The 1,028,784-nt window shown below is 44.7% G+C and overlaps 5 protein-coding genes, 1 long non-coding RNA gene, 1 other non-coding gene and 2 pseudogenes across 24 annotated transcripts; 6 read left to right on the plus strand and 3 right to left on the minus strand.

The window, feature by feature from the left end:
* Window positions 1-42,788: 42,788 nt before the first annotated feature.
* Window positions 42,789-723,251, minus strand: GRID1 (glutamate ionotropic receptor delta type subunit 1). Of its 4 annotated transcripts, XM_043925577.1 has the most exons (17): window positions 722,174-722,664; window positions 719,921-720,076; window positions 579,243-579,527; window positions 516,235-516,440; window positions 312,878-312,931; window positions 272,924-273,094; window positions 260,082-260,243; window positions 258,322-258,441; window positions 161,825-161,926; window positions 160,247-160,444; window positions 156,662-156,986; window positions 155,346-155,484; window positions 89,149-89,344; window positions 59,204-59,370; window positions 54,640-54,880; window positions 54,289-54,379; window positions 43,315-43,446 (listed from the first exon to the last, which is right to left on the minus strand). In XM_043925577.1, exons 1-16 carry the CDS (start codon window positions 722,250-722,252, stop codon window positions 54,290-54,292), a joined length of 2,691 nt encoding a protein of 896 aa, XP_043781512.1. In that variant the 5' UTR covers window positions 722,253-722,664; the 3' UTR covers window positions 43,315-43,446; window position 54,289. The 4 variants fall into 4 exon arrangements, with proteins under 4 accessions (XP_043781511.1, XP_043781510.1, XP_043781513.1 ...); XM_043925576.1 differs by lacking the exons at window positions 54,289-54,379; window positions 722,174-722,664 and adding an exon at window positions 723,163-723,251 and having other exon boundaries at window positions 42,789-43,446; XM_043925575.1 differs by lacking the exon at window positions 54,289-54,379 and having other exon boundaries at window positions 42,789-43,446.
* A 33,425-nt stretch (window positions 723,252-756,676) lies between these two features.
* LOC122709169 lies at window positions 756,677-761,915 on the plus strand. Of its 2 annotated transcripts, none has more exons than XR_006345430.1 (3): window positions 756,677-756,784; window positions 759,127-759,285; window positions 761,247-761,915. It is a non-coding gene; the product is annotated as an uncharacterized LOC122709169 (long non-coding RNA). The 2 variants fall into 2 exon arrangements; XR_006345431.1 differs by lacking the exon at window positions 756,677-756,784 and adding an exon at window positions 758,354-758,472.
* A 1,677-nt stretch (window positions 761,916-763,592) lies between these two features.
* LOC122709168 (60S acidic ribosomal protein P1-like) lies at window positions 763,593-763,963 on the plus strand. Of its 2 annotated transcripts, XM_043926313.1 has the most exons (2): window positions 763,603-763,684; window positions 763,760-763,963. In XM_043926313.1, exons 1-2 carry the CDS (start codon window positions 763,614-763,616, stop codon window positions 763,950-763,952), a joined length of 264 nt encoding a protein of 87 aa, XP_043782248.1. In that variant the 5' UTR covers window positions 763,603-763,613; the 3' UTR covers window positions 763,953-763,963. The 2 variants fall into 2 exon arrangements, with proteins under 2 accessions (XP_043782246.1, XP_043782248.1); XM_043926311.1 differs by having other exon boundaries at window positions 763,593-763,963.
* A 28,977-nt stretch (window positions 763,964-792,940) lies between these two features.
* WAPL (WAPL cohesin release factor) lies at window positions 792,941-865,840 on the minus strand. Of its 3 annotated transcripts, none has more exons than XM_043925288.1 (19): window positions 865,708-865,840; window positions 862,453-862,967; window positions 840,353-841,393; window positions 838,328-838,428; window positions 814,352-814,447; window positions 813,138-813,290; window positions 812,731-812,867; window positions 811,893-812,004; window positions 809,856-810,083; window positions 806,786-806,897; window positions 806,340-806,437; window positions 805,575-805,651; window positions 802,855-803,030; window positions 802,404-802,519; window positions 802,001-802,165; window positions 799,407-799,614; window positions 799,151-799,239; window positions 795,788-795,883; window positions 792,941-795,273 (listed from the first exon to the last, which is right to left on the minus strand). In XM_043925288.1, exons 2-19 carry the CDS (start codon window positions 862,943-862,945, stop codon window positions 795,208-795,210), a joined length of 3,564 nt encoding a protein of 1,187 aa, XP_043781223.1. In that variant the 5' UTR covers window positions 862,946-862,967; window positions 865,708-865,840; the 3' UTR covers window positions 792,941-795,207. The 3 variants fall into 3 exon arrangements, with proteins under 3 accessions (XP_043781223.1, XP_043781221.1, XP_043781222.1); XM_043925286.1 differs by having other exon boundaries at window positions 838,328-838,446; XM_043925287.1 differs by lacking the exon at window positions 865,708-865,840 and adding an exon at window positions 865,045-865,225 and having other exon boundaries at window positions 838,328-838,446.
* LOC122709736 lies at window positions 800,150-800,239 on the plus strand (annotated as a pseudogene).
* Window positions 845,331-845,434, plus strand: LOC122709722. Its single transcript, XR_006345694.1, has one exon. It is a non-coding gene; the product is annotated as a U6 spliceosomal RNA (small nuclear RNA).
* Window positions 865,841-940,886: 75,046 nt separating the features above from the next.
* On the plus strand, window positions 940,887-950,866 carry OPN4 (opsin 4). Of its 2 annotated transcripts, none has more exons than XM_043926827.1 (10): window positions 940,887-941,030; window positions 942,296-942,457; window positions 943,442-943,592; window positions 943,915-944,118; window positions 944,783-944,954; window positions 945,395-945,559; window positions 946,437-946,544; window positions 947,401-947,581; window positions 948,738-948,881; window positions 950,828-950,866. In XM_043926827.1, exons 1-10 carry the CDS (start codon window positions 940,887-940,889, stop codon window positions 950,864-950,866), a joined length of 1,470 nt encoding a protein of 489 aa, XP_043782762.1. The 2 variants fall into 2 exon arrangements, with proteins under 2 accessions (XP_043782762.1, XP_043782763.1); XM_043926828.1 differs by having other exon boundaries at window positions 942,296-942,441; window positions 943,459-943,592.
* A 2,751-nt stretch (window positions 950,867-953,617) lies between these two features.
* On the plus strand, window positions 953,618-1,012,933 carry LDB3 (LIM domain binding 3). 10 transcript variants are annotated; one of them, XM_043925272.1, is made up of 16 exons: window positions 953,627-953,757; window positions 953,861-953,976; window positions 963,542-963,693; window positions 964,172-964,247; window positions 970,254-970,276; window positions 971,334-971,537; window positions 973,522-973,536; window positions 976,132-976,301; window positions 976,937-976,973; window positions 989,374-989,556; window positions 992,776-992,918; window positions 998,032-998,473; window positions 999,881-1,000,061; window positions 1,000,648-1,000,768; window positions 1,005,649-1,005,764; window positions 1,010,152-1,012,933. In XM_043925272.1, exons 1-16 carry the CDS (start codon window positions 953,658-953,660, stop codon window positions 1,010,239-1,010,241), a joined length of 2,169 nt encoding a protein of 722 aa, XP_043781207.1. In that variant the 5' UTR covers window positions 953,627-953,657; the 3' UTR covers window positions 1,010,242-1,012,933. The 10 variants fall into 10 exon arrangements, with proteins under 10 accessions (XP_043781211.1, XP_043781206.1, XP_043781205.1 ...); XM_043925276.1 differs by lacking the exon at window positions 973,522-973,536 and having other exon boundaries at window positions 953,618-953,768; XM_043925277.1 differs by lacking the exon at window positions 989,374-989,556 and having other exon boundaries at window positions 953,630-953,757.
* Window positions 1,012,934-1,021,722: 8,789 nt separating this feature from the next.
* Window positions 1,021,723-1,021,797, minus strand: LOC122709662 (annotated as a pseudogene).
* Between the last annotated feature and the right edge of the window lie 6,987 nt (window positions 1,021,798-1,028,784).

A 1,028,784-nucleotide genomic window follows, 5' to 3' on the forward strand; every position in this document is an offset into this window, starting at 1 on the left:
TCCTGAGTGGACATGTATAATAATCTGAAATTCCAACTACCCCATCCACAGAGTAAGTCTTCCTCACTCACCAACTCTTTCCCATGGATCTTCACTGAATGCTCAGGGGTACCATGTGAAAGGCTAAATGTAGGAAAAGAGCTGAAACAGATCCCAGTGAGGTGCCTGGACCCTGCCTCAAGTGCAAGCCAAATATCCTCCAAAAGCAGAGTCAGAAAGAGAACTGAGAGAAACTGATCTATCAAGGCAAGCAGGGCTTGCCACAACTGGATAGCTAAGGGGAGAGCAGGAGAGCTGAGGGAAACTACAGTTGGGTATACACTCCTCTCTATGTAACTAATAGAGTAAGTATACCAAATGGCTTTGCAGGTGGCTCAGTGGTAAAGTATCTGTCTGACAATGCAGGAGAAACAGGAGACTAGGGTTCCATCCCTGGACACAAATGAGCAACTGAGCATGCACATGTATGCAAGTACACAAAAACTGGTAAAATACAAGATCTGAAAAATGCAATCATGCAACTTGATCTAACTGGCTTTCATAGAACACCTCACATCAAAACTGCAGTATACCTATTATTTTTGGTGGCATATTAAAAAGCCACCAAGAGAGATCGATATTCTAGGTCATAAAACAAGTTTTAATTAATATGAAAGAGTAGAAGCATGCAGAATATATTATCTGGCTAAAAATATTTTAAATTATAAATAAATATCATTAAAATCCCCCAATATTTGGCAATTTAGTAATACCATGTTAAATAATTCATAAGTCAAACAAAGAATCAGAAAGAAAATTAAAAAGCATTTTAAAGTAAGTGATAATGATAACATAGCATATCTAAATGTGTGGTTTATGGCTAAAGAAGTGCTTAGACAGCATTAAATAGCTCTAAATGATTGTATTAGAAAAGAAGGAAGGGGTGAAACCAATTACCTTAGCTTCTACCTTAAGAAGCAAATAGATCAAATTACACCAAAATTAAGGATAAATAAAATGATTAGTAGTTCAGTAAAATAGAAAAATGAAAAAAACAAAAATATTGAAAACTTAGAACTTTGAAAACTAATAAAATTAATCAAAATCTAGCAAGACTGGTTAAGCTAAAAATAGAAAACACAAAGTGCCAACATCAGGCAAGAGAGACTATTATTATAGATCTATTAACATCAGAGTGCTAATAAGGGAACTGTGTGAAGAGTTTCAAAAATAAATTCTTTAACATAGCTTAAAGGAACAAATCCTTGAAAAGTGGAACTTAATCAAGGTTAATAGAAGTAGAAAACCAGAAATTCCCAGTATCTCCTAAAAAATGAAATTCACGATAAAAAAAAATCATGCCACAAAGAAAATTCAAAGCCCACATGACTTCAGAACAATTCAATGAAACATTAAGAGCAATAATGCAAATTCCACACGAACTTTAGAATATACAGGAGAAAAAGACAATTTATTACCCATTTCATGGAACTGATACCAATGCTGATACCAATACTTTATAAAAACATTAGAAGGAAAACAAACAGTCACAAAATACTTAATAAAGTATTTTGAAAACTTTTCCAGCAGTTGGTAAAAAAGAATAACAAATCACCAAAAGGAATTTATCTAAGGAATGCAAGATTGTTTTAGCATGTGAAAGTCAAGCAATGTAATTTACCATATCAACAGAATGACAAGAAAAAGAAATGATCACCTCAGTAACTGCAGAAAAGCATTTGATTGAATTTACCACATTGTCATGATAATAATTCTGAAGAAACCAAGAACAGAAGAGAAATTCTTCATTCTGAAAAAGTACATTTATACAACTGAAACAAACAAACAAAAAAAACCCTATTGCTAACACCATACTTAATTGTGAAATACTGAATCCCTTTCTACCAAGATGGGAGCGGGGGGAGGCAAAAGTATCTGCTCTTAATTTGTATTCAAATTGAAAGTCCCTTGGGCTGCAAGGAGATCAAACCAGTCAGTCCTAAAGGAAATCAACTCTGAATATTCATTGGAAGGTCTGATGCTGAAGCTGAAGTTCCAATACTTTGGCCACCTGATTCAAAGAGCCAACTCATTGGAAAAGACCTTGATGCTGGGAAAGACTGAAGGCAAAAGAGAAGAGGGCTGCAGAGGATGAGATGGTTAGATAGCATCACTGACTCACTGGAGATGAATGGAAGCAACTCTGGCAGATAATGCTGGACAGGGAGCCTGGCATGCTCTAGTCTATGGGGTATCAGAGTTGGACATGACTGAACAACAGCAAATTTGTATTCAACATTATACTGGAAGTTCAAACTAATTTTTTTTTTAAAAAAAAAAAAAGGGAAAGGAAGATAAAGATTGGAAAAGAAGAGGTAAATTGCTACCTGTTATCATTTTCAGATAAGGATTTTGTATATAGAAACCCCTACGGAATGTAATAAAAAAATGTCTACTAGAAGCAAAAATAAAATTTAGCATGGTTACAGAAGCTAATGTTAACCAAAACCAAATTCTAATACTAGCAAATTAAAATCAACAAAGAAAAGTTATACAATAATGCACTACCAATCACAAACATATTTAGGAGGGAATTAACAGATAATCTGCAGGTCTTTTATACTAAAAACTACAAAATATGCACCAGAAAGAAATTCAAGACAACAAAGAGAAAGATGTAAAGATAGATAATAAAGGTATCTATCTTATTCTTATATTAGAAAACTCAACTTGGTTAAGATGGCATTCTTTCCAAATAATATTCAGTGCAATACCAATCAAAATCACATCAGATTTTCATTTTTTATTTATCTACTTATTTTAGTAATTGACAATATTATTCTAAAATCAATACAGAAAACAATGGACCTAGAATAATTAAAACCAATCTGAGAAAATAATACAGTTGGAGGATTTGCAATATCTAATTTGAAAAACTAAAGAAATAAGTGTGTTCTGAAGGCAAAGACGGGTAAACAGGAAATAGATCAGAAAGCCCAGAAATGGAGCCAAAAAATTATTTGATTTTTGATGAAGTCACCATATTAGGTATCTACTACCATGTAACAAATTGCCACAAAACTTAGCAGCTCAAAGTAACAAACCTCTATTATCTCACAATGTTTGTAGGCTAGGAATCTAGGCACAGCTTAGCTGGACTGCAATCAAAGTGTGGCTGGAGCCCTAACCATCTCAAAGCACTACTAGGAAAGGATATGATTTGCTGCTCACTCATGCCACTGTGGCCAAGATTCAGTTCTTAGCAGGTTGCTGGACTGAGGACCTCAGTTCTTTAGCATTAGCTATTGGGCTTCAATTCCTGACCACACTGGCCTCTCCAAAGGGGAGCCTATAGCACTGTACCCTGCTTCAACAGAGCAAGTGAGAGTCTCAGATGAAAGGAGGGGGAGAGAGAGAGGGAGGGAGGGAGGGACTGACAGTATTTAATGCTTTTGCATCACTGACTAATCAATCTGACACCATTTTTGTTATGTTTCTGTTCAGTTTTTCTATCTTTTTTCCATTAAATTATTGGAGCTCTTTATATATTAAAAGAAATTTAAATTCATAGAAGCAGAAAGTAGAAAAGTGATTGGAGGTAGGAGAAATAAGCAGAGCTTGTAAAAGGGTACAACTTTTAACTATAAAGATGAATAGAGTCTGAAAGATTTAATGTATAATATGGTGACTATATTGATAACTGTACTCTATAATTGACATTTACCAAGTGAATAGAACTTAAACATTAACAACAGGGACTTCCCCTTGCAATGCAGGGGTGCAGGTTTAATTTCTGGTCTGGGAGTTAAGATCTCACACACCTCATGGCCAAAAAACCAAAATGTAAAATAGAAGTAATATTGTAACAAATTCAGTAAAGACTTTAGAAATGGTCCACCTTAAAAAAATGTTAACAACAACCAAAGGTAAATAACGTGAGGTGATGGAAGTATTAATGAATTCAATAGGGGGAGTCCTTTCACAATTTGTAGGTATATTGAAACATCACATTATATACACTGTAAATATCTTACAATTTTCTTTGTCAGTTATACTTCAATAAAAATTATTTTAAAAGTTAAAACACTACCTCTAAGAAATAGTGTAGGTCCATTTCAGGACTCTCCATTCTCTTCCATTGATCCATTTGCTTACCCTTACACTAAAAACTTGCTCTCTTGATAAATATAGCTTTATACTGTCTTGAAAGCATAAAATTTAATTCCTCTATATTTGCTCATATTTTCAAAACTTTTGTGGATATAGAATCAGTTTCTAAATTTCTACAAAACACCAACTGAAATTATGATTAGAATTACCTTAAGCTTACAAACAATTTGGAAAAATTGACATCACAAAATGTGGAGACATCTAGTTCATAAACATGCCATATCTTGCCATTTATTTAGGTCTTATTTAATTTCTTTCAAGTGAAAAGGTGAGAGTTAGTTGCTCAGTTGTGATCGACTCTTTGGAAGCCCATGGACTACAGTCCTCCAGGCTCCTCTGTCCATGGGATTTTCCAGGCAAGAATATTGCAGTGGATTGCCATTTCCTTCTCCAGGGAATCTTTCTGACCCAAGGATTGAACCTGGGTCTCACACATTGCAGACAGACTCTGAGCCACAAGGGTAGCCAGTTGGGTATTAATTTTTTAGTTCATGGCTTTCATTATATCTAGTCCTAAGCATTTTGATTTCCAACCATTTTGGAAAAGCAGCATGGATGCATATATACTAACATATGTAAATAGATAGCCAATGGGAATTTTCTGTATAACTCAGGGAACTCAGACTGGGGCTCTGTAATAATCCAGAGTGATGGGAATGGACAGGTGGTGGGAGGGAGATACAAGAGGAAAGGGACATATGTATGAAAGTGATGTAGTTCAGTCGTGTCCGACTCTTTGTGACCCCATGGACTATAGCCTACCAAGCTCCTCCGTCCATGGGACTTTCCAGGCAAGGGTTCTGGAGTGGGCTGCCATTTCCTTCTCCAGGGGATCTTCCCCACCCAGGGGTCGAACCCAGGTCTCCTGCATTGCAGACAGACGCTTTACCGTCTGAGCCACCAGGGAAGCCTGAACATATGTATACCCATGGTTAATTCATGTTGATGTATGACAGAAATCAAACCAATATTATAAAGCAATCATCAATCAATTAAAAATAAATATTAAAAATACATAAAGTGAGAAATGTGCATTAAAAGGTTGTATAATATAACCACACTTATTAAGAATGTATTCTAATATTAAGTGGAAAATTTCAACAAAAAATAAACTATCTTTTATCTATATTCAATAAACCATATTTTAATTATCTGCTGCTATGATATAGAAGTGTGCTTCCCTCATAGCTCAGTCAGTAAAGAATCTACCTGCAATGCAGGAGACCTGGGTTCGATTCCTGGGTTGGGAAGATCCCCTGGAGAAGGAAATAGCAGTATTTCCATCCCAGTAGTCTTGCCTGGAGAACCTCATGGGCAGAGGAGCCTGGCAGGCAACAGTCCATGGGGTCACAAGAGTTGGACATGACTGCAGCGAGTAAACCACCACCATGATGTAGAAATCAAGTTGATCTGGTATGTTGCTCAGATATCCTGCTATCCTACTAAATTGAATTACTATCCAAGTTGGGTTTTTTTATAGATTTGCCTAGATTTTTTATGTAAAAGTCGTGTCTATTAACACAACCTTTTTATTTTACCAAGTATAAGTTTTTTACTTTTTTACTTCTTTTATTTTTTAATTCTTGCCTTACTGTGCTGGCTGGGACCACCAGTAAAATGCTAAATAGAAGTGATGTGACCAGGCATCTTTGTCTTGATCTGAACCACAGGATGACAAAAGTTTAATATTTTATCATTGAGTGTATTGTTAGGTGTAGATTTTCACATGACTTTTTTCATCTTGAGGAATTTTTTTCCTGTTTCTAGGTTTCCTGAGATTTCTCAGCATGAATGGGTTTTCAGTTCAGTTCAGTTCAGTTGCTCAGTCGTGTCTGACTCTTTGCGACCCCATGAATCACAGCACGCCAGGCCTGCCTGTCCATCACCAACTCCCAGAGTTTACCCAAACTCATGTCCATCGAGTCGGTGATGCCATCCAGCCATCTCATCCTCTGTCGTCCCCTTCTCCTCCTGCCCCCAATCCCTCCCAGCATCAGGGTCTTTTCCAATGAGTCAACTCTTCGCATGAAGTGGCCACAGTATTGGAGTTTCAGCCTCAGCATCAGTCCTTCCAATGAACACCCAGGACTGATCTCCTTTAGGATAGACTGGTTGGATCTCCTTGTTCGTGTTTTAAATATCATCAAACTATTTTTAGGCATCAGTAACTACAGTCATTATGTTGTCCACTTTTGTTCTGAAAATCTAGTAAATTACATTGATGTCCAAAAGTAAAATAACATTGCACTCCTTGAATAAATCCTATTTCATTATTATCTATTTTCTATCTACTCTGAATTCACTTTGCATTTATTATGTTTAAGATGTGTATCTATATTCATAAGGGTATTTGCCTGTAATTCTTTTTTTCTTGGTAATACCTTTGTCGGATTTTGATGTCAGTGTTATGGAGGCTTTGTGAAATAAGTTGAGAGTCTTTCTCTCCCCTTTATTTTCTGAAAGAGTTTATGAATGCTTGGTATTATTTCTTCTTCAAGTGTTTGATAGAATTCATAAGTGAAGGTAAATAGTATTTGAACATAACATAAAATCTTTGTAATGTAAATCATTTTCCTAAATAGACAACTATTCATTATTTTTTCAAGAAATTGTTTCACTTAAGTGGTGATATATACTGGCATTCAATTATAGTTCCAAGTTCTTTTAATAACTGTAGAACCTGTAGTAATGTCTCCTTTTACTGTCTTAATAAAGATAATTTGTTTTCTCTTTTCTTGATAAGTCTTGTTCAGGGATTATATATTTTATCAATTTTTTTCTGATAATTTTTTTTGCATTTGTTAATTTTCTGTATGATTTGCCTGCTTTCTACCATTGGTTTCTGCTACTATATTTAACATGGCCTTCTCTTTACCTGCTTTGTGTTCAACTTACTTACATGTTTCTAGATATTTTTTTTGGCTGTGCCAAGCAGCATGTTGTATCTTAGTTCCCAGACAAAAGATGGAACCCGTGCCCCCTGCAGTGGTGCAGAGTCTTAACCACTGTACTTAACCACAGTCTTAACCACAGGCAAGTCCCCCTTCTCTAGATTTTTAAGGTAAAACATTAGGTTATTCTAAATCTTTTCTAATACGACCACTGATACCTCTAAATTCTAACCACTGGTTTAGTTTTATTCTACAAATCTTGATACATTATATTTATATGTACATTCAAATAGTTCCCAATATCTCATGACTTATTCTTTGAACCATGAGTTAGTATTTCTTATTTATTTTATTTTCATAATATAATTTTATATGGCCAAATATTTATTAGCTTTAAATATTTTGAAATAGCTTGAAATGTACATTGTTACTCTTAATGAACTTTTTACATACAGTTGAAAGGAATGTCTCATTGGAAGTTGTTTAAATAGCCTACAGATATCATTTAGAAATTCTATATCCTTACTGCTTTTGTGTCCAGTTGTTCTGTCAATTACTGAGAAATAAATGTCAAAATTCCAACTATGATTGGGATTTGTCTGTTTTGCTTTTTATTTCTGTAAGTGTTTGCTTCATTCTGCAACTTTGTAAATTACATATATTATTACTGATATATGTACCTAAAAAACTGACATATTTATCTTTATGAAATATTCTTCTTTCTCACTGGTAGTTTCTGTGAGTTGCAGTGCATTTGGTATATTAACACTGCACTCAGTTTTCTTTGGCTATGGGTTTCATGGTATTATTTTATCAATTTTTATTCAGCCATTTAAGTATAAAGCTCAGCTGTTTATAGACTATAACTAACAACTGTCATTTTGAATAATCTAAGCTTATAGGCTGTCCTATTTAACTGGAGTGTTTTATTCTCTTTATTCAATATATTTAGAGACACAGTGTATTACTTTGTTTCAATTTATCCTGTTTTTCATCTTCTATTACTCTTGTATTATTTTCTTTTTATTTAAATCTTTTTTTTTTCAGTAATTAATTCCAATGTGTCCAATAGTTTTTTAGATATAGTTCTCTGTGTTACATTTAGGGTAGCTTTAGGAATTATATTAAGACTCTTTTAAATGATTTTTATGGTATAAAAATCCCTATACCATAAACATAGGGATTTTCCCATAGTGCAGTTTCATTTTTTTCCTTATCTTTTGCAACTTTTTTGCTCATATCTATGTAATATAACACTGCTTTATATACCTCAGTCAGTTCAGTTTAGTCCCTCAGTTGTGTCTGACTCTTTGCAACCCCATGGACTGCAGCACACCAGGCTTCCCAGGCCATCACCAACTCCAGAAGCTTGCTCAAACTCATGTCCATTGAGTCGGTAATGACATCCGAACATCTCATTCACTGTCATCCCCTTCTCCTGCCTTCAATCTTTCCCAGCATCAGAGTCTTTTCAAATGAGTCAGTTCTTCACATCAGGTGGCCAAAGTATTGGAGTTTCAGCTTCAGCATCAGTCCTTTAAATGAATATTCAGCACTGATTTCCTTTACGATGGACTGGCTGGATCTCCTTGCAGTCCAAGTGACTCTCAAGAGTCATCTCCAACACCACAGTTCAAAAGCATCAATTCTTCTGCACTCAGTTCTTATAGTCCAACTCTCACATCCATACATGACTACTGGAAAAACCATAGCCTTGACTAGACGGACCTTTGTTGACAAAGTAATGCCTCTGCTTTTTGACTGAACTGAGGTTGGTCATAGCTTTTCTACCAAGGAGTAAGTGTCTTTTAATTTCATGGCTGCAGTCACTATCTGCAGTGATTTTGAAGCCCAATAAAATAAAGTCTCTGACTATTTCCACTGTTTCCCCATCTATTTGCCATGAAGTGATGGGACCAGATGCCATGATCTTAGTTTTCTGAATGTTGAGCTTAAAGCCAGCTTTTTCACTCTCCTCTTTCACTTTCATCAAGAGGCTCTGTAGTTCCTCTTCACTTTCTGCCATGAGGGTGATATCATCTGCATATCTGAGGTTATTCATATTCTCCTGGAAATCTTGATTCTAGCTTGTGCTTCATCCACCCCAGTATTTAGCATGATGTACTCTGCACAGAAGTTAAATAAGCAGGGTGACAATATACAGCCTTGATGTACTCCTTTCCCAATTAGGAACCCATCTGTTGTTCCATCTCCAGTTCTAACTGTTGCTTCTTGACCTGTGTATAGATTTCTCAAGAGGCAGGTAAGGTGGTCTGGTATTCTCATCTCTTTAAGAATTTTCCACAGTTTGTTGTGATCTACACAGTCAACGGCTTTGGCATAACCAATAAAGCAGATGTTTTTCTGGACCTCTCTTGTTTTTTCTATGATCTAGAGGATGTTGGCAATTTGATATCTGGTTTTTCTAAATCCAGCTTGAACATTTGGAAGTTCACTATTCATGTACTGTTGAAGTCTGGCTTGGAGAATTTTGAGCATTACTTTGCTAGCATGTGAGATAAGTACAACTGTGTGGTAGTTCAAACATTCTTTGGCATTGCCCTTCTTTGGGATTGGAAAGAAAACTGACCTTTTCCAGTCCTGTGGCCACTGCTGAGTTTTCCAAACTTGCTGCCATATTGAGCGCAGCACTTTCACAGCATTATTGTTTAGGATTTGAAATAGCTCAGCTGGAATTTCATCACTTCCACTAGCTTTGTTCGTAGTGATGCTTCCTAAGGCCCACTTGACTTCACATTCCAGGATGTGTGACTCTGGTGAGTGATCATACCATCGTGGTTATCTGGGTCATGAAGATCTTTTTTGTATAGTTCATCTGTGTATTCTTGTCACCTCTTCTTAATATCTTCTGCTTCTATTAGGTCAATACCATTTCTGTCCTTTATTTTGCCCAACTTTGCATGAAATGCTCCCTTGGTATCTCTAATTCTCTTGAAGAGATCTCTAGTCTTTCCCATTCTATTGTTTTCCTCTATTTCTTTGTATTGAGCACTGAGGAAGGCTTTCTTATCTCTCCTTGCTATTCTTTCAAACTCTGCATTCAAATTGGTATATCTTTCCTTTTCTCCTTTTTGGATTGTAAAGAAAGCTGAGCACCAAAGAATTGATGCTTTTGAACTGTGGTGTTGGAGAAGACTCTTGAGAGTCCCTTGCACTGCAAGGAGATCCAATCAGTCCATCCTAAAGGAGATCAGTCCTGGGTGTTCATTGGAAGGACTGACGTTGAAGCTGAAACTCCAATACTTCAGCCACCTGATGCGAAGAGCTGACTCATTTGAAAAGACCCTGATGCTGGGAAAGATTGTGGGTGGAAGGAGAAGGGGACAACAGAGGATGAGATGGCTTGATGGCATCACTGACTCAATGGACATGAGTTTGGGCGGACTCCAGGAGTTGGTGATGGACAGGGAGGCCTGGCTCACTGCAGTCCATGAGGTCGCAAAGAGTCAGACACGACTGAGTGACTAAACTGAACTGAACTTCCCTTTCTCCTATGCCTTTTGCTTGTCTTCTTTTCTAGGCTATTTGTAAGGCCTCCTCAGACAAGCATTTTGCCTTTTTGCATTTCTTTTTCTTAGGGATGGTCTTGGTCACTGCCTCATGTACAATGTTAGGAACCTCCATCCACAGTTCTTCAGGCACTCTGTCTATCAGATCTAATCCCTTGAATCTATTTGTCACTTCGACTATAATTGTAAGGGATTTGATTTAGGCCATACCTGAATGGTCTAGTCGTTTTCCCTGCTTTCTTCAATTTATGTCTCAATTTGGCAATAAGGAGTTCATGATTTGAGCCACAGTCAGCTCCTGGTCTTGTTTTTGCTGTATAGAGCTTGTCCATCTTTGGCTGCAAAGAATATAATCAATCTGATTTCGGTATTGACCATCTGGTGATGTCCATGTGTAGAGTCTTTTCTGGAAAAGGGTGCTTGCTATGACCAGTGGGTGCTCTTGGAAAAACTGTCAGCCATTTGCCCTGCTTTATACACCTACACCTTTAATAATTGGTAAGTGACTGGGCAGTGATATTTGTTACTGTTTGAATGTCTCCCACTCATCAAAAAAAAAAAAATTCACCCAGTTTTTTTTTGCATCAATCAGTAATACTTGCTTGGATAAATTTTTACATTAGAGGTTGCAAATTTGTGATTTTCAAATTTTACATTGATTAGCTCTTGTTTTTGCCTCCCCCTTTATGAAACATCTCTACAGAAACTGAAAGCTATTGAATAAGAATTAGAAAATTATCATTTCAAAGATCAATATCTGCAGGTCACTTGCCCTTTGGAAATGTCCTCTGTAATACTGGAGTGCTGGGTGTGAGGCAGTCTGATGGACTTTCCTTTGTCAGAGCAGGATGGCAGCTCCAGGCCTCCATGAAGTTTCAAGAGCCATTACCCAGGGGTCTCCCATGGAGCACCAGAGTTCCCATGGAGCTGATTCTGGAAAGGGTCTTTCCTTAATAATATAGTTGGAAATGATTAATTTCCCAATGGAGACATGTGGGCATCTGAGTTGCAAGGGATTAAGGTGTGGGTATCTCTACCTGATTAAATGCCTACCAACCAGCTTCTATAAAAACAGATTTCATACCCAAAGGCATCCTCTCTTTTCTGAGCTGATTATCCTCTTTCAAGCCAAGAAGAAACAATCCCTGACAAGCACTCTTGGGCAAAGACTGCAACAGATCCTATTTCATTTTATCTCTGCCTTGTTCACTTGAAATGGCCAACTCTCTCCTTAACAGAAATTCAGAGGAGTGGTTCTTTTTCTTCTTAAAAAAAATAAAATTTCCGGTTGAAAAGGTCACCTCTTTTGAGAAACAGTCACCATCCTGTAGCTCAGACACTTCAAACTAATGTTATCCCTAGCCATTCTTCTCAGTAGAAGTGCCTTACTGGGGCAATGGGGCTCCCAAGCCTATATTTTTCACAACTCCCACTGGCAAGGAAATTCTTTCAGCTGCATCAAACCCCTTATCCCTACTATCTGGTTCTCAAGTGTAAGTCTACTACATTCTAGTCATATAATTTGGGACAAGAGACAGTGCCTCATTAATTCATTTTTTTTCTTATCTAAAAAATAAGGAAAACAACAATAATATTACAAACAAGCATTAAAGGAGATGTAGTGCCATCATGGGTTCAGAGAGAATGCTCCATGATTTTAGTTCTTTGTCCCTTTTTCTCCAATACTAATTATAGCCTGGCGGACTACAGTCCATGGGGTCGAAAGAGTCCATGTGTCAAAAGACACAACTGAGCAACTAAGCACAATTATAGCCCAGACCTCACAGTAACCACACACAAGAGGAATCCCTCCTCCCTTCTTTATATATAAGGATGCTGAGGTTGAGAGAGAATTGATTACAGTGACAAGAACTTAGTTGCCCTGCCATCTCTCTTGATGCCTTTCCTGAGATTCTCCTGGAATTTGCATTGATGACTCATTCTCCATGCATTCCAGACACAGGGATTTTCTAGAAGTAGGGCTTTCAGTGAAAAGCCAAGACAGTCTAGGGAAGCTGATTGGTTAAGCACCTAAAATCCCCACTCATGGACTTAACTGCTATTTCTGTTGTATTTAGGTTTTTCCTGCTGAGGGATTATCATGTTGACTCTGCAAGTTATCCTAATGAAATCCTTCTTCTGCTGGAACTTCTGTGATCCTCTACCCTACATTCTGAAATCACCCCTGTGTCTTCCTTGCACTTATATCTTCTCACTTAATTTCAGGTTGTTTAAGCCAAAGAAAAAGACAGATGTCACTCCTGCATTATGGCACTCTCCAGTTAGATTCAAGACTAACAACAGACCTTGAACCTTCTTGAATCTTTGCCTGGAGATTTCTTAATAGTAGGTACCCATCAGCCCCAGTAATTCTCATTATCACCTTCCCAGTCAGCCTTGAGCCCCTGGACACCCAGTGGTGTGCTTTAACCTACCTAAATATCTCACCTTGGTCCTGGATGTTCCCCACATAGGTGGTCTTGCAAGCTATAAATACATAGTCCTTTATATAATTTGCTTACATTTCCGGTAAAACCTGAAAAAAAATTCCAAAATACCTATACACACAGAGGGAAAAAAAAACAAAACAAGCAAACAAACAAACAAAAAAAACCACTAACAGTTCACTAAGCATCTGAGCCTTTGTTGTTGTTCAGTCCCTCAGTCGTGTCCGACTCTTTGCGACCCTATGGACTGAAGAATGTCAGGCTTCCCTGTCCATCACCATCTCCCAGAGCTTGCCCAAACTCATGTCCATTGAGTTGGTGATGCCACCCACCCATCTCATCCTCTGTCAATCCCTTCTCCCTCTGCCTTCAATCTCTCCCAGCATCAGGGTCTTTTCTAATGAGTCAGCTTTTTGCATCAGGTGGCCAAAGTACTGGAGCTTCAGCTTCAGCATCAGTCCTTCCAATGAATGATTTCCTTTAGGATTGACTGGTTGGATCTCCTTGCAGTCCAAGGGACTCTCAAGAAGCTTCTCCAATACAACAGTTCAAAAAGCATCAAGTCTTTGGTGCTCAGCTTTCTTTATAGTCCAACTTTCACATCCATACATGACTACTGGAAAAACCATAGCGTTGACTATACAGACCTTTGTTGGCAAAGTAATGCCTCTGCTTTTTAATATGCTGTCTAGGTTTGTCATAGCTTTTCTTCAAAGCCTTAGGTTTCATTTGTTCAAGAATTGTTAGTTGCTCAGTCATGTCCGACTCCTTGTAACCCCACGGACTATAGCCCACCGGGCTCCTCTGTTCATGGGATTTTCCAGGCAAGAATACTGGAGTGGGTTGCCATTTCTTTCTCCAGGAGATCTTCCCCACCCAGGGATCAAGCTTGGGTCTCCTGCACTGCAGGCAGATTCTTTACCAACTGACCTACCAAGGATGCTAGATTTCATAACACCTAGGTTTATATCTCAGCTTCACCACTTTGTGTGAACTTAGACAAGGCGTTTAATTCTTTGAGGCTGGTTCTCCTTCCTGTAAGATGGGGTAATAGTTATATGATTGGGACTTCCCTGGTAGTTCGGTGGTTAAGTATCTGCTGTGCAATGCAGGGAATGAAGGTTCAATCCCTGGTCAGGGAACTAAGATCCCATATGCCATGGAACAGTTAAGCCCACTCCCCACAACTACAGAGTTCATGCGCCACAACATTTAACATCTCAGAAAGAGCCCATATGATGCAACAAAGATTCCTTGTGCAGCAACTAAGACCCAATGCAGCCAAATAAATACATATTGTTTAAAAATAATTAAATGATTTACAATCACTAATGGCACTGAAAACGAGAGCTGGCACACAGAAGGCTGTCATTAACTGATGGCTTCCTTTCGTCTCTTAAGCTAGGAAGCATAACTGATCTTCCCCCAGGTCTTTCAGCCTATGTTGAGCATCCAGACTTATGGGCTTTAATGAGTCACCAAATATGGGCTTTAATGGGTCAGGACTATAGGACCCTGAAGGTGCTAACATGGATGGTGTCTGCAGAGGCAGCATATAAGTGCCATCTTGCAGGAGCCAGATTCTCTCCATCTTCTATGCAGGGCACACAATGACCAAACACCCCTGGGGGGTACCCGGGGTCACTCACAAGCCCACCTGAGTCCTCACTGACTACACAGTGTTGAATGCACACGTGGGCACTAATTGAATAAAGCTTTCTCAGAATCAATATGGCTTGACTCCAAGTAGGCTATTTAAATAAGCAAAAGAAAATGCTACCGACTGGCCTCTGCTGTTTGTCTCCTAATTATGAGCATATTTGGCTGACTCAGAACCAATTTCACATGCAGAAACCAAACAATTAAAAAGATCTCATTGCTAAAACCTGGGCATCCTTTTATGCAAATGAAGCACTGTGATATACACGGAATGACTACAAGCAAACAAAGCTGAACTTGGCTGCACATGTACTCTTGTTCCAAGAAGGTCCCAACTGGGTTGAGTCTCAGACTGCCTTTGTTAAATGCCTTGTGTAAAGCAAAGGAAGCCAGGAGCACCAGCTCCAGCCTACAGCTGTGGCGCCCATGTCTGTTATGGAAACAAAGCAAGAATACTATTATTCACCCAAACAGCCATTGAATTACCTTTCCTATACCCTGGTCTCAAGTCTTCCCACTCTGAAATTCTGCCTTTCTGCACTTCTTCAGCCTCTTATAGTCACAGGTACATCCTGAGGTCACATCATGATCACATAAAATTAAGAATATAAATATCCACCTACTCCTAGAAGGTTTACCATAGTCTACACCGTGCTAAGTGCTTCACATGCATTATCACATTTAATTTCCACTAGAAGCTTTTGACATAGGAACTATTATTGTCTCTACTTTACAGATTAAGCAATTGAGTTCCAAGTTCACACAGTTAATATCTAAGAGACAAGATTTATACACAGGTGTGTCTAATGTCAAAGTACGTATTTTTATCGTGCTTTGCTTTTTTTCATTTTTTTCACATTGCTTCTTTTCTAGTCTCCGGTTTAACATTTCAGTGTCTGACTACAGTTTCTCTATTCCACTGACTCAATAGAACTGCCCTAAGCTAAGCTTCATGGAGAATTCCAGTCTCAGAGTCCTGCTTTATCTTTCCAGCCCATCAACCTTAGCCCAGCTTCATTTCCTTCCTTATCAACGTCCTTGCTGTTGTCAGACATTTCAGCTACATGTTTACCAACTTCCTCCACTCCCTTGATCCCTTAATCTTTGTTAGCACTGACTCTGATGATGTCCACACCTGGATTAATACAACCAGCTATTTTTCCCTTGGCTGGCCTGGGGATGTGGAGTGTCACTGACTTAAATGGACTATACATGTATGAACTCACCTGTCTTTGAGCTTTCTGTTTCACTCCAAATCCTTTATCCTGCTCAAGCTGGCTCCCTCTCCTGTTCCCCATAGAGATGACTCTCAGTCTTGTCTTCATCGTCAGGCACCCCACCAGGGTCCTGCCCTCATTCTCTCCCCTGTGAGTAAGTGGTCCGTGTCACTGAGAAAAGTGAGATCATTAAGCATAAACTCTTTCATCTTTTTCCTGAAATCCCATACCTTCCCTGTTTCTGCCCCCACCTGTCCCTTAGATTTCAAATATCCTGGTTTTCAGCAGGACCCCACTTTGTCAAAAAGTTCCAAGGATCATACCCTGACACTGTGTCTGCTGTGTCTTTATGTTCATTATCAATCATTCCATTCACTCTCAAGTGCACTGCCATCTTCCCATGGAAAAACTAACTCTACAGTCTCCATGCCATTCCTCATCTTAAGGGAAACTTGCAGCTTATAATAGTGTTTATCATACCCTCCTTTTGAAACCTCTTTCCTTTGTGACTTCTGTGATGACACATTCATAATCGTAGGGTGGATCAGTTCCCCCCTCCACTGAATAGATTTCATGTACATTTGTCATTGTTCAGTCACTAACTCATGTTCGAGTCTTTGTGACCCCATGGACTACAGCGCCCCAGGCTACCCTGTCCTTCACTTGACTACAAATACCGTCTAAGAGCTAATGATTCCAAAATCAATTTTTTCAAGTCCAGACCTGAACTGAATGCTGGAGATCTGTACTAACATAGAAAAAAATTACATGTCAAAGCGTAAACCCAACCTCCTCCCCCTAAAAGTGCTTTCACGACTTCTGTTTTTGTAATTGGCATTGACATCAATCATACTGCCCAGAGTCAAAACTTAAGAATGACACTTTGTTTTTTTTATCAATTACTCCTGTTCAGTTCAGTTCAGTCGTTCAGGCTCAGTTGTGTCCAACTCTTTGCGACCCCATGGACCCCATGCATGCCAGGCTTCCCTGTCCATCGCTGTCTCCTGGAGCTTGTTCAAATTCATGTCCATCGAGTCAGTGATGCCATCCAATGATCTCATTCTCTGTCATCCCCTTCTCCTTCCTTTGATCTTGCCCAGCATCAGGGTCTTTTGCAATGAGTCAGTTCTTCGTATCAGGTGGCCAAAGTACTGCAGTTTCAGCAACAGTCCTTCCAATGAATATTCAGGACTGATTTCCTTTAGGATGGACTGGTTTGATCTCCTTGCTCTCCAAGGGACTCTCAAGAGTCTTCTCCAACACCACAGCTCAAAAACATCAATTCTTCGGTGCTCAGCTTTCTTAATAGTCCAACTCTCACATCCATACATGACTACTGGAAAAACCATAGCTTTGACTAAATGGACCTTTGTTGGCAAAGTAATGTCTCTGCTTTTTAATATGCTGTCTAGATTGGTCATAGTTTGTCTTCAAGGAGCAAGTGTCTTTTAATTTCATGACTGCAGTCAACATCTGCAGTGATTTTGGTACCCCAAAAACTAAAGTTTCTCAAAAAAATAAATAAATAAAGTTTCTCACTGTTTCCATTGTTTCTCCATCTATGCAATGAAGTGATGAGACTGGATGCCATGACCTTCATTTTCTGAATGGTGAGTTTTAAGCCAACTTTTTTACTCTCCTCTTTCATCAAGAGGCTCTGTAGTTCTTCTTCACTTGCTACCATAAGGGTGAGGTTATTGATATTTATCCCCACAATCTTGATTCCAGCTTGTGCTTCATCCAGCCTGGCATTTCACGTGATATACTCTGCATATAAGTTAAATAAGCAGGGTGACAATATACAGCCTTGATGTACTCTTTTCCTGATTTGGAACCAGATTGTTGTTCCATGTCCAGTTCCAACTGTTGCTTCTTGACCTGCAAACAGATTTCTCAGAAGGCAGGTCAGGTGGTCTGATATTCCCATCTCTTTCAGAATTTTTCACAGTTTGTTGTGGTCCACACAGTCAAAGGCTTTGGCATAGACAATAAAGCAGAAGTAGGTGTTTTTCTGGAACTCTCTTATTTTTTTGATGATCCAACCGATGTTGGCAATTTGATCTCTGGTTCCTCTGCCTTTTCTAAATCCAGCTTGAACATCTGGAAGTTCACTATTCATGTACTGTTGAAGCCTGATTTGGAGAATTTTGAGCATTACTTTGCTAGCATGTGAGATGAGTGCAATTGTGCTGTAGTTTGAATATTCTTTGGCATTGCCCTTCTTTAGGACTGGAAGGAAAACTGACCATTTCCAGTCCTGTGGCCACTGCTGAGTTTTCCTAATTTGCTAGCATATTGAGTGCAGCACTTTCACAGCATCATCTTTTAGGATTTGAAATAGCTCAATTGGAATTCCATCACCTCCATTAGCTTTGTTCATAGTGATGCTTCCTAAGGCCCACTTGACCTCTCATTCCAGGATGTCTGGCTCTAGGTGAGTGATCACACCATCATGATTATCTGGGTTGTGAAGATCTTTTCTGTATAGTTCTTCTGTGTATTCTTGCTACCTCTTCTTAGTATCTTCTGCTTTTGTTAGGTCCATATAATTTCTGTCCTTTATTGTGCCCATCTTTGCATGAAAAGATGCATTACTCCTATGCATATACTCAATTCAATATTAAGTCTCATTGATTTAATCTCATTCATTCATCCTACAGTATTTATTATAAATCCTCTGGGTGTGATGTAAATAATTCCAGCTATAGCAATGCATGATTCCAGGGATAGCCTGCATTCTGTGCAACACAGTGACTCTGTGAGGTACTGGGCTGTACACAGGGGGATATAACAACAAGCAGTAAATGACATCCTCTGTCTTCATGGATCTGAAAATCTAAATACTTTAAGCATCAGAGAAATAAACAGTGCTTAGATAATTCAGGAAATGATGATAGAGCCAGGAATTGAAGGAAGAGATAATGAATTGAATAGAGGTGGACAAATGGGTCCAGGTAGAGACACACAGACAAATCCCCGAAGGCAGAAGCACCAGGGGGCATCCTGGTTACTGAAAAGCCAATGTGGCTGAAGCAGAAACTGGGAGAAAATAGTACCAAATAAGACTGAAGGTTAGGGGGAAAGCTGATCAAATAGAATTTTAGTCTACATAATCAAGTCGTGTTTCTGTTCTAAAACTATTGGCAAGACAATGGAGATATCCACAGATGTTGAGCAAGTGTGTGTGTCTGTGTGTGTCTGTGTGTCTGTGTGTGGTGTGGTGTGGTGCGTGAGAGAGAGTCAGAGACACCTAGAGAGAAACAGAGGGACAGAGAGTCAGGGAATCTAATTTGAATTTTGAAATAAAAACAACTACTCTGGCTACAGTGTGGCAACCAGCTTGATAAGGAGCAAGAGTAGATGTTTGGAAGGTTTAGGCAGCTATGGCGATAGCCATGGCAGGAGGGACATGATGGTGTCCCAGATCAGTGTGAGGGCAGTGGGACTGGAGACAAGATATGCCTGTGAGTTATTTGGGAGGCAAAATCAACAGAACACAGAGATGTACAGAATATAGAGATAAAGGAGAAGACACCCATATGGCTTCCTGACTTTTATAATTGGATGGCTCATGGTGCCACTCACCGATGCAGAGAATAGGGGAAGAGGATTAAGAAGACAGGGAATTGCTTAGGAAATCTTGATTTCCGTTCAGGACATATTGGTTTGCAAAGACTTTCAGCCTTCCAAGAGAGATTATACATTATAAGTATAAAACTCAGAGGAGAGATGAGACTGGATATATAAGTGTGAGCTGTCTATATAGATAATAACTTAAGCCATGGTATAAATGAAAATGTCCAGGGTAGTTTTCTGTCTTGGTAGACTATCCAGGGAGAAAACTTGCAAGATATGAGAAGAGAGCATGTGAGTCAGCTCTGAGAATAGAATTTAACAGTAAAGTTGAAGAGAATGGATTCAAAAAACAGACAGATGGCAAGAGAATAGAAAAACCAGGGGAGTGATGCTTCATTGAAGCTAAAAGCAGAGGGGTTCAAGAATCAGGAAGTGATCTTCAGAGCCAAAAGATGCTATGAGTCCAAGAAACATAACATACAGAAATGCAGTGGAGCTGTTTGGAGGTGCAATTATGGAAACCAACATCATGTTGGAATGGTTGAACATTCCATTTGAATGGAGAAAAAATTAAAAATTAAATATGTAAGGACATTTTCTTTCAAGAAATTCAAAGAAAAAAGAAAGGAGCCAGAGGGAGTGTAAGACCAAGACAGACTTGTATTTAATGGAAAGGGATTGAACACAATTAAAAGCAAATAGAAAAATCTAGTCATGGGAGGAATCTGCGTGTAAGGAAAAGGGAATCTATGTTTCAACTATCCTGGGGAAGAAGGAGTGGATGAGATCTAGTGTTTAACAGGAGGTTTGGCCTTAACCCCCAGATAGGAAAGCTTCTCTTTTATAGCAAGAAAGCAGAGAGATGAGACTGCAGGCAGTGAGTTCCCCGGGTTTTCTATTTTGTCTCATATATCCCAGACACGGAGTTCAAGGAGCAAGCAACCTGGGGACACTGATGCATACATGCAGGCTGAGTTCCTTCAGACATGTCCAACTCTTTGTGATCCTATGGACTATAGTCCTCCAGGCTCCTCTCTCCCTGGGATTCTCCAGGCAAGAATACTCGAGTGGGGTGCCATGCCCTCCTCCAGGGGATCTTCCTGGCCCAGCGATCAAACCCACGTCTCTTATGTCTCTTGCATTGGCAGGCAGGTTCTTTACCACTGGAGCCAGCTGGGAAGTCGGGGAACACTAATGAAAGTGAAAGTCATTCAGTTGTGTCTGACTCTTTGTGACCTCATGGACTATACAGTCTATGGAATACTCCATGCCAGAATCCTGGAGTGAGCAGCCGTTCCCTTCTCCAGGGGATCTTCCCAATCCAGGAATCAAACCCAGGTCTCCTGCATTGCAGGTGGATTCTTTACCAGTTGAGCCACAAGGGAACACTAATAGGCACAACAAAAAATAAACCCTTCACTAAAACCCTACTCTCTCTAACAAAGGACCAGGAAGTATGGATAGCTGATTAAGACAGAAAGCTACAGACAATAACTTCTCCACTATTATGAAACATAACAGAAGAAATCACGGCCCCACCTCTATCCATGCCAACAAAAACAAAGTGGGGGATCTGCTTTTGTCAGGTTGTAACAAAGCACTTCTCCTCCAACCAGGGTGTTATATAACTGGAAGGTATTCAAGGAGACCGGGTAGAAAGTCAGGACTTTCTTGGCTGCTCAACAGTAATGAGGCAACCCCGACCATGGTGTCAGTGAAGCTAAAACTCCCACCTCTATCTAAAAGTAACAGTCCTCCAATGTTGGATATCATTGGAGGCCAAGTGCTGAACTTGAATTTCTACCCCTTATGCAAGTAACCAGGCAGGGCTACAGAGCACTATACTCTTACCAGAGCAGTATCAGTAAAAGGAAGCAAGCTAAAGCAGAAGGTTTAAAGAAAATCCACAGCTTTACAATATCACAAATGTCCAGATTTCCATTGAAAAGCATTCATTATTGAGGCCTTATTCAATGAGACCAGGAAGTTATCAAACTATGAAATGAGATGATCAACAGATGCCAACACTGAGAAGACAGAGATGTTGGAATTATCTGACAAATATTTTAAAGTCACTATAAAAAAAAAAAATGGTTCAATGAGCTATTAACGTTAGCACTGAGCTTGAAATAAATTTTTTAAAATGACCAAAAGAATGTCTCAGCCAACAAACATGAAGTTTCAACAAAGAAGAATAACTAACTTAAAATTTAAAATTTTAGAGCTGAAAAATACAATACAAAACTAAAAATGGTAAGCTAAACAGCTGAACAGAGGGATCAGAGGAATCAGTGGACATAAAGATAAAACAATTACCCAATCTGAACTAAGGAAAGAAAATAGACAGCAATAAAAATGAACAGAACCTCAAATAACAGTGGGACATCATAAAAATATCTGACATTCATGTCACTGGAGTCCCACAAGAGAGAAGGACAGGATTGTAAAAGTACTCGAAGAAATACTGGCTAAGAATTTTCCAAATTTTACAGAAGACATAAACATATAGATTCAAGAAACTGACTGACTTTCAAATAGGATGAATCAAAGAAACCCACATAAAGAAACACCACAGTCATATGTATGAAAACTAAAGGCAAAGACAACATCTTGAAATTAGCAAGAGATCAACATTACCTCACCTAGAAAGGAAAACCAATTTGGAAGACAGTGAAGTTCTCATTAGAAACCACAGAGGCCAAAAGGAAGCTATACAACATTTTTAAAGAGCTGAAAGGAAAGAAGAGTCAACCTAGTATCAGCTTATATTCAGCAAGACTATCCTTCAGGAAAGGAGACAAAATTGAGACAGTTTCAGATAAAGTAACACTAAGAGAATTTGTCATTGACAGATGTACCCTAAAAGAATGAATAAGGCAGTTCTCAAAACAGAAAGAAGATAATAAAAGGAGGACTCCTGGGACATGAGGAAGGAAGGAAGAACATGTAAGCATATATACTGGCAATAGATTTCCCTTCTTCCTTAAGTTTACTAATGGATGAAGCAAAGTTATAATGGTCTGATGTGCTTCTAAATGTATGGAAAGAAAATATTTAAGGTAATTATAGTATAAACAAGAAAAGGAAAGGAATGAAAATAGATGTAAGGTTACAATATTTCATTCCAGTGGATAAAAGGACAAAATCAGTAGATAGTAATATTGTTGTTGTTTAGCTGCTAAGTCATGTCTTATTCTTTGCAACTCATGGACAGTGATACTATGTACATGTTACATCTGTGAGCTTCCCTCATGGCTCAATGGTAAAGAACCCACCTGTCAATGCAGGAGATGTGGTTTCCATCCCCGGGTCAGTGACATCCCCTGAAGAAGAAAATGGCAACCCCCTCTAGTATTTTTGCTTGGGAAGTCCCATGGACAGAGGAGCCTGGAGGGCTATAGTCCAAGGGTCGCAAAATAGTTGGACAAAACTTAGTGACTAAATAACAGCAACATTGTAATATCTACAGAAACCATTAAGAAAACTATGCAAAGAGATGCACTCAAAAATGCTATATAAAAATGGAAAGGTAATTTGAAAAAAGGTTCACGTAATCCATAGAAAAAATTAGAAGGAAACAAAGAAATGGAAAAGAGAGAGAAAAAAAAATGAGAAACTTTAGCCCTATCAAAGGAATAATTATACTAAAGGACAAATATCTGCAGAGTGGATTTTAAAATGTGAGCCCATTATATGCCGTTTATTTTTTAAGCTACAAAAATAATGATACAGGCAAGTTGAGGATAAAATAATGGAAAAGCTATATTATGTATACATTAAACAAAGGAAAGTAAGAGTGCATATGTTACTATCAGATAAAGTATTACAGACTTCAAAGCAAAGAAATGTATTACAGAAACAGACAGGGACATAATATGATTTAGAAAGGTCAATGATCAGGAACATATAGAAATCCTAGAGATACATATATATGTATTTACAAACCAATAGAATTGCAACTGTGAAGAAAAACTTATAGAATTGAAAAGGAAAATAGACAAATCCACAATTACAGTTGTAGATGCTACTATGCCCCTCTCCACAATCAATATGACAAATAGACAAAAAATGGAAGAACCTAAAAACATCAATCAACAAGATTTAATTGACATGTATAGAACACCTCCCCCAACAACCGTAGAATGCATATTATTTTCAAGTTCATGTAAAACATATATGAATATTTATATGACCATAAAAATATCTTGCACCTTTAAATAATCTTCAACACATTTAAAAATTGAAATTGTACATAATGTGTTCTTTGACTACAGTGGAGCTGAACTAGAAATTGATAATGTAAATATAACAAGAAAATCTCCGAACACTTAAAACTAAATAATATACTTTTAAATAATCCAAAGATCAAATAGAAAATCTCTAGCAGAATAAAAAAAATTTATTGAATTAAAAAAATCAAAATTATGGGACATAGAAAAAACAGTGGTAAGAGAAAAAAATTTAACACCAAATACATTCATTAGCAAAAGGAAAAGTTTCAAAACAATAATATAGGCTTTCACCTCAAAACCCTAGAGGAAAAAAATAAATCAACAACAAAGAAAAGAAAACAACAAAGAAAAGAATAGAAATAAATAACATTGCATTCAGAAAAATAGAGATAATCAATGAAACCAGGATCTGGTTCTTTAAGAGGATCAACAAAACTGACAAACCTCTAGCAACACTGATGAATATGAAAAGATACAAATTACCAATATCAGAAATAAAACAAAAGATATCACTACAGACTCTGTAGACTTTAAAAGGATGAAAAGAGAATAATATAAACTCTACAAAAAGTATTTGACAACCTTGGTGAAACAGACCAAGTCCTCAAAAAGCAAAAAGTTATTATAATTCATCCAATACGAGACATAATTTTAATGGACTAATAATGAAATTGAATTTTTCATTTAACTATCACCTCCCCCCCCCCCCCCACAAAATGCAGACCAGGAAGATTTCACTGATGAATTCTATCAAATATTTAAGATGAACTAATAGTCACTGTACAAATCACTCCAAGAAAGCAGTAATAATTAATTTTACGAAACTACTGTTATCTGATACCAAGACAAAGACAGAACCAAAAAAAACCCCCAAAACCTACAGATATATTTATCCTTTAAATATAGATGTAAAAATCCTTAAAAATATTTTAGTAGACAAAATTCATCAAGGTATAGAAAGAATTATACTATTACCAAGTGAGGTTTATTTCTGGAATGTAAGGAGAGGTCAATATTTGAAAATTAAATCAATGTAATCAACCACCTTAAAAAGTTAAAGGGAAGAAAAAAAGAAAAAAAATGTGATCATATCAGTCAATGCAGAAAAAACATTTGATTAAATTTAATACCCATGACAAAAATACTCAGGAAGAAGATTGGTCAAGATGGTAGAAAGACCCTAGCTCACCTTCTCTCAGGAACACACCAAAATTGAGACAGGAAGACAAGAGCACAACCATTCTGGAAACAGGGAATGGCCTTGAGCAAAACAAACCTTGCAAGGTAAAGAACAAAGGTCTTGAGAGCCAAAGTCCCAGAGACAAAAACCAGGCTTGCAGGAATAAAAGACTAACTTTATTACGGTTACACTCACAAGTATTCCTAGTTGCCACAAGACAGGAAGTTCAACTATAAATTTTAACTTTGTTCCTGGGCTTTCTTACAGGAAATTCTCATGCATTTCTTTCCACCTACAGGAGTGCTCCCTATTCCTGACAGCCATCATGGAGCCACCTGCTGCTGATCAAAGAAGTTTGAGGATTTTGGCAAATTATCAGTGATCATGACACAAACCCTCCCTCTAGTTATAAAAGCAACTTATCCCTTCTACGCAGGGAGCTGCCACTTTTTTTTCTGCCTTCTCCCTTGTGCACAAGCAATCTCTTTTAGTACAAAACTTTGCTTGTCTAAGAATCTTGGAGAAGAGATACTTATTTCTATGGTATTGCCTTCCAAGAATCTGTAAAGGGCCCCATAACATAACCACATGTGTGCATGTGTGCTTGCTCAGCTGCCCAGTTGTGTCTGACTCTTTGTGATCCCGTGGACTATAGCCCGCTAGGCTCCTCTGTCCATGGAATTTTCAAGGCAAACATACTGAATTGTGTTGCCATTTCCTACTCCAGGTGATCTTTCCAACCCAGGGTTCTAACTCGAAACTCCTGTATTCTTGCATTGGCAGGCAGATTCTTTACAACTGTTCCACCTGGGAGGCCCCAACATAACCACAACTATCTTCAAAACAGTTATCCATGAAACAGACCAGAACCTACCTGAAAAGATCTTCTATAACTAAAGACACAAAGGACCCACAAGGAGACTAGCAAGAGGGGTGTCAGACATAATCCACATATAATACAACATACTCCAGATATAATCAAGTCTCATATCCCAGTGTAGGGCTTCCCAGGTGGTGCTAGTGGTAAGCAATCACCTGACAATGGATGCAAGAGACACGGATTTGACCCTTGGGTCAGATTCCTGGATGGGGAAGATCCCCTGGAGTAGGAAATGGCAACCCACCCCAGTATTCCTGCCTGTTAAATTCCATGGGCAGAGGAGCTTGGCCGGCTACAGTCCATGGGGTTGCAAAGAGTCAGACATGACTGAACGACCGAGTACAAACCCCTGGGTGGGCAACTCACAAACTGGAGAATAATCAAACAGAAGAGGTTCTCCCACAGCAGTGAGTCATTCTGAGCCCCATGTCCAGCTCCCCAGCCCAGGGTCCAGCACCAGGAAGAAAAACCCCCAGGGCATTTCGCTCTAAGGGCCAGAGGGCTTAATTTCAGAAGTTCCAAAGGATAGAAAAAAAGACACTTCACTCTTAAAGGGCATACACAAAACCTCGTCTGCACTGGGAGCCAAGGCAAAAGAGGTAATTTGAAAGGAACATGGAGTGGACCTACCTGCTGGTTCAGGAGAGTCTTCCAGGAGAAGAGGGGCTCATGGTGGCGACACAGGCATTGACGTCAGTCATATTTGGAAATAGTCTACCGCATGAAAACGTGTTGGTTGTACTTTGGTGGGCTCTTCTTTCTAGCATAGTAGAACCAAGACCTGGCCCCACACAATAGCCTGTAGTTGCCAGTGGCGGGACATCTGTGCTGGAACACATTCCCAGCCATCAGTAAAGGTACTGTTTAAAGATTTCGGAAACTCACAGCCAGCCACCTCAGGACACGCCCCTAGACACAGCCCAGCCTATCAGAGGGCAAGTTCCAGCTCCGCCCACCAGTGGTCTGGCAACGCCTCAGAGTCTTCCGACCCTGACTCCACTTACCAGTGAGCCAGCGTTAGCCCGGGCACTCCCTGACATTTGGCAGTCAGGCATCCCATGACCAGGCCCTGCTAACCACGTACAGCCAGCGGCATCCCCCACAAGGTAGGACCTGGCAACCCACTGGGCCAGGGGCCACGCAAGCCTACCAGACCACCCAGTCAGCCTGCCACAACATAAGGATCAACGCAGCCCTCTTAAGGGGAACCCCTAGAGGAGCACTCCCCAGACTTTTTGGCACCAGGGACCAGTTTCAGGGAAGATAGTTTTTTCGTGGATGGGGATGAAGGGTGGGGATGGTTTGGGGATGATTCAAGCTCTTGAGAAACCTGTGTGCAGGTCAAGAGGCAATAGTTAGAACTGGACATGGAACAACAGACTGGTTCCAAATAGGAAAAGGAGTACATCAAGGCTGTATATTGTCACCCTGCTTATTTAACTTAGATGCAGAGTACATCATGAGAAATGCTGGGCTGGATGAAGCACAAGCTGGAATCAAGATTGCTGGGAGAAATATCAGTAACCTCAGATATGCAGATGACACCACCCTTATGGCAGAAAGTGAAGAGGAACTAAAGAGCCTCTTGATGAAACTGAAAGAGGACAGTGAAAAAGTTGGCTTAAAACTCAACATTCAGAAAACTAAGATCATGGCATCCAGTCCCATCACTTCATGGCAAATAGATGGGGAAACAGTGGAAACAGTGAGAGACTTCATTTTGGGGGGCTCCAAAATCACTGCAAATGTTGACTGCAGCCATGAAATTAAAAGACGGTTTCGCCTTGGAAGAAAAGCTATGACCAACTTAAACAGAATATTAAAAAGCAGAGACATTACTTTGCCAACAAAGGTCCATCTAGACAAAGTTATGGTTTTTCCAGTAGTCATGTATGGATGTGAGAGTTGGGCAATAAAGAAGGCTGAGTGCTGAAGAATTGATGCTTTTGAACTGTGGTGTTGGAGAAGACTCTTGAGAGTCCCTTGGAGTGCAAGGAGATCCAACCAGTCCATCCTAAAGGAGATCAGTCCTGGGTGTTCATTGGAAGGACTGATGCTAAAGCTGAAACTGCCACCTGATGCAAAGAGCTGACTCATTTGAAAAGACCCTGATGCTGGGAAAGATTGAAGGCAGGAGGAGACGGGGATAACAGAGGATGAGATGGTTGTATGGCATCACCAACTCAATGGACATGAGTTTGAGTAAACGCTGGGAGCTCGTGATAGACAGGGAGGCCTCGCGTGCTGCAGTCTAGTTTCACAAAGAGTCAGACATGACTGAGTGACTGAACTGAACTGAACTGAACTGAAGCACATTACATTTATTGTGCACTTCATTTCTAATGCTGCCACAGATCTGACAGGAGGTACCAGTTCGTGGCCTGGAGGTTGAGGACCCTTACCCTAGAGCATGTAGCTTTGGTGACAAGAGGGAGTGGGCTGCTGGGACGCATAGACACCTCCTACAGAAAGCCACTTCTTCAAGGTGGAGAAACATAATTAACCTACCACATATAGAAAAATACAAACACACAAAGAAGAAAACACTCAGGAAAATAAAGATAGAAACTTCTTCCACTTGATAAAGAACAACAACAAAAAAATCTAAAAAAAAAAATCTACATCTAACGTAGCACTTAAAAGTGAAAGAATGTACCGGGAACAAAGAAAGAATGACCATACAGATGGCAGCTTCTTTTAAAACCAACATATAACTATCATAGCAATTCCAACCCAGCAACTATACTCCTGAACTTTTATGCCATAAAAATGAATACTTATGTTCACATTAAATCTGTACCTGTTTGTCTGTACAGCAGGTTTATTTGTAACAGGTGAACACAGGAAACACTCAGATATCCTTCAGTGGGTGAATGGTTAAAATAACAGTGGTATATCCATGTGATGAATTATCACTCAGCAATATGAATATTCTTCTAACTTGGAAGAATCTCCAGAGAATTATGCTGAGTGATAAAAACCAATCCCCAAAAGTTATACACTGCATGATCCCACATATTTAACATTCTTGAAATGACAAAATTATGGAAGTGGAGCAAAGTTTAGTGGTTACCAGGAGCTAAGACAAGGCAGAGGAAAGTGGATATGGCTATAAAAGGACAGTATTAAGAGTCCTGTGATGGTGAAAATATGTTCTATCTTGGCTGTAACTGATGTCCATCTCCTGAGCGTGATGTTGTACTATGGATTTGTAAGATGTTACATCGGGGGAAACTGACTAAAGGGTCTTTGGATTTCTTTGTACTATTTCTGTAATCCATAATTATCTCAAAGATTTTTAAATTTAAGTTTTAAAATGTTGAGTGAGGGAAGGGGAAGGCATGTTCATGCATTTCAAAAGTGTGAACAGTTTCTGGGGGAAGTGAAGTTTGAATTGGTTAGAATGTCCTAGTAGAATTTCCAGGTCTTGAGACTGGTGATCGTGACTTTACTAGGGCAGCAACCTGCTATGCTGTAAACTTATATCACCTGTGCTCTACTTTCTGGCTATAGGAATAGAGAAAACAGGTGGTTGGGTTTATTCAGGGTGCAGATGTCATCAAACAGGTACAACAATAAGGAGAAATAAAGGATAATGTTTCTCAAAGCCATCTTTATCCTTTTCATTCTCCCCAGCTGCTGCATAAGCCCAGAACCCTGTTAAAGTATAAACTTTAGGCTATGGCCAGTACTTCCTCATGATCCTGCTATCTATTTTTTCCCGTCCTACCACTCATCCACTCATCTGCTAAAGAGAGCCTTAGGAAGAAGTCAACACCCCCAGGGTTTCTCTCCTTAAATTCTCTGGTGGTTCCACATTACCTAGAGAGCACTTTATCAGAAGTGTAAACCACTTTGGCCCTTCGGAACTCACCCTTAACTTCCTCTTCCAGGCCCTCCACCAACTTCCAGCCACACAGAACTCAGCATCCCTCAGCCTTGTCATTTAGTCTACTTTCCTTTCATATTTGTAGGTCCAGAAGAAACAATGTTGCCTGCAACTAGGCCTGCTTAGGAGTAGCAAATGGAAACCCACTCCAGTATGGGAGATCCCAGGAACAGAGGATATAATCCATGGGTCATATCCTGGCAGGCTGTAATCCATGGGGTCGCAAAGAGTCGGAAACTACTTAGCAATGCCTCCATAGCCCCTTATGCAAAAGTTCATTATATTAGTCACAGTTCTCCAAAGAAACAGAACCAACAGGATGTGTATGAGTGTGTGTGTGTGTGTGTGTGTGTGTGTGTGTGTGTGTGTGTGAGGAGGGATTTTTAAGGAATTGGCCCATTCCATTATGGAGGACCCTGAGTGAATGTTAGTCACTAAGTCATGTTTGACTCTCTGCGACCCCATGGACTGTAGCCTGCCAGGCTCCTCTGTCCATGGGGATTCCCTAGCAAGAATAATGGAGCGGGTAGCCATTCCCTTCACCAGGGGATCTTCCTGACACAGGATCGAACTCAGGTCTCCTGCATTGCAAGTGGATTCCTTACCATCTGAGCCATCAGAGAAGCCCATGGAGGAGTCTGGCAAGTACAAAATCTGCAGGACAAACAAGTAGGCTAGAGAGCCAAGGAAGAAGTGATGTTGCAGCTTGAATCTGAATACAGAATTGGAGCAGAATTCCCTCTTCTCTGAAAGTGAGAGTCGCTCAGTCGTGTCTGACTCTTTGCGACCGCATCGACTATACAACCCATGGAATTCTTCAGGCAAGAAGAATTCAGGCAAAAAGTGGGTAGCCTTTCTCTTCTCGGGGGATCTTCCCGATCCATGGACCAAACCTAGATCTCCTGCATTGCAGGCAGCTTCTTTACCAACTGAGCTATCAGGGAAGCCCCTCTTCTTTGAGGACCTCCATTTTTTCTCTTAAGGCTCTCAACCAATTTTTTTTTCCTAAGGCTTTCCTCACATGATGGAGGATAATCCTCTTTATTCAAAGTCTGTTGACTTAAATGCTAATGTCTTCCAAAACATACCTTCACAGAGACATTGTGTTTGACCAAATACATGCTATGTCCCTAGCCAAGTTGACGCAAACAAGTAATCAACACATCAATGATAGCTAGAGTGACCACATAATTTATCCTTCTAATTGAAGCTATTAGTACTAACTCTGCTAGAACAATAAGCATAATGTCTCTGGCAGATGAGGCTGTAAGGTCATCCTCATTATACTCATCACAGTATACTTTGATATCTCCATGGGAATTTCTATGCATCTCTGCATCCCCAGAGGAAGCTGGTGCCCTGCATGTTGTTATCTTTGATAAATGTTTACTGCTTCTCCTGGCCCTTGTCAAAGATATATGTAGAATTAAAGTAACAAAAGGTGGGAAATAAAATATTAAATTTGCTTAAAGTCGTTTAAGATGCCGACATTGTCTTCAGTTTGGTAAAAATACATATTTATATCTTTAAGAAAATTTCTTTAAGGATTTAGAGAATATAAGAATGTATAACCAACATGCTAGCAAAGATACTGAAAGACAAAGCATTTTCTTGACTATAAAGTAGACAAAAAGAAGAAGATTATTAACACAGAACTAGAGGGACAAGTAGGAAAAGAATACGATTATAGATCTAACCCCACTGTATCAGCAATTACACTGAATACAAATGGACTAATTACTACAAATAAATAATTTTTAAAAATAAACTAAATTAAATATAGGATCTACCCCCCACCCCCAGCACATACACACATTCACATAGAACTTCAAGCTGCTAACAAACGCTACACCTTAAATAGAAAAAGTTGAAAGTAAGGAATGGAGAGGTGTCAATTTTTTCCAAATTTATTTCTGGATTCAATGCAGTTTCAATCAAAATGTCAGGAGGAATTTTGTGAAAAATAGGATGGTGATTCTAAAATTGATGTGTGAATGCATAGGACTGACTTAAATTATCAGATATCACAACTGATTACAAAGTTGCAGTAACCAAGACAGTGCGATCTTAGTAAAAATGGACAAATGGGCCATCAGAACAGAATATGAAAACAGCCTAGCACATACAAGCTCACTTGATTTATGATAAACGTGACATGGCAATGGTGATGACAAAGGGACTTTTTTTCCTATAGGTGGTGCTAGAATAACTGAATCTCTGTGTTTTTAAAAATGTCTTTTAACTTCTATTTTTAATTAAAAAATTAAGTCCAGGAGGATTATAGGTGTAACTGTGAAAAGCAAAACAGACAGCAACAAAGCATCCAGAAGAAAACATAGGAGAATGTCTCCCTGACCTGGGATAGGTATAGCTTTTAGAAACAGGACAAACTGATAGTGAGGGTAAAAGAAAAGTTGATACATTAACCTACATTTAAATTAAGAACTTCTGTTCATCAAAAGATAGTAGAGACTGAGAAGGCAAGTCACAGTATAGAAGAAGAGGGACATTTCACAAAAGCAGATATTCAGATCAGTATATGTAAAGACTCAATCTCATTAGTCAACAAGAGCATGCAAATAAAATCCACAACTTGGTATACTACATTCCCACTCACATGGCTTCAATTAAAATATCTGAAAGCACTAGTGAGGATTTTCAATAATTGCAATTCTCAGACATCACAGGTGAAGTGCATAAATCAGTGCAACGGCATCTGAAAACATTTTAGCAGTATCTATATAAAGTCCAACCAATGCATACCTCTGACCCAGCACTCTAACAGAAACACATACATAAATCTGCTCAAAATCATGTACAATAAAATCTTCATAGGGACACTATTTGTAATAACACAATAAAAATAAACCAAGTCTATAAACAGTTGACTGCATAAGCTGTGATATTCATATAATTAAATCCTCTATAGCAATGAAATGAACTTCACATAGAAATGAAGAGAAACCTCTAAGGCCACGATGAATGAAAAAAAAATAAAAATCCCAGGCCCAAAAAAGGATAATTGAGTCTATCTGTACCTATTTCAAAAATATATTAAATTAACCAGTGGTTACAGAACTAGGAGGCATGGTTTACTCTGGGGTTTCAGAGGCATTAATTAGGAAGTTGGAAATATTCTATTCCTGTTTAGGCTGCTGGCTACGCAAGAGTGCTCACCTTGTTAAAATGAATCAAGCTGTACACTTATGATTTGTGCACTTTTTGGGATGTATTCAATAATTTTGCTTAAAGATATATTTTCAAACTGTGCCCCTGTAGTCAGCTGGGCTCTTTGCAACCATATTTTCTACACTAATGATGTTTATCACTGATTAAAGCACTTACTATGTGCCAGCCACTAATGCTAGTACTAGATGCTTTATTCCAAATTTTATTATTTCATCCTTTGAGATGGGATTGCTCCTCTCTTTGTATAGATTTCACAGATGTGGAAACTGAATCCCAGAGAGGTGGTTAAGTGACTTACTTAGGGTCATATTGCAAGAAAAAATAGCAGAACTTGATTTCAATAGCATGCCTTTCTGATTGCAGTTCAGTGTCTCTTCTGTAACTCACTGCCTTGGCATTGGGATTCCATTTGGAAGGGCAGCCTCCAACAGCTAAATTAGAGTTTTGAGGAATACAGTCTCTACCTCAGCTGTGAAAAGGGAAAGGAATGCTTTTTCCACAAATGTCACATACACCATTCTGCCAGCCTTCACCCACAAGCTTGCGATCTGTGATGGTTGAGCTCCAGATCTAGGAAAATAGCCCTCTGCCTGATGTCTCTACATTTCACGTCTACCTCTTCTGAACACATGGGGCAATCTAGGATGGAGAGAGCACAGGTTTTATCTAGGCTGACAAACTAGCTGGACCACCTTGAGCAAACCGCTTGACTATTCTGAGTCTCTTTTACCTCTTTTGCCAAAAAAAGAGATTTCTTGATTTTCCAAGGTAAGAAATGAGTTAAATCTCATAGAACATGATAAGCATATAATCCATGCAAATCCTCCTTTTCCTCCTCTGCATCCTGACGTGTTAAGCATCTTTCATTTCTCCCCCTCACCATAGCCATTCCACCCTGCACTGTGCTCCAGGAGGCTGGCCAATGTGAGTCTTGGTGGGCTCCCTGCTCTCTGCTCTTGGAATTGGCGGAAGATTTGGGGAACCAGTCAAGTCAGAGTACGTGTTCCCTCTCCTGGCTCCTTGTTGGGGTCGCCATCGGATGGCTTATCCCCTAGAGATGGACTCAGCCCATTTCACACCTCCTCTCTCCCAGTTAAAACACATGCTTCCTCCTCCTCTCCTTTCTGGCCACGAGGGGCTCAGACTGTGCTGTTCCCGCCATCCACAGCCTTCTTCACTATTCTTACGGCTGTCCACAACCTGCATACATCTTTCTGAATAGTGCCCCTCTCCTCAAATTCCTCAGCTCCAATGTGCCCTCTCTTTCTTACTGGGCAGGATCCTTACTGATCTGACAGCCTGCTCTGTCTTTATCTCCTGAATTGAGAAGCACCTTCTACCTGAGATAACCTAGCTTGTCCAGATGACAAGTTGCTCATCAAGGAAGATCAGCCACTGTGAGCTTCACACCTAAGGTGGTGGCAGAAACTGAAAAACAGGTACAGACAGAGTAAATGTAAAATGATCTCAGCACACATACTCATGCATCTACTTTTTTCATCAGGCATAAGGGAGTTAGGTCCTGTCTCAGAAGCAAAGAGCCGTCACCCCAGGAAGCCCCTGACCATCTGGGTTTTTATGGAATGTGTGACTATAAACCCCACCCCTTATACTCCTGAAGACTCAATGCCTCCATAGCTTTGGAGGCCGGTCCTCCCCAGAGCCTGCTTCTTCTCAACATCTGCATTTCATTATAAGCACATAGGGAAGTCAGGGCACTGACTGAACAGCTTCCAATCAATTTGTGCCACTCAGTCTAGGTACGCCAGGCTGCTTTTCATTTGCTTTCTGGGAACAATAAAGAATTCTTATCTGAGCAGGTATCAGGAACAGAGGTGAGAGCTGCAAGCATTGTCAGCTCCCAGCGGGACAGGGCTGGGGCATAGGGCAAGTGTCCCAGTCCTAGGGGTGAAAATGGAAACGCTGTTTTTCTTTGCCCTGGCAGGCAACTTTGCCTTCTGCCCAAGCTGAAAGGAAGTGTCCCCTGTGTGAACACTATGAATGAGACAGCTGGCTACACTCAGAGGCTGAGCAGTTCTCACCGAGAAGTAGGGTGCTGTAGGTATGTAGATAAGCCCAAGAGCTGCCATTTTTGAGACTGATTTGTGCAGAGGCTTTATCACAGATCCTCACAACTGATCAGGACTCAGGACCCATTCTTAGGTGATGGGACACAGCAGAGGCTCGGAGTTGAGAGTGATGGGACCAAGGAGACTCATATGGTGAGTGACAAAGACCAGAGTGTAAGCCAGATTTGTTTGACCCTCAGTCTCTACTTATTGTATGAGTGTTAAGTGAGGCTGGTTCCCATAGACATTCATTTGGCTCTACCTTAATATGGAAGAAAGCAATCTGACCTCCACGAAGCAAAGGTAAGCATTCTTGTCAGCTGTGTAGGTTCAACAGGAGGGTCAGATATCACAAGAGGAGAATGTATGAAATGGGAAAACTTTGCTCTAGTTGTCAGAACTCACAGATAGCTCTACAGACATTCTTATCACCTTAAATCCGGGATAACAGAGCGAAAAGGCCCAGAAGCTAAATAAAAAGCCAGCTCTTGCTTATTTTAGTGACACTCAGCAGTTGCCCTGCTGGAGGTCTAAGGGATCCCAATCCCTTCTCCCTGTCCCATCCCACAATGAGCCCAGCACAGAAGAAGATGGGTTGCTCTGCTCCAGGCTCTGTGATAACACTCTCAATGTAAAGTGCTAATACTGTGTCACAAGTAAAAGCATGGGCTCTGCACTCAGATTGCCTGGATGTTACAGCCCTGTTCTACCAGGTCAGCAAATCACTGAACTTTTCTGAGCATCCTTTTCTCCCTTAGCTACAATGCATGATAAAAACAGGAACAAATGAGATGATATAGAGAAAAGCTTGGCATGTAATAAACACTCAATAACTTGCAGCTGTCCTTATGATTGCTAACTATGGGATTCTCAAAAAAGACAATGAGATATATATTATCATCATCAATATATGAATAAAGCAGTGAGATTCCAGGAAGTAAAAACAGCAAAAACTCACTGTACTCAATATGTCACGACCATTATGTGCCAGAAGTAGGATTCCAGCCCACAGCTGGACAGTTTCACTAGCTGTCTCTTTGCCTTGTCTGGACCATGCTCCCCTGCCCCAGGATTAGAGCATCAGAATCACTTCACGGCCCCTTCATCCCGCGGCTCCTTGTGTGTTCTGCCAGTGGGACGTCTCTACCTCTGGGTTAAAGTCCCAAGGTTCCACCTGAAGTGTATTTCCCACACTCTTTCCTCTCGGTAAGGTTTTGTAATTATTCCCCTTCAGATGAGTACTGACCTGGGATCACACCTAAACACCAGCATTGGGAGATTGGAACACACGGCCTGCCTGAATTCCATCTCTTACAGGCAGAGACTTAACATTTTTATAGGAAAAGTTTTAAGACTATCCTGGAAGATATGGATCTTGTTTCTGAAAAATATGCACACACATAGAGTAACTGAACAATTTAACAAACAATTTAAAAAATCTCTCAGGCACCTCAGAGATTTACCCAGGGACTTCAGAGGAGGAATTCCTGCCCTGGAAAGAATCCTAAAGTATTTTAGAGCCCTAGTTGGCCCCGGAGCTTCCCTTGGCCTGATACATAATTTACTTTCTGTAGAAGGAGGGGCTCTGGGGAGAATAGACACCCCCCCCCCAGAAGCAGCCTGTTTTCTGAGTAAATCTAGGAGACCCTGACACCCTGCCTGATTAAGGGTTCTTTAAAGGAGCAGGTACCTGGCTCAGACTCTGTGGATAGGAATGACCCTGCTAGCCCAGGCTAGCCATGGCCACAGCAGGGGTGTAAAAGCAGATACTCACCTGAGGCCACTGGAGAAAAAGCAACGAAGGCAGAAGCTGAGGGAGCTGGTGGGGCTGGCGCCACGATGCCTTGGGGCAGAAAAGGTCTGCATGGGTCCAGCGGCTGAGGGACAGCAGGTCTGCTCCCTATCCAGGGAGAGCCAGCTGTGTGGGCAGGAACATGGGGCTATGGATTCAGACAGACAAAGAAATGTGTCTCCCAACACTGTCACTTACCAGCTTTGGAACCAGGCTTTTTTGAGTCTCACCTTCCCTTTCTACAAATTTGAGAGAATAATTTCTACCTTGCAGGGCTGCTCCGAGAATGAGAAAGCATTTGTATGTAAAGCATAGAGAGCAGACCCCAGAACACTACACAGGCACACCTTATTTTATTGCACTTCACGTTATTGAACTGCACAGATATTGCGTTGGCCATAAACTGAAAGTTTGTGGCATCTCTGTGTCGAACACGTCTATTGGCACCATTTTTCTAACAGCAGTTGCTCACTTTTGCGTCTCTGCATCACATTTTGGTAACTGTCACAATATTTCAAGCTTTGTCATCATTATTGTATCTGTTAGATCTGTGATCAGCAATCTTTGATGTCACGATAGCACTTTGATGCCATGACTCCCTGAAGGCTCAGATGATGGTTAGCATTTCTTTGCAATATTTTTAATTAAGGTAGGTACATTGTTTTCTTAGACATAACGCTACTCTACACTTAATAGACTAGAGTGTGATGTAAACATAACTTTCATATTCAACAGGAAATAAAAAAAGTTTGTGTGACTTGTTTCGGTGTGATATTCATTTTATTGTGATGGTCTAGAACTGAACCTGTAGCATCTGCAAGGTCTCCCAGCACCTGATCAATAAACAGTCAGTGAAATGGATACAGTCATGTCTATTCTTAAATGGAAATAATTAGATACCTTGGAGAATTCTGGAGACTTCTTTGCATAGTTCCAGGATGTGGGTTGAAAATCAGGAGGATTTCACAATAATGGTTTGCTAAGAGTGGACAGTTCACTGGGCACATTGGGCTCCTGGCCTAGAGAGACCAGACAGATGCAGGAAATGCATCTCCCTCCAGAGTGGCTGACTGCAGAGCACCACTTGGCTGATGGTTGCATCGAGACTGCACACTGGACAGAAAAGCTCAGAAACAGCCTTTTTCCTCCCTGGACTGTTTCCCAGATCTGAGGAGGAGGACCGGCTTCCATTGCCCAAGTGCATAGCTGTGTGCTTTTAAACTCTGCATGCCTGTGTCTACAATGCTGAGTGTGTGTGCAAGGACCTCAGTGTTCATGCAAGAGCATGTGTACATGTGTACATGTGCCTATATGCTGAGTGCTCAGTCGCATCCAATTCTTGAGACCCCATGGACTAGAGCCCTCCAGTCTCCTCTGTCCATGGGATTTTCCAGGCAAGAATACTGGAGTGGGATACAATTTCCTTCTCTGGGGATCTTCCCCACCCAAGGATCGAAGCTGCATCACTTGCATTCCCTGAAATAGCAGGCGGATTCTTCACTGCTGTGCCACGTAGGGAGACCTACATGTGCCTGTGTACACTTACCTTGTTTGTTGATAAGTCTTGGTGTGTTGGTGGATATTTTGTTTCCCTCAGAGCTTGAATACCTGGTTGCCCTAGCAACTATATGCTTGGGTCTGCTGGTAACAGAGCCCTTCCTGAGACATTTGATTGCTCACCCTGGTGCCCCCTCTTCCAGATCTTGGCCACTGCCCATTGCAGATTTCTGTAGCAGGAGTTATTTTTTCTTGTTATGGAGAAAACCTCTCCTTTCTCTGGAGCTCAGCACCCAATGTCAAGTTCAGAGGTCAGAAAATGAAAGCTCGAAAGAGGATCTGATATCATTGACAACTGTCCCTTCCTCCCTTGTAGGAGGTGATTATTAGCTCACTTGATTTATCTGGAACATCTGTACTTTTCTCATAAATAATCTCCACTATATACCACAGAGAGGGAAAAAAGACAATAATTAAAGTTATTGGCACAGGAAGTTGTTACCTATCTGAAGTTTCCTGGTATGAAGGGTGCGAATAATAAAGATAGAACATAGTTTCGTTTATTAAAAGCAACTAATGGCATGAAAGAATAATATTTTAAGTAAAAAAAATAGTCACATTAGGAACAGAAATGCTGTCTCTTTTATTGTGTTCGTAGCCAGGGAAGGTCAGTTAAAATATTTTGAACTTTTATCTAATCTTGTGTTGCCAAAGCTAGGAGAGCAAAAGAAGGCTTTTGTTAAGACATAGATACTAATTCATGAACATATACCTGTGGGAGTGAAAGGTGAGTAACTAACCCCTTAGTCTTGGAAGCATAAGGTCGCATAGAGACCCAAGTTCCCCAGGGGACCTTCCCCACCCCAATGATGATTAAGTGAGAAGGCACAGACCAGAGGAACTGAATGGAAGTTTCTGCCATGTGATCACGGCCTTTAGGGCCAGTGGTCTTTTCTTCCTTTATGTGCCATTTGTCTCCTTTCAGAGCTTGAGAAGACAGGATTAAGTATCGAATTTGTTTCACCTTGGTAAGATTTAGAATGATTTAAAATGTAAGAACTGAGTCTCTTTTTCTTAGGTAAATAGAGCACTTTGGGATTCCGGTCTAGATCCATTTGTCTGTTCAGATAATCTGGGAATGCCTGAGGGTTCTATGCCTCCCCACCCCTAGTCTTTCAAGTCCGCACTCAACATCGGAGGAGCCTCTCACTGGTGCAGGGACAGCAGGACAAGGGCCAGACAGGCTCCTTGCAGTTTCCAAAAGTTGAGATTTTGATGAAAACCAAACTCCTGAGGTCAGCCCTGTTTGGCCCAAGGCTGCCAGGGGGCTGTTTCTCCTCCAAAGGCCTAAAAGTCAGAGGGGAACTTTGTGATGCAAAAAAGTGGGGCTGGAAAGCATATGACTCTGGAGGTATAAGGGCCAGACTGGTGATCCCAGGGTCATAGAAATGACTGGGTGTATGGATATTCACTGGAAAAATGGTATCCCAGACCCTCTGAGGGTCAAATACTGAAAAGCCAAGCTATGGGTCCTCAAAGAATGACAGTGCCTTAATCCTAAGGCCAAAGCACAGGAAAGCAACTTCTCTGAGATAGGAGTGGGCGTAGATCTGAGAGAAGAAACAAAATAACTCAACTCTTAAAAGGATGCTCTATACATCCTTGAGGGATGGGATGGGGAGGGAGGTGGGAGGGGGGCTCAGGATGGGGAACACATGTAAATCCATGGCTGATTCATGTCAATGTATGGCAAAAAACACTACAATATTGTAAAGTAATTAGCCTCCAACTAATAAAAATAAATGAAAAAAAAATAATAAAAGGATACTCATTCCACAATGCCATGGGAACACTTCCCTATGTAATGTGTCCCAGTTCTCTCCTAGGAGTTTGCGAAGAAGTCAGATATAGCAGGAAACTGTTAAGCTAAACAAACGTTAGAATTACTCCTCAGCTGGTCCCTCATGTTGCTCCCCAGTTGCTATAGGCGTGCTCTGCATACACACTGGGTGAGGGGACATGCCTCCACTCCCAGGTATATCTGAGACCCACTTTCCCTGAGAAATTTCTCTCACAGCAGTCCACACCAAGGGAACAGAATATAGCTGGTGCCCAGGAACACACAGATAGCATTTCTTCACCCCAGAGAAGAAGAGGGTAGGGAGCAAAGTCAAGTTTTATTATTAAACAACTTTAATCCAAATGCTGATTATTATTTGCAGTGTCTGAAGGCACAAAATATACCTAAAATGTATGGAATAGTCTAAACAGAGTTATAAATCCAAAGAGCAAAGCATGAAAAAAAAAAAAAAAGATACATTCTGAGCCGACACAGAAATCTGAGTTGGGAGGAATATTTTTCTAGAGAACTTGCTTGACTGTCAGTCATTTCCCCTCATGCCAAGGATAGGAAATTTTTTAAAAAATTACATAAACATGGCAAGGAATAATACCATGAGTTGTTCAGATTTTTTTTTTTATAAGCAAAATACCTTTCCTTTAAAGATCCACTCGTTCTCATTCTTTCACACACACACACACACACACACACACACACACCCCAGCACTCTCCTCTCCCTGACACCCATTCAAAGCAAACTGCCCAAGAAGACACCCATGGTATACTACAGAAGACAGGTCATTTCAGGGAAAATAAAAACAGACTTGGGTGTGAGATAAGGCAGTGAGACCAGAATTTGATTAAGAAAATAGAGAAATATATATGAAAAAATTGACCATCCAGGGAAGGCCCCCTCAAAGTGCTGATGGAAAGAAAATGAATCTGTTCTCTCTCAGGATTACCGTAGCCCACCTAAGCTTCCCTGCATGCACACACTCGGCTCCAAACTCTACGCACTCTGATTAGAGGAATGTCAATGGATCGTCTTGGGAGCACAAGTATCAGGCCATTCGCAGCATCCAGAGATGAATAACATAATTATAAACACTCTCCTCCCCAGGGTGCTTTTAGCTGACTCTGTGATGCAGCCATTCCTTACTGCTCAATCATGTCACACAGGACTTTGGGAAAGAAATCAATCCCAGGCTAGTTATCACCTTCATAAATACATCTCTGTTGTAACTCCACAGGGCTATAGGAGAAGCAATCAAAAGGACTTTGTATTTCTCCAGGACCACAGACCCCAGCTCTCAGCCACACCCCCCTTTACTGCTGGGGGAGGGAGCCCCGCCTTCTTGGTGCCAGATGTGGGGTGTGTTCAGCACCATGGCAGGTTATGAAAGCAGAATCACCTTTGTCTTCAGAAGAAAAAGAGCTAAAGTTACATATAGTTACACACAGCTTAGAGTACTTGAATGATTGCCTCTAGAGTCATTTCCTCTCTTTGAATCTATAGTTTAATTGCCCCAGAAAGGGCAATGGAGGGAGGCAGGGCTATCAGGTTGCCGTAGCCTGAAGAAACAGCGTTTCCTAGCAGGTTTATCAGGTCAGGGATAGAGCCGGGGAGCTCGGAGACTAAACAATGCCCTCAGCCAGGAGAGCCCCTGCCATGGGCTGGATTACAGCCCGAGAACTTCTGGTCTGGAGCAGGTGGCGAAGCAGGACGTGAAGTCTCATGCTGGGTTTCAGCCCTGTCTGACAGACTGCAGGGTTTAAGACCCAGAGACATCCTTTTGCTTTTGGAGCTACTTCTCTGGGGGTTGGGAATTACTTATCTCCACATCACACAAGTTACACTGTTCTTTCTCTAAGAGCCAAGGCTTCCTCTTACCTGCAGGAACATGGCTCTTTTGATCTATTCTGGGCACTCCCATCATCTAGAGCACTAGTCTGCTCACCTGAGGTACCTCTCTCCACTCCTCCAACAGGATCCTTTTACCTGAAAACACAGGCCCACACCCAAGTGAATATTCTTCCCCTACCTGGCTTCTCGCACCCTCCACCTCACCTGGTCCACACATCAGACCTCACGTCTTCTGATCCCCACGGGAAAAGCCAAGCCCACCTCTGCTCAGCCTCCCTGAGGCCATGGTGGGACCCACCCTCTTTCTCCCAGATTCCATCACTTGTGGATGCTTCTTATTAAGAAAAGAAAGTTTAAAAAAAAAAAACACACACACAGAACAAGGCCAACAGGATAACCCTAGAGCATGTCGGCCTCCAAGTCCTCAGAGTCGGTGGTATCGGCCTGGGTGCTTCTCCTGGGCCCACAGCACACTGTGACGTGAAGTGGGGTGACCAACAGGACCGCTCCGGTCCCGGGAGCGTCCTCGGTCCCAGGCCGACTGGCACAGTTGGTCACCCTACAGCACAGGGACCCAGGGGTCAGGCTAACGCTGGCTTGAGGCTCACCCTCTATCTACGGGAGAGGACTAAGGGGAAAAGGGCCAGGGGCAGAGGAACATGGCAGGAGCCATGAGACGGGGAAGGAGGCAGCACCCCAGGCTCCTCTAAAGGGACTGGCTGTTCACCTTCCCCTCTCCACCAGCAGGGGGCGTCCTTTTCTGATCACCCCTCCTGCCCTCGCCCTCAGAAAGGCCCAGGAACAGGGGGCTTCTTTGGCACTTCAGAATGATCACAAGTAATTTGCCATTTTATTCATATAGAACAAAATTTACAAAGTCATTCATACAGGTTTTTTTTTTTTTTTTACTGACTTCGAAAATTGGGAATATTCAAAATACACTTTTACCCCACTCCATTCTGTCATTATTTACACGTATATACAAGAAAAATGAAAGAGTCTCTCTGTGTGTGTGTGCGCGCGCGCGCGTGTGTGGTTTGTGTTGTTGTTTTCTGGTATTAAAAAGCTCTGCTGGTCGGGTGGGTGGATGGGCGGGCAGGAGGGCAGGCGGCGCGGTCAGATGGAGGTGCCGTGGGAGGTGTCCAAGGCCTCCGGAAGGACGCCTCCAGGCACGGGCTGGAAGGACATGGGGATGGGGGTCTTCACGGGGCTCTGGCGGAACAGCCCCCCGTTGGGCGACCTGTGTTTGCACTGCATGGAGGGCATGGTGGCCGAGCTGCTCAGTGGCAGAGGCAGGTTGCTGCTGGGCCCTGATGAGAGTGTCCGGCTGGTGCCGTGGCTGCTCTGCTCCGGCAGGAAGGTGCTGACCGAGAGCTGCGTGTTCTGGTACTCTCGTGTGGGCTCCAAGGCCTGGCTGGGAGCCAGGCCCCCCATCTCCAGGGCCGAGAGCTCAATGGACGCTGGGGAAATCTGCTTGTGAGCAATGTCTTCATCCATTAGACTGTTCATGCGCCGATGGACCTGCTCCAGATTCACTTCTTTGTCCTAAGGGAGAGCACAGGAGGAGGTCAGGCCAAGCCTTAATGGGGGGAGCCCCAGCTGGTTGTCTACAAACTTTGGGAGGCTGGAGACCGCAGCTTGCTGGGCAGTGGGGTAAAGCAGGCCCCCATTCCTCCCACCTTCCCCCAACTGCATGGCCAGCCCTCCTTACCTGGGATACTGGTAGCCTAGGACACTGCTCCCAGGTAGCAAGGACCCAGCAAGAAGGGCTTTGCAGCATTTGCCCCCCAAATGCACTCTGCTCAGGACCAATCACACCCAGAGGCAACCCTTGGGAGAAGATGCTTTGAACAACTGGCAGAAGCAATGGAAGAAAGGAGTCCCATGGAAAAAAAAGGTGTGGTCCTTGAGCCCCTGATATGCCCCATGGATTTGCAATTTAGTGTTTACAATGCTCAAAAGACCTGGTGTGATCATCCCCACTGTACACAAAAGGAGGCTTGGGTTCAGGAATGTCAATGGCCTCCCAGAGTCATAAACCCAGTGAGCAGCAGAGGCAGCATGGGAAGCCTGGAGTGCACAACATCTTCAGAGATGCTGGGAAGAGGGCCTGTCCCTGTCTGGAGGCTCATGTGGCTGGGGGCCTGGGTGAGGATGGGGCATGGGATGGTGAGGAAAGGGACTTCCCCGGGATCAGCTGTCATTCCTGATATTGTGAAGGTTTGAGGCTGCCGAGATGGGTGACCCTCATAGCTGATTCTCCATGTAGTGAATTGCATGTAGTGAATTCACCATAAGGGGGATGGTATCAAGAAAAATATTTTGTTTGTTCAATTATTTATTGGCTTAAGAAACAGAACAAATATCACTGATATTTTGTCTTCAATGTCAGAATAAGTCAAAGAGGCCAAACTACTTGAAAGCTCCTTAAAGACAAAGACCATATAATCTACTTCCTCAGTTTCTCCCCAGTGACTTGGGGTACAAAACCAGATGTCTGTGGAAGAGTCATACCAACCCCTCAATGAGGTATTAGAAGCTGCAATCCTATTTTCAGGCAGCATTAGGGCCTATGTGTCAGGCAAGGTTAATCCCCCCACCTATGTGTCCCTGGTGTCAAACTCCAAGAGAAGTACCATGTTGAAGCTTTGCTCCAAAACAGAATATCACAGGCTGTTTAATGTCAATCTTCATACAGCAGAGAGAGGAACCTATCCCCTGCTGACCCTTAGGCTTGTTAAAAATAACCATAAAAGGTAAAAGTCCTGAATGTGATTTCAAATGAAGAAAGAAGGAGCCACACAAATCCAAGGGCCATTTCAGTGAGTCTCTGGGCTCCTCTAAGGCTGGTTCCCCAGGAAAAGGCAACCCTGAATAACTGGCAGGAGCTCCCCTCTCAGAGGAGGGCCCATGGGGCTAGCCCCCATGAAGCCTCATCCCAGGTTTCTTCAGACAAGGAAGCTGCTTTTGCCATCCACTCTGTGCTCCCAATGTCCCCTGGCCTGGAGAAGGCAGGGTCACTGCTCTCTCTACCACATTGTTGAGATCATGATCAGCACACAGGGCTTGGCTTTCTGGTGGGACATCTGCTATCTTCCCCAGAACAAGAAATCTGACAACACCCAAACAACAATGAGGAACTCATTCCAGGCCATGAAAAAAACAGAGGATAAAGAAAGCCAACTGGTGTGAGGGTGAAGGTACTATGGTGAGATCGTACCATAGATAGAATTTACATCAGAAATCATTGACATGATCCCATCGGCAGAGCCAAGATTCCAGTGAACTGAAGCCCCACATAGCAGAGCAGCTCCAAGTATAGGATATGTCTGGGCGGCAAATGGGTGAGATTGGGGGAAGGGTACTAGGGCTTTACTTAGACTAAATATGGTATATACAATGTCTTTCACAGACTCCTTCAACAGTTTGTAAAGTGTTAACAAACCAAATCCAAGTTCTCTTCTTAATTAAGTTATAGCACGGTTAATCCAGCTCTGTGCTATCTTGGTCTTTTCCCTGTGTTGTTTATATGCTTTGTTTCCATTTTTGAATATTTGAGCAAACTCTGGGAGACAGTCAAGGACAGGAAGCCTGGCATGCTGCAGTCCATGGATGTGCAAAGGGTCGGACACAACCTGGCAACTGAACAACAAGCTGTTATGTTGGACACTGGCTGTTTGACTGCCATCAAGCATCAATTCTCCCTTCCCAAGAAGACCTTGTTTTATTTTGTTTTGTTTCACTTTTGGGAACTGCTTTTCCCCCACTGGATAACAGTGTGGCCCTGTCTACCTGTAGCCAAAAGGCAGGACAACAGAACTGGCTCTGAGTTCTGAACAAAGAGATAAAGAGACAGAAGATGTCTGATGGTCCATGACGGCAACAGTTCAAGAAACTTTCCACTCCATGATCACCCTTCTGGATCTTGCCTCCCAGCTCTCAAGACAAGCCTGGACTTCTGTCCATCACCGGGCAGCTTCTCCAGCCTTCTCATGGCTGCTCTGAGCTCCTGACAAGCTCCTGATGTAGGGTTTTCATGTGTATCAGCCAGTGCCACAGCTGTGTTGGTAAATATTTGTATCTACAGGCTATTTTCACTTCAAAATAAATGAAGGACACAAGACAGGTACTAGAAAGCCTGGAAGCTGGAGAAATTGAAGGAGAATTTCAGACATTCCTGAAGTTTAATAATACAAACTTCCCTTCTCCCTGCAGCCAGCAAAGCTAGAAGAATGAACAAGCTGAGTGCCTTGGCTGGCAGAGCCTTTAGCTGCTGAAGGAAATTGGAGACCAAATAAGTGGTCCTGGGATCATTGGAAGAACTAGTTAGTTGCATAATCTTGCCTTTTCTTCCTTTCTATTCTCTTTTCAGGGCTTTAAGAATCCTTTTGAGGATGGAAATAAGTAGTTTAAAAGTAGACTAATTTGAAGTAGGAGGTAAATGTCTTGGTCCCAGCTGTATTCACTCTGGAATCTGGTCTTAGACAAGAGGTGGTGGCAGTTTAGTTATTAAGTTGTGTCCAACTCTTGCAACCCCATGGACTGTAGCCGACAGGCTCCTCTGTCCATGGGATTCTTAGAATACTGGAGTGGGTTGCCATTTCCTACTTCAGGGAATCTTCCCAACCCAGGAATTGAACCCAGCTATCCTGCATTGCAGGCAGATTCTTTACAGACTGAGCTACAAGGGAAGCTCCCCTTCTCTCTTAGAGAAGAGAGCTTGGCCCTTCTTTTCACAGTCAATGGAACACTCAGCCAAGACAAGTGTTCAGGAGATGTTCCTCATGTTGTTGGGGCCTATAGGTAGAGAAGGGATAACTTCCTGCCAAAGAAAGCCAGAGGGAGACAGAGAGTTGAGAACAGGGGAGCCCCCTTACCTATTGCCAAGGAGAAAAGGAGAGCTTTGGAGGAAGACAAACCAACTAACATCTTCTAAAGAAACATTTGTAAACAAACGAGGTCTCTGAGATGAAATCCTTCAGCAGTAAAGGATGAGGAAGAGGAGGTTTGGTGGGTAGTGTTATAAAAGATGTAGGGCATAGGCACTAATATGGCATAATAATCACAGCTCTGAGGGGTTGGCCAGGTAATAGCAAAGCATCTAGACCAGCAGTCCCCAACCTTTTTAGCACCAGGAACTGGTTTTGTGGAAGACAATTTTTCCCTGGACCAGGGCGTGGGGGATGATTTTGGAATGATTCAAGTGCATTATATTTATTGTGCACATTATTTCTATTATTATTACATCAGCTTCACCTCAGATCATCAGACATTAGATCCCGGAGGTTGGGACCCCTGATCTAGACCACAGTGTGGCTGTGGAGACAATCCAATTACCCTAGAGTCAGGATTTTGGAAAGAAAGCACTTGAATAAGTAGTATTTTTAAATCCATATTTTTTCCTGCCTCCAATTAAGGACAAATGAAGCAGTTTCAAGGAGGCTGCAAAACTGTGCAGTGGGTCTCATTTCCACTGAAGGTTATTCATTAACGTATAACCCCTCCACATCAAAACACAGAGAAAACGTCCACTCCGATTGAACAGACTTTCCAAGCTGACCTTCCTACTCCAGATGGCAGTCAAGAAATCCATTCCCTCCACCCAAGTGGGACCTCAATCTATTCAAAGTCTATTACTGCTGGTAGTGCATGCTTAGTCACTCAGTCGTGACCGACTCTTTGCAACCCCAGGGACTATAGCCCACCAGGCTCCTCCCTCCTTGGGATTCCCCAAGCAAGAATACTGGAGTGGGTTGCCATTTCCTACTCCAGGGGATCTTTCTGACCCAGGGACGGAACCTGAGTCTCCTGCGTCTCCTACATCGGCAGGAAGATTCCCTACCGCTGCACCCCCTAGGAAGCCCATTGCTGTTGGTAGACCCAACACAAAGTCACACCTGGAAGAAGACGGTGCCATCTTGAGCTTCCTACGTTGGATGTCTAACTGGACCGGAAAATGAGTAGGCTCCCCTGGTGACTCAGACAGTAAAGAATCTGCCTGCAATGTGGGAGACCCGGATGCGAGCCCTGGGTAGGGAAGATCCCCTGAAGAAGGAACTGGCAACCCACTCCAGTGTCCTTATCAGGAGAATTCCATGGACAGAGGAGTCTGGTGGGCTACAGTCCACCAAAGGGTCAGACACGACTGAGAGGCTAACACACACACACAAGGCAAATACCTCCCTGGGAAACACATGTGGCCCATTTCTGAGTCTCCCAACATGTTCCATCAGGCATCTGTGTAGGAGGCCAGAGGGGAAGTGCAGAGAACTGGAGAAAACCACCTTCTTTGGAAACTCGGAAAACACTGTCTTTTTGGACCAGACTGAGCCCACATGAAGTCATTTCTGGTGCCCTCCTGGCCAAGGAAATAGGAGGCAGACATAATCTGCCTGCTCAAGGAAAGAGGCAGGAGTGATTTGAATAATTATCTATATTTTACACAAAATGGGGCATTCTATTATGTTATGCAAATTCAAATAATGGACTTTTTTATGTGCACTACATCAGTTTACATCCTCATTATCTCAAGGTTTCGGTGTTCAACCAGGTAATGACAGCTGTGGAAAGAGACTCAGAAGCTTGCTGCTGCATTCATTAATTTACTGTAGGTAACTGACCTACTCAAACAGCCCTGAATAGGACATAAAATTCACTGATGGCATTTATTCATGAATCCTGCTGAATTCCAGCTCTGTGTTAGAATTAAACATGATAGCGCATGCACCAACAGAGGTTACTGGAGACCCCCCTCCCCAGGCATTGTCTTGAAGAGAGATAAAGTTCTGTAACTGAGCCGCTGTTCACCAATGTGGAAATAAAAGATTGTACTGGAAAACGGTAATTAACTAAACTATCATCTATGTAACAGCAGGTTACACGTGGGACTCATTAGAACCGACTTTGTTTGGAGTCCAACGGCTTCTACTTTAAGTTAGGCAGGAACAAAATGGGATTAGGGACTTCCCATCTGACAAGGATGGTTGTAGGAGGTGATCTCCTGTTACCACAGACCAACCAGGTGGTAAATAAGACTCAACTGACTGGGAGAAACATCATCAACGTGATCTTCTTAAGTATTGCTCCAAAGACTTGCTCAAGCCCAAAGGACTGGCTGGAAGTCTGAGAGTAGTGACTGGGTAAAAGCAAAGAAGCTGGACTTTAAGTCAGTGAAGTGGCTGCAGGATATGATGGGCAGTCCCTAACTTTTTTGGCACCAGGGCCTGGTTTCATGAAAGACAATTTTTCCATGGGTCTGCAGGGGAGCATTTCAGGATGATTCAAGCTCATTACATTTATTGTGTACTTTATTTCTATTATTATTACATTAGCTCCACCTCAGAACATCAGGCATTAGATCCCATTAAAGGTTGGGGACCCTGTTTTAGAATGTTGTGGGAAAGAATTCTGGTGAGCTTAATTGCAGATTTTGTAGAGGATGACTGTGAAAGGAGGGAGTCAATAGACACCTCCCATCATATGTAGTAGCAGCAGGTACACATGGTGTAAAGAGACTTCCTTGAGGATACACAATTCTGTGATAAATGGAACACCCGGATGACAGCCCATGTGTAGCTGGTTCCAAAACTTGAGCTGTTTTCCACTCAACTTCCCCTTGGCATGACAGTGTAGACCAGTAGTTTTCCTCCTTGGCAGGCTATCAGAAGCACATGGGGAGCGTCTAGAAATTACAGTTGTCCTCAACTGCCTAATACAACCCTTTGGAGAATGGAGCCCAAGTATCTGTATTTCTAAAAAGCTCCAGGATGGATCACCTCTGCTGTGCAGCCAGAACTGAAAGTCATTGATCCAGGTGCAAAGACTCCACAACAATTTAACATTAATAACATTTTCTTTATAGGAGCCCAGACTGGTTCACTCATTCGGTAAACACTTTGGAGCTCCTACTACCAGAGGAGCTAATGTTCCTGGTGAAGCATCCATCTTGGCCCCTGGCACATAGAAAGTGCTTGATATTTTATATTCATGACCCCTTAATGAGGGGTCTCACTGTTCCAGAGACTGAGCAAAGTGATGGGAATGCAGAGGTGGAGAAGTTCCAACAGACTTAAAGCAGAGACAGGCAGGTAAACCACCAGCTATAATTTGGAATCACACCCAACGTGAGTGTACACACAGGGAGGTAAGGAGGCCTGTGGCGATGGGCAAGGGGAGGTTGACAGAGGGGAGTGATGTGTGCGTTGGTTCTGATATACACACTGGTGATGGTAAGTGGTCAGTGCCCTCTCACTAAAAGGCACACACACTCACTTTCTTACCCTCATGCCAAGAGATCCGAGAGCAGCAGTGTAGCCATGGGGCCAGGCTCAACAGTCAGAAGCTCTGAACCCCTCTGGACTGGGGCTAAACCTAATCCCTCTGGGGTTCACAGGATGTAAATACCTAGCTAGGAGCCAGGATCCTAACTTAGGAAGAGTTCTCAGTCACACTCTTCATCCCCAAACATCTGGAAAAGCTAGGTAGGAACCCCTGCTCCTGCATGCTTCTGATGCCAGGCCCAGTGGCGGACACGTAATTCCCATTCCAGTTCTGCCCCTACTACTTCTGAGTCCTATTTCTCCAGGGACGTGGACGCCTTCCTCAAATGTTATGGAAGAGAATCAAAAGAGTGAAGAAGATAACAGGAACCTGAGAATCATGTGGGGGCCTTGGGGGAAAAAAAAAAAAAGACCCAGGTTCCGCTCTGAATCCATGAAGTGGGACCTGGGAGTCCATATTTCTAATAGTGCCACAGAGGCAGACCCCAAGTCTGGTTTGGGAAGGCTTCTTAACCTATCCCCGTCTGAGAAGCAACAACAGTGATGGCAGTGATGACCATGACAGTGACAACGAACAGACCAGCTGCCAGGTCGTGAGCCGCCCTGTGGAGAGGCCCATGTGCAAACGTGTTGATGAAGACCTCTGGCCAACGTCCAGTGAGGACATGAAGCCTTCCGCCCAATGGCCCACAAGGAACTGAATCCTGTCCACAACTACGTGAGTGAGCTTGGAAGTAGATCTGTCCCCAGTAGAGCCTTCAGATGAGACCCCAGCCCTGCTCAACAACTTGATTACATCAAGTGAGAGACCTTGAGACAGAAGACCCACTAAACTACACTTGGGTTCCTGACCCACAGAAACTCTGAAATAAGTATTTCATGTTTTAATCCAATAAAAAGAAAAAGATAACATGTACTTTTCCTGGCATAGAGAAGCTACCCTAAGATATGACTCCTCTTCCCAACAGCCCCTTCTGCCCATCACTGGGTTCTTGAGAGGGAGAAACCACTTGGGCACCATCCACCAAACACGTTCCCATGGGTCAGATGCTGATTAAGGAAATTCATACATCATCCCTCATTGAACCTCAGAGCAACACTGTGAGGTTGGCATAAAGGAAGAGGGCAAAGATGCAGGAGAGGAAGTCTCTATATGCAGTTGAAGAAGCATTAGAGGATGGAGATGGGGAAAGGTGTTCTTTCAAGGGGAATGTCTCCAGCAACAAATCTCCCCCGGAGAGCAGGAGCACATTTAGGAGTTTGCAGGTAAAAGCTAGCCCACTGGCCAGAATAGAGGAGCCTGGCTGCTGCTCCACCCCTATTGCCTGCCCCCTGCCCCGCCTGTCAGCCCCTCTCTGCAGTGGAAGCAGGGCCTGGGGGAGAGCAGACACGGCAAGAAGCAACAAGAATTCCAAGCTCCCAGCCCAGTGACAGACGATTCATTCCCCCACTTCTCATGTCATCTCTCATTTGTGCAGTTCTCATCTTTATTTCATGAATATTTTATTCTCAGAGCAGTGGCTCCACTTCCCCCATAAATCTACAGGGTGGCTCTTTACTGCATCTGCGGAGCAGGGTGCACTCACCTGCACTGGATAACTACATAATCGTCTGATTCCTTAGAAAAAATATGACCTCAAATCCACATGAATATTAAGAGGCTGAATGTACATTACTACTCTTCCCCAAGTAGGTGTCTAAACTCTGAAGACGTAGCGGCATAAGCTGTTAAATATGACTAAGACTCCACCCAAAGACAGGTTTCTTGCTTTTAAGAAATACGGCCAATGGCCCAAAATGAAGTATTCTAAGCTCAAGCAGACACTCTCACCTAATTGCAAATGCTGCTCCATAAAATACAGGCAACCAGTAACACAAAGTAGTTCTGGATTAAATACCATCATTATTTGTCAAAGGTTTTAAATATATGCCTCTAAACTCTGTTGTCTCAGCCCCTTCCCTGGTTCCTGCTCCCTGTGATGAGCTGTAAAGCCTTTGGCCTGGCGTCTGGTCCTTTAGAGCAAGTCTCTGCTTTGCACTCTAGCCTGCTCTACTCTAATTTCCTCGCTGATGCCCCAGAGCCCCGGGAGGTGTGATGACTCTGTCTACCCCTTGCTGGTCACCCTGCCCCAAAGGCAATATCTCCTCCTCAGCTTGAGGATCATACCAATCCTTCATCACTCAATTCTAACAACCCCAAGTCCCAGGAACTCTTCACTAACCAGCATCACTACCCTTTGTAACCCTACCATATCCCATCTGGGCTGGGTGCCCCTGAGCCCTGGATGGAACCTGTAGTTCATTTCAGGATGGCCCTGATCAATGGACAATGGAAACCGCTTGGCTGACCTCTGCCACATCTGTCCACATGGAGGTAAGCCCCCTCAGGACAGAGACTGTAACCTTATAGGCATACCTACTAAAGGAAGAAGGAGAGAAGAAGGCAGGAATTTCATTTGAAAACACTCATAATAACAGGGGAAAACTGGAATATTCCCTCCTTTAACCATGTAACACCCAAATGGGCTGGAGGAAAGGCAGCTGTGTTTTATTCAACCTGCGTCTACATTGACTCTCTTTCCTATCTGGAGCAGGCTAGCAGCCCTGGGCAGAAAGTTTCACATTTTCTAAGCACTGCATCCTCTTGGGTCTTAGATCCTGGGCTTGTGTAGAAGCCAAACAGGAAGATGGGATACTTTTCAGACAAGAAAGGAGCTGTTCCTCTCAGCTAGCTCATCTCATGCTTTCCCTGGTCTTCCTCTCTTTTTGCCTCTGCCTCCTATGTCTCTCCAGTAATCCTCCATCTGCCCCCACCCCATCACCTCTCTCTCTGAGTGACAATTCATCTGGGTCATCCAGGCTGGACCTGGCACTAGATACTGAACCAGAGGATGTGAAGAGACATGCCTGGAAGCAGACAGAAAGGCCTCTCACAGTACCTGCCTCACAAGGGACATTCTGGAGGACTGGGCCTGTGTCTCCTGGGCTCCACACTGCCTGCAACATCCTAGCATGGTGCCTCCGTGACAGTGCATTATTCAACCAACTGGAAAACCTGTCCTCCTCCCCTAACCAAAGGGACATTTGCTATAAACTTCACTGAAAATTTTCCAGTAGCAAAAGCAGCTCAGGATAGAATCATTAACTGTTCCTTTCAGTGGGCTTTCCTCAAATATTTTCCTTCCTTCTCTTATGGTCCAGGGGTGATAGGAGAGCCCTGAGTCTGTGGGAAATTCTAGCCTTGCCTTCCTTACATGGAGGTGTACAGGTGATGTGAGAGAAAGATGGATGTCCTCAGAACATTTCAGACATGCTGAATCAAACAGCAAGCTCTTTCCAGCAAAATCTAAGTATGATGGCAAAGAGCTCACTGCCTGGTATGAATGGTGGGTCTGCCCTCCCTCCCAGCCATGCCAGGGACTCTGTTACAGACTGATGTATGGGGCCATGACCAGTCAGCCTTTCTAGGCTGCAGAGATGGTGTCCATGGTGATGCTGCCTCTTTGAATGTGATGCTGGTTACTGCATTGCTCCTTGTTTGAAATCTACACCTGCTTGTGTCAACATCATTTGTAAGCAAAGCTGTGATTCAATAAGTAGCTGAGATATATGTATCAGGTAATGACATTGCTATACTGGAGTGGCTGGGCTTGTGCTACAGTGCCTGTGTATAGTTTCAGCCAGGAGAGCATCATTACCAAATGCTGCACCTTGCCACTCTCCCTTAGGGGCACTGGTTCCAAGAGAACTTCATGAAGACTTTATATTCCACCCTCCCCACCCCTGCCACCCCGTACCCCAAAAATATTGAGCTTGAAAACCAGCAAAACCCCAAAAGAAGGAAGTGTGGAGGGCAGAATCAGCTGTGGCTGGTACACACAGGGAAGGAAATGTGCCCAGAAGCTGGAATCAGAACAAAGCCACAGCGGTCCCTGTGCTGGGTGTCCCTGGAGGGACAGAGGCAAGGCTGGGCCCTGCAAGGAGGAAGAGAGGAAGAAGGGATGATGAGGGGACGGGAGCTGATCCCCCTTCAACATGCTGGGAGAGCAGGGCTTGTGGCCCTGGGTGAACAAGGAGAACCAGGAAGGAATGCAGTTTCCTCTCTTACCCTACAGCTGGTCTCTCCAGGTCAGGGTGGAGGCACATGGGCGGGGCAGGGTGGGGAAGGGCTCTCTGGCGCTGCTCATGCTGTACCCGCTCTATAGATAGATACATGACTTTAGTGGCCATGCCTGGTGCCTTGGCATTTTGTTCAAGCATGAAAACACCCCCTTCATTTGTTCTGTGGCTTTCAGTACAAAATAAAACAATGTCACCATTCCCCAGTATAAAACACTGCTGTGTGCAGACAAGTGGTTTGGGCAAATACTATCTGGAAGAGAACCACCCGCCAAGTCGCCCAGGGGGCCTTTCCCGCCTCTAGGCTGCAGAAAGGAGAAGCAGGGCCCAGGGCACGGACCTCTTTGGGGGTCTCCTGGTGGCACCGGTTGCTGTTCCACCACAACTCCAGGGCAGCCACCAGGCAGGCGAGGAGGAGGCCGATGGCCAAGATGCAGAAGACTCCAGCGAAACTGTGTAGCTTGAGGGACTTGCCGTCCGCCTGGGCGCTGGCGTGGCTGGTGAGGTCACAGCGGCCCGTATGCGGCCACCACTTCTGCTTGAGCACATCCAGATCTCCAGTGTCCTGAAGCTCCAGGATCCTGCAAGATACACCCCATGTGAGCCACAGAGCTGGCCTCACCCACACAACCGCAGGGCCCTGGTCCCTTCCCCACCGTGCCAGCGCCTCCAGAGACAACGCTGAACCATCAGAGTGGCTCTCTGTCTCAGCTTTTCACTTTCCAATTTATTCTCCACTCTGCTGTCAAAGCACCTTTCTCAAAGCACTTATCAGATTTTGTCATTCTCCTCCTCAGAGCTCTCAGGTCCTCTCCCACCCTGTCCCACTGCCCATGGACGGAGTCCAATAGCAAACCATGTAAGGATCCCTCATGTGGGATCCTAGGGCAAACTCTGAGGATAAAATAGGGAAATTACAGAAATGGATGATGCAAACACTCAGACTGTGGACCTACTAAAAGGCTTTCTTTCAAACGTCAATTAACTACATCCTAAGTCTCTCCTACTAGAATTCAACAAACCATTCATTTATTCACTCATTTGATTTGAGGAGCATCTGATTTGTGCCAAGTACAACATTCATCGCTGCTGAGAGCACAGTCCAGACACACCTACTTGGACACTGAAACAATTAGATGAATCAATGTAGAGAAAGAAGCTGAGATCAATACAACAAAATGAAAGAAGAGTTGTGAAGAAAGGGTGCAATGGGAGGATGGCCTGGACTAGGGGCTGTGGCGAGACCTCATCAAGAAGCCAACAGGTAAGCATCAAATAGCTCACATGAGTTTAGCATACCTATGTGCCAGGAAATCTCCTAAGTGCTTGACAAACTGTTTAATTCTCATGTCAACCCTTTGAGAAGGCTACTTCCTTGTTCCCATTATTACAGAAAAGCAAATGAAGGCACATAAAAGTGAAATCTGGTGCCATATTGACCCGCAGCCCTATCAATCCAATATTGACATAAGCTGTCTTTTATTGAGAAGATAGTAGGGACCGATCATTTTATATTGTTTTAATCCTCACAACAGCCTGCAAATTAGTTTCTAGGTTTACAGATGGGAGACCTGAGGCTCAGAATCTAGATAACTTGCCCCCAGTTGCAATTAGCAAGGGGTACAGCTGCTGTTCAGAGCTGGGTCACACTGGCCCAGGGGGCCATGCTCTTTCCAGAACACCAGGCTGCCAAATGCAGTCAGCGTGCGCTCCTCTCCAAGAGTCAGTTCCGGCCTAGGGCATGTGAGACTGACCAGAGAGGGGCCGTAGGGCTGGTTTCCTGCTCCTCCACTCACTAACTGAGATGTTAGGCAGGCAGTTTCACTCTGCTGATGCTTCCCTGCTTCCTGCTCTTTATAACTGTATGCATTTTTATGCCCAGTATTATTCCAGGAAGAATGTAAGGCAATGTATAGGAAAACAAAGAATAAAAGAGAAACAAACAAGCAGATTCAAAGGAAAATTTAAATATGTAAGCAATAAGGAAAGATAAAACAAGCCATGGGCACAGAATGACTCCTGGAACAAGGCTAAACTAATGCACACCATAATAATCTCTACTCCTGCCTGTGAGTAAACCAGAGCGATAATAGCCACTTCCTGAAGCCAGTCCTTCTATTTTCCAGACAGATATAATTGCAGGTGCTTTCCTGTAGTCAATAGCCCTGGAGCCTGCTACACAGTAGGTGCTCTATAAATGGCTATTAAGTTGCTAAACATTTGCTGAATGCCTGCTCTGCACGCCATGGTCCACAAAAGGGCTACAGCATTCAACCTGTCACATACACACACACACACACACACACACACACACACGCTGTAGCCTAAAGACCCAGTCCTCTACCAAAGCAAGGGAACACACATTGGTATTCAAGAAAATATCTTAGTTCTTGGGACTCAGGGAAAGAAGGGCTACAGAAATTCCAGAGAAGGCCAGGATCTGCTATTTCCACAGGACCCTTTTTCTGTCAATGGCATGGAGTGTTCGTTGCTTTCTGAACCTGCCATCTTCCTCCTCTCAGGCGTGACCCACAGAGGGGCGGATAATGGGGCCTCTTAAAGAACCACTGGCAGCAGTAGGTTGGAAACCTGAAGTCCTGAGTGTTTCCCCCAAGTACAAACCCATCTTCCCAGGTGAGGGAAGTGGAGGATGTTTCCAGCCCAGGAAGGACAATGCTTCAGGGGGCCAGCACGGTCCACTGGGGACATTTACTTACAGTCACAGAGCTCATGGCCTTCTGATGAAAGCAGGGAGTAATTAATCACTTCCTGCTAAAATATCACAGGAACTGGACTAGCCACTGTTGTTCACGTCGACTGAACGATCTAGTTGAGAACCAAGCTTTCTGCTCTCCATTGTGTCAGTGTTCACTTCAGTAGACTTTCAAGGGATCTCTGAGCAGTTTGAGTGCATGGGGACTGTAAGCCTTCTGTAGTGGGGACCCTGCACTTCTGTGAGCACTATCTTGGGGCACATTAGCTGTCTCAGTGGTGCTGATCCTGTTGTGCTGGTCCCACAAGTCCCCTTACCATCTGCTTCAGAGAGGTGATCACAGGTAGATGGCCTGGGGAATCCTCTGACCACCCCCTCTCAGAAAACCAAATAGGGTAAACACCAAGAACACCACCGTCTTATACATCTTGGAGGAAAGCCATCCTTTCTTTGTGCCTTTAATCCAAGCAATTGATAAATCACTACTCCTCCTTCTCTCATATGTCATCCTTCTCTGCTCCAGGGAGCAAAGGGAGGCAGAGGATATACACTTGATTAAGTTCTAGAGAAAACCCAAAAGCCTCATTGAATTTAGTTAGTTCTACCCCTTTTCCCAGTTTTGCAAACAAGCCACTGAATGAATGAGTTGCAGGCCCTCCTCCTCGGCTTTTCCCTGATGGGGTTCAGGCTCTGCTGCTCATGGTCAGAAGAGTCCAGTCAACATCTAGGAGGTGGGAGGAGGTAGTAAGGCTCAGAGATCTGAAAGCAACAAGGGCACGCACTGGGGCTTACAGAACCTTCTTTCTCCTCTCAACTTTGCCAGCAGCTGCCTGTGCCGCCCTCAGCACATGTTACCTCTCTGAGCTTCAGGATGTTAAATGAGTGATCTTTAGCAACTCTGGCCCCTCCAAGTGGATGCTCCTCCAATTCTTGAAAGTATATGTTCATCGGGCAACTGGGGGATGTCTCTAAACCTCAGTTTCTTGCTGGCCTTTTCACCTGGATGCTTTAACCACAGTCTGGATTTTGGTAGATCAAGGCAGAGCTCTTGTTCTGCTCCTTCACTGGCCAGGATGTCACCCCACATACATATGTGAGTGGTGGGCTTAGACATCCCTGGGGACAAGAGCCCCTGTTAGCAGGCTGGCTCCTTGGAAAAGGCCACCAAGCTCACCCATGCTCTTCACCTCCACCCTCTCGGTGGGGCCGGGTAACCTGGTCAAAGACTAAGGAAAGTTCCTATGGGGGAGTGAGAAATGGATGACGAGAGACTATCTTCCTCAAGGAGGCTGGCCAGGTGTCCAGACCGAGCACTTGGAAACTTGATCATACCCAAGAACCCAGCGAAGATTAAGCTCAAGGGTTGGACTTGCACCAGAAAAATCTAAGATAAAGTAAAGAGGCCAGTGCAAACTAGATATGCATATTCATTGCTGGTGGATGAGGTCTACGGGTCTTTGCTTAGTCCAGAACACTCCTGTATACAGCGTTGTTCCCCCACCTTCCCCCAATACGCCCACCATTTTGCTAGTGTTAATTACCAGGAAGCTGATCTGGAAAGGATGGGGAGGAGGCAGGCGATTGAGGGCCACGTCCCTCTCCTGCCACAGCAGGTAGCACCTGCTCCCTCAGCCCATGTGCAGGTGAATATGGAGTCAATTTGCTTCTCTGGCCCCACTTTTGTTCACATCTCTACACTGATATGTCCCACTTAACATATATCTTAAGAAGTTATCATTGGGACTTTGCCAGATCCAATTAATCTTTCATTTAATTTTAAATTACTAGCTATCTCTAGCTAACTCCTATTCAACCTTCAGGTCTCAGGTGCCACCTCCTCCGGCAAGTCCTCCCTGGTCTTCTGGGTCTGATCAGATACCCTTATCCACCCCCAGAATATCCTCTCTGTCTCACTGACTGCCCTGTTCCAGCATCGCCTGCTCACATCACAGCTCCCACTAAGACTAAGCAGTTTCATGGGAAAGCAACATATACTTCCTCTTTTTATTCCAGGACCTGGCCCAGGATGATTTGGGGATGTGGTGTGGGGAGGAGCATGTCTTGGTGCACAGTCAGCGTTGAAGAAAATGTGATGAATCGACAAGTTTGTGTTGGCTCTCATGCCCTGAAGGAAGGTTAAACCTCACCCCAGCACAGGTGCCATTGGCATCTCCTCACTGACCATTCCTACCTCTGCGAGAAGAGATCCCTGTAGGGGCTGCCATGCTGCAGGGCGATCCCATAGCCCTTGCTGCTCACACTGTTGGCAATGACGGTCACGGAGCAGTCATCATCTGTCAGGGCTGCGTACTCCACCACGGCCACATCCCACAGAAAGGCGTAGTTCCCCTTCTTTGCCTGAAAGACCAAAATCACTTTGAGGTTAGGCAGAGCTGGCCTCCCGTATTAGTTTTGAGCAGCGAGAAATCTCAATGGTGGGGTTTGGGGACCCTCCTAAACGGTCCTCCTGCCCAATCAGCTGGCACAGCAAACTCTCCTATTTCCGGATCTGCAGAGTCCACCCCTGGTTGATGCCACTCACGGTGATTAGACATAGAAGGATGTGATGCTGTCTCTGCACATCTCGCAGAAAGAGGTGGGTAAGGTGAGCTACATTTGGGCTCTAAGCTAGCCTCCTGGTTGCAGTGGCATGTACCTGTTTCTCAGATTAGCAAGCTCACCTTGGAGACTGCAGAAAGTCTGACCCCAGGGAACTGAAGTTTCTTGATCAGCAATTTAGAGGGCTGCACAATAGTATTCATTTAATTTCCACTTAGAACTTGACTGAACCCTGCTTTAGGTGAACAAGGGAGGCAGCCTACGATCACTGTCCCTGAGTAGCTGCAACTTGGTATTTAAGTCACAGACTTGCTCTGCCTGTGGTAGACTCCATTAAGGATAGGGTCTTGATTGTTACGGTGCCACAAGAGTGTACACAGATACACACACACACCTGTAGGTTCACATTCACACACAAGAACTGATTTCTGGTGTCAGTAGCTCTACATCCACACAACAATGGCAGATTATTCCATCAGGAACTTGCCTTCGGCCAGACCTCAAGTCCTTTTCTATCACACCCATCCATAGCAGACTTTAAATTCTATGCAAGTGTGCTAAGTCGCTTCAGTCATGTCAACTCTTCAAGACCCTATGGACTGTAACCTGCCAGGTTCCTCTATCCATGCTGAGTGGGTTGCCATGCCCTTCTCCAGGGGATCTTCCTCACCTAGGGCTCGAACCCTTGTCTCTTATGTCTCCTGAGCTGGCAGGTTGGTTCTTCACCAGTAGCACCACCTCCTGAGCCATAATCCTGACTTGGCCTGGAGTTTAGGCACTCATAAGGAATGTGGGCTGCTTGCTTTTTGGAAGAAAATACAAGCTAGACATTGTCACTTGGCCAGTTTAAAATAGAGCATCAGGTTCTTAGTGAAGGAAGGAGCCTGGTTTTAATTCTCTACTGAACATACAGACACCCTGTGCCTTTCTCTTTCCTACTCTAGCTCATTCTAGATGCTAGAAGATGCCAGTCTGGGGTGGTGATGGGGCTGAAACATCGCAAGTCAAGCTGGGAAGCCACAAGCCTCATGACACTGTCAGGGGTATTATTCCACTTTCCTGCTTTTGTTCAATTGAGTCTTCATGTCCACTGAGATTTTCCAGAGAATGCCATAGCTGCTTAGATGAAGTCTGTCAAAATTTATCTTCTTTGGGGACCCTAAGTGCCCATGGACCACGGGCATGCATGCTCAGTCGTGTCTGACTCTCTGTGACCTCACGGACTGTAGCCCACCAAGCTCCTCTGTCCATGGAATTCTCCAGGCAAGAATACTGGAGTGGGTTGCCATCTCCTTCTCCAGGGGGTCTTCCTGACCCAGGGACTGAACCCACATCTCTTAAATCTCCTGCACTGGCAAGCGGGTTCTTTACCAGTTGAGCCACCAGGGATGATGGGTTATTTTCTCCTCAGGAATTTCCCATCTGAAGGATTTGTGGACAGAGTGTGGTGGCCTCCCCTTGCCAGGAATAGTCATCCACACAATTGTGCCTGATGACCTTGTAAGAAATGACACACGCCACCCACTGATGTTCACCTCAGGGAACAATCCAAATATTACCTCAGAGCCCCCTTCCTTGGCTAAGTCGATTTCAGGAGTCCCTAAAGGGTGTTGACCCAGGTTGCAAAATTACACTCATCTCTCTCCCTCCACATGGGAAGATAACAGTCTTTGAAATTTTTTCCTGCTGGCAAACACGTTTTCTCATGAAAAGATATACATTTTCCACCTCTTAGTAACCAAGTTTCTCAACAAAATGTTGACTTATGACCTAATATTTGGCTTCCATCCAACTCCGGAGCATTTCATAACCCATGTTCACAATTCAGCATGACAATCAGACATTGCTATTTGCACGATTTCAAAAGGGCATGTCATGCTGAAGGAAGAATTAAGATCAAGTTCGATTCTGTGTTTCAAGTGATGTCCCAAGAAGGAGAAAGAAATAAGCTGGCCCAGCTCGAGTGGAAACTGACTATGACAAAAGCCTGTTGTGGCCATTTTAATGGGCCACTTGGATCGGTCAAGCCATGTGCATCTGTGGTTTCAGTTTGGGCTAAGAGACAGGTGAGCACAGATGCCTGAAGGAAGCTGCATCTATAGTCCTGCTGCCTAAGCTGAGAATGCAGAAAACATATGGGAGGGGTGCTGACAATGTCTCAGCTACAAATCCCTGCTAACCGGGAAGGTAGTCAGGGCAAGAAAATAGAAGCCCTCCTTCTTGAGTTTCTGAATGACCACAGACACTCACTCTCCCTGTTTGTAAACAGGGCCTACATTTATTACCATATACCTTCTTCAAGAAGCATGTGGCTAGTTCCTAATCTATAGGATGACACCAGAACAGGGAGGACCTGGAAAGGCTTAGGTGCCACATCTTATATGTGGGCCAACTCAGATGCTACAGTTGTAATGGGGCTCTATCCTTATACTCTTAATCTCTAACATCCCTTCCTCAGCATCCCAGAGCTTCCTGGGTCCTCCTTTCCTAGCCTCAGTCTCATGCTGTTGTAAAATGCACCACTAAAACCTTCCCTGAGCTTCCCAAGTCCATCAGTTTCCAGGACAAATTCCCGGACCTTGTTGACAGCTCCCCAATCTTCCTGGTGTGTCACAGCCCCTGTATGAGACAGAAGGCTTCTTAGGTAGGACCATATTCTTAGGATCACTTTGAACACCAGCTATAAGGAGCCCAAAACATGCCATCCCTCATGGCTATATCCCCTGTATATAGACCCTCTTCTTGCTCCATGCAGAATGAATGCCCCATAACCTCCCTAAGACTCTTCCTTTAGGATCAGAACCAGTTTTCCAGGTGGCCCTTAGTAATTATGTATCCATCTTTTTACTCCGTGCTGCTTATCCAAAATTTCTAGCTTCTCCATATGTGGGGTTTGTCAAATATATCAAAAATCTGCCTCTGAGAGATCCAAGAGTTTCTTCGTTTTCTCTCCCCTCCTATCACAGGCTCATCTTCTGCTTTTCTTAAGTCTGAGCATCTCTGCCATTCTACTCAGGGTTCAGCTCCCTCCTCAGCAGCTCAGCCCCTTACCTCACCTCCACTACCACTGTGAAGGCATGTCTACCACTCCCCCTCCACCCTGCATCCTCCTCCTCCTCAACTCCATGCCAGAGACCTCTCACACTGAGGGACATTTGCCGTTTCCTATTTATATTAACTTCTTTCTGTTGAGGATTTACCTCCTATCTCTTGGGGAGACAAAGTATTGGCAGGAATCGAGTCTCTTCCCAACTGTGTGCCATTGGCTGTTCCTCAGAGAGAAAGAAAAGGGTGAACCAGACACCTTCCTTCCGGAGCCTGGGAGTCCCTTGGTTACACGGAACAATACTTCCACAGGGTGGCTCTTTTGCCACTTCCTATTCATACGAACTCATCCTGTCTTGTGTCTCCAGGCCCTGTCCTTCCCCTACTTCCCAGGGGGCTGTGGGGAGTTAACAGGAATGTTATCTGAGATTAGGAGTAATAGGCAATGTTGTTGTTAAGTTGCTAAGTCATGTCCAACTCTTTGTGACCCTATGGACGGCAGAACATCTGACTTTCCTGTCCTTCACTATCACCTGGAGTTTGCTCAATAGGCAGTGAGCTCTTTACAAACAGATCATTGACGTTCGTTTCATAAAGCTTGGGAAAGATGAAAGTGGGACCACAGATTTGTATTTTGCATTAAAACCAAACAGAAACAAATACCAGATGTCATATCTTTAATGAGTTAAATTACCTCTGGCTGGCCTCTTTAAAGTATTAAGTGTATTCCTCACTCCTAATCACTGCCTTACTGTTTTGTATGCATGTGAAAGGTAATATGCCAAAAGATGGACAGGAATGTTACATAATGGAGTGGGATTAGTGATGATTCTTAGGACAAGTTGATGAAAATATTTTCTTTAATCTTGTTACACAGTCCATGCTATCACACACTACATAGGTACCAGATTCTATCTCCATTGTCCTGTGTGCTCCCAGAGGCACCTTTGTCTGTCAACAGAGCACAAAGGTCTGCCAGAGCTCTCCAGGTTCTCAGGTCACCGGCCCCCTGACACGACCCAAACACCTGGGAAAGTCTCCCTTATATTCCTGGCCTGCATCTAAACATCTGGCTTCATTTCACTCTTTTCTTTCCCTACAAGAAAAAGAAAAAACATTTGGTTCACACATACAAGAACAGATGTGAGGACTCTGGGGAAAAGAGGAGAGAACAGCTTTGACACTGGAGAAAGTCAAGGGCAACTGGGCATTCATTCCCAGGATGCCAGGACAGTAGCAGGAACAGAGACTGCCCCTCGTTTGTCTCTCGGGAAGCATCTTAGCAAACAGAATCCAAGACCATCCCTGAAGTCCACTTCCTCCACCCACACACTGGTGCACTACTATAAATGAAAGGGGACACAGACCATGGGGCTCTCTGACTCCAGTGCTTAGAGCATCCTCCTGACATTTGGGGGAACATGATCAGCCTATTTTGCTGGAGGAAGGTTAGGCACCATATACAGAGCCACAAGTGAGCTGGGATATTGGATGACTCATCTCCATGGCTGTTCACTGGTAATAAAATGAGACTGCATCCCCCTTCATTGCACCACTGATTCAGCCCTTCCCAGAACTCACTTGGGGCACAAACTTTCCAAGACAACAGCCTTGGAGGCAAGAACTTCATAACACTCTTCTACTCCATCCTAACTGCATTTGGAAAGGGACAAGCAAACACATTATCCCCCCAAACAAGAATGCAGGTGCTACAAACATCAAACACAAATGCTCTCAAAAAAGAAGTGCTAAAGGAAATCAGGCATCTGCATTGCCAGGTCCAGGGTAGGTATGAAGTACCTGCTGGATGCTGGGTTGTCATAAACCTGATTCCTTTTCCATGGTATAATTCTGAGGGGCTGAACATGAACCCCATTTTATAGATGAGGAAACTGAGACTCAGAAAAATAAAAGGACTTGTCCCAAATAAATCCAGATAGTGAGTAGTAGAGCCAGGAGAAAGACTGTCATTGCCATTTCCGTGGGTTCTATCACCAGTAGCATTCCCCCAGGAAGTGCTCAGAGGACCAGGCACCACAGCAGTTTCCCCAGCCCTCCATTTACACATCCAAGCATGGCAGAGAGCAGAGCATAGGTTTCTTTGGCCCCAATAACTCTCTTCCTCCAGCTTTAGAGGTGATTCGTGGAATGGCTGACACCTGTGAGGCAGGACACAGGAGCCTGTGCTGTCCGTGGATGGGGTGTTAGGGTATGAGGGACAGCTTGGAAACCTGATGCAGACTCATGGGTATTAACCATCCAGTGACACATTATCCACCCTTTACCCTCACAAAGCAGAGCTTGGCATCCCAAATTTTAGCTTGGCATCCCAAATTTTAGCTTCTACAGTCATGGTCACAAAATGACAACACATCGCCACAGGTAGCCTGAATCCTGGCTACAGTGATCCATTATTATGCACTAGGCCAAATCACAAGATACAACAGTAAAATCTAGACTATCTATGGAGAAAAGGACAATTTTACAGTCTGCTGGTAGGAATGTGGCTGGCATATTTCTGGAACGGCAATGCAGTAGGGAGAATCAAATGTTTTTAAAATGTGCATATGTAGTAAATCCACCCTTAGGGATTCACTCTTAAGGAACTAGTTTCAGAAAAGATGTTTGTACAAAGATTCTCAGGGCACTGTTTAAACTAGCAAGAATTGGAAACAATTTAAATGCTCAACAATTGAGAATCAGCTAGGTAAATGATGTGTTAGATGACGGAATATTATGTTACCGTTACTATGCTGTTTTAAAAGAACATACCCTGCTAGGAGAAACAACTGCCCATGGTGAAGAAGAACCAGCCTGGGTTCTGAACTCCAACTATATGGACACGAATACCAACTCCACTTTTTGCTGGCTCTGTGAGTGCCAATAAGATGCTTAACATCTCTGAATCTCAGTTCCCTGGATGGAAAATGGTCCATACTTCAGAGTTATGATGATGATTAAATCCCTCAGTAAATGCAACATGCTTAGAGTTTTACCTGGCATGTGGTGAGTACTACATAAATGGTAACCAGTATTATATTGTTTGGTGAAAAAGAACCTGTGCAATAGAGTACTTACACTGTGATATCCTTTTAAAATTATGTAAGAACTAACTTTTGTTGTTCAGTTGCTTAGTCGTGTCCAACTCTTTGTGACCCCATGAACTGCAGCACACCAGGCTTCCCTATCCATTACCAACTCTTGGAGCTTGCTCAAACTTGTGTCCATTGAGTCGGTGATGCCATCCAACCATCTCATCCTCTGTCATCCTCTTCTCCTTCTGCCTTCAATGTTTCCCAGTATCAGGGTCTTTTCTAATGAGTCAGCTCTTCGCATCAGGTGGTCAAGTATTGGAGCTTCAGTTTCAGCATCAGTCCTTCCAATGAATAGTCAGGATTGATTTCCTTTAGGTTTGACTGGTTTGATCTCCCTGCTGTCCAAGGGACTCTCAAGAGTTTTCTCCAACACCACAGTTCAAAAGCATCAATTCCTCTGTGCTCAGCTTTCTTTATGGTCCAACTCTCACACCCATACATGACTACTGGAAAAACCATAGCTCTGATGATATGGATATTTGTCAGCAAAGTAATGTCTCTGCTTTTTAATACACTGTCTAGGTTGGTCATAGCTTTTCTTTCAAGGAGCAAGTGTGTTTTAAGTTCATGGCTACAGTCACTGTCTGCATGATTTTGGAGCCCAAGAAAATAAAGCCTTTCACTGTTTCCATTGTTTCTCCATTCTTTTTGCCATAAAGTGATGGGACCAGATGCCATGATCTTAGTTTTTTGAATGCTGAGTTTTAAGTCAGTTGTTTTCACTCTCCTCTTTCACTTTCATCTTTATGGAGAATCAAAACCAAGTATCAAACACTATCTTTGGGTTATGCCATCATGGGTGACTTCTGCTGGTTTCTTTTAGTCTCTGGTGCCCAATGTTTTCTGCAACTCAGTGAACATTTCTTTTGTGGTTGCAGCTGCCGAAGAGGGTCATTTTAGTGATCCAGCCTCCATCATAGAACACAGGGCAGTGAAAACAGCAGGATTCTGGATGAAGACACATCCTGGCTCTTTGATGAACCTACAGTGTGTGTGTGTTAGTTGCTCAGTCATGTCCAGCTCTATGCAACAACATGGACTGTAGCCCAACAGGCTTCTCTGTCCATGGAGTCTTCCAGGCAAGAATACTGGAGTGGATTGCCAAGCCCTCCTCCAGGGGATCTTCCCGACCCAGGGATCTAAACCAGGTTTCTTGCATTGCAGGTGGACTCTTTACCATCTGAGCTGCATGGGAAGCCTGGTGAACCTATAGACTTGGGGCTAATAATCACTTCCTAGAGGACTATTCTGAGGATGAAATTACAGGAGACAATGTACTGTGCCTGGCACACAGATAGGAACACAAGCTCCTTCTTCTCCTTCTGGCAGCCCCCAGATCAATGTTGAAGAGCAATCCATCAGCTGTCATTGACACATCTTTCCTCCCACCTCTACCCCTCCTGCCAATCATTCCTCTACCTTGACTAAGTCAGCAACATGCTCTGTGTGGGGTGTGTGTGGGGTGTGTGTGGGGAGTGTGTGTGTGCCTGTGAGGATGTGTGTGCATGAACATATGCATGTGTGGAAATTTGCGTGCACACACATGAGTATGCATGTGCAAGTGAGCACCACAGACCCTAGGGAAACCGCAGAGAGGTGAACTCAGATACTAAGCACCTAGAGACCAGATGGAGTTTAGAAAAAGGAGACCTTCAGCTGGAGACACCTCTATGGTTTCTCAGCACAAAAGAAAGAGGCCTCCAAAATGATGTGAAAATGTGAGGCTGACAATCAGCGGGACCCTGGGAAGTGTTCCATACCCTTCTCAGGAGGCTGCAAGGAAACCTGCTTCCCAAGGAGCAAAAGAAAATGACTCTTCACCTGGATCAGCCCCTGGAGCAGAACAAACAGGCAAAGAAGGGCAGGTTCAGTGGAGTGGAGGAGTGGGGTGGGAGGCGACGGCAGCTGGGCTCTCCCATGATTCATGCCGTGGCCGCTTTCCTGAAGCATCCACAGGGTACAAAATCAATTCAGCTCTTGGCTTCAGACCAGAGAGAACATGATGGAGCTGACAATGAGATAACACAACCAAAGGAGCAGCAAGAACATCTGGTGGGGAGATGTCTTGTGTGTGCATGTGTGTGTGTGGCCATGGGCACAGGCATAAGCCCTGAAGTTTTGTCATGGTGGTTGGTCAAGTGAGGCTGCCCCTTACCTGGGTGAGAGGACCAAGATGATAGAGCCACCCTAGGGCAATTGCAGCAGGAAACAGTTTCTGATGGCTAGGCGGGAGGTCTGCAAAATGATTTCTGCCAATGATTACCTTCCCGCTTCTTGCACTCCTGTGTTCTAGAGTAACACAGAACAGTGAGGAGCAGAGCTAGTGGTGGAAAGAATGCCAACTCCTTTCTCAGGCCATCAATGCTCTCACCTTAACATTACCTTCTCTTGGATTCCTCAGCTTCCTTTACAGAATCTTCAACTCCATTTCATAGAAAGCATGGCATGGTATATGGGTGAGATCAACGGTCTGGAGATGAGCAGAGCAGGCCTTTTTTTCTAGTGTCCTTGGCCAGGCACCTGAACCCTCTGAGCCTGAGTCACCTCATCCAGGAGACAGGAGTAGCAACACCCACCATCTCACACGAAGAAACAGCAGAGAAAGTGTCTAAGGTAAAGGAACTTGAATAAGACACTACCCTTGTGATCACGAAAATCATCACCGGCATCATCCTTACAACTTAAAGTTTGGATTCTCATTAATGCAGTTGCCTCGGGGAAAATAACATTTGAAATTGTCCTCAGCCACCAGCCTGGTAAATTAGAAAACCTGTAAGATGGGGTCACAATCTTACTAACTCACTATCAATTTGTAAAAATGGAAAATGAATCCAGACAGTCCTTAAGATCTTCTCCAGCTTTAACATCCTCCAAGTCTATAATACAGACCAGTGGTTCTCAGAGAGTGTTCCCTATACCAAGAGCTTCAGCATCACCAGAGAAATATAAATTCCCAGACTCTATTCCAGACCCACTGAATAAAAGACCCTAGGAGTGGGGACCATCAATCTGTCTTAATCTCTCCAGGTGAACCTGATGCATGCTAAAATTGGGATCCAATGACAGAAACCTCAGTGAAATGAATTTCTGATCTTCTCTTGAGAGTAGGTTTAAGAAGGAAAAGAATATTATGGCGCTAAGGTCTTGAGCCAGGGCCCAAAATGGAAGAGAGAATCACACAGGGTTGAGACCAAGATTACTAAAAGCAAACATTAAAGGAGAGTCACACTTTACATCTTCTTCCAGAAAATCATTCTACTTGATGCCTTCCCATCCATTCTCTTCTAAGATAGTTCAGAATAAATTTCCACAGTCCAAACTGTGTCCATTTCCCAAGGAAATCGAGACTCAGAAAAGACTGCCCAAGACTACAGAACCAGCCACTCTGGCACAGCCTGAACATCATCCCAGGTCTCCTTGGCCACAAGTAGCCTTCCCTTATCCCACATCAAAAGTTCAACATCAGTAGCCCTAGAGAAGCATCTAGAGCTCCCTGAGCAGCTGGCTCCTATCAGATTGCCAGATTCTGGACAAACCTTGCTAAGGACGTCCACCTTCAGTACCTGACCTTATGGAAGCTTTATAGCTGTTTTCCCTTTTAGGGCCTTTAGCACTCTAGGGAGAAAGAATCTTAGTGAACCAAGTACTGTCTCAGTGGGAGAAGGTTTCTCACATCTCCCAGGGAGGAGAAGCTGGTTTGGTACCAAGGAAAAAAGAAAAGTCCTAATTTGGAAGAATCAATAGCTCCTTCCTCAAAAGTCTGAAACTGTATGCCATCAGCAAAACTGGGGTCATAAACAACCTTCTCAGCAGGCCAAAGGGACACATCGATTTTCAGTGGTTTGTCAAAACTTTAAATTGTCCCAACACCATGATAAACAACAATCTAATCTGAGTTATTCCATGGGAAAGATTAAGAATGATCTAAAGAAAGAGTAATTTGGTTTGCTTAGATATTGAACAGATTAGGAAGAGACAAGAATACAGAATGAGAAAGGCCCGTGGAGGAAAGGGAAACAACCCAAGAATACATGAACCCACGCAGCACAGAGAACAGGCATCCATGAGGTCAAATGTTCCATGAAGAAGCCCAGAGACAGGGCAGTAAAGACACTCCCTGTGTGCACACAGGCATGAACACACACACACACACACACACACACACACACACACACACGGAAGGATGTGACCCCCTTGGCCATGCATGTCCTTTTCTCTGCCCTAGCATAATGCCTGGCATACAGTCGGTGCTGAATAAACATGTGTAAAGTGATAAATGCAGAATCTGAAGGCATAAATACTAGAATCTGAGAAGCCTGGGTACTTCAATCAAAGCAAGCTGCATTGTCCTGTTTGCCCCTCCCAGTCTGCCCTCCACTTTTCCTTCTCCTGCAACGTCTTTCAGAGGCTGATTTCATGGATAGTATCAGTGGTCACCTTGGCTTCTGGCTAAGAGTCACTTCCTAAGATTCAAGAATAAGTCAGATATTGATATTATTAAAACAACAATCATGCCAGTAAGTACTGTTCATTCAAGCATATGTTCTCAGACTTGAGAGGGTGTGAGAATCCCCTTGAAGGCATGTTCAAATACAAATGACTAGCCTCCCCCCAACATCCCTTCTCCAGCTTATGATTCATTAGGTCTAAAGTAGGGCCCATGAATTTCATTTCTACATGTTCCTGGATGAGGCTGATGCTAAAGGCCCAAAGAACACCCCTGGAAAACTACTGTGTTAAAATACACTCTACAAGGCATTGTACTCATCCATTCACATCACCTCTGAACTTTACAATAAATCTGGAAAGACCCAGTATTATTATTCCTACTTGTTTTCAGATGAGATAGCTTTGTTCAGGAGTAAGTTAACTTGGCCAAGATCTCATCTATGGCACAAACCCAGTTCTCGTTAACTCAAACCCCACACTGTATTCACTGGATGCTATGTGGTCTTAACTGAGCACCCGACTCCACTGAGACAAAGTGCCAGTGAGATCCATGAAACTACACCCTGAGGCCAGCCTGTATTTGCTGTCTGCAGTCACATCTTGGTGTTTTTTCAGCCATAAAGGGTCTTTGGGAACTGGCAGCTCAGACTATAAAGGAAGAAGAGAGAAGCAGTAAAATGGTATGTGATCACGATTCATATTAAAAACTATCCTTTAATTGGTTCAGAGACCATCCTGGCAGGGCTTATGTTGAAGAGTTGTCTCATTCTCTAATCCCATTTGTAGCTAAGGATTCCTTTATGGCCTTTGCTAAAATGTCAGCCTTGAGGGAGAGAGAGAGAAAGGCTCTCGCAACAGCCTTTCACACTTTGAGGAGCCACAAAAGAGGTCACATCCGGACTGAAAAGATCCAAATGGACTCCCATTCCTCACAGAACCAGCTCTGCTGCTGCTGCTGCTAAGTTGCTTCAGTCGTGTCTGACTCTTCGCGACCCCGTGGACTGCAGCCTACCAGGCTCCTCCGTCCATGGGATTTTCCAGGCAAGAGTCCTGGAGTGGGTTGCCATTGCCTTCTCCTCAGAACCAGCTCTAAGCTCTACCTATCAGGAGGTACAGCTTTGTAAAGTCAAAGAATCAGAAAGATGAACCACTAGAGGGGCTTGCGGGGGCACGGCCCTGATAGAAGACAACTGCGTGGTCCAGGGACGCAGAGCACTCACTCCAAAGGGTAACAGTGCCTGCTCATCACATCCCCATATCACCAACTGAGGTCTGAGACCTGGGCTGCAGGGAAAGGTTCAAGACTTCTTCCATGTGAAGATCCTTAAAATATCAGAAATACCAAATTTCACTGCTGAGAGTGTTCTTTACCAGGGTCCTCACTATTCCTGTTTCCTCTGTCTGAGCCTTGGGAGGCATGCTTTTCTGAGCTCTGACTGTTATTACTCTTCCTGATTTGAGTTAATCCACCTCTCATTTCTCTCTCTCTGCCTCTCTTTGTCCACTTCTGTTTGTGTGTGTCACACACACACACACACACAAACACATTCACACGCTAAAATTTTTAAATTTAAGGTTCAAAGCCAATCTTAGTATCTCTACGTCAGACAGTAAAGAGACTCCATTAGAGGTTCCCTTCACAGTGGAAACAACTACTTATACCCAAAAAGGTTTTTTGCTGTTTTCTTGTTTTCTAAATTGAAGAATAGTTGATTTGCAATGTTGTTAGTTTTGAGTGTATAGCATAGTGACTTAGCCTTTTGTTTGGTTTTTGAAGATTATATTCCATTGTAGGTTATTACAAGATATTGGGTATAAGTCCCTGTGCTATACAGTAAATCCTTGTTGCTTACCTATTTTATGTATAGTAGTTTGTATCTGTTAATCCCATACTCCTAATTTGTCCCTCCCCAACTCTCCCCCCTTGGCAACCATGTTTGTTTATGTCTGTGAATCTGTTTCCATTTTGAATATACATTCATTTGTATTTTTTTAGATATCACACATAAGTGATATTATACAGTACCTGTGTCTCTCTGACTTATTTCACTAAGCATAATATTCTCTAGGTCCCTCCATATTGCTGTAAGTGGCAATATTTCATTTTTTTATGGCTGAGTAATATTCTATTATATATGTAAATACATGGAGGTAGAAAGAGTGCAATAATCTTCAGGCAAATTGTTTAAACTTTGAGTTTTACATTTCTTAGTTTCAAAATGGAAATATCACAAGATGCCCTCAACAGTGAAAACAAAGTGTATGAACATAATACCACACACAGTAATTTCTTAATAAATGTTATTTTCCTTCCCCTCTTCTCTTTCTTTGTTCTTGGACAAACAACATTATACCAAGAAAATGGAAATAAAGATAAGCCAAACAAAAACTGCCAACAATTTGACTGACACAATAAATCAAAATTGTTCTCACCAGCTACTGCTTCTGGATTTTAACGTAATCAAAAAACAAAACAATTCAGTTCAAAATACAAAAACTTAAGTCATAAAACTCAAAGCCGTAACACTCACTGGAGCACACAGAATAGAATCAGCCCACATTTACTGCTAGCACTAAGGTGAAGTGTATGAGACCTGGGTACAAAGCAAATTATGGGGCAGAGGAAATCTGAAGAATAAAATCAGGTTTAGGGGGAGTGAACATCCTCCCACCCTTCTAATGAGGAGTTTGAAAATAATCAGCGTTAGCATGATGACACGGATATTGGTTTGATTCCAGAGCTTACCCTACCAAATTATAAAAATCGCAAAAGAAAGTAATTGAAGAATTCATAACGAGATTTGCTTGGCAATGTTCAAAATCCAAAGCAAAGTAATTTAATAAAGGAGGCGCAGAGGGGGCTTTCCTTGATCTTTGCACTGTATTATCCCAAACCAATCATCATCAAACAAAATTAAGCTGCAGGGCATTATGAGGGGGACAACTTAGTCAATTGTATGGAAACCTGCTCCAGCAGACTGACTAAACACCTGCCCTCCCCACCCTTCCTCACTCCTTGCTCTCCCTGCAACTAGATCCCAGCAATCCTGCTCATTCTTCTTGAAGAAAGATGCCTATGGGTGCATTTCCGAATGCTATCATTTCTTTTTCACTTACTGATTATTTATTTTGTTTGATTTTTAAAAAGATAAAACATTTGGATGTCCACTTGTGTCGCCTCTGCTCTAGGCCCTGGGACAACAGATGAATGAGAGAGAGGCCTGACGTTACGGAGGCTCGGAGTCCGGTCAGGATGGGACAGAGCAGGGCACTGAGGATGGGGTGACACTGGATGAACCTGAACTCTGGGATGCACGGGGTGTTAAGGGAGCCCCTGGCCCTGCCCTGAGAAAGGAGGAGCTTCAGTGGGGGGCAGGAAGAGTAAATGCTCCTGCTGAGACCAGAGAGATAACCGAGAATCAGCCTGGCCAATAAAGAAAGGTAAGGCTTTCCAAGCAGGAGGATCCGGAGGGTGTAGAGGAGGGGAGAGGGGAAGGAACTGCTCAGGTTTCCTGTGATGAAGACACTAGGTAAGTGGAAGTAAGAGCTGAGGCTTCATTCTGATCATGCATCTCTTCCAGTTTTTGCAGAGTGGCACCAGCTAATGACATAGGAGCTAGAGTGAGAAAAGTATTGAGTTCAAACCCTGGGTTCGATATTGACTCAAACTTGATTATCAGAAGGTCCCTTGCCCTCTTTAAACTCTAGTTTCCTAATTAATAAACAAGTTGTCGAGAAGTCCAGTTCAGCTAATTTAATGCCTGAAAAAAACTTAAATTCCCACCCTTGATCCATCCCAGGCCTCTTTAATGGTAGCCATTACGATTAAATTAACCTTCTGATTGTTCAAACACTGATTCAAGGCCCCAAAGGAAGAAAGGAAAACTCTGGGTAAAATAAGAAAGGAAACACAAATGTTTGAAATAACATACCATACCAAACCAGCCTTCGTCAAGCCTAACTCAATTTAAAGAGGAAAGCATCAAGCATACTCTTACATATTAACTGAGTTCAGCATTACTAAATGAGTTGACTAACAAACAAGTGAATGAATAAATGAATGAATGAAAAACTCAAATATTTCAAAGAGCAAATCATTGTGTACTCATGTGAGGAAGGTGTTTTTATGTACATCAATTCTGATTAATAAAAAAAGGTAGGTATCTAATCATCAAAGGTAGGTATCTAACCATCTCTTCAATTTTCTCAAACGCACCAAAATTCATGAATTTTGCCTAATGTAGGCCAAGGAAAAAGTGAGTTGAAGAAAAAGTGATTTTTTCTCCATTCAGTCCCCAGAAAAATAAATAAAAATAAAGTCAAAATACATACATATATATATATATATATATATATATATATATATATATATGAAAAGAAAGAGACAGAAATTTTTATAAATCACAAAAGAGGATTTTAGAAAAGTAGAAAAATACCAATTTATAAAAAGACTTTTCCTACTAAAGATAAATCCACAAGGATTTAATGGGAAAAAAAAACACAACACTGAAGCCTGAGTATTCTTTTGATCCCCAAGATAGAATGTAATTTATTCAAAGCTGTGCTTCTGGCAATACTCAGTAATATTTTGTCCAGAGCTTTAAATGTTTATATCCTTTTTTGACACCATGTTTCTACTTTTGAGAATTTGACTTCAGGAAATAAATATAGTAACTGAACAACCATTAGGCAATAAGGTGTTCATTATAGTGTTATTTGTAATTTGTGAAAAATTGTAATAGACCCAAATAATACTCAAGAAGGAAATGCTTAATTTTACATATATTTGATGAAATATTAAGTAGCCACTAAAATGGTTTTTAAAGTTTTACAAAAGTGTTAGAAAGTGCAGGATAAAATATATTTTCTCTAACATCATAATTATGCAAAATATTTACAAATATTTGAAAAGACTTCCCAGAAATACAAGAGTTCCTAGAGCCTTGTTTAGGTGGTTGAAAAATATACATTTGATTGGTTCTTTTCTGTTTGTTTTTAGAAATATTCTAACCTTTTAAAAATGGTGATATTTATTTAAATGATATATATTTTCAAATTATAAATGTGTAATCTAAGATTTCCTTTCAAAACCTCTTATTTTAAATGTTGGCATGGATTGGGAGATATTTAATCTAAGTGCCCTTGGAATTGGGTTGGACCACAGATTTAAAGGGGCTTCCCTTGTGGCTCAGCTGGTAAAGAATCTGCCTGCAATGCGGGAGATCTGGGTTCGATCCCTGGGTTGGGAAGATCCCCTGGAGAAGAAAACGGCTACCCACTCCAGTATTCTTGCCTGGAAAATTCCATGGACAGAGGGACCTGGTGGGCTACAGTCCATGGGGTTGCAAAGAGTCGGTCATGACTGAACGACTAACACTTTCACTTCACAGACTTAAATCATGTGAAAAAGGCTCAAGTGTTATTACAAGGTCAAGACACTCAGAACTCAGCCAGAGACCCAGAGAAGGGGTTCTGCAGACAGCAGCTGTTAAACAACGAAAATACCACTGCCGTCCTTCTCCTACAAGGAAACTATACATTTAGTAGAAATAAAAATGGGTTTTGTTCTCATGGTATTCCACTCTTCTTTCTGCCTCTCTGGTTTCCCTTATTTTTTCTGTGTATTTTATTTCCTGTTTGTCAGTTTTCTCTCACATTCTCACATTTGTGTTTTCAAAACTGAAAAAGAATTGAGGAATCTGGATTGTAAAATGTAGGTACATGACAGGACTACCTTAGGAAGCTTTCCTAACCTCACTAAGCAGAATAAATACCTGATTTCTGTTCTCCTACCCTTTTCCACACTAACTCACAGCCATTTTTTCATCCTTCAGAACTCAATAGGGATACTTTGGGGAAAAAAAAAACTAAGTCCAATGCTCTATATTCTGAACTCTATGCTAATGAAAACACAGCAAATAAAAGTTCATGGAATTCAGCTAAAACAGTGCTTAGAGGGAAATGTATAGCTTTAAATACTTGTATTGGGCTTCCCTGGTGGCTCAGTAGTAAAAGAGTACACCTGCAATGCAGGGGACATGCAGAAGATGTGGGTTCAATCTCTGGGTTAGGAAAATCCCCTGGAGGAGGAAATGGCAACCCACTCCAGCATTCTTGCCTGGAAAATCCCATGGACAGAGGAGCCTGGTGAACTAGAATACACGGGGTCGAAAAAGAATTGGACACGACTTAGCCACTAAACAACAACAAATACTTGTATTAGGAAAAAAAACAGAAGTAAAGTCAATGATCTAAGTTTCACCACTACAAAGACAGAAGATGTAAAAGCAAATTGAAACCAAAATAAACAGATGTAAGGAAAAAAATTGCAAAGGAAAAACAATGGTAAAGAATCTTCCTGCCAATGCAGGAGAGGCAGGAGGCTGGTTCGACCCCCGGTTCATAAAGATCCCCTGGAGTAGGAAATGGCAACCTACGCCAGTCTTCTTACCTGGAGAATCCCATGGACAAAGAAGCCTGGCAGGCTACAGTCCATGGTCCCAAAGAGTCAGACACGACTGAGCATCTGAGCATGAAATGGAGCAGGACCATATGGTCCTTGCCTCTCCACCATGTCCTCTGTATGCCTCTTGCCTGTGGAAAACTTTAGTCAAAAAATAAGTTTAATCAGAGAAGTGAGAAATGCTGAAACAAAGGAAGACAGTCAAAGGAGACTAAGTAATAATAATGTAGTCATTATGAATAGTCAAGGACCTTTAGTTCTTTCTCAAGGACTGTAAATAACATTCTGAGCCATATCCTGTAAGTTGTTGTATAGATACCAAAACACCAGGTGGAGAAGTTAACTACACGATGACCAGACTATACCTAGGACAAGAGCTGCCACAATTCCGAGAACTGACTGCAAATAAATGGGAACAAATGGACCCCGAAACTGACTATGAACTGTATCTAAAACAACCAAGATGATGCCAGTCAGACCACTGATGACCAATTTGAAGATGATTGTTAGAGATGACTGCTGTTTCTGCATGTAGCCTGCTCTCCACTGTCTATAAAAGCTCTCACCCCCTGCTCCTCAGGGGTGGGGGAGTCAGCCTTTGGACGGATGTCTGCCACCCTCCCCGCCGCCAGTTGCTGACATCGGAAATAAAGCAAACTTTCCTTTCCACCAACCTGGCCTGTTTACTGGCTTTTGAGTGATGAGCAGCCAGACACCCCCATGCATACCTTTCGGTAACAAGCACAGACACAAGAAAAAAAAAATTACCAAAAATGTGAATCAATGATATGAAAACTGAGAAAAGTCAATAATATCAAAAGTTGATGTTTTAAAAGGAAAAACTATGTTTACATATTTAAAAACTCAATAGTGTAAGGTTACAACTTTCCCTCCAAATATCTATAGATTCAATGTAATAACTATCAAAAATCTCAAGTTTTCTTAAGGAAATTGACAGGATGGTTATAAAATTTAAATGGACATGCAGAAGTTCTAGAACTCTCCAAATAATCTTAGTTGAAAGCACAGTCTGATTTAAAGAATTATTATAAAGCTATAGTGATTAAGACTTTTTATTAGCAAAAGAATAGATATATAGATCAATGCAACAGAATAGAGAATCTAGAAACAGACCAACACATATGTCCAATTGATTTTCAATCAAAGCATCTAGTCATTTGTTAATTAAATATAAGTCATTTAAATAAATGGTGTAAGAACATGTAAATATAATCTGTGGCTTCCCAGGTGGCTCAGTGGTAAAGAATCCTCCCACCATGCAGGAGACATGGGTTTGATCCCTGGGTCAGAAGATCCCCTGGAGGAAATGGCGACCCACTCCAGTATTCTTGCCTGGAAAATCCCATGGACAGAAGAGTCTGGTTGGCTACAGTCCATAGGGTCACAAAGGGTCAGACATGACTGACTGGCTGAACAAGCACTCACGCACCAGAAATTCAAGTGCATCATGTGCTCAGTCACACAGCTGTGACCAACTCTTTGCAACCCCATGGACTGTAGCCTGCCAGGCTCCTCTGCCCATGGGATTTTCTAGGCCAGGATACTGAAATAGGTAGTCATCCCCTACTCTAGGGGATCTTCCTGACCCAGGAATGGAACCCATGTCTCTTATGTCTCCTGCATTGGCAGGCTGGGTCTTTACCACTAGCACCACATGGAAAGCTCACCAGAAATTCATAACTGGTTGCTGTTGAGGTCAGGGGGAGAAGTTTCTAAAAGGTAACATGAGAAAACTTTTGAAGATGATGGAAATGTTCTACACAGTTGGCCACCTGTATCTGCGGGTTCTGCACTGTGAATTCAACCACTGTGTATGATAAAAAATATAAAAAAACAATTCCAGAAAATTCCAAAAAGAAAAACTTGAATTTGTTGCTTGTTGGCACTGATTTGCATTTCATTTACATTGTATTTACAACTATTTACATAGCATTTACATTGTATTAGGTATTGTAAGTAACCTTATAATGACTGATGATTATTTAAAGCATATAGGAGGATGCTTGCAGTTATATGCAAACACTACCCATTTTATATAAGGGACTTGAATATCCATGAATTTTGGTATCTGCAGTGTCTTGGAACAAATCCCCCTCATATACTGAAGGATGACCATATCTTGTTTTGGAGTGGTGATTACACAGTTGTATGCATTAGTCTTAAACCCATGAAATAATCACTTAATATACGTGAGTTTTACTGTTTGTCAGTTATACCTCATAAAAAGACTAAGTGCTATTTGTCTTCATATTTTTATCATGCTCTTTTTCTAATATATAGTAGGTGCTAAGGCAACTTGCTGACATCTACTGAACGTCAACTGTAGCACTGTTGTCCCCACTGGACACTGTATCAGAAGTGGAACCACTTCTGCACTGGTAAACACAACTAATCTGGGCAGGCTTGTCTTGGTCTCACAGGTAGCCCAGAGAGGTGAATTCTCTTGACCAAAGCCACCGATTAAATTTGGTGGAAAGTGGAACTTAAATTTACATCTCCAAGCTCTTAAATGGAAACTATTCAAATTACATGTCTTGAATGGATGAATAAGCGAATAAATGAAGGGACAAAGAGATCATTGAACTTGCAAAAAGGATATAGTGCCTTTTGAACAAGTGCAAAAGAATAGAGATGGATGATTATCCAATGTGAGTGTCTGAGAAGAATGAGGCATCTGGAATCCCCAATATGCATTGACTTGGTAGCAGGAAAAGGACAAAATGTGTGTCTTGGGGCCTGCCAACAAGGCCTATTGCTGCTAAGAGAGTTGTTGGTTTCCACCGTACAGGGTTGCCTAGTTTGTATCAGCCCTTTTTGTTGCAGCTGGTGGGGGGGGAAGGGAGTGGGGTCAGACCTGCATCAAGGGTCCCCTTCATTGACTTGACAAAATCTTCCTGATCACTGAACCCAGCATCTCCCAAACACAAAGAAGTGTCATCCCAGATAAGCCTCTTCCTGCTCCTCTATAACGACATCCAATATGCCATGGAACCAGGATGCTTCCTCACATCTCTTCTTCCAAATGTGGTGCATCAAAATTCCTGACCCTCCCATGGAAGACTGTAGGACTTCTAGGGACCACCTTTTCTGCCATAAGGGATGGTCCCTGGCACTCAGTGGGGAGTGTACACAATGAGAGCATCCCCTGTCACAAAGCAGAGAGCCCCAGGGAAGAAATAAAGGCAGGTGTTGATGGGTGATACCCACACGCAATCTGGCGCCAGGGCAAGCATTAGATCAGTGTGGAAATAAATAAGATTTGTGAGCCCGTTTTCTTCCTGCATTTGCATTCACACTTTATGACCTCAGCGATATTTACTGAGTGGAAAAAAACCACCTTCTGTTACGACTGCTCGACTCCACAGTGACTTCCCTCAGACAGATACTATCTCCAGCCACAGGGTCTGAAACTGGCTACTTGTCTATTTATTCAAAGAGCCCAATGAGCTGTGAAGATTGACATTTAAACTATTAAACTATATTCTATTTGACAATGCTATTAAATATTAGGTCTGATTTATGGAAAGACTTAATAAATTGGCAGCCTGGGTCAGCCCTGACACTGCATAGAAACTGTGTTATGGCTGGATGTTACTTGAGAGAGTTGATCAAGCTCAAGAAAAATAAAGTCTCACCGACAACATTTAAAGTCTGATTTCATGTGACATAGTTATTATCATATAAATTCAAACCACTTGCCAGCTCAATTCTGCACCCCAGAGTTTCTCTAATTGATATTTTTAATAATTGGGAAATCAAAAGATACAATTGCAGACCTAAATAACCTCTGCTATGTCACATGGAAAGAGAGGTAAGGCTTTTAAACATGGCAGCCAGCCATATATCTTGCTGCTTGGGTTAAAAGAGGAAGGGAAATAGAATCACAAGTAAACAGTATGCAAGGAGGGTGCGGACACATTGGTTATGGAAATGGGATGTAACCCTACAGCAAGAGGCAAAGTTGGAGTGAGATATGACTGTACTGTGGCTTACTCACATCTGTGTGACCTTGAACAAGCCACTTAATCTCCCTGAGGGTCAGTCCCCTTTCTACATGATGGAGATAATGACAATCAAGTAGTTCTGTTTAGGATGGAAAGAATAATATATGTAGATCATCTGGCAGAGTGCCTGGTACATAGAGACTGCTCAACAGATTTCAGGGGGGAATTGGGCCAGGCCAGGAGTGAGGCTGGGTCCAGGGTAGTGAGGGCGAAGTCTGTGTGCCACCAGAGTTAGGCCTGAAAAGGACAAGAAAGGACGCAGCCTGTATGCTACTAGATGGTGTGGAACTAGGTGCCTATATGCTGTTAGACGATGTAAAGTCAGAGGAGGACTACCTCCTAGATGTGCTCATGCATTCTTAGATGATACAGAGCTTAGATGATGAGCTACTGGATATGTCTATGAGCTATCAAATGACACTAACCTTCAGGAAATATCCCTGAAGCAGCCATTGCTCTGGACTAGGGATCCTCAAAACTTTTTCTATAAAAGGCCAGATAATAAATATTTTAGGCTTTGGAGACCACATGGCCACAACTACTCAGCTGTATTTAAGTAGCAGAAAAGCGGCGGTAGACACAGTGTAAACAATCGAGTGTGTGTTCCAATAAAACTTTATTTGTAAAAGCAAGTGATAGGCCAGATTCAGCCCATGGATCATAGTTTGTAGACACTTTCCTGACAAGTGCAGGTGGCTGAGGGAAATGAAAGCAGTCTCTCTTTGCTCACCAAGGATCAACAGAATCTCTTTCCTAACAGGTGGGTATTGAGCCTGAAAGCAACCATAAAGCTATTTCCCTCATCCCGCCCATCAAGGAATTCACAGAGGGTAACCTGCTCACTGATGGCACCAACTACACGGCCAATTTATGTGTTTCTGGTCAGTCCAACAACAAACAGCTGACTCATTCAGGGACAATCCAGTATTTATTGAGAATTAATGGGCGCCAGGCAGGTTTGCTCTAAAAACTGCACACTGTAGACTTTCAATAAATAAATAGAACTTCTCTCCCCTTCCAAATTCCTTTCTGCTCTCTTCACCAGGGCCCAGAAAGGGCTGCCTCCTCCTTATCTGAGTGATGGCTGGCATAAAAGAATAGGTCACAGTAGCGGGGGCAACTATGACATAATTCCTTTCTCTGGTTCTGATACTGTGCAAAAGTGATCACCTCTTGCTAAGCAATTTCCCACCTAAATTGGTTTCAAGTCATTAAAAGCTGCAGCACTCCCAAGGAAAAAAAAATAATAGCAGCTCTCCGAGGTTACTCACAATATCAAGCTCCTTGACTTTAGCAGCAATTAGACATTGTTCCACTACCAAGCACTCTCTGGAAATGGACCCAGGTCACCAATGAGTAACTTGAAATTAGAAGTGGGAGCATCCTCCTTTTGTGAAGGCAGTTTCCTCTGTAATTCCTTGGGGGCATCCAGTTCTCACCTTTGTCAGGCTGCCTGCACTGCACTCAACCGAGTTCTGTCTGGGATTTGGAGAAGTCCCGCCTCCCTGAATACCAAGACCACACTCATATTTCCAAGGATGCTGGATTTTTCCTTATAGTTTCTAGATTCAAGATATGACCCTCACTCAGGGCATAACCCTACCCAGTCTAGTCTGCCAAGGACCAGGGATTCATAAGGCATTTGAAGGCATGGTCTGGGGGATCAAGGTCAGTTCCATAAGGGCAGGAGACAGAAAGAGTTTCAGATAAGCATGTAGGCACAGTAGCCACCCAAACAGGCACTTGTAGAAGGAGGGTTTGAGAATGAATCTGAGTACTTCTTGCAGTGAAAAAATGCAGTGCACTCTACTTTCTGAAAGTACTATAAACTCACTTATATGACACCAGTTATAAAACCCTTAACATTTGCCTAGTGCTGACAGGTAGTTTTTTTGTTGTTGTTTTTTTTTTTTCCTTAAAGATCCAAATGCAATAGGGAGATTTGTGACCCCCAAGGCTGGCTTGGGGTTTATAAAAGGAAGGTATCATAAAAGCAACACATCCTCTGTATTGGAAAAATACTAGATTCTGTACCATGAAGCTTTAGGCATTTATAGACAATCTCTTATTTGCATCTTCCACCACTTATTTTTTAACATTTTTTTAAATTCATGAGTAAGACCCTAAATATCACCAGAGGTTGATGTAAATAGGATGATGGGAAGATGCCTCTCTAAGGACACATTTTCAGATTTATTGTGCTCCAGAGGGCTTTATTGGTGGTGTCTGCCTTCTTGATGTACTCCAGGAGTGAGAGTAGGCATGTACCTGGGCGCCTGCAAGGAGAGGAGGAGGGTGGTGTGGTCTGGGAGCCGAACTCTGCCTGGCTAGCCTGGAATTATTTATCTAAAAAATATAGGTAGGTGCAAAGAATAATATTAATTGTGAACCTTGGTTCATAATGAGAAATAAAAGATAAAAACAAAAAACCTGTGACTGTAAAGCTAACACTGACCCTGACTTCCATCCAATAATATACTTCTCTCCCTCGTCTTGCTCTGCCTCTCCCATCTGTAGTAACCACTACCCTGAGTCTTATATTTTACTCTTACTTTGGATGTATGTATACCTGTGTTTTATACATTATTCCAAAGAATGCTCAAACTACCGCACAATTGTACTCATCTCACATGTTAATAAAGTAATGCTCAAAATTCTCCAAGCCAGGCTTCAGCAATACAGAACCATGAACTTCCACATGTTCAAGCTGACTTTAGAAAAGGCAGAGGAACGAGAGATCAAATTGCCAACATCTGCTGGATCATCGAAATAGCAAGAGACTTCCAGAAAAATATCTATTTCTGCTTTATTGACTATGTCAAAGCCTTTGACTGTGTGGATCACAATATACTGGAAAATTCTGAAAGAGATGGGAATACCAGACCACCTGAGCTGCCTCTTGAGAAACCTGTATGCAGGTCAGGAAGCAACAGTTAGAACTGGACATGGAACAACAGACTGGTTCCAAATAGGAAAAGGAGTACATCAAGGCTGTATATTGTCACTCTGCTTATTTAACTTATATGCAGAGTACATCATGAGAAATGCTGGGCTGGAGGAAGCACCAGCTGGAATCAAGATTGCCAGGAGAAATATCAATAACCTCAGATATGCAGATGATACCACCCTTATGGCAGAAAGTGAAGAACTAAAGAGCCTCTTGATGAAAGTGAAAGAGGAGAGTGAAAAAGTTGGCTTAGAGCTCAACATTCAGAAAACTAAGATCATGGCATCCAGTCCCATCACTTCATGGCAAACAGATGGTAAAACAGTGGAAACAGTGGCTGACTTTATTTTGGGGGGCTCCAAAATCACTGCAGATGGTGATTGCAGCCATGAAATTAAAAGACACTTACTCCTTGGAAGGAAAGTTATGACCAACCTAGACAGCATATTAAAAAAGCAGAGACATTACTTTGCCAACAAAGGTCCATCTAGTTGAGGCTATGGTTTTTCCAGTGGTCATGTATGGATGTGAGAGTTGGACTATAAAGAAGGCTGAGTGCTGAAGAATTGATGCTTTTGAACTGTGGTGTTGGAGAAGACTCTTGAGAGTCCCTTGGACTGCAAGGAGATCCAACCAGTCCTTCCTAAAGGAGATCAGTCCTGGGTGTTCATTGGAAGGACTGATGCTGAAGCTGAAACTCCAATACTTTGGCCACCTGATGCTAAGAGCTGACTCATTTGAAAAGACCCTGATGCTGGGAAAGATTGAGGGCAGGAGGAGAAGGGCTCGACAGAGAATGAGATGGTTGGATGGCATCACTGACTCAATGGATATGGGTTTGGGTGGACTCCGGGAGTTGGTGATAGACAGGAAGGCCTGGTGTGCTGTGGTTCATGGGGTCGCAAAGAGTCGGACATGACTGAGTGACTGAACTGAACTGAAGTGGTTGCTATGTTGACTGTTATTTTCTATCAGTTGACCCATGTGAAATTGCCTTTCATATTCTTCTTTTGGGCTTCTCTCATAGCTCAGCTGGTAAATGCTGAGCTCTGTTAGCTCAGCTCCTGCAATGCGAGAGACCTAGGTTTGATCCCTGAGTTGGGAAGATCCCCTGGAGAAAGGAATGGCTACCTGCTCCAGTATTCTGGCCCAGATAATTCCATGGACAGGGGAACCTGTAGTCCATGGGGTCGCAGAGCGTCAGACACAGCTGAGCGGCTGTTACTTTCACTCTTCTTTACTCAATATTTATTCAGCTAACATGCTGAAGCTGAAACTCCAATGCTTTGGCCACCTCATGCGAAGAGTTGACTCATTGGAAAAGACCCTGATGCTGGGAGGGATTGGGGCAGGGGGAGAAGGGGACGACAGAGGATGAGATGGCTGGATGGCATCACTGACTCGATGGACATGGGTTTGAGTAAACTCCGGGAGTTGGTGATGGACAGGGAGGCCTGGCGTGCTGTGATTCATGGGGTCGCAAAGAGTCGGACACGACTGAGCAACTGAACTGAACTGAACCGAAGATTCACCCACACTGTTACATGAAGCTGTGGTTTAGTCCTTTCACTGCAGGTCTTACTTATTTTTATTTTTTTCCATTTATTTTTATTAGTTGGAGGCTAATTACTTTACAGTATTGTAGTGGTTTTTGCCATACATTGACATGAATCAGCCTTGGATTTACATGTATTACCCATCCCGATCCCTCCTCCCACCTCACTCTCCACCCGATCCCTATGGGTCTTCCCAGTGCACCAGCCCCGAGCACTTGTCTCATGCATCCAACCTGGGCTGGTGATCTGTTTCACCCTAGATAATATACATATGTTTCAATGTTGTTCTCTCAAAACATCCAACTCTTGCCTTCTCCCACAGAGTCCAAAAGTCTGTTCTGTACAGACATTTCTCCAAAGAAGACATACAGATGGCTAACAAACACATGAAAAGATGCTCAACATCACTCATTATCAGAGAAATGCAAATCAAAACCACAATGAGGTACCATTACACGCCAGTCAGGATGGCTGCTATCCAAAAGTCTACAAGCAATAAATGCTGGAGAGGGTGTGGAGAAAAGGGAACCCTCTTACACTGTTGGTGGGAATGCAAACTAGTACAGCCGCTATGGAGAACAGTGTGGAGATTTCTTAAAAAACTGGAAATAGAACTGCCATGTGACCCAGCAATCCCACTTCTGGGCATACACACCGAGGAAACCAGATCTGAAAGAGACACATGCACCCCAATGTTCATCGCAGCACTGTTTATAATAGCCAGGACACGGAAGCAACCTAGATGCCCATCAGCAGACGAATGGATAAGGAAGCTGTGGTACATATACCCCATGGAATATTACTCAGCCATTGAAAAGAATCATTTGAATCAGTTCTAATGAGATGGATGAAACTGGAGCCCATTATACAGAGTGAAGTAAGCCAGAAAGATAAAGACCAATATAGTACACTAACGCACATATATGGAATTTAGAAAGATGGTAATGATAACCCTATATGCAAAACAGAAAAAGAGACACACATGTCTTACTTATTTTTAAATTTGTTAATGCTCATTTGGACTGCTTCCAGAACCCTGGCTCTATAAGCAATGCTACCATGGCCTTTCCTGTGTCTGAGGTGCTACAGAAGTTTGTTTGGGATGGATACATAGGAGTGGAATTGTTAGGTCAGTGGGTATGAAAAACTCCACTTTCTAAGAGAATGACAATTTGTTCCCAAAGTGGCAGTACTGAGTACACTCCCACCAGCAATTAGCCACCTGTTACTCAATCCTCTCCACCACCTCTCCTTTGGGGCAAGTCTAATTGATATAAAGTGATATATCTTTATGGTCTTGATTTTCATTTTCTGGAAACACTAATGACTTTGAACATTTCTTCACATGATTACTGACCATATTTGGTACCTCTTCTGTGAAAGTCCTGTACAAGTCTTTTGCTCATTTTTCTATTAAATTGTTTGAACTTTCCTTATTCATTTGTAAAAGTTTTTCATGTAATATCCATACAGGATATTAATCCTATATTGGCTGCATACATTGTTAATATTCACTCCCAGTGTGTGACCTGCCTTTTTATTTTCTTTATAAAGTATCTTGTAACGAACAGAAGTTTGATAAAGTCAAAAGCTGTATCTTTTCTTTTAGAAGTTCTTTTTGTAGCCTTGTTGCAATGAATCTTCATAAGCATCCAGTTTGGATGGGAGTATTGGCTCTCTATGAGAGACAAAGAAAGCAGAGAAGGGAAACTCAAAGGACATTTGGCTCAAGTCTTACATTCATAAAAGGCCTTAAATCAACTTTGTATTCATTATCCGCAAATGAGGTCACCTACAGCCACAAAGATCCACTGTCAGGGATGAAAGAAGACCCAGCAGCTCGAGGTGAGAGCACCATATTTCTTTGTGCACGAGGACATAAGAAGTTTTAATAAACCTTGTGAGCATAGGACTAGCACATCTATGCTGCATTCTATTATTTTTGTTATGATATCACTTGGTTAAATATAAACATTCCAAATCTACCACAATGTGTTCTTTTAAATGTTTCAAGTGTTTAAAGAGACCCCCCAAATGGGAAATTGGCCAAGATTCTCTTAACATCTAGGGGTTTGACAAGAAGACTGGGGCTTTCAATGTAAACATCATTGGTGAGCTGTGGAACTGGGATTCACACCCAAATGTGCCAGGCTTCAGAGCCCAGACACTCTCTGTTGCTTAACTTTGCTAAACAACAGGGAGAAGCCACCCCAAGCTGACTGCCCTGTGGGCATGCAGACCACAGGGACTCCTACACCACACAGAGCCCTGCCTCATGACACTATGCCAGGAGCTAGGCCCTACTGCTTCTGAAGCAAGACTCAGGCTCTGCCTCTCTCCCTGGACCCATTCTTGAGAGGGGTTGGCAAACTACTGAGGGCTTTTCTCATCATGAAGAGCAAGGTGGTAGACTCTAGAGGCCTTGAAACTTTCTGCAGCCTCCCCCTTATACCCACTGCCCTCTGCAGTAAGGCCAGGGTGTGTGAGTGCATGCTCAGCCATGTCAAACTCTTTGTGACTCCATGGACTGTAGCCCATCAGGCTCCTCTGTCAATGGGATTTCCCAGGCAAGAATACTAGAGGGGGTTGCCATTTCCTCATCCAGGGGATCTTCCAGACCCAGGAATCAGACCTGTGCCTTTTGTATCTCCTGCATTTGGAGGCGGATTCTTTACAACTGCACCACCTGGGAAATCCACAGTAAATCCAAGGGATTGCCAAATGACCGGGGATGTAGAACACAGATGTGAGCATGAGTGTGTGAATATGTGTGAGCATTAGTGTGTGTGTGTGTGTGTGTGTAGTGGGAGCATGTGCATGAGTGACTATGTGTGAGAGCCTGTAGGAATGCTCTGCAGAGGTAGCATTGATGGGTAGGGAAATGTAAGACACGCTGAGGCAGGCTGGATGAGTGTATGCATGCATGTGCATGTGTGTGTGTGAATGCATGTGAATGTGTGAAGATTCTGCAGAAATGGTGGGTCAGAGTGAATAGAGAACAGAAGGGAAGAGATGCTGAGCAAGATGGGCTGGACAGAGAGGTCTACCCAGAGAAACAGTAGTGTTGGCCACTGTGCACATCTTTCCTGCATTGTTCACTAATGACCAAGAGTAAGCAGCCTCTGTACATGAGGGTCACTGAGAAGAAGGTGCCCCCACCTGAAACATCCTTATGACACCTGCCTTCATCACACCATGACCTTCACGTGTTCTGCAGCACGTGGCGGATAAACACCAAACCCCTCAGTCTGGAACCTCAGGCATGAGAATCCAATGAGGACTGTGACCCATGCTGATTCCCATCTGCATAATGGGATAATCATAATTAATTTGAGCCACTGTGAAAACTCACTGAAACAAATTAGCAAAGTCTAACCCGTTTCTGAAGAATGGGCTCATCTTTTCCTGCCCATCCTCTCTCTGGCTTGGGCTCTTCCCATGCGGTGCTCCCTCAGTTCCACCCCTGCCCCCATTCAGTCTCCATGCTGGGCTTGCTGTCCTTAGCACCATCTCCCAAGCACACCTCTGCTCCACAGCATGGTCCCACATGGTGCCCACCCTTCCCTGAACCCTGCCCCCACTTCCTCTCCCTCTCCCCTGGTCCTCTGTGTCTGCTTTTATTGAGTGTTCTTACTTGGGGTGGGCAGACCCCTCTGTACCACCATCCTATGAACCCAGGAAGAGGGAGATCCAGGTCTTGGGCTTAACCTCCCTGCCCTTCCCTGATCTGCTGGAAACTCAGAAGGGCCTTAAGTTTCCCTTCTGCCAGCTCCTTTGCATCTCCTGCCAAAATTGGGCATCTACCTGAAGAATGTGTGCCTCTTTACCCACATGTTGATGAGAAATGCCTATCGACGCTGCTGAAGATGGGTCACCCTGCAGGTGACAGGGATACTCAAAGAGATGCCTCTGGGAGGGTGTTTCCTACCCCAAGGATGACCGTCCTTATGGCTCCTGTCCCAGCACACACATGCCTGGGTGGCCAGCTCCCACCTACCTTCCTGATGCCTTCCGAAGGACTGGACACACAGTTGTCAGCCCCTCCATTCTTGCTGATGGTCCGCCAGAGCTCAGCAAACGTGCTGTCTTGCTCCAGAGGGTTGGTGCCCTTGGCTCGGAAGTACTCGTACACAGCAGAATCCCGGACAGTGCCGTAAGACATCTCCACTTGCTTGGACAGGTCCTGGAACGTCCTGAAATAAAATATGGATGTGAAACATGGGTACATGGGGCACCCTGTGGGGATACACACAAAGTCCGCCTGAGGTTGGAGCCAGGTGTGGCCCACTGTCCTCACCCATCACTCCCAAACCCCAGCGGCATGAGTCCCAAGGCCTGGAACATGACTTGCCAGGATCTCATTCTATCCAAGTTACTTTTCTTCACTGTAGATTAATTCAGTAAGGCTGTTAAATGCCTAAAACCAGGTGCTGTGCTGAGCCACTGAGCCTGAGAGACAAAAGGATGAATAAGACATGAATCCTGTCCTCAAGATGCTTAGAGTTTAACTGTAGAAACACATAGACAGACCATCATAACAGAAGAGTCATGGCAACACCGGAGGCTGTACACTGAAGGTCTCCAACTCAAATGCCTACAAAGGCACAGGAAAGAGAAACATCACGGCAAGACCAACGACAGTGACTGGTTTCTGACACCCAGAGCTGGTGTATCGTGGACACACACTCAGAGACTGTGACCATGAAGAGGCATGTCTCCTCCAAAGCTTGCAACTGTTCTGGAATTCCACCCAACTGTTGCCTTCCAAGCATCTGCCCTTATTGCCAAATTCAGACTTAAATTGCAGAAAGTAGGGAAAACCAACAGACCATTCAAAGAAAGTGATAGTGAAGCCGCTTAGTCGTGTCCGACTCTGTGACCCCACAGACTGTAACCTATCAGGCTCCTCTGACCATGGGATTTTCCAGGCAAGAATGCTGGAGTGGATTGCCATTTCCTTCTCTAGGGGATCTTCCTGACTCGGGGATTGAACCCAGGTCTCCTGCATTGTAGGCATCTGAGCCATCAGGGAAGCCATTCAGGTATGACCTAAATCATATCCCTTACGATTATATAGTGGAAGTGACAAATAGATTCAAGGGATTAAATCTGATAAACAGAGTGCCTGAAGAACTATGGACAGAGGTCTGTGATACTGTAGATGAGGCACTGATCAAGATCATCCCCAAGAAAAAGAAAAGCAAAATGGCAAAATGGTTGTCTGAGGAGGCCTTACCGTAAGCTTTCATAATAGCTACGAAAAGAAGAGAAGTGAAAGGCAAAGGAGAAAAGGAAAGATATACGCATTTGAATGCAGAGTTCCAAAGAATAACAAGAAGATATAATAAAGCCTTCCTCAGTGATCAATGCAAAGAAATAGAGAAAAACAATAGAAGGGGAAAGACTAGTGATCTCTTCAAGAAAATTAGAGATACAAAGGGAACTTTTCATGCAAAGATGGGCACAATAAAGGACAGAAATGGTATGGACCGAACAGAAGGAGAAGATGTTAAGAAGAGGTGGCAAGAATACACAGAAGAACTATACAAAAAAGATCTTCATGGGCCAGACAACCAGGATGGTGTGATCACTCACCTAGAGCCAGACATCCTGGAATGAGAAGTCAAGTGGGCCTTAGGAAGTATCACTATGAACAAAGCTAGTGGAGGTGATGGAATTCCAGTTGAGCTATTGCAAATCCTGAAAGATGATGCTGTGAAAGTGCTACACTGAATATATCAGCAAATTTGGAAAACTCAGCAGTGGCCACAGGACTGGAAAAGGTCAGTTTTCATTCCAATCCCAAAGAAAGGCAATGCCAAAGAATGTTCAAACCACCACACAATTGCACTTATCTCATACACTAGCAAAGTAATGCTCAAAATTCTCCAAGCCAGACTTCAACAGTATGTCAACTGTGAAATTTCAGATGTTCAAGCTGGATTTAGAAAAGGCAGAGGAAACAGAGATCAAATTGCCAACATCTGTTCGATCATCGATAAAGCAAGAGAGTTCCAGAAAAACACCTATATCTGCTTTATTGACTATGCCAAAGCCTTTGACTGTATGGATCACAACAAACTGCGGAAAATTCTTAAAGAGATGGGAATAACAGACCACCTAACCTGCCTCCAGAGAAATCTGTATGCAGGTCAAGAAGCAACAGTTAGAACTGGACATGGAACAACAGACAGGTTCCATTTCAGGAAAGGAGTACGTCAAGGCTGTATATTGTCACCCTGCTTATTTAACTTATATGCAGAGTACATCATGAGAAATGCTGGGCTGGATGAAGCACAATCTGGAATCAAGATTGCTGGGAGAAATATTAACAACCTCAGATATGCAGATGACACCACCCTTATGGCAGAAAGTGAATAAGAACTAAAGAGCCTCTTGATGAAAGTGAAAGAGGAGAGTTTAAAAGTTGGCTTAAAGCTCAACATTCAGAAAGCTAAGATCATGGCATCTGGTCCCATCACTTCATGGCAAATAGATGGGGAAACAGTGGAAACAGTGACAGACTTTATTTTTTGGGCTCCAAAATCACTGCAGATGTTGACTGCAGCCATGGAATTAAAAGACGCTTACTCCTTGGGAGAAAAGTTATGACCAACCTAGACAGCATATTAAAAAGCAGAGACATTACTTTGCCAACAAAGGTCCATCTAGTCAAAGCTATGGTGTTTCCAGTAGTCATGTATGGATGTGAGAGTCGGACTCCAAAGAAAGCTGAGCACTGAAGAATTGATGCTGTGGTGTTGGAAAAGACTCTTGAGAGTCCCTTGCACTGCAAGGAGATCCAACCAGTCAGTCCTAAAAGAAATCAGTCCTGAATATTCATTGGAAGGACTGATGCTCAAGCTGAAACTCCAATACTTTGGCTACCTGATGCGAAGAACTGACTCACTGGAAAAGACCCTGATGCTGGGAAAGATTGAAGGCGGGAGGAGAAGGGGACGACAGAGGATGAGATGGTTAGATGGCATCTCCGACTCAGTGGACATGAGTTTGCGTAAACTCCTGGAGTTGGTGATGGACAGGGAAGCCTGCTGTGCTGCAGTCCATGGGGCTGCAAAGAGTCGGACACGGCTGAGCGACTGAACTGAACTGACTGAACAACTGAACTGAAGCCTCTCCCCCTAATTTGTTTTTGAATAAAGAAAGGAGTCTGGGTTTGTATATGAGCTTTCTTGACTCTGGAGTGTTGAAGGTTATTCAAATGGTGGTGAAGATAAACCAAAGCACTTCTGAGAGCCTCCATCTGTTGTCCATGGAGGAGAAGCAAGTAGCTCAGGCCAGGTCCACGATGTAGGGAGCAGGTGCATCAGGAAGGTCCATTAGCAATCCAGGAGCACAAGACTGAGCTGTGCCTTCTTTGGAGTAGGGAGCAAGAGTCAGATCAGGGACGACCAACTGGCATAAAGGTTTCATTTGACACAAGAGGAGCAGTACCTGATTCAATGTGCCGATAGGATAGAATTGCAAAAAAAACATAAAGCTTACTGATGAACCAGTCTCTCTCTTCAGGCTCCAACTGGATCTCTCGTTGTTTATTTCTCTTCTGGAAATCTGTCTCTCCTTTTTATCAACCAGAATCATCATCCCCACCACTCACTGAGTCACTGTTTCCACGAAAAGACCCAATCATTTCAACCTGATCCACACAACCCTCCATCTTCTGAGCTCATCTTCAGCTATTGCACCTGCGTCCACAGACCCCAGGGGTAAGGCTAAAATGAGAAATTCCACAGGATCACCATTTGCGGCACCAGACCACAGAACTCCCTCTGCCTGGAATCCCTTTATCTTACTCATCCACCTGATACACTTCTGCAAACCCCTTGAAGTTCCAGCAGCTGCCTTTCCCTATGGGAAGACATCAGCGTCCCTCAGCTCCCTGGCCATCTCTATACCCTGTGTGGCTTCTATGGCAGTAAGAGCTCACCATGACTACAGGGAAAAACACAGCAGAGTACGTAATGCACAGGCTCTGAGTCCAGTTACTTGCCTTGCCTCTCAATCCCATCCCACTAACACAGAGCCCTCTGTTGGTTAGCTGACCTCCCTGAGCCTCAGTTTCCAAATCTTTAAATAAAAAAAAAAACAAAAAAAAAAACCCACCAGGGTTAGAAGTAGAGCCCATGGCAGAGGTTGCTGTGAAGATGAAATGAGGTGATACGTGTTCAGTTCTTAGAGCAGCGACTGATGTAAACTCAGTGGCCGGTCACTAGTAGCAGGTATTCTGTGCTATTATTATGGGTCGGGGTCCTCAGTATGTGTGTGTTTTGTCACTCAGTCATGTCCGACACTTTGCAACCCTTTGAACTGTAGCCCACCAGGCTCCTTTGTCCGTGGGATTTTTCAGGCAAGGATACTGAAGTGGGTTGCCAATTCCTTCTCCAGAGGTCCTTCCTGACCCAGGGATCGAAACTGTGTCTCCTGCATTGCAGGCAGATTCTTTACCTGCTGAGCCATTAGGGGTCTTCAGTAGACAGAGCCAAAGCAGCTCCGTATTTGCATCCTCAGCACTAGACCCAGGGCTGCAGCCAGCCTGCACAGGCTGCACACGGAGAAGCCAGCAACGTAGCTAGCTTTCTCCTGTTCTGGAGATACCCTCCATGGAATTCCTTCAGGCCAAGCTACATGGCCCAGAAACAGAGTTCTGTATTCGTTTCAATACATTACAGATGAAAGAAAACATAAAATAACAAATTCGATGAAGAAATCTTTCTAATTATTGTTCATTATTTTTATCTAATTGAAGCAAGATGTTCCTTTGCTTGAAGGGCCCCAAGGGTTGTAACTCTGTCGTAATTTGCCTGTAATGAAAGGAAGGGGGATCTTTTTTTTTTCCCGCATTTTTTATTTTTCTCATGGTAATACAAACAAACACAAGGCTTTGATGAATGGGAAACATCAGGATGAATTACACAGTTGATTCTAAATACTGGAACTGCTCTAAATTACTGCAGTTTCCATGAGCCTAGAATGGATGTGTAACTGCCAAGGAGTTCAGCACTACTGTTTCATCCCCACATTTGAAATGGAGATTTCCTCTCTCCTCTTGGTATTTATTCATGACGGTGCCCCTGGTCAGAGGCTCAGGGAGCAGTTCTGGAATACAAGCAGGCAGCCCAAATGCTAATGGCTTCATGTCCATTTCTGTCCCCATAAAGGTCATTGTTGCCATCCCAAAACACCACTGCCATCTTTGCTGAACCAGCCCCATGGCCTCCATCCCTCACCACTCATAGCCATGGGTCTGTATACAGGGATCTAGTCCCCATCTTTACCCACCTTTAATGAACGTTCCCTCTTTCAAGGAAAATTTCCAAGCTCACTAACACATGGTAGGTACTACCATCATATTTCAGAGTGAATAAACCTAACCTATCTAAGGCTCTTTGGCGGAGAAGGCAATGGAACCCCACTCCAGTACTCTTGCCTGGAAAATCCCATGGATGGAGGAGCCTAGTAGGCTACAGTCCATGGGGTCACTAAGAGTTGGACACGACTGAGCAACTTCACTTTCACTTTTCACTTTTGTACACTGGAGAAGGAGATGGCAACCCACTCCAGTGTTCTTGCCTGGAGAGTCCCAGGGACTGAGGAGCCTGGTGGGCAGCCGTCTATGGGGTCGCACAGAGTGGGACACAACTGAAGCGACTTAGCAGCAGCAGCAGCAGCAAGGCTCTTTGGAGGCTTGCAAAAGAGCCCAACTAATCATGGGCCCAAACTGCCATCACCCAGGGGCACTCACCCTCTTGTCCAAGGGCACAGCTTTGGAAGGGACATGGAAGGAAAGAATAAAGAAGAGCCAGCCAGCCAGGGTCCAAGTCAACAGTCAGCAGAAGACAGATGTTCACATCCAATAGGACTCCCATCCAAACTAGCAAGGAAGGCTTAACTGGAGAAGGCTCCAGGAGCAACTCACTTAATCTAGCATGTTTGCCAAATCAGTCTCTTCAGCCACAACTGCTAGAAAGTGTCCAAGCACCCCCACCACAGAGAGATGAAGGAGATCTTCCTTTCACAGGTGGTGTCTCTCTAAACCCAAATCATGAATGATGCAACTGGCTGAAGTCATTCAACCACATGCCCCAACCACAGTTAACTAGTTAGTTAGTGGGTGCTTGGTAAAGCACAGAGGCAAGGCAAGTATGGTGGGCATCCTCAAGGGGTTCATAGTGATGGGTGATGAGTGGTTAGAAAAGTAAACCAATAGTAACTAAACAATGTGAGAAGTACTAGGAGAAAGCTGCTGCATGAAGGGTCTTGGAAGCAAAGAGGGGCAGCACCTAGCCCATTGGCCAGAGCTAAAGAAAGGATTTCTAGAAGAGTTAAGTCTGCCTGGGTATGCACTGACTAAGTGTCCCGTGGAGGCACGCACATTTAAGCACCTGAGTCTCAGCTCTGTGCTTGGCTGTCTGTCTCCTTACTTCACCTTTTTATTCATGATGAGGGTTATAATCTTCCCTCAGCAGAGCTTAGCCTCTCTTCCAGGCTTTCCATTGAGCCAATATCTTTTACTTAGTTGTACCCTACTGAAGATCCCCTGGAGAAGGAAATGGCAACCCACTCCAGCATTCTTGCCTGCGAAATCCCACGGGCAGAGGAGCTGGGCAGGCTACACAGTCCATGGGGTTGCAAAGAATCAAGACAATTTTGCAACCAAACAACAACAACAAAACCTTATTGAAACTGGGGGGTGGGACCAATAGAGCTGTTTCTCTGTCCTGGACTGCTAGTTTGGGGGTCTTCTCTAGCTGCAAGCATAGCTGACTCCTATGAGCACATCAGACTGTCTTACAAAAGCACTCTGTCAGCATCCCTTGCCTCTGAGAGCAGTTTCCTCCAATTGAACCAGGCACCTTCTGAAAGTCCCACACTGTCTCCTTCAGCTGTGGCCAAGGACAGTCTACCCAGACCAGCACCACCTCCCTTCCGCCCCTTACCCTTCTCATAAATCAATCTTACTATTTCCGAGATACATTTTCATTAACAAAGAGATAAATGTGTTTGCAGCATGAAAAAAATCAATAATACAGAATGTATAAATACAACTTTGCATGTTACAGAAATATTTACATTGGCAATGGAGATAAATATACTTGCAACAAGAGGAGAATCAATATACAGTATATGTAGAACAGATTCCAACAACTATGAGGTTGCCATCATCACAGGCCTGATAAATCTCCTCCTTAAGGAGAAAAGGAAGGGGACTTCCCTGGCAGTCCAGAATGCAGCAGGCACAGGTTCCATCCCTGGTAGGGAACTAAGATCCCGTATGCCACAATTCAGCCAAAAAGAAAAAGAGACAGAAAGAGAGAAAAGGAAGTAATGGACTGACCCCAAAGTCACAGGAGGGTGGGGAGGCTCATTCTTGTAAACTGAAGCTGTCGTAACTACAGCCCACAGATGCCTCTACCATCATTTCAGCAGCCCTGCTTTTTCTCTCTCGTTTCTGGCTCTGCAAAAGAGGATGCTGCACAAATGAGTTAGGAGCGCATGGTCAGGCTTCCACAGCCAGCCTCCAGGACCTTGGGTAGTAGTGCTGCCCATTTCCCTGCCCTTCCTGAGTTTCTTCCCCAGGGCACCCCTGGGCTTTGGGTGTCTCTGATCCTTCTCCTATGCAGAGGCTCCCACTGAGGCTGTGTCACATTCCCCATTCTCTCCACCCCAAACCTGGGTACTTCAAGGTGAACAGAACTTCAGGTGAAGGCGAAGACACTCCAAGATGCTTCTCAACCTTGGGCTCTGAAAGGCATCTCAAGGTCTTTAGTCTTTCATTCATACAATGGAAAAAAAATAATAACCTATTTCCTGAGCATATACTATCAAGCACTGTTGTAGGTCTAAAGCTATGAGCAGCACAAAGCTCCCACTCTCATGGAGTCGGCATGAAGGCAGGCAGACAGAGAAGCACATGTATGAACCACAAACACAAACCCCAACCATTACGAAATGCTGGACTCGGCAAGCTTTCCGGGAAGGGACCGAGTGCATGCAGGCAGGCAGTAAGGGCCACACACCACTCTGCTGTACGTCCCTTGGTTTTGTGTTTTTTTTGGAACACTATAAAAAAAAGTTTCAGAAAAAGAAAAACAATCTTAGCCTGCAGGCTGCTGGAAAATAGACTGCCAGCCGGATGTGGCCCAAGGGGGCATCATCAGCTGACCCCCATTGTCATGTTTCCAGTGATGAAAAGTGCTACGAAGAGTCATAAAGCAGAGTAAGGATTACAGAAAATGATGGAGGAAGTGATTTTATGCAGTAGGCAGGGGGCTGTTTTAGCCATCGGAGTTGACATCGAGGGCGTGTGTTCCTTCGTTATCTTTTCTTGGGTTGGTCTGGGAGGAGGTGTGAGGAGAGACTGCTGAGGGCAGGGCTGAGACCTGGAGAAGCTGTGCTTCTGAGAAGCAGAGACCGGCAGGCTCAGAGCTCATCAGTATCTCTTCCCTGGAGACCCTCTGAGAGGCTGGAGCAGGCAATGCTGGCTATTGCATGGGGCTCCTTGGTATGGAAAGGCTATGGTCTGAGTGACTGCAGATCAGTGCCCCAGCTCAGGAAACTGTCAGGTTAACACCAATGAGGACACTCAGTGACCCACCAGGACAAGAGCCGTGTGGCAGGAAAAGGCATCCTTGCAGGACACAGGAGGCCAGGAGAGGGTCTAGGAAGGAGAGGTGGGGGTGGGTGTACTGGGTACTCAGCTGATGTGTGCTCACTCCCTCCTGCAATCTTCCTCCACATTCTCTTCTCTCTAATCCCATTTCTTAGATTACAATTGAAATTCAAAGATGCCTAAAACATGCTAAGAAAAAAAAAAAACACTTGATGCTTTTGTATACAGTATATTTCCATTCTTGTCAAAAGTAACCACTAATAAATGGAAGTAAACATCAGGATGAAAATAGGAGGAATAGGCACTGAACTGTAGGGAGATATCCACTTTTTACAAATGTGTTTCTGTAAAGTTTGCATTTTTTATGATGCAAAAACATAATAAACATGTGTGATCTGAATGATTTAACAGATCCTCCTGCTGCCAAGTGTCAGCTCTGAGACTTGGAAATCTAGCTGCGTGCTATCCTGCGTCCTCCACGTCCGCTCGCTCTGCCAATTGCCCCCGCAGCCAAGATCCACTTGGAAGAGAGGGGCCTCTCTCCTGCCCTTGAACGCAGGCCCTGCAGTCTTTAGGGAGCAGGGGAGTCCAAGGGGCTCTGGGAGTTGAATCTTCCATCCCCAGAGTAAGACCAACATGTCAGGATTGACCCCAGGGAGTCTGAGCCATCCTGGGCATCCAGGGCCCATCAGAACCAAAGTGGGCTGGAGTTTCCCTTATTAGAACACCTTCTGTTTGGATTCTCCCAAGCCCAGGTTCCCTTGGCTGCCAAAGCAGACCAGGGTGGCCAGACAAGAGTTTTTGAAAGAAGGGTATATGCCTCATACGTGCTTCCCACATCTACAAGAAACACCCCAAATCCTCACATATCTTGAAAGGTCACACATGATCTGGACTCAAGAGCTCTGCTCTCACCATACAGGCTGCCCTGCCTTCCTGCCTTGGGGGTTCGCAGCTGTGTGATACGCTCTTCCTCCACATCTCTAATCAGCTCATTCCCTCAGTGCTCTGGGAACATCAGACATCACCTTCTTCATGAGACCTCTGCTGACAACCCTCCGTAAAACTGTTATTCAGTCGCTCAGTTGTGTCTGACTCTTTACGACCCCATGGACCACAGCACACCAGGCTTCCCTGTCCTTCACTATCTCCTGGAGTTTGCTCAAACTCACACTCATTGAGTCGATGATGCCATCCAACCGTCTCATCCTCTGTTGCCACCTTCTCCAAATATCACCTTCTTTAAATAATATGAAAACAAAGAAATATACACCAGGCTGTTTCATGGCAGTTCTCCCCCTAGAATGGAATTGTCCGGTTTATTGCATTGTCAACAGTGCCTACACCTGCATGGCCAATTATCCTAGTTTGTACAGAACAGAGAGGTTTCCTGGGATATAGGACTTTCAGTACTAAAACCAGGGAAGTTCCAGCCAAATTGTGGTAGTTTTCCCCGCCTCTACCTACAATAGTGCCTGGCACATGCTCCAATAAACATGGGCTATTATGTGCATGAATACTACATTAATGAATTAGCCTTCTTCTCACTTTCCAATCACCTAGGTTGGATATTCTGTTGGAAAGGTCTTGGGTTATCTTTTCAGGATAAGCATAGGTCATTCATCTGAGGAGAAGTGAGCATAGCAACAGCCTGGGAGGACTGAATAGAAGAACTGAAGCCCTAGGCTGGGGGGCCCAGCACAGAGCTACATAGTTAGAGCCAAGCCAGGAACAAATCACCAAGAAGCCCAGGGATCAGCCCAGGCTGTCCATAGGCTTCCTTCTCAGGGTCTTGAAGCTTCAAGATCAAGTTTCCTTGTGGATCCGATGGAAATCAGCATTGACTGAGTCTCCTCTGGGGTCTGCATCCCGAGCAGCTGCTGTCTTTATTCCCAGCTCCCACATTCCTCCCGCTCAGCGGGATCCCCACCAGGCAGCAATCCCACCATGCCAAGAACATGGCTGGCTCCCAGCTCTCCACACCAGCAAATATTTGCTGCCACAAATCAATACAAAAGTAGGATGCACCATTAAGCTTTAATATATCAGTGCTAGGGCTCTTAATACATTATGAGGCTGTCATAAATGTGACTGAAATGCAAATCAGAGCAGCAGCCCTCCAGGAGGGTGTGAAGGTGCCTCCACCACCTCCTGGCACTGCCTGCGTCCCCTGTGCTCCAGAGAAACAGCCTGAGTCTCCTCTCTCCCTGTTGCCTTTTGTTTTCACCCTCCTCGCCTCCCTCTTCTCCTTCTTTCCAAATGTCTGACTGAGCCCCTCTATTATGTCAGCTTCCCTGGCAGGCAGTCACTTGATATGCTAGAAGAAAGCTATAATGTTAACTTTCAGACACTGAACTGAGACTTCATTGGCATTGCTTCATTTCACCTTGGCCACAATTTCATAAAGTTATTATTATCCCTCCATTTTACAGATGAAGAAATCAAGGCTCAAGGAGATTAAGTAACAGAAGCAGCAAAGAGAAGAGCCATCTCCCCACTCAGGACTGGCTTGATCCAAAACCCACATATTCGAATGCCATCCTATAGCAATGTTAGGAAGCCCAAAGCTAAGTGGGGAGAATTAGCAAGTAAGCAGGTGATCAAAAATATCATGCAGGATATACTGCTAGAAATAAGCTCAGAGTCATTAGAACAGGGATGACTGGGATGTTGAAGCTATCCCAGCTTGGCAGAAGAGAGATTGAGGGTGGAGATAAGGACACAGGGTTAGAAGGAAAGGCGGGGGTTAAGCTGAGACTTAAAAAGCGGAAATTAACATAGAAAGGGACTAAAAGGTGAAAAGGTGATCTTACTTTCAAACCATGGATGTCTTGAGAGCAAGACCTTCTGGGAACTACTAACGTTTACTATAAGGGAGCAGAAACGATAAGTAATTAGGAAGCACTAAGGATAGGATTGAGGAAATAATTACTCATAAAATACTTATAAGCTAATATAATGGACTATGCCAAAGCCTTTGACTGTGTGAATCACCACAAACTGTGGAAAATTCTGAAAGAGATCAGAATACCAGACCACCTGACCTGCCTCTTGAGAAACCTGTAAGCAGGTCAGGAAGCAACAGTTAGACCTGGACACGGAACAACAGACTGGTTCCAAATCAGGAAAGGAGTATGTCAAGGCTGTATATTGTCACCCTGCTTATTTAACTTATATGCAGAGTACGTCATGAGAAACGCTGGGCTGGAGAAAGCACAAGGTGGAACCAAGATTGCCGGGAGAAATATCAATAACCTCAGATATGCAGATGATACCACCCTTATGGCAGAAAGTGAAGAGGAACTAAAAAGCCTCTTGATGAAAGTGAAAGAGAAGAGTGAAAAAGTTGGCTTAAAGCTCAACATTCAGAAAACTTAGACCATGGCATTTGGTCCCATCACTTCATGGCAAATAGATGGGGAAACAGTGGAAACAGTGGCTGACTTTATTTTTGGGGACTGCAAAATCATTGCAGATGGTGACTGCAGCCATGAAATTAAAAGACATTTACTCCTTGGAAGGAAAGTTACGACCAACCTAGACAATATATTAAAAAGCAGAGACATTACTTTATCAACAAAGGTCCGTCTAGTCAAGGCTATGGTTTTTCCAGTGGTCATGTATGGATGTGAGAGTTGGACTATAAAGAAAGCTGAGCACCCAAGAATTGATGCTTTTGAACTGTGGTGTTGGAGAAGACTCTTGAGAGTCCCCTGGACAGCAAGGAGATCCAACCAGTCCATCCTAGAGGAGATCAGTCCTGAGTGTTCATTGGAAGGACTGATGTTGAAGGGGAAACTCCAATACTTTGGCCACTTGATGCGAAGAGCTGACTCATTTGAAAAGACCCTGATGCTGGGAAAGATTGAAGGCAGGAGGAGAAGGGGACAACAGAGGATGAGATGGTTGGATGGCATAACCAACTCAATGGACATGAGTATGGGCAAACTCTGGGAGTTGGTGATGGATAGGGAGGCCTGGTGTGCTGTGGTCTATGGGGTCTCAAAGAGTCAGACAGGATTGAGCAACTGAACTGAACTGAACTGAATATAACGGAATACAAGTACAAAAATGACAGTGTTCCCTGGACAATTATAGGGTCCAAGTATGTGTGAGATGAGCAGTTGGGCATGTCTGTATATGGGCAGGGTGGAAGATACCGAAGAAAGCTGCCACACGTGTTTTAGAAGGCAGGGCTGAGAGGCCGCAGTGAGGCCATGTGCTTGCATGCAAGTGTGCATGCATGTCTATGCATATGTGTTCAGGGCCTGGGAATGTGCACGTGTGAGGCTTCCCTGATGGCTTAGTGGTAAAGAATCTGTCTGCCAATGCAGGAGATGTAAGTTCAATCCCTAGGTTGGGAATATCCCCTGGAGAAGGAAATAGCAACCCACTCCAGTATTCTTGCCTGGAAAATCCCATGGACAGAGAAGCCTGGTGGGTTACCATCCATGGAGTCTCAAAGTCAAATGCTGCCTAAAGACTAAACAACGACAACAACACATGTGCATGTATGCATGTACAGGGAAGACAGAAAGAAGACAGGAAAGGGGGAGACTGGAGGGCTGGGACACTCAAATTAAGAGATGTCATTTGCTATGACAAATGTTAAAAAACAGTAGTGGGATGGTGACCTCACAGGAGGAAGATCTGTATGATGAGGAAACTAACCAAAGCAGCTATTGCAGGGATCACAGCACATGAGACATCTTGCCCACTCGAGCATGCTTATGGGCCTGGGTTGTCAGCACTCCTCGGGCAAGAAAATGGAGACTCGGGCCTTTCCCACATGGGAAAACCAGAGAGGGAACACTAGCATATGTGAGTCCGCTATTGAACACAAACCCAGCTGTAATTAAACACGAAGCGACAAGATGCTAGTCATTCTGAATCAGTTTGCAGAATAATCACTTTAACAAGGCTATGAACTCTGATGAAGAGGTTGAGGAAGGGAGGTGGGAGGACAAAGGAATTACATGGTCTGATATTGATGAGGCTTGCTTGGTTTAGGGATGAATGAGGCTCCAGTTTGTGCCAAGGGCTGGGTGAGAGCTGACTCATTTCATCTTCGGAATCACCCATTGTGATGTTATTTGACCCCTTCCTAGATGAGGAAATGATAAGGTTTTTAGGGCTGATCCCATTCCAGGGCCAGGTTGAGCTTGCTGGTCTGTCTGATGCTGAGCTTCCCCAGGCCTGTAGCTCTGAGATGCCTGAGAGGTCCTCCTAAATCAGCTCCAACTGGAGATGATGTTCCTGCTGGGCACCATTCAGTTACAGCTGGTTTTCTCCCGAACAAAAGGCTCTTCTAGCTCCATTAGCAATGCCAGGTGCCAGCCACACCACCCAGAAGACCCACAAGCCAAATGGCCTCAACCTGGCACTCTGTCTGGCTGGTGACAGACTGTCTGCTTCACTCCCCAGGTGGACACCATCGGAAGCCACCTGTGCCCGTTCGGAGGAACATCACCTACAGCTGCACCACTGGAATGCTGGCAGAACTACACCATGGTCCAGCTTCTTGTTCTCTAAGATAATCATTCATCCCATTAACTTCTTAGGGTTTGGGCAAGATACTCAGGACAAATCTGCCAGTGTCCAACATGAGACTATGTGATGGGAGCAAAATACCCAGCTGGGGAGCACTAGATAAAACACCAAGGAGAAATTCTGGAAAAGTACACAGTGGTTTCTACAGCCTGGTGGACAAAGAGAAGGATGCTGGCCCTTAGGGAGGCATCCAAGTACATGCAACCTTTCCTGGTGCTATCGCCTCTTTTACTGGATCCTCCTAATAGTCCTGGGTGGAAGTCATCTCAGTCCTCACTCTCAGGACCCTGAAAGGTGAACTAACTTCCCTAAGAATTAAAGATTCACACCAACTTACCCATGGCCACACGGCATTAGCACTAGAGCTGAGTAAGTACACTTGTCTGTTCTGGCTGCAAAGCCTGCCTCTACAACTTGCCTGATGCCTCCTGAGAAATGGGAGCAAATTAGGGAAGCAACATGGGCCAGTTTGGTGCTATTATTTAACCTGGGAGTCTGGGGCCTGGGTTCTGGGTCTTGCCCAGAGAACATGGAAGCTCCCTGCTCTGAGAAGGCACCCTTACTGGTGTGACATCACAGTGCAGCGGTCCAGGGCTTTAGTACGGTTGTCAGACTGTGGTTGTATCACACTACCCTGCTAGCTCTGTGACCTTGGATAAGATGCTCAGCTTCTCTGTGCATTGGTTTCCTCATCTATACAACAGAGGTACTCACAAGACTGAGTGGATTCAGGCAAAGCCCTGAGGATAGTGCTGACCCTGGGAGAAAAGCAATGCTTGCCTCAGTTACCCAATTGTTGTTGCTGTCTAGTGCCTGAGTCAAGTCCAACTCTTTTGCAACCCCATGGACTGCAGACCCTCTCTCTTGAACTGTAGGTTCCTCTCTCCGTGGGATTTTCCAGGCAAGAATACTGGAGTGGGTTGCCATTTCCTTCTCCAGGGGATCTTCCTGACCCAGGGATCGAACCTGCATCTGCTGCATTGGCGGGTGGATTCTTTACCACTGAGCCACCTGGGAAGCCCCAGTTACTCAATTATTCTATAAGAAATTAGGCTGTGTCACGGTTATAAACTGTCATCCTCAGGACAGGTCCAGAAGTGGCTGGTTTAGCTAGCATGATGTTCATGTTGAATTTGAATGTTTTTAAAAAAAAAATTTAATTGAAGGATGAGTGCTTTATAGAATTTTGTGATTTTCTGTCATACATCTACAAGAATCAGCCATAGGTACACCCATGTCTCCTGCTTCCAGGTCCTCCCTCTCATAATGAGGACATGTGACTTCTGGGTCATCACATGCTCCAGTGGTCTCCTTGCTCTTAGACCCACCCAGACACTCTCTGCCTTGCTCTGTAAATAGCTATGATTGAAACCCCTGGACAAGATGATACCTTAGGTCTCCCTGACTCTGACGTTTTATGAACCTGTGGCCTGGGCTGGAACTCAAAACCTTACCTTATTTAGGATTCTCTCTTCTGACAAAGTAGTAGCACCATGGACTGTTTTCTCTGAAACATGGGTATTTTGTCTGAAAATTGGATTCTGAGTTTGCAGTGTCTATAGGGACTCAGGATTACCATGGGGAGAATCCCACAAAGAAGAGGCTTCTAGCAATTAAAATCCAGTTTGGATTTGCCCCTGTGGGAAGCTGGCAGCCGCCTTCCCAGAAGCAGGGACCACGGGAGTTGGTCTCCAAGTCACACCAAGGCTGAGGCCGGAACCTCCTCAATGGAGCAAAGCAAATTAACCACCTTCAATGTCATTCACTCAGGTCTCTGTGGGCTTCCCTGACTCTTAACAGCATAATATTGTCCCCACAGTGCCTTGGGATAAAAGAAAATGCACAAAAACCAGCCATAAATCCAAAGGGAACCCAATTCCTTCCTCAGTGGAACAGGGACAGTTGATGGTGAATTTTAGGAGGATGCTGGCTGTCATCTTCAAGAGAAAAAGCATTTCATGGGAACCCTCAAAGGACTGTGTTGTTCAAAGCTGGGGTGCCCTGTGCCTGCCACCCCTCTAGATTGCTATGTCTGCCAAAATCAAGGCTCCGTCTGAAATGTTCCCCTCCTGCCGTGTTCACAGGCTATCCACATTCACAGCTACCTCCTGTGTCTCCTGGGAGTCAGACCCTAGAGTTCCAGGATCAGGCTGTACCTAGATCTCTATGCCCAGATCACAAGAGTCACTCAGGAGACGGTGCACTTCCATTTGGTTGAGCGGATGAATGATGTCTAAGCACACATCTCTGCTGCCACAACCATGGTTTTCTCTCCTTTTTTTCTATTCCAGATACACTGATCAGGTAAACAAGAGGATTCTTGTACCTCTCTCTAAAGGCATTTCTGAAAATATCCTCCATGGATTTGATCATCCAAGCTGAAAGGAGCGAAGGAAGAAAGACTGAAAGGATACTGGCACGAGGGGAGGTAGGAAAGAGCTTGGATGCAAGGATGAGGGACTTCACGAGCCAAGTGAAGGTGTGAAAAGGCCAGTGATTGAGCAGAGGGAAAAGCAGGTCATCCTGCGGAGGCCCAGCTCTCTCCCAGCCCCATGCATTATTGCCCATCACTTTCCCAAATCTCCTCCCTCCCCATACATCCAATGCCAATCTCCTAAACCACTGGACTGGTCCCCCGAGGAAGAGGGCACATCTTCCTGTGCCTGAATGGAGCCCTGGGCAGTACTGTTCTGTGGTCAGGCCTGGTGGGGACACTTGGCTGACCAGACAGGGCTGGGCCTTGCATTGTGGGCAGCCTGCTCCCTGCTACACCAGGTGACAAGGTTCTGACCAGGAGGCTGGGATGTGTTCTGACCGTGATGCTGTCTGGACAAAACTTCCTGGCTTCCCATTCTCCTCAGCACAAAGCGACCCCTTGTAAACATGACTCTATGCTTTGTGGGACCATGCCCACCTAGTCTTCCAGCCCCCATCCCTACATTTTATGTTCCCAAAGTGGGTTCTCAAGCCCCCCCCCCAACACTTTCCTTCACTTCTAATCCTTCCTGTTCACCACATGGAACACTTCTCCTTCCGAAACACACAGGTACCTTCTCATATTCTGGGTCTTGGGTTATATATCACTACATCCAGGCTTCAGTCTAAGACATTCACCCCTACACCACAGGTTGAATTGTGCCCACTGCCCCCAAATAGATATTTTGGAGTCATAATTCCCAGTACCTCAGAATATGACCTTACGCAGAAACAGGGTCTTTGCAGCAGTAACCAAGTTAAATGAGGTCATTAGGGTGAGCCCCAATCCAATGGCTTCCTTGGTGGCTCAGTGGTAGAGAATCCATCTGCCAATACAAGAGATGCTGGTTCGACCCCTGGGTTGGGAAGATCCCCTGGAGAAGAAAATGGCAACCCACTCCAGTATTTATGCCTGGAGAATCCCATGGACAGAGAAGCCTGGCAGACTACAGTCCATGGGGTCACAAAGAGTCAGACACAGCTTAGTGAAAACAAGAACAACCTAATTCAATATGACTGGTGTCCTTACAAAAATGGGAAATTTGGACAAAGAAAGTCAACCACACGAGGGGAATGCCATGTGGAAATGAAGCAGAGACCAGAGCAGTGCATCTGCAAGCCAAGAAATGGCAAAGATTGCCAACAAACCACCAGAGACAAGGAGAGACACATGAAACAGATCCTCACATGCAGCCCTCAGAAGGAACCACTCCCACCATCGCCTTGATCTTGGACTTCTAGCCTCCAGAACTCTGAAGACAATAAATCTCTGCTGTTTAAGCCACCCAGCTCATAGTACTTTGTTATGGCAGCCCCAAGAAACTAACAAACCTCTTCTCCATGTGCTCTGACAATCACCACCCTTCCTATCATAGCACTGGTCCCACTGTCTTGAGTCACTGGTCTGCCTGCTCCTCTGAATTGCCAACTGCCACTCCATGAAGGTGGAGACCATGCGTCTATCACTTAGATTTGTAATCTCTAGAGCTTAACACAATACCAGGCCCATAATAGGAACAAATGAGCTCTTTGGTGCAGGAAATTATGAAGCAACAAATGAGTGAGGAATGGAGTGAATAAATGACTTAATAAGTGAGTGATTGAAGAAATGAGTTAATGAATGAAGAGGACAATCTCTGATTACGGGCAACTCTTGCAAAATGGTGGTTGTGTCAGTTATGTGGAGATATTACTGCAGTACTGTTACTCTACCAATGCCCAGCCCAGTCTGGGTACCATGAGTTCTCAATGGCTGCCAGGTAGATGAATAAATGTATCAATTAACCTATGAAGAGACTGGGGATTTCACAAAATGTAGAAGGCAGTTTCCTCTGTGAGTTCATTCCTGGTGTCACATTCCTTGAGATGAATTTAACCACATGGAATAGTCACTTGAATTTGACTTGACAGAGGTCAATTGTCAGTAAGGAGCTCCTAACAGGAAGTCAAGAACCAGAGTCTGACAGCTCACATGTAAAAGCCTCCAGCAAGAGGAATCATACTGTTTAAAGAACACCTACTATGTGCCAAGCCCCTGTCAAATCCCCAGGAAACTCAAGACAATTAAATATGAACATCTCAATTTTCCTCTGAGGAAGCCAAGGCATACGAAATAGGGGATTAATCTGTGGTCTTGCAGCCAGTAGAGGTGTGAGTAAAGATTTCCTCCCAGAGGTATCTGCTGGCTCCAAAATGTTCTTCCCTTGGAATCAAAGGATTATGTTGAGGCTGTTCTTAGACTCGGGCTTCCCAGGGGGCTCGGGGTAAAGAATCCACCTTCCAGGGCAGGAGACCTGGGTTTGATCCCTGGGTCAGGAAGATCTCCTGGAGGAGTAAATGGCAACCCACTCCAGTATTCTTGCTGGGATAATCCCGTGGACAGAGTAGCCTGGCAGGTTACAGTCCATTGGGTCCCAAGGAGTCGGACACAACTGAGCACACACGCATGAAGACTTGGACTCACAATCTATGCTTTCAGTTTTTAATTTCTTGTAATGTCTGAATGTATTCATGTCTTATCATCCTGCATGGGCTGATCAATCATTTTCAAGTCCCAGCCAAACTTAATTGTGCCTGGGGACCCAAGGGATGAGCTCAGTCTCTTTGCTTAGAACTGAGCTTGAAGCTACAGCCTTGGGTTTCTTGGAGATGATGGTGGCAGAGATAATAGACTCTGAGGTTTCATTTCCCCAAAGGAAATGAAAATCAGGGGGGCACAACAGGTCCCCTCTCAAGTTGAAGACTTTCACTTTTTTAGCATAAATATCTTTTAAAATGATATACACCAGTGAAAAGCTTTGACTTTGGTTCAAACAAGCTTACATTTGAATCCAGTCCCAGTTACCCACCAGTTGTGTGGACTGATTCTCTGCCTCAGTTTCCTCATCTATAATAACAGTTCAACAGGGTAACAATTAAATGATAAAAATTTATGTAAAGCACTTAAGGCAACTTCTAGCACATACCTAGGTTTTTTAACTCTTTCTCCAATAAATAATATGCATCAATGCTATCATTATAATTATTACTACCATTATTATTATTTGGTGTTGCGGTGGAAGTAATTTTCCTTACAGAGTAAGGGGAATGAGTGATTGATATTCAGGAGACTCCTCTCTTGGGCCCGTACACTCCAGTTTCCTTTCCACACAAGCCCTCAATGGGCTTCTCTTGTGGCTCAGCTGGTAAAGAAGCTGCCTGCAATGCAGGAGACCTGGGTTTAATCCCTGGATTGGGAAGATCCCCTGGAGAAGGGAAAGACTACCCACTCCAGTATTCTGGCCTGGAGAATCCCATGGACTGTATAGTCCTTGGGGTTGCAAAGAGTCGGACTGAGCAACTTTCACTTCACAAGGCCCTCCAGCCCCAGGGTCACACCTGGGCTATAACCCAAGACATGCACTCACAGCCCTGGGCTCAGGATGAAGAACATCAAGAACATCAACATACAGATCCAAAGGCCTCTAAAAAAAACCCCTGTTCCACATTGCCACTTTCCCCCGCTTTTTCCCATGATCACAAAGGGTTAACGTGGTAATGAAAGCATGAGATCCTAGTTCTTCTGATATTAATTAAAGTGAAAACTGCAGATGGTGTTTAATAACAATTTAGTCCCAGCAGGTTCCAGGCACTTTACCTAAATCAAACATATCATAAAGTTGGCATGAGAATCACAGAGCCTGGCCTTGCCACATCTGGCCAGGGACACGTCCTCACCTGGAATGAAAGTAACAAACCATCTCTATTACTTATGCAGATGTGGCCTTAAATGGCTTGACAGTCGGATTCCACCCCACCACCTTCTGGAGCCAAAAATAAAGGAGTATTGATTGCAAAGATTAATAATGGAGCTCAAGAAGGAAAATGGTGCAAAACACCTTTTTCTCTCCCTTCGTGATATAAACGCCTGCCACCCCTGCAACCTAATTTTGTCACCCAGCACACGGGAGTGTATTAATTAAAGTGACACCAAGGACAGGAAAATCTGAGCTCTTAGGTGATGACTGGAAATACATAAATATGCATCTCCAGGCTGTCTCGAGAAGAGAGGCACGTTGCCAGGCAAGATCAGCATAATTCCACCAAGGGGAGGAGGGAGGGGAGTGCACATAGCTTACCCTGGAGGTCACGGCTATGGTTTTCACAAATAGCTCCCCAAATCAGACAGAGAAACTAGACCAACAGCAACTAGCTGCTATCCCACCTCTTCTGTAGAAAACTAGACCATCACTTTTGTAAATGTCCCCTGATATGGCCTGCGAATTTAGCTCAGATGCTAAAGATTCTCCCTGCCAATGCAGGAGATCCAGGTTCGATCCCTGGGTTGGGAAGATGTCTCGGATAAGGGAATGGCAACCCACTTCAATATTCTTGCCTGAAGAATTCCATGGACAGAGGAGCCTGGTGGGCTAAAAGTCAGTCCATGGGGCCGCAAGGAGTCAGCCGTGACTGTGTGAATAATACACACCTGTTATGGCCTGGGAAGTAGCCCATATTTAATGGGGAAATTATGCACTCAATTTTCACAAGATACTGACACAGAGTGGCATCATTCTGGATGAAGAAACCGAGGCTCAGGATGGCTAGTCTATGGCTCAGCAGAATTCAGGACCATGCTTGATTTAAATCACTGCCTTACACTGTTTTGATCAAATGGGAGGCATCAGAGGCCAAGGAATAAAGACAAGACTTTGTCCAGGGGACCAGTCCTGTGATAGCCCTTCTGACTGGACATCCCTCCAGGTCAGAGCTTCCTTCTGCAAGCCCATGGCATGTGGCTACCCCTCCCAACAGCAGAGGCTGCACTGGGACTTAGACTTCATAGCCAGGGAAGCTCTTCTCCCTAGAGAGGGGCTGGTACCAGCAACTCTCTATGGAGAAGAACTAGAGTTAGTTGGGGTTAATTTGTAAGGTATGAGATGAGACTGGTGGATGATGGTAGAGACTCCATGTTTACACTGTTTTACTTAGGTCAATTTCACTGTAGTCAGTAAATCAGTTTTAACAGCCAATGGTGCTGTGTGTCCTGATTTCGGATACCATAGGAGATGGGACCTTACCTCATCCTGAGCTCCCTCACTGTCATTACCTGTTGGGCATCTCCACCTGGACATCCATGAGCATCTAAAACTTATCTGGTCTCAACTGCTCCTCCGCTGCACACCTCATGTCAGGTCAGGCATCACCAGCCACCCAAGCCCTGAAGCCAGGACCTGGGCTGCCCTGCATCCTCATTTCAGCTTTTCTCCCATCTGTCATATCCCAATAGGCATGATCAAGTTGACCTCCTCAATCTTTCTCCAACTTCCCTCCCCCTCCAACAGCACTGCTGCCCTAGTTCAGGTAAATACAGAGCATGTTCACTGGGCCATAAGGAGAAGAGAACTAAGCAGAAGCGGAGAGGAGCAGACAGAATCAGCTTAGTTAGCCTCATTAAGAGCAGGAAAGCAGAGTAGATTCCACCCCAGCATCCTTCTGTGACCCCCATGTCACAGGGGTAGGAATTCTGACATGTAACACTTCTTCTTTAATCAAAGTCTTGTATTATATATCTCGTATTAGCTTGCTTCTTCCCCTAATAAGCTGTTATTTTAAAAAAAGAAGAAAAGCAAATAAGAGGAGATTATTAGTGATTGGTTACTATGTATAGAGTACTGTTGTGAGTATCTGCAGAATGACTCTTTCAGGTAGGGCCTATTATTATTCTCAATCTACAGTTAATTAAGTTGCCCAAAGTCATTCCTCCATTAAATATTGGGTTCCCAGTGTGAGTTCAAGCAATCTGGCTCCCTAGCCTGCATTCCTTCCAGGCTTTAAGTGCCCTGAAAACATTCCACAGGTCAGCCTTCTTCCCCAGTAGGTCCTAGAACTGAGCACAGTGCCTGGAGCATAGCAGGTGATCAATAAAGATCTGGTGAGTGGGTGAGTCCAGACGGCCCTATGGCAGTGTGTGTCATCACTGTAAGCCTCTGCTCCTGACTCCACTCTCTGATGTGGCTTCCCTGTCCTGTAAGAAATGGCACCTCCTCCTTGCCCACCTCTCCATCCACTCAGGCTGAACCAGTGTTCTCACCGGGAGGGCACTCACCATCCCCACAGTCCCCCAAAAAACAGACAAGGGCCAGTTCTCCAGAAATCACACACATCTCACCAGCCAAGTTTCCCACCCACCCACCCACCATGTTCAGAGGAAAAGCCTGTGCCAACCTGTTGTGTGTTTTGACCATCATTATGATATATAGCACATTAGCCACGTGAGGGTATCTAGCACATGCACACATCCCACAGCTTCTCAGACATGGGAGTCAGGAATGTTTTGACAAAGAAGCACCAAAAGGAATCCTAAAGAGAGAAATGTACCACCAGCCCTGTCCTTCTCAGCCAAAAGCAGAGAGGGGAGTAGGAGAAGGCAGTACACAAAGAGAGGTTCCCTTCCGGGTATGAGCAACAGGCTGTATGGCTCTGGGGTATGTGGTGTGTGTGTGTGTCTGTGTGTCTACTTGTGTGGCCACCTCTGGGTGGGTGTGTGTGAGCTGATGTGTGTCCTCTGGGCGTGAAGCTCTGCAGGGGATGGAAGAAGACGTGTCTGTTCTTGACCCTAGTCTGAAGCCTGCTTTGCTTAGTAGGCTGGGCCAAGAGAAGCCACTTCTGAGATCCCCTACAGAAACTACTGTGTCAGACCAGGCATAGAGCTAAGTTGTTGGTAAGCCTGCAAACTCTTGGAGTGGGAAGAAACTTCAGAAATCTTGTAAAATTCCCCTATTTTATAACTAAAGAGAGGGGCAGAAAGGACACTTTCCCAAGGACACACAGCTGGTAAGTTTGCCGGGACTCCCAGAACCCTACTCATAGACACTGCACAGCAGCTGAGGGGCTGCCACAGAAACTGCTGTTGCTTAAAGGTAGACTGTGTCCCATGTTTCAGCAGTGGAATAGGATAAGGCTCCTAAAGAAAGGCTGCCAATATTCACACTCAATGTGGCACATTCAGGTCTCATTGGTCAGTGTCTTCTCAACTGCTCAGGACTCTTCTTGAGAATACAGAAGCCAAGTCAGGACAACGGAGAGTGATCTAAGGGGTTCAGAGCTCGAGAGGCCAGAAGGAAAGAAGGTGACCCTGAGGACACATGGACAACCACTGTGGATCTGCACTGATGAAGTTGGGTATTTGGAAAGCATCATCCACGTTAGGAATCCTCTTGATTATCCCAGAAAATGACACATGGTTAATCGCAGGATTCTCCACTCCAGCCTGAGCTGGCTGGTGACCTTAACCAGCTCAGCTGGTTGTCCCTGGTCAATGCGTATTCCGTGGCTATAACCCGAAGCCAGGGTGTAGTCTTCTCCTATGGCTTCAGGTAGGGCTGTGGGGTGAAGTGGAGGATGGGATGAAGTAGAAGTGGAGGATGCTGGGAAATCTATTGATTGAGGACCCCCATGTGCTACGCACCATGCAGAGCCCTTTGCTGATGGCATCTCTTTTCACAATCACAGCACTTTTGTGAAGTCAGTGCTGTCTCATGGAGGAGGGAACTGGGGTTCTGAGAAGACTCCCAGTGCTTCTCTTGGAGACATGAGGAAAGGCATGAAAGGCAAATGATTTCCAATATGGACAAGTTGGTTGTGGAATATAAAAAACAAAATACATCCACAGACAACAATGCTCACACTTTTCTAAGCCTCCAGCTTCACCCTCCATACCCCTAACCCTCTGGTATCGCTCCTGACCCAGGTTTCTTCCTGCATTTCCGATGTGACCACCTAGCCTTACCCCTCATGGCATCCTACCTCAGGCCTCTTGGTAGGTCCTGAGGACCTTGGTAGATCCATGAATCCAGTTTTGATTCATGCTTAGATCAAGTTGCCCAAGGTAGGACTGCAGTCTCCCCCTCCTAGAACATACTCTGCAGTGTTTCAGCTTACACCAAGAAATACCGGCAAAATTGTGTCATAAAAAATGGATTATGTTTCCTGTAAAAATGTGATGAAATATTTTTATCAAGTAAGCTTATTGAATTCTCTTTCTCATCTTTTTTTAGGAAATAAATATTTTTTATTTTTTTTAGAAAAACAAAATTCATTAGTAGAAAACATTGGGGAAATGTTGAACACTGTGGCTCTCTCCTGGAGATTTATGAAGCATGATAACACAGTAAAGACTCTGAGAAGTCCTCTAAGAGAAAACTTTTAACTTTATTTAGCCCAGATTGTTCTATCTTAGGAAAATAGAATTCCTGTGAATTCACTTTTGGAAATGTCGGTGTATAGACTATCCAAGCACCTGAAGACTCTAGAATGGGCATCAAACGCTGAGTCAGCATTGAGTCTTGTATCAGAAACAGGGCATTTGGAACTTTTTTCCTCCTTTACAAGCCCTTGTATTTCTATCTTGAATAATTTACTGAAGGAACTCTGCTCCTCAAGAAAGAGAAACTACTAAGGATGACACCTCCAAAAAAGAGCTATAAACAATATCAGAAGTTTAAAAGGAGAGCTAGGCACAAAATAACATAAAGATACAGTCTTTGGGGTCTAAAGACAAAATTGAGGACAACTGAGAGCATGAAAAGCACATGTGAATCCCCTGCGACTTCACCTTCTGCTCCCACCCATCTATCAATGGAGTCTCCATCTTGCTTAATTAGTAGACCCTACAGACCACCAGCTCCAAGAAATTGCCTCATCTCTTTGTGCCCATATTGATAATGCACTGTTTTGCCTTTTCTCTTTCATCTCTGATTGCAAACCCTCGGTCATCCCCTCCATTTCTTCCACTTCATCTCACCCACTTATAGATGGTTTGCTGCCTCTCCCTTATCCCTCAAGCCCTCTTATTCTCACAGGGTTAGAGCAAGTGCCTCCATGATGCCAACGCAGGGTCCTTCCAGTCCAAGAACTCCATTACTCAAACTTCTTTCAAACTCAGCTCTTCCTCTTGACTTCTATACTTCCTCTGAGGATGCTGTCATCCTTTCAGTCCCCCAAACATGAAGTCTTACCACTATTTACTAATCCTTTCCTTTTCTATAATTGTCATATTTAATCAATAAAATGCTACTGCCAACTCATTTTTTCTTTCATTCCTGCTTCTGTCCTTTAAATTCAGCTTCTTTCTCAGTTACCCAGTTATTGTAGTATTCTCATTTCAGGCCTCCACTCTCCCAAGCTCTCTCTGCAAGAGTCCAGCTACAAATTTCTCTGAGTGCTCTTAATCTATAAAACCATTTTTTAAATCTGACTTACGCTAAGGATTGCTACTCCTCTTTACAATATCTCTGTCCATCCTACTTGATGAGGTTTCATTTCTGCTTCCTTTTATGAATCCTTCCACACGGCATGTGTGAGTTGGTCCTTTTCTCTGGCTCATATGTCCCAGCAGTTACCATGCTCTGGGCAAGTCTGATCTCCCCCTGTATTTACCTAGAGGGAAATGTCAACATCTTTCTCTGTTTGGTTCTAGATGTCCCTGCAGGCTTTTCTAGAAAGCCTCCCACAGGCCAGGTACCCAGGAACTGGTTAGTAAGTAGAAATCAAATAGAAGAACTTTAGCATATTTTGGTGCACAGCTCAAAGCTCAAGAAATATAAATTATAGAAGTCCTATTCCACAGATTGATGGTTTATAAAAGCTTATATGTTATATCTCATAAGACATTTCATAATACTCCTGGAATCAGCACACTGATTGATCAAGATGACTATCTTTTGAAATTAACCGCAGTTATTTTTCCTCATTTTAAAAATGAGGAAACAGGATTCTGAGAGGTTAAGGGTTATTCCGAATCACAGAGGTAGTACTGTATGAAACCTTATCATCTATCCTTTTTGCTATATCAGATATCACAAAAGAAGTGAGGAGCTGACACTGTAGATGGTGTGTGTGTGTGCGCATGTGCACATGCGCACATTCAGTCGTGTCCTGCTCTTTGTGATCCTCTGGACTAAGTGCCACATAAATCCATCCATAGCAGAGACAAATGGGTTTTCTGCCATGACCTAGTCAATGTATGTCCATGGGAAGCTCACTCATTATTAATGCAAGTTATAACCAATGACACACTAGGTCCTTCATTCCAAAAGGGGATAGATGTAGGGACAAACTCTGTTCCTGGAACTCAGACATGTAGAGTCATTCTGCCTGAATTGCTGATATATATACCATTGGAGTTTATTGAAAATTATGTCTTAAAGCTCATTTCAAGATGCATGTTCAATGCTCTATCAATGGTTTTACAGCTGTTTCAGAGGAGATAAGAAACCGTCCATCAGGCTCAGTGCTGCTGTTTTGTGTCATTTCCTCTTAGGAAAATCGTCCAGAAAAAAAAGAAACATATCTCAGGGAAAGTTTTCCCAAATTATTCACACTATGAGAGGGTTCAGAAGGGATCTAATGTCAGCGTCTACCCTGAGGCAGCACATACATGAGAGCTGCGGCAAGCAGGGCGTGAAGAGGTACATTAGGGTTTGCAACTGACCAGCATGGACAGTTTGGAAGGTCTTCCTCCTCCATCTCTTCCCCTCTGCTCTAGTTTCTCCCAGGTTAGGGGACAATGAAGAACTCAACCTGGAGCAAAATCATGCAGAAGGAGCTTGACCTTGGAGGAAGGATGCATGATGACCACTGGGGGCAGAGAGGCTGTTTCGAGGAATCACATTGTATGACGTGTGTGTCACTTACGGGGTTCCCTGGACCAGTCCTGCAGACTATGGCTCAAGATCCTTAAGGGAGATGTCTGAGCAAATGACAAAGCAAGCTAATTAAAATGTGCTTAAATGGTGGAAAATCAATCCCCTCTCTCTTTCCATCTTTATCTCTCCTCAAACAGAGGGAGGTCATAAACACAATGAAGTCAGCATTTGAACTTCAGGAATAAGAAGAATAATGCCCTCTCACTGTCCAGCAGAACCTCTGGTATAAAAATGCTATAGAATATGGTATGACACTAATCCGTCAAGGCAAAATTGGATGCATCAGCTTCGGGTATGCATAAGAGGGACACTATTGGTCCTTGATCTCTGAGGCAAAGTCAGAGGCCAGGGATGGAGTCTGTATCCAGGGGACCACAGGCTGGCAAGATGAACATTTCAGGCAGCCTACAAGGACTGGGAGCTTTAGAGGAAGTGGTAATTAGGAACTGAAGGTCCCCAGTTAGGCCCCAAGTTTAGAATCCTGGGCTTGGTCAAAGAGCAACTGGCAAATTCTGCCTCCTGCCCTGACCCTCCCCATGCAGTTTTTCACTACAAAGGCTATGCAATGCCACTGGGGCAGCTATAGCAGGAAGGGTTTCATGGCAGTAAAAAACACAGGTGTAATCTGAGTCCCTGTTTATGGAAGGGAGGTCAGCAAGACCCGCAGGGCATACTGTTGGTGCCTTGCCTAGATCCCTTATTGCAAGGATGTACACATCCTTGTGAGTGTTGGATGCTAACAGAAAAGGAGCTTTGCCCTCTGGATGGGAGCTCTCACCCCTAGAGATTACCCCTTCCTAGCTCCTCTGCGGGGCTCAGCTCACAGTCAAACGTTGAATGATGTGAGGCTGAAAAAGGTCAGCCCTTTCACCTGAGGATAAGACCATCTCTGCAGAGCAGCACACACACTAGAGCCCTTGTAGGATCAGTCTAGAGCTAGTTTCCAGCTGATATTACAACCTCTCTTATCAATTTTCCCTGCCCGCCTCTATTTCTCTCATTTTGCTTCTCTTGAGAATCTTCCCTCTCACCCCTAACCCCCTAAAACATTTGTGGAACACTCCTTGGCTCAGACTCTGGTTCTAGGGATCCCAACTTCAGGCAGGAGGCTGGAGCTTGGGGGTGAAACACATCATAATGAAGACGCAGACTTCAACGAGCTTCTCCCAGGCCCAGGCTGGCAGATGGAAGCTGAGAGGCACACACTTCCAAGTTACAGAAAGCTATGAGGCGCAGAACTGAGCATGTCGTAAGCACTCATTAAATCCTGGAGGTCTGACTTGATTGATAAAATGCCATGTTTTCTTACAGCCGGCTCTCTGCACACCTGCACTTCTTCTCTCCCCTAAGTCCTCAGGAGTCAGGCTCTGCAAGGACAATTAATTTCACTTGCTCACCAGAGTCAAGCACAATTAGTTACTGAGTTTGCCATTAGTTAATAGCAGCCAGAGTTACAGAACCATCATTTTTCTGTTTGGGGAAGGCATAAAACAAATAAGGCCTGGGAGAAAACTGGATTCACAGTGACTGCTGCTTGCAGACAAGCTGAGAAACCAATTCTTCAGCCCCCAGTTTTGGAGTGCACATTCCAAGCTGTCCTGATGACTTTGGACTATGTGACACAACATCTCAGAGCAAGGGTTTCTGACCGTCCACAACAGTCAGGGCCACTCATAGCTAAGCCTGGAATCTGTGTCTAGAACAATGTCTCAAGAGCCAAAATGTCCAACAGGACAAGAGATAAAGTGGGACTAGGACAGTTAAGGTTTAATTAAGACCAAGGTCAGGTGTGATGGCTGCAGGCAGACCAAGAATCCACACCCAGACAGTCCTCCCAGCACTCCGTGGCCAGCAAGTAGGAGGAAGAGGGTCTGTCTCACCCGAGTCACTCTTGTGATCTTGGGGTGGCAGGAAAGTGGGGATCAGAGATCAATATGTTCCTGAATGCATCAAGAATCAGGGACTTAAAAAGAGGGAATGAAAAGAGAGGCAGTCATCCCAGTAGAGGACCTACCACGTGCTAGGTGTATTCACATGGTGATCTCTATGAATCTCTTCAACAGATTTATGGAGAAGGGAATCATTTTTCTGTCTAATAGCCCAAGGAAACAGAGCTGAGAAGATACCAACCTACATCAGTCTAGTACCAAAGTTCAGGTGACTCCCACTCACTGCCATTCTGCTCTCAATATTTTTCTGGAATCTGACTTGGATGGGACCTTCCCTGGAGAGATGGTGTTTTGAGTCTGAACCTGAGTCTCCTCGAGGAAGTGTTTATGAGCTGAGTCGTGAATGAAAAGACAAATGTTGCAGGTAAATAATCTGGGAGGAATTCCAGGGAGTAGGAACAGCATGAGCAATGATGGGTAATGGGTAAACAAGGTCCTACTGTAAAACACAGAAACCTATATTTGATATCCTAAGATAGGGACTTCTCTGGTGGTCCAGTGGCTAAGGCTCTGTGTCCCCAATACAGAGAGTCCAGGCTCAATGCCTGGTCAGGGAACTAGATCCCACACATTGCAACTAAACATTCCACGTGCCGCAGTGAAGACCTTGTGTGCCTCAACTAGGACCTGGTGCAGCCAAATAAATAAATCTGAGCTACCAGGGAAGCCCAATTTAAAATAAATATTTTAAAATATCCCATGATAAATCATAGTGGAAAATAATAGTTAGAATGTACGCATATATATACATATACACACACATATAAATATATGTACAGCTGCATTATTTTGTTGTACATCAGTAATTAATGCAATATAGTAAATCAACTATACTTCAGTTAAATAACAGGACATGATGCATTTTGCAGACTGGTGAGATTAGAGAAAAGTGAGTTCATAGTCCCGCATCTTGGGACACACACACACACACACACACACATACACACACACACAAAGAAACTCCAAAGAGTGAAGGCTCCAGAGCCTCCTCAGACACTAAAACATCACACTGGAGTTTATCAGTTCAGTTCAGTTCAGGTGTTCAGTCGTGTCCAACTCTTTGCAACCCCATGGATTGCAGCACGCCAGGCCACCCTGTCCATCACCAACTCCTGGAGTTTACTCAAACTCATGTCCATTAAGTCAGTGATGCAATCCAACCATCTCATCCTCTGTCGTCCCCTTCTCCTCCCACCTTCAATCTTTCCCAGCATCAGCATCTTTTCAAATGAGTCAGTTCTTTGCATCAGGTGGCCAAAGTATTGGAGTTTCCAGTATAGTACTGGAGTCTATAGACGGGCTTTAAAATAGGAAATGTGTAGGCAAGATGCTGTTTCTCATTCTTCAGTTGAATGGCACTCAGAAGTCAAGAATCCTGTTTTTCCACTACCAGTCCCTTATCCCCAAACTTTAAGTTGGTCAGAGGTGAAGCAAGGGCTGGGGTGGGCTTCCAGGCAAGAGTGGAGTTGTCAGTAATGAGCCTTCAACTGAGGCCTCAGTGGAGCAGGAAGTTCAGGGCCCTGTTGGGTGTCAATCTACTCCAGGAGGAAACTCAACTGGGATGATTCAGCAGAGGAGCCATTTTTTTCTTCCTGATGTCTTTAAGGAAAAGATCAAAGGCTGGACATAATACACTCACTTCTACTTCTCCATCAGCTTCCTTCAAACATGTTCAAAGACAATTATGGCCAGGCTTCCCCTGTGCCCTTTCTCAAGCTTTAAGAGCAGAAATCACAAACTGGGAAGAGTGGCCTTTTACAAGTATCAAAACCAAGCATGAGCTTCTTCTCCATGTTGTGCCGTGGAGAGATGTTATCACCTCAAATGGTCTTTGCATCTTTATTCTCTGGTTCTCTTGTCCACCTGAATCTCAACTTTAATCTCATTTTCTCCAGTCTTCTTGGAGACTTGACCCCTTGATCAGCCTTTCTTTACTCTGTTGTTGTTCAATTGCTCAGCCATATCCGACTCTTTGTGACACCATGGACTGTAGTACACCAGGCTTCCCTGTCCATCACCAACTCCCAGACCTTGCTCAAACTCATGTCCACTGAGTCAGTGATGCCATTCAACCATCTCATCCTCTGTCACCCCCTTCTCCTCCTGCCTTCAATCTTTCCCAGCATCAGGGTCTTTTCTAGTGAGTCAGTTGTTCCCATTAGGTGGCCAAAGTATTGGAGTTTCAATTCAGCATCAGTCCTTCCAATGAATATTCAGGACTGATTTCCTTTAGGATGGATTGGTTTGATCTTGCTGTCCAAGGGACTCTCAAGAGTCTTCTCCAGCATCACAGTTCAAAAGCATCAGTTTTCTGGCGCTCAGCCTTCTTGATGGTCCAAGTCTAACATCTGGACCTAACTACTGGAAAACTATAGCTTTGACTATATGGAACATTGTCAGCAAAATGATGTCTCTGCTTTTTAATATGCCATCTAGGTTTGTCATAGCTTTTCTTCCAAGTAGCAAGCGTCTTTTAATTTCATGGCTGCAGTCACCGTCCACAGTGATTTTGGAACCCAAGAAAATAAAGTCTGTCACTGTTCCCATTTCTTTTATCTCTGGTTATTCTCATTCTAGAAGCATACCCAGGTCTGCCTCTTCTGAAAACAATAATTACCATATCCAAGTCTCCCTGGACAGTTCCTCTCCCAACTAATCCTACCACCACCACCTCTGCAAGCTACCGTCTTCTCTCTCCTGCATGTCAACAATAAAGTTCTCAATAACAATATATCCTTACTTCTTCAAGTTTGGTTTATACTCCTTGAAATTTAAATACACCCTTAGAATGAAGCTAAATTTCTCTCTCTATGGATAAAAGAGAGGGAGCTATACTCAGCCAAGTCTCCCACTGCAGCTTAACATGCATAATTACAGGTAATCTACACCTGCCAAAAGAGAAAGTGGGCTCTGAAAGAGTGCTGATGACTTAATTTGTCACTTAATCCAGTGTGTGTTCTAGTCTCACATGCCTCATCAAAACTATTGCTTTTTTTTTTTTTTTTTTTGCCTGTGTCACACAGCATACGGGATCTTAGTTCCCAAACCAGGGATCAAATTTGTGCTCCCTGCATTGAAAGTGTGGAGTTTTAACTACTGAACCACCAGGGAAGTTCCCACACATCACATATAGAGATAGGACACCTTCCTAGTGGCAACAAAGCCTAATTGCCATGGAAGCGATTCTCAGTGGTGGGGGTGGGGGGCATATTTTCAACTTCCCCCGACCTAGGAGATTCAACCTCCCAGATCAACGACTCCCCTACCACCACCTACACCACTGCATTTCCACAATGCCTGCTCCTTGAACACCAGGTCAATTCAGCTCCATGGGGGCTCTCCCCCACCCTAATCATAGACCTCTCTCCGAAGTTCTCAGTCATACCCTACCCTCCTGTCCAAGGCTCCTGATTTTATAGTCCACAGTATCTCCATTGAGAATTCATTAACTTCCACAATGATGAGTGTATTTCTTGGCAGAGGCTCTGAAGGCTCTGGATTTAGCAGTCCTTATTTGTCTCAGACCAGCAGGTGTCCATTTCCATCTCAATCCAACCTAGGGGAATCTGGGAAGACTTCCAGGAGGAGGTAACAACTGAACTGAGTCTTCAGGGACAGATACAGATATAAGCTCCTTGGAGAAGCAGGAGAGCAGCATGTTCCAGGCAGGAAGGGGAAGGATGCAGAATTGGGAATACAGAGCCAGGGAGCCCCCAGGCTGCTAGGGAAAGGTGTCACTGGTTGGGGGGGGGGGGGGCGGTAGGTAAGTGTATAAGGCAAAAATGTTTCCATAGAAATGACAGCTAGGCTAGCTGAAAAGAAACTAGAGTGTCTACAAATATTAGCAAGGCAGAAGGTGTCCATAAACTAATTTCAGGATATGATGACAATGCACTGGCAAGAGTCACTACAGTGACATTAATACACTCCAGTTCCTGTCACTGAGGCAGAGCGGTGAGCAGGCACTGCTCAGACGGTGATGGCCAAGGGAGGGAGTATGGGTCAGTGTGAGTGATTCAGAAGGTGTCATGTGGCTCTGGGAAGGTAGCTTGGGTTCTGCTGCATCTGTCCTCACCGTGACCATTTCAGGCCAGGTGATGACTTCCACCACCAACCCAATCCTCCTTTCTGTGTCCGAACCTGCTCCTCTGGCATTCCATGGAGGTCCCTGAAGGGGCATGGTGAGAGAGTATGCATCGAATGAGAGGAAGGTGCAGGATGTGACAAGGGAAGTAGGTGGCAGGAAGATCCAGAAAGGCCAAGCTTAATAACCTTTCACCTCCTCTTCAGGCCATACCCACCAGCACCCACATTCTGCCAGACACCCTCTGCTGCATCTTCTTCCGCTGCTGCTTCACCCACTCAGGCTGCCCGTGGAACTCACACCCTCAGCCCTCCCTTAGCCCAGGGGCTCCCAACTTCTCTCTCCTGTATATTCACACAAACACATCTCCCAAAAGTGTCTGTCACCATGATCAGGGCCGACTCCTGATTGAAACCCTCATCCTCCATGCCATTAATGGTAAAAATTCTTGATCTCGTCTGCAGGGCCCTCCATCCAAGAACCTGGCCCAACCTCTGGGCCAAGTTTATCCCCCTGGTTCCCCTATGAGCCCTGTTCTCCACCTAATCTGAACCCAGGAAGAGAGAAAAGGAGCACTTTGCACACCTCTTTGGGGTCCAGCTGTATGTACATCAAAAAAAAAAAATCCAAACAACCCTCATAATTAGTGGTTTCAATTATTTCTGGAAAAGAAAGGAAAGAGAACCAGAAAAGTTAAGTTGAGCAAGGTTCATTAATTTCCAGATCAAGGACTCAGGCCTTTGTCTGACAGTCCCACATTGATGCCCCTTTCACTCCAGCCCGATGCTTCCCCAGAATCCTCTCTGAATTCCCACCTCTGCTTTTACCCAGCACGCACTGCTTCTTTACCTGGAATGCCCCACTCACCATCACTTTCTAAATCTTACACCTCCTTCACAACCCAGCTCCTCTCCTGCCACCTCGGCTGAGAATAATTCTTTCCTCCACACTGCCTTTGGCCCACGCATCTGACACATCTCTCTGGGTTGTTCTGCTGGCATGTCTGCTTCTCTTTTATTTCTCGTGTCAAACAGCAATCTCTCTGTCCTTCCCAGGGACGACAGTACATGCCCCTACTCTGCCCACACATGCGGAGCTGATGCTCAACTAGAGTTGAATGAGTGTCGGGGTTCCCCACGCATTTCATTCAAAAGCATCCTCTCAGTGTACTTGCTGGAAGAGCTTACACATGAGCAAACATGGGGAAAGCATCTCATCCCCTCTCCTATCATGGGCTGGGGCATTTTTCATATGAAAGCAGCAGTAGAGAACAGGCCCTGGATGATGATAATAGGAAAGACAGACTTGCCTTCTCAGAACCATAGAGCTTCTCGATAGCAAGAGATAAGGGTATCACCTGAAGCCTTGAAGACAGGGATAGAGGTGATGAGTCAATAAGAGAGGATGTGGGATGAAGCTCAGGAACACAGAACTTTCATGAGCTGTCAGGTAACAGTAAGCAAGGCTCTTAACATCCCAGATCCTCTATTTCCACTTCAGTGAAGTGGGAATAAATTGGTACCCACCTCCTAGAAAGCTGGGATGATAATGAGATTATGAACCATAATAGCATTATATTTGTAATACATTTACTAGAGAGTTTAGCACATAGTAGATACACAGCATTTATGGACTATGGTCAGTAGAATGTCCAACAACAGACTCTGAAAGAAAAAGCAGGTAAATAAAAAAATTTTTTTTTAAAAAAGCCTTGAATTGTAGAGTTTTCCAATTTCTATGATATGTTACCCTCTCCTTGGCCAGTTTCAAGCTAGCAATATGATGTCACCAAACTATGACTTCATCGAGTCTAACATATCACTGCTTATAGCTCTCTCTCTCTCTCTCACACACACACAGAAATGTTAATTCCAAGTGCCACACTCTCCACCTCCCTGTAAACACAGATAGACTTCTCTGCCAGGTGGAAAAAGAAACAACTATGACTTTCAGTTGGGGTATGGAGAAAAGATTGGGACCTCGGGCACTCTTCCCAGAGTCTGAGCAGCCTCTGAGTCTGCCTGCACGCCCTCAGCAGCACAGACTTGAATGGGTGGAGCCACTGTGCCTGGGGTGGCCAAGATCATGGAACGCAGGCACTTAGAATCACGAGCTGGCCTATTCTGAGGATTCACTCCACATGTACATTCTTCTCCAGGGAAGATGGCCCAGAGCTAGACAACTTTGCAGTTTCTAAGGATGTGAAGCACATCCTACATTTTTTTCATGATTAATTTCTATCTCAATTTGCCTCAGTCACTCTGGCAAAGCAACCTTTCCTTACAATCAGCACTTAAGTGATACTCAGTTCCTATGGCAACATGTTGGACTAGCAGCCCTCTCGCAGTTCCAAAAGATATCCTGCTTATCTCTGCCTGAAACCTACTCAAGAGCAGAGACCTCACTTCACAGAAAACCCTAGAGGTGTGTTGTAGGCATGAAGAAGGAAAATAGGGAAATGAACTTTCCCTGGACAAAAGTGAAAAATGATCATCTACAGAAATATTTTTAGGGATGTGTGAGTGCCAAAGTATATAGGGTGAGTTCCAAGTCTCTCTTGATGACAATATACAAATCTGATTAGAGAGGTGATCTCTAGACCTTAAGAGAGGGAATTTTGAACGTTTTGACCTGACAAAGAAAATATGGATGAATCTTCACAATACTGTTTTGGAGCCCTTAATGAGGACTGGACAAGGGGCACAAGAAGTGTCCTAAGGACTGGTAATCTGAGACATGATGTCACAGACCATACTAAGGCCATGGCATCCACTCTAAAGCAAACATGTTTCCTCCTTTCCTCATTACAAGCAGCAAAGAAATTACCATGTAATTCTTGGGATTCCAGCTTTTATGGTGATTTTAGTCACGAATAAATGCTTGAAAATATAGTACTCAAGAATTCTAGTAAAATCGATATGAGAATAAATTTTTAAAAACTTAAATAGTCCTATAAGTATTAGTGAAACTAAATCCATATTTTGAAAACTTTCTGCATTAAAAACTCTTGGCCCAGTTAGCATCATTAATGTGCTGCTTAATACTGAAGAACTAAATATTCCCCATCTTCAACAAACTCTTGCAGAGAACAGCCAATGAAGGCTTCTCCTTGTAATCATCAGTGTCTAAATACTCATTAAACCTGCTTCTTCTTACTGGACACAATGGAAAACTACATTTTCTAACCTTCCTGGAAATTAGATAGGACCATGTACTAGATCAAAATTAACAATATATGAGCATAAATTATGTATAAAAATTATAGACCAGACCACAAACCCTGAGTCTTTCCTCTTCCATGTCAATCTCAGAAAACTGCACATTTAAGATGAGAATAATGGACCCTTAATCATCCCATGCCAAAAAGAGGCTTCTAAACTAGTCTAGACTATAATGTGTCTAAAATGAATTGTATTAACGCATTTTGGCATTTGTTGTCACGATATATAGATTAATCTGACAGATATCAATATCCCCACGTTTTTTCAATGCTCAAGCTGGATTTAGAAAAGGCAGAGGAAACAGAGATCAAATTGCCAACATCCGTTGGATCATTGAAAAAGCAAGAGAATTCCAGAAAAACATCTACTTCTGCTTCATTGACCACACTAAGTCCTTTGATTGTGTGGATCACAACAAACTGTGGAAAATTCTTCAAGAGATAGGAATACCAGACTACCTTACCTGCCTCCTGAGAAATCTGTATGCAGGTCAAGAAGCAACAGTTAGAACTGGACATGGAACAATGGACTGGTTCAAAATGGGAAAGGAGTACGTCAAAGCTGTATATTGATGCCCTGCTTATTTAATTTATATGCAGAGTACATCATGTGAAATGCCGGGTTGGATGAATCACAAGCTGGAATTGAGATTTCTGGGAGAAATATCAATAACCTCAGATATGCAGATGACACCACCCTTATGCCAGAAAGTGAAGAAGAACTAAAGAGCCTCTTGATGAAAGTGAAAGAGGAGAGTTAAAAAGTTGGCTTGAAACTCAACATTCAGAAAACTATGATGATGGCATCCGGTCCCATCACTTCATGGTAAATAGATATAGAAACAATGGAAACAGTGAGAGACTATTTTTCTGGGCTCCAAAATCACTTCAGATGGTAACTGCAGCCATGAAATTAAAAGACGCTTGCTCCTTGGAAGAAAAGTTATGACCAATCTAGACAGCATATTAAAAAGCAGAGATATTACTTTGCTGACAAAGGTTATTCTAGTCAAAGCTATGTTTTTTTCAGTACTCATGTATGGATGTGAGAGTTGGATTATAAAGAAAGCTGAGCACCAAAGAATTGATGCTTTCAAACTGTGATGCTGGAGAAGACTCTTGAAAGCCCCTTGGACTGCAAGGAGATCAAACCAGTCAATCCTAAAGGAAATCAGTCCTGAATATTCATTGGAAGAACTGAGGCTGAAGCTGAAACTCCAATACTTTGGCCACCTGATGCAAAGAAGTGACTTATTGGCGAAGACCCTGATGCTAGGAAAGGTTGAAGGCGGAAGGAGAAGGGGACAACAGATGATGAAAGGGTTGGATGGCATCACCTACTCGATGGACATGAGTTTGAGCAAACTCCAGGAGTTGGTGATGGACAGGGAAGCCTGGCATGCTGCAGTCCATGGGGTTGCAAAGAGTTGGACAGGACTGAGCGACTGAACTGAACTGATCAATAACCCAACCCAACTGATGAAACTAGCATAACTTTTATTAAAAATCTGACAAAGATAGTAGGAGAATGGAAAATGACAGATCAATCAATCACAAATATAGATGTAGAAATCCTAAACAAAATATCAGGAAATTGAATATAATGATATATATCTTAAAAGATAGACACTGTGACCTAATTGGGTTTCTTTCAGAAATGCACAGTTGGTTTAGCATTAGAAATATCAATGTAATTTACCATGTTAATATAATAAAGCAGGAAAAGAAAACCTATGATCACCTTCATGGACATGCAAGAAGTATCAAATAAAAATGCGATGTCCATTCATCTGAAGGAGAAACTTAGCTTCGTAAGAATGAAGGAATTTCTCAATAATGGTTATCTGTAAAACATATCAAACATCATTCTATACAGCAAAATACTGAAAGCTTTTCCCTTGAGACAAGAAACAAGATGAGTAGGCTTCCATAACAAAAATACCAAAGACTGGTGGTTGTAACAACAGAAATATATTTTTTCACAGTTTTGGAGGCTGGAAGTTTGAGATCATGGTGGAGTTCTGGAGGACTGGCCAGGACACAATTCAGTCTGTAGCACTCCATCCCTGGCCTGCAAAAATTCGTGTCCTTATCACAGTCCAAATAAACTTATTCCATCATAATAGACAAGTCTTAATTAATTTCAATATCAAGTCAAAAGTCTTATCTAAATTTCTAAATTAGACATAGGTGATAACTGTGATACAATTCATCCTGAGGCAAAATTTGTCTCCAACTCTAAACCTATGAAACCAAACAAGTTATGTGTTTCCAAGGTACGAATGATGGAGGACACTTCCCTAGTGGTCCAGTGTCTAAGACTCTGTGCTCCCAATGCAGGGGGCCCAAGTTCGATCCCTGGTCAGGGAGCTAGATCCCACATGTTGCAACTAAGTGTTCTAATGCTGCAACTAAAGATCCTGCATGCTGCAACTAAGACCCAGTGCAGTCAAATAAATAAATATATTTTTAAAAGATAAAGGGTAGAACAGGCATAGGACAGACACTCTTGTTCTAAAGTGAGAAACTGGAAGCGAGAAAGGAATGACAGGTCCCTAACAAGCTCAAAACATAGCTAAGGTAAATTCCATTAGGTCTTAAGACTGGAAAATCATACTCTTTGGTCAATACCCTGCCCTCCACTCGGGTTGCCACCCTCAAGGTTCTGTAGGGCCACTCGTCCCCCTTGGCTCTCTGAGGGCCCTGCACATGAGGCTCTCTTAAGAGAGTAACTCCACCCCTAAGGCACTAGGTTGAGAGATCCTATCCCACTGAAACCAGAGAGGTGGGCCTTACCCTTTGAAATCAGGGCAAAATTAACCTTGTCCGTGGGTCTATGGTGGGAGTGGCAGCCCTGAAGATAGTCGAATCACCTACCCAGTCATTCTCCCCTTTACTTGAAAAATGGCATATGCTCACAGCCAAAGAAATCTGTAGTCCAGGCCTATCGAATCCAAGAGGTTTCCGATGGCTTCCTGCCTTCCATTCCACTTTGTCTCTAGTTCAAGCTGGCAATGCTTTTGTTGGTGTTAATCCCAGGCTTCTCCTGGATTTTGCAGAGATGGCTGATTAGGTCCACGAGGCACACCTGGGTTCTCTTTATTAAATGACTGCTCTTTATTAAATGGTTGTTCTGCCAAACCCTTACTCTGAGGCTGAGGATTTTCCAAATTTTCAAGGTCTGCTTAACAATTCCTCCTTCAATTCATCTCTACTTTCACATTTTACCATCATGAGTCAAGAGAAACCAAACTGCTCCATTGACACTTTGCCTGGAAATCTCCTCAGCTAGATATCTAAGTGCCTTGTCTGCAAGTTCTACCTTACACAAACTACTAACATAGGTCAGTCATGTTCTTGACCACTTTATAGTAAAGACTGTACTCTGACAGTTTCAAGAAACATGTTCTTGTGTCCATCAGAGACCTCACTAGAATTCCCCTCACATCCATATTACTAGCACAGAGCTCAAAACTCTCCAGTCTCTATTACCAGCTCCAAAGCTGCTTCCACAAGTTTAGATATCTGTCAGAGCAGCACACTGCTTTGTATCAAAATCTGTATGAGCTCAGACTATCCAAATCCATGTGCTTCTGTGCTCAGTCATGTCTGACTTTTTGCAACCACATGGCCCGTAGCACTCCAGGCTCCTCTGTTGCATGGCATTTCCCAGGCAAGAATACTGGAGTGGGTTGCCATTTTCTTCTCCAGGGGATCTACCTGACCCAGGAATCAAACTCATGTCTCCTGCATTGCAGGTGGATTCTTTACCCACTGAGGCATCAGAGAGAACCCATTAACTCAGACTACTATAACAAAATACCAAAGAATGGATAGCTTGAAAAACAGAAGTATACTTCCCCGCAATTCTGGAGGGTGGAGGTCAAGATCAAGGTGCCAGCATGGTCAGGTTCTGCTGAAATATCTCCTCTGGCTTGCAGATGATCACCTTCTAACTGTGTCCTCACATGTCAGAAAGGTAGAGATAGAGAGAAATCTCTCTTCCTCTTCTTATAAGGCCACAGTCCTATCAGATTAGAGCCCCATCCTTATGATCTCATTTATCATACTACCTTCTAGAGACCCAGTCTTCAGATATAGTCACTTTGGAGGTTAGAGCTTCAATATATTAATTTTGGGGAGACACATTTCAGTCCAAAAGAATTCATTAACACTGTTTTTATTCAACATTATTTTGGAACTCCTGTTTAGTGCATTAAGTGAAAGGAGGATGAATACTAAGGAATGGAACAAATAAACAAAATGCTGACTTTTCACAAATGATATGATTGTGTACATAGAAATTTTAAAAAATGTATAGTTAAATTACTACAATTAATAAGACTGCTCTGAAAAGCAATTACATTTAAATAAAGAAACCAAATAAACAACTTTTCTTCTTATAGCCAATGTTCAAAATAAAGTTAAAAATTATGAAGTTAAAAATTTTAAAGGGTGTCAAAATTTCAAATACCTAACAAACAGTGTTCATGTCTTTGTCACAAAAACATCATTGAGAGAAACTAACCAAAAGAAAATACTTACATACACTACCATTTACATGGGTTGGACTATTCAATATTGAAGAAAAAATTAAAATAAATAATAGACAGAAAAAGAGATGCACTATATTCATAAGTAGAAAGACTCATGCCAAAAAGGGGCCAATTATCCTCAAATGTATCTACAAATATATCACAATTTTGTTTCTGTGAAATATAAGAAGCTTATTTTAAAATGCATGAAAGAATGAACAATGCTTCAAGACAGTTCTAGAGAAGAAAAACAGAGATGAGTGTGGCAATTACAAAAGCATACAGCACATAGGGGCAGACAAACAGATCATTCAAAGAAAAAGAAAGCCCAGACATAGTCTTAAGGACATACAAAGCCTGCTTATGTGACAGAAAAGGTGCTGGCAACAGCGTGCAGAGGCACTTATCAAAACCCATAGCTCTTTATAGGAAAAAGAGTGAAAGAATATAAATTACATAAATTGTGATGCAGGAATCTAACTGTAATACAAATGTATCTCATAACCTCTGAAAGGTACGGGGAAGAATGTGTCTGTGTGTTTAGTCACTTAGTTGTGTCTGACTCTTTGTGACCCCCATGGACTGTAGCCCACCAGGCTGCACTGTCCACTGGATTTTCCCAGCAAGAATACTGGAATGGGTTGCCATTCCCTCAGCTGGGGGATCTTTCTGACCCAGGGATTAAGCCTGCATCTCCTGCATTGCAGGAAGATTCTTTAGGCAAACAATGTGAAAAGTAAAAGGGTAAGAACAAAAGGCAATGTCCATAAATGCTGTGTTCTAGTTGGCAAATTTGTCTGTCATGGAATAAGGGTATCAATTCTGAAACTGGTTCTTGTATAAGTAAATAAGTAAATGGAAGGCAGACAGTGGGACCCAGATTTCTGCCTGTTGGAGAGGGAGATTACAGAGAAGCAAAGGGAGAAAACTAGACAGTAATACGTGACATTGGATTAGAATAAGAGACACTGTAGATTCACGTGTTTAATTTATTAAAGAAACAGATAAACAAACAAAAGAAGAAACAGATAAACAGATAAGGAAACAATTATATTAATAGACACATGGGTTAGTAGATGGATGGATGGAAAGACAGATAGATAAATAATTTTCTAGTTCTAACGTCTGAGAGGATCTAAAAACAGTGATGTCCCAGTAGTAATGAGAACAGCTAGAACCTGTATGTTAGATTCCAATATCATTCATGAAAGGAACTAAGCTCCTTGGAGAAATGGCTGATTCTAAGGCTAGGGCAGGATATATACAAGATGATCAAGGATCATCTGGCCATCTTAGAAAGCAAAGAAGTGCTAAAATATAAAAAGAAAGGGGATATGCCCACCATGATCAAGTTGGGTTTATTTCAGGGATGCAAGGATTCTTTAATATATGCAAATCAATCAATGTGATACACCATATTAACAAACTGAAAGATAAAAAACATATGATCATCTCAAGAGATGCAGAAAAAACCTTTGACAAAATTCAGCACCGATTTATGATTGAAACTCTTCAAAAAATGGTCATAGAAGGAACCTACCTCAACATACTAAAGGCTGTATATGATAAGCCTGTAGCAAACATTATTCTCAATGGTGAAAAACTGAAACTATTTCCCCTAAGATCAGGAACAAGACAAGGGTGTCCACTTTCGCCACTATTATTCAACGTAGTTCTGGAAGTCCTAGCTACAGCAGTCAGAGAAGAAAAAGAATAAGTAAGGCTCTCACTATTTGCAGATGACATGATACCGTACATAGAATACCTTAAAGATAGTATCAGAAAATTACTAATCAGTGAATTTAGCAAAATTGCAGGATACAAAATCAGTACACATAGATCACTTGCATTTCTATATACTAATGATGAAAAATCAGAAAGAGAAATTAAGGAATATATCAATCCCATTCACCATTGCAACAAAAAGAATTAAATATCTAGGAATAAACTTACCTAAGGAGACAAAAGAACTATACACAGAAAATTATAGGACACTTCATGGGAAATAGATGGGGAAACAGTGGAAACAGTGTCAGACTTTATTTTTGGGGGGGCTTCAAAATCACTGCAGATGGTGATTGCAGCCATGAAATTAAAAGATGCTTACTCCTTGAAAGGAAAGTTATGACCAACCTAGATAGCATATTAAAAAGCAGAGACATTACTTTGCCAACAAAGGTCCGTCTAGTCAAGGCTGTAGTTTTTCCAGCGGTCATGTATGGATGTGAGAATTGGGCTGTGAAGAAAGCTGAGAGCTGAAGAATTCATGCTTTTGAATTGTGGTGTTGGAGAAGACTCTTGAGAGTCCCTTGGACTGCAAGGAGATCCAACCAGTTCATCCTAAAGGAGATCAGTCCTGGGTGTGCATTGGAAGGACTGATGCTGAAGCTGAAACTCCAATACTTTGGCCACCTCATGTGAAGAGTTGACTCACTGGAAAAGACCCTGATGCTGGGGAAGATTGAGGGCAGGAGGAGAAGGGGACAACAGAGGATAAGATGGCTGGATGGCATCACCAACTCGATGGACATGAGTTGGGTAAACTCCAGGATTTTGTGATGAACAGGGAGGCCTGGCATGCTGCGATTCATGGGGTCGCAGAGAGTCGGACACGACTGAGCAACTGAACGAAATCAAAGATGACATAAACAGAGAGAGAGATATTCCATGTTTCTGAGTAGGAAGTATCAATATTGTGGAAATGACTATACCACCAAATGCAATCTACAGATTCAATGCAATCCCTATCAAATTACCAATGGCATTTTTCATAGAACTAGAACAAAAAATTTCACTATTCATATGGAAACACAAAAGACCCCAAATAGCCAAAGCAGTATTGAGAAAGAAGAATGGAGCTGGAGGAATCAACCTTCCTGACTTCAGATTATACTACAAAGCTACAGTCATCAAGACAGTATGGTACTGGCACAAAAGCAGAAATATAGACCAATGGAACAAGATAGAAAACCCAGAAACAAACCTATGGACCTATGGGTACCTTATTTTTGACAAAGGAGGAAAGAATATACAATGGGGCAAAGAGAGCTCTTCAATAAATGGGAAAACTGGACAGCTACATGTAAAAGAATGAAATTAGAACACTTCTTAACACCATACCCAGAGATAAACTCAAAATGGATTAAAGACCTAAATGTAAGACCAAAAACTATAAACCTCTTTGAGGAAAACATAGGCAGAACACTCAATGACGTAAATCAAAGCAAGATCCTCTAAGACCCACCTCTTAGAGTAATGGAAATAAAAACAAAAGTAAACAAGTGGGACCTGATTAAACTTAAAAGCTTTTGCACAGCAAAGGAAACTATAAGCAAGGTGAAAAGACAACTCTCAGAATGGGAGAAGGTAATAGCAAATGAAACAACTGACAAAGAACTAATTTCCAAAATATACAAGCAGCTCACACAACTCAACACCAGAAAAACAAACAACCCAATCAAAAAGTAGGAAAAAGACCTAAACAGACATTTCTCCAGAGAAGACATACAGATGGCTAACAAACACATGAAAAGATGCTGAACATCGCTCATTATTAGAGAAATGCAAATCAAAACCACAGTGAGATATCACCTCACACCAGTCAGAAAGGCCATCATCAAAAAGTCTACAAAGAATAAATGCTGGAGAGGGTGTGGAGAAAAGGGAACGCTCTTGCACTGTTCGTGGGAATGTAAATTGATACAGCCACTATGGAAGATGGTATGGAGATTCTTTAAAATACTAGGAATAAAAGCACCATATGACCCAGAAATCCCACTCCTAGGCATATACCCTGAGGAAATCAAAATTGAAAAAGACACATATATCCCACTGTTCACTGAAGAACTATTTACAGTAGCTAGAACATGGAAGCAACCTAGATGTCCATCAACAGAAGAATGGATAAAGAAGTAGTGGTATGTATACATAATGGAATATTACTCAGCAATAAAAAGGAACAGATCTGAGTCAGTTCTAATGAGGTGGAGCAACCTAGAACCTATTATACAGGGTGAAATAAGTCATAAAGAGAAAGATAAATATCATATTCTAATGCATCTATATGGAATCTAGAAAAATGGTACTGAAGAACTTATTTACAGGGCAGCAATGGAGAAACAGACATAGAGAACAGACTTGTGGGCATGGGGAGAGGGGAGGAGAGGGTAAGATGTATGGAAAGAGTAAGATGGAAACTTACACTACCATATGCAAAATAGATAGTCAATGGGAATTTGCTGTGTGGCTCAGGAAACTCAAACAGGGGCTCTGTATCAACCTAGAGGGGTGGGATGGGGAGGGAGATGGGAGGGAGGTTCAAAAGGGAGGAGATATATGTATACCTATGGCTGATTCATGTTGAAGTTTGACTGGAAACAACAAAATTCTGCACAGCAATTATCCTTCAATTAAAAAATAAATTAAAAAAAAAGAAAAGGGGTATGCCAAAGGACAAAGGAGCCAACCCAAAACAGCTCCCAATGGCCACAGCTGAAATAACTGGAGCAACATAATAAATGCAGTAGCATTGAATTATAATTTGAAGCATAAAATATTCATGAGTCCATACTAATAAAAATTAATAGCTGAATAAACGGGGAGAAGGGATAAATTTCCCTTCAAGAAAAACTTCAAATAAATTATGTAGATATTCCCTCCTCCAGGAAGTGGAACTTAACCCTTCAACCCTGACTGTAGGCTGTGCTTAATGACTCACTTCCAAAGGACAGAGTAAGGAAAACATGAAAAGGTAACTTAGAACCTCCCTGGTGGCCCAGTGGTTAAGACTTTACCTTCCAATTCACGGGGTGCAGGTTCAATCCCCGGTCAAGGAGCTAAGATCCCACATGCTTCTTGGCCAAAAAACCAAAATGTAAAACAGAATCAAGACTGTGATAAATCAATAAAGACTTTATCAATGGACCTCATCAAAAAGAAAGAAAACATAACTCTACTTTGGAGAAACCTGGCAAACACTGCCTTGGCCAGATGAACAAGGTTAACATCACCAGTAATAAGCAATGTCATAGAATGTAAACCTTATGTGATATCATGAGAAGGTGAGAAGGACATTTCTTCTCTACGGTCTTCCTCCTAAAAACCCATGGGGGTGGGGGGAGGGAAAAACAAGCAAACCTCAACTGAGGAACATTCCACAAAATATCTGACCAACGCTCTTCAAAACTGCCAAGGTCATGAAAAACAAGGAAAGTCAGATCAGTCACAGACTAAGGAGAAACATGATAACTACATGTAATATGGGATTCTGGATGGAATCCTAGAATGAATGAAGGACACTGGCAAAAACTGGTGAAATCCAAATAGATTGTGGCATTTGCTGCTACTGCTGCCAAGTCACTTCAGTCGTGTCTGACTCTGCACGACCCCATAGACGGCTGCCCACCAGGCTCCTCTGTCCCTGGGATTCTCTAGGAAAGAATACTGGAGTGGGCTGCTATTACATTTAGTTAATAGTAATTTTAAAAGGACAAATGTGGGATTTTAGTCATGACAAATATAAGATGTTAGCCATAGGGGAAACTAGGCGAGAAGTATACTGAAATTCTCTACACTATTTGTTCAACTTTTCCGTAAATAAAAACTATTCTAAAATGAAATACTTATCTAAAAGAATCACAGGGGATGGCATGGATTTTTCAATAAATGGTGCTGAAAGAGTAGTTCATTCATACACATTAAATGATATTCTCTAAAATAAATTCATGATGGATAAAAAAATCTATCTGTGAAAAATCAATGTCATGCAATTTTTAAGACAAATTATATGACCTGGAGTTAGGTATGATATTTTAAAATAACATACAAACAGAACAAACCCTAAAGGGATAACTGATAAAGTTGACTCTATTAATGTGAAAATCTTCCTCACAATAAAATATACTGTAAAAAAAATAAAATATGAGCCCAGACAGGAAGATAATAGTTGTATACATGGAACAGATAAATGCAAGCTTAATAAGATTAAAATTAATAATCCGATTGAAGAAAAACAAGAAGTATGAAAAGGAATGTGCAAAAAAAAAAAGCCTAAGTGGAAATAAACTTTTGAAAAAATGTTTAGCCTCACTTGTAATCAGGAAACTGCAAGTTAATATAGTCATAAAATATCATGTCAGATATAAGATTTTCAAAAGTGAAATGTGTGAAATCAAATATTCAGAACATTGACAAACAATGAGTATTTCTTTCACAGTTATTGAGAATGTAAATTTGCTAAACCACATTAGAGAATGTTTTGGCAATATCTAATAAAATCAAATGGGCCTCTACCAATGAGCCAGCAATTCTAGTTCAAGTCTGTATCCCAAAAAACATATCCAAAAAAAAAAAAGAAACATATCCATGTATTCACCAAACACATACAAAAACACATAAGGTAGTGCTGTCAATACTGGCAAAATATTGGAAACAATCCAATGTAGTAGGGAGATAGGTAAATATATGCTTATGTAATTAAAATATACTCCACCATATGGGTGTCTAAATAAATGGACTAAAACTTTATGCATAAAATATTGATTGTAAAAGACAATACACAGAAGGTCTTCTACTGTATACAGATTATATGCTATAATACTATCCATATACATTGGAAGATAATAAAAATATTACCCTGAATATGTTAAATATACAGATAAGAATATATTAAGATATCAAATATATGAAAATAATACCATTTTTTATTTATAGATGTATGTTATATATGATAAAATTGTATATATACATACATATATATGTAAACTCAAAAACTCTGAATTCATGTTAGAAATGCACCTGGGTAGAACAAAAGATAGTGAAACTGTGTCTATTAAGATTTTATTTCAAAAACATAACTTGAAATAAACTGATTAAGTAACATTTGCTACATTTGGGTGGTAGGGCATAAGTCTTTGTTATATTATTTTTTATTTTTGTTCACAATTTAAATGTTTCATTAAAAAACCCAAGATAATTAATGAGATGTGAACTATGCTACAAATATTAAGCAAATACTGAATTCATGTACTTATAGAACTAACGTTTGGCAATCCTGAGTTATGTGGTTACAGAAAAGTAATGCAAATGTCATAATTTTTACTATGTAAGTATAATAATTAGTTTTAAAAATTAAAAGTAATGCTCAGGGAACTGGAGAGAATATCTGTATGGCATTTCTCTTCTTTTCATAGTAGAAATTAGAGATTCAACTAATTGAAGCAGATAGTTATAAAGTACTCAGATTCCTTGAGTTTTTCAGATTTGATTTTATAATTACAAAGAATAATTTAGGAACTAATATTTCCCGCTAAAAATAAATATTTGTCAAACTTCAGCAATATCTTTAGTTGTCCTTTTTTCATTTTTCTTCAAAGTCAAGAAAAAAATAAGTGTAAAATGTAATTTTTTTTAGTAAAAATAAATTTGACCATATGATCCCATTGTTTCCTAGATCACCTCTTTATATTCATAAATATGCAGAGCCAGACATCTAAAATTATTTTCTCCAAATGGAAATATTGATTATTTTAGAGGGAAGGGGAGGAATTTTAGTGATTATTAATATTTTCACCTGCATTTTTATGGTAAGTATAAGACACACTTATCAAAAAGAATACAACGATTCTTTTAAGACTCATGTGGCAATGACAATGAAGCTCCACATGCCAGAAAAGGACAGTGAGACAAGGAATTTTAAAGAAAGGAACACCAATTAAATTAGAAAAGTTCAAGAACAATTCAAGAAGAGGAGACTTTTGCCGGGCCTGGAAGAGTAAAGTGTCACAAAGAACGGATGCTGAATGTGTGTCAGGAGTGGGAGAAATTAACCTGAAATTGACTGATACACTGACAGTAAAATAACTGTATTCAAAAATACAGGAATATTTAAATACTAAAATATTTAAATGTTAAATATTTAAATATTAAATATTAAAATACTGTGTAGGAAATACAGCATATTAATGATACAATTTGGAGAAGGGAAAGGCTACCCACTCCAGTATTCTTGCCTAGAGAATCCCCATGGACAGAGGAGCTTGGTGGACTTCAGTCCATGGGGTCGCAAAGAGCTGGACACGACTGAGCGACTAAGCACAGAGGGAGGTGGCTGTTAATACTGATATGTGTAAAGTCCTGGAAAAGGATAGAAAAATAGGATTTTTCAGAGTCAGGGAGATCACAGAAGGATTCATAGAGGACAGATTCTCAAATAGAAAATTATGAATTTTCCAGGAAGATGAGGGTTAGTATTCTGTGATGGAAAAAAGGATGCAAAAGGACAGAGACAACTTGTTGTGATTAAAACACAAATTAGAAGAAATGGAGAAGAGTGAGGCTGCAAAGGCAGGCAACAATAATGTTCCTGCCTTCAGTGATTTCTAAAAGAGCTTACTACTTCTAGCAGAAAATCACTAACAGACTTTTTAGAGTAGGGTGGAAATGGGAAATAACATGATCAAATTTGTCTTTTAAAAAGATGCTGAGAAGGAAATGGATAAAAGGAAAGCAGAAAAGATGGATTTAAACACGCTGAGAGGAAGTCATTCAGGTGTATGAACCCTTGATCCAAAAGTTCAGTGAAGAAGGAAGATTCTGAAAAATAATAATGAGGTAGACTGAATCTATAGGTGGCAAATGATTTCCTGTGGGAAAGGGGGACAGGCTGGGTTAAGGACGACTGAGTGACCTGGTGGATGGTGATGCTCTTCAACAAATGAATAATGTTGGTGGGATGGTTTGGGGGTTGAGTTAATGAGCTCAGGGTTGAACAAGTTGCCTTGAGGTGCCTGGCCTGGACCAGGGCCACAAATGTCATATCCTCTGCATACGGTGGTAATTGAAGCCTTCAGAATGAATAAGATTGTTTGGGGAGGTCAGGAGAATGAGCAGGGCAGTGAGCTGAATGTGTAAGCCTGGAAATACACCCAGTCAGGCATCCCCTTTCCTGTCCTGTACACAAGTGGCTGATTATTTTTAGGCAGCCTGTCAGATTTCATTTATCCAGCTTGTTGGTTTCAGCACTTTGTTCCATCTTGTTGATATCATTTAGCATCTTGATTCTATCAGTCAACATATTAACCATCCTAAGATGTTTCCACTGAAGACAGTTTCTGCCTAACTCCACTGGTTTCCCAACTTCCTAGTAAAATAACCATAGAAAAGGATAAAATGTCACAATCACTCAAAAATTACAATTCTGTAAAACAGAAAATGCACTCTTCCTTTGCAAACATTTTTGGAACTGGTACAGAAAGCCTGAGGAAAAAAAAGAGTTTTCATAGAAAACCAAGCAGTGAAAAGTCAACAGGGTGAGTGTAAAGGAAAAAGGTTTATAAAATAAAGAACTGCAGATGAAAAACTGTAATTGTGCAAATGAAATCCATGATGACAGCAGAGAACATAGAATAAATTGCATGAAGGACACAGTTCAAAAGATGGCTCTGAATCCAGAGTAAAAGAATACAGGAGTTACTACGATACAAGTAAACAAGTATGGTAGAAATAGTAGCCAAAGTTGCCCCTTAAAAGAAATTGTAAAATACAACAAAACAACAAAATATAAGAACAGGAAAGTTGAAAGGGTTCATCCCATTCAAAGGAAAACCAATGAAAATAAATCTACACTACTTGTGCACATACTAACATAAATCTGTCAAAACCCTAAAATTCGAGCTTAAAAAATGGAGGGCAGGACAAAATCCAAAGGAAGAAAATTAAAGCTGCATCTCAGGTGCAGTCTATATGCTAGTGAATACAAACTTGGATCCACTGAGTTATCCTTCACATCTTAAGAACCAGAAATGAAGCAGTTTTGAAAAGAAAATGCCTGTAGTCTGTTGTTGAAACTCCTATCAAAAATGTACTTCAACCAATCAAGAGTTAAATTAACAATAAAATCCCAAATATGTAAAAAACTGAATATAAAAAGGATTTTCAAAAATATCATCAGCAGGAACAACTCTACTTTTCAAAATTATCTTAAAGAGAAAGATTTTAATAAACTATACCTATTTGAATCTGCCATGAATTAAATCTGCAATAAAATAAGTATACATTAACATGCACAGTCTTGTATTTTTGTACTTTGATTTGTGTATTTGTCTTTAATGAATATATATTTTTAATAAGCTTCATAATAAAACATAGCAATGTCCTTGAAATTTTATTTCATCTGGGAAATTGATTAGTATGTCTTTGATTAGTATGACTTAATATAAGTCTTTGATGATTATTGAATGCAGTGGTTCCAAGGTCAGAACTTTATGCCTCTCAACCAGGCAACCATCTGCCAAGTCAAATCAAATATTTTATTAACGGTTTGGGACATTTTTAAACCAAACTAAAATCTATCTAACTATAAACCACATTTTCATCTTATTCACAAGGTTACTATATAAGCCCACCAAATATATTGCTTAAATTAAGATATAATACACCATTATTCTAATTTGCCAATCTCATGTGCCAAACACAAACAAACACAAATTGAAAGAGGCTAACTTAACCCAATATGATTTGTTTTGGGGGAGTTGGTACCACCTTCTAGGAATCACATTTTCCTTTCTAAGAATCCAAGGGTCTCTTTTCAAATGAACCATTTATAAATTTTGCCATAGTTGCACATCTAATTCACTAACCTATCTAATAAAAAGTCCAACTGTTTTTCAAAAGGTTAAATATTTAACCATTATCAACAATCTGATACTATTTTCATTTTTAAATATTATAAGCAGTACACTTGCATATATATCTGCAGATTTCCAGTGTCTTGGGATAGTTATTCAATTCAGTCTGGAAGGAAGATTTAAAAGGCATCAAGGGAAAGACGATTGATTGATTGAGGACCAACTGAATGCCAACACTACGCTGGATCTTATAAAGTTCAATTTAATTAACTGACATAACACATCACTGAACTGGTAGGTTTGTGTCTGTTTTGGAGAAGAGAAAGCTAAGACTCTGATCTATGAAGTGACCATCTAAAATCACACAGACAGCAAGCTACTATGCTAGTACAATGCTAAAATCCCATGATTTCCATATTGCAGCAGTGATTCTGCTTTATTTTATCATCCATTCAGACCACCCAATATTCCTGAAGCACTGGCATTCTCTTTCTTTGTGATAGTTTCAAAGTCAAAAATAGAGTTCAGAAATGAATTCTGCCTAAACTCTACCATTGTTTTCTTCAGCACTTTTCCCTAGTTGAAGCTAATTCTGCAATTTGGTCCTACCTGCAAATGTTTTCAAGTGACAAGCCTAACTTAGTACCCTGTGAACTATCTCTCAACTTCTGTACTTGTCTTTGAGCCACCTGACCCCATGGGGCCCTGAGCGTTGGTTTACTGTCCCTTCCTCACTGGGATCACCTGTGATGAGACAATTATCATTTTAATATTTAAATCATTTATTATTTAAAGACTTCTGAAATTTCTTATAATCTGAGATAACTGCCAAGTTATGCCTAGCTCTTTTTCTATTTTGTGTCTATTATAATCAATTTCAATAAGACAATTTCTCTTCTCCCCAAACTTCTCATGACTTGCATTATAAACACATTATTTTCTTTCTATAATAATTAAGATGTGAACAGAACTACATGGTCCCAAATATGCCATAATAAGATACTCACTTTCTAAGGAGATGCTGTATCTTTTAGTAGTTATGATTTATATTTAAATGCCCTGGTTACTTTCTAAAACACTTGACCTGGGCTTGTTGGAAGAAGTCCAGGTACACAGAGAAGTGAAAACCAACTCAAGGGGTATTTTTCCATCTTTGCTGTGTCACCTTTAATTTTACTGTCATATAAAATTGGACAATTTTAGCAATAACAGTGCCTTCTTTAAAAAAATTGCATCATATAATTAAGAACCATTAACTTCTATTAGGGTATTTAGTTAAGTCTTTTTTAAGTTTATTAAAACAAAATGAATGACCTTCCATAATCTTAAAACAGAGTTATGGACTTTGCAGGCATTAAGAAACTACTGTCAACAACTCTCCTTGGATATTACTGCATTGTGTGATGTTTATCACAGATGTTTTTAAGACCTTATGAGAGTTTTTATATAAACTTACTAAAAGGTTTTGGGTTTACAAAGCAACATTAGCTAGTTATAACAAGACACTCACTTTTTAGGGAGATGCTATATTTTTTAGTAGATATTTAAGAATGAATATGTTGCTAAATAAACAGAAATTAAAACCTAAACACAACCATTAATGACAGTTAAAAAAAAAGAAACCCAGGTGTTCTTGTGTTACTGAATACCAAGAACCAATATTATGGATTGGCTGGAAGATGGATGGTTTCACAGTCAGTGAACACTAAGAGCAATCACTAGGTCAGTGAAACTATCTCATTTCCACTGCTGAGGATCTTGGAATCAGGGTCCTGTTATACACTGGGTGATCTCACTTCAATTTTGTCACTGTATCCCTCTCGTACTTGGTAGTGCTTGATAGAGCCTTGCTGGTACCCAAATGTCCCACGTGACATTATAAAAGCCCATTGAGAAGCTTATTACCAGCAACAGATATTTTTCTCCCTGGTTTTGCCAGCAGCCTTGTTTTTACTACTTTCTTTCTACATCCAGCCATTTCTTTCTCCAGCTCCCAAATGCTCATCTTCATTATTATTCTCCTACTAATTCTAAGTCACCTGAGTCTGTTAAGTTCCCTTATCCATTCATTCAAGCATTTGTCCAACTCTACTAAGTTCTAGCTAAATGCCAAGTCCTTTACTTATGATGGAGAATCCTAATATGAATGTTTCTACTCTCAAAGAGTTCATGGTCTAATGAAGGAGATATAAATGTAATAACTCAATTTAATAAGTCTGATGATAGAAACACAAAAAGAACAAAAAAAAAATCAACAGTTAAAATTCCGTTTAAGAGTTCTATAAGGAAGCTGCCATCAAAAAAAGTAAGGGAAGGAAAACCATACAAGATTTTTAAAACCTGCATCTTAAAGAAAATCAACTCTTTTACACTAGGTAAGTACTGGAAGTATATACATTGACATACCCACCAAGGTTTAGCAATTTGAGACAAAATGGAACATATATATAGTTAAAAAGTTGAATCTGGAGGGGTGGCTAAGGTCAAGTGAAGACATGGTGTTAAGAAGCTGAACTGTTAACTTGAAATGTATGCAGAACCATTGGAAATTTAAAAGCGAGGGACTGACTTGATCAGAATTTATCTTACAAAGATGTTTCTGCTGGCAACACAGATAAAGGCTTGAAACAGTTGTGCAAGAAGGAAAAAGTTAGAAGGTTGCTGTATTAAACTAAGTGGTCATCAAGACCTGGATATGGCAGAAAGAATACAGAAATGACACCCATTTGAGAAATTTGGGAGGTAGAAGGGAAATAATCTATTGACAGAGTTGTCTGGAGAGTATGGAACAGGTAGGTATTTAGAAGGATCTCAGTTTCTGCTTAGTTAAAAATAATATTCAGGGCACCTCTCTGATGATCCACTGAGCTTCCAATGCAGGGGGCGTGGGTTTGAACCCTGGCTGGGGAACCAAGATCCCACGTGCTGTGAAGTGCAGCCAAGAAATAAAAATAAATAAATAAAATTAAAAATAAAATTCAAAGAGAAAGAGGATAGGATGAATAGAGAACAGGAAATTTTTAGTACAGTGAAGCTATTTGTATGCTACCATGATACTGGATACATCTCATTATACATTTATCAAAATCTACGTATTACACAATACAGGAATGAACCCAAGGTAGACTATGACCTTCAGTTAATAACAATGTATCACTGTCAGCTCAGCAAATGTACCACATTAAAGCAAAATAATAATAATAGTTCTGAAAGAGATGGGAATACCAGACCACTTGACCTGCCTCCTGAGAAATCTGTATGCAGGTCAGGAAGCAACAGTTACAACAACTGGGCGTGGAACAACAGACTGGTTCCAAACAGGAAAAGGAGTATGTCAAGGCTGCATATTGTCACCCTGCTTATTTAACTTATATGCAGAGTACATCATGAGAAATGCTGGGCTGGATGAAGCACAAGCTGGAATCAAGATTGCTGGGAGAAATATCAATAACCTCAGATATGCAGATGACACCACCCTTATGGCAGAAAGTGAAGAATTAGCCTCTTGATGAAAGTGAAAGAGGAGAGTGAAAAAGTTGACTTAAAGCTCAACATTCAAAAAACTAAGATCATGGCATCTGGTCCCATCACTTCATGGCAAATAGATGGGGAAACAGTGGAAACAGTGGCAGACTTTATTTATTTTGAGCTCCAAAATCACTGCAGATGGTGACTGCAACCATGAAATTAAAAGACACTTACTCCTTGGAAGAAAAGTTATGACCAACCTAGACAACATATTAAAAAGCAGAGACATTACTTTGCCAACAAAGATCTGTCTAGTCAAGGCTATGGTTTTTCCAGTAGTCGTGTATAGATGTGAGAGTCAGACTACAAAGAAAGCTGAGCACTGAAGAATTGATGCTTTTGAACTGTGGTGTTGGAGAAGACTCTTGAGAGTCCCTTGCACTGCAAGGAGATCCAACCAGTTCATCCTAAAGGAAATCAGTCCTGAATATCTGAATATTTATTGGAAGGATTGATGTTAAAGCTGAAACTCCAATACTTTGGCCACCTGATGCTAAGAGCTGACTCATTGGAAAAGACCCTGATACTGGGAAAGATTGAGGGCAGGAGGAGAAGGAGACAACAGAGAATGAGATGGTTGGATGGCATCACTGACTCAATGGGCATGAGTTTGAGTAAACTCCGGGAGTTGGTGATGGACAGGGGTCCTGGAGTGCTGCAGTCCATGGGGTCGCAAAGAGTCAGACACGACTGAGCGACTGAACTGAACTGAACTGAATAATAATAAGGGAAATTGGGGGAGAGGGTGTTTGGAAACTCTCTATACTTTCCACTCAATTTTCCTGGAAACTTAAAACCATTCAAGAAAATCGTTTACTTTTTAAAAATAGAAGGTGTGAGAAATTGCAATTTGAGTCCCTGGGGCATGCCACTTTAGGGTAGCCATAGAGAAGGATCATCTTCTTGAACAGTCTACACAATAAGCCTGAGGAAGCCCTGTCTCTACATTTATTTAGGATCCCAACACCTGCTTCAGAGAACTGGATTCCAAGCCTTTCATGTTTCTTTTACCACATGATGCTTTAGTTCTAGATGTGACAGGAAAGAAGCGCACATGTACCCTATTACAGGAGTGGCACAATTCATTTCTCCCTCACGAAACCAGCTTTCCTGAATTATATCAAGTTTGCTAATACATTGCGCACTCATAAGCCTGAGTCTGAATACAAATTCTACAGCCAGTTTGTGCCTGTGGATGATTTATCACAGCCATAAAAATCTGGAGCTTTTCAATTCATGAATCTCACGGCTCCAGTGGGAAGCAGTACAAAAACTGCAAGCTGCATTTCATGCGATTCTAATGGATCCATGAATATAGGCGCAATAGAGGAATAAAAAGGACAATGAGAAAAAAAATCAAAAGATATAGAAAATCTCCAATGTGACCTTTAGTAAAAGGTATTCTATTAACATTTTGCCCAGCAGGAGGCAGATTTGTATATCTAACATAAGCCTTTGCCCTCAAGATAAAAATAAAGAAAGAAAAACAAACAGAAAACAAAGCCAACTCCTTTGCATACAGATCTATACATGGAGTGCGACCCAAAGAGCAGGGAGCATGGAACATATTACATCAGAGTTTAGGAGTGACATTCCTCATCCCCAGCTACTGCAGACACATTTCTAGGGATGTGCAGTTCATCAACTCCCAAGGGCTTTCATTCTACTTCAGACAGGTCTGACACCAGGAAGGGACATTTTGTTGCTGAGCTAAACTCTATATCTTGACTCATCCTACTCAAAGTTCCCTATTCTCTATATATTAACAAACAGAACAAATTTTCCTTAAAATATTAATTCAATCATTTACCATACATTAGGCATGCATAGTTTACACTATGGACTGAATGCTGTATCCTTGCTCTCCCCTCAAATTCACATGTTGAATCCCTCATCTCTGATGTGATGATATTTGGAGGTGGGTCTGTAGCTTAGACGGTAAAGAATCTGCCTGCAACACAGAAGACCCGGGTTCAGTCCCTGGGTTGGGAGGATCCCCGGGAGAAGGAAATGGTAATCCACTCCAGTATTCTTGCCTGGAGAATCCCATGGACAGAGGAGCCTGGCAGGCTACAGTCCGTGAGGTCGCAAAGAGTCAGACATGACTGAGTGACTAACACTACACTACACTACTACAGGGTCACAAGGATGGAGCCCCCTTGATGGGATTAGTGACCTTATAAAAAGAAGAAAAGGGACCAGTGGTCCCTCTCTCTCTCCACCATGCAGAGAGAAGAAGGCCATCTGCAAGCCTTGGAAGAAGACTGTCACCAAGAATCAAACCTGCTGCCACTGAGATCTTGGACTTCCCGGCCCATAGAGCTATGAGAAATAAGTTCCTATTGTTCAGGTCACCCAGTCTGTGACATTTTGTTATAGCAAAATGTTATAGCAAAATGACCTGTGCCAGACACTGTGCCAAGGGTTGTTTATACAATGGGGAACAAACAAACTCAGTACCCAGATCCAAGGAATTCATGATCTATTATGTTTGTTATGCATCGTAACAAACAGTAAACACATAAACTCATTTATACACAGTGTGACAATTGCTAAGAAAGAAAAGTACTAAAGTATATGAAAGAGAAAAATAGAAAAGGGTGATGTAATTTGAGGAGTATCCAGGAAGGGCCACTATGAGGAGGTGACAGTTGAGTAGAGACTTGAAAAATGAGTCAGTGTTGGCTAGGTCAAAAGCACAGAAGAGCGTTCCAAAAATAACTAGCTTAGTGAAGGCCATGGAGCAGAAAACTAACTGCACTCTTCGAGGGGCATTGTGAAGCCAGGAAAGCAAGAGCGCTGAGAAATAAGATTAAATGCAGTTAGAGGACAAGCAGAATGCCCCTACAGCTTAAAGTCAGAAATCAAGTAGTGCCAGTCTTCCAACTTTGTTCTTTTTCAAAATTCTGTTCCTCATTCATCTTTTCCAGTTCTATTTTTTGAAGTCTGCTGGAGTTTTAAGGGATATTGCGTTGAGCCTGTAGCTCAATTAGGAAGATTTGCCATCTCAACAATATTGAGAACTCAAATCCATGAATATTGGCTATCTCTCCACTTATTTAGATTTTTTATTTTTCTTGATGACATTTTCCACTAAATTTTCTGCTATGAGTTTACTATTTATACACTTAAAAACATATTCCTATGAACTTTATACCTTAAAGGGATACTGTAATTTTTTAAAAATTTGTCTTCCAATTGTTGGTTTACTAGTATGTAAAAACATAACTGGTTTTTATATAGGGATTTTGTTTCTGGCAACTTATGAAGATTTATTTATTAGACAATTTTATTAGAAGATTGTTAGGATTTTTCACAATGATGATCATGTCATCAGAAAATAGACAGTGGAATTTCTCAAGTCTGTGAAAATGAAAGTCAGTGGTCCAGTCATGCCCAACTCTTTGTAACCCCATGGATTGTGGCCCACCAGGTTCCTCTGTCCATGGGATTCTCCAGACAGCAATACTGGAGTGGGTTGCATTCCTTTCTCCAGGGGATCTTTCCAACCCAGGGATCGAACCCAGGTCTCCTGCATTGCAGGTAGATTCTTTACTGTCTGAGCCACCAGGGAAAAACCCTTCTCAAGTTTATACAACTTCATTTCTTTTACTGCTTGTTGGCCACACAAGGGCCTGAAATATTAGGTTAGGGAAAAAGCATCATTAAATCTGTTGTTAGTAGTCAGTTCTCTGTTTGTATCTGTTATCAGGGTATGGAAATTTCTTTTTATATATTTATTCATTAATCATGAATGGGAATTTAATTTTGTCAGATTCTTTTCTGTATCATTTGAGGTGATCACATACTTGACTTTTGTCCTTGATTTTTTTTTTTAATGTAGTGAATCACATTCATTGGTTCTCAAATACTGAAACAAGTTATATTCCAAGGATAAGACTGCAGTGGAATATGATGTATTATCCTGTTTATATATTTCTAGATTCAGTGTGCTACCATTTTGTTGAGGATGTTTACATCTAAGTTCATAGGGGATACTGGGCAGTGACTTTCTTTTCTTGTTATATCTTTTTTGGCTTTTGGTATCAGAATTATGTCAGCTTTGTTAAATGAATTAAAAAACATTTTATCCTCTATCTTCTGAAAGAGTTTACAATTAGTGTTATTTAATTGAGTGTTGCTAAAACTCACCAGCAATGCCATCTGGGCCTAGAATTTAATTTGTAGTGAGGCTTACAAATCTAATATCTTTAATAGATGTATCAATATTCATATTTTCTCTTTTTAAATCAGTTTTCATAAACTGTTTTTAAACAAATGTATCCATTTCATTAAGCTGTTAAATTTATTGGGACAAAGGTGTTCATAATATCATCTTATTATTCACTTAAAGCTTAAAAGATCTATGGTGAAATCCCCACTTTCAATCCTGATATTAACACTTTCAGTTTTCTCTAATTTTTCTTGAATAGTCTTTCTTGAGGTTTATTAACTTTATTAAACTTATCAAACAACCAAATCAAATTAAGATCTTGCTAATTTTCTATGTTGTTAAACATACTCTATGTCTTTCTTTAACGCTGCTTTGAGTTTAGCCTGTTCTTATTTTTTTAATCTTTTTTGAGAGGGAAACTAAGAATCTCAAATTTAAGCATTTTCTGCTCCTTATTAGGCATTTAAGGCTATAAACTTTCCTTTAAGCATTGTTTTACCTGCATTCCACACATTTTGATATGTTTTATTTTCATTATCATTTACTTAGAAGTATGTTTTTACATTTCTTTTATGATTTTTTTCTTTGACCATAGGCTTAGAATTATGCTATTTAAATTTCATTGGGAATTTTCTAGTTTTTTTTAAATTGATTTCTATTTTAACTTAATTATAGTGCTAGAACATACTTGGTCAGATTTTGAAATTGACTGTGACTGAGATTTAACTCTATGGCCCAATGAATGCTGCATCTTGGTGAATGCATACGTGAAAAAGATGTGTATTCTGCAACTGTTGGGTATAGTGTTCTATAAATGTCAATTATGTCACATGGGTTGACAGCATTATTTAGATCTTCCATAACCTTATTAGGGTTTCCCTGGTAGCTCAGATGGTAAAAAATCTGACTGCAATGGGGGAGACCTGGATTTGCTTCCTGGGTTGGGAAGATCCTCTGGAGGAGGGCATGGCAACACGCTCCAGCTCCAGTATTCTTGCCTAGAGGATCCCCATGGACATAGGAGCCTGGCAAGTTCCAGTCCACGGGATGGTAACTGACTGACATGACAACTGACGGACACGACGGACTGACTAAGCAGAACATAGCCTTATTAGGTGTTTTTTGTTTCTTTGTTATGTCAATTTCTAAGAGAATGAAATTAAAATTTGGACTATATTAGATGTTTCTATTTCTCCTATTAAATCTGTCATTTTTAAAAATCATTTTGAAGAATAATAGAGCTTTGGATCTGATACAATAATTCATAAATATAAAACAAATAACTACAAAAGTTAGTAGGCATTGGAACAGCATTTCCTCAGAAAAAGCTACTAACTCTGTATTATTCTGATGTGGACATCTACAGTCCTCTGGGGTGAAATGTGAAGACAGGCCAGTGATCCCGCAAAGGGGTGAAAGACTTATCAAATTTTATATCATAAACTTGGATGTCTGTTACATGGTGTAAACACATTTGTCCTTTTATTACTGGATAATCCCCTGTAATGTATGGCATAAAGTAATGTAAAGTAATGTATGGCATAAAGTCTACTTTGTCTAATATTGAGATGGCCTCTTATACTTATAATTTGCAAGGTATATCTTTTCCTTCTTTTTCAATCTACCTGTTCTGTTCAGTTCAGTTCAGTTCAGCCAATCAGTTGTGTCTGACTCTTTGTGACCCCATGAACCACAGCACGCTAGGCCTCTCTGTCCATCACCAACTCCCAGAGTTCACCCAAACTCATGTCCACTGAGTCAGTGATGCCATCCAACCATCTCATCCTCTGTTGTCTCCTTCTCCTCCTGCCTTCAATCTTTCCTAGCATCAGGGCCTTTTCAAATGAGTCACCTCTTCACATCAGGTGGCCAAAGTATTGGAGTTGCAGCTTCAACGTCAGTCCTTCCAATGAACACCCAGGACTGATCTCCTTTAGGATGGACTGGTTGGATCTCCTTGCAGTCCAAGGGACTCTCAAGAGTCTTCTCCAACACCACAGTTCAAAAGCATCAATTTTTCAGCGTTTACCTTTCTTTATAGTCCAACGCTCACAACCATACATGACTACTGGAAAAACCAGAGCCTTGACTAGATAGACCTTTCTTGATAAAATAATGTCTCTGCTTTTTAATATGTAATCTAGGTTGATCATAACTTTCCTTCCAAGGAGAAAGTGTCTTTTAATTTCATGGCTGCAATCGCCATCTGCAGTGATTTTGGAGCCCAAAAAAATAAAGTCTGCCACTGTGTCCACTGTTTCCCCATCTATTTCCCATGAAGTGATGGGACCAGATGCCATGATCTTAGTTTTCTGAATGTTGAGCTTTAAGCCAACTTTTTCACTCTCCTCTTTCACTTTCATCAAGAGGCTCTTTAGTTCTTCACTTCCTGCCATAAGGGTGGTGTCATCTGTATATCTGAGGTGATTGATATTTCTCCTGGCAATCTTGATTCCAGCTGGTGCTTCATCCATCCCAGCATTTCTCATGATGTACTCTGCATATACGTTAAATATGCAGGGTGACAATATACAGCCTTGACGTACTCCTTTTCCTATTTGGAACCAGTCTGTTGTTCCATGTCCAGTTCTAACTGTTGCTTCCTGACCTGCATACAGGTTTCTCAAGAGGCAGGTCAGGTGGTCTGGTATTCCCATCTCCTTCAGAATTATCCACAGTTTATTGTGATCCACACAGTCAAAGGCTTCGACATAGTCAATAAAGCAGAAATAGATGTTTTTCTGGAACTCTCTTGCTTTTTTAATGATCCAGTGAATGTTGGCAATTTGATCTCTGGTTCCTCTGCCTTTTCTAAAACCAGCTTGAACATCTGGAAGTTCATAGTTCACGTATTGCTGAAGCCTGGCTTGGAGAATTTTGAGCATTACTTTACTAGCGTGTGAGATGAGTGCAATTGTGCAGTAGTTTGAGCATTCTTTGGCATTGCCTTTTTGGGGACTGGAATGAAAACTGACATTTTCCAGTCCTGTGGCCACTGCTGAGTTTTCCAATTTTGCTGACATATTGAGTGCAGCACTTTCACAGCATCATCTTTTAGGATTTGAAATAACTCAACTGGAATTACATTACCTCCACTAGCTTTGTTCATAGTGATACTTCCTAAGGCCCACTTGACTTCACATTCCAGGATGTCTGGCTCTAGCTGATCATGTTTATCTGGGTCATGAGGATCTTTTTTGTATAGTTCTTCTGTATATTCTTGCCACCTCTTCTTAATATCTTCTGCCTCTGTTAGGTCCATAGCATTTCTGTCCTTTATTGAGCCCATCTTTGCATGAAATGTTCCCTTGGTATCACTAGTTTTCTTGAAGAGATCTCTAGTCTTTCCTATTCTATTGTCTTCCTCTATTTCTTTGCATTGATTGCTGAGGAAGGCTTTCTTATCTTTCCTTGCTATTCTTTGGAACTCTGCACTCAAATGGGTATATCTTTCCTTTTCTCCTTTGCTTTTCACTTCTCTTCTTTTCATAGCTATTTGTAAGGCCTCCTCAGACAGCCATTTTGCTTTTTCATTTCTTTTTCTTGGGGATGGTCTTGATCCCTGTCTCCTGTACAATGTTACGAACCTCCGTCCATAGTTCATCAGACACTCTATCAGATCTAGTCCCTTAAATCTATTTCTCACTTCCACTGTATAATCATAAGGGATTTGATTTAGGTCATACCTGAGTGGTCTAGTGTTTTCCCCACTTTCTTCAATTTAAGTCTGAATTTGGCAATCTACCTGTGTTTATGTTTAAAATGCTGTAAACAGCATATTTTTCCAGTTTTATAGCTGTTATTGATAGGAGGTCTAGTCAGATACCTGTTACTTATCATGGCATGTGGAGTAAGTCTCATAGTCTTTTTCTTGAGTACCATTAATATGCACCACCTTTCTTTCCCAGTTTGTGGTACCCTGAAGGCAGGAACTGATGGATAGCTCTATTAAAATGCATTTGTTAGTTGCAGCCAATCGCTTCAGGCTATTAGGATTTCATAGACCACTTTTTTCTAATTGTTGACAGTGCTATCCAAACTTTAATGTGAATAAAAATCACTTGGAGACCTACTTAGATACAAATTCTGGTTCATGAGACCTGAGATAAGGACTGAGAGTCTTATGCCAGCAGTGTTGGTCTGAGTACCACACTATGAATAGCATGGATGTGTAGGTCTTGCTAGCTCACAAAGAGTCAACCAGGTCTTCTATGTCACAGGATACTAACTTGTACGATTTGACGGTGAAAAGTGAATATGTGAAAGTGTGAAGCTAGCAATATGTAATAAAGTAGAGGACAGTGGAACCAGAGGCAACCTGAAGGGTGTTACCATCACCAAAGTCATTCAAATTTAAATATTCAGCATACTAAGCTGCCAAAACCCCCCACAAACTTGCAAAGTAAATTCAGGTCACATCCAACTGTTTATGATTCCTGTTCAATTTCTTACTCCATACATTAATTTAAAAAATGGAAACTTCACATCCAAATTTACAAAATGGAAAATGACAAAACTTTCAGAAAAACAAACAAAATATCCAAGATTATCTTCAGGTCTAGGACGTGGCAGAGTTAGACTTAACACCAAAAGCATGATTCAGAAAAGAATAAATTTATAAATTGAACCCCATAAAAATTAAAAAATTTTATTTGTGAAAGATTTTGTTAAGAAGTTGAAAAACAACTTCAGAGAAGGGGAAAATATTTGCAAACCATACATCTGGCAAGGAACCAGTATCTAAAATATATAAAGAACTTTCAAAACTCAACATTAATAAACAATCCAGTGAGAAAATGGGCAAAATACATAAAGATATATTTCATCAAAGAAAATACAGCAATAAGCACATGAAAAGGTATTCACTATAATTAGTCATTAGGGAAGCTAAAAGCCACAATGCACTATTTCACCATGACTATCAGAAGGTAAAGTAAAAAACTACTGATACACTAAATACTGGCAAAGATGAAAAGAAACTGGATCATTCCTACATCCGTAGTAGTGATTTAAAGTGATAGGTACTCTAGAAAGCAGTTTGATCATTTTTTTTTTATAAAACTCAACAAGCTATTACCACAAGATACGGCAACTGCATTTTTGGATATGTATTACCTATTAACGAAAATGTATGTTCACACAAAAACCTTCACATAAATATACACAGTAGCTTTATTCATAATTGCCCCAAACTGGAAAAAACCTAGATATCCTCAATGGGGGGACTGTTAAATAAATTGTGTTACATTGGATTCTACCGAGCAACAAAAAGCAATGAACTATTAATACACAAAACAATTCGAAAGAATCTCCAGAGAATTATACTGAAAGAAAAAGCTAATCCTAAAAGTGGTGTTTCTATTTATATACTACATATTTGAAATGACAAATTTCAGAGATAGAGAGCACATTAGTGTCTGCTAGGTGTTAAGATTGGGACAAGAGGCAAAGAAGTGGGAAGGAGGTGGGTGTGGTTATAAAAGAACACCACAAGGAATTCTTATAGAAACAAAATTATTATACTTAGTATCTTTACTGTGGTGGTGGATACACAAATCTACATATACAATAAGACTGTATAAACTGAAATGCATACACAGACACATACACACACAGAGAAATGAGTGCAAGTATGAGAGGAGAAATTTGAATAGACTCAGTCAATTGTATCAATGTTCATATCCTGGTTTTGCAAAATGCTACCATTAGGTGAAACTGGCTAAAAGATATTCTGAGATCTCTCTGCATTATTACTTATAATTGCAAATGAATCTATAATTATCTCAATAAAAATGTCAATTAAAATTAAAACGAGACCATATCATTCTGAATTTTTAATCCTAATCAAGGAATCTCTCCTCTTTCAAACAGGCAGTTGGGAGCTACAGAAACTGGTTGAGTATGGATGACTTGACTAGGATCGTGGATCAAAAGAATTGATATAATGATAGTAAGTATGATGAATTAAAGGAGAAATTACCAAAGGCAGAGACACAGAAAAGCATAATCAGGGATCAAAAAAGAGGTGATATTGAGGTTGATATTGCACCCAAAGAAGTGTGGACTAAATCTGTGCCACTGGTCAGTTCAGCAACCACATAGACAGCAGACATTCACTTTATCCAAGTTCTTTTGTAATTCACACAGTATGTGAGAATCTGATTATAAAGCAAAGGCATTTCTGAGTTATTTCACTATGTTGAACTAATTCTTTTATGCCCTATTTTTAACATTTTGGTTAAAATGAAAAGTTTTAGTTCTTGGTTTCAGTAATTTTACAATTTTATAACTGTAAGTGAAATACATTTTCTAATCACTACGATAATTGGCATGCTTTAGAAAATATTTTTTTAGGTGTTTGAAGATTGGAGAATTGGAGAAACATATTAGATTTGTGGTTTTAATTAAATGTTTAGAAAATTTTGATTAAATAAGTTTGTAATCAATATTGAAATGTCTGAGGACATTTGATTTGCTGATTTTTAATTTTTTGACTTATTAGTTACAAGTAGAATTTAAATGTTCAAAGAAATACTAGTCAGTGAATTTATGCATGTATTTAATTGTACATAAAATAAAATACAACAGGAGTGAAGTTCCTCATGCATTAACGATTACCACCATCAAACTGCAGATCTGGAATCTAAGTCCTTCTCTGCCTCCATGACACCAGGCCACCGTGGCCAGGTTTGCATCCTCTCTTTACAGCCTTCTGGAAGGAGTAATGGACCTTACCTTATGGGGTTGTCCATCCTGGACACTGTGAGGAAGGCAGCGAGATTGGCTGTGTAGGAGGAACACACGATGAGAGTGAAGAGCCACCAGCTGCCCATCACAATTCTCATTGCCATGGAGTTCACTGAGGATTCTCCACCTGGAGGAGACAGGCAAAGGGGATTGGTCCGGGGTTTCTGCTCTCACTCCTATCCCCATAAATTCTCTGCCCTGCAGCCAGGCATTGGGAACCACCCCTGGTCATGAGCTGCAGATCAACAAAGTGACTGCCAGCTGGTTATGGTGGACTCTGACAGTTCTGGAAATAAAATCCTAGGACCACCAATCTCAGAAAGGGGTGGAGGACCACAAAATACAGAAAAGTTAGGCTTGGCATTTTTACTGATAGGATGTTTTTGAAAATGCCCAACAGTAGAGTTCTGAATATTAAACTCTTCCCCTTAGAAGATTCTCCTCACTGTCGAGAATTTCCAGGGTTGCAACCCTAGGTAAGGTCCCTATCCATTTTAAATTCACATGAAACAGTCTCAGGAACTCTGTAAATGTAAAATTATCTTATACCTAGAGGGTTCTCTAGCTTTCTTTTAAGCCTCAGAAACGAGATGTACCATATCACTTTTATTAATATTCGGCCCTCAATAGATGACTTTTTTCTATGATTTTCAGAAATCATTGTATATGACTTATAGTCCGAAGCTGCCTCTTTGAGGTCAATCATTCCTCCTCGGTGTCTCAGGTGGTAGCAAAAGAAAGCTCCTTGCTGACTATTATTATATAACCTCTCAAGCAGATAATACATAGTTTGCTATGGTGCAGATAAGTCCAGGACTCACATTAGGAACTTTGCAATTTGCTGTTTCCCATCAAAACTGTAACTCCCCAAGTGCTATCTAGATTTCTCTGAGATAGGAGACTGAATCTCAAGAATGGCTGGAGTATTGCTTAGATGACTGCAAAACAATTGTGGTTTTTTAGCCCATGTCAACTTCACATTTAAGCAAGATAGCTTCATTTGACAACCACGTCTGCATAACAATCAATCTAATGTGGGAGGGGAGGAAAGTGCAAAGCAGGACTAGAAGTTAATTTTATCTAAAGAGGAAAATCAGGACTCAAAGTTCTTTTTTTTTTTTATCATTTCATTTTACTTTCTATCTGATAATACTTGGAGTACAGCATGATATTAGGGCCATCTTAGAAGTTAAATAAAATTGCATTTAAAATGACTTTGGGAACATGAATCTAAGAATGTTGTCATCGGACAAGTCCTTCCAGGACCCTGGGGTTACTCCGGCATGGAGGAACCGGGAAGGTACCTTGTTGTACGAAGGCTCCGTAGACGATCCAGATGGCACTGTGCAAGGTGGCGGAGGCGGATGGCCGGGGCTGGGCTGCACTCTGAGCCCTCACGGCCTGTATCCGGTTCAACACGAAAATCAGCACACCAACCACGGGGATGGCTGCCGCAATGCAAGCCCACACGGCGAAATCAAATGGAGCAAAGAGGGAGAAGATGCTGATTTTCTCCTCGGGCTTCTTGATGAGGATTCCCACCGAGTAGTCCATGTACCGCTTGCTGAAGTCCACAACACTCTCCCTCTCCGGGGTGATGGTGATGGCGGAGATGGCCAGATCTGCTCTCTGAAAGGCAAACCCATCTGGTCAGAAGGCAGTCCTCCCATTACTGCTGGGTTCTAAATTCGCCCAAGGCCTGTCCACTGCCCTTTGGGTTGTTCAGTTCAGAGGAAAAGGCTTCAAGTGTTGACACCTCATGACTTTGAACATTGTAAGGAAAATCCAGCCCCAGGTTGTGTGCCATTACCACCTTCACCTTACAAATATCTCCCCCAAACCCTAAAAACTCTTGGAAACCACTTCTGGAGGAGTCTATCACCATTTTCATTTCTGTGTGAATTGTAGGTTTTCTTCATTTTCTTAATGATTCCCTTAGTGAACTATCTCTTTTCTTTTACTGGTATTTCCATCTTACTGCCCACCCTTCTCCCCACCCTGTCTTCTGTCTTCTGGACTTGTCTTCATCCTTCCTAGACTTCAAGACCACAGGGACACTCCCATTATTCTATCAAACCTCTCCAAACTCCATCAGCCCACACAGATACATCTCTTCTCTAAAATACTTTTGAAGTTCTATGGAGAGTGTACAACTACCTTGAATCTCATTAGAGTATCAGTCCTAGGTTGCTTTATATGCAGGCTCTATGCCAGAGAGTAGCATATTCCAAGAAAAAAGGGATCATCTTCCTTCTTCCACTTTCCTTAACTCATGGCTTCTCAGACATATGGTTGATTCTTCCTTTAGTAAAGCCATGCAGTGAAGGGGCCCCCAGGGCATCCTCTGCTGTGACCTCAAAAGTACCTTCAAAGATTTTTGCTTTCCAAGATGAGCTTAATTTAAAAATAGACAAAGACCCCATTAAGATGAAACTAGATTGTGAGGTTAAAGCTGCCAAGACTGGTGGAGACTAAGATCCTTACGCCTGAGTTGATGCTGGCATAAGAGCATTAAAATTGTACAGTGATCATCTCTATCTTGGCTCTCTAAGTAGGAGGCACTGTCAGAACTAGGTTTATTTTAGAATGACCAGTTGTGACAGCTTATCCAAACTACATATTCAAACTGGGGAAAACTACATAGGAGAATTTTATCAGGTCCAATATGCAGGCTGGAGGGGCAGATATACTGATTGCCAAACTGAAATCCAACAACATACCTAGAATAAAGAGACAAAAATGTTGGAGGTGACCATGTGAGCTCTCAAACTTGCCACATGTGCATTTCTTGTTCTTGCTTCTCTTCTCAGAAACCCAAGATCCAGGGAGATTTTTTGTTGTTCTTGTTGGTTGGTTGGTTTGTTTGTTTTGTTTATGCTTGGAGAATATTTAAGGACTGAGAAGGAAATCTAGGGGATCAGGATAGGTTAACAACATAGGATGGAGGGAAACTAACGTATGAAACCAGGTCCAGAGAAGGCACAAGGGAGGTGACTGGTGACACAAGTGAGGGGTGAGCTGTAATAGGAGGAAAAACACTCCCCACGCTGAAACTGGGGATGAGAGCACATGTCTGCAGATGTGATCTTTATAGGACGTTGAAGTAGAATCTCATGTTCAGATGCCTTCATTTCTTTCCTTAATAGAGGAGCACTTCTTTTTTCTAGTTTAAGATAGGAGATTATTAGATTGCTTGAGGAAAAAGATAAAATTTTGCAACAGTTTTAAGGAATGTTGCCAAGGGAGCAGTAAAGGCCATGTTAAGGAACTGGGGCTGTCCTGAAGGCCCAGCTGAGGTGGAAGGCCACACATTGTTTATGCATCCATCTGGACAAACTTGTGGCTTTCTCTTTTAATTGCATACAGCAACCTGGATGGCAGGGTCAGAAGGTAGGTAATAGAACCAAGTCAGGGTTTCAAGGTAACAAGAAATCAATAATTTAGGAGAATCACAAAAGATGAAGGGAACAGGAGTTTACCTGGACAACCACAGAAGGCACACCAGATGGGAAAGGATGCCATACCAGAAAGACACAGAAATCTTAAAGAATGAACCTCAGATACATATGCCAAGTGAAAAGTGTCAGACACAAAAGACTGGTATGGTATGTCTGCTTTATAGTACATATTTGCAAAAGCAAATCTATAGACTTAGAAAGGAGATTAAGGGTTGCCTGGGGCTGGGGCTGGAATGGGATTAATTGTAAATGAGTATGACGAATCTCATTGGGGTGATGGAAGTATTGCAAAATTAAGACATGATAACGGTTGCACAGCTCACTAAATTTCCTAGAAATCATGAATGATACATCTGAAATGGGTACAGATTATATTTAAATTATTCCACAATAAAGTTGTTATAGGTTTGGCTTTTGCTTTCCCTTTCTTTTTTATATTAAGTTGATTTAATGAGCAATTTCTTGTCATTAATAGGATTAAAATGCATGCTACTGGAAAAAAATGACAGCTTAGGAGATACTGGAGAGAACACAGGTATCCTGTCTGCCTTTATGGGTTTATAAAGAAAAGGACTTGTGTTTTAAGATAAAATGCCAGAGTCAGAAGGATGACAGGTTGTAGTCATGGAGTGGGACAGTGACAGCAACATGTAAGATGCTAACAGGATGCACGGGGACAGGTACTCCAAGGTCACTGGAGATGAATGGTCAAAGCACTGGAAGCCCAGGGTTATCTGTAGGGATGTCAGAAATGTCAAGACTGATGGTGAGGGAGGGCTTGAGCAGATCCACCAATGTAAACGGCTGTCAGTAAATAACCTAGAGGTCACAGGATGGCAGGGGCAAGGATGGGGACACAGTGAATTGGCCTCATGCCATGGGGACCTAGGTTCCACAGGAAAGAGGAAGAATAAAGATTTGAAATTAATCTGAGGCACTGGGGAATGCAATTTCACTTATCCATAGCAATGCAGACACACCTATACACTCATTTACACGCATACATGCATGTGGACACACACCAGACACACCCACCCACTTCTGTGGGCCATGAAGAAGAGAATAAGCATGCACCAGTCTCCCCTACCCCTGTCCCCATGAAAACTGGGTTCCTATTGCAGCTCAAATGTGGGGGTAGATTTCATGAAGAGTGGATTATAGAACAGGCACAATGGGTGTTTCAAAGGAATGACAGCAATGGACATAGAAGGAAAACCCAGAGTGCCTGGGAATTAGAAAATAAAAGTAAGAATGAGTACAGCAGGGAGGAGGGTGAGTGTGGAGGAAAAGAGATCCTTATTGTGTGGAGAAGGGTAACTACAATCTGTCTAGCTGGTCCTGAGGTTCCAACTTCATAATGGGTCCAATTAAGACATCACCCCAGAGGCAGACTAGGGGGCCCCTCCCCATGGATCTGCTTTTGGGACCTACCTTGCTGATGAGCTCCCCGATCATCCCGTTCCAGGAGGTGTTATGGAGCTGGTGACCGTACCTGCCATCGGGGGCCTGGTAAATCTCGTATTTGAAGCCCAGAGCCTTGGCCAGTGCATCCAGGACATCAATGGAGAACCCTTTGTAGCGCTTGGGCTGTCCAAGAATGTTCTCAGCCACCATCACAAAAGGCTCTTCCTGAGGACAACAGAATGAACGTTTTTCAACTAAATCACCGGTTCATTAACACACATCTTTCCAGGGTCTTACTGGAAAGACCAACCTGATGAACCATAATTTCATAACGTTTGTGGACACATGCACTCTATTTACCCAATTTAGGCCTGGAGTCTGAACCTCTCTGCCCTTTTCTAAAGTGGTTTATGGACACTCAGGATACAGTGCACGGGAAAATCCCTCCAACCAGCAGACTGATGGAGGAACAGATTTATTTGTCCTCTGTCATTTCAGACTCAGCTCAGCATCCCATGCTCCTAGGATAACATGGCTTGTTTTCATGCCTTCATTTGTGACATTCAGGACTCTGTCCTTTGGAAATGCTGTAATTCTTTAGGACACACATAAAAAATGTGAATACCTCTCATCTGGGCTAATAAATGACAACAGAGTCTGTGAACTGGGTTGAGAGAAGACTATTACATCTATGAGACTGGACTAGAAAAATGGATGCCAAGTCACAAGACAAGGTCACACCACATGGCAGATTAAACCTCACTGTCCAAAAGTCCAAAGTCAGGCCATGAGTGCATTAACACATTTTGTGCCATGTCACATGTGCTCCTATAGGGCACGTGGTCATCTGGAAAATACCTCAGCCTTCCCCATCATAATCCTGTGAAACTGAAAAAGAAGGGGCCTTATGGCAACAGCCCCAGAGACTACATTTCATTAATTTAATTTGGTTGTGGGGGGATAAGGTACAATGCTTATTCATGGTGTGCATATGGGGACTGCAGGAATGTCAGTATCTGTCTTCCAAGCTAATAAGAGATAAATCTAAAATGTCTCCTCCAGCTCTAAAAAGTTGAAGAAAGAAATGGGAAGGAAGATGCTTCTAAGGTAACTGAAAAATGTAAAAGTCTGTGGTTCCAGGAAAACCATGCAGAGAAATTGCAACAAATGGCCTTCATTGTAAACTTTGTGGCACATATTCTATCAATGGTGCTGTATTCTAGAAGGATGTTTTCCCAACATCTTTCTGGGGACTCTAGCTAGCAGCAAAAATCTCCTAAGGACAACCAGTAGGTCAAAATCCTACATCCAAAAACAAGTAGAGCTGTTATCCCCACTCTGGGGTTCAGCCCTGGTTATGGATGAGTGGCCCTTCTCTAGAGCAGCCCAGTGACCTGCCATGGAGGGTCTCAGAGGCCCTGGAGGAGAATCTCCAATCTTACTCTTCCTTCACTATTCACAAAATTCTTTGAGTGAAAAGCCTATGAAAGCTCAGGCCACTACTGAAGATCCCCTTGTCTCCAAACTCAGCATTAAGCCAAACAGAGAGAAGCCCCTGACTCAAAGCCGGAATGGCAGACCTCCCCCATGAGCCCAGGATCCTACCAAGACAGTCACCACTTTGAGAGTCAGTCCTTGGAGGCGGCTGCCCATGGGCCTCTCCTGCAGGCTTCCATTCAGCCCCTTCTCCGAGTCCCACGTCGCCAGCTGTGAAGGAGAAAGGGAATGTGAGGGACAGACAGGCACCTGTGCAGACCTTAGGAATCAACTGCTGAAGTGGGCTCCTGAGTCAGACAGCTACATAGGCAGCAGCCCTAGAAGCTTCCCAGAGACCCAGAGCCATCTTACAACCTTGGAAAGAATAAAGGTGTGACAGATAGAGCTCCACCTCCTCCATCAGCTCACTTGAAGACTTAACACATGCTTGAAATGAAATCAATTTGTAGGAACTTGTTTACAGAATAAACATTTATGTCCAATTTCATTCTGTCCACCCACTGAGGCCATATCATCATGCTTCCCACAAAGCGCCCTCTTTCTTTAATGCTCCTTTGACTTGCACAAGCCAGTGGTCCTTGAGATCAGTTGCTTCACCAGGGCAAGATGAATGAAGTTTAACAGTGAAACAAGTAACAAAGACCCAGGTTTACAGCTTGTGTTGCACCCTGATGCCAACTGCAAGAAGGACCAAGAGCTCACTGTCTTACGCAGTGCAAACTTCATAATTTTCCCTGACAGGTAGATAGTAGTCAAGAATACACATGCCTTGGGTCTGCCACATCCTCCCAAGCCTGCAGGATCTAATAGATGCATCCCATCTCTGTCAGGCACCTTAAGATGATCAAGGAGATGCTATCCTGGCTCAGAAACACTTGCAGACACAGATGCCCTAGAGACTTCCTCTCTTCCCTGCATCCCTGCAGGGCCTGAGCAACAATGATAAACCCTTTGTCTGATCAGTGATTTTCAATCATTAATTGGTGAGCTGTAAAAAATATAGATAGTGGCCCCATCTAGAGCCAACATAATCAGGATCTTAGTGCTTGGGCATAAGAAAGGTTAATGCTTTCCCAGTGATCCTGATTGAAAACCTCTACTCTTCCAGTTCACTGGGGCTCTGACTTAGCTGCACATTAGAATCTCTTAAGAGGGCTTTTAAAACATCCTAAAGCCTGGGTCCTACCCATAGAGATTCTGATTCAATTGGTCAGTAGTGGACTAGATATGGATCATTTAGCTCCCAGAAGATTTTAAGGCACAACCTGGATTGTGAACCACTGCTATAGATGAAAGCAGTGATCTTCAAACCATAATATGCAGACAAATCACCCTGATCCGGGACCTGAGATTATTCCTGTCTAACAAGCTCCCAGGTGCTGCTGCTGCTGATCCATGGACCATCAGTTCAGTAGCAAGGGGTTAAAATTCAGATTGTCACAGACAGTATCTTACGCTTCATCAGAGAAAACCCACAAGACCCTGAGTTGGGCTGAGCAAAAAGAATTACCCCTCTGTGGAAAAGTGTCACCAGGTGCCCTAAAGGAGGCACCAATAGCATCACTTAAGGACACATCTACTCTCCCAGCATTTCTCATAGCCCTGATATCTTCAGCAAGTTTAGGGCACACTTAGCCTTGACTATGAGGCCACAGTTTCAGAATCTGTGGGGCCGCTCTGCCTGGAAAATACTAGAACACTGAGGCCTACAGCAGAGACATCAGAATGAGCTATGTGATTCTAGAACCAGTTTAAAGGAACATAGAAACTCCTGTTGTCACTTTGGATGTGAAACCAGCTAAGACCCACTTCACCCTAAATAATAGGATGTCTGGCAGTGATGAGGATCGTTTAGTTAGAGCATGCCCATATACTCTGAGGATCTCCCCACAGTCATCACTAACTCAATTGTGGGGAATTTCAGTGAAGAGCAAAGTTAAGATCTATCCTAAGCCCTCTGCAAAGACATGAAAGATGTCACACTCTGGAAACTGGTATAGTGAAAAGGAAACCTTGTGGCTATCTCTCCATTGAGTCTCAGGAAATAGCCCTGGGACTCAGGATCAGCTCCTTCAGCTGGATGCAAATGCTGGTCAAAGTGAAAAGACAAACTCAGACAGAAGCAAGGTGTTGACTCCTTACATTCTTTGGACCCTGTGATACTGGACTTAGGGGACTCAGGGTGTGGATTTGGGCAGCCTGCACCTCATCCCCAGAATTGTTTAGCCCAGGCATTGGGGCTGCTTAACCCTGTGAGGTCTGTTGCATTCCCTGGACTGGGTGGTATGATGAAGGTCCCCTTTACTCCCTTGTGATTTACAGAGTTACAATGGAAGCAATGATGACATGTCAGTTCCAGGGACTGGATATTCTGCTCTGCACCAGGACTTGAATTCCTGACACCTGCCGCCCAGCTTCCTCGGCACTGGTGAAGGGGCATCTCCACTCTGTGCTGCTCTGGCTTGGACGAGCACCTGGAATGAGGCTCTGCTTGGCATTGATCACCCAGACTTCATCTGTCTTTCCACTGGGATTATAATCAGTCATGGGAGTAGAGGCAGGAAGAAGCACTCGGGATAAGGCCCTGTCTGTCTAGGGTTTTAGCTCAGCTGTGACAAGGGCTCCAGCTCTTCAACCTTGTCCACACCATCCTCTGCTTCTAGCCCACTGCCCAGCTCAGGGCAGCAGCATCTCTGCCCCAGGGTATTGCAACAGCATTTCCGCTGATCTCATTACACTGTCTTCCAGCCCTCCTCCATTGTGCTGATGTTTATCTTAAATAAAATCAAACATGGACTATGTTAATTAAAATTTCCTAATCAATTCCTATTTCCTAAAGAATAAGTCCTAACACTTTTCAACTCAGCCAAAAAGAAAGCCCTTTCTGATCTAGACCCAACCCTGACAGTCAGCTCCAGCACACTCCAACTCTAAGCCCCTCATCTTTCTCATGCACATGGTGTTCCCTCCTCTTCACATTCCAGTTCCTTCTGCCTGGAATGCCACTTCTCTTCAACTGGGTCTGTTACACTCTTACTCAATTTCTTTCTTTCTTTCTTTTTCCTTTCGGCCGAGTGGCAGGCGGGATTTTAATTCCCCAACCAGCTATTGAACCCATGCCCCTTGCAGTGGAAGCACAGATCCCTAATCACTGGACCACCAGGGAATTCCCTCAATTTTCTAAAAAAATAAAAAAGAAAAGCTTTCAACGGTATTATTTTTAGATTCACAAAGAAAGTCACAGAGATTGTGCAGAGACTGTCCATAAACCCCACCCCCAGTTTCCCTTGTAGTTAAGGAGTTAGTTTCATCATACATTTCCTCACAGTGTTAGTCCCTTGGTCGTGCCTGACTCTTTGCGACCCCACTGACTACAGCCCACCAGCCTCCTCTGTCCATGGAATTCTCCAGGCAAGAATACTGGAGTGGGGTGCCATTTCCTTCTCCAGAGGATTTTCCAACCCAGCGATCGAACCCAGGTCTCCCACATTGCAGGAGGATTCTTTGCCGTCTGAGCCACCAGGGAAGATCTATTTTGGCTCAATTAAACTATTAGGAAACCTCTACAAATCTCCACTTACAAAGAGATGAAACTAAAGAAAAGTTGTTGTTTAGTCACCAAGTCATATCCGACTCTTTGCGACTCTATGGACTGTAGTCCGCTAGGCTCCTCTGTCCATGGATTTCTCCAGGCAAGAATACTGGAGTGGGTTGCCATTCCCTTCTCCAGGGGATCTTCCTGACCCCTGGAAGATTGACCCCAGGGATTGAACTTGGGTCTGCTGCATTACAGGCAGATTCTTTAATGTCTGGGCCTCATAACTAATGAAATATTTAGCTCAAATCTCCACCATTGATACAGAGCTGCAGTAGAAATGGTCTTCCACTCTGGACCTAAGTCTGTGATCCTGTTGTGCTATTTGGGTTTTTTACCTTATTCCCTGGGATCAAAACCCCATCTTCATAAACTGTCTCTAGAGTCTCGGGTTCTTGGATTGTACCTTGCCCTGCGTACTCCAATCTCCAGAGTTTCTAACCTTGTCTAAATGCCATTCTCCTTGAGAAGATCAACTCCCTATTACTAGCATGGATTTTGGGAACTTGGAAATATTAAATCAGCATATATTTAGGAGCCAATAGATCTATGCTCTAGGTATGTTTCCACCACTTACCTTAGTGACCTCAGCACATTTTATAGCATGGTACTAAATCACAAAAGGCAATAAATATTTCTGAATAAATTTATCTTCACTGAAATTCCATTTTCTTATCTATCTATAGATAGATACAGATATAGATAGATATCTTTCTTATCTATAAAATGGAATAAAAATGCCTTTCTGCCTACCATACTGAAGAGCTACTCAAAGGAGAAAATTATTTTAAAATAATACATTAAAAATTGGGGCTTCCCTGGTGGCTCCGTGGTAAAGAATTTGCCTGCTAATGCAGGAGACATGGGTTCAATCCCTGATCTGGGAAGATCCTACATGCTGAGAACAGCTAGTCCTGTAACTAGAGAGTAGCCCCCTCTCTGCACAACTAGAGAAAAGCCTGCCCAGCAACTAAGACTCATCTCAGACAAAAATAAAAATAAAGAAATAAAATTATAAAAAACTTTAAAAGAAGCAGTAGATTAAAAACCCATAATAACAAAGTAAAGGATCAGGATATAAAAAGGTATGTACAATGTGACCTTAATTGTGTGTGTTTTTTAAAGGCAGTGGTTAAAGTGGGACGAAATATATTTAAATGCAATATTTGGATTTATCTTAGTGGTAGAATTATGAATAACCATGATTACCTTTTTATGTTTTTCTAGGCTTTTAGCAGGTTTTTCTTTCCTTTCACAAAAAAAAGGAAAATAAGATTTTGACAAAAATAACTAGCACAGGTAATGAAGCCAAATCTAGTCACATGTACTTGTGTGATTGAGGGCTGAGTGGAAGGAAGCAATCAGAGTCAAATTATCTGTCATAAGGTCAAGGCCAGGGTGAGAGTCAGAACTCAAGATAATAGTCCTCTGGCTACAAGGAGCTATGGTTGAGGTGCCCGTCTCCTCGAAGAGGCACACATCAAGGCTCTCTGGGACAGCATCTTATATTCTAAGATATTTCCAAGATGCCGTGGGGCCCAAGAACCTGTTGGGTTTGGAGACAGGGCAGTGGCCCCTCCTAGGACCCAACTCCATGCAGACAGGCAATCTTTCTCCACTAAGGAAGAAGGGCAGCCCCAAATCATGTTAGTAACTTCTCAAGCCATCCTACAGCTAAGTCATTTAAATCAAAGTGCAACTACATAAGAAAAAAAAAATTCCTTCAACCTGTAATTATTATTCCTGTTTCTTTTGTCTGAAAGTATTTAGGGCTTAAAGATTTTTATTTTATTGTTTTTCAATACAGATTTCTCTCTCCCTGGCCTTCAGGCATCCTGTACTCTGACAAAGAAAGAAAAAATACTTCAAAGAGAAACCAAAATTCTGCCTTCAAACACATCAAAGTAACCATGTTCCAGGATCCTAGATCCTTGGAGTCGAGCAAGAAAGTTTATTATTCCCTCACATCAGCCTGAAGCCGAGCACCCTAGGCTGAGTGAATCTCCCTATTTCCACAAACAGGCTCTTGCCCTAATCTTAACACCAGAGTGGTAAACCCTCATCATTTCTGAGTGAGGTCATCTCTCTGAGCACCTGATATGTAAGATCAGAACACAGAAAGTCACATCCTTTTCAAACAAAATCTTTTGTTTAAAATACTTCAGTGGAAATTAAAAATAAAATAAAAGCCTGTAAGTGGATTCCCAAACTTGCAGTCCATCAAGATGAGGAGAGACTGTGTTCTGCCTCCCTCCTGAGGGTGCCTGGGGCTCCCAGTTCAGAAAGCTGGAGAAAAACTTTCAGATAATAAAAGCTAAATGAGGCTGATAGGCTTGATAAATGGGAAGCCAGGAAAATCTTTCACCCGGAGAAGTCCTGACACTTAGTCATAGAGCTGCAGACCATTTCATTTGTACATAAGTGCATCTACGTTGACTTTCCTCTTGCATTTTGCAGACAGAATTTTGTTTATGGGATCAATGAATTTATGGCCACAGACACCCACTTTTGACAGCTGACCTGTCAAGATCAGAGCCTGAAAAACTAATTTCCAGCACTGTTAAACAAAATGAGAACTGCCGCTATTTGATAAGACAGCTATGGTTTTCATTCATTGCCAAGATCTGCTCTATCCAAACCAGAAGCGAGGATGGAGCCAGAGGTTACAGCACAATCATCGCTTGAAAAGAGATATATGGTCTCAAAATCTGATGATGACAAACAACTGTTCAAGAGATCAGCCAATTGGAGAGTAAATTTCATAAACCACTGGTCTCAGGAAAATATATTTCTTTGAGTCAATCAGGGTATTCTTCATATTAGCATTTGAGTTGTGAGATACAGGGGTTTGGGACTTTGTGGCCTATCCTTATTAAATGCAGGACTATTAACCCTAAATGAGACAGACCTCATTTGGAAGACTGGGCTTTGCGGTCTGTCATCTAGTTATAGAGGTGTTGAAAAGTGTTGGTTTCTTTCCCTGGGGAGGAGGAAGGAGAGAAGCGACAATCCAACTGCTTTACAGCCCAGAATATGACCAGCTTCATGCATTGAGCCTTGCCAATTCTTTGGGAGGGAAGGAGGAAGAGAAGAAGGAAAGTAGGTTTGCTTAACCACAAATCTCATGCATGTGTGTGTGCTCAGCTGCTTCAGCTGTGTCCAACTCTTTGTGACCCTATGAACTGTAGCCCACCAGGCATCTTTGTCCATGGGATCCTCCAGGCAAGAATACTAGAGTGGGTTGTCATTTCCTACTCCAGGGGACTGAACCTAGTCCGACCTAGGGACTGAACCTGTGTCTCCTGCATTGCAGGCAGATTCTTTACTGCTGAGTCACTGGGGAAGCCCAAACCCAAATCTCATTTAGCTAAATCCAACAAGACAATAGATCAATAACCTCTATCATCACATTTTTGCAACTGAGTAGGCAATACTTTGGTAGTAAGCATGTCTCAAGAGAGTACTAGAAGCAGGAGTGAAGTTTTATGACTGTGCCTATTAGACCTCACAGCCATAGTTGGAGCCCCATCTGAGCAGTATCCCCATCAACTGAGTGCAGACATCTTCAGCTGGGATACAGGCTTCGGTATGATGGCATACTGAGTTTATCATCATGTCAGTACGTGGGCTTTTCTGAAATAATAACCCCTCTATTAGCTTTTATTCCTCAGCCCATTTTTATTAGAAAATAAAACCATTTGATATGTGTTTCAAAGAATCAGAGCCTTGGGTAGGGGTGGGGTGAAGGGGGAACCCACATCTTGCATTACCCTGAATTGGGTGATTCAGCCAGCACTGATCTCAGTCAGGAAACATACCCTTTAAACTTTGGCTAAATGCAAGGACAATATGCTTAGACACAGAACATCCTGGAAGCAGAGTGTAAGCAACTGAAAATGGGATATTGACATGTGTAGCCAAGGTTCCTAAAGAAGGCCTACTCTGAGGATTTATTTTGGGAATCTCAGTGCATCAGGGTTACTAAGGGCAGGCTTGTAGAGTATGAACCACAGGATAGGGTCATCAGATCAGATATATCCATGGAGGAAAGTGCCAGGACCACTCTTGAGGCTCTGGATGTGCTGTATAAGGAGAGGGGAGGGTTCTCACTCTGAGACATGGGATAACTGAAATTCTCAGCCAAGGAGCATTTGCAGAAGGAATAAAACATTTGGTGAAAGTTGTACTTTCTGAAAACAAGACCCAGCAGAACTTGGGTTAAATGTCCAAAGGAAAGAGCCCTTAGAAAATGAAAGAAAAATGAAATACTCTGGAGAAATATTGTATATGAGAGCTTCATGAAAAAATCTTTAGCAAGGATCAGAGAAAGATACTCCCCTGGTAGTATTACAGAGGAGGGCAATGAAACTTAGTCATGCCCTTGACCCAGATCACCCCTGACGGAGGCTACAAACAGACCCAAACTCTAGCTTTTCCTCTCTGAAAGCCCCAGGCACAGAGGGCTCACTGGGCGCACACTAGCCACCTCCAATGGCGCCAGCAATAAAATTCTTCTGTCACATCCACAGGCAGGATGGTGGCAGTCAAACTTCAGCTTAAGATGCAGAAAGCGGAAAGCTGGCATTGCTCTCATTGTAACAATCAAACAAACAAACTTCAGATCAACAAACAAAATATACTTTATTTATTTTTAAATTACTTTATTTATTTATTTGCCACATTGCAAGGCATGCAAGATCTTAGTTCAGGATCCCCGACTAGGGATCGAACCCATGTCCCCTGCAGTGGAAGTGCAGAAGCTCAGAATCTTAACTGCTGGACCACCAGGGAAATCTCAACAAAACTGCATTTTAAAAATCCTCTGAGGACCCTGTGGTCATAAGACCATCTGGCAAACTGAATTTCAAAGGATGAGAAACTCCTCCAAGGAGAGACAGGATATAAGAAATATTTCATCTTTGGCAGAAAATGGCACAAAAGAGGTGGTATTAATAGTTACATGAGTGAATAGGAAGAAAAAAAAACTGAAATTTTACCAAGTTCTTAAAGGGCATGTGTGGGCCAGCCTGACAGTTGAGGCTCCCTGGGAGCCCAGATTCAAGGGGGACCCTACAGTGGGGGCCACAGTCACTCATTAGCTCTTTCCATCAAGCCTCCACTGGGTGCAGAAAGAAAAACAGAACAGAGCACTCATTATGGGTTATGGGATAATATCAGATACAAGATATTAATGTCTAGTATAGGACTTGTATCTAGTATATATGAAGAAATCTTACAACTCAATTACAAAAAGGCAAACAATTCAATTTTAAAAAATAGAGAAAGAACTTATTTTCCAAAGAATATACGTGAATGGATTATATGCATATGAAAAGTCAACATCATGAGTCATCAGGGAAATATCAAACAAAACCACATGACATCCCACTATACCACAAGAATGGCTAAAATCAAGGTTGATGTTACTGAGTGCTGGTGAGGATCTGAAATGCAAAAGTGCAGCCACTTGGAAGACGGTTTGGCAATTTCCTATAAAGTTAAACGTACACTGAGCACACCTTCCAGCAATTCCACTCCTAATTATCCATAAGGGAAAAATAAAATATGTACACGTAAAGGTCAGGATGTGGGTGTTCATAGAGACTTTATTCATAATAGCCCAAAAGTGGAAACACTCACATGTCAATCATGGTGACTGGTGAATGAGTGGATAAACAAAGTGGGGTATACGTACACAATGGAATACTACCCAACAGAAAAACTATGATAGAGGCAACAGCATGGATGAAGTTCAAAAGCATTACACCAAGGGAATGAAGCCAGACACAAAAAACCACAGACTTTATGATTCCATTTATATGACTTCCTTGAAAAGGCATTATTATAGGTCCTGGCATCCAGTCCCATCACTTCAAGGCAAGTAGATGGAAAAACAGTGGAAACAGTGACAGATTTTATTTTCATGGGCTCCAAGATAACTGCAGACAGTGACTGCAGCCATGAAATGAAAAGATGCTTGCTCCTTGGAAGAAAGCTATGACAAACCTAGACAGCATAATAGAAAAGCAAAGACATCACTTTGTTAACAAAGTTCCAATAGTCAAAGATACGGTTTTTTCAGTAGTAATGTACTGATGTGAGAGTTGACCATAAAGAAGGCTGAGCATCAAACTTTCAAACTGTGGCTTTCAAACTGTGGAGCTGGAGAAAACTCTTGAGAGTCCCTTGGACAGCAAGGAGATCAAATCAGTCAATCCTAAAGGAAATCAACCCTGAATATTCACTGGAGGGACTGATGCTGAAGTTGAAGCTCTAATACTTTGGTCACCTGATGCAAAGAGCCAACTCACTGGAAGAGACCCTGATGCTGGGAAAGACTGAGAACAGGCAATGGGAGCAACAGAGGTTGAGATGGTTGGATGGCATCAGCGATTCAATGGACATGAGTTGAGCAAACTCCAGGAGATAGTGAAGGACTGGGAAGCCTGGCGTGTTGCAGTTCATGGGGTCACAAAGAGTAGGACGTGACTTAGCAACTGAACAACTGAATAGCAATAGGTCCAGAAGATAGATCAGTGTCGGCCTGGGGCCAGGAATGGGAGGAGGGTATCAAGTGAAAAGGAAAAGGAAGGCTACTTGGGGATAATGGAAGTGTGATTGTGATTATACTACCATTTACATTTGCCAGAGCTGATCACATTGTACAACTGATGAATTTGTACAATTTGATCACATTGTAAAAACCAACGAATTTATTGCAGGTAATTGCATCTAAATAAACCCAACTTGTTCTACACACATATGCACATCTTGATAATAACTTGGCAAAGGATAGAGCCATGTGCTAGAGAGGTGGGCTAGTGGAACTAATCTATCATGTGACCCATCTATGACCCTTTGGTACCGACGATGAGATGAGAGGATTCCCACAATAACACGATGAGCAGTGTTAGTACACTCAGGCAATTGTACCTGAACTAGCCAGAGCTAGATGGATATCAAGTGGCTGAGAAATCATTTATCTATCTAGAAGAATTGAATTCATCTCTATAAAGGTTTAGGAAGACCATAAGGGTATTTTCACCTTCAAATAGTTCCTTGGTTTGCGGGTTTGTGTGGGAGAAAAATTAGATTACATAACATTATATATAGCACGATCCAATTTTTTTCATGCTTATTTCATTTTGTGAGATGGTACACGTGGGTGACTAAGACACAGCAGGGCAGTTGTAAACGGCTATTTCTGGAATTAGGTAGAGTGATGAGATTGCAGGGAATGTTCATCTCTTGCCCAATACAATCCTGTAAGGTTTGAGTTATTTTACAGAGAGGAAATGTTGCTTCTGTAATCAGAAGAAAAACAATAAGCTATTTTCATTTTGAAGCTGCACTGCAATCTGGTGTATAACTGAAATGTTGATTTTGTATCTCTCTCTAATTGTTTTAGGTATACTGGTTTTGTACCTCTAAATAAACTGCAAGTTCTACCAAAGGCAGTATCCATCCTGAAACAAGCCAGGATGGCATTTGCTTCTCCCACCTGTGTGCTAGGAGACCTCTGGCAAGTTACTTGAATTGGTTATACTTTTTCTGGGCCTGTGTCCACATCTGTTATTGGTTATTAATAGGCATTAGTTAGTGTTACTGATGATTCTTTCTTTCTTTCTCAGGTATTTACTATGCTCAGGTCCATGCTAACAGCTTAGGATATTTTTGCTAGTGTGAATTGACTAGAATTAATGGCACTATACATCAGTCTGAAACCTGACAAGATACCTCCTGACAGTCAGTACTATGAGTCTTTGCACTGAAAAAAGAGCCAGTGTCTCTCATTATACTGTCTCTAAATTTGGGGCTATCCTCTCTCCAAAGAACACTTTCCTTGTCCTTTGCCCACTGACTCTGAGTTATCCTTGAAGATCATTCTAGAAATCCATCCTTGAACCTTTCACCAAGAGGACACATCTCCCTTTGGTGATCCCAATTCATAGCACTCCAGCCTTGACCCTGTGGAAATGCTTTTCATGATATATTAACATTCCATGTCTATTATTCACAAATATACTCTATCTCTTTTAAGTCAGGGACTCTCTTTTCTTCATTTTGATTCCCTCAATAAAATTTTATTAGAAAAATTAATAAAATTTATCATCCCCTGGGCAGTTCTTCATTAACTGGTTGAAACTGCGTGCTCTTTCCAAACTCTTAACTCCCAGGATACATCCCATATCTGAAGCTCTGTAAAAGGCTTTCTCACTCACTTCTGATTTATTTATAATAGTTGCAAGTGCCTGGGCTGGATTTTCTCTTTTGCATGATTTTGTTTTGCATACTTACTTTAAGATTTCTAGTCATGGGAAAGTGTTAGTAAAATGAATGTTTCAAAAGGCATTTTAAAGACCCACTTCTTTTTTTTTTTATCTTTACCTCTAAACTCTCTTTGCACAAAGTGTGGTGCTTGGACCAGGGCATTACATCACCTGGAAATTCATTTAAAGCAAACAATCTTGGCTCTATCCCATGTTTCTTGAGTCAGCTTCCGCATATGAACAAGATTCCCAGGTCATGTGTGGGCACAGAAAAGTCTGAGAAGCACAATTTCTAGATCACGCTATCATGATTTCTGATCTAGAATCTTTATGAGCTGCTTTACCTATCTCTCAATGCCTCTTCTCCTGCTATCTAATCCCCACTCTGCAGCCAGAATTTTCTTTCTTTTCCTTTTCTAATAAAAATTGTTATTGTTCTATTTCACTCTCCTTCTCAAAATTCTCAAGTGGTTTTCTGTTAAACTTGGATTTAAAAGCATATATCCTTTTCATGGCTTATAAAGCTTTCCAAGACCTGCCCCAGGCCTGCTCTTCAAACTCAACCCCTGCCATGCTTTCCTTCTTAGTTACTAAGTTCCACCAAAATGCATCACCTTTCAATTACTCTCTCAAGCCAAACTGTTTCCTGCCTTGGGAACTCTGTGTACCCTCTTAACTTTCCTGATAATTCTTATCACTAGACTTCACATCCCATCGCTGGCTCTTTCTCATCTGGCAGGTCTTACATTTATCCACTTTATAAAGTCTTTCCAGCTCACTTTTCCCAAGTACTCAATATTCTTAAGCACAGAACTTTGTTATTTTCTTTATAGCTCTCAAATTTTGTAGTACTAATAGTCAAAATCACACTCCAAAATAACTGTTTTTTTGCTTCTATCTGTTCTACTCTTTGTCTGTTTTTCTCACCATTCTATATTCAACCTCTGACACATTTCTGGCATAGAGCATCCACTTAAGAAGTATTTGTTGAAAAAAACAAATAAATTAATGAACTAGTCTAAGGGGTGAGCAAAGTTTCCCATAAAGGGCCAGGCAGTAAATATTTTAGGCTCCTTGGGCCACATGGGCCCTGTGGTTACTACTCAAAGAGTACATATGGCTTGGTGCCAATTAATCTTACTTACAAAATAAATAATAAGCTGAATTTAATCCAAAACCCATAGTCTGCTGATCCTTAAGAATGAATATCTTTATTTCTATTGTTCTTTCTATCCAAAATATTTGTCTCTCCAACTGAGTTTTTCAAAATACTCCACTTCTTTAAGGTTTAATTTATCACTGAAAAAAAAAATTGTTGAATAGTCATGTTTTCTGGAAATCCCATTTTATCCCTCCAACTAGAAGAGGCAGATCCTCCTGCATCCTTAAAGCATTCTGCTTGCCCCTTTTCCATGGCTCGGATCACATTCAGATTTCCCTGACAGTTCCTGCAGCAGATTGTATTTTCTAAAGATGGTTGTGACAATGTTTCCCATCCCACATTCTCTTCTATAATGTGACTTCACCACCCCCTATCAAGAAGTGACGTTTAATTCCCTTCTCTCTTAAAATCTGGTCTGAATATGATGCTGCTTGTCTTCAAGTCTAGATCAGAAACTTCTGCGTGACTCTTAGGATGCTCGCTCTAGGAAAGGAATTTTCAACCTTGGCCACACTGACATTTGGGACCAGGTAGTTCTTTGTTGTGGGCCTTGGGGGGGGGGGGGCGGGGGAGGCGGGCAGCAGTGGTCTCTGCCCTGTGCATTGTGGGATGTTGAGCAGCATCTTCCCCATCCCCACACCCCGCACAGTGGAACCACCAGAAATATCTCCAGACATTGCCAAATATTCCCCCAGGGACAGAATCATGCTCCACTTAGAATCACTTATCTAAGAGAAGCCTGCTGCCATGCAAAAAGTTCAGCAGTCCTGAGACTAAAATGCTGGAAAAATCACACATAGGTTTTCTAGTCAACAGTTCCAGATGAATCCAGCCTTCCAGCCACCTCTGCAAAAGCATTAGACTTGTGAGTGAGGTCATCTTAGACCTTTAGGATCAATCCATCAGGCAGCTGAGTATCATCAAGCGATCTCAGTTAATGCCAAAAGAATCACCAAGCCAAGCCCTGATCAAATTTCTGACATGCACAATATATGACATACAATATTATTGTTTAAAACAGCAGGTTTTGTGACATTTGTTATTAAGTAGTAATAACTTGAACAGAATCTGGTATCTGGAAGTATGGTGGCATTCCAATGGGGAAAATATAAAATATGTGGAATAGACTTTGGAACTGTGGAGCAGAGTAATCTAGAAGGATCTTAAGGAGACTTTTAATGGAAGCAAAGTGAACCTTGAAGAGGCTCATGAGTTTAAAGGAAAGTGAGGAAAATATTATTGGGAGTTATAGGAAAGGGTACCCTTGTTATATAATTGCAGAAAACTAAGCAAAATCGTTACCGGCAGTAATTTGGAAAATAGAAAATTTACTTAATAAACAGATCATTGTTGTTTAGTCACTAAGTCATGTCTGATTCTTTTGCAACTCCAAGGACTGTAGCCCACCAGGCTCCTTTGTCTATGGGATTTCCCAGCAAGAATACTGGAGTGGGTTGCCATTTCCTTCTACAGGGGATCTTCCTGACCCAGGGATCAAAACTCAGGTTTCTTGCACTTGCAGGCAGATTCTTTACCATTGAGCCACCAGGGAAGCCCTAATAAACAGATGTATGCTAAGTCACTTCAGTCGTGTCAGACTCTGTGCGACCTTATGGACTGTAGCCCACCAGGCTCCTCTATTCATGGGTTTTCCAGGTAAGAATAATGAAGTGGGGTGCCATTTCCTCCTTATCTTCTGGGCCCAGGGATCAAACCCATGCCTCTTATATCTCCTGCATTGGCAGGCAGGTTCTTTACCACCAGCGACACCTGGGAAGCTAACAAAGTATCAGGCAGAATTTGAAGTATCTTTTGTCCTCTCTTAGCTATATATCATAATGTAAACATAGACGCATAGACAACTCAAAGATGGAGTACAGAAGGGATTTTGTTTTCAAGCAAAATTCACAGAAAATATATAGAAGCCATGATTTGTGAGATTCAGAAATAAAATTATTTCTCAACCCGTCTCCTGTAGCAAAAAAATTCCAAAATAAATGAGGTTCCTGATGCAAAGAAATCTCATAGGTTATTTCCCTTGACTTTTGACTGGTTTCTCTTGGAATTTATAAATTGTGGTGGAAGTGACACTGATTTTTGAAGCTATATTCTAAGCGAGCATGCAATATCCACTTGGTTCTTTTGTGACACTTGTTCTGAGGGAAGCCAGTCACCCAGCTATAAGAAATCTAACAGCCCTGAGACTGTCATACTCCATGTAGGTTCCCTGGAAGATAGTCTTGGATGAGCTCAGCCTCCCTTTCCACTGCCAAGGAACCTGACATACCAGCGAAGTCCTCTTGACTCTCCAAACCAGCCCATCTGCCAGCTGAGTACAACTAAGAGATCTCAGCTGTTGCTATGAAGAGCCAAGCCCTGCTCCATGTCCCGACCACCAGGATCTGTGAGACATAATAAAATGTTGCTGTTGGATGCCACTAAATTTGGGAGTAGTTTGTTATGCATCAACAGTAACAATTTCAGGACTTCCCTGGTGGCTCAGTGGTAAAGAATCTGCCTGACAATGCAAGAATCTGCCTACCAATGCAGGAAGCATGGGTTTGATCCCTGGTTCAGGAAGATCCCACATGCCGCAGAGCAATTAAGCCCCTGTGCTACAATTGATTGAAAGTGCTCTAGAGCCTGGGCGTCCCAGCTACTGAGCCCATGTGCCACAACTACTGAAGACTACACACCCTAGAGCCTGTAGTCTGCAACAAGAAAAGCCACAGCTAGGAGAAGCCTGTGCACCGCGACTAGAGTGGCCCCACTCTCTTCAACTATAGAAAAGCCTGCATAGCAACAAAGACCAAGGACAGCCAAAAATAAATAAATAAAATTTAAAGAAATGGTAACAGTTTCCTCTGCATTTGTGCTTGTGCTCATTTTTTTTTTTTTTTTTTTTTTTGAGGCTTGTAGGATCTTAGTTTCCCAACTAGGGATTTAATCCATGGCCATGGGAGTGAAAGTGCCAAGTCCTAACTGCTAGACTGCCAGGAAATTCCCTCCTGTGCTCATCTTAAGGTACGAACTGATTCATTTCTCTCTGTATTCTTAAGGTGTCTATAGTAATGCCTCCCAAACATTAAGTGGACTTTCTTTTATTCTACAAGGCATCATCACACACTACACCTCATTTGAGTGTCACCGATACTTTATGAGTTAAGCAGAATAGGAATTAGCATTCTCAGTTTTCTTAGTGTAGAAATCGTGGCTCAGAGAAGTCATATGACTTCTCATATATCTACTGAATAGTTGAGGGAGGCTGTAAACTCAAGATTTCTGAATCTAAGACCACTGGGATCTTCTTGTAAAATTCTCCCTCCACACATAGTAGGGCCTTCATAAGCATCTTCTTGTCTCATAAAGGAAGAAAGAAAGGACACATATCCCCAAGGCTGTTAACAACCATGGTGATAGAATCTCTTCTGACTCCAGGGCTATAGATGAGGGGCAGAATCCAGACATGTTCTTGAAGTCCTTACATTTCTCCCAACATTTTATTGACATTTCTGGGAACCAGATCATTATACTGGTGCAATCTGGAAACTGCACAGCCTCAGACCTCCGTTCTCTGGTCTCTTCTTCTCAGATTCACAATTTAGAGGTCTCTCCAACTGCACAGAAGGTAAATGGACTCTCATTTCCCTCAGCACCAGAGTCAAACAATTAATATCACCCAGAAAGTGTATATTAGGGTGACAGTAAGGGAGCTAAGACCTACCCCTGAAGGTGATTGTTCTACATAGTAGGAATCGAGTGAGAGAGATTTTGAAAACATTTCTTGTTATGGGAGATAGGAGAAGACTTGAGCTGGCTATAGAGATAGTTTAGGAAGAGAAAGGTGGCTTTTCCTGTTTCTCATTTTCTCTTTCATAGTCCATAATCAGAGGGGAAATGATATTTGCTTCCAGTCCCAGTGATTCTTCTTTAGATTATGCATGTAACTCAGATCTGAAAGTAACCAAATAAAGCATCTTTATTTCTACAACAGTGAAAACAAAATGAATAGTACACTACTTTGTAAGAGGACTTCAGAGAAGACTCTGCCTCGGATGAGCTTTAAGACTATGAGTCACAGCAATAAAGGGTATCTGGTCATCTTGACTGTGTACATCGAAAGGTCAGCATCTGAAAGTATCTGTATCTTTGTGGTCTTCCTGGGCTCAGAACAAATACCCAGGAGGGTCATTGGTAACTGAACTGAAAATAAATGGAGTGGGGTAAAATGTTCACATAACTTCTTATTGATTGAGGCAGTATAGTGTAGTATAACATACTAGGGTTGAAAAGCTTAAAAATCAAGAGTAAGATTGCCTGAAATATATCATATGACCTTAGCCAGTTAACTTGAATATTCTATGTCCCATAGTCATCACCTGAAAATTGGGGGTGAGAGTTTTTATTTCAATTCTCTCTACTAGTGAAACCCTGCATGAAAAAAAGAGGGCTGAGAGCTACAAAATGGAACAAAAAGTTGACACTGTATTAATATTACAAAAGCAAATATTTATACAAAAGCAATTTATCTTTGGCAGAATGAGTTTGGAAAGACTTGAATTTGAACCCTATCTTAGTCACATGGTAATTATAACCTTGACCAAGCTACTTAACCCCTTTCAACCTCAAGCTTAGCTCTTTTAAAATAGCGAATATAGTAGCATTGATGGTAGGTTCTTTTAAGTTTTAAAACCTACCAGTGTTCTGATCACTTTCAAATATTTCTTCCTAGATCAGGTTTTTTCCCTGGCCACCAGGTTCCAGTGTTTGGGTTTCAACTTAACATCTCCATTTGAATACTTAATAAACAACTCAGATTCAAACAAACACCAAACATTTGATCCTCACACTCCTGAAATATTCATTATGCACTATTTTCATTCCCTCAGTTACAAGCACCATCATCCACTTAGTTGCTTAAGCCAAAGACATCAGAGTTATCTTTGATTTCACCTCCCACATAAAACCCATCTGCTTCTAAAATATGTCCTGAAACTGAACCATCTCTGTTGCTGCCTCCCAAGTCCCAGCCAACAATACCATTTAGATCCTTGAAACCGCTTGTAACTGGTATCCCTAATATTACTATTTCCATGCCAGTGGCATGTGGTTATAGGCACTTACTGTTCATCAAATATCAGTATGTTTTCCCTTAAATTTCTCCGTCTTCTTCAGTGAGGGTGGGGCTACCTCTAGGGAATACCTTCTCCATGCGTTGACTCATGGATCCAGGCAATATCTATCCTGTGATTATCAACATGTGATATCCATGACACCAAGACATGAAAAGAAAAGCGCACAACTCATATGCTCTTGACAAAAAGTAAGAATCCCTTTTGTAAACATCCCCATTTGTTAGAAATTTGGGCACATGGCCTTATAACTAGCATATGGTTTTTATGCGGGAGGTGAAATCAAAAATGACTATGAAGTCTTTGCATAAGCAACTAACTTTGTGCAAACAAGAAATAAACTTGTATTAAGCTTCTGATAGCAGCACAGTCTAGCTTATCCTGACCATAGTCCATCCTTCACACAGCAGGTGGAGTGATATTCAGAAGCATAAATGATTTCATATCACTCCATTTAAAATGCTCCCTTAGCTCTCAATTAAAATAAGACCCAAAATCCTAAGCATGACCTACAGCATTCTCCACATTTTGATCCCCAATAGTTCTCTAACAACATAGTATCACTTCCTCCTAGTTACCTGAAACAGCCACATTGGCCTTTTTTCCTCAAACATTCTACAACTATTCCTAGTGTAGAGCCTTTGTACATGTTATTCTTCTAGAAACATTTTTACTTTAGAACTATTCTGAGTTGGCTTCTTTGCATCATTTTCAGTCAGTTCTCATTTTCTCCAGAGATTCCTTGTCAATCCTAAGTAGATTCTCCTGCTGAGTCCCTCTCTATCTCATTTTCCGGTTTCATTTTTGAATAGTATATGTCACCATATAAAATTATGCAACTTATTTTATTATGTAATTACTAAAAATTTAATAAAGTGTAGTCTATCTCCCCTCACTGGAATATAAGCTACCTGAGGACAAAATACTTTTGACCCATTTTCAGCAGTGCCCTCAGCACTTATGAAAATGCCTGGTACAGACCAGGCACTCAATAAAAGCTAATAATTACTACTATCACTATGCTCAATAATGCAGATATTCATGCCTATTTTTATAGTTACTTGAATTCAAACAGAAATATCTAACCTGGTGCAGACAGATGACTAGAGTGTGGATCTGGAAGAATCGTAATATAAGATCACATGGCAACTTCCCTCACCCAAAATTCAGGAAAAAGAGTTATGCTCAAAAGCACAAGATTCTTCTGACTCATTATCAGGTAAGAATTTACACATCTGATCACCTCTCATGATTGGTTGAAAGGTGTGATACTTTAAAGGTGTCAAACACCTGGGCTTCCCAGGTGGCCCAGTGGTAAAGAATCCGCCTGCCAATGCAGGAGCCACAGGGATAGGATCCCTGGGTTGGGAAGATCTCCTGGAGGAGGAAATGGTAACCCACGCCAGTATTCCTGTCTGGAAAATTCTATGGACAGAGCAGACTGGCAGCTACAGTCTATGGGGTTGCAAAGAGTTGGACATGAGCACATACATACACACACACTTCTGCCCCCGTCTCATAGTCAAAAAGCCTTGTATCATAAAACATCTTTAAAACTGAAAGGAAAGAAAACCAGTAATCATATGGAAAAAGACAAAACCAAATATTTCCATAAAAGATAACATGTAATTACCTAACAAGCAAGGAAATTTATATCTAATGTCATAAAAAGATAAGTTGTAGTGATGTACTATTTCCTGCTTATAAAATATTTTTGAAATTAAAATACCTAGTTGATGATACATTGAAATGAGCACCATCATAATACAGGGTAAATTGATACTCCATGGAAGGCACTTAATAGTCTGCTTCGAGAGCTTAACAAATATACCTCTTGACCAGTTACTTCAATTCTAGGGGACTTTCACGGGAAAGAAACTCTACTCATTAATGACCAAAAAAATCACCCACATAGATGATCATCAAATAATTAAATACAATAAAGAAAATAAACCAAAAAGGGTACTTGAAAATCCAATTACATGAGAACTGTTAAGTAGGTATGGTCCACCCCAAGATATAATATTATACAGTGCTAAAAACAATTATTAGAGATTTCACTAACATTCGAAAATATCATGACCCTAAATGTTGGCTAGTGATAATCAGAAGGGGACTCTTGTAACTGTTGAGGAAATGGTTTGTCAGTAGAAATAGATTGTATTGTACATGTGGGTTGAGGGGAGGCCCTGGAAAAAAGGACACGAGATGAAGGCAGATTCTGGGTGTTTACACTCTCACAGCCTCAAGAGAGAAGGGAGTCAAGAGTAGATTAGAATCCAACTAAATGGAGCAGAAAGTCTGTTGAAGTCTGAATTGCAAAAGCACCCCTTCTGGTTGCCCTGGTTACAGGCCTCCTTTTCTTGGTGATGGTATTATAAATGGGCCAAGTCACATGCAAATGAAGTTAGCAGTATTAGTGAAGAGCTGGGTTGACTCTGAGAAGCTATGCTTTGGGGTAGGGCTGGTGAAGAATTTGAAGGAGTTTGTGCAGGAGACAAAAAGTGACATTAAGAGACAACGTCACAGTCAAAATAGAAATCAAGTGCTGCCAAAGCTTGAAAACACCATATCTTCTGTCACTCCCATTACAGAAGGGAGTCCACAGGCCTTTACTTGTTTAGTTTGTTGACTCTGGGGGCTAGCACAGGTCAAAGGTAGGGAATCATGATAATATGACTTTATAAGGAAATGATAAATATATTCTTATTGTTATATATGTGTATATGAAACTATACACTATGCATGTGGTATGTATATAGACGGGTCTTTATAATACATGATAGATAGAGAGATAGATGTTGTTTACTCGCTAAGTTGTGTCCAACTCTTCTGTGATCTTATGGATTGTGTAGCCTGCCAGGCTTCTCTGTCCATGGGGTTTTTCAGGCAAGAATACTGGAGTGGGTTGCCATTTTCTCCTTCAGTGGATCTTCCCAATCCAGGGATCAAACCTCCATCTCCCATGGCTCCTGCATTGCAGACAGACCCTTTATCCTCTGAGCCATCAGGGAAGCCCCAGTATAAAGTATGGGGTGCTATCACACATGATATTAATAGACAGATAGACAGGAAACTTAACAATGACTCCTTTTAAGTAATGAAATTATTGCTGATTTTTTTTAGAACTCAGTGCATTTTAAAAAACTTTCTATAATGAGCTTGACTTTCTTCTGTAATGAAAAATAAACTGTCCTTTGAAATTAAGCCATGCTTTGACACAGGAAGGCTCAGTGTTTCCTGGCAGAGAGGCCGAGGAGTACAGCCATGCCAGTGACCAACTGAAAGCCATCATCCCCACATTTCTGTAGTCAGCCTACTCGGGCCGGGACAGAGCCACATGAGCCTTCCCAAAATGGTCTTTATTTAATCCACATTCTTTAATGAAGCTTGGAATAGACAAACTGTAGAAAGAGTCAGTGTGCCCCTTGAGTGTATCTTTATGATCCTTGTAATTGGTACAAGATCAAAGCACACACAATTCCAGCCCTCAGGCCCTTTATGAATTCGAATTGGTGGAAAACACATTCCAGGGCCAGCCCTAAGCTCAGACTCTTAGAGACACTCCAGCTGGAGACTGGCCAGAAATCTTGACCTGTACTTGCAGAGTAAAAGGTGGAGACGTGCCTGGTCATGTTCTCCAAGGTTAGGAAGGTCTTGGAGGTGACCTCGTGCATGGTCTCTACATTTCCTGGACATTACTCCTTCAGTGAAAGCATGTTAAGCCCCAAGACAATATGTTATGCTTATTTATGAAGCCTGGCATGCTGCAGTCCATAGGGTCACAAAGAATTTGACACAACTCAGTGACTGAATAACAAAAATAATACATATATACGAACACATTGCATATGGTGGGCTTCCCAGGTGGTGCTAGTGGTAAAGAACATGCCTGCCAGTGTAGGAGACTTTAGAGACATGGGTTCAATCCCTAGGTTGGTAAGATCCTCTGGAGGAGGGCATAGCAACCCACTCCAGTATTCTTGCCTAGAGAATCCCATGCACAGAGGAGACTGGCAGGCTATAGCCCATAGAGTTGCAAAGAGTTGGACAACTGAAGCGACCTACACACACAGCACATTGCGTATAATATAAAAAATAAAGTCGAATTTTTCAGGTGGAGACACAGATGCAGTCAATTATCATTAAATGCCCTGCCAGGCTTGGAAGATTATATTTTCATTAGGGAATATTTCAAGATTCAATATATACTTAAGGAAAGGTTCCTTATTAACCACTATAAATTCAATTTGATATCTTAAATACTTCTATGGATAACTTGGAATGTTTTTAACCAGTTTCCTACAATATCAGAACATACTGTCCTTGTTTTTATCTTATGGCTGACAAGGAGTTCACACTAAAATCTGAAGAAATGTCCACTTGGTCATTTTCATATTTTTTCTATTACCTTCAATCTGAAAATTATTAACAGGTAACTTTTCAAGCCATTTTGTCCCATTCTCTAAGGATCATTTTACTCAAAACTCAGTATTATCTATAAATCCCTTGATAGGCATATATGAATTATAATACATTATAATTTATTGAAATCAAATAAAAACTTGGGCACTCTGGTCAACCATCTGTGTTCTAAAATCCCTACTTTTCCCTGGGGTTACCCCACATTCTACACATCAGTACTGCCTAGAGTATGATCCGTGGACCAGTGCCAGCCCTCAAACTATTTCTAGCACTCAATGAGATAAGCAGAGAAATCAAAATCAAGTGTATAAACACATCTAGCAATTTGACAGATTACCCTGAGTAATTTAACACAAAGAGGGAGGGACTTATATTTGTAGGTCTTTTATTTCATCTTTTTAGAAACTCATTTTATGAAATGAGTGAAAATATTGGTTAATGGCAGATCAAAAACAAAACTACGTGGTCCTTCACTGTAGATAGTTGAAAAGATCTGCCATAGGTGACACAGGAGGGTGCCATCAGGCACATAGGAAAGGCCAGAACCGAGACCTGAATGATTCAGCTGGTAAAGCTACATCAAGTTGCTTTTAGATTCAGATAGTTTATTATTTATACAGACAGAGAAAGGAAGCATAGCCAAATGTGCTACCTTCCTGGGTCCTTTTGCCACACATCAAAAATGACAGCATTGGACTTCTCTGATGGTTCAATGGCTAAGACTCCACGCTACCAACACAGGAGGCCTGGGTTCAATCTGTGATTGGGGAACTAGATCCCACATGCTGCAACTAAGACACAGTGCAGCCAATAAATAAATAAAATTATAAAACATAATCTCACACAATGTTGCATGTCAATATATCTCAATCAAAAGAAATCAATTTTTTAAAAAGACAGCAATGAAACAAAAGCGTCTAGATGATATAACACAAATGGTGGAATACCCTGTTGCTATGGAGCCAATTTGAGACTCGGCTAAGCATTTTTCTAGCCCAGAGCAACAAGCTGTATTCAGAAACCCTCCCAATTCATCAGGAGCATAAGTTAGAAACTGTCTAAGGACAGCTCCCCAGGAAAAATAGGGAGGGGATGGGAGATGACTGTAGCAAATGCCTCACAGGCCGCCCTTCCTCTCCGGTTCCAGGAGGATCGCAGGGTGCTCCACCCAGACTCAGAGTAGTTGCAGTTCAAGCCTCTACCTGTAGCCCATCCGGATACACACAAGGCTGTCAGAGCATCATGGCAGAGTAACTTCCCTACCAGCATCAAAAATGACAGCATTGGACTTCCCTGGTTGTCCACTGGCTAAGGCTTCATGCTCCAATGGCAATATAAGCACCAATGTCAATCTATGTAGTAAATATTGCATAGCATCATTTCCTTCTCAAGTTTTAGAAAATAAAAACCTATAGAGAAGCATTCTAATTTTACCCTCTGTCACCCAATGATCCATTTCACTCATGAGATCACTCATCTAGAGAAATCTCCATATGATAGCAGAATCCACATACCAGCAGGCTAAATGACTACTGAGGCACTCAACCGATGGAGGGGAAGGGGCTCACCTCTATCCCAGGTGTCATTTTCCAAATACACCAGGCAATGGTTCTCTGAGTTATTTCTTCTGTTGACTCATCAATATATCCATTAACTAAACAAATATTTATTGAAGCCTGTCACATGCCAGAACCTGACAGGCTGTGGTCACAAAAATGGATGAGCCACAGTCCCTGTCTTAGAGAAATTTATGATCTTGAAGGGAAAAAGGTAAAGTGATAGAAAGTAATTAAAATCATGGGCTGCATATGAGAGAGTTTGTAGAATGCACTTGGAAAGACAGAGGGAAGAATGGTCCTCTGAGCCTGGAAGTCTATGGAAACCTATGAGAATAGTCCTCTGAGCCTGGAAACCTATGACTAAGAGTGTAAGACATGATATTCAAGGGCAAATAGGATTCCTTAAAACAAAGACCAGAAAGGCCATTGCTGGTTAAAGAAAGAGCATATGCAATGTAGCTGAGGTAAAAGAGAGCATTCAAGGCTCAGAGATTGCTCCATCCCCTGAAAAAAAAGTCCACTTTCCTAGTGTTCTATCCAGTAGGCCAGGAAAGAGATAGCAAGGCATCCTGGAGAGAGGCCCATCTCGGGAGCTGAACTTAGGCTTAAATTCTAGTAGCATCTCCCCTTTAGAAACTGTGTGATCTTGGGCAAATAACCTCTTTGATTCTGTTTCTTCACTTGCAAAATAATGAATTCTAACCTTACAGAGGTATTTATAGGATTAGGGTAGGCTGTATGTAAAATGACTGGCTTATTGGAAGTTCATATTTTTATCATTGTTACAGTTTCTCTTAAAGCACTTGGATGCTTTTAGATCAGTCTCATGTCTCTCTAGCACAGGACTGCCCTCCTGGTATTTGAAGCAGTGGGTTCGATCCCTGGATCAGACAGATTTCCGGGAGGAGGAACTGGCAACCCACTCCAGTATTCTTGCCTGGGAAATCCCATGGACAAAGGAGCCTGGTGGGCTACAGTGTATGGGGGTCACAAAGAGTCAGACACGAACGAGCATGCATGGATGCAAATAATGGGCCTCTGGGAAGTTTTTAGTCTTTTATTTCTCAACAGCTCCTCCTAACGTTCCTGATGAGTCCTGATTCTGTGGTTGCCCTTTTCCAAACACAGTCCAGTTTTACTTCATATATGAGTAGAGGGGCAGTCAGAAAGGGCCCAAGACTCCATGCCTGGTCTGACCTAGGCAGGTGTTTCAGTGATCTACCAAAATACACTATCCCAAGACCCAGTGGTCAGAACAATTACAGTGAGCATCCAAGTGTGCAAAGTAGAAACAGAGCAACTTCGTGGGGCTCTAGAAACTTCCACAGTATCACTTCTGCCATATTCTACTGATCAAAGCATGACACTGGCCAGGCTAGATTCCCAGGGTAGACCAAGAGACTCTCAGCAGAGCCCAGTGACAAGGAGCACAGAAGCTGAACAGAGGGACCTGCCACCGGAAGAGAACCTAACAGAGCGGGCACTGTGCCATTCTCGCTTCTCGGCTCTGATGCGGCCCCTCTGCTCAGGGACACCTGTGCAGAGAAACTAGAAGGCGAAGCAGACCCAAAAACACATGTGATGGGGGCCCTGATACCCAAGCCCCTCCCAGGACCCTGGACCTTGGTGACGGTGACAAGAACAGGAAAGGTCTGATACAGAGTTACTCCAAAGTACACAGGTCTCTCCCCTGGCCCTGGGAGGGAATCAGTCACCTAATCCTAAAACTTGGGGTGGTATCCTGACCTCTCAGAGCTCTTCCACCACCACAAGGACTGACCGAGACCCAGCCATGCACTGGACTGGGAAGAAGTGCAAGAAGTGCTAAAACTTCCCTCACCGTGGCGATCTCTCTACTTTCCTCCCTCTTTCATCCCTCACCTACAGGTATCCACAGGCATCCAGGCATGTGTCCATCTGTCCTGTACCCTGAGGTAGCCATCCCTTCTTTACTGATTAAAGCAACAAATATATAGGTTATGCCTGGTGCTGCCCAGAGCACTGTACACATATGAACTCCTCTAGTCCTCAAGACAACCTAATGAGGTACCATCATCATGAACTCCAAGCACAATGGCAAGGAGGGTAGGCGGTCATTTTCAATCTTTAAGGGAAGGTGGCTGCACTTTTTGATCAAATATGCTCGTATCTTCCGGCTACTTGTGCACATGAATCTAGATGCTGGGATGTGCCCTGATCTAAACACCAGACCTAAGATGTAAGAAACACATCGAGCCCACAGAGGCGAGCCTGGGGGCTCAGGGCTCACCTGTCAGGACACATGTCCACCTCTTTGTTGAGGCTCTCCGCCCCTGCTCCCTGGGAAGCACCAGCCCTCACTTAGGAACTCCTCCCTGCTCCTTCTCTCCCGGTAAGGAGGAGAGACCTGCCTATGGCCCAGCCAGAACCCGATCCCTAAAGAGCCACAGGAAAGCAAGCCGGCCATGCTGCTGCTGTGCTCAGAACAGTGTTCAGGATGCTGAGAGGAGCCGATGACCCCTCTGAACACAGAAATTCTCCTGTCTGTCTTCTATGGAAGTTGGCACGCCCAGAAAAACAAGCACTGTGGTCTCTGATCAGGCGAGTGAGGAGGGGCTACCAAGTCTGGGTGGTCTTACAAACTTGCACTGGGGTACTGGCTGACCTTGATGTTGAAGAAGGCAGAGAGTAAGGAGCTGAATTTGGACAGAGTTCAGCAACAGCTTGAAGGAGAGGCAGAGCCTGCTAGGCATACTGAATAGTGGATACAGGAGGCAAAGTTGGACCACAGACTATGTATGGAGGTGGAGCTGGACCAGGGTCAAATTTTAGGTGCACATTCCCAACACAGTATGTTAACCTAAGCAAATTAAATCTCCAAGCCTCAGTTTTTCTATCTGCAAAGTGAGGACAATCATCTTAACTGTGGTTAAGATTGCATAATAAGGCTGCTGAAAAGTGTCTAGTACATACTTGGAGTTCATTCAAGTCTGTAGCATTCCCCTAGGCTGGGAGGCATTCTAAAGGGGGAACGGAAACTCCAACCAGACCAAGAAGGCCCAGTAGGCAGGAGGCAGGGCTCACTTAAGACACTATTCTCTATACAGTACATCCTAGAAGATGCACCAACAGAGGGAATAGAGAATAGTGCATAGGGGATAGAGGGCATCTCTGCACTTACACTGCTTGATTAATTTTACATCTGCTACTTCCTAGCTATATCGTTCTGGGCATGTTCTACAGCCTCTTTTGTATCTCATGTTGTTTATCTGTAAAGTGAATAGGTGTTTCAATTATGTTTTGCTGCATTATCAAACAATTGCAAAACAGTAGCTTAAGATAAAAAGCATTTTCAATCATTCTATTTCTTTGCTCACACCTTTGCAATTTGGATAGAGTTCAGCCTCAGCTCTTCTCTGCTGCACATCAGGGAAGCTCACTGAGCAGCAGAGTCTATTTCCAAGATGGCTTTGATCATCTAACTGGCAAGGTGGTGGGACTACAGGCTGGGAGCTCTGCAGGGGCTATTGGCTGGGCCTGTTTCTCTCCATATAGCTTCTCCTCATTGCTGAGGATGGTGTCTTCAGGGTAGTCAGATGTCTTACATGGCAGGTGGCTTCTCCAAGAGCATAAAATAAAGGCTGACATAAGACTGAGACCCAGAATAGTCCCAGGGTCAGCTCTGCCACAACCTATTGACTAAAGTGGGTCATAGGCCAGCCCAGGTTCAAGGTGAGGGGACTACAAAAGGGCATGGAAACCTGGAAACCTATTGATTCATTGAAAAGAAAGTAAAAGTGTTAGTCATTCAGTCCTTTCCAATTCTTTGTGACCCTATAGACTGTAGCCTGCCAGGCTCCTCTGTCCACGGGATTCTCCAGGCAAGAATACTGGAGTGGGTAGCCACTCCCTTCTCCAGAGGATCTTCCCAACCCAGGGATCAAACCAGAGTCTCCAGTATTGCAGACAGATTTTTTACCATCTGAGACGTGAGGACCACCAGAATAGCAGCTCACCATCATCCCTCCTCCCTTATACAGCTGTTGAGAGGATTAGACACATGTGTGAATCTACGGCACTCGGTGAGGCATGAGTGACCCGCTTACACTGAGATGTGGGACCACAGAGTGGTCAAAGCAAGGGAATCCAGGCAAACTGCTGGAGTCCCTCCATCACTGGCAGTGTGACTCAGGAGAAGCTGCTCAGCCCCTATGCACCTCAAAGGCAGATAATAATAGCACTTGCCTCTATAACTGCTGTGAGGATTAGATAAGCGGGTGTTTGTAAAGTTTTTGAAACATGCTTTAACAGCACTGAGCAACACTGAAGTTAATGCTAAGTTAAACACCGGTGTTTAACAACACGAGAGCACCTGACCCATAGGGCACAAGCTGGAGGGCTTGCTGCGTTTACGACCCCAACCCACCCCAACCTCTGAGTCTTCTCGATCAAATTGCTGGCATCAGCACTTCCCAGGAAGCAAAGTGACTTCTACAGAGTCACTCTCTTCTGCCCCATCCTTGAATGGCAGTCAAGGTAATCAGGTGTTATTAATGCTTCCACTACCCTGGTGCTCTCTGCCAGGCAGCCCAGTCTGATGGAATTTGGGGCTGGTTCCTAGACCAGTCCTTGGCCTTGCTGCTGGATACCCTTACATTCCCAGGACCTGGTCAAGCAGCTGAAGGCATGTGCTCTTGGGGAGAGATATATAGTCCCAGCCAAGCTGACCCCAACCCCTCTGTCTTCCTGAAAAGAAGAGCACTTGTGTTTCTTCGTCTTCAGGAACAACCATCTCCTTCTTGAATAGGTCTCCCTGACTCTTCCTTGACTAATCACTGCATAAAAATGACCCTCTATAACCAGAGAGAACCGTCCTCCTGGGTGGTAAAAGATGATTTGCACAGTGATAGAAAAATAACATTTTTTATCCAATCCATAATTAGGTCTTGGAGAAACAAATTAAATGAAGGCAAAATTATGTTTCTTTAAAGCATGAATACTGATCTACATAATGATGTACATTTAATGGTTTTAATTTCCAAGGGAAACTATTTTTAAAATGAGTTTGGAAAATGTATTTTTCCCTTAAATTCTCTGGCTATAAAGTTAAGTCCCCAGGCCTGGTGCCGCATTGCCCCAGCCTGCAATCCTAGCTAATTAGTGATGACATTTTAAACTTAATACAGCAAAAGTGTCTTCCGCCTCTGGGGGGACCCTGACATGGAGGTAAAGAAAGTGAGAAAGAAACAGACCCCAGAGCATGGTCCATGGGCACTTGCTCACTTCCCTCATACCACGCTCACCTCTAGGAACAACTGCTGTTATTATGAATATATAGCATGGCATTCTGACATCTGTTTTGACAGTAGTACAGGAGCTTCCCTCTTTGGGAGGCAGTGGCCTCCTAACAGGAAATTTGGAGTCACATGGCCCGACTTTAGTTCAGTCACATAAAAGATATGTGGAAAGTACTGACCTCCCATTGTTTTTTATCTTCTCAGATGGCAATTTTATATGGTTCAGCTTTATGAAATGCCAATATATGGCAAGTGCTCTACAGATTTCAGATATTATTATTATGACTAGTTGCAGGAGTTGGGCGACTCAGCTGTAAATGGAGCTGGCATCACCTACTCCTCAGGTTGTCTAGAAAAGTAGATGGAATTATATGAGATAATGTACTTAGTACCCTTCCCAGCATACTGGCCAATTTTAAAATAATTTGGTTCCCTCTCTTTGCCAGTTTTCAGTTTGCCCCATTTGTTTGCTGCCAGGAAAATGGAATTAACTCAGCAAGCCATAGGCACCTTGCATGCCTTTATCTTTAAGCCTGCCCACATCTTGGAAGAGCAGTTGATAATAGTCACCCTCATCTTATTAACTCATTGGGGGCTTCCCAGGTGTCACTAGTGGTAAAGAATCCACTTGCCAATGCAGGAGACACGGGTTCAATCCCTGGGTTGGGAAGATCCCCTGGAGGAGGATCCCCTGGAGGAGCAATCCACTCCAGTATTCTTGCCTGGAGAATCCCATGGACAGAGAAGCCTGGCAAGCTGCAGTTTGTGGGGGTCACAAACAGTTGGACGTGAATGAAGCAACAGCATTAGGGAGACAAAAGTCAGCAGTAACTGTGTATTTGCAATATTCTCCATGGTTTTTCAAGCACAATATCCTCAATTTCCCCATTTTATCTCTCCTAAGAGCCCCGTGGAATTACCCCTGGATTTCCTGTGGGGTAGCCATTCTGCTTGGCTGTAGCAGTTTGAGGGTTCTTGACCTTTCAGGGCAGAGAAAGTTGCATCTCACAGATACCAAGCCCCAACAGAGCCATCAAACTCCACCTGTGGCAGCAGAGTTAGCTGAAAGCATGGGCAGAAAGTGTTTCTTCAGCATTGCAGATTTGCCCACCGACCACTCGCACCCGTGTGGCTTCAGGTCCGTGGCATTATTAATCCAACAGTAACACCTCTAACCTGGAGTTAAAGCTCCTGGCTTGTGGACCCTTACTGAAATCTTGACCAAATCTTCAACAGATAAAGAGACTCTGAGCTCAGATGAACAAATGAAAAGTAACTTTTTCCACATATCCTAGAAAGACAGGGGTCCGGTAGACCTCCAGGCATTTGCCATACACTCTTACAGTTTGTCCTCTCAAAGATTCAGAGACCAGCTGTATAAACCTCCTTGACCCCAGAGAGGCCAACCTATTAGTTCCTGCTCCCGCATCAAATGGAAGGTCCACATTTCAAACACTCATGCTTGCACCTTCAGGGTGTTATAGATCACACCCCTAAACCAAGAATCTTTGAAGACAACTTGTTTAGGTTTCAGCACAGTTAGGGATGAGTGGAGAGGAAGAATTGACTTCTGTTCTTTCCAGTTTTTGATCACACATTCAAACAAATACCTACTGATCCCTTTCTATGCAGCTAAGTTGGGGACTGGAGAACCAGAACTGAACAAAGGTCATGGTCCCTGCTCTCACAGAGGGTACCCACAGTGTACAGGGCTAAGAGGCATACCCTTACCCCTATAAATTAGCATATATGCTGACACTGCTATCCTGTGCAAGTAAGTCCATGGCACCCAACCCGATCCAGAGTCATCAGAGGAGCCCTCTTTTTCTATTGAAGTATAATTGATTTACAATATTGTGCTAATTTCAGGTTATAGTGAACTGATTCGATTATACATGTGTCCTTTTTAAAATTCTTTTCCAATATAGGTTTATTGCAAGATATTGAATATAGTTCCTTGTGCTATATAGTAACTCCTTATTGTTTATCTGTTTTATACATAGTAGTTTGTATCTGTTAATCCTATACCCCTGATTTATTCCTCCCTCACTTCCCCTTTGGTAACCAAAGTTTGTTTTCTATGTCTGTGAGTATGTTTCTGTTTTGTAAATAAGCTCATTTGTATTATTTTTTTGAGTCCACATATAACTGATATCATATGATATTGGTCTTTAGGGGAGGCCATGACAATAAGTTCTAAAGGGCTGGTGTTAGTTAACCCAAGGGAAGAAGGAGGGGTGGAGGCCAGGAGACAGATAAACCTGACGTGTGGCCCCAGTAGGTCAGGCTCTACCATTACAAACTCTGAAATCCCTGGGATCCACATTGCCATGGTCCATCTGTCCACCACACACTTCATAACACCCTCATATGCTCCCCCAAACACACACATCCTTTCAAAGTCCCCTTCAGCAGCTCACTTGAGTATTTCAAGCTGAATTTTGTGATTCAGAAGAGGTGAGGCTACTACAAGAACAGAGAACAAAAGAAATGCTTAAAACAGAGAAACATTTTTACCAGCCTACTTGAAATGTAGTTTGCTTCTCTCCGATATGTTGAAAACATTGAAAAGCCTTTCCAAATATCTCCAACATCTGCTGAGTGAGGCCAAACGCCCCCTCCCTTTTGCTCCACCCACCATATCTATATCCATCAAGCCTCATATTAAGTGACGCTCAATTACAACATGTATAATTTTGTACCATGTTCCTCAATCAAGAGCCCGTGCTGGGGCAGTCTTTTCCCCGCTGTCCTCTGGGTGTGCTCGGTGATGCCGACGAAACGCACGTGCATGATAATTAAATTTGGCATAATTACTTTTCCAAATGATCATTGACATTCCATTGTTCTGAAAGGATTAATCCTCAGAGCCTCCCTTATGCAGTCTGTTTCTTGGATCTAAATGAGAGTTCAAAGAATATAATTTATAATAACCACAATCCCTAATGCACGCTTTAATATATCCTTTCTTTGTTACAGTCATTTGCTGGTAAAATCCTGCCAAATTAGAATTCTCTCAGGGTGCCAAGCTACCTGTCCGCGGATGCTGACTGCCCTGTCACAGACACTTCACTGCAAGTCCCTCCCCAATCTGCCCTGACACAAGGACTGTGTCTCAATCAACTTCTTCCTCTCTCTAGCTAAGCCTTGGACAACTCCACGAGCCAAGGAGAGGGAATGGGCCACTTGCTCTCTTCCTTCTGACCCAAAAGGTGACTCAGGTTTTGCCAGGACAGAGAGAGGGTAGTGGGGAGGAAAAGGGAACCCCTAGTCCTAATGTTTAAAAATGCATGATAGGTTGGAGCCAGTGGGAGGAGTGCCTGCTATGAACCAGGTGATTTGCCAGGTGCCTGATGAAACATTAGCTCACTGATTAACAGAATGATCCCAGGAGATGGTTATGTCTACCCCTCTTTAACACACAAAGCTCCCTGAGCAGCCTCAGCATTTAAACCTAGACTAAAGCCACACAGCTAGCACAGGGCAAGCTAGAATTAGCAACTACCATTTATCTACAGAGCTCAAAATCTCACACTCTTTCTGGAAACTTGGGAATCACATGGGAACACAGAGCATCTGGGGAGAGGAGGTAGGTGGACAGCAAACTGGCAAAGATCCTCTGTGGCCTGAGCCAGAGGTGCTGCCCTCCTTCAAAAATCAAGACAACTTTTGGGAAAACAGGTGGGGGACACTAGAGTCTCGGTCTCTGTCATCAGTGACCCCACACCAGCTGCCCCCCACAGTCTCACAGTAGCCATAATCCCCTCTCCTCTGTCTGCCTTCCCCATCAGATTATTTGTGTTCTATTCCTTGAAGAAAAGGATGCTCTGGCCACCTGGTCAAGGATGCCCACTGAGATGACTGTTCTCGGCTCTAGTTTCTCTTATGAAGAAGAGAAGAAGCCACAATAAACCTTTGCAAGGCTGTGCTAGGGGAGGACCTGGGGACGCGCACTTGCCTTCCCTCTCAATGAAGGCCTCCTGGTGGACTAACGTCTGACATTCCGTTTTCCCATCACACCCTGGCAATGCACCTCTACCCCATCACCTTCTGATTTACATGATGCAGCTTATCTCATAAAACCATGTCCTCAATGCTAGGTCGATTTCTTATAACAGTGCCAATTTATCTGGTTAAGTAAACACCAAGTGACAAAACATCACCCGCAGACATCACGAACATGGGTCTCATTTATAAGACAAGTTTTACCTCATTCCCTGGAAATGGATAGCAAAAATAGCAGTCACAAGGAGATTTGGATATTCCTGCAATTTTAAACAGCATCTTCTGCATTCGTTAGAATCTTCAGTATTTAGACAGATTTGAATATGTATAACATTTATTAACTGTAACGTTAGCTCTGACATTTCAATTTAATCAGTGTTACTACAGACAAGTAAAGTAATTCTCTCATACTCATACATAAACAGTATTATCTTTTCATTTCCAAAAGGTAGCGTTTCGTGATCTAAGACACTCGGGGAATAATTTCATCTCTGTGCGGGGAGGCAGATGAGGAAATCCGGCAAGGTCTCTGTGAGACTGCATTTGAAGATTAAATCATACATAAATTACAGAGGAGGCCACAGAGAAGACCTCTGGAGATGGCTGGATGCTTCCAAATTAGTTCATAATAAAAGTTAAATAAATATGTTTTCTGCCCACATAAATCCAGTTTGTTCAGAAATAGGATGATGAGCCTATGAAACAGTGAAACTTTCCATGAAGGGTGAGGGCAGGTGATTCCTAAATGTCCAAGAAATCCTTTCTGGATCATGAAGCAGCCATGTATAATAATCAGAGAGGGATGCCATCTTTCTACACTGCTGGGTGCTGTCTTGCAGAGTGATGGTTCCAGAAGGGCAGCACAGAGACCCCCCAATGAGAGTGATTTTTAGTAGGGGGACATGTGGCAAATACACCCACCACATGGCCTTAGAAATAAATGCAGGTCTTTTGCCTGGCCCCAAGTGGCACTTTTTGGTAGGATCGCAAGCCCTCAGTGAGACCCTACAAGGACAGATAAAGTGGAAGTGAAGAAGGCCTTCCTGGTCCCTTTAAGAACCAGCATTCTGGGTGTGGAGAAACTCAGCCATCTCGGCTGCTGTAGGTAATCAATCCATAGGCACCAAACAGTCCAGAGAAAGCTAGGACCCAGGACATGATGGGCAGAGATAAGTGGATGAACGTCCAACTTGTGCTATGGGGAAACCCTGAGAAACACACTGAGACTTTATTTCCAAATCTACTCCGACTAGGTTAGCAAACCCGTATCTTCAAGTGAATCCTCCCCAACATATACTGTCATCACCTTTGATCCACTCACAAAAAGGCAGCTAGAGTTTGCTCTCACTTTAGCTTACACCTCTGATTAATGTTGAATGCAAACATGACTCAAAGAAAATAGAAAAATGGAAAACAAAAATCAGAATCACTAAATACAAGATATTACTTGGCTGTGCCATGCAGCATGTGGGATCTTATTTCTTGGACCAAGGATTGAACCGATGCCCCCTGCAGTGGAAGCACAGAGTCTTAACCACTGTACCACCAGGAAACTCTCACAGTGAGACTTTTATAGCTCTAACCCATGAAGCGTCATCAGACTACATAATACAAATACAGCAAGGATTTGGTCCCATAAAGAACAAAGCAAGTGGTTAGATGGCCTTTTTGAGGATTCCCGGTATATCTGTATACAGATATTTATCTAGAGTTTATGATGTTTCAGGTGCTGTACAAAGCAACTGAAATATATCTCATTTAAAAGAATCCCATACATTCACATTATTGGGAATATCGCAGATCAACCAGATGAAACTGAGGCTCAGAAAAGTTACACAACTAGCCCTTGGTCACACCACAACAAACTGGGAATGGGAGTCTTCCACCAAATCTCATATGTGAAACCCTCCGGAAGGTATAAGAAATGACCATGGTTACCCTGTGGAGCTCTGCACGCAGTGGGAGATTTAACTAAAGGGGATCATCTAGACCTCAGGACTTTCTGCTGCTCTAACAAATTGGTCATATGGCGAAGGGAGACCCCTAACTATGTGCTCACATGCCCCTTTAATTTTGTAAAATTTGCAAAAGTACAATACATAACTGAAATCAATTAAGGCCACAATTCCACTCCAACTCCCTTTAGCCACACTTTTTCTTAGGTTTACCACCGTTGGAATCTGCCTAGCAACGCAGAGACCCAGGTTTTATCCCCAGGTCAGGAAGATATCCTGGAGTAGGAAACGGCTACCCACTCCAGTACTCTTGCCTGGAGAATTCCATGGACAGAGGAGACTGATGGGCTACAGTCCATGGGGTCGCAAAGAGTTTGACACTTTCACCTTCACTACCATTGGAGAAACAGGTAGAAATTAGAGGAAGTTAAATTTTGGTATGTTTGGTTTCACTTGAGTGGGACACTGTTCCGTGGTCTAAGGGCATTTCTGTGCATAGTTAACTTGTTTCCAGCTCTCCCAGGAGGCAATCCAGGATTTCTGTAAGCCACACTGTGTCCACTTAGCTGGCCTCATGCTACCAGGGTGAGGAGCTGAGGTCATGTCATGGCAATATACCCTGGCACAGGAAGTGCTGTGGCTGTGGAGGAGAAACAAGGTTTGAAATAAACCATGTCAGAAGCAAGTCGTGGAAGAATCTTCTAAATCTTACAACTCACATATGGACATCCAAATTTGACAATAATCTTAAATATACAAGACCTTAACAACGATGAGAAGCAGAATAAAACTTTTCTAACTGCTAATTAAAAAAGCTTTCAATCAACCATACTAGAGGATAGATTTAATTATCTTTCTATTCTTCTTATACAAAATTAAATGTAAAGAGATGGTCATATATAGAGAGGTTCAAACAGTAGCCAAAAAACATAGGGGAAAGTTTATAGATCGTGAGTCAGGCAGTCTGTGTGTGTGTATTATATGTGATTTGTTGTATTTGTCATCCTTTTCATGTTTTTTAAATGATTGGTGTTACGATTTATATTCTCAGTAAATACATATTCATTTTCATGTCTGATTTCATATTCACAATTTCATATTCTTTTCCTTAAAAATGCTCTGAAATTGCATATACTTCCTGTCTCACAAAACCTGGATGCACCCTGCCTGCCAAGCTAACCAGAATTGAAAGATTTTCTTCACAGTGTAAAGATTCATCTATGTCCCTCTGATTCCTCTGCAATCAAATTCACACACATGATTGTCAATCCCAAAGAGGTTTAGAATTTCATTTTAATGAACATTTGAGTCTTTTGGAGAATAAGGCCCCACGACTTGATATCAAAAGTTAGATTTCTCATGTGCAGCTCTTTATCTTATTGTAAGGGTTGTAACCAATATTCCCCTTTTTTGCTTTGCCTGCTAGAAAATACTGGGCCAAATCAGCACTTGCTGCAAATGCAGCAATTGGTGCAATGCAGCAGTTGTATCAATACATGTAAGTCACACTTTTATGAGCCCGTCTTCCTTTTCAACCATCATCCCCAATGCCCCAGCTTTATGACTTTCTTGTCCTTCATTATCAAATTCTGCCAGTTATTCTTTCTTATCTTTTTTAGTTTCTTTAGCTGCTTCAAATTCTTTATTGAATCAGATTCATTAAAAATTCAAATAAGTTAAAAAGCTTATCTATATACAATGAACATGCTTATTTTTAAAAAGAGAAATCAACTTTATATAGAAATGCATTCATTTACAAACAGGACCCAAAAGTCCTGAGTTATTTACATTTTAATGGAATTTTCAGCTTGTGGTTAATCATCCATCAGCAAGAGTTGTGGGATGAGGGAGATGGAAAGGGGACAAGGTGGAATTCAGGTGAAGGGTGTAGGCATGTCTTTAGTTCTCTTTTCATACACTTAACAGCTGATATTTTCTCCCACCTTTATGTTTTTATTTCCCAAACATAGCTCCATCCCACTTGTCAATATTTCTTCTTTGTCTGGCAACACCCATCCTGTGTTGAGACAGAATAATTTGGTAAAAATGAACAAGCTATGAGGTATTGGTTGAGAACTCTCTATTGGCAAATGGCTATAGCTGGGGCGATAGTTGGAATCACCATGAATGTACATCAGACACATAGGGTCTTGATGTGACTTTTTGCAGGAAAAAAAATCCTGTTACCAAGGGAGGAAGCCACAAAGGCTTGGAAAGCAGGTGACAGATTAAAGAGTACATGGTAATCCCAGACAGAACGGGAAACACATACCGGAGGTCCTGACAGAGAGATTTATCATCTTCCCAGGAAACCCTAGGCTAAAGTCTATTAGGGCAAGCTGAGGGTTGAGAATGTCTTGCCCTTAACCAAATTCTAAGAAAGTGCAGAAAATGTGAATTATTCAATAAGTGGTATTGGAACAACTAGGCAACCATCTGGCAAAAATATTAAGTGGGATCCATTCCTCACACAAGGCACAAACACAGCAGGATGAATCCCAAAATTATCTCAGCCTCAATGGGGTCAAGTCAAAACTACAAAAGGTGCTAGAAGAGAACATGGACATTTTATGTGACAACCCAGAGTCCATTAAGGGGAGAAGGCAATGGCACCCCACTCCAGTACTCTTGCCTGGAAAATCCATGGACAGAGGAGCCTGGTAGGCTGTAGTCCATGGGTCGCTGAGTCGGACACGACTGAGCGACTTCACTTTCACTTTTCACTTTCACGCATTGGAGAAGGAAATGGCAACCCACTCCAGCATTCTTGCCTGGAGAATCCCAGGGACTGCGGAGTCTGGTGGGCTGCCATCTATGGGGTCACACAGAGTCGGACACGACTGAAGCGACTTAGCAGCAACAGTCCATTAAAAGAAAAAAGATGGTAAATGGACTTATAAACATCTTCCATGTGGTAGAAAATAATGATGATGACAATAATAATAATACTAAGTAAAGTATAAAAGTAACAATATTCTAGAGAAAATATTGTCAGTGCACAGCACAAGGGTAATAATCTCCCTTATGTATACAAATATCTGCAAATCAACAAGAAAGAAACATATCAACAACCCAATTTTTAACATGGAGAGTTATATGAATAGTGGCTAACAGGAAAGGAAAAACAAGTGGGTCTAAAACATTTGGAAAGATACACAGCCTTTATAAATGTAAATTCCAATTATTCTGTTACTTTGTTACCTATCAAGTTAGCGAGTATCTCAGTTTGATAAGACAGGGTCCTAACAAGGCTGTAAGAAATTGGTACCTCCATGCATTAGTGGTGGTTGTAGAAACTGACATGACCCCTATGGAGGGTATCTTGGCAATATTTAGTGATATTACATACACACACATCCTTTTAAATCAGCAATTCTATTTCTAGATATTTATTCTTAAAGGTTATTCTCACAAGCTTATGAGTTAATATATATTCAGTGTTAGTCATTCAATGATGTTTTCAATAGCAAAAGATTAGAAATAGCTTAAATGCCCCTCGACTGGGTACTGGTAGGATAAATCATGCTCCATTCACTCACAGGACAGTATAATAGCTATAAATAGATAAATAAAATACCTGTAGACATGCATCTGTAAAAATTGAAACAAGAAGTACTTTCTGAATTATTAAAATAACCACAAGAGTATCAGTAGATAAGGGAAGGGGTAAAGGTCTATATATATTCTTATGTGCTTGTATGTCATTTAAAAAGTGATAGGCAAGAAACTAACCATATTAGGTGTCTATTCAGGCAGGGAGGAAGTGAGGACTGAACACACAGGAGCCACTCTACTCATCAAAGTGGTGACCAGGTGGTAGAGAGGAGCATTTCTACAATATACTATTTTAATACTTAAAGAGATTTTTCGAACCCTGTGAACATATTATATAATTAATCTACAAGTTTAAAAAAAAAATTCTAGTGTGATGAACTTTAATAACAGTACCGGCCTGAGTTCTATACCATCAGAAAAACTGACAAATACTTTCTGTTACTGGTGTCATTAGCGAAGTGGCCAGTTAGATGCTGTGGGCTGAGAGCCCTGGGTGTGCATGCCGACTCTAGCCCTAACCCGCTCCATGATCCTAGAGGATGACTCCATACCCCTGGGCCTTGCATGTTGGAGGAGACAGTAGGTAAGCCCTCTGCTGCTCTGAGAGAAGCTACAGAAAGTTAGCCAGCAGATCTGGATGCCATAGGCCCAAGAATGAGCACTTAATATACGTCTATGAAATAAAATTAATCCTCAAAGCAATACTGCTTTTATAAATAAGAAAAGTCAGTCTTAGGTCAATTTAATGATTTCCTCAACAAAGGGCATGGAACAGAGAAGTGATAGAAGATAAAATACAAAAGGTTAATAAATAAATAAGAAATGCTCCTCCCTCATGAGGAAAATAGAAAACACACCTTTATAAGACAATGTTGGGCTCCTGGCCGGGGCAGAGCTAAGGTCACCTATGCAGAGCATGGGTGTGACTTACAGCATCAAGGGGCTGAAAGGAAGTGACAGGAGCGAGAGCACTCCTAGAGGCCAGACCCCCAAATGGAAGGGCTTCTACCAAGAGCCACAACTCAGGCTGTCACCCTTGGACCCTCCCACACAGACAAGCAAGGGCTACAGGTTACCAGGGTGCATGGGGAGCACCAGCCCTGGCAGAAGAGGGGTCCTGGGGGTGTGGGATCAGCCGAGGCCCAGGCTCACGGGATGAGCCCACATTCAACATGCTTTTCTATCCTATGAGGTGGGAGGGAAACCCAGTGGGCTCATGGACAGGGGAGCAGGGTATCAAGGGATGCGGTGATGATCAGCTGGCTCAAGGAGGAAAGATAGAGCCAGCAAGGGGAGCCAAGATGAGAAGGCAGCAGGTGACAGCCAGCAATGTTCCTCCAGGGCCAGCTTGATAAGAACCGTAAATACATATAAAGTATATTGTGCCTCTGAAGAACTCTACTTAATACACCATGGTGAGTTGAATGGGAAGGAAATCCTAAAAGGGAGGGGATTTATGTATAGGTATAGCTGATTAATTTTGCTATACAACAGAAACTAATACAATGTTGTAAAAGCTACTATCTTCAATAAAAATTCATTAAAAAAAGAAGTATTGTGCCTCTTTTCTCCACTTGCCACTTATAGGCCCTTGGGATACTGCTATGAACACAAAAGATGCAGTTCCTGACCTCAGGAAGCTCACTTTCCACTGGATGGGAAGGACCCATATGAGACCATTTCAGAGCAAGGGAACAAGTAGGCTGCATGTGTGAGGCTGACGTTCAGGATTTTAACTGTCAATAAGAAACCAAAAATTCCCAGCAGAAAAAAAAGACCTCAGTAATGAACTTCAGAAAGACTGCGGAACTGGAGATGAAGAACAGGGAAGTTCCTCAAAGCTGGGCCATGACAGATACCAACTGGGGAAGAGTGTGAAGCAGTACAACATCCCCAGGAAATAACAATATTTAAAGGGATGCGAAGGAGAGAGAAAGCACCTGGGAAGCCTAAGAGGGAACTGCCTATTTAAACAGAAATGTTTTTATGCTGTCATTTTTCAAAATATTTTCAGAGAAGTACAATACATCTCTTTGTGCCTGCTGTTCATGAAACTGAGCTGCAGTTGGAGGAAAGTTGGGTGGCAAAGCTTTCATGTGAGGGTAGCATGCACCTCGAAAGGCCCTGGCCCGGGGATGCCTTGCTTCATTTGCTGGTGTCTCTCACTCTATGAAGACCTTCAGGCAAGCAGAGAAAACACATCAAATGAAAACATGACTTGCTTTTTGTTTCCCTGCTTTCCTCTGGCGGAGAAATCTAAACCCTGCCTTGGGGACATGATATCTGTACTCTCCAGTGGGGGCTGCCTCAGTTTTCCTGCCAGTTTCAGCACTGCCATTCAACTCGGGCACTGCTTACTAAGCGGGTCTTCCCAGTTGGCGCTAGTGGTAAAGAAACTGCCTGCAATGCAGGAGATGTCAGAGATGCAGGTGCGATCCCTGGGTTGGGAAGATCCTCTGGAGGAGGGCACAGCACCCTACTCCAGTATTCTTGCCCAGAGAATCCCATGAACAGAGGAGCCTGATGGGCTATGGTCCGTAGGGTTGCAAAGAGTTGGACATGACTGAAACGACTTAGCATGTGGACACACACTCTGTGCCAGGCCCAATGCTCCTGGAAGACACCAGCTCCCAGATGTTTCAGAAGCAGAGAGCCTGACAGGATGATAAACTCCTTGGTGAATCCAAAAAGAAACACAGCCTCAACTGTTCCTCCTCCTGCACAGTCCCTGCTTCTCTGTTTTAATTAAAACATGTCGAATACCAGAATGATCAGACAGCATTTGACAACATCATCTACTCTACAAGCAGAAATGTGATGAGGTTAGTTACATCGTTTAAGAGGTCCTAACTGCCCCTTCCAGGCATGTTCTCCTATCATTTTGCCCCTGAGCGAGCAGTCAGTAATAGCAGCTAATCTCACACAACAGACACTGGCAAGTCAGTTGCCGAGGTGAAGATGGAATGAGAAACAGGCAAGTGAAATGCAGAAAAGGTGGGTGGCTTCCGCAATGCCACTGAGTTCAGGTCCTTTGCCTTGGGACCTGGCTGGCTAGAGTCTAGGGGTGATGGAGAGATGCCTGAGGGGACCAAGAAAGCAGAGCTGATGAGGGCAGGGTGCAGCTGTGGACAGAATCTCAATTTATCCACTTTCCACAGGCATGAGTCCTGATGGCATCACTTGTTACAACTCAGGAGGTATTGGGTCAGGACTGGATGGAACACGGGCGGTGCAGCAGCTCTACCTGCGTCACCGCAGAGTTGAGAGGACAGTGCCAGCCCCTCATTTACACCCAGCCTGAGGATTCCAAAGTAAATCTTCTATATGGGAAAGGCGAGTCTGCTAGACCTCTGTCTACGAATCGCTTTACTCCCATGGGCACTCTAGCCCAAATGAGCAAAAAGCTAAGGCCACCAGCAGTTGGGGTTCTGGGAACTTCAATGCCCAACAGATCCCCACAGACCCACAAAACAACGTGTGCTTGGAGGAGGTCATGGGAGGGCTGGAAGGAGGAGAACCAGTGAGAAATGGGGTTACAGAGGAGACGAGAGCCTGCTTCTCACCCTCCAACACTGGGCTAAGGTCCTCTCTCTCCCAACTACTATTCATGTGACCTTGAGCACATTGTTCAACCTCAATCAACCTCAGTTCCCACACTGGGAAAATGTGGACCATAATCCTTCCTAGAGGGTAGCTGCCAGGGTGGAATAAAAGTGTTAGTCACTAAGTCATATCCGACTCTTCACAACCCCATGGATTAACCCATCAGGCTCCTCTGTCTATGGAATCCTACAGGCAAGAATACTGGAGTGCGTAGCCATTCCTTTCTCCAGGGGATCTTCACAACCCAGAGATCGAATCCAGGCCTCCTGCATTGCAGGCAGATTCTTTACCATCTGAGCCATGAGAGAAGCCCAAGGAGAGATGATACACAGCAAGCCTGATGTCTGGAGGCAACCCCTCTGGATCAGGCCCTACTTCTACCCCTTCTAAACTATGTGATTCTGGCTGAGTTATATACCTCCTTATGCCTCTTTTTAAGAAATGGGAGGCCAGGATCAGTTTCTAAGTCACAGAAGTATAAGGATTAAATTAGTTATCAGATATAAAGTGCTTCAAACAATTTCTGGCACGTAGTTAAGTGCTTAATAAAGATGGGTTACTATTATGATTTCCAGAGCATGTGGTCTTGTCCAGAGACACAGATGCCCTGCTTGGCCCTTCCACGACAGACACTGGTGTACTTAGAAACCCAGACGGAAACAGAAATGAATGCTTCTCTGTATCACAAGAAGTGTGTCCTCTGATCCCTGTAAAGCAGCGTGCATGCATGCAAAGTTGCTTTAGTCGTGTACGACTCTTTGTGACCCCATGAACTGTAGCCCACCAGGCTCCTCTGTCCATGGGATTCTCTAGGCAAGAATACTGGAGTGGGTTGCCATTTCCTCCTCCAGGGGATCTTCCCAACCCAGGGATCGAACTCACGTCTCCTATATCTCCTGCATTGGCAGGCAGGTTCTTTACCACTAGCATCACCTGTAGGAGACTCTTTCTGGCTCCCCAACCAGAAGGGGAAGATGAAAATTTGGGTGCTCCCAGGATGAAAAGCCTAACATTTGAATCTCTGCTCTCAGATGGAATGTGAAGGCAGCAGAGCCTAATTTTTAAAAATCAATATCAAATCAAGGATAATTTTTCCTCTGCTAGAAAGAAACTAGAGCTAATTTTCCTGCATTCTCTAGTCATAATATCACTTGGGAAAGAACATTTCCCTTCAAATATTGAGACACCTCTTTATGCTTCCTCTGTGCCATCCAAGTACTTCTGGCACCACCAGAAATTAATTCTTTGTCCTCTGAAATACACGGTGCTATGTTTTTATGGTGTGTCTCTGACAAATGAAGAATCTTTGCTTTTGTAAATTGTGGCATAGATTTTGTAAAATTGAGGATAGAAACTATAATAGAATGGTGCTCCACTAGTATAAACACAAGTTCAGATGTGAAAACGGTGTGACAGAGTTAATAGGCGGGTTTCTATGTTTCAATGCTGACACAGTCCTTTAAGCCTCTTGAGTAAAACCTGTATTTAATGAACACCTACTACATGCCTGACCTTGTCGTAGGCATTTTACACAAAGGAGTTTTTTAATAAGTCTGTGACGTGAATACCATTTTCTCCATTTTCAAGCAAAGAAACAGAGATCTATTGTGCATTAAAAACTAGTTCAAAGTATTTTTATTATTTCATCTATTGTGCATTAAAAACTAGTTCAAAAAGTAGTTCAAAGTAGTTTTCACACAGTAACTGGTTGGCCTTGGATTTGAACCCCAAAATACCTGGCCTCAGAAGCCGTGATCTTAATCACTAAGCCCTGACAAGGTCTTTCAGACTTTGTTGGTTATTAGGGAGGCCAGGAATTCTCAACAGTTTAGCATTGATTTGACCTCTTTTTGTTAGTCTTTTGTCTCAAAATTAATCTTCCTCAAGGCCCAAATAAGTTTTTAATTATAATGAATACAAATTAATATTCTTTTAAGAATTTCATGATGTTCCTAAGCTGAAAAGTCAGCCAGGTCTGATAGCCACAACAGTTAGTACAGAATAATAATGACAGCAGCAGTATTAATACTGACACTTAACAATTAATCTTCAGACCAGAACCACACACAAACACAGAGCAGTCTGAATCTATATCATAAGATATCATACCAAGGGAATGACTGAATTATTGACAATCAATGTCTTTCACAAAGAGTCTATGGGATGGACAGCATTATTGTCTATTGACAGCTTGAAGACAGAATTTTTCATTCATTCGACACATGTTGATTGAGCACACCAGGTCCTTTGCTAAACCTTGGGGACCCAGCAGTAAACAAAACAAGCACAAATCACAGCTTTTCTGTATGTCAAAATCTAGCGGAAAGAGACAGACAAAAAGCAAAACAAGTCAAAAGAAAGAAAGTGCTATATAACAAGATGGTTAATTTTATGTGTCAACTTGACTGAGTCATGAGGTTGACCAGATATTTGGTCAAATGTTATTCTGGGTGTTTCTGTGGGGGTGTTTTTGGATGAGGTTAACATTTAAGTCTAGAGACTGAGAAAAGCAAAGTGACTTCTCCAGTGTGGGTGGGCCTCACCCAATTAATTGAAGGCCGGAATGGAAGCAAAAGACTGACCCAACCCTCCCCAAGTAAAACAGAAGTCCTCCTGCTAACTGCCTTCAGACTGGGAAGTCAGCTTTATCATGCATTTAAGATCAAAATAAAACATTGGCTCTTCCTGGGTCTTCACCAGCCAGCCTTTAGACTGGAACCACACCACCAGCTCTCCTGGGCCTGCCACTGGCCACTCACCCTGTAGATTTTGGAACTTGTCAGTCTCCATAACCTGTAAGCCAATTCAAATATATATTTTTTTTTTCATGGGGAGCCTTAGTGGACTAATACAAATATTTATATGGGAAGAGAGATAAGGAATACTCAAGCCTTAAAATTTTAAGTAAATGGACCCTAAAAAGCCTCACAGAATAGGAGATAAAATTAAGTAAAAACCTGAAGGATTTGAGGAAACAAGTCAAATGAATATCAAAGAGAAGAGCATTCCAGGCTGAAAGAAGAGCAAGTGCAAAGATCCTGGGATAGGTGTGTGCCTGGTAGACAAAAGGAGCAGAAAGGAGGCCAGGGCAACTGAGGTGGAGTCTGGGAGGTCAGGGATGACAGACTGCATTGGCTTCAAGACCTACTCTAGAAAATATTCACATATGCATCAGTGTGTTTGTGTGTACATGTGCAATCCTCTTTCCATGAGGGATTTGGGGCACCTTTAAAAAATGCATTGCAATAAATTAGTGTACACTAACATAAAATCAAAAGAAAGGAAAAAAAATAAGGATGAAAATAAACTGGAGCCAGAACCTAACTAGAAATCAAGGATGTTCTCTGCATCTCCAACAAGTGATCCTCTCTTTTACTGTCAGCCTCCTAGGAATCAGCAGCAGCAGGCAAACACTGTCACCAAATGCCTCACCTCCAGAAGATACATGCAAACAAAGTGCTCTCTGGGGTTACAAACATCCTTGGCATTATAATCAGAAAAGACTCTCCTGGGGGGTTATAAACCCCGCCTGTGTAAAACAAAGTGACCAACAACATCATTAGCAGCATCCTTACAACGAACTTGAACGCAGCTAGAAGCTCCCCAGACTCTGCTTCTTAGGTGGCAAAGTACAAGGCACTCAAAGTAATTCTGCTGAGGGTGCTGGGAGGACTATGTGTTTCAAGGTGTCACCTTTAGACAGGTAGACTGACTTTATAATGTATTATAAAACATCAAGAAGAGAGGTAGGCCTCTTGTCCTTCATGTAACCCTCACTGGTTTGGGTTTTTGCAGCTGAACTATGGACAGAAAGAGCAATAGTGAGCTTGGGACTGTCCGGTACTGCCCAGCGATCTCCAGGGATGCAGTTCTCTGTTCGCCAGTTGAGTAGGGACCTCTGAGACTTAGCAGGAAATACAGCCAGGGAGAGGTGACTTTCTTTAATAGAATCCACGGACTCTGATAGGAATGCATTCCACCTGTGTCATGAGGTGAGCTGAGAATTACTGTCAGTGGGACCAGGAATCACCCCCAGAAGACTGCCATGAATCTGCCTCAAGGCACGGGCAAGTGGGCTGTCGGGGACTGATCCAATGTTCCCTGTCATCTAGCAGGGCCAGAATAATTTTACTCTGAAAAAAATATAAAGGCATTGCCACCAGACACTTGTTCGAGCCAAAATATAACCCTCTAAGAGCACACAGAGAACTGCATCCTTTGAGAAATGATAGCCATGCCAGGACGCACCTAGGAAACCAGAGACGTAGAGAGAGAGACAGAAGGTGTGTGTGTATGTGTAGAAGGAGCTACTTGAGGTCACGGACACCCCTGGCATCAAGGGGGCCAAGGGGTTTTTAAGAATGTGAATATTCAGTGTTAAATTTCTGTGTGGCTTCCTGTGTGGCGATGGAATACACTGACTTGCATCATGTCAAATCTTTAGTAAGATCAGCTACAGATGAAATAATATCTGGGGGACAATTAGCAAAGATATTAACATAAATTTTTGGAAGGTCAAAAAAACATGGACCTTCTCTTGGAAGAATTTATTTTGGAGGGTTTACTGTCTGACCAGGAATCTTCCAGTTCAAGATGTTAAAAGCATATCAGCTCCTAAATGAAATAATTCTTGATTCTCATCTCAATAGCTGGGTTCATGCTTTTATACTACTATCTGTATAAACATATATCAGACAAGAGCTTTGACTATATAAGCCAGTTCTCATGCCTATAAACCTGTTTGCACACTCCATAGCAACCCCCTCAGATGTGACACAAAGGCTGATGGGTAAAGAACAACCTCTAGAGAAGGAATCAGCAGCTGTGGAGGACATGGGTCAAAGAAGTTACCCCCAGAGAGTAGAACCAGGCTCTGCTCAGAGAACACTGTCCGCTGCAGGGAAGAAGAGCTCACAAGGGCTTTCTAGGAATTCAGCGTCACTTTGAATGACTGTTGTCTTTTGCCCTTTCTTCTTTCTCCGGAGTAGGAGTGTTCACTGCACTTATCCTATCTCAATTCCAGGACTGTGTATGTGGTTTGGGGAGAGCACAACAGCCAACCAGAGACACTGGTTGTTTCAGCTCCTCAATCACAGGACCACAAGGAATCTCATCATAAGCCAACAGCATCCAGAATTTATGGCCTTTGGAGCAGATCCAGAGGCTGCACCAGATTCAGTTGTCTCCTTTGAGGATGGTTGTGTGTATGTTCCATGTGAGGGCAGAAAGATGCAACACTGCGGGCTAACTGAGGCAGGGCATTGAGTTGGTAACGGACTTCCTTTCTTCTCTCCCATGGCCCGCAGCTAGGCTGTATCTTCAGCCTTCTTTCCATTTCAGTCTGGCCGTGTGACAGTGCTGCTCAATGAGATGTGACAAGTGACACTTCTAAGCCTGGCAGTGATTCTCCAAGGAGCCTCCCATGCTCTCCTCTGCAGATGGGATTGTCTCCCCTAGCACTGCTTTGGAACCAGTCACTCAGTGTGGAACACAGCACACGACTAGGAGGAGCAGGCAGAGACACACACACACACACACACACACACACACACACACTCTTCTGTGGATTTTATATGAATAAGAAATAAACTCAGAGGCTAAAAATTCAGGTAAGGGATGTCTTACGCTGGTCTCTGGGCATCCCCAATCCATCACTGAAACTCTGCCACTAAAACAGCCTCGTCTTGGGGTCGCTTTTGTAAATCAAAGGAAAAGAGTTTGGAACTGCAGTGGTTCAGAGCAATACCAAGGAAAGAGACTCAGAGCCAGAATCTCAGAGACTCAGATGAAATGATGAGGAGATAAATTTCTTGGAGGTAGGAAAGTGATGAGAAAGATGGTGACTGGGAGGAAGAAAGCATCCCTGAGATATCCAGGGGAGGTTTGGGGTCGCCATCATAATGTGGATAAAAACTCAGCCATTTTTACACATTGACACAAGCATGACCTCCAGAGTCTGAGACTTGTGGGCTGAAACGAACCCTCTCCACCAGTCCCTAGAGACAGGGATGGTGATTTTTATTTTCTGTGTTCCTGGGGTCTGGTGTTTCAGCAAACGAACCCCATCAGAAGTTATGACAAAGCCCCAAGTGATAAATGGTTTATATCCAAATCTCTACTGCCACAACCACCACCAACCCCCAGACTTCTAAACATTGGAATCAGATCAGGAATGTGTCTGACTCAGGGTAAGGCTGAAGACAGATAAGAGCCCCTTCAATAGAAGAAAAAGGAAAATGGCCACAAAAGTACATCAAACAAGGGTGCACATACACATGCAATACACCACACACACACACATGCACACACACAAACACACGCACACACACTCACAATCTCTAGCCCAACTACATACTTAATGCTATGCAAAATGAAATTCCTTTCATAAATTATTCCCCCAAGCAATCATCTTTTTCAGATTACAGAGGCAGTGAGTCCCAGCTCGCAGATAGAAAGCTGCTTAGATCAACAGCCAGCCTAAATGACACAATATTTATTTTTAATGCTGCTTTTACATCATTTGCCAAAGATTCATTAGGCACCAACCATGTGCCAAACATCACATTAGGCACTTGAGAAACTCAGTGTAGGGGCTGTCATGCCTATCCTGGAAAAATTCTGCAAACAGAATGCAGTGGCCACCTCCTGGGCGCTGTAGCTGGTGGTCACTCTGGCCCTCATGTCCAAGACGACCCCCTCCCTGGGGAGTCAGTCCACCTAGAATTGACCTGACAATCCTGCCTTTTCTGGAAAGCTCGATGGCCCACCCACCAGCAGACATGCCAGACTCCAGGGGCAAGTGGGGGCGTCCCTGGAGGGGCCACAGGGGCAGTAACGGGCTTGCAAAAGCAAACACCACAGGCTGTGAGGCAGCGTCTCCCCCACAGCCCTCCCCACCCTGCCACCTCACCCAGGGGCTTATTTCTATTGGCAGTCTCAGCAGTGCACATCCACATTTAGATAAGTGGCACTAAAATAAAATGGACTGTAATTATTGTTATAGATTACAGTAATTACAGAGGGGGAATGGGCCGATTAGATTAGCACGCCCACCCTCCCCACCAGGACCCGGCTGACATGAAGGGGATTTGTGCAGAGGGCGATGAACCTGCTGTGAGCGTTGGCTGTCACTAAGGCCTCCCAGGGCCCAGGCTGCAAAGGGCAGGGTGGCTGAGGAGGGGCAGTGGGAGGGGAGAAGCTTTCAACCTGGAAATAAACCAGCCATGAGAGAATGAAGTCTCTCGCCAGCTTGCTTGGGGGTCACAACCAGCCAACCCCACAGCCCCTGTGAGGGGCAGAGTGGTGGCTGGGTTTCCTACTGTGGTCCAAGACTCGGGTACTGAGTCCCCCTTCTTTGGGAAGGCTTTAACTTCCAGCTCTGGTCAGCCATCTGCCATCGGGGTCCTGCCTGGAGCACAGCACCACCAAGGATGACCAGAATACTAGCAAGAGACTTAGACTCTCTCTCGGAGCCTCACTGTCCTCCTTGGGGAATGAAAAGACCATTCCCATTCATATAACACTGGAGTGAGATCATAGACATAGAGCATCCAGGACAGACTGTGCCTGGTAAGGAGGAGGACCTGGTCAATGTGACTGCTCCTTCCCCTGCTCTGGTCATTTCCAGCCCCCACTAGACCTGCTGGTGCTCTCATCCTCACGCCCGGCCTGCCTCTCCGCCCATCTGAACATGCTGACCTTGGTAGGAAGACTTAGCCCACAGTTGCCTTGGCCACGAAATGTGCATTGCCCTCTGAGTCACAGCTCTGGTGTCTACTTGGATCCCATTCATAAAAGGTTCCATGGGTAAGGCTACCACAGGAGCAGCTCCTGGCTTGTGTGTGCTAGTCTCCAGTGTCCAGACCTCCCTCCCTCTCACTCATCTCTCCTAGAGGAATGAGAGTCCTATTTTGATTCTTGGGGTAGAATCACTGGAAGTTGAAGTCATGAATATCTCTTGCCCAACCAATCCTATTTCGTTTCCCAGAACCTGCCCAGCTTCAGTGACACCTATCACTACTTACACCCAGGGCCACCCATTTGTCCAAACCACGGATGGAGCCAGGCATATGCCCAGCCAAGTGTGCTGGCCCTCCACCATCTCCCAGGCCAGACCATCCCTCGACCAGTCTCAATAAGTGTGTCTACTGTCCCATCCTTCTCTGATGCTCTGTCCTGTTGATGCCCGTCAGCCAGGGGTTCATGGTGCCAGGCATTCCCCGTTCTTCCTATGCTGACACTTCTATTCCTGGTCCCGAGAAAGGTCCCTGCAGCTCACAGAGCCCAGTCCAAATTCACTCCCCACTGTTGGCTCCTAGTTATGCTCTCTGCTTTCATCTCCTATCTCCTGTAAAATACTTATTACATCTTAAGTATCTGCTTACTCATCGGTCACCCTCAGAAGGCTATAAACTTCATGGAAAAAAAAAAAGAAGTTATTTTGTCTTTTAATTACCCCTTAGCAAAGTGTCTGACACAGAGTAGACACCAATTAAGAGTTGATGAATGACTGAAAAAAATAAGAAAGTATTGATGCCTAGAAGCCTGCCAGCCTTTCTTTCTTTTTTTTTTTTTTTTTAACTTTCTTGGTTTACTCCTTCTCTGTGTAGGGGGAGAGTTTCCTTACAGAATATGGTCAGGGATAGAGGGTGCAGTGAATCTGGCCAGAAGAGGCAGGTGCTCAGTGCACTGCGAGACAGGGACATATGCTGGCCAAATCAGGAAGGAGGCCTGGAAGCAACTGGAAAACCTTGCCTGTGACCGCTTATCCTCCCCGCTGGAGACACGGTCAATGCAAGGAAACTAGCAGATCTGTGACCTCTCTCACCTCGTAGCTACTCCTGAAGTCCCAGGGCTTAACCCGGGGGCTTGCACAGCTTGGCTTGAGTTGCTAGATTATTATCTCGGCTCCTTATCTTCATGCAGAAAAACTGAGTCTAAATGGAATACTTTTCTAAAAATCTGCAAGTTGCTACCAGGCCATATTTTGTTGCCAGGCTCCCGAGTTTGCCCACTGACCCCTGCCCTCTGGATAGAAAACCAAAGAACAGATGTATCCACAAACCAAGAGCATGGGCAATTGGGTGACATCACCCCAACAACCAAGCTCTTACCCCTATTTCCCACTGTCACAGTCAACTCAGGAGCATCTGTAGTGACACAGAATCTCAGAAGGATAACCACTCAGTGGAAAATCTGCAGAATCTGCTTGCCCTGTGGTAGGTTCTACCCAAGGTGGCCTCTATATATAACTTCCACATTCTCTCAACAGCCCTCTAGGTGCCTCTTAAAGCCAATATCTGATAAAATGAAAGTGGGGTAAGTCTGATCTGGGTCCTTCTGTACCATGTAATGCCCATGATCAGATTTCACTGATGGTGGGGAGCCAGGCAAGGTCACTTTCCTCCAGGTCCTAAATATAATGCTGAGTTTGCCCCCACACCCCATCCGCTGTCTTGAGGACCAGGTATTCCCTGTAATGGGTAAGCTGAGGCAATGACTAGTGAGTGGCCCCTGCATGCACTTCCTCATCATGCCATCCTCAGGGAGAATTTGAGTTGAAAATTACTAGCCATGGACACTTCCTAGAGGAACCGCCTGCTCCCTGGAGATGAGGACAACTCTTAGAGGATGCCTTGTTTCCTGTCCTTGGTCCTCTTCAAATTCCCCTTCAGCCAGGCAGGTTGCTATTCCAGCTCCTCCCCTTTCTCATCAGGTAAAGTCAAGCCTGACCAGAGAAGATGAAGTCCTCCACTGACACCTAGCTGCCCTACCCAGCGTCCACCCAGGCCTGATAAACCCCTTCTACTTTAAGAGCCAAAACCCTTAAAACTTCCTGAGCCTCTCCTGCCTCCAGGAGAGCACCGCCTCTCACCAGGAATAAGTGCCAGGGTCAGACTCTCAGGCTGAGGTCCTGGGAGCTCCAGGGTAGAGACAGGAACTGGGGAGTCAAAGTTCATGGAAGTGGCACTATCTTCCCTCAATCCCTGGAATGATCTAAGGTTTGCCTCACCTTGATGCCTTTGCCCCATCCTCTCCTCTGCCTGCAACGTGGCTCCCTCGGTTCTTTATGCGGCATTCTTCCTCTCAACGTGCAGCTTTCAGTTTGTGTGTTACCTCCTCAGAAAGAACTCTGCAGGGGGAGTTGGAGGGAGCCCTACCAACAGCACTGTCCATTTCCATAAGAACCCCACCCATTCCCTTCTGAACAATCACTAAGACCTTCACTTACTATGTGTCCTTTCTATGGTCTAACTCCTGATATCCCCTCTCCAGCAGTGAACACAGTGGCTGAACCAGAGTAAGGTCAGTAAGGGCTTGTTGACTGATCACATGAATTTATTCCCTATTGAAAGGAAATGCGATTTGTTTCTAAACATCAATCATCCATGGGAAGATTTCTTCAGTCCTGAGTATCTGGGGAGGCTCATCTTCTTCTGGTGTACCTGGTTTATCTTTGCCTGAGGAAGCCCAGCACCTTGACCAGGACTTGTTCCCTTCTTCGCTGTAACCAGTAGGAGGCTCCCAAGCACATAAGGAGCATTGGAGCTGACCTCTGGCAACTTATCACATTCTTAGCAGATGAGTTGCTGAGCACCAACCACAGGAGCCTGGAGGGCTTTGGCTGTTTTACAGGCTTCATCCCATCAGGACTCACTTGGGAAACAGAACTGGGCTAGAGAATGTAGGATGGGAGGGGGAGTGAGTACATGCATTTTATAAACTCATCTTTCCACTGTCTTCAGCTTATATCCCTGCCCTCATTTTTCTCTTTGCCCTGATTTCCCCAATTTCTTGATTAGGGGTGGGGGGAAAAAAAACCCTTCAGTGGTGTATTAAGTATTTCTGTAAGCGGCAACTAATCCTTTTTTGGAATGAGGCAGGATATAAATAAATATAAATAAATAAGTTCCGTCATCCCCCAGGGTGCCCCACTCCACTAGGATTTAGGTCACCCATGTGTGTATTTGTGATCTATTTTCGAATTTTAGGATTCTGACTGTGTAAGCAGGAATCACAGGGCTGGCTCTGGGATAGAGACACCTGCCCAAGTTGCCAATCCATGGAGCCCTGCAGCTCAAGTGCAGTCTGAGAGTAGCTCAGAGGCCACGGGAAGATGACAGAGCTCCCATGGGGGAAATGGCAGCATGCCAGGTCTGGACAGTCCCATGAATCCATAGTAATTCTCAATAGTCACATCACTTCCTGGGCCTCAGCTCGAACTTAGTAGAAATGGAGGTTTTGGACAAAGAGCATCTCTGAGGATGAAAGGGCGATTTTGCAGAGCTCCTGGGGCATTGTCTGGGACAATGTATGGCCCCTGGTATCTCCAGCTCTTCCTGCTGTACATGTGGTCTTCAGATGCTGTGTTCTAGGCTCAGCCTCACCTGCTCTTGGCCACAGTTAAAGCAGAAGACGCTCTCAAGGTTCAGAACTGAATGAAGGGATAGAGCTGACTTCAGACTTGCCCATAAAGTAGATGACCCCCAAGGCACCCACATAATTCTGGGGCTTTGTGGCCAGGGTGAAAGAGGTGGAGAGCAGAGGTGCAGCAATACTCCAGGCTCCAGCCTCAGCTGGTCCTCAGCATCCCCACACTATGCACTGACCTCACAAAATGCAAACCTTCCCACTACCCTCAGAGCACAGTTCAAACACTCAACTGCAGGTATGAGGGTCTGGGTGATTTGGCCTCTGCTCTCTCCTGGTTCACCCACCCTGAAGAGCCCCAGTTCTTTGATGGCAGCACCCACCTTTCTCATGCTTTAGGGCATTCATATCCACCCCTCCCCCTGCAAGAAGCCCCGTCCCTTTTCCACTCCTTACCTTGACTCTGCTTCAGGCCTCAGCTTCGATGTTACTCTGTCTGGAAGCCTTTCTTGCTGCTGCCCCCAAGCCAGGCTGAGACCATTGCTGTGCTTCTCCTGTAACACCCTGTCCCCCGCAATCACAGCACTCAGGGCATCACTGGAAATGTCTACTGCGTGGGGTAAGGACCCGCCATCAGACTGGAGAGAGGGCCAAGTTATGTCTCCTTTTGTCCCCTAGCATTTCCCTAGCATCAGAGCTACCAGGAACTCAATAAATATAGATTGAGCAGAAGATGATCAAATGAGATGACACTCAGCCCTCCAAGCACCAGCAGTTTGTCACTAGGCAATTGTCCTCAGGGGACCTGGCTCTTTACCCAGGGCCCATCCCAGGTCTTAAAGAAGGGAAACTGGCAAGAAACAAACAAGGTCTACATCTGTAAGGAGACGTTAGGACAGAGAAATCACAGCCAGGATTCAGAGCTGGGCAGAAAGGAAGCTCTGTCATAGAGAATGGGCTAGATGGGCAGAGGTGGGGTGACGTGAAGAGGGTTCAAGCCCCATCAAGACAGAGAAGTAGGACACACTGGGTCACTGGCTCTGTATTTGATGCTATCCTGAGTCAGACCAGGAGCTGCCCAACATTGGGTAGCTCTTGGTTCAACCTGCTTTCTGGCTTGGCCAGGCACACCTGGGAATGGACACCATCTTGCTCAATAAATGGGCATCCAGACGCAGAGGACAGAGGTGGCTGCTAACACTCTGGGCTTTAAAAGAATCAGGTACCTTGTAATAGGAGCATTCATCTTGTCATTGCTCCTCATCAGCCCCCTCCTCTCTACCCCGACCCACTGCCCAGAACAAGCCCTCATCAGGGGCTGCACAGAGCTCTCTGGGATCCAGCTCCTGCTCTGTTAAGGAAGATTTCCAAGGTGCTAGCCACAGCCCAACACTGTGGGAAGCAGAGATGAGAAATTCACTGGTCTTCCTGAGGACCAGTGGCAATACAGTCTACTGTCACCCTTAATGTGCTCCCATTTTATTCCTGACTTTCCCCAAAACAACAACTTTACTCCCAGAGGCTCCAGTCCATAATGATCACAGCACACCTGTTTGGGGGTGACATCTGAGTGGGGAGGCAGATGCTAATGAGCCAGAACACAAGTGTCCCCGAGACAAGTGTCCCCAGTGTGGCAGGGAGCCCATGGAAGAAGTGAGTGACGTCCCAGAAAAGGTCAGGCCAGCCCCTATAAAGAGCAGAGGGTGGAGCAAGTGCATGGCCATGTGGTGGTCTTCAGTCAGGCCCCAGCCAGGAGAGATGACCCCAAAATGAGGTGAAGTAAAGGAGCTGAGGGCAGGCCTCCCCAAGTCCTGATGAAGATAATGTGACTCTCGAGGTGATTTTCAGGAAAAACCATTCACATTTGGAATCCTGAAAATTAAGACCAGGCACATACCCAGGACAGAGTGAATTTCAGACTCCATGAGAGCATCATTGAATCAGATGGAGGTCCAGGACCGCCCCACCTCCTCTCACCCCCAGTCCCAAATCCCCCCGTGCTTCCTCTAACAAGGAGCTAGCAGTCCTCAAAGACGGGTAACAACCAGAAAGGAAGCAAATAATGAATATATGAGCAGACTTCTACCAAAATGGAGGGAGGGAGGGAGGATCCGGCACGGGGGAAGAAAGGAACATCAGAAAGAGCAGATAAAGAAAACGTAAAATCCATCATAACGAATTATCTCTCAGGGAGAGAAAAAAAGAGAAAGATGAAGAGTTCAAACAAATATTCTCCCCAATCTCAAAGAAGTTACAGATAACATGGTCTCTCTAAGGGAAAAGAAAGCTGGGCAGTGAGACGAGAGTTCAAAGAAGAGATTATAAAACAACAAACAGATAAAAAGCAAACAGTGGAGCTGAAGAAAGAGAAGCCAGGAGACTCTGTTGAGGGGGCAGAGCAGGAGGGCTAGACAGGAGGGTCTGGCTCTTCAGCTTGGAGCAGGGAGCAGTAGTTGGAGGGGAGCGGAGAAGCCCCTGAGGCTGGGGCAGCAGACAAAGTCTCCGGGCAGGCAGAGGAGCAGCCCAAAGAGAAGTGCATTTTCAGGTGTGGGCATGACTAACGTTCTCTGTTCACCCCCTGCCAAACCAGGGAGCAGGGTGTTCCCCAAATCCTCCTTCTACAGGCCTGGGACTCCAGCCGCCCGGGAACCACTGCCCACCTCGCTGAACCATCACGTCCCCCCTGCCAGTGCCGCCACTGGGCCATCTGTCCTGTGAAGCTTCCAGCAGTGGCAGCGGCAGCGGGAGAAACGAGCTGTAGCTGTCACTTCTGAAATGCAGACAGCATCGTCCCCGTCTCTGGGTGATGCCACCACGGGACTCAGGGCCTCAAATGAATCTTGTATTGATATTTCCACCAGCGGAGGGAGCCCTGGCGAGGTGCCTTTCAATATTTTTTAAATGATTTTTTTCCTCTTGGCTCTACTTCATAATCAGTCATCAGACAGTGGAAGCCAAAATTCTCTTTCTTGCTGAAATGATTTGTTCGCTGGCAGGATGCAAGGTTTATGACCCTGGAATCCAGCTCACGAACCAAGCTGAGCATCATGGAAAGCCTCCGGCCCCTAGTCCCCCTCTGCTATCTTCACAGAACCGGCTGAAGAAAGCGACTGCTGCAACTCTGTCTGAGCACCCAGGTTCACAGGGCAGGTTCAAAGCAGGGCCGTTCCAGGCTTTCCCAAAGGAGCTTGTCTTCTTCCCCATGAAGCTGACGCCCTCCTGATACCCCAATGGGACAATGGAAACAATACCCCAGGGTTCTACACGGAGAGCCACAGGGATCCTGGGTCTAATCCCCTTTCCAGCAAAACTATAGCAGAGCACAAGCCTCAGGAAAGAGCGGACCAGAAGAACAGAAGTGACGGAAACCCTCACCTATCAGAAAGACACCAGGAAGGATGATGCCTGGTGTCTGATTTAGTCAGATGCCTCATCAGGGCTCTGGCATACCTGTCCCACCCCACTCCCACCCAAAGCAGGCATCCAGCAGGTAAGAGAACTAGCCATGGACACTGGTGGATCAAGCTGGTCAGGTCTCTGGGGGCCCAGCCACAGTACTCCCACAAACTCCAGGACTGTCAACATGGTCCTTTCTTATTATTAGTATCACCCTTAAACAAAACAATTGTTCATGGATCATAGGCCTGATGCCCTGAGTCTACAATGGAGGAAATCTGTATCCATATCTCTAGGGAGATGGAAGCCCAACATACCCAGAATTGGCCTTCAACATGCACTGAACCTGGGGTCCCACAAATGGAGTACATGCATCCCGTCCTGGACTCCAAGGCCATCAGGCCACCAAGCATGACCTGACACAGTCTGGATCCAAATACACATCGATTATGACAAAAGAAAAGCACTGTCTCATGTCCTTTGTGTGGTGTGGTCTTAAATCTGTCCCCATCTTTATGACTAAGGTTTTAGGAACTCCTGAATATTTCAGAATCTGGAAGAGGCTCAGAATTACAGAAACCTAGAATGGGAAGGAACGTAGGAGGTCAGCTCATCAAAAATCTCACTGAGAACAGAAACCCACTCAATTTTATCTAGACTCTGCTTGAATACCCTCAAGGATGGGGCAGTCATTACCTACCCAGACAGCCTATGTTATCTTCTGACAGCTCTGTTAGAAATTTACTTTCAGTGCAGGCTGTCTTCCTATAATCTCTCCCTTCTGGAATGGTACAGAGCACACCCCATTCCTCTATATGACATACTGTCCTAGGACCACTTCTAGGGTCATATGTGCTTTTAGAAGATAAGTCCTCAATTATCAATGGTATCTAGTCATCCCAAGACAGCCTCAAACCCCATCTCCTTCTTATAATTCTTTCAAGTCCTTCAATCTTTTCCAAGCCTCCCTGCCAGGGCCTTGGTCTATACTCTCAACATCTCACTCCTAAACTATTTCAATGGTCTCTTTACCAGCCTCCATGCCTCCCATCTCTCTTCCTTTCAACCCCCCATCACATGGGATTATCCTCCTTAAAAGAACATAACTATGCCATCATCTCTTCTAACAGCCTTTGGTGGTTCTCCATTGCCTTTGGACATATCCCACATCCTTCAGTAGGGGTTTTCATAATGAATAACTAGCTATTCTATAACATGGATAACATGTACCTATATAGAACTCAGAGGATATGCCAGGCAAAGCCTATGATATCTCATTTAAGCCTTTAAGTTCCACTTCAATCCTCATTTGGGTTTCCCTGGTGGCTCAGGCTGGTAAAAAAAAAAACTCGCCTGCAATGCAGACCTGGGTTTGATCCCTGGGTTGAGATGATCCCCTGGAGAAGGGAACAGCTACCCACTCCAGGATTCTGACCTGGAGAATTCCATGCACTATATAGTCCATGGGGTCACAAAGAGTCACACATGACTGAGTGACTCATTTTCTATCCCCATTTAAAAAAAAGGCCTTTATCAAGTCTTGATGTAGCTTTCTCATGATTAAATGTCTGGCGAGTGCCAGATGTTAGATCCCAACATTTCTTGCAAAGATGCCCACTTGCTGTACTTCAGCACCTGAGGATGGGTTTTGGCAATCTTTCCAGTACTGTCTTCCGTCTTTCTTCCTCTCTCGAGAGGTTCTGTGATCTGGCTACACTATACCCACTGCCTCAAGTAGAAGCATCTATTGGCAGTTCTTTACATACATCTTTGGGCCACACACTCTAGGGATGTGGCCGGGCTTCCCTGATGGAAATCCTTAGCCAGCAACACACTTGGCAGTCCTGTCCATCCAGTGGCTCAGGTGACCTCTCCTCACTCATGTACCAAGACTAATCATTTTCTCTTCTAGTGTCTCTTACCCCAGGTACTGTCATCTGCTGGGCCCTGAGTGTTGTCTGTCACCATTATGGATGTTAAGCCCTTGGAAACACATCTATATAGTATTTATAACTTTAGTCACAGAGTCTAGCACAAGCCTGGAAGATAGTCAGTCAAGATGTGAATGAAGGAATCAAGTCCTGCTCTTGGACCACCAGCTGTCACATGCAGTCCTCCAACCTCTACTGTGCAAGGCCTCACCTTTCAGCACACTCAGTATGCTTATTTTTATTAATGTATGCAATGGATAACATGTCCTGGATATCCCACAAATGGTAGCTATTACTGATATTGTAAAGAAAAAGTTCCAGGCAAATAATGAAGAGTCTATGAAAAAATATAAGCACCATGAGAGTGGGGAGAGTCCATAGAATAAGGGAAAATTCACTGGTCTTTTAGGTTAAATGATTTCACCCAGCATTTTCTAAAGTGAATTCTTTCAAGTACTCCTCAAATAGTATGAGGTCCTGTAAGGAATAACATCAACAAAAACAACATATAAAGTCCTGTGGTCAACGAACTTTGGAAGAAAAAAATGGAGACAATAAAAATGAAACATTTCTTTACTACAAACTTTTAAGATGTTAATAAGTGCTGTGAATGATCATAAGATACATATAACCTTTCCCATGCTTAGTTTTCCCCAGGGCTCTTCCTTTGGGGAGAATCTCCTTCAAGTATGGCTGCTCACAACACATTTTTGGAAAAGCCAAATTAATCTTGCTGTCAGGACAGGTGTTTCAATTGATTGTTTGAAGGCTGTAGATTTTCCCCTGCTGAGGTTATTTGGTAGCCTTTACCAGCCTGCCATGATGATTTAAATATCAACTCTGTCACCCATCATTTTAGCTAGTTAATATGATCAGTAACCTAATCATTTACATGATTTATAATATCATAGGAACAAAACAAGCAGGCTTTTTCTATTGCTGAGACTGAATCTCTGTGCATCAGTGCTTACAGAGAAAACATGTGTCAGGCTGCCAATGTTTTCAAGATCAGGCTCCAAATAAAGTCAATAATGAGTTTCATAAGTGTATTTCTAACCATGTCTCTACATGACAGCCAATGACATGAAACCAAAAATACTGGATGAAATGGGTCTCCATGGAGAAAAGCAATTCTCGACAGAGGAAGCTCATCTGATGCCAGCTTTATATCAGATTATAAATATTAGAGTGTCCAAAGGACTGACGGGTTGAATAGCTTTCAGGTAATCTACTAAAAGGGCTTCCCTCATAGCTCGGTTGTTAAAGAATCTGCCTGCAATGCAGGAGACCCGGGTTTGATCCCTAGGTTGGGAAGATCCCCTGGAGAAGGAAATGGCAACCCACTCCAGTATTCTTGCCTGGAGAATCCTATGGACAGAGGAGACTGGCAGGCTACAGTCCAAAGAGGGTCGAAAGAGTCAGACACAACTTAGTAACTAAACCACCAATCTACTAAAAGTATTGTTTCTCTCAAGCTACCTTTCATGGGGACTGAGCACAGGCAAGTTCAAAGTTTTACCTCTAAGCAAGTACCTGGGGTGCAGCCAGTACTCACCACTGGGTGCTCACAGAGCCATGTGCAATGAAAGCAAGGTCTTATCTCCTGCTCAGCCTACTGTCATCATGAGACAACACAGCCATGCCCCTGAGGTCAAAGGCTCATGGAGAAGTATAAAGCTGCCATGCTTCCAAATGATTGCTTTCCCTGCCCCCAAAGACACAGCAAACTCAATGTGGATTATTTACCAAACTCTTGCACTGTTTACCTAAATCTTTGCTTTAAAATGGCAGATGGTACATTTCCCCCAAAATTCTAACTAAAATATTTATGAAAACACAGAAATGACTTTTTAAAAATCGAAGAAGAAAGATGAAGACAATGTGGCAACCACACTACTGCAAATATTGGGGGAATTTCCATTTAATATAAGGTTGATGGTTACGGATTGAGAAATATAACTGCCTATGTTTTCTGGCAAAAGACAGGACAACCTGGCCCTTTTGAATAGCATAAGCATGTATTCTAACATCATCCTTCCCTTCCCTGCTTTCTCTTGAAATTGGCACCCAGGGTCTAAGCTAACCTGAAGAGTGCACAGCAATTCCATGAGCATAAGCTTTCTGTTCCTGGGCAGCTAGCAAAGTTCTCCATCGTCCCAAAAATATGACAGCTACGGTTCCTAGAAGGAGATCTGCAGAACATCAGTCTTACAAGATGAATCTCAAAGAGCCACATCCAGCTCCATCTTGAGTTATAGAACCATCAAAAGCTCAGAAAGGACATTCAGTAAAGAATCCTTTATGGTTCTGTTTCATTATTTCTTAAATGCATTTGAATACATGGCACTTTTATTTTTCACTTAGTGTGAAAAATACACACATGTGGAAGAACTACACACATTTGGAAGAACTACCCTTCCCTAAAACATATTTTCAGAAGATGTTCTAAATCCATTTAGGGAAATGTTTCCAGAGAACAACAGAGCAAGAAGTGGAGAAGTGTGGGGACAGGTAAGGATACACTGAATTCTGGGAAATGTAATCCCTCCCAGCAAAGCACGCTTAGATGAGACAGATTCAGAGAGAGGCTCAACACCCTATGATGGGAACTGCAGTTGCTTGCTGAATCTCTTCAGAGTGTCAGAGAAAGCGACATAGACAGAACAATGTACAGTGTGGTAAACAACACCTGCAAAATAATTGAGGACTTTTTTTTTTAAATGAAACTTACAAAGAACTAAAAGAAAACAGATTAAGATGAAAGTCACAGGAAGAGACAAAAAGGTAACAAGCTGAGCTTGAGGCATTTGGTGAGTTAAGGAAGGAAGGGTTGCCCATAAAACCAAACTTCTAATCCCAAAGTCCACACAAAGAGAAGACTGAATTGGTGAAGTGGTGCTCCCTTCCCCAGCTATATGAGTGAAATGACAGAAATATCAAGAACTAAGATGAAATGTGTGGAGAGGACCAAGGGTGGGGAGCAAGGATAGAATTACAGATGATTCTTAGAAAATACATACACAAACCTGCAAACACACAAAAAACTTTAACACAACCAAAGGAAGACACAAATCAAGAAATATTTTTTGAATTTTAGAAGAATTCATTATAAATTAAAGGGACTTACAATATTGAAATATTATTTCAAATCTAAATATTTTCTGGTAAATCTAAATATTGTCTGGTAAAATAGATATTTTTCTTGAACAAGGAGTACATATTACAACAAATTCTTACAGAAAAATAATGATGTTGATTAAAATCAGATTGACTTCAGATTTTTCCTTCCTTATAACTAAAAACAAAGAAAAAGGAATAAATGTCTTCAGCTTACGTAATAACACAAGAAAAGTGGTTTTGAGGTTAAAAATGGCATTGCCAGATATAAAGGCCCAGAAATTAATAAAAAGTGATATAGTTGAAATAATTGCATAAATTCATAATCCAGCAGATTGGAAAAATAGCATGAATATAAAATCCAGCCAACTGAAAGAGATAACAGAGTTCAGAAACCAAGACAGGCAAATCATACTACAAAGGCAATGATGCTGAACACTGAAATAATTTAAGCACATAGTTCATATGCGTTAATTCCAATTTTTGGATTTCTGATAATTAAATATCTCTCAAAAGTAGGAAGATTATCAAGAAGCAATACTTAGTTCCCTTGTTTGGAACATAAGAATGAAAAATACAGATCAGTAATAGAGCATCCCAGTCCACACTGGATACAACAGGAAAGCAGAGGAGGGGCACAAAGGAAGAAATAGACAAAAATCAGTCTTTGGGTGAGGCTTGGCAGAGGAGAAAATAAATGAGATAACTGCAGAAAAACTTTTTAAGACTTAAGACTTCAAGAAAGATAAATTACATTGGTTTGAAAGTGCCACAGGATGAGACACAGGGAAATAAGAAAATTGACATTATAATGAAATTTTAAAATATCCTAAACAAAGAAAAAACTTGCAGTTGCCTGAGAGGAAGAGCCAATGACCCATCACAGCCATTCGACATCAGACTTCATAATAGCAACAGTGAGTTCACGAGACACTGAAGTCATGTTTTTTTAAGGTGTTTGAAGCAAAGGTACATTAAACCTGGAATTTTATATCCAGCCAAATTGCCTTTCCAGTGTCATAAAATAATTGTCAGACATAGAACGCTTCATTAGACTTGTCACACAAAGGCCCTTTTTAAAAAGATTTTGTGAGAAAGTACTCAAAAAAAGGAAGAAAGTAGATGTTGTAGGAGATTCCTGAAGTGGGGTGAAAAAAATATCTGTTAAGGTTCCTTCTGTCTTGAAAAGGCTACAAGCGTCCCCCAAAAGGGAAAGCAAAGTAAATCCACAACTAACCAAACAAAATTCCAGAAAATAGCAAGACGATGTGAGTGATGGTAGATGTTAATGATACAGAGCAGCTACACTTGTTATCATTTGAAAAAGGCAAAAAATGTTTTTAAAAGGAAGAAAAAGTTGGATAACTTAAATTTTCAAATCATAGAAAAATTCAAATTTCTTAATGTTGGTGCTTAGCTGCTTAGTACTGTCCAACTCTTTGCAACCCATTGGACTGTAGCCCACGAGGCTCTTCTGTCCATAGGATTTTTCAGGCAAAAATACTGGAGTGTGTTGCCATTTCCTTCTCCAGGGTATCTCCCCAACCCAGGGATCAAACCTGCATCTCTTGTATTCCTGCCCTGGCAGGATTCTTTACCACTTAACCACCTAAATAACTCAGAGATCATAGAAAAATTCATAGTGGGTATTTCAAAACAACCTAGAACTAAGTAATTAATACAACCACCAGATATCAAAGTTTACAGAATGCAGCAAAAGTAGTAATTTGTGGAATATGTATAGCTTCTAATTCTTATATTAGAAGAGAAGACCTAAAAATTTAGAAAAAAGATAATAATAATTCCAAATACATATAAGAAAGGAGATAGTAAAGATAAGACAAATCAACAAAAGATTTGTTTATTTAAAAAGTAATCATATACAACTATTTGTCAGGCATTGCTCTAAGTCTTTTATAATTAGTAACTCAACTAGACATCATAACAACCATACCACAATGGCAAAGGTGCAAACCAAAAGACAAAGAGTTAAAATGATTTATACAAGAGCATGTGGCTAGCAATTGCTGCAGCCGGGATTTGGTTACAAAGACTGAGCTTCTTTGCTTTGTTAAAATGGAAAGAATCAAACAGAGATTAAGCTATTTGTTTAAAAAAAGAATAACAAAATGGAAAGATTTCTGGGATTATTGATTTTTCAAGAAAGAGAGAAGTTTATGACTAAATAACATTATTAATGAAAAAGTGATATAATTACCAATATGGAAGAGATTAAAAATGTAAGAGAATATTAATAATTCCTCTATGCCAGTAACTTTTAAAAGTTAAAAAGGATACTGGTTAAAACTAATATATAAATGGCTTAAGAAGAAATAATATATAAAAATTCCTATAGCTTTTAAATAAATTTTAGAACAGTAGTTTGTACATTTATTAATCCCAAACTCCCAATCTATCCCTGCCACACTTTTCCCCACTTTGGTTACCATAAATCTGTACACACTACTATATTTAAAATAGAAAACTAACAAGGACCTACTGTATAGCACAGGGAACTCTGCTCAATATTCTCTAATAACCTAAATGGAGAAGAATTTGAAAAAGAATAGACATATGTATATGTATAACTGAACCACTTTGCTGTGCCCCCGAAACTAACACATTGTTAATCAACTATGCTCCAATATAAAATAATTTTTCAATTTAAAAATAAAAAATAAAATAGTAGTTAAATTTTGTGCACAGATAAGTTCTTGACAGCTTCACATGCAATTTCCAGTAAATTTATAAAGAATGGGTCTTTTTAGAAATTAAAAGAAGAAGAAGAAGACCCTAACTCATGACCCACTCTAATTCTGATGCCCAAAGAAACAAAACAAACAAAAAAATACATGAAGCATGAAATTTTACTGAACCATTTCATTTATAAATATAGATGCAAAATGTTCAGGCAAAAATATTTAAAACAAACTCTGAACAACTATTACAACAGCATTTAAACTAAATTAAATACATTAATAGAGAAAATCCATCTTCACCTCACAGTGGCAGAAAAAGCTTTTCATTATACTCAATATCTATTCATGATGAAAATCATGATATAATAGAATAGGAGGAAAGTTTTTTAATCTGATAAAAGGTATCCACAAAGTGCACTTAATAAACATAATCCTAAATGGGGAAATAGTAAAGCAATTACTTTAAAATCAGAAAGATGAAAGGATGATCACCAATATTAAATCTATTCAACATGATACCAGAGGTTCGAGTGTATACAATAAGAAAAAGTCGGGGGGGCGGGTGGAGATCTAAAGATTTTAAAGAGAAAAAGAATCACTGTTTCAGATTAGATTTATGTGTATATAAAACAAAGATGATCTTGAGAAGAATCTTTAGCTATGAGATGAATTTAGCAAAGTAAGTGAGTGAAAAATCTATTTAATATAAAGTCAATTGTATGTCTGTGTACCAAATAATTAGAAAAAACATCTTTAAAGAACAACATTTAAAATAACAACATAGCAGATAAATCTAACAAAATATGTGAAAGATCTATACTGAGAAAATTATAGAAATTCCCTAAAGTCATTAAAGAACTTTAAAAAGTGAACAGTTAACTCATGAACAAGAAAAGACACACATAATAAGGTAAAGATACTAATTTTCCCAAATTGATCTATATGAGCAAAGAAATGCTGAGCAAAATTTCCCTAGCAGTATTTCCCCTCAAACTTGGAAGACTAAAGAACTAAGAACAGCTAAGGCATTTCTGAAGAAGAATTGGGAGACAGGACCAAACTTAAAAGATAGTATATTTTATACATTTATTAATTAAGCCACAGAAATTATAATAGTTTAGTATTGGTACTGGGATCAGTCAGTTGACCAACATGTTAGGATAGAGAACCCAGAAACAGATCCACACATCTCTATGGAAATTTGCTGTGGAGATGAGGAAGCATCATAAATCATTAGGAAAAGTACTGTTCAATAAATAGAAGATAAATGGTTGGTTATCAATAACTCTTAAAAAATGAAATTAAAATCCCTCAAATAAAATCCAAATAAAATCTCTCAAAAAATAAAGTACAGTAAAGCACCTTTACAGACACACACATACAAAATACCCAATGGAAAATGTTAAAGGACGTTTTCAGGCTACTGGAAAGAATTATCACATGGAAATGTGGAACTAACAGATCTTTATTAGCATGGAGAAAATTGTAAATATAGAATAGATTTTAAATGTTTGTTGTTTTCAAAATATATCTGAATGTGTAAAACACAATTACTAGCCATAAACTGTGTTTTTAAAACACAAGTAAAGAAGAGTGATTGAGTGGGAGGAGCCAAGATGGCGGAGGAGTAGGACGGGGAGACCACTTTCTCTCCTACAAATTCATCAAAAGAATAACTGAACGCAGAGCAAACTTCGCAAAACAACTTCGCAAAACAACTTCGGATCGCTAGCTGAGGTCATCAGGCGCCCAGAAAAGCAGCCCATTGTCTTCGAAAGGAGGTAGGACAAAATATAAAAGATAAAAAGTGAGACAAAAGAGCTAAGGACGGAGATCCGGAGATCCGTCCCGGGAGCTCTTAGGCGGCATTGCTTGGGGTAGGGTCCGGGCCGAGTGCCCTGAGGACAATCGGAGGGAACTTCTGTGAGTTGCCAACTTGAACTGTGGGAGACCAAAAGAGAGAGAGTAAATTAACCGGCCCGAACACACTGCCGGCCGTTCGCAGAACAAGGAGACCGAGAGGGTCCAGAGAGGAGCTCCCAGGCTGCTGACCGGCCCAGCCCCGCCGGAGGCAGGAGGCAGGGGGGAGGGGAAGGTCGCGGCGAGACACAGGGCGCAGGCACCCGACCGGCGCGGGCGGGGACTGGGGCTGGGGACGCGGAGGGCGGAAGGCGCGCGCGCCCGACTGGCGCAAGCGGAAACTGAGACTGGGTCCGCGGAAGGGAGTGGGCGCGCCACAGCTGGGTAGAGTGCGCCCACCAAGCCCCTGGCTGCCTGGACCGCTCTGACGGGGAGGGCACAGAGAGCAGGCGCAGCTTTTCCTTCCGCGCTTTTGTGGAACACCCGAGGGCTGGAGCCTCGCGCAGCGCGGGGCGCGCTCCATATAGAACAGCCGGGAGCCTGAGCAGCACAGACAGAGAAAGCAGCGTCAGCCCCCCCCCGGCAGCCCCAGCCCATCCGCGCGGCGCAAGCCTGTCCCCACGGCGCCAGCCACTCCCTGCAGCGCAAGCCCCTCCCTGCCCCGCAAGCCCCTCCCTGCCCCGCAGAGCGACGGAGCTAGCTACCTGGGTGAGAGTCCACCTCCGCCTGCCTGTGTCAGGGCGGAAATGAGGCTCTGAAGAGACCGGCAAACAGAAGCCAAATAAACAAAGGGAACCGCTTCAGAAGGGACTGGTGCAACAGATTAAAATCCCTCTGGGAAACGCTGACTACACCGGAGGGGCCTGTAGATATCGAGAAGCGTAAGCTGGAACGAGGAGCTATCTGAAACTGAGCCGAACCCACACTGACCGCAACAGCTCCAGAGAAACTCCTAGATATAATTTTACTTTTTTCTCTTTTTTTTTTTTAATTTTTTTTTATTTTTTTTCTTTTTTTGTTTTTTTTCTTTTTTCTTTCTTCTATTTTATTTTCCTTTAAAATCCCCTATTACTCCCCCATTACTCCTTAACTTTCATTTCCACAGACTTTTACGATTTTTTAATTAGGGGGGGGAAAAAAATTTTTTTTTTCTTTCTTTTTTTTTTTTTCTTTTTCTTTCTTTTCTTTTTTTCTTTTTTTTCTTTCCTTTTTCTCTTCTATTTTCTATTTTTCTTTTTCTCTTATTTCTTTTAAAGTCCTCTAGTACTCCTCTACTACTCCTTAATTTTCATTTTCAATACACTATAACCTTACAAAAAAAAAAAAAAAAAGAAGAGAAGCCCTATTTTTAAACCGAAGATTATTCTCTCCCAATCTTGACTCTCTGTTTTCTACCTCAGAACACCTCTATTTCCTCCTTTCCCCTTCTCTTCCCAATCCAATTCTGTGAATCCTTGTAGGTGACTGGGCTACGGAGAACACTCTGGGAACAGACAGCTGCGTAGATCTGTCTCTCTCCTCTTGAGTCCCCCTTTTTCTCCTCCTGTTCATCTCTATCTCCCTCCTCCCTCTCCTCTTCTTCATGTAACTCTGTGAACCTCTCTGGGTGTCCCTAATGGGGGAGAATCTTTTAGCCATTAACCTAGAAGTTTTCTTATCAGGGCTGTATAGTTGGAGAAGTCCTGAGACTACAGGAAGAATAAAACTGAAATCCAGAGGCAGGAGACTTAAGCCCAAAACCTGAGAACACCAGAAAACTCCTGACTACATGGAAACTTTAAGTAATAAGTGACCGTCCAAAAGCCTCCATACCTACACTGAAACCAACCACCACCCAAGAGCCAATAAGTTTTAGAGCAAGACATACCACGCAAATTCTCCAGCAACGCAGGAACATAGCCCTGAACATCAACATACAGGCTGCCCAAGGACACACCTAACACATAGACCCATCTCAAAACTCATTACTGGGCACTCCATTGCTCTCCAAAGAGAAGAAATCAAGTTCCACGCACCAGAACACTGACGCAAGCTCCCCTAACCAGGAAATCTTGACAAGCCAATTGTCTAACCCCACCCACTGGGTTAATCCTCAACAATAAAAAGGAACCACAGACCTCCAGAATACAGAAAGCCCACTCCAGACACAGCAATCTAAACAAGATGAAAAGGCAGAGAAATACCCAACAGGTAAAGGAACATGAAAAATGCCCACCAAGTCAAACAAAAGAGGAGGAGATAGGGAATCTACCTGAAAAAGAATTTAGAATAATGATAATAAAAATGATCCAAAATCTTGAAAACAAAATGGAGTTACAGATAAATAGCCTGGAAACAAAGATTGAAAAGATTCAAGAACTGTTTAATAAAGACCTAGAAGAAATAAAAAAGAGTCAAATTAAAAATGAATAATGCAATGAATGAGATCAAAAACACTTTGGAGGGAACCAAGAGTAGAATAACGGAGGCAGAAGATAGGATAAGTGAGGTAGAAGATAAAATGGTGGAAATAAATGAAGCAGAGAGGAAAAAAGAAAAAAGGATCAAAAGAAATGAGGACAACCTCAGGGACCTCTGGGACACTGTGAAACGCCCCAACATTCGAATCATAGGAGTCCCAGAAGAAGAAGACAAAAAGAAAGGCCATGAGAAAATACTCGAGGAGATAATAGCTGAAAACTTCCCTAAAATGGGGAAGGAAATAGCCACCCAAATCCAAGAAACCCAGAGAGTCCCAAACAGGATAAACCCAAGGCGAAACACCCCAAGACACATATTAATCAAATTAACAAAGATCAAACACAACAAATATTAAAAGCAGCAAGGGAGAAACAACAAATAACACACAAAGGGATTCCCATAAGGATAACAGCTGATCTATCAATAGAAACCCTCCAGGCCAGAAGGGAATGGCAGGACGTACTGAAAGTAATGAAAGAGAATAACCTACAACCTAGATTACTGTATCCAGCAAGGATCTCATTCAGATATGAAGGAGAATTCAAAAGCTTTACAGATAAGCAAAAGCTGAGAGAATTCAGCACCACCAAACCAGCTCTTCAACAAATGCTAAAGGATCTTCTCTAGACAGGAAATACAGAAAGGTTTTATAAACGTGAACCCAAAACAACAAAGTAAATGGCAACGGGACCACACCTATCAATAATTACCCTAAATGTAAATGGGTTGAATGCCCCAACCAAAAGACAAAGATTGGCTGAATGGATACAAAAACAAGACCCCTATATATGCTGTCTACAAGAGACCCACCTCAAAACAAGAGACACATACAGACTGAAACTGAAGGGCTGGAAAAAAATATTTCATGCAAACGGAGACCAAAAGAAAGCAGGAGTCGCAATACTCATATCAGATAAAATAGACTTTCAAATAAAGGATGTGAAAAGAGACAAAGAAGGACACTACATAATGATCAAAGGATCAATCAAAGAAGAAGATATAACAATTATAAATATATATGCACCCAACATAGGAGCACCGCAATATGTACGGCAAACGCTAACGAGTATGAAAGAGGAAATTAATAGTAACACAATAATAGTGGGAGACTTTAATACCCCACTCACAACTATGGATAGATCAACTAAACAGAAAATTAACAAGGAAACACAAACCTTAAATGACACAATGGACCAGCTAGACCTAATTGATATCTATAGGACATTTCACCCCAAAACAATCAACTTCACCTTTTTCTCAAGTGCACACGGAACCTTCTCCAGAATAGATCACATCCTGGGCCATAAATCTGGTCTTGGAAAATTCAAAAAAATTGAAATCATTCCAGTCATCTTTTCTGACCACAGTGCAGTAAGATTAGATCTCAATTACAGGAAAAAAATTGTTAAAACTTCAAACATATGGAGGCTAAATAACACGCTTCTGAATAACCAACAAATCATAGAAGAAATCAAAAAAGAAATCAAAATATGTATAGAAATGAATGAAAATGAACACACAACAACTCAAAACCTATGGGACACTGTAAAAGCAGTGTTAAGGGGAAGGTTCATAGCATTACAGGCTTACATCAAGAAACAAGAAAAAAGCCAAATAAATAACCTAACTCTACACCTAAAGCAATTAGAGAAGGAAGAAATGAAGAACCCCAGAGTTAGCAGAAGGAAAGAAATCTTAAAAATCAGGGCAGAAATAAATGCAAAAGAAACTAAAGAGACCATAGCAAAAATCAACAAAGCTAAAAGCTGGTTTTTTGAAAAAATAAACAAAATTGACAAACCATTAGCAAGACTCATTAAGAAACAAAGAGAGAAAAACCAAATTAACAAAATTAGAAATGAAAATGGAGAGATCACAACAGACAACACTGAAATACAAAGGATCATAAGAGACTACTACCAGCAGCTCTATGCCAATAAAATGGACAACTTGGATGAAATGGACAAATTCTTAGAAAAGTATAACTTTCCAAAACTGAACCAGGAAGAAATAGAAGATCTTAACAGACCCATCACAAGCAAGGAAATCGAAACTGTCATCAAAAATCTTCCAGCAAACAAAAGCCCAGGACCAGATGGCTTCACAGCTGAATTCTACCAAAAATTTAGAGAAGAGCTAACACCTATCTTACTCAAACTCTTCCAGAAAATTGCAGATGAAGGTAAGCTTCCAAACTCATTCTATGAGGCCACCATCACCCTAATTCCAAAACCAGACAAAGATGCCACAAAAAAAGAAAACTACAGGCCAATATCACTGATGAACATAGATGCAAAAATCCTTAACAAAATTCTAGCAAACAGAATCCAACAACATATTAAAAAAATCATACACCATGACCAAGTGGGCTTTATCCCAGGAATGCAAGGATTCTTTAATATCCGCAAATCAATCAATGTAATACACCACATTAACAAATTGAAAGATAAAAACCATATGATTATCTCAATAGATGCAGAGAAAGCCTTTGACAAAATTCAACACTCATTTATGATTAAAACTCTCCAAAAAGCAGGAATAGAAGGAACATACCTCAACATAATAAAAGCTATATATGACAAACCCACAGCAAGCATCACCCTCAATGGTGAAAAATTGAAGGCATTTCTCCTGAAATCAGGAACAAGACAAGGGTGCCCACTCTCACCACTACTATTCAACATAGTGTTGGAAGTTCTGGCCACAGCAATCAGAGCAGACAAAGAAGTAAAAGGAATCCAGATAGGAAAAGAAGAAGTGAAACTCTCACTGTTTGCAGATGACATGATCCTCTATATAGAAGACCCTAAAGACTCTACCAGAAAATTACTAGAGCTAATCAATGAATATAGTAAAGTTGCAGGATATAAAATTAACACACAGAAATCCCTTGCATTCCTATATACTAACAATGAAAAAACAGAAAGAGAAATTAAGGAAACAATACCATTCACCATTGCAACAAAAAGAATAAAATACTTAGGAGTATATCTACCTAAAGAAACAAAGGACCTATACATAGAAAACTATAAAACACTGATGAAAGAAATCAAAGAGGACACAAACAGATGGAGAAACATACTGTGTTCCTGGATTGGAAGAATCAATATTGTCAAAATGGCTATTCTATCCAAAGCAATCTATAGATTCAATGCAATCCCCATCAAGCTACCAACGGTATTTTTCACAGAACTAGAACAAATAATTTCACAATTTGTATGGAAATACAAAAAACCTCGAATAGCCAAAATAATCTTGAGAAAGAAGAATGGAACGGGAGGAATCAACCTGCCTGACTTCAGACTCTACTACAAAGCCACAGTCATCAAGACAGTATGGTACTGGCACAAAGACAGAAATATAGATCAATGGAACAGAATAGAAAGCCCAGAGATAAATCCACGAACCTATGGACACCTTATCTTTGACAAAGGAGGCAAGGATATACAATGGAAAAAAGACAACCTCTTTAACAAGTGGTGCTGGGAAAACTGGTCAACCACTTGTAAAAGAATGAAACTAGAACACTTTCTAACACCATACACAAAAATAAACTCAAAATGGATTAAAGATCTAAATGTAAGACCAGAAACTATAAAACTCCTAGAGGAGAACATAGGCAAAACACTCTCCGACATAAATCACAGCAAGATCCTCTATGACCCACCTCCCAGAATATTGGAAATAAAAGCAAAACTAAACAAATGGGACCTAATGAAACTTAAAAGCTTTTGCACTACAAAGGAAACTATAAGCAAGGTGAAAAGACAGCCCTCAGATTGGGAGAAAATAATAGCAAATGAAGAAACAGACAAAGGATTAATCTCAAAAATATACAAGCAACTCCTGAAGCTCAATTCCAGAAAAATAAATGACCCAATCAAAAAATGGGCCAGAGAACTAAACAGACATTTCTCCAAAGAAGACATACAGATGGCTAACAAACACATGAAAAGATGCTCAACATCACTCATTATCAGAGAAATGCAAATCAAAACCACAATGAGGTACCATTACACGCCAGTCAGGATGGCTGCTATCCAAAAGTCTACAAGCAATAAATGCTGGAGAGGGTGTGGAGAAAAGGGAACCCTCTTACACTGTTGGTGGGAATGCAAACTAGTACAGCCGCTATGGAAAACAGTGTGGAGATTCCTTAAAAAACTGGAAATAGAACTGCCATATGACCCAGCAATCCCACTTCTGGGCATACACACTGAGGAAACCAGATCTGAAAGAGACACGTGCACCCCAATGTTCATCGCAGCACTGTTTATAATAGCCAGGACATGGAAGCAACTTAGATGCCCATCAGCAGATGAATGGATAAGGAAGCTGTGGTACATATACACCATGGAATATTACTCAGCCATTAAAAAGAATTAATTTGAACCAGTCCTAATGAGATGGATGAAGCTGGAGCCCATTATACAGAGTGAAGTAAGCCAGAAAGATAAAGAACATTACAGCATACTAACACATATATATGGAATTTAGAAAGGTGATAACGATAACCCTATATGCAAAACAGAAAAAGAGACACAGAAATACAGAGCAGACTTTTGAACTTTGTGGGAGAATGTGAGGGTGGGATATTTCAAAAGAACAGCATGTATACTATCTATGGTGAAACAGGTCACCAGCCCAGGTGGGATGCATGAGACAAGTGCTCGGGCCTGGTGCACTGGGAAGACCCAGAGGAATCGGGTGGAGAGGGAGGTGGGAGGGGGGATCGGGATTGGGAATACATGTAAATCCATGGCTGATTCATATCAATGTATGACAAAACCCACTGGAAAAAAAAAACAAGTCAAAAAAAAAAAAAAAAAACTATAGTCCACCTAGAGGGATGGGATGGGGGAGGGGGAAGCTTCAGAGGCTTGGGATATATGTAGACATGTCTGATATATGTTGTACAGCCGAACTTAACATTGTAAAGCAATTATACTCCAATAAAAAAAATACTTTAAAAAAAAAATAAAACACAAGTAAAGAGATCAGGTTCAAGATAGTGGAGTAAAAGGATGTGCACTCATCTCCTCCTGTGAGAGCACCAAAATTGCAACAACCATTGACAGGAGGATGCTGGAAACCATCAAAAAAAGATACCCCATGTCCAAAAACAAAGAAGAAGCTGCAGAGAGATGGTAGGAGGGGCACAATCACGATAAAATCAAATCCCATACCCGGCAGGTGGCTGATCCACAGACTGGAGGACAATAATACCAAAGCAGTTCTCGCATTATTGTGAAGGTTCTGAATCCCACACCATGCTTCTCAGTTTGGTGATATGACAAAGGGACTGGGAATCCCCTGGGAATCTGGCCTGGAGGGCAAGCAAGATTTGATTATAGGCCTTTCAGAGGACTGAGGGAAACAGAGACTGCAGTTTTGGAGAGCACAAACAAAATTTTGCATGCAAAAGACCCAGAGGAGAGGAGACCCCACAGGAAACTGAACCAAAACAACCTGCTAGTGTTGGAGGGCCTCCAGTGGAGGTGTGGGTTAGCATGGAGTCACCACTGGGACAGGGCCACTGGAAGGTCCCCCTCGGCATAAACCCTCTTGGCGTTCACCATTAAACCTACCACAGAGCCCACAGACCTCAGGGCTGGGTCTCCTCAGGCCAGACAACTACCATGAAGGGAATGCAAACCCACCCATCAGCAGATAATTGGATTGAAAGTGAAAGTGAAGTCACTCAGCGTGTCCGACTCCTTGCGACACCCTGGACTGTAGCCTAACGAGGCTCTTCCATCCATGGGATTTTCCAGGCAAGAATACTGGAGTGGGTTGTCGTTTCCTTCTCCAGGAGATCTTCCTGACCCAGGGATTGAACCCTGGTCTCCTGCATTGTAGGCAGACACTTTACTGTCTGCACCACCAGGGAAGGATAATTGGATTAAAGCTTTACTAAGTAAGGCCCTGCCCACCCAGTTTTTCCTATGCCAGTCCCTCCCATCAGGAAGCTTACACAAGCCTCTTAGCCGCATCCATCAGAGGGCAGACAGAAGAAGCAAGAAGAAGCAAAATCTTATAACTGCTAAAACAAAAACTATATTACAGAAAGTTAATCATGATGAAAAAGCAGAAAGTTATGTCCCAGATAAAGTGAAAGTTGCTCAGTTGTGTCCGACTCTTTGCGACCCCTTGGACTATACAGTCCATGGAATTCTCCAGGCCAGAATACTGGAGTAGGTAGCCTTTCACTTCTTTAGGTCTCCGGCATTGCAGGCAGATTCTTTACCAGCTGAGCCACAAGGGAAGCCAGATGAAGGGACAAGGTAAAATCCCAGAAAAACAACTAAATAAAATGGAGATAGGCAACCTTCCAGAAAAAGAATTCAGAATAATGACAGCAAAGAAGATCCAGGATCTTGGGAAAAGAATGGAGGCAAAGGTTGAGAAGATACAAGAAATGTTTACCAAAGACCTAGATGAACTAAAGAACAAACAAAAAGAGATGAATAATACACTAGAAGGGATCAATAGCAGAAGAATGGATAAATGACTGGGAGGACAGAATGGTGGAAATCACTGGCACAGAACAGAATATAGAAAAAGAATGAAAAGAAATGAAGTCAGCCTAAGAGAACTCTGGGACAATATTAAATGCACCAACACTTGCATTATAGGGGTCCCAAGGAGAAGAGAGAGAGGAAAGACCTGAGAAAATATTTGAAGGGATAATAGCTGAAAACTTCCCAAACATGGGAAAGGAAATAGGAAGCACATAGAGTCCCAGGAAGGATAAACCCAAGGAGGAACACACCGAGACACATAGCAATCAAACTGACAAAAATTACTTAAAGGCACAGATAAAATATTAAAAGCAACAAGGGAAACACGACAAATAACATACAGGGGAACTCCCATCAGACTATCAGCTGATTTCTCAATAGAAACTCTACAAGCCAGAAGGGAATGGCATGATATATTTAAAGTGATGAAAGGGAAGAACCTACAGACAAGAATACTCTACCCAGCAATACTCTCCTTCAGATTTGATGGAGAAATCAAAAGCTTTCCAGACAAGCAAAAGTTAAGAGAATTCAGCACCACCTAACCAGTTTTACAACAAATGCCAAAGGAACCTCTCTAGACAGGAAACACAAGAGAAGGAAAAGACCTACAGAAAATAAACCCCAAACAATTCAGAAAACAGTAATAGGATAGCATGCATATCATTACCTTAAATGTAAATGGATTAAATACACCACCCAAAAGACATAGACTGGCTGGGTGGATGAAAACATGAGAATGTATGCACTACTTACCATATCACTCTGCTTGATCTCCCCAAATTGTATGCAATTATTTTATATTGTTAAGTTAGTCATGTTCCCATTAATGCTTGTGATTGTAATTATCTTTTTCTGGGGGAAGGTCTGGCTATTGATTGTGAAAACTGATGAACATCTTTTACTGTTGTGATTCTGTAACTATTACTCAATACCATTGTATCATGATTGGTCAACAGAAAAATAATAGGACTCTATATCACCAAAATTAGAATCTAATAGAAAAACCTGTAATCACATTTTAAAATTTGGATGCATATCAGAATTATCTTGAAATTTTTAAAAAATACAAAGACTCAGATATTGCTTATTTTCTCCAGAGCTCAAGATGAGTACATAATGAGCTGCTGCTGCTGCTAAGTTGCTTCAGTCGTGTCCAACTCTGCGTGACCCCAAAGACGGCAGCCCACCAGGCTCCCCCATCCCTGGGATTCTCCAGGCAAAGAACATCTGGAGTGGGTTGCCATCTCCTTCTCCAATGCATGAAAGTGAAAAGTGAAAGTGAAGTTGCTCAGCCGTGTCCGACTCTTAGCGACCCCACGGACTGTAGCCTACCAGGCTCCTCCGTCCATGGGATTTTCCAGGCAAGAGTACTGGAGTGGGGTGCCATTGCCTTCTCTGATATAATGAGCAGTGCCGTCTATGGGGTCGCACAGAGTCGGACACGACTTTAGTGACTTCGCAGTAGCAGCAGCGTGTTTAAAAACAACTGAAATATATGATGATCTTTTATTTTTATCTAGTTTGTTTCACTTTTCCTATTTTATATTCAGTGCTCCCATTTCATTTAGTTTATGTTCTCCAATTTCTCCATCTCTTTTTCCCTTTGATGTTCTTTGTTCTTTCTCAAACCTTTATCAAGTGTAGTAGAAAAGCTTTCATATACATATATATAAATATGTATAATATATATATATATTTTAGAAAACTTATGAATTTTTATCTAACTAAAAAAAAATTTGACATTTTGATTCCACTTGTTTGACTTAGTATGAATAGTAGAATACTAGATTTCTAATTAAAAAATAGATATACAATAAGCAACAAATGTATAGTTCCCTATGTATAGCATAGGGAACTACAGTCAATACCTTGCCAATACCTGTGATAGAAAATAATTTCAAAAATAATATATGTGTATTTGTATAACTGAATCACATTGCTGTGAACCTGAAACACTGTAACTCAACAATACTTCAAAACAATAAATATATTAAAAAACATATGTAAAAATGAAAGTAATGACAATAATAACTAAGTATAGGTAGGATAGTGGAAATTGAAAGTATACTATTGTGAGGTTCTTTCACTATATGTGAACAGGTATAATATTATTTGAAGGTAGATGATAATAAAGATATATATGATACACCCTAGCACAAGCACTAAAAAATAACTCAAAATTAAAAACATACATCTAAAAAAGCTAGAACTAAGATTGCCAGGAGGAATATCAACAATCTCAAATATACAGATGATACCACTCTAATGGCAGAAAGTGGAGAGGATCTAAAGAGCCTCTTCATAAGAGTGAAAGAGGAGAGTGAAAAAAAACTGTCCTAAAATTCAACATTCAAAAAACAAAGATCATGGCATCTGGTCCCATCACTTCATGGCAAAGGGAAAGGGGGAAAAGTGGAAACAGTTGACAGATTTTATCTTCTTGGGCTCCAAAATCACTGCAGATGGTGACTGCAGCCATGAAATTAAAAGACCCTTACTCCTTGGAAGGAAAGCTATGACAAACCTAGACAGCATATTAAAAAGCAGAGACATCACTTTGCCAACAAAGGTCCATATAGTCAAAGATAACGGTTTTTCCAACAGTCATGTATGGATGTGAGAGTTAGACCATAAAGAAGGCTGAGCACTGAAGAAATGATGCTTTTGAACTGTGGTGCTGAAGAAGACTCTTGAAAGTCCTTTGGAGAGCAAGAAGATCAATCAAACCCATCACTCCTGAAGAAAATCAACCCTGAATATTCATTGGCAGGACTGGTGCTGAAGCTGAAGCTCCAATACTTTGGCCACCTGATGCAAACAGACAACTCATTGGAAAACACTCTGATGCTGGAAAAGATTGAGGGCAGAAAGAAGGGGGGTTAAAGATGATGAGATGGTTGAATGGCATCACCAACTCAATGGACACGAGTTTGAGCAAACTCTAGGAAATGGCGAAGGACAGGGAAGCCTGGTGTGCTGCAGTCCATGGGGTCTCAAAGAGTCGGACACATCTGAGTGACTGAACAACAACAATACATAAGAAACAAAAGACATTGGCCATAAAATAAAATTGGTAAATTAGATCCCACTAAACATTAAACTATTGGTTAAAACTATTTAAACGCTTAAAACCTTTAAAGACAGCATTAAGGAAATAAAAAGGCAAACCATGAGCTGGGAGAAAATGTTAATAATACATATATTCAACAACTAATTGATACCTAAAATATTTTTTAAAAATCATGCAACTCAATAAAAGGAGAAAAAGCAACCCAATGTTTTAAATGGAAAAAATATTTGAATAGATATTTCAGAAAAGAACATAATGAAAACTTCAAATAAGCATATAGAATGGTGCTCAATATCACTTATTAGTCATTATAGAAGAGAAATTTGAAAACACAAAGAGATATCACTTTGCAACCACTAGAATGACAAAACTGTAATAGACATACCAATGTTAGTTAGCAAGAATGTTGAGCAACTAGAACTTTCATACTATGCTGGTGGTATTGCAAAAGGGTACAGCCAATTTGGACAACAATTTGTCAATTTCTTGTAAAGCTAGACACACACTAGCAATGGCCCTAGATATTGACTCAAGAGAAATGAAAGCATAAGTCCATATAAGGAATTGTATATGAATGCACTTAGTAGCTTTATTCATGATCCAAGAATATAAATGTCCATAAAATTGTATTCATATAATGGAATACAATTCATCGATAAACAGAAACTACTCATATACAAAAAAAAAAACAAACCTTAAAACATTAGGCTAAGTGGGAAAAAAAAGTATTGTAAAAAATGACTATATATATTTTACTTATATTTTCCAGAAAAGATAACACTTGGGCTTCCCAGGTAGCTCTAGTGACAAAAAATATACCTGCCAATTCAGGAGATGCAAGAGATGAGGGTTCAATCCTTGGGTCAGGAAGATCCCCTGGAGTAAGAAATGACACCCCATTCTAGTATTCTTGTCTAGAAAATTTCATGAACAGAGCAGTTTGGTGGGCTACAGTCCATGGGGCCACAAAGAATTGGACATGACTAAGCAACTGAACACACACAGACAAAATCTATAGTGAAAGATATCAGATCATCACTTGTGTACAATAGAGGGGGGAACTGAACTCCAAGGAACATGAGAGAATCTGGGGGGTCATGGAAACATTCTATCCCTTAAATAGATTGGTGATTACCTAAACAAATTTAACACGACACATTAACTCGTTTAACATTAAGTACACAGAACAAAGTTTATTAACATAAAGTTAAATTTAAATTTCAGTCTCAGGAGAATATTTACAACATGCTACCCTTATTTAAAAGTTCAAAACTATTTAAACTAAACTGCTTTAAAAAAATAAATAAATAAATAAATAAAATAAAAATAAATAAACTAAACTGCTTCAAACAGGAAGACAGTGGCACATAAACAAATATGTGATTGTTGTTGTTCAATTGCTCAGTTGTGTTCAACTCTTTTCGACCCCATGGACTGCAGCACACCAGGCTTCACTGTCCTTCGCCATCTCCCAGAATTTGCTCAAACTCATGTTCACTGAGTCGGTGATGCTATCCAACCATCTCATCCTCTGTCATCCCCTTCTCCTGCCCTCAACCTTTCCCAGCATCAGGGTCTTTTCCAGTGAGTCAGTTCTTCACATCAGGTGACCAAAGTATCGGAGCTTCAGCTTCAGAATCAGTCCTTCAAATGAATATTCAGGGTTGATTTTCTTTAGGGTTGACTGGTTTGATCTCCTTGCAGTCCAAGGCACTCTCAAGAGTCTTCCTCAAGACCACAGTTTGAAAGCATCAGTTCTTTGGTGCTCAGTCTTCTTTATGGTCCAACTCTCACATCCATACATGACTGTTGGAAAACCATAGTTCTGACTAAACAGACCTTTGTCAGCAAGTAATGTCCCTGCTTTTTAATATGCTGTCTAGGTTTGTCATAGCTTTTCTTGCAAGGAGAAAGTGTCTTTTAATTTCACGGCTGCAATCACCATCTGCAGTGATTTTGGAGCCCAAGAAAATAAAGTCTGCCACTGTTTCCATTGTTTCCCCATCTATATGCCATGAAGTGATGGGACCAGATGCCATGATCTTCATTTTTTGAATGTTGAGTTTTAAGCCAGCTTTTTCACTGTCCTCTTTCACCTTCATCAAGAGGCTCTTTAGTTCCTCTTTGCTTTCTGCCAGAAAAGTGGTGCCATCTGCATATCTGAGGTTATTGATATTTCTCCTGGCAACCTTGATCCCAACTTGCACTTCATCCAGTGGGGCATTCTGCATGTAAGTTAAATAAGCAGGGTGACAATATACATCCTCGATGTACTCCTTTCCCAATCGGGAACCAGTCCATTATTCCATGTTCGGTTCTAACTGTTACTTCTTGACCTGCAAACAGGTTTCTCAGGAGGTAGGTATGGTGATCTGGTATTCCCGTCTCTTTAAGAATTTTCCACAGTTTTTTGTGATCCACACAGTGGAACTTCCCATGATAAAATAACTAAACAATCTATTAAAATGTATAAAATAACTGTTTTCAGGCCTTTCTATATCAACCAGTACAAGACTACATTTGAGATCATGAAAAAAACATGAGAGGAACCCAACAGTCACACTAGATCGTCTTGCCTGAAGACATTTTTCAATCCATTTTACATGGATATCAAACAAAATCACGGATTAGCAGTCTCAGTAGGTGGAGGAAACAGTTTGTGGTAACAAGGTGAGATAAATTTGTGAAGCATGTTAAGAGAGAGGAACAGCTACACTGAAAACAGACAAAATATCTATGTAAGAATTGCATGCATGTTCTTGGATGACTCCTAGGATATGTATCCAGCTTGCACAGAATCTACAAGGATGTGATGGACTTGCTAGGAGCATGGAGAAATAAGAAGGTATTTCAGCATCGCAGAATGCTGGATTTATGTTACACTTTAAGCTCAGCTAACAATAAATATTTTGATGAATATCAATCACTTTCAGTTGAGACCCCAAAAAGCTGTTTCCTCAGTGTAAGAATTCTATTTTAAGAGTGAGAGAAGCAGCTATTCTTATACTACTATAAAACAGACAACTAACGAGAATCTAATTGCAGGACAGAGAGCTCTACTCCAGGCTCTGTGGTGACAAAGAAGGGATATATGTATATGTGTACCTGATTCACTTTGCTTTACAGCAGAAACTAACACAACATTGTAAAGCAACTAAGTTCCAATAAAAGCCAAAAAAAAGACAAAGAGTGAAGGAAAGACTCATCAAAGAAAGATAACATAGAAAGTGAAAGTGAAAGTGAAGTTGCTCAATCGTGTCCGACCCTTAGCGACCCCATAGACGGCAGCCCACCAGGCTTTTCTGTCCCTGGGATTCTCCAGGCAAGAATACTAGAGCAGGTTGCCATTTCCTTCTCCAATGCATGAAGGTGAAAAGCGAAAGTGAAGTCACTCAGTAGTGTCCAACTCTTAGCGACCCCATGGACTGCAGCCTACCAGGCTCCTCCGTCTATGGGATTTTCCAGGCAAGAGTACTGGAGTGGGGTGCCATTGCCTTCTCCGAAAGATAACATAAGTCAGACCCTTAAACATATCTCCCACAATGTAAGTGGAGATAGTCCTTAAAAATCACAACTTATCAAAACTGACTCAAGAAATAACACAGAACCTAAATACTCATACTATTGCATGTATACATATGATCAACATTAGTTTGCTTCATTAGTGGAATCTCCCAAATATTTAAGAATGAAGTTACACCCATACCATAAACTGTTTCAAGAAATAAAAACAAGGGAAAACTTTCTATCTCATTTTAAGAACCTCAGCCCTCAAAAATCTTGATACTGAAACCTAATAAGGACATTACCACATAGGATAATTACAACATAAAGAACATAAAGAAATTATCACAAAATATTAGTAAATTGAATGTGATGACACATAACAAGGATAAGGAATTATGACCTAGCGGGGCTTATTTGAACAATGAAAAATTGCTTAACTTTCAAAAATCAATGAATGTGAGAGCTTTTAAATGAGATAGTGTCGACTCTGTTCTCCCTGCTCCTCGCTAAGTACAACTAGGCATGAGTGCTAAGTCGCTTAAGTCGTGTCTGACCCTTTGCAACCCTAAGGACCATAACCCACCAGGCTCCATGGGATTCTCCAGGCAAGAACACTGGAGTGGATTCCCATGCCCTCCTCCAGGGAATCTTCCTAATCCAGGGATCAAACGTGTGTCCCTTAGGTCTCCTACATCGGTAGGCAGGTTCATTACTACTGGTGCCACCTGGGGAGCCCTGGTACAACTATATTTCCTGGAAATAATGACATAGGCCACCAAAAGATAAGTCTTAAAGGGGGAAACTAGCTAAAGAACTGGAGGAACAACAGTGACATAACACCCTACGGTCCTCAACCAAGAAAAGAAAGTTGAAGCCTAGAACTGGGAACGACGACCCAGCAACAGAAGGTGGTCCACCTAGGCTCATTCTTCACTCAGCCAGCCCAGGAGCATTGGTAAGGGAGACCCATCAAGAACCCACCTGGCAACAAAGGACCCAGTCTGGAAACTACCCTGCTTCCATACCAGCCTGAGCCTCTCCTGGCCCACCAAAATTTACCAGGCAGCTGGGCAGCACAGGGAAACACTAGCCTATAGCAGGCTATATACCCATATAGCCGAGGCATTCCTTCCATCACTGTGGGTGCAACTCTGTTCCCTTACAAAGAGACACTGAGGCAGGTAGGCAGGACCAACAAGGGAGATTCCACCACAGCAAGTGTTCAGTCCATGAAACCTCTTTTTCCCCAGAGGCCTGAGAATGCCCTCCATCACTAAGAGCCATGGGTGGCCTTAGCAGGTGCATTCTGCCACAGCCTGGGCTGCACCAGAGAAGTGCTCTCCATTCCCCAGAAGCGTGGTCTGGCCTCAGGTGCCCAGCCTGGGAAGTGCTCCTCATCTTCACAGGCCAGAGATTCTTTTCCTCAGAAAGAAGTACCAGGTGGGGTCCATCCTGGAGAAAGCCCTTCACCTTCCCCAGGAAGCATGAAGAGGGAGCAAGAGGAGCTCAATGGCACCAGGGAAACCAAGCAGATCAAATCAGTAGCACACAGTAGCCCCAACTCCCAGGCAGAGCAGTGGTAAAGAATCTGCCTGCCAATGCAGGAGATGTAAGAAACATGGGTTTGATCCCTGGGTCAGGAAGATGGAATAGGAAATGGCAACCCACACTCCAGTATTCTTGCCTGGAGAACTCCTTGGACAGAGGAGCCTGGCGGGCTATAGTCCATGGGGTCACAAAGAGTCAGACATGAGTGATCACACACACACAGCTTAAAATTAAGTAGTCACTGTAAGCACAGCAGACAAAAATAGGCCAGACATGTATGCTTAAACTAAACAGGGTAAATCCCTATTAAAATAAAAGACTTAAATAGAACACAGTCCCCTAAGATAATTACCATGATGTAATAAAAAAGTACTTATCATAATCAAGGACCAGGAAAATCACAACTCAGATTTAAAGGAAGACAATCAACTGATGCTAAGACCAAGATAATCAGATGTTAGAATTATCTGATGAAGATTTTAAATTTCATTATAAAAATGCTTCAACAAGAAATTACAAAATCTCTTAAAATGAGTGAAAAATTAGAAAATCTCAGCAAAGGAAAAAAAAATTGTAAAATAGATCTAAATGAAGCATCAGAAATAAGAACAACAGAAAGAGCAAAAATATGAGTAAATACAATAGACTGACCTCCACATAAGTTTTTATATGTCATATTTGATGATTGAAACAGAAAATATAATACTATCTGACACTCAAGACAATTACATTTAAAAGTGAAGAAACTCAATGAAACTCAAATGAAAGCAAGATTTCCATATGTCACTCAAAGTGGTAAAATGTTGACCAGTAGACTGATGTCACATATGTATACTGTAATACTCAGAGCAAACACACACACACATATGCGAACTGAGGAAATCTGAAAGTAAATTAGATTCATGTACTATGTCAATGTCTACTATTGAAAGAAACATAAAAGGTATATTTGATCTCAGGATCTCTCTGCATTATTTATTACAACTGGATGTGAATCTATATTAATCCCAAAAGAAAAATTTAACTTAGAAAAAGAATATTATGAAAAGGAGAAATTAAGAGGTATCAATCTTTCCATATACTGGAGCATATTATAAAATAAAAATATTCAAACATGAAGGTCTAGTATTGATGTAAAAAAGGGAATTAACAAGCTACCATTAAAAGGAAAAAATAAATCAATGGAATTTACTGCATTAACAGGAAAAAGTAAAAATATAATTATCTCAATAGATGTAAAAGAGACTTTTACTAAATGTAACAATGCTTTTGACTAATACCCCCTTTCACAAAGCTGTTAGGAAGCTAGAATTCAAGAGGATTTTCTCAACTTGAAAAATGAACACAAAAATATGTGGTAAACAAAATATAAAATGGTGCATTATAAAAAGTTATCGTCTGAGATTAAGAACCAGATAAGTATACCCACTATCATTACATCTATTCCACTTGAATTAACGACCCTAAGTAGTGCAACAAGTAAAAGAAAAAGGAACAAAATACATAAAAATTTAAGAAGAAAAAAAGACTATCATTTTTCATAGATGATGTGATTGTGTTTGTAGAAAAATCTTAAAGAATCTTCAGATAAACTATTCGAATAAATCAATGACTAGAGTTCACTAGAGACAAGTTTCATATACAAATCAACTATATTTCTATATATGCACAACAACAAGTAGAAAAATAAATCTAAGTATATTTCCTTTGTAGCTCAGTTGGTAAAGAATCTGGATGCAGTGCAGGAGACCTGGGTTCGATCCCTGGATTGGCAAGATCCCCTGGAGAAGGAAATAGAAACCTACTCCAGTATCCTTGCCTGGAAAATCTCATGGACAGAGAGGAGCCTGGTGGGCGGCAGTCCATGGGGTTGCAAAGAGTTGGCACAACTGAGCGACTAACACTTACTTACTTACACTTATATACCATATATAAGATTATTGTAAATGTCAATATCTGAGGGCAAAAATCAAACAAAGGTCACTCAGTGACAGCTACAAAACTGTGTTGAGAGAAATTCGAGACCTAAATAAATTCAGGGGATACTATGTCCATGAGTTAGATTAGTCGATGTTGGTAAGATGTTAATTCTCCCTAAGTTGATCTAGGTTCCACGCAATTGCAATTGAAATGCTAAATGTATTTAAAAAAGTGAAAAGGGCCCAAAACAGCCAAATCTATCTTGAAAAAAAAGAAAGAGCTAGAGAACTTACACTACCAGAATTCAAGAGCTATTATAAAACTATGATCACTACAATGGTGTAATATTGGTGCATATAGAGATAAATAGCTAAATGGAATGGAAAAGAAGGTCCAAAAACAGAGCTACAATATACAGTGGCCAGACTTAGGCAAACCAGTAACAAAACAGTTTATTTTTTTTAAATAAATGATATTGGGTTAATAGGCTGTTTAGTTTGTTCACTTGTTTTTTACACACCTTGCCTCCAAACTCACACCACAAGCAAAGATCAATTCCAGATGTAATGCAGGTGTGAATATGAACTGTGGAACAAGAATACATTTAGAATAAAATATAGGATAATATCTTCATATTCTTAGACAAATATTTCTTCAATAACACACCACATGTAATAACCAAGTAGAAAAAAAGCTAAATTGGGTAAACTAAGCTACATTAAAATTAAAAATTTCTGTTCATCAAGGGACATCACTAAGAGCATCAAAAAGGCAAGCCATAGAGTAGGAGAGAACTCCAATGCATATATTTATAAATGACACATATTTGGTTCTCCTACAAATCACTGAGAAAAGGCTGAATACCAAGTCAAAAAAACGCATGAAAGACTTAGACACCTCACAGTGGAGATATCCAAATGATCAGTAAGCATATGAAAAGGTGATCCATGTTATTAATAATTATGGAAATAAAATTACTACACTGAGAAACCATTACCCACTCCCCAAGAATGGCTAACATGTAACAGAGTGACAATCCACATTAGTTCACTGAGGGTTAGTGAAGCAGTGACTGCAACTCTTAGGAACCACTGATAGGAGTATAAACTGGTACCAGCACTTTAGAAAAGTTTAGCAGCATTTATTAATCATACACATATCTGTTGACCTAGTAATTCCACTCTAAGGTATATACACAACAAAAAGACAGAAATATGTTCCCCCAAAAGATGTATCTAAGAGTGTTTATAGCAGAATCATTGCATTCTAAGTCACTTCAGTCATGTCCAACTACTTACAACCCCATGGACAATAGCCCGCCAGACTCCTCTGTCCATGGAATTATCCAGTCAAGAATACTGGACTGGACTGCCATTTCCTTCTCCAGGGGATCTTACCAAACCAAGAATTGAATCTTCATCTCTCATATCTCCCACATTAGCGTCACATGGGAAGCCCATAGCAGGGTTATTGAAAATAGACAAAATCTGGAAACAACTCAAGTGTACTCAATAATAGAATAAACAAAGTGTGAAATATTCACGAAAGGAATATGATATGTCAATATGTATTAATCCTATCTTTTACTTTCTATATTTCTGGTGCTTTGAGAGCTGGGCCCCTGCTACCCCTGGAGAGACAGTCCCTTCCAGGGCGAGCCAATTTCTATAACAGTAAATGACTGTCCTGTACTTGTGCTTTTATATGCAAATTAACCAATCCAGAGTCCACATCTCCCAATCACCTCCTCTGTGGACCTCTTACACTCCCAGCTACTATCCCCCTGCAACTAGGAGTAAGCCCCACACCCTGGAGCCTGCTGAAATTATTCAAGCTAGCCAATCCTAAGCCTGCTTACCTTGCTTTGCTGATCCCTTCCTACACAAACCACAACAAAGGCTCATGTCCACAGGTTCCCTCCTCCTTCTGCCTCCTGACTCAGCCTAACGCTTCCCCATGTGGCCCTGAATGGTATGGTGTGCCCCCTCCTCTGGGGAACTGTAATAAACTATCTTTTCAATGGCAGGCATCTCCTGACCTGTTGGCATCGCCATACATAAATAATAATAAAACCCACATTTCTAAAAACACAATAGAATGAATGAACTAAAACGATGTACGACAATAATAGTAAATCTCACAATGTGATGGTGAGCAAAAGAAGGCAGCTATAAAAAAGGTCAGTAAGTGTGTTGGGTGTCAGCAGTGTTTCCACTGATGTAATGGCCAGAAGGGGACACGAGGGAGCCCTCTGGGGGCACTGGTGATGTTCTGTTTCTTGTTGTAGGTGTTGACTGCATGGATGTGTTCTAAAAATTCACTGTGATTTACTCATGATTTAGGCATCTTTCTGTATGAGTGTTACAGTTCAGTTTACATGAGAAAAACCACTAGGATTCAGTCAAAACTATATTCAAATAAAACAGACAGCATTCCCAAACTGGAAAGAATATAAATAAATTATCTAACACCTCACATAATAAGTTTAAAAATTAACAACGAAAATGAATAGTAGGCAGGAGGGAGACAAGAAGGAAAAACAAACAAACTAATTAGAGTAACAGAAAATGCAACAAAATTGATTAAACAAATTAGGACTAGTTCTTTGAAGCAATCAGTAAACAAATTCTGTCTAGTCTAATTAAAAAATAAAAGAAGCAGCACAAAAACACAACAGTATCAATGAAAAGAAATATATTTCAACAGGTAGATATTTTTAAATTATTTGCAAATACTATATCAAGCTTTAATGAAACATTTGAAAATGCCAGTGTTTTATAAGATTTTCTATAAAGCAGGTTACTAAAAATGACTTAAGGAAATACAGAAAGCAGAAAAGAAATGTTTCAAGATATCAAAGCAATAGCTCCAACATCAACACCCAGCTCAGATCATTTTAATTTTTTTCCAACTTTCAAGAGCTCTGTCCACATAAGGGCAAAAGAATGAGCAATTTCTTATCTATGTCATGAAGGGAGTACATCCTAATCCAGGTTAAACACAAGCAACTGAGAGAGAAATTACTGGTCAAGGTCACATTCGCATCTAGGTGGGAAACTTCAAGCACAGTAACAAAAAAGCAAAAGAACCACTATAAAAATTAGGAAGCCAAGGCCAACTGCTGGGAAAGCTCTTCTCATTTATAAAATGGAGACACACAGAAGAGAATACCCTCTTCTTCCCTGTGTAGCTGTCTTTCTGGGCACAGCAGCTGGAATTGCCACAGCCATCCTAAGACTATGAGGGAAGCTCAGACTCCGCCCTGTGGACAGCCAAGAAGAAAGATGAAAAAGACCAGAGCCTTTGATCTCAGCATTGAATGTCTGAAGTGGCCAACCCTGGAGCTCCAGTCCTCTTTTCAGGTGAGATAATGTCTTCCTTATTGTTTAATCCACTCAAGGTGAGCATTGTCACTTTCAGACAGGTACATTCTAATAATATACAAAGATGAATTACATTTAGGCAGAGGAAAAAAAAAAGAAAGAAAAGAGTCTAAGAATTTTTTTTTTAAAAACCACTGAGGAAACATGTAAAATTTAGTAAAGCATAGGATAAATATGATGTCCTAGTCTGTGGGGAAAGAAAGGACTACTGAATAAGTGATAGAAGGAGCCAGTACTAAAAAATGTGAGATAGATCATAACATCACAATTTATCCCAAATCAATCCCATGTGGCAGACTCCACTGAAATAAAATTGAACCATAAAAATACTAGGAGAGAGTATGGGTTAATAGTATCTACTTTGCAAACTGGGTATGGCTTTCTTAAAAAATAAAAGCACATACATTTTTAAATGTCCCTATGTGAAAACATTTTCTTAATTCAAAAGCAAACAATATATGGGAACAAAATATTTGACATAAATAATTGTCAATTCTCATATGAAAGAAAGGATATATGACTTAACAAGAAAATTTTCATTTTGATATTAAAAAAGCAAAGGACCTGAGGTATAATTTATAAAATATGAAATGTATATGACCAATGATTACATTTTAAATGTACAATCTCTTAAAATGCAAATTTAGTAACATTATTTTTTCATAATGTTACCAAATTAGCAAGCATGTTTTAATATATCATTCAATTTTTGAGTATAGGATATAACAGAGATTTCCATATATTACTGATGCTTGTGTAAATTATTAAATCTTTCTATAATCAATTTTAAAATATGTATCAAGAACATCAAGAACCTAAAATTATTATCCTTCACTCAACTTCTACTTACTAAAAAAAATTAAAGAAATATAGCTGTAATAAAAGTACATGTATTTTGGATATTTGTCACAACACTATTCTACAATAATATGGTGAAAATGCCTAAAGATTCATCATATGGGAAGATAAAATTAATGATGGCTCCCTGTAAGTTGAGTAATGTGTTTCCATTAAAAATCATCATTGTAAAGAATAAAGAAGTAAGAAAATACTCTCAAGACAGCATTAAGTGAAGAAGTCAGGATATAAAATTTATGTGCAATAAATAACCATTTGATAAATATACATATTACTATCTCTATCTCTATGTACAGGATGATGGAAAAAAGAAAAAAATAATAATAAGGAAAATGCACCAGAAATGCTAACAGTATTTCTTGGTTCAGAGATTATAGCTGACTTTTATATTCCTCTTTTCATTTATCTGTATTTTCTAAACATTCTACCCTAAATGAGCATGTATCGATGCTATCTCCAAAATGAAGTGATGCCACTTAAAATGAAATATTTAATTGTATATTTCCCTTTATTCAGAAGCAGCAGAGTGCTTGTTTTGGTTCTCAGCTGCATCAAAGGTGGTTCTGCACAAGGGTTTGGAACGGTTGACATTTTACTTGGGAAACACGCTGCAAGAATGCTAATCCATGAAGAGAGTGAAGTTTATTTCTCTTCTGTAACTCACTGTGCACAGTTGGAGTCTCTATCAGAACAGCTTAATAGACACTGAACAATTCCCAAGCTGGATCCTCCCAGCCCCACCACCACCCACCACCCCTTCCCCGTTACTGAACCCACCGCACGGCTCCTGGTACTGGCTTCAGGAACCACCTGGGCCCTAAGAGGCAGCTCCTACTTCATGACCAGAACGCTCCTGTCTGCCGGCTGCTGCCTTTTCCACCTGGCCTCGCTGCTTAGAACTCCTGAACTCTGAGACTGTGGGACACTGTTACACAGTGCAGCAGACCTGGGTAAGAATGTTAATGATGTACTTCCAAGCCCAGGGAGGGCTGGGGTCCTATGGTGTGACAATCACTACATGATGAGCAATTATTACTTTGTGAATTATCAGCAGCCACAAGGCCCTCCCGGGGACATGACATCAAGAGAGGCATTTGATTCCTGTCCAAAGCCAGCTTTTATGAAGAATCAAAATTGACAGAGAAGACAGAAAAATGTCTTAAACTAGTAAAGGAAAATCAGGCCCTCCCATCTCCCTGGATAGTTGCTGGAACAGGGAGGCTAAGCCAAGGGCATTGGTGGAACTTCATGTCAGCAGCCTCTAGATCAACGGGAAGGGACTATGAGGCCCTAGTGCTGGCTGGGAGGAGGGGATGTGGCCAGAAGTAGGAGGATGAAGTGGACGGTGGGCTCAGGGGATTGGGGGAGTCACATAAGTACATTATCCTAAGGCCAGAAAGGATGGTCCAGGCCCTTTGCCGCATATCTTCCAACCCCCACCCCAGGAAATTTGCCTTCCAGCCCCAGCACAGCCACCTGCTTGTTGATACCACCTAACCGAGTTTTTCCAGTCTCTGGGCCTCAGTTTCTCAAGCAGACCTGCACAGCACACCATGGAGAGGCTGGGGACCAGAGAGATTATTAATGTGAAGCTGAACTCCAAACCACTGCACGTCCGCTTCCACAACTGTCTAATATATTCAGGTTGCAATAAGATACTGCTGCAACAGATTTTCTAGGACTAGAGAGAAGCAGGAAAAGCACTGAGCTAAAAATTCTTTCTTAGTCTCTTGGTTTTAACTCAATTCTACTCTATGGAAAGGAGTTAAAAAAATAGCCCCTTTCTCTCTCTCATCACACCAGGGTGTCCTTTGTCCTGGAATGTCAATGCATAAAGCAAACCCACAGTCTTTCCAGATGCTTTCCGCCCACTTCCCCACCCTCCTGCCCAAGGAGACAGGCTAACCTCCACTGAGCTAGTGAATTAGGTGGATGGTGCCCATGGGAAATGAGGTTCAAAGGGCCTTCAGGCAGCTGGCAATTTTCCCAGAGTTTTCACTGTACCAGGGACCCATGTTAGTGGAACGGAATGATTCCCCCACAACAGAATCTTCAGGACAGAGAAGGGCAGATATCCTCAGCAATCACATCATGAACAAAATGTTTCTGCTAAGCGGTAGCTCGTGTTACACTCCAAGCAAGCCATGCTTCTGGAGAACACAACAACCATGTTTTCCTTCTTCCATTCGTCACATCAAAACGGTCCTGAGAACAAAATCTCATCAGAGGTAAAGGCCCCAGCTCCCTCTCAGCTCTTGGTCTTTATAAGAAGTGGACGTCTCTCCCCAGACATGGAAGGGAAGCTGGGCACTGCTCACCACGCAGAGCCCTGTCTCTGGCTTCAGGCTTTGGTACACGGGTGTAGAGAGGAGCTGGGATACAGGGTACTTCCAGGCAGAAAGCCAGGCCTCCCTGCGCCTCTCTGCTCTTGTGGGATCTGGCATAGAAAACTCAGAGAAGGTCTAAAGCTCCAGTCACCCGAAGCTGATGTAGAGTTCTCACGGCCAAGTGTTGCATCAGGGTCATTACATGGACTGACCCCTCTATTCAACCAGGAGGTTCCTATTGTCTGCACCTTTCATCTGAGAAAATGAAAGTTCAAAAAAAAGGAAGTGGCTGCAAAGTTCAGGAGAAGCAGAGCCAGGAGTGTCACACAGGCCCCCAAGTCAGGGAGACAACACATGTGTGATGTGTCTTTGTCCACAGTGGGTGTTCAGTGGTTCCTCCTAGGCTCCCTCTTGTCCTGGGCTTTAAACAGCTTCCCCAGTCCCCACCTTTGAAAACTTCCCTACAGGCAATCTTCACCAATCCCATCCCGCTCCCGTCATGCGCTGAGGACATTTGCATGGACTACCCCAGGGGAACTTCCTTTGGCAATTTCCATCTGAACAAAGAAAGCCAACTAGATATTTGTAAGGCTCCATTAGGAACAAGCATCGACCCCCCAGGACAAATGTCAAGCCAAGTCCTGTGGGAGCTAGATGTGACTTTCCAACAAAGCCAGCCCTGGAGAGGTTGCCTGGTAATCACCCATGCCAGACAGCTCCAAGCAGAACACAAAGATAATTAATGTTTTGTCTGCAGTTACACAGCGAGCGGGTGACATAGACCTTTGATTTTGCCATACTGCACTCCTTCAACAAGAATGCACTTCCTGGATGAGATAATTTAATTAGTATTTGTCCAGCACCCTGCCGTGAAAGGCGATCACCCACTCCTTCCATCTTCTGAAGGGGCTAAGTAAGATACAGTCTCTTGATGCCACTTAATCTAAAATGTCTGGGTGACTCACCCTTCCCGAGAGTTCCCTGCAGGGTATTTACTTTAAGAAAACATCCATTTGCTCCTTAATTTAAACAGTTCCTCTTGATTTAAATCTTAAAAAAACTACTTGGTTTGTGTGTGTGTGTGTGTGTGTGTGTTTACTGTTGTTGTTTTTCAATATAAATAGATAGATGGATATATGATATATTCATATATTAAGATATATAATATCTTTTCAGGGAACCCCGACCCTTCTCCACCATGAGCGCAACCTGTGATCAGTCCTCTATCCACTCTTACTGGCCACAGAGAGATACAATTGAGGGCACCTCCTCCGAGATCAGGATTACTGATCTCTGCACTGCCTTTCTATGCCTCTGAACCCTTACCCTTACTCATCTACTGCCCACCCTAAACTTTATTTTCAGGTTGCCCCAATTTCCCAGCCCTGTCCTTCCCAGCCCCATCTTCCACCAGGAACCATAGCCCAGCCTTTCCTTTAAATGCTATCCTAGACATGTGCCACTCGTCCCAACGCTTCCTCCTTAAACCTCCCACACCTTGCTTTAAGGCACCCTGGGCCTAAATAACAAACATTTGCTATGGTAAATCCCTTTCCCTGCTTTCCAGATAACTTCTCCTTAACAGAGATAAGCTGCCAGGCAGACAGATAACAACGGGGATATGCAGTTATTAAGGGCAGATTTTAAAATGACAAAAGGATACATTTAAAAATAAAGCCCACTTGAAAATCAGCTTCCCTTCCAACTCAATCACATTCAGACCTCCTGCTCCGCAGCTCCTCGTACGGAGAGATTCCAGCTCCCATTGGCTTCAGGGTATTGGCAGAGCGTTGCCATGGCAACACGAAAGGCCCAGACACCTGAAATGGGAAGTGGAAGACACAGTATCTCTCCCTCTCTCAGACACCTGGAGTGGCCAGCATGACCCCAGTCAGCTGCCTAAGTCGAGGAGAGAGCCCTACTGCTAACATTCCCACCCACTGGTGGGATCTTGGGTTAGAGCTGATCTAAAAGGAAAAGGATGCATGCTAAGCCTCTTTCGCTGTGCCTGACTCTTAGCGGCCCCATAGATTGTAGCCCACCAGGCTCCTCCGTCCTTGGGATTCTCCAAGCAAGAATACTGGAATAGGTTACTGTGCCCTCCTCCAGGGGATCTTCCCAACCCAGGGACTGAACCTGCGTCTCTTACATATCCATCTGCATTAGGCAGATGGGTTCTTTACCACTAGCACCATCTGGGAGGCCCCTCCAAAAGGGGATGGGGGCCAGCAAAGAAGCCAGCAGGCAGGGCCTGGTTATCTAGGAGCTCAGAGGGACACTTGGGGGAAGGCAAGTACCATGGCAAAAATGAATGGTCACCAAGGCAGGTTACTCCTTTCATACCAGAGTGACTGAAAGGGCTCCCTGGTCCTGGGTTCCCCTTGCCAGGTAGGAGTCCCAGCACAAGCCATTTTCTATTGTGGCTATCTATGAATATCCAGACCAACACTGACCATCCATCCCCAGGCTCCCACCCACAAAGTCTCATGGCTTGGGGCAACCCTAACAGACATCGCAGGTCATCTTTGACAGTGCAGGCCACACCCTGGCTTTCCAAGGCTTCACACCACAGTCACCAACCCCTTCTCTGATGCCAGAAACAATCCTCTGAGCTCCCACATGTCATCCATTGCCTCACAATCACTTATTGAACTTCCTATTATTTAACCAACTCATGACTCTACTTTCTACAGAATAGGCTGAAAGTCCCCCAGCCACACATCACACATAGACACTCAGCCATCCCAGCCTCTCCCTAGCAAGCCATTCCTCCTCCCCACATTCTAACTGATGAGGGTTCCCATCATGCTTTCTAGCTCTTACATTGTCCATGACTTCAAAGATGTGTCCTTCCATGCAGCCCTCAAGGAGCACAAGCAGAGAATGCCTTCACCCAGATTCTCAGGACTCCAGCATCATGTAACCCCTTCCTGCCCTTCTGATGCCCCCAGTCAGTGCTGGAGGCCAGGCTAGAGCGCTTTCTGTCAGAGGTTTATCCCATGTACTGAGAGTTCACCACGCCCTTCATCTCCAGGAGACTGTCATTAGTAGATATGTCTTCCTCTCACATGTATAGAAATGCGTGTGTGTGTGTGTGTGTGTATGACTGCAGGAGCCTCTGCCTGAGTCTATGCCAATCAGCTCATGCTTTAGTGCTTTCCTGATTATACTGAGCCCTGTGACCCCTTTACATCATGGATGCTCTCATCTCTGGCTCCACCAAGCCAACAAGTGGTCCTCCTGTGCAGACCATTTCTGGGAGAGCATCACTGGATAGCCAGCAACTGCCCTTCCCTGAACCCCCACCATTGGCTCCACACTGGCTCGTAAGGACCTCATCTGAGGTCCCTTGTTGGATAACTGTTCCACCCCCACCCCCCACCCCAGTTTGCCACATTGACCTCTTGCTCCCAACTCTTGTTACAATCTTGACTTCACAGGCCTCCCCTTCAACTTTGGAAGTTCCAACTCTGGGTAAAGGCCACCTCGCCGGACCTCAGCCCTGAAAATGCACCCCCTGTGCGGGGAAGGATGAGATGATGTATCACCGAAAGGAGTCCTCAGGCCTGCCACTCACCTCAGCAACAAGTCAAAACAAGCCAAAGCCCACCATGAGCTCTGCGGCTCACCTCTCTCACTTCTCTCTCCAGTGGGGGCCAGCACTGCCCGCTTCTCACCCTCCATGGGGCTCATTTTCCGTTCTTGGCTTTGCCTCCTTCTTGGCTTGGGAGACACTCTCTAGCCATAACCTCTGCCTCCTGCCTCAGTAACAGTCACACCTGTTCTCGCATTTGGGATGATTTCAGCCACTCCAGGAAAATGCATCACCCCTTCTGGGCTCACCCAGGACCACAAGGTGGGTCCTTCAGGCCCAAGCAGTAGGACCCATCGGCACCAGGGGTCCCTGCTGCACTCAGAGACAGCATTAGTATCATTTTGGAGCCTCCTCCCCACCACGCCCCATAAACAGCAGCATCAACAGCAGCAGCTGCAGAGAGAGACTGGATAGGGGACTTCTGTGCTGGTCACCATCAGCTCGGAACACGCGCCCAACACACGGCGGCAGGAGGAGAGGGAGATGGGCACGCTGAGGCTTACCTTCCGCATGTCTTTACCAAAGGTCTCACTGTAGGTCGTGCCAAGGATTTCAAACTGCACGTAGGGATTCGAGCTGTCTTCCCGAAACTCCATCACGCCTGTGAGGCCAGTGATGTGCCCCTGCAGGAGAGAAGGAAAAACCATGGGAGAACAGTCAAATGTGGATGGAATCCCAAAAGCAAGGAAGAAAAAGGAAGTGGTTGCCAAGAGGGAGACAATCACGGTCAGGGCTGCAATGGACATGCTGCATTAAGGGCAGAGAGGCTAGCAGTCCTGGGGCCTCCAAGCAGGATCAACACTTCCTAGGCCATTGCTCACAAGCAAAGTTCCCCAGCTTTGCCCATCATTCATGCTGTTGATATGATTAGAGCATCTGCTCTGTGCCACACACGTGCCGGCCCTGAGATTACAGAAGGACAGCTTTCATCCCCACCCTCCTGGAGTTTACAGTCTTCCACTGCAACCAGCTCCAGGGGCTCACCTTAGCCTGAGCCAAGGAAGGCCAAGGTCAGCGAGAGCCATCTCAGGCATATGGCAGGAAGTAGTGGGACAGCAAGTGTGAGCATTAAAACCAGCTCAAATCCTGGCTTTGCCACCTTGGGCAAGTCATCTACCATCTTCCAGCTTCAGCCTGCAACTAACTAAGCCCACATCACAGAGCCTGCAGGGACCAAAGGAGAAAATGTGTACAAAGTGTGGGGTCTGGTACAGACCAGATGTGGGGGTGCACCAGCCCTCAACCTTTCTCTGGCAGTTCCATGAGGCTCTGGAGGAGCAGGGGGCACAGGGGTTGAGGGAGCCTGGGCTGAGCCCTCTTCTTCCTTCAAGCCTGGGGTGAGGGGTTCTCATCCAGCCTTGATCTCCCACAGAATGTGAGTGGGGAGAGTCCCAGACAGTGAGCTGGCCCCAGAGGGGCCCCTGTTCAGACCTGGGCTCAGCAAATTCAAACCAGTATCAGACTACATTCACTGCTATCAAAACCATGTGGAATTTATTGTGACTAAGACTCCTGGCACTATAGATTTCCCTAAATGTCCTTTTGAAGCCTCTCAAAGCCAATTCACTCAAACAAGTCTTGTGTGGATTACCCAGTTCACTTCAATCTAGTCTTCTGATGGATTTAATGTCACACTTAAGCCTATAGGACACACAGATGTCCTACATGCTGAGGTGTAACATACAATCCCCCAAGTCACAGGCATGTCGATGCACACATAGGCGTGCACACACAGACACACGCACATGCACACAGACACACACATGGTGTGGTCTTGCACAGGCACTGCCAACTGAGACAAACTCTCCTGGGGATAGTGGCAGCCTGCACAGTGGGTATCTGGCAGACATGAGAGAGCCAGGTTCCTCCACTATTTTTCTTACTTGTGATCTTGGACAAGTTACATAACCTCTCTGAAGTCTGATCACCTTATATAAAATGGAGGTGATAAGGCATATTATTAATGGACTCAATGGAAATGAATGTGAGCAAACTCCAGGAGACAGTGAAGGACAGAGAAGCCTAGTGTGCTGCAGCCCATGGGGTCGCAAAGAGTCAGACAGGACTTAGTGACTGAAAAACAACAACAAATAATGCATATCCCTCAGATGCTGGGACAGAAAGCGTGGCCAGGGGAAAGGCCTGGGAGGGGCCTGGCTGGGTGACCACAGAAACAGCTCAGCTTCCCAGAGTGGGCAGAGAGTAGGGGTGTGAGGAGGGGCCTGTCTTCTGCCTTGGCCAGGAGGTTGCCCCTTGTACACACCTTTTTGATTGTGTCCAGCATAGACCGCCCTCCATTCCACGGCTTGGTGGACTTGCGGATACAGTTGAGGCTTGCCATACTGTGCCACTTCCGGTCCTCCAGCTTCCTGTGGAAGGCGTTGGCCAGCATCAGGACACTGTCATACAGGTAGAGGTTGGAGATCTGCAGAGACAAACATGCAATGCGTTGGTGTATTTCCAGGGATGGGGAGGGCCGGAGTGACCCAGGATGCCAACACTGAGAAGTGAGGCCCGACAAGTAGGCCATGATCCTCTGGCTTCCAGGTGGTCATTCAAGCACCCAGCTGGAGTCTTCAGTAGAATCAGACCTGGTCCTGCTTCAGGAACTAAAGTGGGAGGTAGATCCATATATCAACGGAACCAGGGTGATCAGGGTGATCAGAACCATGATTGAGTCTTGGACACGGTTCTATGAAAGACTGGAGGGGCCATCCCCCTCAGGTATAACAAAGGATGGAAGGAAGGATGGGCAGTAAGCTCAGTCTAGGAGGATTAGGATAAAGGGTGGGGAGCACTTGTAGGGAGGGCACTGCAGTAATAGAGGCATGAAGGTGCAAGGAAGCTGGGCCACGTGGGGCAGGTTCCACCAGCATTTTTGGCAAAGGACGAGATAGTAAAGATTTCACACTTTGTGGGCCTTATAGTCTCGAAACTGCTCAACCATGCTATTCTAGTAGGAAAGCAGCCTTAAATGATAGCAGGCTGGCCAAAAAATCCATTTGGGTTTTTCTATCCAATGATTCAGAAAAACTCGAATGAACTTTTTGGCCAAACTGATACATAAACAGAAGATGTGCCAATAAAACTTTATTTAGAAAATAAACACAGTTTGCTGACCCCTGAGTTGGAGAGACTAAAGACAGTTCAATATGTCTGCATCAAAGGGACAGTAGGGAGGCAGGGATCAAGGATGGAGCCATGCAGAGCCTTGTGAGCCTTGTTAAAGAGGAAAAACATGGGTGGAGTCAGGATCTGTGCCTGAAATCAGATCTGTGCCTTAGAAAGGTCACTCCGGTCCCTGGACAGGCCTAGGGTGGGTGGTGGCCTGAGTTACACTGGCAGCTTCTGTGAGGGTCCAGAGATCACGGAGCCTGCTCTGCAGTGATGTCACTGCCAGCCAGGGGATGCACTTGGAAGTTGCTGCTGTGAGCATCTGAGAACCACTCCGCAGCTTAGCTCTACACAGTACAGCTGGATCTCAGAGGAGAAACAGCCCATCTCAGAACTCTTGAGATCATGCCAATGAGGGAGAATTCATAATAGTGAGCAGAGTGGCCCCACAGCAATGAGAGGCAGGGGTAGAACCGGTCTGGGAACCCTCCCAACTGTGAGTAAGACCCTGACGTGCATGAGCCTGGACTCCAGAGGTCACAGGCACCCTTGGTGGGGAGGTCAGCCCTGCTTTGTCATCACCCTACCCCAGCCCTCTCTGCTCCTCCAAGGGTTGACATGGAGCATGAAGGGAGGTGACAAAGTAACGTCCACCCCGGGTCAGATTAGTGACCCCTCGGGGTAACTGTTGCACATACAACCATTAGCCAAAGTGGGTCAAGGGGATGGCTCTCTGCACACTTCACCAGCAAGGTGTCTGCTAAAAATATTCCAGGAAAACAAAATCACTGGATATAAATAGGAGAATATGTTGGCCTCACAGGACTCCTGGGAAGATCAAATGAGATCCTAGGGCTGTGGGAAGCATGCCTGCTGTCCCCCACCACTCCGCATGTCCCTCACACTCCCAACACCTCTGAGCCTTGTTCTCAGCCTACAATCCCCTTCTTCCCACATCTTAGGCAGGATACTCCCAAAGCAGAGGCCCAGACAGGAACCTGGGTATGGGGAACTGTCCTCTGCAACTGAAATCAGATGTGGCCCAAGAAAGCTGGTCCAGGTCATCATATACACCTGCTCCATCATGCCTCTTCCCTCTTCCCCCATTTCACGCTAACCTCCCAGGGTCACCGCTGCCATGACATGTCTGAGCAGAGCTGACCCCTTCCTCCATGAATGTCCCTGTGCTTGACCATTCCTGCACTGCCCTGTCCCACCTGCCTTCAACCCTCATCTTTGTAGTGGGCCCAGGGATGTTATGCCACAAAAGCCTGCATACCTGACACCTCTCCATCCTGTAGGTATAAGAAGTAGGTGAAAGACTTCCCTGGTGGTCCAGTGTTTAAGAATCTGCCTGCCAGTACAGGGAACACAGGTTCGATCCTTGGTCCAGGAAGATCCCATGTGCCTCGGAGCAGCTAAGCCCACACACCGAAATTACTGAAGCCCAAGTACCTAGAGTACAGGCTCCACAACCAGAGAAGCCACTGCAATGAGAAGCCCACGTGCCACAATGGAAAGCTGCCCCCACTTGAGGCAACTAGAGAAAGCCAATGCAAAGCAACAAAGATCCAGTGCAGCCAAAATAAACAAGTAAATGAAGTAAAAAAAGAAGTAGATGGAGGATGGCATGAGTGTGCCTGTTATAACTAACTGCTGACTGAAATAAAACCTCAGGCTGTAGGGAAGCAGGCATGTCAGTGCCTGATGACCTTTTTTAGGGCCTTGCACTACATAGGTGCTTACTGGACAGCAGAGAAAGGTCATGCCCACCGCCAAGAATTCACCCCCTGTCCTGCAGCGAACACCAGGACAGAGCACCATCTCCCAGCTCTTGATGCCCAGGAGCACAGCCTGGATGAGAACAATTAATCCACTCCCTGCTTTTGTCAGCCCCCATCTCTCAGGAGTCCCTACAACTGCAAAATTATTCTGACATGTCTACTGCCCCTCTGAAATACAAACCAATAATGGAAATGTTCTAAGAGGATGTAAGCCACTTAGAGTTGCCTTGGTGTTATTTTTTTATTTGCTTTTTTAAAAAAGGATATCTCAAAGCTGAGAGTCCTTGATGATGTGAAGATTTCTCTTCTCAAGACATTTATGAACCTCCCAGCCACCCACTCACAGCCAACGCTATTCACCCAGCTAGGACCCTTTGACCCACATCCCCACCTGTACACGCACTCGCACACACACATGCGCACACACACACACACAGGGCCACCCCTCCCCTTCAGTGGCCCAGGCTGGTACCCAGTGGAATTTCCTTCTTTCCCTCCAGCACTTCTAGTCACAATAAATTAAGCTTTTTAATTACATAAGTGATTTATCCAATACAAATGTATGAATGCAGAAAGGCCTGTCATGAAGAGGAAAAAAACAGGATGTGACTCAGAAAGGCCAAAGGAAGAATAGGCTTGAGCAATGCTCTTTTCCAGGTTTATGTATTGATATTTCCACTATCTCTAGGACCCAGCACCAACCAAAGTACATGGTTGGTGCCTAAAGTATGTTTGTTGGATGGATGCATGTAGATGGATGGGTATGTGGAGGTGGGTAGGGAGGATGGGTGGACAGATAGATGAATGGATGGAGGGATCTCTACTAAGAAAGTACACATTGATCTTGGTTCACAAAAAGATAAAATGTAGAAAACAGCAGGAAAAAGATTTTTATGCATCCAACTTTGACTTGAGAGGAGACATGCTTTATTCAAACAAAAATTTGTTTCTCATTTATAGTTTGCTCAGAATGTCTTCTTGATCCTCACTTGGAGCTGTTTCCATCTTCTCCACTCACTCCTGCCCCTTCTACAAGGTGTGGCCTCAATACTTCTCCCTGCTTTGGGCAGAAGCTAACACTCCAGTACTGATCTACAGCTCCATGGTCTTCTCACCAACCTCAGCATCCTAACTTAGGTGACCTGCTAGGTTCACTGGTGGGTATACAAGGGAGGGATGCTACCCTCACAGTCTGGTTGTCAAGAGAAGGAACTTTTAGGGAAAAAAAGATCAAGAATAGTAGAAAGGCTGTCTGTACATGGGGCTCCCTCCAGATCCTGACAAACATAAAAGAAACCTTTCCTTGGGGTAGGTGGGTGAAGACCAGTGTCCTAATGTCCCAGATTGGTGAAGCCAGGTCCCTGAGTCAAAAGGAAAGATCTAGAGAGACAGAGGCTCCCAGCTTCATTGACTCTCACTCAATGCCTGTCTTGAGGAGCAAACAGCCTGAGCTGGTGCTACAGGTTGCAGGGTCAGAGAAGGGGGCATGGCCTGAAGGAGCCCTTGTCTCTCTCTCTCATGTCTCAGGTGAGGCCCAGCACAGAGTTCTCTAGCAAAAGACAGACAAGCAGATACTATCACCTCATTCCTCTGAGAGTGGAAGCCCAGGACTCTGGCTAGCCTAAAAGCACTGCAGCCCAAAAGTGACGAAAGACTATAAAAGCAATTCAGGTGAGAGCAGACTTGACAAGCTAAAGAGAGGCCAGAATGTCCAGGCCGAGGGCATGGCAGAGGAAAGACCCGGATGTGCAGTAAAAGACCTGGAATGGGTCAGAGATGCCAGATGGAGGAAAGTCAGAGGCAGACAAGCGCCAGAGCCGGAAGCGGAGCCTGAGGCTTTCCTGGGAGCCTTGGCCTCCTTTCTAAGGGTATACACAGCTGCAAGGGGCCTGGCTGGTTTGGGGAGCCACCTTAGAGAGGCACACTGGGGTCCTCTTTTGTGTCATGCAGCAGAACTCTCACTCCACCATGTGAGCAGCTTAGCCTGGGGCCTGGGCTGATGAGCAAGAGCTTTGGATTCATCATAACCTGGGCCAGCTCCACTCACTGCTGAACACCCAGCGTGGACAGCAGCCCATAGATATAGCATGAGCTTGGTAAATGCTCAAAGTATGGGTGAACTGAATCTCCTCTTACTCTCACTCGCAAGGTGATGTTGAACAAGTCATCTAAAGTTCTAGCCATGGGGCTTCCCTTGTGGTCTAGGAGTTAAGACATTGTGCTTTTACTGTAAGGGGCACAGGTTTGATCCCTGGTTGGGAAACCAAGATCCTGCATGCTGTTCAATGCAGCCCCAAAAATAGACAAAAACAATTTTAAAAAGCTCTAGCTTTATCTTGATTACAATAACATACAGTGTGTTCAGTGTCCCTGGAGAGGTGCAGTGGGTGGTTTTGATTTACTTGCCCTGTGACATATCCCTGTGAAATGCAGATAGTGATAACCCTGTGTGCCAAGTAGCCAAGCACCATCCCAAGCTCTCTTCATTTCGTTTTATTTTTGGAGGGAACAGGGACAGAAAGGAATAGAAGGAGAAACAAAGGACCCAGGCAGGCTCCTGACTTCAATGTGGGTCAGCAGAGAGCTTGTCAACCAGGGGTTTCTCCGGTGGCCGGGGCCCAGTGTGAATCTGTCACACAGAAGCATGGAGGCTATTGTGAAAAGAAACTTTGATCTGCCAATACCACTCACCTCTCCTCCAATGCCCCTTGGCCTGCAAGCTTTTCAAGGGCAAGCAGGGGTCATATATGGCTCCTGCAGCTTCAGGGTCAAAGGACTTGAGTAGGGATCAGCCCTGGGTATCAGGACCAGCACAGAAAGCAGCTCACCTGGGCGTATGTCCCTGGCTTTCTCCTGGCCCAGCAGCAAGGTCACAACTGCCATGGTGCTCTGGGCCTGAGCTGGGCCTTTTAGGTCTGCATGTCCTAAGGTGTTAAAGGGCTGCACTTTGAGGAAAAGGCCACTTCTCTGCTCCCGGGGTGCTCTATAAAAGCTGCCAATATAGGAAGGCCCGGAGTGAGGGCCTGCACAGTACCCTGACCCAGGTTCCTGAAAGGGAGATGGCTTGGCGCACTTTAAAGCCTGACATTTGCACTGGCCAGGAGAGCGCAGGGCACAGCCAGTCCTGCACCAAGACCATCCAGGTGTACAGGGGAGAGTAAAAGGCAGGCAGGAGGTGACTAGAGCGAGAACAGAGACAGCTGCAGCCCTGTGCCTGTGGGAGGTGCCACGCCCTGCACCCTGCCACCAGCTGCCCATTCCCTGCCCAGGCTTAGGAGTTTCACCCCTGGGGAGGCTTCCTAACGTCCTCTCTACGTGGTCACCTCCATAGCCACCACATAGTTCAAATGCCTTTATTTCTCCCTGGGGATATGGTAATCCCCAGTTCCCTTGTCTCCCAGTCCAGGCCCTCCACTTCCAGCCTGCACTGAGTTGTCATTCCCATAGGCACATTCTGCCCTGTCATTTCCCCGAGGGCTACCCACCCTGGCCTCCGTTCCCTGGCGCTGCTCTCCTCGCTAATTGATTTCCCAGTACTTCTTGCCTCAGACACGCTAAACTCAGCCCCTGCCGTCCTTGGCTTCTGGGCCGTGGCACATGACATTCTCCATAACTGGAAAGCGTTACTAAAGGGAGATTAAAATTCCTGCTTTATTTGGAGTTTGCGAGAATCAGAGAGACAACATTTGTGAAATGTCTAACATAGGAACTGGCATATAATAAGTGCTTAAAGGGTGTCTGTGGAATTAATGGATGTTGAATGAATAGTTTTAAATCGGTTCTTAGGAAGAAACAAAGAGATGTCAAAGTGTTTGGAAAGAGGATGCCTCTTAGAATAAAAGTGATCGAGGATAGAAGCCACACTGTGAAAGGGAATAGGACCTCTGTATGGATACATTCCACGTGGAGCTGTCCATCTGTAATCTGAATCTGGGTTATATGCTTCCATGAGATAGGGGCATCCTGGCAATGCTTGTCTTTCCAAAGTCAGCCCCCTATGTAAGAGGTAGGTCCTCAGAAGGGAAACAAGGAAGGTGAGGTCACATCTGCAGGAGACATAAGAGAGGATTCAGCCATGGGTTCCTGACTAGGCTTCAGCTTTTAAGAAATCCAGGTAGACATTCCTGGCTGCTGGATAATGAAAGACCAATCACATGAAGCCAACTGAGGATCAAGGATAGAAAGATAAAGATTTTTTTCCTAAGAGTTAACACCAAGAATCCCCAATACATCAGTAACTATATTTTATTTAAGAAAATATCTTGTGTCAGCGGGAGCAAAGGCTACCAGTAAAACTGTTAAATTGATCTTCATGAGAAAATAAGGAGAATTTATTTTGGAGTCAAGACCCAGTGGGGGGAAATAGAGGGTGGATAGGAAAGGGAGGGTAGCAAGATGCAGAGAAAGGATGAGGCACAGGATGGGGGGGAATGGGGCAACAGAGGAGCAAACATACCTCATTAGGGAAGACTTAGAACCTGAGAAGCTGTTTGTGCAGCTACAATGCAAAAGTCCCACTCCAAGGCCCACCATATGTGACACCATCTCTGAGACTGAGATGTGTTGTCTTGTTGAAACCAGGAAAGGCTTTGATTTCCCATCTGGGTTGGTACTAGATGGGGTGGCAGCAATCCCATCAGAAGCCCAGGTGATTTGTTTACTTACTCCCTGAGTCCCTAGAAGCAGGATGAGGGCCAGCAGTAATGGAACAGAATCCCCCTCGCCCGCCCCACTCCCATGAAACGTGCTGAGCTCTTCAGCAGAGCCACACACATTTGGTTCTATCTGACCCTCAGCAGGCTGAGGCCTGTGTGCATCCCCATCAGAGTGGAAGGGAGAGACCCCTGAGGATGATGACGGCTCTGCTAGGGCACCAGCTGTCTGCCCTCCCAGAGCTCCATGCACATTTCTCCACAGTATATCAGAATTTAGGCAAATCATATTAGGTTGCTCCAGCCTTGCCTCCCAAGGGCCCAGGGAGATGCTGGGCATTCACATTATCAAGGTACAAGTCACCCTGGAAAGCGTGGGAAGACGGATGGAAGGCCAGGGTCACAGCCACGTGAGCCAGCTGCATCTCACCACCAGACCGTTATCTGACCAACACCAAAGCTGGCGATGCAGGAAACGTTTTCATTAAGAAAGGCTGCATTTTCTCCAGCTTTCTATAGAGCCTGATTTTCTCTTGCCTCCATCATTAATCAAGCAAAGTGGACTGTGCAGAGAGACCTCAGAGAGGCAAACAGCAGGAACTGACCTCTGACCAGATCTGCAGACAGGCTCTGTCCATCCAGCACACTCAGACCAGCAGAGGGTCCAGCTGGGAGGACAAGCCGATGCCCAGATGTCACAGCTTGAGAAATCCATCTCCAGGTGTGACCTCTCTGCCAACCTGCTGCCAGTCCACCCATCTTGAGAGAGGAAGCCATGTCTATCTAGGCCTGAGGAGGGAACAGATGGTGGCAGAGGGCAGAGAGTGGGGGGAGCTCTCCTCATGCTGAATCCAAGATGCGAGTAGGGTGGAGTGTGGAGGGTCACTTGCTATACCCAAGGCTCTCTGGCCTCCAACTGTTCATACAGCCACCTGTGGCCAGGACGGCAATCAGCTGCACCCAAGGGGACCACCTGTGCACTGTCTCTGACAAAGGCATTGATCCATGCTGGTCACCACATGTTCCATCTGGGTCTTTAGGGTGAAGTAAACCAGCGAAAATGACATGAAGTCCAAAGTAACTCTGGTGTGAAGAGGTTCAGTGTTGCTCACTTGTAAGCTTGGGACAAGTGTGCAGAAAGCCTTAAAGAAACAGGGATGTAAGAGGTGGTGGTGTGGGGAGTGGGGTTGAAATGCTGTAACAGGTTGAATGATTCCATCTATTAAGCCATCTTACAATTTTAAAATTCATAAAGAAGAGAAATTCCAACCTAAGGGAGCATTTTATGATAATACCACATTAGCTCCTGCAGCCTAATTCAAGGTTCAGGCTCCACGGTGACCAGACAACACAGCTTCTATCATTTGCCTGTCTCACTTTGGAAACACATTTGAATAGAAGTGGAGTAACAATGAGACAATTTATCTGTTAGGTTAATTGTAGCCCCGAAGTCATCAGGCAATGCAGTCTTAAAGACCAAGGATGCTTCAGATGCTTCTCTGAGCAAGGTTGCCCATAAAATCTGAGCAAAGCCTCAGGGGTTCTTAGGGTCTTGTTGTCATTTTTATCACTGGCCGGGTCAGACAACCTCTAAACAAACTTGTTGAGAAAACAAGAATGAGAAACACCCAAATAAGACAGTGCTGTGTAGGGAAAAATAAACAACAGCACTGCATGTTGCAAAAGCAATGGTTTTGGAGCCAATAGAAGCCACTTACTTAGGTACTTTTCTTCCAAAAGATGTTCTCTTTACTAAATAGGAACCAAATTGATTTGCTATAATAGTGCCTGGTTGGCTTTGCAGCACAAAAAGCCCTGACCACAGGCCTAATAGAAGAAGATGGAGCTCCTGAGGTCAGCTCAGTGCAGAAGCAGAGAGATGGATGATCTTGCAAAAACTCCCTGCTGTTGATAGTCTTCTTGAAAACTTCTAACCCAGAATTATCATCCCAAGAGAAGCTGTCTGGGGGAAGAACTAAAGATGGACTTGAGAGCTCCATTTCCAAAAGAATTTTCATTAATTCCATCAAGACAAAGTTAATAATCCATGACATCAATGTTGTATTTTTTTTTCCCTTCAGTTGGTTGTGCTAAACATGTTAGAATCTTCTCAATAAATCTCACAGCTAGAGGCTAGTAGAAATTAGTTTGCCTTCTACACTGTCATTAAGAAAGAAAGAAGTGGTAATAGCTACAGAGAAAACTTGAAGGGAATGGCTTGTAAATGAGATGAATCTACAAGCTGCCTGAATGGTTGTTGGGTGGGATGAGTAAATAAATCCACATTTGCCTCTCGTCACAGCCTGTACAAGGAAGCAGATGCAACAAATGGAGATAGATTCATTTAATAATGTATTTTATTTATAGATATATAAAGAGGCTTCCAGACACAGTTTAACTTATGTTAAGACCTGCATTCTTAACAGATCCACCCCATTAGTCCTTATCGAGAATCTCCAAGGAGTAGGGTCTTGTGTGAAGAGCTATGCAGGCCGCAAAGACACTGGCCTCCCCTCTCCCACCCAAGGCAGCACTGATCAAGTTCCTGCGTGATTGATGCGATAGTAAGTGGTGCTCAACACCGGTGATGAGGGGCCAGACAGAAGTGAAGCTCTCCCACCCGCTGTGAGACTTTCAAAGAGCATGCTCAGGACAAAAGTAGACTACATCACACTGTACAAAAAATAATGAGGCCATGTTCACTCTTCCCATGGAAACCCCAAGCACACCCGGCCACATCCTCCAGGATAGTTCTGTTAATAGCTCAGCTTTGTTCTCATTGCTTTCTATACATCCTCTCATTTGTTTTCATTATGACTCTGAGAAGTAGGTAAAATTTGAATCCCCAATGTACAGAGAAGGAAGCAGAGGCATAGAATGACAAATAAATAATAACAAATAATTAGTAGCTAGATTTACTGGGATCTGAACCCAAGCAACCTGGCTCCTGTGCTGTTGCTGCTACTTCTTCTTCTACTATAACTATTGCTGCTTCTGTTGCTACTGCTACTATTGCTACTGCTACTGCTATTACTGCTACTATTACTACTGACACTACTATTACTATTGCTACTATTAGTATTACTACTACTGCTACTATTACTACTACTGCTGCTGCTAATGCTACTAGCACTGCTACTACTATTGGTACTACTATAGCTGCTACTACTGTGACGACCATTACCGTCACTGCCACTGCTATTACTATCATTGCTGTTACTGGTGCTACTGATACGATGCCAGTTATGATGCTATTACTACTGCTGCTACTGCTACTAATACTGCTGATACTACTAATACTACTATAGCTACTGGTGCTGATACTGTGACTACTGCTACTATTACTGCTACTTCTGTTACTATCACTGTTGCTATTACTACTGCTGCTGCTATTACTGCTGCTACTGCTTCTACTACTACTGCTACAAGATCTGTGATGCAGCTCTTAAATCTTGCTCTTTGTATTGTGTCTGGATCTCAGCAGAAACAGAGAGAGGTAGGGTGGCCAGGATTCTATGCTTGATATCACACTGACCTTACCTGATGATTAGCCACCCACCGCACAGCCATGGCTTTGTTCATCCTCCTAATAAACGTGTGTCATTTCAGAAAGTCCTCTACCGCATTCCTCTCTGCTACCATCAGTGTCTTTTCCTCTCTTGTCCTCCAGGACAGATTCTTTACATCCAATGTGACTGATATGCAACGAAACAGCTCACCTAAGCTTCCTGTCCATGGCAAAATGAGTAACCAAGAGCTTGATGAGACATACTTCGTCTCTCTCCCTCCACCCCACCAGGGCAGGACATGTTGGTGAAATAGGAAGCAGCCCTCTTTTCTTGTGAAGTAGAAGGCAAGTAGTAAGGCAAGAAAGAAATGGGAAAATGAACAGGGGTATGGGGCAGGGTGGAGTAGGGCTGGTGTGTCTCTGGGGAAGGATGAAGCCTTTTGGGGAGAGAGAACCCATAGAGACCTTCCTGGGAGTGAGACGCCCTCAGGGTCTGGCCCCCACAGAGAGTTGAAGGCACCTCCCCCTCCAGCCCTGGGTGGGGACGAGCACACATTGCCTGGGCCACGTGGTCACACTACACTTCTATCCACATGGAGAGTGAGGTGCTACATAAAGAGGCGACATGAGGGGCTCTCACCTCTTCTTTCAAACTCTAGAAAAGAGGAAGGCAGAACAGGACAGCAGTACCCTAAAATAAAGCACCCTCCAAGCCTGATGCATATGCCCAGGGCTTTCAAGTCCATGGGCCCCTCAGAGGTCTTTGATCTGCTTTCCCGGTCAGCATCTAACCATCTTTGAAAGATCCCAGACTTTGTGATGCCTCCCTGGAGCAGTGGACTTGGAGCTAGTAGGAGTTACTCCAATGAAATCCTGAGGTCTTCTATGTTTCCTTATCAACCAAGAACATATTTCTAGAATTTGCCATCTGTGGGAGCATGTCCTCTCTCCCCTATTAAGATTATAGAATGAATTTGGTACTTTGACAAATCACACACATACATAGCTCACTCTAGAGATTATAATAACCTCCCTTCCCAAAATATATGCCCCATGATTAGATGATACCAAGATGTCCTGGGATGGGACTGATACTCTAGAGGCAGACACAGCCCATCACCACCCTACAGTCCCTATGCCAGGTGGAAAGAAGGGGTAAATTAGTTTCAAACACTGAGTGGCAACCATCTCCCATGCATAAATTATGAGTACTTTTCACAAACCCAGGTGGGAAAAATTTCCTTCTGTTACGTGGTTCCCACCAAACATCGAAGGAAAATGTTCTCAGGCACCATGTTCCTAGTGGAGTTTCAGATGCCAGTCTACCAACAGACAATTTTCACCATTATCCCCAAATATCCAGGAAGAAAACCACCTCTCACAATGGGTGCACAGCTCCACATCCACTTCCCAGGCCTAAGAGAAGCTAACCTCGATTGCACCTATGTCAAAAGAGTAGTGGAGGGACTAATCATACACACTCTGTATTTCTCATCTTGGAAGGAAGGGAACAGGTGGGCAAGTAATGTTTCTACCTTTTGCACCCTCCTGCTCAGCTAGGATTACAGCAGTGTTTTGGTTGACTTAAGACTTAGCATGCAGAAGATGAGCTGAGACATTTCCCAGTTATTTCCATATTTTTGACTTTCTACAGGGAAGAACTTAAAATGGGTTCCAAATGATGACTCTCCATAGCAAGGCTCTGTCCCCAGTCCTGACAGATGAAATCATTCCCCATCAACACAGCCATCACAGAAACTTAAGATACAGGACTCTCCTTACTCCCTAAGTGTGCAACTTTTAAATACAAGAGGCACCCAGTGAGCTAATATGCTGCATCTGCTGACATCAGCCATAATTGCCTGCTAATGTGCTCAGAGGTACTGCCCAGTTGACTGGTTTCAATTTCAGCAAATGACAGAGTTCTAATAATTACAGTTGGTCGGGAAGCGTGCTCAACTAGAGCTAAGGCACAGTGCTGCACGAGGCAGGCCAAGGGCATGGGTGAGACTCCCTCCTGGAAGAAGTTTAGGAGGCCAGCACTAACCTGCAGCATCTGGAGGTAGCCTTCCTGGGGGTCGCAGAGCAGGGAGGAGATGCGGTGGTTGTTTCTCATGCATTTCTGGTTGTCTTTTGCAGAAGGGAAGATCTGCCGGACCACAGTCATCCTGCCAAGGGCGCTGTGGACCAGATCCAGGATCTCCGGGTCACTGATTTCCTGGGAAGATAACCAGAAATGCTTACCATTGACTTATGAACTCATAATCTCTGCAGAAGACTTACCAATAGATGTCTAGGTTGACAGACCAAATAGTTGATGCCAAAGGGGTTATGAGTTTGGGCTCAAGGTCAAAGAGTTCATTAGCTGCTTACTTACAAATAATACTTGTTTACCCTAAAATGCAAACAGGATTATTCAACACCTTCCCTGAAGGACAAAAAAAGATAATCTGCAGCTAAACCACCGATGCACTGGCTTCCATGGAGTCAAACCCTAAAAGAACCAATGCTGTCAAGTGTCATTAGAGGCATTAGCTGGAATAAAAGGCTCAATTTCCTGTTGGGAGTTGTCTACCTGATGTAGACAAGGAAAACTGGCTTCCTCTGACAGAGCTGAACAAAATACAGTAAGTTTCCCATAATTCTTTAACAATTAGATTTTTTTAAAGATTTGCATACATACAAAATTTTTAAATATATCCATTCATTCATCCACTCATTCATTGCACAAAATCTACCCAACAGCTCCTCAATGTTTTGTTCTGTGTTAAGACTGGGGTATAGCTGTGAATGAGTCAGGCTTAATTCCATCTGGTAAAACTCAAGGTCATCATAGGCTGAAATATATTGAGTGATGTCATATGGAAATCTAGGGGCAAAGGAACCCGTCGAACTTCCACATGGGCCCGTTTGCTAAGTTCTTTACACACATTATCTCATTTAGTACTTAGGAATTCTATGAGGTAGATCCTATTATTACCTATTTAAAATGAGCACTCTCATGCATAAAAAGAGCAAAGGGAGCAGGCCAAGGGGAGCTCTTTCCAGGATGAGGCTTCTGTGAGGAATCAGCACTGAAGCTGAACCTGAAGGATGAACTTATTAGGCAAAGTGTTTGCAGGTAAAGGCAAGCAGGCAGGACAGTGAACAGTTGAGTTGGAGGTAGTACTGCTGAAGATGGAGGCAATGGTGTAGGTAGCAAAGTGTCCCTCCAACCTAGGGAGGGGCAGGGCCACTGGCAGGAGAGAGGAATGATCAAAGGCAGTGTGGGATCTGTGTCTTGGACCAGATGTGGTTATGGGGTTCAGTAAATATTGCTAAAACATCCACACTATAGATGATGAGAAGCACTTGAAAGATTTTATGCACCAATAAGCCACAATCAGATTTACATTTTAAAAAATCTCTGACTGCTGTACAGAGAGAGGATTAGAGAGTAACAAAACAGTTCCATGTCTGAGATCAACACAGGGACTATAAAAAATGGACATTCACCAAGGGTTTTAATGGTGGAAGAGAGGTTAAGAAAGCTCTGGTTCACTGGTTCTAAGAAGCGACTCTATATGTGTTGGTTGCAAGTCAAGATTTTAACCATGAATAACTGTGTTTTAAAATTGGCCTTAAGTCTTCCTCCTTGCAGATGACACAGCCTAGCTTTGAGACAATGAGATGGTAAAACGGAGCTAATGAGGTTAGAAATAGTGATCAGGAATTTTCAGAATCGCATAAATAAGAACATAACATGTTTAAGGATTTAAAGGTAAACAAAGCACTTTCAGGAACTGTCCTAGGTACTCAATATGACTGTACAGACTGGTCAGTTATAATCATGTACTAGATCTGGGAGAAAGGAAGAAATTAAGAGTTGCATTGTTTTAGAATGATCAATAGTTCCTAAGTGTGCAAAACTGCAGGCATTTCTAAAGAATTAAAGTGCTTGTACATACCGAATCTGGGTTTCAACTACTTAAACTTTGTATTTCAGACAAAAGTCTGTTTAAGGAACGATGATCATATTGGATTGGGACCAACTGACAATCAATGGTGAGGAAATTGCAAAATGTTCATACCTTCGGACCACCAAGTGAGAAGAGCCCAGGATCCAGCTGGGCTTCAGAAAACAAAGCAGAGAATGTAGCTGAGCCTGGACATTTGTGCTTTGATCTTAGCTGCCCTGCTAATGGACACATTGCCCCAGGCAGGATAGCAGGATGAGAGAACTCATGTTCTAAGCTAATAGAAAGCAAAACTGTAAGAAAGACCAATGAGCAGAGTGGTCAGCTTTACTTGAAGAAGGAATATAGATGTCTTCATGGGTAGGAGGTAACCTAGAAAAATCATGAGGTCATGGGAAAAAAATTCAAATTATGCGTAAGGGGGTTCATCAAAGTCAGCACACTTGAGAAAAGAAATGGATATGTGACATACCTTTCGTTTTTCTCACTTACTCTTGATAGCAGAGATCATCATAGAAGCTCTTTTATTAAACCTCTCCTGTACCCTTAACTTCCAGATAGGAGGGTCAATGGCATTGAACCTCCCTACTACCCCTCAACAATAACCTTGGAAATTGTAGGGGGCCTGACTGATAGGAGAACACAGTACCTTTCTGGTAGATACAGCCTCACTTCCCTACAATATGCAGGAGCATATGGGGGGACTGATGTCAGGGCAGCCAGGACCTAGTCAAGGGGCCTGGGTCCCTCCCGCAAGTAGCCCTGATCTCCAGACCACTCCTTCTCAATTCTACCTTCCCAGGACAGAGATGAGAACTTGGTATAGCTTCCTCCAACCCATTAGCTGCTATATGCCTTCCTTGCTGTAAGGATCTCTGCAGACCTCCCATCTCCCACGGTCCTGTTCTCACCCACTCACTCTGAGTCAAAGCACTACTAGCCACCTCCCCATACCTCTGGGCCTATCCCTAGTATCTAGTACAGAGATAGCTGCAATCAGATGCTAGGAATCCACGGAAGCAACTCCCCTGGATCCCTCGGAGGCAGCGAAAAGGGTCACTTCTCCCAGGGACTTATCCTTTGCTTTGGAGATACCCAAGTCTGCATCAGTCAGTTCCCGCAGCTCCATGCCAGGCCTTCCTCTGTCCTGCTGGCCCCACCAGGTTCTTCAGTACTGCTGAGCTGCACACAGGTATCTGCTCACACCCTGCTCACTGATTTCAGGGACTGCCTTCCAGGCTGCACGCCAGGTCAGCCTCTGGACTACGGTGAAGAAGACCAAACTCTGGGTCTTCCTAAGGGTGCAGAAGGCAATCAAGCAGCCAATTCAAATAAACCACTTGGAGAACAAACTTTCCCTTTGTCTCAGCTGAATATTTCTTCCAGAGAGTGCTACTAGCAGAAGAAACAAGACAGTGTGTGTATACTGTGTGACCTCCACTGACCTCACCAAAGTCAGCAAGGCAACAATGAAAGAGTAACACATCATATCCAGACACTCAACTAAGTGCTCATGTGTGGAAGGGCACAGGCTCAAAATAAATCTTGCTTATTACTTTTTAAGTTTGTCTTGTGAAATATATCTTAATGCACAAACACTACATAAAGTATGAATAAAATGATTTCAGTGTACCTTTCATCAAGAAATAAAATATAACCTGCATCTTGATTGGATGCCTCTTTCCCAAATGCTTACCACTTCCTCATCAGGAGTTCCCTTTGTCATGTCATAACTTATGTATGTAACCTGGATAATATATATCTTAGGCTTGCACATTTTGTTTAGCTTTGTGTAAGCTAAACAGTCTGCATGCCTCTTACCATTGTGTTTTAACACAGTGGTTCTCAAACTGAGGCATGTATCAGGATCACCTGGGGAATTCACAAAATTACAGAGGTCCAGTCTTGTCCCATTTCAACAAGCAAAGCTTCCGTGTTCTACATTAGCTCTCCAGATAATTCCAGTATTCACCAACATCTAAAACTCCCTGGGTTTAACATTAAGTTTTTCTGATCTATTCATGGTGATGGATGCAGCTCTGGTTTATTCATTTTCACAGCTGTATGCTTTGCATTGTATGATTCTGCCACAATGTATTCATGGTATTATGATTGCCATTTGAATGTTTTTGCTTCTTTCCTATTAGGAACAAAGCTTCTATGAACAATTTTTCTTGCCTGCGTGTCTTGGTGCACACCTTTAAGAATTACTCTACATACCTGGAATTAGAATTCCTCCATAGGAAAATATGAAAGTGAAAGTCACTCAGTTGTGTCTGACTCTTTGCAACTGTATAGTCCATGGAATTCTCCAAGCCAGAAAACTGGAGTGGGTAGCCTTTCCCTTCTCCAGGGGATCTTCCCAACCCAGGGATCGAACCCAGGTCTCCCACACTACAGGAGGATTCTTTACCAGCTTGAGCCACAAGGGAAGATCATAGGAGAATATGAACGTATTCAAATTTACTAGATAATACCAGATTTCCAGAGTGATTTGTATCCACTTATAATCATATGCAGTGAAGAGTTCTTGTTCTTCTTCTTCCTTTCCTGATCCTTATATCCTGCTGTTGCTGCTGCTGCTGCTGCTAAATTGCTTCAGTCGTGTCCGACTCTGTGCGACCCCATGGACGGCAGCCCACCAGGCTCCTATGTCCCTGAGATTCTCCAGGCAAGAATACTGGAGTGGGTTGCCATTTCCTTCTCCAATGCATGCATGCATGCTAAGTCACTTCAGTGGTGTCCGACTCTGTGCAACCCTATGGAGAGCAGCCCACCAGGGTCCTCCGTCCACAGGATTCTCTAGGCAAGAATACTGGAGTCAGTTGCCATTTCCTTCTCCACCTGATATCCTATGACTTCCTAATATTTGCCAGTCTGGTGAGAAGCAATTGGTACATCACTAGACTTTAATTTCCACTTCCCTAATACTTAAAAGAGTTAAATATCTTTCATACATTCATGAATCATCTATTTCCTTTTGTGTGCTTGTGATTTTTGTCTAATTTCCAATAGGTTATATATTTTGCATGTTGATTTATGGGACCTTTTTTTCAGTTCTGGATATTAAGTTTTTATCACATGCTACAGATACCTTCTCTAGTTTCTAGATTATTAAGTAAAACTAGGCTATAAATTCATCCAACTTGGTATTTTCTTTGTCGAAAGATTTATATTACTAATTAAATTTCCTTATTTCTATAGGAATTTTCTTGTTTTGCCTTCCTCACCCTGTCATTTTTTTCCTACATATTTAGTCATGTTGTCCAAATTTTTCAATTGATTGGCATAAGTTGTTCACAATGTCATTCGACTTCTTCTGTTCTCTCCAATGCATCTAAAGTTGTGTGCCATCATGCATTTCTAATAATCTGTATCTGTGTATCTTCCCTCTTATTTTGACCCTAGAAGTGAGTATATTTCATAAATTCTCCTTAAAAAGTAAGTTTTACCTTAATAGATACTGTTTTATGTGCTGGTTTTCTATTTCATCACTGTCTACTCTTTATATTTTTACTTTTCCATTTTCTTTGGATTTATTAAGTGGTTATTTTTGAAACCGCTTCCATATGAAACTTAGCTGATGAATATTAAACATTTTTTCTTTCCTAATGAACTATTTAAGACTATAGATCTACAAGCAAACATGCTTTAGTTGTGACCCACAAGTTATCATATATATTAATTGTATCATTGTTTCTAAAATTCCTCTTTGAAATGTTTTTGACTCATAAGTAGTTTACTAGAGATTTTTAAAATTTTTCCAAACATGAGGTACTTTTTTTTTAGTAATCTTCAATGCATTATAACCTGAGAATGTATAATGTGTGATACAAATCCTTTAAAATTTATTAAGCCTCACTTTGTGATAGTTTGCATGAAAGTTTTGTGTTTTCACTGTCCAATTGCTGCTGATTTCAGTGGTCTATTTTTAGGTCCATTAGATGGGAAATTTTCCCATTTCTGTTTGTATTTAGTCTTTATTTTCAAAAATCATATTTTGAGTTTTTTAAATTACACATAGGTTTAGAATTATAACTCCTTGCTCAACTGAAACTTTTATCATTATTTACATATCCTCTTTATTTCTAGTAATGTATCTTGCCTTATAGTTTATTGCTATTAATATATACACCACTTTCATTTTGGTTAGTATCTGCCTGTTCTTTTCCTGTTTCTTTGCTGTCAATCTTCCTCTGTATCACATTTTAGTTGGGACTCTTATAAGCAAAATATACTCAATTTTTAATATCCATCCTAGACATTTTAGTTGAAATTTCAATCCATTTATATTGGACAATGATCATACATATAAATCAATTGATTTTATCATACTATTTACATTACATATTTTACTGTTTCTTTTTTTTCCTTCTCTTTAGCTTCTTCTTGAAATGATTTTTTCCTATTTTCATTTCTTTATTCTCCTTTCAAAGATATAACAATATTGTCCATTATTTTTTCATTGGATATCATAAATACTTTAATTGCACAAGTGTGAAATTAATCAATATTTTTACTCTCTTCAATCTTTATCTCTAATCATCATCATCATCTCAACTAATGTCGTAATGATGTCTAGTGTTTTAATTCTAGTTTTCATTATGCCCTCTTATTACACATAATTTCCATTATTTTATACAGTAAATATTTATCTACTTAACCAATATTTATCGATATATTTGTTAAACATTCTTCTGCGGCACTCAAATCTTACATCTAAGATCATTTTCTTAGAATTTCCTTTAAATGTGGGTTTGTCGGTGACAAACTTAGTTTTTGTTTATTGAAAAGCATTTTTATTTGGATCTCATTCCTAAAATAAAAAATTCTAAATTGAACAGTATTTTCCATAGCACAGTAAAGATAATATTGCATTATATTCTTGCTTCCATTTTAGTTCAGTGTATTAGATTCCTATGGTTGTAATAACAAATTATCACAAACTTGGTGGCTTGGAACAACAAAATTTTATTCTGTCACAGTTCCACAGATCAGGAGCCCAAAAATCAGTCTCACTGGGCTGGTATTAGAATATTGGCAGGCATATTCAGCCCACAACCTCAAGTTATTAGGAATCATTTTAACTGTCATTCCTTTGAAGATGACCTCTTCTGTATGGATACTGTTCAGAGTTTTCTTCATTTCTGGTGTTCTGCAGTCACAATATGAAATGTATTTTTAATTTTTATTCTGCTCCTGATTCTTAGGCTTCCTAGACCTGGAGTTTAGTTTTTTCAATAATTCTAGAGACATCTAAACCATACTATCCTTTAATATTATTTTTCCCTGCTATTTCCTATTTCCTTCTAGAAATCCAATCAACAGTATGTCAGAGCTTATCATTCTATTTTTCATGTTTATTAACCTCTTTTCCAGCTGGTTGTTGTTGTTGTTAGTTGTTCAGTTCCTAAGTTGTGTCTGACTCTTTGCGACCGCACAGACTGCAGCCTGCCAGGCTTTCCTGTCCTTCACCATCTCCCAGAGCTTGCTCAAACTCATGTCCTTTGTTGACCTACAGACATTTGTTGGCAAAGTAATGTCTCTGCTTTTTAATATGCTGTCTATATTGGTCATAGCTTTTCTTCCAAGGAGCAAGCGTCTTTTAGTTTCATGGCCACAGTCACCATCTGCAGTGATTTTGGAGCCCCCAAAAATAAAGTCTCTCACTGTTTCCACTGTTTCCCCATCTATGTGCCATGAAGAGATGGGACCAGATGCCACGATCTTAGTTTTCTGAATGTTGAGTTTTAAGCCAACTTTTTCACTCTCCTCTTTCACTTTCATCAAGAGGCTCTTTACTTCTTTGCTTTCTGCCATAAGTGTGGTGTCAACTGCACATCTGAGGTTATTAATATTTCTTCCAGCAATCTTGACTCCAGCTTGTGCTTTCATCCAGTCCAGCATTTCTCATGATGTACTCTGCATAGAAGTTAAATAAGCTGGGTGACAGTATACTGTTGAAGCCTGGCTTGGAGAATTTTGAGCATTACTTTGCTAGCGTGTGAGATGAGTGCAATTGTGCAGTAGTGTGAGCATGGCTTTGGCATTGCCTTTCTTTGGGATAGGAATGAAAACTGACCTTTTCCAGTCCTGTGGCCACTGCTGAGTTTTCCAAATTTGCTGCCATACTGAATGCAGCACTTTCACAGCATCATCTTTCAGGATTTGAAATAGCTAAACTGGAATTCCATCACTTCCACTAGCTTTGTTCGTAGTGATGCTTTCTAAGGCCCACTTGACTTTGCATTCCAGGATATCTGGCTCTAGGTGAGTGATCACACCATTGTGGTTATCTGGGTCGTGAAGATCTTTTTTGTACAGTTCTTCTGTGTATTCTTGCCACCTCTTCTTAATATCTTCTGCTACTCTTAGGTCCATACCATTTCTGTCCTTTATTGTGCCCATCATTGCATGAAATGTTCCCTTGGTATCTCTAATTCTCCTGAAGAGATCTCTAGTCTCCCATTCTATTGTTTTCCTCTATTTCTTTGCATTGATCACTGAGGAAGGCTTTCTTATCTCTCCTTGCTGCTCCTTGGAACTCTGCATTCAAATGGGTATATCTTTCCTTTTCTCCTTTGCCTTTCACTTCTCTTCTTTTCACAGCTGATTTGTAAGGCCTCCTCAGATAACCATTTTGCCTTTTTGCATTTCTTTCTCTTGGTGATGGTCTTAATCACTGCCTCCTATACAATGTCACAGAACCTCCATCCACAATTCTTCAGGCACTCTATCCAATCTAATCCCTTGAATCTATTTGTCACTTCCACTGTATAGTTGTAAGGAATTCGATTTAGGTCATAGCTGAATGGTCTAGTGGTTTTCCCTACTTTCTTCAATTTAAGTCTGAATTTGGCAATAAAGAATTCATGATCTGAGCCACAGTCAGCTCCCAGTCTTATTGACTGTATAGAGCTTCTCCATCTTTGGCTGCAAAGAATATAATCAATCTGATTTTGGTATTAACCATCTGGTGATGTTCATGTGTAGAGTCGTCTCTTGTGTTACTGGAAGATGGTGTTTACTATGACCAGTACGTTCTCTTGGCAAAACTATATGAGCCTTTGCCCTGCTTCATTCTGTACTCCAAGGCCAAATTTGCCTGTTACTCCAGGTATTTCTTGACTTACTACTTTTGTATTCCAGTCCCCTATAACAAAAAGGACATCTTTTTGGGGTGTTAGTTCTTGAAGATCTTGTAGATCTTCATAGAACCGTTCGGCTTCTTCAGCATTATTGGTCGGTGCATAGACTTGGATTACTGTGATATTGAATGGTTTTCCTTGGAAACGAACAGAGATCATTCTGTCATTTTTGAGATTGCATTCAAGTACTGCATTTCAGACTCTTTTGTTGACTATGATGGCTACTCCATTTCTTCTAAGGGATTCCTGCCCACAGAGACTGGCATTGCTTCAAAGAATACTTGTGCCTCTCTCTATCATGAACCTAGGACCACACCCAATCTAAACCACATGATTTAACATTTAATTTTCTTTCCTGTTTTACTAGACATCATAGGTGATGTGACTTGGATCACAAGCCTCCATGAGGCTTCTGAAGTTGTCATTTCTCAAGAAAATGTCCCTCCTCCAGGCAACTCCGAAGTCAAGACAGAAAATTTCTCTTCTTATTTGCTTCTGCACAGTAGATTCATTTCTCATCAATGCTTAAACTGAGGATATAAATTTCCAGCTTTTGTGGAAATCTCTAATTTTCTTGGTCCATACACTGGATCTCATGGGTTCTTATGTCTCATTAGCCAGAGGAACAAAAGCTCAAGGTCTCCACGTTTGACCTACAGGTTTAAGGCAAAACCTAACCTGAAACTTAATTATTTCCCAGATGGTGATTGCAGCCATAAAATTAAAAGACGCTTAAGTTATGACCAACCTAGACAGCATATTAAAAAGCAGAGACATTATTTTGTCAACAAAGGTCCATCTAGTCAAGGCTATGGTTTTTCCAGTGGTCATGTATGGATGTGAGAGTTGAACCATAAAGAAAGTTGAGCACTGAAGAATTGATGTTTTTGAACTGTGGTGTTGGAAAAGATTCTTGAGAGTCTCTTGGACTGCAAGGAGATCCAACCAGTCCATCCTAAAGGAAATCAGTCCTGAATATTCACTGGAAGGACTGATGCTGAAGCTGAAAATCCAATACTTTGGCCACCTGATACAAACTGACTCATTGGAAAAGACCCTGATGCTGGGAAAGACTGAAGGCAGGAGGAGAAGAGGATGACAAAGGATGAGATGGTTGGATAGCATCACCTACTCAATGGACATGTTTGAGTTTGAGCAAGCTCCAGGAGTTGTTGACAGACAGGGAGGCCTGGCATGCTGCAGTCCATGGGGTCACAAAGAGTCAGACACGACTGAGCAACTGAAGTGAACTGAACTGAACTGATTCTTCTATAAAAACATATTACTCAGTCTTGGACATAGAATTGTAATTCTTTAAAGCATGACCCTGCCTTTTTCCTGGAACACCCAAGTCCCAAATTCTTCTCTATATGTCTTGGCTGTGTGATTGACTAAACTTCATTTCTTATGCTACAATTTACATTTGCCTCATTTGCCTGCCTTTTCCTAAGTTCACTGTCATTAATATTATAAGGAGGCCTATTTCTGAGGGGCCCAAGAAAAGCATGTGCAACCTTTTCCATCTGGCTAAATCTCAACTGTATTCTTAAAACATCTCATTATTACAGGTGGAAGAAGGTGAGGACTCCGCAGATTACATCTTAATTTTTGTGTGTTGCTCCAGAAATTTCCTCCCTGAGTTTCTCTGTTGCCTTCTTCTCCTGCAGTCTAGAAGTTTCCACTATAAATCCTCTTTCACTCAAGAGATTTTCTTTGTGAGAGAAGATGGAAGCTTGGACTAGGGTGGTTGTAAATGGATCATCTTTAGAAATGGTGAATAAAGGAAACGGAGCATATTCTGACAGCAGAACTAAAAGAGAGACAGCAAACCACTGCTGGAGGTAGCTCCTTTTTCAGTGGGAGAATTATATGCAGTTTGATAACAAAAATATCGTAGCAAGTAAAACAAGTAGAGAAAAAAACAGGGATGAAGTTCCCAGTAACATTCCAGCCTTCTTGCCAGTCATCAGAGGAAAAGAGGCTCTTTTGTGTCTTTTAGCACACCTGAAGAAAGATTTCTATGAAAACAATAACATGTGAGACTTGCAGCATGCACTAAAATAAAAAAAATATTCACTGTCTGTAATTTTATACTGAGAATACATATGGAAGCTCAGATGATCTGTGCTGTGCTTAGCCACTCGAGTGTGTCTGACTCTTTTGAGACCCTGTGAACTGTAGCCCACCAGGCTCCTCTGTCCATGAGGATTCTCCAAGCAAGAACACTGGAGCAGGTTGTCACAACCTCCTCCACGGGATCTTCTCAACCCAGAGACTGAATCCAGGACTCCCCCATTTCAGGTGGATTCTTTACCATCTGAGCCACCAGGGAAGGCCTAGATAATCTCTTTTGCCTCAATTAAGCTATTAGGAAACCTCTACAAATCTCCATTTACAAAGAGGTAAAACTAAAGAAAAGTTGTTGTTGTTTAGTCCCTAAGTCATGTCTGACTCTTCTGAGACCCTGTGGACTGTAGCCTGGCAGGCTCCTCTGTCCGTGGGATTTTCCAGGCAAGAGTATACTAGAGTGGGTTGCCATTTCCTTCTCCAGGGGATCTTCCCAACCCAGGGATCGAATCCTTGTCTCCTGCATTGGCAGGTGGATTCTTTACCACTGAGGCACCAGAGAAGCCCAGTTAGAAAAAATCTGAAGAAAATCCAATCTTCACATCCTCCAAGATGGTATGTACTTAATTCACTGATCAAAAGCAAAATTGTTCTTCTTAGCACAGAAAGGAACAGAATGGAATCTGATTGCCTCCATTCAGAGGTAACATATTTCTTCAGTCAGGCTCTCAGGCTGGTTTCAGGGGGGCTCACCCTTCCTCCAAAGTGCTAAGCATACAAATATATGTGCATTTTCCTGTGGAGAAAAGCCCACAGATTTCTAAAGAAGCATTTGGCTCCAAAAAGATAATAGACAATTGATATGCAAGTTATAAAGGTTTTTAAAGTCCTTCTTGGATTCCCCTGCTTGTCCAGTGGCTAAGACTCTATACTCTCAATCCAGATGGCCCAGGTTTGATACCTGACCAGGAATCTAGATAACATGTCTCAGCTAAAGATCCCAACAAAGACTGAAGATTCTGCATGCCACAACTAAGGCCCAGCACATTCAAATAAACATATACAAGTAAATATTTAATTCAGTGAAAAAAAAAAATAAAGTCCTTCTTGCTGCCAAATATGAGGAGAATATAAATAATAATGATAATATCAAGAGAATAATTTGGAGATACAGGAGTCTCAGTATCTGTCAGACTCAGCTATTTCTTCCTCACTTTCATTCAGGCCTCTGGTGCAGAATCAACAATGACGACATCAAAAACAGAATCAAAGAAGTGAAATTTATATGGCGAGCTACTATCAGGTATAAAAAAGATGGACTGAACCTACAGTACTACGTTATTACCTTACAGATGTAGATAACAGAGTTAAGGAAAACAGAAAAAGAGAGGAAGACAATGAAGAGCAAATTCCAGAATGATATACCAAACAGCAGAAATATATGTAATAGGACAATGAAAACATAATTATGAAGGACACACACTGACTTCAGGAGAATGAGTGTCACTGAGGAACATACAGATCTTCTGTCTCCCTGATCATCTCACCCCATGTCCAGGCTGGCATAGCCCTCCTGTGAACAGGTGTCCTTCCCTCCATCATGGGGTTCCGAGTAGGGGTCACCCCTGTGTCCAGAACCAGAGGTATTTCCTGCTGGGTCTGAGCCCACTTGGGTGATCCTAGCACTTTAGGCCATTTTAGGGGGAGGGTACATGACTTCATTGGTGATTGTTGAGATGTGAGGGGGAGGTTCTCCTTAAGAGATTCTGAGATTTGTTCAATCCTAAGAAGACCAAGAAGAGACTACACCTTTCTGCCTGGGGAAGTTTGAATCACAGGGGGATTTCATGTGAGGGTAGCCCCAGCATACTGAGGACAACAGACAGAACAGAAATCCCAAGTATACTACTCAGCCCCTGAATCACCCTGCCCTGTAACCTCATGACCTATCTCTGAGTCTTCTCTAAGGTGAAGACCCTGATGCCAGGAAAGACTGAAGGCAAAGAAGGGAGCAGCAAAGGATGAGATGGCTAGATTGCATCACTGACTCAGTGGACATGAATTTGAGCAAACTCCAGGAGATACTAGAGGACAGAGGAGCCTGGCGTGCTGCAGTCCATGGGGTTGCAAAGAGTGGGACACCACTTAGCAACTGAGTAAGGTGAGATAATAAAATCTCAGTCACTTTAAAGAAAGTAGATTCAGATTTTTCTGTAATTTATAGTCATCAATCTGACTGAGTCAGAATTTAATGGGATCTGTAAGTGGGTACAGAACAGACTCCAAATATATCTGAATGGTCAATTTCCTAAAAATTGCAATCTTAAATACAGCAAAATTTGAATTGTGGACACGTAGGTGTTTATTAGATCATATTCTATATCTTTTAAACTTCTTAAAACTCTTTTATTTAAAACAGAGAATCACTAAAGAAGTCTCACTCTAAGTAGCAAAGGGGATACATTTTTATAATGAGGAGAAATCTTCAAAATAGCAATTAAAATGATAAGAGTCTCTTTTTTCTAAATATTCATTTTAGCAAACAAGATACAAACCTCATACACAAGTAAGTTTTTGTCTGAGCTCTAAGACTTCAGTAAAATTTCTGAACCTTCTGATATCAGGGGAGACTATTATTAAATATTTATTTAGAGCTCTAAACTTATATAGAACTGTGCAATCACATTATTAGCAATTTCTTTTTATTCCTTAGAAAGACCTAGATCAATCAAATATCTGTGTGATACCAACATTATTCTATCTCTGAAAAAATAATAAAGTTTATTTTCTTCATAAAAAAAGATGATGTCAGTAATTTAAAGTTGATGATCGCAGAGGAACTTCACAGACAAGGCTGGTTTGAGCGAAGCTGAGAAAATAGAAGGAGGATCCAATAAAGTTGTGATGAAAGAATTACTCCCAGTGAAGTCAACAGGCTTTTCAGAATGCCTGCTGCATTCAGGTCCCTACAGAGTGCTGAAGGCGAGGCAAGCTAAGGCTCCAAAGAGACAAAGACATCCTGTTGAGGAAGAAAGCGTGGGAGAAAGCTGCCAAAGCATTTGCTGGTTCATTTCCAGGACAGAGGGTGGTGGAAGGAGAGCACCTTTTGAAAGATTGTTTTGACTAGAACATACCTTGCCTCATTATTCATCTCCTTCCCAGGTGGCTCAGTGGTAAAGAATCCGCCTGCTAATGCAGGAGACACAGGAGAGGAGGATTCAATCCTGGGTCAGGAAGATGTCCTGGAGGAAGAAATGGCAACCCACACCAGTATTCTTGCCTAGAGAATCCCATAGACGGCGGAGCCTGGTGGGTTACAGTCTATAGGGTTGCAAAGAGTTGGACGCAACTGAGAGACTCAGCACGTGCAAGAACACCTGGGGTACGCATAAGCCTCCCTACTTTATATAAGCTATAGAAAAGGTCCATCTAGTCAAAGCTATGGCTTTTTCAGTAGTCATGTATGGATGTGAGAGGTGGACCACAAAAAAAAGCTGAGTGCCAAAAATTGATGCTTTTGAACTGTGTTGGAGAAGACTCTTGAGAGTCCCTTGGACTACAACGAGATCAAACCAGTCCATCCTAAAGGAAATCAGTCCTGAATATTCATTGGAAGGACTGATGCTTAAGCTGAAGCTCCAATACTTTGGCCACCTGATGTGAAGAACTGACTCATTGGAAAAGACCCTGATGCTGGGAAAGATTGAAAGCAGGAGGAGAAGGGGATGACAGAGGATTAGATGGTTGGGTGGCATCACTGACTTGATGGACATGAGTTTGAGAAAGCTCTGGGAGATGGTGATGAACTGGGAATGCTGGCATGCTGCAGTCCATGGGGTCACAAAGACATCACAAACATCTCAGACACAACTGAGCAACTGAACTGAACTGAACTGATAGAAAAGTTGCCATAGAGTATCCCCTTTGCTTCTCAAAGTGTGGACCATAGACCAAAAGAATCTGCATCTCTGCCAGCTTGTGAGAATTGCAGAATCTTAGGCTCCACCCAGACCTAGCTAATTAGAACCTGCATTTTAACACGATCCGCAGGTGATTCATAGGTATGGTATGTTTGAGAAGCACTGGTCTAAGATATTACACAGTAAAGTGAAGAGGCTGTAGGATCTGGAATCAGATGGGTTTGGGTTCCATCCGAAACATCTCCTCTTCCTGGCTTTGAAATTTTGACAAGGCACTGAATTTCTTTGAATGTCATCTGTAAAGGGGCTAACAGTACTTCCCAGCATTTTTTTTTTTTCTTTTTCAATTCAGTGACTTTAATTCAATGGGATCCAACAAAGTTTTGCAGTGAGTACCCCTTCTAACTCAAAAACTAAAACTTTTTCTAGAACCTTAGAATGCCAGCAGAAGACCCACCTCAGCCTGGTCTCCAGGCAAGCCAGGCCAGGGCAGCCCTTTTCCTGCCTTCCCTGTCACCTCATTGCTTCTGCAGCTTCCTTCACACCCCTAAGGGAGCCCATAGCTGACCACTGCAATTTCTAAGAGACTCCAGCATACACTTGACTCCCTGCCAAGAAACATCATACCAGAACTCAACCATTTCATAATTTTACTTAAAATGACCCATTGATTGAAAGTTGGTATGGATTCCTTTATTTTTATAAATGGCACAAATAGTTTATCAGGTTGCCAAGGGTACAAGAGGCAGAGCTCTCCCCACCTCACCTCTTTTATCACAGCCCATTCCCACGAGACGTCCAGTTAGAGCAGCCAGCAATCAGAAGCTGAACTTGTTCTGTGGTCAGAGCAGCAGATGCCCCTTCAGGCTCTCTGTGCAGTTCTGTGAAACCCTCCCCAGCCTGCTGGTTTACCAGGAGAATCTTCTGTCTTGCCTGAGAAGGTTAAATTCCCCCAGAGCTTTGCATTATTAGTGGCTCTTTTATTCTATTTCATTTAATAGAGTTTTTATTTCATTACATTTTATCCTATTATATTTGGCCCTGAGTACAAGGTGGATATCTGCTCTTCAATGAGCCAAGGGGACACACATGTGTCCAGCATTTACTGGGGACGGTTCCTACAGTGTCTCTGACTGGCTGGTTATTTATGCATGATGGATGGGCTTGAGTGGACTCAGTGAGATTCATCCACCCTTTCTCTCCTCTTTCTCCATTTCTGTCTCTGATTTTCACTCTTTCCTATTTCCACTGTCTCCTCTGTCTCTCCCTCTTCGTTCCTCTGCCTCTTTGTCCTTCACCCATCCTTTCCCTCCATCTTCTTCAGGCTTCCCACTTCCTCCAACCTTGCAAGTCCTGAATTCTTACAACCCCACATCACCCATCTCTACTCATACAGTTTCTCTTCATTCCCGTGGACTTAGAACATCTAAGGTAAGTCAGAACAATTCCTAGAACTGGTTCAGCATCTGTTAATCTTACCTTCTCTTTTTCAGATGTGATATTCCCAAAATACACTCTAAGTTGGACTTGAAATGTGTATTTCTGTAGGTCTGGACCTGGGCATTTAAAACACTAAAATAACTGTAAGGACAGGCTAAAAATAGCTGGCTCTGCCATTCAGAGGGCAGAACAAATCACAGTCTGCCCAGTTCAACAACTCGGGGCAGAGTCTGAGTAGAAATTCTCCACCTAACAGGACTGTACAGTCACAGGCAGAAAAGTGGCCCCTCATACAGTCCTGTGCCCCCAGCAGAGTAGCAAGAATATACCCAGAAAGAGGTCTCCAGAGCTACAAAAGGAAACTCCATTTTTCAGGTCCTTTGGTCCTTAACTGTATACCCGCAACTCTGATTCAGATCTGGGGTGCTATGAATTCCCAGTGTTCCCTGCACTGAAGATAACTGCAGGTATTAGTCTATCACTGCATCTATGCTGGAGTTGGAACCACAACTTGATTCCAACTGGACCTGGACTGTGCCCAGGTCAGGGCACATATCTCTCATACTCTGTTGCCTTCCTAATGCTAAGCACTAAACCTGGCAAATACTTATGAAAGAGGAAGGAAATGAAGGAGGAAGAGAGGGAAGAAGTGAGGGATGGAGGAAGAGAAAGAAAGGGAGGGATGGAGGGAAGGAGTTCTTCAAAATTAAACACACACACACAAATGAAAACCTCAAAAAGTTTAACTTTTAAAGCTCTGACCTAAGTAACTATCTCTATAACACAAAACCAATGCTTTTTTATTCTGTTGTTAAAGTTTTAAAAGCTGGTTGAGGCTTCAGTTTGCAGCTTACTCCCCAGGCAGATATTCAAAACGGAAAAAATATATATATATAAGCAGCTGATTCTGCACAGCATTCATTTGCTTGCTTGCTACAAACCACTTTAATTATTTTGTTTGCAATACCTAGTCACTCATCTCGGGAGAATATTTAAATCTGCTTTTATTTGTGCACAAGTACCCCTACCAATAGGAAAATGAGACCCTATGTTTCACATTAACACCTCACAGTTGGTTTTTTTATCCCCAAAGAGCTGACAGAAAATTAAAATTTTTAATTGCATTTATAATTTAAAATCCAGAAATATTACCCAAAACAAATTCCAAAAACGATATGAAAATAAAATTGCATGGCCCAGAGCCCTGAAATGGATGATTCTGAAGTTTATAGGCCTGTGTTTAATATATGAAAGCCCTTACATGTAAACTGGATCCAATTGTGAAGGCTCAAGTGTAAAGATCTGGGAATATAAATTCAGAAGACAAGATGTACAGTATGTATAGATGTTGACCATGATGGATTAATACAGGATGAACTTAACTTCTCATCTTAAACAACTAAAAAACAAACAAAACATATGAAACAGTGGTTCTCAGATATGGGAAAACAGGCATAGCTAAACAGTGATATTCAAGAAAAAAGAAATAAATGAAATAATCCTGCATTTATTGTTCCAACAGACTTTCCAGGTTGTTGCAGAGGAATGGGAAACCTAGGCAGAGCCTGAAGATCTCCATGAGTGGAAGAGAGTTTGGGATTTGAGAAGTCCAAGGAAGAAGAATTCCAGAGAAGAGATAGCTACACAGAAAAAGTCCTCTAGAAATGTGAAGAAAGTTCCCTCTGAGTCTTTAGCTGAGTATGGATTAGCCTATGCGCAGGAGGAAACTGGGCTCCCAGGTGGCTTGGTGGGTAAATAATTCGCCTGCAATGCAGGAGACATAGCTCAACCCCTAGGTTGGAAAGGTACCCTGGAGGAGGGGATGGCAACCCACTTCAGTATTCTTGCCTAGAGAACCCCACGGACAGAGAAGCCATGTGGACTACAGTCTGTATGTTCACAAAGAGTTGGACACAACTGAAGTAACTCAACATGTACGCACAAACACACACATGAGAAAACTACCAGGGAAAGGACCACCGAAAAAAACAGGTTTAGCAATCCTCAAAGATGGGGCAAATGGCAACAGACTAAGACTGGTTTTGACCTGCTTACCAAAGTTTCAAAGCAAGTCTTGAAAAATCAAAATGTTCCAAAGTAACTTGGGGGGGAAAGAAGAATCTAAAGGAATAAAAAGGATTCAAGCAACCAACCATGTAAAATTTCCAATGTCTGGCATTAATCAAAATTTACTAAGCATGCAAAGAAACAGAAAAATACAACCCATAATGAGGAGAAAAATCAATCAATAGAAACAGGTCCAGAAATGTTGCAGATGGTAGAATTAGTAGAACAGGACATTAAAACAGATATTGTAAATATTATAAATCCACACAATATGTTCAAGAAGACAGAGGAAAATCTGTGCATGACAGAAAGAAAAATAAAAGACACAAATTGAATTTCTACAAATAAAAATGGAGTGTCTGAGATGAAAAGCACTCTAGATGAAATCAACAGGAAATTAGACACTGTAGAAGAAAAATAAACGAGCTTGAAAGTGTGGAAACAAAAAGTTTCCAAATGAATCACAGAGTGAAGAAAAAAAGACTGGGAAAAAATCAATGGATCACTAATAATGAGCAGTGGAACAACTTCAGGTAACCTGATATACATGCCATAGTCCATCAAGAAGAGAGAAATGGCGGGAGAGAAGAAAATAAGAAATAATTCAAAATACGCTTTGAATTAAAATATGTTTAAAGAAGATATGATATCAATTCTATAAAACCCTTTCCAGAAAATTGAAGATAAGTAAATACATCCCATCCAGGAGGACGGTACTACCCTGATAACAAAATCAGACAAAGGATTTACAAGATAAGAAAAATACAGACTAACATCCCTTGTGAACACACACACAAAAGTTCTTTAAAATATCTTAGTTAATACTTTAGCTAAGTTTAAATGCAAAGTTAAAGGAAAAAACCCCAAAGCAACATGATCAAAATGCGGTTTATTTCAGTCCTGTGAGACTGGTTTCACATTTGAAAATGAATCAACTTAGGGCACTGTATTCACAGAATTTTAAAACAAGAAAAAGAAAAGAAAAAGCACGTGATTATCCCAATAGATGCACAAAAAAATTTGACAAAATCCAACTTCCAATTACATTAAAAACTCTCAGGAATAAAAGAAAACTTCTTTAACTTGATCAACGGTATCTATGATCAACATGCACCTAATACTATAATTAATGGTGAAAAGCTGAATATTTTCCCCTAAGGGCAGGAAAAAGACAAAGATATCCACCCTTATTACATCTATTCAACACTGTACTGGAGGTTCTAGCCAGTACAATCACATAAAAAAAGACATAAAGGAAATGTAAAATGGAAAAGAAGAAGCATACAGTGTCGTTATTCACAGATGGCATAACAAAAGAACAGCGCTATAACTAAGTGAGTTTAGAGCAAAGTTGTGGGACACAAGGTTAGTATTCAGGAATCACTTGTATTTGCAACAAACAACTGCAAATTTAAAGCAAAAAAGCAACATCATCTACAACTGTACCAAATATTAGATTAGAGACACAAAGATGAGTTTAACAAGATTTTGCACACTTAATACTCAAAACTAAAAATAATTAGAAGGATATAATAAATTTTATATATATATATCTTGTTCATGGATCAGAAGATTTAATATGGTGAAGGTCTTAACTGTCCCTCAGATTATCTCTAGATTCAACATAATAGAAATTAAAATTCTGTAAGTCTTTTTCTATAAAATGAAAATTCTCAAAGGTATGTGGACAATCTCTAGATCCATCTGTATTGCTGCAAATGGCATTATTTCATGCTTTTTTATGGCTGAGGAATAATGTCATCCTAAGTGAAGTAAGTCAGAGAGAGAAAGACAAATATATGATATTGCTTATATGTGGAATCTAAAAAGGTGTACAAATGAAGTTATCAACAAAACAGAAACAGAGTGATAGATGTAGAAAAGAAATATGATTACCATGAGGAATGGAGGGGGAAGGGATAAATTGGGAGACTGGACCTGACATATCACACACTATACTATATATAAGGTAGATAACTAATAAGGACTTACTATAGGAGCATAGGGAATTCTACTCAATACTTGGTAATGGCCTATATGGGAAAAGAATCTTTAGGAGAGAAAATAAATGTACATACATAACTGATTCACTTCGCTGTATACCCAAGACTAACCTAACATTGTACATCAAGTAAATATTTCTACTCAAGTAAATATTTTTAAATAAAAAATAAAATAAATACAATAAAATGTACAAGGAAATGCAGGCCAGAACAAGGGTGAGACATATGCACACACTTGAGAGGGAGATCCCCCTTAAATTTTTGTCTCAGTTGTCTCACTCTAATCCTAGCCCTAAAATGTGAAGGATCTAGAAGGTGGAAGCATATTTTTCAAAAAGAAAAAGGTGGAGAGCTTATTCCATTTGATTTCAGGATTAAGTATAAAGCTGCAATATAAAGGCAATGTGGCACCAGTGTGAAGATAAACATAAAGGCCAGTGGAACAGAATAAAGAGTCCAGGAATAGATCCAAATACTGAATGCCAATTGATTTTCAGCAAAGGATTCAAAGGAGAAAGTATACTATTTTCAACAATTGGTGCTGAAACAATTAAATATCCATGTGCAAAAATTAAAAAAAGATCTTCTACATCAACCCTTACCTTACACCGTATGTTAACATTAACCATCAACATACACTACAGTATAAATGAATGACAAAATCACTTTGCCACATGAAATAAGCTGGGAAAAAATAATATGTACTCTATGTGACTGTGTGGATCACAACAAACTGTGGAAAATTCTTAAAGAGATGGAAATACCACCTTACCTGCCTCCTGAGAAATCTGTATGCAGGTCAAGAAGCAACAGTTAGAACTGGACATGGTACAACAGACTGGTTCCAAATTGGGAAAGAAGTACATCAAAGCTGTATACTGTTACCCTGCTTATTTAACTTATATGAAGAGTTCATCATGAGAAATGCTGGGCTGGATAAAGCACAAGATGGAATCAAGATTGCTGGTAGAAATATCAATAACCTTAGATATGCAGATGATACCACCCTGATGGCAGAAAGAGAAGAGGAACAAAAGAGCCTCCTGATGAAGGTGAAAGAGGAGAGTGAAAAAGTTGGCTGAAGACTCAACATTCAAAAAATGAAGATCATGGCATCTAGTCCCATCACTTCATGGCAAATAGATGGGGAAATAATAGAAACAGGGACAAAATTTATTTTCTTGGGCTCCAAGATCACTGCAGACAGTGACTGTAGCCATGAAATTAAAAGACACTTGCTCCTTGAAAGAAAAGCTGTGATAAACCTAGACAGTGTATTAAAATGCAGAGACATTACTTTGCCGACAAAGGTTTGCAGTCAAAGCTATGTTTTTTCCAGTAGTCCTGTATGGATGTGAGAGTTGGACCATAAAAAAGGCTGAGCATTGAAGAGCTGATGCTTTCAAACTGTGGTATTAGGAGAAGACTCTTGAGAGTCCCTTGGACTGCAAGAAGATCAGAGTGGTCAATCCTAAAGGAAATCACTCTTGAATATTCACTGGAAGGACTGATGCTGAAGCTGATGCTCCAATCGTTTGGCCACCTGATGACAAGAGCTGACTCACTGGAAAAGATTCTTTTTTTTTTTTTTTTTTAATTTTTTTATTAGTTGGAGGCTAATTGCTTCACAATATTTCAGTGGGTTTTGTCATACATTGATATGAATCAGCCATAGATTTACACTTATTCCCCATCCCGATCCCCCCTCCCATCTCCCTCTCCACCCGATTCCTCTGGCGGTGCACTTGTCTCATGCATCCCACCTGGGCCGGTGATCTGTTTCACCATAGATAGTATACATGCTGTTCTTTTGAAACATCCCACCCTCACCTTCTCCCACAGAGTTCAAAAGTCTGTTCTGTATTTCTGTGTCTCTTTTTCTGTTTTGCATATAGGGTTATCGTTACCATCTTTCTAAATTCCATATATATGTGTTAGTATGCTGTAATGTTCTTTATCTTTCTGGCTTACTTCACTCTGTATAAGGGGTTCCAGTTTCATCCATCTCATTAGGACTGGTTCAAATGAATTCTTTTTGACGGCTGAGTAAAATTCCATGGTGTATATGTACCACAGCTTCCTTATCCATTCATCTGCTGATGGGCATCTAGGTTGCTTCCATGTCCTGGCTATTATAAACAGTGCTGCGATGAACATTGGGGTGCATGTGTCTCTTTCAGATCTGGTTTCCTCAGTGTGTATGCCCAGAAGTGGTATTGCTGGGTCATATGGCAGTTCTATTTCCAGTTTTTTAAGGAATCTCCACACTGTTTTCCATAGTGGCTGTACTAGTTTGCATTCCCACCAACAGTGTAAGAGGGTTCCCTTTTCTCCACAGCCTCTCCAGCATTTATTGCTTGTAGACTTTTGGATAGCAGCCATCCTGACTGGTGTGTAATGGTACCTCATTGTGGTTTTGATTTGCATTTCTCTAATAATGAGTGATGTTGAGCACCTTTTCATGTGTTTGTTAGCCATCTGTATGTCTTCTTTGGAGAAATGTCTGTTTAGTTCTCTGGCCCATTTTTTGATTGGGTCATTTATTTTTCTGGAATTGAGCTGCAGGAGTTGCTTGTATATTTTTGAGATTAATCCTTTGTCTGTTGCTTCATTTGCTATTATTTTCTCCCAATCTGACGGCTGTCTTTTCACCTTACTTATAGTTTCTTTTGTAGTGCAAAAGCTTTTAAGTTTCATTAGATCCCATTTGTTTAGTTTTGCTTTTATTTCCAATATTCTGGGAGGTGGGTCATAGAGGATCTTGCTGTGATTTATGTCAGAGAGTGTTTTGCCTATGTTCTCCTCTAGGAGTTTTATAGTTTCTGGTCTTACATTTAGATCTTTAATCCATTTTGAGTTTATTTTTGTGTATGGTGTTAGAAAGTGTTCTAGTTTCATTCTTTTGCAAGTGGTTGACCAGTTTTCCCAGCACCACTTGTTAAAGAGGTTGTCTTTTTTCCATTGTATATCCTTGCCTCCTTTGTCAAAGATAAGGTGTCCATAGGTTCGTGGATTTATCTCTGGGCTTTCTATTCTGTTCCATTGGTCTATATTTCTGTCTTTGTGCCAGTACCACACTGTCTTGATGACTGTGGCTTTGTAGTAGAGTCTGAAGTCAGGCAGGTTGATTCCTCCAGTTCCATTCTTCTTTTTCAAGATTACTTTGGCTATTCGAGGTTTTTTGTATTTCCATACAAATTGTGAAATTCTTTGTTCTAGTTCTGTGAAAAATACCGTTGGTAGCTTGATAGGGATTGCATTGAATCTATAGATTGCTTTGGGTAGAATAGCCATTTTGACAATATTGATTCTTCCAATCCATGAACACGGTATGTTTCTCCATCTGTTTGTGTCCTCTTTGATTCCTTTCATCAGTGTTTTATAGTTTTCTATGTATAGGTCTTTTGTTTCTTTAGGTAGATATACTCCTAAGTATTTTATTCTTTTTGTTGCAATGGTGAATGGTATTGTTTCCTTAATTTCTCTTTCTGTTTTTTCATTGTTAGTATATAGGAATGCAAGGGATTTCTGTGTGTTAATTTTATATCCTGCAACTTTACTATATTCATTGATTAGTTCTAGTAATTTTCTGGTAGAGTCTTTAGGGTTTTCTATATAGAGGATCATGTCATCTGCAAACAGTGAGAGTTTCACTTCTTCTTTTCCTATGTGGATTCCTTTTACTTCTTTTTCTGCTCTGATTGCTGTGGCCAAAACTTCCAACACTATGTTGAACAGTAGTGGTGAGAGTGGGCACCCTTGTCTTGTTCCTGATTTCAGGGGAAATGCTTTCAATTTTTCACCATTGAGGGTGATGCTTGCTGTGGGTTTGTCATATATAGCTTTTATTATGTTGAGGTATGTTCCTTCTATTCCTGCTTTTTGGAGAGTTTTAATCATAAATGAGTGTTGAATTTTGTCAAAGGCTTTCTCTGCATCTATTGAGATAATCATATGGTTTTTATCTTTCAATTTGTTAATGTGGTGTATTACATTGATTGATTTGCGGATATTGAAGAATCCTTGCATTCCTGGGATAAAGCCCACTTGGTCGTGGTGTATGATTTTTTTAATATGTTGTTGGATTCTGTTTGCTAGAATTTTGTTAAGGATTTTTGCATCTATGTTCATCAGTGATATTGGCCTGTAGTTTTCTTTTTTTGTGGCATCTTTGTCAGGTTTTGGAATTAGGGTGATGGTGGCCTCATAGAATGAGTTTGGAAGTTTACCTTCTTCTGCAATTTTCTGGAAGAGTTTGAGTAAGGTAGGTGTTAGCTCTTCTCTAAATTTTTGGTAGAATTCAGCTGTGAAGCCATCTGGTCCTGGGCTTTTGTTTGCTGGAAGATTTTTGATTACAGTTTCGATTTCCTTGTCTGTGATGGGTCTGTTAAGATCTTCTATTTCTTCCTGGTTCAGTTTTGGAAAGTTATACTTTTCTAAGAATTTGTCCATTTCATCCAAGTTGTCCATTTTATTGGCATAGAGCTGCTGGTAGTAGTCTCTTATGATCCTTTGTATTTCAGTGTTGTCTGTTGTGATCTCTCCATTTTCATTTCTAATTTTGTTAATTTGGTTCTTCTCTCTTTGTTTCTTAATGAGTCTTGCTAATGGTTTGTCAATTTTGTTTATTTTTTCAAAAAACCAGCTTTTAGCTTTGTTGATTTTTGCTATGGTCTCTTTAGTTTCTATTGCTTTTATTTCTGCCTTAATTTTTAAGATTTCTTTCCTTCTGCTAACCCTGGGGTTCTTCATTTCTTCCTTCTCTAATTGCTTTAGGTGTAGAGTTAGGTTATTTATTTGGCTTTTTTCTTGTTTCTTGATGTTGGAAAAGATTCTTATGCTGGGAAAGATTGAAGGCAGAAGGAGAAAGGTACAACAGAGGACGAGATGGTTGGTACCTTGACTGACTCAATGGACAAGAGTTTGAGCAAACTCTGGGAGATGGTGAAGGACGGTGTGTGCTGCAGTCCATAGGGCCACAAAGAGTCGAACACAACTGAGCAACTGAACAACAACGTAAATCCATTGACACAAAATTCTAGAAAATGTGAATTAACCTATAGTGCCATAAAACAGATTAGAAGTTGCCTGGGATCAGGTGGAGGAAGAAATTGATTACATGGGGGCATAAGAAAACTCTCATTGGTAATATAAATGTGCATTATCATGATTGTGGTGATAGTTTCACAAGTATAAATGTCAAAACTCCAAATTGTAAGTCGTCAAATTGTGTGGTATTTTTAATGTTGATTATACATCCAAAAGCTTGTTAAAAAAAAAAAAAAAGAGTATAAGCAAGTGAGCTAGAATGCCTGGGTTTAAAGCCAGAGCACCCTACATAAACTACCACTCATCTCACTCACACCCTAAACTCTCATCTCCCTTTCCCTGATTTAAATGCTTGCTAGAAGCCTGCCCTTAGACTAGCCATTTGCCTTCTTTACATATCAGTTTGGTCAGCAATATCTGTCAACCCTACCTTCAAAATTATAGAATCTGAGCACATCTCACCTTCTTTGTGCATATCAGCCCAGACCAAGCCACCATCATCTCTAATTAAAGACCCTAATTTAAAAAAAATAATTCTTTATTTACTTATTTGGCTGCACTGGGTCTTAGTTATAGCACGCGGGATCTTAAGTCGCAGCATGTTGGATCTAATTTCCTGACCAGAGATCAAACCCAGGCTCCCTGCATTGGGAGTGTGGAGTCTTAGCCACTGGACCACCAGGGAAGTTCCTAAAGGCCTTATTTTAAAAACTTTTTTCACCCCAACCCCCACAATGTATTTTCAACACAGAAGTCAGGAGTGGTCCTTTTAAAGTATAATTCAGATCATATGACCTCTCTGATCAGAACGTCCCAGTGGCTCCTCCGCTCACTCAGGGTGAAAAAGAAAGCCCTTGTAGCAAGAGATGCAGCTGGATCACCTCATAACCTCCCCAGGTACCACCACCTTCTACTCCGTCACTGCCCTTTATTAGAGGTCTGTCCATAATTTCACACCCCACTGTCACCACACTTCCCAGTCCTAGCTGCTGTGACTGCTTCTCACCCAGGGTACACATCCCTCCCACGGCTGTGTCATGAGAGCTGAGATACAAAAATCTAATGGATAGTAGAGCCCTTCTTCCTGAAGGCAATATTTGGGGGAGGAAATGGCATTTTATATTAAACTGAACCATTATACTAAATTGGAATTTCCCTCGGAGGCGCCGAGCTTTAATGATATGAAATTCCATAGTGAAGTGCCTGGTGCATAGGCAGATGGGCCAAGGGAAATGACTGAGAATCAATTTCTTGATTCCAAAAATTCTCACCCACAAGGAAGATATAAAAAGTCCAGAAGAGTCAAAATGGAAGGAAAGAGGATTTAGAGAGGAACATTTCCTTGAGGGGAAAAGAGAATCCGGATATGCTTCTAACTCCCCACAAGAGGAAAGAGAGTGCTCACCCATTCCCTGAGAGTCTTTCTGGAGGGGCTTCATGTGGGGGCCACTGAAGACTCCCACAGAACAGAGCCAAGGCCTTGAACAAGCAAGATTCTTCAAGTTTAATCATAAAAGTGACTTAACGTCTTCCATTGGCCTTTTGACCCTGCTCATTTACTCTACTGGATGAAAATTAGGGAAAGTTTCATGACTTTTCTGTTCCCTAACCAAGGTTAATAGAAAATTCTATTTCAGTTTCAAAACTAAGTTTTGATGCAGAAATTAAAATGATCTAATCCAATATAGTAACTGGAATATTTCCTTGCCTTGGTGCACGAAATTTGACCCTTAAAAGACACAAATCAATATGTATCTCCCATTAAGGTAGATATGGGCTGATTCAAAAGCAATATGTAGAAGTAACATAGGTTTTGAAAAGAGATCAACTTGAGCTGAAAATTCCAGCTTGTCTTTTAGCCTCACACATTTTTTAGGCCTCAATTTTATTATCAGTCTTCCTGTATTAATAATATATCTCTTAGGGACTTTCCTGGTGGTCCAGTGGCTAAGATTCTATGTTCACAAGGCAGCAGACTCAGGTTCAATCCTTGGTCAGGGAACTAGATCTCACATGCCTCAACTAAGAGTTCACAGGCTGCAACAAAACCTGGTGCAGCCAAATAAACGAATGAGTATTTTCAAAAAGAATGTATCTCTTAGTGTTGGAAAGATCTGGCCATATAACAAAAGATGAATACATTCACACAAAGGACAGAAGCAAGCAAGTCACAAAATTAAGAATAGGCATAATCAACCAGTAAATGTTCAAAGTGTTTGACTTGACTAATAAGCAAAGAAATGCAAATTAAAACAAGGCTGTGTGAACTTTTTTCATCTAAAAAATTGCTAAAAATGGAAAACTATATATTGGTCTATGTTGATTATATTCATGTCCACAAGACAAAAGAGCGGGATGAGACAGGCACTCTGATATAAGGCACTCAGGTCTTTGAGAGCTCCCATACTCTGAAACAAATACTTTACCATCATTAGAAATTAGAGACATCAGCAGATCTGGGTATAATGATGTTCATCGCTATATTATTTGCAGTAGCATTAACTAACCCACATTTCCAAAAATGGTGAAGAATTACAATTCCTCCAAGTGACAGACTACTGCAAGGCTATTACATGTTATCCCAAATGCTATTTACTGAGTTGATAAAATGCTAATGATACATTATTAATTGGCAACAGTAGGACATAACACTGAACTGAACAGGAAAACTTCAATCTGGCAAAACAAGCTATGTGTATAAAAATGTTTGACAAGAATAATTTTATTGGTATATTGATTTTGTGTATTTTGCTTTATTATAAGAATCAGAAAGGATGAGATCAATTTTTCTCCATTTTCCTTCTATCCCTGTCCCTCCCCCTCAACCACACACCTGCCCAAACAGAGGTCAGAAATACCTCATGCTCTTCTTTCTCCCAAAATATTTTCTTTGAATACAGGTGAACTGAGATGACAGCTGATTGAGAAGCCCTCTGTGGCTTGAACAATGGAGGGTGGTCAAGTGGCCGGAGCCAGGAAGTTTCCAGTGGATATAGATGTAACGAAAGAGAAGCTTGTAGCCTACCCATCCCTGATCCAGGTTAGTCCCAGGGGCAAAATATGTGAGAGGAATGGTTGGTGGCCACTTAGGAAGGGCTGGGCCCCCAGCACGGGGTCTCTCGGGCTCAGGAAAAACATCACTATCCCTAAGCAAGTGAATTGGAATTCCCTGAGTGTCCATGGAGATCTTTCTATGATTGACCTTGACAGTGTAAAATCCAAAATTTACACAGTTTCCTGAGGGTAAGGAGAAAGCTGGGCTTCCCAGGTGGCACCAGTGCAGAGATACATAAAAGACACAAGCTCGATCCCTAGGTCAGGAACATCCCCTGGAGGAGGACACAGCAACTCACTGCAGTATTTACGCCTAGAGAATCCCATGGACAGAGGAGCCTGGCAGGCTAGAGTCCATGGGGTTGCACAGAGTCAGACGTGACTGAAGTGACTTAGCACGCACACATGTAGGGAGGAAGATCCTGTTAAAATAGCTTCAAATGTCTTGCAGTCTCTCTAAATGGGATTTCATGGGAAGATATCACTTGTCTTGCCTATAAAGCATTCAAAGCAGGGCCTGGCATACAGTAGGTACTCAATGAAGTGAGTCTCCTTGCTTCTGAGGACAAACCACCCGGCTCACCGTTTTATGCAATACCCCACAGCAAACAAGCAGAGATCTGAGGGTGGGAAGAGGTTGTTCAGAACCCAGTAGCCTCACAAGGGGGGCTCCAGCAATCCTTGTCCAGGAGGCCCATTCTACGGCTGACCAGGAGTAACATCAGGCGCGATGGTGGCAGCATTTGGTCCTCAATCTTTCATTGCCGTGGTAACTGACAAGCCAGTCTCTAGGGCTGTAGGAAACTGCCTCACAGTTCTGATCACTGACACTTAAAGGGTTTCTTCCCCTTGCTGCAGGATACTCACTTCAAATTCTACAACCAGCTCTAAGAGACAGGTTACTCCAGCATGCATATCATCTGGTTTGAGACAGCAGAGGCAAAAAAAAAACCCAGAGCTGAGTTTATGGGCTCTATGAGCCCTCACACATCATTTAAGACACTGCCCAAGAAGTTCTGGTGGTTTAAGTGTCCTCCTGTCTTCATTTCTGCTTTCATATTCCAGTTTTGAAAGGACTCTCCCTGGGAGCTCCACCAGGAGCTGCATACAAAGGCAGTAGCCGTGTGTGTGTGTGTGTATATGTACACACACTTGCTTTTCACTTCTCTGTGTGGTGCCTGATGATTATCCAGCCTGGCAAAGGAGGTGTAATAACAGGGTAGAAGGCACAGATAATAGGGTCTTTCTGGCACAAGCAACAAGTTCATCTGAAACCATCAGAATCCATTTGTGGGAAGAGCGATGGATGGGAATGCAGAAAGGTAGAGACACTAACCTTTAGTTTTCAGACACATTTGCTGCATGTGGTAATTAAAGCTATTTTTATAACTCCCTAAGTGTCAGCACTCCCTTTTCCAAAGCTTTTCCCAAGCATTCTTCTGTCAAAACTCTGCAAAACAACAGTTGTTGGGAACAACTGACTCATGTCTGAAACATGGAGTCTGATTCCACAGCAATGGTATGGGTCCGGCTGAGCAATTTTGTCTGCAAGGAGGTTGAAGTTGAGTGACAATTGCAGAGGATCTGGAGTGGCTCCTACAATATTGCCTACCTGTAGTTCAGTGAGCTAGGTACACAATCCTACCCACAATCTTACAAGCTATCTGAGGGTGAGGAGCATCTCTCTCTGATTCTCATAAGCACCCCAAGTGCCTCACAGATGCTAAATTAGTGATAGGTGGTCAAGAGTTATAGATCCAGGCAGGGAAATAGGAGACAGAGCAAGTAGTTAAGGACCACTAAAGAAGCACAGCCTGAGTTCTCTGGGGCATTGAAAGAAGGAAAGGTTTTGGAAGAAATTAAGAGGTGTTGCAACATGGGGAAAGGTTAATTTGATATGAGTCATAAAGGATGCATAGGAGTTTGAAAAATAGAGTTAGGAGAACTAGAGTTCCAGGGAGAAAAAAAACACAGTTATAAATACTGCAATTCAAGTTCATCCAGGTGATGAATCAAGTTATGTCCCCAACCCCCTACACTCCTCATAAAGACATGTATTCCTTGTTACCAAGTCCTTAAATATCAGTACTTCCTTGCTTAAGTTCCAAAAACAAACTTGCCCTCAGAACATTGGTTGGTTGTTAATAAGAAAAGCTATCTTTTAAGAGTGTCTACTGTATGACAGATCCTGTGATTGGTCGTTTCTCGTGAGTTATCTCATTAGGCTTCATAAGTTTCCCATGAGATGTTTATTATAAACTCTATTGACTGGATAAGGAGAATAAAGTTCCAGGAAGGAAATAAAACAATTTGCCCAGGGACTTCCCTGAAAGTCCAATGGTTAAGACTTCACCTTTCATGCAGGAGGTTCAATCCTTGGTCAAGGAACTAAGATCCCACATGCCTTGGGGCCAAAAAACCAAAACATAAAACAGAAGCAATATTGTAACAAATTCAATAAAGCCTTTAAAAATGGTCCACATAAAAAAATCTTAAGAAAAATTTCCCAAAGTCAAAGAAGTGGTCATCAGTAGAGTCAAATCTTATCCATGGTATGTTCCCCAAGACCGGTCTAAAACAGGGATATCTTCTCACTTTCTCAGTACTGAGCCTCAAAGCCACCATCTGTGTAGTTCCAAGTACACTTCTCATGGGGCTTTGAAAAGGACTGAAGAATGGTATTATATAACAAATATCTCCTAATCTATCTGTAACCATAAGTGTTAACTCTCATAGATTCCTCTGGAGCTGAGAAAGGAAAATAGATATATTCTGATTGACAAAGGGAAGTACATTCTTAGTAAATATGGTTTTTACTTTCAGACACTACTCATGTGACATGCATGAGTTTACCTGTGTGGGTTTTTTCAGGAATTTTTCACCTTCTTCATAGGATATTTTGAAAACAAGGTGCTCATATGTAAAACAGCACAAAGGGAGGAAAGCTAATCATAAACAATAAAAAATTATAATAAGACTTTCCCCAACAAGATTATATTACCACTTTCAAATTATTTTAAAACACCAAATATTGCTGGAATTCAGTCATATATTTGGCATGTAGTTAATGCTGAGTGAGGAGGGAAAAGGTGAGAGAGGGTCAGTGTGACATAAGGTGTGTGTCTCTTAAATTCTGAGTCACTCATACCTAAGTTCAAATCCTGACTCAGCCACTTACTAAGTGGCATCAAAAACTCAGTCTCTTTCTCGGAGCCTCTGGCTCCTGATCTGTAAAATGGGATGATATAAGTCAAGTATCTGAAAATTTATCCTCCAACCCTTTCCCAACATTCACCCCAAGGTCATCACATCCTCAACGCAGTAGCACCTGAGGTCAACGACCTGTCTCTTCTCTTTGAAATAGTTTCTTCAGTGGGCTTCCAGGACTCCACCCTCTCCTAACTGTATCTATACTCATATTAAATTATTTAAGCACTTGAATTAAAGCATAGTGTCCTAATGAATAAAATAGCAAGATCCAAGTAGAAACAGCCTTCAAGAAACATACTTCAAAGAAACAAGAATGAAAAATATATTAGGTTAACACTAGTCAAAATAAATCTCCAATAGCCTCAGTAATATCAGATAGAGTATATTTCAGAGCAAAGGACATTTCAGGGCAGCAGGATAAGGAAAGTCATGCCATAATGATAACAGATCAATTAATCAACAGGACATAAAAATGCTAAACATTTATCTCTCTTGTAACAAAGCTTCAAAATATATTAAGCAACAACTGATAAAACTGCAAGAAGAAATAGGCAAACTCAGAATTAAAGCTGCCTATTTTGATCCCCCCTCTTAATAATTGATAGAACAAGTAGAGAAATATAATCAAGGATACAGAAGACATAAGCAACACTATCAACAGAACTGACCTAATTGACATTTATAGAACATTCCTCACAACAACAACAGATTATACATCCTTTTCAAGTGTACATAAAACATTTACCAGAAAAGACAATCTATTGGACTATCAAATAAGTCTCAATAAATTTAAAAGGATTCAAGTAATATTCAAGTAATTCAACTATGGTCTCTGACCACATGGAACTCATTAAAAATCAATAAAGTAAAGATCTCTGAAAAATATATAAACATTAAGACATTAAATAAGGCACTTCTAAACAACTCATGGGTCAAAGAAGAAATCAAAAGGTAATATAGAAAGTATTCTGAACTGAATAACAATGAAAATTTTGGAGATGCCATTAACTCATTTAAAGGAAATATAAAGTAGCAAAGAAAAATGAAGTTCTCAAATCGATGATTTCAGCTTTCCCCCTAAGGAAACTATAGACATAGGTGGCAAATAAACACCTGAAAAAATGCTCAACATCACTAGTCATTAGCGAAATGAAAATTACAACCAGAATGAGGCACCATTACAAACCACTACAAAGACTGATATCAAGAGCTCTGATTAAATCAGGTATTGAAGAAGGTCTGAGACAATTGGGATTCTCAAACAACCTGAAAGTTACTTAAAGAGTTGCCAGTCCACCTGCCATAGAGCACTGTAATTCCACTTATAAATATGCACCCTCCCCGCAAAATGAAAGCCTATGTTCATACAAAGACTTGTACATGAATGTTCACAGCAGCCTTATCTGAAATCACCAAAAATCTCAGATGACCCAAATGTCAATCAAGAATAAACATATATTCAAGCTGTGGTATTGTTATACAACTGAATACGCCTCATCAATAAAAGGGAAGAACTATTACTGTATATTGCAATAAGGGTGAATCTCAAAATAATTATCTGGAGGGAAACAGCCATAGAAAAACAGAAGAAGAAGAGAGTATACACTGCATGATTCCACTTATGCAAAACTTGAGAAAATACAAATAATCAATCTGTAACATTTACCTACAAACAATCTCTAGAAAATACAAACAATCCATCTGAAAATACAAACAGACTACCTAACGAGTGGGCTTCCCTGGGGGCTCAGCAGTAAAGAATCTGCCTGCCAAAGCAGGAGATGTGGGTTTGATCCCAGGGTCAGGAAGATCCCCTGGAGAATGAAATGGCAACCCACTCCAGTATTCTTGCCTGGAGAACCCCATGGACAGAGAAGCCTGGCAGGATACTGTCCATGGGGTCACAAAAGAGTTGGACACAACTTAGCGACTAAACAACAATAACCACCTGAGGAGCAGGGAAGGTAGGACGGGGTGGGGATTACCAGGGGGCACAAGGACACTGTTGGGTGATATATATGCTCACTACCTTCATTATGGTTACAGTTTCACAGGGGTATACATACATCAAACAAAAACCGTACACAAATATGTGTGTTTATTAAATCTAAATAAAATGGTTGATATTTAGGTAAAAAAAATAGGTTTAAAAAAATGATGCTCAAAAACAGTGCCTGGCTCCATCTAATGTCTGATAAATGGCAGCTCCTAGTCTTGGTTCTGGGCTCTCAGTGGGGCTACAAAGTTGGCTAGGATGTGATCCTTGTGCTCAAGGACTCCTCAGTGGGGCTGGGGAGAGAAACAAGTGAATCGATTACAATAAACATAATTGTTTTAGAGTGTTGCTAAATGAAATTTTCAGACGGTAAATGTTACAGGGACTTAATATTCAAACAGAATTAGAATCTTCAAAATGAAAGGAAGAAAAAAATTAAATCTCTTCCCTCCCTCTTTTCCTGTGTGTCCCGAATAGAGATTTCTTAAAGCTATTTCATTCAGCATGCATATCATGGTCTTTTATTCTTGCTTTCTTCAATTAGTATATTAGCATTTCTCTCCCCTGCATTATGCATGTGTAGCCTAATCCCATTTTCATTTGTCTTAACTCAGTGTGTGTTTGGGGGTAGGAATGGTTTAAAAGTCTGGAATGATGTTTGCTGGACTGTTGACAGGAGTCTCCTCTGGCGCGAGCCAAGTCTGTACTCAGAGGGTCCTTGTGGAATATTTGTTGGTGCCAAACCAGTGAAGATGCCAAGATGCCCCCAGGGGCACTAGCAGGAGAACATTCTAGGCAGAGGGGTTCGAAGAGGTTCAGACACTGGGATGACCTTCTGCTCGGGGTGGCAGGGATATCTCATGATATAGGCAGAGAAGCTCTAGATGATAAAAGATAGCAGGAATTGAGACCAGAGAGGGCTCTGAAGTCAGTTCATGAACAGCCTCATGGACCACGTGAAAGAATCTGAACTCCATCCTACGGGCCCTGACACCCCACCACCTGCCAAAGACCTATTCCAGCAGAGGCGTGAGCAGATGTTGAGAGAAAAAGCACATGTGTGTGTCTGAAACACAAGTGCATGTGGCAGCCAGAGTGCACCACCTCATCCTTGGAAAGCACAGCATGCATTAGAGATGAAGGTGCCTGCAGGAGAAACCTGTTTTTTGCTGTTTAACTTATCAGCCTTCTTTGATCATGGAATCCTTTTCCCACAAAACACCTACGAATTAGCAGAATACAGGTTCCCTGGGGCACAGTGTAGAGACTGCTGTAGGAAGCCTGGCCAGTGCTTCCTACAGTGTCCTCCTCCCTGGCTGCTCCATCGCCCACTGATGGCCTGATCAAGGATGGAGAATGCAAGCCTAGGAAAGGGGGGTGCAATGGGACCTGGGATGCTAACAGTCATAGCTCGTAAAGCAGGATCACAGTTTTCTGAGTTCATGAAGGATTGGGAGGTCATAAATGTGTCTTCCTCTCCATGAAGGCAATTAAAAAAGCAGAGTCAAGGTGAGGAAGCAAGAGGCAGATGTAGCAGCGGGAAGCTTAAGCCAGCACCTCCTCTGTGTGTGAACCCCTCATGCTGGGGACTCTAGGGAGCCTGACAGAAAGGAGGTGCAGCCCTCACTTATAGGCTGTTCCAGAAGCCAGATGTGTGTATCAAGTCCCCAACACAGCATAGCTGGGGTGAGACATACAGGACAGCAGAAGGATGAATAAATCCAGGGAGATCTTTTGGTAGAGGCGATGCTTAGCAAACTCCTGCAGGAAAGGTAAATCCTTGACAGCCAGAGGTGGTCGTTCCAGGCCTAAAAGAAAATCCTAGCAAAGGTCCAAAACCAAGAGAGAAAAATAAATAGAGGAAACAATAAGTCACCCACTGCTTGTAGGGCGTGGGGGCAGAGGGTAAGAAGAAAAGGATGGAAAGGTGTTATGGGGTCATCCTAGAATAAGTTCTGAGGCAGGGGGCAGGATGTAGGCTTTTCTCCATTGGCTAGGGAACTAACCAGTAGGTTGGAGACATTGGTCCCTGGGATTGGAGCACTGGGTAAGAAACAGGTGAGGGGAGGATGATGAGTTCAGAGAGATGCATGGAGCTGGAGGTGGTCAAGAGGTTTGCAAACAGCTGAGGCCAGAAGGCATCTGGATCCCTGGGTCTGGAGCTCAGAGAAAAAAGATATGGGATGTGGGGGCCATGGAAATAGGCTAGCGATGGGGCAGGGCCTACTGGCTGTGCCTCCTCCCTCCTTAGAACCTACCTCCCCCTGGGCACCTGCTGAACCACAGAACAGAGCCCAGAGCATCAGTTGTTGACAAAACCTAAGCACAAGGGTTATGTATGTGCCTCTGCATTTCTTGAACCATTTGCATAAAAGTTTGCTTTATTCCCATGTCTGGAGGAACTCCTCCGACAGTGAGAGCTATCCAGTAACAAAGGGAGTGCTTCAAGTCCCCTTCACAGATGGTTCTGGAAGAGGCTGGAAAGACAGACATTCTGTAAAAGAATTTCCTCCATAAGGTTCTCAAGAGGCCAGACAATGAGGCAGATGTGTCCTGCCTGGACACAGAATGTCACAGGAGGGCATGCTCCTCTGCCCCCTGGTCTGTATCCAGACCCTGCCTAGCGCTGAGGACACCTGTGCATCACTAAGCCAGAGCCACGTGGAGAGGAAGCTCTCCAGACCAGCTGATACAGAGGTCCTGGGAGCCAAAGTCAAGTCTAATGGGTCCTAAACTGGCAGCTTCTGATGAATGACCCAGAGCTGTCCCCTCCATCCCTGGGTTTCCCATCTTAATTGTTTGCCTTTATCTTTTCCTGGAGGCTGACTGGGAAGTACTCTTCAAAGCAACTTGCTCTACCCTATGCTATGTACACTGATATGCTTTCAACCAAACCCTTTTGAGAATCTACTTTTCATAAGGGTGTCGGGGATTCAGTGGGGACCTGGATCCTGTCCGTGCCCCCAGGGGACTCACAGCGCAGTGGCCACCTTGACTAATGTTCAAACTTGCTATTCACATTTCTTTTGAATCCCCTATCCCCCGCCAAGTTAATGTGTAATTTAATCAATTGATAAAAATATAGTTTACGCCCCAAAGCACATCTGCTTGCCACTGTCCTTTCCCTCAGTAGAGCCCAAAGATCTGTAGAAACTGTCAGCAAGGTTCATATACTCACAGCCTTTCTCCGCCTCCAATTACCCCTTCTCCAAATAAAACAGACCTGTAATATGCAACACCAATATTCACCAGTGAGGGTGCAGACATATTAAGAAAACCACTGCATGAAGAAAACAAACAAAAACATGTGCCCTTGAGTGTTTATCTTGAATCCAGGAAAACATATTAGGAAAGTCAAATATAGAAAGAAAAACTGAAGGACAGAGCCATGAGGAACGAGGGAAGCAGCGGGTGGAGCTGGAGGATCACCATGGAGGCCTCCTTGGGGAAAGATGTGGTTTGAAGAGGTGCTGACTTGAGCTCATCTGATGGACTGAACCTCCTCCAGAGAAGTGGTGAGCAGTTCAGGAAGCAATAGATGGGGTCCCAGTGTAGATGCTAGATTCTGGAGATCATGGTGGAGCTGCTAAATACCCACCCCTGATTCTTTTCCTCCCATTTTATTTTTTCCAAGCCATCACATATAATAAACAGAGAAGCCATCACATATAATAAACCAATAAACTATTGGTCTGTGGGTCTGTATTTGGATAGAGCCTGGAATGCTGTAACCGTCATAAGAATAATAGGACTTGTTTCCAATGCGGCCATGCTGTACTAGGAAACAGCAGTTCTGAATATGGCTAAGTCCTAAGTATAAGTTGACTTGTGATTTAGAAAACATCTCAGTCATTAACCAGAGGCCACACTGGGATCTAAGAGTCAAAGCTTTACAAAAGGACCCACCATCAGATCTCAGACTTCAAGAATGTCCCTGAGTGGACACCAAGGCCAGCTCAAGGGCATCCCCATCAGTATGCATACCAGAGCCCTACTGATTGGTCTTACGGAATCAGACCCTGACCATAGGTTAAGGATCATTGCCAGGGCTACCTGCAGGATGGTGTCATTTGGTGTGAAGGTCTTTGGAGCCAACAGTCTTCATACAAAATCCCAAAAGCACCTTTCAATAGCTGTATGACCTTGAGCAAGTAATTTAACCTCTCGAGCCTCTCTTTTCCCATCTGTAAAATGGGGATGCTAATAACTACCATACCGGGTTGTGAATGAGGGCTAAGGATGGTAACAAACACAAATGCCCTGACAAGTACTTGGCCTCCCCATAGAAAAGGAAACTCAGAAAGTGGGAGGGGTCACCTCTGGACGGCATTTATCCCAGGGACAGTCACATGACTTGTCTATGAGTTCACAGTGCGATGTGCTGCTGACTGGGGTGGAGCTCAGCAATCCTCTTGGGTGAGGCTGTTCCAGTGTGGCCCTGACAAGTGTGCCCACACCCGACACCTCCCAGTGGTGCTAAGTAAGCCCTGGCTTCCTGCCGCCCAGCAATACCCTGGGGACACTTCACACTGGTTAGTGTTAACCCCAGCCCTGGAAAGGGGGTGGGAGGGACAGACAAGAGAGTCCTTGGAATGGGTTAGGATTCAGGGGAGGAGAAACGAAATAAGTTGGAAATGTAAAAACACAGCACTTTTTGAAGACTGACAATATAGAAACCCTGGCTATCTGATTTGGAGGAGCCCTCCCCAAAATAAAGCCAGCATCTGACATCTACCTTACGGGGCACATAGAATGCCTCTGTCTCCAGAAACGAAAGAAACCTATAAAGAAGCTGGCAAAGCCCAGAGGATCAAAACCTCCCCAGGACCAAAGAGGACTCTGGCAGCCTCTGAAGAAAGCAGCTATCATGTCCCTTCTCCTAATTACCAGCACAACCATCTGCAACCCCAGAGAAATGGACCTTGCAGGTCTCCAATTGGCCCATGTAGACATGGAGCTAATGAGATAATGAATTTATGGACAAAAACCATGGAAAGTGGGCCTTGCAAGCAGTTACTACCTGATACTACCTGCAACATAAGAAAATAAGCCGCCCAAAACTCCTTCAGCCATGGTAGCACTGAGCTAATGAAGAAACACACATCATAAAAGCATAAATTACCTGCACAATAAATCCTGCATCTTCTAGAATGTGGCCATTAGAAATCAATCAGTTAATTTAGGAGCAACGGAAGGCCACGGGCTGATGAAAGTCCATGCCAGGAAGCACTTTTAAGAGTCAGCTATATTAATAGCTGGCTGGGGTCATATGCACTGTCCCAGAGGGTGCTTCCTGAATGGATGGGCAGGTAGAGGGGGCTCTTCAGGGAAGCTAGGGCATGTTATTACAGGCCACTCCCATGTAATATCTGCAGCGTGAGCAGGCCAAGGCCAGTTAGGGTGTAAGCGGTAGAAAGCCGACCACCCCCCACGAAACCTCGATGTCCCCATTCCTCCAAGGGCCCAATCCAGTGGGAAGGCCACCTGGGGGAAAGATGTACCATTTACCCCTTTAAAAGGTTACCTGACCACCTGCACAGGGGGCTGTGTACAGACATCACATACACACACCTATACAGACACACATATACACATACTGATGTGCACGCATTAATGCACACACACCCGGACACACTCTCACAAGTATATACAGTTACACACTCACACCCATGCACTCTTACAGACACACAGGCACATAACCCACATTCACCCTGGGCTCCTACAAGAAGTGTAGCCTCTACCCTGTTCTGCATTCCTTTACATATCCCCTCTGCATCCCATTTTCTGACCAGCCTCCATCTCTCCAGTCTCTGAGCCCTGACCGGTGACCTCCCCTCACCCAGCACATCTCATGCCTGACACCACTTCCTCCTAGACTCAAATCCGCACTATTTTCCTGGCTCCCACCTGCTCCAGGTGAGCATCTTGGCATGCCCCGTCCAATTCTCTCACCTGCTGGCTTGCTCAGAGAAGCCCTGGGATCCACTCCAGCACCCCGAGTCAGAGTGGAGCCTGCCAGGGTCACTCTGTGCTTTCCCAAGTGGTGGGAGCTCAGCGTAAACCACGCCCGTCACCATTCTGGGGCTCTTACCTCATTCACAAAGACCCAGTGGCTGTCCTTGGAAGCCAGGTTGGTCTCCACCGCCTGCAGAGAAAAAGAAATTAAAAAAAAAAACATGAACAGAAGCAAGCCAGAAGTTGGCAGACACACAGGATGACTGCTGAGATGGAGTTTGATAAACATTGTTCTTGGAGGATTTTTTTCCTCACAAAACACGCCATCCCCCTGGGGCATCTCTGGCTGCCTTAGCTACTAGATGCAGCATTTGAACATGGACATCTGATTTCCTGCTGTTCTTTGGAATTCGCATGCACCAGCCCGGAGCAAGGTTAGAAGCTACAGCTCCTGTAGGCATCACAGGGCCACAGGCGAGGACATCCCTCCCTTTCTCACCTCAGAGATTGCCTGCAAACACCTTTCTGGAGGGTTACTGGGGTGGGGGATGTCTCATCATTGCCCAAGGCTAGAGACTCAGGAATCTGGAACAAGGGATTTACAGCAGCTTGGCCAGCCAAGCTAAACAACACCCAGGAAGATGGCGGCTCACAGCCAGGGCTCTGAGCTGCCTTCAGCTCTAAAGAACCCATCAAGGACCCTAGAACTGACTCTTTTTTTGCTCCTGGGCAGTGACCCCCACCCCACACCATTCTCTATTAGAGCATTTTGTTCTGTTTCTTTATAGCACTTGCTGCGTCTGTACTTGAATAGTTTTCAGCTTATTTTTTTTCTATTGTCTATCTCCTTTAACCAGTTGGGGTCTCCTTGAGGTCAGGGCCACACCTGTGACTGTCACATTTGCGTCTCAAAACCTTCCACTATAACCAGCGCAAAGTCGGTGTTCAATATATAAAGAATACTGTGGCTGAACATATGAATGAAGGATAGGAGAGCTAGGCAGATGGGACCCAGTTACTTATTTTGCTTCTCATATGTTTTTAGGAGTGCTCTTTCCCTTTTTAGACTGGAAATCCAACTACTTTAGCACATTAAAAAATGGGGCAGGTGTATGGGATAATTTTGAACATTTAAATTTTTCTGTAGTTTTCCAAATAAAAAGAGTAAGTGTAAGTAGATTGACAAAAGAGGAGGAATTGATAGTTTTCCAACTTGTCCTGTAAGAATACTCACAGTTAGCCCGTGCCAAGTATTACTGAGTGCCAGGCAATGTGCCAGGCCATCTATGAACCTGGGAGAGAGTTCAGATCATAGTTCTCTTTTCTTTTTAATTTTTTTATATTTTTATAATGTAACTTTTATTACTATTTATTTGGAAAGATACAGAAAAAAGCAAATGTTCAAACTTATCCCATAAACCTACCACATTTTTTAATGTGTTAAAGTAGTGAAAACTCCCCATGTATCCCTCCAAATTCATCCCCCAGAGACTATTCCAAATGGCCCCTTCCAGAAGTTTTTAGTCATGTCTGCATGTGTCTGCATACACTTATCAAACTGATGTTCAGGTTTCAACTATCATTTTTGACTTATCAGTATATGAAGAATATCTTTTCCTCATCAGTACACACAGGTCTGATTCACTCTTCTTAACAGAGGAGGCATAGAGGGGTAAGGAGCCTGCAGGCTCCAGTGACCCAGCATATATATGGCCCTGCCATTGTACACGGCCTCAGTGAGAACCACACCTCTGCAAGGAATGAACACGTTTGCGGCTCAACACAATAAGCACATGGAAATAGGACCTGTGGGGATGCCTAGGCCAGCTCTAGCATCCCAATCCTTTGGACACTAAGGGTGGTCATTGGTGAAGGACACAGATGCTCCTTCTCCAGCCTATAAATGAAAAGGTACCATCCCCTGTGAAGACAAGTGGGGACAGGAGTCCAGACTTGACTGGAGCGGATGGCCTCCACCAGCTGGCATTTACCACTCTGGCCTCCGTTTGTTCATCTGTAAAATGTACATAACACTTGCTTCCTTTTGTCTGCCTATATAGGTAAAATATTTCAGTCTCAAGAAGCAGCAAACACTTAGTGTCCAGAGAAGTCCCAGCCCTTCCCAGGAAGCAGCAATGGAAAGGGTGCATCCCCATCCTTTGTGAGTTCCAGCCTTACCTCTCGACTCATCTACATTCTTAGATCCTGAGAGTCTTCTCTGGTCACAGGAGTCCTTCTCTTAAGAGACAGGCGCGCATGAAAAGCTTTATTCCCCAGGATAAAAGAGTTATGTCTAGGAATACCTTGGCCGCTCCCTCCCAGCCAGAGGAAGAAGTTACCAAGCATTCTGTCTCCTGCACTTGGACGAAGGACGCTCTGAAAGACGCCATGCCCTATGCCTGGGTCCCTCGTGGGGCCATGAACTGAAGACTCCTTTCTCTACGTTCTACAAATTCCATAAACCATACTGCAAAGAAGGCATAGGGACTTCAGAGTCAGTGGCTCTCTGGGGAACCCTTAGACCCTTAGGCAGGGTGGAGAAGGGAGAGCCCCCAGCCTATAGCTTCCTTCCTCCCAATATACAGACTGTCAGGAATGTCTTCAGAAGCTCAGAGGCCCAGGAGGAGGTGGGGAGGGAAACGTGATACAGGTAATCTGAAGTCACTGCAGCACATGGCCAGGCTCTGACTTGCCTCCATTCCTGACACCTCAGTATTTCGTTAATGCTCACATGGAGGACAACCAGTAACATGCTCATCAAATCTGCACATGATACAGAGCTGGGGGTGTCATGACATCTGAGAAAGCTGAAACACTTAGCCAAATCTAAAGAGACACAGTTGAACAAGGCTGAACTCAAAGCCCTACACTTATTTTCCAGGAGCAGAAGGGCACATGGGGAGATGAGACTTGAAAGTGAAGACCCATGAAAAGGCAGGGGCTAGAAGTTCTGTGCTGCCCTTGGGGAGTTGACTAGTGGGTCAGTCTGCTTGATGGAGGGCACTGCAGACTGGAAGCGGTCATGGAGTTGGACAGTGTAAACTGATGGCCAATTACAGTCACCAGGGACAGTCCAGGAATGCAGAGAGGCTGGAATTGATCCTTATAGCCTCTGAGAGCTGATTCAGGACCAAGGTCTCCAGTGCTCAGGTAAGCAGATAACAACTCAATATAGGAGAGAACTTTCTGACTTTCCAAGGAGTTCAAGATGGAATGGTTTGCCACCCCAGGAGCAGCAAGTTCTCATTGAAGAAATGTTTGAATGGAAGACAGATAGTTGGACCATGAATGGCATGTGAATATCAGCATGGAGGTTGACCATGGGTGAGGGGTAACACTCCATCATCACTGGCATTCTGCAGCCATGAGTCTCAGTCTGGCTGCATGTAAGAACCTCCTAGGGAGCTTTTTTAAAATGCAGACCCCGGGGCCCTACTCCTTGGAATCCTAATTCACTGGGAGTGGTCATATGCCTAAGACGCTGTGTTCTTTCAGAGCTCTGAACCCGGAATCTTAGCCTCCAAAGCTGGGAGCTCTCTAGTCCAGAATGTGTTGTTTTGTGAATCTGAAGATGTAGGTGCACCTGTACAGGTGGAGGTCCTCCACTGTCCCTGCAGGAGCCAGCAGTGCAGAGGACCTAACTCAGTCGCCAGGACATCCCATGGAGCAGGTGAGAGCCTGGCTGCACTAAGGCATCTTCCCACTGGTCTCAGACTCATGTGTGGAAGATAACGATGGAGAGAATTGATCAGAAAACCCCAAAGGACAACTGGCCAACTTTCTTGTCCTACTTTCCCTCACCAATTAGCAATTAGCTAATTTGTTAAGCCTCTTTTCCCCACATGGAGATAAATAGCACTTGACTGCAGCCTTTTCCAGAGGGTGCAACTCACACAGAAGCTGAGATGGCTGGTGAGAAGGAGACGCAACTGCAGATTTCGCAAGAACACCTTCCCCTCCCCAATGACTGGAGAGCTGCTGCCAGCTCCCTGGGCAGAGCCCTAAATGTTCCAAGCCCAGTGGATGGTGTCCCCTTCTAAGTACCTTTCCCTCATCTTCTCCAGCCACAAGTGAGGCAGGTGGAGGCCCCTGAGATCTCCCTTTTACCTCAGAGCCAGCAAGGTGAGAAGAAGGCAGGCAGGCAGAGCATGGTCAAATCCCAGGCCTGCCTCTACTTAGCTGAGTGCTCCTGGGTTAGCTACTCTACCTCTCTGAACAGCAATCCCATGCCTGCAGGGTGTTGAGATGCCAGCAGTACTATTGATGCAGTCCCCTGGGCCCCTTCAAATCCCATTAGGAATTCTGAGCCCACTGGCTCTCCATGTGCATCCACTGCCAATGGCAGACACTGACCAACTGTTGGAACTCTCCTTGGCACTCATGGAAATATGCACCCTCACTAAGGACTAGGGCTGCCACATATCCAACCCCAGCTGCCCCATTCCACTATGGGGACTGTTTGGACTGTAAGCTCAACTGTTTCCGGGTTCCTTCTGCAGGACCAGCCCACACAGCCTCACTCACCACCCTCGTTGGCTGCTTCCACTTCCATGATCCACGTTCCCACTCCCTTGCTGGGCTCTTCTTAATTCCCCTGGGAAAACTTCTTAATAAATCATCATCACGCAAACTCTCACATCAAAGTTGGTTTCTGGGAACCCAACCTGAGACAAGCACCTCCATCTTACAAATATTGTGAGAACTAAAATGAAATTAAGTTGAAGTTTCCATCCCAGAAAGAAGCTCACTATGGAAGATCAGTGAACATGAAGACCCTCCCCATTCCTTTCATTCATATCTCTTGCCTGGTTGTCACTCGATGGTCTTTTTTGAATATATAGAAATCTCTATACATTTCTATACATTACACAGTAATTACTCATGTGTTCCTTTTTTCTTCATTCAGTAGACAGCACTAGCCACATAGAGCAGCTGTTCTAATTCTCCTGGTTACTGGTGAGAGCCAGGAGTCTCATCCCATGACATCACAGAGCCCAAAGTGGCCTAAAGACCAATAATAAGCACACCATGCAAGGGTGGTGAGCACCCCTTCTCCCTGAGTTCATAGACCCTTCAAAGCAGCACAAAGTGGGCTTCTGCTTTTGTCATCTCAGCCACGCTACAGGTTTACTGCTGGAAAACACTGCTGGCATCTGCAGAGGAGTGCTGGGTCAGCTAGATAAATAAAGGGTGGCCCCTTCATTCCACAAGTAGGGCAGGGAGCAGACCTGACCTTCTGCTCTGGGTGGGTTCCTGGTCACTGGCCCACTGCAAGTAGGGTAGCTGGTTTCCTCAAACCACGCTTCTCTCCTGCAACGGGGCACTGAGACTCCTCACTAAAGACTGCAGTAACAGGAGAGTCCTGAGCAATTGCAGGAGCTCTGCACAGATGTGTGGGCCCCAGAAACTAGGTCTCAATGAACCCAAGGGCTGCTTGTAGTAACAGCAAAGGAGCCCTGATTAGGTCGTTGCTATGAGTCCCTAAAAGGCCATGCCTGACCATCAGAGCCCAAAGGCCTGGCTCCTGGGTTCCCTCAATAGACTGGCAAGCAGAGAGCTTTAGAAGAAGAACTGAGGAGGTAGAAACTTGTAAAGAATCATGCTGACTCCTGCTTTAACCCCTTGTGAATAGAAGAGGAGACCCAAGATGCTTAGGTGGCATGTAGCCCAGGCTATGGCTGGGATGGTGGACATAAGCAGCCATGGGAAGGAACATCGCACACAGAGGCTGAACTGGACACCTGCCCTGGTTCTGATAAGCACACTGTCATAGGTTGACCCCACTTAAAGGGGGCGGAAAACAGCTGTTCTTCCCACACCTGAGGAAGGGAATGTGTCTTCTCGTCTGTGAGCAGCAGCCCCTGTCTGAACCTCAGGGAGCCTTTTTCCAGGGCCAGTGGCATCTACAGAGCTGGGGTATGAGTGACATGGGACATGCGATCCTACAGACCTACCAGGGAACATTTAGATCCTGTTCTGGCCACCCAGCTACTTTGATCCCACAGTTTCCATAGAGAACTAGATGCAGACCAAACCCCAGCACCTGGTTCCCAAAAGCTCTGGACAGAAAGCACAGCCAAGAATGGGATGTGTGGGGCTGCTTGCCTGGAAGGGGCTGAAGAGGCCCCTTGCTCACACAAAGGTAAGAATCAGTGCTAATGTACAAATGCCTGGAAGGAAGCAGAGAAGACAGCGGTCCCAAAGGATCAGTAGAAGTAGCTCTAGCTTGGTCCTGTGTTCTCAGCCTTTCATGCAGGACCAAGTTGCAGCCATTTCTGAGAGTGAGAAGAATCTGCTTTTGTCAAGCACCAGCCAGATACTTCAATACAACACATCTACTTCACAAGCCACAGGTCTCACTTTGAATAAAGTGAATACAGTATCCAAAGGAGCCAGGAAAGTTCTCATTCCCATTTCACAGCAGAGAAACTAAGATCTACATCTAGACTCAGACTTGCATAGGCCCCTCTGTGAGCAGAGACTGAATCTGAACTTGGGCCCTTTTGTCCCCTAAACCTGTGTTCTTTCCCCCTGATCATGCTGCTCTCCCAAAAGCCTGGTCACCCATCAGAGCAAGTGTACAAGCCTTCAGGCCTGGCCCTCTGACCATGGGAACAAACCAATCTTTTCTTTTTTCATATCTAAGAAAATACTCTTATGAGTCATGGTGCCTACCTTCCCAGGTTAACTTGTCCTCCTAAGTCTGAGACCGTTGTTTCACTTGCCTTTCTCAAGTCTGAGCCTATTTCACTTTATCTTAGCCTCAAGAAATACTAAATGGAGTGGAAAAAACCTCCACATGGAAGCCTTCCAGCAACATCACTGAGGATTTATTTTACAAAGTGCAAATGCCACTGACTATTTATGTACGTGTTAATTGTTGGCCATGTATCCATCCCCCTCCCCCAACACTGGGAGCCTGAGATAATGAAAGCTTGTCCACGATAAGCATCTTTTTAAAACCCCAACTCTAACATTTCAGAACAGTTCCCCCCTGGAGCCCAAGGCCTGGCATTGTCCCAAGAACAGACATGGAGCTAACTGTAAAGACCCACTGCTGTCTTTGCAACAGTGTGCTATTTAGGAACAATTCTCTCTATGCAATGTCACCCCTCTGGAGCATGATTGAGTGCAATGCCCCCCTTTGCAAGGAAGGGGAGGAGCTGTTTGCAAGACTACAGATGGTCCAGGGAGCCCAAGGAATGGTCCCCAGGAGCCCAAGGAAACCAGTAAAGCAGTCACCGGGAGGCCCAAGTTTCAGAAGATATGCCCAGAACTACCATGAGGAACCCCATTAAGGGCAGTTAGCACTGAGCTGCATCATGGCACACCATGCTTCCCAGGGGCTGCCTTCTTGGGAAAAGGGCCTGAGCTTCTGGTCCAGATACTCACCCTCTGTACTCCAGCCTTGCCTCCAGAACCCCTTGGGGCCTTGCTTTCACCAGAAAACTGGTGGATTTCCCCTCATCTCTTCCCCCTCCCAACATCTCCCAAGGCTCCTCCCTACTCTTACTCCTTAGCTCTTCTGGCTCCATCCTTACTCACAGATCTCATTGAGGAATCTTAGGTCCTGTATTCCAGCCACACAAGGCCATCTGGGGAAGGTGTCGCAGAATTAATCTTGTGTAGCTTCCAAAAGTAACTCTGGGACACAGAAGAGGAGATCTGAGCCTGTAGCCTGGGAATGCAGGGAGTGCTCTGGCTGGACCAGGCTGGATGGAGGTGAGAGTTACTTACATGCTGGGTCCAATGACTGACACTCACTGAACAACTCTTCCACCTGACCCAGAGCTAAGCCCTCTACACGTGAAACCTCCCTGGGTCCTCAAGACAGCCCACTGACAGAAGTTCTGAGCCTACAAGTGGGGAAACTTCCCCGAAGTCTCCCAGCAAGTCAATGTAGCCGAGGCAGCATAATCCAGCCTTTCAGACACCAGAGTGCACACGCTTTTGAGCATATTGTACAGACTCAGGAACTGAGCAAAGACAAACTCACTCTTGGCACTTTTTGTAGATGTTTAATGCAAAATCGACAGTTGAGCTGGAAGGCGATGCACATAGTGGTAAGGCCTGGCAAGTGGAGCTAAACAGACTTCTGTAAAGTTGGGTCCCAGATTCTGGAGTTTCCTGCCACCATCCTTCCCCAGAACTCCTGGGTCAAGTGGTCCTCTGATTGGCAGAGGGTTTCTGTGTATGGAAAGCAGCCTTCAGTCCCTCACCAACAAGTGAGCTCCTCAAGGGCTGAGGTCTGATGTAGTCACCACACAGCCCTGGCAGACGATGAACTTCAGAAAAATGTCTATGAAAGGAATGAACAGGTGGGTCCACACTCCTGCATATTTCCTGGTGCTCAGTATGAGGAAGGTCAGAGGCATAAGTAGGAAGCCCAGTACAGCACAAAGGGATATTGACATACAGGCAACCATAGCTTTGCACAGTAGGTACCAAATTAATGGAAACCCACACACATGAGACCTGTGTCCTCACTTCCCACAGTATCAATATGCATTTGATTTCCAGTTTACACTGTGCCATGCAAAGTAAGTCCTGCCTGTATTTGAAAGTAGCACCCTTTCTCTGCAACTCTGAGAGAACCTGAGAATGAAATGAAGTGAATGTGAAAGATAGATAAATGCAAGATATCATGACCTTTAGAAGCTGATGGAAACATGAAATTTTAGAGCTTTTCTGTGGGAATGTAATCATTTCTTCACTTCTGCTGAGTTCTGAACCTCCTGATGAAAGTTCCCATTTATCCTATATCCTGTGCTCACTTTGGCAGCACATATACTAAAATATCTTATATCCTGCCTAACAACACAATAAGTTCTGGACTTGGTTGGTCCATCAATGGCATTTAAAAAGATATTACTATCACACTAGAGAGAAAGTGTTGTTCATGAGATTTGTTTCTAACACTTGCTTTGATCTCAGAAAAACTATTATGTTGCTATTGGGGGAAAAAAGAATGCATAATAGACTAAGTACATGTAAAAACCCAATGGATCTAACAATTCCTAGTCAATCACGACACATCCCTGGCCTTGGTCCCCACTGTTTACCAAGTTTGAGATAAACAGCTCTTCGAAACTGCCTTCCCACTTTCTACAGAGGGCAGAAGGGCCAGCTCACGGCCTCTGGGGGATGAAGATTCATTACAGGTCATTTGTTGATCCTTCAGATGAAATAGAGATAGGTTCCAGGGCTGTGCTGGAAGTGCAATTGACTGTAATAAAAAGTGAGAATATGCTACATGTGGACAATTTATGAAGAAGCATTAATATCAGCAGAAAAATGAAATGGAGTCTGCTCGCAGGCACGATCTGTTTAATAAGATCAACTTGAAGAAGTGAAGCCAGGCAGTACCGATGAGTAGCAACTGATGGATACTTGGATTTTAATCAATGGTCCATAATTTCCCTGCCACCTGGAGGGCAGAGAAGCCAAATTAGGCCCTCCATGTTCTCACTCTCACAGTCACCCAAGCTGTCCTGATGGGAGGGGGTGGGAGTCAGCTTTTCTGTCAATCTTGCATGATGGAGGAGAAAGGTATTCCTGGTCCTTGGCCACGTCTCCATAATCATTTGGGGGACTGGGGTATACAGTAAAGCCATGGCTTCTGGGCTTATTTACACTCAGTCTGATTTGATGACAGCAGCCGTCAGTTCTGCAGTGGGCTGTGAACAATCTCACCACGTGGTCCCCCAGGGGGCAGGGGACACTGATCTTGGGTGGCAGGTGGCTGCATTGAACCATTTCTCATACAGTCTGCTGTTCAGATCCAGCTTCAAATGCTTTTCAGATAGAAGCAAAGCAAAGTCTAAAACTGATCAAATGTTTTCTTCTTCTCCCTCCCACAGGAATTTGCATGTTCATACTGGAGCTTGAGCCAGTGCTGCTGCTGCTGCTGCTGCTGCTAAGTCGCTTCAGTCGTGTCCGACTCTGTGCGACCCCATAGACGGCAGACCACCAGACTCCGCCGTTTCTGGGATTCTCCAGGCAAGAACACTGGAGTGGGTTGCCATTTCCTTCTCCAATGCATGAAAGTGAAAAGTGAAAGTGAAGTCGCTCAGTCGTGTCCAACTCCTAGCGACCCCATGGACTGCAGCCTACCAGGCTCCTCCGTCCTTGGGATTTTCCAGGCACGAGTACTGGAGTGGGGTGCCATTGCCTTCTCCGGAGCATCCAAAGTCCAGCTCCAGGGACCCACAACATCAGATGCTGCTGAAGGAGAGAATGGGGACTGTTTGAGGCAGAGAAGTCCCTCCCCTGCCACTGGGTCACATAATACCTCAGAGGCCTGTCCCACACATGTGGTTTGTCAGCCCCAGAGTTTGAGACCCACCATGGGACATCCATTGGGAGAACAACTACACTCTCTGTGTTGCTCAATTAGAGCATCAGTGTTCAAGGTTAACACCATGACCTCTTCAAATCGTGCCAGGCAAGCCGTTTCTGCACACATATCGAATTTCTTTTCCCAACCTAAATTGTTTTTAAAAGATGGAAGCGTTTGAATTCTTTTTAAGGCAATAAAGTTGAAAGTAGCAATTCTTTACCAAGCTGATAAGAGCTGCTGGGTGTAATTTGTATTCTTTTTTATGAGCCTGACTTTTGGGAGAATGAAATAAGAAAAAAAATCTCTTCTTTTTAGTTCTGGAGACAAGAAGCACTTCTTCCTCAGGGTACTGGGGAGGAGTTCCCTGGCTCAGGAGTTGTCAGAAAACAAGTCACTGATTCGTGACACAGGAAACCCAGGAAACACCCTGTGCTGGGGTGGGCACAGGAGGCTGGGGAGCTGGGGTATCAATAGCTGCTCATCTTGGTGCTTGGCTTGGGATTCTGTATCCCCTGAAAATGATTCAGAGTTCATGGGCAGGGCTCCACAGTCTTTGGGAATAACGAAGAGAAGGTGTGGCAAAACTCAGTGAAAAGAAGGAGGAGGAATCTATTTCTTTTAGAATCCACAACAGAAATTGCTTCACAGCCTTTGAGATGGCTTCTTATCAAGTACAAAGCCTCTGTACATTAAAATTGATGTATCAACAAATATAAAATGCCCAACACGGGCATTACTATAGCCCTCTGAAATTCTTGCCTCAAATCCACAATCATCTTTCCATGGCCAGATTTTCTATATCAACTATGACAAGCTTATTCTAAAATGTAAACTTCAACTACATTGTCAGTAATCCTTGCAACAACCATGGAAGGTGACCATTTAGATAGCCTCTTAATAGAAGCAACAGTTAGAACTGGACATGGAACAACAGACTGGTTCAAAATAGGAAAAGGGGTACGTCAAGGCTGTATATTGTCACCCTGTTTATTTAAATCATATGCAGAGTACATCATGAGAAATGCTGGGCTGGAAGAAGCACAAGCTGGAATCAAGATTGCCGGGAGAAATATCAATAACCTCAGATATGCAGATGACACCACCCTTATGGCAGAAAGTGAAGAAGAACTAAAGAGCCTCTTGATGAAAGTGAAAGAGGAGAGTGAAAAAGTTGGCTTAAAGCTCAACATTCAGAAAACTAAGATCATGGCATCCGGTCCCATCACTTCATGGCAAATAAATGGGGAAACAGTGGAAACAGTGGCTGACTTTATTTTTCTGGGCTCCAAAATCACTGCAGATGTTGATTGCAGCAATGAAATTAGAAGATGTTTACTTCTTGGAAGGAAAGTTATAACCAACCTAGACAGCATATTAAAAAGTAGAGGCATTACTTTGCCAACAAAGGTCCATCTAGTCAAGGCTATGGTTTTTCCAGTGGTCATGTATGGATGTGAGAGTTGGACTATAAAGAAAGCTGAGCACCAAAGAATTGATGCTTTTGAACTGTGGTGTTGGAGAAGACTCTCGAGTCCCTTGGACTGCAAGGAGGTCCAACCTTTAGGATGGACTGCAAGGAGTCCATCCTAAAGGAGATCAGTCCTGGGTGTTCATTGGAAGGACTGATGTTGGAGTTGAAACTCCAATACTTTGGACACCTGACATGAAGAACTGACCCATTTGAAAAGACCCTGATGCTGGGAAAGATTGAGAGCAGGAGGAGAAGGGGACGACAGAGGATGAGATGGTTGGATGGTATCACTGACTTGATGGACATGGGTTTGGGTGGACTCCGGGAGTTGGTGACAGACAGGGAGGTGTGGCGTTCTGCGGTTCGTGGGGTCACAAAGAGTCGGACACGACTGAGCAACTGAACTGAACTGAACTTAATAGAAGAAGAAAGTGAAGCCTACAAACTATTAACAGTTTATAGCTAAATGGTCAGCTCTTTGGAGTCACAGACAGGAATAACATCGTCTTTGCCCAGTAGGGGAGAAGGCAATGGCACCGCACTCCAGTACTCTTGCCTGGAAAATCCCATGGACGGAGGAGTCTGGTAGGCTGCAGTCCATGAGGTTGCTACAAGTCAGACACGATTGAGTGACTTCACTTTCACTTTTAACTTTCATGCATTGGAGAAGGAAATGGCAACCCACTCCAGTGTTCTTGCCTGGAGAATCCCAAGGACAGGGGAGCCTGGTAGGCTGCCATCTATGGGATCGCACAGAGTCGGACACAACTGAAGCGACTTAGCAGCAGCAGCAGCTGCCCAGGAGGAAGAGCCCAAGTGCACAGCCCAAACCACAATAGCACAAGACAGCCTGTCCCCATGTCTTGAGTAGCCATCAGTCCTAACAGACTCAAAGGACCGGGAAGCTCAAGAGAGGCTCACCCCCTCCCTGAGTGGTCATTCAGGGTGGACGTGATACATCTTGACTCTGTCCTCCCTGGTACCAGTTGACTGTGGCCCAGGGAAGGGCCAAGTGCTGGCTAGTGCCCAGCTAGCAGTACAAGACCCAGGGGAAGGGCCACCAGCAGAAGTAAGAGGCTTCAGGCTAGAAAGCAATCCACTCCACAGCCCTCCTGAAGAAAGAGCAGGGCGTGATGGAGGCCCCAGGGAGAAAAACAGGATTCCCTGACTCATTCACACTGTGGATTAATGAGATCAGTGGGATGGAGAAGTCAAAGAGGAGGTGTAATCCTCAGGAAGAGCCATGAGGTGAGAGGGAGACAACAGCAGAACCCACATACACATTTAGCAAGCATGTCCAAGGCATCTAGTAGGTACCAGGTGCCAGGAAGGATGCTGCACGTGGAGATGAGGCAGTCTCAGGCTCCACCCTTGAGTAAAACGAGCTGACAGGCCATACAGAGAGAGAATTCCACTAGACCAAAGGAGACAGTGCAGTGATGAAGATGTTTTCAGAGAACCAAGAACCAGATACTAAATCCTGCCTGGCAAGTGAAAACCCCCATGCTGAGGGTGGGTCCTCGTGGGACAGGAGGGTCTTTCAGTCTAAGGGGACAGCATGTGCAAGCCTGGAGGTGAAATGGGGCATTCAGTTAGTAGGGCACGGTGGTTGAGTCATATCTTCATATTTTATGAATAAGGATGTGGTCCTAAAGTAATTAGATGAGGTAAAAATCAATTATAATCAAGATTAGCCATGGAGATTTCTTAGCTCACGGATGAAGTATAGTACAGAAAAATACAATTTGTGTAAAGAACCCTAGAGCCAATCCTCTAACTTTTACTAACCAATGTTTCTCTATGGTGGCCCTCAAAGCTTCATTTCCTTCCATGGGTGGCTCAAATGGTAAAGAAGCTGCCTGTGATGCAGGAGACCCACGTTCAATCCCAGGGTCAAGAAAATCCCCTGTAGAAGGGAATGGCAACCCACTCCAATATCCTTACCTGGAGGATCCTGTGGACAGAGGAGCCTGGTGAGCTATATAGTCCACGGGGTTGCAAAGAGTCGAACAAATATGTGTGACTATCACTTTCACTTTCTTTCCCTGAGTGTATTCACTAACTCATCACTCACTTGCCCAGCCCTGCAATGTCATGTACCTTACCCTGTCCTGACACATCACTGAGCTATCCAAATGTCCAGACCAGAATCTCTTCTGGCCTTGCAAGTTAGGAGGGGAGAGATATGGTCAGATCTGCATTCCAGAAAGGTCAGACTGGCCCTGTGGAGAAGCCCTTGAGACCACACATCCATTCTTTCTAGCAGTTTCTTTCTTACTGTGTGCAGCTTCACCGTGCCCATGGTAGGTTGGTGAGGCAGTCATGGCATCATCTGGCTCCAGTACCTCTCAACTGTAGTTAAATGTACATGTGAACCATCCTCACTGATGGTCACACTGTGGCCCATAATCAGGGGTGGAAGGGCTAGTAGCATAAAGCATGAGTTATGAACTGAAAGACTGCCAGGTCCCAGTCAGCAGGGCCTCATGCTATGCAGTCACATCTGGCTTTTACCCTGCGAACTGGGAGCTTCCAGATTGTGGTCTACGAAATGGAAAAGGCTTAGGAGATGATAAAAGTTCTGTTTAAAAAAAAAACTATGCTGAGAAAGTTTGAGACATATTTATATCCCTACCTTGAAGAACCACAAAGTCATTCACAGAAATGTCCTCAGAATGTTATGGGCTGAACTGTGGCCCCTCCATATGTATATGTGGAAGCCCTTCAAAATGCAATTGTATTAGGTCGGCCAAAAAGTTCATTTGGGTTTTTCCATAAGATGCGATGGAAAAAATGAACGAACTTTTTGGCCAACCCAATATTTAGAGGCAAGGTCTTTAAAGAGTTAAATTAAAATGATGCCAGTAAGATGGGCCTAATCCAGTTTGTCTGGTGTCCTTATAACAAAACAGAACAGAGAACAGGCCAAGCAAGGGTGAAGAAAGAAGGCAAAACTGACTACAAAACAGGAAGGCAGACCTCAGAGGAAACCAGCCCAGCACCTTCATCCTACACTTCAAGCCTCCAAAACTGTGAGACAATATTATGAAAAGGCCACTCCCTACTAAGCCAAGCAGTGAACTATGATTAGAGTATTTTCTTACTTGTACAACTTTAGCTTTCCTTACCTTAGGAATTACTGTGATTTGTATTTATTTGTTCAAGTTCTATAATATATTTGTCCAAATGCTCAGCCATAGAACAGTCTTTCAGTTCCCCTCCTCCCTAGAGACAGCCTCTCAGTGACCCCTCTCCCCTGCCCTCCTGCTGGATGACAGGGGCTGTCCTGAGACTTTCCTTATCTGTTCTGCTGGCTGGATTGTCCATACATGTTTTTGCTTACTTTTATTTTTTTTGTTTTTGTTTTATTTTCCTGAAGCTCATGCTACAACATTTTCCTAAGATAAGGCTCATAGATTTGGGCTGTAAGTTTGCAAGTCTACGCATGTTTGGAAATTTTTAAATTTTTTTCTACCACATTAATTGATTATTTCACCCAGACATAAAAGGGGAGTGTCGGCACTAGTGCTAAAGAACCCGTCTGCCGATGCAGGCAGACGTAAGAGACACAGGTTTGATCCCTGGGTAGGGAAGATCCCCTGGAGGCAGGCATGGCAACCCACTCCAGTATTCTTTCCTAGAGAATCCAATGGACAGAAGAACCTGGAGGGCTACAATCCATAGGGTGGCACAGAGTCAGACACGACTGAAGTAACTTAGCACACACGCACTAACTCATTCACAGAAATAGTGTTTCTCCAGGTTCTTTTTGCATCCATCCTTAACCCTAAGCATCCTGATGTCATTCTGATCCATGTTCCCGTTATGTCACCTGCCCATCTTCCTCCTCTCCTCCTTCTCCTTCTTTTCTTCTTTCTCTCTCCCTCTTTCAATGACCCACCCCACCATCCTCTGCCCCACATTCCTGCCTTTCTTTCCTTGGTGCTTAGAAACTTGGCATTGAAGTACCTTAATGTGGGTCTTCTTTTCCTCTATTTTGGCTAAGAGCTAAATGGTTGATAGGACTTTTTAGCCTGAAGACATATTCCTTTTGTTCCTAGATATTTTCTTGTTTATTTCTTTGATATTTGCCTTCTCTTCATTGTCATCCATTCTTCCTCTAGAATTTCTGCTAGAAGAATATTGAACTTTATGGACTGAACCATTAATTTATGTCAAGTTTTGTCTCTCATTTTATATCTCTTTACTTTTGATTATACTTCCCTCAACTTTGTCTAATATGTCTATTGGATTTTTAAAAACTCAGTCTTATTTTTTTGCCTTCAGTTGCTATTTTGTGCTCTCTGTTCTTTTACATAGTTCCTGTTCATGTCTTAAGCAAGAAATATTTTTAATTTCTTTAAGGTCATCAGTGATATGGTTTTTGATGTTTTATTCTGTTCCCTGAACTAAGTTTGCCCTGGATCCATTTTTCATTTTTGTTTTGTACTCTCTCTCTCATATAAGAGATATCCCTCAAGTGCATAGTAATCCTTGGTTGTTCTTTCATGTTTAAAGTGAGGCATTCAAGTGCCATTTGCAGCAACATGGATGAAATTAGAGATTATCATACTAAATGAAGTAAGTCAGAAAGAGAAAGACAAATACCATATGATATCACTTACATGTGAAATTTAAAATGTGACACAAATGAATCTATCTATGAAACAGAAACAGAATCATGGAAGAGAACAGACTGGTGGTCGTCAAGGGGAAGAGGCCTGGAGGAGGGGTGGAGTAGGAGGCTGGGGTTAGCAGCTGTAAGCTTTCACATATGGATGGATAAACAAGGTTCTACTGTAGAGCACAGAGAACTATATTCAATATCCAATGATAAACCATGATGGAAAAGAATATTTTAAAAAAGAATGTATATAACTGAATCACCATATGTTGTACAGCAGAATTAACACAGCATTGTAAATCAACCATACTTCAATACAAAAAATAAACTGGGGCATTCAAAAGCTCACTGGAGGGCATGAATATGGACTGTAGATCATGGACTGGAGGGCTTCCTTGCTTTTGCATTGGAAGGCACCTCTCTCCTCCATAAATTTCAGCTTCTGCAAGTCTTTTCTCCAGTTCAGATTCTCCAGAAAAGATTCTTCCTATATCCTACCTGAAGGGTATTGGCCAGCTACTGGCATTCTGAGAGCAGGAAAAGGAAGGAGAGGTTCCACTACTCACCAACCAAGTCTCTGTTTAACTTCTGCTGGTTTCTGCCACCTGCCTCATCCCACTCTCTGTGGTGTCTGGGTTCTAAGACTCTCAAGCAGGTGGAACCACAACATCTTTTTGATCGGGCACTGAGGTAACAACACCCTCACCTCAGCTGAATCAGTTACCTTCCTCTACCCACTGTCTATTTTCCAAAAACTAGCCCCAAGATCTCACCCACTGTTGTCTCCTCCCATGGACTCTTTGACCTTGTGGGTTATTAACACTGAATGTCAATGTTATTTTAAAATAGTCTGGGGGAAAGAGGGATTAAACGTGGGCAACAAATCAGAATTGTCTCATCAATTAGAAATCAATAAAACTGAAGTCACTCAGGTTAGCAGTTTCCTTTTATGCTCAAGATAACTAGAATAGGTTTTTGTTGTTGGCAACTGAGCATGCTGACCAACCCGAGAAGGCTGAAGGAAGGCCCAGTAGGGATGAATATGGCTTATGCCAGGGCTGATGAAAAAGGGCAAGGTGGAGGAAAAACTAGATTAAAAGGAACATCATTTTTCCTGCAGTGAGCCTGGAAAGCTAGCTGAGAACTCAAACTCCAAAACCTCTCATGCAGAACTTATTAACTTATTTTCATAAGCTTTGGGGCAGGGTGGGGGGTGAGGGTGGTAGAGACTGCTCACCCAGACTTGGAGATGAGAAAGGGACAGCTACTCTTCTCTGTTCTAGTCTATAGCCTCTGGAGGCTGTCTGGGGCAGGGTGTTCTTTGCACGATCATGCCGCTGAAAGGTACAATTTCATAGAGAATTCTTGATCAAGCCCACAAGCACATTTTGGGCTCAGGTTCTGTTTATCACTCCTAGAGGGGAAGGATGTCAGATTCTTATTCAACAGCCTCATTCCGCAGCCCATTTAAATAACCATACATCGGGCAACTCAAGGTAAGGACAGGGGAGGACCCATCAGCAACCTGGGGAATGACATGATATCAATCGGATGTGTGGGAGATTTGGGGATGCATAATAGCCTGTTCAAAGGAATAGTTCAAACATACTGACTCACTTTGATCAACATATCCCTCTAGAAGGATGAAAGATTTAAGAATCTGTAGAATTCAGAAACCTGGGCTCCTTTAACATAAATCCAGGCTGAGGGTTTCCTAGGCATGTCCTCGCTGAGGGTGAGCCTGAAGGCAACAAGGGAAGCCATGGATGATGTCTCTTTCCCCAGTCAGACCTGTTCTGTTGGGAAGAGAGGGGTGAAAAGCAGGTATGCATGCAGTATGTGGTTGGGTGAACTGGTTTGAGGGGCCTCTGAAAGGGAGATGAGGAAGCAGCCTGGAAGGTGGGGAAGGCTTCATGGAGGGCATGGGCTGGAAGCATGAGAAGGTTTGGAAAGACTTAAAGGAAGAAAGAGGCCGTTAAAAACCCCAGGTAGGAAGAAGGACGATGAGCAAAATGGTGAAGACAAGAGAGTGCAAAACATGCTTTCGCCCTCAAAAATAACAATAAGGCTACAGACAAATGGCTCTGAGTCCAGAGTGCCCACAGAATGCCCCAAAATAGTGGCTGGAAGTATCCCTACTGACAGAGACAGAAAATATAAGAAAACCCAAGCACGGCTGGGGATAGCAGAGACAGCCACTCACCTAGGACACATTCAACTGAAAGGATGTACCAACAGGCCAGGGGACGGGACAGAGACAGAATCTAGGGGATCCCTCTGAGAGAAGAGATTCACATGAGTGGCCCCTGCACCATGCATATTTCAAGGTGTGTGTATATTTCCCTCCAGGGCTAAGATTTCTACAAAGCCTAAACTTAAGGCTTCCTTTTTGACTCTAGTACACAGTACACTATATTTACATTAAGAAAATCATATGTTCTTCTCAAAAAAAGAAACCAAAAAAGCCACTTCACACATCATGTTCTGCACAAGCATGGTGAAAAGTATCTTTTTTCTTTTTCCTGAATCCTTTTCTAGTAAAATATCTGTGTGTCTTTTACCGCAGAAAATGCAGTTAGTGTGAAGAGGGCCCTGAGAAGCCCATCCTGGCCTAGATATATACAGGCAGACAGGAGGCCAGTGAGGCTGGCTGGGGTCACTGGCCAGGCCAGGACTGAGGGTCAGGCAGCCTACCTGTCTATCGCAGGAGGACCTGGTGGGAAGGGGTTGTCCGGGAGCTCCTCTAACTCCAAGATATGGTTGGCAAACACTGGTCCCTGCCCACAACTAAGTCCTAGGGACCTCAGTTCATATAAAGCCACCTTGAAACTTTAAGGCTTCCTGAGTCTTTCTGGCTGTTTTCAAAAAGATGAATTCTAAAGGGCATTCATGTCATGGAGAAAAGGCTGGGTGTAGACATCAGAGAAGTGAGTTTCCCAAAGTCTAGAGGAACAGCATCTGATACTGTGTGTGTGCCAATCACATGCTGGGTCTCAGACAAGCACTGTACATAGACATAGATGACCTCGCTGAATCCTTACAACAGTCGCCCCTTACGAGGGTGCCTGTGTGCTAAGTCGCTTCAGTCGTATCCAACTTTGCGACCCTTGGCGACAGTAGCCCGCCAGGCTCCTCTGTCTGTGAGATTCTCCAGGCAAGAATACTGGAGTGGATAGCATTCCCTTCTCCAGGAGATCTTCCCAGCCCAGGGACTGAACCCACATCTCTTATGTCTCCTGCACTGGCAAGTGGGTTCTTTACCACTAGGGCCACCTGGGAAGCCCTTTCATAACAGCCATCATCCCTATGATTAAAGGTGAGATAGGTGATGTCACATGAGCCATGCTTCTTCACACAGGAAATAAGAGACTGAGCCACAAGAGGATCCCAAGTCTGCTGGTGGCCACAGACTCAACTGCCTTCCAAAGCAAACTGAGGCAAGGTGAGAAGCCCTGGGAGAAGGCTGGAGAGCATCAGAGATGGAGTTCCAACCTGGGCGTCACAAATATCCTTCCACAAACCTGCCCCAGTATGGCTGCATGGGGTTGCCTGACCTCTAGACAATGACAGCCAGGAGAGCCAAAGAGAACAGACTACCAGCCCAAGAGCTTTTGAGTGACCAACAAGTGGCCGTGTGAAGGCCTAATATGGACAGATGACAGCTCAGTCCATCTGCCTACTAACACTTGCAAAAGAGCCACAGGGATGCCAGACATTGTTCACTATTCATGGCTAATTACACACAAAGCAAGATGGATGCACCAGGCACTATACTAAGTATGTTCCATGTATCAATTCCCTTAATTCCCTCAGCAATCCTACAACGAAGGTACAATTATCAGTCCCATATTACAGATGAGTAAACTGAAGCACAGAGTGTTTAACTTGTTCAAGGTAGCAGGGTTAGACAATAGAAGAGGCCAAGCCCAGACACTAACCATTCTGCACACTACCTCTCCTTATTCCAAGAACTGCTCTGAGTTTTGGCATGCCTGATGAATAGTCACAAAGGCCTGCTATGTGCCAAAGCCACTATATGACCTGGGAATACAAACAAAGCTGGGGTCATGCCTACCTCTCGGGATGTCACCATCTTCAACACAGACACACAGCCAGGTCCAATGAGGCAGGGCTCTTGGGAGGGGAAGGATGCACAGGGCAGTAAGGCAGCACACTGAAGGGCATCTACTTTCCACTCAAGGAGTCAGGGAAAGTTTCTTGAAACAGATGATGCTGGAGCTACATCTTAAAAATGAACAGAAGCAACCCAGCAAGACAATCTAAGAAATACCACTTTTTAATTCTTCTAAAGCTTTTAAGCTCTGCCTTGTGCCAGGTCAAATCCCTAGGAAGCTCCTAGTCTAGGTGATATCATTTCGGCTTTCCCCAGAAAAATTTGTACTGAACTAGGATCTCACACTGTTTACACCTTTGGCTTTCAGCCAAGGCTGATATAAGAAGCAGCCGTATGAATCACATTTGCATTGTTTGTAAAACTGCAAGCAAAGACACTATCCATTATGTTGTTCTATGTCCCTTATCTAGAAACTCATGTGATAAATGCCTCCCAGAGCACTAAACTAAAAAATAAAACAAAAAATAGAAGCCTCTCTCCCAATGGCGTTCATCTTCATAGTAAGCACTGAAGGATATGCATTCTGTCAAGTTCTACTGTTGCCTTGCCTGCCAGGAAGCTCAGAACTGAGGCTAATATTAAGAGCTTCCATTAGCCTATGTTTTCTGGCCTAAAGTTCCATTGCCCTTGATTATTTGGCTCTTAACAATGTTCTTTTATGTTAATGAATTTATGGTTTTATATTGTTTTAAAGGGCTTTCCTGGTGGTTCAGACAGTAAAGACTCTGCCTGCAATGCAGGAGACCCAGGTTCAATCCCCAGGTTGGGAAGATCCCCTGAAGAATGAAATGGCACTCACTCTACTATTTTTGCCTGGAGAATTTCATGTGCAAAGGAGCCTAGCAGGCTACAGTCTATGGGGTGGCAAAGAGATGGACACGACTGAGCGACTAACATAAACACACACACACACACAGACACACACACACACAGATTGTTTTAAAACTAGACCTACAGTTACCAATGCTACTGTGACACAGTGCATGTAGAAAATGGCTGAGTAGGCTTGCTTAACACTCAAAGCCACCCTGATCCCCAGCTCATTAATACATATAATTTCCCATTATTTTCTTTAAACCCTGAGTGTCCCTTTATACCCAGAATGGATGAATACACATCTGCAGTAAAATATGAAAGGGCCAAAACAGCCCCATCTGCCACCTGTGGGATGGGTCCTCTTAGAACACAACAAAGACTTGTCCCTCACACCTCTCCAGGCATGACCCCCTCCAGGAGTTCATGAAAGCTTTGAAGACATGTTTTTTGGGGACTCCAAGCAACAAGACCAGATGTTGAGAGGCATTTGAGATAACTGTGGGGAAAGGAGGTGCACTGCCATCTTTCAGAGTACATGTATGTTGGTGTTTCTGTGTGTGTGTGTGTGTGTGCGCGTGTGTTCAAATCTACCCTAGCTCTCATGCTCCATCTTGGCATGACCAATGCTTTTTTTATCCCCATCCACAAAATGAGGTTGCTATGAAGCGTTACAGAGATGATGCATCTGACTTACAGTACCTGACATATAGCAGGCACTTCACAAAAGTTATCTCACCCTCATTTGCTCTCTCCACGAAGGTGAGGACTGTGAATGTCTTACTGTTTCACTCTTGGTGCCTAACACAAATCCTAGCCCTAGGAGCTATCAGATAGATACCAGTCTTAGAATACTAGTATTCAAGTACTTAGAATGCCAGTATTCAAGATAAATACTGCTTGAATGAATGAATGACAGCAAACAACAGTTCTGAACAGATGACACAATACAGAGCTGAACTGTAATGTTACTCCTCCTTTTACTCAGATGTGCAAAGATAACATAGCCTCTTTGTTTTCCAGAACATTCTTCACAAGTCTCCATCCCCACTCTTGGGCAGTAAGGAAATAGACTTGGCTATAAAAGTCACAATCTTTTACTTGTTTATAAATGACACAATCAGTCAGACACAAACAGACTGTGTCTCAGTCACTTTAGGTTTAGTTGGTCTCCTCGGTGGATGCTCGGTATTCTATACATCCTCTCCTTGCTCCTGCTCCTTCTCCCCATGGAGAGGTTTCATGATCTCATTGTATGGAGCTCTCTCCTCTGATGCAGCGGGTCTGGTCTGGTCTGCTACCTTGCCCCACGTGCTGGTCTTGCTGGCAAGGTTGCTGGGAGGTTTCCGAACCAGGGCAGGTCCTGGTGGTCTTGCCTGGCTGCCTTGACTCCCATGATTCTTCGATCCTGGTCAAGGATCCTGGTCCTCCTTTGGACCACAGTTTGTATGGTCCCCATGCAACCCCTACAGGAAGAACATTCCATCCTTCTAGAAACCCAGCTAGTTTCTGCCTTCCACAGGGGACATTTCCAAATGTTCAGATCCCCTACCTAATTCAACACACTTGCTGGCCCAGCACTGAGTAGATGGATGAGTGACCAGACCAGAGTCATAGTGTATCTTCCTTCAGTTCAGTTCAGTTCAGTCACTCAGTCGTGTCCGACTCTTTGCGACCCCATGAATCACAGCATGCCAGGCCTCCCTGTCCATCACCAACTCCCGGAGTTTACCCAAACCCATGTCCGTCGACTCGGTGATGCCATCCAGCCATCTCATCTTCTGTCGTCCCCTTCTCCTCCTGCCCCCAATCCCTCCCAGCATCAGGGTCTTTTCCAATGAGTCAACTCTTCGCATGAGGTGGCCAAAGTATTGGAGTTTCATTTTCAGCATCAGTCCTTCCAATGAACACCCAGGACTGATCTCCTTTAGGAGGGACTGGTGGGGCCTTCCTTAGGTCTTATGAATTTCTTTTTTTAACCACTGGACTGCCAGGAAAATCCCCAATGGGGCTTCTACTTCTTCTTTTTTTTTTTTTTTTTGGCTGCTCTGGGTCCTCCTTGCTGTGCACGTGTTTTCTCCAGTTGTGGAGAATGGGGGTTACTCTAGTTGTAGTGCATGGGCTTCTCATTGTGGTGGCTTCTCCTGTTGTGGAACACAAGCTCTAAGGCATGTGGGCTTCAGTCGTTTCAGTGCATGGGTTCAGCAGTTGCAGGCTTAGTTGTCTTGTGACCTGTGGGATCTTTCAGGACTAGGGATTTGAACCAGTGTCCTCTGCATTGCAAAGTGAAAGTGAAAGCTGCTCAGTCATGTCTGACTCTTTGCAACCCCATGGACTGCAACCCACCAGGCTCTTCTGCCCATGGAATTCTGCAGGCAAGAATACTGGAGTGGGATGCCATTTCCTTTTCTAGGGGATCGTCCTGACCCAGGGATTGAACCCAGGTCTCCTTCACTGCAGGCAGATTCTTTACCATCTAAGCCACCAACAAGGCAGATTCCTAACCACTAGACCATGAAGGAAGCCCACTTTTCTCAGAGATTGTTCTTCACTCATCTGCATCTCAATTTTTAGGTTTGTGCTGAACACATAGTAGGCACCATAGGAACTGAAGTGAGTTGCACTGAACTATTAATAAATACAATTGAAATGATTTGAATTTGATAAGGATCCCTCCTTATTTCTGAGTTTATATAAGGAAAACTAAATCTTTTGAAAACTAGTTTGTAGAATCCATTCAAGAGAAGAACCTGACACTAGTTTGAAAGAAAAAGTGGACCTTCAATATTCTTATTGAGCTAGTTTGATATTCAATTTAAAAGATGAAAAGTGAAAAGTAAAAGCATTAGTCGGTCAGTGGTGTCCGACTCTTTAAGATTCCCCAGGACTGTAGCCTGCCAGACTCCTCCGTCCATGGAATTCTCCAGGCAAGAATGTTGGAGTGGGTTGCCATTTCCTTCTCCAGGGGATCTTTCCAACCCAGAGACTGAACCAACCTAACCCCTGGAGAGTGGATTTCGTCTTGAGAGATACAGTAAGCCCACATCCTGCTCTGCTTTGCACAAACCCTCATTCACTCTCCTCTCTCACTTGAGGCCACTGGTCCCCAACTTGCTGAGAAACTTAAAAAAAAAATCTGTGTCTAGGCTCCACCTTTTCCAATTCTGACTTCATTTTTCCAGGAGGGGCCTGAGCAAGTCTTAGCATTTTCAGACAAAAACAAGAATGCTGGAGACAGACTGTGAACAATAAGAAGTGAAAACTTCCCAACAGACACACAAAGTCAAAATGTACAGTGGTTTGGGGTCATTCGCTATAGGGTCAAAGAGCAGTACCCTCTGATTGACCCCTGTGGCATCAGGAAACCAAAACTGATATTCAAAATACTCACCTATATTCCCAAGAAAATGATCCTTTGCCTTTGTATCTAATAAAGCTGCTGTGGGGAGGGCACTGCCCACCCCCTTGTCCTGTTTATCTTCCCCTCTGGCTTCAGCCCAAGGTTTAACCTGACTGTCTTGTCATGGCCCATTGTTCATAGGGGTCTCCTCTCTAAATTGAAAGAGTTTCAATAGCAAGGGCTGTCTGATTAATTTTTGGAACCCCCATTCTCTAGGCCAGTGGTTCTCAGTTCAGTTCAGTTGCTCAGTCATGTCCAACCCCATGGACTGCAGCACACCAGGTCATCCTGTCCATCACCAACTCCCAGAGTTTACTCAGACTCATGTCCATTGAGTCAGTGATGCCATCCAACCATCGCATCCTCTGTCATCCCCTTCTCCTCCTGTCTTCAATCTTTCCCAGCATCAGGGGCTTTTCAAATGAGTCAGTTCTTTGCATCAGGTGGCCGAAGAACTGTCAGCTTCAACATCAGTCCTTCCAATGAATATTCAGGACTGTAGAGACAATTGAGTGCCCCCCACCACACCCCAGGAACATGTGGGAGTATCAGGAGACTTTTGGTTGCCACAATTGCAGGGGGAGTGTTATTGGCATCTAGTGGATGGAAATCATGCTGCTAGACGTCCTACAAGGCATGGGACAGTTCCCCACCACAGAGAATAATCTGGACCCAAAAGTTAGTATTACCCAGGTTGAGAAACTCTGGTTTAGTCCAACACTTGATACATGTGTATTAAGTCACTTCAGTCGTGTCCAATTCTTTGTGACCCTATGGACTGTAGCCTGGCAGGCTCCTCTGTCCATGGGATTCTCCAGGCAAGAATACTGGAGTGGGTTGCCATGCTCTCCTCCAGGGGATCTTCCTGACCTAGGATCGAAACAGCATCTCTGGCGACTCCTGCACTGCATGCGGATTCTTTACTACTAAGCCACCAGGGAAGCCCAACACTTGATACACTTGGCACTAAATATCAGAAAGATATTCCCATCAAGAACTTTCTGCTTGGGGCGGGGAGGGATAAATTAGGATTTGGCATTTATAGGTACATACTGCTACATATAAAATGGATAAACAACAAGGATATACTATGCTACTGTATAGCACAGGGAACTAAATTCAATATCTTACAATCACCTATAATAGAAAAGAATCTGAAAAAGAATATGTGTGTGTATAATTCATTTGCTATACACCTGAAACTAACATAACATTGTAAATCATCCATACCTCAATTTAAAAAAAAAAAAGAACTTTCTTCTTCTCCCACATAATCATCATCCAGATAAGACCACCATGATCTATAAACATCTAGGCTCCTCATAGCAGATTTGTTAGCTATCTGGTCTCCATTTGACAAGCTTTTGAACTTAATATATTAAGCAGCACAGTTCTCTCAGGAGGTCTGAATGCCTCCATTCTGATGACAGTCCCAGAGTTCTTGTCAAAAGAAATGTAGATGGAAAAGACTGGCTCCCTAGGGCTTGTTCTCCAGGAAAACCCACCTAAACTAAGGAGGAAGATATCTGGACATTTATCTACAATTAGGGCTAAATACTGAGGAGGAACTTCCAGCTGGACCCCCTTCTTGAATCACTAACATCTAAATGCTCTGATGGGATTATACTCTATCCTGTATACCTGCTTTGACCCTCAATTCTTCAGTTGTTCATAAATTTTTAAACTTTTTATTTTTAATTTTCTTACAGGTATTCATATTATAGCTCAAATTAAAAATAACAATGAGATAAACTGCTATTTTTATTTGAGCACTCAGTTTACACTAAATGATGGGCTCAGAATTTTATATGGCTTAACTCCTGGAATGCTCACAGCAACTCTGTGGGTATTTTCTATCATGATGTCTATTACACAGAAAAGAAAAATGAGGTGTAGACACATGATAATACTTCATGATACAACACAGCAAGGATTTCACCTCAGAAATAGTGAGTAAACATGCTGAAAATGTACAAAAGCCTCTCTAATTCTAGTCAGCAGAATCCAAAAAGCCAAACAAGTGTCAACAAGCTAGTCTTCTATGAGACATCACCTGTAACAACATAGCAACAGATTGGAAATAGGCCAGAAATCAATTCTGTTAGCCCCTATCTGGACAATTGAAGATAGTCATTTAACCCTGGACTCAAAAAGCTTTAAAAAATTTTAGTGCACTAATGCCAGCAATAACATAATCTCTCATTTTGGATCCAAGGAAGTCAAACAGAAATACATTTTTAAAATCCCTTTTTAAAATTAGTTTTCTCAAAAAACAAAAATAATCAACCTTATTTGACCATACTTATTCAAATCTGCCAAGGGCTCTTTATTAGAAGAACGGACAGTGACAGTTGTGGTCCCCGGAAAGCTGAGCCTTGCCAAATGGCTGTGCCCTCTAGCCAGTCCTCCCCAATTAGGTCAATGCTCAGCCCCAGTTCCACCTGGCACCTAATTTGAGGCATGACCTGTCAACTTCCCTGAACTGCCTCAGGGGACCATAATCTGCCACCTGTGTCAGCAACTAAGTTAGGTCTATGCCTTCCCACCTCAACCTACACACGGAAATCGTGCTGGGTGCCAAATGATGCACACTGAGATGCCCTTCTTATCGGTTCGTAGAAAACATACCACTTGTGTTAGCTCTCTGTGGACACTGCAACAAATTTTACCCCAGATTTAGCAGCTGAAACAACACATATGTATCATCATGGAGTTCTACAGATTACACGTCTAATATGAGTCTCGCTGGTCTAAAATCCAGGTGTCAGCAGGGCTGTATTCCCTTCTGAAGGCTCCAGGATAGAACCCGTCTCCTTGCCCATTCCAGCTTCCAGAAGCAGATTCCATTCCTGGTGGTAACTTCCTCCATCTTCAAAACCAGCAATATTGCATCTTTCTGTGCCTTTCTCAGTAATCACATCTTCCTCTGACTCTTGTCTTCCTGTCCACTTTCAAGGACCATTGTGATTATATCAACCCACCTGGATAACCCAGGATAATCTCCCTAAAGTCAGCTCATTAACAATTTTAATTCCATCTGCAACCTTAGTTCTCCTCTGCCATGTAACAATATATTCACAGGTTCCAGGAGTTAGGACATGGTTGGGGGTTGGTGGGAAGAAAAAGGTGGAGAGGCATTACCCTGCCTACCGCAGCTCCTCTCAGATGGGGTAACAAACTGTCAGACGACTTTGGCCCCCATGATAATTTCTCAATTGAATTTCATAGCCTTTCTATGGGACACATCATTTCCAGTTTGCCCAGTCTCTACCACTTTTTTTTGGCCACACTATGCATGAGATCTCAGTTCCCTGACCAGTGTCGAACCCATACCCCTGCTTTGGAAAAGTGAAAATGAAGTCGCTCAGTCGTGTCCAACTCTTTGAGACGCCATGGACGGTAGCCTACCAGGCTCCTCCGTCCACAGGATTTTCCAGGCAAGAGTAGTAGAGTGGGCTGCCATTTCCTTCTTCAGGGGATCTTCCCAATCCAGGGATCGAATCTGGGTCTCCTGTACTGCAGACAGACGCTTTACGGCCTGAGCCACTAGGGAAGCCCGGCTTTGGAAGGGGGGGGTCTTAGCCACTGAACTGCCAGGGAAGTCCCCCCTAACACTCTTGACTGTCTTCATTCACCCTTGACCATCATTTACATTATCTGCCTGAATCCAGGATGAACTTAGGTTTTCCAAACTAAGTCTAGTAAATTTTCAAGAGAGGCCCAGGCTTGCTTAGCTTGGGCTCCTCTCTTAAGAGTGGTCTTATGAATGGGCCCCAAGAATCCCTGGCACTATGCCATCTGCAGTCCTCCCAAAAGTTATTGGAGTGAACAATGAATGCAGATTCTGGGATACACACACACACACACTGATGTGACTTCCAAAAAATAAACTGGAGAAGCATTTGTTTCCATTGATGTCTGGGTGACTTACAGCTTGAGACATATATATCTGCAGAATGATTTATCTGAAGTTTATAGACCCTAGACTTTTCCCAGCTGAAACCCAGTTACTGCTTCCACAATAACTCATTGAATTGATCGCTTTAAATTTAAAGGGGCGCTGGGAGAACTTTGGCTGCCTGAACTGTTTAAATCTTGTCCTCTGTGAAGGGTTCTGCTATACGTCTGGGTGACCTGGACACAAAGCTCTTCAGGCCCATGGTAAAAACATGGCGCCAGTGGATGTGGGAAATGAAAAGGAGACAGAGCCAGTATGGAGGGCTGGAGAAGATGCCAGCCAGACGCAAGGACAGCAAATCAAGGTAGAGGCTGGGGTGTCAAAGGGAAAAGCTCTGGAAATAGCAACTCAAGTAACAAGAGTATCGTGGAAGAGTGGTTACAAACCTAGTGGGACAGAGGTAGGAACCCTGGTTGGGAATAAGCATTGCCCTGCCAGGGGATGGCACAGCAAGGCAGGTGGAGAAAAATTTTACTAAGGACCAACACATGCCAAGCACATTATATCAACCTGTGACATTTATTCATTTATTCTTCAAACCTTGGGAGGATTGTTTGGTCTTAATAATCTGGAAGATATAGGTTCAAATCCCAACTATAGCATATGCTAGTTGGGTGTCCTTGGGTAAGTTAATTAACCTTTCTAACCCTTCTCATTTGTATTTAGAAATTATTATATATATACACACACACACACATAATCTGTACTTAGAAATCATTACATACGGATATATAAATTATAGTATATCTCACAGAGCATGCACCTTTTAAAGTATGCTTTCAAAGTATATTTAATAGCATGGGGAAATACTCATTAACAACATGAAAAGGCAAAAAAGGGGATTTCGAGCCAAGATGGCGGAGGAGTAGGACGGGGAGACCCCTTTCTCTCCTACAAATTCATCGAAAGAATAGCTGAACGCAGAGCAAACTTCACAGAACAACTTCTGATCGCTAGCTGAGGTCATCAGGCGCCCAGAAAAGCAGCCCATTGTCTTCGAAGGGAGGTAGGACAAAATATAAAAGATAAAAAGTGAGACAAAAGAGCTGAGGACGGAGATTCGACCCGGGAAGGGAGTCTTGGTCGGCATTGCTTGGGGTAGGGTCCGGGCCTGAGTGCCCTGAGGACAATCGGAGGGAGCTTCTATGAGGTGCCAACTTGAACTGTGGGAGACCAAAAGAGAGAGAGTACATTAACCGGCCCGAACACACTGCCGGCCGTTCGCAGAACAAAGAGACCGAGAAAGTCCAGAGAAGAGCTAGCAGGCTGCGGACCGGCCCAGCCCCGCCGGAGGCAGAAGGCAGGGGGGAGGGGAAGGTCGCGGCGAGACACAGGGCGCAGGCACCCGACCGGCGCGGGCGGGGACTGGGGCTGGGGACGCAGAGGGCGGAAGGCGCGCGCGCCCGACTGGCGCCAGAGGAAACTGAAACTGGGACCGCGGAAGGGAGTGGGCGCGCCACACCTGGGGACAGTGCGCCCACCAAGCCCCTGGCTGCCTGGACCGCTCTGACGGGGAAGGCACAGAGAGCAGGCGCAGCTTTTCGTTCCGCGCTTTTGTGGAACACCCGAGGGCTGGAACCTCGCGCAACGCGGGGCGCGCTCCATATAGAACAGCCGGGAGCCTGAGCAGCGCAGACGGAGAAAGCAGCGTCAGGCCCACCCTCACAGCGCCAGCCCGCCCCCGCAGGGCCAGCCCCTCCCCGCAGCGTCAGCCCCGCCCCGCAGCGTCAGCCCCTCCCCGCAGAGCGAGGGAACTAGCTACCTGAATGGGAGTCCACCTCCGCCCGCCTGTGTCAGGGCGGAAATGAGGCTCTGAAGAGACTGGCAAACAGAAGTCAAATAAACAAAGGGAACCGCTTCAGAAGGGACTGGTGCAACAGATTAAAATCCCTCTAGAAAACCCCGACTACACCGTAAGGGGCCTGTAGATACCGAGAAGTGTAAGCTGGAACGAGGAGCTATCTGAAACTGAGCCGAACCCACACTGACCGCAACAGCTCTAGAGAAACTCCTAGATATAATTTTACTTTTTTCTCTTTTTTTTTTTTCCTTTTTTTTATTTTTTATTTTTTCTCTTTTATTTTCCTTTAAAATCCCCTATTACTCCCCCATTACTCCTTAACTTTCATTTTCATAGATTTTTACGATTTTTTCAATTAGGGGAAAAAAAATTTTTTTTTTCTTTTCTTTCTTTCTTTTTTTTTCTTTTTTCTTCTTTTTTTTTCTTTTTCTTTCCTTTTTCTCTTCTATTTTCTATTTTTCTTTTCCTCTTATTTCTTTTAAAGTCCTCTAGTACTCCTCTACTACTCCTTAATTTTCATTTTCAACACACTATAACCTTACAAAAAAAAAAAAGAGAAGCCCTATTTTTAAACCGAAGATTATTCTCTCCCAATCTTGACTCTCTGTTTTCTACCTCAGAACACCTCTATTTCCTCCTTTCCCCTTCTCTTCCCAGTCCAATTCTGTGAATCTTTGTAGGTGACTGGGCTACGGAGAACACTCTAGGAACAGACAGCTGCATAGATCTGTCTCTCTCCTCTTGAGTCCCCCTTTTTCTCCTCCTGCTCATCTCTATCTCCCTCCTCCCTCTCCTCTTCTTCATGTAACTCTGTGAACCTCTCTGGGTATGCCTAACAGGGGAGAATCTTTTGGCCATTAACCTAGAAGTTTTCTTATCAGTGCTGTATAGCTGGAGAAGTCCTGAGACTACAGGAAGAATAAAACTGCAATCCAGAGGCAGGAAACTTAAGCCCAAAACCTGAGAACACCAGAAAACTCCTGACTACATGGAACTTTAAGTAATAAGTGACCATCCAAAAGCCTCCATACCTACACTGAAACCAACCACCACCCAAGAGCCAATAAGTTATAGAGCAAGACATACCACGCAAATTCTCCAGCAACGCAGGAACATAGCCCTGAACATCAACATACAGGCTGCCCAAGGTCACACCTAACACATAGACCCATCTCAAAACTCATTACTGGGCACTCCATTGCTCTCCAAAGAGAAGAAATCAAGTTCCACGCACCAGAACACTGACGCAAGCTTCCCTAACCAGGAAACCTTGACAAGCCAATCGTCTAACCCCACCCACTGGGTAAATCTTCTGCAATAAAAAGGAACCACAGACCTCCAGAATACAGAAAGCCCACTCCAGACACAGCAATCTAAACAAGATGAAAAGGCAGAGAAATACCCAACAGGTAAAGGAACATGAAAAATGCCCACCAAGTCAAACAAAAGAGGAGGAGATAGGGAATCTACCTGAAAAAGAATTTAGAATAATGATAATAAAAATGATCCAAAATCTTGAAAACAAAATGGAGTTACAGATAAATAGCCTGGAAACAAAAATTGAAAAGATACAAGAAATGTTTAATAAAGACCTAGAAGAAATAAAAAAGACTCAATTAAAAATGAATAATGCAATGAATGAGATCAAAAACACTTTGGAGGTAACCAAGAGTAGAATAACGGAGGCAGAAGATAGGATAAGTGAGGTAGAAGATAAAATGGTGGAAATAAATGAAGCAGAGAGGAAAAAAGAAAAAAGGATCAAAAGAAATGAGGACAACCTCAGGGACCTCTGGGATAATATGAAACGCCCCAACATTCGAATCATAGGAGTCCCAGAAGAAGAAGACAAAAAGAAAGGCCATGAGAAAATACTCGAGGAGATAATAGCTAAAAACTTCCCTAAAATGGGGAAGGAAATAGCCACCCAAGTCCAAGAAACCCAGAGAGTCCCAAACAGGATAAACCCAAGGCGAAACACCCCAAGACACATATTAATCAAATTAACAAAGATCAAACACAAAGAACAAATATTAAAAGCAGCAAGGGAGAAACAACAAATGACACACAAAGGGATTCCCATTAGGATAACAGCTGATCTATCAATAGAAACCCTCCAGGCCAGAAGGGAATGGCAGGACGTACTGAAAGTAATGAAAGAGAATAACCTACAACCTAGATTACTGTATCCAGCAAGGATCTCATTCAGATATGAAGGAGAATTTAAAAGCTTTACAGATAAGCAAAAGCTGAGAGAATTCAGCACCACCAAACCAGCTCTTCAACAAATGCTAAAGGATCTTCTCTAGACAGGAAATGCAGAAAGGTTATATAAACGTGAACCCAAAACAACAAAGTAAATGGCAACGGGACCACACCTATCAATAATTACCTTAAATGTAAATGGGTTGAATGCCCCAACCAAAAGACAAAGATTGGCTGAATGGATACAAAAACAAGACCCCTATATATGCTGTCTACAAGAGACCCACCTCAAAACAAGAGACACATACAGACTGAAACTGAAGGGCTGGAAAAAAATATTTCATGCAAACGGAGACCAAAAGAAAGCAGGAGTCGCAATACTCATATCAGATAAAATAGACTTTCAAATAAAGGATATGAAAGGAGACAAAGAAGGACACTACATAATGATCAAAGGATCAATCCAAGAAGAAGATATAACAATTATAAATATATATGCACCCAACATAGGAGCACCGCAATATGTACGGCAAACACTAACGAGTATGAAAGAGGAAATTAATAGTAACACAATAATAGTGGGAGACTTTAATACCCCACTCACAACTATGGATAGATCAACTAAACAGAAAATTAACAAGGAAACACAAACCTTAAATGACACAATGGACCAGCTAGACCTAATTGATATCTATAGGACATTTCACCCCAAAACAATCAACTTCACCTTTTTCTCAAGTGCACACGGAACATTCTCCAGAATAGATCACATCCTGGGCCATAAATCTGGTCTTGGAAAATTCAAAAAAATTGAAATCATTCCAGTCATCTTTTCTGACCACAGTGCAGTAAGATTAGATCTCAATTACAGGAAAAAAATTGTTAAAAATTCAAACATATGGAGGCTAAATAACACGCTTCTGAATAACCAACAAATCATAGAAGAAATCAAAAAAGAAATCAAAATATGTATAGAAATGAATGAAAATGAAAACACAACAACCCAAAACCTATGGGACACTGTAAAAGCAGTGCTTAGGGGAAGGTTCATAGCATTACAGGCTTATATCAAGAAACAAGGAAAAAACCAAATAAATAACCTAACTCTACACCTAAAGCAATTAGAGAAGGAAGAAATGAAGAACCCCAGGGTTAGCAGAAGGAAAGAAATCTTAAAAATCAGGGCAGCAATAAATGCAAAAGAAACTAAAGAGACCATAGCAAAAATCAACAAAGCTAAAAGCTGGTTTTTTGAAAAAATAAATAAAATTGACAAACCATTAGCAAGACTCATTAAGAAGCAAAGAGAGAAGAACCAAATTAACAAAATTAGAAATGAAAATGGAGAGATCACAACAGACAACACTGAAATACAAAGGATCATAAGAGACTACTACCAGCAGCTCTATGCCAATAAAATGGACAACTTGGATGAAATGGACAAATTCTTAGAAAAGTATAACCTTCCAAAACTGAACCAGGAAGAAATAGAAGATCTTAACAGACCCATCACAAGCAAGGAAATCGAAACTGTAATCAAAAATCTTCCAGCAAACAAAAGCCCAGGACCAGATGGCTTCACAGCTGAATTCTATCAAAAATTTAAAGAGCTAACACCTATCTTACTCAAACTCTTCCAGAAAATTGCAGATGAAGGTAAGCTTCCAAACTCATTCTATGAGGCCACCATCACCCTTATTCCAAAACCAGACAAAGATGCCACAAAAAAAGAAAACTACAGACCAATATCACTGATGAACATAGATGCAAAAATCCTTAACAAAATTCTAGCAAACAGAATCCAACAACATATTAAAAAAATCATACACCACGACCAAGTGGGCTTTATCCCAGGAATGCAAGAATTCTTTAATATCCGCAAATCAATCAATGTAATACACCACATTAACAAATTGAAAGATAAAAAACATATGATTATCTCAATAGATGCAGAGAAAGCCTTTGACAAAATTCAACACTCATTTATGATTAAAACTCTCCAAAAAGCAGGAATAGAAGGAACATACCTCAACATAATAAAAGCTATATATGACAAACCCACAGCAAGCATCACCCTCAATGGTGAAAAATTGAAAGCATTTCCCCTGAAATCAGGAACAAGACAAGGGTGCCCACTCTCACCACTACTATTCAACATAGTGTTGGAAGTTTTGGGCACAGCAATCAGAGCAGAAAAAGAAGTAAAAGGAATCCAGATAGGAAAAGAAGAAGTGAAACTCTCGCTGTTTGCAGATGACATGATCCTCTACATAGAAAACCCTAAAGACTCTTCCAGAAAATTACTAGAGCTAATCAATGAATATAGTAAAGTTGCAGGATATAAAATTAACACACAGAAATCCCTTGCATTCCTATATACTAACAATGAAAAAACAGAAAGAGAAATTAAGGAAACAATACCATTCACCATTGCAACAAAAAGAATAAAATACTTAGGAGTATATCTACCTAAAGAAACAAAAGACCTATACATAGAAAACTGTAAAACACTGATGAAAGAAATCAAAGAGGACACAAAAAGATGGAGAAACATACCGTGTTCATGGATTGGAAGAATCAATATTGTCAAAATGGCTATTCTACCCAAAGCAATCTATAGATTCAATGCAATCCCTATCAAGCTACCAATGGTATTTTTCACAGAACTAGAACAAATAATTTCACAATTTGTATGGAAATACAAAAAACCTCGAATAGCCAAAATAATCTTGAGAAAGAAGAATGGAACGGGAGGAATCAACCTGCCTGACTTCAGACTCTACTACAAAGCCACAGTCATCAAGACAGTATGGTACTGGCACAAAGACAGAAATATAGATCAATGGAACAGAATAGAAAGCCCAGAGATAAATCCACGAACCTATGGACACCTTATCTTTGACAAAGGAGGCAAGGATATACAATGGAAAAAAGACAACCTCTTTAACAAGTGGTGCTGGGAAAACTGGTCAACCACTTGTAAAAGAATGAAACTAGAACACTTTCTAACACCATACACAAAAATAAACTCAAAATGGATTAAAGACCTAAATGTAAGACCAGAAACTATAAAACTCCTAGAGGAGAACATAGGCAAAACACTCTCCGACATAAACCACAGCAAGATCCTCTATGACCCACCTCCCAGAATATTGGAAATAAAAGCAAAAATAAACAAATGGGACCTAATGAAACTTAAAAGCTTTTGCACTACAAAGGAAACTATAAGTAAGGTGAAAAGACAGCCCTCAGATTGGGAGAAAATAATAGCAAATGAAGAAACAGACAAAGGATTAATCTCAAAAATATACAAGCAACTCCTGAAGCTCAATTCCAGAAAAATAAATGACCCGATCAAAAAATGGGCCAAAGAACTAAACAGACATTTCTCCAAAGAAGACATACAGATGGCTAACAAACACATGAAAAGATGCTCAACATCACTCATTATTAGAGAAATGCAAATCAAAACCACAATGAGGTACCATTACACGCCAGTCAGGATGGCTGCTATCCAAAAGTCTACAAGCAATAAATGCTGGAGAGGGTGTGGAGAAAAGGGAACCCTCTTACACTGTTGGTGGGAATGCAAGCTAGTACAGCCACTATGGAAAACAGTGTGGAGATTTCTTAAAAAACTGGAAATAGAACTGCCATATGACCCAGCAATCCCACTCCTGGGCATACACGCCGAGGAAACCAGATCTGAAAGAGACACGTGCACCCCAATGTTCATTGCAGCACTGTTTATAATAGCCAGGACATGGAAGCAACCTAGATGCCCATCAGCAGATGAATGGATAAGGAAGCTGTGGTACATATACACCATGGAATATTACTCAGCCATTAAAAAGAATTAATTTGAACCAGTCCTAATGAGATGGATGAAACTGGAGCCCCTTATACAGAGTGAAGTAAGCCAGAAAGATAAAGAACATTACAGCATACTAACGCATATATATGGAATTTAGAAAGATGGTAACGATAACCCTATATGCAAAACAGAAAAAGAGACACAGAAATACAGAACAGACTATTGAACTCTGTGGGAGAATGTGAGGGTGGGATATTTCAAAAGAACAGCATGTATACTATCTATGGTGAAACAGATCCCCAGCCCAGGTGGGATGCATGAGACAAGTGCTCGGGCCTGGTGCACTGGGAAGACACAGAGGAATCGGGTGGAGAGGGAGGTGGGAGGGGGAATCGGGATGGGGAATACGTGTAAATCTATGGCTGATTCATATCAATGTATGACAAAACCCACTGAAATGTTGTGAAGTAATTAGCCTCCAACTAATAAAAAATTAAAAAAAAAAAAAAAGAAAAGGCAAAAAAGTAGATCACAAATACTAACACAATTCTGATTTTGTAAAAAGAATATACATACTTTGAATCTATCTGCACATATGCATATGAAAGAAAACATATAAAGATATTAATGATGGTTATTTTCACGGTGGGAATTTGGATGATTTAATTTTTAAATATACTTTTCATATTTTCCAAATTGCCTACAATGAACATGACATACTTTTAAATATTTTTCTAGATTTGCATTTTTATTGCAAAAGTGATCCATGTTCAGTGTAGGAAATTAAACTTTGTTACCACTGGGAACAGCTTGTTATGAGTCCTTCCAGATGTTTTTCTACGCATATCTAAATACATCCGTAGAGGGCATGCATTTCACAGGTCACAAACTCAGGTGTGCAAAAGAGGACAGCTTTAGTTCTCTGTAACTAAATTTTGTTTCTATTTTGAGTCCCTATTCCACCTAGGCAGAAACTTCATTTTAAGCAAGAGAGAAAAAGCTCAGGCAAATAAGGGTTTTCTCTGTGAATTTAGGGCTTCCCAGGTGGCGCAGTGGTAAAGAATTTGCTTGATGTATTGCAGGAGACACAAGTGATGCAGGTTTGATCCCTGGGCGGGGAAGATCCCCTGGGGTAGGATATGGCAACACACTCCAGTATTCTTGCCTGAAAAATTCCAAGGAGCCTGCTGGGCTTCAGTCCATGGGTTTGCAAAGTCTCATGCTAGTGAGAACTAGCATGAACTGTGGATTTAACTTACCCACCCAATCTTCTCCCTGGACTTGTACCTTCATCCTGGGTGGGGGTAGGGGTGCTGACACCAAGGTATGGGGATGGGGGGGGTGTCTGCTGCTCACTTATCATCTGACCTTGTTAGTGTAACTGGTAATAGACTTTTCGCCTGGCCTTGGTCTACAGGATGTACCCTAATAGACTCCAAAAGGTCAAGTTTCCCAAGTCTACTTAACAACTATGCTGAATACTTGGGGTGCCCTCTTCTCCACTAGGAGCCCTCTTCTGGTCTAACGGCTTTGTGTTCTCCATTCTCAAAACTCCTCTTGAAGGGAGCCAGTGGAAAACTTTTGGATGCTCTTCCACTCATTCCTGGGAGGCGCTTTCTCAGGCTCTCTCTCAGGCTCTGAGAGAAATTTCTGTTCTTCCGAAGCTGCAGCCACCTGACTCAGGGGCTGTTTTGAGGGCCACCACCCAGCTGAGCTCTGGTATGGTCTCGCATCACCAATCTTCTTCACTCAGGGAGGGCCTCAAGGACACTGAGTCCTTTTCAGACATTCTCGACTTCCCTACGCTCCGAGATCAGCCTCTGCTCAGTTTCTCTCCTCTCCAGGACCAGTGTGATCTGTGATCTTTAACTCCTCTGTGTGGGATGGATGACAAGCTTGGGTATCTGAGGTTAATGACATAAATCTCATGTCAGGAGCCCTTTGCTTCAGACTGGAGACTACATAGGTCTTCTCTTCTAACCACTATCTCCACTGTGGAGTATAAAAGTCTATTTTAAAATTTCAAAGTAGGAAACTAACTTGGGTTCTGTGGCTTCATGTTCTGTACTTGCATGACCGTTCCATCTTACAGCAGGATCAAGAAAGGACCTAATTGCTGCCTGAAATTGAAGGGTGTCGGTGAGCTTGGCATAGAAAGAACATAAAAACATCTGTTAATGTCTTAAAATATTAACTTACTGTATTTGGGTGTGTGAAATATAGATGCATAGTTTAATAATAGTATCACAGTGGGATCAGAGCACTCATACTTTCCACAGTGTTCTTTTATGCACTCAGCAATAGGTCTTGGAGTTATTGAGCTAATACATTCTTTGTAACAGTTGAGCGATAGTCTATTGTCCTATTTGGTTATCTAATCCTCTGTTTCAAAAATAGAGTACTTCCCAATTTTTCACTCTTGTAATGCTGCAGTTCACACGCTTGTTCATATCTCTTGTTCAATTGATCAACTATTCTGGAGGATTAACTCTTAGAGGCCAATTTTTTATGTCAAAGTATATTGCTAAATAGCTTCCTACCAGTAAAATATATACAGGAATATTATAGGTTAAAAATTCAATTCCATGTAAAAATGATAGTTCATTAAATATATAAATATAACAAAAATACTTGAATAAATCAGGATAAGTTAAAGATATGTAAGATATATATCATATACAAAACAGTATAATAGACAGATTAAAGCTCCAAATAGGAAAGAATAAAATGGCTAAATCAGGAAGAAAAAAATACTAGAAACATGAGTATTACCTCATACTGGAATGAGGAAGAACTTCTTAAGAAAGGTAGTTTTTAATACAGTAAAAGATACCACAAATAAAGCCAAGAGACGAATGAAAGTTTAGAGAAAATATTTATAAGTGTATGACAAATTTACAAGTGTATGACAAAGTGGTTACTATCACAAAACAAGGAGCTCCTTTAGAACTGATGAGGAAAAAATAAAAAATAAAGAAAGCAAAAAATTGCAAACAGCAATGCAGGAAAGACACTGGAAAGGTAGGTTGCAAGCAATAGTCACCCAATTTCTCCTTCATATCAGGAGATAGAATCTAATTCTCCACACTCCACCCCAGTCTGGATTGGCCATGTGCCTTGCTTTGACCAATGGGAAATTAACAAACATGATGCAAGCAAAGAAAAGTGCTAGATATGGAGCTTGCCCTGTCCTGCTGCTTGGAGGAACTGTGTAACAAGTACCCTGTGAATAGGTCCAGGCCAGCTTGGTAGATGATGAGAGACAGATGGCCCACTCAACCTATATCCTTCATCCCAGCCAACAGTCAGCCAACGACCGTGCACCAGCATCATTTAACTGACAGCAGCTAACCACAGACCCATGAGGGAGCTGAGAGCAGCAGGACAAACCCAGCCCAAACTGCTGATCCCCGGAATCATAGCTAGATGAATAGCTGTTGCTATAGAACATTAAGTTTCAGGTTGGTTTGTTATGCAACAAATGCTAACAGAAAGAGCTAATAAATACAAACATGTGCAAACTCACGAGCAGCAAATTTAAAGAAAACATCATTTTTTACCCATCGAAGTGACAAAAATGAAGAAAAATGATAACTTCGGTTCAGGCAAGGATGTGAAGACATAAATACTTTCATTCATGGCTGACAGGAGTGTAGACTGCTGCAAACTTGTATGAACAGTAATGTGAAAACACCAATTAATATACTTTGTGACTACTTTGGGGGAGGGGTTTATCTTACAGAAATTTAAAAATGCATAAAGATATTTATTGGGGCATTGTCTAGGTTGGTGTAGGTGGGGGAGAAATCATCAAAGAAATAAGAAAAAAAAGAGAAAGGATGATGGGGAAAAGGAAAAACAAGAGAGAAGGACAGAAAGAAGGAAAGAAAAGAAATTTCTGAGAAAATATGCATACCTCTGAAAAGGAAAATGCTCAATAAAATGTAGCCCATGCATATTACAGATAATCATATAAATATTAAAGGAATGAATTAGATATATCTACCAATTTGGAGGAATTAATTTGATTTACTGTTGAATTTTAAAGCAGCTAATAATGTAAAGTGTATAATTCTTTTTTTATAAAATAAAAAAGATGTACATGCTTGTATTTTAGCAGAATAATACTGACATGCTTTCATATCACTAATTCAGTGACCCTCCTAAAGATACAGAAATAACACACGTCATAGCAGATTATAGAAACATGGATTAATTTGTGACTTTTGAGTCTCAAATTCTGAGGTCCTTGTCTAAACCATGACTACTAAACATCTTGTGTTTGCCTATCTATAAAACCTTTGAAGCAGGTACTCTATTATATATATACTTAACTACTTGAGATTTGTGTACATGAATTACTATGCAGTATAAAACATATTGGCTTTCCCGATGGTTCAGTGGGTAAAGAGTCAGATACAACTGAGCAACTGAGCACATAAAATACGAAAAAATATAAATATAAAAGGGAGAGCCAAAAGGAGATATAAATTATTTTTAATCAGTTTATATTATATACAACTCATTAAGAGTACAAAATCTTTTTGCTATGACTAAAAATATCTATCTTCAATAATAAACAATTTTTAGTGACAGCAGAGCAATTGAAAATAATTTTTTTAAAAATCATCATTTAACTCTGTATGATACAGTAATTCAAAGACCTGGTTCCAGTTTCCTTTATTTCAATGCTTGATCTCAATGGTGATTATAGCTGAAAGAGGTGACTTTCAGAGTCTCAAGTGTCCAAATTAAAGAAGTTCATCTTTGGTGGCTTTGGTGCCTCAATTTCAGTCTTTAGAAAATATGTCAAAAGTTCACTGAAACATTTTCATCCACCCGGAGATGTTACTCAGCTCTTCTTGCAAAGGCTTCAGAACTTAATGTAACTTCATGTTTTTAGAAAATCATTTAGACACACAAATTCTGCACTTTGGAAGACTTTTATATATGGGTTGGAAAATATTGTTTCCTGTTTTTTTTTTAAATGGCAGACATGAGAAAGTTTTTTTTTTTAATATTATTTATGGGTAACATATGCTGTTTGTGGCAATGACAATAAAATAATAGAAATATTTCCAAACATTCACTTTCAGAATGCCTTCCAAGAGCAAGAGTTCCTTTCAAAAAGCAATTGCTTTCTCATGAATTTTTAAATACTCTCTTCCATTGAAGGAACCAATTAAATATGTTTAACTTTTCAAAAATACCTTCCAGGTAGCATTTGACTAACACTGTCATCTCAAACAAAGGTCGGTAAACTTAAATGCCTTTCTGTGAAAGAAAAGGTATCTTAATATCTATTTCAACAAGTCTTTTAAATACTTTGCCATGAAATCATCAGTGAAGCTTTAGATGATAAAAGAGATTTCAAAATGTCTTCCCATTCCATTACAAAGTACTCTAAAGAATTCTACCATTTAAAGGTCTTGTTTTTAGCAAAACAATCAGCTAATGGTACCCATGGCAGGTTACATGGGATGGAGTGGTCCCCACTCCATACACTCCTCACTGTCCATTACACTTGGTCCAAGTGCAAAGTCATATCAAATATTAGGAAAACTTAGTTTCTTTCCTTTTCAATTAAAAAAAGAGAGAGAGAGAGAGAGAGAAACAGACATTTAAAATTTTTCCTCTCATACCCTAAGGGATCAATTGTACAACCCACTCTGGAGATCACTGCCCTCAACGAGCCATTTAGAAAAACACCTTCTATGCCACAAGGAGATAAAAACACATAGCTAGGGCAAGAATAGGGAGCATGAGGCACTTGAGAATAGTCAATGGGGTCCCTGAAAACTGTGGTGTCCCTACTCTTTGGGCCCTGGCCCCAAGCTAAGGCCAGCCCTGAGTATGTGCATGCGTGCATGCTAAGTCACTTCAGTCGCATCCAACTCTTTGCAACCCTATGGACTGTAGCCCGCCAGGCTCCTCTGTCTGTGGAATTATCCAGGCAAAAATACTGGAGTGGGTTGCCATGCCCTCCTCCAGGGGACCTCCCCAACCCAGGGATCAAACCCATATCTCTTACGTCTCCTGCATTGCAAGCGAGTTCTTTACCACAAGCGCCGCCTGCCCTACTGTACTTTAATTTTGTTAGGAGGCTATGATGCCAAGAAGCCTAGTGTTCCCAGGCATCTAGAAAGAAGGATGTAGGGCCCCTGACAGAACCCTAGTCACACTCCCCACTGTGGTGCCTAGAGCTGCCTGGTGACCTGAGAGTTGTGGACAAGGACAATCATAGGTGCTGTTGAGAAGGACACAGTACAAGGGCCAAAAACTGAAGATGTGGAGATGTGAGTGGAGCAGAAGAGATGATAGAAAATTCAGGAAGGAATGTGCTATAGCTCAGAAGAAGGGACGTAGATGATGAATCTGGACCAGACCAGTCCCCACCATCAATCCCCACCGTCATCACCATTTCCACCACCAATCAGAGAGACTCCTCCACAAGGGAAGGGAAATTCACCTTGGCTAAGACCACTTTCTCAGTCTCTAGGCAGAAAGGAAAGCTTAAGATAAACATTAAGCTCAGTTGAAGGTGCAGAAAGTTACACTGCTTTCACCTCTGCATTTGTGGTTTGAGACAATTACTCACCACCTATGTTAAAGATCTGTGCTTACACAGAGACGTGCAAGGATACACTCTACTGTGAACAGGGGTGAGTTCAACAGGCTGGGATCAGAGGGTGGTAGAGGGTAGGGGAAGAATCACTAACGATGCTTGTTGATGTTGTTTTACTTGTCTTGATGGCCGTTTGTAACTCTAGTAACTAGTGTGTGCTGTGCTGTCACTTCAGTCCTGTCTGACTCTTTGCGACTTCATGGACTAACCTGCCAGGCTCCTGCCCATGGGGTTTTCCAGGCAAGAACTCCAGAACGGGTTGTCATTTCCTCCTCCAGGGGATCTTCCCGACCCAGGAAGACCCGCACCTCTTATGTCTCCTTCATTGGCAGGCAGGTTCTTTACCACCAGCGCCACCTAACATATATTTAAAATATATGTGTTGAGCAATTACCAGCAGACTGGCTGGTTTTGTGAGTGAATTTGTGAGCACAGACTCCCTTAGAGGACTCAGCTACATCCTGGAAGTAGGGTGGGGGCTTGTGGTTCACCCCTAGGTCATCAGAGAATAGTTTTGCATGGAAAGCCTTGTGATGTTTCTACAGGAGGTTGTGCCATAGTTACGAGCACAAAAAGCAGGAACCAGATGCTTCTGTCAGAGTCACAGAATTTTCTCAAGAATGTTTAGCACAGAAAAGACCCACCATGTCTCCTAAGGAGGGAGGCAAACTTGAAAATATGACAAAAGTATACAAGCCTTGTTACAGATGCCTCACTTCCCTCTGAAGGGAAAGAAAAGAGGTTCAAGAATCCTAACGCACCAAACAGCTTCTTTCGACCTTGTTCTTGTTTGTTCTGCCTATCACCCAGACATCAAGGCTGAGCATCTTGGAAATGTTGCATAAGAATTTGGAGGATGTTAAATAATGCTAAGGATGATGAGCAACTGTCTAAGAAGTCAGCTAAGCCAAAAAAAGAAAAAAAAAAACTGAAAATGACATTGCTATACTAGGTTAAAGGAGAGTCTGGCATAGGAAGAAAGGAAGATGTCCCCAATACAGTGTGAGACTCTGGGTGGAATCCTGGAACAGAAAGGGATATCAGTGGAAAAACCGCTGAAGTTCAAAGTCCAGGGTTTCCTTAAAGGTAATGAGCCATGGTCAGTTTCTTAGTTTTGATAAATGTACCATAATTGAGTAAGATTTGATTAAATGAGATTGTTAACATAAGGGAAAACAGGGTGAGTTTCACGTATCTCTGAAAACTCTTTGTACTATGAAAACTCTCTGTACTATGTTTAATAATCAAAAACTCTTCCAAAACATCCCAAGTTCTGCATATTCCACCAAGAGAGAAAAATCCTTGCATTTATTCTTTTTTTATTGTAAACTGTACATCCTGGGTGAACTGCTGATGGTGGCAGGAGATTTAAGTGAGGTGATACCCAGGGAAGGGATGGGTGGGCCAAACAACCCAATGAAATGTTGCTTGACCCCAAGGTTTTAACACAAGTTTGGAGTCCTGCATGAGAGTCTGCAATGTGTGTTCATGTACAAAATAGTGTTGTATTTTTTTAAGAGAAGTTGTCAAAAATAAAGATGAGAAGATGAAAGATGAGGAGAAAATAGCTGAAGATAAGTCAATGCTTAGATGGTGTTGGTTCCAGTGTACCTTTTCCTCTAAAGGAATGAACTGCCCTATACACGTCTCACTTGTTAAAAAAAAAAAAAAAAAACACTACTGAAACCACAAGGATACATAAGATCATTTTTGTACAGTAAAGCTAGTATTAAGATAACCTTGTATTTCAGTGAGATTTGCAATGTCATTAACCTTGACTAGTACAGTACAGGACTATAAATTGGCATGAAAGTTTAAGGCAGATTGCATATAATACAAATGATATATGGGTTGGTAGTTTTGTATTTGATATATAGCTTATATTAAATCATTATTCTGTGAACTGAATACAAGTTTATAATTTTTAAAAGTTGTAACTGTCTTGTTGGCATTCTGAATGCTTGGAAGTATATACATTTTTTTAATTAAATGAGAAATGTACTTTAAGGACAAAAAGAAATGTATGTGTATATATATGTGTGTGTATGTGTGTGTGTATGTATATATAGGTATATATATATATATGTGTGTGTGTGTGTATATATATATATATGTGTGTGTGTGTGTGTGTGTGTGTGTATATACACCCTGGTGGCTCTGATGGTAAAGCGTCTGCCCGCAATGCGGGAGACCCGGGTTCGATCCCTGGGTCAGGAAGATCCCCTGGAGAAGGAAATGGAAACCCACTCCGGTACTCTTGCCTGAAAAATTCCATGGACGGAGGAGCCTGGTAGGTTACAGTCCATGGGGTCGCAAAGAGTCGGACACGACTAAGCGACTTCACTCACTTCACTCACTCACTGAATGACTGAAAGTCATTCAGTTGTGTCCGACTCTTTGTGACCCCATGAACTATACGGTCCGTGCAATTTTCTAGGCTAGAATACTAGAGTGTGTAGCCTTTCCCTTCTCCAGGGGATCTTCCCAAGCCAGGGATCGAACTCAGGTCTCCTGCATTGCAGGCAGATTCTTTACCAACTAAGCTATCAGGGAAGCCCATATATATATAAAACCTTCTGCCCAAATACCTTGATCATTCTGAAAGATAGTATGATATTTTCTTGTTGTCATAATTTACACTTTATTCTTTTTATAATAAACAAAAGGTTTATAGAAAGAAACTTTAAGCCCACACACAAACTGGAGAGGGGTGTAATGATGTGAACACGATGGCTAAATCTGGGCAGAAAGGATAACGGAAAAGCCTTCACTGTGAGAACAGGAAAGATGCTTGGGAGGGAGGGAGAGAGAGATCCTGGCTCTTCTTTGGTATCAGGATGTGGTTTTAAACAGGCTTTTAAATATTTATGATAACAATATGTGTGTGTGAGTGTCTGTGTGTGTGTGTTAGTCGCTCAGTCATGTCCAACTCTTTGTGACCCCATGGATTGAGGCATACCTATTATTAAAATAATATTTATAAAAATTTCAAAAGAGTTTTCATTGAAAACTCCTATTACCCAATCTCATTTCCCAGAAGTAACCACTGATAGCTGCATACTTTAGAGCATCCTTCCAGGCTCTTCCTATGTATATACAAATACAGAGAGATGATCCTAATGGAAATGGAATAATACGATACATATTATTGTATAATTTGCTTCTTTTTTCATGAAACGATAGATCATAGATATTTTTCTACCCTGTGTACATAGGTCTAATTCATTCTTTTGAAAAGCTGCATTGTATTCCATTTTATGGGTGAACCTTAAATTACTTAGCCAGTCTCTTATTGATTTTCATTTACAGTATTTTCAGTTTCTTGCTATTATAGATGATGCTGCCACATTGTTAGTGCTCTGATGAGCATGATCTTTACAACAAGCCCTCTGAGCTAACATTCTGGCCTTCCAAAAACAAACTCTGTGCTTTGGGATGGATCATTTCACCTCCTAGAAACACAGTGCCCTCATTTTATTAGAAATAATATCTGCTTTATAGAGAAGTGTATGGATTAAATGAGTTTACATTAATGAGTGAAATTACATGAACAAAAACATCTAGCAGTTTCCTGGATAAGTGTGTATCAGGAGATGGAGAGAGTAGGGAGTGAGAGAGACAGAAAGAGAGAGATGGATAGATACAGAAATAAAAATTGATGGACATATGGATTAATGGATGGACTGGTGGATAGATGGATGAAAGGATGGATGCACTGACTAATAGACAGATAAATAGATACCTGGTAGGTAAGGAAGCCCAGCAGGAGTTATTCCTCACTAACAGGACAAGGAGGGGATTTTTTAAATTAGTGATTAATAAACTTAATATTCCTCCTTGTCTACTCACAGAAATAAGGAGCAGACAAAACACAAGGAATGCAAGAGATGGATCCTCTAAGGTACCTGTTTGAGTAATGCATCTGGAAGTGACAGTAGCCTGGCTTGGAGGGAGTGGAAGAGATGGCACGACTACAGACCTAAGGAAAAGTGGCTCCGGTAACAGAAGTGGCAAGAACATTGAGAAAAGGTGCCTGTTGCTTTAACAGCGATTAGCCAGGGAGGGTCAAGCTCTGTAGAATCAAAAATGTATCCCAGCCTGTGACCAGAGAGATCGTAAAATACCCAGAAAAGCAAGATTAAGACTCTTAAAAATGACACAGCCACATATATAGGAGGGTCCCAGAATTCAAAACTGACCACACTGTAATAAGTAATCCTGGCAAGGAGCAGAAGCAGAGAATATCTCAAAGGCCTATAAGAAAAATTTAAAATCAGAAGCACAGCCTTGTAGTTACCTTTGATTCATCCTCTAATCCAATCTGTTGCCAAATCCTGTAAACCTTATGTCCAATGCAAACCTCCTGCATGAGAGATCACCTTAAACCTATTCTTGATCATTCCAGGCCTGCTAGTCCTCTGTGGTTTACAGAAGAAAATCTACCGTACTGGCTTAGCATCCAGAGTCCCCCCAAGTTTGGTCCCAGCCTGACTTGTCCCACTCCCCTCAACAAAGCCTACACACTGATCACACAATCAGTCAGGAGTCCCCTCCTGTGACAGTGATTGCCTGACCTGTACCCTGCACCTGGAGAATACACAGCAGACACTTGGAGTCTGGATACCTACTGGCACCCCCATTCCATTTGGAAATGGTACCGACGAGACTTCAACTGATTCCTGTTAGATATCACTCACAAGATCCTACCTCATACCTGGCCATTGCAGGTTTACATCCTCCTGATCACAATGACCTGCTCAGAGAATAAGAACCCAGGCCAGACCAAACACAGCCTTTCTAAGAGGGGTGACAGATGAACCTGGGGACAGACTCATCTTCTATTTGCCTTGGGATCAGAAGTCATTAAAATGTGGGTTGGGGCTGCCAACCAGCATCCTACCCTCCATGGGGGGAAACTGGCCTCTGAGCTCCATAAAAGCAGGGGGTTTCTCTCTGGTACACAGTGCCTGCACATTTGTTGAATGAATAAATAAATGTGACAGGGTCCATTTAGATCAGCAGGTATGTAATAGGACAGACAGAGCCAGTATGCAAGTATGCAGAGAGTTCTGAACGTGTGCCCTTTAGACTTCCAAATTAAGTTCGTTCACATGTTCCATGTCTGTCTTTCTGCTTACGCTAACTTGAGTTGGGTTTCTGTCACTTATAACCAAAAGACCTGACCCTGTGCATGCTCAGAAGTTCAAACCTCTCCAGATTTGTTTCATTTGCTACTTCTGTTGGGCAGTCTTCCAAGATGCTCCCAGATTAAGGTACCCTCTATATTTTCCAATTACACTTATATTTTATCTAAACCTTCTAGTAACATTTATTCTTTTTCTATCTTAATTTAAGATGGTTTACACAGCTGAAGCAGACACCATCGGTGCCCCACCTAGTAGCAACCCCTGGATCCTCCTGTGGCCCAGCAGCTATGGTCCTGCCAGAGAGGCTACAGGTGCTGGGCTAACAGCTCTCAAAATGTCACTAGAGCTACTAAAGCCCAGACTTGCCTAGGAGTTACCCACAGGGCCACAGCCCCATTCCATAGCCAACTTGCTGGAGAACAAGAGCTGGCCCTCTCACCTCAGGGCAACAACACTCCACAGCAAGATTCATGATCCTCAGGAGTCAGGCTCAAGATAGGTTTCTCCCGAAACCACATTCTTGAATAGCTCCACCCCTTCCTCACCTCAAGTCGCTCACTCCATTTTTGTGTCTCCTTTCCTCAATAAATAACGTGCTAACAAATCTCCATGCCAAGCTCTGCTTTAAAGAAATCTGATCTAAGGTAACATCCCATCTTCTCTACAAATCTCTTAAAAGCCAGATGTGTATCGATCTTTCCTCCCATCTCCTGTAGTGCAGTGCCTTCGTGGCATTCTAAGAACAAACAGGAGGTGGTTGTGTGAATGAAGGAATGAAGAAGTAATTGCACGTAGTTAGTAATTTTTACTAAGCAAGAAGGAATAAATGTTATGACACAAAACTTTGAACACAGTATAGAGAAGCAAACTTCTAGAACAGGCTAAAACTTCAAAATAATTCAGAAAACAACCAAAATGGCATGCTTTTTTTTAGTTGAATCCAGAGGAAAATCTAGACAGGGAAATTTGAAAATCCTTTTTGTTAAACTGATTTTCCTCAATGTTTCTTAAATTCCCATCTCATCTAAATTCCCCAATTCATCTTTGATGAAATGGGTACTTAGAAATCAATCTCAATGTTCCTGCAATGTCTTGAATATCTACACAACAACCTGTTTCTTTAAGCAGGTTTGTTTTCCTCCAAGCTTACCTCCCTCTCCAAAAATACAAGTCTTCTACCACTAACAGAACAAAATAAACAAAACCCTAGGAACAGGGTCTTGCAAATTGAATCTCAGTTCTGTAGGCTCCCAAGTATGCATTTTTTCCTCCACTGAGCTGGACTATCACCTTGGGAGAATTGTGAGAAGAAACTTCCCAATCACATATAACTAAAAACAATCTTCCTTGTTGTACAGAATCCTGAGCTCTGGGGTACTTTGGGCTTCCCAACATTAAACTCTATGCCCCCAACTCTGCTGCAGCCCCTGAGGGGTTAATCATTTAACCATTTCACAGTCTCTTCTTCAGGTCCATATGCTTGAAGGCATAAGCATAATAGTTTCCCAGCACAGCACATGCACACTCATAGAAACCTTCACAGAGAAACATCACACTTTCTGGTTTTAATATTCATCAGCTTCTTAGCCTAGAGTTCCGAATTCTCAGTGTGGGACAATGTTTTCCTATTAAACATTTCCCCCTAAACCTCATTACCTCTCTGTGGTAGAAAATCATTGTGATGCTTCGGCTGTCCTTGCAGGGAAGAAAATTAATTTACAAAAGAGGGCAAAATAATTTCCAAATAACAAATCCTTCTGAATCTTGGAATTTGCCATGACATAACCAAGTCAGATAGAAGGAAGAGGCTGTGGCTGCTCCACAAATTTCTGGGAGTAGCTGAAACTGACCTGAAATTAACAAGTGCAGAAGATGGAGGAAAGAGGGGGAGCCAGTGGGAAATCCTGGCCCCAGAAAACCACAGCATGAAATGCCATTAAACAAGATCATAACTGGATTGCACTCTCAGAATAGGTGGGTGACAACAAGAGAGGAAGGCTATTCAATTAAATACAATATAAACTAGAAAAAAAGAACTGCACTTTCATTGCAAATCCATGACTGTCAGTTATTGCACCAAATGAATATAAACACATCTCTCCTTACCCTGTGCCCTACCTATTCAATGAACTGAGAGTAACTTACAGTCACGGGAAATCTTCCAAAATTAAATCTACATGAAAATTTAAGTTGTAAATACAGGAAACACAAATGACCCTTTCAACAGAACCCTAGGCATGTAAAAAATCTCTATACTTTTTATTTTAAAAAGAATTAGCTCTTGAAATACAGATAGCTGACTTTTGACATATTTGAGAAAGCTGTCCCCAAATTGATGTTACTCTACCATGTGGCTGCTCTGATAAATTATGTGCTCACATATAAGCAGAAAATGACAAAATCGGATGATCGGTGTCCCCACACCAGCCTCCCAGGTCCTCACAAGCTTGCTGAACTGTGTTAAACCCTCGAAATGCAGATCAAGATAGCAAATTACACTAACTATTGAAGTCATGTGAACTCAAACACTTACTAATCGTGTGATCTAGAATAAATCGCTTAATCTCTCTGAGCCACAGTTCCCCACTGTGTTGTTGTGAAACTTAAATGAGGTCATGGATATAAGGTGTCAAACCCATCGCAGGTGCCCATTGAACATTAGTTTTTTTCTCCTTTCTAGTACCTGCTCTGAAACAGATGTAAAGGATTGGCGTCCACAGGCGCAAGAATACTAAATGCTCTGGCACATGCATGTCGGTTCGGCCCCATTCCCTGAGCAGACAATGCATGTGATGAAGTGGAGAGGACCACTGACCCCTGCTCAGTGACTCAGTTTCAAATGATGAGCAGCTGGGACTTGAAGGAGAGACGCCATCCCCCTGTCCTTTGGATAGTGCTCACTTAGTAGGAACTGGGGCAACAGTAGCTTTTCTGATCTTGGTCCAAAGTCCAAACTCCCAGGGACTAGCAATCAGCACCAAGGTGGTAAACCTCTAGCTGTGAGCAAATAGCACATGGAGATCCCAAAAGACCCCTGAGAATCTGCACCCAGGTGACCAACCTCTAGCCATAGGAGGCTTCTAAGTACCAAGAGCCTGCATGCAAGGGCCTCTTTCAGGAGTAAAACTGGTGAAATATGTGGAGGTGGGGTCTGACAGGCTTCCTATTGCCCCTCCACAGTCAAAGCCAGAAGAGAAGGACCTGGGAACAGAAACTCATTAAGCGTATTGTTCCACTGAAAGACACAGGGCAGTGAAGGATAGAAAAGTGTTCTCAGGCCTCCAGGATAAGCAAGAAAGTTTGTTCTAGGCAGTAATGAAAAGGGTCCAGTGGGACAGAGAGGTCTCTATCAATAGACAAGCAGAGGCTTCCAGACACCATGAATCATTCATTCACTCAATCCATCTCTACTGAGCACTTTATGTGTCTAACACTTTGCCCCATCTTCCAAAGGCATGGTGGACAGTCCAGTGACCTGTCCCTGACTACTGCGGTAGGTACCTCTCCTTCTCCCTCCCCAGCACTCAGATACTGCCAGACCCCCACAGAAGCTCCTCCAGTTCAGCTTCCACAAGACGGCCTGCTGGCCTGCTATCAGAAACTGTGGGCTCCCAGACCCTGTCTAATTCTCAGTATAGTAAGGGAACTGGAATCTGACATGAGTGATCATTTCTTGTGAATTTGACTGACTTGAGTCACCTCTGGGCACCCAGGCACCCTGGCAGGGTTGACTCTCAATACAGCCCTTGAAGTGAAGGATTCCAGTCCAGATATGGCTACTCAGGATCTATAATGCTCAAGTTACCAAGCAGCTTCACTAGCCAGCCAGAGGTCTCATACTTTATCTCCCTTCAACATCCATTACACCATGTTTCATTATCCACATACTTTTCCTTATTTTAATTTTAATCAAAATAATTTCCTGAATTGGATCATAACACTACTGCCTCAAGTGGTCTGAGGCTACCTGGCAAGTCCTGGGTTCCAGAGATCCAGACAAACGGCCTTACAATTGGATACTACTGACCACCTGAGCCTTTAGTTGGCTATGCCAACTACCTTTCACAACAATTCCTATTTCAGAAAGCTCCTTCTAGCCCAAACTTCCCCATCAGTCTTCTCTAGACACTCTTGAGCTACTGAGGGTTATTCCTTTGAAAGTTCATGAAGATCCTTACAACTTCAGTACAATACATAATTGTCATGTATAAAGAAAGGATAAAATTGATGCTCAAAATTAAAACCACAATGAGGTACATTACACACCAGTCAGGATGGCTGCTATCCAAAAGTCTACAAGCAATAAATGCTGGAGAGGGTGTGGGGAAAAGGGAACCCTCTTACACTGTTGGTGGGAATGCAAACTAGTACAGCCGCTATGGAGAACAGTGTGGAGATTTCTTAAAACATTGGAAATAGAACTGCCATATGACCCAGCAATCCCACTCCTCGGCATACACACAGAGGAAACCAGATCTGAAAGAGACACGTGCACCCCAATGTTCATTGCAGCACTGTTTATAATTGCCAGGACATGGAAGCAACCTAGATTCCCATCAGCAGATGAATGGATAAGGAAGCTGTGATGCATATACACCAAGGAATATTACTCAGCCATTAAAAAGAATTCATTTGAATCAGTTCTAATGAGATGGATGAAACTGGAGCCCATTATACAGAGTGAAGTAAGCCAGAAAGATAAAGACCAATACAGTATACTAATGCATATATATGGAATTTAGAAAGATGGTAACGATAACCCCATATGCAAAACAGAAAAAGAGACACAGATGTACAGAACAGACTTTTGGACTCTGTGGGAGAAGGCGAGAGTGGGATGTTTTGAGAGAACAGCATCAAAACATGTATATTATCAAGGGTGAAACAGATCACCAGCCCAGGTTGGATGCATGAGACAAGTGCTCAGGGCTGGTGCACTGGGAAGACCCAGAGGGATGGGGTGGGGAGGGAGGTGGGAGGGGGGATCGGGATGGGGAACACATGTAAATCCATGGCTGATTCATGTCAGTGTATGGCAAAAACCACTACAATATTGTAAAGTAATTAGCCTCCAACTAATAAAAACAAATGGAAAAAAAAATTTTTAAAAAAATTGATGCTCAGGTTTTCTCTTTCCGAATGGGAGCAGGTGGGGATTAGTGCAGTTTTTCCCCTAGGGAGCAGCTTAGCCTGATTTGTGTTCATGCCATGTGGTCAGATCACCATAAGCTGCCCAAACATTCAGTAGCAGCATAAGAACAGCCCCTTCAGAGACCAGCATTCGACAAACTCTAATTAAAAGAGGTCCACTGAGCTGAACTGAAAATGCCCTTCCTCATATTGATGAGGTCAGTGCAGGAAAGAGGGAGGAATGGGAAGCATCAATCTGAAGTAGGTCCAGGAAGCTACCACCATCACTGATTTTTTTTTTCAGGGCAAATAACAGAAATTAATTCTAATTAAAGTTGAAGAATCATTGGAAGGAATCTGGGAGCTCACAGAATCATTGCCAAAGACTGGAAAATGAAGTTCAGATATAAGACAACTCCAGGAGGTTGCAGAATAAACAACAGAAATGACCTTAGAGCAGGAACATTGTGACCAGACTGTCCCCCAGCCCCATGCCCCGAGATGAATGAACTCTAGCCAGGTCTTTGGTCCTCAGATTTTCAAATCCACAAGGAAGTATGTCACATTAGATCTTGATATTCCAATCTCTGATTGTACTAGGGACTGACAAGAAATATTGGATCCCTTTGGCATCTGTTTAGTGGGCAAATCTCCTACAGACTATAAACAGAAGCAAAAGCCATCTCTCCAAAAGGAAAGCAGAGAACTGTGAGGAGGACAGGGTGACTACACCCCAGTGAAAATGAAGATAAGAATATCCTAATGCCCAGAGTCCCCATAGCAGGGTGGTACCCTGCCTCACTGTCTCAGACATCCCAGTTCCCAGCCAGGGTTGGCCTAGCAAGGCCCCGGTCTCCTCTGCAGACTCTCTCCCTGCATCCAACCTAAAGGTGAGCCACACTTCCCCCAAGTAATCCTTCCCCAGAGCTTAGGAGACAAGGGGTTAATGGAAAGGCAGCAAGACGTGGGGTGTCTCTTCTGGCTCATCAGGTGAACCTACCAGTCAGAGATACTTCTGCAAACTCAGCTGTCACCTGCCACAGTAAGACCGGCTGGAAGCAGGGACCTGCCCCCAAATTGAGCTACTTTTGGTTAAAATGAGAACAAAATGTGTGAAACTACTTCTAATGGAGGTCAAGAAACGTGCTAGCTAGATAGGCTGGTGATGGCAGAACCCAGTAAGTATACAACAAAGGTAAACCTCGACCAACCTAGGGCCATCGTCTTCTGGAAACCCCACCCGACACCCAGCTGGGTCATGTCACCCAGGGCTGCTCTGAGATCCCACAGGACTCCTTTGTTGACATTGTTGCAGTCTGAATTTTATTTCCTAGGGTGACTACTTATTGACAACGGTCTCTCTCAATGGAGCACAATCTTTGAAAGCCCAGGGACCCAGTCTGGTCTTACCTGTGCTCCCACAAATGTCACCAGCATTTAACATCTGGTAATTAGAAGTGGAAACTTATTAAACCTGTGTGTGTTAGGCACTAGTCAATCTCTCATTCCACCTTATCCCAGGAAACCAGTGACCTGCTTTACATCAACAAGGATCAGATTAGTCTTTTCTAGGGATCCATGTACATGCAATCATACATATGGTACTCTTTAAAATCTGGCTTCTGTTGCTCAGCATAATGTTTTTGAGATTCATCCTTGCCTCTGCAGTTAACAATACGGTGTTTTCTTTTATTACTGCACAGTTTTCTATTACCTGAATATATCATAATTCCTTTATCTATTCACCTGTTAATGGGCATTTGGATTACTTCCAGTTTTTTCTGTTAAGATTAAAGCTCTTCTAAATATTCATGTCCAAGTCTTTGTATAGGAATGTATTTTCATTTCTTCTAGGTAAATATTTAGGCACCAAATAGTAGTTTCATAAAGTAAGTTTACACTTACTGAAAGTCGCTCAGTCCTGTCTGACTCTTTGCAACCCCATGGACTGTTGCCCGCCAGGCTCCTCTGTGCATGGAATTCTCCAGGCAAGAATACTGGAGTGGGTAGCTATTCCCTTCTCCAGAGGACCTTCCTGACCCAGGAATTGAACTCTGGTCTCCTGCATTGCAGGCAGATTCTTTACCATCCACCACCAGCCACCAGCCCAAGTTTACAGTTAACTTTATGAGAAATGGACAGACTATCGCCCAAAGTGACTGCACCACCTTCCATTCCCAGAGCACAGTCTGAACATCACTCTGGCCCACAGACACATGAAGAGGTGTTTCTCTGGGGCTGCAGGTTATGCAGGCTGGAAAAGGCTGTGACAGTATCACAGTGGGATGAGAATTCTCAGCCAGGTCTGGAGGGCCCTCCTTGCAGAAGCTTTCTCAGACCCTCAATTCTAAAGTGCCTCTGTCCTTCCAGTGTGCAGTGATGATGTGCACCCAGCACTGGCCATGCTGAGGGAGAGAGAGCACCATACGCTTCTACCAGTTAAGGGTTCAAGGGCAGAGCTTCATTTTATTTACCTGAGTGTCTCTCCTCCTAACCCCTACCCCTGAGAATCTTTCCCCATGCCTGGCATTACACATGCATGATGAACAATGGCATGAATGAATACATGAACAGAGCCTGGGTTAATCACTTCTCTCTGCGTGCCTGCCTCACTCAATTGGAACATTGATTTCTCCACTTGGATGCACAACTTTGAGCACTGATCTCTCTCAGGGAGCACATTTCTTTCAGTCTTTTGAGAAGAACACTAAGTCTGATGGTTTGGGGAGGGAAAGGGGGCTTCTCAGAGCCCCCTACAGGCCTTGCCTTCTCCCTGAGGACTGGCAGAGGGAGACGCCCACAGTGGGGGTCTTTCGTCTTGCACACACACAGGCTGGCACATGGCTCTCTTATGTGGTTGTCCCAGTCCTGGGAGGGAGGGCTCCAGAACTGAGTCTCATGCATCTCAGGAGTGGTCCCTGCCTTGGTTGAGTGGCAGGATCATTCTAAGCCCAGGTTTTCTACTCTGGAAAGAGCAGCAGTAATAAAACAATCACAGCATTGCTCTGAGGATAGAATGAGATAATGTATATGAAAGTGCTTTCAAAACACCAAATTACTCCCCAAATGTAAAATCTATTATCATGTGGCATTTGGTTCACCTCACCCCGCCTGTACTCCTTAGTCCAGCTAGCACCACCAGACTCAGTAGCTGTGTTGAACAAGTACTCGTGTATCTGTCAAGTCTGGAAAAGCCAGGAACAGACCTACTGTTAGCGCCCACAGTTAAACTCTCTCTATACTCACCTCTTCCTTCCCTGGTACACTGCTACTGCTTTAGTCCAGGTACTGGCTATCATTTCTCTGTGTAATTTTTATGGCAGTAACAGCACAAAGGAGGAGGGGGAAACAGCTATATTGAGGTAGAGTTTTAGTGGCTTACACAGTAAAGAATCTACGTGCAATGCAGGAGAACTAGGTTCAATCCCTGGGTTGGGAAGATCCCCTGGAAAAGGGAATGGCAACCCACTCCCATAATTCTTGCCTGGAGAATTCCATGGATAGAGGAGCCTGTCGAGCTACAATCCATGGGGTCCCAGAGAGTCAGACACGACTGAGCAACCAACACTTTCTAAAATTAAGCTACTATTAATCTGAACTAGATTGTCTTAAATTAAGATATTAATCATAATCCCCAGGGCAACCATTAAGACGATAACTCAAAAACATCTGTAATAAAAGATACCAACAAGCGAATAAAGGGGTTACATTAGAAAATATCTATTAATGCACATTAAGGTAATAATGGAGGAACAGAGGGATAAATACATAAGGCATATAGCAAACAAATGACAAAATGAAAGATGAAAATTACACTTTATCAAGGATTATGTCAAATGTAAACAGATCAAATAATTTTAGTATATAAATCACTGAAAAGATCCAACCAGATGCAGTCTACAGAAAACAAGCTTTAGATTCAAAGACAGAGGTATGGCCAAGACCAGAAAGACTCTGAGTTTGCCTCCTGCCACAGGCACACCATAATTACAACAATTTATAGAGCAACTATCTGTGAGAAGGTCCTGAAGACTAGCAGAAAAGATTTTCCACATCTAAAGATACAAAGAAGGGCCCACAGGGAGGCAGATTAGGAGGGGCAGAGATGCAGTACAGTCACAACCCACAACTCCAGGTGATGACCCACCAGTGGGTGGATAATCACAATGGAAGAGGTTCTCCCCCAAAGAGTGAGGAGTCCAAGATCCACATCAGGCTCCCCAGTGCGGCAGCCTCACACCAGGAAAAAGAGCCCCAGGAATGTCTGGCTTTGAAGGCCAGTGAAACTGCCATACAGGAGAGAGAAAGATCTGTAGGAAACAGACTCCACTCTTAAAAGGTGCAAACAAAATCTTACACACTCCGACTCTCGGTGCAGAGGCAATACTTTGAAAGACGACTAGGTCAGACCATTACATTTGGACTGCTTTCTCACATCATATACAAAAATAAACTCAAAATGGATTAAAGACTTAATGGAAGACCTGGTACCAGAAAACTCCAAGAGTAAAACAAAGGCAACACATTCTTTGACATCATTCTTAGAAATTTGTTTTGAATACATCTCCTCATGGAAACAAAAGCAAAAACAAAAATCAAATGGGATGACTCAAACTGAAAACTTTGGCACAGCAAAAGAACTATAGACAAATAAAAAGGCAGTCTACAGGAAGAGGATATTTGCAAATAATATATCTAATTAGAGGCTAATATACAAAATGTGACCAAAAAAGGACTCATATTTGAACACATATTTTAATAATTTTACAAATCAAAAAGAAAAAGACCAACACCCATTGGAAATGTACAGTAGGCAAAACAGCTGAGCACGTCTTTACAAAAGAGGATATCCAAATGATCCGTAAGAATGCGAAAAGATGTTCAAAATATTTAGTCATTGGGGAAATAAAAATTAAAACCACAGTGAGACCCCACGGTATTCCCCTCAGTAGACCTAAAATTAAAAAGACTGACAACAGTAAGAGTTGGCAAGAATGAAAAATATCTGTAACTTTCATACATTGCTCATGGGAGTGAAAAATGCTGCAAACACTTAGGGACAATGTTTGACAGTATCTTCTAAAGCCAGGTGGCGCTAGTGGTAAAGAACCCACCTGCCAGTGCAGGAGACGTAAGAGATGTGGGTTTGATCCCTGGATTGTGAAGATCCCCTGGAGAAGAAAATGGCAACCCACTCCAGTATATTTGCCTTGATAATCCTATGGATGGAGAAGCCTGGCAGGCTACAGTCCACGGGGTTGCAAACAGTCGGACATGACTGAAGCAACTTAGCACACACATACTTGATAATCCTGCAATCCCATTCCTATGCATATGTATTAGAGAAATGGACACCAATTGACGCCACCAAAAGACATGGACAGGAACATGAACATTACAATACCACAAAATTAGAAATAAGAATTATGTCTATCAACTGGAGGTTGGATAAATAAATTGTGGAATATGCATATAATGGAAGGCTACACAGCAAAAAACCCATGGCAGATATAACAACATGGAAAAATCTCTAAGATATTACATTGTATGACAGAAGCCAGACATAACAAGAGTATGCCCTGTATGATTTCATTTATATGATATTCAGAGAAAACTAACTGATGGTTATTAAAAACCAGTGGTCACCTCCAGGTGAGAAACAGATAAGAAATGACTGAGACCAGAGCACCATAGAAGCATCTGGAATACTATTACGTTCTGTATCTTGATCTGGGTGGTAGTTACATAGGAGTGTGCATACGTACAATTAAAGAAAAAAGCTCTACAGTTAAAATTAACGTATTTATGCACTTTACCAAACCATGATTTAAAAGTTTTAAAATCACATCATCAAAGATTAAAATAGACTGAATAATAATTTAACAAAATAAAATAAATTATATTAAAAAAATAACTGCACCAAGAACTCCAGCCTGGGTCTGCCCCAGAAACACAGCATGCCTGTGTCCCCATGTCCCGAAGCTCTCAGGCTGTGTTGCAATAGAAGCAGTCAAGGATTTCCTGAGCATTTTTTACTGACCTAAATTACTAATGATTCATCGTAAACTTTCAGTCAACTAAAATTCCTGACTTTCTTTTTCCCATGCACAGCTAGGACCTATTGTCCTCATTCTGTCCTTATGAATGCTTTAAATGTTTTTAATGTCATTATTATCACTTGTTACTGCAAATCGTAACAACCTTAATGAAGGTCAAATGCAGTTCGGAGAGGAAAATTTCCCATCGGCTTGCCATGCCACAAATCTTCGAGTTCCAGGAACCTCCAGTTCCTGTCCACTAACATATTTAATTTTTATGTACTTATAATCACCTCATTAGATACAAATTTGCTATTCTTTTTACTATACATACTGTTATATCATAAATATTTCCCATCTCTTCATCGTCTTTATAATTATCATTTTTATTACCTTCAGAATAGTCTATTGTGCAGCTACACCTACAATTTACCTAACTACTCTGCCCTGAACATTTATGTTGTTTCCAATTTTTCACTATGACAGATAACACTGCAATAAAATCCTTATATACTCACCTGTCTTATTTAAGTTTATTTATACTTTTAGGCAAAATTCTTAGGAATGAGATCATTGGGTCAAACACATTATTTTAGGTATGTTTTGCAAAATGATTTCCTAATGGACATAGTCACCAAAACCATATATAGGTAAGAATTTTATCACAATCTTGGCAAAATTATTATAACTTTTAATCAAATACAGTAGATATAAGATGAGTTCATAGATTTTGTCTCATTTGGCAATTATCTGAATACTCCAGTGGTTGTCCATTTTGCCATGTTAGTTTCTGAAATTCTGGTATTTAACACAGAGTCAGCACAGTGAAGGAGCTCAATAAACACCTTTTGAGTGAACGGAACTTTATTTCTTCTGCTGTCACTGTTCATTCATGCCTTTTGTCCATTTTTAAATTGGGATTCTACTACTTGCCTCATTGATTTGAATGGGGCAAGGTAAACACTTCCATCTTGTTATAGCTGTAACAAGGGCTCTTTCTTCCATCATTTCTGTCTTTTTTGTCTTTAATTGTAAAATAAAGTCATGTCTATTTAAATTCTTTTTTTATTGAAGTATAGTTGACTTACAATATTTTATTAGTTTCATGTGTACCATTTAAAATTTAGGAAATTATCTGAAAAAAATCTTGTGGTCTATTTTTTGCTAGTTTTCCATGATTTAAAAAATATACTTAATTCCTTGGTACTTCCCTGGTGGTCCAGTAAGACTCTGGGCTCTCAACACGGGAGGCCTGGGTTTGATCCCTGGTCAGGAACTAGATCCCACATGCCACAACTAAGACCCAGTACAGCCAAATAAGTAAGTAAATATTTTAAAATAAAATTTAAATTTAAAATATTTAATTCCTTAATAGGACTATTTATTTTTGGTTCATTATGAAATGTGTGGCTATTTTTTCCTAATAATATATTCTACCAATATCTTTTATTAAGCCATCCTTCCTTTCTCCATAGTATCTGATTCCCCTTTTATCTATTACATAAATTATTTTAGGTAATTTTTTTACATCTTTTTACATCTTAATCTTTTTCAGCTATAAATCTCTGCTTTGCACTAATATCTCTCTAATTTAATTATTCCTGGTTTACATGTTCTAAAATCTGCTAATACTGGCCCTCTTCATTATTTCCTGTTCTCTGAATATTTTACATTAACCATCTTTCTCTTTCCAGAATAATTTCCTAATTATTTTGTAAAAATCCCATAAGAAAATTGATTGGGATTTTGATAGAGATTGAACTACAATTATAAATTAAGAACAGACTTTTTCATATTCAGCCAAAGACTCTACCCAGGAATACAGTAAGTCTTCTTGATTACTCTTCCGTATTTCTTCAATCAAATATGACGAAATGCCAAAGAACATGGGCTGTGGAGTTGTATTATCTGGCTTTGAATCCCAGCTTGGCTATAAACTGGACATACACAGCTATGTCAGTCAGCACTGCTAAGTGACAACCATAGAATCTCATTTAGCAGCACACGACATTGAGGACGAATTTCTCAGACCAGCAGATTTCTAGGTCAGCAGGAAGACCTTGCTCCATGTGTCTCTTTCCTGGATCCAGGCAGGAGGGCAATTAGAGCCTGGGTCAGGTTCTCATCCACATAAAATCAGAAGCAGAGGGGGAGGTGGAATCATGCCTTGCTATTGAAGGCCTAGGCTCAGAATTTGCACGCTCACTTTTGCCCGAATATCACTGGCCACGGCAAATTCATGGCCAGATCCAGCATCCATGGGGCATAGAACTAAATGTTATCAATGAATATTTAGGAAAGGGAATGAATATCCATTGTACAATAATTCAGTCCACCATCATATGACCTAGGGAGACTCACTTAAAGCCCAAGTCTCAGTTTTCTTCTTTTGTAAAACAGATTATCACTTACTCATCTCATGAGGCTGCCTTGTGGACTAAATGGAATAATGTCTGAAAATCACTCAGCATTGTGCCTGATGAGTAGCAAGAGCACAGTAAATGTCAAATATTATGATTGTTTTTAATTACAGAGCAGATACTCCAATTGACCTTTTGAACCCAGGTAGAGACTTTCCATTTTCCCACATCAGATTTCAAGCCTGTTATCTCTGACACATTGTTCCAGTGACTGGAGATATTTGGGATCATCATCATTTAATATCAAGTAAATAAATTCTGATTGCACTACACTAAGTAGGTTTCCCATATATTACCTGGCTGGCTTGTGCAGGACTGATGAAATAGCTTTCCCTGTTGACTTGCTGTAATTTGCATGTGCAATCACTGTGCCATTGCTCTTCATGGGTGGTGGACGTGTTCAGGGAGACAGGACAACCCGGAAGCCCGCTTCTGATTGACATAAATCAGTGAGTCAATAATCTCTGGGTACATGCACTTAAAGTTAACACATCCGCCTAACTGTCCTGCTTAAAATTCTGTTTTTCCATTTTCTTTACAAGGGCTAATCAAGAGCCTTGTATAAATCTGAATATGTTGCCTTAAGTATCTCCACTCCTGTTGTGTGTCCTTGTCCTAGGTATGAATTTGTCCAGAATCTCTGGATACAGCTCTGCCGGTCTGTCTCAGCCTTCCCTGTCTCCTCTAGGGAAATTCCCAATTATTTGTCCATATTCAGTTCAGTCTCTATAGTGTGAAGAGCCATCTCTCCCCTTGTTTATACAAAAACACTGGGATTTCTTTGAGCCTTTTGAAATCTCCTTTACCAAAGTGTAGGATGAGCATGTGTTTGTCCAGCTTTCCCTTCCTGGCTTCAAAAACTAAAAGATCATCTGGGCAGGCTACCACAGGTTCCTTCTTGCTTCTGTGTGTGTGTGTAGTCAGTCGCTCAATCGTCTCCTACTCTGCGACTTCACAGACTATAGACAGCGAGGCTCCTCTGTCCATGGAATTTTCCAGGCAAGAATACTGGAGTGGGTTGCCATTTCATACTCCAGGGGATCTTCCCAACCCAGGGATCAAACCCACATCTCTTGCATCTCTCTCTTCCTTCTACTTCGCCAAAAAATTTTCTCTGTATCATCCCTATTTAGAGCCAAGGTAGCAATTGTCCTCACTGGATTCTCTGTTATATGGGAAATAAAGTTGTCAAAAAGCTATATGATACCAATGATATCTAGCAGATGCTAGTGCATGACTGGGATCAGCTTAGGGGTCAGCCTAGAATTTTCAAACAGAGGATGCCAACTAGCCTCACTGTGGATGATGAGCTGGGGCCAGTTTGTAGTAGGCTAAAGCTGTAGCCCACAGTTCTAGGGATGGACTATTTTTGGTTCAGATTTGCAGTCAGTGGGTCTTCGGGTAGCCCTCCTTCAACCAAGTTCCCTCCAGACAGGTGACCACCCAACAGGTGATAAAGAAAATCAAGCTGTGTGAAAGGCCATCTGTTCTAACAAGTAGGTGAATTTGTGCCCTAAAAAAGACAAGGGTGATTTTTTCCCTATAAAATATATTTCACCTACATTAAAAAATTAACATTTATATGTCTTTTCTTTATTATTCTTCCAAAATCTATCTATCCAAAATGGTGTGCCATATGTGCTAGGAAGCCTTGAGAGAGCTCACCTAAGGCTCAGGGGCCCTCTTTGCTTCTGTTTACTTGTCAGCTGACTGCTGGGTTAGCAAATGCTGTCTGATAGATGCTAATGCCTTTGTGTTGTGTGTCTTGTCTTTCTTAGAATCCTAACATGTCTGTGCTCTTCTCTTCCTTTTTTTTTTTTACTAATATAAAAGCACTTATTTCTCTAATTTGATTTTCAGTTTTTTGTTCTATTTTCAACTAAAAATAAAACAACCAGAGATCAAACTGTGATCATTTCCTGCAGCAATTAATCTGTCTTTAAAGCCATGTTCTGCTGAGCACTGTGATCCCCGTTAATCACGACTTAGGACCATGTTCCATCAATACAGCACAATTACCAGAGTGGCTCACAGTCAGCTGTTCAGAATCACTGCCCCAGGAGCAGAGGTGCCTCCAGACTGGGTGAAGGCATCTGAGTTAGTGTGCATGTGACGCGTGCCTGCCTCTCTGCAGAGAAGGGCGGCCCCTAAGCAGCTCCCACTGACCTTGGAGGAAGGTGCCAGATCCTGGCTCCTCCCAGAACTCACTGGTGGGGCAAACTACTACTTCCTTTCTTATAACATGTGACCCACCCATCTAGCCCCTTGCTGCCCCAGACCCTCCCAGGGGTGTGCAACCAACTGATGAGGCGTTTGCATCCCAGGCGACACCCAGAAAAACAGCCCTCCTGTCCCTACAGCAGCCAGAGCAGAAACAGCAGCTTCTCTCTCAGCCACAGCCTGTATCTCCTAATCTCTGTGTCACTTTTTGTAAATGTCTGCCTTCGGGCGTGACAATCTTCAAAAGCTCCAGATGACAGGCAAAAACAGAAACACAGAGTTATTGAGGCCCCAGGAAAATATAAAACACAGGCACAGATTTGCTCCAACCATACTGGAAACTGATCTGTATGCTCTGGGGCCATAAATGATCTGAAATCATCAAAGGAACCATTCTCCCTCTCCTGGCCCATATGGAAGACACTGAGGGAAGATGTCTTCCTACTGGAGGCACTGGCCCATGGATCCCAAAGTAGTCCTTTCCCTCTGACAAAGCCCAGCTCCCAAGGGAGAGATGAAAGCCTAGAAGACCATGCAGAAATCAAGGATGAGAAAATCCTAGAACACACTCTGCTTACACATCTGACATGGGGTTCAGCCCTGTCCACTGAAAATATAGTTAGTGTCTACATTTTTAAGATTAATATAGTTTGAAGAAGAATACAAAGAGCAGACCCATTGGAAAAGACCCTGATACTAGGAAAGACTGAAGACAGGAGGAGAAGAGTTTCAGAAAAATGTCTACTTCTGCTTTATTGACTATGCTAAAGCCTTTGACTGTGTGGATCACAACAAACTGGGGAAAATTCTTAAAGAGATGGGAATACCAGACCACCTGACCTGCCTCTTGAGAAACCTATAGGCAGGTCAGGAAGCAACAGTTAGAACTGGACAGGGAACAACAGACTGGTTCCAAATAGGAAAAGGAGTATGTCAAGACTGTACATTGTCACCCTGCTTATTTAATTTATATGCAGAGTACATCATGAGAAACGCTGGGTTGGATGAAGCACAAACTGGAATCAAGATTGCCAGGAGAAATATCAATAGCATCAGATATGCAGATGACACCACCCTTATGGCAAAAATCAAAGAACTAAAGAGCCTCTTGATGAAGTGAAAGAGGAGAGTGAAAAAGTTGGCTTAAAACTTAACATTCAGAAAATTAAGATCATGGCATTTGGTCCCATCACTTCAGGGCAAATAAATGGGGAAACAGTGGAAACAGTGAGAGACTATTTTGGGGGGCTCCAAAATCACTGCAGATGGTGACTGTAGCCATGAAATTAAAAGACGCTTGCTCCTTGGAAGAAAAGTTATCATCAACCTAGCCAGCATATTAAAAAGCAGAGACATTACTTTGCCAACAAACGTCCATCTAGTCAAAGCTATGGTTTTTCCAGTAGTCACGTATAGATGTGAGAGTTGGACTATAAAGAAAGCTGAGCACCAAAGCACTGATGCTTTTGAACTGTGGTATTGGAGAAGACTCTTGAGAGTCTCTTGGACTACAAGGAGATCAAACCAGTCCATCCTAAGGGAAATCAATCCTGAATATTCATTGGAAGGACTGATGCTGAAGCTGAAACTCCAATACTTTGGCCACCTGATGCAAAGAACTGACTCGTTTGAAAAGACCCTGGTGCTGGGAAAGATTGAAGGTGGGAGGAGAAGGGGACGACAGAGGATAAGATGGTTGGATGGCATCACTGACTCAATGGACATGAGTTTGAGTAAACTCCGGGAGTTGGTGATGGACAGGGAGGTCTGGTGTGCTGCAGTCCATGGGGTCACAAAGAGTTGGACATGACTGAATGACTGAACTGAACTGAACTGACTGAGGAGGAGAAGGGGGTGACAGAGGTTGAGACAGTTGGATGGCATCATTAACTCAATGGACATGAATTTGAGCAAAATCCAGGAGATGGTAAAGGACAGGGAACCCTGCCATGTTGCAGTCCATGGGGTCACAAAGAGTCAGACACAACTTAGTGACTGAACAACAACAAGGTTTTCTAAAATGCTTAGAAACATGACTGGAATGTGGTAGAAATTCAGTAAATATTTTTCTTCCATCCTACAGCCTACTGTGTTTAAAATGCAGATACCAGAGAAGCACAGACTTAGGTCATAGGTGGGTCATCCAGGGAGGAGCGGGAGGAACAGACAGGGATGAGCCCACAATTCCAGGGCTGACCCCAAGGACGCACACCCGACCTAAAGGCACCCCATGTGTACTGAAGAAACTACTACACCAGCCATCCAAACACATCTGAGCTGGGTTCACCCCAGAGGCAGTGAGTTTTCAACTCTGCAGAAGAGAAACTTCTAGAAAACAAGGGAATAAAAATATCTGTAGAACATGTCTAACAACATAAAGGGGACATATCAGAGTAGGGCCACAAGGCACACCTGCTGAGCCTAGAAGCTCCCACTCTTGCATGAACACACTCAAGGCTGCCCCTGTAGGACCCAACGCCATCAAGGGGTCTCCTTCACTTTCCTGGATTAGATCACAAGTCCCAATTCCCACGTAGAAACATCAGGTTAATGTACATATGGCAAATACCCACAACTTGATAAAGACCCTACACTCAAAGTGAAATCCCAGCCCGTGTTTAAACAGAGTGCCAAGAATGGACCCCAATGTGCCATCATGAACCACACTTGAGCCTGGGCAAACATCTGGCCCATCCGATACACTGGAGGGTGAGCAGGTCTGATAACAGTCAGACACTGCAAGGCCCCATGAGGGTACCCACATCAGACTGGACCAGAGGGACCAAAGGGTCAGAGAACTCATTCAGCTCTCAGAAAGCATTTTGCTAAACTTCCAGGACTCCCCCATATAGCTGAGGTTATCCCTATAGTTCTTGCTCGCTGTATAAAATAAAGCCATCAATAAGTGAGGCAGGGATGGGCATTCTCCCAGACCATGGAGCACCTTCCCCACACACTCAGTGATCAATACCCCTGAAGATACATCCTTGGGGCTCAGGCTCAACACCACGCAGCTCCCAGGGTTTCTCCCTTCACCTCTGACTGTCTGCTGGACTTAAAGACCCAGAAGTGCCACAAAGCGCACCAGCAAAACTCTAAAAAATACTGTATTTACTTCTGAATGTTTTCCCCAAAGAAACTGGGGTGGCTTATCACAAAGAATGTGCTTAATCAACTGGTACAACATAAATAAAGCATAATAAATTAGAACAAGGGAAAAGGGGAATACAATTGGGCAGGCTTGAGAATTAACAGTCTTGACCTTCCTGCTGGTGAGAGAAAAATAAGGAAATACATTCGGTTCCATGTATCATGATGCCAGGGAAAAGGAAGCAAATGTTCCCTAAATTCTGAAAGATAACTCTCCAACGGAGGTAATGCACAATTTCCTCAAGGGAAAAAGTAAATAAATGCTCATTATACATGGACTACATGCAGGACCCCTTAACCTGAAGGGGCTTTGAACATAGCCCAGTGTGGATGAGGTGGTGAGCAGCAGGCTGACTAAGTCCAACTCTGACTCACTCCCTGGCCCCCGTATGCAGGACACAACCTGCCCAGCTGTATGTGGCGGCCATGTTTATGTACATCTTTCCTACATCTTTGCAGTGACTCCGCAAGGACATGGTTCTATCTCATAAACAGAGAAACCGGGACTCAAAATCCATAAATGTCTGGGCCAAGTTCAAGTCAGTGAGTGACACCTGCATGCTCTGACTCACATATCCAACTTCTTTCTACTATACACCAATAATGGTGTCAGCCACAGAGATTGTGGCAAATTCCATACTGCTTGTTGCTTGTAGGACCCTGACAAAAGCTGCCACTTTGTGTAGGGAGCTCTAAGTCTGGGGACATAATGAAGGCCACGTGCAGAGCTTTTTGGTGGTCTGGCTTCCCCCCAAGGATAGAACTGAGGACCAAAGGGGAAAATGACTTAGGCTCTGCATCCTGCCCTCTCCACATCCTGATATGCTCATCAGGAGGGCCCCCTCCACCACCACACGTCTGCATTTCCAAGAGTGGGACCCGGGTATGCTGATGTCTCAAAGGTTCCCAAGCTTTCTATATGAAGAGAGAAGGATGTATTAACCTGATAGGGCTGTGTAACAATCTACCACAGACTGGGTGGCTTAAACTACAGAAATTTTTCTTTCCAGTTCTGGAAGCCAGAAGTTCAAGATCAAGGTGTCCGAAGGATTACCTTCATTCTGAGAGCTGTATGGGAAAAATCTGTTCCGGGACTCTCTCCTTGGCTTGTAGCTGGATGTCTTCTCCTTGTATCTTCACACAACCTTCCCTCTATATGTTTCTGTGTCCAAATTTCTTTTTATGACACTAGCCATATGGGATCAGGGCCCACCCTGAGGACCCTCTCTTAACTTCATCACCTAAACAGACTCCATTTCCAAATAGGTACACATGCTGAGGTACTGGGGTTAAGATCAATAGATCTTTTTTATTAGGAGGGGGGATTCAATCCATAAAAGAAGGCTATAGCACAGACAGGTATGGCCTGTGACAGATGCTGGTGTCCACAGGGATTAGGAAGGATCAGGACGCCAAGCAAAGAACTGGCTCACAGCCAGGTTCCAGGTCTGTCCACTGCAACTCCTAGCCACCTTCATCCTTTGCCAAAACAACTTCAGTAGCCTCCTGGCTGGTCTCCACTCATCCACAACTGTCACCCGCATCAAGCCTCCCCAGAGCAGCCAGAATGAACTTTTCAATCAAACACAAATCCGATAACAGCAGCCACTGTTTAAAAGCCCTCAGAAAGCTGCCCATTAATTTCAGAAGAGAGACCAAAGCCACTCCATCCTTATCACTTTCCATATACTGCACTGCGTCCTGAACCACTCTCCCCTGCTGTCCTCCCCGACCTGGGAACCACAGTTAAGTTCCTCTCACTCATCATATCCCAGCTCAGACATTTTCTTTCCAAGGTCTGCTGTATGACATCACAGCTCCCAGCATAACAGCATCAAGACTTCTCTGCTCCCATTAGACCCCCACCCCACCCCCAGCACCTGGAACACTGCCCATCACATGGTGGTAGCTCCATATTTGTTAAGTGAAGACCAAGTGTGACAGTGATTCGTTTAAGTGTATTAGCCTGGATCACTTTCTCTCCTTTTGTGAATGCTTGTTAAATCCTTTCTAGGCTTAAGGCACTGCACTAGAAGCTTTAGATACAAAGACAACTTTTATTTCCATATAACACATGAGGATGCTGAATTTTTGAGACCAGAACTGATTGTCTAAGGTCACACAGCTAACACAATCTGACTCCTGATACTGAGTTCTCAACCACAAAGCCCCACTGGCTCCCTGGGCTGGGGCTTATCCAGGGCAGCCCTGATTTCCTCCTTCTGCAGCTCGTCTCTGGGTGTTTACTGGCCAGGAGAGAAACCTCCCTGCTCCTTCTCCACAGAAATATCCTTATGTTCCCACCCAGAGGTTATGGAGCAAAAGATTGATAAAAGAGCAATAATGGTAACAGGCAGTAGTACTGGCTGTGTCCCAAGTGGGGTCAGAAGGGAGATTCACCTCCTGAATACACTGTAATGAACTGAGCACTGGATCTGAGTTCGCAAACGAGGCATTTGATTCTGCTTCTGCGGGATATGGGGACAGGAACTTGGGAGAGTTGCATGGCTTCTCTGAAAGCTGTTTTCCTCCTCTGTAAAATGGGAGGGAACGTTGAAGCACATTTCACAGTGAGGACTCAGGAAATCACAAATGCCTAGCTGGATGCTGACCGCTGCAGGCACTAAGGCAATGACAGCAGTCTCTTCCTTCCTCCAGACTTGTAGCTTGGGCAGCCCCAATGTGAAGGGGCTACTGGCTTCCACTAAGGCTAAGGGACAAAAGGCTGTGTGAGGATTAAATCTCAGTTCAGCCACAGCCAATGAGCACAGAGTGTTGAGAACTGACAAACAGGCTGCAAGTTCCAGTCCAAGCCCTGGAGAAAACGACCGCCAGTAGCCAACCTAGAGGAATGTAGCCACTTCACACCCTCATCTCTGCAAGCACCACCTTTGGTCAGATAAACAGCTAAAAGGCAATACCTATTTCATTTTGGCTCTACCATACATGCGGAAATGAGCAGGCAATGGCTGTGGACTGAGTCACGCCAGAGAAAATCCCTCGAGGATTATTAGCCTTTGTAGAGGGGAACCTGGCAGCACCTGGCTGCCAACAGCGCTAACTACACAAGCGCCTCATTGCCTGTCCAGCCTTAGATGGGAGCCCGGCAGCCACTAGGAACCTTAGCAAAGGACTTCATGCTGGTCCCCTCCAAATGGTGCCAGAGCTCCTCTAAGCTCTGCCTCCGCCTTGCCTGGGCTCCCCAGCAGGCTGGCGGCCTTGTGCCCAGATGGGTACATCTGGAAGTGCCATCTGAAAAGATCTGGCCTTCTGTTCCTTTACTGTCACCTTCTGCGTTCTCCCACCCCGCCGCCCCTTTGATCCTGGTGTTTGTTCTAGGAGTGCTTCACTGACCAGTTACATGGAGTCCTGGCTGCACCAGCTGCCACTGCAGGCATGGAGGCTATGACAAGGGTGGGACAGACGTAGACCATTTTTGTCATAGACTGGTGGGGGAGACAGTCAATGGACCACCAAACTAGCATCTGATACAATATCAAGTTGTGATAAATGCCACAGAGGAAAGCAAGCGGGGGGCCAGAGGGGAGCGGGGTCAATGCTGTTTCAGGAAAAGTGGTCAGAGGTGACCTCCCTGACGAGGCAGCATCATGCAGAAGAACCAACTAGATAAGGAGATGAACCTACGCTGTCTAGGGGGTAGTTAGGGATCCAGTTAGAGGGGTAGTCAGTGCCAAGGCCCTGAGGTGGGAGCCTGTTTGGCATGTTTGAGGACCATACAGGAGGTACCCCGTGACACAGGGGACGGACGGTGGATTCAAGGCCAGAGGGAGTAGTAGCTGTTTCATGAGAACCTTGGAGGTGCTGAACAGGACTTTGGATATTATTCTAAGTGAGAATGGAAGCCACTGATCTGAGCAAAAATAATCTGAGTTATATTTATGAGGGTCAATCAGGTACTCTATGGAGATTTATCTCTAGAAGTCAAAGGTGAAGACTCCTGTGTCTGTGGTTAATTAGGCAGGAATGGAAGGTGGCCTGGGTGGTGTTGGCTCTTGGGGAATCCAGCCCTTGACAGATGTGTGATTTGAGACAAGTCAAGGAGGCTTCAGACTTTCCAGGTGGATCAGTGGTAAAAGAATCCACATGCCAAGGCAGGAAACGTGGGTTCAATTTCTGGGTCAGGAAGATTCTCTGGAGGAGGAAATGGTAACCCACTCCAGCATTCTTGCCTGGAGAATTCCATGGATAGAGAAGCCTGGTGGGCTACAGTCCATGGGGTCGCAAAGAGTCTGACATGGCTGAGCAACTGAGCACATTTACACCTGTACATGGGGGCTTCTCTGAGCTCACTGTCTGCTTCTGGACAACCTCAGGATCACATGGGTTTTCTAGTAAGAATGCAATGAGATAACGTATGTAAAGGGCTATGCACCGTGGCTGCCTCTTATCAGGACTTTCTTTCTTCTTCCACCATCATCTCTATTTTGGGGGAAGAATATCTCCCCACAGTGTTTTTTGTGGCTGGAAAAGGTTCTCCCTCAGAGGATGCCCAAGTTTCTCAGCAAGAGTACCCCATGGGCAAAAAACAAGAAAGCTCAAAAAATCTCTTAAATCAAAGCCTTAAAAACCATCATAAAAAAAGACAACCTGCTAGGTTTATGGTTCCCTAAAAACACTTTAGAAACACACATGGCTTTCTCCCAAGGCCCTCTGCTGTTGATCCAATTAGCCAATTTGAGGCCCAGAAACAACACAGATTTTCAGAGGCTGGTGGCCCCGGAGAGGCGGGGAACTGCCCAAGAGGGAGCAGACGCTGGCCACTACCTGGATGCAGCTGTCTCCCGCTCCCACCTCCTTGTCTGCAGTGAGTGTGACCAGGCAACTTCTGTTGAGTTACTAAGTGAAAAAATAGGGCCTCTCCCGCCACGTGCTGGTGGACTCTGGGCCTGGGGTAGGACCCAGGTCAAACCAGGAATCCTGGGAGAGCCAAAATGCAGAAGGCAGGGAGAGGAAGATGGGAACAGGGCGTGGGTGTATAAGTTCACTGGGTGAGACTGAGGCCAGCAGTGACTCCTGAGTTCACAGTACTGCCTGGCCTCGGAGAGGAGCCCATCTAATTTTCACAGCGGCCCTGTAAGACAAACAGGGCAGAAATGATTGTTCCAAGAGAAAATCTGCTCACCTCTGGGCTTACAGAGGGAATAGGAAGACTGAAGACCTCCTTCCAAAATGACCAAGGAGTCCAGTTGCCCAATCTCTCCTGGGCCAGTGGGTCACATCCTGGGATATCAGACTGGAATGAGCCTCTGACCCTGTGGACGGTCAACAGGAACTGGCCAGGCCAAGAAAGGTCCCATAGAGTCTCCACGGCAGCGCCCCACTCCTTCCCTGGCCAGGCCTCCATCAAGGGTGAAGGGACCAAGATTCAACACTGAGGCCATGGCCTTGGGAACTGCTGAGAGACGAGGGCTCCTCCTCTCCATCTCTCACTCTTTGTGACCCCATGGACTGTTGCCCACCAGGCTCTTCCACCCATGAGATTCTCCAGGCAAGAATACTGGAGTGGGTTGCTGTGCCCTCCTCCAAGGGATCTTCCCAACCCAGGAATTGAAATCTAGTCTCTTACATCTCCTGCATTGGCAGGTGCATTCTTTACCACTAGCGCCACCTGGGAAGCCCTAGTAGCCATCTATTAATGCCACATGGCTGCCTGGGGCCAAGGCGCAAGTTCCTTATTCCAAGGGTGAATCCCCATGCTGAGGGTCCTGGGGAGAAGTGCACCACCCCCCGCCAACTGCCATGCCTCATCTCCAGCAGCTGGAGGCAAACATGATGAACTGGGTCCAGAAACCCGAGCTGGCAGGGGTGGAGGGCAGGACCCCAGTGAAAAGCTTGCAAGAGCTCCAGTCCTGATCAGAACCCAGGGAAGAACATCAGAGCCGGATGGCTCTCAGAAGCTATCAGACCTATCACATTACAGGCAGAAAGGGAACGGGAAGTGTCCTCTGACAGCAACAGGCTCAGGACCTACTCGTGCTCCCTGACAAAGAGTAACCCCCACTCACAGCACCCCTTCCCCACATCCCAGAGGCCAGTCATGGAGCATCTGAGTACCTGGCAGGAGTCCCAGCAAGGAGATCTCCTGCTTTTCACACCCTGAATTGGATTCGGTTCATCCTGATTAACACCCTCTTGGGTGCTAAGCACTAGGCGAAGCTCCATCATTCACACCTGAGTTTCTCAACCTCCGCTCTCCTGACATCCTGGGCTGGATCATGCTTCCTGGTGGAGGGCTGACCTCTGCACTACACAACAGTGAGCAGAGACCTGGGCTCTACCCACGAGATCCCACGGTCCTCCATCCCCTAGTCAGGATGATAGAAAACCTCTGCTGACATTGCAAAATCCCCCCTGGAAGGCACAATCAACTTGAGCTGTGAATGACTGGTATACACCATTTAATCCTTATGATAGAAACCTTCTACCCCAAGCTGCAATGAGAATGCTGAAAATCAGAGAAGTTTCCTGGGCTTGCCCAAGGTCACCAATCAAGTGGCAGAGCTCATGTCTGAACCCAGGGCTTTCTGATATAAAGTGCAGGGCACTTTCCACTATATAACTCTATCTCCTGACACAAAGAACCACAGTAAGTCTCTCTACCTCAGTCTCCCCTACTGTAACCAAGAGGAAAATGTCTGAATTCCACAGTAAAATAAAAGTAACCTCCGAGGATGTAACCAGACTATGGCCTTCAGAGGTAGGGCTCACTTCACCGTAAAGGGAACCTATAGGATGGCCCTCCTTGTAGGAGCCACTCTCAGCAGAGGACCGACATCCCCAGGGTCCCAGGATGGCTGCTTCGTGCATATGAAGCCCCTGGAACCCATAGCCCCTACCTGGTTGATCAGGTGTCTGCACCTGTCCCCACCGCGCTCCTCTGTTCCACCTATCTCTCTATCTGCAGGACCTAATCCAGCATCTCCAGACACAGCCCCCCATGACCTCCCAGATTTGACCTGCCCAGTGGGAGAGACAATAGTAGGACAAGTCAGCTGTTGTCTGCCCGTCTCCCCTACGGTCAGGTTCACAAGGGGAAAAGGGCACAATCTGGTCTCTTGGTACAAATTCTGACAAATTTTTGAACAATGGTTTCATCTCACAAAGCCTTCATTTACTCCCCCAGAGAACAAAAATAATAACATCTGCCTCACAGGGACAGAGTGGAAATAAAACCAGACACTGGAGGCTAAATGCCCAGCACAGTGCTCAATAAATCATTCATTTAATGAAATTATGAAATACTAAGCACGACTAGGAGAGAAGCTTTGCATGCCTCCCAGGTGTTTTTGAACTCACAGATAGATTGGGTGGATATCTAAATGTATGCTAAGAAGTCCATGATAAGTCAGGCTCCCCAGTTTAATACAGAACAATCTGAAAGGTAATGAAGTTGTCTCAGACTGCCTTTGTCTTAAAGGCAATCGCCTGTAGATAGCAAGCCCAGAATATTTTCAAATGAGATGCCCTGGGAGAGCTCTTGGTGGGTGCTGAAGCAGTCAGTCTGATAGGAAAAAATAATAATAATAATACAGATTGTTGTCCGAGGCATTTGTCTGTGCAGTCTGTTGAAGAAATAGCATTAGCTGCAGAGACAGGCCTGACAGGGCGGCCAGCTGCAGGGAGCATCAGGGAGATACAGCAGCTTGGAGAAGCTTAACATCCTGCCTGCCAAATCCTGCCTGCAACATCAGTGCACCCCATTCGCCAGGCACACTGGGGGAAGGTAAAAGTATGAGCAAGCAGAAGCATGTCAGCATCAATCCCGGAGGGTGAGCAGGTGGGCAAGGATGCCGGCACCTTCTGAGACTTGCCCTGACCCTTCGGTCAACTCAGCCCACGTCTATATCTAAGTCTAAGGTCTGTGGAATATCATTTATTCAACAAGTGTTTGCTGAGCACAAAGACCAAAGAATCACTTTGGGTACCAAAGATACAGCAAAGGACAACTCAGACAAAGCTTTCTTCTCTCTCAGCTTTCATGTGAGTGGGAAAGAGAACAACAGTCCCATTTGCTCAGCTTCTTCAACATAGCCAGGATCCTGCCCCATCCCCTGCTCAGTACCCTGGCCCAGAGCAGCCCCATCCTGGCATGGTGGCATCTTCCAGTCACAAGTGCAGAGTCCTAGGTGAGCTCAAGAGTGGGCCAGAGCTTCCCTCCCTGTCCCAGGTGAGCTGTTGCCCCCACTTAGGCCTGTCTTGGGGGTGCAGACAGAAGTGCAGAGGAAAGGGCAGCCACTTAATGCCCAGACCTCAGAGTTGTCCCTAGGCAGTCAGCTCCCCAGCCCAGCACCCAGGGTGATCATTCTAACTAAAACCCACCCTGGATGGAGTCACTGTCCCCATCTTTTAAAGGACCACTCGTAAGGATCAGGTGCTCCCTCTCTACCTTACTCACAGGAGCCTTCACCTCCTTCCCTCTCCACTTCACCTCCCTCCCTCCAGACTCAACCCTGTCACATGTTATAGAAAGGGCCAGGAAACAGGAACAAGCTCTGAACTGGAAATGTGAAAACCGTCGGCCTTGACAGGGTAGTTTCAGGGCAGGAAGAGTGTCACACTGAGATGGATTGAAAAGTGGACAAGCAGAGAGAAAATGGAGATGAGAGAAATAGGAAGGTCACTAGAAGGGAGTGTAGAAAATTTTGTGTTTCTTCTCTTCTCTTGAAGATTCTAAAACAAGCTTCAAGGCAAGGCAGAAATGAATGACTGGGGAGAGAGTGACTGATAATGCAAGAGAGAGATATGAAAAGAGGAAATGAAAAAGCCTATTGAGGAGAAAGGGGATGGATCCGGAGCCCAGGGGAAGAAGTGGACTTTTGCAAGGAGTGAGTGACAGGGAGGGGTCACGAGTCAAAAGGTGCAAGTGAGGCCTGTAAGTTTGGAGATGGGAGACGAGTGGGCTCCCATCCAGTGGCTGAGAAGTAGGAAAGGAGGAGGATGGGGGTTTGAGAGCAGAACACAAAGTATGAAATAGGGGATTGGGGAAGAAGAGTAAAAACTGGATTGTGATGAACATGCAAAGTAAAACCAGTTTATTAGCTCTGTGACTCTCTACGGCAACACAGTGCTTCTGTGTAGGATGCAAAGGTGGTAACCAGGTTCAGCTCCTGCTGGATTTCTGCCTGATAAATATCCCAAAGGAAAGGAATCAAAAAATTGGGCAGGCAAAGGAGGGATTATCCTGTAACAAAATTTTGCAGCTTAACTCAGAAGCTATGAAGACAAGGGTTTTGTTAAAAAAAAAAAAAAATGTAGGGATGGCGGTCTCACTAAGGTTGAATGATATTTCAGGGGAAAACGGGTTGGAGAATAGTATATTGTGCTCGTGATCTCAGATACAGTATCGTTATTGCTGGTGGGCATGTCTGGAGTGGTATATACACAAAAGCAAAAGGTTCAGGTAAGAGGAGAAGATGGAGATGAAGAGATTAAGGAAATAAAAGGCCAAGCTGTGAACGTCATTAGGAATGAGCCAGATTGGGGGTGGAGAGAGAGCCAGAAGGTTCAGTGAATGCTAGGAAAGGGAAGTGAGCTGAGCATGAAGATGGGGAGAGGGTGGTGGAGGCAGTGATATGAGCTAGAAAAAGATAGGTATTGGAGAAAGGAGGAAAAGGTTTGCAGGTGGTGATGTGAAAGAAGGAAGGTACCTTCTAGGGACTCTGGAATGTAAGAGAATGTGGGGGAAAAGATCTTCAGCTTGACAGGTTGTCCCAAGAGGATAACGAGGTATGAACTAAGGTAAGTAGAAAAAGGGAAGAGGAGATTGGAAGGTTTTCTGGCACCAGGGTACCAGTTGCAAATAGAGAGGAAAGGGGCAGGGAAGTGATAACAGGTGGAGGTTGTGAAGATTCTTGGACAGTTTTGAGGTAAACAGGGTGATGGTAGCTGACAGATGAGTAGCAGGGAATGGACTCACTTCTGGAGCCAAGGTCTCTAATTCTCTAGTTGATGTTGTGGTTAATCCCAGGACACTACCTCATTTGGCTATTTTCTGCACACAGATCTTTCTTTATATATTAGAAAACATTTCCAAAGCATAGACATATATATTAATTAAGGCATATTGGGGAAGCAATTAATATTGACAACCCACTGGCCACAGGACAGGTTATTTGTGTCCCATTAACCCCGCCATGATCTGCAAAGAAAGTATTATTGTTCCAAATTTACACCTGAGGGAAAGGTTCAGAGAAATTACATACCACACCCAGGGCCTGTGACTAGTAAGTAAGAGAAGAAGAGCAACATTTAGATTTACTGCAGCAGACTTGTGGCTAATTGCCTTCATATGCATTGTCTTATTTAATCCTCATGACAAAACTATAAAGTAAATTATGTATGTACTCATTATATAGATGACAGAACTGTGACCTGGAGAGTAATGAGTCTTGCCCAAAGTCAAAGGCAAGGCACCCCCTTCCATTGTTGGAGGTGATGAGCCCATGCACGGTAGCCCGCCCACAGAAGGTCTGCTCCAAGCTCTGTCAGGCCTCTGCCCCAACAAGAGACCAGCTTAAATACAGAGCAGGTGCTCCTGCCACTCTCCGTGGCATCACATCTTTTAACCTCATTGGACTCTGGCCCTGCTGAGCTATCCCCCGTGATGAATCAGCTAATCAGACATGTGCTGGGGCAGGGGCTGAAAGCTGTTTCAATTCTTCAAACACAACAAACAACAGGAAAGAAAAATGAGCAAACTGGACCCAGAAAGAGGCTCGACCCAATGCCCCCAAATAGCTCCTCCAGCTGAGAAACAGGCCCTCCATCTGGGCTTACAGATGCTGTGCAGTGACCCACAGCATGGCAGTCTGGTCCGCTGGACCGCAGTGACAGCGTCTGTGAGCTGTCAGGCAGAGGTAATGCAGGGTGGTGTCCAGGGGAAAAGCTGACCAGTCAGGATAGAAATAGCCCAAAGTCCAGCCAGTAACTGTCAACAACTACAGTCTCTGCACCAAGACATCCCTGCCCTTGTATTGCACACCTGTAATCAGAGGCTGAGGACCACACAGAGTCCCAGGTCCCCGCTTCTATGTAACTATAAAACCAACCAAATCCAAGTGATGGGAGACTCGGGAATGGAGAAAAAGAGGTCTGTCCCGGCCAGGGCACCAGGCATGCTCTTCACTGATTGGTGAACCACTGCATGCTCTGCATACTTGTGTGCAGTTGTGACAGTGAACTGAATGCTGAGGTCATCCTGATGGCCACCCTACAGTTAGGAACCATGGCTAAAACCTTATCTTCAGCTGCCCAGGCAGGATTAGGAAAGGAAGCCTTTGATTTTAAAGAGAGAGCCTTCTACTGACAAGAATCCCCTACTTTTTAATGCAGTGTAAGGTTCTTGGAGGAATAAAAAGCACTTCACATGTAAGATTTATTAAGAAGAGAAAATGGTATCTTCAGTCCAAATGCCACTGGGCTTATATTTTTAAACATTTCTCCTAGCCCAACCCAGGATTAGTTGAAATAGATGCATATATGAAATTAACCTTTACAGACCCTGTTTGGCTTCCCAAACTCACCATAGATGTTTTCAAAGGCACTTATTTGTGTTTTATATTCTTTTCACTTATTTCATGTTAGACTGGGTGGGGGGGTGGTATTATGTTACAAAGTGATTTTCCAGAAGTAGAATCCTGCACCCATAGAAAATAACACTGTGTCCATAGGAAACTGAAGCTTCACTTCCAACAACTCCATGTAGAGGCATCATCTAGGAACAAAGCACTATGGTATCAAGAGCCAACTCTTTCTGTATCATTTTTCTAGATTCTGTACATATGCATTAATATACAATAATTGTTTTTCTCACTTCATTCTTTTGCACCAAATTCTAGGTCCAATCCACGTGACTACAACTGATTAAAATTAGTTCTGTAAATCAGATATATATATATAACTTCCTATACCCTCTTTCCATTTTGTGAATCAAAAAAATAAAAAAGAGCCAACCTTCTGATTTGCCACCTATTGGTTATTCTGTATTCTGTTTCTGGATATACCAAGTGTCCTAAGCTCATCAAGCTAGCAGAGCAGTCCCCAGGTAGTGAGTGCCTGGATCCCCTCACCCCATCTGTTGGTTCTGATTCAGTTTACAGGGACTTTCCCACCATGGCTACACTGTTTAAGGGTCTCCAGCCCTGGGTATGGTGAAAAGTTGCAAACACCACTCGAAGAGCGCCATTTAAAAAAATAAAAATAAAAAACCTACAAAAGTAAAAAAACATTCTCCAGCTGAGTTAGAAGCATACATCTGGTTATGAAGCATTGATGGGACAAGATGGAGCAGTCACAGCCCACAATTCTCCCCTTGAATGTAACCATTAAACCTGGACAGCAGCATAGACCAGCTACTGGAGGAATCTGGAAAGTAAATAATGGTAAGCAGATAAAAGAAGACAAGAGTTTGAAACACGACAAAAGTGGCTTTCAGTTTACCAAGTTTTTACCTTCTGTTCCTCTTACCACTTGGTCCTAGCGGCAGGTACAGCAAGGAAAGTATGCAGCAGGTCAAGATCACAAAGGTCACACCTATGTGGCTGATAGAACTTTTCAAAGGGGAAACCCCCAGGAACTGGAAAATTCTGGTGATGTCACAGGCAGTTCAGGCAAGTAGCCATGTCAAGTTGTTTATGAACTCCTGGACTTACTCCTGAGTGCTCATGCATAGATAGGATCCTAATCATGATACTAAAAACTCTGAGAACAGAATTTTTTTTTTTTTTTTTGAGAACAGAATTTAAAGACAGATTCCCATCTAAGTTCCACAAAAAATTCCACAAAACTCAAAAAACAAACATCAAACAAAACAACAACAGAAATTATGGCTATTATTCTCAATATTGAAAGATTGAAAGTTCCCCCTAAGACAAGAAAAGGCAAACATATTGTTATTAGAAGTCATAGCCAGTACAATAAAGTAAGGAAAATAAATTAAAGCACATGGACTGGGAAGGAAGAAATAAAACTGACTTATTCACAACCAGCAAGACTGTTTATGTATAAAGTCCTAATTAATCTACAGAACAATTTTTAGAATCAAAAATTAAGTTTAGCAAGTTTGCAGAATACAAGGTCCGCACAGAAAACTCAACTGTATTTCTATATACTAGTCATGTAGAGTTGAAACACAAAAATTTAAAAACACTACTATTTACAATAGCTCCAAAATAAGAGATAAGTTGTAAAGCTAACATAAACTGTGAAGCATCTGTACAAAATACTGAGAGAGGAAATCAAAAACCTAAATAAATAGAAGAACAAATCATGTTCACAGATTGGAAGACTCAATGTAGCAATATCAGTTCTTCCCCAAATAAGTCTATAGATTTCAAGTAATTCTGATCAAAATCCCAGGAGGAGTTTTAAAATATAGAGAAATTGTTTCTAAACTATAAACTGAATGGCAAGTGAATTAGAATAGCTGAAACAATTTTGAAAGAGAAGTTGAAAGAATCACTCTATCCAATTTTACAAATGATAGTAATCAGGACAACACATACTGATAACCCTGTTTGTGGGGAGGAACACAGCCATGGGCATAGAGAATGGACTTGTGGACACAGCAGGGGAAGGAGTGGGTAAGATGAATTCAGAGAGTAGCACCGCATACATACACCGTCACGGGGCTTCCCTAGTGGCTCAGAGGTAAAGAGTCGGCCTGCCAATGCAGGAGATGAGGGTTCCATCCCTGGGTTTGGGCAGATCTTTTGGGGAAGGAAATGGCAACCTGCTCCAGTATTGTTTCCTGAAAAGTGCCATGGACAGAGGAGCCAGGTGGGGGTCACAAAGAATCAGACACGACTGAATAACAGCAATGTGTAAAACAGACAGCTAGTGGAGGCTGTTGTATAGTGCAGGGAGCTCAGCTCTGCGCTCTGTGATGACCCAGAGGGTAGGGATGAAGGTGTGAGGCGGAGGTTCAAGAGGGAGGGGATATATGTATACACAGGGCTGACTCACTTTGTTATACTGCAGAAACCAACATAATATTGTAAAGCAATTATACGCCAATTAAAAATTTTAAAAAAGACAACACTGGTGAAAGGAGACAAATAGATCAGTGGAATAAAGAGTCCTGAAATAGACCCATACCAATATGGCAAATTGATTTTAATAGTGCAAAAGCAATTCAATGTTTAAAGGATAGTCCTTTCAATAAATATTGATGGAATAGCTAGACATTCATATACCAAAGAAGAGAGAGAGAGAACCTAATACTAAGCCTCACAACTATACAAACATTAACTCAAAATGGATCAGCCATAATGGAAAAGTTTAGCAGTTTTAATAAGTTAAATATGCACTAACCAGATGGCCTAGAACACGCACCCTAGAGTAATAAAATCTTCACACAAAAACATGCATGCAAATGTTTTCAGCAGCACTATTCATAATCACCCAAAACTGGGGGGAAAAAATCAATGTCCTTCACCAGGTGAATGGGTAAACACACCATGGTACATCCAATAAAGTCATACTCTGCAGTAAAATGAGCGAACTATTGATGCACACACAGATGAATCTCAAAGACATTATTCTCAGTCAAAGAAACCAGCCTCAAAAGGCTACATTACTATCTTACTCTATTTACAGGAGAGTCTGAAAACTCTAAAATGATCATGATGGAGAACAGATCAGGTGTTAGGAGTGGAGAATGGTTGGACTATAAAGAAAATAGCACAAAGGAGTTTTTGATGGAATTGTTGTGTATCCTTATTGGGGTGGTTACATCACAAATCTCTATATGTGTTAACATTCAGGGAACTGTAAACAAAACAAAACAAACAACACAATGACAAACAGTCTCCACAGTCTTGGGTAAAAGCTTCTTAAGTTGAAAATTTATAAACAAAACATAAAACTCATTAGAAATCAGAAGACCCAGAAGGATAATGATAAGTTGTTAAGGGACTTTCGCTGCCAATGCATGGGACATAGGTTCAACCCCTGGTCTGGGAAGATTCTACATGCCACAGGGCAACTAAGCCTGCACACCACAACTACTAAAGCCCACATGCCCTAGAGCCCATGTTCCACAACAAGAGAAGTCAATGCAATGGGAAGCCCATAAGCCACAATAAAGAGCAGCCCCCACTGGCCACAACAAGAAAGCCCGTGTACAGCAAAGAAGACCCAGTGCAACCAAAAATAATAACAGTAAGTAAAAATTTTAAATACTAAGGCACTGAAGGAGCAGGTAGGCATGGGCCCTCTCCCGAGCCTGGAGCACTGTTCAGCCACTTTCCCCTGAATCTAGTGAGTTCTTACGGAACTGATCCTCAAACTTACCTGTAAACAGAGTCTGCAAAGAAAGACTGGCCTTGCAATAGAAGAGTATCTGTTACACATGCAGGAATTCAGCTTCAATGATGTCTGTGACTCTGCTATACAGCTCAGCATCCAAGAATCTAGAAAGTTCCCTAATGTGGGTTATACAGCTGACAACTGACTTGACTGTTGAAACTACAGTTACCGCAAATGTATTTATTAGCTTGCTAGAGTTTCTATAACAGTAAGCACAAACTAAATGGTTTAAAATAAAAAGAAATATTTTCTCTCACAACTCTGGAGGCTAGAAGTCCAAAATCAAAGTGTGGACAGGGTGCCCTCTCCAAAGCCTCAGAGGAAGGATCCTGCCTTGCCTCTTCCGGCTTCCGGTAGCCCCGTGCATTCTCTGGCTTGTCGCCCCATCACTCTACTCTCTGCCTCCATCTTCACTTGGCCGTTTCTTTTCTGTGTGTCCTCACAGGACATTTTTCTCTGTGTGTGTGTCTGTCTCTGAATCTCCCTCTTCTTATGAACAATCCAGTCATATTGGACTAGTGCATACATGCTAAGTCACTTCAATTGTATCCAACTCTTTGGACCCTACGGACTACAGTCCATGGGATTCTCCAGGCAAGAATACTGAAGTGGGTTGCCATGCCCTCTTCCAAGGGATTTTCCCAACCCAGGGATTGAACCCTCATCTTTTGTCTCTTATGTCTCCTGCATTAGCAGCCAGGTTTTTTACCACTAGCACCACCTCGGAAGTCCCTATTGGATTAGGGCTCACCCTAATTAGACTTCATTCTAATTTGATCACATCTGGAAAGACACTATTTCCAAATAAGGTCACACTGACATACAGCTTAGCATCCAACAATCTAGAAATTTCCTTCACTTGGGGTATACATCTGACAACTGGCTTGATTGTTGAAGCTATAGCTCGTATGGGGATAAGTATGGGAAGTTAGGATTTCAATATACCTTTTGATGCGGTACAATTTAACCTATAACATTAAGATTTCACAGAAAATACGAAATGAAAGGTACAGTAACAGCACTGGCATTAATAGCAAAGATTTCTAAAGAAGCTCACTGGCATTAAGTCTCTGCTCTCCTTATCTTGAATCACCTTTTTGAGTTCCTGGGTAAAACAGAGCCTCCCCAGAGCTGAACGTTTTTATATGATGCAGGCTGCAACACTATTTAAAGTTTTCAAACCAGCCTTCACAGATGTAAAATTTAATGATTTTTTTCTTTTTTTTTTGCACTTGCATTTCTCCTGTGTTTTGATTTCCCAAGTCTAAGCAAAAGTATTGTTTAACTGCCTGGCCTTTTTCACAAAATTATCATGGAAGTTACTGGGCCTGGGAGGGGTATAAACAGATCTCTCTACCCTTATAACTCCCCCAGACTCAGCCACGTGTTCAAGGTGGAAGAAGCCATATTTATTGCTGTGTTCTTTTGTTTAAAGGGACTATGTTGAATTATGCATACATTAAAAGATTGTGAAATTTAACATTTTTAGTAGATAGAAACAAAAGTGGCATTGCAAAACCATGGTTGGCAAGGATCATTTCATCTTCCTCTGTTGGTTTATTTATTTACTCAGTAAATATTCACTGAGCAAGTACTATCTTCCACACCCCATGCCCATGCATTGTGCTGGGGATACAGTGGGCTTCCTAGGTGGCACAGTGGTAAAGAATATGCCTGCCAATGCAAGAGACTCAGGGGATGCTGGTTCGATCCCTGGGTTGGAAAGATCCCCTGAAGGAGGAAATGGCAACCCACTCCAGCATTCTTGCCTGGAAAATTCCAGGACAGAGAAGCCTGGCAAGCTACAGTCCATGGGGTCACACAGAGTCGGGCATGACTTAGCACACACACACACATAAAGACAAATAGGACAGAGCCATAAAACTGACAAAAAAATCAGCTTTAAGTCTTCTCATGGGGTTAGCATAAGGTTTCCTGGGACCTAGGAGCTGCTCCTAATTCTTCCTGGAGAGTGAGGGGGTGACTACGTTCCAACTAGTTTAATTCACTTCACCATGTCCGTGGCAAACCCATAAGGACAAAGATGCCTTCTCCTCCTTCTATCTCCCCTACCCATTATGGTCCAGACCATCCAGGGCAACCAGAGGCACCTGACATTCACTTAGCAAATGCAGGTACACCGCTATAGCATGCCAAGTGATGTGTCAGGCAGGAGGGCTAAGTGATGGTGGAGAGTCACAGGGCAGTCCTCCCTGAGTCTTCATCTACTCAAGACTTACTCCTGGGAAGCCAGGGAGCTGGGAGAATGGGGAGCCCTTAGCACATCAGCTGGCTGGAAGAGCCCGCGAGGCAGCCGACAGCTGCTCATCCAGATATAGCCCTGCTGTCCTGAGAACATGTCAGCTTCTTATCCAAAAACAGAAGTATTTTTAATCCTCTGGCACTTGTGCCCCACTTAGAATAATACTTCAGTGACTAATCAGGGGAGCCCAACTGCTCTGAACTCCTAAGAGCTCAGGTGGCTTCTCAAAGCTCCCATTGTCACTAGCAGCCAGCAGGACACAGAACAGATGGCTCATGGAGCCCCAGGTGGACCTGGCCACCTTCCCAACTTTCTTCAGGCCCAGGTACACTGGGGAAGCTGCCATTGCAGACACCAAATGTGAAGGTGGCTTTCTTTTTATGAGGTTTTGGAAACCAATGGTTTAGTCCCTAAGTCATGAACGACTTTTGCAATTCCCATAGACTGTAGCCCAACAGGCTTCTCTGTCCATGGAGTTCTCCAGGCAAGAATATTAGAGTCGGTTGCCGTTTCCTTCTCCAGGGAATCTTCCTGACCCAAGGATTAAATCTGGGTCTCCTACATTGCAGGCAGATTCTTTACCAACTTATCCACCAGGGAAGAATGTCTGAAAATATATTCAAACATCAACAAACAGGGAGCAGTAAGTGATAACAAGACACACTTGAAGTCATCTGACAAAGACTTTAAGGTCTGTCAATACCAACCAAGTGTTGGCCAGGGTGTGAAAAATAAAGTACAACTATTTTGGAGAGTTCTGTGTTAATACCCGGGGAAGCTCCAACCTGTTTGCCCTGCCCTACAACCCAACACAAGGGCAGGAAGACAGCCATAAGCTGTGTCCCTCACAGCACTGCTTGTGATAATAAAACACTAAAGACTCCGCAACCCTCAGCAGTACAGGCACAGGGAGGTAAGCTATTCATATAAGGAATTTAATCAGCATTAAAATGAGACAATTCTCTGTATATTCAGAATTGTTAGTCCCCAACAGCATATTGCTGAGTAAGAATAAAGCAAGTTATAGAATATTATGCAAAACATGATACCACATTTCATCATTTGAAACACAGAAAACATTGCTCTCTCTTGTTAATGGATATGTAGTTAAAATGAAGAAAAATATAACTGCCATATTAGATGCCAAGTTTAGGACAATGCTTCCTTCAAGGAAGAAGAAAGGGAAATGAGCTTGGGGAGAGAAACAAAGGAGGTTTCAACAACGCATATTATGCTTCATTAAAAATATTTAGCTGAAACAGATCATATCATAATGTTTAGATTTATTAACTCTAAGAGGTGAGTGATAGAAAAAAAGTATTATGCACTGATCTATGCTTTGCATGAATTTTATCATTTAATACCCACTACAATTCTGTGAGGGTAATGTGCTATTTACCCACAGTTATCAGTGAGGAAACTGACACAGTGAGAAGATGCCTAAGGTTACCCACCCAGGATCCAAACCCAGGCCACGTGGCCCTATATCTGTGCTCCTAATGACTCTAGAATCCTATCTCTGTGGAATGGATGTGGAGGCATATAGCAGTTCTTCCTGATGTTTATGTATGTTTGAACAATGTGATTACAGAAGAGAGAGAAGTACTACAAGAAAGAGCAACCAAAGCCCCCCTGGGGTAGTTCATTTGTTTCAATCCGGTTAGGCCATAGTGGCCAGATATTTGATCAGACATTATCCTGGATGTTTCTGTGAAGATGCTTTTGGATGAGATTTACATTTAAATCAACGGACTTTGAATAAGGCAGATTGCCCTCCATAATGTGGATGGGGCTCATCTAATCAGTTGAAGGCCTGGATAGAATGAAAAGCTGACCTACCTCAGCAAGAGAGAACTTGGCCAGGAGGCTGCCTTTGGATTCATCTGCAACAACAGCTCATCCTTCAGTCGCCAGCATGCTGGCCCACTCTACAGATTTTAGTCTTGCTAGCCTCCATAACCATGTGAACCAATTCCTCCTTAAAATCTCTCTCTCTCTCTTTCTCTCTCCACATACCCCCCTCCACCCGTGTATGCATATCTCCCATTGGTGCTGTTTCTCTGACTAATACACCTTCCCTTCAGCTCTTGCCTGGCAGAGGCAGGCCTAGTGCAGCTGTTGTTGCCCAGATGGAACAAGGCCTATCTGGGTTGCTCTTATTCCCTCCTGTTTGGATTCTTGAAAAGAGAATCACAATAAGCCACCAATTGTCAGAACATCAAGGTAGCTACTGTTAATCCCATCTTATAGGAAGAAAACTGAGGCTCAGGAAAGCTAAATAACTTCCCAACGGCTCCCATCATGCAAAGTGCTTTTATGCTCAAATCTCATGCCTTTCCTTAAAGCATATGGCAAGGGCCAAGATAGTGGGTGTGACTTGGCTCTGCCAGCAATGAAATACAAATGGGGCAGATGTAAGGGAACCTAAGAGTAACTGAGCAATTGAGCAGACATTGAATTAAGGCAAAATACAGGATCGTGTAATTACCGGGCACAGCTCATGTTATGACTATAGAGAAATAGATGATGAAGGCTTCCATGACAGCAAGAGAAATATTGGAATACAAGGTCCTATCTGATCTAAGAAAACCTTAACTAAATGAAGACACATACCATCCTCATGGGAGGAATATATAATATTATGAAGATGTAAAATCTTTCCAAATTTATCAGTATCCTTAATGCAATTCTACTCAAGATTCCAACAGGATTCATGGGTCCAAGAAGCCGATTCTTAAATTTACATGAAAGAATAAAGAATAGCCAATACACTTGTGAGAAAGAAGACTGATGAAGAGAGGTTCAAGAATTATTATGAAACTATAGCAATTAAGACATGTGGTACTACTTCAGTAATAGATAATAAGTTAACCAACACAAGAGAATCCAAACCGCTGAAAGAGACATTGTAGATACATGGAAATGCTCTAGATCAGTGGTCCCCAACCTTTTTGGCACCAGGGACCAGTTTCCTGAAAGACAATTTTCCATGGACTGGGGGAGGGGATGATTTCAGGATGATTCAAGTACATTTATTGTGCATCTTATTTATATTATTATTACATCAGTCTATGTCAGATTATTGGGCATTAGATCCCAGAGGTTGGGGACCTCTATTCTAGATGACACAAGAAGCAGGCAGGCCATGGGACACATAAGGGACTATTCAGTAATTCTGTTCAATAGATGGAGTTAGAAAATATGGTATCCACTTGGGAAAATAAGTGAATTTCAATCCCTAACTCAGTTCATACATAAAAGTAAAATGTCATTGGATTAAGAACTTAATGACAACAGCCAACTTTAACACTCTTATACAGGTAAACATCTTTCTGATCTAGGGATAGAAAAGGATTTGTTAAGCCATCATCTCAAAGAAAAACTATAGAAAATAAACAGGTGATAAATTTTTACTGTATCCAAATTTAGAACTCCTGTTTATCTATGGAAACTTTCAAAGAAAATAAAGTGGCAATTAGGAAAATAATATTTGTAATGATTATAAAAGACAATGGACTAATACATCGATAACATATAAAGAACTACAAATCAGTAAGAAAAAATCTTCAAAACCAATAGAAAAATGAGCAAAAGACATAAACGGGTAGTTCACAGAAAAAGAAACACCTGTGAACAACACAGCTCTAAGATCCTTATTCTCCTGTGTGATCAGGAAATGCAAATAAAGACCACAATAAAATACCATTTTACACATATTCTGTCTACACAGATTAAGAAGCCTTTACCTGTTGCAGAGTGTGTGGATCAAGGGCATCTCCTATATGCTGCCGGCAGGAGAATAAGCTGATACAGTCAATTTAGAAAATAATTTGTAATTTTCTTGTAAAATTGAACATTCAGTCCCTGACAACTCAACAATGCCACTTCAGGAGAAACTTGTGCATGTAGAGCAGGGAACACACACAGGAATGTTCACAGCAGCACAGATCATAATAGCAGAATCTTGGCATCTTGCCTAATGCCCATCAACAGGAGAATGGATTAAAAAGGAGACACTGTTTACAATAGCAGCCCATTGTAATATTATACAGTACTCAAAATGCTACATAACTAACTCTGGCTACACATATTAATCATGAAAATGTGTCATAAACCAAGGATTACAATTAATCCAATTCTGTGGTCTAAAATTTAAGTGGGGGAAAAAAATCTTTGAAAGGATATCTATCTTTCCCTGGTCAGACAAACGCTTTGGTCCCATCCTTGCAAAGGGCATAAATGTTTATGGCATAAGAGTTTTTTTAACAGCAAGTCCTTCCTGACATTCCTCAAACCAATGCCATAAATGAAATATCTACACCAGCGTCCTGGAATGAGATAAGTCGGGATTTAAATGGCAGAGGATGGAGGCTTAGCTGCAGCCATATTTATTTATGTATGCATCCAGGCAGAGAATTCTCCAGTCCTGATGATAAAAGATAACAGGAACATCAAGCTACAGAATTGGGGAAGGAAATGGCTTCTAATCAGTCTGTCTGCTGGAACCGATTGCCTGAGATAAAGCCAGGCCACGCTGCTGAAGATGGATAATCAGGAGTTTATAGGACAAATGAACAAGCAATGATAAAAGAGGTAACCTCCTTGCCATGAAGGAATGTAAATACTGCTGGAATAACGGAAAAGGTTGTTGTTAGATTCCAGTTTCCCAAACATTGTTTATGCTCCTCCCCTGAAAAGGAGTTCTCACTTTCCTGAAGAATTTTGAAGAACTAGGGACTTGGATGGGCTTCCCAAGTGGTGCTAGAAGAATCGCCTGCCAAGGCAGGAGACACAAGAGATGTAGGCTAGATCTCTAGGTCAGGAAGATCTTCTGGAGTAGGAAACAGCAACCCATGCCAATATTCTTGCCTGGAAACTCCCATGGGCAGAGGAGCCAGATGGGCTACAGTCCATGGGGCCACAGTCATACCCGACTGAATAACAGGAAAGAGAGGGACATGGATACATTATCCAGACATTCCCTAACCCAACCTAAGCTGAGGTCTGTAAGCTGCTTAAATTCTCTGTTTCAGACACCAGAAGGAACTAAAAGGGAATAACTCTCAGAAGCTGGGGCATAATCATTTTCAGATAAATGAGCAGAGAGGTTACAAGGTTAAAAACTTGTGTCTAAATGGTCTCTGAAGACTGAGACAAAAATATTACTACCTCTTTCCACTTCCTTGACTCCAGATAGTGAATTAAAACCAACAATTACCTCATTCAGGTTGGAATAGCAGGCAGAGTAGAGCCAGAACAAAAAGACCCAGACTACTGTCAAACACCCACTTAGAAACAAACTCAGTTCATTTCACAGCTTAAATTCTCCTGCAGGAAGCCATCCCTGATTGCCCTCGGAAGCCTTGAAGGGCCTCTTACCCAAGTGACAACGGTGTCACTACCATCCCGACTGGGGCACTTTGAGCAGTCACCAGAATGGATATCATGGTGCTGTTCGTTCATTAAACAAGTATCACTGAATACTGCAATGTGCCAGACAGTATGCCGCACACTGGGAACATGGCAGGAAACAAATACAAAGATGGTACTTGCTTTCTTTAGATGCACTTGTTGGCAAGGGAGAGACCCTTCATCAGGTAGTCATAATACAGTACGACGCACACATCAGTGTTTCCTCATCTATAACTAGAGTATTATCCTAGCTTCTCTTGGAATACAATTACAAAGTTAAGCCTGGGAGAAGAAGTCTTGATCACACACAAATATAGCAGGACTTAGCTACTTTACACCAGGAATGGACATAGAGGAATGGACTCCAAGAGGGTTAGACCAAAGAGAGAGACAATCTCAGATCAGGCTTAGTTCATTGATATGGAAGCACTCACCAGACTTCTAAGTTCAATGTCTTAGTTCAAACAGCTGGGAGTGGTTCTGATTGTTTGCTCAACTATTTAACAGGAGTCTAAACTCAACAGTGATCTACTCTAAATGAGGTTGAGATGCCAGAATTGCTTTGGCATAATGTAGATGAAGTAGCCCAAAGACCACAGAATACTGACATCTGTTATCTCCCTCTGCTTACCCTTAACCACACTCCCACAAGCCATGCCCTTCACCAAGTGCTGATAAATACAAAGGTGAGGGAAGCACCAGCCTTGTGCCTAAACATTTCAGTACCTGGCATCTACAAGCTATAAAGTTCTGGTTCAAATGCAGTCTTGAAACTGGATCCTGAGTGTAACAGAGGGAAGAGAGGTGGCAGGACTGTGGCAGTACCCAAACCCTGGAGGTAAAGTGAGCTTGGTGACTGGAAGGAGCAGCAGGACAAGAGGTGTCACCAGAATGTTCCTAGCTACAGGGATCTGTGTGTGTGCTCAGTCATGTCCAATTCTTTTCCATCGCATGGACTGCAGCCTGCCAGGCTCCTCTGTCCATGGAATTTTCCAGGCAAGAATACTGGAGTGGGTAGCCATTTTCTTCTCCAGGGGCGCTTCCTGACACAGAGATCGAACCCACATCTCTTGTATCTGCTGCACTGGCAGGCGGATTCTTTACTGCTGTGTCACCTGGATAGCTGACTGTGATTAATTGACTCTGAGGTCCCCAAAGCAAAAGTAAACAGGTGACCCACCAAGATCTTACTTAATTTGTATAATTTGGGGGGAAGGGGAGAGTCCTTGTATAAGCTGTAAAAATAGAAACAGAATTTTTATCTGAAATGAATGATCCTATACTCTTTAAGTGAGAGGAGGACCTAAACTCTCCCTGAAGCATCACAATTAAGTATTGTTAATATTCTTCTTGGCCTTTCTTAAAGAGATCTGAAACTATTTATCAACATAACTTTGCACTGAAGAAAAGGAAATACCATAACCTACTGAGTATTATTGAATGTTGAATCCTGGCTATTCCTAATTCCTAGAAACCTGGGACATTGATAGGGACTATCAGTTGGAATGGAGGCTAATGGAAGTCAAACAAAAAATCAAATTTTGACCCACGTCAGCCTTACAGAATATCCAAGGGACCTCAGGCCATTTTCTGAGTGAATGTTTAGAATAGATACCTTCAGCAATAAGATAAACTTCCTAATTGACTTTCTGAAAATCGACTAAGGGCTAATAAGGCAGAAAGGGCAAAGCAGAAACCATTTTCCTCTCCCTGTCAAAATAAGAAAACAAAAACACTGCTATATCCCCAAGGAAATCTGAGAAATTAGCATCATCATTAAATATTTGAAAAGTGCAGAGCAAAGGATTCCAATCACATCCTTATGTAACTTTCCAGGTTGGCAGACACAGAAGATGAGTCATAAGAAGTGACCGTGGATTATCATCAACTTAATCAAGTGATGACTCCAATTGTGTCCTGCTATTCCTGATATGGTCTCCTTATTGGATCAAATCAATACAGACCCTAGCAACTGGTATGCAGTTATTGATCCATTGGTATTTTTTCCCTCTAACCCAACAAACAAAAAACCACTAGAAAGAGTTAGTTTCACTGTCCTACCTGAGGACCATATCAGTTTTCTGTCTCTGAGTTACATAGTCCACAAGAATTTGACTGTCTGATCATCTAGGAGAACATCACGCTAATACATTGATGACTTCATGCTGGTGCGACATGGAGAGCATAAATAAACAGGTACCAAGTGCTTTGGTAAGACACATGTATATACAGTAGACAATAACTTCTATGAAAGTATAGAAACTGCCAGACTTGGTCAACTTCTTTGGAGTTCCAATGTTCTGGGGTCTTTAAGAATGTGCTCTAGAAAACAGAGAACAAGATGCCGTTCCTTGTATACCAGGTCATTAATAAAGAGGCACAACACAAGGTGGACCTCTTTGGATTTTAGAGGCAATAGATATTTTACTTTCTTTTAGGCCACGCCACAGAGCTTGTGGGATCTTAGTTCCCTGACCAGGGATCAAACCCGGACCTTTGGCAGTGAAAGCCTGGTGTCTTAACCACCGGACCACCAGGGAATTCCCAACAGATATCATATTTAAGTGTGCTGCTCCCATCCACTCAGTGGAGGACCATTCTCTCAGCCATGCGGACACACACTTCTCATGAGCTCCTGTACGCTACGAGCCATAATCAAGCCCTGGCATCAGAAACCTCTCACGGAAACATACCAAAGATGACCCAGCTTGGTCAGAGTTCTGTGAGCCTCTACGGTGGATGTGAGAGGCAGCACCTTGCTCTCTGGCCTCACACAACTCTGTGTGGAGAGATAAGACAGGCCTGTGAGAAGCGGCCAACACTACAAGACAGACAGCACCCCGTGCCAAAATGTCTGGGAGAAGCGCATCCAGTTACACAGGCGGCGTTCTCAGCACAGCGCGACAACCCGTCTCTCACTCCAACAGGTCTAGATTCTTTATTGCTGCTCCTAGGCCAAGCACAAACAGCTGGTTTTGGCACACGGCACGTGACTGCAGGTGCCCACGCCTTCGTCTGGGCTGAGCCCCTGCCTTCCGGAGCTGTTGGGAAAGAGAGGCGATCCCTCCCCAGCCTGCGAAACTCACCAGCTCTGAACAGACAGCCCAAACACAACCTCAAAACTGGCCTGTCACTGAGAGAAGCAGCCCCGCCTTGCCACTCTGCCAAAGGCTACCACATGTCCCCCTGTTCCCACCAGCCACAGACCCAGAGTTCCGACATGTTCCACACTGTCTTTGCCTTTCTCAGGATGCAACCAGATGTTTTCTGCACTTGGGAAACCCCAAGAGCGCATGCACATCCAGCCCTCCATGGCACTCCTCCAAAACATAGTCCAGATGCAGAGTGAGGAGTCTGCAAACCCCAAATCAGGATGCATGATCACGAGACCTAATACTGATGCCAGACCACAAGGACAATGAAGGACACTGCAGCTCCTATCAGACAGGAAGGCATCTCTAATGAAGAGCAGAGCCTTCTGGCCCCCATGAGAGTGCAGAGGGAGGGACGTGGACAGCTTGAGCCACAGGCCTGGCTGCGCCCCAGAAGCCCACTGGGACACATCCGGACCAGATTCGGCTTCTGTGCTGCAGGAGGCCTAGTCACCCCTGCAGAGCCCTGACCTCAGTGCTAATAACTGCATGCCCTGCCTCACAGCCGCCCTCTGCACAGACACCCTGTTCCCTTGATGTGTGCCCACAGGGACCACAATGGCAAGCCACACCCCCATGCCTCAGCCCCAGGCTGTGACCAGGAAGGTCAGAGCATCCCCATCAGGGAGCAGGCAGCAACCTTCGGCTCCTGGGGACTGGAGGACTCCACAACACAAGATTCTTCCCGCTTTCTTGCCCATGAAAGAAACCAACCCCTGCTCCAGTTTGCTTACTCCAACCCAGCGGCTCTTACCATCCACGTGGATGGAATACCTTGGCCAGGCCCTTGTCAGATTGTTCATGTGCTCCTCCCAGACACCTCCAGGGAAATTTAGCACTCAGGTAGATGCTACCTGACTTGCCATTAAGCTACCTCCTCTCATTACAGTAGCTTATAAGCAGATCAGGATTCAAACAGAGATCTGTCTGACTCAAAGCCAAGGCCAAAAGAAAGCAGAGGCACATCTGGTCAGGGCCACCAGCCATTCTGGGCAGGCTGCCAAGGGTCAGCAGCATGAGCAGAGCATGCTGGTGGCAGTGATCCGCTCACTGACAGCCCTCCACCCCACACTGCCGACTCCATCCTGGTGATTAGAGAGGAGAAACGGTGATCCCAAACCCACCAAAGGCTTGGAAATGCCCAACTCCAAACAAATTAGCTCTCCTCTAGCTGTCCTACCACAGGGGAAAATGTGACAGACCTCGTACATCACCTAAAACCAAACTCAATTTGCACCCATTTATAACACAAACATGTCTCAGGTGTAACGTCAAGGGAGCTCATTTAGCATTCTGCCTACTCACCTCCAAGGGCTAGTAACGCACAGGCAGAGGCGAGATGGCGCAGATCCTCTTATGAGCAAACTTGTTTCAATGTGGGAGAAAAATTAGTTGACTTTAGATGGCAAAAGGCGGGGAAATCCCTCGCTCATTTGTAAAGTGCCAGACAGTAGGAAGGACGGGCAACATGGGAGAGGAACAAAAGCTGAGTTGACTGCTCCGATCCCCTGTGACTGGCAGGATGGTTCCTGGCCACTGACAAACTAGCTCAGCTTGAGATGAGCAGTCACGCACTCAGCTCCAGCCTGCAGGGCCCCTTGGGTGGTCCTGAGTGCAGCCTGTGGGACCCAGGAGAATTAAGCTGAACTGAAGTCAAATCCTTGCCGAGTGACCTTGTTGAAGTTACTTGACTTTTCTAAGCCTCCATTTCCAGCCTATTAAAATGAAGTCAGGTCTGTGAAGGTGACTGTGGGTCAGAGGAAGTAACAGACACAGGAAAAATAGTAGAAAGTACTTTGTCATCCGTCATCATTAATCCTACCCCTGCTATTTGTACAATCCTAAAACATCATGTCGTTTCAGCCAGACTACCGATCCCCAGCATGCAAAACCAGCAAGGCAGCCAAGTCTCCCTGGGGAGGTTGGAAAGCCATTCTGGGAGCCGAATTCTCCTGGCTCCTCATGGGTCTGAAGACAGCGACAGCTAACTCTAGAGGCTTTTGTTAAAGAAACTATGTTTACTGAAGTAGAATAGATAAACAGAAAAGTGCAAAAAAGTCCTCAAGACTGGTGAGTTTTCATAGAGGAATATACGGAGATGGGGAAACTGAATACTAGCATCCCCACTAGAACTCTCATGGACCACTTTCCAAGGTGTTTTTGCCTCCTGATTCTCAAACATGCTTAACGTAGCCCTGGACCAGCCTGCCTGGGAGGAGGATCAAAGGGTCTGAAAGTTGCTCTAGAATTCCATGAGCACATCCGTGATCGAAGCTTGGATGGAATTCACCTGTAATCACAGGGTTTTATTTGAGGCCTTGATCTCCAATACAGAGGCCAGCCAAATTAAGAAAAGGGATTGTCTTTCTTTCTGGGCCTCTCTGGGTTTCATGGTGAGAGTCTCAGGAGAGACTTCTTGACGGGCCAGGTGGCTTCTGCTTGCAGCTCTGTCTCGTGCTGTGTAGACAGGCAGCCTCAAGGATGCTCTGATGATGAGATGCTTTGATGAACAGGCACCTTCCCTGATTATTAGTGATTAACCGAGCAAATTTCTTTGCCACCGAAACAATGACAGCACTCTGAGATGTCTTGTTGTGTTCTGTTTGTTGTTTGTTTTCCTTACTCTTCTGCCTAAAGTTTTAGAAAAGTTTTTAGGTTCACAGCAAAACTGAGCAGAAAATAGAATTTCCACCTACCCTCTGCCCCTACACAAGCACGCCTCTCCCATTAGCAACATCTTCTACTGAGTGGTCCACCTGCCACAAATGATGAAGCTACACTGACACAACATTAGCACCCAAAGTCCAGAGTTTGAATTACAGTGGATGTCGGTTCCAAATTTGCAAAACTTTCTCATCTATCCCCATGGCATAGTCTCTAAGTAAAGCCCAGACCACGGGATTCTCAGACGGGAAGCTAAGCCAGGTCTTCCCAGTTTCTAGCTTTCTAGTAGCCATCTTAAAAAGAAACATGGGAAATTAATTCTAGCAGCAGATTTCATTTAGCCCAATGTATCCAAAAATATCACTTCAACATGTAATCAATAAAAAATTATTAATAAGATATTTTACAGTCATACTAAGTCCTCGACTGATGTGTATTTTACATTTATGGCACATCTCAGTGCTAAATTTTCATCAGAAACACTTGATCCAAAAATTTAGATTTCATAAAATTTACCTTTAGAAAAGTAGACTCATGTAATCAAGTTGTTCCAAACACACTTAAAATTTTACTAATGCTTGAATCGATGTCGGCTTTTAAAATTTAATTAAAATTAAATATTATTAAAAATCCTCAGTACCATTGCCACATTTCAAGTGCTGACCAGCCAAATGTGGCTGGTGGCTCCTGTGCTGGTCAGAGCAGGACCACAGGGCAAGGCAGAGGAGGCCCACAGTCCATCTGGTGCCTGCTTTGGCCCAGGATGGCCATTATCCCCATGATGCCAAAGTCAATTAAAAGTGGAAAAGTCAGGGTGGCTCTGAAGTTCCTTCTTTCCCAAAGTCTCCTTGAATGGCTAGTTCAAGGCTGCTAGACTACTGGGGAATGAGCAGTCTGGCAAAGGCCTTTTGCAAGATATGCAAGATGGTTAAGAGATGAGGGTTCAAAGCAGGGTCACATAGTGGGGAGGCCCATAGATTTTAACCACTGCCTCCTGGGCAGACTGACTTCAGCCCTCCCAACTTCCCATCCAGCTCTGGGCTGGTCCCCTCATTCCCTTGTACTGCTGTATCTCAAGGTCTCCTCTGCCCTGAGGGACATAGCCAAAAGTCCCAGCTCCCCACCCACTAACATCTGAGCAAAGGTGAAAGGTGTGCCCCAAGGAAGGCTGGAGAGACCAACTGAAGCCAAAACCCACAGCAGCCATACGCCTAGTCTGCCGATTCAGGCTCTGGTGCTCTGCGATAAGCACCCCAGACTGCATCACCTCATTGAACTCTCACAATCCCGCAAGCTAAGTTCTATAATGATCTTGTTTTGCAAGGATGCCCTTGACCTCTCACTGCCTCCACCCAGCTCATCTATTCTGGCTCTGCCCCTGAGTCCGTTTTCCTCCTAGACTCTCTCAACAACCTGCTCCATGCCCACTGCTGCTATCACTACCTATAGACCCAGGCCTCCTGGCCAGGGCTCTCTCTTGAACATCCATTTTTTTAGTACCGTCTGTTTACTGAAAACGTCTGCAGGCCAACACCACACCAACCCCACACACCCAAAACACCCACGGCTAGACTCTGCATCTCCCCTGGCCAAACACATTCTTCCTGCCACCTTCTTAGTCTCTGTGAATTGTGTACACTTACACAGTCACACAAGGGGCACCCAGGCCTCACCCCAGCCTCTGTCTTAGGGCTCACCTGTCTCCTCTCTCCCTACATTCAATTACACCAACCCTATACACGACCCAAACGAGTCCCCTCCCACTTCTGTCCCCCTCCCGGACCAGCTTTTACTTAGGCTACAGCAAAAAACAAACGCCCAAGTTCACAGACAAAAGAGTAATAATCACAGGACCACCCTCGTGATCCAGTGGTTAAGAATCTGCCCTGCAGTGCAGGGGATACCGTTCAGTCCCTGGTTGGGGAACTAAAATCCCACATGCTATGGAGCAACTAAGCCTAAGCCACAGCTACTGAGCCCACATACCACAACTAGAGAGTCCATTCACTGCAGCAAAAGACTTCATGTGACACAGTGAAGACCCCGAGTGCTTCAACTAAGACCTGATGCAGCCAAATAAAATATAAGTAAATAAATATTTTTTTAAAAGTTGGCTCATGTGTACTTTTAAAAAAAAAAAAGTAATAATCACAACCATGTCTGAATGCCTAGCACAGAATAAGCATGCAGTTACTAACTGTGCTAAATTACTGCTTTCCTCTTTTTTCCCCCTTCAGTCTACCCTCTGTGGTCCACCCTTGTCCAAGGCCAGCCATTTATGTTTCCAGGGGGAGCAGATGTTATAAGCTGTCAGATTTCCCTATCAAGGGTCCCTACCCTCCAATAGCACAATGAGAAGGAGGTGGGTGTCCACACTCTGACAGTCCAGAAGCCACGGGAGGCAAAGCAACAGCCAGAATGGGTCATCTGCGATGAGAGCACCCAGCTCTCAGACTGGTGGGCAGAGACTAGACCTGGTTACTATCCTGCAGAAAAACCTTCCTGCTCCCTCTTTGCCACCCCTTTCTACAATCGCCCAGTCATCTGGTGGGAACAACACATTTATACATCTCTGAAGTGACGATGAGAAGCAGAATAATGTGGGAGCCAGCCCTTGGACCCCAAGTAGTAATCGGGATTGGGTGCAGGATGGGGTGCACGGGCTTCTCCATTGCTCTCATGTGTCACACATCAAATACGAGAAGATCTATTTTTTCCCCAGGCAGCATGCCTACAACTTCAATTGGCCCAAAATACGCTTGGCTAAACTTACCTATGTGATGCTCTAAATGGTACCCTGTGTTCCATAAGAAGGCATCATAAGAAACCTCAGTACAAGGTCCTCAAGGAATCCACAAGGAGAGCACGTAGGAGCAAGGTGCAGGGCTCCTCCCAGCAAATGATGTCCCCAGCTCTGAGCCCCACTTCTCCAGCTGGCTGCAGTCCAGACGTCCTTGTGGCCACCAGGCTGCTTCCTGGCAGCCTCACAGTGTCCTGCTGGGCCAGAGTGCATCTCCCTCTTGCCCCTGGTGGCTTCCTCTCTGGGTACCCACCCCTGTCTCATCACTCACTGCTGGTCCCAGCATACAGGGGGCTGCCAGCTCCCAGCACAGGGAGCCTAGAGAAGGAGAGAGATCCTCAGCACCACCTGCCAAGACATGAACGAGGAAAACACCCAGAGAGCACATGAGCCCAGGCATCCCAAGATGTTACCTGAGACCCAGGGGTTTTTATACCAGGCTAAACCCAGGAATGCAGGCCTGGGGAGTTTACATCAATTCCAATAAGCAAAAACCTGAAAGAGCACCAGTGGTTTGAAATGTCCTTAAACACAGAGCATGTGATGAGAGGGGCTCAAGATGCAGAAAGACACCCCCGCGTAGCCAGCACTCTTCAGAGAGAGGCTGCCCTGATAGGAGGAGATGGCCACAGAGCAGTGTACTCTCGACCCAGATAGGACTGGACTCAAAACCTGGCTCCCCCTGATCAGCTCTGTGACCTGGGCACACAGTTCCACTCACTGAGCTGCAGCTCCCTCAGCTATAGGCCAGGGATGGTAATGGGATCACCTCTCCATTTGGGAGGCAATAGGTCACAAAGTACATATAAAGCACTTAGTTCCCGGCACAGAGGAGGTCCTCAGAAATAGGGATTATATCAGTTCCCTTGTGTCTGGACTGTGTGACGTGGGGCCAGCCCTAAAGTGGAGATGGCTGCATCCCACTACATTGGTCACTGATGGGGCCATTGGTTACCAGCTCTGACAGGGAGACCAAGCAGTCTTCTCATTAGAACCAGCTTCCCCTGTGGAGCTTCCCTACAGTCAGAGTCACAGTCATGGGACCCGCCAACGGGCACTAATTATACAGGCCAAGTTCTTTTCATATGGTATTTATGAAGCCACCACAACCCTGAGAGAGGATCTGTTCTCTCCTCATTTTACAGAGAAAGCAGACCCTTAGAGAAGGTAAGCATCTCCCCCAGGGATCCCACACACAGCCAGGAAGTGCCAGGCTGGGTTTTGAATCCAGAGAAGGATTTGATGCCCGTGCTCTGGACTGTGTCAGCAAGGGCAGTCCATGTCACTCGACCTAGGTGAGACTCTTACCCAGCTGACACTGGGTTCCTAACTATGAATAATCCAGCCTCAGCACTTCAGTTAACCTAGAACCATGCCTCTGGCCCATTCACTCCCTGGTGTCCTTTTCTGACATTTATCTCTCAGACGCACACTCAGTTCCTACCCTCTGCCAGGGCCCCCATATACTTGAATTTCAGGTCTGCCAAACTGAACGCCAGGCCCCTGGCCTAGGGATCGTGCATCTAAGACTTCTGCCTTGGGGTCTAGCCCTCTGCACCCCAAGGCAGGCAGCCAGCCACCTCCCCTGGACCACATTGCTACCCAGCTCTCCCCTGCCATTCCCAGGCCTGCAAATGTGTTGCTAACACACCCATCACAAACCCATCTATGCCCAGAGTATTGACGACAATCAGCTCAAACTAACATATGTGCCACATCTATATTATTGCATAATTTATATACATTTCACACTGTTTGTGGAGGATATATGCACCACACCACAAACTATTTGCATATAGATGGCGGGTTGTAGACAGATGCTTGTATTCAATGGGTAATAGCTGATATACACATATACAGACATTGCTCTTGCAAAACCTAAAGTGCTCATTTTCTGCCACCACTCATAGAGCACTGATCCTTCAACAGTTTGTTAATTTTCAAAATTTACAATATCAAATTGTCCATTTCTGAACAGAGAAATAATTTTCAACTAGTTGGTATGCTGTGGGTGCCAAGTCTCAGGGAAAAGGAGGATAAGGGTTTCAAGAAGCTTTATTTCAGAGAAATTAGGAGTCAGGTTCACTTCTGTAGAAATCACTCGTATGAATGGTGTCAAAGAGAAAGCCATTCCATCAATCCAGCCTGCAGTCTACCACCAAGTCACCAATCTCTATGACAAAAACCTGACATGTGTTTATCAGACACACACTCAGTTTCTACCCGCTGCCAGAGATCACATGCTGTGCTAAGCACAGGGGACCCAGAAGTGAACCCAGATGGGGAGAAACCAGCTGAGACCTAGCACGGAGCCCAACAAACAGCCAGTGCTTGATAAATGGCAATGACTATGGTGGTTAACAAAAGGCTGGTGCTTGTGGTGGCAAGTCCAGCCCTAATGTGGAGATGGACACAGTCGCTCTGAAAAACAGTTCAGCATGGGCTAGTTCTGTGATTTGAGAAAATGAATGACACTTTCTCAACCACACCTTCCTGGTCCACGAAGCAGGACTAACGTCTCCCTCATAAGAGCTGCTGTGAAGATCGTGTCTGAAGTGTTCTGGCCTGTGTCTGGCCCACAGAGGGGCAGGTGGAGACATGAAAAAATGCTCCACATGGAGGTAGCAACCTGCTCGAGCGCCTTTAGGGTAAAATTCCAGAATCCCTTATCTGATTATTTTTTTTATTGAGGCAAAATACACATAACATAAAATTAGCCATTTAGCAACATTAAAGTGCCCAATTCAATGACACTTAGTGCATTCACAATATCATGCAACTGTCACTTGCATCTAGTTTCAGAATATTTTTATCACCCAAAGAGGAAATCCTGTATCCATTAGCAATCACTCGCCAGGTCTCCTTTTCCCCAGCCCTGGCAACCACTAACCTGCTTTCTGTCTCCATGAATTTGCCTATTCCAGACACTGCATATAAATGGAATCATACAACATATCATGTTTGTCATTTGATGTCTGGTTTCTTTCACATGTTTTCAAGTTTCATCCTAATTGTAGCATTTATCAGCACTTCATTCCTTTTTATGGTTGAATAATATTCCATATGTGGACAGACCACTTTCTATTTATCTATTCAATGGTTAATGCACATTCAGGGTGCTTCCCCTTTTTGCCTACAATGAATAGGGCCACTAGAAACTTTTATCTGATTTTCAAGGATGGCGACAATATTGCTTCAATTGCAGGGTGCTGTGTTCATTAACTCATATCATATCATCCTTAAGGGGTCTAGACCTGCTTCTCCAAGATTTCTTCCAAGAAACCAAGATTTCTTCTGGCAGAGCCAGCAGCTAGCGGCTCTTCCATTCATACACACCTTCTTTGTTTTGCCTACACATCAGGCACCACCTTGTGTTTTCTCAGCTTAGGCTTCCTAATTGATTTATTGATGTTAAATCCACCCTCACATTATTACAATAGTCATTACAGAAACTATTCATCATTAACTTTTATCATCATGAATTTCTTGTTGGCTGCATATAGATGAGGAAAGAGAATAAACACTGGGGGAGTGCCGGATTCCTACCAGGCTCTATGCTGGCTCCTTTATCTACTTTTTCTGACTTGATCTTTACAACCACCCTCTGAGGTAGGAGTTAACATCCCCTGTCACATGGATGAGAAAACTCAGGCTCAAAGAGATAAACTGACTTGTCTCAAATTACACAGCTAATGAGAGGCTGAGTGAGCATTCAGCCCCCAGGTGTGTCTGGCTCCAATGACGCCCCCTGTGTGACAAGGCAAAGGTTCCTTGATAGTATAATTATCAACACCAAGCCATCTTAGCGTGCTCCCGCTTGTCTCCCATCGTTCCTGATGCTTCCTGCTCCATCAAACTGAGTAGTAATGCCTCTCTAGGAATAAATGAAGCTCCCGTCCTTGTATGGGGGCTTCCCAGGTGGCACAGTGGTAAATAATCCACCTGCCAATGCAGGAGACACAAGAGACACAGGTTCATTCCCTGGGTCAGAAAGATCCCCTGGAGTGGGAAATGGCAACCCACTCCAGTATTCTTGCTTAGAAAATTCCATGGACAGAGGATCCTGGTGGCCTACAGTCCATGTAATCATAAAGAGTTGGACATGACTGAGCACGCACATACATGCACTGTCCTTGTATGTTAGGTTCGGGGGGGGCAGTTCTACCTCCATCACTCTGGGAAGGGAATGAAATGTTATGGAACTGGGGTTCTAGGCCAAGGGGTTCGAAGCCCAGGTCTCTGTCTTGAGTTACTCTTTGATTTAAGGTGAGCCAGTCCACTGAACTGGCCCTCACCTCCCTGCCAGCAAAACGGACATGTGCTGTCTGGACGAGGAACAGTAAGAAGTGTCTTTAGATATTGGTGTCTTTAGCTCTTCTTCTGCAGAGTCACATTGGAAGAGCAGGGCTTGAATCCAGAGAAGGGGAGAGAGTGGTGTTTAAAACCTACCAGAGTACAACACAATCAGAAGGGTTAGGGCTCCCCTTGGCACCACCCCTCAGTCAGTGCCCAGGGTCCTGGCAGAAGGCAGGGCACCAGGGCACCCCTGGTCTGGCAGAAGGAATTCAGGAGCCATGAGAAATGGATCATCATCCACCTCACATGACAATTCTGTAACTAATGTTTGCCTTATCATGAGAAAAACATTCACACTTTTTAGAAAGCATCCCTGGTCTTCGAGTAGGAGACTTCTGAACTGAAACAGTCAAAGGTCAAAAGAAATCCCATGAATTCTCAGGGATGAGAGGCAGAAAAGAGACTGTTTTAGGCTCCCATCTTCAGTCCTTACAATCAGTCCTCCTGAGTCCAATCCCCAGACCTCTTCTCTTCTCCCCCTTTACTCCCCGCCTCACCTATGGGTCTCACTGGTATCCTGGCTTTTTGAGTCTGTGATGCTGTTGACACTGTATCTGCAGCCCTGACCTCCCTCCAGCCCTAGCGTAGCAAACCCAGCTGACTCCTCTAAGCTCCAAATTGATGTCCAAGGTGCACCTCAAATTCACCATGGCCAAAACCAAACTCCTAGTTTTCACATCTCTCAAATCCACTCTTCTGCAATCCTCACCCCAGGAAATGGCCACTCGATCCTCATTGCTCAAACCAAAGTCGATGGCCCAGTCCTTGACCCTTGATGCCTATTCCTCTCAATACCTATATCCACACTGTCAGCAAATGCTATCAATCTGCCTTCAAAATATATCCATAGTCAGACCACTTCCCAAGTTTCCCACTTCTGGGAAGGAATTTTATATATTCAACGAGGTTAGGGAATCAGAATTGCCTTTAGATATATTGGCATCTTTACCATTTATTCAAGGCCAGAAATTCAAGCTGGTCTACCTTTATCCAGCCAGAAAGTAGAAAAGCCAAGAATGTGAGCCCAGGCCATGAGGCTCTAAAACCTTTGCTTTTGTTCAACAATGAATTGCCGCTCTGAGCCACATTCTTTGTAGAAATTGAAATCACTGTCCTGAGTCAAGCAGAGCTGAAGACAGATACCATTTCTAAGAAAAATGTGAAAAATAAATGTTATGGTAACAAATTGCCCATGATCTAATTATCATCATCAAACATTTATTAAGGGCCCATGAGCACATGGTGCCCTGCTTGGCAGGCTCCTGAGAAGGAAAGAGAAAACTAGAACAGCAAACAATGGGAGGCCCATTAATATGAATGATGCTTCAGCCTCTGTACTGTCCATGGGTGGAGAGGAAAACAGAGAGCCAAGGCAGGCTAGAAATTTGGTGCAGACAAGATGAGAATTGAGCTTCACTAAAAAAAATCCAACCTAGGTCTTTGTGGAAATCTCCTGAAGCTTTGGTAAAATGACAGCAGCCTTGCCCTTGTCCACAGACGCGTGGACCCTAAGATAGTCCAGAGCAGCCCCCAGACACATAGACATTACAGCCTCCTTCCCATGGCCCCATGCTTATGGGTTCTCCCCTCTTCCCCCAAGCCCTCTCAAGAGGGGCTGGGTCTCCAGGTTGGCCCAGCTACCAGGCAAGCGAGAATGCTGGCTCTCTCCCATCACTTGCTGGGGGTACCACAAGAGAGAAATGGTAATCACTTCCTATCACAGCAACACATTCCAAATTCTCATCATCTTGACTCCAGTGTTAAAAGGTGCTAACAGCATTCCTGCTGACTTTGATTATCACCCTGTATCACCTCATCCCCATTTGAATATCGTGGTGTCTCTCTACAGAAAATATGGATTTTATGTCTACACTTGGATTATGGGAAGAAAGTTTTCTGGGAACTGTGCTATTCAAATTTACAACTTCAGAATTATAAATTTGCTTATATTAAGTAAACTTACCCTTCAGAGTAATCAAATAGAAAGCCCAAGGCTCTGCTATGTGTGTTAATATTTGATTTTTTTTAACGAGGTACTTATACGTGTGCTAACACAGCTAATGGCATCAAGGTAACAGATGTCCTTTTGAGTTGCCAAGGAAAATGGAGAGCTTTAATGCTGAACTGAGAGTTTTAAATTCTATGGGTGTGTGTGAGTGTGTATGCGTAAAATATGGGGTATATAAACATGTTTAAACAGGATCTGTATTTTATAAACAAATTAACCAAAGAGAGGATTTGCACAGGACAAAGAAAGAAAAAGATACCAAAATTTAACACCCAGCTACTAATGGCAGGTATTCAGCTGAGCCCTTCACAGACCACATCTCACCAACTCCTTATAGCACTGTGCTGGACATCACTCTCTCCATTTTAAAGGTGAGGAGGATGAAAGCTCTGAGAGGCTCCATAATTTGCCCACTGTCACTCAAATCATAAATGGCAGAGTCAGGATTAAAATCCATTTCTGACAAGTTCCAAAGCAAATATTCTTCCCACAATAACACACTGCTTCTCAGGAACGGGCTGAAGTCTCAATTCCTGGTAACGAGTCCCTCCCCTGGGCTCCCAAAGCATCGTAAAGGTCCTCAGTAATTACATTCATTATGCAACCATTGCATTTGCCTGTTTCTCTTTGGTCTCCCTTAGTGGACATGAGTTCCTTGCTCAAGGGTCTTATCTTTTCACCTGTTTATCCCCACATTGTGCTTGGATGTAAGGACAGATGGTCAAGTGGGAGGATGGATGGATGGACAGATAGATAATAAATGGACGGATGGATAGACAAATGGATGGAAGGATGGAATCATAGGGGGCTTATTGAGTCCAGGTTCTAGCCATCAGGGACCATGGTTATTTGTTCAAGAACCTTTGGGGACTAGGCTGTCTTAGGCCAGGGCTTCTCTCCATGGCCAATCAAAGGGCAGTAGCTGCACCCACCCTCTCACTAGCCTCTCTTATTTTATCCTCTTTCTTCTAATAGGCCTGTGATCCCTCCATCACAGCTGGTGGTAAGACTTTGCCTACCAGCCCTGGGACAGATTTCTTTGGAAAGGGACGCTCCCTGCCAACAGATGCTATTCTTATTCAGAGAGGTTTCTGATCCCCTCCCTAGCCATGCTGAATTATTTGCTTCAATGATATCCTGCAGAATTGAGTTCCGAAGGTTGATTAATTGTATGTTGCCAAAAATAGTGTTCCCACGTGTCTGTTTTAAATTTGCAGTCTTTAAATTCCATCAAATACCCTCTTGACTACGAAAACACTGGCGGTGGGAGTGTGCTGGGTGGGACTCAGCCCCGTTTGGATGCCCACAGGTCCCAGGCAAGTGCCATAAATGGGGCCTTCAGAGTCCAGCAGGTCAGTGAGGTATCCCTGGGGTCTTCTCTCAGGGCTAAACTTTCTATGCACGAAACAACTGTTTTATTGAGCACCCACTAGGTGCCAGGCCCTGGACTAGGCACCAGGTATGTCCTGATGAACAAAATAGATATAGTCTGAGAGGGAGACAATAAGCATAAATAAATAAACATATAAATATTAATAAACAGGTAAAGGATCTGTCTGCCAATGCAGGAGATACAAGAGATGCGGGTTCAATCCTTGGGATGAGAAGATCCCCTGGAGTAGGAAATGGCAACCCACTCCAGTATTCTTGCCCAGAAAACTCCATGGACAGAGGAGCCTGGTGGGCTACAGTCCATAGGGTTGCAAAGACTTGGACGTGACTCAGAGACTGAGCAGATAAATACGCACATATTTATAAGCTGAGATATACACTCCAATGAAAATAGCAGTTGTTTTGATAGAATAACACTGGGGCAGCAAAATATGGGGAAATATCAGAAAACTGACATCATCGGACACCTGGGGTGGAAGCCTCAGGTTGAAGCCTAGAGGAGCATCCTATAGTCCACCCCAAAGGGCAAGGCTGTGAGGGCACTTCACCAAATGTATTCTAATTAGTTTGGGAAAAGAGAAGTGAAGTGATAAGCCTGAAATCCATGGAAGGAAGCACCAAGAGGCAGAAGTTAGGGGCATGCATGCAAGCGCTACCAAGGAGAGAGTGCCCAGGGCTCCCAACTTGAGCATGCCAGGCCCGGGGCAGGTGGGTCCTAGGTGATGGCCCAGACAAGTGATGCTCCCACAGTGAGACAGGGCTCCCTGGGCAGGCAAGAGTTATGGATTTGCACCCCAGGTAGCCTGGCCTGGGGTCACACAGGGTTTTCCTTAGCTGGAAGCCTCCTTAGTATGAGCTTGCCCCTCTTCCCTTGGTATGAGAAGAGTCCCTCTCAACATGCTGACAAAATCAAGCTTTAAGGATTCACTACAAACACCAAATCCTGCATTTTGGTGAATATGCCAAGGAACTCTGGCCTCAGAAGTCTTGTAAAGGGGCTTCTGGCACTTTGACCACATCCTCGTCACCTCCAACCCCAAGAAACCCTAGGCAGAAGTCCAGAGTCAGTTCCCCTGACACTCTCTGTGGCCAGCAGAGGCCCATAGGAAGTGACCGTGTCTGGCCTTTCAGTCCCAAGGGGCTTGGGAATCAAGGTCTATGGTTTGAAAGGGCTCATGAGCCCTTCTTTTTCTTTTCTTTTGGCCCCACGACAAAGCTTGTGAGGATCTTATTTCCTTGACCAAGGATGGAATTGCAGCCATGACAGTGAAAGCATGGAGTTCCAACCACTGGACCACTAGGGAATTTCCCTCATGAGCCCTTCTTAAAATACCATATCCAGGTGGGTGTATTCAGCAGCTGACAAGCAGGGGGCCCTCTGCTGTCCACTTGTTGGGAGAAGAATGGCCTGAAAGAGGAACTTGGAGTCCAAAAGGACCTCTGATCTTCCAGGAGTGGTGAGTGTGGTTGGAACACACGTTCATGACATGGGTAACCCAGGCCAGGGCTCTGACAGCCTGGAGGGAACCTCCTCCCCCACACTCTGCCACTTCCCATTTAAGTGCTTCAAACAATGTAGGCTACATTACAAATCAAAATAAGCAACACTGCATTTTATAATTAGCTACAACTTGACAAATTAATTAGTACGGCAGCACAGTGTGTTCCCTGAAGCATGGCTTACTATATTTTGCTTAGAAAATATATGTCACAAATTACAGATGTATTATTATAAGTACTTATGCAATCAGAGTGAATTCTAAAAGTGCCCTTTTGACACCACTTTCCGGGATGGAACAAGGGGCTCAAAGCATTTAGAAATATCATCAAATCTACCGTTCAAGCTTTGAACCACAAAAGAGTTTGCAAAGATTTACTTCTTTTCCTGGAAGGGGAACAGACTGTCAATGGCCAAGACCGGGCATCTGCAAAAGTGTTATTAACAATTAATTACTCAAGGTAGTGTGAAGGGAGAAATGCTGGGCCTCAGGAGCATAATGATCAAGGCCATCAGACTGTGGGACTGGAATCCTAACTTGGCCATCTACTAGCAGCACCTGGTGTTAGGCAGGTTTCTCATCCAGAAATTTATATGGTCATAGTAATGCTATCTACCTTGCAAGGTTACTGTGAGGGCTGATGTGTGACTTCATGCCAAGTGCCTGGACCAGCGCCTGGTCTATAGGAAGAGGCCAGTAAAAACTGTCTCTATTATTGCAAGATGCAATTCCATTGGAAGGCTCAAGAGGGTACTGTCTTAGGAAACCTTGTGGGCTGGTGTTAGATGCCTCATCCATCCTTTCTTCCAGGGATAGTCCAGCTTTATTTGTTCAGAAACTCAAAACTGTTTCTCTTTGAGGAATCACCAAGCTCACTGAAATGTATATAGACACAAAAAGACCAACGAATGAATGGCAGTGAGGGCTCTAACCAGTGGTATGCAGGTAAGTGTTTAACAACCAACTCTCAGGTGGTGGGAGGGGAGAGGGGGAAGCCCTGAGTTGAAGGATCTGCCATGCTATAAATACTCCCACCATGACCAATCTCAAGCTATCAACATGATGTCACTGAACACAGCAGAGCTGGGCAGAGATGCACATGATCAGCGCTCACAAGCAGGTACAAGCTGGTCTAGCACAATATCAGCTAAACTGAGCCTGGGGTTGACATCCAGGAGACAAGCTGCATTCTTTTTTCTGGAGGCAAATCTCCCAGGCTGCTGGTTCAGAAGCAGCAGCGTGCCTAATGGGACAAGTGGAGTTAGCCAAATGTGAATTATCTGCAGGGCCAACCATCTTGTCCATAAGCCCGCAAGGCCATTAGCTTTCAGGTGCTATGTTCTCACTGGTGATGGCACTGTCATGAAACCATACCCTTAGTGGGTCCAGGGGTTTCCCCACCTCACTTGCATTGGGGTTAGATGGACACGGCCAACTCTCCTTTGCCTTTGTCTCTGGGAGGACCACCCTCCACTTCTCAGTCCTTCTGAATATCTTGATATAGAAGTGACTCCACTCTCTTTCAGAAAGCCAGTCCATGCTTTCTTGGGCATGTCCATGTAGATCCATCTGTGTTGGCCAAAGTGATAACACTCAGAGGGTGCTTTATTTCTATTATTTCCTAGTTCTTGGAATAGAGAGTCACCTCACAACAGCCCTTACTCTTCAACAGGCTAGATTTGTAACCCCAAATCCTACCCTAAGCCAGTGTTATCCTTGTGATGACAAACCAATCAATCAACAAGTCCCATCCATTGTGTCTTCTAAATAGCTCTGAAATCCACCCTTACTCCCTACCTACCCCAACTTTGTTTCCTCGGGTTCTCATCATCTTCTGCCAAGACTATTCCATTGTCCCCTAGCTAAGTGTTCCACTTTTCTTTAATCTTACACCTTCCATTCCTTCCCTCATTAACTCAACTAGAAAGGGAATTCAAAATGCAAAACTGACCTTGTCACTACCCATTCTCAGTATCTCTGTGGTCATCTTCCCCTGTTCCTCCAACCCCTATCCTCAACTCTGGTAGTTCTGGATGATACAACAGACCCCAGGCTGTGTCTTGGGGCTTCCCTGGTGGCTCAGATGGCAAAGAATCTATCAGCAATGCAGGAGACCTGGGTTCAATCCCAGGACCAGGAAGATCCCCTGGAGAAGAGAATGGCTACCCACTCCAGTCTTCTCGCCTAGAGAATTCCATGGACAGAGGACCCAGGAGGGCTACAGTCCATGGGGTCACAAAGAGTCAAACACAACTGAATAACTAACACTTTCACACTTTGCATGCTGTGTCTTTACACGTGTAGTTCCTTCCACTCAAAATTCTCTTCCCCACCCTAGTTGGACAACTCCTCTTCACCCTTCAAAACCCTTTTCTGAGTTTTTCCACTCGATGTTAATAGATCATGATGAGGAAAATCTTACTCGCTTTCCTCATGCTTTATCCCAGATGCTAAAGAAGAAACATCATCCCTTAAATGTACAAAACAAAAAGCTGCTGTTCTTCCTTTCACCCTTCACAGGCTCCTCACTTTAGGAAGGGAAAGGTTTTACCTGCTAGTGAAGAGGGCAGGAGTTTGATACCTATTGGCTCACATATCTCGAGTGGCCAGCAATAATGAATAGAATGGTAAGGACTGGGGCCCAAGACAGGTGCCTGAATGAAGGTCAGATCTGCGGGCTGACTGTCTCCAAATGTAAGGCTCAACAGATGCGTTTGAGAGGAAATAGCAGAAAACCCATTTTGGCCTCAGCTCCAAAATGGGTCTTAATTCAGCAGTAAAACAGACATCTTAATCCCTATTTGACTCTTATGTATGTTTCTCCATGGTCCAGAACTCACAGAAGAATCCAGTATGAATAATAAGCCCCTGGAAGCCAGAACGTGTGTCAGGAACAGACTTGTTCTCAGAGTGGTAATTATCTGCTAACTTGTCGGTCTCTCCCAGTGGACCGTGAGCCCCTGGAGGACAGTGACTGAGTCTTTTCCCTACTGAATAGGAAGCATTTTAGAAGCAGCGAGTGTCCATCCTACTCCACTGGGGCATCAAATGTTGAAGGACGTGAACATTTTGAAAGCGCAGGGCCAAGGTAGTCTCGGGGCTGCAGGACCCAAGCCTTCTGCAGTGTATGGTAGAGATGCACCCACCCTGGAGGGACCCAGATGCTGCTGACAGCCCACTCCCTCTGTGGTTCTGCCTCCCTCTGCCACCTCCTCGCTTAGTTCCTTTTACTCTTGCTCCTTCTCTTTGCCTCTCTCTTGCTCCCCACATATGTGATCTGTGATGTAGCTGCTCATTGGTGCTGGGGAGCCAACCATCCCTGGATCCTAGAGGAAGGGGAATCATGCTCCACTCACTCATTCCCTTGGAGACCTCCTAGAACACCTGAAACCAATGGTATACACAGCAGATCCACTAAAATCTCCTGCAAGCCAACCCAGGGTGTCAGTGGTGGGGGCAAGGGTCTTGAGTCCCGGTGGGGCCTCCTGCAAGGCCTAGAGTCTTGCAAACATCACCACAAAAGAACAGAATCTTCATCTGCCCTCACCATCACCACCACCTGGGGCTCAGAAAGAAACACACAGGCCTTTGAGGTGCAAGTCCACGAGCCATGCCCTGTCCTGTTACCCATGGGGAAGAGGCTGACCTTATTTGGAGACACCCTTGGTCAGGGCTATTTACAAGGTGGCATCCTGAAATAGGGTGGAAGAAAGAGAAATGATAGTTTGCTCTCTTCCCTGGTGGGGCCAGCCACAGGACCCACGTGAAGCAGCCTGGATTTCCCAAAGAGTCACTTAAGCTATGTCGTCTTAAGGAAGCATGAGGGCGGAGCTTCCAGCTGCAGCCCTGATGAATCTCTAACTCCATTCCCACCACTTTTCACTGGAAGTGTTAACGCGCCACCCCTCACCGCAGATAACCTGCTGCCTGTCACAGCAGGATCAGCCCACCAGGCCCTCCTGCCTGAGTACCTAAACTCTCCCTTCTGATTCCAACCCTATCCTGGGGACCTCACCAAGGAGACAAAGCAAAGCCAATCATCTTGTCCAATGGCAGCCCCTTTGAGCAGTCTCAGCCCAGAAACAAGGGCAGGTCCATCATAAACAAGGGCCAGTCCACCAGCTCCACAAACAGCCTGGCCATGCAATCAGGAGACTGTGAGGGTGCCAGAGAGGGCTCGTGAGGGCTTCAGACTGTCCTATAAAGGGCTTTGTCAGTACAGCAGCTGGCCTAGTCCTAACCCCTCCAGATGACTGTCTCCAAACCCCCAGGACAGAGAGGATGCTTGTCCATGTGCCTGGAGTCTTTCCTCAGCCAGAAGAGGTCAGCCTGGCCTGGTAGTCAGGCCTCTGGGCTTCTGGACACCACACACAGCTTCCAGAAGAGTGGGAGCCTCCCTGGGGGACAGAGACCCCTCCAGATGCAGAATGGGGCCAGTAGTGTCTGGACAAAGCTAGAAAGGAAAGGGGCACTTGACCTAGAAAGATAAAGCCCCGGCTGCCCTGCCTCCCAGGACCAACCAGTGAGCAGAGGCTTCTGTGCAGCTGGAAGGTCTGTTCAATTGTCCAAGAAGTTTCTAGGAGCCTGGAGGTATGAAAGTAGCTAGAGATGCTCCCAACACCAGAACAGCAGGCTAACACCAGAGCAGGAGCCTCAAGTTCTACCAGGCTCCTTCCAAAGAACTCCATGGGAAGCTGCCAGGAATAGAAGGTGGACCTGCCTTCCTGCACCATCCAAGCTGCATTCCGAGCATCTTCCTCTTCATCTCTGAGCTGCTCAGAAAGCCCAAGATGCCAGCACAGAAGAAAGACTTCTCCAGAGGCCATCAAAATGTCAACTCCACCAATGTAGAAGAGCATTACACATGCTCCCGCAACCACAAACATACCTGAAACTCCCAGCCAGGAGCTGCCCTCCCTCAGCCCTGAGCTCTCCATCCCAGGCACCCAGCAGGGCCCCTCCCTCAGGCTCTCTCCTCTCTAAATACCCTTAGCCTTCCATTTCTGCAGCTCCACCAGACTATTAATGAATTGGGACCAGAAACAAAGTTCTCCGTCTCCATTCCAGTGGAATTAAATCAACATAAGGAAGACCTTCCTGACAGCAGAGGGGTTGAGACCCTGCACTGAGGATGTCGGGGAGCCTAAGGCCCGCCCCCCCACACACACACACACGCCGGGAGAGTGTCCTGAAGTCTCTCCTGCAGGCCTCTTGCCCGCGGCCCACTGACCCCGCCCTCATTACCGACTGGATGGGCCTGGAGCCACAGGAAACAGCACAGTGGCAGGCTGCAGGCTATGGGTGACCTGCGTCGGCTCTGTATCCAGCTGGAGCTTCAATCTGATCTCTGGCAAATTCACAGCTCAACTGAATTCAATAAAAACCCCCTCCAGAACAGTACACTGCATCATAAATAATCCAACTACCAAATTTCCGACTACTTTTCCCAAAACAATTTCTTCTCATCCTCCATTTCTGATCCCACATCAGCCCTGACACTGAATTTCACCAATCTACAAAAACTTATACTTTCTGAAACTTTCAATAGCTGGATCTTAACCGACAAGGGAAATTATCCCACGTGTTATGAACCTATGAGATTCTAAATTTCAGTGAGAATGAATGCATGACAACAGAAAATGAAAATAAAATATTTCATATGATTAAATACTTAATGACCATCAGGTACAACATGTGTTCAATATTAAGAAAGCAAGTAGCATATTATTATACAATACCAAATAGCATATTATTATACAATACCAGTTTACATCTCTTCAACAGACCACTAGAGAAATAGCTGTTTTATCAGACTCCCATACACAAACACTGCTTAAGGTAATAAGATTGTCAAGGTCAAGAGCTGAACTATGCTGTGTTAAATTCTCTACCCCAGCTCCTTGGCAAGTGCCAGGCATGTAATATGTGACATAGAAATGTTTGCTAAATGAAGGGGTAAAGGAATCAACAGCACTCCAGTGCATCCAGTGTTTATTTTTCAAATTTCAGGCGAGCATCCACATAGCCTGCCTGCCTCCTTCCCCTCCCCAATAATCACTTAGGAACTTAGTTGACCTAACCATTTCAAACATGCCAGCAAGTGTTAACTCCGGTTATGTTTTAGTTTCCCATCCTTCTGAAGAGTCAGGAAGGCCTGAAACATTACTGATTTATGGAGGACACATGATTTGCTTAGAAATGAAGAACTAGGCATTCACACAAGCAACTCCATCTCTCCACCCTGCTTCTTTCTATTTCCTATCAACTGAGGGTCTATGACACCCCAGCCAGTTCCCCCAGGGCTCCTGAGACCTTCCCTCCATAGAAAATCTTATTCAAAAAAAGAAAACCTACCAATCACATCACAGAGGTGCTATTATCAAGTCCTCCAGGGAATTCCCAACAGATAAGGACAGTAATGTATGGATGTGAGAGGTGGACCATAAGGAAAACTGAGAGCCGAAGAACTGATGCTTTTGAACTGTGTTTGGAGAAGACTCTGAGAGTCCCTTGGACTGCAAGGAGATCCAACCAGTCCATCCTAAAGGAGATCAACCCTGAATATACATTGGGAGGACTGGTGCTGAAGCTGAAGCTCCAATACTTTGACCACCTGATGAGAAGAGATGACTCATTAGAAAAGACCCTGATGCTGCGAAAGATTGAAGGCAGGAGGAGAAGAGGACAATAGAGGATGAGATGGTTGGATGGCATCACTGACTCAATGGACATGAGTTTGAGCAAACTCCAGGAGATTGTGAAGGACAGGGAAGCCTGGTGTGCTGTAGTTCATGGGTTGCAAAGAGTTGGACACGACTGAGTGACTGAACAACAACAAGAACAGAATCTACCCCACTGGGTGTGTATGGATTAAATGATTTAATAAAAATAAAGCTCCTAGAACAGTATCTGGGCACATGAGAAGCCAGATATCTCTGTAAATATTATTTCCGCTGAAATAATTTCTATTTGACTGTAGATTCCATGAGAGCAAGGATTTGTAAGTCCCTTTTCCCTGTGTTGAGAGGAGAGCCTGGCATGTGAAAGTTGCCCAATAAATATTTGAGTTGACTGACCCCAAGCTTCAGAGGAAGGGGAATGAAGCTGTATTAGGGGAGAAGCATGTGGGGCTCCTGGAACAGTCTTGGAGGGAAAGGATTAGAAGCAGAAATGGAGGGAGGGAGAGAAGAGAGTGCAAGATGGCAGAAGAAAGGCTAGGTACTGAGTGATGGCTGACCATCTCTGGATGCCCTCTCACCATCAGCAAATCTTTTTTTTTTTCCATTTATTTTTTTTAGTTGGAGGCTAATTACTTTACAATATTGTAGTGGTTTTTGCCATACATTGACATGAATCAGCCATGGATTTACATGTGCTCCCCATCCTGATCCCCCCTCCTACCTCTCTCCCCATCCCATCCCTCTGGGTCTTCCCAGTGCACTAGCCCGGAACATTGTTTCATGCATCCAACCTGGGCTGCTGATCTGTTTCACCCTTGATAGTATACTTGTTTCAGTGCTATTCTCTCAGAACATCCCACCCTTGCCTTCTCCCCCAGAGTCCAAAAGTCTGTTCTGTACATCTGTGTCTCTTTTTCTGTTTTGCATATAGGGTTATCATTACCATCTTTTTAAATTCCATATATATGTGTTAGTATACTGTATTGGTCTTTATCTTCCTGGCTTACTTCACTCTGTATAACGGGCTCCAGTTTCATCCATCTCATTAGAACTGATTCAAATGAATTCTTTTTAATGGCTGAGTAATATTCCATGGTGTATATGTACCACAGCTTTCTTATCCATTCATCTGCTGATGGGCATCTAGGTTGCTTCCAAGTCCTGGCAATTATAAACAGTGCTTCAATGAACATTGGGGTACACGTGTCTCTTTCAGATCTGGTTTCCCCGGTGTGTATGCCCAGAAGTGGGATTGCTGGGTCACATGGCAGTTTTATTTCCAGTTTTTTAAGGAATCTCCACACTGTTCTCCATAGTGGCTGTACTAGTTTGCATTCCCACCAACAGTGTAAGAGGGTTCCCTTTTCTCCACACCCTCTCCAGCATTTATTGCTACCATCAGCAAATCTTAAAGAAAGTCTACCAATCTCATAACCAATTGGTATGATGATTGCTGACTAGGGGGCTGTTCTGGTTGTTGCAATCAGAGGAGGGCTAAGTCTCCCATTCTGAATACATGGTGAACAGCAGAGGCTGGCTCAGAGATAAAGAAGCCTGAAGACTGGAAAACCTCTGGAGATATGCCACTATCTCTTGGTTAGTTTTGGACTTCCACTGGCCATGGACTTGGGCAGGGGTTTGAGGGAAATTTCACCTTGGTCTCAAGGCACAGAGTGGCTGGTGGGTAAGTTCTGGGTTATAGTTGACATGACCACATTAGGGAAACAGTTAAGAATTTCTTTATTCTCTTCTCAAAGTTTAATCCCCCAAAGAGTTGATTTGATAGAGATCATAACAGTTAACCCTAAACTCACTTTGATCCATCTGGATTGCCCTCCCTATGCCAGAGGAGGAAGGAGGAGGACTTATCTTGACAAGTGATTTCTGTCAAAGAAGGACACGCCAGGTGTTCATCTCTGGACAATTACCTCCATATAACTCGAAATTATTGATCATATGTATGCAGGCTCTTTACACATGTGTAAATGCATTAAATCTCTGCAATACTGCTGAAAAGCATTAAGCCCATTGCACACAGAAACATGGAGCCTCAGAAAGTCAAATCATTGCAGAGGCTGTGTGGTCAGCAAGCGGTCAAGTGGGCGCACCACCCAGGTCTGTTGATTTTATAGCAAAGGGCAAGTCCTATTCCCACTCACACTTCTCTCAAGATAGGCCACTGGAACAATGGTTGCAAAACTTCCCCACTGCTCAATACCATGTCCGCTGTGCATCAGAACAAAGGATTGCCTTAAAACTAATTAGCTGCTCATATTCAAAACCAATTAATTTTCGTTAAGCTCATTGAAGCCTCACCCTTAATGATTAAAAATACCAAACCTGAATTCATCATCAAAGACGACTCCCCAGCAGGAAACCCACTCATCTAAATAGCTCATTCTCCTGAACTACCTGGGCTCTGATGGAGGAAGGGAGTATGGCCACAGGCTGAACAGTAACCCACAAGCGCAGAGTGGAGCCAATCCACGAGTACAAGGATCCTAGCTGGGCGCACATTATTAAAACATAAGCTAAAAATCACTTATTCTGCATTCGGTGATTAATAGTGCTGGCCCTTTCCTAGGACATGGCAGCAGCCCTGAGAAATGATGCAATTACTCCCAGTGAATGGAGATGTTAAGGGACTCGTTACTACCAGGGCGATGTGTACAATTTCATGGTTAATTAGGGCTTTGTGGGGGAGCTCCGCTATATCACCTAACCTAAACAGAGTTCCTAACCCTGCCCCTCTCCTTACCTTTAAACTGTGATGAAGGCAACTTTAAGGACTGAGGCAATCAAAGAAGTTCTGGACTAAGGAGAACCCAGCAGTGATTGCTAGACATGATTTTCACGGCGATCTTGGATTAACCAAGTCCTGATGGCCTTTCATCCGCACGTGAGCCACCTGAATGCCCACCGTAGTACAGAAGAGGCACTGCAGACGTGGTTTCCAGGGAGAAAAATGAGTTTTAATCAAGACTGGGAAATGGAATTACATGTGCAATTAGACAGAAACAGCCACAAAACCACAAGCCAGAGAGCACACTGTAATATTGGACTTCCGCTCTCAGAGCTAGCAAGAACTTAAGTATAAACTGTGCTGATGTAGCTATTTGGGGGTTTGTCCTCAGGCTGACCAGAACTTCCCAGGAGGAAAATAATGGCTGCTTTGTCCTCACTGGAAACACCCCCATGTGGCAATGAGGTGGCTGCATGCCCTTTGTCAGCTCCTGCTTTTTGCTCTCCTGGCCCTGACCTCAAGCTTATCATCCTGGCAGACAAATGAACACATGTGTAGGTTTTCCTCACTTTCGGAAGCACACTCTGGATGCCTAGTGTGAAAGATAAACTATTCTGAGGCTCCAGGATCAAAGGTCACCAGTTAAGGGCTCTAATTTGCATGCATTTCAAGTTCATAGGCATGTTAAACAGAGTGCCACATAAATATATACGCACAAATATATTTTTTAAATAGAAACATTGACTTCTTTGACCTCTGAAGGATCACCTGAGTGGCCATCTTAGGAAAAAGTAGGGCAGAGAGGCAACTACAGCCTGGAAGTCTGAGCCTATTAACACAATCACTTCCTTTGGAGCTTTGTAAAGGCTTTCAGGGGCCTCTGCGGTACAAGAATCCGAAACCCCAACCACTGAGCGCTAATATTCTAAGTTAGAGAGACTGCCAGGGGAGGCCAGTCAGGATCCCCCAGTCTCAGAGGCAGCAGTACACAGTGAGACTAGGAAATAACGCCATATCAGGGGAAAATGGGGCTAGGCCACTGGCATGGACTCAAAGCCCAGTGCCTGGAGTCTACGGCAGAGCTTCTGTTTGATGCTAACAGCTTCTCCCTTCCCGATGGAAGCGTCTGGGTGAGTGGTTGTGGGTAAAGATGCCATTGAGGAGATAGGGTGGAAGGAGAACTGCAAACTGTGTGGCCCCATGTGGCCTAAAGCCATGTTACTTTTTATTCCCGACATGTCACACTGAAGATTGACCTTGTTTGCAATGTCGATAATAACAATAATATGGAATTCTGCAAGAGATGTAAAAAGTTCACAGGATTTAGAGGCCTACAGACCTGGGAATGCATCTTTTATTCCTTCTCTCTTCTGAAGTTCAGTCTCCTTCTCTGTAAAGTGGAAATAGTAACTCATCTCTTGCAGAGAATCAGTGCAAGAACTGAGAAAGGGAAATTAAAAAAATTTTTTTTTAAAAAAAAGCTCTTCTGTATGCCAAGCCTCGTGCCAGACACCTTATATACGTTGCTTTATTCTCAGTCTTTCCATAAACGTGGTATCACCATTGTCCGTTTTCCAGATGGGAAGTTGAGGTTCACAGAAGTTAGGCAACTTGGTCTAAAAGCCATTAGCTAGTAAACAGCAGAGCTGAGATGTAAACTCAGCGTGGTAACAAATCCTGGGTGTATCACCACCACACGGCAGCCCCTCATTCAGCAGTCACAGCTCTACCTCCCCACTCCCACCCTACCCCACTGACTTCGAATGGATCATTGGGATGGAGAGGCGGTCTCTTACACATTGCACTGATTCATATCAAATTTTATTGTTTGATCTGACTCAACATTCTAACAACAGAGACATTTTTGAGCCGTAAAATTTCCTTCATAAAGATATTATTCCTGAACAGAGAGGACTGTGGAGAAAGGGCAATTGTGTGGCCCAGGAAAAGCGTGGTCTAGCAGTAAAGGTGAGTGATTTAGCCAGAAGACAGAAAGCAAATCTGGTATTAAAAACCAAGGACAGGCACACCTGGTCCCTGAACAAGGCAGGGACTGCTTCCCACTGGCACTGAGAGAAGCCTGCAGTTAGGGAGCAGGGGGACCCATGGGAATCAGGGTGGCCCCAGATGTCATGCATTCTCCAAACCACCAGGCCTGTTGGTGGGTCTGGCTGCATTGCCTGGCTTTGACTACCACTGGGATGAAGCTCCATCCTAATAAGCTTACTTGTCCAAACCCTTAAGAAATATAACGATCTTGATTGTTTCATCTCTCCCTGAAGCTCAACTCTTCTCCTTCTTGTCACCTTCTCAAGCCTGTCACACTGTTGCTAGTCTTCCTGTAACAGAATGCCCACGTTGCCCCCTCACATTATATAGAATGTCCATGTTGCCCCTTACATAACACAGAATGTCCACATTGCCTTTATGTGGTTGGTTTTAAAAAAGGGACAGTCTCTTCCCATTCTTCCGATGGAGCAAGGGCATGTGTGTTGAGCACTGGCCAGAACTCAATCTCAAGTTGTCTGCTTGTCCAATTCTGCCAAAACCTTGCAGGCACTGCAGAAATGACAGGCTCTGGGCACAGGAAAATCCAATGCATTGTCACAAGAAAGCCAGGTGTGCTTCCACAGGTGACACATATCCATGGATCACTGGAAAACCAAGTCAATCAATTTATGAGGGGCGACAAGTTGGTAGTGATGCTTTCTAAGTCTGTATTTCTGATTATCTACTTAAACTTTTAAAAATTAAGCACAGATGTGTTATTGTTGTTGTTTAGTCACTAAGTGATATCTGACTCTTTTGCAACCCCATGAACTGTAGCCTTCCAGGCTCCTCTACCCATGGGATTTCTTAGGCAAGAATACTGGAGTGGGTTGCCATTCCCTTCTTCAGGATATCTTCCTGACCCAGGAATCAAACCTGCATCTCCTGCTTTACAGGAAGATTATTTACCACTGAGCCACCAGAGAAGCCCAAACACAAATGGCAATCATCAAAAAGACAATAAATAACAAATATTGGCAAGGATGTGCAAAAAGGGAACACTTGTGCACTACTGGTGGGCTTGTAAATTTGTACAGCCATTATGGAAAACAGTCGGTAGGTTCCTTAAGAAATTAAAAATAGAACCGTCTTATGATCCAGAGATTCTACTTCTGGGTATTTACCCCTCAAAACCAAAACACTACTTCAAAACACACATGTACCCCCACGTTCACTGAAGCAATTTTTACAACAGCCAAGACATGGAAGAAAGCTAAGTGTCCATCGATAGATAAATGACTAAACAAGGAATGGCATACATACACACAGTGGAATATTACTCAGCCATTAGAAGAAAAAGAAATCTTGCCATTTGAGACAACATGAATAGATCTGAAGGGTATTATGCTAAGTGAAATGTCAGACAGAGAAAGACAAATATCACGTGATCTCACTTACATGTAGAATCTAAAAAGCAAAACAAAGGAACAAACAAAAGAAAATGAAAACAGACTCAGATACAGAGAACAAATGGGTGCTAGCAAAGGGAAGGAGGTACAGAGTTGGATGAAATAGGAGACAGGGATTAAGAGGCACAAACTTTCCACTATAAAATATATATACTGATATAATATACAGCATAAGTGATATGGTCAATAATGTTGTAATAACTTTGTATGGGGATATATGGTTATTAGACTTATTGTGGTGATTATAATGTATTTAAATTGTAAATCACTATGTTGTACACCTGAAACTAACATACAATTGCACATCTAAGAAAATCCTTTATAACTTTGTATTGGGGTATGTTTTGTTATGAACTAAAATTCAGAAGCCAAAAAAAGATCAATAATTTTACTACATATAAATCAAAAACTTCTTCATGAAAAAAAGCAAAGTAACAAACAACAAACAGGGTTCAGTATTTTCAACGCATTCTAGAGATCAAGGGATAAAAATCTCTAATTATAAACAGCTCCCAAAAACCAATGGAAAAATAAGCAAAGCACATGATTAACAGAAAATGAAATACAAATAACTCCTAAGCCTGTGAGAAGATGCTTAATCTCACTCAAAAGAGAAATGCAAATTAAAACTATGCTCTCATACTATTTTTATCCACCAGATTGGCAAATATCCAATAATTTGATAACATATTCTGTTGACAGAACTATGGGAAAGCAGGCATGTTGATACATTGCTGGTAGGAGGATAAACTGGCACAACCCTTTTGGAAGGGAATTTTGCAGTAGCTATCAAAATTACGAATGCAAAAATCCTTTTACTCTGCAATTCCACTTTTAGAACTTTATCTGATACTTGGAAAAATGCAAACTGACCTAATTACAGCATTATTTTTGAAGCACTATTTTTGACAGCGAAAGACTGGATAGGGCCCAATATTGTCATTAGGAAGCTAGTTAAATAGGTAATGGCACATCCATACAATAAAATACTGTGCAGCTGGGAAAAGGATGAGAAAATTCTTAACATAATACTACAGAAATATCTCTAAGATGTGCTATCAAGTAAAAAAACCAAAGTGCAGAATAGGGATGCATTGTACATCCCCTTTTGCATGAAGAGGTTGGAAAATGTGAGTTTATAGTCATAACTGCTTACAGTTCATTATGAAAATCTAGAAGAACACCCCTAAAATGAACACTGGGTTTATATTTGAGGGCCTGGGAAGGAATAGAGCTGAATAGAGCTTAAAAGAATTTTCTCTCTACACTTCCTTTTTGAGTCATGGGAATGTACTGTCTATTCAAAAATTAAATAAATATGCTCATTTTTTTCAAAAGATAAATGCTAGTGAAATAGATCACAGAGACTACAAAATAAAGTGAAACTCTAGAACTACAGAGATAGAGGGCATAAAAGAGACAAACGATAGGAAAGGAAATGAGCAAAACTCTGTAGGACTGAAACGGAAGTGCCAAGTGCAAATAATTGGGATCATGAAGGAATAATACACAAGAAATACGCACTCTAGCATCTTAGAACTATAATAGTCTCCTCTTATCCTTGGTTTCAGTGTCCAGGGTTTCAGTTCCCCATGGTCAACCACAGTCCAGTATTATTAAATGGAATATTCCAGAAATAATTCATAAGTTTTAAATTGTATGTAACTCTAGTGGCATGAAAAAGTCCCATCACCCTGCAGCAGATGTGAATTATCCCTTTGTCCAACATATCCCACCCCCCACCTCAGTAGTCACTTACTAGCCAGATCATTATAAGATCATTATCGGAGTAATCTGACAGCATCACACTATCAAGAGTGCTTGGGTTCAAGTCACCCTTATTTTACTTAACAATAGCCCCAAAATGCAAAAGTAGTGATGCAAGCAATTCAGATACACCAAAGAGAAGCCATAAATTGCTTCCTTTAAGTGAAAAGGTAAAAGGTCTCAATTTAATAAGGAGGGAAAATAATCATACACTGAGTTTGCTAAGATCTGCAGTAAGAACAAATCTATCCATGAAATTGTGAAGAAGGAAAAGGAAGTTCATGTTAGTTTTGCTGTTTACACCTTAAACTACAAAAGTGATAGCCACAGTGCATGATAAATAAGTGTTGGTTAAGATGGAAAAGGCATTAAATATGTACAATAAGATATTTTGAGAGAGAGAAAAAGAGAGTACATTCATATAACTTCTGTTGCAGTATATTGTTATAATTGTTCTATTTTATTACTAGTTAAGCTCTTACTGTGCCTAATTTATAAATTAAACTTTATCACAGGTGTGTATGTACAGGTAAAAACATAGTAAAATATATTCAGGGTTTATCACTATCCTCAGTTTCAGGCACCCACTGGGGATCTTGAAATGTATCCCCCATGGGTAAAGGGGGCTACTATATACATATACTTTATATAAACTCATATATGTACACAAATTTATATAAATTTCATAATTCAAAACATTTTCATGAGCAAAGTATGTATGTGTAGTCGCTTCAGTTGTTTCTGACTCTCTGTGACCCTACGGACTGTAGCCTGCCAAGGCTTCTCTGTCCATGGGATTCTCCAGGCAAGAATACTGGAGTGGATTGCCATGCCCTCCTCCAGGGTATCTTCCTGACCCAGGGGTCAAACCCATATCTCTTATGTTTCCTGCATTGTAGGTGGATTCTTTACCACTGAGCCACCAGAGAAAAATACACTTTGTCTCCAGCAATTGTACATTTATAAATCTCTTTTAAGGAAATCACTAAGAATGTGTCCAAAGATTTTGGCACATAGGTGCACCTCACATACAAATGTTCGACAAATGATTCATTAAATAAATCATGGCCTCCCATACAATGGAATGCCAAGCAGGCACCAAATTTATGTCGCTGAATGTTTGATGATACCAAAAGATGTTTACTCTCTGCTGGCAAAGATATACACTAAAATATTCACTGCAGTTATCTCTAGGACTGGAATTATGGATCACTTCTATTCTTTTTGCATATTAATATATTCTAATTTTCTACAATGAATATGTATTACTTGTGTAATAAAAAAACAATAAAAGTTATTAAAAAGGAAAAAAGAAAAACCTCAGCTTAGTTGATTGATATCCAAGAGCGCTAGCTTAATGGACATCACTTGTCTAGTTTCTCTACTCTAGCAATTTTTAAAATCACACTATGGAAAAATCCAAAAGCTGCCTCAGAAACTGCAGAGAGCAGGCAGGTTTTCAGACTTTGCTCCACACTCTGGTCCTCCCATCCTCACGCACACACACAAACTCTAACACAAAGAGTAGCTCCACTTTTTCACGTTTTACAAATAGGCCTTCTGCCTAAGATTTAACTTGACAGATGAAAAGACACCAGAATACTAGCCCACGAAGCTCTGTCCTTCAGCCTAGTCCAAGAACCAAGAAACTATTTAAGTCTCATTACCCCCAGAAATGTCTTCTCAAAACTCAGGTAATGAGTCTGAAGGGCTTTTACCCCAGGCAGATGACAGAATGAGTGAGGCCCAGAGATGCAATTCAATAGGATTCACAGGGAGACATAGTGTGGGCTTATCTGTCCGCTAGAGAGCAAGACGGTGGGGAGGAGAGAAAGAAGAAACTAGAGTGGGCACCTGAGAAGCAAAGACCCCTCCCCACCCCTTCAGCACATGCCCAAGCACAGCACAGGTTGGTCTCTGAGAATCTACTGAGCCACATCTGCCATCAAAGATGACTTGATGCTGGAGATGCAGACCCGGGCTGGTCTTTCCCCAACTCTAATAGTAAGTCAAGACCAACATCCTGTGACTTCCCTTCCAGGCAAGGCCCCCTCCTGTATCCACAGCTTTGTCCTTGTGAGTGTCAAGTAGGGAGCAGCATGCCCTGCAAAGGCTGAAGTACTTCTCACTTTGGCCCCCGGCTGCATAAAGTGGCTGGCCTGTCTGTTGTTCTGAAAAGTCATCAGTCTAATAATAATCTAATAGCACTCATCATTTATCATGTTTTCACTATTTATCAGGTGCTGCAATAACATAAACAAATTCATTTGAACCTAACAGCAAGGCTCTGAAGAAGTAGGAGACTCACTGTAAAACTGGTCTCACTTCTCCACTCCTTACTGTATCCACACACTGTGTTATGTGATTTCTCCCATCAAAAGGTGGAGTCTATATTTCATTTCCATCCCTTGACTTGGGGCAAATGTTTTGACTCTTTTTGGCCAAAGAAGTGAATCAAAGATGATGACACTGTGCCAATTCTAAGTCTAGATCTCAGGATCCCTTGCTCAACTCATTTTCTTAGAATTCTGCTACTTTTATGAAAATAAGCCTGGGGTAGCCTCCTGGAGGATGAGAGGCCCCTTGGAGAAGAGCCATCCCAGCCAAAGCCACCCTAAGCCAGCCAGCTATCCAGCTGATCACAGACATGAGTGAGCCAAGATCAGCCAAGCCAGCTCAGATCAACAAAACCACCCAGAAGACTTGTAGATTCATGAGAAATATTATACAGTTGTCACCTTCAACTTCTAAGTTTAGGGAGAGGTTGCTATATTGAATTGTTATGGCAATAGACAACTTAGTACAAGTGAGTACCATTGTTATTACCAAACTCAATCTGAGAAAGGAGAAACTTTCCTGTTACAGACTGAATGTGTCCCCTTGCCCCAAACTCACATGTTGAAACCCTATTCTCCACTGTGTTGATATTTGGAAATGGGGCCTTTGGAAAGTAACTGGCATGAAATGAAGTCATGAGGGTAAGACCCTAGTTTCATGGGATGGTTGACTTTAAGAGAAGAAATAATAGCGCTCACTTACTCTTTCTGTCTTTCTCTTCCTCTGCCGTGAGAGCACAGTGAGAAGGTGGATGTCTGCAAGGCAGGAAGAGGGCTTTCACTAGACCCAACCATGCTTATACCCTGATACAGGACTTGCAGCTTCCAGAACCATGAGAACATGAATTTTTGTTGTTTAAGCCCCATTTCGTTATGGCAGCCAGAGCAGATTAAGGCAAGCTCTCACAAAGTGAGAACATAAAGCCTGTGCCCCTAAAGAACAGCTCATGACTTCCCACCCAGCCTTGGGGCTGTGACCACAGCAGACAGACCCTGATTCCAGGGAATTCATCAACCACACCCACTGGGCTGCCCTCTGTCCTGAACGGTCCTTAAATCCTAAATGTCGAGGCACCTGGAATTCCAAAGCCAGACACAAACTGGGAGGGCATTAACTCCAATTCCCTGGTTACATAGATGATAATGGTAAAAACTGGTTGATCCAAATGAGTTGTCCAAGGTCAGGCTGTACATGAAGGCAAAGAAGAGACTAGAGTAAATGTGCCCTAGCCCCCAGAGAAATGCTCATTGGTCCACACTAGACTTCTCTGTCTCTCAAAGCATAATGAAAGCAAGAAAGAATTGTCCTTTGGTAAGTCTTTTCTTGCTCCCAACACCAGTGCCCCAAGGGTCCCAGCTATGAGTTTCAGGATCCAAAACTCATAGGAGCTACTTATGACTTCTGACCTCATCTTCCTCCTTCCCCAAGCTCTTCTCCATGAATCAGCCTGCTTGACCACACAGCCAACACGGCGTAGGCAGATGATAAGACGTGGGTCCCCAGCAGACATCTAAGGACATGAGGCCACTTCAGCTCACCAGCATCATAAAGGTGGCAGCAGAGGTGAATGCCCATCTATAAGTCCTTGGGTCATCCTGAGAGCTTCTCCAAGGCCACACAAGGCACTTGTAGCAAGGGCTATAGCTTATGGAGGCAGTGTGGCTGTTGCCATGCATATGGTGGCCTGGCAGCTACTTCTAAGAGCTTGCAAACCACATAGTAATCAGGAGCCCCGAGGGCTTGGGGCCCATCTGCTATGCAAAGACAGAGCCTCATTTCAGATGCCACAAAGGATCAGAGGATGATGTGTGCTTCCCTTGGAGCTGGAGCACTTCCCCAGCCTTTAGGCTGTGATGAAACTCTTAGAGAAGATGAAGCTCACCCAGCACAGAGGCAAAGGGCTGCTGTCTCCAGGACTCTGGGGACACTCTGATGAACACAGCATGATTGTAGTCTTCAAGGAACCCTCTGTCAAGTGGTAGGTGTCCCACAGAGGTGTATACAGTTGTGGGGGTGCAGAAAAGATAATTGCTTCTGGTCTAGAGGGAGAGAGGCTAGGAAGAGCCTTAAAGAAAGCTTTTCAGAGGATAGAACCTATGCACTGGGTATTCAAGAAGCTCTTTCCTAGGATCACTTCTCTGGAGGTTGCCCCAGGAGTCATCTAGGATTCAAGTTAGGAAGGGAGTAGATGAGAGCTCTGTCTTCTGTGTTACCTCCTAAACATGTCACACTCTCCAGCATCTGAGTGCACCTTCTTCTGCAATGACAGACAAGATGGCCAAGATCCCCACCCTACTAACTGCCCATACACTGCTCAACACCAAGCCATGACTTCCCTTTTTCATTCAACAATGATTACAGCCTTCCATATAATCTACAAGATCCTACAGATTTGCCTTTACCCTCTCTATTAGCCTTTTGCCTGTTCACTCTTGCCCTCCTTCACTGGGTCCCAGGCATCCTGGCTTTCCTTCAGTCCCCAAGCCATATCTCGCCTACACATGCCTTGGCACATACTGTTTCCCCTGTGTTTAGGTATCATCTCATCCGTTTAGGTATCACTTTAGCAGGAGAGTCTTCCCTGGCCCTTTAGTTCAGGTCAGTGCCCTCAGATTCACTCTCTCATAGAACCACATCCCTTTCTTTCACGGTACTTTAATGCATCTTGAAGTTATATTCCTGTTGATGTAATTTTTTAGTTAGCGTCTGTCTTGCCCACTAGTCAGCAAACCCCATGGGAGTAGAAATCACGTCTGCTTTTGCTTACACTGGTATGCTCAATATCTAACACAGTGCCAGGAACACGGTTTATACTCAACAAATATTTGTTGACTGAATAGATAGATGAAGGAGAACTGCAACAATCCTAACTGGGAGTTTTGCTCTGGGAAATGGAGGATCCATGGTGTCTTAGGTTAGGTGTCCCCAGACACAGATCTTGGGACAAAAATTTGAGTACAAGTCAGTCTGTTTGGGGGGTGAAACCAGGAAAAATTGATGCAGGAGTTGGGGAGATAAGGAAAGAAGACAGGAGGGAAGGTAGGAAGGAAGAAAGGGAAAACGAAGGAAGGGAAACAGCAGGGTGTGTACAGGAGATCCCTGGATGAGAGATCTGGGGAAAGATGGGGTAGGGAGGAAGGGAGGAGACCCCTGGACTAGAGGGCTGGGAAAGATGGGGTAGGGAGGAAGGGAGAAGGAGACCCCTGGACTAGAGGGCTGGGGAAGATGGGGTAGGGAGGAAGGGAGAAGGAGCTGCTGGCTGCTCACCTGTGTGCGTGATGTGACAGGTAGGAGAAAGCCAGGAAGCAGTGCATTTCTGTTTGGTTTTCTACTTGATTGGTGGTGACTCCAGGCCCAGGTTCTAGCCACGCTGATACAGGAGCTCTGGGATCCAACCTCCCTGCTACACTCTACCACTGGTTTCTCACTAGCACACAATTTCAGCTCCTCCAGTACAAGAATCTTTTCAGGTAAGTCTTAGCCCCTACTGGTGGCTGCATGTTATCCCCAAACTGGCTGATTACACTGAAAGATCCAACTCATTCCTTCCAGAGGAAGAAATGGCACCTTGTTTGGAGACCCTGACCCAGAGCTGGAGGCTCCGAGCACCCACCTGCCTCTATTTCCTGAGCTCATCCTATTTATGCAAGCAGACAGAAGCCAGCATCTGCCAGAGTTCTGCCAGAGGGTGTTGAAGACACCCAAAGCAAGTCAAGATTTTATGATTTGACTAATACTTCTCCTCCATCAAACTTCATCTGCAAGCACCATGCACTCGGTCAAAAGCCCAGCCAGTGCTGTTCTGAGCACCTGCTGTGTGTCTGGCACAACGCTGAGGGCTGGGAATGCAGCTGTGAAGGCAGATGAGGTCCCTGCCCTTGAAGAAGTTATAATCCAGAGGAGGAGACATGTATTGATCAACTAGCTCCCCAAATGCATGTTCAATTACAACCTGGGAAGGAAAGGTACTTGGCTCTAGGAGAACATAACATGGGGTGCGGGGGGACTAACTTCATCTAGAGGTCGAGGACACCCCCCTGAGGAAAGGATGACAGAGGTGGATGTAGGAGTTAATGAGAAGAGGGACCACATGGGGGGAAGCATGTGTAGCAGACATAACAGCATGTCAAGGAGGATTTGGACCAAGTGGGTAGATGGACTGAAGATGGTAGATGGGATGCTGAAGGCAGGTGTGGTCTGAGATAAGGCAGGCAGAGGAATCAGGGAGTGGCACCCAGTTCCTGAGTCCCACCATGCAGGATAATGCCAAGGGACCTTGCTTCTGGCAGACCTGACAACATCACGAATGAGAGAAGGTAGGCAAAGGTGACCTGCTGGTCACACCCTAAACAGGAAAGATGCAATGGGGCTCTGACAAGAAAGAAAAGAACTGGCCTTCCCTGAGCAACTCCTATGCTTTAGGCACTGTGCCATACATAAGAGTTTCATTTATGAAATCCTTAGATTTATTCATTCATTCATTCATTCAATTCAACACATAGCTATAGATCCATGGCTATTCTTCATGGCAAAGTAAGCAGCAAGGGTAATTTTTTCCAAAATTACTCTTCAAAAAGAGAGTAAGTGAACTTATATTCAAATTCCTGACAAACTCTTTCCTATTAAAGGGCAGTTCTCTCACTGACTTTATTTTACCCAACAAAGTACCATTTCGGGAAAAGATATTAGCCTGAAATGACCTCAATCAATGCCAATTTTGGATGCTTATGAGAGGTTTCCTGATGGAACTGTTAAAAAAAAAAAAAAAGGAGGCAAAGCTATTTAACCCCTATTTAATAATTATTCCTGAGTATGACCTTAGAATCACAAGCTGGGGATATTTTTCTAAACGAGCCTGTTACAAATCACTTTAAAAAGCAATACCATAAGTAGTTACAGTTGTACTGCAGGCAGCATGAATATACCTACAGAACAAAAGGGGAAAAAAATCTTCTAATATTATGCAAATGAGTGCAGGTGGCTTGGGATAGAATCTCCAGTGACAGCATTTTGTACAGATCCACAGACTGCCGGACGTCAAACAACTCCAATAGAAGTGGAGATTTTGTGCCCTAAAAACTAGGTTAGTCACTGCCTGTCGTGGTTCAGGCAATGACAGAAGCACAGCTGCCAAAGAAGAGGCTTTGAATAAAATTGCTCCATCAAATGTAAGAAGGGGAAAGAAAGCAGGATTTCTAAATTATCATACTATTTTACATAACATGTGAGTTTAAATATGTATGTGTCACTAAATTAATAAATCCAGGACTATATATAGAGATCTGACTCCTTCATCTACCTCCTGGAGAGTTTATATGTTCAACTTCAAGTTGACCCTCTCCCTTAAATATAGGCTCTTTCCAATGGGAAAATGCAAAAAGCACTTTCTGTGGGGAGCTATTTTGTATTTCAGCATTTAAGGGAAACAGCTACAGGGGGGCAGAGTGGAAGCTCACCCAGTTTTACCTACCAGATAGAAGCGGCCTGGCCCCACCAGCCAGAACACTCCAGACTCGTACCCACACCTTGGAGATAACATATCCCCGTTTCCCTGTTGAGGGATCAGATCGAGAGAGGCCCCAGAGGCTGACTGGTTCATGGACACAGATGAAAGGACAAACAGGGGCTTCAGCTGAATCTGCCTCACTCTGAAACCTTGTCACCTAAGTGCTTCTGATGCCCCCAGGTGTCAGCACTGCAGGGCCCTGGCCTCGGTGACCTGCCCTCCTGTTGTGGCATACAGCATGCTCAGGAGTTCAGGGTGCCCAGAACCCCCACTGTGTCTCCATCTCCCCCGCCTGAGAGCAGGGCACCCAGGGTCAAGACCCAAAGCCTCCAGGTCACAGGCAGCCCCGTGTCTGGCAGCCCCTTCCATTCCTTGGGTCCTCTATGGGCTGACATGCGCATCTGTCTCCCGTCTCCTGGCAGCTCCTTCCTTTATGGATGCCAAAGCCCTCTGCACAGCTGCCTCCTAACAGAGCTGGGAGGCGAGTGAGTTGAGCACTCACCTCTGGCCACCAAGAGATCAGTGGACTCAGAAGTCCACCTTCCCCAAAGTTCCCAAGGGAGGGGCAGTGCAGCCCCACTCTCCAGGGGCCCCACATGTCCCCTGATGCCAGCACCATCCTTCCTGTGGCCTCATGCACAGGAAGGAGGTACCATCCTGGTGCCTCTGCTCCCGCCTCCTTCTGCCCTCTCCTGAAGGTGGACTCTAAGGGCCTCATTCACTGCTCTCCAGAACTTGGGACTCTCCAATCTTAATGCCTGCAGACATCTTCACCATGTAGAGGTTCCAAAGGCAGCTCATGAGAACCAAACAATGACAACCACTTCCCCCATGAGTTATGTCCACTCTGCCAGGCCAGGCCAAGCATCCTTCAGGCAAGAAGCCCAGGTGATGCCTCTGACTCTTCTCTCTCCCTGCTCCCTTCCACTGGCAGGAAACCCCATCCCAGGATTGCTCCTGTTGGGGAGTTATTTCTGTCCTGAAAGTGGCCACCTCACGTTTGACATCAGCCTTCACAAAGATGGCCCTGCCAGCTGGCTCTCCCCCTCAATCTGTCCTGCTCTTACTGTCAGATTCCCACACCTCAAATCCCAACCAGGGGTTCATCAGATGCTGTCAGGGCTCCCCGCCACTTAGCAAGGAGAGGCAAACTCTTCCCTTGTCATTCCAGATGGTCACTTGTCCCTTCAGGCCCCTGGTGACCATCATATAGGACCCCCCTGAATCCTGGGGTCTCAGCCTGCTTCTGTCCCTCTGCCACCTTCAAAGTGCCATCAGTTCTGCATTTACAACCTGGCATTGATGCCACCCCAGACCCCTCCTCCAGAGCCTGTCCCTGAGGGCTCCCATTTCTCAAGTACAAGGTGCTCGCCCTCCCCTCCTTATACCAGCACGGTGTCGGGGAGAGTTTCCAACAGGCCGAGCTGCAGCCCTGGCCCCTGCACATGCTATGATGAGTTAGTCAAAATTTCTCTCTCTAGTTTCTCCATCTGTCCAGTAAGAGGATATTAACATTCTAGTTCAGGGAGGATAAAGTTTTGTTTTGCTTCCCACTTGAGCCACCCAGCCCCTGATTGAACTAGATATAGAAGGACAGAGGTGGATGAGAAATGCCATGCAGGAACCTGAGAGAGAAAGACCAGGGGGATCAATGAATGCTTCTTGAAGCCCTACAGTGCTAGCCTCCAAAGAGGTGATTTCAAAACTGGACAAGTGTGCACAGACAGCTTATCCTCACTACTGTGTTCAATAAAAATGAATTGGAAAAGCATCCAACACCTTTAGACTGGTTACATCAATTATGAATGTCCAATCATTTATTTATCCAGGCCGCTATGGTGAGAAGTACCCTGCAGCTCTTAGACATGAAAATAGAAATGAGTATATATTTATATTGTGCTATATTGTAAAGGGAACAATCAGATTAAAAAGGAAAAAAGTATTAACCATTCCATGCTCCATTGACCATTCCAAAGCCTTTGACTGTATGGATCACAACAAATTGTGGAAAATTCTGAAAGAGATGGGAATACCAGACCACCTGACCTGCCTCTTGAGAAACCTGTATGCAGGTCAGGAAGCAACAGTTAGAACTGGACAGGGAACAACAGACTGGTTCCAAATTGGGAAAGGAGTACGTCAGGCTGTATATTGTCACCCTGCTTATTTAACTTATATGCAGAGTACATCATGAGAAATGCTGGGCTGGATGAAGCACAAGCTGGAATCAAGATTGTTGGGAGAAATATCAATAACTTCAGATACGCAGATGACACCACCCTTATGGCAGAAAGCAAAGCAGTACCAAAGAGCCTCTTGATGAAAGTGAAAGGGGAGAGTGGAAAAAGTTGGCTTAAAACTCAGCATTCAGAAAACTAAGATCATGCCATCTGGTCCCATTACTTCACGGCAAATAGATGGGGAAACAGTGGAAACAGTGAGGGGCTTTATTTTAGGGGGGGCTCCAAAATCACTGCAGATGATGACTGCAGCCATGAAATTAAAAGACATTTACTCCTTGCAAGAAAAGTTGTGACCAACTTAGACAGCATATTAAAAAGCAGAGACATTACTTTGCCAACACAGGTCCATCTAGTCAAGGCTATGGTGTTTCTAGTAGTCATGTATGGATGTGAGAGTTGGACTATAAAGAAAGCTGAGCACCGAAGAATTGATGCTTTTGACTGGGGTGTTGGAGAAGATTCTTGAGAGTCCCTTGCACTGCAAGGAGATCAAATCAGTCAATCCTAAAGGAAATCAGTCCTGAATATTCATTGGAAGGACTGATGCTGAAGTTGAAACTCCAATACTTTGGCCACCTGATGCGAAGAACTGACTCCTTAGAAAAGACCCTGATGCTGGGGAAGGTTAAAGGTGGGAGGAGAAGGGGACGGCAGAGGATGAGATAGTTGGATGGCATTGCCAACTCAATGGACTTGAGTTTGAGTAAACTCTGGGAGTTGGTGACCTGCAGTCCATGGCGGTCACAAAGAGTCGGACGCGACTGAGTGACTAAACTGAACTGAACTGATTCAGAAATATAAGGTATAATTTGCATAGAGTAGAACAGAGGTCAGCAAACTACAATCTTTGGGCATGTTTTTACAAATAAAGTTTTATTAGAAAACACCACATTCATTTATTTATGAATTTAATTTTCTGTGGCTACTTTTAGGCACAAGGGAAAAGCTGAATAGTTTGGACAGAGACCATACGTGCTGCAAACAGCATTTACTCTGGGGCCCTTTAAGAAAGAGTTTGTTAATCCTGGTCTAGAAGAATAGATATCAGATGTTAATATCAAAATGTTAGTGATGTTTATTTCAAGGTACTATAAAAGAAAGTTGGGTAATTTTAATTTTCTTGTTCTTTCTTTTATCCCTAGTTACATATTATTTATATATATTTATCTATTTACATCATATTTATATTTTTTCCTACCATGATAATGTAAAATCATCTAAAAAAGCAAATAACATAGAAAAATAATCTATTGGCATATTTACATTAAAAATAATTGCATTAATGCTTACAATGATTTCCCCCTTTTTATAGCTGAGGAACCAAGTTTGGGAAAGTTCTAGCAATGTGTTCAAAGTCAGACAGTATAAGTGGTACAGATAAGACCCCAGCCTGAGTCTGTCTGACCCAAAGACCTTCTCAGGACCTCACTGGAAGGTAGGTCCCGGACAGAAGGCCCCTTGCCAAGAAGAGGCATCACCATAACCCACAGACCCTCTTCCGGGGAGTTGGCCTGGGTGGGAAGCATCACACCAAGGAGCGAGGCATCAGAATTCTGCATGTGGTCATTAAGTACAGGGCCCACCAGCCTGCTGGGCCATCTGTAATGCATATCAATCTATCCCAGAACACAGAAGAGCTGAGGTCAGCAAGCAAATCTGGCCAGGTTGGGTTCAAAGACCAGATCAAAACCTTCCCTGCCTGCTTCCCTTCACTTCCTCCACCTCTCCCCTCCCCCATCCAGGGCATCCACTCTATGCTCCAACCAACCAGAAGGCTTTGTACTTCCAGGTGCAGGGTATTTTGTGCTTCTGAGCATTTGCACTGAGGTTGGTTCCCTTTGCATGAAAAGTCCTTTCCCTTCCCAGCCACCTGATAAATTCCTACTCATTCTTTAAAAACAAAGATCACAAACTAAAAACTCACTGGCCCCATGAAGGATGTAGATGTGCTTTCTCAGACATACGTAAAAATAAGGACATTTGACATAAAAATGTTTTGAGATTCCCAGTCTTTATCCAGACCAAGTGGAGACTCTAGTAACACTCACAGCACATTTCCAAATGGCTGAGTAGCAGCTGTTTTCTTTTTATGGGGTACATGCTTCTTGGCTGGCCATGGACCCCATCAGTGCCACCTCCCAGCCTCCCCGGATGGCCTCTCTGTCCATCTAAGATTTCGACTCCTGCATTAAATGTTCCAGCAGAGTGGTTCTCAAGGTGCGCTCCTCTGTCCAATGGCATCAGCATTACCTGGAAACTTGTGTGTGCTCAGTTGTTGAGTCATGTCCGACTCTGCAATTCTTTGGACTGTGGTCTTTCAGGCTCCTCTGTCCCTGGGATTCTCCCGGCCAGAATACTGTAGTGGGTTGCCATTTTTTCCACCAGGGGATCTTCCTGACTTAGGGATCAAACCCGCATCTCCTATGTCTCCTGCATTGCAGGAAGATTCTTTACCCACTGAGCCAATAGGGAAGAAATTTGTTAGAAATGTCAATTCTAAACACCAGGGATGGAGCCCAGAAATTTGCGCGCTCCCAAGCCTTCTGGGAGATTCTGATGACTGCTCAAATGTGAGCTTTTCTGCTCTAGCATCATGGGATCTCACCCAAGCAGCTGGCCAGCCTTCTCAACCCCCGACCTCCATTCTTTTAGCCTCAGTTCCAGCAACGTTCAGCCCTGTGCCAGCTTCTGATCACACTCATTACCCTTCTGTTACATGCACTCCCTGCCATGTAGCCCTGGGCTATTCACCTGTCCTTTGGACTTCCTATAAACTGAGATCCTCTTGAGCAAGGGCTAATTTTGATACCTCCCTCCGCAGCACCAAGCACAGAGCCACAACCCAGTCAGGGACTCCGGGACCTCTATGAGCACTGAATCAACTCACTTGGTGACCATTTATGTGCCCCTAATCTGCTGAAGCAAGAGTGACTGAGAGGCAGCCTCAGCACCTCCCCCGCCCCCTGACATGACAAGGATGTTGAGCATCAGTTGCTAGCAGCTCCAGGAGAAGCAATATTTCAGCAGCAGATGAAGTAATTCCTATTCACAGCATCTGTTAATCACTCAAGATACTTCTAGATGTGAGGGGCTATAGAATGAAAGGTGTTATTAATGAAACTGTACAGACTAGCAGGCAGTGCTGAATAGCAGCTCTCCTTCCTAACAATGCCTTCCCCTGCAAGTTAATCCCCTTCCATTATTATAAATTCTTCAAGTGCTGGAGAAGTCATGTAGGTTGTTTTCCCGAATAGTCACTTCACTGACAAGCATTTTCTAATTGACAGAACATTCTCAAAAGACAGATTAAAGAGGGGGGACAGAAATATTAAGATGGTGCAATTTCCCACACACCACAGGAGGCTAAGTTGACTGAAATGTAAGATTTGGAAGAAAAGTTATTCATCAAACCCCTCAACCCTGCAGTCCCTTCCTGGAGGGAGAAATTCAGAGATGGGCCTCCATGAGTAGCTCTGATGCAAAGACATGCCCAGAGGGACCACAGACCTTCCACAACTTAAACCCAAGTTGAGAAGCAAAATCCAACAGCAATAATGAAAACTGTCACTAACAGCTGAGCAGCTAGTATGCATCTGGAACTTTCCCATAGGCTATATTTCAGGAGGGGTTACCTTCATCATCTCTTGAAAGGATAACAGAGTTATCCCCATTTTCTAGAAGAGGAGACTGAGGAACACATTCAAGTTCACAACTTGTAAGCGGCAGAGCCAAGATCAAACCCAAGTTTGCTGAACTCAGAAACCTCTGTGTGTTCTTTCCTGTCATGAGGTCACCTCCTCTCCTTCAAGGTCATGTGTATGGGTGTGATGGCAGAGTGATAGTGGGATTAAATGACCCTGAGCCATAGCCCAGACGCCACTGGGGCTGCCTTTGGGCACAAACACCTCAGAGGCACAGGCAGGGTCCCAGGCTCGGTTGTCACCCTTGCCCGGGAGCTCCTGGTGCTGCAGGAATAACCTATCAATCAACCCTTCTTTAATGCAACATGGAGCTGATAAATTTCCCCCCAATGGCCCTCAAACCACACATGCTTTGAACAGTTAATGAAGCATGCAAGATGGCTCCACATCTAATGTTTTCAAATTTCCCAGAGTGAGATAATGCTGCAGACAAGGGAGTGTACACTGAGTCATCCCAAGCACTGATAAGGTGTTAATAAACCTTAGCAATTGCTGATTAGAGGCAGCTCCAGAAGCATGGAGCCTGCTGTTTTGCACACACACTGGAGGGTTGGCCAATTAAGCCTGGGGAGATTCTCAATTTGGAAGTGATCCCAAGTCAGCAGCAGGAAGCATCTCCAGTGCCTCAGAGCTGCCTGGCAGGTAGGGCTTGCCCACTGGCATCAAGCCTGAGTTTAGTGCCCAGGGACATAGTGAGCAGGAAGTGCTTCACAGACTGCACCCCAAAAGGCTGATGAAGTTGACACACATCTCTCCCACCTCGAATAACCTTTAGGTATCAGGCATGTTTGAAAGGAGTCAAAATTTTCTTCAGCACATTTACACTTAGAACTGGTACAAAAACTCGTGGGATAAGAGGTTTCAAAATAGTCAAGGGGAATGTAGTAGATGCCACTGGTTCGCTGACCCAGATTCCTTCTACCAGCTGGTGTACCCATCTCCCCAGCAGCTATGCATGCAGGCTCTGCCTCACTCAGAAATCCCTGGGAAGTTACCTCCCTCTCTGCAGGTGGCCTGTAGCCAGCCAACAATGGATGGCTGTGATGGGATACAAAACTCCAGCCCTTTTGCTTCATGTTGGGGTAACCTGGTGGTACAATTCCCACTCCAACCTTCTCTTGGGATCAGGCTGAAGTCACACTGTCAACTGTGCCCCCAGCTTTGTTCAGCTTCTTCCCCTGCGCTATCCTGCTTTGTTCAAACCCTGACGGACCTCACCTGAGAGCTGCCCTAGGTTACATCACCTGTGCAATGCCAGACTCAGCTTCCAGGAAACCAGATTTAAGTTTAGGAGATGGTCAGAGTTACTCATGTTTTATCTCTGTTAAGTGCAGGGTGCTATTAGACACTTCTATACTCTGTTTCACTAACATTCCTCAGTAAACTTGTGAGGTATGGAATCATGGAATCACTCACAGGTAAGGAAACTGAGGCTCTGAATGGGAAGGGGACTTGGCCAAGGCGACATAGAGCCTAAATGGCAGTGGCAAGATTTGACCCAGGACTGGTTGATGCTGAAGTCAGAGCAGGTCTGTTTCCATAACACCATGTTGCTTCCCCACGTTTACCACATACTGTGTGGAGTCAGCAGAAAAGAGAACAGAGCTTGATAAAGATACATATTTGACAAGATACACAAGGCTGAAAGCTGACAAATCAGCAAGAAGAAAGAAAACTTGCCCCACACTGAGCTGAGGGACTCAAATCACCACTCCGTAAGCTCTCAACATCCCCAGGAGAGCCTACATTATTGCTTGGCAAGAAACTAATTGTTTGCCACCTCTCAGATTCACAATTGTAAAACATTTTATACATTTTAATTTAGGATGTATATTTCACTGGTCCACAGATTGAGGCAAGTGTTCCTTGGGGCTCCAGCCTACAGGAGCTAACAGTTCCCGTAACGGTAAAGAAAGCTCCTATAAGCGACAGTCATACATACTCTAGCTTAATTAGAACATGCTCTGTGACGAGCATTTCTGAAGAAGCAGCCTACCCAGATAGTGCTGCCCAAGGATCCCACCATTCCTAAGAAGGCAGATAGCCTAACTCCAAGCCAAACAAGCCAACAGTGCGATGCCACCCCTGTAAGGCATTAATTACTGTTCCTGTGATCTCAGAGCTGACAGGAACATGCTGCAGCAAGAGTTGAGAGAAGCCTCTATCTCATCGGGTCACCTTTCGGCATCCATACACTGCCCTACCTAGCATCCAGCAAGTCCTAGCCCCCATGGCCACAGTCAGAAACTCCAATCTGGTCTGCAGCCCTTTGCCTCTGGCTTGATTTCATCTAACAATTCCCTGAGAATGCCGTGGCAAGGGGAAGAGTGTGTGCACAACTGGGGAAGGTTGGGTTATGGTGAACCAGGAAAGGGGCACGAGGTTGGAGCGTACACGTCTTTATGTACTTGTGATTCCCAAATGATGGCTACAGGCAGGAGGCAGCTCTGCTCATGGGACAGGTTTCCAGCCGCGTTTGCTACTGCAGACATGGTCCTGGCTGCCAAGTACACTCAGCCTAGACGTGGGCAGATTCTAAGTAGACCCTAGCTTTCAGGGAGGGGGTACTGCTGTAACCACAGAGCTAGGCTATGGAGGGCCCTACAAGTGACAACACCTCCTTCCCTGACATCCTCAACAGCCAAAAGCCTTCATCAGTAAGATCAAGCTCTCATTTCCCATTTCCAGTGGGAAAAATGCCCAGAAAGTCATGAAGCAGGGATGGCCCAGCAGTATCTTCATTTCCTGTTGGCCAGAGCACTTCATGCCTCAACTGAGATCTGATGGATCGATAAAGGCATTCCTGGTAAAGAAACCCCAGAAAGCCCTAAGGGGTTGTTGGATGGATAAGGAGAGTGAACCACTTGTCCTTTTCTTATAGTTGGAGTTCTTAATTTTTATTTTTTTTATTGGAGTATAACTGATTAACAAAGTTTAATTGTTTCAGCGGCACAGCAAAGTGACTCAGCCACACATATACATGTATTCATTTTCTCCTAAACTCCCCTCCCATCCAGGCTGCCACATAACATTGAGCAGAGTTTCTTGTGCTATACAGTAGGTCCTTGTTGGTTATCCATCTTAAATATGGCCCTGTGCGCATGTCATTCCCATACTCCCTAACTATCCCTCTCCCCCATCCTTCCCCCATGGCCGCCATAAGTGAACCACTTGCTCTTGAATGTGGAGAAACAGGGATACCCAAGACGAAACACTTAGGTCACTGTAGGTCCTGAAATGGTACTTGCTCTCAGCTTTGGAGCTAAAAGGACCATTTTTCAAAAGGTATATGGCATCGAAATCTGGTTATGAGCCCCAAGAACACAAGATGTACTCCATGCTCACCTCCTCATTATTTTTCCTCAGAGTTCAGAAAAGTGTTTGGAAATTCAGTCATTTTCTCTTGGCAGGGCTAACCAGAGGAGTAACCAGTATCCAGGCTTGGAAGAGAGCCTCAGCAGGGGTGCAGGGGTTAGGGGTGGTCAGTGCCAGCATGCCAAGGAGCAGTAGAACATAAACATGAACCCCTGACGGGAGCTGAGTTGTGCCCCGTTGTTCACGCCCTTTACCCAGCCCCACCTCTATCAGAGGTGGCTCAGACAGTAAAGAATCTGCCTGCAATGTGGGAGACCCGGGTTTGATCCCTGGGTTGGGAAGATGCTCTGCAGAAGAGAATGGCTACCCACTCCAGTATTCTTGCCTGGAAAATGCCATGGACAGAGGAGCCTGGCGGACAATAGTCCATGGGGTTGCAAAGAGTCAGACACGATGGAGGGACTAACACTTTCACTTTCCCCTCTACCAAAGAATCTCCTGCCAGACCCAAATCTTTCCTACGGAAGCTATTTCCTCCAGCAGAGTCCTTGGGGTATTATGCTCAAATTAGGGTAATTATTTCAAACTCTAATCTAGCCAGGCTGGGATGGACACAGGCTCCCCTATCCTACCTGCTCCCACAGTTCCCCCCAAAACCCTCGCCAGGAGCCCTTACCCACACAGTGTCTGGACCAGAACAAGGTAAAAGAAATCCCAAAAGATGCTCAAGCTCCCTTTTCTCCACAGAGGACATTTGGAAACTTCCATCAGCCTTCTCAGAATCCTCAGAGCAGCAAGAAAAGAAGGCAAATCTGGTGACATGACCCCTTCCTACACCCACCCGCTCATCTGTGCACCTGAGTGATTGCTCATCAAACATTCATTGACAGACATCCTTGGTGGTTCAGTGGTTAAGAATCAGCCTGCTAATGCAGGGGACATGGGTTCAATCCCTGACCCAGGAAGATTCCACATGCCTTGGAGCAACTAAGCCCATGTGCCATAACTACTCAGCCTGCATGCTGCAACTACGGAAGCCCATTTGCCCTAGAGCTCATGCTCTGCAACAAGAAAAGTTACTGCAATGAGAAGCCCAGGTACCACAACCAGAAAGTAGGTACCACAACCAGAAAGTAGCCACCACTTGCCACAGCTGGAGAAAGCCTGGATATAGCAACAAAAACCCAATGCAGCCAAAAATAAAATAAATTTTTTAAAAATTTGTTGCCTGTGCCAGGCACTGAACTACGTATTGCTAATATAGAGATGAATGGGATTGATCAGATTTTGTTCTCGGAGTTCTTGGAGGAACTCTTAGGCTAATAGATGGGAACCCATAATGAAGTAAGTGTTTGGGAAGAGCTAAGAACCACTGCAGGCCCCTCCCTGTTTACCTAAAGGATCATCCAGCCATGAGCATGCCCAGGGGCCAATTTCTGCACCTTGCCCCTCAATTCTGAGCAGGTAGGTGCAGGTGAATTTGAAAACCCAAGTGGCCTCTAGGTGTGCAGCCCTCAGTTCATCTACTACATGTATTGAGTCAACTTGTATGAATATTTGTAATCACTTGGCCTGATTTTGACACGTGCACAAGAAGAATTGCTTAGGAATAAACTCAAGCAGAGCATCTTCCCAGTAGGTACATGCAGGCACAGCCTGTTCTGAGGGAGCTCCTCTCTGAGTGAGTAGAGACACTGGTCCATTGTCCAGAAACCATGAACAGGGTTCACCTATGTCAGGCACTTATGGGTCTGACATAAGTGCCCAGAATTCAGAGGCACCAAGTGGTGGTATATGGACCTGGGGTAGGGTCTGCCAGCCAGACTATAGCAACTCAGCAACTTACTGAGTCTCAGGTCCTTCATGCATGAAATGCGGTCCACAAAACTTTCTCAGGTATTTGAGGATGGTGAGCAAGAGCCTCAGGAAAAGGTAAGTCAGACAATGGCCTTGACAAGCAACACTTTTTTCAAATTGAAGTCATTTCCTTCCTCTACTTTTACCCCATTCCAATAAACTCATACACCTTGCTTTCAACTAAACAGAGATTGACACCATTCTTTTTACAGGTTGGTGTTGTTGAGTCAAAGTTGTGTCTGACCCCATGGACTTCAACACACCAGGCTTCCCTGTCCATCACTACACTGGAGTTTGCTCAAACTCATGTCCATTGAGTTCATGATGCCATCCAACCATCTCATCCTCAGTCGCCCCCTTCTCCTCCTGCCATCAGTCTTTCCCAGTGTCAGGGTCTTTTCCAAAAAGTCAGCTCTTTGCATCAGGAGGCCAAAGTATTAGAGCTTCAGTTTCAGCATCAGTCCTTCCCATGAATATTCAGGGTTGATTTCCTTTAGGATTAACTGGTTTGATCGTCTTGCTGTTTCACAGCGTATGGCAAACATTTTCTGAGCGCCTGTAATGTGCTGGGTTCTGAACTACATGTGTGCTAAGGGGAGGTGGAGGGGGTGGGACAGAGACCCAGCCCTTGAGGAGTTCATCGTCTACTACTCCTAAACAGTCTGTAATGTTAGTATGAGATGGTAGCCAGTAAACAGAGGGAAGCCCAGCTTGCCATGAGAGGAGCATTGCCATGGAAGAAGCCTCCCCAGTCAGTGGAACAAGAGCTCAGGATGGCTACCTGGAGGAGACAGCACCTGGGTGAACACTGAAGGATGTGAAGGATAAAGAAGTGAGACAGGAGTGGAGGCACAGGGCAGTGAGGAGGGCAAGGCCACTGGTCATTTGATGCTGCTGGCAGGGAAGGGGAAGGAAAGAGGAGTGGGGGCATCAGGCGGAGGAAGGTTGGCAGCTCTTTGAGGACCCCACGGGGGCTAACGGAATATAACGTTACTCTGGGACAGTGGAGAACTGTGGAAGTGTTGTCTGTAGGGTAGTGACAAGCTAAGTTTTCTATTTTGGACTTTCAAGTTTAAGACAGTGCCTGCAACAATCCATACCTCAGCCAACTTCCCTCCAAAAACTCTACAGTGACTCAGACCAAGATGAAAATGGTAAATGAGGATTTATCACTAACCAAAGGCCCGATGCCAGGAGAGACCTCTGCAATTTGTAACATTTAAGTTGCTAAAAGAAGACTCATGGACAAGACAATGCCTGGCCATTTTTCAGGCCGGTAGATTTCTTTTGCCAGACAGAACTATCTATTTCCTCATCTTACCAGAGAAATCAGTGATCTCCCTCTCTCTCTCTCTCTCTCTCTCTCATTTCTATTGGGTAACAAAATACATGTACGTTGTTTCAAGAAATACAGATACATTTTTAAAATAGCGTAGGTCATTAAAGACCTAAAAAAGTAAAACACCATGGAAGTAAAACAAGACGTATTCACTCCGAACTCCTAAGGAAAATAACCATCAATGGAAGCACAAACCTCATACCAAAATATAAAATCAGAGCAACAACAAGAAAACCAAAATATAAAAGAAAATATCAGAAATAAGACCCATGCATTTCTTTTAGCATGGCAGACATAAGTTCTCAAGCTGAACCAAAAAATAAAATCCAACCATACGCCCGCTTAAGGAGCATACCTAACACAAAGAAGCTCTGATCTGATCAACATACTGTGTTTCTCATGTTGCTACTGTGTGTTCTTGTTCATATGTTTCCATCTTTCTAGTCCATACTTTTTCATGGTCTCAGATGTCAGTCTACACCAAGAAGATATGTTCACCGCTTTGCAGAGTGTAGGAAAGCAAGTGATAGACTTGTCCTCACTTCACCCACACCACTGCATCCTGCAAAACATACCGATTATTATACAGCACATGCTGTGTCTACAGAATGGAGGCGAGATGGAGAGAAAGGTCACATATGAAAGCCCCTGGGCTCACATATGCTCACATGTATGAGTCTGCTTAGACGTTTGCCGAGTCTTTACTTTGCTAATCATTTTATTCAGAATTTCTTTCACTTACTGAAATCTCTGGGGGTGTTAATGTCTCCTCCTAAATCCCTTTAACAGACTGCTCCTGCGGCCCTCTGAGGATATATCCTAGGAGACTGATGTCAGGATGGAAGGCAGGAATGAATGGAAAGCAGACAATCCACAGTTGGGAAGAAACTTTGGCTTCTGACCCCACACACCTCTGCATGGTTGTTAAGTAACAAAAATAATAGTGCGTTTGACCTGGGCTACACGGCAAGCCCAGGGAGCTTTGGTTCCAAAGCTGACCAAGAAGGTCCCCCCGAGGCTGCCCAGGGGGCTTGCAGGAGCCAAGATCCTGACACACAGGCAACTCAGGAGTTTTAATGCTCCAGGGCTCCCTAAGACATAGATTAAAGAGGGCTTGGCAGTGCTCAGGCCAGCACTCACCTCTCCCTTGGCAGGGCTCACCTTAAGCACCCACAGGCTGTCTCAGAGAAAATTACACAGGCCTTGATTTTCAGCTCTGCAGCTAGAAAAGGGCCACAATTTCACTGGTTATCTTTCCCAAAGACCAGGAGGCAGATGACTCCAAGGATATGCTTAGCAAAGCCCCAAAATGAATTTACCGGGTGACACGAGAATCCTCTCCTGCCTGGGCTTCTTGCCTCCCTCTAGTTTCCTGCTAAAAAGCACAGCTGCTTCTTCATGGCAAAAAACCCGGAGTGTAAAATTTGTAATTCACAAACGTCCCCTCGTGGATGGTCAGCAGCTGGCCACCCTGGGCACAGTCAGCAGGCGGAGCAGGTGCTCCCTGTGGCTGCAGCAGCCTCTCCACACACCTTCTCCTGGTTCCGCCTTCCTCTCCCTCCCTTCTCTCCTCCCTATCCTGTAAATCAGGGGCTCAGACGCTTTTCAAAAGCCTTTATGTTCTTGAAAGTCTTGTCTCTTGTCCTGCCTCGGCCCTGAACAAGAAATAAGACATAGGACCGATATGGGAGCAGGTGGCTCTGCCTCCAATAGCATCTGTCCCCCCTGTTCACGGAGCTGCAGGCATGACTCTGGGCCCCAGGCTGGCTTGGGGGTGGAAGCCATGCACGAGGACTTGAGAGAAGCAGATATACATCTAAACCCAGCCTTCTCCACAGAATCCGAGCCACCCCACCCCCACCCCCGCTCCCCTGGGCATCACCACTAAACCTCTAGGATCATGCTAGCCTTCTCCCATCCCCTCAGCAACAGTGGCATGAGAGGAGCCAGCAAGGCATTCCTCGCCGGTACACACATGACTGAAAGCCTAACTGGACGAGGCGTGTCGGGAGCTGTGTAGACTCAGGGCACCTCTGGGGGGCGGTCAATAGATCTGACCACAGACCCCCTGCCAGGGCGCAGGTGCCTCCATGGCATCACAGCCCCAGGAAACCGAGTGACAGACCAGCAGTTGTGGTTCCCTTCCCATGGCGTGAAGGGCCTTCTTCCTGCTTCAATCTCTATGCCTCATGTTCCCTCACCAATCACAGGACACATTTCAAGGAAGTGAGTGTCGAGATGAAGTCCCATCACTTCCGGGAAGCCCCATTATCAGCCTCAATGACTTGGACCAAATCACAGGGACTGTCTGGAGCACCTGTGAAGCACTCAGCCCTGTTTCAACAAATGGCCTGGATGGGGGCTGATTACCCTGCGAACACAGTTCTGCAAAGGAATTTCTAAGTCAGCCTCGATCTCCCTGACGGAGGCTGAATGCTCCAGACAGTGGGGGCAAGGGCCTCCTGCGAGTGGCTGGAGCTCCGCACTATTGATGAGTTAATCAACCGTTTTTCTCTGGGGCTTATTCAGCGGCTCAACCAAATCAAAGGCTCGGGACACTGGGCTGGAGGGAATAAAGGCAGTCATAAAACCAGGAAGCTGGGGAGAAAGGTGGGAAAGAAATCAGGGCCCACTTTACGCACAGCTGTCTCAGACTACATCTGCCTCCTCATGGGGGAAGGAGTGGGACAGCCCATGGTCTGAATCCTAGCACCACCCCTGGAGGACAGGCCTTGACCAAGTCTCTCTTCAATCTGCCTGAGCCTTTATTTCCTCCTTTGTATACGGCAATAAACAGCACCTCCATCATGGGTTGTTGTCAGGATCAATCGACTTAATGATGCAAAGTGCCTAGCGTATATTGGTCCCTCCATAAACAGCCACCTTCCCCCTTGACTTAAAACACATAGATGAAATTAACACCTGCTCTGTTTGCAGTATGTGTTATTTCCTTTGTGTATATTTTGGCTGATCTTCCCGGCAGTGAGTGCTGGGGTCAGGAAGATGAAAAACAGCTAACAAGGAGTATGAGAGGATCGGCCAGAAAAATAAACATAAAAGAAAACAGTGTCCCAAAGTCCAAGTGAAGAAATATTCTGAGCACAAGAAAGTAATTGGCAGAGCCAGAGATTGCGAGAAGTGGGGTCAGATGAAGCCTTGGGAATGAGCCAGGCTTGGGCCCATAGAGGTCACTGGTGACCACACAGGAGCAGTGCTCAGATGGTGAGCGTCACCTTATTGGAAAGTGTCTGAATTTGCGTCCCCAGAAGCAAACTCTAAGACACGGACTCAAATGAAAGGAGTTAATTTGGGAGGCAGAGGGAAGTGGGTACAGGGAAGGGAAGTCAGCCAGGAATAGGGTGATCAGGAAACTTCCACATAATGGCTGGAACTTCGTCCCGTGGGGAACGCCTGAACACAATGCAGGCCTGAGGATCATACCACCTGTGGGACAGGGGACAGGGTGTCTTTACACCAACTGCCATCCATCTTCAGAGGAGGGCCATTTCCAGGTGTGCTGATTCCCCAGCAGCTTCTGCCTGCTATGAGTGCAAGCAGAGCACAGTCTTTGAGGTTCCAGAAAAACCCCTTGGGCACAAAGAGGCAGATGGATGCAGACTGAAGGTGGGAAGAGAAGGGGACAACACAGGATGAGATGGTTGGATGGCATCACTGACTCGATGGACATGAGTTTGAGCAAGCTCCGGGAGTTGGTGATGGACAGGCGAGCCTGGCATGCTACAGTCCATGGGGTCACAAAGAGTCAGACATGACTGGGTGACTGAACTGAACTGAAACTGAATAACATATTGGAAACAAGAAGGACAAAAAGGGAGACAGAACCTGCTGTGTAGCACAGGGAGCTCAGCTCGTTGCTCTGTGATGACCTAGAGGGGTGGGACGTGGGGTTGGGAGGAAGACTCAAGAGAGAGGGGATATATGTATATGTATCACTGATTCATGTTGTTGTAGAGCAGAAACCAACACAAAATTATAAAGCAATTATACTCGTTAGAAAAAAAAAAGAAAAAGCTTTTTTTAAAGGATATAGGCTTTTCACTCTAGAGAGGGTAACAGAGAACAGTTTCCAGTCTCCAATGAAAGGGGCTGCTTTTACAAGGGGCCCACACGGTATTCACACACAGCATCAGGACAGGGAACCCAGGCTTCTGGGAAATGATGATGGAAGCTGGTGGGCTTCCATGAGGGCTGGTGGCCCTAGGTGCACAGATCACCTTTGTCCTCACTGCTCTGGCTTCTCAGTGATTTAAAAAGCCAAGTCATTATGCTTATCACAGCTTTAATGCAATTGCCAAAAATGCAGCAGCAATCAAGATGCCCTTCAGTAGTGAATGGATAAATAAACTGTAGTACAGCCAGGCAATGGAACATCATTCAGCACCAAAAAATGAGCTCTCAAGCTATGAAAGTTTACATGGAAAAACTTTAAATGCATATTATTAAGTGAAAGAAGTCCATCTGAAAAGCTACATACATACTGTAGGATTCCAATTATATGACATCCTGAAAAAGGCAAAACTATGAAGACAGTAAAAAGACTGGTGGTTGTCAGGAGTTATGGGTGGGGGAGGGGAATGAAGAGAGAGTAGAAAGGATATTTAGGGCAGTAAAACAACTCTGTATGACATCATAATGGTGAATACATGTCATTACACATTTGTCACCAAGCGTGACCCCTAATGTCACCCGTTCACTTTAGTTAATAATAATGTACCAATACTAGCTCATCAGTTGTAAAAAATGTACCTAATTAGTGCAGGATATTAATAGGGGAAGTTGGGAAGAAGAGGGAGGGGTATGGAACTTTATTCTTTCTGCTGAACTTTTCTGTAAATCTAAGCTACTCTGGAAAGTAAGTAAAATCTATTAAGTTTTCAAAAAGAAAAAACATCAGCAAAAAATAAGCATAGAAGAACTTTCGGAGAACTGAAGAGAGGAAACTTGTGAAATAGTCTTCTCCAGAGTGGGAGAATGAGTGGTCTGGTGAAGGGGCAGGAAGGGTCCACTTGAGGTGGGCAGCCAGTTCACAGAGACCAGCTTCATGCTGGCTGTGTGTTTTCCACCAACCACATCTGACTGCCTGGGTTCAGCTGTAAGTACAGAGGGGTGGGGGAGTTGGATTCACCCAGGATGTGGATGCAAACATGCTTCTAGAATGTTCTCCTTTGCCCCCATCTTCATTTCTCTTCTGGGCCACTGTAAGAGCCTCTCACGGGTCCCCTTCTGATGAGAGTCCATCCTCAACATGACTGCTAGATGGAGCTTCGAAGAAAACTCACCCAAAGGAATCCCTCTCCCTCTTTGCAATCTCCGCTGGTGCCCAGTTGCCTACAGGACAAACATCAGGCTCCTAGCATGACACACAGAAAGACGAGGCACCCAGGCTCACCCTGACTGTCCCACCTCATCTCCCCATCCACCTCCAAACCCTCTGCTCCTGCCACACACGGTTTCCCAAACCATGGCTCTATCTTTGCACACACTGTCCCCTCCACCCACTGCCCTGCCTTCTTCCTTCGCTTCTGCCCTGGACACCCAGCTCTCATGTCCCTGCCTATGCAGTGCTTCCCTGGCACACTTAGGAGGAGTTGAGGAAGCAGTTTGGGGTCTTACAGTTCTGGAATGCTGTTTCCATTTCTGCTTTTATGCCTGTGCAATGGAAGGGCTTATCTGCCTTTCTGCTCCACCAGACAGGTGCTTCAGAGAGAGAAGACAATGCACTACTCCTCTCGTCACCACCACCGCCCCCGCCCGGCCCAAAGCCAAACACGGTGGGGCTCAGGAAACAGTGCGATGACTGAGTGAATGGATGAGCGTAAATGAACGGAAATACCACCTAGCCCAGTGCCACCAGAACCTGGAATGTAAGACAGCATTTTCTTCTTCCCTGGAACATGATCCTCTCATGCAGACTCATTTCTTGAGCACCACTCGCTGGGAGAAAGATGCTGTCTCTGAGAAGAGCCTGGGACTCTGGCGGGGCTGGGCCCCGAGCCAGGCAGACACGGGGGTACTGCCACTGCCTCCAGCTTCCCAGGCTCAGCGTCCTTTGGCTCCCATCTCTACCTCGTGCGCTATTGTGAGGCCACAATTAAGCACTCTGAAGGTCTGCACCGTAGGTGCTTAATTTTTGCCCACTAATTCCCTTCCTTGCTGTAATGGGACAATCCTTGTCAAGAAGTCTGCTCCTTAAATCTCATTTCAGAGGCAGACATCCCTGCTGGTGATAAGGACAGCTACCACTTACACTGCTTTCTCAAATGACAGTAAAAGACCATCCCACCTTTAGCTCCAAGTCTCTTGGCCATTCTAAGAAATGAAGGGGCTGTCAGTAAATCATGAGGAATATAAGTTATATCATCATCTTTACCACTGGGAAGAAGAATGATAAGTCAGCTACCATTAGCTTCAGCAATCTTTCAGTCACCTTGATCAATACCACCAATGACCTCCACTCAGCACGGTCCTCCCGTACTGCTGTCTACTTAAACACCTCACACCTGTGCAGACCAAATCCAATTCAGCTCACACTAAGCTGTGCTTCTGCTTTTCCAGCCATGAGACCCTGAAGCAGCACTGCTTTCTAGGACTGTGTCAGAACCCATAAGAAGCTCTCCCAGTGTCCTTGGGTGAGCAACCCCAGGGGACGTGACCAGGCTCTTCGAAGTCTGGAGTCCCGTTGTTAGACTCTGGAGGCCAGTCTGGGTCTAGGTGTTGGGCATTCATTCCACAAAGATGTCCTAAGCACCTCCTGTGGGTCAAAGTGTCAGATCCTGGCATGGATGGGGGTGGGATGAAGAGGGGGAATGGGGACTGAATATTCACAGCATATTCCCTCTAGCTGCTCACAGACCAGCTAGGGAGAAGTTGTACACACAGACTAATCGAGGGAAGCAGAGGGGGCTGAGGGAGCGCAGACAACAGGTGCCTTGCTAGGCTGGGAACATCAGGGAAGACTTCCAGGAAGAGGTGATGCTTGACTTGGGTCTGAAAAAACGAGAAGGCCTCACATCCACTAGGTTGGCTTCTCTTTAAAAAAGCAAAAGACAAAGACAGAAAATAGATACTCATGAGGACATAGAGAAATTGGACCCCATGTACACTGCAGTGGGAATGCAAACATGTGCAATCACTACAGAAAACAGTATGGCAGTTCTTAAAAAAATTAAAAATAGAATTACCATATGATCCAGCATTCTCACTTCTGGGTATACATCCAAAAGAACTGAAGGCAGGATCTCAAAGAAATACCTGTATATCCATGCTAACAACAGCATTAATTACAAAAGCCAAGAGGTGGAAGCAACACAAATTCTCCTCAACGGATGGATGGATAAAGAAAATATGGTCTAGTCACACAGTGGAATATTCAGCCTTAGAAATGAGGGCAATTCTGACACAGGCTTCAATGTGGATGAACCCTGAGGACACTATGCCAACTGAAATCAGCCAGTCTCAAAAAGACAGATACTATATGCTTAATAAAAATACTTCCACTTATATGCAGTACTGAGTCAAAATCATAGAGACAGAAAGTGGACTGGTGGTTTCCAGGGGCTGCAGGAAGTGGGAAATAGATAAAATTCACATTTAATGGGTACAGAGTTTCAGTTTGGGGAGATTAAAAAGTTCTGGAGATGGATGGTGGTGACTATTGCAGAACAATGCACTGAACTGGCGCTGAACTGTACCTGAAAGCAGTTAAAACGGTAACCAATATCTCACGGAAAAACCTGAGTGAACTTTTTGACCAACGCACTATTGTGTGTATTTTATCACAATTTTTTAAATAAATAAATAAAAATGAAAGGGAGTCTCCTGGGGAGAGTATTTCAGGCAGGAGCACTGTAATAAGCCTCTCTTGCTGCCTTTTAGGGCCATGGGGTAGGGAGGGTACTAGCACCCTGCAGGGACATCTAGGGAGCCAATGAGCACCCAGGGTCCTCGGTTCGTCCTGCTGGGCTTTCAGGGCTCACCCAGTTCTGCTACGTGCCCTGATCCACGCTGATCTGCCTGCCCATGAGCTTCTGCCTCGCTCTGCTCATTCCACCAGCCCTGCCATGCCAGCCCTCAAAAGCACCCCTCAAGGATGAGAATCACAACGGGACCAGCAGAGGCAGGCAGGCAAGTGTGAGAAAACAGTGGAATCAAGAGTGCAAGTAGAAATACCCCTAGAGCAAGGTCAGGAGTGGGCCGGACAGGCCAGTGAGATGCGTGCACCCCTGCCCCACTGTAGCCCATGGGAGCTACTCTCCAGGAGTTAAAGGTAACCGCCGGCCTGCCCCCAAGAGACAAAGCTCAAAGAACCAGAGCTTCTCATAGGACAAATGGAGAATCACAGGGAATATCTCCTTTGTTGACTGCCCATCAAGGAAGCCAACGGCAGCTGGGCACAGTCGCCTTCACCCAGCAGTCTCCCTGTCCCTGTGGGTCCTGAGGATGCATAGGCCTGCCGGCACAGAGAGGACATCAGTCCCACACTCCCTGCTGATCATACGTTCCATGGTGCTGGGCCAGGCACGGGCTGGGGGACAGGAAGGGTCCTGACACTGCCCAGCACGTCACCCTGCGGACAGAACCCAGGCTCTCTACTGCCAACAGGCCCATCACATCACTCAGCTCTCTGACCTCACCTCAACCCCCTGACTGTCTGGCTCTCAATGCCCCAGCCCCACTGAGCAGCTTTCTGTCCCTCCAGCCCACCAAGACTTTTGGAGTCTAATCACCTTTGCACTTGCTGTCCCCTCCATCAGGACTGCTGCTCCCCCATTTCTCCAGGACTTGCTCGAGCTCATCCTTCAGGTCTCAGCTCAAATGTCATGCCTCCAAGAGGCCCTCCCTGACCACCCAGATATTCTGTCACATCCCCTGCTCTGCTTATTCCCTTATTTGTTGGCTGTCTGTCTCCTCCTAGCAGCATTATACTGATAATCCCATAAGGAAACTTGTCTGTCATTTTTGCCCTAGTACCCAGATTCAATACTGGCCAAAAAGAGTCAAAATATTTGTAAAATAAATGAATGAATGAATATTATCTGCCAGGCACTTTCACACCCATTGTCTCACTTGATCTATCAGGAAATTGCTTTGAGATGGGAATTACCAGCCCCCCTTTATAGATGAGTAAAGTGAGCGAGGCCAGGGCACACAGTAAGACAGACACAGGGCTGGGATTCAAAGTCACATCTGTCTGAGAGTCCTGCAGAGCCTTCAGGGGACAGAAGAAGTAAATGAAATTGTGTAAGCATCCATGTGTGTGCGTGCTCACCAGGCATCATCCTGGGGCCCCTAGGCTTAGACATGGCCCCTCCACACAAGGCTGTGAGACTCCTGGAGGAGAAGACCGTCATCTTTTTCACATGCTTGTGCCCAGAACATTCCACAGGGCCTTCAACTGAGCTTCAGTCAAAGTTTGCTGAACTAAAGCAAATCCACGAGCCGTCTCCACGTGAGCAATCGTTGTTTTATGTTCTTGTGCTTTTCTCCATGTGTATGTCAGGGCAGACAGGACACCTGAGCCTCCAGAGACTAGCTTAGCAATAGCTTAGGGGTAAACAGTGAATATACTGACCTAGAGGGCGTGAGGCCTGGAACCATCACAAGTGCCTGATGTCCCTATGCACTTCCTGTCTGGGCCTCTCCACCTGCTACAGCACCTCTGTATGTGGAAGATGGAATGTGTGTGTGTGAGTCTATGTGTATCTGGGTGGGTGGAGTCTTCTGTGTGAGTCTGGGGTGTCTGTGCATGTGAGTGTGTGTGTGTATATGTGTGCATGTGATGTGTTACTAGGGCTATTTTTGTCTGAACCTACATGCAGACCTGAGTGTGTGTATGTGTGTGTGTATGTCTGGGTGGGTGAAGTCATAGGTGAGGTCTGGACGTTTCTGTGGATGTGTTTGTGTGCACCTGTGATACGTTGCAGCTATTTATAGCTGTGATTCTACATGCAGAGGTGTGTGTGTGCGTCTGCATGTGTGTGTGTCTGCATGGGTGTGTTTCCTGTTTCCCCCTCAAGATTGTAAATTCCTGACAAGTGACAGACTAGGTGGGCTCCTTTGTATTTTCTTACCAACCACTTCCTGACTGTCCAATAAAAACCAACTAATTTGTTAATAAATAGCAGGTGACCTCAGGGCTTACCCTTCCCCTGGATCCCAGTCCACAGGGCCTCCCAGCATCACAGTGATGAGGGCCTAGCCAGGCCAGACAGCACAGAGAAGACAGTCCCTACTTACCCACCGCTCACCCTTCCACCCCATCTGCCTCAGCTCCCTCCACCCACCTGGACTACTGACACCCCACCTTGAAAAGGCAGCCTAAATTTTCAAAGGTCCACTCAGGCCTGCAGCACAGCCACCAGCTCCCATTCAGGCCCCTGCAGAGGCTGATCCTCCCCACCCCCTTCACCCCCCATCAGTTCATGCAGCACACATTGTGTGGTCAGCGCAGAAGGAGGAGCTGTCTGCAGAGCCCCCAACACTGGCCGCCTCTGTCCTCACCAACAACCGCGGACTGTTCCAGCCCCAGGAACACTTCCGTGGCTTTGTCTCCATTAAAGGCACAATCTTGCTCAATCAATTAATGAAGCACCTTCTCTCCCGCAATTCTAAAATTTCCCCAGAGTCAAATGTAAAGTGTATACAATTACACAGCCCACGTTTTGATAAAGAAAGGCTTACATCTTTAATAATTCTCAATGAAAGAACATCCTGTGAAAGAACTGTTTAATTAAAAGACAACAATGGGATAAAAGGCAAATAAAAAGGAAAAAAAAGAGAGATCACAACTATTAATTCAGAACTAAATAAATATCCTCCACTTGAGATCCTTAAATAGTTTTCTTGGAGTCCAGATATACTTGTTTAGCATGCAAATGAATTCTAGCATTAATCATGCCAGAGAAATGAGCAACTGTGCTTTAACTAACTTTGTATCTCCCTGCTTAAAGAACAGCAGACATGACCCAGGGAGCACTGAAACTTTAGGTTTGACACAGTGACTCTGCTTCTCCAGGACAAATTTGGGGTCACTGGAAGGAACTCTGTCTGGCTCAACCAAAAGTGGCTTGTTGAGGACAGGACATAGACTAGACTTCAGCTTCTGGGGAAATAGAATAGAGATATTCTCCTCTATTCCTCCTCCTAAGTACAACTAAAAGCCCCAAACAGAAAACAAAGAAGAATCTGAACAGTGAAGAGAAGGTAGACCAGCAAGGAGCCTTGGAACCCAAGGACTATGGTGATGAGATCCCCCAGTATTCTTTCTGTCTCATGTATTCCAGTCTTGGAGCCGAAGAGTTGACAACCCATAAACAGCCACAGGCTGAAAAAAGACAAAGCCTGCTTTCTCTAGTCAAAGGTCCAGGAAAGGGAACAGTTGAAAAAGATAGAAAACTTCTGGACAGTATGCACTCTGTTGCAGCCAAACACCCCAGAAAAAGGTGTGACCCTACCCACACTCTGACCAGCAAAGGCACAGACAGACCCTGGAGACCCACCTTCACCAGGCTGTAACAAGGCTCCCTTTCCCCCCGCTGGGTGATGTTACAGGAAGCTCAGTGGAGAGTCAGGGCTTCAGCCACCACAGGAGTAAAGAGGTTACCCCTATGGTTTTAGGGCAGGTAGGGAATAGTAATAGGACATTCCTGTTTCTCCCAGCCAGGGAGGGGTCAGTGAGACCTTCCGGAGGAGCCTAAACTCCCACATCTGTTTAGCAATCTCACCGCTAGTGTTAATAGAAGCTAAGAGGAAAATCAGGACTTTACTCTCTCTTGGCAGTAATGAGAAAACTAGCTTTTCCCTAAAGTAGAGTCATAAGAAACAAACAAAAACAGAAGGTTGAAATAAGACCCAGACCCTCATAGTATAATAGCCAGAAATGTCCAGCATTCAAGTGAAAATCACTGTTCTCACCAAGATCCAGGAAGAACTCAAGCAATGAAAAAATACAACACTGAGATCATGAAAGTGGTAAGAAATATGTGGCAAAGATTTAAAGCAGCCATCACAGAAAATAATTCCTCATTGAGAAATTGCTATACTTGACACAAATGAAAAAACGGAAAGTCTCAGCTAACACATATAAGATATCACAAAGAAACAAATGGAACTTGAGAACTAAAAAATGCAATAACTGAAAATAAAACTCAGTAGAGGGTTCAACAGCAGAATGGAGGGACCAGAAGGAGGAGTCATGAACTGAAAGACAGAACAATAGAAATTAATCAGTCTAAACAACAGAGAGAAAATGGACTGAAAAATATAAAAAGGAATATAGCCTCAGGGGCTTGTGAGACAATTAAAAATATATCTAACATTTGTATTATTGCAGTCCTAGAAGGAGAGGAGAAAGAGGGCAGTGCTAAAAAAGTACTTGAAGAATTAATGGCTGAAAACGTCTCAGAGTGGGTGAAAGACCTAAATCTACAGATTTAACAAGGTAAGTGAACTCCAAATAGGAAAACCCCAAATAAAACCATGTCAAGACACATCTTAATCAAACTTCTGAAAACTAAAGACAAAAAAATTACTTAAGGCAGAAAGAGATAAACAGCACCCTACCTATAGGTGGAAATCAGTTTGAATGAGAGTAGATGTCTCATCAGAACCATGGAAGCCATAAGGAAGTGTCACACGTTTTAAGTGCTGGAAGAAAAGACCTGTCACCCAGAATCTTATATCCATTAAAAATATCTTTCAGGAATTATGGGAATATAAAGCCATTCTCACATAAAGGACCACTAAGAGAATTTTTCACCAATAAACTTTCTCTAAGAATGGCTTAAGGAAGTGCTCTGAACAGAAAGAAAACAATAAAAGAAAGTACCTTAGAATATCACAAAGGTGGAAAGAATACAGTAACCAAAAATATGGGCAAACAATATATTTTCTCTACTAAGCATTAAAAATTATGCTGAACCTTGAAGAAAAATTACAACATTGCCTGACGTGTTTCTAAATGTATGTCAATATGTAAGACAAGAGAATTACATAGTGGGAATTTTTTTTAAAAAAAGAGAGGTAGGATTTTGACACTTCATTTGAACTGGTAAAATGTCAACATCAGTATATTGCAACAAGATTACTTGGTTGTGTGTGTGTATGTGTGTGTGGAGAGAGAGAGAGAGAGACAGACAGAATCATACTTATAACAATCACTTTAAAAGTTAGGCAAATTCAGCACCACCAAACCAGCTCTTCAACAAATGCTAAACAATCTTCTCTAGACAGGAAACACAGAAAGGTTGTATAAACGTGAACCCAAAACAACAAAGTAAATGGCAACGGGACCACACCTATCAATAATTACCTTAAATGTAAATGGGTTGAATGCCCCAACCAAAAGACAAAGATTGGCTGAATGGATACAAAAACAAGACCCCTATATATGCTGTCTACAAGAGACCCACCTCAAAACAAGAGACACATACAGACTAAAAGTGAAGGGCTGGAAAAAAATATTTCACGCAAACGGAGACCAAAAGAAAGCAGGAGTCACAATACTCATATCAGATAAAATAGACTTTCAAATAAAGGCTGCGAAAAGAGACAAAGAAGGACACTACATAATGATCAAAGGATTAATCCAACAAGAAGATATAACAATTATAAATATATATGCACCCAACATAGGAGCACCGCAATATGTATGGCAAACGCTAACGAGTATGAGAGAGGAAATTAATAGTAACACAATAATAGTGGGAGACTTTAATACCCCACTCACAACTATGGATAGATCAACTAAACAGAAAATTAACAAGGAAACACAAACCTTAAATGACACAATGGACCAGCTAGACCTAATTGATATCTATAGGACATTTCACCCCCAAAACAATCAACTTCACCTTTTTCTCAAGTGCACACGGAACCTTCTCCAGAATAGATCACACCCTGGGCCATAAATCTGGTCTTGGAAAATTCAAAAAAACTGAAATCATTCCAGTCATCTTTTCTGACCACAGTGCAGTAAGATTAGATCTCAATTACAGGAAAAAAATTGTTAAAAATTCAAACATATGGAGGCTAAATAACACGCTTCTGAATAACCAACAAATCATAGAAGAAATCAAAAAAGAAATCAAAATATGTATAGAAATGAATGAAAATGAAAACACAACAACCCAAAACCTATGGGACACTGTAAAAGCAGTGCTAAGGGGAAGGTTCATAGAATTACAGGCTTACATCAAGAAACAAGAAAAAAGCCAAATAAATAACCTAACTCTACACCTAAAGCAATTAGAGAAGGAAGAAATGAAGAACCCCAGGGTTAGCAGAAGGAAAGAAATCTTAAAAATCAGGGCAGAAATAAATGCAAAAGAAACTAAAGAGACCATAGCAAAAATCAACAAAGCTAAAAGCTGGTTTTTTGAAAAAATAAATAAAATTGACAAACCATTATCAAGACTCATTAAGAAACAGAGAAGAACCAAATTAACAAAATTAGAAATGAAAATGGAGAGATCATAACAGACAACACTGAAATACAAAGGATCATAAGAGACTACTACCAGCAGCTCTATGCCAATAAAATGGACAACTTGGATGAAATGGACAAATTCTTAGAAAAGTATAACTTTCCAAAACTGAACCAGGAAGAAATAGAAGATCTTAACAGACCCATCACAAGCAAGGAAATCGAAACTGTCATCAAAAATCTTCCAGCAAACAAAAGCCCAGGACCAGATGGCTTCACAGCTGAATTCTACCAAAAATTTAGAGAAGAGCTAACACCTATCTTACTCAAACTCTTCCAGAAAATTGCAGAAGAAGGTAAACTTCCAAACTCATTCTATGAGGCCACCATCACCCTTATTCCAAAACCAGACAAAGATGCCACAAAAAAAGAAAACTACAGACCAATATCACTGATGAACATAGATGCAAAAATCCTTAACAAAATTCTAGCAAACAGAATCCAACAACATATTAAAAAAATCATATACCACGACCAAGTGGGCTTTATCCCAGGAATGCAAGGATTCTTTAATATCCGCAAATCAATCAATGTAATACACCACATTAACAAATTGAAAGATAAAAAACATATGATTATCTCAATAGATGCAGAGAAAGCCTTTGACAAAATTCAATACCCATTTATGATTAAAACTCTCCAGAAAGCAGGAATAGAAGGAACATACCTCAACATAATAAAAGCTATATATGACAAACCCACAGCAAGCATCACCCTCAATGGTGAAAAATTGAGAGCATTTCCCCTGAAATCAGGAACAAGACAAGGGTGCCCACTCTCACCACTACTATTCAACATAGTGTTGGAAGTTTTGGGCACAGCAATCAGAGCAGAAAAAGAAGTAAAAGGAATCCACATAGGAAAAGAAGAAGTGAAACTCTCACTGTTTGCAGATGACATGATCCTCTACATAGAAAACCCTAAAGACTCTTCCAGAAAATTACTAGAGCTAATCAATGAATATAGTAAAGTTGCAGGATATAAAATTAACACACAGAAATCCCTTGCATTCCTATATACTAACAATGAAAAAACAGAAAGAGAAATTAAGGAAACAATACCATTCACCATTGCAACAAAAAGAATAAAATACTTAGGAGTATATCTACCTAAAGAAACAAAAGACCTATACATAGAAAACTATAAAACACTGATGAAAGAAATCAAAGAGGACACAAACAGATGGAGAAACATACCATGCTCATGGATTGGAAGAATCAATATTGTCAAAATGGCTATTCTACCCAAAGCAATCTATAGATTCAATGCAATCCCTATCAAGCTACCAACGGTATTTTTCACAGAACTAGACCAAAGAATTTCACAATTTGTATGGAAATACAAAAAACCTCGAATAGCCAAAGTAATCTTGAGAAAGAAGAATGGAACTGGAGGAATCAACCTGCCTGACTTCAGACTATACTACAAAGCCACAGTCATCAAGACAGTATGGTACTGGCACAAAGACAGAAATATAGATCAATGGAACAGAATAGAAAGCCCAGAGATAAATCCACGAACCTATGGACACCTTATCTTTGACAAAGGAGGCAAGGATATACAATGGAAAAAAGACAACCTCTTTAACAAGTGGTGCTGGGAAAGCTGGTCAACCACTTGTAAAAGAATGAAACTAGAACACTTTCTAACACCATACACAAAAATAAACTCAAAATGGATTAAAGATCTAAATGTAAGACCAGAAACTATAAAACTCCTAGAGGAGAACATAGGCAAAACACTCTCCGACATAAACCACAGCAAGATCCTCTATGACCCACCTCCCAGAATATTGGAAATAAAAGCAAAACTAAACAAATGGGATCTAATGAAACTTAAAAGCTGTTGCACAACAAAGGAAACTATAAGTAAGGTGAAAAGACAGCCCTCAGATTGGGAGAAAATAATAGCAAATGAAGAAACAGACAAAGGATTAATCTCAAAAATATACAAGCAACTCTTGAAGCTCAATTCCAGAAAAATAAGTGACCCAATCAAAAACTGGGCCAAAGAACTAAACAGACATTTCTCCAAAGAAGACATACAGATGGCTAACAGACACATGAAAAGATGCTCAACATCACTCATTATCAGAGAAATGCAAATCAAAACCACAGTGAGGTACCATTACACGCCAGTCAGGATGGCTGCTATCCAAAAGTCTACAAGCAATAAATGCTGGAGAGGGTGTGGAGAAAAGGGAACCCTCTTACACTGTTGGTGGGAATGCAAACTAGTACAGCCGCTATGGAAAACAGTGTGGAGATTTCTTAAAAAACTGGAAATAGAACTGCCATATGACCCAGCAATCCCACTTCTGGGCATACACACTGAGGAAACCAGATCTGAAAGAGACACGTGCACCCCAATGTTCATCGCAGCACTGTTTATAATAGCCAGGACATGGAAGCAACCTAGATGCCCATCAGCAGGTGAATGGATAAGGAAGCTGTGGTACATATACACCATGGAATATTACTCAGCCGTTAAAAAGAATTAATTTGAACCAGTTCTAATGAGATGGATGAAACTGGAGCCCATTATACAAAGTGAAGTAAGCCAGAAAGATAAAGACCAATACAGTATACTAACACATATATATGGAATTTAGAAAGATGGTAACGACAACCCTATATGCAAAACAGAAAAAGAGACACAGAAGTACAGAACAGACTTTTGAATTCTGTGGGAGAAGGTGAAGGTGGGATGTTTCGAAAGAACAGCATGTATATTATCTATGGTGAAACAGATCACCAGCCCAGGTGGGATGCATGAGACAAGTGCTCGGGCCTGGTGCACTGGGAAGACCCAGAGGAATCGGGTGGAGAGGGAGGTGGGAGGGGAGATCGGGATGGGGAATACGTGTAAATCTATGGCTGATTCATATCAATGTATGACAAAACTCACTGAAAAAATAAATGAAGGAAAAAAGAAAAAAAAAAGTTAGGCAAAGCAAAGCAATATACTTAAAACTATATTAATCAAAACAGAATTCTAAAAAATGTTCCAGCAAAGAAGAGGGAAGGAGGAAAAGGAAAGAGAAACAAACAAACAAACAAACAAAAAACAGAAAAACAAACAGAAAAAGAAAAGGCAGACTTAAACTAACATATATCAATAATGACATTAAATATAAATGGCCTAAATACAACTAAAAAAGAAAAATTGGCAGAATGGATTGAAAACCATGTCCAATTATATGCTGTCTACAAAAACAAAATCGGTTTTGTTGTGGGAACATTGTTTATATAACAATACAGAGGTTGAAAGGAAAAGAATGGAAAATGTTATATTATACCAGCATTAATCAAAAGAAAGCAAGAGTGATAATGTTACTTTGAGATAAAGTAGACTTCAGAGCAAAGAAAGTCTACAAAGACATAAGGGATATTAAATAATGAAAAGAGTCAATCCATTAAGAAGACATAGCAATCCTTGATGTTTATGCATCGGACAACAAAGCTGCAAAATGTATAAAGAAAAACTGATAGAACTGAAAAGATAAATATTCAAATCCACAGTTATACTTAGGGACTTCAATGTATCTCTCTCAACAATTGATAGAAAGATTAGGTGGAAAATCAGCAGTATAGAAATATCTAATAGTACCATCAGTCAACAGAATCTGATACATATCTATAAAACACTCCACTCAACAACAGCAGAATACACATTCTTTTCAAGTGCCCAGAGAACTTATAGCAAGATAGGCCATATTTTGGGTCATAAAAAAATGCCAATCAATTTGTAAAAAATTGAAATCCTTCCTACTGCATAGTACAGGGAACTCTGCTCAGCGTTATGTGGCAGATTGAATTGGAGAGGAGTTTGGGGGAGAAGGGATACAAGTATATGTATGGCTGTCCACCAGAGAATTTCTGTCCTCCTGAAACTATCACAATGTTATTAATTGCCTATACACCAATACAAAATAAAAAGGTTTTTTTTTCATTTATTCTTATTAGTTGGAGGCTAATTACTTTACAGTATTGTAGTGGTTTTTGCCATACATTGACATGACTCAGCCATGGATTTACATGTGTTCCCCATCCTGAACCCCCTTCCCACCTCCCTCCCCATCCCATCCCTCTGGGTCATCCCAGTGCACCAGCCCTGAGCACTTGTCTCATGCATCCAACCTGGGCTGGTGATCTGTTTCACACTTGATAATATACATGTTTCAATGCTATTCTCTCAGATCATCTCACCCTCACCTTCTCCCATAGAGTCCAAAAGTCTGTTCTATACATCTGTGTCTCTTTTGTTGTCTTGCATATGGGGTTATCGTTACCATCTTTCTAAATTCCATATATATGCGTTAGTATACTGCATTGGTGTTTATCTTACTTCACTCTGTATAATGGGCAGACAAATGGATAAGAAAGCTATGGTACATATACACAATGGAATAAAAAGGTTATTTTTTTAAATGCCAACAGTCTACTACTATTTATAATATGTAAAATTATACTATATATATATACATACAAAAAATGAAATATTATAGAGTACATTCTCTGACCACCATAGACTCAAACTAGAAATTAATAACAGCAAAATTTCTAAACACTTGGAAACCAAACAACATACTACAAAGTAGTCCATTGGTCAAAGAGAAAATCACACCAAAAATTACACTTAACTGAATGAAAATGAAAATACAGCATATCAAAATTTGTGGGACACAGCTAAAGTAATAATGACAAGAAATTTTATAAAGCTAAAAGCACACACTAAAAAAGAGAAAAAGTGTCAAATCAATAAACTAAGTTCCCACCTCAAAAATCTAGAAAAACGAAAGCAAAATAAACCCAAAAGAAGCAGGAGGAAGAAAATAATAAAGCTAAAACCCAAAATCAATGAGATTGAAAACAGGAAAAACAAGTAGAAAATATAAATTAAAAAGTTTGTTCTTTGAAAAGATCGATAAAATTGACAAACCTCTAGTGAGGCTGACAAAAAAAAAAAAAAACACAATTACCAGTATCAGTAATGAAACTAGGATATCACTATAGACCTGCACACATCAAAGGGGATAATAAGGGACTATTGGGAACAACTCTATACATCTAAAGTTGACAACTTAGATGAAATGGATCAATTCCTCAAAAAACACAAACCACACAACTTATCCATTATGAAACATAATCTGAATAGCCCTATCACTATTAAGGAAATTGAATTCATAATTTTAAAACTCCCCAAGAATAAATCTCCAGCCCCAGATGGTCTCACTGAAGAATTCTATCATTGTTTAAAAATCAATTAACACTAATTCTATACAGTATCTCCCCAAAAAAAAAATAGGAGGAAATACCTGTCTCAATTAATTTTATGAAGCTATCAGTACTTGAAACCAAACCAGGCAAGGATTGTACAAAAGAAGAAAGCATTAGATTGATATCATTGGTGCATATAGAAGAATAAATCCTTAACAAAATGTTAGCAGATGGATTCCAGTAATATATAAAAAGGATTACACAACATAACAAAGCAGGGCTTATTCCAGGGATGCAAGGATGCTTCAATATTTGAAAACCAATCATTTAATAACCTACCATATTAACAGACTAAAGAAGAAAATTCACATGATCATATCCATCAATGCAGAAAAGGCATTTTACAAATTTCTACGTCCACCTATGATAAAAACTCTCCAGAAAAGGAATAGAGGGGACTTCCTCACTTGGCAAAGAACAGCTACCCAAAAACCTACTTCTAGCACCACTCTTAATGGCAAAATTAAGATGAATGCTTTCCTCTTTCACTTATTCAGGAAACAAAGTTAGAATATCTGTTCTCACCAGTCTCTTGCAACACAGTACTGGAAATTTCAGCCAGTGCAATAAAGGGGAAAATGGGAATAAAAGTCCTAAGATAGAAGGAGAAGAAAACTGCTCCCATTTGCAGATGACCTCATTGTAAAGAAAATCACAAGGAATGTAGAAAAAATAGATAATAAATGAATTTAGCAAGGCCACATGATATAAGATACACACACAAGATCAATTATACCAATAAAATTTGTAAATCATTTTTATACACTAGCAATGAACATATAGTCACTGAAATTTAAATAAAATGTCATTTATTATTGACAAAAAATGAAACACCTAAGCATAAATCTAACAAAATAAAGAAAAACATGTATAGGACTTTTATGCAGAAAACTACCAAATGCTATTGAAAGAGATCAAAGGAAAGAGATCTACATAAATACAGAGACATGGTACATTTATAGACTAGGAGACTCAACACAGTAAAGATACCAATTGTACTCAGATTGATGTATAGATTTAACTGTGCGCATGCTCAGTCACACAGTCATGTTCAACTCTTTGCAAGCCCACAGAATATAGCCAGCCAGGCTCCTCTGTCCATGGACTTTTCCAGGCAAGAATACTAAAATGCGTTGCCATTTCCTACTCCAGGGGATCGTCCCAAACCAGGGATCAATCCACATCTCTTGTGTCTAATTCCTATCAAAGTCCCAGAAGATTTTCTCTAGATATAGACAAGATTAATCTAAAAATTATTTGGAAAGGCAAAATAAGTAGAATAGCCAAACAATCCTGAAGGAGGGGGGGAAGCAAAGTACGAAGAATTTCAAGACTTATTATATAGCTATGGAAATCAAGACTGTGCGGTATTGGTAGCGAAACACACGGATCAATGGAACAGGATAGAGAACCTAGAAACAGACTCACACAAATACACCAAATTAATCTTTAGCAAAGATACAAAGTAATTCAGTGGAGGAAGAACAGTCTTTTTATTAGGTGGGAGGAGGGATCTGGATGAGGAACACATGTAAATCCACGGCTGATTCATGTCAATGTATGGCAAAAACCACTACATTATCGTAAAGTAATTAGCCTCCAACTAATAAAAATAAATGAAAAAAGGAGAAAAAAAACAAATAGTGCTGGAGCAATTGAACATCCACAGACCAAATAAATAATAAATAAATAACCTCAAACTAACTCTCACACCTAATACAGTAATTAACTCCAAATAGGTAACAGATTTAAGTGTAAAATGTAAAACTATAAAACTTTTAGAAAAAAGTTAGAAAAAATCTTATATAAGCAGAAGCAAAGAGTTCTTAGACTTGACACCAAAAGCATGATCCATAAAATTAAAAATTGATAAACTGGACTTCATTAAAATAAAAATTTTCTCTCTGTAAAATATCCAGGGATGTTTCTTTCAAACAACAAAAGGAAGAACAGAAATACTACAGACTGGGAGAAAGTATTTGCCAGCCACATATCACTACCTAGAATATTAAGAACTCACAAAATTCAACAGTTAAAAAAAAAATCCAATTAGGAAAGAAGTACATGAAAAGATGGGCTTCCCAGGTGGCACTGTTGGTAAAAAACCTGAGTGCCAATGCAGGAGAGGTTAAGAGGTTCCATCCCTGGGTAGGGAAGATCCCCTGGAGAAGGGAATGGCAACCCACTCCAGTATTCTCTCCTGGAGAATCCCATGGACAGAGAAGCCTGTTGGGCTACAGTCCATGGGGTCCCAAAGAGTCAGACACAACTGAAGTTAGCACGGCACAGCACGTGAAAAAATGTTTAACATCTTAGTCACAAGGGAGATGCAAGTTAAAGCCACAGTGCTCTATCACCACACACCTATTAGAATAGCTAAAATAAAAACCAGTAACAACATCAAGTACTCACGATGAGGAGAAATTAGATCATTCGTGCGCTGGTGGGAATATAAAATAGTACAGCCACTCTAGAAAAGAGACTGACAGTTCCTTCAAAATAAAACAAAACATGCAACTACTATATGACCCAGAAATTGCATTCCTGAATATTTATCCCAGAGAAATGAAAGCAGGCTCACACAGAAACCCACACATGCATGCTTTTAGAAGCATTACTCCTAATAGCCAAAAACTGCTCAGAAAAACATGTGTCTTTTTTTAATAGCCCAAGATACCACTTCTCCATCACCACTACTTTTCCTAAATTATTTTTTTTTAATTTTTACCTTTTGACCCTCTTTATTCATTTCTCCCCACACCCACCCCACCTCTGGCAACTACCAATCTATTCTCTGTATCTATAAGCTTGTTCTTTGTTTGTTTCATTTTGCTTTGTGTATATGCTTTACATTCTACTTATAAGAGAGATCATACAGTATTTGTCTTTCTCTGGCTTATTTCACTAAGCATAATGCCGTCCAAGTCTGCCCATATGTCCATATATCCTGTATCTTGACTGTATTGATGTTAATATCCTGGTAGTGATGTTGAATTATAACTTTGCAAGATGTTACTACTGGGAGAAGCTGGCTAAAAGTGCACTGGGTCTCTGTACTATTTATTATACCTGCATGTGAAACTCTATCTCAAAATAAAAAATTTAATTACAAAAAAAGTTGAGGTCAGAGAAAAGTCAGGCACTCAGGATTCCAACCAGCATCTCCAGAGGTCACTTGAATGAGTTCCAGAAACTGCAGAAACAAGCAGCCTCGTTCTCGATCCTCAGTAGCTCATGGCACTGGAGGAATAGAGAAGAGGAGCAGGACTGCCCTCCCAGAAGACCACTTCCGTCAGGCACCCAGACGGCAGTGGAGATGCTCCATGGTATCCCGTCATGGCCACTGTCCTTTGCTGCCCATCACAGCATGTGCCTTGAGAGGCTGGGGCCATGTAAGGGAGATAACAGCAGAATCCCCGCATTCCAAAGGCACAGCTCTGGCTCATGAATACACCGGAAGGATAATGACAGTGAGACTGGTCACGCAGAAAGATACCTTCTAGGCCAGCCATAGACTTTGAACATGACAAGTAGAAAGGGTGTCAAGCAAGTCTCCTGTCCAGGGTCCATTCTGGGGAACCCTAGGTTTACGAGATATTCTGGGGAAAGGATTCAGTGGTGAGATTAGTTTGGAACCACTGCATTTTTCACGCCCTTCTTGACAACTCATAGTGCACACTAGCACGCTGAAGACACTGTAAACAACCTGCAAACGTTTCATAGTTTGGCCAGAGAAATCGATTGCCATGCAACTTCCTTTATGATTACAACAAATACACTTTGAAAATGACGATCTACTCCTAACTGTCACTAGATTCAAGAGACCCAAACAAATGGTTTGCTGGCCTCTGCAGTGAGGAGCTCACCACCTTAATGAGATCAGGTTAAAACATCACAGACTGGATGCCTTAAACAACAAACACTCGTTCTTCTCTATTAGTTCTGGAGGATAGGAAGTGTAAGATCGAGGTGCCAGCAGATTCTGGCACTACAGCCTTCTTGTACCCTCACATGGCAGAGCAAGGGAGCTTGGGTCTCTTCCTCTTCTTCTAGGAACACTAATCCCACCATCATGACCTCAAGTCAAACGAATTACTTTCTAACCTCCAAATACCACAACATTCAGGTTCAGACTACAACACATGATTAGAGGATGGGTGGGGGTGGAGACACAAACATTCAGTTTATAGCAGAGTGTTTCTGAAGGGCACAGTCTCGAGAATGAAGTCAACAAGGATGAGGGGTTTTTATTATTGTGTGTGTGTGTGTGTGTGTGTGCACGCGTATGTGTGTGTAGCATGCACATGCTCAGTCGTATCCGACTCTTTGAGGCCCTATGAACTGTAACCCTCCAGGCTCCTCTGTCTATGGAATTTTCCAGGCAGAAATACTAGGGTGGGTTGCCATTCCCTTCTCCAAAGGATCTTCCCAACCCAGGGATCGAACCTGAGTCTCTTGCATCTCCTGTGCTGGCAGGCAGATTCTTTACTCCTGAGCCACCCGGGAAGCCCATAGATATTGCTAAATTGCCATCTGAAATTTTTTTTTACCAATTTACACTCTGGCCAACAGTTTGGGAAAGGGAACATTTGCCTAAAACTTCTATATAGAAATAGAAAAATATTCAAGAAATTTTACTTTGAAAAAAAAAAAGCAAATGCATACTATGACCCAAACTTTAAAAAAAAAGAATAAGCTATAATTACATGACACTATATTTGTGGGGAAAGATGGGCAGATATACACTGAACCTTTGATGGTGATTATCTCTGAAGGGTGGGAGACAAGCCTTGTTCACTTTTAATTGCGTGTGGATTGATCATGGTTGAAGTTGACACAATTGACTCTTAAGTTCATAACAGAAGAAAAATATTCAAGGTACCTTTCAAGAAAAAAGAGAAAGTGATAGGAACTAAATGTGAAACAAAACAAAAAGTTCCAGATATGAAGAAGATGCAAGTGAGTGGCAATTTTCCAGTACAGCTTATCATCAGAAACCATCTCTTTCTTTTCTACAAAATGAATTTTTCAGATGAAAATACTATATGAGAGAGCAGCATCTTGACCCAGCTTTGCTTTGCACCTCTAGTCTGGCAGCATCTAGGTCTCCACTCACATCCCCATGTCAATACAGACAACACAATATTGTCCCCCTGTGAAACAAGTGCATGCTTCCTATTAAAATAATGATGTTAAAGCACAGTTATTCATTCCACCCTCAAACAAGCATTGCTAACATTTCTGTTTAACTTCCCTCCGGATTTAGTTCTAGTCAAAGATATCTAGGATCTCTTACCTGATTGTCACACGATGTGTACAACCTTGTGGCCCACTTCTCTCTTCATAGTCTATGTGTTCATCTCATGCAATTGGGCAAACATTCAGGGAACAATACCTGATCACTTGGGTGTACCATAGTTTCCTTAACCACCCTCCAAGTGTCAGCTCTTTAGATTATCACCAATTTTTAATTCAGCAGTTTTGAACTACATCGTGCAGAAAGCTTTCTGTGTAATTAGGATAATCCCTTAGGAGAGATTCCTAGAAATGGAATTACTGAGTCAAATGGTTTAAACATGTTTATGGTTCCAGATACCTATTACTGAATTATCTTCCGAAAAGTCTTCACCAGTACATGGTAGAAAAGGCAAGCATTCATTCGACCAAAGTCTCACCAGCACTGGGTATTCTTTAATTGAGTGGTGAAAAATGGCATCCTGTCTTAATTTGCTTTGCTTTGATTACAGCTGAGGTTTTAGTGATTTTCCATATGTTTGTTAACAAGCTGAATTTCCTCTTGTGATTTGTTTGATCATGTTCTTTGTACATTTATCTACTGAGAAGGATCAGTATCACATTTAAGTTTCCCGAGGAGCTCTTTGTCACTCTTCAGCTATGATTCCCTTATTTGTTGATCACCACTGGTGCCCACTTGAAATAACACTAGTTATGAAATGTTAGATCTATAGAGCATTCAACACAGGCAACCTCTGGTTTGATTTTCACAACAGTCCTATTTGTGGGACAGGTGGGATTTGTAATCCCCATCTTACAGAGTAGAAAGGAGAGGTACACTATGGTTAGGTTTCTACATGACCTACTAAATAGCAAGGCTGGGACCAGAATGTGTCCTTCAATTTCAGGAGGCAAGATAGTACAAAGGCTCTGAGTCCAGTTCTGCAAATTAGCTCTGCCCTGACCACCTGCACCAACTTGAATGGGTAGACCGCTCCAAGCCCCAGGAATGATAGCAGCAATTTCCTCCCGGGCAGGTGAAAGGGTCCAATGAGATCATGAACGTATAAAGCTGTGCACAGTGTCTGGCTCACTATAACTGCTCCATAAATCACTAAAAATTCCATAAATACTTGCTGATGCCTTTGGGCCCACTCTGCTGGGCCCTGGAAATTCACTATGGGAATGCAGGAGTTCAGAGTCTGGTAGGGAAAACAGACAAACTGCCAATCCATGTGTCAGGCCTTGCAGAAGCACATTCAAGGCACTGACCGGGCATGACCTAGACTTCTTGTCCCCTCACCAAGACATCCATCACGCAAGGTCAAATTCATCATTCTGATCTTTCTCATTTGGGCAGTCTGGCTCCTTCAGCCCAATGTCATCCATAAGGGGTCACCAGACCAAACAGAATGACTCATAAAGTTTCCCACGTCCCATCCATCAAGCCTTTCCTCCACGTCTCTGCCCTCAGCAGGAGGAGTCTATGTTTTTTGTGAACATGTACTTCTTCTGTGATCTCTGCTCAGAGGCCCAGCCACCGATCCTCGGCCTGACCACTTCGGAGTCTTCAGAGAGCTGTCCTTCTGGGGTCTCAGCACACAGGGCCACTAGTGGATGGAGGGAGCACAGAACAGCCACTGGTCCCTGATGCCCCACACCATGCCTGACTCCTGGGGAGCTGAGAGAGGTGTTTGGGGTCTGTCTTCAGCACCTCTGTGGGACTAGGCTCTAATCTGATCAGTTATTCTGACTCTATAGGGACTCTGGTGCAAGGAAAGAGGCCAGAGTGGAAATTGACATGAAGGGAGGTGCAGAAGCAGGGTAGAATGGGATAAACACATGAGCTCTCAGTGAAAGGGATCCTGGTTCACCAGACGACTTTGGGCAAGTGACAGGATCTCCCTGCCTCAATGCCTTATCACTGAAGTCAGAATTAAAACAGATCTTGCTTCAAAGATCAATCATGCAAATTATTGCAATCATTTCTATAACTGAATCCCCGACTCTCCCAACAGCATTCAGTCTGTAGGGAGAAAAGAGTCACCAATCACCAAGCACTTCCTGTGTGTAGGACTTTACTTTAAACACATCTCCTGAATTCATCTCAGTACATTCTTAGCATAACCTCATTCAATCACTGAGCCAAATATCTATTGGGTACAGTAGTGAAATGAAACACACACATGAGCCTCCTCTGGTGAAACGTATATTCCTGTGAGAAAAAGAGAAAATAAATGAGATAAATAAATAAAATGTGCACTAAGTCACAGAGTCATGAGTGTTCAGGAAAACAACAAAGCAGAGAAGAAGGATAGCAAATGTCAAGCTGGGGGTTAAAATTTTAGAAGGCTGGTCAGGGAAGACTCGCCTGGGAAGGTAACAGCGACAGTTTGGACCATTGGTAATATTCATTCCTCTCTTCCCACGGGTGGTATATACCGCACAGCTCAACTTGCTTCGGCAAATGGGATGTTAACAGACGTGACGCAAGCAAAAGCTTGAAATACGCACATGCAGACACTTACCTTCCTATGCACTGGCCATGGCCAAAAGAGAGTTTCTTAGCGATAGAGAGCTGCTCCTCAACCTTGGCCCCAGCTGAGATGCCAGGAAGAACATCCCCAAGTGGAAGCAAAACCTACCAGCCCATCTGGATGAGTCGCCCCACCCAGCCTGCAGGGACCCATGAGGTGCTGAATGCCAGTGAAACTGGGGGTTGTTTGTTACAGAGCATGATACGGTCATATCGGTGACTGATAGACTTTGGGGTAAAGGCCTCAAGGAAGTGGGAGAAAGAGCAATGTGACTATCGGGGGAAGACTGTGCCAGGCAGAGAAGAGAACAAGAGAAGAAATCATACCAGGAATATTCAAGGGACAGCAAGGAGGCCTGGGTAGCTGGAATGAAGGGAACAAGAAAGAGGACAGGAGGAAATGAGGTCACAGAGACGATGCACAGCTAGATCGAGTAAGACATTAGATGCGGGATGACCATTTAGCATCCAAACCAGAACATGCTTTTAAAATTGAAGTAGCACTTTCATATAGTAAAATACAATCTTTTCAGTAAACAATTACGAGTTTGATCATCTTAGATCATCATGTAACCAATTCCCTAATGAAGATATAGAGGAGTTCCATCACCTACAAAAATTCCTTTGTCTCTTAGGGTAAATGCTGCTGACAGTCCCAACAAACACTGCTCAGTTTTCTGCCCTGTACTTTTGCCTGTTTCAGAGCATCATTAAATGGAATCTTGAGTATAAGGCCCTTAAAGTTTGACTTTTTTCACTGGGCATATGCTTTTGAGAGTCGCCCCAAGTTTCTATGTGTATCAGTAGTATGTTCCTTTTCAATGCTGAATAATATCCCATTGTATGGATGTTATCCATTCACCAGTTGAAGGGCATCTAAGTGGTTTCCAGTTTGGGGCTATCATTAATAAAGCCACTACAAGCACTGGCATACAGCAAACCAGGACACTTCTAAGAGTGAATAATTCTTTTTGAACAAGAGGTGTAAATGGAGGCCAACTCATGAAGATGGAAAGTATGTTCACCTGACTTAGGTCAAAGTAGGGACTCTGGCTGTTCCGCTGGAAAGATGGGAAGCTACAGGCAGAGAAATAACATGCTCGGCTGACATGTTAGCAGCCATAAGCAGGAAGGCCAATCACACGGCTATTGCCGTGATGATGGTGGGATAGACCAGGGAGGTGGCCACAGCAGTGGTGAGGAATTATCAAATGCCAGACACACCGAAGGGATAGCAGACAGTATTGCTGATGGGTTAATTATGAGGTGTAAGAGAAGCATCAAAAACTCCAGGATTTCTGACATGAGCAAGCGAAGGAAGGAGGCTTCATCCATTTTACAGAGGAGAACACTCTAGTCTTAGAACAGATAAAACATTTGCTCGTGACCACATATCATGACAGCAGAGCCAGGAACAGTATTCCAGCAGCCAGTTGCTTGGCATCATCACACCATCTGCCTTACATCAAAAGGAAGGAGCAAAAGTTCTCATCCAAGGGAGAAACCGCATGTTAGGAGTCCTCCAGACACAATTACATTCTGAGAGCACAAATGTGCCCCTATCCAGGAAAGGCCCTGCCTAGGGGTATACCAACAAGCCCCAAGAAAGGAAGCTGCTGTTCATAACCAGAATATAAGGCCTGGGGGAGGGTTGGGAGCGAGGATACGAAGTGAGGACAAGCAAACAGCAGGAGTTAGTGGCCCTGACCACACCCCACACTCATCAGCCCACCAAGTCGGAGCATACTGCAGGAGGATGGCTTAGGGAGGGGCAGTGTGGGGTGAGACCTCGCCACTCTGCCACCCGAGGTCGTCTAGGGCAACCTGGTTCTTTCTGGAGCTAGAGGTCTGAGCTAGTACTGAATTCCTTTTGGAGCCAGGATGGAGAATTCTGGTCCCCTCAGAATTTGTGTGTGAGCTGTGACAGGGGCCATAGCCCCCTTCCTACCCATGGACCTCAGCTCAGTGCCAGGACCTAGATTCACAATTTGACCTCTAGAAAGATCCTACCATACCCCCAACCCACAGGCCACCATCCTGGCTCACGTCTCCAGGCTTCTGATACATACACACGTATACACAATCCAGTCTGTGCAGAGGTATGCAGGAGTCCTTTCCATTAGTAAGGCACCATCCCACTGCCTGCCTCACTCTTGTCAATATCACAGAGTGGAAAAGAGCAAAGTCTTAGAGGCACCCTGGGTTCAAACCGGCCACTTTCTGGCTATGAACATAGTGGGGGTTATTCAACTCCGAGCCTCAACTTCCTCACCTGCAAGATGTCTCAAGCTGTAAGAAATCAGTGTGCTCACGTGCCTGGCACACAGGAAGAGCTCTGTCCTCTTGCAAAGCTACCAGTCAGCCCAGCTTGGAGCCTGGGACCATCCCACACCCATGAACCACCTCAGCTTTGGGCAAGGCCTCAGGCAGCACAAGGGTGTCCAGGCCTCTCACACCCGTATTTTTAATCTATGGAGGGGCACAGCTCACAACCCCTTGCTTGACCAGGGGCCTTGGGGTCCCCTCCCTGGGTACAAGTCCCTGCTACAAGGACAGTCCAGACAAGGGCGTGTCCACCATGTACAATATGATTCAAAGCCCAGTCTTAGCTGGGCAGCAGGCAGGCAGAGAGGGAGGCCCAGAGAACAGTTCACACCACACATCTGGGGGAACCCTCAGCAAATGAATGCCAACAGCCACCCATGCTTCCTTTGATGGGACGCATACTTCCCCCCCACCCCAGCCCCCAGGACAGTAGTGCTCTGCCTCTGCCCCTTCCGTTTCAGACACACGGCTGCACCCAGGTTCCCACTGTACTCATGTTCAGCTGAAAGCCAGCCCCAGTGCCTTACTCCAGTGACCCTCCAGAGCCAGACAGAGTGCAGTTTCCACTAGCCTGGTGGTCACTCAGTACTATCCCACATAGAAGGCAGGGTCAGGACTGTGAGGCAGGCAGCACAGGAGGGCAAAGGCCACAAGCAGGGACTAGGAAGCCGGAAGCTCTACAGCAGGTGATGGGGCTGCAACAAGTCCCGGGCCCCACATGCCTCCACTTGCAGCTGAGATGAATTTACCTGATGCACTAGTCCAAGCCTCTTCTGACTTCATGATTTATTCACATAATTACATCCAAGTTTTACAAAATACTGATTTACAGCTGCTGTAACCTGGATATCACTGCATTTCTTCCCAGGAAGTTGAGGAGCACTCTGACTTTAATGGGCTGTGTTTTCATAAGAAGTGTTACCCTCCCTCAAAGACCTGGGAAGAAAGTCAAATGATATGGGCACCAAGGTAGTTTTCATTTGTTCAAGGAGACAAGGCGGGAAGGGAAGGTCATTTACAAGTCCAGGGGGACACAGTGTATACCCACTGTCCAGGTGAGAAAACTGAGACCCACCGCCATTGACTGCTCAACCCAAGACCCCACAGTTACCAAGCGCGGTGTTGATTAGCAGCACTGTCGTCACTGCTGCCGCGGCCTTCTTTGCCTCACCGCGCCATGCTGTCTTCCAAGAACATTACAAGTTTGCTCACCATTCTTGTCTCCGGCAGCTCGCACTCTATCCTCAAGCTTGAGATATGTCTTTCTAAGGCACACAGCTAGATGACGTTGGGAACACTTTGTTCAAAGACAGCAAAGAATGAGGGGCCAGATGCCCCTCACCAGTGGTGTCCTTGGCATATGTATCCCTCATCCCCAGTTCAGCAAGCATTTAGTAAGACCCTTCTGCACGCGAGGCCCCAGGCTGGCACTGTAGGGAGAAGGTGGCCATCCTCCCATTAGTCAAAATAAGTATGTGACTGAAAAGTCATTGCAGAGTGAAGCATGCTCTCTGCAGGAAGAGTGCAGGGTGCCACGTGCCTGTCTAAATGGCCTGGGCATGGCAGAGCACCAGGAAAAGCTGCCCCGAGAAGCCATAACCAGGCTGAAATGGGAAGGATGATGGAACTTAGTGAGGTGGGCAACGTGGGCACAGAAACAGTGAGGGTTACTCCAGAGAGAAGAATCTACTGTGAGAAGATTCTGGAAAGGCCAGTTTTCTTATTTGTAAAAGGACAGTGACGATATTACCACGGGGCATGGTTGTTGTTCAGATGCTAAGTCGTGTCTGACTCTGCCACCCCATGGACTGCAGCACAACAGGCTTTCCTGTCCTCACTATCTCCCGGACTTTGCTCAAACTCATGTCCATTGAGTCGGTGATGCCATCCAACCATCTCATCCCCTGTGGCCCCCTTCTCCTCCTATAGGGCATGACCAAGATGATGCCCAGGAGATTCAGGAGACTGGCACCCTGGCCCTTTGCATGCTAGAAACTTCCCAGCAGCAACAATCCAAGGAGGAAAATAAAACCTGACATGTGAAGATTTTCAATGAAACATTGTCCCCAAAAATTGATGGAAGAATTGGAAACAGTTACAATGTCCAATAACAGGAAACACTAGGTAGGTTCAGTTCAGTTCAGTTCAGTCATGGAACATCAATTCTTTATCTCAATGCAATCATTTAAAATGATCATTAGGAGGGCTTTGCAACAACACAGGAAATGTTTGTGCCAGGATGTTAGGTCGAAAAAAAACGCGGAACACAAAATTGCATCTAGATTATGAGTGACTCTACACAAAATAAGTGCACATGTAGTTACAGAAGAATATAGACCACAAAAAAAGGTACTGTGCTAAGCAGTAAGGTTATTAAATTCTTCCTAATATTGCCAGAATGCTTGAAAATAAGCAAAATAGCTAGAGGGTATGAAGAAGAACTTGCATTCGGGTGTGAGATGGGAGGAGGAGCCTGTCTTCAGGTACTGGAAATAGAAGGGACCTGCCTTCAAGCGTGGGATGGGAGGAGGGACCTGCCTGCAGGAGTGGGATGGGAGGAGGGGGACAAGTTCACGTTAAAGCTCTATTCGTGGGTGGCACACTTCGGCTAAACCATTCCCCTCTCTGAGTCCTGCTTATGATGAGGTGAGGGTGATAGTGTCTCAGTGAGGTCAAAGGACATGAACAGGATGGAAAGTTCGAACGACCGGGTGGAGGTGGAGCCGTTCTGGGGCTGGGCAAGCTCCAGGATGAGCTGGTTGTCAAGATGAATGGAGAACGTAAAGCACTCAGATGAAGAGGAAAATGAACTGACGATGACAAGGAGGAGGCTAGGAGAAGGGTAAGGTCTAGCAGAGAAGGCTCGTGGGTCAAGAGAATCCTGAGATGAGAGAACCCAGACACCTGTGTGGGCTGAAGTCAAAGCTGCTTACAGAAAACCCCAAGCAGAAGCAAATTATTGCACTATAGACCTGGGAAAAGGAGGTTTTCCCTGTGCCGACACAGCATGAACACTGAGGCCTCAAACCCAGTTGCTCCTCCTGGTGCTGTCTCACCGAGCATGACTCTTATTGCTGTAGGCAGTCCCGACACGGACGCTGATGGCACCAAGGGCTCACAGGCCTTCAGCCTGCAGGTTACTACTCCTCCAATCTGCCCAGCATCAACTTCCTCCAGGCCGCCAAGACACCAAACCTCAGGGGCATGTCCATGAGCTTCCAGAGGGGCCCTGAGCAGCTTCCCACTCATCTGCAGCCTTCCCAGGGGCTCACATTCCCCCTGTTCACTTGCTGCTCTGTAAGGGAACCCAGGAGTGGACTGGAGGCCTGCACCTCTACACCAGACCAAAGAGCTGTTCGGCCCAAGAGCGCTGAGAGCAGAAGCGCTGTCAGCTTGATAATGATAATATTCACAGCTACCACGACCATGATCTGCAAGATGTCCCTTGAAATTGTGCAACATACAAGCAAACGCAAGTGTTAGCAGCAATTTCTGAGCCAGGCTGCCAGCCCAAACCCTGGTCAGGTTAGTAATCTCTTTGCATGTCAGAGCTTCCCTGGTGGCTTAGATCGTAAAGAACCTGCCTTCAGTACAGGAGACCTAGGTTCAATCCTTAGGTCAGGAAGATCCCCTGGAGAAGGAAATGGCAAACCAGTTCAGTATTCTTACCTGGAGAATTCCATGGTCAGAGGAGCCTGGTGGACTACAGTCCATGAGATCACAAGGAGTTGGACACGAATGAGAGACTAATGCTTTCCCAAACAAAATGGGGATACAGTTTGCTTACATCCCTACCTTATAGAATTGAGGGGATTCAATGAGACAAGACACAGAAAGTGCTCAGAAAGTGCCTGGCCTGTGGTCAACTTCCACCAGTGTTAGCTGTTATTACTGCTGACTGCTTGGAATAGAGCAGTTGTCCATCTGTTGTCCTCTGGCACTAGAAACTTCCATGAGAAAAGGTGTCTGTACACACATGCAAGCACACACACAAATTCAAACACACCTGCACACATACACATGCACAGTGGATATTTGGGGACCCAGCTCCATCCCTGCCTAGGAGCAGAACCCCTGAGTTGGGGAAAGAGTGCCAGCCCCCACACCCCACCACCTGCATCACACTGCCCTCTGTTTTCTGCACAGTTGTTTACATTTTCTTTTTTGCCTTTCCTCTAGTCTTTCTGATTTCCTACATTCTTTGATTTGTCTGTCCTGTGTTCAACAGGGGAGATCTTTGATCACTTTCAAAATTCTGTCGGCACTTTTTGGAAGAGGCCCATGCATCAGAGGGCCCATGGGTACCTGTGAGTGTGGCAGTTTTTGCATTTGATCATTTGGTCTCCCTGAGTTATTTGAGTGGTCCTTGCCTCAGCTGCCTTTCATCCATCCCCACCCTGACCCCTTCCCACTGAAAGCCCCTCCTTCCCTCCATGCCATCACCTGAATACCCTGCCCAGCCCTGAACGCCAACCAAGTTCAAGAAATCCAAACGTTCATTCCACTTTCCTTTCTCTGTCCTTTGCTTTTCTCCTGATCCTTTTCTAAGCAAATGCTCTTCCAGCCATGCTCAGAGATGATCTAGCACAACACACATTTGCCTTTCTGTATATCTTGCTTTAAGGTGGTTCCTGCTGTCTGTAAGACAAAACAGCCAATCCCTAAACTCCAATGAGGCCTCTGCTTAGCAACTCAACAGTGAGTGAAGGGAGAAAGGAGCAAATTGTCGTGCAAAGAGAAAGAGAAACTGCATGTTCAGCTATATCACTCACCCAGCCCTGCCAGGCATGTGCGTGGCTCACAGAACTCTCAACAAAGTGCTTAGCCACCCAACATAGAGGCCCTCACTGATCTGCCCCAGAGGGGCCAGTCATCAGGCCCAGGGGCAATGGCCACTCTCAAGGTCACATTGGCCAAGCAGACTCACAGCTCTCCCCAAGGCCATGCCACTCCCTTACACACACAACTCCACAGAAAGACAACAGTACCACTGCTCTGTGTCCAGTTGCCAGATGGCCCTTCAGGCCTAGCCACAATCAATAAGGCCTGGACATCACCTGATGGGCCCACCCAAATGTTCATCAGATCACCTGGGGAGGTTTGTAAGCATATGATTGGTCTCAACTTTATAGCTCCCTCCTAAATGATCTAGAGTTGGGCCTGAGCCTCAAAACTGTCTGAAAGCTCCCTGGATGCCTCTAACGCATTAGCTAGGGTGAGACCACTACACTTCCAAGAGCTCAGATGCTGGAGCCAGGTGGTTGTTGTGGTTCAGTCACTAAGTTGTGTCTGACTCTTACAACCCCATGGACTGTAGCCTGCCAGACTACTCTTTCCATGGGATTCTCCAGGTAAGTAAGCACTCAATAAACACCAAGTACTCCCGTTATTCTCTCATCCCGGGGTCATCCCATCCCAATTCTCTCCCTGTCCACCAGGCAGCCTCTACAAAGGGCTTTTCAGAGGGAAATGGAAAGGCCCCCTAGGGTCTGGCTGGGTCTGGCTCCCAGGTTGAGCCAACTATCCAAAGAGTAGAGAAGATGGTTTGGGTCACAGTGCCTGCCACAGGGCTCTTGAAAGACCCCACTAAAGCACCCAACTCCTAGGAAGGAGAACACATTCCTCTGCCTACATGCTGTTGGCTCGAGCAAGACACACAACCAAACCAAGTCAAAGCACAGGGAAGTCCACCCTATCTATCATGAGGCCATAGCAAGAGTGTGATGGAGAAGTGGGGGGACGCCAGTCAACTGGCTACACCCAGCCTCTGCTCTTCAATAGCTCCTCTCCTGGTCTGCACAGGCGTGCAATGTATCAAGAATAACTGCAACACAGTGTAACGTGCCCCAACCATCAGGGTCATTTGGGACCCAGAGTTTTCTAGCCAGAAAGGAATGCTCACTATCTCATTCCCCCTACATACGTGTTCTATAAATTAGACCAGGGTGTCTTCACCCCTGTTTGACAGGTGAGGAAGAAGCAACTTAGAGGCATAAAGGGGCTTTCCCAAGACACACTCAACTGCCTCCGTTCTCCACTATTATGCACATGTGGTGAAAGTGTTTATTTGAAAAAGGAAGTGGATCCGGGGTGCATAGTTTCCCAGGTTAATAGAAGCCAAAGATGGGCTGCTTGATCAGTCATGCCATTTACCGAAGTCGAAAAATTCAAACTGATGAGAAGGAGCACTCATGATTTGACCCAGCCTGAGTTACAGGAAGGTACCATCTTTTGGAAAAAAAAAATGGAAACTTCTGGAGGACTTCCACGTTCTGAGTACATTACAGATATGGTCTCATCAAATTCCCCTAAGAAACCCATATGATGCTGTGGATTGCTGGCTCCATCAGGAAATGGACCATCATAGACACTAGAGTCCTTTCCCTGAGTCCCACAGCTGATGGCGGCAGACAAGGCTGCACGCAGTGCCATTTGTTCTAAGACCTGAGGTGCCATAAATGCCTCAGATGGGAGCACAGGAGTTGTCCACGTTGTCCCAGGTGAGGACAGAGCACAGGCCAGGCCAACAAGGATCAGACGGGCTCCTGGAGAATCCCCATGCCACATCTGTCAGATGAGAGGTGGCCCACAACCTCCTGGAACAGATCTCATTGGCTAGTCGCAGGAATATTCATTCTCTTCCCAGCTCCTCAAGTGAACATCTGCTTTTCTCAAAGCTGTGAATTTCACGTCAAGAATTTCCAATTACCTTCCCCTTGGTTTTATTTAGCATCACTGTATTGGAGGCATAATTAGTCTGAGATGAAAACCTGTATTGTTCCCTTCTCCTCTGCAATGAAATAGGTTTCCAAAAGCGCTAACAGAGAGGATCCTTCTCCAAAAATGACAAACAGTAAGTGAAGGATGAAAGCAGGAGTGAAATACAGATTGATGACAACTGTGGCTGAGCTAGGATGGGGGCGGGGGGGTGTGATGGTGGAATCTGCCAAGGAGCTCCGGCTCCAGATCTCACCTCCTCCTCACCTCCTAATGAGGATGGGCCTTTTCTGCAACATAAAAGTGATGCTGATGAAGATGAAAGGCCAATTTTCACCAATAAGTTTCCTAATGATACATCATGAGAACCAGGCACCTTGGGGATTATGAAGCATGGAGGTATCCTGAGTATTCTTCTCCCTGGAGCTGGCCATTCCCAGAGTCTGGGGGCTTTGTCCAATGTGTACAGGCTTCCTCCTGGCCAGGGTTACCCAGAAATGGGGCAAAATAAAGAGAGACACACATTTTACAAGAGTAGAAAATACCCATAGAAGTTGCATATTCAAGTAACCAAGACTCAGAGGCTCTCACTGACCCCAGGCCTCACAAAAGACCAGACATTTAGCTTCTGATCTGTCCAGTGCTTGTCAAACTCAGTTTTCTAGGATCCAAATCCTGGGCAATGATACCCTTTCTGCTCCCACTCTTGCCTTCTTATAGGCTCATCCAACAGAGCAGCCAGAGTGATCACTAAATGGGAAATAGCCCTGTCACTGTCTTAGAAAAACCCTCATAATTTCCCATCACACTTAAAATAAAACCGACTTCCTCACCTGGGCCTCAAAGCCCAGAGCCTAGAAGGTGTACCTTCCCCCACCTCTCTCTCCTCACCTGGTCACTCTCTCCCCTCCTCTCACTAAGGTCTAGCCATACAGCCATTCTCTCTCTATTCCTCTAACCAGTCAGCCTTTATTCCCATCTTGGGATCTTGGCGATGGCAAAGGTCTCCCTTACAGAAGCAAAGGCCTTCACAGGTCTGATTCCATCACACAGGTCTTAGCTCAGAAGTTGAAAGTGACCTCCAATCACTCCCTATCAATGTCATCCTATTCTGGGTTCCTTATAGATATCATTTGAGATCATCTTGCTTTTTGCCTCTGCCTCTCTCTCGCACTTAGAATGTAAGATCCATAATCATGGAGATCTAACTTGTCTTACTCCCCAGCACACCCCAGGACCTAGCAGAGTTGTAGAGCACCTGGCACAAAGCAAGGACTCAATAAATATTGATGGACTAAAGATCAGTAGAAAACTGGTAGGGTTTGGTTTACCAAGAGGACCACAAGGTGGAATGCATATTACCTTCAGATAACTGAGGGACTGACATGGGAGAAAGAGTAAAATTCTTATGTGGCCCAAAACTCTGATCTAAGACCAATGAGAAGTCATAGGACAGATTTTGCCCAACATTAAGTAGGAGCTTTCTCACTGTTGAGCTGCCCAACAAGAGAATGGGTTTCCTCTGGAGGTGGTGAGCTCCCCATCTCTGGAGGTATGTAAGCAGAGACCACTGCTAGTGCCCATGAAGTCAAGAGATGAACATTCTTATATGTTCCTGAGTCCACAGCCATCATCAACACCCACTTTGGTTTCTTCTTTCTCAATCTTATTCTCCCGTCCAGATCATAATCCTCTGAGCAAGGGCAGGAACTCTGTCTCCAGCACGGCTCCAAAGCGCCTTGCACAGGGCAGGGCCATGGTGACGAAGCACACATGTCCATCAGACAAGGAGTGAAGTAAATGTGCCTGATTCCCTTTAGGCTGAAAGCTCCTGCTCCAGGCAGGGATCTCTCCATGGGGCCCCATGTGGAGGTGGGCACCTTCCTGGCAGGGCTAAGCTTGTGGCCTGTGCCTTCATCCAGGAGCACAAGCCTATAAAATGGACAGGAGAGAAGGTGGAAGAGGAAGAAGGGCCATCACAGAACACCAAAACCTGCACTCTGATCACTTATCTCTGTCAGTCTTCCCCACAGTCCTGGGAGAGGCTAACATGCCTTGCAGCCCCACCCAGACAAGGAAACCCAGGCTCCGGGAAGCCAGGCTTCTGGTCCAGTCCTACAGTGGGTCCAGGAGATGCTGAAGCAGAGCTCAGATGTGAAGGATGCCAGGACTTGCAATCCTGACACCCTGACCCCCAACGGGACAGACACTTCCCTCCCAGTTTTAGACTGTTCCAGTTGGAAATAGTCTCAACTCTTTCTGCCTTTTCCTCTCCCTGTCTCCTGAGAAATTGAGGCCCATGGGATCTGCCAAGTTGAGCCCAAATCAGAACTACATTCAGTTCCCTGTTATAGCATCCTGGCTCAGGACTATTCAGAAGGAAGCTGGTAAGATGAGTATATTCTCAAGCTCCCTCCTCCCAGCCCTGGGCAGGCACAGGGCTCCTTATGCACACCACAGCCTCTTTCCCATCACCTGGGACAGGTGATCACATGGAGGCACTCAGAGCCCATGTGCCAGGACAAGTCATGTCAGAATACTCCTCCCTCCCAGCCCACTAACAGGGACCCAATGTTGTTGCTATTGAGTCACTCAGTCATGCCTGACTCTTTGCGACCCCATGGACGGTAGCCCACCAGGCCCATCTTGCCAGGATTTCCCTGGCAAGAATACGGGAGTGGGTTGCCGTTTCCTCCCCCAGCAGATCTTCCCAACCCAGGGATGGAAACTGTGTCTCCTGCATTGGCAGGCAGATTCTTTACCACTGAGTCACCAGAGAAGCCCTAACAGGAACCCGGTATCAGCCACTGTATCTCCTCCACCTACTCAGGCTTCCTGGACTGATTTGTAGGCTTTTGTAGGATAAAAATAGGGGCAGAAAGAAGGAGGAGCAAAGAAGAGAAGCAAGAGCGCAAGTGGACCATAAAAGGTGACATATCTGGAGAGTCTGGGGAGACAGTGGCTCCCAAGAGACAAAGCAGGAGAGAGAAAGAGAACGAGGATTCTAAGACGTGTTACCACGAGTTGTGAACTGGATCCTCTGACAGTCTTCAAAGGATTCAGTAAAGAATTGTTAAGCACATATTATGTTTCCTGGTGTTTTCTTTTCCTAAAGTGACCCAACATAGAGACTGGGACAGGGGGCACCATCAGTTATGTTTGGATTACAAACGAAGGAAACACTCGTCTCTGATGATAGTACCTCTGACTTACTATGTCAGCCATATTTAGAATGAGTCACACAAAGAAACTTAGCTCCTTATTCATCTCACAGTAAAGTCTAATACCCACTCCACCACAGAAAGAAAGACTTCCAGCGAAAATTCTGAAACGGTAAATGTCTATTTTTGTACTCAACTATGAAAGAATATGTGAGTATATGTAAATATGTTTAATAAAATTTTATTGGTCATGTTAAAACATTTTTAAGCAGATGAATGTATAAGTAAATAAATGAGAACCCCAAATCCATTGTTTTGCTCACAAAGACACAAGTCTGTCCTGCTTGGGGGAGAAATTTTAACAGCCAGCGCTTCCTAGGTAAAGATCTGCCCTGTGCTAGGCACCTTTTTACATGCATTAACTCTTTAAATCTTGACAGCCATCTAGGAGGTAGGTAATATTACCTGCACTTTACAGGTGAGAAAAGGGAGACATTCACCTTGGGTCCCACAGTTAGTAAGTGCTGGAGCCAGAATTCCAAGTCAGGAGCATGGTTCCAGACCCACGTGCTTAGCTACTCTATTCACCTGTGCAGAGATCCAACCTACCTGCCGAAAAGGACTGACAGAGCCAGCTATCCACCACACGGGGTTGACCCCATCCCAGCTGCTCCAGTCAAAAGGAGCTTGTGGGTTGCTACCCTGAGAGGCTAAAGCATGTGTGTATCCCCTAACAGCTCAGGGTTAAATGGCAGCAAAATCAACCAAATGCAGTTATCACATTCTTGGCTATAATCAGTAAGTGTTTACAAAATTTTATGCCACAGAAACACAACAGTGACATGAAAAATAGGTATTTGGAAAGACTGAGCCTCCAATGTGGAGGCTGAGGCATGTCCGCAATGCCTCTACCCCCAGTATCTGTCAAGCAAAAGCCCAAAAGCAATAAGGCTGCTCTCTTCCATTCTCCTCAATAGAGCACTCAGGGAGGAGCTCCAAGGGGTGAGAAGCTGCAAGGGGCAGGGCTGGAACCTCCAGCAAATTTAGATTGTCTTGGAAGCCATGAGGCTGGAGACTACGTATGGGAGGAGGGTACGCACAAGTGACAGGTTTCTCAAGGGCTGAGAATGTGTCTCACTCATCTTTCCATTTCTGGAGATCAGTGCCAGGTCTGACACACCTGCAAAAGTCAACATGCAGAAGTGCTTGTGGGTTTGACTTGAAATAAGTTGAACTGAATGGCCTTCTCTGCTTCATAGAAAGAAGAGCATGGCAGCTGCAAGACAGACCACGTGGCCAGGGCTGTGGCTCAGAGAAGAGGACGTGGAGCATAACCCCCTACTCCTTAAGGTGGGCTGCACACAGTGGCATCTTTCCAAAATGGACAGCATAGGAAAAGGGAAACAAAAAATAACTTCATGGTAAAGAAATCTGACAAACACAACCTCAGCCAGGTGGTCAAGGTCAACATCAACAGTGATCAGTCAAGTTGACAGCATGCTTCCTTGATGAGCTGTGAGGAGAAGGGCACTCTATCTCTGTGCTCTTCTTCCCCTAAATCCATTTGTTGTTGTTTAGTTGCTAAGTCGTGTCTGACTCTTTGGGACCCCATGGACTGTAGCCAGGCTCCTCTTCCAAGGGATTTCCCAGGCAAGAATACTGGAGTGGGTTGCCATTTCCTTTTCCAGGGGATCTTTCAGACCCAGGGATGGAATTCACGTCTCCGGCTTGGCAGGTGGATTCTTTGCCACTGAGCCTCCTAGAAAACCCTCCGCTAAACCCATAACCCCAACCTGATCATGAGAAAACATCAGACAAATCCCAACTGGGAGACATGCCACATCATACCCAACCAGTGCTCCTCTAATTGTTAAGGTCATCAGCATCAAGGAAAGTCTGATAAATTGTCACACCCAAGAGGAGTCTAAGGAGACATGATAACTAAAGCAATGTGGTATCCTGGATGGGAACCTAGAGCAGAAAAGGCACAGTAGGAAGTCTGAATCAAGCATGGATTTTAGTTAATAAAAATGTATCAGTAATGGCTCATTAATTGTGACAAATGTACAACACAAATAAAAGATGCTCATAATAGGGGGGGAAACTGGGTGCAGGATATATGAGAACTCTCTGTACCATCTTCGCCCTTTTTCTGTAAATCCAAAACTATTCTAAAATTAAAAGTTTATTTTTAAGAACTGGAGCCTCATCCTGAGTTTTGCACTTCCAAAATAGTCCTCACAAGTGTTCCCTTTTCCCCAATTATTCCTGCCTTCATCAGGGCTCTGTCAATGCTCATCCAAATATTGGTACCACCCTTCCTCCCTGGCCCCAGGCCCCCACCCAATCCACCCAGAACCTTCAACACCCTTACTGTGATGGCTCCTATGACTTCAGCGTTGATTCCAGCCCCCAGATTCCAGCCCCTGATATGAGCCCCATCTCTTACACACCTAGGCATCCAGGGTCTTTCCACTTCCTTGACTCCTATTCTTCCTTTAAGTGTCTATTGTGCTTTCCCTAAAAAGCTATATCATCCCTCCAGCTCCCTGGCCTCCCTCTCATGCCCCTGTACTTGCTGATCCCTTACCTGGGATGTCTTTTCCCCACTGTTCACCCTGGCTGACTCATGCCTGTCCTTTGAGACTCAGCTAATACATTATTTCCTATAGAAAGCCTTCTGTGACCCCAGGATGGCTACGTTGGCTTTGGTGAACACCCCAATCCTACCTACACTGAAATCTATCCTACATTGCTGATGACTGCCTACTTTCCTCAGGGAAAGTAGGCACAGTGCTCTCACTCATGTATTTTTAGTGCCAATTTTCACCAAATGTTTATTCAATGAGGAGTAAATCACTAGGGGAAAAAGAGGGATAAAAAAAATCACAGATAGCATTCCAGGTCTTTTGCTCCTGAGTTTTAAATGACAAATTTTATTCTTCAGAGTCCCATTATCCTCACTAGAGCCCTATGTAACCACATTCCATTATATGGCAATGTAACGGATTACTAGATTTAATTATAGCAGGATAATTAATGTCAAGGTATTGCCAGTTTGGACATAAATATCACCTTCAATATAACTATTCTCTACTTCTGTGATGCCTATGCTTGGAAAGACTAGTTTTTGATGAGAAATACCTTTATCATGGGGGAAGCAATGCCAAATAGAACATCTGATTTGCCAGCTGCCTCTGTCCTCCAGGAAGCATGCCTCCATCCTGGGTTTAGGCTGGCTCATGGCACCCCTGACCCTGATATGAGCCCCATCTCTTACACACCTAGGCACAGACCACCATACCTGGCCTTGCTCTGGCTGAACCAAGCACCTTAGGCAGAGGAATTTCTCAAGGGCTCTCTCTGGGACCCTTGGGAGGTTCCCAAGTCTCATTCCTTCATGACCTCCACTTACCTTCATTACAAGAGGTAAGAACAACCATGAGAAGTGAGGGACTCTCAGAAGCTATGTCAAGGCAGAAACAATGCAGCCAGCTCAGGGAGGGGATGCTACAGATCTTGTGGACCAAGAAGGCCTCACCTTGGGCCTCACAGGCCCTCTCCTTCAGCCACTCACAAACCTGGCTCTAGCTCTACCCTTAGACTGACTGCATTCTGTGCCTTGACAAAAGAAACATTGTTTCCCATCAGTTGCCTTCAAGCTACTCTCAAATGCGAGGACCATGAATATTCAGGCCACAAAGGCCAAAAACAGGATGCAGGGTCCCACCCTGGCCCGGCTCTCTCCCTAGATCCAGCCAGGACTTGGGAACAGACAAGTCCAGGCTCCCTTCTGGCTTGCCCGAACACTCATGCTAGAGCCCTGAGCTGCCACATAAGAAATTCTCCTACGCTAAGGCCCCCATGTTGTGAGGAAGCTCAAACTAGTGTATTCAGAGGGTCCATGTGAAGAAGGAGAGATGCCTTGCCAGCCTCCAGCTTCTCCTTCCCCTCACTCCCCCATTTCTGACACAGCCACTGTCTGACTGGAATAGCAGGACAGACTTCAATTCAAAATCATCCAGCTGAGCCCTTACCAAATTTCTGACCCAAGGAAAACATGAGAGATAACAACATGATTTTTGTTTTACGCCACTTAGTTTGCAGATGGTTCATCACACAGTAATAGATAACCAGAACAAAGATCCAACATCAGAGCCACTGTGGTGAACAAACAGTTCATGGATCCTTCTTCCAGTAGTCAAAATCAACTTCTACTTCTCATAGTGGCGCTGGTCCCCCCAGGAAACAGAGAAGGATGTTCCAACGTACTGGTGCTCCTGCTCAAACATCTCCCTGAAACATTTATGCACACCCCACAGTCTCAAGGCCTGGAATTCTCAGGCCCCATTAACCCCACACAGTAAGGATTCCTTGCCCATACCTCACTCCCACCCACTAATTAGGAATGTAATAATAAAAAAAAAAAAGCACCTTTGAGCACTCTGTGATTGAGCTGAGACCTCGTGTCTCCAAGGAAGACAAAGGTGGTACCAAAGGCTATAGTTCTGATGGGAAGCACAAACTGCACGGTCATTCACGTCAGCAGCAGCACCAGCATCATCGTTACTATCTTCGTAATCACCACCATCATCCTCACTATCACCACCACCATCATCATAATCATCACCACCACCATCATCACCACTGCCATCATCATCATCACCATCATCCCCACCATCACCTTCATCATCATTATCATCCCCATAACCACTATCAGATGCAGGAGCATCCCCACAGTACTACCAGGGACGTTTATGGAGCACTTACTACATACCAGGGACCATCCTAAGTACTGCAAATGCCCTATCTAGCCAAACTCTCATCACATTCTCATGGTGCTGTCCCACTACTGTCTCCACCTTAAAGATGAGAAGACAAAGCTTTACAGCACTCTTGTAACTTGCTCACAGCCACGATAAGGCCAGTGCTGGGATTCTAACCCCAAATGCACTAAAACTCCAAGGCCAGGCACACCTCAACTGCTCTGGCTCCTCTTCCCTCAAGCCCACTCCGTGGCTCCTCACCCTGAATTGCTTTAGAAAATTCCCACTGGAGAACCCAGGCCCCCAAATGTAACCCTGCAGTGCCTCAGTCTCTGCATCTGGAAAACGGGAGTGGTGACAACAGCCTGGCTCTGGGCAGAATGTCAGACCTCAGGGGCCCTGTGTCGTGGAAGGGGCAGGGGGCGTACTTACCAATCACCTGCTCTAGGCCAGGGAACACGGGGTGCTTCCCACACATTGTCTCATTTAAACGTCATCAAGCTCTGGGGGCAGGCAGGGATTAATTTCCCTATTTCACCAGTGACCCCAGATTTAAAGGGCTTCCCTGGTAGCTCAGCTGGTAAAGAATCCACCTGCAATGCGGGAGACCTGGATTTGACCCCTGGGTTGGGAAGATCCTCTGGAGAAGGGAACAGCTACCCACTCTAGTATTCTGGCCTGGAGAATTCCATGAACTGTATAGTCCATGGGGTCGCAAAGAGCCGGACACGACTCAGCAGCTTTCCCTTTCACTTTACAGATTTGGGACAACCCAGAGGGATGGGGTGGGGAGGGAGGTGGAAGCGGGGATTCAGGATGGGGGAACACATGTACACCTGTGGCTGATTCATGTCAACGTATGGCAAAAACCACCACAATATTGTAAAGTAATCAGCCTCCAATTAAAATAAATTAATTTAAAAAAAAAAAAGAGTGAGGCCAGCTGTGTAACTCCCAAGCCCTTATTCCTTCTGATGTCCCCACTGTGTCCCAAACTGGAGGAGGGTCATACCTTCCACTGGGAAAGGCCCCTCTGTCTGACCATGTTGAAGAAGCGGGGTCATTCTCTGTACATTCACTGAGAGGGATTAATGAACCCAGGGTGTGTTTGCTCTGCCTTCCCTGGGGCAGGCAGCCATTCTGGGCCTGGTTCCATCCTTATAGGAAGAGACACCAAACAACGGGAAGGGGACACACAGCTCCGGGGCAAAATTCTCCCTGCTCATCGTCTTCCTAGCTCTGGAGACCCTCTGGGTGCCAGGCTAGCTTATTCCACAGCTTCCCTTCTTTTGGAAGCTAAAACTAGCCAGACTTGAAAGGACACCTCCCCTCAAAGAAAGAAAAGGTTGTAAATTTTTTTTAATTGGCTGCTGAATTAAATGTGCAAACAGTGTCCCCCACTATGTAGAAAAAGTATTTTTCCCCACTTTTTATTTGCCTCTGAGGCTTCCCATTCTGCCTAGAGTATAGCCTCATCCCCTGATTGGAATGACCCCATGGGGTTTCACTACATGGAGAACCCAGTGGAAGTGGGACGGGGGAAGCAGGCAGAAAAAGGAAGGACCCAAGAGCACACTGCCGTCCACCCACCCCACCTCACACACATGCACACAAATATACAACAGCAGTTCAGATTTGTGTACCTATTGGCACAAGTGCAAACAAGCAGAGGCCGACAGGGGAGAGGCCTGCGCAGACTCAGGAGTAGCCCCGCCTGACTCTCATCAGGTGACTGAGGAAAGGTTAGTCGAGGTTGGGTTTGAAATCCCTGCTGAAGGATAGCGGAAAGATGTTTCTGCAAAGAGCATGTCCTCTCAGCCTTTCCAGAAGGAGAATCCTTGGAGCAGCAAGGCAGGCCCATATGCACACACATTAATAAAACGCAAAGCTCTTTAGATAGATTACTTGTTCCTTGCAGGAAGCAGACACAGTGGCTGCCAGAAGGCTACACTCACACTTGTGAATTTGCTTGGTAAGACATGGAACAGGGGCCTGTCTAATTCCCACACCAAGGGCCCACGCAAGGAGCCCCATTCCAGCTCCAGTGCCCCTGCAGTGGTCCCGGAGGCCACCCTGTGCTCGGATCCTGGACCCCTTCCCACATTCACCTCCCACCCCCCAACCCTTCACTTGGCTCACCCTGCACCAGCCACACCCTCCTCCCCACTGATCCTCCAGTGTGGGCCAAGTTCATTCCAGCCCCAGGACCTTTGCACATGTTTTCCAACTGCTGAAATTGCTCTTCAGTCAGATCTTGCTTAATGGCTTCCATCACATCCTTATCATCCTCCTTGGAAGCACCAGCTCTGATAAGTGCCACTAAAATAGTGTCCCAGCAAACCACTCTCTCTTTACCTTGCCTTACCTTTCTTCAGGGAGGTTATCACTAACAAATTACTTTGGGTTATTCATTGATTTTTTTTCAGTGTCTTCTCACTGCCTCCACTAGAATGTCAACTCTTTGAAGTCAGAGACCACGTGTGTCTCAGTCCTTCTGTGACCCCAGTATCTAGAATAGCCTGATGCATATTAGCTGATCGATTAACATCTAATCCATTTCAAGAAAAGCACACTGTTACCTGAAGAGGCACTACAGTCATAGAGGGTGCAGCATCCCAGCGGAGCCTGGTCTAAGCAGATCTCAGGCATTTACTGCCTTGAGCTATAGGCTCACTTTTCAGGTTTTTCTAAACATGTCTCACTTGCAGGAAGGGACCAACCTCACCTCTCAGTTGCCTTCCAGTGCTCAGATAGAACTGTGCAGAGTAGGAGCTCAGAGAGTCACCAAGTACATTAGCCAGGCTTTGAAGAAATTGACCAATTCCCAGTATCACATTCAGGAACCCCCAGGGCCCTGGAGAGCTACCACGCCCACAAACAGGCCCACAAACAGGACGCTGCCAGCTCTGGGATAAGCAACTAGCAGCAGTACTATGGAGTGATGTTAGGGGCCAAACCAATACCATGAACCTCTATCTAAAGAGTTGACCTCCATACACTTAATTAGCATTTAACATGGACTTTGAAAAATGATGGATAATAAACCCAAGGACTTCCTGCAAATACAAAGAAGGATCCTAAGGTCAGTCAGCAAAACATGGCACCAACCAGCAAGGGCAAGAAGAATAACAGATGTACAGAAAGTGGGGTACCTTGAGGATCCAGGGGGGGAAATAGGAACTCAGAAACACTGTGCTAAGGATGATCGTTGATTCTTGGTGAGAAAGTACTGGGAAAGAAGAGTGGGCTCACTTCACTCCATGCCCATATTTTAATATGCTGAAGTTGACAGTATATAAGCAACATCAGACATTGCCACTCAGCAGTCTGCATGTCTTATCAGCCCTGCCACAGGCAGAGTTGGCTAACAGAGAACTTAAAAATTTAGTAACTAGTTGCCAATGTTTAAGAATTAAGAGATTTCACAGTAAAGTCCAGATTTCTGCCTCCTCTTGAGACATAGAAATCAGCAGCTGTACCAGACCTTCACATGGGAAACTTATTGGAGCCTGAACATCCCCTCCAGGGCAAGAGGTGCCCACAGGTGCTACACTCTCTGCTCTTCTCACAGTCCACCTGCTCTACGCTTAGATATCCCTGCCTAGATGTTGTGGGCATTCAGGTCTGTGATTTGTGTTATACCTGGCCAGCATTCCAAATCACGACTTTAGCCATTCTTTGGATGGTATATGACTGAGATTGTAGGACCACCCTGGGCTATTGGGGTCAAGGGTGGAAGTGTCAGCGGCTCAGAGGAGCAGTATTATGACCAGTCTTCCAGAAGGATGGCTCCTCATTCATTGCACATCAGGATGCAAAGCTCCGGGAGCCGTGTAAGGAAGACCAGATGCAGGGTGCACCCTTTGGAAAGCAACATGTGACAGCATTATCCAAGAACAACTCCTGGGTTGCCTGGGTTGGATGGACCCACTTGGCTACTGCAGAGCCACAAGGAAGGAGTGGACACAGCACCCCTCCCCACATGCTGTAGTATGGAGTGATGTTAGGGGCCAAACCAATACCATGAACCTCTATCTAAAGAGTGGTGCTGTCTCCAGTCGGGGTCTCATAGTCAGGGACCCAATCTCTTGCTCAAAACTCTTTTGGAGTGTGAATTCTCTCTCCAGTTAAGCTTGGCCACTCTTTGGGGGCAGGGCCTATATCCTTCTCCCCCAAAGCACCCATTTGACTGCCCTCTGCGGGAAGGGGCCCATGGTATCTTGGTGGTGGCTGGCCCCCCGACAGGCTGCTGAAGGAATCGCTCTCATCCAAAGAGCAGAAAGCACCAGCGGCTCTCCCTACTTCCATCAACCCAGCAAGCAGCAGTCCTGAGAAGCCACAAGGGCTATGCAGCTGGGATGGGGCAGCAAGAGCCCAGATGGGAGGTGCCCTGTGTGCTCCCACCCTGCTCCTGGGCAGGATCTGCATGTGCCCAGCCAGCATCAGGAGCACTGAGGTGTCCTCTCCTCCTCCACACCCCCATGGACTCCAACATTCTCTCTAGCCAAGAACTGGGACAAGCATCCAGTCCTCAATTCCAGCTGAGCTGGCTGAGGACCCTGAGGGCTTTATCACTCTTTGCTAGCCCCATCTGCCATCATCTCTGGGTGTACCCTGCATCTGGTCTTCCCCACATGGCTCCCGGAGCTTTGCATCCTGATGTGGAGGGAATGAGGAGCCATCCTTCTGGCAGGCTGGTCATAAGCAGTGCTCCTCTGAGCCATTGACACTTCCACCCTTGACCCCAATGGCCCAGGTTGGTTCTACAGTCTCAGCCAAACACCATCCAAAGACACGGGGAAGGTATCATTATCCTAGTTAACAGACCAGTGAACAACTCAAAAAGAGGACATCAATTTTGAGCTGGGACCTCACTGAGTGTCTATTTGCTCCAAAGGCAATGCGCCTTCTTCTGTGCTATTAGAAGTCTTAGTCCCTGAAGACGCACCATCATGTCCCCAGTTGAGCATCTAAAAGCTTCCAAGAAGAGGGGACTAGATTGGGGTTGGAGGGAAGAGGAAAAAAGGGGGGGACACCCTCAGGTCTTCTGACCTGGCTCCTGTTACTGAAATTAACGTGCTTCTAGCCCTGAATCTCTCCTATGGTAGGAACCCAAAGCCTTCCCTCCCTGCCTGCCTATGTACTGAGGCTTTATGTATGGGGCTGAGGGATACACACAGTTATCTCCTAGTAAACATTTCCTTCAGTATCCTACTTGTATCTAGTTCTTTTCCCTCACACCTTCACACTCATCTCCCCCAGCATCTCCATTCTCCCTAATCTCCATGTCTCTAACCGTGGACCACAACCCTCATTCTTTGCTTTCTCCCTGACATCATTCATGGACGCAGATACCAAAGATGTGTGGGTAACACACCAGAGGAAGGGAGACACCATGCCACCTTGTACAGAAAACAGGTGAGAAATGGGTATGAGACACACCTGTTAATGGACCATCAACCATGCCCACGCCTCTCCTTCAGTCAACTGACCCAGCAGCAGGTCCCCATCAGAATCTCTGATGTCCACCACCAGCTCATTTCAAAATTTGGAGTGTCGACCTTGCCCAGAGTCATAGAAGATTTTGTTTTTCTCAGTGCCTCGTAGCTCTACATTTTCTCAGACTTGTCCATCTCCCCATTGACACACGAGTTACTGGGTGCCTTCTGGTGGCCAACCGTGTGCTGGACACTGCAAAAGGAAAAGTGGAGATCCATATCCCAGAATGTTCCCCACGCTTAATCCTTGGAGTAACCTTGTGAGTCAAGTATCATTAACTCCTTTGCACAGATAGGTAAGCGAAGCTCAGAAAGATGCCAGGACAGGAAATGGGACAGAAGCTGGACCAAGTCTGCTTGCAGAGCTCTTCTTTGTCCCGTTAACCACACTACAGAAGGGTTAAGTCAAACGCCCTCAGGCTGTCTGGTAACCAGAGGGTCTCTAGGAAGACACTCTTCCTGTTGCCAAGAAGAGAGGCACAGGCAGCCTGTCCAACCCCTCACACTCTCTGCAGATGTGTGGGCAGAGACAGGACCATGATGGGGAGGGAGGGAGCCCTCATTCCCCAGAGAACTCTCAGAGGCTATTCAGTCCACTTCTGGAACCCCACCCTAGCTGCTCCTCAATGGAGATTATCATCAAGTCCACCATTCGACATATTCTAGGAGGAGAATGGACTTCCCTTTGATCTGTCAGAGGCAGCAAGTCTCCTCCTTCTCCCAGTGGCATATAGCGGAAAAGAGCTGGGCTGTGAGTCAAGGAGCTCTGAATTCCCATCCCAGCTCTGTCACTCTATCTGTGGGAGCACCAGCAAATCCCTAAATCCCCGGGCTCCAGAGCATGGTGACAACCTTTCCTCTCTAGCATTGCTGAGAGGATTAGATGAGTCCATGGGTCTACATAAGCAAGCTTGATACAGACTTTTTTTTTTCTCTCCCATGGTTCCACACCCCCTGCCTCGCCACCCTGACCCCAAAGTCAAGCAAGGTCAAAACAAAGTTAGAGAAAGGGGGCACATGGCCCCTGTCACACACAGACCTGCCTCCTAGGAAGCCCATGTAGGAATGGTAGACAGTACAAAATGGCCCCAACTCACCTTCCTTTACTGTTTCCACTCCCTTCGCAACATGGCCTTGCAGCTCCCCCAAGAGGAGTTTTCCCCAAGGCTCCCTCCCCTGGCCCTTAAATCCAGGCTGACCTGCTGGCTTGCTTTGGCCAAGAGATCTCGGCAGAAGCCATGAGGCACTAGGTCTGAACCTAGACCTCCAGTAGCCCCGAGCACCTGCATTTGCTCTCTTGAAACTCTGCTGGTGCCCTGAAACACCAGCTGGCTAGCAACTGGTGATGAGGGACCCGGAGCCTGGTGCCACACTACCACAACTCACAGCCAGCCAACCACCATCTTAACCCGCCAACCCCAGCTCAACAGCCAGCTGACCACAGACGCACAAGCAAGCCCAGACAAGATCAGTCATGTCTGACCCTGGTCTGCTGACCAGGAGACTCGCGAGTATGAGCATTATTGTTTCAAGACCCTGAGCTGGAGGCTGGTTTGTTATGCTGCACCAGCTAACTGATAGACAGGCCTTCTCTTCTCCAAGCCGACTGGCAGCTTGAGCACAAAAAAGCAGATGACCAAGTTCCTGATGGCACCACGCGAGGGCTCCATAGGGTGGCATGGAGACGACGGCACCAGATGCAGGCTACACAGCATAGACAGCTTCTCTGAGATGAACCCACATGGAGTCACCTCGCCTCAACTCTGCCTCTCTAAACACCCCAGTCTTCCTCTGGCTTCCCGCAGGGCTAAGGAAATTCTGCCTCTTCCCCACTGGGCTCCCCACCCAGATGTTCAGCCAACAAAGGGCTGACTCACCACCTCAGGGGAGGCCTCCCCAGGCTCAGCACCCTGGGGGATCCAGGAGCAGAAAGGGTGATTGAGTCACTCCACTGCTTCAGGCTGTTTCCCTTTGTAAACGCCTATTTCTCAGGCCTGTCCCGTCCCCAGTCCCAAGGGCTACCTGCTAATAAGCCACAGAGACTCCTGCAGGGAGAAACTAACACTTGACTGGCTATTTAATGGCCCACAAAGGAAGAAAAGAACCCCAGGCGTCTCCAGCCCCGTTCTTCAGGCCTGAGATCCCTCTCTTCAACCCAGGAAGGAGCAGACAGCTGAGTAAGGCCTCCCTGAGTATCGGGAATGGGGTGGCGGATTCAACATGTAACTTGAAATAGAAACAGCACTCAAACAGAAAACAAACTCAAGAGCGTCCAGCATCATTCAAGCATTTCCCTGGATGAGGGTTTGGATGGCCCTTTGAAATGTAAAAACCAAACATTAAATTCTTTCAAACAGTCTCTTACTCAGGTGCTCCTGCTTGGCCTGAACGTTAAGATTGTGTTTACTCAGTCCACTGGGTAACTGAGCATCTAGAGATTATTTGCTTGGAACAGAAGTCAGGGCTCCAGGGAGTGCACCCTGCATCCATGCCTTTGAAAACAATCATTCATGGGCCCGAAAAGGCCAGTAAGAGAGACGAATATGTCTCCGCTCCTGCTCTCATGTGCTCTCAGGTTTCCTGGGAAGAGAGCTACAAAAAGGCTCGCAGCCTGGCGGCGGGGGGCAGGGGGTGGCCTGTGGGCCCTGGGGGCCACGCAAGGGTACCCAGGATGCCGCAGGTCCTTGCAGGCCCGTGACGGCTTTCCCAGCATGCACAGGCTTAGGAAGGATGAGAGGAGTGTGGGGACAGGGAAGGAAGGGGACAGTGGACAGGACACAGGCCCTGGTGGGACAGCTCTCTGCCCTTCCCTGTCTTGGCCAAGCCAAGAATTCCAGCTGTTCTGAACATCACTGAGCTCCAAACCTGCCAGGATCTCTCTACCAAATCTCTCTTCCTCCTGAGCTCATTTCTAAGAATTTCTAAGAAAAAAAAAAGGAATTTCTCAGACTCATTGCACTTTTTTTACAGTATGAAGGCTTTAAAATCCGTAAACAGTGGGATATAATTAAATGCAAATGCGGGGCCACATTTAAAAATTAATCTTCTATAAATTAATTAGTAATTTTAAACATTCTGATAAATGATACTTAAATGGCACAGAATTATCCTAGCTCTGAGTGATAAAGTCATCTGCTGAAGATTTACCATGTTGGAGTGAGAAATATTTGCATATATCATGTGGGACAACAGAACGCTGCGATTATTTAATTTACCTTTGCTATGAATGTATTAAAAAGTGCCATCTTTATATTCAAATTGTGGGAGCAAACTCACTCATTGCAACAAACCCTGAGAAGCAATTGATTCGAAGCCAGACATTAACCCTGACTGTGCATCTCAGTTCAGTTCAGTTCAGTCACTCAGTCATGTCTGAGTGCAGCACGTCAGGCTTCCCTGTCCATCACCAACTCCCAGAGCTTGCTCAAACTCATGTCCATCAAGTCGGTGATGCCATCCAACCATCTTATCCTCTGTCATCCCCTTTTCTTCCTGCCTTCAATCTTTCCCAGCTAGACTGTGCTTCGAGTAAAGATTAAACTGGCCTCCGGCCACACTTGTTGCCTGGGAAGCCAGTCCTGTGCTGGGTGGGGAGGGATATTGGAAGTGGTGCTGTCTACCTTTGTCCCTTCACATTCACCTCCTTCTCCCAGCCTGGGAGAAAGACAATCACCACTTCCAGAGCCATGGGGAGCTGTCCCACCAACAGGCTATTCCCCTCGCTGTCCTTTCTCCCGTCCTTCTGGCTGCAGAGACTACAGAGATCATGCTAACAGCAAAGGCAAATGCCATCAGCTGCAACGTCACTGAGTGCAACTGTTTATCTCCCAGCATTTCAATGCCTTCCCCAGACTGCTCTGCCATCAGCAAGGCCTTTCAGGATGTGTCTGTGTGTGTGTGCGCATGCGTATATGCACAGGTCAGTGCCTCTTGCACTGTGCTAGTCTGAGGGTCTGCTCGTACCAGTGTATGTGGCTGGTTGGCTATTATCACTCTATCAGCCTGTGTCCGTGTGTGTGTGTGTGTGTGTATGTGTGTGTGTGTGTGTCTAGTCATCCAACCTGTCTGCACTGTTGCTTATTGCCAGGACTCTCCTGATCCACTCACCTCCCTGCCCACCACTCTTTCCTGGGGTACCACGTGCCACCCACAGGTACAGTCTACCCCACTCGCTGACCAAGGAACCAAGATCAGGCCAAGGCAGGGTTCTGAAGCAAACTTAAGCCTTCCCGAAAGCAGAAGTTTTAAGATCAAAGCCCTTGCTGATGAGCTGGCCAAGGACTTGAGGACCAGCCCAAAACAGGCAGCTGAGGCACATAAAAAAAACACAGCTTTCCATTGAAGGTAAGAAATATAAAATATCCATTCATTCATTCATTCCCTCAACAGCCACTGTGGGTCAAATCTTGTGCTGCTCTTGGAAGATAAAACAGTGGACACATTCCATCCCTGCCCTTGAGGAGTGGGAAGAACAGGCCCCACGGAGCTGGATGGTGCTTGGATGGCAGGGCGTGGACAGGGTACAGTGCCTGCCTCGCGAACTGTGAGCAAGCAGCGGCAATTCTTCTCCATAAATGCTTAAGAGAGCTTAATTTTTCTACTTTTCCCAGTAAAACAAAAGAGACGGGGAGGGAGAGGAGAGAAAGAAAGAGGATACAGAAGGAAAGAGGGAGCCCCCGTACAGTTACAAACAGAAGCAGAGAAACGACGGATGACAGCTGGAAGGACAAAGTCCTGGAGTCACCCACACACACCCAGAGGAGGCCCTGGTGGACAGGAGCCCTGAGGTGCCCCCTCTCAGTCACCAAAGCACATGCCCAGCAGGACCACTGCCACAATGTAGCCACAATGTGTGAGCTATGGCAGGTCTCCAGGAAAAGGTACCACCACTGTGTTCCCAGCTAGTACTTGATATGGTTCCTGGTCCATAGCAGACACCCAGTCTGTACTGGATGGATGGATGGTTGTGTGGATAGATGGACAGATGGATGGAAGGACTCACGGATGCATGGACAGGTGGACGGACAGATGGACACACGGATACTGACACATGGATGGATAGAATCTCCTCCAAGAAGATGAGATGAAGCCCAGGGCCAAAATGGACTGTGGACTGGAGTGCTCTGCATCAAACCTGACCTGGAGAAGAAATAACAGTAAGACATTCATATCCCCCAACAGAACAGGGACTAAGGTTATAGAGGCCCCTACAGACTACTGACCTTGAAAACCCTGGAAAGGACCCCAAGAACAAACCAGTCCTGAAGTTTGGATTTCCCACCCCTGGACTAGGGAGTCCCTTCCTGTTGCCATCTCAGCCTCAGCCTCATCACTCCCTGCCCAACACACCCACTGCTGCAACCACACCACACATGTGATCCTGAAGACACTGGGGCTCTCCAGACCCCTGTCTCCAGCCCCACCTTGACCATGAAGCCAATGAAATTTCATTCCTAGAGATCCAGATCCAGTGTCACTTACTCCAGGGAGGCCCTGGCCCCCTGACCACTCCACTTCTCCTGGACCAGAAGGCATAGCTCCAACCTCAGTGCTCTCACAGATCCTGGTCACAGCTCTGCTTTTTATAGGTAAAGGGAGCTGTTAACACCTCTGTCCTCCCCACCAAGCTGGGGGACCCATGAGGGCAGAGACAGTTGCTTGAGCACCCACCGCAGAACCTGGCCTGGAAAAGGGAATGTTAACCAATTCCAGTATTCTTGCCTGGAGAACTCCATGGACAGAAGAGCCTGGCGGGCTACAATCCACGGGGTTGCAAAGAATCAGACATGACTGAGTGACTAACACATACAGAACTTGGCCGAGCACTCAGACTCATTAAATGCTAGACAAATGGAAGAAGGAACTCCTTTCCTAAACATAAGTCTGCAATAGAAAGAAAGCAATATACAAAAAATTAATAGGTCCAGGATCATGGAATTATTACGCCTTTGTATATAAACTAAATGTGCTCTTTTAACTCCTAATTAACTCCTTATTCCAGGCATTTTCAAACATTTTACACTGTGAAACATACATTTTAATAAGTACACAAACTGAACTTAAACTACAAAAGCTCACTGAAGGACATTAAGGAAAGCTTTAAAAAATGAAGAAACACATGTTACTGAATAAGAAGTATTGTAAAGTTACTATTTCTCCCAAAATTAATCTATAAATCCAATACAACTCTAATCAAAATACCACTTTGAGGGATTTCACAAATGAATGAAATGAAAGCTATTAAAATATTTCATCTGTTTGTGAAACAGAGAGAGACAAAGAAGGAACTTCTGAGCAGAGGGGAGGGCTCCAGCGGCCAGGAACAAGATCCCTACCCTCAGCCCCTCTCAGCTGTCACCTTGATTACTTCAGGACTGCCACAGCCTTCCCTGGCTGGTGGTTTGGGCTGACAGGTTACATTGACTATAGCACCAGAGATTGCTGTCACCATCCTCCAGAATCCCTGCTTAGCAGGCAATGGTCCAGAGAAGAACTGAGGCTCCCAAGGAGTCCAACTCAGTCCCAATTAGGGATGATTGGAAAGTGCCACCTCCACTCACTAAGGGAGCCCCAGTGCTGAGGCCACAGAAAGCTTCCCTCCATGGCCTGTATCCTCACTGCCCACCCAGGGTAGCCTCACAGGGGTCTCCAGGTCTGGAACTGGGAGGCCAGAGTTCTGTCAGCCCTGAGTCCAGTCTCCCCAAGGCGATCCTTTTAAAGATAATGCACTGATGCGGTAATTGTTAAAGACTGATTTTTTAAAAAAAAGATCTCAGAGGAGATAATGTGGATACAGCACTGAGAGATAAAAGCCGAGGGAAACAAGATGTGTGTGTGCCTAGTCATGTCTGACTCTTTGTGGCCCGGCCCCCTGGACTGCACCCCACCAGGCTCCTCCGTCCATGGCATTTTTCAGGCGAATACTGGAGTGGGTTGCCATGCCCTCTTTCAGGGCATCTTCCTGACCCAGGGATCCAACCCATGTCTCCGGTCTCCTGCACTGCAGGCAGATTCTTTACCACTCAAGCCATCAGGGCCTGTTACATGAGCCCACAGGGCCCCACAAGCAGACCCCAGTGCCTTGGCCTGCAACACTTCACTTGACTCACCCACCCCCAAGGCTAGATTCACCAAGCTCACAAACCCTGGTCAAGGTAGCCCCTTGAAAAGTGGGATCACAGATGGGCCAGCAACGCATGGGCTCCCAGGCCAAACTCCTCGCAGGGACTGAGTGTGCCTGGACGCTGGACAGGGAAGTGGCTCCCGGCATAGCACATGAACAGCCTGGCAGGTTCCGGACAGCCATGTCCATGTCATGTAGAATTTGACCTTTATGACAGTGAAAGTGCGAGTCCACCCCACAGATTCACATGTAGCAAAATGTGAAAGAGTCAAGCAGAACCCTGTTCTCCCTTACTGCCAGCAGCCAGGCTATTTGAGCAGGGAAAGGAAGGAGTTACAATTGGGCGGGCCACATCACCCACCCCCACTGTAACTGGTCCACACCTGATTGTCTGATAACAACACATCATCAACAGTGTGGGGGTGGTGAGGCCATTTACTTCCCCACACCAACGTTTTATCTTTTGTAAAATTCAGGACATGCCCTGGCAGTGGGCCACCCTTGTGGACATCCACTGTCCTTGTCACCACAAAGAAGAGGCTGGCTTACTCTGCTTGAAAAGCCCAAGCAATGCCTGGGAGCAGTGAATAAAGGTTTTGTTCCAGGATTGGCATCGTCAAGTCTCTCTTAAGGGACCTGATAAGCTAGCCAGCCATTCAGGTCACATTCACCTCCACAGTCCAGATTCTTTCCCCTACCACACTTAGGAGATGCACTAAAATTCTTTGAGCATAAGCATCCTCAAAACTTTCACCAGACCCGGACAGAGGCAACTGAATTATACCTTCCCACATGAAACCAGCACAGCCGTGTTTTACCCAATACAATAATTTCTATGCTTGTATTTTCCATATGGGCAGACCTCTGAGATAGTGTGGATTCGGTTCCAGATCACCCCAATAAAGCAAATAGTGCAATAAAGTGAGTCACACAAATTTTTTTTCCTCATATATATAAAAGTTATGTTTACACCATACTGTAGTCTATTGTATGCAATAGCATTCTGTCTAAAAACACAATGTATATACTCTAATTAAAAGATACTTCATTGCTAAAAGATACTATCATCTCACAGTGCAGGATTGCCCCAAACCTTCAATTGGTAAAAAACACAATATCTGGGAAGCGTAATGAGGCGAGATGTGCCTATAGTCAAACACAGCAACATGGCATATAGGGGCTTCGGAGTGGGTCAGTCTGGACTTGAGTCCTGTTTAAACACTGGTAGCTGCTTGCATGACTTTAAGCAAGTCATTTAACTTCTTCAGCTCCAGTTGCCTCATTTTCAAAGTGTGAGGATTAGAGATGGCACACAAAAGGCCAGGCTGTGGTGGGCACCCAGGAAATGATGGCAATCCCTCCTCCTGATAGCAGGTATATGGGACCAGAGACCAAGATTCTGAGGGGCTGGAGCTGGAGGCCATGAAGCCCAGGTGCTGTCCTACCCCCACTGACTCCTGCCATCTCTCCCTCCTTGTCATTCTTGCCCAATATTAAGAGCAGCCACTCTCCGGACAACCCCAGCTCTGCACACCCAGCAAAGTAAAGGCTTTGCAAACAAGGTCTGGGGGATCAAGAAGGCAATCGGACAAAGCCAAGTCATGTGCATCCAACCCTGCAGGAGTTTGCATGATTAACCACTTGGAAATAGTATCATTAGGCCCGTCTTGGTTCTGTGGTAAATCCTTGTAGGGCTTAGAAAGAGAGTGGGGAGCTGAATTCCTCTGGAAGGAAAATGATGAATGTGAACAGTGTATGAGTACTGATGCTTCTTGAGAAGCCCTGTGCCCGTCACCCCCTCCATCCCTACTTTCTGATAAAGACACTGAAGTTACAGGGGTGAAACAAATCACTCAGGGTCACACAAAGAGTCAGAGGGGGGAGTTGGACTTGACTCCAAAGTCGCTTACCTCCAAAACCAATGTTTTTCCTACTTGCAAGCAGGGAGAAGAGGCAAGGGATTGGTGAGAAGAGGGAGGGGTGGAGCCTGATGCCACTAGCAGACACCAGCCCAGAGCAGACTCCGAGAGTGGACAGAATTCAGCAAGGGGAAAAGCTTTCCTAGGAGCAGACGCTGGCCAGGACACTGGTAGGAACATTCTGAGAAAGCCTCGAACACATTAGTGCCGCTAATCCTCGCCTGCCCATGACTGGCCTGAGTCACTTCATACAGGGAAATGTGTTCTGGTGAAAAGGCCGAACGCTGCCCAGACCTCACAGTCTGGCTGACCACCAGCGTGATCCAGGGCCTGATTAGCCCAAAGCAGCATGGCGGCCGGCCAACTGCATGAAATTAAGCATTCCCGAATTTTAAGTTCTCCAGCAGTGGGCTTCGTGCTGGCTCCTGATGCATGAGGTAGCATTTTGAGTAATAATTAATTAGAGGGGAAAGCAGAAGAAGCGAGCAAGGGACATCAAGTGGAATTAGTATAATTCTGCCATTCACTTCATTTTACATTCAATCAGAGAGGGCCAACAAAGTGACTGGGGTTAGAAAGAAAGCTACAGGAAGCATTCAGCAGTACCCTGATTCCTTCAGTCCACTGCTGCTGCTAGCCTGCGGCCCTGAAACCCACCCAGGACAGAGAGGCAGGAGTCCAACTCCAGACTGTCACTTCTTTGCCTTTAGATCACCAGGTCCCACCAATCAATTGGCTCACAGGGTATTTCTAGTTATCTGTTCACAAACACTTGCGGGCCCTGTTTTCATCAGAAGGTCCTAACCCCTCAGAGAGGTGTTTAGAAAAAAAAAAATCATTGATTATCCCAGGCACCAAAAAAATAAGCACATGTGCAAGCATATGCAAACGACACCTCCTCCAGGTGTGAACACATCCCCAAGAAGAGCAGCCCACCTCTGCAGAGAGCTGGAAATCTGTTTTATCCCTAGAGGCTTATGCCTGTCAACAAAGAGAGGAAACTTAAAAGGAAACAATCAGCAACAAACAAAGGCCTGAGTTTTGCCACAGAAATCCCTGGCAGTGACTTATAAGCAGGCTTCCCACTAGCTGCCCCAAGCCTCTCAGCATCTGGGCAGGCATTGCATCACTTGTCAGGGACCAGTTGGGAGCCAAGTTGTGCTGGGGTCTCCCCGCTTTGGGGTATGAGCTGTGGGCCCAGCATCCAGGGGTTCCCATATCCCTTTCAGCCGTGCCCGAGCAGACAGCACCTGCAGCCCACCTGAGTCACCCCGCAGGAAGCCCTGGGCAGAGCTCCTGGGGCCCCGGGCCCCATCACATACCTCGTTGATGAAGGAGTGCGCCCCCTGCGGGCTCAGCAGCAGGATGGCACGGCGTAGCGTGTCTCGATAGCGGTTCAGTTCCTCCGTCTTCATCGTGGTGAAGAGGCTGGTGAACACGTGGCTAATGTTCTTGTCCACCTTTTGTAAAGAGACGTCAAGGCCCAGCCTCGAAGCCTGGTCCAAAAAGCTTTGGAGCCCGCGGATATCTGAGCAGTGGAGAAGAGGAGGGGGAGAGAACCATCTTTAAGCAGGAAAAGACCTTGGAGTGTGTCTAACAGCAGAGCTACCCCCCATACAAGCCTTGCACAAGGACTCAAGTCTGCCTCCATGGACCAATGACCAAAGGAATGCAGGACATCTATTTGGTGCCAACATCCTGTACCAGCATCCAGCCCCAGGGTAAGTATCTCCCACCGCAGGGAGCACTTCCTGCCATCAAACAGGTTCTGGGGCCAAAAAGTGTCCTGCATGAGAAATTCCTTTTCTCTCCCTATTTTTTTCATCCAACAGGAGTGAAAGTTCTGGCAGTTCTGTCCTGGTTGCTATATGTGGTGGTGGTCCCTAACCCTCGACCCCAATCCCTCCACCTGGCTCTGCTCCCCAGGACTGTGACTCCTTGACCCTCAGTGAGGAGTTAAGTCCACTGACTGACCTGGCCTTGCGTGGTTCCAATCTCAGTCCCTGCCCCAATCTTATAATTGAACACCCTGTACCCTCACACCCTAGCCCTGAGGTCTGGAGCTCTATCTTGTTCCAGGGACTTGATTTTCCTAGATGAACTCTCCCCATCCACTCTTTTTCCAGCTGAAGTGACTGCCCCCCAAATCCAGTGAGAACTGCACATCCTGACTGGATCAGGGGTGAGCAGGTAGTCCAGGACGGTCCTGGACTGGGCACCATCCTGGCATTTTGGTGGAGCATCTGGGAGACAGGTCTGCTCTTTCCCCTGTGGTCACCAAGAGGGCAGAATGAAAGCCCAGGGCAGGAGGGGAGCATGAGAAGCTGGAATAAATCACCAGGGAGCAGAGGTCCAGAAGGAGCTTGGGGCCCAGCTATGTCGCTCATTGGTGAAAACTTACTCTTGTGATGGCCAGGGCTGCTGAATATTTTTTAATTAGGACCAAATCTCTCAGCAGCAGCCCTGCATGAGCATCTGACTTCTCCAACAGGTGATATGCCCAAAAATGGACGCAGCAAGCAGGTCCGAGAGTAGGGTACAGTCCTGCTGATGTCATTTAAGCCTCTGCATCCATCTGTGAAGCCTGCTTCTCCTGGACCTTTCAGTTCATGAGCCAAAGAACACCCTTTTCCACCTGAGCCAACTTGATCTGGATTTCTGTCACTTGCAGCCCAGAGTCTCAGTTCATAGACCACTTTTTCAAGCCTGGGATGTTTCCTTCATCTGGTCCATATCTGCATCCCAGCTCCCAAAGGCAGGCCCTGCCCATGAGCCACCTCCTCCAGAGGACACTCTGGGCCAGCCTGAATCACACAAACTGTCCTCTTCCAGCACCTGGGCTGTCCATGGGCTTCCCTAAGCACACCCTGGCCCAGCCAGTCACCCAAATTCAAAGTGTACAGTGTTAATTCAACCCAACTATTTTTCCAACCAATCTTTCTTTTGCAAACTTTCACTTCATGCCTATTCCACAAATTTTCTTGAATTCTACATGTGCCAGGCATCATGCAAGCTGTATCATGCAAGCAGAGGTCTCTTCACTGCCCATCTTGCCAAGAGGTCAGGCTCAATAGTACATCTAGTCCTAGCTGGATATGACAAAAATGGCCATGGAAAACCAAGTACAGTGACAGGCAGGAGACCACAGCACCATGGCAGTCCTAACTGGGGTTCTGGGGGGAAGGCACACAGGGTTCCTATTTCTCATCATGAGGGGAAGCCCTGGAATAGGTCTGAGCAGCTGCTGCAGGTTCAGATGCTTACAATTTAGTACAGTTCCTTAACACTTGGGCAAACCATCCATCTAGTTTGTGCCTCAGTGTTTTCGTCTGTAAACTGGGAATGAAAGTCCCTGACTATCATTTTCATAGGACTGTGAGGAACCACAGTTCATGAAGTTACCACCTGCTTGTATCTCAGGGGCCTGACTCTGGGAGGCACAGAGAGCCGACCTCCTAATGGTCCATCGGAGGGCACAGCAGTCCCCAAATGAGAGCCCCAGAGATCGCAAATGTTTGACTGACATTCAAGCTCATGTGTCCTAGTCCAGCCATGACCTCAGCCAGCATTGTCCCTCATCAGCCTGGGCCCTGGAGCACAAACCTGTGCCCAGAGATGCCTGCCTGACAAAGCACGAGGGTCTCAGGGTGCCTCTGCCCGCTGAATCAGACAGGAAGAGGTACCAGGCAGCAGGATGGGCTTCTGCCCCAAGCCCCTGAACTCCCCCAAAGGTGACCAATGGAGGACCACACAGTGGCTTACATTTGCCCCAGCTCCAGGGGCTCCCAACACACAGGCTCCAGACTGTCAATACCCCTTGGACCCCCAGAGAGACTATGCAGTCCCCATCAACCTGTTTGGGGCCCTAGAGATCTGTCGCCTTAGAAAGAAAAGTGTGAAGAGGTTCTTCAGAGCTTCTTCACCCATCAGAGGCAGTGGCAGGACAAATGGGCAGAGATGGCTCAAGAAATGCAACACCCAACTTGAAAAATTCAGGGCCAGTATCAACCCTGGCCCCTCCCTCTCCTGAGCACATGGCACAATTCACACCTGCTAAGGGTAAGCTTGTGAATATCTCAGTACCCCTCAAACACCCATGCTCAAATCAGCAGTGGCCTCCCGTGCCAGGCACGCAACAGCTTGTGCCCAAATGATCCATGATGTTCCCCCCTCAATCTGGGCTGTTACTAGCCACCTGTAGCTATTTAAATTTAAACTTAATTTCATTAAAATTAAATAAAATCACACGTTCAGTTCCTTGGCGACACTAGCCACATTTTAAATACTCAATGGCCACATCTGGATGGTGGTTACCATATTGAATAGCACAAATATAGACCATATGTGACGGGTCATCTCAGAAAGTTCCAGTGCAGGTCTGTCTGAAAAACTGTCTTTTAACCAATGCAGTGTAAACAATGGTCCAAACATAGGAGATAAGCTGCATTCAGGCCTCCCTATTACCATGCTTCTTGCCCTGTCACTTTGAAAACCCTTCCAGCCCCTACACTCAACCACATGACCTGCTTTGACTCATAAGACCACGTTACTTGGTACAAGCAGAGGTTAGAGTAAGTGGGCATTTCTGTTTCCACTCTCAGACTCTGCCACCATCAGGAGAAGAGCCCTCTGCTAGCCTCCAGAGGGATGCAGACACATGTGGAGAAGGATCAGGTGGACCAGGCAACTACCCCGGGCTACATGTCAGCTGAATTCAGATGCTCCAGTGAGACCAGAAGAGTCGGACACAACTGAGTGACTGAACTGAACTAAACTGAGAGAGACCACAGCAAAACTGCCTATAGTTTTGATCTATAGGTTGATCTATAGATTGATCTATAGACTCACACACACATACAAACACACACACTCACAAATACACACAGCCACTAATTCCAGGGATGGTCTGCTTCTCAGCAATAACTAACTGATAAACCAAGTTCATCAGATGCATCTTATCTAATACGCCTTATGAAAAGTTCACTGGAAGAGCAAGGCCTGTATCTTGAAAAGTCACCCCACACACAGCTTCCCCACACAGGAGACTGAGTGTGAGCTAGTCCTGGGAGGACACTGGCAGCTTCTGAAGCCCTGTCCCTTCACCTGGACACCTACAGTCCTCACTGCCCATGGCCTTGGCTCTGACCCAGATCTGAGCATAGCTGATGGGACTCGCATGAAGGTAGTATTCTGAGATCCACCATCTACCAGCTCCCACTCCACTTCTGGTACCTTTCAAGGCCACTGCAAGTCTTTAAAGTGGCAGAGACCAGCCACGTCTGCAGAGCCATGCTTTACATGAGCATATATGCAATGAGGGCTCCAGCACGGCTGTGTGTACGCCCACAGGTCCATGAGTCTGGTAGGGGTCCAGGATCCTCATGCATCGTGCCAGCATAACCAGTTCTCACAAGCTGGGCGAGAAGTCCCCTCCAGTCTCTTCCCTGAGGTCCCCCTGTCGAAATCATCTCAGCTCACAAGACTGCTTCATTTCCTCAGGGAATAGGAGGTGCCATGTGGGGTAGCAACTGTCTTGGGACCCACAGGTACACACAGAGGCATGCACACCCAGAGAACACAGCCCACAGCGCTCCTGCACGCAGCCCCTCAGCTGCTGTGCTTCTGCCTTCTGTCTGGGCAGCCCCTGACGGAGCCGAGCCATCAGGGAGAGTTTAAGCTCCCTGTCAGCGGCTGGCTCCTCATACCTGGCATAAGTGATGCAGGTTGAAGGCAGCGCTCCCACGGGACCGCAGCCCCTGGCTACAGCTGCCTGCTCCCACTAGGCTGAAAAGGTCAGCTCTCAGCCTCTGAAGGTCTTATTCAGCTGCACTTGGGAAGGTGACTGGGGGCAGAATGACAGTTAAGAGCATAAGCAAACTTTGCCGCCTACCTGCTGTTCCCCAGGAATGGGGCTAAGGAAGTCTGCTTCTCCAACAGAAGTCCGTTCCTCCCTGTAAGACTGAGTTTGTAATGCCACCTTACCCCCATCCCCAAAGAAAGTCAGCTGCCCACTGCTGCTCCCCCAAAAGGGAGAATTCTCCAAGAAGTTAGATAAGGGGAGAGAAGGGGCTGCTCTCAGGGTAGCAGAATGACCATCCCAGGAGCCCTCTGGAGGTCTGGACCTTGACCCTACAGAGGTCTGGACCTTGACCCAGGCCCTTCCACTGGGACCTCTCTCTGCAGACTGACCAGCCCAGTCCCCCGTCACTGGTGCAGCTCCTCCAACCAGACCCATCTCCACTAGCGAGGGAGATGATGGGGCCACAAGGGCCTCATGTCAGCCCCAGAAAGAGCAGGAGAAGGCAAACGGCTAACAGCTCTCCAAGGTGGCTGGGCGGGGGAAGAACCATGAACAAGGGCATTCTCATCATCCACAGGGATGACAGGGAGAGGCTCCCAGGACAGGCACCCTGCTCCCCAGAGAAAGGAAGCAATTTAGGGAACAGAGGCAAGTGCATTCCTGTGAGGAATTCGATGTGAGCACCCCAGGATGGACCTCAGCTGCACTGGCCTACCCTCAAGGGACCTGGTCCCCAGAAGTCCATCCAATGCAAGTCATCCTATTGACATTCATTCATCCCTTCTTCCCTCTAACATTCACAGAGAGCTTTCTCTGTGTTGATCCCTCTCCTAGGGGCTGGGGCACAAGAATGAACGAGCCCATGGTCATCCTGCTGGCAAAGGACTTACATTTCAGGGTCTGGAGGACAGACTGGAAACAAACAACATGTCAAGTAGATAATTTCCAACAGTGGTGCAAGCGCTGAAGAAAGTAGAGATCGGGCTTCAGGAAACTGCTGGGAGAGTCAAGGTGGGAGGCAGCCCTGGAAACTTCCAGGGGAAGAACACTCCTGACGGAAGAGACAGCACGTGGAAAGCTCCAGAATGAAGCATGTGGGACAAAATGAAGAAGGACCTTGCTCACCCCATGATAGGGATTGGGCATAGGGAGGACTGGAACTGTGGAGTCGCCAGGGAAGGAAGCTGGAGTCTCTGCCGCCAGCAGGGGAGGAGGTGAGCACAGAGCCAGAGCCCTGGGCCTCCCCTGCCCCATCCCTCCTCCCCTGCCCCATCCCTCCTCCCCTCCATAGACCAGCTTCCAAATGCTGGGCCCAGAATGCAGGCAACCACCAGCACGTCCCAACACTCACCTCTCTGCCCACCACCACCCATACCACAGTGCTCTAAAGCTCTTGCGAAAGCCATCAAGAAACAGCAGCCCTTCTCTCTCTTCATTTTCCATGGGTCCTCCAGAACAACCAGCCTGTGACCACCTGACCTTGAAGCCCTCTCTCTTCTCTCTGGGCCTCCAGACACTCTCGGACTCCTTCTGCTCCTTCCTCTTTCTCAGTCCCCTTCCCCTCACGCACTCCCGCTCACACCCCCACATTCCTGAGCTTCCCTCTAGTACCACCCATCAGCCAGGCTCAGAGAACATCAGTACCAGACACCCAGGTTAGCCAAGGGCTCTCCTCTCCTCCTAAACATCCCATCACAAGCCCATCTCCATGACCCCTTCGCAGGTTCTGGCACCATCATTTCCTCCCCAGGACTTCAGCCACAGCCTCCTAGGAGGTCCCCCCGACCCTACGGTCCTCCCCGCCAGTGCCGTCCACCAGGATGTTTTCAGAGTTCGTATCTGCTCATGATAAAGCTCTCCTCTAAAACTTTCCATGAATAATACATTTCTTTTAAAGTTTCCCAGAAATTAATATTCTCAAAAGAAGCCATCAATCACAAACAAACAATAAACCTTCGAGAGACTTTATTATTGAACATAAATAAACTCCATACATCTTAGTCTGATACATAACAGACTCTCTGGTCTTAGCAACTTTTTTAAATTTTTACTTTTGTATCACTATCACCTACCTCCACCAGCGGAAACCACACACCCAAACTCCAGAAAAAGAAGCTCTTTGCCCTTCCCTGGACACCCTCCACACACACATACACACCCAGCACACCACAACACACACACATACACACCCAGTACACCACCACAACACACACATATACACACCCAGTACACCACCACAACACACACACATACACACCCAGTACACCACCACACACATATACACACCCAGTATACTACCACACACACATATACACACCCAGTACACCACCACAACACACACACATACACACCCAGTACACCACAACACACACATATACATACCCCATGTGTGCACTCACACTCTCAGCTGAGATTCACCCAATTTGAAATTTACAGAGCCCTACTGGGGCTTCCCTTGTAGCTCAGTAGGTAAAGAATCTGCCTGCAGTGCAGGAGACCCGGGTTGGGAAGATCCCCTGGAGAAGGAAATGGCAACCCACTCCAGTATCCTTGCCTGGAAAATCTCATGGACAGAGGAGCCTGGTGGGCTGCAGTCCATGAGGTCACAAAGAGTCAGGCACGACTGAGCAACTAACACACAACACACCCTTGCATTGGGCTTCCCTGGTGGCTCGGATGGTAAAGAATCTGCCTGCAAAGCAGGAGACCCAGGTTCAATCCCCGGCTTGTGAAGATCCCCTGGAGAAGGGAATGGCTACCCACTCCAGTATTTTGCCTGGAGAATTCCACAGACAGAGCAGCCCGGCAGGCTATACGGTCCATGGTGTCACAAAGGGCCGGACGTGACTGAGCTGCTAACACTACTACTATCCTTCCATCAAGGCCCAATTGAAACCATACCTCCCTGAAGGCCATCTCAGATCCTCAAGTCAGAATTCATATGTCCCCCAAGTTTCAAAGCTCAAGGACCAGGGAAGCAAGAGCTAGATCTCTCTCATTTCTTGGTCCAAGCCCAAGGCTCCATGCCTAGCACAGAGTCACGTACAGCCAAAGTCAGTGGAACAAACTGAACTAAACAAGAACCAGCCTAAAACCCAGGGCAACTTCACCAACCACATAATTGTCCTGTATCAGATGGTGGCAAACAAGAAATTAAAATTGGGCAAGCTTTCCACCCCCCCAGAATTTAAGGTCTATCTGTAACTATCTCACTACTCCTTCAGAGAAAAAAAAAATCATATAGTCATGGGTATTTTAAATACTTTCTGAAAAGTAATTGAAATGAAAGAACACATTTCAAATTGCTTCCCATACCATTTTCAATTTCCAAGAAATGTCCAAGCACTGAGCATACTTATAAAGAATATTTTACCATCTGTAATATACATATATATGTATGAAGGCTGCCACCTCATACCCAGAAGTTCACAGTTAGAAGTGTTTGGGGATTTTTGGCAAATTTTCCAATGCTGAGACACAGTTTTCATTCTACTGACTTAAAAAAAAAAAAATTCCTTTTGTATCTGGCCTCCAAATACATGGTTCAAATAGTTTACACAAATTCAAATTCATCTCCAAGACCTCTGCTCAGGCTCCTCTCTTCCTGTATTGCTTATTCCCCTCCCCAGCACCAACTCAAAATGCCACCATTCATGTCATTCATGGAATCGCTACAGAACTGGGGTGTGATGAAAGCTGGGTTTGCAGAAGAGGAAGCACCCATGATTTCCAAGGTAAGAGATCACAAAGGCCTGCCTGCTGTGGCTTCGATCAGAAGTTGATACCCTTTCCCTCTATTCAGAATCCAGTTAGCGCCCCACCTCCCATAACTCAGCTGCCCAGCTGGGCGTTCCTCCCTCCCTTCTCCCCGTCTCCTTCCCTGACTATTTCCTGACCACTGCTCTGGGAACAGCAGAATCTGAAAACTTCACAGCCCTGTCCTCGAGGACTCAAGGAGCTCTCAGTCCTGCATGTAAGGCTGAGCCCGTAGCAGAGAGTGGCTCCGCCCCACCACCCACTGAGCACCTCCCACAGGCCAGAGTGGGTTTCATTTGCAGACTGCATTTCATGGATGCATTATCAAACCATGTGGGTGCGATAAAAGCCATCTCCAGGGAAGTCAGGTGGTCACAAAGCAGGCCCACGGGAGCTCAGCAAAGAGAGGAGCAGAGACCCACAGATGTGGTGCAACCAGCCGGCTCTCATGAAAGCAGGATGCAGGCCTCTCCCTGCGTTGAGGTGACAAGGTCACCCAGAGCTCATGCCCCCAGGGCCCAGGCAGGGGCTGGCAACAGGTGAGCAGAAGGACCCGCAAGTGCTATCCCCCCTTTCGTGGTGGCACAGTGCCACTGTTGTACGGCTTCTTGCTGAGGTTCTCAGCTGGGAAGGAGGTCTCCCCTGTCCTGGTCACAATCTCAGCTGCCCAGCTGGCCCTGGGAGTCCTTCAGAGTGACTTCCCATCCCCAACTCCCCAAAATCCTGCCCTCTGTATTAACCATGTCTTTTACTTTTGGTATTCGGATGCTTTGACATGTGGCGCTTTGCTGACCCTGGAGAACTGCCCCTCAGAGGGATAATCAACTCTTAAAGATAGTAAACAACTTGCCCCAAAGCACCCCGTTCATATGTAAACCAGCCACCCCAAAGCCCACACCCCGACCACCTCCTCCATGGGACTCCCACATTTTGAGCCACTATTCACCTGTTCCAATCATCCCAGGACCAGGTACTAGACAACTCAGGACACGCCATGCCCCAGAGTCTGCCAAAATTATTCCAATTAGCCAACTCTGAACCTGCCAACCCCACCTCACCCATTCAGTACTACAGAAATCACATAGGGTTCTTGCCCATAGTTTTCCTTCTCCAGCCTCCTGATCAGCCCTGGTGCCTCCTCCAGTGGCCACCCAAGGCATGGTGTACCCCCTCCATCTGGGAATTGTCACAAACTATCTTTTCAGTGGGAGTCGTCTCCTGATCTGTCAGCCTTGTCATACCTAAGTAATAACATAACACCCTCTGCATGGTGACCAGGGATACAGCTGAGGGAAAGGCACACAGAAGTGGCCCCACCGGCCACACTGCAGGGGCCACAGAATAAGCACAAGCATGTGTTCAAATCCCACCCTTCACAAGCCCAGCGACTGTGGGCAGCCACTTCTCTGAGCCAACTCCTTCATCTGCAAACAGGGCTAACACCACCTTCCTCCTAGGAGTACTATGATCCTCCACTGAGGATCTGCCAGGACACAGGGCAACATAGATGTTCAGTGGCTGCCAGCTCCCTCCCAACCTTATATCAGCACTAGAAACAGCCCAAAAGGTTCCCAGATGAACAAATCATCTCTCTTGTCCTAGAGGCTCATCAAGAAGGGAGGTGCCATCCTGACAATCGAATGATACAACAGAAGACTAAAAAGGTCAGCTCTCCCTTCTGTGATAATGGAAATTCCAAAGTTGTAAAGTGGCTGAAGGGGAAGGGCTGACATTGAAAACGCTCTGAGAAAGAGAGCAGATTTCTGCCCATAATAGGGGCCAATAATATCCAGGAGCTTTCTGTTCAAACAGGCCTCAGAACAAGCCATGAAACCATACGTGAGCAGATTCTGTAAGGAAGAAAGAGTCATCTGGAAAACTCCTTGTGAGCACATTCACACAGCGTGTGCACACATGTGTCACTTCTGACAGAGAGGTCCACGTGTGAGCCTTACTCACACCCACCGCCTGGAGCACAGCAAAGGAGGGCACCATGTCATCATAACACGCTCACCTCTCCCCAAACTCTATTCTTCTCCATTTAAAAAACAAACACAAGGGGAAAAACATTTTAAATAATCATGCTGGAAGACCCAGATTAAAAACAATTTAAAATAAACGTCTACTCTGGCACTTTGGAAAAAAAACATACCACGCTGCATTAAGTGCTTTGAATTAAGTAAATTATACCAAGTAACTAATTTACATAATGATCAAAATTTGCATTTTACACATGTTGTGATGAAAATAGGTTTATAAAATAATCCCTCACCAACTTCTGTTCCGAGTTGGGTTCCAGTATTTGGATAAAATTCTGCAGTGTTGATCTGCTACTGTCTTTCATGTTTCAAATCTCTGGCTCCTTCAGTACTTTTTCTTAATCTGGCAGGTCCCTTATTCCCACTGCAATAAATAGTCCCTCTGATTTGCAATTCCTTTCCATCAACGGACTGAGATCATATTTCTAAAGAATCCATAATACACTAATGATTCTTAAAATTTTCACAAATAAAGTTTGATGTTCCTGTCACCTTTCACTTACTAGGTATTTGGTATTGATTTTAGCAATTCTTCCTCCAAGATAGGTAGGATTGGCTTAAAGTCCTTCAGCTTTGGTTGCCATCTTTTCAGGATGAGGCATCAGAATTGCATTTCTCAACAAGCTTCATCCTTGCACCAACAGACCTTTCAGGAAGGAACCAAGACCTCACTGGAAATACTGGACATGCCCGGAGGAGGCTGAGCACAAGGTCCCTAAGGAAACTGACCACCAGCCCCAAAAGGCCACCCCATGCCTTCAGGTCCCTGGAGCCCGGCAAGCAAGCCCAGAACCAAAACTCCCTCTCCTGTTGCTGCTGAATCCTTACATGTGTCTTTTATGTTCTCCTTCCCCACAGTCTGTGCGGAAGGGACAACCATCCCATTTCATAGATGAGAAAACTGAAACCAGAGGAGTCCCTCCATCAACACCACAGAGCCAGCAAGAGGAACAACCCACAATCATGCTTTGAGAAATTTCTGGATGTTTTCCTGGACTCTTCTCAATTTAAGTAAGATCTGGAAGCAAATCTAGAAAAGTGATTTCCAGGCATTACAGACGTGAGAGTTGGACCATAAAGAAGGCTGAGCACCAAAGACTGATGTTTTTGAGCTATGGTGCTAAAGACTCTTGGGAGTCCCTTGGACAGCAAGATCAAACCAGTCAATCCTAAAGGAAATAAACCCTGAATATTCATTGGAAGGACTGATGCTGAAGCTGAAGCTCCAATACTTTGGAGCTTCCTGATGAGAAGACCTGACTCATTGGAAAAGACCCTGATGCTAGGAAAGATTGAGGGCAAGAGGAGAAGGGAGCAACAGAGGATAAGACAGTTGGAAGGCATCACCGTCTCACGGACATGAGTTTGAGCACACTCCAGGAGACGGTGAAGGACAGGGAAGCCTGGCAGGCTGCAGTCCATGGGATCCCAAATACTCAGACACGACTGAGTGACTGAACTGCAACAACTGGAAGCAAATCTAGAAAAGTGATTTCCAAGTGTTTAGCCAAAACAATCACATTTGAATTTTCCAAGGGGCCCCAAAGACAGTGACTTTGCTCCTTGATAATGCCACCGACAAATGACCCGCCTCGGAGGCATGGCAGGAACGAAGCCATGTGGTGAGGATGATGGAACAATCATCACAGTACTTGCTTATTAAGGCCTGATGTGCCAGCACCATGCTAAGCATTTGGCACATATTGTCTTATTTAACCCCCATGACACCCTAATGTCTGGCCCAAAGTCATCCAGCCCATTAGAGGCAGGATTGGGGTTCAAACCTAGATCGCTGGAGCCAGAGCTCTTTACCTGCATCTGCCAATTAGCCAACAGCTCCTGGGAAGGGATAGGAAGGAGGCAGGCCAGAGCCCCTGACCATGTGCACAAGCAGAGCCAGGCCTGTCACACACACTTCACCTGAGCCTCACAGACCCCTAGGGCCTTGCCTGATTACACCCATTTCACAGATTAGCCCCCAGCTCTGAACAGAGCTGGTTCAACCCCACAGCCACACACTGAGTCAAAGACTCTGCTCTGTGTCATATCAAGGTATGGGACTTGCTGGTGGCGGCCATGGCAGCCGCCAGACCCCTACCCAAGCCTACAGAGTGGTCACCTTAGGTACACAAAGCTCCAGAGAGACTTCACAGCAAGCTGGTCAAATGCTAGAGTCTAGCTTTTAGAAACGGAAAGAAGATGGAAATGTGATGCATGCTGTTACCAGCTGTTAATTTGCAATCAGTATTAATAACTGACATTACACAGTGAAATGCAGCATCTTCATTAATTTCGTAAATTATCACTGTGGGGAAAAGCCCACACTCCTGGAAATGGCAGCTCGACTAGGTCGACTTGGAAACTACTCCGAGCTGGGTTCCACATCTTCAGACCTGCCTAGGGCAGGGGAGAGCGGAGGAGTGCCAAGGGACGCCATTGGCTGACCCCAGTCCTCACTGCCCCCACCATTCCTCGCTGCCCTAGGACGAGCAGCAGCCTCCCACCTCCAGTGCGAAGGAGATGGGCCTGGCCTCTGACTCAGGCTTTCTGCAAGCACGCGCCTGGGTGCCCACTGTGCCATAACCACTGTGGAGGCTTGAGAGAGGATCAGACAAGGAGTTCAATGGAAACAGATGTGCAAGCAAGGCTTGAAGCTGCATTAGGACCCATGAAGAATGCCCAAGAAGCAGTCTGTTTCCTGGGGCAGTGTTGAGAGAGGACAGATCTCCAGGAAACCTTCAGAGAGCGCAGCCCTGGAGCCTGTAGGCCTACGCAGCCTTTTCCATAAGAGACGGACGTGTACTCCAGGCCAAGAGAACATTAGAATCAAAGATCTCCTGGACCCTGGAGCCTGCCCAGACCTGCTGATGGCTCTGAGTGGCCATGAGGGACACCGGGCCTGATGAGCCCTGAGGAGGAGAGCCACAGTGGCATTCTTGGGACTGGCCAGAAAGCAGCAGGACAGAAGGAATGATGTCAGAGGGACACCTTTGGGTCAGTTGAGACTAAGACTGTGGCCCTGGTCACACCATCCCCACCCTTTGGCTTACTCCAAGTCTCTGAAGCAGATGAAGGACTGAGGGGCAGCAAAGTCAGTTGCTCTGGAGGCAGCCTGGAGCCCCCGTGTGCGCCTGAGTATCCCTCATGACCAGCGCCAGGCAGCCTGAGCAGCTGCAGCCCAACTCTTGTTGGGGCCTTTCCAAAGCAGGGCTCTGGCTCCCAGGCAGGACAGTCGGGATTTGGAGCCTGACACTAGGAGATGGGCTCATGCCTGATCATGCCCCCTTAGCTCTCGGAGCCTCAGTTGCCACCTCTGTAAAATGGGCAGGGTGGGGCCTCTTCTGAGGACCACCATAGAGAGAGAGCAGGATGATGGATACGAGCGCCTGGACTAAAGTCCGCATGCAGGCAGGGCTCAGAACTACGGGCCTGTCTCACCAGTGACACTGCCCCATCCATGCCCCCTCCAGCACCACCCTGCCCCTCCTGCTCCCCCACAGCCCTGGCTCAGGAAACCTCCGTCTGCACAGCTCTCTGCTGACCTCATGACAAATGCTCTTTTACTTTTGCATTTAATTTACATAATTACTCCCTGAAATTTACTCAGATTTAATTTGTTTCCTCTGGAACTTGCCTTTGAAGAGGCAGTGCCAACCACAGCTAGGAGTGAAGCGCAGCACGGGGCTCATGGGTACCCCTGTCCCTCTGGGGGCCTCCGAAGGCAGCCTCTGCAGCAGGACCAGTCTCTGCCCTCCCACAGGCACCGTGCATGGAGCCTCACACCTCCTGGTGCCGGATTGGGGCCAGGCTGGTGAGGATGGCTGTCCACGAAGACCTCACAGTGGAGAGCAATGCATAAACACCAGTCCGGGGAAGGATTCTCTGTGCCAGCCCCAGAGGGAAGTGTGGGCAGTGCCAGGTGAAAGGAGGGCAGGTGTCCTCCATCCAGGAAGGGGTGAAGCAGGGTGTGAAACTGAGCCAGAGGCAGTGGGTGTGCTGACGGCATCACCAGAGCTCTCTTTGGTGCAGCAGAGTTGGGGTCCCAGGGGTGTCGTATAGATGAGGCTGAAGTCTAAGTCATGGCAGACCACAGAAAGCAGTGTGGACATACCATGGGGTGGGAGAAGGTTTGATTTTGAAAAATCCATTTGACAATTCTGTAAGAGGGAGCGTGACCTGGAGGGCAAAGGGCTATCGGTCATAAAAATTTCAAAGCCATCGCCCAAGCAGGGCCCAGTGGAGCCTGAACACAGACAGGAGTGCTGGGGTGGAGAGGAGGGCCTTTGGCTGCAAGAAAGGAAGGCGAGGGAGGAATAAAGTATCAGGGACACCAGTTATACTTTCCAGGCTGGTAGGTGGGGAACCAAAAACAGAAATACAAGAGAGGGGCTCAGTTGTGGGAAGACAGACACTCAGCCCCAGACCTACGCTAGGTGCACAGAAGAACCTCCCCTTTGTCCCCGCTGCTCCGGAATGTTGATGGGACTGGGCCCAGCCAGGCTCTGCTGTGCTGGGAGTCTCAGTCACCCTCGGATCTGAGCCTCTTTCCTCCTAGCTCCTGGACTGGAGCCTGCCCCTGATTTTGTCCTTTAAAGCTCATGTTTTTAAGTAATTTTATTGTGTTATTTATTGGCTGTGCTGGGTCTTCATTGCTACGTGGGCTTCTCATTGCAGGGGCTTCTCTTTTTTCCAAGCACAGGCTCTAGAGCACGCAGGCTTCAGTAGCTGTGGCGCACGAGCCTAGCTGCTTCTCGGCATGTGGGCTCTTCCCGGGCCAGGTACTGAACCCGTGTCTCCCGCATTGACAGACAGACCCTTCACCGCTGAGCCACCAGAAGCCCCAAAACTCATTGATTTTTGTGTATACACCCACACACTCACTCACATACACTTGCATGTTCACACTCATAAATGGGCACACTTGTGCTCACACACATTCATGTCCACATTCTCACATTCCCATATTCACATTCACACCTTCACACACACTCAAATACACTCACCTCACACAGTGGTATGCTCAGAATACACCTCACCCTCATACTCACATTCATCTCACACACTCACTCACACAGTGGTATGCTGGAACCAGCCTGAACCATCTCACGAGAGGCTATTGTTAAATTTTCAGGAATTTTGTGAGCCAGTTACCCAACGCAGTCACTATAAATCAAATAACAAACATATAATTAAGCAAATTATATTACAAATAAAATTGACAAATACACAAAACTCATCACTTCCTAATTATTTTGCTACACTTTACTATTATCTGTGTTCATGGAGCTACTAATGTCTGTTGTATCTGAAATACCACATAATGGTACATCATCCCTGGCGGCTCAGCTGGTAAAGAAAATGCCTGAAATGCAGGAGACCCAGGTTCGATCCCTGGGTTGGAAAGATCCCCTGAAGAAGAGAATGGCAACCCACTCCAGTATTCTTGCCTGGAAAATTCCATGGATAGAGGAGCCTGGCAAGCTACAGTCCATGAGGTCACAGAGTCGGACACAACTGAGCAACTAACACACACATCCCTTCCCAACTACATGTTCGAGGACATCACAGCACTCAAAATCAGCCACTGTGGGAGTATTTACACCCCAGGAACCAGCAAAACTATAAAGTTTTCTGTTTCCTTGGAGAGCCATTGTTGAACACTCACCAGCACACCAGGGCTCACGACACACACATTCACCAGGCCCACTCTCATGTATGCATACCTGCACCCATAACCCACTCACATGCACACTCACACTCACATAGTGCCACTCAATTCATGCACACACACTCACACAGACACACACAACGCGCTCCCACTCTCTTACACACATACCAGCAGTTCATCTCCCCTAACATCACACAGATGGTCAGAAACCACAGCCATGCCCGGGAAGGAGAAGAGAACTGTACTTTCCCCTCACCCTGGCCTCCCCGCATCCTCCCCCGGGTCGGGGAGCTGACTCCCACAGAACGTGTCTGTGCAGCAGCCTCCCCACACCACCTGGAGGGCACATCTCTTGGTAATAAAAGCAAGAGGATGGCAGAGACCAGTCATAACAGAGCCAGTGGTCCACAGAGACCAGGAGCTGTGCGAGAATGGGTGAGATGGCTGGACACCCTGGCCCAGGCAGCCAGGCCAGTCTGGGAGCAAACACAAGTGGCCAAGGGCTTCTGTGGCCCCATGCAGCCCTGCTAACCCCCCAAATTAAACCCACATCTATATTAATTAAGAGTCAGGATCTGCAGGCTGAACAGAAGTGCCAGCCCATCCATCACAAGCTAGTTAACTCCCGCCAGAACTTCTTGGGCCAGATTACAAATGGGATTCAGGGTGGGGGCCAGGGGAGGCAGGGTATTATCCTGAAATATAATTTGAACTTTCCTTCCAAAATACCATCCTCGGGCTGATCCATCACATGCCCACCCCCGCCTGGGCCCATCACAAGCGAGGCCTGGACTGTGGCACCATCCATCACCAGGCTCTGGACGGTCCTGGAAATGCCAGGGCTGCTCCAGGGCTCAGAGGAGGATGCGGATGACTCGGCTAACAGTTTGATCAATGCCAGTGGGGCAGGCCACAGTGACGGAAACGTGGCCGCCCGGCCCAAGGTCAGTCCTGCTTCTCCTCCCAAGGGCAAATGTCCTCCCGGCCAGGAGCGTTGGGTGGGGGAGGAGGGGTGCAAAGACCAGTCACAGAGCATCTCCGGTGTGCTGGTCCCGCATGCCCCGATTCACAACCTCCTCACAGCCTGCCTGTGAAGTCAGTGTTCGTATTCCTGGCTTACAGATGAGAAAACTGGAGTCCAGAGAGCTTTGGTCACTCAAGAAATAGAGCAGATCTGACTCCACCCGACTCTGCCACCTCCAGGGGAGTGAACACAATAGAACGTCAAGCCCCAAGGACCACAGTCCATGCCCTGGCCTCCAGGAAGCCCCCTGACTCCTGTGTGACTCGGCCGGCCACAGCATCCCAGGGGCCAAGCCCGGCAGCAGCAGCAGGTATCTCTGGTCAGAGGCCAGGGATTCTGAGTATCTGACTCATCACTGTGCATCCTGAGTTCCAGGCATGGAGTCTAATATCAGCTCAACAAAGCATCGTGGAAAAAAATGTGCAAATTGATGAACTAAAGGCAATTTTCTGTCCAGAGAAGGAAGTCCATGTCCAAGAAGACCCTCCTGGTTGAAGCAGAAGCCCACGCTGCAGCTGGGTCCTGCAGCTGGAGACAAGGAGCTGGCAAGGCTGCCGTCTCAGGCTGGCTTGGAGCACATGCCTCTGCCCACCATGTCCTCCCCGGGAGCAGCGACCTTGGGGGACATCCTGGCAGCGCGCCAGGCACTGTGCCCTATGCCCAGCCCTGTGCTCTCCCCATCTCATCTGCTCACCCCAGCAACCCCAGGAAGGCAGTTCTATCCATCATCCCCATTTTACAGATGGTAAAACTGAGACTCAAGAATGGTAAGTGCTAGAGCCACCATTCCAAAGCCTCTGCCCTTAGCCTCTCTGCTTTATGGGGCTGTATCTGCCACACAGAACCCCCTCATTATTATTAGCCCCCTCTGCCTTCCAGGAAAACCAACAGTTAAAATAAACCCATACTCTTCCAGGGTCCCCCTCTCAGGCCGGTACTCCCAGGGTGGGGACTGCCCTACGGTGGCCCTGGGACCAAACTGCCCCAGTCTGCAGCTGGCAGCTCAGCACCCACATTATGGAGCTCTGCAGCTCCGGGTGGACAGCCGGCCTGCCATTCTCCACAGCAGCAGCCACGCAGCCTCTGCTCTGGGCACCAAATAGGCTCTTTCATAACCCACAGCTGCCTTTCCCCCCAATTTTGCAAGAGCAGTTAAAGATGCAGCTTCCAATTCTGAGTCAGAGTTTTCATCGTGATCCTAGTGATCTCCAGTTTGGAAGGAAATGAGAGCCCCAGAAAGCATTCAGAATTACTCCTACCATCCTGAAACAGCAATAAAACTCCATTAGGAAATGAAATATATGCAGCCATGTCACCAGGAGAAAAAGGAAATCCAGTTGTCTGTCAGCTGGCTTGTGTTCCCGGGCAGTGAGAGGAATCAAAGCTCTGGGGTAAGCTCCCCCTTCTCATCCCCACTCCCTTGCCCTTTTCCTCTGACTACATACATCAGCATAAGGGATGGACAGGTTGATGGTCCTCAGAGCGCTCTTCTGGGAGGGGGCATGGAGAGTGTGGTGGGGGGAAAGTCATGAATCTCAGGTGGGGCTCCACTGTGTGCCCCTCAAGAAACCTCTGAGGGTCGGCTGCACAGATTTCAGGCCTGGGGAGAATGGGGAGGCAGAGAAATACCGGAGGATGAGGATGGCTCAAAGCATTCAAGAGCGACCAGGTCTGCAGATCAGTAGGACCAAGCCCCCAGACCCTGGTCCAGCCCACACTCTGAACTCACACTCCTTCTGGAAGCCAAGAGGTCAGAAATGAGAGATCATCATGCATGTGCTGAACTACCAATTCTTTTATCATATTTTATTACCAACTCTTTTATTACATATAAGAATATTACATGTATTCTTAATACAATGAGGCAGAATCAGGATTTCACAAATCAGGACCAGCATAGGATCCCAGAAGGAAAGGGAGGGGGGATATGAAATGACAGTGTTACTGTCATGATCCCTACAGCCAATGGGGAACATCAGCTGCCAGGGGTTCCATGTAACTGGAACTCAGGAGTCAGCACCCCATTCTCTCTAAAGCCCTTCTCTCCCCTAGATGATATCATCCAGTACTGTGGCTTCCAATACCATCCATGCCTGACTTACATTACTAGCCTGGACTCTCCCAGGATCTCCAAACTCATCTAGCCACTCACAAATAGGTATTTCAATAAAGAACAGAGTTTTGGACTCAGTGAGAGAAGGAGAGGGTGGGATGATCTGAGAGAACTGCATTGAAACATATACAATACCATATGTAAAACAGATAGCCAGTGGGAGTTTGATGTATGATGCAGGGCACCCAGAGTTGGGGCTCTGTGAAAACCTAGAGGGATGCAGTAGGGAGGGAAATGGGAGGGGGGTTCAGGAGGGAGGGGACATATGTATGCCTGTGGCTGATTCATACTGATGTGTGGAAAAAACCATCACAATATTATACATTTAATTAAAATTAAATCATCTAATTAAAATAAAATTTTTAAATCTTAAATAAGTTAATTTTTAAAATTTGTATTTCAAACTTATTGTTTAAATTAATTTTTATTGGTGTATAGTTGCTTTACAATATTGTGTTAGTTTCCTACTGTACAAGGTGAATCAGCTATAAATGCACATATATACCCTCCTTTATGGACTTCCTTTCCATTTAGGTCACCACAGAGCACTGAGTAAAGTTCTCTGAGCTATACACTAGTTTCTCGTTGGTTATCTGTTTTATACAAAGCATTAAAGGTGTATATATGTCAATCCCAGTACCCCAGCTCATCTCTGCCCCCCCAACCCCTTGCTGTCCATGTTTGTTCTCTGCATCTGTGTCTCTATATTTCTGTTTTGCAAATAAAATCACCTATACCATTTTTCTAGATTCCACATATATGGCATTAATATATAACATTTGTTTTTCTCTTTATGACTTACTTCACTCTGTATGAGTCTCTAGGTCCATCTATGTCTCTACAAATGATCCAATTTTCACCCAGAAGGAACTCTCAATTCCTGATTTCCAATTAGCTCTGCTCCCCTCTATAATAAACAACAAACATCACCAACTCTCTGGGCTTCCCTGGTGGCTCAGTGGTAAAGAATCCACCTGCAATGCAAAAGACTTGGGAGACACAGGTTCGATCCCTGCGCTGAGAAGATCCCCTGGAGAAGAAAATGGCAACCCACTCCAGTATTCTTGCCGGGGAAATGCCATGGACAGAGGAGCCTGGAGTGCTACATCACAGTCCATGGGGTTGTGAAAGAAATCAAACATGACTTTTTAGTGACTAAACAGCAATAATAACATCTCTCCAGTTGCTTAGGCCAAAAGCCTGGGAATCTTCCTGGAGACTTTCCATTTCCTCACTCCTCACTTCTCCAAAATCCACCAGAGACTTTAAAACCAACCTCTCCCCTCATCACCACTGTTGCCTCCCTGGTCCACATCACCACCATCTCTCCCAGAGGTGGTTCTGACAGCCTCCTATCTGGCCCCCCTGCCTCCATCCTCGCCCTCCTACAATCTGCCCACCACACGGCAAAGACAGTGATTTTTCTAAGTGTGAAGCAGACATGTCCCTGCCAGCTTAAAACCCAACCAGCCTCACAGCACACTCAGCATAAAGTCCCAGCTCCTCACTCAGGACCTAAGAGGCTCCGGATGACATGTCCCTGGCTTGATCTCCAACCCAACATCTTTCTCTCTCCTCTCATTGCCACCCTCAGCCACACAGCCCTCCTCCTCCTTTTTGAACACTCCAAGGTCATTGCCACCTCAGGGGTTTCACACCTACTGTTCCCTCTGCTGGAAAGTTCTTCCCAGTTTTTATCTTGCTGCCTCCTTCAGTGCATTGTGTTATGGATCCAAATGTGACCTCCTCAAAGAGACCTTCCTTGAGCTGCAGGTGGCCCATCTCCACCCCAACCTGTGAGTCTCTGCCATATCCCCTTCCCTCTTCTTCCTGACATTCCTCACCTCCTGAAATGATCACTTCATTAGTCAGTCCTCATGTCTCATTTCTACTGGGTCGCCAGGACCCAGAGCGGTGCCTCGCATAGAGCAGGCAGTTACCAGATGTTAACTGATGGCCCAAGTAAAACTTAGGGGCCGTAGGCTGCAGCAGGGAAAACCAGGCTTGGAACAAGACTGCTCTGGGTTTGAAATCAACTCAGCCCCTCCTGGCCTATGTGACCTTAGGCAAACCAGTTCAAATCTTTCTAAGCGTCAATTTTCTCATCTTTTAAATGGGAATAATAAAGCCTCCTTGGCTCAATGGATGCCAGGATTCCCTGAGATAGCAAATGTAAGGTGCTTGGAATGAACTTAGCAAACGGTCACTATTTTTATTAAAAGCAATAACAGCAGATGTGAAAATACCTGTGTGAAAGTGGGAATTGGAAAAATGATATATGAGCAGGGGAAAAGGAAAGAAATGTACATACCCTGGGCCTCCACCACGCTCCAGGCACTCTGCCGGCCCAGGAGACCACCGATGAACAAGCACGAGCAGTGCCCTGGAGCAGCTGGTGGGCCGGGGAAGAAGCCAGACTCGGAAACGCTGGGTCAAGCAGCCAAATTAAAAATTATATTAGAGGCACATGGAAATGTTGTGGGACCTGAGGGGAGACCTTGCTGTCACAAAACCACAGAGGAAGACAAGACAAGAAAGGCAGTAGGTACCCAGCTTGTTGTCTGCTGAGCAAATCCCTCTTCTAGGAGCAACCCTGCTCTTGTTCCAGGGGATGTCTCTTCACCCTACTCCAATCTTGCAGCTCTCAAGGGGCTGCCATCCAGAGCCCCCTGTTCCCCATACACTGGATGGAGAGAGGGCACGGGATCCACGCCAGGCCATCAGAGCCCACCGCCAACTTTTCTCACACTAGAACTGGGAGAGGGTTACACCCTCTAGCAACAAAGTACATCACCTACTCTCTGGAGGTGACAGCTAGCACGTTTCTTGCCATATGGGGTAAGCAAGACTGAGAGAATTAGCCAACAAGCAAGTGGAGAAACAAAGGGGAAAGCTGGGGAGAGAGCCTTGGCCAGATAGAAAGGAACTACCTTTTCCGATTACGGGGGCTGCCAAGTCTGAAATCGGTGGGGCAGACGACAGGCTGGAAACACTCAGGTAGGAGCTGATGCAGCAGTTGGAAGCAGAATTTCTACATCCTCAGCAAAAGTTTTGGTCTCAAGACTTTTCAACTGATTGGATCAGGTCCATCTAGGTTATCCAGGCTAATCTCCTATATTTAAGGTCAATTGATTGTAGATGTTAACTCCATCTACAAAATATGCACCTTCAAAGCAACACCTAGATTAGCGTTTGATTGAATAACCGAGTAGCGTTGCCTCACTGCATTGACACATAAAAACAACCAGGGCAGAAGTGAAGAAGAGGTGGTAGGGGCAGTAAATATGGATGACACTTTCAAGACTGCAGCTCGAAGGGAAGATGGGAGCTTGGAGGACAGGCAGGATGGCAGGGCAAGGAGCCGGTGTCCTTGCCCTGTTAGGATGGGAGGAATGAACCAGAGGGGACTGATGCAAGGCAAAGACTGAAATAAGAAACAGAGAGACTCTCACCTTCTCAGTTCAGTTTATTACTAAATATTTTAATTTTTTTTATGCTATTATAAATGAAAGTTTTTAAGTTCCTTTTTTGATTGTTCATTGTTAGTGTATTGAGACACGATTTATGTGTGTTGATTTTGTGTCCTACAACTTTGCTAAACTTAGTTATTTGTCCTAAGTTTTGTGCTTATAGGATTTTCTACATGTAATATCAATGTATTCTGTGAACAAAGATAATTTTATTTCTTTCTTTCACATTTGGATTCTTTTTATTTCTTTTTCTTGCCTAATTGGCAACTAGAGGGTTGAATAGAAGTGGTGAAAGTGGGAACTCTTGTCTTGTTCCTGATTTTGAACAGAAAGCTTTCACTCTTTCCCCATTGAGTATGAATATTAGTTGTGGGCTCTTTACATCTTGCTTTTATTATATTGAAAGAGATTCTTTATAGTTTTCCAGCATTTTTATTGTACAAAGATGTTGAATTTTGGTAAATGCTTTCAATAAAAAATGATCATCAATAAAAAAAATAAAAAAGAAAAAGAAACAGAGAGACTGATCTGAGAGACAAGGCTCCTGAATGAAACAGAGAGGATGAGAATTGGGCGGGGTTTGGGGGAAGGAGGGGCAGGGCATGTTGGTTCTCTCATTACCCACTGCATCAGGACGATGTTCAAGATCTACACAAGCAGCTCAGCATGGACACCAATCAACCAAATGGATGCTAGCTGCCAAGTGGGACCAGAGGGAGTCTGCTCCAAATCCTCAACATATTCTGTAGGGAGGTGTAGTTGGTCACCCTAATCTCATAGATAAAGAAATATGTGGAAGCCCAGAGATGTTTAGTAACCTACTTGGGGGCCTCACTGCTAGGAAGCCAGGCTGTGGACCTTGATGCAGGAAGAAAGAAGGAGACAGTGGGGGCAGATTCTATGTACTGAACCCCACTCCTTGCTGGAGATCCTAGAGGCACACACACAGCAGGCCTGGACCCTCTGCCTTCTCTTCTGCTGATCTGGAAAGGAGGACAGAGGCCCAGGGCTCTGGAGTGTCTGAAATCTCTGCCAAAGAGGCACACAGCACAGCCCTGGACAGGCCCTCACACACAGTGGGTCCCACTGTGGGACAGCACAGAGGCACAGGGGTTCTTCAGGGGACCCGTGTCCCAGTTCAGAGCCCACAGGGCGGGAAGATGACCACGACCACCCTTTATCTCCCTAAAGCACAGCTGATGGTGTCCACCTGCAGAGCATCCTCCCACAGGCAGCTCAGAGCTGGGGCATGTGCCTGTGACCCAAGTTCCTTGGGCACCTCGTCTCCATGGAAGAAAGCAGAGGAAAAGTCCAGGGAGTGAAAGTGAGCTTATCCTAGGGATAAGCTAGAATATGCCCAACATGTAAATGCAAGCTGATAGCAGGCAGCCAATAAAGACATCCACCTTCATCTCCTCATTATCACTTATTAGGAGTAGCACCCTGGAGACCGCCCACTGCTGATAGGGCTCATGCGTTCTGACCATCAGGACAGCTGTCTGGGACTCTCAGTCTGACTCCCAGCTTCACTCCCAGGCCGGCAAGGTGTCTGCCCCAGAGGGATGCTGCTACTCCTGAAGTATGGACCAGAAGAGCCTAAAGAGTAACATTAATCCCAAGCAGTCCATCCAAACCGGGAGCATTTGGGGTTTTCTACCATGTCATGTCGCGTCACCCCCATTTATCCATTGAGCTAAATACAATGCAGCCTCACCAGTCTTCCCTCTGCCAGATTGTCCCAACACATCCCCTGTTCACAAGCCTCAAGGCCCCCTGGTCCCTTCAGACAGTATTTCCCATTCCTTGGTCTGAACTGAGTCCAAGTGCCAAGGACCAAGGAAATGCCTGGCCCTGGAATCAGACAGCCCTGGGCCTCAGTCTTGGCTTCGCCACCCATTGGCTGAGGTACCTCTAACCTCCCTGTGCTTCAGTCTCCCTACTAGCAAATCTACTGATGGAAATAAAAAGGGGAATTACATCTACAGTGTGGGGTGACTGTGAGAATTTAGTGAACAGTGTCAGGCATATTGCCCAGTAAATGGCAGCTACTATGCCCGTCATCAGAAATTCCCAAACCCACCTCCTGGTCACGGTTGTCGTCATCTCTACCACCCCCAGCACCCCCACTCCTGACCCTTCCAAATTCCTTCTGTCCTGGAAGATTCAGTTCCAGCCCTGAAAGGGCTCCTGGACAGAAAGAAGCACCTCTCTGAGGTGACAGAGGTATGAAAAAGACAGGAAACTATACGGAGAGGTGTGCTAGAGAACCATGGGGCAAGGAGGCCAGGGGAGCCAGCAGACACAGCTGAGTTTGTGTGGCAAACGCAAAGCAGAAAGCAAGGCCATCTGTCTCCCAGTCAGGCTAGGAGCCATGAGAGGACAGGATGAGTGATCTCATGCTAGTCATGAACCGCACGGGGCCACTGAGCACTTAAAGGGTGGCCAGTCCAATTGATAACACTGTAACTATACAATGGATGTCACATTTCAAAGACTACATTCAAAACAAAGAATATAAAATATATCATTAATAATTTTATGTTAATTATATGTTGGAAAGACAATAATAGACTGGAAAAATGAATTGAGCTACATAAAATAATTTCACATGGATCTTTTTAATAACACTCTCTAAAATTTAAATTATATATATGGTTCATGCTGTATTTCGGTTAGGTGTCTCTGGGCCACAGCCTTGCTTGCTCCAAAAGACACTGCCGTCCTTAGCACAGCTGCTCAGCATGCTTGGGAAGGAAGCAGGGTGGCAAAGGGTTAAGTCAGTCAGGGTTCAACGTCGGGCTCCACCCCTTGACACTGGACACTTTGCTAAAGCTCTCCTGCCTCCATTCTTCACCTATATAGAGGAGACAATAATTGTAGCAAGTTATAGGATGCTTAGGAGAATTAACTCATGCTAAGTTAAGCATGTGGTAAGTACTAAAAGACTGAGGGCAGGAGAAGGGGACGACAGAAGATGAGATAGTGGATGGCATCACTGACTCAATGGACATGAATTTAAGCAAGCTCCAGGAGATGGTGAAGGACAGGGAGGCCTGGCGTGCTGCAGTCCATGGAGTCACAAAGAGTCAGGCACAACTGAGCGACTAAACAACAATGACAAAGTACTGAATTACCACCACCATCTCATGTGGGTCAAAGCACACTTGTTCACCCTTTATCTCCAAGGACACTAATCTTTAAGTTGGGAATCGGCCTTGGTTGCCTCTTATTTCCATACAGAGGGTCCATCATGTACAAGCTTTGGCAAATATTTTCAAAGTCTGGGTGAGGATGAAAGAGACCTATAAGTGCTCACTCTGTGCTTGTCTTCCCCCCTGTTGAGTGCCCTTGTCCAAAGCATGCATTCCATCTCAACCACATGGAATTCCCAGTTCAGCTCTGTCCAGACCACCTCGGCCGCCCCTTCTCCCAAAGTTCCTCTCAATACCAAAGCTGTCATCTTTCTAAAGGCCAACCCTGCCATGGCTGCTCCCAAGTAACCGTTTAGGAACAATGACATCCACAGTTGACACAACCATGCCAACAGGAAGAACATTCAATGTATACCTTCTGGTAGACAAAGGGGAGGGAAAAAGCAGGTGTGGCCAGCAAAGGGTCCTGAGGTTGAATGACTGGGAGCCAGCAAACTGCTAGAGGTCACCATGCTCCAGCCCAAGTGTCTGCCCACAGCTCTGCTCTAGACATGCTGCACAGAGAGAAGATCATTCATGAGTAGCAACTCCCAGAATTATGGGAAGAAGAAAGCTGTCCTCATGCATTGAGGCCCTACTATGAGCCAGGAACCATGTCCCCAAAACAAGACTTTTAGGTGTGAGTAAGCACCTTCATTTTTAGATCAGCAGCCTGAGGCTCAAAAAGGTGAAGTAACTTGCCCAATGTCACACAGGGCATAAGAGTGGGGAGCAGAGGATGGAATCTAGGGAACGCAGCTCAAAAGCTGTTCTCTTATTACAATGTAGCCCACTATCAGAGTACAACTCAGCACATGAGGACTCAAAGCACCTTACTCTTAGAAGCCAAAAACCATCGATCTCTCGACATCTGTTTGAAAGTTCCTCTCAATACCAAGAACCAGGGAGCTCTTGTTGAGACGTGTCAGCCCAGCTGGCTCTCGGGAAAGCGGTGCATCTGTCCCAGCCTCCCACCTCTCAGCTGTCACTGCTAACAACGACAGACAAGCTGATGGTAAAACCTAAAAGAAGCCACGACCATGCAGAAACCGCCTCCCCCTTGACCCAGTAACCGAGAGAACTTGATACCAGTCTTGCTCTTTGAAGTAAGAGACGACACGAGAAGATAAGCTGATCCCAAGAGTGTCAAGTGGGAAAATGAGCAAATTCTGGGCCCTGCTCTGACATGCGAGCACATTCGGGGAGCTCAGAAAATGTGGGGAATTTTATGCTGGGATTTCTGAAGCCTCGTGGGATGGGTGGCCCAAGAGAGGGCTGGGACACCTGGAGAAGTGACTCATTCTGAGAAGCTGAGCCAGGACAGGCAGCTGCAGGAAGGGACACTGTGCCAGGTGGTGGGGGTAGGTGGTCAATATGTGTGTCCTGCTGAGTGCTCCTGGTTTTCAGGAGAAATGCCCTAGGCCCATTGCACAGACGAGAACACTGAGGTCTGGAGAATATGTCAAGCCAGGAAATAACCTCAGCAATGGAGGCTATGGCTCTGAGGAGGGGCCTCTCTAGGGCCTGAGGGCCTAAGGTAGTCTCCAGGAGGGTTCGCCTGCACATCAGTCAGAGCTCACCTTCCCAAATATACTGTGGAACTCAGCCATGTCACCATGGTTCAAAGGAGGCAGCAATGACCTGCTGGCTGACTTGCTCATACAACAAGGCTTGCAAGCAGATGATGGTGGTCACGGAGGAAGTGGATCACAGAGAAGGCTAGGGGTGGAGGAATTGATAAGAACATCTCTATCCACTTGGAAACCAAGAGGAAAATCAAACAAAAATTACATCCAGCTTCTTCCTGCTAAAACCAAATCAATAAAGAAGGCAGAAAAACAAGTGTGTTTTATTTTCTACGAACTTCCAATTGCAACACTCTGTCCACAGGAGGAAAATGCTGGCAGACACACAGGAGCGCTCATGATGGCTGGTTGAAACCCGGCTTGTTCCAAGGGTCAGCAAGACATGTTAACCACCAGTGGGGCTGGGACCAGACATGCTTTGGGGTGAAATTTTACTTCTAATTCCTATTAAATGTTAAATAAATGGATGTGTTCTGGTGTTAGCAATTTATCCAGATGACTCAGTGTATCCTGGGCAACAAGGCTCAGGGAGGAAAGGGGAAGAGGATGTGGACACACAGGAAGGGACTGCCAGGGGCCAAGATAGGAAAAGGATGAAATCAAGGGAACTTCTGTGCTGTCTCTGCTGACCCGGACCCAGGAGGGGACACTGGTGTTCCTGTAGCGCTACAACTGAAACCCCAGTCAGCCAGCTCCCAGCCACAGCGCCTTCAAGCGGACCATGAAAACGGAGCCTCCACAAAGCTGAGCGGGCTGGCGGCCGTCCAGCATGCCCTCCTCAACATTCCTTCTCAACTGTCCTGGCAGGGGTAGCACGGTTAGGGTCTCCTCCTGCTTCCTAAGGGGAAGGCTACTCCAAGGGCCCTGTGATATGAGCCAATGAACCTGACTTGTTGGAAGCCAGCATCCTCCCTGGTTGCTACCTCCTCTGCCCTCGGCCTGGGTCCGTGCAGCCTGCAGGACCAACTTTGTGTAACTGAGGGGAAGTCAGGGTCCGGAAGCAGGGGTACACACATGGACAGCACGTGAAGTCTTGGTCTCTGACCCCTTGTCCATGTCTCACATCAGCTGACTGACCTTTCAGCCCAGGATGCCCCACTCCTGCCTCTCAAGTCCTCATCACTGGTTTAAAATTGACTGATGTGTTGCCAGAGCATGTTTAAGACATAAAGGCTCAAAGGTGCTGTAGGGGCAGCCAGGAAGCCCCAGCCCAGCCGGGTCTGACCGAACCTTGCAGAGCTCCCAAGGGGAGCCTCCCAGGGGAGGCCCAACAGCTCCATGAGGGGTGAGGGGGCAGAAGGATTCACTCTCCGCTGCTGGAGGCCAACCTTCTCACCTCATCTGCTCCTTCTCATCCTTGCACTCCGAGGCCATCATGCCCGTGCTCCGCCAGGAAGCCCAGCGCCCAGGAAGTGCATGTCCTCATTTGGGAGAGTGGAGGCTCCAAGCTGGCACCTGCGTGCCCCACACCCCATGCCTTCCTGACCCACTCTTCTTAATCTGCACCCCACCCCCTAGGTGGGCACCCTTTCATAGACAGGGAATGGAGGCTTGGATTGGTAACACGATGGGCCCCACGTACCTCAGCCCAGAGTGGCAGAATCTGAACTCACACCCAGGCAGGCAGGTGCTAACTCGGTGCTTCTTCTTCCACCCCGCCCCCCGCCCCCCGCATCTTTTTAATTAATTTATTTTTCAATTGAAGGATAATTGCTTTACAGAATGTTGTTGTTTTCTGTCAAACATCAAAGTGAATCAGGCATAGGTGTATATATATAGGTGTATATGTCTCCTCCCTCTTGAAGCTCCCTCCCATCTCCCTCCCCATCCCACCCCACTAGGTTGATACAGAGCCCCTGTTTGAGTTCCCTGAGACATACAGCAAATTCCCATTTGCTATCTATTTTATGTATGCTAATGTAAATTTCCATGTTACTCTCTCCACAGATCTCACCCTCTCCTCCCCTCTCCTCATGTCCATAAGTCTGTTCTCTATGTCTGTTTCTCTACTGCTGCCCTGCAAATAAATTCGTCAGTTCCATCTTTCTAGATTCCATATATATGTGTCACTATATGATATTTATCTTTCTCTTTCTGACTTACTTCACTCTGTATAATAGGCTCCAGGTTCATCCACCTCATTAGAACTGACTCAAACGCGCTTCTTTTTACGGCTGTAACTCGGGGCTTCTTGACACACAAGGTAGAGCTTCTGCATGTTGCTGGCCCCAATCCTAGGAGAGCTCAGCAGGCAGAGAGAGCCAGGTGCTGCTCCATGGACCCAGAGCTCCATCCTAGCTTTCCTTTCTCATTAGGTCTTTCTACATAACAGCTCAACAGCATCTAAGCCCAGGCCCTTTCCTCCCTATCATCCAGATTCATCCTCACCCTCTCCAGCACCCAGGGGGGCCTCCCCTCTCCACAGCCCCAGAACACCCATTTCCAAGCACTGGCAGAGCAAACAGCCCCTCCCAACACCCTCACCTGCCTGCCAGTACACAGCCAGCTCCATGTCCAAAACCTGTGTCTCTCTGCTTTTGAAGTGACGGCCCCCAAGACACCTATTCTTATACAGGAAGCCCTCTGTTTCTGAAAACTGCTGTGCTATGCTCAGTTGTGTCCGACTCTTTGCAACCCCATGGACTGTTGTAGCCCACCAGGCTCCTCAGTCCATGGAATTCTCCAGGCAAGAATACTGGAGTTGGTTGCCATTTCCTCCTCCAGGGGATCTTACCGACCCAGGGATCGAACCTGCATCTCCCAAGTCTCCTGTATTGCAGGCAGATTTTTTACCACTGAGCCACCAGGAAAGTCCTTTTGAAGATTAGATTTGCACAACTGGAAATGGAAATTGGGTGTGAGCTATTCCATGCCTTACCTAAAGAAAGCTCCTGAAGACAGGAAAGACTGGCAAGTTTATGTTCTGGTGATAAAGTTCTTTTCTCCGGGCACCCAACTCCCCTTTTTTTCGAGCTATATATAACACCTACGCAGTTTGCTGGTCATTGAGCCCCTCCCATACCCAGAGGGAGAAGGCAATGGCACCCCACTCCAGGACTCTTGCCTGGAAAACCCCATGGACGGAGGAGCCTGGTAGGCTGCAGTCCATGGGGTTGTGAAGAGTCGGACACGACTGAGCGACTTCACTTTCACTTTTCACTTTTATGCATTGGAGGAGGAAATGGCAACCCACTCCAGTGTTCTTGCCTGGAGAATCCCAGGGACGGCAGAGCCTGGTGGACTACCGTCTATGGGGTCGCACAGAGTTGAACATGACTGAAGCGACCTAGCAGCTACAGCAGCATACCCAGAGGATTCATTCTGTGGGGGGCGGGGGACGGGGGTGGGCAGCAGGCACATTTGCTGAGCCCCTGCTGAATGTCAGGAATAGTGGGCCCACTTGCCTGTGGTCTCATGTAATTTTCTTGTGTGACCACCCCAACTGAATGTTGGAGAGGTTGCAGAGTGGAGGGTGGAGAATGGGCCTGGATTGGGCTGGTAAGCAGTCCCTGTACAGCCTTGCATACACCGAGCCCGCCTCAGAAGGCACTGGTGTGCAGGGGAAGGTCTCGGCCAGGCGCCTCTGCACCACCTGCTCAGCCCAGCTGACCCCGGCCCCTGGAACCCAGGTCGGGGCAGCTTGTTAAGACAAACCCCAACAGTGCCTTCGCAGACACACCAGGCCAGGCAGAGCGGGAGGGGGCCTTGTGAGCTCAGCGAATAGATTACCCGCTTCAATTATTTTATCTAACGATGACATTTGTACTGTAAAAGTCAGCACAAAAATCAATGAGTTTTAAAGGACAAAATCTGGGGGAGGCTCCAGCCCAGTGACCTGTAACAGCAGCCCAGGAACTCAGAGGAAAGAGGTGCAGAGGTGGGCTTAAGGGAGACACAGGAAAGCTGAGCCGGGGTGGACCCAGCCCCTTCAGCATCCCGGAGCAGAAGAGGAAAGCCATGCTGATGCCCAGCCCCAGATCACCCAGCTTGGAACAGATGCACGGGCAGCACCTGTGTTCCCGACAGGCAAGGAGGACAGTCCCCATGCGCACTGGCACAGCAGAGAGGCAGATGTGTAATTAAACTGATAATGGCACAATCAAATAGTTATGTTATAATTAAACGAAGGCAAAGTACAGCTTCTCAGGAGGGTCGTGGAGGGCCTCCAGAGAAATGACTCTCAGCTGAGGCTTAGAGGAGGAGTTTGCCCCAGGGGTGCATGCTGGAACAGCATTGGGGCAGATGGAAGAGCAGGAAAAAGGGTAGGAGCTTGATTTCCTCAAGGACCTGAGAAGCCACCGCCTGCAGTCCACTGGACTTTGCAATTACTCAGCAACACCCCCCCAGGACCCCAAGGGGTAGAGGATGATGGTGGGGGCGCCAACTTCCTCCTGAACATCAGCATGGAAAGGCTATGCAGGCAGTGGGAAAGCATGTCTGTGTGTGCTCACAGCCCAGAAGGCAGGCCTGGCATCCAAGCCAGAGAAAAGGGTGCAAAGAACAGTGGATAGAAGGAATTTCCTGGTGGTCCAGTGGTTAAGACTCCATGCTTTCAACGCAGGGGGTTCAGGTTTGAACCCTGGTAGGGAAACTAAGATAACACATGCTGCATGGTACAGCAGAAATATTTTTAAAAAAATAAAAACTTTTAAATAAATTAATTTTAAAAAAAGAACAGTGGACAGAAGCAAATGAGTGGTGAAAATCCACAGAGCCTAAGGAGAGCGGGGCAGCCCTCAGCGGACATACCATGTGCTCCCAGAGGAAACCTGGGCATCTGGCAGAACTAATAGCCACAGAGCAGCCACTGGGGTTTCCCTTGGACCCGGCTGTACCCACTAGCTGCTGCTGCTGCTAAGTCGCTTCAGTCGTGTCCAACTCTGTGCGACCCCATAGACAGCAACCCACCAGGCTCCCCCGTCCCTGGGATTCTCCAGGCAAGAACACTGGAGTGGGTTACCATTTCCTTCTCCAATGCATAAAAGTGAAAAGTGAAAGTGAAGTCGCTCAGTTGTATCCGACTCTTCACGACCCCATGGACTGCAGCCTACCAGGCTCCTCCCTTCATGGGATTCTCCAGGCAAGAGTCCTGGAGTGGGGTGCCATTGCCTTCTCCATATCCACTAGAAGGAAAAATAATTCTGTGATCCTGAAGGTTTGCTCTCAGTGCACATTTCTTACTCTCTATTATTACATCCTGGGGTTGGGGAGCACACGGAGGGCAAGGAGCCCCACGAAGAGCTAGATCTGAGATGAGGTACAGATGAGTGGTCATGTCAGAGCAGCAGCAGGACGCTGCAATGCTCAGGCTCAGGACATGTGGAGGCAGTGCCTAAACAGTCCTTTCTCTGTGTGGAGGATCGGATCCAGCCTAGACTGAGGAGGGGGGAACGAGAACACCTGGGTTCTGCAGGACCAACAGACAGAATGCAGCATTGTTTACTGGCTTCCTGGAGACAGAGGGCTGGGGGAAGTAGGAGGACGTGGAGCATCAGGATAGTGTAACAGCGGGAGTGAAGGATTAAGCCACAGGGGCTGAAGTAGGCAACCTGTGGCTGGGACAATTTACAAAGAGGGAGATCCAACAGATGTTCTGGGTTAAGCTTAGGTTAAGATTGAGTCTGGGCTTCCCTGGTAGCTCAGACGGTAAAGAATCCATCTGCAATGCGGGAGACCTAGATTCGATCCCTGTGTTGGGAAGATCCCCTGGAGAAGGGAACAGTTAACCACTCCAGTATTCTGGCCTGGAGAATTCCATGGACAGAGGAGCCTGCCGGGCTACAGTCCATGGGGTCGCGAAGAGTCAGACATGACTGAACGACTTTCACACAAGACTGAGTCCGGGGCTAGGGATTAGGCGCAGGGTCAGTTTGGGGGGTTGGGGATAGGATGAGTGTCAGGTTGTCATCATCCCTGCCTTTAGCCCGGAATTTTGAGTCTGGCCCCCAGCCTGCCTTGCACTCGGGGACACCAGAGGAGGATCACTGGATGGTTCCTGTGGCAGGGCCAGGTTAGAGTGAGATGCTGGTGGCCTCAGGAAGTGATCCACTAGCAGGAACTGATATGCAGTGGGACCCGGGATTCAAGAAGTGAGATTTATCTCCTGCTCTCACCGCCAGAAATCCTGGGCAGAGCAGTGGCCCCCACCACCTCAGAGGGGGCCCAAGTCCTATTAAGTGGGCATTAGAGCAAGGGGAAATGGCAGAATGTTGAAGACACAGGAAAACATGCCATGGATCATTATGCCTAAGCTAACTTTGGAGTAAATGCAATCCACAGATCGGCCTCTATTACATGAGATCTGTCATTCTCAGCAGTCCTTTTTGTCCTTGTCATCATCTTAGCGCCATTTGCTGAGCCTTGAGTCCAGCTTTACTAGTACTTTATGTGTGTTTCTTCATTAGTTCTCAAGAGAACTCTGTAGAGTCTACGTTACTGTCCCATCCTGCAATGAGAACACTGGGGCTTGGGGAGGACGGGGAACTCAGTGCAATCCCACAGCTGGGAGATGTCAAAGCAGGATCTGAAGGCAGCACAGTTCAATTGTTGGCCCACAGCAGAGTTGGCTTGGCTGACATTTAAGGTTTAGAGAGAAACTAATCACTCCATCTCTGCTTCCCCAAACCAGGTTATCTGTGACCAGGCTGCAGTTTCCTTTGGTTACCATGGCGTATCTAAGTGTTTGCTCGCCAATCTCTATTTCTACATCATTTGTGCACAGACTGGAAAGAAACAGCACAGGGCTTTGAAACCAACACAAATCTTTTCCCTCACACTAACGGGCTGTGTGACCTTGGTCAGGGACTGAACCTCTCTGAGCCTCAGTTTCCATTTCTGAAAAATGGGCACAACGACATCTACTTCACCAGACTGGTATGGGGAGCTAGTGAGGCAATGCAGGTTAGGCAAAGCGAGTTGCCCCAAGGAGATCTCACCTCTGGTCCCAAGATAATCGCCTGCACTCAATGAGCCTGCTATTCACACACCACTTGCTGACTTGGCATCCTTCGCCCTGCAAGGTGTGGAAGGATTCCCAGCCAACTACCCTCCCTTACCTACCCAGCCCCAAGGCAGCCCCAGCGAGGCCAGAGCAGAACAGCAGGTAAGGCACTAATGGTAGGGAGAAAACACACAGAGACACACAGAAATACTCACTCACATAGTCAAACACACGCACTTGAAAACATCGGGCTCCACCAGATCTTCCTCTAACCCCATCCACTTACACCAGAGGGATGGGGCAGAGGACCTGGGGAAGGGGTACATCAGAGGGAGGGGACATGGGAGGCAGCACCATTCAAAGTCCATAGGCCCAGAGACAGTGAATGAGACTGTGTGAACTCAGCTGGGACTGTGAGGAAAGGAAGTCAATTAGAAGGGGGAGCACAGGTCCACAGCCCCAGCCGCCTCCCTATCCCCACCCCAACATGCCCTCTATATGGATGCATGGAGCTGCTGAGGCGTCCAGGCATTTCAGGCAGGCTGCAGAACGTGCACTGGCTTCTATGGAGTGATCCAAGCCAACACAGGACCACGCCAAGAGATAAACACGAGGGCAATAAGGGCTTGGGTCAGACCTATGCGTTCAGTCATAGCAAAAGGGTTACAAGTGACCTCTGGAATTGCTGTGAGAAAGTCAAGTACCCAAGCATTCAATGACTCTGGGCTGGGACAGGTGAAAGATAACAAAAGCAATCTTGGGCTTGTCAGGCCATCCTGCAGCCCCAGGAGTGCTGATAAAGGCTTAACAACAGACTCTCAGAAAATAAGTTAATAAATAAATAAACCCCTGAGTTGTGGTATCTGCAGATTTCTTTGGTGTAAATACATCCAACAGGGTCAATTTCAAGCTTTCAAAGTGACATCACTGAGCATGGAGTTAGGAAGCCAACCAATGAGAGCTGCTCTTAGCACACCCCTGCCCTGGAGACACCTACATGTGCCTCATTCTATTTCAGAGGTGTGAAAGGCATGCCACTCAGGAGAAAATGGGAGTGGGCACCAAAGACAGACCCTCAGGGAATGCTAACAGGGCAACTGGTAAGGCTTCCCGAGTCCAGCAAATCAGAGATGAAAGTCTTCCAGGTGTTTCCCAGCAGCAATCCAGGCTAGGATTTCTGGAACATGGTCCCTCCCAAGCCGAGGAAACAACCTGTTCTAGAGGCAAAGAATCAAATCCTACAAGAGGAACTGCCAACAGGAGCCTTGTTGAGAGAAATTTGCTGCTGAAACAGGGCAGCGCCCACCCATGTGACTCAGCCTGGCACTCTGAGAACTCGGCTTCTTCAAGGTTCAGTCGCCCCCTTCTGTCCTGTTGCTCAGGGGGTGAGGGGAGGCAGGAGAGGGGCCCATGCAAGTTCTGAATCAACGCTGCCAGGGGCTCCCAGCAGGCAGGACTTTTCCCAGCATGCTTAATGAAAAGTAAATTTCCCAAGCTGCCTCTCCCAGGAAGCCTCCAGGCACACCTAGGACTCCAGGAAGTCAAGGGGCCGAAGAGGAGGAGGATGTCCAAGCCAGCCCCGATGCCTGTGCAGCCCTGGCCTGGCCCCCAGAGTGGGGTCCCCGCAACATTTCACACAGGGCAGCTGCGGGATGTCACCCCTGCCGTACTCCCGCCAGGAGCCTGGAGCTGCCAGCTCAGGTCCTGATCCAGGCTCTACCACCCATCATCCATGGGTCCTTGAGTGCATGCCCTGCCGCCCCCAGCCTCAGTTTACTCCCCTGTAAAGTGGAGCTAGGACACTGGAATCACATCTGAAGACGACAGGAGATAAGGGACCCAGCACAGTGCCAGCCTCCAGAGGCCCCTCCCCCAGAAGAGGCCAACACCTTGTTCTTTAATGAAAGAACCGCTCTCCCCGGTGGGCCTGGTCATCTCCTGGAGGATACGAGCCTCTGCTTCCCCAGGGACGGACCAGCCACAGAGAACCAATCCACCAAGCGCTCAGGACTGAGCAAGCCTTGCTATTGTCACACGGGCACACACACTCCCACTGCCAGAAGACAACGACTGACGTGCTGGTTGACAAAGGAGGAGAAGTTGTGCCCGAGGATGTGTCAGAGCAGAAGGGGAGCTATTCTGGTCCCCGTTCTAAAAGCTGAATGGATGGCTGGACCCGGGCTCCCCGACGATCTGCAGCAGAAACCCGAACGGTTTTAAATAGCACATTTACACAGAGGCTCTCCCCTACACGCAAGCTAAGAGAAATGTTTACCCTCTGTACTTTCTCCCCTTACTAATTAAACACTCATGATTTTTCTGCCTTCAGACCTCCCATTCAGTGTGTCTTCCCTCAGAGGTGGTAGTTTTCATACTTGACTGCATGTTAGAATCATCCAGAAGCTTTGAACCATCTCTGTACCCTGTACCAGTTACATCAGAGCATCTCGAGGCAGGACCCAGTCACCAGTATTTTTTTAAACTCCTCAAGTGATTCAATGTGCCACCACTATGTAAAGTATACTCTGGCCCTGCCAGAGCAGTAAAAGTTTAAATGAAAGCAAAAGTGGGACTCCCCCAGTAGTCCAATGGTTAGACTTCCACTACAGGGGACAGGGACTCGATCCCTGGTTTGGGAATTAAGATCCAACAAGCTGCATGGTATGGCCAAAAACAAAACTAAATAAATAAACAAATAAAATTAAAACTATGCCTTCCCTTCATACTCCAAGAAATGACCAGGAAAGGGACCAGAGTCAGACCTGAGGCCATCTGCCTTGAGCCCATGGATTGGGTCTGCAAGCCTGGAACTTGAAAGCAAAGGAAAGTCCCCAACATTAAGGCCAATTCTCAATCACTTCTGTGGGTCAGGCCTCTCTCTGTCTCACTCACAATGGTTTGGTCAATTAAGAAATTACTGAAGGAAGAGAGATAAATTAGGAGATGGTGAATCAATTAGGTGAGTTACTAATTACCTTTATATTTGCTAATGGAGGGAAGACACTAAAGGTTGAAGTCATATCAAGATCCAGACATTCACAACCTGAAAAATGTGGATACAGGATTAGAGGATTGTCTAAATTGGGGTGGGGGGTAGCAGAGCAAGAAAATGCCACGTTGTATGTAGACTGTCCAAAGTCTTTTCAAGTTTAAGAGAGATTTTAAGACTAAAAATGTGGAGATAAATGAAAAATCTATTTTAAGGCTGCTTAGAAGACTTTTAATTCCAGGCCACTGTATAGTCATTAAAACCTTGAGACTGTAATTCTAGGTAAAACACTGACATCCAAAGCTGCCATAGCATAATACATATTAAACACTTCAGAACACAAATGCTGTAAGAAAATGCTCCCCCCAATGATTTCAGTAAAGCATCTAGAATTATAACCCCCATGTGACATGCCAGGCACGCTTCTAAACACTTTATACATAGCATTTTATTTTATCCTTAACACAATTCTATGATGTGGGTGTTTTTTTTTTTCAAACAGCTTTATTGAGATATAATTTACATGACACAAAATTCACCCATTTTAAGTGCACAATTAGATTTCATTATAATTCAGAGTTGTGTTAGAAATTCTCACCATCTCAGAAAGGCATCTCATGTCTATTAGCTGTCACTCCCAGCTATGGTCTAAATGTCTGTGTCCCCCTAAAAATTCTTTGCTGAAATATTAATGAGATGGTATTGGGAGGTGTTTAGGTCATGAGGGTGGAGCCCTCCTAATGAGATGAGTGCCCTTATTTAAAAAAAAAAAAAATAACCCATGGAGCTCCCTACTCCCTTCTATCATATGAGGACACAGCCAGAAATCGGCAGTCGACAATGCAGAAAAAGGCCTTCACCCAAAAAATATTAACTTTTAAAAATAAAAAATTAATTAAAAATAATAACAATAAACAAATTGAAGAAAGAGAAAGGCCTTCACCAGACTCTGAATCTGCTGGTGCCATGATCCTGGACTTTCCAAGCCTCCAGAGCTATGAGACATTAGCTTTTTATTTATGAGCCACGTTATCTATGGTATTTTTTATAGCCACTCAGACAGAATGAGAGATTTCCTAATCCCACACCCACACCCCACTGCTGTCCCTGGCAACCACTTTCTATCTCTATGTATTTGGCTAGTCTGTAAATTTCATGTAAGTGGAATTATACAATATATAGTCTTTCATAACTGTCTTCTTTCACTTAACAGACTGTTTTCAAGCCTCACCCACGTTTCAGTACTTCATTCCTTTTTGTGGCTGAATAATATTCCATTGCATTGGGATACAGTAGGTGTTATCTTTATCCTCATTTTGCAGATGGGGAATGAGAGTGACTCCCCAAGGTCAGAGGATAACTACAGGCAGAGCCAGGCAGTCTGCCTTCAGAGTTCCCACTTGAGCTTCTATTAACCACCTATTCAAAGTACTGGCCTATTGAATCCCATGGTATGAATCACTGTCTTATGAAAAATAATATGACTATATTATATGCATGTAATTTTGCAGAAATATCCAGGGATAAAAGCAAGCTGTCCAGGAAACTCGACTGATAGTTTCCTGTTCTCATTAATATTTGCTCATTACTTATCCATTCATCCTGCCATCTGTTCCTCTCTCTAGCCAGCAAGTAATAACAGCACCTAAGATTACAGAAAAGTTAAGGCATAAAACCTAAAATAAAAACCAAACAATATTCCTTTCATAACTAAAGCAAAAACACAATTTTATGATTTTATTTTACTTTTTATTATGGAAAATTTCAACATTCAAAATAGTGGAATGAACTTCTATGGATCTATCACATAGCTTCAACTCTCATCAACCACACCTTACCCACCCCCAAATTATTTTGAAGATCTCCAACATCATATTTTTCACATATAAACATTTCAACTGTATCTCTAATATGACATGGTTAAAAGACAAAAACATAAACACTCTGAGTACACCTAAAACAGTGAACAATCCCTTAACGTTGTCCAATATCCAGTGAAAGTGAAAGTCTCTCTGTCGTGTCTGACTCTTTGCGACCCCATGGACTACACAGTTCATGGAATTCTCCAGGCCAGAATCCTAGAGTGGGTAGCCTTTCCCTTCTCCAGGGGATATTCCCAACCCAGGGATCAAACCCAGGTCTCCCATACTGCAGACGGATTCTTTACCAGCTGAACCACCAGGGAAGCCCAAGAATACTGCAGTGGGTAGCCTATCCCTTCTCCAGCAGATCTTCCCAACCCAGGAATCGAACCGGGGTCTCCTGCATTGCAGGCAGATTCTTTACCAATGAAGCACTTAAATTTCTCAAGAATCTCATATGTTTTTCTAACAAATTTTTCAAATCAGGATCCTGATGGAGTCCACAAAATACAGCCAATTGTTTGACGCATCTCTTTGGTCACTTTAATCTATAATTTGTCCCTCTGTTTCCTTTTCTCCCCCAAAACAGACAGTGTTCCACAGGACCTTTGAGAAGTGTGAAAAGTTATAGAATGATAGGTGTAGGTGTATGAATGTGTGTATGTGAGTGTGAGTATATATGTATACATATAGCTGTAAATATAGATGTAGACATAAATGTAGATATAGGTGTAAACATAAGATATAGACATAAATATAGATATAGATGTAAATACAGATTAAATGTCTCCAAGTGTTGATTGTTTTCTATGCATTTCTCTCCCTCTTTTCTCACTCACTTACTCCCCAAGGAACATTTCTTCTACTTTCCTATCCTACTTTTCCTATTTCTCTGTCAAAGCAGAATAAAAAAAAAAAAAAAGGCTCAAAGAGAATGCCAACCTAAGTTTGAGAAGATTCAAGGCTAGTTTTTCATTTTTCACTTCTGAGACTCTAGATAGGTCCAGCCTGAGGGAAGGTCAGAGCGAAGGCCAAAAGAAAACTAAAAAAGCAAATTGGGGAGAGACGGAGAGGATCAGATGAAACCTTCTATAAAGAGGGAGCAGGAGAGAGAGGCAGAGACATGGAGGGGCCCACAAAGATGGAATATCCCTCCCCAGCAACCCACCACCTGAAAGCCCTCCTCCCACCTGCACACTCAGGAAGAACGAGCCATCAGTGGGTGGTGCCCCCAGCCAAGACAGGAGCGGACCAGACTTGGAGGAGAAACGCTGAGTCCACACCCTGCGCTCATGAGACAGCCCCAGGCACACAGCCTGGCTTCCCTCACATCACCGTCCGGTGTTTCACCCCTAAAGCAGCAAAGGCCAGCAGCTCCTAGGGTCCCCCACCGGCCCTGAGGGGAGAGAGGTGAGCACCACCGCCAGGAACAAGTGCTTCCAGGGAAGAGAATAGCTGTGTCTGCTCCTGGAGAACTTATTTGCCTTTAACACTCAGCAAGAAGGGTTGTTTAGACCAATTACAGTGCATTGTCTTTCCCTTCTCCCTCCAATTAGGGTTGCTTTCTGAGCCAGCCCATGGGGAAAGCCTGCTGACATCCAACTTCTGTCTCCTGCAGTTTCAGGCAAGTGTGTGTGTGTGTGTGAGAGAGAGAGAGAGAGGGAGAGAGAGAGGGAGAGAGAGAAGGAGAAAGGGAAAGAGACCGGAGTGGGGAGCCCAGTCCATCACTGAGAAGAGAGCGCTGAGCTGCTCTCTCTGAGGAGACAAGAGACTCATAGCCTTCAGGGTCATAATGGGTGAGGTGAGTTTTCTCCGGAGGCGGAGGCCTGTGGCTTCCTTGTAAACCTCTGTGCTGACAATTCACTTCAGAAATAAGGTCGACTCAACAAAAACCAAATCTCCAATGTCTGTTCCCCAAATGACCAGATCACCAAGTGACCAGTTCTCCTAGCAGCCAACTGACCAGAAGCTAAATCACAAAATCATGTGTCTGTGAAACGCCACTTGGCATTACTGAGGGTTTTTTTCTAAAAGGTTCTGCCCCTTCCCTTCCTCCACCTACCGTCTGCACATAAAACAGCAACAGAGGAAGAGGCAGAGGCAGAAATACAGAGGGGCAGAGATGAGAACTACGGTCAAAGCAAAACTGGGGAAATTAGCCTCAGTCTTTTAGCAAATAGACTATTGAGTGAGTTGCTCTAAGGACACATTGGCCTGATTTTTGGCAAATCAGCACAGGGCTGTTGGTGAGGGCATCCAGGTTGCTTCCACCCACATCCCAGAAGCATGCCTGTGGGCCATTCGGCTGCTTCTGGTGGGTCCTAGCAAGGGTTTCAGCCATTTGCCACAGAGGACAGACTCAAGAGAGACACTTCCATACACAGGCCTCCAGCTAACCAATACATGGCTCACTCTTCAAACCATGTTCTCCCACGATGAACCAGGGGCTCCTTAAATTAAGGAGCCCCTTGGTCTGTACTTTGGAGCATGGGAGCCACAGCCAGGTCTTCCTGCTTTCTGACTGTGAGAGGCTTTGTTTTCTCTCCCTGCTCCCCCACCAAAAGCCCTCCTCTCAGCAGACCATCTCTCCCCATGCTGCTGCTGCTGCTAAGTCGCTTCAGTCGTGTCCGACTCTGTGCGACCCCATAGACGGCAGCCCACCAGGCTCCCTGGTATTCTCCAGGCAAGAACACTGGAGTGGGTTGCCATTTCCTTCTCCAATGCATGAAAGCGAAAAGTCAAAGTGTAGTCGCTCAGTCGTGTCCGACTCTTCGCAACCCCACGGACTGCAGCCTACCAGGCTCTTCATCCATGGAATTTTCCAGGCAAGAGTACTGGAGTGGGGTGCCATTGCCTTCTCCAATAATTCTTGCTTAATTCTGAGTGGGGTCATCTTTTCCAGAGACTCTTGAAATCAGTGTCATGACCCTCTGTAAGTTTTCTGATGGGGAGAATTTTCTCTGTACTGTGAGCTGAGGGCCTTGATCTTGGGAGGGCAGGAGTGCAGAGTCTTCAAGGTATGACTGATCTTCAAGCTTTAGTCCAGCCTCACTCTCCTCAGGTCAGTCCAGAGTCCCAGCCTGGCCCAAGAGATGCATGTGATGGAGAGTACAGAGCTTCCAGCATCGGATCAAGCTGAGCACATGCCAGCCTGCAGCAGCTCTATTTCCTCCCCCTCCCTCCTTCTCCTCACTCCCCTGGGATCCAGCTGAACATTTTCTCACCCAAATTCATTCAAGCACCCCCTGATGATGTGCCAGGCATTCTCATCAGGTCAGCTCCTCTGATTCCCACCCCCGCCCAAACAGGAAGTCACTTCCATCCCTAGATTTCAAGGAGGGAAACTCCAGCTCAGAAAGTTTCCCTTCCTTGTCCAAGGTCACATAATTTGCAAATGGAGAGCCACAATGTAATTTTGGATTTCATTTGCTCTTACAGGTGATAGGATTTTGTGGGACCCCCAAGGCCCCTTCTTCTCCTTGAGTCCCCCAGTTACTGTACCAACAGGCCATGGGACAGCCTTCTTCCACCCATGGGAATGCCTTTTTGAGGCAGGGGGCCAACAGCTTTCAGAAGCTCTGCCCTGTCCCAGAACCACCAGTCACGACAGCTATAGACGACGCTCCTAGCCCAAACCAGTGAATCAGCTCTAAATAAACATTGGCTAGGAGTCCAGCACCTTAATCAAGAGGGTGATTGAAAAGTGAACAGTGAAAAGTCACTCTTCCCAGGTGATCTCAAGGAAACCCATCTTCCCTCTAAAAGCTAGCTTCCTACAAAGGAAGAGAGGAAAGGGCTCTCATCACTGCTCATCCACCTCTGTCCAAACCCCTCTGCTGCGCAAGGGCAGGGAGAATCCCAGGCTCTAGGTCCTGAAAGACTCCCAGAGGGGTCAGCACCATGCTTAAAGGCCTGGGGCACCACAGAGAAAATGGAACTCCAAAGGCCCAAAACAAAGGCAGAGCTGAGAGTTTCGGACCCACTGAGGCAGGGCAGAGTAGGACTGGAAAAATGGAGGGGCACAGACCTCACTGGAAGTGAATGACTTAGAGAGATAAGGAGGAGAGAGCCATGGTGGGTCCAGGAAAGGAGGAGGAATGGACATCTGTACCCATGGACATGAGGGGGTTGGTGAACTATAGATACATGTCTACCCTTCCTTGGAGCACGCATGCTTTAAGCATTAGGTGGCCTTTCCCCAGAGAAAAAGGATAGAATCATGCACAAACACACACACACTCTTTTTCACACAATTTCAAGGAGCTTAGGGGGTCTATGAATCCAAGAAGAGAACCTCCGAATGAAAGGAAGTCATATGCATTTTGTGCATTTAATAAGAATAAGATTATTAATCACTGATACTTATCTTCTTGCTTCCTTATTTCTCTATTTTCCGTCTCCTATGCCAGACTATAAGCTCCACAAGGGCAGGAACCTTGACTCCGCCTTTCTCTTGGTGCCCCAGTACCTAGAACAGAGCCCAGCAAGCAAATGGCACATCACAGCCGCTTACTGGATGGATCAATGGATTTACAGCTTCATGCTTCAGTTTTTAGAATCTGCTATGGCCTTGCTCCCACTGATCAGCGAACAGACATGGGACAAACCACAAAGAAGTTTGTTTCTATGAACTCGACTTGGAAACTTTAGACCCCTCCCGCCAAAACTAGGCCCTGGAGTCAGTTCCACATGGACCTCCACAGGTACAGACAGACCGGAGCTCCAGCTGGGAGTGTGGGGTGAGGTGTGGACTGCGACAGTGTGAGGCATGCGGGACTCCAGGGTCTGTGGGCGCTTCCTGGAAGCCTTGCCCTGAGGATGCTGCCCACCAGCCCCAGACAGCAGCCAGCAAACGAGCCTGCATACCGCTTCCTCTGGGACGTGAAGATGTAAGGCAATGGCGGGCAAGGATGGGGTGCCTCCACACTGCTGGCCATTGATCTCCACTAATGAATTTCTTTGTGGAGAGGAACAAACTGCTCCACAGTGAGACTGGCCAAGGCCGCCCCAGCGCGGCAGCCTGGTGTCTCGGGCATGCTAATTACTGTGCTGTCTGGGTACATCTGATCGGCTTCTCCCCACCGCTGTTCCATAACTGACACGCTAATCTGTCCCCACCTGACGGTTCTGGAGCAGGCCAGAGATCTACTAATGAACCCTAATGCAGACAGTTGATAAAGAAACTTAGAACACTGAGATGAAAAACCATGATGTCAGCTGCTAGAAGATTACGATCCACTTCGCTTCTTTTGTAGTGCGTTTCAAGGACTATCCGTTGAAATCACTCGTTGCATCCAGGGCCCTGATACAATCCTGACTGTTCCATCCTTTCTATCTCATGTGTGACAGAATTCCAACAAGCCAGCATGATTCACTTCTGTGGTGGATGTTACACAGATGGATTCTCAAACTAACACGTCTTTGGAAACCCTGAGGGAGAGGCAATTGTTTGAATGAATTCAGGCGTGATGGTTTCTCTGGCATGGAAACAGAAGCCCTGTGACAGGCAGCATGGTGTCTGGAAAAGGCAATGAAATCTTCAACAGCTTTATTGAGGTATAATTGGTATGCAATAAATGGCAAATATTGAAGTATACAAGTTTAACACGTCTTCAACATATGTATCACCACATTCAGAATACTGAACATATTTCACGACTGCCCAAAGTCTCCTTGTGACCCCCTGTGGTCTCTCCCACTCACCCTAGTCCCCAGGCAACCACTGAATTGCTTCTGTCACTACAGATTCGTTTGTCTGCTCTAGAGTTCTATACAAATGTAAGCATTCAGTTGTATTCTTTTTAGTCTGTCTTCTTTCACTTAACCTAATTACTTTGAAACTCATTCATGCTGTTGCTTCTACCAATAATTGATCCCATTTTATTGCTGAATAGTATCCCATTGTATACATGCACCACAATGTGTTTATCCATTCACTTGCCAATGAACATTTCAGTTGTTTTCTGTTTTTAGTATTACAAGATAAGCTGCTATAAAGAATCCAGCTGCAATGCAAGAGACCAGAGTTCAATCTCTGGGTCAGGAAGATCCCCTGGAAAAGGAATGGCAACCCACTCCAGTATTCTTGCCTAGAGAATCCCACGGACAGAGGAGCCTGGTGGGCTACAGCCCATAGGGGTTGCACAGAGTCGGACATGACTGAAGCAACTTACCATGCATGCATGTCTTTGAGTGGATATGTGCTTTCATTTCTCTTGGACAAATACCCAGAATGGATAATATGGTAGGTGCATGTTTCACTAAGAAACCATCAAACTATTCTCCAAAGAGCTTGTCTCATTTTACATTCCCACCAGCAGCATTTATAATAGCCAAGACATGAAAGCAACCCAAATATCCAGAGACAGATGAATGGATAAAGAAGATACAGTACATATATACAATAGAATATTACTCAACCATTAGAAAGAATGAAATAATGCCATTTACAGTAACACGGATGGACCTGGGGATTATCATACTAAGAGAAGTCAGTCAGACAGAGAAAGCAAATATTATATGGTATCACTTACAAGAGGAATCTTGTAATGAAAAATGGGCAATGTAAAAGAATGTAAGATACAGATGAACTTATTTACAAAACAGAAACACTCACAGACTTGGAGAATGAACTTATGGTTACCAGGGGGGAAGGGTGCAGGGTTGGGAAGGAGGGACAGATTGGGAGTTTGGGATTGACGTGTACTGCTATATTTAAAATAAACTGCCAACAAAAACCTATTGTTATAGCACAGGAAACTCTGCTCAATATTCTGTAATAACCTAAATAGGAAAAGAATTTAAGAAGAATAGATACTTGTGTATGTAAAACTGAATCGCTTTGCTACACACCAAAAACTAATACAATATTGTTAATCAATCACACTCCAATATAAAATTTTTCATTAAAAAAAAATAAAAAGTAAAAGTAAAAAATTCCAGTTTCTCTGTAATCTCGCTAACACTTGGTATTATCAGTCTGGCCATTCTAACAGGTAGGCAGTAGCTTTTAACTGTGGTTTTAACTCATGTTTTCCTAATCAGTAACTAGTAAGCATCTTTCCATGTGCCTACCTGTTACATATACATATATATCTTCTTTGGTAAAGTGTCCATTAAAACATTTGGCCCATTTCTCATTGTGGTGTTCATTACTATTGAGTTTTAAGAGTTCTTCATATTCTATATGTGATTCCGTAATCAGATACAACTTGAAAATACCTTTTCCCTTTCTGTGGCTTGTCTTTTTATTCTCTTCACAGTGTATTTCAAAGAGCTTCATTCTTAAGGAGGTCTTAATTTTAATTAAATTCAGTTTATCAATTTTTTCTTCTATGGATTATGATCTTTGCCTAACTTAAGACCACACAATTTTCTATTGTGTTTTCTTATAGGTGTTTTATAATTTTAGTGTTTTTACAGTCTGTGGTCCATGTTTTACTCATGCTTTATATATAGTACAAGCTATGGACTGACGATTATTTCTTTGTACATACATATTTACTTGTTCCAGCACCATTTGTTGAAAAGTCTCTTCTTTCTCTACTGAACTGCCTTTGCACTTCTGTTGAAAATCAATCATCCATACATGTGGGAGTCTATTTGTCAGTTCTCCATCCTGTTTCAGTGGTCATTTGTCTAGGTATGCACCAAAAACACATTGCCTTGATTATTATAGCTTTTAATATTTGAGGTCATTAGGTCATCCTCCAGGTTTATTCTTCATTTTCAAAACTGTTTTGACTATTTTAAGTACTTTGCATTTAGGTATGAACTTTAAAATCAGTCTGTCAGAAAGCCCTGGTGTGTAGCCCTTGCTGATTTCCGCAGTGTAAATACTCCTACATGGTCAATTTCTAGCTACTCAAGTGCTGTCACTGAACGTGGAGTTGGGAAGAAACAGCCCAGTGGATCCAGTGAGCCCATGCACGTTGGCCCCAGGTCACCACACACACCTCCTCCTGTCGCTGGCCCCGTCCCCACAGCAGATGTGGGGACCAAGAAGTCTCAATGTGCTGGTGCCATGTCCTCTGCTGTCACCAGAAGAGGTGGGGGCAGCACCCATGGCCATGGCCTGATTTTGTAGCCAGGGCTCCCGACCACAATGGCTGTCACTGAGGGAGAGGAGAGGGCCAAGGTGGGCCCCTGGGGAGGCAATTCTCCCTCAGTCCCTGTTTCCGGGTAGCAAGGTGCCCCTGACATGCCAGCCCATCCTGCAGGTCTGGAGCACGCCTGACACTCACTTTGCATCCCTCCCCACACAGACCACCTAGCTGGAAGTCCTAGGAAGACTTCACCTTGAGCTGCCCTAGGCCCTGCAGTGAAATCTGGCACCCGCTTAGAAAGAAGCAAATTTATTGATCTTTCTTGGTGACTGTTAGCAAGATTCATAGCTAGTCACGGACTACATTCATCTGCGCTTTTGACTTTAATTACCACAGGCACCTGAGGGGTATGTGCGTGTATGCCTGTGTGTGTGTGTGTGTGTGTGTGTGTGTGTGTGTGTGTGTAAGCCTTCAGATCTCTGAACCTTTTATTTCTGTACAACTGACCCATGTCATACAACAAGCATCAGTTCAAGGCCTGCTCCACGCTCCCAGCTCCCTCAGCGTGTTCCCTCAGGGTGGTCTCCATTGCCACTGGGTGGTCCTGGCTCCAGAACCATCTTTCCCATTTGTCCCTTTAACCCTGGGTATTCTGGTACTTTCCTAAAGTTGTTAGTCTGGGGTGCTTCCACATCACCTGTCTCACCTCTGGGGACACTTGTCAGTAGATAAATTCCCTCAGCCTGAAGGATGTGGAGTGGACTGTATGTGCCTGGATTCACTCCAACTGATACATCCTGAACAGACAGGACCTATGGCTTGGGGGATGATGAAAGAAGAGGTGGAGAAGGAACAGGCCAAGGGGTAGACCTTGAGGCTCATGGATTCCCTGAAGAGATTTGAACTCCATCCTGAGGAGAAGGACTGTAAGCTGGGCTGCAAGTTGAAGAAAGGTGACTTTGATGACAGAGTGAAAAATGAATGGATATTTTCCAAAAGGTATAACATGCAAATGCGTGCACGCACACACACACACAGGCACCCAAGAAACCACCCTTTTCTTTCGGTACTCTCAGAAAGCAAAGTAGACAAAAGGTGACAACAACCCAAATATCCATCAACAGACGAATGGATTAACAAAACGTGGTGTATACTACACTGGACTATTATGCAGCCTTGTCAAGGAAGCAAATTCTGACACATGCTAGGACATGGACCAACCCTGAAGACATTGTGCTATAAAATAAGCCAGTCACAGAAAGACAAACTCTGTATGATCCCACTGTCTTGAGGAGGTCCAGAGAGGCAGAAGGGCAAAGGATGGTGCCCAGGGACTGGGGGAGGAGGGCTGGGGAGTTCTTGTCTAATGGGTACAAATTTCAGTTTCACAAGATGAAGAGTTCCGAATACCGATGCGGGGACGGTTCCACAGGCGTGGGAATGTGCTAAATGCCACTGAACTGTGCACTGAAAATGGTTAAAGTGGTAAACTTTACGTTGTATAGATTTATTTAACCACAATTCAAAAAATAAGCAAAGTGGGACATTCCTAGCGTCCCATTGCATGGATTCCACTACATGTCACAAGGACCCACAGGTGACATCCCATCATATCTACATTTGTGACAATGCCACAGAAATGTGAAGGTCTCCAGAAACAAAATCCATTAGGCCATACAATGAGGGTGCAGCCTCCAAAGCAGGCCTCTGAGTTCAGGTCCTAAGGCTGCACTACATGCACGTCCCGGAGGTGTGTGTCAGGAGGGCCTGGAGGATGGGAGTGGAGTCCAAGGGGTCGGGGGGGTGATGCAGAGAGGGCGGGACAGCCAGAAAAGGTCTCCTAGCCCTCAGGGCCTCCTGAGAGCTCACACTACAGCAGCTCCTAACCCAGGGGCCCTCAAGGTGTCACCTGTCCCACCCCCTCCTCTCCCTCCTCACACTGGGGGAACACACATCTGTCACTTGGAGCTGTGGAGAGACAGTCAGGACAGGGAGAGTTTGAGACTTAAATTGCCACCTGCAGCTGTAATCCCTCCCAGCCTCAGTTTCCGAGACCAGCTGGCATACAGGTGTTGACTCTGCTGAGTGGCTATGCAGACAGAGAAATGTGAAGGCATCCGGCACAGGGTCACAGCACAGGAAGTGTTCGATCCCCTTGCTTTAGGAGAAACCGTGCAGGCCTCCTCACTCTGTTCATGGTCCATAAGCTAAGGTCAGCCCAGCAGCCTTTAGTACGCCTGCAGGCCCCAGGGAGATAAGACAGACCTCTTCCGTGGGATATACGCTCAGACATTCAGTCGTGTCTGACTCTGTTCAAGCTCATGGACTGTAGCCTGCCAGGCATCTCTGTCCATGGGATTTTCCAGGCAAGAATATTGAAGTGAATTGCCAATTCCTTCTCCAGGGGATCTTCCCGAACCAGGAAGCGAACCCGCATCTCTTACGGCTCCTGTATTGGCAAGTGGATTCTTTACCACTAGCGCCACCTGAGAACCTTTGGTTAATAATGACTCACCCAGAGATGCTCCCCACCCCCAACACGGGTGGACAAGGGACAGGGACACTTCCTCCCACCGAGGCCCTGGGGCTCTGACAGCTGGAAAGTTCCTGATTTCCTGTACCACCTCCCCCTTAGTCCAGGTCCAGTCCTAGTGCCACTCAGCGGAGGCTGGAGCCCTCGGCTCACATCAGCCCTTCCCCAACTCCAGACTGTCAGCTGCTCCCCCTGAGACTGCAGGGTCTCTCCTCTGTGAACCCATGTCAGCTTGGCTCCACCCACCAGTGAGACCCCTTCAGAGCAGGACACACCACAGGATCACCCTGTTCCCACTGCTCATCCCCACCGAGCTGTAGCTTACTCCATTCCACAAGAGCTGCTGCTGACCTAAGAGGATCCCTGCTCCATCGCATCTGCTTCTCTGATTTTGGATTTTGTCCCTGACTTTCTGTCTAATCACACTTTTTCTCAGCAACATGACATTCAAGAAACTATCTTCCTCTAAACCATAAAAAAAGAAAAAAACAGGGCACCAGAACAGGGTCTGTTCTTCAAAACATTTAAATACTTCTCTCTTCCTGCCTGCCTTATTTTGGTACCTGGCACCTCGGCGCTATCTTTCTAGCTTCCTAAGTGGAAAACACAGGGTTCTCTGCAACTTAGCAACTCTACTTTCTAGCAATCCAGCCCAGAGAAATACTCAGGCACGTGCACGAAGCTGTGCCTTCAAGGGTGTGCATTCTAGCACTGCTTGTCAGAGCAAAATCATCAGAAACCACCCTAGTGAGGGAGTGGATCCATAAACCCGACTCTGCAGGACGTCAGGCAGCAGGTAAGAACAGGGTAGAACCAAAAGGGCTGATACAGAGTGAAGGCTCTGAAGCCTTGAGGCTCTGAAGCCTCAAGTGAAAAGTACATGGCCAAAGCTTCTGCTTTGGAAAAGCTCCCTGTATTTCCATGCGAATGTCTGCACATAAGAAAGAGTGATGAGCCCAGACAAGGCCTTAACTTAGCTCTAGAGAGGAACGCAGGGGAGGGAACATAAAGGACACTTACGGTTTTCACCTTAACTGCCTCTGTTGTTTATTTTATTTTTCACGAGACATGTTCGTTTCGTGTATTACTTATACAATCAAAACTAATTTCAGGGACTTTCCTGGCGATCCAGTTCTTCCATGCTTCCGCTGCAGGGGGTGTGGGTTCAATCCTTCGTCAGGGAACTAAGATCCCACATGCCATGTGGCATAGCAAAAAGACTAACTGCAGGGGCTTCCCTGGTGGCTCAGTGGGTAAGAATCTGCCTGCCAATGCAGGAGACAGGGGTTCGATCTCTGATCCAGGAAGATCCCACATGCCATGGAGCAGCTAAGCCCAAGTGCCACAACAATTAAGCCTGTGCTCTAGAGCCCAGAAGCCACAACTACTTAAGCCCAGGAGCCCTGGAGCCCATGCTCTGCAACAAGAGAGACCACCACCGTGAGAGGCCCTCTTGCCGCCATTAGAGAGAAGCCCTCGCAGCAGTGAAGACCCAACACAGCCAAAAATTAAATAAATGACTGTTTTTTGAAAAAGACTAATTTCAAAGAAAAATCAACAAAGAAAAGAAAGCAGAGTGACCTACCCTTCCAAGGTCCCCCATTGCCTTTAGAATACACAGTCCCTCTGCCACCCAAGTGGAGCACTCCACATTTGGGTCCCTGATCCCAGACACTGGACTCCAGCCAGACATAACTTCCTCCAAGTCTTGGAACATCCCTGCTTTCTATCACCCCTGGACCCCTACATCTGCCCATCTTGCTCTCCCCTCATGTCAGCCCTCCTCACTCCATTAGGACTGAACTCCATTCCAAAAAGACTTCCCAGGCTCTGCCGGGCAGGCCAAGCTCCCAGCCACAGTTCCAGTGGCCATCAAAGTACAGTCTCCATCACAACCCCCTTCCCCACTGACAGTAGTTACCTTTGGGGCCAAAAGGGCAAAGGCCATGCCAGCCTCCCTCATCTCCAATTCCCCAGCATGGCACCTGGAATTCAGTGGACGTCTGCCCAGTGAAACGGGACTGACTAGATAGAGGAGGCCTCGCTCAGTGGGCAACAAGAATCCACCGACTCCATGAAGACCAGCATAAAGGAAGCTCATGTGAGGGCTGTCCGACCCTCACCCTCCCAGAATCGTGAGCTCCAGCCTAGGACTACCGGCATAGTCAGTGAACTGTGAGAGACAGTCAAACAAAACCCACCTCTGCATTGCTTTGAAGTTGAGCCAGAATTACTATCCATTCTGTCTCCCATGTGCCCCTCACAGACCAGGACCCTCTGGGGGAATTCTTTGAAGTGCTGGAGAAGTCTGGTTCCTCTGAGAAGCAAGCCACCTGCTTCTTCCCTTCAGAGGACGCAGATGCCCTGTACCCATGGCTTCCTTCCCCACTTCCTGCCTCTGCCAGGAGAGCATGTTCACAGTGATCTTTGCCACCCCTGCCAGCCAGCGCAGCCGCTATGGCCCTGTCTTTATTTTCTGACTGCCACTGCCTCATTAGAAGCCTCTGCAAACCTTCTCTGGATATGTGCAAGAAATAAACAAATAAGCAAACAGAAAAACAAGGCATCCCAAAATAATAAACCAAAAATCATGACAGCAGGCCAGGCCCAGGTGGAGGCTTCTGCCTGGGACCAGGGGTGTTGGGGCAGGAAGCAGGAAAGCCCTCACAGGTACCAGGTCAGGTGACTTGGAGGGTACTTTCAAGCAAGAGATTGGAAAAGCAGAACCCTAGAAGGAGACATATGGTATTTATAGGGAAAGTGGCCATGTCAGTGTGACCCCACCCCCCACCCCTATCTTCTGTCGTCACTCTCAGAGCCTCCAGTGGGAAATATGGGGTGAGCAGCTGACCCCCCAAATCAAAACCCCCAGACTTCTCACAATGGAGAACTGGCCATACAATGTACAAGCAATTTCAGTCTTGTCACATTCCAGGGTGATGCAACCCAGGAGAACAGGCTTCTGTTCCTAAGCATCTCACTAGACAGGCGAGTTTCCATGGAAGGGTGAGCCTTGATGACATAGCACACAGCTCACATCAAAAGCGGGGAAGCCCTGCCATGGACATGATGAATCAACCACTCAGATGCTCCCGGCCAGGCTGCCTGAGACTGTGTGATACAGCCCCTGCCCACCCTTCCCTCTGACACTTTTCATCACTTCCAGCTCTCAGCATAAGCCGCTGGTCCTCCAAACTCTCCTCTTCCAGAACACAGCATGCTATTTCACACCCTGATGTTTTGCACACAGGTTTGCCCCACTTGGAATTTCCCTCCTCCCTCCTCTACCTGATAAAGCCTTTCTTGCTCCCAGCTAATTCAAAACCCACCACCTCCCAAGGCAGAGTTGGGATGGGCTGGGGAGTAGTTTAGGCTGCAAGGCTCTGCAATCACATGCCAGCACTTGGGGCACTGTCCTGGGTACTGCAGAGGAGAGAGACAAATAAGTAATCACTCTCATATCCATCATTTCATTTCATTTCAACCTCCCAAGAACCCTTTGAGGCTGGCATTTTTATTATCCCCACTACCAAAATGAGAAAACCAAGGATGAGAAAGATTTGTCAATGGTCCAGAGATAAGCAAGAAAAAAGGCTGAGGCAGGAACAGAACACAAGTTTTTCAAAATGTTCACCCACAAAACTTCAGCGGCACTGTTAACCTCACACTGTGATATACACATGTATTTTGTGTTTACTCCTCCTGTGAAACTGTGGGGAAGGCTTTCTCAAGCCTGGGCCCATCTGAAATCTCACCAAGCCCCACACCTTGTAGAGTATATGAATGCTCCCTCTACACTTGCCAAGGAGGAAGGTGCAGACAGAAACTCAGCAGGCTGAACACACTGGTTCTCTGGTGAGAGTGGAGGAGGGTGCAGTTTCACCTGATCTTTGGACTCCATGAAATCACATATTATTGTTGTAATTGGGAATCTCATAAAAAGAAACAAACGCTTCCTAGAAAAATAAGTAGTCGGTGAAATGCCCCCAGTTATATATTCATCCACTCATATACTGAATACTTCTTGAGCACCTACTATGTCCCAGGTGCTATTCTAAACGCTGGATATGCAGCATTACTTAACAAAACACACAAGATCCCTACTTGAGTGGAACTCACATCCTCAATGGGGGGAAGGTAAACATTAAATAATAAGCAAATGTCAGTAAATTCAATGGGGAAAAAAAGGCAAGGAAGGGAGAAGAGGGCGTCAAGAGGAAAAGGAGCTCAATTTTTTAGTGAATTGATGAGAAAAGGCCTGTGGGGGCAGAGGGGATTGGAGCAAAGCCCTGAAGGTGAGGATGCAGACTGCAGATATCTATGGGAAAAGTGTCCCAGGCAGAGGGAACAGCCAGTGCAAAGCCTAATTTTCCTGGCACTTTCATGGAGCAACAGGGAGCAGGAGGCGGATGGACAGGGTGGAGTAAGGAGAGAGGGTGACAGTGAGCAGGGCAAGGAGGTCAGCTGCAAGGACCATGGCTGTTATTCCAGAGCAGTGGGGAAAGTTTCAGTCATCACAACGGACCTTCGAATTTAGATCTGAGGTTCCCACGCAACTTGTCAGAGGGAAACCTCTTAGGGGCTCCTGGAGCCTTTCTGCTTCCTTAGACTCCCAAGGAGAAGAACATTCTTAACGCTGTTTCAGAGATGCTGTCTAAACATAAGTCAAGCAAGACCAATGACCACCCACCCCCAGGTCCCACCTGCTGAGCAACCAGGAAAGGAAACCCACTTCCCAGGCCTCAAAAAAGGGTTCTTCAGAGCAGGATGGCATCTGCTGAGATCCCTTTGTAAGAAGCAAAGGAAAACATTTAAAGCATAAGACTCTCAACGTGCTAAAGCACTGAGCATGTGCTTGGCCAGGACCTGCCAGGAACCTAGGAAAGAAGTGCTATGATACCCATCTTACAGATCAGGAAAACCAAGGCTCTGAAAGGCAACCACAGTTCGCCCAGGATGCAATAAGCAATGGAGCGGGGACTTAAATGCAGTTCTTTTCTGGTGCTGGGATCTGTGCTCATAACTACCCAAATGTCACCTCTCAAGGAGGTGCCAGACCTTGCCTGGCAAGGGAAAACAAGTCATCTCTAGCCAGCGAGCAGATGGTCAGGGTTCTCATCTGGATGGAGACTGCTTCAGCCTGAACACCAGTCCCAGCTGCTAAAGGGCTTCCACAGCTCTCCTCCCCTCTCCCCTGCCTCCCACTCCTCCCTGTCCTTTCCCTGTCTTCTGGTCAGACACACTGACACTCCGGGTCTCTGAGAACACTCCTAGGAGCAGAGGATACTGCAAGCAGGTTCCAGGCACATAGCATTCCTCTCAGGGCCTATGATCTTCCAGCCAGTGCTGAAGTGACTGGGGCCAGAAGGAAGTTAGTTATGATGGTCTCTCTTCACAACAAAGGCATTTCTATATACTTAATATTCAATATTCTGCGCCTCGACTGGGATAGCAGTTACTCTATTACATATATTTGTCAAAATCCATCAAACAGTACATGTCTAATGAGTGTATTTTATTGCATGCCAATTACGCCTCAATACAGTTTACTTCAAAAAATGAAGGAACTCTCCTGACATTGCTGGACCTGTTAGGAAAGAGCCATGCTCTCCCAGAGAGGAGGGTAAGAGATGCTTCAGTTGAGACAATGAAGAGGACATTCTATTTCACTTCACTAGGAGAGTGGGCAGGGGTCTCACTTGGGCCGATGGTCCTTCCAGATGTTTGGGGCCACATCTTGTGGATACCCTTCCTAGAATTCCAGTAGAATTCTAGTATTTAACAGCAAAACCTGTTCCCCCTTGTGTCTGGGGCTGAGGAGGTCTGGAGAAGCAGGGTTGGCAGGAGGGGAAAGTCAATGGGGCCATATTTGTCTTCCAAGGGGGCGCTGTGGCATCGCGTGGGAAGAAGGAAGTATAGTTCTGGCCAAGGTCTTGCGGTGGCAACTCCCTGGGTCCCAGCTATTCGATGGGCCATGGGGGAAGGGGGCCGGCACCCTCATCTTCCTATCCTTCATCCGGCATCTCCTTATGGCCTCAGACACACCATGGAATCTGACAGAAAGGTGATGGAACTTCAGAGTTAATGAACTTTAATCTTCCAGCAAATGCTACAATTAACGTGCCCTGAAGTACAGTTGCTTTATAATTAGATCGAAGAACAAAACCCAAAACACTCGTCCCAGTAAAGTTATTGTCGAACTTCTTGGTAGGTTTCCTAGCAATTAAACTCACTTACTCATTTCATCTGGAAAAAGTATTTATTACTTCAATTTAAACTAATGCCATAATGATACGATATGTATTATTAACGAGAAGGCTCACCAGAGCAGCTCAGTTGCCTGACTTCCTATGCCAGGAGCCAGTAAGGAGACTTTGTTGGCATGAAGCGCTGGTTAAAATAGTAGGTGTCCAATTCTCTTTCTTCTGAGGAGTGTCCTATCAGGAGGACTTGGGGTGAAGACCAGCTGCCAACAGATGTTCACCAAGGGAACCTGTCAGGCTGTCCAGCTGAGAAGTTGTGATGACTCACCAGAGCCACTTAGGACTGAGCAGTGAGTCTTCAGGGACTCCCAGCAACTCACCTCCACCACCAGGGAGGCCTGGAGGGTCCCCTGCAGGTGAGAGAGCTGACCCTGAACTCTCTATTTCTGCAAGCACCAAGAACATAAGCAAGATGCTTCCTGGGCTGCAGAACAAACCACAGCAGAGATGAATCAGCTCAGAGGCTAAGGGGCTACCAGGAGTTGTAGTTTCTGAGTAGGGAATTCTTCCTGAGCACTCATGTGCTAAGCACTGTGCTAAGCTCTTATGGTTGTTCAATCGCTCAGTCATGTCCGAGTCTTTGCAATACCATGGACTGCAGCACGCCAGGCTTCCCTGTCCTTCACTATCTCCCAGAATATGTTCAAACTCACGTCCATTGATTTGGTGATGTCAACTAAGCCCTTGGCATGTATGAATGCATTTAATCCACACATCAAGCACACCAAGTAGGAACGATTACTTTATTCCCATTAGACAGATGAGGAAACCACTGCAGAGAGAGGTTGAGTGACAGTGTCACACAGCTATAGAGGCAGAGCCAGGATTCAACTGAGGCAGACTGCTCCCAAGTCCATGCTCCTAACCACTATACTCAAGGGTAATCCTGAGGAGGGACAAACAGTCAAAGCTCTCGTGCCAAGACTCTACCAAGCCCTATGCCAACACCCAACCCTGGGAAGGAAGAAAACTGACCACTACCACTCTTGGTTCCCACTCATGATTTGTTATTATCATACAGACCATTTGCCACATACCAGGAAGTCTGCCAGGGGTTTTAATCTGTAGCTCAGAAATTACCATCCCTGTTCCTTAGATGATAAAAAGGGAAGTCACCAAGGGCAATCAGTAGGAAGGAAGGATGGAAACCCTCACTCTTTTTTATTTACTTACTATTTTTGGTACTTGATAGAAAACATTAAAGGTATTAAACAAAAAACAGATCTCCCATCTTCGTACCAAGTCACTGTGTTTCCCTCCCTGACACAGCTCTCCCCATGACTGTATGCATACTCACACACACACACACGTGACCTTGCTTTTACCCAGAGCAATACTGACAACACTGTTCTCACTTTGCTACTGTGAGCTAACAGTACCATGTGTTGGAACTATGGCCTTAGTTCATTAGGAATCATAATTCCCCATTATGTATGTATCACAATATATTTAACCATTATGGTTGTTGACAGTAACTGTGGTCACCAGCAGTGCTCCAATAAACCCTTGTGCATTAAGTGAAGAGTCTACCTGTGGGGCTTGCTCCCCACAGCATTGCCACAAGGATCAAGAGGCTGTGAGCAGAGCCGTGATGACCTGGACTTCAGGAATCAGACTTAGCCAACCCCCTACTCACCAGCCACTCACTCACTTTTCTAAGTCAGAGTTTCCTCACCTGTGAAACAAGGGTGGTGTGAACCCACTTTGAAGGGTTGCTGTAAGGATGCCATGAGCTGGAGCACTTACGGTGTTTACAGGGTGCCCTGCTTGGAGTGAGGCTACAGAAACACGAACAGTGACTCACTGACACCTGGGCCACCTGGCCACCTGGGAAGTTCAGGCCCTGCCTCGGCGTCTGGGGTTTGTCCTCAGCTCATCCATGTGCATTACCTTCTTTCCTTTCAGAGAAAGCCAATGAGTCTGGACACAGGCAACAGAAAGACCAGAGCCCTCCAGAAAAGAAGACCCAAGTCTGTGCTCAGGTCTCTGGACTGGGTGTAATGAGTAGGATCCAGAGGCACAACCTGAGGAGGCACGCTATGGTTCCCAAGGATTTCTGGAGATTCTGTACTCATCAGTGAAGCCTCTAAAGCCTGCTCGACCCAGAGCTCCAGCCTCACCTTTGGCCACTGCCCACAATCCAGCCATATCTTTTCCCTCTCTGTTGCCCCCAGGCCTTCCAGCATGCTTTCCTTCTGCCTGGCACACTCTTCCTCCTATCTGCCCCCAGTGCCCTTTGCTTGCCTATTTCCTACTAGTCCTTTAGAGCCTTGCTTACATGCCACCTCCTTCAGGAAGCCCTCCTGAACCACCATGCCACACGCTGTGCAGTCACCACTAAGATAAGATCAGTTCCATGGCCACAGCAGAGTGGAGCAGTGTCAGGGAAGAATGTCAGGCCATAGCTGCAAGGAGAGATGGTCTAGCCATAGGGATCCAGGCATACTCAGAGCCAGGACCTAGCTGTGGACACTCAGGCTGGAGGGCAACATCTGCTCTCAGAGCAGAGAGGAAGGTTTCAGCAGGAGAATATCTTTATACCATTTGGATAGGGAAAGACCTCTTACATGAGATAGGAAATGGAGCTACTTGTCTAAAAGGTGAATAAATTTGATAAAAATACAGTATAGAACTTCTGTGAACTAAGACAACTAACTGAAAGAAGGCATTTAACATCCCTAACTTACAAAAGAAAAGACTCAATTTTATTTATTTATTTATTTTTTTTAAGACTCAATTTTAAAAATGGGCAAAAAGTTAAAACTACACATGGGTATTTAGGAGAGCAAACAAAAATAGTGCATAAAGATATGCTCAACTTCATCTTTTATCATGGCAATGTAAATTAAAATCACTGTGAGACATATTTCACATGAAAATCTTAAAACTAAAAGCAATACCAGGTGTTGGTGAGGTTGGGGAATTCTCATACATTGCAGATAGCAGTGAAAATAGGTAGAAATGCTTTGGAAAGTAATTTGGAATGATCTAACAAAGCAAAACATGCATAGGCCCAATAGTTAATGATATTTAATAAAGAAAGCAATCACAATCATCAATCAATTAAAAATAAATAAACATTTAAGAAAACAAAGCAATCACAAAAGTGTACAGTAGTTTAACTCTAGATATTTAAGATTCATGAAGAGGCCAAACTAGGCAATAAGTATTTTAGGATCCATACTTGTATGACAAACTATAAAGAAAAGCAAGGAGCTCATTAGAACACAATCAAGATACGGGTTAGGCCCCCTAGGTAGAAGACATGATACAATGAGGACACATAAAGCTCCTATACATTTTTTAAACTGGTCTGGGTTCATGGGAGTTCACTTCATTATCATTCTTTTAACTTGACATATACATTGTAAAAGTGTGCAACTTTTAACTTTTTAAAAATAATTTAAAAACAAGCACAAATAGGAGATGGACACACATTTAGAGCCCCAAGGTTTTGCTTCTGTGAAGTCCCTGCTGCCAACTCATCCCAGGCCTGCAAGCTGGTCCAAGAGGCTAAGAGGGAGCACCACACCGCAAAGATGCTATGGAGGAAGGAGCCCTGGGGTCTTAACTTCACATCCCAGCCCTATGCAACTTTAGCCAAGATACTCCAACCATCTGTTTCAACATCTAAAATGAGCACCTAGCAAAATAGTTGTGCATGGTAGGGACTCAGTGAATATTTGTTGAATGAATGAGTCAGTGGTTTCTAAGATCCCACCATAAATACATCCCTCATCCAAATGTGCTCACTGGGGAAAAATTGTGGCTGCAGCTTCTAGCACACCCTCCCCAAAACACACATGAATAGCCCAGAAATTGAAGTGGCAAGACAGAAAGTTCTCTCTTCTGTTCAATCCAAACTTTTGGTATTTTAATGTTACAGATTTTCTCTCCCAAATGTCAGCTTCTCTTTTATTTTTCCTTTCGCTGTCACAACAAGCATACAAGTATTTTCAATGGAATTTTACCAAATGGCACATCTTGTATTCTGTAAACCTTAAACATACAAACTCCTCTCCCACCACTCTGCCAAGTTCTGTTGTAGAACTTGCTTTTGCCTTTCTGACCCTTGACCCAGATGCCCAGTCCTCAGGCCCCACCCAGGGCAGGACATTCCTTGGTTTAAAGGGAGGCTGAGGGGCAAATGAGGAAGGATCAGTCCTTACACCTTGCAGTGGTAGGATCTTACACATGACATTTACCCAAGTGACTGACTGCACAAACCTAGGGCATGCCAAGTCCATTCCACACACCCCATCCTTGGCATCAACTCTGCCTGGCTGGTGATAAGAGAAGAAGGCTGGAGCCTTGCAAGCCCCAGATGACAGTAACAAGATGGTGCCATGGCTAAGTGCATGGGCATCAAAGTCAAAAGGAATCTCTCTGAGCCTCATGCTCCTCATCTGTAAAATGCAGCAATAATCCCACTTCAGAGAGTTACTGAATAGTTTAAATAAATTAATATATGTAAAGATACTTGCAGATCAGCATCAAAAAAACAAAGTTACTATATCCCAACCCACTTCTGTGTGACTTTGGAAGAAACGAAGCAGCCTTTACACTCAATTTGCTTTTTAATTGGGCTCATCGCAGCTAGTGCTACAGTGGTCGGGTGGAAGAAGGGCCCTGAGGGGTTGTGGAGGCACCATTTGTCTTGGACGTATCAGTAATGTAAATCTACTCACAGCCCTCAGACAGGCCGATGGCAGCCAAGCTGAGGAGCACTCACACTCTGAATTCTTGGGGATGCATCAAACAGCATGTGGGCCTCTACAGCCTTGGCTTACCTAACATATTAAAAATGGGCCAGAGATTTAACTGTGCACAAGGGGCAAGGTCAAAACAAGTCACAGGTGCTGGAATGGTTAATTTTTTATAGAGACTGTTTGGGGTAGAAACCTGGCTTCAAAAGTTGTCAAATCAGAAGGGTAATGGCCAGGCAAAGGCAGGAGGTTCTACATAGAACCCAATGAAAGAGCACTGGCCTCCAGGAAGGCTAATGCCAAATGGTCAGCACCTTGGACAGTGGCAGCCATGTGTAAGCAGCTCTGAGATGCTTGATTCACAGCCACCTCTAGCAAACAGGGCGGGTTGCTGCCAGTCCATCCCCACACCATGATGCTTCATGGAGCAATCACAGCGCTTTATGTTGCTGAGGCCATATGCTTCCTCAGAATCCTTCCCAACAAAGCAATCAAGGTTCGACCAATTGCCGGCAGTGGTCCACTGGAAGAAACCTATTGGTCACCCTGTGTGTTTATAAAATTACTAATAAAGGTCAGTCTGGTTGAAAACTAACTTCAACCCTACAAGAGACAGCAAAGGTCTCCATGTGACAAAAGAGGGGTACACCTTTTGGCTTGACTGGAGGGTCTGGATGGGAGAGGAGAGGGGCAAAGGAGTGTATCTACAGAATGAAACATCTGTTTCCTAGCTTACCTCAAAGGTCTTTCCTTGTCTTTCCCCCACATTTCTCCATTGTCTTATATTAAAATTTCTTGAAAGGTCCATGTTCTCATAAATGAGTTGGTTCATTCACAGAGAGACAATTTCTCAGGGCCTTCTCTGTGCCAGCCACCAGGCTGACATGGTCTCTCCAACTCCTCCCCAAAGTCAGGGATTGAGCGAGGGTGGAAGGGAGAAGCCAGGCCCTGGACAGAGTCCAGTTCAAGCACCTGGAGCCTCTGGCCACCTTTGTCCCCATCACCCCCCTCATCTTAATTTCAGTACAGTGACTGTTTGCTTTTCAATTCCTTCTGGAAGACTCCAGACAGCATATTTGCTTAAGAGCTGAGGACAACATTCCAGTCTTAGAGAAGCAGAGTATTTAGGCAAATGCAAACATATGCTGCTTTCTCTTCTTAGTTACAGTCTTGGCAAAGGGATTATTCCACAAAGAGAGGAAAAAAGGACTTTCGAGGGTACACCCCATTCTACCCTGGCCCCAACTATGAGGCGCCAGCCCTCACCTTTAAAGATATAAGGTGAGTGGCTGTGGTTATAAAAGGGTAGCGTGGGGGTACTTGTGAGGGACTGCTCTGAATCTGACTGTCGTGGGCACATGAATCCACACGTGACAAAACTGCACACACAGTGAATACACACACCCAAGTGCATGTAAACTGGTGAATATGAGCAAGGCCTATGGATTGTGTCAAGATGAAATCCTGCTTGTGGTATGCTATGACAGTTAGGCAAGATTTTGGAGCACACAGGATCTCTGAATTATTTCTCATAACTGTATGTAAGTCTCAATTATCTCAGAATAAAAAATAAACAGGTTTTTTAAACATATAAATTTTTTTTTTATAAAAAGGTTTTATTTTTAAACCATTTATCTTGGGACTAGAACTGGTCTCCGTTTACACAAAGCAGCCATAGAAAAGCTGAAGCTATCTCTTCAAAGCCCATTTTTCTAGTTTCCTAACAAGAAAATTATGGGGTTTTTTTTTTCATACAGTAGGCCTTCAAAGAATCCATATCCAGCCATGCCCTGTGTCCCCAGACCCACACGATCCCCACCTGGTCCATGACATTAAGGATGTCCTTCTCCCTGACCTTTGCCCCAGCCTGAACCCCTGAAACTAAGGGCAGATCAGCGTGGAGGGAGGCAAGGAGCTGGGGAGGCTGGGAGAGCATCCAGAGAGAGGGTGACACTCTGCAGAGGAGGCTTCCGGGAGGACCCATGCTGGCCGGCCTCCACCACTGCTGCCTGCGTGCAGCCGTTCGGATCTCTGCCAGCAGTTTATTAATATTTTATTGAAAACTCAAAGATGATTCAAACTTCAGCTGTCATGATAAGGTGTTGTTGCTAGGCAACTTTAGTGCCTATCTACAGATCTGTTTTCAGATCTCATCCCCTACTCACGAAGCTCAAGGTTGGGTCCTACCACCCAGACACCCACTCGGTTCAGACCACCAACCGCCGTCCACACCCAGCCCTCTCCAAAGGGCTCAGCCTCCACGAGCGAAGGGCCAGCTCGCAGGTCTCCCAGTGTCTGGCGGCGCCCCCACCGGAGCCCCAGAGCAGCCCCGGCCCCCAACTCACCATACTCGCTGTCGTAGAACATGACAAACTTCTGCCAGCGCAGCTCTGTCACCAGCCTGAGCATGACGTCATTGAGGCGCACAGGCGGTCTGGAGGCCAGCGTGTAGGCCTCGCCATCGGGGCTGGGGTTCAGGTGGCAGGCGGTGCGCGGAGAGCCCCCTGGGTTGCGCTGGACAAAGAGATGTGGGATGTGCATGGCGTCTGTGAGGGACTGCAGGGCGTTGGCAGACGCACAACCGGTGGACGTGACCAAGGCCAAAATCCCCTGGGTCATGAGGTCACAGGCTGGAAAGAGAGGGGAGAGAGAGGAAGGGGTCAGCATGGGGGTGATGCTGCCCTGGCTTCAATTTGCACAGCTCACACTGGGAAGCTCATTCCTGGGGTTCCAAGAAACACCATCTCCCTCCAGGGACCAAGAACACTGTCAGGCCAGCCCAGAGGCTCTCACAGGCACAGTCTGTGATGCCCTAGTGACGCTGCCAACTAGATACTCTTGTGTCCAGTCAATAGATGAGAAAACAGAGGTGAAGAGAGGCAAAATCATTCATCCTAGGCTACTCAAGCAGCGAGAGTAGAACAGGGCTCCTACCCACATCTGCCTGAGACACTCAGCATGCTACTATATTAGCCATCCGGTTTCCCGCTTGGGCTGTGAGCCTCTTAAGAGCCATGAGCTCATTTTGTTGATCCTTGTATCCCCAAGGCCAAGCCACAGGCCAAGAATGTACTGTATACTCTACAATTGTTGGCTGAACTGAGCTGATTGGGGCTGAAGGGAATGAATTTCATTGGAAAGCCAGGGAGACACTTAGCCCCGAAGACCCAGATTGTAGGCAACGAATCCCAGAAGCCCTCAGTCTCCTGGCCAAGTCCACTTGATTCATACCATAAAAATACTGGGTCAAACCCCCGGGGAGTGTTGGTTCCAGAAGACCAGGATTATTTAAAAGCTACTTGACAATAACAAAGGTAGAGGCTCCCACAGCTGGGGTACTGACTGCAGGTGAGGAGGAGGAACACGATCAGATGTCAGCTGCCATTTCTAGGGTGGAGACACTTAGGGATTGCCTTCTGAAGTCATCTAGTCACCATGAGTTCCAGTAACCCCTTTTAGCCACACTCTTAACACCTTTTTGGAACATCTGGCCAATTAATAGAATGATGCACCTCCCAACACTGCAACCCACTGCACCAGTTTTGAAGCAAACATTTATTAATAATGCTTTATGTGACGGCAGGAATGTGGGAAAGCAGATGCAGTTTCAAAACACAGCCTGTGGATGTCAGCAGGCCATCTGCTGCAGACGGCAGACTTTTGAACAACTTTGACAATGCCGTTCTTTCAGTTGAGAGCACTTGGGTTTATGTAATGCCTCAGACCAGACTGGGAGAAGGAGATGAAGACCAAGGAGAGGAACCCCAAGGAGTAAGGCGGAGGGAGGCTGGGAAGCTGTGGGAAGAGGAAGACACCCCCAAGCTTTCCAACACCAAAGGCCAGCGGCTCCCCATGCAGGGACAATCACCTTGCACATTCATGGGCTTCAGCAGGAGGACAATTTGACTGCCCACAGCTCTTCCTGTGGAACCCTCAGCCTTCAACACAAGGCAGAAAAAGGGGGTGGTTAAATGAGAGATTCTAAAAAAAAAAAAAAATGAGAGATTCTCTGCAGTCCCTACTGAAGATCACACAGCCACCTAAATGCTCTGGACCCTCACATTCAGGCTCCACATGGCCAAGCTCACTCCTGAATTGTAATCCAATCGTGCCATGCTTCTGTTTAAAGCCCTTGGTGGCTACCAAGAGCCTTGGGCAGGGAGTCAAACTCCTTAGGGCAGTCTTGCAGGCTCCCCAGTGCCTGCAGCCTCAGGTTCCTCCTACCGCCCTGGCCCACCATCCACCTTTCATTGTCCCCTGGAACCCATCACACTTCCTTTTGCCTTCTGAACCTTGACATCACTCTTGCTTCAAGACTCAGACTCTACACCCCCAGACTGGCTAGGGACCCTTTGTCATGCGCTTCATTTGCATCCCACACTTCCCCTCTCACAACACTGAACTTTGTCTCTCTCTCTGCCACTTGACCTCAGGTTCCAGGGGAACAAAGGTCACGCCCTTCTGCTCACCATCCTCATCCAGGGTCACAATGTGTCTGCCCGCACACAGCAGTCAGTAAAAACTCGTACAATAATACCATAATCCTTGACATTTTCATGCCCTCTGGTCAATAATGTCACTTTGGGCACCTACCCAAACTATAATATAAAAATAACTTTAGGAAATACCCTGGCGGTCCAGTGGTTAAGACTTTGCTTTCCAATAGAGGGTGCAGGTTCAATCCCTGGCCAGGGAACTAAGATCCCACATGCCACAGGGCCAAAAAAACAAAACATAAAGCAGAAGTAATACATAACAGACCCAATAAAGACTTTAAAAATGGTCCACATCAAAAAAAAAAATCTTAAGAAAAAAAATGGCTTTAGATCCAAAAACATTCAAAGGATACTTATCCAGATTCTTGATATATTGCCAACGATCTAAAAGATGCAAATAGGTGAATGACACAAAAGTGTTCCACTTGTTGAAAGCATACCCAACCTTTAAAACTATTTATGAAGATACTACAGTAACATGGAAAAGTACCTGTCATTAAAAAGTTATGTGACAGTCACACAAAATTGTATGTATTTTATGATATCAATCAAATAAAACTTAACATGCATGAAAGAAAGACCAGAAGGAAATATTGCAAAACGCTCAAAGTGACCGCACTTTAGGTGAAGCTTCAATGTGGTTTTCCTTTTTTTCTATATTTTGCCAAAATCTCAGGTTGTGAACAGATAATTCTTTTACAAAAGGAAAATAATCCTTCAGTAATGGATAAGTAAGAAGCTCCAGGAGGAGGGACTATTTTGTAAGAAATTTGCTCTGTGCTGAATACTCCGTCGAGTCCTCTCTATATGTGAGTTCACATTATTCTCATGACATCCCGGTACAGCAGGCATCACTGTGTCTATTTTCCAGATAACAAGTTGTGAAGCCGCACTACTGATAAGGGCCGGACTGAGATGCCTTCCTGTCTAAAAATGCTTCTGCGGGGTGACTGTGACAAAACCAGAGCATGACATTTTATACTCGCCAGGATTACAACAATTTCTACAATTAGGTAAAAAGCATACTTATGAAAAAGACAAGAGAAAACACTAAAAGCCGAAGTCTGTGATGATAATCGGATTTTTCTTTCTTCTCTTATACATATTCTCTTTAATGCCAATAACACTGCATTGAAACTTCTTAGAAGTAATCTTGCAAAATTCACCACATATCACCAGGGTGGAAAGTTGCCCAGGAACTCAAGTCTTTGGTCCTACCCAGGACACCCACTGCACCATCACTGGGTCTCAGCTCTCTGTCGTGCACCCCCACCCGGCTCCCTCTCAGGTCATTGCCTGACTTCTGATGGCAAGCGCCCCTCCCCACCCCCACCGGTGCCTGTTCTACATGTACTGTGTTATTAAGTCACTGAACCCCCCTGAGGCTCAGCTTCTCCATCTGAGCCCACATCCTCTGCTCCCACGTGGATGGACTTGTTTCTTTCCTCCTATGTGTTTCATGCACACACTCAGCACACCCTCTAAGCACAAAGCCCTGCAATGAGCACTGAGGCCAGGGTGAAAACAGGACACACACAGGCCCCATCTGAGGAGCTTAGGATCTACCAGGGAGCTGGACCTCACAATTCAGCCTGGGAGGAAGGAGAAGGGAAGGTCCCTGGGACCCAGAGGAGGGTGAATTCATGTGGGGTTAGCATCAGAGCCTCAAAGGAAGAAAAGGATTTAGAGCAGGAGAGACGGGGGAAGCAGGGTGAGTGAGGGGTGCAGTATGACACAGACACAGGGGCTGGGTGGCAGGAACGCACTCAGACAGCAGGTCCCATGCCCCAGTCCCAGTGGCAGCCACAGACACCAGCTTCTGGGCTGGGCCTGGGCTCCCCAGGGCAGCAGAAGGAGCACTGGAATATCACAAAGTTCTGCTCTGGGCTCCCGCAATCGGCAGCTGTGTGACCACGGGCATGCCTCCTTCCTGAACCCCTGTTGTCTATTAATTCAGGATACAAATCACAGCAGAGCTATGGGAGTTCTGACTTATAATGTGGACCACAGTGCCAATCCCATGCTGGGCCCAAGAAAGATGCTAAACACATGTCAGTCTCCTGCCCCTCTCCTTGAGCATCCCTACCTCTCTATCAATATCCCCACCCAAATCATGTCCAGGAGCCCAAGAAATAGGAGTTTACAACAGAGAATGACCTCATTCCTGCTGCTGACCAGCCCTTCCCTCGGAGGTGGGCACCCTGACCCACCCCAGTACAGCTACCTGCAATAGCACTGAAATCCCTCAAGGCCCCCACCTCCTCCATGAACAGGGTGGGTAATTAAGGGTGCAAGCCTCTCCTAGGCGCTAATGGAGAGGCCTAATACAAGTCAATTTCTAATCTGCTGTGAATGGCCTGCTAATTGGGGCTCTGTTGAAATGATGGTTATTTAGAGGCTCCTAACATAAAAATAATAAGATCAAAATATATCAGATCAAAGCTACACCAGCTATTAGCGTCCACAAGGTTATGGAATGTCCTCATTCCTAGGACAGGGTATCACACAATTCACACCCCGCTTGGGGAGAGAGACACTGAAGCCCAGTGCCACGTCCTTGGCCCTGTCATATCCATGCTGTGGGACTTTGAATGAGGGAGGGGCTGACCCTCTCTTGGCCTCCGAGTCTTTGTTTTTTCTGTCAAAGAAAAATGATGGCATCCACTTCACAGAGCTGTTGTGCACAATCTCTGAAAGGCCTTTGTATGTGAAGAGCCATTTGGCACTGGCTGGTGCATAGTAGGAGTGGAGAAGTCACTCTGTCTCCAGCTTAGAGGTGTTTTGCAGCTCGCTAGAAGATAACAGCCTTTGTTATAATTCTTTGCCTGCAATAGCATATGGTCATAAAGCTGATCTCCCTCTTGATAATAACAATGCAGGCTTGATGGACTGATAAGAGCTCCCCAAGAATGGCTCATCAGCTGGGGAAGTAAGTAGTAAAGATGAATGTAATGAGGAGCTCTGAGTCCCCTTAAGCTGAGCTCGGTGGCCTAGGAGAACAGAGGTCTCTGGGACATATGATGGATTCCCAGAAATCAAGAAGAAGCAGGCCGTTCAAACTCAGGGTTGGATCTAGACAAGAGGATCCAGGAGCTCAGCCAGCCTTCCCAGACAGCCCCACCATTACATCCCTGCCAGCTTCCCCAGAGGTGCCAGCATCCTGCTGATTCATGATTCTCCAGACACACAACTCTCAGGGTAGGAGGCACCAGGCGTAGCACAGGCCCCTCCATAGGGCAAGCAGGATCTCCCTCCTTCTTATCCCAGATGAGCTTTCTGATCCCCTGGTGAGAAAACTGAAGCACAGACAGGGCTGATCACTTGACTAGGGTCATACAGCTAGAGAGTGAATGGCAACAAGAACATCAGAACCAGATCACCAGGTACCTCTACAGCCAGTCCCTGGAAGAGATGGTGGCCAGCAGAGGACAAAACCCAGGCTTCCATGACTGACTCTACCGGCCCTTCCCTGGGTGGAAACTCCTGGGGCAGTTGCACTCTCAACACAGGCCCCAGAGAAGGAGGCAGCAAGCAAGAACAAGGCCTCCTTCTGCTACAGGCAAATGCTTGGCTCATCAAGTCACTCGGGGGCCTTAAGTAGGCACTGGAGATAAGAGAGGTGCCCCTGACCACTACTGATTCACACCCAGCCTTCTCCATCCCCATGGGAACTCCTGGAAAATTTTCAGGCCAAGACTGGGAGAAGCAATGCCCCAGGAGGCTTGTGCTGGAAGAGATACACAATTGCTGGTGCTGACGCCTGATAGTGATGCTAGCCACAGCCACTCCAGCCCTTTTCTCCACCACATGCCCTGAATGCATGGTGCCCTGGGCACATGCACACCTGCTCCTCCTGGAAGATGTGGCGTGGTCTCCAAGTAGAGGAGACCCACCGTGCGGCACAGGCTTCTCTGAGGCTGCAAAGCCTCCCCATCCCATGGGCTAACTGGCCTCTGGGTAGCCCTTTAAAGAAGGACAGGACTTCTCCTGATGGACAAGGCAAGAGAGGGCACTCTGCCTGCATGGAAGCAGCCTGGTAGAGATGCCCTCATATCAGAGGGGGCCTGGCAAGGCTCTTGGTAATAGCAGGCAACCGAAGGGAGGGCCAGGCTGTGGGCAGCCCTGGGCTCAGCTCAGCTCTGCCCTCCAGAAATAATGATCTCTCTCTGACCAGGCCCAGCAGGCCAGTCCCCGGCCATCCAGCACCTCTGCCTATCCCACAACCTGGGCTCCAGTTATAACCTCACTACTTCAATCATTCACAGCCAGGAGCACACACCCTCCCCTGAGCCCCCCTCATTATCTGTGCCCTTCCTTTCCTCCTTTCAGCTGGCACAGTCTTTATTAATATTTGAATTCTGGTGGCTAATGCTTTAAATTAAGGTCGCGTTTATAAATACTTTATGGTCGATGAATAATTGACCAAATTTAGTATTGTCATAACTCATAGTAAATTATTGATCCATGAAGAATAAATATTTTTCATGTTTTATTAAGACATTTAAAAGGTAAACAAAACCATGGAATAGGGTGGGGGGAAACGGGTGGCAGTACCATACCAAGGAGAGCGCTAAGAGCTCAAGCCCAGTGGGGCCTTGACCCCATCGCCACTCGCCATCGACAGGCCCCCAAAGGGGAGGGTCACCCGGGCCCCTCAACCCTCCTGAGCACAGGACAGACTTGACAAGCATCTTGTCCTGCCAACCTTTTGCTTAAGTAACTATCCTACCAGCATCCTCCTGCCTTCACTCCTGACTCCTTGCTCTGTCCATCTATCGTTATGGTCATTCTGCTGCAAATTCCCTCTCTCTGCTCTCTCTCCTAATGCAGGATGGCTGGTGAAATCCTAATCCAGGGTCAGCCATGGTGTGTCCACCTGCCCACCTACTTCTCCATGTCTGTGAGAGTCAGAGAGACCACACCCCCAGCAAAGTGGGAACCCAAAGTGGGAAAGCAAGGTCACCAACCTCAAGAGGGCTCCACACCCACCATATTCACTTACACCCTCTCCACCACCTGCTTTGGTCGTTCTCCTGAAACCTTCCAGGATTCTCCCCCAAATTCAACTAATGACCTTGCTTCATTCTTCATAGATTAAAAATAGTAGCCAGCATCATAAGGAACTCATCCTACTTATCAGCAGATCTAAACACCTGTCTGTGTTTGTGCTAAAAGTTGAGGAAGGAACCTTCTCCCATCTTAGGCTGGTCCCTCCTTATGAGCTCTGGTTACTCCCACCACTTGCCTTCTCTGAGATCCAGACCCGGACCCCATCACTATGTCTTCTCTGTGGAATCATCATTATATTACTATATCTGACACAACCCTTTGAAAGTTATACCTCGGTTCTGTGGATAGTTCCTGTTATCGCTCCAGCCCAAAACCCTCGCTGGGCTCCTGACATCCAGGTAGGGGGTCTCCCCCAGTGGGTTCACTGGCAACTCACACTTGGTGTGTCAACACCGAGCTCTCTAGGGTGTGATCCTGCCCCTCCCGGTTGCTCCATCTCAGTAAAGGGGCACCCCCAGCCACCCACTTGTTCTTGAGCCTTCTCTCTCCCTGACCCTCTGCACCCAAGCCTTTACCAAGTCCTGATTGTCTTATCTTCAAAATACATCTTGGGTCTGTTGACTTTCCTCCCTCTCCACTGTTATCACCTTGCTCTAAACCACTATCACCTCCCCACTGGACGTCCACACACCCAACCTCCCCCAGATCCACACGCCATCCACTCTGCACACCACAGTGGACTGGCCCTCTGAAACAATAACCAGACAGTGCTGTCCCTGCTTAAATGTATCAGCTTCCAACTGCTCTTAAAACCAAGTCCACAACACCAACAGGGTCCTGCGCCATCCACACCCACGCCCTGTATTCCAGGTGCCGGTTTTCACGCAGTAACTCAGATTTTGCCCACTTGTGGGTCCCCTCACGTACACCCACCTTGGACTGCAATGCTCCTCTCAGTTCTGTCTGGCCATCTCTCCTCATCCTGTATTTTTGGGGGTAACTGTGATTCCGTCAAGAGAACTTCCCATGACCCCAATCCTCTCTCATGGTACTCTTCCTTCAGACTGCCCACTGATGTTTGCAATTGTGGACTGGTTCATGTGGCCGCTGTCAGTCATCCCATTCTCTGAGCCACAAGCCTGTGGCAGAAACACCTGCGCGTCGCTCATCCTCCTAGCCTCTGGCCCAGTGCCCAGCATGGCCTAACAGAGCAACAAACTGTTTAATACTCTCAACAACTCATAAGATTGGCACTATGGGTGTCCATATTTCACGGGTGAGGCAGAACTTTCAAACTTGGCAAAGTCCCCAGATGCTCGGGTCCTCCCCAGAGTAGAGCCACATCCTACAGTCTGGAGAAAGGGACTTTCTTAAAGCCAACCCTCCACTCTAAGGCAGGTTTCACCAAGAGCGTAGAGGGGGCCAGGGGACAGTGAGGAGGAGGTTGGCTGAACCTGAGGCCTGGCCTAGGCAGCAGCATCTGGGCAGGGGCCGCTCCTGGAGCCTCTCCAGGCTGGCGGCTCCTATGGCCCTCTGGCTTCATGGTCAGCCTAGCCCAAGGAAGTGAACAGGAGCAAGGCCAAAGGGTCCCACTGGGTGCTGGACTGGAGCCTGGAGCGGGTGTGCAGCTGGGGCAGGCAGGATGCACGGAACCAACCAGGAGGGGAGGTTAGGGGAGGGCCAGCGGTGCCATGCCTATCTCTGGGGCCCTATCCTATGCCAATTAATGAATCAAACTGATTCCCTGCTCCCGCAGATGCAAAACACAGGGAACACTGGGTGGGATCATGCTGGCTTATTTATAGCTCTCCGGCTCCTCGTTAATGACTTTTACTGCTCCGCCAATGGAACGCCAGGCTCCCGGACTGGGATTCACCGGAAGCCTCCACTATGGAAGTTAAATCAGGACAGTGATGAGCCCTGGGAGACCTGGAGAACCTCGAAAGCAGCCGAGCACTGGGCTGGCAGTGTGTGTGTTGTCGGGGCGGGGGGGGGGGCGGGGGGGGGGCGGGGGGGCGGGGCGGGGCGTGGAGCGGAGATGAGATTTCTGCAGCATCTTTGTTCCAAGCCCAGACATCTCTTCCTGGTCTCCCCTCATCCTGCATCTGTGCTTTCCCTTACTCATTTCTTTACCCCAAATCCTCTAATCATCGCTGTGTTGGGCCCTGAGCCAGGAGACATAGAAAGCCATGAAATGCAGTCCCCTTTCTTGGGAACCTTAGAAATTCAGCATAAAGTCAAATAATACATACTCAACAGAAGTGTGCTAGATGGAAGGAAAATGAATGGTTAATTTTGCCTAGCAAGGAGATGTCAGGGAAGAGTTCCATAGAGAAAGAGGCGTTTGGGATGGGTCTAAGGGGATGAGTAGGAGTTTGAAAGGCATAGTAGGGGCCAGGCACCATGTGGGCCCATCCAACTAATCACTGAGCCCCATAGCTTCCCAGGGAAGTGGGTTCTGCTACCCCATTCTAGACAGGAAGCACAGGAGCAGACACTCAAGGTTAGGGTGTTACCTGAAGCCACAGGGGAGCCTGGATTGTAACCCTGAGCTGTCTCTGACTGCAAAGTTAAGCACGTGAGCTCAGGAGGCAGGCAGGACCACTGCTATAGCTGTGTGCTCTCAAGCAATCACTTAACCTCTCCAAGACTCATTTCCTCACCTATAAATGGGTTAAGAACAGTCCCCACCTCTAGGGCTCTCATAAGGATTAAATGAGCACAGTGAGCCAGAGGTCACATTTGCATGTACATGGACAGGCCAAACCACGGGGCCTGCCCTGGGCTCTCCCCAGGTCCTCAGGCTGCCCAAGGCCAGTTCCGTGCCTGCCCTTCCCTCCTTCTGCATGTGCCAAGGCCATCCAGACACCAGGCACCAGCCTGGCACTCCTTCCCAGGCCTACTGGCCCTCTCAAATGGGGAACTGAGGCTCCATGGGGCTTCTGATTCTCCCTTTGCATCTCAACCTGTGTCTGACTTTCTAGAGCTCTCTCTGGCTATCTCTCTTATTCTGTTTCCCACTTTCTAAGTCTCAGCTCTCTGTCAGAAAGATAGAGAACGTGTTGTATGTGAATCTCATTCTATAGTTCAGGCCACCAGCCTATACCTTCTCTGCCTGTAGGACTGACCACCCAAGAGGGACTGAGCCCCCACATTTATGCCTTGGCACCTACTCTCCATCCATTGGAAGCTGACCCATGGATGCTCACCTGTCAGGCCCTCAGCTCTCCACACCAGGGGATTGGTGAGGCAAGTGCAAGTGTCACCTCAGGGCCAGGGCCCCTCTCAGGAAAATGGGGAGGCATAGCAACATCCTCATCCTGCCAAGCTCTAGTTCCGGGCTCCAGCCCCAAGACCTCATGCTAAGCCTGCCAGCAGGCTTCCAGAAGGCAGCCTCTGTGCTCCCAGGTACAAAGCAGGAGTCCCTGAGGCCAGGCTATGTCAGGCTCAAATCACTGCACCTGCATTCCCCTGCTAGAAATTCACATCGTTGTCACCTCCTCATCGTTCCAGACCAAGCGCTTCTTCCTCTCCAGGGGTCTCCTTCACCCAATCAGAACAGCACAAGCCTTGCCCCTGCTGTCTCCCTATCATATACATGATTACAGCTCAGTGTCACTGTTTGTTTTGGGGGTCTCTGTCACCTCTGGAATGAGCCCCGTAACACCTCTCTGTCCCTAGCACGCAGCTGGGGATGGATGGAGATGTCTCAGGGGAGCAGGCAACAACAGGGCAATGCTGCATGAACACAATGCTGGCCCTGACCTGCCGCCATCGATGGGGAATTCCCATGGCTGCTCTCACCAAGAAAACCTTAAGGCCATATTTTGTCACCATCCTAGGGGGCTGTCTCTAGGGTAAGGATCCACCGGGACCCCCACACACACCTCAGCTCCCCTCCAACATTCTGGGCAGGTCAGGCCTCAGTGAATCCAGCCCTCTGTGTCACTCCCTGGCCAGTCACCTGGTTGGACCCATGCTTGAAGCCCTCCCGAATGGCAGAGACAGCCACTCTCCAGGGTAGGGTGTCACTGCTGAACCCCAAGCTTCTGGGCTCTACTGGCCCAGAGGAGCCCCCAGTCCATCCTGTCGCCTTCCCGGGTTGCATGACTGGAGAGACACACCCAGGCTCCAGATGTGAGCCTTGAGCTCAACACTGCCAACTGCCAGATGTCCCTCAAACAAGGGGTTTGGGCTGCCTGACCCTCTTCCAGGGCTGCCCCTCCACAGTTCAGCCGCTTCCTCGCTTTGCCCTGCCTAGTTGCCAACCCCCCTTGGCTATCACCAGCCTCCATGCTTTGCAGCCAAACTCAGGAAGATAAGCAGTGAGGGGCAGCCCCCTCACACCTTCCTCACTCCTCATACACGGCTCCCCCACAGCCCTCAATAAATGGCACCCGGGGTGAGGACAGGAGGCAGGATGCTGGGTAACACCAGGGAGATGGTGGAGCTGGTTACACCACCTGCGTCCTGCCACGTTCTTCATGTCCTTGCCGTGGTCTTTGTGTGGGGAAGTCCAAACAGGCGGCAGTCCACACTTACTGTTCCAAACCCACAGCAGACTGTGAACAAAATGGTCGAGGGGAAGAGGCCCCACGAATTCCTGATGTGTCTCTTATACATGAACTACTCTCCATCCTGCCCTCTGATACCCTCCCAAGAGGCAGCAATCTAGAAACCCAAGCCACGTCCTGTCACCTTGCATCCAGGAGCCTGAGCTGGACACTTATCAGATGTCAGTGTCTAATCTTTTTTTAATGGGAGGAGGGCAGGGAGGGACGGGTCAAAGCAACCACATTACACAGAAGACATGAGAAGAAACCTCTGGCACAAAATACATCTTGAATCAATTCTAGGATGCTAATTCCATCCTCTTGGGAAGTCTGTTCATTCACTTATCAAGCACTTAGCACCCTCCTTTAAACTGAAACCCACATTAGTGCAGAGGACCTCCAGTGACACAGAGGACATCCAGGGACACACTGTCCAGCCCTCTGGGGCTAAAACAGAAAGAAATGAAGCACGATTTCCATCACAGAGAGATGAATGGTGCAACTGTGAAGGACAGGTTCTGGCGCTGAACTGTCTTGACTCTGCTCTTCTTATAGTTACATGTGACTTGGGCAAGTTACACCCTCTCTAGACCCCACATTAAAAAATGGAATTACAACACTGATTTCAAATATGATCAGTGCATCTAACCAAGCAAACCAGACAAAGACAACAGCAAAACACAGTGCCTACCTAGTGGGACACTAAGGAGAATCAAATGAGTCTGAACCCAAGAAGCCCCTTGGCCACCACCACCAAGTCCAGTTCACTGACCATCTTATTGCATGAGGAGTCAACTAAGACCAGAGGGAGAAGTGGCCCAGCTGGGTTCAAACCCAGATCAGGGTCAGTGGAGCGAGGCCTGGGCTGCTGGTTAGTGCTGGGCACGCCCAAGGCCAGCCTCGGCCCACCTGTGCACACGCCCAGCAGAGTGCCAGCTGCAGCTCTGCTGGTGAGGGGTGGGAGGGAGGGGAGCCAACACCCAGCCTGGGTGCCTGCCAAAGCCAACAGCTGCTTTGCTCCTTCACCCCAAGGCCCTGCACGCCCTTGAGTTCTAACAGCTCCTCATTACCCTAACAGCCATCACGACAACACCCAGCCTCTAAAATTGTAGAGACAGAGCCACTTTTAGAGAATGAGACTAAAGGAGGCAGCTGCCCCTGCTCCCAGTGGCCATGACTGAGGATCTTTCAAGAACAGAGAAGGGGATGGTGAGGGTGCCAGCCTGGCCCCCAGAGGCAGCCTTCCCAGCTGGACCAGCCCTGCAACCCGAAATAAAAGCAAAACCCTCAGGACATAGGCTGTGGCTTATGTGACCCTGCCATTCAGGCCAGCTCTGCTGACCGCAGGCCAGAGGACACCTCACTCCTGAGATATGCACGGGAGAGCCCAGCTGGTGCAGGGACATCACCCACCCCAGCTCCCAGGTGCTCTGAAGCAGACGCGGAGAAAGAAGCCAGAAATCCCTGGAGCCAGCAGGGATGAGAAGGGATCTTTGCCAGTGATAATGAAAATTTTCACAGTAGCAGATGCTTGCAGAAAATTAAAAAACAATACAACCAATTTCACAAACCAGAGAGGAACTTAAGAGAAACGTGGTCGGAGGGCTCGATGTTCCCACTGATACCTTTCTAGCCACAAGAACACTAGAAAGGAGCCAGGTCCTCCCCACCAGGTAATCAAATTGCCCCCGAGAGCCCACCCCAAATCTCTCCAAGCACTTACTATGTGCCCAGCTGGGGCCCATGCTGGGAACACAGAGATGATGCAGATCTGACCCCAGGTCCCAGAAACATCATCTGGAGGGGGACCCAGAACAGGGACCAGACGTGGCTCAGTGTCCATGGAAGGATGGCAGGCAGAAGGAGTATGGGTAGGTGGTCATGTGGCCTGGAGTGCAAAGGGTTTCACAAAGGGCAGAGCTAAAAATGCTGGGCCAAAACATGGATAAAGGGGGATCAAGAGAAAGAGGGCAACCAGGTTAGTGGCCTGGCAAGAGCCAAGGCCCACACATAGCTTTTGTGTGTGTGTGTTTGTTTTAATTGGATGATAATTACTTTACAATACTGTGATGGTTTTGCCATATATTAACATGAACCGGCCATAGGTGGATCTGCCAGGAATCAGCCACTCATGCTGGCATGAGGGGAACATGAGGAGGTAGGTTCACCATGGAGGTCTTGCCTGCTCTGCTGAGGGGCTCTGTTTTTATCACTTGAGCACCAGGGAGCCCTGGAGGGTCCTGAGCACAGGCAAGGCCTGCCTTTGGAAAAGAGGCCCAGGTGAGAACACAGCAAGAAGACAAGAGGCCTAAGCTGACCCCCTCCTGCTCCTCGTCCTGGAAGGACCTGGGTCAAGGGGTGCAGGGGAAGAGGCAGAGAGGACAGTCAAGGCCATTGAAGGTCAGGGGGACAGAGTCAGCTTGAAGCACCGAGTTGGGCGGCAAAGAGAGGGGCAGACCTAGGAGCCCAGGCCCCACCCCAGAGCCAGCAGGACTGAGGGAGGGCACCCATGACCTAACAGCATGCACTTCCCTTACAAGCCATCATCCACAGGCCTAGCAAGACATATCCCCCCCTTCAGAAGGGACAGTTCAGATTTGGTGACATGAGGTCTCTTACTAGGTCTGATCCACCCCTGGGAAATGAGCATGAATTAGAAAACTCAGGCCTTCTGAGAGGCACCTCAAGCCTGGGCTGAGGGCGCCAGGGACAGGACAGGACAAGAGCCAGTGCCTCCCAGCTCTTCAGGGAATGAGGCCAGCCCTTCAGCCTTCAGGCAGCATCTGAGACCCTGCAGGCTTCAGAGAGCTTGGAGAGGCCTGAGTGCCAGGGTAGAAACTGGTAGAGGAGAGAAGATGAGGGTTAAAGGAATGCAGTGTCCCCACCCAGCTATGCCCTCACGGAAACCCCACGGAGGCCCTGCGTGTTGCGGGCCAGGGTAAGTCTGGGGCACGGCCACTCTGGCAGACCTGGTAGCCAGTAGGCAGGGCTGCCCCGGGGGGACAAGAGGCCTCTGAAGGATGCACCCTAGGAGAGGCAGCCTAGGCACATAGGGCATCAGAGCCAAAGGGGACCTGACGTTTACGGACCTGTCACTGGAATTGATCACGTCCAAGACCCAGATGGTGTAACCACAGACAAAGCCATGTCCCCGAACTCTCCAAGTCACCGTGAGCGCAAGCAGCACATGAGCCTTTCCAGAGAGGCCAGCTTGAGGGGAGCAGGCACCCCCTTCCTCATCACTGGGCACCGGCATCTGGATCAAGCAGGAGATAGCAATGCCAGGTACACGCATAGAACAGCACCGTCACAGGTGGGGGCACCTGTGAGGTTGCCCTCCTCCCCAGGGCAAGCTTATCCGTGCTCAGGCGCCCTATGTGAGTTCCCGGTTGCCGGGAGAGGAGCCTGGAGACCCAAGTTCCCATGCAGCTGGCCTGCTTCTAGAGGGCTGCATGTGCATCAAACCTGGGGCGTGGGGGGAGGGCTCAGGGAACAAATTAGAAACACCCCTCCCCCATACACACAAAGAAACCAACACTGCATGTTGCTATTGTGATCTGCACTCCCCAGGGCATTTTCTCACTGCGAAAGAGGCCCCCTGTGGATGGTTAGACCTAGAAGGCGTGGCAGGCTACAGTAGGTTGAAGTGGTGCCCAGGTCCAGCCCTGATCCGGGTTAGGAAGACTACACCCCATCTCTCCTCTGCCCAGAGACCTTCCCTGTGGAAGATAAGGGAACAAGGGGGCAGGAAGACACAGCCAACAGCGCCCACACCAGAAGGGAACAGGGAAGCTGTGGGCTGGGGGCCTGGTCCCTCTGAATGCCCCAGCCAGCAAGCACGCATGCACACCACTCTGCACAGAGGAGATCCCCTGGCGGCTGCCCAAGCCACACTCCAAGCCACTGAGCAGGGATTTGGCAGGGATGACTCCAGGCAGTTCTGGAGGTATCTGAACTCCATGGCCTGACTCAGCGTTGTCTCTCCCCTGCAGGGACCGACACCTCAACCAGGGGCAGCTCGGCGCAGCCCTTTGGGCAAGAGCACTCCCTCCCATAGGCCCATATGTGTGGGCAGCACCCCTGAGTCTGCTTTCCAAGATGTAGCTGAGGTGGCATGGGCAGCAAGCGATAATTACATAAGCTGCATCTCATCACAGAGACACGGTAACGCTGCGGCCAAAACAGACGGAGGGACAGACCTAACTTAGTGAGCAAACTGTTTTGCATGGCAGCTTCTTCCTTATCTTACTGGATCTGCCTGACAATTCTGAGGTAAGATTACTGATCCCATTTTTCAGATGAAAAAACTGAGGCTCAGAGAGGGAAGTCATTTGCCCAAAGTCACACAGCAAGCAGACAAGGGAGTCTGACTTCAAGTAAGTCTAACTTAACAGATCCTGCTATTTCCATTCTCCCAAGAGACACAGGTGAAGGCCAAGGACCAGTGGGTGAAGGCCATGGATCAGAGTGAACACCGAGCACCAGCAGGCAACAGACAGATGTTCAAAGTCACATGGTAAAAGCAAAGAAGGAGGACATTCCTGCTCTTATCCCAGGCACGTGTTCCCACTAGCTGGGCTGTATTCCTCCCCTTCCAACCTCCTACTGAACTCCCAGAACTCCCACCCTCTCAGGCATCCCCCAGCCCAACACTCCCAACATACAGAGGTTCACAGGTCTATTTCCTTCATCTATTTAAACCATGAGAGCATCCGGCTGAGCAAGCCTCAAGGACAGCATCCCAGCAACTATCTGGGCAGAGCCTTACAGAGAGGGGCATCTCTCCCGGCCCTGGACCACTCCTCCTCCTTCCCAGAGAGCTGCTCACACTCCCACACAGTTAACCGAAGACGATCTCTAACCTCAGTCTAGGGTGGACCAGGGTGCATCTCTCTAGAGGGAGATGCAAGGTGGGGGGGGGGCGGGTATGGCGGGGCAGCACGGGGACGCTGCAGCCCACCGGCTATGGTCAGACGCATGCCACCCTGCCCCACTGCCCTGCCCTGGCTCTTCCAGCATGGTTGCTTCTGCTCTGACAGGGCCACATAAAGACTGGACATGATGGGATGTGAAAGTGTAGTCACTCAGTCGAGTCCGACTCTCTGTGACCCCATGGACTGTAGCCTGCCAGGCTCCTCTGTACATGGAACAGACACAGCCTATTCCCAAAGACCCCACTCCCAGGCGGCACCTCCATCATGCTCCAGGGGCTCTGACCCATCCTGAGGAGGTAAATGCTAACATCTTTAGTGCACTCAGGGGTCACTCCCTGGACACAGCCACCCAGGCCAGAGCACTGGCCAGTGCCACACCACCACCCAAGCTCCATGTGCCCTTCTCTTCTTGCTTTAAAGCTCAACTCAAGAGCTTCCACCTCCAGGAAGCCTCCTAGAACCCTCCCTGCCCCCAACACCCCAGCTCAGCTCAGCCTGGCACTTGTCACTCTGAATGATCACCTTCTGTCTCTGCCACCAAACGGTGAGCTGTTGGAAGCCTGGGACCATGTCAAGGCCACTCCAAGGTCCAAGATGCAGCTGCCCAGGGAAAGTTTATTGAAGGAGTGAGTGAAACTATTGAGTTAGATCAAGCCAAGGTGCTGAGGGCTCATTTCTCGTAGAAGGTATTGATTTTGCCCTACAGAACTGTGGCTCGAGTTTCCAGCTGAGGACCCAGGTGTGAGGATGGAGGGGAGGGAAGAAGGAAGGATATGCCATTTCCAGCCTCTCCCAAAGGCCAGGGGTGAGCTGAACTGCCCAGTGACTCGACCAGGGCCCCAGTGCATCACAGAACTGAGATGAAGCACCGCTCGCTATCTCCATCCATCCTCTGCACTTTTCCAGTCGGGGTACCAGTGGAGGCAGCCACCCAAAGCAGCAAAACTCTTTCACCTTAAACGGTTGGCTTCTCAAGTGGTTTGTGGAAGGATGTAACACCAGAAGCACTACTCCAGGCTGAGAATTACGAATATTTATAGTGTTTAAGCATAATTGCATTCAGATGAGGACTATATATTGCTCACTGCAATTCACAATCTCCCTAGAGCACATTATTTTGCAGGGAAGGAGGACTGATGCCAGAAGTCGGCGTGGAGACAGTGGGGTCTGGAGGCACCTTACGAGGTACTGGCGTCCTGACTTAGGGGTCCCCACACCTCTTTGAGGAGGAACCTTTTTCAAAGTTCAGGACTGGTCCCTACCTGATGGAGTTGTTCTACCAGCACCCACCAGCTGAGAGCATTCATCCTGAGCCTTCAGCAGGTAAACTTGCAAGTGGTTATACCAACCACAGCAACATGGTGGTCACGTGTGCATGAGGGTCAGGCTGGGAGCACTCATGCAGCCTCTATAGCACTCGGACCCCCGGGGACCCACTCCATGAGGCTCTGGAATTCCATAGACCTAGTTCCTATCTTCAAACTCCCACACAATTGCACTCATCTCACATGCTAGCAAAGTAATGCTCAAAATTCTCCAAGCCAGGCTTCAAAAGTACATGAACCGTGAACTTCCAGATACTCAAGCTGGAGTTAGAAAAGGCAGAGAAACCAGAGATCAAATTGCCAACATCCATTGTATCATCAAAAAAGCAAGAGAGTTCCCGAAAAACACCTACTTCTGCTTTATTGACTACGCCAAAGCCTTTGACTGTGTGGATCACAACAAACTGTGGAAAATTCTTAAAGAGATGGGAATACCAGACCACCTGACTTGTCTCCTGAGAAATCTGTATGCAGGTCAGGAGGCAACAGTTAGAACTGGACATGGAACAACACACTGGTTCCACATCGGGAAAGGAGTATGTCAAGACTGTATATTGTCACCCTGCTTATTTAACTTATATGCAGAGTACATCATGAGAAATGCTGGCCTGGATGAAGCACAAGTGGGAATCAAGATTGCCGGGAGAAATATCAATAATCTCAGATATGCAGATGACACCACCCTTATGGCAGAAAGTGAAGAACTAAAGAGCTTCTTGATGAGAGTGAAAGAGGAGAGTGAAAAAGTTGACTTAAAGCTCAACATTCAGAAAACTAAGACCATGGCATCTGGTCCCATCACTTCATGGGAAATAGATGGGGAAACAACAGAAAAAGTGACAGACTTTATTTTGGGGGGCTCCAAAATCACTGTGGATGGTGATTGCAGTCATGAAATTAAAAGACACTTGCTCCTTGGAAGAAAAGCTATGACAAACCTAGACAGCATATTAAAAAGCAAAGACATTACTTTGCCAACAAACGTCCATCTAGTCAAAGCTATGGTTTTTCCAATAGTCATGTATGGATGTGAGAGTTGGACTATAAAGAAAGCCGAGAGCTGAAGAATTGATGCTTTTGAACTGTGGTGTTGGAGAAGACTCTTGAGAGTCCCTTGGACTGCAAGGAGATCAAACCAGTCAATCCCAAAGGAAATCAGTCCTGAATATTCATTGGAAGGACTGATGTTGAAGCTGAAACTCCAATACTTTGGCCACCTGATGGGAAGAACTGACTCCTTGAAAAAGACCCTGATGCTGGGGAAGATTGAAGGTGGGAGGGGAAGGGGACAACAGAGGATAAGATGGTTGGATGGCATCACCGACTCGATGGACATGAGTTTGAGTAAGCTCCAGGAGTTGGTGATGGACAGGGAACCCTGGCGTGCTGTAGTCCATGGGGTCACAAAGAGTTAGACACGACTGAGCAACTGAACTGAACTGAACTGAGGCCTAGTTCCCGTAGTAAAGAATCCACCTGCAATGCAGGAGACCCGGTTCAATCCCTGGGTTGGGAAGATCCCCTAGAGAAGGGATAGGCTACCCACTCCACTATTCTTGGACTTCCCTGGTGGCTTAGGTGGTAAAGAATCCACCCACAAGGCAGGAGACCTGGATTCGATCCCTGGGTTGGGAAGATGCCCTGGAGGAGGGCATGGCAACCCTTTCTAGTATTCTTGCCTGGGGAATCCCCTTGGACAGAGAAGCCTAGCGGACTGCAGCCCATGGGGTCTCAGAGTCGGACACGACTGAGTGACTAAGCACACAGGCCTCGTTCAGTTTACAGCTGCCAGATGAAGGTGTCAAGACCTGGGGAGGGGTAGGTGGGCTGACGGGGCACAGGGCAAAGACACGGAGAGAAGAGGGTGAGGATGAAAGGCTCCCATCACAAGCATCCCAGAAGATACACAGCCAAACACCCACAAAGAGGGGACTGGTCTGCTCCTACGTGTCCTTGGCCACCAGACACACACAAACACACAAACACACCAGACAAACAACATACGACACTCACCACACACACCCATTCTGTACATACACACCAAGGACCACACACACACACAGGGCACAGACCTCACACCACACACACACACAAGCACACCACATACGAAACGCACAACACACTGACCACACACACACAAACACACACACACACACACACCCTCACTCCTATGTAGAGCTATTGGAAAAGCCACCTTCCTGAGCTGATACTCCCTGGAGCGGTGCACAGAGCCCACCCAGCAAGCCTCCCGCCCTCTGTGTTCCCAGAGTAGAAGCCACCCCGGCAGGTGCCCCGAGTCCCAGACCAGCCTCCTCTCTCCTGCCCTCCACAAGCAGCTCAGAGAGAAGCCCCAGCAGAGAAGCGGCAGGACCTCACCTCCCACACAGCCCCTTACGCAGACACAGTCCCTCCCTGAGCTCCCCAGCTTACAGCATTAATTAGGAAACTGAGAAGCCAAAGGTGGCCTGGAGACAAGCGCAGAGAATCACCAGGCTCAGCCCCGCCATCATCTCAGACTTGCTGTGAGTGTCCCACCCGCCCAGGCTTCAGGGCCCAGAGTCCCTCCTCGGCACCATCCCACCTGGAGCAGGAGCCACAAGGAATGTTCATGCAGCTCATGGAAAGAGCCCAAGACGCACATAAAACTGCCAGGAAAAAGGAGAGGGGTCCTCCAAGGGTGTATCTCCCCTGGGCCTGGGTGCAGCCACAGCAGGTCCCTCTGCCAGTTGGGGTGAGGCCTGGGACAGACTGCTGGGAAAGGAGAGGTTGAGGGAAGGTGCGGTTAGGATAAAGAGGACAGTAGCAGCTGAAGCCACCCCATCCACACCATGAGGCCCTTTTTCTGGGGTGGAGGATGGGCACTGGGTACCTATGGGAGCCCACAAGCCCTGCATTAAAGCTCTGGGGGTCACCCCAAGGACTCCTGCAGAGCCAGATGGACAGTAGCAGAGCCTGATGCCTTCAAGGAGAATAGAAAGGAGACCCCAAGAGGCAGGGAGCTCTCTTGGTCCTGCTTTCCTCTTCCTGCCTCCAGCCTTGCCTCTGAGGCACACTGCTCACCCAAGCCATCTGAAAACCCTCCCCTGCTTAAAACCGTCAAAGATTCCCATTCTTATGGGACCTGCCCCTAGAAGGTCTGGCCCAACACCCTATGAGCTGAGCCTCACCCAGCTCTCCACTCCAATCCCCATCTGCCCCACCCTTCACACTACATCACACGCATGACCTCGCCTCCTGCTGCCCTTCTTCCTGCCTCTGAGCCCTTGTCCATGCCAGCTCTCTGCCGAGATAGCTAGTCCCACCCATGAATTCCCTGCTTGGTCCCCAGGACACAGCTCTAGACACACCACCACAGTGGTGGTGCTCTGTCTCCATCACTAGACTGTGAGCCAGGATCCTGGGGCCCAGCGTGGTACCTGACACGTGGTAGATCAACAATGAACACAGAGGGAATGAGTTACTGCATGATGACAAAAGTAGGGTGGACGGATGGAAGGATGGATGAATGAATGGAGGAATGGGCAGATGGGGGGGGGGGGGGGGGGGATGAGTGGGTGAATGGGTGAATGAGTAATACATGGGTAGATGGGTAAATAGGTGGGTGGGTAGGTGGATGGGTGGATTGGTGAGTAGAAGTGAAGGGAAATACAGACAACTGGGGCAAGGCTGACCTTGCTCTGGCCTTGGCCCCCGCCATCACTCCACACTGCCAGAGCACAAAGGCACTTAGAAGGATTAAGCCTCCTTGATACAATTGGAGTGGCTGGAAATAGCTCGGTGCAGTCTGCAGCCGCTGCCTCCCAACAATCATCCCCAATCAACACCCACCTGTCCCTGCTGCCAGTTAATTCCACCTGACACCCTGGCTGGGAAACTCAGAGCCGCCAGGTGTCAGCCCCAAATGAGGGATCGCAGGGAGGGGCTGGGCCCACTCAGCCAAGGCCAAAGCAAAGTCACCCTCCTGGGTCCCCAGTGTCCAAGAGGGACAACACGAGCTCATGCCCATGAGCTGCAGGCAGAGAAAAGCTTGGAGATCGCAGGAGACCATGCAACTCCAAGGGAGCCGGGTCAATCTCAGGAAACAGACATATAGGTCCCCTCCTGCCCACAGCTACTCTCCTAGACTGTTCAAGACTCTCAAGAGTTGGCACCAGGAGGAAGGACTTTTAAGGGCTTCATGCATAAGAATAAGGAGTCTCTTCAACACCAAAAACTGACATTGGCATCTTGGTCATTATTCGAGGCAGTGAAGAAGAGGGTACATTCCCTCCAGATCCTCCACATGCCCAAGGGTACCTCCAAACAAGGGTGGACTATATGGAGGCAACTGGCAACCCAGTGGTGAGAGGCTACTCTGGCCCAGATGGAGGCTCTCTGTTCTACAAATCAAGACTATTTGAAGCTCAGAAAGAGTTTGCATGTGATTTCTTCTGGGCTTTCTACTTTGTGACCCCCTCCTTCCCAGCCCCCTGCTTCCTCAGTCTCTCCACCCATATACTTTCCATGCCTCCATGATACCCCCAGGCACTCAGTCCCAGCCAGTGCTTGGGGCCAACATGGCCTGTGCCCCATCTCCTGAGGAAGAAGAGAGCCCCCCAAAAAACACCAAGCACTATGGAAGAGTGTAGAATTCAGAGTAAAGACATGGGAACCAGGCTGCCCTCTCCCAGAAGCCACTCGGGTTACATGATATACAACGAACAGGCAGCAGATAGAGCTCATGTAGCTTCACCTGATCAACTCTGAGTCACCATCAGCAATAAGCCCAAAGCACAGAAATAGGCATTCCCTACTATCTCCACACCTGAAATACCATTCTCGGGACAACCTCACCTTTCAGAGTTTTGTACTTTTGCATGCCCTGTTACCTCCATCTGCAGAACTCTTCCCTGGCTACTATAAACTCTTACTCATACCTGAAGAATTTGCTCAACTGTTACCTCCTTCAGGAAGTCTTCCCTGATTTCTCCCAGGTCCCTCCGCTGTGTTCCCAGAGGTGCCGTCCACTCTAGTCTGTGAGTTCCTCCACACAGGGTCATACCCAAGCCATCAATTCATCCCCCTGCCGACGGCTGGCAGGAAAGAGCCCTGGCAGATGGGTCCCTTCCACAGATGGTATGTGAATGACGCGCTGTCACCTCTGCCCTGCAGTATGGACAGTGATGGGCCCCAGGTGGCCCTGTAACTGTCCAAGCTGCCACCTCAGGTTCCCTCAGACTTTGCTGAGCACTGGGCTCTTTCCAGGTCTCTAAACACAACTCTGGCCTCAGCAAACCTAGAAACCTGCAGTGATGGCTGGGGACAGAAGAAACACTGCCTGCCTAGCCAGGCTTTCCAGAAGGGGCCTGTGATGCACACTTTGCAAATGGCAGGAGACATGCATGTCAGAAAATTGTCCACGATCAATTTCAAATTCCAAACGGACATGGTTGGTTTGCTGAAGTCCCTGCTAATTTGCCTGAATATCTGAAGAGAGTGTCTCCCGGGAGGGCGGCAAAGGATCCAAGGCTGGTTCCTGGGAGGTCAGGACACACTTTTGACCTCTCTCACCACCTCCAAGTACTCAGGGCACAGCCTTTCAGGGACCGCTCATTCTGTACCAGGACAGAGGCTCCAGCTCCATGGCTTCTGAACCAGCACCCCACCTGTAACCCAATTCCAGCTTCACTGTGAGAAGCTCTGTGCCCTGAGCCAGGAACAGGCCATGCCTATACAGGCACAGGATCCTATTATTCAAGCACTATCTCACACCACAGGTGCCCCCCAAAGGATCATCTGCCAGGTAGGGGCCCAAGAAATGTCACACCCAGAGTTTTATATGAAGAGCACAATTGGGACACAGTGTCTCTAAGGACCTCAGTTTTCCCACTTGACAAATGGGAAGAAAGTTTGCTCTCAGGGGAAGTAGCAGAGGGTGAGCAGCTACTGGAAACCATCCATGGGATCACGTGACATCTGATGCTGAGCTGGTAACCTGTTCTGTGCCTACCCACTGCGTGTGTAGACCCAGTGTCTTCATTTACTCCTCAGCCAAAGCCCTCCACAGTAATCTGAATATGCCAGTCTCTCTCCCCAAGAAAGCAGGCAGTCCAAGCCCTCTGTTACCATGATTCCCCACGGCAGACCTACAGAATATACTCACCAAGTGCTTATAGGGTAGGTGATGGAGTGAGGCTGGGTCCCCTACTGCCAACCCTCCCATATATCTGCACTGACATTTCTTCTCCCTCCCCAGGACTGTGCTTCCCTATCCTCTCTGCATTTGGGGATTAGAGAGTGGAAGAAGAGATAGAAAAGGGGTTCTTGGAACCCCTGAATCCTAGCTCCCCAATGCAGTGAAAATGCAGCAATTAGGAAGCCAAGAAGGGTCCCAGAGTAACAGGGCAGCCATGTTAATGAAGCCAAGAGAAAAGGAAAGCTGAGCAGCTCCAGTCCTGCAAGCTCTGATGCAATGAGGGTTCTCTAGCCGGCACTCCCTGGGCATCTCTATGAGCCTCAGTTTTCCAGTCTCTATAATGGGGACAAAGGTAATGTGAAAATTCAGTGATGTTTCATGAGCCCAGGGCCTGGGCAGTGGCAGGCAGGGTCAAGGCAGAACACAGTCCAGCTTCCTCCCCCGTTTCATGTCTTGTCCACCCCGGAAACTACCACCACCACTACCCTGACAAATCCAGCCAGCCTCCAAAGGACAGAGACACTGAGAAGCAGTTGGAATAAGGGGAGGGAGAAAGTTTAGAAAAGAGACGTAGAAAACACTATAGTACAAAAGCCCATTTTTAAGTTTTTCTCTAAGAATAGGGAATGCTTAGCAGGGTTCAGAGTGAGGCTTCCTTTTCAGGGTACTAACAATTTGTATTTTTTCACTATCTGTCTTCTCCGCAATCCATTGCAGGGAGGGGAAGTCTATAAATATTTTTTTAAGAAACGACTGAATTTTTATGAACTCAGCTAAGTGAGTGTTTTGCATATGAATGGAAACTGATTAGCCCAACACTTCTCCACAGCAGAGTGGCCCGCAACTCCAAGCTTTCCAGAGAGTTAAAAAGTTGAAGCGGCCACATTTATGTGGCTCCTCTAATAAAAAAATCATGCAGCATTTATTATTAATACTTGGCTCTGATAAATATCCTCATCTAAAATTCTTCACTTGCAGGAACCCTTCAGTATAATTTCTCAGGGTAACCAGAGAAAGGTACTTCAGCCAGACCTCTGCAGAAGCCTTGAAGTCTCTGTTGGTGGCCGGGGTAGGGGACAGGAAGCAAGACCAACGTAAGTGGCAGGCAGGAGTATCAGGGCGAGAGCTGAGCCGCTCCAGTCATCTGCAGAGGGAAGCCCATCAGCCTCAGAGGGGTCTCTGGCTCAGCTCTCACAAACTCATCCAGCCTCCAGGCAGCTACTGAGAAGACTGGTGCTCAGATCAAATACCCAGATGAGATGGCTGGGGAGCAAGGGGCTGGGTTTCTATCATCCCAAGGCATTTGCTAATTGACATCCACTTCCCCCCAGACCTAAAGTCATGCTGTGGTGTGGCCGCCATTCTCTGAGTGGGCCGTGCTGTCACGTCTATTGCTCAGAGCATTTAGGGGGTTGAGAGTCACGGCCACTTCCTTCACCAGCAAACCATCCTCCCCTGAGAGAGCCACCTTGCCCAGAAGTGATGGCCCACTCCCCACCTCCCCACTGGAGGGTCGCTCACAGCCAGTGACCTACAGTCACAGTGGGGGCAGAGAAGGCGGCCTCCTCCTTATCCCCAGAGAGGACAACCCTATGTCCCAGAGCCCCCAGTGGGGACAGGCTAGACTTAGATGACAGCACATCCTTGCATGCCTCTTTCTCTAATCTGCCTCCTCAACAGACCACCTGCCCCTGCCCCAGGCTCTGCTCCCATGGAGCCCGAGCGGCGACCATGTGCCCTGAGCCACCCCGGGGCTGCGGAACTCCGGCAGCCGTGGATGCCGCGGTGTCCTCCAGCTCCCATTAGGATCTGGCCAAGGGAAGTGAAGTGAAAGTCATTCACTCGTGTCCTACTCTGCAACCCCATGGACTGTAGCCCACCAAGCTCCTCTGTCCAGGGCTCAGACAGTAAAGAATCTGCCTCCAATGCAGAAGACCCATGGGTCAGGGTCTCCCTGGTTCAGGAAGATCCCCTGAAGAAGAAAATGGCAACCCACTCCAACATTCTTGCCTGGAGAACTTCATGGAAAGAGGAGCCTGGTGGGCTACAATCCATGGGGCCGCAAAGAGTTGGACATGACTGAACGGCATCACTTCACTTCACCTGGCCAGATCCTAACAGGAGCTGAAGGACAGGAAGTCCTGGCCATGGTGTCCATGATGGCCAGCCTTCCAGAATGCAGGGATGGCTAAGCGGGACTCAAGCAGGAAATGAGATGGGGAGAGAGGAGGGGGGTTGTCCCCCATTCCCTCCTTACTGGTTGGCCATGGCTGCATCTGCACTTTAGCCACTGTCCCCTCTCTTGGCTCCTTCGGGAGCAGGAAGATGTCATCTCCCTGGCAGCACTAGCCCACGTGCTTCCACAAATCTGACCCAGACTTTTGTAAAGACTCAGTTCATTGACCTCACTCTGTTTACCCTTTGAGTGTACCCACCCTTTCCTGCCAGCTCTTAATTGATCCAGAAGTGATGCTCCAGTCTACCCTTCTCTCCTCAATGTGAGGTGGGTGGTTTCATCAGAGGCAGCCCCAGAAACAGAAATATGCGGCTCTCAGGATTACTGAAACTCTCCCAATCGGGCACTTCTGCCCCCACCTAATTTGCCTTACACAGAGTACCACTCCCCACACTACATGCGGGGTGCTCCTCCCCACTGGGACCATAAGAATGCAAACCAAGCAAAGGAATAGGTTTTTCAAAAATCCCCAAGTGTGCACCCAGACACACAGAAGTGCCCACACCCCCAGCTCCTTAGTAACCAACAACTTATGAAGAGGCAATGTGAAGCAATGGATTAAAATTCATGCCTCTGGCTTCAAAAATCTATAAAAACTAAATTTCTTGGAAGAAAAGAGAAAACCCTTTTTTCCAAGCAACACAAAAAGCGAACCGTGGCCCAAGCCCTCCCCTGGCTCATATTTGGGTGTAAATCTTTAATCTCATTTGCCACTCTTGTCCTCTGACCCCAGCAGTATTCCATAAATATTTAGGCAGCAAGCACCAGGCTTGTTTTCCACTTTGGAATGCTAATGGTGGAACTGGGAGGATGAGAAAGCAGCTTCCATGGCTGAGCCGCTCTGCTCTCGGTCTATCAGGGAAATACAACAGGCGTTCTGGAGGCCCAGGGAGCTCCAGGCTTCCTTAATGAGCTGAGATGCTGCGGGAAAAATCGCTGGCTTGCTACCTGCAGGCGCACTGATGGCAGAACCACCAGCCCAATCAATAGCAGTAGAGAAAACTCAAAGGGAATGAGGTGCAGTGGGGACGAGAAACAGCTCCATAGATGAACATGCATACAGATTGACTTTCCAGAAAACACCTGGAGCCGCCAGGCCAGCCCCATCAGCATCCGACCTCTGAGTCCAGACTTAGTCACACATCCCCTGCTCTTGCACACACACACACTTCTGCAAGATCTGGGCCTTCCAGAAGGCACTTCCCAAATCCCTACTGCCACATGTAATCTCACCTGGGGCTCCCCACCTGCTAAAGGTAGGGGCCTCTCAACTCCTGCCCTGGCTGGTCTGTCTCTACCTGGCAGTGGGGGCCAGAGGCTGGGGCTTGAAAGAAGGCAGACCTTGATTTGAATTCTATCCTGGTCATTTGCAAGCTGTGTGGTCTTCAGCAAGATTTTTTTTTAGCAGCCTAAATTATAATTTACACGAAATTCACCCATTTTAAGAATGTCATTAATTTGAGTTTTAGCAAATATATCCAGTTGTACAACATCACCATTATTCAGTTTCAGAACACTTCCATCATCCCCCAAGAGTCCCCTCATGCCTGTTTACAGCCAGTCCTTGCTTCCACCTCTAGCTCCAGGCAACGATAAATATGCTTTCTGTTTCTGCAGTTTTGCCCTTTTCAAGAAGTTTCACATAAAGAGAATCATACAACATGTAGCCTTTTTTGACTGGTTTCTTCCACTTAGAATAATGCTTTTGAGGTTTATCCATGTTGTAGCGTGTGTCCGTGTTTTGTTCATTCATTTATTCATTCATTCATTTATTACTGAGTTGGTTCCACGGAAACAGATACATTCAATTCTGTTTATCTGTTCACCAGTTGATGGACATTTGGGTTGTTTCCAGTTTGGCACTATCATAAATAATGCCGCTATGACTGTTTCTGTACAAGTCTTTGTACAGACTTCTCCTTTCACTTCTCTTGTGCGGATTCCTAGGAATGGAACAGCTGAATAATATGGTTAAGTATACATTTATCTTTTAAGAAACTGTCAAACTATTTTCCATAACAGCTGTACCGTTTTACATTCCCACCAGCAGTGTATAAGGGTTCCAGTTGCTTCACATCGTCCCAACACTTGTTACTGTCTCTCTTTATCATAGCCATCCTAGTAGGTGAGTTGTGTTTTGTAAAGGATAGCTCGTGCTTTGACTTGTAATTTCTTTAAGATCTAATGATGCTGAGCATCTTTTCATGTGTTTATTTGCAATCTATCTATATTCTGTGGTGAAGTATTACTTAAATCTTTTGCCCATTTTGTACTGCAAGTTTTGCCTTCTTATTATTGTGTTGTAAGAGTTCTTTATATATTCTAGATACAAATCCATTACCAGATATGTGATTGGCAAATATTTCCTCTTAGGTAATATTTCAACCCCTTCAATGTCTTTATCTGCAAAATGAAGTGTCCCATAACATCTTGCCTCACTACAGAGAAGAAAGAACAGGGGCGATGTGCATGAAGTCCCTGGCCTGAGGCCTGCCACACACTAGACCTGCAATAACTAGAACCAGCACCATTGTCAATGCCCCTGGATGTCAATGTCCAGTTTTTGCCTGTGGCTTGGAGCAGCCAGTGTGGGGTCTGGTGCAGAGGAGGACTTCAGCCAGGTTGGGTCCCCACCCATGCTGGCATCTCCTTGCATGTTCCCTCCAGGTTCCCATCTACCCTCGGCAGCACCAGCCCTGGTCCTTGCAAAGCAAAGTGCAGGGCAGCAGGCAAGGCTCCATGTGAGCACATGAGGAACCTGTGATGGCATACTAGCAGGGGGAGAACAACAAGATGTCCTAGCAGGGGGTACAGCATGGGCACAGCAAGAAAAAGAACAAGTGTATGTCACATTCTGGGAGCCCAGATCAGAGCTACATGTCCGACCCAGGGTGTATGGCCAGCCTGGCTATCAGGGTTGCTCACTAGGAAGGCAGGGGGTAGGGGTGGTGCTCTGGAGAGTCAGGCCATCCTAGAGCCCCTGGGAGCATCTCTGCTGACATGGTAATATGGCAAGATGCCCTCATGAAGAACATTTAATCCCATGTGCTGCCAGGATAGCACAGTCCACTGCTTCTAGAAGCCAAAGCCCAAGGAGAACCAGAGGGGATCCCTCTGTGCCAGGGGCTGTGTCAGGACACTGTGCCATCCTCTCACTACAAGCATGACAGCAAGTGGCATTACTCCACGCTATGGGCTGAGTATGGTAAGCAACCGAAGGCCACAGGTTAAGGTCCTAACCCCCAGCATCTCAGGATGTGATTGCATTTGAAGAGAGAGCCCTTAAATTGAGTTAAAATGAGATCATTAGGGTGGACTGTAATCCAATATGACCATTCTCCTTGCAGGAAGGGGAGATGAGGACACACATACAACAGAGGGGAGACCATGCGAGGACGCAGTGAGGAGATACCCACTGACAAGCCAAGGAGACAGAAACCAGCCCTGCCCACACCTCGGTCTCTGTCTTCCAACCCCCAAAAAATAAACAGTAAACCTCTATTGTTTAAGCCCCACAATCTCTGGTACTTTGTTATGGCAGCCCTAGCAAACTAATACAGTTGACCCTTGAACAACACGGGTTTGAATTGTATGCGTCCATGCAGGTTTTTTTCCCCAAATAAATACGTTCTACAGTGCTACATGACCCAGGGTTGGTTGAATCTGCAGATGTAGAAACTTGGACACAGAGGAACTGAACAACCAGGAACAGAGGAATCCCCTGTACACATGTATACAGAGGGCTGATGATAAATAATACACAGATTTCTGACTGTGGGGGGGGGGGTCAGTGCCCCTAACCCCCATGTTGTTCAAGAGTCAACTGAATACCCCATTTCCAGACAAGGAGATTGAAATTCAGAGGGTGTCACTGTGCCTGAGGCCCACAGCTAGGAAGAGGCAACCCCAGGCTGTCTGGCTTCAGGTCCCTAGATTTCTATCCTGCACCCTGACCTCACCCACTAAGACACAGAACCTTGCCTGGATGATGCCTGGCACACAGAGGGACTCAGGGACCCTCTGATGGACAGCAACTGAGCATCCTCTCCCTGAGCAGTAAGCCCCACGCTGAGAGCAGCAGGAGAGACCCAGAGGAAAGAGCAGAGAAGGCAGCAGGTCAGTGAGAAGACTGGAAGCAGGCTCTGAGCAAGACCTTAGGGATTGGGTGTGAAAGACTAGAGGGAAGATGTGCCCTGGGACCTACCTCCTCTCAGAGGGATCCGCCAGCCATGCTCTAGGGCCCCAGGGACAGGGCCAGGACTCACAAGAAGTGGATTTTGGCTCCAGAGAAGGAAAGACCAATTGCCTGCCAATTGGGATGTGCTTCCCGGTGGAGAGTCAGAGCAACCGCAAGAGGCTGCACACAGACCCAGAATCCAAGGAGGTCATTCCCATGGCGCCCTCCAGCTCTGGCGCTGTGTCCACTTGGGATTCCCTATCAGCAAGGCAGCAGCTAGAATGTTCTGGTATCCCAGCCACAGCATCCAGGCTGCCACCAAGCTGTGGCTCACCTGTGCCCCTCCTCAGCTGCCCCAGGCCTCCATCCTCCAGAGGTGATAAGATGAGAGCCCCAGGGACTTCCCTGGTGGTCCAGTGGCTAACAATCCACCTTAAAAATGCAAAAAATTTCTTGCATTAAATAAACCAATTGATAGTGAATAGACTGCTCAGTGTTAAAGACCCCTAGACTCAGGGAACTATAAAGATGAAGTGTACAAGTTTTATTTATTCTAAAAGCTCCCTTCAAAAAGAAGTATAAAGATTTATGAAATATATTCTGTATTCCAAGGCTAACTTTTCTTTGATTGTACATAGTTTGGGATTTTTATTTAAAAATTAAAGGTTCAATTGCATAGAAAAAAAAAAATGCAAAAAATGAGAGCCCCAGCCCAGCCTCAAGGAGCCCAAAGCATAGAGCAGGAGCAGAGCAGCTTTCCACCACGTGGAAAGGCACAGAAGGTGTTCTTCCATCCTCTAAGCATTACCAAACACCACTTGCAAGGCTAAGTCAGGCCCCTTGGGCCCCTGAAGGCCTGGAACCCAAGTGGACTCCGTATCTTACAGATCCACATGAGGAGACAGTCTGATGCTGAAGTTCCCGGCAACAGGGCCAGACAGAGCATGCCAGCCTGCCCACCCTCCCTGATGGGCAACCAGGGTCCCCAGGCCTCAGCCAGCCCACACTCCCCTTACTCGGGGATCTTCATCCCTATCCGATCATCGGGGAGTTAAAAGCATCGACTTAACACCAGAGAGAGTTTGCATGGTTATTTCCACTTTTTGTTCAATTAATTATTGTAATATCAATAGATCTTTAATTTTCTCATCACTGAGTAATGGGAATGCGTCTCAATTCCACAATATAATTAATTAGTTATGAGTGTTCAAGTGCAAGCTCCTGCTCAGAGCCTTGCTGGGACAAGCTCCCGGAAACTACCCCAGGGAGCCCAGAACTAGCAGACAGATGTCCTGTCAGGAGTTTGAGAACATATGGACCAGCCTGGGTCCAAGAAGGGGCAGGAGACACTCCAACCCAACCCAATCTGGTCAGAGCCCAGGGGAGGGTATGGGGCTGGGTTGAACAGATCTTCAGGGGGTGCTTCCTGTGTGCCAATGCTAGAGTCCTGGACACAGGAGGACCTTGTGTCAAGGGCTCACAGGGAAACAAGAGAGGCATGACACAGGCAGAAATAACGTGCGCTAGTCCAGTTACACATTGTCGAGCAGCTACTAAGTGCCCAGCCTTGTGCCAGGTTCTGGAGACGCAGTGGAATCTGATCAAGGTAATAACCCTGCCTGGTAGGGGTTCCTAAAAGCAGGAACTGAGCTTTGAAGGCTGAGCTGTGTTCACCAAGTAAACCACAGAGTCAGGCATCCTGGGCAGAAGGAACAGCATGTACAAGGACTTGGAGACGGGAGGAGAGCAGTGATCCAGGGAACCCAGTTTTTGGATCATTAGGGGAGTGTTTGGGGCAAGAGCCTCATACGATGCTGAGAAGGGCATGGAGGGACAAGGAGACTTCCTCCCTACTTCTACATGATCACCGAGAGCCTGAGGGAGCCAGGCTGCAGGTCAGCCAAGTGGAGGCCTGCATTTCCAGAGACACTTCTATTTCCAGAAGGCAATAGGGGCCACGGTTGGGGGGGGGGGGGGCGGTGGCACGGCAGACTCTGGAAGAAGTCTGCCAGAAGAGGAAGGCGTCATGGGAACCTCACCCTACACGCCCTGGCTAAGCCCCACTTGGATCACTTCCACAAGTCCAAGTGGGTCAGACAGCTGACAGAGTGCAGCGCCAGAGTCTGGGAGGCTCCCGAGGAATGCAAGTGGCCCATGCCACCCCAAGACCTCAGCACCAGCTCCAGGTCACCTCTCCCCAAAGGTCTCCTTCCCGTTCTCTGCCCTCACCAACACTCAGAGCTCTCCATAAGCCCAACACAGGGCTAAGTGCTTTACACAGATGAACTCACCCCATCATCTCCGAGTGATGCCACCCCCACTCACAGAAGAGCAAGCTCAGGTACAGACAGGTGACTTGCCCATGGTCACAGTCATAAGTGGCAGGGCAGGAACCTGACCCTGATAGCCAACAGACAGATGGACACGGCCTCTCCATCGCCCTTTACCCAGCCTTGCACACACTCTCCCTGCCACTGGCATGGCCTGGGACCAGGCTCAAGCTCCCCGTACCTCACCTCTAAAACAAAGTTCATAAGGGCACCGACTTCCCAGAGCGAAGGGGAGGATATCAATTCGCAGGACAGTGCTTGTCACTGGGCCTGAGCACCGTGCACGTGACCTATCACTCTTGGTGCTGCTGCGGCTGTGGTGGAGGTGGTAATTTGTAGCACAAAATCTGGCACAGGTGTGGGGCCATCAGGAACAGGCACCACCCCCCAAAGAAGAAGAGAAAGTCTCACTCAGCAGACCAGAGCTCAGTGGAGTGGGTCCCCATTGCAGGAGGCCGGGATGGGGACAGTTGTCCTCAGATAGACCCTCCAGGGGCTCAGCTACTCAGAGCCACACCACTGGCCAGGGAAAAGAATACTGCCGGCCCCAGCCCGCCTTTCCACACACATCCACATGACCCGAAGCCACAGGGCCTGCTGGGTCTTGTGTGCCAGGTGCCAGAGGGCACTCAGCAGCACACACCACCCGGGGAGCCAGGCGATATTAACCCTATTTAGCAGATGAGGAACCTGAGGCTCAGAGAAGTACAGTAACAAAAAATAACACTGCAAAGAGCTAACACTTGTTGAGCAGTTGCTCTGTGCAGGCCCTGGAGAAAGAGCTTCACATGCATTATCCCCTTAATTCTCAAAAAGAGCAGGGTTATTGCTGCCAGTTTGCAGATGAGGAAACCAAGGCATGTAAGTGAACATTACATACCAAACTGTCACATCTACCCTCTAGCATGTATGGAATCCAAACCCTCAAGCCTGATGACAGTCACTCTCCTTTCACTCAAGGTCCCCAGTGCAAATCGGGCAGATGCCAGGGTGGACGGGGACCACTCTCTCCTGTAAGATGTTTAATCCAGCCATCCTTCACTGCCATCTCTCTGCACATGCAGACACATACACACAGCTCCCCTCTTCCTCTCCGCAACTCTATTCCCACACTGGAGGCATAATCAGGGTGAGCATTGGATGGTGTCAGGACAGGGAATTTTTCCAAACCAACACCAGCTTCTCCCGGCTCCCCACAAAAGGCAGCAGCAATACGGGAACCCCCAGCAATGTCAGGTATCCCATCAGAGCCCCAGATCGGTGGGAAGAGGAGGTGCTCTTCTTCAAGAGACCAGCTGCATGTCCAAGGCCGGGCTGGGCTCAAGGCTCTGAAGGGCCAGGGCAGACCCCAGCTACTCAAGAGGCCCAGGAAGGCACCAGAATGAGAACTGCTGTCTGGGAAAGAGACACAGGGATTTGATGCTGCAGCCCTGATTTCTCTGACTGCTACCGATTAAATCGGGGATAATGTCTCCGATCTAGGAACCAGATTTCGATGCAGCTTAAAATCTACTCAGACACCGCATCATTATGCTAAGCAGTGCGGCTGCAAGGAGGCTGTGCTGCCTCGTTTATCATCCCTGGCAGGAGAAGCACAGCCAGCCAGGCCACTACCCGCTCCAGTGGGAAACAGAGGGCACAGCAGGGCCTCCGTCTCCTGGCTGGACAGACAGAGGGCAGCCACAGCCTCCTCCCTAGTCCTGCAGACCCAGAGGCAACAGTGAAAGGCCGTGTTCAAGACATCATCTCCCAGAGCTGGGGCTAAGCTAGTACTCAAATATCCTCAGAGATGTAAATTATGTGGGTTGAACTAATGAGCTATATATGTATCTTTCATCCCCTAATTAACTGTGGTTTAATGAATTTCTCAGCACATTGCTGCCAGAATAGCCTTGCAGCCCAAAAGATTTTTTTTCCCCTCCATTTCAGGTAAATATTTAAACACCCCAAATTAAAAGGAGCACCCGTGCCCAAAATGAGAGGTTTGATGCCACCCAGGGTAATTAGACCCCTATCTCATTGATTCAGCATTTTCATTTTTCCCTATCTCTTCCTGTGGCAAAGGCAGGACTAGGACCCTGGCAGGGCACAGGGCCTGGGACTCCTGGCAGATCAATGGGCATATGTCTAGCTTTCCACACCTGGAAGCTCCCCTCCCAGGTTCTTGGGGACTGGCTCCATCCAGGAGGGAGCAGAAGAGTTACCCGCCTGCCAGTCCTGGGGTTGGCACAGAAATCCCTCATGGCAAGAGGGCCCAAGACATGGCCTAGCATCCCGGGAGGTCAGGGTGCTGCCCAACCAGGAGCTCACATCCCAGCACCCACCTCCCACCTCTGATGGTGAACTATTCCTAAGGCTCATTATTACTATTATCATGACTCCTATCATCATTAGCTTTACTCTATTACTCACAGCTAATACATATCAGATGCTTAAGGCAACATTATCCGGAGACCAGGCCTGGCTAGAACCATCCCATCCCTAGGCCTCTCTGACTGGCTCAGGGTCAGCCTGGGGGGTGGAGGACCCTCTCCCTCACCTCTCCCCACTGGCCCTGCCACTTCCTGCCCCCTCTGACCTGGACCACTCAGGCAAAGCCAAAGACCCCTGGAATATATGCTGCCCACATGCAGCTCCCTAAGGGCCTGGTGTGGACACCTCTCCTCACTCTCCTGGGGCCTCTCTGGCACCTGGAATGGTGTGTTTGGGAAGTGAGAGAAAACCTGGCCTATCTGAGCTCAAGCCACCTCCAGAAGAAACAAGCAGGGAAGCTCCTGACAATGACTCCAGCTGGCCCTCAGTGCCCCAAACCTGGCCACTTGCAGCCGGCTCGCAGGGCAGTGAAATGTGACTCTGGGAGGAGTCTGAGGGTCTGTTCTGGCACACAGACCACAAAGGCCAGAGTCTCCTTCACTGGTACCCGCAATAGGCCACCCAGCACCCCTTGTTTCAGCCCCTGCCTCTGCCTCCCCCAAGCCCATCCCTCCTCCTCCAGGGGTGCTGGGTCACCACTGCCCAGGGGCCCTGCCCACCCAGTGCACCCTGCACAAGAGCACCCCCTCGTCGTCCTGACACCACCCAAAAGCTTATTCCAGGCCTTGGGGTCCTCACTGAGGTCACCTCTCCAAAGCTGTGCCCCACCCAGGGCCTCCTACAGCCAGTTTCAACCCCTATCTGCCCCTCCACACCCAGCTCACATGGCCTCACAGTAGTAGCCATTGTGATGAGTCCACCTGTTCAGAACCCTCGGGAAGCTCACCAAGCTCATGACAGCCTTGAGTCACTAAGTAAGGCCTCACAACTGTCCCTGAGGGTGACTGGTGGCCCCTCTGCACAAATGAGGAATGGGCTGATCTTTTCAACACAGACAGGACTCGTCTACTTTAGAGTCCCTGGCATTGTGCCTGGAAGCTGTGGGTGTCAATAAAGACTTCTCTAGATGACTGCATAGCTAGAGGGACAGATGGACAGACAGACAGGATAGATGAGTGAATGAGTGAGTGAGTGGGTGAGTGGGAGGTTGGGTGAATGGATGGATGAATGAATGGACAGATGGATGGATGGGGAGAAGGATGTAAGAATAGAGGGATGGGCAAATAGATGGATGAACAGATGAACTCTCAAACAATAACCAAAAGGAGACTCCAGCCAGCCCCCCAAATCCAAAGAGTTGGCTGGACACTGTCTCCAAGGGCAATAGGCCAGGAGGAGAGGCCCTAAGGGCTTCAATAAGCGGCCATGATAGTTAGGCCTGCCTCTTGAGGGTCTCTCCAAAGCAGGGGGAACCAAGAAGAGGCAGGAGATGGAGTCTGAGGTCAAGAAAGGGAGGTGACTGAGCCAGTGGCACTAGGCAGAGCGGAGACCAGCACCGACTGGGCCCCAAGAGGCCGCAGGGAGCACCAAGCCATGAGCTGGAGAGATGGGATGGGGCAGAAATCCACCTTCCAGGGAGCCTGGCAGAGTCTGACAGGACCAATGTGGGCCCCCTGCCAAGCCCTCCGAACACTGAGCCTGAGTTGGTAGCCGGGTCTATCAGTCCCCAGGTCCTCCAGGCAGGCCTGGAATGTGGTTCTGATCACTCTGACAGCTACACGCCAACAGAATGTAGAGATGGATTGAGTCCCTCCCCGGAGGCTGTGGTGTGGCTGGGCTGTGGACAGGCACTGGCCCAGAGCCCAGGTACAGGCAGTATTAACCTGGCCAGGGAGGAGGTAGCACGTGCTTGGACAAAGCTGGACCTCCCCTTTGGAGCAGAGCAGGAGGCCAAGGAGGCTCAGGCCTCAGTCTGGACCCCATTTCTAGACCCTGAGAAATGAATCTTTGGACCCAGGGACCACCACCAATGGAGTGGGCTGCCCACCCCTCCCAGTGCTCCCACTTCCCCCAGAATGTACAGAATCTCATCTCTGCTTATTAAACTCCTTTCCCAAAACCCACAAGCAAAGCAGGGAGACAGAACAGAAGGAGTGGATTCAGATGCAAAGGCACTATATAATGAGGTGGTCACTTTCACCCACCTGGACTCCCCCTCCCCACTCTAGGAGGCTAGGGGCAGCGCAAGCACTGAGGCCTCACACTGAACAGGTGGCCACAGTCAGGCAGATCTGCAGAACCAAACTGGGAGGAGGAAAGCAGGGGAGAGCTGCTGCCAGAAATGGCTGAAACAACAATAACAATATTACAAGAATCTACCAAAAATATCCACGAGCTTTGTTCGGAATTACCAGACTTAGAAGAAATCTCTACCTTCTGTGCGGGTCATATCACCTGGGATAAGTCGGTTTGTCAGTCAGATTGTCTCTGGGTGTGACAATCTCCACCTTTCAGTTTCATCAGGATTGAAGGAGCCAGAGAAAGCACATCAGCTCACAGGACCAGGCACCTCGCAGGCACGGGGGAACTGGAGCCATAACCACCCTCACTTTCCCAGGAGAAAACTCTGGTCTCCCTGACACCTGCACTTACTTTGGGGCAATACAGCCCACAAGAGCCCCCAGGAAACTAGTGCTTGAGTGCTAAGTTGTTTCAGTCGCGTCCGACCCTTTCCGACCCCATGGACTATAGCCCGCCCGGCTCCACTGTCCATAGGATTCTCCAGGCAAAAATACTGGAATGGTTTGCCATGCCCTCTTCCAGAGGATCTTCCCAACCCAGGGACCAAACCCACATCTCTTTTGTCTCCTGCATTGGCAGGCAGGTTCCTTACCCCTAGGGCCACCTGGGAAGCCTGCCCTTAAATACCTCACTCTTCTGACCACTATGATACCATCAGATGGAGAGAAGATCCCATACTAAGGTTTCCCCTTTAGGAGGTGGGAGTTCTCAGGGTGTCCCTTCCTGACAACAGGACCTGTGCACTGGGGTTGTGACTGGAAGGCAGAAGAGGGTCCAACTCCTTTGGCCACCAAGGGCCAGCTGCAGTCACCACTGCAGGGCCCTACCTTCAAGGCCCACACTGCAGTTGAATCAGCTCCTCCTCCCCATATATGCCCCCCACCCCAGTCTCTGACCTCAGACAAACCTACCTGAACACCGATCAATCCCTCACCCCACCAAGAGGAGACAGCTATTCCAAGCCTCAGTGCTTTAGCCCAGGCAGTCCCCTCTGCCAGGAACTCCTTTCCCTCAACTCACTGCTTTGCAGAGCTAATGCCTTCTTTAATCTTCAGAATTAACATCAGCCCGGGTGTCTGCTCCTTGAGAAAGTCTCCAACTTCCACCAAACTACTGGGCCCCCAGTTCCTCTTATACGTGCTCACTTTTATGTCTGTCTCCCCCACCATAGATCCTTCCAGTCCCCATTTACTGGACAGGGCTCACAGATGGTTTCATCAGGGACTGATAAGTGAATGAGTGAAGCGGTCCCACAGGAATGCCACATGAAGAAGATGCAAAGGCAGGAGCCAGTATGGCTACTGTCTCCAGGGACCAAGACTTGCTCCATGCAGAAGAGGCTCCGCCAGACTGGGAATATGACACATTTCCCTCTGCGCAGGGCATTCAGGGCAGCCCCACTCAGAGGCAAAGCGGGGATGATGTAACCTCACCAGCATCCCCTCAGCATTTCCCCTCCTGCTGCCTTTGAGCAGTACCCTTATTTCCACGGTTATATTCTCACTGCTCAGCCTTCTGGAAGAAGAGTGGTGTGGGGAGGCCTGCGCACTGGAATGTCTTTTGGGCACAGGAAAACTCCCTCGGTGAGCAGCAGAGTGCCAAGCCTCCGATTTGCTCTACAGAGCCAGCTCCTCATGCAAGCGTGCTGCATCTCAGGTCCCCATTAGGACACTCAGCAGTCTCGTCCCAGAAGCATTTTAAAATTGTGTGTATTTCACAGATACAGAGAACAAACTAGTGATTACCAGTGGGGAGAGGGGAAGGGAGAAGACCAATGTAGGAGCAGAGGATTAAGAGGCACAAACCACTATGTATAAAATAAATAAGCTACAAGGATATACTGTACAGCACAGGGAAGATAGCCAATATTTTATAATAACTTTAAATGGAGTATAATCTATAAAAATATTGAATCACTATGTTGTACACCTGAAGCTAACATAATATTGTAAATCAACCATACTTCAACTTCAAAAAAAAGAACCCTTAAAAATTGTGTGTATTTTTATATACAATAAGACAAACTTAACACCAAATTAAACAGTCTCACGGCTACAGCCAATCCCTGCACCCACGCTCACAGGCCCCCCGCCTCTGCCAGGAGCTGGTGCCCAAGCCTTGCAGGGCCACCACCCAGCTGTTCCTGAAAAATCCTCAATTTGCACCCTTCTGCTCAGCTCCCCAGAATGTCAAGTCCCAGATGGAGTGACCCGCAGGTTTTTGAGTCAGCAGTAGGCACTACCACCTGAATCTACCCAGTCCATTGCCAGGAAAGGCAACACAGAGTCCCTCCTCCAAAGAGCTCACACTTCGGAATCTGTCACCAATCACAGCCTATAAGAGTCAGAGCCAGGATGAGACAGCGGCTGGAGTGAAATGGCCCTCAATCACCCAGCTGCCTCTCTGGTCACTGAAGGTATCACCGGGGGTCAGAGACACCGACACCTAGCGCAGACGTAGATGCCTCGCACACACCTGTGTGGCCAGGAGGCAGCTCAGGGCCAGACACCTGCGGCAGCCACTCTCGGGTCCAGCTGGGCCAAGGGCTGTTCTGGGAAGCTCTGTGAGCACAGACTTCCTAGGGGAATATCCTGATGGGTGGCTCATTACCTAAACGAGGTGCCTTGAGCAAGACCTGAATGAAGCAGCACCTGCATCTGGGTAAGTTGTTTCATGACATCTTCACCACTGCTCTAGTAGCTAGGTATGGGTGTCTTCATTTTCTACCTAGGGAAACGTGAGGCTCTGACCTTACCTGAAGTGACCCTGCTGTTGAGTGGCAATGCCAGGTGCAGAGAGGGCTTCCCAGGAGGCGCTAGTGGTTAAGAACCTGCCTGCCAAGGCAGGAGACATAAGAGACATGGGTTCAATCCCTGGGTCAGGAAGATGCCCTGGAGGAGGGCATGGCCACCCACTCCAGTATTCTTGCCTGGAGAGTCCCATACAGTCCATAGGGTCACACAGAGTCAGACATGACCGAAGTGACTTAGCATGCATGCACACCAGGTCCAGAACCCAGATCCAGCTGACCCCCAGGCCCACAGTAACTTTTCCCTCCCTTCCACAGGCCTCTGCAGTAGTGATGAGTCCAAGGGGAAGCAGAGAGATGCCAGTCTTCCCTCTAGCCAGAGACACTGGACTGGCGGAGAAGAGCTTCACTATGACGCCCAGCCTGGAGTATCTTCCTTCAGCCTCAGGCTGCCCAAAGGCATCACCTCCACTCAGACCTTGCTGGATGGTCTCTTCCCCGAGGACTTGCCTAGACCACCCCCTTGCTGGGCCGTTCTCATGCCACCCCCACCATGTTTCCTCCAATCCCAGCACTGCTGGTACCCCTCCACCAGAACCCCCAGCACACTGCCCACACAGGATTATTGATGGGCTGGGAGAATAGACCCACAAGCTGCATGAATAAATGGATGAACAAACGAATATGTGGTTTGGCACTGACTCTAATTTGGTGTGCAAATTCTTTATGTCTCCAGGAACAGTGAGGAAACGTGTCTCCCACACCCCCCCCTCCCCCCGCAACAAGCTGCAGTCGGTGACTTCCATTATCCTAGACCAAAGATGCTCAGCATCCGTCATCTGTGTTGGTAGCCAAGTGACACCGTCTGACACCTACTGTGGCTGGGCGGTGGAAGGATGTATTTACATAGTTTGTGCTCCCTGAGATAACATTACCATTTACAGGGGGCCTCTGGCTACGTGTGAAATATTGGTGCACAGTCTGAATTACCTACATGATGATTTCATGCTGAATTTCCTGAGTCTTCAAGCAGAGTCATAAATGTAAAGGAGGACTGTTTCTCTGGGCCTTCACCACATCTTTCATCCAGAAAATAAGTGGTGATAATATTTGTAATATGTTTACTGACAGGACCGGGGGCTCTGTACAGATAACTCTTTTATGACACAAAGTACTTAACTAAGATGGAAAATGGCATTACTCATGTTAAATTCAAAATGAGCATTTTGTCCCAGATTGCTAGAAACCCAGTAAATGTCATTAGCTATCTGAGGTTACAATGAAATCCGCAAAGGGTTACTCTTTGGTAATTACATTTACTGTAGCTATAGAAACAAGGGACATCAGACTCAACCAGGCTGACAGCTTTGTCTTTTCCCTCAAGAACGGGCGGCTCAGCTACAGGTTGCCATCTCCTAAGTCTGGGCTCCAGATCTTGCATCTCGGAAGCCTGCTCTTGGGAAAACTGTTTTCCCCACAGGCTCCAGGCTGGAGCCCTAGGACATAGGCTGCTGTGATTCTCGACTGGAAAATAATGATAAAAGACAGATAAGGACGTACTCTTCCTGTGGATTCTGCATCAAAATGTGCCTCCTGAATGTGTGCTGGGAAGTCAAGCTTCCTGGGGCCATCCTTTGGTGGAGAATGCATTATTTATGGCCAGAGTGCTCTCATGCAATGCATGTCCCCACCACAGAGCCCCCCTCCACACTGTCATTTCCCGCCCAACCTTCACACCCCTCCCTCCAAGGACAAGAAATGCACCCATCCAAAGGGAAGTCTTGGAGTCCACTAGAGTAGGCTTCCCAGGTGGCTCAGATTGTAAAGAATCTTCCCACAATGCAGAAGACCCAGGTTCAACCCCTGGGTTGGAAGATCCCCTGGAGAAAGGAATAGCAACCAACTCCAGTATTCTTGCTCAGAGAATCCCATGGACAGAGGAGCCTGGCGGGCTGCTATATCCATAGGGTTGCAAAGAGTTGGACACAACTGAACGACTAACACTTTCACTTTCTTTGAGCTCCACATGGCCCCTGTGGCATGCAGGGGCAGACAGGCCAGGTCAGAGGGCCTGGGAAAGAAGAAATGGGAGGACACACAAGGGAACCTAAGAGGTGGAGGCTGCTTCAGCCTCAGTGGAAAGCGGGGCTGGTGCCCCATCAGCCAACCAGAAGGGCCAGCACCTCCCTCTCCACCGAGAGCTGACAACACCTCCCTCTCTCATGTGCCTGATGCCAACAGTTCTCCTCACCACCTGGGGGCCCAACACCTTCCCTCTCCACCTGCAACAAGCAGCACTTCCCTCACCAGCTCTGCACAAACCCACCAGCTTTCCTCCTCACTCACTGAGACGGACACATTCCTTTACCACCTGTCACAGCCAGCACCTTCCTTTGCCTCCTACATCCACAGCCGAGAGCTTTCCTCATTACCTGATACCGGCCAAACACCCTCCTCCCCAACCTGTGACAGCCACCACCTTCCTGGACCACCTGTGGGTGTGACAGCAAATACCCTTCCTTACCACTGGGTAGAAGCCAGCACTTGCCCTCCACACCCGTGACAGCCAGCCTCTTCCCTCACCATCTTTGACAAACATCTTCTCTCACCACCTCTGTGTAGCAGCCAACACCTGCCCTCACCAAATGCAAGTACCAGAAATTTCCCCAGTCATTCTCCTCTAATCTAGTGGTTCTCAGAGTGCAGTCCCCAGACCAACAGCATCAGCACCCCTTAGAAACTTGTCAGAATTCAATTTGTTATAAACCATGGGCCCCACCCAAACCCAATGAATCAGAAAATTTTGAAGCGGGGCCCTGCAATTCATGTTTTTTTAAGCAAGATTTTCAGTTGATTGTGATGCACATAAAATTTGGGAACCACAGTGGCTGTTTTTTAGAATCACCTTGGGAGCTTGCAAAAACTCTGATAGACAGGTTGCACCCACAGAACAGGAGGCCCTGGTGTCACCGATTTTACAAGTTCCCAAATAACTGTAATGTGCATCTGGTCCCGTCTGCTTCTCTGGAAGGGCAAAGAAGGCCCAACAAGGCCCCAGCTGGGCCACAGGCAGAGGTACCCACCACCTGAGACTGGCCATCACCTGCCTGATGTCCAACAGGCCCCTTATCGGCCACAAAAATGTCCGGGGGACCAGAGTTCCTGGCAGCAGACCTGGCCAGGGCCATGCCTGCTACAGTACCCCAGCCAGGGATCCCTGGGCTGCAGAGAGACCCATTCTGGCCATACCTGCCTAGGTGCCACTCATGACCTCACTGACAGCCACCTGTGATGACAGGGGAGCCTCTCAAGGACACAGGAAGCCCAGTTGAGGACCAGCTTCTGGGAGGAGCCACATGGGACTCCACTGTGGATAAACCCTGCATGAATCTGGCCCCAAAGCCCCGGGCCAGGCCTACCCTTGGGAACCAAGCTCTCTCTCTACTCCGGCTGTCCTCCATTCACCTGAGTGTCAGCCCACTGTGACCCCTCTCCTCCACTCCCTGGGGAATCAGTTATTTGAGAAAGACCTGGAAGGTAACAAGCCAAAATGCAACCCTGGTTGGGTTACGGAGTGTGGTAAAGGTAGCTTTTTTTTCTTTCCTTTCTTTTTCAAAGATTCTGTCACATAATTATACTGCCTTTGTAATTTTTTTTTTTTTTTTAGCCATGCCCTGCAGCTTGCAGGATCTTAGATCCCCAACCAGGAACTGAACCCAGGCCCAGCCGTTACAGATACCAAATCCTAACCACTGGGCCACCAGGGAATTCACAACACTTTAAAATTAATAATTACAATAAAATGTCTCCATACCTCAGGGCCTAGGTCACTGATCACTTCAGGAGCACCTTCCCTGGCCTTTGCACACTTGGGATGCCTTGGCTGAGCTCCCTTACAGCCCATGTGCATACCTGGCTGGGCTCTGAGCACCCCAGCTCAGGAGGTCCTGCTTCTCCCACCTTCACCAGCTTTCTTGCATAGTGCCAGCCTTGGGCCTCAGAGGGGTCCCTGACTGCCCCCTAAGAATCCTGGGGTAGCCTCGGCATTGTGCCTATAAGAGTTCAGCTTGGTCCTGCCAAGCAGAGGCCCTGGATATCACAGCTGGAGAGACTGGCCGTGTCCACTCACTTGTGCTAGGCTGGGTCAGCAGGTGGACAGACAAGAGGGGTCCGAGGGCCTCACCTTGGCTGCCCACCCCAGCACATACTTCATCTCAGCTTCTTATATCCTCCACATCACCATCCCATGGATGCACAGGGCAGTTAGCAACCAGAGCTCCCAGAGAGGAAACCAGGATTATTCAGATCACAACTCACCTTTGCCTTTCCCTCAAAAGCAGACATGTAACAGACACCATCCAGCTCTTCAGAAGATGACACAGCTCTCCTAGCCCACAGGTTTGTCAGTGTGAATTGTATCTATATGTCTTGCTTAGAATAGTCCTGGGTAGAGGGACAACTCCATGCCCTCCCATCCAGCCCCTCCCACACCTGGGGGCTCTGCCAGCTCTTCTTCCCCTTCTCAGCAGTCTTGAGGCCACCATGTCTGGCCAGAGCAGGGGCTCTGCTCCCACCAGGACATGGCCCAGCTAGATCCCACAGATATTTAATTTGCCAGACTATGTAAGTGCCATCACATTCCCACGATTGTAATAAATTCACCTTGCTGGCAAGAGAGCCCATGAGTGATGACAGAGACAGACAAGCCCCATTCCCATTCCTGGAGGGTCTGCCCCCAAACAAATATTTAATTCAGAAGGTTGTTTGGGACATCAATAAGTAACTGCGTGCAGCACCAGGCAGAAGTTAAGCGCACTGTCGTAGAAGTGCACGCAGTCACAGGCTGACCTGGTGAGCCGCTTATTCTTCTTGCACCTCCCAATCCACCCTGCTGAGTGCCCCGCGAGGCTGGCATCCGGGGGCTCCACTCCTGGGCTTCCTTGCTTCCTGGTTTCTACTTGGCTTTACATACTAGAAGGCATCATCAGGTGATCAGAGGATTGAGCTGGGCCTGGATTTGCAGTGGCTGTGCTCCCACACCTGGGACACAGCTCCAACGGGCAGCCCCTCTCTGACTGCTGAATCCTTCCCTCAGGACTCAGTAATATTGACCCTGACCCTGACCCTGACCCTTCAGGCCCAGGGATGGTGCAGCTTCCTGCTCACTCCTCGTTGCTTCACTATCCCTGTTTGGTTCCTCTTCATTCATCTCTGCTCAATGACCCCTGGGAATGTGTGGTCTGTTTCTTGCCCAACACTGACCTCACCTGGAGAATCTATACCTTTAGGTTGTGATGTAGGGTTGGATTTCAGCAAAGTATTGAACAGTCCTCTGAGGTGGGCTGAGTGCCAGTACGATTAGGTGGACTCAGAGATCGAACTAACCAAGTCCAAAGTAGGATGATTCACAACAACCAGCAAAGTGTCTCCATGGTACACCTAAGGCCTCTGTCCTGAGACCTGTCTGCTCAACATTTTTATAAGTGATTTGGCAGTGGGCATTGACTGCTCCTGATCTCACGGAAGAGATAATTAGCACACAGAATGGAAGTGTTTGGGACCCAAATACTTGGAAGCTACATGGAACAATGGGCCATACTCACAAAACAGAGAGAGATGGAGTGCGGGAGGTTTAGAAAGCCAAAGGCATAAGAAGAGGTGAAGACTCAGTGAGGAGCTTATGGAGGAAAGACTTGGGTGCGACCACCTTCAGGCTGAATCTGAGTCAACAGACTAACATGGCTGTCACTATGATGATGGGTGAATGAACAGGATGACATGCAGGATAAGGAGAAAACAGGCCAGTTGTCAACGGAGAGCTCAGTTCCGTCCTGGGCTGTGAAGGGACAGGGAAGTACTGTGGAGGAGGCTTGGAAGGGGACAGCCAGGCCAGGGGCGCAGGACACAGAGACCCACCACAGAGCATGCTCCTGAGGGGACCAGAGAGCCTGGGAGAGGAAGGCCAGGTGAGAAGGTGACATGAGAGCCGGCTCCAGACAGCTAAAGGGATTATCTTCTGGAAGATAAAGGACAAGGGAGCAGTGCCAAGGACCTTCTCTCCCTGATCCAATTAAAACTGTCTGCAATCACTAAAAAAAAGAACACCAGCAGCACTAACGCTCATGAGCAAAATCGGACCCTGGCCTCAAAACACATGCTTCCTGCCAGCAGCCAGGGTGCTGGGGTAGGTGTCCCCCTCCAGCCTTACAAGCCAGCTTTCTACCCAAAAGACTCTGCTAAATCTCTCAGCACAACAGGAAGGAACAACAGAGAAAACACAAGGATGAGTAAATAGGTAAAAAATAAAATCTCTGGTCCAATTTTAAAAAAAGAAAAGTACAATTTCAGAGGCATGGCCAACCCCAAAATAGACTCACACATGGAGCACAAGAAGATTTTAGAAAAACGCTACCAGTTGTTTTCAAAGAGAAAAAAAAAAATACATTTCATCGATTGAATAACAGAGCTCAAAACAAAAGTAATATCTCTATGATTCTAATAAACTCACTGTTGGAAACAGTAAAAACCAGAAACGGTACTGCCAAAAAATTGTACCAGTAAAACAAAAAACACATTGGAGAAATCTTAGTACCAATCAGTATTGTATTAATCAGTTTAAGCTAAGATACACTGTCGTAACAGACGATCCCGAAACTCTCAGTGGCTTAAGTGGACAAAAGATTATTTTCCTCTCATACTACATGTGTATTGCAAGTTGACTGCAGCTCTTCTTTGTGGCATCGTGATCCAGGCCAAGGGAGCAACCCCCATTTCTCACGGCACAGAGAATAACAGACGTGCCAGAATCATATGGCGGCTCTTAGAGCTTCTATGCGAAAGAGACTTATGTCACAATCGTTCCTACTTCATTGGCCCAAGCAAGTCACATGACCAGGAGTGACATCATCAGAGCCACCCATAAATCCTCCCACTGTGGAAATTTCTAACAAGATATACCACACATATCCAGGACACAGAGTAAATGAGTGGGGAAGATGACAAATGGAAAATGCTGGAAGAACTCTACAGCAAGGGCCCTGGTTCCCAAAGAAGATGTAAGAGACAGATCATGGCTCCTTCACAAGGCCACCAAAAGAGTTCCCAGAACTGAACGGAGAACTGAGATTAAAAATCAAAAGGACACACCCTGTCTAAGGGAAAATTTGCTCACTGAAAGGAATATGAAGTATCGTGACTGAGTCATGTATCAATTTAGAAGAAAAAGAGAGCGAGATATTCTGACGAGGGAACAGGGCCACTTGTGGTCTCAGGCAGGTGAGTGCTGACAGGGCTGGCCCATCAAGAGGCAGTCGGTCACACGTGTTCCACAGCTGTGCCCTGGAAGCCTCAAGAGAATGCCTAAGAATGTGGACTCACTTCCTTCAAGGAGCCCAGCCCCCCTCCCAGGGCAGGTAGCCCAGGATGACCTCTTTGCAAACTGTCAGCTCAATCTTTCATCCCAAATGTGTAAAGACAGGTGGCACCAGTATTCAAGAACCCACCTGCCAATGCAGGAAATGCAGGTTTGATCCCTGGGCTGGGAAGATCCCCTAGAGAAGAGCATGGCAACCCACTCCAGTATTCTTGCCTGGAGAATCCCATGGACAGAGGAGCCTGGTGGGCTACAGTACTTAGGGTCGCAAAGAGTCAGACTGAAGCAACTTAGCACTCACGCAAAGACAGGACTAGCTGGTCCCATACCTCTGCAGTCTTATTCTCTCCTCCCATAAATCTGATTTGGCCCCTGTTCACCAAGGACAGTCTGGTGCCCATCCTTCCTCATCTGTGTCTGTAAACTATTTGCATGCATAAAACAAAATGTCTCTGAATCATTAAAGAACATGCTGTTGCTGCTGCTGCTAAGTCACTTCAGTCGTGTCCAACTCTGTGCAACCCCATAGACAGCTGCCCACCAGGCTCCCCCGTCCCTGGGATTCTCCAAGCAAGAACACTGGAGTGGGTTGCCATTTCCTTCTCCAATTCGTGAAAGTGAAAAGTTAAAGTGAAGTCGCTTAGTCGTGTCCGACTCGTATCGACCCCATGGGCTGCAGCCTACCAGGCTCCTCCGTCCATGGGATTTTCCAGGCAAGAGTACTGGAGTGGGGTGCCATTGCCTTCTCCGAAAGAATATGAAAACCATATAAATCTGTAATTATATATAAAATTATACACAAAGAATATTAATGTAAAAGAAGAACAAGGGGAAACTTGGGCACCGCCAACATGAGAGAAAAAAATCCAAAAGGTTGAAATCAGAAAAATGGTTGATTATTTTCAAACACACTTAAGCGTGGAGTCCAGCTGGAATTGCAGCGCTAATAGTGCACATCTGGAGGAGGGGATGAGAAGAGAGGAAACAAGACGGCAAACATGAGAAAAAGGAAAGGATGTCAAGAGGCCAGTAAGCAAAGTGCAAGGAGCAGAGAAGCCAGCAAGCAGCCATGCCCTGACCTCTTTCCACAGTTCAGTTCAGTTCAGTCACTCAGTCGTGTCCAACTCTTTGCAACCCCATGAATCGCAGCACACCAGGCCTCCCTGTCCATCACAAACTCCCAGAGTTTACTCAAACTCATGTCCATTGACCCGGTGACGCCATCCAGCCATCTCATCCTCTGTCGTCCCCTTCTCCTCCTGCCCCCAATCCTTCCCAGCATCAGGGTCTTTTCCAGTGAGTCAACTCTTCGCATGAGGTGGCGAAAGTACTGGAGTTTCAGCTTCAGCATCAGCCCTTCCAATGAACACCCAGGACTGATCTCCTTTAGGATGGACCGGCTGGATCTCCTTGCACTCCAAGGGACTCTCAAGAGTCTTCTCCAACACCACAGTTTAAAAGCATCAATTTTTTGGCACTCAGCTTTCTTCACAGTCCAACTCTCACATCCATACATGACCACTGGAAAAACCATAGCCTTGACTAGATGGACCTTTGTTGGCAAAGTAATGTCTCTGCTTTTTAATATGCTATCTAGGTTGGTCATAACTTTCCTTCCAAGGAGTAAGTGTCTTTTAATTTCATGGCTGCAGTCACCATCTGCAGTGATTTTGGAACCCAAAAAAATAGAGTCTGACACTGTTTCCCCATCTATTTCCCATGAAGTGATGGGACCAGATGCCATGATCTTAGTTTTCTGAATGTTGAGCTTTAAGCCAACTTTTTCACCCTCCTCTTTCACTTTCATCAAGAGGCTTTTTAGTTCCTCTTCACTTTCTGCCATAAGGGTGGTGTCACCTGCATATCTGAGGTTATTGATATTCCTCCCAGCAATCTTGATTCCAGCTTGTGCTTCTTCCAGCCCAGCATTAAATAAGCAGGGTGACAATATACAGCCTTGACGTACTCCTTTTCCTATTTGGAACCAGTCTGTTGTTTCATGTCCAGTTCTAACTGTTGCTTCCTGACCTGCATACAGGTTTCTTAAGAGGCAGGTCAGGTGGTCTGGTATTCCCATCTCTTTCAGAATTTTCCACAGTTTATTGTGATCCACAAAGTCAAAGGCTTTGGCATAGTCAATAAAGCAGAAATAGATGTTTTTCTGGAACTCTCTTGCTTTTTCGATGATCCAGCAGATGTTGGCAATTTGATCTCTGGTTCCTCTGCCTTTTCTAAACCAGGTTGAACATCTGGCAGTTCACGGTTCACGTATTGCTGAAGCCTGGCTTGGAGAATTTTGAGCATTACTTTACTAGCGTGTGAGATGAGTGCAATCATGTGGTAGTTTGAGCATTCTTTGGCATTGCCTTTCTTTGGGATTGGAGTGAAAACTGACATTTTCCAGTCCTGTGTCCACTGCTGAGTTTTCCAAATTTTCTGACATATTGACTGCAGCACTTTCACAGCATCATCTTTCAGGATTTGAAATAGCTCAACTGGAATTCCATCACCTCCACTAGCTTTGTTTATAGTGATGCTTTCTAAGGCCCACTTGACTTCACATTCCAGGATGTCTGGCTCTAGGTGAGTGATCATACCATCGTGATTGTCTGAGTCATGAAGATCTTTTTGTGCAGTTTTTCTGTGTATTCTTGCCACCTCTTAATATCTTCTGCTTCTGTTAGGTCCCTACCATTTCTGTCCTTTATTTAGCCCATCTTTGCATGAGATGTTCCCTTGGTATCTCTAATTTTCTTGAAGAGATCTCTAGTCTTTCCCATTCTGTTGTTTTCCTGCAGGCTCCAAATGGTAATCAAGACTCTCCTGAGACACACCCAGCAGGGTCGCCTGGTGGAGATAGATTTGGGAAGCTCCCAACTGCCTGGCTCATGGAGCAACTGGCTGAAGTTGGACTCCTTGCCAGGATTTCTCACTGGAGGAGCCTGTGAGATTCCAGGCAGTGGTTTCTCCCTGTAAACTTATACACTGACATGTATTCAGCCAAAAGTCAACCACTCATAAGTTTGGTTAGTATGACTTAATTCCCACCTGGTCCTAAGATAGTCATGAGTCTGTTCCCTACCCCAGCCCACGGAGACTGCCCCCATCCATGGGAACCCTGTGGAACAGTCATTTGGGCAACGATCACCCTTCTTTTCCCAGGCTTTGTTCTCTGCTCTGCCTTCACCAGGGAAATTCAGCAGCGCCCACATGGCTTCCTGTCACTTTAGAGACAGCATTTCTAAGCACTGACTATGTGCCGATGCTAAGGCACTAAGCTACACACCACTGATACTACTTTGTGATAATCCTTAGGACAACCCCTACAGTAACGGGTACCACCGTCACCCTCATTTTAGAAATGAGAGAAGTGAGGCTCAGAGAAGTTACATAACTTTCCCAAGGTCACACAGCAAGTGACAGAGCTAGATTTAAAAGCCAGTACATGCCACTGAGGGCTTCCCTGGCGGCTCAGTTGGTAAAGAATCCGCCTGCAATGCCGGAGACCTGGATTCAATCCCTGGGTCGGGAAGGTCCCCTGGAGAAGTGAATGGAAACCCACTCCAGTATGCTTGCCTGGAGAATTCCATGGACAGAGGAGCCTGGCGGGCTATACAGTCCATGAGCTTACAGAGTCAGACACAACTGGGCAACTAACACTTTCACTTCCACTTTTTCACATGCCTCTGAGGCTTGTACCCCCCATTAGGTTCCCCATTGCTCTCCTCCTTAGACCTTCTTCGATGGTCCTTGCAGCGCACTGCTGCCTGCAGCCCAGCCAAGTGTTCAAGAGTTCACAGGCTCAGTGGGAACACAGACAGACACACTGGAATGAACTACATGAATGCCAACTGACGTGGCAGAAGGCTCAAGGTGGGGGCCAGGGAGGGCTGGAAAGAGCTAGGCCAGTAGAATAAGAGAGCGAGTAAAGGTAAGAGCTACACCTCCAAAACAGAAAATCTGGTCAGCGTTGCTTTCCCCAAGTCTGCTCAGGAGTGTGATAACCATGATAACAGACGTGGACAGTGATGGAAGGAGCCTCCCAGGAGAGGCCCCCACTGCCAGACTCCACAATATGGGCTTGGGCTCACTGGCGGCTCAGGAGCTGACAAGACAGACAGTTCCTTCACTCCAGAGGCAGGAAATGTTTTGTTTTCTGCTTTCACTTTAATTTGGAGCTAAACAAAGACCCAGCATGTGGGAGATGGAATGCTGCCTAGGGAGCCTGCTCCATCCCAAACACACATTTCCAAAACCAGAGGAGAGGCCAGGGCTGGGACTGCAGAGGGCGTGGCCCCCACCCTGGGACACAGCCTGGGACCTCAGAGCCCACTTCCCAGAGAACAAAACACCCAGCCAGGTTGTCAAGCCTCAGGAGAGCACTGTGCCTGGTGGCTTCCTCCTCACACCCCAGGAGGTGATGAGGGCAGTATCCCTATTTTGTGCATGAGGAAAACTCAGACAGGTTATGTGACTTGCAACCTAACAGGACCAAGTCAAGTTCCAATCCTCCCTGTCTGAGCCTAGAGCTCTATCTGGGCAGGCCTTGCAGGACTCTAGGAGAGAGGGAGGCCACACAGAATCTGCTTGCCTGGGAAGGGGGCAGGGCTCAATGCTGGCCACAGGCTGTCCATTCCATGGTGAAGATTAGATGTGGAAAGCACTGGCAGTGAAACTGACACTGGGAATGGCGTTGGTGGTTTGAGTCGTGTCCGACAACGCTGAGTCGTGTCCGACTCTTACGAGCCCATGGGCTGTAGCCGGCCAGGCTCCTCTGTCCGTGGGATTCTCCAGGCAAGAATAATGGAGTGAGTTGCCATTTCCTTCTCCAGGGGATCTTCCCGACCCTGGGTCTCCTGCATTGCAGGCAGATGATTTACTGATTGAGCTATGAGAAAAACCCGAAAGGGCTCCATAATTGTTTTCTCAGAAGATGGAAACCTCCATGAGGACAGAGACTTCTACTCGGCTCACCTGGGACCCTAGTGCCTAAGGACACCAGTGAGGAGATGCTCCGTAACGATCAGGGTCCATGCACCATGGGCCTACAACAAACTTTAGCGGACCAAGTCCAGACCAGGACACTTTCTGAACTTTTCTTTTTCAACCTCTGGGCTGGGTGAGACAGAAGCTCTGGTGGAGCAGATGGGGATGAGAAGGGAGGAATGAAGGAGGAGGGAAAAGGCAGAACAAGACACAGGCGGCCCACTGCCTGAAAGGCCAGATCCTGCCAGATGCAACAGAACCCCAGGCCTCCCACCCTTGAAGGCCCAGGACAGGGGCACATAGGTAGCACATAAGGACATATATGCATTCCGGCGGCCACTGGCATCAGATCAGCTGCTGATCAACTCCGAAGGTCACAACATGGCTGCTCTGCTCATCACTGCATCTCTGGAGACCAGCCCAAGGCCTGGTACTTAAATATTTGTTACAGAACATGACGGCCCAAAAGGTCTACTCTGCACCTGGTACTATTCCAGGAGCTTCACGTTTCATCACCAGTTTTCCAGACCTTTGGAAGTACTGTTCCAGTGTCCAAAGGTGGCAAAACTGAGGCTCAGAGGGAGAGCAATGTGCCCAGAGTAACACAGCAAAGCGGTAACAGTAGTGAGTGTTGGCCTCAAAGCCTGTGCCCTTTCCACTGCCCCCATGTGGCCTCTAAAAGGAGGAGAGAGAGGGAGAAAAGGGCTTTTCTAAAGCAGAAAGCAGTTAATCTCCCCTGAGCAGCCTCCCTGAACCCTGTTCCTACAAGCCCAGGGAAGCCAGGGCAGCAGCTCAAAACGTCTGTCTTTACATTTGCCCCACGGCAAAGCCAAGTCTCCCCTGAGATTCTGGTCCCACCCAGGCAGGAGCCTGTGATGCACTGGGCAGACTGTGGCAAGTCAGAAGGGGGCTTTGTACCATCAGTCACCTAAGGACCTTGGGTCCTTCAGCCCGCCCCCGATCCATACCACAAGGTCAAGGCCCAGCAGCACAGCAGCCTCCTAGGTCCCCAGGCCCCTCCCCTCTCCCTTGGGGATCAAGTTTGTAGAAACAGGAAGCAGAGCCTTGACTGGACTGCACCCATGGCTCCACCCCCAAAAGTTGGCTCTGGCTGGCGCTGTCCAAGGTCCTTTATTCATAGTGTGTTGTCTCTCATAGAAGGGGCTATTATCCCCATTTCCCTGATAACAACTGAGCTCAGAGAGGTTAAATAACTTGCCTAAAGACTGAAGGTGGCTCCGTGGTAAAGAATCCACCTGCAATGCCCGAAACATGGGTTCGATCACAGAGTCGGGACAATCCCCTGGGTTGGGAAGAACCCCTCCCTGAAGGAGGAAATGGCAATCCACTCCAGGATTCTTGCCTGGATAATCCCATGGATAGAGGAGCCTAGCAGGCTACTTCCTATCCATAGGGTCACAAAGAACCGGGCACAGCTGAGTGACTAAGCACACATACATGCAAAGACGGCACAGCTGGTGAGCAACATCCAAACCCAGGGACATCAAACACAAAGCCATGACCACCACACACTGCCTCTCTATGAGCTCTAATCCTAACCCCATTCCTCCAGACTCCTGCACTGTCCACACAACTGCAGATTGGCTCCTTTCCCCCAAAGCCACGGAGACCTGGCAAGAGACAGCCCAGGAGCCAGGAACCCCCAGGGGATAGTGCCCTCACCCCAGCGGGAATCCCCCCATGAGCCCCGTTCCCAGGCCCATGGCTCCCTCCCTCCCGCAGTGAGCTGAGCGGGAGCATAGGCTGCATTTGTGGGAAACCGGGACTCAGCGCGCAGAGAGGGAGTCAATTTATTCTGGAGAAAACATCTTTGTTCTGCGAGTGAAGGGAAGCCATTTCCAACAATTTAATGCTCTGTTCGCGGGCCCGGGTGCTGGGGTTGCAGCGCGAGGCTTGTTCTTCGAGGCAGAGAGGCACATAATGAGGCTTCTCACTGCCGCTCCCTGCCATCCTGCCAAAAACCAGAACGGTTATTTATCCATTAATCTGACATTACACCCCCTGCATTTTATCTGCTTAAATAAATTTGGTGGTTAGAGTGTGTGCCTGGCGGAGAAACTCCTGCATTCAATTTCCTAGGTGCCAACCTGTGCATCGCTGCCATTACAAAACCTGCCTTTGACACCCCGGGGCCTGGGCAGTCCCAGCTGAAAAATGGAAAGGGCAGCAGGCAGGACCCAGCCTCTCCCAGCTCTTCCAGATCCATGCCCCTGTTCTCCAGAGGCTGTCTGTCTGGGACCCCAGCATGCAGTCACATTCCCTGAGTCACACACTGGTGGCCTGACACCCAGCAGAATAAGCCACCTCTTTCCACCAGCATCTATGGATCGCAGGGAAGAATGGGAAAACCTGAAACCCTGATGCCTGGGCTGGAATCCTGGCTGGGCCACTCACTACCTGTGTGACCTTGTGATGGTCACTTCACCTCTCTGTGCCTCAGTATCCCCATCTCATTCCTAGGGTTGTTGTGAGAAGTAAATGAATTAATATTTGTGAAATGTTTAGAATGTGCCAAGCGCATATCAAGTGCTCAGTAAAAGTTGACTTAAAATATATATAATTTTAAAAATCTAGTGCAAGCATTTATAAGCACAGTGGTGGAAACAGGCTCAACCACTGGATCCTAAATGTGTCCTGTAATGAGAAGGAAGGTGAGCAGAGGCCAGCATCCCCACCCCACCCATTCTACCCCCTTCACTCAGTTAAGGATAGAACTAGTGGTCCCACTGCTTGAAATGTTTGAAAGTTTTGTGGTTTTTTTTTTTTTTAAGCCATGCCTTGTTTTTTAAAGAGAAGAATAATTGAAAACCAGAGAGGGCTTAGGACTTGCCCAGGGCTCTCAGCAAGCTCACAGCAGAGCTGAAAGCAGAATCTAGACCTTAAACCCCCAAGTCAAGTTTTTTTGATTGTTTTTAGTACGTGACCTCAGGATGCATTCACCTCATCTTCAGTAATGTTTCTACCAGCTCTCTACCTAACAGCCTCTCTACCAGGGCAGGATGATCCACAGACGATACCAGCTGGGCACTCTCCTCTACCACCCCAGCAGCTGCAGCGCCAACCACCTCATGGGAGGTAAAACCCCAGGACCCTCAGACTTCAATTTCCTCCCACTCTGGAGACTGGCAACCCCTTGCCCATTTGTCCTTCTTCTGTCATCTCCCTTCCTCCTCTGGGTCTCTGCAGCATCCCCTTGGTCTGGAAACTTGCTGAAACTCCCTGCCTCTCCTCCCTATATCTTGTCTGCCCCTGGGAATCATGTGCCCCCATGCTCAGGGCCAGAGTCTGCCCCCTGGCTCACCTGCTGGAGGCCAGCCTAGGGCTGGGTGACGCCTGAGCTTTGCTACCCCACCACCACCACCATATAGCCTCAGATGCAGGCTCCTCGGATGTATCATCGCCCAGCTCACACCCAGCCTGAGCTCACCACGCCCCTCTAGGGGTTGTCTTCCTGCAAGACCATTCCCTGAACACCCTCCAGAGGGCTGGTTGCTCTGCCTGGAGAATGAGACTTCCACAATCTTCTCGCCCGGGAGAGCCTGGCCGGATGCCCCACACAGGTGGGTGGGGAGCGAAGCGGTGAGTCTGTAACCAGAGAAGAGCTGTGTCCCACGCAGGATCCGCTTTGCCCAGGCAGCTGCAAGCCCAGCCCCTGCCTCCTTCAGAGCAACAGAGAGGCAGGCATGCGGGCAGACAGACGCCCAACACAGAGACCTCCCACACGCTCTCCCGCCGTCACTACTGCCCCTTCCTCCTCGGACCCGCAGACTCGGAAGCCCCTCCAATCTGAACTTGACTGCACCCTGGCCATCCAAAAGCTCCCCAAGGGAGGATGGCTACTTCCTAACCCCTAGAAAGCCCCCTGAACGTTGCCATCTGCCATCAAAGCCAGGCAGGACCTACACTTGCCCAATTCCTGGCTTCCAAGGCATATTTAAGCAAGAAAAATGTCATGGGCAAGCAGAAGCCCCCCGGCCACATAATGGGGGCAGGCCGGGGCTTCAGGCGGCCAGTCTGGCTTGAACCTTCACTCTGCCCAGCCCGAGTAGGCTTGAGCTCCTGACACTCCCACCTTGGACAGTCTCCTCTTAAAGAGCTATTCTCACTAGCTTCCTACTCTACTTTCCTGACTGTTCCCTCCTTTGATCTGGGTCTTGCCCTCAATCTCATGCTAACACTTGAGTGTTACTTGGAAAGTGACCTGTGTCCTAGACCACATCAGCCTCTGATCCTTTCAGCAAGACCCAGGCCCACCCTCTAATAACCTGTGCCAGGCACTGTGCTAAGAGATTTAGGGTCTAAGACACAATTAGGTATATCCCTCCCATTCTAGAGATGAGGACACTGAGGTTTGCCCAGGACACAAAGTTTCTAAATGGCCCAGTCTGGATTTAAGCCCAGATGTGTCTGAACCCAGAGCCTGAAGCCTTATCACATGGCTGGCAGGCCCACAGACATATTTTTGCCCCCTGAATGAAATCACACACCAGGTCCCACTCCTGCATCCTTGGAGAATGGAGGAAGGAGAACTGGACCCCATAGGCCACATTTTCTGTAAGATTCTGATCAGGGGTCTGTCTTCCTTCAGTGCCACTAAGACTTACCTGTCTCTGGCAGAGAGAGAAAATCAACATTTTACAGCAATAAAAGGCTGCTCCTGGTTAGACATCAAACGAATCAATCTTCTCTGACAGTTAATTTTCATTTTGCAACTTTCCCCGGTGACAACGACAAGTAATGACCCTGTGGGTCTGCAAAGTCGCTGAGCAGCAGCCCAGCCTCCTATGCTGCTGGCTCAACCCCTCCCACCCTGTGCCTGCCCCTCATGTCCAGCCTACAGAGATGCCTCTCTATCCAGGAAAGCCTGAAGTTGACCCCCTGGGGTAGGCAGACAAGAAAGAAACCCTTCAGAGCTCAGGAAGAGGCACTGGTGATCCCATGGCCAACAGTCCCCACCCCACCCCCACTGAGCCCTGCCTGTCACCACATCATCAACCATCTTCCCTACACAGCCCATCATCACTTACTCTCCAACACACCTATGACTCCAGGACCTGCCATCAGCCCTACAGTGCACAGCTCCAATGACCCCAACAGAAAGCTCCTCAAGCACACCCCTCACAGTCCCCCAAACCCCATCATGGAGAATCTACACACAGCACTCCTGGGTGCCATCAACAGCCCCCAAACCACCATATCTGGCCCCATGTGCACTTGACAGATTCCCAGCACTTCCACACAGCTGAGGAGCCCCTAGACTTTGCACCTCCCCTCCCCTCCCGTGCTGCCTGAATCTGGCCCAAGGCTTCCTCCATCCACGTGTGAGTGGGTGGCAGGTTTAATACAGTGGGGACAGAAAGATCCTCTCCCAGGGAAGGGCCTTTTGCCCTACTCTCCCACTCCCAAATCAGCTGATGGGGTGTCAGCTCAGCTCAGAGCCTTCCAGCCGAGCTCTCCACAGCCGGCTCTGTGGCCTGCTAAGAGAGATGGGGAAAGACCCACTCGGCCCTGGACTGTGGCTCCATGGTGAGTTCCAAAGCCGACTGCAGCAGCTTTCACTAGTTCAGTAAACCCCCTCTCCCCGCTACTTTCTGAGACTCACAGCCAGGACAGAGCTTAAGTCCACAGAATCTTCCCATGAGCCCTACCCCTTTCCAGCAGGGCGATGATGCCAGGGAGTGGGACTCCCCCGTTCCTCTACTTCCCAGAAATACTCCAAACCTGGGAGGACTCCTCTCCTAGCCCTGCAGATCTCCTGACCTCAGGAACAAGCACAACCACCATTAGTGAGTGTCCCCATGTGCTGAGGATGGTGCCAGCCAGGCTGTCTGGCCAGCAAGTCCATGTCAGCCTCACGTCACTGCATGGATTCCAGCCCTGGGAGAGTGCTCGGCACCGCTGACAGCAATAAGCATTTCTTGAATAAATGAACAGAGAGAGGACTTTCCATCTATTCCCTTATGAAATATCTCAGCCACCCTGCAAGCTGGGTATTACTACCTCAAACAGTTTGAGGACAGTCATCAACTAACAGAGCCACGTTCAAGCACAAGTTTCTGTCCCACTCCAGAGCCTCTGCTCAGCTCTGACGCACAGAGAGCCCCATTCAACGAGGGTGACGTGGGGAGAGGCCACTTGTGTGAGGCCCCACCCTACTCAGGACAGGACTCCGGAGCTCTGTGCCCGTCTCTTCCTGACACCAAACCACAGCTCCAGGAAGTGCAGGCAGCAGCGCCCTGCATCTCCCTGGCAACCCAGGAGCTTTTGTTCTTGAAGAATGGAGCTGATTCATCCCCCCTGGGGGAACAGCAGAGGCTGCCGGCAGGGGAGCACGTTGAGACCCACTCTGCAGCCTGTAGCAACCCAGGCTAGGCTGATGCATGTGGGGAGGGGAGCCAGGCCAGGCTTCCTGGACAGGCATTTCAGTGCCCACCACACCCTCCAGCCAGAACTCTTAAAACCACAGCTCAGCACCAAGACAGCAATACCGTGAACGTCTCACTCCTGGCCCGCCCACCCCATCTTCTTCCCCTTCCCACCACAGTTCCAGGGGCCCCTGGACTTCAAACATATAGGTCACTGGCTTCACCCAGTTCCATGCTCTATGCTTCACACATCCTGTCCCTCAGAAGGCAGAGCCCCTGTCCTTGAGAGGGGCTTCTTGCTATGGATTTCTTATCTTTGAACCAAGGGTTCAGATGTTGCCCCTCACCTGCAGTTCTCCCTAGGCAGGATACATCACCGCTCCCATGTACCCCACAGCCCTGTGTACACCTCCTCTGTATCACTCTCACTCAGAGGCATCCCTCTCTTGACATGATTGACTATCCTGCCACTAGACAATGAGCTCCTAGAGGCAGGGAGCAGGACCCTTCTCCCCTGAGCATCCCCAGCTAAAGAGCATCACAGGGACTCTGTAAGTCACCCCTGATGAGACAGCACAGAGCATCCACTGTAGACTGTGCTGTCATCAACGCCCAATCACTCCTCCGAGCCACTGAGCCAGGCCCGGCAGGTGACCTGCTCGGGCCAATGAAATGCAAGCAGTGATATGTGTCCACTCAGGGCAGAAGTTTCCGAGCCGGCCCTTGATTCTCTACCCATATCGCCAACGGTGGTACTGCTGCCCAAGCTGGTTCCTGGAGTGAGGAAGATGACGACAGGCTAGCAGCATCCTTGGGCCAGCCCCTGATGGACATGTGACCTGAGCAAGAAATAAGCCAAGATTTGCAAGCTGCTTGTTACTGTCACATTCTGGCAAAGCAAGGAGAGAAGAAACAATGCTTCCCATACCTGCCCAGGAAAGTGCAGATGTCAGCACTTGGCTGGATACCACTAACATGGCATGGTTTTCAAAGTCAGCCTACTCTGACTGTGTTTCACACAACTAAATCCAAACAAGGAAGAGGAACTGGGGCATGTTAGACTGTTTCAAGGCAGATAGACTTGGGTTCAAATCCAAGTGAAGACATATCTGTGACCTTGGACAAGTCCCTTCACCTCTGCAAACCTCAGCTTCCTGATCATAAAACAGATGCCACCATAGCTACTCAACAAGGGCATTCTTAAACCATCGAGAGTACAAACACTGCATATAAAGTGCCTAGTGCTCTGGGAGCCCTGCAGTGCTCGTGGTTGCCAAGTCCTCTGATTTACTTTCTCAAAGATACCTGGGGAGCAGGGAGCCGGGTGACCCACCCTGAACACTAAGTCCTGGCATGGGAAGGCACGGGCACCACCCATCCGCCTTAGGACAGGGTATACCTGAGATAACACCATGCGTCACTCACAAGGTGCACAGAGAGGCCCAGGGTGCTGGTGAGCTGGGTGCTCTGAAGCCACCAAGCCAACGCTCCAAGTTGTGCTTCCCACGTGCCCCCCCCAAACACACACAGACAAATGGGAGGATTCCCATTTCTGGCTCCTCTGGGGCAACTGAATCCTGGCCCCCACTGACCCCGTGTTGCTTAAGAGTCCTCTTGTCCTCGTCCTCACTTAATCCCTCCTCTCTTCCTGAGTACGGTGGCCCTTTCCTCGGGCCCCACCCAGGACTGTTCTCTGTCCTTCAGTCTCAGCGCCCAAGCAGAAGACACTTTTGAGGCAGGTTGGCAGCAACTTCTTGGAGATGGGAGCACCTCCCATATGCTTTCTGCTGTTCCTCTAAGCCTTCAGACTTGTCTTATTTAGGGACATAACAGGTGTGTGGGTGCTTAGTCACTCAGTCATGTCCAACTCTTTGTGATCCCATGGACTACAGCCTGCCAGGCTCCTCTGTCCATGGGGATTCTCCAGGCAAGAATATTGGAGTCGATTGCCAGGCCCGCCTCCAGGGGATCTTCCCAACCCAGGGACAGAACCCAGGTCTCCCGCATTGTAGGCAGATTCTTTACCATCTGAGCCACAAGGGAAGCCCTGACATAACAGGGGGTTACTCCTCATGAACAAGGGGTCCTGTAAGAGCCTGAAACCACACCTCTCATAATATAGTCCATAAGCCAAAGCCTCCACAGCTTCTTTCAGGAGAAAGTCTGACATGCCTAGGTACTTGGGACTCATGAGGAAATGCCCATCAGAGTGACGCTGTGCTAAGATACAAAGCAAGGCTCATTCTGCACAAAGACATGGGAACCACTTTTGCTGATCACCTCCTAGGCGCTAGGCACCATGCTGGGTACTCTACATGTGCACCTCACGAAAACCCTCCAAGATGCCTGCCATTATCTTATTTCACTGTGCATGCAGGAGCTAACACTCCCTAAGGGGAGAGGACCCTAGGGGCTCACATATGAATCTTCTGATCCCAAGTCTCAAGCTCCTTCCTACAACCTCTTCACAGAATTAACTATCCTCTTCCCTTAAGGGCTGAACAAACCTTCCCTGATTTGCAGCCCTTCCTGGAATAGCATTTAAAATTGCTTTCAATAAAAAATGTTTTAAATGAACCTAATCCTTCATAGTTTGGAAACATGAAACACCTGCTTTGTCTCAGCAACTGTATCTCCTGATTAAAACAACTATAAACCACCTCCTCCACCCCTTCAGATCATGGGCTTCTTAAAGGCAGGGGCTATAAATTATTCCACCCAGTAAGTGTGGAAAAGAGTATTGATCAATAGCAAGTAAAATAATTAAATCATCCCTTCCCACCTCATTCCAACAATTGTCTCCTCTCCATCATCCCTCACATCTTTATCCATTCCATTCCCTCAATCACTAAATAAAACCAAATTATCAACATTAAAAAATAATAGGACTTCCCCAGTGGTCCAGTGGTAGGGAATCCACCTGCCAAGGCCAGGGGTCACGGATTCAATCCCTGGTCTGGGAAGATTCCTCATGCCAAACAGCAGCTAAGCCTGTGAGCTGCAATTAGTCAGCCTGTGCTCTGGAGCCCCACAAGCCACAACTACTGAGCCCTTGTGCAACTACTAAAGCCTGTGGACTCGAGAGCCCATGCTCTGCAACAAGAGAAGCCACCACAGTAAGAAGATCGCACACCACAACTAGAGAGTAGCCCCTGCTCACTGCAACTAGAGAACGATTGTGTGAAGTAGTGAAGACCCAGGGCAGCCATAAATAAACAAATAAAATCTTTTTAAAAAAAAAAGATCTGTTAAAAAAATGATCTGTTTCTGACCAAGATGGAGTAACAGGGACCAGATTTACCCTGACTCCTGAAACAAAGGAAGGGGGGTAAATATATTTTAAATGGTTTATAAGACACTGGACATGAGACAACAAAGGACAGATCCTATCTCAGGGATGAGATAGGATCCTCATTCCTAAGAAATGAAAGCCTCATTTCTATAGTTGCCTCATTATCCTTCCTAAGAGAGTTTCTAGGGTGACAGAGGGGTTGGGCACGCATGGAGGGGACACAGATGGCACACAGGTGTCCTAAGTCAAGGATTTAAAGCTGAAAGTTCAAGGAGACAAAGATAGCCAGAATTCACAGACCAGAAAAGAGAGAGATGTATACAGACAGAGAAATCAGAATTTTCAGAAGGTCCCACTTAAGTATTTAGCAGAGTAAACCTTTTCCAAGACCAGGAAAAGAACCTCAAGAAAATTTGAGGGAATAGTGCCTGACATTTACACAGGGCTAAGAACAGTGCCTATTTCCAATCAGACTAGAAAACCTCATGATTTACAAGACATTGGGGAGATTACACACAAAGGTTCTGCCTCAGCAGTAATAGTTGTGGTCCTGCCTGACAAATGTAAAAGCAAGACTCAAAAGGATCAAACTGTTTTCAAGTAACTTAACTGTACCCCAGAATAAAGTTCAAGAATACTTCTAAAAATATAAAAATATCCATCACAATGCAGGTAATCCAACAAAACTCAGAAGGCATGTTTAAGAAGCAGAAAAATACAAACCATATGAAGAGAAAATCAACCAAATGAAACCAAACCAGAACTGGCACAGATGTCCAAATTAGCAGATAAGAATATTAAAATAGTCATTATTACTAAGTGCCATGTGTTAAAAAGCTAAGGAGAGACATGAAAGAACTAAAATAAGATGCAAATTAGACTTCTAGAGGGAAAAGCTCCAATTTATGAGATTAAAAAATAAATTAATGTTACATTAGATATAGTAGAAAAAAAGATTAGTGAACTTAAAGACATAGCAAAAGAAAGTATCCAAAAGGAAATAGAGGGTACTATCTTACACTGCTCAGAATGGCCATTAAAAAGTCTACAAATAATAAATTCCAGAGAGGGTGTGGAGAAAAAGGGACCCTCCTATACTGTTGGTGGGAATGTAAATGCAAGCCACTATGGAGAACAGTATGAAATTTCCTTTAAAAAGTAAAAACAGAGTTACCATATGATTCAGTGATTCTACTCCCAGGCAAACAAACATCCAGAGAAAATTGTAATTCAAAAAATATATGCACTTCAAAGTTCATAGCAGCATTATTTACAACAGCCAAACCATGGAAACAACCTAAACATTCATTGACAGAGGAATGGATAAAGAAGATGTGGTACATATATGCAATGGAGTATTGCAGTCATTTTAAAAAATGAAATAATGCTATTCGTAGAAACATGATTGGACCTAGAGATTGTCAAACTGAGTGAAATAAGTCAGACAGAGAAAGACAAATATAATGATATCAATTACATGTGGAATCTTAAAAAATGATACAAATGAACTTATCTACAAAACAGAAACTTATGGTTACCACCAGGCTGGTCTCTTCCAAAGGCTGTGTGGGAAGGAACTGTTTTACGCCTCCCTCCTTAGCTGGTATATGGCTGTCTTCTCCTTGGGTCTCTTCATATATTCTTCCCTTTATGTATGTCTAGCTCTGTGTTTGTTTTTTATCAAAATAGCAGTCAGACTAGATTAAGGCCCACCCTAATGATCTCATCTTAACTAATTACATATGCAGTGATCCTACTTCCAAATAAGGTAACATTCTGAGATACTATGAGTGAAGCCTTTAATATGAATTTTGAGGGGGTTATAATTCAATCCATAACATTCAGTAAGATTAACAGCCATTTCTCATTAGAAAGGAAGGAGGTGAGAAGGCTAGGGGGGAAAAAAACCTTACAACCAAAAATTCTACATCCAGAAAAACTTCCCTTCAAAAGTGAGAGAGAGGTTATGTCAAATGAAATCAACTAGTCACAAAAGGACAAATACTATATGATTCTACTTATATAAGGTGTATGGAATAGTTAAATTCATAAAACTGGGAAGTATAACGGTGGTAACCAGGGAAAGGGGAGTAGAGGAATAAGGAGTTACTGTTCAATGGTTACAGAGATTTCAGTTTGGGAAGATAAAAAAAAAGTTCTGCAGATGGAGTGTGTTGATTGCACAACAATGTGACTATTAGACTTAATGTCACTGAAATGCACATTTAAACATGGTTATATGACAAAGTCAATGTTATATATATATATACGTGTGTGTGTGTGATATAAAAAATGAAAGTGAAATTAAGACTTTTCCAGATAAACAAAAGATAAGGGAGACTGTGACCACAAGACCTTCCCTATAAGAAATGCTAAAGGGACTCCTCAGGTTGAAATGAAAGGACACTACAGAGAGATTCAAAACTACATGAAGACAGCATGATCTCCAGTAAAGGCAACAACAGAAGTCATTGCTATTGTATTATTGGTCTGTAATTTCATTTTTTATTTCCTACATGATTTAAAAGACAAATGCTTTTTTCAAATTATGAACCTATGTTAATGGACACACCATGTACAAAGATATGACCTGTGATAATGATATAAAGGGGATGGAACTGTTATAGGAGCCTAGTTGTGCTCTTTAGCTGCTATTGAGCTTAAGTTAGAATCAATCCAAACTACATAAATTTAGGAGATTAAATGTAATCCTCATGGCAACCACAAAGGAAATATCTAAGAAATATACACAAAGGAAAATGAAAGAGTAATCTAATCTCACTACCAAAAAAAATCAAATATACACCCCCAAAAAGCAGTAATAAAGAAATGAAGAGGAAAGCTATTAGACATACAGAAAACAAACAGCAAAATGGCAGAATAAAGCAACCCTTATCAATAATTATTTTACATATAAATGAGTTGTGTTCTCCAATCAAAGGTAGAGACTAGAAGAATGGATTTTTAAAAACACAATTCAAGGAGAGGGTGTGGAGAAAAGGGAACCCTCTTACACTGTTGGTGGGAATGCAAGCTAGTACAGCCGCTATGGAAAACAGTGTGGAGATTTCTTAAAAAACTGGAAATAGAACTGCCATATGACCCAGCAATCCCACTTCTGGGCATACACACTGAGGAAACCAGATCTGAAAGAGATACATGCACCCCAATGTTCATTGCAGCACTGTTTATAATAGCCAGGACATGGAAGCAACCTAGATGCCCATCAGCAGATGAATGGATAAGGAAGCTGTGGTACATATACACCATGGAATATTACTCAGCCGTTAAAAAGAATTCATTTGAACCAGTCCTAATGAGATGGATGAAACTGGAGCCCCTTATACAGAGTGAAGTAAGCCAGAAAGATAAAGAACATTACAGCATACTAACACATATATATGGAATTTAGAAAGATGGTAACGATAACCCTATATGCAAAACAGAAAAAGAGACACAGAAATACAGAACAGACTACTGAACTCTGTGGGAGAATGTGAGGGTGGGATATTTCAAAAGAACAGCATGTATACTATCTATGGTGAAACAGATCCCCAGCCCAGGTGGGATGCATGAGACAAGTGCTCGGGCCTGGTGCACTGGGAAGACCCAGAGGAATCGGGTGGAGAGGGAGGTGGGAGGGGGGATCGGGATGGGGAATACGTGTAAATCTATTGCTGATTCATATCAATGTATGACAAAACCCACTGAAATGTTGTGAAGTAATTAGCCTCCAACTAATAAAAAATTAAAAAAAAAAAAACACAATTCAACTATATGCTGTCTATTAAACACATTTTAAATCCAAAGACATAAGTAGGTTGGAAGTGAAAGACTGGAAGAAGGTATTTCTTGCACATGATAACCAAACGAAAACTGGGATGACTATCCTAATATCTGGAAAAAATAGACTTTAAGCCAAAACTGTTATGAGAGACAAAGAAGGATATTATATATTCATAGAAGAGTGAATTCAATGACCTCATTGTGGACAACTCAGAGTTAAAAGTCCAGGGGGATCCAGTAATAGAAGGGATCTGTGAGATTTGCTTCCAGGAGCTCAACCAGATTCCCATAGTAAATATCAGAGAAAAATACACTGGGGGTCCTGGAATCCCAGCTCAGATTCTGAGGAAAGGGCAGAGTCTCGGTGAGGTGCCTGCGGGTAAGTGGCAGGATGGAGCTAGTGGGCACTGTGGTTCACTCAGGTCTGGCTCTGCCCCAAGCTGCAGGCTGGCCTGGGACAGCCCTGTCATCCTCACACCTCAGTGTCATGACACTCAAGAGGGACAAGAGCAGTGGGGTGGCTGGAGGGTGCAGTGCGGCCGTGCCCGTGCCTGCACCCAGCCCCACGTGGGCTCTGCTGGCCTCAACACTCCGTCTGCCAACAGTTTTCCCTCCGTGGTGAGGCTGCATCAGGACAGATGAGAAGGGGGCTCTCCTGGCAGTCAGAGACCTCGACCTCTGCCCCTCCCAGGCCAGAGGGTCCAGAGCGCTCCTGAAAGCACCACTCCCAGCACCGGCATCGTCAGACTCAGTGACCTGGTGAGGCTCTGCATTCCCAGAGCCAGGGCACTGGCGCCATCAGGACGCCGGGTGGGCCAGATGCCACCTCTCACTCAGTCTCAGGCAGCCCGCAAGGGAGTTCCTGGGAGGCGCCTTCAGGACCGCCCTGGACGTGATGCTCTCAGAGAAGCCCCGTGGTGACACGCTCGCCTAAACCAAATGTGACATTCTTAATGACCCGCAAAAGAGATGCAGCCAGGGAGACGTCAGACACAGAAAGAAAGGGAGCCGCTTCAAATAAACAAGCCGCTTAAATGTCCAGGCCCTGAGTCCCTGCCAAACAGATCAGCGAAACAGGAAACTTGTCCACACAATCAGGTCAGGCCTGGGGGCCATGCGGGGCAAGGGGGAGATGGAGGGCAGCATGGGGTGGGAGAGTGAGGCAGGCATGCTTACAGACCCTCAGAGAGACCCAGCACTGTGTCCCAGCACTTGGCTTCAGTAAGAATAATCACCTAACACATGCACAGTACTCATAACCTGCCAGCACTGCTCTGAGATAGGTATGTGTAGCTATGGGTATAAGTGTAGATCTAGGTTAATATACAGAGAAGGCAATGGCACCCCACTCCAATACTCTTGCCTGGAAAATCCCATGGACGGAGGAGCCTGGTAGGCTGCAGCCCATGGGGTCGCAAAGAGTCGGACACGACTGAGCGACTTCACTTTCACTTTTCACTTTCATGCATTGGAGAAGGAAATGGCAACCCACTCCAGTGTTCTTGCCTGGAGAATCCCAGGGACAGGGGAGCCTGGTGGGCTGCTGTCTATGGGGTCGCACAGAGTCGGACACGACTGAAGCGACTTAGCAGACTTAGCAGATTAATATATACATTGTTGTTGCTATTGTTATTGTTTAGTCACCAAGTCATGTCCGACTCTTCTGTGACCCCATGGACTGTAGGTCACCAGGCTCCTCCTCCCTCCATCGGATTTCCCAGGCAAGAATACTGGAGTAGTTTGCCATTTCCTTCTCCAGGGGATTTTCCCGACCCAGGGACTGAACTAGTGGCTCCAATGGCAGGCAGATTTTTACTGCTGAGCCACCAGGGAAGCCAATACATACGTTATATATTAATATATATAAATGCAGCTATAGGTCCAGATTAGTCATATTGGCAGATATAGACACACATAGAAGCAGAGGTATATAGATTAAGCACCTATCTTAATCCTCACCACAACCCAGGGAATAGATACTTGATCTTCCCATTTTATAGACGAGGAAACAAGGATAGCAGACAGCCTGGACCACCACTGCGAAGTGACCCTGGGAACCTGGCCCTTCATCATGGACCTAGGAAACATGCCCTGGGGAGCAGCCTGTGTACCCCCATCTCTGCACAGTCAAAGGACAGAGATGGAGGCAATTGCTAAGATGCTATCACCGGGGAAAAAATTTCTGGTTTTTATGGTTCCCTTTCCTGCCTTTCCACTGGTTTAGAGAAACTAGCACGGGCTCCACAAGGCCCCAGCTCCCTCCTACGAGCGAGGCCACAGGAAGCAGAGCGGGAATTTGCAGCAGGACTGCCCTCCACAAAGGGTAGGGAGGGAATGCTTCTCAGCAGCTCAGCATATGGTTAAGATCCTGGAATCGGATCAGATGCAGGATGAAATCACTGTCCTGCCAGGCACCAGATACGTGACCAAGAGAGAGTCACCTGACTTATAACCTCTTTTCCTCATCTGTGAAGTAGAGATGACAGCGATACCCACACCACGTGATGGAATTAATAAAGCTCTCTGCTCAGGGCCTGGCATCGCACAAAAGCTCCATCAGTGTTACCTACTCTTTGTGTCACTGAGAAGCCTTCAGCACCCACGCAGGGAAACAGAGGGGAAAAACGAGGGCCCTGGGGACCCTGCCCCCCTCCCCTCTGAGCAAGAAGCCCACCGGTTTGGGTTACCACTGTCTGGGCACATTCAAGGTCCCAGAGCCTGGGTCACAGACACAAACAGCCACATGTGTTTTCTGAGTCAAACCATGTTTCATGGTTATATCATGCTCCCTCCTCTCGGTATAGCCCAGGCTGGTGGGGGAGGCAGACATGTGAAACACACTCCTGCTAGTGCAGTGAGGGATTAGGGAGCAGGAGAGGGGGACCACTCTGTTTGGCAACTGGAAGACTCCAAGGATCAGGGCTCTCAAGGAGGAGTGGGTGAGATGCAAAAAGATGCATGAGACAGGCACGGAAGTAACCTGGGGAACAAGAGGACCAGTGGGGAAGGAGCTCCAGTGAGGGAGGAGAGGAACCAAGGCTAGACAGAGCAGATAGACCACGCAAGAAACCCAGATTGTAAAGGTCACCAAAGTCTCCACCATATTCCTGAAGGAATGGGTTAGGTGTTCACAAAGTCAGCCCTTGCTGAAAATTATGTGCCCACTTCAAAGCAGGAGATAACTAAGGAAAAGTCCAAAGCACTGTGTCAGGGCCTCAACTAATTTATCAATTAATGAAAGGCAGCTGCTGCTACTGGTTTATCAAGTGCCTTTTGCAACAGAGAAAAAAATGCACACGAATGACTATACTTGTGTTTGGCCCAGCCCCCTGATTCAGATGGTCTGTCTGGACGGTGTTAGGACCCAAAAGAATGGAAGGGAGGCTCATCCTGAGTATGTGATGCTCAGGCAGACCTCTGACCATTAACTGGGTCATCAGAGAGACCTCAGAATACAGCAAGCCATCCCACTCCACAATGTACACCCCAGCAGGGTGACCACACCTCCTGGTTTGCCCTACACAGCTGGGATGCACTTGTGTTTTGGCATAATTATTAATAGCACCAGCTTTCAGAGGCTTCCTGTGTTGGATGCGATCAACCTAAATTCTGAGTCATGTGTTTTTAGCTCAGAACTCCTGCTGTCCTGGGACTTTCTGAGACTACTTAGACATCCCAGAAAGTGGCTGGGATCCAGATCAACAGAGGATGTACGTGCAGACTCCAGGAAATTCCTCCTTCTTCAGTATCTCACCTGGGGTGTGCCCAGAACTGCCAGGGAGGTGTCCTCCAGCTCTGACATGCTCTTCTGGCAGGCTCAGTCCCTGCTATGTTCTGCCTCCACCAAAGGTGCTGGTTAGTGAGTCACACCATTGCCTCTTGGGGAAAAGACCCCCACGGCGGTGCTCTCGGCCACCCAAAGATGCGCTGACAGATGCCAAGCTGTGCACGGTAGAACCTGGGTGTGTGCAAGAGAACAGTACTCTCATTTCTCATCACAGGCTGCCTTCCCTACAGAGTCTCACCACTGATGCACCTCCCCACCATGCCAGAGCTGCGAGCAGCAGCAAACACCAAGAGTCTCCAATGTCTCCTGGACAGGAACCCCCTCAGCTTGAAGGACTAGCACAGCCCACCAAGAACATGCTCAAGGAGGCTAAGAAAGCCCGCTGTCTCCAGCCAGGATTCTGTAAGGGCAATAATGGTGCCTGTCATTTGAACAGTGTGTGTTCATTTACATTATTGACTGGGGAGGTTCCCTGTAGCAATGTTCAGCCCAAGACCTGGGTCAAAAAGCCCACGAAGGAGGCTTTTCTGGGGACTGTGACTTCCAAATGTGATTACCATTCACTCCGGAAACTTGCTCTTGAATTGAATCAGAGACTGTAAACCAGATAGAACCTCATGAGGACCCAGAAGTCCTACTGAACACCCACACTAGCCCTTTGGGTACATTCTAGGGGAAAAGCATCTTGCTCGGTAGCCACCCCAAAATGGCACCTGGGGGCTGGCTCTCAGGCTTCACCACAACCCTTACTCAACCAGCACTCAAATTGCCAGATAACTGCCAAGATCCTTCTCTGAGCCATCACTGCTGCTCATCACAACAGGTTATGTCAGCCTCATGAATGGCAGGCAGTGCAGGCACCAGGTTACCCCAGGCAAGCTCCAGGGGGATGCCTGCAGGACAGCAGCAGACCCTTCCATCTCCCCATCCCCCTGATCCCCATTCAGCATTAGGAAGTGGTCTTACCCACACTTCATGTCACTTATGTCTGCTGCAGCTTAAATGTAAATGAAACTATGTTCTGCCTCACAGATCTTATCTCACTGAGGCCCAAGAGCCCATGGCCATCAGAACTACAAACTTGACAGGTGAACTCCTAAATCCATGTCACTCATGGTTAACAGACTGATAGACCAATGGACCCCACCAAGCTGACTGGAGAAGCACAATCCATGAGGGCCAGAGAATCCATAACCCTCAAACTTTCTAACAAGACCAGTTGTCAGCTCCCAGGAACATCAACCCCAGTCACAGTGGGAGCTTCTGCCCTGTGATACAGGGAGTAACTGGAGGTTTTGATCAGAGTGATGTGATGTTAGTTGTTCATTTCATCATTACTCTGACTGCCACTGAGATCAGGCTGAAAGGATAAGGGCAGAGGCAAGGAGACCATTCCAATAATCTGAGCGAGAGATGGTGGTAGCTGAGACCAGAGTAGCAGCTGTCGGGGTGAGGTCTGGGGCAATATGGAAGGATGGGCTGCTGGGGCAAGGGAAAAAGAGGCCTGTGAGATGAACTCCACGATGTGGGGCCTGAGCACCGGGAGTGATGGGCAGATAGAGAAGACTTGGGGAGACTGCATGGGCTGAAGAACTAAGCTTGACCAGGGACATGCTCAACTAAGAAGCCATCCAAGTAGACAAGTAAGTCTGGAGTTGAGGACAGTGGCTGGCTATACTTGGGAGTCATCGGTATGTACATGGTATTTTTAAAAGGTCCAAATCACCGGGAAAGGGAGTGTCACTAGAAAAGAGAAGAGGTTCAAAGTCCGAGGCTTGGGCACTGCAATGTGGAGAGGTCAGGGAAGTGAGACTCAGCAACAGAACCAGGAAGGCTGGCTGGACAGCTGGGAGGAAGAAGCCTGCTTCTCCTGCTCCCCAGTCCTGTGGAAAGTGTGCAGGAGCGAAAGTGTCTAGTGTCCCAAAGGCTATAGATGGGTCAGGCCAGAAAAGATTAGATGACTGCATCACTAGAGCAACATGGACATTGAGGGGGGAGTTCTTACAGAGTCTCAAAGGCTCGCTTGCTCCTGACTTCAGAGGATTCAGGAGTGATTAGAGGGGAGGCACCGGAGCAGAGAGCAGAGATGGTGCTGCAAAGGGGCAAGGGTGTGGTGCAGTAATGAAGAGGGAGTAGGGCCAGGCCAGGGGTTTTTTAAGGCAGGAGAGGATAACACAGTTCTATGCATAAGCTGTGGCTTCCCTGGTAGCTCAGAGGGCAAAGAATCTACCTGCAATGTGGGAGACCTGGGTTCGATCCCTGGGCTGGGAAGATCCCCTGGAGGAGGACATGGCAACCCACTCCAGTATTCTTGCCTGGAGAATCCCCATGGACAGAGGAGCCTGGCCGGCTATAGTCCATGTGGTCGCAAAGAGTCAGACACAACTGATCGACCAAGCACACAGCACATGCCTAAGCTGATAGAGAAGACCGACAGAGAAGGAAACTTGACAACAAAGAAGAGAAGGGAAATCTGCTGGGACAGTGGCCTTGAGTGAACAAGAAGGGACTGAGCGCACAGCTCAAGGGGAGGGGTAAGAACGTGGACACTTCAGAAGCGACCCAGAGCATCATCTGGAGTGCAGACTGGTGGGCAAGCCAACTTGGTGGTGAGCAAGGGGGAGTTCTCTCCCATTGGCTTCTATTTATCAATGAAATATAGAGGAAGAAAGTCTTCTGCTAGTGAGAATGGGCAGCACAAATGAGAGAAATGTTAGAGATCGGAAAAGAGAAGAAAAGGCAAAGGGAATGGAGAAACACAATATGATGGAGCCAGCACAAGTAAACAGCCCCTTACGTCATGAATTTAAAGTGAGACTGGTCGGATGCTGCGGTACTGTGCTTATGAACTATATGCTGTCATCTAAATCTTGTCTTCTAAAATCCTGTATTTCCATTCCAAGTTTTCACAAGAAAACAAGAATAAAACTATCTAAACACTGGGAAAAAATTAATAACAAAATGTCTCCTGAGAAATCTGTATGCAGGTCAAGAAGCAACAGTTAAACTGGACATGGAACAATGGATTGGTCCCAAATTGGGAAAAGAATTCCCAATTCCTTTCGTCAAGGCTGTATATTGTCATCCTGTTTGTTTAACTTACATGCAGAGTATATCATGTGAAATGCCGGGCTGGATGAAGCACAAGCTGGAATCAAGATTGCCAGGAGAAATATCAATAACCTCAGATATGCAGATGACACCACCCTTATGGCAAAAATCAAAGAGGAACTGAAGAGTCTCTTGATGAAAGTGAAAGAGGAGAGTGAAAAAGCAGGCTTAAAACTCAGCATTCAAAAAACTAAAATCATGGCATCCAGTTCTATCACTTCATTGCAAATAAATGGGGAAACAATGGAAACAGTGACAGACTTTCTTTTCTCGGGCTCCAAAATCACTGCAGATGGTAACTGCAGTCATGAAATTAAAAGATGCTTGCTCCTTCGAAGAAAAGCTATGATAAACCTAGACAGCATATTAAACACCAGAGACATTACTTTGCCAACAAAGGTCCATATAGTTAAAGCTATGGCTTTTCCAGTAGTTATGTGTGGATGTGAGAGTAGGACCATAAAGAAAGCTGAGCGCCGAAGAATTGAGGCTATTGAACTGTGTTGTTGGAGAAGACTCTTGAGAACCCCTTGGACTGCAAGGAGATCAAACCAGTCAAACCTAAAGGAAATCAGTCCTGAATATTCATTGGAAGGACTGATGTTGAAGTTGAAGCTCCAATACTTTGGCCACCTGATGTGAAGAACTGACTCATTTGAAAAGACCCTGATGCTGGGAAAGATTGAGGGCATGAGGAGAAGGGGACGACAAAGGATGAGATGGTTGGATGGCATCACCAACTCGATGGACATGGGTTTGAGCAAGCTCTGGGAGTTGGTGATGGACAGGGAAACCTGACATGCTGCAGCCCACGTGGTCGCAAAGAGTCGGACATGCCTGAGCGACTGAACTGAACTGAGACTGGTCAGCACGCCTGTTCATTTTTCTCCACCAGAAGCAGCAAGTGGGGGTGATATTGTAGGTCACATCTGAGCTTGTCTTGTTCATCTGTATCTCTGGCACCTAACAACATTCTCTAGGTACTTGGTAAATGTTAAAGAGGTGAAAAGATGAGGGAGAGAGACGTACCAATGAGATGTACACTGTGCCCATCTGGAACCAAAGCCAGAGAGATCTGAAAAGTATCCTGTCCCTCCAACTCTACAGGGCCATTTCCATCAGTTAATTCCAAACTCACCTCCTCATTTCTCCTAAGATTGATGATTCTGATTCCTTGCTCCTCCTGTTTCCATGAAGGTTCATGCAGCTGGGACCAGCCCAGCCCCGGCAAGCCCTGCTGGGAACAAGGTGGATCCCTGTCCTGCCTGCTCCACCAGCTCCGTGCTAATCACAGTATCTTCTGCACCACGGCCAGAGCCATAGCGCCTCCCTTGCTCCCATAGCTCCTTGGGATGTCTGAGAACCAAGATTCAGTTTCCATGGCTCACCTTTAAAGGGAATTATTAGCAAAACTCTACAGCAAGAAGGGAAAATGCTTATGATATAATAAAAGAGAAGCCACGGGATGCCAAACAGATCATCATTGAGGTTACAGCTATGCACAATGCCTGTCTGAGGATAAGTTCTAGAAGGAGCCATGGAAAAATTTCAACTATTTGCTTATTAAAATGGTAACATTGTGGGTTACCTCCTTGTTTCCTTTTTGAATTCTGCAGTTGTTATTACCATCTTGGTTATATAATAAATAAAATACGTAATTATTAAAGTTGATTATTCTACCACTGTATTCTAGCCAGGTATAAATATAAAATAAAGTTAAAAAGGAGATCTCATTCACAGAGTCATCAAAGAGTATAACTACTTGGGAGTAAATTAAACTAAAGATATGCATGACCTACTTAAGAAAACTACCAAACTTTATTGGAGTTATAAAAGATGACTTGAATAAATAGAGAAATAACTGTTCCCAGATGGAAAGACTTTATGTTATAAAGACGTCAGTTTTCCCCAAAGTTAATTTATAAATTTAATTTGATTCCAATCAAAATCTCAAAAGGATTCCTTAAAGGAATTAAATAAAATTATTCCAAAATCATTTTGAAAATAAACAGATGAGAATAGTATATCTGTAAATGGGGGAAAAGATAGGTAATTAGCTATAAAAACATATTATAAAGCAAAATAATTTAAAATATTTGGTAAGATATTGTGGAAAAACCCAAACAAACTTTTTGGTCAACCCCATACTATGGAACTGGCACAAATATAGAAATGTGAATGTGAATTTAAAAACCCAGACCTAATTGCACTAAAAATTTAATGTATTACAAAGTAGGGACTACTAAACATTGGAGAAAGGAATTCTTGGTTGATAAATTATGCTGCGATAACCAGTAATTTTGAGGAAAAGTAATTAACTCAGAAACACATTTTACCACACACTCCAAAATATAAATTCTAGACAGATTAAAGAATCAAGCAAAGAAATCAAATGAAAACAAACAAAAAAAATTAGCAAGAAATATTTATCTGTTCTTCGAAGGGAGTGATAACTTCTCAAGTTTCATGCTGGTAAAAGAGTACAAATCACATGCACACACACACACACAAACAGATTCAAAAATATAAAAGTACAAAAGCTTTGCAGGAAAGGAACAAGATAACTAAAATAGAAATAGTCTAGGAAAAATATTTGTAGCAAGATGTCAGGCAGAGTGTTGATAACTCTATAATATAAAGAGTGCACACAAATCGTTCTGAAAACTTCAAGATGCCAACAGACGAATGGGCTAAACAGAAAAATCCCCAAAGAGGTGCCTTTAGTGAGTACATATGAAGAGAAAGGCTCCACACACCTGTGTTAATCAAATGGGAAGTCATTTCACATGTATTAAAATAGCAACAGCGAAAAACAAAGGTTTGTCATTGCAACACCAAATGTTTCATGAGTTAGAGTCAAACTCATCTTCTCACATATTGAGAAGTGATCCTTTTTGAAAACAACTTGACATTACCATTACAAGTACCACAAAAATGCCCACACTCTTTGACTCAATAATCTCACTTTTTTCCCCAAGAAAATAATTCATGAGAAGGAAAAGCCTACTTTAAGAAGATGGTCAGCATTACATGATTTATAACATCCAGAAACTGAAAACAATCTAAACAATCTCAACCTCTAACAAAGGGGAATGTTTAAGCAAATTAAAGAACATCAACTTAATGGCCAATTTATGCAGCCATTGAAATGATAATTATGAAAACTCTGTAGCTACAGTGAAAAATGTTTACAGTATAATGAAGAAAGCTGTAACCAAAACTGTAGTTGTGCTGTGATTAAAGATGTGCGCCTGGATCAAGGACTAGAAGGGAATATAGAAAATGAAAATAGAACCAAGGGGCTTGGTTCTATTATTTCCATTCCAATGTAATAGCATTTTTGTGTACTACATTAAAACTCAGACAAAGGACCCTCTGGCTCTGGGGTCAGCCTCACCTGCCACTTACCCGGGAGTTCCAGAAATCCTGGACTGGGATTGAGGGGTTCTGGTGGCCCCTGACCATTCTCGGTCAGGGCCTGGGGCACCCCCCAGGATCTGGCCTGCCCAGATTCAGTGGGTGCCCTAGACTTGTGTGGTGCTTCTCCTGGGATGCCTGAAACACCATACTTACCTCCTTGGAAAAATCCCATCTTTCAGGATTTATCCCATGGCTTACACACTCCATGAGGTTTTCTCAGCTCCCTCTCAGTACCCCATACAAACTCCACCTTCACAGCCCCCTGCAACTTCCCCAACAGACTTGCCAGTGCATCTGTGTCCTGCTCCTGCTTGGCCTGGGGGTTTTCTTGAGGTCAGTGATTCTGTCCAGTTTGCCTTTGAAGTCCTAGCTCCAACCAGGTACAGAGGGGACACCGGGAAAGACCGGCTCATCTTTCATGCATTGCTGTGCTCCCACTTCCTACCATACGTTGGTGGGGGGAGGGGTCACATGGAAAATTACATAGGAGGAAGGCATGGCATCCAGCCTTCTAGAAGCTTACACATGAGATGAAAAGGAAGGAAACTCACACTTAACGAGAAACTGGTGGGGAGTGTCTATGCCTTACCCCACTCCATCCTCACCCAGCCCTATAAGAGGGAACCCTCATCACCTCCACTTTATGGATGCCCTGACAGCTCCGGATGGTCACGTCATGCACAGCCAGGAGGTGAACAAATCTGTTGACCCAAAGGTTGTGCCTTTGCCCTGTAACTTCACTCAGCCTGTCTATTTCACAGGGATGCTTTGGGACAGGGACTGGCTTGCCAGATGAGCAATAACACTTTGCTAATGCGGATTGTGAGGTCTTAGTAGAAAGACAGCAGAAATATCCAGGCTTATCCCTTTCCTCACCCCAAGGCCTCCAACCACACTCCCTGCCCTAAAGAGACTACTTCTCACTGACACTCTCCTAGCATCAATGGCCACTCCAACTGAACAATGGGATGGGGCCATGGGCTGGAGAGTCGTGAGGGCAAGAAATGCAGGCACCATTGGCTCACCTCTGCCTGGGCTATCCAAGCCTCTGCCTGATGGAATATGTAGTGGGTTCACTAGTTTCCTCCCCCCAAAAAATGTTTCATCCACTGGAATCTGAGGATGTAACTTATTAATGGAAATAAGGTGACTATAGATGTAATTATTCGGATTGAGGTCCTACTGGATTAGGGTGGGCCCTAAATCCTCACAAGGCCGGGTGGTCTTATAGGGAGATGAGAGGATACCAGAGACACACAAAGGGAAGAAGGCTTCGAGAAGATGGAAACAGAGACCAGAAGGATGCGTCTACAAGTCATGGAAGCCCAAGGACTGCTAGAAGCCACCAGAAGCTAGAAAGAAATAAGGAAGAGTTCTTCTCTAAAGTCTTCAGAGGGAGTATGGCCCTACTGACACCTTGATTGCAAACTTCTAGCCTCCCAAAAAGAAGAAGAATATATTTTGGGTGTTTTAAGCCATGCAGCTTGTGGTAACTTGGTACAGAAGCCCTAAGAAACTGGACAAGACACCTCCCAAGTCCACCTGGAAACAGTCCTCCTCACGTGGAATTCTCTAGAGGCTCCATTCCTTGTCTGGTCCTGCCCTTAGGGTCACATAGACTGACCTCTTCAAGGTCCCAGCAGAACCATCCAATGCTTATGAATGAAGCTCTAGTAACTCTGACATAGGAGAGGCGGAGCCCCTGAAGCCCTGGGACTCCGGGCTGCACCCCACTAGAGCCAGCCATTCCATACCCCCATTCTAAACCCCAAGGGGTTTAGAGTCCAGTGTGGGGCCCCGGGAGCCTGCGCCAGGAGGGAGAGACAGGACAAGACAGACCCACAGCATCACAAGACAGCAGGAAGAGCAGGGGCTTTGGAAGCAGAAAGACTGAGTTCAAATTCCATCTCCAGCATTTACCAGCTGAGCAATCTTAGAGAAGTTGCTGAAAGTGAGCAATGCTATGAGAGCAGGGAGCATGGCACAGTCCACCCTGCTGAGCTAACACATGTCTGCAGGCCGGGCAGACCCTGCAAGTTCCTTCTGCCCTCCCAGGAAGGCAAAAAAAAATAATAATAAATCCTTATTTGAAAAGTAAAATAGACCCCTCACAGGAGCAGAAAAGAGACAGCTGGATCAGCTCTCCATGGGGACCCAGCGGATCACAGATGAACTCAGGGGCATGCAGGTCTATGACCCATGGCTCCCAGCTTGGCCCTGCTGCCCAGGCCCTGGCCCTGGCCTTCTCTGGCTCAGAGCAGCTCGTCGACTTTTTGCTTCAGGTTGCACTGAAGAAAAACCCCAAATCAATCATTCCCATCTATCTATCTCCGCCACTGACACCCTTCATTTCCGTTCATTTTCCTTCCTGTTGTGCTAATGGTGTGTGGCTAAGCCACAGTATAAAAGAAGATATAAAATTATACAGCATTATCTTTCCCCTGAGCCTGAGCACATGTGTTTTTCTCTCCAGCTCTGCTGATTCTTTAAAGAAAGGAGTGGGCACAAATCTCCCCCAGGTTAGACCCATTTATCAAGGGGCCCACTGGTCCAGTAGATGGACCTTCAGACATGGAGTATGACTCCAACCTTGTAGCCTGAATTGTCTGAGGAAAGGACCAGCAGGGACCCAAAGGTCTTAGAAGAGGAGAGCTAGCCCATCAGCTGCTTGCCTTGCCTCTGAGCTGCGTTGACCTGAACCATTAGCATCACTGGTCCAAGGGATGACAATCACCACTATTAACTGACTCCAGGATCCCCTTCTACCATTGGGCTCTTCCCGCTTCTTAAGGCCTCAGGGCTATTAAAGAACGCAACTATTCTCAGCCTTTGCATAACAGCTATTCTGATCCAAGTGAATACATTCTGGAGTCTCAGGTTGTTCTGAACCTGAAGGGGCCTCTTAAGCCATCAAAGCTGTCCTCACACCCCCAACAATGAGCTGACTCAGGGCATAGTTCACCATCTCTTTACTGAGTCACTCACCCTGCTAGCTCTGACTCCACTTCCCACCATCCTGGCTCTCAGCCTGGCAGCTGTTTCTCTAAGGCCCCATCTCACTCAGCACACCTCTGTACCTTTGACCATGCACTCTCTCCCTGCCCTGGCATCTGGTGTGGACCACTGTCTGGCAGGCAGATCACAGACACAAACAGCAGTGCCTGTGACCAAGTTCTTCCCTGGGACTTGCTCCACAGAGGCAAACACACCTCCTGAGGAGACAAATCTGCAGCAAGAGGCACGTCTATGGGTGAGGAAATGGGAACAAAAAAAGGAACCAGGGATGGCTCTGATGTCCTTAAGGGTTTGGGAAGTACTATGGTTGTCTTTCAGGAGAGAAAACTCCGTTGAGAATCTGAAGCAATTAATGAATCCTTTCCCAACCTCCCCAAATGTGTACACTCACATCCAATAACATCCACCAACAATTCCAAGTTGTAAAGGACCCCTTGATGCCCAACCATGAATTGCACTGAAAGACATTTTTCTGTGCCTTTTGATATCATGCAACACGAAGCACACAGCACCTGCCGAGGCATTCTCTCCACAAAGGTCTTACGTGGATCACGCTCTCCTCCAAACCTAGCGTCCAGTTTATAGACAACACAGGGAACAGATGAACAAGTTAAATGACACCATGAAGAAAAGTGAAAGTGTTAGTTGCTCAGTCATGTCCGACTCTTTGAGACCCCATGGACTGTAGCCCGCCAGGTTCCTCTGTCCACAGAATTCTCCAGGCAAGAACACTGGACTGGGTTGCCATGCCCTTCTCCAGGGGATCTTTCCAACCCAGAGATCAAACCCTGGTCTCCTGTACTGCAGGCAGACTTTTTACCATCTGAGCCACCATTTAAATGCAGCGGGGGACACTTTCTTCAGGACAAATGGCCCATGCACCACAACAAGTCAACGTCATAAGAAAGAAATGGGGGCCGGGGCGGGGGGGGGGGGGGTTGGGTAGGGAGGGAGTACTGTTTTAGACCCTGACTACTCAAGAGTGTATTCCATGGGCCACCAGCAGCAGCATCACTTACAGTTTGTTAGGAATGCAGAAGTTCATGCCCCTCTCAAGTCCCTAAATCATAATCTGCATTTAACAAGAACTCCAGGTGGTTCACAGGTACACATTTGACAAGCACTGGTATAAATAAGAGGAAACTTAGAAGAAATAACAACGGATGGCAACAGTTAGTCTTTGACTGAATCTTGACTTGAACCTATCAGCTATTAAGAGATATTTAGGGGACAACTAGGGAAATTTGAATATGGATTGTTAGATTACAATAAGGAACATGATTATTATTCTCGGCATGACAATGGTGTTGTGATTGTGTAGGAAAATTTCCTGAAATTTTTAGGGATAAACACTTAAGTATTTACGAGTGAAATGTCATGTCTGTAATTTACTTCAAAATATTTCAACAAGAAAAAAATAGTAGGTGAAGCAGATCCATAGCAAAATGTTAACAACTGTTAAATCCAGGTGATGGATATGTGGGTGTCCATTATACTATTCTACTACTTTTCTGTATGTATGAAAAAACTTATGATAAAAATGAGAAATAAAAGGAAAGACTCTTTTACTGCATTAAAGAGATTTTCTAAACAAAAAGAAGAGTGCTCCTCAGGTAGGAGACAGCTCAAGTTGTTTCCCCACTTGGCAGGGATTAGGCTCTGCAGGAAGGTAGTCAGTGGAGGAGGGGCAGGCAAGGGGAGAACACACATTGCTTGAACACTTACTACCTACTAGGCACAAGGGTGTTTGTTTTGGGATTCCCAGCTGGCACCGTGGTAAAGAATCTGCTTGTCAGTACAAGAGACTCAGGAGACAGGTTCAACCCCTGGGTCAGGAAGATATCCTCAAGGAGGAAATGGCAACCCATTCCAGCACTCTTGCTTGGGAAATCCCATGGACAGAGGAGCCTGGTGGGCTAGGGGACATAAAGAGTCGGACATGACTGAGTGGAGGAGAGGCAGGCCAGGGGAGAACATACATTGCTTGAATACCTACTACCTACTAGGCACAAGGGTAGTTGCTGTTTATTTTCCTCATTTGTCTCTTTTTTTTTATATTTTTTTATGTGGACTATTTTTAAAGTCTTTATTGAATTTGTTATAGTAATGCTTCTGTTTTATATTTTGATTTTTTGGCAGCAAGGAATGTAGGATCTTAGCTCACTGACCAGGAATCAAACTAGTACCCCCTGCATTGGAAGGTGAAGTCTTAACCACTGGACCAGCAAGGAAGTGCCTTCCTCATTTATCTTAACATCACCCCATGAGTTTGGTCTCATTTGCTCCATTTTACAGATAAGGAAACTGAGATGCCTAGGGGATGGCATATCACCCCACATCACACATTTGGGTAAGGATGGGGGTCTGGATTTCAGTGACAGCCCCAATCCTCTCCGACACAGCAGCAGCCCACCTGATTCCCCAGGGAGCTAGTTGAGAAGCCTCACCTGAACTCTCCTCTGGGCACCCCAAAGCTGGCAGAAGCGGGGATGAGGCTTCCCCTGAGTGGTTCCCACCCACAATGGTGCCTTTCTGGACACCCCTCCTAGACCTGCCTATGCAAGTTATCTCCTGGCTAATTGACCTCACAGCTACTGACCTTTTAAAGACCCAACAAATTTTCCCTTTTTAGTCTCAGATCATTACTTCTCATTACACTGCCCTTTCCCATCGCCAATATTTCCTCCCCCTCTGACTGGATGCTCTCACGGTATACCTACTAGCTGTGCCAGAAGAAGAGGCTATGTCAAGTATTCTCTGCCACTCTCTCTTGGCAGGCTTTTGGGACCCTTGACCCTGGCGGTGACCCTCTCAGCTCTTACCTCACTCAGAAGAGGCGCTGAGAGGGTCTCAAGGGTCCAGTCCCCAGCTCACTCCACTTCTCTTCTCGATACGACCTACCCGACCTGCCTCTTCAACAACCAGCTTCAAAACGCACTCTTCCCCTTGTCACACCACATGTTCTCCCTGGGGAACTCGAGGCTGCTTGTTTAAGATGCACCAAGACAAAGGGAAGGCATGAGCAAGGACATGATTAAGAGGAGGGAGGCATCAGCAGAAAGGATTTCTCTGAATAAATGCTCCATGTGTCTCATCTTCAGCTGCCACATTTGGCTCCTCATGAAGTCTGGCCCTTCCCTACTCTCAGCTCTGCAGCTGGGGTCTCAAAGGGGGTCCCCCTGCTCATGGACCCCTGATGTGGACCCGAAAAGCATCTGCTAAGCCCCACTGAACTCTGCCTCTGTCTGCTTCTCCCAGCCCAGAGGGCACGGCAGGTGCCAGGGCTGCAGACAGAGGCTCCCAAAGGCAGGAGGAGAAATGGAGAGGAAGCTAACACTGTGCTTGGCTCTGCCCTATCTATGACATCCGCTAATCTCCAGCAATCCCGCAAACTACAGGCACTATGGTCTCCTTTTACAGATGAGAAAACTAAGAGGACAAAGTGTCCTGTCACTGCCAAGAGAGTGAGAAGCAGAGATCAGAACCCAGTCTGGTACACTCAAAAGTCACACTTTGTCAATGGTCAGGGTGCAGGGTGTTCTCAGCCCTGAAACTCACAGATTTAAATATGGGTTACAGGAGCACTTTAAGTCACTGAATGGCATTGTCCCCACTTGTGATGATTAATTTTATGTACCAACATGTCTAGGCTATGGCAGCCAGTGTCTAGATATTGCTGTAAATGTATTTTTAAAAATGATTAACATTTAAATCAGTAGACTTTGAGTAAAGCCAATCATCTTCTATAATGCTGGTGGGCCTCATCTAATCAGTTGAAGATCTTAGAAGGTCAAGGTCCCCCAGAGAAGAAGGAATTTTGCCTACAGACTGCCTTCAGATCCAAGACTGCAACATTAATTCTCCCCTGGGTCTCCAGCCTGCTGTCCTGCTCTGGAGATCTGGACTTGTTAGCACCCACAATCATGTGAGTTAATCCTAAAAGGAATAAATAACTGTCTCTTGCTCTTGCTTTTGACAGATTGATGGATGGATGGAGGAGGGGAGACAGACAGAGAGAGAGAAATAAGCATGCCTATTGGTTCTGTTTATCAGGACAACTCCAATGAATAAAACAGTCCCTGGAGCAAGCCCTCGTCAAGATCCTGTTGCTGGTCAGGAGTATGGGGGTGCTGAGGGGCAAGCAGAGAAGCAGGGCCTATGCCTGCCCTGAGATGTGTCCCATAAAACTTTCTTTATTTCTCTTAAGGTGACTGGAAGCAACATTGTTAAGGATTGATCTTGGCTTTATGATGTGTAAAACTCAAAAGAAAGAGCTCTTAGTTTATAACCATGTGATTCCAAGACCTCATTCCCCGCCCCTCATTCCTTCCTGCCCGAGGAAGCAACAGAATATCTAACACCCACAGCGGAGGTCCCAAACGCTCAGGAGCGGGAGCAGAAGTGCCACTGTGGCTGGAAGCGCTTCTGCACAGAGAGACTCTTCAGTTCAGCCTGTCTGTGCAGGCAGAAGGGAGTGGAGTCTTTATTAGTCCCAGTGTCAGCTCCCAGAAATAGTGGGAATTGGGAATTCCAGTGAGGTCCTCCCCCAGAGCCAGACCACTAAGACTCTCCCAGGACTCCAGAAAGACAGATCACACAATATCTTGGATCCTCTGAGAAGGGAGACCGGACACTCCCAGTGAGCACTTTCTACACTTTGTCTCTAATCTTCCCAACAATCCTATAAAGTAACACTGTCCGCATTTATAGTTGAAGAGCCTCAGGCTCAAGAGTTGTCACAGCCCTCTTTCCAAAGGCCTTGCAACAAGATGGTTGGAAGGCAGGATTACAAATGAGCGTTTTGACTTCAAAAATGCAAGTTCCTGGTTGCAGCCCAAATCCTCCCACTGACCTTTAGAAGGTGATCAGTGCTCCAATTTACCTGACTACACTTAGAAATGCCCCTTTCTCAATGTCTTCTGCCCATGGAAAATGCTGACTCTACCTGACCTGTGAAAGTAGAGAAGAGAAACTGCCTTCAGGGATCATCCCACCAAGACTCTTTAAGCAAATCTTCAGATAAACTGGGCTCCCTGCCTCTTCTCCAAAACTAGAATGGATGAGTCCTCTACCCCAGTTGGTCCATTTTAGGTCTCCCTCCTGCTGGAGCCCCAGGCCCCGGGTGGCCCCAGCTTTGCCCTTGGCTCCCACAGGAGCCATGGTGTTACTGCACAGCGGCTTGTCTAGGGCTCTCTTGAGCCAAGCCAATGTAGAAGTCTCTTTCCAAGGGTATCCTTCCCCAGTCACTTTCTCTCACTAATTTAAAATTGTCCCTAATCACACTTGGCTCTTTCTTATCTGTTTCAAGGAGACGTCCAAATCCCAGGGAGAAACAGAGATGCTATGTGGAAACTCCCAAATAAAGAGTTGTGGTGACCTGGGATCAGAAACCACTGGGTCTCTAAGATGGTTAAACCCTCTACGTTTGGGGTCAATTTCTTCAGTTCTCTCCCTCCTGCCCTTGCCACAAGTCTGACTTCCAGAAGCCAACTGTCAAAGAAGAAGAAAAGAAAAAGCCACCTTCTTTTCATGGTCAGGGTGTGGAGTGTTTTCATCTCTGAGCCTCTTGGGCATAAACATGGGCTAGAGGAGCATTTCTAAGCTGCTGGATGACACTGTCCCCTACTGTGGTGGTTAATGTTGTATGTCATTTGGGTAGGCCATGGTGTCCAGCTACTTGTAGTCTAGATGTATTTCCCCGCCTAGAAAACAAGCGACCTCCTGACACAGAGATCCAGAGTCCTGAGGAAATGTTACATACAATAAACAATAAAAGATCCAGAGAGAGAGCAAGGTACCAGTGACGTTTGGACTGTAGCTCCACCTCAGAATTGCTTAGGGTGATGACGCTGTCCTGGAGCTGTCCAAGGTGCTGGCCTGGCCTTCTGAAGTGTACTGCGATCAAAGTGAAGATGAGAAGAATCACCATCTTTAACCCCACCTTGATGTGAATTCTACCATCCAGGATTCACACACTAATTCTACCTCACCTCCTGTCACCCTGCTCTTCTTGCCTGCTCTCCCCAGACACTTATCTTTGCAGCTGGACCCTACCCTAGAAGCAACTTATCTTTAGCTTCATGGACCTATAGATTGAGCCCACCTCTAAGGGGTGGGTCCCTCCACTTTCAGACCTGAACAAAAGCCCACCACACTTTGGGGTGAGGCCTTGACACTCGGTAGAAGCCCCAGAGTCACTTCCAGAAAAGGTGAATATTTGGTTCAAACAGGCTATTGCTCCTGTACACTCTGACAAGTTGGGGAGTCTACGCCCAAACGTACAGGTGGAGTAAGAACAAAGCATCAGTCTCAAAGGGATCTTGTGTCACTCTTCATAAGTCATAAACCCTCCTGTAGGGTGATATTGATTAAAGAGAAATCTGCTGTGCTAGAAAAGGAAAATGTACCAGGCTCAACAGTAAGTACATAAAATATACTTAGACGGTTTCTAAATATATAATTATTTGGTTCTTTATTTTTAGAACCAGTATATACTTTATGCTAATAGGAAGATGACACAGTAAATTAGTGGATTTAGGAGAATCTGTCTTAGACCTAGGATTTATAAAGTCGTAGGTGAGGTAAAGGGGGAAGTTGCAGAGCATTAATTTCCTTGAGACCATAGAATGAGGCAAGTCCTAAACACTGCTAGATTTGACAGTGTGAAAAAGGGTCAGCTGAGACTAAAGCCTGCAGGTTCTAGTCTCAGTCACCCGTAAGAGGGACCCCCTCCTCATGCTAATGAATGATAATTAATAAAGTCACAGTAAATGAAGTAGCCAGGAACATTTAGTGCTGTAAAAACTACCTGGGTGAGGTACTGGGGTGGAGTCTGGAGGGACTGAGCAAAGGACAGTCCCTCTTTCTTAGAGGGCAAACGGAATTCCCTGGTGACCCAATGGTTAGGACTCCACGCTTCCACTGCAGGGTTCAATACCTGGTCTGAGAACTAAGCTCCCACAATCTACGTGCTGCAGCCAGCAAAAATGTGGAGTGGGGGGACATAACTGTGAGGGCCAAGGTTTTCCATAAAAGGAATCAATGAGCCTGTGTTCTAGAGAGTTCTGGGAATGTTGCCTGCTTGTTGTGTCTCTCAAGGGCATGGTTTCAAAGAACTGTAAAGAATTGGAGGAGTCTGCACTGCACCATTTCTACCTGGAAAGAACCCTGGACACGAGAGATAGCGCTTGTTTCCCCAGCGCTGTTATTAGAGGCTTGAATTACTAGCAGCATGGCCTCTAGCCTCCATGGTTAAGCCCATTCAAGAACCCCACACCCAAGGAAAGACCAAAGTGAAGTGAAGTCAGTATCCTCCAGTACCTAAATACATGCATGCAATGTGCACACAAAGGTTACACTGAAGTTCCTCCTCCTTCAAAGCCCCCTTGCTGGGAGAGCCCATCCTCTCCACTGTACCCTGGAAGACAATGCCTCAGTGAGTTCAGCCCCTGGAGCTCTAAACCCTCACCTCCATCACTCCCCTGCAAAATGCACACATCCAGGGCCGAGCCAAAGTCACTCTATCTCACACCCATCTTCTCAGAACTCACAGCCAGATCTGTGCAAGCTTATCATCACCCCCTCAGGTCCAAGCTGGCTGATCTGAGGCCACCTTCCAGGGTCAGCAGCCTCAGCTCCACCATCTGTGTAGCTTCTGATTGCTCCTGTTATCACATGAGCCAAAAATTCCCCATCCTACTCTCTACTGCATCTGCCCTGTCCCAGAGCTATTTATTGACAGCCCTCACACCCTCCTTCCCCAGATCCCCAAGCCCAGATCCTTCTAGCCAGGCCCACAGTTGCTAGTAAATTTAACAGAGATAGCCCAAAGCCCCAAATCTTTAGCCAAACTTCTCAACAGACTGAACCCCAAGATTCTGTTCAGGACAGAACCACATGGAATCTTTATGCACTTGGACCTGGTGTCCCCCCAGCACTCCCTCCAGGGCCAATATTTGCAGAGGGTGTTTCCCAGCTCAGGGGCAGAGTGGTAGGACCAGGACTCCAACAGCTCTCAGCCTGTGTCCCACCAATGAGCTCTGAGTCCCCAGGACCCCAATCACAATTTAAGGTATCAGTCCACCAGTGCTCTTACGGTGTCTGAGTGCTGGAAAGAAGGGCATATATGGGTCCAGACTCCAAGCATCTCTCTGCCTGGTCTGTGGTTTCTGCAAAGAGGCTGGAAATTCCAGAAGAGGCATTTGATGCCACTCAGACCCAGCCAGACATACCTGCTGCCCTTCTGTCATCTTGTCCCAAAGACTACACATGCACTCCAGTCTGCTGAAGCCTGAAATGTCCCCACGTTCATTTTTGGAGCTTCCAAAAAGCCAAAGTCAGAGGAATCTACAACTTGGCCATATCTGCTAACACCGTGCAGCAGTCTGCACAGTAATAGCCTGTTATCTCTGAGCTCAGATCTCTCCAGCCCAGACAGCAGAGGGTACAGGAAGGTGAGCATGACAGATTTCCAGCCAACCCATCCTGAAAGAGCCTCACGGGTCAAAATGGGAGCGGGAGAGAAGGAGGTGGGGAAGAGGAAGAAGAAAGGGCAGAGGAGGATGAGGAGGAGGAAATAGTTTAGGAAGGACCACATAATGTTTTCTGGGCACCCCAACTGTGCCAGCTTGGGAGCTAAGACATCTTCTATTGATATTTTGTTCAGTCCCCCAAAAGTCTGTTAGCCAAGTGTCACCCTGTCTTTACAAATGAGGAAACCTAGACTCAGAGAGGTTAAGGAGTGTCCTTGAAATCACATAGCCTACAAATGCAAACTCAGACACTCAGGTGTGAAAGACACTCCTGTCTCCACTGTATCATGAAGTTTCCAACAGGCAGTAGGGGAAAAGCTGGGGCAGTTGGGAGACCTGGTCACAGCAGATAAGTGTCATCCACCCTTTCATGCTTGTTCCCATAACATTCTACCACGTCATGCATAGGGTGTTACCCATACCCATAACAAAACTTCCATCCATCAAAGCCTGAGAGTGTTAACCATGCCTGCATGGACCATGCCCTACCCTCAACCAGGAAGGGCAAATACCTAAACACCTAGACCACATCTTTTTTTTAATATGTATTTATTTGGCTGTATCAGGTCTTAGTCAGCCAGGTCTTAGTAGCACACAGGATCTTCAATCTTTGCTGCAGCATGCAGGATCTTTGGGCTTCTCCAGAGGCTCAGTGGTAAAGAATTCACCTGCAATGTAGGAGACACAGGACACACGGGTTCAATTCCTGGGTTGGGAAGATCCCCTGGAGGAGGGCATGGCAACCCACTCCAGTATTCTCTCCTGGAGAATTCCATGGACAGAGGAGCCTGGCAGCCTACAGTCCATGTGGTCGCAAAGAATTGGACATGACTGAAATGACTAAGCACATATGGCAGGAGCTTTAGTTGTAGCATGTGGGATCTAGGAATTGAACTGGAGCCTCCCTGTGTTGGGAGCATAGAGTCTTAGCCACTGGACCACCAGGGAAGTTCCCTAGACCAGGGGTACCCAACGTCTGGGCCATGGATAGGTACCTCCTATCAGATCAGCAGTGGCATTAGAAATAAAGTACACACAGAAATAAAGCACACGATAAATGTAATGCACTTGAATCATTCTGAAACCATCCCTCAGACTGTGGAAAACCTGTCTTCCATGAAATCAGTCCCTGGTGCCAAAAAGGTTGAGGACCACTACCCTAGACGACATCTTTATGACCCAAGAGTAGAGAAGGGCTGGGGCTTCCCGGCTCCTGAGTATACTGAGCCACCAGAGTGAAGAAATGTACCATGATCCTTCCCTCTCTCTCCCTGCCTCTCCTTCCCTCCAGCCTGAGCTCGGGGTTCAGAAGCTAAAGCAAAACCCACTGGCAGAACTACAGTCTGTTTTAATTAGCTGGTTTTGAAACCCTTAGGTCCATAGTTCCAAGGGTTCCCAGTGACTCAGCCCAGGCTGCCCGCCCCATGTGGACAGAAGTGGGGAGCCCAGCTTTTCCCTTGGGGCTGGCTTCCACTTCCCAGCTCTTGTAATCTGAGCAAAGTGCCTCCTGGCTGAATGCTACTGTGCAGGCTCTTTCTGCTGACAGGGGCACTTTTGTAAAGTTCAGGCCGTCGTAGATACTGTTAAGTTAAATGTGGATGAAAACAAAGCAAAGCTATCTCCTAATGTTTCCAGGTGGTTTCGCTCTGTTAAGCCCAGATGACATCAGAGTCACTTCACTTTCAAAACAGAAACTACCCCAACCTGGAAAAATGACTTTCCATGGCGGTGCTGAGCAGTGCATGGAGGAGATGCACTTTTTGGTCCCCTGCCCCACCCTACTCACTCTGCCCCTTCCTCTGCTGGAGCTAATGACAAGAGTGCCCACTCATCACCTCCCAAGGGGCAGTTCATCCTTCATCAGTCAGCAAAGGGAAAGTGACTGCTTTCCTTTCCTTCCAAGCTACTCCCTCAGAGAGAGATTTCTCTCGGTCTGCCTCTGGCAATGGAGACAGAGGCCTTGGTCCAGCCTCGCCACCTTCCATGGAGGTGGTGCTGCCTCAGACCTCCAAGCCCAAAGGTCAGGCTGGGCATGGAGGCAGCAGAATGGGAAGAGGTGATGGCACAGACAGGGTGGCGGGGGGAAGGTTCAAATCTTGGCTCCATCACATATCAGCCCTGCAACTTGGGCAAGATGCTTCACCTTTCTGCCCCCCTCCCATCTCCTCACCTAGAAGCCACCATTGGTCACATCTTACAAGGCAACTAAGAAGACTGGGCCATTTATTAACAGTTAAGTGCTGTCAGGGTTTCCATCTGCCCCAGCCCCAGAGTGCCATTCACCTAAACTGCACCAAATGGTGCCCGAGCCTGCCCCCTTTGTGGGAGGGGGCTGTGGGAAAATCAATGCCAGTAACAATATCTGCAGTGGTCCACCCACCTTGGCATCCCATGTGGAGGGGCGATGGGACATCAAAGCAGCTCTGTAGGATGAGAAACCAGGAAAGAAGATGTCAATCCCAGGGGCTCTTTCCTTGGTACCAAGAGGGACAGGCCGTGTCCTATGCAAAGGACCAGGGCTGAGGGTGGGCACCAATTGGCAGGTTCTCTGCAATGGCTCTGCCATTTAAATAATACAGGAGTTAGATTGACAGCTGCCACCACCCAGCACAAACCACATGCCAAGTACTGCGCCAAGCTCCTCACACACGTCTTCTCAGGTAATCCTCATGACGACCTTGAAATGCTGACAGATGAGGATACAGAGGTTCTGAGAGGCTCTACAGCTTGCCCAAGTCACTCCACCAGTAGGTGGTGGGGCTGGAACTGGAGCGCAATCCTTTAAGCCTTACCCATCTCTTGCGCACATGAGCCAAGCAAAGGGATGTTTGTGTAAGGCACAGAGCACTCTCCTGTTCAGGTCCCCTGTCTCCCAGTCTCTCCGTGTGACTCAGGAGCAGGAAGAGCAACCTCAGAGTCTCCCTTCCCAGGTATCCAGAGCAGGGAGGTCTCCCCTCCAGAGGTGCAGTGCAGCATGACCTGGAGGCATGCAATGGGGCCCAAGACTGAGTGACATCCTGTGTCTTGACCCCTCCCCCACCCCAGGGGCCAAGGCTCCCCCAATTCTGACCCTTACTCCAGTTTCCAGCCTCCAGAACCTCAATACCAAAACCCTGGGAATTCACAGGACAGGAAAAGCCTCCTCTGGCTGGGGAGCAGAGGAGAGCCGGGCTGTCGCCCAGCTCGGGTGTCACTGCCCCTGCGTCCCTGGCCCACAGACTCCCTGGTGGCTGGCTCCCTGATGGACAGCCAGGCCTGCTAGTGCTTGTTGTTTCTGTTAAACTTGATGCTATTACAACAAAACTCCTGTATTTCTTGCAAACAATTTTCCCCTTTGCAATCTCATAAATTAATTCCCTCCTTTCGAGCCGACTGGCTTCCTGCTAATCTAAGCACTAACCTATCACCATCCGTAAGCTAAACGATCCGTAAACATTCTCCCTTCTCTAGTCTAATGCACTAAAATTACTTTTCTGTTTTTCCTGCTTTATCTTTCTTTGCTCAGGTCAGTTCAGGGCCAGCTTCTTCTCTCCTTCCTCTTAAACATGGGGGCTTCCTGTGATCCATTCCTGAGGCTCCGTTCCCTTCCTCATCCAGGACTCTCTCACCAAAAGGTGGGGCCGGCCACTTCAGCTGGTGCCCAGGGTCTGAACTTTGATTCCCCCAGCCTGAAACCCCCAGAAAAGAAGCCAAGTTGGTCCTGCCCTGCTGTTAGAAGATCCAGGTGAGGGTAAGTCGCATGGAGATGGCTCAGATCCCTGAGACCAGGGCTCCTCCCACCCTTTAATCTCCTGTGTCAACCTCCTGCTCCACCAACCCCTCAGCCCTGCCTAGAGGCCCAGACTAAGAAGACATCAGAAGAACCCATGATCTGGCCCAGAGGCAGAGGCAAGGAAACTTTGGGAGTTCTGGAGATGTTTCCTGCCAGCCTGGGAAATCATGACACAGAGCCCTTGGAGTGAAAGTGTCAGTGGGCTGCAGGGAGTATCTGCAGCTCACGAGAGACACCCCTGAGAAAGTAGTTCTGAAGGTCGGGTCTCCTATGAAGCTACCTTGGGTTTTGGGCAGTCCTTCTCCCAGCACTTGCCACAGGTGTGCCAGCCAGTATATGGGGCTGCCATTCCAGAGCCCTGCCCAGTCCCCTAAGACCTAGTTCAGGAGCACCAGAGAGGCCACATGACCAACAGAGGAATGGATAAAGAAGATGTGGTGCATATATAAAATGGAATATTACTCAGCCACAAAAAAGAAAAACCATGCCATTTGCAGCAACATGGATGAACCTAGAGACTGTCACACTGAGTGAAGTCAATCAGACTCAGAAAGACAAATATCACATGGTACCACTCATATATGGAATCTAAAAAAAAAAAAAGATACAAATGAACTTACTTATAAAACAGAAGTAGAGTCGTGGATGTGGAAAACAAACTTATGGTTACCAGAGGATAAAAAGGGGTCGGGATAAATTGTGAGATTGGGACATATTCACACTACTATACACAAAATAGATAACTAATAAGAACCTGCGCATAGCACAGGGAACTCTACTTAAGAGTCTGTAAAGGCCTATGTGAGAAAAGAATTTTTTAAAGAAGAGTGGAGATATATGTATATTCACAGGTGGCTCAGTGATAAAGAATCTGCCTTCCAATACAGGAGACACAAGTTTCGTCCCTGGGTCAGGAAGATCCCTTGGAGAAGGAAATGGCAACCTACTCCAATATTCTTATCTGGGAAATCTCATGGCCAGAGAAGCATGGCAGACTATAGTCCATGGGGTCACAAAAAAGTCAGACACAACTTAGTGACTAAACAACAACAGTATATATATATATACATATACATATATATGTGTGTGTATGTGTGTGTGTGTGTGTGTAACTGATTCACTTCATTGTACACCTGAAACAAACACATTTTTAAATCAACTAAAGGTCAATCAGTAAAGAATCTGCCTGCAGTGCAGAAGACCCAGGTTGGATCCCTGAGTCAGGAAGACCCCCTAGAGAAGGAATTGGCAACCAACCCCAGTATTCTTGCCTGGAAAATCCTAGGAACAGAGGAACCTTGCAGGCTACAGTTCATGGGGTTGCAAAAGTCGGACAGGACTTAGCGACTAAACCACCATGTACTCCAATTTAAAAAAATAAAAAAAGAAAGACCACATGGGTGTGATACCCAGACAGAGGACTCAGGACCCTATCCTGAGTCACCAAGCTCCTTGTATTCATTAATCCCAAGGGAAATGTTCCCTGACACCAGCCCTCTGCTTGGGCCTACCATCAGGATCCTCCATCCAATCTGTCCTTCCCAGGACTGACCTGCCCCAGATCCCACTGTGACGTCCCCAGTCCAGAGCCCCCAGCCTCTGTTGGATCTCCAGGCTCTGTCCCTGTCAAACAGGATGACCTTGAGCCAGTCACCCACCCTCCCCCAGCTTCATTCTCTTGCCCTGTGAGGCCCGAATCTCCTCAGCTATTATAAGGATGAAATGGCATGTTTAGTACAGTGCCTGGTTGGAATTCCATAAAACAAAAGTCATGCTCTCCCTTCAGCCTTTGTCCTCCAGGCTCCACATCATGGCTCTCACCTTGCCACCCCGGCCAGGCCCAGCCCCATCCCAGGCAGGACTCTCTAGATTCCACCAGGCAAGGATGACTGGGGCCACAGGGCAGACAGCACCTCGCAAGGCAGGAAATGGTCTGGTGGCCCAGGATGGGCAGTATGGGGATGCTTTCTTGAATGGGTCTGAGGCTAAGCAGCTCCTCTCAGAACCCCTTCAGCTTCCTTGAGTCACACAAGGAACCTGGCTATCTGCATATCTGTATATCTGGCTGCAGTTTAATATTATATTATATTGCTTAGCCTCATCATTCATCTGGTCTGCCTCCCACCCAACAACCCATCCTTCCAACCCCATTATCCCATCCACCTGTAGATTCATCCATCCATTCATCCATACATCCTTCATCCCTTCATCCTCCTACACACACATATACCCCTACCTATCCATCTTTTCCTTCAGACACCCTTATTTATCTCCCTCCAGTCACCCACCCACTATCTACACTCCATCAATCCACCCAGCCATCTCCACCCTCCAATCCATCCACTCGTCTACTTATCCAACTTCAATTCCCATCAATCCACCATCTACACATTCTCCCACTGACTACCCAGTCAGCCATAAACTCAAACATTTGTCCATACATACATACATATGTACGTCTACCCATCTTTCTAAATCCTATCTAAAAATTCAATCCACTCATCTATCTAGTCCCCATCCATCTACCCATCTAATTACATGTCCACCCATCCACTATTATCCAGCCGTCTACACATCCAACCAAACTCCATTCCCCTGCTCTTCTCCTAAGACTATGCAAAAGTGTCTTGGAAAAAAAAAAAAAAGAAGTGTCTTGGAACGCAACATGAGGGCTAGCACTGGCCACAGACCTAGCTCATGGCAACCCTGTCCACTCTGGTCCATACTAGGAACCTCCGTTCAGCCAACACCTCCCAAACCTTTTGGCACTGTACCCTTGGAAGTCTTGCCCGATCCCCTAGTCAGATTCTGTACCTCCAGAATGTTCTAGTAGGATCTCACTTCACTCATTTTCCATCCTCACCACACATTCCTATAAGCTGGGACTGCCAGGTGTTTCATGCTAGGGACTTTGCTGCCTTGACTTTTACAAGAGACTCCAATCATAAGGCGCTGCCCTCCAGGGTCTCCAGAGCTGCAGTGGCCCCATACAGCAGGCCCAGCCTGGGCTTCAAGGTTCTGTCCACTCCTGAAACCAAGTGAAAGAGCCTTTCCTCAATGCTGGACCTAGAGGCCCTTCAAAAGTGCCCCCAGCCAAGCTGGGATAGCATAGGCGAACCCTCCAGCCTTGGCAGAACCAGTCCCAGTGGAAGACAGGCAGGTGGGTCCAGCCTAGAACGACCCAGCAGTGATTCATGAAACCTGAATGCTCCTGGACCCCAGCCTTCCCAGCTCCCAGGCCATCTTTATGGGCATTGATCACAAATATAAAAACCTCAAACTAACCCATCTGGCCTCCAGCAAAGGCCCCTATCTTGGGCTTGTGTAGTTTTGTCTAAGACAGGGACAGGCTGGAATTCAGAACCCCCAATTCCCAACCTTCTCACACTACAGTGTGCACAGGAGTCACCAGAACTATCTATGCTGAAATGCAGATCCCCAGACCTTTCCCCAAGAGACTCAGCGGGGCTGGTGGGAGCAGGAAACTGTGCAGAAGTCCAGTCTTGGTGATTCCGATATAGGTGGCCCTAGGACCATTCATAAGAAAATACAACACATCTAAATCCCCTGAGAATTGAGTCCCCGCCCCTCACCTCCATGCAAAAAGCAGACCCCTGCCTTCCACCAGCCCATCCTAGGCCCTTTCTTAGGGCCTCCAGGCTCAGCCCATGTAAGCATAGCTGCCCCTCTGTTCTGACTGCCTCATTCCCTGATTCTAAACACTGGGCGTGCAGCTCACTGCTGGGACCAGACAATGCCTTGTCCCGCAGTGCTCAGCCCCCTAAACCCAGAACCTTCCCCACCCATGCCTGCATACTCCTGCCTGCTAGGCCGACCCACCCACAAGGCCTTCCTCCCACCCCCACATCCACAGAACAAAACAGACTCCATGGAGGAGAGAAACACAGTGGGTGGCTGCTCTGTGGGCCTGTGAATTTCTGCAAGTATTATGAATGACCCAAGGAAAAAGCACTTGTAAAAATGATGACAAATAGCTTGACAATGTTTTCAATTACCCACAATTACATCTCACCTTCTGAAAATGGATTCTCCACACTGCTGTTTTTCTCGGGAGCACCCACCTGGCATTCTCACAGGCTGCCTCTGCTGGAATGGCAGGAGAGGCGGGCAGGCTACATGCAGCAGGCATCCAGTGCCTAGGGAGCTCTGCCAGTGCCCCGGCTGGGCCATGAAGGCAAGGGGGTCCTCTTCTCTGACTCTGATTTAAGGAGCAGGAGGCCAAAGGACACCTACCTACCACGTTGTGTCAGTTTGGCTCATACAGTCTGCAAGCCCAGCCTGGGCTTCCCAAGTGGAAAGAAAAGGCTCTGGGTGTTTGGGGCACCTTATCCCACCAGTTGCCTGCTTTTCAGAGGCATAAAAAGGGCCATGGCCCACCCCAGCACAGGCAAATACTAGCAGTGACTCAGTACTTGAGTGCTGGTGCCAAGTGTGATCACTGTGCCCCCACTGCTGTGGGCCTTAGTGACCACTAGGCAAGGGTGAAGAACCCAAGGGCAGAAGAGCCCTGAACGGACACCCACCAGATGCTTCTGGTGGTCTTAGCCTCCTTCCAGCCTCCCCAGCAGCAAGGTGCCCATGCCCCTCTTAGACCATGAGGGACACAGCCTTTTACTATTCCTTTCATAGATTCTGACCCCTCTTTTCCAGCTGCTCCCATTGTTACTGAGTAAGTGTATTGGGCTGGTTCTTTCCAAAGTGCCAGGACCCCTGTTAAGAGTCAACCTGCTCAAGCATCCATAGGACTCTCAGGGTGAGACAGGCGGGTACAGGAGCTTCAGGCCCGAGGAATGCACATGAGTCCACCATAGTCCTTCTCAGTAACAGAACAAGGCTGACCCCAGAGACCAAGTCTCACTCTTTTATTCCACATATTGCATTGAACTTAGACATGGTCATGGCCACAGCTGCTACGCAAAAGCTGTGCCAGGGCTGGAAAATGCCCCTGCCATCCCAGTCAATCTCTGCTCTGTTCCAGTCCCTACTCCCAGCCCCAGGCCTCCACCTGAGAGGGCCTACCCACAGCCACATCACACAGGCTGACAGGGTGAGCAAACCTCACATGGCTGCCCTCTAACTGTAAAAACCCCACTTCCAGTGTCCTAGGGATATGCCGGGGTCAAAAGATGAAAAAGCCCAAATAGGCCAGGCCCAGTCTCCTGCCTGTCCACCTCCCGCTGGGACACATCTGAGCCAAGGGGCTGGGCCTGAGGTCACAGGCAGAAGCAGAGACTCTGGGAGGGGAAAGCCCTGCTCTTCCTGAGACTCTGCCATTGGTAGGACAACGTGCTAGACACTCTCATCCACTCACTCATTCATTCATTCAACTGAGCACCTACTATGTACCAAGTACTAGGGTTTCATCTGAGAACCAGATTTAGAACCCTGTCCTCGTGGAGTTTGCATTCTAGCAGGAAAAAGAGTATTAGGAAAAAAACAAGTTATGTACACATAGAACACACAGTGGTTATAGGTGATGAGTGTTCTACAGAAAAGGCAGGGGAAAGGAAGTCAGAATTGGGCTTTGGGCTTTAACTTAAAATAGGCTTCACTGACTTGCTGCTGTCCTTCAGTTGCTAAGTTGCATCCAACTGTTTGCGACCCCGTGGACTGCAACACGCCAGGCTTCCCTGTCCTTCACCATCTCCCGGAGTTTGCTCAAGCTCCTGTCCAATGTCCATGTCACCGAGTTGACATATGAACAAATAATCAGAGAAGATGGGAGGGGAAACCACACAGGTGTCTCAGAGCATTCCAGGCAGAGGGAACAGGGAGTGTAAAAGCCCTGAGACCGAATCATGCCTGGGGTGCTCAAGGAGCAGGGAGGAGGCCAGTGGGTCTGGAGCAGAGGGAGCCTGGGAACAGAGGGAGGAGAGAGGCCCAAGAGGTTCAGGTAACCAGGTCACAAGGGGCAGCATAGGCTTCAGGTCTAAGAGAAATGGAGAGACGTGGCAGGTTATAAGTAGAAGAGTGATGTGATCTGCCTTTGTTGTATAAGGCTTACCCTGACAGCCGAGCCAGGAATAGAGGCACAGACACTAGACTGACGTAGCAACCTTACAAAAACTCACCACACCCCGCAGGGTGACATGATAACAGAAACCAAGGCTCAGCGAGGTTAAGAAGGTGATCCCAGGTCACTTGGTCAGGACTGCAGAGCTGGGAATCCAAGCCGGGGCTCCAGCTTGTTGCCTTAGGATCCTGCAAAGACTCTGCCTACCACCACCTGGCTGGCTTAACCCGCACATTCCCCATGGCAGCCCCTGCCCTGGGCAGGAGGGAAGGAAGTGCCAGACCAAGTGCAGTTCTAGGAGAGACCCAGCGAGTGAGGAGCAGCAGTCCATCATGCATTCCACCCACTCCAGGCTCAGTGAACTTCTGAAAGCGCTCACCTCTCCCCTCATCCCATGGGTAAGTATCCCACCTGCCACAAGAAACAAACTTGAGCTGTGACACTGGGCAATGAGCCTCCATTTACCCATCTATAAATGGCCAGAGTAACAACTCCCTCAGAGGCCCCCTGAGAGAATCTGGGAGGTCTGTGTCTGCAGAAGCTGCTGACACGGACCGTGAGAGTGGCAAAGATGCTGCTGAGTACCCTCGTGAGGACTTGTCGGGTCTGGTGTCCAGGGTGCCACAGGTGCTGGCCCTCTTCATTCCCCCCACTGCCCGTGGACTCACTCAAATTCCCTGCTAGGGTCTGATGTTAAAGAATGAACTGCAATAAGAAGCAGCTATACCACAAGCCCCCTCACTTCCTTACTGCACCAGTGATAAGCAAATAGTAACAATGCAATTCCACGCTTATACTGCACCCCCTCCCAGTCACCCACCCACCCCACAGGCTCAGAGCATCCTGAGACCTTCCCTCGGACCTGGGCCCCTCAGCCCAGAAATGCAACTCGTAGAGCCAGGAGAAACAGAGTAGGCAGAACACGAGCGTTCAGTGTATAGATTACTGTAAAGTAAGTTTATGAGCACAAACTTTCAGACCAGCACTGCTGGGAAGGAAATGCCATTTCATTTGGCTCTGGCTCTGAGATGAATCACTAAGCGAATGAGGATGGCAGAGTCTCCAGGAAAAGCCCTTCTGCACAGGAACGAAGAAAGAGGAGAGCCACCTCCTGCAAGAGCACTGTGGATTCCCAGACCTGAGGGGAAAGAGTCGGGGCAAAGGGAGAGGGAGGACAGAATAGCATTTTAAAACTGACACGTGACAACACGGATGAACCCTGAACACATTATGCTAAGTGAATAAGCCAGTCACAAAAGGATAAACACTTACATGACTTCACTTACCTGAAGTACCAAGAGTTACTCAAATTCATAGAGACGCAAAGTAGAATGGTGGTTACGGGGTGGGGGTGGAGGGGTGGGCAACTGTTTATCAAGCAGGGAGTTTCAGTTTAAGATGGTAAGAGGGAATTCCCTGGTGATCCAGTAGTTAGGACTCCACAATTTCACTGTCAAGGGCGCTGGTCCCATCCCTGGTTGGAGAACTATGATCCCACAAGCTGCACAACACAGCCAAAAAAAAATTAAAAAGATAGTAAGAAAAGTTCTAGAGATGGATGATAGTTGTACAACACTGTGAGTATACTTAATGCCACTGAGCTGTACACTTAAAGGTGGGTAAAACGATAATACTCGTTATGTACACCTTACCACCATAACCATTCACACACACACATATACACACACACACATCTTCTTAAGACTCTCTCTTAGGAAAATAATCCCAACAGTAGACAAAGTATAAGCAGTTCACTGCAGCAGTTTTTAAAAATATTTATTTATTTAACTGTGTGGAGTCTTGTGGCACATGGGATCTTTGATCTTCGTTGCAGCATGTGGGATCTAGTTTCTTGACCAGAGATCAAACCCAGGCCCCCTACAGTGGAAGCACGGAGACTCAGGCACTGGACCACCAGGGAAGTACCAGCAGTTTTGATTGCAGTAAAATGTTGAGAAGAAAAGGGACATGGTTAACTCAATTAAGGTATACCCACTAGAAGAAATATCATGCAGTCATTAATACAGTGATTACAAGGAACTTTTAATGACCCACGAAATGATGACCATATCACAGTAATTAAATGGAAAGGGGTGCAACATTGTAGGTCCCTCTGAAACAAGGTCATCCATAAAAAACTAAAAGAGATTGAATCGAAATACTGGCCTAAGGGCATGCTCCGTCTCTCCTTCCCAACACAAAACACTTAAAATGACATAAAAAGTAAATAATCTTTTCTAAAAATCTTTTCTTTTTAATTCAGTGCTAGAAAACAAGAATGGAACCCTTCACAGGGCAGAAATCATGAGGAATCCCTGAACAGCAGAAAGCTAATGGGTTCAGACTAGAAATGGCACCATAGCCCCAAATACACTCAGGTGAAGGCCACCATGAAGGTAGCAGCTTTAAAGTAGGTGGCTGAGGAAATGCGGACACAGAGAAAGCCCAAGATCAAATGTGAAGGTGGCTGATGGGCCCTTGGAAGAGGCATGCAGGTGCCCCTTCCCCACAATGCCAAGTAGTAACCTGCCCACAGGAGCAAAGGGTAGGAGTACTTGATTCCCAGGGGGCAGGCAGCCCTAAATTGGCACCAACACTCAGAAGAAAGTGGAATACCACACCCCAAACACTAGAGTCTGGTGCTGCTAACAGAGCAGTCAGGGACCTGACCCAACCATTGCCTCACAGACATGCCAATGGGAAATTTCAAACCCAAAGACAAGTAAGTACACAACCCAGAGTAACTCCCTTACATTTAAAAGATCTACACATTAAAAGTGGCACACCAAACTCATCAACTACAAGAACTAACTCCTGAGGATATAGAGCTACTAAGACAAACAGAATGACACTGTAGAACCTTCAGAGTGATGGGTCTCAGAGGCTACTGCTTCCATAAAACAATGAACAAGATCTGGGAACCAAACACTTCATGCTGAAGTATAAAAAGGGGTTGAAGAACAGCACAGAACTGAAGAAGATCGATGCAATGACCTGGAGACAGAGACGGCAATTCTTCCAGATGGCAGAGGATCTCCCAGAAATCGAACAGATAAAAGTCAAGTAAAGGGAAGTGGAGGTTAAACTCCATTTAAACTCCAACCACCATCTAAAAGGAGTTCCAAAGAGAAATCTGAGAGAATACAGGAAATTAGTAAAGGAAATAAATCCAAAAAGACACAAGTCCTAGGATTGAAAAAACTCACCACATACAAAGGAGGATTATGTAAAAAGGCAATATTTAGGCATAGAAAGGTGAAATTTAAGAACCCAAGGAGGGGGAAAAAAAAGTGCTAACTTCTTTCAGGGAAAAACTGACTCAGATTGCCCACAGTGGAACAGAAGTCAGAGTGACTTATGGAGACCTGAGAGCCGAGTGGCCTGGGTGGGAACCTCAGCCCCTTTCCTTGCGGTAGGGCCTCTCCTCACTCCACCTCACTCTCTCCATCTTTTGTGTGAGGCACATGTCCACTTCACAGGGGTGTGACATCAGAGTTAGGGGAGTTGACATCTGTGAAGCCCTGGCACAGAGCACCCATCATGTAAGACTTAGCCCTTATGGTTATGAGAGCATCAGATGCACACAAGTCAACGAAACGGTGTCTCAGACATGCTTAGTGGGAAATGGTATAAATCTTGAATTCTCTACTCAGTCTTTGGGAAGGGAACAGGCAATTTCAGATGCGTTGAGGACACAGAGTTCATCAACTACATACCTTCTCATACCCTCTCAAAAAGAATTACCAAATAGTGTGTTCCAGCCGCCATGAAAATGAATCTAACAGAGAACAAATGAGTGGTCACCAGTGGCTGGAGGGAGGGGGTAGTGGGGAATGACCATGCATAATGGGAACAGAGTTTCTTTCTAGGGTGATAAAAATGTTTTGTAATTAGAGAGTGGTGATGGTTGTACAACACTGTGAGTGCACTGGAAGTCACTGAACTGTACACTTTAAAATGGTTAAAATCATCAATTTCAGATTATGTGAATTGTACCACGACCACAACAAATGAATCCAAGAACAAATCCATGAAATACAAAAACAGCAGTGAGAAAAATGTCAAATTAACTGTTAAAAAAACATCTACTGACTATCATTAAGGACTAAAATTTGGAACTAAAATTCCAGCTGGTCTCACCTTGAGTGGTAATAAGGTTTGGGTGTAGACACAGTGAAGGCATGTGAAAGTTCTTGATTTGTTTTGGGAAATAACAGAAATACCAATTGTATGATGAGACAAAATTTTGGGGTTTGTTTGGTTTTGCTTTATGTTTTAGGTGTTTTTTTAATCTTTATTGGGGTATATCTGATTTACAATATTGTGTTCATTTCAGGTGTATAGCAAAGTGAATCTGTTATACAAATTCATATGCATGGATGCTAAGTCTCTTCAGTCGTGTCTGACTCTCTGCAACCCTATGGATTGTAGCCCGCCAGGCTCCTCTGTCCATAGGGATTCTCCAGGCAAGAATACTAGAGTGGTTGCCATGCCTTCCTCCAGGGGATCTTCCCAACCCAGGGATCTAAACTTGGTCTCCAAGTTTATGCTTATGACTCCAGCATTGGCAAGTAGGTTTTTAACCACCAGTGCCATCTGGGAAGCCCACAAATAGATCCACTCTTTTTTAGATTCTTTTCCCATATAGGCCATTACAGATTATTAAGCAGAGTTTTCTGTGCTACATAGTAGGTCCTTATTAGTTATCTATGAGAGATAAGTATTAACCCAAATATATCTTTAAAATATAAGTAATCACTGGAAAACAAAAACATGTTGTTTGAAACCTTAGTAGATGGTTCTCCACTGGGAACAGAAAGAAGGGGACATTTTTGGCTGTCACAGTGATAGGGAAGGCTCTACTGTAGTATCCAGGGTTGAGAATTCTCAATGTTCAGCAGGGTAGGGAAGAGGACCACATCCCAAGGCACAGTGCTGCCCAAAGTGATAGCAGCACCCGGTGTTGAGAACAGTTGCTTTAAAGAACAAAAACTGGGACAAAGAAAATCCAATCAACACAACAAAAGGCAGGAAATGGGAAAAACTGTATGAGAAAGCAGAGCAAATTAGAAACAATAAACTAGCAAGAATGATGCCCAAGCATATCAGTAATCTCTTTAAATGTAATTAGATTAACTTCTTCTAATAAATACCTCAATAAATGCAGCAGATTTTTAAAATTCTTTACAGAAAGTTACAAAGATAAATACCTAGGGAGGTTAAAAATAATAGGATGAGAAAGGCAATACTAAACAAAAGATAATCCAGAAAAAGAAGGTGCTTATCAGACAAAATGGAATTCAAGGTGCAAAGTGCTCAAAGGAAAAGACAGGGAAACTTCATACTGATAAAAGATAACAAGCCACACCAAAACTATAACAGCCATGGCAAACTATGAACTTTACAACACAACTTCAAAATAGATAAAGCAAAATTCAACAATAGTTAAAGAGGAAACCAACCAATTCACAGTAGTAAAGTTAACGTTTTTACTTCAGATTCAGTAGACAAAAAATAATAATATGGAAGATATGCATATTCCACCTACAAATTTATCCAATAATATTTATTTTATTAAATACTTGAATTACGTTCTAGGTTCTGTTTTAAAGTTTCGCATATATATTAATTAATTTAATCCTTGTGTGTGTGTGTGCTCAGTCACTTTAGTCGTGTCTGACTCTGCAATGCTATGGACTGCAGCCCGCCAGGCTCCTCTGTCTATAGGAGCCTCCAGGCAAGAATACTGGAGTGGGCTGCCACGCCCTCCTCCAGGGGATCTTCCCAGCCCAGGGATCAAACCTGCATCTCCTGCGTCTCCTGCATTGCAGGTGGATTCTTCACTGCTGAGCCACCAGGGAAGCCCCAATGTAATCCTGAGACAGTACTAAAATGTAGGTGCTATTATGATGGTGATTTTATACATGAGAAAACTGACGTCCAGCCACCTGCCACAATTATGCAGCCAGTGGGAGATGGACTGAGACTCAACACCCAGTGCTCATCCCAGAGTCAGCTCTCAATCCCCACTTCTCAGCCCTTCTCATAACACCTAACAGAAACAGCGCTGTCTTTTCCATGCACACCCAACTCACCACAGTGGAAATCTCAATGAAATCCTAAAGGAGAAAATTAATTAAAAATTTATTGTACCTTAACTGAGTCTAATGTAATCAGATTAGGGATTAACAATACAAAGAAACTGTCCCTAAGCTATCTACTTAGAAAACTTGAAATATCCTTTTATACAATATATATGTTCTGACTGAAGAGAACATGATGACAGAAACTCCAAACTATTAAAATGAATCCGAACTGGGCACCTGTTGGATTTGACCAAAATAGTACTCTCAGTAAACCCTTTGAATAGGACTTCCCTGGCTGGTTAAGTCCAGTGGTTAAGACTTTGCCTTTTAATGCAGGGGGTACAGGTTCAATCCCTGGTCAGTGAGCTAAGATCCCACATGCCTCGTGGCCAAAAAAACAAAACATAAAACAGAAGCAATGTTTTGGTTGAAACAAATTCAGTAAAGACTTTAAAAACAGTCCACGCTAAAACAAATTTTTTTTAAAAAACCCTCATAGCTCTTAGTAAACTAGGGATTGAGAGAACTTCCATAACCTGATAAAAGACATGTCCTGAAAACCTACAGCAAAAGTCATTAAAAGAGAAATTTTAGGATATTCTATCACTATCAATAAATAACATTGCCTTAGACAATGTGATAACACCTGAAAAAGAAATAAGGATAAACGTTGAAAAGGAAGAAACAAAATTGGCATGATTTATAGAAAATATGAGCATCTACCTACATAAGGTCTAAGAGAATCAGCAAATAAACTATTAGAACTCATAGGAGAGTTCAGTAAAACTCCTAGATAGAAGATCAATATGCAGAAATCAATAGCTTTCGTGTATGCTAGCACTCCCAATTAGAAAATATAATCCAAAAGAAAGCTCATTCATATTAGAAAAAAAGTCTATAAAATCCCTGGGGATAAACCTAATAAGAAATGTGCAAGGAATCTATATGAAGACAAATGTAAAACTTTACTAAAAGCAATAAAAGACTCTGCATAAAAGGAGAGACACAGTATGTTCCTGGATGCTAACTCTGAGTGTAAGAAAATGACAGTTCTCACTTTGTTAATCTATATACTCAGAGCATCCAGTGATGGACACACTTTTTCATTTATAACTGCTAACAACAGCGTGTGACAAGTAGCTAATGATTGTGTATAACAATTGCATTCATTTTCTATGCACTCATTTACTTAATGCAATGTTTGAAAGTTTTAAGAAGGGTAAAATGGTCTGAATCATATGGACAAACTCAAAGAAATCAAAGAAAAATTATAATGAAATAGTAGAAGACAGTTTAAACAGACCATGACAGGAAAATTAAAATCTAGAGCCACAAAGTCACACAAGGGCATTAAAGAAAGAGAAGCAGATTGGAAGAGCAGTGAAGGAGCATTATCAGACCAAGCAATATCAGACACAGTCCTGCCTCCCTGGAGTAGGTGGTATTTTCGTGTACTAAGCTCCAGTAATCAGTGAGCTGAAAGCCCCATGGATGCACATAACATGTGAGGTGGGACCATGACTATGGGCACATCTCAGGTTAAATTACAAGCAAGAATGAAGCATGCACCGCACTACCCAGCAGGTGACCAGCAGCGTGGTAGCCCCAAAATAAGAACACATTTTTAAAACAATTTAATTTCAGAGTTAGTCATCCTGAGAAAACTAACCTGATTGTTAGACATCCTTATATTTATGTTATCGTTTGGGCTGGTTTTATTTTGAATTAGATATGGAGGTACGGCAGTCTAAAATCCCAGTGCTCACAGATCCCAAGGGCCTCACTGTAATCCTGGTTACTCTGTCCACTGCCAGAGACCCCACCCTTAGGCAAAATCATCTTTAAAATTTACACATGCAGCAAATCCACATGAGAACAACAGCACACACATTGGTGGGCACCAATCAATCAATCACTGACAGTGCTAAGTCCCAGAGTACCCTATACTTTTACAAAGGTTTTACAAAGGTTTTGTAAACCTTTGCTTTTACAAAGGTTTCATCACTGGGCTCATCAAGTGTTGTATCAGAGGAGAGTGCCTATACTAACTGCATTTATAATGAGGTATTTGGATAAATAAATTGAAATTATATTTTTATTAACAATTAAGATCTGCTAAAATGGCATATGTCATGTAGGTGGTAGGAAAAGGCTTGTAGTAACTGGGGAAATGCAAATTATGGTAACAATGAAGGACTGCCTATTAGTCACCAGACTGGCAAAAATCAAAAGGCTGACAATATCAAGTGTTGATAGAAATGTGAGGAAGTAAGTGCTCTTCTTAAACTGTTGGGTGGGAGTGCAAATTGATCCAGTTTTCTTGAGGGTAATTTTGCAGAAGCTATTTTAAAAATTTAACCATGCCGTCTGTTCAGCCAAGCACACATGCAATCTTGGAATCTACCTAGATAAATGCTCATAAGCATGTATAAGAATTTTAATCACAATATGGCTTACAATTATGAAAAGTCAGAAGTACCCTACATATCTACTGACAGGGAAACACTCTGAGATTTTGTGTAAAATGTGGTAGATTTATGTGACACAGCATACAGTGAGTTCACCAAGACATATTGGTTAGTGAAAATAAGCAAGGTACAATGTAATACATGCAGTCAGCAATATTCCAAACAGACAAAGCAAAACTCTATATTCCATTTTGTCTATTCATAAATGTAAACATAGAAGTTATGGAAGGGCAGAGCAATCTGATTTCAGTTTTCCTTCAATGGAGGGAAATGGGACTTTTTTTTTTCTTCTTATAATTAGCTCTTAAGTCTTCGATAGTGAGAGGTATTTGTGTGTTATTTGTGACATCTAAAGAAACAGAAGTGTTAAGGTTGAAGACAAAACTAAGGAAGCCATATGAGCTCAACCTTGTAAAGAGGCAAGTCTACAAGACGAGAGGCTGGAAGCTGTGAACAGTGGTTCTCTGCATGGCTGGGTTCCTAGCAACGTTTATCTACTTTCTTTTGCTTTGGGGGATGTCCTAATTTTTCTGTGATGCTTTTACAATCAGAACATTTCAGAAAATCTTTTTATGTACAGATGTCCAGTGCCCTGCTGCTCCCACTGGGAAAGGTTCTCTGTAATTCTCTCACATTCTGAGAACTGGTTCAGGGACAAGAGGGAGCCCCAAAATCTGTGCACCTGGCAAGACCCCTGCTGCCATGGCAGCCTTTCAGACTCACCATTCTCGCAAGCTGAGGAATCACTGGAGCCGGTGACTCATTCACCACATGAGGTTTTGCTCTGCTTATGGCTCTCCCCAAGACCCTACCTATCGTTGGGCTCAGAACCTCCCTGTACTGTTAGGAGCTTATAGGAGAATGAATCAAGGGCCTCAGATTCAGAGGCTGAACTTGGGGCCTTCCAGGACACAAGGACTGAGTGCCTCTCTTCCAAAGACCTGCCTCCCTGGGGTAGGTGGTTAAAGCATGAAGCCCCAACTGAGGAGAAGAAGCAGGGATACAGGTCCTCAGCAAATATCTGCCAGTGTCTTCTTCCACGTGTGTGGATAGATGCCAGGATCCCTTCTCACCTTCTGAAGGGAAATGATAAGGTGGCCGCCTGGCTCACCTGCCCTTGCCAGCCCTGCCAGTCGACAGCACACACACCACCCACTGCAGGCTCCGCTGGGCTCCCAAGCCTGGCCTGCCCCCACCCCACTTTACAGCCCCACCATGTCCCTGAGCACCCCCAACCATTTCAGGACTTCAGGGACCCTGAAGGCATGTAAATGTACTGTGGTTTCAAAGGATCACCAGCCCCTAGCAAGCCCAAGTGGCTAGAGGACAAGTACCCAGAACATGTCACCATGAAAACCAGGAAGAGGGAAGGACCAGAGCCTGTGGGCCACCTTGCCTGGACGAGCTTTGGACAAAGGACCTCCTGTCTTTGAGTCAGAGGATGGGAGAAGGCTGGGGGGAGGAAGGAGTGAATTCCCCCACCTGACAATGAGAGAATGGCCCAAATGACCTTCAACACCCATATGCCACCTTCTGTGCCCATTCCCTACACTACATTGCTGACCCCTGATCAGTCAATTGGCAGAACCAGGAGGTTCGAGCTGCAGGGACCTAGGGGACAGAGCCCCACTGGTGAGCCTGCTTCACTCAGCATTCCAGTCTCCTCCCCACCCAAAATTTGGACAACTCAAGATTCAACCACAAAGACCAAGGGTCTTGATCTTCCTGGAGAACTTGGAGGGAGTCTCCCACAAGGCCAAACGGGCCACAGCTTGGCTAAGCAAGTGCATCACCAGCGGATCCTCAATACCACAGGACTCAGTCCAACCTCCAAGAGGGAGCCCATAGCCAGACCTCTCCCCATATTTTCACTAGGCATTCTGGGCACCTCTAGGTGGGACAGGAAGCACTCCCAGAGCCACCCAGACAGGACTTCCTACCCAGGTAAGGTCACAACACAGTTGAGCCTGAGCAGCTCCATGGACAGCCGGGGTAAGTGACTCCAAAGCTCGGTTGCCACAGGAGTGTCCACCTGTCCCCTACCCCCAGGGAGGTGGGCAAAGTGCCCACAGCACCATTTGAATCTGCATGGCCAGAGGCAACTCAGTGTTGGATATCCCCACTAGTGGCCCCAGCCAGGCAAGACTAGAGGGAAACAGAGACCTCCAATCTCCCCACAGTGATCCCCAAGACTCTGGAAGCTGGGAGAACAGAAAGAGCCCAGAACTTGGGGTCAGCAGACCTGAGTTCTCAACTCAGCTGTCACTTCTATCCCAGCTTTGGGGCAGATATGAGAGTCCCTGGGTCTCAGTTTCCTCGTCCACAGACAGGTTATCTTGAAAAATAAACACATTAGCACTTGCAATGCAGTTGGCACAAAAATAGGTAACAAGGCTGCCTCCTCTCCAGAAAAAAAGGATATCAGGCCCACTGTCACTGCTGGATCTTACTGTGGTGAAAGTGAAAGTCACTCAGTCATGTCCGATTCTTTGCAACCCTATGGACTATAGAGTCCGTGGAATTATCCAGGCCAGAATACTGGAGTGAGTAGTCTTTCCCTTCTTTAGGGGATCTTCCCAATCCGGGGATCAAACCCAGGTCTCCCGCATTGCAGGCGGATTCTTTACCAGCTGAGCCACAAGGGAAACCCAAGAATACTGGAGTGGGTAGCCTATCCCTTCTCCAGCAGATCTTCCCGACCCAGGAATTGAACCAGGGTCTCCTGCATTACAGGTGAATTCTTTACCAACTGAGCTATGGTAGGCAGAGCTGAATCAGACACAGGTCCACTGTCCAGGACACTGGGTTTCTTGTCAGACAGGGATGACGCAGAGAACAGAAATTGACTGCAGGGCACAGACCAGGTGGAGGAGGGGGGAGTTAAGGGCAGGCCCGCAACACTAGAGCTACCTGCATATGTCAGAACATGCTGAGTCCAGATCATTCACTTCAGAGATGGAAAAACTGGAACCCAGGGAGAAGGGGACTTCCCTTAGGCCCCACGCCTGCCAGCGGCAGCCTAGGACATGGAGTTGGCTGCCCCTGGCCTTCCCAACCCTCACAGCTGAATTGGCCCCCTCAAAGCCCTCCTCTAGTGTTCTGGAATCAAGGTCAATTTCCTGTCCCAGGAGGGGAGGCTGGCAATGTGAAGGATGGGTAAGAATAGCCCATGGAGAGGAGAGGAAGAGAAGAGAGGGAGCCATTCCAGGAAGAGAAAATGGGGTAAACAGAGACCAGGGAGACACAAGAAGTAGGAGTGATGAGGGCCTGGGAAGCTGGGCTGGGGATCCTCTTTTAATCTCCTTCACCTCTATGTGTGAAGGACAATGGGATATGCTCCAAAGCCCTCTCTGGGAGTGAAGGACTCCTGGGATGTTGCGTTCAGATGCTCTTCATAGTCAGTCCCTGATGTAGGTCTCCCCAGCAGATGAGAAACCCTGTTCCCAAACCACATCCCATTCTTGAAGCAGCTGCCCCCCAGGGCTGAGTAGTGTGGGGTGTGTTGGGTCCAGCCCCCCTGACACCATGTCGGAATGCAGGTGAAAAGTCATTGCATCTCATCTACAGAGCCCTAGGATGACCTCACTCATTGTCTGTCCCCCTACTGAGGCCTGACTCTGACCCCGTCCTTCCCTTCCCAGGCATGGATACCAAGAGCTCCCACTAATAAGCCTCCTAAAAGTCTAAAAGTCTGTATATATTCTGGAAATTGATCCCTGTGCAGATATATGACTGCCAAATAGCTTCCCCCATTCCATAGGGTGACTTTTTTCACCCTGCTAACTGTTTCCTTTGCTGTGCAGCAGATTTTTTAGTTTGATGTCCTCCCACTTGTCTATTTTTATTTTTGTTGCCTATGCTTTTGATGTCATATCTATAAAATCACTATCAAAACCCATGTCATGAAACGTTTCCCCTATGTTTTCTTCTAGGAGTTTCACAGTTTTGGGTCTTACATCTAAGTCTTAAGTGCATTTTTAATTGACTTGGTAATTTTTGTGTATTGCATAAGACACTGGTGCAATTTCATTCTCTTGCATGTGGATATCCAGTTTCCCCAGCAACATTTGTTGAAGAGACTATCCTTTCTCCATTCTGTATTCTTGACACTCTTGTCAAAGATTAGTTAATTGTATATGTGCAGATTTATTTCTGGACTCTCTGTTCCATTGGTCTATGTGTCTCAAACAGAAACAAACAAAAACTACTAATAATTCACTCAAAATAGTCTAAGAACTTGAATAGACATTTCTCCAAAGAAGACAAACAAATGGCTAATAGGTACATGAAAAAATGCTCAGCATCATCCATCATAGGTAAAGGCAAATCAAAAATACAATGAGGAAGCACAATTGCCAGAAGGGCCATTATCAAAAGAAAGAAAGAAAAAAAAAAAAACAGACATGTGTTGATGGGATATGGAGAAATTGGAACCCGTGTATACTTTTAATGGGAATAAAAATGGTGTAGTTGCTATAGGAAACAGTACAGGGGTTCCTCAAACAATTTAAAATATAACTACCATGTGATCTAGCAACTCCACTTCTGGGTATTTATCCAAAAGAAATGAAATCAAAATCTTGAAGAGAAATTAGGAAACCCATGTTCATTGCAGTCTTATTCACAATAGCCAAGATGTAAAAGCAACCTAAAAATCCATCAGTGGATAGATAAATAGAAAATAAAATGTTGTATATCTGCATACTATAATATTATTCAGCCTTAAAAAAGAAGGAAATCCTGCAATATGTGACAACATGGACAAGCCTTGAGGACATGTTACTACGTGATATAAATCAGTCACTGAAGGACAAATACAGCATAATTCCATATATATAAATCAAACTCATAGAAACATTTTTGAGTCAAACTCACAGAAACAAAGAACAGAATGGTGGTTGCCAGGGGCTTGGAGGGAGGGAAAATGAGGAACTGCTGTTCAGGGGCATAAAGTTTCAGTTTTGCAAGAAGAGTAAGTTCCAGAGACCTGCTGTACATCATTGTGCCTATAGTTAACAACACTGTATTGTGCACTTAAATATCTGTTAAGAGGATAGATCCCGCATTAAGTGTTCTTACCACAGCAAATAAAGATTTAAAAAAATTTTTTTTTAATTTTTAAAGTTGTTTCCCAAGTGCCTGCTTCATCCCTGCTGGAGCTTCCTCCTCCCTGCTTCCAACACTGACTCCCAAAGTGGGGCCCCCAGCACAGTCCTCTCCTCTGGACATCTCACAAGAAGGACCCACAGGCACCCCAAACTCTGTGGTCTTGGCTGACCTCATCGCCTTTCCCTGCTTCTCCTTGACTGTTCATCCCAAGTGTGCCTACCCCGTAGGGCTAAGTTCAGACTTAGCCTTCACCCTGACCCTCCCCTTCCCTCACACCAATATCCCAAATCCAATCTCCATGCTCCTACCTTGGCTTCCAGGAAACCCTCATCACTTCCTCTCTGGCTACATTATCAGCATCTCCAGCCCACCTCCACAAGGATAATCTCCCAGAAACACAACCCACCTCATCACATCGCCCCATCTTCAAACCCCTCCCAGCTCCTCTCTGCTACCAGGTGAAGCTCTAGCTCCTCTCCTTGGGAGACCCACTCACCGCTCAAATCAATAGCCTCCTCTCCTACCAGATCTTCCCGCATGCCAGAGATCCAGCAAACCACTAGGCACTCCCTATACATCCCATACAACTTCCTGCCATCCCCTATTAACATCTCCTATTCTTAACCTTAGACAACCTGGTCAACTCGTATTCACACTTCAAAACCCCAACAAAAGTGTCCTCCAGAAGCCTTCTCTGACATCACTAGAGAACAAAGCTCCCTACTCTATGCTGCTTCTATGATAACCTCCCACTTATTCCATGAACTATAATCATTTGTTTCCACGTCTATCCTCCCTCCCCCACCAAACTGGGAGCATGTTGAGGGAAGAAATTGTACTGTAGTCATTCTGGAAACCCCTGCATTTAGCACAGAGCCTGCCAGGCAGTGAGCTCTCAATAGATGTTTTTTGAGAGTACAACTGAAGGAATAAATGAATAAATCCACTCTAGCATTGGATGCCAGCCACCTCCTCCTCCTTTCCCCTCCCCTGCCTTGCCTCCCCCTCCACTCTTTTCTCATGCTGTGCTCAGCCCATCCAGGGCAGGATCCTCACCTCCTGCAGACTCAGGGCAAAAGCTGCTTCCGCCTTCTCTTGGCCTCAGGACCCCCTGGCCCCTCCTGGCTCTTCTAGCCCATCCATCTGCTTGACTCATGAACAGAACAACCTGCGTTCCTTTTCCAGGGAATGCGCCTGCCTTAAACTGCTTTGAAGAGCACAGCACCTGCACACATATCAATTAAAATTATAATTAGGTGGTGAGAGTATATAATTAAAATAACATGTTCCCTCTCCCTCATTTATTGCTGCTGCTGGCTGTCAGGAGGAAGTCAACCAGTTCCCCAGAATGCAGTGGGGACAGGGAAGGGATCACTCTTGTCTCTGAACATACCGTGCCTCCCTTCCTGGTGTCTCTTCTGGCAGAGGAAGCGTATTTCCAAGGTTGCCCTATCCAACTCAGGTGAGAAGGGTTTTCTGTCACTTGCTCAGTCCTTACACATTCCCTGAACTTTATTATGTATGGTTCATGTCACAGGTCAGACTTTTTCAGGCATCTGTGTCTTTGTACATGGAGTGCTGTCTGCCTAGAATTTCCTTCTCCTGCTACATGTATTTTTTTAAAAACTCCTATTCATCCTTCAAAACCCAATTCTGATTTTCATCTGTGCTGGGTTATGGGGACACAAGTAGGGAAAGATGCAGTCCCTACTTCAAGGCACCCACAGTCCTGAGCATGATGACCCCCATCTTCCAGAGAAGTAAACTATCAGAGGCTCTCTGATCCTGAAACACACCTGGGAGACTCCGGATGTGACTAGGTCTGCAGAGCCCCCTACGCCCTCAGTCCCTCCCCAAATCAGTAACTGCAAGGATGCCTTTTCCAGAACACAGGCCTGCAAGATTCGCTGCCGTCCACAGACTAGCCAGTGGCTTGCCAGGTAAATCTGTCAAGTGGTGTGTCCTGCTAACAAGAACAGGAGGAGTGTGGCTTTGCTATTGGATGGTGCTTGCTTGGCAGAGATTTCTGAAGCCAGGAGCAATGCCCAGCACCCAACACACCCCACTGCAATATTTATGAAGTCCTGTTTTTTGGCAGAGCATCGGGAAAATCACTCCTTGCCTTTTTAAGATTAAACTCACTTTGACTTTTGTTGCTGTAACCATTAATACCTGAGTGTGTTAGCTACTGTCAGCTCCAGCAGGCTGATTTGTGGGCAGCTGGGCCTTGCCTGGTCCCTGTGTCTCCTTCAGGACATGGAAGCAGGGAGAGACTCAGATATTAAGCACCTTGCAGGTGCAGGGTACTCCATGGGGTACTTTACATATGCTACCTTGGCATTCCCAAAATGGGTTTTCTGAAGCAGTAATTACACAGGATGCTATTAGGTGCTCTGCCAAAGCAAGTTCCATGTTCAACTGGGCTTGCAAATGCTGAGTTCACAAAAGTTAATGGACTTCTTGACTGCAGGACTTCTCAGAGCCTTAAATATGCCAATGCAAGTGGTGATGTCTCCAAGAGAAGCATCTAGCTGGGTCACGTGTTGTTTCTCCGATAACATTTTGTAGAATCAGTGGTGCAGAACTCAGTTTGGAACATGCTGTTACTGTATCTCATTCCTCAACAGCCGAGGAAAGTAGAGCTGTCCCCATCTTAGAAATAAAGACAGATTCATGAGGTCTCCACCATTCACTACTGTATCCCCAGAACCCAGCCTGGAGACCAACGCAGGGCAGGCCCTTGACACACAATTAGGAACTGCAGCTCACGAAACAATGCCAGGAGAAAAGCACAACTGGGAGAGCTGGGGCAGCCTTCTGGAAATATCTGACTCCCAACTCCCTGCACTTCCCATGACTGCTTCTCCAAAATGAGAGGAGGGCCCCTCCCCACTTTGACCTCCCCAGGGAACCATTAAGATGGGGTGGGAGGTACAGGCACCTGGCCCGGTCCTGGCCCAGGACAAACCCTTTCACAGATCCTCCCAAAGTTCCGTTGAGCATGGTTTCCATGGAGCCTCATCAGCCAGTAAAGGGGCAGGAATCCAGTGGCCATGTGAACATCACACATATTGATCACAAAGGTCAACCCTAATTGGAGCCAGGCAGGTGGCAGCGACTGTTTTACTTTTCTGAAGCCTGTGTTGGTCATGGACAACTTGAGGCTGCCCTCCTGGGAGTTTGATCATTGTACTTACTAGTCCAGCACTGTGTCTCAGAAGGAGATTTTTTCATTACACACTCACACTAGGTAAGAAAACACTAATGGGGCTCAGCATGGCATGTGTAGATACTAATTAGTTTCCACTGTAATCCCTAACCCCTAACCCCAAGCCAAGCAGACATTCAGGTATCAGAAAGGGTCGGTGACTGAACGAAAAAACTGTGACACATCAGAGACAGGAGGGCAGGGAGTGAGAGCCTCCAGGACTGTCAATGTTCCAGAAGCAGAGCCACAGCACAGGGAGCCCGATGGCCCAGGGGCTGGCTCTTCTAGAGCCCAAACCAGAAGCTGAAGGAGAAATTCAAACATGTGTCCACAGCCTGACCACTCCACTGTGGCCCACTGGGGCTGCATCTCACCCACAACAGCTCCATGCCTTCCCAGACCTGGACTAGCTCCCCACAGCATCCCCTGGGGGACAGGAGCCCTGTGGTGTGCACCCCCAATTCAGTCCCCAGGCTGCCTTTCATTATAGGCACTAAAGTGCAATGATTAGGTGACAAACCTCATTTGCCAGGAGGCAACATGCAAAGTCATAACCAGGCCTGGCTCCATGGGAACATGGCTATAAATTGTTTCTGACAGTCGTTTTATTTCATGCGAGCATTGCCTATACACATTCTAGAAAGACCCTGTCACACAGCCCACTTGACTGCCTGGCCCACTCTAGTTGACTGCCTGATAAGTCAACAAATGGACTGACCAGGCCCAGCTATGAGGAATGCAGCCCAGCCCCTGACAGAGAGGCCCCCACTGAGTCTACCCACCCCTTCTGAGTGTGGACAGGACAGGACCAGAGGCTGTCTCAGGGTGTGGCAGGAGCCAGGAGTCTCTGATCCTTGAGGAGTCTACCGCCAAGGCACCTACCCCTGAGACACTGTCCTGTAAGGGGAAGACAGCTCCCAACCACAGCTGAGCCCCAGGTACACCACCACACAAGTCCCGGTCTGGTGGAGACACCGACCTACCTCTGAAATCCCCCCTGGAGCTGTAAAGGTAACAGGCACAGTTCAACAGAGGAGGCCTAGCCCAGTCCTGAAAACAGCATGATGAGGACAAGAGGCCCATGAGGAGTGCTGCCGTGGTGGAATTCCTCAGTTCTGAATGACTAGCACATTTACTCATTCACCTTACTCGGCTCACAGTCTTTTTCTTTCCTTTTGGGAACTTTTTCTTCCAATTTAACACATTCTTGGAAGGAAGTGAAGCACACTGCCAGTGAGGACACCCTTATGTCTGGTAACACCAATTGGTTCATGAATGGGCACATGACTCGGGCTGGGCCAATCAGGATGCTTCCACCCCTAGTGGCACTGATTGGCTCCTGGATGGACACATGATCCCCACTAGACCAATCAGCGCCCTCCAAGGTCGTCTTCCTCGGAGTGAATAGAGAAGGGGTTTCTCACCCCCCCACCGTGGAATTTTTGCTAAGCAAGAAGAATGACTGACATATGGAGGAAGCCTGGCAAAAGAATGAAGAAGTCAAGCAGAGTCACAAAGACTTCACTCCAAAGTCCAGGATCCAGTCTTTCCTGAGTCCCCTTTTGGCAAAGGCCAAAGTGAGCTGGATCCTTGTTCCATACAACTGAAGGAGCCCTGACTGGAATTCACTGGGAAGCCTGCCACCCTCTCTCATGTCAGGAGCCCACTCGCTATCAGATCCCCATGGTGCCTCCTCCAACACCTAGGGGAGCCTCCCCTGCTCTTCTTTCCAAGCTCAGTCCAACCTTTAATGTCCAGCATGGAGGGTCCCCCCACGTCAGGGACCCTCCAGGCCCAAGCTGAACTAACAACTCTGTCCTGCTCCTCTGTTACTTTGTCCAGCATGGCTCTCACCTTGCCGCTCCCCTCCCCTCCACCGTGAGTTCCTGGAACTCTGAGGCCGGGTGAGATCACCTCACCTGTGGTGAGGTATTCCTCACCACACCCAGCACACAGTAGGTGCCTGACTCCTGCCTGCTGCTCTGATGTGTGTTGAGGATGAGGATGGAACCAGGTTCAGTGAACACCTACTAGTATCATGTGTCCCTTTAAATTCACATAAATACCTTGGGTGCCAGGCGCTATGTCAATCCCCATTTTATAGATGAAGAAAGTGAAGCTCGGGGAGCTTAAGACTCAAGGTCGAGAGCAGAGTGGCAGAGCTAGGGTTCAGACCCAGCTGGTCTGCCTCCAAAGTGCTGCCTCTCACGCCTTGCTCCATTAGATGGCAAGCTCCATGTACCTGCCATGTCCACCACCAACCCAGCACCCAGCACAGTGCCTGGCCCAGAGAGACCCCAGTGAACATTTGTGGAAATGAAAAGATGCCCCCACCAGTACCACACCTGGGCATCTCCTAGGAGCCTCCCAGGAGAGCTGCCCTCCAGAGAAAATCCCCATAGAAGGGGAAATGCACGAGAAGGCGGGAGAGGAAGAAGAGGCAAAGCGTGGGGTCAGAGAAGCCTGCCAGAGGCTGGGCCACAGCACCTCAGAGCCCCATGCAGGAGGGCTGGGGTGAGTGAGGGCTAGGGTAGGCACATGCCTGCCCTTGGGGATGGATTTGGTGATTATCCAGATTCGGTGATTACTTCAGCCACACTAATTAACCTGCTGCTCCCAGGGGCTCCAGAGTTCCCGAGGCGCCCTGTGGCTGGGCCAGGCAGGCAGCACCGCGCTGCAGGATGCGCACGCGGGAGCGGGCAGGAGTTCTCCCGCTGAAGGGGCGGGTCCACAGCTGGCCCTCAGGGATGGTCACACTGAGCACCCTGGGGACGGGGCAGGTCACACCTAGCCAAGGAACCCATGAGAATGAAAGAGGGAATGTGTAAAGGAGGAAGAAGGCTGGGAGTCAAAAATGAGAGGTGACCTCAGGAGGGAGGTGTGAGGGGGTGACTCTTAGGAGATCACAGGGCAGCTTCCTGAGCCAAGGTCTGGCAGCCAGCTAAGAGGTATTCAGACTTTCATGCAGCCCACATAGACTGGGTACATTCTGTGTGCCAGGGGTTAGGCCAGAAATGGGGGATCCAAAAGGCAGCAATCCCTGCCCTTCAAAAGCTTCCATTCCATATGAGGTGGACACATGATAACAAGGTCAACCATCTAGATTAATGGCACCTTCAAAACAGATGAGTATCACGGAGAAAAACAGGACACTGAGGGGATGGGGGATGGGACAGGGAGCGGAGTGAAATTCTAGAGAGTGTCAGGGAAGAGCTCTCAGAGGTGGTGACGTTCTGAGCAGAGACTAGCGGGGAGCTGAGCATGAACTGCACAGATATTTTGATGAAAAGCGCCCCCTGAAGCAGGCAGAAGGCTTTAGGGCACGTAATGAAGAAGTGGCATGGAAGCCACAACCAACATGAATGAACGAAGGGAACAAGAGGGCATGCACGTGACCGCCAACAGGGTGGGAACAAATGAGTGGGAAATGCAGGGAGGATGAAGCACCAGACAACCAAAAAATTGGTCGATAACTCCAGAAACAAAATGGTACAAGGAAGACAAAGGCCGCCCCAGTCAGCTCTGGGCGTTGACACAGGGCTAAAGTGGTAAACCTTTCCAGGCAGTGCTCATCTGCCCTAATGATGACGCTGGAGAGAGGGGAGATGGGAAAAGCATGGGGGGAGGAACCCCAGAGTCCCTGCCTCCAAAGTGAGAAGTCAAGGGGTGCAATCCAGAGTGCCCCGGGGAACTGTGCAGGTAAACACCCAACATCCGCTAAGAGGGGACAGGGGCTGTGCTGAGGGTAAGAAGGCAGGGAGGAGGAGCTGCTGGTCGTCTAACCTGGTAGAAGTCGTCAACTCTTTTAACTATCTGCATACATACTTCTGTTAAAAAATAAAAATTAGGGATGGAGAGAGGGAGGAAAGATAGGAAGGAGGGAGGAAGCAAGAAAGAGTGGCCAAGAACTTCCTGCCCCCTGGAGCTTCCAGGGCAGCCAGAGCCTGCAGGGGCAGAAGAGCAGAGCTGCTGGGGAGGACTGGAGGCCCGAGGGGCTGCCTGGAGGAGATGGCCTGGAGGACTGCATGGAGGATGCCCACAAAGGAAGGGAAAGGCAGAGCTCTCTGTCCATCTAGCTCAGGCCCCTCATAACTGAGGACATAGATGGATCCCCTGTTCCCCTCAACTCCAGGCCTCTTTCTTCCAGTCCCTATAGCAGACACATCTATGCAGCTCCTCCAATCCTATAAACTCTCAGAGGGCTTCCATGCTCTTGGGCTCCTCAGGCTCTGCAGGCTCCCAATGCCTACCTCATACCCTTGTCCTTCCCCCAAGACACTCCTCCTTTTGCCTCTCAACCTTTGCACATGCTGTTCCCCATCTCTTCCCTAGCAAAGCCCTTCTTACGCTTCAGGCCTCACTGAAGACACTGCCTCCTTCAGGGACTATCCCTGATCCCCCATGTCCATCTTTCAACAGGAGCCCTTCAAACACAAGGCCAAAGGGAGCAAGGTGCTCTGCGGACAGAGAAGAGCCTACTGCTGACACAGAGATTCCGATATGACATGCTGGCAGATCCCCCGGGGGCCTCCACTGCCCAACTAAACACGCCAGAAGCACAGCAGAGAACCCTGTGGCTGATGGCCCATGGCAGCCACATCCCCTCCCACCAACATGTTATCCTTGCTCAGGGTAAAACTGCAGCCAGCGAGGACCGACAGTCCTTCCCTGCAGGGCTCCCAGCCTCCAGTCCTCTCAGTCCGAGCATCGCCTTTCTTACATTTTCCAGAACTATGGGACTTCTCGCCAACTGTAAATACCAGGTACACTGTGAGAGGCCACGTGTTGTGAATCCTCAGTCACATCTCATGACACGTGGTCTCTCCCGAGGGCTCAACATTTATATTTGTGGAGTTGGAACCACCAGCAGTGGAAAGCTCCCCATTTCCCCACCTCTGCCCGCCCAGACAGTGGGGCCCTGGGCTGAGGTTCTGAGCTGAGTCTGGCTTCGAAGGTGTGGTTCTGGGGCTCAATAACAGGGGATCTTAGCTTGGAGGGTCTGGGCAGGGTAGCTTCCACACGGGGTCTCCCGGCCAGAGAGTTCTAAGCCTGAAGCTCTTACTCTGAGGTGTCCATATAGAGGTTTGGACCCTGAGGTTTCACCACGGAGATTTTTAACCTGGGATGCTCTACTGGGGTTTGTGAGCCTGGTTAAGGGGTCTCGTTTTAAGTGTACTAATTCCAGGAGCTCTCTCATGGGGTGGGAAGGGGTTCTGAGTTTGAGGTTCTATGCTGAGGAAGCTTGTAGAGAAGAATTGCTCTGGGCTTTTCCAGTGGAGAGCTGGTGGGGGTGAGAGGGAGCTGGACCTCCTGAGCCTGCTCATCCTGTTTGCTCCTGAACCCTCGAGGAGATTCTCATCGTTTCCTCCAGAGCTGTTAAGAGACCCTTAGCTGACTCCAAACACATGCCCATGGACTCCAGCAACAGGGATAAGAAGAAAGTACTGGAGAAGGAAGGGGTCTCACTGCCCTCATGCTCAAAGGCACATCTCCCTGAGTCTGTGCTAGGACCACCACTGCATACCTGCCTGCCACAGACAGCATCGGGAACAGAGAGGGCAGCCACTCACAAAGGTCACACAGTACTTCCAGCTGATTCCAGGTGCCGATTTCAGTAGCACGTCAGTCCTAGGCCAGGGGAACCAAGGAGGCTGAATCTCATCGCCTCAAGTGCAGACAAACACGCACATGCACACACACAGCTCCCCAGTGGATCCTCAGTCAATGGCTATGAGGACCCAGGAGGCTTTCTCTGGCAGCTCTATGGCCTGAGTAGGGCAGCCTCACCCAGTTAAGAGGTAGGTTGACTTAAGACTGGGTCCCAGTAGCTACTCAGGTTGGTTCTGAGACAGGGCCAGGGCCCCAGGACAGAGCTGGGAGGACAGGGCTGAGGAATGCCCTGGGTCTGAAGAATAGGAGCTTTAGGCCTGGTCAAGCCCACACTCCAGGAAGCCCTAGAGAGTCACATTACTCCCCTGCTAAGAGCAGCCTGACTCGGACCCCTGTGCACCGCCTCAGCATTTAGAGATCGTCGGCACAGAGGGAGCCCTGTGAGCTGTAACCCCTTCCCTGAAGCCCAACCCACAGAAGCGCCGACCACAGTAAAGGTCTTATTTGACAGTCATGTATATAAATGCTTGCTTCTCTGAAGAGCACCAGCTCTTTAAGAATAAAGATCATGCCTTTCGTTACTGTGTAGCCCCAAGTTCAGGGCCAAGTCCACAGTAAGCACTCAGGAAATGAATGCATGAATGAATGAACATTTCCTTTCCAATATCCTGATGGAAGGATCAACAGAGAAATTTATAAGCATAGGAATGTTCTCTGTGTCGCAGTCAGTAACGCTGATAGCTTTGTACATCACTTGTGCTCTGAAAACCTTGTTCCGGAGACAAGGAGATGCTCAGAATTCCATCCAGGAATTTGGGCTGGGTTTTCTGTAGACATTTATTTGCTTTTTTCTAATATAACACAATCTCACAGTACTCATCTGAAGCTACCTTATATCTAATTTTCTGAATTTCTAGATATAAAATAAATCATTATACATAAAAATCTGTATCTACAGTGTATGGAACAAAAGGAGCTTTCAAAGCCCATTAACTCACAGAGATGGTATGTTACTGGGAGAATATGGGCTGTATAATTAAAACAATTTAAATCCGATTATAAGAAGACAGTGGGCTTTACTGCCTGCCACGATCTCACTAACAGAAAGAAAAACAATATCTTGAGGTTTTTTTTAAGTTACTGTAAAATTGTGAATTAGGACACGCACGTACCACCACTCCACTGCTTTATGTTACTGATGAGATGAAACACTCCTTGCAGAGAAATATTCCTTACAGAGAATGTAAGCCATCTTCAGCTGAGAGATGCTGGCTGCGTATACCATGTGGTACCAGAGGCCCCCAAGTGAAGGAAAGGAGGTCGTCCCCATGTTAGCCAGCGTGAGAGTGGGTTCTTTCTGGAGACACCAATCTCATGGTTAGTGATGCCTGGCTCTCCTTGCCCACTCTCTTCTGAACTCCAGAGTCCAGTGTCTGAGGAGGGAAAATACCAAGGGGTCTGGGACAGGGAGATGGACCAAATGACTGTTCACGGCCCAGCCAGGAACACCTCCTAGTGGAGCAGAAGTGTACAGTTCTTTTTGTTTGTTTGTATTTGGCTGTGCTGGGTCTTAGTTGTGGCAAGCAGAATCTTTGATCTTTGTTGCAGCATGCCAGTTCTTTAGTTGCACCGTTCATGATCTTTAGTTGTGGGACTTGAGACCTTTCAGTTGCAGCATGTGGGATCTAGTTCCCTGACCAGGGATGGAACCCGGGCCTCCTGCATTGAGAGCTCAGAGTCTTAGCAACGGGACCACCAGGGAAGTCCCAGAAGTGTACACTTCTAAATACAATCTGAACTAGAGAAGCCTGCCCAGGGCTATAATGAAGTAAATCTATGATGATGAGTGCCCTCCTTTGCTCATCGACTGGGAAGCAGGATGGAGTCTGGGTGGTTGAGCCCAACTTCCACATTCCTCTCCATCATTAGGGGCTGGAGCTGATGGGCTGGTTCCATTGCACATCGGTGCCATCAGGAATCTCTTGAAGAACACCCATGCCTGGGCCCTACCCTGGCGTGTGAAATCAAAATCTCTGGGTGGAGCCTAAGCCCTGACCCTTGTTTGAGGTCCCTGAGGACGCGGACAGGGTCTGCAGTGTTCACATACTGCTTTGCACAATGGCTGGCACAGGGTCAACCATGGCAGAGCTGGAGATGGGGAACAGGGCATGGTGGGGGAGCCGACGGCCCCTTTGGGTTTCCCCACTCCCATGAGTCTCTCCTCTCTCAGCTCGAGGCCCCGATCTAGGTGTTTGGCTCTGGGCCCCGATTTCTCCTCTAAGGTGTACAGCCTGCACCCCATGCCCACCTCAGGGTTTCAGATCCCAGAGCCGGAGTCACTTCTGCCAGAACCACAGAAAAGAAGTTCTAAGAGCCCTGCAGACCTTGCCAGACTGTCAGCACCCTCCTCCTATGCCCAGCAACCCCAGACAGGGATCCTGCATGTTCACATCCCTGAGCCTCACTCAAGCTGTTCCACCACCTGGAGTGCCTGCTTCCCTTTCACCACCTAAGTAGCCCTCATCCCCCAGTTAAGACTCTTTTCAGGAGTCACTTCTCCCAGGATGTCTCCCATGATTGCTCCCTGGCCCAGGCTAGGGGACCTAAGAGTGTGATCTGTGCTACAAGAGAACGAAGCCAACCCAGGGCCTGCTGGAGAGCAGATGTACTGCCTAACCTAGCCTGGGCCAGGGAGCAACCAAGGGAGACATCCTGGGAGAAGTGACTCCTGTTCCTACCACACCCAGCTCTGTGGCCACAGCAGACAGGATGGGCAGCCTGCCAGGACTCGAGAGAAAGAGAGAGCAGTCTTGGGTGGGCTGAAAACCAACCCATCAGCCCTACCCAGCCTCATGCCCCGCACAGAGACTCACATTGCCTCCTCGACCCTCACGACGGGCTTTCTCCAGCCAAAGTTAATAATTTTAAAGTAATTAAGTCCAGCAAACTGTAACAGATTAAGTAAGGACTGCTGGTGGCCGGCAGAGCTAAGCAGCCTCACCTCTGCCTGAGCCCGTGTGGAGGGCAGCTGGGTGGGAACTGGATCCCAGGTCCAGCCTCCAGGGGCCTGACCATCACGGGGCAGAGATAAACCTCTCTGAGCAGCCAGCCGCCTAATGAGACTGTCAGGGGACTTCTTAACAAGATTAGGCAGAACCCAGGCTCTGCCTCACAGTGTGTGGAGGATTTCTGTTCAATTAGTGGTTCGAGGGCAGGGGGCAGATACTGCCTGGGAGGAGCAGTTTGCCTCTGCCGATAAGGCAGCGCCCCCCTGGCACTCCTAGTTCTGGCATGGCCAGCCCAGACTCCCAGGATCCACAGTAGGCTGGGACAGTGTTCCCACTGGTCAGAAGGATGAGCAGAGCTGGCCCGGAGTATAGCACAAAGCCAGGTCTCTGGCTGCCATCCCCAGGACACCTCCTCCTCCCTTGGAACCTAGGTGAGCTCCCAGGGGTGGCCACAAATGGGCCATCTGGAAGAAGGGGACAGAGATCCCTGCACCCCTGCCCACAACAGGTGTGTGGGGATAGGAAAGACCTCCCCCCCTTTCCTGGGGTGGAAAACGTTGATTCTGGGACCAAGAATTCTGCAGACACCCCATACCTGCAGGAGCCCACAGAGCAGTGAGTTCCACCTCCTGGGGATCAAGCCCTGCTTCCCTTTAGGACGTGGGAGTACACAGGCGTTCCGGGTCACACCACACCCACAGGAACCCTCAGGACACCCAGGAAGGGCTCCGGCCCCAGGTCCCCTCCTCTCTGCCTATCCCCAAGTTCCTGCCCTGCCAGGCTGGCTCCCAATGTTCCCTCACTGCCCCAAATGCCACTGCAGCTCAGCTCATTCTGCCCCATGCCTGAAATACAACCTTCCCTCACTCAAAGCCTTCCTGCACAGCCAGGCCCACAGCCCATCTCCTTCACTGATGCCCACCCGTGGGCGCACCACAGAGCTCAAAGCCTGGCTCCTTTCTTCCCAACCCTGCCTGCCCCACAGAGCTTTCAAGTCAGCCAAGTCTGAGGCCTCCTGGAGCTCACTGTGCAGGAACAGTGGCCCCAGGGTGACCCCAGGGCTTCCAGTCCAACCCCCAGTCCCGAGTGCCCTATGGGCAGAGAAGCCCCACATTGAGAGGCTATTCCCTCTTCTGGAGGGCGGCTAAGAGAAGGCACGGGGCACATGGTGTTCTGTGGGCCTGGCCTCATCCCTCTTCCTCAGGTGACACCCATGCTCTGCCCCTTCACCCTCAGCTTGGGGCTGCGACAGCCCCAGGCCTGGCCAATCAGGGCATCCACTCCACTGGCACCAGGGCTGAATCCGGGAGGAGGCTGTCCCCACGGCCAGCCGAAGAGCAGCAAGCCTGGGACCCTTGTGAGACTCTTGTTAAAGAGCCCCCCTCTTTCCATGGGTAAGGAGCAGGGTCTGGCTGATCAGACTGGATCAGCCTGCAACAGTCCAGGGGCCCTGAGTGAGGGAGCTCCCTGGGAAGGAAGCCCACCCTGGGGAAGGCAGCCACAGGGTGTGGAGAAGGAGGCAGTGTCCTGAGGATACAATCTGGGCCCCTGGATCCAGCCATGCCTGAAGTTATACCTCTGCAGGCCTTTTCCAAATAAATATCTTTATTTAATCAGGCCACTATGAGTGTTCTTAACACCCACATGACTAATATGATTAATAGAGAGCATGATTTCAGACCCTCGGCAGAATTCCCTGATGTGAGGCAGCTAGGGGGTGGTATCTTCAGATGGTTCAATTAGCAGCCCCACAAACACACATGGGGACAACAAGATTCCCCTAGGGCACGAGAGGCAGAGACGCTCCATACACCCCAGGGCACCATGGCTCAGCCACCTTGTCACAGCCCCAGCAGGGTCCTCAAAGCACACCCTGGGCAGGCCACCCAACAGGCTCCCCCAGGAGGGGCTCAGTCTGTCTACAGGGGTGTGTCTGTGAGCTCGCCAGGACACACAGGCATGCTCTCCTGTGTGTGTCTGCAGACCCACACGCGCACAGGCCATCCGTACAGTCACACAGCCACTCCACAAACATCGCTCTAGCCCAGCATGCCCTGGGAGACCTGAGAGGCAGAGCTTAAAGACCTCCCAGGTACCCTCCGAGACACAAGGGGAGGTGTGAAGGATGCATGGCGGCCAGGAGAAAGACCCCGTCCTGGCTATGGGGGCAGGACAGCCAGGGAGGGCCTCCTGAAGAGCGTCCCAGGGACAAGATTGGAGCAGAGTGGGCGTGGAGTCCCGTCTAGCAGCACCCTGCCACTGAGGTCCCCCTGGAGCACTGGCCAGTGCTGATCCTCATCACAGACCCCCTGTCCTCCCTTCCATGATGTTCATTTTCTTGGCAGGAGCTAAGTAGCCTGACACAGTCAGTTCCCTGAGCTACGTTCAGGCTGGATCCTCCTGACAAGGATTCCATCATGAACAACTGCGGGGCTTCAAAGCCCCTTCAGCCCCGGCTCACCGGGCGGTTCTATCTCCTGCTTCCTCAGAGGCCAATGCATCAGGGTGGCAGCTACGTTCTCACAGATGGGCACTGGGCACCAGCTCCTGTAGGGGTGCTGGCCGAGGGTCGGCAGTGCCCTCCCCTGCAAGTTTGAGCTGCCTGCAGCGGCTCCTCCCTCTCCCGGCCCCTTCTGCTGCCCAAGTTTGGAAGAGAAGGGGCTAGGACAATGCCGTCGCCGGTACATGCAGCTGGAAACTGAGGCCGCACATCGGGGGGCTCCCAGGCCCACCAGAGGATTCCCAGGTGGGAGACAAGAATGGACACCCCAGTCCGGACTCACATCTAACATCCAGCCAGCAGTCAGCCCACACAGCCCCAAAGGGTCAGTACCTGGAGCCCAGGGAGAGCGTCTACTTGCCCTGGGAAGCCTCTCCTCCATCACTACCCACTCCCATCCCCACAAGCACATCTCAGAGGGGATGGACAGGCCAGTGACCCTGAGCCCCTGCCACAGCACCTCAGCCCGGGAAAATGTCTTCCAGAAACGGAGCCTTCAAAATTATTTCCAGCTCCAGCCCACAAGTGTGGGAAAGCCCTCCGTGGTAACTGCATCCCTGTGCTGGGCCTTGGAATCCCCCATGAAAGTGGCCATTGCCAGGGGGAGGCTGTGCCATCGGCTCCTAGCATTTCTTGCCAGGACAAAGACCTTCACATCCAGAGGCTGATCAAGATGGAGGGGTCAGCATAAGTGGGCCCCAAGTGGCAGGATGGGGCTGCTATAAATGCAACAAGCCTCCAAGCCCCACGTGATGGGACTCCAAGTGGTTCTGAGCATGAAGGCAGGGCCACAAGCTTGAGAGGGGTTTCAGGGAGCAGAGGTCTCGTGTGTCCACCTGTCCTGTCATCTATCTAGGGGCTCTTACTGAGCACCCACAATCAGCTGCACACCAGGCTTGGTTTTGGGAACCCAACAGTGAACAAGACACTTTCCTGCCCTCACAGACTTGACTCTCCTCACAAATAAATTAATAACATAACTGCAGGTGAGGAAGCATGCAAAGAAGGAAAAGAAGGCTTTGTTAGAGAATGAAAGGGGCTTTCCTTGGAACCAAGGGTAGCCTCTCTGAGGAAGTGAGATCTGAGGAATAGCTGAGGTTGAGAAAGAGCCTTGCATGTGAAGTGACTTCCTGATGGAGAGAACAGCATGTGTAAAGGCCCTGGGGTAGGAACATGATTCACCTTTGGAGACATGGGAAGAAACTCAATGTGGCTGAAGCAGGGGGTCAGGAGGAGTGGCCGTAGTGAAGCAAGTAAGCTCAGTCCTTGTCAGGGTACTTAGGGGCCTGCAGGCTCTGGCAAGGGGTTTGGTTTTTATTCTTAGTACTGCAGGGAGCCATTGAAGGATTGCAGCAGAATGGGGGCGGTGGGGGGGCGACTGGATTGATATTTCCAATAATTCTAGTTGCTACACAGACAGAGGCCTGGAAAGGAGGGCAGAAGGCAGGGAACAGAGAGTAAGTGACCACAGGGGCTGAGGCCTGTGAGATGGTGAGATGGAGAGAATTGGACAAGGGCTGAGATAAAGGGGGGTCGTGTGCATAGTGGGACAGCATGTGAGGAAAGGGGGGAGTGCTGACTCAGCACTAATCCTTTGTTGTTTTTTTGAAGCAATCTCTGCTTCGCTCTGCTCTCTGTATAATTCCTTGTGCTCCCCAGGGTGGTCCACAGATGATGCTCACACGGCCCTGGGCACAGGTGTCAGCAGACACTGGGTATTGACAGACACCTCTGCTTTCTAACAGGCCATCACCAGGAGCCTGTAGCAGACCACAGCTGCCAAGCGCATTGCATTCTTCCTTCGGTGAGGTTCCTGGGCTGGCTCCCAGCACCACCCAGGTGACTGTCCACGAGGCTTCTGCAGTGAAAGGAAGATAAATGGAAAAGTCTAAAGTCTAGGCTCCCAGCAGACTCTGGTATGCTGGGATTCTGAAATATTCATATATAAGGAGTGTGCAGGGATAGAAACAGAACATATGATGAGTCTGGTGCAGAAATGCAGCCATTAGTGATGTCAATGTCAGTGATTCCCAGCAGATGAGACCCTGTGTCCTGTGGGTGCTGGTCAGTGAGCCGGTGTGAAATCTGGGAGCAGGCTGAGGAGTCGGGCAGCGGGATCAGGCTGGACTCAGGCTGCAGAGTGTGTCTGGGGTGGATCAAAGCAGCACAGGCATCCCTCTGAGCTGGCTCAGGGTGGGAAGGAGAGACAACTCTCTGCAAGGCATAAGTGAGAGTCACAAGCTCAGAGCTCTAATCTGGACTTTAAAGGAATCAGTGTGAAGTCACACACTAGAATCCAACAGCCAACTGCACAGCTTCAAGAGGGGGTATCTGGTGCATCACCCTTTCTTGGGCAAAAGCCCTGGGCTGGAGGACCAGAGGCTCACCCAGAGCCACGGCAGGAGGTGAGGCCAAGAGCCAGCACTCACTAGGGCTTCATTCATCTCAGCAGAACATCCAGAACAAGCAGTGACCATCCCTCCCTCTGCACTGATCAGACAGCATCATGAAGGCAATAACTGTGGCTCCTGTTTATGGAGCATCTCTTTGGTGCCAGGTGCTGGCTACATTCTCTATTGTCCTTACCTCATTTGGTCAAGACAACCTGTTAAGGCAGGTGCCACTGTCCCCATTTTACAGGCAGGAAAGCTGAGATCAGCAAGTTAAGTCTCTAGTTAGGAATGCTGTCTTATGAGGGGCAGGGACAAAGTGAATGTATCCAAAAGAGAATCCAGTGAGAAATATTCAGGCTTCAGGATATGAAGCCTGAAAAGGTCCGAGGGACAGAGTGGCTGTCTTTAAATGTTTAAAGGGCTGGGGGCGGACAGAGTTTCGTTTCAGTGTACCCTGATGTAAAGGCCACCTGGGGAAGAGAACAGCTGATCCTTGGAGACGTAGGGATCTCATTCAATATGTTGGCACCAAGGCCTTGGGAGGGCCAACTCCCTCAGTAAGTTCACATCACACTGGTTGGGTCCCAGGCCAGGGCTTGCCCACAGCTCACCCTCTCCTACTCTAGTCTGCTGGGGCTGCTACACTAACACCAGAGATGGAGTGTATTATAAACAACAGACATGTATTTCTCACAATCTGGAGGCTGACAAGGGCAAGATCAAGGTGCTGGCTGATCTGAACTCTGACTGATCTGAGGGCTCTCTTTCTCGTTTGCAGACAGCTGCCTTCTCACTGAGGCAATGGCACCCCACTCCAGTACTCTTGCCTAGAAAATCCCATAGACGGAGGCGCCTGGCAGGCTGCAGTCCATGGGGTCGCGAAGAGTTGGACACGACTGAGAGACTTCACTTTCACTTTTCACTTTTATGCATTGGAGAAGGAAATGGCAACCCACTCCAGTGTTCTTGCCTGGAGAATCCCAGGGATGGGGTCGCATAGAGTCGGACACAACTGAAATGACTTAGCAGCAGCAGCAGCCTTCTCACTGTGTCCTCACATACTGGAGAGAGAGAGCAAACTCTCTGGTCTTTTTTTTTTGGCTGTTGTATTGCACAGCCTGTGGGATTTTAGTTCCCCAACCAGGTCCCTGGCGTTAAGAGCGTGGAGTCCTAACCACTGGATGCCACTGAATTCCTACCTGGTCTCTTCTTATACCTAGTCCAGGCATGAAAACACCACTCTCAAGATCAGATCTCAACCTAAGAATTTCCCAAAGCTCACCTTCCAAATACTATCACATTGGGGTTTGGGGCATCAACACACAACCTGGCAGGGGGAACCACTCAGTCCACAGCACTTCCAGGTCTTCCCTGGGTCTGGCCTTGGTTCTGCAGGGCTCTCCCTCAGCTCCAGACACCAGAACCCTATGATGTCCGCCCGCCTGTATAGCTGGGGTCACAAGAAGACCACTCCTTGGGCTATGCAGGGAGGCTAGCTCCTGCCCTCACCACTTTGACCCACTGCCAAGATGGCAGAGTAGCTGCCAACAATGAAGAAGGGCCCAAGCTGTTGCCCACAGCCTCCTGCTGACCTTGGCCAAGTCAACTACAACACAGTGACCAGAATCTCACTGGGATGATCTCCGAGGGGTCCAGGGTCAGGACCACACATCTAGGCCCAGGGATGTCCCCCAGAAGGGAGGGGGATACGATATTTATTGAGTGGGCCCCAGGAATTGCCCTGTCTCAGAGCTGGGGACACAGCAGGACACAATAAAGACAGCCCTCCCTTCCTGCAGCCCACAGCCTCCAGGAGATTCAGCAAACACAGGCTGATAGGACACATGGCAGGATCAGCTTCCTTTGGGCACTGGGAGGCTCCCCGAGGATGCCATGTGTGAACAGAGACCTGAAGGAGCTCCACAAGGAGGGGGCAACAGGGGCTCCAAGTGGCAGCTGGCACTGTGGCTCATTCTGCCTAACATGCCTGGGCGGTGCGGACATCTGCAGCACTCTCCCATGTGTCCATGTGTATGTGCACACACACACACCCATGCACGCACCTCACACCCAAATACTGGTACACACACACATTCACCCACTCACATGCAGCCTGGGGTGATATGCTCGGATTCCAAGGGATGCCCAAGGATCTGACCCCCGCTGTTAGACAGTACCCACTCCTCAGCACTGCCCAACAACCACCGTCCCCCAGAGGCATGGCCACCCCAGTCTCCTGAGGAACACAGGCCATAAGTGCCTGGCGCAGCCCAGTTCTGCACTTGGGTCATGCAGGATCATACCACAGCTCTCAGAAGCCTATATCTGGGATGCAGGCTAAGCCCGGAGCCAGTCCTGAGCTGAGGCCCCAGCCTGGGGCTCCATGACAGGGACAGATGCTTCCCCGGAGCTCTAGGCTCAGCTGGCAGCCTGCAGGACTTAAGGGTAGACTCCTGGGTTGTTTGGGCCACCAGAGCCTGAGAGGGAGGGAAAGGCGAGTGTAGGCAGGTGCCCTGGGCACTACCCAGGACTGAAGAGGAGCAGCATCGGATGTCTGCAGCCAGGACAGGGAAGGCAGCAACGGTCCTAGAGCCGAGCCAAGCCGGAGCCCCCTCGGTACCTGGCACTGGCCCACTGAGATGGGCACCACTGAGACAAGCACCAGCCCAGGGCCCAGTTCAGGTCTCAGAGCTTTGGTCCCTGAGCCGAGGCCAGGACCCAGAGAGTGGCTGCTCCCTCCCTCCTGGGCCTCTGGGTGCTCAGACAAAAGAATGGAAGAAAGCCCCCCAGCCCCAGTCCAGGAGCAGAGCCAGGGCAAGACCTAAAGCCTCTGCCTTTGCACCGGGCAGAAGGAGCTGCATGGGACGGAGAGAGTGGGGGACAGCCTGCCAGACCCGGGGTGAGTCTGCAGGGCCTCAGGCCACATCAGGGCTGGCACATGGCTGGGCTGAGCCATGAGCTCCAGCCAAGGGGGTAGGGTAGGGATGATGTCCAGCCAGTGGGGCCCATGTCTCTGCCCTGACCTGGGATTTAGCCGCACCCAGGCAGAGCGCAAAGACCAAAGGGTGTCACGTAGCCCAGGCAGGGGAGCAGGGGAACAGAGCAAATAGAGAGAACCAGTGCCTACTTAGCATACTGTGTGTCCCCACCCACCCTCAGTGTGATTCTGCTGGGCCCCAGGCAACTGCCACTTACCCACAGCCTCCGTCTACCAGGCGTAAGTCACCTCTCTAGACTCATCACCACAACACTAAGGTAACCTCACTTCACAGATATTAAAACAGAGGCTTGAAGAGGACAAGTAACCTTTCAAGACCACACATCTAATTGGTCACAGAGCTGGAATCTGAACCCAGACCTGCCTGACCACTTTACACCATAGCGAGCAAGTTATAGGCACTTTGGCCAGCCATGTGGATCAAGCTGGCTGGCTTCGGGCCACCCTGCACACTCAAAACAGCAAGGCTGTGGCAAGATTGCAACTTCGTGCAGTGAGGGTCTACAGGCTCCCAGACCCCAGCCCACACAGGGGGCTCAAGGCAGCCTCCACATAAACCAAGTCATCAATCTAACTTGGTTCCCTGCTCTCCTGGGACACCCAGCAAGGCCGGGATCAACTCCAGGCTGCCCCAAATGGGGCAGGGGGTGGGAAACCCTGCCCAGCCCAGGTCAGAAAGTAGGAGGAGACCAAGAGCCCTTTGGGACCACTTGGGCTGGTACTATAACAACCATCCCAACCTGGGCACTCAGTCCTGGGCTGGGCCTTGTAGCACACTTCCTCAACTGACCATCATGGTGGTCATCTTTCCCATCTTTCGGTCGAGGAAACTCAGCTAACCCACCCAGAGTCAGACAGCAGAGCAGGGACAGGAATCCCAGTCTGTGCATGAGATCAACCAGACTCCTGCCCCCAGCTCAGCTTGTGGGCACCCTGTCTGTTCTTGTGCAGGGGCGTGGGAGGGCCTGGCTGAGCTGTGGCTGGGAACAGGCATAAGGCAGGCAGAGACGGAGCAGCCATGTCTGGCTGCCTCTGCTGGATCTGGCGGGGTATGAATGTAAGGGAAGCAAACTAGGAGACAGGGCCAGCCAGAGCCACATACCCAGATCTGGCTGGAGGAGGAGGTGCAGCTGGGGATGAGGACAGTCCTGGGTCCCAGCCAGCAGCCCCTGGCTTCACCCACTAGAAGCCTGCTCTGCCCAGATCGGGCCCAGGAACAGAAAGAAAAGGGCCTGCTAACCACCTTCCCAGCTACCTTGCCTATGCTTCAGGCCTAGAATGGAGAACTCTGGGTCTTCTCTCCCCAACCTGTAGCTATTAGCCAGGAAACTGGCTGTTTATAGGCTAGAAGGAAGGTCTTAAGAGGTCCCAGCTGACTGGATACTGGACATGGACCCAGCTGCCTTCCTGGGCCCCATGCCTGTCAGAGAGGCCAGATCCCAGGGAAGGGTGTGGTCATACCCCAGCCCATGGCAAAGACAAGTCTCCACTCGGGACCAGTGCCTCAGCAAAAGAGAGAGCTGGTGCTGCATGGGAAGGCAGGGGTGAGGAGGGCTCAGGGAGGAAGCAGGGGACATCTGTAGACGAAATGGGGCCACGGGGAGCCCTGCTGAGTCCAGAGAAAGCACAGACTTGCTTATGACCAGCTGTGGGGCCCACTACTGCTGGTACCAACAATAGTCGGGCCCGGACACCAGTCTTCACCCCATTCCTTAGGAAGCATCGAGGCAAGTCTTTTGAGACCTGGGCCTGTCCAGGTAGACAAAGACTGGCTCTCTTCTGAGAGCCGGGCAGGGCTGGGACCTGGGCTTCCCGACTTCGTCCTACACCAAAAGGCTGCCCGGCACCTTCTGGGGCAGAGGAACAAGTAAACAAGTGTGCAAAGGGGAACTGATGGAACCCATGGATTTGGTCCAACCAGGATCCAATACCTAAAATCCCTTTTGGGTTTTGTTTCTATGTTGTTGTTGTTGTTGTTGATTTAACAAGTCACCAAGGAAATAGGAAGGCTGTTTGGACATGAAGTGGCTAGTAGATATTTGTGTCACTCCCCATTTCCAGCTCTCTCTCTTTCCAGGCACACAGTAGGTCTGTGTTTCCTGGATCCTTTACAATTGCTTGGAACCATATGACTAGTTTTGGTCAACAAGTTTTAAGTAGAAAGACCTGTGTCACATACAGGCAGAGACCCTTGTAGGGCTCTCTCTCCCTCTGGCATAGCAACGAGCAATATTCAAGCCGAGTGACCATGATGAGCTCAGTTCCAAGCTGACCAATGATGGACACATAACATGAAAAGGAGAAGAATTTGTGTTGCATTAAGCCACTAAGACCTGGAGAGTGTTTGCTGCCACAGCATTACTCAGTCTACCCTGATTGATACAAAGGAAACCACAGAACAAAACCAAAGGGCAGGAACAAACAGGCACTTCCCTGGGTCATCAAGTCTAAAAAGTTTCATATCCAGGGATCGGTCTGGGTTAGAAATGGTACGGGAACCAACAGTACAGACTCAATGTTCCAGTTTTTAGGTAAAAGCATTTTCCAGGAAGTGAAAAGGCCGAGTAAAGGGAGAAGATGGCTGATAAAGGAGACAAAGCTAGGGGCGTTTGGACCTGGCAACTCCAAGAATCTGGAAAGAGGCTGTCTGCCTTTGCAAGATATGGCTTTGAGTTTTCAGGGGCATCCTTAGCTGTCTTCCAAGAAGAGTCTAGAGAAATGGCCCCCACATATTGCTCAAGACAGGAAGACTGTCAACCAGGAATGGGAACAGTAGCAGCCTGGAGGCAGCACAAGAAGTGTCTCACTCGGGTCCACAGCCTTTGACCCATGCGCCTGATATGGATGCCTATCTGTTCACTACAAATAGTAAGTCCATCTTCCCCACTCAGGGGCAAGGCCATGGCATAGTATTCACAGGGATACTAAAAAGGATGGTGAAGGACAGGAAAGCCTGGCATGCTGCAGTCTGTGGGGTCACAAAGAGTAGGATGTGACTGAGCGACTGCACAACAACAAGAACAATCCATTAGATACGAGGCTGTGGGTAAGGCAGGAGTTCAGTCTATAAAGAGAGTGTGTGTGTGTGTTTATATACACAAGAGGGACCCTAGAATGAAAGACAACTCTGAACCTAGCAGCTCAGCTGAATGAAGATGATAGCTATTCTTTTACACAGATACAGGCTTGCGAGAAATCCAGAGAGGGGACTAGTGAGAGGTGCTTAGTGAGCAGCCATCAGCACCCACAGCCACCGCCTTCTGACCTGAAGCATCGCTGGCAGGAGGAAGCTGAGGGTGTCAGTAAGCAAGACTGACCTTGGCAGGGACACATGCTCCAGGTGAGCAGGGTGGAGGGTGGAGAGAGGAGGGGGGTTGGAAGAACCTGGCCTGGAAGAAGTGGAGGTCATGGACCTGCACGGTGGCACAGCCTTGCCGTCTGACTATTCACAAAACAGACTCCTCTAGGAACCTTAGACGTGGCAGCTTGCAGGCTCCGGGAAGGAAGTTGTTGTCTCATTGGAGAACACAGGGAGGTCTACAGAGGCCTGCAGACTTACAGTCTGCCACCTCCAGAGTGAGGATGATAGACAGGGAAACATGGCCACATGCTCCAAGTAAAAAGAGGATGCCACCCAGTATGCAGGAAAGCAACCAGCCATGCAGAAGAAAGGGAAGGGTCATGAAGGGCAGTAGGCATCCCCAAGGTGTACTAACATGGTAGCAGAAAAAATGGCCCACAGAGACATCCACATCCTAACCCCAGGAACAGTGAATATGCTAGAAAGTGGAAGTGTTCGTCGGTTGAAAGAAAAGTAAAAGCGAAGTCACTCAGTCGTGTCCAACTCTGCGACCCCATGGACCAGGCTCCTCCGTCCATGGGATTTTCCAGGCAAGAATACTGGAGTGGGTTGCCATTTCCTTCTCTAGGAGATCTTCCTGACTCAGGGATTGAACCCGGGTCACCCGCATTGTAGGCAGACGCTTTACCATCTGAGCCTGATAGTCGCTTAGTCGTGTCTGACTCTTTGCGCACCCCATGGACTGTAGCCCATCAGGGTGCTCTGTCCATGGAATTTCTCAGGCAACAATACTGGGTGGGTTGCCATTTCCTTCTCCAGGGGATCTTTCCCAACCCAGGGAACTAAACCCAGGTGTCCTGCATCGCAAGGATGGATTCTTTACCATCTGAGCCATGGTAAAAGAGAATCCAGGTTGTAATGCAATTAAGGGTGTTAATCAACTGACTTGAACATAGAAAGGCTTGGATTATCCCCGTGGGCCCAATGCCATCACAAGGGTCCTGGGAGGAGGGAGACAGAAGAATCAGAGAGGAGATGTGAGGACAGAAGTGACTCCCTGTGAGAAGGACTGTACCCACCACCGCTGGCTTTAAAGCTGAAGGAAGGGGACCAGGAGCTAAGGAAGACGAGCAGCTGAAAAGGCTAGAAAGTGGATTCTCTCCTAGGGTCTCGAGGAGGAATCAGTGCTGCCAACACCTTGATGTTAACCCAATGAGACCCATGTCAGGCTTCTGATATGCAGAACTGTAGGATAATATATTTCTGTTTTTAACCAGCAAAGTTATGGTAAAATTTGTTTCTGCACCAAAGAGAAAAATTATGCAGCTGAGTGGATGGAAATGATGGCAGTGGGCCTGCAAGCATCTTTAATGACACTAACATCAAACTCAGGGAGATGCTGACAGTGTCTCCCAGGCAGGGACCAATAACACCATTCCCAGGGGGAACAGTGGGTCTGCCAGCAGGAGCTGCAAAAATACAGCCTCAACGGGACCTGAAGGGAAGTCAAGGAAGACAACAGAGGCATCAAGCACAGGGAGCCCAGCCCGGCACTCGGTGACGACCTAGAGGGGTGGAAAGGTGGGGAGGGAGACTCAAGAGGAAGGGGGTATATATAATTATGATTGATGTATGGCAGAGACCACCACAACATTGTAAAGAAATTAGCCTCCAATAAAAAAAATTTTAATAAATAAAAACAACAACAAAAGCTCAGTTAGGGAGACCATCTAGCAGCTGTCAAAGAGTGCAAGGGGCAGAGTGACCACCTAGGAATGATCAGTATAATATGGGCAAGACCATCAGATGGACACCACCAAGCTCACTGAGCTTTACTTTCATTTTATTTCATTACTTCGTTGTTGTATTCTGTGAACACCAAGCTATACTTGGGTGATTTTTACCCTGTCTTCCTAAAACACTTCCGTGCTTATTGTAACTAAAAGGAATATTGCCTCACATACATTCCTTTTTTCTTCCTCTTCCCTAAATTGTTATCTTTCCACTCTATGACAGATATATCTACAGCATAGCCAATAACTCAAGTCTTTTACTTACAGTGAAAGATAATACTGTGAACAGAGAAGACTCGTGTTCAGCCAGTTCTTTTATGCATTTATACATTTATATAATCTTCTCCTTGAGCAGGCACTTTAAAGCAATATGAAATTTTTTTTATTTAACAAATTAGTGTCTCTTCTAGTATCTAGAAGACAAATTTTCACACTTATTGTTAATATGGACTTCGCCAACTAAATCTAAGATACCACCTTTGAGGGATTTAAATATCACTTCTGTATTATCATTTGCTAAATCCTCAACAAATGCATATTTTATTAAAAATGATCCAGTCTTTCACATAAACTGACCAACTGCTTCAAAAGGTAGCTTGCAAGAAGCCTGCACAAAATCAGCCTGAAGAAACTGCAGGTATAAATCTTAGGACCCACAAGTCAAAGTAGAGTTCCTTATTTTCTTCAATTAAATACTTAAGTATATCTCAACATAAATGCTTCCATTTTTTAAAAAATTGATCATTTTGGATATTTAAAAATATATGCAGACAGTAAGAGCAATGTTTATAAACAGTTCACATGATTTCAGAAAAAGCCACTGATATGTTAAACAAAAAAACAAACAAAATATACAACTGAACAGAATGGGAGCTCTGGCACTTATGAAAGTCAGTGGGTGAAAAAAGACTAGAAGGAAAGAACAGTGGTAGATTTCTGAACGATTTTGTTCTGTCTTTTGATGCTTTCCTGCACCTTCCACACATTTTACATAATGAGCATGCGTTGCCCTTTTCCTTTTTCACATTTTTAAATTAATTCATGCTCATTGTAGTACGGCATCTCTTTTATAATCAGGAAAAAGAAAGTTAAGCAAAAAGCTGAAAATGAAAAGGTCAGTTAGGGTCCGCTCTCAAGGAATTCACTAGCTTAAGCAATGATGCAGCTGAAAATACCAACAGCCTGAAGAGAAGCTAGATGCATTCACAGTTGGTCAAGGAACAGAGAGGGAATTCATGTTTACTGAACACCTACCGCAGGTCTTTTGCAGACAATTCATACATGTCTCATCTCATTTAATCCTCACTATAAACCCAGGAGGACCCCTCTCAGCAGACATGTGAACATATTGGGAATAAGGCCAGGCCTCCCCCAATATCACACTGCACATGAGACAAGCAACATTTGAACCCAGTTTCTTGGGCCCCAGAAACTAAGCTCTTATCCCTGCATGGTGCTACCTCTCAGACCACAATGGGGCAGCATCACTTCAATCCCAAATCCACCTTGGGAATGCGGGGATGGTCATGGGGAGCTCACCCAGTCTATGATGAAGAATGAACCCCAGTCTGCCTTGGCCACTCCCAGCCAACAAGTCTTTTCCTTTCCCATCCAAGCTGTATCTACCAGCCGTGTCCTGGGACTGTGACTGTCCAAGTCCACAAGAGAGATATCCATCAACCAGGGCCAAGCCATGAGATGGACAACACCCCGCAGGGCACAGAAGGAAGGACCCAGTGCACTGAGCACCTGCCCCACCAAGCCTCAGGCCAGGGAGACTTGCACCCAGCACGGGCACTCCCTGAGGCTGTTGAGGGGCTCATCCCTCCCATCCCTGACAGCATCCCAGGGCTTCAAAAGGTCACGGGATAACAATGTGAATTTCTGCCCCTGCCGCTTATCATTTGAAAGCATGCCAATTTTAACCAGCACATGCCCTCTGGGCAGAGGGTGGCCCAACACCACCTGGTCAGTATTCCTCTACCTGGACAACCTTCAGGCATCAGTACCCAATTCTCTAGTTCTTGTGCACACACCCTCACTCACACCCTTCCAAGACTGTGTCAGCCTGCCGTTCTTTGAGCCTGAGACATTTTTCCAGTTATAAAAACAGAGAAACTGAGACCCTGAAAAGGTCCTTGGGTGGAGCCCTGTGTCTCTAGAACAAAGCCGCATTAAGGTTTGAAGGTTGAACGGCCCGTAGTTGTTTGATTTGACTTGTACTGTGTTACTCAAATTGTTTGGTTAGTTGACAAGAGTTAGAAATCAGATTTTACATTAAAGTACAGATTTGAAGCTCCTCTTTAAAAAATAAATAAATAAATCAGCATATTTATAACACCAGGATTTTCATTCCCAAATGGTAAAATCAGCTGAAGTTGTGGAACAACTTCCTTTTGACAGAGATTACCTCTCCAGACCCCACACTCCAGGTCCTTCTGGGCCCTGCTGCCCAGTTCACCCATGTGTTACCTGTCAGTAACCCTGGGCAAGAGCATTATCTTCAGTCTTTGGGGACCTGTTGCTGGAGTGGGGAGGGGGGCCAACGGGCATCATTTGGAGCAAAATGAATGAACCTGGAATACTCAATACAGTAGAGGGCAAGTCAACAGAAACGAGATATATCAACAGAGAAGGTGGCAGAGCCAAACTGCCATGAAAACACAAGTAGCATCCCCATTACACTGTGAGTTCCCTGGGGCACGTGTCTCCAAGCTGTGTCCTCAGCTCCCAAGCACAAAGGATGAATGTTCACAATGACAAGAGTACGGGGAGTGTGCAAAGGGAGCATGAGGCACCATGAAAATCACATCAAGTAATTGGAAAAGCCTCTGTCACCAGAGATCCTTACCCGAGTTAGGGTCATTCCTGCCTACAGAGGTCCCACCTTCCCCTGGCTAGAGCCCACCACAAGAAGATGCAACAGTTGCAATGAGGGTGCAGAGAAAAGAAGTCCAAGGGCAGGGCCTGCAGCGGCAGTTACTGCAAGTAGGGCATGATCAGACAGCAAAGAAGGGTGGGTTCCACCTCCTGTACTTCAGTGGACACCAGACACCTGCCAGGGCTGGGAAAACCAGCTCCCGTGATAGACAACCAGCCTCACCCCAACTCAACCACCACCCCCAAAACACATTCAGACCCTCAGGCTTTTACAACTACCCAAGGACAGCCTTGGACCTTCAGGTCCCAGATCTGGGCCTTCTCCCTCCTCTGCAAGAACAGGAGACTCCCCAAAACCTCTTTCCATCACAACATTCTGAATCCAGAACACAGCCTTCACAGGGTCACCCTATCCTTGGAGAAGACTAGCAGCCAACATACAGCCTAAAGCAGGAAGAGGTCTCTGGGTCTAAGGGGTTGGGGGTAGGGACATGCGGACAGGGAAAACTTGCTTGGAGCCTCCGGCCAGCCTACCCCCTCCCTACACCCACTGTCATGTTTGATCCTCCTGGGAAGAATCCCCACACTCTGTGCCACCACCTGTCCCCTATGTCTTCAATATCCCTGGGCAAGGGCCTCAGAGCCAAACCCATGGCTATAAGGAACCAGGAGAACCCTTGGATATAGGGGCAGATGAGAGGAGAGGGGCCCGAGGACAGGCAGATATGGGGCAGAGAGCCTTAGTCCCTGATGAGGAAGCAGGCATCATGGGAGAGAAACCCGAGTCCCCAAACCCAAGCTCAAGCCAGGTGGGAGGGGCGCGAACGAGGGAGGAGGGAAACGCAGCCCGCTCTGCCTCGCTTAGCCGCGCACTTGTTGCCCCCGCCTGCGGGCAGAGTCTTCGGACCAAGGTGGCCCGGGCGCCGGCTAGGATTTCCCCGCAGCCTGGCCAGGCCCAACTCCGCTCCTTTCCTGGTTGAACAGCGCCCACCTCCGGCCCAGGCGGCTATGCCTCCGCCCACGGCGGGGACCGCAAGTGAGAGCGGCGGCTCCAAACCCGGAGGAGGAGAGCGGCCGAGAAACGCGAGCCGAAGCACTGAGGGGAGCGAGATGCTGCGCGTCCCGGGATGCGCTCGGGAGAGGGGAGAGCACTGGCTTGGGCGCTAGACGCTCCTCCTCCTCGGCAGCTAAGAAGACACCGGCCCATCCAGGTCAGGGGAGGTGCACCAACACAGGTACCCTGCTCGCAGACACGCCCACCCACACTCTAACAACAAAGACGGCCCTGAGCCACGCACGCCTGCGCGGCCTGCACCGGGCGCACACACGCGCCCACCCGGCTGGAAAGGAGCCGCACAAGCCCGCGACACGCCCCGCAAGGAGCCCGGCTCGCCGTTCACAAGCTCTCGGCTCCAGTCCCGAGGCGTAGGGCACTCCCTGCTGCTCAGCTTTGGTGGGCCGGGGAGGGAGCGCGCACCGTGCGTGCGGTCCAACCCTTGGCAACCCAGCAAGTCTCCAGCACTGCGCCCGAGGCAGGCCCGGCCCTGTTAGCCCTGGACACCGCGACCGGCCACTCACCTTCTTGCACGGCCTGGAACGGATTGTTGGCCTCGATGACCTTGATGGAGTAGGTGATCTTCTCGCTCTGCAGGATGTCATCATTGAGGCTCAGGTCCGATACAGCCAGCTGGAACACCCTGTCGTCCTTGGCCGCGTTCTCCTCGAAGATGGCACCTGGAGGAGAAGAGGGGTCAACACCAGGCCTAGAGATGGGCTCTCCTTGGCCCTCCCATCACCGTGCTGGCAGGACTGCAGGCTGCCGGGTGGTGGGAGTTCTGGGCTGGGGTTTCAGCCTGATAGGATAGTTTAGAGGTGGGCCTCCGCCCACCCACACAAAAATACACCACCCCAAATATGCCAACATAGTCCACATGAGTTACATATGCACGTGGTACATGCAGCTGCCAGGTCACAGGAGTGTCTCACAACCAAGCTACCTCATATATCAATCATGCCCCACATAATGGGCTGAGCCAAGCTGGTGTGACCTCATGCCCTGCCTAAATGGTCCCACGAGTCCTATCCCAGGAGCCAGAAAGTCCCCTTGCAGCCCCAATCCCAAAATGGAAAGATGACTTCCCTTCTGCCCTGCGCACCCCCCTTCCATAGGAGCTAAGCAAACAGGTCCCCAGTGGTTTTCCTGTGCTGGGGCTTCTTTCTGCAGGGGCCGTTGATGACCGGTGACAGGCAGAGGGACTACTCAATCCCGCCTGACTCCCTGGGCTCTGTCTCCTGCTTTCCATCCCTCTCCTGATAGGACAATGTCCCTAGACCCTTTGCCTTCTAACCCAGCAGCTGAGGAGCCCAGAAGGAGCCGCTCTTGAACGGGCCTTCTAGAACCATGAACAGCTCCTCCGGAGCAGCCTCCCGCTGGCCTTTGCGCTCTTCTCACTGCCTTGGCCGACTCTCTGCGCTTGACGCCGAGATCGGTCGGACTCGCCTGAGCCTGGCCCTGCAGCCTGGAAAACTCCGGAGTCCAACCCCCTTGCCAGGCCCTAAGGGTCACCACAGTCCCAGAGCTGGGCCCAGTGATCCCCGAACTGGGGGCTGGGCAGGAGGAGGGAGGTCCCGTTCCAAGCTACACCCAGAGCCGCAATGCTGACCGCAAGACCCAAGCCCCACCACCTCCACCCACAACTGGGAAGCAGGTCTTGTCCCGGTGCCTGCCAGGGATTGCAGCGTTCCAAGGCCAGGCCTAGTCCCTGATCACCCATCACCTGTCCCATCACCCCTGCCTTCTCACACCTCCCAACCCCCCAGCCTCTCTCGGCTCGCTGGTCTTCCCCAACTTCCGGCAAGACGACTGCCGACGGGCTCCCCAAAAACAACCGCTGCCAGTCCCCCAATCCGGCCCAACTTCCTGGGATTTCTCCCCTGCTGCTACCAACTCCCACACACTCCCCGCCGGCGCGCCTCCTCCTCCTCTCCACCTCGTCTTCTCTCCTCCCCGGGTTCTCTCCCTCCATCGGTCTCTTCCCGCTCGGCGCGCACGCACACACACTCCGCACACACACCGCGGCCCAGGCTTCTTCCCTGACTCCCACTGCCCAGACCATCTGCCGGCCCCCAAGAAGAAGAAACTCTGAGACTGTCCAGCTTTGGGCTGCCGTCGCCACAACCAGATACACACACACCCACACATACACTGAGAGATACACAGACAGACACACACCAGGGAAACAGACACTGTGTCCACTCTAACAGGCTGATAAATCGTGCACGCACCAACACAGGCTCCGATGGCCCCACACACCCCAACGCCCTCTCGCAGTGACACCAACACGGTGCCACCGGCGCACACACAGAAACACACGCTGACAACACCCACCCACCCACATTCACGCACGGTTCCGGTCGGGCCTCTTCGATCCTGCGCTACCAACTTGGCGAGACCCCGGGCCCTGCCCGCCCCCTGCCCGCCCTGCTCTGAGCTGTACCTAAGGGCTGGCCCGACCCCGCCGACCGCCCCCCCCCCAACCCCGGGGACGCGGGGCTGAACCTGAGCCTAGCCCTGGGTTCCCCGCAGCCGCGGCCCTAAGTGTCGGCAGAGGCCGCGGGGCCCCGCGGGGGGATCGGAGCCCCGGGAGCAGCAGGAGCCCGCGGGAGCGCGGCACGGCCCGTGCACAGCTCCTCCGCGGGGCGGCGCGGCCCTTCGGGGGAGCACCGCCCGCCGAGCCCCTCGGCCCAGGGAACAGCCAAGTTTGGACGCCGCGCACCCCCCGCGCCACTGGGGCCCCCGCCCAACCTCGGCCCCGAGCCCGCCGCGCTCACCGATGTGGATGATGGAGTCGGCCCGCACCGACACGCACTGGCATATCCAGGGGAGAAGCCACAGCGTCAGCGCTTCCATGTCCCCCGGGCGCGCGGCTCATCCGCCCGGGCCCGGGGCGAGGCCGAGGGCAGCGCGGAGCGGGGAGGCGCCGGTCCGGGTGCAGTCCCGGGCCGCTCCCCGGGAAAGCCGAGCCCGCCCGTGCGTCTTCCCCCGCGCGCCCGCCCCTGCGCCCTGAGCCCGCCCCAGCCCAGCCCAGCCCAGCCCGGCGCGGTCGGGCTCCCGCTCCGGCTCCGGTGGTGGCTGCGGCGGCGCTGGCAACCCGAGCCCAGGCCGGCGCGGCGGGGGCGGCCCGCGGCGGCGGCGGCGCTCCCCACGGCTCGGGAGGCTTCGGAGGCGGCGGAGGCGGCGGCGGCAGCAGCCGGGCCGGCGCGGCGGCTCCGGGCTCGCTGTGTGTCTGAGCCCCGGCGAGGAGCGAACTGCGGAGGACGCCCCCTCCCCTCCCCCTCCCCCTCGACTCTGCTCCCCCTCCCCTCCCCGCCCGCCTCCCTCCCCTCCGCCCTCCTCTGGACCACGTGACTGCGGAGCCTCTGCCTCGCCGCGCGGCGCTCTCCAGCTCGCGGTTCGGAGGGGGCGCCGGGTGCTCCGCGCTCCCAGTCGGAGGGACTCTCGGAGGCCAGCAGGACGGTGGGACCGGCCGAGGCTGCGGCGCGCAGAGACTTGGTGGTCCTGGGCCTCATGACCCCCACGTTCACCAGGGACCAGAGAATGGAGAAGGGTCGGCTCCGACTGCCCTCGGGGATCCCTGGAGCCCCCTGGCCCCGGCTGACCTCAGCCGCCGAGCGTTTTGGGCCATGATCCACGGCCCGGGCAGAGAGCCCCTCGTGGAGCCGGGCCGGGATAGCCCGGAGAGAGATCGGGCGAGGCGCTGAGCCAGTCATCGAGAGGCAAGGGGAGCCAAAGGGGACTCGCCGCGGCCGCGGGCTCGAACCTTAGCTGGCCCCACGGACCTTGGCGGGCGCCCATCCCCCTCCCTGCGGCCCGAGGCTCAGCCGGGAGTCGGGCAGGAGGCTCGGACTCTGAAGCCCAATTCATGGCCGGAAACCGGCGCATCCGTGACCGCGGCGCCTGGACGTGAGGAGCCTTTCAAGCGGCCGGCGTACTCAGACTCCGACTCTGCACGGAGCCTTTACGCGCGAGCCCGGGCGAAGAGCCCGCTCCTCGCGGCCAGCGCAGAGCGGGGCTCGCTCCACCGCTCGCGGAATGCCTCCGGCCCCAGCTACCACCAGATAGAGCGTTATGCCGTTTGGGCTTCAGCCTGGGAGGGGGTGGCAAGCCTGACGCTAGCCACCCTCCCCCCGCCTCCGCCCCCAAACAAGTTCCAGACAGACTGAACTCCACGTGGCACACCCAAGATTTCAGGGAGACAGCTGAGCCTTCACGGACCCAGCTTCGGGAGGAAGCTCGGTCTGGGTGCGCCTGGCAGAGCCTAGTGCACCGGGCCACTTCTGCGGGCCCGGGAGCGCCCATTGGCCCTGTCGTTGGCCCAGCCCCGAGGTCCCTGCCTTGCAGGGCCATGCGCAGGGCGTGAGGAATTCAGAGAGACTCCGCAACAGACCTTCCTGGAACTCCCCGCTCACAGGAGAGACAGACACCTAAATAGATCATTAAAAGATGCGGCAAGGACCCTGAATAAGCTATGTATGCAAAGGCGCATTCTGGGCTGTGACCCAGCCTGAGAGGAAGAGCCAGGAGATGGCTTCCTGGAGGAGGTGACAGTTTTAAAGGTTGAGTGGGGTTACCAAGGGAGAAGGAAGGGAGGCTTCCAAGCACTGAATGCTGGTTAGCGAGCCAAGTTAAAAGAAAAAGAATTTAGTGTGTGTGTGTGTGTGTGTGTGTGTGTGTGTGTCCCAAGCTGCCTGCCACAGAAGTCATTGGAAAAGTCATTTAGTTCAGAAAGGTGGGGGAGGAAGTTGTGCAGGGGGGAGGGCCAAGGCAGGCTTGGAGACAGGCAACCCTTACAATGATTGGTGGGGCTGCAGGGGCAGCCTCCAGAAGAAGAGAAGCTGGGTTGAAGAAACAGCAAGGAACCACAGGGTCTGGCAGGGTGACTTCCAAGATGAGGAGACTATGGGCAAGAGAGGAGGAATGGCCATGCCTGCAGGACGCTGGGCTGTCCAACTGGGTGGGGTGCCCACAAGGTACTACCTCAAGAAATCCATCTGGGGGGCGGGGCTTGAATTGTAAAACACACCCCTCCAGGGCTCTACAAACCCCCATGCCTCCATTCTCATTCCCTGGCTGAAAAGTTAGAGGGAGAAGGGAAATAAAGAATGAGTTTTATTATTTAACAGTTTGGTTCCTATGGAGACTGTCACAACCTCAGATGGATGGTGGTATGTTCACCCTGTCAGGGCTCAAACCTGAGGTTAAGAGCCGCAGGGTCAGGGATCCCCAAATACACTTGTTTGGACCCCTGCAGTATGTTAGTAAAGTAGGCCCCAGTTGGAAGTTTTTCTTGATATTTATTATGCTAGGTAGAGGTAGCATGCTTACAGTGAGACAAGTCTCAAGACCCCCTTCAAAATATTAAGAAGTCAACCTATAAACACACTCGATTTGGGGGAAATTTCATCAGCTTCTAATTTTGATGATGAGGCCCCTCTAGTTTGGGACCTGAGGGCTGTGACTCAGGTTGGCCTTGCCCTGGAATTGCCTCTCCTGGGTACTGCCTTCCCCTCTGTTTCCCATAATGTGGGCTCCTTCACCCACAATGCTTATTTCCCATGCTCATCCTCTTATACTCCCAAGCTAAGCCAGTTTTTCCTCCCAGACTGGAATGGCCTGGATATCCTTTGACTGGCCAGGAAGGGTACTCTGCACAGGCCCCATTTCCACTAGAACTGGGGGAGCAGGCCCAGAGATATTGGGGCCCCATGCCTGGAGGAGGGCATGGCAACCTACTCCAGTGTTCTTGTCTGGAGAACCCCCATGGACAGAGGAGCCTGGCGGGTTACAGTCTAGAGGTCGCAAAGTCAGACACGACTGAGCGACTAAGCGCAGCACAGCACATGCTTGTTTACCTCCAGGCAAGACTATTTTAAGCCTCTCTGTCACCTGAAGTTGGGATTACCAAGTTCCAGGGACATTTGCTTATTGAGACTTTATAAGGTTCATCAAAACCTTAATTACTTATTGATCTGGCCAGTCCAGTCCCTTTAAACCCTGTTAACCTCTGGGACTGCAAAAACTGCCTCCACCAAATCAGGCTCCTAGGGAAGCAACGCCACCTGAGGAACAAATACACTCCGACTCTAATTATCTGGCCGGAGGAGAGAGATGAGCTATCTCTGGGACATATGATACAAACCCATTTCACAGAGAGGAAAACTGAGGCTTGGCAAAAGGAGCAACTTGGCTAAAGCACCAGTTTTTTTCTGGACCCAGGACTAGTCCTCTTGGTTTGTTTCTCACTAAACAAAGACATATGCACAGAAATTAAAGCTGGGTCCATAAATCCTTCATTTGCACAGAGTTCAGCCAACACAGGTGATTGCTTTTTCTAAAGAGATCTTCAGTTTTACATATTTCCTATACATATTTCCTGGAGAAGGGCATGGCAACCGACTCCAGTATTCTTGCCTGAAGAATCCCTATGGACTGAGGAGCCCGGAGGGCTACAGTCCATAGAGTTGCCAAGAATCGGACCTGACTGAGCACAACTATACTTATTTAGCCTTTACCATTTGCAGGCATTGTGCTCAACACCCTACATCTTACCAGGAGATGACAGTGTCACTTTACAGTTGGGAAAGGAAGATGCAAAGAGGCAAACCAGGCCCACCAGGAACCTCAACTGGAACCCTACTGGAAGCCAGCAGTTTGCCAACAAAGCTGCAGATGATATGTCAAGACAAAGAGAATATGGTGATCTGCTAGGAAGTTATAATCGTCATTACTTAAAGCTTTGTCATTCCAGAAAGTGGACCTCTGTCATCTTGTTTCTCACTGTAGTCAATAACTGGACTAAGGAAGTACCAGCTGGAATTCTGACACCACAGGAGTCTATTGCTCTGGCTTATTGCGTGGGAGTTGTCTGCTCCATCTAGAGGCACCACTGCTCAACCCCTGCAGAGCTGCCCACTCCCCAGTCATGTTCCTTCAAGCAAGCCCCCAGGTTAGACAAGATACTGTACCATGAAAGACTGCCGTCCCTCCCTCACCAGCATAGAGCTCACCTGGATTTCTAAGATAATTCAGCCCAGTCCCACATAAAGGTTACTACTGGCAGGAGAGACCAAGGCCCAGCCTGGGGGATTCTTTGCAGGCTTTGGCCGGGAAGACCAGCTCTCTTGGGAACACAAGGAAGAGGGAAACCCAAGTCCTATGGTCGATTCCCCCCAAGGAGGGGTCAGCCGGCATCTAAGAAGGAACCAGGCTTAATGCCCTGCAGTTTCAGTTCCAGGAGGGGCCCTCCCTGCCCATAGGCTCCAAGGAACCTACAATCAGTCAGAATTTGAGCTCAAAAAATCCCACTGTTACTTTCCTCTATTAACCCACTGGGTTATTCTTTAAAAAAAAAAAAAAAAAAAACAACCACACACACATACACACTTTGTTACTTATTTTATACTTTCCCTCAGTTGCTGCCCCTGGTCTTCTGTTGTACGTTAATTGTCCATCTCTACTTTGTCTTCCTTACCTCTTCTTGCTAACCTCTTTGATCTCATTTTTACTGTTTCTCAGCTTGTATTTATTTTATTTGATCTTCTTTTATATCATTGTGTTTTTATTTTTACTCTGGTTAGCCTCTTGGGTATTTTACTTTTCAATTTCCCAGGCCAGCAATCTTTTGCATCACTCTTCCCATTATTCAAGGCATTCTATTCGTTTAGCCTTGGGTTTTTTTCCACAGTGGGGGTTGGGCGAGTGAGACTGGAGGTGCCCTCCCTGCCCTGCCTTTCAGGACTCTAGGGTAGGACCCGCTAGTGTGCCCCAGCCCCCTGCCCATACCCAGCCCTCACAGTCTTTCCAGGTACCCTTCCCAGGACACTGCCAATGGCACGTGCAGTACCCATGCCTGGCAAGCCCATTGGGAAGTCTTTTCTTAGCCACACCCTCCAGGCTAACGTGGAGGAAGGAAGTCACACACAGCATGTCCACCCTGGATAGGAGCATCTCATTTTTGCAGGGCAGAGGCCCTTCTTTCTTCCCATTATATGTTCAATAAACAGGGCCCAGTTTAGAATACTCAGTCCGCTTAGAACAAGATAGTCCAAAAAGTTAGCTATGTGAAAATCTGCCTCCCTCACAAAAACAAGCTGGAACATCACAGGTCTGGTCCCTGGACCCAGGCTGTCCAGATAGGATGGGTGGCAGGACCAAACACCAGCTCAGGCCCATCTAAGGCTCTCATGTTGATGTCTAGCACATCCCTTGGCCCCTGGAGTCTAGCCAGTTCCCTGATTCCCATAGGTCCCTCTGAAGAGCAGAAGAAGTAGGTGAGAGTTTGCACAAAGGCACCACCAAATGCTAAACAACAGCAAGAGTGTGACCTCAAGTTGAAGCTCACTCTGCTCACTGCATAGTAGGCCAATTAACCAAGAGACAGTGTTGAGGCAAGAAGTATAACTGTATTCGGAAAGACAGCAGACCAGAAAGATGGCAGAATAATGTCTCAAAATAAACAACTTCTTGGGGTCTGGTTGAAGATTCTTTTATAGAATGGAGGTAGGGAGAGGTAAGGAGATCAAGTTAAAAAAAAAAAAAAAAACTATTAATCTTGCAAGTTTCTCCTGGACCAGCTAGCCTCAGGGAAGGGATGAGCTGATTTCTTCCTTCCAGGAGCCATTCACAGGTGGACAGAGTCCTGAACAAAGACATTTGGCTAAACATTCAGGCGGAGGGGCAGGGTTCCTGAGGCAGACCATTATATATGGACAGTATCTTTCAGTGAACAAGGTTAGGTTAAAGGAAGCAAAGGTTAAAATAAAAGAAACAGGTCCAACATGGAGTTAGTTCTTCCCTGTTAAGAAGAGGAGGGGAGGCTTGGTTCCCTGGAAGCCTCCTGAGCAGTCCTCTCAGTCCCAGCCCTCCCAGGGCAGCCTGTGTCCCAGCCTCCTGCTAAAGCATCGATCCTCCAGGTATGAGTTCCGCAGCCTGGATCCAAGGTGTTCTTCAGAGGAGGTTCTGGCTTCCAGTCCTCAGGACCAGCCTCATTCCCTTCAGGCTTGAACTTGTGTGCTCCAAGTCCATTGTGTACAAGGAAAGGGTTCTGCTGCTAAGAGTCTAAAGTCTGAAAATCTCAGCCTTGACGATCTCCCCTGAGCCCAAGGGCTGGCCCAGACCCTTCCTTCCCAAGTTGCTTGCTGGGATCCCTGCTCCCCCACAATGAGGCCTGAGGAGGCTTCTCCTTTCTGCCCCTGAGTGTTGCAACTTTGCACTTGGCGGGGAGGCGGCTCCCAATTCCCCAGAAAGGATCAAGTAGCAGGGAACCAAACCCTACCCTGTCTTCTTCCAAAGCAAAACTCAGGCCTCCACACCCTCATCAGCCACTGCCAAGGCTCCAGGACCAGCACATGGAGCATCACAGAGGCCCCCTCTGCTCCTGCCTCTGCCCGTGGCTCCTTCTGCCCCTGCCATCTGCTGCAGTGGGTCCCTGCAGTGGGCTCCACACAGGCTGAGTTGAGCCCATGAGGTAAGGAAGACAGTGCATGTTCCAGGGAGAGAAACTAGCAATAGGAAAGGTATGGAGGCAGGAGCATGTAAAGGAACACAGAGAGAAGAGCAGCAAGGTGCGAAGGAGAAGTTGGCGGAGGGGCCAGGATGGAAGTTGCTAGAATGATCCTGGTGGGAGAGGCCAGTCTCACTACTTTTCAGACACGTCTCAACAGAGCAGGGGCCCGAGGCGGCCCCAGGCAGTCAGAGACACATCAACCATCATGTCCTCAGTGGGCATCTCAGGGAAGCCCGAGAGCCACTGACCTACAGAGGAGTGAAGCCCTTGTCCCCCTGGCCACCAGGAAGCTCACAGGAGGCTGACCCACCCTAACTCTGCACACGACACTCTGTGACCGTCCTGTGTCCTCTTCCTTCATGAGCAAACATCTGCGGCTGTTCACAGATGAAGTGGGGCCCCAGGTTCACTGGACCTCAGACCCAGCCTACTCCCTGTCTGTGGTGGGGTACCCAAGTGTCAGCCCTCCCACTGGGCTGGAGGCTGCACGGTGGAGACCCCAGACTGTCTGTGAAGTGAATGTAAAGGGCTCAACCCAACCTACTTCCTCCCTTGCCAAGTCAGGTATAGCCCTGCTGTTCCCATCAGCCTGGGCCTCCAGCCTCTCAGAGCCAAGCCCCAACTTTCCCAAGGGGCAGGGATTGGAGAAACTGCATCTGCCTGGAGCCCTGGCTCATCTGACAGATAACCCCCTCTCTAGACCCAGGCCTCCAGCTAGATACAACCCCTAACAAATCAGATCACCCTGGTCATGGACACACTCATTTCCATGAGCAATTTTTCTTGCCTGTAAACCTCTTCTTTTATGCAGCAATGAAATGATACTGTGATTGATTTTCTCTGTCTGGGTGTCACGGCACATTTAGCACCCTGTAAACCCAACAGATGAAGGCGCTGTCTCCCAGGGATGCTTCTGAGGACTCAGCTTGGAGCAGGGACTGCCCAGTGCTCCTTCAGATAAGACAGGGAGATGGCACAGGTCCTGGGTCCATCGCTGATATACTGGGTCCCTAAATTCCTAGACATTCATTTGAAAAATAGAGGGGAAGACCCAGGAGTTTGGTGTGAGGGAACACAATAGGAAGTAGGAGAGAGAGCAGAAGACTCAAGGGGAGACCCCCCCCCAAAGAGGAGGAGAACTTGTATGCTCTAAACTTGCCAAGTACCAGGCCTGGACACAGCAGTATCGCACACCCCTCACTGCAAAGGGGCAGCAATGCCAGAAAAAGGATCAGTTGGGGATGGGGATGAGGGTCTGCTTGCCTCCCAGCTTCACTTTAACTGTCTCCAGAATCAGGGCAGGTTAATGATAAAGGGGATGGAGGGAGAAGCTGCCCTAGGAGATGGGAACAGCCCTCAGAGGTCAGAGGAGAGAGGGAGAGTTCAATCACAGGGAGACCCAGTCCTCCCATTACCTGCTCTATAGTTGGTGATCAGTACAAGACCCTCTGAGAATAGGGCTGTCATCCCCAATCTACAGGTGAGATCACTGAGGCTCAGCACAGCAAAATCCTGGACAGTTAACTGATGGATAGGCTGAAAGGTGGTCCCCAAAAGATATTCAGGCCCTAATCCTCAGAATCTGTAAGTGTGACATGTTTTATAAAAGTGTATTTTCAGATGTGATTAAATTCAGGACTATTTGGGACAAGGAGATAGTCCTGGATTGTCTAAAAGTGAAAGTGTTAGTCATTCAGTCATGTCCAACTTCTTGTGACCCCATGGACTGTAGCCCACCAAGCTCCTCAGTCCATGGAGTTCTCCAGGCAAGAATACTGGAGTGGGTTGCCATTCCCTTCTCCAGGGAATCATCCCAATCCAGGGATCGAACCTGGATCTCCTGCATTGCAGGTGAATTCTTTACTGTCTGAGTCATGAGGGAAGCCCCCACCTCCATCACATGTCCTTATGAGACAGAAGCAGAGGTAGGTAGACACACAGACAGAAGGCAATGGGAACACGGAGACATGGACTGTACTGATGCAGCCACAAACCAAGGAATGCCAGCAGCCACCAGAAGCTGAAAGAGGCAAGGACAGATCCTCTCTGGAGGGAACATTGCCCCACCAGATTTCAGACTTCTGGCCTCTAGAATTGTGACAGTAAATATCTGCCTGTGTGGTCATTTGACAGCAGCCACAGGGAATGAACAAATGTTGGCTGAAGCTTTGCTCTTAGATAATAAAAAGGCAAGCACCTCAGAAGGAGAAAGACTTTTTTCCTCCTAGTCCCCTCTCTTCCTTCAGACCTGGAATGTGGACAGCAGATCCAAAAAAGAGTTGTCATCTTGTGACCTTGAAAAGCCAAGCAAGAGACTGACAGCCTCGCCCCAGGATGGCAGAGCCGCCAGATGACAGTGGTGGGCTTTGTCAGCCCTGGACACGCAAGACTGTTTAGCAAGCCCTCAACTAGTGAAACTACTGCAGTCAATTTTTAAGTTGTTTGTAACACAAACTGTAACTGATAACCACCAACCTGATATAACAACTATTGACATGATGATGTTTTTATTTCTGTCCTTTTTTCTATTCAGGTATAATTTTCACATACAAGCAGACAAAAGTATCAACCGGAAATTATTTTATTTTTTACTTGTTAATTGTCTGTCTCTCCTACAGAAGAAAAGCCTCACAACAAGGATAGTGTATCTCATTATGATTTTATGCCTTGTACCCAGAACAATGTCTGGCATGTCTAGATGTTCAATAAATGTTAGCCAAATCAATGAATTAATTAGTGAGTGAATGAACATTTTAATGTGAACCCTTCCCCTGGTCGTGAAATTATTTTCTGAAACCTGGGGTTTTTTTATGATTTCAGTTCTCTCCCATGCACTTATCATACATACTTTATTTAACTAGTCACTTGCTGGTGGACATTTTTTAATACTACTGTAAAAAAATACTGTTACATGGATTCCAGGCTTTACACAATTATTTTTTACAGTAAACGCCTAAAAAGGCTATGCATAATTTAAATATCTTAATATGTATTTCCAAAATTGCCTTCAAAAGCGGTTTTTAAAACCAATTAATATTTCCACAGGAAATTTATGACTGTTTTTCTCTCCACCTTCACCAACATTAGGCATTATTAATTTCTAATGTTCTTTCATTTTGGTACATGAACAGTTATGTCTCAAAGTTGTTTTAACAAGTATTTTCTGGTCACTGGGGCCACAGAGTGTTCTTTTGCCAGCTTGTAGCTCTCTGGCAGGTCTTTAAGGCCCCAGGCTCCTGTGGGGGATTGGGAGGCTGAACCTGGCATCATCTATTGAAGGCATGCGAACACAGATGGCGAAGATGGGTCCCGTGAGCCAGGGCTCAAACTTCTCCAGGAACTGTGGGGGAGGAAAGTCAAGGGCTAGACCCCTGGGGTCCCTGAGAGTCCAGGACTGGAATCGCTGAGCTGGAGCCTTCCTTTACTGGAAGCTGGGCCATTTCCTTGATCCCCTGCTAAGGACCATGGTGGGAAAGACATGTATTCTGGTATAAGATCCAGAGCCTGTGGCAGGAACTTGGGAAGCCACATTTGGGGACAGGACTGCTCTTGGGGTCTGGCAAGGACCACTGGAAGTGAATGCCAGGCCTGGAGAGACTTAGGAGACTCTTAAGGACTTCTGAGAAGCCTAAGAGGAATTAGAGAAAGGAGGCATTCCGGGAAGCAGAAGCAAAGGCAGTGAGCAGGTTCAAGAATCAAGAATGAAGTATACTCATGCCCAGATCAGCCCCATCTTCAGGACCACAAAGCTAGCCACAGCCTGGAGCCGTACATATCCTCATGGCCATACTCTTCCTCAATTGCTCACAAATCCAGAAAACCACCAGCCCACAGCCCAGCTCAGCCCACCCCCTAGCGGAGGCCTTCATGGAGCTTTCAAAACATCTCCTGCCCCTTACCCTGCAACTCTGCAACACAGCACAATATCCTCATTTCACAGTTGTTGGGACTGTGCATCAAGTGAAGAGCATTGTCTAGTGCTACCAGGTTGCACAAGGGGCAGAGAAAGTCACAAACACCCCAAGGGTTGGGAGCCTCCTGAAGGAGGCCAGGTGCCAGGTCCACAGAGGAACCCCGGGCCAGACAGAGAGAGGAGATGCAGCCAGGAACTCAGCACCAGGCTTCCCAGGCTGGACCTAGTCCTGAGCAGAGGCAGTTGTGGTGCAATGCTACCCCCTGCCGGCAGCCAGGTAACAGGCCAGGCTGCAGCTGTGATGAGGCCTCCAGGAGTAATACATAGGACCTAGCTTTGGGCTATACAGACATCTTGACCAGGGTGAGGATTGTTAGGGAAGCTGTGCTGGGTGGTAGCTAGGTCAGAAGCCAGAGAAGTCCTGATTGCAATTAAAATCACAGTGAAAGTGAAAGTCGCTCAGTCATGTCTGACTCTTTGCGACCCCATGGACTATACAGTCCTTGTAATTCTCTAGGCCAGAATATTGGAGTGGGTAGCCTTTCTCTTCTACAGGGGATCTTCCCAACCCAGGGATTGAACCCAAGTCTCCCATATTGCAGGCAGATTCTTTACCAGCTGAGCCACAAGGAAAGCCCAAGAATACTGGAGGGGGTAGCCTATCCCTTCTCCAGTGGATCTTCCCAACCCAGGAATCAAACCAGGGTCTCCTGCATTGCAGGCAGATTCTTTACCAACTAAGCTATCAGGAAAGCCCAAAATCACAATAATTCCCATCATTTACTATGAGCCAGGTACTACTCTAGTGTTCTACATACATTGAACTGAAAGTCACTCAGTTGTTTCCGACTCTTTGCAACCCCATGAACTTTACAGTCCATGGAATTCTCCAGGCCAGAATACTGGAGTGGGTAGCCTCTCCCTTCTCCAAGGGATCTTCCCAACCCAGAGACTGAACCCAGGTCTCCCGCATTGCAGGCGGATTCTTTGCCAACTGAGCCACAAGGGAAGTCCTCTACATACATTATTAAACTCATTTATTCCTAACCCAGTTCTTAATAGGGAAGGCACACTAATTATCCCCATTTTACAGAGGAGGCAACTGAGGTACTAGAAAGTTGTGCAACTTGTTCAACTAAGAAGTGACAGAGTGTCCCACGAGAGTACCACTTTATGCAATTTCTAGAGCCCAACCCCTGTGTTCCAGTCACAACAGCAGAAGAGCAGACATGTGCAGCCCTGATTATGAACCAGTCTCTGCTTGGGCGATGTGGAAAGACTGAGGCCCCTGGATTTCACCTGGGCCTAGGACTTCTTTGAGCTTTCCCAGGGAGTTTAAATGGCTAGAATCTCAGAATACTCCAGAATTTAAGGGAATGACCTGGTTCATCCTTGTCTTAGACAACTCAAGATCCAGAGACAGGAGAGCCCAGTGGGCCTTTGTGAACAACACCTGTGTGCAGTGCCCACAGGCAGCTCTGGCCCTCCTGTTCTTACCCTGATGCCTGCAAAAGTTTCAAGCTCAGTTCTCTCCAAACCACAGGTAACACTATGACATTCTGCTTAAGATCCTTGACTACAACTCGGCAGCAACAGCAAAACAAACAACTGAATTCTAAAATAGGCACAGGATTTAAACACTCCTTCAAAGAAGACATGCAAATGGCCAATAATGTAAATAGATGCTCAACATCTTTAGTTATTAGGGAGATGCTAATCAAAATCATAATGAGATACCACTTCACATCCATTAGGATCAAAATACTACCAAAAAAATAACAAGTGTTGGTGAAGATGTGAAGAAGTTTGAAGCTTTGTGTACCATTGGTGGGAATGTAAAATGATACAGCCACTATGGAAAACAGTATAGCATTTCCTCAAAAAAATTAAAAATAGCATTGCCACACATGCAATAATTAATTATGTATGGTGATGAGTGTTAACTAGACTCATTGCTGTGATCATCTCATAATATACACAAATATCAAATCAGTATGTTGTACACCTGAAACTCATGTAATATTGCATGTCGATTATCCCAGTTTACAAAAAAACTAGCAATATATGGACTGAAAAATTACATGTGGCCTAGCAATTCCGCTCCTGGATATATGCACAAAGTAATTGAAAGCAGGCTCTCAAAGCAATATTAGTGCAAGCACGTTCACAGCATTCGCAATAGCCGAAGTGTGGAAGCTACCCAAATGCCCATCAAAAGATGAACGGATAAACAAAATGTGGTGTATATATACAATGGAATATTATTCAGTCTGATAAAGGAAGGAAATTCTCACACATCTAGAACACAGATGACTCCTGAGGACATAGCACCCTGTGAATAAACCAGTCACAAAAAGACAAGCCCTCTGTGACTCCACTCATCTGAGGTTCCTAGAGCAGTCAGATTCATAGGAATGGAAGGTGGCTGGGTGGTTACCAGGACCTGGGGGGGAGGGAGGATGGGGAGTTGTTGCTTAAAGGATACAGAGTTTCAGTTAGGGTAGCTTTTTAAAGTTCTGGGTAACTACAATTCTGTGATGTCTGTTTTACACAAAATTTATTAAAAAATTAATTTTGTTTAACTTTTTCCATTTAATCATGTAAAATGCTGTTTAATGTAGGGAAATATGAAACACCTAACAGAATTATCTAAATAGTATTTCAGTCTCATATATTTAGGTAAGAAGAAGGTCATAAACTAAAACTCATGCTGTTTTATTTATTACCACTAATAAACACAATAACATGTTTTTTATTTATTTGTTTTATTGAAGTATATAGTTGATTTAGAATGTTGTGTTAGTTTCAAGTGTAGAGCAAAGTGATTCAGTTACACACACATCTATATGCTTTTTCCCATTCTTTTCCAGTATCAGTTATTGCAAGGTATTGAGTATAGTTCCCTATGCTATACAGCAGGTCCTTGTTTATCTATTTTACATATAGTGGTGTGTATAAGTTAATCCCAAAATCCAAATTTATCCCTCTGACCTCCCCCCCCAGCCCCTCTGATAACCATCAGTTTGTTTCTATCTCTATGAGTAATAGCAAAATGTTTTCAAAGCCCTGGAGATAGATGGTTGAACAACAGCATGAGTATACTTGTTGTTCGGTTGCTAACTTGTGTCTGACTCTTTGTGACCTCATGGACTGCAGCACGCCAGGCTTCGTTGTCTTTCACTATCTCCCAGAGTTTGCTCAAATTCATGTCCATTGAGCTGGTGATGCCAACCAACCATCATATCCTCTGTCGTCCCCTTCTCCTCCTGCCCTCAATCTTCCCCAGCAGCAGGGTCTTTTCCAGTGAGTCTTCACATTATGTAGTCAAAGTATTGGAGCTTCAGATTCAGCATCCGTCCGTCCAGTGAGCATTCAGGGTTGATTTCCTTTAGGATTGACTGGTTTGATTTCCTTGCTGTCCAAGGGACTCTCAAGAGTCTTCTCCAGCACCACAGTTCAAAAGCATCAATTCTTCGGTGCTCAGGCTTCTTTATGGTCCAACTCTTACATCCATACGTGACTACTGAAAAAACCATAGCTTTGACTGTACGGACCTTTGTCAGCAAAGTGATGTCTCTGCTTTTTAATACACTGTCCAGGTTTGTCAAAACTTTTCTTTCAAGGTGCAAGAGTCTTTTAATTTCATGGCTGCAGTCACCATCTGCAATGATTTTTGGAGTCCAAGAAAATAAAATCTGTGCCATTAAATTGGGCACTTCAAAATGGTTAAGATGATAAATTTTGTTATGTGTATTATATCACAATTAGAGTTAGCATAAAGTGAATTAAATGAAATGAATATTTTTCTGATCCCTCTGCCTGCTAAGCAAAGGTCAGGCTCTTCAAGAGGCATTAAACATTGGCAGGACTGGCACCCAGTAATGCCTCCTCCCCTGGGAACTATATCACCTCTCAGGGCTGCAGCACTAACAGGGTTAGTGGGAGGGTAGGTAGGTAAGTTTCTGACAGTATTGACTTTAAGGGGGAGCCTTGCCCAGGCACTGGTGGGCTTTCTCCTTCTCTAAATTCCACTTGGAAAACCAGCAGGGTAGGGCTATGGGAGCTCTGAGCCTCTTCTCCCAGGGTTGCCAGGGGGCAACAGACACCTCTGGGCTCACCTGCAAGCTGGTGGTGGGAGGAGTTGCAGGGCTAAACACCTGAGGTTGCCTAGGGTCCCAGCCACCTGTCACTCCAGAATGACAACTCCCAGAACCATGGAAAAAGCCCTGGGGGAGGAACTGAGGGCTCAGGGAGAAGCAACTTCCAGAATCTGGGATAAAATCTGAAGGAGAAGTCATCCAGGTAAAGAGCTCGGTGGGGTCCCAGTCTGGGGCATTTGAAGGCTGGGGAGGGGCGTATCTTGGCAGAAAAGACAGAGGCCAGTGTGGCTGGACGGAGGGGAGCAGGCAACATGGGCTGCTGCAGGAGGAGGGGCTTAAAATCTGGCTGAGAATTGGGGCTTTTCCCCAAAGAGCTGCTGAGAGATTTCCTGCTTGTTAGCAGAGTCACAGGGACAGATTTGTCTCTTAAACCTCCCACTCCAGCATCAGAGGGAATGATAAATAAAAGCAAAGAACAGAAATGGGGACAGTGGCAGTCTGGACTAGGAGGGGGGAGGGAAATACAGGGAGAGGATGATGCATTTCGGATTCGGGATCCAGGGACGGGACGAGCTGATTGCCTGCGGAGATGAGGAGGAAAGAGGGGGCAGACAGAGACCCAGGGTTCCGATTTGAGCAGGTGCCGCTGCTGCATGGACATGGTGGGCAGGGGTGGAAAGAGAGCTCCAGAAGGCAGTCTGGGGCCAATTGACACCTAGACCTTTATGAGATTAGATCATCTCTGATCCACTTTCTTGATGAAGTCACTGGGAGAAGATGCTATTCAAGGGATTTTGAGCAAGGCTGAGGATCTTGTTACTCTAGCTGACAAAATCCTCTTGCTCCTGGTGAAACTGACTCTTTTCACTGGGGTTGGGCTAGGAGAAAACATTCCAGCCGGCCTGTCTTGGGGAGAGGCATTCAAGGACAGGAACATAAAGGCATCAGTAAATGAGATTGTCAAATGTCTCTGGTGATGGCAGCCTGTCCTCTGCCAGCCTGTCCCTGGGCCCCTATTTGTCCAGCAGCCAGAGAAGCCAAGCCTGCCAGGCTGTGTGCCCCGTGAAGGCTGCCGTCTCTCTACAGCCAGCACTGTGGTTATGAGACCCAGCCAGACTGTCTGGGTCTGTCATCCCAGCTCCAGCTCCTATTCCCTGTATGACCTTGTATCACCATATTCTCACCTCCTAGGCCAAGGCTGGAATCCCTCTCCTCGAGTTTACTCTGGAAATTAGAAACCCTAAAATCCTAGGAAGCTCTTGCCCGTCCCTCTCTAGGCAGGAGTCTTCTTCCGGCCTCCAGAGAGTGAGCACTGGTGCAAACACACACATACACGCACACAGATGTGCACAGTGACACTGAATAAGGCTTATGTAATATGATCAGAAGAGGGATAGAAAAAGGGAAGGGAAAAAGAAGCAAAGGATTGGAGGTACAACCTACATGTGCATCACTCCCACATTTTTTGAGTTCCTATCACACCTATCCTGGAGAAGAGAATGACTACCCACTCTAGTATCATTGCCTGGAGAATCCCCATGGACAGAGAAGCCTGGCGGGCTACAGTCCATAGGATCACAGAGAGTCAGACCTGACTGAGCAACTAACACAACCCAACTCTACCTAAGGACATCCTAGAACATGCTAGAATCATTCCCCCAGTGCAGGTGGGAGACAGACAGGCCTTAAGAGACACAATGCCTTATCCAGGGTGGAGATGAGGCACAAACGAGGAGATGAGTCTGGACCCCAGGTTTCTCCTTGGAGTCGCACACAGACCCTCTCTGGGGACTGTGGAGAGGGCTGCGGGTGTAACTATGTGAGATGTGTGTCTGCGTGGAGAAGGGGTCAGGAGTCTGCAGCCCAGAGGGCTGTGTGTAGAGGTGTTGTATGAGGAGGGGATTCCAGCAAGGGGACCCCAGGAAGTGAATTCACTTCCTGACAACAGATTCCAACAGAACTCGGAACCCCTATAACCAGGCACCCACATTCTAGTGACAGCCCCATAGCCAGATCACTTGGCTGGAGACAGTTCATAGAGAAAGATGTTCTCCTGCTGTGTTCTGACTCCCCAGGGGTTCTGCTTCAGGAAACTCTGGAGTGAGAGATTTTTCAGATACTCTGGAAAAAAAATTAATAAATGAAAAGAAAGAAGCATCTAACCTACCTTTCCTCTATGAACTGTTCTGCCAGGTGACCAAACAGTAGATGAAGGGAAGTGTCTCTCTATAAAATTAATCAAGCTGATAAGTGAAAAAGAAATGATGTTGTTAGAATGTCATTTTCACCCCCAACTGGATCAATGACTGTCAGCATTGAACATCATCTCTGCTAACATCTCAAAAAAAGACAAACATGATACACGGACCTTGATGAAAGAGCAGATCAATTCCTAGAGTCTCATCAAAAATCTCCGTCCTGAGCCTGATCAAGCCTCTGAATACACTTGAAAATCTGCAGGAAATGTAGAGAACAGATGGATGTGCTGAACTTCATCCTGAGAACACAGTCTGCAAAATCCTTGCTGGAAAGTTCTATGGGGGCAAAGGCTCAGGTTCTTTCATGGCTACATTGTAAGAAAGGGATGGAGAAGGAACTTACAGACTAAAAGAGATTTAAAAGACATCAATAAAATGAGCAAGTCTCATCCACAGGGTCTAGAGAGCCCATTGGATAACAAAAACTATGAAGAAACTCAAGGAGGTGAATGACCATAAAAGTCAGGACAGTGAGTCTCTTTAGAAGTAGGGAGGTGGTTGAGGTTGGGAGGGGACAGAGGGAGGGTGTTCGGGGGTGGATGGAAAAGTACAATTCTTGGCCTGGATGGTGGGTTACAAGAGTGTTTTTTTTTTATGGAAGTATAGTCTATTTACAATATTATACTGGTCTCAGTATGCAACATAGTGATTCAAAATTTTAGAGATTATACTCCATTTAAAGTTATTTAAAATATTAGCTATATTTCCTACATTGTAGCTTGTTTTTAAATCTCAAAATATTTATGCTAAGTGAAAGCAGCCAGACACAGTAAGAGGTCATTTATATAAAATACAGTGTTATCCTAGTGGAAGAAAGCAGATTATTGATTGCCTGGGGATGGGAGGGAGAGAGGTGTGGATTACGAAGGGGCATGAGACACTTTTGGGGGTGATAGGTATGTTTTTTATGTTAATTCGGCTGATCCTTTTCTGGGTATATACATATGCCAAACTTCATTGAACTGCACACTTTATAAATATGTGCCAATTTTTGGTACCTCATTTGTACATCCATGAAACTGTGAATAGAGAAGCACAGAATGAATGATTACAAGCAGTGTTTCCCACTCTTTACCGGTAGCAAGAAGCCCCTGGTGCCCTGGAAAGTCCATCCTCCTGGTCCTGCTGCTGAGTCTGCCATAAAGCACCAGGTGAATTGTGCTTCTCATGATCAGAGAAGCAGGGGAAACACTGGTATGAAGTGAGTGGTAGGGGAGAAGGACCAAACCTCGTGACCAAATCACCATCAGGTGAAGCCAGTTGAAACTACCACCATCAACAGCCAAGGGAAGATGAATCTTTGACTTCCTAGGGTTTCACACAAGTATATAATGGATATCTACCATATAACAAGGATTTGTCCCCAGTCTCTCCTTGAAGAAGCTTTCTCAGCCCCCTGCATCTTATATCATTGGATTAATTGGAGAGAGCTAAGCTTTCTTAGCTCAGCTAAGGCATAAAATGGTGCCTCCCTTAGAACCCATGTGATTGTAATTATCCAATCAAAATCCTGTCTCCTATATGAAAAACACAAAGAGCTGTGCTCAGCATTTCATGTTGAAGAGTATGCTGTAATAGTTTCTGTTGTGAAAGAGGTGCATTTAATGCCAGGTAAAACATGCTATAATTTTGAGATATTTATATAAAAGTGCATGACTGGAAATCACTAAATGCTGTTTTTATTATGACTTGCTAAGGTCAGAGATGTCTTTTGAGACCAGAACATGGCAATTCCTCAGATTTGAGTTTTCTGTTCTGCCTTTCATCAGTTTTCCTATTTTTTTCCCTAAATTTGTGGGATTCTTTGTATGTAATTGATTTTAATTGTGTGTCTTATCTGTGTTGAAAATATATTCTTCCATTTATCACTTACTATAATTTCATTCCTGGTTTCTTTTTTGCTTCATGTTAGCTGTTCGTCTTTTTTTTTTTTTTTTTTTTGGTAAAAACCTGAACTTTTTTTTAGCAAGATTGAGATTATACAAGACATGCATTCGAGCTAAGCATTGAAAGCAAACTTTTAAAGATTGGAAATAGTTGAGGAATATAATTTGGAAAATCTAAAATAACCAATTAAAAAGCAAATACTATGCTTGATGAATACAACTAAGTCCTGGTTTCTGGAAAAGCAAAGTATTGGTTTTCTGTTCAGAAGTAGATGAACCCTGTCAAGCCAATAAAAATTAGTTTACTTTTAATAAAACAAGACATACTGTACCAAAAAAAGAATTATTAAAAAAGTCAATGAACAACTTCCTGCCTATATACTTGACATGTTAGGCTACATGAATAACTTTCTGAAAAACAAAAGTAACAAAAATTCAATGGAGAAAAGACAGAAACTCTGAACAGAACACTTTCTTGAAAGGTGACATACTCACCCAGAAATGGCCCAAGGAGGTGATTCCCTTGAGCTCTTAGAAAGCTTTGCAATTATTTGACAATAGTAGCTTTACTCTAGCCCTGGCATCCAGAAAAATCCCTGCAATACAGGACTTTGTTTAAATTTAAAACATACATATAAAATTCATAACAACACACAGCTTATTTATTTTCCACATACTAGTTTGTGGCTTTTAATCCTTTACCCCTATCCAGTCCCTCCCCTTCCCTCTCTCAACTAGTAACAGCTAGTTTGTTCTCTATATCTGAGTCTGTTTCCATTTTATTATATACAATTGGTTGTTTTATTTTTTAGATTCCACATATAAGTGATAACATACAATGTTTGTCTTTCTCTGTCTGGATTATTTCACTAAGCATAGTCTCTTCCAGGTCATTCCGTGTGGTTACAAATAGCAAAATTTCATTTTTCATGGCTGATTAGTATTCTCTTCTATATAAACATATCTATTTTATTCATTCATCTGTTGCTGGACACTTAGATTGCTTCTATATCTTAGCTATTGTAAATAGTGCTGCTATGAAGATTGGGGTGCATATATCTTTTCAAATTGGCTTTTTCTTTTCTTGAAATATATATTCAGGAGTGAAACTGCTTGATCCTATAGTAGTTTTATGTAATTTTTTGAGGTGCCTCCATACTGGAGAGATTTCTCAGACAATGGTTCCACCCTCAACCCCGATGCCTCGGGTGGTTTACCGGGAGGTCACCTAAGGAAACAGGAGGTGGCCCCGAGCAGGCCAGTCCAAGCCTCACCACCTCAGGGAGCCCTCTCTGGGCAGCTCCACATCCCCTCACCTCCTGTGGGGGAAGGGGGACTGGAGGGGAGTTTCCCCTCTGGACAGGAATGGGTTGGTGAGGCCTTGGTAACAGGTGGTCCTGTCATGGTCACACCCAAGGACAGGGCTGGCAGCGAGGAAAAGATTCCTGAGGTGCCTGTAATCTGTGCCGGTGTGAATGCAAAGCCCCCAGGTCACCAACTTTTTTCCGTCCTTGAGGAGGTCTGTGCAGAGGTGGGGTGTGTCTGTGCAGAGTGGAGATGTCTGGTGGGCCTGAGAACCAGCACAGACAGCCGGGCTAGGCTCTGACTGCTGGGCGCTGTGACCACAGGGCTCCACACAGGAGAAGGGACGGGAGTCCGTGCATGGAGCCCCCTGCTCCCTCTCCCCGCAGGAGGTGCCCCACACCAGCCACGGAGCCCAGGGCAGGCTCAGGGTGAGAGCCAGGGAGGAGACTCCTCACCCAGGAAGGCCTGGACCCCAGAGCCACCCCGGCCTCTGGGCTCCCGCCTAGAGTCCCGCTCCCAAAGGACCCTGGGCCCCCCCTCCTCTCCCCCTGTCTTCACAGCCCAGGCCCTGCCTTGTCCAGATGCCGTCACTGTCCACATAGTTGACAGGATTCCCTTCATATGAAGTCAAAGGTGTTTCTGCATTTTTCTACAGATTATTAACTCCATCCCCAGGTGTCCTTGTTGGCCTGACAATCCTGATCCCTCCCACCCTGGGATCAGCCTCTGTGTTCTTTCCCTGGAATGGCATGTTTTGATAACAATCACAGGGATGATGCAGTTAATACAGGAAGGAGCTCTCACTATTGTGCCACAAATTACCCTGAGAGCCTAATACACTGGATTGGCCTCCTGCCAGTTCCACTGCTGATGCCAGTAGAATTCTGCTGAAGGCACTCCTGTCCCATCTCTTAGCACCAGTCCCTGAGGCTTTAGGGACTTGCCCCAAGCCTCCTGGTGTCCGTGGTGCTGCCTCTGACTCTCAGAGGAGGAGAGTCCACCGCAGGGGGGAAATGCGTCCCCAGTGAACAGACAGAGGACCCGCACGGTGTGGGGCATATCCAGGGATGCAGGCTGGAAAAGCTGGCAGGCAACCTGGAGCCTGCCTTCCTGGGCAGCCACCCCTCCTCCCTCCCCCTGCTCCTGAGCACCTACAGAGCCTTTCAACTACCCAGCAAGTGCTGCTCCTAAGGTGAGCTCTCTGCCCCTCCCGGAACATTGGCCGCCTACTAGCTGTGAGAAGTGGGAATGTCAGCCCACTGTCCGAGCCTCAGCTTGCCCCTCTGCACACCGGGGTGAAGGACCAGCCCCCTAGGGTGCCTGTAGGGACTAAGTGGGTCCTTCATGGAAAGTGCCTCTGGAGACCTGGCCCCGTGGAAAGGTCTGCCGGAGGGGCTACAGTCATGCTAAGTTGTCATTTTCCCGTGAGGGAAATGAGGGAGCCTCTGCCTCATTTGTCACTGAACTATTGACTGAACTTGACTGAGCTATTTTTCCATTTGAGAGGTGAATCCCATTCAAGGTTCCCTGTCCCAAGTGAGTGACAGCAGGAATCCCTGGGGGCAGGTAGTATAGCCCAGACCACTGAGATATGTGTGACGGGGACAGCTGGGCTTATTCATTCTTCAAAGAACTAGGAAGGCCTACTAGGTGCAGGCATTTTTCTAGGAATGACCATCACTAAGGCATGAGCAGAGAGCAGTCCTACCCTCCAGCGCTTCCATCCCCCTGAGGGTCACATTGTCACACTGACCATTACATCCAGGTGTGTCCTCAGCATGGTCCATGTGACACCTTCCTAGCCTCCTCTAGATATGAGTGCACCCTGCCTTACTCTGATGAGGATGGGGGACCCCTGCACCAGCTGAAAATCCAAATGGGCTTTGATTCAAAAGGGGGGGATGCCCTTCCCCAAAGAACTGCATGGAGATGTGGGGTCTATGGATGGACAGGGGCTGACAGAGCCCTGGACTGTGCACATCACCGTAGGGGAAGGATAGGCCAGGCCTCTGACTCTTTTTCCCACCTGCCTCCCCCCAGGACCATGTCCTCCATCTTGGGTAACTAACCGTACTGTGACCCTATGGATTTCCATCAGTCCCTGGAATTTCCTTGCATGAAGAAGCTATTAGCTTCCCTAGAGCTCAGCATGCCTGGCTCAGACCTGGAGCACCATGCCCACCTTCTCCTGGAGCACCTGGAGCCCACTGAAGCAGAGGGTGATGGTGAGGAGGACTCTGGATGGTTGATGGAAGTCAGTGGGTAGGGGAAGGCAGGCACTGGGCCAGACAGAGCAGAGCCTCCCGAGGCTGGGATGGGCCAGGAGCAGCAAGGAGGCTCAGATCACTATTGCCCTGGACTGCAATCTGGAAGACCTCGTGGCATCTTGGATTGAGACTTCATTGATTGGCACTGAGAAATTTCCTGTCTCTGGAAGGCATGTGGAAAAGCAGTCCTATTGATGTTTTCTCTTCTTGGAGCTACCACATCAGCTGCAGAACAAACTCTGGAAGCCCCTCGAGACCTGGAGCACCCCTGCACCTCTACTGCCCACTACAGCTCCAGAGCCAGAGCAAGCTCAAGACACAGCCCTCATTCAAGGTCAAGGGCCAGATCAAGAAAATACACTAGTTCCAATTCTGGAGTGAGAGGGCTTGCTCCTGCCCTTGTTCTCAGTTAGGCTGAAAGCTAGGAAAACACCTACACAGGCTCCAATTCTAGATCCGGACAAGATACCAGCAGCAGTGCTCATTCCGTCCTCAGAGCGTGAATCGTCAGGGAAACCTGACCTCATACTTCCTCTGCAACCTCAGCCAGCTTCCTCAGGAGCCTCAGTTCAGAGCTTAAGTCACCCCAGCTGCAGAGACATCATGGCTTTGGCACCAGCTGTTGGCCCCAAAGGGTCATCCAGCTCGTTTCTGACTCTAGAGACCACAGCAGAGCCAGTTCTGTTTACTCAGGTGCCACAGCCAGCTCCTCCCCTATCATCCCTGGAGCTGCTACCAGATCAGCCAGGAGCACCTCACGTGCAGTCTTTGGGCCCCTGCCCCCATACCAGCAGCAGCCCTGGAGGCTTCCTCCCCTTCCCCTGTTATTCCATTTTTTAAATGGTTTTAAATTACATATACTAAAGGGTTTATTTTATGATATAAAGTACACTTACAATTTAATTCTTCGATCATTTTATATTGTACAAGTAAGTGGTATTAAGTACATTCACAAGGTTATGTAACTCCTTTTCTGTCTATTCCAGAACATTTGTATCCATGGGAAACTCTGTATGTATCAGCCACTCCTCATTCCTCTCACCTTCAGCACTGAGACACCCCCAATAACCCTTAACTGTCTATGGATTTATCGATTCCTGATTTTTCATATCAATGGTGACATATAACTTGTGGCTTGTTGTATCTGGCCAAGTATGTATGAGGAGACTGATGAACATTTGATTTTTTTTTTTTTTTGGTTAAATGGAAACGTTAAAAATTTTTTTAATTTATTTAAAGTTTAAAAATTCTAAATTTGGTTGAATAAAAAAGTCAGAGCCATGGCCTTGGATGTATTCCATTCAGGGGAAGTTCTGAGTGGAATTTGTGTAAGCAGAAAGGGTTTTTGTTTGTTTGTTTTTTTATTGGAGGATAATTACAATATTGTGATGGTTTTTGCCATACATCAGAATGAATTGGCCATAAGTATACACGTGAACCCCTCTTGAACCCCTCTCCCACCTCCCTTCCCACCCTATCCCTCTAGGTTAGTACCAGATCCTATGATCCCAGGAGCAGAAAGGGTTTTATCAAAACATAGCAGGTGCTCAAGGAAGCTTCAGAAAAGTCAGAGCCTCAGGTCGGCAAGCTCAGGACCGAGCACAGGCCTCACCCGCCCCGAGGCTCCTGTAGCAATGATACACTTGCCCACCCCTGTTCTAGCCCCCAGAGCTGAAGGAAACTCCAAGCTCTCCCTTGAGGAGGGAAGACTGAAGCCCTCAGTTAAGCTTGGAGCATCTGAAGCAGATGAGGGGACCAAGGGAAATGGCTGCTTGGATTGAGGGACCACCATATGGTTTAGAAGCATGGCTCTGTGTTGGTCTGTAGGAAGTGGCCAGGAATCATCTCATCAAAGTCTCTGTACAAAACCAAATTCACCTTCAGAGAATACTGTCACTGCTGAACCCCCAAACATCCCCTAGTCCCTGGAGTCTGTGGAAGCTTGAGATGCTGTCTAGTGAGTGAGCAGACAGGAGGCTTGTGGACGGGATGTCCCACAGAGTTCAAGGTTGTCTGCCTTGGCAAGGAGTGACCACCGTCATCTCAGGCCCATATTTCCCTAATATAGCAGAAAACCCAGAATTCCACAAGCACAGGCAAGAGGAAAATGTCTTCCTTTCTCACGAATGTAAACTATTCCTAGCAGTGTTAGTTACTCAGTCATGTCTGACTCTTGTCGGACTCTACAGTCCATCGACCCCATGGACTGTAGCCTGCCAGGGTCCTCCGTCCATGGGATTCTCCAGTCAAGGATACCAGAGTGGGTTGCCATTCCCTTCTCCAGAGGATCTTCCCGACCTAGGGATCAAAGCTGGGTCTCCTGCATTGCAGGCAGATTCTTTACTGTCTGAGCTACAGGGAAGTCCACTGACCCTCAACTGCATACCACGGTAGTCAGCCCATATCTATCTTTCTGCCCCAGTATTTTTAGCTAGTGCCCAACCTCAAGGCTATCTGTCTCCTTGGCACAAAATGGCTGCTGGAGGACCAGCCTTGACCAGTCACCATGTCTTCATTTCTGAGGCAGGAGAAAGGGAAAATGAAGGGCAAAAAGGCCCATTCAGCTGTGTCTGCTCTAAACAGCCTCCCCAAAGTCCACACAATCATTTTGCTCACTTCCAATCTTCCTAAAGTTCATCTGGCTACTTTTAGCTGCAAAAGAGGTTAAGAACTCAAGCACTGAGTTTGGTAAATTTCTGTCCTAAATTTGACTGCTTTTCTCTTCTTAAGGAAAATATAATGAAAACCACATGGCGATAGCCTGGCTTTTTTCCCTACACTAAACACCAGGATAAAGGGGGAGGAGATGGAGTGATTTCCGGAAGAATTATACATTCATTTCCCCACCACAGACCCTTTTCCTGGTGTCTCTTTATTCCCAGATATTAGAAATGTGGTTCCTCACCACCTTTTGAGTGGGAAAGATTCAATTCCTAGGCAAGTGACTGGATCCACTGCATGGCTTTTTTCTGCCTGTACCTTGAAAGTAGCTCTGAGAACATCCTCTTCTCTTCTCTAATGAGATGGGCAGAATGGGTGGATGTGGAAACTTTGGGGCAAGTGTCCCAAAAGCTGGATCAAAATCAAATCACTGTTTTCTTCTTTTTTTTTTTTTTAAATTTTTATTTATTTATTTATTTATTTATTTTTGTCATACATTGATATGAATCAGCGCATACACTGATTGGACACAAACCTTTCAACATTAAGAACACTTGCTCCATTATGGAGATTATTAGTAGAAAAATAATCCACACCATATAAAACTCCACATGGTCAAATGTATTATTGACTTAAGGCTAATGGAAGAAAAAAATCATTTTGAAGATTTTTGATAGCTGATATTTAACTCAGGTCAGTGTACTGAGTACAAATAATGATCACTAAAGAAATCTAACAAAGAGAGACATAATCAGTCATTAAGATTTGATGTGAACAAAAAAAACTGTCTTTTTAAAAAATTGATCCTAACTAAAATACTCTTAGTTAATTGAAAATAAACATAGATAAACTATAGTTCACTGTGCTATATTTTCAAAGCAGGATCAGGGATTTAAAATGTCAAATTGAAATTTTCCCTGTAAAACATTTTCTCAATGCCATTTTTCAAATACTGTTATAATTCTAATTGGAATGTTTTTTAAGCTCAGAATAAAAATTTTTGAGCAATCAAAGTTCTCTAAGGTCAAATGACTAGGTCAGAAGAGCAGGGTTAAACTAGAGGGTGAAATTAATAAGGCAAAATTGATTTTCATAATTTTAAATACACTGGATTGATGCCTATTTAAGTTGATGCTATGATCAAAATTTTGTATATGTATTAGCTCATGCTGAATTACCAAATTACTCCCTAAATTTCAGCAGCACATCTCTCTATTTATTTACCATGTTATAGTTCACACTGGGGAGACTACATACCTTTACCTGGTCAGTCAGGAACCCAGAGTCTCCCATCCTGGATCTCCTCCATCTCTAGGACCTCATCTCCATGTGCATCCAGCAGCACAAATGTGGAGAAATGCACATGGGAGGTGATAATGGGCCGGGTCTGGCCTATCGGTCCCTCTTTTGCTATGCTGGTAATGACATGGTCCTCTGGTCACAAAGGAGGCTGGAAGTATTCCAGAAGTGCACCCCAAAAAGGAGGATGAGTGTTCATGACAGTTCACACTGTCAGCAACAGCAAGTAATTCATTTAGATTTATTGTGTTTTCAGGTTATTTTTTAAGTTTTATTTATTTTATTTTTGGCTGTGTTGTCTCTTCGTTGTTGCACACAGACTTTTCCCTAGTCGTGGCGAGCAGGGGCCATTCTCCAGTTGTAATACACAGGGATCTCACTGCAGTGACATCTCTTGTTGTGGAGCATGGGCTTTAGTAGTTGCAGCTCCCAGGCTCTGGTTCAGTAGTTGAGGTGCACAAGCTTAGTTGCTCCGCGTTGTGTGGGATCATGCCGGATCAGAGATAGAACTCATGTCTCCTGCATGGGCAGGCAGATTCTTTACCACTGAGCCACCATGGAAGCCCTCAATTATTACTGAATATTTACCATATGCAAAGTGCTGTGCTGAGAGTGGCCTGAGAATTGATTGCGCAGCATTTTGGTCTGGGAGAAGCTCTGAGTCCACAGGAGAGAAGACATAGAATGAAGTGCCTTGCCATCCTAGGAGAAAAGGATGACGAGAACCTTCTCTGCAAGTTCAGGGAATGAGTCGAGATTAGGCAGCTTCCTGGGGATGATAGGATTTGGACTCCATTTGCAGACATGAACAAGATACAGCTGTGGAGGAAGCTGGCCACAGGCGCTGTAGAAGCGGGTCCTTTAAGTACAAGAATGCTGAAACTATCGCACAATTGCACTCATCTCACACACTAGTAAAGTAATGCTCAAAATTCTCCAAGCCAGGCTTCAGCAATACGTGAACTGTGAACTTACAGATGTCCAAGCTGGTTTTAGAAAAGGCAGAGGAACCAGACATCAAACTGCCAACATCCGCTGGATCATCAAAAAAGCAAGAGAGTTCCAGAAAAATATCGATTTCTGCTTTATTGACTATGCCAAAGCCTTTGACTGTGTGGGTCACAATAAACTGTGGAAAATTCTGAAAGAGACGGGAATACCAGACCACCTGACCTGCCTCTTGAGAAACCTATATGCAGGTCGGGAAGCAACAGTTAGAACAGGACATGGAACAACAGACTGGTTCCAAATCGGGAAAGGAGAACATCAAGGCTGTATACTGTCACCCTGCTTATTTAACTTATATGCAGAGTACATCATGAGAAATGCTGGGCTGGATGAAGCACAAGCTGGAATCAAGATTAACAAGAGAAATATCAATAACCTCAGATATGCAGATGACACTATCCTTATGGCAGAAAATGAAGAAGAACTAAAGTGCCTCTTGATGAAAGTGAAAGAGGAGAGTGAAAAATTTGGCTTAAAGCTCAACATTCAGAAAACAAAGATCATGGCATCCAGTCCTATCAATTCATGACAAATAGATGGGGAAACAGTGGCTGACTTTATTTTGGGGGGCTCCAAAATCACTGCAGATGGTGACTGCAGCCATGAAGTTAAAAGATGCTTACTCCTTGGAAGGAAAGTTATGACCAACCTAGACAGCATATTAAAAAGCAGAGACATTTCTTTGTCAACAAAGGTCCTTCTAGTCAAGGCTATGGTTCTTCCAGTAGTCATGTGTGGATGTGAGAGTGGGACTATAAAGAAAGTTGAGCGCTGAAGAATGGATGCTTTTGAACTGTGTTGTTGGAGAAGACTCTTGAGAGTCCCTTGGACTGCAAGGAGATCCAACCAGTCCATCCTAAAGGAGATCAGTCCTGGGTGTTCATTGGAAGGACTGATGTTGAAGCTGAAACTCCAATACTTTGGCCACCTCATGTGAAGAGCTAACTCATTTGAAAAGACCGTGATGCTGGGTAAGATTGAAGGCAGGAAGAGAAGGGGACAGCAGAGAATGAGATGATTGGATGGCATCACCGACTCAATGGACATGAGTTTGGGTAAACTCCAGGAGTTGGTGATGGACAGGGAGGCCTGGTGTGCTGCAGTCCATGGGGTCCCAAACAGTTGGACACAACTGAGTGAACTGAACTGAAGTACAAGAAATCGTAAAGAATATTGTGCAGCCATTAAGTTCATAAATTCTAAAAGTTTAAATGGATGGAATAATTACTCCTATTAAGTGACTGGTAATATAAAGTAATCCCATTTTTTAACTCTGTATAAGTTTGGATGATTTTACACAGATATGTTGAGTTACAATTTTCTAATTTTCTAAAATCTCTTATTGTTAATAAAAACAGAAAAGTGTCATCAACTTCTTTATGCAGATATACTAGTTTCTCCTCACCAGACACGCAGAACTGGGATGCAGACAAGAGAACCCAGGACATTCCCACCCTCCCACTGCAGGGCCCCTGAGACAGCTACCTCCTGTTTGTTCTCTGCTGTGGACCCAGGGTCTGGTACTCAATCAACACTCCCTGAAATAATGTACTTGGGAAGTGGCCTGTTGTCATAGTCAAGACAATGACTTCCACTAGAAGGTACGTCCAAAACTTCAAGTCTTACAGAATTTGGTTTGCTCTAACAGCAGACTGCGAAAGTCTGCTAAGCTTGCGAGCTGGCTTCTTTGGCCGGCAAAAAGGTGGATCCCAGAAGCACCATGCCATATCTCACAAGGCCACCAGAGGGCAGTGTGTAGCTGCTTATGACAAACACACCAATCCAATCCAAAAGTGGTCCTTTTGAAGTTAACCTTCATCAGAACGTTTCATAAACTTACAATATTTCTTTTAGATATATCCATTTTCTTCTTCCAACTCATTTTGAAGTGAATGAAAATCCACCATAAATAACAAATGTAAAGTCAATGAAGTTCAAGTTCAGTTCAGTTCAGTCGCTCAGTTATGTCTAACTTTTTGCGACCCCATGGACTGCAGCACTCCACGCCTCCCTGTCCATCACCAACTCCCAGAGTTCACCCAAACTCATGTCCATTGAGTCGGTGATGCCATCCAACCAGCTCATCCTCTGTCGTCCCCTTCTCCTCCCGCCCTCAATCTCTCCCAGCATCAGGGTCTTTTCAAAAAGAGTCAGCTCTTCGCATCAGGTGGCCGAAGTATTGGAGTTTCAGCTTCAACATCAGTCCTTCCAATGAATATTCAGGACTGATTTCCTTTAGGATGGACTGGCTGGATCTCCTTGCAGTCCAAGGGACTCTCAAGAGTCTTCTCCAACAACACAGTTCAAAAGCATCAATTCTTCAGTGCTCAGCTTTCTTTATAGTCCAACTCTCACAACCATACATGACTACTAGAAAAACCATAGCCTTGACTAGATGGACTTTTGTTGGCAAAATAATATCTCTGCTTTTTAATATGCTGTCTAGGCTGGTCATAACTTTTTTTCCAAGGAGTAAGTGTCTTTTAATTTCAGGGCTGCAGTCACCATCTGCAGTGATTTTGGAGCCCCAAAAAATAAAATCTACCACTGTTTCCCCATCTATTTGCCATGAAATGATGGGACCGGATGCCATGATCTTTGTTTTCTGAATGTTGAGCTTTAAGCAAACTTTTTCACTCTCCTCTTTCACTTTCATCAAGAGGCTCTTTAGTTCTTCTTCACTTTCTGCCATAAGGATGGTGTCATCTGCATATCTGAGGTTATTGAAATTTCTCTTGTCAATCTTGATTCCAGCTTTGCTTCATCCAGCCCAGCATTTCTCATGATGTACTCTGCATATAAGTTAAATAAGCAGGGTGACAGTATACAGCCTTGATGTACTCCTTTTCCTATTTGGAACCAGTCTGTTATTCCATGTCCAGTTAATGAAAATCCACTATAAGTAACAAATGTACGGTGACCCACTGCCTGAGAATTCTCCCTTATGGCATGTAAAGACATGTAAATTTATGCATCCAACCTCTTATCTCTGTGCTCTTTTGTTTCTTCTCTTCCTCCATCCATCTATAAACATCTCTCTGTGTAAAACATCTTTGACAATCTATGCATTGCATGAGATATTTTTTAATCATATTGTCACATCTTTGAGAATTGAATTTTTGGGTGGCAAGGGGTCTGCTCATAAGACAGTAGAAATGACCCTGACTCCCGAGGAGACAAAATGAAGGGGGGCAGTAGGTCTCGGTGGGAGTTGGTAAAGTGAGAGATCTGTGCAGGACAACCAAAGTCTGGACCTCACTGTCTCCTGGCCCTAACTGCTATGGCTAAAACTACCAGTGCTATGTTGCATAGGAGTGGTAAAAACCTAGCATTCTTATATATTTCCTGATTCTCAAAGGAAAACTTGTCACTGTTTAACCACTGAGTGTGACAGCTCTGGGTTTTACATATATGGCATTGATTATGTCAAGGTAATTTCCTTCAAACTTGTTGAGTGTTTTTTATCATGAAAGGCTGTTGAATTTTTTCAGTTGCTTTTTCTGCACTAGTTGAAATGGTAGTGCTTTTTCCCTTCATTCTGTTAATGTGGTGTGTTACACCAAAGCGTTTCCCTAGGTTGAAGCATTCTTGCATTCCAGGAATAAATTCCACTTTTTCATGGCTTATAATTCTTTAATGAATAGATATGAATAATTATTATATAAATAGCTGCAATGCACTCCCAACCTCAGTTCAGGCTTTCTGAACCCTGGCAGATTGGCAGGTGATATTCAGGATACAACACTGAACCACAGAGATTTATGTCTTCTAATCAGTCATGATTATTATTAATAATCCATGATTATTTTACACAGTCAATGACCTGCACTCACTCATTTCCTGCCTCCACATCTCTTTACTCCACTCCTTCCTTCTGGGACTCATTTACTTCTTTAAATACATCCTTCCTCATTCTCAGTGAGAGCGTGAGAGAAGCAAGCACTCTTACTCTTTTTTATCTGAAAAGATTTTTATTTTGTTTTTATTTCTGAGTGATTGTTTAGAATGAAAAACATCTGTTTCCCTTGGTAGCTGAAGATGTCATTCCTTGTGTCCTGCCCTGAACTGTGACTGCTGACTGGTCTGCTGTTTGCTGTCACAGTCAGACTTCCCTCCTCTATGATAAAGTCCTCAACTGTCTTTAATATTCCATAGACCATTACTGTAGGGCAAGGTTCAAGTTTGTATTTATTTTGTCTGCTCAGGACTAGAATCTGCAGATCCCTGGTTTTCAAAAATTCTAAAAACTTCAAATTCTGTCCTTTCACCACTCCACTCATCCTAAAATCCAAAGTACATTAGACTCTTTATATACGTATTTCATGTATCTATTTGCTCTTGCCCTCTCTTTATTTTCCATCACTGTATCTCTCTGCAATATTCTGGGTCACTACTTCTCCCTTCAACCTTGTTTAATCTGCTATCTAATCCATCCAGTAGAGTTCTAATTTCCATGGCACTGGTTTTCAGTTTTAGAAATTGTTTTTATCTCACTAATTTTCCTGTGTTTTTTTTTCCCATAGTATCCTAATCACTTATGGCTCTCATACGATTTTTAGGCCTTTAACTAATTTCTAGGAATTTCTTTTATAGCTTTATCAACTTATTCTAGCTCATGATGGTCTTGGGGTTCTAATCCTCCCATTTGTAGTGACCGCTGACTCTTGTTCATGGTGAGATCAAGGCACATTTTGGGGACAGTGGATCCTTGCTGGCTTTGCATGCGTGCTCAGTCGTTTCAGCTGTGTCTACCTCTATGTGACCCTGTGGACAGTAACTCACCAGGGTCCAAGAATACTGGAGTGGATATCCATTCCCTTCTCCAGAGAGTCTTCCCAACCCAGGGATCAAACCTGGGTCTCGTGCATTACAGGCAGATTCCTTACTGTCTAAACCATGAGGGAAGCCTATATATATATATATGGGCTGCTAAGGACATTTTGACTTATGGCCATTTTTTAAAGTGCTGTTTCAGTTTTTAATCAGAAAAGGATATTTGAATTTTCTCCAATACATTTTCAGTCTTTATGGAGATGAACATATAGAATTCTCTGTAAATATTATTTCACTCCTGTTCCTCCCAATATAAAGACTTCACTTATCACCCCAGTTAAAACAAAGTGACCCCCCCCCACAACTCTACCCCCTTCCTCTGTTTACTAATATTGATAGCACTTAGAATCAGACACTGACTGCCTGAATCACAGTCTGTCTTACTCTGTTTGGGCAGCAGTAACAAACCACAGACTGGGTGGCATATAAACAACAGAAATTTATTTCTCACAGTTGTAGATGCTGGGAAGTCCAAGATAAGGTGCCTGGAGATCCCCGTCTGGTGAGACCCACTTTCTGGTTCATGGGTTCATACTTCTGGTGTGTCCTCCCCTGTCAGAAGGGACAAGAGGACTCTCTCAGGCCTCTTTTATAAGGACACTCATCCCTTCATGATGACTCTGCCTTCCAACCCAATCGCCTCCCAAAGGCCCACCTCCTAATACCATCACCTCAGGGGTTAAGATGTCAGCATAGGAATTTGGGAGACATAAATATTCAGTCCACAGCACAGACCTAGTGATTATCCCCTCAGAGGCGTCTCTTTCCTCCTCACCCAGAACCTAGATGACAGTTTCCTCAATGAGTGGAATGTTTTCTACTCAACCTTCTATTAGGGGCACAATTCACCAATAGACTTGGCTTTATACGTGTGTGTGTGTGTGCATGTGTGTGTGTGTGTGTGTGTGTGTTGGGGGGTCTCCATTCCTGATCCCTACCTCCTCTCCCATCAAAAGGCAGTGAAACTCAGTCACTCACTGCTCCATGGACAAATGGCAGGACCCCACCCTGGCAGCTGAAACCCTGGATCACAAACTTGTACCTGGTTTTCCCTTCCCCTCTTCACTCACAAGGCCTTTTCCATTCTCTCCTCTGAGCTTGGCCAGGTGATCACACATCTGGGTGTTTACAGCACAAGGGTATTTAGACTGCCTGGTCTACATCCTGTCTGGACCAGGAGCTGTCACATCCCAGGAGTTACAATCTCCCTTGTCAACAGTGAGAGTATGCCTAGGCCTTGAGCAAATAGTACTCTTTTGTTGTTTTTTTTAAAATGTGTTTTTTAAAATGCTTTCTGTACATAAAAAACAATTCTGGTTCCCCATTTTTTTCTTTTAAAATATCCTTTTTAAAACAAAATAAATTTAAGAATTCTGAAAAGATGGCAGTGTTCATGGAAGTATAATTTTTGTTGACCAGAATCCCCACGTAAACATTGCTGTTTTTCAGTCATTCAGTCGTGTCTGACTCTTTGCAACCCTATGGACTGCAGCATGCCAGACTTCCCTGTCCATCACCATCTCCTGGAGCTTACTCAAACTTATGTCCGTCGAGTCGGTGATGCCATCCAACTATCTCATCCTCTGTCATCCCTTTCTCCTCCTACCTTCAATCTTTCCCATAATCAGGGTCTTTTCCAATGAGTCAGTTCTTCACATCAGGTGGCCAAAGCACTGGAGCTTCAACTTCAGCATCAGTCCTTTCAGTGAATATTCAGGACTGATTTCCTTTAGGACTGACTGGTTGGATCTCCTTGCAGTCCATGGGACTCTCAAGAGTCTTCTCCAACACCACAGTTCAAAGCATCGATTCTTTGGTGCTCAGCCTTCTTTGTGGTCCAACTCTTACATCCATACATGACCATTGGAAAAACCATAGCTTTGACTAGACGGACTTTTGTTATCTTTGCTTTTTAATATGCTGTCTAGGTTTGCCATAGCTTTACTTCCAAGGAGCAAAAACACAGATGGAGCAATGAGATCTTTAAACCACAATCCAGCGGCAGTATTCACAACAAGACTAGATGACAGAGTATCCCCCTGATTCCACAAAATACAAATGGGGGGCACAACAGCCATGACCCTCCCCAGCATCACCATCAGTGCGGGGAAAGTTGAAGGAAGCAGCAGTGAACCTGGACACCTGAGGCCCTGCCCATGCTCAGTACAGGAGGAGAGCGAGCCTGCACCGCCCCTTTCCCAGGAGAGTCCCACGCATGCGCAGGACAGGAGCCAAATGAGGACCTTCGGCAGAGCCTAGAGCTTGTGCTGGGCAGGATCCTGGCCAGGACTTGCAACTGAGCCTGGAGGATTCTGCAAACTCCACCCTGAGTGAGGCAGAGTCTAAGGTAAGGCATGAAAATCTCCGAATTCTCACTGCGCCTTTAGGGCTTTATTGAGACTGAACCCCACAGTAGACATGAACTATAAGGAGTGGAATCAAAATTAAGTAGGATGGGAGCAGTAACGATTAAGGACTGCAGAAGCTCCTCTCCGGGTTGGAACCTGGGGAGGCAGGAAGGGCACTGACATGCCGCACAAAATTTCATGGGCACCAAACCACTCCATTATCAAGATAAATGAGATTTTAATGGAATAATTTTTCAAAAAGCAAAATTAATGCCAAAAACCTTGATGAGCAAAATATCAAAGTTTTAGATAAAGGTAGAATTAATAACAGTTTGATGCTAAACCAACCTGGAGCCTTGAGGCAAAAGGGAAAAAAAATAGTGGTCCCATCTTTATTGCTGTGTTTTGGTAGAGTGTTCCAGAGCCCTTTGAGTCTGCTAAAGAACCAGCTTCAGAAACCAAAGTAACTAAAGAGACATTGCAGCAAGGATTAGTGTGTGCAGTAAATGTATAGTTATTCATAGAACTAAGATTAAATGAGGGTTAAAAAGAGATTATACTGTGCAATTAATAGTGTTTTGGGTCCTTGAACTCATCAATCAACAGAAATTGGTAAGGCACCACAGAAGGAATTCAGGCAAGGCTTTATTGGGACTCATGCTATAGGATGAAGGAGCAAAAACAAGTAACAGGTGCTCTTGTTTGCTCTTTGAGGAGGGCAGACTGATTCTCTAAATGGGTAAGGGTGGGGTGCATTGGTGGGGCAGGCCAGAGGGCTGGCCCAGGGAGTCTGCCCACCACCTTGGCGTTGCTATGTGCAGGGACCATACGCAGTTTCCAGCTTTTGCTGCTGACACCTCAGAAGTGGCAGTTGGCTTGCAACCTTTTTGTATTTTCCTGTTTATAATTGCATATGCATGCAGTTATTTTTCTCCCTTGGAGGTTTTTTGTGTTCTGTTGCTCCAGGAGATGTTTGTTACGGTGCAAGTGCTCAAGTAGTGGGACCCGGGTCCTAGCCGCTCCTGATGTCCTGAGAATGTAGATAATTGTGCAAACAAACAATTGGAAAGGGAGAAGAGAATTGAAATGCCACACAGAAAAAGTTTTGCCTGTTTTCAGAAGTCACAACTAGTTCTGATATTATATTTTTCCTAGGATATCATAGGGTTGTTTTTGTTTTTTTTTTTTGAGGTATAGTGACATATAACATTGTTAGTTTCAGATGTACAAACATAAGGATCCGATATTTGTATATATTGTGAAGTAATTACCAAAATAAGTCTCGGTAATATTGTCACCATATATAGGAATGAAAACTTTTGTGATAACTTTTAAGGTCAGAAAATCAATTTTCACCCCAGAATGAATTAACATTGAACGTTATCCCGGCTAACATCTCAAAAAAAAAAAAAACAAAAAAAACACTTGACATTATGTTCACCTCAATGAAAGTGCACTTCAATACCTAAAATTTCTAAGATACCTAAAATGCCAAAAATTTCTTCAAAATTTTTGATCCTGAGTCTGACGAAGCCTCTGAATAGAGTTGAAAATCTGCAGGAACTGTAGAATCCTAATCTACAGAGTCTAAGGGTCACACTTGGGAGACAGAAACAATGAAGAAACTCAAGGAGCGTAAGGAGTATAATAATCAGGACAGTGAGTCCTTTCGGAAGTAGAGAGGCGGGTAAGGTTTGGAAGAGGCACCGGGAGGGCATTCTGGTGTGGATGGAAAAGTACAATTTCTTTGCCTGGATGGTAGTTACAAGGGTTTTTTTTTTTTTAAGTATAGTTGATTTACAACTCATTTCTGGTATAAAACATAGTGATTTGAAATTTTATATGTAAAGCAATTACCCTCTAATTAAAAATAAATTATTTAAAATGTTATAGATAATACTCCATTTAAAGTTATTTAAAATATTGTCTATATTCCCTGGCTTGTAAAATGTATCCTTGTTGTTTATTTATTATTTCAATCTCTAAATATGTATACTGAGAGAAAGCAGCCAGATACAGAAATGTTATTCATATGAAATATACACACTGCTATATTGAAAATGGATAACCAACAAGAACCTGCTGTATAGTGCATGGAAAAATGAATACAGTTTAACCTTGGGACAAAAAAAAATTTTTTTTAATGCAGTGTTATTTTTAGTGGAAGAAAGCAGGTTAGTGGTTGCCTGGGGATGGGAGGGGAGGAGGAAAATGTGGATTACAAAGGGGCATGAGGAAATTTTGGGGGGTGATGGATATGTTTATCTTAATTAGGTTGATGCTTTTCTGGGTATATACATATGTCAAACCTCGTTGAATTGTACACTTTCAACACGTGCAGGGTTTTCTACCTCATTTGTGTATCCATGAATCTGTGAATTAAGAAGCACAGAGTGAACAATTAAAATCAGTATTTTCCAGTCTGATAGTAAGAAGCCCTGGCGTGCTATGGAAAGTGTATCCTCCTGGTCTCGCTGCTGAGTCCTCCATGAAGCACTAGGTAAGCTGTGCTCAGGAATGTAGGGAAACCCTGGTATGAAGTGAGTGGTAGCTGACAAAGAGCCTTCCCCCCTCTTAACCAAACCATCATCAGATGAAGCCAAATGAAACTCCTATCAACAACAACCAGGGGAACACAATTCTGTGATATCCTGGTTTCATACAAGGGCGTGATGGTTAACAAATATATAACGAGGTTTTGTCATCAATCTCTCCTTGAAGAAGCTTTCTCAGCCCCCCAGAATTTTATATCATTGGATTAATTGTGAGAAAGCTAAGCTGGTGAGTGAAATGACTCTCCATAGCATCTTATCCAATCAAGATTCTGTCTCCTATTAAAGAAACACAAAGGATCTGTGCTTAGCATTTCATCTTGAAGGGTATTTGCTGGTTCCTGTTGTGAAAGAGATATTTAATGCCAGGTAAAGCATGCTGGCATTTTTAGATATTTGTTTAAAAGTAGTGGTGTGATTGGCACTCACTAAAATGCTCTTTTTATTATGACTAGGTAATGTCAGGGATGCCTTTTGAGATTCGCTGAGCATTGCAATCCCTCAGATTGAGTTTTCTGTCATGCCCTGTGTTGGGTTTTCTATTTTTCTTAATTTGTGGTATCCTTTGTATGTTATTGATTTTAACTCTTATTGTGTTATCTATGTCAAAAATATATTCTTCCACTTATCACTTGCTATAACCTGGTTTATAGTGTCTTTTGGTGTCATTTCTGGTGTTTTTCCCTTTATGGTAGCTGTGCTTTCCATTTTACAGTAAAAACTTGAACTTCTTTTCTTTATTTAGCAAGACTAAAACTGGACAAAGAATTGAAAGTAAAGTTTTAAACATTAGAAATGGAGAAGGAATTTAATATGGAAAACCTAAATAGCTAAATGGAAGGCAAATGCTGTGCTTAATAGATACAAAAAATAGCTACTGTTTGGAAAGGGAAAGTATTGTCTATTTGGAAATAGATGAACTCTGTCAAGCAATAAGAAATTAGTTTTTGAGTAAGATAAGAAATACTGTTCCAAAAATATATTATAAAAATAATGAACAGCTTCCTGCCCATATACCTAACATGTTAGGCTACATGAATAATTTTCTGGCCAACAAAGGTAAACAAAATTCCGTCTATCAATAGAACAGAAACTCCAAACAGATCACTTTCTTAAAAGAATTTTTAAAGTTGGTCACGTGTTCACCTAGGGATGGCCTGAGACATTGATTGCTTGGAGCTCTCAGAAGGTTTGCAATTATGTGACGAAGGCAACCTTACCGTAGCCCCAGCATCCATAAAAATTCCCACAACAATACAAGGGCCTTAAGTCTAAAACATACACGTGAAATTCCTAACACATACTAATTTTATACATAGTAGTTTGTGTCTCTTAATCCTTTACCCCACCCTGTCCCCCATATCCCTCTCCCTACTACAAACAACCAGTTTATTCTCTATATCTGTGAGTCTGTTTCTGTTTTGTCATATACTTTTGTTTATTTTTTAGATTCCACATATAAATGATAACATACAGTATTTGTCTTTCTGTGAGTTCACTAAGCATAATATCCTTCAGGTTCATCCATGTTGTTCCAAGTGGCAAAATTTAATTCTTTTTATGGCTGAATAGTATTCCCTTATGTATATAAATATATCTATTTTATCAATTCATTGTTGCTGAACACTTAGGTTGCTGCCCTCTTTTGGCTAGTGTAAATAATGTGGCTGTGAACATTGGGGTGCATGTATCTTTTTGAAAGGTTGAATTCAAACCTTTTCTTTGAATATATACCCAGGAGTTTAGTTTATGGCAAATGACCAAACAGCTCCCCAGATTTCAGCAGCATGTTGCAATATATTCCCCACATGGTAGTGCTACCTGGGTGGTCCCACTGGGAAGACTGCACTTCTTCATGTGATTATTCAAGAACTCAGATTCTCCCATCCTGAGTCTCTTCTATCCCTAGGACCTCATGCCCATCTACGTCCATCAGCAGAAGGGGCAAGAATGTGAAGAAATGCTTGTGGGAGGTGATAACAGGCCCAGTCTAGAAGAACACACATCAGCTCCTCTCCTGCTCCATTGGCAGCGACATGGCCCTACCGCCACAAAAGAGGCTGGGAAGTCTTTCAGCTATGCTCCAAGAAGGGGAACAGATTTTCATGGACAATTAACATTATCAGTGCTAAAGTATCATCTCCTAGGAAAAATAAAAATGAAAGAAATCCCCTAGGGAAAGTACATAAAAAATGGACCTGGTGTGACTAACAGAGACCAAAAACAAAGTGGAACCAAGCAGTGATGACAGACCTGGGGCTAAGTGATGTGCTCTGAGTTTTTAGAAAACCACAAAAGCTCTGACTCTTGATTCTTCTAAGGGTCCCACCTGGAAAAGCCCCAGAGGTGAAGTTCCAATGACAGCCAAACATCACAAACTGCGGTCCAGCTGCGAGGACTTATGGTCAGGCTGCAGGGGCCATACAGCCCTCTTACAAGTCTCCCAACTGTGTATTCTGTGGATTTTGCTTTTTAAAATGTCTCACTCCCATCACCTTCTGGGAAACTACTTTCAGTTACAGGCAAAAGATGTGTACCCCAAGATTGCAAACCTGCCAACAATAAACCAGTCTTTGGCCTCAAGACAACCTTGATGTTTTCTGAGATTTATTTCTAATTTTAGGAGGAGATCAGCAGTAGTGAGTAACTCATTTAGATCTCTTTGTGTTTTCAAATCTTTACAGACTATTTGTCATACACCATTCACTGTGTGGAGAAAAGACAGAACTGACTGAGCAGCGTCTAGGTCTGGGAGAAGCTCTGAGGGGGCTCTTCTCCAGTTGCGGTGCACAGGCTTCTCACTGCGGTGACGTCTCTCGTGGCGGAGCATGGGCTCTAGGCTCTCGGGCTTCAGTGGTTGCAGCTCCCGGGCTCTGGTTCAGTAGCTGAGGTGCACAGGCTTCATTGCTCCGCAGTGTGTGGGATCTTCCCGGACCAGGGGTGGAACCCATGTCTCCTGCATGAGCAGATTCTTTACCTCTGAGCCATCACGGAAGCCCCCAGTTATTATTGAATATTTACCATATGCAAAGTGCTGTGCTGAGAGAGGCCTGAGAATTGATTGCGCAGCATTTTGGTCTGTCAGAAGCTCTGAATCCGCAAAAGGATAGAAGACATAGAATGCAGTGCCTTGCCATCCTAGGAGAAAAGGATGATGAGAACCTTCTCTGCAAGTTCAGGGAATGAGTTGAGATTAGGCAGCTTCCTGGGGATGATAGGATTTGGACTCCCTTTGCAGACAGGAACAAGATACAGTTGTGGAGGAAGCTGGCTGCAGGCACTATAGAAGCAGGTCCTTTAAGTACAAGAGATCATAAGGAATATTATGGAGCCATTAAATTCATAAATTCTAAAACTAAATAAATGAGATAATTACTCATATTAAGTGATTGTTAATATAAAGTAATCCCATTTTTTTAACTCTATAAATTTGGATGAATTTACACAGATATGTTGAGTTACCATTTTTTTAATTTTCTAAAATCTCTTATTGTAAATATAAACAGAGAAGTGCCATCAACTTCTTCAGTTGGATAAACTAATTTCTCCTCACCAGACACACACCAGCTGGGATGCAGACAAGGGAACCCAGCAGGTTCCTACCCTCCCACTGCAGGGCCCCTGAGACTGCAGCCTCCTGTCTGTCCTCTGCTGTCGACCCAGGGTCTGACTCAGGGCCTCAATCAACATTCCCTGAAACAATGCACTTGGGAAGTGGCCTACTGTGTTATAGTAAAGACAATGAGTTTCACCGGAAGGCACCCCAAACATTGAATCTTGCAGAATTTGGTTTGCTTTAACAGCAGAACTGTGAAAATGTGTAAGTTTAAAAGTTGGTTTCTTTGGGGGACAATGCAACGGAGCCCTGAAGCGCTCATGCCATATCTCACATGGCCATCAGAGGGCAGTGTGTAGCTGCTTATGACCAACACACGGCTCTATTCCAAAAGGGATCCTTTTCAAACTAGCCTTCCTCAGAACATGTTTTATAAACTGACAGGATTTCTTATATTTACTTGCTTTTCTTCTCCAGTCTCCTTTGGAAACTCGTGAAAATCCATTACAAGTAATAACTATAAGTAGAGCCACTGACTGGACGTTGTTCCTTGTAATAACATTGTGGGCATTTAAAACTCTGTGTCCGGTCTTTCCTCCGCTGCCGCTAAGGTGCTCGGTTCTTTCGAGGAAGCTAAGGGCGTTTTGGGGTGAGGCCCTCACTTCATCCGGCGACTAGCACTGCGCCCCGCAGCCCCCCCACCTAGCACTCGCCCGCACCATGGCCTCAGTCTCGGAGCTCGCTTGCATCTACTCTGCCCTCATTCTGCACGACGATGAGGTGACGGTCACGGAGGATAAGATCAATGCCCTCATTAAAGCAGCCGGTGTAAATGTTGAGCCTTTCTGGCCAGGTTTGTTTGCAAAGGCTTTGGCCAATGTCAACATCGGGAGCCTCATCTGCAATGTGGGGGCTGGGGGACCTGCCCCAGTAGCTGGTGCTGCACCAGCAGGAGGTCCTGCCCCAGCCACCGCTGCCCCAGCTGAGAAGAAAGTAGAAGCAAAGAAAGAAGAATCTGAAGAGTCTGATGATGACATGGGCTTTGGTCTTTTTGAGTAAACAAACCTTTAGTAACACATTCAATAAAAAGCTGAGCTGTTAAAAATAAATAAATAAAACTGTGCGTCCAAACCACACCCCCATCTAAGTGTATAAAACATCTATTGACAAACTAAGTGATGTATTGGAGATATTTTTCAATCATGTTGCCCCTTTTTTGTGATGTGAATCTTTGGGTGGCAAGTGGTCTGCTCATAAGATAGTGGGAACGTCCCTGATGCCCTAGGAGACACTCCTAGGTTATTTCGTCAGTAGGTCTCAGTGGGAGTTGGTAAAGGGGGAGATCTCCTGCTCAGCACAGCCAAGGTCAGGTCCACACTGTCTCCTGTTCCCAAAGCACTGAGTCTGCTTTCCCCTCCCAGGAACTTTGCTAAAATCCTGTATATTCTGAAGGAGCATCAGGGCCAGAATCATGAACAATGGTTATAATAATTTGGGGAGAGAGATAAGGTTATGTATTTTCAGTTCTTTGCGTTAACGTTTGTAAACAGTATTTGCAGAGGTCCAGCCTCATTCCTCTCGACGTGGATGTTATGTTCCCCCAGCATATTTTGTGGACCATTCTGTTTTTCCCCCGTTGAATTATCTGCCACTCTTGTCAAAAATCATTGACCACATACATGAAGGCTTGTTTCTGGGTTCTGAATTCTATTCCACTGAGAGATAATTCTGTCTTTATGCCAGTACCAAACTATTTTGATTATTGTAGCTGTGCGATGTTTTGAAACCAGGAAGTGTGTGTCCTCCCAACATGGTTTTTCTTGCTTAAAATTATTTGACTATTTCGGGGTCTATTAGGTGTAAAGTATTTTAGGATAGGCTTTTTGATTTAGGATGGAGTTTTGAAGGGATTGCATCGAATTATAAATTACAATGGGTAGTATTGAGATCTTAGTAGTCAATTGTCTAAACCATGAAAATGAGATTGATCTCATATAATCTCTTAACAAGTTTGGCAAGTTTGTTTTGTAGTCTTCACCTCCTTGGTTAAGTTAATTACTAAGTAGTTTATTCTTTCTGACATATTTGTAAATAAAATTGTCTTAATTTCCTTTTCAAGTTTATCATATTTGTATACAGAAATGCAAATGATATCCAGTGTTGACTTTCATATTATTTGCTGAATTATGATTTATGACATTATTTTTGTGGCATCCTTAGGATTTCTAAATAGGAGATCATGTCATGTGTGAACAGAGATAATTCTACTACTTTTAAAATTTGAATGTAAGTGATTTATTCATTGATTCTGTTATTGATGTGTTTCCTAACTGCAGTGGCTATAACTACCACTTTTATGTTGCTTAAAAGTGGTAAAACCCAGCATGCTTACATGTTTCCTGATCTCAAAAGACAAGTTTTCAGTCTTTCACCACTGACTGTGAGGCTGACTGTGCATATTGCATACATGGCATTAGTTACGTTGTGGTGATTACCTTCAAACCTAATGTGTTGAGTGTTCTTTTTTTAATCATGAAAGTATTCTTGAATTTCTTCAATTGCTTTCTCAGCATTAATTGTGGCGATCCTGATTTTTTTTCCTTCATTCCATTAATGTGATGTATTACACCAATGCATTTTCCTAGGTTGATGCATCCTCTCATTCCAGGAATAAATTTCACTTGTTCATTATTCTAATTCTTATTATATAAATAGATTCAAGTGATTAATGTCTAAATAAATATATGTGCACTCCCAGCCTCAGCTCAGGCTGTCTGAACCCTGGTATGTTGGCAGACAGTTGCCAGGATTCAACACTGAATCACAGAGGTTTATGTCTAATTCCTGATGGCTGTTTTACACAGTCAATGACTGTCTGACTTAGACCAGCATTCACCCATTTCATGCCTCTGTGTCTCTCACGCTCCATTCCTCCCTTCTGGGATTCATTCACTTCTTCCTTAAATACATCCTTCCTCACTCTCAGTGAGAGCCTGAGAGATACAAACTCTCATAATCTTTTTTATCTGAAAAAGTTCGTATTATACTTTTATTCTTGAATGAGAGTTTAGAATGAAATCTACACAGACATTTTTGTGATGTTTCCCTTAGCATCTGAAGATGTCATTCCTTGTGTCCTGCCCTGAATTGTGACTGCCAGCTGGTCTGCTATTTGCTTTTACTGTCGTCTGACTTCCCTCCTCTGTAATAAAGTCCTCAATTGTCTTTAATTGATTTAATTGACCGTCTTCAATTAAATCAGGAAAGGAGTACATCAAGGCTGTACATTGTCACTCTGCTTTTTTAATTTATATGCAGAGTACATCATGCAAAATGCCAGACTGGATGAACCACAAGCTGGAATCAAGATTGTCAGGAGAAATTTCAATAACCTCAGATATGCAGATGACACCACCCTTATGGCAGAAAGTGAAGAAAAACTAAAGAGCCTCTTGATGAAAGTGAAAGAGGAGAGTGAAAAATTTGGCTTAAAGCTCAACATTCAGAAAACTAAGATCATGGCATCTGGTCCCATCACTTCAGGGCAAATAGATGGGGAAACAGTAGCAGACTTTATTTTTGGGGGCTCCAAAATCACTGCAGATGGTGACTGCAGCCATGAAATTAAAAGACGCTTACTCCTTGGAAAGAAAGCTATGACCAACCTAGACAGCATATTAAAAAGCAGAGACATTACTTTGCCAACAAAAGTCCGTCTAGTCAAGGCTATGGTTTTTCCAGTGGTTATGTATGGATGTGAGAGTTGGACTATAAAGAAAGCTGAGTGCTGAAGAATTGATGCTTTGGAACTGTGGTATTGGAAAAGACTCTTGAGAGTCCCTTGGACTGCAAGGAGATCCAACCAGTCCATCCTAAAGGAGATCAGTCCTAGGTGTTCATTGGAAGGACTGATGCTGAAGCTGAAACGCCAATATTCTGGCCACCTGATGCCAAGAGCTGACTCATTTGAAAAGACCCCGATGCTGGGGAAGATTGAGGGCAGGAGGAGAAGGGTACGACAGAGGATGAGATGGTTGGATGGCATCACTGATTCGATGGACATGAGTTTGAGTAAACTCCAGGAGTTGGTGATGGACAGAGAAGCCCAACGCGCTGCAATCCACGGAGTAGCAAAGAGTCGGATACGGCTGAGCAACTGAACTGAACTATCTTCTATAGTCCCTTACTGTAGGGCAAGGCTCGAATTTATTTTTATGTTTCCTGCACAAGACTGGGATCTGCAGACTCATGTTTCCAGAAATTCTAAAAATATAAAATCTGTTCCTTCACCAGTCCTCCCCTTTCTCATCCTTCAATCCCGCTTGCATTAGACTCTCTCTCTCTGTGTATGTGTGTGTGTGTGTGTATATGTGTGTATATGTAAGTGTGTATGTGTGTGTATATGTGTGTATATGTATGTGTATATGTATGTGTGTATATGTGTGTGTGTGTGTGTATATTTCATGTGTCTCATTGCCCTCGCCCTCTTTATTTTCTATCACTTTGTATCTCTGCAGTATCCTAGGTCACTAATTCTGTCTTCAGCCCTGGTAATCTGCTATCTGATCCATCCAATAGAGCTCTAAGTTCTCTGGCACTTTTTGTTTGTTTTAGAAGTTATTTTTATCTTGTTTTATTTTTCTAAATTTCCTTTTATTTTTTCATAGTATCTTATTCAGTTATGGTACCAATATAATCTTTTAGGCCTTTAACCAATATACATGAGTTTTTTTTTTATAGTTTTATCAACTGTTCTATTTCATGAAGTTCTTGGGGTTCTAATCCTCCCATTTATAGCATCTCCTGATTCTTGTTCATGGTGAGATCAGGGCACATTTTTTTGATAGTGGATCCTTGCTAGCTTTAGAATATATATATATGTGTGTGTGTGTGTGTGTGTGTGTGTGTTGTCATGTTCAGGACATTTCTACTTATCGACAGTTTTGTAAAGTGTTATTTTGGGGTTTTTTTGTTTTTGTTTTTGTTTGGTTTTTAATCAGAAAAGGATATTAAATTTTCTCCAATGTATTTTCAGACCCTATGGAGATGAACATATAGAATTCTTCTTAAATATCACTTCCTTCATTTTCCTCCCAACACAGAGACTTCACTTATCACCCCGGTTAAAACAAAACATCCCTCACTGTCCACCTCAACCCCCTTCCTCTGTTTACTAATATCAATAGCACTTAGAATCAGACACTGGCTGCCTGAATCACAGTCTGTCTTACTCTGTTTGGGCAGCAGTAACAAACCACAGACTGGGTGGCATATAAACAACAGAAATTTATTTCTCACAGTTGTAGATGCTGGAAAGTCCAAGATAAGGTGCCTGGAGATCCCCGTCTGGTGAGACCCACTTTCTGGCTCACGGGTTCATACTTCTGGTGTGTCCTCCCCTGTCAGAAGGGACAAGAGGACTCTCTCAGTCCTCTTTTACAAGGACACTCATCCCTTCATGATGACTCTGCTTTCCGACCCAACCTCCTCCCAAAGGCCCACCTCCTAATACCATCACCTCAGGGGTTAAGATGTCCACATAGGAATTTGGGGGACATAAATATTCAGTCCACAGCACAGGCCTAGTGACTATCCCCTCAGAGGCGTCTCTTTCCTCCTCACCCAGAACCTAGATGACAGTTTCCTCATCTACTCAACCTTCTATTAGGGGCACAATCCACCAGTAGACTTGGCTTTATATGTGTATGTTAAGGGAAGGGGCGTCTCTCCCCTCCCCTTCCTGATCTTTGCCGCCTCTTCCATCAAAAAGCAGTGAAGCTCAGTCACTCACTTTGTTCCGTGGACCAGTGGCAGGACCCACCCTGGCAGCTGGATCACAAACTTGCACCTGGTTTCCCTTGCCCTCTTCGCTCCCAGGGCCTGTTCCGTCCTCTCCTCTGAGGTCGGCCAGGCCATCACACACCTGGGTGTTTGCAGCACAAGGGTCTTTAGACTGCCTGGTCTACATCCTGCGGGGACCAGGAGCTGTCACCTCCCTAACAGTTACCATCTCCCTTGCTAGCAAAGACAACATACTTAGACCTTGAGCCAACAGTACTCTTTTGTGGTTTTTAATGTATTTTTGAAATGCTTTCTGTACACACAAAAAAAAAATTTATGGTTTTCCATTGTTTTCTTTTAAAATATTCTTCTTAAAATAAATTCTGGAAAGATGGCAGTGTTCATGGAAGTATAGCTTTTGTCACCCAGAATCTCCACATAAACACAGATGGATCAATCAGATATTAAAACCAAAACCCATGCGCAGTATTCACAAGACTAGATGACAAAGTATTCCCCTGTGACCATAAAATACAAGTGGGTGGACAACAGCCAAGACCCTGCCCAGCATCACCGTGAGCGTGGGGCACGTGGAAGAAAGCAAGAGCGGACGCCTGAGAGGCCTGCGCATGCTCAGTACAGGAGTGGCGGGAGCCGGCACTGCGTTCTTCCTGGACAGCCCGAGGCGTGCGCCGTGCAGCAACTGAACGACCCACGGCGGAGCCTGGAACTTGTGCAGTGCGGGGGCCTGGCCAGGACCTGCTGCTGAGCAGGAGCGGGACTCGGCCAACTCCACACCGAGTGAAGCGGAGTCTAAGGTGAGGCATGAAAGTCTTTGAATTTTCACACGCATGCTAAGTCGTTTCAATCGTGTCCAACTCTTTGCGACCCCTTGGACCATAGCCATCCAGGGTTCTCTCCAGGCAACAATACTGGAGTGGGTTGCCAGGCGCTTCTCCAGGGGATCTTCCCAACACAGGGATCAAACCCGTGTCTCTTAGTCTCCTGCATTGGCAGGCGGGCTCTTTACCACTAGTACTACCTGGGAAGCCAGGTGCCAGAAATCCACTGGGACTGGGTTCCCACAAGGGACATCAGCTATAAGAAGTGGAATCAAAATTAAGCAGGATAGGAGCAGTAAAGATAAAGGACAGCAAAACTCCTACTCAGGGCTAGAAGTGGGAGAGACAGGAAAGGCACTGGCAGCCTGCACAGGATTTTAGGGACACCAAACAACTCAGATATCAAGATAAATGAGACTTTAATGTAACAACTTTAAAAAAAAAATTTAATGCTCAAAATCCTTGATAAGTCACATATCAAACTTTTAGATAAAGGCAGAATTAGTAACAGTCTGAGGCTGAACTATCCTGGAGTCTTGAGGCAAAAAGAGAAATCTGTAATACTGATCCCTATCTTTATTACAAAAGAGTGTTCCAGAGCCCTCCTTGAGGAATCTAGGAAAGTACCAGCTTCAGAAACCAAAATAACTAAAGAGACATTGCAGTAAGGATTAGTGTGTGCAGTAAACATATAGGTATTTATAAAATTAAGATTGAATTGAGAGTCAAAAGAGATTATACTGTATAACTGATAAGATAAGTGTTTGGATAAGATAACTGATAACTGATAAGTCCTTGGACTTGTTAATCAACAGAAATTGATAAGATGCCACAGGAGGAATGCAAAGGAGGCTTTATTGGGATTTTAGTTTGCTGCAGCACAAGGGAGCGAATACAAGTAACATGTGCCCTTGCTCACTCTCACAGGAGGGTGGGCTGGTTCCTTAAATGGGATAAGGGTGGGGGCAGATCGTTGACTCAGGCCACAGGTCTGGCTCTGGGAGTCTGCCCACCGCCTTGGTGGTGCTGTGTGCCGGGATCATGTACAGTTCCCTGCTTCTGCTCCTGACACTGCAGAAGTGGCAGTTGGTCTGGGGCCTTTTGTATCTTGTTCCTAATTGCATGTCAGTGCAGCTATTTTCAGTCCCTTGGAGGTTTTTTTGTGTTGTGTTGCTCCAGAAGATATTTGTCCAGATGCAAGTGCTTAGGTTGAGGGTCCAGGTACCAGCATTTCATAATGGCTTCATGTTCAGAGAATGTAACCATAGCACAAAGGAAAAATGAGGGAGAGGGAGGAAAGAATTGAAATAGCATGCAAAAAGTGTTCACTGTTTTCAGAAGCCACAACTAGTTCTGATATATTTTTCCTAGGATATCACAATGGGTTTTTTGAGGTAAGTTGACCTCTAACATGATTAGTTTCAGATGTACAACATAGTATTTTGTTATTTGCATATATTGTGAAATAATCACCACAGTAAATCTAGATGAGATTTGTCACCATGCGTGGGTATGAAAACTTTTCTCTTGTGAGAACTTTTAAGGTCTCTTAGCAACTTTCAAATATGCAACATAGTATTATTGACTATAGTCACCATACTGTGTCTTACATCTCCATGATTTATTTATATTAAAATTATGTTAGTACCTTTTTGCCTTCACTCATTTTGCCATTTCACCTCCTGCCTCTTGTCAACACCAATCTGTTCTCTGTATCTCTGAGCTTGGTTTTTGTTGTTGTTGGGATTTTTTTTTTTTTTTGGAGGGGGGAGGGATGTTGTTTTGTTTTTAAGATTTCACATATAAGTGAGATTATGCAGTATTTACCTTTCTCTGAGTTATTTCACTTAGCATAATGCCCTCAAGGTCCTTCCGTGTTGTCACATGGTGTGATTTCATTCTTTCATTTGGCTGAGTAATATTTAATTGTATACCTATATCAAAATTTCTTTATCCATTCATCTCTCATTGGACACTTGGATTGGTTCCATAGCTTGGCTATTGCAAATAATGCTGCAGTGAGCCTAGGTGTGCATATATCTTTTCTAAGTTAATGTTTTCCTTTTCTTCAGATAAATACCAGAAGTGGAATTGCTATGTCTTGTGGTAGTTCTGTTTTTAATTTTCTGGGTAAACTCCATACTGTTTTCCATAGTGACTGCACCAATTTACATTCCCATTAACAGTGCACAAGGGTTCCTTTGTCTCAACATTCTTTCCAACAGGTGTTATTTGTTGTCCTTTTTGATAATAACCTTTCTGATAGGTGTGAATTGGTGTCTCATTATGGCTTTGATTAGCATTTCCCAGATGATTAGTGATGTTGAGCATGCTTTCATGTACTTTTTGACCATATGGATATCTTCTTCATAAAAATATTTATTCAGACCCTCTGCCCATTTTTTAATTGGAGTGTTCATTTGTTTGTATGCTATTGAGTTGTATGAATTCTTTATATGTTTTGTATATTAGCCACTTATCAGATACATGATTTGCAAATATTTTCTCCCATTCCAAGGGGGCCTTTTTGTATTATTGATTGTTTCCTTTGCTATGCAGAAACTTTGTAGTTTGATAATAGTCGCACTTTTTTATTTTTGCTTTTGTTTCCTTTCATTTTGGAGTAAGACCCAAAAAATCATCACCAAGACTGAGGTCAAGGGGCTTACTATCTGTTTTTTTTCTAGGAGTTTTATAGTTTTAGGTCTTACATTCAAGACTTTAATCCATTTTGAGTTAACTCTTGTGTATGGTGTAAGACAGTGGTCCAGCTTCATTCTTTTACATGTGGATGTCCAGTTTCCCCATTACCACTTCCTGAAGAGACTGTCCTTTCCCCATGCTGTATTCTTCACTGTTTGTCATAAATTAACTGACCATATATGCATGAATTTATTTATAGGCTCTCTGTTCCATTCACCGGTGTGTTTGTTTTTATGACAATATCATACTGTTTTCATATTTACAGTTTTGTAATATAGTTTGAAATTAGGAAGTGCCTCCCTATTTATCCTTCTTGCTCAAGATTGCTTTGGCTATTGAGTGTCTTTTGTGTTTCCTTACAAATTTTAGGATTGTTTGTTCTATTTCTGTGAAAAATGCCATTGGAATTTTGATAAGGATTGCATTCAGTCTGTAAATTGCTTTGGGTAGCTTGGATATTTTACCTAATTCTTCCAATTTATGAGGATGGAATATTTTCCCATTTAGTCCTGTCTTCAATTTCTTTCATCAGTGTTGGCTTTTTTTTTTTTTTTTTTTTGGTTGCATAGTTTTACTTATTTATTTTTTAATTGAAGGATAATAGCTTTACAGAATTTTGTTGTTTTCTGTCAAACCTCAACATGAATCAGCTATAGGTATACATATATCCCCTCCCTTTTGAACCCCCCTCCTATCTTACCCCTCTAGTTTGATACAGAGACCGTGTTTGAGTTTCCTGAGACATACAGCAAATCATCAGTGCTTTTAATGGCATTATAGATATTGTTAATCTGAACTTATGTGTGCATCAGTTGAGAGGAAAAAATGACTGATTGGGTATTCTAATTCAGTTATTCCCTGTGTCCTTGAGAACACAGTTTGGAAGAAAGGAGATACAGATGTCACAGAAGAGATAAAGTAAAAATCTTACAGTTCTCAATTTGAATTGGATGTATCTGTATAAACTATTAGAGTGTTTTATCCTGTATGTAATATCTAGCTCTCCCGACTGAAAAGACGTAGAAACAATGGCCAAACTAGAAGCAAGGAGCATCCCTAACATTTCAGTGTTCAGTATTTAATATTCAGTATTATTTCCCACTAAAAGAAACCAAGGCTTCTTGGCAAAATTACTGATTCTAGTCCTGGGCAGGAAATATACAAGATGAACTTAAAACATCTGACTAAACCAGATATCAAAAAGCATTCAGACTATTAGGGTCAGTTCAGAATGACGTGAAAGATGGGACAGTTTGAATATCAATATATGTAATAACTGTAATGTATTAAAATCCATCATACATGTTTTAATCCTTGACTTTATCATTTTTAATTAATTTATCATCTTTAAAGGATGACAGGGTAGCAATTCATTCTCTTGATAATGGATAAAGGAAAAGTAGGAAACATCTATCCTGCCCTTCCTCTATAAGCTGTTCTACTAGGTGACCAAATAGTAGATGAAGAGAAGTATGTCTTTATAAAATTAATCCAGGTGATAAATGAAAAAAATGATGTAATTAGACTATCATCATTTTTCACCCCAAGTGGATTAATGAATGTAAGTATTGGACATCATCTCTGGTAGTATCTCAAAAAAAAAAAAAAAAAACAGACACCTTGAAATATGTGCCCCTCGATAAAAGAGCACATCAATACCTAGAGTGTCATCAAAAATCTTGATTCTGAGCTTGATCAAGCCTCTGAATACACTTGAAAATTTGCAGGAAATGTAGAGAACAGAGGGATGTATTGAACTGCATCTTAGAATACAGTCTGTAAAATCATACTGGAAAGTTCTGTAGGGGGAAGGGCTCAGGTTTTTCCAGGGATACAGTGTAAAGAAAGAGAAGGGGTTGGAGGAGGAACCTACAGACTAAAAGAGATTTAAAAGACATCAACAAAATGGGCAAGCCTAAGCTATAGGCCTGGAGAGCATGATTTGGTGATAAAAACTATAAACTCGGAAAATAATGAGTATAAAAATCAGGATAGAGAATATTTTTGGAAATAGGGAGGTAGTTGGTACAGGGAGGGTATTCTGGGGTGGGTGGAAAAGTACAGTTTCTTGGTCTGGGTGATAGTTACAAGGGTGTTCTTTTTTATTGAGATATGTGCTCAGGATTTCATCTTGAAGGTTTGCTGGTTTCTATTGTAAAAGAGATGCATTTAATGCCAGATAAAGCATGCTACAAATTTTTAATATTTATACAAAAGTACTTGTGTGATTGGAACTCACTAAAATGCTCCTTTTCTTACGAGTTGGTAAGGTCAAGGATATCTTTTGAGATTTAGTGAGCTTTGCAGTTCCTCAGGTGTGAGTTTTTGTTATCCCTTTGTCAGTTTTTCTATTTTTTCCCTTAATTTGTGGTATTCTTTGTATGTTATTGATTTTAGCTCTTTGTTTTATTTATGTTGAAAATATATTCTTCCACCTGTCTCTCACTATTGCCTTGTTTCTGGTGTCTTTTTTCTTTTAGGGCAGCTGTGCTTCTTCTTTTTTTTTTTTTTTTTTTTAGTAAAAACTTGCACTTTTTCTTTATTTACCAAGGTTGAAATTACATAAAGCGTGCATTCAACCTAGGAGTTGAAGACAAAAATTTAAACACTTAGGGAGGAGGAATTTAATATGGAAAACCTAAAACAACCTTGCTCCTTGGAAGAAAAGTTATGGCCAACTTAAACAGCATATTAAAAAGCAGAGACATTTCTTTGTCAACAAAGGTCTGCCTAGTCAAAGCTATGGTTTTTCCAGAAGTCACGTATGGATGTGAGAGTTGGGCTATAAAGAAAACTGAACACTGAAGAATTGATACTTTTGAACTGTGGTGTTGAAGAAGACTCTTGAGAGTCCCTTGGACAGCAAGGAGATCCAACCAGTCCATCCTAAAGGAAATCAGTCCTGAATATTCATTGGAAGGACTGATGCTGAAGCTGAAGTACTTTGGCCACCTGATGTGAAGAACTGACTTATTTGAAAAGCCCCTGATGCTGGGTAACATTGAAGGCAGGAGAAGGGGATGACAGAGAATGAGATGGTTGGATGGCATCACCAACTCAGAGGATGAGATGGTTGGATGGCATCACCGACTCAATGGACATGAGTTTGAGTAAACTCCGGGAGTTGGCAATGGACAGGGAGGCCTGGCCTGCTGCAGTCCATGGGGTCGCAAAGAGTTGGACACAACTGAGTGACTGAACTGAACTGAAAACAACCTTTCCAACTGAAAACAGTTGGAAAGCATACATTATGCTTGATGGATACAACTAAATCCTGGTTTTTGGAAAAGGAAAGTAATGTTTCTATTTGGAAATAGATGAACCCTGTCAAGTCAATTTAAAAAAAATAGTTTATTAGGAGTAAGACAAATACTGTACAAAAAAATAATCATAAATAAGATAACGAACAACTTGATACCTATGTCATTGACATGATACATTAGGCTTCATGAATGAAAGAGAAAGTCACTCTTTGCGACCCCATGGACTTATAGAGTCTGTGATTTTCTCCAGGGCAGCCTTTCCCTTCTGCTGGGGATCTTCCCAACCCAGGGATCAAACCCAGGCCTCTGGCATTGCAGGCAGATTCTTTACCAGCTGAGCCACAAGGGAAGCCCAGGCTTCCTGAATAATTTTCTGGAAAACAAAAGTTACTAAAATTGAAAAAGAACCAAAACTTTGAATAGACCACATCTTAAAAGAATTTTAAAAGTCAGCCTTAGATTCACTTAAAGATGACCTGAAAACCAATTCCTTTAGGCTGTTGGAAAGTTTGCAGTTATTTTACAAAGGTAGCTTTACCCTAGCCCCCGCATTCATTAAAAAACCCCATGACAAAACTGGGGTCTTGATTAAGTGTAAAACATATTTGTAAAAATTTGTAAAGTAATTAGCCTCCAACTAATAAAAATAAATGAAAAAAAAAAATTCCTGACAACACATAGTTTATATTATACATAGCAGTTTGTGTCTCTCAATCTTTTTTCCCCACCTTGTCCCTCCATCCTCTTCCTACTGGTAACAACTAGTTTGTTCTCTACATCTGTGAGTCTGTTTCTCTTTATTATATAAATTCATTTGTTTCATTTTTTAGATTCCACATACAGTATTTGTCTTGCTCTGACTTATTTTACTAAGCATATCTCCCAAATCTGTCCATCTTCTTGCAAATGGCAAAATTTCATTCTTTTTCATGGTTGAATAGTGCTCTGTGTGTGTGTGTGTGTGTGTGTGTGTGTGTGTATGTATATAAGGCTTTCCTGGTGGCTCAGATAGTAAAGAATCTGTCTGCAATGCAGGAAACCTGGGTTCAATCCCTGGGTGGGAAAGAGATCCTGGAGAAAGTATGGCTACCTATTCCAGTATTCTTGCCTAGAGAATCCCATGGACAGAGGAGCCTGGCGGGCTACTGTCCATGAGGTCGCAAAGAGTCAGACATGACTGAGCAACTAACACACACACACACACACACACACACACATGTCTATATACACACATACATACACACATATGTAGTTTACATATATATTTTATTTATTTATCTGTTGCTGGACACTTAAATTGCCTCCATAGCTTGGCTATTGTAAATAATGCTGCTATGAACATTGGAGTGCATATATCTTTTCAAGTTGATGTTTTTGTATTCTACAAGAGTTTCTTTTTCCCCATATCTTCAAGAACATTTGTTATTTGTTGTCTTTTTGATGATAATCATTCTTGCAGGTGGGAGGTAATATCTCATTGTGGTTTTGATTTGCATTTCTTTGATATATTGTTGAGCATCTTTTCACGTGCCTATTGGCCATCTGTGTGTCTCTTTGGGAAGATATCTATTCACGTCTTATGCATATTTTTAATCAGGTTGTTTGGGTTCTTGATGTTGACTTGTATGAGCTGTTTATGTATTTTGGATATTAACCCCTTATCGATCATATTGTTTGCAAATATTTTCTCCAGTTCAGTAGTTTGTCTTTTTGTTTTGTAGATGGTTTCCTTGGCTATGCAAAAGCTTTTAAGTTTAAGTAGCTCCCATTTGTTTATTTTTTGTTGTACTTCCCTCCTCTTAGGAAAGAAATTATTTTAAAATTGCTACAATTTATGTCAAATTTATGTGTTCTGTTTGCTTTCTTCTAGAAGTTTTATGGTTTCTGGTATAACAATTAGGTCTTTAATTCACTTTGAGTTTATTTTTTTATATAGTGTGAGAAAATGTTCTAATCATTCTTTTACATGTAGCTATCCAGTTTTTCCCAGCACATTTATGAAGAGCCCTCTCTTTTCCCCATTGTATATTCTTGCCTCTTTTGTTGTAGATTAACTGACCATTTATTTATGGGTTTTATTTCTGAGGACACTCTGTTCTTTTTCCATTGATCTATTTGTCTGTTTTTGTGCCAGCATCACACTGGTTTGATTACTGTAGTTTTGTTGTATAAAGTCCAGGAGCATGATACCTCCATATCTGTTCTTTTCTCTTAAGGTTGCTTTGGCTAGTTGGAGTCTTCGTTTCCATACAAATTTAGAAATATTTGTTCTAGTTCTCTGAAAAATGCTGTTGGTGTTTTGACGTGGATTGGATAGAACCTGTAGTTTGCCTTGGTAGAATGGTCATTGTAACAATATTAATCCTTCCAATCCATGAACACAGTATCTCTCTCCATCTTTTGATATGATCAGTTTCTTTCATCAATGTCATATTCTTTTTGATGTGGTAGCAACTGTGATTGTTTTCTTAATTTCTCTTTCTGATAGGTCTTAGTGTATAGAAATGTGACAGATTTGTGTATGTTAATTTTATATCTTGCAACTTTACTGAATTGATTGACGAGCTGTACTAGTTTTTTGATGATGGCTTTATGATTTTCTATGTATGGTATCATACCATCTGTGAACAGTAACAGATTTACTTCTTCCTTTCCATTTTGGATTCCTTTTATTTTTTGTTTTGTTTTGTTTTTTGTCTGACTGCTGTGGCTAGGATTTCCAATACTGTGTTGAATAATAGTGGCAAGAGTGAGCATCCTTGTCTTGTTCCTGATCTTAGAGGAAATGCTTTCAGCTTTTAACTGTTGAATACAATATTAGTTTGGGCTTATCATATGTGGCCTTTATTGTGTTTAGGTATGTTCTCTTTATACTTACTTTCTGGAGAATTTTTATCATAAATGTATTTTTAATTTTGCCAGAAGTTTTTTCTGCATCTATTGAGTTGAACATATGATTTTAATTCTTCAGTTTGTTAATGTGGTATATATCACATTGACTTGAAGATACTGAACCATACAAGCTGATTCTTTTTGTAATAATTCACTAAGCTTCACATTTATTTTTGTGTCATTTTCTATATATTGGATATTTGATACAGACTAAGAACTTCTAACTCCCTCACCTGAGGATACGCCCACAGAAGCCAAGTCTGTCAGGTAGGAAAAAAAAAAAAAAAAGGCTCCAGGGACCTCTAGTCAAGGCAAGGTTGGGAAATGGCTACCGTGCTGGAAACTCACTGGGGTGCTGTAATCAAGGAAAGGACTGTATTTCTTGGACCTGACCCCTGCAGAGCCCAGAGGCCTCTCCAGTCCAACCCAGAAGTGGAGAGGAGACGTGGAGGAGGGCTTTGGAGATCTGAGCCCCGCAGTTGGTTGGCAAGCCCAGGGATCACACCGGCAGGCCTTGGCGCGTGGCCCTGAGCAATCGGAGAACCGGCCCGGCCTGCAGCCCTATGCAAAAGGGTAGAGGCCTGCAGTCCGCTGAGCCCCAGGCAACAATCTGGACCTGGGAGGAGGCGGCCCATTCCGCGTGGCTTGTCCCAGGGACTCCTTATGGCCAACTCCCGTTTCTCTCTGGGCGTCCCCTTGCAGTTGCCCACATTGCGGACTTCCCCAGTGCCCCGCTCACGTGGACCCCAGCCTGACTTGGGCTCTGGAGCTGTTTGCACTGGTTTGGGGTCAGCCTCGCCACCCACCAAGTCACACATTCCAGGCCCAGAAGGAGCTGATCCAGGGCAGTCAATCCAGAGACGATGGGCTTCCCTAGGGACTTCGGGGAGTGAGCGAGATGGATTGGCCCTCCATCCCTTCTCTGAAGGCTGGGAGTGGGCTTGAATCCGGGCACCAGCTGCCTCCTAAGGCGCGCCCTGGTGGTGGCCAGGGGAAGGAGCACGCAGGAAGAGGTTCCTGGAGGCGGTGCCTATGCCAGGACGTGTCACCCCGCGCACCTACTTACCCCAGTGGTGACGCCGGCAAATCCTGGCCCCGCGCCCGCTGGGCCCGGCATGCTGGCGAGAGCCCAGGGAGAGGTCAGACAAGGACAGGCAGACGCAGGAGCCTAAGGCGGCCCTTAGAACCCGCCTGTATCAGATTCCTCTCCAGGTGGTCCTTGGGCAGCGTACTCCTCCTGGGGCCTCCAGTGCCGCCGCTGGGTGATGGGAGCTAAGTGGAGCGAACTTCCACCTGGTTGGGCTCAGGGATGAGGTTTCCTCCACCATCCGCTCAGAGGTGTAGGCAGGGACTGGAGCCCTGGATTTGAAGTCCGCCAAGGGCAATCTTCCACCCTCCTTACTGCTACTTGGCAGCTTAGAGCGGGCCTTGGGGGCAGAAGGTTGAGTCAGTCAGCCTGCTCGGCAGCCCTCAGAAGAATTTCCAGTGCTGGGCCTGCGGATGAGAGGGGAGGACACACCAGTATCTGAAGTAAGAACAGAAGAAGCAAGGGCTGGAGCAGGGGATGAAATGCCGGGGGTCCTTGAATGCCTTGGGGAGGTTTTCAGACTCCAGAGGGGATGGGCAGCCATGGCCGGTTGGCGGGTGGGAGAGGGGGAAGTTTCAGAGCTAGGCTGCACACTAATATGTCTGGAAGTTGGGGAAGATAGTTTACCTAAGGGTGAACCTAAAGACTGGTTTGGCATCAGCACAAGAGCCCTAGGGGGACATATATTTCTAAACAAAACCACATTAGAGTCCTGTGAGGAACTTGACAGGCAGATTCTGAAATTTATCTGGAAAAGCAAAGCCCTAAGAAGAGTAAGTAGCCAAGACATAGGGAGGAGGGGGATGAAGGAGGAGGATGCTTTACCAGGATAAATAGTTAAGCTACTGTAATTAACAGGTGGTGCTAGTGGTAAAGAACCCACTTGCCAGTGCAGGAGATGTAAGGGATTGGGGTTTAATCCCTGGGTCACGACGATCCCCTGGAGGAGGGCACGGCAATCCACTTCAGTACTCTTGCCTGGAGAATCCCATGGACGGAGGAGCCTGCTAGGCTGCAGTCCACAGGATCGGACATGACTGAGCTACTTCACTTTCACTTTCAGTGGAGCAGAATAGAGAGCCTAGAAAGCCTCAGAATAATATGAAACCTTGATATATGACAAAGGTGATGATGAAAACTATATTAGTTCCCATTGGCTGCTGCAGCAAATTAGCAAAGGCTATGTGGCTTAAAGCAACACAGATTGATTATCACATAGCTTCGGAGGTCAGAATTCTAAAGTGTGCCCACGGGGTTTTGTTCCTTTTAGAAGTTCTAGATAAGAATGTGCTGTTAGCCCTTTTCCACTTTCTAAAGACTGCCTACAGACCTCTGCATCTGTCCTAGTATTTCTCTGACTATATGTCTATTCCCCCCTCTTACGAAGATCCTTCTGATTGCATTGGATTCATCCACATAATCCAAGATAATCTCCCATTCTTTTTTTTTTTTTTTTAAAGTTCATATTTATTTATTTGGCTGCGCTGGGCCTTAGTGTGGCATGTGGGATCTAGTTTCCCGACCAGGGATCGAACCCAGGGCCCCCGCATTGAGAGCACAGAGTCTTTAGCCACTGGACCACCAGGGGAATCCCTCTCCCATTCTTAAGATCCTTAATCAACACCTGCAAATTCCCTTATGCCATAAAAGATACCACATTCTCAGATTCCAAGAATTAGGAAGTGGACCTCTTTGAGGAACCATTATTCAGCCTACTACAAAGACCCAATAGAGAAGGAAGACCTGTCAAACTAGGACAATTGGTTATTCATATGGAAAAAAAATGAAGTTGACATTTGAAGCACAGAATCAATTCCAAATCAAACACTTAAAATATGAAAGCAAAGTTTAATACTTTTAGAAGGTAATACAGATGAATGTCTTTATCAATTTGAGTAGAGAATTGTTTACTAAATAACATTTTAAAATTCTGGGAGCTCCCTGGCTGTCCAGTGGTTAGGACTCAGTGCTTTCACGGCTGCAGCCCCTCGTTCTGTCCCCAGTTGGGAAACTAAGATCCTGCAAGCACGTGGTACAACCAAAAGGAAAAAACTCTAATCATGAAAAAGACTAATAAAGCAACTACTTTAAAATCAAGAACTTCTTTTTGTTAAAAGACAGTGAAGAACGTGAAGAGTCAGTCTACAAGCTGCGGGAACATTTTCATAACATATCTAACCAACAAAGGAATACTATTGAGAATAAATAATTATAACAATAAATAAGGAAAAGATAACCCCAAAATGGACGAAAGACCGGTGGTCCATAAATATGCTCCAGCTCATTAGTAATGAAGAAAATGGAAGTTAAGATGACAATGAGATATCATTTTATACCCATTAAATTAGAAAAAAAATTAATACTTCAGTGTTAGGGGAAGTATGGAGCAATGGGAGTACCTTTAATGCAGGTGGGAGTATAAATTGATACAACCACTTTGGAAAACAATTTGACAGTGTTTTGCAAAACTGAATATGACCACATCCTATGAGCTGTATATTCCACTCTTTTGTACGTACCCTGGAGAAACCCTTGAACAGGTGCACAAGAAGATATTTGCAAGATGGATCCTAACAGCATTCTTTGAAATAAATAAGTACTGAGAACAACCTGTATTTCCATGGGTGGGATAATGCATAAATAAATTGTGAAAAAAGATCATGTAGCAGAATGTTATCCAGCTGTGAAAAATGGATGACCTACAACTACATGCAGAAATAAAGATGAATCTTGGAAACATAAAGTGAGTAGGAGGAAAGAAAAAGAAAGCCTAAGAAGACACACACTATGAGACTGTTTTTATAAATCTCAAAAGCAAGCAAGTGGAGCAACAGGTTGCTTAGAGATATATCCGTATTAGGTAACAGTATTTTTAAAAGTATGAGAGTGATAAACACAAAATTCAAGGCAGGAATTACCTCTGAGGGAGAGGCAGGGAGGGAGTAGTTGACTTCAAGGGTAAGCTGCTCCAAAGCAGGAATCATGTTCTAGATCTGAAATTTGGGGTGGGTTTGCATGTATCCCTTTTATTATTATTGTAATTTATGTATACATCATATTTTTTAAAAATAACTCTTGGATGATTAAAAATAAATATTAATGTCAAGCAAAAGATTTCATTAAGAGGCAAGCCAGAAACTAGGAAAATAAATTTGTAACACATCAATCTGACAAAAGAACACCTACGTAAGAAAAAGTACAAACAACCCAATTAAAAAATGGGCAAAAAACTTGAACAGGCACTTCGTAGGGCTGCCCTGGTGGTCCAGTGGTTAAGAATCTGCCTTGCAATGCAGGGGATACCAGTTCTAGCCTGGTTTGGGAGGACCCCCACATGCCTTGGGGCAACTAAGCCCGTGCTCTGGAGCCCGTGAGCCACAGCTACTGAAGCTTGCGTGCCCTAGAGCCTGTACTCCACAACAAGAGAAGCCATTGCAATGAGAAGCCCGCGCACCCCAACCAGAGAGTAGTGCCAGCTCGCCGCAACTGGAGAAACCCTGAGCACAGCGACAAGGACCCAGTGCAGCCAAAAATAAGTTTTTTTTTTTTTAAAAAAAGGTCTTGAACAGGCACTTCATAAAGAGACTTCCAAATGGTAAATAAGCATTGAAAAAGTGCTTAACCTCATCACTCATGTGGGAAATGCAAATTAAAACCTCAGTGAGATACCAATTACGTACCAGACAAAACAGCTAAAACATAGAAGTCTGACCATATTAAGTGCTGAAAAGGATACAGAGCACCTTTCATTTTCAGAGTGAGAGTAGATCATCTTATTCTCTTCTGAAACTGTTGGACTTTATCTACTAAAGCTAAATATATGCTCAACCCTATCATTCAGTAATTTCATTACTTAGGTATTCACCCAAGAGAAATGAAAGCATATGTCTACAAAAGACATGGATGAAAATGTTCATGGTAGCCTTATTTGTAATAGCCCCAAACTGAAAATGACCTACATGTTCATCAACAATGTATGTAAGTGTTGACATATTTGCATGATAAAAAGAACGAATTACTGATACAACATAGACAAATCTTTGACATTATGTGGAGAAAAAGTCAAATACACACATGCTGCATATTTCCATATGTATGAAGTTCAAGAGCAGGTTAGTTAATCTATGATGATAGAAGTCAGAGTAGTGGTTGCCTCATGGTACCTAAGAAAATACACGAGGGAACCTTTGGAATGATAGAAATGTTCTGGATATTGATCTGAGTGGTGATTGTATGGTGTATACATGGGCATGTTATTACATACACATTTTATATTGTTGAACAATTAAGATTTGTCTATTTACCATATGTAGGTGATATAATTAAAAAAAAAAAATTCTTCATGTCCCCTTTCAACCCAGTTTCTCTTCCCCAGAATGCCCTGTATAAGAATTCTGGAGCCCTTGACATTTTGCCTGAGGAAAGCCACTTGAATCGCAGTGAGCAAACACAGCAAATAAATTGAGTATTTTTAGGGACACAGTATGGCTCATAGATAAACAAGAAACCAGCTGAACATTCCTCTCAACCAGTTGAAAGGAATGTATTTTTCTGATGGATAGATAAGTAGAACGGGAAAGCTGACTGCCTCATGAATTCATCTGTTTATTCAACAAATACTTTTTTAACTTCTGCCATGTGCAGACGTGGTAGGAAGTTCTCCTCTAAGGATCAGGCCATCTTATTTATCCCTCAGCAACAGAACTAGCTTCATCCTACCCTAGTTTGTTTCCCTCTGTACTTGCCTCAGTCCTTCACCTTTTCACCCTCTTTTCTGTGGATCTTTTATGTCTTGAGTTTAGGTTGCTTGGATTCAACCTTGGCCTATGACTGTTTCCAACTTAGGCTCTTCCCAATAAAGTTCTGTCTCAGTCAGCTATAGCTGTGTAACAAAGTATACTAAAACTTAGTAGCTTCAAACAACAGTTTGTCAGTTATAATTCTGTGGGCCAGAAATTTGAGCAGGGCTCAGTAGACATGGCTTCTTCTCCATGTTACCGGTATCATCTATGAGTGAAAGTCACTCAGTCGTGTCCAACTCTTTGCGACCCCATGGACTATACAGTCCATGGAAGTCTCCAGGCCAGAATACTGGAGTGGGTAGCCTTTCCTTTCTCCAGGGGATCTTCCCAACCCAGGGATCGAACCCAGGTCTCCTGCATTGCAGGCGGATTCTTTACCAGCTGAGCCACAAGGGAAGACCAAGAATACTGGAGTGGGGAGCCTATCCCTTCTCCAGCTGATCGTCCCAACCCAGGAATAGAACTGGGGTGTCCTGCATTGAAGGCAGATTCTTTACCAACTGAGCTATGAGGGAAGCCCAGTGTCACCTGGGGCAGCTCAAATAAGGGCTTCCTCTTCTTAATATGTCTGCAGGCATTACTTTAATACATCATTTCCTTTCCCATTGAGCTCTTGTGAAAGTTGCAGATAATGGCTGCCACTGTCCCTAAAACAAACATAAAAACATGTTAAACCACAGCCTTGGGCTTTGCACCAGTATGAGGTATCCTCTGTGTGTCTAAGAAAACTTGCTTAAGGAAATACACAGAGGTATCATCCATTCTATAATTGGGAGATTAAGATTTTTTACTTCTTTTACAAAAGGAAACTTTATTTGGGGGTAAACCCATATCTGGACAGTTACGTCAGTCCTCTCTCTTGAAACTGTTCCCCACTACACCTAGCTTTCTCCTGGATATCTCATTCCGGCTACATCTTCAAAAAACCAAAGTATTATAAAAAATGTAGATGGAGCAAAACAAATAAATTGTGAAAGGCTGCACATAAAATATGTCAATCAGTCTTCTAAACCAGTAGATAATTTCAGAAAACACCCATGGAGCTCAAGCAGGGCATAACTTCCCTTCAGAGCTTGCAGACTCAGGGAGCATTGCTGATACAGGGCAGGCTTAGAGAATTGGGTTACAGTACTGACTTAGTCATTATCTGCTAACTGCATTCAGGCTGCAGTTCCTCCTAGTGTGATGATTAATGAGGCACTGCATAAAGCCCCTAGCACCATACAGAGCACCTTGTAGATACACAATAGATGATTGGCTTCTACTGGGACTGCTGGAGCAGCGCAGTCCTGTAGACGGCTGTGCCCAACCACTTTATCAGCTGTCACGGAACCATTCCCTGGTAGGCTGTCCGCACTTGGCACTGTCTTCCAAAAGAATTGTTCATTTTTCTACTACATGAGGCTGTACACTCTTGTGGTCCAGCACTGGTGGGTCATTTGACCACATAGATTTGATGAAAACATCATCATATATTAACTTGATGTACAGAAGAGGGCTACATACTGTTAAATACATCATAAATAATTCATTAACTTCCAAGCAAGGCTGAAAGTAAGCCTCCAATAGCTTTTTACCTTCACACTGCCTAAAAATTTAGTTAAAAATTAGCTTGTTCACACTTTGTAAATTCTTCAAGGATAGATTTAGGACCCCAGAACTGAAACATCAGCTCTTGTGGAAGTATCTAAACCTTGAACACTGTGCCAGGCACATCCTAGATGCCCAGTAAAGGTTAGCAGTTTATATTAAAACATCACTCAAAATGTCATCCTAGGTTGGAGAGGCAAGATGAGGTAGTCAGTAGAAAATTAACAGGTGCTTTAAAAAGATGGTTTACTTTATTCCATTTTAGTTTCTCTTGTATGATTTTTCCCAGTCACTTACTCCTAAAACCCTAAAAGTAAATGTTGTATTTAATATTAGCCCACTTAAGCTATTTCTGGCTGGTCGCGGTAGGTTGTGCAGTCATTCATGCTTACCGTTTCAGAAACTGTTCAGTGATCCAAAGGTTAAAGGCAGGAAGTGGTTTATTCAGGGTCTGGCACAGATACAGTGAGTGTTCAGTATAGGTGAGTTCTTTTTATGAAAATTGTGCTTACATTTTCATCTTGAATGACAGCAGCAAAAATCAGAAAAGGTTGGAGTAGCAGTATGTGCTTAAGTAATATTTGATTTGTGTTGTTTTATTTTCCATGATGTGCTGTATGGCGAGAGTACTAATAACCTCAGTACTGTAACCCCAAACACTTATTTTTGTTTCAGTTTAGTCACCGAAAATTATTTGATGCTCCACATGGCTAATCATGTAGGAATTCATGCTCAAGTACTTCAGAAACTGTTCCATGGTCTAAAGGTTCAACTCAGGATGTGGGTTACACCCTGAAGACAGTGCCAGCTACCACTCACTTTATAATTTAAGTTTTATCTCTATCAAAGTAATATATGTATGTACCTTAAAAGTCAGAAGTTTTACAATGGAAAAGTTTACAGTGAAATAGATCAGTTCCTTTGTCTCTCCTCCAACGCACCCCAACCAGTTCCCCAGAAGCACCCACTTCCTGTTCTTTGAGCTGTTTCTTCTGCCCGTTACCTCCTTATTTCTAAACAATATTCTTGTACTGCTATTTCTGATTTTTTTTCATCAACTGGCCACCCTGGAAGACTGGGATTCCCTCTCCTATGGCCCCCACCCCACACTTAGCCTTCCAACCTACCTATATCACAAGTTTTGGTGAAATCAATATTCAGTATTCAATATTCCTAACTATTATGTAAGTATTATTCCCAGATGAGTTGTATATAATATACCTTTATTTCAATGTTTGTAATCAAGTTCCTGCACAAGAACTTTGGTAACCAAGCTAATAATAATAATTAGCTTGGTTTTCTAAATACCTATCTCTAACTCATCCCAAATTGCCAACTGAAATGTAAATTGCTTCTCAGCACATTCAAACTAATGAGGTATCCAGCAGCCTAATTTTTTTCCTTAACTATGTCCCTCCTAGAGTCCTACTGCTTCTAATTACTGTCTTCCTTAGAACTTTAAATGGTTTCTTCTTTGCTCTAAGAAATCAGAATTTATTTTAGAAATTGGTTGAGATATAAATAGTTATTTTAAGCTAGTTTCATCAGGACCTTGAGCATTCAAACTTAAGTAAGTCGTAGTTCATGCTCTCAATAAACTCAGTCTGAATGAGGAAACCCATGAAACAGAAAGATGGAGACACTTGCAGGGAATAAAAACAAGAGGTCATCCCAGGTAGAACTGGGTGGGTGCTTACCTTTGGGATCAGGCAGATGTGGGTTTGAATCCTGATTCTGCCCCTTGTGGGACCGCTGGTAACCAACTTAACCTCCCAGAGCCTCAATTTATTTCTCAGTGAAATACAGATACCATTCACCTTTCCAGGATGTTGGAGAGATTATATCAGAGAAGAGACATGGGAAAGCACCTATTACTACTTTGGACCATAGCAGTCACAGAAAAACTCTCCAAATAAAATCCAAGGTTCACTTACCTTAGGATTTGTGCCAACATTAATTTCATATTGCAATCATTCTCCCCCAAACCACCATACAAACTTTGGGCTCTTACAGTTTTGTAGCTAGTGGAATGAAAAGCTCAGTTAAAAAATTTTTTCTTGGCCTGTGCCTTGAGGCATGTAGGATCTTAGTTCCCTGACCAGGTATCGAACCTGTACCCCCTGCATTGGAAGCATGGAGTTTTAACCACTGAACTGCCAAGGAAGTCCCAAATGCTGTTTTACTGGATGATAAACCCTTTGTTGTAAGTCATCCCCATTTCAGAGCTCAAGTCAAGTCAAGTCTTGCATGTCAGAAATTCCTTGCAGTGGTTATGAGAAAAATTGCCCCAGTAAAACTTCTGATCTTTCATATTCTAAAAGACTTCTTGCCTGGAGAATTCCATGGACAGAGGAGCCTGGCAGGCTACAGCCCATGGGTTGCAAAGAGTCATACATGACTGAGCAGCTAAAAAATTAGCAGGTTTCAAATCAGTCATCAGGTAGTATTTGTTGTTGTTCGGTCGCTCAGTCATGTCCAACTCTTTGTGACCCCATGGACTGTAGCATGCTGGCCTTCCCTGTCCATCACTATCTCCCGGATTTTGCTCAGATTCATGTCCATTGAGTTGATGATACCATCCATATCACCATTAAGTCTCTTTGCATCCTCTGCAGACAGTGACTAGGTAGCAGTGGCAAAAATACCAACTTTGTGTCTGTTCATTTGATTTTTCTAGCCTTTCAAATCTATTTTTTAATTTATATAAAATGAATAACTTATTTTTTTAAAAACCCAAATGAATACCAATTAAGCAAAATTCACCTTGACATATCCCTTCATCTCATCTTCCCACGGAAAAATCATTTTTATGTGTTTGATTAGTAGCCTTCTAGAGTTTTTCTGTCTACGCATTCTTAAGCATGATTGGGCTTCCCTGGTGGCTCAGATGGTAAAGACTCCACCTGAAATGCAGGAGCCCTGGGTTCAATATGTATATATTGATATATATATATATATTCCTGGATTCAATTTACTTACATGTTTTAAAGGAATTTAGTGTCACAATAGTTTTCAGTGGGGTAATCCTGCAATTTTCATTTTCCTTGTTGTCCTTGTCTTATTTTGTTACCAATGTCATATGTACTTCATCAAGTGTTTATAGAGGTGTTCCCTCTTTTTCAGTGCTCCAGAAGAATTTGTGTAAAATTAGATTTCTTGAAAGCTTAGTGGAAATAACTTTCAATATATATGTTATGGAATTTTTTAATGCTTTTTTAGAAGTTATAAAGCTCTTTTGCTTTCCATTTCTTTTTGTTTTATTCACTTCATTTTTCTAATTTGATAACTTCATTTACATTATCAATTTCTATTAACATATCTATTCAGAGTATTCAATTAATGTCTTTTAAATTTCTATCTCTGTACTTTTTTATTTTTATAGTTCATTTTAAATATGTACTTTTTCCTTCTTGGTCAGTGTCCCCAAAGCTAATTTCCCTTTTCAAAGTCTATTTTAGGCCAATTAAAAAAGTTTTTTCTATTACCTTCTTTCTCCTTATCCAAGGTTTATTGTATTGCTCTTGTTCTATTTTTAAAATGGAGACTTGTCTTTTAGAATTTTCAGCCATTGTTTTTCATATACTAACATTTAAAGTCAAACATTTATCCTTAGTATGGTTTTGATACATCGTAAGACTTTTGTTGTTAGTCCTAATTTTTAAACATTTTCCACCATAACTTCTCTAACCCTTATCAGGTTAGCTTTTAATTTTCTAAACATAAAAGAATTTTTCACTTAACTTTTTGTTATTGTCTTCTAAGTGAACAGTTGTGAATGTTTTCACCTTAGTTTTCTATAAATTTGTGTCAGTTGATTCATGCTATATGTTGTTTATTTGGCTTCTTCCACTCAGCATTAAATATGAGATTTATCCACATTTCTGATTGAATTAGTAGGTCATCCCTTTATTGCTAAATTCTATTGCATAAATACATAGTTTATCCATTGCCTGCTGATGGACAAACATTTGTGCTTCCAGTGTTTGGCTACTATTAATAAAATGGCTATGAACTTTTTTTTTCACAAATTTATTGTGAAAATTTTTTCACAACCATCTGTTGAATGCTTTAATTTTCCCTGCATAAAAAGCAAATGCTGAGTTGAAGGAGAAATGTATCTTTACGTTTACAAGCAACTCCCAAAACTTTGTTCCAAAGTGGTGTTATGATTTTACATTCTCACCAGCAACATTGACAAAGTTCCAACTGCTCATTTTTGCAACATTTAGTGTTACTGGTTAAATTTTGGCTGTTTTGCTGAATAGGTAGTATCTTGTAATTTTTCTTTTTTTTTTTTAGTATCTTTTAATTTAAAAGTGCATTTCCATGATCACTAATGATGTGGAGTGTTTTTTAAATGTGTTTATTAGTTACTCATGTATCATCCTTTGCTAAGTACCTATTCAAGTCCATTTAAAAACTGAGCTGTTCTTTATTGAGTCCTTTGTCAAGCAAATTATTTGTGGATAAAGTCCTTTGTCAAGCAAATTATTTGTGAACATTTTCTCCCAGTCAGAATGCTTTTTCACTTTCTTATCATGTATCTTTATGAACATGCATTTTTGATTCTGATAATCAGTTTTGGTTTCTGTATCTTGTCAAAAAAAATGGCCACTCCCCAAATGATGGGAGTGCTTTTAAAATTGATGCTTTTAAAAGCTTTATAGTTTCAGCCTTTACACCTAGATCTATGATTCATCTGGAATTTTTGTGTTTGATTAAGAGGTAGGGTCATTTTTAAAAAATGGGTATCTAGTTGTTTCAGAACAATTTGTTAAAAAAGTACTTCCACATTAAAAATCACTCTGGTGCCTCTGCCAAGAATTATTTGGTGATGTATCATATGTGCATCTGTTTCTAGACTGCTGTACTCATCTGTTTGCCCTTATGCTATTATCACATGGTTTTAACTACTGTAGTTTTGTAGCAGAACTTGAAGTTCAAAAGTGTATGTGAAAGTCGCTCACTGACTCTTTGTGACCCCAAAGAGTCTAACTTGCTAGGCTCCTCTTGTCTGTAGCGTATACCCTTCTTCAAGATTGTCTTGCTCTTTCAGGTCCTTTGCAGTTCCGTGTGACTTTTAGGTCATTTTGCCAAGTCTCCTTAAAAATGTTTGTTTTGCTATTGTAGGAAGTAAGGTATTGTGGACTTAGGCAGCACCTCAGACAGCTCTGAAAAACTGCTCCAAAGAGGTTGGGTGGGGAAAGGACAGTATATATTGATTTTGGTGAAGGGTGAGTACATGCAGTCAGGCACACATTTTTCCAGGTTTCTGCTAGTCTCATGAAGCTTTCTGCTAGTCAAGATGAATGGTTATCGGGTGGAGAGGGAGGGGGGAGGGGGGATCGGGATGGGGATACATGTTAACTCCATGGCTGATTCGTGTCAATGTATGACAAGACCCACTGCAGTGTTGTGAAGTGATTAGCCTCCAACTAGTGAAAATAAATGAAAAAAAAAAGGAAAAAAAAATTTCAGCAGGTAAAAAAAAAAAAGATGAACGGTTATCATTGTGAAGGATTTTAGTGCTTTTCTCCATATGAGGAGATACAATTAGGCTAATAAAATCAGCTCCTGAAATATCTATCTGAAGACCTGTTCTGCTAAGGCCCCAGTAGCCCCCACACCAGCACAGAGCGCCTCATTTCTGTGCACCCTGAATTCCTTTTAGTGGGTGTTGAAAATCAGCAGCTGCAACAGCACATGACTTAATCCTTGTAGAGGTAGATTCAAGTGCCAATTTGTAGTTGACATTCTATTTACCCATACCCTCTGTTATACAACTCTGGATAGCAGACAGGTCCCTTTAATCTAGGTGGTATACAGGTATGGTTTTCCATTTTTGTTCCTTAAGCCAGTGCATGACCTTTGGAGTATTCAAATTGCAGACATATAAGCAAAGGAAATAGAGGTTTGATCAAAACATTTAACAGTATTCAATTTTTTCTTCAGTTTGAAGACTTTCTATATCAAATTACTTATCTATGCATCCTGTATGAGATCATTAACTGACAGTGAACTGTGCAAACCTCTTCTGGTCCTTCTTTCTAGTGTATAAAAACTTGTTTGGAACATTTTAATGATCACTTATTTCGTTTCCCCCTGCTTTGTTAGTTACTACCAAGATATTAATTAGAGATTTCCTGTTAAAGTAATTCAAACCCAATGCCCTCAGTGATATGAAAAGCTATTATCTCAGGTGTTTAAAATTATCACACTATTCTCCTCTGTTCTTTACATTTTAATTTCCTGATGGAGTGAAAATTGTTTGATAAAAGCTACTATTTACCAAGACCTGTTTGAAACACTGCTAATACTTTATGTGTACCATCTTGATCTTCACAGCACTGAGGTTAAGTACTTACTGGGTTGGCAAAAAAAAACCCCATAAAAACCAGAACAAATTTTTTGGCCAACCCAGTACCATCCCCTATTTCTGGTTGAATAAACAGAAAAAAAGTTCAGGAATTTGCTCAAAGTCCATAAACATCAGCAGTAATATTCAAAATTTACACATGTGATTTAAGATATTTCTATCTCTTTAGCCTGCACTCTTAAACATGGTTATATACTTGCCTCTATGTGTATAAGAGGGAAAAGCAGACAGAAGCTCCCAGGACAGATCGTTTCATCTGGGTTTATAGTTAAAAGCATTCAGTAGAGGTTGAGGAACCCACTTGAAAAAGTACAGGAAACTTAAAGGCTGACAACTAACGAGAACCTGAAAAACTAAAAAGCAGCTTTCAAAACGCAAATGCAAAGGTCATATTCAGAGGTGCAAAAGGACTGAAGCAACTTAATAACATACCAAGGGCACAACCACTCAGCCAGAAAACTGCCATCCCTCATGTGTGAGTCGCTGAGTTGCCATTACATTCAGATGAGTGTTATTAAAAACACATAGTGTTTTTATATACATATAAAACATATACATAGTGTCTAACAAAAACTGGTTAAATTTTTATGTGCATTTTCAAAGTGTGAAATTCACTTAAGTGACACATCATGTTTCCCATTAGTCAGCTGTATCAAGTTTGTGTCTTCTTCCTCCAAAATAGTTCAATAGATTTATGTTAAAGACAACATGTGTATTGAAAGTAGCAATTTTATTTGAGTTAAAATTATTTACAAAAACCCAAAGACATACTTCATGAAACTGGTACAAACTATTTTTTTTCCTGCCGTTGGCTTTTGCTCCAAAGATCACAGCTGAGAAATACTGTATAAAATAAAAATAGGATTGGATTCAGAAAAGTACTCTACCTTCTAGTTTCCAATTGGTAGTATTTACAGAAATATTTACAATGGAAAAAAAGGTTACTTTAAAACTTTAGTTAATTTGCAAGTCAGCCTCAAGTACCCTAAAATGCAGAGTTCTCTGAGGGTTAAAAACACACAAATGCACTGCGTTTGGTGAGGTGATTTCTCCCCCACCACTCCCCACCAAAATCTGCATCTCTATCAGTGCTTGACAATTAGTTATTATTTAAAAAACAAAACAAAACAAAAAACTGTTAAACACTGAGGTAAATCAATTCTCAAATGATTACCAGTGTAACAGAAAAATGCAGTTCGCCCTGATTGTTCTTATCCAAATGTTTTATAATATCCCTAACCATTCAACAAGTCAGTTTTACTAAGAATCTCCTCCTTTTCCTAAATCCAATGATTAATAAATATCAATGTATTTTAAAATAATTTAACTAATTCAATTTTATGGATATCATTTACCAATAAGCATTTAAAATAGTTTGCTAAGCTAGCTTGTATACTCAGGGCAAATACAACCTCAATCATTCCCAAGTTACACTGGCATACTATGCTCTTAAAAGGTGATGGGTGGGGGACTGGGGTGGGTAGGAGAAGAAGAAAACAATTTGACTGGAATCAGTTACTTCCTTATAGATTTCCCAACAATCTGCATTATCAAAAATAGGAAGACAATAAAAGGCAGCCACTGCATTAAAAAACATTACAGCTGGCACTGATCCAAGAGCCCCGATTTGTCACTTTATACAAGGAAATAACAAAGTCTAAATGGGTAAAAATTAGACTTTTAGCTATTTCCCCCAATACACACCAAACTAATATTTTTATGGCTTCAAGTTTTACAAATCCAATGAAGAAACATGATATAACTACCTGAAAGGTATTTTAAAGTATTAAATGAAATCTCTGGAAAGCCTGTATTCAGGCCCAATCAGTAAAAAAGAAAAAATGTATAACCAGTGGTTTGAACAATAATACAATAAAAATTTGCAATGTTGTAAAATTAAATATATAAAATATGTTACTGTGTGCTCCAGACAACACAATGTTCTATGAACTAAAAGAATCTGGATGAAGAAGAAGGATCTTCTCTAAACCAACAATTTAAGGCTTTGCGTTTATGCATTTGATCCTGTCACTCTTATAGAAGAATATACATGTTATCTGGAAACATGAATTCCACATTGGTGTTTTAGCTTCCTTATATTTACTGTATTGAACATTAGAAAATATATCTAGAGAGTTCTCCCTCAAAACTTAATCATGTTTCAAGAGTCTTCCCTAACTTTAAGGGTAAACTACCCTGGGTTTGTCTATTTTGCTTCATCCTTTAACAGGGCACATCATCTTATATTCCCTCAAACTGTTATTTGTTTTCTTGCATCTATAGCTATGACTTACTATGGTATGATAATGAATATGGTCATGGTCTCAAAGGTGAAAAATACTTCAACAACCCAAACCAAATCAAGAATAAAAAAATATACTAATCCCTTGTGTCTTTGGATTCCATCTAATTTTAAATATAGACAGTAGTTCAGGGAACAACAACAAAAAAAATTCACAAAATTATTAAAAGCTTTATTTACGATTGGAATCATTCAACAAAAAAGCAAAAGCAAATGAGCCTGAAAAAGGAACTAAGCTGTTGTCTAGAATGTCCTCAGAACATTCAATACCTCAGTAGCTAAGCTGCCTCTGCACCTGGCTGGCATGACAACAGTGGCTCAACATACACAGCAGTTGCACTAACAGCAGCACAAGTTTCCCCTGAAAACTTGCCCAGAATGAAGCAAGAGGACGAGGGGAGCGTATAAATTCTGCCAAAGTGTGTTTAAATACTGCGTGGAACTGTTAACAGCCTGAACCTTTTCCCTCATTTTTGATAGTTGCAGATTGATGTAGTAACTGTCATTTAGCAAATGCAGAATGCATGACGAAGAAGAAATCAGGTGGCCTTAAAAATCCAAATATGAATGATACTGATGAATGTTCTTGGTATATCTTCAAGGGCTTCTCTCGTGACTTTTCTTTGTCTAAGTATAGCTCCAGCATTACCGAGCACCTGAAGCAAAGGTAAAGCAGCTAGCAGTGTTCCAAGTATTCAATCACTCTAGAGATAGACTTCTGGCCTGTGGTTCCAACAGCACACTGGAAAGGGAGGAGTGGAGGTGGGAGGCGAGAGGGGGTGGGAGTGGAGAGGGAGTAACAGTTAATTTTCCAAAGCACTGAATCAGAGCTTAAACTATTTAGCCTTATTAAACCAAACATTATGAATCAAAACAAGGTGAGATTAAACTATGGCTTTCATAATACTATCAATATATTTGGCCCTAATAATTCAGTTACCTTAAAGAAACCACACAATTATTAAAAGAAAATCATTTTTTTTGCTTCTATTCATGATGGCCATGGTACTTGTATTTCTACCGTCATTTCTTAAAAAGTATTTATTGAAAATTTTTTTTAATTACAGTATTGTTTATGTTTTGGTTTTTTGGTTGCAAATCATGTGGGATCTTAGTTCCCTGCCCAGGGATTGAACTTGCACACCCTACACTGAAGGTGCCGTCTTAATCACTGGACTGCCAGAGAAGTCCTGTACTTCTACTGTCATTAATGTGTCATATGCAAAACCACAGAAGCTGCAATGGAAGTTACTTACGGTAAGATTCATGAAGCTCAGGAATTTTTTGAGCATCTCTGTCATTATTGAAAAGTCCCCTTCTGGCAGATACTCCCGCACAGTGGTCACATTGATCTAAGGAAACAAATCAAAGGAACACTGGTCAGGTGGCAGAAAACATGAGTTTGAACCTTGCACTGTGTTGTTGGTTTTGGCACACATCCTATTTCAAACTTCTACAGGGTCCTTAAACTCCTTGGTTAATATGCAATTTCCCTTTCCACACTCTAACTTTTGTGACCCTGTGAATCCATTCCCTACCCCACCCTATCCCATCCTCAGAAAGAAGGGAGAAAGATAAAGCTGCCAAAGACTACAAAGAAACATTTATGTGCATATTTGCTTTTGTAAATGCACAGAAAAATGCCTGAAATAACAAAATGCATTGTTGGGGGGTGGGGTGGGGTGGGTGAGGATAAGAATAGCAAGGAAATGCAGACTGAGAATGTATCCAAAAAGCTGATTAGGAATATAAAGAAAAAGATCAAGGAAAATTCTTCATGTAGGCTAGGAATTAACTGTATCTTTCCAAAGGAAATCTAGTATCATCTATAGAAAGAAAATGTAGGCAATGTCAGGACAGAAGATTAGGATGTTTCCCTCCATTAGCAAGAAGCAGCTAAACTGTATATAAACCAGTTTATTGTAAGAAAAATACATGGCCTGCTTAAAATGTTGTTCTATTTCAATATGTATTTAAAATGCTTTAAAGATTCATAAAGAATAAAAGGAAAACCTCTTCTAAGGAGGCTCACCTATAATAAAAAGCACATACCAAAAAAAAAAAAAAAACAAACAGCACAGGAAGAGGGACGCTTTTGGTTTCATTTTTGTTGATGAAGACATGGAAGAGTACATGTTACCCTCTTAGGAAATTTGCAACCAATCCCCTCTCTCCCACTTTTATGGCTACTCAGTAAAACCTTGCAGCTAAAATCCTGAGAGATTTTACAATCTTTAAATACTTGTATTTTAAAAATATACTGAGAATATACTGAAGAATACATCGTGAGGGCAATAGCTATGGTAACTAACTGCAGAGGTAAAGGAATGCTGGATTTAAAAACATCTTTATCCAACTGCAAGGAAAAGGACATGACAGCACAGTGGTGGGAAGAATAGTATGTTGTCTACGAAGATAGCTCAATAGAAAAGTGTACTTCTCTCATTCAGAATAATTAGATCCTAGGTTTCAGGTGAAAGCTTCTCAACAACTCAAATCAAATCCTTTTCTATCAACACATTACAGAGAACAACAAAATAAGGAGCCGAGGCATAGGAAGGAGGGTCAGAGCATTTATTTTAAAACAGTGTGCAATAAATGGTAATGTACAGGAGGTAAGAAAAGGTGTGAAATGGCATGGCCTATTTCAGAAATTTAGAAAAGTAACCAAGGGGTATGACAGATTTTAATACTGGATCAACTATACTTCAATAAAATAAAATATTGGAGAAGCATAAGTTTGGAGTCTTACAGCAGTAAACGAAGCTATCATTTCCTAAATGACAGTGAGTTAAGAAAGATTGGCGAGAGTGAGACTGACGAGAGTTAACATGATCAGATGTGCTCTCAAGGAAGTTAGCTGTGGTGGTGGTATGCAGGATTTCAGGAATGGAGAGTTAAGAGCAGCAAGAACAGAAAGACCAGAGAGAAGACTGACCATTAAAATGCACCAGATGTATCCTGGGTAATGGAAAATAACACGAGTCTCCTGGGCTTCCTAAACATGCTGCACTTTACCTTAAAATAGCACTTACTGCATATCCACCTGCTTTCTTGTCCTTCCTCCACTTAAACACTGGGCAAACCAATTTCTTTTACATTCTGTGGAATCAGCTAGCTTTTTAGGGTTAATCATAATGATCCCTAAGGTAAGAAAGACATCCTGGGCTCTATAAATTCACAATATTGTCTACAACCTAACCTCTCTTTAGACACGAGAGAGAAATAATTCACATCTGAAAAAAACTCAATTTTAAGATTCATTATTTAAGAACATAATTGAAACCAGGGTGTATGCAAAATATGTAAAAATCTTTAAATAGCATACCCACTCTTTTTTTGGGGGGGTGGGGGGGCGTGCTTTCCTCCTTCTTTTTGCTTGGTGCTTCCCATTTCCCTAAAAATCTCTCAATTTAAAGGAAATAAGGACAAGGGCTGAGCTTGAAGAGAGTCCAGGAAAGGAAATAAAGATTTGCAGGGCCTCCAGCGCCACAGTAAGAACTCTGGTCTCGATCCTGAAAGCAGTTGTGCCAGCAAGGGGCACAACGAAGTGGGCTAGTGTGCACATAGATCAGAGCCTGTCTACAATATAGAATAAATGAACAAGAAAGATCCAGAAAAATACACAGGACTTAAGACAAATAAGGTACACAGGAAGAACAAAAATGACAATGCAGAAAACTCGATGGCAAAAATGAGGAAATGTGGGTGGGTTGATAGAAGCCCTTCATATCATGATTATGTTCTTTTCTTCTAGCCCTCTAGTCTTAAGTAAAAGAGAAACTAGCAATCCCACTATACAACAGATCTCCTTTCTTGCATCCTGAACGCCCTTGATTGTAGGGGGAAAAAACCCATCTCTCTTCTATTTTAAAAGTTGGCTCTTCTACTGGGTCTCTCTGTTAAAAATAAATAAATAAATAAATCCTATGTGTCCTCCATTTTAAAGCAGACTGTTCAAATAGCCAGAAATGTTCACTTCTGTGCTGATTCAGCCCAACTGTGTACACATTCACATCCTTTTCGTAGTTAAATCATGATCTAAATCTCACACAGTAATCCCATTTCCCCAGCCAATGAGTAGATCAAACAAAGCCATGTGAGCCAATGCTGGCCAAGGTGAAGGAAGTCTGCTTTTTGCATTGGGTGTGGAGAAGTCCTAGGGAATAGAAACCATTGCTGTTTCAGAGAAACAAAGAGGCCACATTCTTCTGCTGGGCATTATTTAACTAGGTGAGACACAGAGTCAGCATAGGTGCATGAAGAAAGCTAGCAAAAGACAACACATAGAGGACAGCAGAGTTTAAAAGTAGAAATTATGAGTCCTTGATATCACTGAGGCTAAACTTTTCCACCTTAAGCCAGGTGAGCACAGGTCTCATATGATGCTCTTTTACTTCAACCAAAGACATGTGAATTGATTCCTCTATCAATCTGGAACTTTCTCATCAAAACCAGTATACTCTTACTTTGAAATGTACTTTCTAAAGTTCACCCAATATTTAAAAGTTTTTAACAGGAGGGAAAAATAAAGTAACAAGTTAATTAAGTAACGATGTGAAGTGGCTGCAATGAAATTCTTTTAGGATAACATAAAACACCACAGAACTCTTACTTACTGGACTCTCCTGGCAGAGACACCCAAGAAGCAGTGCTGTGTATGAGGCCACAATGCAATCCTCCATGTGTTTGCCAGCATGTTGAAGGGCTGAAAGTATTAAAACAGAAAACTAATAGTATGCATGTGCATATATATATAAACACCAAAAACTACAACAAACAAAAGCACCCAGGAAACCAGCAACTGTGTCATCTTTACTTCAGGGGGAAAAAACCCCACATCTTTAAAAAATAAACCAGTCAAAATAAATATACCTTTATTGAGGTCAAGTTCTTCATCGTCCTCCTCCTTCTTATTTTTCTCTTCGGTACCATCAGTCCTCTCAGTTGATACCCACTGTATTTCTCCACTTGTTTCTTGCCATTCTCCACTCTTATCATGCTGAGTGGTGGGAGCATCTTTGATCAATTCATCTGTTTTACTTTCTGCCAACTGTGCTGCTCGTTCTCGCTCGAGGAATAGCTGATAAACATTTTTGAAGATCATTAAAAAGGGATCACCAACATCAAAGTACCCAAATATAAGGCTCTATTTGCTTTTAAACATCAGTACCCCTAAGAAGCATACTATCTGGTAAAAAGGCTAAGTATCAGTAAAAGCTCTAGCTCTACATCCAACTGAAAGACAAAACAAAAATATAAATGCTGCTGGGATTCAATTAAGTAAATTATCTACCAATGATGTATGCAGTCTATTTTTAAGAATGAAAATCCCAACATTTTCCTTTAATTTGGATAATAACGGGCAGGAAGTTCAAGCAAAAAATACAAATTAAAGTTAAAATTAAAACAGTTAAAAATTCTTTAAATCCAAGCAGCCTGGATAAATTAACTGGAAGGAAGAAAGGACACTGAATAAAGTTTCATAATATTGGGGGAAAACAAATGGCTTCTTTAAAAGAAATTTAAAGAAATAAAACCCAAAGAAAGTAGAAAACAAGTTCTCAGAGAAAGACTGAGAACTAAATCTCAACTGCTATATTATCAATAAAAGTATAGTGCTCACTTCAGCAACACATATAATAGAGAATATCAGCATGGTCCCTGTGTAAAGATGACACCAAATTCATGAAGTGTTCCGTATTTTTTTTTTTTTTACAACCAGAGATTATCACACTAAATGAAGTCAGTCACAAAGAGAAAGACAAACGCCATATGATATTATTTTTATGTGAAATCTAAAACATGACACAAATGAACCGATCTACAAAGCGGAAACAGATTCACAGATATAAGACTTGTTGCCTACAGGGAGGGGGATGGGAGAGGGAAGAACTAGGAGTTTGGGGTTAATAGATACAAACTATTACATACAGAATGGATGGACACAAGGTCCTACTCCATAGCACAGGGAACTATATTCACTGTGATGGGATAAGCCATAAGGGAAAAGAATATGAAAAAGAAAGCTATGTATAACTGAGTCACTTTGCTGTGCAGCAGACATTAACACCGTAAATCAACTATATTTCAATTTAAAAAAAAAAAATGCAAGTACAATTGTCAGTGGAAGTATACATCAAAAAGTCTAAAAAGGAAACAAACTCTTGCCTTCACTTACTTATTTCCCTGTGCTGGCACAATGTTGAATGTACACAAAGCATTTCATATATTTGCTGATATGATCTGGAGAAACCCTAAATTACTGATGACAGCTACCAGAAAACTAAATGCCAAGTATATCTCAAAAACTTGCTGAAATATACAGAAGAATGGTATGTAAACTTTAATACCCTTAAGAAAGTAAAATGTAAGTTTTATATTAAGCAGTATTTCTTAAAATTAGGTTCAAGGGGAACCCAAGATTCTTTTAGGGAGTACGTGAAGTCAAAACTGCATTCATAAGAATATTAAAAGGTCAACTGACTTCTTTCATTCTCTCATTACTGTATGGTGGAGTTTTCCAGAATCTACACGCTATGTAATTATGCTATTGTTTCAATGGCTAATAGAATGTGTGCCTGTATTTTATAATTTTCTCAGTTTTGACTTCTAATTTAGTAAATATCAACAGATAAAGCACACATTAACAAAGCTCTTTTGAGTCCCCAATAATTGTTAAGAGTATAAAGAAGTCCTGAGATCAAAATGTTTGAAAGAGAATGACGGGCATCTAGTTGCAGATTATTTCCTGAAAACACAGTTCAAGCACTTCTAGTTTCAAAAGACAAAAAGGATTAAAGATTAGCAAAGACTTTAGAAAAAAATAAAAAGGATGGTTCATTATTACTGTCACTTAAGGAAATGACAAAAGTAGCTTGCAAAAAGACAAAAACTGTAATGCCAGTACTGTCAAAAAAAAAACCCCCAAAACTCACATGTCGTTTTGGGAGGAAATATAAACAAGAGGAAAGGGAGTGTTTGGGGTGGGGTGAGTTGGGAACATCAGTTTTAACATATTAGTACATATTCTGACAATTTCTAAGTTAGGAAATTACTCCAAAGATATACAAACTTTGCAAAGTATGTCCCAGTATTCAGGTGCACACAGTTCTGGGCACGGATCAGACCAGTAAATGCTGAAGGAATTGAACCAGATGGGCTAAGTCCTCTATCCCACATGGGATAGAGGACTAGGGCTAGAAGTTAATTCCTAATTTGTTGTTAATAATCTATCTTTGAGTCATAAACAAATGGGCCTTGTTTCTGCTTTTTGCTAACAGTGTCTAATGAGTGACTATCATAGCTGAAAACAGCAGAGTAAATGAAGTAATGGTACACATTCTAACCTCTCACTGAACTGGTGAAAACAGAAAAAGAGAAAGGAGGTTGAAGGGAGACAGAAGATGCAAGTGATCAAGAATTTGGACAGATGCAACAAAGGGTTATGGTTTTAAGTTGTTGCTTACCTGCACTAAAGCCTGAACTGCATGAACTTGTCCAGCTATCCTTAAACTATCATCTCCTTCTCCACTATAGAAGGAAGAATCAAAAGAACATGATGTTTCCATATTGACAAGACAGTGCCGATTTCGAGCACTATATTCCACTAGATTTATCAGTAGACCTAAACCCTACAAAAATGAAAACATGCCAGTTACCACAGGTGAGGATTAAAAGCAAATGAACACAATATACATAACTCTTAATGGCAGCCAGAAAACTAGCCAGTGCTCTACCATCTACAAAATGGTTAAAAACCAGTATATAAAATAATGATCTTCCAAAACAAAGATGATGTTTTCATCTAGATCAAAGATGTTGTTTTACTATATCAAGCACGTATTTATAAAACAAGTCACTTAAACTCACCAGCACTCGAATATCAAATCTCTGCTCCTGAGGTAGGTACTTTGGAACCTGAAGCACACAGTTCATGGCTGTGCCAATCAAGCCATCCTGTTCTCCTGTTTTGGTGCTGCCCCATTCTGAAATGGGGAATGGGAAGAGTATGAAAATTATAACTGACTGTTATTTATGACAAACTATTAACATGAATATTAAAAACATATAGCTTAAAAAAGAATAGTTATTTCTTTATTAAAATATACTGTTGACTGTAATATTTCTAAGCCAAGCCACAAGGCAGGTTCTAAAAATATCAGCTCTTAAAAGGAGTTAAATCTATACATGAATAAGTGAGTTACATGACAGCTATTATAAAAATCACTACATTGAGAGAAGAAACAAGGAAATTAACTTATTTTTACATGTAATATTGTACAATCTATCAGTGAGAATACATGTAGGAAATATGACTTACCATTATCATTAGTTAAATTGAGCAACACCCCTATGATGGCCCTCATGCAGTCTTCCACTGCTTTGCCCACGTGATTAGTTACATTCTGGTGAGGCAGAGGCTTACTGTCAGGTAAGCATATACTGTTCTCAGCACGGTTATACTGCTTAATCAGCTCTTCACAATGTTGTAATGCTCTTAAAAGAAGACAAAATACAGACTATTATGCTCAACAAAAATAGTTATATTAAGAACTTCTACTAACTTGGACCTTAATGCTTTAAATCTGTCATAAAGGCTGCCAAATTAATCTTTTTCTACTCCAGAAGTTATGTGAACTATCTAGTCATGTATCAAACATGTCTGATATCACACTAGGTGCTAAATTTTATTTTGGGAAACTTGTAATATAAATTTTCCTAAGCAAAGTGAAAATTATAAACTTGATGCAAAAGTTTATACTACCAACAGCTGTCCCCAATTTTCCCAATCTCTCCAACATAACAAACCTACTATCCCACCTCACCCAAGGTAAAACCATTAAAAGCCAGCACTAGACACTTCTGAATTTCATTTAGATGTTTGTCCTTTAGAATGTAAACTCTCATCAGGTAGAGAATTTTGTTTATATTAATATTGCATAATAACCTTATATAAACAGATACTAAATACTTCATAAACATTAGAACATTTTTAAAAACATGAGGTCATTTAATTGACATGTTTGTCTCCTGGCAGTCATGCAAGGGTATCTATCAGCTACATCTAAGGATTCACAAGATACTACCCAGAGTAACAAGGAAATGTAATCTTTACATGGTTCCAGTATTTCTGAGACTCTAATTCACCAAGTCCATTAACTTAATATCTACGAGATAATGATGAAATCCGTGAACTGTGAATTGATTCTTCATGTATTATATACTATGCAAAACCCTTAAAACTATGTCTAATTCCCCTCTAGCTGCTTTTTAAAAAACACTCTCTAGTTAGGAAGGTATTCGTGTCTAACCTAAAATAATGTGTTCAGATGTTTGGGGATGTTTGCCAGGATTACCATGCTGTTACTGTTAACTGCCTAAGTAGCACTGAACTAAATCTGTTGGGAGGTGAGAAGAGAGTAAGGGTATATTGTTTAATCATTCAATATACTATCCTTGCATTTATCAGCATTCTACTGAAAGCTTCAGAAAGTCTGAGAAGTGGTCTTTCACAAACATCCAATTCTAATGTCTACTGACACTTCTAAGACATTTGACACAAGTTCCTGATCACAAAGGTTCCTAACGTTGTTTTAGAAGGCATCTGTCAGGAGTCACTAAGTATACAGGAGACATTTTAAAAATAAGATACAGATTTAACTTGCACAAATACTCTTTGGTGAGAGAGTAAAACACAGTAATAAAACAACTAGAACACATACCTTAAGGGTATTAAGTATGACACAGAACTCACAAATACAAGGTGGAGGGAAAACCTACAGACTAAAAACAAGAATACTGGGAACTAGAGACTATGAGAAATTTGGGATCATGGGAGAACTGAATACTGATTGGACTTACAATATTAAGCAATTACTAATTTTTAAGAGATGAAAATGCTATTATGGTTCTATTTTTAAAAGAGTCCTCTTTTACAGATTATATACTCAAGTATTTATGGATGAAACTATATGAAATCTGTAATCTGCTTCAAAATAATGTAGAGGGCAGAATGGATAAGGTTATATATACATGGTAACATGACTGGCCAATGTTTGATGATCACATTCAAGCTGCATGAGGTGTACATTGGGGCTTATCATATTATTGTCTACTCTTATCTCTGTGTGAAATTCTCCAAAACATGAAGTTAAAAAACAGATAAACTTGAGTCAGGCTATAGTGGGCCTTTGATACTAAGGACTTTGGGCATACATCCAAAGACAAGAAATCACATAGATTTGGAATTTGGGATTATTTTTACAAAACAAAAACCTGAGGAAGGTTAACCCACTGTGGTGTAACGTTGGACAGGCTATAGGCCAGAGTACCAGGGGAGAGATAACAACTAAACAGACATATTAGTAAGAAGCTGCTGTTAATAAGCTAGAACCAAGACTGGAGACATACTTGGAAACTTTATACACACCGAGGTGGTATCATTAGCCCAATGTTAGGAAAGCTGGGCGGAGTGTGTGAAATGAAGGAAGCTACATATAGATCTGGGAAAAAATAAAAAGCAGAAAGCAGCTAGTAAAATTCATTTACAATAAAAATAAGGACTAATGCTTACTAGTATATGCCAAGCATTGTTTTAGGCTTTACATATGTATATTAACTCCTTATATATATTGTATATAATCTATATTATATACAATATACAAATGATATTTTAAAATCTTTTTTAGAATTATTATTTAAAATACACATTTAAAATATGTATCACATGTAACTTAAAATACATTAACATATATACTAATTCTTTTACTGCAACAACCTTGGGTAGGTAGACACAATTATTACCCCCCTTCTGTAAGAACCTGTAAGTTCAGAGCTATAGGGCTGATGTTCTGAAGTTAAGATCCAAACTCAAGCCATTCTGGCCTCAGAATCTGTACTCCTAACTTTTGTGCCTTACTGCACTGCTTCTTGTTCACAAAATTTGACAGACAGAAGTACTTTATGAAGAAAGGTGACAATGGCACTTCCTTTAGAGTCAATCCAAATGCTTTAACAGCATGACGTTTCAGAAAAACTTACTTAGCTGATGAAACAATGAGTTGTGAATCTTTATAGGCAATCAGGTAGCTTTGATTCTCTGGATTATGCACTGTTACCTAAAAGGGAAAATTTTGAAATTTTGTGGCAATCCATAACATTCATTCATTCACACACAACACAAAGCCTCTAAAAGACATAAAGATGAGGAAGAATTAGCCCTTGTTGTCTAAAGGGAGTAACAACCGACATGTTCTAAATTTAAAATAACAGAGCTACTGCTTTATTACAAAATCAAAACATCACTGTTATAACTGCTTGCTCACTGTTAATATATTCTGTACTATACATTCATTGTAATGAACTACCAAGCACTTTAAATGTCAGAAAAGTGCTGTTACTAACTTAATAAACTAATATTTTAAAGTTCTTAAGTAGATTCATTTAGACTTAAAAAATTAGATGTTTAATGTACTTGACACTCCAGAAGAAAAAAGGAACAATGTGAATTTCATCTGTGCCAAGAACTTTTCATTCACACTAAACTGTTTTCCCATAGATGTCTCAGAAAGTACTCAGCTAATCCAATCTGGTCAACACAGTCTATGCATCCTGAAATTCACTGGCAGCATAAATTCTAATCTACATTGAACTAAGTCATTCATAAAAGTCAAAAAACAAACAGGCTGCACTACAATCTCAATTTGGATTAACCAAAGTGAAACTCTAGAGATATATAAATTATGACAGTCTCATATAGCACATTTAAGATTAGATCATTTTCTTCAAATAGCTGTCCATACTTACACTTTCTAAAACTCGTAAACATCTCTCTGCTCCCCATAATGAGGCTACTAGTTTCTCTTCATCCTCATCTTTACTTAAATGATCCACACATTCTTTCACTAGGAGAAAGGAAATGGACACAGATTAATACGTCTCATCACTTTAATACTTACCTCCTTTACTAACATTAAAAGTCATCTGTATACATGCTATCAATGTGTTGGAACCTCTCTGAACATTTATTCTTAGTTTTATACAGTGAGATGCTGAAATGTATAAGACTCTAATTTATAATAATTAACTTTCCAATATCAAACTGTTAATGGCCTTTTCTATAAAAGTTAGGATTTTTAAGATGCTACTAAAAGGAAGAGATCCTTTCAAACTGATGCAATTATTCTTTGAAATATATAAACAGAATATTCAGGTTTTAAATTAAAAAATGTTGTATGTGTAATATATCATACCTTTATCTACAATATGATCCAGACCACCCAAAAGCCGTAGTTCTTCTTTAAACCAGTCTCCTGCTCGTTTAGAAGTAAGGGACAGTAAAGTCTCCATAGCTAAATGCCCAGTCTGAAAATCAGAAGCACCATTAACGAATATTGACTCTGAGTAGTAATTCTGAGGCAACACTTTTAGAGATTGCTTTTTAAAAAAAGGAAATTGCATGCTACCAGCCCACAGTATTTTTTTAATACAGTAAATGCTTTTTAAAAGTAAAACTAGTTTAAAACTGGTATCAGAATAGTCTTAAGCTGAAGAAATGTTTTTATCCATTGGCTTGTTTTCAGAGAAGATCCATTATTTAAAGTAGTCTATCAGTCTATCAGTTCTGCCAGTTCGATAAAATATATACTGGTACCATCATATAGATAGGCTCAAGGGCGAATCAAAGGGTATATTTAACTGTAGATCAATACACTGGACTAATTTACCACAAAGGTTGTAGCAAGAAATACTCCAGAAACAAGGTGTGGGTGTGTCAAAATTTTTGTCCACTGGTAAAAATTGGTATCTTATTGCTTTGCTTTATGTTTTCTAACTATAACAAATGAGCTTATTTTCACATATTTTATCAGTTACCTGTAATTCTTTTACTGTAAGTCCCCTGTCAAATATTCTTCCCTTTATATTCATGTAAAGTAGCTTGTCTTTTTCTTACTGTTCTATATATTTTCTTATCTATTCTGAACAAAATTCCTTTTTTAGGGTTTCATATTCACCAATTTCAAACTTTATACTACAGGGTTATTAGCAGCTTGGATACTTTGGCCTCTATGGCAAAATGATATATAAACAATGATTTAGGACTACTATTGGAGGAAGCAAAGAACACTCAGAGCCATCTTTATAAACCAGGTTAGGTTTTTTCCATCCCTTCATTTGCCTTCAATTGTTAATTTTACTTTTTACTGTATTTCTTTTAAAAAGGGCAACTTGGTTCCTATGACAATAAAGGAACTTTAGTATAACAAAAGAAATGCTTTAATGTAACAAAGCTGAAAAGACCTGGTTATCTTCCCAAAGCTTACCGCTTTGAAAGATGCAAGTTTACAGAAAGTCCTGCTGGGCTATTTTGAACTGAATATAAATTAGATTTAGAAATGCAAAAAACACATCAGCAAAAATCTTAATATTACTGATTTAGAAGAGATTTTATTTTATACCTTACAGATTTTACTCTGTACTTTAAAAAGAACAAGGTTGATGTCCAAGGTGACAAATACAGATCTAGAATTCAACACCACAATAACTGATTTAATTTTGCTCAATTCTCATTCTAAGTCCTTGAAAGAGTAATGTAATAAGATCAGTTTGGGCAGGGTTAGCTCTTGAGTCACAGCAGTGAAAATGAAGACTAATGAGGCTTTCTTTGCTTAGGAAGAAAGGGGCATAGTAATTTGATGTTAATACAACAAACATTCGTTAAGATCTGATGCAAAAAAGCAATTTTTTTGTTTGTTTCTATAGGCATAAAAAGGACTGTTTGGTATTTTAGGCTACATTCAGTATATGTTAGTATTTTAAAATAGCTTACAATTCAAACACTTTATTTGCAACTGGAATAGTTCTCAAAGAGTTAAAACACAACCAAATCACTAATCAGAATATTATTCAGCAATTGTGAGCTCAGTTATCTGAATTATATTTTAATATTATAATATTAATATTTAAAAATATCTTTCCATGGTACATTAAGAATAGCAACATATTTCAAGGAACAGGTTGAATAATGAATAAAACAAACGATGTGCAGGAGACAGTCACTGTACAAAACAATGCCTACTGTTAAAATTTAAAACAAACACAATACTGAGGATTAGCTGAAGGGGGGGTGGGCCACATCCTAATATTAGCAACTGTGTGTTCTGGTTTTAATCATGTGAGTTAACTACTTAACATAGCACAGTTATTATACTGGTATTTACCATCCTAGTAAATTCAATAAATGATGGGAAAAAATTCAACAAGCAAGTTTATCATCTTTATTTAAGAGCAAATGCCTGGAAAGAATCTAAATGTTCAACAATATGTGAGACAAAATTATAATGATGATAGTAACAATAATTTTTAAAAGCTGTATTTATTCAATTATGCAGCAAATAAAAATTATAGGCTCAAACTTAAGCCTTTATAGCATTAAAAAAACAGTATATATGTTCTAAAAGTGTTAAAATTAGAAGTATGAATGAATTTTATTTTATTTTTTTATGAATGTATTTTAAAATTAGGATACAAATAGTTTGGTGAGGTAGAACAACTGTTTATCCACACTTTGAGCATAATAGCTCTTTTCTAATCTTAATAAGTGAAAGTACTAAATAGACATCAATTTTGTATCCTGTCTTTTAATGTTAACTTGCTTTGCCCCTCAACTCCCACTCTACCTGAATCTATTCCTTACTCTACCTTAACTAAGAAGATTAACAATCCTAAGTCATTATATGGCTAGCACAAAGCATTCTGTAATTTTTGAAAGCAAATATTGCAGTCTTCAGTTTAGTGGAGAGTAGAAAAACCAACAATTATATAATGTTGCAACTGTCTGAAAGTCAGGTATATATAAATAAATAATCCTATTTTTTTCAAAATGACAAGGCCAGTTATCTTCCACTAGCCTACTAATCTTTGGGGATATTCTAGATTCTACAAGTTTTTTAAAAAAGCCAGAGGAAAGTGAAACTTAAAATCAACCAAAAGCAACATAATCATCTTAAATGGTGAGTTGTACTGAGCATAAGCATAGCCATGGCCATGACCCTGAGTATGAAGGACAATGTTCTACGGAGCAGTTCATGCCTAGGAATCCTCTTTTTGAGTCTTGGTCCCTTGCAGCAGTAAATCAGACATCCTGAGATACTCTGAAATAAATGAATGCTCATTGAATATGGCTCTTTCTGAAGATCCTTTAAATCTTTATTCCTAAAACCCATATAGTGTTAAGAATTCAAGTTCCTAATAGCCTAAATGTAGTTCCTACATTTTAAAAAAACTGACATTTTCATTTTACAACCAAAGGAAGGAACTCACCGTTATATTTTCTAGATCAAGGTGCTTATTGTGTACAGTTTCACAAAGCCTTCGAATTTTTTCTTTGATTTTGTTCATGTCTTTCTCATTCAGCAGCTTAGCTGAAGAAGCATCTTGTTCCAGTTCTAGAAGTCGAATCATCAGATCTAGGCTAGCTCTATCAAGATCCATGTTTAAACGATCTCTACTCAGTATGTACATGAGGGCAGCTGTACAAAGGGACAGATTCTTCAACAGACCCAAAAAGGGGAAAAAAAGTTAATGTAAGCAATTAGTGACAATTTCAGGCAACAAAAGACTATTGTGACATTTGTTTACATTTAGAAACCTTGAAAATGTTTTATTTAGTGAAAATCTCCCTCTTAAAATATTCTAGAGAAATGTGATTTCAATAAGTACATAAAGCACCACTGCTTAAAATTTTCCTTTCTACAGACATTCCCTATACGAATGTCTCAGAGCTAGAAATGTTTAAGTGGAATTATATTTTTTCTGGCCATTCTGTGCTAAATGAAGATTTTACAAGACATTTTTCAGTTATCTAATTCTACTTTATAATATACTTCACTCTTTGTTCTTTATGATATAGTGAAGTCAAATTTCCATTTAAAATCAATAATGTAAATGTGTTTTAAAAAATAAACACAGCTGGGTTTGTGTTACTACATAAACTCAGGATGCTCAAAGAAACATATTAGACTCATTTCTTTAAAATAAACCTATCAGGTCTGGTTGAACCAAGTAGTTTTTTAAAAAAATCATTAATATCATGAGCTCTCAAAATCATTCAGATCAGGTAGTTAACACATTCAGCTTATAAAATCTACAAGTACCGAAGGTGATATAGATAAGCATTAATAGAACATAAAGGTCTATGTTAGAATAATTCCCAACATTTGGGATATTCTGTAAACATTTTTTCTATATATCTATTTTAACTGAAGCATACTCGATCTTACATGAATTTCAATGCACGGAAACACAATTAACTATCTAAAGATTTAAACTTTAAATCCCCAAAATTCAAACTAGGTTTCTAATTAACTGCTTACAGAGCAAAATATATTTGGAAATAAGGCTTTGGAGATCCACTGCCACTAAAAATACACATTAATGCCTTGGTCCTCTCATAACTTCATAAAAAAGCACATTAATTCTTATTTCTCTTCTCCCTCATTGTTTTGAACCTGCTACAACTTGGTAACTGACTTATCTTCATTTGGGCTTAAGTGTATTGCTTTCAGTTTCAGAAGACTCAGTATTAGATTCTGTCACCTAATCTATACTTCGAATATAATTTTCCTGAACAAAAATATTATAAAGCCATTTCAAATTACCACCACTGATGATTAGTAATGATTTTTTTCTAACTTTGAAAATGTTAACCTAACCTTTATAATGTAAATATGCTCTATTTTTTAAGAGAAAGTGTCAAGTCATAATGAAACTGAGGATGTGATTCCTTTTCACAATGGGATTCAACATCCAAACAAAATATTTAAAATTTTAATATCCAAAGTTTTTATTCATGCTATTAGTATCACAAAGTACTAAAAGTTGTCCCCCCACCCCACCCCAGTACTTTCTGATTCGAGGTAATCAATGCTTACAGAACTAAATATCCAGTATGGTAGGTATGTCATGTCATACAGTGGTTAACAGTATAAACTGACAAGGAGGAAAAAATGTTGAGCAAATAGTCTGAAATGATTCATCAAGCAAAAAACTCTGGCATTAAGTTTTTCTAAACATTTAACAAATATGGGGCTTCACTGGTGGAGGTGAAGAATCTGCCTGCCAATTCAGGAGATGCAGGTTCAATCCCCAAGTGGGGAAGATCCCCTGGAGAAGGAAATGGCAACCCACTTCAGTTATTTTTGTCTGGAAAATCCTATCGAAAGGAGACTGACAGGCTACAGTCCTTGGGGTTGCAAAAAGAGTTGGGACACAACTTAGCTACTAAACAACAAAAACAAATTTAGTAAATATAAACTAGAATTCTGAAATAATGCTTCTCAACCCCAGAAACTTAAATACCTGATGATGCTGGGAATCATCCAAGGTTTTAAAGACCATTGCTACCATTCCGTGTGCTCTCAGGTGCATTCGAAAACTGGGCATGGCACATTTAGTAGCCAAACTAATAACACTAGAAGAAAACAGACTCGGTTAAGGGGACTGAAAATAGCTAGTGTGTTTTTTAAATTTGCATAATACCTAAATAAACAACAGAGTGCTCGGGGGTGGGGGGTTTATGTGTGTCAAAGCATTGCCCATGCAAATCACAATATAAAGACATGGGCAAACCAAATTTATTAAATACTTACTGATGCACAGTATGTGATTAGGTATGCTATATTAAAAAAACACAAATAATACATGATTGTCTTCAGTGTACTCTTTATATTACTGCTACCATGAAAAGCAAAAAAATCTCAGGTGTCTTCCATGTCTCTGATCCATAAAAATTATAAATATATAATTGGACATATTCCAAATGACTGGATAATTCAATCAAACCAAGATATTCAAACCATTATATATGCAAAAGATGACCCAAATCAAAACATGCTTATATCATTTATCACTTGCATCTATAAAATCTGGTGCTAAAAAAGAAAAGATTCTTTGGCATAACACTTTTAAGCATCTGGAAACTGAAGCCTATGCTATGCTAAAATGCTGTATCATCCAACTTTCTTTAGTCCATGTAGGATCAAGTCCCTTAAAAGAAATCAATCACATTTTAACATCACTGGCTATAAAACCTACACCTATGATAACACAAATTGCAAATGTTTGGCTCCACTGAGCTAAACAATTTTAATGAGAAGGAGCATGTATACAATTTTCAAATATAAAAATAAGATCTTACCTAAGGCAACGTGTGTTTAGAGGCTGAGTGCTCTTTAAGCCACTTAACAAGTACTCAATGTCATCAGTGAACTCTTGGTTTTCACCAAATTCCACCACATCATTGAAGTGCTTCACGTGCTGAACAACAGTATACAACTGCCAAGAAAAAATAAGCCCACCTCTTTTGTAACTATGAAGTAGCATATTTAAATCTATGAACTTGCTCTGCTTTATTTAAAAGTGTATAAAGTAAGTTTATTAGATAGCAACCAACAAGTGTTTTAAAAACATTGGTAGCAGTAGGACAAGGTAAGTTTGTGGTTCAAAACTCAGTATCAGTTTACTGATATGTGCTCAAGACATCAAAAGGCTAAATTACATACAAAATTCTATCCACATGCAGCAGAACTGTACATGGACGCTTACTTCTTTGTCTTCCTTTCTGCATTTCAGTGCAGTAACTATATCTTGGTAGGGCTGAGTAGGTATTGTCACAGTTTTTATCACTTTGGGTGGTGGTGCAGGAGCCTTAAAAACTCCATCATCTTTTTGATTTTGCTCCTTTGAAGACAGCCTCACCTATTAATAAAGGTATTAAATTAGTTGCTCTAAATAAATATATAAAAATAGTAACATCTCATCTACTTGGTAAATTTAGTTTAAGAGTAATAAAACCCCAATTCTCCCCCTCAAAGGTAGGGGGAAACCTCTGAAAGGTCATAAGGGATACTTCAAAACTTTCATGCACTATAAGGTAAGACTTGTATGTGTTTTACTCACAAAGAACCACTCAGGAGCTTATTCTGGTCTTTTCAACCTAACATTTCATACAATTAGTTATCCATCTCCAGAATCATTAGAAGGAATAAAGAACCAAAATGACATACATAAATAGCATTAACAAACAACTCAGGATAGACAGGAAAACTACAACAGATAGACAAAAGAACTTTTAAAGTATAGGAGTCCACAGTTCATGGTAGGAAAAGTCAGCCATAAGAGCATGCACAATAATACCTAATATGCATAATAATGGCTTAATACTAGTAAAAGGAGCTTAATTAATATATCAAGAAGACAGAGAACCGTACATTACATTTTAGAATGATCTCTATCCCTGTTTTTTATTGTCTATAAAGAACTCATTCTTTGACAGCTCCATATGACTGAGGTGTCACTATTAATCTGTAAGTATTAATGCATGATCCTACCAGTTATTCTGGAGCAAATAATTTGCTAAAAATCTTTTTCAAATGTGTTTTAATTGAAAGGTATTACTATAATGCAAGAAAAAAGTTCTGCTCTGAAAAACAAATTAATCACTCAAAGCCACTGTAAGATCAGTGTAGGATATGCTGATATAGCTCTCAATCATTTAAAAATTCCATAAAATGAGGATCAAGAATTGTCCAGTATTTTTAAGGCTTTCATTCATAACCTAGTAACACCAGAATTTCTGTTGTCCTGCCCACAATCCTTACTTTGCCAGTGAATTAAACTAAAATCACTAAATTCAGTGAAGTTGAAAATAAACTATTAAACAGAAAAGCTAGAGACTTTCAAATTATGAATGAAGATAGCAACTGCTTAATTTAATATTCTTCATACAAACATGAAATTAAAAAGCATATTTCACTTACTGTGACACTCTGAGGCTTTACTACTGGTGGCGCAGGTAGTTCTTCCGAGTCTGGATGATTCCAATGTCTAGCATTATATACGGCTTTTGTAGGAGACTAGAGGAAAGAGAAAAAGATCAACTATTTCCATCTTACTCTGCATCCTTATAAGATTATCACATTTTAAAACTAAAAATCACAAAGAATAATTTATATAAATTGGACTCTTTACCATTAGCACCAACTGGGAAACCAAGACACACAGTATCTGATTTATATTACCACTAGGCTCCTACCATGCCAAAGGCAGATACGGAGCCACTGTCCTATTGTGATACAAAATCAACAATCAGTGTTCTGGGCAACTCTTACCAACCAAGAAAAGAAATTAAACCTCTTGTTTGGCTTATATTAACTTACTAATCAATACAGTTAATTCAACCTGTTCTTTATTCCTCATACTACTGATTCATGCCCTACATTCTTCCAACAATGAAAATCAGGCAGCTTACAACAAGGGATAAAAGTCCTTATTCATTTAGATGAAACTGGTGAGTTTTCAGATGAGTGTCATTATTCAAGTTTTCAGGTTTTATATGAAGGTAAATACTGTATGTATACCAAATATTACATAACACAGTGGAATCTAATTCAGTACTACACACTAAAATATATGCAAAATGTATAAAAATGCATACCGGGTGGGATAAAGATGTAAATCACCCCACCCCAGTACAAGTTAGTTTACTGCCAAATCAATATACTATAAACTTTATGAAAAAGACCTTTCAGCTTTAACACTTTGAATTTAAAAACTGAGGATAAGTGACTATGAGCTTGCATAATCAAATCCACAGAATTAAATCTGTATTAAAAGGAACAAATCTTCATTTTCAAAAGGAACTGATTAAACAGACTGATAACATTTTCTCCATCATTTACAAAAGTGATGTTAAATTATGTCCTTTAAACTTCAAATAATCTCATTAGAGATTTTTTGTTTGTAAGAGTATAATTAATAATCTTTGTATTTTCAGTATTACATATAAAAAACAAGGGAGTACAAGAAAAGAAACATACTTCAAGGCTGGCCAAAAATCCACATAAAAAATTAACCATCTTCCTTTACTAGCCTCAATGAAGTAACATTACTGGAATTAAGCATCATACAAAGTTATCTTTTTATATAAATATTTTCTTCAAAATAACCATGCTGTGACAAAAACAACTGTTTAAGCTCCAGAAGAACTGGTTTTTCAAAAGACAGAGCTTAAACTAATTCACATACTAATTTTAGTAGAAAATCTTAATGTGAAAAGGAATCTACTGTGAAACTTACATAAAGCAGAAGGTCTCACTTGTACTGTGTATACAAACACATTAGTATTCTTGTATATTAGCATAAAGTAATGCAGTATTAGTAAACTAAAGCAGTTTATGCAATGACTTGATCAGGCCTTGTGAGGCACAACCACATAGAGCAGACTCAACATAAATTTTTAAACCTCTATTCCTCACTATTTTTCTCTCAATATCTATATAATTTACATGCCTGCTAGTTGTTAGATCCCTCATTTCAGCAACCTCAAATACCCAAAGCACAGCCATAAGCCCAGGAAGATAACAGACTTTTTAAAAGAACAGGTGCCTCAAACCTGAAGCACTTATTTTTAAAAAGCACTTATTTCAACTAAGAATATTTTGGATAATATAAAGGTTATCTGGTTCCACCAGTAACAAAATAGCAGAAGCCAACGTTCTAAATTAAACAGACTCTGGAGATAGGGACTATTACATATAAAACATACACACTACTACACATAAAACAAATAACTAAAAAAAAAAAAAAACTAGTTAAGAGCTTACTGTGTAGCACTGGGAAGTCTACTCGATACTCTGTAATGGCCTATATGGGAAAAGAATCTAAAAAAGAGTGGATCTATGTATATGTATAACTGATTCACTTTGTTCTGCACCTGAAATTAACACAATGCTGTAAGTCAACTATACTCCAATAAAATGTTTTTAATTAATAGCAAAATATAGATATATATTAAACAGACCCCCTTCTAGTTAACTGCAAGTGGCAATACACCTAACAGTTACAAAGGAGAGACAGCAACCAGATGGTGTGGATTAAAATCCAGATAAACAGTAAGTTCTACTACTACTTGTTACTAAATATTTTTCTCATCTATAAAATAGCATTCATAACAGTATCTACTGCAAAAGGGTTGTTGTGAGGATTAAATGAATATATGTAAAACACATATTAGAGTGCCTGAAACAGTATGTACTATACAAGTATTATCACTGATGGTACTAATTATAATAACTATTATGTGATGATGTGCAAGTCTGAGTTCAGCATCTATATAAGAAAATTGGAGTGTATATTTATATATATATGTGTATATATATACACAGACATCTACTCACATAACAGAGGACTGAAATAAAAGGGATAACTGCCATAAACATACTCTGTTAACAAATATTATTATAAAAAGCAGACTGGGATATACTGTTCTAATTCATCTCAAAATTCAACAATATCCCTGATAAATACAGAGGCAAAAATCCTCAACAAAACACTAGAAAACTAAATTCAATAGCACATTAAAAGGATTATACATCCTAACCATATATAGGATTTATTCCTGGGGTGCAAGGTTAGTTCAACACATGAAAACCAACCAATGTGATACACCACCTTTATGGTGAAGGACAAATATCACATAATCATCTCAACTGGTGCAGAAAAACCACTAAACAAAATCCAACTCTCTTTAATGAAAAATATTCAACAACAGAAACTGAAGGAAATTATCTCAACAGAGGTCATATTTTAAAAGGCCCAGAGCTAACATCATACTCAACAGTGAAAAAAATGAAAAGCTTTTCCTCTGAGATCAGTAACAAGGTAAGGATGTCCACTCTCACTGATTGAACACAATACTGAACTATAACAAAAGTAATCAGGCAAGAAAAAGAAATAAAAGGCATCCAAATCAAAAAAAATTTTCTCTGTTCACAAATGACATAATCTTGTATAAAGAAAACCATAAAGATTTCACACACACCCAAAAAAAAAAACACCGTTAAAACAAATAAAAATGTATTCAATTAAGTTGTATTTGAGCAAACTCTGGGAGATAGTGGAGGACAAAGAGAGGAGCCTGGCGTGCTGCAGTCCATGCAGTCAGAGTCAGACACGACTTAGTGACCGAACAACATGATACAGAACTTATTTGCATTTATACACACCAACAAAGAACATCAAAAGAGGAAGTGGAAGAAAATTCCATTCACAATAATATCAAAAAGAATAAAATGCTTAGGAATAAATTTAACCAAAGAGGCAAAAGATCTGTTTGCACGGAGGACTACAAAACACTGAAATTAAAAGACACAAAGAAATGGAAAAACACCCTTTGTTCATGGATTAGATGACTTAGTAGTTAAAATGGCCATACTACTCAAAGTGATCTACAACTTCAATGGAATTCCGTTAAAATCCTAGTGGTAATTTCTATAGGAACAGACCAAACCTAACACTTATATGGAATCTCTAAAGACCCAGAATAGTCAAACAATCTTGAGAAATAACAAAAAACCCAGAGGCCCCATATTTCCTGATTTCAAAACATTACAAAGCTACAGTAATCAAAAGAGTAGGTAGGGTACTGATGCAAAGACAAATATATAGACCAAGTGTACAGAATATAACACCCAGGAATAAATCCACATATATATGGTCAAATTATCTTTACCAGTGGAGACAGTCTCTCCAACAAATGGTGCTGGAAAAACTAGATATCCACATGCAAAAGAATGAAACTTGACCTTCATCTTACACCATACACAAAAATATTTTTAAAATTTAAAAGTAAGACCTGAAGCTAAAACTCCCAGAAAACATGGGGGTGGAGGGAATACTTAACAGTGGTTGTAGCAATGACTTCTTGCCATGAAGCACAAGGAACAAAAGCAAGCATAAACAGCTAGGACTACATCGTGAAAAGCTTCTGCACAGCAAAGAAAACAATTAAGAGTGAAAAAGGCAACCTACAGAATAGAAGAAAAACCTTCAAACCATTTGTCTGATAAGAGATTACTATCCAAAATATACAGGGAACTCCTATAAATCAATAGCAAAAAAAGAAAAAGAAAAACAGGCAACGGACTTGAACAGAACACTGAGCACCAAAGAATTGATCCTTTCAAATTGCAGTGAAGACTCTTGCGAGTCCCTTAGCCAGCAAGGAGATCAAAACAGTCAAGCCTAAAGGAAATCAACCCTGAATAGTTATTGAAAGGACTGATGCTGAAGCTGAAGTTCCAATATTTTGGCCACCTGATGCGCAGAGCTGACTCATTAGAATGGACCCTGATTATGGGAAAGACTGAGGGCAAGAGGAGAAGGGGACAGAGGATGAAATGGCTGGATGGCATTATCGACTCAATGGACATGAATTTGAGCAAACTCTGGGAGATGGTGAAAGATAGGGAGGCCTGGCATGCTGCAGTCCATGGGGTCAAAAAGAGCTGGACACGACTGAGCAACTGAACAACAAGTATGATCCTGCAATCCCACTTTGAAGTCTTTATTCAAAAGAATTAAGAACAGGATCTCAAAGAAATATTTGTACATCCATGTTCAATGCAGTATTTTTCAAAATGGCCAAAAGGTAGAAATAACCTAACTATCCATCAACAGAGAATAAAGAAAATGTTACATATCCATACAACAGAATATTACTCAGCCATTAAAAAAAAAAAAAAAAAAGGAAATCCTATCATATGCTATAATATGAACCTTCAGGATGTTACCCTAAATGAAATAAGCCAGTCACAGAAGGACTTGATACTGCATGATTCCACTTATAAGAATTCTAGTCAAACTCATAAAAATAGAAATGGTGGTTGCCAGGGGCTGGAGAGAGGCCAAAATGGGGAGTTGCTATTCAATGCGTATAAAGTTTCAGTCAGGCAAGATGAAAAAATTCTAGAGAACCATGGTACAATATTGTGCTTACAGTTAACAATAATATACACTTAACAATTTCCTATGAGGTAGACCTCATGTTGTAGTTTTTATCACAATAAAAAAAAAAAGAATTTTGAAAAGCATTTGAAGCTTAACAGTATACAGAATAAACACTCAAGTTATATTCAAAAGATACACATGAACATTTTGTTTACTCTGTTGAATAAGGTGGCTTAGTAAACACTATTATTTTATAAGTTTTGACAAGGTTTTGCCATTTAATTTTTTTTTCCATTTATTTTTATTAGTTGGAGGCTAACTAATTACTTTACAATATTGGTTTTTGCCATACATTGACATGAATCAGCCACGGATTTACATGTGTTCCCCATCCCGATCCCCCCTCCCAGGTTTTGCCATTTTAATGCTAAAGACTAATCTAAAAGAGTGAATCCAATGAGAACTGTTGTTCCCTACTGTTAATTATTTCAAAGTTTTACAAAGTTAATATAAGGGAGCAGGATGATTTGAGGATACACCCTACTATTTAAAAATTAAAATAAAAACACATATGCACGTGGTTAATACACACACACTGGGGCATGGGTCAGAGGTAAGATATGACCAACACTGACTCTGAGCTCTTCACATCATTCCAAATGGTCTAACAACTTCACATGCACCTAAGTGCATGTCACACAGTGAAAGTGACTGTGCACAGTATCTACAAAAATACCTGACAGCAATCAACTTTTCATGGAAAACAAAAATCACTCTTATCATTTAGCAACCTAGCTAAATTTTAACTGGGTCATTTCTACCAGGCTTATCTTAAATCTTGTTCATTTTTTTTTCTGGTTTAAAAAGTAGATGTATCATATTAACTAGATTCCTTAACTTTTCAGTGTTAAAGTTATTTGTGGATTCTATTTCTTCTGAAATCTACTCCAAACAATACTTAAAAACAAAGCTCTTAAGACTATTCTAACATCCTAAAGATTTGGAATCATTTTAGTATATTTCAATCCTAGTAATCTTAAACATACTAACATACCATACTATTCCTTTGTTTCAATTCTCCAGGTGCATGACAAATAAGAAGAACTTCAAACGTAACACTGTGTTATAGCTAAGGAAAAAATATGCCAGTGATAGACGCAGGGAGCATTTATCTATGAGAGAGAATTCAATTTCTACAAAAACAACGGACAAAAATTGGTTTTTACAATTATAATGCAAGGCTATGGTTAACAGATTGGCTTGCTGAATCACAATTAGAAAAAAGAGGTAAGAGTTCTTTCATGAAAAGCTAAGAAGAAATGACAATATTATGGTATTCTTTATTGAGCTGGCACTCAAAGGGGGAAAAAAATTGGAATAACTGCTTTTAAGCCATGTAAATTTTTTAGCAGTACCAAACTTATTTCTGAGTTTTAATGAGTACTGTGTACTAAATGAGGACAAATACAGTAAGCTGATTAGAATTCATCCAGCCTTACCCACACAAGGATATCATAACACAATTGCACTCTCACCAGTAATTCTATCAGCATGCGCTACAACTAAATGATTTCTGAAAAAGCCAAGTGCCACAATGCACAACTGTGCATGTGTAGCACTTTAGTGACAATTCAGAAAGGGAGAAAATTAATCTGGATTTGACTTTTTTTTAATTCTTAAGGTTTCTTTTTGTTTAAGATGGGCAGTAGAGACAGAGTATTTGAGGAAGAAAAGTTCCACAAAGATTAGGGTGCGTTTTAGCTCTTTAGAACTTTCTTTTAAACATAATGCTATAATCTCAGATTGTCTTAAACTATGACCAAAACAGCCTTAGAGTAAAATTTTCTTATTTGTTTAAATATTCAGGACATAATTTGAGGAAAAACTGCACCTATCCCTAAACTAAAACCAAGAATGTCTCTACTGCTAAGAACTAGACATTAAGAAGTGTTAAGATGGAGCACTAAGCAAAGATATAATCTACCCGTACATGGGATAAGTAGAGCTGAAAATTTTTCCGATTCAATTAAGCCCTACAGATAAAACTTTCAAGATACAGTTATTTTTATGAATAGATTGTCAACTCCTATCCACAAGAACAATTTATCTGCTACTCAGTTGTTTTAACTTCAAAAGGATTTGTAACAATTTTATAAAACTTTGTAACAGGTATTGCCACATCAAAATATCATCTTAAAATAGCATAATTTGAGCATAAGCTCTAAAAATTTTAGTAAAACGTTATAAAACAGGTACTTGCACATCAGAATATCACCCTGAAACAGCATAACCTGAGCATAAGCTCTAAAAAGTCCAAATAACAAAACATAAAATAAAATACTTGACACTCTGAAAACTACTACTGTTAAGCCTACAGCTCAACAATTATTAAAATAAAAGATACTAGGATGAGCCACGATTCAAAAAAAAAAAAAAATCAGCTGAAATAAGCACCAGTTTTACAACTAAAACTATCACTAAATATAGAATGAACCAGTTGTATTAGGGAGATGACTTATCCAATTTAGAAACACAAAAAGAGAAGCTGAAAATATCTTGAAATATGGCTAGATAACATTCAATCTCCCCTTCATTTTCCTTTTAAGAAAAGGACACATGCTTGCCATGATTTTCCAACATCTCTTGCTACATGTGTGGGCATATGACCAGGTTCTAGTCAATGATACATGAACAGAAGTGCAGTACACCTTCTGGATCCTGGCCTTCTAGAGATGCTGAATGCCTCCCCTTCCCATTCTTACTATTCGTATTCAATACTCTATAGAGATGGTAGAATACTACAACAGAGGAAGATGGGTCCCTTACAATATAGCAATTTGAAAACAGTCCAGAGATAAACAGCCAAGGACTGGTAAGCCAAAGAAAAATAAGCTAGCTACTGAAAACTAATTTGAGATTTCTTTTACATTAGCTGAGTCAAGTGCTATTGAAATTAGTTAGGACTAAATAATGATAGGAATCTAATACATACATAAAATTTTGCCAACACCAGACTTGTATATATGTATCCTACAAACATATAGTCTTAAAAAGAAACAATCTGAAGGACATAAAGAACATCTGCAAGAATAGAACAAGGAAAAAACACAATCTAAAGTTGACTTTTCTTTAAAAAAAAAACTGTTAATATATATATATACTCTAAGGAAGATCTCTATGAACTTACATGGTGTGATTTCTAAGAATTACTTCTAAACAAAAATTTTAAAAGAAAGCTAAGTGCAAAAGTACACATATAGATGCTACCTTTTACTATGTAAGAAAGGGGGGAAATAAGAAAATGCATGCTTTTTTTTTTTAATGCTTGTTTTTATACAAATAAATAGAGAAAGGATAAAGCAGAGAACAATGAACAGTTTCTGACCAGGGGTGGAAGACAGGCTAGAACACTGCTCAACGAAGTGACTCTTCATTGAATTTACCTTTCTGTATTGACTTTTGGAAGCATGTTAATGTTGTGCATAATCAAATAAATTAAATAAATACAAATGAAAGGGAGAAAAAAACCTAAAAGTGAAAGCAAACCAGAACAAACAAACCTACTCACCATTCAAATGAACGGCAAATACAACGAAGGGAACAGAGAAAGCCCAAGAGACAGGCAGACAGAACTAATCTCAGTAACTTATGAGCACAGCATTTGTCTTTACACCTCGAGACGGGGAATGCAGGGTAGGACAAGTGCAGGATTACAAATAAATTCTAAACACATTAGCAGAGTTATTTATTGTAGTGGAATGGACAAAGCAACTCTGTACCTATTTTAGACCTATTACAGGTTTGAGTAAAAGTGTTGATATTGCTGCGAGTCAACACAGAAGGCAGGAGAGAACCCTGTGAGTCGGTCAGTTCAGTTGCTCAGTCGTGTCCGACTCTTTGCGACCCCATGAATCGCAGCACGCCAGGCCTCCCTGTCCATCACCAACTCCTGGAGTTTACTCAAACTCATGTCCATCGAATCGTCGGGATGGGCTATTATTGAAGTTAGTGTGAACTCATGATTTCTAGAACAGATATGTGCAGGAAATCTATACGCATATGCATACATATGTAGGAATCTATATGCGTTTAGATGCATATTTCCTATCTCCATCTCCAAAAAGGGCCAAGACGTGAAGACCATGTCTATTGTCCCAATCTTGGTCTCTACTCCTCACTAAAGCGAATAGAACTCCTCAGAGAATGGGCCTGATTCCAGGGCTGGAGCAGAGCACGTATGAGATGAATCTCGAACACTGTGTTATGCCAAAAAGTAAGAAAGTGCTCCCAGAATGATGGGGGTATGTCACAGTGACAGAAGAGCCACACTAGCCACATCATGACAAATGTACTTATAAAATAATGAATTATGAACCATTTTTTTAAAAAAGGTAGTGATTCATGAGTCCATAATGATAGAAATAAAACAACCAATTGAATAAAAGTAAGTAAATAAAACAAATGGGGAAAGGGGTGGGTTGATGCTTACAGCAGTGTTGAGAACTGACTAAATGATTATTTTACAAGCAGCACAGTTAAACACTGAATCAGAAAGGCATGATCATGCATATTAAATCTAAGAGTATGAAGAACAAGGTAGTTGAACAGTCTCTTCAAAGACTGCATTTTAGTTACAAGAGGAAGAAAATAATTATACAGCAATTATGTAAGGGCCAACCCCTTGAACTGGGTGATTATAATTAACCTCTATCCAGAAGTGGTACACTGAACAGAATGCATCATCACTTACACAGTACTTCAGCCCAGAGTGAATAACCTGAATCTAATCATGAGGAGACTTCAGATTAAACCAAAATGAGAAACTACTTTTTAAAGGGAGGATCAGGGAAATGTCAATGTCATAAAAAACAGACTATAGAAATGTTCCTAGTTAAAAGAGACTAAAGACACAGCTAAACAGCTAAATAAAATACCTCACCCTAGACTGGATCCTGTACCACAGAGGGGAAAATGCTACAAAGCACATTACTGCGTCAACTGACAAAACTGAAGCACAGATTAGGTAAAAATACTGGAACAATGTTAAATTTACTAAAGATGATTACTATGATGTGGACATTAACTAGAAAATACACACTGTATTTAGGAGTAAAGGGCTAATGATACATAGGTACATACACAAACTCACTTAAATATTCAGGACAAATGAAAAAGCAAATATTAAGATAATCAGGGTAAGGAATGTTCATTGTACTATATTATTTTTGTGACTCTTCTGTAATTTTTAAATTATTTCCAAATATAAACTATTTAAAAAATTATTTCCAAATAAAAATATTTAAAAAATTTTAAAAACTCCCTCAGAAAACTTGTAAAATAGAAAAGGTATAAATCATCATTCTTTCAGTTAATATTTCAATTTCTATGAAACAACTAAATCAAATTCAGACAAGAGTAAAAGAAAGAAATCAAAGAGTAATAAAAAGAATAATTCAACTTCAATATAGGCAATCGCTACAAAATGGGAAGGAATAGATATCCTTTATTTATGTTCTTAAATAAAATGTTAAACAGTCCATCATAACAAATGAAAGTTCAACAGCAATACTTCTCAGCTGAAGCACAGAAAAAGATGAAAACATAACCTATACCTTGCCCAAAGTTAGTAAGAGTCTTCTATTTTTAATGGTTTTTCCCTAAAAAGCCAATGGGCCACTGACAGTCTTCTTTGCCCTGGCTTCTAAGAAGCTCATAGTTGTATTTGTGGTAGGTCCCTAGGAAATCCATCAAGACCAAAGGGCTTGAATTTTGGCTTCAACTCATCTAATCTTTGGGACTTCCCTGGTGGCTCAGACAGTAAAGAATCTGCCTGCAATACAGGAGACTTGGTTAGATCCCTAGGTTGGGAAGATCCCTAGAGAAGGGAATGGCTACCCACTCCAGTATTCTTGCCTGGAACATCCCATGGACAGAAGAGCTTGGAGGGTGCAGTCCATGGGGTCACAAAGAGTCGGACACAACTGAGTGACTAACACATCTATACTTTTTCTTAGCACATTTTCCTCCTGGTTATTTTTCAACCTGGTTCTACCAAATTCACCTCTTTCCACTATACAAACAGATCTAGAAACAACACAGATGACAGAATTAGGTGACAAAAGACACTGAAGATAACTGTAACCATATCCCACACAGGTACAAAGGTAAGGGAGGCAATTCTGTTAAGTAGACGAGAAAGATATACAAAGACCCAAACTAAACTTTCAGCAATGAAAATTACTAAGTGGGATTAATAGCTAACTAGACAGCGGGTAGCTCAAACAGTAAAGAATCTGTCTGTGATGAGGGAGACCTGGGTTCAATCCCCGGGTTGGGAGCATCCCCTGGAGAAGAGCATGGCAACCCACTCCAGTATTCTTGCCTGGAGAATTCCATGGACAAAGGAACCTGGTGGAGCCTACAGTCCATGGATTCACAAAGAGTCAGAGATGAGTTAGCGACTAACACACATAGACACTGTTGAAGAACCTGAAAATGGTCAACAGAAAACTATCTAAACTATCTAACCAAATGAAACCAAGACTGAAAAAATTAAAAAGATGGATAGAATGGCAGCACACACTGGGAAAAGTTTCATCAAGCCCAGTAAATAAATGAGAAGGTAAAAATTAACTCCCTTCACAGATAGCACCACTTTGCCCTGAACTTCTCAAATACTATTTCATTTAAATTTCACTTAAACTCCCCAATTCCCCCAAAATTCTATGAAAATTTTTCTTTGGTAAGATCTCCTGTGAGTGCAGTATCCTTTACTGCAATAAGTCAATAAGCCTGATTCTGTTAAGACTACAGGCTATCTCTGCTGATTTTAGGCTGATTCAAAGTAAGACCAGTCCCCAGAGGGGGAAAAAGAGCCAAAAACTATTAGAAGAATATTGGCTAAAATTTCCCCAAATTTGATGCTGACCAATTGTCAAATATAAAAAAGCAAATATTTAGTACTATACACATACTTTGGATTCCCTGATAGCTCAGTTGGTTAAGAATCTCCCTACAATGCAGGTGACCCTGGTTCAATCCCTGGGTTGGGAAGATCCCCTGAAGAAGGGATAGGCTACCCACTCCAGTATTCTGGCCTGGAGAATTTGGACTGTATAGTCGATGGAGTTGCAAAGAGTAGGACACGACTAAGCAACTTTCACTTCACTTCACTATACACATTCTTTGCAGAAAGATACTTCCAAAAATCTTAGAAATAAACATTTATGAACACTTTCTATAGCTCAGACACTAGGAACTTAATGCTGGGGGGAAAAAAATATATGGTCACCATCCTCAAAAAACTCCCAGTGTTATATATCTGATGCTAATTTATGGTCATCATTATGAAGTCACAGGAGTATCAGTAAATTCAGCAAAGAGTTTTCTAGATGTCAGAAGCCCAATGAACTCTAAATAAAATGTATTACAAATTGGAAAAACAAATTCCAAACTATAAACACCCTAAAACACACACACACACACACTCTCTCTCTCTCTGTGTATGCTTAAGTATCAAATGTATGACAGAATTCCCATGCTCTTGATTAATTCATGGCTACATTTTCTCAATTTGAACTTCATTTTCTGGGAAATAAGCTAGAGTGAAATATTTTGAATTTTCCAATCTTAAAGGAACTTGAACTAAAGAAAACAAAAAGATTAATGGTACGTTCATGCCTTATTAAAATCCTCCCAGAATAAAATATTAAAGGAAAAAAAACACCAGAATTAGATCACATAGAGAAAATAACTTACATTTTCCTACATCTTTATAGAATGCAGATCAATGATTTAAGTACATGGTTTAATGTTTAAGTACATGGTTTAATGGTATGTAAATACTACCTATATAAAAGTAAGAGAGATATGCTTGCTTTGGAATAAATATGAAATACTAAGACTACTCAAAAGTTTCCATGGGGAAAAACATTCTATTAATACCTCACTTTCTAAGACATTTATCTTTCTCCTTTTAATACCCCCAATACCTAGCACTGTGAAATGCATGTAGTTATGTGCTGAATTAAAACAATGACAAAGAAAAGCAAACTAAAACTGACCCTCTTCCATATCCAGGTTCAACCAGAACACACTCAGCTTCAACAACTCTTTGACTCACCACCCTGGGAACAGTGGCTTTTTATTTTTACGCTCTGGCCAACAGTCCTCTCATCAGCAGACCAACAGCTAGAGTCTCTTTTTCAGACTTCACATTCATCTATATCTCAGATCTCTAGTCCATGAGAATATAGTAAATCTCATACTGTTTTGATGACTGAATCCTGGGATGGTCAATGAATCCCCAGACACAGAACAAAGGTAACCAACAATGTGAAGGAAAAATAAGCTGCTTCATCAGAGTTCTGTTAGAGAAGAATACTATAAATGAACATCTGTTCTTCAGTGAGAGGTGTCCTTTAAAATCACTTCAACTTTAAGATTCTGGTTTTAAGTTGATTGACAACCTATATAAACTCATTTTATAAAACAACAAAAAAAAATGAGTTTACAAAATTATAAAAACTACACTTTAAAACCACAGCTTTACACAATTTTAACTTTCAAATACAGCTAAGTTTATTAACAAGCTGATAATCAAGTTTTAATTTACTTACCCAAAAACCTACTATCCTGTGTCATATTGAAAAACAGAAGGGAATTTAAAAAAAAAGTCCAAAATGTTCCTTTGAGAGTCAAACAAAAGACACTACCAGATGGGCCCAGCATAAAACCACAGGGAAATGATGAAAGTGAAGGTATAAATATTTGAGAATTGAAACTGAGACTGACATTATGGTTAGTTTCATCAATGACCCAGCAATAATCTTAACTGGCAAAATAAGATAGCCGAAGCCTAAGGTAAAATATAAGCACTGAAGGTTAGTTAGGATGATTATATGGACAATCCCTTAGGAAGAGAGCAAACTGGCAACAGCTGAATGGAAAGGTATCAAAATCAAAGAACAGATCAGGCAAAAGAAATGATCTAAGTTTCTCAGCACATATATGGCAACAACAAATAATGGAATTCAGGGAAACTGTAACCAGTGATGAGAAATAAGACAGCACTGAAAAAAAAAATTTTTAATTACCAAATGATCAAATAAAACCATACAAAGAAAAAACAGGTACTTAAAACCAGGTTTATTTTGACTTAATCCCTCAAACCATGTCTTTACTTTTTCTGCCTTCCAAGCAACAACTTTTCTGAATAATCATTTTAAATATTTTCTTACCAGAAATTTTCTTTACCTTCCTCATCTTTCTGACACATTTTTCACCCAGCCAGCTCTCAATCCTGTTATAATCAACCCTTCTTTACATTCCTGGTGAAGTTGGGGAAAGTTCTCACTGCCAGCAAGCTTACAGAAAGTTAGTGTTTTCTAACACGGGAAGATAGGTAGAGGAAAGTGGGACCTCTCAGCTAGTGGCACTAAAGTTGAGGACATGGCCTGTGTGGTCAGGAAACTGGCCATATACAAAAGGACGGTATTAAGGATACTGGGAACCAGATTCCTCAATACCAGAAAAAAGAAGTAAAATTCGGAAAGTGGGAAGGCTGGAATAAAACATGGTGTTGCACTAGAATTGGAGGTATCTAGTGTGAACTCATGTTTCTAAAAATACACAGATATGAAATAAATGTGTCTGTGTGGTGGGTGCTAGGGGTGAGAGAGAGGAAGAAAATGCATATATTCACATGTTTCCTTGCTCTGCTGACTTAAAGTAGGCCTAGAAGCAATGACACCCCAGAAGAAATGACCATACCTTGGGATCAGATTTTATTTTTACAGATCATTCTCCACTAAGAAAACAGGGGTCCCTGGAGAAATGGCTGCTTCCAGGTCTGGGAATGTATCACAAGCCCAGAACATTTAGTGTGTCATTAGTAAGGAAACGCAAAACAGTGGGTCATGTTAAAAGCCAGTCTGAAAAAACACCCACAGGCCAAATCTAAGAAAACCTGAGTACTGAAATAATGATAGTACTACTATTTAAATAAACAGCAGTAACAAGTGACTGAATAAAACAGAAATCCATGTTCATATTGACATAAAGAAATTAATATATAAATGAATATGTAATAATGAATACATAATGTATATATTATATAAGAATATATAAATACATATATTCTCTATATACAAGAGCAAGAGGGGAAAAAAAAAATCTACCTTACAGTAGAAGGCCAACTAATAACAACTATGGAAGGAACAATACAATTAAAAGAAAAAAACACTCAACAACAATCAGAGTAAAGATTGATTCATGAAAAACTCAATGCTAAAGCTAGTGGGTAGGGTTTCCCTGGCGGCTCAGTGGTAAAGAATCCGCCCGCCAATTCAGGAGACACTTGTTTGATCCCTGACCCAGGAAGATACCACATGCTGTAGAGCAACTAAGCCATGAGCCACAACTACTGAGCCTGTGCTCTGAGCCCAGGAGCCTCAACTACTGAGCCCACATGCTGCAACTATTGAAGCCCATGCACCCTAGAGTCCATGCTCAGCAGTAAGAGAAACCACCGCAATGACTATGCACTGCAATGACGAGCATCCCTGCTTACCCCAACTAGAGAAGAGTCCACACAGAAACGACCCAGCACAACCAAAAATAAATTAAATTAAAAAAAAAAAATACTAGTGGGTAAAAGCTTGATAAGGAGTTGAAGAACCTGACGGACTTCAGGGGATAGTGAACATATACATAGTTTTGATACAGACTGATGTTGTGTGCTACCTGGTATGATGCAGTTAAAACAGAGCGTCTCTTCTGAGGTATTTCCACCAAATACACATAACCTAAATCTAACCACAAGAAAACAAAAGATAAGCACAAATTGAGGGACACGCAACAAATAACTGATTTTAACTCTTCAAAAATGTCAAAGCCATGGGAAGACTAGGAAAAACACAGATATTCCAGACTGAAGAAGGATGGAGACTTGTGACAACTAAATACAACATGCGATTCAGGACTGGATCATGGGAGATTGGGGAGGGGTGGGATTTGTTCTGCTATAAAGGCCATTATTCAGACAATTGGGAAAACTGAACAGGATATGTGGATTGCACTGAATTACTGTATCAGTGTTATTAACTACATGGTTTTGATGGGTATACTATAGCTATACGGTAAAGTACTCTCATTTCTATAAACTAAGGTATTGTATTGGCCAATGCAATACCTGATGCAGAAAAAAAATTGAAGGCAGGAGGAGAAGGGGACGACAGAGGATGAGATGGTTGGATGGCATCACTGACTCAATAGATATGAGTTTGAGCAAGCTCCGGGAGTTAGTGATGGACAGGGAAGCCTGGCATGCTGCAGTCCATGGGGTCGCAAACAGTCAGACACGACTGAGCGGAACTGAACCCAGTATTTGGGAGTAATCAGCATTAAGTCTGCAACTTATTCTCAAGCCATACATGACAGGCGGGCCCATTTAGAACCCCAGAGGACATTTAGTAGTGTCCAAGACAGTTCTGGTTGAAAACAGGGGCATGGGGGTAGGGGAGGAATGGGACCAGCCATCTGTTGGACAGAGGCCAGAAATGCTGCTAAATATTCTCCAACGTACAGGGCTACCCTCCATAACAAAGATTTACTCAATCCACAACAGCCAAGAAAGCCTGATAGGTAAGGAGGAAAATTTGCCACTGCAAGACGTGGGCCACCTTTCCACCACTCAGAAATGAGGTCATTAGTGCCTTTAATCAGATTAGAGAAAACCCAGATACTCTCATTGACCTATCAGTCATGCCAGTGAATACCAGGGGGTATTCCTCTTATAACAGAGAAATGGAGCAACTGCTGAGGACACCTCCTACACCCACTACCTAGTGACCCCTCCTTTCCTTTTTCTCTGGAGATCTGGGGGGTAACCTACATAAAAACTCCTTGAAGAACTGAGCTTGGCTTTTTTACATCAAAACATGAATCATAATTTCTTATATAGGAAACAAATCTATTCTTTCCACTCAATTTATAAATGCTTAAAACTTTGACCCCATTTATTTGCTCTATTCCTTTATGCTCATCGAAACTCAACAGGTTAGATTTCAGTTTTTTCTGTTTCTCAATGGTTCTCTCCTTTTAAACAATTCAAGTAGTTCTTTAGCTGTCTTGAACACAAATGGATGACCTATTTCTTATTAAGACCTAAGGATTTTATACTGCTTAGCTTCTTGTTGCTCTCTTGCTGACGTAGACTTCTAAATTCTTTAGATATTTCATAAGGATACATAACTTCCATGGGATCTAAAGCATTGTTATTACTTTTCATTAATGTACTATAACACTCAGGATCAAAGTCTCATTTTTGAAGCTTACTAACCCACCTAAACAGTAGTAATGTCTAAGTGAAAAAATTCTGACACAATTCCACTTAAAACGGGTTTGGGGCAAACCTTTCAATAGGAGGTTAAAAATGAAATTAAAAGTTTACTTAAAAAAAAAAGTTTACTTAAGCCTCTTTGGGGATTAAATCAGCACTACTGTTTTAAGACAGGGTTTTACCTATATTACATCTTTCAAATGAGTTCAAACTCATAGCTCTTTTGGTTTCATAAACTAATAACGATTGTTTTAATTTTCTTCTGACATTATCCATCAACAGTAAATAGGTCTTCTGCCTACTTGGTTCCATGACCTGATTTACTTTAGGCCGGAGAGATACCTTCATAATTGGGTCAAGTACATGTACACTGCTGCCTCCTAAGTCATGCTAGTAGCAAAGAAATGAATCCAATATAAAGTTTAAAACTAAGATAAAGAAATGAAAGTAAGTACAAATGAACTCGAATACTGAATTAAAACATACAAAATAAAAATTACCTCAAAACTTTCGAACACTACAGCAGAAACACAACACTATAAAACAACTCCAGTAAAAATTAGTTAAAAAAAAAAAACCTTTTGAACACATTACTACCACTTCATCCTTCAAGAAATAGTTTAAAGACAAAAGGAACTAGAAAGAAATCATAAACTTCTTTCAGTGTATTTGCTGTTCATAGTAATACTGGTATTATAATTTAAAAAGTAATGTGTGCTATAGAACAAACCAAGAAAGCTAAGTACAAAATTCTGAAATGTTAAATCTGAAATGAGACTATCAGTATGAACTCAGTTTATTTTCAGTGTATTTCATAGCTCTATCCAATGAACGAGTCTAGAGGCAATGAATACACACAGCACTTAGTTCTGGGTTTCTAAGTACTAATCCCCACAGAAAGAACTGATCTTTAGATGAATGAATGATTCCATGACTGAAAGTAAACTATGGGTCATCATCTGTGCAGAAAACAGAAAAAGTGCTCAAAGATGATGGGGCTATATCAAAAGGATACAAGAAATAGCTTGAAATGGTTGTGTTGGCCAAATCTAATGGGGAATAGAATATTCACATGGCACCAAAGTAACACCCAGAAGTTTACTAACTAAATTATAAAAGGAAAAATACACTTTTATTTTTGAGGATCCAGTGATCACAACTGCATAGTTGTGTAGGTAGTCATCTATCCAGTAGTTCAGTAGGTAGTCAATATTAAGTAGAATAACCAGATGTTACACAGCTTCCAATGTGATACAACATACACAATATTACTTTTGAGGTATTCTTGCCAAAACATGTTTAACCTCAGTCTAATCAAACATACAGACTTAATTCCAGTGTTCTATGACACTATACCATTTTAATACAGTGGGGTAATGACTTCTATCATCAGGAAACAATCAGATAAATTCTGAATGTGAAAACACTCTACAAGACAGATATCCTGGGCTCTTTTAAAAAAAAAAATCACTGTCATGGGGAATTTTAAGAAGATGAAGAGACTGCTCAATATTAAAGAGACATAACAAGTAAATCAGTTCAGTTTGGGGGAAAAACATATGTTTCATTTTAGAGACAGTTGAGAAAAACTGAATATGGACTGAACATCAGGTTATATCAAAGAATTACTAATCATATAAACACAGGTAAGAAGACTGTCCTTTTCCTTGAGAAATGCATGTGATCTACAGCTTCACAACTTACTTTCAAACAGACAGGGTAAAATGTTATGTAATACACATATGCAAATGCACGCACTCACACACACACATGGAAGAGGGAACAGGAAGGTGACTGTGTGTAGTTACAACAACTGGAGGGGTCAACCTAGGTAGAGGAATATGGTATTCATCACACTGCTTCTTTCACATCTTGTGTAAATTTTAACTTTTCATAATAAAAAGTTGAGGGAGAGGGAAATAAGGTAGAATATTATAAATCAGAAGTTTTCAAACTGTGGTTCATGGACCTCTAGGGATCCAGGAAACTTTCAGAGTGTCTACAAAGAAAAATCCACTTTCAGAAAAATAATATGTTGTCTGCCCTTTTCACTGTCTTGATATCTGTAGGGATGGTGCAAAAGCAATGCTGGGTAAAGCTGTTGATGTCTTAGCATGAATCAACGTAGGGGCTCTGAACTGTATATAAGTAGTTATATTCTTCAATGGTACATACTCCACAGTTATAAAATAAAATGCCAGTTTCAAACTAACATACATTATAAAGCAACTACATCCCAAAGGAAAAAAAAAAAACAATCAAAATAAAATGCCACTGTCACGTAAGAAAAAAGCCCTTGATGAATTAGGTAAAATTACTGATTAAACTGTAACCCTTAAGTGCACTAATGATCTATGTGAGAAAAATCAGTGTACCTAAAACACTTCTGTTGCATACAAAGTGTGGTTGTATCAAAGAAAAAACACTATTTACTGCTGAAGTTTCAAGCTGAACTAGCTACTTTTTATCTGAACACCATTCTTTATTTGAAAGACTGACAAAACTGCTTACATAGACCTGGGTGTTAGGCAGACATTTTCTCAAAAATGAACAAAGTAGGCCTGTCACTGCCAGTTGTTTTCCCTGAAGTATTTTCTTCCAATGAAAAAAATTTCAACTTTTAAGCAAAAACTAAAATTTTGGAGAACTTTGATCTACTATTTTGAACTTGACAGCTTCAGTCTGGCAGTGATATTTTTGATACTGTATAATACAGTGTGTCATCATATGAAAGCTGGGATAAACCAGTGTAAACAGTATTTTCCAAAAAACCAGTGTATGATGTTATAAAGCACTCGTGTGTAAAAGATTCATTCAAAAGCAGGACAGACCAATAGATTTTAATGTAACAGTATGAAAAGTTCACTGGCATGGTTTTAGGTTCCAAACTCCAATTAATCTTTAAGTAACTCCTGCTTGTTGCATTTTGATGTAGTATCAAAGCAGAATGTCCATGATTACCTGAAAAGGCTACTTAAAATACTGCTAGGCTAGAATTTCTTCATACTTTTCAACTAAAACAATATAATAAAAAGTACTGAATGTAGAGGATATGAGAATCTAGCCGTCTCTTAAAAATTTTTTATGGACGTAAAGTTGATTTACAATGCTGTTATTTTCTGTTGTACAACAAAGTGACTCAGTTATACATATACATTCTTTTTCATATTCTTTTCCATTATCGTTTATCATGGGGTACTGAATATAGTCTCCTGTGCTAAAGAGTAGAACCTTGCTGTTTATCCATCCTAAATAGATTAGTGTGCATCTGCTAATCCCAAAGAACCAGAGATCAAACTGCTAACATCTGTCAGATCTTAGAAAAAGCAAGGGAATTCCAGAAAAACATCTACCTCTGCCTCACTGACTATGCTAAAGCCTTTGTGTGAATCACAACAAACTTGTGGAAAGTCCTTAAGAGAGATGGGAATACCACACCACCTACCTACCTGTCTCCTGAGAAGCCTGTATGCATGTCAAGAAGCAACAGTTACAACTGGACATGGAACAACAGACTGATTCCCAATTGAGAAAGGAGTACATCAAGGCTGTATATTGTCACCCTACTTATTTAACTTACAATACAGAGTACATCATGCAAAATGCCAGGCTGGTTGAGTCACAAACTGGCATCAAGATTTCTGGGAGCATTATCAACAACCTCAGATATACAGATGACACAACTCTAATCACAGAAAGCGAAGAGGAACTAAAAAGCCTCTTGACGAAGGTGAAATAGAGAGTGAAAAAGTTGGCTTAAAGCTCAACATTCAAAAAATGAAGATCATGGCATCCAGTCCCATCACTTCATGGCAAATAGATGGGGAAACAATGGAAACAGACTTTATTTTCTTGGGGTCCAAAATTATTGCAGATGGTGGCTGTAGCCATGAAATTAAAAGACACTTGCTCCTTGAAAGAAAAGCTGTGACAAACCTAGACAGCCTATTAAAAAGCAGAGACATTACTTTGCCAACAAATATCCGAATAATCCAAGCTATGTTTTTTCCAGTGTCAATGTACGGATGTGAGAGCTGGACCATAAAGAAGACTGAGTGGCAAAAATTGATGCTTCCGAATTTTAGTGCTAGAGAAGATTCTTTAGAGTCCCTTGGATAGCAAAGAGATCAAACCAGTCAATATTAATAGAAATCAACCCTGAATATTAGTTGGAAGTACTGATGCTGAAGCTCCAATACTTCAGCCACCTGATGCAAACAGCCGACTCATTAGACTGAGGGCAGGAATGAGAAGGGGGTGAAGGAAAATAGATGGTTGAATGGCATCACTGATTCAATGGACATGAGTTGAGCAAACTTCAGGAGAGAGTGAACGACAGGGAATCCTGGCATGCTGCAGCATGGGGTCACAAAATGTCAGACACAACTTAGTGACTGAAGAACAACAATCCTGAAGAATCTAGCTGTCTTTTATTAAGTCAAACTTTATAGATTTGCAAAAAAATGTAAAACACTGCTACTCATCTATTTCATTTCTTGTTTTAAGAAAATAATTCTCACTAAAATGCTATATTAATAATGGATTATTATTTTAAGCAAATTTTAAGTATCTTTGATATACATTTTCATTTTCTATTTGGTAAATATAACATATATAATCAAAATCACTTTGGGATTCTCAGTAAAATTTTTAAGACTGTAAAGTAGTCCTGAGACCAAAACATGTGGTAACTTTCACACTAGAAATCAACACATGCCATACACAATTTTAGAAATCAAACTCTCACCTAAGAATTAAGGACCACAGTCCTTAATACCATAGCCCCTGGCTCCAGAACAAGTTAGCTCCATTGAAATTAGCATTAAGCACTTTCCCCCCCCCTGCTGGGAGGTGGGCACATGGGGGTACAAAAGTATATTTTAACACAATCACCCTAAAAAGATTCCTATCTGGCTCTTCAGAGGTAAAAGACTTAAAAATAAAATGAGGCCAGATATTATAGACACACTCATTTTTTAGTTGCTTAAAAGTAGTTCAATCTACAATAACAAAACTGCATAACATTATATAAGCTATTTAAGTAAAGGAATTTTTAAATACAAAGGTAAAGTCAAGCAAATTATTCTCAATACCTATGCAGGACCATATTTAAAAGACTTATAAAATGCATAAGAATGAACTTACCCTTAACACTATATACAAAAATTAACTCAAAATGAAATCAATGACCTAAATGTAAAACTTAAAACTATAAAACACAGAAGAAAACATACGTGAAAAGGTACATGACATCTAATTTCACAATGATTTTAAACATGACACCGAAAGTGCAGGTAACAAAAGAAAAAAAGATGAATTGGATTTCACTGATATTAAAGCACACTATCAAGAAAGTAAAGAGACAATTCACAGTATAGGAACATTTATGTGCGAATTATGTATCTAATGAGGCGTTAATATATAAAGAGCTCCTATAACTCAACAAAAAAACCAAACTACTTAATTAAAAATTGGGCACTAAATAGACATTTCTCTAAAAAGGTGTACAAATGTCCAGTAAGTACATGAAAAGATGCTCAACATCATTAGTAAAATATAAATCAAACCACAATGAGATACTATTTCCCACACATTAGGATAGCTATTATCAGAAAACTCAGACAATAGCATGTTGGTAAGGATGTGGAAAAATTGGAAACTTATGCACTACTAGGAATATAAAAATGGTACAGTCAAGGTGGAAAAGTCTGGCAGTAAAACATAGACCTGGGCTTCCCTTGTGGCTCAGTGGTAAAGAATCTGCCTGCCAGTGCCAGGAGGCACAAATTCAATACCTGGTCTATGAAGATCCTACATGCTGTGGGACAACTACTTGTGGTCCAAGTGCCACAACAACTAAGCCCACATGACACAACTACTGAAGCCTGAACGTTCTAGACCATGTGCTCCACAAGAAAAGCTGCTCCAATGAGAAATGTGTACACTGCAACTAGGCAGTAGCCCCTGCTTGCCACAACTAAAGTTCACACCGCAATACAGGACCCAGCACAACCCGATAAATAAATATTAAAAAAAAAAAAAGACACAGACCTACCATATGTCCTAAAAATTCCATTCCTAAATATCCAAATCAATTGAAAGCAGGGACTCCAAACAGCCAAAAAGTGAGAACCACCCAAGTGTCCATCTACAGATGAGTAAATAAACAAAATGTGGTATACACATATACTGTAATATTATTCAGCCATAAGAAACAAACAACATCCTGATACATGATATATCCCTACAACAGGGATGGAACACCTTGATGACAAATGCTTAGTGAAATAAGCCAGACACAAATAGACAAACATTGTGTGACTCCACTTACATGAGCTACCTAGAAGAGGGGAACTTACAGAGACAGAAAGAAAAATAGTATTTTCCAGGGGTTGGGCAGGTCAAGGTGGAGTTATCATTTAATGGAGCTATTTGTTAATGGTTAATGTCACTGAATTGTATACTTGCATATAATAAAGAGTATGTTATGTGTGTTTTATCACACTTAAAAACATGGTTACAATGCTTTTACAAAATGACTTCCATATAGCCTTTGAAAGACAAAATTATATTGCCATGATGTTTGTTGGTAATTTTTAAATTAGAAAATTAAGAGTTAAGCCCTCCAACAACAAATAATACAAATCACTGATAGGGCTTTACTTACCCGTTTGGGGCCACTAAAAATCTTTCTGGTATTTTCCTTTGATTTATCTCCTTGTTTATTTGGAGGCTTCTTCACACTTTCAGGCACACCAGGCAAGTCCTCTGTAAAATCCAAGTTTTCTGAAATGGTAATCAAAACTAGCTAGCTTTGTATTATTTCAAATCATCTACCAGACAACCTATGAACATTATGAGGAGAAAGAAGCATACTGTGGGGAAGAAAAGATAAAAACAACACATAGCTGACAAAATACTCCAATGATGATATTCTCACTCTCCCATACTCACTCCCTACTCTAGAAGAAAATCAGAAACTTAGTTGCAGTGTATGTGCTCCAATTTTATCAGCAAAATCAATTCTTTTCCAGAATAATTTGTTCTTCAACGTTCATATAACTGCTCGTTTCCTATCAACATTAAAACCGGCAGTCTAGTTTAAAATACACACATGCACACACCAACAAGTGGTATGTACCTGTAACATTTTTCTAGAATTAAAGTACACTGAATCATGTTGGCCTTCAAGGAATGCCTAATATCTACAGAAGCCACATTAAAAAAAAAAAAAGGATATAGCTATCCTTGGCAAAAGATACAGAACGACCTAGTACAATGTAGTTCAATGGTCTGTGGCATTCTCACGAAAACCAACCAAAGGATTAGATTCCAAATGGTTGTATTTTTTCCCTACCCTAAACAAAAAAAAAGAGGGGGAAAAAAGATGGGACACTTTTCTCTATCCTAACTCTTAAAACTGTTTGCTGTTTCAAACACTGTATGAAGACTTAGATTCCAACTTTGAATATATCAATCAAATGGTCTCTAATTTTTAAACGTTATTTGGTATCAACCTGACGTTTCTGAAAGGGAGTCTAATGATTTAGGATAACTTGCCATCAAGGTTAACACAGAAGCTAACAGGTCAGGAGTACAGGTTTCAGTATGCAGTTACTAATCATCCTCCTGAGAAAGCAAATGTAAAAGCTGTCTGCCCAGTCATAGCTCACGTGACTAGCAAAAATGCAGCAGACTTCATTTCTTCAGAAGTGATTCAAGACAACATGGGATGAATTCTGAAAATAGTCTTATTTTTTCCAGTGGGGAGTAAGGCAGGCTGCTAGGGGGTACTCCTGTTTAATTCTAGTTTTGAAAAGAAGAATGATTTTAATCTAGCAAAATTATTTTTAGGTCAACCGAAGCAAAATGGTAAGCAGTCTCAAGTATGACATACTCTATGAGAGAATCTATACATAGAAACACTATGATAGCGCTAACTCACCATGATTCTTGTTCCATGACCCTAAAAGGGCAAAAGCTTTAACAAGTAAACCAACATAAGAAAAATAAATAAAGCCCCTGTATCGCAAAGGCTTTCACATACTCTTTCTTCCTCACTCAACAGTCAATTCACATCATAATGTTCTTGACAAGTAGTGACTTACTCATAGCGAGGCTAACCTATTTCTTTTGTCTTTCAGTGGAGACTATCAACTCCTCAAGTCATTACGAGTCCTACTATCCTAAGGGACAAATTAATTTCACTGATAAGAATGTAAAAACATTTAGCTAGCATCTTTCAATTTTATTAAGTCAACTTACGAGGGTGATCCTTATTTTATAAATTTAAGGTATTTCCCTCATTTCAACCATCTAATATCAATACAATTCTATATAACCAAAGTCTATCCTTCTCTCTCCATTGGGTTTAGTTTTTCAAAGCTAAAACATCAAGATGTTTGATATCTCTGTGTACACACAAATATACACAATTTTAAAATTCTCAAGTGCTAATGGCAGAATTAAAACACAAATATGAAGACTCCTCAATTTACAAATTGGTTCCTTACAAGGTGGGACTTTATTTACATTTAAAATGCTGTATCTTTCGATAAGGTAATCTTTGGCACTGAATAGGTATTTCTGTTAAAATTAAATGTAGTAACAAGTTACAAGCTATCCAGGAGAAAACTAAGTAGCTATTATTTAAGCCTGAAAAATACATTTACTTTTAATTTTTTAGTCTTACCTGCATTATTACTACTAGACTGACTGTCCTGGGAATTATCATTGCTTTCTGGAGGAGGCTGCAAGGAGGGTGATGGAGCTGTTTTAGTTCTTTTTTTGCTTGTCTTTCTTTCCACTTGACAGTCATCATCTTCATCATCTTCACTTTCACTGAGATCATCAAAGCCAAAATACTTAATTTTGTAGTTAGAACTCCCAGAACCTCCCTCATCACCTCCTGTCTCATCATGATCTTCAAAACCAAAAAATTCAAGTTTAACATCCTTTTTAGATTTAGTATTACTAGGTCGAAATCTAGTAGTGGTCTTAGATGTTGCAATATCTGCTTTTTTTCTTAGCCGGCCAGCTTCTCCCAAATCTGCAGGAGTTGAAGCAGTGAACTCATCCATGCTGCGTTCCATAGTATCCTGTATGGTAACATTACAAACTGACAAGCAAGATGGATGTAAAACAGTATAATCTCTAGTCCGTCCAACCGTCCCTCTAAAACTGGTCCCACAACTTACACTGCCTTTCTTTGCCTGATTCAGGCCATCTTTACTTGATTCACTGTTTGCTTTGGCTAAGGCCTGACTGGTGCCGTCCATTAGCTTATCAAAATTTGATGCTCCTTGTGAGGATTTTGCTTTATTGGCCCTACAGTACGTCCTACAGTTGCTTGGCCTAAGAACACTTTGCATCATGTCTTCCTCAATGGCTTCATTTAGATTTTCCAACCGATTTTTAAAATCCTCATCCTTCATCTCCAAAAGAGGATCACTATCCAGATTTAAAATACAATCTTCGGATCTGCTATCTTCAAAATCATTATCCCATTCATATAAACCAGTTCTTACAGATCCCTTGATTGACGATGTTTCTGATGGCGATTCTGACCTTTTTCCAACTTGGGAATTCCAAGTATCATTTTCCTTGATTTCATCAGCTTTGTATCCAGAAGCCACTGTAGTTTCTGCATTGTGTTTCTTAGTACTGTCTTCAGCATTTTTGTAAATATGATGACTATTCTTTTCATGTTCTTCACTAAAGTTCTCCACTTTATCTATAAAAATGAAAAATAGGTCAAAGGATAAAAATATGAGTGGTATCAATGTAAAAGTTAATAAAAGGGACATCTGGTTAATTAATAGAAGTCATTTAATTCTGAAATAATTGCAGTAATTTTAAATTGTGGAAAAAATAAATGTTTATGTATCTGACAATTTATCCTTCTACCTTTTCAGTATATAGCTCTCATGTCTTCTAGTGACCTCTCTCTAGGCATCCAAGTCCCTTAAAATTGTTACCCTCAACTTAAGAGATTTCAGCAGTGTTAAATAACAGAATCAATTCAGAATGACATACACATAGTCAAACCTTCTCAGAGGTACAATGGATTTTTCAAATAAAAATGCATAAACTAAAAATTATTTAGTAGAACCTAAACAATGTAACACAATTAATAAAGACATTCTGGCAGTGCCTATTTCTCTGGAGTAGAGTTGACCATATGGCCTGTCAGGTCTGTCTAGAAACCTGTTCCAGATTCAGGTTTCTGTAGTCAACTATGCTTTTCATTCCTTCTTTTAATCGTAAAAGCCATATAATTTCAACGCTTTTTTTTTAAACAATGCCTCTGATGCCTAAGTTTCATGGCTACAGTGGTTATTTATCCATATCCTGTTGCAGGCTCAGTCACTTCAGTCGTATCCGACTCGTACCCTATGGACTGTAGCCTGTCAGGCTCCTCTGTCCATGGGATTCTTCAGGCAAGAATACTGCAGTGGACTGCCATGCAATCTTTCAGGGGAATCATCCCGACCCAGAGATCGAACCCAGGGCCTCCTGTGTCTTCTGCACTACAGGCAGATTCTTTACCACTGAGCCACCAGGGAAGCCCTTATTTATCCATATCAGCCAGTGGTAAATCATGAATTGCCTATTTATTTTATAGCTGGGGAATCCATTTCTGTTGTCTTTAATTTTGACATTAGAAATATTTTTTTAATCTTTCTAAATAAGAGATGGAAATGTAATTCAAACTGGTATTACAATTAATTCTCCAAGCACTTGTTGGCAGAAAAACCCAGGTTCAATATTTATGATAAATTAATGATGTTACAAAACAAAAAAACCTACATTTATAAAAGTCCTTTACAAATCTCAATTAACAAACCATCAAATACAAGCAAAGGGATGCTTTACATGAATTCACTATACAATTTTTAATGCTACTCAATAACTGTAAATGTAATTTATATTTACTTACTTCTAGAAGGCATCTAATTTACAGGTATACGTGCTTTATTCTTAGATACTTCCCAGCCAAAGGCAAGGAACTATAGTTTTCATAATCTCAGAAGTATCATTTCACTAAGCATAAAATACTGAAAAGCTAACAATTAATAGCTGACTCTGACATCTGATACATTCTTAAAAGGGGCTGAAACAAAGCCAAGTTTAAAACCAAACCTTAAAAAAAAAAACAACAAACCTTAAGAAATGATACCACTGCTTTTGTAACAAGTGGAAAGAGCACTAGTAGCTGAATCTGGAGACTTGTGTAGGGCTCAGAGAAGACCCTTAACTTAGGGATTTTCCTGAGGGTTTCAATTTCTTCCTCTGTTCAGAAGGGAAGCAACTGACCCATACTACTTTACAGCATTATTAATGGACTTATTTGCTAACAATGCCTACGGGAATGCTTTGTATGCTTAACTACAAAGATGTGTATGAGATGTCATCAAATATACCACACCATTTTTATAGCTGCACAGCATTGTCTTAATGTCACAAAATTTATTTAAGCTATTTCTAATTGTTCTATGTAAAAACATCCTTTTGACAAAAAAAAGTTTTATAACAATATACTTTATTATTCATGTTTTTAAAAATTACTACTTCAAGTTTTACTTACCACTCCCATTTCCCCTAAAATCAGAGTATTCTCACGGGCTGCCTTTCACATGTAAATCTAACTCTGCTGTGAGCATACCTTTATATATTCAAGTGCAAAGAGTAGTAAAGAGCCCTACAGAATGAAGTACTGTCACTAAAAGTTTTGTCACTAGCAAATATAATTTATTCATGTATTCAATTACATGGCATAATCTTACAGATGAATTATAAAAGTATACTATGTAATTTTTAAATTTATGAAATACATTACCTAGATAAAAGCTAAGTAAATCAGCAAAGAGTTCTGCACAAGAAAAGCTATCTAAGTTTTCTACAACAGTATTCTAATGTATAAACGGAATACTTTCTACAGTCCTTCACCATTTAGGTCTTCAACAAATACTCTCAACTATACCTTCAGAAGACAGAGCAAGGCTATCCTGTCCTAAAATGCATAAGAGCAATTACTTTCAACTATCCTTCCTCCTCAAACAGACCCCAGCTTCCCTGTCAGATAAATTCAAGTTATATCTCAAAACATCAAGGCAGGGAGAAAGGGAGTAAAAATTGGGCTGTTTTTCTTTTTTCTTTCTTTTAAAATGGCTTGTACTGAGACAATTTTAGGGCTTCTGTAACATTTCTATTTGGAAATCTTCCTTATTTCCAGTTCTTATATGGCTAAACTCTTTTGCATATGCCAACAGGGTTCACCCACACCACCTCAACAAGAAGGCATATTCATCTATTTTTATTCAAATGTCCAACCTAGTACACACCCTCAACTTTTTTTTTTTTTCAAACAGAGAAAGTATTAACTCTGTTTTAAGCTAAACCTGTAAACAGAAATGCATTTCTAGCAAAGATAAAGTTTAGGAGTTAAATGGGTAAGTGCCAGCTCTGCCACTTACTGGCTAAAATGACCTTGGGTAAGTCACCCTAAGAAGTGGGGACAATTTCTTCATCTGAAAAGATGAGCTAATAAAATCTGTCTCAAGGACAATTTGAACAGATAAAAGATGATAATGTAACTAAGGATACTTGCAGGTTAAAGAGCACCACACAAATGCAAACTATTATTAACTATTGTAACAACTCTGCCAAAATAGAGAGTATATTTTTAACAACCTTTTAGTGAGACATTTCTTAGTGGAATTTAACCTGTATGTTCATCAATATTTCCTTAGGACCCTGTGTCTATCAGCTTCAAGGAACTAATCCAAAACTACATTCTAAGGCCTACTGTTCTTCCTTAGCCTAGAGGGTGAAGACTGGATTATGGAGAAAGTTTTCAGAAGAAGACTTAGCCTACGACCATCTTCAAAGAAACTTAATAAATGCCTTTTAATATCACTAGATTTTAGCATCACTATGTAGGTACCCAGTCTTTTATATATTAGGTAGCATATGAGGGAGGGAATTTAGCATAGTAACACAGACTACATGGAATCTGGAATTTGATAAAGATGGTATTGAACCACACACCTAAGACAGTAATTAGATGTGTAAAAATTTGGCAACTCATATTTCCTCTCTAAGCTTCATTCTGCTTATCTAAAAGACAGTTAGCAAACTTACACAGAAGTTTAATTAAATGTCTACTATTTCCTTAAGATTCTTAATTTTGAAAGGAAATAGAGGATTTCTTTTAAAATAAAAACACACCAGTCCTTACAATAATGTGAGTATACATGGTTTTATAAAGGAAAATACTCAAGGGGGACAATTTAAGGCTTCCATGGATGAAGTGAATGCTGGAATACTTAAAAAAGCAGGAAGGGAGGTTTGATTAGAGGTTTATGAATGATCTCATGGTTTCCGCATATCTTGTGAAACTGTGTGAAAATATTGTCTGTGCACACAGTTTTCAGGGAGAGTATCTATAATTTTAGCAAGTTTTCAGACACTCCTAAATATATTTTTTAACTGATAAAGGACAAGGAAAGGAGCAAAATATCTTTGGGAAATCAGTATATGTTAATTGTAGAACTTCATATGTCTATGGGAAAGATTATTAAATAACACATTCTGAAACATCATTTATCTTCAACCATAAAGCAAAAGAAATTTCACCAAAATTAAATGTCCATTAAAAAACCACTAACGTGCTCACTCTGGCAGCATATATACTAAAACTGGAGTGATACAGAGATTGGCATGGCCTCTGCACAAGGATGACATGCAAATTTGTGAAGTGCCCCACATTTTAAAATTTCTCCAAAGAAGATGCACCATCATCAAACACGTGAAAAGATGCCCCACATCACTCATTATAAGAGAAATGCAAATCAAAACCATAATGACCAGAATGGGCATCATCAAAAAATCTACAAAGAATAAATGCTGGAGAAGGTGTGGACAAAAGGGAACGCTCTTGCACAGTAGGTGGGAATGTAACTGATACAGCCACTATGGAGAACAGGCTGCTGCTGCGGCTGCTGCTAAGTCGCTTCAGTCGTGTCCGACTCTATGCGACCCCATAGACGGCAGCCCACCAGGCTCCCCCGTCCCTGGGATTCTCCAGGCAAGAACGCTGGAGTGGGCTGCCATTTCCTTCTCCAATGCGTGAAAGTGAAAAGTGAACGTGAAGTCGCTCAGTTGTGTCTGACTCTTCACGACCCCATGGACTGCAGCCTACCAGGCTCTGTCCATGGGATTTTCCAGGCAAGAAGTACTGGAGTGGGGTGCCATTGCATTCTCCAGGAGAATCGTATGGAGGTTCCTTAAAAAACGAAAAATAAAACTACCATATGATGCAGCAATCCCACTACTGGGCATATACTCTGAGAGTATCATAATTCAGAAAGATACATATACCGTAAAGTCAGTTTTATAAAGAGTAGTCAGAAAAAGAAAAATATCATAATTAATGCATATATATGGAATCTAAACAAATGGCAGAAATAGAGGGCAAACATGGTAGAAACTGCTGGGCAGACATGGAGAACGGCCATGTGGACACAGAACAGGGAGGGGAGGGCAGGACACACTGAGGGAGCAGCGCTCACACACACCACCTGTGACACAGACGCCTAGGGTGAGGCTGCTGGACAGCACAGGGCCTCAGCTCAGAGCTCTGGGACGACCTAGAGGGTGACACACGGGGTCGGGTGGGAGCTTCAAGAGGGAGCGGGTGTATGTATACACATGGCTGATTCCCTGTGTTGTATAGCAGAAACTAACACAGCACTGTAAGGCAATTACACTCCAATTAAAAAAATAAAAATAAAAAAACACTGTTTAGGGAATTTCCTCCCAGTCCAGGATCCTGTATGCTGCAATGTGCCCCCCCACCCGCTGCCACCACAAAAAAAGAAAAGATTAAAAACTACAATGCTTTTTAAGAGAACTACCCATACTAGTGGGGCAGGGGAATTACAATGCCTACAACTCAACAATAAGATATCAAATAAAAATAAAAAACAGAAAAATGATCAAGCAATTTGATCAGCCCCTTGATTTTAAAAAAAAAATTCAACAAACATATAAAATATATTAAAAGACATTTAATTCATTACTTATTAGGAAGATGCAAATTAAAACCATAATGAGATGCTACTGCACAACCACCAAGAGTTAAAATTCACAATGCCAAGTATTTTGGAGAATGTAAAGCAACTTCAACTGGTCATAGCAAAACAGGGAACCACCACTCTGGCATTACCTACAAAAGCTAAATTTAACAGTTATCCGCAGTTAATTCAGTTCAGTTGCTCAGTCGTGTCCGACTCTGTAATCCATGGACTGCAGCACGCCAGACTTCCCTGTCCATCACCAAATCCCGGAGTTTACTCAAACTCATGCCCATCGAGTCGGTGATGCCATCCAGTCATCTCATCCTCTGTTGTCCCTTTCTCCTCCTGCCCCAAATCCCTCCCAGCACAAGGGTCTTTTCCAACAAGTCAAGTCTTCTCATGAGGTGGCCAAAGTATTGTAGTTTCAGCTTCAACATCAGTCCTTCCAATGAATATTCAGGACTGATTTCCTTTAGGATGGACTGGTTTGATCTCCCTGCCGTCCAAGGGACTCTCAAATCTTCTCCAGCACCACAGTTCAAAAGCATCAATTCTTCGGTGCTCAGCTTTCTTTATGGTCCAACTTTCACATGCGTACATGACTATTGGAAAAACCATAGCCTTGACTAGACGGAATTTTGTTGGCAAAGTAACGTCTCTACTTTTTAATATGCTGTCTAAATTGGTCATAATTTTTCTTCCAAGGAGCAAGCAATCTTTTAATTTCACGGCTGCAGTCACCATCTGCAGTGATTTTGGAACCCCAAAAAATAAAGTCTGACACTGTTTCACTATCTATTTCCCATGAAGTGATGGGACCAGATGCCATGATCTTAGCTTTCTGAATGTGGAGCTTTAAGCCAACTTTTTCACTCTCTTATTTCACTTTCATCAAGAGGCTCTTTAGTTCTTCTTTGCTTTCTGCCCTAAGGGTGGTGTCATCTGCGTATCTGAGGCTACTGATATTTCTCCCAGCAATCTTGATTCCAGCTTGTGCTTCATCCAGTCCAGTGTTTCTCTTGATGTACTCTGCACATAAGTTAAATAAGCAGGGTGACAATATACAGCCTTGACGTACTCCTTTCCTTATTTGGAACCAGTCTGTTGTTCCATGTCCAGTTCTAACTGTTGCTTCCTGACCTGCACAGAGATTTCTCAAGAGGCAGCTCAGGTGGTCTGGTATTTGAATCTCTTTGAGAATTTTCCACAGTTTGTTGTGATCCACACAGTCAAAGGCTTTAGCATAGTCAATAAAGCAGAAGTAGATGTTTTTCTGGAACTCCCTTGCTTTTTCGATGATCCAACGGATGCTGGCAATTTGATCTCTGGTTCCTCTGCCTTTTCTAAAACCAGTTTAAACATCTGGAACAGTTCAAGCACTGTTGAAGCCTGGCTTGGAGAATTTTGAGCAATACTTTACTAGCGTGTCAAATGAGTGCAATTGTGCAGTAGTCTGAGCATTCTTTGGCATTGCCTTTCTTTGGGATTGGAATGAAAACTGACCTTTTCCAGTTCTGTGGCCACTGCTGAGTTTTCCAATTTTGCTGGCATTTGAGTGCAGCACTTTCACAGCATCATCTTTCAGGGTTTGAAATAGCTCAACTGGAATTCCATCACCTCCACTAGCTTTGTTCGTAGTGATGCTTCCTAAGGCCCACCTGACTTCACATTCCAAGATGTGAGCTCTAGGTGAGTGATCACACCATTGTGATTATCTGGTTATGAAGATCTTTTTTGTATAGTTCTTCTGTGTATTCTTGCCACCCCTGCTTAATATCTTCTGCTTCTGTTAGGTCCACACCATTTCTGTCCTTTGTTGAGCCCATCTTTGCATGAAATGTTCCCTTGGTATCGCTAATATTCTTGAAGAGCTCGCTCGTCTTTCTCATTCTATTGTTTTCCTCTATTTCTTCGCACTGATCACTGAGGAAGGCTTTCTTATCTCTCCTTGCTATTCTTTGGATCTCTGCATTCAAATGGGTATATCTTTCCTTTTTTCCTCTGCTTTTCCCTTCTCTTCTTTTCACAGCTATTTGTAAGGCCATCTCAGAAAACCATTTTGCTTTTTTGCATTTCTTTTTCTTGGAGATGGTCTTGATCCCTGTCTCCTGTACAATGTCACGAACCTCTGTCCATAGTTCATCAGGCACTCTATCAGACCTAATCCCTTGAATCTATAAGGGAATTTATTTAGGTCATACCTGAATGGTCTAGTGGTTTTCCCTACTTTCTTCAATTTAAGTCTGAATTTGGCAATAAGGAGTTCATGATCTGAGCCACAGTCAGCTCCCAGTCTTGTTTTTGCTGACTGTACAGAGCTTCTCCATCTTTGGCTGCAAAGAATATAATCAATCTGATATTGGTGCTGACCGTCTGGTGATGTCCATGTGTAGAGTCTTCTCTTGTGTTGTTGGAAGAGGGTGTTTGCTATGACCAGTGTGTTCTCTTGGCAAAACTCTATTAGTCTTTGTCCTGCTTCATTCTGTACTCTAAGGCCAAATTTGCCTGTTACTCCAGGTTTTCCTGACTTCCTACTTTTGTTCCAGTCCCCTATAATGAAAAGGACATCTTTTTTGGGTGTTTGTTCTTGGAGGTCTTATAGGTCTTCACAGAACCGTTCAGCTTCTTCAGCGTTACTGGTCGGGGAATACACTTGGATTACTGTGATACTGGGTTTGCCTTGGAAACAAACAGAGATCATTCTGTCGTTTCTGCGATTGCATCCAAGTACTACATTTTGGACTCTCACTGACTATGATGGCTACTCCGTTTCTTCTAAGGGATTCTTGCCCACAGTAGTAGATATAATAGTTATCTGAGTTAAATTCACTCATTCCAGTCCATTTTAGTTCACTGATTCCTAAAATGTCAACGTTCACTCTTGCCATCTCCTGTTTGACCACTTCCAATTTGCCTTGATTCACGAACCTAACATTCCAGGTTCCTATGCAATATTTACAGCATTGGACCTTGCTTCCATCACCAGTCACATCCACAACTGAATGCTGTGTTTGCTTTGGCTCCTTCTCTTCATTCTGGAGTTATTTCTCCACTGATCTCCAGTAGCATATTGGGCACCTACCAACTTGGGGAGTTCATCTTTCAGTGTCCTATCTTTTAATTTTTTCATGCTGTTCATGGGGTTCTCAAGGCAAGAATACTGAAGTGGTTTGCCATTGCTTTTTCCAGTGGACCACATTTTATCAGTGGTCCTATTATCCTATGACCCAGCAATTCCATTTCAAAGTACTTATCTAACAGGAATATAGGTATACATGCACTGAACAGCTTATTAAACTTAACCATATGAAACTTCCACTTTTAAATCAAGTATTAGCAATTCCACATGGTTCAACATAATAGAAGTACACTTAAAACATCAATCCAAAACCAGGAAATATAAATATACATTAACAGTACAATCAACAGAGTGATCTATTAAAACAAATACTGCAGAGCAATAAAAATATTAAAACTACATTTCTGTAGGAGTGTATTAGTACAATGATTACAGAGAGCAATTTGGCAATACTTTTTAAAATTAAAAATGTACATGTGAGAAATAAACTGACTCTGAAGCACACAGTTTTATTTACTCTACAAGTAACTTTCCATGAGTATGAATAACATAAGTAACAAGGAAACTCACTACAACATTGTTTCCTGATTGCATACAGCCACATATCTGAATACTATGTAGCTGTTAAAAATAATAAGGCAAGTCTATATTATGTACAGATAAGGCTGATCTTAGGAAAAAAGGATGAACGAAGGGTAAGGGGGAAGTGTTCCATACCACTTGAATTGTACACTGTCTACAGTCTACTTAAAAGCCTTAAAAGTAAAAATTAACAAAGGCACATATTAATTACCTTAAACTGTAACAATGATATTACAGCTATCTTTTTTGGAGTGCTGAGCTGTTAAAGAATTATATTTACGTAGGAAATTCAGTGTCAGTTTGCTTCAACATAATCCGCTGGTGAAAGGGAGTAGGTGGTGAAAAAAATGGAGACTAGCTATGAACTTATGTTACTGAAGTTGGATATACACACACACACATCTGTGTTAACTGTATGCTAGTCTCTATACAAACAGCATATATACTACCTTCACCCTTCTTAGAAGAAAGTGAAGATATCTTTCACTGTTCACCAAATCCAGCATTATACAGATGAAGAAAAGGCAGCCCAGAAATGCCAATGACAACAAATGTTGCCAACTGAACCAATGACCAATTGACCTTACAAAAATAACCATATCAAATTCTAATGTATTACACTACCTCTAGTGGTGGCTGCTGAAAATGTAAATACTAGATAAACCATCTTAACCCATATTAATAGAAGTCCAGATGAGATGAAGCTAAAAATCTTAATGCTGGACAGAGTGCAATGAGTATCACATGATATGCAGATGTCTATATTTAAACAAAATCTTTGACTTCTAAGGAGACTGTACAGATCACAGAAAAGTGGTTTTGGAGACCATTACCCATGAAATGCAGTTGAGGTAACCAGAAAAGTTTAACCTGGGGGCAGGGGGAGAGGTGTGTCACTGTTACATGGGAAACTGCCTCTTAATATCTGCATGGCTGTCAGGCAAAGAGGGAACAAACTTATTAAATCTATAGACATCATTCAATTCATAGAAACTAGAAGGACTGATAAGCAACAGCATTAAAGATTAACTAGAGTTGTCCAACGAAGGGGATGCCTAGGGAGGAGAGTGTACTCTATTGTCATAAAAGAAATACTTGATAAAATGGGACTTGATCAAAACAACTAACTTCTGCCCTGCAAAAAACACTGTTAAGAGAAAGCAAAAACAAACCACACTCAGAAAATATCTGCAATAAATGTCTGATACAATACTTGTATCGGAAATAAAGAACTCTTAAAGTTCAATGAGAAAATAAGCAACTCAATTAAAAATGAGCAAAGAAATGTGACAGTACATCAAAGAAACTATACTGATACCAAAAGAAGCATGGAAAAGGATCATCATCAATCATTAAGGAAATAGAAAAGGCTTATTTCCTTAAAATAGTGGTGTCATAAGAATTCTTATGCATCAGTAAGTCAGTCAATGTTCCAGCAGAAAAAGCAGGAATAGACAGAGATCAATAGAAAAAGAAATAGAATGAATTAATAACTTATGAAAAGATACTCATTTTCATTCACAATTAAAAATCAAGAGTAAACAACATTATATATTAATTATATCTCAATAAAGCTGGAAAAAGAAAGTAAAACAAAGCTGAACTATATTTATACTTACTAAGCCCTCAGTATGTGCCTGGTACTGTCCCAAATACTTTCCATCTATTAATTCATTTGATCTCATAGCAACCATCTGATGTAGGTACTATTACAAGTTCACAAGCCTTTATCCACAGTTGGAACATCCAAAAATCTCTGAAAACAAAGTTTTCTGATAATGTGTTTTGAAGCAAAACCTGACCTCATCTAAGTAAGGCTACTGATAGTATTTTCTTTTTCTGAATAAACACTTGTCTTTGAATAGAGTGCTGCCGAGCACCTGACGGGGGTTCATATTAAAAAAAAAATACTTTACAATTCCAAACTAACCCCAATTCCAAGACAGATCTGGCCTCAAATGTTTCAGATAAGGAAATGTGAACCTGTCTCCCATTCTGCACGAGGGACAGTAGATTTCAGCTGCTAGACGGTTAACAGCCACACAGTTATTAAGTGCTGTTTACTGTCTAAAAAATAAAGCAACTTTTTAAAGACAACAAAAACACTGGAAACAACCCAAAGTCTCACATCTACAAGGAACTGGCTAAGAAATTACAAAAAAAAACATAGGGGGAATTGACATACCACGAATGCAACAGTATTTTTAAATAAAAAAGAGAAGGAGGCCGGAAAGAAAACCTCCATATATTGACATAGACTTATTCCCGAAACATATTAAGTATAAAAGCAAGGTATAAAACAGTATGTCATCATTTTGTAGATCTAATATACACACGAATTTGTAACTGCTTGAACTTCTTGTAGATACACAACATATGTCAGAAAGGGTAACAAAAGTAATTATGAATGGTCAATCACTCCAACAACAACTGGCACAACTGGAAAAAGGAGGTGGAAAGCTTTTAACCACTATAATTTTGTACCATGTGCAGATAATTTTATTTACATTAAAAAAAAAAAAAACTGCACATATTCTAAAGTAGAAAAAATTAAACCCCCAAATAAAGAAGACATTTTTTCCTATCTTTCAGCTAGACAAACTCCAAAGTTCAGTAGAATGATGCTAGGGGAAAAAAGCCAATGTCAGTGGGAAATACTGCAATATCAGCTGAATATTTAAATATTTATGCTCTTTCAATTCCACTTCTAGAAACATCTTCTACCACTATATGTGAGAACATGATGTTCAAACATGAAAGTAGAATGATGCTCCAAATAGCATTTCTTTGTTAACAGCAAATGACTAGAAACAGCCAAACTATTATTACGTCTCCTAAGAGACTTAAGTACAGTATATTCATATAATAGAAAACCGTGAAGAACAAGGTAGATTTTATAAATACTGATGTGTATGACTTAATGACTTTTCTGTACACACATACATACACAGTATACACACGTACATACCACACTGTCATTTATGCACTTGTATGTTTAGGGATATATAGATTTACATGCTGTGCATATTAAAGATTATGAAAATATACATAAGAAACTGTCAACAGCATGCTTCTATGAATGGAAACTGATTTTTCACTGTCAACAAAGGTGTGTGGCTATTTATAAGGGGCACCTAAGAAGTCACAGGAAAAATATGGCACATCTTCCTCAGTGGATCAGTTTTACTCAAAGATTTGGAAGGTAAAAAGTATTTGAAAAAAATGCTAAGTATTTCAAGTGGTAATTTCAATTATATTTTATAATTTTTTAATTATTTATAAAACATACCTATCAAACACAAAGTCTATATGTAATGTTAAAGATAAAACAACTCCAAAAGAACCATTCGGCTGGGCCCACTACACACAACAGTCCAACTCAATTCTCATTCCCTATCAACAGCTGCCTATGGAGAACCGTATGGCCCACTGCCATTGCCCACCCACACGCCAAGAAGCTTGTTTGTTCCCATGGCCTCCTGCTCAAGCTGCCTATTTCTGCCCACCCTTGCAGAAGAACAGGGAACACACCCACATACCCAAGTCAATCCTCAACCAATGAGCCACACAGAAAACTAACTCTTCCAACTATATACACAGACTCCTGGAGTTATGGAAAGGCATTCCAAAACATACAAAGGCACAACTAAATTTTAGGGACATTCATTTCTAAATCCCCATCTTCCTTATATACATGTATGCTCAGTCACTTCAGTTGTGTCCAACTCTGAGAACCCATGAACTGTAACCCACCAGGCTCCTCTGTCCATGGGATGATCCAGGCAAGAATACAGGAGTGGGTTGCCATTTCCTCCTCCAGGGAATCTTTCCAACCCAGGGATCAAACCAGTGGCTCCCGTATTGGCAGGCAGATTCTTTACCACTGAGCCACTAGGGAATCCCAAGTTTTAGGGACATTCATTTCTAAATCCCCACCTTTCTCATACACTGTGGTCTAAAAACTGATGTACCAACCCACCTGGGATTAATAATTATTCTCCCGCATTACAAATAATGGCATATCACTCACTTCTCCCTAATCTCACTATGAATATTGCTCCTACTCTGGCATGACAGTAAAGAAATAATATGATACATTACTGGCATCCATGCTTAATACCTGAGTTACTCTAATGTCCTGGAAACAAATCCACGGCATGTCAGGTGGTTCTAATTACTTATTGCTTTCCAAATAGAAACTACTATAGCAAAAATCTTTCCACTCTTATTTATTATCAATGTAGTACCTCCATATTTACATGTATTAAAAAATAGGAACAGACTGATGTCAGAGCTTTTTCTTAATTCCAGCAATAATATTTATCCATATATACATGAAATAAGGGAAAACAGCAATACCCATATCATTAAGAGGTACATTTCCAATGAACTTTGCCTTTAAAATGCAGTTGACTAATTATACACTATTAGACTTCCCTGGTGGCTCAGATGGTAAAGTGTCTGCCTACAATGCAGGAGACCCGGGTTCGATCCCTAGGTCAGGAAGATCTGGAGAAAGAAACAGCAACCCACTCCAGTACTCTTGACTGGAGAATCCCATGGATGGAGGAGCCTGGTGGGCTACAGTCCATGGGGTTGCAAAGAGTTGGACACGACTGAGCGACTTCACTGTCATGCTATTAATCAATTTAACACTAATTTGATCAATTATACACTAAGAATTGTGGTGTTAACAATCTAGAAGAACTTTCAAATACTCTGAACATTAGAATCACAGAAAATTCTTAAAAGTTTACATTTAAACTTATATATGGGGCTTCCCAAGTGGTGCTAGTGAAAAAGAAGCCACTTGCCAATGCAGGAGACATAAGAGATGCAGTTCCATCCCTAGGTGAAGATCTCCTGGAGTGGGGCACAGCAACCCACTTCAGTATTCTTGCCTGGAGAATCCCACGGACCAAAGAACCTGGTTGGCTACGGTCCACAGGGTCACAAAGAGTGAGATGCAACTGAAGTGACTTAGCACACAAACTAATACACAAAAAATATATGTATTTTGTACTACAAAATTATGAAGAGATGACCATTAACAGACATGTTCATTAGGGTAAAATCCTAAAGGGGAAGTGGCACAGAAATACAATTTCAAGGGATTTCCCTGGCAGTCCAGCAGTTAAGATGCTACACTTCCAAGGCACAGGGGTCAGGTTTGATCCCTGGTCAGGGAACTAGGATCCCACATGCCACGTGGCAAAAAAAGAAAAAATACAATTTCAAAAAAGAAAAAGGGTGCTGTAAATCTTCTGGTTATTAAAGAAAAACTTCCTCTCATTTTTTTTTTCATCTCATTTTTTTAATGTGACTCCATGCTTCCAATGCAGGGGTCACAGGTTGGATCCGTGGCTGGGGAACTAAGATCCTGCATGCCACAGGTGCAACCAAAAAACAAATGAAAATAAATATAATATTTTTAAAAATCAAAATATATAAATAAATATAATAAAATCCAAATATTTATAGGAAATTATTTTATTATTTTGCAGAAATTTTATATCCTTTGCAACCATTTAAATTTAGGATTAATATTTTCATGATCAGCAACCCACACCTAGATGGAACTGGAAGCAACTTCATTCACAATCGCCAAAATCTGAAAACTCAAATGTCTTTCAAATAGTGAATAGATTATGGCACATACAATGGAATACTACTCAATGATAAAAATACTGATTCATACAATATGGAATACTCTTTAAAAGTATTATGCTAAATGAAAAGCCAGGCTGAAATTGCTACATACTGAATGACCCTTTGTATAGGAAATACTGGAAAAAACAACAAAGCTACAGGGGCAGAAGACTGATCAGTAGATGCCAGGGTTGGAGTTGGGAAGAGTGACCCACCACAGAAGAGCTTCAGTGCAGCTAACCCAGGCTAGGCTTTCCCTAACATTCCTTACTCGCCTTTCTAATTAGCCATTATAAAAATAAATCTGTTAAGAGCCTAACTGGGGCATGCCATGTTTCCAGTTGGGACCTTGACTGATAAATCAAAATTCAAACTTGCCATCTACCTCCTCCTGTACTATAACACTCAAAATGTACCTATACTTCTTTCCCATCTTCTATTCAACAACCCACTGCCTCCCAACCACCCCACAGCTTTTAAGTCCAGAGTATCCAAGCCTCAGTGATCAGCACATTCACATACACCTGGGGCTCATGCCCTCTACCACTTCCTTGCCCTAACTGAAATAAGTGAAGTGAAGTCGCTCAGTTGTGTCTGACTCTTTGCAACCCCATGGACTGTAGCCTACCTAGCTCCTCTGTCCATGGAATTTTCCAGGCAGAGTACTGGAGTGGGTTGCCATTTCCTTCTCCAGGGGATCTTCCCAACCCAGGGATCGAACCCAGGTCTCCGGCATTGCAGGCAGACACTGTACCATCTGAGCCACCAGGGAAACCCTAACTGAAACCTGACCAAGAATGCCACTTCTCTTGCAGCCCCTTCCAGTATCTCAGAGAAGGATGGTTTGCAGTTACGCATATGTTGGCTCTCCAGAGCCTTTTATGAAACTACTACTATCCCCTCTCTTCTAAAAAGTCCATTCCTTTGAGGCATGTGCCACCTATCTAGACACCCTATAATATTCCTCTTACCTGTCATCTAACAACCTCTTATTCTTCATTTAAGGGTTTTAAACAAGATCTATAATCTACCCCTTCCATGCCACTTCTGCTATCACCCTGAATCCCACCAAATTCTAACCCCTTGAATTCCCAGCTCCTTATTCTCCCATCAAGTCTTCTACATTTGATCTTAGTCACCAGTTCACAATTTCATCCAGGAACTTGTCATATTCTAAAATGCTTCAACTCTTAAATATCAGAATAAAACAATCCATAATTACTACCAACTACCCAACTTGCTTGTCTCAGGAATCCTAGTCTCAACTTTTATTAAGACTCTCAGTATACTGACCTCTCTTCTCTTTTTCCTATCCACCCACCCCTGTCCAGTTAGTCAAGTTTAAAGTGCACAGTTCATCATTTCAATTACTCTTTGGTCAATAACCTAAATTCTCTTTCTTCTCTATCTGTTCATTCCATATCTAGTCAGACAAAATGCCAATCCAGCATAATTCTCATTATTCTAGCCAATATTCTATATTTTGTACAGATTCTGGCTGAAAGGGCCTACTAAAGGAGAGGGGAAAACACACTTAAGTTTTCGGTGATAACAAACTTCAACTAAGGCATCAATAATGTCCAGAAATTCTACTCTCTCTAAACAGCTCCTTCCTTTTCCACCTTCTCCAAAAGCTTTTTGAACACCTGCCTCTCCCCTCCAGCCACCACACACATCCTTTTTTCTTTCTCCCTTTCAGAGATGACCTCCTTTGTCACTTTGTAAAAAGAAAGGATGGGGGGGAGCAGTTTTGGTTCATAAACAATCTTATCTTCCATCCTCCCATTAAACTCACATTTTCACCCCCCTTTCCTCCCAGCCAAGAAATGCAGCATCCCTTCTCCCAAGATCACTCTCCCCCTCTGGGCTTTGGATCCTATGCTTCAAGACTCATGCAATCAAACTTTCCAGAACCCCTCATATATCTCTAGCTGCCCCTTTTCTTCTCTCCTTCAAACATCTTTAACAAGTTGTGTACACATGCCAAGCTCATTTCCCACTGTGTACACACTGCTCACTGTGTGCTCAGTGTACTCACTTCTATTCAAGCTATATTAGTGATTATCTGCACTTGTGTTATTACTCAAACCCTGAGACTGAACCTCCTTTCACTAAGAAAATCTTTTACAAGAAACTAAAGTTCTACTTTAAAACAAATCTATTTACTTGAAAAATTACAGTGTCTCTTTGAGAACTTGCATATTGTTAAATTTCCATACAGAATTTTTAAAAATTAGCAAACAGAGGGTACCTATTAGCAAAAATTAAGGTCAGCTTTCTTCAGTATTTATAAATGGTTTGGCCACGATTCTTACTAAAAAGAAAATCATTTAAACAGAGGCAAGAGGTAACACATAATTTGTTATTTGTCCAAGTTATTTCCAAGTTCAAGAGAAAACTCGTACAGTGACAGCCTGTTATTTTAAATATAAAGCTTTAAATATGATCAAATTAAGTTCACTCACATCAGAATACAGCAGCACTGTATGAAAAGAACACTTTAAGTGTTTCTCAGATCTTCAAGTTATTCAACTTCTTTGAAATATGCTCTACCTCCTCTAAAACGGGAATAAAGCCTGCCTTAAATAGTTGCGATTAAAGATCAACTGATATAAAGGGCTTAGCACAAAGTAACAACAGGCATCTTACCCTCTTCCCTTACAAGAAGCTGATTTTAGGAATGACAAGTATATTCTATATGACAAATACATTCAAAATCTAAATGAAGGCAGGTAACTCTTACCAAGGCTATACTTGCAGAATTCCTTAATCCTCATTAATCACCTGTACTTTATCCAATGAGTAGATGACAATCTCCTCTCAGGTCACAAGTCCCTGGCCTACTTTAAGCTTTCAGGAATAGAACAATTCATTTCCCTTTCTAAAAACGATCTTCAGTTCTAAAATCAAAGTTCCTAATTTCCTGACAGTAACAGCCCTCTAACTTATACAAATACTCAGTACAGTTTTAAGCAAATGGAAAAAAAAATTGGCTACAAAGTCAGGCATGCAAATTAAGAGCCTATGCCATAGTTATCTCAATATTTGGCAGGATATGTAGACTGAATCCCAGCTGGCTAGCAAGAAAAGTGTGCCAAGTAGAAATACAAGTCTTTGCACACTTTATTCTAGAACCCAGATTAAAAACCTGTAGCAGAACACACAAAGATGGAAAATAGGAGTAGCTGTATATAAAAGGCAAGAGAAGCTTTCTTTTACCCCTAATGCACAGAGCTCTGGATGCCAAACTTTATAAGAATACGCCAAGATCTCTCAAAAGGCCAAGTTTTTAGGTCCTGTTAAGTCATTTTTAAGTTTCACACTTGTGTGAGATTTCACTGGTTTTAATGAAAACTGCAATTAAAGTGTCTACAGATAAAGTAAGATATCCTAAATCTGCTTTAAAATAATCCAGGAGACACAACAGTGTATACAATAGATGGAACAAGATCTGCCATATATTGACAACTGCTGAAGCTAGAAAACAGGCACATGAGGTTCTTTCAATGTTCTATTTTTGTGTGTCTAAAAGTTCCACACTAAAAGTGTGTGTTTTTTTTTAATTAAGATTAGGATGTTTTAGCAACTCAATCCTTCCCTGCAGTTCTCGTTTAGTTTGTACTCTTGCGTGGGTAGTAATCCTGATGGGTTCCCTTGCCCATCAAGCATTTGGAAAACAGCAACCACTATATTCTATCATGACCTCACTCTGGATTTCCTCTTTAAATAAGCCACAATCTTAAAAAGCACTATCTGGTATAAAACATTTAAAACAAAGAATTTTAGTAATACCTAAAAGTTAACCATATACTACCCTCCAAAGAGATCCACTTTAAAACTTAAGGCCAGGAAAAATGATATAAGCTTGAGCTTGGATAAGTCCTTTTCACTGATGTGATATAATTCTGCATCAAAAAATGGTATAAATGAGCAAGAACATCCCACTGGAAGGATACTAAAGAACCTAACTTGTGCACTTCGAACAGAATGATCATAACATTCCTAACAGAAATAAAATACCTGTAAATGACCTCCAAAGAATTTCTGAGACCTAAATGGGTACACTTAATCTCAAGTCCAAAATTTCATCATTCTCAAAAGATCTCTAATTCAAAAAAAAGTTTTGGAACTACTTTAGATTTATAGAGACCCCTTTTATCCAAACCTTAGGTCTGAATCTCTAAACTTCCAACTAAAACCGGAAGGCTTAGAATACTAGTAAAAGCAATGACAAACTGACAGACCTAATGTAAAAAAAAAAATCTAGGCACAGAGAGATGCCCAAATTTTAAAGGCAAAAAAGAAAGGTCATAAAGTTCAGAAGTATTCCCTGAACTTATTAACATAAACTTATAAAAAGTTTATCTTTTACATGCTAGGGATAGGGTAAGACCATCAGAATTCGAAGTACTCCCTCAAAGTTCCCTTCTTATCCTACAGCAAGCTACCAGGGGTGCTGTGGCTCTGGATGGTCACAGGAGAGGAGAAAGTAAATATTCACATTGCTACACCATTCCCTTCCAACTAATGCTGCCTTGTGAAGAAAGAAGAAGAGCAAGATGTTCTTGAACGTCTATTTTCTGTACTTTAGTATACCCCTTCCCCTCACAAACCCGTTATAATGGAGTTTGGATTCCCAGTCAGTCCAAAGGATCAGCACCAGAACTACAATTTAGCTACATTAGACTGGCAAGCTAAAACCTCATTTTCACAGAAAAAGTTGTTTCCAGTTCTCACCGAACAACTTCAAATGGCAGTCTGCACACGTGTAGGTTTAACAACAGCAAGACTACATAAGCAATTGCTGCCTCTGAATATTTCACTTCCAAGTTCCAGTTCCCCCATACCTAAACATTTACCCCATTGATACCCTCTGCCTGCCAGTGATGCCCTTCTTTTTTCCAAACATGGTGCTTGAGAAATTTGTGTCTGTGTACCTTAACCCACTTCACCACTTCTCCATCCTCATCTTTCTCTCTCCAGCCTATCTGCCTCATACTGAGGACTGAAACACTAGATAACTGGCATGGAATAGCATTTCCAGAGCCTAACACAGTGGAGAAAACAGAGTAGGTGGTCAAAGTTTGGAAAAATCAATAAATGAATCTCATTCCAATTTTGCCACTACCCAAAATGAACTGTTACTTAACCTCTTTGAATCTCATCTATGAAGCTAAGAGAGCTGAATTCTAGTTAATTTTGGCTCAGTGGTTCTATGATTAGAAAACATTTTAAGAGCTGATCTGGCAAACTGCTTTTCTGCTCATTTTTAATAAAAATTGAACCTAACCTTAAGTTATGAACAATAGCTCAGGAGAAATGTGGGCAAAGGAAAAGAAGAGCCAAATAAGAATTAACCAGGAGATCAAGGGAATGACAGTAACAGCTGGCTCATCCTCTCATCCAAGGGTGAAAAAGAATGAAAAATGTTCAGCATTTTTTTGTGGAACCATGCTAGGCAAAGTATTTGAGGTGCCTTATAGAAAGACGGTGCCTTATAGAAAGACCCCAAAGGACAAATTCCTCTCAAGAAAACTAGGCAGTTTTGTCTTTACATCTTTTTAAAATATGAACACTATGTAACCTTTTATTATCACTGAATTTTTCCAAGAAGTCAAGAACTAAGGTTTGCTTTAGACCAAAGTGTGAGCCTTATTGCTCAGCCCTATACTGATAGAGTCCACAAGCTATCTCCCTTGCCATCTCCAATCTAAGCTCTACAGTCTTTTAATTGCACTTTTTTATCATTTATTACTCTAAGTCTCAAATCCATTACAAAAACGAGTAAAATATATTGTTTTAGGAATAAACACTAGATGCCAGATTTACAGGCTAACATTTTAAAACTACAACTGGTTTTGTAGATGAAAATCTATTAATACAAATTACTACTGGCACCAAACCCCCAACTAATTTCAAATTGCAGTCAAGTTCAATTCTACATTTCCACTTAACACTTCTTTAATCTTTCTAGTTTTGGAAGAAAGTCTAACACCCCTAAACTTTAACCTTATTGTAAATGCCTATCTCATTTTCATTATCAGTAACCATCCAAATCCTCCACAGTAATAGAAGTGAGATTTTGTGCAATCCTAACACAACAAAAAGAGATGTTTCTTAACAAGAACTGGAGTACGGACAAATCAAAGATCATTCCCAAAATGTACAGTCTGGAAACTCCCAAGTAAAATTTCAACTCCTAATTGGTTTCTTTAATTTCTTAAATCTCTTCTACAAAATTATCTTTGGTCCCCATTAATTATAAAGGCAGAAAGAAAATTTTAGAGGTGTAATATTTCCGAATCTAAGTCAAAATCATTTGACTAAATTACACAAAACTCTCCTGTCTCAGAATAAAGAAAATCATTATGAAGAAGAGAAAAGAAGAAAACCAAAACTTACCTGAAGTCATTAACCTAGCACAGCTACTTCTGCTTGCATCATCTTCTAAGACACGGTTTGTGCTCTTCTCTTTCCCAAGCAAAGTATCCTCCAAACGTAAGCATTTATCAGATACAACACTGTCTTCACCCATCACATGACTAATTTTGCTATTAGCTTCAAGTACAGAAGTGACGTCTTCCAACTGAGCAGCTTCACTAGATTCTGTATAAGAGGAACCTTTAGCTAAATTCTTTGAAGAAACTGGTAGAGATTCATCATCACTATCAAATCCAAAAGGATCTCCAGTATTTTCTTCTTCTATCTTAGGTTTCTTCGGAACTTCTTGGATATCTGGTTTGAAATTGGGCCTCTTCTGTCCTAATTTAGCCATAAATGTGGTTTCTCCCCACTTTGTGCTAAGCGTGGTCCGTTTGTTGGAAAAGACTTCATCAAACTTTGAACTTCCATTTCCTCCTTTCCTACTGTATGTTTTCCCAAATCTGGATGTCATTTTGACACCTGTTTCATATTCTCTGTGAGAAAAAAAAGTAAGAAAATACATAATCATCAAATATTTAACAAATGTTAATAGTGAATACAAAAATAAGAAAATAGGGATTCTCCCCATACAGCTTTTCCACATTCAAGATACAAATCTTTAAAAAGTTAAATAAGGGGAGGGAGTATAGAGAGGCTCATTTTTTATCCTATATATGTATATCAATCTTTTTCACAAGTACATATTCATAGGCTATTTTCAGAACAAGAAAGTCTAACAACTAACCAACTTATAACGGAACATCGCTTTTTAAAAAAAAAAGTTTCAAATGAATCTACTTACTATTCTATCAATTTTACCATAAAAAATAATCTGAATAGGCTAATTACCCTTAATATAAAATATTAAGCACAAAATGTTAATTTTTTTCAGAATCTTAGAGATGTCAAATAACTGACTAAATATAGTTCTTTGAAATTTCAGAGCATTTACTCACACGAGGGGTGAAAAGTCAGAAAACTGGTGCTATTTTCTCACATAATGAACCTGCTACTTTTAATCCAACCTCAAAGATCCTGAGTTTTGGTCTAACATAATATAAACTATGACTTGAAAAATATTCCATACTCGGTCATTTCCCTTAGTGCAAGAAACCATGCTCATTCTCCCTCCCTTGTCCTCAAAGTGCTGTGCTCATTTGCTGAACTACATTTTCTGAAGCTACTTAACTCCAGCATATTACACTGACTGGACCAAGGATTATTAAAAGAAAAAAAAAATGTCTTTACTTTCCTCTCTGATTTAAGACAGGATAAAATGATTTATCTACATGCTAAGTACTAGGGCAAAAAAAAAATTTCAGGACAGTAAATAGAGAGTCAAACAAGTTAAGGTACTTTTTAAACATTATCAGTCCTTATCCATTACTCACACTTTGACCTTCTAAAGTTTAAATATCAATAAATTAAATACAACCAGGAAAAAAGGTGAACAATTGCCTAAGGGCTTAAAAAAAAACTTCATACTCTTGAAATTTGCAACAATCAGAATGATATTCTGACCTATATTTTTGAATGTTTTTATCTATTAGTTTATGTTTCCCTTTATTAACTTAATCCTCCCAGTTTATAGGGAATCCCTACATATTCAGCAGAGGAATTTGCCCTCCCGTATTTTGGTTAGAAGCCAATTCTAATTGAACAAAATAACACTTAATTTAGTCATTATACACATCTACTTTAAGAGAAAACTGTTTCTAATTTGTCTGGAGATCTTCTAAGATGTCAAAAAACTTTTTCCTGAAGGATATCTATTTCCCCTCTTACTGTAGATTTACACTAAAGAATCCTGTCTTTCTTGTTAAGCACAGCCTAAAAAAACTAAGTGTATTTGGCAGCTACAAGAAACACAAAATAAGTCATTTCTTTTCATTCCACCTTGAATGTACAGCCCTAATCTACAGACCTACATTTACATATACACCAACAAAGCTAAAATGTTTTGGATACACTAACATGGTAATTACCTAAAAATGCTGACTAAAGGCCAAACCAAAAACCTAGACTTGGACTACTTTAGGTCCACACCAAAAAAACTCAAGGTAAAAATGATCCTAGAACCATAAAGCACTCACTGTGACAAGCTGAATGTCTGCCGATGAATACCTGATAGCAAGAAGTTAATTATTTTAACTGATAAATTATGCTTTTTTTTAAAGAACCTATGCCTGCGACAAATATATATTGAAATACTGATGCAATAATGTCAGTGATTCTCCAACTTTAAGGTTTGTGAAATGGAAAGTGCAGACATGAGAAAAATTTGGTTAAGATTTAATAACTGTTGAGTCTGAAAGATGAATTACATGGGAGTTCATTATATAATATCCCCTTTGCTGGTCTTTATAGTTTTCCATGCCCTTTTTTTTTTAAAGTCACTAGACAGACAATTGTAATGGTATTATCTAAGTAAGACTAGAGTGTAAAGTATGTAGAAATTCAAAAATAAGTGTATAGACGTATTTGACTTGAAATATTGGCATATTTCAAGTATATTTAAGTTAAGAACACAGGCTATCTTGCTCAGGCTTCAAACTCCAAAGATTACCTTACCAAAAAGGAAAGAATGATTCACAACTAAGTCTTCTTGGTCGTTGGGCCTTTGCCTCAGCCCAAAGCTGGTCGAATTTTCGGGGAAATGCGCTGGAATAAATAAGTCCTCACACTTAACCCCCAACCAAATCCAGCGTCTTTCAGATCTCCACGGGCTTAGGGGCTTCCCTGAAGGAATGAAAGCCGGAAAGGCCAAACCTCACCACCCAGAAATCCTCACCTGGGGGCGGCGGTGCGCTAGGAGGTGGCGGGGAGAAGCGGCCCCCTCCCCAGAGACGCTCACGCAACTTTTCTCCTCCCCACCCCCACCTCCCAGGAAAGGGATGTTGCTTCCGACGCCCCGGAAGCCTCTGCCACCGAATCCCCAGGGTAGTGGAAGGCCTCAGTGGCGGCCAGAGGCGGAGGAAAGAGAGCAAAAGATTTCGGCCTGAAACCAACACACTTGACCGCGCCTGGGGAGGGAAGTAAATCAGCCGTCGCCCAGAAAAAACTCAGAATAAAGGGGAAAAGAGGAAAAAGAGTTCTTCAGACCGTTCCGCTGTCCAACTTCCTCAGAGCCCGGGTGGGTGAGATAGAAGGACTTCCATCACCCCCTCCCAGACCCCTGCCTCCTCCACCCTCGGCAAGCTCCGGGCCTAGGCAGCCGCCCGAGACCTCACTTACCCTCGGCGCCTGGCGGGTGCTTTAGCCTCGGGCCGCCTCCGCCTCTCCCGCTCCCAACGGCCCACGGGCGGGCGCCGGAGCCCCGCGCGGGAGAACCGGGCCGGCTGGTGAGCGAAGAGAGGCAAGGGGCTCCGCCACCGTCAGAACCCGCGACTCCGCTCTCTGTAAATAGGAAACCCGGTGGAGGGGGGGGAGGAGCGGCGGCACCGCAACTTCCCTCCCCGCCTCGAGCGCCGCCGGCCGGACCCGGGCCTAGGCCTCCCTGGCTGCCGCCGCCGCTGGAGCTGGTACCGGAGCCCGCTACGTGCCCCCGATGGGCCGCCGTCGCCTCCTGCGCCGCCGCTTCCGTCGGTGAATGGTCAGCGCTAGAGTTTGAACAGGGCCCTGAACCATCTCAACGCCATTTGCGCTCCCGGCCCCCACCTCCTTCCTCCAACAGCCGCTCGCTCCGTCACTCCGCTTCCCACAGGCCCCGCGCGGCCGCCCGACCCCGCAGCCAATCGCGCGGCTGCTTACTCAAACCGCCGCGCAGGCGCCTCGCCCCGCATGCTCCGGCGCCCGCCATTGGTCCGGCCGTGGGGCCCGACGGGAGTTGTAGTCCCGGTCCAAGAGGTCTAGGTGCTGAGAGCCCCGCGCGGGAGCGGGCAGCGGGCGGAGCGGTTGTGGCTGGCCTGGCGGCCTGGGCTCGCAAGCGAGCGAGCTCCAGCTCCTGGCCCCGCCGGGAGACGCAGGTGCCGCGGGGGAGGACTCGGGGCTCAGTGCAGGCAGCTGTGTCAATCGTTTCCCCTCCAGGGACTCGCCGGTGTCTGGGGACGGTGGGTTGTGCAGCTGCGCCGGGCCTGCTGGAGTCGCCGCCTGGGGGCCGGGAGACCGGGAGCTCGCGGCTCGGAGCGGCTCTTGACCCAGACTGGCTGGTGCTGACCCGGCGCAGTTAATGACGGCGGGAACTGGAAGGCCCGGGTAGCAGGGCACCCGATCAATGACCGCACCCCGAAGTGATGTCGGTCTGGCTTTTTAATGCGCTTCTAGCATCCCCTCGATTCTTACCTTCGTCGTTCTTTTCTCCCTTAGTCTGTCCCGAAGCCATTAAAAGTGACCCCTGAGAATATTGGATGGTTGTTGGATGTGATCACGGTAATGTGCTTAGATTAAGGAGAGAAAGTGGGGAGAATGGCAGAATACTAAAAGTTTTGACAGATAAAATGATCAAGTGTCTGGGAAAATAACTCCTACAAACACTGGTGGAGGGAAAATAAAACAAGCCAGTGGGGTGTTTTTCATTGCTGATGCTGTGTTATTCATGAGCTTATTCCAATTTTTCTACTTGTATATCTGAAATTTTTCATAATAAAAAATTTTATGAACCAGTGATTTGTCTCTGGGGAAGGCAAGGAGGTAGATGATGGGAAGGAAGAAAATTTATTTTTCTCTATACACCATTTTGTGCTGTTCGAAGTGTTTTCCTTGTCAATGTATTACCTATTCAGAAAATTGTAAAGTCTTGTGGTGATGGTGTTCTAAGACTACGGTGGGAAAACAGCCTTTTAAAGAGTAACACAATTGGTTTCCTCCTAAGAGAGTTGCATGATTATTTGGGCTCTGATGTCCCTGCTGTTTGGTGAGGGGGTTGAATGATGATCCACTTGGGAAATTAGAAAACTACTAATTGTTTTCAGTGAAAAACCCACCTCTTCTTCCACATAAGGTAATTTGCTTTGAGTGCAGCCAGAAGTTCCCAAAATCCTTCAATATATTGGCAAAATCCAAACAGACAAAAAATAGTTCAGACATCCTGTAGCCCTTCCCAACAGAAATTTAAGGTGGATTTTAGCTTGACTGAGCTGTTTTACTTTTGCACAACTGCTTGCAAAATTTACATTCTGACATTTACAGTTTCTGAAATACATCAATACTTGATTGTTTCAGAACCAACTCTTAAATAACTCTATTCTAATGGAAGTTATAACAAGTCTGTGTGTTCCACAGCATGTGACTTTTATTTGGGTCAGTTTTGTCTTTTTAAAAAATTGGCATAGCATCTTGTTTTATCAGTTGGTTTGAAGACTCCCAGCAGAGGTGCAAGCTGCACTTACTATAATTATTTAGATGACATGGTGGTGGGTGCTAATTAAGGGGTAATTATCATCAGAGGCAAAGGCTAAGATCAAAAAGCTGAAAGTGGTGAGAAGGCAATTGCAGGATCTTTCTGTTAAAGAGTACTGTGAACCCTCTGGGACCAAATGATGCCCTCACACAGCTCATTACACCCTGGCCTCGCGGGCGCTTGGCACTTAGCTGGGTCAGTGACTTTGCACGAAGCTTAAGTGGAAAAGTAAAATTTTTAAAGAAATAGCTAGTCTGTGAAACTCCTTTTGAGAACTTTCGGTGCAGTAGTCATGTTAAATAATGGAACTCAATGTTAAATTCTTGCTACTTTAAAGAGTGACCCCCAGCAGCATAGTCAGAACCTGGAAGTTTGTTGGGAAAAGCAAGAATCTCTGTCCCTACCCCAGCTCCCCCAAAAGCAGAACCTGCACTTTAACAGGATTCCCCCAGGTGACTGGTCCACAGATTAAAGGTTAACAGTATTAGTTGCTCAGTCATGTCTGACTCTGCTACCCCATGGGCTGTAGCCCTCCAGGCTCCTCTGTCCGTGGGATTTTCCAGCCAAGAATACTGGAGTGGGGTAGCCATTCCCTTCTCTAGGAGGTCTTCCCGACCCAAGGATCAAACCTGGCTCTCCTGCATTGCAGGCAGATTCTTTACCATCTGAACCACCAGGGAAGCCCCAAAGGTTAACAAGTATTGTTTTAAAGTATATCCATAGCATTTGACAACAATCTAATTTATTTTTGTTAGGATGGGGGAGAACATTAAGAACCTACTATGCATTGGATACAATACCAGTCTCTTGAGGAAGTCTTTTACATCTATACCTGTCATCCCTCTTTTACAAGTGAGATAATGGAGATATTGGGATTTGCTCGAGGTATTGTAACTAATGAGGGAATCAAACTTTTTCTTAGGCATTCGATTCACATTATTACTTACAGACCTTCTTAAATCTGATATTGCTGAAGCCCAGCTGAAGAATTGATGCTTTTGAATTGTGCTGGAGAAGCCTCTTGAGAGTCCCTTGGACAGCAAAGAGATCAAACCAGTCAATCCTAAAAGAAATCAACCCTGCATATTTGTTGGAAGGACTGACGTGGAAACTTCAATACTTTGGCCACCTGATGTGAAGAGCCAACTCATTGGAAAAGACTCTGATTCTGGGAAAGATTCAGGGCAGGAGGAGAAGGGGGTGACAGAGGATGAGGTGGTAGGATGACATCGCTGACTCAATGGACCTTGAGTTTGAGCAAATTCCAGGAGATAGTGAAAGACAGAGAAGCCTGGTGTGCTGCAATTCATGGGGTCACAAAGAGTTGGACATGACTTCAGTTTAGTTGCTCAGTCGTGTCCAACTCTGCCCCCATGGACTGCAGCACACCAGGCTTCCCTGTCCATCACCAACTCCTGGAGCCTACTCAAACTCATGTCCATTGCGTCACTGATGTCATCCAACCATCTCATCCTCTGTCGTCCCCTTCTCCTCCCGCCTTCACCCCATGGACTGCAGACCACCAAGCTCCTCTATCCATGGGATTCTCCTGGCAAGAACACTGGAGTGTGTTGCCATGCCCTTCTCTGGGGGATCTTTCCAACCGAGGGATCAAACCCAGATCTCCTGCATTGCGGGCAGATTCTTTACTATATGAGCCACCAGAGAAGCTCTTCTGGACATGTCTTAGGGAATGAATAACATCTAGTACCTGATTCGAAAGAACTGTATGTGTGTGCATTGAGTCTGTGGAAGTTTGCTATACGAATACTGAAAAGAGCCGTGCTAGGGCTCTCCACCCTCATATGACCCCCACTAAAGACAGGTGGAGAGCTTGCTCACTCCAGGGCCCCTCCTGGGGGCAGGTCAGACTCTGGATGTGCAGGCTGTACCACCACTTTACCCCTTCCCTCCCTGGTTCCACTGAGGCAAACAAACGTGGCCATGGCCCAGAGTTCCACACCAAAGAGAGTGAACTGGACTGCAGTGTGGATAACACAAAGACAAGCAGCTTTTTGTTTTATTTTGGTTTCTTAGTTCCCTCAGCTTATCCTCCTGCCCATCCCCATCCCCTGGGTTGGTTCTCTTCACTTCATTTGAATCTGCTCACATACACACCCAGTAGGTGTTTTTTTCTTCGCTATTATGCTTCTATGCAAAGCTCTTAGGTGTCTGCTTTTTGGTTTCCATTCAATCTCATATGTATTCCAGAAACCGAAATGGACCTGAGCTAAGTGTTACCCTTTGATGCTTCAGGCTGTCCTTTGTGCCGCCTATAGTGGAGGACAGCATCCCTGCTACCTTGAGTTCCACTCAGATGGACTCTAGCTGAAAAGAGGAAATCCCACAAAGAAAACTAATAGAAGAATCTATTCTGCCACTGTTGTGCCTTTGTTTCAGCCCTGGCACGGGAACTGTCCAAACTGGAGTTGCTAAATAGAGCTGTGCTGTCTTTTTCTGATAATGTGTAGTAAAATGTATTACAATTTATATAATTCAATTCAGAGAACTACACATACTGGCTGGAGGAAATTTTTCCTTTTCACAAAATGTGGAATAAAATTATCTTAATAAATCGTACACTTAACATATCAGTGGTTGTGTCACAACAACCTGCAAGCTGTGGGACCAACCCTGCCTTTATCACTGATCCTCCCCAACACGTCTCTCTGTTCTGTGAATACTGGGCTGATAGGCCTTTTCAACTAATCTCCCCCTGACCAGCCTATTTTAAATTGTGACACACCTATTCTCAAATGTTCCCTCCTGCTGCTGCTACTGCTGCTAAGTCGCTTCAGTCGTGTCCGACTCTGTGCGACCCCATGGACGGCAGCCCACCAGGCTCTGCCATCCCTGGGATTCTCCAGGCAAGAACACTGGAGTGGGTTGCCATTTCCTTCTCCAATGCATGAAAGTGAAAAGTGAAAGTGAAGTTGCTCAGTCTTGTCTGACTCTTAGCGACCCCGTGGACTGCAGCCTACCAGGCTCCTCCATCCATGGGGTTTTCCAGGCAAGAGTACTGGAGTACTGCCATTACCTTCTCCAAAGTGTTCCCTATTTCCCCCTTATTTTTCTTTAGGGCATTTATCTCCTCATCCAACATATCACATATTTTGTACGTTTATTTTCTCTATGAGGGCATGGATCTTTGCTGAGTAAATAGCCCCATTTCTTTCTTTCTTTTCTGTAAGATTATATCCTGAAAGGAAAGTGATGAAACTAACAGTTTCACATAAACTGACTCTGTAAGTTGTTGACTGAGTTTTCCCAAGGGGAAGGGGGGCTGCTTTCTGGAGCTACCTTTTGTTCTTGCTTTGGATAGGTTTTCATTTTGAGAATTGAGACGATGAATACTACTATAATAACAATTACCTTGTTTTCTGGGATAATTGGAATATGTTCTTGGGAGGTGGTGACATCCTTTGGGGAATAAACTGCTGTCTAGGTAATTGAAAGACAAAGCAAAGGAAATTCTTAGGGGACAGGCTGCCTGATGAGGGTTGGTATCCAGCCATCTCTAAAGGACTGGCTATTTGACCCTTGTCTAGAAACAGCCCTCTTCTCCCCAGGATCCTCTCCCCGAATGCTCTATGATACCCCTCCCCTCAAAAAAAGCCTCCTGGTGCTTTCCATCATCAAAACTAAAATCCAACATCCTTACCATGGCCTGTAAGGCCCTGCATGATCTGGCCCCTGAGTACTCCTATCCCTTCCCACTTTGCCAAGCCTGCTTCTGTCTACAACCAGAACCTGCCAAACCAGCTCCTGCCTCAGGGTCTTTGTACAGCTCTTACCTCCACTGGTCCTGGAGATAAGCACCGGACTCCCTCCCTCGCCTCTGCCTCTCTCAGGTCTTGGCTCCCGTGTCTCCTCAGTAGGACCTATCTTGTCCATACTCTTTGGTTTAAACCCCTCACCCTGCCATCCCACACTCCTTATCCTTTCCCTCTTGTCTTTCTCTGTAGTAGTCATGTTTGTTTTACATATTAACTTGTTTATTCATTTCCTTCCACTAGAATATAAACTCTATGAGGATAGGGATTGTTGACTTTTGTTCACTGTTATATCCCCAGCACACCTACAATAATACCTCACACAGAAAAAGCATGCCAAAAATATCTGTGGGCTAAATACCTCATAAATTATGTTGAAGTCTTCTATGTCTTTACTTATTATTTTACGTACTTGACCTATCAATAATTGCAAAAGTTACTTTAAAACCTCTCATGGTAAGAAGAAATTTTGTCAAGTTTTTTCTACAATTCTACTTTTGTTTTTATATTTTGAGGATATTTTATTGGGCACAGACAAGTTCAGCATTATTATAACTTCCTGGTGGTGTTGAAAGCTTTAAGTAATATGGGAGATGAATTGCCAAAATCACCTGAATTTTCCCTCCCTCCCTATACACACACCTCTCGCAATGTGACTTTGCAGCTCCTCCCAGAATCTGGGCTGGGCTTGTAACTTGCCTCTGCCAAAAGAATGTGGCAGAAGTGATAAATAGTTCTGAGCCTGAGCCTTCAGAAACCTTGAATGCTTCCACATTTTCTCTTGGATCCCTGCCTTCACCATGAGAACAGGCCTGGGCTAGCCGGCTAGAGGATGAGAAGACATATGGAAAAGAGCTGAGCTCATCCTACACCAGTCAACAGCTAGCAGATCCCAAACAGGCAAGCCCAATCAGAATCAGCATAGCCACCCACCTGACCTGTAACTACTCACAGTTGCATATGTGAGCCCACCTAGGACCAGACAAACTGCCCAGCTGACTTATAGACTCGTGAGCAATAATAACTAGTTATTATGTTAAGCCTGTGAATTTTGAAGTGGTTTGTTATACAGTATTATTGTGTCAATAGATAATTGATGGTTAATGCCTCCTCATTTGGGTCTCAGCCCCGGAACAGCTTTCTCGACTACCCTGGCAATCTAAATCTGCTTCCCAGTCTCTGTATGATACACACTCAGACTCTCAGTTGTGTTCAACTCTTTGCGACCCCACGGACTCTACCTTGCAAGGCTCTTCTGTCCATTAAATTTCCAGGCAAGAATACGGGAGTGGGGTGCCATTTCCTCCTCCAGGGGATCTTCCCAACCCAAGGATGGAACCAGTCTTTTACCGCTCCTGCATTGGTGGGCAGATTCTTTACTACAAGTGCCACCTGGGAAGCCCCAGTATAATAGAGGTGTGTTATTTTCTCAATAACACTTGCTGCTCTCCAGAATGATTTCGGGACTTCTTTACTATCTGTTTCCCACACTAGACTGTCAATGGTGTGATGTCAGAGACCTTGTCCACTCTATTTCTCTGCTCCATCTTCAGCACCCGAGCACAGTACTTCACTGTCCATCTGTGTGTGTCCACTGAACACTGGAAATGTGGCTAGTCCAACCTGAGATGTGCTGGAAATATAAAACACTGGGTTTTGGAGGCTTAGTACAAAAAACGCATATAAAGTATCTCAATTTTTATATCGATAAAATGTTGAAAATATTTTAAATATACTGTATTAGGTAGAATTTGTTATTAAAATTTATTTCATTTCCTTTTTACCTTTTTTAATGTAGCTATTAGAAAAAGTAAATTTGTGACTTGCACTGTATTTCTTTTGGACAGACAGAATCTATAGAAGTTGCTATAAAAGTTTAGTAAATGTTTATTGAAGAAAAAGGTAAAAAAATATATTTATGAAAAGAAATGAGCTATCAAGCAACAAAAAGACATGGAAGAACCTTAAATACACATTACAAAGAGAAAGAAGCCAGTTTGAAAAGTCCATATACCACGTGACTCCAAATATATGACATTCTGGAAAAGCAAGATGAGTTGAGAAAGAGTGATTGCCAAGAGATTTACAAGGAGGGAGGAGGAGTAATGAATAAGTGAAGCAAGAGGTTTTTTTAGGTTAGTGAAAATGATTCTATATGATACTGTAATGGTGTGTACATGATATTATGCATGTGTCAAAACCCATGGAACTATAAAACACAGTGAACACTAATGTAAACTTGAGACTTTAGTTAACAATGTATCGATATTGGTTCATTAATTCTAACAAATACACCATGCTAATGCAAGACAATAATAAACTGGGGGTGGGAAGAGAAGTATATGGGAATTCTCTGTATCATATGCTCAATTTTTCTGTGAACCTAGAACTGTTCTAAAAAAAAATTTATTTAAAAAAATGAATTCACACACAGCCACCGGAATGATAATTTGTAAAACATAAATGGAATAAACCATTTACCTCTTTTTACAAACCTTTGGTGGCTCCCCACTGTCTACCAGAAGTGAGTTCACATCCATTGGTATTTGCAATGACATTGACTGGACCTCCCATTCTGCTTCCTCTTCTCTTTACCTGTATCAGACTACTCAAGGATCTCAAGCCCTCACTGCAAAACTCATTCAGTCCCCTCTGCCTGAAAAGTCTTTCTTCCTCTCCATTTGTGAAGAATCATACACTGTCTCATATAAGTCAGTCATTCTCTATTTCGTGTTTCCATAGTTCTAAATTAAAAGTAGATACAGTAAACCAGGCATGTGGAGTTTGGGCAGTTTCAAAGTTTTGTGCCTCTTTCTAGTAAGTTTGGAAAATGGGTATGATGGGTGTATGTATTAATCTTGGAAGTATTGAAAAAGAATTCTGATAGCCACAGGTGGACTAGAGATTAATATCCTTGAGATGGAAACAGTGGAAGCAGAACAGGGCTATTGAATGTCAGGGAAGATCTGCTTGGGCTCACCTCCTAGGCAGGAGGCAGTGGGATACCCTGTTGGGAGCAGGATCCATCCCAAACAGTGAGGTGGTGGTGTTAGCTGACTGCCTGGCTACAGTGACAGGAGACAGGCCTTTGGGTTGTCACCTGCTCTGAAAGTCAATCTGCCTCTGACTGCTGCTCACCCAAGCTAGGATGCCAGGGTGATTGGATTTCATGTATTTCACTTGCAGGGCAGATGATAGCATAATAGTGACATTACCATCTCTACTATCATACAGTAGAACCTCAGTAGAGTGTGTGAGAAAACAAGTGAGCAGGCTTCCAGGTGCACAATTCACAATACAGATTTCCCTACCTCTCCTTTTCAGGGATTTTGGTTCTATTATCTAACCACTATGCTGATGGGAAACTTACTGATTTGCCCCAGGTAACCCAGCTACTTAGGTGTCTGTCTCCAAAGGTCACAGGCATGAAGCATGTACTATCCTGGGCCCTTAATATCAGGCCACAAAGAGGAATGCCATTCCTTTGCTGTTGTTTCAAGCCAGAGGTCCAGGATACCTGGAGAAGTAAGAATCCGGTTGAGATTTTGAAGGTGTTTAGAGGAAGAGGCCAGGTTGAAGTCAGGAAAGGACTAGTCCTTGAAGGAAGATATAACAAATCTAGGAGACCCTAGGAGATATGTATCTGTGAACCCTGAGGGTCAAGGGGCAGACAGGTGTCTATAAGACCAGGCTTATTCACTAGTTTGGGGCCCACAATGCCTAATGTTAACCAGGTGATATACAGTCTCTTCCCACCCTGTCCACTGGGTCCTCTGACAGCATCCAAATGCTATTGCTGGGATAGAGAGTGGGCTCCTCTGTTCTACACTGTTCCTCTTCCCTTCCCTGAGTCCCTCAGCTGGCCAGCGAATCCACAGCTTGAGGCAGAAGAAATGCAGGAATTGGGGTTTCTAGGAAATGCTTATGAATAACCTGGACCAGGATTTCTTCTGGTGACGAACTCCAACTCTTGGGTGGGAGCCCTCCTACTCCCTATATACCCTAACCTGGCCCATAGTTTGGGCAGCTCTGAGAGTCTCCGGGCTGAGCAGCCTCTCCCAGGAGAGTGGGAGGTAATTCTTTCTTTTGTGTGACTTGCTTCATTATGTATGAGTGTTGTCGGCTCCCATAGTTGAAAAATGGATCATTCCTATGGTGGACTTTCCCAGCTTGAGGGAAAAGCAAAGCCTTTGAAAGACCGGGTAGCGCTTGCTTTGGAGGACTTGATGGATTAAAGAATGTTGAAGTTAGGGAACTGTGGGGGCCTGGCAGCGTTCCAGGTCCACAGCAGCGCCCCGGTGACCTCTGAAGCCCCTCTCCAGCACACACGAGCCCCCAGCCCTTGGAGTCATACCTGCACAATTGTAACCCCCATTTCCTATGCGCCTGCCCCAATTTGCTCTGGAGAGGACCAATGGGAGTAAGCGATGTACCCGTTCTAGAAAGAAGTGCGTCGATGACTTGAGTCACCTCATCACAAATTAATCCATGAGAAAGGCTACGAACAGTGATTGGCAGAGTGTCGGCGCGGCCAGTGTTCGCGGGTACCATTATCATCGCTAGCAGCTGGGCTGAGCAAAGAATCCAATTTGATTGGCAATACTTTGGCAATAACCCGATAACTATCGAATGTGAGGAGGGAGACAGAGGCCAAGTACCGGTTGTGACAACCCTCTGTGTCCTCCCGGTGAGAAGGCCGGACTTGTTAGGCTCAGACATACGGGACAAAGACACACACCCTCGCGGTGATCCGGTGTTACCCGACGACAGCCGGAATTCCAGCGGCCGCTCCGCGGCGCAGCCTCGGGAGCGGATCCTGCCGGGCAACACGTGGGCGGGGGCTAGGCTTGGCTCCGCCCTAGCGCGGCCCCGCCCCGCCCCGCCCTCTACCTGTGGCCTGGATTCCTCCCGGCTCCTCTGGGGCCCTCAGCCCGAAGGGTGCAAATAAGGGTCTGTAGATTGGGAAAACGTCTCTCTCCTGGAATCGGTGCACAAAGGAGTCTTTCTAAAGCGACTGGCGAGGCTGTGTAATAATCTACCGGCGTTTGTCCTCGTACACCTGCCTCTCTCTGAGACCAACAAATGTTTACCCGGTTCCCACCCAATTCAAACGCCGGTTTGTTTTTTTGTGAAGCCCAGAGGCTTCACCCTTCTTTTAAGGAGACCGATCCAGTCCAAGAGGGAAGCTTCAAAACATTAACATTTCAAATGAATGCGCTCCGGAGTTGTGGGGGAGGGATGCGGAGTGGGGGCGGGGTTTCTCGGGCAGCTTCTCTCCCGGGGCTCCGCTTCGCCAGGGACTAGGCCTGGTATTTACAAGACAGAAGGCACGGCTTGGAGCCGCCTTTGTTGTGCAGATGACCTTGCGGGCACTTCCTGGACTGATCGATGGCCCAGCGAGGACGAGGGGCTACTCGGCAGTGGCCCGGGGAACGAATGGGGGCGGGCGTGATGAACCAAGGGGGGGGTCCTTGGGCTTCTGTGGGCCTTCGCTCTAGCACACCGGCTCTGCTAACCCAAGCCCTGCTCGGGAGCCGCTGGGGACCGTCTAGCAGCGGCAGGATTGGCCCCTCCACCCCCACCTGGGCTTTGATCTTCTTATCTGAGGTTTTTGAGTCCAAAAGGGCTTAGCAACGACGGGCACCGTGCCAGCTCGGATGAAGTGGACACCCGCGCCTTCGTGCCTACCACCCGCAGCGTCCTATCGAGGTGCGGCCTGTGAGGCTCAAGATGGAAGTGTGGGAGCGAACTCGCGGTCTGCAGCAGGTCCTAGGAGTCAAAAGGCAACGCGCGGTGCCCGTCACTTTTTTCCCAGACTCTCAGCTGCATTGTTTTCTCAGTCCTCCCGAAACTGACACAAAAAATCTGAGGCCTTTCGCCCGTGGTCTCTTCTCTGCCCCCAAACCCTTCGGTGACCCCGACTGCATTCCACAAACTTGTATTGGCAATTATAATTAGCTGTGTGCCCCTTGGGCTTCCCCAGGCCTTGTCTTCCCTTGGGACCAGGTCTCCCCTGGATAATGAATCAGGGTCTACTGTACTCACCTTAAGCTGTGTACCTCATTCTCTGGAATCAGGGAGATACCTCCAAGAGGACCCCCGGGGTTGTAGAAAAGTAATAAATTGTCAGTTTCAGTCAAATGAAACCGATAATACCAGTCCCCTTTCCCCCTCCAGGAAGGGTTTTAGGAGGCCCCAGTGAGTTAGAGGCCACTCGACTTGAGGCCAGGTTGATAAACTGTAAGTTCCCATCCCAGGCCACTTGAGTTTTAACTCGCTCTGCTCAGAAACAGCAGTGGGCCTCAACGTTTGAGAAAAGGATATATGCTCTGTTAACTGTGTCCTGGAAAATGCACACAATCTCTCAGCTTTGCACCCAGTTTCAGGGTCCAGACCACAAAATGTGTTGGGGCCCAGGTGTAAGAATCTCATTCCAAAACCTTCCCAGACACCACTTGCTTATTTATTTCCTTTCTCCTGTCAAGATGGCACCCTTGTTATTCCCTAGCATGTACCTGGGCTGTCTAGCTTCAGTATCTTTGTTAGCAGTGAGCTGCCCACAGGAAAGCCACCCCTTGCGACTTTCCCACCCCTCCCACCCTCCATCAGAGCCAGGGGTCATCACCTCATAACTGCTACACAACTGCTTGATCCTTCTGACCTAGAGCCAGCTGCCTCCTAGCCCTTCTCTTCATTGGGTTTGTCTCCCCATGACCAGCACATACCTGGAACCAGGCCTTTACTTTGCTCTTTTCTGTCCCCTCTCCTCTCACCTTAGACCAGAGCTGAATGGAGGACCCCTTTGATAGCTTCACCTTTAGAGGTAATCTCCCAAATGCTGCTTTTGGTGGAGATATCACCAAGGATGGTTCAGAAGTCTCCAAAAAACACAGAGAATAATGTCAGACACTTGGCAGGATTCTTCTGCCTAGGACAAGCAGAAGGGCTGGAGAACTACTTTGGGGCTTCCCAAACTGAGGGCTCTGTTAATATTCTGTGGGCTTCTCAGAGCTCAGTGGAGTGGGACCATCTGCAGGATGCTGATGGAGGACTGCTGTGTGTCAGGCAGCAAGTTGGTTTAGGTTGAAAGTGAAAGTCACTCAGTCATGTCCAACTCTTTGTGACCCCATGGACTATTCTCCAGGTCAGAATACTGGAGTGGGTAGCCGTTCCCTTCTCCAGGGGTTCTTCCCAACCCAGGGATCGAACCCAGGTCTCTTGCACTGTGGGCAGCTTCTTTACTAGCTGTGCTACCAGAGAAGCCCAAAAGCATGGGGTCTAAATGATGACAGCCATCGAGTCTGCACTCAAGCGACACTCCGTGAGCTGCTCGCAAGGCTTGAAATTTCTTCCAGCTCCTCCCCACTATATTAATTTCTCCTTCTTTTATGCACCTTTACTTTCCTCTCCTTGAGTACTTACTATTGTCAAGTGTTAGTTTTATCATTGCCCAGCTGAGCCAGGCTGGTGCTCACCTGAAAGGAAGTCACCAAACAGATGATGATCAGGATGACATCCAACCCAACTCTCAAAGGATGCCTAGAAAGGGATTCCAAGGTTGACCCTAGGGACCCAGAGTTTTTAAAAAATTTAATTTGGGGGGTTTTATTTGTTTTATTGTAGCAGGATATAAAAATTACACCTGGTTCTCAGCTCTTCGTTTCAAATACTATTCTCCAATAAAAGGAACCAGAGTCCCTTGGAGAAATAACTAATTCTAGGACTGTGGCAACAAATGTATTAATACAAGAAAAGTCTGGAGCATCTTGTAGCACCAGAAAGTAAGAAAGTGCTGAAAAACAAAGCCCCACAATTCTGGAGTGTCAAGGGGACATAGAAGCCAAGTGATAGAGCTCCCATTGACTAAAGCTGGAGCAATTTAAACAGTAAAAGCAGTGCTGGATAACAACCCATATAAGTTATTTTATTTATATATTTTATTAAACATAAAATAAATATCCATGACTCCATGCTGATATATGTGATTGAATAAATAAGTGGGAAAGAAAAATCTCATATGTAAATCTCTCAGTAACTCCAAATAACACATGGTGCTGATGTGAATCAGGTAAATCTTTAAATTTTTTTTTTTTTTTTTTTGCATAAAAGGCTATTCCTGGGTTTTATGTTGTAATCTGACCTGGGGACATCCTGGGTCTGATCTCTATAGTTCAGTAGTTCTCAGTCTTGACTGCAAGTTAGATGCTCTGGTAGTTGCTAAAACCCAAGTAAATTGAACCCCAGAAAAATTAAATCAAAATTTCTGGACATGAAAGTCAGAGACAGTGTTTTCTAAGATTACAGCTTTCCCTAGTGACTCAGACAGTAAAGAATCCCCCTTCCAGGCAGGAGACCTGGGTTCAATCCCTGGGGTGAGAAGATTGCCAGGCAACCTCCAGATTGCCCTCCTGAAGGAGAGTATGGCAACCCACTCCAGGATTCTTGCCTAGAGAATCCCCACAGACAGAGGAGCCTGGCAGGCTACAGTCCGTGGGGCTGCAAAGAGTCAGACAAGACTGAGCAATTAAGAACAACACAGGTGATTCCATTGTGAAGCCAGGATTGAGAATCATAGTTCTCATAGTAGGTTTAGATACAGCACCAGATTGGTTTCATCTCCTCTTGGCAGGTAACTCACTTTAGAGTCTTTAAGGGGTCTTCAAGCAAAGTGACTCCTCAGACAAACAAGGGTAAGCATAGTTAGAAATAGTGTGAGCCACATTTCACTTTTGAGAATCCTCATCACTGCCTTGACTTTCAGCGTAGAAACAGTGAGGTTATGATTTTAAGTGATCATGTAATTTATCAAACTACTGCTCAGGTTTTGGGTCTGACTTTTGGCAACCTCAGCCATGTGGCTACAAAAGGTGAGAGATTTTTTAAGCACAAATCCATGTTATATGATTTTATTTCTCAAAGAATTCTCAGTCACTTTGAGCAAGTGGTTTTCCTACTGTATTCTCTTAATGGAAGCAATCCTTTTCCCTGATTTCATTTTTATTATTTTTTAATACTTATTTATTTGGCTACACCAGGTCTTAGTTGTAGCACGTGGGATCTTCGATCTTCATTGCAGCATGCGAACCATTAGTTGCAGCATGTGGGAGTGCAGAGCCATAGCCCCTGGACCACCAGGGAAGTCCTTGATTTTATTAAATAAATGACTTCACCATTAGGTGAGGAGGGTAGAAAACTATAATTAACTTGAAATTTCTGAGCTAGCTATTAATTCCTTGTGGAAGAAAAACAGTGGGCAGAAGATTCAAGGGAAATTTAATGTGGCTCTTCTCCCTCAATCTATTTGCCCTGACCCTCTTGTAATAGTTTTAACTGATTTTGATTTTCTGGGTGTCACCAATTTCTTCTCGATTTTTTTTTCATGCTTTTCCAAATCCTTTTCTCTGTATATATATTTTAAGGAATAGAATATTTGTAAATAAAGGTTTTTATCCTAACATCAAAAAAAATTATGGCAATTTCTTTCCTTTAACCTTGGAAAGGAAACCTCTGAGATTTCCTTTAACAATTTCAGAATTTCTTTATTTTCCCCAGAATCATTTGAGAGTAAGTTGCTGCCATGATCATCCTATAGTATTAAAGTGCAGTGTTTTTCAACCAGCATTCCTCAACTGAATGACAGAAGAGAAGACAATGATTCGAGAGACTATTTATTCCAGCTCTCCCAAGGATGGCACATAATTGGTATCATTATGTTCACAGTTCAGTTTAGTTGCTCAGTCATGTCCGACTCTTTGCAACCCCATGAACCGCAGCACGCGAGGCTTCCCTGTCCATCACCAACTCCTGGAGTCCACCCAAACCCACGTCCATTGAGTCGGTGATTCCATCCAACCATCTCATCCTCTGTTGTCCCCTTCTCCTTGTGCCCTCAATCTTTCCCAGCATCAAAGTCTTTTCAGCTCTTCACATCAGGTGGCCAAAGTATTGGAGTTTAAACTTCAACATCAGTCCTTCCAATGAACACCCAGGACTGATCTCCTTTAGGATGGACTGGTTGGATCTCCTTGCAGTCCAAGGGACTCTCAAGAGTCTTCTCCAACACCACAGTTCAAAGCATCAATTTTTCGGCACTCAGCTTTCTTTATAGTCCAATTCTCACATCCATACATGACTACTGGAAAAACCATAGCCTTGACTAGATGGACCTTTGTTGGCAAAGTAATGTCTCTGCTTTTTAATATGCTGTCTAGGTTGGTTATAACTTTCCTTCCAAGGAGTAAGCGTTTTTTAATTTCATGGCTGCAATCACCATCTGCATTGATTTTGGAGCCCCCAAAAATAAAGTTAGCCACTGTTTCCACTGTTTCACCATCTATTTGCCATGAAGTGATGGGACCAGATGTCATTATCTTAGTTTGCTGAATGTTGAGCTTTAAGCCAACTTTTTCACTCTCCTCTTTCACTTTCATCAAGAGGCTCTTTAGTTCTTCTTTGCTTTCTGCCATAAGAATGGTGTCATCTGCATATCTGAGGTTATTGATATTCCTCCCAGCAATCTTGATTCCAGCTTGTGCTTCTTCCAGCCCAGCATTTCTCATGATGTACTCTGCATATAAGTTAAATAAGCAGGGTGACAATATACAGCCTTGACGTACTCCTTTTCCTATTTGGAACCAGTCTGTTGTTCCATGTCCAGTTCTAACTGTTGCTTCCTGACCTGCATACAAGTTTCTCAAGAGGCAGGTCAGGTGGTCTGGTATTCCCATCTCTTTCAGAATTTTCCACAGTTTATTGTGATCCACACAGTCAAAGGCTTTGGCATGGTCAATAAAGCAGAAATATATGTTTTTCTGGAGCTCTCTTGCTTTTTCGATGATCCAGTGTATGTTGGCAATTTGATCTCTGGTTCCTCTGCCTTTTCTAAAACCAGCTTGAACATCTGGAAGTTCACGGTTCACGTATTGCTGAAGCCTGGCTTGGAGAATTCTGAGCATTGCTTTACTAGCGTGTGAGATGAGTGCAATTGTGCGGTAGTTTGAGCATTCTTCGGCATTGCCTTTGGCATCATTATGTTTAGGAGAGAGTTAATTCATACTATATTATGGGTGCTTAGGATATTAGAGCTTACTCCTTTGAAAGAACCCTAAGTTAGGATCTAGTTCCTATGATAAGGCAAACTTTATCAAAGTCAGGAAATTAACATCACTACCATCTAAACCCATTTAAGTTTTGCCAGATGTCTTAGTAAAATAGTTTAGAACAATAGGATACAGTGAAAATTGGCACATTGCTTTTAGTTTTCATGTCATTTTAATCTCCTTCACTCTGAATCAGTTCTTCAGTCTTTCCCTCACTTTTATGCCCTTTACATCTTGGGAGATTATAACTCAGTTATTTTTTTGTAGCTCCCAGTTTGGGTCTGCTATTTCCTCATGATTAAGTTTTGGGTTATCACCAAAGTGATACTGTTTTTTGTCCAATCAGATGGTGCATTATTTTGATTTGTCACATTGCTGGTGATGTCCACTTTGCCCACTTAAGTTAGTGTCTGCCAGGCCTCATCACTGTAAAGTCACCTTTTTCTACTTGAATTAACAAACATTTTGTGGATACTTTGAAACTCTGTGAATATCCCATTCCTAATTAATTTATTTGATTATTAATACATACAAACTCATGCTTTCCTATTTTATTTTAATTAGTTGTACTTTCTTAATGTCATTTCTTTTGACTAGCTCAAACTGTCCCAGATTTGGCCAGCAGGAATCCACTCGTGCTGGCTCACAGGTCCTTTTGACATGTCTCCAACATTCTTTGAGCAAATCCTTGCCTTCTGGTGCAAAAAGATGTTTTGAGCTCATCTTGTATATTTCCTGCTCTAAGCCTGGAATCTGGCATTTCTGTAAGGAACACTGGTTCTTTTTTAGGGGAAATGGTATTTCTGGGTGCTAAGAATGCTCATTGCTATTAGGATTCTGCTCTTCGAAGCCTCCTAGACAGCAAATAGGAAGCGCGCGCGCGCGCACACACACACACACACACACACACGCATATCTACCTATCCATCTATCTAGAAAACTATGAGTTAACACTCCTACATTCAATAACATAACATTTATGTTATTTTTCTCCCTTTCCATATTTGTAACTCACTCTTCTGACAGTGAGAAACTCCAGTTGTCCTTACTATACTTACTTATATGATCAATCTCCTGTATGTAAACTATCTTCCACCACTCCTTCCACCCCACAAAGCACAGATGCCTTCCTCGAATCACTTCTCCTCTAACTCCCCACACCAGTCTGTCTCTCCACGTATCTTCATCATCCTGCTTGGGCTCTGGAAACTCATGGCAGCTTCCCCTTCATGTGCATGCCCTTCTCACCCTGCTCAGACTGTGAGACCCCACTGGGGTGGGTACAGCATAGAGGCTGTACCTCTATGCCTTCTATAGTGGTTTTGAAATATGTCTGTGAATTCCCTGATATGCTTCCCTTCAAAAGGCAGAAACAAATTCTTTGACTGTGGCCTGGACTTAGCGACTCGCTTCTGTTGAATGAAATGTGAAGGAAATGATGCCATATGACTTTCTCAGCTAGGTCATAAAAAGGATCACTTCTTCCTGACTCACTCTCTAGGATCACTGACTCTTGGGAAGCTAGTTGCCATATTGTGAGGACCCTCCAAGACCTGTGGAGGGGGTCACCTCTGGGTGGGCCCACAGGGGAAGAAAAAAAATTGTTAGCACTGGCTTTCCAAGTCTGAAATGAACCACCTTAGAAGCAGATCCCCCAGCCTTAGCTGAGACTTCAGACTCTGCCCATCGAGTTTGCCAGCCAGGACTCCAGATGTCAAGGAACAGAGACAAGCCATTCCTACTGTGCCCTGTCTCAATTCTTGACCCGCGGAAACTGTGAGATAGTAAAAGATCATTGTCCTAATGTACTAAATTTGGGGGTGATTTCTTAAGGAGCAAAAGATAACTTGTCAGTGTCACGCCCAGGCTATGATGCTCTCACTGAGTGACCTCTGCAGGGCTGTCCTTTCCACCCTTCTTGGGCTCTAACACCTATGCAAGGCCACCTTCCTGTGGTAACACCCTCTTCAGCCAACTCAAGTTCTAGCTCTTTATGCCAGGCAACCCTCCTATAAAAGTGCTGTCCTTACCCAATTCAGACATCAATATACACTTTGAGTGCCCATAGTTCCTTAAAATCCAGGCACAAATGCCTTCCCTGCTTTGTCCTACCTAATGCCTTTAGGATTGAATTTTTCAGGAAGGTAAGGGAAAAGAAGAAAGAGGAAACGCAAAAAGAAGTGGAAGAGGAATAAGAAGTTATGATCTTGTGCTTATCGATCTCTTTCCTTAAATTATCCAGCAGAGTTCAAAGCAATGACATCACCCATAGTCCTTAAATTCCTAGTTTCCTATATGTTGGATTTTGGTGTCAGCCACTGGGCCTACCAGAGCCTTGCCTCAATGGATACTTCATTACAGGCAACCCTAAGCAATAGTTAAATAACTTATTTCATCACTACATGACATAGCTTGCAAGTTCCCATCCCTAAATAATTACTATTAGCTATCCATTGGTACATAACAAATTACTCTGCAATTTAGGGGCTTAAAACAACATATACTTATTATTTACAGCATCTGTGGGTCAGGAATCTGGGCACAGTCTATATGCATCTTCTATGTCAAGGTTTCTCACGAGGTGGCAATCAAGGTATCGGCTGAGACCGTGATCCTGTCTTGATGGAGAAAGATCCATATTCAAACTCTCTTACATGGTTGTTGACAAGATTCAGTTCCTCATGAACTACTGGTCAGAAATACCCCTCATTTCTTTGCCATTTGGATCTCTCCAGCATATCCATTTACTTCATTATAAAGTGCAAATATATGGTGGAAGTGAAAATTGGTGCAACCACTACAGAAGTATGGAGGTTCCTCAAAAAACTAAAAATAGAGTTATCATTTGATCCAGCAATCCCACTCCTGGGTATATACCTGGAATAGATGAAAAGTTAATTCGAAAAGATATGTGCACCCCAATGTTCATAGCATCACTGTTAACAATAGCCAAGACATGGAAAAAACCTAAATGTCCATTGACAGGTGAATGGATAAAGATGTGGTACATATATATACAATGAAATAGAACTCTGTCATAAAAAGAACAAAATAATGCCATTTTCAGCAACATGGGTGGACCTAGAGATGATCATACTAAGTGAAGTAACTCAGACAAAGACAAATATGATATCACATGTTAATATGCAGAATCTTAAAAATGATACAAATGAACTTATTTGAAAAACAGAAAAAAACCTCACAGATATAGAAAACAAACTTACAGCTATAACCCAAAGAGGACAGCGGGGTGGGAGTGGAGAGATAAATTAAGAGTTTGAGCTTAACATATACACTCTATTATATATAATATTAACAAGGATTTACCATATATCACAGGTAACTATATTCAATATCTTAACATATAATGGGAAAGAATCTAAAAATGAAAAAAAATATGTATATATATATGGCTCACTTTATTGTACACCTGAAACACTGTAAATCAACTATACTTCATTTTTTTTTTTAAGTGCAAACATAGAAGGCAACAGAACGAGATGGAAATCATAGTCGTTTGTAACTTGATCATGGAAGTGATAACCCATCACTTTTGCCATATTCTATTTGTTAGAAGGAAGTCATTAAGTCCAGATTACAAAATAGCATGGATAGCAGGAGGCAGGGGTCTTTGGCAACCATCTTAAAGGCTACCTAACACCATTAGCTTAACCCCAACTGAGGGAAGATGACCAGTCTCAGATTCTTTCCACTTCCCTGAGAGTCTATTGCTTACACCTCACACCTCATGTGAACTGCTATTCTATTCTGGGTTCTCTATGGCAAAATAAAAAACCAACTCTAGTTAACTTAAGTAAAAATGGCCTCTATAAAATTAGGCTTAGGCTTCTAAAAAAGTTCTTGATATTCTCAAAACTATCATTATGTATGTAGTTTATGTTTTTTTGAATGAATGAGAAAATGAAGGTATAAACGAAGGTATAAATGAATGAATTAAAAATTCTTCAGTAGTAGGCAGATGTTATCTGGTGACATTCAGCTTGGGAAAATCTCTTCAAAAACTTTATTAATATGAAGTTAGTTTCTAAAAAGCAGGATATCTATACTCACTTGGGAAGTAATCTACAATACATTACTTGATGAAAAAAGCAAGTCCTAGAACATGAACTTGTTCTAAATGAAATCTGGCTACATTAAGTCCCAAGAAGTGGTGGCTTAGTAGTAAAGAATCTGCCTGCCATTGCAGGAGGCATGGGTTCACTCCCTAATCGGAGAAAATCCCACATGCCACAGAGCAGCTGGGGCCATGTGCCAGAACTATTGACTGTGCTCTGGTGCCCAGGAACCCCAGCTGCTGAGCCCACGTGCTGCAATTGCTGTAGTCCCTGCACCCTAGAGCCTGTGCTCTGCAACAAAAGAAACCACAGCAATGAGAGGCCCAGGCACTGCAACCAAGAGTAGCCCCCATTCCATGCACAGCAAGGAAGACCCAGGGCAGCCAAAAATAAATTAAAAGCTCTAAAAAAGAAAACAGATTAACCCCAAGAAGTTATCCAGAAGCAAAATCCAGGACAGTCATGGTGAAACTAAAAATTGGAGATTTGGAGATTTTTTAAAGAGAATTAGAGAAGGGGAGCCTCCCAGAATATCCACAATGCAGGAAGCAGGTTGTAAATTTTTTATTGCATTTCCTCATCATCCCAAAACTTAGTGACTTAAAACAATGGCAATAATTATTTTATTTTTCTTGGTCACTGCCTAACTCAGCTCAGCAGTTCTCGATGGCATCTCTCATGTAGTTGAAGTCAAACCATGGTGGGGACCTGAAGGCTTTCTCATGGTCAGAACTTCAGCTGGGGTTTCAACTGGATCACCTGCCTGTTGCCTCTCTATGTGGCCTAGGTCTCCTCACAGCTGGATTCCATGAAGGAGTGTCCCAGGAGGACAGAGGCAGACAGAAGCTTGATCTGCTTTTATGACCTAGCCTTGAAAGTTCCATATCACTTCTTTTGTATTCTATTTATTAGAAGCAAATTACTAGGGACAACCCAGATGTAAGGGAAGGGAAATAGACTCCACTCCTATTGGAGAGAATCTCTAAGAATTTGTGGCCGTGTATTCAAAACCACCATAGGAACCATTAGGGAGACTGCTCTGGGCTCTGCAAGCAAAGGCTTCCTGGGCAAACGCAGTGTTTGAATCATGAAACGGGCACACATCAACTTCAGGAAATACAGAGGGGGAATGGGCTCAGGATACACAGCAGCCTAGGGCGTGGAGCAGGAGAAGAGTCCATTCTCTGTGCCCATTGCGGGACCTCAACCTGAGTACCCAGCTTGCCCACTCCTCAAGTTGGCTCCTTCCTGGGCAGTGCAGTCTGACCTGGCAAAGGATGCAGAGAGACCTGTTTCCCAGCATGATTCTGCCACCTACGAACTCTTAAACTTGGGTGAGTTACTGCTTATCTCTTTAGGTCTTTTATCGGTCAAGGGCCCTGGCAGAAAACAGATGACACACTCGACGGGGTAATTTGAGGAGAGTTTAATAAAGGAACTATTTACAAAGGTGTGAATAAGGTTTAGAATAACCACTAGGGATAGTGTGGTCCTCCGGGAGTAGACCTGAGACTAGGAACAAGAGGGCTGTCATCTCACTTGGGCCTGAAGGACAAAACCTGGAGACAGAGAGGCTGTGAGGAGGTCTACCCTGTGGGGGGTGGGGCCCTTCAGTAAAAAATGGGGAACAAACACCTCTCTCCTCTGTGGGTCCCCTTCTGTTGGTGCTGCCCATTAGCCAAACCCAAAGGGAAGCTGGAGGAGGAAGGAGCTGACTGACGCTGTCTCAACAGCTCAGCCTCTGGGGACACAGAGTGGGTGGACAGGGGTGGAGAGCAGATCTGGATGGGGGTGGTGCAGAGATTAAATGGAAAATGAATGAAGACTACCTGGCCTAGAGAAAACAATCAGTAGACCTTAGTTCCAACTCACTGCTCAAAAGATGTAGAAAAGGTGATACTTCCAATTCACCGGGCTATACTTGGCATAAAAATGCATACAGGTGTATCTTAACACAAAACATTTAAATACACTTCTGTCCTTTCCCCACAGGAAGGAGAAAAGAAAAACAATGCCTCTCTGGGAAGTATATCAAAGCTGATAGCAGCATCTAGTGGTTGTTTAATACATGGGGAAATGTGAGGATCAACATATACCCCTCAAACCGACTGTCATAAACCTTAGTGATGGTTTCCATCCAAATGTGACCAATTTGTCTAGGCCTCCTAGAGTCTGGACATCATGTTTTTAATCACACCTTTCTTGGAACCCATCTAAAGATACAACTAGTCAAAAGGTGCCATCAGAGGATTCAAAACAAATTTCAAAATCATAATGAGATGGGCTGCCTAACAAAAATGAAAACTGATATTAAAGAGATATAGGCACGCCCATGTTCATTGCAACACTATTCACAACAGCTAAGATATGGAAACAAAATGTCAACAGATGAATGGGTAAAGAAGATAACATATATAATGATATATAACATACATAATTCTATCATATATAGAATGTGATTCTATTTTATTCCATGCGGGTTCAATCCCTGGGTCCAGGAAGATGCTCTGGAGAAGGAAATGGCAACCCACTCCAGTATTCTTACCTGGAAAATGCCATGGATGGAGGAGCCTGGAGGGCTACAGTCCCTGGGGTTGCAAAAGAATCAGACACAACTTAGTAACTAAACAACAATTCTAATATATGTAAATATATACATACATGTATATATGTGTATTAATATTATTTTTATATATATACACATAAATATATATTAGAATACTGTTCAGCCATAGGATAAAAGGAAATCCTCCTATTTGCCTCAACATGGATGGACCTTGAGGATATTATACTAGGTCAGACAGAGAAAGACAAATAATTTATGGTATCTCTTATGGGTGGAATCTAAATAACCAACTTTGAAGAAATAGAGTTGAATGTGGTTACCAGGGGCTCAGGGATGGAGGAATCAGGAGAGATGTTATATAAGGGTACATACAACCGGTAGATAAGTTAAGTCCTGAAGGCTCACTTGTACAGGGATTATAGGCAACATTATCATATTATAATCATGTACACAGTAAAGTGATTACAGACAACATAATCTGTGATTATAAAGTCAAACTTACTGATACTAAGTCTTTAATTGTTCCCATCACTTTGAAGAAATTGTACTTATGTGATGTGACAGTGTGTTAATGCTACATCGACAATTGTATTGCAGTGTAAATGTATCAAATCAACACCCTGTACCCCTTAAACTCACACAATGTCTTATGTCAACTATATCTCAATTTTAGAAAGGGAGAACTGATACTTGGTTGTCTCTCATCAGCCAACACAGTGAAGTGTCCAGTTCACTTTGTCCTCCCTTTTCTTACTAGAAATACAATAAAAAGACACAAGTGATTGTGTTTTAAAAAAGAAAATCACCTATAATCCCACACCCTATGATAGCAATTTTCTTTTGAAGTGTGTTTTCTGGTCTTTGTTAATGTAAAGTCATATTATTTTACTACACCCATTGATCATTTTCTCCACTTAAGTGTTTTTCAGTGGTGCAATGGTTCAACAAAGACCTTATAATTACCATTCTTTAATCACTGCATAATATCTAATTGAAAAGAAATGCTGTAGTTTATATGATGTATACCTGTTGTGCACTTATGTTATTCTAGTTTTTTCTTTTTTAAATAAGAGAATGCTATCACTGACACTTTTATACATCAAAGTTGGTCCTTCTTGAGGCTTGTTTTTCCCACAACTCTTGAAACAAGATTCCAAGGTGTAGGCTTAAAGGTGAGATACAAAACGCCAAACGTTGCATATTTAAGCTAAGTCCTACAATATTGGGAAAGCTTCTGCTTTGTTAAACAAATGTGCCTGGGCCTCAGAAGGGCCAAGATGTGGACTGGAAATATCTGTCAGACAGGACTGGGTGTACATCCCTGCCTTTGTGAGGTTATGCATTGAAAAACAATACACCACGCTGAGATATCACTTGGGGATGACTGTTTTTTTAAAATGAAAAATAAGTGTTGGCAAGGATGTGAAGAACTTGGAACCCTCATATTCCTGGTAGGAATATAAAACAATGCTGTCACTATGGAAAATAGCTTGGCAGTTCCTCAAAAAGTGAGATATAGAATTAGCATATGATCCAGACATCCCACTTCAGGGCATATGCAAAAAGAACTGAGAGAACTGAGAGCAGGAACTTGAACACATATCTGTACACGAATGTTCACCGCAGCATTATTCACAATAGCCAAAAGATGGAAACATCTAGGTGTCCATCAATGAATGATGAATGAGTAAACAAAAGGTGGTATGTCTATACAATGGAATATTATTTGGCCTTAAAAAGGAAGGCAATTGATACATGCTACAACATGGTTGAACCTTGAAAACATTATGCTAAGTTAAATGAGCCAGACACAAAAGGACAAATATTGTATGATGCCATTTTATGAGGTACAAAGAATAGGCAAATTCATAGAGATGGAAAATAGAATAGAAATACCAGGAAAGAACATGGAGTTACTGTGTAATGGCTGTGGAGTTTTCATTTGGAAAGATGAAGTGGATACTGATGACAACTGAACACCATTAGAAATGTACTTAATGCCACTGAATTGTATGCTTAAAAATGGTTAAAATTATAAAATTTATATTATGTATATTTTACCACAATAAAAAAGATATATAAATCCAAATGAAGAAAAGAGTAATTATAAATTCCATTATTGTAGTTTTATCAAAGTTTCCAGAGTAATGAAATTAGATGCACATGTTTAATGCACCTTTTTATCTGCTTAGTGAATATGTATTACATGAATAAATGAATCAGATCTAATGGAAGTGTTATTGGATATATACAGAGGAGCAGTCACACAAACCTTCACGGCTGAATCCCTTTTTCCCATCTGTCTTCTAAATTTCAAAAGGAACATATGAACTCATGGTTGTTATTAAAAATTATACACGCTCCAATTGCAGCTATGTGACAGTTCACTTTCATAGATTCTCTATCCTAATCCCACTATCAAGCTTTTACTTCTAATGATAACTGGTTGAAACTGTCACCTGTGTGAACCTGCCAACGCTTCCCTCCCAGCATAGGCCAGGATCCTGGTCCAGCAGCCTCTTCTTAGGAAAGCCTCTTAAGTTCTCATGTCTGACTCTGACTCCTACTGGGGTCCTGTGAGACACACACACACACACACACACACACACACACAATTTTACGATTTATGGGACTTCTGTAGCCTCTTTTTCTTTTCTACCGGCAGTGCAGGCTTGAAGAGCCCTGCTAGGTTGTGGGTTCCCTTATTTGCTTTGATTTCTATCTAGATTCTCTAGATAGATAAAATTCCTGATAAAATTTTTATTCCCTGATAAAATCCAGATGCCTGAATCAGGATTATTAGTTGCAAACAACTGAAGCCAATTCTGAAAGATTTCAGGAAAATGGAAGGTACAGAGTGAATATGGTGAGACTTGGAGACGGAGGCCTGGAAAATAAGGTCCAGGGGAAGCTATGCAGCCAAAGCCACAGCAAATATTATGCTGAAAAATGAAACCAGTGATATAAAAGGAGGCCACTGCAGCATCCACTTGGTCTGTCCACATGGAATCTGGGACATCACCACTGGACCCACCGTCAGCCCTGGACTCTCTACTACCACTATTTCTGGGATACCTGCACTGTCCCAGGACCTGGCTGGTACCCTTGCTGCAGCTGATTATCCTAAGAGAGGATTCTCCACACCACTGGCTCTCAGTTCAGGTTCTAGGCAGGATGCAGCTGACTGACTAAGCCTATGTTGTATGTGCATATGTTTTATGTGCATGTGCATATGCCCTGTTTGCAAAGGAAACTGGAAAAGCGGGTGACCAGCCTCTATGACATTCACCGTGGAAAATGATCTCTGCCTCTGACCGACAGACATAGATATGTTCATGCTTGGCAGCTTTAAAAAAAAATCAAAGCTACATTCTACCCATCTTCAGCTAGATTCTTCTGGCCTCCTGTGTCACTGTGCTAATTACTGCCCAGAACATAGGATCCTTGCCTACGTTGGGAGGGAAGCGTTGGCAGGTTCACACAGCTGACAGTTTCAGCCAGTTATCATTAGACGTAAAAGTTTGAGAGTGGGATTAGGATAGAGAATGTGTGAAAGTGAACTGTCACATTGTTGCAGTTGGAGTGTGTATAATTTTTAATAACAACCATGAGTTCATATGTTCCACATTACTCTATAGTCCATATTGGCATTACTGAAGAGTCAAAGAAAAATAGAGAATTCCCTAGCAGTCCAGTGGTTAAGCTTTTGCACTTTCACTGCCAAGGGCCTGGTTGGATCCTTGGTTGGGGAACTAAGACCCCACAAGCCACATGACATGGCCAGAAAAAAAAAATCCAGTGAAAATTGATCTCTGACTCTGGCAATGAATGACATTTGTTAGGATGCAGATGGGGCTTGTGTGTGTGCATAGGCGTGATATGTGAAATCATTTTATTACATTCTTATTAGATTTGATGATATCTTTCTTATTGGGTTTGTCTCAAATTTTTAAAAATATAGGTTATACATTTACCTGGTTCAAATATAAAGAGTATAAAAATATCCATGCTTAGAAGTGTTGCTTGCCCTCACATCCCCATCTGCCCATTACCTCCCTATCCGCTCTCTGGAGAGAACCATATTTATTCATTTATTGTGGATTCTTCCAGTGTTAATTTATTGCAAATAAAAGAAAATATAGATAAGTATCTACTACTCATGAAGTTGTTTTATTGAATATGTACAGCTTTTTGTATGTCAATCACACCTCAATAAAGTGGTTTATTTTGTATTTTTTTTATCTCCTTCTTACAAAAACAGGTAGTATGTTAAGGGCAGTGTTTTGTGCCCTACCTTTTCATTTAACAATATTTTCTAGAGAAATTTCCATATCAATATATAAAAAGGTTTCTTGATCTTTTTTGAAAATACCTGCCACTATATGGGTGAACCATTATTTATTTAATTAAAAACCCACAAATGGACATAGGAGTTTTCAATATTTACTGTTAAAAACCATCTTATAGTAAATAAAATTACAAACACAGAATTTTAATTTTTAATTTCAATTTTAGTTTTAATGAAATTTTAATGAATCTTAATGAAATTAAAAGATGCTTGCTCCTTAAAGAAAAGCCATGACCAACCTAGAGAGCATACTAAAAAGCAGAGACATTACTTTGCCGACAAAGGTCTGTCTAGTCAAAGCTTTGGTTTCTCTAGTAGTCATGTATGGATGCTTTTGAACTGTGGTGTTGGAGAAGACTCTTCAGAGTTCCTTGGACTGCAAGGAGATCAAACCAGTCAGTCCTAAAGGAAATCAGTCCTGATGTTCATTGGAAGGACTGATGCTGTAGCTGGAGCTCCAACACTCTGGCCACCTAATGCAAAGAACTGACTCATTGGAAAAGACCCTGATGCTGGGTAAGATTGAAGGCAGGAGGAGAAGGGGAAGACAGAGGATGAGATGGTTGGATGCATCACTGACTCGATGGACATGAGTTTGAACAGTCTCCGGGAGTTGGTGATGGACAGGGAAGCCTGGTGTGCTGCAGTCCATGGGTTGCAGAGTCAGACACAACTGAGCAACTGAACTGAACTGAACAGAGCATTTCGTCTATATGTAGGAACATCTGTCAGATACATTCTCAAAAGTGAGACTGCTGGGTCAAAACGTATGGGCACTTATAATTTGGCAGATATTGCCACATTCCCTTCTTTGGGAAAGGTGCCATTTTGCATCTGAACCAGCTATGCTTGAGCTGCATATATATGTGACTCTCCTACACAACTGCTTTCCCACGGTCTCAGCAAATATGTTATCAGTCTTTTGAATTTTTGCCAATCTGATAGGTGAGAAATGCAACCTCAATGTGGTTTAGGTTTGCATTCTCTTTTTATAAGTGAAGTTGAACATTTTTTCATATGTTTAAGGGCAATTTGTATTGCTTTTTCTGAAAGTTATATGCATGCCTTTCAACATTTTTCCGCAGAAATTTTCTGCATAAATTGTTGGTCCTTGACTTCTTAATTTTCAGAAGTTCCTTGTTATTAATTAATGAGAGATTGGCCTTGTGATCTGAATTTGCTGTACCTCAAGGCTTGTGGGATATTAGCTCTTAGTTCCCCAATCAGGGAGCAAACCTGGGCCCCCAGCAGTGAAAGCGCTGAGTCTTACGTAACCACTGAACTGCCAGGAAATTCCTTGAATTGCAAATATTTTAAAAATCCCAAAATAAGCTTAATTGACACATAGTTTACATACATCAAAATCTTCCTATTTTGAGTACAATCTGATGAGTCTAGAAAAACATACACACAACATGTAACCAGTACTGCAATCAAGATACAGAACAATTTTATCATACCTAAACATTCCACTTGTCCATCCCCAGGAGATCTCCAGCCACTACTCTCAGATCCAAGAAATCCCATCTCTTCTTCCTCTAGCTATAGATTTGTTTTTCTTACATTTTATACAAATAGAATGTACAGTATGTACCTTTTTGTCTGGCTGCTTTTGCTTAGCAGATTGTTTCTGATACTTAACCATGTTGCATATCAATAGTTCATTTTTTTTCTTTTTTCCCCCTTTTCCTGCATAATATACCACTGTAAGGATACACAATCATATTTATCCATTTACCTGTTGATGGATATTTATATTGTTTCCATATTCTGACTAGTATGACTAAGAATAACATGAAAGACTTCCCTGGTGGCTTAGAGGGTAAAGAATCTGCCTGCAATGCAGGAGACCCAGGTTTGATCCCTGGGTCTGGAAGATCCCCTGGAGGAGGAAATGGCAACACAATCCAGTATTCTTGCCTGGAGAATCCCATGGACAGAGGAGCCTGGCAGGCTACAGTTCAAGGGGTCACCAAGAGTTGGACATGACTGAGCAACTAACACTTTTACTTTCATAACATGAATATTCATATATAAGTCTTTGTGTAAATATATATATTTTTTTCTCTTGGAAGTACAATTCCTGTATCTTATGGTAAGAATATGTTTCATTTTATATATTTTTTAAAACTGCCAAAATGTTTTCCTATTGGTTTTAGCATTTCATACTCCTATCAGAAACAGATGAGACTTCTAGTTTATCTTTATAACCATAAATACTTGGCAGTCTTTGTAGTTCTAATTGACCTACTGGGTATGTAGTGGTATCTGATCATTGTTTTACTTTGTATTTCTCTGATGATTGCAGATAGTGAGCATCTTTTCCTATGTTTTTTGACCATTCATATATCTTCTTTGGTGAGGTTTTTGTCCATATTTCACCAGGCTTTTCTCTTTTTCCTTGATGAAAGAGTCCTTTATATATATTGAAAACAAGTACTTTGTCAGGTTTGTGTATTACAGATACTTTCCCAGGTCTGTGACTTGCTTTTCATTTTCTTAATGAGGTCTTTCAAACAGCAGTTTTACATTTTTTTGAAATTTACTTTATCAGTTTTTCCTTTATGATTTATGCTTTTTGTGTCCTATCTAAACTCTTATTTGTCTACCACACGGTTGCAAAGGTTTTCTCTCATGTTTACCTCCACATGTTTTATAATTTTAGCTTTTTTGTTTAGTCTACAATCCATTTTTTAATTATAGCTTCATCAAGATATAAGTCACATACCATAAATGTCACCATTTTAAAATGTACAATTCAATAATTTTACTATATTCAAAGAGTATACTACAAAATTTTTGAACATTCTTATCATCCCTCAAAATAAACTTCACATGGGGTCAGAGGGAAGGCATATGTTCCTCTTTAGGAGACACTGAGCAACTTTCTTCAAAGTGTGTGTGTTGTGTTGTTAAGTCGCTCAGTCGTATCCGACTCTTTGTGACCCCATGGACTATAGCCTGCCAGGTTCCACTGTCCATGGAATTCTCCAGGCAAGATTACTGGAGTGGGTGGCCATTCCCTTCCCAACCGAGGGATTGAGCCCAGGTCTCCTGCATTGCTGGCAGATTCCTTACCAACTGACTGACCAGGGAAGCCCAAAGTAGCTGTATTAACTCACTTTCCGACCAGCAGTGAGAGTTCTAATTGCTCTATATTCCTGCCAGCACTTGGGCATGTGCGCTCAGCTGCCTTAGTCATGTCTGACTCTTCGCAACCCTGTGGACTGTAGCCTGCCAGGCTCCTCTGTCCATGGGATGCTCCAGGGAAGAACACTGCAGTGACTTGCTATGCCTTCTTCCAGATGTTCCTGACCCAGGGATCGAACCCACATCTTCTGCATTGCAGGTGGATTTTTTTACCGCTGAGCCACCCAGGGAAGCCCCAGTACTTGGTATTGCTAGTCTTTTTTATATTAGCAACTGTAGGGGTATAGTAATATCTCATTGTAGGTTTAATTAGCATTTTCTTGATGAGCAATGATGTAGAAAACTTCTGTTTGTTTTTTGTCCACTTGGTATCTCCTTTTTATGATGTAATTGTTTAAATCTTTGGCTAAAAAAATTGGGTTATCTTTCTTAAAAAAAAAAAGCTCCATATGTAATTAATAGCAGTAACTACCAGTTACTCCCAATTCCCCCCTCCTCAGGTCCTGACATCACTAACCTACTTTCTCTATTTGGGATTTGCCTATTCCAGAAAAGCCATATAAATGGAATCATACAATTTATGGCTTTTTGTAACTGGCTTTTAAAACCTAATGTAATGTTTTTGATGTTTATTCATGTTGTAACATGTATCAGTAGATCACTCCTTTTTATTCCTGAATAATAATCCATTGTAGGAGGAGTTCCCTCATGGCCTAGTTGTTGGGATTCCTGCTTTCACTGCTGGGCCTGGGTTCAATTCCTGGCTGTGGAACTGAGATCCTGCAAGCTGCTCAACAATGGCCAAAAGTAAAAGTCCATTGTAGGTAAGTACAACATGTTGCTTATCCATTCATTAGTTGATGGACATTTGAGTTGTTTGAACAGTAGTGTTTAAGTTTTTGTATGAATATGTTTTCAGTTCTTTTGGGTATACACTTAGGAGTAGAAATGCTAGGTCAAATGATAACTCTGTGTTTACCTTTTATATAAATTGCCAAACTTTTTCACAGTGGCTGCACCATTTACATTCTTATCAGTAATGAGGGTTCTCCACACTCTTGCTAACATCTGTCATTTTCCATTTTTAACTTTTTTAAAACTTCATTGGCTCTACCACGTAGCATGTGAGATCTTAGTTCCCTGACCAGGGATTGAAACTGCACTCCCTGCACTGGAAGCATGGAGTCTTCCCTGGACCATAAGGGAAATCCTTTCATTAAAAAAAAAAAAATTAAAGCCATTATAATAGATACGAAGTGGTAATTTATTGTGGCTTTGATTTGCATTTTCCTACTGGATAATGATGTTGAGCATCTTTGTATATCTGTTTTTGGAGAAATGTGTATTCCAGTATTTTGCCCAATTTTAAATTGGATTTTTAAAATTGTTAGATTATAAGGGTTCTTTATATATTCTGGATATAATTGGTCCTTTATCAGACATATAATTTACAATCATCTACTTCCATTCTATGGTTGTCTTCACATTCTTGATGGTGTTCTTTGAAACTCCAGTGTTTAATTTTAATGATGTCTAATTTATCTATCCCTACTTTGTTTTCTTGTGTTTTGGGGGTTATACCCAGCTTAAGGTCATGAAGGTTTTTTTGTTCAGTGTTTTCTTCTAAATGTTTATAGTTTTATCACCAACAGTTAGGTATATGATCCATTTTGAATTAGTTTCTTTCCATATGATGTGAGCTAGTTCATTTGCATGTTGATATCCAGTTGTCCCTGTACCATTTGTTGAAAATACTATTTTTTCCCTTTGAACTGTCTTGGCATCTTGTCTAAATCAATTGACCATAAATGTAAAGGATTATTATTCTTGGACTCTCAATTCTACCTTATTGATCTGTCTAGCTAAACTTACACCAGCACTACACTATAGCTTTATGGTGAATTTTAAAATTGAGAAGTATAAGTCCGCCAAATTTGGGTTTTTTTTTCAAGATTATTTTTGGCTATTCTGAGTCTCATTCATTTCCATATGAATTTTAGAATCATCTTCTAAATTACTGCAAAAAAAGTGAGACTTTGCTAGAGACTGTATTAAATCTTTAGAACAATTTGGACAGTACTGACATCTTAATACTGTCTTCCAATCCATGACAGTGGAATGTCTTTTTGTTTACTCAGATCTTCATTAATTACCTTAAACAATGATTTTGCAGTTCTCCATGTACAAACCCTACATTTCTTCTGTGAAATGTATTCTAAATATTTTATTCTTATTGCTGATACTGTAAATGGGATTATTTTATTAATTTCACTTTTAGATTATTCATCAGTAGTATATAGAAATAAAACTGATCTTTGCAAATTGAGCTTACATCATGCAACTTTTCTGAACTTTACTAGTTACCAGTTTTTAGTGCAATTTCTCAGATTTTCTATATAAAAGATCATGTCAGTTATATATAAAGATAGTTTAATTACTTCTTTTGCAATCTGAATTTATGTTCCGTAACTACACAGGCTAGAACCTTCAACCTTTAATGTTGCTGTTGTTTAGTCATTAAGTCATGTCCAACCCATGGACTGTAACCTGCCAGGTTCCTCTGTCCATAGGATTTCCCAGGCAAGAGTACTAGAGTGGGTGCCATTTTCTTCTCTAGAGGATCTCCTCAACCCAGGAATCGAACCCAGCCCTCCTGCATTAGCAGGTGGATTCTTTATCACTGAACCACCAGGGAAACCCAGACCCTCCCATTCAATATTAAACATAAGTGGGGAGAGAGAACATTCTTATTTCTGATCTTGGAGGGAAAACAGTCTTTCACCATTAAATATGTTTGTTACCTGTGGGGTTTTCATAAAAGTTGTTTATAGCCCGAGGGAATTTCCTTCCATCCCTAATTTGTTGAGTGCTTTCGTCATGAAGGGTTGTTCAATTTTCTCAACTGCTTTTCCACATCCATTCAGGTGAGCATGTATTTTTGTTCTTTATTCTATTAAATATGTGTATTAGGGAATTCCCTGGCTGTCCTGTGGCTAGGACTCTGAGCTTTCACTTTTGAGAGACTGGGTCAATCCCTGGTTGGCAGAACCAAGATCCTGCAAGCTTCACGGTGCAGTCAAAAAAAAGTGTACTAGTGTTTATAGTGTTCTCTTAAAGTACTTTTTATTTTTGTAAAGTTAGTTGTTTGCGATGTCTCTTCCTTAATTCCTGATCTTACTAATTTAAGTCTTCTCAATTTCTTGTTCATTCTACCTAAAAATTTGTCAATTTTAATGATATTTTCAAAGGAAAAAGTTTTGGTTTTGTTGTTCCTATAAAAATTCTCTATCTCATTAGTTTCTGCTTTGATCTATATTATATCTTCCCTTCTGCTTGCCCTGGGATTAGTCTGCTCTTCTTTTCCTATTTTCTTTTCTTCCCCCCACTGTATTATAATATAATTGACATATAACATTGTCTAAGTTTAAGGTGTACAATGTGTTGATTTGATACACTTATATCTGAATGCAGAGTTCCAAAGAATAGCAAGGAGAGATAAGAAAGCCTTCCTAAGTAAACAAAGCAAAGAAATAGAGGAAAATAATAGAATGGGAAAGACTAGAGATCTCTTCAAGAAAATTAGGGATTCCAAGGGAACATTTCTTGCAAAGATGGGCACAATTAAGGACAGAAATGGTATGGACCTAACAGAAGCAGAAGATATTAAGAAGAGGTGGCAAGAATACACAGAAGGACTGTACAAAAAAGATCATGACCCAGATAACCATGATGGTGTGATCACTCACCTAGAATCAAACATCCTGGAATGCAAAGTCAAGTGGGCCTTAGGAAGCACCACCACTATGAACAAAACTAGTGGAGGTGATGGAATTCCAGTTGAACTATTTCAAATCCTAAAAGCTGATGCTGTGAAAGTGCTGCACTCAATATGCCAGCAAATTTGGAAAACAGCAGTGACCACAGGACTGGAAAAGGTCAGTTTTCATTCCAATCCCAAAGAAAGGCAATGCCAAAGAATGTTCAAACTACTGCACAATTGCACTCATTTCATATATTAACAAAGTTATGCTCAAAATTCTCAGCTAGGCTTCAACAATACGTGAACCGAGAGCTTCCAGATGTTCAAGCTAGATTTAGAAAAGGCAGAGAAACCCATGAGATCAAATTGCAATATCTATAAGATCATAGAAAAAGCAAGTGAACTCCAGAAAAACCATCTACTTCTGCTTCATTGACTACAGTAAAGCCTTTGACTGTTTGGATCACAAAAAACTGTGGGAAATTCTGAAAGAGATGGGAATACCAGACCACCTGACCTGCCTCCTGAGAAATCTGTATGCAGGTCAAGTAGCAGTAGTTAGAACCAGACATGGAACAACAGATTGGTTCCAAATTGGGAAAGGAGTATGTCAAGGCTGCATATTGTCACTCTGCTTATTTAACTTATATGTGAAATGCCAGGCTGGATGAAGCACAAGCTGGAATCAAGGTTGCCAGGAGAAATATCGATAACCTCAGGTATACAGATGACATTACCCTTATGGCAGAAAGTGAAGAGGAACTAAAGAGCCTCTTGGTGAAAGTGAAAGAGGAGAGTGAAAAAGCTGGCTTAAAACTCAACTTTCAAAAAACGAAGATCATGGCATCCAGTCCCATCTCCTCATCACGAATATACAGGGAAACAATGGAAACAGTGACAGACTTTATTTTCTTGGGCTCAAAAATCACTGCAGATGGTAACTGCAGCCATAAAATTAAAAGACACTTGCTCCTTAGAAGAAAAGCTATGACAAACCTAGACAGAGTATTAAAAAGCAGAGATGTTATTTTACCAATGAAGGTCCGTATAGTCACAGTTATGATTTTCCCAGTAGTCATGTATGGATGTGAGAGTTGGACCATAAAGAAGGTTGAGTGCCGAAGAATTGATGCTTTTGAACTGTGGTGTTGGAGAAGACTCTTGAGAGTCCCTTGGACTGCAAGGAGATCCAGTCAATTCTAAAGGAAATTAATCCTGAAAATTCACTGGAAGGACTGATGCTGAAGCTCCAATACTTTGGCCACCTGATGCGAAGAGCTGACTCAGTGGAAAAGACGCTGATTCTGGGAAAGACTGAAGGCAGGAAGAGAAAGCGATGACAGAGGATGAGATGGTTGAATGACATCACTGACTCAATAGACATGAGTTTGAGGAAGCTCCAGGAGTTACTGAGGGACAGGGCAGCCTGGCGTGCTGCAGTCCATGGGGTTGTAAAGAGTCAGACATGACTGAGTAACCAAATAACAACAAAATAGATTTAGAGAGGCCTATATTTTAGGGCAAGTTTAGCATTTTTACCAAGGCATGGCCCACTTAGGACACCAAGGGATCGATCAGGCCTCTCTGTTCTGGCTGATCAGAACTCAAGTGTGTTCCAGTGTTTTTGTGAGTTTGGGGAACCATTCAGCTCATAGATTTCTGGCTGGTCTTTATTCAGCCTCTTGAAGTTTCATTCCATATATGCACATGCTAGTACTCAGCAAAGACTCACAGAGGTACCTGGAGATTTCTGGAATTCTTTTCTTGCATAAGCCACTCCTCTCTGAACTCTGCCCTGCCGTTTCTAGCCACCCCAGATACCCTGAACTCTGACTCTTCATCTAAACAAGATTGCTGGGCTATATTTGGATTTCTCTTCCTTACTCCAGAGTTTGAAATACACCTCCAGGCAGAAAGCTGTGGTGATCACAGAGCTCAACTCACTTGTTTCCTTTCTCTCAGGTATCACAATTGTGTGCTGCCTGTGATTTGAGGTCTGAGGTTAGTTTCACATATTCTGTCTAGTGTTTTGCTTATTTGTCTTTTGGTGGAATGCTAAATCTGGTCCTTTTTATTCCATGACAGCTTGAAGTGGAAGTCTGTCATTTGTTTTCACAATTTGTTTCTAGAGTTTTTGTTTTGTTCTTAACTTTTTTCCACACAGGAATGTCTAGATTTTATGTAATCAAATTTATTGAATTGTAGTCTATGACTTCTGGATTTCAAAGGACTTTCACAGTAAAAGAGATGTCCCCACTCCAAGTTTAGGAGGGCATTCTAGGCTATTTCTTCATGCTGATTCTAATCTTGTTTTCCATGCAATTCATGTCCATGTAATCTTGACTTGAACCGTTCTAATCTCTTTGCCAGGTAATATTTGTCCTGCCTGTTGCAAGGGAAGTGGAACTTTATCTCAAATGTGTGAGGTGGGATTAATTTGGTATTTTACACATAATTCCCCCAAACAGTTATTTTATGACATGTTAGATGTCCTGAGTTCTTCTGGGCTTTATTTTTGACATCCAAGGCACCAGAAAGCTTTGGGAATTCTAAAACCCTTTCTATCAAAGTGGAATCTTTGTCACAAATTTTAAAAGCCTATTTTAGAATTCAAAGAGTTCTTTGATGTCTATACCAATTTGAAGTAATTGACCTGTCTTGACCCAGGATTGGGAGACAGGCCTGGATGATTGGCCTGGGAAGGGCCATGAGGTACTAGGAAGTGAAAAGGGAAAAGCACAAAAATTAATATTTTAAAATATATTTCTACAATATCCTCTGTCTTCTGTACTTTCTGACACACCAGCAGAGTAACCACCATCAAAAGAACAAATAAAGTTAGCCTGTCACTGTCTCTTCTTCATTCTGGGATTCACTGCCTTTTTGGGTCAGCTCACAAACCAGCCTTTCCAAAAACGTGGTCTGCAACATGACCTTGGGTCTGCATGAAGTTCACTCCAGAGAAATCTTCTTTGGAAACTGGAAAGAGTAACAAACTAGTTGTGTGAGTTTATTTGTAACTTTTCCAGAATGCAATTCACCAGATCGGAAATGTGTGTTACAATATTTAGAACCATTTTCTTATTAATGCTGTTACTCATCTTTGGATCAGCTTCCTTTTGATGAACTTGGTTCTGTACTTCTCACTACCATAAACAAAGTCTCTCTTGCAGTCATTTATCAATATTATATCTTCAGTTTACAACAGAAAACTCCATTTCTTGCTCCAAAAATTACTTATAATCAAGTTTGGTATTACCTGTCTTATTTGAAACATCAGTTGAATTTACCATTTTATATGCCTTTTAAAATATTAAGGTGCTTTTCCTTCCAGGGGCTAGATTTTTTTTTTCACTAGTGGGCAGACGTCTTCCCATTAGGAAAAGTGACCTATTAGCATAAAACTGAAGTAGAAAACATCCTGAGCTTGAAAACTAAGATACTGAGTGCCCCACTGTTGGCAGAGCTATCAGAGGATTTCCTGACTTGGCAGCACAGCCATAGGAGTCTCAGGCAGAGAGCCCTGCTGCTGGATTCATAGAGTCTAAGGCAGCAACGGGACTCACCTCCCACCCAGCACCCCATTCTGGCTAGCTAACTGCCTAGCCTTTCTTTGCTGTCCCTGAGCAAGGGTCAGTAAAGCCAGTCTGTGGTCAAAGCTGGCCTGCTACCTTTTTCCAAATAAAGTGTCACTGGGATACAGCCACACTCGGTCCTTGCCACATTATCTACGACTGCTTGCATGTGACAGTGACAGCGCTAGGCAACTGCAGCAGAGACCATATGGTCCAAAAAGACGAAAATATTTACCCTTTGCAGAAAAAGCTTGCCAAACCCTGTCCTAGCACACTGGAATTGTGGGGGGATTTTGGTATTCTCCTTTCTTTTAGGTTATTCCTAACTTGACATCAAGATGTGATTATTGCCCTCAAGCAACAGTTAGAACTGGACATGGAACAACAGACTGGTTCCAAATAGGAAAAGGATTACCTCAAGGCTGTATATTGTCACCCTGATTATTTAACTTACATGCAGAGTACATCATGAGAAACACCGGGCTGGATGAAGCACAAGCTGGAATCAAGATTGCCAGAAGAAATATCAATAACCTCAGATACAGAAATGACACCACCCTTATGGCAGAAAGTGAAGAAGAACTAAAGAGTCTCTTGATGAAGTGAAAGAAGAGAGTGAAAATGCTGACTTAAAGTTCAACATTCAGAAAACTAAGATCATAGCATCCAGTCCCATCACTTCATGGCAAATAGATGGGGAAACAGTGGCAGACTTTATTTTGGGGGGCTCCAAAATCACTGCAAATGGTGACTGCAGCCATGAAATTAAAGATGCTTACTCCTTGAAAGGAAAATATGACCAACCTAGACAGCATATTAAAAAGCAGAGACATTACTTTGCCAACAAAGGTCCATCTAATCAAGGCTATGGTTTTTCCAGTAGTCATGTATGGATGTGAGAGTTGGACCATAAAGAAAGCTGAGCACTGAAGAATTGATGTTTTTGAACTGTGGTCTTGGAGAAGCCTCTTGAGAGTCCCTTGGACTGCAAGGAGATCGAACCAGTCCATCCTAAAGGAAATCAGTCCTGAATATTCATTGGAAGGACTGATTTTGAAGCTGAAACTCCAATACTTCACCTGATGTGAAGAGCTGACTCATTTGAAAAGACCCTGATGCTGGGAAAGATTGAAGGTGGGAAGATAAGGGGATGACAGAGGATGAAATGGTTGGATGGTATCACTGACTCAATGGACATGAATTTGAGTAAACTCTGGGAGGTGGTGATGGACAGAGAGGCCTGGCATGCTGCAGTCCATGGGATCACAAAGAGTCAGACACGACTAAGTGACTGAACTGAAATGATTGCCCTCAAGCCTCTTGGCTTCTCCATCCTGGCTGACTCCCATTTCCTACTTGCTAACAAAACACAGCATCTTAGTTTGAGTAGCCCCAGAAGCAGATTCTGACATAAGGATTTAAATGAACATAATTTATTTCAGAAGGGCTCCCTGAAAATCCCATTAAAGATTTGGGAAAGTAAGATAGGGAAGAAGTCATATGTTATCAAGCAAGTTACCAGAGATCAGCCCGCTAAGGAACTCTAGAAGCCAGTGTAGAACAGTTGGGTCAGCGTGCCACCAGCTGAGGAGTGAGGGAGCTGGGGTATTTATACACCCATTCCTGCATGTGATTAAGTAGAGGGCTGTGACCATGAAAGATGAACTCTGTGTCACTTCTGGACTGTTTTTGAAGGCAATTAGATACAAGTGCTAGCATTCAGAAGTCAGGCCAGCAAATAATGAAATGATAAAAATAAGAGTGTATAAGGTAAGGTATCGATAGCATCTGCTACAGGAAAATACAGAATACCAAGGTGACTACTTAAAGATCTTCAGGGCATAGGGGCTGGCTCCCATAAAAAAAGAAAAACAAGAAGTGCCTTGTGAACATCTAGTTGAAGAGAAAGGAGCACATACTTCTGACTGTGTGATGCTGGCCAAGTTCCCTACAGTCCTGGGGGTTCAAGGTGCCCATCTGTAAAACTGAGGTGAATCTATTGCCCTCCTCTCTGACCTGGAGAGGGGCAGTGCTTTATATTACTTTACTATGGCAAAATTAATGCTCACCAATTTATTTAACATAGTTTCACTGTGGGAAGCTCAAAGCTGAGTATACAGGGAATGTCTCTTTAATAAGCCAAAAAAAGAAATAACATATTCCAAACCACTGATAAATTAATCACACTGTTGTTCCAGGCAAGGGGAGAAGAAAGGAATAAAGTCCAAACTTAGCTTGTGATGTACCTTTATACAAGCTGGGAGGGGACAGATGCGTTAGCCAACTGCTAACTAACATCCAGCTGCCAGCACACAAGTCAAAGCTCCTTGTCACTAGAGCACATTGCTAGGGAACGAAGGCACTGTTGTCGATGGGTGGGATGATCTCCTTGGAGGAGCTGCGGACAGGCTTTCCCCACTGCCAGTAAAAGACTAGCCCTTACCTTAAAGAAGCTGATGTCTAATAGTCTCCCAGACTATTTAGATCAGCAAAGGGCCGCCTGCCCAGACACTCAGTATTTACGGGCATGCCTTATTTTATTGCATTTCACTTTATTGCACTTGGCAAATACTTGCACTTTTTTAAAAATAAATTGAAGGTTAGTGGCAACCTTTTGTTGTCAAATGATGATTAGCATTTTTAAGCAATAGAGTATTTTTAAAGTATGTACGTTTTTTAGACATAATGCTATTGCACTTAATGAACGTAAAAGTGAAAGTCGCTCAGGCGCATCTGACTCTTTGTGACTCTATGGACTATACAGTCCATGGAATTCTCCAGGCCAGAATACTGGAGTAGGTAGCCTTTCCCTTCTTCAGGGGATCTTACCAACCCAGGGATTGAACTCAGGTCTCCCACATTGCAGACAGATTCTTTACCAGCTGAGGCACAGGGGAAACCCATTGCACTTAATAGACAACAGTATAGTGTAAACATAACTTTCATAGGTACTGGGAAACCAAAAAAAAAAAAAGTATCACTTGCTTTATTGTGGTGGTCTGGAACAGAACCTGCAATATCTCTGAGGTATGCCTGTTCTTCACATTTCTTATCAGTAAGCCTCCAGTGAGGCCCCTCAGCAGCTGAGCCACTGAGTGCTCGCCAGTGACAACAGACCAAATGATGACCTCTGGACTTACTTCGTATCTATATCAAAACAATTTTACCTCTAAAAACAATTTTTAAAAAATCTTTGCCATAAACATGCACATTAAAACAACTTCAGTCATAGACAAGTGGGTTTGAAAGCATATCAAACCAATACACAGCAAGCAGATAACTCATGAAACATCCAAAGATAGAGGGATTAAAATGTTGGAATATTTGCTTTTTTCCCCAGATAGAAACTCTATTATTTTTACTGATGCTATGAAATACTAAGTATATTTCTAAGAAATATTATAAAATACTAAGAAATATTATGAAAGTATTTTTTAAATCCAGAAGAGTAGAAATAGGAAATTTGAAACCCTTCCCAAAGCTAGCCACTTGTAAAGTTTAATGTGCTGTATAACTTTCCAGATTTCCTATGTATACATAGATTTCTATTTTTACATAGAAGAACTCACAGGAAAAATACTAATTTTTAATCTGCTTTAACTTGATAATATATTGAGGATATATTGATATATTGGCATACATTAAGAAATACAGATCTACCGTATCCTTTTTAATAGTTATATGGTGTTCCATTGTGTGTTTATAACAGTTTAACCAAGCTACTCCTTTTTTCGAACCATTCTACTCTTGATATAAAGTGATTTTTCCAATTTGCCTATATAGTAAATAGAACTACAAGGAAAATCCTTGTGCATCTCTCTCTGCTTAGTTGGGCAGAAGTTTCTACAGCATAAATTTCTAGAAGGGGATCGCTTAATCAAAGAGTATTCACATTCAATGATTTGAAACTTTTCTCAACTGATAGATTGCATAAAATGATATGCCTAATCATAGAAGGTGAAGTCCAGTTTCAGCTAACATTGGGCGCTTTAACCTTTGGTGAAGTGTATTTTTCATGTCTTTTGCTCATGTTTCAACTGGGGTACTCATTTTTTATTTAATCTATATGAGTTCTTTATGTACCAAGGATAATACATCACCAAGATATTGTTGACAGTCAAGAGTAAGCTCTTTCTGATGGAATGACCAGACACAGCATCACTTGCATAAATTTACATATCTAAAAGTTACAATGGCTTCCCTTGTGACTCAGTTGGTAAAGAATCTGCCTGCAATGCAGGACACCTGGGTTCAATTCCTGGGATGAGAAGATCCCCTGGAGAAGGGAAAGGCTACTCACTCCAGTATTCTGGCCTGGAGAATTCCCATGGGATTGCAAAGTGATGGACATGACTGAGAGACTTTCACTTTCACAAGTTACAAAAGGAACTCAGTGGTGCCAGGATACAACATAAAGAGATTAGAAGCATTCTGCAGAACAGATGAGGGGTAGGTAAATTCCCAGTTTTCCCCCAGATCATTTCCTGGAACACACAGTTGCAGAAAATAAATCTGTGCCTGGGAGTTGCATCATGCCCTGGAAAAGTCAATTGCCCTTCCTCCAAGACCAGCTTCAGTGCTGAAGCATTTTTGCATCTAGTCTGGTCTGAGCCGAAAGCTCCTTATTAATTTTGGGACAAAATTACATATACTCTCACTACAGGGTGTGGTACCCCAAAGTCTGGGACAAGTGTATCCTTAGCCTTCTTGCTGCATGCTGCCTAATCTGTAACATTAAGAAGTAACTGCTTAGGAGCAAAAGGGCAAGGGCAGAGAAGACAGGACCAGAGGGCTGTATCTCCCTTAATCCCCATCAACTCTCCTCAGGCCATCTTCCTCCCCTCCCCTCATCATTGCTCAGATAGTTACATAAATGTTCTGTTGTTTTACAGTGAAATGTATAATTAAAAGCAACTTTGGAAAACTGCAGTTTGTATGAATCTGTAATACACTGTTTAAGTGAAAAGACAGTACAGCACTATGCACGTGTTGCTTGCAGCAAAGCCTCTTGTGGCCTCTTCCGGAGTCTCTAAAAGGTGACCTGGGTTTCCCAGCTCAGGTGGGCAAGTCTGGCTCTGGGGTTGGAAACTGGTGGAGGGGAATGTGAGGAGGAGCCTTCTCCTTGGCAAACTCTGGGCGCCTCCAAGCTCCCTTATCATCTCTCACCAGTCACTTATAAATGGCAAATGAAGGGGCAGAGTATCTGCTCTAAAAGATACACCGGGTCCTGCCCTGCAGCCCCACACCCAGGCTGTCCTGCCCGTGCCTGTGGTAGGGTTGGGGGAAAAAAACAGGCAGCCTCTTCAAGTGATGGGTGTGTGGGCTAAGAGCCCCCTGACCCTGATGCCGACCACCTGCAATGTGCGGGTTTGGTCTTCAATCACTAACCTTGCTCAACCAGTCCATCTTCACTGAGTTTCTCTTTAGGCAGTTGATTTTAGTTCAGCCATTTGAACGTGGCTTTCAACATCATGATGGGTTAGTTTCTGAATAGAAAATTTGAAAACAGAAAGTCTTTGTTCCATCTTTTAAAAGTTAATGAAAATATATCTAACAGATATTAAACCATTTATTTCCCTGCTGCAAAGCTCAGCCTATCAAATTTTACAGACTCTGTGGAGATAAAGGTTCTTCAAGGACAAAGACATACTCTGGTTCTCCAATGGGCCCTGGCCAGGCCTGAAGCGAGCACAGGGAGTCTGCTTCGTGCAGCTGCCGCCACCTCCCAACAGAAGACCAGGGCACACCTTCAGGTCCGCAGGAAACCACATGGGTTGTTCTGTTGCTGTTTGACTGATTTCCCCCCTCTCTGTGGCTTCTGACTTTTTTCGTTTTCAACATATTTTTGCACATGCAAGACCCCTTTTACAGATGCAGTCACTGAGCCCCAAGGGCTGCAGGGTCTAGGCCCAGGTCCTGTAGCAAGGTGGCGCCACGGCTGGGACTGAAGGTCGAACTCCAGGACCGCCAGGAAGCAAAAGGACAGGAAGCTGTTCTTTCATCCTTGCCAGGGGTTTCCAGCATTTTCCAGTTGTCCTAATACCAGAGGCATCTCCATGTCCCTGAGTTAAGTGCTTCATGGAGATAAACAGCATGCCAAGATGGGAGGGGGCGTAGGGAGGGGCACTGAAGCTCCTGTGCACGGAGGCCCACCCTTCCTTCCGGCCCCCCAGGGCAGGCTGCTGACCGAGGCCTCAGCCCCTGCCTGCTGCACTCCTAGCGATTCTGCAAAACCCTCTCCCTCCACCCCGTGCCTGTGCGTGCGCGGTGCCCTGGGAGCCAGCCCCACCACAGCCATCTTATCCCAGAATAGCCTGTCCCAGAATCCGATGTCAAAGCTCAAATTCCTCCTCCTCCCTTGGGCCCTTCAGTTGGAACCATTTGTCAGAAGAATTAATTAGTTATCCACGTGTCTATCTGTCTCACCACGGGCTCTTGGAAGGCGGGAACTATTTCTTGTCTCTTGTAAGCCCAGCGCCCTAGAGCCCAGCAGCACCCCACTCCGTATCGTGGCCAGTTCCCTTTCTTGAGGAGCCTCAGCGCCACCCAGTGGCGGGATGGCTGTGTGTACGAAGGCTACTCGCCGAGGGCTCGTCCGCTCTGTCCCCTGCGCGGAGACCAGTTACTGCAGGAGGTGAAGGTCATCAGTGGATCACCTTCTTGGCGGGGGCCCTCTTGCACTTTCCAGCCAAGGTTAAAATGGTGCTGGAATGTCAGAGAAGCAGGCTCAATGCCTTTGCAATCCTTGGGCACAGAGACTTGGCTCTAGGTCGCTATATCTGCCTGAGACTCACGTTGCTCTTCCTTCCTACTGTCCATTCTCTCTCCCCACTCTGCTAAAATGCACTTTCAGGCTCAACTCAGACACCACTTTTTTTTTTTAATTATTTTTTTATTGAAGGATAATTGCTTTACAGAATTTTGTTGTTGTCTGTCAAACTTCAACACGAATCCGCCGTAGGTATACATATATCCCCTCCCTTTTGAACCTCCCTCCCATCTCCCTCCCCATCCACCCCTCTAGGTTGATACAGAGCCCCTGTTTGAGTTTCCTGAGCCATACAGCAAATTCCTGCTGGCTATCTATTTTACATATGGCAATGTAAGTTTCTGTGTTACTCTCCCATACATCTCACTCTCTCCTCCCCTCTCCCTATGTCCATAAGTCTATTCTCTACGTCTGTTTCTCCATTGCTGCCCTGTAAATAAATTCTTCAGTACTATTTTTCTAGATTCTGTATATATGCTTTAGAATATGATATTTACCTTTCTCTTTCTGACTTACTTCACTCTGTATAATAGGTTCTAGGTTCATCACCTCATTAGAACTGACTCAGATGCATTCCTTTTTAGGTCTGAGTAATATTCCATTGTGTATATGTACCACTACTGCTTTATCTATTCATCTGTCGATGGACATCTAGGTTGCTTCCATGTTTCAGCTATTGTAAACAGCGCTGCAGTGAACAATGGGATACATGTGTCTTTTTCAATTTTGGTTTCCTCAGGGTATACGCCTAGGAGTGAGATTGCTGGGTTATATGGTGTTTTTATTCCTAGTTTTTTAAGGAATCTCCATACCATCTTCCATAGTGGCTGTATCAATTTACATTCCCACCAACAGTGCAAGAATGTTCCTTTTTCTCCACACCCTCTCCAGCATTTATTGTTTGTAGACTTTTTTTTTCTTTTTTTTTCCCCTTTATTTATTTATTTATTTTTTCAGTGGGTTTTGTCATACACTGATATGAATCAGCCATAGATTTACACGTATTCCCCATCCTGATTCCCCCTCCCACCTGTTTGTAGACTTTTTGATGATGGCCATTCTGACCGGTGTGAGGTGATATCTCATTGTAGTTTTGATTTGCATTTCTCTAATAATGAGTGATGTTGAGAATCTTTTCATATGTTTGTTAGCCATCTGTATGTCTTCCTTGGAAAAATGTCTTTTTAGGTCTTTTCCCCACTTTTTGATTGGGTTGCTTGCTTTTCTGGTATTGAGTTGTATGAGCTGCTTGTATATTTTGGAAATTAATCCTTTGTCAGTTGTTTCATTTGCTATTATTTTCTCCCATTCTGAGAGTTGCCTTTTCACCTTGCTTATAGTTTCCTTTGCTGTGCAAAAGCTTTTAAGTTAATCAGGTCCCACTTGTTTACTTTTGGTTTTATTTCCGTTACTCTACTAGGTGGGTTACAGAGGATCTTGCTTTGATTTATGTCCTCGAGTGTTCTGCCTATGTTTTTCTCATAGATGCAAAAATCCTCAACAAAATTTTAGCCAACAGAATTTAGCAACACATCAAAAAGCTCATAAACCATGAACAAGTTGGGTTTATTCCAGGGATGCAAGGATTCTTCAATATATGCAAATCAATCAATGTGAAACTCCATATTAACAAACTGAAAGGTAAAAACCACATGATAATCTCAAGAGATGCAGGAAAAGCCTTTGACAAAATCCAGCATCCATTTGTGATTAAAACTCTTTTAAAAAATGGGCATAATGGAAGCAACCTAGATGCCCATCAGCAGACGAATGGATAAGGAAGCTGTGGTACATATATACCATAGAATATTACTCAGCCATTAAAAAGAATTCATTTGAATCAGTTCTAATGAGATGGTTGAAACTGGAGCCATTATACAGAGTGAAGTAAGCCAGAAAGATAAAGACCAACACAGTATACTAACGCATATATATGGAATTTAAAAAGATGGTAATGATAACCCTATATGCAAAACAGAAAAAGAGACACAGATGTACAGAACAGACTTTTAGACTCTGTGGGAGAAGGTGAGGGTGGAATGTTCAGAGAGAACAACACTGAAACAAGTATACTATCAAGGGTGAAACAGATCACCAGCCCAGGTTGGATGCACGAGACGGGTGCTCAGGGCTGATGCACTGGGAAGACCCAGAGGGATGGGATGGAGAGGGAGGCGGGAGTGGGGATCGAGATGGGGAACACATGTAAATCCATGGCTGATTCATGTCAATGTATGGCAAAAACCACTACAATATTGTAAAGTAATTAGCCTCCAACAAGTAAAAATAAATGGAAAAAAAAAAGGAAGAAACTGGAAAGAATCTAAAAAAAAAAAAAGAAAAATGGGAATAGAAGGAACCTACCTCGACATTGTAAAGGCCATATATAAGAAGCCTACAGCAAACATTATTCTCAGTGGTGAAAAACTGAAAGCATTCCTCCTAAGATCAGGCACAAGACAAGGGTGTCCACTTTCACCACTATTATTCAACATAGTCCTGGAAGTCCTAGCTACAACAATCAGAGAAGGAAAAGAAATAAAAGGAATCCAGATCGGAAAAGAATAAGTAAAGCTCTCACTGTTTGCAGATGACATGATACTGTACATAGAAAACCCTAAAGATAGTACCAGAAAATTACTAGAGCTAATCAGTGAATTTAGCAAAGTTGCAGGATACAAAATCAATACACAGAAATCACTTGCATTTCTATACACAAACAATGAAAAATCAGAAAGAGAAATTAAGGAATCAATCCCATTTACCACTGCAACAAAAAGAATTAAATATCTAGGAATAAACTTAACCTAAGGAGACAAAAGAACTGTACAAAGAAAATTATAAGACACTAATGAAAGAAACCAAAGATGACATAAACAGATGGAGAGATATTCCATGTTGCTGGGTTGGAGGAATCAATATTGTGAAAATGACTACTACCAAATGCAATCTACAGATTCAATGTGATCCCTATCAAATTACCAATGGCATTTTTCACAGAACTAGAAGAAAAATTTCACAATTCATACGGAAACACAGAAGACCCTGAATAGCCAAAGCAGTCTTGAGAAAGAAGAATGGAGCTGGAGGCATCAACCTTCCTGACTTCAGATTATACTACAAAGCTACAGTCATCAAGTGGAGAAGGCAATGGCACCCTACTCCAGTACTCTTGCCTGGAAAATCCCATGGACAGAGGAGCCTGGTAGGCTGCAGTCCATGGGGTCGCTAAGAGTCGGACACGACTGAGCGACTTCACTTTCACGCATTGCAGAAGGAAACGGCAACCCACTCCAGTGTTCTTGCCTGGAGAATTCCAGGGACGGGGGAGCCTGGTGGGCTGCCGTCTATGGGGTCACACAGAGTCGGACACGACTGAAGCGACTTAGCAGCAGCAGCAGCAGCAGCAGCAACAGTCATCAAGGCAGTGTGGTCCTGGCACAAAAGCAGAAATATAGACCAATGGAACAAGATAGAAAGTCAAGAAATAAACCCATGCACCTGTGGATACCTTACTTTTGACAAAGGAGGCAAGAATATACAATGGGGCAAAGACAGCCTCTTCAATAAATGGTGCTGGGAAAACTGGACAGCTACATGTAAAAGAATGAAATTAGAACACTTCCTAACACCATACACAAAGTTAAACTCAAAATGGATTAAAGACCTAAATGTAAGACACCACTTTCTTCTATCTAGCTTATTCAGCCTAGATTCATGTTCCAGTTTTGCCCAGTATCTGTTGTTGCGACTACAAGCAAGTTTACTTAACTTCACTGGCCTCTGTTTTTTTATAAGATGAATAATAATATTTATTGCTTACAACCTGCCCGGCTGGGTTGTAAGAAATAAATGAGTCCATACAGATAAGAGTATGTGCAAATGTTGTGCCCTGTTTAGTTTGCACTATTATTCCTCAGTCAGCTGTACCACCTGGGGGCAAGGGCTGGGTCTGATCCATGGCATCCTCACAAAGCTGGTACATGGCTGGAATTCAAAAGGTGCTGCACCTGCCACATGCATGGAAACAGTCAGTCTTTGACTTTGGTCATAGGGAGCAGTGGGGACGGGGAAGGCCCTCATCAGTCCTGGCTGTAGCTCTTCTTCACTGTATATCCTTAGATGTGCCACACCCCTCCCTGGGCCTCAGTTTCCTCATGAGTGAGTTACAGGCCCATTCTGATCAGGGGCCCCAAGACTCCTGATCACAGATGAGGATGCAGTTTTCCCTTCCTGAACTCCCCTACCCTCAAGCCGTTTTCTTTTTTTTTTTAAGCCTTTTTCTTAGATTGGCATGACTTGTAGTTTCAGGATAAGGCTTCCCTGCTCAGGGAAATAGATAAGAGTTGTATTCCAGAGAAGGAGTAAGGGTTGAGAAAGGGAGGAGCAGCTCTGAGATGAGGGGCTTTGCTTCCCCAATAAGAATGGATCACAGGGAGATACCAGGGAGCAGACCCCTCCAACCTGAATCCAGATGGAGGGGCAAAAAGGGAATGGGGCTACCCTGGCACCCCAGGGAAGAGCAGAGGAGGGGGGAAGGGAACAGGAACACAAAATCAACTTTAAAGCTTTTGCATCCTGTGTCTGCCCAACAACTATGTGGCTTTTCTCCTGACATCTAGGAGACTGAATACAAAGTCAAGTAAATGGAGTGATTCTTCACATAGCAGTGGGAGGTCCTGCTCTCTTGGAAAAATGCCAGAATACTACAGGTGGGAAGCCCTCAAAGGTTAAAAGCATATTCGATAAACCTGGAATTTTAATTATATAAACATCCAAAGGCAAAACTTAACCAGTTTTCTTGGAGATGCATAAAAGCTAGAGTGAGAAAGAATATGGTTAGAACCTTGGTTGAAATCCTGAAAAGGGATACTACTCTAAATCTAAAGAGTTCTGGTCATGTTCCTGAAGATTGTTGACAGCAGGAAGGCCATGCGTGCAGGCCAGTAAATCACATAGGGTCCAAACTCCCAACTCTCTTTGAGGAATCAGTTAACCCCTAATAACATGACTGTTTACAATTATACTTGTGTTTTGTCTAAATTCTGCTTCTAAGAATCTCCTCTAAAGAAATAATGGTAGATGTGCACTGAAATTTCTCTTTAAGGAGATTTACATTAATGTTCTTAGCAACAGTCAACAACTGTAAGTAATCAAACAAGTTAGCCATGGGAGATAGAAATGAATCCATAAAATGGTACATTGGACAGCTATTAAAATGGAGATGGGAGAGAACTACATGGGAGTTTGCAATATGGTTGGGCACAGTGACTGGTGATTTTTTTTTTTTTTTTTTTGCTTATTTGTACTTTTCTGCCTTCCCACATTTTGTAAAATAAGGTTGTACATTTTTTGTAACCAAACAAATAATTATTAAAAGCAACTTATTTGTGGTTGAGGTCAACCGTCTGAAAAGCTCATCAGTAAATTACACAGAGTCCATATGTGGCTATTATCTAGTGAACTTTCAGTGCCAGCTTGTTTTCCACCCACCCTCTCCTTTCACCATCACAATACTCCTGGGGAGTTGGTATTATCCCATTTTACTGATGAGGACTTAGACTCAGTGGGTGAGTGATTTGACCAAGGTGACAAGACAAATTTAAGAGAAGGAGGTATTAAATACCTTGACCTGAAATTTGGAGCTGCAGAAATGTTTGTTAGAAGAGCTTAAAATGCATCTTTTTGTTCCAGGAGCCAGAAAAAAAAAAAAAAACCTCAAAGCCATGTAGGAGAGTTATGGAGCTGGGACCCTGGAGAGTTTTACTGTGGCATCAGGTGGGGCACTGATAGTTTCCCATCAGGGTCTGTTATTCTTGCATATTTGAACATTATGAAGCTGTTTTTCTAGCTCAAAAGCAACAGAATCTGTCACTCCTGTCCTCTTTTCTGTCTCCCCTTTCTCCTATCACAGGCTACATTTATAAATCCAAAGAGGGCTCAGCTTGATATCAAATATAAATGTTGAAAATTTCTGGTCATGTATGGGAAAACTGAAGATGGAGGAGGTGGGCAAGGTAAAAGAAGGGAGAGAAATGACCTCACAACTAAAAACCAGCCTGAGTGACCGCCCCTGGGGAACCATCTCAAGCCCCATTCCCTAGAAGTCTGCAGCTTTCAGTAAAATTAAGTGTGTGAGAGAGGATGTCAGGAATATTGGTTTAAATGAGAGAAAGAGGAGAAAGAACTACAAAAAGAATAATGATGCAACTTCCTTCCAGAAAACTTCCAGTCACTGCAGAAGGTAGATAACAGGGAATTCTGAGTTTCTCTTGGAAACCAAAGGTCATAGAAATAAAGTAGCTTTTCTGATCTCTTCATTTAAATTTTAAAATATATTTCAATGTTACCAAAACAATATAAGCATATTGTCCAAAAGTCGGAAAATAGAGAAGAGAAAAATAAGATTTCTAACCAATATCTAATGTAATGACTCTGTTTATATGTTATGAATTATCACCCAAATATACCCATCAGTTTCCCTGTAGTTATACCTGGTTTGAATCTAGACTTTGCCACCTGTGGGCTGAGTGACCTTGGATAATTTACTTCATGTCTCAGTTCTAGCAACTTAAACTCTCTATGGGGAATGCCTGGGGGAGGCAGTGAAGGTATGGGGGCTGGAGGGGACCTGCACTTGGATGTGACACTAATAGAAAAACCACAGCTTTGACTATATGGTGAAAGCTTTACTGCTAAGTCACTTCAGTCATATCCGACTCTGTGCGACCCCATGGACAGCAGCCCACCAGGCTCCCCCGTCCCTGGGATTCTCCAGGCAAGAACACTGGAGTGGGTTGCCATTTCCCTCTCTAATGCACGAAAGTGAAAAGTGAAAGTGAGGTCGCTCAGTCATGTACAACTCTTAGTGACCCATGGACGACAGCCTACCAGGCTCCTCCCTCCATGGGATTTTCCAGGCAAGAGTACTGGAGTGGGGTGCCATTGCCTTCTCTGATATGGTGAACGCTTTAACCATAGCTTTAAAAACCATAGCTTTGACTCTAGGTTTGTCATAGGTTTTTTTCCCCAAGGAGCAAGCATTTTCTAATTTCATGGCTGCAGTCACCGTCTGCAGTGATTTTGGAACCCAAGAAGATAAAGTCTGTCACTGTTTCCATTGTTTCCCTATCTATTTGCCATGAAGTGATGGGACCGGATGCCACAATCTTAGCTTTTTGAATGTACTTTGCTGACAAAGGTCCATATAGTCAAAGCTACAGTTTTTCCAGTACTCATGTATGGATGTGAGAGTTGGATCATAAAGAAGGCTGAGCCCTGAGGAACTGATGCCTATTATTGACACTTGAGGCTGAATAATTCTCTTTTGTGGAAGCTGTCCTGCAGACTGTAGGATGTTTAGCAATATCTACCTACCAGATTACCCAAAGCACCTCCCTCCCCCAATTCTGACAACCAGAACCATCTCCAGTCACAGCCGGGTGTCCCATGGTTGAGAGTCATTGGTTCAGTGGCAAGATTCTGAGATCTCTTTTCAAGGGGTCATCTCTGTCTCAAGTAGAAACAGCACTGTGATTGTGATCATTTTCGAGACAAGCAGCCTAAGGCACAGTTCTAGCCAGGGCATTAGTGACGGACAGGAGCTCAGATGGCGGAGTCCCTCCTTTCTTCCATCTCCCTGGGGACCTTACCAGTCTTTGCCAAGAGGGCTTTTCTGGTGGTCCAGTGATAACAAATCTGGGCAGGAAGAATTTAAGGACATGTTCCTCCTGTGGACTGGGAGCAAGCCGGTGACCTAATGTGAAACTCGTGGGCCTCTGAAGAGGACTCTGGAAGTCTGGGTGACACTGCCCTGTTCCCCAGATGACCTTTCTCTTCCCTGAGGCCCTGTCCTCATGCTGAATGGGAAGAAAGGAACAAGCCTGCTAGTCATTCAACACCCTACTCTGGGTGGGAGGTGGGGGATATTTCCCTATGCCATTTTACTGCCAGGTCTGTGGGTTGAAGCATAAGTCCCCTGATACTTTCACCTACAGATAGGCACACAGACCTCTTACCTGATGTCAACCTAGCCAGCCCTGGGGTTGTTTTCAAATGAGTCTTTCTCAAGATGAGGAACAGGGAGGGACCATTCTGAGTTCCTGCTACAGGTAGACCCTCGGTCGGGCATGTAACCCACATACTCACTGATCCCTACAGCTGCTCTGGCAAGCCTGGTACACCCTTTGGCTCCAACTCTACCTCCATGGGGGGCAGAAACTTGGCCTCCTCTGCTGGTTTTTGCTGAGTGCCTGAACCCAGGCTCTATGATATCACCAGACCACCTACAGCAGAGTCCATCTTCCCAGTGATGTCTCCACCTCAAACCAACACCAAAGGTCAAAGTAGTACCTGTGTCAGGAACCAGAAGAGTGGTGGGACTGTCAAGGGACCCTGGAGCCCACAGGACCTCATTGCCCTTTTCAGTGGTTTGTTGGAGGAAAGAATGTTTGTTGAAAGGAAAGAAAAGCCACTGGGGATATTTCAAATTCATGAAATGCAACCACTTTCCAAACCCCCGGAGGGGCACCAGTTGAGTTGAAATGCTGAGAGGGTGGTTGGGATCAGACATGGCTGAAGCTGGAGGTGTGGGCTACAGATTGGCTGGTGTCCTCAGGGATCTTTGCTGTCAGCTCTGGCTCCTCCGCAGTGTAAAGGGAGAGAGTGAGAAGCGGTCAGGGGCTGAGAAACAGTGGGGACAGAGATGGGGGTGGTGGTGCTGGGCAACAACAACCAAGCAGAGGCGTTTCCTCTGCGGGTGGGAGACTTGGAGGGTAGGGTTGAGTGTCCAGCCAGGAAGGTGTGGGGTCATCAGGGGCATCTCTGGAAATGTATTAGTCCTGGTATTAATGGGAAGGAGAAGCCAATTCTGGTCTTGACAGGAAAAGCAATTTTGTTCATCGGAACAGTTTCTAGAGATAATCTTATAAAGATGTGGAGAAGATGTAGAAAACTGAATAAGGGATGGCAAAGCACCAACTGGCATATCAACATCCCAGTGACTAGGGGACTTGAACAATAGAAATTAATTTTCTCATGGAGCTGGAGGCTAGAAGTCCAAGGTCTAAGTGTCAGCAGGGTTGTTTGTTCTGAGCCTTCTCCTTGGCCTATAGATGACTGTATTCTCCCCGTGTCTTTGGGCAGTCTTCCCTCCATGTGTGTCTATGTCCTAATCCTTATAAGGACATCAGTCTTGTTGGATTCAGTTCAGTTCAGTTCAGTCTCTCAGTCATGTCCGAGTCTTTGCAACCCCATAGACTGCATATGGTAGGCCTCCCTGTCCATCACCAACTCCCGGAGCTTACTCAAACTCATGTCCATTAAGTCGGTGATGCCATCCAACCATCTCATCCTCTGTCGTCCCCTTCTCCTCCCACCTTCAATCTTTCCCAGCATCAGGGTCTTTTCTAGTGAGTTACCTCTTTGCATCAGGTGGCCAAAGCATTGGAGTTTCAGCTTCAACATCAGTCCTTTCAATGAACACCCAGGAATGATCTCCTTCAGGACTGACTGGCTGGATTTCCTTGCAGTCCAAGGGACTCTCAAGAGTCTTCTCCAACACCACAGTTCAAAAGCATCAATTCTTCGGTGCTCAGCTTTCTTTATAGTCCAACTCTCACATCCATACATGACTACTGGAAAAACCATAGCCCTGACTAGATGGACCTTTGTTGACAAAGTAATGTCTCTGCTTTTTAATATGCCATCTAGGTTGGTCATAACTTTTCTTCCAAGAAGTAAGCATCGTTTAATTTCATGGCTGCAGTCACCATCTGCAGTGATTTAGGAGCCCCCAAAAATAAAGTCTGCCACTGTTTTCCACTGTTTCCCCATCTATTTGCCATAAAGTGATGGGACTGGATGCCGTGATCTTAGTTTTCTGAATGTTGAGCTTTAAGCCAACTTTTTCACTCTCCTCTTTCACTTTCATCAAGAGGCTCTTTAGTTCTTCACTTTCTGCCATAAGGGTGGTGTCATCTGCATATCTGAGGTTATTGATATTTCTCTTGGCAATCTTGATTCCAGCTTGTGCTTCTTCCAGCCCAGCATTTTTTGTGATGTACTCTGCATATAAGTTAAATAAGCAGTGTGACAATATACAGCCTTGACATACTCCTTTTCCTATTTGGAACCAGTCTGTTGTTCCTTGTCCAGTTCTAACTGTTGCTTCCTGAACTGCATACAGGTTTTCTCAAGAGGCAGGTCAGGTGGTCTGGTATTCCCATCTCTTTCAGAATTTTCCACAGTTTATTGTGATCCACACAGTCAAAGGCTTTGGCATAGTTAATAAAGCAGAAATAGATGTTTTTTTGGAACTCAGTTGCTTTTTCGATGATCCAGTGGATGTCGGCAATTTGATCTCTGGTTCCTCTGCCTTTTCTATAACCAGCTTGAACATCGGGAAGTTCATGGTTCACGTATTGCTGAAGCCTGGCTTGGAGAACTCTGAGCATTACTTTACTAGCATGTGAGATGAGTACAATTGTGCGGTAGTTTGAGCATTCTTTGGCATTGCCTTTCTTAGGGATTGGAATGAAAACTGACCTTTTCCAGTCCTGTGGCCACTGCTGAGTTTTCCAAATTTGTTGATATATTGAGTGCAGCACTTTCACAGCATCACAGCCCCTGGCATTAAGACGTTTAATTGTGGCCAAGAAAATGTGGGTCGATGTGACATGTGCCTTTTCCAGGGCTGGCCCTCAAACTTCTAATGTAACTCTCCACATTCCTGCATTGCACATCAGTGTCCAGATTCAGAATTCAAGAGCTCTGGGGACTCTGGAGTCACTGGATACAGACAGCCTGACCCCCTAAGTGCTTTTGAGAAAGCCACCCAAGCAGACACCTCTGGGTTGGACTTGGTATGAACCAGAAAGAGACCTTTTCTGGGTTGAGACTGAGTTTTGGAGGTTGTTTTTTCATAATGGCTAGCATATCCAGATGTCTTCAAGAAAATTAGAGATACCAAGGAAACATTTCATGCAAAGATGGTCACAATAAAGGACAGAAACAGAATGGACTTAAGAGAAGCAGAAGATATTAAGAAGAGGTGGCAAGAATACACAGAAGAATTATACGGAAAAGATCTTCATGACCCAGATAACCACAATGGTGTGATTACTCACCTAGAGCCAGACATTCTGGAATGCAAAGTCAAATGGGCCTTAAGAAGCATCACTACGAACAAAGCTTTTGGAAGTGATGGAATTCCAGCTGAGCTATTTCAAATCCTAAATGATGATGCTATGAAAGTGCTGCACTCAATATGCCAGCAAATTTGGAAAACTCAGCAGTGGCCACAGGACTGGAAAAGGTCAGTTTTCATTCCAATCTCAAAGAAAAGCAATGAAAAAGAATGTTCAAACTACCACACAATTGAACTCATCTCACACACTAGCAAAGTAATGCTCAAAATTCTCCAAGCCAGACTTCAACAGTATGTGAACCATGAACTTCCAGATGATCAAGCTGGATTTGGAAAAGGCAGAGGAACCAGAGATCAAATTGCCAACATCTGATGGATCATTGAAAAAGCAAGAGAGTTCCAGTAAAACATCTACTTCTGCTTTATTGACTATGTCAAAGCCTTTGACTGTGTGGATCAAAACAAACTGTGTAAAATTCTTAAAGAGATGGGAATATCAGACAACTTGACCTGCCTCCTGAGAAATCTGTATGCAGGTCAAGAAGCAACAGTTAGAACCAGACATGGAACAACAGACTGGTTCCAAATAGGAAAAGGAGTATGTCAAGGCTGTATATTGTCACCCTGCTTATTTAACTTATATGCAGAGTACACCATGAGAAACACTGGGCTAGATGAAGCACAAGCTGGAGTCAAGATTGCCAGGAGAAATATCAGTATCCTTAGTTATACACACAAATGATACCACCCTTAGGCAGAAAGTGAAGAAGAACTAAAGATCCTCTTGATGAAAGTGAAAGAGGAGAGTTTAAAAGCTGGCTTAAAACTCAACATTCAAAAGCTAAGATAATGGCATCTGGTCCACCTCATGGTAAATTGATGGGGAAACAATGGAAACAGTGAGAGACTTTATTTTCTTGGGCTTCAAAATCACTGCAAATGGTGACTGCAGCCATGAAATTAAAAGATGCTTGCTCCTTGGAAGAAAAGCTATGACCAACTTAGACAGCATATTAAAAAGCAGAGACATTACTTTGCCAACAAAGGTCTATCTAGTCAAAGCTATGATTTTCCCAGTAGTCATGTATGGATGTAAGAGTTGGACTATAAAGAAAGCTGAGCACCGAAGAATTGATGCTTTTGAACTGTGGTGTTGGAGAAGACTCCTGAGAGTCCCTTGGACTGCAAGGAAATCCAACCAGTCAGTCCTGAAGGAGATCATTCCTGGGTGTTCATTGGAAGGACTGATGTTGAAGCTGAAACTCCAATACTTTGGCCACCTGATGTGAAGAAAGACTTATTTGAAAAGACCCTGATGCTGGGAAAGATTGAAGGTGGGAGGAGAAGGGGACGACAGAGGATGAGATGGTTGGATGACATCACCGACTCAATGGACATGAATTTGAGTAAGCTCCAGGAATTGGTGAGACAGAAGCCTGGCATGGTGCAGTCCATGGGGTCACAAAGAGTCGGACACGACTGAACAACTGAACTGAACTAACCATATCCAGACTATCACAGCCACCAAAGCTACACACATTCAGGGGGAAGCAATTTTCCAAAAGAAAACCTGGAAGCTATATATATTTTTTAAAAAAGAGAAATGAAGTATTGGTCATGTCTTTTACCTTACAGCAGATAAAACAATATTTCTTTTATGCCTTCTGGATTCATTAACATGCTTAGTTACCAATTATAGAAATATTTTTCTATACATTTTCCAGGAGTTCATGTGGTAAGCAGCCTCCAAGACGATCTCTGTGATCCCTGCTCCTGGCACTCACACCATGGCATCATCACCTCCTTCATTGTGCAGGAGTTGGTACAAATGTGACCAAAAGAATATGAAAAGTGATGGTTTGTCACTTCTGATAGTAGGTTATACATGACTGTAGCTTCCATTTTTCTCTCTTAGGTCACTCACTGTGGGGCAAGTCAGCTGCCATATTTTTAGGGCATTCAGATAAACCATGGAGATGTCCCTGGCAAGGAACAAGGTCTCTGGCCAATAACCACTAAGAGATTGAGGCCTGCCAACAACTACCTGTGTGATCTTGGAAGTGGATCCCTCTCTAGTTGAACATTTAGATGACATCTTGACTACAAACTCATGATAGACCCTGAGCCAGAACCATCCAGCTAAGTTACTCTCAGATTCCTGACCCACAGAAGCTGAGATAGCAAATGTTTGTGTAAAGCTGCTAAATTTGGGACTAATTTATTATGTAAATCTAGAGAACAAATGCATTTTGTTGTTTGTTTTGTAAAATGAGTAAATCTTGGATCCATTTGAAACCTATTTTCATTCATAGTATGAGGTGTAGCTAAAACTTTTTTTTTTTCAAATAGATAATCAATGGTCTTGACATCATTTATTGAATATTCCATCCTTTCCACTCTGACTTGAAATGCTGCATTTTAATTTATTAACTTACCATATTGTAGTGAGGTTCTTGGTGTCTAGAGTCCTTTCACCAGGTTGGTACCCCTACCTTCTTGCTGCTGGGGTCCTTGACTGCTAACAGCTCACCCTTGCATTGTTCTTTGGAGGGCTGACCTCGACTGATAGGAGCTGCCTTGCCTAGAGATGCTTGGGAGGTCACACCCACCCCATGCATTGCCACTGACTGACGGATGCAGGGGGTACTAGGTTGCTGATGCCTGGAACAACCTCTGTGGTGCCAGTCATGTTCCAGAGTCCCTGAGGGATCAGGCTGAGTCTCGGCTTCTTCTGAGCCCACAGCTCTGCCTCTTCTCCTCGCCCATCTGGTCCTGCTTTTTCCTCACTCCCCAAGAGTTCTCCTAAGAGCTCTCCCTCAGCAAATCGCTACACGAGGATCCCAGAGTCAGGTTCTGCTACTAGGGAACCCTCCCTCAGTCACATGTAGCCAGGGCTCTATTTCTGGACTATTTTCTCTGATCCATTGATACTATTTACCACCTGGTCGCAGTATCACACTATTTTGATTTGTTTTTGCTTTGGGGTTGTCTGATCCAATAATTATTTCGCCACTCAATATTTTTAATGAACTTTAAAAAACAATTGTGGTAGGGACTTCCCTGGTGGTTCAGTGGTTAAGATTTTCTGCTTTCACTGCAGAGGGTACAGGTTCAATCCCTGGCTGGGGAATGAAGATCCCACATCCTATGCAGTGCAGCCAAAAATTAATAAAAATTCTTTTAAAAATCATGGTAAAATGTACATAATATTCATCCTTTTAACCATTTGGAAGTCCAACTCAGTGATAGTGAAAACATTCACAATACTGTGTTTCCATGACCATTATCTATACCCCAAATGTTTTCATCCTTCCCAAGATAAATACTATCCATTAAATAATAATATCCACTTCCAGTTATCCTCCAGCCCCTGGTACCCTCTACTCTGCTTTCTGCCTCTCTGAATGTGCCAATTCAGGTACCTCATATAAGTGAAATAATACAATATTTGACTTTTTATGTGTGGCTTATTTCACTAAGCATAATGTTTTCAAAGTCTGCCATGTTGTAGTATATATCAAAATTCCATTCCTTTTTATGGCTGAATAATCTTCCATTACATTTATATATCACATTTAATTTATCAGTTTACCTGTTGACGGATACTTGGGTTGTTTCTGCTGAACAGTGCTGCTATGAACATTGGTACACAGATACACCAATACTCTGTTGGTGTCCCGGGAGGATGTCACATGTAAAAGGAAAGAGAATCGTGTGATTATTGCCCAAGTACTCATCCACCAATTATTAGCTGTAGCTAATCTTGTTTCCTCTTTATTTTCCCCTTGAACACACACACATACACATGCACGCGCGGGTGCGAGCTTCCTCTGTCTCCTCTCCAGCCTCTGCTGCTGGGTTATTTTAAAGTAAATTCTAGACATTATATATCTTTAAGAAAAGGATTCCTTTAACATAAACACCATACCATTACTTCATCTTTAAAACAAATAATCATTTCTTTGAAACATCTAATATCTAATCAGGGTCAAATTTCCCTGATTGTCTCCAAATGTTGGTTTGAGTCACACATCGCATTCTGAAGACATGACTTATATTTCCTTTAACCTATCAGAGTACCTCCTTTTTTTTTAAACCTAAGAAATTTTTTTAGATCCTTTGTTCATAACTTAACCTACTGTGACCATGTCACAAGTCCCAGGGTCATTGCTTTTCCCACCCTTCAGTAGAGAGTGCTTTGGGTGTTCCCCTGGTGTTACACCAGTCTCACACCTCCACAGAGTGGTCAAGTGGGTCCCCATTTCCACCTTTAGTAAGTGTACCATTTGAAAACTTATTTCCTTGAGACCTTTTTGATGGTAAGTGGGGAGTTGGAATTCTCAAGGCTTTTTTGGTTTTCTGTTATTAAGAAATGACCTTTTCCAAGAAACCTGTTGGATGACTCAACAGGAGGCCCTAGGACTAATAAAAGATACCGAGTTGTTTCACAAAATGCATAATGGAACAAAGAAACTTACATCACTTTAAACTATGGTTTAAAATATGAGTGAATTATTGAACTAGATGAACACAGATATAACTATTCCCTCTATATCTCAAAAGTTTTATATATATATATATTCATGATGAACAGAAGTTGGAAAAATAGAGATATTTTGATGACAAGTTATCATGCATTGAGTTGTATAAGGTAATTTTCCAGTTATAGAAGGATAGACTCATTTCCTAAGAAGTCTCTGCCCCCCCTTGTCTTTTTTTTTTGTGTGTGAAGTTGCTCCTTCCACTGCCCTTGATCAGGTGTCTCATTTCCTCCACAGAAGGGACTCTCTGAATATGCTCTGGATTTTGTCTCTGGTTAATGGCCATCTTTGGGTACCACCAGCCATGCCCCTAGTCTCTGCTGGGTTCTCACAGATTCATTTCCCCGAGCTGCAGGCACTCTTCATGCGAGCTGGTAGCAATCACTCAGGCACAGGAGACAAAATGAATGCGACAACAACAGTCTCAAACCATAGGAAGCAAGGAGCTAACTTCTTTTTTGTTTCCTCTTAGGCCAGAAGGGATGCTCCAGTAGCTTCTACTTGGCTTTTCCTATTACAATAGACTTACTCTTTAAGTCAGGGAGCAGTTCCATGGCAGTCAGGTCATCTGCTCCATCTACACAATCAGAAACTGGGGAAATCACTGATGATTGCTGCTTCATAGGGCCTGCTGCTGACAGTGGCCGAAGTTTCAGTAATCACCTGATGCTCTTAAAGTCCTGACTGGAGGACCAAGCTGGTGGTCAACATATCAAGGAACTGGTTTTATTAACTCCAGGGTTTGGTTGTTTGTTTGTTTGTTTGTTTTAGGTTTTATTGAGCCAGGGTCAATTGTAACTGAAAGTTTGGGAGGCTCTTCTTTACCTGGCACAGATACCAGGCAAAATCACCACTAAGTTCTTTAGTGGAAAACTAGGAAAATGGTGCATAGTATATACTTGTGCTGTTAGCAGTGTCTTAAGTCTGGAAATGGGACTATGAGGGGCTGAAACTCTAGTAAAACTAGGCCTCTATTCCCTAGATCCAGAGAGCATTCAATTATATAGTTCATATGCAGTTGAACTATGTTTTTCACCAAATATTTCCTGCTCTTGCCTTCAGGGCTCCTCGTTGTTTCACAGCCCCCTTGTGGTTGGGTGGGGTACTACATGACTAGTTCCAGCCACTCTGTTACCAGCGAAATGTATGTCCCTTCAAGGTCAGAACATCTATCTAATTGCTGATTTGTTACCCTCTAGATCAATTCTTTCACTTTTGAATTTGGCAGTGTTCAAGATCATGACTACTTCATTAGCCTATATCCTGGAGTGAGAAGGTGTAAAGTGAAGAGGACCCAGCAACTTGCAATACATATGTACGACATAAACAAGAAGTAAACCTTTGTTACTTCATGTCATTCAGATTTCGTCATAATCTAGCATACTTTGATTGGTACAAAAATTGCTGCTGGGAGATGGAGGTTATTTTAACAAAATCTGACTTTTGTGGCATTGACTTATGGGGCAAGGAAGATGATTGCGGAAGCTGTTATACATGAGTGTATAATGATAAAACCGTCACCTACAATAAACTGGAAGGAAGACAATGAACCTAGTAAGCTTGTAGCTGCAGGAGAGGGAGACTGGAAAACAAAATGTTAATAGCAGTGTTGGTCAGTGTTGGCTGCAGCCTGATATCCCCACATCCTTGAGGCACAGTGAGTGTTTGGATCTTCGTAGGAGGGAGTTGCTGACCTGGGCACAGCCTTGTGGAACAGGCCAGGTCTGCCTAGTGACCCCTGCCCAACCACCTGACCCCATGGCATACCTGTGTGTGCTCAGTCACTCAGTCGTGTCCAACTCTTGCGACCCTATGGACTGCAGCCCGCCAGACTCCTCTGTCCATGGAATTCTCCAGGCAAGAACCCTGGAGTAGGTTGCCATTGCATCCTCCAGGGGATCTTCCTGACCCAGGGATTGAAGCTGGGTCTCTTGCCTCTCCTGTTTTGGCCAGGCAGTTTCTTTATCACTGAGCCACCTGGGAAGCCCTGTGGCACCCCCACCCCCAATTCATGCTGTGTGTCTCTTCCTCCTGTTCTGAAGCTTGTTCCCATGGAGACGCAAGAAGCTGCAGGCCCGCCTGGCATCTCTGCTTGCTTGTTGGCCAGCCCGGGCAGCCTGCAGAGTTGCGGGCCGCAGAAGAGCAGGTGGGGAGTGCCACTGGCTTCTGCCTATTGCCTGGCTTACCCTACAAGCTGCGGCCGTAGACCACCAGGGCTGTTATCCACCATGGTCTTGAGATGCAGCTCTTCCAGTGCTTGCTGAGGCCACGGGGGCAGCACGCATAGTGCAGGGCTAGAAAGCACCGACTAAGGCCTCCCAGAAAACACAGCAACTAGGAGGTGGGATCCTGTGGATCTATTCTTCTCCCTCCCCTGAGGCAGACGTCTTGGCATCACGGTGGTTCCTACTGCCTCTTGAAGATGTCTTCTGCAGCTGAGCAATCGCTGTGCTTATCACAGTGCTACGGCCAGCTTGCTCCCGCCTTCCCTCCCTCTTTGCCTGTCTCACTCCAGCTGCCCTGGGATTCACTCCCCCCAAAAACTGTTAACATCTAAACTTTTGCCTCAGACTTTTCCAGGGAAATCGAGGCTGAGGCAAAGCCCATTCTTCACACCTTGTTTTACAAAAATCGCTCTGTGACATCAGTTTTGCTCAGCACATAGTCACTTAGCACCTCCTCCTGTTTTCTGGGCACCAGGAGAAACTTTGGGGATGCAGTGCTGAACACAACAGGTACAGTCCTTCCCCCAGAGCCTTTGGGGTACAGGCACCAACGGAGACACAGGGAACAAATATCCCATTATCTAGAGAGCCAGAAAAGCAAATTCTAGAAGCTTTTATGTCTATTGCAGGTCAATTCTAAAACCTGTGAACAAGGAGAAAGGGAACAGTGGCTAGATTTATGAAAATTCTGCATGCCAGATAATCTCTTTCCTGAAAGTTGACTAGAGTAGATGGACAGGGGTGCTGGCGAGACGAGTACTTGGCTCATAGTAGTCATCTGAGAAAATATTGACCTAAGACTCTTCTAGCAGCTTATGGGCCAGTCAACTCTGCAGACTGGAGGACAGGATACTCTGGTGGACTCAAGAGAAGATGACAAATTTGGAAGGTTAAACCTTCGAGAGGAAGGGATTCTCCCTCAGAGTGGGTGGAGCAGAAGCTGGGAGTCCACTTGTAATGACCTCTGAACTTCCTTCTCACTCAGGGATCCTGTGCCCCGACTGAGCATCTGTTGTCTTTTGGAGAATTTTATCCCAATTATTTGCTCAGTGTAGCAGGAGTTTTTTGGTACTCTGCCCAGGTCCTGTGGCCCCCATTCACCAGTCCTGTGCACTCACCCTCTTCTAAGGGCTGGCATCTGGGTTTCCTCGTTCCTTGGGCTCTGGAGTGAACTGCAAATGCCTAAGTGTTTCTGTCCCTCCAGAGCAGCCTGTAGCCAAGAACTGCTAGTGGAGGAAAGCTAAATTTCCCTTCCTTGAGGTTGGGTCAACTCTCAATGGTAATTTACACACCACACTTCCCCCCCAGAATCAGGTGGAGGCTATAAGACTTTGCCTAAGATGGTCCCTTTGACTGCCTTTCCCCTTTCCCACTCTGCTCACCCCACTCCCAGGACTAGCTGAGTCCTTTCCACCCAGTGTTCTTGGATCTGAAGTACCAGAAGTGTCTAATCAAAAGTGGCAAGGAGAAAAATAAAAGTGGCAAAGGGGTTGTCTGGGTGGGCCCTCAAGAACTGGATGGTCTGGTTAGGAGCCATCTCTGAGCACAGGAGGGCTGAGACCAGGCCCAAGAGCAGGGTGGAGGGGGAGGCAGAAGGGTGGGGCAAGGAGCTGTTCTTCAGTGGGATATCCTCCTGCTGATACGGCTCTCAGTGAGGCACACACGTGCTCAGACGAGCATCTGCACCCTTCTCAGGGGCACAGGAGGTCTGATGCACCCGGGAGGCTTTGTTATTGGGAGGCCAGCTTCCTCCTCAAGGCTTGGCTCCTCCCCCACTTCCTGCAAACACCTGTCTTTGTGTCCTCAGCAGATGCTGGACCCAGGATGGAGATCTGCCTCTGTCAGGGGCCTCAGGGGTACCCAAAACCTCACACCTCCTGGACTGCACCCCCTCCGGGGACACTAACCAGAGGCAGGCACCGCAGAAGCCATGATGGAGAGAGACGCAGCTCAGTTTTCTTCAGTGAGTTTGAAAACAATGCTTAGGGATCCCCAAGCCTGAATTCTTTCTCATGGGGAAACATTTTTGTGCAAGAAGTCTAAAGGTCAGAAACTTGAACCCGAGGAAGCTAATTCAGGGCTTGGCTACTTGGGGGAGGGGTCTGAAGTTCTGATTGTGCTTTTTAATTAGACCTGGGATTAGAAGAGGCCCTGGGGAGGGGTGGGGAGAGTGTGGACATGCTTAAACAACTTTCAGGATTTTATGCTCGGGGTTCTGTAAAATCAAGCAATGTTTTTATTTCAAGTCCCCAAATTAAGGTCATTTGCTCTAATTTAGGCTTTTCCAATTCAGAGTAGGATTCTGAGACACTTTTAGATGATCAGGGAAAGGCTAGGCAGCCTCTGGGAGTGCAAAGAGCAGAGGGGCAGCCTGGCTAGAGGGTCTGAGCTACGGGAGCGTGAGTCTGGGCCTCCTTTGTGTCAAAGGGCAGGGGAGTAGGGACCCTCTTTCCCCACCCCTCCATGCTGGAAGTCAGTCCTGCACTCTTAGCCTGTCTCCACCTTCAGCCTCTGTCTAGCCCTCCCCGGAAGGCCCAGCAGCTCTAGTATCTCCAGGCAGGCATGGTCCCAAGCACAGTTCACCTGCTCAGAGTCCCCTGCTTGGGACTGCACCTCCCACGCTCAGACTCTGTCTTGGGGCAACTGCCACACCCTGGCGTCCTCTCATCTCTGGGTGCCCCAGGCCTCCCCCAGACTCTGCCCTCCCTGTGTCGGTCAGCTCTGCTGGCTGCCAAGATTGCAGTTTATCCAAGGAAAGACCTGCAGCCAGGTGTCGGGGCTCAGGGGTTGGGATGGAGAGCGGGGCCTTGAGGTCAGGAAATTCCTTCCAGACTCTGGCAGCCTCAGGGGACCCAGGCAAAGCTGAACAACCGGGCCTGGCACAGACCAAGTCTTCCAGCAGAATGGGTAGCTCTCAAGACTTCCAGGTGGCCCTTGTGGGGGACCCAAGGGAGGCTACCCCTAGTCCCTGGAATCATGGCTCCCATCTCCTGGTCTCTGAACACCCCCGCCTCATCTTCTACTCCATGTTTCTTAACCTCTATTGTGCCAGGGACCCCTTGAGGTGCTGTGCAGCCTAAAATGAAGCCCTTTTCCAGAATGCTTTCAACGCATGAAATAAAATACACAGAATTACAAAGGGAACCAATTACAGTGAATCGGTTAATATTAATTAATATTAAATAATAAACTTGCAATGGAGTAATATGTGTGCTTCTTAATAAATCAGAAATAAGACCTAGTGGAGGCTTTAAGCAGGCCCATGGGCTTCCCCAGTGGCTCAGCGGTAAAGAATCTGCCTGCAATGCAGGAGACATGGGTTTGATTACAGGGTCAGAAAGATCCCCTGGAGGAGAGCAAGGCAACCCAGTCCAGTATGCCTGCCTGGGAGAATCCTACGGACAGAGGAGCCTGGTGGGCTACAGTCCATAGGGTTGCACAGAGTCAGACAAGACTGAAGTGACATAGTGTGCACATACAATTCTGAAGCAGTGATGAGCAAAACCATTGTCTGCAACAACTCTTCTGTCATAGAAAAGGGGCAGTGATTTCCACCCATGACAGAGTTACAGGTAATAGTACATGGGGTTTTGTCCATGTTCATAATGAATGTAACGCTAAATTTCAGCTAGAGGTTAGAGCAAACAACAGTATCCTTTTTTTTCTCACCCAAGTTTATGGATGCCTTAAACTCTACCTGCAAACTCCAGGCTAAGAACCTGCCTTTTGCCTGGCCCCCTACCTCATAGTATCTGCTTTTCACACTCCTTGCCACCAGGCTCCTCTCTGTGCCCCTCTGCCCCTCAGTATCAGGTATTGGACCTCCTTTCCCACCCCTTTCCCCGACTTTTCAGGGGCTCGAACAGGCTGGTTGAGGTCTGAATCCAGACAGTGCCCTGAGCAAGTTGAGTGTTGGACCACACCCCTCAGGCCTGTACTTGCCCAGGAGTCAGCAATAGAGACATCAATGGTTTAATGGAGGGGAGGGGGATCTTACCTGTCTGAAGCAAGGTCATGGAGTGACAACATAGTGTGTGGCAGACGGTGGATAAAAGATGGCAGCAGTCTTTGCTCCTGGGGGGCTGGTGGAAGGAGAGATTACCAGTTGCAGAAGAATTGACTTCAGGTGGGCTCATTAGTTACCAGGGAAACTAATAGGAGGGCACGCGCCTCACCGCCCTCTTGATGAGAACTATCACCAGCTGGGGCCTGGAGCAAGTACATAGGAAGGTCAATCATATGCCTAAGATCTACGTGAAGTAGGCACTGGTCGGGCAGGGAATGTACAGAGAGCAAGAGATCCACCATCATGAGTGGCTTGACCATACAGAGGGCTTGCAAAGCAGTAGCAACGAACACAGGAGACGGAGCAGAGAGCAGGGGGGAGGGCGGGAGTGTGTCCAGACGTGTGCATGGATGGCACTGACATAAAGACGGGGGTCAGTGCCTACCACTTTGTGTTCAGCAGCGTTTTTAAAAATCCCAATGCCTAGGCCACACCCTCGGCCAACTAAACCTGTCTCTGGGGTTGGGCTCCAGATGTCGTAATTTATTAAACTCCCAAGTAACTCCAGTGTGCCTTGGGGGCTGGATGTAAAGGTAGAAGACAGAGAACTGGGTGGGAAGAGAGAGAAGAGGGGCCCTAGAAGTCTAACGGAGATACATCTGTGTGCTCAGCCCAGAGCCCGAATTGGACCAAGTAGGGAAGAAAAGACAGGACAGAGGACTGGGGTACCCTGCAATTTTCTGCTGAGTTTGAGAACCCTAATGTGGAGGGCGCCAGCCAACACCAGCCCCTAAGTTTGACTGCCTGAAACTGCTAGCATCTCCTGGGATTAGCTGGTTTTGCGAAAGGAGAGAATGAGCACCTTCCCCACAAATGCACTCACTGCCCTGCAAAGAACTAACCCCCGTGGCTCCTGAAGGTAGGGGAGCTGGGGCCCCTGGAGGCTGTGGGGCTGGCCGTGCTTGGCTGCAAGCTCGCATGCCAGCTCCCATGCCAGCTCACTTCCCCACTCTGGGAACAGGGCTGTGGCCCACAGACCTGCCTTTCCTCCTGTTGTTCCTCTGCCCCCTCCCGGAGGGTCTGGGTAGGGGTTCACTCTGCCACAAAATGGCTTGTGACAAGACCTGCCTGGGCCCCAGAGAGAGAAGGGAAGGCCTGCTAACCACCCCTAGCCTCAGCAACCAGGTGCAAGACACGGGGGCTGGCACTGCCAAAGCCTACTGAGCTCTGGGCACTGTGCCAGGTGATTCAAGTCTCTTGTCAATTTAATCATTGCAGCCAGTGAGGCTGGCACTGCCCTCCCCATTTTATAGGTAAGAAAGGAGGCTCAGAGGATAAGAGCTGCCCAAAGTCACAGAGTTCCACACGGTGGTGCAGGCCTAGATGATCCCATTGTTCTCTGGTGATGATGCAAATGTTTGTGCTGTCCAAAATTTGCAGCTCCAGGCAAGACAGCCCCCATTAGCCTGGGGCCCTTACTCTGAGGGTAGCATGCTAGTGTCCTCTACACACTTCTTTATGAATAAAGCAGTTTTAGTACCTCATTCTAGGGATGAGGAAACTGAGTCTCAGAGATGTTGCTTGTTACTTCCCAGACCCTTACGGATAGGAGCAGTGCTGGGCAGATGTGAGAGGAAATTCACAGTGTTTACAGTTTTGGGATTCTGCTCCCAAAGCTGACACGTCTACAGTCACATCAAAAGACGAAGCCAATTTCAAGGCAGGATTTTCATTCAAAAATCTTCCAGTGCTACTCATGCCATGCTTAGATAAAGGAGGGCTTGTGGGGTGGTCACTGGCAACAGACCCAGGCACACATTATATCCAGAATCACTCTTCACTAAGAACATCTCTAGCTTCTTGTAGATTTCCATCCTGTCGTCTACACCTGTGTGCTCTGAGCAGTCAGAAATTGCTCCGGACTGTCATAAGTCAAAGTGTGTACCTTCCTCCCTTCCTCTCGCCCTCAGAAAAATGCTCCACTCCATGGGGAACAGCTAAGGAATGTGGTTAAGATCAGCTAAAAAAAAAATTTGTAATAGTCTTTTCTTTCCTTTTATTTCCTTTTTTATCCCCATTCCCCACTCTCATGACCTCCTTCCCCACAGGAGGCTATTCTAATATATTTAATGTGTATTGCTTTCTATGTACGCATTTTTGTAAACATGCACTGTTTGGTAGAGTTTGCTTAAACAGATACAGAACAATTTTTTAAAAATATTTATTCGGCTGCATTGAGTCTTAGTTGTGACATGCGGGACACTCTTCATTGCGGTGTGCATGCTTCTTTAGTTGTGGCACACAGGCTTAGTTGCCCTGGGGCACGTGGGATCTTGATACCCCAACCAGGGATCGAACCCATGTCCCCTGCATTGGAAGGCAGACTCCTAACCACTGGACCACCAGGGAAGTCCCCAGCTAAAAATTTTGAAGAAGAAAATGGTTTTTCCTGCTGTTCCAGCATATCACCAAAAGGTCAGAAAAAGTATATAGTAATTCCTAGGGTAGATCGAGCCTTTCTGTGTGCCCCAATTAGAGTGCTCAACTAGAAAATGTCAAAGGTGCTAAGGAATAAACTTCATGTTTTTTTTTAAATTGAGACACAATTGACATAACATTATATTGTTTTCATGACATAACATTATATTATACAACATAATAATTCAATATTTGTATGTATTGCAAAATGATCACCATGATCAGTCTAGTTACCATCCATTACCACACACAGTTACAAATCTTTTTCTTGTGATGAGAACTTTTAAGATCTAGTTTCTTAGCAACTTTCAAATATACAATACAGTATTATTAACCATCTGAACCGTACATCACAGGTCTTAGCTATTTTATAACTGAAAATTTGTATTTTTTGACTACCTTCACCCAATTCACGCACTCTAAATTTCATTAAGTCCAGTAGCAAATTCTTGCTTTTGATGGGCTTCTGTGTGTGCCCAAGGTATGTGAAATACAGGACCACCCACTTGAAGGGTTTTATTTTTAACACCCACATGCCCTTCTAGGGTTTGTAATCACTTCTCTAGTTAAAGGTTTGTTCTTTTGGCCTTACTTATGTTTCCGACTCATTGGAAAAGACCCTGATGCTGGGAGAGATTGGGGGCAGGAAGAGAAGGGGACAACAGAGGATGGTATCACCGACTCAATGGGCATGAGTTTGAGTAAACTCCGGGAGTTGGTGACGGACAGGGAGGCCTGGCATGCTGCTATTCATGGGGTCGCAAAGAGCTGGACACGACTGAGCGTCTGAACTGAACTGATGTTTTCCGTGACTTTTTGTTTCCTGGTTCCTCTCTCACACCTATTAACTGGCCCTGACTCCCTCAACAGAAGCTTCCGGCTAAAGTGGGGGAAGGGACCACTTGCTGAGGGGTGACTGTATTACCCAGTAACCTTGCCCGGGACGGCCGCTGTGACTGGTGCCAGCTCAGGGCGCAGCGCACTGCTGTAGTTGTTTGATGAAGGCATGGCACTAGGATGGGTATGAAGCTGAAGACTCCTCGGCCGGACTCACTGAAATGATACACGTGGATCAGCAGGAATGGAACGTGGACTCAGAGGGGGCAGCCCTGAGTGCCCGGGCCAGCAGGACCAAGAGGTGTCAAACCCAGGAACCAGCCACAGAACACAGTCCCACAGTGCAGTGTAGACTTTGCCCCGTAACTCTCCCCCACCTGCCCTGCCCCGCCCCATTTGGCTAGCACAGGCTGCGTAGAAGAGAACTCAGTGGGAGCACCCAGAAGGGAAGTAAGGGTGGAAAGAGCACCAGAGAGAGAGGTTGGCCACAGAGACATTAATAGGACCACCAGGTCAATTGACTATCTCCCAGTGGGCAGGTATATGCCAGGTTGGGGGAGGAATGAATGGCACTCTTAAGCCCAGGGCAGTTAGAAGAGCAGAACTACACCTTCTGCTGTATGATGCAAGGCAATGTAAAAGCAAGGATTTTCCGAGCTTCTGCATTTATGGTCTCTCCCTCAGGCAAGGGAAGGAAGGGGGGCCCTATCCCATCAGGGTTTGCCTGGAATCCAGCAGGTTCCTGGTGAGGGAGGGTCCAGGCGAGTGGTTGGCCAGGTGCCTGCAGGAACGTGTTCATTGAGACATTTAATATTCCCCTGGAAACAGCTGCAGGGAGTTTCCCAAGAGTCTCTGGGTAACCAGATAGCCCTGGCCAGCCCCAGGATGAGGAAACTGATCCCCAGGAGTGGACAGGATGGGAATGGCCAGGCTGGAGGGCAGGAAGGCCTGCCTCCCTTCCTGGATGCTGGCTGCTATGGCCAAAACCACAGACGTGAAAGACCGTGAGGCTTTTCTGACAAGGACTTTTACAACTTCTCTGCAGAGGACAGGAATTCTGGAACTCAGGAGACCTGTATACAAAGTCGTCATCAGGGCCCTGTGGACAGTGTCATGATGCTGGTTGATCACCATCCCTCAACAAGTGCAGTTACATGTCTGCTGAGGGCCCACTGTTGAGACATTTCTAACTCCTGCGTGATCTAACATCAAACATCATACCCTTGCCTCCCTGGCTCCTGGCTGCGCAGATGCTCAGGCCTTCTTTGTCATCCCAGAGGAGCTCTTAGGCCTCCCCCTTTCTATGTCCCTAGTACTTCCCCATGGGTGAGGGGCCTGGAAAGCTTTTCCCACCTCCAGCCACACCAGCAAAGTGTGAAGAGCAGAGAGCAAATCAGTGTAGAGCTGTGGGCAAGGGCTCCGGGTACCCCAAGGCACACGACACATTCGGATCTCCCTGGCATGGCAAGTGGGATGGTGGGGGGGATGGGTATGATTGTCCATAAACTCCTAGGCCAGGTTAAACAGAAGGATGGCTTGGGCTGGTCCAGGGGAAACATGGAGACTGAATAGGCAGCTGGTACCACAGCCTACCCAGGGCGTGGGCCATGTCTCCATGAGCAGCCCCTGGGATGGGGTGAGAAGTTAAAGAACAACATCTACAGGTGAAGTGGGAGGGCTGATCTCCTGGCAGGTACTGGGACTGGAGGGGACACACACTGTCAACTGGCTATTGTGGCAGTTGGGGGTGGCGTGGAGGGATGACACATGCGGGCTCCTTAACCCTTCCCTGCTCTGCTTTGTTGGAGAGAACCTCATCTCTCAGGCCACCCTACCTCTGGCTTCCAGGTAGGTTTGGCCACTGCAAGACACCTGAGAAAGACAGGAGATCAGAGCGGGGAGTGGTGGGCATTCGGACCCTGTGTTCTGCTCACCGTGGCATCTCTGCCGACAGCCATGTCCCCACTGAGGCTCTGGCTCCCCTGCCCCGCCGTGAGCCCCCTCGCCCTGGGGCACCCTGGGGGGCAGCTCCAGCCCCTGGAATCCCTGCTGTCCTCCAAGCCTCAGATGCGGTACCCCACTGTTGCTAACCCCTGGATGCCTCAGATAGGCTTCCACTACCTGTCACCAGTCCCTATGTCGTTTGGAAAATCTAGATCAGCATCTTTCCCATTTAATGTATAGGTGGATCACCTGATTGAGTAGGTCTGGAGCATTTCTAACAAGCTCCAGGTGACCCTGATATGCTTGGTCCTTGGACCACACTTTGAGAATCGAGGACCAGGGAGGCTTTTACATTACTGAAACAATGTGCACTCTGCTGGGCATTAGGTCACAACAGTGAAACAAATAGACCTGTTTGCAGTCTAGAGAGGGAGACAGACACAATCAGACGAAATAAACAACACCACTGGTAAGTGTCTCAAGAGATGGACAGGAGGCTGTGACCAATTGGATTCCCAGGATGTCTTCCTTGACACCTTGAAGAGGTGGTGTTTGAGCTGAGACCCAGAGAAGGGGCAGAGGAAAGTTCCAGAGCAGCACGTGAGCAGGGGCTGGGTGACTGCAGGACTGTGTGTAGTCTGTGGTCTGAGAGGCCAGCCCAGTCAGAGTGCAGGGACGGTGGGTGGGCCCAGAGGCTCAGGTCACCAGGCACCAAGCTGGCTCCTCCTCACCTGGAGGAGAATCTGCACCTGAACTTGACCGCCTCCCATGATCAGAACTCCCCTTCCCCCAAGATGTGAATCTAACTTCCAGTAAGGTCTCCAGGTGCTGGCAGCTGGCGATCTTAGACACTTTCCTGCTCGGCTGGCAGCCACACCCAGACTGCCTGGCGCCTGAGCTTGGCTGCTCTTTCTTGAAGCAAGGTTGTTGTGGAGATTGCGTTCAAAAGGGACAGTAGCAGGGGAGGCGGGTCTTTGCCTGGGCACACAGTCCTCTGTGAGGACGGCCTGACCTGTGCACACAAATACTGTGTGGGGGACGGCACACCTCTTCTTGCTGACTCTTGGTGGTTTAGTTTCCCCAATAAAACCCACTTCTTATCCCTATATACTGGGTGACATTTGTAGTATTTTCCTCACCACCTTGCCATATTCAGTTTTTATCTATGACTTTAGAGCAACGGAAGCCATCGAAGGGTTAAACATAGGATTATCTGATGGAATCTGTGTTTCCAAACACCTTTAGGGTTGCAGCAGGAAGAATGGGTTGTAAGAAGATGGGCAGGAGAAAGGGGGAGACCTTGAAAAGAGGAGCTGTGTATGTGCATCTGTTCTGTTGTCAACTCAGGGGACCCCGGGGCCATAGAAGCACCAAGAGCCAGTGGGTGTTACTGAGCCTTGAGTTCAGCTTCAGCTCTGGGAGAGGAAGAATGTTAGGTCAGTCTCTGAGGGCATGTGCACTAACCAGGGTGGCAACTGGTGGGACTGGTCCTCAAAGACCCCCACCCTGTTTGACCCTGCACTGAGCTTCTTCCTCCAGCTTCCCCCATCACCATGGTGAACCTGTAATGAGGGGCCTCGGGAGGACACGCATCTAAACCATGAGCTGGCACCTGTTGGTAGGCATCACCTGCCCTGGCCACCCGAATCTGGGGCTCTCAGAGAACTGACTGTAAAGACCTGGGGGTGAGGAAGAGGACATGGCATCTCCCTCCACTCCAGGGCTCCTCAAATCTTGGCACTGAGCCTCAGGACGCAGTGACCGCAGAGGACGTTCCTGGAAGCTGTGCAGATGCCCTGGAAGCAGAGCGCGCAGCCCCCACCCGCTCCACTTCCAGGGCTCTCATTGTTCGCACTGTGAGTGTGGCCCTCTGCCTCTGACCCTCACTTACTTCAGGCCGGGCCTGCAGGCCTAGGGAAGCTCCCAGGTTTCTACCAGCTTGGTGGGGGTTTTGTTTCTTTTCCTCTATTTACACTTCAATAAAACAGTTTGGGATCAAAAAGCAACCAACAAAAATTGCCTTATGATCTGATCCCCACCCCACCCCCCGCCCCCAGTTGTGTTACATTCTGGCACATCCTCTTAGCTTCTGTGTCTGTGACCTCAGGTGACCAGCCTTGGGCCTGTACAGGATGGCTGTGAAGGGGTGATGGGTAATGTGGGTGGACACGAGAGTAGGGTGCCCTGTGCAAAGGCTGACTATAGGCTTCACAGACAACCCTGGGTTGGGGGTCTTAGGGGTGGCAGAAGCTGTATTTGATGAGCTTGGGGAAAGAGAAAATTGGCCAGAGGGAAGGATGAAGCCCAAGAGCCAAAGCCTAGCAATCTCTTCTGTAATATACACATACACACACATTCACATAGAACATACTCTCAAACTCCCTGCACACACACACACACACACACACACACACACACACTTGCACACATTCACACATGCATACTGCCATCTTCAGGGACCTGTGCCTGAGGGAGCCGAGGCGCCGAGTGACGGCATGTGCACGCCCAGCTCCGCTACTTAAAGGTGGGGACGGACCCTGTGACTGTGAGTCGCCATAACTGTGACACGCTCTCCTTTGTGCTTCACTGGACACAGAGCAGCCACCAGCCCCAAGAACAGCTCCAGGCTGGGTCCGCGCTGGACCCGGGAGCAGACAGCCGGCAGACCAGGAAAGGGTGCTGAGGATGGGGGAAAGTTGGGAGGCTGGGCACAGCTAACGTCCCGAGCTCCTGCTGCCCTTGACGTCTCTGTGCGCTTGAGAAAGGACCAGCGCACCTCAGGATGAACCCTCCTTCAGGGCCAAGAGCCCCACTCGGCCCGGTGCAGGAATTCAGCTGCCTGGCCACCCCAGCCTCCTCCAGCAGGTGGGATAGCTCCCGGAGCAGCGCCTCCAGCCTGAGCCACCCTCCGTCCGTCAGCCCCACGGTAAGCCTGGGGCGAGTTGTGCATGCAAAGCCTCCCTCCCCTACCCTGGTGCTCTTCCTAGGGACAACAGGGGCTTTGACAGGGAGATAGAAAGGCCTGAGCTCTGCTCTGGGATGGTGGGCATGTTATTGAACCTCTCCGAACCTGTCCTATGCAAAAAGACCAATAGAGGACACTGTGGCAAGTTTTCCTTCACCATGGAGAGCATCTGAGGAACAGAAAGGCCAGCCTTCTGGGACAAAGGGCTGGAAGGGCCCATCCATTTCTTTCTGGAGGTGGTAGGATGCCCCCAGAGCCTTCCAGAGAGGAAGGCATACTCTGGGCCTCAGGATTTGTCCCAGTCCAGAGTGAGGTGTTTGGTGCCTTCTCCTGCCTCCATCCTCCTAGTCAGGCCCAGGGCCATCTCCCAACACCCCCACCATTACCTGGGGAGTGATGTGCCTGCCCTCAGGGCTGTGGGATGCTGGCCTAGGTTCTGGACAGGAAGGGGAGGCTCCAGTAGCTATAGGAGCCAGGGCAGGACAGAAATGAAGCTACTCCCATCCCTGGAAAGCATCTGTGATGGGAGGTGTTTAAGGCCCTTTGTTCTGGCCTCATAGGCTGATGACCTCCTTGCAGTGACTTGGGAAGGCTGAATTTTCTTTTTATTTTTTAAATTTATTTTTAACCACACAGCATGCAAGATCCTAGTTGCCTGACCAAGAATTGAACCTGTGCCCCCTGAAGTGGAAATACGAAGTCCTTAACCATTGGACAGCCAGAGAATTCCCCATAAATTTTCTGTTTTAAAAAAACATTATTTTTTAATTCAATCATTAATTTGTCTGTGCCTCCACACAGTGCAAGGGGACTGGAATACATTTGCTAACTGTCTCAGACGTTTGAGATGGGGCCCATACAGAGGGGAGGAACCCACCTAGAAGAGGGCTCTACCTTTTCTAGGAAACATGGAGTCACTCCAGCCATGTCCGTGCTTGCCAAACATGTGTCTGTCTGTCCTACCAGCCTCCAACAGATAATCTGGGCATACTTCTAGAAGACTTTTGCCTCTGGACCATAGGAGCTTGGGCTCAACTTTAGGGAGACCCACGTTTCCATTCCAGCTCAGCTACCTGCAAGCTGTGTGAGCAAATGGTTTTGCCACTCTGAGCCTGCCCCACTGGGGCAGTTTTTATCTGCCCCACTGGGGACCCTAACTCTTCTTCTCAGGACTATTTGGAGGTGATGTGGTCATGGGATGCCCTTATTTCTCTGTCTCTTCACAGGCAGTCAGGGCTCAGGCTGCTGCCTGGGTCCCCTTCCCCACGGTTGATGTTCCAGACCACGCCCACTACACCCTGGGCACGGTGATCCTCCTGGTGGGACTCACGGGGATGCTGGGAAATCTGACAGTCATCTATACCTTCTGCAGGTGCCCGGTTGGCAGGGTGGGATCCTGGGCACTGAGGGCAGCCAGCTAGGAAGAGATGGGGCAGAACACAGGACTGAAATTCTGGTGCCAACTCTGCCAGGGCACTGTTGAGCCTAGCCTTCAAAGACAGGAAAGGAGCCCAAAAGCAGTGCAGGGCAACTTGAGTGGCATATCCGATTGGGCCCCAGGTGCACCCCCTAGCCCCTGTGGAGGACACACACATCTCTGCCTATTTGCTCTGCTCTCGGTTCACCTCTACCATCACCTGCCCCAGTGGGCATCTTCCCTTGCCTCAAAGAGCAGCCCTGGTCTAGGGATCCTGAGTCCTCCAGCCCTTCAGCAGCCAGACCTGCCCACCACCCTTGGCTTCCTTCTCTACCTGCCCCACTCACCAGCTGAATGGCTGAGATGGGCATGTGGAGGCGTGACTAACCCTTAGATGAAATGACTTTAAGCAGATTACTTATCTCCTTTGAGTCAACTTTTCTTATCTGCAAAATGGAGTTGTCACTTACTTCATGGAGTTTTTAGTTTTTATATGTGTGGTGCCCAGCAAATGAGTGAATCCTGACTGTGCCACTTACTGAGTCTTGGGACCACAAGCTGCGTCACGGGTGGGAGCTTCAGTGTGCTTACTGGAAAAGGAAGGAGGGGGGACAGACACAAAGATGGATGATTATAAGAGACAAGGTTTGTGGAAGTACCTGACCCGTGGACACCATCGTCAGCTCCTTTCCCCTTCACCAGCTCCGAGGGTGAGGACTACAAAGAAGCAGGGAGAGGAGGACAAGAGAGGCCTGAGTTGCTGCCTTGAGGGGGGTCTCACTTCTCTGCCCATAATGCCAGGCTCCAGAGCCGTTTGGCTGGTACTTGCTGGGCAGCAGGGTGGTCTGTGGCCCAGCAGCTCATGCCTGAGTGCAAGCACACATGTATGCATGGGTATGCATGCATGTGCGCATGTGTTTGAGGGAAGCTCCCCAGCAGAAGCTCCTCCTGACAGCATCTGACCCCTCCCAGGAGCAGAGGCCTCAGGACTCCTGCCAACATGTTCATTATCAACCTCGCGGTCAGCGACTTCCTCATGTCCTTCACTCAGGCCCCCGTCTTCTTCGCCAGCAGCCTCTATAAGCAGTGGCTCTTTGGAGAAGCAGGTAGACACTTGGAATTCCCTTCTGCTTGGGGGAGGAGGAGGGTTGGGGCAGGGGATGTCCACAGTGGAGGGTGGCCCAGATGAGATGGTGATATGCTCTTCCTGGGCCATGGGTGGGTAGCCCCCGCTCAGACTCACAAGTTGTCAAGAGGCTTCCAGAAGCCTCTGTCAGATGCAAGCAGGCAGGGTGAGAGGAACATAGGCCTGTTTTCCTTGAGAGGCCAGTGCTGGAGCTAAGTACACACCGTCCACATGCCCTCCTTGCCCTCGGGTATCTGATCGGCTCCCCGCCAAGGACTGAGGTCAGGGAGCTATGCCCACAGGCTGTGAATTCTATGCCTTCTGTGGGGCTCTCTTTGGCATCACCTCCATGATTACCCTGACGGCCATCGCCCTGGACCGCTACCTGGTGATCACACGCCCACTGGCCACTGTCGGGATGGTGTCCAAGAGGCGGGCGGCGCTTGTCCTGCTGGGCGTCTGGCTCTATGCCCTGGCTTGGAGTCTGCCGCCCTTTTTTGGCTGGAGTAAGTGGGCTCAGGGAATCAGGGGATGGGAAGATAATTTGGGAGGGGCATGTTCAAGGGGCAGGTAGGTGGACTTGGGTCCCCAAGCTGGCAGGAGGGGCCAGGGGACTGCTGAAGCCTCAAGTAAATGGACATTCAGGGGGCATGACTAGCAGCAGGGGGAACTGAGGCTGCACCATCAGTGATCAGAGGCTAACCTGGGCTCCCATTCCCAAATACAGAAGGGAAGACCACGTGGTCCCTGACTGGCAGGAAGTGACAGGTACATCTGATGCTGAGTTTGCAATACATCAGACAGGCAAAGGTTGGGATGTGAGGCCTCAGCTGGTAGAAGGGTTAGCAGCAGGCACCTACCCTTCCAAGGCAGGACCAGGAAGCTGGCTTAAGTCTGAGAGAATAAGACCCTGGGGTTGTGGTGAGGTCTATCTTCCAAACTGGTAAGATTGGGCAGCAGTGGGCTTTACCAGCTGTCTTCTAATAGCACCAGCTTGGAAAACCCCTCTATGTGCCCCAGTTTCTTTGCTCTGCGGTGCAGGGCTGGGGCTGGGGCCGAGGCCGGGGCCAGTGTTTGAGAAGCTCAGACCCCACATCCAAAGCCCCTGCTGGATGAGGAACCTGGGTCAGCACTGCCCTGAAGGCTGAGCACCCTGCCCCTGGTTCCCAGGTGCCTACGTACCCGAAGGTCTGCTGACCTCTTGCTCCTGGGACTACGTGAGCTTCACGCCATCGGTCCGCGCCTACACCATGCTGCTCTTCTGTTTTGTGTTCTTCCTCCCCTTGCTTGTCATCATTTACTGCTACATCTTCATCTTCAAGGCCATCCGAGAGACAGGCCAGTAAGAGCTGGGCACAAAGGAGGGGTCTGATGGGAGGAGGACTGTGCCCCTTCACCAGAGCTTCCCGTGGCTCAATCTGTATCCAGCCCCCCAGGGCACTTCCAGACTCAGATGGGCAAAGACCAGCTCAGCACATGTGCTTATGGGGTGGGTTCCCTGCAGACTGGTGCAAAGTCGGTGCTTCGAAAAGTCTCAGGAGGTAGGGTCTTCTGAAGAGAGGGCTTCAGACTTGGCCAAGGGGTCCGGGGGAAAGAGAAAACGCCACAGGTAGAAGCACAGGGAGGCAGCTTAGCCTGGATATAATGGGGGACTTTCCGGGTGTCAGGGGTGCCTGGATGGAAAGGATGGCCAGGTCCAAGAAGGCTCCCTGGTAGTAGCCATGGCCCTGGCACTCACTGCAAGCTGAGTGGGGTCAAACCCAGACTCTGCACACTTCCTAGAGCTCTCCAGACTTTCGGGGCCTGCGAGGGTGGCAGTGAGTGTCCCCGGCAGCGGCAGCGGCTACAGAATGAGTGGAAAATGGCCAAGATCGAGTTGCTGGTCATCCTTCTCTTTGTGCTCTCCTGGGCCCCCTACTCCACAGTCGCCCTGATGGGTTTTGCTGGGTGAGCAGTGGCTAAGGGACTGGGGCGGGGGCTGGGAGGGTGGGAGAAGAGTAAACGGACCCTGGGGCAGCCTCCCCTTCCCCAGTCCAAGCCCAAGCCCGCCATCCTCACACTTTAGGTCCAGGCTCGTAGCCTTATTCTCCCTGCTGCTGTGAGATGCCCCCACTGGAACTGGGCCTGCCTCATTCCTGGAGGCACTAGGGGACATGGGGGAGTTCTAGGCCACAGTGGGTTTGGCCTGAGGGCCTACAAGGGCTGTCAGGTCCTTCCAGACCCCTGGAGAACATGCAGCTCTCCCAGAGTTTCTGGTTTCTTGTGGCTAGTGTCTGGAGACTTTAACACCTGCAACAGCGTGGATACTGGCAAGACTTCATGAGCACTGTGAGACAGTGAGAACTATGAATCCTTTCAGCTATTTGGGTATGAGACTGTTTCTGTGCAGGAGCGCCCTGGTCCCCTGTTGGGCCCTCCTATGCAATAACTCCCAAAGAGCCAGGGGAGCAGCAGGCATCAGGGTTTGATGGGGTGTGGGGAGGGCTGGTCAGAGGGCCAGTCATTGAGGGTGGGGGGTTTACTGCCAGCAGCACAGTCTCCAAGGAACTGTGGGACCTGGTGAGACCCCCCCCACTCTGGCACATCGTCTCAGCACCCCTCCCTCAACTGCTCCCTGGGTTCCCATTCACCTCAGATCAGAATTCTCCTTGGCATCAGTGCATCTCCTGGGAATGACTTAGTTATGCCGCTTTGGACCAGGCTGGGCTGTGCCCTGGCAAGGCTTGGTTGGCCTAAGAAGAAGAAGGTGCTTGAGAGGACGGGTGGGTGGTGGAGTCTCCAGGGAGGGTCAGCTGGCAGGGGAACCTCAGCTTCTCTGTCCTAGGTACGCACATATCCTGACGCCCTACATGAACTCGGTGCCAGCTGTTATTGCCAAGGCCTCTGCCATCTACAACCCCATCATTTACGCCATCACCCACCCCAAATACAGGTGGGACCCTCCACCAGGACCCAGGACCAGATCCCCTGGCCCACCCTCATGGGCATGGAGGGCCTGGGCCTATAAATGGAGGCAGAGGCTAGCCATCTTTCCTGTCCTTTGTATCTGCATTGGGTGGGAACTCTAGCAGCTGAGAACAGCTCATGACCCTGAGTGGGATCTGGAGCTGGTGTGACCCCTTCCGCTGCCCCAGTTTCCTAGGGGGCTCAGCTTGGGGGGACATCAGAGCTCCCTGGGCAGTGTCCAGTACTAACTGGGATTTTCAGAACTGAGGCCAAGAGGCAACCAGGATGGCTGATCAAGCAGGGCTGCCTGCTGCAAAGAGAGGCGCCCAGACAGTGTCAGCCTGGAGAGATCGCAGCAGCGAGAGCTCTGCTCTGCTTCAAGGGCTGTGGTAGAGGCCTGGGACTGGTTCTGACCCGGAGCACTCTCTGCTGATAGAATCCCCGCAGGGCTGGACTCTTCCACGAGGGGGCCTTCAGTGCTTCCTTTTGCCTGGTGGTGTCAGTAACTCAGCGGCCCTGTGGAGGCCAGCTGCAGGCCTTAGGCCATAAGCTCAGAGGCAGCTCAGGAGTGTTCTTGGTCCCCATTCACAGAGTTATGGCTTGGGCCAGCCACTTGAGGGCTAAAACCAAGCATCTGGCTGAACCTGACACCCTAAGGCTCTGCTTCCATGTCCATGGACCCAGCATCTGTCTGTCCATCTTCATAACCCCAATGTCTGAATGTCCCCAACTCCCCAGTAGCTCTTGGCCCACTTCCATTTGCCCAGTGTCAGTCTGTCCATCCACCCCATCTCCTCAAATCTGTCTGTCTATCCCCCTAACCTGATGTGCTGTCCTTCCAGACTGGCCATCGCCCAGCACCTGCCCTGCCTGGGAGTGCTGCTGGGCGTGTCGGGCCAGCGCACTGGCCTGTACACCAGCTACCGCTCCACCCACCGCTCTACGCTGAGCAGCCAGGCCTCGGACCTCAGCTGGATCTCCGGACGGAGGCGCCAGGCATCCCTGGGCTCTGAGAGCGAGGTGGTAAGGAGGCTGGGCCCTCATTGGCTGGCATCTCACCATCTTTCCTCAATTAGTCCAGCCTCAGGCCTCCAGGCAGGCCTGCCTCTCAGATTCAGGAACCCTCAGGAACCTGGGACACTGGCAGGAAGAGCCCCTCACCACCTCCACATGTGGCCTTCCCACATATAATCCTCCCTGCCAGGCAGGGCCACTAGAATCAGGGAGGCAACATGTTGGCCCAAGGTCGCTCAGCACCAGGGCCAGGACTGAACATGGGTCTTCCCACTCCAGGCCAACTCTTTCCCCTACCAGCACTATCCCTGGGCCTTAGAGTCTCAGATTGAAAAGATGAGCATTTCTTCCCTAGATGGGCTTCTAGAGAGACAGGTAGGTGCAAGCTCAAGCCCATCATCCTCATTGTTAAGCCCACTCCTCCTTGAAGAGGGAGACTTGAGGAGCTCAGAGGGTACAGTGGAAGGAGCACTGGCCCTGGAGCCAGGGTACCTGTTTCAAGTCTTACTGTGTGAGCTTATGCAGGTCACTCACCCTCTCTGAGACTCTGTGTCCTCTCCAAAACAGAAAACCATCATCTCTGCATACTAGATAGGGTACCCATGAATGACCCCACCATGTTGTGGTCAGCCATAGGAGCTACCAGTCTGCCAGCACCTACTCGGGGCCTGGAACTCTGATGTCCCCTGAGGTCCCCAAGAGAGTTCCCTGTGCCGTGGGCTCCTGTCCCAGCTCCTCCATCATTGTGCCTACAGGGCCCACTGTGAGCCTCACCAAGAGCTTCCGCTGACCTCCACCCACTGCCCCCATCCCTGCGGGTCTCAGTTGAAGGGGCTGAGGGAGAAGCTGTCAGAATCCCTGAACTACTGTAGTGCACATCAAGGAGTGAATCTGATCCATTAAGAGAGGCCTAGAACCTCATGAAGACATACTCGTCCCATGTGTTAAGAAATGAAAAAAGCATGTACACACACACACACACACATCCTAGCACATGCACGCACAATTTGCAAGGGTTTGGTGACCAGCAGCCCTGCAAACAGGGTCATGGTCTTCACCCCAATGAACTATTGTAGGGAGAATGGAGAAAGGCCTGGCCAGGAAGGGGGCAGAAGCAATGCTGCAATGCCCCCCTTACCTCACCACTACTCTCCCCCTTCCCCAGGGCTGGACGGACACAGAAGCAACAGCTGCTTGGGGGGCTGGCCAGCAAGCGAGCGGTTGGTCCCCCTGCAGTCAGGGCCTGGAGGATGTGGAAGCCAAGGCCCTTCCCAGGCCCCAGGGAAGGGACCCAGAGGCTCCTGGGAAGGTAACTGGGTCTGACACCTGCCAATCTGTGAAAAGGTGGGACAGGAGCAAGTACCCCAGGGAGCTGTCAGGAAAGGGGGGCAGGCCCAATGACCTCTGGGAATCACCCCCTCCCTGCACCTCCCAGCTTTCCCTTGCCCACCTGGGGGTCTTGGGGGGAACCTCTGTGACTCCAAGATGTTCTGAGCAAGCCTGAGTGTGACTGCACCTGACAGCGTGTGTGTTTGCGTGACCTTGTCTGTACACATACATAGCAGGTGGTAGTGGCTATATTGCGATGAATGTATATAGCATGTATGTGAATGTGTGTGACCATGTGCCCGGCACATGCTTTCTGTCCTTCTGACATCACAAGGCATGGGTTTGAGTGCTGCACTAATGTGTCTGCTCTAAGCTGAGAATGTGACCAAGTGTGAGTGGCATGTACCTCTCTGCTATTGGAAACTGGATGTACCTGAGGGGGGGCGGGGCTGCAAGCTGTGTATGTGCTCGCTATGAATGCCCTGAGATTAGGATGTTGCCCAGAATACTTGTGGCTATTAAAAGAAGGCCAGCTGTCAGCCCAAGTGCCTATGGAATGGAATGTCGATGGCGATTAGAGAAGGCCGAATTCTGGAACGCTGGAAATGCCGTGTGCCCAGGCCCCACGGCTGCTCTTCCCCCTCAGCTGACAGCTCCCACCCTGCCCCTCCACTCACACACACACAACACCCCCAGTTCCTCTAGGCTCTCTAGGGCATCAAGACTAGGACCAGAGGCACTTTCCTGCCTTCCTTCCTCAAGGCTGCTCCCCTGCCTGTCCCAGAGAGGGGGAGCCCTGGGCTGCTCCCTACAGTTGGAGGGCTTCTATCTCTTCCAACCTTGCCATGCCAGGGAACACCACTCCCCAGCGGCTCCAGCCCCAAAGAGGACTCACTCCCCAGCCCTGAGGCCGGGTATTGTGCAGGACCACAGAGGCTGGGGCAAAGGCTGGCAGCATCCCCCAGGCTGACCGGGCAAGGATGAAAGGCACTGTACCTCTCCTGGAGGGAAAACTGGCCTGGGGTGGGGCACGGGGCAGAGAGGGACAGCATATCAGCAGTCACCTAACACGTGTGATAAGCACTGCCATCGAGGTATCAGCACACAGGGTGCTGAAAGCAGAGGCAAGTCCCCGAGGGATCCTGGGAAAGGTGAAGGTAAACCAGGATTGCCAGGCGGGATGGGGCCAAGGAGCAGGGATCGGGCGGTCCAGGCTGAGGAAACAGCCTGTACAAATGCAGTGGGGCACAGGGTGTCCTGAACTGACAGACACAGAATGTCTCTCTGTGACCCTAGGAGCCGCCAAGCGACTCTAGGAGCTGGCGGTGAGGATGGAGAAGGGGCAGGAGGTGGTAGGAGCCATGGGGAGACCCAACCAGGTGCTGGCATGCGGGGTCTCCAGTCAGGACCCTGGAGGACAGGAAGCCCTTGGAAGATTTATTGGGGCACTGAGGTGGGCTTGGTCAGCTTGGCAGAGTAGACTGGGCCTCTCCACAGTAGCTGCGGAAGGACAGGTTGCGTGGAATGAGCCAGCAGAGAGAAGATAGGAGGAAGTCGGTAGATAGGCAAGAAATGAGGCATCTAAGACGACAGGGAGAGAGGAGACACCCAAGCCTGGGAAAGTGGAGAATTGGATGGTGGGGGTGAGGAGAGCTCAGTCTGGACCCCAGGAGTCCGAGAGTCTAGGACAGGCCAGCCTGGGGGACCGCCTGGAGGCAACCTCGGCCATTACCAGCTCCATTTTCCAGCCACATGGCCTGGAGAAGGCCCAACCCCCAGCCAGGACAAAACCTGCCCCCCCCCCCCCCCCCGCCCCCACGCAACCTCCCTTCATCATGAGGTTCCCCTAAACACAGAGGGTCCCTGAGCCTCTACTCCCAGTGGGACACTCTTTGGGCTAAACTGATGTCTGCTGCTTGCTTTCAGGCCAAGGGGCTGCTCCCCAACCTGGACCCCAGGATGTAGGGTGACCATCACTCCTGCCTTCCTTCTGGGACACGTCCAACTCCTTCATGTCTCCCTCACACACACAGACCCAGCATTACCCGTGGGCTTGCAGGCTTTGGAAGCAGCCGTGTCACCCATGCTGGTCTAGATTCATGGCCCCGTACCGCGAAACTCCTGCTCCGCAATGTGGTCTGCACCCACTTCTCAACCCAACAGCCTGCACCTCAGGCTCAGACGGAAGAGTGGGCGCCCAGGCCCTCCCACTGCCTGGAGTCGTCTGCCTCTCCTCAGATGCTGTGTGCTGTGATTGTCCAGGCGATGACAATAGCGATGGCTCTGTCAGACACCCCAGCTATTTATGAGCTGCCTCTGCACCTGGGCTGGGCATTTCACTGGCACAGAAAGGATAGCACTGTGTCTCCCGCAGCCGGCAGTCAAAGCTGAATACAGACCTTCACTCGCTGGAAACTGTTACTCACCTCTGGCTTTCCCCCCAGAGTGCTGTTTCCACCATGGCCCACCCTCTTGTGCACATGTTCATTTTCCAGCACACACTCCTGTGTGGACATATTTGCATGCACATCAAGCACACATGTACACACACCGCACCTACAGTTTGTTTTAAATCAGTAGTCTAAGTTCATCCCAGGGCTGTGTGCGCCTAGAGGGATGTAGAAAAATAAAAAGCAGAGGTCTCTGACAAGCACAGTCTCTACCTATTGGTGCCGCCATGGGAGAGAGAGACCCAAGGGCCTGGCCTCTGAAGCCCACAGCAGCCTCTCTCTTCCTACTCTCCTTTTGTCCTCCACCTTGTGATTTTCACGCCTAAAACCCCATCCCAAACTGCAGAGAGGTGAGTGGAGGAGGGGAAAGACCAGGCTTGCCCCCATCCCTGCTCCCCAGTGAGCTGCTGTTATTGGAAAGCAGCTCACGCCCAGCTTGTGAGTACCAGCTGCTCTCTGGCTGGCTTCAGATCTCCCAGGGGAGGCAGATGGAGGGAGGCTGGCCTTCCCCTTTAAGAGCATCCTTTTCCTTACGCCTCCCTTTCCCCAGAGGCGGCATGGCGGGTGCCTGAGTCCAGAGAAAGAGCCTGCAACTCCAGGTACAGCCTAGCTCGGGGCTCCCTCTCCTTGTGCGGGTTCGGCTCCTTCCTTCCCCCACACTGGTCATGCCCTGCTGCTGGATCCTCTCTGGCCTGACCAAACAGATGCACCTCCCCCCACTCAGGGAAGGAGATAAAGCTGGAATCAGGGATGGATGGGATGGGACCTGGGGGAGGGGCAGGGGATGGGACGGGGGAGGTTGGAGTGCTGGCCATGAGCTGCTGGACTCCTGGGCCAGGCCTGGGCAGGGAGGACAGCTGGGCAGCATGACATGGAGCAGAAGAGGTGGTGAAATGGGGGAAAGAACACAGGTCCCTCACTGGCTTCTTCCACTTGATATTTCTGTGACCTTGGGCAAGTTACCAAATGCCCCTGTGAAGTGGGGACTCCTTCTTGCCATTCATTTTGTATGTGCTAGGCCCAGAGTGTGAGGTTGGGTGCTGGCAGCTGGGAAATTACCCACACCCAGTCTTCCTCTGAGTCCTCAGGGCCCAGCTCAGGCTAGAGCTCTCCAAGAGGGCAGAGAACAGCCAGCCCAGTTGCCTTCTCTGAGCTTTGGTTTCCAGAGCAGAGAACTAGGTGGGGGGCCTTGATCTACCTCCAGACTATGTTGAGCCTGAGGTCTCTTCTGAGAAAGGGCTTCTACAGGTATCTTGGCTCAAAGAGCACACTGGCAGGAGGCCTGAGGGGTCTAGGCCCCCATCTAGAACACACTGTCTCTGGGTTATGGGCTGACCACATCACACACATTTTCCCTTTCCTGCCCCTTCTGGCCCCTTGCCCCAGCAGCTGAGCAAATGGCCTCTCCTCCCCTCCTCCCTGGCCCCTGCCATTCCGGCGCAAAGGGCACGGGGGCCTGGCGTGCGACACTGGCAGCTGGTGCTTTCCACGCTGCTGTCAAGTTTTCCAGAGCACAAATGAGACAGGAGAGCCAAGAATAACTGTTGGGCCCCCAGAGGGTCTGGAGGGTGTGGGGCCTGTCCCAGACCTGCTTCCAGACCCCGTGCTAAGGGGACCTTTCAACAGGCAGGGCCTCCCCAGTTCCAGGCTTGAGCATCAAGAGGTACTGCCACTACTGGGCGGAACCTGTTATCTGGCGCAAATCCCCATAGGGATGAGCTCAGGCTCCAGTCTGGCCTGGGTCTACCTGTGTGACCTTGGGGAAGTTAGCTAACCTCTCTCTGAGCCTTGGTCCCTGGAGGACAAGTGGCAGCCTCTCAGAATCTGAGAGGATAATGGTGTGGAGGGCCCAGAGCTGAGCTTGGCTGTGCCCAGAGCTGCTGCTATTACTATTACTGTTCTGATGGGGTTGGACATTTCTGGGCCCTGAAGTTGTCGTTTCTCTTGGGGATGAGAGGATAAGCGGACAACTTCAGGGTCTTCTCCAGGGATCACAGGGCTGCAAACACCCAAGTCACAAAGCCCTTGGCCACGGGAGCTTAGCCATGGTCTTCTGGGCAAGAGAGTGAGTACAGCAGGCAGAGAGTGTAGCTGGGCAGACCAGGCTCTCTAGAGGGCAGAGGAGCAAGGAGAGGAGAGCAGGGAGGCAGAGCATTATCACTAACCGCCCAGGCCCCTCTCCTGCCCCCTGGGGGGTACTGGGAGCTGGACAACCCTCCCCAGGGGCTATATTAGCCGCGTGAGTCACGGTGGACCCGCTGGGAGGCTGAGGGCGGGCGGGCACAGTATAGGGTTACAGTCCATTTATGGGCGCAGCGGAGGGCAGATATCAGTGTCGATGGCATTCGTTCCCAGCTATTCTTAGGAGCCTCTCAGGAGCTCCACACAGCCCAGCCGGGCAGCAAGGCACGGAGCAGGCAAGGCCGAGGGTCGGGGGCTGGGGCTGAGGTCTGGACTGGGGAGGCAGGGGGCACGAGCGTCCTCTCACTCCCCTCTTCTCTGTCCGCAGAGGCCGCCGGCGTCAGCGCCAGCATGTCTTACAGCGTGACCCTGACGGGGCCTGGGCCCTGGGGCTTCCGCCTGCAGGGGGGCAAGGACTTCAACATGCCGCTCACCATCTCCCGGGTGAGTGTGCATGGCCCGCAGCCTACCACCCGTGGGGGCGGGGCATGCTAGAAGGAGGGTGTGTGCGTCCATCCGTCCATCTGTCTGTCCTCCCTGAGGCTCTTGGAAAGCAGAGCACACTTTCCTGGTCTGGGGGCTGGGACTGGACCTAACCTGATCCTGCCTGCCCCAGGCCCCTGGTCTCTGCCACAGCTGTTGCCCACCTGGGTTTGCTAGCCTATTAAGAGTATGAAACACAGGCAAGCAGCTGGTGTTTTGAGTAGAGCAGGAAATGCTAAGTTTGCAAGCAGGCAGGTAAACAGACAGCATAGCGCCTTCCTAAGCCCTTCTCCAGGTGGGCTGGGGTACACCCAAGCCTGGAGCATCTGCCTGGAAGTAGGCCGCGGCTTTGGGGAGCGAGCGCTCCTATCATGGAGAGAACAGGTGACAGACTGCTGACCTTGGCTGTCCTGCAGTCAGGGCTCGGAGCTGGGCTGGGCTCATAACTGGTCTCCCACACCCACTCCATCCCAGATCTGAGATAACAGCCCTCTTTTCCCCCTGCCTCCCTGGGCCTGCTGGGGGAACTCCCACTGGTTGGCTTCATGGAGCTGGGCCTTCCTCCCCTGCTGGAGCACCTAGCCATTCACTTACAGCTGCTCTGCCTGCTGGTCTCACGTCTGGTTCCCCATGCTCATCTGGGGAAATGGACTGTGTGTCCTGCAGTGCCTGTGGCCAGGGGACAGCACTGCCTGATGGGGAAGTCAGAGATCTTTGGAGATTGTCTGAGAAACCTTATTGCCCAGCTGGAGACACTGAAGTCCAGAGAAGCAAGAAACTAGATCTGCTTGAGGCAAAGCTATCTGTAAGACGGAACTTTGTTTTAACCACTGCTGTGTCCCTGGTACCTAGACCAGTACCTAGGGGCTCAGGCAACACTTGTCAAGTAAAGGGAAGTCCAACAGAGCGGGGCTGAAGCAGAGCTATGCTCACAGTGAACTGTGAAATGTTCCAGGGCAAAGATAACCCCTGCCTGGTGGGGTATGTCCAAGGCCGAGCCCCAGCAGTGCTGGTGTGGGCACAAGGGCACAGGCTGAGGCCCCAGGCTGTCACTGGAGGGTGATGGATGGGCAGGGGTGTCTGGGTCACTGCCCACCTGGAGACAGGGAGACTTCTCCAGGGCAGAGGAAACTTGCCTTGGGCCTAGGGTTGGGGTGAGGGAGATTAGGGGGGAGGCACTGAAGTGGGTAGCCAGGAGAGGCCTGAAAGGTGCTTGGCAGAGGGGCAGGGAGCCAGTGTCCCCACTGGAGGCACAATCCTGGCTGTGGAACCTAATGTGGACACTTGGAGGGATACTGAAATGGAAAACCCCACTCAGGGGTGGCTATGGGAGACTCACAAGAGCAAAAGAGGCTATACTTCTCTGGGGTGCTGACCTGGCTCTAATGCAGGGAAAAGGCACTGTCTCCATCCTTCTGTTGGAGGTCTGGCTTATTCTCACCTGAGTCTCCAGGCCCCCTGCCCTGGAGATGGCATGGTCCCACGTATTAAAGAACACCTAGAGATGCACACACTCTGTCTGATGATATGGTGACACATGGGCATTTGAGCCCCAGTGGACACACCCCCCTTCTCCCCCAGAACCCTGCACAGCTCCCCACCCCCTGGTTGCAGGTCTCCTCCTTGTACAAGGCAGGACCATCGACTCTCATGAGTCTGCCAGCTTCCCACAACCTGAGACAGCCCAGCTCTCCCTCAGTGCTACCATGCCCAAGGCCTGGTCCCAACCCCATCCATGCGAACGGATATTAGCCCTCCCAGCTCAGTGGCACCCAGGATAGCCAATGACTTCACCCGGGGTCTATGCGCCACCTGGCCCCAGCCAGCCCAGGGCTTAAATTGCAGCACAGAGGCCTTAAGCTAGACAGCAGGAAGAATGTCCTCACTGTAGGCAGGGGATGTATTGGGATGTACTAGGGCCAATGATTAGGGGGTACTTTTAAAAATAGAACGCTCAGCTCAGGCAGACCATCGGGGGATGGGCCTCTCAGCTCCCTTCAGGGGCATGCCCCAAATCACCAAGGCCATGAAACATGCAGGGCTGGGTGCTGGGGCCTTCCCAGGGCTTGGAGCCTTTTGATAAATCCTCTGGTCAGCCGCTGATACCCTGAGTTTGGGCGTCCTGGTCTCAGCGCAGGCCTTGGAATACAAAGCCCTACCCTCCCAACAGGACTGTGCTATTTCCTGCTGGGGCACTTAAGGTCCTTCTGCAGCAGAAACTTCTTCCCTAAGGGAACAAGGCCAGAGCTCTCTGGAAGAATCCTATTCCCACTGCAGCCCTGACCCACTTCCCATAGAGGGGCAATAGATGTCCTGACCTGAGTCTTTGCAAAAAACAAGGCAATAGTGGTGTATGGCGGTGGGGGGATAGGCAAACGCAGGGCCAGCTCATTCTCAGCAGGGGCACACACACTATAACCCTGAGGCCTGTGGTCCCTCGGACAGGGCCAGGATGGGCATCTCACTTCAGAGCCAGACTAACTGAGGTTCAAACTTGCTCACCCGCTCCTGTATCCTTGGTAACCCCTAACTCCCGTGGTTACAACCTCATCCTCTGGCTAGGGACTCATAGAAAAGCCCCAAGTAGGGCCCGTCTCTGCTGCATCTCCTCCTGTAAGAAGGCTGGCCGCCTGCAGCCTGAGTAGTAGCTCCCGTACCCACCCCATTTTGCCCACCAGCCCCACAGAATCAACCTTGGAGCAATAAGAGCCCCTCAAGTCCTCCCTTCCGTGAGAGTCTCAGCCTAAGGACCCACAGAGAAATGGGTTCAGGAGAGAGGCTCAGAGGGTGGAGGGGAAATGCCTTTATTTATCCTGGACAGGTGCGGCTGGGCCTGCAACATGAGCTGCCCTCTCACCCCCACCCTCCCCCAACCCCAACCAGTTCTCCAGGAAGTGGGGGAGGGGTGGGAGCAGAGAGGGAGAAATTCCAAAGACCCAGCCCCAATACCTGAGCCGCTAGGCCAAGGCTAGGGCCACGGTCTGGGACTTGCCTCCTGGTGCGTGTTGCAGTCCTTGACTTTATGGCAGAGACGTTAAGATTTTGTTTGGCTCTGCTACTCACAGCTGGGTCACCTTAGAAAAGTCAGTTCACCTGCTCAGCCTCAGTTTTCTCATCTGTAAAATGGGGCTAATGCATCAGTGAAAGCACACATGTGAGAGTGCTTTCTAATATACACTTATGAAAATACACCTGTTTTTCCTCATGGGCTGCTTGTGAGGATGGGGGAGCTGAGCCTGGGCCCAGGGAGGTCCTGTCTCTCTGCTCCAAGGCTGCCACTCCTTAGAGCCTCACCCACCCATCCAGCAGGCTCACCTGGAGCACCTGCCCAGTGGCCTCCGCCCCTTTTCTGAGCTCCGTCCCAGTATTCATCAGATTCTCTTGGCTACGGTGGGGTGGACGGAGGGTCCCCAGGGACGGGAAGGAGGACAGGCTGAAGCTATTCTGGGGCAACCACGCCGACGATTCCTGGAATTTTAAGGTCGCGGTGCTGTTTCTCGGGCAGCACCTAGCAGTGCTGACAGCCGAGCTGTTTATAGCTACGCTGAAGGTCAGGCAAGCCTCCGGAGGGCTGCCGCGGGGCTGGCAGGGTCTTCCCAAAGGAACGGATGGGAATGGGGACAATAAACTGACAGAGGCCACTGCAGGGAAATGCACATGTAGAGGTCGCCAGGCCAGATTCTCTCCCAGCATGCTCCCTCTCCCTGGTGCTCAGAGCTGTTCCTGACCCCGGGAGGGCCCCGAAGAAAGTGGGTATGAGGCTGGCTAGGTCCTGGGGAGTGGGCCTTCTGAGGTCCTGGGCTAGGACGCAGGACAAGGGCAACTTTACTGGCAGCCCCCAGGGCTCCTTGGGCTGAAAGCGTGGGAGAGGAGCGAATGTGAGGAGAGTGGAGCTTCCTGGGTGAGGCCTGCTAGGTTTGCTGGGGCAGCCCTCCCGCCTGAGAGATGTCTCCCCAGTTCCCTGAACCTTCCTCTCATCCAGGGGCTAGCCATGATTGCAAAGGCCCCCACCCAGGGCCCGCCTGTTCCCAAATACAGCATCTCTGTGCCTTTGAAGCCCGGATCCACCTCTTCCCAAGAACCATCCTAAGTGGCATGAAGCGGACTTTGCCATGTCCCAGGGCTCTTGGGGACCCACTGCGTAACATTCTTGACATAGAACTGTGGGATAAGAGGAGAGACTCAGAAGGCCAGTAAAGTGTGTGGCCAGCTGGAAAAGGGACCAGTGACCCCTGGTTTTGGCACAGGGAGGTCACTGGTATGTGTGGAGTGGTGGGGGCCAAAGTCAGATGGCTGACGCGAGGGGGATGAGAGACTGCAGACGCAGGGCCATCGGGTCACTCTTGGGAGAAGCCTGGCGGTGAGGACAGGGAGACATGGCAAGGACTGACTGGGGCGGCTAAGGCATGAACAGGGAGAGGTTGTTTCTTTTAAGTCTTAAGTTTTTTTAGAGCAGCTTTAAGTTCATAGCAACATTAAGAGGAAGATATGGGGATTTCTCCTATCCCACGCCCTGCCCCCCACACATACATGCACAGCCTCTCTCATTACCAACATCCCCCACCAGAGTGTACATATATTATAACCAATGAAGCTACACTGACATGTCATTATTACAGAGAACAAATAGTTTACATTAGAGTTCACGCTTGGCGTGTACATTTTATGGTTTTGGAGCAATGTATTCTGACATGTATCTAGCATTATAGTATCATAGAGAGTATGTTCACTTCCCTAAAAATCCTCTGTGTAAGGAGAGGCTTTTTAAGCACAGATAAGACTCTGGTGCTCTCTCTCTTCTTTTTTATCAGCCAGGGTGGAGTTGGAGAGCAGGACCATGGGAAGACAGAAGTGAGAGAGTGAGGGATGGAGGCCCCAGGGGAAGCCAGATGGAAAGGGAGCAGAGCGTGGCCTGACAGTAATTTAATCACACAATGTAAAATGCACTTAGGGCTCCATGGAAATCCCCGGGGGTGTCAGCCTTAGTGGGGGTGTCAGGAGGAGGTGCTGGAAGTTGCACAGCCCACAGCATCCACTGCCTGCCCTGTCCCCCTGTTCCTTGCCACACCTACACTGGTAGGTCTAGATGGAAAAGAAGGCACGGCCTATCTGGCTTTTAACACTGGGAGTGATGTCCAGGAACCTCTGTGGAGCCCAGGGGCTCCCTCTGATACCAGGAAGCTGGGGAAATAGGAGCCAGGCGCAGGGATAGGTCAGAGCCTCAGCCGGCATCTTGCTTCCCTGGGGCCCTGGAGAGGACTTCTCTCTCCTCCAGCTGATGCTCAGGCCCTTCTAAGGATAGAAGGCTGGCTCAGAACTGATCAGGGCTGGGCCCTCACATACCACCTTCTGCCAGCTCCAGAACTTGTTTGCTGTAGAGCCGGAGGCTGCAGCCTCCCAGACTCCAACTCCTGCACACCCCAGGGCAAGGGGCCGGGGGCAGCACCCGCATCTCCTCCTTCAGGAGCTTCCCTGAAACTTTCTCAGCTCTGCATTGTCCTTGTATAATATGCCATTTAATGATGAAATCCTCACCAGAATCCTGGGAGAACAGAATCGTTGCTGTCTTTACACAGAGGGCATGGAGGTGGGTGCTGCAACCTCAGGTCTGGCTCAGACCAAAGTCCGTGCTCTTTGCTCTGCTGCTTCCCCCAGGCACCTGAAGGTCATGGGCACTACAGTTGCTCCCTGGCACCAGCTGTCCTTGTGCCCACTCTGGGGTGCCCTAAACTATGGCCCAGCAAGGAGGAAACACTCCTGTGGGCTGGGTGGCAATCTTGGCCTCTAAACACCTAGAGCCTATCCTAGATGCTTCTGAGACAGAACCCCGGTCCTGGAGCTCTGCCTATGGCTGGGTTCCCCCACTGAGAGCTGGCTGGAGACTGGAGAAGTTGAAAAGTGAAATGAGGATGAAATAATCATTACAAAGAGCTTTTCAAATTCTCCAAGGGGGCTAGGAAAACTTTAAAGAAAAAAATATATATATCCTTCAAGGATTTAGCAGCTTTGGGTCTTTTCTGGGACAAGGAAAGTAGAGGGAGGGGGCTAGGGAGTCAGACAAGAGATACATGGGTGCCTCATGCCTGGACTGTACTCTCCACATTCCTTGGGCTCTGTGAGATGGTTCAAGGGTGGCCCTGCCCTTCTGCTGGGCAGAATGCTCCTTGGGCAGACCTGAGGGACAACCTCCTTAGGGTCCCTGTCTCCACACTGCCTTCTTCTCTAAGGAGACCTGGGCAGAACTAGCAGAGCACTTTCCTACAAGAGGATTATAGCATCCTCCACCCACCAGCCTGAGAGGTCTTGAACCCTGCTCAGGGCAGCCAAAGGTCAGGCCAACTGAGCCCTGATGAACAGACACAGGTGCAGAGAGAGAGGCGCCAGGGGCAGGCTGGAGCCAGCTAGGCGGCTCTCCTCAGGGAGTTTGGCTCTTGACCAGGCCCAGGGGAGGCTGGGCTCTTCCCCAGGAATCACTTCAGTCCATTACCTGAGGATGAGGGGGAGCCAGGCCATGTCAGGCAAGGGGAAGGTGGGAGCCCTTTGGGAAGGTATTGTGTTAGCGACCCAGGCTTGAGGGAGAAAGATGTCCTCAAGGCATCGTGGAAGGGAGGGCATTCCAGATGGCCGTGGTTCGTTCCAGCTGATCTGGCCCCAGCATCTCTTGGATGTCATTCTGGTGTCCTTGTTCACACTTGTCCATGATCTCCTGGATACAGATCTGGTCCTGCCTGGCAGGCATCACTTCTGTAGGCATAAGGCCCCCTCCTCTGGGGTCTGTACCTACCCTTCCCGGGAGCTCCCTGTTGCAGGATGATGGCCCCCTTCTCTGTAGATTCATAGAAGTATCTGGGGGAGCCCTGCGTTGAGAAGTCCCAACACAGGAGTGTCCTGCTGTGGGGGAGCTCTGTGGGCAGTCCACTAAGACAGCAGAGGCATTGCATAGTTTACCCTGAATAGGAGCATGCTGGCGTCTGCTACTTTCTCTGAAGTGCTTCAAATATGATATAGATTGATGGATGGTGAGAGGGATGGACACATGACCAGCAGGTTGAGTGAAATGCTACAGTGGAACCACAGCAGCAGGCATTTGAGTTTTCACTGTAGAATTAGTTCCTCCTTTCTGTATTCAAAGTGAAGAAAGTGAAGTTGCTCAGTCATGTCCAACTCTGAGACACCATGGACAGTAGCCTACCAGGCTCCTCTATCCACCAGATTTTCTAGGCAAGAGTATTGGAGTGGGTTGCCATTTCCTTCCTCTAGGGGATCTTCCTGACCCAGGGATCGAACCCAGGTCTCCCGCATTGCAGGCAGATGCTTTACTGTCTGAGCTACCAGGGATGCCCTTCTGTGTTCAAAGGTGTCTATAATAAAATGCCAGGAAGAGCAGAGGTCTGAATGTGAAGCTAGAAGGTATAGGGGAAGGTAACTTTCTTGCAGGACAGGCCTGGCTGGGCAACTCAGCTTGCCCTTAGGAGTCCCCTCTCAGTCTAGAAAGTGTTTTGCTTTTCTTTGATATCTTTTTTTTACCCTTTGTTCAACCATTTAAATCAAAGGGAACAACAAACTCCTGTCCCTAGTAGAGGCTCTGCATGGCCATTGATTTGGGACTAAAGGCGACATGTGTTTTGAGACAGTCCAGGTGGTTCAAGACATCCCTATGGGAGCCTGGAGAGCAGGTGGGACTTGGCAAACTGGATAATGTGGCTTCCTGACAATTAAGGCATTTGTTTTTCTGTTGTCCTTGCCTCATCTCAGCAGATTCTGGGAGTGGTGAGGAGGTTGCTCTGGGCACAAGGTGGCCAGTGTTTAAGAAGGTACCACAGTTCTTGTGTCTGAAATGGCAAGACAATGGCAATTAGCAAGAACTCGCCTAGACTTGCTATAATCCCTGAGTTAACACATATGGTTTCTGGCCTACCCTAGAGCCCATCTAGGAATGGGTTGAGGGCTGGTGACTGCAGAGCCATTCATAGCGGCTTAGCAGTAGGTTTCCATCCATGTCTGAAGTCCAGAATCTGGCCAGAGTTCCATGAGGCCTGGTATCCAGGGACAGTCCCCAGGTCCTCTTAGGGCTCCTTCTAGGATGGTCCCCAAGCCTGGCCAGATAATGGCTTCTGCCAATGTTAGAAGCCAGCCTTGTCCTTGGGGTATAGCCAGAAAGGTGACTAGGATGTGCCCAGAGAAGCCAAGAGGCCTGGCTGGTGGGCATGTCGGGGAAAAAGAGCCAAGGGACACCCTCCAGGCACAGCTCACTGCGGGGGTGACTCCCAGGGTCTCCTCTTTCCTATGATGTCACTGGAGGCAAGGCCTGCCTGGCATCCCATGTGATGTCACAGGGGGCTTCCTGATGATGTCATGGGGGTCAGGTTACAAAGTTATTCTATGTAATGTCAGCAGGGGGTGGAGTCAGAGTCTCCACAACATCCCATGAGACACTTTTAGAAGAGAAGCTTCATGACACTGTGTATAATGTCACTAGGGACTGGTCACAAAGCTATTTTAGGTGATGTCACCAGGCCCTCCAGAATTTCACATTTCATGTGATGTTACTGTAGGGGAGGCCATCGTGACATTCAGGGTGGTATTACTGGGGGGCTGAACATGCAGAATTTGGCATGGTGTGTGATGTCATTGGGAGTAGAGTCTCAGCCATCTCAGCATCACAAGTAATATCCCTGGGAGTGCAACCTTCCTGATATTACGTGTGATATTCATGGGATGGCGTATGCATGTTATCCTGCGTGATCACACTGGGGGGGGCCCCCCAGACTCTAATATTCTGTAATGTCACTAGAGTGCAAGATTTGGGAGCTGGCCTCTGGAAATATGAAGCCAACCACAGAGCATTGAGCTCCATGTTCCAGCTGACCTTGTTCCCCCCAGGCAGGCTGACACTCTGCCAGCCTTCTCTGTACACCTGTCATGGGAGAGCACTAGGTACTTAGGATGCTATTGTGAGGATGCATTTGGCCTGCCTGCTGGCCTGGCAGCATCTGAGTTCTTCTGGAGCCTGGAAACATGCCCTGGGTTTTCAGGGTACAGAAGCTATAGTAGGCTAATTGGTGTAACAAACAACCCCCAGATCTCTTGCAAAAGTTTCTCATTCATTCAACATCCAATTCAGTGCTCCTTAATCATCCTTCCTCCAAGCAGTGACTCCAGGATCCAAGTCCCTTCCAGTTAGTGGCTTGACTGGTCTCCTCTGGGTCCTTTATATCCAGTCAGCTGACAAGCAGAGAGAATTGAGGATGGCAAGATGACTGCTAGGGGCAGGCCCGGAAGTGATGTGCGTTGCTTTAAACTACATTCCACTAGCCAGAGCTAGTCTCGTGATCACACTCAGATACAAAGCACCAAGAAATATGTCAGTTTTGTGGCAAGAAGAGGAAGCAGGCTTGGTGGCTACAGTGAATGAAAGACAAAATGGCAAGCCTCTACTGAATGATTCCCTGGTGATTCTTCTCTGAGGACTGTCCCATCCTCAGGTCACCCTTCTATGCTTACCCTCCATTTGCTATCCTCTCAGATCACGCCGGGCAGCAAGGCCGCACAGTCCCAGCTCAGCCAGGGTGACCTTGTGGTGGCCATTGACGGCGTCAACACAGATACCATGACCCACCTGGAGGCCCAGAACAAGATCAAGTCTGCCAGCTACAACCTGAGTCTCACACTGCAGAAGTAGGTGGGAGCTCTCCAGAGCAGAGAATGGAGCCTGGGTGTGGGCACCAGATATCCCGGGGAGAGGAGCTGTCCAGCATGGGCCAAGCCTTGTGCTACCAGACTGCACCGGGAAGTGAGGACAGCCCCTGGGCCAGAGTAAGGACAGGCCCAAGGCATCAAGCACCACCGTGTCTGTGCCTCACTTTACAGAGGAGCTCATAGAGGGTGGGGCACGGGGCTGCCAGAGTGTGGGCAGCTGGGCCTGGAGGCCAGGGTCTTCCCTGCTTTCTCTGCCACAGGCAGCCTCCCTGGGACTTGGCAGAGGCCCATGGCTGCTAAGTACCCAAGAGACGTGACTTTTCCATGCTGGTCAGGCTCAGGGGACACCCAGTCTCCCTGGGTTTCAGACGTTCTCCCCTCACCGACCCTGCCCAGGTGGGTGCTCTGGGCCCCGAGAACAACTGTCTTCACCTGTTCCTATTTCTGGCTTTTCCAGGTCGAAGCGCCCCATTCCCATCTCCACGGCAGCGCCCCCGGTCCAGTCCCCTCTGCCAGTGATCCCCCACCAGAAGGTAGGTGCTGACTCTGGGTGGCAGGCTCCACTTTCAGCCGTGGTTCCTGGAGTGCAGCCCTGGCCTGCCTACCTGAACTTCTGCTGGCCCCACTCAGGCGGGGTGGTGGAATCAGTGGCAGAGCTGGGGCAGGCCCCCGGAGAGATGCGTTCGAGCTCTGACACAATGCTGATTTCGTGATAATGTAGGGGTCTCCACCTGGGTGCTTAGCCAATATCTGTGCCTCACAGTTGGGCTGATGGGAAATCTACTTAGTCCATAGCATTTTCAGGGAAGGGACAAGTCAAGTAGGGACAAATCCCTACTTGTCCCTCCCAGTCAAGTAGGGACAAGTGTCCAGAAGGCTCTGACCCTCATGCTCCTGAGGGCACTAGCAGGGGGCTGACTCTGGCATGAAGCCAAGGCCCCAGTTTGAGTCAGTCACTCCAAGAAAAGCTCTCAGCCGTGGGGGATCTTCTGCCCCTCAGGGTTTCTCCTCTGTCACAGGCACTCTCCCTCCCGTTTTCCTTTCTCCCCCCAGTTGCCTGCCCCTTGGCTTCCTTCACAGCTCAGTTGGTAAAGAATTCACCTGCAGTGCAGGAGACCCCAGTTTGATTCCTGGATTGGGAAGATCCCCAGGAGAAGGGATAGGTTACCCACTCCAGGATTCTTGGGCTTTCCTTGTGGCTTAGCCGGTAAAGAATCTGCCTGCCATGCGGGAGATCTGGGTTTGATCCCTGAGTTGGAAAGATCCCCTGGAGAAGGGAAAGGTTACCCACTCTAGTATTCTGGCTGGAGAATTCCATGGACTGTAAAGTCCATGGAGTCGCAAAGAGTCAGAGAACTGAACCACTTTCACTGTGAGCTACTTTTGTACTGCACTCAGGGCTGCCTGGCAGGCTACAGTCCACAGGGTCGCAAAGAGTTGGACATGACTGAGCGACTAAGCATGTACTGCACTCAAGGGCTTCCCAGGCGGTGCTAGAGGTGAAGAACCTGCCTACCTTGCCTCCTGCAGGAGACAAGAGATGTGGGTTTGATCCCTGGGTTGGAAAGATCCCCCGGAGAAGGAATTGGCAACCCACTCCAGTGTTCTTGCCTGGAGAATTCCATGGACAGAGGAGCCTGGGGGGTCACAGAGTCGGACACGGCTGAAGCTACTTAGCACACATGCATGTACTGCACTCAGAAGTGCTGGTGAGGCCCAGAGGCAGGCACACCTCACCCGCTTGCCCCAGGCCCCTTCCTGGCTCCCTCTAAGCAGCTCAATCCAGAGGGACCGAGAGCCCAGGAGGCCCACCCCACCACTCCTACAGGCCCACACACTCCCACCACTCTCCACCCACCCACCTGAATGACCTCATACTGACCCTGTCAGTCCACAAGGGCAGAGTGGGTGATGGGCGGGGTGGGGAGAAGAGGCAAGAAGAGGATAACGGGGGTCTGGGGTGGGCGATAGATTGAGGAAGTGGGCAGAGTGCTTCTCAGGAGAAGCTGCAGAGGCAGCCCAAGGGAACCAAATGTCAGCCCCGCTCCCCCTTCAGTTTCCCCTCGGCACGTCTGCCCTGCCTATTCATCACCAGCCCAGGAGGCTCCGTCTCACTGGCCATGTGCAGCATTGCAGAGTGGGGTCACAGAGCAAGGGGCAGAGCTGTGCTCACCAGGTGTCCTCATACAGGGGAAGGGGGAACAGATGTAGGCTAGAGGGGTCTCCCCCCAGCTCCCTGAGACCACAGCACCCCTACCTCCAGTCCCATAGGCAGGCTGGCTTGGCCTAGCTTTCTGTGTGGGGCTTTACATTTTGTCTAGTGTGATGATAGCATCAGGGCCAGGAGCCATATACCTCACCCCGCTTTTTTTTTAGAAAACTCTTCTTTTCCAGGTGTCTGGGCTGTCTCCCTACCCCGAACTCAGTGCAGTGGGCTGCAGGCAGCAGGGTGGTGGGCTGCTGGGCGCTGGCACTAACCCCTCTATTTCAGGTCCATGTGGAAGTGCTGGGCGGGCGTGGCCTCTAACAGCTCTTTTCTCTCTCCCCTGCATGGCGCTGCCCTGGGCCAGGACCCTGCTCTGGACACGATCAGCAGCCTGGCAGCACCCAGCCCCCACCCCGAGGCGAGGGCCGGCCCGGGCACCCCAGGCACCCCGGAGCTCGGGCAGACCTTTAGCTCTTCCTTCTCTCAGACCTCCGTCTTCTCCTCACACATGGAGGCCTCTGACCCCGGCCCTCCCCGGGGCAGCCCTGGGGCCAAGATCAGCCTGGAGGGGGCCCTGGACTCACTCAGCCCGAAAGCCCCACTGGGCTCGAGCCAGCCAAGGCAGTATAACAACCCCATTGGCCTGTACTCGGCAGAGACCCTGAGGGAGATGGCTCAGATGTATCAGATGAGCCGCCGAGGGAAGGCCTCAGGTGCTGGACTCCTAGGAGGGTAGGTAACGGGCACACAGCTCTCTGCTGGTGGTCAGGGGCCACCTGGGTCCTCAGTGCTCATAGAGGCCTGATCAGGTTAGAGTGGGGAACTGGTCTCATTGCGGCCAGCTCCAAGCCCATGAGGCAGCACAGGCTAAAAGCCCTGAAAGTAATCAGCCTATTGACACTTGCCCTCATTACTTTACGCAAGCCAGCGTGGTATGTCAGATTTTGCAGAGAGGGAAACTGAGGCTCAGAGAAGGTTAGGGTCCAGTTGTCTAACTACTAAGTGGTTGAGTTGGGCCTGAATGCAAGAGACTCGGACTCCCAAAACTTTGACATCAGGTCACCCACCATGACAGGACAAAGCCTGTCCTAAAACCTCCAAGAACTCTGGGGCCAGGGGATACACTCATCCCACCCCTCTGGGAGCTCTGAGGGTTAGGAAGGCAAGTTCTCTAGGTCTGGTAGTGTTCTGGGAAGGCTGCCTGGAGGAGGGAGCACCTGAGCTGGGTACAGAGATTGGGCAATGGGGTGAGGGGAGTGGTTGGCAGGACCAACTCTGACTAGGGTGGGAAAGCAAGGGAGCAGGACTCTGAGGAGAAAGGAGCCATGCAGGAGAACAGCATGCCACCCCCTGGCCCCCGAGGTCTAGCTGATGGGACTCTTGGTGCATAGAAATTTAAAAAAACCTAGAGCTGCATGGGCACTGTGGAGAGGTTGAGGGAAGGGAGCTGCCAAGCAGAGCATGCATTAGCTGCCAAGCCCGGCACCTTTGTTATCTCATTATAATTTCTCCCATGGCCCCATGCAATTGCTGTCATCATCTCTGGGCTGGAGGCAGAGCAGGCTGAGTCAAGGCATATGGCCCAGTGGTTAGGGGTTCAGGGCTCTTCCATGAGACTGTTCATACACCTGGACTATGGGGAGGACTGAAGGAGACAACACGTGTAGTGCTGAGCTCCGTTCTGGCACACTCTCTACGTGCTACCTGGCATCATTGCCTGGAGTCACGCAGCAGGTACATTGATGAGTCAGCCTGGCAATCTGGGTCAGTTTGATCCAAGCCCACACCCTTCCTGTGACCTTGCTGCAGACGGTACCTGTACTCCACCTACTTGCTCCTTCCCTGGGGATCTCCAGCTTCCCCAGAACCCCGAGCTCTTTCTGGGATTCCGAGTGAAGCTGGGAGATTCATAGTCTGAGCACTTGGATCCTGGCTTCCCTGGACCAAGGTGGCAAAGCTGTAGAACCCCAGGCCTTTTCTAGTAAAGGGCTTCTGCTAGGAGGCTGAGGGAAAGACAGAGTAGAAGTTGCGCCCTTCTCCTGCCTTGAGAAGGCTGGCAGGTCCTCCTGGTCCTCTTTGGGACTAGCCCCCCAGCAGACCAGGAGGTCTGACCTCCCTCCAGCCTGACCCAGGAGGTCAGGCTCTGGTGGATCTAAAACTCCATGGGGCCCACCTGCAGTGATGGTAAGGTCTCTGCTCACTGAACCATCCATGGAGGTTGGGGGCTGATTAACAGTCCATATGCTTTGTCTAACACAACTCTCAGCAACTTCAGAGGTAGGCATCCCTCATTTGATAACTGGGAAGTAGAAGCCCAGAGAGAGCAAGTCATTTGCCCAAGGTCACACAGCTATTGAGTGGCAGACAGGACTGGCAATCATGTCGGTCTGACTTCTCCCCACATGGAGACAGGGGCCTACCTGCCTGCCCCACTCCTGCTTCTCATGACTCCCGAGGTGCCCTCCCATTGGTGCAGTGGCTTCTCAGAACCTGACAACTATCAAATTATTACTTGGCACTCAGAGCAGCAGGGCACAAGAGTATCTTTGAAGAAAAAATGGGCTAGAGAGGGAGTGCATGCCTCATTTAAGGCAAAAGCTGATGCTACGGCCCCAGCAGGAAGGTTGGGGCCTCTGACCAGGGGTAGCCGAGGGCCAAGGCCACCACTTTTTGCTGTGTCTAACTGCTCACGGGAGACAGGGTTGGCAAATGCTAAGCCCTATGTCTGTTCATTGCATACTTAACCCATGCTGAGGGTTTTACATTCAGGCTTCTGTTCATTCTGCGGTGGGCACCAGCCTCTCAATTTTATGAATAAGGAGACGGAGGCTAAGTCAGGTAAGTAACTTGTTCAGAGTCATAGCACTAGGAAGAGGAAAGGTCAGGATTTGAATTCTATCCTGTCTGGCTCCACAAGGAAGCTCCTTCTCATACTCTCTGGGCAACCTGCAAGGTGATTCCTTGGCAACTTGTATCCCCGTAGGAGGAATGGAGAGGAACAGAGTGGGTGCAAGGACAGCGGGGCCTGCAGCCCCTGCTCCTCATCCTCTCTGGGGCTGGTACTGAAGAGCAGTGTCCCTCAGGCCAGTAGATGCAAGGGGCCCCCTCCCCAGGGTGGTCACAGCTTTGGCTCATTCTCCCCAAGACCTGGGTGCTCCTCTCTGAGCTATGTCTGCTGCAGGCATCCCAGCCTCCAGGTTCTCAGGTGAAAGTTAAGCCCCCGGGGGCTAAACAAGGAACTGGCTACATGGGTGGGGAAGGGCAGAAGCCTCCCCTGAGGCCAACACTGCCCTCTACAGGGGACACTGGGCTGGTTAGGGCAAGAGCTGACCCTGCAGCTGTCAGCACTGGCCAAAAATGGAGAAGGAATGGGAGATCTGTGCTGGCCCTTTCCTAATATAGCTCCACCGACAGCTATTTTGAGCCTGGGAGATCAGAGGGAATTTTATCAGCTCTGAGACAGGGTTGAGCCTGGCACTGGGGGATCTCCCTGACTTTGGTCTGGATCCCCAGGATCCTGGCCAAGAGATGACCAGGCTAGGCCAGGCCAACAGAAGCCCAGGCTCTCCCAGCCAGAGTCCAGAGTGGTGGCAGAGTGTGGGGTAGGGACACCACTGTCTGCATTCTTTTCCCCTCAGATTTCTGACCAGGGTCTGTCACTGCAAGGAATTTTCATCTAAAGAAACATAAGGCAGGCAATGCCTCTTTCAAGGAGATGATGCTCCAGGAGGCTGGCTCTCAGATAAGAGTGAGGGTGGGGTCCCTCTTGTAGTGTCCAAGCTGGGCTGTCTTGGTTGGGGGCCTTCCTGCAAAACACCATGGCCCACACTTCTCCCAGGCTTCCCCACTGCTCCATCCTGTATCATTGCCCATCCACAGGCTTTTACGGGTGGTTACTGGCAACCGCGCAGATCCCTTACTACTGTGCCCCAGGAGGAGGGTTCAGAGCTGCCTGCCCCTCCTCTGGGAAAGAGAACATGTTCCCAGGGCTTCCTCTCCAGGGTCTAGAGCCAAGCTGTATGTGGGAGATTCATGTACATGGTAAATGAGCACCCATGAAGATGGACCAAAAAAACCCTTCTCCTAGGCAAAGCTTGAGGTACTATGGACCTACGCTGCAGTTGGCATCTCTGCCCCAAACTGAAAGGCTATGATCCAGACTCTGAGCTTTGCCCACTCCTCTCTCTGCGCTCTCTTCACCGAGTGCCTGTCTGGGCTGACTCTGCCTGCACATTGACCAGTTTGAGGACCATCCCTGCGTCCTTATGCTCAAACCCTCTGGCAGAAGCCTCACTCTGATAGTCCTGTCTTCTTTGCTTTCTCTCCTCCCCAGGTGGTAGCCAACTCTCCAGCCAAGTTAGTATCAAAGGAAAGCACGCGTGTGCGCTTGCCTGCCTATCCCAGCATGCGCCCGCGTGTCTGGGGGTCTGAACAGCGTGCGCCTGTGTCAGCATGTGTACATGTATGTGCATGCGTGAGTGAGGGTGCATTCGTGTCCCTGTGTGAGGCTGCATGTGTGTGAAGCTGCGAGGATGAAGTGGAGGCGTTGGGGAGGGGTGCTGGGGCTCCGTCGGATGCCTGGGGCCATTGTGTTCCCAATTCGTTGCTGCAGCTGCTTTAAGAAGGCAGGTTGGCTCTGGTGGGCTGCTGGGTGGAGTGTGTGCTGACGCTGGTTCCCGGTGAGCCTGAAGACATTTCTAGCCTGGCCGGATCCCTCAGAAGGGCTGTGCTTGACCTTGTCCTTGTCTGCGGAGCGCACTTTACGTTTTGAAGGGGAAAGTCTTGATGGGTAGAAGCTGGTGGGCCGCCCAGCAAGTTGGACTTGGGGGCCCTGAGCACCTAAGCCCTGCTCCGAGGAAGAAGCACATGCACCGAAGAGTCTGGAGGAGCAGAGCCCCCAGGGAGTCCAGGATGAGCCCCTTCGTGGAGAAGCCAAGCTCAGAACCCTCACGGGTGCCCAGTGGGGCTGTTTTTTGCCTTTGGGGCGTTCTGGACTCTGCTTCGGCTGCTGCTGCCTTTGACTCATGACCCAGCTCTTGTACCCTAATCCCAATCCCCAGCCCCCAACCTTTGCAGTCTGTTTCCCTGGAGGAGTGGTGAGAGATCTTTCCATGCCCCCCAGCTCAGGCTTAGTGGGGGCCTCCAGTGATCTGGGAAGGTGCAGAAACACCTTCTGCAAAGGGCTCTGGGGAGGGTGACAGGATCTTCCTGACCAAACCCAGCCAGTCCAAGTGGATCTGGGTTACTTGGTTAGCCTTCCTAGGATCAGGCTTGGGGAGATCTCTCTCCACATCCTCCACCACCAGCCTTCACCTTCACCGGTGTAACACCACCTGTTGCCCTTCTCTCCTTGCACCTCCCTCCCTCACTCCCCTCCCCCTATACTCCCCTCCCCCATACTCCCCTCCCCCAGCGCCGACTACCAGGAACGCTTCAACCCCAGCGCCCTGAAGGACTCGGCCCTGTCGACCCACAAGCCCATCGAGGTGAAGGGGCTGGGCGGCAAGGCCACCATCATCCACGCGCAGTACAACACGCCCATCAGCATGTACTCCCAGGACGCCATCATGGATGCCATCGCCGGGCAGGCCCAGGCCCAGGGCAGTGACTTCAGTGGGTAAGCGCCTCCCCGCCTCCACCGGGCGCTCGCCGACTCCACCGCTTCATCTCTGCGGAGGGCACCGGGCCGTTGAGCGCCACTGGAGACTTTTAGGCATCGGGACCAGTCTTCCTCCACCGTCTTGAGCTTCCCAGGGCACAGCCCTTGGAAGAAAACCAGCCTTGACCGGGCCTTTCAGACAGAACATGGTGTTCTCTCTTCAGAGTCGGTTTCATGGTCAACTTTAGGAGAAGGGTAGAGAAATACAGCATGTGGTGGTTCCTCCAAGTGCTTTACACAGCCTCTGTATTTTCCCAAGCTCCCTGAGGGGGCTGGTTTAGAAAGAGACTTCCGGAATCTTGTTAACCGGGGTCACATTCTGGATACCCCAGGTTCTCACAGCTAAGCCATTCTTTGAGGGGAAGTTGTCGCTTTCTTCTCAAATACATGACTGGGTTTCTTGTTTGGGAAGGGGCCTGCAGACCAGTCACCCACCGTGCTGTTGGCAGTCAACCCTGCCACAGAGCCTGGGGAACACCCAGGACCTGCCTCCTCCTGTTTGCCCCCAGAGAAATCCAGGCTCAGGTTGGTGGGACTTAGGACATCCTTGGTTCCTGAATTTGCTTGTTAGCAGTGGTTGAGGAACGTGAGGGCTGAGTAGGGAAAAAGTTGGCTAAAAATCATTTGTGGATGAAACTGGTAATAGTGCAAATTTTAATGGGGACCTCACTCCCTCCTTCTGAATTTCTGTCTCTGTTTATCTTAGTCTCTCCCTTTTCTGCCTTTCTTTCCGTGTATGCCTCTATCTCTCTTTCTGTCTCTATCTCACTCTTTTTCTGTCTCTGTTGTTTCTTTCTTCCTTACACATACACACACAGAACCCATCCTGTATTCTACTTGGGAACACCATTAATGTTGACTTTCAAAACTGATTATCTCTTTGGGTAACATGTTATCCCTGAGTCAAGATCTACAATAGCTCAAGGCAAGAAATTTTAAAATGATTTTTTCCAAAGCTAGAAAAACCAGATGTTGTAAGAGGGATAGAGGCATTATAAAGTCCCGGATAACTCCTGTAGTGTTTGGCCTGAGCAGAGGCCAGTCCTCGTGGCCATGACGTGTGTAGGTTTCAGGTGCAGCCTCCAGAAACCAATGGATGGAAAATGGTGTGCTCTTCCTGTCTCTCCTGATGCAGGGGAGCCTGTCCCTCTCAGGCACGCAGTACTTCCTTTGGGCCACCAGGGGGCGGAGGTTGCTTTCCCTGGAGCAGTGAATCTCACACCCCGTGGACTCAGGGCTTTAGTTCTTTGTGGAACCCTGCGGGTAGTGCTGACTTATCTAATCCCATCTTTCAAAGCAGAAAATATGACCATGAAAGTTTAAAAAAATGCAACCATTAGCTCATGGGTGCCCAGGAAAACAAGACTGTCTGATTCAGCCAAAGAGTGAACAGGGGTTTCCTGTTAATATTTGCTTGCCATGTGTGTCCTCAGTGTGATCTTAACATGGTAATATTCGCCAAAGGGAAGCACAACGGAAGAAAGCAAAGAACTGCTGTTCACTGATTTATGTTTTCTGCACCTTGGGAAAAGACTGCAGTCATTTGGTTTTACCTCTAGGATGGCCATGATGTAATTTTTTTTTTAACATGATGCACCATTGATCTAATCTAGGCTTCTCCTTCCTACCACTTTCCCTCCCATCCTTTTCTTCTCCCTTGCGAGCCTGGGAAGCAACACGCTTCCTTTTCCTTCTAACTCAGCCCTGCTGGGTTGATGCTGCCGTGGTGCCCCTGTCTGCCATAAGGTGTTCCATTTCTGCTGTTAATTTCCATGATTCCTTCCTCACTGACAGTTTTCTTTTTGTTTCTCTCTCTTCCTCCTCTATCCACCCACTCCCATAACTCATTTCTGATCCTAACCCTGCTCCCTTGTGTATGCGCCGCCCCCCGCCCTCCCATGATGGACACGCACTCACTGCTGGGCTTTCCTCTGCTTGGCAGGGCATCACCACTGGCGTAAGTAGACCCCACAGTATTTGTTCCGTCGTCCGTCTGTCTGGTTTCGGGATGGTGTATGGGTTTGGTGGGATGTGCCTGAGGACAGTGGCTCTGTCCACATTCTTCCTCACACCCACCTCACAGGTAAATGACATGCCCTGCAGCCTCTACAGGCAAGTACTTGTCTTTGGGGGTTTTCCCCAGATAACATCACTACAGACTCAGAAATCAGAGCAATGACACCACCCTGGCTAGGGCTGTGTCTCATGTTCTCCTTGCTGTGCTTTTTGGGGGCTCCCCCCAGCCTTTCTGGTCTGCACTGGGACAGTGGAGACCTGAACGTCAGAATCTACATCAGGCCATTACTCAGGGAGAGGGTGATGAGGGGGCCTCTTGGAGGCCACTCCCCAGAATCCTCATGAAAGATGGATCTGAAGAAGCCAGCCCCCACCAGGACCACCCATAGGAGGTGAAACCTCAGTCAGACTTGGGGGCAGTGTACAGTGGAGTGAATGCCCACAGGTGACCTTGATGTTGTAGTGACTGTGGAGTGTTTTTGGTGGTAAGAAATTCATGCTGGGAGTGGCTCCAGAGAGTGGCCTCGGACCCAGGGTCCTAAAACTGCAGGGCCTATTCTATCCCCTCTCTGCATGTATCATGTCTGGGCCCCAGAATCTCAAAGGGCACAGCAGTTCCTTCGTCTGGTTCCCAGTGTCTGTTGCGGCAGCACCACAAGTCCCTGGTCTTTGCATAGTGTTGTGGGAAGGGAAGCCGACAATGGGACTCCTAAGGGACTCACTTCTGGGGCTCTCTTTCTTGAGCCCTTGGAGCTATGGAAGGAACAGGGAAATATGTTCCCTCAAGGGAACATTCCAGGGAAATAGCAGCAAAAGCCTTCCATCTGATTCAGGTCCCCTTGAGACTCCTCCCTGTGCTAGAATGACCTCCCCAGTGAGATCCCAGCCTCTCCTCTCCTCCCAGTCTCCTCCCTGGCTGGGACCCCCTAGGGATCTGCTGGTTTCCCTATCTGATCCCAGCCACAGGCTTCCAGGACCTGTAGCTCTCTGGGCCAGGGCAAAGCCTTCAGGAAAGTAGGGTAGCTCCACCCCGCCTTGGTCAGTTACCTTCTGCCATCTTTCTCCTCCTCTGCTCATATAGCCCACTCTGAGCTGACACAGGGGACCAATCCTGGGAGACTAGGCCATTTCTTCTGTCCAGCTCCTTGCAGAGAGGGTAGACGATGGAAGCACTGGGGAAGTCGTCTTTGCAGCTAGCCAGTGCCCGGGGGTTGGGGGGAGAGGTCAAGGCAGCCATAGCAGCAGGCAGGGTGCGCCTAGACAGGGGGAGTATCTGGGCTGGGCCATGTCTCCAGGTGGGGAGCACCTGGGGTGTGCAGATCTCCAGCAGGCAGAAGTGGCCTTCCTGAGCCTGTTGCTGCAGAGGGTCTGATGGAAAGGAGGCTGAGCTGGGGGCTGGGAAGCCTGGGTTCTAACTCCATGGGGGTCCTTACATGACATAACCTGGAACTAGTTAGCCGACCTCTCTGGACTTCAGTTTCAGCGTCAGTAAGAGGAGAGAGCTGGGCCACCGGTCCACAGGCTGGGGAAACAGGCTGTTGTTATTCTGAGCGTCTCCTGAGCCGACCCTGACTCCCGAGAGAGTGGGCTGGGCAGCCTGGCTCCCCCAGCCCTCTCTGGTTGGGTGAGTGGTCATCCACAAAACTTTTAATGTGTCTTGCCCTGCAGTCTGATCTGGATTGATAGACCTTGTACTCAAGGGGCTCTAGAGTTCCTTCTGGCTCTGATCAAGGATTTGTTCATTCAACTAAGTTTTGAGCACCTACCATATGCCAGACCTTAGGGGTCTCAGAGAAGGTCACCAGGCCCCCCTCAAAAGGCTGTGCTCCCCTGGGGCAGAGGACTGGTGACCCTCCCCACAACTCCACTCCCAGCTCCCTTGGACGAGAAACCCCACTATCCCTGGGTGATGCTGGGCCTCTGGGGCCCAGTTGTCATTTCTCCAACCACATCCTCACTGTGCTTGCTTATTTCTGCTGAGCAGGAGCCCACAGTCCTCTTCCAGAGAAGTCACGACAGTGGTGGCTCCCAGTTTGGACCCCAAGCTTTGAGGAGGCCAAGGGACTGACCCTAAGGAAGCCTCCGAGTCCCCAAGTAGCCTGTCCTTACCCAGCCCCAAACTCAGGAACTGCTTAGGGAGGTCAAAATTACTTCCAGAAGACCTCTTCGGCCTCTTCTTTCCTTCAAGGAGATCCAGCTCCTGAGGGGGGAGGGTATCTTCAGACCTGTGTCTGGAGACAGACTGGGGGGTGGGATGGGTATTGACAGGAGGGTCTGAGCCTCCTGACCCTCCATGAGTAGAATTCGCTGACTCACTGTGACCTCCCTGAGCACTGAGGATCCAGGCCAAGCCCTTGTTGCAGGCTCTCAAATGGCAGTGGGGAAAGGCAATGGTGGGCTCAGACAAGTAGGGGGCTGCCAACAGGCTTGGGGGGGTGTTGGGGGGGCGCCAGGGGAATGTGACATGGGGAAGGTGCAGGGGCCAGGAGCAGGGTTCCAGCCCTGCCCTCGCCCACGGCCTCTCTCTGCATTGCAGGAGCCTCCCTATCAAAGACCTCACCGTAGACAGTGCCTCTCCCGTGTATCAGGCTGTGATTAAGAACCAGAACAAGCCGGAAGATGAGGCCGACGAGTGGGCGCGCCGCTCCTCCAACCTACAGTCTCGCTCCTTCCGCATCCTGGCCCAGATGACGGGGACAGAATACAGTAAGGGAGGGCTGTCGAGGGTGGGGCAGGAAGGGGTGACTTTGAAGGGCCATGAGGTTCCTGGGCCCTACGCCATGGTCCCACAGAAGCCAGGGAGCCAAGCCCCCTATCCTGGAAGACGAGCTGGCCTTGATAGATGGTGGCCTCTTGTGCCCTTTCTGGGCCCCTGGGGCAGGCACATTGACATCAGCCTTCTGCTCGGCTCCCTGACTCCAGCAGCACCTGGATTGGTTTAAGAGGACCTGGCGGAACTTCCCTGGTGGTCCAGTGGCTAGGACTCCACTATTCCAATGCAGGGGGCCCAGGTTTGATCCCTGGTCAGGGCACTAGATCTCGCATGCTGTAACTAAGACCTGGTATGGCCAAATACGTAAATAAATAAATTAAAAAAAAAAAAAAAAGAGGACCTTACAGGCCACGCCTCTGGCCACTCCCTCCCAGCTGCACCACTTCTTCTAAGGCCCGTTTTCTCCTCCTCGCCCTCTGCCCAGCACACAGCCTTTTCCTCCCAGAGGTCACAGGTAGGAGGCAATAACTGTCCCATCATGTGTGGGGACTCTGCCCACCGAGCTCCAGTAGCTTTTGTTCCTGATGTTCCCTGTGATTCCTCCTGACCTGCAACTTTCTACCCACAGTGCAAGACCCTGATGAAGAAGCTTTGCGAAGGTCAAGGTAAGTGCCTGGACTCAGGTTCTGTGGCCTTGTCCCTCCTAACCCCATCCCTCCCAGGGCAGCCCCCAGGTCACACAACTCACAGAAGGAACATCTCAAGTTAATGCATCTGGAAACTCCCAGCCCCTGCGGGGCTCTGGCAGATGCTGGCTTGGGGTTTGTGTGTCCCAGGTCAGTGAGGTGGGTGCCTGGAGCTGAGTCTCTATCCCCCTGGCCCAGGCTGCACGAGCAATGACTCTGGGCTCTCCCGGCTCTCTCCCTGGGCAAGGGGCAGGGCTGCTTTGGCCTTTGCTGGGCTGTTGAGAATGAGGGCATCTCTTCCTGTGAGGCACCAGGCTGGCTGCCTGGCCTGCCCACTCATCTCAGGGCCTGTCCCCTGTGAATCTGAAGGGTAGGCACTGGGAAGCTAGCTGGCACGCGGAGGGCTATGCTGGGCTGGGGCACCTGGCCTTTGGACTCACTTGTCCAGACCCATGTTGAGGTATCAGTTCCACAGACGGCTCACAGCACCACAGCTGCTGCAAGGAAGCAAAGCCCTGGGCATGAGGTGGGCACACTGCCCTGGAACCCACTGGAACCCGCTAGGGCCTTCCATGGGCAGGCATGGGGCCCAGTGTGACTGTGCTTACACTTCCAGAAGCAAATGTGTTGTCTGCATGTCCTTCCTGGGAGAGTCTGCCTTGGGCTGGCACGTCCCGTGGTGGCCTCCGTGTGAGGGGCTGGGGCTCAGAGGTGCCTTTCCACCCTGGACCAAGCTTTCTATCTTTGCTAACCAGCGTGTAGTGGCCACGGGACCACGTGGAGAGTGGGACTCGGGGGTCAGCTCGAGTTGATGTGGATTTTCTTTTTGAACCTGTTTCTGCCAATTGAAGTTGCTCCCACTCTTTGGCTGGGGCGTCTAAGCCTAAAGTGTGGTCCTTCCCGGCCTGCTAACAATGGCATGCGGTTCCAGTGATGGTTCTTAACCTGTCGGTGCCTGCAGTGTGTCTGTAAAGAGCCTGAAATGAGATGGTGTTTGATTTAGCACAAAAGGTAGTATCGAGCTATTTGAGGCGTAACTAAGCTGTCAGCTCTCTCCGCCCGGTGCTCCTCTGCTCCTGCGTCATTTCTGTGTTTATCCCACCTCCTCTTCTGAGTGCCGCTCAGAGATACTCCAGTGAGCAGTGTGGTCTTTCCTGAAGATTTGATGGAGGGGCTTTACAGCACACACCACAAATTGCTCAAAAATCTCCAGGTCCCTTCCATCAAGAAGCCAGTAGGGGCCTGCCCTGCCTTTCCAGCCCCCCATCACCCCTTCTCAGTACTTCTGGACACTTTATGTTTCTGGGGCCAGCACTCTCAGTTGGCATCTCAGTAACCAGACTCCATTTAGAAGGTGGAGTTCTACACATTTAGTATGGGTCGAGAACCTTTGTCTCACATGTTCTCCCTGGAATACTTGTAGGCTCTGCGAAGTCATTGAGTGAGAACACAAAAGGTGGTGTTCACGGTGGTCCCCTGTGGGCCCTCCCCTCCCCTCCCCTCCTTTCAGAAGCATCTCTTGGGGCCTGTTCGGCCTGGTTGTCTTTCCCCACCAGGCCCTTTCCCCACCCTGGGGTCTAACTGCCCACAAGCTCCATTCAGATCCCCTCCGAAGGCAGGGTGTCTTACGAACTCTGCGGCAGGTCTTGGAGTCTCTCCCTCAGCCCTGGAGGGTTTCCTTGTGGGGAAATCTGGAAGAGAGGGGCCCAAGAAGAAACTTCAACTTGCTTCCTCCCTCAGTCAAGGACCTTGGCCCACCCTAAGAAAGCAGCCCTCCCTCCCGCCCCCACCTCCCACAGCTCTGCACCTCTGTCAGCCCCTCCCTCTGAGTCTGCAGTGCAGGTTCCGAGGCCCCCAGGAAGCCTCTGTCTGGGACTGGAAGAGCCTAAGCCTCCTGCCTTTCTCCCTTTTCCTGACTTTAATTTCTGGAAGGTTGTCCTCACAGCTACCCCACCAAATGCCCCTTCTCCCCACGGCCAAAGGAGGAAAGTAGGCTTCTTTATTATGCTGAATGGCAAGCAGCTTCTGGCCTGGAGAGTGAGAGATGGGGGTACAACAGGTGCTGTGGCTCAATTCTGTTTGTGATTAACCCCCAAGTAGTGACTTTGGCCACTGCTGGCCCCAAGCTCTACCGAGAGGCCATCTGAGCAGTAGGGAACACACTTACCCCTACCCTGAGTCCAAGCTGGTCAGAGATCTTGCTCCCTTTGGGGACTGAGCCCCACTCGCATCCGTCCCTCCTCCCAAGTTGGAATCTGTACCCCCAGACCTTGCTGATGCATCGTGTTGGCTGAGGGCAGACACGGCCTCTGTCCTTCCCCCTCCCAGTTGAGCCTGACTCACAGTGGGGGATCTGAGAGTCTCCCACAAAGGCTGCACTCCCCAGGAAGGCTTCACTGCACCTTGCTTCCAGGGAGCTCATTCCAGCATGGCCTGAGTTTGCTAAATCTGGGGCCCAGCAACCTGGGCACCGTGGCAGCCTATCTAGGCTTGTATGTCTGCTGGGATGCTTTTTCCTTTCTGTTGCTGTGTGCTGGGAAAGCTGGCAGGGATGCCAGTTGTTCTGCACCAGGCAGGGCACTGGGTGGCCTCCAGGACAGGTGTAATCTGCATGTCAGAGGACCTGCACATTTGCCCCTCACCTATCCCTTCTCCACCTTTGGGACAGCCCCCACCAAGTCCCAGGGCAGCTCAGAGCCCTACCCCGCCCTCCCCTCCTCTCCTCTTGGGCCCTGGCTCCTGGCACTGTGGCGATGTCTTTGGTATCTGGTAGCAAGTAGGGCTTCCCTGATGGCTCAGACAGTAAAGAATCTGCCTGTAATGTGGGAGACCTGGATTCAATCTCTGGTTTCGGAATATCCCCTGGAGGAAGAAATGGAAACCCATTGCCAGTATTCTTGCCTGGAGAATCCCATGAACAGAGGAGCCTGGTGGACTACAATCTATGAGATTGCAAAGAGTCAGACACGACTAAGTGACTAACACTTTGAACTTGAACTTGAGCTTTCCTTCAAGGCTCCAGGGCCCCCTTGCTGGCCTAATCTCCAGGGACTCTGTCTTTACAGGGGAAGGAGGGTGAGCCACAGAGCAGTCTGAGTATCAGCTGAGGATGTGGTTCCTCTCCCAGGAAAGGCCACCACCTTAGCAAACTGTCAAGTGGGCTTAACCAGCAGCCTCCTGCCAGCTTCCACGTGGGTACAGGTGGTAGTGTGGCTCCCAGCCTTCATCTGAAATAGCAGAGCCTATAATCCCAGAAAGGTCATCTCACCTTCCATCTGACCTCAGGAATGCATTCCAGGGCCTAGATGGCTCGGAAGGTTGATGGGGCTGGGAGTACAGGCAAGCGTAGTTTCATCCTAGGCAGGGCTTGACTCTGCCAGGCATCTGGATCCCACCGCATGGACACAACCATCCTGCAGCGCCGCAGTTAGAGCTCAGATCTCACCCCCTGACCGAGCCCCTATCTTGTGGTGTAGCTGTCTATCAGTTCAGTCTCTGTGTTTACCTGATGCTCACCTCAGTAAAGAACTCTGCATCTCTTTGTGGTCTCCATGTGTTAAGGAAAAAGTTGATTTTAGTGCTCAGTTCCCCTGGGTGTCACCTGAGCAGCCCTCATGGGTTTCCTGGGACCTCTTTCCCTTTTGCTCTCACCCACTCTGCAGTCTCTTCCCCTTTCTTCTCTTCCTCCATCTTCTTGCTCCTCTCTTTGGCTGGCTGTGAATTTCCCAACAGCTCCAAGCAGAGCAGCCTCACAAGCCTTACCACCTCTCTAGGACTGTCCCTGACCATGTCACTGAGCACTGATGATAAAGGCTTGGGCCTGGCTGGACAAACTGGCTGCGACTGTGTCCTGGGTGGGCTGTGTGTGCTGGTCGATAGTTGCTGCCCATGGTGCTGTCAGCAGGCGGGGCTGTGTGGGCCCTATCACAGGGCCTGCGCTTGTACCATCTTCACCCCCTTTTCCCCACCCTTGGAGAGGCAATAGCAAGGGACGCCTGGCACTTAGATCATGGTTCTGCCTCTGAGTTTCCATGTGACTATAGGCTATTCATGTGAGGTATTTGCGCCTTGGTTTCTTTGTGGTCTTAGGAAAGTCTGGACCAGTGGTTTTCAAATATGTGAGCAGGAGACCCCTCTTGTCAAACAGAACCTTTACGCAGGGACCCACTTGCAGGCCTTAAGGTGTAGAGGGGGAGTCTGCCAGGTAATACAGATGTGGGGAGGTGGCCAGGTGTACATGTGGGGACACAGGACTGTTATCATGCAGAAATGTAAGTCCAGCATTGCCCCATCCTTTGATTTTTAAAGACCTAAAGCCAATCTTTCTGATTTTTATATGCTGACAATTCATTTGTTAAACTATTTATTTTGATACAATTGCAGATTGGCCTGTGGTTATAAGAAATAATACCGAGAGAGCCTATGTAGCCTTTACCCACAATGGTAGCATCTTGCAAAACTAGTACCCCGCCATGGTGTTGACACCTGTACCATCCAATGCAGAATACTTCCATCCTTAGATGCCCCCATCTTGTTTTTCCAGACCACTCTCAACCTCCCTATTGCGCACACTCTGTCCTTAACCTGTGGCAACCACTAATCTGTTCTCTGTTTCTATAATTTTGTCATTTCAAGGATGTTATGTAAATGGAATCATATAGCTTGAGGCCTTATGGGATGGGCTTTTTCAGTCCTCCTAGTTCTCTGGGAACTCATCCAAGTTGTGGAGTGTACCAGTGGTTCATTCATATCTTTTTATTGCCGAGTAGTATTCTATGATCTGGATGTAGCAGTTAATTTTTTAAATGAATTTTCAACACTGTCCATGTTGAACACACTGTGTTTCTGGCTAGATGAGGCCCCTGGGCCACCAACTTGCACCTCTATTCTGGAAGATGTTAGAGGTCCCTTGGTCTGGAGGTCTACGATTTTGGCCTTTCCCAGGCACAATCTCCCCTCCATATCTATATTTCTGGCTCTTCCTCGCCTGCTTTGTCCTATGTCCTCAGCTAAGAGGGCTGTGGGCTGAGCCCCAGAGGCCTTGCTGGCAGGAAGTGGCGGGAAGTCCGGGCCCCCAGTATATGTGTGTGCCAGCAGCCTTGTGAGTATACATGTGCACGTGTGTGCCTGGCTGTGCTCAGGCCTAGCTGGGTGGGGTAGTCAGTGGTGTTTGGAGGCTTCTCTCTGGGGACAGAGAATCGTTGGCAGAGACTGGGGCAGCACAGGGAGTTGGCAGGTCTGCTCACCCAGCCTCGTCACGGGGACAGGCGTTCCTTCTTCTTGATGCCCAGCTAGGGGACAGAGACCATGCAAGGCTTGCCTGCCTATGATGTTCAGTCCCGAGAGCCCACAGCCAAAGCAGCCCTGCCCAGCCCTAACCACACGGGCCAGGGAGAACCTGGAGACCCCCCATCCACCCCTGTGCCCAGCCTGCCCTCAGGTCCTCTAGCCAGGCCCCTTCTCCATGGCTCACTCGAGTCAGGGACAGTAGTCCATCCATCCTGGTCCTTGTAACTCTGGTCTTGCCCCAAACCAGGCCTAACCACCTGGAAATTACCCCATGGGTGGCAAAGCCTCTCCAAGCTGAACCCTCCCTCCCATGCCCTCTGCCCCAGCTGTCAGACAGGGTGATGGTGGACACGTCCCCTAACCCCTTCTTTCTTCCTCTCTCTCTCTCTGTCTCTGTCTCTCTGTTTCTCTCTGTGCCACAGGGAAAGGTTTGAAACGGAACGTAACAGCCCACGTTTTGCCAAATTACGCAACTGGCACCATGGCCTTTCGGCCCAAATTCTTAATGTTAAAAGCTAAGAGGCTGTCTGGAATCCCCCCATTCCTTGCAGGCCTGACTCCTCCCGCCTTCCCCCCACACAGATCTGGCATGTGAGCCCCATGGTGATGCTTGAGAATGTATAGCTGTGCTGGGGGGCACCTTCGCTAGTCACCTGCAGCAGTTGTGCTCGCTGCCCGGCCCAGAGCTGACGGCCCAGGCCCAGCCCCACGCAGCACCCCTGCCCTTCAGTGCAACCCTCACCACCCCCCAAATAGCCCAAACCTATGCTCCCCTGCACGGGGCCTTCCTGTAGATCAGAGAGGACGTGATGGGGTTTGCTGATAGGACATCCCAGAACCAAGGGAAACAGACTGCCACTGGTCCATTCTCCCACCAACCTCAGCTCCTGGGAGAAGCAGCCCGGCCTAGTGCCATCCTGGAATGAGCAGCCCATAGATCAGGGTCCTAAGAAGAAGCCAACTCCCTGGCCCCACTTACTCCCTCGTGCCCTCTGGAGCCAGGCAGCCCAGGACAGGGCTCCCTGCAGAGGAAGAGGAGGCCCCAGGGTAGACGAGGGACAGGCCCCTCCTGGCCATGGTGAGATCGGAGCGTGTGTTCGCCTCTCTGTGCTGTGTGTGCTGGCTCCCTAGTTCTCTCTCCTGTACATATAAGCATGCTCATTCTGAAATAAAGAGGCTTTGAAATGAACCAAACCTGCCCCGGTCCTGCTGTACCTGTGTGCGTATCACCCAAGGGGGCAGGTCTGAGATGGGGAGAGGACAGGTCCCTGCAGAAGAGGGGCAGGGGCAGTGTCCACCAGGGCTGGGATTTGTTGTTCAGTGGCTCAGTGGTGTCCGACTCTTTGCAACCCCACGGATTGCAGCATACCAGGGTTCCCTGTCCTTCGCCATCTCCCAGAGTTAGCTCAAACTCATGTCCATTGAGTCGATGGTGCCATCTGACCATCTCATCCTCTGTTGTCCCCTTCTCCTCCTGCCTTCAATCTTTCCCAGCATCAGGGTCTTTTCTAATGAGTCAGCTCTTCACATCAGTATTGGCGTTTCAGCATCAGTCCTTCCAATGCAAACCACTGTTTCCCTGTCCCTATGGCCCTGCCCAGGGCTCCAGAGAGTAGGCAGAGAGGACAGTGGGTGAGAAGCTGTTCTGTGGGCTAGAGGGCAGCCTTAGCCTCCTTCAGGTAGTGTGTGTGAATGCTCCCTGCCTCCCCTCCCACACCAGCCACAACCAGCAGGCCGAGCCGACCCTCCTTCCCTATCGGAAAGCACACCACAAACCCTGGTCCCAGGAAGGCACTGTGCATGCTCAGCCCTGGCCGGGAGGGAGAGAAGTGGCTGAGGTGGACACAGCTGGACTAAGGAGTGGCTCACAGGGAAACTGCAGGGGGTCCCTCACGAGCAGGCCACGGCTCAGGAGGGAGGAGCTGGAAGGCGTGCCTGGTGGAGGCTTGCTCGCGTGGCAAGGGGGCAAGGAAGGTTCTCATTCCTGGCTTCCACACACCTATGGCCTGTCCCAGTCCTGAGCATGTAGGAAGGGCCAGTCTGGCAGGCTCGTGTCCTCCCTAGTCACCTGCCTACTCATCAGCCTCCTCCCTGACTGAGGGAGCCCCAAGCTGAGAACATGAGATCATCAACACTTGACAAATAATGACAGGTGTTGAGGCCTGTCCTTCAGGACTCCCCGCCACCCCTGGGACTGGACTGGGCCAGAGCCTTGCTCCCACTCCCACTTCCCCGGGCACAGGCTTCTTTTCTGCCTCCAGGGACCTTGGCAATCCCATCTAGAAGGGCTGGTCAGGGAGTGTGTTCTATCCTGTCTACCACCCTGAGATGCTCCCAAAAGTGCCCCCCACCCCCCCACCCCCACATACACCATCTTGTTCCAACTTGACCTCCCATCTCATCCTGCCTCTAGCAGTCTGACCCCAGGGTCAAGTCAAGGACCAGGCAAGGCAGGCTGGCCAGGGGATCAACAGGGGAAGTGGGGAGAGGTGCACTTTTGCCCGCATTTAGGCATCCTAGGGTATGCTCATATTTAGCTGACCTTTTATTAAGGACATCCAAGACCAGGGGTAGGTTGGAGGTTGAGGGCTTCCAGGCAGAAAGAGGCCCCAGGTAGTGGGTGTCCTAAGACTAGCAGAGGAACTGAGCTAATCCATCAGAGCTGGTGGCCTCCCAGTCCGCTGTTCCTATCCCCCTGGCCTGTCAGATGGAACCCTCTTGGATCCGCCTAATTGAAGTCCTGGAAGGCTATTTGCTTTCCAGCCCACCTGGTACCTCCCCAGTGACCCCAGGCCACTGCAGGCAGCTGTGGGTGGCCCCAGGCCAGGGGTCTGTGAGAGGCACTCTGAGATAAACAGGAGAGTGTCCTTATTCAGCATTCCATGTCCACGGGCATCCGTCAAGGCACTGGGTTCCTGGCCACTGTGGGTGCCCAAGGAATCAGAAAAGGCTGATGTGGTTGTGACTCACCGTGATGAAAGGCTGATTGTGTGAGGTCCATAGACAGGGATTGTTTTCCATCTGGAGTATCCAGGAAGGCTTCCTGGAAGAAGGGGTCTGTGTGTTTGATCTTTGGGAACAGACAGGAGTGGGGCATGCATAGTCACAGAAGGCTGCCTATGTTATTCTAAGCAGAGAAAGCAGAGGTGCTGATGAGAAAGAATGTCCCAGAACCTTGAGTTAATTATTTTGACTGGAATGGAAGACAGTCAGGGGATGTTATGGTTAGCAGTGGTCCGGAGCTGGAATGCCAGGCTCTGGATTTTGACTTTGTTCTGAAAGCAGTGTGGAACTAGTGAAGGTTGTGGGGCATCATTCACTCCACAGCCTGTGGGGTTGCTGTGCTCTGAGCAGTTCTGGAGGGGTGTCACTGCATAGACTACAGGGTCAACAGGCCTCCTGGAGTCGTGCCGTGGGGCAACCCTGCTGCTAAGTGACGTGATCGGGGCTGCCCTGAGCAACTGTCGTCAGGTTGCAAGGTGGAATGCTAACTAGGTGGGTGGCAGCATAAATAGTTTCAAGGCCAACCACTTGACTGGCATTCTATCATCATCAAATCAACAGAGATGTTCATATTCCATTCTTTTAGCTAATACAAATAGCATCATCACCCCAGTAAAGGCAAACACCGCCCAGCACCATCAGTCACGGCATGCCCACAGCATGCATTGCCAATAGTTCCAGCCTGAGCCCAGTGACCACAAACCCCCCCAGGCCCAGCACCACCGCCGGTACCATCCCCTTCCTTTCCATACATAGTGTCGTTGTCACCAGTAGGAGCAACAACCAAAGGCCACTTCAACAGAGCAGGGCACAGGGTTGGCACACTGCAGCCTGATGCCAACGGGGTGGAAGGGAGAGAGGGACTGAAAGGGGGACTGTAGCCAGGCTGTGTTTCTCCTCTGGCAGCACCCTTCCCACGCAGCCCCTGGCCAGTTGATATAGTTGGGTTGGCTAGGTTTTTGCTTAGATATTTAAGGTGAATTATGAACCAGGCCAGAGTCCTTGACCAGGCTGGGGTGATCTAACAGGCACTGTCTTTAGGACTGAAGCCAGGGTCTAGTAAGTGCTTTGCAGTGCTTGATTTCTGAGGCCCCCCTCCTCAGGGAATTTCAGGCATGAACTGACCTGGACAAGAACCCAAGATCCTTCTGGATTGTCTTCAGTGCTGCTCCTACCTTCCCTAGGCCCCGGCTGCTTGGTGTCTCTAGCCAGTAACCCAAAATAGGAGGCTACCCAGTCACAACCCTGAGCAGCAGCCTCATAGCGTGCCCTTTGTCCTGCCCTGTGGTAGATGATGGGTTTTCCCAGGGCCATATCCACCCCAACTTCACCCCCCAAGAAGCCAGGATTCATGTGGAGCTATGCCTGGGGAGAGCAACAGGTAAGCTGGTCTGACAGGGGATTGGACTACAGGAGACAGGTAAAGCCAGTTTCCTATTTGTCCTGCAGAGAATATGCTCCCAGCCTGGGTATTTTTATCACTGTTGTCTGCAGTTCCCAGAAGTCCCCGGGAAGCAGGTGGCAGGGTTAGGGAGAAACAGCTAAAGGAAATGGGGTGTCCTTTGTCAGACAGGCCTTCCCAAACATGTCCACGCCATGGGGGTCTGAGCAGCCAGCTCAGTGGTGGTGTCAGGGCCTGCAGCTGCTTCTCGGAGGCAGCCACTTCATAGGCATGGCTTCCAGAAGCCACGTTCTTTCATGAGGTGGGTGTTGAGTGGCCTCATGGTGGGCCAGGACTGGGCACCACCATGAGCCTGAGAGCTAGGGGTGCCCATGGCTGCCTCTCTGAACCACTAAGCTGTGAAAGGGCTGGGCAGGGCATGGCCGCTGCCCTTGTCCACTCTAGATGCTTCCTGTGTGGTCACGGAGAAAAATGGTGCTCCCATGCATGTGACAGTCAACTTGCAGCCTCACCTCTTCTCCAGCCCCTTCTTCCTTGACCCTCTTGTGCTGTTTCATACCTTTCTCTACCATATGCCTCCCTGGATGGAGGAGAGCACGTTGTGATGCTTCGGTAAACAGCTCACGGCCCCCTGGCACTCCTGTCTGGGACAGACCTGTGTAGCACCTTGTTACTCACAGTGTGGTCCACAGACCAGCAGCATCAGCATCCCCTGGGAGCTTGTTAGCAATGTAGACTCTCAGCCCTGCTACCCACTTTCTGAGCCAGAAACTGCATTTTTAACAAGATTTCCAGGCCACTGTGCCCGCATATTCAAGTCTGAGAAATGATGTAGTGGTTAGGGATCACATCCGTCTCTGGCACTTGGTGACAGAGTGATGTTTCAGTGGAGATACAGTCTTTCTGGACCTCAAGTTCCCCATCTGTAAAATGAGGATCTTGATACCAGTTGCCCAGCCAGGTTGAAAGGATCAAATGGAGTGACGGGGTATGCTTATATATAGCTGTTTAGTGCAAGGCCTGGCATATGATAAGCACTTATAGAGGGAAAAGGATTATTCTAATTATTTCAAGTAAGAATAGTGCCTTTTGCTGGGGAAAGATTCTACTTGACTGCAGGAAGAAGGTTCTTTCTTCCTGTTTGAGGGGCCACTTATACTGGGTAAGGCTTCAAATCTATCACCTAAGTCAGATCCTGCTGTCACTACCAAGTTCTAGGAGCTCCAGCAATTGAATTCTCTGCCTCCATTTCTTCACCTATTAAAAAGAATCTGTAATACCCACATCAGAGGGCTTTTGTGAGGATTTAAGACAGGCCTGGCACCTAGTGGGAGGTCAATAATTGAATGTCATCGCGTGAGGAAAATCGTTCCCACCCATAGGATTTGCAATATCCTGGGTGACAGAGGATGAGATGGTTGAATGGCATCCCTGATTCCATGGACATGAACTTGGGCAAACTCCAGGAGATGGTGAGGGACAAGGAAGCCTGGCGTGCTGCAGTCCATGCGGTCGTGAAGAGCCGGACATGACTTGGCAACTGAACAACAAGTTGCCATCGTAGAAAGTACAGATCTTAGTCCAGTAACCCAAGTGAGCAAAGAATGTACATTTCTTTGCTTTCCTATAATTTAATTTTTATTCTCAGCCTCATTTCACAGGGGGCAGAAATCTAATCCCATTGACTCAGGCTCTGATGCTTCTCTTTTGTCTGGGGTGGTTTTGGGGAAGAGGTGCTTGCAGAATGCCAAGGCAGGTGGGATGGGGAGTCTGGGCACCTGGTTCTTGATCACGATCTAGGCATCTGCTGGGATATCCCCCTCCCATCTGGTCACAGTGGTCCGTAGTGGCAGAGCAGTCACCTCTCATGGTCTCATTACAGGGACTTTCACATGTGCAGGCACTCAGGGCCACGTCCATATCACTCTTAGGGGTGTAGGAAACTGTCTATAGCCCCCAGGCCACAAGATGGCCTGCAGATCTTTGGGCTGCCTCAGGCCTGCCTGTCCCTTCACCAGGGGCCTGAGTACAGGCGACCCTGTGGTGCTGCCCCTTCCGCAGGGTTTGCCCAGAAAACAGGCACAGCTACCTTTATTCTTGAGTCCCTCACTCCACGTTGCCCCCTTTCTTGTTCAGATGACCTTGGTCTGCCTGGCATGGTAGCTTTTACCCATCTTCCAAATGTACCATCAGTGCTCCGAGTCCTTCGCAGCCTAAAGCCCAAGTTCTCACAACTTCAGAACTTAAGCCCTTGACCACAAAATACCTTGCCTCTGTTTTCTTCCTTGTATAATCCCTTCGCAAAGGCAATGCTTATCTCTGACTGAACAGGGAACAGTGAAAGGAGGAGGAAAACAGGATGGGGGAGAAAACTTGGTTGATAATTTAGACTACTTTTTGACCACACTGTTTTTATAATACATGTTGAGAAAGGGGAATCATGTAGGGGAATCTCAGTAGGCTTGAGAATATTTTTGAAGTTCCTGTGATCCGCCCTGTGGTCTGATCCCTTCCTTCTGGGAGCCCTGGGTTGTGGGGGTGCTCGTTCGCTCAGCCTTCTGGAAGATCCGGCTCTGTTCACAGTAAGGCTGGTGACTTCTGCCCAGCCTGCCTCTGCTGCGGCCACCGCCCCCACCCTGCAGAGTGGCGCCCTTGACCTGTTGTCTTTCTCGGTCGCCTCATCAGCACCCCTATTGAGCATGCTCCAGTGTGCACCAGCCAGGCCGCCACCCCACTGCTGCCCGCTTCTGCCCAGTCGCCTGCTGCTGCCTCTCCCAGCACAGCCTCGCCACCCCCGGCCACAGCCGCTGCCCACGCTGCCACCGCCTCTGCCACAGCCCCTGCCTCAAGCCCTGCGGACAGTCCAAGGTAACTGGCCCACAGGTGCCGGCTATGCCCGTGGGGAAGGGAGGCAGGAAAGGCCTCCCCTGGGTCCGCCTGTCGGCAGCTGTGTTGGGCCCTCGGAAAGGCCCGTCCAAAGTGGTTAGGACCCTTGGATCCTGGGCTGAAGGGGATGCTGGAGGCGCATTTCAGGGAGATGCACTGTGTGTGTGGCCAAGGACAGAGGCTGGACGTGTCACCCTGCCCCAGGGGCACATGCTCTAGGGAAAGAGGTAAAAGTCTCTCTCTCTCTCACTCACACACACACGTAAGGTTAAATAACAGAGAGAGACTGTGTGGAAAGTCCATGTTCCTGGAATTGGGATTACAGAGAAAGAAAGGAAATCAAGGAAGCCTCCGTGGAGGAGGGAGCGTTGACCTGAGCACTGAAGGTGGGTCAGACTATTTACAAACTACCTCGCCCTTGTCCCTTACCCTCTGTTCTCTTGATGGAGAAGCACCCTAGCTCCAGAGACACCTGGTGCAGTGGGACTCACATCTCTGCTCTACCACTTACTGTCTGTAACTTTCTGAAAGTGACTCAACTCTGCAGAACCTTAGGTTCCTCATCTCCTAAGGCATTAATGCACAATGCATTAATGCATAATGCCCATAATTTTATAGGGTCAGGATAGAAAAAGTGTACATAAAACACCCAGCACATAAAATGCTCTCAAGTATTGCAAGTTACTGCATTCCTGTCTGCCCTCATGGATACTCAGCAAAGGCAGGGGAAGGGAGGTGTTGAAAAGGATGAGGGGAGGTTTCAGGAGGCAGAGGGGGAAGGCTGGACAGGTCATTCTGGAGCGGCCAGGCAGTGTAACAGGCCGGGCAGGCCCAGCTCTTTCTGGGCTGTGTGGAGCTGCCAAGTTGGTGTTTGGGGTCAGAGCCAACTTTCCCACACTCCCCTCCGAGGGTTTTGCTGAAAAGGACACCTTTTCAGCAGATCAGGGTGCATGGTTCCCTGTTGCAGCCTGAAGCCAGGATGAAGGATGGGCAGAATGGCCTGTGTGCCCAGCTTCTGCCACCTGGCTTCACAGTGACCCAGGTAATGCTGAGCCCAGCCTTTCCCCAACCCAACTCAAGTATCAAGGGTGAGCCTAGCCCAGGCTTCCAGGGTCCTCATATCCCAGCGTCCTGGGGGCACTTAGCAAGCTGCTTCCCTTCTGCACGCCAGAGTCTCTTTAAGTAACAGCCTTGCTCCCTACACAAAGAATAAACTTTGAGGGGGATAAGACAGGTCCCTACTATCTAGTGAGAAGATGCCACCCCAGTTTGAGGGGAAGACTTTAGATGCCTGAGTCCCATGGACAGTCTAGCCCCAGCCCTGCTCAAAGGCAGGCTCCAGCACCATGTTCCAGGCCTCCTTGTCTGGGGGGCCTCGGGACCCCCTCAACAGAGCAAACCCTCCCTCCACTTTGCCTTACAAAGAGATGTGAAGCCTGGGTGGAGAGTGGAGAAAGCCATGGAGGGCTGCCAGCATCAGGCTAGAGCAGAGGGGGGCAGGGAACCTCATTCTGGCCCCAGCTATCTGCCCTCCTTGTTACATGGGCTGGAGTGGTGCTAGAGGGAGCCAGTGGGAGACAAATGGACACCCAACATAGCCTCAGAATTCTTGCTGGATATCTTAAGCCTCTGCTTGCTCCCCCAGCACCAATCTCGGACAGATTACCTGTGGCTCCTGGGGTGCTAGGAAAGCATCCTCCACTGGTGGGAGAGTCTGACTAAGACCAGCTGACCCTTGGTCGTCTTCTACCACAGTGGAAGCTGGGCACCATTTGGACATGGCGTTTTCCTCTTCCACTGAGGCTCCTACTCCATGGGTCTTAACAGGGATATATCAGAGAAGGGCAGGCCCAGAGAGGGGAGACAGTGTTCTCACTCAACCAGAAATACAACAACTTGGCAGGACAAGCCCCCAGGACCAGCACATTGGCTCTCTGAGACGCATTCTAACTAATTGTCTGGGGCAGCACCCGGACCCTTCTGGATCCATTCAGGAGCTTGGTGGTAAATTCTAAGCTCAGGGCAACCCCCTCACAGAGCCCCAGAGAGGATGGTACTCCCTTATCCTATGACCCCAGCAGAGATGGGCAGGCCCTGGGCCCATAAGGGGGAAGGAAGACAGGAAGCAGGACGCAGTATATTTCCAGGGGCTCATTTCTCCACACCCCTGTCAATGTCCCATTTTCCCTGGGTGTGGGTCATGTCATCCCCATTAGTGCATGAAAGATGCAGAGATTTTCTGCATCTTTCAGACATGTTTTGTAAGGTGTTTGTTAAGTTTTGGGGTTTTTTTTCTGCCCCACCCCCCCTTTTTTTTTCTTTTTCTTTTCTGTTAAGTTTTAAAATGAAGAAAAGATGAGGGATTTCACAGGCAAATGGAACTGGGAAACATTGAATCAGACAACATTGAACAGGCTGCTTAGCTGCAGGAGCTCTTGGAGTCTTTAGTTCTCTAAGAGGAGAGGCCAAGCACAGCATCTCCTGAGGAGATACATTACTTTTTTCCATCTCTTTGGTCCCAGGGTCCCTGGGTCATAAGTGGGAAAAGGCCTGCTTTGGGCCTCTTGGCAGCTAACGCAGTGGGAGGAGGGCAACAGGAATTCTATACAGAAGAGCCTCTGTGTATGTTGGGGGTTGGGGTGTTCTCCGGACCTCTCCTCCCTGGAGCATTCCTACCCAGAAACCTGAGATTTTGCTGCTCCCTCCACAACAATAGAAAGGGGGAGGGGGAGGAAGCCAGGTGGTCTGAGGCTGTGAGGTGCCCCAAAAGGTTGGGAAGTAGCTTTGACTGTCTCCATCTTTCCTCTTTCCTGCCTCTACCTCCTTCCCCGTCCCATCTTCCCACCCCCATCCCTCCGTCCCTCCACAGGGGGTGACGGGTTTCCCATCATCCTCTTGTCTGACTGGTACCTTTCCTCCCTCTGCTAAGGTGGTAGCACCAGCAACGGGCTGTAATTTTCAGTGTCTCTGCTGCTCTCACCAGACTCACCAAGACTTAGCACCCAAAGAGCAGCTTTCTCCCTCTAAGACCTCCTGGTCTTTTCTTCACAGCCTCCGGCAGCTCCCCAGGCACATCTTTGTCAGGTTTCCTCCTTACAGAGCCTCTTTAAAGATCAGGGAGCCAGCCTGCCATGCCTGTAGGCTCCAGGGCCTGGGAGGGGTTGTCCTTCTGGCTGCTAACTCTTCCCCACTTGGTTCCAGGCCCCAGGCCTCTGCCTACAGTCCTGCTGTGGCCACCTCTCCAGCACCTGCTGCCCATACATACAGCGAGGCCCCAGCTGCCCCTGCACCCAAGCCCCGGGTTGTCACCACTGCCAGCATCCGGCCTTCTGTCTACCAGCCAGGTGAGAGGCAGATTGGGAAGGGAGGCTGTCTAGCCTGGGCATGGGCTCCAGGGGTCAGCTCTAAAGCCACATCCCCCAGAAGGATGGTGTTTAATGACATTCATCCTTCCTTCTTCCAATTATGGGCCAGAATCCTACGGAAATTGTCTCTGGCACTGCAGAGACAGATGGGCAATGTCAGGCAGTGATGGAGCCTCCTAGATCTCAAGACATTTCCTGCCTGGAGAGTTGCAGGCTCCAAGTGAGCAAGAGAGGGTTTAGGGGGGAGGATCTTGTTCCTCCAGGAGTCTGGGTCTGATTCAAGCCAGGGGATGCGGAGCTATAACAAAAATACCACGGGCTTTGGACAGACCTACTGCATAATGTGATGCTGGGCAAGCTGCTCACCTGTCTGGTCTTTGGTTTCTTCAGCTGGGACAGGCTAACTAGAGGCATGGAAAGCACATGTGACGGGCGGGAGAGGGGGCCCACACGGGGTCTGCCAATGGCTGGCTTCACTGGTTGTCTCTTCTATTGCTTTGGTCCCCATTCTCATCACTGCAGAGCCAAGGGCTCAGCCTATGTCCTCCCTTTTCCTAGGCAAAGTTGGCCTGCTCCCCAGAGCTCCAGGGCAGTTCTCAGGCTGGCTTAGGTATCTCCACCGGCATGCCCCTCCGGCATGCTCAGTGAACTTAAGGGAAGATGAGACAGGGAGTGAGACAGGAGCCTTGTTTGGGGCGTTAACCTGATGTGTAGGGCAGAGGAGCCATGAACAGCCATCTGTTTCATAAAACATACTCTGACAGCAGGGTCGAGTGTGGGTGGTAGAAGTGGCTTTAGCATCAGACTCCGTTGCCAGGTCCTGCTCGGCTATCCAAGGTAAAGTACTTCATCTCCCAGACCTGTATTTCCTCTTTTAAAAAACAGGCATGTTATGTACACCTGATGCTCTGGGGATGGGAATGAAGCCCCCAGGACAGTGCTTGGTACACAGGAGGTGCCCTGCGCTGTCTCTTGAGAAGGGAGAACACAAGAGTTCTGAGGTTAAAAGTCCACACTATTAGGGAGCAATTTGCAGCCGGCTGTGAGGGTAAAAAATCTCGGATGGCGCTGGAGGAAGTAGTTGCTTTGCAGCGATGGGGAGCACAGGAGGGAGGGTGATAAGGAGTTTGGAGGAGCAGCTGCGAAAGGAGGTGAGGCTCTATCGGGGCGCAGGGTGGCTATTTCCGCCCTGGCCGGGGCTGCCCTCCCAGGTGGGTCCTTAAGGGCATCTTCCGGGGCGGGCCCTGGGCTTCGGCGCCCCCGCCCGGGCCGCCGGCTCTCTTCTGCAGGCCCGCCAGGGGGCGGCACGGCTCCAGTGGCGCGCGCCGCCTGGCTCGTCGGGTGCCCCCCTCCTCCTTCCGGGACTGGAGCCCGGGCGGGCGAGACGTGCCGGAGCCCCGGAGCTGCGGGCCTCTGCCGCGTTCCCAGGCCGAGCAGACGTTAACTCATTCCTGCCCGGGGGGGAAGGAAGCAGCCAGGCGGGCTCGCGCCGGAGCCGGCCTGCCTCCGCCCCTTCTTCTGAGGGTGGAGTCCCCAGGAGGCTGGCAGGCGGCCCGGGGAGGTACGGGGAAACATGGGCCCGGGGCCTCTCCCCATCTCGTCTCTGCCGACCCCGGTCCCGGGGAGGGCGGAGAGCCTGTGGGCAGCCCAAGCCGCAGCTCCTTCCTCACGAAGGCTCCTCCGGGCCGACCGTGGCGTTCGCGACCCGGATCCTATCGCCGGCGCGGAGACTGGGCGGCCGCTCCCTGGAGCACCTGGGGCCCGGGAGGGGACCAAGGGCGGAGGGGCCCCTACACGGGCCGGGGGAAGCCACGTCGGCCCGCGGGCCGGGTGGGGGCCAGGCGCTCGGGGGAGCCGGGCCGACCTGGAGTGAGTCAGAAATCACCTTGTTTAATTACACATTCCCGAGCCGCCGAGTGCGATAGGAGCCTTTTGAACTTGCCAATTAGAGATGAAATATCACCTTCTAATTTGGACGGGCTTCATTCCATCAAGCAGAAATAGCAACAGCCTCGGGCTCGGAGATGGGATATCAAGTCTCTCTCCTGGCACGTTGGGGATGGCGGGGGCAGCCAGGCTGAAGGGCGCAGAGGGAAGAGAACTGTGAAGAAGCGGCTCCCTGCGCCCCGATCTTCACCGGGTTCCTGATGGCGGAGGGAAGCTGATGGCCTGCGCCGGGAAGGAGGGAAGGGCCTTAGCTCGTAGCGGGGTGGGGGGTGTCGGGGGACTCTTGGGCAAGGAATCAGCCCACTATGCCCAGATGCCAGCGTGCCTCTGACCTGCTGAGACCTTCGTGTTCTTGGGGTTTAGAAAAAGGGAGTGAATCATGGAACTGGAAGGCCTTCCAGATGAGGGAAGAGAAAGACCGCCTGGCAGAGGCAATAGGGTTAGTATTGCTAGAGAGAAGTTGGAAAAGTGGGCTAGGGCCAGATTTGGAAGGGGCGTGCTAAAGCCTGTTTTTCTGCCTGGGGAGTGGTTAAGCAGGGATCTGGGGTTGAGTCCTGCAGCCTGAGCGCCAGTTTCAGCGCGGTGTTGCATAAGCTCTCCAAGCCTCAATTCCTCTTCTGTAAAACGGACTAGAGACTATTATCTGCCTCATTGGATTGCAGCAAGTATTACATAAAATAATGCACATAAAGGCCCTGGCATGTGAAAATAGGCAGTACTTGGTAACTGTTGTCCAGATTAGGATGGCACTATCTGGTAACAATAAGTTTTCTAGTAGCTACATTTTTTAAAAAAGTATATATTCAATTAAAAATAAATTTACAAGAAGTATATGGAAGCAGGTGAAATTAATTTTAATATATTTTATTTAACTCAGTATATTCAAAGTATCACTTTAATCAGTATAATCAATCAATATAAAATTATTAGTGAGATATTCTACCTTCTTGTACTAAGTCTTTAAAAATTGGTGTGTATTTTATATTTATAGTATAGTTTGGACTAGCTGCATATCAAGTGCTAATGGCCACATTAGGACTATGTACTAGATAACACAGTATTAGGATTAGGTCACATCTCCCATCCTCTAAATCCTACAGTCTGCCTGGGCTGGGGTCCTTCAGGTGACGTCACGATCAAGCTGTGAGCTGAGCTGCCAGTTCATCTGGACCATGAGACCCAGGAGTCACTCACCTCACCATCCTCACCAACATGTAGTGACATATACACAATGCCAGGTACTAGGCTAAGCCTTTATGGTTCTTATTTCCCTTAATCCTCCTAATAAGGTACTAAGAATTATTATTGCCATTTTTAGATGAGGAAATTCAGGCCTAGAGATGTTAAGGAGCTTGCCCAAGGACACACAGCCAGGATGTAGTAGAGTGAGGCCCTGAACCCAGGGCTCTTGATGACTGTGCTACATTGCCAGACCATGGGGTCTCCTCCAGGTTGATAGGTACTCCTAAGAACATGGTACAAATCTTCTGGAAATCAGACTTGTGTTTTTTTACAGAGGCAGCTTTGGGTGATAGAAAGAATGGTTTTGGAGACTCACTGTACCGCTTACTAGCTCTGTCTGAGCCTCAGTCACCTCAACTGTAAAGAGGACTACCCAGTTCACTTGTTAGGTGCCTAGCCTATCCTCTTAGTAAGTGGGAAGAAGATTCCTTATGGAGAAAGTTTTACCTTTGGAAGCCAGCCTCACTCCCAGGATGGCTCTAGGGCAGGGCTGTGGAGGGTTTTATCCCTTCTGCTTTCAATAACATAGGCCTGGTCCCTATCCATTCCCAGCAATAGGGTTTCCATGTCACCCAGCTCTGAAGGGCCAATCATCTGGGAGCAGAAGGTACAGGGTTGAAGCAGCAGGTTAATCCAGGGGAGGCCAGGCCAGGAACTTTAGCTCTGAGAATGACCTTCCTTTCCAGGCTGGAGCCTGCTGAGGGCTGCCTTTGCACCTTTCAGCATAAGCCACTCACCAGGCCTGATGCAGGGATGGGGAGGGAGGCTGCCCTGACACACTTCCTGGGTAGAAGGAATAAAGCCTCTTTCCAGAGGAGCAAACTGTGAGCTGAGGTGAGGCATCTGGAACCTCCCTGCCTAGGAGTGAAGGCTGGCTAAACCAGGTGTGCCAGGCGCAGCTGGGTCTGCCCCTGCTAGCTTCACAGTGAGAGGCAGAACTTAGAAACCTGGGTTTTGAGGCCCAGACCTTGGAGGTCTTTGGGTGAGCAGCTGCTTTGCTCCTTTGTGTTGCTACCCTAAAAGGGTTTTCAGCTCTCAGTGAGCTAGAGGAGGGGGTTCCAGAAGCAGGGCAGGGAATTTTCCTTCTGCACTGGAAGGTAACCTCTAACAGACACTCAGACACACTCTCAGTTTCCATCAAAGTGGGGCGGGGGAGCTTGGGTCCCCCAGAGGCAACCACAGGCTGAAGAAGCGGCTAGACCTGGGCCGTGTAACTTCAGCATCTCTGTCTAGCCTTCCTCTGAATGATGTCTTCAAGACCCACCACCCCAGTTCAAACCAAATGGACTTTCCCCCATTACACATCGAGCCACGCTTTTAAAAAAACAAACAAACAAAACACGATTGCAACTAAACCTGGAATCTAAACTTGAAAACCTAAGTGTCCAGTCATCTGCTTTGTCTCAAAGACTGGACTAGGTCCAGGTTCAGCAAACATATACGATTGAGGCATTTCAGATGTCAAATCACTGGTCAGAGTGCAAACAAAAGCATCTTCCAGTCAAGGCCAAAACGACCCACTCTCACCCTCTCCAGCCCAGGGGATCCAGATACAACCCTTGCCCGCACCCCCTGCCCCCACTCACTGTCTCCGGCAGGCTCCTGGCAGCCAAGGCCTGGCTGAGCCCCACCCCGCACAGCTGCAGATATTTATAGTTCTATCCCTTCCCAGCCCTGTCCAAGCTCCCCAGGGCTCTGCTCCATGGCTCTTTATCTCCCTTGGCTCCTTGCTGCAAATTCGAATCAAGGCCATGAAGAAGCTCGGGACGCATCTCTGTGTAAAAACTGGAATTGTGCCACTCTAATATTAAAGTTGTCTTTTGCAGTTCTCTGGCTGGGGTTGGGGGAAGCTGGGAGAAATGAATTCCTGACACATTTTTCTTTGGATATTTTTGGCTTGCAGTGCCTGCATCTACCTACAGCCCATCCCCGGGGGCCAATTACAGTCCAACCCCCTACACGCCCTCCCCTGCCCCTGCCTACACCCCATCCCCTACCCCTGCGTACACCCCTTCCCCCGCTCCCACCTATTCCCCCTCCCCAGCACCAGCCTATACCCCCTCGCCAGCCCCAAGCTATAATCCTACACCCTATAGTGGGGGCCCTGCGGAGTCTGCCAGCCGTCCCCCATGGGTGACAGACGACAGCTTCTCTCAGAAGTTTGCCCCTGGCAAGAGCACCACCACTGTCAGCAAGCAGAGTCTGCCCCGAGGGGCCCCTGCCTACACCCCGCCACCACCAGCTCCCCAGGTGTCCCCCCTTGCCAGGGGTACGGTCCAGAGGGCCGAGCGCTTCCCAGCCAGCAGCCGGACTCCGCTCTGTGGCCACTGCAACAGCATCATCCGGTAAGGTCAGATCCCACTGTGCCCCTGTGCTGGGGTCCTGGCAGGGCAAGGGGGATGGGAGGGACGGAGGCGCAGAGAGAAGGCTACATGCAGGGCAGCCTCAGGTCCCTCTTGCTAGCCGTCTCTGGTCTAACCCTCTGTGAGCTTTAGCTTCTATACCTGTGTGACACCCACTTCCCCAGGGAGTTGGGAGGATTCCATGAGGTAAGTGGGTAAAGCTCCAGTGTGGTGCTTGTGCCAGCACCGCCCCCTTGGGCTAAGGCTGGGTTCTGAGAATTGCAAGTCTGGTTGGTAGGTTTATTAGGCCTGTTGCAAGCTGGCTGACAGTGCTGGTTTTGACCCAGCTTTCCTTTGGGGCTGTTTGACTCTGTTCACAGTCAGGCCTGTGCTGCTCAGGGTTTTGGTGGCCATCTGCCGCACTGAAAGGAAAACAAGTCATTTCATACTTAGAAGCCGAGGATCATGGGTGGTACTTTTTGAATATAATATGTTTATAGTATGTGCATGTGAGTGGGGGGGAGGGTGAACGTATGTATATGAGAAATATACTTTTATTTAAAAATAAAGTATCATTAGAAAGAATATGGGGCTTCCCAAGTGGATCAGTGGTAAAGAACCCACCTGCCAATGCTTGAGATGTGGGTTCAATCCCTGGATCAGGAAGATCCCCTGGAGAAGGAAATGGCAGTTCACTCCAGAATTCTTGCTTGGGAAATCCCATGGACAGAGGAGCCTGGCAAGCTACATTCCATTGGGTCACGAAAGTGTTAGACACAACTTGGTTGACCAAACAACAACAGAAAGAATATACTCATTAGAGAAGAATTAGAAAATTCAGAAAAGTAAAAATTAAAATATAAAGCATTTCTTTAGTCTCATTGTTCTGACTACTAATGTAGATCCAGGGCTGTGTCCTGGGTCTACCATAACAGCCCTATAGCCTTGAACAACTTACTTAACATCTGGACTCAGTTTTCATATCTAAAAATGGGTATCATGATAGTACCTGCTTCATAGAGTTGTTGTGAGAGTTAAACACACTAATAAATGCAAATTTCTTCTTGAATGGTGCCTGGCAGAGAGTAAGCACTTAATAAATGTTAGCCATTAGCACCATCATCATGGCTTTTCTTACTACAAGTATTCAACTGAATGGATATCCCATAATACACTCACTGGGTCCCCTAGTAGTGGATGTTCGAGTTGCCTCCCCATTACTCTTTTTTTGTAAGTGATGCAACCTCATCTTTTCTCATGGAGCTTTATCTGAATTTCCTGTTATTTCATTAGAACAGTCACAAAAGTTGGGTTATCAAGGTCAAAGTGTGAATATTGCTGGGAGTTTTTGAAATACCTGGTCTTAGGCTTTTGGGGCTGCTTAGGAGATACTGTTCTCTGCTTTCCCAGGGGCCCCTTTCTGGTAGCCATGGGCCGTTCCTGGCATCCAGAAGAGTTCAACTGTGCCTACTGCAAGACCTCCCTGGCAGATGTATGCTTTGTGGAGGAGCAGAACAACGTGTACTGTGAGCGGTGTTATGAGCAGTTCTTTGCCCCAGTCTGTGCCAAGTGTAACACCAAAATCATGGGGGTAAGTGGGCAGCGTTCTTCTCCTCGGACCCTTGTCTGTTTTCCAACCAGTCTCTCCTCCTCCCCAATGTTGTGGGGTCCCATTTGGAAGCCAAGCAGTAGCTGTGCTAACAGAGCAAGAACAACTCCATTTCTATCCTAGAAGGGCGTTGGTTTGCCACCAGTGAACTAGGGAACAAATGAACTTGAAATGAGAGATGATTGTATCCCTGGGCCACATAGCTTGAAGTGACTTGGGGAGCTTTTGAAAAGCAAATCGCCTCACCATGTACCTCTGTGTGGCTTTGACACTTGATGCCCCTTTGGTAAAATGGCAGTAATAAGCAGCCTCCCTCCCAAGTTTAATGGGAGGAGAAATATCACAGCTTATGTGAGCACACACAGAACCTCGCACCCAGCATGCGAGTAGGAGCCCCTCGTCTGCCACCCCTAACCTTCCTCGATGTGTCTGAGGCCCGCTTCCTGGGCTGCCTGTCCTGCTCCCTGATGGGACATTCTTGCAGTGACCGAGGCCTGGTGTGGCCGTCAAGCCTGCCTCCTTCTCCCCGCTGGATCTTTCTGTCCTGAACTGAGGCTCTTTTCCCCAGGAAGTGATGCATGCCTTGAGGCAGACGTGGCATACCACCTGCTTCGTCTGTGCAGCCTGCAAGAAGCCCTTCGGGAACAGCCTCTTCCACATGGAAGATGGGGAGCCCTACTGTGAGAAAGGTAGGACCTCTGTGCTATGGGGAGGCCCCACAGTCTGGAAGAAAGGGGTTAGGAGTTCCCTTTCACAGACATTCAGTCTCTGCTACCTTCCCTGCACCAAATATGTGGACCCCAAGTTGGCATCTTGTGACCGTTTAGGAAACCTTTCAGATGATTTTGAACTGGAGACCACGAGGCCTAATCTGAAAAGGCTTTGGCTCTGGCCTTTGTTCCAGGTTCCACCTCAGGCTGGTTTTGTAAACCTGAATGAGTTACTAAAATTCTCTGGGCCTCACTTTCCCCATCTGCAAAAGGGGAAGATCAGCACCTGCCTCATAGAGCTGTGGTGAGGATTAAACTCAGAGAAAGTATGAAATTGGTCAAGTAGCAAGTATGTGCAAGTCCCCTCCCAGCTCCTAAGATGTTTACCAGACTTGGATGTTCCTTCAGGTCCTGCCATCTGCTGTCTGAATTCAGAGTTTCTCTAATCCCCCAAAATACTATATGTTATCTTAAAACTTGGAGTCAGTTATGGTAAATTCTGAAGACAAAGCATTTTGTTAGAGTTGGGCATCCTGGTTAACTAGCTATTTACTCACTCACTGACACTTACACACTCATTTATTCATAGCCTGTCTCAGGTAAGGATTTGAGGCAGGTTCCAACAAAGGTAATATAAACTTGAAAGTTAAGACAATAGAACTTTAGCAGATCAGCACCAAGTAGAAGAGGGAAAAGGAAACATGCTGATTATGACGAATAACAGAGCTGCAGTGACTGGGTAGCAAATTTGAGGGCAAAAAAAAACACGGTAAGTTAGTTTACTTTAAAACCAGAAAGGGGAAAACATTTCAGTTCCTCAAGGGGAAAAGTAAAACAAAATAAAACGTTTTTCCTCCCCTTGACAATAAATTATAAAAGAAACTTCTTGGTTTCTGAGGTACTGGTGAATTCTCTTTCCAGCTCTAAGGTTCATTGGATGACTTTAAATGTCACTCAGTCATTCTGGCCTCAGTTTCCGTATCAGTGAAAGGAAGAATGTCGCACCTGTCTTTTCCCTTCTTAAAAGGAAATGATGGTGGTTGATAATTAGTAAAAGTGCTGTGATACCAGGACTTCCCTGGTGGTCCAGTGATTAAGATTCTGTGCTTCCACTGCAGGGAACACGGGTTCAATCCCTGGTCTGGGAACTAAGGTCCCACATGCCGTGGGGTTGTCCAAAAAAAATGCTATGGTACCAATACAAATTGCTATTATTAGTCAGCCAAAAGCGTTATAACTTTCATAATGTGTGATAAGCCACAATTTATATCTGAGGCTTGTGAAAGAATAATAGATCTATACTCTTCCCACTGCTCTTCTAGCAATCCCCCCAAAAAGATTTTCAAAAATAATATTTTGAGTAAAAAGGGTCTTAAGGTGTTAAGAAAATACTGCAAGGAAACAGATTTAGTTTCAACCCCAGGCACCCCCAGAGACCCTGACTGAAGTCCCTCAGGGGCCACTTCCAGGCAGTGTGATGATGGACAAAATGCTTACCCTTTCTGAATCTGTCCTTCCCCACCTAACTCGCAGAGGCTGTTGTGAGGATTAACTGAAATAGTCGGTACAGAGGTCTTGACAGAACACCTGCCCATGGTGAATGGGCAATAGGCATCCTCCCTCTAATGGCTTCGGGAGACCCACACCTCTCCAAGGAGCACAGTTTGAAACCAGGCCCTTAAGAAGTGGGAGTCACTGAGATGTTTTAAAGTAAAGAAGTAACACAATCTGATTTTTATTCTAGCAAGAGCTTTAGAAATTTAGTATGCTTGTTGAATGTGATAGTGACACTCTTAATGAACAAAGTAATAAAAGGAGAGCTAGATGACCCAATAGTGCAGTAAAATCAAGCCTGGTTGGTTAACCTACCCTTGAGATAAAATATCAGAGTCAGCCTTGAGGAAGGTCCCCAATATAATACCACAGGATATTGTGTTTGGTTCTGACCTTGTCATTTTTTTATTATTATAGGGAAATATGAGGGAACTTCCCTGGTGTCCAGTGGTTAAGACTCTGTGCTGCTCATGCAGAGGGCACAGGTTCCATCCCTAGTTGGGGAACTAAGATCCTACATGCCACATTGGCTGTGAGGCCAATAAATAAATAATTAATTAACAATGTATTAGAGTCAGACCTGTGATATCAAATTCCAAAACAAAGTGGCAGTTCTCCAGATAGTGCCAAGACAAATTTAAAACAAAATAAAGCAAAATTAATCAGTAGACAGGACTAGATATTCCAGAAATAAATTCAAGCCCTTGCAAGAGCTTGTGCTGTTACTGTGCTTAGTCGCTCAGTCGTGTCCAAGTCTTTGCAACCCCATGGACTGTAGCCCACCAGGCTCCTCTGTCCGTGGGGATTCTCCAGGCAAGAATACTGGAGTGGGTTGCCATTTCTTTCTCCAGGGGATTTTCCAACCCAGGTTGGAAATCAGATCCAACCAGGGATCAAACCTGGATCTCCCGCATTGCAGGCAGATTCTTTACTGTCTGAGCCACCAGGGAAGCAAGAGCTTAATCTGTGGGGAAAAAAAACCAGGCTGCACAACAGAAGAAGGAATCAAATTTAACAAGGTTGCTTGAAACATATCTTTGTCCGTTCATCATTTAACCATCAAATGTGTGCCAGTCGCTATAAAGGGCCCTAAGCATAGAGAAGAGGGTCTCTGCCCTGAAAAACCTCAAGCAGACCCATCAACGTCCGATATGCTGGCACATAGATGGACAGTTAAGAGATAATGAATAGACAGGTGGATGACGAATGAATGGGGAGAGAGAGAAGTCCGGGAGAAGCCCTCAGGAAGGCTGTCTCATCTCCCTTGGGTGGGAGGGGAATGAGGTCTTCCTAGAAGGAAGGCTGCCCGAAGGATTGCAGAGATTCAGGTAGACAAAGTGGGGAGGGATTTCTGAGCGCAGGACCCAGTTCATAAAGAGGCACGAAGATGAAGGAAAGATTCCAGGGCATCTGGAGACCAACTGGGCAGAATGAAAGAGAACTCACAAATGGGGTGCAGGGCTTGCTCTCAAGTGGAGGTAGGTTGGCCTGTAGTCCTGCTTCTCATCACACACTAGTAAGTTCCTACAGAGCACAGAGTGAACCATAAACTTGCCATAACTCTCTTAAGGAAGCAGAATGATGTGTTCCTCCCTTGGTGAGGCAATCAAGTTTTGCCTACTAAAGAAATTAAGTATTCTGTCAGAAACAAGGTTGATGGCTTGTGATGTATGTAAGAGTATTTGCATGACAAAGTATAATTAAACCCCAAAGAGGAAACCATACATTGGAAAAAATATGCAAGAGATATAACTTATCAAAGCTTCATGGCACATAGATAACTGGAAGCAGCATGAAGTCAGGGAGAAGGGATGACCTTTGGAGCCCAGCAGGCTGCTGACCACTTGCGTGATGGAACTGCTACAGCCAGGTTCATCGTCTTTAAAATGAAAATAATAGTTCATTGCAGAGCTACTGTGAAGATTAAACAGGAAACATAAAAAAGCACTTGTACTAGCACGTAGTAGGTACTCAAATCATGTTCCCTTCCCTCCTTTCATCATCTTAAAGGCATTCAAAATAAGAGCCAACATTTTTGGTGCCTAGTACTTCACATACTTTATCATATTTAATCTGTAGTTACTTACATTATATAGATGAAAAAGTTGAGACACTAAGAAGTTAGGTGACTTGCCCCAGATTTGAACAATTCCTGTATAGAGGTGGGATTTGAGCCCAGGTCTGTCTTTCTTCAGAATCCAAGTTCGTAGCCCCCACTACATGCTGACTCTCGGTAGTGTCCTAAGACAGTGATCAGGTACACTTTCCACAAGGAGATCAGAGCAGAAAATCGCTATGAGAAAAAGCCAACTGTGGCAGAGCTGGAAAGACAAGTCTACTTCTAGGGGGACTTTGTAAAAGGCATCAAGATTTTCTAGAAGAATCTGGAAGAGTTCTACTGTGAGTGCAGTGGGAGTGCTGCTCGTGACCCAGCCAGGACAGCCTGTGGCTGAGAAGCTTGGGACCTGGCTTGCTGTCTCATCCATGTGGCTCTGACTACAGCCTTTACTTCCTTGAGCCTCAGTTTCCTCACCCAAAAAACCAAAACAAAAGTAATCTTGCAAAGATTAAGTTCATTCATTGATTTATCTTTTTTTCCCAAGTCATTGATTTATTGATTCATTCATTCATTTGACATACATGTGTTGGGTACCAACTTGTGTGCCAGGCATTGTGCTGGGAGTACAAAGAAAACTAATACATAGACCTTGACATTGAGATACTAGCAAATAAGACCATTTATGTGAGGATTCCTGGTAAACAGTAAAGCATTACATAAATAATATTTGGTATTATTATCCTATTGGCTGGGGGAGGGGAATTACTTCTGACAAAGTAACTCAAATACTGTTTCTTGTAGTGAAAATTTATTATCAACACAGATACCTCATGACAGAAGAATAACCAAGCAAAGAACATTCCCTAACTCTAAAAAAATGTTAAAGGCTCTCATTTCTCCAAAATAAGCATAGTTGCTGGGAAATAGGATTGCTTTTTCTTTTTGGGGATTGGTCTCTTCGGGCCATAAGAGGTGACAGAGGCAGAGGAGAAAATCACCCTGCAGAAAGTTAATGGCAGTTCCAGAAAGTGTTTGCAAATCAAACCAGCACAGGATGGTGACTAGCCTGAATCTGCAAAACTTCGGTGCAAATTATTGGAAAAGGAAAAAACCAGTCATGTAACTGAGAATTTTGTGTGTAAGATGACAAGTAACCAATTAGGTTTCATCACTGCCTCAAGCTCAGTGATCTGGGGTTGTTCTGGTACTGGGTCGGTACTGGTCCTTACTCTGCCTTTCATTTCAGACTACGTCAATCTGTTCAGCACCAAGTGTCACGGCTGCGATTTCCCTGTGGAGGCTGGTGACAAGTTTATCGAAGCCCTGGGGCATACCTGGCATGACACCTGCTTCATTTGCGCAGTATGTTTTTAGCCTGCTGTTATGACTTTCTGAGAAGGGATTGGAGGGATCAACTGGGGCCAGATGACAAACCCTCCACATAGCTTTCAACTGTTATTCTAATATTCTATCTTCTTTAAAAGCTGGCAAATACCATGATGCCTTGATAGGTCACAGTTGAGCCAAGCTTTATTACTAATAATGATTTATAAACCAACATGGCTTTGTTACTCTCCACTTCATTAAGGACGGAGGAGTGTCTCAGGATGTGGCAAATCAGTAGCTTGCCTCACCAGCAGTGCTCTCAATAAGTGTGAGGATCGAATGATGTTTGGATTTAATAGAGGCAGATGACTTCTCATTGTTATAAGTTGTTTAAGATACGATGACGTGATTCAAGGGTTTTCCCCCAAATGTTCACCATGAACATTAGATCAGAGCTTATTGATTAATCCTATGAAAAGCTGAGATGAGATTTCTTTTGATTGAACCTTTAGAAAGCAGGACTAAATATAATTTCATTTACCTACATGGTCCTGTTCTTGATAGGTAGTTGCCAGGAGATAAGTCCTAGATTAAGTATTAACCACATGCAGTTTATTTCTGCTGAATAGCCAGGTCATTTTTACCATGAGGCTGACATTTTCTTTACAAGGGCTTTGGTTTAGGGAAGGGATATGACAATGAGCATGCCAACACTTAGACTCCACATTAGAGTTAGAAAATACTCCATAATATGAGTTTGTAATTGACTCAACTTTATTTGGGAAAGTTAATGTGCTACTAGGGCTTTTTTTTTTTTTTTTTTTTTACCAGAGCTGTTCAAGATAAATTTTAGGAATATGTGAAAGATCTATATAGTTTAAACTTGAATACTTTTTATAGACTTATGATATAGAGCAACCCTAGTCATAAAGTTCACTGTAATTCACTTTAACTTTTACACTTCATGTCTATATCCCCTCCCATTTGTGGGGTGCATTGTATTCACTCTGTATATTAGTTTGCTAAGGCTACCATGACAAAGTACCACAATATGAACAGCTTAAACAACAGAAATTCTTACTCTCTCCCAGTTCTAAGGGCTGGAAGCCCAAATCCAAGGTGTCAGCAGGGTCCTACTTTCTTAAGCTCCTGGTGGTTACCAGCAGTGCGTGGAGTTTCTTGAGTTGTAGTTGTGTCACTCCAATCTCGACCTCCATTGCCACACGGTTGCCTTCCCTCTGTGTGTCTGTGTCTTCACATGACATTCCCCTCTGTACAGGTGTCTGTCTCTATGTCCTCATCTCCTCTTCTTATAAGGAACTGGTCATATCGGATGAAGGGCCCAACTTACTCCATATGACATCATCTTAACCTCCACCTTAATTAAATCTGCAAAGACCCTATTTCCATATAAAGTCACTGCTTTCCCTGTTCTGAGTAGGCTGGAGGTACTCAGGGTTGGGACTTGAACATGTGAATTTAGTGGTGGGGGGACAATTCAGTCCATAGCACTGATTTTCCAACCCTTTGAACACCTCTAATCAGCTTTTTGGGTCCTATAATTACATCAGGCCCTCCCCTCCAAAAAGGGACAACAGTATAAATATACTGGCTTTGGGGCTGTCCCCTGCAGAGCCACCGCTCAGCAAGCAGAGTACAGGGCTCTCTTACCTTACCTTCAAGCCATAGCTTGTTTAATCCTAAGATGCTGCCTGTAAATCTGGTTACCCAACTTCCAGAAAGATCTGAGAGACTTGGAAGAGGTTCAGGGAAGACAGTGGCGCAGAAGGCTTGTTCTCTAAGGGCAGGCTGATGAGCAGTCTGTCATGTGCAGAGGAAATCACACAAAGGTGAGCGTGGGTCTGCTCCCTCGAGCCTTCTGTGTTTGTCTGAGAATCATGATATGGTGCAAGTCCCAGAGAGAGAGACCAGAAGATGCAGTAAAGCTTGGGGTTGCTCAGTCTGAGATTACAAATAAGTTCCAGTCTGGTATGAAAGACCCACAGCACTGCCCACAGGATCTACTCAAAGAAACCAGGCCACTCCCATCCTCTGGAGAATTATCACAGAGAACCATTATGCCTTCCCCCAAACTAGCCCAGTGTAGCACTCAATGCCCCATGAACCTGTCTATATCTAAGTGGAACATGGTTTTAATTTTTGGAAAGCAATATTTTGATTGGAAAACTTTCAGGGATTTTTTTGGTCCTCTTTCCATCACTTTGTATTTCCAAATCACTTTTTTTCCCCCCCAAATCGCTTTTAATGAGCATATATTTTCCCGTGACTTGAAAAAGAATTAGTAAGAAAGGAAGATCAGGACTTGCTCTCCTACCTGACATGGGCTTAGTGAGCTACCCTGATACAAGTCTGTAAACCCAGAACAATTTCAAGTAAACATAATCCCTCTCTGCTGTGAGGTATGGGGAAAATGAGCTTAGAATTGGAGTCTTGCAGACCTGAATATGGATTCCTAGGTTCTACAACTTAACTAGGTCTGTGACTTGAGCAAGATACTTGGCCTTTCTGAGCCTTAACTTTCAATTGTGAAATAGAGAAGAGTCATACCTATCCCATAAAGTTTTGTGATAATTAAATGAGATCATGTATACAGAGTGTCTGGTATCTTATTTGACCACATTGACAAATATTACTGATCTCCTTCCTTTCTGCTTTGTTTCCATCTTTAAGCTCCACTCATATGTTGTCATCAAGGGGGTATATAATTTTGCCTTTTTTTTTCATGTACTATTTTCCTGCATATACTTTGCCATATTTGATTTACATCTCATGGTGGCATTTCATTGGAAAAATGCACCATAAAATTAACTTAATCATCATCCCTTTGAGAGAAATGTTAGTGACTACCTGGTTTGTAGTTGAGCATATATTGCTTTCTTGTTCTGTGCAATAGTTGCTGCAAGATGAAATTACCCGGAGTGGTGTTACTGGGGTACAGGGCAGGCACCTCTTTGTGGCTTCTTTTCAGTGATGCCACATCCCTTGCCAAAGGCTGGGCTGATTCACATGTCCCTAAACAGTGACAAGTAGGCCTGATCTCTTTTGATATTGTTGGCTTTTGACTGATCACTTTTTTTTTACTTTCTGGCTTTAGTCACATGAGGCTAAAGGTGACGAGCTTTTTGAGGTTTTTTGTTTTGTTTATTTTGCTAGGTTAACAGGTATCTCATAGAGGTTTTAATTTATTTTTCCTTTAATTCCAAGTGAGGATCATTTTTCTGGCATTTTATATTTCTTTAAATATTAATCACCTCTGTGGATAACATCAGTTGATCATCTTAATTGTTGTTGTTCAGTCACTAAGTTGTGTCCAATTCTTTGCAGGCCCATGGACTGCAGCACGCCAGGCTTCCCTGTCCTTCACTGTCTCCCAGAGTTTACTCAGACTCATGTCCATTGAGTTGGTGATGCCATCCAACCATCTCATCCTCTGTTGCCCCCTTCTTCTCCTGCCCTGAATCTTTCCCAGCATCAGGGTCTTTTCCAGTGAGTCAGCACTTTGCATCAGATGATCAAAGTGTTGGAGCCTCAGCTTCAACATCAGTCCTTCCAATGGATATTCAGGGTTGATTTCCTTTAGGATCGACTGGTTTGATCTCCTTTGGTTGCCTCAGAGGGTAAAGAATCTCCCTGCAATGCAGGAGACCTGGGTTCAATCCCCGGGTTGGAAAGATCACCTGGAGAAGGGAGTGGCTACCCACTCTAGTATTCTTGCCTAGAGAATCCCATGGACAGAGTCATCTGGTGGGCTACAGTCCATGGAGCTGCAAAGAGTGGGACACAACTGAGCGACTAAGCAAACACACACAACATTGATCACCTTTATTGTGAATATATTCTGTATGCCATTAATTGAATTTAATTTAACTTGAGTTTATCCCATGTTCCTCTTTGGAAGTCTTTACTTTAATAATAGTTCAACCCATCTATACCTCTTTGGGCTTCCCTGATATCTCAGTTGCTAAAGAATCTGCCTGCATTGCAGGAGACCCCGGTTCAATTCCTAGGTTGGGAAGAGCTGCTGGAGAAGGGATAGGCTGCCCACCCCAGTATTCTTGGGCTTCCTTTATGTCTCAGCTGGTAAACAATCCGCCTGCAATATGGGAGACCTGGGTTCCATGCCTGGGTTGGGAAGATCCCCTGGAGAAGGGGAAGGCTATCCACTCCAGTATTCTGGCCTGGGGAATTCCATGGACTGTATAGTCAATGGGGTTACAAAGAGTCAGACGTAACTGGCTGTAAATGCTGTGCATATACTGCTTTAGTTGTGAGGAGAAGCTGGCTGTTGCCTTCTCTCCCATCTGTCTGTGACAGTGCTTTGTCTTAAAAGGATGGCGGAAATCTTTTGCTCATGTCCCCCTCTCTCCTGGACTGTTTCATGCCTATCTGTTTTCTGTCTCAGGTCTGCCACGTGAATCTTGAGGGGCAGCCATTCTACTCCAAGAAGGACAAACCCCTGTGCAAGAAGCATGCACACGCCATCAACGTGTAGGGAACCCAGGGCATCTGATACGGACGGGCAGGGAGCTGCTCCTGCTGCTGGCAACAAACCATTGAAGGAGGCTGATGTTTCTTTTTTGGGGGGAAAGGGAGAAGACAGGAAGCGACTGAGCCCTTTTGAAGTATAATTTTAGTCCTTTCTTCTGCACACAGATCGTGTATTTGCATAGTTCAGACTAGAAGCCAAATGAAGATTCCTGAACCAAGCTAGTAATTAATCCAAGACTGGAATTGTACTTCAAACGTTGAAGACAGAATTCCAGGAACTCAAAAGTGAAAAAGAAAAAGTCACTTTCCCAAAGCAATACACTTCCCTGAGGTCACCAGAGCAGGGACAGAGCTCAGAGCAGTTATGGAGAATCTGAAGCTTTCTGTGGAGTTCTTTAGAGCTCCTCTGACAAACAAAATGAAGTGCCAAACAGTTCTCACTGCAGGGTATTTTTAGAGCCATAGCTGAGAGCTTGTTAGCTAAGACCGATTGGGCCTTCCTCACCAAAAAAGGAAGTGTTATTCCATTCCTCGCGTCATGGAGCTACCTCGGCGCATTAGACTTCAGACCTTGCACGGGCTTGAACATTCTCACGGGAGCCCAGACATTGGAGGGATGTCTTCTGGAAGCCTCTGGGCAATCGACAGGGCTTCGGGAAAGGATCGGGCTCACGCTGCAGACAGCTGAGGGAAAGAAAGGCTCTTCTGCCACTCTCTTTTAGCCTGAAACAGCCAATGTCCCCAGAAAGCTTAGCTTCTTTTTGACTTGTGGTGGGCAAGTGGAATTGGGTTTTTCTCCAGTTTTGCTTTGCTGTGTGTGAGAGATTGCACAATAACTTTGGGCTGTGTTTGGCCCCTATTTGGCTTCATGAGGTTCATTAGCATGAATGTCTAGTCTTGTGCATGTATTTCACTCCCAATCCTATGAGTGCTCACTGCTGAAGTCCTCTTCAACATCCCTTCCCTCAATAGGCTTAATGACCTGCAGAAAAGAAGAGAGACAGTGTTTGAAACAGGATGGCAGAACAGGCTGAGAACATGCCCTAACTCCAGGTGGGAAAGAGAAACCTTCCTTTCTGCCAGCCGTAGTTAAGAACACTCGAGCTGGCAGGACCTCCCACTTCAGAGCTGCTCCATCATTCTTGTGTCTTCCTTTAAATGCAGCACATTGATTATATACAATTGTGTTGCCTGCTGGAAGGGAAAGATGGCCTGATATAGACACGTCTGCCATTTTGGCTAGTATTTTGAAAAAAGTATGAGCTGAGTTGACCTAGCAATTGTTTAAGCATTTATTGAAATAGACTTGGATCTTCAAACTTCTTTAAAGTATTAGTGATAGTTTGAGTTAAGTAAGCATTTTAAAGCTGTTTGGTGATAAAGAGAGAAGCTTAGTTTTTGAGGTTGGAAATGGTTATCGTCTCTCCCTTTTAGGAAGCGCTCACTGAACGCGGCATCAAAGGAGGCGGTTTGAGTGGATGTTTCTCACTTGAGCACAATATTTAGGCCATCTTCCAATCACCGCTACCCTCTCCTCACTCCTGTTTTGGATTTTCTCTTTGCACGTTTGAAATGTTTATGAGAATGCATTAGACTACTTTTTCTTCTGAGAACTGAGGCTTCCAGGGGACTGCCTTTCTACCTGAGGGAGAAAGAAGCAGCTAGATATGTCTCTAACAGAAGGCCCGTGTTTTTTTTTTTCTAAGAGTGAAGCCACTCAACGTCCCCCAGGGAACACCAGGAGGGAGGTAAATGTGCTCCTACCACAGGGCCCTTCTTTAGCTTTGGTGCAGGGAGAAAGTGAATATAAAGCACCAGGCAGAGTAACATCTGCAGGGAGTGCCTGGAGATTTTTCAGGAGTTGCAAGCAAGCATTCTGTTATTTTTGGAAAGTTCAAATACACAGGGACAAGGAGGTTGCTGACTGTACAGAAAGGCTCTAGGCAGATTTTCTTAAAAAACAACAACAAAAAAAAACTATTCAATTATCAGGGACTGGTGTCAAGGAAAGGGAATAAAGTTCCCTAGAGTTTTTTCCCGAAAAATATCATTTAAAAGATTTTACACATACACACAGACAAGTGTGGCCATTAAAAAGCATATGATCATTAAAAAGAAAAGTGAAATCTCAAAGGTGAGCTTCATCATAGTCATTTATTGAAGCAGTTTTTCTACATTTCACAGCTAGTGTATATTCTGAGGGACTCTTATTTACCAAAACCCAAAATCAACAAAAAAACATTTTAAAGGTAGCAGGAAAAGGAGGTGATTTTTAATATGGTTCCCTCAGTGTTTTTAAGTTTGGCATAGTGTTGGGTTAAGGTTGTAGCTACTTCAGATTAACATCATGGATGTCCTACAACACCAAACACAAGTTTTAATAGTTCACGGTGAGGAGTACACTTTGGATCTACAGTTCTTGTTTCCTCATTGTTGACATTTATTTAACATTTATAAACATTAACTTTTTGCAACTGAGTAACTTATGTCTGCAGTGTTTGTGTTAGGAATCTAGCTTTTATAATGTTAACTTTTCAACCCAAGTACTCTTGCTTTGGGATTTTTAATTTTAACATTTCAGAAGTGGAATATAGTGTGGTAAAAGTGTGCACAAAAATGTTTTGCATGGTTTTTTGGTTTTGGCCTGTGTGAATTCTTTTTAGCAAAATAAAACCCCAAACGGATGTGCAAATACAGATTTTTCTGTGTAAAGTTTTTTCATGTGATAACCAAAAGTAGGTTACTTCTCTATGACTGCAAATATAAGTTTGAGAGAAAACAAAATGCCCTAAGGAGAAAAAACAAATAACTCACTTGCTCTTTTGACTGTGTGGTCCAACAGCAGTTTGAACAAGAAGGACACATGAATAATACAGATGTTTTACATACAAAGTGAATTTACCAGTAAATAATAACCTAAAGACCAGGTTTGGCCTTTTCCTTTTGGAAAGATTTATTTATTTAGCTATTTCGTATTTAGTTCTGTTTATTCTGTTCTAAATAACTTCATTTCTAGAAAAGTATATTTTCTTCCATGCCTTTTGTCTTAAAATAAGCTCAGAGTAACATCCCCTCATGGCATTTTTTTTAAGACTCATGAAGGCCCCTCTGAGGGGCCTTTAGCGCGACCAATTCATTCTTTTCTGAGATGTTCTGTTTCTAGGCATTACTTTAAAAGAAAAAGATATTTTTTATAACTTATTTGACTTTTAATACCTGAATCAGATTTTCAAATAGCTGTACAGTTACAAGTAAAAATAAAATCTTATTTTAGTACTTTTTAAAGCTTTAGCAATTTTTCAAATAGATGATGGAGAAAAAAAGATTCATAGGCACAGAATTTAAAGTTGGAAAGAATCCAAGAGATCACCTGGGTATTTTCTAGATGTAAGAACTGAGTCTTGGAAAGGGGAAGTGGCTTCCCAGCATGTACACAACCAGCTAGGGAGGCAGCCAGGTGCCATGAAATAAACATGGACTTTGATATTGTAAGACCAGTGTTTAGATCAAGGCTGATCTAATACCACAAGTGTGGTATCCGAAGACTCTCTCTAAGCCTGCCTATCTACCTGAAAATGAAGCTATTAATATAACACCTGCATTTTATTTCAAGAGCCAAATACAGTAACTTTGGGAAGAAAATTTCAATGCAAATGTTAGTTATTATTATCAGCAATAGAGTGGGGTCAGAACTCCTCGCTTCTACATCATTTTTTATTTTTTATTTTTATTTTTTGCATCATTTTTTAAACTCCAGTTTGTTCATCCAGAAAAAATATACTGGGAAAGCCAGCAGCAAGAATAAATATTACACAAATATCCCAGAAGTATGAACCATGTGAATCAGAATTTGGTAGTATTACCTGATACCAGAATTTCTTCCCTCTTCACTGAGGAATTGTGGACCAAATAAAAATTGCTTGTTCTACACCTCACAAAATCAGCATTACCCTGATACCAAAACTAGACAAAGACACCACAGAAGAGCAAAATTGTAGGTCAATATCTTTGATGAACACAGATGCAAAAATCCTTAAAAAAAAATCAGCAAACCAAATCCAACAACATAAAAGGATCATACGCTGCAATCAAGTGGTATTTATTCAAGGGATACAGAGATGGTTCAACATCCACAAATCAATCAGCATGATACATCCTTGATAAAATGAAGGCTAGAAATCATTCGATCATCTGAACAGATGCAGAGAAAGCATTTTCCAAAATTCAGTACCCATTTGTAAGAAAAATTCTCAACAAAGCAGGTATACAGGAACATTCCTCAGCATAATAAAGGCCATATCTGGTAAATTGTATGTCTCATAAGGGATTAATATCCAGAATGCATGCAGAACTGATACAACTCAACAACAAGAAGCCAGACAACCTGATTAAAGAATGGGCAGAGGATCTGAATAACTATTTTTCCAAAGAAGACATTTAGATGGCCAACAGACACATGAAAAGATATGCATCACTAATTATTAGGAAAATACAATTCAAAGCTACAGTGAGATATCATCTCATACCTGTGAGAATGGCTTTTATGGAAAAGACAAGAAATAATAAATGCTGGTGAGGATGTGGAGAAAATGAAACACTTATACACTGCTGGTGGTACTATAAATTGATATAGCCACCGTGGAGAACAGTATTCCTCCAAAAATTAAAAATAGAACTACCGTATGAGCCACATATTTTACTTCTGAGTATGTATCCAAAGAACACAGAAACCCTAATTTGAAAGATACATGCACTCCTATGTTCGTAGCAGCATTATTTTTGTTTTCATTACTGCAGCTTTTTAAAAAAACTGGTATTGATGTATAGGTGATTTACAATGTTGTGTTAGTTTCTGATGTACAGCAACGTGACTCAGTGATCACTTACACACTTAAAGCTATTGACAACTTGGGCAGTATATCTTTTTTAGTAGTCTTTATTTTTAGAGCAGTTTTAAGTGAAAGTGAAAGTTGCTCAGTCATGTCCGACTCTTTGCAACCCCATGGACTGTATAGTCCATTGAATTCTCTAGGCTGGAATACCGGAGTGGGGAGCCTTTCCCTTCTCCAGGGGATCTTCCCAGCCCAGGTCTCCCGCATTGCTGGCGGATTCTTTACTAGCTAAGCCACAAGGGAAACCCAAGAATACTGGAGTGGGTAGCCTATTCCTTCTCCAGAGGATCTTCCCAACCCAGGAATCGAACCAGAGTCTCCTGCATTGCAGGCGGATTCTTTACCAGCTGAGCTATCAGGGAAGCCCCTGAGCAGTTTTGGGTTCATAGCAAAATTGAGCAGAAGGTATACAGATTTCCCATATGGTCCCTGCCCCCACTCAGGCATAGCCTCCCCCATTTTCAGCATCCTCCACCAGAATCTACATTTGTCATAATCAGTGAACCTACATGGACACATCCATATCACCCAGAGTCAGTAGTTTATATTAAGGTTCACTCTTGGTATTGCACAGTATATGGGTTTGAACAAATGTATTATGACATGTCTCCACCATTATAATATCCTATAGAGTTGCCTAAGAATTCACTGTGCTCCACTTACTCATCCCTCCCCCCCTTAACCCTTGACAACCACCCATCTTCTTATTGTCTCTATAGTTTTTCCTTTTCCAAAATGTCATATGGTAGGAATCATATAGTCTGTAGCCTTTTCAGACTGACTTCTTTGACTTAGCAATATACATTTCATTTTCCTCCATATTTTTCCATGGCTTGATATCTCATGTCTTTTTAACATTGAATAATATTTCAGAATTATTACTTTTTACTCCACGAACACTCACTGAATTGCTAATCTCTATTGTAGGGATGGAAGATGACAGTACAGACAAGGTTCCTGCTTTCATAAAGCTTACCCACTAAAGGGAAGAGACCAACAGTAAACACATAGCATATAATCAGTACAAAGTGAAATAGTGAGTGCTACAGGAAACTAAAGCAATATATTGGGGGCTGGCATAAGCTACTTTTGGTCAAGTAGTCAGTGAAGACCTGGCTGCAAAGTGATACTTGGGCTGAGGTCTGAATGATGAAAAGGAGCCAACCACACCAAAATTGGAGGTTGAGTGGGAAAGAAACATGGAGGCTTCCAGGGTACAGCTTTGGCACAATGAAGGAACGGGGCTTGAGACAGAGGTAAGGAACGAGCAGCAGGAGAGGTGGCAAAGAGCACAGAGGGCCTTGTAAGCTATGGTTAAGTCAGGGTAGACAATGTTTTCATATACCTGCTGGTTGCAAAGAGTTAATATTTGACTCTATTAGTGAAGGAGTTCCCCTTTTGTTAGAATCCATTTTATTTTCCTTATAAAGCTTTTGAAAAAAGTATCAAAGCTATTCATCAAGTAGCTCTGGATGAGTCTGGCAAAAGGTTGTATGCAAGCACTTCTCTGGTGGTCCAGTGTTAGGACTGTACTTCTGTTGCAGGGGGCCTGGGTTTGATCCCTGGTCAGGGAAGTAGGATCCCGCAAGCCCCATAGTGCGGCAAGATTCAAAAAGAAAGGTTGTATGCAGTTGTCTAAAGTCTGGGAAACATTAGTTCTGTGTGGATACAGCACAGTGTTGTTTTCTGAAATCTGGGAAACACAGACCTGTCTTTGCATATATACTCACACAAACTATACACACCCACATTGTGTTTTACTTAATTGGAATCATACTATGCATACTGTTCTGAGATTTGCTTTCTTTTTAAAACAATGTATTTTTTAAAACTATGAACTTCACTAATGCGATCCTACTTAATCTCTATAAAATACATTTTGAAGATTATCTGACTAATAATGAGAAACCTGTATGCAGGTCAGGAAGCAACAGTTATAACTGAATATGGAACAACAGACAGGTTCCAAATAGGAAAAGGAGTGAAGAAGAACTAAAGAGCCTCTTGATGAAAGTGAAAGAGGAGAGTGAAAAAGTTAGCTTAAAGCTCAACATTCAGAAAAGTAAGATCATGGCATCTGGTCCCATCACTTCATGGCAAATAGATGGGGAAACAGTGGAAACAGTAGCTGACTTTATTTTGGGGGGCTCCAAAATCACTGCAGATGGTGATTGTAGCCATGAAATTAAAAGATGCTTACTCCTTGGAAGGAAAGTTATGACCAACCTAGACAGCATATTAAAAAGCAGAGACATTACTTTGCCAACAAAGGTCCGTCTAGTCAAGGCTATGGTTTTTCCAGTGGCCATGTATGGATGTGAGAGTTGGACCATAAAGAAAGCTGAGTGCTGAAGAATTGATGCTTTTGAATTGTGGTGCTGGAGAAGATTCTTGAGAGTCCAACCAGTCCATCCTAAAGGAGATCAGTCCTGGGTGTTCATTGGAAGGACTGATGTTGAAGCTGAAACTCCAATACTTTGGCCACCTGGTGCGAAGAGCTGACTCATTTGAAAAGACCCTGATGCTCGGAAAGATTGAGGGCAGGAGGAGAAGGGGATGACAGAGGATGAGATGGTTGGATGGCATCACCGACTCAACGGACATGAGTTTGGGTGAACTCCGGGAGTTGGTGATGGACAGGGAGGCCTGGCGTGCTGTGGTTCATGGGGTCGCAAAGAGTTGGACATGACTGAGCGACTGAACTGAACTGACTAATAATGATCATGAGAACTCTATCTACAGTTAGGCATTAGATTGGAGACATTAGGAACAGAAATGCAAAAGGATGCCATCATTGTTATTTACTTGGGATCCATGTTCCTTTTCTCACGAACTAATTCTATTTTTTAAAAAACCCAAAATATCTTAATAAAATTCTTAAAGGATATGCCTTATAGTACAGGGAAATATATTCAATCTCTTGTAATAACCTATAATGGAAAAGAATCTGAAAAAGAATATGTACACATAAACCTGGATCACTTTGCTGTATACCTGAAACACTGAAATTCAACTATACTTCAGTTAAAAATTTTTAATGTTAAAAAAAAAAGAAAATTCTTAACAGACTACCTTTCCATGTCAGTTATCCCCTGACCCCTCTCTAGTACCAAGTCTATCAATGCATAAAAATAGGTATAAAAAGACCATTTCAAAATAGTTTTTAGATTCAGGGGAGAAGTCAGCTAATAGAGGTTTTATATTTTTATTTCTAGTGAAGCACTTGGGAATGCTAGAGGGTCCCAGCATTTGTGGAAGGAAATTGGTACAAGGTGTTCAATAGGTTCCTGAGAGAGAAGATAGACTGCAGTTATTAAGGGTGAGTCTACCTCTCATGGAGTCTTTGTGACAGAGGCCCCTGCACACTCTTCTCCTGTACTTATGACTTTCTGGTGAGCTGTAGGGTAGGGAGGCATTAGAGAAAGGTAGCTTCAGGTTTTTTGGAGTCATCCTTAAAAAGAATATAAAATTTCAAACACAAAATAAACTACAAAACTGAGTATTCGTTTAGAATGAGAAGAAAGAATCAAATTCCTGGAATCACGGCTCTCTAGGTCTCTTTCTTCTGAAATGTCTTAGGCAACTTATCAGAAAAGCTTACATAAGAATGCTCCCTGATTACACCCTGACTTCCCTTCTCAACCTAGAACATTTTAAGCAACTCTCAGCATAAACAGGGGCCTTTGATTGTGAGGGCCCCTGAAGCTTAAGCGTCATTAGTTTTCTGAGTAAAGTTACTCTGGACCCAGACCAATAGAATGAAGGACACAGCCATTTGGGGATCCCGACTCCCTCCCTGGCTCATTCTCTAAGTTAGGAATTGGCAACTTTGCCCAGGACCCAGTTTTGTCTGCAGAACCAGGATCAAGACATGCCTCAGAGTTGGAGAAGCAAATCAGATTACTTAGTGAGGCAAGGCTTGAAATGGGCCCTGACTCTGCAGCTCAAGCTCCTAATAGGTGGTTACCTTTCTCCACCTTCTAGTTGAATTATCTCTATCTTTTAAGTCCAGGTTTAATGTGACAGTCACCAGTCACTGAGACAGTAAGGAAACTGCTGGATGATATGGTAAATTAGGTTGGAAGCTCAGGAAGGAGGACCAGGGTGCTGTAGAAGAAGCCCCAGGCAGTGGCTCAGGTCCCTTTTGAGTTGCTTGGAATGACTGAAATAACCAAAATCATCTCTTGGTTTGTAGATTAATGATCAGAATTAATTAGTTATTAATTAGTCACTTTAGAGAAAACTAAAGAAGCTTTTTTGCATGTACCTTTTATGTGCCAAGTTCAGTTTACTTTGTGAATCTTTTCTCATTAAGCCTTAACCACCTACCAGGTTGGGAAGCCAAAAGTCTGATAGGTTAAATACTTTTCCCAGAAGTACAGCTAGAATTATGTTCTCTCTAATAGGCACTCAATGTGAAGTCCTGTCAGTTAAACAATTTCAAAGTTGCTCACTTTGATGGAAAAACTATAGTTTCCCCAAAGTACTGGGAGAAGACAGAGAGTTGATTGCAGCTCCACAAACATTTCTGGAGCCTCCACCTTGAGACAGGCCTCATGCTATGTAGCTAAGTTTTGTGATTCAGGGGCAAATGAGGTACAATGCCTGCCCTAACAGAGCTCATAGTCTGCTGGAAGAAACAGATTAGTTACAGTGTAATTTCACTGTCATGTGGCAATAAGTGCTTCTGCAACTTCTCTGCAAAGAAAATCTAAAAGCAAAGGAGGATAAGCACATGTCTTCTAGGAACCCTCTGCCATTGTGAAATTTCTTATCTAATCTAATATCTTATCTTAAAAATATATACGTGCCCTTTGTTTTACTCATTATTAGGTAAAATTGATGCTCTGGAGAAGATGCCTTATAACATCCTATACTCCATGCTCAATGCTAGGTACCCTGTTTTGAGAAGCAGAATGCAAGGTAAACGAGGATAGAAACAAGCTTGGAGTGCCACGGGACTGCTTGGGAAGGCCACTTACTCAGCTTGGGAGTGGGTAGCAAAGGTTTTCTAGAGGAGGAAATTCCTGAGTTAAGGCTGGAGCAAAGAACTGGAACCCAGCCCAAGCTGAAGCAGAACTCATATACTAATTACTGAACTGCACCGGGCAGTATTTGAAGTAAGGCTCATTAAGAGTTTTACAGTTTGTTTTCCTTCCTCTTCAGTAGAAACACCAGTGGACCAATCCCCTTCTAGAAGGAAAAGGAAAGGTAAGTAAAAATAATTGAGTGTTGATTTTATGCCAACAGTTTTCCAAATACTCTTGGTTAATTCTCATATCTGCTTCATTAAATCAATATAATTTATCCTCATTTTATAGGCGAAGAAACTGGGATTCAGGGTTGACAAACTCTGCCTAAGGTCAAAAATTAGGAAGTTCAGCCAGAATTCTGACTCCAAAGTTGGTGTTCTTATCCTGTTGCTTAGCTTGTTTCTGAAATGTCTCTCTACTGGGCGGATGCAGTGGTAGTCAAGAAAACAGTGAATTGGCTTCAGGTTTCAAGGACAAAAGGAAAGAAAAGCAGAGGCTTTCCATGTACTCTTGACCCTCTCCTTTGGTCATGGAAAGCTATGGAAAGGGACTTTTAGAATACTCCTCTGGCTGGCATCACAGCACCCTACCTCACCAAGCCAGATCTGCTGAATCTGGACTTGGAGAAGTAAGGGTTCATGGGACATCTTTTGGGAGTGTCCACTGAGGTCTGCTTATGCAGTTTATAATTTGCTGTAAACAGCTGGCTGTTCCTAATTAAACCTGTATGATCATGCCTGAACTTTTAGGAAACAAGGAATTCTTTTTTTATGGTTCTCTTTTCAATGGTAAAACTAGAGCCCTCTTCAGCTCCATAGGCCTCCTTAACCTGTTGAGCCTTGATTCTGAGACTCTGAAGTATAGTCTAGAAATATGTATATCCTGGCAAAATGCCCGACAAATACCTGGATGAGAAGATTGCTAGTGATCATGAGCCATCTCTTCCTGAGGGATGTTCTGTAATTCTATTTATCAGGGCTCTAGGGCATCCTAAACGCAAGTTCTCTGATGCTTTTCATGCTAGAAGAGAATGGAATACAGATCTCTTAACTAAAAACTGCTGGCTGAGTTTAATTTTTAAAGAAACAGTTGTTCAAAATGACTACTTCCTCTCTTAAGGCAGAGGTTGGATAAAACCACCTTAATTTGAAACTGGTGATAAATGAATGGGTTTAAGGATCTTAAATGTGATTTTTACTAATTAAGAAAGGAATAAAACCCCCAAAACACATATAAATAGGAAGAAGAAAAAGGTAATCATAGTTCCTCTACCTGGAGATACCACAGACACTATTTGCATTTTTGTCAATTTTCTCCCATTAAGAAATATATATATATATATATTTGTATGTGTGTGTGTGGTAAGAACACTTATTGAGTGTGTGTGTTAGTTAGTTGCTCAGTCGTATCCGACTCTGAGACCCCACAGACTGTAGGCTGTCAGGCTCCTTTGCCCATGGAATTCTCCAGGCAAGAATACTGGAGTGGGGAACTACTTGCTCCTCCAGCAGATCTTCCCAGACCTTATGTAACTTTATACCAGGTGAGCAGCAGCCCCCCATTTCTGGTGCTCCACATGCTCGGAGAAACTCCTCGAGTAACAAACTACAGAAATGATCCTGAAAGTAGCCTTTCTACCATTTGTTTTCCATGGTGACCACAGAAACATCAATTCAGGGTTCAGATACTATTCACAAGGCCTGAGGGGACCAGATCACAGTTTATAGCAACACTGTCCAATAGAACTTTCTGTGAAAATGGCCATGTTCTATATCTTCCCTCTTCCAATATGGTAACCACTAACCTCATGTGGCTATTGAGCACTTAATGAGCCAAGATTGAGAAACTGAACTTTAAATGTTGGTTTCCTTTTAACTAATTTAAAATGTACATAGTCACACTTAGCAAATGGCTGTTGTATACTGGACCGTTCAGGTTTATCCAGAGGATTTATAATGAGTTACTTGCTGATCTCAAAGTGAACGGTGGGCAGGGATTGAAAATTGGCACTGAACATGCTGCCTCTGTCATTTCAAATAATAACAGAACTCAGAATATTTCTCAGCAATGAGAAATGCCACTCTAAGAAAAAGTACAGAGATGAGCTCACAATTAGTCTCAGAAAAGGAAGTCAGTCATTAGCTACCTTCTGACATCCTAGCAATTAACCAGTCTTGGGAGAAGAGCAGGTATCTCCAGAGAGGTGCCAAATAAATAGGAGATAAGAAACTATAAAAATGAGAAGCCACTTGGTCTTTCATCACAGGATAATCCAATGCATGTGAATTAATGGCAAAAGGCTCAATAATAGCTTTTGTGAGGAAATAGGAGCAGTGTACAGGATATCCTTTTTCCGCACTAAAGCACCCAATTCTTTCAATTTTATATACAGCGGAAGCAATTAATTGTACTAGAAAGAAACCCACAGCTGGCTTTTCCTGATGGCCCCACAAGCAACAAGGACTATTGTTCAGCTTCCGGGATAAATGTAAAGTCATTCTACTGCACTGTTGAAATTTTTCTGATTGTTTAGTTTGACTTTTCCAAGGATAAAAATATGTCCATTCTCCTTGTCATCACACATTTTCAGAATAAGCAGCTGTCCAAAACTTAAATTTTTTATTTGTAATGTAATCCAAATACTACATTACGTTGGCTGGATGCTAGTATTTCTTTTAAACTTTATGTGACTGAATCACAAGTTATTCATGTTTGTTTTATGTGTTTATATGCAGTTGAACTGTACTGTCTCTGCTCTTATGGTCAACTTTCACAGTGTGATTATTTGAGGATCGTGTATAACAAACAAATAAGTTATATGTGAAAACCCAGAAACTTAATATTTCAAACTACTGGACCATATGGTGGTGTTTTGCCTTTTAGATGCGTTAAAACACACTATGTCTCATCAATTCTTAGATGCACACTTTTTGACATTTTATCACTTCTGAAATTAGGATGTCTTACAATTAATGATATGTCATAATTTAATTGGCAGTGTTTTTCTTTCCTAGTTGTACATAAAATAATGTTGCTTATAATCAATGTTATCTTATTTTGATGAAATATGGTACATATATAAATTTTTGATTGGCATGATGTATTATTCTAAGTATAACAACAGAATAATTTTTGTTTTGAGCATTTGCACTGATGAAAATGAAATCAAAATGAAAATTTTGATTAATTACACATCCTATATGGGATTCTAATTGATTTAATTCTGACAAATATACATCTTGCCTCTTTCATTTCCCCCAAATGCCCTGAAAGGTATATAATGTTATATAATAAAATAGAATGTATTTTTGTAATATATAATGTTATGTAGAGGTATATATAATGTTAATAGTAAAAAAAAAAGGTGGTTCTTTAAGCAAGCCAGGGACTTGGCTCCCTGTATGCAATTGGAAGCTCTCTCATGGTGTTCCATGGGGCCAGGAGCAGGCTGTGCACTGTGCAACTCCAGGGAGCATCTTTCACAAGAAGCAGGATGGCACCTCTTGGAGTCCTGCAATGTAGCTGCCTGAGGTGATCAGTGCAGTGACTACAGCAACTGCGCTAACAACAGGGGCAGGAGAGGGTAGAAGGAAGAAGGAACAGGAGTACACTCTTTGACCCTGAGGGATAGAGCAGCACAGCAGGTGCATTGAGAAGTTAGTGACACCACCCCCCACCACTAATTGCCTCTTGAAAACAGGGGCAAGAATTTTGACTATTACAATGGAATCCGCTTGCCAAGCAGGAGACGCAGGTTCTATCCCTGGGTCGGGAAGATCCCCTGGAGAAGGGAAATGGCAACCCACTCCAGCATTGTTGCCTGGGAAATCCCATGGACAGAGGAGCCTGGTGGGCTACAGTCCATGGAGCTGCAAAGAGTTGGACATGACTGAGCAACTAAACAGCAGCAGCAATGGTAGGTTCCAGCCTAAGGCTGCTATTTTGATACCTTGCGTATTTTGATACCTTCTATATTGTCCTTCCCCAGCCTGGCAGACTAGAAAACCCCTATTCATATGTAAGTGAATAAAGGTATGAAATAATATTTTGGAGAAAGACACAGGAATAGCTAAACTGTACCAAAAAAGTTGGTGATATAGACCATAGAGAGAAAAGCCCAAGGGGTTTAGGATGGAGCTGTCAAAGATGAGTTCCTGCAAAAGGTGGTATTTGGGCATTGGAGGCAGGAGAATAGCATTAAAAGGAGAAACGAATGTGGCTCATTCCGTGGGAAGTGGAGACACCAATCGAGCAGAATACTGTCAGACAGTAGTGGTCCTCAGATTGTGATGAGTGTGGTGTCTCATCAAGTGAAACCTGGAAAAACTGAGCAAGATCAGTTGAAAGTGGGAATGACCAATTAGGGTAGCTGGTATAATTCAGGCATACAATGAGGAAGACAGATTTTAAGGTGGGTAACAAACCAAAAGTAAAACCTATGCTTTAAAAGAAACAGTGACAGCTGTTGATTATAGATTGGATAACTGATTTTATTTCCCCATGAGAGAATGGAGGAAGTTCTTTTTTTAAAGAGCACACAGAACTCCAAAACTTAAGCATTATTTGTTGAAGAGATGTTAAATTTAAAGCCAGTGATAGGGAGTTCCCTGCTGGTCTAGTGGTTAGGATTCTGGGCTTTTACTATCATGGTCCCAGGTTTGATCCCTGGTTGGAGATTTTGGAAGCCATGCAGCATGGCCCCCCCCCCCCCCAAAAAAAAGTATAGTCAGTGATACTTCTGTGCTACCATTACAGCATTTCTTAGACTCTCATTCTATCAAGGTAAGTGCTTTAAAATTAAGCCTCAAAAATACTAAAAACAAGCCCAAAAAATCAACCCTGCTTTTGTTGATAAAAATACAAGAAATAAGTGAGGGCCATCTATCAACAGAAAACAAAATGAATTAGCAACTGTCTTAAGGACAATATATCTTGACTTGGAAAGAAACATCAAGTAAAGAAATTATGTACACAACTTATTTTTATGAGATTTTAAGCTTTTAGGGGAAGGTATGTACTGGGCATTATAGTACATTTATTTATTCAGTAAATAGTGAACACATACTCGTGTGCCTGGCAGCAGGCTAGATCCTAGGGATATGATGGAGTGAGAAAAAGACAGCTCTTGTCCTCTAGAACTTTCTGTCCAGCACAGGGTTAGGTACCCCAAAATATGTGGTGGATAAACTAGTATGTCTATGCACATTGGAGGCACCACACTACACCTATATATTTAGATAACCATGTCAAGCACGTACAGTTGATATAGTATGGCTGTTAATGACACAGCATTCCTGATCCAAAATTATTATCTCCCCAGTTATCTCAGCTTGAATCTTTATCATGACACCTTGTCTTTCTTTGAATGGTCATTCACAAGGTAACCATACTCAGCTCCAGAAGCTAGGATTTCTGGACTACTAGTGCCAACAGAATTCTTGAATAGAATCAGTGTTTAGGAGTAGTAAGTAGAACTGGATATGGTTTATACATGTTCATATTAACAATATATATAAATATACATATATATATATATGCAAGCATCTATTACATTTTATTTTTAATGAGACAAAAACAAAAGCAACTATATACATATATACCTATCTTTATGTATATCTGGTTAAAAAATAACATGTAGTTGGTTATAAACCCACTGCTGTCAGGACAGAGAAAGGCAGCGAGGTGAATTGCTGCAGGATAGGGAAGGACAGATTGACTGTGGGCTGAGTGAAGCTGGGGTGGGGAGGCCCCAGGTCCAGGTGTTGGGTGGGAGGACCCCAAGCCCTCCAGGTAGTATCTGATAGCTGGAGAACAGTGAGCAAACAACAGGTGGTAGTCCAGGAGACCAGCAAGCATCAAGATGTCCAACTTGAGGCAATGGGGGAAAGGAGACCTGATAGATGGATAGAATATGGACAGAGAAATTCTAGAAAATGAAGCTGAAGGCAAACAAGTATTACCACTAGGGGTATCAATCGGTATACAACAGAGTCTGTGTTGTAGGGCTGGGGCAGACTCCAGAGAGCAGAGTCCAGAGTCCAGACCACAGGCAGAGAAAATCGAGTTCCACACAGGTTAAAAGGCCTGGGCTTCAGGAGCAAGAAAAGGGCTGTGAGTCAGTGCTTAGACGGGGGCCAAGGTTAGGACACCTTGGTGTAAGTAGCAGAGGCAGCAGGTGGCTGAGTCCTGGGTTTGGGACTGGAGCTTTGAGAAGAGTCTTCCTGCCAGGAGAGGATTGGGTTCTGTGGTAAAGTGTGTACTGATAGAAGGGAGAGGTCAATTGAGACCATGGGCTAGGCAGGACCAAGTGGGGACTACTTTGTAGCAAGAGCTTCACTGAACCATCTTTTAATCATAAGAAACAAGTCCTTTGAAAGAGAAATGAAAATAGAAGTGGGAAAAATCAAGTTATGTACAAGTAAAAATAAAATGGGAAGTAAAATATTATACCAATACAAAGGAAAACACAAATTCAGATTTTTAAACTTTATTTTGTGCACTCAATTATATATATATAAAACCATCTTTTTTCTTAAATATAATTTCTGTTTTGGCTTGGTCCTTCTTAACCATGACCTTAACCAGGGTATTATTAACCAATAAAATGATGTAGTAGTGCCCATGCTGAATAATATAGCTGTTTCCTCTACTCTTCATAGCACTCTTATCTATTTAATATTGGGTTTGAAAACAACTAAAGCATCACTCTGCCAAGGGCATCCCTTCACTAATCCCTCCTTACTGAATTCTAATTTATCTCCATACCCATGATGACTTAGGGCTGCCTTTGCCTCATAAAGTCTTTATAGCAGGGAACTGACTTTGGATGGATAAACTTGGATTCGTCTATTCAACTAATACCTTCCCTGAAAGCAGACATGTCCATTTCACTGAAGATGGTATAACCCATAGGTCCCCTGACTCACCCTCACCTTTTCAACATAGTCCAAGCCACCCTCTAAAACTGGATACAGGGATTCCCTGGCAGTCCAGTGGTTAGGGTTCTGCACTGCAGGGGGCCCAGATTCCATCTGTGGTCAGGGAACTAGGATCCTGCAAACTGCACAGTGTGGCTAAAAGAAAATAGAAAATTAAATAAACAAACAAACTGGATTTTCATGACAAGGTTCAGAAATGCTTAAAGGAAATTCTGTCTTTATCTCATTCATTTAACAAATATTGAGCACTAGTTATATACTAGGCTCTGCAGAAACAGCTGAGAATGAGATGGACAAAGTTTTTGATCTCACGGAGTTTACAGTCTAGTGGGTCAGAGAAACTCAGACCATAAACAAATAATTAAATGACGTAATTTCATACAGCAAAAAGTGGTACAAAGAAAACGAAATTGGCTGTGTCGGGGTGTTAAGATAGGTGATCAGAACACCTCCGGGTGTTCTTGAGGACCTGAGACTGTAGAAGAGGGGTGATGTTGCATTCCAAACTAATGCTATGTGATTTGGGCATGCAACTACTACTCTTGAGGCTTATACCTCAAACAGACTATGCAGAGAAAAAGATCCATTTCCAGAGCATTCTGTTAACCTACTTAAGAGGAAAACTATCACATTAGAGAAAGTTAAATTTGCACCTTGAGGTGTTGCCTTTGAGTTTGGGGGCCAGACCATACGTGTTCAGATGTCTCTTTGGGCTTCCTGGCTGCTCTTGTTCATTTAAGTGGGCAGGAAAACCGGAGAAACAGGCTAGCATGCATACACATGCCAGGAACCAAAGAAAACACCATGCCCTGCTCAGTTGTCAGTACATAGGCTGCCTGCTGTGATAAAGCTAAGGATTTCAGCCTGGGCACTGAGGTGGGATTTGTCCAAGGACAGCAAAAGGATATTAAGTAAAATTCCTGAAAATCTGAAAAGGAGATCCTTTTCTAGAGAAGCAAAGATATGATGACTTAAAATTTGATGCTTCAGTTTTGCTCTAGTTTCTATAGTGGCGTATCACACAACCTAGGCAACATGGATTTGTACATTTTGAAGTACTAAATTTTCAACCTGAGGTTGTCTATTTTATAGACTGATTCATATATCTGAAAATTGAACTAGGCTCTAGAGAGTACACACTCATCATAGTTTTATCTGCCATGACACATTGCTCAGCTTACATCAATGAGTTCTTTGGCTAATCAGTCTGAATCTCCTCAAGCAAAAGGTCCACCCTATCCCTTGACATCAAAGCGGTGTCCTATGTAGTCAACTTGAAAAAGTGACAAATTTTAGGTGATGCAGGGAAACTCATGTATCAAACATTCATCCTACATAGCAAGATCTATGACTCTCAAACCTGAGACAGGTAGAGAGTTCAGGAAAAAAAATTACAGAATAAATAGAATTGAAAAAATAATTTGGAATTACAGAAGGTATCTGAGGCATTAAAGGCAAAGGTGGATAATTTGGAATTACAGAAGGTATCTGAAGCATTAAGGTCAAAGGTGGATAAAAGCGCCTGGCGGGGAAACATGGGCCCAAAAAAAAAAAAAAAAAAAAATTTAACAAGAATGGAAGGGATTTTAGCCATTTAAACAAGAATATAAGGGAATACTCTGGAATCTAAACATCTCTTAAGGGAGAATGTGTGTGAAAACAAATATCAGGGCTTGGTACATTC

This window comes from Cervus elaphus, chromosome 15, assembly GCF_910594005.1.
Source record: "Cervus elaphus chromosome 15, mCerEla1.1, whole genome shotgun sequence".
Taxonomy (NCBI): Eukaryota; Metazoa; Chordata; class Mammalia; order Artiodactyla; family Cervidae; genus Cervus; species Cervus elaphus.

Bases quoted from the DNA above. Each gene is read 5' to 3' on its own strand.
- LDB3 (XM_043925270.1), top strand. From the start codon at position 953,658: ATGGGCGCAGCGGAGGGCAGATATCAGTGTCGATGGCATTCGTTCCCA. The intron at 963,694-964,171 runs GTAGGTGGGAGC...TGGCTTTTCCAG, and splicing joins CTGAGTCTCACACTGCAGAA to GTCGAAGCGCCCCATTCCCA. The intron at 989,557-992,775 runs GTAACTGGCCCA...ACTTGGTTCCAG, and splicing joins AGCCCTGCGGACAGTCCAAG to GCCCCAGGCCTCTGCCTACA.
- WAPL (XM_043925286.1), bottom strand. From the start codon at position 862,945: ATGACATCCAGATTTGGGAAAACATACAGTAGGAAAGGAGGAAATGGA. The intron at 841,394-862,452 runs GTAAGTTTTGGT...TCATTTTTATAG, and splicing joins TGCTAGGTTAATGACTTCAG to ATAAAGTGGAGAACTTTAGT. The intron at 838,447-840,352 runs GTAAGACTAAAA...TTACCATTTCAG, and splicing joins GTCTAGTAGTAATAATGCAG to AAAACTTGGATTTTACAGAG.
- LOC122709168 (XM_043926311.1), top strand. From the start codon at position 763,614: ATGGCCTCAGTCTCGGAGCTCGCTTGCATCTACTCTGCCCTCATTCTG.
- GRID1 (XM_043925575.1), bottom strand. From the start codon at position 722,252: ATGGAAGCGCTGACGCTGTGGCTTCTCCCCTGGATATGCCAGTGCGTG. The intron at 273,095-312,877 runs GTAAGAGCCCCA...TTATCTTCCCAG, and splicing joins ACTGGGTCTTTGTGAATGAG to GAAATCAGTGACCCGGAGAT. The intron at 89,345-155,345 runs GTAAGGTCCATT...ATTTTATTTCAG, and splicing joins AGGATGGACAACCCCATAAG to GACGTTCCAGGACCTGTCCA.
- OPN4 (XM_043926827.1), top strand. From the start codon at position 940,887: ATGAACCCTCCTTCAGGGCCAAGAGCCCCACTCGGCCCGGTGCAGGAA. The intron at 943,593-943,914 runs GTAGACACTTGG...CTATGCCCACAG, and splicing joins GTGGCTCTTTGGAGAAGCAG to GCTGTGAATTCTATGCCTTC. The intron at 947,582-948,737 runs GTAAGGAGGCTG...CCCCTTCCCCAG, and splicing joins TGGGCTCTGAGAGCGAGGTG to GGCTGGACGGACACAGAAGC.